The sequence below is a fragment of the Stigmatopora argus genome, chromosome 15, assembly GCF_051989625.1.
Source record: "Stigmatopora argus isolate UIUO_Sarg chromosome 15, RoL_Sarg_1.0, whole genome shotgun sequence".
Taxonomy (NCBI): Eukaryota; Metazoa; Chordata; class Actinopteri; order Syngnathiformes; family Syngnathidae; genus Stigmatopora; species Stigmatopora argus.
The window spans coordinates 4698298-5816306 of NC_135401.1; the positions used below are offsets into that span (position 1 = coordinate 4698298).

The 1118009-nt window shown below is 40.2% G+C and overlaps 54 protein-coding genes and 14 long non-coding RNA genes across 132 annotated transcripts; 37 read left to right on the top strand and 31 right to left on the bottom strand.

Annotated features, from left to right (window-relative positions):
• Nucleotides 1-742: 742 nt before the first annotated feature.
• LOC144090058 (pleckstrin homology domain-containing family G member 3-like) lies at nucleotides 743-25420 on the bottom strand. Of its 2 annotated transcripts, none has more exons than XM_077621361.1 (19): nucleotides 25227-25420; nucleotides 18824-18891; nucleotides 10919-11445; nucleotides 7843-7943; nucleotides 6731-6800; nucleotides 6604-6650; nucleotides 6380-6530; nucleotides 6170-6301; nucleotides 5900-6082; nucleotides 5720-5812; nucleotides 5152-5238; nucleotides 5048-5078; nucleotides 4868-4969; nucleotides 4738-4770; nucleotides 4481-4491; nucleotides 3819-4034; nucleotides 3243-3341; nucleotides 1905-3123; nucleotides 743-1773 (listed from the first exon to the last, which is right to left on the bottom strand). In XM_077621361.1, exons 2-19 carry the CDS (start codon nucleotides 18870-18872, stop codon nucleotides 1238-1240), a joined length of 3687 nt encoding a protein of 1228 aa, XP_077477487.1. In that variant the 5' UTR covers nucleotides 18873-18891; nucleotides 25227-25420; the 3' UTR covers nucleotides 743-1237. The 2 variants fall into 2 exon arrangements, with proteins under 2 accessions (XP_077477487.1, XP_077477486.1); XM_077621360.1 differs by having other exon boundaries at nucleotides 3732-4034.
• A 1117-nt stretch (nucleotides 25421-26537) lies between these two features.
• Nucleotides 26538-34610, bottom strand: spint1a (serine peptidase inhibitor, Kunitz type 1 a). The gene is made up of 12 exons (XM_077620421.1): nucleotides 34474-34610; nucleotides 32979-33039; nucleotides 32099-32883; nucleotides 31217-31374; nucleotides 31008-31149; nucleotides 29006-29173; nucleotides 28713-28757; nucleotides 28470-28598; nucleotides 28340-28390; nucleotides 28103-28273; nucleotides 27831-27890; nucleotides 26538-27268 (listed from the first exon to the last, which is right to left on the bottom strand). The coding sequence occupies exons 3-12, from the start codon at nucleotides 32487-32489 to the stop codon at nucleotides 27081-27083; spliced, it is 1503 nt and encodes a 500-aa protein (XP_077476547.1). The 5' UTR covers nucleotides 32490-32883; nucleotides 32979-33039; nucleotides 34474-34610; the 3' UTR covers nucleotides 26538-27080.
• On the top strand, nucleotides 34475-39033 carry ppp1r14d (protein phosphatase 1 regulatory inhibitor subunit 14D). Its single transcript, XM_077620429.1, has 4 exons — nucleotides 34475-34893; nucleotides 37862-37942; nucleotides 38555-38587; nucleotides 38655-39033. The coding sequence occupies exons 1-4, from the start codon at nucleotides 34714-34716 to the stop codon at nucleotides 38721-38723; spliced, it is 363 nt and encodes a 120-aa protein (XP_077476555.1). The 5' UTR covers nucleotides 34475-34713; the 3' UTR covers nucleotides 38724-39033.
• Nucleotides 37754-42777, bottom strand: zfyve19 (zinc finger, FYVE domain containing 19). 3 transcript variants are annotated; one of them, XM_077620424.1, is made up of 12 exons: nucleotides 42593-42777; nucleotides 42385-42506; nucleotides 42125-42178; nucleotides 41891-42051; nucleotides 41659-41801; nucleotides 41485-41593; nucleotides 41103-41321; nucleotides 40942-41018; nucleotides 40730-40831; nucleotides 40487-40650; nucleotides 39930-40030; nucleotides 37754-38411 (listed from the first exon to the last, which is right to left on the bottom strand). In XM_077620424.1, exons 1-11 carry the CDS (start codon nucleotides 42644-42646, stop codon nucleotides 39952-39954), a joined length of 1284 nt encoding a protein of 427 aa, XP_077476550.1. In that variant the 5' UTR covers nucleotides 42647-42777; the 3' UTR covers nucleotides 37754-38411; nucleotides 39930-39951. The 3 variants fall into 3 exon arrangements, with proteins under 3 accessions (XP_077476550.1, XP_077476551.1, XP_077476549.1); XM_077620425.1 differs by lacking the exon at nucleotides 37754-38411 and adding an exon at nucleotides 38419-39154; XM_077620423.1 differs by lacking the exon at nucleotides 37754-38411 and having other exon boundaries at nucleotides 39254-40030.
• bub1bb (BUB1 mitotic checkpoint serine/threonine kinase Bb) lies at nucleotides 42745-46638 on the top strand. Its single transcript, XM_077620422.1, has 9 exons — nucleotides 42745-42901; nucleotides 43530-43692; nucleotides 43776-43835; nucleotides 43917-44061; nucleotides 44130-44326; nucleotides 44689-44855; nucleotides 44959-45158; nucleotides 45247-45344; nucleotides 45643-46638. Exons 2-9 carry the CDS (start codon nucleotides 43550-43552, stop codon nucleotides 45926-45928), a joined length of 1296 nt encoding a protein of 431 aa, XP_077476548.1. The 5' UTR covers nucleotides 42745-42901; nucleotides 43530-43549; the 3' UTR covers nucleotides 45929-46638.
• plcb2 (phospholipase C, beta 2) lies at nucleotides 44772-90514 on the bottom strand. Its single transcript, XM_077620430.1, is given in 37 exon segments — nucleotides 44772-44843; nucleotides 44943-45105; nucleotides 45221-45361; nucleotides 52309-52452; nucleotides 62143-62241; nucleotides 70287-70353; nucleotides 75715-75929; nucleotides 76824-76907; nucleotides 78646-78703; nucleotides 78812-78862; nucleotides 79349-79413; nucleotides 80005-80149; nucleotides 80417-80600; nucleotides 80684-81058; nucleotides 81137-81215; nucleotides 81364-81434; nucleotides 81571-81675; nucleotides 81838-81937; nucleotides 82042-82206; nucleotides 82843-82994; nucleotides 83271-83395; nucleotides 83666-83750; nucleotides 83895-83991; nucleotides 84054-84401; nucleotides 85502-85586; nucleotides 85678-85760; nucleotides 86471-86628; nucleotides 86710-86856; nucleotides 87115-87275; nucleotides 87553-87653; nucleotides 87731-87806; nucleotides 87877-87930; nucleotides 88003-88082; nucleotides 88293-88433; nucleotides 88969-89037; nucleotides 89740-89817; nucleotides 90228-90514. Coding segments are annotated over 31 exon segments (3777 nt in total). The 5' UTR covers nucleotides 90312-90514; the 3' UTR covers nucleotides 44772-44843; nucleotides 44943-45105; nucleotides 45221-45361; nucleotides 52309-52452; nucleotides 62143-62241; nucleotides 70287-70353; nucleotides 75715-75758.
• On the top strand, nucleotides 49616-65463 carry pak6 (p21 (RAC1) activated kinase 6). Of its 2 annotated transcripts, none has more exons than XM_077620410.1 (9): nucleotides 49616-50015; nucleotides 58944-59218; nucleotides 60166-60795; nucleotides 61750-62280; nucleotides 62967-63100; nucleotides 64162-64288; nucleotides 64371-64496; nucleotides 64560-64694; nucleotides 64847-65463. In XM_077620410.1, the coding sequence occupies exons 2-9, from the start codon at nucleotides 59015-59017 to the stop codon at nucleotides 65012-65014; spliced, it is 2055 nt and encodes a 684-aa protein (XP_077476536.1). In that variant the 5' UTR covers nucleotides 49616-50015; nucleotides 58944-59014; the 3' UTR covers nucleotides 65015-65463. The 2 variants fall into 2 exon arrangements, with proteins under 2 accessions (XP_077476536.1, XP_077476537.1); XM_077620411.1 differs by having other exon boundaries at nucleotides 58971-59218.
• A 999-nt stretch (nucleotides 90515-91513) lies between the features above and the next one.
• On the top strand, nucleotides 91514-92949 carry LOC144090378 (uncharacterized). Its single transcript, XM_077621860.1, has one exon. The coding sequence runs from the start codon at nucleotides 91905-91907 to the stop codon at nucleotides 92448-92450; it is 546 nt and encodes a 181-aa protein (XP_077477986.1). The 5' UTR covers nucleotides 91514-91904; the 3' UTR covers nucleotides 92451-92949.
• A 4266-nt stretch (nucleotides 92950-97215) lies between these two features.
• On the bottom strand, nucleotides 97216-117802 carry ccdc9b (coiled-coil domain containing 9B). 6 transcript variants are annotated; one of them, XM_077620417.1, is made up of 19 exons: nucleotides 117645-117802; nucleotides 111949-112034; nucleotides 111746-111853; nucleotides 111292-111529; nucleotides 110973-111199; nucleotides 109379-109448; nucleotides 108409-108513; nucleotides 106970-107077; nucleotides 106725-106829; nucleotides 106477-106638; nucleotides 105597-105737; nucleotides 102180-102346; nucleotides 101526-101575; nucleotides 101377-101430; nucleotides 101072-101168; nucleotides 100453-100486; nucleotides 99848-100382; nucleotides 99006-99088; nucleotides 97216-98686 (listed from the first exon to the last, which is right to left on the bottom strand). In XM_077620417.1, exons 7-19 carry the CDS (start codon nucleotides 108427-108429, stop codon nucleotides 98660-98662), a joined length of 1584 nt encoding a protein of 527 aa, XP_077476543.1. In that variant the 5' UTR covers nucleotides 108430-108513; nucleotides 109379-109448; nucleotides 110973-111199; nucleotides 111292-111529; nucleotides 111746-111853; nucleotides 111949-112034; nucleotides 117645-117802; the 3' UTR covers nucleotides 97216-98659. The 6 variants fall into 6 exon arrangements, with proteins under 6 accessions (XP_077476543.1, XP_077476540.1, XP_077476544.1 ...); XM_077620414.1 differs by having other exon boundaries at nucleotides 101377-101433; XM_077620418.1 differs by lacking the exon at nucleotides 108409-108513 and having other exon boundaries at nucleotides 101377-101433.
• cln8 (CLN8 transmembrane ER and ERGIC protein) lies at nucleotides 110329-112715 on the top strand. The gene is made up of 3 exons (XM_077620426.1): nucleotides 110329-110420; nucleotides 110980-111577; nucleotides 111767-112715. Exons 2-3 carry the CDS (start codon nucleotides 111029-111031, stop codon nucleotides 112091-112093), a joined length of 876 nt encoding a protein of 291 aa, XP_077476552.1. The 5' UTR covers nucleotides 110329-110420; nucleotides 110980-111028; the 3' UTR covers nucleotides 112094-112715.
• Nucleotides 113272-139136, top strand: arhgef10 (Rho guanine nucleotide exchange factor (GEF) 10). Of its 3 annotated transcripts, none has more exons than XM_077620407.1 (29): nucleotides 113272-113448; nucleotides 116671-116777; nucleotides 118832-119173; nucleotides 120016-120333; nucleotides 121098-121134; nucleotides 121264-121352; nucleotides 121718-121774; nucleotides 122002-122180; nucleotides 122842-122958; nucleotides 123939-124050; nucleotides 124295-124407; nucleotides 124482-124559; nucleotides 124621-124800; nucleotides 125024-125140; nucleotides 125265-125357; nucleotides 125710-125880; nucleotides 126000-126145; nucleotides 126220-126398; nucleotides 126651-126766; nucleotides 127160-127287; nucleotides 127802-127902; nucleotides 128010-128131; nucleotides 128518-128604; nucleotides 129960-130177; nucleotides 130584-130741; nucleotides 133031-133173; nucleotides 134051-134225; nucleotides 137630-137752; nucleotides 137986-139136. In XM_077620407.1, exons 2-29 carry the CDS (start codon nucleotides 116741-116743, stop codon nucleotides 138471-138473), a joined length of 4224 nt encoding a protein of 1407 aa, XP_077476533.1. In that variant the 5' UTR covers nucleotides 113272-113448; nucleotides 116671-116740; the 3' UTR covers nucleotides 138474-139136. The 3 variants fall into 3 exon arrangements, with proteins under 3 accessions (XP_077476533.1, XP_077476535.1, XP_077476534.1); XM_077620408.1 differs by having other exon boundaries at nucleotides 113292-113401; XM_077620409.1 differs by lacking the exon at nucleotides 122842-122958.
• On the bottom strand, nucleotides 124308-205231 carry LOC144089512 (uncharacterized). The gene is made up of 10 exons (XR_013305089.1): nucleotides 204992-205231; nucleotides 199133-199283; nucleotides 183538-183745; nucleotides 183360-183461; nucleotides 148762-148829; nucleotides 145890-145973; nucleotides 136686-136802; nucleotides 134025-134179; nucleotides 127118-127213; nucleotides 124308-124392 (listed from the first exon to the last, which is right to left on the bottom strand). It is a non-coding gene; the product is annotated as an uncharacterized LOC144089512 (long non-coding RNA).
• On the top strand, nucleotides 141175-146091 carry kbtbd11 (kelch repeat and BTB (POZ) domain containing 11). Of its 2 annotated transcripts, none has more exons than XM_077620412.1 (2): nucleotides 141175-141593; nucleotides 142602-146091. In XM_077620412.1, exon 2 carries the CDS (start codon nucleotides 142690-142692, stop codon nucleotides 144532-144534), a length of 1845 nt encoding a protein of 614 aa, XP_077476538.1. In that variant the 5' UTR covers nucleotides 141175-141593; nucleotides 142602-142689; the 3' UTR covers nucleotides 144535-146091. The 2 variants fall into 2 exon arrangements, with proteins under 2 accessions (XP_077476538.1, XP_077476539.1); XM_077620413.1 differs by having other exon boundaries at nucleotides 141175-141502.
• Nucleotides 204981-207950, top strand: LOC144089509 (MARCKS-related protein 1-B-like). The gene is made up of 2 exons (XM_077620427.1): nucleotides 204981-205335; nucleotides 206644-207950. Exons 1-2 carry the CDS (start codon nucleotides 205243-205245, stop codon nucleotides 207166-207168), a joined length of 618 nt encoding a protein of 205 aa, XP_077476553.1. The 5' UTR covers nucleotides 204981-205242; the 3' UTR covers nucleotides 207169-207950.
• LOC144089514 (uncharacterized) lies at nucleotides 207480-209593 on the bottom strand. Its single transcript, XR_013305091.1, has 2 exons — nucleotides 209427-209593; nucleotides 207480-208237 (listed from the first exon to the last, which is right to left on the bottom strand). It is a non-coding gene; the product is annotated as an uncharacterized LOC144089514 (long non-coding RNA).
• A 146-nt stretch (nucleotides 209594-209739) lies between these two features.
• Nucleotides 209740-211628, top strand: adi1 (acireductone dioxygenase 1). The gene is made up of 4 exons (XM_077621326.1): nucleotides 209740-210067; nucleotides 210456-210575; nucleotides 210729-210908; nucleotides 211071-211628. The coding sequence occupies exons 1-4, from the start codon at nucleotides 209945-209947 to the stop codon at nucleotides 211185-211187; spliced, it is 540 nt and encodes a 179-aa protein (XP_077477452.1). The 5' UTR covers nucleotides 209740-209944; the 3' UTR covers nucleotides 211188-211628.
• Nucleotides 211583-224997, bottom strand: trappc12 (trafficking protein particle complex subunit 12). 2 transcript variants are annotated; one of them, XM_077621324.1, is made up of 12 exons: nucleotides 224961-224997; nucleotides 223269-224526; nucleotides 222871-222987; nucleotides 219274-219387; nucleotides 218917-219055; nucleotides 218082-218194; nucleotides 217772-217844; nucleotides 215302-215375; nucleotides 213645-213743; nucleotides 213385-213488; nucleotides 212962-213049; nucleotides 211583-212878 (listed from the first exon to the last, which is right to left on the bottom strand). In XM_077621324.1, the coding sequence occupies exons 2-12, from the start codon at nucleotides 224508-224510 to the stop codon at nucleotides 212636-212638; spliced, it is 2406 nt and encodes an 801-aa protein (XP_077477450.1). In that variant the 5' UTR covers nucleotides 224511-224526; nucleotides 224961-224997; the 3' UTR covers nucleotides 211583-212635. The 2 variants fall into 2 exon arrangements, with proteins under 2 accessions (XP_077477450.1, XP_077477451.1); XM_077621325.1 differs by lacking the exon at nucleotides 224961-224997 and adding an exon at nucleotides 224808-224900.
• Nucleotides 224998-225148: 151 nt separating this feature from the next.
• On the top strand, nucleotides 225149-244221 carry eipr1 (EARP complex and GARP complex interacting protein 1). Its single transcript, XM_077620489.1, has 9 exons — nucleotides 225149-225309; nucleotides 225426-225509; nucleotides 229219-229351; nucleotides 229761-229917; nucleotides 231246-231345; nucleotides 233933-234069; nucleotides 240338-240505; nucleotides 242933-243100; nucleotides 243371-244221. The coding sequence occupies exons 1-9, from the start codon at nucleotides 225268-225270 to the stop codon at nucleotides 243543-243545; spliced, it is 1164 nt and encodes a 387-aa protein (XP_077476615.1). The 5' UTR covers nucleotides 225149-225267; the 3' UTR covers nucleotides 243546-244221.
• An 862-nt stretch (nucleotides 244222-245083) lies between these two features.
• Nucleotides 245084-282098, bottom strand: LOC144089535 (uncharacterized). Of its 4 annotated transcripts, XR_013305095.1 has the most exons (3): nucleotides 282007-282098; nucleotides 251680-251847; nucleotides 245084-245276 (listed from the first exon to the last, which is right to left on the bottom strand). It is a non-coding gene; the product is annotated as an uncharacterized LOC144089535 (long non-coding RNA). The 4 variants fall into 4 exon arrangements; XR_013305097.1 differs by lacking the exon at nucleotides 245084-245276 and having other exon boundaries at nucleotides 251503-251847; nucleotides 281936-282097; XR_013305096.1 differs by lacking the exon at nucleotides 245084-245276 and having other exon boundaries at nucleotides 251503-251847; nucleotides 281795-282097.
• On the top strand, nucleotides 273911-371775 carry myt1lb (myelin transcription factor 1-like, b). 11 transcript variants are annotated; one of them, XM_077620488.1, is made up of 24 exons: nucleotides 273912-274049; nucleotides 275046-275210; nucleotides 281832-281948; nucleotides 282197-282438; nucleotides 310955-311064; nucleotides 314522-314567; nucleotides 315202-315235; nucleotides 337366-337784; nucleotides 340483-341652; nucleotides 346613-346747; nucleotides 349711-349801; nucleotides 351623-351730; nucleotides 352999-353225; nucleotides 354198-354469; nucleotides 358955-359176; nucleotides 361075-361190; nucleotides 362179-362247; nucleotides 363574-363636; nucleotides 363755-363838; nucleotides 364489-364710; nucleotides 365703-365797; nucleotides 366223-366326; nucleotides 366441-366584; nucleotides 369199-371775. In XM_077620488.1, the coding sequence occupies exons 6-24, from the start codon at nucleotides 314522-314524 to the stop codon at nucleotides 369334-369336; spliced, it is 3759 nt and encodes a 1252-aa protein (XP_077476614.1). In that variant the 5' UTR covers nucleotides 273912-274049; nucleotides 275046-275210; nucleotides 281832-281948; nucleotides 282197-282438; nucleotides 310955-311064; the 3' UTR covers nucleotides 369337-371775. The 11 variants fall into 11 exon arrangements, with proteins under 11 accessions (XP_077476612.1, XP_077476613.1, XP_077476614.1 ...); XM_077620478.1 differs by lacking the exon at nucleotides 369199-371775 and having other exon boundaries at nucleotides 282155-282438; nucleotides 361072-361190; nucleotides 366441-366632; XM_077620477.1 differs by lacking the exon at nucleotides 369199-371775 and having other exon boundaries at nucleotides 361072-361190; nucleotides 366441-366632.
• A 2552-nt stretch (nucleotides 371776-374327) lies between these two features.
• On the top strand, nucleotides 374328-376089 carry LOC144090095 (uncharacterized). Of its 2 annotated transcripts, XR_013305279.1 has the most exons (8): nucleotides 374328-374504; nucleotides 374622-374660; nucleotides 375175-375245; nucleotides 375324-375405; nucleotides 375492-375585; nucleotides 375671-375738; nucleotides 375820-375890; nucleotides 375965-376089. It is a non-coding gene; the product is annotated as an uncharacterized LOC144090095 (long non-coding RNA). The 2 variants fall into 2 exon arrangements; XR_013305278.1 differs by lacking the exon at nucleotides 374328-374504 and having other exon boundaries at nucleotides 374569-374660.
• Nucleotides 376090-376543: 454 nt separating this feature from the next.
• On the bottom strand, nucleotides 376544-386025 carry LOC144090057 (peptidyl-prolyl cis-trans isomerase FKBP3-like). 3 transcript variants are annotated; one of them, XR_013305273.1, is made up of 7 exons: nucleotides 385988-386025; nucleotides 379921-380020; nucleotides 377988-378089; nucleotides 377307-377393; nucleotides 377135-377219; nucleotides 376771-376815; nucleotides 376544-376659 (listed from the first exon to the last, which is right to left on the bottom strand). XR_013305273.1 is itself a non-coding variant. In XM_077621358.1 (5 exons), the coding sequence occupies exons 1-3, from the start codon at nucleotides 378123-378125 to the stop codon at nucleotides 377178-377180; spliced, it is 267 nt and encodes an 88-aa protein (XP_077477484.1). In that variant the 5' UTR covers nucleotides 378126-378131; the 3' UTR covers nucleotides 376544-376659; nucleotides 376771-376815; nucleotides 377135-377177. The 3 variants fall into 3 exon arrangements, 1 of the variants encoding a protein (XP_077477484.1); XR_013305272.1 differs by lacking the exons at nucleotides 379921-380020; nucleotides 385988-386025 and adding an exon at nucleotides 378279-378418; XM_077621358.1 differs by lacking the exons at nucleotides 379921-380020; nucleotides 385988-386025 and having other exon boundaries at nucleotides 377988-378131.
• Nucleotides 386026-389775: 3750 nt separating this feature from the next.
• On the top strand, nucleotides 389776-397601 carry grhl3 (grainyhead-like transcription factor 3). Its single transcript, XM_077621558.1, has 15 exons — nucleotides 389776-389879; nucleotides 390876-391053; nucleotides 391122-391186; nucleotides 391551-391812; nucleotides 391901-392140; nucleotides 392553-392664; nucleotides 392743-392837; nucleotides 393421-393579; nucleotides 393826-393901; nucleotides 394003-394124; nucleotides 394708-394733; nucleotides 395315-395400; nucleotides 395490-395575; nucleotides 395668-395732; nucleotides 396738-397601. Exons 1-15 carry the CDS (start codon nucleotides 389863-389865, stop codon nucleotides 396853-396855), a joined length of 1707 nt encoding a protein of 568 aa, XP_077477684.1. The 5' UTR covers nucleotides 389776-389862; the 3' UTR covers nucleotides 396856-397601.
• LOC144090209 (uncharacterized) lies at nucleotides 390912-404526 on the bottom strand. The gene is made up of 3 exons (XR_013305301.1): nucleotides 404290-404526; nucleotides 399288-399387; nucleotides 390912-391168 (listed from the first exon to the last, which is right to left on the bottom strand). It is a non-coding gene; the product is annotated as an uncharacterized LOC144090209 (long non-coding RNA).
• On the top strand, nucleotides 398313-402798 carry cldn23l (claudin 23-like). The gene is made up of 2 exons (XM_077621560.1): nucleotides 398313-398518; nucleotides 401406-402798. The coding sequence occupies exon 2, from the start codon at nucleotides 401498-401500 to the stop codon at nucleotides 402227-402229; it is 732 nt and encodes a 243-aa protein (XP_077477686.1). The 5' UTR covers nucleotides 398313-398518; nucleotides 401406-401497; the 3' UTR covers nucleotides 402230-402798.
• A 333-nt stretch (nucleotides 404527-404859) lies between the features above and the next one.
• On the bottom strand, nucleotides 404860-421823 carry cnksr1 (connector enhancer of kinase suppressor of Ras 1). Its single transcript, XM_077620515.1, has 21 exons — nucleotides 421550-421823; nucleotides 420488-420645; nucleotides 418569-418771; nucleotides 417672-417756; nucleotides 413837-413881; nucleotides 413644-413763; nucleotides 412799-412858; nucleotides 411490-411555; nucleotides 411230-411358; nucleotides 411007-411125; nucleotides 410104-410231; nucleotides 409811-409983; nucleotides 409697-409730; nucleotides 409447-409622; nucleotides 409236-409309; nucleotides 409069-409140; nucleotides 408762-408832; nucleotides 408055-408116; nucleotides 407902-407989; nucleotides 407661-407842; nucleotides 404860-407188 (listed from the first exon to the last, which is right to left on the bottom strand). The coding sequence occupies exons 1-21, from the start codon at nucleotides 421599-421601 to the stop codon at nucleotides 406736-406738; spliced, it is 2550 nt and encodes an 849-aa protein (XP_077476641.1). The 5' UTR covers nucleotides 421602-421823; the 3' UTR covers nucleotides 404860-406735.
• On the top strand, nucleotides 421458-457030 carry rps6ka1 (ribosomal protein S6 kinase a, polypeptide 1). Of its 3 annotated transcripts, none has more exons than XM_077620516.1 (22): nucleotides 421458-421791; nucleotides 433151-433195; nucleotides 448722-448838; nucleotides 448927-449008; nucleotides 449697-449777; nucleotides 449914-449993; nucleotides 450070-450176; nucleotides 450497-450534; nucleotides 450643-450785; nucleotides 450955-451025; nucleotides 451094-451182; nucleotides 451686-451750; nucleotides 452102-452204; nucleotides 452274-452404; nucleotides 452928-453053; nucleotides 453135-453224; nucleotides 453429-453587; nucleotides 454199-454360; nucleotides 454645-454721; nucleotides 454805-454922; nucleotides 455090-455227; nucleotides 455401-457030. In XM_077620516.1, exons 1-22 carry the CDS (start codon nucleotides 421600-421602, stop codon nucleotides 455521-455523), a joined length of 2337 nt encoding a protein of 778 aa, XP_077476642.1. In that variant the 5' UTR covers nucleotides 421458-421599; the 3' UTR covers nucleotides 455524-457030. The 3 variants fall into 3 exon arrangements, with proteins under 3 accessions (XP_077476642.1, XP_077476643.1, XP_077476645.1); XM_077620517.1 differs by lacking the exon at nucleotides 421458-421791 and adding an exon at nucleotides 425964-426505; XM_077620519.1 differs by lacking the exons at nucleotides 421458-421791; nucleotides 433151-433195 and adding exons at nucleotides 446082-446162; nucleotides 446994-447047.
• Nucleotides 457031-459066: 2036 nt separating this feature from the next.
• Nucleotides 459067-462781, top strand: LOC144089677 (uncharacterized). Of its 2 annotated transcripts, XR_013305136.1 has the most exons (5): nucleotides 459067-459276; nucleotides 460345-460413; nucleotides 460579-460680; nucleotides 460746-460837; nucleotides 462311-462781. It is a non-coding gene; the product is annotated as an uncharacterized LOC144089677 (long non-coding RNA). The 2 variants fall into 2 exon arrangements; XR_013305135.1 differs by having other exon boundaries at nucleotides 460746-462781.
• Nucleotides 460547-464830, bottom strand: LOC144089674 (uncharacterized). 4 transcript variants are annotated; one of them, XR_013305133.1, is made up of 7 exons: nucleotides 464685-464830; nucleotides 464139-464321; nucleotides 462474-462617; nucleotides 462330-462403; nucleotides 460968-462230; nucleotides 460752-460874; nucleotides 460547-460665 (listed from the first exon to the last, which is right to left on the bottom strand). XR_013305133.1 is itself a non-coding variant. In XM_077620753.1 (5 exons), exons 3-5 carry the CDS (start codon nucleotides 462515-462517, stop codon nucleotides 461968-461970), a joined length of 381 nt encoding a protein of 126 aa, XP_077476879.1. In that variant the 5' UTR covers nucleotides 462518-462617; nucleotides 464139-464321; nucleotides 464685-464830; the 3' UTR covers nucleotides 460547-461967. The 4 variants fall into 4 exon arrangements, 1 of the variants encoding a protein (XP_077476879.1); XR_013305132.1 differs by having other exon boundaries at nucleotides 460752-462230; XR_013305134.1 differs by having other exon boundaries at nucleotides 460752-462230; nucleotides 462309-462403.
• A 199-nt stretch (nucleotides 464831-465029) lies between these two features.
• pole2 (polymerase (DNA directed), epsilon 2) lies at nucleotides 465030-468639 on the top strand. The gene is made up of 18 exons (XM_077620755.1): nucleotides 465030-465249; nucleotides 465602-465702; nucleotides 465765-465840; nucleotides 465925-466002; nucleotides 466146-466239; nucleotides 466309-466383; nucleotides 466454-466537; nucleotides 466842-466898; nucleotides 466976-467024; nucleotides 467107-467179; nucleotides 467237-467409; nucleotides 467479-467568; nucleotides 467634-467688; nucleotides 467767-467826; nucleotides 467909-467986; nucleotides 468059-468167; nucleotides 468240-468416; nucleotides 468521-468639. The coding sequence occupies exons 1-18, from the start codon at nucleotides 465113-465115 to the stop codon at nucleotides 468590-468592; spliced, it is 1638 nt and encodes a 545-aa protein (XP_077476881.1). The 5' UTR covers nucleotides 465030-465112; the 3' UTR covers nucleotides 468593-468639.
• On the bottom strand, nucleotides 465583-467316 carry LOC144089678 (uncharacterized). Its single transcript, XR_013305137.1, has 3 exons — nucleotides 467214-467316; nucleotides 466426-466602; nucleotides 465583-465882 (listed from the first exon to the last, which is right to left on the bottom strand). It is a non-coding gene; the product is annotated as an uncharacterized LOC144089678 (long non-coding RNA).
• Nucleotides 468640-468682: 43 nt separating the features above from the next.
• On the bottom strand, nucleotides 468683-476609 carry nemf (nuclear export mediator factor). The gene is given in 32 exon segments (XM_077620754.1): nucleotides 468683-469069; nucleotides 469137-469216; nucleotides 469345-469388; nucleotides 469465-469571; nucleotides 469652-469687; nucleotides 470187-470381; nucleotides 470446-470523; nucleotides 470603-470728; nucleotides 470802-470864; nucleotides 470934-470979; nucleotides 471067-471259; nucleotides 471319-471439; nucleotides 471503-471561; nucleotides 471822-471879; nucleotides 471956-472068; nucleotides 472137-472199; nucleotides 472266-472369; nucleotides 472444-472532; nucleotides 472605-472668; nucleotides 472805-472984; nucleotides 473150-473358; nucleotides 473438-473578; nucleotides 473652-473727; nucleotides 473918-473988; nucleotides 474065-474138; nucleotides 474398-474487; nucleotides 474562-474629; nucleotides 474956-475104; nucleotides 475169-475294; nucleotides 475404-475506; nucleotides 476227-476295; nucleotides 476410-476609. Coding segments are annotated over 32 exon segments (3132 nt in total). The 5' UTR covers nucleotides 476469-476609; the 3' UTR covers nucleotides 468683-468991.
• Nucleotides 476610-476710: 101 nt separating this feature from the next.
• mok (MOK protein kinase) lies at nucleotides 476711-481590 on the top strand. The gene is made up of 12 exons (XM_077620752.1): nucleotides 476711-477108; nucleotides 478070-478184; nucleotides 478288-478377; nucleotides 478506-478576; nucleotides 478654-478732; nucleotides 479221-479269; nucleotides 479356-479534; nucleotides 479600-479701; nucleotides 479814-479987; nucleotides 480084-480243; nucleotides 480971-481156; nucleotides 481224-481590. The coding sequence occupies exons 1-12, from the start codon at nucleotides 476943-476945 to the stop codon at nucleotides 481290-481292; spliced, it is 1440 nt and encodes a 479-aa protein (XP_077476878.1). The 5' UTR covers nucleotides 476711-476942; the 3' UTR covers nucleotides 481293-481590.
• A 943-nt stretch (nucleotides 481591-482533) lies between these two features.
• wdr20a (WD repeat domain 20a) lies at nucleotides 482534-490053 on the bottom strand. Its single transcript, XM_077620813.1, has 3 exons — nucleotides 489744-490053; nucleotides 488390-488572; nucleotides 482534-487645 (listed from the first exon to the last, which is right to left on the bottom strand). Exons 1-3 carry the CDS (start codon nucleotides 490005-490007, stop codon nucleotides 486320-486322), a joined length of 1773 nt encoding a protein of 590 aa, XP_077476939.1. The 5' UTR covers nucleotides 490008-490053; the 3' UTR covers nucleotides 482534-486319.
• Nucleotides 490054-490475: 422 nt separating this feature from the next.
• LOC144089714 (uncharacterized) lies at nucleotides 490476-493053 on the top strand. Its single transcript, XM_077620815.1, has 6 exons — nucleotides 490476-490783; nucleotides 490878-490927; nucleotides 491017-491091; nucleotides 491344-491436; nucleotides 492167-492263; nucleotides 492333-493053. Exons 1-6 carry the CDS (start codon nucleotides 490747-490749, stop codon nucleotides 492617-492619), a joined length of 639 nt encoding a protein of 212 aa, XP_077476941.1. The 5' UTR covers nucleotides 490476-490746; the 3' UTR covers nucleotides 492620-493053.
• Nucleotides 493002-495654, bottom strand: tmem30b (transmembrane protein 30B). Its single transcript, XM_077620814.1, has 8 exons — nucleotides 495514-495654; nucleotides 495060-495258; nucleotides 494638-494745; nucleotides 494453-494560; nucleotides 494259-494349; nucleotides 494047-494184; nucleotides 493744-493950; nucleotides 493002-493530 (listed from the first exon to the last, which is right to left on the bottom strand). The coding sequence occupies exons 2-8, from the start codon at nucleotides 495246-495248 to the stop codon at nucleotides 493352-493354; spliced, it is 1020 nt and encodes a 339-aa protein (XP_077476940.1). The 5' UTR covers nucleotides 495249-495258; nucleotides 495514-495654; the 3' UTR covers nucleotides 493002-493351.
• Nucleotides 495655-495856: 202 nt separating this feature from the next.
• Nucleotides 495857-503284, top strand: kdm1a (lysine (K)-specific demethylase 1a). 6 transcript variants are annotated; one of them, XM_077620200.1, is made up of 22 exons: nucleotides 495857-495926; nucleotides 496445-496481; nucleotides 497388-497693; nucleotides 497802-498000; nucleotides 498081-498214; nucleotides 498308-498386; nucleotides 498467-498559; nucleotides 498795-498901; nucleotides 498988-499069; nucleotides 499162-499256; nucleotides 499430-499447; nucleotides 499825-499967; nucleotides 500121-500211; nucleotides 500297-500431; nucleotides 501198-501271; nucleotides 501354-501465; nucleotides 501534-501666; nucleotides 501763-501950; nucleotides 502146-502260; nucleotides 502375-502502; nucleotides 502568-502714; nucleotides 502785-503284. In XM_077620200.1, the coding sequence occupies exons 2-22, from the start codon at nucleotides 496452-496454 to the stop codon at nucleotides 502986-502988; spliced, it is 2613 nt and encodes an 870-aa protein (XP_077476326.1). In that variant the 5' UTR covers nucleotides 495857-495926; nucleotides 496445-496451; the 3' UTR covers nucleotides 502989-503284. The 6 variants fall into 6 exon arrangements, with proteins under 6 accessions (XP_077476326.1, XP_077476329.1, XP_077476324.1 ...); XM_077620203.1 differs by having other exon boundaries at nucleotides 497802-497967; XM_077620198.1 differs by having other exon boundaries at nucleotides 497388-497692; nucleotides 497798-498000.
• Nucleotides 503285-504382: 1098 nt separating this feature from the next.
• Nucleotides 504383-536625, bottom strand: luzp1 (leucine zipper protein 1). Its single transcript, XM_077620197.1, has 8 exons — nucleotides 536177-536625; nucleotides 523003-523060; nucleotides 515187-515530; nucleotides 512882-515093; nucleotides 512047-512630; nucleotides 511802-511963; nucleotides 507066-507287; nucleotides 504383-506946 (listed from the first exon to the last, which is right to left on the bottom strand). The coding sequence occupies exons 3-7, from the start codon at nucleotides 515307-515309 to the stop codon at nucleotides 507087-507089; spliced, it is 3282 nt and encodes a 1093-aa protein (XP_077476323.1). The 5' UTR covers nucleotides 515310-515530; nucleotides 523003-523060; nucleotides 536177-536625; the 3' UTR covers nucleotides 504383-506946; nucleotides 507066-507086.
• pacrg (PARK2 co-regulated) lies at nucleotides 535475-686595 on the top strand. Of its 9 annotated transcripts, none has more exons than XM_077620212.1 (9): nucleotides 535475-535599; nucleotides 537545-537643; nucleotides 566709-566788; nucleotides 582777-583033; nucleotides 583139-583223; nucleotides 601862-601996; nucleotides 640291-640462; nucleotides 646459-646608; nucleotides 685699-686595. In XM_077620212.1, the coding sequence occupies exons 6-9, from the start codon at nucleotides 601916-601918 to the stop codon at nucleotides 685857-685859; spliced, it is 564 nt and encodes a 187-aa protein (XP_077476338.1). In that variant the 5' UTR covers nucleotides 535475-535599; nucleotides 537545-537643; nucleotides 566709-566788; nucleotides 582777-583033; nucleotides 583139-583223; nucleotides 601862-601915; the 3' UTR covers nucleotides 685860-686595. The 9 variants fall into 9 exon arrangements, with proteins under 9 accessions (XP_077476338.1, XP_077476332.1, XP_077476333.1 ...); XM_077620213.1 differs by lacking the exon at nucleotides 535475-535599 and adding an exon at nucleotides 535625-535911; XM_077620206.1 differs by lacking the exons at nucleotides 566709-566788; nucleotides 582777-583033; nucleotides 583139-583223; ... (2 more) ...; nucleotides 646459-646608; nucleotides 685699-686595 and adding exons at nucleotides 540020-540190; nucleotides 540573-540617; nucleotides 541020-542555.
• Nucleotides 543147-546442, bottom strand: LOC144089405 (uncharacterized). The gene is made up of 6 exons (XM_077620214.1): nucleotides 546340-546442; nucleotides 546231-546266; nucleotides 545562-545840; nucleotides 544453-544578; nucleotides 544331-544358; nucleotides 543147-543981 (listed from the first exon to the last, which is right to left on the bottom strand). Exons 1-6 carry the CDS (start codon nucleotides 546383-546385, stop codon nucleotides 543855-543857), a joined length of 642 nt encoding a protein of 213 aa, XP_077476340.1. The 5' UTR covers nucleotides 546386-546442; the 3' UTR covers nucleotides 543147-543854.
• Nucleotides 686596-695465: 8870 nt separating the features above from the next.
• On the top strand, nucleotides 695466-749094 carry qkia (QKI, KH domain containing, RNA binding a). 6 transcript variants are annotated; one of them, XM_077620606.1, is made up of 8 exons: nucleotides 695470-695944; nucleotides 713759-713901; nucleotides 719671-719787; nucleotides 727781-727924; nucleotides 739606-739693; nucleotides 741351-741791; nucleotides 743694-743768; nucleotides 746051-749094. In XM_077620606.1, the coding sequence occupies exons 1-8, from the start codon at nucleotides 695800-695802 to the stop codon at nucleotides 746065-746067; spliced, it is 1170 nt and encodes a 389-aa protein (XP_077476732.1). In that variant the 5' UTR covers nucleotides 695470-695799; the 3' UTR covers nucleotides 746068-749094. The 6 variants fall into 6 exon arrangements, with proteins under 6 accessions (XP_077476728.1, XP_077476729.1, XP_077476730.1 ...); XM_077620607.1 differs by having other exon boundaries at nucleotides 695472-695944; nucleotides 741351-741650; XM_077620602.1 differs by lacking the exon at nucleotides 746051-749094 and having other exon boundaries at nucleotides 695466-695944; nucleotides 743694-744353.
• Nucleotides 749095-786801: 37707 nt separating this feature from the next.
• Nucleotides 786802-805272, top strand: LOC144090152 (uncharacterized). The gene is made up of 4 exons (XR_013305292.1): nucleotides 786802-786941; nucleotides 790106-790198; nucleotides 803865-804214; nucleotides 805103-805272. It is a non-coding gene; the product is annotated as an uncharacterized LOC144090152 (long non-coding RNA).
• ctsl.1 (cathepsin L.1) lies at nucleotides 792696-795847 on the bottom strand. Its single transcript, XM_077621341.1, has 8 exons — nucleotides 795752-795847; nucleotides 795137-795241; nucleotides 794775-794917; nucleotides 794496-794693; nucleotides 794236-794427; nucleotides 793554-793719; nucleotides 793363-793468; nucleotides 792696-793214 (listed from the first exon to the last, which is right to left on the bottom strand). Exons 2-8 carry the CDS (start codon nucleotides 795234-795236, stop codon nucleotides 793115-793117), a joined length of 1005 nt encoding a protein of 334 aa, XP_077477467.1. The 5' UTR covers nucleotides 795237-795241; nucleotides 795752-795847; the 3' UTR covers nucleotides 792696-793114.
• Nucleotides 798173-805429, bottom strand: vgll2b (vestigial-like family member 2b). The gene is made up of 4 exons (XM_077621477.1): nucleotides 805191-805429; nucleotides 803870-804242; nucleotides 799961-800401; nucleotides 798173-798850 (listed from the first exon to the last, which is right to left on the bottom strand). Exons 1-4 carry the CDS (start codon nucleotides 805275-805277, stop codon nucleotides 798807-798809), a joined length of 945 nt encoding a protein of 314 aa, XP_077477603.1. The 5' UTR covers nucleotides 805278-805429; the 3' UTR covers nucleotides 798173-798806.
• Nucleotides 805424-816036, top strand: LOC144090150 (uncharacterized). Its single transcript, XR_013305288.1, has 11 exons — nucleotides 805424-805556; nucleotides 811558-811662; nucleotides 811733-811859; nucleotides 813026-813083; nucleotides 813154-813194; nucleotides 814511-814708; nucleotides 815276-815362; nucleotides 815465-815543; nucleotides 815616-815683; nucleotides 815769-815788; nucleotides 815957-816036. It is a non-coding gene; the product is annotated as an uncharacterized LOC144090150 (long non-coding RNA).
• A 46-nt stretch (nucleotides 816037-816082) lies between these two features.
• On the bottom strand, nucleotides 816083-818433 carry LOC144090151 (uncharacterized). Of its 3 annotated transcripts, XR_013305290.1 has the most exons (8): nucleotides 818231-818433; nucleotides 817896-818035; nucleotides 817608-817704; nucleotides 816999-817051; nucleotides 816755-816913; nucleotides 816507-816672; nucleotides 816322-816435; nucleotides 816083-816204 (listed from the first exon to the last, which is right to left on the bottom strand). It is a non-coding gene; the product is annotated as an uncharacterized LOC144090151 (long non-coding RNA). The 3 variants fall into 3 exon arrangements; XR_013305291.1 differs by having other exon boundaries at nucleotides 816326-816435; nucleotides 817896-818433; XR_013305289.1 differs by having other exon boundaries at nucleotides 817896-818433.
• A 250-nt stretch (nucleotides 818434-818683) lies between these two features.
• ythdf2 (YTH N6-methyladenosine RNA binding protein F2) lies at nucleotides 818684-826941 on the bottom strand. The gene is made up of 6 exons (XM_077621092.1): nucleotides 826724-826941; nucleotides 826468-826492; nucleotides 825129-825208; nucleotides 822878-824590; nucleotides 821268-821333; nucleotides 818684-820307 (listed from the first exon to the last, which is right to left on the bottom strand). Exons 1-6 carry the CDS (start codon nucleotides 826748-826750, stop codon nucleotides 820284-820286), a joined length of 1935 nt encoding a protein of 644 aa, XP_077477218.1. The 5' UTR covers nucleotides 826751-826941; the 3' UTR covers nucleotides 818684-820283.
• Nucleotides 826942-827762: 821 nt separating this feature from the next.
• Nucleotides 827763-833002, bottom strand: LOC144090199 (uncharacterized). Its single transcript, XR_013305300.1, has 3 exons — nucleotides 832591-833002; nucleotides 830861-831402; nucleotides 827763-828642 (listed from the first exon to the last, which is right to left on the bottom strand). It is a non-coding gene; the product is annotated as an uncharacterized LOC144090199 (long non-coding RNA).
• Nucleotides 833003-843138: 10136 nt separating this feature from the next.
• Nucleotides 843139-867420, top strand: msrab (methionine sulfoxide reductase Ab). The gene is made up of 6 exons (XM_077621547.1): nucleotides 843139-844055; nucleotides 847312-847380; nucleotides 847460-847579; nucleotides 849255-849359; nucleotides 858960-859066; nucleotides 866525-867420. The coding sequence occupies exons 1-6, from the start codon at nucleotides 843917-843919 to the stop codon at nucleotides 866696-866698; spliced, it is 714 nt and encodes a 237-aa protein (XP_077477673.1). The 5' UTR covers nucleotides 843139-843916; the 3' UTR covers nucleotides 866699-867420.
• A 311-nt stretch (nucleotides 867421-867731) lies between these two features.
• On the top strand, nucleotides 867732-875560 carry LOC144090059 (uncharacterized). Of its 3 annotated transcripts, none has more exons than XM_077621364.1 (5): nucleotides 867732-867791; nucleotides 873879-873989; nucleotides 874077-874166; nucleotides 874302-874469; nucleotides 874918-875560. In XM_077621364.1, the coding sequence occupies exons 2-5, from the start codon at nucleotides 873945-873947 to the stop codon at nucleotides 875089-875091; spliced, it is 477 nt and encodes a 158-aa protein (XP_077477490.1). In that variant the 5' UTR covers nucleotides 867732-867791; nucleotides 873879-873944; the 3' UTR covers nucleotides 875092-875560. The 3 variants fall into 3 exon arrangements, with proteins under 3 accessions (XP_077477490.1, XP_077477488.1, XP_077477489.1); XM_077621362.1 differs by having other exon boundaries at nucleotides 867791-867939; XM_077621363.1 differs by lacking the exon at nucleotides 867732-867791 and adding an exon at nucleotides 867956-868083.
• Nucleotides 875561-886588: 11028 nt separating this feature from the next.
• id3 (inhibitor of DNA binding 3) lies at nucleotides 886589-888626 on the top strand. The gene is made up of 3 exons (XM_077621769.1): nucleotides 886589-886991; nucleotides 887096-887170; nucleotides 888147-888626. The coding sequence occupies exons 1-2, from the start codon at nucleotides 886683-886685 to the stop codon at nucleotides 887147-887149; spliced, it is 363 nt and encodes a 120-aa protein (XP_077477895.1). The 5' UTR covers nucleotides 886589-886682; the 3' UTR covers nucleotides 887150-887170; nucleotides 888147-888626.
• Nucleotides 888627-891280: 2654 nt separating this feature from the next.
• On the top strand, nucleotides 891281-898301 carry e2f2 (E2F transcription factor 2). The gene is made up of 7 exons (XM_077621177.1): nucleotides 891281-891776; nucleotides 896139-896226; nucleotides 896297-896516; nucleotides 896625-896786; nucleotides 896865-896979; nucleotides 897161-897326; nucleotides 897598-898301. The coding sequence occupies exons 1-7, from the start codon at nucleotides 891528-891530 to the stop codon at nucleotides 897846-897848; spliced, it is 1251 nt and encodes a 416-aa protein (XP_077477303.1). The 5' UTR covers nucleotides 891281-891527; the 3' UTR covers nucleotides 897849-898301.
• A 4643-nt stretch (nucleotides 898302-902944) lies between these two features.
• asap3 (ArfGAP with SH3 domain, ankyrin repeat and PH domain 3) lies at nucleotides 902945-919628 on the top strand. The gene is made up of 26 exons (XM_077620820.1): nucleotides 902945-903269; nucleotides 905964-906036; nucleotides 907059-907204; nucleotides 908227-908301; nucleotides 908983-909032; nucleotides 909239-909356; nucleotides 910037-910122; nucleotides 910397-910472; nucleotides 911857-911943; nucleotides 912068-912177; nucleotides 912555-912624; nucleotides 912741-912828; nucleotides 913379-913427; nucleotides 914057-914223; nucleotides 914416-914549; nucleotides 915166-915257; nucleotides 915327-915507; nucleotides 915727-915812; nucleotides 915967-916082; nucleotides 916161-916228; nucleotides 916332-916439; nucleotides 916567-916780; nucleotides 916877-917150; nucleotides 917436-917643; nucleotides 918099-918230; nucleotides 918370-919628. The coding sequence occupies exons 1-26, from the start codon at nucleotides 903144-903146 to the stop codon at nucleotides 918442-918444; spliced, it is 3009 nt and encodes a 1002-aa protein (XP_077476946.1). The 5' UTR covers nucleotides 902945-903143; the 3' UTR covers nucleotides 918445-919628.
• A 1134-nt stretch (nucleotides 919629-920762) lies between these two features.
• LOC144089717 (uncharacterized) lies at nucleotides 920763-924285 on the bottom strand. Its single transcript, XM_077620821.1, has one exon. It carries the CDS (start codon nucleotides 924232-924234, stop codon nucleotides 923602-923604), a length of 633 nt encoding a protein of 210 aa, XP_077476947.1. The 5' UTR covers nucleotides 924235-924285; the 3' UTR covers nucleotides 920763-923601.
• A 1260-nt stretch (nucleotides 924286-925545) lies between these two features.
• On the top strand, nucleotides 925546-931584 carry LOC144090124 (kelch domain-containing protein 1). The gene is made up of 13 exons (XM_077621443.1): nucleotides 925546-925646; nucleotides 925910-926030; nucleotides 927267-927337; nucleotides 927533-927650; nucleotides 927786-927898; nucleotides 928037-928124; nucleotides 928215-928373; nucleotides 928470-928528; nucleotides 928591-928700; nucleotides 928825-928897; nucleotides 928971-929055; nucleotides 929946-929998; nucleotides 930130-931584. The coding sequence occupies exons 2-13, from the start codon at nucleotides 925923-925925 to the stop codon at nucleotides 930278-930280; spliced, it is 1188 nt and encodes a 395-aa protein (XP_077477569.1). The 5' UTR covers nucleotides 925546-925646; nucleotides 925910-925922; the 3' UTR covers nucleotides 930281-931584.
• LOC144090125 (uncharacterized) lies at nucleotides 929663-933069 on the bottom strand. The gene is made up of 3 exons (XM_077621444.1): nucleotides 932467-933069; nucleotides 931956-932023; nucleotides 929663-931357 (listed from the first exon to the last, which is right to left on the bottom strand). Exons 1-3 carry the CDS (start codon nucleotides 932935-932937, stop codon nucleotides 931261-931263), a joined length of 636 nt encoding a protein of 211 aa, XP_077477570.1. The 5' UTR covers nucleotides 932938-933069; the 3' UTR covers nucleotides 929663-931260.
• On the top strand, nucleotides 932604-936723 carry LOC144090126 (uncharacterized). 2 transcript variants are annotated; one of them, XR_013305286.1, is made up of 4 exons: nucleotides 932604-932900; nucleotides 933970-934080; nucleotides 934880-935071; nucleotides 936000-936723. It is a non-coding gene; the product is annotated as an uncharacterized LOC144090126 (long non-coding RNA). The 2 variants fall into 2 exon arrangements; XR_013305285.1 differs by lacking the exon at nucleotides 932604-932900 and having other exon boundaries at nucleotides 933600-934080.
• A 4509-nt stretch (nucleotides 936724-941232) lies between these two features.
• On the top strand, nucleotides 941233-1001981 carry LOC144090365 (uncharacterized protein C14orf132). 4 transcript variants are annotated; one of them, XM_077621826.1, is made up of 5 exons: nucleotides 941233-941269; nucleotides 941408-941641; nucleotides 971331-971424; nucleotides 976438-976623; nucleotides 999701-1001981. In XM_077621826.1, the coding sequence occupies exons 3-5, from the start codon at nucleotides 971407-971409 to the stop codon at nucleotides 999935-999937; spliced, it is 441 nt and encodes a 146-aa protein (XP_077477952.1). In that variant the 5' UTR covers nucleotides 941233-941269; nucleotides 941408-941641; nucleotides 971331-971406; the 3' UTR covers nucleotides 999938-1001981. The 4 variants fall into 4 exon arrangements, with proteins under 4 accessions (XP_077477952.1, XP_077477953.1, XP_077477954.1 ...); XM_077621827.1 differs by lacking the exon at nucleotides 941233-941269 and adding an exon at nucleotides 972543-972664 and having other exon boundaries at nucleotides 941282-941641; nucleotides 976435-976623; XM_077621828.1 differs by lacking the exon at nucleotides 941233-941269 and adding an exon at nucleotides 972543-972664 and having other exon boundaries at nucleotides 941282-941641.
• On the bottom strand, nucleotides 944659-949499 carry tunar (TCL1 upstream neural differentiation-associated RNA). The gene is made up of 3 exons (XM_077621557.1): nucleotides 949475-949499; nucleotides 948946-949138; nucleotides 944659-945097 (listed from the first exon to the last, which is right to left on the bottom strand). The coding sequence occupies exons 2-3, from the start codon at nucleotides 948973-948975 to the stop codon at nucleotides 944912-944914; spliced, it is 216 nt and encodes a 71-aa protein (XP_077477683.1). The 5' UTR covers nucleotides 948976-949138; nucleotides 949475-949499; the 3' UTR covers nucleotides 944659-944911.
• LOC144090366 (uncharacterized) lies at nucleotides 994125-1003786 on the bottom strand. The gene is made up of 5 exons (XR_013305349.1): nucleotides 1003673-1003786; nucleotides 1001117-1001283; nucleotides 999301-999344; nucleotides 999155-999230; nucleotides 994125-994447 (listed from the first exon to the last, which is right to left on the bottom strand). It is a non-coding gene; the product is annotated as an uncharacterized LOC144090366 (long non-coding RNA).
• Nucleotides 1003787-1009484: 5698 nt separating this feature from the next.
• bdkrb2 (bradykinin receptor B2) lies at nucleotides 1009485-1013127 on the top strand. Its single transcript, XM_077621176.1, has 2 exons — nucleotides 1009485-1009568; nucleotides 1011459-1013127. The coding sequence occupies exons 1-2, from the start codon at nucleotides 1009549-1009551 to the stop codon at nucleotides 1012492-1012494; spliced, it is 1056 nt and encodes a 351-aa protein (XP_077477302.1). The 5' UTR covers nucleotides 1009485-1009548; the 3' UTR covers nucleotides 1012495-1013127.
• A 1622-nt stretch (nucleotides 1013128-1014749) lies between these two features.
• On the top strand, nucleotides 1014750-1015820 carry bdkrb1 (bradykinin receptor B1). Its single transcript, XM_077621414.1, has one exon. The coding sequence runs from the start codon at nucleotides 1014750-1014752 to the stop codon at nucleotides 1015818-1015820; it is 1071 nt and encodes a 356-aa protein (XP_077477540.1).
• Nucleotides 1015821-1018744: 2924 nt separating this feature from the next.
• kcnk10b (potassium channel, subfamily K, member 10b) lies at nucleotides 1018745-1031178 on the bottom strand. 2 transcript variants are annotated; one of them, XM_077621727.1, is made up of 7 exons: nucleotides 1031079-1031178; nucleotides 1027961-1028376; nucleotides 1023454-1023571; nucleotides 1022534-1022694; nucleotides 1022231-1022423; nucleotides 1022012-1022154; nucleotides 1018745-1021541 (listed from the first exon to the last, which is right to left on the bottom strand). In XM_077621727.1, coding segments are annotated over exons 1-7 (1680 nt in total). In that variant the 5' UTR covers nucleotides 1031080-1031178; the 3' UTR covers nucleotides 1018745-1020893. The 2 variants fall into 2 exon arrangements, with proteins under 2 accessions (XP_077477853.1, XP_077477852.1); XM_077621726.1 differs by lacking the exon at nucleotides 1031079-1031178 and adding an exon at nucleotides 1030505-1030987.
• A 723-nt stretch (nucleotides 1031179-1031901) lies between these two features.
• On the top strand, nucleotides 1031902-1036860 carry spata7 (spermatogenesis associated 7). Its single transcript, XM_077621027.1, has 12 exons — nucleotides 1031902-1032127; nucleotides 1032725-1032787; nucleotides 1032862-1032951; nucleotides 1033040-1033087; nucleotides 1033255-1033358; nucleotides 1033724-1034175; nucleotides 1034248-1034293; nucleotides 1034512-1034627; nucleotides 1034690-1034728; nucleotides 1034825-1034902; nucleotides 1035273-1035330; nucleotides 1035450-1036860. The coding sequence occupies exons 1-12, from the start codon at nucleotides 1032085-1032087 to the stop codon at nucleotides 1036038-1036040; spliced, it is 1728 nt and encodes a 575-aa protein (XP_077477153.1). The 5' UTR covers nucleotides 1031902-1032084; the 3' UTR covers nucleotides 1036041-1036860.
• Nucleotides 1036861-1037659: 799 nt separating this feature from the next.
• ptpn21 (protein tyrosine phosphatase non-receptor type 21) lies at nucleotides 1037660-1047432 on the top strand. Its single transcript, XM_077620877.1, has 19 exons — nucleotides 1037660-1038178; nucleotides 1038575-1038858; nucleotides 1039128-1039297; nucleotides 1039480-1039577; nucleotides 1039707-1039774; nucleotides 1039876-1039946; nucleotides 1040111-1040198; nucleotides 1040282-1040370; nucleotides 1040600-1040687; nucleotides 1040939-1041018; nucleotides 1041610-1041670; nucleotides 1042280-1042364; nucleotides 1042442-1043946; nucleotides 1044629-1044769; nucleotides 1045116-1045334; nucleotides 1045812-1045940; nucleotides 1046041-1046275; nucleotides 1046346-1046506; nucleotides 1046712-1047432. The coding sequence occupies exons 2-19, from the start codon at nucleotides 1038679-1038681 to the stop codon at nucleotides 1046838-1046840; spliced, it is 3597 nt and encodes a 1198-aa protein (XP_077477003.1). The 5' UTR covers nucleotides 1037660-1038178; nucleotides 1038575-1038678; the 3' UTR covers nucleotides 1046841-1047432.
• Nucleotides 1047411-1051389, bottom strand: fam98b (family with sequence similarity 98 member B). The gene is made up of 8 exons (XM_077620878.1): nucleotides 1051153-1051389; nucleotides 1050887-1051035; nucleotides 1050390-1050503; nucleotides 1049664-1049839; nucleotides 1049507-1049587; nucleotides 1049233-1049349; nucleotides 1048564-1048731; nucleotides 1047411-1048435 (listed from the first exon to the last, which is right to left on the bottom strand). Exons 1-8 carry the CDS (start codon nucleotides 1051191-1051193, stop codon nucleotides 1048184-1048186), a joined length of 1098 nt encoding a protein of 365 aa, XP_077477004.1. The 5' UTR covers nucleotides 1051194-1051389; the 3' UTR covers nucleotides 1047411-1048183.
• A 3393-nt stretch (nucleotides 1051390-1054782) lies between these two features.
• On the bottom strand, nucleotides 1054783-1082970 carry spred1 (sprouty related EVH1 domain containing 1). Its single transcript, XM_077621348.1, has 6 exons — nucleotides 1082103-1082970; nucleotides 1069293-1069563; nucleotides 1063468-1063636; nucleotides 1061694-1061740; nucleotides 1057435-1057590; nucleotides 1054783-1057194 (listed from the first exon to the last, which is right to left on the bottom strand). The coding sequence occupies exons 1-6, from the start codon at nucleotides 1082132-1082134 to the stop codon at nucleotides 1056496-1056498; spliced, it is 1374 nt and encodes a 457-aa protein (XP_077477474.1). The 5' UTR covers nucleotides 1082135-1082970; the 3' UTR covers nucleotides 1054783-1056495.
• Nucleotides 1082971-1093655: 10685 nt separating this feature from the next.
• Nucleotides 1093656-1112213, top strand: LOC144089415 (uncharacterized). 3 transcript variants are annotated; one of them, XR_013305068.1, is made up of 4 exons: nucleotides 1093656-1093684; nucleotides 1095455-1095568; nucleotides 1105146-1105212; nucleotides 1111880-1112213. It is a non-coding gene; the product is annotated as an uncharacterized LOC144089415 (long non-coding RNA). The 3 variants fall into 3 exon arrangements; XR_013305069.1 differs by lacking the exon at nucleotides 1093656-1093684 and adding an exon at nucleotides 1094175-1094324; XR_013305067.1 differs by lacking the exon at nucleotides 1093656-1093684 and adding an exon at nucleotides 1095192-1095336.
• The last annotated feature ends 5796 nt before the right edge of the window (nucleotides 1112214-1118009 follow it).

Sequence of the window (1118009 nt, forward strand, 5' to 3'; positions counted from 1 at the left end):
CGGTGTTTTCAATATATTTTCACCTCTTTTAGCACCACAAAAGATACAAGTGAACGAGTTAATATCATAATAGGTTTTTGGCAGTGAATTAGCAACATCAATCGCCTTTTGGAGGGATGCACCCCGACTATTTCTAATAAAAAAACAGTCGAACAAGCTCACCTGACAGACACCATGACGCCGACTTCAGCAATGTCGTCCCAGCTAACTTTGTCGTCCCAGCTAACTTTCGATCGTCTCAATCTGCTCCTCTTCGTCCAGATTTGCGTCTTCTCTTCTCGTCTAAGTCGGCATTTTTAGGATATGTGGTTTCTCCACATGCAAAGTATGAAAAAGAGTTAAAACGCTCGGCTTGTGCGTGAAAAGTCATGTCACTCGCGCTGATGAGTGCTCGTTTGTAGCTTCCGGGTTTTGACAAAAGTAACAGCATCCCGAAATAACCTGTCAAAATAAAACAAACCAAGAACAAAGCCTTTACGTTGGCGGTCAGGCTGATTTCCGGTTGAGGTTGAATTGACGTTCGCTAACTTGACGCGTGTGTCTTTCAAAACCAAGTTTTTTTGTTGCATTTGAATATTACATCTAAATGAGCGGATACGAATGTCAAAACAAAAGGCATTTTTTTGTATGTATTCGACATTATCCGATACAGTACAGACGAAGCTACCAATGCATTGGCGAGCAAAAAAAAGCATGTTAGATTTTTATACTTATTAAAAAAAATGATTCAGTGACCGCCAGCCACGTTACATTCCTATTTTTATTGCAAATATGGCAATCTTCAAGTAGTCTTTATAGAAAAGAAAGCTTTCGGGTGGACTTAGCTATTTACAGCCAACATTTGCCCTAAAATACAACTTCATAAATATGTATGAACCAAAAAAAAATACTATACATTTGTGAAAACAATAAAGCTCCAGTGATGCATGACAACAGCCGTAATGAGTCAAATGACTACTGTCGCGACATGATTTCTTTTTATATCGTATTTAAAGTCGACAAAGCTAACTCTTTGGTGTGCGGTCATTTTAGCTGAGGTAATCTTCCCACATCCGCTTGGACAGTGTTAACCGGAGACGAAGGAAACAGAAGCCCACCGTCGTCATAGCAGCGACGATACTAACGGGGAGGGGAGGATATTTAATATAGCGTCCCTTTGATAGATCATCACTGGGTGAGCCACCAAGACGACAACGTGCGTCCATTCTTCGTTCGGTATCAATAAATAGGAACGTGCTCACGAGCTGCCGCTTAAACTCTGGAACCTCTCCCGTAAACTCTTCACGAGATTGCTTTCCGACGTCTTGGCTAAACTCTGAGCGGACGAGCCGCCGCCTTCGGGGACGTCGTCTCCCTCCGCGGTCTGAGACTCGCTCGGACGGCGCGTCCGCACGGGTTCCTGCAAGTTCTGAACTTCGTGGAGCGGCAGCGGATCGGGCGCGTCGTCCCAAGAGTTCCGCCCGCAGAGGAGCTTGGACCGAGGACGGTCGTGACGGGGTTGGGGTTTTTCTGCGGGGTCTTCGAGGCCGGCCGAGGACGACGACGGCAGCGGCGACGGCGATCCGATGGAGGAGTCCGTGTCGGGTTTGTATATGGAGCGCAGTTCTTGTACGTCGGGCCAGTGGAAGTTCTCCCACTGAGGGCTTTGCGGGTCGCTGGCCGTGCTATGGGAGCTGGCCGGCGAACTGGGAGTCTGGACTGGACTTGGTGTAGTCTGCTCGCGGATGGCCGTTTCCTCGCAAGAGTTCGAGGGTAGTCTCAGGTTGGGTTTACCTGCAAACATTAGTCAAGATGTCATTTGCGTGGAGAAACCTTTCCGCTGTTCTGTTCAAGTTTGTATTTATAATGCCGAAATATCTGCAAAAAAAAGTGAATTGAGGAATGCTGATCCTCCATTTCTTTACCTTTTTTCCTGACCTTCTCCTCCAGGACAGCAGGCATGTTCCTCAAGCCCTCGCGGCTCTTCTGCCAAACCGCCGGTCTGTTATTTTTGATGCGCTGGCTGTACTGTCGCGCCAACTGGAAGACCTTGTTCTTCATCTTCCCCATGTCCTGCAAGATCTGGTCTTCGTCCACACCGTTTCTGAAGCTGATGATCCTGGCTCGTTGGCTTGAGTTCTTTCTGTGAAGCGAGGAGGATTTGAGGCGCTTGCAGCATTGCTCCGTAAAGACGTTGGAACCGTCGGACGAAGGACTCGATTCGCTCTCTTCGACAATTGGCGACACTGGCGTTGCGAGTTGACGATCGGACGAGGAGTCCGGGCCTTCGAAGCGTGCGAGCTTCTCCTTGTCCGTCTGCTGCTCTTCCATCCTTTCCCAGACATCGAGCATCTCCGACGAGGGTCGGAATTCTTCGTCCGCGGCAGCGTGGGAATGGGAATCCGTGACGCTTAAAGATCTAGCCACGACGTCGGATCTCTGCGGTTCGGCGCACGTTTTCGGACTCTTTTCTATTCCCGGAAGATCAAAGACGGACCATGACGTGGGCCTGCAACGGGAGAGGACTTTCCTGTGGACCGAGACTTCCCGCCGGTCCGGGATGTCGTCCAGCTGTCGGCTCAGCTGCCTTACCAGACCCGCCGGGATGTAAGAGAGGCTTTCCCTGCGCTTGATGCTGAAGTTGGCGTCTTGGTGCTCGGCGTGCTCGTAGTACCTCCTGATTTTGCTGATCAGGAGGATGTCCCGCTTGGAAAGGGTGGACCGACGCTCGACCTCGGCGAGGGCGGCTTCGCTTGCCCGCGGCTCGGCTTTGGAAGTCGTCTCGCTTGGCCAGGCTCGAGGTGCTTCGTCTCGCTGGTCCACGGGTGGGCTTGCGAACACTTCGGAGCTCAAAGTTGGGGAACGGGTCGGCGAGGCCTGATCCTCGAGGCCCGAGTCTGCGATCGAGTGTTCAGCAATTTGGTCCAATACGCGCACTTGGATCCCCGTCGCCCTCGCTTCGCCGTCGTCGTCATCCGCCACAGAGATTTCCTCCACTTGAAGGCCCGACGAGTCGCTTCCTCCCTCTTCTTCGCCGGTTTCTCCAGAGGTCTCCGCCGCGACGGCCTCTCGGGTCGGAGAGGGGCACCGCGGTGACTCATGAGGGACGGCGGTGTCCGAAGGGCGCGTCTCGTCCAAATCGACCTGAAAATGTGATGAATTTGCAATAAACCATGAAGTGCACACACAAGATTTACTTAGGTGGGCTGCACAAAATGAGCTTCCTTCAAAATTCAAAAAATGGTACGTGTTGCGAATCGTACCCATTTAGTCTCATTTGCATCGGACTGTTTTTCTTCGAGGCCAGGACTTTTTGGGCTTTGCTTTCCCAGCACGTCATTCAAATCACTGACTGCATCGTCCTGAAAGAGACAAAGCATTTTGTTCAAAAACGAAAAAGTGCAGAATTCTCTTCACCATCACCTCAAGTTGTGTCAAGCACCCTAAGAAATACTTAGAGTCTCACCATAGCCAAAATCCACAACAATAAAGATTGATTACAAACAGTGGGAAAGGAAAATGTTAATCAAAGAACACAACACCACCAATAATAGTTTCATAAGATGTCGACATTAACTTTTTGACACACTCGCTCGACGGTTGTCATGCAAATGAAGACACGGGTTTCATTTGAAAGGAATAGCAGAACGCGGCGTGCCGACATTGACGAGCCGGACGGAGGAGTTGGCGAAAAGAGGGGTGCGGAGGAGCGCGACGAAGCGGGAAAGCCGTGGGTGGCTGGAAACCCTCACCGTTGTGAAGTGAGAAGAAAGCAAAGCCCGGGCTCTATAGTGCCAGCAGGAGATGGCGGCCAGCACCGAGCCGGCAAAGTCGGCTACCTGGTCGTCCCCGATCAGGAAATCCTCCTTGAAACTTTCTCCCTCCTCCTCCTCCTTCTCCTCTTTTTCCCGCCCCGTTGGCGAGGAGCTGGCTTTTGTCGGAGTAGAACTTAGCTGCGGCGGAGATTCCTCCGCGGCGGGTCTCTCGTCAAGCGGCCAGCGGCGTGACCGGGCGCTCGGGACGTCCCCGAGAAGGTTGCCTTCGCTCTCTGAGTGCTGAGGGTGAAGTCGCAGGCTATTATTATTTAAATGTTTCAAAAACAAATAATATAACTGTATTGCATACTGTATTTTTTGCACTAGAAGTCCCAACTGAGTATAAGTCGCACTAGCAAAAGAATGCACAATGAAAGATGGGGGAAAAATGTATAAGCCACTCCGGAGTATAAATGGAATTTTTTGGAGCCATTTTTTTAATTAATCAGAAATCAAGAAGAAACATTATACATTAAAGTAATAGTAAAACCGTTTAAAAAAAAATAACTAACCTAAAAAAACACAACAGAAGCTGCATATACTCCAGAAAATAGGATATTTTAAACACTATTCATTATTTTCATCCCCATTTTTTTCTTTTTAAATTAAGTCCCAGCCAAGAATTTTCATTTGAAGCCAATCCGAATGATTATCTAGCAGAACATGAGTGGATTTGCAACACTTACCTTTAGAACATCTGCGAGAGCAAAAAAGAAAAGAGAGAGAAGCAGATATTAACAAACGATGACATCCTAACTTTCTCAAGTTCAATATTTCACGTGCAAATAAGCCAGACATCACATGCATCTTGTCCAATGATAGTCCGACCTGCGTTTGGTCTGGCCCAGACTCACAGGGCCGTCATTATTAGATCAACGTCAATTGGAAACATCCCTCTCTCAAACGAAACATGATATAATTACAATTACAATAAGATACTGACCTTTTGTGCTTTTTAGGATTTGCTTTGCAGGTTCTAAAAGAAATGAAAAAAAAAAGATCTCTAAGCATGACACATTTCCATTAATAAAACAATTGTTTAAATTATAAAACTACTAAAATAAAAGTCTGACCCGATCGCCTCCTCACGTTCCATCCGGCAAGGTGGATTTCATCCGATTGGTAGGAATCGGCTCTCTTTACCCTCTCTGGACTACAGTGGTACTTTCCAAGACCTGAGTAGAACGTGAGTGACTGTTCTTTAAATGACAATCGTAAATCTTGGCTAATTAAAATATTACAGCCATACTCACAATCGGAATTGTCAACGATGGCTTCTCTTGGCTGAAAAATGAAAGGGACCCCAGAGTTATGCAAAAAAATGGGAGTTATGGGGTGAATGGACATTTTTGTGTACCTTTGGCGGAACAATGGCGTTGTGGTTCTCCAGAATGAGCCTCTTGATGTGATAGGCCCAAAGACGCTTCTCTTCTACAGATTTGGCCTACAACAACAAGCAATGTTATTAATAATACAGATAACACATGCTGACTTTGCACCACAAAACACAATCCGACTTATGAGCCTCATTCTAAACTATTGTTTGTTGCTGTAAACACAAAAAAGATGTAAAAGTGAATTATGTTATAAAAAAAATATCGACTTGGTGATAAATAAAGTTACATAACAAGATATGAAACAGTACAGGTATTTGAAATGCAAGTCGTAGGTCAACAAGAAGATTTTGAGTAAATGTGTGGGAGCGAGTGCAAAAAAAATGGAATTATAGACAATGTAAGTGTGAGTTTTATTTACAGATGGCGGCTTGATTTTCATTGAGTCTTATTTTTTGGGGGTTGCAACTTGCAAAGTTGTTTGATGGCAAATATGATTCCATATTTTGCTCGCCATACATTCACTGTAGTATATTAGTATTACAGCTAATTGACAAGGGACAGTTAGGATGCAGAATCAAACTTAATTACCTGCACGGTGTGGGGCTGCTTTGGATGTTTAAAATGAATAACACTGAATAGCAGGGGGTCCTTTGCACTGTCGAGTAGCATCAAAGTGGAACACTAAAATGACAGTAAGAGAAAAGGTCCAGTTAAATTGAAATGCAATAATAACAACAACAACCACAATAATAATAATTCCACACATACTGATATGTGGGTCTTGTAGACGTAGTGTTCTCCTCGTCTTTTGGTGATGAGCAGCATCTTATCAAACAGGAAGAGTGTCCGACTGTTCTTGGCCCGCAGGACGTGAAAAGTGCCCTCCAACACAAGCTCGCCACAAGTGGTCAGATCGGGACCCTTCCAGTTGATCAGCAGGGACTGGATCTCCTTCAGATGGAGAAGGAAACATTTAAAACCTCACCAGGATTCTTCTGGCACATACTCCAAGTATTTTGCACATTCACTGACACCAACCTGCACTCTAACGGCGTGTTCGTGTTTCCTCTTCATGTCGTTGATGTACCAGGCCACCCCCGTCATGGTGTCTATAGCTTCCTGGACCACCTCGTAACCGTCCTCGTCAGGGCCAAAGTGCTTTGCGATTTCCTTTTAAATGACATCAAAGACGATTGCGATGTGGTATTCCAATTCCACGTGGAGCCAACCATCGAACGCCGTCTATACCTGAAGCAGCAGGTGATACTTAAGGATCCTCTGGACCGGCTTGAGAAGGAAAGAACCCAAAGGGAGGGAACGCTTGAGAATGGCTTGACGGTCCTTGAAGAACTTGGCCAAAGTTTTGCTCCTCATGCAGTCAGTTAGTGCCGCTACTGAACTGCAGGATCGGGAAAAGATGTTTATCAGTACACCATGTTTATTTCTACACGTGATATGTTTGCAGCTCTTACTTTGGATAGTTGGTGCAATATTGGGTGTAGATTTCAAAATATTCACTCTGGAGGAGCAAAGAGAACAATCGTTTTTTTGAGAGTGTTTTTTTTAAGAGCTCTTTGCGAAGAGGATAAGAACACTCACCTTATCTACAAAACATTGGGCGATGGCCACCGGGTCGTTATCGCACATGTCCAATGACTGTAACAACTCACTGAAAGACAAACAGCGTGAAGAGGAAGCTCATAAAATCCACTCTTAGAAAAAAAACGAGTTCATAGTTGGGTTCCTATTATGAATCGTGAGCAGAAATATCCTGTTTTTGCTGCCACTGGGTTATGCACACTGTAAAAAAAGGAACCGTAAGCACTTGTAGAGGAAATACAACGATTTATTAGATTACCCATAATGTCTGTTAAAACATTATCATTATATTGAACATTAAGCATTTCCGTGCCACTGACAGTAATGTGTTTTTTTCATCCTGCTGGGAATTTAAATGATTTTATTGAAATAAATGGCTTTATTGTCATTATATACAGTACAATGACATTTAAAGATTTAGAATGGATTTTGCACATTTGCTGCGGGCCAATAAAAACTGACAAATAGCAATGTGCATATAGTTTGACAATTTTAATTTGAAATAGATAATTTTGGTTATAAAGCCGCAATGTATATTTTTGAACAGGGGAAACAAATCCAGCAAAAAGCCAATAGCTAACAAAATAATTCCATGCCTTCTAAAATGGTTTTAGATTTTTCAAATCCCTAAAATTTCAAGACTTTGGAGGATTTAGCAGAGTAGCTCTACACTATGTTAGGAATGTTAATGTGTGTTTTGGCAAGCAATGGGGTCAGCGATGACCAGCAGATGACGTAAATTGTGTTGGCCGTCTTAAGTCCATGCATGGAGTCAGTGGGTGAAATATCAGCAAATTACGTAGTTAGATATATTCGTCACTACGGGTGAGAACCTCTGGGCACCTCGGCATGCGATACGAGGCTCACGATTATCGACACGTGGGTCGGAAAATCTACAATATTCTACACAGCATCAAGAACAAATCAAGCTCTTTCCATCATACTGCTATGAATTCAGGCTTATTTAGTATATTTACATATGCAAACAAATATAGTCCAAGTGGCGAATTATGATTTCATATTGTTCTTTTCTCTTAAATTTTCCTTGAACCTAAGTTCAGAGTAAAATGAAAATATAATGCTTCTAAGTGCAGTTAGAGCAGAGAACGTACCTGTTGAATTCATAGATGTCTTCAATATTTCCAAAAAGAGCGCACACATTCTCTGGACGTATGGAGAGATTGCTCGTATCGATAATGTGAGCCAAATAGTCCTGGGAAAGAGAGGTAGACATGGCAAAATTAATGCATAATCTGTTGATAGTATTTGTCTAATGTTCTGTACAGCCTAGTCCTGACACTAGCAGATATGATCCGCTAGAGGGAGCAAGGAAGCACTTGTTCATCTAGTAGTAGTTTCCTGTGAAGTTCCTATCACATCTGTTCTCACATGCCGTTTGATTTTCAGGAATATTATTCCAATTTGATGGATTTATTTAGTTTTACATTTCATGGAAAATTAGCTTTTAACGAGATGGGATCCTTGGAAAGAATTTGCTCTATTTATTTATAGTCTGACGTGACTGACTGAGACCACAAACATGCACTGCTTGTTTCCCTCCTGGGACTCAAGTCTGTGGACTTCCTTGCAGGCCAGACGAAACACTTAGAATTGCAAATTTGCCAAAAAAATGTCAACGTCAGGATGACGACATTGCATCGTGTTCTGTAGAATGGAGACGGGAGACAAAAGGCACACAGCAGACATAAGGAAAAAGACATACAGCTGGTGCGGTCCACATTTACGACTAAAATAACTGCACAACATTATGGATGCAGATTCTTTGCTTATTGCAGTATAAGGCCAATTTTTGGCAGGGCATTTAAAAAAAAAAATCAAAACCAAGAACATAGATACAATCAACTAATGATGGTATGAATGGAGAACAATGGGCTAATAAGGCATCTGTTAACAACAGTTTTTCAGATAACTATAACCTAAAAAACAGGCTGTCAGTGGTCATAAAGAAACAAAATGTATATAATTGTCCGACCCAAACTATGAAAAAAGTGCGACTTAGTCTTAAAAACACGGTACTTTTGATTTCAACAGTATGCATGCAACAATTTTAAAAGGGATGCTTCTGTACTTGTTGCTATAATGAAATGTATGGCATGACGACACGCAGGCGACTTCAAACCAGGTGTTGGGGATGTATTTTGCCATGTGAAAACATTTGAGTCAAACAGCTGTTCTGTCCACTCCCACCGATTGGACAGTTGAGAACGGGAGGCATGTGAGCGAGTGATAAAACAACGTTTCAAAAGAACGAATGGACGCATTTCCAACAGCTGTCATTGGGTTGTGTGTCATATTAAGAAGGTGCTCGGATGAGCTCACGGATTGAGTTTCTCATATCTTTGGTTAATTTGAGCTGCTGCAGTGTAAAGATAAAGCCAACTCGTGAGCTCGACATTATTAAAGATGCGTCGTAATGGCAAAAAAGATCGGGGCAGCCGGATACATCTGTGCAAGAATATGTTCTGGTGTAGCCTAAGGGGAAAAAAACAATTTGGTATCACGGGACTGGTGCTTATGTTGGCTACATCTACTTTCTATAACTGTGTCTAGGTCACAGGTGTCAAAGTGCTGGCCCGTGGGCCAAATCTGGCCCACAGCCTCATTTTGTGCGGTCCGAGAAAGTAAATAATGAGTGCCGACTTTCTGTTTTAGGATCAAATTCAAATAATGATAGATGTACATTACATTTCCTGATTTTCCCCTTTTTAAAAACAATCATTGCAATTTTTTTAATCCATTTTTTTTCTTTTGTGTTTTTAGTTCAAAAAGCATTTTGTAAAATCTAAAAATAAATATACAAATATTTACCGTTTTCCACTTTAATATTGAACATAATTTAAAAAATATTTTGTTTCCATTTGAAATGAAAAACATGATTAAAAGAAATTTTCCATTACTAAGAAAAAAAAAAGCTCAAATAAACATTGCTTTAGATCTGTAAAAACGGACTATTTAGGGCTTTTAATCCTATTTAAAAAATCTAAATGTTACATCTAAAATGGTCCAGCTCACATGAAATGGCGTTGACGTTAAAGCGGCCCGCGAACCAACCCGAGTTTGACACCCTTGTTCTAGATCAAGCATGACGGCTGTAACGCTAAGAGTTCATGATTTTGGCTCTGACGCCGAAGAGAAGGCAGACAAGGTGAAGAAAGGTGCTTGTTGGGTGACAGCCAGCCTGTTTGACAAATACCACGCATGTTAAACACATTAGCAATAGCGGCTGGGGATGGTCTGACAGCTAAGTGCACCCGTTTCTACGCTACAGGAATGAGTGAGGCCTAAAGAGGTTTCACACTTTGACGTGCTTTGTTTCCAGACGACTAAAGTGCTAAAAGATGAGTGAATTGTTGAGAGGGAAAAATAAAAATCATTTCTCAACACACCCTTATTCTGTGATGGGTTTCAAAGCAAAGCTCAGGCCATGAAAGACCTGCATTGTGTCCAGGCCACAACACCAAAAAAGGCGCACACTCACTGCAATGTCAATAAACAAGACGTGAAAAGGCCAGGAACGATTCCGCAGCCACGATTATTAAAGATTAAGAGATTTTCCAATTATTACATGCATTTGGCAACGTGACCGGACGTTTCGTCGAAAGACGTTTGGTCGACCGGACGTTTGGTCGCCGGGTTCGCTCGCTGTCAAATTACGACAGAGAGTTTACTGTTCATATTTTAATATTAGATATTTAGATATTAAACTCACTCTCTCATGATTTTCATTTTGAGAGCTGGTTTCAACAGGAACAACCCGGCAACCAAACGTCCGTTCGACCAAACGTCCGTTCGACCAAACGTCCGGTCGACCAAACGTCCGGTCGACCAAACGTCCGGTCGACCAAACGTCCGGTCGACCAAACGTCCGGTCGACCAAACGTCCGGTCGACCAAACGTCCGGTCGACCAAACGTCCGGTCGACCAAACGTCCGGTCGACCAAACGTCCGGTCGACCAAACGTCCGGTCGACCAAACGTCCGGTCGACCAAACGTCCGGTCGACCAAACGTCCGAGTACCATTTGGCAAACCTCAGATCTACTGAGTCGGTAGTATTTTGAGTACCCCCGGCTATGGGGGCTCCCTCTAGTGTTTCGCAAAACATTGACTGAATTCAATGTTTAAAGAACATTTTTGAATTTCCTAGTGTAATACCAAGGACAGCTCACCTCCACAATGCTGCGTAGATCTTTGACATACATGCGCTCCGTCTCAATGATCTCCATGACGACTCGGTCCACGTGGGTCAGTTTTGGGTTGGGGGCCATTGTTTCAGTGATAACAGGCAAAGTGGAATCGTGAAGGATCGGTGCTTGGGCCTGCCTATCAGAGCTGGCGTTGTTGTTATTCCATTGGTTGCTGAGCAGGGGAAGGTTTGCGGGTTCGCCAGATCCACCGGCGCCGGGACTCTGGGCCCTCGGCTGCTCTTGGGATTCAGTCGGACTCAGCTCCAAGTTGATGTCCTCCTCGCTCGGTATGGGTGGGGTGCAGGAGGAGGGAAGGGTGACGGTGCTTCCAAAAAGGCTGTGACTGTCACGGGACGATCCAGAAGACAAGGTGGACACTAGACTTACGGGACGTTCGCCCTCTCCATCTGATGGCTCTACGCATAGTTGGGTGTAACAGTCGGAATCTAAATTCCCATTTGCTTGTTCCTGTTCTCCAGAGGAGAGGGGCGAGGGTAACCGAAGATATTCTGTCAAAACGAAAGGAGCACAAGCAAGAGAACAGATGTCAACAGGGAAATCAGACAAACCATTGCCCTCCTTATTTTGGTCACACAGAACTTTCAATGTCAAACCATGATGTATTGTGCGATATTAGCAAAATTCCCCTGGATGGTTCTTTTTACCTTGTTAAAGAGTTGGCTGCAAACTATTCCCGCCTACAAATACCTTAGGCATATTTCCAGGCCAACTTTGATTGTGGATGCGTGCGTACGTGTTAATGTGAAATAGACTTGGTCTTAATCCAAATGCATTTTTGCTTAACAATAGCACAGTGTTTTTTTTTTGCTGTCGCTTTCAAAAACTTTTTGAACGATGGCCAAAAAGACCGCAATATATTTCCCATCATATCTCTGAGATATTTTCTTACGGTTTATTGCAGATGCAATCTGACCGCTTTATGGGTTTTGTTTTGAAACACTAGTGTGACGTAATAAATTCCATTATGTAATAAAGGGGGTAAAATATGTGAAAATCAAAAGGAATCAAGAGCTCGTCAACAACAATGTTTTACTCTTATGTGTGCATTTGAATCTGTATGCCATGGTTATCTGGGTGAAAAGATAATTTGTCCAGTTTAAGATAATAGAGAGTGACAGCTCTTGGCCTAAACAACAGACAGTCTTAAAGTCATTTATATGGGTGGAAATGATTGCCGAGTTGCAACACTTTCTATTTTGGACCTTTCCTCAAATTCCACCGAGATAAAATGATGATGCGAAAAGAGTGGAAAGGGAGCATTTGTTTATATAACCTTTGAGCCTGATTTAAATTCTGAAGATGTGAAACATATTCAGTTTCACATCCAGGAGAGAGTTTTTCCTCATTGGCATTCTAATAGCAGTGTTAAGACTGTGTGGTACTCTTATGCCACTGTGCGGAAAGCGTAATTTCCTGAAGTATTTGTAGCGAGACAAGAAGTCATCGCTGTTTTATGCCAAAGACGTTGTTGTCAGTGTAGTTTGCCTTCTAAAAAATAAACCCAAATGTACAATCCTGCAATTATGATGAGAAATGGTTCAGGTAAAGTGTATTTCCAAATGGGGATAAAGAAAATAATTCTTTGGTGACAGCTGAAGCTCAGCTTGTCAGCTTGAAAATCATTTGTTAACATCGGCGTTGACACATCTTGGCATAAATGTTTCTCGCTCGCTGCGCGACGTTGAAATTCAGCCAACATTAGAAAATGGGAACATTAAACCAGAGAGGAAATATGCAAGAGGTGAAGGGATTCACTCCAAACAAGCACTGGCAGTTGAATCGAGCAAAAAACAAAAGCGAGTATTGTTCTCTTCGGACTTAAGCGAGTGAAACGAGCCAGAAATGTCAGAGTAGAGCAGAGAAAATGTGTCAAGTTTGACAGATGAATGACGGCCTTCCAGGTTATTCACAAGCACACACATTTGGCACACTACTACTTTCCGTGACTCAATCCTGGAGCTGAGAGAGGCTTAACTCCGTCTACTTGCTCCACTATCCACACTGAGGGATCCGAGGCAATGCGGTAGGACATACAGAGGAGCGTCCTCGTGGGAGTTGAACACTGTTTATTCCCCTGGACAAACTATGGCAGGATTGATAGCGCAACAAAAAGGAGCTATGACGTACCAATTTGAGCTATGTACTGCCTCTGCCATTTCCGTCTGTCTCTGGAACTCTCCCGTGTCTGGCCAACGAAACTAACTTCCTCTTTCTTTCTCGCCTCCCACCCAAATATTCTTCCATAATAACTCTGTTGTGCTACGGTGTTCTACGGTAAAAGGGACGGGTGGAAATGTCCCAGTAAGCATTCAAAGCCAAAAAAATGAGTACTGTTCTTTCTCTCAGTCTCAAGTCAACAACATTTAAGACTAGACCGCTGAGAAGGATTTTCAAAAGGAGGTGCATGGGATTGCAGCTTCATTTATCTTAAGAGCTGAAGCAGCAGACATGCTCCGCTTTGATCAACCACTAAAGATAGGGAGACCTTAACTGTGAGTGAAAACACTCGCCACATGCTTTCCAACAACGGATCGCTTGGCCATTGCAGTCGAATGCTAAGTGGTTTGATTCCACACGTTAATGCGGATGAAAAATGACTTGTGATCTTCAGAGAGGTCTTCACCCCCTGTGACTAAGTGAGTGAGGGTGAGGAGGGTTTCAGTCGTGAGTCTCCAACATCTGCAAACAATTGCCGTGAATCTCAGTAGGATTTGCAGACCCAGTGACAAGGCCAGACCTATTACAGTGTCACTTCTGTTGGATATGTCAGCAAAATGTACTCAATTGCATTAAAAATAAAGTTGAAAGACACATCTGGGTTGTGGGCTTTGTTATATTTTGTTAGTCTGCATTATAGGTTTTGGTCTGTTTGTAAGAAGACAATATATTGTGAATAAAGACCACAAAGTTTTGGAAATGGCTCGTTTTGCAGGACAGGGGTTGGGTTCTAGTAATGCGATTGGTTTGGAAATGAGAGGTTTCTATTTGACGCCAGCTGTACAGAGCTAAGAGGGGAAAAAAGACAAATCCAAACAACAGTAAGGTGCAGATCCCTATTTGTTTTGGAACCACACCAGCATAGTGGTTAACCCTAACAACATAAACTAAACATTAATCGAGTCAAGGCTACTGAGACAGTATAGTATTTAGACCACATTGAAAACTGAACCAAGTCTCTGAATAACACTAAACTGCTCTTCTATCCAAGTTTCACATAAAAAGACAAAGCGAACATAATTCATGGCATCTTCCAAGACTGTCCCGTTTTTGTGGGCTGCTTCCCTTAACATCAATCTTCTCTACACTGGTACTTCTGAAAAAATCTGTTCAAAATTGTTTGAACTTGCAGTGAATGATGATTAAAAATGAATGTTCCACCCCAGTGAATATTTCTGTCTCAATCATAGACAGGAAATGCATTCACAAAGGAGCTCGATGACTAATCAGTCCAGATCTTGTAGTGTAAAGTCTAGGCAAGTTTCGCCTATCAGACCTAATGATGCAAACCGTTCATTGCCTCTGATGTCATAGCCTTGATTCCAGAGATTGACAGAATGCCGAAATAAACTTTCCACAACACCTAACAATTACCTTTTCTTCAAGGTGCAGTCATTGGAATGACAGCAATGACAGCAACATCACATTGTAGGCTCCGAGAACATTCCTTTATATAGAAAATCTGGTTTGTGGAAAAGAAATCTTAGAATACTTACTTTACTGTACATCAAGATAAGGGGGATTAAAAATTCCAACCAAAACATTCTTTGACATGATCTTCCATATATCAGAACAAATAGTGCCAAACTTGCTGATACGGACTAACTACTCCACTCCCTGAAGAAACAATAAGGCATGGGATCATATTTTGACAGTTCGCACAGATTGCAAAATATGAGGATATGACTCATTTTCAAAACAGACCCTCAAGTGTGCAAATGAGTGCGGCCCGCCATTCAAATTCTGACAACGTTATCTGCTTATTAGATTTCTCACAACAGAGTAAAATTCTAAAAATGTTGACCCATTAGAGGTAATAATATTACGCCCAAGTTCCAGAGATTGAAAGACTCAATTATTAAAGATAAATTTGCGGTTAGAATATGGGGGAGGGGAATAAACAGGTTCTTTCTTGCTCTGACAACCACTCCTGCTTGATTAATACTGAGTCACATCTTGCATCACTTTGAATTCCACATCAGTTTATAAAAATGCAAAGTAAAATCATGTACAAACTGAACACCTTTTTCAATTTTGGAAATCGATTTCTTGAGAATAGATATTTGAATACTAATGAAGCTTTGCTGTTTTAATGCAATTTATCACCTTTTCTAGCGACAATAACAAAAAAAATACTTGAATGGCAACCCCCATGAGGTCTTCAGAGAGGATTATTAATCAGCATGGGGCAAAATGCCGGCAATTACGGACACAAAACCCGGGTTAGTTTATTATACCTGAACGGCGGGAAGTATTTAAGTCAATTCTCAAGGGTTGTATTGTGACTACACAGCATCAAGGTTTAAAGTGTTGTTGTAATTCTACCGGCATTTTCCCCAAGCAGATTGTCGTGTTAATAAGTAGCCCAAATGTGAGTGAATAAATGGCAGTGGACAGCAGTGTACATGCCTGTACTGCATTCCAGAGTGACACTCAAGGTTGAAATGTTGGGAAGCTTTGGGGGAACTTTTGGTGTTTTGAAAAAAAATGCACCGAGTTCCGTAAGAATAAGATGACTCAATTTAACAATGTGTTTTGGTGGGAAAAAAATGGTTAGTTTGGTCAAAACGAGAACATGCTGTCATTAACCGAAACATGTTCAGGGTCTGCAGACTTTTGGCGACGTAAGGCCGGTGTGGAAAAATAAAATATTGCAATACTTTGTGCGTTTTTGATGAGAATTACTTTACATTGTAAATATAGATGACAGATTTTCAGATCGAGTGTGCCTTGAGATTTTTTGCCGCAGCTCAAAAATGGTTTGGAATCCCTGCATTAGTGGATGAAAATGGACAATTTTGAGGAAAGGCAGACATTTTTCATAAAAGTAGATTTGTCAGTCTTATGGACACAAATTGACAGGAAAAAGCTCAACTTTAATCCCGTGCACTCGGCCTCCACTTTGAAAGAATCCGGCCGTTCCAAGTGACCTCAGTGTACAGGCATGTGCTGATCCACTTCGGAAACCTCTCCATCGACATCTCGCCCCCACAACCCCCCGCCAACAAGAATGCTGCAGGCATTCGCACACACGAATCGCCCTCAAACTACTCAACACATTTCATTGAACATCTGGGCTACATGAGAGTGTGAGTCTACTGTAAACATTACCACCAGTTTGATGATCTACAACCAGGCTTGTGTCGTATTCCGCAGGGTCCGCGTGGCTAGCTAGCAGGACAGCTGTGCTAAGTGTGGAAGAAGAGATACATTTACTTCACACTAAGCTGTTAATCACGCGCAAGGTCGTAAAAAGGTGCGATACGGTTTATTCAGCGGTTTGGCCCTCCATAAAAGTGACGACACCTCACAGCGGACCAATGAGGATTTTAACATCAGTGACCCGTGTTTTTAAATTGACCTCTCATAAAGGCACAAGAACAATCCCAGTGAGTGGTTGATTCTTCCATCAAAACAAGAGTTAAAAAAACAACAACCTCAGAATGGAGCCAAATATACGTCACAAAGTCAAGCAATATTTAAACGAATAAACATAACAAAACACAATTGGAGAAATAAGATTAAAACTGAAAACAGTGGTGGATTTCAATGAATCAGACCATAGGAATGAATGAACTAAAAACAATGCTGTTCACGCACACATTCACAGGAACATTCAAGCATACAATTATTATTCCAAGATGGCGCCGTTCACGTTCTTTTTTGGAACCATTCAGCCATGCCTACGCCGTCACACACATGGGACTCTAGCTGTTACAATACGCAGCGGAAGGAGCAACACCTCGGTGCCGCCGGACAAAAGTGCTGGGAGAAGAGGCAACGCTTCTGACCAACCATTCCATTGTGGGATAGGATAGAAGAGTAGTCGGCGCTTACCAGCAACGGAGTCGAGGGGTTCTACTCTGCTACTGTTGTCTTCAGCTCCAGACTACTGAGGAACTGTGCGGATAAGCTTGGAAGAGTGACTTTGCATATTCTCTACCTCGGTCACAGTCTGCAGAAGTTCCCCATCTTGTGAAAGACTTGCTGTGTGTGGTTCCAGTTTTTGTTTCCATTTTCCATTTACTTTGATTTGCTTTGTACTTTTTGCTTTTGCTTTGTTGTTGTGCGGCCTTTGCGACTGTACTGTCTAACTTATAACTATGCCTTTTCTTGCACCTGTCACAATGAAATTTCCTGAATACGGGATGAATAAAGTTATCCAATCCAATCCAATTAGCCTAGCATGCATGTTTTTAGAATGTGGGAAGAAACCAGCAACTAATGAGGAAATACGTAAAAATACATTTCAAAAACCAGATTTTTTTTTTACCTGATTCCGATCCTCTAACAAATTTCAAGTTGGACCTAGCATATTAAGATTATTCTGAAAGCGACCCTTGGAGAAAAAACAAGTATGGACACCATTGAATTAGTACATTTACAAGAGTTCAATTCGAGTCCCAGTTTGTGACTGGCTATGTTATCAAGGTTATGTAGGACAACACTTGAGGCCATTAAAGAGTTCCTATCAAATAGCGTGATAAAAAAAAGGTTGCTGCCATCATCTATCTCCATCTACATCCCTACACTCACTGGGCTGGAAAAGCTGCAAAGAATGGAGATGATCCGCCCGTCCCCCAGAAGCCTTTTAAAGCTGTACATTCTGCACACACAGCTACATTCCTGCCAGAGGGTAAGTAGATCACTGGGAGTCCTTATCTTTAAGGGAGCTGCCGTAGGTCTGATGATGGCGGTCTGAGCGTCAACCATCAACAATGTTCATCAACCTGTTAACACGTTAGGATATCGCGCAATGGTGTGCAAAGTTGCACGGTGTTGGAATGTCTAACGTTCGTTATCTTCCCGTCATTGGGCTGTTGAGGAAAAATTATCCAAAGAGGCAAAAAAAGCTTAAAGCAGATAGGAGGGAACATCTGCCTCTTGAAGAAAAATAATGTCCTTTATCTATAAAAAATTAGCGTGTCAAGTCACCCTAACGTGTGAGGCAACTTCTGCAAGAAATTCATAAATAAACATGAACACGTTTTACTTGCACCAGCTGCAAAATGATCGCAAATGCACGTTGTGGACTTAAAACGAGTACGAATGTGGATGACACACATTTCCTCCAGCCAAAAGTCTCTTTGGGCCAAAGCTGAGCTAAGGATAAAAGAGAACCATTGACACATTTGTAATCTTGGGCCAAAAGAGGAAAGCCGGCACCAAATGTAGCGAGAAGGGGAGGCGTTGGGTGGGGGGGGCAGAGAACAGGCAAACAGATACAAAGACGTCTTGTGTCAAAGCAGCGGCTCTCTAAAGATAATGAATGCTAAAATAATATATCATTTGAGTTCCCCTCCACCCTTTCTTTCATCCCCGCGAAAGCTAAGTCAGCACCGCTGGCTAGACAAAATCTCTTTGCGGTCTGCGACATTGACATATTCGGGTTTGGTGGGTTCGAGGTCGCAGCTGTACGGTGGAGGTTGGCGGAGCTCCACCGTCACACAAAGACGCTCTGAGCCAAGGAGGACTGTGGGAGGAATGGCTGCTCGTTGCCCTAGCCCATGCTTTACTTTTTTGTCTAATTGTCACGCTGGCGGAATTTCGCCATTCGTTCCCTCGCCTACGCAGGGGTGACCGTAAGATTGTGTAAACAGAGATTAAGAGGGGCATGGCACGGAACACGTAATGCTGCATTGGGCTTACCTTCCCCCATTGGGCCCTGGTGGAGAACAGGATGTGACCCCTCTGGCATGGCACTCAGGCCTTTGGAGCTGAAAAACAAAACGAAAAAGGGTCAAAAAGAGCTAAGAACCTTCATGTCTACAACCCTACGGTCCGGTTCGGACCCCAAGCGGGCCTCTGCGGGTCCGCCAGCCGTACATTTGACACTCTTGCTCTACAGGATATTCATTTAGGTTTCAAGAAGGGGAAGTCTTGTTGGATTTATTCAGGAATCAGTAAGTAAGGACCAAAAAGTTCCTGGTCTTTACGGTAAGAAAAAGGAAATTCTTCACATTCCCTTCTCAATGCTCTGGCTGGGATCAGTCATGCCAACCGCTTGGTAATGTATAATGTAGCTTCGGTGGAGGTATGCAGGGTGGAGACTGTGAGCCCATGCTAACCAGGATATGTTATTTGTTAAATTCTGGGTCGCGTGCAAAAATTGCAATGTAAAAAAGAACCGCACCAAAAAAGTCCAAAAGTGGGTACTTTTCCCAGCAGCGATTTATCGCCGCTTGTAACGCGTGTATTCGACACACGTGCGTTTTTAAAACTCCCCTACTGATAGCGTCTGAGACTCCAGTTCCTTTCACAGATGGTTATTACTCATCAACACACCACAGAAGTAAAGTTGAAAGATACAAAATAACAAAATACACTGTAAACATTGTCCGGCGTTGGTACCGTTACATTGACGTTAATGGCCAATGACAATGTTTTGAGTTGAACTAACCACTTTAACCTGCTTTAAGGATGAGGTGCGTCTCTTTCAACGAATCCCCAGCCGAGCTCTCTCTGCTTTCTTGCGGTAAATTTACATGGATCACTGCGCATGAGAACTTGTCCATTTGTGATTTCAAGTGAGCCCGTGGCCTTCAAATCATGGCATTCCTAGCCCGACAAGATCAGAGGAGCAGAAATCATTCAGGGATTAGGATTGCATTGTTCCTTTTTGCTATTGCTGGCCACGTTGGCGATCTGACAGCCGGGCTGGCCCAGGGCTAAAGTGAGCCCATTGCCAGGAGGAGTGCCAATTAGGATGTGCAGGAATGCAAAGAGAAATCTTACAGAGCTGGACACTCACTACTTCAGAGAATTGCTTCTTTCTAGAGAGAAAAGAAAGCTGCCACCTGGACTGCAGTACATACATTTGACGTGATTTTATTTCATTTACATCGTGACGACTATACACACACCATTTAACTAGAAGACCAACAAAACAAGAAAACATCTATATATTAAACACTGTACAAGGCTAATGGTAAAATACAATAGCCACTTTAGTCTGCTATTAACCCACAGCTGCCTCAACCTAAAACGCAATCATTATTACATTTTTCATATTCTACACTAAGATGGCTTTCAAATCATTTAAGCATTGTGATTAAAAAATATTTCTATCAGTCAGTTTATGTGGGCTATTTATAAACATCACATTTAAATAGAGCCATTTTAGGATACACTACTTTAGTGATTAAATTGGCTAATTTCCTTCTGTTCGACAATAATATCGCATTTCGGCAATTATTCATCAGTAAAAATATGGCCTTCTAGAATTTGTTATTGCCACAGGGTTGATCGTAACTTGATTGTAACAGCATTGCTGACATGTCTCAATTCTACAAGCGTTTTTACAAGGGAGCGGCTGTGACCGAATTTATAAATCTTAAGAAAAACATCACATGCAGACCAAAATTGACGGTAAATTGACCACCTGTATTTGACATAGCCACCAATTTGCACAAATGGAGGGTGTTTGGTTCCCACAGCTGATGGATGCATTAACCGCAGCAAGGGAGTCAGCAATTTTCCCTCTAATAGGAGACAGATGCAAGCCAAGCCATTGCGATGGTTATTAAACAAAAGAGCGGCAATGGATCACTTCTTCCTTCTTCCTCTAATTGCCAGGTTTTAATATTAATCCAATGCATCGCTGCCTTTCTTGAAAGCAAAACAAACAAGTTCAAGTGGACAGATGAGAAGACCGCATGTAAAGATAACCAAGGGCTTGATGTCAAAAGACTGTGTGTGTCGGTGTGTGTGTGTGTCGGTGTGTTTGTGTGTGGTGGTGATGAGCATCTGGAGCATTTTCCCCCTTGGACCGACCATCTGGATAGTGGGTGGAGTGGAACCAGTTGCATGTCTAGAGAGGAAGCTGGAGCAAAATGATACTTTGGCTTCTCTTCTTTCCCGGTCTTTTTTTTCAATTGGGGGAGGAGGGGTTTTCAATCTGGTGTTGTTTTTACCAAAAAGACAAAATGCAAAAAAAAAAATTCTACATTACTGGACTACCGTATTTTCACGACTATATGGCGCATCGTATTTTTAGCCGCAGTGTCAGTAACGAGTGCTATTTCTGTATTTTAAACACACAAAGGACGCACCGTTTTTTAGACGGATATATATTATATACGAGTATCTAACCGCAATAGTGCTGGCTACCGGAAGCAGCCCCAGACTCTATTTCCGGTTTCCGGTGCGCAGTGACTGCTGGGATATATAGTTCTTGCACGCTACACCCACACGCTAAAAACACGTTTTTAAAAAGGCAACGGAAGCAAAACTGAGTTCGGTTGTACTTTATTTAGCCATTTTACAACTTACTTACGTCATCATCACCCATAAATCCATCAAAGTCCTCATTTTCTGTGTCCGAATTGAACAATTATCCAAATTAGTCATCGAAAACGCTGAGTTTTATACGTTTGTCCAGGCGGCCACAATCCATTCGCAAATAGTAGCTAGCTGGTAGCTAGCGTAACTTTTCCAACGGTGCTTTCCATGCTTCGTCAAGCTGTATTGATGTCGATGTATACAGGCCACAATCCATTGGGTGTATTGACAAAAGAACTACATATCCCAGCAGTCACTGCGCGGTACTTTGTCTATGGGGAAAAATAGTAGAGTCGGCGTACCCTATCGACTGATGTATTTTATTTTATCGTGATAACAATTTTAGTATTGGTCCATATATAAAGCACACAGGATTATAAGGCACCCTGTCTATTTTGGAGAAAATTTAAGACTTTTATGTGCGCCTTATAGTCGTGAAAATACGGTATATATATATTTAAACAAAGAGCATTAAAAAAATACAAAAATCACAATCAACAGAGTTCGATTTCTCACACTGGACTATTTTTTCATATATATCTTTTTGACAAAATATTTCAATTTCATTTGTTTACAATTTTGTTTTGTGCTGCACAAATGAAAAAAATGTTTACACTAAAAAAACCTCTCACATGGCTTTAACTTTGGGTCGGGAAGGGAAAGAAATTGGAATGGGCTATTTTATATTCGAGATATTTAATGGGTATTGGCAGATTGACAAAAATCATCCCTAGTAAAAGATATCTCTTCTGGCTTCATCTCTGAGGTTGCCAGTTCTGCTGCCAACTCATCTAATAACTATGCTTAATTACTCACTAAATGAGTGTTTTACGTGCCAATTAACCACCTTAATTGATTGTTGGTCATGCGGAATGCGGAAAAAGCTAAAAATACTTCACGCAACTTCTGTTCGCTCAGCGATGAATGAACCGTGTCAAGTTGCATTTGCCCAAAATGGCTTGTGCGACTCTTCAAGCATGACATAAGCACCCCGGGATATTTTTATTTTCAGTCGGACACACGAACATGGATGCCATTTGTTACGCCGTCTACTGTACGTGGTAAGCGATATGAATCGACACTTGCAGGACAAGCAGGAGACCTTAGAGACGTAAAATTAACTTGATTATTTTGGCGCTTAGCTTTTTTCCTCCAACGACAAACGCCGTTCTTTCTATACGAGTGCGTCTTTCCCACATTATTCCTGCCTTTTCTCCCCTGGTACGAAGGCCTCCAGAGACTAACGGCTTTCTATTCACGCGAGTAAACAATACACCCTGACGCTTCGTCTTCATCTCAATCAAAACAGTCTCTACAAAAGCGCTACCCACGGACATACAACAAATGAACCACTTATTTGAATCGGCTGCATTTTTGAGCAGACGCTTTGCTAAGTGATGAACATTCAAAGAGCAACACGAGGATGACCGACAAATGGTTTATAAACACACTGATCAAAACCGACCTTAATGAGAGTCTAATTGTTCCCCACTGTGAAAAAGAAAAAGGAAACAGCTGATTTCAACAACCCTTCAGTGAGTTATTTCAACATACAAAAACCGCTGGTATTTTTCACCCTTTTAAAACTATTCCCATTCACACAAAAGATACAAAAATGCTTGTAATGTAAAAGACACAGCAATTTGCATTCAGGCCTATGCGATGTTCAGTCTAATCTAAACGTGTATTCTCTTGGTTGTTTTTCTTTTTTATATTAAACAAGTTGTAACTCTCTCAAGTCATTGAAATGTCACTTATGTGAAGGTTGTTCAAATACTTTTTGTAGTAGAGGACAAGCAATTGGTGCACTTATAGTACATGAATTATCATTGAGTACTAGCATGGCAGAAGTATTACAAGTCTTCCGATTTTTTGCAAGTATGTACATTTGGGCAACATTTAGACTGGTATTCGGCATCGGCACATCCCTAAACGCAGGTGACAAAATATGTGATCAGAACCGTGACGTTTGGTCGCCGGACTTTTGGTCGCCGGACTTTTGGTCGCCAGACTTTTGGTCGCCCGGACCCAAACGTCCGGCGACCAAAAGTCTGGCGACCAAAAGTCCGGCGACAAAACAAGGTAAAACAACATGGTCTACGCATCAATAAAAGCCAACAATAGCCCTGAGCAGTTTCACTGAGCAGATGTGTGAGTGTATAAGAGTTTGTATGTACATGAGTTGTCCCTTTAAGAAGCTACGTCAGGGTCTTAACAAGTTCTCCAACAAAACACAATAAAAGTACTGGACATTTTGAGCTTTTCTTTAGCCTAATAATTAATAAGGCATCAAGTATGACTAAATAATAATTCGCAGTTTGTATTTAGGGGATTTGAGCAACAATTTTAAATGGTAATTATCAATAACCTTCCGGGCGACCAAACGTCCGAGTACCGATCAGAACAACTCTGGGGTTTGCAGGTAAAAGACAAGGATGCCAGACTGCCTTCAAATACACATTTGAGCATGTTGATGGAACTTCCAGTCGCTGTCTGCCTTCAATGAGGGCTTGGTAAAAAAAATAAAAAATAAAAACAGACTTGACCTCCATTGGCGGCAGGAATGCTAAATCACTTACAGCAGACAGACACACACACACGCATTCAAACTTTCATACAAACAACGCTGTCACGCATTTGGTTCTAATTTTCCCTTTGAGGCTTGACGCATAAACTTACCTCGAAATGGCAAAACCAGTAACTTTGCGGATTTTAGGAACCTTTAAAACAAGGCACGTTGCACCTTTAGGTCTGCAAATGTGGTCATTTCATAACAGATGCAAAATACATACAAAGACTCTGAAAGACTAAGTTGTGTGCCAGATCTAAGGTCCAATTCACACTTGGGCAGTTTCCTGTCTAGACCACCTGGATGGTGGCTGTTAATTGTATGCGGGCAACATTTGAGCCTGGAAATGATCTTGAGATATTGTCCACAAGGTCAAGTGGGGTCAAAGAGGGAGAAGATGGAACTTTTCTCTACAACTGATTGATTTTGTTCCTTTATTGTTCCGCAGCTGCTCTTTGACCTAGCTTGGCCTGCATTAGAAAAGGAGGAACTCGGAGGAATCACACTGTGGCGCTCATTAGAGGAGAACAATTGGATTGGGCCGGGTTTAAATGTGGGCACCATGGGGGGCGAGATGAGATGGGGGGGTAAGGGAACCAGAGGAAAAGGGAAATAATTCAATGGCATCAAACTCTTACCTATTCTCACTTAATTTTAAGTATACCAACTGCTAAAATGAGACTAGACAGATCGAAGCACTGAACAAAGTTCAGCCATTATAGTGAAAGTGTCCAGTTTGAACACAAACATGCTTATCTCACTGAAACTTACTCCTCCAATCAGAAAAAGCCAAATGATGGGATTGGGAAAATCACACGTAAACCTAAAAAAAAGGGCACGTATACTGTAATCCCCCTAAAAATTACAATACTGTACAAATAGTGATGAAATATATGATACTATAAAGAGATCGTAACATCAAAGCATATATACTCAGCATGTGTCGCAATGTTTACAGTAAAGAACATCTGCCCTTAAGTTTAGGACATTAGCTTCGTTGGAGTAGAGCATTTGAAATAGTTTTCTTGAAACTGGGGGAACAAACTAGTTCATCGCGGTTAAAATCACGCTTTACACCAAGTAACACTTTGTCCAGGACAATAATAAACATTAAAAATGGCAAAATTATGAAGTGCAGGCGCAACAATTAAGTAGAATGCTGAAATGTTTGCAATGGAAAGATTTGTTGTGTAGATCACGTACCGAATTGGACGATTCCTGATCTTTCGACGATCCTTTGCTTAAAGTAAAAGTTTGACTCGGTAGCTTCGTGATAAGAACGCCAATGTCACACTGTTAATTCCGAAATTTCCACATGTAAAAGCCCCGGAGACGCCTACATCGTGCATGTCGTTGTCTCGTGCAAATTCCAACTGACTGATTCGTCTCATCTTTTTCAAGAGCAGCAAAGTACAGACGCTGCGTTCAAATGTATCGGAAAAACAACTACCTGCCTTGAATTAGGACTTAAAAATGTCAGGTTCTGCATATTCAAATATATTTAAAACACGTACAGGTCTATTATACCGATTATTCACGTATAAATATATACTTGATCTAGCATTCATGCAAAAGATGATGGCAAATACTTCCCAATAGTTTTCAGTTGCAAGATTTACCATAGCTTTGAATGCATCAGAGACGACTGCCTTTGACATCTCTGTTATGTTCTTCTTCTACGTTCAAACATCTGGCTGGCATGTAGTAATGTAATTAACTATGCACGAAACAAATCGCTCATAAAAAATAAAATTACATAATCATCTGTGTTTTTCTTCTACACCTGAATGAAAGGGGTGAAACAATCTTGTTTTTAGAATGAAACTTAACCTCAAACCAGTATGTTCCAAAACTTTTTGAGGTTTAGTTTCTACTTAGTATTTTTCTTTCACGGTGCTATTTTAGAAAGGGCAGGCAAAGGCGAGATTTGTGAATAGACAAAACACAATGCAACGCTTACAATTACTTTTATGAGGGTCAGGTCAGCTTAAAGTTTGCTCCACAAAAGAATGAATTGAGTGAATCGTTTGGGCTTGATCGTAATTTATGTGAGGTTGATTAAAAAGAATCGGCTGTTTTCGCTCCCATACGGGAATGCTTCACTAAAAGGCGTTGGAGTTGAGACCATTTGAATTCGCCAAAGTCCTGTGTGTGCGTGCGTCTCTTTTGTTTATTTTTTAATAAAAGACAAACCTCACTCAACGGGAAGTAACCAGTCAACATACGAATACTGCCCTCTACTGGTCACATTAAGTAATGCCTGTTCGTCGAGGTTAAGGATGTCCCAATTATCACTGTATACACGCATGTATTTGAATATAACAATTTCCCTTCAAGACCATGGCCTTTAAAGTCTTAAAATGTCACAAGGCTTATGTAAAGAAACATAACTGATATGAATGAAATTAAATACAACATTCCATACTGCAAGCAAGAAGTATGCACAAGATTCAAACTCCATAAGTTAAAGTTCTATGGACAATGATGCTAAAAAGAGTACACTGCCCCAAAAAATTGAGTTTATTTATTTATTTAGCATACCATTAAGAAAACATGTCAATTGACAGCGCTAGTTAGCTTTGTTTAGGTATGAATTATACTGCGCTTAATCATCATGCTAATAAAAAAAAACATTGAAACACAAAATGGTGTTTCTTCTAAAAACTATTTAAACGAATATTTTGGATGATTTCTATTTCAATCAGATTATCCAAGGAAACAAAGTAAAAAAAAAGAAACATTATCTGGCAGGATATGTCACTTAGCCTTTTCCGAATGTAGACTTTGAAGTAACAGGAACATGGGGAAATTAAATCCAATATCTGGAGGTAATCGAAAAGGTGAAATGACTTAAATTCCCCGTCCAAATCTACAAAGGAAATGTGAGTTAACGAGACAAGGTTAAAACAAACTGAATGAAAATCATATACATGTGGCCTTTAAAACCGTCACACATCCAAACACACGCGCACAAACACACACACAAACACACAAACACACACACAAACAAACACACAGCTCATCAGAGTCCGTTCAGTAAAAGACACAGATTTGGGGTCAGATGGGCTTGGTGGTACTGTTATAGACAAGATGCTCCCTGTCTTCCATGGTGGTCAGCGGCGCGTTGTTGACAGGCACGCGTTGGTGCTGTGGCGACTTCTTCTTACCCTTCATAAAGCAATACAAGAGGATTCCCAAGAGGATGGCGATGGCGATAGCCAGGACGGCCGCTATTGCTATAACACCTGGACAAATCAAGGAGCCATTACTTTGGATACGCTTTAATGCGTGGGTGTCCAAACTACGGCCCATAAAAAATCTTATAGGCATTTTGTTGCATTTCTCAGCTTCAACACTAGATGGAAGGAGTGACTCAAACAGGGTCTCCATTATTTTCCAATTATTGTAGGAATTTCAGTATTTTCTTTTACATAAATCATTTTTTTAAAATTCTATCTAATATAGACTTATTTTATTTGTTTTTTTAACGTCAGAATGGACATTCTCTTTGTCCTGAAAACTTTGTTTCAATATAGACAACTGCTGCAAAGGTATAGATGTCCAATACAATTTGACTGGATCCATCAAAAGGGATTGGATGCCTAACGCCGTCAATGAATTAACACTCAAAAATACATTTTAAAAACCTGAACTTTTTAAACACCTTTTTAGCCAATGAAAGTGGAAGGATTTCAAGTCGGTCCTCGCATTTTTTGATTTTTCGGTAGCCAACCCTTGGAGAATAAAAGGCTTGGAAACCCCTGCCTTGTTGGAATATAAAAAAAAAACAAGTGTGCAGTTGCCTACCTGTCTGACTGCTAGCCACTTGGCTCTCAAACTCCTGTTTTCGGGCAAAGACATCTTTTTCTGGAGGGGAGGAGAGATCAACACATCAACACAATTTGACTCCAAAATTCGGCTAAGCTAAAAAGATGCCGCACCGGCGACAAAAGTTGTTCTGGCGTGTTTTGACGCAAATATCTAAACACTTCAATTGTTTTATTATTTTTTTCTTAGAACAACATTTGATGTTGCATTTTGTTAAATGAACTATGACAAACCGTAAAGGTCTCACCCACCTGTCACCCCTTTGCAGAACTTCGCACAGGTTTCCTTGGAGTCAAATCGGTTTTCGTTGCCCTGGCAACCACCGAAGTTAAAGCGAAAGCAGTCTTGGCGGAGCGGATTGTAGTACCACTTGGTCAGAGTGTCCCTGCAACTGCCGGTCTGCGGCGGCTCCGTGCAGCGCACTGTCAACGACGGAAATTTAATACCAAATTCTGACTTTCAATGACTTAAAACTTAAAACTCCTCACCTTTTTGCTCATCCACTGGAATCTGGAGCAAAATCTGAAAGGTGTTGTCCACTGACATGCAATAAAACATATGAATTCAAGTCTGTGCTTCAACAAAGTGAAGGGAAAAAAATATAAAAAAGTTTCTTACGGTCATTGCATTTTTGTTCATCAGAGCCGTCGCTACACTGAGCCGTTGAGTCACACTCCAAGCCTGGTTCCAAACAGCAGCCGTTTGCGCAGGTGAACTGCTCTGCGGTGCACGCCACGCCGCATTTTTCTGTCAAGGAACACCGAAAAAGCATTTCAGCAATGACGCTTAACAGATTACAGTATCAATTTCTGAAGAGAATTATTTTTAGAAAAAAAAATTAAAGTTGCAATTGCAGAATACCTTTTTGATCCGGAAGTGGTAAAGTTCTCCCAGTACCCCTTTTCTCTGAGGAAGTGTGGGAAAGAAGAAAAAAAAATGAAGCATCCTCCACACAACAAATACCGACAAAGAATCAAGAGCAGCTTTTATGAGACATATTTCGGCGAATATTGTAAGCATCTATCAATACACAAGGAAATTGTGAAACTCAATGCTGCCCCAAGCCGGATACGGAAGGCGTGCTGCACTAAATTTATAGCCAATGTGCATTTTGGGATTCTAAAAGAAGCCTCATCTAAGGGAAGCTGACATACCTGTGCCGTAGCATGCGTTTGTGCACTCGATCTTGGAAAGATAGTTATTCAGGTTTTCCCTGCAGCCCCCAAACACGAACTCCTCGCACTTTTCCGAAGCCCCGTTGTAGTGCCACCGAGGGAAAGCGCCACGGCACGGGCCGACCTTCTTGGGAGCCATGCAGTGATCTGCGGAAAGAACGGCAAATTGTTACATGAAGCAAGAGGGGTCCAAACTTTTTTTCTCCGAGGGACACTTTCAGGAAAATTAAAGGTCGCGGTAGACAAAGGCTAGATAGACTGAAGTGTTAGGATATTGTATCATTTCTAAACATTTTTTTCATTTAAAAGTTTACTAACGTGTATGCGATTAAGAATCTGAATACACATGCATTTATTTACACTAAATTTTAAAGATACATGCATTTATTTACACTAAATTTTAAAGATACCTTTTCTCAATGTGTAACTAACGTCAACATGAGATTCAATGTACATCAGTCTTGAAGTTATTATCTCACATCTTTAACCTGATCTTTGCTTTAGCCTTTTCCCCAAGTCCAAGAATAAAAAAGGACTACACAATGCAGCATTGTGCAGAGACATTTATAAAATAGCACGACTGTCCGACAGTGTCGGTGACACAGAGTGACGTCGTCTGTCTGTACACGGCTGAACATGAGACACTCTAATACCAGAACGTATGCTCATCCAACATGATGTCATACAAAAAGCTAACGTTTTGTTTTGAAATGAATGTATGTATTCAATGACAGATTACAAACTTCCTCATAATAAGATATAACAATGTTTTGTTGTACAAGATTGGCCAAATTGCTTGCTAGTGGGGGAAAAAAAATAAAAATAAAAAAAATATTGGATTAATTGATCTTTCAAAGATAGATGGAATTTGGTGAAAATTAGTAGAAACATTGGAACATTTCAATTTCTTTACAAATGTTTATCAACATCAGTGGATTAATGTGTTTTAAAAAATGTGAACTTTTCACTCAGATTTTAAAAGTTACCCTTTAAGTAGTAAATGAAATTAGGATGAGTTATTTTCCCCATTTCGCTCTACCTTCAAGTGTGAAGCCTATTTAGCACTCCAAACAAGATGTAAATGGATAATTTAGCTAAATTGCCCAAGCCCTGACAATATTCCACTTTGAATAAATCATTTAAAAATATAACCAACGGCTAAGTCCAAAAGCCATCTGATGACTTGCAATCAATTTGGAGGACAACTGGAGTGTTTCTTGTTGTCGAAAACTTTAACTGAAACAAGACCGACAGGTTTTGTTGAGTCGGGGGGTGGAGGGAGTGCGACAAGTACACTTTTCACTTCCGCTTCCAAAAGAAAACAAAAAAGGAACATTCTGGGGAATGTGTGGTTTTGTGATTAAATGACCTTTAGGTGGGTTTCGATACCAAGGGAAAGGACAATAAGGCGGGCCAATGGCAGGTTGCAGTTCTCTTATCTTTAGAGGGTTTCATCGTCATCACCGGGAGGAATTAGGTGGACGTGCCTTGACAAGTTTATCGCGTTAAAAGAACAACAATGGCAGAACAACAGGCGGTCAGTTCCTCAGAAACAGGGAAATGCTGAGCAAAACACAGGAATGGGAATGTGAAGGATAAAAATACAGGTATGTGAGGGGGAAGAAATGAGCGTGGGGGTATTGACATGTCAACAAGTATGGTGACGGTCAGTGGAAAAAGTGGTTTAAAAGTTGAAGACCCCGCTGTTATTTTGCAAAAACAGAAATTCACACAGCAAAAAACAAAAAGAACAAACAGGGCGCCTGCTTAATGGCTGTTGTAATTTTTCGCATATTTGCACAGTTATGTACTGTATGTCAATAGCACTGTAAAATACATTTGGTGAGCTCAGGAAAATCGCTTAGTCTAAAAGGTCAAATGAGAATTGAAAAGGGTCCATCAAGGAAATTTCCAAGGCCACTTATAGTAACATTGGCTTTTACGTAGGACGGAAAAGTTGCAAATCGGATCGGATACTTACGTTCCGATTGTTCCGGGGTAAGAACCAGAACGGTGACCTTGGTGGAATCCGATTGGCCTATAGTGTCCGTGACAGTCAGCTGGAATTTGTACATCCCCGACGTCAAATTGGACACGATAATCTGGTCGCGAAAGTTGGTTTTCTAAAAGGGAAACAAAGCCTTAGTTAGCAACGGGGCGCACTCCGTAAAACGATTCACGATGACGCACCTCAATGACAGCGTCGGGATAGTCTGTGAGCATGCTCCACACATAGGAGGCGATTTCTTGGTCATCTTTGCTTTCGACACCATTCAGCGTCACTCTGTCCTGAGGTTGCACCACACGGTCCTGACCACCGTTGGCCACGGGTGGGTGGTCAGTTTCCTCTGGAGTCAGACAAAAAGATAATGCTTTTTGATTTTGCAAACACGGAGCGTCAATTCCCCCAAAATCTAATCGGCAGTAACCTGGAAATGCCCCCAAATCAGCAGAAAGACACCAATGAACAGGCCACACGCTACACTAAGCACTCGGCATGTGCAAACATGTTAAAATGGCAGTTTCTATTCTAGTTATGTATGGAATCAAAGTGGTGTCAAAAACGTTTCCATAAAATTTGAAGCAAAATAACGAAATTCAAGCAGGCAAAGCCATCTGAAAAGTAAAATGAGAACACTTCCAATGTTTATGATTTCATATCGGGTGACTTTACCCGCTGTATAAATTTATGTATTCACACATTGATTCATTTTCTGTACCACCTATCCTCACAAGGGTCGCGGGGGTGCTGGAGCCTATCCCAGCCAACTATGGGCAGCAGGTGGGGAAGGTTTCATTATTAAAAATACACTTAAAAACTGTTTGCAACCTTATTTTCCTGTTACAAGAAGGATTTTTGAATATTTTTCTTTTTAAATTACACTGCTATTACTGGATTTTAATGTTGAATTAATTCTGTTCAAATTAGAGTAAAACCCATTGGGGTATACTATGTTTCCCCTGTATCAGATTGGGACTCAAATGCAAAAATATGAGATGCTAGAAAGTATAAGTCATGAAAAATGAAAAATAAATTGCCTTACATAAGTAAAAAAATGAAAGTGGTCTTACTTGGTGGGACATCTACCTCCAGGTAGCTTTCATAGACAGAGTCTAGAATGTAGTTGTAGTAGCCTTTCTTCCTGACAAAGCGACAAACGTACTTTTTCTTGTAGAGACAGTCAAGAAGGAAGCAGGATTTGATAGCGTTCTCCTCAAGACCCCCCTCCATGAGGGCCACATTGCACTTGGGCTCCTTGCAGCAGGCCTCCACGCAATCCCGGCGGAGGCTCAGCTCGGGGGACGAAAGGAAGGTGGCCCCGTCTTTCACCGACTCATCGGCGTCCAGTACGAAATCCTCGCGGCCCTTTTTAAATTGAGCCAAACAGTCCTCGCCGCCCACCTGTCCGGAGACGCGACCCCAACAAGCCAGAAACAGTAGCACCAAGCACGGGTATATCATGATGAAAAAAAAAGAATCAAATGAAGTCTTAATCCAGGTTAAAAGCGGCGTCCTAGCGCCACCTGCGACGAAACCGAGGGCAATAATTAACGAGCGAGGTCTTCCTGGCAGGATCGGGCCGCCAGGAGTCAACACGACAGGGGCAGGTAAACTGTTCGGATGTTGAAAGTAGTAACGAAACAAAATTGCGCGATTGTAAAAAGTACAGCCAAACCTCCACGTTCGTAACTTCGTAAGTAGAAGACTCCCAAATATCGATCTCTCCGAAGAATTATGGCGTGTGACGACACGGGCTAAATGACTCACCCTTCCCTCACCTGGAACAGTGAGACAGGAAGTGAAATTCCACCCGTGAACATGCCACGCCCTTATTTCTCTCCCTCTCTCGCTCGCTCTAAAAACAAAACATTCACAAAATAAGAGCAAATATTAAATATATATTCACAATAATCATAACAATTTCCAGTTCAGTATATTCATAATAATTACCAGTTCAGGATGTCCACAGCCTGCTGCCTGTATAGTTGGCTGAGATAGGCTCCAGCACCCCCTAAGATTAAATAAATAATGGCAGTGGCTCCTTAGCCGGTAACCAGTCAAATAGCCCTATATGGCCCCATATGGCTATTTAGCCGGTAAGAATTCTGTGTGGGGTAAATAGTAAGAAACTATGGCTATAAATAATAGTCATTAAATCCCCATTCACCTAATGTTAAAATCTATCAATTGGCAATAACACATCAAATTTCAATAAGATTGGTTGAATGGTTTAGAAAATTCCCTATTCACTCAATGTTAAATAATAGGTTACCGGCTAAATAGCCCCTGGGACTATTCGACCGGTTACCGGCTAAGGAGCCACAGCCATAAATAATAATATTCATTTTAGTCAGGTTTTCCCTTTGAATGTTCCATTTATTTATTTTGAGTATTAGAGTACACAATAGTTGTTATCAAACTTTGTTAGGTGCATTTTTCACCTGAGCTGGCCAAGGGAAGTATGTCTTTGTATGTCTTTGCGCGATTACTCGTTAAAATATTTCAAACGTCATTTCACATGTCAAAAATATTTGAGGCTGACTCATTGGTTGAGTCATGATTTACAGACCATTATGAAACTACAAAGGTGAAACCGGCAGATGCCAAGCGAAGTGTGATGTCACAAGTGCTAAAGGTTGTGTTAGAATTAACAAAATTTTCAAATGACACTGTCAACGCGTTTTGAGTGTCTATACAAGTGTAACTGCGTTAACCATTACCATCCAACTTGTAGCTTTTCATTTACATTTGGGTGAAACCAACAGAGCAAGCACTAGTATGCTACTACAGGCTGCTCTCTGCTGGCTAACTCATAACACACAGCAACAATAAGTCCAGGTTGAAACTGCAGGTTTTACTGCAAAATTCCGATTTTTTTGGGCGATAGCTTCACGTGACATCATTGGTTTGTGAAAACACTGATCCACCTCAATACATAATTTATTTTTTGAGGGACAATTTCAAAAATAATGGATTTCATTAGCACGTCAGCCTCACGATTCTAAGATCTGTTCCATCCTAGGTTTTGACCTTTTTCTGTGGCGTTTCCATGTTCTCCCCGGGCTTGCGTGGGTTCTCTCCGGGTACTCCGGTTTCCCTCCACATCCCCAAAACAGGTGTGCTAGCCTAATTGCAGGCAAAATTCTCCCTGGCTTTGAATGATTGCAAATGTGTCTCCTTTTACCCAGCAATTGGCTGGCCACCAATCCAGAGTGCATGTATAGTTGGCTGGGATAGCCTCCAGCACCCCCCACGAACCTCATGTGGATAAGCGGTACGGAACACTCTTTGATAAGATTCTATTATTTCACAGTGTGTCAAAATCGGTGATAATGGGACTTTAAAACATGCCGCCTGGGTCTTTATGGCTGTGACTGACCTATGCTCTTCCACCATCTGACACACACTAACAACAAACACACACCCTGTCGTATAAGTGGTTTACACGCAGGCACACAAGCGTATCTCGTTACCGTCGTCCTCTCGGCGCAGGCAGTGGGTGTTGCAAGAGGAGAGCGCCACCGAGAAAGAGAAAGAGAGAGAGAGGGACGAGCAGGGTGAGTCAGTGTTACAGTGGAGGCAGACGCGGAATACGAGGACGAAAGGAAATAATACGCAGCGATAGATGGGCCGGAGCCTTTGAGCGCCTGCGTTTTTGGGCCCTTCACCCCAGGCCGTGGCAGCCATGGCGTCAGAGGCCAACGCCCATTCCAGAGTGATGTTCCAGGCGGCGGGCAAAGTCGACCAAGCGGGTCACCGCAAGCTCGGCAAGCTGACCGTCAAGTACAACCGCAAGGATCTGCAGAGGCGGCTGGACATTGAAGAGTGGATAGATGAACAGCTGCACCTGCTCTTTGATTGTGAGGTAGGGGGATTGGGCTGGCAGGGGGTTTAGATATTAACAGCAGTAACAACACTATGTAACAGGGATATAAAACGTACGGCCCGTGGGCTGGAAGCGCCCCGCTAGCAGTTGGTACGGTACGTACATGCTTTTAATTTTTTGGTCTAAGGTGCCGTAAATCAAGAATTTTGTGAGTTGTCACCAATTCGGGGTGTCCTCTCAGCTGGGATTGGATCCAGCACCCCTCCGTGAGGATAAGTGGTTCAGAAAATGAATGAATGTTTTTAAAATGTGTAAACAAGAGTAACCTGGAAATGTATAAAAATCATAAGAAAGCCATCAATGAGTGAAATCAATAGAAAATGATCCAAAATGTACAGAAAGTAAACTGGTCCACCTGCTGTATACCAGGGATGTCCAAATTAAGGCCCCGCTGCCCCGTTTTTATTGGCCCATCATTGAATATGGCCCGCACAAGAAGCTGAAATTCAGCCTGCATTTTGTTGCACTTCTCAGCTTTAGTACTAGATGAAGCTTTTTTTTACTTGAACCATGTCTCTCTATTAGGTGGGGGGTCAAAACCTGAAAAATACAATATAAGTTATCATTAAGTGGTTTAAAAAGAGGATTTGAATTTTTTATCGACTATCATAAACCATGTACATATACTTTTTTCATGATCTCAAGGGACTGTTGGTCGAAAATTCCGCTTGTAGGCTTTTACCAACGGCCGCTTTGCATTGCTGTCTAAATTATTTAATCGCATCTCTAATTTATGCAAGCGTTGCCTTGGCCAGCTTCTTTGCAAACTTCACACCTTTAGAGAAATAGTAAACCTTGCAGAATATCACTTCAGTTATCGAAATAAATGTACACAACCCGCATTTAGGTCTGTATTTTAAAGCTGTCATCGGTGCTTCATCCTAGATTTTTAAAGTGCATAAATCAATAAGAGCAAGTTAACTTCCATGAATACGGACAGATAAAATTTCCAGTAATCATTAGCCTTTATTTCCTCACGTTGCTTTATTCCTATACGGTCGTTTGTCTTATATATTAATCACACTTGTCGTGTATAATCGTTTTAATGCATTCATGTTGGTTTAGTTTGATGATGTTTAAAGACGAGCTCTCTGACAGGGAAGGCAAAAAAAAGAGTGATAAGTTGAACGTGTGTTGTCATTATCATTGGTGGCATTTTGTTTCCTGTGCATGGTTTCCCGGGTAACAAGGAAGTTGAAAACAGTGGGTGGAGCTATACAATGGATTCATCTATACCAGGGTTTTCCTGTGGATTATCAGATAATTAGAAAAAACAACAACTTCTTCATACAATTAAAATCAGAGAACACATTCCTAGCATCGGGCAGCCTAAGGTTTAAATAGAAACATAAAAACACTGTCCTCATATTGCGGTTATTCACCTCTTAGTCTTGGAACCTATTAACTGTGAGGTATTACTGTACCTGGGGAAAAATGGGGAGACTGTGGCAAACTCCATACAGCAGCCTTCTCTGCTGGCCTATGAAATATCTGAATCATATATTATATTTTGGCCATCAATACTTATTAAATAATTCCAAATGGTCTGTTAGCTTCCTTTCATTGCTTTCCCCCCTGGTTGCACTGCTTCCAGATGTGTGTTTTCATATTGAAGCATTTAACCAATCACATTTCAGCCATTATTTGTTGCCAGGGTCAGAAATATGCCTCAAGGCCTTCACAATCAGTTCTGCAGGCTCTGGTGCATTAAACAAGCGTCGATAAGACTGTTGCTTTAACCAATCAGATTTCGAGTTGGCAACACCACAATGCATTGTCGCAGGCGTAGGGATACGTCATTGCCTTGTCGCAGGCGTAGGGATACGTCATCGCTTTCACCAACTATGATTGGCTAGTGATTAGCCATAGCTACCAAACTGTATTTGGAGCAAACTGCACACGCAAATATTTTGTTGTGTTGATTTAAAGCCATTTTCAAGACGGACTATGCCAGAAATACGACAGGACAGGCTCGACTTTCAGCATTAGCTTCGATGGCGATAGAAAAGAGGGAAGAAAGAAAGGAGGATGGATATTGTGTACAGTTAAAAAGGATTTTTGGTGAGTAAAATATGGCTATATTCCTAAATAATATTTCAATTGTGGGCCAAGTTCTGATATCTGAAAAGCTCCAGTGTTTGTATTTAATCACTGCTGCTAGGAAGTGGATTTTAGCCCATTTTAGTGATTTTTTTGCCGTTTCGCCATTGACGTCCATCGCTGTCTTTTCCCGGGGAAATCACCCCCCGGCCCGGTTGTAATGTCTGAAAAGCTCCAGTATTTGTATTTAATCATTAAATGCTGCTAGGAAGTGGATTTTACCCGTTGAAGGCGCTACGAGAAAATACACGGACCGCCACTGCAGGAATGTCAGAATCCACCTGGGATTGAACCCTCCATCTCAGAATTCACCATTAGGCAAAGTAGTGAAAGAAAAAAAGAAAAAAGGTGCAGAGGCAAGCAGAACAGAATAACATGGGCTCTGGTCCGTCCTGGTAAGATACATCAATTAGAAGGGACACTGGGGACATGGCGGGAGGGTCCATGCACTCCAGCACTCAGCACTTCACATTGATTAGCTCTCTCATCACCCAGGGAACTGTCCAAGCGCAATCTTCTCCGACAATAAAACCTTTTCAACCGGAAAACATTGCGCTGGAAAAGCAAACTACCCTGTCAAAAGTGAGCGTATCTGCTGAGTCTGGATCGAAAGCTTTGCCCCCCTGAGAACAGACTTCAAGTTGTGAAGATGACATAATAGCTGATCCATTTCTTTTATAGCTTCGGTTGATGATAATAATAATGAGAAGAAAAAGTCATAGTAAGAACTGCACTGGTGTTTTTGTTTCACAGGCACAGTGGAAATCTTGCCGCTCTATTTTACAATATTTTCCATCTGAGTGACTGCTCACTGGTTTGGAGACTCATTTTACTCTGGCTCTTGTAGGAAGAAGACATCCCAGAGCTGGAGATTGACATAGACGAGCTCCTGGAGTTATCAGATGAGGGGCAAAGAATTCGAGTACAGGTAAGCCATGGGTATACGGTCGATTGGTCGCCGGTCTTTTGGTCGCCCGGAAGGTTATTGATGATTACCATTTAAATCATTGCTCAAATTACCTAAATACAAACTGCAAATTACTATTTAGTCATACTTAATGCCCTAGTAATTATTAGGCTAAAGAAAAGCTCCAAATTTCCCGGACTTTTATTGTTTTTTGTTGGAGAACTTGTTAAGACCCTGACTGACGTAGCTTCTTAAAAGGGACAACGCATATACATACAAACTCTTATACACTCATACGTCGGCTCAGTGAAACTGCTCATGGCCATTGTTGGCTTTTATTGATGCGTGGACAATGTTGTTTTACCTTGTTTTGTCGCTGGTCTTTTGGTCGCCCGTTGTCGCGGTCCGGGCAAAAGACAGCGACCAATCGACCGCACACAAAGCCATGACATCAGGAGTGTCCAAAACGTTTTTTTCTGAGGGTCGCTTTCTAAAATAAAGCAAAGGATGTGAGGGCTTCCCAAAGTGAGGACCCACCTATGATCACAGTTTGAACACCAATACATGCCTGATTACTTCTGGATGAACAGTGGAGAAATATTTCATATTTTTTCTAAAAATGTCTGCTTTCAGGAGTTGATGCAGGAATGCAGGAAGCCAATTGAGGTGAGCCGTTTAAAATGTTCTCAAAAATATTATTTTAAATGCCTTTTTTAAAATTAATATTCCGTAGGATTTTGTCAACGAGCTGCTCTACAGGATAAAAGGACTACGCAAAATGTCAGGTTCTTTGAAGAAGTAGTTTTACGTCAAATGAAGAATGGAGTTGGTCCCAATTTCTTATGTTTACCGTTCGTATGCCTGTATGTGTGATGCATACCCTCAAGGTGTTTTTCCCCCCTGCCCTTTTCCCAGGTCATTAACAAATGGACAGCAAAGCAATTGAATGAATAATTTGTGGACTGTTAAGATATCATGTCTCCCTCAAACATATAATGCTCCCGTGACAATATATTCCTCAAGATATTTTTCTGTACATTTTCGTTTGCCTGTTTCTGTACATATATTTTAATTCACGAGTGGCATATGACAATAAAATGAGACATTTTCAATATTTGGTCAAGTTTGATACAACCAGAGATGATCGGCTATTATGCAAGGATGTCCCGATGGGGTATTTTTGTCGGTTCCAAACCTCGGAAAATGATGCAATCAGGCCCCGATTTTTCAGATCTGGGACAGTATAAGATAATATATAAGGATAGTATAATGTGTTCCATACACATTCAACGACTAAACCGATGCGGCTTTAACAAGACAGTAAGGTGGAAAGTCAGTTAGTGAGATTTATTTGACAGCGTGGCGCTAAATTCCAAAGGGGATGTTGACATGTCAGTTTAGGAGTAAACACAACAGAAATCATTATCATCATCAGGAAGGTCCATTAAGTATACACAACTATTATGCCCTTCCATTTCCTGTTTCTGGCCTGTGTACAACATCGCCAGAAATGGCTAACACATTGCTAATGAGCTCCAGAAAAAGCATAATGGAGACCCCAGAGGAGTGAAATGATGGTTTCTCCGCAGTTGGTTAGATTCTAGAAAAATCGTATTATTATCTTAATCAATATTGTAGTGTCACAAAATTAAATTTGTAATTTTGCCAAAGAAAAATCGCAATAATACTTGATTAATGAAAGTCGTTTTGTGGCTAATTTATACGTTACGTGACCCAGAAGTTGTTTGGTTTTAAGGCCTTACACTTTTGGAGACGTAAGACCGTGCATGCAAAACTTCCTTTGGTGTAATATTAGTTTATGATTATTATATTAATATATACTGCTTTATAATTCATTATTACGTCTGTTTGGAATGGGAGAGATTCCTCACTTGATAATCAAACTCAAAAAGGAAAAAAAAAGAACTACCTTTTTGACTTTGTTTTCTTTTTCTTTGCGCGTGTGATGTAAACATTCCTGAAACTGCAAGGCATATATATTTCGTACCGTTGAGTCATCTGCGTCAGCATCAGGACTTCCGTCTCTTTTTTGGTGCGGTGTAATTGCTCGTGCGATGCTCCTTCCTGTCATATTTATCGTGTCCTTCCCTAAGGATGAAAAAGGGTAGGAGAGATCATTCACAACACTAAATACTTAATAAGCACGCTGCGTGGCAATATGGCAACAGCTTGCTTCCAATTTTTCTAGGTCAGGGGTGTCAAACTTGTTTCTGTCGCAAGCCACGCTAAAGTTACGGTTTCTTTCGAGAGGGGGGCCCGTCGTGACAGCCCAAAAAAAATGGAAAACAGGAAATATTTATATTTCATTAGATTTTTAAAATGTATTTTTAGAAGAAAAAAAACAGAGAAAGCTAAATTACATTTTCTTTGTTTAAAAAAAAAGTTTGTGTCATCTTAAAAAAAAAAGAAGGCAAAAATAGTAAATATTCCCTGTACATCTCTAAACTTCATTTGAATTTTTAATACACCATTTATAAACAAAGCGCAGTAGTGCACAAAGTCAATCCCGCATCTTACAAAATCCTTGAATCCAAGTTGTGCTACCTGAAACAGCGGTTACAATACAGGTCTCCGTCACAGGTGTGACAGCGCAGAGTGGCGTCGTGGTTACAGATGCAGCACCACGGGAGTTCATCGTCATCACTGTCTGACGGCACCGAACTAATGGCCGCTGGTGGAGTCCTACCCTTGGCCGCTGGATCTAGACCCTGTCCAACAGATTTAAAAAAATAATCGTAATGATCACAGAGCTGAGAAACTTACTGTGTGTGGGGTATTGTTTCATACAGGCTTCTTGGAGGATTTTTTCTTCTGTGTGTTTTTTGGCGCTTTGTGTTCTCGAGGTATGTTGTAGCCGCTGGCTTCATCTAGCGCGGCTTCCTCCGAGAGCTGCAACAGCAGACACGTCAATTACACCAAGTAAGCTTGCTACTGTTGGTAAGTGGTCTCAAAATCAATGAGTGTTATATGAAAGTGGCATCCGAGTACCTGCTACTTACCTGCTTTAATACCCTCATTATGGCTTCATCTTCTGTTTCCTCATCACTATTAGGACGTTGGAAATCTTCCATCTTAACTAAAAGGGACATAGTTGTTTTTGTTGTTGTTTGCAGAAGCTTCAAAGATAAAGTCCTACTTAAATAATGTTTATAGTTCAAACCTTTGTCTGGGTCCTGGCCTTTCATCTGAGCCAGCCTCTTGGCCACCTTGAGGATTTCTTCTGTGGTACCACGATCCCTTTTCAACTCTGCTTGGGCCTCTTCCAGCAAATGTGCCGCCTCCTTCCCAAGCCGCTCCCTTGAGTCTTGGTTTTCATCCATATTGTCCTCTAGCGACCGGTCCTGCCCTTTGTTAAGATCATTCATTGATCCGTCGTTACCTGTCAGCAGACTATCATCAGATCAACTGTATCTCATTAAATCATATTTAATAGGGGAAGAGGTCTTTATTTTTGTATTTTAGTAAGAATTAAAAAAAAAAGTCCGAAATATGAGGAACCACGTTTTCTTAGTAAAATTTCTTTGTTAAATGTGTTTACTTACTGCATCCAGGATTTGCAAACTGTTCGTCAATGACAACTTCCTCTGTCATCTGAGTGAGAAGATCATTGGCTTGCTCGGTCTGGGTCCTGCTATCTGGAGGCTGGTGGAACTAAAGACAGTAACACAATAAATAAATACACCTGTGTGATTTATAACAAGACGGGTAGAGCTCACAGGTCGGGGAGCTTGAGAAGGAGGAATTAGGCCCTTTAAAGCTGCTAAGCGCTCTTCCATATCCTGCGAAGAAGGAACAGGCTTGCTGGGAGCTTGCAGGGCAGCGAGGCGAGTTTCAATCTCTTTTTCAGAAGGTATGGACTCTGTACAGGACATAAAAGACACATCATATAAACACAAAAAAAAATCACGTTATCTGACCTTGATTGGAAATAGGAGGAAATGATAATACTTGGTGGCATGTCTTCTTTCAGCTTTTGAAGCCTGTCAGCAATTGCCTGATCCACCTCACTTAGACCTTTCGGAGTGGGGAGACCTGCTTGAGACTGGACGCTCCCTGCGTGAGGTTGTGTCTTATGTCCCTGCTGTTTGGCTTCAAACGCAGCAACTCGTCTGTAGAGCGATTGCTTTAAGAAAATGCATTTCCAGGATAATCATTTGCTTTACAGACGAGGCGAGAACTCACTTTTTGTAGTTTTGAGGGGGAGACCATCTTCCTGAGTCGTCTTGAGTACTCCCACTGTGTATAGTGGTGCAAAATCAGAAGTTCAGACTAGATCCAATCATGTGATTGGAAATCAGCCATGATTATGTCATTTTCAGGGGATGGGAATTGGGTAAAAAAAGGTGCAGATCCACAAAATCGGGAGACGCAGACATGTCGATCGGGACATCCCTAGTTTAGACACTAAGCAGGTGCAATTGACATTCACTTGAATGAAATACCTAGTCAGATGATCATGGCATTGCTTGCAGATCTTCTGCTGGGCGTTGCCATAACGCGGCAGCACAGCATTAAAAGTCAAGCAGCTCGAGCAGAAAGAACGGCCACAGTTTTTACAACCGAGCTAGAAAAAGACGTGAATAAATATTGGACGCTATGACAAAAAGTGACTGTCAATAAAAAATCGCCAAACAGAAACACCTTACTTACCTCTTTTTTAAAGACACCAAACTTGGAGGTACAAGAATAACAACGATTATCCATGCCTCTCGGTTACTGGTTAACGAAAGTACCGCGGCGTCCACTAAATCGGTGAGGCGCTACGATTTACAAGGCAATAATGACCTAAATGTTGTCACAATCCGAACCAGGAAGAGTTCAGGATACTGTCATATGACATCATATCCTGTTTTTGATTCTTCCAATGGGCTTTCACTAAAGCAGTCAGCGGTTCTTGTTCAAAACAGTAACGGCGATTACTTAAAAGAGAAGCTTTTGATTCATCCCACGAGACATTTGGTGAGTGTTAACCCAATTTTTGCTTCACGGATCACATTTAATAATGATCACGTTTCGACAGAAACTGCAACATTTATAAAAGTATCAGCCCCCACGTTCTGTGCACGCAGTTTTTCTTAGTGATTCTTCCCCTGCAAGATGTTTGCACATTGCAAAACGCTCAATTTGTAGTTTGTTGCTCAAATCGCCTGTGGTTTTTATCTCACACTCATTATGAGGGATGTCCCCGATCAGAAATCGGATCGGAATTTATCGTAAAACGGGAATGGGTTAGAAAAAGATCATTTTTTTAACAAATGTTTTGATGTGGCAGTTAATGGGTTAAGTAACAAAACGATCCATAAGTATAATACAAGAATTTATAGTTATACAGGCTATTTTGGCACTATTCAAACAAACCTTGAAGTAAGAAAACGTTAATGTCCAACAAATCACAGCTAAAAAGCTTTAAAAAAAGCTATTCAACATTAAAGCCATGTGAGACGCCTATTGCCGTCAATGGCAGCCAAGGAGTTAATACTTTCAAATAAATAAATGCATTGTAAAAGTCCAGTCTTTCTTTACCTGATTCCGATCCTCTAAGAATGACGTGATGGGTCCCGATTTCTGCACATCTCTTTACGTCTAGGTGACCAGTCGTTTTCAAGAATGGCAGAATGTGAGGATGTGGAATGGGAGCTCTGCAAAGAGAACATTCAACCTCTGAGACGGGGGAGAAATATGTCATCCCTGCTACAGGCGATCAGTCACAGCAAAGATGGCCTCAACCCTGCAATCCTCCAAGAGAGACAGTATGAATGCCTTGGACGATCTTAGAAATATTTTTCGTAAAATTATCATAGAGATGCTGAATAGTACACTGCATCTTTCACAGGGCTTTCGAGTCTGAATTACGTCTTTACGACGGGGACGACCCGCTTGACGTTTGGGATCGGTATGTGCATTACGGACAGTGGAGATGGGACCGCAAACGCCTCATTTAACTCTCTTTTCCCCCCGATTCTGTGACAAATAGGTACATCAAATGGACAGAACAAATGTTTCCTCAGGGGGGAAAAGAAAGCAATCTCAGCACGTTGTTGGAGCAAGCCGTGACGCGTTACGTGGACCAAACAAAATATCACGACGATGCCCGCTACGTTGACCTCTGGATCAAATATGTATGTTTTTCGGATGTTTACTATCAAAGCTGTCTCATGCTGTCATATTGAAATGGTGTGTTTGTTAGGCGGGGCACTGCTTGGAGCGCTTGGACATTTATAGATACATGAAAGCCCAGGGAATAGGGACCACCAGAGCGGCCTTCTACATTGCCTGGGCCGAGGAGCTCGAGAACCGTGGCGAATTCCTCAAAGCCGACTTGACCTTCCAGGAAGGAATCAAGATGTTTGCCCAGCCTCTTGATAAGCTACACCAGTTTCACAAGTAAGTACTTGCTTTGAATGTGATGTAAATGACAATTTCTATGTCCCGATTCTGGTCGTTTGACTCCCGACCCGATATTTTTTGCCGATCTAGCAACCATATTTTTAAAACAGAAAAATAAATGACAAGTTATATTTTTTTTGTACCAACGGGAGCCTTCTGGTACTTAGGAAATGCTTTGTTTATCTACAAATATTACACGGTGCTCCGTTATTAAACCCAGACGCCATCTGGAATGCAGTTAAGAAAAAAGAATGATTGGGTTCTTTAAATACATTTTTTGATTTTTGAATATTAACATGTTTAACCCCTCAATTGTGTGCAAAAACTTGAACGTGATGACAAATATGCCATGTTATTAGGATGCTGCAGGCTCGCGTGTCGCGGCAAGCAATAAAAAAAGTGGACGAAAGCGATAGCGATAGTGATGAAGAGCCCAAACAACCTGAGAGAGTTTCTCTTGCTGAGCTCAAAGCGCGAGGGAAGAAGGGCATCGTTCCCATCGTCAGGACTGGACCTGCAATAAAAAGTAAGTACAATAGTAAAGAACCCATTGGAAGGCAACGTGTAGACAAGAAAGTTCTGCATCGGAAGAGAGTGTAAACCAAGTACTAACGTTGCAATGTGTGCAGGTGTCCCAAGAGGCCTGAGTTTACGTGCTGGTCCAATGGGCGAACGCAGTAGTCATGCCAGCAACCATAAATTGATGATCTACGACGAGAACGAGGCAGGTGCTGGTCCCTCGGAAGCCAAATTTGAGCCTTGGTCGGCTCCTCCTACTTCCAGAGCCAAGGAGAATGAGAAAAAGGTGGAAAAATGGTGCAATGTCAAGGTAGAGTCAAATGTTACTTCATTTTGATGAATTTTGAATTATCGCTTATGACATTTACTCACCTTTACGTTGTTTTTGGATATCCAAGATGCACCAGAAGTCAGCGTTTGGAAGCACAATGGCTCCGCCTCCTCTGAAACCCACTTTCCAACCATTTGTCGATGAGTCAGAAGAGACTCCCAAAATGTGAGTGATCAATAAGTCTGTTGGGGAGGAAAATGAGTCTATAATCCAAATTGCAAATTTTGTATGAGGAATATAACATTAAAAGTTACAAGCCAATACAATCGTTAGCAGAGTGGACAATGTAGTGTCATCTAGTGTTGAAATAGCAGATTGCAATCTCTTACCAATTGCAAGATGGCCAATAATGCATTGGCCTACTTAGGAATGGCTTGTTACTTAAACTATTGTAATGCACAATTGTAAATTGAAATGAACACTGACATATTTATATAAATATGAACTATACGTATATGCTCAGGACGCCACACAAGATCATCCCGACAGTGAACAACATTTTGTCGGCACGCAAGCCCCACAGAGACGAAACTCCTCTGAAAAGGTTGCTGGAGCACCACCAGCCGCCGACAGACGACCAATCGGCTAAAGAGCTCGAAAAGAGCATGTACTGTAAAGAGCTGCTCTTGGGCGGCACTACTGAATTCAGCTTGGAAGAACTGCGTGCCGAGCTTTACTTCAAGAAGAAGAACTCGCAGGTGGCCGCCAACCCTGCCAAGTCGGCGGAGACTGACCCCGAAAAGATATAAAACTTCAACTCAGCTACAAGAGCCAATGCTCCAAAATGACAAACTACCTTTAAAAAAATGTGACTCTTTATCCAGTTAAGGTAATTGGGCTTGCATTACTTGTGTAAACATACCACAATAAATAAATACACAAAACCAAAAAGGTATTAATAGTAAATGCAATTTTTTTTCAGTTTCAGTTCAGAGTTAAAATATATTTGTTCAAAATTTGCTACTGGGACGGACCACAATAGAACTTGTTACTGTAGTGTATAGTGTTGTTCTATTCTAGGGATACATCCATTCTCAAAGTCAGATTTTTTTTACTCTTTTGTCTCGGGGCTGTTTAATTACATACTGGAGTTGCGGACTTATTGTTGCCTATAGGTTCAGAGTTAGCCAGGAGAGGTATATGGGTGACCATCGTTCATTTGGAACTTGTTAACTCTTTATTTTAGGACATCCTCTATTGTCACTTGTGTTTGCTCATCTTTAGGTTCCAGTAAATTCAGATTGTAATGTCAAATGCAAAAAATCCCAAGAATGCAACTGTTTTAGCCTGAGGTAAACTGTACTGTTTACTGTCTCAGCTTCCAACATTATACATTTATTTGTACATGTGTGAACTGTTCCATTTACCTTCTCTTCTTTTTTTTATGTATATATGTTGTCTCAGTTTTACAAATATTGGGTCCTACCCCACCTTAAATAAAACTGACGATAGACAATTACTTTGTGCATCATTAATGCTAAACTTCAATTGAAAATTGGATATGATTATTGAACAAGCAAAATTGAATTCAATAAATCTATTAAAATAAAGTATGGGCCAGCTCCAGCCCGCAGCAAATAACAAATATAATTGAATAGGGGCCACACAATAAGCTTAAATCCAGCCTATGTTTTGTTTCACATCTCAGCTTTAACACTAGATATAGATACATTCTTTTTTTCTGCATTGGTTGTTTCAGTAATGTAAATATAAGTAGTATATATATTTTGGAATATCCTACCTTTGGATTATTTTGTTGCTTGTAGCCCTTAACTCATTCTTGGGGGGCCTGGAAGGGATTGTATGATATTAAGAAGTTCAATATGAGGATTGGGATACATTTTATTGTCTGTAAATGAGCCAGTGACGATCAGAGACGCTATCAATTCATTGTGGCAGCCTAGATGGCAGACATAAAGAATGAAAGCCTAAGTACGACGTGTCCTGCGACAAAAAAATGACTTTGACACCCCTGCTGTCTCGCACGTGCAACATTGGAGACTTTAATCACATAGTGGAAATATGACCGCAGCCAAGACCCTCTCAACTGGTGCGTTTCCAAACTGTCTACATTGAATTTTTGTCTGGGAAAGCTGAGAGCAGCTGAAATTCTCTGATAAATGATGTGAAACATGATGCAGTTCCACGGTACCAACACAGCGTAACCACGCTATAATCTACAGCTCGCTTTTTGACAGGACTTATTAAAAGCTCATCCCGTGATAGAAAGCCAGCAAGCAGGCGGTGAGTGCCATAAAATGGAAAATCTATAACGACTTCTTTTACTGCAAAGTAGGAAAATAGCGCAAACAGGCCCTCGGAGCACCTTTTTTTTCTTTTTTTTGTCCTCAGCTCTTACTTTGAAAGACAAGTGCATTCATGTTCTGCAGGCCATGTAGCTTTTAACCTAGTTTTTTTCACCACTCTCTCTGTTTCATTTTTAGAATTCACAAGTACATATTTTATCAGAGAAGAGAAAAGAACTGCACAGGGTTGATTTGCTTTGGGAGAAAAAACACATGAAAAATTTAGCAGCATATTAATAGTGTAATTTATAGGGATAGTTCCTATGTAAGAAATGAAAAGTAACAGGGAATAAGAAATTTAAAACGTGTTTTTTTTCCTTTTCTTTTTTTAGAAATAAATTTTTCATCAGGGCTTGGCACGGGGAACTAGTGGTTAGCATGTCTGCCTCACAGTTCCTAGATCGAGAGTTCAATCCCCGGTGAGTCCATTTGAATTTTTTAACACAAATGTAAAATAAAATCATTTTGGCACTGCCACCCTTCCCAAAACGCGACTCAAGATTGTTCCAGCTGACACGAAACTTCATAATTTAAGTCTGTTTGGGGACCTCCACAAACATTGCAAGTACGTATGCCCCAAATCCAGCTTCTCTGCTGGCACTTTCTACATGACTTGACCTTAATGCATTTTCCTGCTTTGCGCCTCATCTTAGTGACTCTATAAATTATTCAGGAAAAGATGGTGGTGAAAGGTGCAGCCATTGTTTCCTTTAAACAACCGGTGTCGAACATAGGGTTCACGGGCCGGAATCGGTTCAGCCTGACTTTGTAGCTAACACATATGCTTTACTTATTTTTCCGACATGGGCGCTGTAAAATTTGAATTTTGTGATGGAGTCCACGCACTATTGCACTTTGCTCCATTTCTTATCTGGAGCAATATTTGTTTCTTTGCCTCCTGCAGTCAAAAGTGTAGCATTGCCAATGAGTTAAAAATGAAGCTCACCCTGAAAAACTTTTCTTTTCAGGTCACCCTCCACCTTTTTTTTTTAATAGAATGGTTCCGCCATCTGCCAACCCTGACCCTGTTATTCCATGGATAATACATTTGAGTGAACAGCAGCGCAGTAGGTGAAGGCAGGTCCCTTAAGTTCTTATGTCACCTGGATTATGTGTAAAGGAGACAACACGGTGGGGGGTGTAAGGTATCCCGGGTGTCTCCTTACAGTCATGGGATGCCATAGGCAACTAGAAAAAAAGGTTCAACAAATAATTAATTTGAGTTTGTTGTTATTGTTGTTGATTTTGCTCCAAATTAAATTTAGTAAGCTGCTATTCAATTGATTATGCTGAGAAAAAAACATGTGTTTCTTTGTGTAGTTGCTATTTGGGTTTGGAGTTTTAATTGCATTAGTTTTGTTGGATTTTAACATTTTCTTTTGATCCTTTGCAGGGCAAGTGACTATTTTTGGTCAATTAAAATGAATTAAATAACCCTGCAAAGACCTTTTTGGGGGTCATGTAAGCCACAGCAAATGTTAATATTGTGGCTTTTTAAATGATTAATCATTATTTTTCTATTCTATTTGCATATTTGTTCATTCAATTTCCAAGCTATTCAGCCTCATGCGATTTGCAGGGATGCTGGAGCATATCCTAGCCAACTGCGGGCAGTAGGTTGGACACAACTTGAATTGTTAGCAAATCACAAGGCACAATGAGACAATCAACCAACACCATGGCATGGTGGGATGCGTATATAATGTATCTAGTGAACCCTCTAAATAATGCATTTTTTTACTGTAATACTATCTCATTTGCACTTCCCAGTCCAAACAGATTGGACTTCAATCGCAGTCAGTGGCAGCTGACGAGTTCAATGAGTACCCCATAAAAGGTTAAGCCTTTTTGAGCTTTCTCTATTGTCCGTAATGTCTCCTTAAAAAGGACGAGGAAGAAAAAAACGGGGGGAAAATTGGTCTTTTTCTGGAAAAAAAAATCGGAGATGACATTTTTCGTCCGTTTCTTCCAGCCCGACTCGCACGTTCCATGCGCAGCCTGTCATTAATTTTTTTACAAAGACAGCCCAATGAGGAAGTGGGAGGAGGCAGAGAATGAAGGGGGTGATAAAAGAGAGATAGAGAAAGAGAACGAGAGGGAGGGAGTGTGTGTGTGTGTGTGTGTGTGTACGTGGGATAAAGCAAGCTGGAGAAGGAGCGGCAGAGGGGGTGGGGATGGAAGGACCTGGATGGGGCTGAGGTATTCTCTCCCCGCGGATGCTCCCTTCATGACTTTTGCCGCGGGTTCTCCGCTCTCCACAAGCCCCCGAGCCCCGGCGCCAGTACCGGCGGCGGCGCCGCTCGGCCGGGGATGAGCCCGGGAGATGGCGGCGTGCGTTGGCACCCGGAGGGAGGAACACATCAGGCTTTCCCGGGCAAGCGGCAGCCTGCAGTGCTCGCTGGCTTGAGAGCCAGTCCTCTCATGTCCTCGTCTGGGCGCGCGCACGCGCGTTGCTGAGCGGTGGGCGCTGGTGTGTATGCGCTCACTTCTGCTTTCAAGCCTTGGTGGAGGAGCGTGGCTGGACGGCAAGGTAAGAGCCCCCCCGCCCAGCGTCTCCTCCTAACGACGACTTGATAGCGCCGTCAAGGAATGGCAATGAAAAGAAGCTTAATTGCAATTTTTGAAGGAAGGATAGCGAACACCTTTGGCGGGAGGACGAGCCGCGTTAGAATGCGGAGCAGCCGGGGCATGTTGATGGGGAAAAAGAGGGAGATGATTCCCATTGGTGATGGGCTGCATCAATTCAGAGATATGGCGTTAAGCCCCCTCTATTGTCTACGTGGGAAAATGCTTCCACGCCGTCCCGTCTTTAAGGTCATGCTTTGGAATACGGATGCTCTCGCGGAGAATACCGTGCCTACGGTAAAGATGTGTGGCGATGGCGTGCGCCTGATGTTTTTTTTTATCAGTACGTGAAATGTGCGGCAATACTATTTGGGTTGACGTGTTCCGTGTACGTCTACAGGACTAAAAAGGTAAGCCTTGCTTTACTTGATCTAGCTTCAGGAAGACTTGGGTCGACTCTCTGAAGGTGAGAAACGGACTTAAGTCTGTTCAATTAATCAGATTTTGGGGCATCGTAAAACTAAACCAAGTGCGCTAGGCATTGGAATACACAATCCTTCCATAAAAATTCCCTGTAATTTAAAAAGAAGATCACATAGTCCATAGTTTGCTTATTTTTTGGTTCTTTTTCATGTTGCAATTTTTGCAAGTAACCCCAGATTTGACAACTCAACAATGCATGTGCATACATTGTCCAATCATTGGACTAAACGAACTGGACGGTCAAATTTGGAAGTAAACAATCAAGGTGCTTCATCTTAACCGGAGTTCACTGGTTTGTATTTGTCCAGCCCAAAAGGTCCACACCACAAACTTTTCAGGTTTGGTCCGGATCAAACAGGGGTCAGTGTGAATATGCCTTAATTTGTCATTTCCACGTCTTGATAGATTTTTGTCTCTGAAACGTATAGTATTGTTGCCAGAGAATTTTGCAGAAAAACCTGCCACTTTGTTTGCATGTTGACTCCCATCCATCCATTTTCTGATTTGGGCCAGATGACTTTGGAAAACTGGACCAGTCAGCAGCCAATCACAAGGCGCAACCGTTTACGTTAACACCCATGGACAATATATTCACCTTCGATGAACCTAGCATACATGCATTGGAATGCGAGAGGAGGCTGGTACCCCACGAGAAAAGCCACCTCAGCACAGGGCGAACATGCAAGCGTTCGAAAGCCAAGATTCTCGTGTGCGGTCGATTGGTCGCCGGTCTTTCGGTCGCCATCTTTTGGTCGCGGTCTTTTGGTCGCCCGGACCGCGACAACGGGCGGCCACAAGACCGGCGACCAAAAGACTGGCGACCAAAAGGCCGGCGACAAAACAAGGTAAAACAACACTTCACTGAGCCGACGTGTGAGTGTATAAGAGTTTGTATGTATATGAGTTGTCCCTTTAAGAAGCTACATCAGTCAGGGTCTTAACAAGTTCTCCAACAAAAAACAATAAAAGTCCGGGAAATTTTGAGCTTTTCTTTAGCCTAATAATTAATAGGACATTAAGTATGACTAAATAGTAATTTGCAGTTTGTATTTAGGGAATTTGAGCAACGATAAATGGTAATGATCAATAACCTTCAGGGCGACCAAAAGACCGGTGACCAAAAGACCGGCGACCAATCGACCGTGTACCAAGATTCTGACCCTCAAAGGTCAGTTTCATTTTCATCGGAATTAACGTACCGGCTCCTCAATCATTTTCCGAAGGACACGGCGCAAACACAAAGCGCCATTTGCACCCTGAGGGGACCGATGGGAAATATTCGACGCCTCGCACCCGCGGGGATAACGGAACATACGGGCACTAAGTGCGACTGTCGCGCGCTTCCGTGAATTTCCGCTCGCTGTCACAAACGCCGGGGGTTTCGTTATATTATTTCTCGGCCCTGGGAGCGAGACGCGAGCATTAGTAGCTTAACCTAACCGGCAGCCATGAGACATCAAGCACTCAAGGATTAAAACAGGCAGTCCAAATTAGGACAGCGTGCTACGAGTCTCCTGACTGGGTCGAAAAAGCACCCGTGTTACTGCGGAAGGCGCCGATACGTACTGTACTTGTGTTTTCTCTCTTGGGCCCGGATTGAGAAATAGAAATCAAAGATTTCAAGAGCACATGCTGCGTGTTGCATCGATAAATTAGACTCAAGAGAAAAGATCGGAACTGGTATCGTTCGTGCTAGTCAAGAAGGGCGTTCGTTAGATGTCGTTTACATTTTCCCACACTGTGCTAACTGAATGAATAATGTGCTTATGTCTTACCTCTCATTTACTATGCCGTCCAGTATTTGTATCCAGAACTCCACGAACTTGATCTATCCAAAGTCCCATGGTCACCACAAGGGGGTGCTTTACTGAATTGGATGGATTGGAATTGAGCTGGAGTCCTCTTCTCTGTGAAATAAACTAAAAAAAAAGCACAAAACAAAGTTTGAATCACCATCAAAAAGTCCAAAAATTAGCCATAATGATTCATTTAGTGTTATTGCTATGGAGGACAGTGTTTTAGTTGTTGTTTCCCCCCCTAGAAATTCAATAGTTTTTATTGGAAAAATAGTGTTGTTGCTCCAACACAAACTCTATCGATTAAACTCAGAATGTTTTTTTCCTGTCTGACCAGCTTTGAGCGCATAGAAGGACGTAAATAGCCTATTCTGTTGTGCTGATTTGATGAAAATTTTGCTGAAGTGGGCTTTGACCAAGTGAAAAATGGTGTGTGGCCAAATAAGTATTGTTAAGAATGACATGGGAACCAAAACAGCAAAGCTTTAGTCGATGTTGTTGATTTCCGATTTGAACCTGTATAGTAAAACTTGCAGAATCATGTTCTTTAGGACTTACTTCCTCCTCTGACCCACTTCCAATTTCCTCTTCCAACTCATCGCACGATAAAGACAACGAGTCTCGACTACTGTTTTCCATTGAGTCATGTCGTTATGGATCTGCGTGAGCCTTGAGAATTGATTTTGAAATACTCTTACTAACACTCTATACTTAGTTACATCAGTGTGTAAAAAGTTACGACAGTAGGATTTTAAATATAAATGAACTTTAAAAGCCCTTTGCCCTGTTTTCAAACTGCACGTCGGTATTGACAGGAGTTAAAAAGATCGGGCGTAGCCAGCCGCGTTAAAAAGCGAAGAAAAAGACGAATCTGGACACTCAGATGTTGTGACAGCTGAAGGAGGAGAAGGATGAGCAAGCACAGAGGAGGAATGTAGCGAGCTGACATAAAGGAGGAGAATTAAACATGCTGAAAGAATGGAGCAGTCTGTGTCTTTACAAATCACCAACATGTCATGCTTTTCCGTCTCATTGAATCACACGATATAGCCTTTCCCCGCACATGCGCCGTAACTTCTCTTTTCTGGCAATTGGAGCACTTTCTACCCGCAAGTAAGCAAGCCTTGACTGAAAAGGGGATTTGAGGACAATTGCATCAAGTGTCTTCATGCATCATGCTGTCAATGGACAGATCACCCCGGTTAAGTTTGATGACAAAATGGACAAGTCCGTTGTGGCGTGGGGGACAAACGATGTTCGTGGACGCGCAACATTTAAGACTTTGAGTCAAGGGCTCCAACTTTACGAGGATAATTTGTGATCGTTCGACTGTTTTAGCATCTCGCAAGTCAGCAGTCGTTAAGTTATAACGAGAGTGATTAGTTGAGGGAAAAACTGAGAGGTTTGACCTTAAAACGATGAAATACATTTGGGATGAACCACAACAATATATGTCAGGGGTGTCAGACTCGGGTTGGTTCGCGGGGCGCTTTAACGTCAACTTGATTTCACGTGGGCCGGACCATTTTAGATATAATAATTAGATTATTTTTTTTATAAATGAATTAAAAGAACTGGATTAAAAGCCCTGAATATTCAGTTTTTTTATAGATGTAAAACAATGTTAATTTTAGCTTTTTTTCCGATATATTTAAATATATTTTTAGATTTTACAAAATGATTTTTGAACTAAAAACACAGAAAAAAAATGATAAAAAAATTACAATTATTGATTTAAAAGGGGGAAAATCAGGAAATTTAATATACACGTATACTCTTCATTTTAATTTGATCTTAAAACAGAAAGTCAGCACTCATGATTTACTTTCCCGGGCCACACAAAATGAAGCGGTGGGCCAGATTTGGCCCCCGGGCCACCACTTGATATATGTGAACAAAGCCTCAAAACCTACAAAAGACAGATGCCAGCATCCCCAAGAAAGAGCATAGATTCTCATATATTTTTTAGTTTCTGGTTTTTCATCTATAAAATATGTGTCCAGTTCCAGTGTGTCATCACTTTTGAGTCATGGTGCATTGCTGTAACTAATGTGACATTTAAAAAAAACACACACATACACACAACAACAAGCAACCAAATATATGTCAACATGAATAAGCTCAGGAAAATGTAGGCCATCTTGAGACTGATCTATTAAAAAAAGGAATGGGTAATATTACGTGATCATGTTTCACTGCCATTGACGACCATTAATGTCCAGTTAAATTGGACAAAATTTAAAGTATTCCTGGAACAGAAAAGACAAACTGTTTTTATCTTAGTAGTCTCCGTCTTGTGGCAAGCAGAACTGGCATGTGTATTTTGAATGAAATAATTTGCAATTTACGCCTTCGTCTTAACCTCCGCCATGCCCCCGTCTCGCAAGTTCCGCCCCCGTCTTCCATCTCGCAGGCTGCAGACAGATAGACTTGCTTTTTTTTTAATCTGGTCAAAGCGAGCGAGAAGAGAGATCTAGTAACGGGAAGTGAATGTCCAGGCATGTTTTTGGGATGTGGGAGGAAACCAGGGTACTTGGAGAAAACCCACCCAAGCCTGGGGAGAACATTGGATTGGATTGGATAACTTTATTCATCCCGTATTTGGGAAATTTCGTTATCACAGTAGCAAGAGGGTGAGGATGCAGAAATAGGAAAGTGTATATGTATGTGTGTGTATATATATATATATATATATATATATATATATATATATATATATATATATATATATCAGTGAGGACCCACCTGGGATCGAACCCTCGATGCAAGAACTAGTTCAAAGAAATGGATGGTATAACAAAGAATTTTAGCATATTAGCAATTTTTGCACACTATGTAGTCGTGGCAGTGTCATTTTCCACTGTCTTCTTCTATTGACAGTCCCTCCGTGTCCACAGAGGTGACTTCCAAGATAAAACAGTAGGCGTCAACTTTTATAATAAACGTCCGGTCACGTCCGGCGCTTGCGTTACTCGCAGATGCTATCAGCGTATGTTGGTTGGTGTGTGCCTTTCCCAACGCCATCTTTACCCTACTGATGACCAACAAAGTAAACAATGTGTGTCGACTTCATCTGTCATGATAAAATTCAAATCAGGACTCTAGATATACAGACAATGTTCATATTTTTGCGTTATTTTTTTTTAATTAAAAAAAATAACGTGGCACGCGACCAAAACAATTTTGACACCCAAAGCTCTCGCATCTGCACCGCAAAACCGCAAACGAGACGGTGACGCTATCCGCCCCACAACAAGGTTTTGTAATTTATTATAGCCGGATTATCTTTCGCCGGCACGTGCATTGACAAATACAAAAAAAAAGAGGATTACCTCATCTCTGCCAGTTCCCACCCTCACCTCGCGAGTTGACACGAATCGTGCACCAAATATAAACGCCGGCGCTGCAGGGGCTCCTAAATTAGATCGGCGACGAATTGCGGCGTGCTTGGGTATTAATTCCTCCGCGTCCTCACCTGCACGTGCACGCGAACACCTTCTTACGTGCACGTCCGCAAAAACAAAAGAGGCAGAAATCAGGGCAAATAGTACGAGTGGGAAAAATCGTTTATCGCGGCTCAGAGCAAATCCAATATCTCTTATCTCCCCATCCCCATTATGGCTCGGGGTGATTTGAACATGACAGTATGGAAAACAGGCCCTCGACTGCGTAGTGTCAGATGGCGGAAACATATAGATTGCCATTTTCTGTTTTATTGCATGTTGATTGAAGGTCAATGCTCATGGTGGGAACTTTTTTTCCCAACTTGATTTATTTGTGCAGCGTATCATCCAAATCAGGGGTGTCCAATCATTTTTTGTCACTGATTATGTAATAGTTACGAATTCATTCGAAGGGCCAACTCAGCTACCATAATTAATCGAATACTGAAATGAAAGCTTTTCTAATAGATCATTTATCGAAGGTTAAATTTGCCCAAATATTTAATTGATTTATTTACATAGTAAAATAAAAGGGGGAAAAGTTTCGCCAATGTCCATTTTATTCGCTTTTTGACATTTCAGAATTTTGGAAATAAATATTTTTGGAGCATAAATATTCAGTTTTTTAGATTCCAAAAAATTATATAAATATTTCTAGGTTTGTTCTTAGAAAGGGAAAAGATAAAATATTATTAAATTGTATTAAATACTTCTTTTAATCATTAGTTTTTTTTAATTTAAGAAACAAAAGACAGCAAATCTATTTGATATACAGAAATACATATATTTTTTGTTCACGTTAAAACATAAAAGTGGAAAACAGGAATTATTCTTTCTCGATTAGAATACAAATTGGTAAAAAATGTAAATAGCAGTTTGCCCCCCTCCCATTGAAAACGTTTAATTTGGAATCACATTGAATAATAAATAAAGGATAAAGGATATGTTCTATACACTTTTAAGTGAAGTGCTAAAGTACTCGACAATGCACTTGTCCTATTTACGTTGCTCTCATCCGGCTATTGCTGACATAGTGAGACTGTAACAGTTTGCGGTTTCTCCCATGAGCAAATATTGATCGATCTGTTTGTAAAAGGATACATGGGCATTATCTCCAAATGTTGGCTCAGCCAGTGTCAACATCTGCATGTTGCGCAGCAGATAGAGGCTTTACGTTCACAACTTTAAAGCATTTAAAGCAAATTTAACATTTCAAATTTAAACCAGGATTTCTTTTTGTATTTTTGTTTTGGTTCCAATGTCATTCTAACCATCTAAAACCGGTATAATTTACTGCAGTTTAGCCCCAAAATATACCAATCCATTGCCCACGGGTCAGCATTTGTGACTCTGAATTTATGGCCAACAGTCAAAGGGGATTAAACGGTTCTGTGCTTTTTTGGGGATTATTTTAAAAAGAAAAGGACTAAGCAAAATCCAGTCTATCGAATTCAATAAAGTATTGCTTGATTGCCATCTTGGCTAAAGTCCTTAACACTATCATATTCTTAACAGGCAGAATTTAAGACCTTCTCAGCACTACCATGTGTACATAGGGAGAGCAAACAGTCCTTTTCTTATGCATCACTTAGCATATGAGCCTCATGATTGAATTATCCTTGGAGGTGACATGTCCCCTCAAACTGAGAAGCCCCTCATCCTGCTATAATCCGCCCTTTTTTCCACAAGGAGGACTCCGTTGATTCGACCAGCGCAATCACGTTTTACCCCGCATGGCATCGTGCTGGTAAAAAGAGTTGAGGCACTTATTAAGATAATTTCTTCACGCCGTAGAGCAGTTCTTGATTTTGGCCTCGAAGAGGACGCTCTTCAAATATTTATATACGATTTGGTACACAGAATAGTAGATCTGAATGCCTTTTGAATGATATCATAACAAGAAAATGCTTTGCAAAAGAAAAACACATGCAAATTGGCCCCAAACACGAAGCCCTATTGCCCACAACACAAATGCAAATAGCCACAACACTAATGCGAATAACCACAACACGAACCCAGATTACCCATAAAACAAATGCAAACGGACTACCACAGAAGTAGACGTCAAAATACAAAACAACGACATTCTATGCCCTTTGTTTAGAAATGTCAGAAGTTTTATGGCAACAAAATGGTCAAAAACTTTGGAATTTAGTTGTAAGTTTTTACTGCTAGATCACGTGTCAAAGTGGCGGCCTGGGGGCCAAATTTGGCCCACCACATCATTTTGTGTGGCCCGGGAAAGTAAATCACTTTCTGTTTTAGGATCAAATTAAAATGAAGAGTATAGATGTATATTAAATTTCCTGATTTTCCACCTTTTAAATCAATAATTGTAATTTTTTAATCCATTTTTTCTGTGTTTTTAGTTCAAAAATCATTTTGTAAAATCTAAAAATATATAACAAAAGCTAAAATAAACATTGTTTTAGATCTATCAAAACTGAATATTCAGGGCTTTTAATCCAGTTCTTTTAACCCATTTATATAAAAAAAAAAAATCTAAATATTATATCTAAAAAGGTCCGACCCACGTGAAATCAAGTTGACGTTAAAGCGGCCCGCGAATGACTAGCTCCATCTAGTGTTAAAGCTAAGAAGCTCAATGCAGTCTGTACTTAAGCTTCTTGTGCGGCCCATATTCAATGATATTTTCATCATCTGCTGCGGGCCAATAAAACTGGGCTGTGGGTTGGAGTTTGGAGACCCCTGACCTAACACGTGGCCGTGTGTTGGGGGATTAAAGGCGACCCTCAATGCAATCGTGGGCGTATTAATCGGGCCAGGATATTAAAGGGTTATAATGGGGTTGTGAAGGATATCCCGCCATAGACGCCATGTTGGCGTGCGTGAGCTGGTGTCTGTGTGCCCATTTCATTTGAGCATTTGAGCGCTAATGCGGCACAAGCCTGTGGGCTCACGCCAGCCCAGCGACACGCTCATCAGCAAAAGGGCACAGAGAATGAATAAGCCTTAATTGACCGCACATCCTTCATTACACATCTGCTTACAAATGCTTCCATTCTCCTCCGTGACCTTCTTAAAACTTAGTAGTTGCCAAATTGGAAAATTCCCAGCCACATAACATGAAAGCAGTTTTTTTTTGTATTTGACTTTGCCTGCTTTTAAGCCCTTACTGTATATCACAACATTTGGTCACTGCTTTTACAGGCGACCAATGAAAACGTGTCTCTACAGGGATATTTGGACACAGTCAACCTGCCTTCCTCGCAGACGTGAGGATGTTTCGCAAGAAGAAAAAGAAGAGGCCGGAGATATCGGCGCCCAAAAACTTTGAGCATCGCGTCCACACGTCCTTCGACTCCAAGCGAGGCTGCTTCATTGGCCTGCCAACGCAATGGCACAGCCTAATAGAGAACTTGCGCAGACCCCGGCCCGTGGTGGACCCTTCCAGGATCACGGAAGTGGAGCTGAGGCCCAAGAAGGTACGCCGCACCCACCATCCTATCCTGTTCCTCACTTGAACCAATGAATCACTCAGCCAACGCCTTTGGATTGCAAGTGTCAGCTAATGCAAACATTTCCTCTCAACGGCTGCCACTTAAGACGCCAAGCGTCCGATCCATTTGAAGTGAGAGGGTCGCATGAATGAATAATGAATAATTTGAATTAACAGCACAATCGGGAAAAGAGCCACATGAATTCCTGCTATTTTTCAATGAGTTTAACATTGCTAGATGTCCGATTCATTTGAAGTGGGAGGGTTTGGCAGCAAATAAACTAACGCATGTTCATTCACCCCTCTGAGTCAAAATAAATTGGACGTCTAGCCCCTTCAATGGCAGCTAAGTTATTGTGCCAAACATAATATAGTGCTCCAGCCTACATGGGATCTAATTGAACGAATGAGATTGACATTCCTGTTCTATTGTACCCTTTTCTGTTCCATTCTTTTCTTCTTCCCGTCTGTTATACCTGAAAAGGTGATTCTTTTCAAGGTGAGACGTCATCCAATTTCACCCCGTGTGTCTCCACGGTCCAATCCCCAAAAGAGGCTTCTGCCTGTCGTGAACTGAGCTCCACTTCCCCCTCGCAGTGACTAATGAGACGCAAGACGCTCCGTATTAGTGTTGCAACGGCAAAACATTTCGCGCCGTCTCGTTTTCTTGCCCGAGCAGGCTCGTCTGCGTCGTCTCGACATGCCTTCTTTCCCGATCGTAGCGTCAAAAGTCCTCTGACTGCGTTTTATGTCTTCTTTCTAGTGTCTTGTCGGAAGCCTCCGGGGGGGATTAGGTTTGAGTCTTGACAATGTTGTCCTTTACAGTTTCCGAGGTCTAAATTTAGCTGGGCTTTCAACCACGATGATGTAAACCTCCTTCTTCTTTGGAGTGTCAAAGCATACTCTACTTTGGTTCCTCTCCTCTTTCTTCAGACCATCGTGCGTGGGAGCATGATCGGCCATGGCGACTACATCACGGCCGCCATCCACGACATGAGCCGCCTGTCGGTGACCAGCTCCAACTCTTTGCGGAAGAGCAGCCCCTCGGCCAGGAAGAGGGCCCAGTCTCTGGGAAGGCTGGGCGAGGTCAACGAGGGCGAGGCCTACCAGTACGAAGGCCTGGTTGGAGACGACGGAGACGACGAGGACGCGGCTGGCGTCGACTGGCGAGATCGAGCCAGGCACATCCACAGCGAGTCCAACACGCCCTACTTGGCCATGAAAAAGAGCATCACCTTGCAGCCCAATGGGATATTACCAAAAGCCGCTTCCACCTATGAGGTTGGCGGCGGCCCGCTGGAGGGACTATCGCAAATGGGCCAGAACCAGAACTTTATGGTGCCCGGTCACGGTCAGGAAAGAGTCATATGGAAGAGAGACTTCCAGCTTCCCAGAGGGATGCCGCCAAATCAAATCCCTGTGGCGTGTTTCTATAGCCCAGCTATGAATCTGCAGCAGCACCAAGATCAGGGGGTCTCCCCTGCAGAATTTCGCCCCGGTGTACCGATGTACACGCACCCCCAGAACAGCCCAGGGAGGCCTTTCTCCTCCTATGATTTAAAAGTAAGCCTGACACACTACACACGATTAACAGTGCCCACAACATGATTGCAACAAGACCTGCACAATTACTAACATACAAAATACTAGCAATATTCAGAGTTATTTAAGTCATCTGTTGAAAAATCTCCCATTTTTAATATCACACATATACATACATATTGCAACCCCCCCAAAAATCGCAATATTCTTCCAAAATCGTTCAGTTCTAATTGCAATGTAATTGCAACCTAAATGCAATCCCACCCACGGAAAAAAAGTTTTTACAGATAATCTCTGACCAGACTAGATATTATACCCCTAAATTCTATAGTTATACCCTGAAAACTGTGAGGCAGATGTACTAATGAATTATGAAAAATGGCACATCATCATTTCTATTATTATTGTTGTATCACTGGCCTACTAATCATTGGCGATGGCGCAACCACGACAAAGAAATACAGTGCCACATGTCGTGTTAGAAATATATAATTCAATATAAAAAAATGCAGAGAAAGATAAAAAGTGGAGTTAATCCTTGTTTAATCCTTTGCCGTTGTCACGAAATAAACCTAAAAAGCCTTTGGTGGTGCTTTCAGGTATGGTGTTGGTTTAGATAATGGCAGCTCATGTGTTTTTTTATTTTTTTTAATGTGATTTAATAGACAAATTTCACCAAGTAGACCTCAGGGGCCTGCAACTTTCGAGGTTCCAATTCACATGCATAATTTAAATTTCACCAGGGATCATGTTCGCTGGCTTGTTAGCCGGTGGAACGTCAACGTAAACAAGGCTGTACGTATATTGATTTGCTTTACATTAGTAAGTGTGTTTACAGTTTGCTATCAAAGATAATTGCAGTTATTTTTGAATCAGAATAACTCGGGTGGCACGGTTCATATGGGGTGGTCGCTAAGTGTAGAATGACGAAGAGGGGGCCATTTGTCGTGACTGACTTTGTCTAACCCTGTTCAGACGGATTCAGCAGCGAGGTACCACTCTGGCTTCCTGCCCACCGGCACCAGCAGCCCCCTGGTGAGCGGCATCAGACCTCAACGGACCGTCCGATCCTCAGCCAGCTACACTTTAGGACTGTCTCCCAACATGGGTCTAAGACTTAACGGACCAGAACCTTTCCTAAAGCACTCCGGTTGCCCCAATCCTCCGTACCCTCGACAGGACAGCCCTTCCCAACCTCGACCTTCTCCCACGGGCTCTCTCGCAACCAGCCCCCCCGGGACATGCTCGCCCGCCTTCAGGCCCCCTCACCCTTCGCCTCGACCGCCGCCCGACCCGCCCAAGGTCACCCACGAACAGTTCAAGGCCGCCCTGCAGATGGTGGTGGATAAAGGCGATCCGCGGTCTTACCTGGAAAACTTTGTGAAGATCGGGGAGGGTTCGACGGGGGTGGTGTGCATCGCCAATGAGAAGCACAGTGGTCGGCAGGTGGCGGTGAAGATGATGGATCTGCGGAGGCAGCAGAGGAGGGAGTTGCTCTTTAACGAGGTAACGTGTCATTCAAAAGGATTCAATTGGGTTCCAATATTTGATAACCAATTCAAAACAAGCCTTAGATTTCAACTACTCTACCCAGAGTACAATACTTTGCCCCTCATGAAATATATGACATTGCGCTAGAGCACATGTGTCAAAGTGGCGGCCCGGGGGCCAAATCTGGCCCGCCGCATCATTTTGTGTGGCCCGGGAAAGTAAATCATGAGTGCTGACTTTCTGTTTTAGGATCAAATTAAAATGAAGAGTATAGATGTATATTAAATTTCCTGATTTTCCCTCTTTTAAATCAATAATTGTAATTTTTTAATCATTTTTTTCTGTGTTTTTAGTTCAAAAATCATTTTGTAAAATCTAAAAATATATCTAAAAAAGCTAAAATATACATTGTTTTAGATCTATTAAAAAACTGAATATTCAGGGCTTTTAATCCATTTATAAAAAAAATCTAAATATTATATCTAAAATGGTCCGGCCCAAGTTGAGGTTAAAGCGGCCCGCGAACCAACCCGAGTCTGACACCCTTGCGCTAGAGCATTTTAAAGAACCCGTGGTTATGAGCCATTTAATAGTCCAAAGTTTGCACCCTTTTAAAGGTCCCCAAATTTTGTGCTATGCCCACGACTGTCACATATTTTTCCACTCTACAGGAAGTGACATTTAGTTCTCCTCATTCCCAGGTGGTGATTATGAGGGACTACCAACACAGAAACGTGGTGGAGATGTATAAATCTGCCCTTGTGGAGGAGGAATTGTGGGTAATCATGGAGTACCTGCAAGGTGGAGCTCTCACCAACATTGTGTCTGAAACCAGGTAGGATTTCATTGTGTTCTTAAGAGGTAGAGATCTTTTCTAGAAACCCCCTACCCCCTCAACTCAGAGTTCTACCACAAGGAGGCAGTGTGGCAATGATTAGAAGTTGTTCATTGCTTATGGTGGTTCAAAGACACACAAAGGTTGTCATTGAGGTCTCCTTGCACGTTTAAAGCTTGCATAGGAACGCACACAATCGGATTTTAAATGTGTACTCTGACACATGACATAAATTATACAAAAGCAAATAATCATTTTATATAAATTTGTTTCAATATGTTAAAATGGGGCAGTTTGCAGTATGCTGTTACAATATTTGGGAAGGTATAATACATGCGCAAATGAAACTTTTATTTTTTTCCAGACTTCATTATAAATCCTTTACATATCTTTCCACAGAAGAAATGAGTATACCTTAATGTAAATGTATTTACATATGTACCTATTCTTGTCTCTCATTTATACACAGGGTTTATACCTATGCTTTGACATATTTATAGGGAAATAAAGTTACAAGGCCTTTCTAATAAAATATAAAGTGAGCCAAAAATAGCCTTTTTAAAATGCATTAAGTATCTTGATATTAGGGAGTGTATTTCAAGCAATCACAATCATTAATCAATGTTCTTTTTTTATAGATGGATAGATAGGAATGTAATAAAATGCTCAAGCTCTTCAATATGTCAATTTGTATCACACACACTATTTTGTCATGTCTGAAAAGGATGGCATTTTAATCCCACTCTCTCTCCAATACACAAAGACAACCACTGATAATCATCCTGATGCATTTTGCCTTCTGGCAAATCTCGTCAAATACCAGACTAGCACGCGAGGGATGTATATACACGTAAAAAAAGTGCTGTCATATGCCAGTGTTGAATGAACCAACTGCTCCTCGTCATTTTCTTTTATACACGGGGAGTCATCATTTTTAAACTCTTGTGCGCCAAATTTGCTGATATAATTGCTATGCGGCTGCCAAACGACAAAATCTCTCTCGCTCTCTCTCTCTCTCTCTCTCTGTCTGTTCGTTCATTTTTCTGTCGTTGACATTCCAGGCTGAGTGAAGAACAGATTGCCACAGTATGCGAAGCCGTTTTGCAAGCCTTGGCTTACCTCCACTCGCAGGGAGTCATTCATAGAGACATCAAGAGTGACTCAATCCTACTCACATTGGACGGAAGAGTAAGCTATCTTTCATCTTTCTCCTCATTTCTTTCTATTGTGTCACTTCCCGTCTCTAAATGTACCCGCTGTCCTTCCCCAGGTCAAACTGTCCGACTTTGGCTTCTGTGCTCAGATCAGTAAGGATATCCCCAAGAGAAAGTCGCTGGTCGGAACTCCTTATTGGATGGCCCCGGAGGTCATTTCCAAATCGCCCTACGGCACCGAGGTGAGGAAACGCACGTCGAATGGCGTCTCTGTGGCACAGCCAACGTGTACAATCTGGCGCCAGGTGGACGTGTGGTCCATGGGGGTCATGGTCGTGGAGATGGTGGACGGAGAGCCGCCGTACTTCAGTGAAACGCCAGTGGCGGCTATGAAAAGACTGAGAGACGAGCCGGCTCCTACCGTGAGAAATGTCAGCCAGGTATCTACAGAAGCTGGTGTCAATTTGGAGGGCGGGGCCAAATATTTGGGGAATATTCATACCATCATTTTACTTTTCAATTTAAAAAATAGAAGAAAAAAAAATACATAAATGACTAACAAAGATCTGTTTCCCTTCCCTCTCCATTGTAGGTGTCCCCTGTTCTTAAGGACTTTCTGGACCGGATGCTGACCCGGGGCCCCCTGGAGCGAGCCAGTGCCACCGACCTGCTGGAGCACCCCTTCTTGCTACAGAGCGGTTCACCTCAGTGCCTGGTCCCTCTAGTGGAGCAGTACCGCAAGCGCATGTCCCGATGCTGACCCCAAGCTGAGGCCGAGTTCCAGAAAGCCACGTCAAGTCCGATCGTTTCTCTCGTGCGGACCGAGTGCGGCGCTTCCGTCCTCCTCCGTGCCCGCCCGACACGGACTACGCCGCGAGAGCGACAACGGCGAGGAGGGCAAATTGGGTGTGAGACGCGCCGTGAAGAAGCACTTTAGGAGTGAGCTCCAGGCGGCATGCGCTCACTCCTTTCTTAACTCAGTCACAACACTGATTGCTTTCCTGTGACATTCTCTGTGCGTCGACACACGCAAAATGGTGCATATCGACTCAATGTTCCACATGACTATGGAAAGGTTATGTGCTACTGCTAAGGAAAAGCTATGGTGGCTGAGAAGTGCCAGGTGAAGAGCATAGTACAAACGCTTTGCAAAAACAACAGCACAAATGCCAAGGGGCCAGAGCGCTAATGCAAATAACCACAACACAAACCCCAGTTACCAAAACATGAACCCAGATTTCCCACAATGCAAATGCAAAAAGGAACAACACAAATGCAAACGGATGAGCCGAAAGTGAAGGAAATTCCACGTAAGTAGACTTAAGGAAACACTTTTTTAAAATTCGAATAATGCACTACAATAATAAATAGGGTAAGTAGCACGGTGGTTGAATGTTTAGCATGTGCGCCTCACAGTCCTAAAAGCTAGGGTTCAATCCCTGGCCTTCTTGTGTGGTGTGCATGTTCTCCCTGTGCTTGCGTGGGTTTTCTCTGGGTGGTCCGGTTTCATCCCACATCCCAAAAACATGCATGCTAAGCTAATTAATCACTCCAAATTATCCTTAGGGCTGCGTGTCAACGTGATTGGTCGGTGTCCTGTCAATTGCCTGCCAACCAATTCAGGGTGCACTCCCCCACTATAGGCCTAAAGTCTACCTTGGTGGAATTTGGTCTACTTCCACGGGGTCAGTTTGTTTATTTTCACAAAGCATTCGCACCATGCACCTCGCCCGACGCTCATCAGCCACCGTAACATGCTCTTGATATTTTTAGAGCGGGCATTATTTGTGACAGAGTAAAGCCGTTCAGAGCCCCAATCGGACGGATGGTACAGCCTGGGCATTGTGGTCCGAGTCTGGGCAAACAATGACAAGAGACTCTTTCTTCGCTTGGCCAAACGGAGGCACACCTGGGCTGAAGCAAACGCGAAAAGAACATCCTGTCTTATTAGCATCACAAGTGGGGAGATGAAAGCCGAGCTGCCATTGTGGGCTCACTGGAAAATCTCCTCTTTTCCACATCTATTCTTTATTTCCAACAGGTGTTGGGGTGGGTTACTTGGATGATATGAATTTACAAATAGGTTTCCACTGCTAACTATGGACCTAAACATAAGCAGATAAACACACCATGTACATAAAATATCAAGTCGTCGGTCCCTGCGACCGCTCACCTACCACAGCAATCTATATTTGAGGATACTTTCTTTACAGAAGTGTGTGTAGAACTGAACTGTGTGTGCATGCGTGTCTGTGAGTACTTGGATGTACGGGTGAGGGCAACTCAGTGAACCAACCTCTTTATATTCTAACACTTTTTTTAGAGGAGGGGGGGGAAATTCAATGCAACTTGTGAGTGTGTGTGTGTCTTTTCTTTTTCTTCTCAAGATGTTTGCTTTTTCTAGTAGAAGCACACACGCTTGGCATGTGTGCTGCAAGACGTCCACCTGCTGAGAAACACTTTGCACATGAACCAGTCTTTGACTCGTGTATTTCTACGTGTGCGGATCATCGACGAAAAAGAGAATTTATGCTCGATTTTAATTTTGTACAAATCAAATAAATGATGCACACGGACCATCAGCGAGTTATTGTTCAAAAACACACACACGCAGTACGACGAGGGTGTTCGGAAGGGCTGGTGTTTATTCAGCGTGAATCGGACAACACAATGTCACTGAATACAACGAGGCCAAAGTCCAGGTTTTAAAAACGCAGAAGCAGTATCATACAGTTTTTCTTTAGAAATTACAATACAGTATAAATCATTAAGTGAAAATTCATCTCTTTTAAGTTTACAATCACTGTCCAAAACATGAAGTGTACAATTCACCGGATAACGGGACTTAGACGTCAAATAGTGAAGAATTGGCAGCTATTGAAAATGTCGTTTCACGGAAAATTCTCAAATGATGTCCCACTAATGTTTTTCCATGTGTTGGTACTGCCCAAAGGACAAAAACAGAGATTTAAAAAAAGATAACACTCTACTTCCAAGTCCACTTTACTTATAAATGATAAATGGACACAAGGGACTGCAATGCTTTTAACGTACCAAGGCGTTTTTGGTTTATTACTCTTATGTAACCAACATAGGTCAACACAAAAAATCCCTGATACGCTCGTTTTTTTTAGACCACTCATCCATAGCGCAATATTATCCAATTTTCGTTTTCCTAGCCCGGTTTAGCCGGTGATTGTACACATCAACCAAGACATCAACATGTGACTATTACATTTGTCGCATAGATAAATTATCAGCAACAACAAAAAAACACAGGCTGAATTGCAAGTGTAAATAGGTTAGGAATGGTCGCTTCTGCGTTTGGACTCCGTTCACCTCTTAGTCAAGGCTGGACTGAAACGAGGAGCTTTCAAACTCGCATTTGACTCCGCTGATGCTGTCCACGCTGGGCTGGCTGTTGACTTGCTGGTGCGTGTGGGACAGAGGGAAGGTCTCGGAGCGCGACATCCGTCCCCTCCCGTTGGAGGAGCAGTCTTTGACCATCTTCATGAACTCGGGCGCGGTGAAACGACGGAACAGTCTGGTTCCCAGGCCCGCCAAGGCCGGGCCGCGGCCGGAGACGGGCATCTTCCCCGCCTCCACCTCCCCTCGGCCGAAGAGTATTTTGTTGGCTCTGCCTCCGTGGGCAAAGCTTCCTCTCTTCTGCGTCTCGCCCGCCTCGGACCTCTCCTCGACGCAAACGGGAGCTTTGGACGCCGCGGGCGTTTTGTCCACGTCGTTCGACGGGAGACGGGGGTTCCCTTGGCACTCAGTCTTGTCCAGGAGACATCGGTCGTCCTGAAGAGAGGCTCGCTTGAACCTGCTGGCCGACAAGCCCGAGTCGAGCACTTCGCCCTGGTAAGATTGCTTTCTGACGCTCACGAGCTCCTGGTTGAAAGACTTTGCTTTACCGCAGGGAGGAAACCTCTGTCGGGCTCGCTCGCGGCGTCCGCTTTCGTCTTTGACGTCTTTTGGGTCTACCTGGCACGGCGAGGCGAGCTGGCAGTTTTGGAGTTGTTTGGCGGTGAAGAAAACGCTGGGGTCCCCCCAGCTTTGGCTTTTCTGACGGGGCAGAGACCACTTGTTGCGATGGTTCTGGTCTTGACCCTGGTTCCTGGGACACGCGAAGCGGTGCCAGAGCCCGTTGCCGTCCCCCGTCTTGGCTTGCTTCCGAAACAGCCCCGGAAATTGCTCTTCTTTGCCGCCGGAGAACTTTTCCAGGACGTGCCTGGGGAGTCTGTTGGGCAGATCCCCGTCTGCGACGTTTCCCGGGACGGCGGTCGGATCCTCGGCGCCGACGGCGCGCCTGCACGGAAAGTTCAGGATCTGAACGCACTGGTTGTGTCCAAAGAAGTCGGCCACCTCGGCGGCCGTGTGCCCGGCGTTGTTTATCCGGTCCACCCTCAACCCGAGTCTCTTGAAAGCCCTGACGAGAAATTCGAGCACTTGGCCGTGTCCGGAAAAGGCGGCGTACATCAGCGCGCTGTTCCCCCACGCGTCGGAGATGTCGGGATCGGCGTTGAACTGCACGAGAATCTTCACCGCGTCCAGGTGGCCCGACTCGCAGGCGTGACTCAAAGCGGTGCGCCCCTCTTCGTCCTGGCAGTTGACGTCGGCCCCTTTCTCCAACAGGAGCCGGGCGAACTTGGAGCGAGTTCCGGCTTCTTGGAGGCACACGGCGTAAATGAGCGGGGTGCGGCTGTTTTCCGTCTTGGAGTTGATAATTCGTCCGTCCAGGGCGTCCAGTATGAAGCGGGCCAGGTGAACTTTGCCGCCGTGCATGGCGTCCAGGAAGGTCTTGGTGCCCGAACCCTGGCGTAAATCTTTGGGCCGCATCATCGTGCAACGGCGGTTAGGGAAATATCGAGCGGCAGGACGCGCGACTTCTCCGAATCTCTCGAGCTTAAGACTCGGCGAAGGGCCGCCTGTCTTTTTTATACCTCCCTCTCCACACGTGCCCTCCCCACGTTGCCGGGGAAACCAACATCTGAGGACCATTATGTGGCGCGGCGGCCATTCAGCCCGAGCGCTCTCCGGCTGGAGAGAAATATGCGCGCTTTGAAAAGAATAAATACCTCGAGGAGAATAAAAGGATTGTGTTTTTTTGAAGTCAGGTTAAAAATAATGGATCGCTTGGACTTATTTGCAAGGCAAATTAAATTCATTACATATCATCTGCTGAATGATGCTTTCTGGGGACTTCCCAGATAAGTTAGAGGCAAGACGAAAATGAAATAGTCCAGAAACTCTTTCAGATGGAGGACGCATACTCACAGATTTGTGATCTTACTCGTAAATACAGAATAAAATTGCCAAGCTGATTAAAATACTGTATGCATGCCTCTCTTCAATCAGTGCTTAGTTTTATATCCATGTGATTTCATATATATAAATGGGTGTGCAGCATATTATGAAAATATGGATTATGACCTGCACAAGAAGCTTAAATCAAGCTACCATTGGCTGTACTTCTCATTTTCAACAAAAGGTAGTTAGTCACTTAACCGGTGAATCTAAATATGCAGTTTTATTTATTATCTTTTTTAAATAAATGAAAAAAATCTTTTTTTTAATTTTTTTTTTAATTAAAAAAAAAAAAAAATTAAATAAATAAAAAATATTGTTTTAAATAATTTAAAAAAGATTTTTTTAAATTAATAAAAAAACAAACAAATTTCATTTAAATGTTTTTGTTTAAAAACTGGAAATATTCAATTTTCTAAAAATGTTCATTCAATTTGTATTTTTTGTGTGTAAAAAAAGGTAAGTATTCTTTATATTTTTCATCCGATTCGGCACAGGCCGCAAACAGTGATATGGCAGGCCAGGTCTGGCCCCCGCCCTGCCACTTTGACACCTATGAAATATTATGTTGGCGACAGGTGGCCTCTGAGGTTTGTCCTTCCTCTAACGAGAGGAGCATTTCAATCTTCTAACCCATAATTCATGTCACTGACATTAACAGATGAACAAAGATTGCTAACAAATGAATAAACATCTGACAAAGACAGTTAAATGTGAGCATTTACCTCAGTAACCTCGACAATCTGTCACTGCCGTACAAGGGCGCCGCGACACCCTGGTGGAAAATTACCGCTGTGGAAAAAAAAAAATCCATTCACTAAAACGTCAAATGGGAAAGCACAAATGAATGAAATGCGGTTGATTTGATGCCGCGAGACTTGCTAATAGAACAGACGAATGCATTTAACCATAAATACCCGATCTCTCATTCATTGGCCATCTGAAACAGACGGGAAGAACTTGGAATGCTTGATTAGAAATTAAGTTTAGGTGCTATCTGCTTCCCGTAATGCCTTAATAAGTCACGAGGGACGAGGACGCGACATGTCTGGAGGTTCTTCGTGGATCGACAAGTGGATCGTGGAAATAAAAAACCAAAACAAATCCGAGTTACTGTCACTTGGGACTGAATTTGAGCAGAAACACAAGATTAGTGGCGAGCACAATTTCATTCCAGGAAAAAACGTCCTTGCCTTGACTCAACTTGTCCATGTCCTCCATGGACCTCTTGATAGTTTTCCTAAACAACACAGTCAAGACCGTCGCATTTTCCATCTACTAATCAATTGCACACAAGTCAGTCAAGGTTGCGCCATGAATTCCTGGAACTCATTTGCCAGCTAAATACACATATATGCATTATATATATACACATACATATATATACATATATACATATATATACATATATGTATACACATATATATATATATACATATATACATATATATACACACACACATATATATAGTATATATATACATACATATATATATATATACATATATATACAGATATGTGTATATCTATATGTGTGTGTATATATATATATATATATATATATATATATATATATATATATACACACATACATATATATAGATATACACATATAGATACATATACATGTATATATATCTGTATATATATGTATGTGTATGTATATGTGTGTATATATATATACACACATACATATAGATATACATACACATACATATATATACACATACATATCTATATGTATGTGTGTGTATAGATATATATACATACACATATAGACCATGTTATCCTATGACTTGGTCAGATACTGCAATATGACTATAAATGATGGCTCCAGATTGAGTAGCAAACAACAAAAGTTGTTTCGATGGTCATAACTTGTTTTTAGTTTAGCATTTAAGAAGAGGACATGAATCTTTTTTCCAATGGTGTTGTTGTCTATGTAGCACCTGTGTATCTCTGTAATCTGTCTGCTCTGATGGAAATTCTATTCCTGCCATAACATGGAGGAAATGGAAGCGTCGGAGAGCTTCCTCTCCATCTCCCAGGTGGCGGAGCCAATTGTTGCCCCGCTGGCCCGCTCACCTTTGATGGCCCAATAAATTGTCCACGGGGATAACAAATTTATTTGGTTTATGGCCGCACTGACAAGCAACACCTGATAGCTGAAAACAAAAGGCTCGCTGCACAGGCAGTGACTAGCGCCATCTAGTGATAAAGATGAGAAGTTGAACAGAATGTAGACTGCATACAAGCTTATTTTGCGGACGATGTTGAATTAGATTTCAAACTTTTCTGCGGGACATAAACTAGCACCCCTGTTGTCTTTCAAAAAAATCGATTCTGCGTATATCAAGTCGCACAATTCTTAAATTGATGCAAAATATGTCTGAAACGATCCGCATACGTGTTTTTGGCAGAAATAAACAATCGGTGGGATTTTGTTATTCTATCACCCCAACGGTTATTGAATACAATAAATAATGAACGAACAATAATTACATACTATTACATGTGGCGCACTACACGACAATCCTGAAACTCATGCAACGACAGATCCTATGGACAGAAAGCATTGACTAATGCATTTTCTTCCACATGTAAAAAAAAGTATATATAACATAAAGGCACAGCATATTTTTAAGTTTTCTTGGTATCTCTGGCACACTTAATTACGCAAAAGATACGAGGACGCCATTGTACGCTCCTCAGACATGGCGATAAACAGTTATTTTCAGCGTAATCTAAAGGATGTTTGGCAAAAACGTAAGATAAAATTAAAATGTGTTTTGATCTTAATTTACTACTCACCTGAAAAATACAGATTGCACGAAAAACAGAGTCGGTACGACGACATCTGTGGGCGTAATTCGCCAGTGTACCCAGGTATTAAAAGAAAGCAATGCGCATGCGCCTTAAAACTACAGCACGTGTTAATTAGTATTGCTGTGCCCTCTACTGGTGACGTCAAACACCTTCTTCTGACGTGACAACAAAACACAAAGTTCATTGCACAAAAAGACACTAACACATTTTTTTTAAATCATCAAATTATTGGCTTTTAAAAACTATTCAGATTTTCAGAGAACGAGGTCTTAGTGTTTTTAGTTTTTGGTGATAATTCTGAGAATAAAGTCAGAGTTTTGACTATAAAGTGAGAAGGAATAGTCAGAATTCGACTTCAAAGTCACAATTCTGACTAAAGAGTGAGAATTCCATCTCAAGGTCACCATTCTGACTTTGTAGTGACAATTCTGAGAATAAACTCAAGAGTTCTGACCTTAAGATGATTACATCAACGTCAGAATTCTGACTTTTAAATTCAAATTAGAATAATTCTCCCCTTTAATGTGCAAATAATGTCATTCGATTTGTTTCCTCATCAGTCCATGTTAGAATTCTCACAAAACAGAATAAACCACCTCCATCCAAGCGCACCGGAGGACACAAAAACCCACTACGCTTCCAGGAGGAAGTTCACATCTTTTTAAATAAACAAGCGACCCTGAGGCCCACGCTTATCTATTCTCTCCCACGCACAGGCCGCTTCCAACCTCTAATCGCGCGGCACAAAGCGCAGCAAAACAAGCTTTGTAAAAGCCTTATGTTTAAAATCCAAGCGCTTGGAATAGGTAGAAGTTGAGTCACCTACTAAGTGAATGGCATAAATTCACGGCATCGCTGTGGGTGCCGTCCCCCAATGAGCCATCGCACACCCACTTGTCAGCTGCCGTGTCATAGAGAAAATGCAAAACAAACAGCTCCACTTTTCAGCTAACTGTAGTAAAACTTGAAAAGAATGGTCACATCAAATGACCAAAAATGGATGGACAGATTCCTGAATTGCAATTTCATGAATTTATAATCAGGATGACTGATAAAGACCATCGTGGTAACCACAAACTCGTAACCCTGCAGTCTCTGACATGGAACGAGTTAACTGTGGATCGCATGCGATTAATCGCGATTCAAAATATTAATGCGGCTTGACAGCTGTAATATATATCTACATATTTAGATTACACCACTGGAGCAATTTTTGCAGGAGAAAGAGAAAACGATGTCTAACAACCGCACAAAAACTGAAAAAAAATGTTAACCAGGATCTCAATGTATCACATTGGATGTTAATTTTTTTTCAGAATACTTGATTTATGTAGAACCAAATACTGAAATTCCTAATTTTCTCTCAATAAAAGGCACCGTTAAAGCAAACTCTAACAGGTTAACAGACATCTAAACGGGAGGGCTGGCAGCAAATGAGCGACCGTTCACCCGGCAACCTGGAACTCCGGTTTACCAAAGCAGAATGAATCACTTTATCCAAGGCTAATGTGGGTGTATAATAATCACACGAGAGAAAAGATCAAATTTGCATCTTCGACAAAGCTTTTCAGTCAAGGAGGGTAAACTCCCTCATCATTAACTGTAAACTCTCACAGCAAATTCACTTGCAAGTGGAAGATTAAATATCATGTGGAACTTTTGCACCACAGTTTACATGCTGCTGTGTGTTCAATCTCTCTATACACAGCTCGAGAGTTGAACAGGCGGAGGATGTGTGGGAGGTGTGGGCGCTGCTTAGTATGCATCCAAAATGGCCTCCTCTTCATGGCAAGATGGACTCAAGAGCATGACTTGCCCACCTTTTCTGGCTCCTCATATTCCAGTATACGGGTGAATGAGCAAACGAAGGAGCAACTCTAGCGGGACAATTTCAAAATAAAATTGAGGATGGTAAGAAGAGGATGTTTGAATTCTTCAAATTTGGCATCTCGTAAACAAATTTTCTTCTTATGGCCTTTCGTAACCTGAATTTTTCATATGGACAGACATTTGGAAGTACAGGTACTACTATACGTACGTGTAGTGCAGTATGGAAGCTGATTGATTGCCATTGATGGGAATAGATGTCCAATTCAAAGGTATACACTACATACACTTCATTTTCTATATGACACACAAACTGCAAAGTGAGCATGAAAGCCAAGAAAACCACAATCAAGCAAGCTCCATTTATCAAATTGGACTATTTTTAAATAAAGATTCATTTAAATGAATCAAATATGTAAATGTAGTTTGTTTGCGACCTCTTTTTACAACTGATTTGCAAAATAAAATGTTGTTTACACCACTTATAAGGTTCTAACTTTGGATAGCTTTGTTCAAATTGTGGGGGCAGATTGCTAATTTTCCTTCCTTAATACATTTCCTCCATATCATCTGATCCACAAAATCAAATGACTCAGACTCGAATCACAAGCCAAAAAATGCTATCAGGACATCCCAAATTAGTAATATTAAAATATAAATGAATTACCTCTTTCCTATCTTGGGGCTTCTTCCAAAGCTTATTTTTTTACCCCATCTCTCGCATACAATGCAGCCAATTTGATCTTTACAGTCCGAGTCTCCTTTTTTTCAATATGAAATGTAAATTCATGTGAAAAAGCATGCTCCTTCTTTTTTTTAAATTTGGCTTCCTTCCATTGACGGAGCGTGGCCAAGTGTCATCTGGTTTGAACTTCTTTTTCGCAGCATTTGGCAGTGAAGAAACTGACAGTTCATGTGTTGCGAGAAAGGTGGCGGGACTCTCGGGCACAAGCTGCACCGCCCATCTTTCGTCCAATTTCAAATGTCATTCAAGTGGTTTGTTTGAGAAGAAGAGCCCAGCCGTCAAGGGAGGAAAAACAGGAAGTGCTGGAAATGGTCAAAATTCTGCGGACGGTGAGTCACAGAAAAATCTGTGTTCATTAATAAATGCATGCTGGTGCGCGTCAACACTTGTAGAAGTAAGTGGCTCTCACTGATGAGGACATTGCTTTGTGCCTGTTATTTGAATGTACCATGTATGAAGCTGAGTGGGAACAAATTGCACCTGTCTTGATTTACGGCTTGTTTTTACAGCAGCTCCCTGTAAAAAACAGCTTTTCTACAAATTAGTCTTTGCCTTGGTGGAGCTTCCGGAAACTGGACTGGTCACTAGACAAAAACTGGTTGGGCAAAATCTTGCTTGAAGGAACACCAAACACTCTTTTCAATTTTCTTATGATTCTTTCATCTAAAGATATTAATGTACAACAAGAAATAGCACTCCATCACAAAGTCAAATGATCTGACAGAGCCCCTTTAAAATAAAGTTATAGAAAGAACCTTGTGCTGAAGTGAAGGAGCAGGTCTAAGGAATCAAAAGCCATCTAGCCTAGAAAGACGTCTCCATAGATATTTGACCCTTCTGCTTTATTGATGGCCGCCCGGTCGATGAGTTCAGGGAAGTAGACACCCACGCAGGCGTTAACAGCCTCCATCACCGCAGCGGGGAGAGATCTCATTTTGTCTTCGTGCTCCTTCAGAGCCTCCTGATTAAGCTACAGACACACAGATGGAGGTTAAAAATGACACAAAAGGACACGGGCTGCTTTCCTATCTCCTTCAGTTGTTGATAACATCTTCCTTTTTATGTGCGCGTCAAGATTGAAAAGGCTGTCGTTGCCTTCTGAATCACTCGGGTGAATTCATTGTGACTAAAGAGGCATGTCCAAATTGTTGATTTCCCCAAATTTTATGAGTCGGCTCACAATCTGGCAAATTAGCAGGTTGACTTGGCGTGACAGCGACTCAAATGAAACCGTGTGGATTCAAAAAGCCTGTTTGCAGCCTCTACAATTCAATTGCGTGAAATGCAAATGTCCTAGTTAGTGACTTCAAGGTCTTCTCTGATGGCCTAATCACCATCTGACCCAATTTACATGAAATTAAATAAAAGATGCTATGAAATACGACGGACAGCAAGTGACTTTAAAATGATAGCGGGTCATACTTAGGACACAAATGAATTGAAATTACATTTGTGTTGATTAGCGTATTTTGCTGTTTAATAGTCCAAGTCCAGTCCAAATGAGACATGCTCTCTATCTATCATTCACACTCCTGTCATTGTCTAAAACTATTCAACAAAGAAAATGTGTCATAGAACAGCAAGATGATGACTGATCATGATAATTAAACATTGTTTGAAGTGCACGCCCTCACTCAATATCTTACAGTAGTAAACACGTACGTTTGTATTCAAAACGCACTGTTATGACATCATTCTCCCCCTCCCAAAAAGAGCCGAGGGGAGAATTACAGTCACTAGGATGAGAAAAAGCAGTGTGAATTTGAGACAGGAGGGTTTTAATAAAAATAAGAGGAGTGATCCCAACCTCCACATGAACTCGAGCTCGGTAAGTGTGAGGGGGAAAAAGCAGTTTAATTTGTACCTGATTAGTGAGAGCCTTGATCTCCTCCAGCGTCAGCGCCTGTTTTGCCATCAGAGTCTCTTGCTGCATGCCATACTCAAAAGACTGTCCAGAAAAAGGAAAAAAAGCATAAATGTAATTTCCCACAACACGAACGAAATTCCAAACGCTTTGCAAAAGAAAAGCACTCATGCAAATTGGCCAAAAGATGCATGCAAATAGCTACAACACAAATGCAAATAGCTACAACACCAATACAAATAGCATAACACAAACTTCAATTTCCTAAAACACGAATTGCCTGTTATTTGGTCTCAAATAAAAAATATAAAAAAGAAGTTGAAAACTTGAAAAAATCCACTTCTGTGTTGTCTGTTGGCATTCGTGCTGTGACTTTTTACATTTGCGTTACGGGCAATGAGAGTTTGTGTTGTGGCCATTTGCATTCATGGTTTTCTTTTAAAAAGCATTTTAATGCAAATGTTTCTTTTTTTTAGTTAGCGTGTGGGTAAGTCTATCTGAATTGAAGCGCAGTCCAAGGATAAAACCTGGGCATGAGAAATAATACGTTTAAGTCGTGGCAGGTCATGCTTCGGCAACTTATTGACAGAGGCCTAATTGTACACGGTCGATGGTGGGGCTCTGCTGATTAAACATCTTACGGTGTTAAGAATACCCGCTGAATTTAATGAGCCAACGTTGATTTAATGGGACGATATGAGGTTCTCTGAGTACAGATGAGGACGCTTAGAGTGGAGGGGTGAAGGAATGAGTTAAGTTCACCCCAAACACTACGTGTCTGAATCTTGATGAGCGAAACGAGGAGCGCTCGCTGAGTCAAAAGCAACACGTGGATGAGCCATCTTGCCGTAAACAGCCTCTGAGTAATGCACCAGCCAGGACCAGAGTCGGAGAAACTGCCTGCTTACAGTACGTACGTACTGTACATCTGTCAGTAAACAACTTGTTGCAGATGTGTGTCAGGATGACACGCAAAGGCTGATTTGATTTTTCAAATCACAAGACCATCCGCCTCTTTGTTACCATAGTTACAATTGTATGTGTCGGATGGAGATGAGTCAGACGTCACATTAACCTTTCGGTACACTCGCGTGTCTGTTGGGCGTCAAGCGTCATGCTTATTTCTATCAAAAAGCAAAATGTTAACTATGCAGAATTAACAGATTACATTAATTGGGGGTCAATAAGGTTAGAAATGAGGGTAGCACCTATCACATATTAGATAATACTGATTAAAAGATAGATTGTGGCAACAGCTTGACAACACTGACCTTTAATTTCATTTTTATTAAAGGCCATGGTAGGTTATTTTTATATTATTTGGTCAAAAGATATATTTTTTGCCAATCCTGTATAGACATTTTTATTTAATTCATGTTAAAGCGTACCTCCAGTGGTCAGTTGGAAAATATCTAGTTTATAAGGAAAAATTGCGACCCAATGTGTTTATGTTACTTTTGGGATTAAAGTTTTTTAAAATTAATTTTCTGCACGAGGCACCGTGACAGTATAGGCGGAGCGACATATTTACTCAATCAGTCGAGGACAGCAGGAGGCAAAATCATGATGCAGAATCACCCCTAGTTAGTTAGCTAGCTCGGTGCTAGAAAGCTAGATAAGATTATCAATTCTGGTTGTGATGTCACAACCAGAATTGCCGGGAAAAAAGTGGGCGTTCTCCAATGCATTGTTTTGGGTGGAATAACTATAAAATGGTTTTGAAAGAAAGCCAGATTTTAGTAGCAAATGAATTTTCAACATGCTCACCATTTCATAGCACCTTTAAATCCTGTGCTTCATGTGTTTTTTTTTTCATACTTACCACATATTTAGATTCATCAAGCGCATCCAACAATTCTTTCCTGGTTGACTTTTTCAACCTGAGAAGGCAAACATTGATTAAATAAACTTGCCCTTGTCCTGCATTTCAATTTCATACAACACTGATTCATTTGATTTTAGGGTTTTTAAAGTTATATACAACTTACTTGTCTTTCTGTCTGGAAGATTTAGCCTTTTTCTTGTTCTCTCTGATTTCTCTGCAAAAAAACCATTAAGAAAGGATCATTTTTCTGATTAAAAAAAACAAAATTACCCTAGAAACTACTTTTTTCCCCTTTAAACCACTGCTGCGGTGACGACGTGACCTTTTCTCCAGTCTGAAAGGAGCGCTTCAATGTGTCGTTATAGTGTCAACGTGAAGTGCGAGAATAGTGCAGCTGAACGCTGCTGTTTAAACACCCTCTTGATAATAGCTATCCTGAGATAACCACATGCCATCTGGGGACTTTGGACACAGAGGACACACACATTCATGGACGGGAATACACACACGGACAAACGCAATAAGAAGATTTAAGGAACCACGCGGTGATTCATTTATTATTAGAAGTTTTCTCATTCCAAAATGTCAGGTGTTTCACCTCAGCGCACCTCCATCTCGCACACTAACAACACAGGGAGTCTTTAATCCCAAACACAGATTAGGAGAACTCAGCGTGGCCCAGATGTACCACGGGACGCACCTTTCCAAGGTCTTCAGTTCGATGCTGTGTCTCTCATTGGCCATCTCCATCAGTTTAGCCAATCTCTGCCACATCATAAATAGAATCAGTCGAGATGCGAGAAACATACACTAGCATGTACAATATGATATATATTTATATAAACTGCAGCCAGCCCCCCCGTTTTTATTGGCCCGAAGCAAAATATTGTTAAATATGGCCCGCAAAATAATCTTCAGTTCAGTCTTCATTCCATTGCCTTTCTCAGATTTAACACTAGATGGAGTTAGTCAATTAAACAGTGCTTGTCCATTATTTCCAGCCATTGTATTGCTGTTTTTTTACAGCTGTTTATCCCTATAATAAAATTTTAAATACCTTTTCCATTCAAATATTTACAGCCATGAACTTACACTTTTTACCTGCTAATAAATTAGCTTTGTATTTTTATGACTGCAATGATTTGAATCTGGAAGAGATTATTGAAACCTTTATTTGTAATTATTTTTTAAAATCTGATTCCAAATTTATTATATTTGTCTTAAACAAATGATTTAAAAAAGAAGTCTAGGATTCTAGGTCTATACCATTTTAGTTCCCCTTTCCTAGAGCGTACATTTTGGTTAACATTACCAGAAAGCCAGAATAAGGTAGCCTAAGTGACTTTAACGACTAACCTCTATGGCAAACTGTTCTTTCTTCTTCTTCAGTTGATCCGACTGTTCCATATAAAGAGCGTGCAGCTCGGCCTGCATATTTTCCTTGTGCTTCTGGGCCGATTTCGGGCTAGAATCCAAAACGCTTCCTCCTTTTGGGGTCGTTCTGGACAATGGGAAAAGATTTGATCAGGTCTCCAACACACACTGGAAAAAAATATTTATATTCAAAGGTGTGCATATGAAAAATCCCTAGTTAGGACGCATTTTATGGCAATTTCAAAATCCACAGCATATGTGTAGTTAGGAGCCAAGTTTGTTTGACAACAACTTTTAAAGCTTTGCTGATGAATTGAAAAACAAGTTTGTGAGTGACTCAAATGTCCTTGAGAGAAACAAACAAAAAAAAGCCATGTCAAATAAATCCACGCACTCTTTTTTCTTCAACGAGACCTTCTTCTTGCAGGCCTTGAAAAGATCGGAATATTTCTGGCTCAGATCTTCCGTTTTGCGCTGATACTTCTTCTCCACTTCTTTCATCTCTTTCTCCTGATGCTTGATGGCCTTCAGGTAGCTTTTGTGTTCTGTTAGTGCTGATGTTGTCAGAGTGGATGTTTCTACAGTACAAGCAAACATTGCTGTACTCATCTCAAGAGGATGTTTTGACAATAAACATTTTATTTAGGAATAAAGCAAATACCTTCCGTAAAAACTGAAGACGATTCATCTGGTGCCACGTGACCTTCTGATGTGCTTAATAAACTGGGCTCTCCTTGAACCTCTTCTTCCTCCAGTTCATCACTTGACATCAACTCACAGGTACTCCACGCCCCCGTGTCGTTGGTGGTCGTCTCCTCATGGACGACGTCACCCTCGGCGACAATCTCCTCACCATGAGGCGTCTCAAATGCAGAACTTTCAGGTTCAGAGTCCAGACGAAGGGTTTCAGGTTGCGTCGTTTTGGGCGAGTTCTCTTCTGCGGCTTCTTCTTCTTCTCTTGTTTCAAGCGAAGCAACCTGTGATGGTGATTCAGCGCCCTCAATTATGGAGGGTCTTGGTTCCAAAAGCGCAATTTCTACCAGAAAGGACAAGAGTGATCAAGCCACTTTTCTAGAAAGAATTGTAAGACATTTACTTTCAGAAAGAGTTTTACCTGTTGCTTCCTTTGCTTTTGTCACTTCAGTTTGAGGCGCAAAGGGCAGCTCATAAGGAGAAATGTAGTCTGCGGATGACTGCGTTCAAAAATAGAAAGTTATGTCATAGAGTGATGATTGGTTTTAATAATTGGGATGGTAATTAAAAAAAAAATCTAACTATTTGGACACCCCTGTATTAGGATGAAATGTAAATGTAAATGTAGGCATGCACACTTTTTCTTACCTCTTTAGCAGTCCTTGACTGAGTTGCCTTTTCAGTCCCCTTGGTTGGGTTGAATAGAGCATCTGTGAACTCTGAGTCATAACATTGGTTATTTATCAGTAAAAAAATGATGCAAGTTCATAACCAAGCGAATAAGTTCCTCTTTTAAAACCCATCTGGCACTGCGTTTAATGAGCATGAAAGGCGAAATAAAATAAGAAAAGACACCTGCAAAAGCAGCAGGGATGTAGTCCTTCACCTCGATGTACACGAACAGAGCAGGCAGGGTGAGTGGAATGTTGCTTTCACTGCGTAGACAGATGTGATGGAAGCCTGCAGGAACAAATTTGGGTCACAAGATCGGATCTGATTCAGTAGCTGCGTAGGTTTTGGGTAAGATCGTAATTTTAGGCTGCTGTAAATTGAATTGGATGACATTGAAAATGTAAATTGCACATTTTAATTGCAAGTTGAAACTGTTTTCTTTGGACTGACCTGACTGAATGGCGTCGAGAGGAATGATTCTATGACCGAGGAATTTTCCATTTTCTTCATGGACTGCCATTCGGAGAGAAGCCATTTCCGGGAGGAGAATCTAACAACAATAATATTGGATAGTTGATCAATGTGTATTAATATAAAAGTAAGAATAAATCTACACACATGCTTTATGAACTTGTTAAGTGAACAGCCATGTACCTTATCAAAAAGAAATGGCTCCTCATTCCATACGGGGTTAATGGAGTTGGGTGTAGTGGACCACTTGGTGCGATATTTCTTCTTGGGGTCTCCTGGCAACCCAATGATCTCCACTTCAACTCCAGTTTTTACACTCTTGTCAGACAGAAACTGTCCTGAATAGATCTGGTGAGAAGATTTTTTTATTTATGTATACCAGACATGCATGGAATTTTTAAAAATCAAACTATGTATAAAGGGAAAGCATTTTTTTTCTCTCCCAGGAACAAGAAAATACCTTCTGTAAAACAGTTTTTGTCTTTCCTTAATGTCTTTTACGTGGTCTACTAAAAACATGTCTTTTTTTAACCATATATAAACATTTATTTCTCTAGAACTATCCGCCATTTTCTTGATATTATTTTTCCCCCCGTTAATTAAATGTTAATGAAGAAGAAGATAGTGCTGTTGTAGCCACAAAGGTGTGTATCACCATCGTTGAGAATTTGGGGGGCGAAATGACTTAGTGTCAATCTTTTTCCCATTTTTAAATTGATTTGCCCAATCCGAGATACGTTAGTTTATATTTTCTTTAATATCAAGTTAAATACTTTTTTCAAGCTGTGGCTGCAGAGCCACATGTGGCTCTTAATTTACATGCACATCTATTCATTGGAATGGACGTCTATCACTGTGAGAAATTCTTCAAAATAGCAGACGTTTTTGTGGCAAGTTTGCAAAATTAAATCAGCTTTTATTTGAATTATTATTAATGATTAGTTGATACTTACTATAGGTTTGCTTACAATGCTACAAACTTGCCTTGATGGTCAGAGTGATGGCCACAACCGTGTCAATCCTGTCACAGAATGGGTCAAACTTCTTGTCCCCGCGTCTCAGGACATCGTGTTTGAGTAGGTAGCCCGTCCTCCCGTTAAATTCAAACCAAGACATGTTCAGCTGCATGGGGAAGTCTGAAAAAGACAAATGGAGAGTTTGAAGGCCTTGCAGGTGGTTTGACAAACGCAGCACAGAAGAGTGTTGAAAAGGCGCAACACTGCCTTACAGTGGTGGAAGCCAGAAATGTTGACCAATTAAATATACGTACATCATGGCTATCAGAGGGGGTGTTCACACTTTTGTCTTCTGTGGCCGCAATGCATTTTGGATTATTTTGTGGGCAAAACTGATATTTTCTTGGTTTGGACTCCCCTGAACTGGAGTTTCAAGTGAATCTACATTGTTCTTACCCATTGTCTGATAGTTGAGAGCCACCATTTGGCAACCCACATTCCAAAAGTTCTGGGGGTTGAAATTGGACGAGTCCATTCTTGTTCCTTTAGGGTAGATCCTGCTCATCTGCCTTTTGTTATATCTGACAATTAGTAGTGTTAAGGAGTCAAAGAATTCATTTCATATTGCTTTTATATTTTAGAGCAGCAGTGTCCAAGCATTTTTCTCCGAGGATGACTTTCATAAAGATCCACATCCTTTTGCTGAACCTTGGATCAGAATTAGGTAAAAAAAATAGTGTTTTTAAAATGTATGTTTTTGTTACAGGACTCATTGGACTTCTATTCCCCTGTTTTAGGGCCTACCATATGTATTTTGTGCTTTTACACTCTTTGGCGATATAAAATGATACTCAACAAATTCAACAGCAGTCTTGGCAATCATAGCTTCCCCTTTGGTCTCCACAAAAGATGAGATGACATAACTCTTGTCTTTTTCTGGAAAACAGAAGGCATATTGTCATGTTATCACCGGTTTAGCAAAAGAGCAAGAATTCAAGCAAGACACTTTTATAGAGCACATTTTACACCGCAAAACGCGGCACATATTACAAAGAAACAACAAACGTAACAAGAAAATACTTCTGGCATTGTCGAAAGAGATGAATTTGTTAGGCTGGATGTAATTGACCAACGATGACATGGCCTCGTAGGCTGTGACTTCCTGTCCAGCTGTACCCTACGACAGATTGACGGGAAATTAAACGGATATTCTCTCACGGGGAAACGATGACAGATTACCTCGTCGCAGGTCTTCATCTTTTCTTCATCCTGTTCTTCTGTGTCCTCTTGTTCCTCGTTATCTCCAGCGGCCGTGTCCCCTTCTGTAAACAGCGGGTAATATCGATGGAAGTTCATTTGAGGTTGTGACATGATTCATTTTGGGATCAGTCTTATTCGAATACCTTGGTTCTCCAGGCTGGTCGCGTTGAAAGAATCCGGGTATTGCGCGAATGTTGTCTGCTCATTGGTTACTGCGTCGCTCGTTTTGGTAATGTGGTTCGAGTTCTCTTGACTTCCCTTTTTGTTCTTGATTAAGATCTTGCCCATGAGTTCAGATGGGCTAGGGATTTGTTGACCTGGGTTTAGCTGAATGTTAGAGAAAAAGAAACAAAAATTGAAAGTCAGCACTCATCCATCTATCCCAAGGGTGTCAGACTCGGGTTGGATTGGATAACTTTATAACTTTATTCATCCCGTATTCGGGGAATTTTGTTGTCACAGTAGCAAGAGGGTGAGGATGCAGAAATAGGACATTTTAGACATTTAGCATTTTAGACATAAATAGATAGGTAATAAGTAAGTTAATAAATAAAAACATGAATAAATATATAAATAAATAAGATAATAGGTTGGTTCGCGGGGTGTTTTAACGTCAACTTGATTTCACGTGGGCCGGACCATTTTATATATATTATTGATTTTTTTTATTATTATAAATGTATTAAAAGAACTGGATTAAAAGCCCTGAATATTCAGTTTTTTATAGATCTAAAACAATGTTTATTTTAGCTTTTTTATATATATTTTTAGATTTTACAAAATGATTTTTGAACTAAAAACATAGAAAAATTGATTAAAAAATTACAATTATTGATTTAAAAGGGGGAAAATAAGGAAATTTAATATACATATATACTCTTCATTTTAATTTGATCCTAAAACAGAAAGTCGGCACTCATGATTTACTTTCCCGGGCCACACAAAATGATGCGGCGGGCCAGATTTGGCCCCCGGGCCGCCACTTTGACACATGTAATCTATCTAACCTCTAGGTGGCGAGGCCAGAGTTCCCTCTCCCCCAGAGAATGCTAACCTGGAAGCGTCCAGGGCTCATCCTAATCTGATGCCCGAGCCACCTCATCCCTCAGTGCCTTACTCAGGGCCAAAAAGTAGACACTAAACTGACTCCCTGACAAATTACAAACATGGATCATTTGTTTATATATTGTCATTTTAGACAGATATTGATCCTGAACTGCTTTCGATGATGCTTGTGGCACAGCTGCGTACTGTTTTGCTTTGTTTTTGATGCGGTTTACAATTGTGCCACTGAAAGCCCAAGTAGCAAATAAACAGCCTGTGACCGGCTGCACTGGATACATAACCTGATATGGAGATAATATCCTGCAATAAAAATGGCTTAACTTTACCGTCAGCGTCCATGGTTGCAGCACAGGAGCACTTACTGGGTATTTCTCTAGAGGCTCTGTCAGAAGGGCACTACCAAATATGGTTTTGCAGTAGTTGGCCATCTTCTCCTGCTGTTTAACTCTAGAACAAAAAATAAAAACTTGTGCCACTGTTTGCCCCGCCAACGGACAATTTTGCATATAATCAAAATCTTCAGAATCTGTTTACTTACGAGTCCACGTGGTTCTCAAAGGAAAGAATAACAGGAAACGGGGAGGTCTTGAAGGCACTTTCGGCAATGGCCTCAATCACATCCTGTTGGTGATAATATTTTTTTTAACAATGAGTTGGAGCAATGACATTTTCATCCTTTTCTTCAGGCCAATAAAAAACAGGTAGGGGTCCGCAGGTGGCCCACGGGCCCAAGTTTGGATACCATGGATTGAAACATTTCAACAGCCACTAAACAAGCATTACAAAAAACGTTGAGGGATGTCTTCTGTGGCATTTAACCTCTTTAAATAGTATTCTGGAGAGCCAATACATGACACTTTTAGTCATAGATTTTATTGCATTAAAGCACATGTGTCAAAGTGGCGGCCCGGGGGCCAAATCTGGCCCGCCGCATCATTTTGTGTGGCCCGGGAAAGTAAATCATGAGTGCCGACTTTCTGTTTTAGGATCAAATTAAAATGATGATAGATGTACATTACATTTCCTGATTTTCCCCTTTTTAAAAACAATCATTGCAATTTTTTAATCCATTTTTTCTTTTGTGTTTTTAGTACAAAAATATTTTATAAAATCTAAAAATATATATAAAAAGCTAAAATAAACATTGTTTTAGATCTATAAAAAACTGAATATTCAGGGCTTTTAATCCAGTTCTTTTAATCCATTTATAAAAAAATCTAAATATTATATCTAAAATGGTCCGGCCCACATGAAATCGAGTTGATGTTAACGCGGCCCGCGAACCAACCCGAGTCGGACACCCCTACATTAAAGCATAATAATGCATGTACCTTGAAAAGGATCTCAGTGGTCATGGTGAAGCCATGTGTAATGATGGGCTCTTCTTCTGGAGGTTTCCCCTTCCAGCAATCCAATTCTAGACAACGGCAACCGGACAACAGACACTGGCGGTACATCTCTGGGGAGGACACGCCGGAAAACTGGCCAGCTGTGAAAAAGTATAGTTTGACTTGAGATGATGATGTGTCAAGCTACAAATGATGCGGTCAATAAATAACAACAACGTGACCTGTCAGGTATGTGTTGTGAGAGGAGTTAATGAAGTAATGAGTTAGGGGCCGCGTCATGTCGTGACATCTGGCCAGCTTATCTTGCATGACCACAGAATTCTCAGGACCCATCAGGAAAGACAAGAGGGCTTCTGGAGTAATCAGACCTGCAGATAAAAGGAAAAATAAGGTTAAAGGTACTGTGAAATACTCCTTTAAAAGTCTAGCTGACCATGTTTTGAACACAAAACCATGGCCAAAAAATGCCAGAAAACGTCTTTCTCAGATGCCATAGCCCCGCCCACTAAAAAAATCTCCATAACAGGATGTGAGGTCACACCCAGAATGAGCTTTGAGATTTGAGAATGAGATTTTTTTCACCGTAAGAAAATATGTTAGGAAAAAAACAACGTGGATTTAGTGACCTCTGTTACAATTATTGTTGCAAGTTTCATATTTGGTCATCAAAGCTTTTATCTGGTCCTGTCGTAGTCGTGGAAACAGTTCCTCGTTGAGCCGGGAGTCCCTCTGCTTCTCGTTGAGGAACTTGTTGAATTTCTCCTTAGTCATGGTTGGTTTGTTGGAGCTGCAGGGAACAACATTTCCAGAAAGTTTAACTAGATATGCTAAATTTGGCCCATATAAAAAAACTCATACACATTACATTCAGTTTGATCCTGCTTATCAACTTCTAACATTAATTTTGAAGTCTGCTCTCCAATTAACAGGACCTTTATTTTAATTTTCAGCAACATAACATTTTTCATACTGCCCTTTTACTTAGTTAGAAAATGCCTTCCTTTGATTATATCATGGTAGAATGTTAATAGCATTACAAATTGTATTATTTCAGACTAACTCACTAAGAAGTGAAGATCTCATAGATCTCAGGGCGAGGACAGAGATGACTCAAGAAGTTTTTGAACGCTGTTTCGGTGAAGACGTCAGCTTTCATATTGTCAAACTTTAACAAAGGAGGTTAACGTTAGCAATAGCTCTCGTTATCACTCGATGCCACATTTGGAAAATGTCATTTTTAACCTTTCCTTTGGGGAGGTGAGCCGACACCAGTGCGCTTTCCACTCTCTTCTTATCAGCGGGGAACATCTTGTAAATACTGACATATATAGTACATATTATTGACACACTGTAAACTCCCAAATACGGGTAATGGGTGCTTTGCCTACTTTTTTACGGGGATCTTGCCATCTTTGTTGGTCTGGAGACAAATCCGAACATAGCTGATGCGTTGGAAATGACACATTAGAATTAGAATATTCACTCATAGACTCATAGACAGAAATTCCACTCACATTTTATCCAAGAATATTTGTCTGCAGGCGTTATTTCTTGCCGTGTTGTAGGCAATGGCTAGAATATCATTCGCCCAGTTCTGGTGAACATTTAATCAGAACAATCACTTTTATCTGAGTTTAAAAATCACATAAAGTGATTTTAATTTACCACTAGAGGGCAATGAAATAGCTATACGTACAAGTACTACAAGAAATGTGATTAATGTTAGTGCGTAGACAAAATGGCAAAAGGGACTTCAGTATGTTGAAATTGGATTCATAAAGTTAAAAAGTCATTGCTTTATTACCTGCGTCATTTTGTCCTTCGAGGCAAAGAAGTTATGAAAGGTCAGGTTGACCATGTCGAGACCAGAAACAACAGTCAGCGTTTTAGCCATGTGGTTACTTTCTGGGAAATCGAGGTTAAACACGTTTCGGACCTTTGGGTGCTGGAAAAAGGAGAAAATTGCCAACGATGAGATCAGGTTTTGGTCGAATTTAAAAGTAACATAAAAAGTGCATGAAAAAAAATCTCTGTGGAAGAAAACTGCTATTTAAAGTTCTAAGTAGATTTTATGTGCCAACATTGGTGTCCGAACTTTGGACTACTATCTCCCTTTTAAGCCAAATTTCACCACTCACTGGCTCCTCAAGGGAAAAATGAAGTTGGCCTTTCACTGCTTCACTCAGAGGGGGCCAAATGATGAATAGAAAAGAACTGGAATCCAAAGCCATTTACTCTTGATCCACAATAAGATGCTGACCTACTCTCAAAAGGATGACTCAGCACGAGTTGTGTGTTTATGTTAGTGCGAGTGCACCTGTTTCACTGCAGAAGGGGGGGTTGAGTTCAGAAGCCCCACTGCCTTATTTGCAATGCAAATATGTTTTTCATACTAATGGGACCCGAGACATTCATTTGCATGCCTGCAGATATTCTCACGTGGTGAATTCTATTACAATGTGACAGTAAATAATACCTACTTTTGGGAGTTTAGCATATTTTCCCGTTCTGGTGTCTCTGATAGTTGCAACATCCAAGAACGTGGTCTCCTAGAAACAAGAAACAGACAATCATCTCCATTAGAGAATCGGGATGTAGGCGCAATTCCAAAAATGGAACAAACTGTGAGAAGAAAAATAAAAGATGAACTTTTGTTTGATTAGCTAAGGATTTTTCAGTCGTTTTTGTGCGCGATTTCCTGGCTTTCTCATTTGAAACAGGGTCACAACGGCTGAACTTGGAAAGATAAGCCTGGTGAATATGTGCTGTGTTTTTCAAGATTTATGATGTGACCTAAAACAAAAGTTGCCTCATTCTGTGAGGTGAGAGAGAACAGCGAAGACAAATAGTCCTTTCTGCCGAGTACATCGCAGCAGAGCGGCAAAGTGCAGCAGAATCAGCACCGATCGATAACCTCTACAAGCAGCTGGCACTGCAACAGCCGATGCGGCTTTCAGCTTTCTCCAGCAATATGTGAAAAATATTGTGTGGAATAAAACGTGAGTCCAAACTTCCCTTAAAACAAACAAAAAAGAAATACAAAATTTCAAATATGTCATAAATTTGCATCATGTTTCAATCACCATCATTGGAAGCCAATGAGTTAATACCCTTAAAAATACAGTGCAAAAATCTAATCTTATGTTCACCCGATCCTCTGTTTATAAATAAAAATGGAATATTTTCACTTTGGATCTTGCGTCATTGGATTTTTTTTTATCTTGCCTGTGCAATTATATTGACGATATTACCTTGCTTTGATTGGTCCAATACAGGTAAAAGCCTTTTGTGTCCATCTTCATGGTGATAGGGACAGTCTTGGTGGAGTCCTTGTTGGAAACATATTTTTTGATAGATTAACTTGTCGTGTTACCCTTTCGGGTACCAATTTTCTTTGTTATTTTGATACATGGGTCCTTCAACAATGGGATTTTTTAAAAGCCGACAGAAAAAGAAACTTCATGAAATATTCAAATATCTATTAACTGTAAAGAAATCTCATTGGAATTTAGTAGAAGAGTAACTTTTTAAAGCGCATCACTGAATATTTGACAGCAAAAAGAATTAAACATGTTAAACTCTGAGCCTTTAATGGCTTTCGGAACAAGAGTGTAGGGTTAAAAGAAAAAATCATCCAAAACTGAATACATTCCAACGATACAAAGGTTAGTATAAAGTGAAAACACTGCGTTTATAAAGTTTTACACATAGGCATGAATCACTTTAAATATTTACTCACCTCTGACCACTTAGTAAATCTTTCTCCCTTAACCATATAATCTTTGACGATAGGGGACTCCAAAAAGTACCTTTTCTTATCCATCGCCTTTTTGTCAGTGACTTTATATTCCTATATTGATAAGACTTTATAATATATACTGTTTAATCAGCATAAATACCTCTGTTGTATCCACTGAATGACTCACTTGGAGAGTAGTACTGAGCTGCAGGGACAGCCTTTGAAAACAGAGGACGCTTCCAAGGAAATATGAATTGCAAATGAAGTTCACATCACTCAAGAATAGATAGTGTCTGCACACCCTACGGACTTCAGTGCACATAGTGTACTTAGTATATAGTTCTGAATCCGGATTTAAAACATTCTAAATCAGAACCGAAGATAGTTTTTTATCAGATTGGATTATTTCTTTTAAATAAATGTTTTCTGTTCAAACAAAATCATATATCGATAGAAAATATTCAAGATACATATGAGTGACCACCTCCATCTAGTGTTAAAGCTGAGAAATGCAACAGCCTGTAGACTGAATTGAAGATTCTTTTGTGGGCCATACAATGACCGCACGAGAGTGTTCGTTCAATTGAGGAATCACAACCGCTGTCCATTGTCCTGAAACGAAATCAACTAGACAAGTGGTTAGGTCCGAACCAGGTCCTGCCAATGTTTCCTAATAAAGATGTCCTATCCGTTAGTTCATCTTCATTAGGAGACTTTGGCAGAGGTGGTCCTGGCTAATTTTGCCCCCTGGGCAGACACGCCCCACCCCCAATGTACAAATCCAAGACAATATTATAGCATGGTCTTTGTAATAAATACACACTTAAATACATCAACATGTCTTCTTTGCTATTAAAAAAACATGCAGTGACAGTTTTCTGACACTAGGGGAAGGCAATGCCCCCTTTGCAAACAATCGAGCAGACGGACTACGTGAACTAACTTGATGTGGAAACGAGGGAAAACAGTCTAGACAACTGGCAACATAACAGAATAAAAAAATTAAAGCCTCTCATGCGCCCCCAAATAGATTGCACCCAGGGCAATCTCCCACATTGCTCATAGTAAAAACTGGCCCTGCACATTGGAGTCCAAATCCCTATCACCTTTTGCTTACAATTTCAGGCACTTGGGAAAGGTTTGCTGAGGCAAATAATGAATGCATGGCTTAACCCAATTGAGTCCAACCTCTTTACAACTTCTAATATTTTGGAGCGAATTCCTCCCTGGCTGCTGCTTCTTCTTTAAGAGTCCCCTCCCCACCCCCTCGCTGTATTTTTAGCTGAGGCAGCCACTTCATTTGCTGGATAGGACAGTAGCCGATACCTTATCGTTTGGTACATGACACCCAGCCTGGCCCACGCAGGCAGCATCTCCGTGGACATGTCGTGGGCAGGTTAGGACTCGGGTCGGATGCCGCGTCCCCGTCCCGTCCCATCCCATCCCGTCCGCTCCATCCTGCGCACGGACGCTCGCCGCTCCGCTCCGTCACCACCAGACGCAATGCCGCACGCGCTCGGACGCCTTTCATTTTGACACCGAGTAAATCTTCGCCAGAGTGCGCGTGACAAGGGACCACGCAGCCGCTTTCTTTTCAGTTTTCTCGCGGCTCGTGGCTCGCAAGAAGGCTTCAAGACGGAGGGGGTGGTGGAGCATCGAGGGAAAAAGAGGGGCAATATGAGAGAGCGGGACTTCATGCCCAATATGGAGAGGGGCAAACCTGCTACTTACACGGGGGACAAAAAGGCTAAGATGGCCGCGAAGACCAACAAGAAGTGGGTGAGACTAGCCACGGTCTTTGCCTACGTATTGTCCGTCTCCTTAGCGGCCATCATCCTGGCTATTTACTACAGCCTCATCTGGAAGCCGACCAGCGCATCCTCGTCCGCATCTGCCGGGAAACCGGGGACGACGACAGAGGGGGTCACGGATTCCCCGGCCAACGTCACCGGGTGGAACTCCACGCAGTCGCCCGTCAACCACACGGCGAGGCTGGACTCGAGTCCGCACGCCCGGATGTTCCAATGGGATCACGCCGAGAAGAGCGACGATATGGCGGACGGACTTTACGCGTCGCCGAGAACCGGGAGCGTGGATGGGGAGACGCGACTGGAGGGGGAGATGGAGGAGGAGGAGAGGGAGCAAGAGGCGACCCAAGAACTGGGTGATGGAGTGGAACGGGAACCAGATCGGGGGGCTTCTGATACGACACCGAGAGGGTGACCTGGCGTCTCGCTCCCCGAAAACAAGTAGGCCTTGTGTTTACAGACAACCGCTGGTCGGACAGAACACGCCATTTCACCTAGAGATCGCAAGTTTCATCTTGTACAAGATACTTGCTGTGACAGAGAGAGCCCCACTCCATTGAAGAACACCCAACTATGCTGTTTTCAACTTTTTTTCCCTGTCTGTTTAGGCCATTTGTATGCCTTAAAACCATGTTGGACTGTTTAAAGTAGGGGTGTCCAAACAACAGCCCGTGGGACAACTCCGACCCCGGATCCAGTTTTCATTGGCCTGGGGAAAATGATAAAACTATCATTAAATATGGCCCACTCAATAAGTTTAAAACAAGCCTACATTCCGGTTGCACTTTTCAGCTAGTGACTTAAACAGTGCCTCTCCATTGGCTCAGGAGTCAAAACCTGACAATGTTGAAATCAATGTACCACATTGTAGAATTTGTGTTTTTTTTTTACATCAATAAACTCATACGTGCGTATATACGTAATTATATAGTGCAATATCCTTATACCTCTGGATTAACTTGTTGCTTCTATCCATTTCAACTGAGAAGGATGGCATCGAGTGATCATATTTCACGTCAATGACGTCAATGGCAGTCAAAGACTTAATACTAAAACCTAATCTTTTTTTTTAGACACCCCTGGTTTAAAGAGTCCCTATAAATGGATGGACAACTTCGGTAAAGATATTTTGCTTACGAGGAGACTCTTACGAGATGGATGTGATTTTCATAACTTATATTCATGAACACTGACTTGTTGCATTTTGACATGTAGGCTGCATTTACTTCCATGGATCAAGCCTGGATTTCAAGTAGGAGAACTTGCATTATTGAGTTATGCTCAGGTATGTGCATATAACTATGTAAATGTATTGTGCTATTAGTCATGTAAATAATCTAGAAGCAGGCATACATCTTTTTTGGCCTTGATAAACCTAGTGTAAGTATTAGATTTTTATTAAAGGGACTTGATACAATAGGTATAAGTAGTATATCCCAAATATACGAATAAAGAACCGTAGAAAATTATTCTGTTCAATGTCCTGATTATGTCAATTTATGGTCCTGCTTTTACACACTAACAAAAAAAGCAAGTTTAAAAGAATGAACCAAGCGTCATTTTAGGTTTAGGAGAAAATGCACTGCAAAAATCTTTGGAGAAATCTTATTCTCACGAGGGTCGCGGGGGTGCCGGAGCCAATCCCAGCTAACTACAGGCAGTAGGCGGGGTTCATCCTGAACTGGTTGCCAGCCAATCGCAGGGGACAATAAGACCAACTACCCTTCACACACACAGTCACACCTTTGGACACTTTTGAGTGATCAATTGGCTTTTTTGTGCAAATTTTGGGGATTTTGGAAAAAGACAATATTACTCTTACAAAAACCCATGCAGGCACGGGAACAACATGCAACCTCCAAACATAAAGGTCAATGCCCAGCTCGAACCCTTGATCTCAGAAATGTGAGGCGGACATGCTAAACACGATCACACCGTGGCGCCGATATGTGTTATACCACAAAAGAACTGAAGCAATTTTGCAAAATGACACTCCCAAAAATATATTTTCCCAAAAAATTGCTGATGAGCAACATTTTGCATTCTATTCAAGAGGAGATTTGGGGAAAATTGGACATTGACGTCCAATCCAATAGTGTCCAGAGATGCAACACAGCAACAGAGCAAGCTATTGTCAATGTGCTTGTTTTCATAACATACTGTAGATGTGTCCAAATACTCCTTTGTTAGGCTTTGAGAGGAAAGTGATTGGTCACACCCCCGCTCGAACCTGGCCGACAAGTGCTTCTCTCGATTTGCCACATTTTCTGTACACTGCACTCCTGCTTACGTGATCGCGGAAGCGCGTAATCGGGGAGAACGAAATCTCTCATTTCATGCACACCTGGCTGCTACCTCTGCAAGAAATGTGAGGATTACGTGCATAGTTTGCTGACTAATTCTGCGATAAATTGGTGGCATATTAGCCTTGTGATTAAGAAAACGGAAGATTTGTCCACACGAGTTGCAACACCCTTCACTGGAAGCACTTTAGGCAATCACGTTGTCTTACTATGAGTGGAAATAAGAGCCACCATTCATTCCCGTGCTATTTGTCAGTCGCATGTGAGGGAGGTGGATCGATCCGAGCGCTCTTCGTATGAAACCGAGAGAAACACATTACACAATGCTGCTCGGTGCTATTTTTTATCCATCTCTCTGAAAGGAACCATTGAAAAGAGGCATTTGCTTCTCATACTGTTACTGACACACCGGGCCGCTGAAAAATGGTGACAACAGTCCTCTTTATGTTCACGCTGGTTGATTTTCTTGCTTTTGCAAAGGGGCGTGACATATTTTTGAGAATAATAAAAGTCTAAGTGCAATGCAGGAGTAAATCTGCCAATATGAGAGCCCTGCACTGGCTTCTGTATTATTAACACTACCTTGACAGATATGTGAAAGTTCCCCAATGCTCCTTTTAATAAAGGTGAAAGCTCCAATGCCCAACCTATTGATTGGCTTCAACAGTGCTGACAGTTATTACTGAAAGCTACAAATTGGAGGAGGCTTGTTCTGCTGTGATTTCAATCACCATCCAGGATGGCCTTTACTGATATTAACATGCCATAATTATCCTTTTTTGATTTATAACTACATAGAATAAAACTCAGTAATTTAACTTGCCGCTGAGGCCCATGTCTAGCAAACAGTGCATTATTTAGAGTGTATTCCTAATGGAGTATAAATGAAACCAACAGACCAACATTGAAGCCATAAAACTGCATTGCAATTTAGTAATATACCAAGAGAGCATCATTTATTGGAGCACTTATGTCTAAATGGTTTTGTATAGGCTGGAGTTCCATTCTGATAACATCAAGGTCTAGTTGTAACATCCTGCCGGGGTCAGGAGATGACGCGCACACTCTGCGGGGACTGACAATTTGCCTTGAGATTCTGGCAGAGTCAATACACAACTCCAAAGCTCTTAAACCTAATGAAACACCTCGAGAGCTTCCAACTGTTTTTCCTCAGAGTGGAGAAAACAAGGCGCGAGGATGGGAAAAGAAAAACCATGTCACAATCAGACTTGATTCAATCGAGGCTCTCGTGCAACCCCTAATAGATTGCACCTAGGGCTTTTGCCCACGCCGCCCACAACAAAATGCGAGAATGTCGTCAAGAGGACCCAAGTGAGGTAGCTCGGATCAAACCTTAAGTTTCAAAACCGATTTTGCATTCAATACTTTTCTCCGCACAGCTTCACTTTTCATTAACTTTGAACTATTTTTTTCCCCTCGCGCAGCCTCGTATGTAATGACGAGTGCTGCTAACAATCCTACACTGCTCTCAAGTTCTCAAACAGCCTACAGGGCCTATTTCCATGATATTAACACCCCCACTGCAGAGCGTTACGTCATACTCAGCCACCCATTTGCTACTTTTGCACCAAAGTGCACGCACGCAAATATTACTCATTGTTCGAAGGGAACAATTGACCTTGACGAATCGTAAGAACTGTGCGCTCTACAGCCAGTACGGGGACAACGCATGTTGTCCCCAGGGACAGAAGACTGCTATAGTGACCGCCACAGGAGGAGATAATTAAAATAGTAGCAGAAAGGGAAGGACTCACCTGTAAGGCAAAGAGGCAACTGTTTCCAGTTCGGAGCCTCTGTGGAGAGCCCATCAGAAATTAATCAAATCTAATAAGAAAGTGGGCTCAGTGGGCCAAGCTTGAAAAGCATGCCGTTTTTGTTCCCTCGGCCAATGGTTAACGAGTGAAAGGGTTCTGGGAGGATTATCCAAAATGTACGCAATTGTATTTCAATGGGCTGTTGACTCATACTATTTTTTATGAATGATTACTCAACAGTTGTGTCATCATCGCAGTTATGACAATTAGTAAAAAAAATGCTTCTTTTCATTTGTTGCATACATTTGAATACCATGAAGTAAAAAGACCATAGCTGCAGAGTCGCAGCGATCTTTGTGTGCTCTTTTGCATCTGAATACAAAATGATGTGGGATATACTATTATTAATAAATGTTCTAAACTTCTAAGGGGAATGTAAAAAGGTTGAATACTACTCTCTCTCTTCTATAAAATTACAACAATTATTATTTCGGCAGAAGCTATAAATGCATTCTTCCTCAGTGCATGTCTGCTTCAAGCCCATTTTTTTATGTAACCACAGTTGAAGCGGTAAGCGTGTAACGTGTCAGTTAACTGGTGGTTACATAACATTTTTGCAACATTAAAACATTCAGGCCAAATCAAATATAGACACAAGATAAGACTTTCTATTAGAGATGTTCCGACCACATATATTTGCATAGGAGTCTGATTGTGAGAATCAAGTTTGTTTCACTAGTCTAAATATAAATGTATAGTATAAAACAAAAATGTTTTTTCCACAATATACTTATGCATTGGGCGTCTATCACCATCAATGGCAGCCAATGAATTAATACTTAAAATAGATGACGATTATTTTTTAACTAACAGAATTAGGAAATCTCTACCCCGAGAAGAAGATATTTCAAAACATAAATTGTAAGAAAGCTAAAATACAAGAGAAAGTCTAGGTCGTTGAGCACGGTCAGTTATATTTGTCAATGTCAAAATACAAGGCATAAGGACAAGACAACTTTCCCCCCCCCTCGAAAACAGGCTAAGAAAAGAGCATGTAAGAGCAGCTGGGGTTGAATCTGTGTTTTAACTTACTGACAAACCATCATGAACATACTTGATTTATTTTCCCACATACCAAGTGCTTCCCTCCCAGCTGTGTCTCAACGCCTCAGCGGACAAATCAAAAGTTGGATAAAAATCCTGTCCAAAACGTTTTGTTTAAATGCCATACAAACAAAGCAGAAGTGCAAAATTTTAGTTTTGAAGGCAGGATAGATATATATATATTTCATATTGCTGTTATCCAACCTACAAATGTGCAAATTTCCCCTTTTTTACCTAGAGCATGAACATATAATACCCAGCCAAAAAGTGACAGATTAATCATTTTGCTGGCCTCAATTTGTACATTTTCAAATTTCAAATATAACAACCTTTCAATGTGTCAAGCTGAGCTGACCTTTCGCAAAAGCTCCGGCCCCTTGGTTACTGTTGCTACTCTCAAGGCTGGTGACTCTGACGGTAAAGTCAATGGTATAAGGAAAATGAACAAGGCTAATGTGCTACTCACCGTGGTAAAATCTAGCCAGAGTTGGTCAATAACATGTTCTTATTTACAGTAGCAGATCAATATAATTGCGTAAGGATTACCGTTTTTGGGTGGTTTTCGACGAATTCTGAGATGCTCCTAGACATGTTGGGATGCTCCGGTGTAAGGTGTCCATTCACAAAATGCTAAATGAAAAATATATATGTTCAAGACACTATGTTTACATGAAAAGAAAGCATTGTTTAACTGTTAACCCACTCATAGAACGGAGCACGAAGATTGTCATTGTCATTTGATGACAGTAACTACAACTTCCCTTGTCTCTATGTGCAAGTTAGGAAAGACATCTCACCAGTTGGACTTAGCTTAATCTTACCTTAAAAGATGTATTTCTGAGACATTTAGAGTGACGTCCAGAATGTTTAATCCATTTGGAATCCAGTTGTTTTTTCGTCTTTGAGAAGGAAAAGAACGACACTCCCTAGATAACCCTGCTTGTTGTATTAGAATAGCAGTTGATATTCAGTTAACTCTTAGATTAACCACAGAAGTAAACATTGCGACAATGGAGTCATAGTAGAGCTTGGCTGTCCCTTAACAACGGTTAGGAGGACGTATGATTGGTCAATGGTGGTATTTGGGGCGGCGTTTGCGAAAGGTCAATTGCATGTGTTTGTAAATCTACTGTATAAAATCTGTACTTTTTAAAAAACAATACCAATCCCCCAATTATTATCGCCCAAGGGTCAAATCAGGCACTACACAAATACAATGTCATGTTTCTATACATACTATACATCACAGCCTGCATACAAAACATGTAAACATTCAGTGGTATTGCACTCAAGATGCAAATGGAAAATAATGTGTCAACATGGATCCTTCCTTCAAGTGCTCAGTTGTAACAATAGGACAAATGTTGGATCAAACAAGTTTCCTACTGCAAAAACATGACTAGGTATCCAAATTCGAGTCCTTCAGTATTTGCATCCTGAAATTAAACAATCTTCCCGTGTTCTCTTGCCTGCAAAACAGGAGAACAAATGTGATTAACTTCCCATTCAACACATACGACGTATACATTTCAATGTGCACGCTTTGATCAGGGGGCTAGCCCAGTAGGGGATGAGATGAAGACCTTTTCCCACAAGACGATTTCTGCCGCACTCCAACGAGCCCCAAGGGCGGCGAATGTACTTAAACTGAAATTGGATATCACGCCGCTGCCATTCACACATGGTCGTCTCTCTCTCTCTTCATCTATTTAACATCATCATCCATTTGCACCTTCCATCAGTCAATTTACACACACATCGATTCCCCTGCTTCAGCCTCACACCAACCTTGTCGCTGCAGCTAAAGTGTTCCGGGTGTAACTCCCCCGATTCCAGGCTCAAGACGCACACACAAGAGTCAATGGGTTCGTCTATGAATTAAAAAAGCAGAAAATTATAGAATACACTTTAAGGTAGCGTTGGTACCATTTTAAACCTTTTCTAGAGATGTAAAAAATATGACTTAAATTTGTGGAATCACACAAATAAAAAGAGAAATCTCACAATACATCTCGAAAAATTCAATTCATTGTGTAATTCCCAGGTGTCAAAGTGGCGGCCCGGGGGCCAAATCTGGCCCACCGCATCATTTTGTGTGGCCCTGGAAAGTAAATCATGAGTGCCGACTCTCTGTTTTAGGATCAAATTAAAATGATAGATACAGATGTATATTATATTTCCTGATTTTCCCCCTTTTAAATCAATAATTTATTTTTTTAAATCCATTTTTTCTGTGTTTTTAGGTCAAAAATCGATCTGGCAAAATCTAAAAATATATAAAAATATTTTCTGTTTTCCACTTTAATATGGAACATAATAAAAAATGGTTTCCTTTTGAAATGAAAACCAATTCTTAAATAAATGATTTTCTCTTACTAAAAAAAGCTCAAATAATCTATTAAAAAATTAATATTTAGGGCTTTTAATCCAGTTCCTTTATTCCATTTATTAAAAAAAAAATCTAAATATTATATCTAAAATGGTCCGGCCCACATGAAACCGAGTTGACGTTAACGCAGCCCGCGAACTAATCCGAATCTGACACCCTTGGACTGTAATTAGATATATTGCTGCTTATCAATAAATTCTTTGGGTTCACCTAAAAGTGGGAGAGTAGAATTAGAGAGTACCTGCGTTTGTGTCGGCAAGCTGGACAGATCTTTCCAGTAGAGAAGCGGAGGCCTTCTCAACAGGGGGGCCGCAAGGCGCCGTGGGGACACCGATTTTCTTTTTAGTACATTCACTTTCAGAAGCCTGCTGCCGACAATGACTCTTTTCATCCTCCTTGGCACCTTCCACACAGAGTCGAGGCACTTCAAGCTGATTTTTTTTCTGCAAGGAACCTTTTAAGAAGCTCGTCGGACTCGATTCGGCGCTGGCGGAATCCTGAGAGCCTGTGATTTGCTTGGCGTGAGCCCCCTGGATGAGCTCCTGGGAGAATCGCACTTTCTTCTCCGAAGCCCTACGGGGCGAGGCGTCGGCGTTGTCCTGGACTGAGGTGTCTGCTCCCAAGGCGGAAGAACTTTCGGATCCGCTCTCGACTTCTAATGAATTTGAAATATCTGGCAACAACGTTTTTGAGTCCTGAGCTGTCTGCTCTTCTGCTTCAGTGTCTGTAAGTGCATCAAATTTCTCCAGGAATTCTTCAAATGGTACATCTGAAGACTATAAATGAGACGTCTATTCAGTTGCATAAGCCATTTTTGTGACGAAATGGGAAAATGGTTGCGCTTACCTCTACATTTTCACTTTCGACTTGATCTTGCCATCTAAAGAAAAAGCACAACAATTTAGTTTTGAGAATTGATAAGAAGTAATCATAGCTAACAAGGTCTTAATTTGAGATCTTTGTTGAACGCTCAATTGAAAATTCACAACCAAAATACTTTTTGTCCGATTGGATTACTTTTTAAATACATCTATTCACGCAAGATAAAATACTGAAATTTGTCACCCGCCTGCTGCTCATAGTTTGCTTGGATAGGCTCCAATGAAGGAAGGAAAATACTGATATAAAGTGTTCTACATTGATTAGAAATACCAAAAAGGAACTGTTTAAGTGACTACTTCCATTGAGTGTTAAATCTAAGAAATGCAACAGAATGTCGGGTGTATTTAAGATTTAGGGGTGAAATGTGAATAAAACCTTCTCGGTCATTTAGTCAGCTGCCTTGACTTCCGATTCAGCTATCGTGACATCCTTGGGAACGTAGTACGTTTTAGCATCCATTGCGGAAGTCCTCCCATGTGGTATGAGACATTCTGTATCCCAATGGTTCCATTATCTCATTCATACGGGTGATTTTTGCGTGTGAGTTGGCTATAAAACAAAATGTCAGAGCTGTAATACTGACCTTCTGGCCCTCCCGGTCAGACGATCTTTTCCTTTTGCATTGCTACCCATTACTTGGAGGTTTTTACTCGACTTGTCTTTGCCGCGCTTCTCATGACCTAAGACACATTGAAAGTTACTGTGAGCAGGGTTCCATTCTAAATGCGCACTCTGATAGGAACAAGACATTTTGCCGACAGTTAACCGAATAGGATCAATTGGTGAAATGAATAACATGTTATTGCCAATATGAAAATAACACAGACAATTATGTTAAAAATGCTCATCATTATTTTTGAAAATTCACAGTGTCATTTAAAAGATTACCTTGTGTGTCAGTACCCGACCGATGCTGCCTTCTTCTGGGGCTTCGTCCTCCTGCTGCTGACAAAAAAATAAATAAAACAAGGGTGAGAATAAAACTTTATAAGCTATAATCACCATATCCATGACATTTGAGGGTTGGACAACCTCACCTCTACTTGGAGGCACGCAATCTTTCTCAGGCTGGGATTTGTCGGAAAACCTGCGAGCAAAGATTTATTTGAGTTCAGTTGTACTTTATCTGTTTAAAAAAATAATCAAGATATATTTTGCTCAGTGCAAAAACACTCCCTTTCTCCAAGCCACATAATAACACATTCATGCGGTTCAATTCATTAGATAATTGCTTTGCATTATTGTGTTAGAAGATTTTTTTTAAAAATGGAAGTACAACGCCAACATGTTATGCCATCTGAACAATTAGTGATTCAGAAACAAACGTCTTGTGGTCTTCCCGGTGGTCCTAGTGTTAGCGTCACCAAATAAGGCAAGGTATTCCATCCCTCATCCCTGGCTTAAAATAGCTGTTCCTCCCTTGTCTCCTTCTCCTTAAACAGCACATTAATTTAAGCTGCTATGAGTACCAAATGTCTTGCTTGAAATCAACAATTGTCTATCACATGCTAGCACGATAACATGTATCATTTATGTTCATTCGGGTTTTAAAAACACATTCCACTTGCCACTCGCGCTAAATTAAACCTAATACTGTGTTTAATAATGATCCAACAAATGTATTTACTGACCCTTTCTAAATTGTCAGCATTAAAAGCACAGATGTAAAAGAATCTCAAAATAAATCTTACATATTGTCTGTTTTGTCGACATCCCACGCCCTCCTCCACTGTCCCTTGGCGTTTTTGTGACGTGCTACTCTCTCCTTGTCAATCTTCTCGCGCTCCTTTTTCCACTGCAGGTACTCCTCCTGCTCCTCCTTGGATGTGGGGACGTTAAGGTCGGAGATTTCCAGATCCTGGACACAGAAACTGAGAGCTGACTTCTTTTGAAAAGGTGGACAAAGTATTCTGTAAATTCACACTTCGCGTCTAATTTGCTATCTTGCTTAGACCACAGGTGTCAAAATGGCGGCCCAGGGGCCAAATCTGTTTTTGCTTATATGAAATCACACTTTTATATGATTGTAATGATATTTATGTATACTTTCAATCAACACATTCTCAAAATCAGGACTCACACGAACAATTTTGTGATCTGAACATCCCTAACTCATAACTACTTAGTTTTTACTGCAATAGTACATTTGAATCGTCACTCACGCTATTACGCCGTGAGCGGATCAGTCGAGCAGAAGAAAAGACCCTCGTTAAACAAGGGCTGGCATAAACATGAAGACCATTAGGTTGCCAAAAAAGAAATCATTGTCAGCGTGACATCAATGGCATTGTGTTTTTTTGAGAACAATGGGAGTGTATGATGAATTCATTCTTATCTCAACATCTTTGTTTGTGCACTCTTGTCATTACCGTGAATGCGCGCAATGTAATACACTGAGATAATAGACTGGGAAAAGCAGAGTGTACAGTAAATGCAATTATGTCTCCTCCCTACGCTCTGCTCTTAACCTGTTTATTGATTATAATGATGGAAGCAGAAAGGATTGCGTGTGCTACTAAAAGAGGACGTGGTGGACGTTTTCAACACATCAAAGAGGACTGACGCTGGGCGCTGTTTTTCCAAAAGGCCTCGTGTAAATGAGTGCAATCATTTAAAAGCTACCGCAGAGAGAAAGTGATTGTTTGCGTTTATGTCGAGTAAGCAGAAGAGCCTATGGCCGCCTCAGAGAGAATTTATAAAACATTCGAATCTGGGGAGGAAGGGGAATCAATAAAGCTGTCAATATTAGAGCAGCAATAAAAAAAAGAAAAGAATAGAGCTGAGTGAGCCTGATGTTTTCCTCCTTTTGTTTGTACCAATCACAATCAAGTAAACATGTTGGCTTCCTGGAAAAGGAACGTGGCCCTTTGTTTTCCATCTCTTCCCTCTCCTGCTTTTTCTCCTCTCTACCCCAAAGGACGCTGGGTACCGCAAAGGGAGTTGTTTTCTCGCATGTTCCAACAGGCCCGCTGTTATCAACTCGAGACACCCAGCTAAATATTGCTAATGGACTGCATTCATAAAGAATAATGGCAGAGGCCAATTTTCTGTCTTTCTGACCTGATGTTTTTGTGTTTCTTTGATTCCTGTTAATAACACTTCATATTGTAATGATACATGACCTAGTTTGTGTGCTAGGTGGTGTGCTTGGAGATTTTTGCAAGTGTGCCACAGCTCAAAAATGGTTGGGAAAAGCTAGTTTAGAAGGACACAAGTGAGGAACAATTTAAAAGGACAATACTGTACCCAAGTGGATATACAGCGCCATAGCATGATTTTTTTTAGAGCTCGATGCAATGACGACATCGAGGTTTGGAAGGTGCGCACTTCATTAAAAAAAAAAAAAAAAGCCTTTCTACTGGAAAAATTAGGTCCTGTACGTCATAATGAGTGGTGGTGATATATGACCACACATATTTCTCACTCTGCTACCCTCTTCATCCACAAATCTACTTTGATAGGAAGACAAAAAGGCCCTTCTACGATTCCTTTCTTTGTCTTTCATCCTCTTCTCGCACTTCTTCCTCAATCACCCCTTGGTGGCATTTTGCCAGCCTCTTTTTTTTTGGGTTGCATAATAATGAGCCTTTTCAGGGATGGGAAGGGAGTCGAATGTTAATGAGATCAGACCGACCTTTTCAGGGTGCAAAGAAGGAAAGCAGATTACTAAAGGAAGAAGAAAATAAGTGGCTGGAAGCAGAGTTTGTCCCCTTTAACCTTCAGCTCTATTGTCACTCTAGTGCAGGGGTGTCCAAATTACGGGCCGCGGGGCATCTACGCCCCCCACCCGGAGTTTTCTGAGACAAAAAAAATGCCTGTTCTTGTTTGAGAAGAGACAGTAGGTTCCTGTTTTTTAGTTATCATTACAACCTACCAAATAGCCACACCCCCATCCAAGTCACCATTAAATAGCCACACCCCATCCAAGTCAACATTAACCCTTTGACTGCCCAAAGCACATTTTCGCAATAATTAAAACAGCTCATAACCTAGCAAAATTTTAACAATCTCATGACAGACCATAATAGCAAAAAAGCACAGGTTGCCAAAAAACGTTTTGAAGTTAGCACCATGTAGAAAGGAAAAATAACCGAAAAAGCCACCATCTTGAAGAAATGCAGCTTTTTTTGTACATGACGTACTATACTACACAGTGCACAGGCCTGGTTATGCAAACGGCAAAACAGATCACTGGAGAGCAGGCTATTATTCAAGTGCAGATCCAGTGCAGGGGATAAATAAAAGGGACAAATATAGAACAGCGTTTTCAGGCCGTTGATTTAGCACTGACTACTTCAAATTGCTCGACCCCTATTTTAGCGCAGCCCCCCCAGTCTACAGGCGTGGCTATATTGACGGGACCGACGTCACGTGAGACGGAGCAGCTGTCTCCAGACCTTTTGACACTCTTGAGGTCCGTTACCGTGTGGCATCTCATGCCTCAGCTAGGGGATACTTTTGTGTTCACGTGTCTCAAATTGTTAAAGTCAGCCACGTGCTATAGGGCAATTAGACGTGATCCCTAACATGTCAACACATGATTAACTCCAGGGCCTGGTGTCATTTTAGTGACATTTTTGCAGTGGCTGGACTGTTCTGTAAAGTTCCTCTTGGTAGCGTAAATCAAAATGCATATACTACTGCACTATCAACATTTTGAAATCGCAATTTCATGATCGTTCGCTGTTTTATGATAAGCAACGTAGGACATTTGGACCAGATCAAGCACATTTGGTTATTTGCATTCTGAAATCCAGATATCAATTGTGACCCATGAATAAAATCTAAATTACTCCATGATTTTCCCATTCCTAGTGCTATTGTTATTTGCGAGCACATGAATGAACTTTACAGCCCAACATTGCAGACAACAGCTACTGTATTAATAGCCTCCCCATTCTAATGTCATACAAGTAACAGCCTTGATAAACTGCCTGTCTGCCAGCCTTTGTGCACCATTGCAGCAGGGGTGTGGCCAGTCTGGCATCTATGTAAAACAGCTAGCTCTGTTGCGCATGGGAGAGGACACGGACGGACGGACGGACGGGGCATGAGAAGGGGTAGCTGCCTTTGAAATAAACAGTGAAGAGTTCACTTGTTCTACAAACCTGTGGTGGACTGTCCAACGTGGTCATGTGACATGCTTGCTTTGCATTCCCAGCTTGTTCCTCATCGGCCGGGCTCTTGACATCTGACAAACATGTTGAGTCTGGCATCTTCTCAGGCTTCTCACACACCACTCTCTTGCCCTAGAATGGGGTTGTTCATATTAATTAATGTTATAATTAATGTTATAATCACAGCTACAATACATTCACAATACTTCATTAGGTACTGCTGCAGCCACATTTGTCCTTTCATTAAAAGTAAAAAGATCCCTGGTCATGTCTGATTGACAATTTCTTAATTTCTTAGTAATAATCATGAAGATGAACACTTGACAAATAAAAAGGAAATATGTTTACCCCTTTAAAAAGAAAAAAAATCAATAAAGGAAATAATCTTTTTAATGAAAAAAAGGGGAGCAAACATTCCATTTTTTTAATTGATAAGGAAAACTGTAAATATTAATTTGTTTTCTCATTTTATATTGAAAATTAAAAGGGGAAAAGTATAAAAAAAGTGAAAACAAAACAATGTTTTTTACAATTTACAAAAAATAAATAAAAGTGAAAACAAAACAATGTTTTTTTTTACAATTTACAAAAATAAATAAAAGTTAAAAGAAAACATTTTTTACATCATTGTTTTGTTTTCACTTTTATTTATTTTTTATACTTTTCCCCTTTAAATTTTCAACATAAAATGAGAAAACAAATGAATAATTACAGTTTTCCTTATTAACTTTTAAAAAAATGGAATGTCTGCCCCCTTATTTTATGAAAACACAAAAAAATAACAACACTTGCTATTAAGATCTTCCAAATGAGGATTTGGACAAAATATCCCTGCTCTAGTTTCTATGTAAAAAAAGAATTCCTAACTCACCTTTTTACCAGCCATGGTAACAATAAGCTGCTTTTTATGATGCCCTCTGCCTACGCTTCCAGCAGCCCGCAGACTAATTTCCTTCCACAGGCCTTCTTCCACTTGTCCTTTCGTGACAGGTGAGGCAGTGTTAGAGAACTTGGTCACCACTACTCGGCTTTCCTGCTCCACACCGCACGGAAAACAAGCTATGAAATACATCCAAAACAAAATTACGGGACGGCTTTCAAAAAAATGGCAACACTCACACAGGTGGACTTGTTTACTGTGATCGTAAGATCGTCAGCTTTTCCCTTCCGGCTCAGCAATGCCATTCCATCTTCTTCTGCTCTTTTCTTGTCCTCTTCCACCTCCTAAAGGCAACTCGACCAAACAGATAACTAATCAGGATGCATATAAAAGAATGCTTTCATGAGAATTCATAGCCTTCCAGTTTAACGCTTCATTACAACCGGCAAAATGGTGGATGTTGCTGGCGGCCACTTGTCCTCACCTTGTATCGCTTCATCAGAGCCTCATTCTTCCTGCGGAGAGCCTCGATCTTCTTGTCCAGCTCCAAGTCTCTCTCATGGACCCTCCTAGGCGTCAGGTCGCAAGGGGTCTGGAAATAATATAACAAATACTTCAAAGCCCCCGTCAAAATGAATAAATAAAAAATAAACAGTCAACAAGTTTGATTCTTTAACGACTATTATGGGTTAACAGCAAAAAGTGACTGCAAAATATACAAATAGGAATGCTAATAATTGGTTTATTTCAATTAGGCCATTGGTGTCAAAGTAGCGGCACCTGGGCCAAAACCGGTCCACCACATCGGCCCGTGAAAGTAAATCACGTGTCAAAAATAGCTTTTTTAGAAATCTAAAAATACTTCAATAAAACAATAGTAACGGTTTCCCACTAATGTTTTTTGATGTGTATAAAAAATATCAAATATTTTTCCTTAAATATACTTACCGTCTTTCCTTGATTGAAAAATACATGTTTAAATGATAATTTTTGTGATTTTTTTTTCAATTTTTTGTGCAATATTTCTATAAAAATCAAAAAATTTGAAAAAAAAATAATAAAATGGGAAATAGTTACTTTTTCTTTTTAATATAAAAAAAGAAAAGATCAAAAGAAATATCCAATGCCCCCCGTTTATTATAAAATTTGCAAATAAATAAATAAATACAATTTTAAAGACGGGAATATTTGCTATTAAGAGGAACAAAAAGAGGATTTGGACACATTTGAATGTTTATAAGTGACCAATCCACCATCAGAAAAGCTGTCAAGGTGGGAGGCAACTACAGAGCCTACGACAAAAATGAGCATACACAAGTACACACACCAACACCTTGCAAAAGTTGTGATTCTTTGGAAGAGCAAATGTTTTATACTGTAAACCTTAGGAAACTGTCTGGATGCTACAATACTGTTGTGAGCATGAGAAAAGTTGCAGCTTGATTTAAAAGGCAGCAAACAGGAGAGGTTTTACCCCGCAGCCTGTAGTTGTCAGGGAATCCAAACACAACAGATCAAGAGGACATACCACCAAGAATAGTCACAACTGAGAGCTGCACGACCGACTCTTAAGTCTCAGCCCCCTCAACGTGAGCGTGAAAACAGGATCATCATCGTCCAAATGGAATGGACGTGTCTCACAATCAATGAGTTGACATTTTCCAAAAATGTCCACCAATCCATTTTAGAAACCCCATCTCTTTCCCCCTTTTGCGCTCCTCCGCCACCGAGGTGATCAGGAACGATTTCCCATCACGTGATAGTATCGGGAACATCCCTAGTCCTCATCCCTAGTCCTGCAGGAGCTCCGTGGAGCGATAGAATTAAAGACGAGTGAAAAGACCGCATGCGGCCAAAGCCAAATCTGCGACAGAGCTTAAACCAATGCTGGCCATAGAGCGGGGAAGGACATAAGGCACTCACAGCTCTCTCAGCTCTCTCCATGTCAGCGCTAATAGCGAGGCTGGGTCCAGACGCGAGGCAGCCGAGGCGGCGGCGGCGAGGGCTGCCCAGAGTCCGCGATCATGCCTTGATCACAATGAGCCAAGTTGGGCGAGCGGCCAAGGCGGCCAGCAACCACACAGAGCTCCCCTGTTAACAGATTTAACAGCGCCCACCCGCTTGTCCTGCCTCTCCCCCTTTCTCTTTCTTTAGCCCTCCCACCCTCCTTCACATGAGCCCTTAGACTCTTTAAATCACTTGTTTCTTGTTGTTCCTTCATTGATTATACACAATGCTGGATGAAAGCATTGTCACTTTTTAGGGGGAAAATGTAGTAGAACACTATAGTACAAAAAATATCACTTGTCTGTAAACTATATGAATTATTTTTTTTATAATGTTAGCCCATGTAAAGCGCAGGGGTCAAAGTGGCGGGCCAGGGGCCCGATCCGACCCGCCACGTCATTTTGTGGGGCCCGCAAAAGAAAATCGTGTGTCGACTTCAGGTTTGAATTAACTTTTTTTCCAAAACAAAACAAAAACAAAATATTTAGTGTTTTCTTTTCCATTTTTTTTCATCCCAAAAAAATTTGAATATTTATATATTAGCATAGTAAAAATCAGAACTTTGTGAAAACAACATATTTAGCATATTTAGAGGCCACACTGCACAGAATACTCTTGTTAATAGACTAAATCCTTATATATAAAGGTTATTTGCAGCTTTTGATTTCCTCTTGGGTTAAAATAAAATTAATTTGGCATGAAAAGACAATTTCCTTATTCTGTTTACCTTCCCATTTTTTTATATCATTCAAATTAAGCAGGCTTGTTAACACCTTTGATTTTTACTCCACAAGTACGATCGTTGTATCCAATTAATGGTAATAAAATATACAATACATCCAGGATTTCATGATTATAAGATTATTAATTATAAGAATGTACTCACCTCTTTGGGTTGGTTTGGTTGCCTCCAATGTTATATTTCGTGTCTTCTCTGTCAGAAAATGTCGTTTTCTCTGCAAAAACAATGGCGTTTTTAAGATAGCACGACTTACAGTATTTTCATATTGAAAAATATTTCGTCGATTCGGCTCACATGTGGCCTTTTAAATGTAACAAATGATAATAAAGCTAGGCGATGCACTTAATTTAGCATTCTGGGGAATAAAATACAATTGAGTTCAAAAAGTAATACGTAATAGAACTAGTCTTACTTATGACAAGCATAATCACTTACGAACTAATGTCGTATCTCCACGGTGTCAATTCAAAGCAACCAAAGACTCTAGAAACTGTCTTTGCAGAATGTTTTTGGTGCATTTGGGAACGCTGCACTTCTGAATCGTTAAATCAAACGCTTAACTTCACTTACATTATAATTTAACACGCGTGTGATGAAAAAAAGCTGAAGTGACCAGATAAATCCACTAGGTGGTAGCATAAAGGCTCTGCTTTTTACAGTGTCGATGAGCTGTGTCTTTTTTTGTTTCTTTCATTTAAGAAGGTCGAAATCGAGCTTTAAAAAAAGATCAGGTTTTTAAAATGTATGATGAACTCCACAGGAATTCTTGAAGTGGTTTCAAAGAGTTGAGTTCTAAGCAAACTAGATCAACGTGGCTATGATTCAGGCTGAATATTAAATATCAAAGTTTACAAAAGTTGTAATTATACTAAAGCATGGAACCAAAAATTACTGCATCACTTCTGTTTATGACAGAGTGTACCATCAGAAAATCGGTTTATAATTGAAGTACTATCTAGTTATTTTAAAGTGCATGCTCCATGACTCTGACCTAAGATGGCCGCTATGATGAAAACGTCAGTACCCGTTAGCTTTCAGTGAGGTCCGGCATGTACTTTTTTGGGCCAATGGGATGGGCGGAAAATTAAAGAAGGCTTGACTTCCTGTTAGGGAATCACGTGACCAAATTGAAGTCGTATGACATGTTTTTGTAGTGCAGAAATGTGAACATTTGTGTGTCTTTTCGGTAAGTATCTGAAATATTTTAACTTACTTCTTATGTTTCACTCTGCGTAACTTGTCATATTTGTGTTTTATAAACGTCCTTTTCTTCTACATAGTTTTGATCGCAGCTATTTTGGGCAATAGACTATTTTGGAGCCTTCGACGACCAAGGTTTCCTCATTGCATGTTTTAATGTCTCTTGTCAACCCCCATTATAAATCTCAGTCGTCATACTTAGGTTTTTAACTACAAATATTCAAGGTACGAACTGTATCAAAACAATGCAAACATATCTGCCCGATGCAAGAGGTTAGAGGTTCTACAGCATCAAAGTGTAAATTATTTTTCAAATACCCGAGGCTACTCTTCGTTATTATAGACTTGGCTTTACCTCCCCTTTAAGTAATTTAATTCATAAAATTGCCTTTGATTGCATCCTAGGGTTTTGTTTATCAATCCCAATCGAAACAGCCAATTCATTGCAAACACGCTTGAAAAAAACCCAATACTTGTACCTAAGTTGAAAACAATAGAAAAACCAATTGTAACAAAATACATCATGTTTTTCACATACCTTACAGGTGTCTGGTACATCATTTACTGTAGCTGCTGAGCTGAAATCTCTTGAGCATGGATCCTGGACTTCAGCTACCCCGTACTGATGCCACCTCCCGGGCCATGGCAGAAAACTATCCGTGGGATCTTCGATACCAACTTATTGGTCTTGGTTTTGTCTTCTATGCCTCTGTCTTCCTCCTGGCTCACTTCCTCTCAATATTACTCTTCAAAACGTACAACTCCCTGCAAGCCAAAGAGAAGGTTTTCTGGAACCTGGCAGCCACCCGTGCAGTGTTTGGAATCCAAAGTTCAGTAGCTGGTCTCAGAGCACTTACCCAAGACTCCCAGTTGAATAAAGACATCGGAACGGGGCAAGAAGACTGGTCGTGGTTCACTATCCTCACAGCCACAGGATTCTTCATCTTTGAAAATGTCGCATTCCACACCTACAGTTTGTTGTTTAGGTCACTTGACCTTACCCTGGCAACGCATCATTTCTTCGCCCTGGCAGGATACGGAATGGCCGTGATGTCAGATTCCAGCGGCCACTTTCTGCCAATAGTAGTCCTTCTACTGGAGATGAGCACACCATTTACATGTATATCGTGGATGTTATTGAAGGTAAAAATGATAAATCATTATTTCTATTCACAGCCCAAGCATTTGTCAAAATATAACCTGTCTGAGCTAAGCCAGATTGGCCACTTTAATACATTTGTTGTTATTGAAGCAAATTATGGCATCAATGATTGTAATATAGCAAATGAAATTACTGGTATAACCACTCACTCTCTCTCTCTTCCCATCTAGGCTGGATGGTCCTGTAGTCCTTTTTGGAAAGCCAACCAATGGGTGATGATCCACATGTTTCATTGTCGCATGTTCATCACCTACTACCTTTGGTGGGTGTGTTATAACAATTGGGGAGAAATCAGCAACCACTTCCCCCTGGTCTTGCGCCTTACCTTTTTCATCGGACTAGCTCTACTCACCGTTATCATTAATCCATTTTGGACCTACAAGAAGACCATGCAACTGTTCAACCCCGTGGATTGGAACTTTGGAAACAAGCCGGCACCTGGAACAAAACCCATGGAGGATCAGCATAATGTTGTTTTAAAGCCGCATCTAAATTGAGGGTAAATAGAAATGTACCTCATTTTATAACATATGGACTTGAAATTGAACTTATTTTCCCTGCAAGTGTTTCTTATTTTTTTGAATGCGCACAGAAAGTGCAACTCAAAATAGTGCTTTTATTGAACAAGGTATGGTGCATTCCTGTTTTTTAATTTAGCTTTTAGAAATAACACTTACTTTTATGATACAGATTTTTTGTGTGGATGACAAATGTTTTTTTTTTCTGGTCACAAAGTCAAGATAATGCAATTTGAGAAAACTAAACTAGAATTTATGTAAAATTACCACAAAGTGTTTTAAATTTCAGGCCAGGTTACATTGTGTGTTATAGTTTGTGTGCACTTATGAAAGAACAAGGTCTTGCTTGCTGTCTAAGTTGTCCAATGTATTTATTTTTGTTTCATGGGTGAATTAATTGTGAAAACTATGATGCCAACCTTGTTACAGTTTTTCCAGAACTTTTTATATACTTCAGAACTTGAAGTATTATACGGGGGGCAGAAACCTTAACAGTATTCAGAAATGGCGCAAGCGTTTGTAGGGGAGGTATTCCCTTTTAAGTTCTTTTGTACGATGCAAAGCATTGCTAAATAAAAATTCTGTCGCCACTTGGACAAGATTCTGCGTTCTGTGTTTCTACTTCTCTATATATTTACAGTATGTAAGATTTAGCCAATACGAAAATTAGAAACATATTTATTTTGTTTTTTAAAAAAATGAGGAAATATATGTACAAATTTGAATTTTGGCATGAAACATGATGTACTTGATGACGTGGGCTGGCATTTTGACTTTTGTGATTCAGGATAATTTCCTAAATTATATTAACAATAAATACAACATTTGAGGATGAAAATATGAACCAGGGAAGTAATATAGTATACACATCTGAAAGATTCTTATTTTTACAAAGTAATATTTAAACAAATCCAAAATCTAATGAGTTTGGGCAGTAATTAAAAATGTTAATTATGGACATAAATAAAGAAAAGAACTTCTTTTTTTTAAATGGTTTTACAATTCCAAAATCATCTCTGGACAGCTGTGCAACGGGGAGCCACCTCACAAGTCACGTGGATACATTCCAGTCCTCCCAGAGAGGAAAACGTCGCCTGTTGATTGATATTTTTACTCCGCCAATAAGCGCGTTCTCAACTAGCCTTTCGTCCAATCATATGCTCCCCCAAGATGATGAGGGTTTTCCCAGGATGGAGGCAGTTTGGATCGAAGGGACGCAACTTAAGAAGGACACTTGGAAAATCATATTGACGTCTCGTCGATAATGTCTAACGTTGATTTTAACAGGTACAGGACCACTCCATAGGCACCCGTTTGATTAAAGTCGTGGAATGGTGAGTTTAAGACGCTGTGTATAGTTTTTGACAAAGTTCTCTAGGTACAGTACGCGCAAATTGAAATAATTGAAAATGTGCTAAGTTGGAGTGAAGTTGAGAGGAATCGCGATGTGTCGCGTCCATTTACTAGTGATCTGTAGTTGGGAATCTAATGTTGGCGTGTTGGGACTCGGCGAGAACGTGGCGCCTCAGGTTGTCAAGATGCCAATGTTGTCCAATAACATTACTTCGTGTCAACGTGTCCGAATAGTATGCAGTTGTGCCCCCCGATCTCAAAGTTATTTGTTTATCATCACGATCCAAGTAAAATAACCGTGGAAACATAATATCTGTCATTTTGTCCAGTGCGCTTCTTTCCGGCTCAAATGTTGCATCTGGGGATGTCCCTGGAAAAAAAATCGGATCGGAATTTATCGGTAATCGGGCTCAATTGCGTCATTTTCAGAGGATTGAAATTGGATAAAAAGGGTATTTTAAAAAATGTATTGGTTTACATTTTTAGGTTTTGAGTCATTTGCTGCCATTGACGACAAGAGCTGTCTAAACCATTTTGACAGACAGACCCTAGTCAAATTGGATTGGATGCCTCTTATTCAAGAGGGCTGCGGGGGTGCAGGAGCCTATCTCAGCAAATTATGGACGAGTGGTGGGTAAACTTCTACTCCCAGTCAAAATGAATTGAATGTCCATCGCCATTTGGCAGCCAATGAATTCTTAATTGGATATACACAAGATATATACATTTTAAAACCTGATCTTTAAAAAAAAAATATATATATATTAATTTAGACCTGCCATCTAGATATAAGAGGGATCCTCGAAGATTTTAAGAAGCAAAACAAAAATTTGCATTGCATGTCCTCCAATGGCGGGCGGTGTTCAAACAATATATTGTGCAAACCTAATCCAGATCAGTGCATTGTTATAATCTCAATAGTTGCTATAACTTTGTCGATATACGTCGTTTTTATTTCATCCAAAAGAATTATCATCGGTATCTGCTACACCTTCATTTGCTCAGAAAGTGTGATCTTTGACGCCAAATTTTCCAGAGCTGACTCCACCATGCCAACAATACTATATTCAAGTACTAGTCATGCATAGCATTCCTGAGCGCAGGCAGCCTAGCGCCACTCATCTGGAATGTATGTCTTTTCATATATTTCCACACTATCACTATTTCAAGTCTTAATATCATCATTTCTAAAGGATAGTATTTTAGTTACATACTAGTGTGTTGTTCACTTCCTTTAGCCATTCATGTTTACACCTACCAGACTCCAACCCCACTTTTAATTTGTTTAGCAAATCACCATGGTGGCTAGTCTGACACTACAGTACAACTGTTTTTTCTAGCCCCCTCTGTAAACATTTTGAGTTAGCTCTTAGGGAATACACGTACATTTTAATCTCAGTCTTGTGCAGTTTCACATTTGAGTGCTCAGCTGTGCATAAAAAATCAGAGGAAAGCAATGGAAAAGTTTAGTGATGTATTTAAATATACATATATTCCCTCAAATTGCCTTGAACCTGATTGGCTGCGGTGTAGTGTACCCTGCAGGGTATTATGTTTTTGTCATGCATGAACAGGTAGGTATACAGGTGTGTGATGTGTGTAATTTTAGTACAATTAAAGGTTTCGGTGTGAATGCTTTTTATTCATTCATTTTCTGTATCCTCCCTCACAAGGGTTGTGAGTATTTTATTTTTTCTTCGAGTTTTGAATAGTTTTTTTCTCAAATGCCTAGATGAGAGATATGTCTGCTTTATGCCAACAACAGCCCAGATGTTTTCCAGTTTGAAGCAGTTCAGGGATCTTAACATGTAATCACATGCTCAGCTGAGTCTGTCATCAACATAAAGTTGTCTTTTTTAGTCACTTAAATGTATTTTTTGGGTTTCTAAACTGTATATATCTTGGGCCTTTGTTTTTCTTTTGTCATAGTTCTGATGTGGAGGTTGGGAAGCTGAATATTTGTTTTCTCAAACAAAGTAGTCAAGCGGCACAGATCACAGACAAATCTGCCTTGGTGGAATTGGAGAGAAAATATTTGGCTAGTAATGACACGGAACTCAAAATTCACGCTTTCTTTTCATGACTGTGTAACTTCTCTTCCTCCTTCCTAAATCCCACCCAAATACATCATCACTTCCCTTGACCACCCTTCCTTCCCTCTGCTAGAAAATGGAATTGATGACTTTCCCTGCCAGTAGTTTGTTTGGACTTGGCATTCAACATACTTCAACTCACTTGGCAAACATTAATTTAAATGTGTTCATCTTTGTTTCTGTGGTAACTCATTTTCTTTTTGACCCAGTGGCTTGCTTCTTCGAGGTCCTAATTTTTAAATAGGAGGGCAAAAAAGCCAACGATACTCTCGCGCCAGCGACTAAATGACAAGCAATGCAAGGGCGTCGTAAAACCCAAACATCATAAAACCTAAACGTCGTAGGTCGAAGGCATGGTAGTCCCAGGACTATCTTTATATCTAGCTGTCACCCTACTCTCTGCAGACACTGGCCCTCTGTTCCCATTCTCCCTTCTGGCCTTGTGCCCTATTAATTGGGCGGAGAACAGAAGTGGTAGATTTCGCATTGCTTGCAGACAAAACAAGCTTTCACACTCGCAATGAGTTATCGTGCTGGCCGTGTCCTCATCATGCAGCTTTGTATTCTGCTGAGACAGTTGGAGACTTTTGTCGTATATTGTGCTATAGTTATTTAGAGATTAAAACGTGCCATGTACCTTAACAATTACCACTTTATGCTTTAGCAAAATGATGTCACTGCCTTGTCATTCACTCTTGCGGACAGCAATCTTTTTTTTCCCCCGAGAAGTGTTACCTCTGGTTATGAATGAACAAAGTTTTTTCATGGTGAGGAATGCGCTTCAAGATCTCAATTGTCCCTTATAAATACACACTACAAAAATGTATCGCGACAGGCCTAGTCACACAGTAGGTTAATATACATAAAGAATTTTGGGTGTGCAGACATTTGCATGTCCCTGTGTATTTAAATGGGAGACCAATGAGAACGTCTGCCTTTGCAAAAACTTGGGAAACTTAGACAATACCACTTTCTCTTGGTGGTCATGTGACCAATACACAATCAGAAAAAAATGTATTGGAAAAATGTCACTAATGGCAAGATTTTTTTTGGTTTAAGAAAATATTTTTTGGTCCTTTGTGACATCTTTGCACCTCTTCCTTCCTTTAGGAATGCGAGAGTGTATAGTTGATCCTCCCCATGCTGTCTGAAGAGCTTGTACAGGAGAGGAGCTTTAAACATGGATCTAGAAGAATTTCCTCCCCCACCTCCCGCAAGTAAGGTCAACAGTGTTTTGTCACTAGCTGCTTCTCCAATGGTACTAATGAGGGTAACTTTTTGGGCCCCAATATCTTTCCAGAAATATATATTTCGTATACTTTGCTCCCAAACAATGTGTGTCATTCTTTGCTGGGATCATTCCTGCAAGGCTTGATGAGTTTTTAAGGAAATAACAGATAATGCTGTTCCTATACTGTGTTGCGTAGGCAGACGAGTGAGGGATTTTTGAGAATAAAATGTGCGGCGTGTAGACCAGACAATGTGCTTTAGTGTGTTGACTGAATGGTGCTGCATTGCAAGGACGTAAAACTACACAACAGATCATTCAGGAAAAGATATAGGCAGGAGAAATCAGCAACATTTGCTTAACTTGCTTTTCACGGCAGTAATTGGAGTTTTTCTAGTGTCTGTGAGGTTTTTTTTTATTCCACCAGACAAATTAATCAGGGGCCCACTAGATTTAGAAAATATAATTGAATATGGCCCGCAAAATAATCTTCAGTTCATTCCTTTTGCAGAGTTAACACAAGATGGATGGAGTGAGACACTCATTCACTGCTCTAGATATCGATTTCAATTAAGAGGGCTTGAGTAATCGTGTTTTACTGCCATTGATCGTTCGATTGGTCAATCTGGATTGGACATCTATCGCCAAAAATGGCAGCCAATTAATTATTACTTAATTGGAAAAAAATAAAAAAAGATTATTCCCCCCGCCTCTCTCCCACACTTTATGTCCTACTAGATGTAACTATGCTCCATTTCCACTATTCCTGGAATAAGCCACGGGGTCACTCCGTTGACCCGTGGCGCTAGTCACAGGCGTGGTTTGAACACTTTGACTAAAGGGAAGAACAACTTACCTCTCAAAGCATGAAGGAATTTACTGCAGGGATTTAAAGACACGTTCAGGACTTCAAAGCTTCTGGGCTCGTTGGTGGGTCTGAACTGCGAGTACAGATGCCACAAGCAGTGGACTGCTAAGGGCTGGACGCACAGCAACCGTCAACCCTCATTTTCTAGTAACGGCATGGAAAAAAGACATTTTCAGTCACCTAATAAAGAGGAAACGCCTACTAAAAGTGTAAAACAAAAATAGTTATGGTGAAGTAGGGGGGACAGAATGATGAAAGAATGGAATACATCCTTAAGGAAGTTGTAAAAGCTGGGCAACAATACAGAAGAGGAACCACGTGAATTTCTCTGTCGCTTTGACGTACTTCCAAAAATGGAAAAAAAGGTTAATAAGGTAATGAGAATTATATGCAAGTCACTCCGATGCACATTCCAGGTTGTTGTGAGGGAAACTGAATTGGAATTTTGTTATCTTTGGGAACACGTTCAGTCAAAACTCCAGATTGTAAGCTAACACACTCAAGCTGTGCGTGTAGAAAAATGAAAAATCTGAAGAATGTGTACTTTAAAACTTGGGAATCACTATTCTAATGTATTATAATGCCAGTTGCCCACAGTTGTTCCTCCTGCAGACTACTCCCTGTATTTTCAACTTTGTCTACTTTAAAAGTTACACATGCTACCCACACCCTTAAAACCAAGAATTATAGCAGAAAGTGGGCAGCACTCCTTTTAGTCTGGGCGAAACAGCTCGCTTAACTGGTCTAATTGCGATGTGGAAACTGGAAAGACTTTTGTTGTTGGCTTCCAGTTGGCTGCCAAGGGACCGCTCTTCTCTCCCTTTCAATCATTAACTTAGTCACCATTACACTTCCTTATCTTCTTTACTTAGAGTGGAAAAGTGAGTTGCTGAACATTTTTGGGAGGTGAGAACTGTTCTTGTCGACCGCACCCTTAATTATAAGTCTGCATGTAGCTATTTAATGGACAGAAATAGAACTACCACACAGTAAAGCTATTTTTAGAAACCTAAAGTATATTTTTTTAAACTGTGTCCTAAAAACATGAATCTTTTTGTCATTTGTTTTACATTTATAAAGGAAAGTCAGTAAATATGATAATGCGGCGATATAATATTTACTTTGGTGATCTGCTGTTCCCTCCCAAATTATACTAATTTTATTTGTATACGCAGTTCTGGATGAGGACGAAGATGAAGGGGAAGCCTTTGATTTTGATGACAGTGGTGACGACATCCCACAGGCTGAGCAACTGCATCCTAATCATAGTGGCAAGGATCAGACTCACGGTGCCCTTCCGCCTCATGCACCACAGGGCGATATCCCCAATCCGACCCCCGAAATATCTTCTATCATACCTGACATCACTCCCCCAGAAGAATTATCCACTTGCAGTGTCTTGAATGCTGTGGAATCTTCAGCAGCAGACATCGCGTTAGCTGCTAACAACATTGACGACAAGGAGATACATTCATGTCTTCCTCTTCCACCTAAAGAAGATAATGCAAGAAGTACAGGTTTGTATCTCACAAATTGTTGGCCTAAAACATAAACATAAGCACAGTACAGTATACAGTCTATTCTTTTCTCTCTTGCTTTTATTACTGTATTTTTTTGTACTCTTAAGTCACACCAGCACCCCCCCCCCCCCAAATGCACAATACTAGAGTAAAAAAATGTTGCATTTTTAGAAGGACAATTTTAATTTTTACAGAAACCAAGAATGAACCTGCGTCAAGGTAACAATAGTAAAACCGAGAACAACAGGTTAAATAGTATGCATATGTTAACATAATAGTTTTTAACTTTAGCCTAAAAAACAACATAACAGGCTGTCGGCGGTCAGAGAAAAAAGAAAAATAATAAATCGCGTTTGAGTATTAGCTGCAGGCCCAGCGAATCTATCAACAAAAGTGCGTCTTATAGTCCGGAAAACACGGTATGTTATCTTATCGTGCCTAAAGTCGGGTATTCTGTCCCTCACATAACACTTTGTATCACTGACTACCTGCTGCTGGCTTGGTCTGTTTTTTATCACTGACAGCTTACAGAAATTGCCAGTTACTTTGTAGCGTCCCTAATCAAGGTTGTGCTACTTGGCTTCCGACCATAAACACTTGTTTACAAGCTAACACGTTTTCCAACAATAATTTACTATGCAACCACTAAAGTTCCCATGTGATCAGACTTTATCAGGCATTCCTGTTGATAAAACTTCAATGCGAATGACAAGATGATAATTAATTGAACAGCAATGAACTACTATGTATGAAAATTGAATTGTATTTCTTCAATATATACTTTTGATTGATTTTGCTCCACATTTTTATTTGTTAACATTTTATTTTGCTTCCGCCAGACGATCAGGACGTGCCAAGCAATATCCAAACTGTCCCAAGGGGCCCCTCCAAAGTCGACCCCTATTCTGTGATTGACATCACTCCATTTGAGGAGGAGAACCTTGAGCAGCGTGACGGCTCCTCGGTTCCTTCTGAATCAGGAGATGCCAAGGAGGAATTGGCAGATGCCCTGAATTCCCCAAGTAGCCCTGGTGGCGTTCCCTCAGGCTATTCCGTACCTGTGCCTTGTGGCTATGCCACGCCATCCAGCGTACCGCTTATCATTCCTGCTTACACCACGCCTGTCATCATTCGAAACCTCTCCGTGGATGAAGATGGTATGTATTATTATGAATAATTCATTTTATTAAATGTCCTCAATTAAAATGATTCTTAAAGACCATTTCATGATGAATACCAACCAAAATCAGGGAGTCTCGCAAAACTTTTTCGAGTGTTTCAGTTAAAGATGCCTAGAAATTTCAACAATACTGGTACTTTTGAAGTTAGATTTTTTTCTTTACAAGCCTTCAAGGTCATGACAGACATGTGGAGCTCAGCTTCCCGTTAAGTCTACTTTTTCCATATCCACATGGAAAAATTCCAACCAATTTTAGACTTGTGACGTAATATGTTAGATATGAATTTCTTGCCCTTTCACTCAAATCTGGCATGCAATAAAGCAGCCCTTTTCAACTTGTGGTCCAAGTACACTACAAGTAGTTCACAGACACCCTCATGTGGTACTTGTATTTCTTTTTAATCAACTATAATAGCTGGAGGCTATCCCAGTCAACTACTGGCAGTGGGTCAGGGGCACCCTGAATCGATTGCCAGCTAATTACGGTCAAAGAATGTTATAAATACAATCAAAAATCTTGATTTAGCAAGGAGTTTTCCCTGATGAAACATGACTAATCACCTTAATACTAAAACAAAACCCTTATACATTTGGTTATAGACCCCCTGTCAAAGTTTTTACCTGATTTAATGATTGAATGAATAATGATGAATAAACTATAATCTAATGTAAACGGTATTGCAAGTACTAAGTCTTAAACACTGAGTTTTTATTTACCAACTTTTTCCACTTTATCTACAGTTACGGTGATTCGCGGTGGGAACATTTCAGCTGACAGGTGTGTGTGAAACAATGCCATCTAGGTTGCATACACGTAATGATAAAGTTCTTTTCACATTCTTTAATTAATTGCATCTTAAAAGTGCGCAGAAAATAGTCACTTATGGATTTTTTTTGTATTTCTAAGTGTTTTCAGTGAGCATTGTCCACCTATCAGAGAGGAGGACGCTCTGGCAAAGTGGGCATCGGATCCTGCCAATACTGCATGGATGGAAAGTAAGAACTGCAAAATACACCCTCAGACACAATTCATGTTTCTGTACTTTCTTTTGAATCGACTACTGAATTGACAGATTTTCTTATCTTTTTGTAATGTTTTTTTAATAAGAACAAATTGTAAATATTCCTTAAAAAATGAAAGGAATATATATTCCTTTTAGTATAATCTTCATTAGAATTTTAGTATGAAACGTGAAGTAAACATAATCTGGCCGCCGGACCATACTTTGACCACACCAGTGGTTTCAACTCTCGGATCTCCTTCCTACTTTTATTGAGGAAGCAAACTTCTGTTTACATCTGCTTTTGTCTGTGATTGACTAGTGTTACTTTGCAGTTCGGAACTTTCTCTATTGTTTTAGATCCCGATGAGGTGATTTACGATGATGTGCCCAGAGAAAACTCTGACTCCAATACAGGTATTTTTTTTTGTTTTAACATGTATGCCTAAAACGTAAAAGAACAATACTCTACTTTTCATTTATGTTTACTCTCCTTATAAGTACTGTGTTACTCAAAGTAACAACCCATGAGCATCCTAAACGTAAATAACTCTAAATAATCACATGGTGTGCAGACTGAGTTTCATTTTTAGGAAATGTTTTCTGAATATGTCACTTTTGTCTGGATTTCCCTGCTCACACAGAACCGGATGAAATGATTTATGACGACGTGGAGCTCGGTGAAGAAGGAGGTTACCTTGACAATGGCTGGAGCTCCAGCGAGTTTGAAAGCTACGATGAGACCAGCGATGGGGAAGGCCGAACTGAGAATGGCATGCCCAACGCCTTCATGAGGGCAAAGCCGGCCCAGACAAAAACCCATGTACGTTGGCACCACCATTACTGTACTCGTGTGACAGTTTCCTTTTCCATGAAGGTTTTCTGTAGGAGAAAAGGCAAAAAGGAATGCTTGAATTTCAAATGATCTACCGCATGTGGACAGTGTAATTAAAAAAAGGCAACCAAGATAGCTCAATTCGTACATAAATTTGAAAACATAAATAAATACTGAAATTCTACAGTTTTCTACAGCTAGTGTTAAATTTGGTGCCCCCAAAATAACAGTGTAACAGTCCACAGGTGGCTCGTGGTCTCTAGTTTGGAAACCCCTGATCGACAGTTCTTTCTTTTGATCGTTAAAAATCATTATAATTTATTATATGTAAACAATTTTTAAATTATAACAAAAGTTTGTATTTCTTTACCTGAAAACCTGTAACTAAATGCTCTTATATAGCTCATATAAAAGGCCATAACCATTTTTTTTAATCTCAGATATACATTTTCAAATAATAAATGGTATACACAGGTAACATTATGAAACTTAAACACATTTAGATATACCGTGCATACATGAATCAGTGCTATCACCTTAGCTAATAAAATGAGCAGAAAAATATTTCTGCAATGAAAACCAACCTTCGCCATCCCTCCACACGCCTTTGCCAAGCGTAACCAATAATGCATGCTTTGCTTTTGTTTAGCTCTCTCAAGATCTGAGCCGTTTGAAAGAGCACTATGAGAAAAAGATGAAAGATCTAATGGCAAATACGGTGGGAACGGTAGAGCTGCAGCAGCTCAAACAGAAACACGAGCAGAAGGTAAACTAGCTGTGGCTCGCCTCCCCTGCCCACGTTCCGATAGTTTCCACCTTTTTGTCTCACATTTTAGCGTAATGACACTTCGGGGCCCCCTGTCCTGCACTAATGTGAATCTTTGGTGGTGTTGGGGGGGGGGGGGGACTGGAAATGAGTTTGCATCTTTGTGTCTTTGCACTGGATTGTTTCATTGTTTTGAAGGGTCAGTGTTTCCCAATGATGTGTTGACAACTACGACATAAACAACTACAGTAATACTTCGCCACTTCGTGGATCGACTATCGCGGACTCACCACATTGCGGTTTAGATACGTCAAATATAGCAAGTTTGTAGTTTAGCAACAATAATACAAATGTGAACTAGGAAAAAGAAGGCAAGTCGCAAGTGGAGATGATTTCACTGGCCACTCGAGGGCAGTGCCTACCGGGAGTTAAATAATAATACAGAGAGGTTTTTTAAAAGTCCAAATTATATTAAATGGACACCATGAAAACGCTGTCCCTATATCACAGTTATTCACCTATTGCGGCAGGTCTTGTAATCGAATAACCTCAAAAAATGAGGTATTACTGTAAACATGTATTTTTTCCAGCACACTCAGGGACCAGTTAAATTGCTGTAATCTTACCAAACCTTAGATGAGGAAATACAGTAGTTTTTATCACACTTTGACCCCAACTATCTCATTGATAACATGCACAAATCAGAATTAGACAAACCAAAAAGGCAATATATAGCAGATGGCAGCTCTACAATCAAATGATGTCCCAGTTGCTACGTCATTCTATGCATTTTTCTTCCTGTCAATCTAATCTATACGTCTTGCTATTTAATGTCCATATTCTGTGCGCTACGTTCCACTCGGTAGCACTTTGGCTACATACTTTTGAAGGACATTCATCGGTTTGGAAAGAAAATAGTATACCACTGGGTGCTAATGGGGAAAAGGAGACTAGTAATGTGTTTCGATCTATTTTTTTAGATGCAAAAGTTAGTGAAGGCCGCTAAAGAAGGCACCAAAGATGGGCTTGAGAAAACCAAAGCTGCAGTTAAAAAGGGACGTTCTTTCATCAAGACTAAGTCTTTCTGTAATGGTATGTATGTTAGGGGAATATATTTTCATCTATAATCTTTTTATACAATATGAAATTATTATTATTTTTTTTTTTACAAAAAATCTGCATTGATATTCTGTTTATTTTTGTTATTCATTTTCTATCCCTCAGTTTGGTTGGCAAATATTTTCCAGAGAAAATGTAATTCAATTTTAAAATATATTTCATGGAATTTTTACTGTGATAATTCTGATTTCTGTTTCCCGGTATAACTCTAATTTAGAGCGAAAATCAACCTGTTTTGAAGAAGAAGAGTCTGAGGTTTTCATTGAGGTGGATTGTTTCAATGTTGAACCAATTTTGGGTCCAGCTCCTGAGGGGCTTTCACAACAACAAGTAAGCAATATATTATTTAGTCCAAGTTTTAAATTGGCCATTTTCTAAATGATGATTATCACTCTCCCCTTCAGCTGGTCAGGCGCTGCATATTAGGCTCTATACTGGAGAGTGAGAAGAACTATCTTGATGCATTGAAGAGAATATTAGAGGTATGTGATTAGTCGGCCTGATGGAATGCAGTTGCTTGAATTTCACATTTTTCTTCATCAGCAATATGAAAAGCCGCTGTCCCTGATCGAGCCAAAGTTACTGAGTGACAGGAAGTTAAAGATGACCTTCTATCGAGTGCGGGAGATCCTGCAGTGCCACTTCCTGTTCCAGATCGCTTTGGCGAGTCGAGTGGCAGAGTGGGACAGTGTGGCCATGATTGGGGATGTCTTTGTGGCATCGGTAAGCACTGCTTATACAATATATAGTTTTCTCTTTTGTTAGCCTGATTTCTTCCTATATTTAATTCTGGGATTGCTCTTTTTCCTGAGGAATATACAGCATTCCACGTCTTGTGTCGTGATAGTACAATACCTATCCAACTGGGAAGGGGGCGCTACTGTTTTAGGAAACAATGAAAGTAAAAATGAAAATGGCATGACTAATAAAAGGAATTGCTTTACAGTTCTCAAAGTCTATGGTTCTGGATGCATACAGTGAGTATGTGAACAACTTCAGTACAGCAATGTCGGTGGTGAGAAAGACTTGTGCGGCAAAACCTGCCTTTCTGGAATTTTTAAAGGTTAGAATGAATGAAAGTCCCTAATATTTGAGAGTAGCTAAATGTTGTTGCATGTGTTTGCATGTTTGACAGAGAACACCTCTGACTTTAGACATTTTGATGTGTTTTTTTAATGTATTCTCAGAATCGTCAAGAGATGAGTTGTGACAGGATGACTCTGTATGGCTTGATGATGAAACCAATCCAGAGATTTCCACAATTCATTCTCCTTCTCCAGGTTGGTCTTTAAATGGGACTTCCTACAGTGCATTTAAGAAGTTGTGTGCGCATTCACCACCAGATGAAGCCTTTTCCTCAAGAAGTAAAAGTGGAAAAGATTTGAGATAATCTTATTTATATATTCGGAAATTCTACACAATTTCCCACATTGGAAATAATGGAGGTGCAATGTAATTGACGACCTCAATCCCATGTTAAAGATGAAAAATGCAACAGAATGTAGGCTATATTTAAGATTTTCCATGGGCCATATTCAATGATATTTCCATCATTTGCTGCGGGTCAATAAACAATGGGGCTTCTGGACTCGTTAACAGGAATTGGTTGTTTTCGTCTTGGTTCTTTACTAGGACATGCTAAAAAACACACCAGTGGGCCACGCAGACCGCCTCCCCCTGCAGATGGCCTTAACAGAACTTGAGACCCTAGCTGAAAAACTCAATGAGAAGAAAAGGGAAGCTGACCAAAGATGCGAGATTCGCCACATTGCAAAGGCTATGAATGAACGCTACCTCAACAAGGTTTGTTTGTCTGCACATTTCTGCACATTATTCCAATTGTAGGTGGTTCAGATTCTACATATTAAACTTATTCATATTTTGCAATTGCTAAACCTTTCCTTAACTTTCAACCCTTTTAGCTTCTGAGTAACGGTAGTCGCTACCTGATCCGCTCAGATGACATGGTGGAGACGGTCTACAACGAGCGTGGAGAAGTCATCAAAACAAAGGAGCGACGTCTTTTCCTACTTAACGATGTTCTCATGTGTGCCACGCCCAATATTCGGTGAGTGGCTACAAACTACTGTAAACCATGTCAGCACTGAAATATCTTCTCCTGTCATTTACTTTTATGGTCAGGTTCCAGGACAGTAGTGGGAGTGGCGGTGCCCCACTTGACCAGCGGTTCCTTCTAAAATGGAGTGTTCCTTTAAGCCACGTGGAAGCACTGGAGTTCGGATCTAGCGAGGACATATCCGACACCAACCGCTATCCTGCTTCTCATTCCGGGGAGAAAGTGGTTATCAACGCCAAACCAAGTAGGCCTTCTTAGTCAGCAACATAACTGCCTGTAATGATGTTTTCCTACAGTGACTAAACTACTCTTTTGTTTCTATCCACTTAAGCTTGTGTTATATAAAAAAAAAATATTTCCCTCTGTTGTAATTTGCTGTCAATTCGCAGTGTTTTATAAAACATACCCACAGTCACATGCAAAAAAAAATGTAATCGCGACATCCCTACTGTTACCTGTTGACACCACCTCACAATAATTTTGTGTTTATGTGTAGACAAACTGTACATGGGCCCAGGTCAACTGTACCAGGATCTCCAGAACCTAATCCACGACCTCAGCCTGGTCAACCAGATCTCCGGCATGATATGCAGCCTCAAAGGCAACTACCAGGTAACTGTGTCTTGACAAAAGTGACTTTACTGTTGCAGGAACTAGAAAAAGCTTTCAAAACATTTCCTAAATTGCCATTTTAACCGGTGTTGCTGAAGAACTGATGAAAGCCGGTTTTTAAAAGCCCCCAACCACTAAAAAGGTCTGGTACAGAGACCCAGACATGGCATAACATTAGCTAGTACTTTGTATTTTAAGGACGTGTCCCAGGCGTGTTGGTAAGTAGGCCATACTGATTAAAATAGGTGATAAGGCTATGCTTTGCAACAAAATTTAATTTCCCAGATGACACACATTCTAACTATGTATAGTTTAGCAAATTCTTCCAAGGACCCTTTTTTGATCACTTACCTTTGCTTTTTCTCTTTTTCAAAATCCAACATATCTGTCTAGAATGTGAACCCCACAGTGGCCCAGGACTGGGTTTCCGGTCTCCAGAGGTTGATTCTGAAAAAGGAAGAGGAGATTAGGGCAGCTGACCGCTGTAGGATTCAACTTCAGCTGCCTGGAAAGCAAGACAAGTCTGTTGTTGTTTTTTTGTCATTCATATAATAACAACAAATACAATTTATTTACCCTTCACACAAATTAAGAGAAATGCATAAATATTTTGAGTTGCTATTCAACCTTTTTTTTTTTCCATATCCATTCTGAAGGCATGTTCATAGTTTTCCGAGGAAGTATTTTAGCACAATAACATAAATGTTCCTTTACCAGCCCTAATCTGGGTTATGAATCACTAAACAGCAAGTGTGCATGTTTTATTTTTATTTCTATTTTATTTTGTCTAACCATTCCTCTATTTGTTTCCCCACATTAAAATGCATGTCACATTTACACAGTCCTAATTTTTAAATGAGTAATAATTTTATTTAGCCTTTTTTGCATTCACACACCTGCTTTTATTTTGGCATTCATGCCCTTAGCTTGTGAAATTATGCCTGGAAAATTGTGCATGTTTTAACTATTTATTTGAAAGTACACATTGAACCTCAAAATCTAACTGTACTTTTTTTGTCCTATTTTTGTTGACAGGTCGGGCAAAGCTACATACTTTAGTGCAGTGTTCAATACCCTCAGCCCTGCTATTAAACAGTCCTGGATCAGTAACTTGCAAATGGCTAAGCTGGCTCTAGGTATATAGTCCACTACTAGGATGTAAAATAACTTGTATCTCCAATACAGTTATTATCATTTCAATTAGTATGCATATTTAGAGGAGTATGTGTGTTTTTTTTTCTAGATGAAGAGAATCTTCAGGGCTGGTTCTTTGCAGAAGATGATGGAAATCAACTCAAAAAGCAGAAACACCCTCTCTTGCTTAAACAAATGCCCGTGGTTATGTCTAAATTGCAAGAGTTTAAGGTGAGGCTTGTTTTTGCGACAGACAACACTGCAATACCTATCTAGCAACTTAGTCACTCTGACCATCAACAACTGTTTTATAAGCTAAAGTTACCCAACAAACAGTTCCTATGTTACATTAACAGGTGCTTATTTTGTCTATTGTTAACCCTCTTTCACTATTACTTTAACATATGCTTGTTCTAGGTTTCTGAGCAATTAAAGTGTCCCCTAAAAATGCAACTTTTACTCCAGTGCCACTTATACGTGTATCTTTTTTCCCTTTTCATTGTGCATTCTTTGGCTAGTGCGACTTATACTGGGGTACGATTAAGAGTCCGAAAAATACGCTATATGTATTTGTAGTTGATTTGCCTGTAACTTTTTTGTAAAATTGATTGTGCCAGGTGGAGTGTGCGGTCCACAACCCGGAGCCCTACATCAACACCGAGAGTACAGCAGACACTCCCGTCGTTGGCCACGGTTGTGTCTGGGTAAGAGGCCGTCACACCATCTATTAGATAAACGTTGCTGTGATCGTACCTACTTAAGCACTTTACGAGAACACGTAAATTATTAACTAAAGAGATGATGATTTAATGTATTGTATGTTTAATGCTTTTAACAGCCCTTGCTTGATAAAGTCGCTTAGCATCTGGAGTCTCGCTTTCCTTTTCATGCTGTGGCTGACTACAGTTCAATAAAATTCACATGCCAGGGAAACAGACACGGCAATCTTTCATAGTCGTGATGTTTTCCTTTCATTGGTATGTGTTATTCCAGATCGTAGCTATTTGTTAGGAGGGTATTCGGTACCTTTCAAATGGGAGATCGAAAAGCCACTTATTAGGGTTCAAATATAAAAACCAATGGAATTGCGTTCCATCCAGGCAGGAGGGATGAACAATTGACATAGTATTTTAATCCCTAACTGTTATAATAATCTTATTTTACATGTAGCTCAGGATTCTGCGTTATTCGTTTTCCCAATCCCAGGTCTGAGTAAAAAAAGTAAATTCCATCCTGCCTCCATTCAAAATTATAGTCCCACTCCCATTTTGCTTTTTACTTGCGCCTTTTTAATTTGATCATTAAGAAAGGTCTTTTATGCAGTTGAAATCAAATTGACACCATGAATAGTTACTTGTAAAATTATAACATGAGGAATATACCGTGTTGCCAAAATCCCATTTCATTATCAAAATAATGCATGATGTAGTGGAAACGCAGAAAAACACGTTTTAGCCTGTTTATCGTTTAAATTGTCTGTTGCTACACTGGCAAAGCACAGTGACGATACTACCATCATAATCGAATAGCTTTTTACTTTTCCAGAAAGGGACATGCAATATGTGAATTATTTGAAGGGAACGAGAGGCATCCCTTTGATTGGTACCGAATGGTCTCGTTGTAATCACGTCCACACTGCTTACGCCTATCAACGAAAATAGAGCCCATAGACTTGGATTTTCCTTCAAATAAACATGGGTTCCCATAACCATGTTCAGCACAGCAAATGTTACAGATCTACACATCAATTGATTATTTTTCTGAGAGGTAATAAGTACAACTGTTTAGATTGTGTTGATTTATGTCGACGTGAAGCAAGTGAATTTAACTTATTACAGCTGTGTTGTTTCAAATTACTCACTATTTTAGGAGTATCTGTTTTTACGATTGGTGCCCTGTTAATCATTTTATCATTTGATTATTTGCTTTAGGTTAACGGCGCATCATCGTTTATGTTCTTTGCTTACACGACTCATCAGTCTTGGCAAAATGTATAGTTTTAAGAACATGATTAAAGTCGACAAGAGTCTCCCATTTGAAAAAACGTTGTACTCTGCAGGTTGCAAGTTGCACCAACCAGATGGGTCAAATTGCCATCGTGGCACTGCAGAGCTGCAGCCCAAAGGTCACAGAGTGCTTTAATGTGGAGTCCCGTATCCTGTGCATGGCCTACGTACCCGCAGAGGAGAATGACGACAAAGTCCAAGAAAACAAGCAAGTTTTGCTGTCAAAAGCTAGCGTCACGCCCACTGTCTGCCTGGGCATGGAGGAGGGCAGGTAATATGATCACATGTAATTACAACCACGAACTAGTTGAACCTCATGTGTCACCATAAAACGTGTCATTTGTAGTCCTTGTAGTGAATACATTTTAAGAAATATATTGACTTTTTATTTGCTCAAAATAGGTGGCTACAGGAAATTTTCAGTTTTTATTTATTTTTAATTTTAAAATGATTAGGAATTAAATAACTACTAAAAACCTTGGTTTTTTTAATTGATTGTTTGCTATTTTCTAAAAATAGCTAAATGTTCGATCTTGATATACCTAAGATCTTTTGAATTTTATTTCGAAACATGACCTAATACTAAGTTGGCCAATGAATGAATGTATTTGACATGAGGAGAAATGACTATATGTAACAAATGTAAATTTGTTCCCTTGATATCTTTCTCTTTTTAGTATTATTGTCTATAAAAGCAGCCAGAGGTCCAAGAAAGTACGCCTGCAGCACTTTTTCACCCCAGACAAATCCACTGTCACTAGCCTGGCTTACATGAAATGCTGTTTGTATGCCGGCCTGGTGAGTGGCTCTGTGGCCATCTACTTCAGATCACAAGGTACGTTTCAGTGGGAGACTTATTTCTCGTCTTTTTAATGCCCCCAATGAGACCAATTACTAAATATACTATTTAGTCTGAGCCTGACCTGAATGGATTTGGGTCTGAACCACAAAATGTGAATCGGCGCAGTGTTGCTAAGTTGGTGGTGCCGCAACCGTGGCTTTTGGAGGAAGCATTGAAATGAGTAACACACTGTGCATCCATTTCGTCGTTGTTCCGTTTCCATTTACTCGGTTGTTAGGGAGAAGTCATTCTCAAAGAGGTGACCTGTATATTGTCCTCATTTTCAGGACATGCACAGAAAGAGGAATGTATCCAGGCTGGATTCCCTTCCCACAGCCTGTTCCATTTTATTCTACTTGGCTAGTTCACTTGCTTTCACTATACACACATTTATATTTAAGGATGATATGCATATATTTGCTCAGACAAATCGTGTTTGGGCCGCATGAACGACCTTTGCCAAATGCAACATTTATTTAAACTAACTATGGTCATTCTTTTCTTAATTTGAGACTAATCACAAGTGAAAAATAGTGGCCACACTGAACTGTTTTTGACTTCCTATAACTGCTGCTTCTAATTGCCACATCTTTTTGCTGCTTCATTCCCTGCCCACTAATTAGAAGAGAGGAGCACAATGAGTGTCTTTGTTGAGTTTTGGCATAGTTAAGTATTCTCTTTTTGGTCTTTTATCCCCGGAGCTAACGTCTGATTTCATCCCTGAGGTGATTCTGCCCTTTTTAATGTGTCGCTCCATGCTAAAACTGTGACACATTTTGTATTGCTGACTTGCATAACGGTTGCTTGCGTCACTTTTGCAACATTTTCACAGCAACTAACTTGTGCTGTATTTAATTTGAGTGTAGATTGTCTCGCTGCCTATTAAGAAAATATCAATGAATCTGGCCCCATAGTGATCTTAAATTCAGCCTACATTCTGCTCCCTTTCTCAGATTTTGAGGTTAGTCAGGTAAACAGTGCACGTTCATCAGCAACATTGGCCAAGACCGCCTCTGCTTGTCCAGCATATCCTCAATTATTTTCCATTTTGACTTTCTGAATGCATATCTATGGCAATAGTCCACTAAGCACATTTCTGGAATGATCATTCCACCTAGCCACCCACCATCGTGTGAGATGACTTTTGCATTCCCAGTCATTAATGGTCTGTTCTCCTGAGCGAAACTCTCCCAGTGTGGTAGCTCTCCTCCCCTCCTAGCCTTCTTCAATAGCTGCCTTTGTACCTCGGCTTGAACAAACACTGTTGGCGAGGCCTCGTTCACTTCCTGGTTGAGATTAGGCACGTGAATGGGGCGTCTGGAGGAAATGAACTTTAAATGTGCCACTAGGCACTTTTTACTGAGAAATGTGTTCTTTCTTCTAGAGACCAATTAACTCATGTATTGCCTCTTTAATTTGGCACATTGTACAATTTTGACAATTCTGTTCGCTGAAATGTTTTGCTATGTACGTAAGCCTTATACGCATTCAATCGTGAATAAAAATGAGGTCTGTCATTTCAAATCTTAACATAAAATACAGAAAATTTCCTCTTTTCCAATTATATTTTTCAACATAAATAAAAAATATATATAATAGATTTACTGACTTTACTTGATGAAAAAGTTCACGAGCCAGAACTGGCCCGGTAGGGGTACAATCACGTTTTACACCCCTGTTTAATAGGAGCATTTTTGTTTTCTTTTCAAAATTAAATGTGGACCCTCGATGCGTTCTGCATGCTGCGTTGCATCTGTGCTAATCTACCACTGTGGGTGCCGGCCACATGGAGAGCAAAGTGTGTAGGAGGTGCGAGCAGGATGGAGTTTGGCTATGACTAATGCTTAACAGCACATCTATATTCGTAGTGAAGGCTATGAAAAACATTAATGGCCTCTTCACTAGTATTACAAGTGATCTCGAGGCAAATGACCTTTTGTGGGCGACATTTATAAGGGCACCGTGTCACTGTAACTTTGATCAAGTTCAAGAAGAATGGTCATAATCGTGCAATGGCGGTGGAGCGTGCAGTGGTGCAAAGATTGGCTTGGAAAGATGAAAAATGGCCCTCCCCAAAAAATATTTTTTCCTTTTCATTCTGTAATCCTTGGCTAATGCGGTTTATAATCCGAAAAATATGGTTCTTGTTCAGGGTCTTGAGTGTTGGGACAATAAAGGCGTACGTGAGAAAACTCAAGAGACTTTGGCTCTGTAGACATCGAGCAGGCAAAACCGAAATCTATAAAGCCATGTGAACCGTTACACATTTCTTGTTTACTACAGATGGGTTGTGGATCAGTGACGAGCCAATGGTAGTGAAGCTCGGAGTGTTACCGATCAAGGCCATGCTGGCAATGGAAGAGCACCTTTGGGCCTCATCGGGCGGCCAGGTCTCCATCATTAGATCACAGACACACTGTGTAGAGGTAAGTACTGTATAGTCACTTAAAAAGGCCTTGGTTTTTTTTCTATCTTTGTGAGCCGCAAAAAATATAAATATATAAGAAATATTTATTTATAATAAAGGAAAAACATTTCCTATTTGATCTTTTAATAATTTGCTTTAAATACTTTTTTAAAATATATTTTTTATTAAAATTAATACATGAAATTATCTGAAATTCAATTTTTTTGTAAATGCTTTTTTAATTATTATTTTTTTTTTAATTTTTTTTCCCCCTTTAAAAAAATGGCCCAGAAAGATTAATAATGTCTATACACCTATGGTCTTTAGCACAAAATATGAAGTGTACATGATTTACTTTCGTGGACTGGATCTGGCCCCCAGCCCGCCATTTTGACACCCGTGCTGCACTTGGTTCCCTCTTGTTACAGAAATGGAAGCACCTGTCATGAGAGCCGAACTAGTTCCGTCCCCCTGACATGCGCTCACTCATAATCTGTTTAACCTCATTAAGCTCATTATGTTGGACTACCTTCCTTGCTCTTCTACCATTCGCCAATGACGAATTAGACTTAATCCAGTCAAACAGGGTCAGTCGTACACAAGTAAATGAGTCTTCAATTTTCTCTGTTTGTCAATGACACACACTGAACACATTCCACTCTTAATTTGAATCTGCTTTTTTTGTACCGTATTGCCCAACGTGTGAATGGCCTTCATTCCAACAAATTTAACTCCACCTACATGTAGGCTAATGGGTGGTGAGATGATGCAACTTTTGGCTCCAATAATGCCTAGTTTGTTGTTTTCCCCTCATAAATTCTATTTTACACATTTGAATTTTGACTGATTGAATGTAAAAGTGTAACTCACTATTGTCCTGTTTTTCCTCCACCCAGAGGCAAATGGAGGCCCATCAGGAAGAGGGTATGGTGGTCTCCCACATGGTAGTGGCCGGTGTTGGCATCTGGATTGCCTTCAGTACAAGTTCCACCTTGCGTCTATTCCACACTGAGACTCTGGAGCACCTGCAGGACATTAATGTTGCAACACCTGTCAACAACATATTACCCGGTAAGATAACATCCTTGACTCTACATGTTGACTATTACACAAAACTTCACGTTCTTTTTGATCTTCAGTGACTAAAACGAATTGGGCACTGAAAATATTTAAGGACCATCACAAGTCTTCTCTGGGAAAATAATTTTCCAATATTTAAATATTATGCCATGTGCAGAATTGTTTTTCCAAATCCAGCTGCATTCATGGACAGTGACCTCATGTATGTCAGTAATTGTACATTTTCTCTTGGCGTGCTTATTCAGAGCAAACTTGTCATTCCCTCGCCCTCTTTTTCTGGCCTTTTCAGTCTAAACACTGCACCAGTAATCCTATATTTGTCACAAAAACTTAAACAAGGGTGTCCAAACCTTTTTCTCCAAAATGTAATCAGGAGTCAAAGGATGCAAAGGCTAGCTTGAAATGCTTCCACTTTTATATGTTGAAATAGATGATTGGAATCAGGCAAAACCAAAAAAATGGGTTTTAAAATATATTCTAATTATGAACACATTGGCTGCCATTGACAGCTTTCCAAGGGATTTGATTGCTATAACTCAATGAGTTAGTTGACAAAAACAATCTGCCTTTAGTAAAGAGTAGAAAGAAATTATGAAATCCATTTTATGTGTTTGGAAAGTAAATACCGGATTAATAGTACATTTTCTGTTTGTTCTTAAAAGAACAATTTTCTTACATTTACGTCATTCGACCGCCACGGCCCTCTGTAAGCATGTTAAGCTGTAATTATTGACTTGTAGATTCAGCACAAAAAAGGTGAACAAGAGGCCACGATCTTACCATTGCTGTAAAAGATGATATGTGTTTATTGGGGGAAAAAATCTTTTCTCAGGTTATTTATTCTTGACCTCAGAATGAAAGTGGAAGACACTTTCCCCTCCATTTATATTAAAATATTGAAGTATTGCTGACGGCGCAAATCAAATGAAATGTCAGCAGGGCAAAGTCATCGGGGAGAACGGATTCTACTTTGCTGCTTTTAATCCACTGCGCTACATCTGCCTTGACCTAAAAAAGCAGAGCCTAAAAGAAGGAATGCTGTCGATTTGAGAGGGGAGATTACGTATGGGATGTTTCTGAGTGCTTTTGATGTGGATATCATTTTGCAAATTGCAATGAAATGGTGTCCCTTTTTAATCATGTTCATTGACATCAATGCAAGAACATTATTTGCGTGCCATTTATCGGTTTGACCGTCCGTCTCTGTGAGAATTGGCAACAATGCTGGGACCCGTGCAGAAAATGGGAAATTTGCTCTCCTTTTGCCACAAGATAGTGACATAAAAAAATGAAACTATTTGGCTAGAAAAGGTATGCACTTTCCTGGGGCTCACATTCCACATCTGGCATTTCTTTTATATTCAGCAGCATTAAGGACATTAAAGTCCAATCAGATGAAGTTCACAGAAATTGCAAAGAGTTCAAAAGCAATAGTTAGAAGCAGAAAAACAAAAAAACAACAACAAAAGAACGCTTGATTGACCCGTCAATGGCAGCTAATTAGTGAATATCTAATAATGTTAACAAAAAAATCCCGAGTTGATTCCGTAACCTCTGCTCATTTGACCGCTTTCCTCTAGCTCATCATCTTCCAAGTCCGAAAGTGAACAAGGATTTATATTTATTTACTTATTGCTCAATGATTTCATTGCATAGATTGTGGAAAAATGCTGAAGCCGGTGGCAATCGGGTGCGCCTTTGTCTGATGCTGTGTGACCTAAATAGGCAGTCATGCGGGCTTTAATGAGACAAACATACAAGGGGGGTGTGCGGGTAAATAATACCTCTCACTTGTCATTTACACTAGTATTGTATCGTATCTCCAACTAATCCTGATGCCATTTTCCCAGAATGTTTCTAATAAGTCCATTTTTCTCTGCCATGGTGATGGATAGACTAACAGTCAGAAAGCAATTTGAAAAATGATGTTTGCAGATGATATTGCGATCTGCAGTGGGAGGTGGTAAAAAACTTGAAAAGTGGAGGTCTCTACTCAAAAAGAAAAGAATGAAAGTGAGCAGAAGTAAAACAGAATACTCTGATTTTAAAATGTACATGCTAAGAGACATCAAGCATGTCATCGTCTTACAAATTTAAAGCTAAACCAGCCTTTCCCACCCATAAAGAGAGAAGCCCAATTTCACACATGGCACTGTTATTCTGAGACTGAATTGCTAGTGCTGTGTTATATTGTAATTTGTGAGATTTACTCCTCCCCCCTGCTGTTCCTTGTCAGGGCTAAGTGCGGATCAAAGTGCTGTTCAGCTGGAGGATCAGGAGTTTGTGGATGTTCACTCAGGATTTATTTTAGTTCACCCTATGGGTGGGGAACTCCAAATATTATTAAAGGGGGAAGTTGACCAAGCCCTGCCAACCCTTTGCATGCTTTCATTCGAAGCACATGTGCCCAAGAGGCTTTAAGTGGGAGTGTACCATTACCTGCTTGCTTACCTTAGATTCTAGCTCCTAGAATGAGCGAAACGCCCAAATTGCTGAGACTTTTCGATGGATGGGGGCGTCACCTCCAGTCTGGGGAAGTCAATCACGAGAACTGGGAACCATTTTGTCCTACAACCAAAGAGGATTACTTTAGAGAGGAAATTCAAGTCAAGCTATTAAAGCAGTAATGACTCATGACACACACCGGTAACATAAGGGTCCTAAAGACATGGTAAAAATTTAACAAAGCTCATATTAAGTAGTAAATCAAATAGGTGGCTTTGTCCTGTCATAGCTGCCACAAGCATTCCCGAATAAAAGCACAGTTTGTTTCTTAACTACAGTCTTATGCTTCAGTCAATCTCTTATGTAACTTAAAATTGTGTGTGTAACTGAAGCTTGAAAAGACCTCATATCATTCAGGATTGTTGCCTGGTGGATTAATGGACCTAATCACAGCAAGAACATGCAAACAAACATCATTTATGACCTGCCTAAGTGGCCTGTTATTCCCTGGGAGTTTCACAAAACACTATTTGAACAAAGGTATTGGAGCATTGGTGAGATAAAAACAAAGGTTGCGGGGTGAGAGAGCACAATTCACTGTGTGGAGTTTTCATTTTCTCCCACGTTTCTCAGGGTACTGCAGCTTGCTCCTATCTTCCAAAACCAAGCACAAAAGTTTCCCCAAAATAACTTATAAATAAAGACAGAAATTAACATGTTCTTGTGTAGAGCCAAATCCAATGTATATGCTAATGGTCTAATTAGTTGTCTTTGATATATGTGTCTTTGACGATGGTAGAGATGGGTTTGATTTTTCTTATAAAATGCAATGAATAACAAGTTTGAATGCCTTGGTCTATATATCTATGTATACATACATTCTACTCCCGCATATATGCATATATATTTATATATAAACAATGTAACACTTGTGTTAAACTATGCCACAGGGAACCAGAGAGTGTCAGTGAGCAGTTTGCTGGTTTGCCATGGTATGCTACTCGTCGGAACCAATCTGGGCGTGACTGTGGCCTTGTCTGTGCCAAGACTACAGGGTATCCCCAAGGTCACAGGTAACACACCTATAACATATTTACATTTTTCTTTATAGGTTTATTGTTTGAGGAAAAAAACATCACCCACATAGATAAAAGGAATCTGGTATATAACATTAAATAGACGCCATTGCGGTTATTCACCTAGTGCAGCAAGTCTGGAAACTTACTAACCGTGATAAACAAAGTATTATTGTATATTATGACTGGTAGTCCATGTCAAGTGTTCAAATGAGACTCTATGTTTTTAGGTCGGGGAATGGTGTCCTTGCACGCTCACAATGGACCAGTAAAGTTCTTAACTGCAGCCACGGCGGTGCGTAACAGACCCTCAAGCGTCCCGTACCCCAATTCACCCACGTCGGCCCAGCCAATGGAGGAGGGAGAAGACACGGTTCCCCCCTCAGACCCGTCTCAGGCCCAGGGAGTCTGGCTGGGAGAAGCCGGCTGCACCGCCATGGCTCTCCAGGACTCTCTTTCGTCCTCATCGTGCGGCTCTTTAGCTCAATCTCATGGCTCTTTTGAGCACGGACCTGAGGATGGGGCCCTGTACGATGTTCTCCATGATCTGGCCCACCAGCAGAGGGGACGCCGCACAGGCAAAGTGGACGTCAGCTCTCTCCTGGTGGTTTCTGGGGGTTTGGGCCACCGCCGAGTGAATAAAAAGACCAAACATTCACGCCACGAGGATAATGCCTCGACCATCCTCATCTGGCAGATCCCCTTACTCAACGTGTGACGTGGTATTGAACCCATAAAACAGAACTCCCTTTGCAGAAAGCAGTTTCAAAACCAGAAAAAGGCTAATCCCTGAGATAAAATGCTTTTTTTAACCGGATGACAAGACTATTTCAATCCTCATTTCAGTATTTCTTCACTGCAAGATGAAATTTAAGTTACTTGAGTGTTCTCATTGTGAAGCATGTGAAGTTACAATGTTGTTGTTGTATAAAGTTTTGTTTGTTTGTTTTTTTAAGCTTAGGTTCAGGTTTAGGGAAATCTGTCCGGACTTGTTTGTTGTAAATATAGCTCAGGATTTCTGTAAGTTTTGTTGGGAATCAGACAAAAGTTCTTTGTAAAATGTGAAAGGCAAATTCATAGGACTAGTCCACAGCTCCCAGTTATGCAGTGACAAAGAAAATGGATTGACAAAGGTGGAAAAATGTTGACCTATTCCCTTTGGAAAGACTGATAAAATCTCTGGCTGGCCAGTGTTCTCCATAAATGGAAGATTTCTGTTACCGATTGGGAAAGTTATTTTGTTAAGCCTAGAATCCTCTCTGTTGCTCAGTTAAGAATATTTAATATACTGTAAGAAAAAAAAGACTTCCGTTGTATACATTTGTTTGTACAGTATTGTACTCCCGTTTTGTTCTTAATATACTAAACATTGTTTTATTGAGCCTTGAGCCTATGTGTTTTTTTACTGCATATGCTGAATATAATTCGAATAGATTTACGACACGGGCGGTGCTGGATAAGTGGTTAGCGCATCGGCCTCACAGGAGACCTGAGTTCAAATCCAGGTCGGTCCACCTGTGTAGAGTTTGCATGTTCTCCCGGGGCCTGTGTGGGTTTTCTCTGGGTACTCCAGTTTCCTCCCACATTCCAAAACATGCATGGTAGGGTGATTGGATGCTCTAAATTGCTCCTAGAAATTAGTCTGAGCGTGAAAGGTTGTTTGTGCCATGCGATTGGCTGGCCACCAATTCAGGGTATCCCCTGCCTCTGGCCTGGAGTCGGCTGGGATAAGCTCCAGCACCCTCCGCAACCCTAGTGAGGATGAAGCAGTTCAGAAAATGAGATGAGATTTACAACACAAACAAACAGCAACAATTAAAGCATTTAATTCTACAGCTACAGTATGAATGATCTACAAATTGCCCATCAGGCAGAACCCTCAGGGCCACTTCTGGCCCAAGGGATTCATGTTTAACACCACTGCTCTAGCGAGTGTGCATTTTCTTCACGTTGGAACTGGCAATGTGCCTGAGGCAGGTAGGTGAGAAGCCTGATGCTGCTCTTCTGGACTTTGACTACTCATTTCTCCCACCCCCTCTGAACACCCACGTCTGCTGTTACGCAACCATTTCCACTCTTCATCCACCGCCAAGAGAAGAGTCCATCTCCACTGTTTCCAATAGCGCCTACTGTTTCACAGTATGTCGACGTACTCGCATGAATAATCCAGTTTAGTATCTCACGTTAGCAGTTTGTTGAGTCGCATTGCAAGCTCTCCCAAACAAATCTTTTGTCTTCCCACTGACCCCGAGGTTTCCATGGAGACGCTCATTTTGTACGCACATCCTCGGACTGTCTTTGTCCTTGCCATTTAAGCTCACCATCTGAATGCCTCCTCATCTGAGGCCTGGTGGTTGTGTGACACCCTCACAAACATATTTATCTATTTATCACTAGACCAGTTGGTAGGACACGTGATATCCAAATCTGTTTCGCTTTTTGAAAACGTTGCCAAGGATTCATTTGCTTGTGGTTGGTTAGTGAGGTTAAACTAAAAAAAATCTTTGGACAATGTGCAAGCCACAGAGAGACAAATGCAAGGATTTCTGAGTGGATGTGTGTACAAAATACTAATATTCTCTTAAATTCTGACTTTATTCTCACAATTCTGACATTTATTCATTAAACACAATTTCAAAGTCAGGTGAAAGAACCACTGCACCATTGGGTACTTTATTTTATTTTAAACGTCAGGATACTAACTTTAATCTCTGAAAAATATGAAGGCTCTCATAATTCTGGCCTTAACCCTAGAATGGTAACCCTCTATTTCAGGGGTTACCTTTCACACTTCTGAAATAGAGGGTTACCATGGTTACCGAGGAAAAAAATGGGTACCCTTCATTGCACCGTCTTGCTTCGGACTCATTTTTTTCCCCTGGTAACCATGGTAACCCTCTGTTTCAGAAGCGTGAAAGGTAACACCTGAAATAGAGGGTTACCATTCTAGGGTTAAAGTCAAAATTTCTAGTTGGGAGACATTATGGCCCTTCCAAATGAGCACAAATTCGGACTTTAATATCAGAATTTGGACTTTAATATCATAATTCTGCCTTTAAAGTCAGAATTCTGAGTTGGCAGACATAACGGCCCTCCGAATGAAACCATAAACGACGCACCCCCAAAAAATACTCCCAGACTTGGCCAATTTTAAGTAACTTTTTGTGACAATCAATACTTCCTCTTGATAGTGAAATCCTGATGGATTGCAACCATGTTGAGTTAGCATTATGAGCAATAAAACCACTGTACTCAGTTACAGTACTCAAGTAGTTTTACAGATTAAAGCGTGATGGAATGACATCTTGTTGGAGTCGAACAGTCGAGGGTTAAATCTGAAGGGGCGTGGCTAGTCAGCAAAAAAAGGGGGACCGTGGAAAAGAAAAAGGTGGGGAGGAAAAAAAAACTCAGAAGACGTCCCTGACCTGTCATGCTGTCAATGGTGCATACACATCCAGCGTGGGGACACGGTCACGCGAAGGCGCGTCACCCGGGGTGGGGGGGCTCCTGTTCCGTCAGCGCGTCACCCAGGCTGGGGGCGCTCCTATTCCGTCGGCGCAGCTGACTGCAGGCGGATTTGGAGCTCCGAGACGAGACGAAGACCATAGATAGGATCGTCTGGTTTACGAGGAGTATAGAAACGTGGATGAAATTAAATCATCCCGGGTGACTACTGTTGGGGGGTTTACGTAACGGAGATTTGTTAAAGGAGGGATCCCTGCCTTCCGAGCCTTTTAATAATCTCAGGTAGGTTTAGAATTCTTCCAAGGTTTCAGTCACGCGAGCGGATCTCGTTTTTTCTCATGGTTTCAATGTCCAGATGAAGAAGAGAATAATGGTAGGTTATTACTGTTGCACGCCCTTTTTCTTGGCATTTTAAGGAGCGATTTAGCTTTACGCATGCGCACCAAATGTTTCATCTTGGGCAGCCAGGGTGATTTTATTGCATGTGCATGGTATAAAATAGATATGTTTAATGCAATATTCAGAAAAATGCATACTGTTTGTATGTGTTTTGATTATAATTCCTCAATGGAAGCAAATCCAGTATATTTGTGCTGGTTTCTGCACCAGCAAGACCAGTTCCAAATGGCAAAATTCAGCAGAACTATGCTTCAGTTAGTGCTGGGCGATTTGGGGGAAAATCCTCAATCACGATATTATATACCACAATATAATATGTATTTTTTTAATTGTTTGATGTTAAAAAATACAATACACGTGACACATTATTCATCATTAAATGAATGCAACAAAAATATTCCTTCAAGTTTCTAATAGCTATGTAGTACTACTACCAGACATTAAATTGTTGCACAAAAGTGACACGGGTATAAAACTGATTAAAAACAATCCATTTTAAGTCTCTAACTCTAATTTTGCAGCATACCTAGTATAATAAATCAACACTACTATAGTGCAATACTATAAATAAATGTTTAATAATATTTAATAAATATTTTAAACTGTTAAGACATTATTTTAGCGTAAATAATTTGCCATCCTTTTTCATGACATCGACAAAACAAGTGCAGGCATGTAGACAAGAACTATTACTCATAGTGTAATGAGGAAGGGGAAGCTATAGTACCCAAAATGCACCTAGCTGGGTTTTTCTACAGATCTGCCATTTATAATTATGTTTTATTAATTTTCTGAGTCACTATCACTTTCTAGTGAGACCACTAAATGTATTCTAGGTATCACAGTCTTTAACACTTTCCCATATTTCTCTGCTAAACAAATATTTGATAGTCATGCCCAAGAGGTTTCATTTCCCTATAGGAGAAATAATGCCCAGTAGCAATTGCACTATAATGAATCATGTTCCTTTCCTTCCACGTAGGTGGCATAAAGACACACAAGGCGGAGAGGTTTGTCCACCCACAGCATGATCGCTAAGGACCATTACCATTACAAGTGAGTACGTCAGGATGACTGAGGGCCAAGGACCAGGTGGACTCGCCACAGTCGAGGCCAATGTCGTCCTCCGTGCTGCCAACTTCGTGGCGAGCACCGACAGGCCCGAGGATTTACATCCCGGTTCGGTCCGGGAGTTACTTGGGGAAGACCCAGTCTTAAAGATCCCGACAGTGTTTGAGAAAGAATATCTACTGGATGGAAGACTGATAACCGAAGATGGCCGTAACGATTGTCAAAAAGAGAACGGCTCGTGCGTGGCGAGCGCGAATAAGCTTCATCTCAACATTGATTCTTGTGTTCCGCGATCAAATTGCGCCAGTGGTCAAATCCCCAATGGCGCCAGGGCGAAAGAGTCGGGCTTTGCCCAATTGAAATCAGGAACGGCTCAATCGGACCCTGAGGGCGGCGCGGTCGATTCGTCGACTGATAGAGGTGAGCCGGATTTAGTCATTGAAGTGGGCGGTCGGACGATCGACGCTCACAAGTCGGTCCTGGCGGAAAGGAGCGACTACTTCAAAGCTCGACTCTCCCGAAACGTCCTGAAAGTGAAGGGTATCACCTACAAGACTCTCTCTACCCTAATCGACTATATTTACACGTCCCAGATGAGTGTTTCTAAAGACAATGTTGTGGATGTCATCACGGGGGCCAAAATCCTCCAGATCCCTTGCGCCGTCCAAGCGGCCATGGACCGCATGACCGAACAAATCACCGCGGCGAACTGCTACGAGGTTCTGACCATCGCCAAAAAGCAACGACTGAGCGAACTGAAAGAAACCGCCTACGGCTTCATGAGCGACAACTTCCTGCAGATCCTCAAGGACCCTAGCGTGTACGGGCGCCTGACCGGGTCCGAGCGCGACCTAGTCCTGAAGAAGAGAATGGACGGGAGGAAGACCCTCATGGCCGCCGAGGTCAGCGACGTGTTCGAGCGCGTCGGGAGCCGACCGCCGAGTCGTGCGGGGAGCCGTCCTCAGAGCCCCTCGTCCGTGGGGTCGCTGGAGGACAATCGCAACATCTATTCTTTCGGCCGAGCGGCCAACGACTGGACGGTTTTGACGGCCATGCCCGAGGACGTCAACACCAAAGGCTGCGGAATCTGCGCTATGTACAACTACCTGTTTGTGGCGGGCGGTATAAAAGGCTACGGGGATAAGGGAAGGGTGTCGGACAAGGTGTTCTGTTACAACCCCAAGACGAACCGTTGGGGAGAAGTCCGACCCATGACTCAGGCTCGCGCCCAGCTGAAGCTGGTCTCCATGGACGGCTACCTGTACGCCATCGGAGGGGAGTGTTTGTTCACCGTGGAGAGGTACGACCCTCGCGTGGACCGCTGGACGGCGGTGGCTCCTTTGCCCAAGGGCGCCTTCGCCGTGGCTCACGAGGCCACGACCTGCAACGGCGAGCTTTACGTGTCCGGCGGTTCGCTTTTCTACCGCCTGCTCAAGTACGACACCAAGAGGGACGAGTGGCAAGAGTGCCCGTACAACAACAGTAGGAAGAAGTCGACGGACATGGTGGCGCTGAAGAGCTTCATCTATCGCTTCGACGTGACCCGTGAACAGGGGATCGACGTGTTCAAGTACAACAGCATCGTGAAGATGTGGCACGATTGCGCCTCACAGAGGCTCGCCAGTTCCCTGCCGTTCCGGTGCGCCGTGGTGGGCGACCGCATCTACTGCGTCAACCGAAGCCAGACTCTTCAGTTCGTGGTGGAAGACGACAAGGCCTTCTTTACAGAGGAACCGCTGAAGGCGCCACTGGACGCCAAAGGCGTTCTCTTCCCTTTCGTGCTCACTTTGCCCGAAAAGCCAGAGAAAGTTCCGCCCGGGTGCGACGTGTCGTTACGGAGCTAGAAAACGCGGCGCCAATTTTCGCCCTCTCCACTGTGTCAACTGCCTGTGTCGCTGTGTCCTTACTTGTATTGCAACTGAATGTGTGTATTGCATGGCAATTTAATGTTCATAACAGAGACCAGCCTTAAAAAGGGAACTTTCAGTATTGAGTGAATGCTGTAAAATTTGGATGATGAAAGTGACAGTGGGTTAGTATACTTCTTTCTGCCTAGTGTTGTTTGCCACACTTTGGATCATTGATTATTTACACCATGTGGACTTATTGATCTTTTTTGTTTGCTAAATGAGCTGACGAATGCTTGATGTGGCGTCTATGCAAATGAAACAGCTGTAGGGCTTCACTATTGATGACTGGAATATCATTGAACTCAATACATAGCGGCATTTTACACAACGTGCGTAGTACAAGGTCACAATAGCCACCCGCTGTCTTCTCCTCTAAACACCGTCATCGGTCGCTAACAATTCGTAGTGTCACTTTAACAGTGGCAAAAGCTACTATAAAGCACATTCTGAGGAACGGCGAACCAACCAGAACTGATGTTAAAGTCAGACGGACCTCCTCACAACCAATAGATTACATTTGACAAACATACTGAGTTCCTACCAGATGGCCCCAAAGTCATTTTGAAATTGGTTTGGCCCGAGCACAGTAACAGCAAATCTCAAAGAAAATCTTGCAAGATTGCAAATCAGCAAGTGCCAAACCGCAAATATCTAAAGTTGACTGTAGTGTATAAATCAGAGGTGTGGAAATCATTGCAGTTCAAAGCATATATTCTTAATGGAGAGCAAGTGGACCTGAACAGTCATGAAAAATGATTTCTTTATGTTAGCATTTTGCATACTAAAGTATATTACAACACTTATTTTTACCACATTGCCAAAGATAACAAATGATCTGTTAAGTCAGACGAACAAGTGACAAATAATTTTGAGTGAGGCTCATTAAAAGTACATTTTCCGAGTACCATGATAGCTGCTAACAGTTTTTTCAGGAATGTATAGCTGGATAGTCTGGAAAAAAACAACAACTAGAGAGCCCCATTTATCTGCGTTTATCTCAAAGATCGACTCTGATGCCACGTTAATTGTCTCAGTCTGTCGACGGCCTTTGTTGTCATTAATTGTTAAGATACTGTCTGGCTCTCAATGATATACGTATTATCATCTACATGCATAACTTAAGTTATTTTGAGAAATGGCTTTTTAAGAAAAAAAGGTTTCCTACTGCAAAAGCACAATGTGAGCTTGATATGGAAGATTGTGTATTCCTGAACATTAAAAAATAATTGTAATGTGTTCAAAGCAGTAAGTGTAACTTGGACAAACTGGATGTGGATTTATTACTTTACCTGGTGGTCCTTTTTATTTTTGTGGTATTCTCCTGTCTCGGATGGGATGTGATGGATTTGCTTCTGCTGCTGTGATGATGAGTTCTGTAATGCCAGGTGAAAAAAGTAAAGGTTTTTTAGAAAGGATGAGCTTTTTAGACGTTGGATAATGTTTCAGGGTTAAAACAATATGCGTTGAATAAAATTGGTTTCTGGAAATGTTTGACTTTTGTCATTTGCTTCTTTCTTAACGAGCCAATGGAAAAAGTAGGTAAGTTCTACCACCTAGTGGTCATATTTTGGACCCACCAATAAACCATTTGTTATTATTATCATACTTCTAAGTCTTGTCAAAATGCTGTTTTTCTATTTTTAAAATTTGATTATTATTTCGTATGGTAGACCGTGTATAAAATGACTATTTATAAAAATGAAAGCAAATCATACATTATGATGATATAGATATATATATATATATATAGACCAGGTGACACCTATCCAGTCTGTTTTCCATGTCTCCCTCATCCAACACACCTTGCCCTTACTATGGTCTCAACACCTGTGTGGGAGGGGCCAACAGGTATAATAATGTATATTTTACACTTACAGTTTCACTTTCAGGTTTCATCCTTGAACTTTGTTTAATTCAAAAAGTACTTGTAAGATCCCAAACAAAACACGCGAGGTCAGTGTTGTTTAACTTGAGTAATTCCAGTCTTGGTCTGCCATGTCTTTTCTCCTCAAAGTGATTTTTTTGCAAGAAAAATTGCCTTAATATAAACATGGTGCTTTTGATATAAAAAATATATATCTTAAAAAAAATTGCCTTTCTGCAATGCTTATTTTATTATACATGGTCTACCTTTTTTTGAAAAAATGAAAAATCACCTTTAGAAACAGTTTTTTTTTTTTAAACAAAAAATACCCTTACTATTAGGCCTGGACATTTACTAGCAAGTAAATCATTTCAACTGACAAGGAATATACAGTTAGCAGCCAAGAAGAAGAAAATATTGATAATTTGGGATTATTTAAAGGCCCCTACAATCCCAAAAATGATTCTTCACGCTTGTGCAGTAATGCCTTGCGCATATGTTGCCCTAAGCGGACCCCAAATTACCCAGACATCTTTTCGCCACATTACATTCTTTCTCACTCAGTTCTCACTAGCACACCTTCGTCAGCAGAAAGACTATAAAGGAATTTCCTGTCGAAAGGCTAAAAGCCCACCATCGACCCACCCAAGATTGTCTTTTTTGTGTGTTTTACACTACGCCGCCGGCAATTGCCAATATCACGGACGGATCATTTGGCCAAACAAAGACGGCGAAGAGGGATATACAACCCTCCTGAGGATCTTTGCAGCATTCCTCATAATCCATTGTTGACAGAACACTTCCTGTATTCATCGCCCATCTCCTATGTCAGGGTTGTCAGGGGTGATTTTTAATGCCAAAGTCATGGGCAGGACCAGAGTAAATTTGACCCAAAAAAGATAAAAAGTTAATTTACTGGCCGCCATTGATGGTGTGAGACGATGGATCGCTTCCTGTAAATTTTGCTTGGGTGACGATTAATTTTGAGGGAATTTCTGGGTTTGTCGGTTGCTTTTGGTGGATTTGGGGGCATTTCCAAGTTACTTACTGTTGGTTTTGGGCCATTTTAAGGTTCCTTGTTAACTCTGTGGCTGCCATTTTGACTGCAGGGGGTGATAGAACAAATGTGACTGCTGATAAGAAAGCGAACAAAGTGCACGCACTCGATCAAACTCATTAAATTCTGGTTTTGATATTAGATATTTACATATTAAACTCACTCTCTCTCTCTCTCATGATTATAATTTTGAGAGCTGGTTTCAACAGTAACAACCCGGTGACCAAACGTCCGTTCTACCAAACGTCCGTTCTACCAAACGTCCGGGGACCAAACGTCCGGTCAACCAAACGTCCGATCGACCAAACGTCTGGGGACCAAACGTCCGGGGACCAAACGTACCACTGTAAAGTGTCTGTCAGGCCAGATCGCCCCTCCTAGAGGGCAACTTCCGGCCCGCGGACTGTACTTTTGACACCCATGTTCTAAACCCATCCACAAGTAGAATTTGCCAAGTTTACATCTCTGGCTCACAAAGACAAAGGCAAAGCAAAAAGTGTCAGGATGAGGTCATTGTCTTGGGAGCGGGAATTATTCTCGATACCCTTGAGGGAGAAACCCTGTAACCCCCCCTTGCCTTTCAAAAAGCACAAAAGCCTCACTCTGAGGGAGGAGGCAGACACCAATGGAATGTGTTGCCACGGTTTCCATAACCTCTGAATTCCCACTCGTTTCATCAAGTGTTCATATGTCCGATTTGATTTTTAAAAAATGTGTTTAATGTACTGTATGATCTGTGAATGACATACTGTAAATGGTGCCAAGAACTTGTAAGATATCTTTTTTTTTTCCACGACAAAGATTTGTCTTTCCCAATGTCTAGTGGTGGGAACTGGCTACTTTGTTTGGATGAAGCCGTGTCTGGGAGGAATGTGGGGTTTAGTTGAGGAGGGGATTCAGGGGGGAAAGTATGATAACTCCCACTCCATTCAGATTTATGGTCAGGACGAGGGGCTCCTCTGGGTGGACGTTAGGGGACGGACAGAATAGTCTGCCGCAGCCAAAGCAAATGTTTAGTCACTCAACCTTTTCCCATTCTTTACTTCTCTGTTTCCCCCATCATATGGGAAAGTGTGTTCAAGTTCATTCTATGCACTTCTCAATATGTTTCGGTCTTTGTGAAGAAAAGCTGTACAATGAAAAAACATTTTTTTCGCAAAGACTAGATGCTGAAACCTTTGACTTTGAAGTCCACAATATTTATATTTCTCCTTATTATTAGGGATGTAGCAATACTAACCTTTTGAATTCCGATCCAGTCTGATTTATTTCAAGATGTCTTGCTGATCCAATGCTCCCATTTTTCACCTGTAAAAATAATGCAAGATATAATTCATCTTTTGTCTACCTTTTCCAAATGCATACCATGAAAAAGCTAGACTGGAATTTTTCAACCTGCAAGTTGACATGCACAAAGCTTCTAAAGAATTTTTTAAAAGAAGCTTTATGAAGTTCAGTGTATGATTTCCAGTAAATTACTTGATGTCTATGACTATATATCTACAGAATATAGAATAGCTGATGAAAGATGAAAAATTTCAATCACATTTAACTCATTGAGTGCCACTCAGTAGATATCCCATCAATAGCAGGCGATGAATTAATAGAATAGGATTCTTGCGATGAACTGTGATCACTCACACACACGAACCAGTAACGTAAAATAAAGCCAGTGATGGTCTCTCTCACACACAGACATTTTGACAGAAAGCTGAATGCGGCATTTCCTTCCATTCCTTTTCAGTCTCTTTTCATGACTGTCCTGTGCATTCATTGAAATGATCCTTCCTCTCCTCCGGGAGACCAGCAAATCCATTCAACTGTCCCCCAGACCCTGCCTTTGGGCCAAAAAAGACCACCCGCATTTCCTCACAATATCTGGTAATTGAAGATAAAATTGAATAGGATTATTTGAGTTTGACTGCCAACTGCATCGCATATTTGACTGCCCCATATTGTGTTATTATCCTGTGAATTTGCATTTTGAAATTAGGCTGGTATAAAAAAACTCAATTTAATAGCATAAAGCTAAAAGCTTTGATAAAAACTCGTTCTGAACAAGTTCAGAACAGAAAAATAGACCATGAAGCATTTCTAGAAGAGGGAAGTAAGCTAGCAAATGTCTCGTCTGTTAGCAAAAGTCACTAAACTAAGTTTACATACTAATGTGGTGTAATGGCATTGAGTGTGAACTCCATAATTTTGTGTTTACAGGCTTTTTCCCAGAAGAAATTCCTTGAATCCGGGAGTTTGACATTTCTAAAGGACATCGCTGAGGAACTAAAAGTCAACATGCAAGGGCGACTGCTGATATAATAAAGAGATGTGAAAGTTTCTAGGTTTTATCAAGCGTTTAGAAAAGGGTTAAATGACAGCCGCGATTGCCGCGTCCAGCAGCCAAAGCCTCTGACCCGGCTGGGCCCGATGGCCCTGGAGAACTCGCCTTGTCCACCATCCCAATCCAGGGGATCCGATTGATTCTGTGGCAGGGCCATCTGCCCCTCCACAAGATTACATAGCGCACAGGGCCAAAATATCCCCTGCAAGAGCAGATTAAATATGAAATATAGGGCAGGAATAGTTGGCGCTGCCTGTCCAGTTTTCTCTCTCCCTTTACGCTCGTGCTCATTGTATAAGTGACTGAGTTCTAAACCTATTTCGTGTGTGTGTTTTATAGTTTGTCTATCCTTTATAACACATGTGTCAAAGTGGCGGCCCGGGGGCCAAATCTGGCCCGCCGCATCATTTTGTGTGGCCCGGGAAAGTAAATCATGAGTGCCGACTTTCTGTTTTAGGATCAAATTAAAATGGAGAGTATAGATGTATATTAAATTTCCTGATTTTCCCCCTTTTAAATCAATAATTGTAATTTTTTCATCATTTTTTTCTGTTTTTAGTTCAAAAATTATTTTAGAAAAATCTAAAAATATATCCAAAAAGCTAAAATAAACATTGTTTTAGATCTATAAAAAACTGAATATTCAGGGGATTTTAATCCAGTTCTTTTAATCAATTTAAATAAATCTAAATATAATATCTAAAATGGTCCGGCCCACATGAAATCGAGTTGACGTTAACGTGGCCCGCGAACTAACGAGTCTGACACCCCTGCTTTATAACAAGAAATCCTCATCTCTTGAACCATTACAAAATATTTCCACCTTTTTGCTACTTTTTTACACAAGTTGGGAAGGCTAATTCTCACCAAAAATTAGGAAAAAGAGAGAAGAACAAAGACGACCACTTAGTCTACAAAAGGTTGCTATGGAAACAGCGCCCTTCTTCCTTCCTTATTTCCCTTCTTAAGTCCTTCCTAAAAAATACTGGCAGCCTACATTAGTTATTTTTTTCCTAAGCGTTAAATTTTTTTAATAGAGGGGTTGAGTGGTTAGCTTGGCCGCCTCGCAGTTCTTAGATCGAGGGTTCAATCCCTGCTGTGCTCTGACTTTCCTGTGTGGGTTTTCTCCCGGTACTCCGGTTGGTGCTTGTCAGTGAGCATCTTTTCCACAAGATGGGCTCTTCAGAGCCCTCACTAAAAATGTTACACACATAAAAACAAGGCTGAAAATGTAGTGATTTACCCCAGGTAGTTTGTGTAAGTGCTTTTGCGGTTCCAACTTTCTGGCGGCTCTATTTTCGACTCATCTGTTCCTTCACTTGTCCCATTTTTTTCCCGTTCAGCTCACTGCGCATCACATTTCCATCAGTCTTTGTTTCGGTTCTTCGTCATGGCTCTGCCATTTCTGCCCCTTGTCCCACCTCTGGCTCATTAGGCCTGGATTCCTCGCTGTTTTCACTTGGTGCCCAATTGCGGATTCCTCACCAAGAAATCATGTGGCACAATTGAATTACCGGTGGTTACAGAGGCCTCACTTACTGCTGAGGCATCCAGAAAAGGGTCATTTTTTAAAATGCCATTCCCAGTCCAAATGTCCATCGTGCCATCATACAAAGACAGCCTTCTCTTGCCTATTTTTTTTGTTTTTTTTAGCCCCGACTACTGCTAATGCTGCCAAAGATATTGAAGACTTCTCCAGACAAAACATCTTAAGTTATGTCATAAAAACAACAACACAAAAATGCCATACGTTTGTTTAGGTGTCTGGTTCTTGTCTTGTTCTCAGATGCAGTTTACGAGAGCGTTTCTTTCTTTGCAGTACAGGATGTTAATAATTATGAGCTGGCCTCCAGTTAGCAGATGTCACGTCTAAAGGAATTTAACACAAGTTCATATCCAACTGCCTGAAAGCCATAACTTAGACACGTGGGAAACACTACTCCTACAGAGTATTTAGTGACTTGAAAAAATGAACTTGTAAAAAAAAAAATCACACTTTGGAAACCATTTCATTAAAAATGTTAACAGATTTAAGACTACAACACACGAGAGGGAAAACTATTGAGCTAAGACGTATTTTCTGGACTATAAATTGCAGTTTGGCTGTTTTTTAAGGTTATAGAGATCTGAAAAACTTATTTTAACAGATTCCTATATTGTTCCAAGTTTGACTATTCTTACTTAATGCATGCTTTTTCTTGATTTAAGATTTTTTTAAAAATGCCCTCCCACAAATGCGACATGTATATTTTTTCCCCTTTTCATAGTGTATTATTAGTCTGGTGTGACTTTAAAATTAAAAAGTACAGTAATGATTTCCTTCTATTAGTACTTTGTTACCTTTTTCCAGCTTTTGTTAGACTCTTAAGACATATTTTTCTGCGGTTGTTTTTTTCAAAGTATACATTTCTGGGCCATTCATATTTTTAGATAAATACACACTCTACAGTTTAATGACATGCAAAAGAGTCAGCATTAGAAAAACCCAGAGAGGAAAAAAAACCCATTAGAGAGATTCATCAACCATTTTATTGCCCAGATATTTCCTCTTTTCTCTCAAAACGATGAACCTCTATTAATAATGCTGCTACTAAAATAAATAGCAAGTTATTTAAAGGTGAATGAAATACGGGATTTATCCTCCTGCCATTGGCACACTGGCTGGCTGCCATGGCAACACACCAATTGGTGATTTACAGTACGCCGGAGATAATTAAGACCAGAAATGAGAGAGCTCGTAGGTCTCAATGGATTCAGCAACATGTGTGTTACTGCCTCCTCTTTTTTTTTGCAGCGAGAAAGGCGGGGCCAGTCAATTTATCTTCCTCTTCATCACTCGTCCTTTCACCTCGGGGTCTCAGTGAGAGTGTGAAACTAATCCAGGCCAAAGGCTACGTTAAACGGAGAGGTAACCGTACCTCTGTCATGGCAATTCTTGTTGAGCGTTTCACTCTTTTCTTCCTGCGGGCTTTGGAATGGTTTCAGGTTTCCCGCTGAGCATGGGTGTGGCTCCAGTTTGAGAAGTGCCTCTTTTTTCTCTTTTTTTTTTTACAATACCCCAGTGCTTTGACCTTCACCCAAATGAGCTTTTGCTGGAGATGCATCAACCTTCCACCTGACAGCCGGATCACGCCCCCTCACTTCTGCAGGGTCACTACATGGGCTGAAACACTTAACACACAATGACAAGTGACATCACCAGATGGACGACGGAGGCCACAACTAGGCTCCTGTTTCATCGGGTCATTTTCTGCCAAAACTCCTCACTGTCACACACTTTTTCATGGCTCACCTACCGACTAGTTAGGTGAGGTGGCTCAGGCATCGGATCAGGATGCCCCCTAGACGCCTCCCCGATAAAAACAAAAAAACTAAAAAAGTCCCAAAACATCTGGGAAAAACCAAGTCTATCTCCCCATTTTGATTTGAAATATTGCGCATGACATTCTACATCTGGAATGCACGCAAACATACAGCTGTTTCAGTGAGCTGAGCCTCACCTATGTTAACCGCTATGCCTCTATACTTTCAATCAGTCAGGTTTTATTTTTTTTCGAGACAAAGTCTTTAACTTGCTCTTTGGTACACAGGCTCCGTGAATTCAACAAGTCACTGGAATTAAATTGACCGTATTTTCACGACTATAAGGCGCACCGCATTATAAGGCGCACCCTCAATGAATGACACATTTTAATTTTTTTCCATATATAAAGCACACTGGATTATAAGGCACCCTGTCTATTTTGGAGAAAATTTAAGACTTTTAAGTGCGCCTTATAGTCGTAAAAATACGGTACATCAATGGAATTTGTTAAAATGGACGTAGAATAAACAACACAACACAAACAGGCGTCAAAAAGAAAATGTTGCCTGAAGGGTTGGAGGCCGTTGGCGTTTCGAAATCCTTATTGTCAATTGATTCCATTCATACACAACATAGTGCTTTCCCTCAAATTTATCTAGCACGTAAACCACGCCGAGAAGTGAACCAGCTGTACGACAACAATGAAACAAAGCACGAGGTCTTCTCATGATGTGGACAAGGACAGCGGTGAAATAAAGTTCAGCGAATCGAAAACTCATTTTCATTTCTCTTGCAGAAATATTGTTGACATTACTATGATTTATTGTTTGACAGTAGTCATCCTAGCATACTGTAATATCACATAAATGTCAATCACAACTGCGATTCTATTTGGAAACGAAGAATTTTACCTACATGTGAGATCATTCATTACGAAAAATGTGACTATTGAGGAATACAGAAAAAATAGTTATGGGGGTCCACAAATACAAAAAAAAACTTGAATAGATCAAATTCCTGCTGGCACAACTTTGAGGCAAACTATTCAAGTCCAAATATTCCAGAACATTCTATCCTGCAATGCTCATTCTATGTAGCCACACACACACAGAAGTACGATATCTGAGGTACATTCTTCAAGTGTTTACAACCCGCAATCCTGCATGGCATCTGCGTCCCAAACCACCTCCACCCACGAGTGAAAGAGTGAGGCATGGAACTCTTAAGCAAAGATTATCACAATAAAGTTCCCCACCCAAGACTTTGGTTTTGAGCCAAGCCTCACATATTTCACTTTTGTCGACAAGACACTTTTCCTTCCAGGATTCCCCCCCCTCATTGCGCCCCCCCGCTCCTTCTTTTCACGTCAAAACTATCCATCCCCGTGGGTAAGGCGCCGCATGCATAATGAAGAATCACAGATGTTTCGCCAGATATTCTTTCGAGAATTATTATTATTTATTAGTCCCACATATGGAAAAGTTTAGCTCAGGCACTGGAGGCCGCACGGCGGATCCGACGAGTGCCATTGTAAAAGCGGCGATGTTGCTACACTTAAGCCCCCCAAAATGACGGGCTCATAAAGACTCCGTCCCCCTCTGACCTTTTCCCTCGACTTGCATGTGTTTTGCATTACAGTTCATCTTAGTTTCTGTCTCCTTTGTTTTCATTTGCATTGCTCGCCACCTGGTATGCGCTCATCAAGCAACATTGTGATAACAGCTTGTCTGGATCAGTATTTGCGACCGTCCCCCCCACCCCTTATTTCTTTTGCCCCTTCCTAGCCCTCCTCATCATTTTTCTCTCAGCAAATCCCCAAGGAAAAAATGCTTAGGCAGGTTACTCAGTCAGGATTGCGGTCACATCGGCCCGTGGCGATGCAGTAATGCAAAGCAGCCGTCCACGCCGTTCTAGTTCAACTTGTTTGTACCCTGAGACGACGTCCCCTTAGACGCAGATTCTTATGCGATGAGCACTACGAATGCCTCAATGCTAGATTTGAGGAATTTCAGAGAATCACAAAGGTTACAAAAAGTCACAAGGTTTCCTCCAACCAGTTTTACATGACGTGTACTTGATTTCAAATAAAACTCTGGATCACGTGACAGTCGCGATTTTCTTAATTGATCAATGAATTTAAATCAGTGACTGCCCAACTACTGTACTTGGTACTCAATAGTCCACTTAAAAAAATGAATCTCCAAAACTATAACTTCTAAGTCACAGGTGTCAAAGTGGCGGCCCGGGGGCCAAATATGGCCCGCCGCCACATTTTGTGCGGCCCGAGAAAGTAAATCATGAGTCCCGACTTTCTGTTTTAGGATCAAATTCAAATGAAGATTATAGATGTACTATATTATATTTCCTGATTTTTCCTTTTTAAATCAATAATTGCAATTTTTCATCCATTTTTTTTCTTTTTGTGTTTTTAGTTCAAAAAGCATTTTGGAAAATCAAAAAATAAATATATAAAATATTTTCTGTTTTTCACTTTATTGAACATAATTTAAAAAAAATTAGTTTCCTTTTGAAATGAGAAACAAATGGTTAAAAGATGTTTTCCCTTACTAAGAAAAAAGCTCAAATCAACATTGTTTTGGATCTATACAAAAACCTGAATATTTAGGGCTTTTGATCCAGTTCTTTTAATCCGATTAAAAAAAATATCTAAATATTATATCTAAAATGGTCCGGCCCACATGAAATTGAGTTGACGTTAATGAGGCCCGTGAACCAACCTGAGTTTGACACCCTTGTTCCAAGTATTCTCGAGTACCGTATTTTCCGCACTATAAAGTGCAGCGTTAATGAATGATCTTAAAATCTTTCATATATAAGGCGCACCGGATTATACAATGCAATAGTAGGGGATTGTGTTATACATTCAATAGGTGGAGCTGTAGTAGTAGTTAGGAGTTAATATATACATCAACCAGATGGAGCTGTGCTAAAGGATATTTCATCCAATGATTAACATATTTTATATATAAGGGACACTGCTGGCTTGTGAGGAATTTGAAGTCTTTTAGTTGCACCTCACAGGGCAGAAAATATGGCAATTTGTTATGTTGAGTATACTCATCACAAAATAAAAAAATAAAATGATTTCCGCTTACTGCAATGACGAAGTTGGGGGACAAGATTTACATTCATGAGTCCAGCGTTAAGCAAGGCACCTACTTCTCCACTCTTTGAAATTAGATTAGATTTTGTAATCCAGTTGGAACAACATTGGGAAGAACACGCAAGCAAGCAAGCCCCCACCCCAATCCTTTGCTCAGGAACTCTCTAGATGAACATAGTTTTGATCATATCAGTTCATGAAAACTAATCTTTAATAATGATTTGCACTGCAGCTGTTTCCTGGCTCAGAAAGAAAAATAACGTGTCAGGCAAATTCTTGCCTAAAGACACACGTTTGCTGTATCGTCCTCCAGAGACACGCCACACCCTTAGCGTCGGTCAACATGTGGAATGGAGCCGAGTTTGGGTGTTACGGTCCACGGAGAGGGCAAAAGGGTGACTTAGATGATCTCTGGGTGTACAAATATCAAAACACAGCGGGAGGGTTGGGAGGGAATGAACGAATGTTCATTTGCTGTCACCCGACTAGACTACAGTTGGATTGCAGCTTGCCCATCAGGTTTCACATCAGGGCAGTTGTGTAAAAAAGGAAACTGGAAGATCTTGCATGGGAAATATCATGATGTCCATTTATAAAAAGCAAACATTAATTGCAGCTCAGGGAAATGGTAGTTGCTAACCATGCGCACAACCACATTGACCTCTACATCCTGACTGTTCATGTTGAAATGTCTCCCTGACCAACGCTTTTAAACATGACATTATCGTTAAGGTGACGTCGTTTCTGAGGTTAAATCCAGTCTTCTTCTCTGCTGGCCTAAGAAATATCTGAATCACAGACTGATGTTAATTATATTTTTGTCCATGAATACATAATTCCAAATTGTCTGTTAGCCCGTCATTGCCTTCTCGTAGGCGTAGGGATGTGTCATCGCTTTCACCAACTACGATTGGCTAGTGATTAGCCAGAGCTACCACACTGTATCTGGAGCGAGCTGCACAAGCAAATATATTGTTGTGTTGATTTAAAGCCATTTTTAAGACAGACTATGCCAGAAATACGACAGGACAGGCTCGACTTTCAGCATTAGCTTCGATGGCGATAGAAAAGAAGGAAGAAAGAAAGGAGGATGGATATTGTGTACAGTTAAAAAGGATTTTTGGTGAGTAAAATATGGCTATATGCTAAATAATATTTCAATTGTATGAGGTTATTATTGATTATTTTTTGTGTCGCACCTGTAGCTGCAGTAGAGGTTTTATAGCCATGAAATTGTTTTTGCTGAAGGCGTCACTAGGAAATGCACGGAGCGCCACTGGTTAAATCCACCAAAAATCTTGACTGGATTCTGAGGATTCTCAGGAGTCTGCCACCTTCTAATTGAGTAGGTCATTCTTGGCAAATCTCTTCAAAATAAAACTCCCCAAATACTTTTATTCACTGATGCTTTGAGTTGCGTGACAGATATCAGCTCACACTATGCTGAACTACGTCTAATAAAGGTGACCCACTGCCCGTAAATTTGGTGGAAAGTGTGGGAGGCCGAGCGGTTAGTCCGCTCGACTCCCGACCACTGTTGCGGTAACCACGCAGGCTCGCATTCCACCTATGACCGTAGGATCCGCCGCCACCAGTTGCGCTGGCGCACGTGTTTGCTGTTTGGGTGGCGTCCGCTCTCCCTTTCCTCGGTTTACTTGAGCTTTATTAGCCATCCCGTCGCTTTTTATGCCTGGGTTCCAACCGCTTACGCGATGCGTCTCATTCCTGGTTTTGTGGCTAGCTTCTGCACCGCTATGTTATAAACAGTAAACTCTTACTGATGATGAACCTCAAATGTTGTATTCCATGATAAAACCAATAAGAACTCGTCTAACTACACCCATTTTAATTGAGGCATACATATCCAGATTTTTAGGAAAGCTACTGGCAAAATATTTTTTGTAAATTTCAATAGTTACTGACGTGTTGTGAGTTGTGATTGTATATTTTTGAAGACTCTTTGACAGGAATCAGTGAAAGTGGAACTTTAAAGCTAGATTCAGGTTCCCTATCAAAATAAAGAAGTACGTCTATATTTTAAAAAAAAAATATCATTAACCAATCAACGTAGTACATTTATGTCAAACCATGCAATGAGGGGGTCTTATGGGTCACAGATTAAAAGGATCCATTGCACCCACCAAAGTGTGGAGGATTTCATTACGTTAGTATTGGCTCAGGTATACGAGTCATACCATATGTATGTGTTGAAAAGTCATTTGACACCTGAACTTCAGCTGTTAGATCACTTATGTGATTAGTCAATATATGGCACCGTGACAACGAATCAGCTCTTTTGGACCTTATCGACTTTCAATTCTTTTCGGTTATGTTGTTGATTTATTTCACAGCCCTCCCTTATCCAACTCTATCTGAAATATAATTATATTATGCGATGGGAGTCGGCAAGGCGAGAGGTGAAGTTCGCATTCAAGTGTTTGTAATAAAATCAGGGAGGGTTTCTGAGCAAGATAAGCAATGACAAGCTTAAAAAAACACTTTTTTCATTTAAAAAAATCTTTGGACCAATAGGGCATGTTCTTTGGTAGTTTTTTTTTAAAAACACTTACAATATTCTAATGTGAGAAGCAAAACAAGAGATTTGAGGCCATCAGCTTGGAAAGTAGATCTTTTTATGCCTAAGGCATGTTTTAAAATAATAACTAAGCCACTCTCTACAAACTTGATGCGTGACAAAGACCTGCCTCATCGCTATCATCATCAGGTTTTATAGTCACATACAGTATCATGTAAAGCAATATACCATTAAGAACACTAAACAAATCCGATAGCAAAGGACATTAAAATGGGTACCTATTAGTAGTTCTTGTTTAGGGTCAGAGACTGTTGTGGTGAAGTGTTCCTTCACAGCAAATATACGGAAGGTTAATGTGGTTGCAGGTTTCGCTAGAGACGAATGACAACATAATTAACCCTGAAATGGAATAGTTTGGTCTCCTGACAATGACAGATGAGACACTTGGCTCAGCGACAGTCCCTGGTCCACTGCTTGACTCTATACGTAGCTATTTTACATTTAACCGTTGGCATGCGTGAAGGCTGGATGCCTTGGAGCTCATCTTGTCGGAACTTTTTGACTGCTTTGGTAAGTTGAATTACCAAATTGATCCATGAAAAAAAATGGTTTCCCTGGGGTCTACGCCATTCAAGCCAGAACACAAGATGTTAATAGCCTTGCTCGACAGGTGGCGCCCCTTCTCCCTCACTCTCCCCTCTGGTTTCTGCTCCTGTCAATGAAAGGGCCCCCTTGAACACCCTGGTAACCCATTTGATTGGAAAGAAGCTAGCCCCTGGCAACCAATCCCCTTGCAGTATGTACACACAAACCCAGACATGGCTACCATGGCAACTGTGGTAGTCTAAATGATTTGGTCTATGGAGCGAGTCAGACTATGGTCATGAGGGGACAAGGTCTCCATCAGAGTGGAAGTGGATGGGTGGGGGCCGAAATACTGGTTTAAGAGGAAAAAAAGAAAGAAATGTAGGCAAAAGTACCGAGACATAAGAAATAGTGGAAATTGTGTCGTTAGAATACAAATATGTTGGACCGATAATAGTTTTCGAGCACTGTGAAAAGATTCTTTTTGTAAGTTATATGGTGAGTGAAAACTGCCATCGGAAGGAATGGAATGCATTTTTGATATAAAGTCGATTGTTGTTCAAATCAGTCCATTCTCTTCATTTCGTAGCATTTGATATGGCTGTTTGCTTCCAGTTTCTGTGGGTGCTAGATTGTTTTCTTCAGGGGAAAAAAATGCCTGCCTCGATATGATGCCAGGTCAATTCAATCTACTCATGTCCTACAGGGCTCCCTTGAATTACAACCAAATTGGTTTCGGGTCCACGTTATTAGCTCAGTCACGCTGAGGGCCAATTTGTATTTTAATATTCCGATCGGATTTTTAGACCACCTGAGGGTAGCCTCAAAAGGTCATTAAATGTCTTTTTGACTTTTTTTCCTCCTAGAGGACACTAACTAAAATTTATACTTTGCCATTATTCCTAGAGGCATCTGAATAGAATTTGGTAGGTATATTTGAGGGATGTATATGCATTGAATTTAAATGAATTGAGTTTAAATGAATTGAATGTGTGTCATATGCATTGTCATAATGATGCACAGAGTATTGAAATCCTGTTAATTGATAAATTAGGGACTGCATTAAAATTAAATGCCACATCTGTTACTCTGTATGTCATGTTGAATTTTGTATGCTGTTAGCTTTAACTAGCTGCTCTACTTGGAGCAGGCTATCAAAAAGCTTCCAAAAACTGGGCTTTTTGGAGATTACCGATGCTGAACCAATTCTCTCTGGTTACTGGAATGGGATTAACGGATGTGTGTGCCCCCATGTTAATGTTTACGCGTCATGCACATATGCCCAACGAGGAGAACGAGGCTAAGATGCGGTGAAAATCATGAGTGTGCTTTCCTAGCACGACTTGTCGATTGATGCGATAAGTGCACTGTTTTTAATCTCCACACCATTTTGTTATTTTATGTCTACACCTCCACTGTATCGCGCTTCTTGTGGCCGTGGCGGGCTTAACTTCCCCGAATGGTTACCATGGCAACACAGACAGAGGTTTATCTGTGACTATGGTGACGGATGATGCTCCAAGATGTGCCCAGCCAAGGTTGGGGATGTAGAGCATCTGCCAGAGCCAGAGTTAGCATGCCAGAGAAGCGAGGGCTACACGCTTAGAATGCTCAATGCGCGTACGAAGGAAGGCCAGTTTGTTCCTTTCTAAAAGCGACTCACCTGAGTCGTACTCTCAAATCAATTCTTTCCTGCCACGCTGAATAGCTTCGATCCCTGCAGATGAGTGGTGATTTAAAAAGTGTAAATACAGCTATTGTTGGAGGCATAATCAAACATTCATGAGAGTGGGATCTGGGGAGAAGAGAGGCAGAGAATCTAGGTCACGGAATCGCTGGCAAGACGGCTTCTTCGCTCAGTCGTTTTTTTTCTAAACCTCCTTTCCACTCTTCTTTGTCTCCTCAGCTATCTATATTTAAATCCTTTGCTCTCATCTTGTCTTCTTCCCCTCTTTTTTAAACCCACTGCTCATCTGGTTTGTGTTCCTCATTTCTTCCCTCTGCTTCAGTGACTTTAATTACTACTTGTGCACTTTGGTAAAGTATAATGTAATAATGCCGCCACTATATTAAATATCACCTTTAACATTTGAACATACGCAAGCACTCAAGCAGACTGTGACACCTGCGGACGACCCTTACGCTCGGATCAGCTATCATCAGTCAAGGAGAAGGTCATGTTGTTAGTCCATTATTAAAAGTGTTTAAAATTGAGCATGGTGCTTCAGAACAGAAGCCTAAAAAAATCAAATATAAATAAATTGGTATGATATTTATATGATGTATCTGTTTTTATCAGGGAAAAAAACATTACATTGCTCAATATGGGGTTAAAAATCCTCTCCCAGAAAACTGAAGCACTGAGTAATACATTTCAAGTATATGTATGAGTATATATGCATATACATATATGTATTTGTATATGTACATTCAAATATATGTACTATCAGGTGAACAGCAAGTAGAGAGTTAGCTCCTGGAAAAATGTTTACGTCAAGGGGAGTAAACTTGGAATTTCTAACATTTCAGCATCCTAATTCCTAATTCTGGATACAAAAATTGTCGCCACTGAATTTTTTGCGACCACATTTTTGCGATGGAATCTATTTGACCTCATTTTGATGCCGGAAAAAAAACTGTTAGAAATTGAGTTGAACTTTTGTACCTTGTGACCTAAATATCAACCGAAAAGAAGGGATAAGAGTAAACTGGAGGGTTTTTATTTGAAATCGGGCAAAAAAAAGAAGAAAACAAGAACAACAACTAAATATAGGTCAGATGGTGGGTTTATGAAAACCACACAAGTAGATTGTCCCCAGAGAAAATAATCATGGTCATGTTTAAAAGAGACAGGCAGACTGACGGACTGCTGCTTCTCTTGGCAATGGAGGATTAGCCAACTGGCAGACGGGATGACTCAGTTGTCACCATGTCCACCACGGCCATCTTGGCTCAACCAAACACAGATGAGAAAACAATTAGACGGATGACGAGTCCGTTCCTACTAACAAATCCTTCAAATTAATTCAAAGAAACAATTGATCCAACACAATGTCCAAAACATACATATGTGCTTGTTTAGATAGTAGTAGCAGCAGCAGCTGGATTTCCTTTCTTTGGATCATCTTCAGGAAACTACTTTCACATTGTGTAAACCTGTGTTGAACCCATCTTTTCACATAAAAAATCCTTCTTTTGCTATCCTCTTGGAATCTTCACCCACAAGCTGACAAAAAGTTGGCCTGACAGGCTCATCAATAAGGCAAAGAATCCTACAACAACCTGGACTTTTTCATATTTAGGATACAGATCGCCCCCACTTTTAGCATCTCCTTTTCCATACCATTTCAAAGTTGATTCCACAAAAGCTTTAGTCTTGTCATCTTTTTCTCCTCCGCAAGGATTTTTACTATCCGACACCAGTGCTTCGTCTCTTGCTTTTGTCCCATCTGAATCCTTTTTTAGCCGTTAGACACAAGAAGGATTGACTGGCTCATCATATTCCCTTTTCACTTCCTCTTCTCCTGCCCTCTAATCACCTTCGTTTCCATCAAGGAGCCTATACTTCAAAACATGGCCTCATCAAGTGGAGTAGCATCAGCGAAGCAGAAAGATGCAAGAGGAATGAAATGAAAGTGCTGAGACAGCAGATAGTCAGTCCCCCTTGTGTCCCCCAGAACATTTTTAGCAACATCAGATGGGTGAAAGACAGTTGGGATTCCTTTCGGACTTTGCCAATCTTTACTCACTGTCCACGGTTGGCTAGGACAGGCTCCAGCACCCCTACAACCTTTGTGAATGAATGGATAATGTAATGGGCATATGGAGATGGGTTCAACATATGTATTCAATTGAGATTATTAGTGAGCTACGTTCATGCAGTACGTTTGCGTAACATTCAATAGCAAAACCTTTGGACTTGTATAGTATCTTTAAATGCAGGCATGTTTAGTGTGGGCATGTTGTGACGTTTACTGACAGCTGACTCGGGGTTGCGGCCGACTTCCACTTCCTGTGTCCCATCCAGCCCTCCTCCAGAAAAGACAAGTTTACATCACGCTTCAGTGCAATGCTATTGAGTTCACTCCACTGAGCAGGGCAAAGGTTCTCATGTTTGCCGTTATTTTAAAGTGTTCCTTTAGAAGTAACTCATGCATCAGTAATAGGAGGTCCTCTGAGCACTCTATGGCAGCAGTTTGACCATCGTTGGCCCATATAAACGAGTTGCCTGCCGTCTGGGAGTCAAAGCGACTGATGACTTGCTCTTTGATTTCAATTCAAGAACATTGCTGTTATGTATGTTGATATACTAAAGAAATAACCAAGTCAAAAGGATCTATTCTACCCATTTATTCATTAAGAGATATATTGAGGATTCCTGCAACGACAATGTTGATGCTGCAAAACTATAATGTTCAACTAAATTTTATTTATATAGCATTGTGCTTGTATGTGCGTGTATTTGCGTTAGCACACTGGTGGAAGATACAGACAGTGTTCAAGGGGGAAAGCTGAGATGACTCAACACCAGCAAAGTGGTCAGACTGAAGCATAATTGCGGCAAGTTTGAAGTGTCCAAGATCAATGTATAACTTAAGGAGCAGCTGTCAGAGCTCGTTTACATTAGGCATGGCTGTGAGCTCCACACATAAGAAGAGTCTGAGAGCCTGATGATTGTTAAAAAGATAATGATAAATGCATATTTTCAAAAAGTTATAAAACAAATAAAACTAAAATATGGCATGTTCTATGATGCAAGTACTGCACAGGGCATTTTCCAATGTCGTGGTACAAATGAGACGTTGTTCAAAGAAAACCAACAGATTGTTTTAAATCTTACTGTGATCAACCAATACTACCTTGCCAATAGGTAGATCTCGATCCACATATTGAGCTCCCTCACTATAAATGGTCATTTTCTGTTGATTCGGTCGGAACGTCACCTTGTAAAAGGGCCCTGAGAGGGTTGTGTCAGCCAAATCAAATTTGACGTGCACTCTGAGGATCTGCTATGATAACAGGCAGTTCAAATAAAACTCAATCCCCACTTTGGCGTGACACATTTATTGCAACGGGTCACATATGCTCTGTCATTGCCTAGTGAAACTCACGTGAAATGTATACCGTTTATGCATGCGTGCAAAAGACAACCCCCGCCCTTTTGCAGAAAAAAGTAGGTAAGCAGGGTGCTTAACTGGACCAACAGCAGGGGTAGGGAAAACAAACAGAGGGGCCGCCAGTAAATCACCTCCATCCGCAGCAGCTCCCTGGGGATCCGATGGCACTGAGAGGCCTGCGAGAATGCTGCTCGGTGATGAAGAGGGGGTCATGACAAAAAGAAGGCCTGCTAACGAGCCTTTAAACCAGGGGCGTCAAACGTATGGCATCCATTGCCAGTTCAAGTGAACTGGACAGCTATCGTTTGCGACGGCAGGCAATGAGTTTATTTTGCATCACTTCCTCATCTTACTAGAGTACTTCCTGTAAATATTTCCCGGCACGCTTCTTGTTCATTGGTCACTTTCTGCTGATTTTTGGCCATTTCCGAGTGACTTACTGTGGGTTTTGGGGGAATTTTGCGGTTCCAAATTACGGCGCCCATGTGGGAATAAATAAATAAAAGCATGTTATTCTGTATGTATCAGCTATAAAGTGTCCGTCAGACCGAATTACCTGCGGGTCGGACTGTAACTCCCAAACACCCCTGATCTAGACCATCTAATTAAGCCAATCTTTCAGATTGGTTGTGCTGCTGGTCTCTTGCCTCTCTAATTCTGTTTACGCACTGTCTGCTGAGAGCATTCATCCCATCCCAGCGGCCCCCGGCCCATAGTGAAACAGTACTTCCTCTCTGACCTTTGCTGAATGGATGATCTTTGACCTAGTGATTCCATATACACATTGGCCGTTGTACATTAGCAGGCCTCTGCCTAAAGAATCTGTCACACAGTCCGGAAGCAGCTGCACTCACAAAAGAAAAGGGAATAATACTTAGATTGAAAGCAGATAGTGGGAGATTAAAGATTGTGCAATAGTCTTCTTGTCTAGTTTTATTGCTGATAGAGTATGTTGTTATCATTGTGCTAGTCTGCCCTTTTTATCTGTTTGCCCTCCTAATTTTGTCTTCCAATATCCCCTACAGCAGTTTCTTATTAAGACTAAGCCCACAGTGGGAGGGAGGGAGGACTGTGGAAAATTGTTGCAGGGATTGACAAATGATCCTTGACGACAAAGGACTTTACTGGTATTTCATCACAGTAATTTGACCAATCAAAAAATATTGTGCAATGAGTCTTTGATGTTCCTTAGTCCAAAAGTTGCTGGGACAAAAATACTTCCATATGAAGCTTGGCTTTCACTAATAAAAGCTTCACCAGGACAGCCACCAAAATTTGAGGATCATATTTGGAGTATTTGGGCAGTACAATTTCTCTATGTCAGTTTGACTGCGTATAGATTCCGTGAGATCCTGGAATTGCAAGTTGTGCAGTTCTGCCAAGGGGCCGCTGAATTTCTAGAGTTACGTCCGGGTTTAGCAGAAAATAGTTATAATGTCGCCAAATGTCACCTCTCACCAAAATATATCTTCTGCCGGATGCCTGAGTTTAAAGTAATGTGGGTTTGTGCTAATGCACGCACCATTGTGCGGAATCCTGCTAAAAAGAGCCTGCTAAATTTGTAGCGAATTTCAGCCGACTGTATGCATTAACTGATGGTCACTACAGCAAGAAGCACAGCTTTCCAGCGGTTATCCCAACGTTGCCATTGGCCCGCTGTTTTGCTCTCATAAAGCTTAGTTCACAAGAGCCACTGGCAATACGTATCATGTAACTGAGTCAAACGTCTACACGTGGAAAGAAGCGCTGGCCAATGTTACTTTATATTTGAGATATATGGTCATTTTTCAAAAACAAAACAACTTTCCGACTTTAATGATCCATAGCGTGGAAATGATACACATTGTTCTTTCTGTACGGTGCAGTAACAAATGGCTTACAGACACGCAGCGGGTTGTGGACCACTGCCCTCATGCATATGTACTGCCTATTAGAGCTCAGTAGCTGTCGCCAGCTAGAGTTTATGATGCTGCAGAGTACCATCTGAACCCAGTGACCCAAGCTGTTCACTGTGAGAGAACTGAGAGGATCAGAGAGGCAGTGAAGGGTGCGTACTACCCATTCACAGACAGAAAAGAGCATATTAGGGCTTAGCGACAACAGATAGCAATTTCATTTATCAGTTTTTCAACGGTTCCAGGACATCATTACATGTCTAAGAGAGGTCAGAGTGCAAAGATAATGAAACCAGAAAAGAAGGCTGATTGAAATTCTTGAACTGGGAGAAAGATAACGTGGTCCAATAAAAGAATGGCGACCATTTTGATATCAAAGACAAAATATGTTCTGAAAAGATGCACTCAGATACTGACTGTAAATATGTATTGCAGATGTATTGGGAAAGCCTTGTGTTTTGGGATGGACAGGTTGTTATGCACGGATGCTATTGATGATTTAAAATCAGACAGCAGACATGATGGCTGCCATTACATTTGAGATTAAGAACTAGCCGAGCAATGGCACATTTCCCAGGGACGACAATTTTCTGACATGCTGCCACCAGAAAGTTAAGGTAAATGCCAGATGCGACACAGATAAACAGATTCCAACAAATGTTTTACATGGACAAATCACTGAAACGCAGATTCACTGTACGTTTTGCTGCAAATCTAATCTTGCATTGGTAGAATGTTTTCTGCTCCTCTAGACCATTAAAATACAGAGTCTCTAACCACTGAGTGAACTTTTACTTTTCCAAGCAAATTCCACTGGTGTAGCCAGTCACGGAGGAAATGAGGGAACCATATTTCAATATGCTGAGTTTGCATCTTTTTTATGTTTCCAAAAAGTTAAAGCGGTGATTCGGGATCTGGGGGAAGTCATGACACAAATGTTGCTCCAGGATGAATGAAGATTCCATTGTGGAAGTTTCGATGAAAAGTGTTTCCATTTTGTGGTGTGTTTACCGATAAACGTATCTCTACGTATGCTATTCTTATACTACAACACTTTGCTTTCTACTTTGTGCTTTTGCTTTGTTGTTCTGTCTAATCACCCTCTTGCTACTGTCACAATGACATTTCCCGAATACGGGATGAATAAAGTTGTCCAATCCAATCCAATCCAAATACAGAAGCAAATGCATAGAATCACAATCATACACACTTCATATGAGTCAACTACTATTAAAGAAAATAACTTTTTCTTCTCCTTTCACGCCTTCAATGTGACCTGGATCTCACAACGGTAAATCAGACACACTCATCAACATGCAAATGGTTTCTTCTATTACTGCTTTGGCCGAAAGGAAAAGAGGGATAAAGGCAGGAGTTAAGGAAAGACGCAGTTTCTTGTTTCCTCTCCACCGGTACAGGAAATTCTCTTGGAGCAGGGGTGTGGGAAAGCCAAAACCAGCAGCTATAGGAGCTCAGCAAGGCGCAGAAGGCCTCCTTGGCAGGATGCAAGCCAAAGGGGATTGTGGGAAATTACATGGGATTAGAGCAGGCGTCTAATGCCCTCATCCAGCAGGACATTTTCATCAAGAAAGAGGGCTGTTGAACAACCACAAAGAGAGAGAGCAGGGGGTGGGGGGTTCACCGCCAGCAATTTTTCCCCTCAGCTCTTTGGGATTAGACCGCAGAATCTGTCTTTCTTCTCAACTAAAATGTAGATGCCACAATGAAAAGAAAAAAGGAGGGGAATCAGGATGTTGATGGCTTTAGCTGTGGTTTATTAGTCCTTCATTTGTCAATCTTGGCCATCACTGCACAGCCAAACGTTGACTGAAAACCACCACATTCATATAGCTAATTAAAATTGCATCCCACTTGAACTATTATTATTCAGAAGTACTTCGTAGAAATAACGGCAATTCCTTCCAAAACTATTACTTTAAAACCCCGGTCACGGATACAGCAGATTTTATTTTTAAATTGCTTCTTTTCTCCAACTGCTCACCAACGCAGACAGATTGGACTGACATTACAAGAAGTACACGTTGTTTGATGTAAGCTCCACGGCAGAATACTACTATATAACTTCCAACTACAAAGTCCCATTAAAAGTCCATACGAGTTTTGACAAATGCATCCCGTCTAATCATTTTTTTCCCTTCAAGCTGTTGCCTTTACAGTTCAATATTTCACTCTCCGAGCATGTCGAAATGACATTTATTTAACAGGAATACAGCAACTGTATTTGTCAGATGAATCATACATAAAGGACTCTAATGCCTCACTTTCTACCCGAAGGGCAAGCCAAAGTAAACATGCATTGACTTGATTGACTGTGGCTTAAAAATCCTTTAAAACACAGACAATTATTGCATTCAGTCGCAGTTTCAAAAATAGACTACATTCCATTATTGGAAAATGACCAAAGCCTAGTCTAAACTCCTCTTCGCCTGAAGCAGACTCAATTTAATCGCACTAAAAATAAATTGATAAAACATTTGATATAATCTCATAGCATCATTAAGTGTATTAAGCATCTTTTATTAAAGTTGTAGAAAATCATCCCACCCGAGAGGCATGACAGTTTTATTAACAGTAAATTGAAACCGCCTTTTCATCAAGCATGGCCAATGTAGTTTTACTGCCTTCATCGAGCCACACATGACTCACAGATGCCGAATGCTGACACACTTTAATTCACCATCTCTGTGTGTGCACCACATTTACTATCGCTATCTTGGCTTCATAAAACACTGCTTCCAAAAACCCAAAACTTCCACTGAATAATGATGTATGAACTTGAGTTTCTATTAACCACGTCACATAACATCAATCTAAAAGTATATATTGAAGCTGAAAATTATTCATCACACAGTCCAATATTAAGAATACAGTGAAAAAAAGTCTTTTGACATATCACAAGTGCCAACTATTGGTTGAATTAGTCTTGAATAAATGTGGTCTATGATGGAATAGCTGGATGTGTTTAGTGTGGAAAGACCATCTCACAAACCCTGGAATCCTCTTAAATGTAACTTTAATTTGGCTTTACTAGGATCTGCCTTCTTTTTTTACCAATTCTCCATTTTGTCCCCCTCCAAAGCAGTTTGTTTGGCCATTACAGCATAATCCACACAAAGGCTCAGGTGAAAGGAATGACACAATTAACAGCGTAATCTGAGGAGCAGTTCGCCCTGCCAAAGTTTACAATGTCATTAGAACGGTATCGCGGATTTCAATCTTGAACATGTGTTTAGCGTAAGGATTCTCTTTCTTTCTTTTGTTTGTTTATTTAATACATTATCCACCATCATTATAACCAACAACAAAACATAGTATCCTAGATAAGCAAAACTGTTTATCTGAAATTGGACAAATGTTGCATAACTAAAACATACGTGGGGGGACGCTTGATGATCATCGTTTTCCACTGTAGCCTCTCCATCCATCTGACCAATAATTAAACCAAACTCCTTCCGCCTGCATCACCCGAGGAGCGTCGGGAAGAGGCCACAACAAGTTATTTTATTCCTACATTTAGTAAGACTGCGATCAAATATTGTCTATTTAAAAAAAGTTGCTATTTTTGCGGTGCTTGAGGCCCTGGTAAATGTTGGCAAAGCCGCTTGACACATAGTCAGCAGAGTGTGCTGAATATACAGTGAAAAATCAACACGGTCACAGCTGGCAGGCTGTTTGTGCAGCCCCGACAACAGCCGAGCTCTACAAACAGCACGGTTGCTGCTGCCCCATCACTCTTTAACACACACACACACTAATACACACACACCCTATTCCATTCTGTACACCTGCACACGAACACGACATCGGCACTTGTTTGCATTCCTGCTACATGACATCAGTGGCCCAGGTCAAACCCAATAAGCTGACCGGTCGCCCACGGCACAATTGCTGATCAAGTAAAAGATCCCCAAGTTGTGCCCCGGGGGGACATCAGCATGTGGAGCTCATAGCCAGTGGCTGAGAAACCATTCCTATCGACGCAGGCCCACACACTTCCAGATTGACTTACAAAAATGTCCTCCGTTCAGCTGTTTGTGTGTGTCACCCTGAATGCAAACCATATGAAAGTGATTTTTAACTTAATAACAAAGGGCCTTAACTTGAGATTTAGATACTGGATCTGTTGCTTATTATTTCAGAAATCCATTTGATTTGACGGTATGGTAGCACAGAGGTACACCCAATCATATTTAATTGTGAGTGAAAGGCTAATCCTTCAGGGTGTTATTAACATTTAGACTTTGTCCGCACATAGCCTGATTTTTTAAAACCAACTACCCTGCCCCCTTCATGTCGAATAAAAAAAAAACATATTTTTAAAGAAAAATACTTAATAAACATTCACTACCTACACTGGTAAATGAACTCATTCCAGAAGTAAGTTAGATTTTTCGTAAGTAAAGACGCATATACATTGTATTAGTATAATTCCTAACACGATCTTTAATGCTACCTCCTAAACCCTTTAAAATTTATAAAAGTATACTAATTTGCTTTGGAAAATGAGTATGCAAACGTTTGTATGTATACAAAAAGGATAAGAAAATGATTTATTAATCCATTAAAATGAATAGGAAATGCAATGCCTTTTTCCAACTGGGTGGAATGGTGAGTGGCAGCTGAGTAAACATATGTACACGAACATAACACACAACTTAACAACTTTAAATGATGTTATGCACACTCAAGATACAACTCCATGACTAACAAAGGCACTTCATTACGTGCATGAAGCGAGACAGCTGATTGGAAGAGAGATAATATTTGTTCCCCAAGAGACATTTCCTACATTAAAAAGAAAACATTTGCTCCTCCTCTTTTTAAAAGCCTGTTGAGAAATCCATTTGCTTTTTCATCCATGGTAGAAGAAGCCAAACCCCCTCCATTGAATGGAGCAGTGATAAATCATTTGACATGAAGATGCAGTATCGCACACTGAGTGATCTTAGAGAGGTTTCCACAAAAACTTCTAGTGAACGCAACAGGAGACCACATTTCTGCCTTAGAGGCGCAGAAAAAAAATGTCCGAATGGCCGCTCCAGGACCCCACAAAGACATTTGGGGTTGAGCCTTCTCTAAACTTGACTCTCAGCGGAACAAAAGATGTGAATGCAGTTTTACTGACTGTTGGCAATGAACAACAAAGCTTCTTTAGACTCTGTAATCTACTGTCTACTATATTAAGATGCAGCATGGATACAAAGAGAGCCTCATCATTTTTTCCATACTCAAGAATGTTTCCGATTTTAAATCGGGACAACTGCGACCTTAAAGTGAAGGAATCCATAAGTTCTCCTAAACCAGGGCAGCACTTTGTGGTTGAACCACATATTTCAAAATATGGCTCTTGGGGATTTTCTTTCTTTTTATAAGATGCTGTGGGCTTTTTGACCTGCATCTGTCCTTCTCTTTGACACAACAAGGAAACATTACATTTTCATTTTGACTATTTCTGAGTGCGGGTAACATTATTTGAAGTTTTGAAGTTGTGTGTTGACGTGCGTATGTTTACTGTGCTACCACTCGCCATTCCACCACATTGGAAAATGTCTTTGCATTTCTTATTCATTGATTGATAAATATTTTTCATATCTTCTATCTTTTTTTCACACACACATTTGATAAAAAATTTAGTATATATGTACTTTTATCATTTTTGAAGTGTTTAGTTAGAATGAAAGATTGTGGAATTGAATTACGCTAATTCAATGCGAACTATGTCTCCATTTTTGAAAAATCCAAGTTTCAAAACCACTTATGGAATATATTAGTTTCGTAAATTGAGGCACCACTGTATCTATCATAGTGAAAGCTGGGAAAACAGGGGCTTTCTGTTGCACAAGGCTCCAACATAATCCATATGCCACGAGCAGGCTGTAAAAACAGAAGTTGCTCGTTTTGCTTTCGTTTTTTTTCCTCAACTATCGGAGCTAGCGAGGGCGTGAATTGTGACATAAAGGAAGCAAGACCGTAAACCGAAAGCATGTTTGCTCATTAGAGAGTGAGAGACATTTTGCCCCGCATTGCACATTAGCTGCCATTGTTGAGGGCAGGGGGAGCACAGTGTGTGGTAAGTCACGGATGGGTGAATGACAGGGTTTTAGAGTAGGCTTCTGTTAGTCATTTTACATTACCGTTAACACATCTGACTGCCTGGCTCCGATTCCACTGTACAAGCGGGAGCGTGAAATCCCATCAGACAGTTACAACCATGTCTCACATAGGCAGTAACAAAAGCCACAGTTGTGTCATCGTGACATACCAAGCCCTGCCCAACCCCCATTCGCGCACACTAGGACTGGCTGCCGATAAATGACTTGGTTGGCATTAGCACGGTGGGGGATGGTTCGATGTGGTCAACTGGCCCTGACTCAGCTTTCTGACACTCAACTTTTCAATGACCGTGATCGTTCCACGGTCTAGTTCACGTTCATGTACCCAGAAAAACTTGCAGTTTACGTAACGTCTTTTATATTACACTACATTTCAGGAATGAATTCAAATGAATTCATGTTTATGAGAGAATTTCATCACTAGCTTCTCGTAAGACCTTATGCGACCCAGTCAACTGTCAAGATCTTGTCACTTGTCCTCATACACACACAACATATCTTTGCTTTTTCACCAAATTTTAACACTTGTTCGCCATGTCAGGAGGCTATGAATAAACTCTACCGGGAATAGAGAGCAGCTGAGGGAAAGTGACAGCTTTTTGTTTTACTACACATTTCTGCCAAGCACTGGAATTCAATCTCAGCTACATTACACAGACTTGTGTTTTTCACTGGGCTTTGATATTGAGAAGGCAACGCAGTCCGTGTTTTGACAGCTTACGGACTGTGTGATGGAGGAGGAAAAAGTGGGGCGCAATGGGACCCGAGAGGGCTAACGTGGGGGCTGGGGATATGGGTGTGGCCGAACTGGAATTCAGAGCTGCTCAATGTCATGCGAGGGAGGACCGCTCAGAGAACAAAGGGGGGATGGGGATGTTAGAAGTGCAACGTTATCAAGGTTCGTGAAGATAAAGGAGAACTGTCGAAAGCACAACAGGATGGACAATTAATCCAAAGGGGGGAGTAATAGACAGACACGGGCTAACACACGTAACGTATCAAAGATCCTAAAAGGCGAAAAAGAGCAGAATGAATTGATATGAGGAGGCAAACCTTTGGCAGTTGAGTGAACACAGTGTGTTGGGAAATAGCCCATGGGAGAGCAACTCTATCGCGACAATCTCAAATGAAATACAGGATGCTACACGCATGTTTGAATCGTTCAGATTTCGCATTGTAACCAGGAATTTCTTATGTATTTTGAGACATTTTTTTCCCTTCGAAGCCTTTCATAACATGATTATTCCGTATGTAGAGACATTTGTAAGTAGAGACAATTGTAAGTAGAGCTACTCTGTACTTAGACGAGGTCACCGGGGCTTGGAATCGAACACGCAACCTCTGGTTTGGGTAACAACGAATTTGATGACCGCTCTTTAGAGTAAGAGCCTAATGCATCCTCCAGAAAATATGGTCACAAGTAACTGGGTGCAATGGAGGAGAAAAGAGAAAAAACTAGGGCACGTCTGCAGATTTAATGAGGCAAAAAGGGTTCTATGACAAGCTTATGTTTTTGTACTCCATGCAGCAGAGCATTGCGGCTAAAGACACGCTGCATTTTCTTTCTCTGCCAGTCAGAGTGTCGGATAAATACCATCAACTGCATGTCACAGCAATCACATTTGATCGTTTATAGAATGTAATCCCATTGAGTAGGCTTAGAGTGCATTCATTCTCATGCCCCTTTTTCATCTCTGATACTGTATGTTATTAGTTTGTTGGACATTGTGCTACATTGCGGGACATCAGATACTCAAATATGTATGGTTGAATAGAATATTCTCATTATTAAGGCCAAATTTAGTCAATGGCCTCCAAATAAGACAATGTAGGTTTTGCAATCTTATCCCACAAGTGTCTAAACACATTAAAAAAAAAACACCAGCCTTGTGACGGATCCAGAAACTGCCATATATGTAGCCAATTGAATTTTTTTTTAGAATCCTTGTTTGGAACATTGAGGAATTCTTCCACATGCTTTCCTCCCAACACATGTTCGTTCATTCAACAATGTCAGTGCGATCTGACCCAGCTTTTTTAACAAGAAGCAAGATGAGCCACTTGTTTGTTCAATAGGTGTCAGTGCGGCCGACTTACTTCAGCGTGCCTGTCATTTTGTTTTTCTACATTCTTGGCACGCCGCAATCACTGTGTGACATTGTGATTTGTCACCACGCTGGTTCCAAAAATCAAATTATTATATGATATAGGGCCGTGGATGGGCTCATATCTAAAGTATTACGATTCACAGGTCATGATTTGATCTTGATTAATCTCAATACTACACTTCAAGGTGAGGATTACGATTTTTCTATATCACTTTTGAAAAAACAAATTAAAAAAAGAAATGGAGTTCTAGAACCTCATTTGGCGCTAAAGTAAACATTTTTTATTATGTTTGGAAAACACTATTTTCTCTGTTTTTGAACAAATCAGTTTTTCGTAGAATCTATTCTTTTCTACACCATTAATATAATACCTCAGTATTATGACGCATAACGATCACATTTGTTTGTCGAGATGAGTAATATGCCTTGTGCACTGGAATGTTTTTTTCCGGTAAACTCTACCAGACGAAAACATGCTTCTTATCACGCCAACTTTTAAAAGTGCCTGTCATTTTCGCAACAGGAGATGCGGGAAAAAGAGGGTGAACGAAAAGTGCACGCTGTTGGGAGGAATTGCATTTGATTGCCGTCTGATTACTTGCCCTCAGATCGACTTCAGACGTTCTCTCCAACACACACTCCAGTTCACGATAGGTTGACTGAAATCAAAGCTCAATTCTGCACGCCTTTGGTACATGTGTTTCATAAGATATTTATTCCTTTTTAAATAAATCAGTACTCTAATTAAATTTAGAGATCATCAGCAATTCCAAAAGGATAACAAGAGTACTTTCGAAGGAGTTCAAACTATGGATCACCGCAGTGTCCTTACTTTCACATAACAGTACTTATTAAAGACTCTAGTATGTGACCAGAACATCTGCAGTATTGTCATCTTACTCAGCAAATTGCAACTTTAGTGACTCCCCCATTAAACTATTCGCAACATCCCCTTACCACCACGAATTATCTTTCCAACCTCATAGACAACACTGTTTGTTACACTAAATTAAAACAGTACAAACACACTCCGCTATTTTGGGAATAATTTGATGATAAAAGGTACGTTTTCAAGTTCAATTGACATTACTTTTACTTCGATTTATAAGGCTTTTTAAAGGTCAATGGTATCATACAGAATAGAGTCATCCACAGTATATTGCGCTGTAAGACCATCTGTGGCTTGATAATAGCGCCACACTTTTAGCAGTTTATGCAAAGCACTGAGGCTCATCAGCAGTGTAACATTAACATTAATGGCCTGAAACAGCTGCAGAAAATAAGCTACTGGTGCAAAGAGTTGTAATGGCTCTTCTCTGTTTTCGGGTCGCTGACTGATGCCAATATCCGAGCTTTATGCAATGCCAATATCCGAGCTTTATGCACGTTAAAACAAAGCTCATAATCAAAGAACTCGTATTTAAAAATTGTTGTCATGGATGAGTAGTCCAAGCATCATACGCAGTTAATTCGCCCATAGGAATGTCATAAGATGCACAAACCTAGTCCTACGAACACCTTTAACGACACAAATTGACAATTTGCACACAGCCACAATGGATATTCTTTAAACATGGGCATGATAAGATACAATAAATAGTAGATGAAGAGGATTATTCCAGTGATTTTAGCTGCAAAGTTGCAGTCGGAGAGCCAGCTGAGCCCCACGGCACAATCTTATGTGGCCTCCTACTTGATACCAAAGGTAAACAGACAACGTACCAATCAAATAAAAGACAAAAAGGGCAGGTAGGGAAATACTGTCACGCAACTAACTAAGTGCAGTAGTAGGTTGGTCGTACTTTACCACTAAAAGATGTTCAGGTTTACGTGAAAGGCAGCACTCTGGATGTGCTGGCCTGGAAGAATGAGAGCGTGAAAAAAGACAAGTGCTGGAAAGGGGGAAAGCCAGGGGGCTAATGGGCTCGTAGCTAATCAATCCTGAGTGATGGCCACTTTAGAGTAGGCAAGACTGACAGATGGAAAACATCCCTCCCTCAACTCCAGGCCTGCTAGCTCCCTCCTGCAGGCACCGGAACGAGGTCCCCCCATAAGACGGCAACTATAAAAATGACACCCAATCAAGACCCAGAGAAAGACTAACTCAGCACGAGCAGCATTTGACAGAGCGCTCAATTAATTTATCGTTCGCAAAGCGACGCTTTCTTGGGTCAATACTGATATTTTCAACATGGACGGGTTGGAATGAGTGCAGCATCAGCTGTGGATGGATTCTGCATGAGGATTGATTGGACTAAATGAGCACTGGGATCGATTTCTGGAGGCAGCGGGGGTGAATGGTGAGGCCGTTACTCCGCAGGCAACCACCCCCATGCTTCTCTTGGACACTCATCTTCGGAACGAAAATGTTCTATCCGTCCAAGATCATAAATCAGAGATTTGCCACAGTGGCAGAAAAAAAATGTTCCACACGGCTGTACAAACTGGGATCGAAGCCGAGTGCTGAAGAATAATTGAAAAAAAATATTGGCCATACAAGCATCTGAAGACACTGTCGTTTTACCAGTAAGGACTGTGAGCTATTTTTGACCATCTTATTTACAAGGTTAAGAGAAACTCTCTTAGAAACAAAGACATCTAAGGACAGATCCATTTGATTTCATTTACAACGTCACAAGAATCGTCTTGAGAGGTTTTTTTATGGTGCTGTTAACCAACTCGGAGTCTAAAACGGGGGCCAAGAAATACAGCTGTATCGTAAATTGCTGTCGAGTTCAGGGGTGTCAAATGTACGTCCCGCTAGTACGTCTAATGCCAGGTTGATTTGCCTGACAGGCACTTTGTAGCTCATTCATATTACACATACAGAGTCAAATGCTTTTATATTTTCGACACAGGCGCTGTAACAACAGAATTTTGTGAATTGTGTGATTGAGTGTGCGCATATTGCTCAACTTCCTATACACTCACATTTGTTTTTTTGCCCCCGGCAGTCAAAAAGGCAGCGTCCATGGCAGCCAATGAGTTGGCAAGATAACTTACAATACCAGCAAACTAATAGGAAGTAACGTAGAGATGCTCCAAAAATATCAGAGAGCGACCAGTGAACAGTAGGCGGTCGGAAATTCCCCAAAATCAATCGGAAACGATCCAAACTTGAGCAGAAAGTATCCTAAAAGGACAATGAAATGACGCAAAATGAACTGGTCTAATGGAAAAGATTCAGGGTTGACTACAGCTGTGGTAACTGCTTCAGTGGCAGGATGGAGGAGAAGAATGGCTATAAGACTGACGGTTTGTTCACTTTACAAGAAATTGGTTTCATGAGCACGCTTTGAATCATGATATAATAATAATAATAATAATAATAATCGGACATAGGCCATGTCGTCATTACCACAACACAAAAAAGCCTACTTGTCATCACACGCAGAAACTGCGTGTGACGAAATTGATGGTGCTTCTCCATAAGCTACGTTTAATCGGCACAAGACCTAAATAAGTGTAAGTTACGGACTTGTAATTTGTCATTCCGCTGTTGTGAATACAGGTCGCTCCTTATTTTTTTTTTCTCTTACCTCTCGATTACATACAGGTCGCTTACCTCTCGATTACCGCACACTGTCTGCCACTTACCTTCCTTCAAGTCAGCTAGGAGGCGGCAGATCACCAACCAAACATCTAATCATATGCCGCAGAAGGGAATGTGTGTATGTTAGCGCGAGTTTAGATGTCTGATGGATGTGGGGAAAAAACTGTCCTTAAGCCTATTTGTCCGAGCTTTGTGGGACCTATAGCGTCTGCCAGAGGGCAGCAGCTGGAACAGATTGTGACCAGGGTGGTAAGGGTCCCCTATGATGTGCTTGGCTCTGCTGAGGTAACGCGGGCTGGCAATGTCTTCAAGTGAGGGCAGAGAGCAGCCGACAATCCTCTGGGCAGTGTTAATCACTTTCTGCATGGCCTTTTTGTCTGCCGCCATGCTTCCAGCGTACCACACTGTGATGCCGTACGCCAGGATGCTCTCTACAGTGGTTCTATAGAAGGTTCTCAGAAGATTGGAGCCCAAGTTGATGCTGCCACTGCTTGAATTATGCAAGCCTGCACAACAGCTGCAGGACTCCTGTTGCTTCTGTGTTTGCTTCTGGAATATAGTATGTGCATGTGCGCACGCACACATGCAAGTGTCACTCCCACGGGGCCCTTTTACACATGAACTCAGCGCTTCATACAATCCTGCATTGTCTGTCCCAGAGCTGTGCCAGTCTTCCTTCCCCTGATGTTTTCCTGCCACAGCTGTCGTGTCAACAGTCAGTCGGTCGGTCAGTCAGTCAGTCAGACTGCAATACGATTCTTCTCCCAGACTTGGCTCTTGCTTAGATCCTGCACTTCCCGTGCTACAGAATAGGGTCAAAGCACAAGGCACAGATGGCAGAATGTTGACTGAGTTTTGAAGAAATCCAACTCTGCAGGGGGGAGGGTTCGGGGAGGGGGGAAAGAAACGCTGCAGCGCTGCTAGGTCGAAAAGGCAGAGAGGGGAAAAAGAAATAGATCTGGTTTGAAATGAGGGAAGAAAGAGAGCTGGAGACGGCTCGTTTGTTTCCACAACCCAGTGCGCGCACACTCTGGAAGGAATCCATTGAAATAGTGCCAGAATGCATATTGCCTTCAAATTTATGTGGTATGAGCAGTGGTAGCTCTACTTACGAATGCTTAGACGTAACAAATATTCATGTTACAAAGAGATGAGAAAGAGAAAAAAAAGTTACGAGACGTCAAATGAAATTAAATATCCCTGAAATGTAAATACACTTCCTGTGTGTGTGTTTTTTCCCTTCTTTTTTGTTATGGTAGAGTTGCTTTCCCATCATTTCCCAACACCTCGGTGGTCTCCTATTGGCTAGAAGTAAGCTCCAGGTTCCAAGCTCCATGATGCCAAAACCGAGGTGAGCTCAGTGGAAGTAAGAGCAACGTAGTGGCCCACCAAGTCCGACCATTGCTTGTCTTTGTTACTCCTGCTCACCTTCATTCCTCTCTAGAATAGAGCTTCACTTCTGTGAATTCTTTCCACTGTAGTTGTTACTACGGATTAATAATCAGAGAAGTGTTAAATCATTCGTTTAGACGCCCTACGCTACATTGAGCATTCGTGAAAGGGGATGCTAGGCAGCAGAAGGAAGTGTGATGAACAGGTGACAATCCGCTCCCCTTCCTTCCCTGAGATGGCTGGCTAGGCTCAGTTTACTGTAGAAAGTCACACAGCAGATGGTGCCCAAGGAAGTGAATTACCACCGAGAGGCCATACACGCCAGATGGGGGAGAAAAAAAGGAGACAAAGAAACTCAAGGGGTAATACAATGACACAAAGGTGGATAGAGCACATGTGTGTATGTGTGTGTGTGAGCCAAGGTCATTGGTCCTTATTTCAGTGCTTTATCAGGTCATATAGCAGAATGCAACTGGTAGCAACCAATAGAATTGGAGCACCTGTGCAACAGGTGAAGCCATTTGGTGTCTGTTTTATAAATGTTGGGGATATCATGTAAAAGTAAAAAAAGCTTGTTTCTGGAAAAACTGAAATTATATCTTCTATGTGTGTTTTGGAAACCCAGGATAACAACAACTATGTTTTCATCAGGGTCATTTTACAAAGTCAGGAATGGGCACTGGAATTTAAATTGGGGGGTTGGTGAAGAGGCGTCAAAATGACTTAAAATACCAAAAAAAGACAAGCCGGCGGTGATATGATGTAACATGGAAATTACTGGTTGCACTTGAAAAAGAGTATTGCTAAAGGAGGATGCAACAACAAATGTCTCAATAAAGTTGTCTTGTAACCTTACCCCGTCATGCAAAATGCCCCACACTTTATCTTGTTTTTCAATCTTCCCCTCTAGCCACACCCCCTTCACAGCCCATCTGGCTATGATTATTGGCCGTGGCCTAATCCAACCAACACTGTCCCTTCTGACACAATGGGGAGTCCCGGACCTCTGTTTCTTCTGGTCTTTGTTCTTTCTTTTGCTTTTTCTTCCTTGACCTCTTTCATTCTGTCTTTCTTTTAACCAGGGTTTCTCTACTCTATGTGTCTGACCATGGCAGCGTCAATCACTAAGCGATGAGCGTCTGTGTGGCGCTCTGCCAGTGCTGACAGCTGGCAGGGAGGATGAGAGAGGAAAATAAACAGCAGAGGCGACAGGGTAAAGTGAAAGAGATGTGGAAGGGAGGCTCCGTGATAAATATCAGGACACTTCAAAATTCCAATATCACCTTTTGGACTGCAAACAGTATTTCGGAAAGACGGAAAATCGATGATGGTGATGCAGACAGACACCAGAGTAATATAAAAAAGACAAGCCTAGGGAACCTTCTGTCCTTTAACTCCATCCATCCATTTGTATAAGTTTCACATGATGATCCAATAAATTGAGCATTTCGTTCCATTTAGACTGTTCAGAAAGTACAGGTCCATCATAAATCCAGAAATTAGAATATCTATCATTTTATAATTCATTCCATAACCTTAAATACTACCCCTAGGCCCTTTAAAGTTAATAGGAAAAATTCAAATTACGAAACCATTTCTGGAAGTAATTTTGCAAGCAGAGGTATATTTTGTCAGCGTACTGCTATGCGGCAACAATTAACAATATAATAACTTCTTACTCAGGACATCCTTAGTTTTGTGGAGGATCCCTAGTACTTTAGACATTTTCCTGTTGACATTTGCTATTTGTGACTTCAATCACACCATTCAAAAACGAACACAATGAGTGACAGCTTCTTTTGTATAAATATCTGGCGAGTGTTTATTTGGCAGCATAACAGTATTTTTCAACTCCTCTGCCTGGAGTATTTAAAAAAAAACATCAGCAAGGCTATAGTATTATACAGTACATGCTGATGTATGATCACAACAGTGGAAAAAATGTATTTTGCAGCTTGGAATCCCAAGCATCACAAGGGCCCTCACTTGTAATAAAGGGACAAATGAATAGCAGAAGGGTTGCAAGAGAGCGGGCTAAAAATGCGAAAAAAAACACACTTTGGAATTGTGGGACTAGATTTTTAAAAAAATGCTTCTGGTTAAAGGGTGAAATTGGTCACATTCCTTTAAAAAAAAGCTGCAGTACTAGGATGAGCGGGTTGAAAAAGGTCTGATTAAGAGGGGGAGGGGAGCTTGGAAAAACGAGACGGAGCAAAGAGAAGCAAATCTCCCCTTTTTTCATCCACAAAATGTATGTCAGTGGGTTGGCCCACATCGGAGTTCCTCAGCTTTCGTCAGCCATTCTGAGCCTTTAAGTACAGTAGACTGCTGCCAAAGCGGCCAATTCATATTCCGAGTGCGTACTCTCACGCGCCACACAATTCACTTTCCCATTGACTGAATAGCTAATAGACATTGCGAGGAGGTCTACGTGGCCGGCATATTCACTTCACTAAAGTTCCTTGTAACAAAATTTTAATTACATACTCACTAGGAACTGCAAACACTAATGGTTGAAACATCAGACCATACTTTCATTTTCGAAACTCCCTTCAGTTTTTTACTTTCACAAGTTCTAAAACATTCAGCGGTACTTAAAACCAATGTTTTCAGTTCAAATAATGATCGTCTGATCATTTAGGCAAATGGTCCTTAAACAGCCATCTTGTCTTTGGAATACAACCGAACAATTATAATTGTATTCTGTTTCTTCCTCATGCTTGGTGATGATATATGCCTTTGATTTGGCTCCTTATTGAGGATAACTGTGTTCAGGGTCAACGGTTTTAAGTATTTTGCTCTTTGGTAAAAGCATTAAAGTTAGGTATAGGCTATACACTATAGATTATGATTCTTGTGACACAGTGAAAAAGATTGTCGCAACTATGTCACCTTTTCTCCCTTTAAAATTTTGGAAATTTAGAGGGTGCTTAAAAGACATTTTCTGTTCTCCTTTTGTTTTTATTTTCCTTTTTGTTTCCCTTCCTTTCCATTCTCCTGCCTTCCTTGTCTTTGATGATCTATGTTCTTTCACAGTAAAATCACCCAACCATGAGTTGTACACCTTCAAATGAAAAAGCTGATAAGGGACTGCTCCCATAGTAATAATAAAAAATGTCTAGTACACTACACGGGCAATTTACTACAAACCTAACTTTTTATAGTTGTGCCCCAACACAACAATCAAAGAGTAGTTTTAAACCATACATCACAAAGCTCTATTGTCCACCTACACGTACTCACATGGAGTACAACATATATCTATATCATAAAAATATGATCACAGAATATTCCCAATGGCTGAGAAAGAGGAAGTTCAGTAGAAAGACCACATCAGAGAATATCCCAATGTGTGTCGGGCTGTTTTATGGACTCTGCAAGTGTTATTTTGAATACTTCAGGTGTTTGGACAGCTTCAAGAATTCAGACTAAGTGAAATGCAGACTTTGGGACATTGAATTAGGAATGTAAATGTAAAAAAACAAGAAGCGCTTAGTGAAGATATGCAACATTTTACATGGAAAGTTGAATAATGGTTGTTACTTTGACAAATGGTGGGTAAATTATTAATGGATTGGGTTTTAAAGTCCTGCAGTCCTGTTATACAATTAAACACTCACTTCTGTTAACAGCCTTGTACAGAGTATGAAATTGGTCTATATCGCTATATATAATTTTACGTATTTTAATAAAGTGTCAAGTGTGATATCATGCCCCCCCCAGGACCCATGTCAATCTTAAAGTGACCCTACCTTATTTTGTGAGAAGGCAGCATCCACTCCTAAGCAACGTGCAGGTCCCCCGATGACACAAATGTTTTCCTGTGACATTAAAATGGTCATTCTTCCCCATTTCTGAAAAACAAAAGAAATAATTATTATTGAGAAAGTAAACACCACAATGTACTCAAAACAAGGTGGAGGCAAGTACCGCATCTGTGGACCCCTCCCTATTTCAGGGTCACTGTCCCCTCTATCCACTTAGCCAAGGCCTTTGTGACCCCATCTGCCCGGGAGGCTCATCCTGTTTCCTCCAGTTTCCTCTTCCCCACGGGCAGGAAATTGCTGGAGGCCATGACTATACGTGCGCGTGCGCACACACACGGGGGAGCTGGCAGGAAGTGATCTCACTGCAACACCTGCAACCAGGAAATAGAGCAGACCCAGCGGAGAGGTGGATGAGCACAACATCCAATTTCTCACTCAATTTCATGCATGCACACACATACATATTGAATTGAATTGAACACTATTATTCTCATTATAAAAGTATAATGAGATTTAAAGCAACAGTGCAACTTTTCCCCCCTTTTCATGCTGTATTCTTTGGCTGGTGCGACTTATACTCCTAAAAATACCGTTATCACAAGATAAAACGACCACACTGGAGAACCAGTTCACAATTAAAGATACAGTATGAGACTAGTCATATATACTATATTTTATTGTATCCACCACTCCAATAAGCCGCCCATAAGTAAACCCAGCCTTTACGGGCCTCTGACCTATCCACATCCTGTCAGAGGTGTGTTCATCTCCACGTGTGACACCGCATGAACCTCGTCTGCTCGCCTTGCCAGTTACACTCAGCGGTTGTGTACGTATGTGTGCACAAGATTTATGAATGAACCGGCGAGCCAAGTTGGCTCGGCTTCCTGGCTGGGTCGATGTGTGTGTGTGTGTGTGTGTGTGTGTATATATAAGTTCGTGCGTGGACGGAACTTCCTGTCAAAAAATGTGCGATTTCCTGTGCTCTCACAGCTGCTTGTCGAAACACTCCAAGGAAACACCCTTTTGTTATTGGGATTATTTGGACAAAGCGATAGGAGGCGAGAATCCCCGCCATCAAGCGTCATCTGACTTTGATCAAGAGCAATATGTTGCAAAGGCACACATCAGCACTTGGAGAGGGAAATATTTGGAAGTTTTACTGGCCACTTGTGTAAGCAATGGCGCTCTTCACAAATGTAGCGACCCCCTCCTTTGTTTTTTCCACATACTGATTAAAGCAGCGAGTAAAATAGAAGCTCTTAAAACTCTGTCAGCGAGCATTCTTTCAAATTCACGTCAGCAAGACGTACGTCGAGCATGTCAAAAAATGTCATCAAAACTTGCAGGGGCCGTGAAGAAAAAAAAATCACATCAGCCCATGTTTCACAATTTTAAGGCATCATTTATCTTTGTCCAAGTACACAACTGAGATTTATAGATTCTTAAAAGGCAAACATTAGAAAACACATGACACAGTGTTGTTATTTTGTAAGACAACAATGCTATCATGTCCAAGTAAACACTGTGAGTAAAAAGCGTTGTGTTTAGTTTGGGTGTGACTTGAGCGCTTCAAAACCAGAGCAACAACAGAGTACCGTAGGGTTTTGGTAGGTTTTTTTGTGGTTCAACTGCATTGTTTTCAAGCAAAGTTGGCTTCGGTCAAGGGAAAACAATGAACTTGAACTTTTCTGCGGTATATTGTTTGTTCCCTTTTATATTGCTATGCAATTTAATGCATTTTAAACAAATTTACATGGTGTATCATCATAAAACCCTTTCACAATAGAAATATATACGCCTAGTGTATTTTCCGGACTATAAGTTGCACTTTTTTTATAGTTTATATGGTACAAGCAGCAGGTTCCAGTGCAAAACAATAAATCCTTCCACTGAAAATTACCTATGAGAATACGTGTAAAGTCTATGTTTAAAGTAGCTCCTGTGAGCATGTTTAACAACCCCAGGCTTTCAACACTACAATGATTGATTTCTGAAGACGCATACCTCACTGGAATATGTGGTATGTGTTATGGCTGATAGTTAAACAATAACCCAGAAGTTAGTCATAAATAATGAAAGGGCTTTACACACAAATCTCACAGAAAATGATATCCATCTTTGTTGAATGGGAATGCTATGATTGAGCAATATAATTTTGCTTAAGGAAGAATGTGTTAATGTTTGAATGATATGAAGTCATTGAAGGAATATCGAAATCCACATGATGAGTTGAGCGTAATTCCCAATTTTAACTGCAAACAGACGTTCCCTCAGCCACTTAAACACTCCTGTCCTGCTTATTTATGAGGTCCTAATTGGCAAACGGCTACCTTGAGAGGCAGCATCGTCAAGACGTGTTTTCCTCTGATCTCTCTTGGGTCAGCTTTGGGTAGTAAATAGATGGCGTGGTCAGCGGGTTAGCCATAAGGACTCAGCGTAAGCCTCAAAAAGCCATTAACATGTTTGCAAAATGTTCCTTTTCTATCAGGTCGGAAAACCGGTGGGAGAACTTCATAATTAGAAAAGACTTTTAAAGTAACCAAGACTGATCAAAAAGCCATTAACATGTTTGCAGAATGTTCCTTTTCTATTAGGTCGGAAAACCGGTGGGAGAACTACATAATTAGGAAAGACTTTTAAAGTAACCAAGACTGATGTTTACTTAAAAATCAGCTGAATATGACATTATCTTAGTGCATTGTATTCATTGTTCATCTTGTGAAGGTTCTTAGGCTGCTGTTTTTCATTTTTTGGGGAGGGGGAGGTTCCTAAGAGTTCAGCAAACCACATGTTTTTTTTTTGTTTTTTTTGCTTTTTACAAGCGGAATTATACTTAAAGTCACTGATGGTTGTAATGGTTCACTGACCTAACCTCCATGCTGACAACATGTGTCTAATTCCCACTTAAATGAGTTGTCAATACAAGTGTGTTTGTAGTATACTTGTCATGCCCAGTGATTGACTGATGTTTGTTGTTTTTATGAGAACATTCAGGAGTATGCTGGAATTTTTTTTAACATCCATAGATCCAAATGATTCAAGCGAAATTCCAACCCTGCAATGATTTCTACAGTCTTCTGCCCTGACTCGATCTGTCTAAGCTTATCAGTCACCTAGTCAATTGCCTTATTACTTCTTCACTCAACATCAGCGTAACCTCTGTTACCAGAGATCGCCTCCTCCGTTTGCAGATGTAATAAATTCTTTGAATGTTTATCTGCCTGACTCACAAATTCCTCCAATCTCTTCTTGGGATGATCCTTCCAATGTGTCATCCCTCCCTATCTCTTGGGCAAACATGTAGGGTCGCTTCCTGTTCCTCTGGGATGCATCCTGCATGTGCTCTGCTGCCCAAAGAGGGTGCAGCTACTTCCTGTCTGACCTCAGGGTCATTCGGGGGAAGTTGGAAAAGGAATGATGTGGAATGGAGGCAAAAACATGATATATGGCCAAACTGTTACTCTTCATCATGCGATCGATAACTTCTCCTTTTGTACATAGTACATTTATACATGTTTGTTTACTCAAGATCAGATGCCAAAACAAAGAAAGGATGAGTCTACACTGTTTTTATCTTCCTTGTTTGTTCAAAATCCCCACAAAGTGACTCAAGATTACAGTTTTCCATTCTGAGTGCCACAAAAATGACACTTGGCTTGACATGAACATGAAAAGAATGCGTTCAGGCACGCACACTGTGAAAATTGTAAGCCTTAAATTTGCGGGTGGTGTTTGTGCTGCATTGTTATCCGTCCTCACTTTGTTTACATAGACATTTAAATAGTAGTATCGAGCTCATGGTTGACTTTCATAGCTGGGATTCCTCTGGTTGTCTGTTTACAAACACCACATAGATTGGCTAGTTTGTATTTCTCTTCTCGTATTCTTCGCTCTCAGGGAACTTTGGCAGCTTTTACCAGCAGTAGATGCCAACAAGTCATTTAAATTGTGACTGCCAAAGCACATTTTTGTAGCTTTTTTTTTCTTGTTCTATACAGATACAGTACATCCTTTGCTGGGCACCACCCCCGCTCCCAAAAATCTTCTTTGTTTGTAGCTTTTTCAGCCCGGTTCTTCCACCATCCGCATGGGAGCTTAATAGTATTTGAACTGGAGCTCAGGGGATTGCGATAAAACACACAATCAGACAGACATTCCATTAAAAGTCATGCACATTTGTGTACACAATCTAGAGAAAACAAGTACATCAAATAAAAGAACCGCTTAATTTTGGCATCCAATTTTCCTAGCGGAGGCTAGCGCAAAGACAGTAGAACGAAAATTTAAAGAGAAAACCTATAAATTAGAGGTGTGGCAATATTTTGAAAGAGGGGTCTATTGGCTTCCCAAAAGGTTATCGAAATGATCTCACCAAGAATCAATATATTGTTTGAAAAAGGTGTCACAGTTTAGGTTAGGTTCAGGTTCAATACACACTTTGACTGGATTTGGCGTTTAGCGACTGCCATGGGACAGAAACAACAACATTCATAACCAGTCTTTGGTTTTGGAATAATTTCCACTCGTAATAGAAAGAGTAGCTAGCAGTGAGTGAAATTTGCAGGGCTATTTCAGTTGTCATCTGGCCTCAATGATATATTAGCACATCACTTATTCTTTCAAAAGTTTTGGAGAACATTCCATCCACAACAGGAAGCAGTTCCATGACACATGGACACAACGCATGGAGGAGGCTTAGGAATGTGCTGAGAGGGGAAAATGGTGGAAATATGATCACTCTTTCTGTTACACAGGCGTAAACCGTGGTCTAAATGCAATTTTCTGACATTTTAACCGTGTTTACCTGTTTCCACACACATTAAAGCCAACCAAAACTGCTAGTCATTATCCTCGTTAATTCTTTTGTAACTGAAACTGCGCACAATCTAACTTTGGCTTTCAATCAACCTTAGGCCATTACAATTTCCATTCAAAATCTAAAACGAAAACCCCACAAGTGTGTTTTACTTTTCATTTCGAGTTTTTGGTGATGCCCCGTATGGAAGCCATTGACAATCATGATTCATGCTTTCATTTTTAACACTGATTATGCTTGTCAGGGTCGCGGCGTGCCGCAGCCTATCCCAGCTGACTTAAGGGGATAGGTAAACTATAACCTAAAATGGTCACCAGTCGATGGTACGGAACACTTTAAGAGACAGACAGCCAATCTCACTCACAACCAAAGCACCACTGTTTGGGTCTACACCCATTACATTTGTATTTGGACAATAACCAATATTTTCAGAGATGTTTACAGCTGAGTCCTTTTCGACCAATGTCATAAGTGAATATGCCTTTTTTTTTGCATTCCTGAGGCTGGATTCCACCTCTATGTTGATCCCCTGGTAGTGTCTGTTTTTCAGCCTTTGGGGATTATGCAGTGTGGTGCTTACAGTGTGGTCTGGAGTCTCCGAGTTTTGCATTATGTCAGAACTAATTAAGAGGATCACGTTTCGTTCCCAAAACTCAGAAGGGAGTTGGGGATGATGACTTCCTGGGGCCAGGCCGCAAGCACCAAACCCTTTCAAAGATAAGCCCAAACAGATGGAGCAAACTGAGTAGGAGGAGAATGGCCTTTTTCACTTTTTATCTTATTTTCAGTTGCCTTTTACAGTTTATCACATTTCCCTATTCTTCTTCTTATTCTAATTCTTCCTCGGCTCACCAGCTGATTTGTTTCTGTGTGACACACTCCCACGTATACTATTTCTCTTTTCCTCCTCAGCTATATATTTCTTCTTGGATCTCGCACCTCATTTGCTTTGAACCTGCTCCAAAGTCTAAATCATACATGCTCGCTCGCGCTCTGTTGAGATACGGGCTCGACTCTGGGCTTGGACCAGAAGCAAAAGCCTCACATCTTTGCGCTCTCCAAGGTATGGGACAGAGGCGTCAGATCTCTCAGACTATGACCATCTGGAGAGAGTTAATGAAATCAAGGCAAATAGGACTTCAAGTAGAAACTGGCAGGAGCTCAGGGCTCGGGTGGCGAGATGGAATGGAGAAATGAAACACATAAAAGGGAAATGCTAGTGGAAAACTTTTGCTGATTTGTGTTGTTAATACCAAAAGAGAAAGAAATCCCTTTCCCTATCTTGTGACGTTTTTTCACCAACTGTAAAGCCTGGAAGATCAGAAATGAAACACTTTGATTTTAGGAAAATGGTCAGCATTATAAATGGCAGCTTGTGAAACCAAACAACATGAAATATGAAAGGCAAGGGGTTCAGGGTCATCGAGATGTATATTCAGTGGCACCTCTATTTAAGAAATGAATTTGTTCCAGAAGTGCTTTCGTAACATGGACTTTTTGTAAGTAGAGACATTTTACATTGAATTAGCAAAACTCGTTCCAAGGTCTTGATGACTACCACCTTCATGAGTAGAAGCCCACTGTAATATGAAATGTGAGTGGTTTAGGGTCATCGAGATGTGTGTACACCCCCATGATTAGTAAGAAGCAAAACGTGAGAGCGAGCCATTTATAATGGTAACATTTGACCTTGGAGGTCAAGAATGTTGTAACTACGTTTCCGCTCAGCGTCTGAGTGTACATGTGCTGTCACGAGGGAAATGGGATGTATTTTCTGATTCGGAGACCCCCTTAGACTCACTGGAGTGACTGACTTGGAAAATAGTGATTAATAGTGGAACAGTGAGGTTAACCAGCCTGCAAGTGAGGATGCACTTGCTTTTAGCTTTGGCTGACTATATGGAAAGACCTAAACCAGGGGTCTCGAACTCAATTTACCTGGGGGCCGCTAGAGGCCGAGTCTGGGTGAGACTGGGCCGCATCAGGATTTCCACAAGAAAAGCACTGATAAAACATTCAGTTCTATGCCGAGAGCAGCGGAGGAGTGTGCGCGCCGAGCGGAGTGATCGGCCTCACGGCTTCTCCTCCGCCCAGCTGATTGGAGGAATGAATGAGTGAGTGAGCGAGGCACTGGACAGCCCGGCCGATGTCCCGCCCTCCATAGCCGTATACCTCACCGTGATTGGTTCATTCAGCTCCGAACCAAAGTTCCCTCTAATTTTTTGTTGGTCTGAGCAGAAAGACAACCTCCCTGAGCGCACTGAGTACCAGTGTGAGCGACATCATCGGTACTCGGATGATTCGCCTAAAGACGTTTCGCCGACGGACGTTTGACAGACGGGCAGGTCGCCGAATGGACGTTCCACCGAACGTTCATTCGGCCGAACGGAGGTTTCGCCGAAACGGGATTCGAACGCTCGCCCCGCCGGATCGTGTGTGTACAAGTTTTTCAACCTCGGCCCGCGGGCCATATACGGCCCGTTAGGATTTTTAATCCGGCCCGCCGCCGGTGTTGTCCAAATTATAGTAAAAATCAATGTTCGTCTACCATCAATGGCAGTCCGGGAATAAGCACTCTTGGGCAGGCAGATGTAGCAGAACCGAGCCGTAAAATGACAGCAATCGGGTCAAATCCATCCTAAAACAGCATTTAATGATTAAATACAAATACTGGATGATATCGCGATGGAGGCAAAAAAAGTCTATAGACGTCCATTCGCCAAACGGCTCAAAATGCTCTCAAATTCGGTCAAATCCAGCTGAAAACAGCATTTAATGATTAAATACAAATACTAGTATTTGTATTTAATCATTAAACTAACAAATACTAGTACGACCTGTCCGTCTGTCAAACGTCCGTCGGCGAAACGTCTTTAGGCGAATCATCCGGTCACGACATCATCATTGCTCGCTATCGGCACACCAGTATCACACCTGCCACAAGCAGGTGCATGTCAATGTTCCCTCTAATTTTTCATGTAAAACATGCTGTAAAACAAGAAAAACATGAGTGGACAGAGCTACTGCGACTGGCTGCCACTTAAACGGCGCCATCATGGGGAAAGGGGTAAAAAAAAAAAAAAAAAAATTAAAAAAAATAAATAAATAAAAAAATAAATAAATAAATAAAAAAAAATCGATCTTTCATATTAAGACGGGGGCCGCAAATTATCGTCCCGAGGGCCGCAGTTGGCCCGCGGGCCGCAAGTTTGAGACCCCTGACCTAAACCGATCCTTGCCTTCTCCTCACGGCGGTGTTGGTATTATCATAATAGAAAAAATATATAGCTGAGGGAGCATCTATTATCTGAAGCAAAGCCAAACATCATCTCACAAATATTAGTGACACCATTTATCCATTCATGCAGCCTGGAGGAACTAGGAATGAACTAAAAGAAGGCAATAAAAAGCTCTGAATTCTCTGGACGAGTCCCTAAAGTGAGCAAACTCTACATCCTATAAATGGAGCATGTACTTGTACAATCATTCATAGGGTTTGGTGGGTAAAAAAGAAGCTCTGATTTTTCCTTCAAGAAAAAGCATTAACAGTATGGCAATTGTAATTAGTACTTTACCTTAAGAACCACATTCAACACAACCTGTGATTTGAAACCACATGTTTGGCTCGCTTGATAGTTCTGGTTTCAGACAAGTGCTTTGGCACTGAGAGTGGAAAATGGTTTTCCAACAAGAGTGGATGAAACACACCACACAGCACCTTAGAGCCATCTCCTAATTTGGTTATTGTTGGGCTACATGAAAAGTGTAAAACACCTTGGTCTGAGTAGTGGATTTTTTGTCCACAGAGTGAAGATGGTCAGACCCTGAACCTTTCTGCCCTTTAAGTCTCTACCAGCTGTCAACTCCATTCCAAACATATTCACGGGTGTAGAAGTATACTTCAGTGTTGCTACCCTACTTCTATCAGCAAAAAGTTGTGTGTTGAACCTCCCAAATTGAGAGCAGGATTAACATTGGCCTTAATAGTTGTGGAATTCAAATCACCAATTTTATCAGTGCAACACCTTAATATCAAGCCTATTTTTCCAGATTAAGGTTCGGTGTGCCTTGCCTGATGAGCAGAGGCCAACTTCATTGACCCAAACACTTAGCACGGGTCACGATAATCAGCTCAGAAGTCAACAGCGGCCTTTGAGATTTAGATGTCACGCCTCACGCTTAAAACCACCATGCATTATGAAATAAAGAGCTCAAGGCAGCACCCTAACGGCGTCATGTTATTGACTTATCCCATAACTGGCTCAACCAAATCCGGCAGCTGCACTTTGCTTAATGTATAACAGCTGCTGGCAGCTGGGCCCTGTGGCACCCGTGATTGATGTCATGTCACATGTCCTGTCCAACTTCACCTCTACAATGACTCATTTAATGCCACGTACCTATTACATTACTGATGTCATCGTTTATACCCGTCAAATGGATATTGGAACTGATTTTATTGGAACTGAAAAGATGCCTTTTGGTTTCCTACACGTTGTTTAGGTTCCCTTAAGCTCATTTTACTCATCCAATGCATGCTGTGATGAGGACCTATCATCAACAGCATGGGGTCTAGGGGGTCCGATCTCAGAACTCTGATGCAGATGTGCTAATCACTCTTGCACCAGGCTGCCACATTATTTTCTTGCAGTGTGAACAATTCCTATGGATATCGAACTCATTTTGCATCCAAATATGACAACATTGGGTATCAAACTCATTCAATGATTCTTGAAATCAATGCATTCATATTATCCTAATTCTAATAACTGTTTGTTTGTAAACCATCACACTGGGCAACACGCAGTTATATGAGCAGGGTGAGGCTAGTAAAATGCAGTCCACAGACAAAATTAAGTTGTCAGGGGTTATCAACTGCTTCAACTGGAATTAAGCAGGGAAACTTGCACCGGTTATGTTTAGTGACAATTCTCCAAATATTCGCGTTGTCACTAGGCCAGATCTGAATATGTCACATTAAAAAATAATGACACGACCAGCTTTGTTGTACCAGTCGGCACAATCTTGTTTTACCACTAATTTGAAGCAAAGCTAATGGTCCAGATCATCAGAGCTTGTAAGAACTGCTCAACATAAATAATACATCTATGTTTCATCCTACGTAAAACACAAGAGGTTTTTCAGGTCCAAACGCTTTCATTCACAAAACAGGAGACCGAATCATTAGTGTTGTCATAGCAGTGCTATGGCAACGACTGAAATCTGTCGGTGATGACGGCCGATGAGTCAACAGAGAAACTGTGAGAGTAGGCAAAAAGCAATAAAAGGTTATGAAGAAGACATGGAGAGGCCTGCTTTGTGAGTGAGAGAAAGAAGATATATAAATATTAATGTCATCTGACCACTTAAGTGTTGCAATCAATAGATGAAAATCATATTTTCCGACTATAAGTCACTATAAAGCACTTTTTTCATAGTTTGGCTTGGCCTGCGACTAATAAACAAGCGCCATTTATGTATCTATGTTTTTTTCTCTCTGACCATGACAGCATGTTATTATGTTTTTTTAGGCTATAGTTTACTGGAAAAACTGTTTAGAAATGGCCATTTAGTCTGATGTTCACCATTTTACAATTGTTACTACTTTCGATGGAGAGGTCTAAACAGGTTCTGATTTTTAAAACAGGCACACTTACGGCTACTATCCTCTTTCCTGCAGGGATACGAGCAAAGAGATGGGATGCGCAGCAGGTACATGCTTTATTAATGGCCGTGGCTCTATTCTGGGACTCCGCGTGAGGCACGTTTTCCTGAGAGTGGAGGGGGAAAAAAACTCGATATGTGAGCTTCATATGGCTGAAGGGATGCAATCATTTTATTTCATGGCTTTTCCATGAGATACAGAAGACAATAGAATTCATCTAAATGGTAATTTCATCTTAATTTATGAATAATTGTCTTTTTCTTTCCCCTCAACCATAATAAAGAAGACCTGCCTCTACAGTACAATATAATGGATGTAAAAACATTTAATTTGTATTAGTCTAACATACTGATATTATGGCGGATAATTGGTTTACAGGTAGAATTATCAACATACGGTATCTTGCATATTTGCATTGGGGGTTATTAGGTAGCAAAAATGTAATAATGTGTGTAGTTTATATTTCACTCCCTTGCATACACAGTAGTAGCTGGAAACATGCACATGCATATTTCACTTTGGCCTTGCGCTGGCATAAACAATCCACTCTCATTCCACACTGGGGGCTACATGATTATTCCATTTGCACAACCACAACCATGGGAGACCATCACACACCGAGAAAGAGAAGAAAATGGGTGATAAATTGAACCTTGATTTGCCTCATGCAGCATTTTCTGCAAAAAAAAAAGGAATTCAGACATTACCCTGTGGAGCCGTGTAGAAAGTGTAAGTAATGGTGTTTTCATCTACTTTTTCAGATGATATATGATTGAATTTGACAAGTGGCTGTCAGGAGAAGAAATTTGGATTATTTTCAGTTTTTTTCCACTAGCACTGCACCCTTAGAATAAAGCTGTACATGCCTTGTTATTTGGTACCTGAGAAATCTTAAACACGCCCACTTTAGAAAAATCGAAAGATAAATACGTATGAACACGAAGGAATGACATCTTATCTCATGACGGACATATTCAAGGGTCCAGAGTGAATTGCTTTTTATCCTTTGTATGCACAGCTGGTACCAGCACACCACAATATATTACTACAATGTGGACATTTTATACTCCTACCCGTCACATGCCTTAAATTACCTTCACTCATTTTGTGTGTACATTGCAACACATTTCTGCCGCTCTCGAGTGTAGATAACACCAAATACTGCAAGCTGATGAAACAACTGATATTGTCTTTGCAAGAGAAGCGACCATAATTTTCAGACGATAAGTTGCACCTAAGTATAAATCACACTAACCAAAGAATGCACATTGTAAAGCCAAAAATACTATAAAACGCATTTTTTGATCAGAAACCAGGAACAAACATTGTCTGTTATAATCATTGTAAAATAGAGAACAAAAGACAAAATGTGCACCTGTTAATGTAATATATAAACTATTTTTTGCTAACTGTAGCCTAAAATGCACCATAACAAGCTGTTGGCGGTCAGAGTGAAAAAAATAAAAGGCTTATTTATGTAAGTTCCAGCCAAACTACAATTTTTTTTTGACTTATAGCCTGGAAAATATGTTCATTTTATTGCATTCTGGAGACCAGTGAAAAAAATATAAAAGGCATATATTGTACTCGAATCACAGGGCCAGCCACGCTATGAAAAAATGTGTGACTTATAGTCCAAAAAAAATCAGTAAATGGTGCATTTTTTTGCCTTAGGGTTATTTGAGGGGCACCTGCACCATTTTTACAGGAGAGCCAAGTATATTAGCCAGTCGCGATTGCCTATTTCATTTTAAGAAATGACAAAGCAGGAACAAACAATGACTGCGGGCTGTGTAAGCAAATATCAAAAGCTGTCATGTCCAATTCCAAACCATAACATGATAAATGCTACAAGTTTTAAAACATCAAGCCTGTTTGAAATGCTTCTGCGCCTCAACTGGGTTTCATCACTGCCCTGTCACTAGTCAAATTCTTAGAAAGGGCTTTCGCCAAAACAATGTGATTTGTGCAGTGTACGAATTGCGGCGCATCCCTGCCGTACGTTAACCAACCATGAAATGTGCAGCCTGCGTTTGATTTTCTACACGGGCCGAAAGCCTGGTAAATCATCGCTACGTTGGGCATTTGCATTTCTCATTTGGCGGAATATGAAAATCAGCTGGCGGCTTCCTCTCTAACTAGTTAGAGGAGCGCGGCCATACGTCAAGCGCATAGTAGAAGCTTTGCTTTGTGCCAAAGTGCTGAAGGCGACAAACTCGTCAAGTCCTTATTAGGCGACTCTCTATGGCTGTTCAAGGATGCTTCTTAAAATCAGATGGGGAGCCCAGCTAATCTTGTCAAGCTTCAACAAATCTTATTAGACTTTAGCTCAGTGGGTTTTCCCTTTCATTGGGTTTTGGCCAGTTTTTCTGCCGCGACCACACAGGGCCATTTCTATCCCTTCGGGGGTCTTAAGCATAGTCACATGGGCACTGCCCCCAACCCCGATGCAACCTCACAAAGTCAGCCAAAAAGTGTGTTTATTCATATCAACTTGGATGCAGAATTTGCTTTAACCTATCAAATTGAGGAAAGCCATCTGACAATAATACAGATTTTACCCAATCATGACGGTATCTAATATGCTTATATAATAGTACACTTTCATTCACTTATTTTCCCCTCCCACTTATCCTCACACGAGTCACGGGGTGCAGTTGGGGATGCCCTGAATGGGTTGCCAGCCAATCACAAGGCACAATAAGATAAACGACCATTTCCTCAGAACTAGGGACCATTTAGAGCACATGTGTCAAAGTGGCGGCCCGGGGGTCAAATCTGGCCCGTCGTATCATTTTGTGTGGCCCGGGAAAGTAAATCATGAGTGCCGACTTTCTGTTTTAGGATCAAATTAAAATGAAGAGTATAGATGTATATTAAATTTCCTGATTTTCCCCCTTTTAAATCAATAATTGTAATTTTTTAATAATTTTTTCTGTGTTTTTAGTTCAAAAATCATTTTGTAAAATCTAAACATATATATAAAAAAGCTAAAATAAACATTGTTTTAGATCTATAAAAAAACTGAATATTCAGGGCTTCTAATCCAGTTCTTTTAATCCATTTATTAAAAAAATGTAAATATTATATCTAAAATAGTCCCGCCCACGTGAAATGAAGTTGACGTTAAAGCGGCCCGCAAACCAACCCGTGTCTGACACCCTTGATTTAGAGTGTCCAATCAGCCTACCATGTATGTGTTCCGGGCGTGGGAGGAAACCAAATGACCTGGAAAAAACCCACACAGGCCTGGGAAGAACATGCAAACTCCACACAGGAAGGTCGGAACCCACCGGAGATTGAACCCTCTATCTCAGAACTGTGAGGCACTAACCACTCTTTGACCGGGCAGCCTACTGGTATCCCGTACTACTTAAATTTTCATAGCGTTAGATTTTAAACGATGTTTTCACATCAGGATAAAAATGTCTCAGGCAATAACTATAGAGAAGAAGGGGACGGAAATCAGGCCACAATAGACAAAAATCACATGATTTTCATCATCGTGCACTGACACAGGTGACGTTTAAAGGTTACAGGCCTATAGGATTTAATCCTCCCCTAACATCCATAAAGAAGCAGCAATCTCTTTAAATGTTGTACCTTCTATATAATGATCATTTGTTCAAGCCGATTATCTTCCATACCGCCTGATCGGCTTATCTTGCATATTTCAAGTAGGTCTGTCGTTTACACCTGCTCATATGGTGAATTCATGCATATCCACAGCAATGGCACCCTTGGAAAATGCGTATGGAGAGTCGTGCCTTTCTGATTAAGAACCTCTAATTAGAAAGGCTCAATTAAAGAGGATCCAAAGCTCAAAATCCTCTGCGCTCACTTTTCTGCACATGAACCTAATGTTCTACATAAACTACCTAGAACATACCGATATTGTAAATGTTAAGAGAATAAACGAAGGGTTGCAATAAAATGGGGGGAGGAGATAGCGAGGGTTAGTGTGTGTGTGGTGGTTTGTCTAAAAATAGGTCACTAACAAACAAACAAAAAAACACAAGACATGGCATTGATGCTCCATGACAACACAGCTGCAATGGCAGATGGACAAAATGGAAAACTGGAGCAAAAAATGATGACCAAATAATGAATCGGGCAGGCTCCATCCCCTTTTTCCATTGGCTAAGTTGAGTATTTTGCTGCACATTGAGTGAGAAAGCCATCTGTTAGCTGCACAACCTTCTTTCACTAAATACCTCCTTCCCTGACTGTACCTTCATTTGAGTAGCGAACACATAGTACACAAAGTTGAAAACAAGAAAAGCATGATTATTACCACACAAATATTCCTGTTAAACTTTAACTAGCGGGAAAATATTTCTTGCAATGCAGTAAATTAACTGAGAGTTCAGTGGGTTATTTAAAGTTCAATAAAAAGTCCTGAGTCAATGAATTGGAGTATGACTCATTTTGATATAAAAGCCAACGATCCAAGACATTATTTCCTTTTGCCAGAATTAAATCTTTGCTTTCGACTTTGGAACAATATGCTGCACTGATTTGCATTTACATGAAGAATTATGATCACCTGAGATCAAATGTTCAAAGTGCAAGAATCTGAAGTATCTCATTAAAATGGGATATTTTTAATTGCTGTTTATCTCTGTTGGTCATGGAAAAATAACACGTGGTTAAAAAAAAACGCTTGCTATTTACGTTTTATCGTACAATTCAAAGTGCCTTTTCCACTTTCTGAAAATGAAGAAGTACACCAATGTTTGTCAATATATATATTATATGAAAAGATAAGTAAGTAATCATCGTGAATGAAGAAAAAGCTCAACCACTGCCACCTTTTTAGTTTTACAAATATTCAGACATTTCCTGGTTGATTAAGCAATCATGGCTGCGCATTGACTGTAATTATTAAACAGAGTAAGGGGTCACATTACAAATTAAATTCATTGGGGGGGGCCTGCCAATTCAGAGAGCGCTGTCACGAACAGGAAATGAGGCTTTACTATGCACAAGACATGATCTTTTGTCCCATAAATAGTTGTACTGTATGAGAAGCAATTCGTGCAATGAATCACGACGGCTGGGCAAACCTAGACAGTATATGCAATACATAAGTGAGAGACCGGACAAGCTGGTGTTGTCTGTCTCATTTCCAAACAATAGATACCATTGTTTCATGTTTCCCTCTGAAGCAGCAGTACATTTTGGGTCAGAACCAATGATTAAAAATCAAAGCCAAACCCAAGAACATGGCATACTTATCCAAAATCGATATACTTAGAGTACATACTATATTACCTGATTTGTGCGTAATGGGCTCTTTGCAGGGAGCGCTGTGACGTCGGATTCTCCGGAGGGTTTGCTGCTCGCACTTTTGCGGTTTCAGTGTCCTCGCTGATATCCTCGAGTTACCAAGAATGAGCTCTTCAACAGATCTATCTTTTCTGTTCTGAAAGAAACACAAACAATAGCCTGAACATTGTTGAAGAATTGAACAATATTATGTGAACTTTACTACAATACCACACACATTCTACTACTAGGCATAATTGTGTATCGGCATGACGACAATTGACACTCTAAACCTAGTGTTATAAGTCTAATATTTGTAAGAATATTCTCTATACTTTGATATCACGCAGTGTTTGCACATGTTCAAACAACAGCATTCAAGTAGTCTCAAAACGAAACAAAAAGAAAAATGTTGTTCAGCCGAGACCAGAAAAACCCCCAAAAGGGTTTAATTTAAAAAATCTTCAATGACTTAACTTCTAAATAATGTTATTTGAAAAAAAACTGTCATTTTTATGTGGTCAAGTGTCCCAAACAAGGCCATTTTTTATGCCAGTAAATAACATTTCTTTGTAAATACGGCCTAAACACATGAAAGCGCCTGTCAAAAGGCCAAGAGAGACTTGATCACAATAACAGCTGGGATGAACGCACTGGCGGTTTAAGCTATAGACAGACTTGCACATGTTTGCACGCACCCTGACACAATTATACAAACCCCAAACTTAGCATTACATGGACGGCACTGTAGTAGCAGCTAGACAGATGGTGATGGCTTTTTGTTCGTCGACGGATTAATACGGCTTGGTTTATGAATTATGATGATTGTTCATTCTCAATTTAATGAGGTTGTTATGTCTAGACTAGGGGTGTCAAACTCAGTTTGGTTCACCAGCCAAGTTCATGCCAAATAGATCTCATGTGCCCCATTTTATTTTTGACCAATTTACAGATAAGAAATCGGTCCCCTTCCCACCCACAGGCCGTACATTGGACATCATCTAGACCAAAGGTGTCAGACTCGGGTTGGTTCGCGGGCCGCTTTAACGTCAACTTGATTTCACGTGGGCTGGACCATTTTAGATATAATATTTACATTTTTTTTTAATAAATGGATTAAAAGAACTGGATTAAAAGCCCTGAATATTCAGTTTTTATAGATCTAAAACAATGTTTATTTTAGCTTTTTTTAAAATATATTTTTAGATTTTACAAAATGATTTTTGAACTAAAAACACAGAAAAATGTTTATTAAAAAATTACAATTATTGATTTAAAAGGGGGAAAATCAGGAAATTTAATATACATCTATACTCTTCATTTTAATTTGATCCTAAAACAGAAAGTCGGCACTCATGATTTACTTTCCCGGGCCACACAAAATGATGCGGCGGGCCAGATTTGGCCCCCGGGCCGCCACTTTGACACTTGTGATCTAGACAAACCACTGCGATATCACACTCATTGAGTACATTGTATTCCGCTCTTGCGTAATACAGGCATTATATTTCACCAGACGGAAGCTAGGAATAACGAAGTATTCATTGCCTGAGTCATGCATATGGGCTGAGTATGGATGGGATAACCCTAGAAGAGCCGATCAACCCCCGGCTAACGCCAGACCGCCCGCTGAAGTACTGCCAGGTCACACTTAACACCAAGCACAGCCTCTCCACCATCCTCCTTCTTCCCCATCCCCCAACAAAACCCTTCCCCCATCCGATCCTGAAATCTGCATTACAATGAAGATGGTTTGAGGGGGCTGCTTTTGAAAAGCTGGGAAAGAGAAAAAAACAAGGGGAGAAAGAGAAAGTGATGGGCTCAGGATTTCAGGGCAGCTGGACTAATCATCTTGAAACTGAAAGACTCCTAGACTGAATGTTGTTGTGTTTTTCATTTGTTTTTGGTCATATTTATTTTGTCATAAATTCCATCATTTTGCATGGAAGTACAAAAAATTTCACTTGTGGGGGTTAACGCAATTTATTCTCCAATTAATGGCTGGATGACCAACAATTTAATTTAAAATTAGGCTAGTGTTTGGGACTATCAGCTTTTCTTAGTAAACAAAAAGAGTAGCATGATCGTCTGTTTCCCTGGTGTCGGTATGTATTTGAATACATCCATTTTATGTTGATTGACATTAAATTATGGTTTGAATGTGAAATTGAAGGCTTGTGTGTCTATCTGCAATTGGCTGGCAACCAGCCAAGCGTATACTGTGGATGATTGTTCTAGAAGATGGATAGATGCTGGATGGATGCGTCTTTCCTTGCCTGATTAAGGGCTAAGGGCAAAAAAAAGGGGCTTAGGCTGTACAAATTTAAAATGGTGTTAGAAATGAAGCGCAGTCGATATTTGCGGTACAGGTTGAAAATTCAAGGTGTTTAAATTTGAACATCCATGAAAAAAGAATAATAAAGCATATTTTCTTGAAGCCATGGTGGTATGCATTTTGGAAGAAAAGAAGAGGAGGCAGCGATATTGATGAATGAGATTATGGCACACTGACCTAGAAATTCTGCAGCTCTATATTGCCAGTGGGAACGAGCTGCCCTACAACTGTACAACCCCCGTCTGGCACACACATACTGTATCATCTCCTTCTATTTCCTTCATTAATGCACTAAAGCTTTTACGCAATCCATTTTCACGTACTTCTGTTATCTCACCTGGTTTGACTGGCGTAAAAAAAGCATGCCAAGTTGTAAACAATAATTCATGATAATTACAAGCAAGTGATTTAAATAAATGAACCATAACGTAGCCAATATCATTTTGCCCTTGAGTGACCTCCCAGCAAATCATCCATGCCCTTAAAACCAGAGAGATAGAGAGAGGCAGTAGTTGCCATGGCGACTGGATCTGTAATGTTGGGAGGGGTATTTAGCATCAAGTGCGAGAGATTGGGCTCGGTGGGGGATGTGAATCAACACAACACACGCCTCAAAACAATTACTGTTCATTTTGCGGGTGACTTTAGCGTGTACGATTCCAAGCATCCATCTGAGCAATTAATTCATCAACGAGGGAAGCCAAACCCACAACATTGGCCGAGCATTTGACTTCCCGCTACGCTCTAATTATCCCTGTGCCAGAATGGTGCCGAAAAAGCTGTTGCCAAGATGGCTGCCGTGTGCAGTTTTGTGTTTTCCTCATGGTCAGGAACCCTTTGCGGTCAATAAACCAGTTTATCGAATTCATTAGCATGACAAAAGCTTTTCTCCACGGTGGACCCGCCTCTATTCGTGTCAGTGAAGGGAATTAAGGCCTCTTTACACACCCGCGTTGACGTGTGCGTAAAATCCTGCCTGCGTATTTGCCTTTACAGTCCCTTGTAGTGATTTCCCGTGTCAACACGTGGGTCTGTTAAAATGTGCTGCAGTCCCTCCCTTGCAAGTCAAAGGTGTCGCTACGGCTGGTGTTGGCTAGGGTACAGCGGGCTAGTGTCTCTGCTGCATTTAAAAAAAAAAACAATTTTAAATCGCAATGGCAAATGTGGTGAAACAGCCATTTTTTGGGTCGCCCTCTTGCCTATTATCCGTCTTCGTTGTCACTGCCCAGATGATCACATGATCCTCGTACAAATGATGTTTGACCCAAATGAATAATTTTCCGAATCCAAATAATTGGTTTAATTATTTTCAGTGTATTGATATTGCCAAAAGATCCATTTTAGCATTCATAAGTAAAACCCTGACCCTCCTCCCCCATCTTTCCCATTTATCATGCTCATCCATTGAGACGAATCACACAAAGGCGGCCTTTTATCTGATTTGAGCACTTATCCTGAGCCGTGCCGTGAAAAATGGCCAAGTACACAAACAAGACCCTGGTCTTGCTCCGGGTGAGAGAGAAAAATAGCCTAAGAAGCAGCAGTCTATGGAAGTTGACAAAAATAAGTCATCGGACTTAGGCCAGAGGAAGTTCGCCAGCCATAGTCGCATATTTTCTCAAGGATATCAGACCTTTTCATCTGTGTGGTGACTCAATGTGAGTTATTACTCTCAGCAAGTACTTTAGATAGTAGGTTTGTTACTGTCTAGTCCACAGGTGTCAAAGTGACGGCCCGGGGGCCAAATCTGGCCCGCAGCATCATTTTGTGCGGCCCGAGAAAGTAAATCATGAGTGCCGACTTTCTGTTTTGGGATCAAATTCAAATGACGAGTATAGATGTATATTATATTTCCTGGTTTTCCCCTTTTTAAATCAAGAATTGCAATTTTTTTTAATCCATTTTTTTTTCTTTTGTGTTTTTTAGTTCAAAAAGCATTTTTAAATTCCAAAAATAAATATAAAATATTACACAAAATACACATTCTTTTATATCTACATAAAAAACTGAATACTTGGGGCTTTTGATCCAGTTCTTTTAATCCGATATAAAAAAATCGAGTTGACGTTAATGCGGCCCGCGAACCAACTCGAGTTTGACACCCTTGGTCTAGTCTATCATTCTTGTTTGTGATCATTTAACATGACTCAATAATTTAATTTTCCCAAGATATTATTACCATTCAAACACGATATACTTGCGCAATCATTGTTCAGACATCCATATGAATTCAAAGGTGTTCCCAAATGTAACTTGAAAAAAAACTCAACTTTGATCCAGATTCTCAGTAAAATTAAATATATTTGTCCTTAGCCCAATCGCTCGATTAGATTTCAAGAAGGTTTTGCAAGTTCCTTCCATTGCTGTATTATCTATCCTACTACATTCCCAGGTTAAAAGGGATAAACTGTAAAAAATAGATAATTAAAAGTATAAATATAGAAACGATTTAGTCTCTTGTGTAAACTAATAAAAAGAGAAGAAGCATGACGGGAATTTATCAAAACAAACTGTCTTTATGAGTTTCTTGAAACCAATCGGTGCTCGAATAGGGAAACATTTCTGGTTTGTGATTATAAAACCAGAAAAATAACACATTTAAAGTACGTGAAGTTCCAATGACATGAGTAGACACAAACTGAATGGCGTAACGGGGCAAAAAAAGGCTTTGAAGCATCATTTTGAATTCCTTGACTCATTTTAGTAGAATGTGTAGTGGGATGGCGGACGATAAGAAAGAGTGGGCTTGGCTCACTTCAAAACATTCAGTGTGTATTGGATTCTCAGAAGTTGAAACCAGTGAAAGGATGGAGATCATTCTTTTGGTGGCAGATGCATACTTGGCATTCCATGGTTGTGACATGTTTGTGTGAGGGTGTGCATGAGTGAGTGGAGGAGGTTTCAATTCTTGGAATGTCAGACAAAGCAAAAGGAAATCGGGAATTTATCAGGTCAAGCAAAAACTAGTCCCTACTTTTGGGTTTGTACGTTTGCTTGATAAAGTGAGGGTGTCAAATGACTTTTTTCTTAGTTTTGCTATTAAAAAACACTCTCTGTGAGTGATTTGTGCAAAACAGAGTGTGATGTCACAGTTGGGCTAATTTACACAATACAAAGAAGTGGGGAAATCCTATATGACATCACCCACACGGGCACGAAAAGAAAATGCAACTCCAAAGTGGAAGCTTTGACGCCACCAGAGGTTAAAACCTCGATCTCAGAACTAAAATGAGCGTGCCGCCCACCATTAATTCCATCCGATTTATTGATGGCGTTAAGAGAGGTTGTTAAATTAGGAATATATAACTGGTGCACAGGGTTTAATCCAATGTAAATAATTAAATGAGCAAAACAAGACATGTCAACAAGTGAGCCAATCAAACTCATGTTCAATTGAGACACTTTGGACTGGAGCAATGCTGCAGGGGTGGATGAGGCCCATCCTCCGGCATCACATTGGATGCGCCCCTGCTGACACGCCCATGGGAGGAGACACCGATTGGCTTTTGAGGCGAGGTTGAAATACTCACAGTCGCGTCTCATCCATCCTTTCATTCGAGCTCATCCACCGTGGGTTCCGCAGTCATCGTGGGAGAGGGACGACCTTCTCGTTGTGTCTCTGTAATCAGGGCTAAGGAAGGATTCTTCACTTTTTTTGGGCCAAATCCCATTCATTCTTGAACCTGGACTTTTCCATTTCAAAGCCAAGCCCTTATCAACTTTTTCTTTACCGTTTCATTTTTGGGGTTTAGAAAGTACCGGTGATAAAAAAAAACAGAAAATGGGAGCCCACATGTCTAAGGGAGATGTAGCTGTCGAGGGGAACGCCAACGCCGTCGCCGCCGACCCGTCCGCCGCTAAAGCCAACGGCCAGGTGAGCAATATTGGACCGAACCCACCCACTAACCCACCGTGATCACCGGCTGGGGGAGTCACATGGCACCCAACGCCCACTACTTGCGTGCTACCAAGCTGTTGCTCGGCTACGCTCCCAATGGCGATCGAAATATCAAAAATTACGGGCTAAAAGGGGAGCTTTTTGTGGGTTAAGTCGAGCATCGAGTGTGCCTTTGTTCTTTACAATTGCTTCCCACGAGGAGGCAAAAAGCATCATCGCGTTTGGTTAAATTAAGCTTTTTTTGGAAGTATATTTCATCCCATGATTCGGTGTGAATTGTGTGAAATATTTGTTCTCTAGTCAAATTTACAGTGGGGAAAAATGATGGATGCAAATGACGCTCCAAACAAAAGCGCGGATGTACACGAGAGATTTGGCTTGAATAATAAGACGATGGGGCGTGGAATGCTGAATGGGAAAACGCTAAGATCGCTAAAATGTTGCGAAGATTTTCTATTGTGATGATTTATAAAGTGATTAAAGACGGCAGCAAGCTTTTAAGCGTAATCTGATGCAATGAAATAGCGTTAAAGTCAAGCATGATGGAGAGAACATTTAGGAGCAGGGGGATTCCTTTGTTCTTTGACGTTGAATTGCAGGCGCGATAATACTGCCTCCGTGTGGTCAATTCGAGTAGTGCAAACAGCTGTAAAGTGCCCCTCCCCTTTTGAAGGTGTCAGTCAGGACTAGGGCTGTGCACGTCTGGGGATTCGATGCTACACTCTAAGACGATGATTGCGATTTTTGTCTATCACTTTGGAGGAAAAACAAATCTAAATGGATTTAGAAGTACATTTTGTAGCAATTTATTTCTAAAACCTCATTCAGTATGAAGCATGTTTGTTTTATGTTTGAACAACATATGGCCTTCATTATAACATGTTCTCAGTTTTTAGTGCAAAGCTGCTTAAATGCAGTCTTATGGGACTTGAGCAGTTAAACAGCGCCCTTGTGTGTCCATGCACGATTACTACATCTATGTTGGGTCACCACAACTGCTAAGATTGGTCAGTGGCCCGAGAGAAAAACTCCTCAAAAAGATCTTGGAGCAAAAATAAGTTTGAGCACCCTTGCTATAAGTTGTAGTGGCTTGGCTTTAGATTTTTGTTGTTGGTGCTGTTATTTTGGCAGATTGGAAGTTCTGCTAACTAGTGGATGGGAGTAGAGGTGCAGCCAAAAACACATCCGTAGAAAATAGTTTTTTAGCTGGAGGTCTCGGTGTGAATTCGCATGTCATTTCGAAGAAATCTAATTCGCTTTACTAACAAGCTGTGTGTCGTTTAGGAAAACGGCCACGTCAAGACCAACGGCGACGTCTCCGCCAAGCCCGAGGGGGACGCGGTGGACGGCAACGGGGCAGCCGAGCCGGCTAAGGAGGGAGAGGCCGGCGCCGGGGACGCCATCGAAGCGGCTCCGGCGGCGGAGGGCGAGGCCGCTAAGACGGAGGCCGAGGCTCCCAAGGATGGGAAGAAGAAAAAGAAGTTCTCCCTGAAGAACTCCTTCAAGTTCAAAGGCATCTCGCTGAAGAAGAACAAGAAGAGCAGCGAGGAGGCCAAGGAGGAGGCGGCCTCCCCTGCCGCCGCCGCCGCCGAGGAGAAGCCCGAAGAGAACGGCCACGCGGCCAAGGAAGTCCAAGAGGAGACGCCGGCCGCCGAGCCCAAGGAAGACGAAGCTGCCCCGCCGGAGACGGACGCCAAGGACACCCAAGCCGAGCAGGCGGGCCAGGCCGAGGAGGCCCCCGCCGCTGCCGCCGCCCCCTCCCAGGAAACGACACCCGCCGCCCCTGAGGGCGACGCCAGTGCGGAGTGATCGCACCCCAGCAACGGAACTCATTTTCCAAGATTAAAATATATAAATATATATATGAGAGGCTCATGCCATATTCTTAAAAGTTATACAACAAAAGAAGACAAAGGATATATCACATTCGCTGATTCAACCACCAGGTCACTTGCCTTTTTTTTCTTAAAGTTTATCAGTACTTTGACAGACGGAATTTCACCGAGCCCTCAAATAGATGAAAGTGTCGCCCCCTTATGGTACATGCAGGGACTGGCATTTGGAGAAGGTCATGAACTGGACGCGGAGAAATCAGGAATACAGTACGAGACTTTCCCCGGCCCAATTCTCGGAGAAGCGCCCTTCGGCGTGGTGGCCCTATAGCGTATTTTTTGGGATCTAACCATTGCCGTGCCGTCGCGTCTCCTTGCCACCAAATGACTGTTAAACGGAAGCTTCAAATCCATGTATTCGTTTTTTTGTTTTTGTTTTTTTTCTCCCAATTCTACATTTCTGTTTTAACCACTTCATGTATAATAGAGCAAAACAGACAGGAAGAGGCGGTCAAAGATGGTCTCTAGCGTGTTCGGATTCTTTTTCAGGCTAAAATTCCCATTTTGAGCTTCGAGTATTTGCAGTGTTCACATTTCAGAGTTTATGATGGGTTGGGATCGTGTACAAAATGTGAGCTTTTTATCTGCAAACTTTCTCTGTAAATATGTTTTTGGTTCTTTTTATTTTGCTATCTTTGAAGATGTTAATGGTTTTATTGTAACTTTTAATAAGGGTAAAATAAATGTTTTGAACCCCTCCTTGCTGTGTTCTGCCTTGTTATTTACACTATGTTTCTAATAATGTTCAGTTCAACTTTTTCGACAGATTGCATTAGGTTAACTAGCTTGACATGATCACATGGAAATATTTAAGTTTCTGTAAGGAAAGACTTGTATCACAAAGGATATAATTTGGATCATGTCCATGATTGTAGAAATCCCTCTGGAGACTTGATGCAGTTTTTCCCAGGCTTGGATCACGCCTTCATGAAGTTCCAAGTAATCTTCCTGTAAGCTGCACTGTTGTCACAGCCATCTTGTTTTGCCTGGGGCATGGGAAAAGTTGGGATAAATATCTCAGGATGTATCTTGTAAATCCGGCGGTCCAACTCCCCCTTTTTTCCTTTTTTTTTTAATAAATCGGATGCAACTTTCAGCCCACCCCCTTTTAATAAAAAAAATGTTGCAGCATATTTATCCCCAACATTAAACCCAGACACCCCATAATTCCATTCATTCCTCTAGTTCAACTTTTCTCACATTCCAGCATTTGTCAATTTGTTTCATTGCAGATTTAATGTTAAACATGAATGGAAAAAGCTACATTACCCCATTAAGATCGATTAAAATTGCAACAAAATTATTCCCTGTAGGCATCTTTTACTGATGGACATCCACAAGATTGTACCAGAAAAATAATTCCATTGCTTTGAGGTAAGTGGCATTGACATGTTTAAGGGTCAATTTCATAATTAAAAGGTCTTCACTATTGTTTGTATGGGCTTTTACATAAGAGCTTTTCTAGTTATGGTGTTAATTATATTTATAAAATACACAAGTGCAAAGCTAGTTTTAAAGTTAATGTAAATGAGCAGATTTCTAACTTATTTTAATATGCATGATAGGAGTGTTGACCCTGTCAACATGGCTGGCAATTCAAATGCCAATTATTTTAATATATGCTAATCCGTATAAGGATGAATTGTATGACAACATTCTTGCAATCACAAAATCGCACTAAACTGTGAATTTATGCCTCCTTTTTACATCAAAAAGATCATTTCAATTGTCTGGCTATTATGTCTTTTGTCGAATTTGTGTGATTTGAATATAACTAGAATTTCTTGTATGAGGGAATCTTTAAATACTAATAAAACCTCGAAGAATGTGTTGGTATATGGCGCACTCTCGTGGATCTGTAATAGAAAACATTGGAAAACACTGGCCATTTCTATTTATACACATTTCCTTTTCCATTTTCTTGTATTTTCTGCCAAATGTTTTTCCATACAGAATTAATCACGTTTTGATTTTGAATGCTATAATTAAAAGGCAAGAACATCTTATTAGATCACTGGGTAAATTCCATCACAGTGGATCCATCACATAGCATATTAGCACTGGAGCATCGGGTTCAGACAAATTAATAATCTAGCAGTAACCATCATATTTGATAAATACTAAACAAAGATCTATACAAGATAGTTTATCCATCAGTACAAGAGAATGACTGACCCAAAATGCTGCGTTGGTCAGATCTGAAGTAGACTCCATGTAGTTTATCAATTTTATCTTGAGATCATTACTCTTTTCCTTCGATTGTTGCAGTTATTATCTAAATATTTTATCAATGTTTGGCTTTTAATCGACAGCAGCTGTCCTGGTGCAGCAAACCTGCTTTCACGCAGGGTAATTGATGCTTTTTGCGTCACTATACGTAGATATATTAAAAGAGGCATATTTAAGGCTGAAGCAAAGGGGTAAATTGGCGCCCATCTTGCGTCGGAAAACTTCTTTGGTGGCCTTTTAACACTCAGATTTTTGTCGGTTTGGTTTATGGGGTTATCATTTTATTTACATAAAAAGCTACTGGATTTCCAAGGTTTATTTTAAGAAACCAAGAAAGTACACGTTTCATTGAATTGCTCCCAATCAAAATGGCCGATAAACGACAAGCTCGTCCCTGTCAGCGGGCATAGCATATCAGACATCTAGCCTTATATTTATATATCTAAAATCAGACGGATGTAAACATGGCAATGGAAGCCTGGTACATGGACAACTCCGACGGAGACCAAAGAAAACCACACAAATTCGACCCCAATCAACCCGTTTCGTTGGAGAACTTAAAAAAACTTGGAGTATTTTATTGGAAGGTACCATTACTCAACACTCAAGACAATCATGCCATTGTGCTTGAAGATACACCAGGACATAGTACTTTGTGTTCGAGTTCTCCAAACTTTGAAATAATTGTACATTCTGACTCGTACTGTTTAGTGCAGTTTGACATGTAATCAGTATTTATGGGACAAAAACAAAATGTGTTGACAGTGGAATAAATAAAATTAAAATTAAAATTAGAAGCTTCTTGAGGAAGAGGATGACAATAGCGCCGTACTTGCTTGGAATATACTGATGATTCACAAAATGTTTCCATACTTCAATGCAATATATGTTGTAGTATGGATACACCTTGACCTGTTATGCAGGTAGCGGTAGTAGATCGTCGCATGTAGTATAATCACGATTGTGTTGTTGCAGCTCAATGCTGACATCTATGAAACAGATCCGGAACTGCAGTTGATCAGGAAAGAACAAGGCTACTCCTACATGGACATCATCACCATTGAGAAGAACACCCTACCAAATTATGAGGAGAAGGTAACCCAGTTACACATGCATAAACGCTTAAACGTGAATTCAACATATTCTCCGGACTATAATTTGCATTTTTTTCAGTTTGCCTAGGCCTGTGACTAAAACTCAACTGCTGTTCATTTGGATACTAAATTTGCAACATCTATATCTTATCAGTTAAAGATGTTCTTCGAGGAACACTTGCATTTGGACGATGAGATTCGCTACATCCTGGATGGCCAGGCCTACTTTGATGTCCGAGACAAAGAAGACCGCTGGATAAGAATGGCCATGAAGAAGGGGGACCTCATTACCCTGCCAGCGGGGATTTACCACCGGTTCACCTTAGATGAGACTGTAAGTGCCATAGCTGAAATTTATCAAAACTTTAAGAATATATGAGTACAATTTACTTTGTACTCACATAAAGTAAAGTCCAAGGCTAGGCAGATTGCAATTCTCATTACCACATGTAATAAATCCCAACCACTAACCGTATTTTCCTCTCTCTCTCCATAGAATTACACTAAGGCAATGAGGCTGTTTGTCGGGGAACCCGTGTGGAAAGCCTACAACAGACCAGCGGATGACTATGAAATACGACAAAAATATATGGCTTCCCTGCAGAAATGCTGAGGGGAAAAAAGTATAACAAAAAGACTACTATTTGGTTACCATTGAACCAAAAGATAGGCAAAATTCAGTATGTCTGAGTAAATGTCTGAGTACATCACACATTTCCAAGTAAACAAACTGCAACTATGGTGCACATCTTAAAATCATCATCATTATCATAAGAGTATTGTTTCTAGAAGTTTTCCATCACAACCCTGCAGTGTAGTGACATATTTGTTTGCCATGATATAATTTTCCACTCTCAAGGCATCCATCATGATATTACAATTTCAAACAGTGGTCTTAAATATGTATCATTGTTGTTTGTGTAAATCTCATTTACTTTTCTTTTAATAAAGGTTAAAACATTTCTTATGTAATTATAATCAATACGACATGAAAACAGTGACAATGAATTGTTTTTAAGAATGGGATAATTTAATAAAATTACAATTATTTTGATATATGTATCATATGTATATTTGAATTTAGAAATGAAGTTATTTTTTTCATACACAAAATCATTGGCAAATGGGATGCAGTGGAAAATCTGCCAATAGATAACACACTGAAAATGCATTGTGTGCGCACATATTTCATCCTTTAGAGGCCAACGGATCTTGAATAGTAACTGATAAAGCAACAACAACAACAAAAAAACTTGGGTTCTGGAAAAGAATATACAACTCATTAGTACACATCATAAAAATGTGGCCTTAAAAGAGGAGTGTATTGTGTTTTTTTTTTAGATAAGCTCCCAACCACAAACCCATACAGGATAGATTTTTAGCTATATTACAATTTAATTTCATATTATTCTACTATATGACTCAAACCCCATCCAGTTAAATCACCATTAGAGTGCCATCCAGTCCAAAATGATGGGTGTGTTCTTAGAGGAAGAAGTTTAAAAAGCAGTGCATGCTCACTAGACTTGAAGCCCCCTGTGAGTCTCAGTATAATGCCCTTATCTTCCAAAAATGGAACATCAGCTGACGGCAAGAAAAAGGGGCATCTGTTTGTTTGGATTCAACCTCAGCCTGTTTCTCAATGTGAACACGCATATTTGTTAGAACGCGGTATGGCTGGGGACATACATCCGGGAACTCCGTTCCCTGTAAATAGATCTGTTGAAAACAAACATTCTCGTGCGGATCAAATCTGGTCGACGTTGCATGCTTACGCTTCTTGATCCGCCTGCTGTGCATTGCTGGAATCCTAGCATAAAACCTTCCATGCACAATTTTCAACTCTATAACTTTATCTCACATTATAGTGAGGCAGGGCAGAGTTTAAGTGTTAATTCGATATCTGGTTGATTGATTTAGAATATACACTTCATTTTTTTGGCTCATTTTTCCAATCCAAGGTCAATTCAAGACATCACTGGAAATACTTAAACAGGTTAAGGGCCCATTTTTGAAGGGGTACAGTAGAACATGTGCTTATATGCAATTTCTAATCTTTTTTCAAACCAGTTTGAGGCATTGCGTGTTGAAGCTGTCACCTTCCCGGCAGGCCACAGCCTCCAAGAGCGCCTGCTTCTTTTGGGTGCTCCGTGAAGACTCCAGTTCATACATAGTGGTCAAATTGAAGAGAACGCTTTCGTGAAGGTAGAGGGCCGGGTCCTGCTGCACCAGGCCTTCCAGTTTGCCCAGAGATTCCTTGAGTCGGCCCAGGTACAGCAAGCACACTGCTGCGTTGTTGTTAGCCTCGGGATGAAATGAAACAAGAGAGAAAACTGCTCAGGGAAAGTCGAGGGGAACGTGAAATTAGCAACGTGACCAATACTTACAACAGGGTTTTTTGGATCCATTTTTAAAACTTCCATGAAGGCTTCATGTGCTTCAGCATAGTTGTTCTGACTGAGGTAGATAAATGCCCTGGAAATACCAAACATGGACTACTTGGTTTACCAAAGTAACCATAAATGTCCTATAAGAACTATAAGACCAATGATCACTAATGCAAATCACGTAACTAAAAATAATTACTGTTCGTAGATTTCCTCTGGAGCTTATTCTCTCAAAGTGGCTGCTTTTTTCTTTGCAAACTTGTAACTTAAGGTACCACTGCACATTTAGCGGACACATCTGGTCTAACAGATCAATAGTAACATCTTAGCCTGCCACTATCCCATATGAATCTGAAATCCCAAGAATCGTACGGTGTACAACCGCTTTGCAAAGAGTCCAAACCAAATCCCAATAAGACAAACCTGTTCATCAGCACGCATGTCGTCAAGCCGGGCTCGGCGTCTGTAACCTGGCATGTTTTCTCAACATCGCTAAAATAAGTTTCGGCTGTCTTAATGTCTCCAATCTGAATAAAGCAGTAAAAGACAAAGAAATGTCAAATGTGATTAGTCCAAAAAACATGTTATTTTTTTCTGACCTTAGATTTAATCATTCTTAAAAACAACATGTTCAAATGATATGCTTAATTCATAATACAATAAGTGCGAATGTGTATATTAACCTGCAAGAAGAGGCGACCTATGCCACTTAACAGCTGGGCTCTCTGCTGAGGTTCATACTGGATGATTGAGTGATAAACCTCCACAGCTAAAATATAGTCCTGCATCAAGAGAGGGACAATGTTTGACATGTAAGAGAAAGAAAATCCGAGAGTATGAGCCAAAGTTAAAAAGCAGGGAAATTAGGGACAATGAGGTTGAGGCCAGGGACGCGGCAGGGAGGCTGAGACAGGTAGAGGGCAAGCCGGGCGGAGGCGCTGGAAAGAGCGCATTAATCAAACATACGGCCAAATAGCGGGGCGAGGTGACCCAACTCCCACCTCTACATTGCTCACGCAGTGAGTCGACTACTGAGTGCAGCCGGGGAAGGAGGTCAGAAAGGTCCGTTGTGTGTGCGCGTGTGCCAATTCAAAGTCTGCATTGGTCTGAGCTGTAGCTGACACAATTCCTTCCGCCAGCATTAAAACGTATGTTGTTAATCCAAAACAAATCTAAATGTTTATATTTACTGGAGTATACATTTATAAAGGAGATATTTGATTTACTGTATTTTTTTCGAACTATAAATTGCACCGTGAAGAGGGAAAAAGGCCACTTTTTATTTAATCAGAAACCATAACCAACATACACGTTTAAAGTAACAATAGTAAAATGGAGAACAATATGCGAAGTAGGCATCAACTTTAAAGGAAAAATATCAATAACCAGTTGTCCAGCTGGGACAGGTCGTTTATATTAGCCAATGCTGTTGGCATCACATTCCTGATGAGACCTTAATGATTGTCATTTGAGTCAAATATGCATGTTATAAAAAGTATTGCAGTGGGCACATTGTGATGTCAAATTTTGAAAAATTAAAAAAATGCCAGGTTATCTTAAATGTTTAACCATATTGTTATTAAGGGGATTTAATAGTTAACCATATCCTGCCAACTGTAATGCAGCCCTGAGACAGTATTATTCATATTTTAAAGAGCAATGCTTTACAGCAATAATTTTTGGAGTGAACAACACCAACGACGGCAACTTTCCGCCATTGTACAAAAACTCCTACCCGAGGAGCTGTGATATGCAAATTAACAAACGAGAATAGATTATAATTAGCAATTATGTCGCTGTGGCTCATTTTATCCACTAAGCTTTGTTCTGTAAGATTCCCATTGCTTTGCTGATGATACATCCTTTGAGGGATCACTTTGTAAGCAGCTATTTAGATAATTTTTACAGTGTTTGAGGAGACACAATACCATGAAAACGAAGCTTTGTTCAATATTTTGCAATTCCTTGATAATACACTTGCATTAAAATGGGTCCTGAAGTGAGCTGCCTTGCCACTGGATGGCAGTGTGTGTCTCTTACAGTTGATAAACGCATCACCACACATCCCTTTCTTCTCTGTCTCTCCCTGACCAAGAATCCAATTAGTGGTCAGTCTGGAGGGATTTCACTGTGAATCCTCTACTACTCTCCTGGCATGAGAGATCTCCTGGCCTCTCTCTCTCTCTCTCACTCTTTTTCATACACACACACAGGGGGTTGCTGGTGTCCGTGCACAAGTGTGTGTGCACAAGTACACAGCAGAAACTCCCTCCCTCTCCATAAAGACAAGGCAAACTCCAGACACTTATATAAAGACATTAAATATGCATGCATACATACCTTCATCAACAGTAGACAGTTGGCCACGGAGTAGAGGACTCGACTGAGACGACATTTCCATAGCTTTAGAGATTCTAAAATCAGGAAGAAAGAATATAGGACAGGTAGTTTATTGTTTGAGGTTGAGTTGCAGTTTTTAACCACACCTTTTTTTGTTGAGTCTAGGCTCTTAGACCGCCGGTATTCTCGCAAATCCTACTTTTGTTTTTCATTGCCTTGCTCAACTCTTCCACACCAGGGGAGGCGATAGGGAAGACACTGCGGCACTTTGCCTCAGACAGTACCCCCTGCGGAAGAGCTTCTGTACAGGGCTATTATTATTCATTGCGGCACACCTGTGAGCGCGCCGGTGTGTGTTGGGGAGGGGAGCTAATCACTCAGTAGGGGTCTGATGTGCGAAGGCATGGCCCTGTGTTATTGACTTGACTGTCGGCTGTCTGTGTGGGCAGGAAGAGGAGATGCAGAGGGCACTGCTATTACACAAACTGTCAGCACTTGGGCACATGTACATATATTCACATATTCCTTTTTGAATAAGGGTCTTAGTAAATTTAACAGATTTTTTTCTCCTTTTTGAATAAGGCTCTTAGTAAATTTAAGACATTTTTTTCCTTTTTGAATAAGGGTCTTAGTAAATTTAACAACTGTCTTTTTGGATTTTCATGGCTTTAAATCACGGTATGTTTCGGATTATAAATCGCACCAGCCAAAGAATATGTTGATGAAAGAGTGAAGAAATGAAGAGGAAAAAATATATACTATATAAGTCACATCTTTGAGTGGGGATTTTTAATTTGATCGGAAACCAAGAAGAAACATACGTTATTATTAATTAATTAATTAATTAAGAATAACAGTTTAAGTCGCTCTTTAGCAGGGGTGTCAGACTCGGGTTGGTTCGCGGGCCGCTTTAACGTCAACTCGATTTTATGTGGGCCGGACCATTTTAGATATAATATTTAGATTCTTTTTTTAATAAATGAATTAAAAGAACTGGAGTAAAATCCCCTGAATATTCAGTTTTTTATAGATCTAAAACAATGTTTATTTTAGCTTTTTAAATATATTTTTAGATTTTACAAAATGATTTTTCAACTAAAAACACAGAAAAAATGGATTAAAAAATTACTATTGATTTAAAAGGGGGAAAATCTGGAAATTTAATATACATCTATACTCCTCATTTTAATTAGATCCTAAAACAGAAAGTCGACACTCATGATTTACTTTCCCGGGCCAAAATGATGCGGCGGGCCAGATTTGGCCCCCGGGCCACCACTTTGAAACGTGCTATAGAGGATTAGTTGCAGGCAAAGCCAAACTATGAAAAAAAAAATGCAATTTATAGATTGGAAGATATGGTAACATTACTTTTAAGCTTCAGGTAAAATGATAATAATAATAAAAGAGACTGACAGGAGCCTGCACAACAAAGATTTATTGGTATGTCGAGCAAATTTGAAGGATGGGTTTGGAGCTGCGTAGCGGTAATGTTGGTGAAATAAAGGGGTGTTTATAGAATTCTAGAATGGCTGTCTGATTCTTCACCACACGTGTAGGTGCTAGTAGCTTGGAAAAGACGGATGTGTATTGATCTGTTCTTTTGGCTGGGCTGGAGAAACGGTCTTGATATTCAGCACGAGTACAAACGCAGCGAGGTGCTAAACACTTTTAAAAGCCCACATCGATGTTTGTGTGGTGGACAATCTGTGTGTGTGTGCCGTGAAGCTATGCTGCAGGACTGCGCCGGTGTGCTTCAGTGCTCGTCTGTGCCGACTGTGTAGGGCTGAACAATATTGGAAAAAAAATTCGGTGTTTGGGATATAAATAGGCATGTTAAAAATGTAAGATTTTTCACCAGATGACTTGAATAGCTCTGTTGGGAAGATTTTGGTTGATAATTTCCCGTGGCACACCAGATAATTTCTCACAGAAACAGAAAAGGTCTTCCAAAGTCATACCTTTTGATATTCTAAGAAAAAAGTAATATTAAAAGATTGAGGTTGTAATATTATAAAAAAATATGTGATACTGTGTAATATTTCAAGATTTAAAGTGTAGTTTTCAAGAGAAAAAATATAGTATTATAAGATTGAAGTCATTTTGTTGCTTATTTTAAAATCGTTATATTATTTTTACGTTACCTGAACTATAAGATTTTTGAATTTTAACTTTTGGGAACGTGAGGTTGGTGTGAAAAATAAGAAGTTTAAGTCCTTGATACAGAGTTGGGAGGGAAACAGCTTGGTCCTTTCCCACCAAAGGCCGCTGAATTGAAGCATTTAATTGCAGCATACGTTTGAAGTGTCCAAAATCTATGTATCACTTAATGAGCATCTGTCACCACTCGTTTATGTGATGCAAGGCAGTGAGTGTGGGAGCCTAAAGCGCTTATTAAAAGACCATATAACTCTCACAAACAATGATTTTTAATAATAAAAGTATCGCACATCAGCTTGTGCCCACTTACCTTGCCTATTCTCCTCTGTCAAGCTGATCACGGCACCATCCTCAGCCAAGCCTTTTTCCAAGTTCTCCTGGATCTGTTCAAAATATGACGGTTTCACTACTAGCACTGTAGGATTTCTGTGTTTAGAGTAGAGTCAGCCATTCCAATGACTGAAATGTGACCATATTTCTTTCTTTACACAGGTTGAGTTTTTGTCTGGATAATGTGCTCATTGGGGGTGTGCCGTTTTTTTTTTTAAGTGCAAGCCCTACAAATTATATGGAGCTTTATGTCCGTCTGGAACGTCGTGTTTGTTTGCGCGTGTACTCACTGTGAGGCAGACAGTTTTGAGATTGTGCAAGCGGTCCAGAGCCTCCTGGGGCTTCGCCAGGTGCTGGGGAAGCTCTGCATGCAGTAACCGCATGGAGAACGGCACCATGGAGCCTGTCGGGGGAGGGAATGATGGAGAATGGGGTTTATATTCAAGGAGGGGAGGGAGGGCTCAGAAATGGGGTGTTGTGAGGACATTGCAGGAGAGAGGGAAAATGAAACAAAAGGTGCGTGATGAAAATACAAATCCCTCCACCCACACATGCTCCTCGCAGAGCCCTGGAGGCAAGAACCTACAGATGGTATTGAGCTATGTATGGCTGCTTATTAAACCCTCTCATCACTCTGTGAATGCTGCACAGCACCATCACTCATTCCCATGCTTCATCTTTCTGTCTGTCTCAACAGCTCTCACACACACTGCAGAAGAAGCCACTGTATATTCAGCCGAGTACCCAGGCTTTGATCCTGACTTCTTTGATACCATCGTCAAATCTGAAACTCCCCTAGCATGTCCATCTTTGCTTGCCACGTGCGAGCACTCCTTCAAATGATTGGAATAGCGAGGCTTATTATTTTTGGGACTTTTTGCTTTACACTGCAAATATTTGGGATTGTTATAAAACTGATACGAGCTTCAGAATCGATGTATGTAGTGTACATCTTGATATGTCCTCATCGGAGTTAGGGATTATTTAGCAGCCTTTCCTTAGAATTTGAATTAAATTTTGTTATGGAATGTCTTACATTTCACTGAGCAAAATTGTAAACAAAAACAAAGGGGGTCCAATGATGGTAAAGGTTGGTGTTATTCGGAAATGGGTGTGTGTTTATACCTCTTCTTCCAGGATATATTGTTGGGTAATACTCGTAAAAGAGGTCTGGTTGATCCAGATCACCAAAAGCCTCAAATTCCAACTCTGCATTTTGGAAGAAGTTCAGCTTGGTGAGAAGCGCCAAACGTACAAACCATAGCTGGAAGAGTTCCAAACAAAAATATCAATATTTGAGTAATATATAATCAAGACACACTGAAAGAGATGTGCATGTTTTCCCAAAACGTAACACCATAAACGTTTTGAATCACCCAAGACATTTTTTTTTTGTGGAAAGACAAAAAGTCCCCATACCTTACCATACTTTATAGAACATTATTGTTAAGACAGAAAAAGTAGGAGTTGTTTGCATCCTACCTGTAGTGAGTTAGTGGTATGGGAAGACAGTTGTCCTGCTTTTCCGTATCCCTGTCCATGAGCTGTCAAAAGACGGCCCGTCAAATCAACAGCTGCTCGCCAATTCTTACTGCTCTGTAAGGGAGACAGTAAGCATGAGTGACTGCAATTTATACCATATCAAGTTATATTACACACTATACTGTATATTACAGAGTAGATCCTGATTTACTTTCTACCTTGCGTCCACGTTCTGCAGCATTTGAGAGATTTTTTTGTTTCTTTTTATGATGGATTACTAAACAAAAAATGTTTTATGCTTACAAATTTGTGGAATAATTTTTTGAGAAGTCAGTTTCTTGTGTCCCCACCCACAATTCTCAGTATAGTGTGAATGACGAATAACTAGATTGATTCGTTAATGCAGACCACTTTCCATGTTAGTCTTCATCATATTGCTTTTGTCTCCTTCCTTATTCTTTCATTTTACTGCTGCATTACTGTGGCTTTTGCCTTTCCTCGCTCACTTTGTCTGCCCAGTATACTAGGCTGCCTCTGAATCTTCATTAGAGTGGGAAACGAAGCTGAAAACAAGAAAGCAGCCTGGTTGGTCAAGGCAGCTGAAGTCCCTCTAAAAAAACATAATGGACACCCTCCTGCATTCTGGAGTATGTCACTGCCCTGCAGTAAAAGGGACACAGGGGATTTCTAAAATGGGGAAAATTTAAAATGAACTTGGCACAAAAAAGTGTAACAAATGACAGTGGTGAAAATTTGAAATAAGGAAGTAAAAATATAGAAAAGTTGAGGAACAGAAGCATGAAGTGGTTGGTGGGTGTCAGGCAAAGGTCCGAGGGTAGTATCAGGTAAAGCTAAAAAAGCCAAAACATTCAGCGCAGGTACAATCTAGTCTAGAACGAACCAAATTGAATCAAATAATCAACAAAATAGGGCCAAAGTAAAAAAAAATAATAATTATCGGCAAAATAAAATAATGTCATCAATGAAAATCCACCTTCTCCAAATAAATGTTTGCTATTTTGTTACACAACCACAATACTGTAAATAAATTGTCCTGTCATAACATAACATGTCTTTGAACCACTGTATAATGCCTCTCCAAAACAAGCAATGCATATTCTTCTATGACAGTGCTGGTTAAACTGATCTTGACATGCACGATTGGCCATCCAGTATGTGCAATGCAAACAAACATGCATTCTTGCTGCAGGATAAAACGCAGATGAAGCTTCGTAATTGTGCTCAAAGTCAAATGTTTCATGCGTCCATACTTTGATGATTGGGAGGAGGGGGGGGGACCCTCCTTTCCATCGCTTGACGAACAAACGAACGCCCACATTATCTTCCCACCAGACCAGAAGCCTCCAGGCAAGCCAAATTTACAAAGACTTTCTCCACTCAGCCTGGGTTAAGACAGAGCTTCCGTGCAACTTCAATGAAGATCCAGCATTATAAAAAGAGGGTGCCGGGTATTCGTATAAGACACTGTCAGGCCAGTGATTGCAACTCAGGCTGTCTTTGCTTTGAAGCTTGCGTAGTTGGTGTTCAGACACTTGAACTAAGTGGACAGAATACTGCCCTCAAACTGGGGGATAGTCCCTATTTTACCAGGATGAACATCACACATGAGCCAACATTTTCCCCATCGGTAACGGTTGGACTTTAACAACTGTACCGCAGAGAGATACTGCGACACAAAAGAGGCATAATTTGAGATGAAAACTAGCTGGTGGCTTTTAAAAGGAACGCCACATAATACTCCCTAAGAAAGTTCAGCAAAGAGTCCAAGTTGTAAGTGGGACTCCTCTGGGTAATATGAACCGCCGATTGACTAGTGTGCCGTTAGATCGTTTTAATGGTGTGGTTGTCAACAATAACAGCCTGGCCAACTTCTTTTTTTTTTGGGCCTATGAAACTTTTAGTCAAAGGAAGGCTAAATAGGGCATTTAAGCCAATAGTCTACATCCATATTTTCTGGCTTCCCAAAAAACAGTTTGCCAATGATACAAAAAAAGACAAAATGTCTTTGTACTAAATGTTTGGCAAACTTTTTGCCAGGAGTAATGATTTTAGAAATGATTTAGGTTCTCAAATAGCATCAGAAAAGCTTGCAATCAGTCTTAGGTTATAGATTTTTCAAGAAGATGATGACCTAATTGATGTCAATGACAGATGTTGCTTCTGCTTTTTGGAAAATACTTGCATATTTAATCACAGCAGTAAACTTTTTGCGAGCTATTATATACAGCAGTGAAGTGGACGAATCATTTTAATAGTTCACTTAAAGTCATTCCAACAGCAAGAAACATTCCTATGAGAGAACCAGTGAACACTGCTGTTGCCATGGGTGGAGTTTCTTGCCCAAGAACATTTAGGAGGAAAGGGGCGGGGTATACATAACATTTAGAGTTCATCCTTAAATCATTCAGCCTTGATCTAGTAGACTAGAAAAAATTATATATGAAAAAAAACTCCAAAAGAAAAGCTAAAATTCACCAGATACACACCAGTTTGGTATCAACTCTATTTAAATAAACTTCTCAAGGTTGATAAACTTTAGTACCACCAAAATACCACTTGAATTCTGACTTGCTGTTACATTTTACAACATATACGGCCTGTCTCCAAACACACACCAACCAGCATGTGCACTGTTTGTGAAATTGCTTGTAATTTCTTGACATCTGTGCTGCAGGCCAATGCTACCTTTCCAGGCTTCCAGTAGAATTCCAGTACTTTGCCCTAGGGCCTAGGCTTCCAGGAGCCACCCACACCCGTTGGCAGACAGTGACCGCCGCACACACACTGACATTATGTACATCTTGAGTCATGTGTTGTTCTTTTTGTGTGAGCATGTGCTTGTCAGATAGCCCGGTCCAGAAGGCCCGTAAAATATGCACAGCAGTTCTATGCATAATACATGGCTACAGTGGGAGCAAAATAACTTAGCACGGTGGGTTTCCACCTCCACCCTTTGCTCCTTCCTTCAGCCGCTGCGCTTACTACTTTATTCATGTTGTTGTTAACGTGTTTGAAATAACTTCTGTCTCTACTCGAATAACTACAGAGAATATGTTTGATGGGTAGAGAATTAGGCATAAAAGCAAATAAAAACAAAGTTGGATATTTTTGGTGGAAGCATGAGGTACACATGAGAAACGGAAAAGCTATTATAGTGGTAGCAAGTCAGTTTTGCTAAAAATGTCCATAATACTCAGTATAAAGTAACAAAATAGCAATACATTATATATATATATACATATATATATATATACATATATATATATATATATATATCTGTATATATATATATATATATATATATATATATATAAATATATATATATAAGTACATATATATGTGATATATATGTATATATATATAAATGTATATATAAATATATATATATATATATATATATATATATATATATATATATATATATATATATATATATATATATATATATATATATATATATATATATATATATATATATATATATATATATATATATATATATATATATATATATATATATATATATATATATATATATATATAAAATGTATGGTCATAAACTGTAAGAAACTTACAATCAGCTGTTTGAGACCCAGGAAAGACTGTTCCACAGAGCTGGCGGTGAGAACTTGTCGTTTCATAGCTGCTTGCTCCCCCAAGAATCGAAGCATTAAATCTTTTACAGCATCACTCTATGAAAATGGAAAACATAAAAACTTTTTGTTTATTGCACATAATTGTTGGTGCAAATTACGACATTGGCAGGAGAACATTTCAAAGATGTAGAGATGATTATTTAGTTCATAATTATTGAGTCATCTTAAACAACTACACCCCCCAAAAAAGCATCACTCGTTAAGTTTACAGCATCTTTGCTGTGAGAAGCCTGTTGACCAATGCAAGTAGAGCATATATGTACAGAGGGACTTGTTTCTTCAACAAGAATGACTATTCTATGAATTGTTTGTCTTACCTGAAGGTTGTCAAACTTGAGACCTGGCATGGTAACTCTATTGCTCTCTGTGTACGAGGGGCTATGTTGGGGTGTGGCCATGGAGAGCAATAACTTCCTTGTTTCTTCAGAAGGCAGCCACGCATCATGGCGTCTGTCCACCTCGCTCAAATTCAGCGCTGTTGCGAATGCATCATCGCTTCCTGAGAACAGCTGAGTTAACGGCTGAGGCTGAGTGACAGGACCTGAAGAAGGTGGATCACCCGGAGATGCTAATGTTTTGGATGGAGGAAGTGGAGGCTTTCCTGCTGATTCTGGACCGGCAGAAATATGTTCTGAATTAGGGTTGGGATCGCTGGGGGAGGCAGAAGAAGAAAGCCTGCAGGGATCCGTGGCTCCAGATGATGTGGTTGGGCACGGAGGGACCACCGCATTTGGATTGGACACTGAGATGAAAGAGGAGGGGGCCATGAAGGAGTCAAAAAAGTCAGAGCCTGCATTGACCTGTCCATTGTCATTGAAGAATTTGCTTAGGCTTGGGCTGGGCTGGCATACCAGTGGAATAGTCATCTTGCTGGGGGTCACTGCTTCGTCACTACTAGCTCGGCTCCCCATATTAAAACTGGGACTCTTGATGAGGGTGGGCTGGAAACCATCAGGAATCAGTGAATTTGGCTGCTTACTCTGGCTAAATATTGTGCACACTGGCACTGGCTGATCTTTGAGATTAGAGCCCTTTTCAAGAACTGTTTCTTCATTATTTTGACTAGATGGACTCTGTACGTCAGCGGGAGATGAATGGATTTGCACCGTTGAGTTGATTTCCTCTGACTCTTCTTTCTGCTGGACATCTGAAACTTCAGTCTCGGTTGCAACCTGTGTTGAGTTACTTTGGTCATCAGTGTCGCACGGTATGCAGGTTTCGCTCCCTTCGTGATCTCCGCCATCGAGGATGGAGTCAATGCGAGCGGCATCATCCTCCTCGCTGTTGTTGGGTGAGTCGGAAATAATGACACTCTCCATCATTTGGTCAGTGACCTTGTCCATCGGGCTTTCTGATGGCGAAGCACTGCTGTGTTCTGGAGGTGTTGCAAAACCTCCTCCTAGGTCAATGCTCTCTCCCTGTGCCAGGATGACATCTCTGGCAGGTGTCCCACTACTCGCTGGTTCAGGAGGATCTGGAGATGGAGCCTCCTGGGGGACATCCTCCACCATGATGTCCAACGTGACGGGCCGATGAGCTGGCGCCTCCTCGCTATCCATCTACTGTTTTTCAAATCTTGAGTCAAATCGAAAAAAATAAGCAAGTAATTAAAATACACATTAATTACAAGTCAGATGAAAACAATTATTACAAATCCAGAGAGGACATTCAAATCCCACTAGTTTAGCAGGGCACATGAGTTATTACAGCAATCGGCTTACATAATTATCTTTGCAATGAAGATCACAAAGGATCAGAAATCTAAATAAAGTTGAGGTTTGCAGGTACTTCTACAAGAAAACCAACAAGTTAATAACATATTCATAGCATTTAGCAATGTTGCTAATTTCCTTTACCGATAGGAAACGGATCTATTCGTAAGCAGATCATTAAATGCAGCAGGGTGTTTCGCGATTAGAGGCATTAAATAACATACATTTCCACACCGGGAAATCTAATAAAATACGTCAAAAATGAAACCATAAATACAAGACAGGTACAGGTCTTACCTCACACAGGATCAACCCATAGGACTCCAATGCGCATGCGCTGTTTCAATGTTTTAAGTACGGAACGTCGAAGTTGCCAAATGTCATGGTTTTCCACGTAAACTGTATTCCCGGAACCATTTACGCACGTTTTAAGTCGTAATTTTTGTCCAGCGATTTGTCGAACACTATACTTACGCATTTTTAATTTGGATGTGGGGCTACAATATTTTACAATCGCGGAAGTGGTGTCAACATTCCGACTTGCCTGATGTGTTGCCATTCGGGAACTTTGAATTAAATAATCGTATTCAACAGTGCCATTAAAATGGAAGATGATGCACCAGTCATTTATGGTCTTGAATTCCAGGTATGCATGATTTTATTTTATTTCATTTCCGTGGTGCAATTATCTGCCAAACAAATGTTATTTGTGATCAGGTAGATCTTTTAAAGTCTGATCTTTTGCATCCGACTGGTTTGCAGGCACGATCACTTACTGCCCAGACAGCTGAGACTGATGCTATTCGCTTCCTTGTGGGCACACAGTCCCTGAAGTTTGACAACCAGGTGAGACAGACGTGGTTGCACTTGATTCCAGTGGGATGGCGAACACGTGGCTCTCGAGCCGCATGCGGCTCCCAGCCAAAATAAATGCGGCTCTTTGCCTCTAATCACATTTTGCATTTACTGTAGCTCTTTGCCTCGTTTCATGTTTCCCTTATGTTTATTCTCTCTTAACACTCAAATAATCAAGCCTCATTAAAAACAAATAATAATAAAAATATGTTTAAAAAATGTAGCAAAGTGTATCTTACACCTTGCCTAATCCTTCACAAAATTCTGCATGGAAAATTCATAAATTCATTTTCAACACCGTTTATCCTAGTCAGGGTGGCGGGGTGCTGGAGCATATCCTCAGCTAACTTTGGGGGAAATGTTCACATATATATATATATGTTCATTAACATGAATATGTAGTATATTAATATGTACTGTCCCTTTATTAAATAAATCAAACTCAATGAATTTACATCTCAAAAGAGTGTAGGGTTTATGCGTCTCACGGATAAACAGAAATAACCTGTTACTTAAAAATAAAGCAAATTATAATTATGTGGTTGAATTACACCATGGGTGAATTAGTGCTTATATATAAATTAGTTATATATAATGGTTACCATTATGTAGATCGCCAAGGTACTATTGGTAGATCGCGCGACAATAACATTTTCATCCCTCCCCTCTGTCGATTTCCTTAGCTAGGGTCTTATAAATTTGGCATGTCCGCAGTAATCTCGGAGCAAAAAAGTTTGAAGACCCCTGCCTGTCATGTGTGATACCTTTCCACAAATGTATTATGTTAGAAGTGCAACTCAAATCCGTGGATTATAGTCACGTGCTTCTCGTTTCAGCACCACTCCCTTTGCTTAAACTGTGTCTGTGGAACAAAATCCTGCCCCCGCAGCGGCCCTCCAGGACCGCTTAGCCCACCCCTGAATTCTAACCCTAACAACAAAGTATAGATCACGGGAGGTTGGCTCATTGAAAAGTAGATCTTGGAGGAAAATAGTGTGAGCATCCCTGCCTTAAAGGGTCAAGTTGTAGCCTGCCTATTCACATAAGGAATAATACAAAGTGTATAATTGTGTATGATTTCTGAACCAAGAGTATAATCATGCATGGGTGAAAAAATATAGCATCAATAACTAGAAAATCATTGTTAATTTTACATGTCATCTCTATTTTATTCATTCATTGAATTATTTCTTACTGCAATCAGAATTGCAGGGATGCAGCATCTTGCTACATTACATTGCATCACATGTTACTATATCCATACTATATGCAAATTTTGTATTTATTGTTTATTTTAGTGGATCAGAAGATGTTTAAATGTCATTTCTATTTCTGTCATAATATAACTGTATTAACCTTTTCAGCAATATTTAGAATAACTCTATGGCCACTCATTTAGTGTTTGAAAGTCATGACGAGTACTATTGTTGAAGATTTTTTTTAAAATGTTTTTATGTGTGAATGAGAAGAAATAAGAATGTGGATGCATGCCTGCATGCACATCTTGCATAGGTCATTACAGAGACAGATGAGAGAAACAGTTGGCGCTAAACGGGGGGAGAAATAATTAGCTTTCTGAGAAACAGAGAGGGATGACGGTGAGAGAGCGAGAAATGTCTGCTTTGAGAAAAATGAGTCTGTTCTCTGGCAGACTTGAACGTGAAAATGGTCTGGCACCAATCGCAAAGCTAGTTCATTCCAAGTCTTGTATGGAAACAGTCAAAATTCTGCTTGTTGGAAACGGAGACAATGACCAATTGATCCATGTAGTACTGTAATTTCATACCACACATTGTCAACAATTGAACGTTCTATTCCGAATGCGCCCCTTATTGAAAAATGTGCAAAATTATGTTCATATATAAAAATAAAAAGATAAGGTTTGGTGCAGAGGGCACGGATGATGGAGGTTCCCTTTATGAATATTTGTTGTAATCACGTGTTTTTGCTTTCAAATTTGAGGAATTCCATAATCGTAAAAAAACTAAAATTCAAATTGTTTGCCTTCCAACAGTCTAGAGAAAATATTGTACTTTAAATATCAGTTTTGCAAAGGAAAAGCTAGTCTTCTTTTTCTTTTTGCATACGATTTGGGGCTCAGTTTGTCTGAGTTTGAACTAACAGGAAGAAAAATGTTTTTCCGATTGGCATTTCATCCCAAAGAGCTCCTTCTGTATCCATAAGCCTTCTGGCCTCTCCACCTCCCATTAAGCATAATGCAGGGTGGAAATGTCTCTCTTAACTCGCCGAGCACCTCTCAAATCCCTCGGAGACCAATAGCTAGAATGACAGATCGGCGTGTGTGTCGGCATGGCATTTAAGGCTGCTAACGAGATAAAGTGCCCAAGCTTGGCACCTCTCACCCGCGTCCTACTCCTCCGTAGCGCTTACTGTCAGCTGTGCGGCTAAAGAGCTTTAGAACAGAGGCTCCTGAAGTGGGGTCCGCCAGGCAGCTTGGTTTTTTATCCCTCCCGTACCTCCTCCACCTCTCCCATCCTCCTTTCCAGCTCATAATTAAAAGCGCTGGGCTCAGTGCCCAAGTGGTTCAAAGTTATGAGTCACTCCCCAGGCCTGGATGAGAGAAGTATAAATCACCTAGAGGGGGAGGGATGGAAGGAGGAACTGTTGGAGGCTCTTTCTCCCCCTCACACCTGGGTTTATTCGGGAGGACCCCATTACTCGGCCCTCCAATTACCCCAACCTGTCCGCCTGAATTTATTTCCGCCACTCCCCCACCACCATTAAATTATAACTTTGTGTATTATACATCTATATTTTTTTGGTCTGATGCAGTCCAATCCAAGGTTAATAGCTGCCTTGCTGACTTTGAGGTGGCTATGATGCTCTTATAGTCCTTTTCTTTCTTCATGCCTCTTTGTTTTTAATCCTCTCATAGCTTGTAAATGGCAAACAGACAAGGTAAGTGGGTGTGTCAAAGTGGAGTTACTGTTTAGGGGTTCCCTTTTAATAGGCCTATCAGATACGCGTCTTTTCGATGGGGGGAGCTGCTTTTATTTGTCCAATAATGCCAAGAGAACCTCACGTTTTACTATGTTTTGGGCCCTGAACTGAAGTCAACTCAGAGCCTTGTGTTGAATAGCCGATAAAATTATATGTAATGAAAGCCCCTCGGAAAAATGAAAAACTTGTAAAATAAGTTTACCTTGTTGGACTGGACAGCTGTTTATTGTTTGTAACACACAGCCTGAGCCAAGGCCCGAGTAAATATTATGGGTCAATATTAATAATGTAGTTGAAGGGTTGCAGTGACTATAAATTTCACTGGTCCAATTTAATTGAACTCTAATCCACAAGTATAGAGGATGACCGAGAAACCTGACTGGCATGTTTATTGTGCCAACCTTGGGCAAATGGCACCTCTGTTGTAGTTGGTTACCTAATGCAAAGTGCAAAATCAAAACAAAAATTTAATACTTTTTGTGTTGAAATCAGGGATTATTGTGATAATAGTTTGTTAAAGGTGATTTTTCAAAACTAAAGACAAAGTGCCATTTAGCTGATGTTCTTATGCACCTTTATTATTATTATTTTTTTGCATTAAACATTTGATGAACTCATTAGATGAGGGAATTTGTCTCAATGTTACGCAAAATGTTATTTTAAAGTCTTTAGTGGAGTGAAACAAAATATTTTGTTGTCTCTTACAATACTTTTTTGTTTTCCTTCTCTTTCTTTCAAGATCCACATCATCGATTTTGATGATGAGAATAACATTATTAATAAAAACGTCCTCCTACACCAAGCTGGAGAAATATGGAACATTGGTGCCAGTCCTGCAGACAAAGAAGTGCTTACAACCTGCTACAACAAAAGTGAGTGCCACTCTTTCCTCCATTCACAGTCTTCCAAATTAAGACATTTTATTTAACTTTTCTCCATTAATTAACTTCATTCATTTTATCTGAGAGTTATAGTGTGAATTAAGCCTCATTATTACAGTATATGGTTGTGCATCGACCAGCTTGCAGGTTTCACAACACATTTAACACCACAAAAAAGTTTTTTTTAAATAAAGTTGTCAACCATGAATTGTCAACGCTTTTGACCCTCTACAAATTGTACAGTCAACTAATCTTGGCAACGCTAATGAATTGTAATTTTGGAGCTCACTGACTGGTGACCAGTCCAGAGTTTTACTGACTTTGTTTATTCATCCTTTTCATTGACAAAATAATAATAATCTCTTCTTCATCACATCCTAATGACGTCTTTCCCATCCAGCCTGCGACAGTCGGGTGATCACCTCCGCTGCAGTATGGCGGATGCCCTCAAATTGGGAGACCGGTACCCAAGAGTGTCCTGATGATTCAGGCCATAACCCTCAAACCCTAGAACTGCTTTGCGACCTAGAAGACGGTGGCAATAGCAATGCAGCCTGGTAAGTGTTTTGGGGGAATTTTATTATTTAATACTAACTATTAACTATACACAAGATACACAAAATATTTTTTTCCTCACCCTCAGATTTAAAATTAGATTGTAATAATAATAAATATAAATTATTCTTAAAAATACATACAATTTAAAAAAAACCTATGTGTATATATATATTTTTAGGTAAATTGTAGTATTTTGCCCTTGTTTCTAACCCGCAGACGTTTGAACATTGTTTTATTCTACAAAACTCAGAATATTGATTAAGATTTTTGTCACAGCCTGGGTCTTTTGTCTTTTAATTTGAGCTCCCGTGCACAATGCCTCCCCATAACTCACCACCCATGAGAAAGGAAATCGATGCTCATTTCTCATTTTAGTTTGCCGTTCATCACTATCCCTCGATTTCTATCATTTTTTTGAGATGCCAATCAGATAAAGCGATGCATACTGTACCCCCATGTGTCTGGGAGGGAGAGATAAAGACAGAGAAAAAGTACATGCGTGGAAAATAGCTGGTGCGTGTGTGTTGGTGTGTGCTCACGCAGTCTGGGTGTGTGTTGGGGGTTGTGTAAAGATTGATATATCTGTGCACCAGCATCTCAATACCTGTACATCAAGAGCTGTGACTTGCACAAGGACTTCAGGTGTGTGCATGCGTGCATATCTTTTTGCCTATAATACTAGTAAATTGATTTGGTCACTTTCTCACCCTCTCCTTGATTACCCGCATAATTATTGGACCCAATCTATGCATCTTTGTGATTATCAGTTCATATACAGCTGTGATATATAAATATTTTTGCGTATCTCTTTCGTTTTTGTGTATTCTGCAACTCACTTTTATCCTTTGTCAAAACGTTCTCATCTACTGAAAGAGTAGTTTTTGCCTGTATCCCATTCTAGAATCCTCAAAAATCCCCCTCATATTTGCTGTATGTATGTGCCTTTGTTTGTTTTGACAAATTTGTTTCCTTATCATTTCATACGTATGAGAACTATCAGTGTTGCCAATGTATTTTTGATGGATGTTCATTTATTTTTACTTCCCCACTAGGTGGTGTGAATACACTCTTATTTGTGCTTTCATCCACCTATGGAATGTGTGGAGGGGGTGGCGTGGGGGGCTATAGGATGCTTAGGAGTCTTGCTAACATGCATCATTTAGAGTTATTTTTGAGTGTTTTGTCATGCCATCCTACCTTGGATCTTCTTGGGTGGCATCCTTGATTACATTTGATGCCATTCCAAATGTTGCTAATGTGCTTGAGACTAACAATTTATACATGTTGTTTACTTGTGTGTATGTGTATGTCTTGAATCAATTCACAGCGTACTGTGGGAACCAATGGGGGATGGCAAGCGTGTGATTTCATTGGCTGATAACTATGTTTTTCTCTGGGACCTGCAGGAGAGCTCCACACAGGCCACAGTAAGACGCGCACACTTCACTTGAGACTGCATGAATTACACAAACATGCACTATATCTTACAATAGTCAATTAATTATTCGATAACCACCATATTGTCTCAACACTATCAGACACACACACAGTGGCCCAGTAGTCCCCACTAACCATTTACTCATGTTTGCATTCCACCATAGCACGCCCTCTCATGCACCCACCCACAGACACTTCTATATTATAGACAAATTTGTGTTCCACCTGTTTGTAAGATTTTCTCAAAGATCTTTATTTAGTCTGTCTCAAATTTTGTCCATCTGGAAAACCAGTTTTGAAGTCACCCAATCGATGTTCATAATTTGTCAAAGGGTCTAATTTTAAACATGTATTCCTCTAGCTAAATAGCCTTTAAAGGGGGTTTTCTTTGAAAAGAATGAATGTACTTGCTGTTTTTTGGGGTGTTTTTTTTTAGCCCATTTATAAAGCTGATACTCAGAAAAGCACTTTCAGATTACCACTGTGGTGTGTCTCTGGTAAGTACTGACCCCGATGTGAGGTCGAGTACAACCACAGGGGCATGTGAGGTCTTAATCCTATCTTCTGACACCAACACTGGACAGCAGAGGTATTAAATCCTATATCGAGGGAGAAGAGGAGAGGTGGAAAGTAATCGGGGGATGCCGTATAATGAGAAGAAAGAAGATGGAGGGTTCAATGGACAGCTAAGCTTGATTGGAAAGATGTAGGCTTGAAGGCAGAGCGCAATGTATAGATGTGGGAAGACAGTGTGCTTGATTAAGAGAAGGGAATGAAAAAGAAGAAGAAAATTGGCAGTCAAGACAAATTCCTCTCATACTGATGAGAATGCTAATATCTCTCCCTGCTCCCATCCCCGATCCTGGTTTCCCATTTCTTGTATTTGTCAGTGGGATGTGTTCATCTCAACCTGTCTATTTCTTTCACACAAGGCCTTGGCCGAGATGGTCATCCACATTCAATGTGGGTGTTTGGATGTGAATGTATGAATATGAAACACTGGATATTTCAAATCCACACCACCCTGTTCAAATGCCAAGTTTTTGCCATCTACAAATTGAGAGCAAGATAAATTCTTTCCAAACCTTTGTAACAATAATGTGACCTGGAAAAAAATATTTTAGAGGGCCAATAGAAAAACATAAGATAGGTGATACAAGTTTGCTCTCCCCTATTAAAATTGGGGGTTCACATTGAAAGTCATGTTAAATGAGAGTAAGTGCACACTCTTAACGAGCATTTTATCAATTTCAAATTTGATTATGCTGTTCCTGACATTGTACAAAACAAGTCATCTGCAGAAAACTTCCAAAAGAGCAGATGGTTTATTTTTTATTTTTTACAAAAGCTATTAGTCGAGTTAGATTACAAAATATTTCTGAAGTATTGTCTATGTCAACGAACACAGAGAAGATAGTCGTTCTGAAGTGAAGAAAAAAATGGCATAACAATGACATAATTAATCTCTTTCCAAAAATGCTGAAAAGAAATTCCAATAGCCACTATTACATTGCTGGCATTATCTATATGCTCTTAAAGTTGTATAGTCATAGTCCAACTGATGATCCCACATAAACAGTATGACTGCAAGGCAAATGAGAAAGATCAGGATACAGACAATTGGACAAAAGGTAAAACATAGCAATTATTATTTTGAGTATAGCATACATTTCATGAATGGAGATTTTTCAAAATCCACTCTGTGGAATCAATATCATTCTCTTTTTTTAGACCTTTGTGATAAAATACTGTGTGTGAAGTCCTTGAAGCGACTTCCATTAATTTCTTTTTCATTGTTACCCTGAGACACAGATAGCAGTTTTGATAAATATTCTTCGACAAATCTGTCTTTTGTGAAAAAAAAGCCTTTGTGTTCATCTCACATTCGGTTGTTCTTAAAATCGCTTGCTTGCTCTTACCATACTTTTGGGTTTTACTTAGCATGACATTTACATGTCCTTGGTCAATGGTCAATTTTTTTTTAAGGAAAACAGCCAAATAATGTACTGGAGTATAAATTAAAATTTTGAGGGGCAGTTTTTTAACTTTAACAGAAACCAATAACAAACATGTTAAAGTAATGGTAAAATAAGCAATAACAGACAAAATAGGCACATGTTAATGTGTTAATGTAGTATTTATATATACTATATATATCTATATCTATATATATACATATACATACATATGCATATATATATATATATATATATATATATATATATATATATATATATATATATATATGTATATATGTATATATATATATATATATATACACACATATATATATATTTTTTATTATTATTTTTGGGCTAGCTATAGCCTAAAAATGCAGCATAACAAGCTGTTGGTGGTCAGAGGGTGAAAAAAAATAAAAAACACAATAGGCCCCGCCAAACTATAAAAAATGTGACTTATACTCTGGAAAATATTGTAATTTTATGCATCCTGAAAACCACACGGGAAATGAAAAAAAAATTCACATTTATTGGAAAAGACATTGCACTATATTGAGTGAGGCACAGTATGTAAATTTGAATGGCATATCTTAATTAGGTGAATTTGAATCTTCAGGTCTCCGGCACAGCAATGCTTGAGGGAAAAGGGCAGCTTAAGTTCACTTCTGGCAAATGGAGCCCTCACCATAACTGCAGCCAACTTGCCACTGCAAGTGACACAGCCATCAGAGGCTGGGACCTTCGCACCATGAGGTGAGCTCACTTTTCGTTAAGGTTCTATCAAGTGTAATGTGACACTAATGTACTCTTCCAAAAACTCTTGAACCAAAACCAAATTTGTGCCTTTTTGAGCTGAATGACATGTTGGAAGATAAACTGCATACCTGTCAACCTCTGCCGATAACTGCCCTTATAAATGAGTATGATTCCCCTTACAAACCCCCAAAAAACCTTACAAACACCGTACGACTCGTACGGTGTTTGTAAGGTTTTTTGGGGGTTTGTAAGGGGAATCATAATCATTTATAAGGGCAGTTATCGGCAGAGGTTGACAGGTATGAAACTGAGATGTGGCTTCTTGGGACTACTGTTGTTATTATTCTGTGTCTTTACGTATGTATATCGTCCGCCAATATTAAAATACAAACTGCATTCCTCACAAACATCTGGGATTTGTCACGTACTATTCTCTCACCTCAAAAATGGTTTGATATCAGTCTGAAATATAAGCAGCAGCAGACGGTAGTACAATCTCTTCCGCACTATGTCTTCCAGACACTTAATACTTAAAATATAAGCCTATCACTACTGATTAAAAAAACATGAATTCTGTTCTCGTTTGTACAAATGTAATATGCAACTTTATGTAAATTATGGAACACTTCATTCGTATATTGGGGACAGAAAGCAGTGTTAATGGCAAGTTGTGACACATTTTCCAAGTTATTCCTTGACTTTCCTTTCCAATTACACAGTACATTATTTAGAACTTTTCAGCCTCTTAAGGGTGCAGTCATGTTTGTTCTTCAATGCTAATGTGAAATTGAATGTTCGGTTTCAATAATGTATTTTACGGACTTTAAATATCACCGAATTATTAGTCACATTAGATTAGATTTGAACTTTATTTCATCCCGTATTCGGGAAATTTCTTGACACAAGACACACAAGACATTGTAGACCTAGTTAAAAAACTGGAGCCACGCACAGGAAGTCCACAAGGTAGGACCCTTCTGCAGACATCGGTTTATTTACTTACTACTTAAGGACCACGAGGGTCCACATGTACTGCATTAGACCTTTTGACGTTGTAATACTTGTTTTATTCATCAATGCATTGTTTGTTTTATTTATGTACACTTTACTAGGGCCTTGGGTTTGGGATTAACCTTCAGAATTCATGCAGCCCTGAATTTTAAAGAACATTGATCGATTTTCATTGTCGTTTTGTTCATCAAAACCTGGAAATGGCCCAAAAAAGCAGAAATTGACCAATTAAGCAGCTTGAAAATTCCCTAAAATCGTAAATGATCCAAACCTTACCAGACGTGACCCGTAACTACACTAAAGTGACACAAAATGAACTCACTGACTGCTATTGACAACTCCCAATTTTGTATATGATATTCATATACAGCACTGTCATTGCAAAGACTATTTTGTGTCGGGACTATCACATTTACTATTCAAAAAAAGAAAGAATTATGCAAAAATCTCAATGCTTTTTGCATACACTTTTCCATATGTTCCACTTGACTTGAGCATGACCTTTTGAACTTTGCTGCAGTCACATCAATTCTATCTAACCTTTTCATATATTCCTAGCTCCCTTGACTCTATAAGACATATATTTAGAGAAATTTATGCATGACCTTAGGCAGACCGTAGAATAAAAATGAACAATTGAGTTTTGCATTGAAGACATTGGTAGTTTCCCTGATCGATTTCCACTTTGTGTCTTATTCACAATGGTCTTACTTTAAACCATAAAACTAAAAAAAGAAGAGAATATTTTTAATAGAAGCCAAACTCCATAAACAATTGTAGGTGTATAAACCATTTATTTGGGCTTCCCATTTATTTCTTTGCATTTTCTTTACTGTATTTTTCGCACAAACTGGTGCACTAGCGTTTCTGTCATTGGGGAATTTCTGAAGAATAGAAAAACTTTTAAAAAGACAAACTGTAACACTGCGAGAACATGATTGGTATCAAAATTAGAATGATTTATCAACTGTTTCCTCACGTGTGAGATTAATGATTCATTCCGATTTGATTGGTTTATTGATTATTTTACATAAACCGACGGATTATTCTCCATCTCTGTCTATTTGTACACCAGTTTTTCTTTCTTCCCAATTATTTCTCGCCTTCCCTGTCCAAACCCACCAGCATCTTATCCTTGTCCGTCAGCCCAATCTCAAAGCCAGCTTTTAATTTTGAACGGCAATGAAATGATTTCTCTCCTGGTTCGATATTTCTTTTCCTGCTCCCTATCCTTGCGCACGGCAGTTGTCATAGAAACAGCGACTACGTGTGTGTCTGTGTGACTATCCAGTCGATTCCCTTAGCTGAGAGTTTTATCGGCTCAACTGAGCCAGTCGAAGATTGTGTGTACCAGGTATTTTTCCCAAATGTTGTTTATTCAGTCACAATGTGGGAAGTGTCGTGTCTTTTTGACGGACAAGGGGAGACTGAAAAGTTGACTTGTGAAAGTTGCGTGTGTTTTGATAGGTGTATTGTTACAACACTTGACAATTACCTCAGTGAAAAGGCAAGCTAAGTGAGATAGTTGCTATACAAAGGTCAGTACAATTTAGATCAGACGTCGCTCTCGTCACAATGCGTTCTGATAGGTTAAAAGCTCTAAAATTTAGAAATATTTATACTAAATTATTGTCAATCAGTTGTGCTCGTGTTCAGCAGCAAACATGGTGGACAATCTTTTAACAGCAAGCAGAATTCAGATAATATTTTTGATTCACAAATGTAAGCGCTTGGTTTGTGTAACTTAATCAATAACAAGAATATCTTTTTTAATAGTGCTATTTTTTGACAGTATTCTGGTCTTCATTTGGTGTTACAAAAGACATTTTTTATTTTCCTTTTTTAAATGATTTATTCATAGAGATGGATGAATTAACTATCAATATTCATTCTGATTTTTAGTCATGTTACTGCTGACATTTTCATAATTTTCTGGCAGAAAAAGATCAAGTTTGGTTAGTATTAAATAAGATATGAAAAGAGCAATGTTTCAAAATGTCTTGGCCCTTTTTGTTTTGTCAAAGTCTTTTTCAGAAGAAAAAGAAAAATGCTGCCGACCCCTAATTTAGGTCCTCAAGGTTAACGTTTCGAAATAAATAATGACTGCCAGTTTAATGCTCTCTGATTTGATGGAAACAGTAATGTGTGTTTTTCTGCTCTATTTTTCTGCATTTACACACCACCGTATTTTGGAGTGTGTTTCCCCTGGTTTTATTTATTTATTTATTTTATCTGTTAGTGCCTAACAGTGTGTGTAATAGGTCCCCTGTTCCCCCATCAACCCCCATCACACATACTCAGCCTCGCTGGCTGAATGACAGTAGATTGAGTGTGTTTGGTGGCTTAGGCAGAACACAACTATAATCCCCCCGCACTCATACAAACACACACACTAACACATACAAAAAAAAAAGTCCCAGGTCTCTCCACTATTAGTTGGAGCTGGAGCCTAGGGAGTGGATGTGTGAGCGTGTTGCTTTGTGTTCATGTGTGTGTATTGGGGATTGCTTAGTGACACCGGAGAGGGAAAAGGCGAAACTAACCCAATTTCCTGCTCCATTTCCTTTTCACATGGCAGCCACGTCCCATTCCACGCTGGAACGGGTTAAACACTAGCCAGCCTCGAGCCTCGGGTCACAGCTTTTACACAGGAGAGAGAGAGAGCCCTTGAATAAATCATCTTCCCCAGCTTTAAAATTACACATAAAATGGTTACGTCAAGTCAAAACTGAAGTTTCAAGTCACTTCAAATGGAGAAGACTCATAGAATGAGCGTCAAATTGGGTGGCCGGGTTACAAACGCAGCTGTTAAATGATGTATTTGCTAGACAGTACATTTAGATACTTTACTAAGTGACCAATAGATGTGCCCCGACTTATATTTATAGTTTAATTACTTATGGATAGATTGAATGGATACAGTCAAAAAAAACCTTTGAAAGTAGACATTTCCTTAAACAAAATGCCTTTAATTGAAAAAAAATCCAAGTTTAACAATTAGACTAAATGACAATTGTTATTTGATTGCAAAACACAAGTAATGTGACATTTCCTTAAAAAATGCCTTTATTTAAAAAATAATCCAAGTTTAACAATTAGATTAAATGACAATTTTTATTTGATTGCAAAACACAATTAATGTGGCTATTTTAACTTTTCCTTCAAGATGATCTCGTAAGGAATTGTATGTATCAGGATAAGTATTAAAAATACCGCTCAGCAGATTTACCCTCACAACTGTAGACACCTGCGTTTAGGCATGACATTATAGCATTAAAAGCGCTCTGAACATTTATCCTCAGAAGAACATGACAGTGATTTGACTGAAAAACCTTTATTGAACACTTGAAACAGCAAGTAGTGACATTCCTTTTAAAACAATATCTGAAAAAAAGCTCTTTTTGAGTGAGTAGAATGTACACTGCAGCCAAAATTATTCTTTTACGTTACTATTTATTTACATATTGCTGCTATCTGTTCTTTATCTAGTTATCAAAACCCAATTATGTTCTAAGCGGCCGCCTCACAGTTCCATTGCCGATGATGGATTGAATATTCCACATATGATGCAGAAATTCTCACAATCAGAAATGTAAACATTGAGTTTTCCATTTCTTAACGCTAAATGACAAACCTGAGCGTTTGACAAGGAATCATCAGGCGCATTACACACTTATGCCGCATAATCCATAGTTTCCATAAGGTATATTGGCTTTACCCTCTACTTGTTATTTGACATTTTGTCGGGTTCCGCGCACTTTCACACAAAAGCTTCTAGCTGCCTTGACCTAATTGAAGCCCAGCAGTTTGCCCCAGGTCATTCTCTTATACCTCCCTTATTTTAATGAGATTTTTAATTAGCATGTTAATTGCCTAACGTGATCAGAGGGGTGACGAGTTAGCTTCCTATCGGCTGCTGGCATCCAGCTGGGCCATAACACTTGAGGCTTTCCACTCTGCTGAACATAACCCAGCCCAGCTTAGCTTTATTGGGCCAGGCTGGAGAGCAAATGATTTTCCGTATAGAAACTTCCTTCTTTTCAGAGCCGGGTTGTCTTCTTTTATTCATCCAGGCTGAATTTAAGGAAGACATATAGTAGCTGCGAAGAGCATAGACCGTTTAATTAAACTATTTGCTATTTCATATACTGCGGAGAAAGCGAACGAGAACGTTTTTTTTCGTGTGCGATCAATTGACTGAACATTTGAAACCACCGACAAATAACGTAAAAGCATCTATCGGCAAAATATAAAGCGATACCTACAGGAAGGAAAGAAAAAGGGAAAATTGACGATAATCTTTGGCCTGCACTGACTAAGTAAATGCAAAAAATATAATGCAAGTGCCTTTCACAATGTATTCAGTTTTAGTTTGATAGCATCTGCAATTTATTATTGAAATTGCCTAATGTCATGGTCTTTGAACGTCGAACTGTAAATACGAGAAATTGTTTCTGCAGGCAGAAGCCACAGTAAGGTTGTATACAAAGACCAGACTTTTTTGTCATTATTTACAATCTTTTTTTGTATTGTTATGGCACTCACATTAAGAATTAGAGATGTCGCAGATTGCATCATGTCATCAGAAACCGCTTGTTATTTTCAGATGATCAGAATAGGAAAAAACTGAGTCTTTCAAAAATATCTCTCCTTTTTAGTATTATCTTAATGGTTGCCTTTAACGGCAATATATCTCCAAAATTTTTGAACTGGGATCAAATGATCGTTGGCAGCCCTCCAGTCAACATGAATTGGACGTCTTTCGTTGTGAATGGCAGTGAAACATCATCACTTAACTTACTTATTCCTTTTAAGAACATAACACATTCAAATAGTAAATCGATTCGAAAATTGCTTGAAAAGCAAAAGATCCCCAGCCTGATTTGTATGTACAGTATAGATGTAGGATAAAATCAGTGTTTGGACAAACAAACAAAATACGGCACTTGTTATTAACCTCAGACGGAGCTGCAAGTCAAAGTTGCTTCGTTGCCTTTATAATAAAGCAGCACTCGGTGTCAGCTTCTTTATTGAGCTTGGCCTTGGCTGACAGACGCACACTTGGGAATGTCTACGAATCATTCTCTCTCTCTCTCTTATTCACTCTTGTTATTGTTCTTTCAAATCCACTCCATTTCCACTCCTTTCCCCACTCATTTTCTTCTTCACAAGTTAATAGGCGATTTAAATGTTTCACAACCATCGTCTAACCTAAACTCCAATTTTTAAAACTGTCTTTCTCTCTCCTCCCCAGCCAGATTTACTGTATCGAGAATGCTCACGGCCAGCTGGTGCGTGACCTTGACTTCAACCCAAATAAGCAGTATTATTTGGCCAGCTGTGGAGACGACTGCAAGGTGAAATTCTGGGATGTCCGCAACATCCAGGAGCCCGTCAAAACCCTGGAGGAGCATTCTCATTGGTGTGTAGTGTATGTGTTTGTGTGTGCGGGGGGCTGTCTGTCTGGGTTGGGGTGTCCCCGGGAATGTGTCCGAAAGGATTTGGTCCTTGAACTGTTTGACTGTCAGTGTTGCCCTGAGAGTCACAGTGACTCACCCCCTATCCCTCAACGTCCCGTTTGACATGCCTAACAATTTTGATGGACTTCCAAGTAAGATCCGGAAGCCAACATAGTCGGGCCTAGTCGCATTTGAATCACATTTGGAGAGGATTTTGCGCTTTAGTGATCAAGATAGACCTTTATCATTTATGTGGTTTTCAATTTATTATTTATTTATATACCCCCAAAAAACATTTCTAACATGAGGGTGTTTTTGCTAAATTCCGAAAAACTAGTTCCATAAGAAGTTGGTTTGTAGTCAAATGTCCACTGACTTTGGACATGTAAAATCCTGCTTAGCATGCAACTTAAGTTAACTTTAAAAAAAAAATACTTTATGTATTTAATTGTGAAGATCTCATAAATACACCCACCACTTTTGAGACTCTTTCTGCATTTAACTAAAAGTCTCAAAACATATGACTGCGGGTTAGCCAGAAATAAAGTTGTGCAAATCCAACTAGTTCTACACAATTGCATTAGAACTATACAGAATTTTACTATTTTTTCTAAATTCAAACAAAACAGAGAAGCTTTTAAATGGCTGCTGGCTTGCCTAAATTCATTCGAGCAATGCATTTATATTCTGTACCTCAGCAATGTTTACTTTCCTCTTCCTCTACTTTGCTTCCGTCATTTTCATCTTCATTTTAGTTTAAGGGAGCTCGCCCAATGAGCTTTGACATTGCAAATAGTAGGCAATAATTATTTTTGCAGAACATTGGGTTGACAGTATAAATAACCTATAATCTATTACAAATGTCAACAGAGCAAAAAAGAGCCGAATGCTGTGATTCATTGCACAAGTATTTTTCTTTCTTTTTTTTAGCAGAAACCTTGCTGAGGACAATGAAAACTCCTCTGCGCCTCTGTTGATTAGTGTTTGATTTTATTAATGGCTTTATCTCCTAAATAATTGAATGCCCTAAGTACTTCTGGTGCAATAAAATGTAGTTATACGCTAATTACATTTTAAATAGGCAGTTACTCCTTCTGACAGTAAGGGTTTAACCACTCTCGGCCCGATGCGCCTCACTTCTGCTTCAGCTCTATCAAGCTGCAGGCGTTGCCAAGAGCTCAACCTAGTGTACTGCAGCAATGTCTGTGTGAAAGAGAGAGATACAGAGAGAGAAAGAGAGAAAGAGAGAGAGAGAACCTCCCAGGAGGAAGATAAACTTGGTTAACATATCCCTCGCTAGATTACTGCAGATTTCATCTACTTCTGATGGGTGATAGGCTTGTGTTTGCTTTTGTGTGGGTGGCGGTGTGTGTATGTGCATGTCTGTTGTGCTCTACCACATCTTTTACCCTTTGTGCAAAGGTCTTGTCAATGTGTAAATATCTGTATAGTGGTACCTTTACTTACGAAATGAATTGGTTTGTAACTTGGATTTTTTTTGTAAGCAGAGACATATATTTTACATTGAATTTGCCTCTTAAAATACTACACCCTAAATGCTTTAAAAAATGATGAAATTAGATGAATTTTGTATGAAATATGTATGTAGATGTGCAAAAAAAAGATAAGAAAATGATTAATTTAGCCATTAAAATGAATAAGAATTGCAAAGACATTTTCCGTGACCGGACGTTTCGTCGAAAGACGTTTGGTCCCCGGACGTTTGGTCCCCGGACGTTTGGTCCCCGGATGTTTGGTAGAACAGACGTTTGGTAGAACGGACGTTTGGTCGCCGGGTTAGCTTGCTGTCAAATTATGACAGAGAGTTTACTGTTGATATTTTGATATTAGATATTTAGATATTAAACTCTCTCTCTCTCATGATTATAATTTTGAAAGCTGGTTTCAACAGTAACAACCTGGCGACCAAACGTCCGTTCTACCAAACGTCCGTTCTACCAAACGTCCGTTCTACCAAACGTCCGTTCTACCAAACGTCCGGTCTACCAAACGTCCGGTCGACCAAACGTCCGGTCGACCAAACGTCCGGTCGACCAAACGTCCGGTCGACCAAACGTCCGGTCGACCAAACGTCCGGGGACCAAACGTCTTTCGACAAAACGTCCGAGTACCTTTCCAATGGGATGAAATGGCGAGGCAGACATCCAAAATGTCTACTTAGCGGTCATTTGTGTGACGCCCATCATTTTTTGGCTGTCTTGTTCAAGACGTTCTTAAACATCAGTAACAAGAGATCTCAACACGATTTATTTGACAAGGTGAAATGGAACAATCAAAATAGTTTCCAGCTAAAAAGTAGAGATTAAAAACACAGCTACAGGAAAACGGCGGCGGCAAAATCTTTGTTGAACGCTGCTGTTTGGTTTTAGGGTGTGGAGCGTCCGTTATAACCATAGCCACGACCAGCTGGTGCTGACGGCGAGCAGTGACAGCCGCCTCATCCTGTCCAACATGGTGTCCATCTCCTCAGAGCCTTTTGGCCATTTGGTGGATGATGAGGATCTCAGTGAGGGGGAAGACAACTTTCAGGATGAAAAGTAAGAAAATAAATCAAAAGATCTTTCTTTAGAATTTTATGAGGAATTCAACAGTGATTTTACGTGATTAAACTGGGTAACAAAAGAGCAAAGTGCCAAAAATATAAAATAGAAACAACATTTTAAATTACTAAGTGCATTTCTTCCAAAACATTGTATTTATTTTATGCTATTAACTTGTGATATTCTGTTTTGAGAGATTTTGTCTCAAGTGTTCAGTTTAGGCTTTCTCATGTGTTTCTTACATTCTCATGTTTACCTGGGCTGCAGGGGCAAAGAGCCTCTGAAGGACAGTGTAGTGTCCACCTATGAAGAGCATGAAGACAGCGTATATGCAGCCGAGTGGTCATCGGCTGATCCGTGGCTTTTCGCCTCACTCAGCTATGATGGCCGTCTGGTCATCAACAGGGTTCCCCGCAATCTCAAATACCAGATCCTCTTGTGAGGGGGCGTACGGAGAGCTTCTGAGTACTGCTTTATAAGAAAAAAGACATCACCTTCTTGCTAAAACGGTAAATATAATAGTCGACGCCCTGTGTTGTAACACTGTAAATTAAATTTTCCTCCCGCAACAGTTTTTGATTGTGCAGTTTTCAATGTATCCTTTTCAACACATGACAGTTTTCTTCACATCAGCACGGCAATTTAAAATTATGAGAGATTTTATGCCGTCTGGTTAAATATTTTGTTATTCTGTAACCGTCATGTTAAAAAAGTAGGGTGAGGCAAGATTCTAATCTCAATGTGTTTGAGTATTAACGGTAGTTAGAGGGTCTTGGTGTACATGAAGTACTCTGCTAAAAATTGTATTAAATAATAAGTACATATAGTACAATTTTGACTTTTTTTTAAATGGTTGGAGACTTAGTAGTTCTTTAATATTGGAACAAAATTTAGGTATATACCGAGTTTCCTCTCATCTCCCTCGCATTTTGTATATTTTCACCATGTCTTGTTGAGTAATGAGATGTTGTAATTTTCAAGTATTTTAACCTTCATTATACAAACTGTGTAGCACACTGTTTTTGCTCTGAATTGATTTTACTGTGTGCTTGGTTCGGGGAAAGGAGGCAATAAATGTGATTGTTTGCTTTAAAAAAAATCCCTTCAAAGACTTCACATGTGCTGAACCTTACACTTCTCATTTTAATGTTGTTAGAGTGTGCGAGAGATTGGTGATACAGGGAAAGTCCCGACCTTCAGTCATCAATAGGGCAGCTTAATCTGATTCACAATCACACGTGTACTGAGAAGACAGCAGGTGGGTGTTGTTTATCATTCTTTTTGGGGGTCAATATGTGGCCTACGATTAACAGTTGATTAGTCTACACTACAATATTATGTACCCCCCTCAGCTAAGATATGCTTTAGCGCTCCCATGAGCCATAAATAATGATAAATATGGCAAATTTGCCAAGGTTAAAAGAATCAAGGCAACTGGACTTTCTTTTTCCCTTGTTATATATATATGTGTGTGTATATATATATATATATGTGTGTATATATATATATATGTATATATGTATGTATATATATATATGTATGTATGTATATATATATATGTATGTATATATATATATGTATATATGTATGTATATATATATATATGTATATATGTATGTATATATATGTATGTATATATATATATATGTATATATATGTATGTATGTACGTACCTACCTACATACGTACATACACATATATATATATAGATTCATATGTATATATATATATGTATATATGTATGTATATATATATAAGTATATATATGTATGTATATATATATATATATATAAGTATATATGTATGTATATATGATAGGCTCATCATATACTCATCATTTGATACATTCAATATATCTATATATGTATGTGTATATATGTATATATATGTGTATATATATATGTATATATATGTATGTATATGTATGTATCAAATGATGAGTATTTCTTAGTCATCTTATATAGTTTTATTTATTTGTTTTTTTGTCACAGATATTTCTCTAACGTGCAATTGTAATTGGCTTTAGCAACACTGGAAATAAAATTAAACTAATTGGAGCTTCATTTAATGATCTATTCATGATTGCGACACTCTGGCTGCGTGTGAGGATAAGTATGGGCTTTCAGGTGATAATTACCATGGTATCTCTTTGACTGATTTGCATGGAGATCTCCTGGAAATGAAGATCGCACTTTAACACGCTTGCGTGCACAGTGGGTGGACATTCTAAGAGAAGAGAATTGCTAACAGCCATAGACGGGGGAGTTAAGAGGTCTGCAGTGAGCACCCAAGGGAGGTGACAAGTGCACCGTTCTTAAGGTGGATGAAGCCGAAGAAGGTCTGCACACTCTTCTGGCTTGATTGTGGGCTTTGTGAATTCCACCTCAATTCAAACCAAAGCCTTAAATTCTGCTCCTTTTGTTTATTTATCAAACTAATATTTGAATCCTGAATGGTTTGGTCTCGCTTCGGTGAAGAATTGCCAATGTGAGTGAGCCTGGAGATTTTATTCCACCCACAGCATAGAGGAGGGGTGTCAAACATAAGGCTCATGGCCTGGAAGTGGCACGCCAGAAGTGGCCCACCAGAGGGTCCGATCTGTACAATGTTACAGTGTCAGAATTCAATGTGGAAAGAAATATTCCTGAGGAAAAGAGTAGCAATATGATAATAATAAAATATGAACTTACTTGCAGACGAGAGGCGTTGTGTTGTTTGCCAGAGCTTTTTTTTTCTCTTTCTTTCTGCAGTCGCCATATAAAACACAGCCTCTTTGCTTTTGATGTTAGCTGGAAGCATGCTTAACACTGACAAGCACCCCGTAGTCAAGGGAAAAGCTTCTGTGTGCCCCTAAGCTACTTATTTATGGCTTTATCGTTTTTGGTGGAAGATAAACAGCATGTGGAAGGGACAAATAGGGTCGGCTGAGCCATCTTTTACATTTTAGTATTGCAGTAAATGATTTTTTTCCAGGCATTGCTTTTTCATGCAGAAAAATGTTTCCTTGATTGAACAACAGAAAATTATATTCCTTTAACTCATTGATGGCGATAGACGTTCAAGGTTTGGCATCGATCGAATTAATTTCGTCAAAATTGGATTGGACATCTATTGCCGTCTATTGCAGTAATTGAGTTGATTGTATTTATCATTTATATAACTTTTGGTTTCTACTGTTGTGTTACATTGTGTGTTTTGTGACTGTTTTGTCACAAGGTTTGTTCATTTAAAAGATGGTGAACAATTTAATTCGAGCTGATTTTTACGTTAGAACATCCATACAATCTTAATTAATATACAACATTATGCCAAACTTCCAGACTTCTCCTTGAGCATAATTAGGCAATAAACAAATCAAGCTTAAATAAAATCAACGCCTTTCTGTCGATGCTTCTATTGCTTTCACATCTAGATGAATCTCGTTTGTGTTAATGAATCAATTAAGCATCACTGACTCCACACTTCCATCCGTCTTTATTAATGACTTTTTCCTTTCGCCAATGATGTATTTTTACAACCGTCACCACCTTCTTGTAAGCGGGCATGCGTGGGTCGTATATATGAGAGCCATCTCTAGGGGGTCAAAGAGAACAAAATGGAGGCATTATTACAAGGCGGCATAGATCTCGCTGCCTCCTTGAAATGAAGTCATTGTACCTTCATTAATGAGGAAGCACATTGTGTGGATCCGGCATTATTTATGGTCCTTGTCATGGATGCACACGTACGTACCGCTCAAAGGATGTAAAGGCGCTCATTTCTCACGTCTAGTTTGTTAATGTGTGAGAGTCTGCTATAAAGAAAGCAAAGATGGGTTTATGACACCAACGGAAGACCATTCATCCTACAATGTTAGATGGATAAGGGTGCTCTCTTTTTTTGAAAAATCCCCTTTGTAATCAAGTGAAAGAGTAATTACTAGAGTGTTCTTAACCCGTGATATTTGTATTTAATTCCAACTCTCGCGCGTGACCCATACCGAGTTATAATTAAAGTCCGTCAATGAATTCTCTGCAATACCGAGTGACGGTTTGTGGGCGTTTGATGGATGGCGCGCAGACCCACAAACATATTTGTCAATCAAACGGCAGATGAAGGACTCCCCATGAAATCCATTAAAAGCAATTTAGCCGCTATAGCCGAGCTCACAGGTCCATGACCACTCAAACTCCCCAACCCCCAAACCTGTGTCTATTTCTTTATTTAAACTTAATTACAGGATGGGATTTCAAGTGCTTCCAGTCACAAGTTCATCCTAACTTTTACCAAGAAATAAAATGGTGCTTTCATTCATACATACACAGTCTTACACCTACACGCACCATAATTGATGTCCATAAAAATGTGTTGGGGTAAAAAAAATGCATTTTTAAACCCCAAATATCCCTCCAGCACCCCTAACAGCGATCAAATTGAAAATTGTCTTTAACAAGATAAGTTCATAATTTTTCGAACCTAAGTGTGATTGCGAGCGTGAACGGTTGTCCATCTCCTTGTGCCCACCAATTTAGGGTGTCCCCCAACTGGTGTCCATAGTTGGTACACGGTTGATTGGTCGCCGGTCTTTTGGTCGCCGATCTTTTGGTCGCCGGTCTTTAGGTCGCCCGGAAGGTAAGTGATAATTACCATTTAAATCGTTGCTCAAATTCCCTAAATACAAACTGCGAATTACTATTTAGTCATACTTAATGCCCTAGTAATTATTAGGCTAAAGAAAAGCTCCATATTTCCCGGACTTTTATTGTTTTTTGTTGGAGAACTTGTTAAGACCCTGACTGACATAGCTTCTTAAAGGGACAATGCATGTACATACAAACTCTTATACACTCACACGTCGGCTCAGCGAAACTGCTCAGGGCCATTGTTGGCTTTAATTGATGCGTAGACCGTGTTGTTTTACCTTGTTTTGTCGCCGGTCTTTTGGTCGCCCGTTGTCGCGGTCGGGGCGACCAAAAGACCGCGACCAAAAGACCGGCAACCAAAAGACCGGCGACCAATCGACCGCACACGCCATAGTTAGCTCGGATAGGCTCCGGCACCCCCTTGTAAAGGATAAACGGTTCGGAAAATGAATGAATGACATTGTTAGTGGCTCTCCCGTTCATTAGCCCTGCTGATTTTTCCCCACTAATTTACTGTGCATTAACGCAATACTGGAGCGAGTGTGTGTGAGATCATGCGACGATATCGTCCTCCCGTGACCTCTTCCTGTTCCGCTGTCTGCCTGCATGCTCTCCCTCTCTCTCTCTCTCTTTCTCTTTCTCTCTCTCCCCCTCTGCTCCCTGCTCACTCGCTCACATCAGACATGTCATCCACCGTGTAGCGCTCTGACACTCTCATGGGAGCTGCCTGACCCAGATCTGTCTTCTCCATTGCTGCCTTGACCACACACACACACACACACACACACACACACACACACACACACATATACACACACACCTATTTGAACACAGATGCACTTGACATTTGGGTCACTGACAAGACATCAGGTGAGGAAAGAGGAACCCAGGTGACAAGGAGAACCACTGAACCTTTGCTTTGATTTTGGCCCCGTGAGCACAACATGCGTGCACACGGCTCACAGTTTTACCTGTCAAGGCGGGATATTCTCTCACTTGTGCGGCTTCTCCCCCAAAAAAATAAAAAAATAAAAAACCTGTGAAGGCCTCGCTATTCAGAACCGTTCCAAGCTCAAGGTGTGTTATTTTCTCGCTGGAAGGAGCCCTTGTTCTCTTGGCAAGATCACATGGAACTGGAGCAGCCAATAGGGTAGCTTGCTCAACAATAAAGGGTCTTTGACTGCTTTTGATCATGAAATACATTTTAGAATGACCTTGGAGAACTAATAGTGGAAAATCACACAGGCTTTTTTCCTTTTTGTGTTTGGAGAGTCATGATTTTTTTTTTTTAATGGCTAAGCCGCAGTGGTTTCAAGTAAAACATTGTCATGTAGACCACAATGGGCAAGCAAACAAACAGCTCTGTCCTTTCCTATCCAAATCAACCGATGCATTTATGCTATAATAAAATTTGTCCCCAGAAATTTAAGTATTCTGCGACTGAAAGGATAAGTAATATGAATTTGTAAAGTTAAGGCCATGGGATTTCATCCTTAGCTACTGTTGAAAGCGCTCCATAAATCGTAGAGCTCCTGCCGCATGGTTCGCCAGCACAATCTTGTGTAAGTAATAGAACCATTCAGGGTTTCCGAGCGACCCGTTTAATCCTTTTGTGGTCAAATCGGATTTTTCCCCCCCTTAAATCTTTATATTAAATTCATATGGGACAGGTCAGGATAGATCTCAAACTTGTGCCCCCACATTTGACATGCATTTGTAGTATTAGCCTTGCCCGCACATATAGTTTGCGATCGATTAAAATGAGTGGAATTTGGTAAATAATTTCTTGGTAATGCTACAGGGTTGTTTTATTTTATTACAATGACTGTAATGATAATTCTGACATGAATGTTAATGCCATCACATCATCAGTTCTTTCCTGTTCAAAGAAGGATCGAGTTTTGTAGTGCAGAAAGTGAGACATATTTGAGAGAAAATGTGCTAAATATTTACTCTGAAAATCACTAGTCACCTTTAGCCATTCATTCTAATGTGTATTTAACCGAAGCATTCCCCCTTCTTCTTGTCTCCCCATAATTGTGAATATTTAACCGTTTCACGTTATAAATATTGGATTGATTATATGAATCCTGACGGTTATCTATTATAATGTATTGCTCCGTTTCCATTGCTTACATGTCCACCTAAAATGTTCTCTTGTGCTATATATAGAGCCTGATCATTTCAATACGACTGCATAATTGATCACACTTGTTGTTTTCCTGACAATGTACACACAGTTTCAGCATTGAATTAATTGTGCTAGCAATGAGCTTCATTCATACTAATGACAGGTGGACACCTATAATGGGGGGAGGGTATGGGGGTCCTTATGTGTCTGGGGCTCTATATGTATGTGTGTGTGTGTATGCTATAATAAGCTCCCTGTCTCCCTCCCTCCAGCCTTCCAGTTCCACTTTCGGTGTGATGTGGGTGGAAAAGGAAGTGACCTATATAGGCTATGCAGCTCTTTTCTCTGCTACAGCTTCCTGCCTGTGTGATAAGTGTGCCTATGAATATGTGTGTATGTGGTGTATGAGAGAGAAGAGATATGAATAATTCAGAGGATGCCTCAACACAAGCGCCTTCAATAAAACCATCCGCCTTAATGAGTCTTAATGACAGCGACGGCGTGGAGACAATCGGAGTGTGTGTGTGTGCGTGTGTGGGTTGGCCTAGGGAAGCAATTGTATGAATGCTAATGTGTCTGCACGCAGAAAGCTTTGCGGTGCACGTCTATCCCAGGCACATGGGTGAGTGTTTTGCTCAGGTGCCGAACCGAGCCCAGCCCAGCCAAGCCGCTGCCTTTGCCCCAGGCTCTGTCAAGGTTGCCCGGGGTAATATTACCTGAGACTTTGAAAAGAACATGAAAGCTGACTTCTCAGCAGGGGAGGTGAGAGAGAGGAGAAGCCGGATGGGGTGGAGCGAAAGGCAGCCCCATAGCTGCATCCTTCCCTCCCATCCGCTTGTTTCTGGGCTTGAACTCCAAAATGACTTCCTTCCTACTTTTCTTCTCTCTTGACTGAATTTCAGCCCATTTTCTTCCATCCTCACTGACAGCTTTGTCACCCCAGTAATGCGTTCTTTCTTTGTGTATAAGTACTTTACTTACTACATTTATTGTGACACATTTCACAAGAAACATTTCATCTTTAATTGCTTTGAATGTGACTTTTAAGCCACTTTAAATGCTTTGCTTTCTCAGACTTTTTGAATTCCAGGGATGCTCTGTTTTTACCCTTGATTTTAAAAAGATGATGAAATTCAACTTGACAGTACGAAGGACACATATTCAATATTTGTGTTGTTAAAAAAAAAAGTACAATTAAGCCTGTCAATTGAAAATGTAATAATTTATCCCCTGAAATTAGAATTGGGATTTTCTATTGGTGCACGCAACGGTACTCGGACGTTTGGTCGCCGGACGTTTGGTCGCCCGGACATTTGGTCGCCCGGACGTTTGGTCGCCGGACGTTTGACAACATGACAGAGAGTTTACTGTTGAAACCAGCTCTCAAAATTATATTCATGAGAGAGAGAGAGTTTAATATCTAAATATCTACTGTTGAAACCAGCTCTCAATATTATATTCACCCGGGCGACCAAACGTCCGGGCGACCAAACGTCCGGGCGACCAAACGTCCGGTCACGCACGCAACACCTTGTTATTTTGGTTCCTATGCCATTGACTAGGGCTACTGACTATGTTACTGCAATTTAGCATTAAAAAAAAACAACCCAACAAGCATTTTTTTAGGTCTAGGGTTGTGGCTCAGCAAAGGCCAATCTATCCAATTTAGTAAAGTAACCATGTGATAGGGACAAGATCCTTCTTATAAATTCAACTTTGTGCCAAACTGGAAGAGGTACTGAATATTGCAGAAAAGTTGTTGAGCTGGCTGCTTTGGGGCAACTTGGCCAAAGTCATCCATCACGGAGAGCTAGTCTACCCACCTTTAGTGTCGCAGCTGTTTGGGCTGGGCCACCGGTGGCCCCTACATCTGCTGCTGGCTCAGTGTCGTTGGGGTCATCTGTGACTGCGTAAAACACACCCGCCAGTGTGGCCGTGTCGCTGTGTCGCCGGCAGATGGACCGAGATACGCAACGCTTCAGGTCAGAGGCCTGTAAGACACATTTGGAGTGGAAATGAGTTTGAGATTGAAAATGATTTCATATCTTTTTGCTGCTCAACCTACATGGAAGGAAAAGAAGCTGATGGTCGGCAGTAGGGAAAATGAAACTGTTCTTATTGGCTTGATTTTACTTCTCAAGATCTTCTAGAAATCAAAGAATGCAACTATAGAGCTCCCAAGGCTTTTTTTATAGACCTCGGATCAATTCTAGTAAAGAATATAGACAAGATATTTTCTGCCTCATGTAGTCAACGAAAAATTATTCATTAAAAATGCCCAATTAACCTCTTTTGCAAATCTAAATTCTACCTAAAGTACTCTTTTTAAGTTAAGTTTGGAATAAAATGTCACTTTCTGTCTTCTTCTGTGATATGATTCTTATTAATAGTTGAAATGGATTATCATCTTTAGTTTATTTACCCAAGTATTCTTGGGCAAATATGTTAAGTCAAATAAAATATGAATGCTCAGCTTGCTCTCGAAATTTATTATCAGCTCAAAAACATGATAAACACACCTAGAGCCTACAGGCAATTATACGCCTTACAGTGGATTAATTTAATTAATCAGCCCTGAGATTAAAAAAATAAATAATAATAATAATGAGGATTGATGCCTATTTTCTAGAATATACTCATATAATTTCCTTCTATTCTGTCAACAAATAGTGGAAGGGTAGCAATTTTAGCTAGTGTCCTCACTAAGATGAATTACCTCAAAGCGTGCGAGACTTTGAGCCCTCCCACCAAGTGCTCAGGAAAACATGATACATTACTTAGTATTTTAAAGAGGAAAAAAATGTTATGTCTGTTGTCAGTCTCAAATGTCCATTTTCCAGTGGAAAGAGGTTGTGAAGGGAGTTAGTTTTTCAAATTTCATTGTAAAATGTGTGAGCATCTGAATACTTAACCTTCTTAAAGTGATTTATTGCTGAACTTGTATACAGAAAAGATATTGATCTCCGTGGCGCTCTCAGTAGCCGTTTATGGGGACAATAAACACTTATAAATGTCATCAGACCGAACACACACAAGCTGGTTAGCGTCTAATGATTAGTGGATCTTCGAGTTATTTATGACTTTCTGTTTTGCTTATTAAAAGTCAACTTGGAGGCAATAGCAGTCGTAAATAAGATGTTCGTAAGGCTGACATCCTTACTTAAGTGCGTACAGCACAAATAACAGTTGAAATGACCTTTTTGCTTGATTACATTGATAATGATTCTATTGTAAAACTTTTATTTTATTAATATTGCTAAAATTAGACTTTGATCAGATGTGGTTGTTGACTTTATTTTTACATTTGACCCTAATAAGACTTCACCCTCTCAGGAACTCTAAACCAGAAAAGTGGAAAATAAAATCAATGGATGGATAGACACTAGTTGAATGGGTAAATGAAAAAAAAGTTGTTTTAGTTGCAGCAAATTAAAGGCAAGCATTGAGTCCATTTGCGACAGGCGTTTTTTGTTCGACCTGAGGTGAGCGTGGTGACAAATTGTGGCCCTCATTGCTTTTGTCAACTAAGAAGTCAGTGAGCACAAAGGAACATTTGAAGTGGTCAGTTTTTTTGTGGCATAATGTGCTGGCTAAAGGAGTTGTAGTTCATTGTATTGAGCATTAGAAGAAAGCCTCAAAGATGGCTCTGATTTTCTTTGTTCTGCTTTCAAACACATTATCTTACCGCCGCCCACGTCTTCCACGCCACATTATTGAGCCTGCTTACACCTTCAGTTTTTTAATGTCATGTCGCTTCCAGACAGCAGCAAATGGAGTGCACTGACCAGCACTGAGTAGTAGAAGATGATCAGAAGCCCTTTACAAATGTAGAGTGATCAGATTTCCCTTATTAGGAGAAAGACCTGTCCCTTTACTACTACTACTACTACTACAACTTAGCAATATCAAATAACATTATCAATCAATAACGCAGGGGCGCAGCAACAGATTCAGGGCCCTGTACATGCCACATTTCAGAGGGCCATGTGTATAAAACATGTGAGCCAAAATAAATAAATATATTTAAGGGGGCTATTAATATTTAAAGCCATTTTCAGTCAAAATGCTGCAGCTCTTGCTGCAGCCATTAACTAACTAACTGGTTCAATTTGTTAAAGATATAAGCGAAAGGCTTCACATGAGCATACAAACATCGATAGCAGCGTTATTTGTTGTATTAAGTTCATTTTTCTTTTTTCAGTATTTGACTGTTTTTGTTCCTTTTTCACAGACAATAATTGATCGGTCTTGCCTGTCAATTCTGACTGTTAAATCACGCCGCAATGGAACATCAGTTGATAAAGACGCATCATATCAACACCAATGGCACTCTAATAAAGGCCGAAGTCATACGCCGAAAAAGCTCAGGTAAGAAAATGACCTAAAAATCATCCTGAGTGAAAAAAGAGCAAAAACCAGATGACTTATTAGAAAAGTTAGTAAAAAGTGTTCTACTGGTCTGAAAAATATATTAACAAATTTAACAAATGAAAATATAATGTGCGGACTGGCCAAAGTGAGTGAGTCTATGTTTACCTTAGCTGGAATTGGTACCTGTCTGTTATTATGTAGTAACGGACAAAAATATGACAATCCACCACATTCCAAAATATAGCTCCCACTGCATAGGGTGGTCTCTTGGATACTATATTCCCTTGCTGTAGAATTCCATTAGCCGCTTGTCCGCCTGCTGCTAAAGGTGGCATCCATTTGCAGATTTTATCATAGACCAAGTGTTACCCTGCATTTGTCAAAGTATATCCACGCACAAGCGCACAAGCACACACGTTCGCTGCATCTAGACCAGCCCATAACGATGCGCCATGTTCGGATGGTGCAGAATTTGTCTCTTGGCGGGATGACCAGGTGGCAGAAGAACAGAAGGCTAATGGTCTAATCACACTAATGTCTTTTATACCGTGTACGTAGGAACCAGCCACAGTCCGTATAACAGTAACGACCTATAGTGACTGCTGCTCTCTGTGATTGCAGTCCAGAGAAGCAAACACAGACAGCCTCAAAATCAACTCTGATCCCTTATTCTACAAAGTAATTCAATTTTCTGTAGAAACAATTCAAAGTCTAGCTAATTATGCATCCATGTGGATGTCAAAGTAAATAAAATGGTTTAGATCTGGGTGTATTTCAATAGAATCCAAGTTCTCTGTAAAACTCCCTGTTTGAATCTCAAACAAACTTTGACTACAAATACAAAAACGTCTCAAGTCAATCTCCGGGGTGAAAATGTCTGAAGCAATCAGACAGGAAATCACAAGGGCTCTCAATTCAGGGCATGGTACAATAACGTGTGGGACTTCTGCAGAACCACGCAGGTGGTACGTACGTCCCACCGTGACGTTATCAGCCACTTGTGAATATACGTAAGTGCAACCTTTGTTTTTCATTGTTTTGTCTCGAAACAAATACAATTTAAAATATTGTATGAGTTTGAATTTTTTTCTGAATGAGGGCATGCATGACAAGCTCATTACAAAAGTATACACGTATATTTGTTCATGAAAATGTAAAGTATGGACAGACTGCGATCCTCGTTGACAACAGTGCTTCATTTGGAAAGGAAATGGGAAGTTTTATTTGCTATCAATGCTAAACCTCGGTCTGGAAAAAAAACAGACATCTGCATCAAGCCTACGATGACATTGACCAAATCGTAGATGTTTCTGCAGGCAGTGAAATTTGTCAGATGGATTATCAAGCTTGAGAATACACGTTGTGAACACAGTCTTACTTGTAGTAGCTGCAGGGGGGTGTAATCTAGCCTTTCGAATTACAAATCGTTGTTTCTGATCAACAATACAGACGAACCTTGTGCTGTGATTAGAATTGAGATGGATAAGGCACGGTTCCCCTTAGCGACAACTCTTGAACGACCAAACCAGTCCGTATTGGTGGGAAGCCCAGCTGTGTGTGTCAATAGCCATAATAATACGTGGATAATGGCAGGCCTGTAGGTTCTCGTTATCGCAACTGGTTGAAGAGACTTGTAAGGCTGAGACACACTTCAGCCAGCTCTATATGGGATTCGGTCGAGGCTTTATAAAAGAAGTTATGGTGCCCACTGTGGATTTGGCTGAGTATATGTTGTCATTTTGTGGAGCATTTCTGTATAAGACATGAAACTGGGCATACTTCCTCCTTCCAAATTTCATGGAATTGTCAGAACTGAGTGCAATTCTTTTCTTTCTCCAGTGTTTGACAGATCCCTCAAATGTTCATGTTTGGCCTGCGTGTTGGTTAGTGTTGAGAGAACGAAGCACACTGTCTCACTTTATTGTAGATTAATTCAACATGGTTTGGCTTATAGAGGTATAATTATCGGCCCCTACAAAGCAGGTCACCGTTAACACCCATTATCCCGCTATGTCCTTGTAAACAGCCAAACATTATTTGATAACATTATGTAGCATTCACTGCTGTTTCAACAATGGTCATCCTGGAGCTATTAAATCAGTGTCTAATGGTCCAGATGTCCCAACGACCTACATACAGCATTGTCCATAGTGTCAGGGTTTGAATTATTGCATGGAGACACAACAAGAGCTTCCTTCCCATTGACGCTGACGATAATTGTGTGCGGTAAACATCACATTGGAGACTTCAAATCAATTCATCTCTAGTCGACAGTAGCAGCGAATGAAAGTTCATTCGCAGTCGGCCTCCCCCTTCAAATGAATTGGACGTCTATCGCTGCCAATGAGTTAAACAGATGAACCTGTCTCTCTGGTAGTGCGCTTTATATGTATCAACCTCCTGTGTTTACTCTTTTTATGTTGTCCTCATCTAGCCCCTCCTTCCATTGTGGAAATGATCCCCCTCCAGGCTTACATCATTCCATATGTGAACAATAGGAAGGTATGGCAGTGTTGAATGCCAATTTTCGGCATCCCAGCTGTTGCGTGCCCAGGAAACCAACGAGTTAACACGAACAGGGGCATCGGACCCGTTCGGATACGACCGCCATCTGCGCAAGGGATCATAGAAAGACCTAAAGCGTTCACCTGAATACAAATTAGCGCAGGATTATTCGTAGAGAGCGTGGCGTCACGTCAATGAGTCACGATTTATAATGAGTCGGACGGCAAAGAAAGCTAACCACGGTGCACGCAAGCCGAGCTCGCCAGCGGGAGACGGCGTTCTACATATTCACAAGCACGCGTATGTGAATAAGCCGCAACACGTGTCTGTCGCAGTCACTGCGGGAAACTGCGGCAGAATCAAGTCAGGGTTGGGATTTAATTGTTTAATGCCAACGTGACAGACAGGGAAGCATTGAAAAGTGTGGCCTTGACACACACACACACAGACACACATACACACAACACAAACACAACAAACGCACACCTCCCTTGAGCCCTTCCGGCTATGACAGAGACTCTATGGGACTGAGAGAGTCTATTACCGGGACTGCAGACGGCCCTGAGGTACACATATGGGAGGAAGATAACGCACTGAGGTGGCAGAGGAGCGTGGCGCACACGTTACGGCGATGTGTATGTGCATTATAATTATAATCACTGTAACTCACAATGTGTGTGTATGCAAGTGTGCCAGTATGCAGTAAAAATGGGTAACAATGGAATTTCTTCTCATCTACCACAGCCAATAGCTGCCCATGCTAGTCGAGCGAAGAAAATAGAATTACTGTCAATTTGTATTATTGCTAAAAAGTATAGTAGGATTGGTGTCAAACATACGGCCATCTTTCAGTGCCATTGACGGCACTAGACGTCCAATCCTTTTTAGCCATGACGGGCAAATGGACTAATATTTGGTTACAGTCCATCATTCATTTATTTTCAACATCGTTTATGGGGGAATGGATCGCACGCTACACCACACCCAACCAAGTCAGGCGAAAGAACCACTGCACCAGTAGGTGGCCCACACAGTGCATGTTAAAAGGATTATTTTTCCCAATAGGTCGTAAAAACACATGCACTGTGATTGATTATCACATAAGAATAACCATTACATGCTTTAATCAACATTCTCTTTGCATCTTCTACCACTAATGTATCCAGCCGCACCCAGTGTGGCTTCCACTTGCGAAGCCATTACGCAAAATGACTTGCACGGCTCCCGCCGGCTTGAAACATGCGATGCATTCCACTTTCTGGCCTCCACGGCAGCCGCGGCAGATGAACTTAGCCAACAATTTCAGGATCAATCTCATCACTTAGCCAATTAGACAATAAGGAGACAGATGCCCATTAGGAACCAATCGATAGTCGGAGCCACGGCCTGATGCGGGCCGTCTGTTTCTGCCCACCGAGGCTGCCTCGTTGTTGGGCGTACGACGTCCTCGTGCTGGAAAGTGGGTGGCTTGTGTTGTGTTTTTTTTTAGATGGACAGGAGGATGATGACAGCTTGTGAAATGCTGTAAACATGATGAAAAGTGTATCATGTGGGCTGAGACAAACAGACGCTGGCATTAATGACAAAGATTAAAAGCAAGTGACCAGTTGCCTTAAGTCTGACAGGCCTTTTACACTTTGGACAGTTTAAGTGGGTGATTAAATTTGGATTGTCAATTTGAATTTGTTATTTTTGAAGCGCTGCAAAATTATGCCAGTACTGCGATCGAATGCCATTAGAATATTGTACCTAATGAAGGGATGGGTTGACTAAACAGGCATGTGTTTGGCAGCAACCAAAATAAATCACGGCCATATTTTTAAATTTAAGAAGCACTTGTGGTTGGCACATATTTTTGTGGATATGAATGCATACTGGTAAAATCAAGGCTATATTTCTGTATCCAAAAACACATCTAGATCGCGAACTTAGTGCGTTATGTTTGTCTCAAAAACAAATGAGTGCACAAGCACCATTGTTTACAAGAATAACTGGATATGTTACACAATAAATAAAAAACAACAATACGGTTGTGTTGTCAGATATTGTAAATTGATTTCTTGACTCATATATCAAGACTCTTGGTATCAGCATAACGTTAGATAATCGTTTTTTGATCTTATCAGAGCTTCCTACCCTAACAGTGACGATGAGAACGCTTGATGCTGCCTTTTCATTCACTTTCCCCTTGCACCCAGCCATTTCTCCCCTCCAAAATAATGTCACGCTCCTCCCCTTTTCATTTCAGCTGCAGAGGGTAGATGCGGCCAGACCGAGGGAACGGGGGAAACTGTCTATCAGAGGCGGGCCAAGTCGGGACACGGCCCATAAGGAGCCTCGCTAGTTATTACCCCCGCTACCCGGGCCCATTTTATCTTCATCAATTCTTAAACTCATAAGACTCCCCGCCTCTCTCCTTTTCCAAATTGTACCATCGATCAAGCAAGTCACCCCTACTCCTTCCTTTTCTCCCTCTCTCCCCAATTTCTCACTCCTTCTCTAGTTAGTCTTTGCTGACTACAAAACAAGCCGAGCAGAGAGGTTGGTCGATTCTCCAAATTCTCCCAAGGAACGTGATTGCAGTGCCCCTCTATAACACTCATTTTTTTTCTCCCTCATCTTTGCTTCTGTGCAACTCCCACCTCTACTAAAGGGTAGATTACACCGCTTGCAGGTACGCAACATTGGCTGCGTTCACGATGTCGTAGGTATTCTCAAGCATGCTAATTCATCTGACAAATTTCACCGCCTGCAGTCAGCGTAGGATTGATAGAAAAGTCCATCCAGAGAAACAGAGTCTGCCCATACTTTGCATTTTCATGAACAGATAAAATATTTGTTTAGTTTTTTATGATCTTGTCATACAAACTCACAGAATATCATTTACTTAGTGATAAAAAAGAGGCAAAAACATCTTTATGCTTAGCTCTATTCACGTGGCTGACAAAGTCGTCACCGCAGGACATACAATACATCCATGTTTCTTTTGCACAAATGCGCTTGGATTGGCGCGTCTTTATGATTTCTGACTTTTTGCCTGATTGCCGCAGACATTCGCAAACGGTAGAGATTGACCCGAGTCGTTTTCGTAGCTTCTCCCGGTATGAATTAGTTAGTCCCTCAATCGCCAAGACTCTGCCGGTCCTGTCTTTCTTTCCTGGTATCTCTGAGCTGTTCTTTTCTCTTTCTATTCCCTTCCTTTTCCCTCCATCTCAGTAATTATGTGTAGAGACAAAGGCCTCTCATTCTCCCTCCTCCCACTCAGAGCTGTCAGGACTGGTGTAGGAGAGAGTTAATTTCACACCCGCTGCATGCTTTAATTAAAAAAGGGTGAGGCAGGGGAGGGGGGCGCGGGAAAACAAGGAAGGGAACATGCACACATCATACAGAAAGCAGGACCTGGTGGCAAAGAGCAGCCGTTGCGAAGGTGCTGGCGCACAGCGCCTACAGGTATGCGCGTGTAGTTGTGTGCCAGGTGTGTGGTTGGCAATTTAAGACGTGCGGAGGCGTGCGCGGCAACACGTGCAGAGTTCGCATCTTCGTTCTTCAGGTGGATGACATGCAGGGAGCGTCCCTTAACGGCAACACGCAGCTGTATTTTTAGCCAGGGGCTTTAATGAGGAATCAATAGGATCATAATGGTTGTGAGGAGCAGTCTTTCTCGCACATACACGAGTAGAATGGATTTCATCCCCATTGGCAAATACACAATCCTACAACACTTATTTCACGCATATTCAGACAACGCCTAGAAAGTACGGGTGCAACCATGGTTGGCGAATTGCTAAGCAAATACTGGCTACAATGAGTCCTCGCTCACCGCATTCACTTTTAGAATTTCTTAAGTTTTTGAGAAACGATTGGATGGTTAATAGGAAAGACCATAAAATCGGATAATTTATCATTCGCAGTCAATGATCCACCGGGCGAGACGCGATCTCAATGAGACATGCACGTTAAATCTGCAAGGTCAACCTTTCAGACACTGTGACGGTTCCCTAACCATGCTGTTCCAGGCTAGATAGCCTAAGACTTTCAGTATGTTTTAGACAATTACAGTCAGATCCATACATATTGGGACACCGGAACAATTGACCTTCCATCCCCCAAACAACATATGACCAAAGCGGTATTTACTGTCATAGAATATTACATCTTACCAAGATAACATAGCTATAATGTCAAAGTGTAGCTGTTTCATTAGTTTGGTTTCAGCTTTCACAGCTTCTGTTGATTATTCATCTGCACTGTGTGTTCAATAGAGATAAGCTACAAAGGACCTTTTTTAACGTGAAGATGTGGACATACGGAACATGATGTAAACACATAACTTTGCCTACTCACTTTGCTCTGAGGACAGGGGTGATCATTTTATGATTGCAGCGCAGGGACACCGTGTTCTTTAAACCGCTATTTTACATACAAATAGTGCTGGCTGAGCAACATACATTTATGAAATGTCAGCTGCTCCCTTCAAACCATTGGCACTCATGGAAGATGGGGAATGTATAATGGGACCCTGACATGTAATAAAACCATGCCAGTGTGCTGTGATACAAATTAATGAGATTCACTGACGGCTAATTATCTTCTGTAAATATAGAATAAATATGCTGCAGTCATTGGTCATGTGTGAGCTTCTAAATAAACAAAACGGCAAAAAAGGGGTAAAAGTATATGGCAATTTTAAAGTTACTGCTTATCCTGAGCGTAGGGAATGGCCTAAAACAGGGGTGGGCAAACCGGTCCTCGAGGGCCGCTGTGGGGGCAGGTTTTTGTTCCAACCGATCAGGAACAGACATGTTGACCAATAAGATTTCTGTAGAAAATATGAAGCACCTGACTGCAATCCACTGATTGCAATTGTATGACATCAGATTGGTGAAAAGGTGTCTTCTTTCTGGGTTGGAATGAAAACCCGCACCCACTGCGGCCCTTTGTGGAATAGTTTGCCCACCCCTGGCCTAAAACCTAACCCCGCTGATGGGAAACATCTCCTGCGACAATTTAAGAAAAAAATACCTGATAAAACAAAGCGTATTCACGTTTGATTTTGTTTCGGAACTTCCCCAGCCAAGCTTTTCGTAGCCTGAATATTTCGTGTGCAGAGGAACCATTGTAAAACCTTAGTATACCATTTTGAAGGCCATCCTATCATTGTTGTGGAAAATCCCTCCCAAAATTGATAGGAATCAAATTGAGCTCTTCTCATCAGTTCGACTAGAAAGCCGACATCACACGCATCATTAATACACGTGGCGCTGTGGAAATCTGCGTCACGCGCCAAAAACAGCTGTAGCCTCCCACGCCTCACCTACAATCCCACAATGCAGGCAGCCAGAAGATGTTGAAATAAGCTAAAGCAGAGCCACGCTGCTTCCAATTAGCAGTCTGTTGTTTCACACTGTAGGCGACGGAGCTTGTTATGCGAAGCATGGAGAGAGTCTGAAGAGCTCGGCTTCGCCGCTCCCTACCGTGCAATCAAGCCTCTATGACTCTTTGGTAGTCGCCAAGCGCTGATTGCCGCATTCATCCACCGCTAGCGTCACTCCGTGTGGCGCGGCTGTATCACATTTGTATGGAGAAGCGAGAGAAACCTGTGGAGGCAGGTAGAAAATGGCCCGACGTGAGGGCTTCTGTCTCGCCATTCCTTGCATCCCTAAGTAGCTCTGATGAACCCAGCGGCGAGACGTCAGATCAAGGCAAATAATCATCATTTTCTTGTGCAATCATAATTTAGACTATGAGTGCTAATGCAGAGTTATAAGCGGCAATTATGCGCCTTGATTAAAACCTAGACAATTGCAATGAAGGATTCAATTACATGGCGGAGACACAGACGCTGTGTTTGCTACTCTTACTGCACTCTGGACCGAGCGTTTTACAGAAAGCTCGCTGATTGTCTGATAATTGGATTTGGGTGGGTCCGATTGTTCTACAGGCGCAATCTTATTTAGCTTTTGCAAAACCTGCCGTCAACTCAAACGCTGTTTAATCTTCTTTCCTCCCAATCTAAAAGGGATATTTCATTTGAATGAATTGGTCAATTGTATTGTGAGATAACTGCCATGCGATATGCGATGGATAATTCAAAGATTTATAGGGATATGATGCATTCATTAAGCATCTGCCTAAATGGAAGTGAACGGTACCCGAAACGTAGAAATGACTCTGTAAAATTGTACTTTGACAGGGATTTCTATTGAAACCGTGCATATTTGACTTTTAATAGTGAATAAATAAACCGTTTATTATTAATTATTGCAGTTATTGGAATGAATCACAATTTTAATCTTTTTTAAGACCTACAATTCTCATTTTGGTTCATAAAATGAATGAATGAAAATTCATCATACTGTATATTAGTTTAGTCATTTGCATTCATTGTACTTGATAAATAACAACACTGGAATCTATTCAACTCTAATAGTTCAAAATCACGTGTCATCAAAAATTAAAATGAATAATTTTAATATTTAGCGCATTTGCCAAAGAGTAAAACTACAGTTGAGGATTTCATCCCATATAAAACGCAGCTATGATTTCACCAACATCGTTACTAAATACATCACTGAAATATTATTACTGTTACGTTATCTTGTCAGCAAACCTTATTGCCAACACTTCCTCCATTTCAAGTGGCGAACCTATAAATTCAATTGTAATTGATGCAATGTAAGCCCTGTGTACCCATTATCATTCTCTGTTTTCATTTATTTCATGCGTTTGCATCTGCACAATTGATTTAAGACGGCTATTACAGACGTTTTTTTCAGCAAATAAATGGTTTGGATGGCTTTTAATTCGTCTGTTTTTGCTCTCCTCTTCTCACTTAACAGTCAGGCTTGTGAAAGGAGGAGAATAAATAAATGGCGAGAAAGCCGACGCCTCAAGGCAAAGGGGAAGAGGGAGCGGCGGGGATGTCCATGGGCTTAATGCACCCTGAATGCTCGGGGACATTACTGATGCGAGTGGGTTACTCCAAATCGCGGGATGGTGGGACCCCTGGAAGACCTAATGGCTCATTGAAAGGGGTCAAAGGCGATGCGCTTTGCTTCATTTAGCGGCCGACTCATGATGGATGAATGGAGGGAGGCTGGGAGGTGTTGGGGGGGTGTATGGGGGGGACTATGGCATCCTGCAGTGCCTGTAGGGAGCAGGGTTCCACCTGGGGACCTCCTCTCTGCAATATGAGCAGTTGTAATGGGCGCTAATGGGAACAGACACAAGCAGAGTCAAAGGTGAATAATGTGTTTTAAGTCAAAACTCCCTTGTGCTTTCTGGCTTGCAATGAATTTGCTTTCATGAGGCGTTATGTCAACAGGAATAAAAGAGGGAAATCGGATGAAATGCTTTGAAATGGTCGCGTATTTTGAAATTGAATATGATGATTTGCAAATATTAGTGGTTACGAATGTACAGTTGGTAGCAGTTTGTTTCTCTAAGCAGGTTTCCTTCAATTGTAAATGTAGTTCTTGTAGTTTTAATGGCAATCTGACGGGAAATTGTAAATACTTACTTTTGGGATGATTTAGGGATTTTAGTTTTTTCAATTCAATGGCAGATCTGCTCTCAATCCAATATGAGTTATGATAGGGAAGATTTGAATTTTACACTATACCACACATAAGAAAATCTATATTCAAAAGCTACAGTTATCAAAAGGGCATCAAAACTACCAAATTACTCCTGGGGAAAAAAACAACCCAAATATTTCAGATCTATTCGTTGAATTTGGTGATTTCTTTGCGACAAATAGAGCAGAGGTCGACAACCTGCGGCTCCAGAGTCGCACATGGCTCTTTTGCTTTTGGTCTTTGTAACTGAAAAAAAAAAACAGTAATTAATTTGAATGTAAATCAGCATGTTTATTTGTTCAAATGAAACTGTAAATATGAACAGGATAGTGTTGTTCTGATTTGAAAATATTAATTCAAAATACCCTCACTTGAGGTATTCATCTCCCAACAGGCAAACGATAATATAATTCAAAATTCATGTTCGCAGTTGCAATAGTGAATCTTTACCAGGTTCTACATTCTAAACCATACTTTAATTAGAATACTGAAAAACTACCGTATCTATCATGCATCAATTCTTGGACTTGAATCTGTAGCAAAAAAAACATGGTATAACTTGCACCATGTTGAATCAAAGCCACCAAAATATGCTTTGGTGAATGTTCAAACTGATAACCTGGCTAGTGAGTGTTTCTTTTCCCATTACAAGGATTTGAGACAGAATTGCTCACCCAAATAATGAAGACGTTCCACTGCCAAGAAAAGTCATTTGTGCATTTTCGGGTTTCTGGGCCGAAAAGACCAGGAGAGCGATTGCGCGCTTGGCTTAGTGAGGAGAGTTCTCGGCGATGCAGGGAGGGTTGGTTGTGTGGGAGGAGGCAGTGAGGCAAGCTCCTAGGAGATGCGGGCAGGGTCAAAGGTCATTATTGACTGAATGAATTTTTAAAGAGGGCCCTCGTCTGAGGGTGGAAGGGAGCAACTCTGCCTGTCACACCGTGTGTGCGTGCGTGCGCAAAGTCATACCAAATTCTCTCACATCTTTTTGGTCCTCATTTAGCTTCTTGCATGCATTGAGAAAATGTTTTAAACCTGCTTCACCATATTTTAGTGCACAAAAACAATATAAAATGACTACATAATTAGTTGCAGTAATGAAAACTATACGTGACACAAAATAACGTTGATAAGAATACTGTAATGCACAGGAGAATATACAAATTAAACTAACCTGTGTCACAGACAAGCAGAAAATGTCATTAATATATATATATATATATATATATATATTTATATATATATATATATATATATATATATATATATATATATATTTATATATATATATATATATATATATATATATATAAATTTATATATATATATATATATATATATATATATATATATATATATATATATATATATATATATTTATATATATATATATATATATTTATATATATATATATATATATATATATATATATATATATATATATATATATATATATATATAACTGACATTAGCCAAATTAAAATGTTTTGTTTGTTTTTAATTGTGTGACTTTTCACATTAATGGTCTTATGTGCTGGTTCAAACCAAACTATATATAATCTGATTTTGATTAATATATTTGCACTAATGGAATGGAATCAAAAAGGTTCAGGAAATTTCTGTAACCCATTACAAAAGTTGCAGTTTAAAACAGTTAAAAAATATTTAAAAGAATACTAGGGGTAAATGGTCACTGCTATGAATGTTTGACGTGCCAGGCTCATTAATTAAACACAATATGAATAATTTATTATACTATTTCTGAACAAAAAAAATAACCTTTTCGTTTGAAAACAAATTGAGCCTGCTTAATAATCATATTTTATCTTTCTCTCAAGTTCAGTCCTATTCGATTTAGAAATGCAATAATTATATAAATTTTAGTCTGAGTAGGGTTTAATGTCGTAATCATTAAATATTCATGAAGGTGCAATCCTTTTTTTAAACAGATTTAGCATTTCGTAACTTGAATTTCTTCCGTATCTTGGAACAAAACTTTCCCATTGAGGCTTTCTGTAACCTGAATATATTTTGTAAGTAGAGACATTTGTAATTATACAATTCCTCAGTAAACTGGTTTATGTTTATGTTGGGCACATTTATTTGTGCAATTCATGTCTGGATGCCAGTGCATCTTTTGTATTCTGTCGAGCCGCATGTGATGGAATCACACTAACCAGCACGGCAAGCATTAGCTTGAGGAATCGTGAATTGATTTGATTGTATATTATTAATGCGCTGTAACTCAAGCCCAATAACATGCTTATGCCTTCCAAGGCTCTGAAATTTCCTTCCGCATGAGGAAAACTTTATTGATTGGCCTCAGCAATCAATGCTGAACTTGATTTTACAACAGCCTCGGAGAGGCGAAGGGTTTTGGAGGGCGCGAGTCGAAGGAAAGCGGCTCAGTGAGGAAATAACTGGATTTTTCTCCTCTTCTTTGCAAAAAAGACTTACTGCGAGGCCACAACCCGCAGTTCCTTGGACGTCGAGATTGAGGCTAAAGCAGAGCGAGAAGCCAGTTTTTGTCATTTCTTATTATTTTTTGGTACGGAGAGAGACGGCGGACAACGGGCGGAGCGGAGGGATTGGCAATGTATGGTCAGGGGCTCTGGCAAACAGCAGATGAAAAGGGAGGAGGGTATTCAATCATACTAATGAGGGAGTAGAGGAAAGGGAAAACTAGACTGATAAAAGTGGATGCATCATGGCAGGTTTGGCAGTGGCGGGCAAAGCGCCAGCTTTTCTAGACACCTCCCCCCCCAAAGCCCCCTTTACAGCCCAGCACTCACACACATACACACACGCTCCCGAGAGCAGCCATACTCATTAGCGCCAAAGACCCGCTGTTGGACGGAGCTGAAACACCAGCTAAAAGCCACTCTTTGTTTCAGTCTTTGCTTCCCTCTCTCTCTCGCTCTCTCTTTCTCTCTCTCTTTCTCTCTCTCTTGCTCTTTCTCTTCAGCCAATTTAACCCTCCGTTCTTTGTCTTTTGCACCCACATTTGCTTATCTCCCATTTTTCTATACCTTGATAGCTTGAACCTCCCCTTTCTTTCCCAATTTCCATCTTTCTTGACAATGTCAATCTTTCCTTCTCTACTTTGCATCTTTTCTTGTTCCCTTGCATGCGTTCTCCACACACAATCCCCCCTTCAATCCCAGCTCCCGCGTCAGAAGGATGATTTGGGGGATTAGGCCGGTGGCTGGGTTGTTGCTGTGTCAGTCTAACAGGCAGGGATCTGGACCAGTGCTCTACGCAAATCCCATCTTCCATGCTTTTCTGCCTGGCCACTGCAAAGGAAGGTCCTCCTTTCCTCCATCTTTCATCTCGCTAAGCCCCCTTCACTGTCTTCTTACTCTCCTTTCCTCCTTGTGGTACTACCACATATTCCAACATAAAAAAAAATCACATCTACACTAACATTTTTACAAATATTTACTATTACAATGCAATAATTCATTTACTATTACAATGCAATAATTCATTTATTCAGAATACCTGCACGCTTAACATTGCATTATTCATGAACTTTACACCAGGTGGCGATAAGCCACCATTGTGTCTATAGCTGGGGCATACTAACAGAAGCGAGGCACTCCATTTGCACCTTGCAACCACTCTCTCCTGTTACTCTTACATAGGCAAGTTGGACGGCAACCACGAGCTAAAAACGTTGATAAAAAGACTGCCACGTGTGTGTGCTTGAATTGCATTCATTGATTTTTTTGCATATTTTTCAGGAAAGGCAAAACCTAATTTAAAAAAAACTGCAAAAATTATTGTATTGTAAAATTAGCCGTGATGAGCTCGCTAATTAATTTTTTACTGTAAAAAGAAAGGCATTACTTTAGTCAAGTTCTAAAAGTCTCTGCCACAAGAGTCGCAAGAGGTTGTCTTGGGATCATATTTATGTGATAGAAATAATTTTGCCGTGGGTGTTTAATGCGCAGATTAAAATTCTATAGCACCCAAGAGAGAAACCAACAAAAACAAAACAAGAGAGGACACAAAACTGCAGAGGAAAGAAGATGCACTTAAGAGCAGAATGCATTAAGAGAAAATAAGTCCAGAGGATCCAAGCGTATCATTTGGTGCTTCAAGTCAACGCTTGCCTGCTATCACTTTCATCCGAGATGTCATTTCGGGCTCAGCGTCAAAATCACAAAAGAGTGACACACAGAGAAACAAAAACCAAATTCAGTTTTCATGCTTCCTAGCAACAGAAAGTGCTCGCCACGCATAAATGCGCTAGGACGGAAACCCGAAAAACGGAACAGTTTGAAAACCCACAGGCGGCAAGAGTAAGAATGCTGACGGAAAGAGAAACAAAAAACACTGTGGAAGTTGCCGTGGGATCAAATGCAGTATATCCATGCGATCTGGAGGTTGCTTCAGGCAACTTGAGCATGATGTCACCTAAGCTGATAATTAGCTGTACTGTTCTGGTCGTCAGCCAGTTTGGGGTGCATACATACCCTAACAATCATTCCCACTCAGATTCATAACTAAGGAAAATTTTGAGCCAATAAAGCACGTAAAGCAATGTCCTTGGAATCTCGAGTCAAAAAACAACAACAACAAAATTACATTTTGGTATTTAGTTTTTTTGGTACACGGTCGATTGGTCGCCCTATTAATTATTAGGCTAAAGAAAAGCTCCAAATTTCCCGGACTGTTATTGTTTTTTGTTGGAGAACTTGTTAAGACCCTGACTGACGTCCCTTCTTAAAGGGACAACGCATGTACATACAAACTCTTATACACTCACACGTCGGCTAAGTGAAACTGCTCATGGCCATTGTTGGCTTTTATTGATGCATAGACTGTGTTGTTTTACCTTGTTTTGTCGGCGGTCTTTTGGTCGCCCGTTGTCGCAGTCGGGGCGACAAAAAAAACGCGACCAAAAGACCGGCGACCAATCAACCGCACACGAGTTTTTTAGCTAGGTCTACAATGTCTTGTGTGTCTTATGTCTGTCTTGCGACTGCAACCAAGAAATTTCATGAAAAAAGTTCTAACCTAACCTAAAAAACAGTACACACCACACCGAGTACAACTGGATCCCAACGTGCAACCTTAGAACTGCAGAGCTCCAGGTGATGCTGTACCCCAAAAACATGCACTATCTTAAAGTGGATCAACCCGCGCACTTTTTATATCATGTAAATGCAATGTATGTGCACTTATTTCTGCAAGGATGAACATAAGCCCAACAAATATACACAAGCTAAGAAGCCTGTTTACATGCCGATGCACTCGCACTTCATTATAAAGGAGGCTTTGGGCCATAACGGAGCTGTCGTTCCTGGCCATTGATCTTAAAAGGGCTCTGAATGCTCTTTGCATTCAAACACGCATTCGTAGTCAACGGTATTAAAGGAAAACACAGACCAATATCTATACAATTCCAACAGGCTTTTTTCACCATTGGGGGTTTATTCATGCATATTTAGTCATATTTGGGTTCTTACCTTCACATAAAGTCATTCCCCTTTGCCCCCACAAACTATATTTAGGGTGATCAATTAGCCTGGAATGCATATTTTGGGAAGTGGGAGGAAAACTGATTACCCAGGGAAAACCCACGCAGGCAAGGGGAGAACATGTAAACACCACACAGGGAGGTCGGAACCCACCGGGGAGGGTACCCTCCATCTAAAATCTAGAGGACGGGCTAACCACCAAGGATTTTATTAATAATCATTTTAACAAAAACAAGTGAAAAGGAAAAAAAAGGCTGATGGATTTTATATTGTCTAAAATGACTTGATCCAAAGGACTGGGATTTTGTATAACACAGTACTTTGTGTGCCTGGTTTGGGTTTGGGAGAAGGAAGGACCTGGATCATCTTTTGCATTCTGTTTGATGCTCTGTGTGCAGGATCCTGCAGGCTGTGTCAGATCACAAGGGAGGACCACACACACAGACACACACACACACACACACGCACACACACACACGCATGAGTAGCGAGCGCCACTCGTTCACACGTTTGGAGAGAACCACTCGTGTAGAACTTCCACATGTCAACCCATGACAATGCAGGAATGTTTGATGCGTGTTATTTAAGATCACCTTTTTGAAATCAATATTGCTGCCATTGCAGAAAATATCATCAAAGATAAATGTGTTTTTGATGGATTTTTCTAAAGAGATTATTTAAGGTGCTGAATGTTTTTGGTGTGCAATTCCATCTTGCTTTCACTTGTTACAGTCATTTAGCAGGCACTCAGCCAAAGTCATACAAATGATTATAACCCCTAGTAAGCCTAAATGTAAAAACCAATGTATGTTTTTAACTTATATAGTTGGTTTAAGTATACTTAAAGTTGACAAAAACTACAACCCTAATTTCCTGGACACCAGGTACCACATGAGCATTATAAGAAGAGGCAAAAAGTGAATTTTCTTTATTAAAAAATAATCATCATTTTCACTTTTATGCATAAAAAAAATTCCAGAATGTTTACATTTAATGCATTGGCTGCCATTCACACTGATAGACATCCCATTCATTAGTGTAGCCTTCACTGCCGGTCTCAATGGACGTCCATTGTCGTCAATCAGGAGACAAAACAATGTTAATGAAGAAAAATAGACATTTTCTGGATGAGGATCTGCCCGAAAAGTCCATTTTTTTAATTTTCCCCCCAAGCCTTCACCTGACATAGCATGGCACACTGCAAGGAGAAAAGCTTTTCCAAATGATGGGTCTACGGACGCAGCGTCTCTGACCTTGGCTGAACTTGCGAGTGCCTGACTCCAGCTGCGCAACCATTAAAGAGCTCCACAACAGACGCCGCCCACTGCGGAGAGCCATGGGTCACAATCTATACTTGCGCACATTCTCTTTCTCACACACACGCAAACATGCTCATTGCCACCCAAGACAAAGCAGCACGGACTAAGTCCGCACATAGTGGATTTCTATTTTTATATATATTTGTTCAAGCTCTGCATTTCTATACATGGGGCAGCCCAGTGGCCGAGTGGTTAGCGAAATGGCCTCACAGTTCTGATATCGAGCGTTCAGTCACAGGTTCAGACCTTCCTGTGTTGTCCCCGGGCTTGGTGGGTTTTCCTCCCACATCCCCAAAACATGCGTGGTAGGCTAAACACTCAAAATTGGTGTCCTCATGGATCGATATTTTGTCTCACCAAAGTTTTAAAAATCAAATGCTAAACATATTTGGTATACTCCTGGATTATTTTGTTGCCCGTAAACCTTCACTTACTTACTGCCATTGACAAAGATAGGAATCCATTCCGATTTGGGGGCCAGTAAATTATCTTTTTTGATCATCGGAGAAAAATATGTTATGCTTACTCGTTAGTGTTCTCATCCACATCCAAAAATTCAATAAGGATAAAAAGAAAGCAAAACTACTATAGTCATTTCCACATTCCCAAGTCAGGAATTGCATTTGTTATTAGGATTTAGTTTAATACCGTCATCCATGCCACCACATGCCGTACCGTACTGACTACAGTGCTTATTGTTACATAACCTGCGGTTTTAAATTTGCCAAAATATGTTAAACAGAATGTTAGAAATACCTCAACTCCACGAATAATCAGATAGTATTTGTAAATCTGCCTGATTCCAGACTCAAACAGAGCTAATTGGTAGATAAAATAGAGGATGAAAAAAAAATGGTAGTCTGAAAACAGCATTCCAGCATCACACAGAAGCATCCGTTATCAACATTACTGCAGAGAGCCGCTGTGGGCGGCTGGCTCGCTTCTGGTCCTGACAGGAAAAGAGGAAGGCTAATTTTGTCTGTCTGCAGCGGACCCACTGGGGCACAACACTAGCCTGCTGCAGACGCCATCTCACAGCAAGCCACCCCTCTTTGTGTAAGCTGCTCAAGTCCCACACCAAAACCATCATTAAAGTGTTCTGGCTGATCACACGCTTTAATTGGACCTTACCACTGACCCGGGCAAAAATGGCGCCTTGTTAGCTCAGCTGCAGAACTACAGTAAGTGAACACACAAACAAACAAGCAAACAATTGGGAATGAAAACAAACTACGCCAGCATTCCACTCAAGCACATACAAAAAATACAAAAAATAAAAAAGAAACGATGGTCAGCCTGCAAACAGATTGATAGCGTAACATTGTATTTGGTGGTAATAAATAGATTTTCACGATACAAAAATGATATTGCATATCATTGCAGCATAATGTTTATAAGTATATGTATTATGTACAATGACAATAAAGCTTAGAATTCAATACCGCAATACTGATACTAATGTCTAGAAAAAAAACGTCAATACTAAATAATTTACTCCTAATAATAATATTCATTATTTCATTCCTTTCTGTACTGCTCTTCGCAAAGGTTGTGGGGGTGCTGGAGCCTATCGCAGCCAACTATGGGCAGCAAGCTGGATACACCCAAAATTCATGGCCAGCCAATCACAAGGCACAAGACACTCTAAATTGTCCTTTTCTATTAAAACAGTCAAAAAAATATTTCAAAGAATACAAGGGCTAAATGGTCACTACTATGAATGTTTGACGTGCCGGGCTCCATAATTAAACACAATATGAATAATTTGTGGATGTGAAAGTGTACCGGAGTACCTGGAGAAAACCCACGCAGGTCCAGGAGAACATACAAAATCCACACAGGCAGAGGTGTTAATCTATGGGTCTTCACTGCTAATGATAATACAGTAAAAAAATGGGGGGATTTATTTTTTTCTAAACCCATTATAGGGTAAAAAAAACAGTTTTATCGCTTTCACAATTTTTGATAGCGAGAAGCCCGATAGCTAACCTGTACATCTACCTTGATAGTTGCACAGTGGGCCGTCTTGCCAAAATCCACACCTCATCTTCACATATCTACTTGGACCCCCTGCAACTGCAACATTGAAGGAGTGGAAGAGATGGCGGAACACTGCAGGAGATGAAAATAAGTGGGAGGAGCAAGCGGGAACACAAGTGAGGAGGAAAGAGGCTATGATTGCCAGCCAGCATGCAGCCGGTAATTAGCCTACTACGTTGTGTTCACTCTCACAGCCGTTTGCACCTTCCTCTCTCTTGCAGGCTGCTAAAAGTTAATACAAATTTGGAAGAAGAAAAAAAAGGCGCCGATACCACCACATAATGGTGAAAGAGAATTGTTTATGCTTATTATATATATATATATATATATATATATATATATATATATATATATATATATATATACATACACATACATGTATACATATTAGATTTTGATTTTTTTAGATTAGAACTTTATTTCAGCTTGTATTAGGGAAATAATATATATATATATATATATATATATATATATATATATATACTATATATATATATATATATAATATATATATATATATATAAACAAACTACATATTTTATATATACATATATATTAGATTTAGATTTTTTTAGATTAGAACTTATTTCATCCTGTATTTTTTATTTCTATTTTATATTAATTTTTATTTTATTTTTTAGTGCACAGTAGGTGTTCAAAACTATTTGATTGACATGGCCTGTCCTTTTTTTTTTTTTTTTACATTTTATTGTTATTACTATTTTTTTTTACAATCCCATTGCTGTAGATGCCAGCATGGCTGTGCAGAAAGTCCAGCCCAGCACAGACAGTTCAACCAATGAGGTTTCTGCTCAAACAACACCACCTGACTGCAATCAACAACATTGTGCAATTGTTTGGAGAAATCTCAAAAGAAATCCAACAGAAATAACAAAGGTGAGCTAAAGTCCCTGTTTACCTCACTTTGAAAGCATTATATTACCACATATTGTGTGTATTTATTTTATTTTTAATGGCCACAAGGCCTACAATTTAATAAAAATAAATGCAGTTTATATCTTGGCCAAAAGAGAGAATGTTTACCAATCACATGTGCTCTGTGTGTATTCATTTAGTTTTAAATGGCCACAATGCCTACAATTTGACTAAACTAAATCAGTTAATATCTGTAACTGTAGTAGAGAGAATGTTTACCAATTAGATGTGCTCTGTAACAAGGAAAGAGAGAGAAATAATGGAGAGGATTGTGATATCTGCCAATCTAGCATAAGCAAATATTGTAATATACATCATTTTTTGCCCTACATTAAAATGGACATCCTTCCTTGTCTGAAAGGGGGACTTAATCTCAAATTAGACCATAATTATGTGTATATCCAACTTTATCAGTGATAAAGCCCCTCCACTTTTCAGTTGAAATCCTCTCATCAGCTTGTACTTGTTGTTTTGCAGATTGACAATGTGTGTGTGACTGCAGTCTCTCCCATTACATCCATTATTCACATCTGGTTAGAAACAGCCATGCTTCAAAAATACTTGACTATCTTTCTGTGTCTCCTCTCCTTTGAAACATTGATTAAGAAAAAAGGCTCAATAACATGTCAAACAGGCCATTAATGAATTTGTGTTTCAATCATTGATACGGACAATGACTAAAATATTATTCTTGACCTTGCAAAATGAACAACATTGAAGGGTTAACTCCCAGCCACGCTCAATACCGCTGTCTCTCACTCTCTCATCATCTCACTGACTCACTCTTAAGGCTTCTCTACAGAGGAATGTGTCCTCTCCTGCTGCCTTCTCTCCTCCCACTTGTTCACCACCCAATTCTATCTCTCTCCGGCCCCTCACTCATTTTTATTACTGTCACAGGAGCCTTTCTCTCACTCTCTTGCTACCTCTTCCCTCCGTCTGTGTGTTTATGAGCAGGGCTATATTGAGAGCGTCTGGCTGGCTGGCAGACACGAAGAGAGGAAGAGAGGGGGGCCAGAGTGCACTGCATGCAGGAGGAAGAGTGATGGACAAGCAATGAGCTACGAGACTGACAAAGGGAGAAAAGGCCACATGATACCTCAGTTATTATGCAAAAATGCGGTATGTACTCGTTTGATCTCAAAGTTGCCGTTTCAAATTCAAATTGATGGTAGCCAGTCAACTGTGATAAGCAATGTGTCATTATATGAAAGACAAACACTCACAATCTCTCATGCACACTCCCCAACTAAATTGTTGGGACCCCCTGGTGGGAAAAATGCCTGCAGCAATTAGTTGGGGGAAAAAAATGTGGAAAAAGTAGCTTGAAAACATCTTGCCATCAAATGTATCATTTATTCTTTCCTAATTAATGGAATAATTCCTCATTCCGTGGGTGCCAACAAGAAGGAAATTGAATGAAAAACACTAAATTAAGAAACTGGATGAATCCTAAAACAAACTTAATTTACGACAAAGACAACTTTGCTGTTGTGATTGTCTTAAATTAAGAAAATTGTCCGTTGTCGCGGTCGGGGTGGCCAAAAGACTGGCGACCAAAAGACTGGCGACCAAAAGACGGCGACCAAAAGACTGGCGACCAAAAGACGGCGACCAAAAGACGGCGACCAATCGACCGGCGACCAATCAACCGGCGACCAATCGACCGCACACGGTACGTACAACGAAAGATATGTTTCAAAGAGACTGCGTTAGTATTTTTAGTGTTTGAAAAGGTCCTTAAAACTGTAATAAGTGTTTCCATCACGTTTCTCATGAAAAGGTGCACTTGTTGGGGAATCGTCAAAGAGTAAAATAGCATAATTCCTACAAAATAGGAATATACAATAACAGAGTTTAGTAAGTATTTTGGCACCCAGTAAGTTAGCACCTTTATTCACACGATGTATATCTATCTATATACTATACATATATCGATATATAGAGATACACACCGATTAACTTTTTATTTTCATGTCAGTAGTTGATGTTTTTACAGTTTTGTACAATGAATGAATCATTTGAACACACACAAGATAGCTTTTTATACTTCTTGTATTGACCAACTTTCACTCTTAGATTATTAGTTAATGACATGAAAATCCACCAATTCCAGTCACAAATGTACTCCTTTTCTGATTAATCCCGAGAGTCTAATTTGCAGCATGTATCTGCGTTACTTTTATAGACCAATCGATCCGTGTAAAAATGGAACCGGCTAAGAATTGAGCAAAATGGCCCAACCTTCCACCATGCTCGACAGACTCAACTAAACTTTGAGCGCGGCATCACCCCACTTGCCCCGTCCCATCACGGAACAGTTTGACTCGCAGGACTGACAACCTTATTATGCGGCACACTTATTATTGATATTACGCCGCAGAGGCACGGTTGCCATGGTCACAGAGCGAGAGACATTTAATTTTCTCTCCTCCATCATCATTATCTATGGGGCCATCTGTTGTGGAAAATGAATTCAGCCTCATTTGCATGACTGATAAGCACATTCTTTATCTGTCCCACAGAAGGTCATATGCCATGGATTTGGGGGGGCGGGGTAAAAAAAAAAGAGTGTGAAAGCATGCAAGGTTTTACATCTAAGAATAAGGTACCTAGGATCAGAGGGGGTGTGTGCGTGGGTATGCGCCTGTGTAGGTGTGTATCGACGCTTGAATATGTGCGTGTGCCTGCATAATCCATCAACATGTAATGTTTATGTATGCCCTCTTGTTTATACTCATGCCATGCCTTTGTTCTCATTTGGATGCTTTTGAATTTGCATAAGCACGTTTGCGTGTGGGTACTTTTCGGATGGCGCACAGTGGATGGATTGACTCCCTCAATTACTATGTGCACGCCTATTGGCTGGGATATCAAATATACCGTATTTTCACGACTATAAGGCGCACCGCATTATAAGGCGCACCCTCAATGAATGACACATTTTCATTTTTTTCCATATATAAAGCACCCTGGATTATAAGGCGCCCTGTCTATTTTGGAGAAAATTCAAGACTTTTAAGTGCGCCTTATAGTCGTGAAAATTGTGTACTTTGTTTAAAAAGATGTATAGGGCTAATGGCCAATTTAAAAGAAAAAATACAAGGAATTTCCCCATCGCATATTTTTGCATGTGTCTCACAGTCACCTGATTTTGAGAAAAGTGCTAAATTTACTTTGTTCATGCAGTTTGAATAGGGCTATTACAAAATTATGACCCTAAAAGGGGGGATTTCACTGAAGCAGAATATAAGAGACTTTGCAATTGATTTTGGAATCATTTTTGACAAGATTGAGTCGTTTTAAATAGTATGGAAAATTGGTGAGACATTAAGTAAGGTCACTTGATTCATCCCTGTCAAATGAAGTCAGCAAACTTTCGATTATTGGAGGTCTCGAAAGATCCTGCTGACCAATTATCCTACGGTGTCCTTGTATGTTAAACGTGATTGATATTTCAGATCAAAATTCGTCTTTTGTGCGTTCAAGAAATTGGATCCGTGGCTGTGACTTGGATCCAAATTATACCCGCTCAAAAAGCAAACTCCAACTGTTTCCTGACTTCAAAAGATTGTTTATTGGTGAACACTTACAGAAATATTCACATCTAATGGTAGTAGATATCTTCGTGTCATATACAGTACATACTTTGAGAATACTTATTGGGTTGCCAGGTTAAGACGGACGTCTCCGGCAGGTATCAAACATTGTAAACTTTTCTTCCAAGTCGTTCATCCTAACAGAAACGACTTGGAATTTTGGCGATAAATTGCCACCGTAGTGATAAGAGCTATTGTAGCTTCTTCAACTTTTTTTTTCTTCCTCCCCGTGGCACAATACTGCCTCCATGGGTCAGTCCATGTCTGATAGCAGACTTGTGGCTCTGGGTCGAGACTCTTGATTGTCGATAGAGATATAGTTAAGTGGGTGGTGTTCTGCACGATTTTCTTCTGAATTCTTGTTGCAGCCCACGCACTAAGCCTATTGTTCAAACCCATTTTAAGTTACTAGAGGCTAGTTGGTAACTTTGTTTGACATTTTGGAGTTGGTGGAAACAGCGCAGTGGGTCTGTAATTGCATGTTTCTACACTCTGTCAGGCTATTTTACGAATGGAGTTCATTATTCCCTGTAAACTTTCACCAACTATGTGAAAAAATACTCAAACGTGCGACCAAAACATGTTTAATCGTTTAAATTAGTAATACATTTATTGACCAATTCATGATGTAATGCAAAAGATTCCTTAAATTAACATCCTTAGTCATTAACCTATACCTTGGGAAACAAATTTGACTAATTTTACCACCAGTATATAATAGAAATAAAACTATAAGACATAAACTCCGACTTGTATTAAGTTTTCAAACTATAATTGGATTTTTAAAAAATGATTTGAATTGAAATCTGGCCCTTTAAGCCATCTAATTTTGAATTAGAACTCCTCATTCCTGGTAAAACCTCCCTAAAAAAATGAAAGAGCCACCATTTGAGAAAGCCATGATAATTAATGATACATGTTACATTTTTGGAGTAGACTATTTTTAGTTGCCTCTTTTTGACTCTGTTATGTCACAAGGTTAAAGAGTGAAAGTGGAGGCCATGAAGAGCTTCTTATTAGGGTTCGAATCACATGAAGAGAAGTGCCTTCCCACTCGGGCTGCTCTTCACAATGACAGCATTCCATTGTGATGGCAGTAATATATTAATCCAATCAATGCCTGAGTGTGTGTGCACGCTCTGTTATTTCCTATCACATTTGTCATTCCATTCCAAAGCCCCCACCCATACTCACACAAACACACACACACACACACATCCAAGACTCATGGAAGGGAAAGTTAACGTAAGGTGAAAAGCTCGTTTTCCCTCTTCTCTCTTAGTCCCACCCAACGCAGCTCCCTTAAGGTTTGACTCTTTCCGCTTTGCCTTTTCTCCCAGCAGCTCATCTCCCTCAGTCCCAGTGAACAACAAGTCTTCACCTTCTCCCACGCTATCATCTCCAGTCCCAGATAGCACTTTCTCCTCCTCCTCCTCTCCGGCAACTTGCTCTTTACTCTGAGAACATCCACATATCTAACCTCAATAACATCTCTTTCCCTCTGTCCCCCCCCTGCAGCTATCTCATCCTTCATTTTCTCTCCACTCTTGGAACAACAGTGTGCACTATGCATACATAAACTGTGAAATAGACTAAACTTGTCTCACTTAAATATGTTTTTTTTAAAGCCACGGAAAAAAAATCACATTTCAAACTAACATGTAGGGCTCCTTTTTTGTGCTCTAGCCTAAAGAGGAGCACGTCTTGATTTTCATACCGTTGTAATGTTGGCTGCACTTTTTGGAAATCTGCTTTTCTGATACTATAGATAAGTGATGTCCTTGAAGAAAGGAATTGATGGAGAAACACAAAAAAAGCAGATAATTTGAGCTGCTTGGTGGTTTAACGTGATTTGGGAGAATTTGATTGGTGCAGAGATATTTTGAGCTTTGTAGACGTACGTTAATGTCATTTGCAGGCATCATTTTTTAACCCAGTCGACATATTATTATGCTAGTTTTTAAACATTCCAATGGCTGGCACATGGCCATTGAGCGTACAAAGGATCAGCAATGCATGAAATATTTATTTTATTAGTAGTTTTATCAATGCATTTGATTTGGATTTGCCAAATCTCATGTAATCCTGCATTTTCAAGTGTGTGATCATAAGGATTTCCTTAGATTTTTGTACTGAGCCGGTGAATTGAACTGGTCTTAACTGCATATTTTTTATGGACATGCTTCAGCCTTTGTTTATTAGTTTAACAATGAATTAATTGTGCTGAATTGGCGTTAACATAGCTAAACAAGAAGTGGAATTTACTAATACACGATCGGATGCCTAGAGGCTGTCTGTGTCCCAACCCACCAGAGTAGTTATCATGTCTTCCTCAACCGCCTGGCAGAATTGTTGCAAATAGCTGTTTGTTTTTGTTCTGTTCAAAAAATACAGTGCATTCCATTTCATTGGATTTTTTTAAATTTTATCTTGAGGAAGATCAAAAGAAAGTCCATGTTGATTGGTATGATCGAAAGTCGAAAGAAATATATTTGAAAATGTTATTTTGGTCTTGACCACATTGAAATTTACCCAATAAAAAGCCACTACGATAGTGTGCCCCTCCAGACCAGGCCAATGGATAAATTAGCACCTCTTTTGCTCACTAAGAAATGTGACAAATGTATGCTCTATTTAGGCTGCTAAAGCAGGAATTTAATTATTTTATCACATTACATATGTAGACAAATAAGTTCCATCACATCAATGTACATTTTCTGTTGCAGTAATATAGTAACTACCAACTTTCTCGTTTGTGTACACCAAGAAAAAAACAACAAAAAGAGTTATAGTAGTAGTAATTAATACATTGTAGATAAATTAGAGGATTCTTTTGCTATTGGATTTGGAGGCAATCCCAGTGGAAAAAAATAATAATATATTTTTTAAATATTATGTCTCAAATTTAAACTGTTTTGTAAAAGAATCATTCACACCTACCCGCCGAAAACCCACGCACGCCAATGCAAAACACTCGGATCTCAAGCCAGGACTCTGTGACCGAGGTAGACGTGCCAACCGGTCATCTGTGCCCAAATAAATAAATAAATAAAATAAAATACAATATAAACAAAAGGTTACCCACGGCAGAGCCTCTGCTGTCTCCTAAAATAGAAAACAATATCAACTCCCAAAATGGGAGTACACTAAACTCCCACCTGGGACATTAAAACGAAAAAGAAAACGGGACTCCCATTTTCCGCGTCGAAGCAGCTGCACATGTTAAGAAAAGTAAATAGATAAGAACTCTCACAAATAAATCCACCAAGCACACAACGATCATCGCGGATGATTCCATTGCGAACTCTTAAGGTTTGCACAAACATTTTTTTCCAAATCCAGGAATTTCCAAAGCTTTCAATTGGTTAGAGCTTCTTCTGAACAGTTTTAATACGACACCCTAGCACAATACAACTGCAGCCTTTCCCAAAAACTCATTTATCATGTCCTCTTTATTCACCCTGCCGAAACTGGGTAAGAAAGCCTTAATGATTAGCAAGATGCTACTCAGTGTTCATCTCTATTAAGTGCAGCAAATGCTTGAAAAATAATCACAATGTGCGAGTGCCCCATTAAGGACACGGCAAAATGTATTAAATGCATTTCACATAAGAACCACCACCACCACCACCATCTTCTCTTGTCTGCTCCCTCCCTCCATCCCTCCATCCCTCCCCGACCGCCCTCCTCCCCCTTCTCAGGGCCCGTGGGAAGAGCAGACTCCGGTAGCAGACAGTCTGCAGCCCTAAATATATGTATAAGAGGGAGAAGGGAGGGCACATTAGCAGCCAGAGGAGCAAGGGAGAGCGAATGGAGGGATGGAAGAAAGAAAGGAGGGAGGGAGAAGATACCGTGTTGGAGGACATACATTGCACAGTGTACAGAGAGAGCCACATCCACAGAACAAGGAGGGAGAGGGAAGCGAAGCAGAGAGGGAGCATTTGGGGTTTCAACTCACATCCCTGCTCCTCCTCCCCCTCCTCCACCTCCTCCTCCTCAGAGAAAACACATGCTCGCACACGCACTCGCTTCCTGACGCACACGAGCAGAGCCGCACACACACACATACACACACATACACCCAGGCAGAATTGCTTTAGGGTATACCAGGCATCTTTGGCAATCCTTCCCTTTGTTGTTTCAGCTATTGGTTAGTCTGGGCAGCAGTGTGGCGTGCGCCTCTATCGCTGAGGAGGGGGTTTGTGTTTGTGGAGTCTACCAGGCAGTGGATGGAAGGATGCGGCTAACCGGAGTAAGTCGGGTAAGTCCCTTCCTTCTTCCTTCATTCCTTTCCTGCCTTTTCTTCAACGCTGGCTCACCTCCATGCACATTGGCTATGTGAAGCTCTCATCTTTCTCTTCGGCAGGCTGACTGACACCGTCTCCTCCCAAATGCGCTCTCTCCATCCCAGCTTCCCTTTCACTCTTCTCTCTCTCTCTTGCTCGCTCGCTCGCTCTCTCTCTCCAGGCTGTGCCTCATTGGCGTGTCCCGATTCCCTTTTTCCATTAGGCTCCAGGCCCATTGGTTGCCAGCCTTCCAAGCATTATCTCCACTCGTCCATCCCTCTGTCATCCTGTCTCCGTCTCCACTCTGCCTCCTCACATTCCAAGTCCTCAGTGAAGTCGTGAAAATGAGTTTGCATGCAATGCGGGAGCAGAAGTTTGCAGTGAGCACATGAATTGGGGGACAAGTCAAGGGAAGGCTCTCGGAATCCAGAGGAAGCACAAAAAGTTGACAGAAGACTGCACCCGGTAGGTCATGTGTACTTGTTTGGGATGTGGTTGCTTTCTTTAAAAAAAGCAGTACTTGGCTTATGTTGCAGAGGGATTCGCTATTTATATTTATGAGGGAAGGGCATACAGCTAAAGTAGTTGGTAGAATATTACTTGCAATGGAGTTCTTTTGGTAAATTCATGTTTGCTTACCCTGTTGTTGGAATGATCTGAATTGACCGTATGATTTGAGTCAGTACACATGTAAAGTTTGTTTTGGAAATTTTGTGTTGCTACGGTGGCTAACGGAATATTTCTAGGCTGATGCGAATGGGATGTTTTTGGATGGTATTTTTATGAATGACATTTTGTTTGGCTGTTGTCATCCGAGTTCTGTGAAAGTGCGAGAACATTGTTTGATAGGCTGGAAGCAGTTGTGAATTCGGCAAACTCAGAAATGTCAAGGAATATGGGTAACGTCAATGGATCTTATATTGCCAAAGAATACAGAATTTCAAGTGTGTATATGTGCTGTATGTTGGACTCTAACGGTGGAGTGCTGCACACGTTTTGTTCTGGAAAGAAAAACAATGTAAGCTAATTTGTGTTTTCTCGTTAAAGCTTGAAGATCTTATTACTGTGGTGGGAATTTGTAACTGCATTTAAATGTCTAGAATTTCCTTTGGCAATTACACTATTACTACAATATCAACTTTGATACATTCTTAAGTCAACTAACTGGGTACCAAAAGGCATTTGTGTGACGCTACTTTTGAAAACAAAGAAACAATATTGTTTAATTGAGCCTCTTTTTCTTCCGTTGTCAACATTATGGGGACCGCTGACTTGGCATAAAGTGATACTGTGTTCTTTGGTGTCTTCCTCCCCTGGTAATGTTTTGCTTGTTAGTGGTGGGTGCACAGAATGGGTTGTTGGGAAGCAGCACACAGCGCCTGATGTGCTTTTGCGGCGGACAGGAAGACAGGCCACAGTGATTAAATTAGAGAGGGAAATCACGCTACCCTGCCTGTGCTGAGAGCAACATTATGGGGGACCCCTAAGCACCCTCGCCTCCCGTGTGCGCGTCTCACTCCGGCCTGGCGCAATTGTCTGTCTGCTCAGAGCTGCAATAGGTTTAATAAATCCTTACTGCCCCTCTCGGAGCTTTATCATTTGTGTTAAACATTTGTATCCAAATAGAGTTCGATCAGACAGGGAATCGAGTTTAATGAGTGACGCTTTTCACTCGAGCCTGGCAGGTTAGGAACAAGTGAGTCCACTCCACTCCGTCCACGGCAGCCTAATGAATTGCAAAAAGCCTCCCGGGGATCCCCTGCATGCAGACTAGCAGCGGGTGGTTGTGCTTCTCGTCTTGTGTCGATGTCGCATACATTCATTAGCCTTAGATTTACATTATATGTAGTGTGCTCATTTTCACATGGAAAAACTGTTTTTATTTTATTTATTTTTATTTGGTTTCGCTTGAGTGTTTGGGTCATTCCCAAAGGACTTTTAGAAAACTCATCTTTCTTCAACATGTCAACGAAATGTAGGGGATAGCAAATTTAAGATTATGGCCAATTGTATTTGAACAACACCTCCCCCGTAAATTACCATTAATCATGTACTTCTTATGAAATGGACATTTTTTTTGTCATCTCTTCTGTCTACTACAATAGCGGAAATAGGAGTTTGACATTGAATATATATTAAGGAAAATACCAGACATACTATAGCATCACTCAATGTATTTTGTCCATATGCTTTGCTTTCAAATCCAGATATGGCATGGTAGGAGGTCCGCCTCACAGTTGGGAGATCAAGGGTTCAAACCCAGACTCCAGCGTCCCCGTGTGGGGTTTGCATGTTCGCTTTGTGCTAAAAAATGTGTAAGGTTCTGAATTTGAATGTGGATGCTTGCTTGCTTGTCTAAATGTGCCTTGAAATTGGTTACATAGTTCATGGGTTAGCCTGTGTATAGTCCGCTAGGAAAGGCTCCACCGCGACTGCGAAAGATGAGCCCGTGTCCAAAAAAACCTCAGTAATATGAAAAGATATTTTTCTTTAAAAAAATACCTAAATTGTGAACAATGTTTACCATACGTTATTTTTCTCGGAGGGATTGCATTTTTTTCTGGATTAGCTCATAGCTTTTTATTGAAGGATTTGTCATACTTTTAATATTAACTTCAAGAGTCAATATGACTGATTAAAAATGCTGACGTTTCATTCATAAATCATTTCTTATTCTTTTTCTACATTATTAACGCGTCCCACAGATCATGCAGTTCTTTTTAAATTTCCGCCCAGTATTTGATTTAATATTATGACATTATATAAGTCAACATTTAACATACACCTGCATCAGGTCGTGGTCATTGAATGACCATTGGTTGACCTCGGCACAAGGTCTGCTTTAGAAGACCCTTGTGAATATTTGAGAAGATACCTGGGGAATCAACTGGCTCTCCCAGTCTTCTCAATGACGTGGTCGGGCAAGGGCAGAGCGAGGATGGATCCATCTGAGCAGACACAATGTCAATACTGATGTCTGCTCAGCGTGAGATGTGCCCGCTCTAGTGTCCTTCACAGAAATCTTCTCGCAACGATTGATATATCGCAGCCATTAATTAAACCACCTTCATTAGTGAACTCTACAGTGTTTACTTCTATCCATACTAAGAAACAACCTTATACAGCAATTACAAATGATTACAATTTAAGCAACATTGCTTTTAAAAAAGCCTTGCTTTTGCGCTTAAGATCTCAGCCGGCTAAAATGTTCTCCTATTTGAGGGAAGGCCAAACCATTTAATACGGCTATTGTATATAAATGTGACTAAACTTTAAAAAGACAAAACAAAAACTTTTAGACATTACTACAGGATATTTTATTCTTTTTTCTCACTGTATTCATCATTAATAGCCAGCACCAAATGACGACGTTTGCAAAGAGTATTGGCTATTATTTTAGAGCGTATGTACCTTCTCAGACAATCTTAAGTCATAATCATGGAATTTCATCCAGTATGAGGCAATGACAAAATTTAAGTGGACAATCATCGCAGGTCATTGGTTGGCGATCCTTGCATCTAACCTGCCCTCCAATTGTATCATAAGATCAGTGGAATTCTGATGTGGGTATTCCTCCAGAGATGGCATGGGAGTACACCACCCTGCACACACACCTCCGTGACTCTCCACGGGGAAAACATGATCTATCTCCTGGCGGGCAGGCCAATTAAAAACCAATCAGGCTGCATGAAGTGCGTTGGTAATGGGAAAGCCACAGTGGTGGAAGTGGGGCTGATAAATGGACACTTTCACCTTGTGGCATAACAGCCTCCCACCAATATCCATCACCCTCAGGGACAAGGCTATCCTACACGCCACTCGCAGCCTCTCCACAATATACTGTACAGTCGCTGACCGAAATATTAGGGACACTGCAAGATCAGCCCAAAAGTGCCTTTAAAAGGCTGTTAATCCTCAGTCTTTAATGGCACCGTCAAATCTTTTTAATTAGGTGGGTTGCTTTTTACGATGGTTCTAGAACTGCATGGCTGAAAGGCAATTTCTATACTTAAATTGGTTTGACGATTTCCTCTAAAAAACAAGATCAACATTTAACAAGTCGGCCTGGTGGAAGAGTGGTTTGCGCGTTTGCCTCAGAGTTCTGAGATGGAGTGTGCAATAACCGGCGGGTTCCGACCTTCCTGTGTGGGGTTTGAATGTTCTCCCTGGGCCTGTGTGGGTTTTCTCTGGGTACTCTGGTTTCCTTCCATACCCCAAAAACATGCATGCTAGGCTTATTGTGGACTAAAATGTACCTTCGAGTTTGAGGGTGAGCATGAATGGTTGTCTGGCTCTTTGCATCCTTCAATTGTCTGATTTAGGGTAAGCCCAGCTTCCTGGGATAGGCTACAGCACCACCTGCGACCCTTGTGAGGATAAGCATCAGGGAAAATGAATGACTGAATGAATGAAAAACATTTTACAGTGCAGCAGAGTATTGCATCTATTGAAACCCAAACATCTTAAATATGAAATGGTCCAAAGTTGGGATTTTTTTGTTAGTTTTAAAAGAAAAACAATCTTTATTGATGTTTGTTAAATCAACCATATTGTGGCCAGCACTCAAAAGAGGCAGTTCAACTTAACAGATTGTCATTACAACCCCAAAGTCCATGTAAACAAATGTAGCAAGACCAATAATGGTCTGGAAAACGATAACTAAATATTTTGTGATTTCATTGTGACTTGTGTACCAAATTTGTAGAGCATTGTAAGTGAGTGTGTCTTTTGACAAGGTACTTGGTGAGTTTAAAATGTCTGTCGTTGGCATTGAAATCAGGGAACAAGCCCTACGTAATTGAATTGGCTAAGAGATAAGCTAAACTGCTACCTGATGAGGTACTACTTCTGCATGGATCCCATTCCCACTTGCGGTGAATGTGAGTTTGAAGGGTTGGCTATTATTACATGGCTGATGAGCTCTTTTTTACAAAGTCACCTGGATAAGATCCAGCATTCAGTCAACCTGAAGAGTATTGGCAATATTTTGAAGGATGAAATAAAGCCTTCTTTCAATTCTCATTTGTCCCAGTGGCAAAACAATGTCTGCCGCTGATATTTACATGCTTTTGATGGATGCGCCGAGATGTTTGTTGCAAACTTGACACGTACTATTTGGGGCTTTCTTGCTAAATAGGAGTGAAAAAATAGTTTTGGTATCTTTTGCCTCGGGTGCCGCTGAAAAGAAAACTATTAAAGAGTGTGTAAGGGGACTCATTCCATGTCAGAAGCTGCCGTGACCCACTTCACACAGCCAGGCAGCTGTAAATAAGGATTTTCATAACCCGGTTTAGCCTTTTCCCATTGGAAACCCAAGCGCATTTTGAAGATTGTTGTAAAGAGCACCTGAGTCGCCGTTTTGAGTGTCGCAATGATATCATCAAAGCGCCGACCTCGAGGCTGCTTGAGTTGTTGTCAAGCCATTATATTTACTTTTTATTTTAGAATGAACAGAAGCTCGCCGATTCAATCCATGTTAGAAAAAAAGGAAGGGGGCTTCACAGGCATGCAGTTCAATTCTATTTAGGAAATGTTGTGTTCTCTTGTTCCCATTTTCAATTTACGCTATTTGAGAGGGGAAAATACATTGATGAGATATCATATGGGAAACCCATTCAAGATGAATTAGGAATCATACGTACCGCATTGCCCATATTGGTCTCCATGTCTCTTGGGTTCTCAGCTTGGCCACTCAAGTGCAAATGCTGTGATATTAGCCAATGATTACTAAACAGACATCCATTATTCAACATGGCAATTGGAGAGGTCACAAGCTCCTTATTTACGCTTGCTCCATAAATCTGATTTGTCACTTTTGATCGCTCTCCCCGTCACGACGGCAACATTGGGTGAATATCACAATGTATGATGGGGGATTGATTACGGCATGCTGCAGCGGTCCAGACGAAGAGACGCTTGACGAGAATAGTCGGAAGGAGAGGTTTATAGTGTGGGAGAGGCAGTTTTTTTGGGGGGGTGAGGGGGCACAACTAGGTTGGAGAATAATACAAACAGCTGGATGATGGACAGGAAATCCTAGCTAATGAGGTTTTCAATTTGTGCCTTTGAAGTTGTTGTGAACCTTGGATTGTCTGTAATAGCATTAAAAATGTAAGCAGAAGAAGACTCTGCATCTTTGGATCTGTAAAGTGAAAGTGCTGTTAACCACACCCTCAGTAAAGATGCGCAATTGTGAATTAGTTTAAAAGGATCATGAGCTCAAATGGCAGCGTTTACTGCAAGCACATCTGACACAACAACCATTGCAATAATAGCTTCTGTGTGTGCATGTTAATAATGATCTAAAACTCATAATATGTCAATATTAAATGATCTTGCATAAATTAAACAGATTTCTTATTGTGACGGAAATCCACTCGAAGCTCGTGTTTGCATATGCATTCGGGGCAAATCAATGATTTTAGCAAAGAACGTGAATGAATAGAATCCAGACTGCGAACCGACTAAAGAGGGCATTAGAGTGTGCTGTATTTGTTTCAGTCACCATTCAGAGTGCTTCTTGTTATAGACAATGGAAGAAATGATTCCTATGATCACATTAATATTGTCACAGACAATGAAACAGACAATTTGAAATACAACTATAATGCCTGTGTTCTGCCGTCTAGTCTGCTGAGGCGTTTATTGTACAAACTTTTTGGGGGAATTAACAAGAAGAGAAATACTGTATTTTCTGGACTATAAGTCACCCTTTTTTGTAGTTTGGTTGGGCGTGGGCCTTATTTTTCTCACTCTGACCGCCACTCGCTTATCTTGCATTTTTTTAGGCTCTAGTTATAAAAAAAACCTCTGTTACATCAATAGATGCCTTTTTCATCTGTTGTTCCCTCTTCATTATTAATTATTACTTTACCATAAGTCTATCATGCCAATTTCAAAATAAATTTTAGTTTCGGAGGATGTTCGATTGGATTTTTTTGTTTTTGTTTGTATTTTGTAATGAAATTGAATTTCTTTCGTCTCCTGGAAGAAAAATTCCCATTGAGGCTTTTTGTAACCTTGACATTTTGTAGATTAACACATTTGTAAATAGAGGCACCACTGTATATATTTCCCTTTCATTGTGCGTTCTTTGGCTTGTGCGCTTTGCAGTCGGAAAAAGTTGTCTATAGGTGGTTTGGTCAAGCGTGAGTCTGTAAGGGCGTGTGTCTTCTTCATTTCTGTATGCGAGACCCCTGTGACAGCACTGGGAGGAGGCAGCCAGGCAGACATGATGTGCTCTGAGCCGACGCGTCTCTGTGAGGGTGGCCTGACCTCTGCCTTCAGCTCCGCTTCACAGAACAGCAGCAAATGAGAGGTGTCATTGCATGACAGCAGCACAGTCCCTCTTTAGGACTGACGGCTCATGCAACACACACACACATGCACGCATGGAATTCAATGTGCAAATGGGCCGGCACATGTGTACACAAGCGCGCATGTCTGCCCGCGCGCTTACAGCACTTGGCACCTAGTCATAGATACAATGGATTTATAAATATTAAAGGCACACTGCACTTTCGTCCGAACGCTTGTTTGATTTGTATTTCCCTGAAAAAAAGCATACCTAAGAATTTTGAACAGTTTAGTCTTTAAGTCAGGGGTGTCAAAAGTTTGGTTTGTGTCATGTGATGGAGATCTCATCTGGGCTGGACCAATTTATTTTTGGCCAAAAAAGGTAACTTGGAAACATTCTTTTATTCGCCCGTTGCAGTTAAAATGGATTGGACGTCTGGCACAGTCAATGGAAGTAAAGGATGATCATTCACAGCAGGTTTAAGGGAACTGGACATCTATTGTTGTCAATGCCAGGCAAGGAGTCGCATTTTGCGTAACTTTTGGTACATTTGACACCATTGCTTTCAGTCTTCCCTATCAGTCAAATTGCCCGACAACAAAGTAAGCCTTCTATTTTCTACCTATTCTTTTGTTTATGTGTCCAAGTCAATCGTGTGTCTGTGCAACTCCATGCTTGCTGAGCAGAGAAAACAATATTATTGCAACAATAGCCTGAATTTACTTCTTTTAGAGCAACATGAGGCAGATTACAAAGGCAACGTTTTCGAATAGAACATAATGCAGCCGTAGATACACCCATGACAAGACAGAAACGTTGATCACGGTGCAAGGTGTTCTGCCAAACTCCCAAATAATGACGTTGATGTAGAAATTCCCCCCAGGCGCATCTGCTCCGCATCCACAAATGCAGACCATAGGCTCTCCAAGATTCTGGCTTGTCCCCGGTGTCTAGGAGCACCTCAACACCAAGCTTCTGTATGCAGAGTGTTTGTCATTTCTTCTACTCTAAGCCTCGCTCATAAGACTGAGCTACTTGTTAAATCTCTTAGGAAGACCCAATGCACTCTGCGGATGAAATTCATTTTGGCTCCCCTGTGTCCGTAGGCTTGTTCTTCTGGTCACAACCCGTAGTTCGTGACCACATAAGAGGGTGGAAACATAGATTATCTGGTAAAGAGAGATTTAATGTCGGTCTTATTTTCTTCTTGACCACATAGAAGGGGTAGAGTGTTTGGAAAAGACTGCCAGAGGGCATCGGAAACGGAGACACTGTTGATATTTTTTAAGGGAGGTTTCAGACTTGGCTGTGGGCTTTTAATGTTTCTCTATTTTATTTTTCTAAGGAAAGGTTTAAGATAAATCTTTTAAGTCTGTCAATTTGTGGGGGGGGTTCGCCCCACCTCATTTTTAGAGTTTTTTTCACGTGGGTGTCTTGTTATGCGAGTCCACTTCTAAATATATGATGCAGGGTGATTTTACATTTCCCGTTTTGTGACTTGCATTTATTTTTCTTTCTTGGAACAAAGTGTTCTAAAGTACCATTTTCACAAGCTGAATATGTTGTATGTGGAAACGTTCGTAAGTAGAAGCACCACTGTATTCGAAAGCATCCTTTCATAATCACGTGGCCAGCCGATGCGCATCTTTCGTGAGTAAAGTGTGCAAGAGATGACTCAACCAGAGCACAGCCACCTGCCTGCCACCTGGAGACCTCCTCAGAAAGAAAAAAATAAAATGACAGGGCACCTTTGAGCCTTCACGCTAAGTCCCTCCAAGACACAAACACTTGCACACAGGCACGCACACGATTATCCTCATGTACCCTTGCATTGCTTGTCCTCCCTTTGCTCCCTTTGTCAAGCTCCTTTATCTCAACCAAACTGTCTTCCAGAATTCTGTGCATCTCTGCTTCCCAGAATCCCGTGCATCTCGCCTTACCCCCAGAGCCATTTTGCTCCATTGCTGCTTTCATGCATATTTATTGTTTTCTGGCTTCCTTAGCAGGAGTTCCCCTGTCCTGCTAGATCAGGGGTGTCAAACAGACAACCCAAAGGCCGCTAGGTGGTCCAATCTGGCCCTTGGGGTTGTTCTTACTGACAGGCACTTTGTAGCTCCTTAATACTCTACGACTACGTACACAATCAAATTATTTTCTTTTTTTACCGGAAAACCGAATTTGGTGCATTCTGTGATCGATCGCGTAAACTACTGGACTTTGCACCATTTCTTATCCGGAGTCACATTCATTCTTTTGCCCGCTAAGGTCAAAACAGTGTTGTCAATGTCAATGTGAGTTAACAAAGAACCTTAAAATGCCCTAAACCCGAGAAGAAGTCACCTGGAAATTCCCCCAAATTCAATAGGAAATTATCCAAATATTTATAAGTGACCTGTAAGTACCCTAAAATGTGAAGGAACTGACGCAAAATGAACTCATTGCCTCCCATTGACAACGATAAAAGCCTAATTGACTTAAAACTGGCTGTGGATGCTCATCTTTCATTGTCATTGGCAAAAGTAGACGTTCAAACCAACGTTCGTTCATTCGCAACTCCCACTCAAGATGAATCGGATGTCTAACGCCGTCATTGTCAGTAAGGCAGTAAGTTAACTTTTGGTTTGGCCCACATGGCATCTTGGCATGAATGTGCCTTGCCAACCAAATTGGATTTGCCATCCCTGGGCTCTGATTGATTCAAATGGACTATAAGTCGTGAGTGGCCGTGCAAATGTTCTCTACGTCTCTCATCTCAGTTCAGCAGTTAACGAGGGGGTCGGATTGCATATTGTATTTATTGGTAACAAGATGGGTGTCCTGGCTTCTCATAGCCCTCCCCAATCCTCAGCAATTGCACCCCTCTTCTCCCATGCATAATGAATCCGACCCACAGACAAGAAAGTCAAAGTGTGCGGTGTGATCTACTGCAAAGCACAGAAGAATGTGAAGCAGTGCAGTCAGAAGAGGATTCTCGCCCACTTTTCATTGCCGCAATGTATTCAGGTCACTGCCAGGGTCTCGTTTAGCGCGCTGCTTTTTTTTCTTCTGCTCGGTGTTCACGCTGTTAAAATCTGTGTACCCCAACCCTGAATTATGAGCGCTACACATCTTAGCTCTTTAGCCTCAGCCCTCGTCTCCCCTATCAAGGTAGTGCCCCGCTCGTCTAAGTGACCTAATTTTCCTGCTCGTCCCAGCATTTTCTGATATGAGCCGTTCCAAAATAGAACGGCTAGAGCAAAGCGTGGCTTTGCTCATTTCCATCTTGCATAACAGGAACAAAACACCCCCTCCCCTCATCCCTCTCTGCTCCGCACATACCCCAACCTCTTCCTTAGTTTAGGAGCAAGATGGCACATCATCTCACAGGCTTAATATCATCTCCCCTCTCACTGCGAGAGGAAGTTGGTGATATTATGAATTTAATGAATTCATTTTCCTTCCACATTATGTATCATCTCTGTATTAGCTCTCTTACTGTGTGGCCAGCACCCGTTTTATCATACTAAAGCCCCCTTCCCACCCAGCAATACATTTTATATCAATTCAATATGATTCTCAGATATTGTCAATCATTTCAAAGGATGGCAAAAATAATTAATCTGCTTGTTCCAATGCCTCCTATTTATACATATTGATCGATATGTGTCCCAATTGAGGTTCTGCAGCCATACGATGAAAATGCAATACCTCTTTGTTTTTTCCTTATAGATGTTGTAAGCCAATGAGAAAGAAAACCCAATGCTATTGCTTTTCTGTATCTATTTTGTACAATGACTTTAAATGTCTTCTACCAAGTCACAATGTTTACATAACTAAAATACAGTAGTCATTGCTATTCCGCCTACATGCTCGTACCACGTTCCATTATCCAAATCATGCTTAAACTACATCACAAAACCATATAGATGATATGCTACAATGGAAGGGCACAAGAAACACATTCTGATGAATATTTTTTTATAAACACTTGCATATAATAATATAAACATAGTTCATAGATGAAAAATGTACATCATAACTAGGTCTAATTAGGTGTGTAGTAAGATGCGGATACCATACCGATGAAACACTAAATTACTGCTTAATCACTTGAATGTAAAGTATTCCCTATCTTGGCTTGGCCAAATTCTGATGAACTCATAGTTTGCCATTGACAGCTTTGGACGTCCTAACCATTTAAAATGGGAGGGCGAGCAGCTACTTAATGATCGTTCATCTCATCCACTACCAGCCTTCCACAGCGACAAGCGCAGCTTTTTTTTCCGATGGTGTATGTAGCTGGCGGCCATCTTGGTTAGGGCAACCAGCGGTTGGAGACAACATCCACTACTGATGTCGTCATTTTAGTGCCCTATCAGTACCGATGCTTGTATAGTAATAACCTCAATTAAGATGCAAAAGTACAAAAAGGGCAACTGTGCCGTACCTACTGCATGTTTTTGCTTTGGCTGTAGATGGAGATAATGAGAAGTAGAGGCTCGAGAGCACAATCATTATTTTATCCATGGCAGCGGCACTTCTTAACGTGGTCTGTAGGGCGCCTCAACAAAGCTAATGTAGAGAAATGGAAACAGATGGAAAGGAATGATTATTTGATCTGCAGAGACCTCTTGGTGGGCTTTGTAGTAGCTGGACTAGACTGCTTAGAGGCAAGAGAGTGGGTTGCATTTGTCGGCGGGTATGCGTGTGTGCGTGTGTTAATGTGCTAGGGTGTGGGTGGCTGTTATGTGGATGCCTGTGTGCATGCAAGATCTTGCTTTCCCATCTGTTCGCGTGTTTAAATGCATCGCACGTGCCTGTGCGCTCATCTAATAACAATCAAATGATTTGTTGCACACTTTCAGCATATGCCATTCTAATTACGATGAAGCAGTGACAGTTTTGCAGGTAGAAAAAGGCAAAAACAACAACAATTGGTATTGCTGCTTTTTTTTCTTCCCAAAATGCATCCCATTCGGGTTGCTATTCCGCTCTCGGAATGTGCAAACGCTGTTATCCAGAAAATTGGGTGACTCCAATCACGCTTTGTGCGTCTGAGCTAAACGAAGACTAGTTTAACAGGTTAATCCTACGCACAATTATTCTCCATTGGTTATTCTCCGGCCTTGTTTACATGTATTGACGTTTTTTTGATTACCTCTGCTCACACTCATTATCCCGCCTGTAAGGATGCTTCCTTTACACTCTATAGTTCAGTGCAAATGCCACATGCATTAAAAAAGAAAAAATAGCTGTTATCGCCACTGTCTGCAGTACACAATAGCTGACAACAGACACGCATGTGTACTTTGACCAAATATGCAGCCTCTAATCTAATCCTCATTCACCAAACAAACATACAGTGCACCATCGTCCATTATCATGTGATCCCTCTGTTTGGCATTGGGTTGGAGGACATGGCTGGCTGGTGTTTGCGTGACTGGCGGGGCACACCTGTCAACAGTGCTTCTTGGGCCGCGTTCTGATTCTATCTGACAACCTGGCTGCTCTGAATGTGTGTGCCCGTGTGTGCGTTCTGTGACCATTTCAATGAGTCACTGCTAGGTTCCCTAGAGGATCCTGTCTGAGTGGTAGTTTGAGATCATGGATATTTTTCCAAGTGTCTTAGTACAAGTCTGTTCGGACAGTGCTACTATCTTACGCCATAATAATAATAATATTACAGTGGTACCTCTACTTATGAATGCTTCTGCATCTAGAAATTCAGGATTACGTAAAGGGGGAACCATTTTGTACCAAGATACGTAAAATATGTCACGGCCAGAGTTTGAGCGCAATCATCCGACCAAAAGTCCCGTTTATGTTTTTCATCTTTTATGAGACAATGGCGGATCAGCTTCGGGTGTCGGTGAGTTCCTGATTGGTGTGCCTTTTGTTCTTTGCGGAGTTGTTTCTTGAATTTTTTTTTCTGAGTGTGCCTTACATAATTTGAAGTTGTTGAGTTGTGTGCTTACATGCGTGTTTATGTATGTTTACTCAGCTGCCACTTGCCATTCCACTCCATTGAAAAATGCCTTTGCATTTTTATTCAATAAATAAATAATTTGCTTCTCCTCTTCAATAACATGCATACATATTCATACAAAATTTATAATTTTATCATTTTTAGAGGCTAGTATTAAAAATAATGGAAGATTTTTTCTCAATCCATGTAAAATATCCTTCTACTTCAAAGTTGGCCAGAATCTTCTGGAACCAAATAAATTTGTAAGTAGAGGTACCACTGTACTGTATTTTTGTTTTTCTTCTCCATTGTTGATGCCCTCAAACCATCACACTTTTTTGCATTGTGTACAGTTTTTTTTTTCCCACGCAGCAATCTTTAGAGATATGCCTGAGCCAAAATGACTCATTGTAGGTTTGAACTTTCTGCTTTAACCTCTTTTCACAAGACATAGCCAATAGACGGAGCTCCCCGGTTGCTCTCAGTCGTCATTCCTCAATTATGGCCGCCCCCATCCACATATTGTGAAGCGGTTGTACCCTCCAGTGATTTTGAGCAGCACATGCACTTGGCTGAAATATTCCGTCCGGGTTCCTACATTACCTTGCATGTATAATTACCGGATATGCTGTCTGCTGCTGATAACTCTCCCAAACAATGTTTGAAGAGAGGAGGGGGTGATGAATCCCCAATGAAGTGTGAAAAAGACTGATTAAAATTGCCATGGTCAGAAGCCAGCACACCAATGTGTTCAGCTCTTGCGGGCCAGGGGAGATGTGGAGACATGCTCTGCAGCACTTTCTACGCTTTAAAAAATGTTCTTTATTAATGTTTGGCGGTGGCTCACTATATTAGTCTATTCTTATTCCATCCAGAGTTTGGCCATCTGGGATATTTATGAATATATGTTTGGAAAAATTCCATTATTGGGTTTGGCAACACTGTTGATAATGTCACGCATACGCATGTACTCAAAATAAAAGGTTGAGCGCATTTGGATAATGTGTAGGATTGTTTTGACTATTCCACATACATCGAGTGACAGTGTTTCATGTTGGTCATTTTGAAAGGAACCCATTCCAAATTGCTTCCCTAGGATCAATTGATCCAACACTGTCAAAACCCAAGTCCTGTCAATGTATAACTGCACCATCAATGAGTCCCAAATCAAAAATATTACAAGTTATTTTTTATGCTTGCTGCTGAGATCTGGGAAGTCCTCACTAGAGGACTCGATCAAAAACAAGCTCTTTCTAAAAAGATACAAAGAACGCATGTCTTTGTAAAGCTGCAAAAGGGTGTGATGTGCTTGAGTCCAAAATCATTTTTTCAATTCTCTTCTACGTGTGTATTTTTGTCCTGCTGTACTTGATGAATAAGCAAAGGACATTCCGTTCCATTTTGGAGAAGATCTAAAATGCGTTAGGATTTGACTTTATTGGGTTGGGAATAATTAGGACTGTAGCGCTTCATGCCTCCACTACCGCTTAATTTTGTTGCTAAACTGATAAACCAATTTCATTTGACAAGAAAAGAAATTATTTTCGTACACAATCTGAATCTAGACCGGTGTGAGCTTGCATGAGGTGAGGAAGCGTTTTAGACCAGGCTTTTGGTCATATGTTCTTTGGAAAAACACCATTCATAGGCGCAAATACGTCGATCAAACTCCATCACGACACTTTTTCAGGCTTTTTCGTCCTCTAACTAAAGCAAGGAATGACTTTTTTAGTGGCCAATGAAATACTTTCCAATTGTTTCTGTCCTTTTTCCCCCATTTCATGTTTGTATTGTTTTTCCCTACATTATAAACTTTTCATATACATTTGATGGATCCAAGCCTTGATAGTCAATGCACAAAGTGGCAAGGTATTACTGTGCTTGTCTTCTTGAGTAACACAGCCACCAAATCCACTGCAAATGAACCATTTCTAAACAAACAAACTAAAAAGACGATAACAATTCGGTAATAAATGAATACATTTTCAGATTTCAACATTCTAATTGGTCTGCCATATGTTCGCCTGAGGTCTAACATGCAACAAGACTTAAACATCTATCCATTTTGTTGCTGATTTTAATTCAGATCCTTTGCCATTGCGTTGTCCTGAGTGCCATTCCAGGTCGTGCTGTTTTGAAGACAGATACCATTATTAATGTTCTCTGTGCTCGCTGATACAAATGCTTGCTTTTAATGCGTTTGTGTGTATGGAGTCCAGACACCCGGGAGCTTATTTGCAGGCAGGAGGGAGAGCCGGATGGCGTGTGGGCGTCAAGCTCAGGGCAACTAATTACAGCAACGTCTTCCGCAGCCTGCCTGTGTCTCCCCGAGTCCCCCGTGTTTGGGTGCATTTTTCCCTGGCACAGTCAGGCGAAATGCCCCCCTCATCCCTGAAGCTTCGCTCTCGGGAGGGACCCCACCTTAGCACAAAGCGACGGTACAACTGATTAGACAGCTTAAATGAGATCCCCAGCTAGCCGGTTAGAAAGTCTTTGTTGACGCTTGTCGTTTAGCCTCTTATGCCAATGCGTTGACTTGTATACGAGGTTTTCCAAAAAATCTTTAGGGAGCTCATTTGGGCTATGTGAAGTTCAGGCAGAATCTGATGAATCATAGTCCAGACAGCATCAATGGTGGGTGTTTTCATTCTTTGGTACACCGGTAAAGTATTGGGTAATTGGTGGTTATAAATGAGCTTACTGGGAATGGCTATTTGACTTTTTTGTTGTTGTCTTTTTGCAAGCGGACAACAACTGGCTTTCATCTCTTATCAGTGGATGAAAAGGAAGGAAACACTGTACTGTGGGAGGACGAAATGGGGATGGAAGCTTCTAACGGCAGTTGGTTATTCATTTAAGTGATTGTTTACTAATAGTTGGATTACAGTAGGGAATGTGATAACAATTGAGGACACTCTAAAACACTGCGTGGTGCTCTTGTACTGTCTGGCCAATTAGTGGCTGAGCGGGGAAAGTGACTAGTAAGAGACGAAGGATGTTGGGAAGTGAGAAAGGGAAAGAGAGAGAAACAAAGGCTGACATAGATAACATCCATCAGTGAAGCAGGAACATGTTCAGGTTTATCATTCCAAAAAGAGGGATACCCACACCCATCTCTTCTTTTGCTACTGCATTTGGCTTCCAGAAGCTGGGAAATTATAACTGGGCCAACCCACATCAGGGATTAGCTATCTGGCTGCACAGGACTTTGAATATGCGCACAGCAAGCAGCGTGCTTCATGTGGGAACGACTGAAAACACACATAGAGGTGTCGGAGAGAAGAAAGACACAAAGCGAGATGGATGGGTTTCCCTCTGCGCGTCCCACTGTATTCAAGGGAGATATTTTAGTGTGATATGTTGCAAAGGGAATGCACTATTGCTGCATTGCATGGACAAGAGGAATTCTAACATTTGCTGTGGTGATATGTTGGAGACATGTTTTCAATCTAAAATAATGACTAAATGAGACTCAGAAACATTAATATTAGCTATATGTAATGATTAGAAAGTTTTCATGTACAGTCTGTATCTACTTACGAAAAATCCAGGTTACGCAATCACTTCTGGAATTAATACATTTTGTGAGAAGAGGTATTACTGTATTTAGTCGGTTTGGACTGACTATTTCTTTTTTGTTACAAATAACTGGCCCGCTTTAGCTGGCGGAAATCGGGTTAGAATTGTATTACTTGAACCCTTTAAATACTTCTTTTAAGCCTATGTATGCTAAGTGAACATTGCTTTGTTGTTTATAAATCTAGGTTGATATGCACAACATAAATTGCTCTTATCCACCTGTGGAAATTGCAGGGTAAATGCCATTAACACTAACAAGAAAATGCCTCCATTTAAAAAAAAATCAAAAATGCATCTCTTTAAAGAGCCTTGCACAATGTATTTTTGTTCACCCTCCTTCCATCTCTCTTGGCTGCTCTACCTGTCTCCCCTTTTCTTTGTTCTTGGTCCATTAGAGTTGTCCTTGACTACCAAGCAAGTGAGCACATTGCAGCCTTCAGTTAAGAAGAGGCATTCAAACTCTCCTTTGCTCTCCGGTTGTGGCAAGAATAGGATAGTGGCAAAATAGAAGAGAAAGCCCATTGCATCGGAGGAAACATTTTCCACAAGCCACAGAGAGCTTTGAACATGACAGAATGTATTTTAGCAGGACATTTTTTATTTATTTGACCCATTTTGCATAAAAAAATGACACTAAATAGAAAATCCTTGAAAAATCCTTGAAAATCGTTTGAAAAAATCATTTTGGGAATGCAACCAATTTCAATGAAAGGTGGAATACACCCCAGACTGGATACTAGCCATACAACAATTCACACCCACACCGAGTGGGACCTTCACTGGTTGTGCCAAGACAAAATTCAGTTGTCTGTACCACACCACATTCTATGAAGAAAAATATTGGTAGCAATATTTGAGTAGGTGAAAAGGGGCATTTGTACCATATCTGATCCTTGTTGTTGCAACGGTTGTGGATGGAGTTCAATATTACAACAAAGTCCATAAGCGTAGTTGCTATTTTGACTTGATGCCCGTTTGTCTTTGAGGTTCCGGGCAATTTCCTTACCCGTTTAACCTCTTGGATGAAAGACAGCTTTCATTCTTAAAAAGCCTTGTGCACATAGCGACTCCCCTTTCTTGACAAGTCAGTAAATCTTTTCAAGTGAGTCCCGACCTCGATAAAATAGGGTGAGGAGTTCATGTTTGAAAATGTTATGAAGCACCTTGATCCCAAGCAGAAAACAGATGGCTGGAAACCAGGTAAAGAGGCAGATATTTAGCCGGGAAAGCAAACAGATGATGAATAGACGGACGGCTAGTCGGGCAGATTGGCCGAGCGGCGGACAGGCTGGCTGCTTTCCGCCAGCGAAACATTGGCCAGAAAAGTCGTTGGCAGGAGGACGTGCAGATGGAGAGAGAGGGAGACACAAAAGCAGAGAAATAATGGCGAGAAAGAGAGACAGGCTGGCTGGACCAAAGACAGGCAAGCAAAGCTGCAGATATGCACCATTGGTAGCAGGACAGGCAGTTGGCGTAAGGAGACGCGGGGACAGCGAAAGCCTTTGGCAGAGCGAGCTCGCCTGTAATAGAGCCGCGGGGAGGGAGAGAGAGGATGAGGTCAGTGTACGCTTGGCTGCCTGACTGTTGATCTGTGTGGCACTGGGCTGGCAGAAGATTCTCCTCAGGGACAGAGCAGCTCTACGCAGCCTCTCCTCTTCTCTTCTCTCCTCTTCTCTCCTCGCCTCTCCAGCCTTCGGCTAGGCCCGGGAGGAGAGGCAGTCGACTCTAGCTCCACGTCAATGTTTCCAGTGTGAAACCCTGGCTTCGTGTTGGCGATCCAGCGATGATTCAGTCTTCTCAAATAGGAGGGAAATCATCTTGATAATATTATCTACTTCAACCTTTTGATACATTCATTTTGAGGTTCTGTGTGGACTCATTGGCGCCGTTTTGAACCCAAGGACGAATGGCACTGCCGATAAGAAATTGTGCAAATTGCAGCGCCCAATCAGACAACTCACAAAATTTCGGTTTTCAGGTCTGGTGTAGAAAAAAAAATATATATATTTGATTTGGTACGTACAACATGAATTAGTTGTCTGTCAGGCAGAAGAAACTCGCATCGTACTCACTTTTTATGACTACTCTTACACAAGGTTCATGTTTGTGGAGGATGGCATGTGTGTGAGTGAAAGAGTGAGAGAGCGAGAGAGTTTTGTGTTTTGCTGCTGGCTGCAAAGCTGCTCCAAATGTCCATCTGCTGGGTTCACAATCCACCTGAGCCTGCTCACACATAGGCAGATGCACGCATACAAACCCAGACTCACAGATGCAGCTGCACCCATATATACTCTACATACACTCGCACAATTATTACATTATGTTTTATAGATGGCCATGCATTTTGTTTAAAAAGTAACACTACTTTTGCCTTTGTTTTATATAAATAAACCACCTCTAAAATCGGGCTCAAACATTGTACCAACATTTACGTAGATTATATCTGGTTATATTTATTATTCTTTCAAACCCTTACCTTTTTATCCGCATGAGAGACGCTGGCGTAGGTAGAACCTGAAATGATTGCCAACCTTTCACACTCCCATTCACACCAATGGGAAATATACAGCAGGGGTGTCCAAACTCCGGCCCGCTGCCCAGTTTTTATTGGCTTGTAGCAAGTGATGAAAATATAATTGAAAATGGTCCTCAAAAAAAAATCTTAAATTCAGCCTACATTGTACTTATTTCTCACTAAAAACTCTTCTCTCAATCAGTCTAAACTTGTCTATTTTAGTTTTAATGTTAGTATTCTATTTGTCATAAATTCTATTTGTCATAAATTCTCTTTGCGCTCAAGTATGTTTTTGTAGTGTGAATAAAAGTATTAAAACAATGGATGCTTATGGCCAGAGCCCGTGAGTCCTTCATCTCGCAATGGTGAAGCAGACGCCCGCTATGCCGCACTATTTACATAGAACCCACAGGACATATGGTGAAGAAGCTCCATTCAGCGCCTGATCTTGACTTTCACAGCCATTTGCATAAAACATCCCACCTTTGCAGGAGATGTCATCTCATTGTGCCAGCAATATGCGGGGTGATGGCAAGTTTCCTGACAACATTTTAAAAATATCCATGTACATATTTCACAACAGCTGTTTGCAAATTATCCAGTATTTGAGAACAGGAACTATAGAATATATGTTCATGTTTATAATTCCACAAATTCTAGTCCACATCTTTATCAGTATTGCTTTCAAATGAGCATTTGTGGGGGACTTGGCTATATTTTATGAAGTTGTATAAACATTTTTTAAATAAAAAATGTAAATGCGCTATTTCAAAGCATGGGTGTCCAAAGTAAAGCCCATGGGCCAACTCCGGACTAGAAATTTTGAAAATATTATTAAAATTGGCTTGCTTATTAACCTTAAATTGAGGCTACATTTCACTGTTAATATTAAAGATATGGATGGAGATAGTTAAATTCCATTAGCTGAGGTATCAAAACCGGACAAAAACAAATGTTTAAATGTGTGTAGAATGTTTTTTGTGCCGTGTAAATATAAGTATATATTTTGGAATATCCAATATTAGTGGAAGGGCATCTTTTGATTGGCCCTTGGAGAAAAAAGTTTGGAAACCCAGTTTTAAAGCAACAGTATGAATGATTATGGACAGGTAGACTTGTCTACTATTATACAAAATTTCATAATGATATATGTGACTAAATTGAAACGGTTTACATATACATTGTTTCCTGTTTTATCTGTATTTTCCATGATGTCCAGACTTGACGGAACGTGGGGCTAGCGCAGTGTACCTGAGACATTCAAAATATGTCAAAGAATGATTTTACTTCAATCTCTATTTTTTGACCAATAGACATTCATTCTGCTCCGTTTTCCCCGAATAACTTGATAAACAAAACAGGCAGTCTGTCTTTCTAAGTTGATTTAAAAATGCTCTCAAGGACCTTATTTTAATGACTGTGATTCACCCCAATTGAATCCCACTTTTAGTTTCACAATGCCCACTTCCTTGGACTCGGACTCTTGAAGTTCAGCAGAGAATGAATGGGCATTTTCTATATATTCTATTGCGCTATTATTTTTAGTGTTAAGGGATACCCGGTGACTGTGTGGAGCCTTGTCAGTGACTTATGTGTTTGTGTGATCAACAGAGGTGGGGTGCTTGCCCACAGGAAGACATTTGTGTGTGTATGAATGAGTATGTGTCTGTGGCTACACTGGAGATGGATGCCATTTGCAGGGTGCTCAATATTTTCCTACCTACAGTGTGTTAGTGTGTATGTGTGTGTGTGTGTGTGTGTGTGTGTCGGGCTCTCTCTCAGAGAAAAGAAAGATGGCATGTGTGTACAGTAACTGGGTGTTCTTTTTCTTTCTTTCGCTCATCCATTCTGGCTTGCTCCCCTGCAGTGATCAGTGAGTGTTTTTCCGTATGTGTGCGCGCCTGCGTTTGTGTGTGAAAGTGCGAATGCTAATGACGCTGTGGGTTTGCTTGCTTCTGTGTTTGCGCCTGCTTCATTGCCTATGCTGACATACAGCAATGCAAGTTGTGGGTACCTTGTGTGTCTGGCTGTGTGTGTGTGTGTATGTGCCTCTGTTGTCATCCTTGGGTAAAGCCTCAGGACAAATAGGGTCATGTGACAGGCAGCCCTCCCTATCTATCTGCAGCCCGCATCATTGGTATTCTGGGTCGACGCTGGCAGCCATGTGGGTGGGGTATAAGACGAGGGAAATAAATGGGCACCAAACTGGAAGGCCTATATTATATTTATTCAGACCAAGATGCGCTTTCCAAAAAAGGTTACCCGAATGCGCTTCTTTGAAAGTATTGCAAGCTTGCTATGCTGCTACACAACATACACCATTTGAATCGTTGCAAATATACAGCTCGTTTTGTCTTAGATTTACAGTATATCCCCATGTAAACAGTAGCAATGTAAACATTTCCATTATGGAAGGCGTTTTTCTTTGTGTATTCAGCTTCTTTGGGAGCACAACTTAATTACAACCATTATCTCAAGCGCCCACCATCACTTGTGAAATCAGTGAGAATGAGCAATTTCAAAAGGAGAAAAATAGTTTTGGGAAGGGAGAAGAGAACAATAGAGCGCAGTGCATTTTCACTTGGGGGCTGTACAGCAGCCAAAAACAAGTGCGTGTATTCTTAAAAACATGAATATATGCAATTGTGGATCACTACTTAGGATATTCATGGTCAGGCACGGTTAAATACGGTCTCAGTGATATCCATGCTACATTCTATTGCCTGATTTTTGGCTTTGTGATTAGTATCAAGATTCGATTAATCCCGATATTCCATTTTGAGATGATTATTGTGATTTTTTTGGGGGGATCATTTTGGAAAAGACGAATAAAAAATGGACATAAAGTCATGGACCCTTTTGAAATTTCTAATGGATTTAACCTTATGCAGTATACTATCGTGTGGTTTTCTCTACAAAGGCTTGTCCAAAAACAAAGCTCTGTAACCTTGCAATTGTGTGGCTGGCAGGGAAAAGTCACATTCTCCCCTTGATCTGTTTCATAAACGCACGCACAGGCACTCACACACACGCACACACATTCATGCTTCCTCTGTTGTTGTCCCTATTAGAGTTGTGAAGCGAATTGAGGCGTCCCAGTCTGATAATCAGCTCCACATACCCATGCTGATACACAATCTTATACACCTTTTGGCACATGCTGGATTGTGGGAAACAGACCTCAGTACAGTGTGTTATGAGTGAACGAGAGAGAGAGAGAGGGGTACTGTAGACTCATCAAGTAATTAAAGCCTTGGCTGTCCCTTGGAAATTAAAAGAATAGTCCTTGGCGCTCTTTCTTCTCTTGCCGGTCTGATTGCTGTCTGGCTTTTCCGCTCACCTGAGTATTCCATAATGTCTGCCCAGAAGCCGACTACCACTGCATCGTTCTGTCATTTAGCTCATTGTGGGTAATTGCGACCACGTTTCACTCTGTCATTTTTCCTCACTTTCTCCTCAAACCGGAAGGAATTTCATGGTTTTTTTTTATACAGCATGAGGCCATTTTTTTGTTTTTAAGCATGCAAGCGATGTGAAGCTTTGCCTGCTGCAGGACTCTTTGCATGACAGATGGGTTCTGGGTTTTGTGTGTCGAGTGGCAGACAAGCACGTTATGCTTTCGTGTCACCGCGGCGCAGTCCGGCAGGTCAAGCGTACCTGCGCTGGCTTCCCTTTTTAATAGAAAACGGACCAGAAAGTGGCTTTTACCTTAGGTCCTTCTTGCACTTCAGTGGTTTCTTTCAGCTTCGTGTAACCAAATATTCTTGGGCCCAATTGCATAGTCTGTGGTAACAAAAAAAAATCCTCTTTCAGTGACTTTTTGAGATTGGCTGATTGAAAAAGTGCTTTTAGATCTCTTTGCCAGTTTATCAGAGGCTGGCTTGAATTCAGATGGTGGAATCCAGAGCTTGGAGACAATAACAAATGTTCCACTATCCTCTCAATGAACCCGAACTGGACTAGCAATCCACAGCTCGAGCTCATTATTCTTAAATCGTGTGGCCCAGAAAAGGAAAATCAAAGGACTTGGAGGAGCGGTGACATGAAACATTATGATGACATTAAAAGAAACATGTTAAACTTACTCACTTTATCTGGGGAACGGTCTGCTATCGAGTCTGTTGAGGTTTAGTGTTGTACGGTGACGATACTCAAATAGTTTGCTCACTGTGATGAAAAGTAGATGCTCCATGGGGTTAATAAGTCCCAATTTCTGATGAGTTACAAGTTCAAGGTCGCAAATGCTGCTGTCTAATCCCAGATTGGTCAGGAATTTTGTGGTAGGAAAGCCTTAATAGCCTTTGACTCAGCAGGCAAGTACTGTATTTTCCGTACTATAAGTCGCAATTTCTCTGGGTCTGTGATTTATACTCCAGTGCGACTTATGTCTTATAATTTTTTTTCCAAGTCTTCGACCCCCAACATCTTATTATGCTGTTTTTAGGCTGTAGTTATCCAAAAAAATGGTTCACGTTACATTATCATGTGCTTATTTTGACAGTTGTTTCCTTTTTTTGCATTACTTTAACATATAATGTTCTATAACTCCTCCAGTGCAACTTAAATATATTTTTCTCTTTCATTATGCGTTATTTGGCTAGTGCAACTTATATTCAGGTGCAACTTATGTATATTTTTCCCTTTCATTATGCATTCTTTGTCTAGTGTGACTTATACGTAGGTGCAACTTACCGCATTTTCACGACTATAAGGCGCACCACATTATAAGGCGCACCCTCAATGAATGACACATTTAATTGTTTTTTTCCATATATAAAGCACACTGGATTATAAGGCGCCCTGTCTATTTTGGAGAAAATTTAAGACTTTTAAGTATGCCTTATAGTCATGAAAATACGGTATATATACATTTTCCCCTTTTATTGTGCTTTTTTTAGCTGGTGTGATTTATAGGCCAAAAAAATATGGTAGTAGTTCATAATACGGACTCTAACACACGTCTATAAGGTGAAGTTGAATTTGCATTCCAATCTAAGGAATTGTCTGTGAACCTTTTGAGAGAGAGAATTGCTTCAAGAAGTGTACATAAAAAAATCTGATGTTTTAGACCTAGAGACCAATGACTATCCTGTCATTTGAAAGAACGTCACACCTTAGGAGATCAAATCCTCCATTTTGCAAAAAGAACTCCTTGTCAAGATGTCATGTTTGGAGTAAACCACTCATCACCGGGCCATTAACATCACAAAAGTGGAGCAGTGTCACAATTTCTGTAAGTGGCGGAAAATGGCAGAGCAGTGAGTGATCCGGGAAAAGATGAATGTTCAGACCTATTCTAAATGAAAATGTGCTGCACGGCGCTCCTGGCCTCTGACCGGGAGATGGTTCATTTTTCAGCAGGACAAACGCCTTAAGCGCACGGCCAATACATCAAAGGATAACTGTGAATGTCCTTGAGTGGCCCGAAAATGGCCATCTACCAACCTGAAGTTTGAAACATGCTCTAAAGAGAAAAAAAATAGGTTGAATTTCCGGAGTGTCAAACTCAGTATAGTTGGCGGGCCACGTTATACCAACTAGATCTCAGGTGGGCTGTACTAGTTTATTTTTGGCCCAAAAAGTTCATTTACTGGCCGCCATTGACAGCCCCTTGCAGTCAAAATAGATCGGACATCTGGTCTTGTTAATGGAAAAGTGAGCATCCACAGTTAGTTTAAGTGAATTTGATATCTATTGTTTTCAACGGATGAGTTATTTTTGCGTCAGTTCCTTGCCATTAGGTTACGTCTTATAAATTTTGGGTCATTTCCTACTGGTTTGGGGGGCATTTTTCAGTCTGCTTCCTCATTGGAGTTTGCTTTCTACTAATTTTGGTGCATTTTTGGTCTGATTCCTGATTGTTGGTCGCGTTCTGCTAATTTTAGAGAATATCCAGGTGATGTCTTGTTGGTTTGGGGGCATTTTAAGATTCCTATTAACTCTTTCGCTGCCAATGGTAAAGCTGCTTTGCCCGTAGGGGGCGTAAAAAGTATTGTGATGGCAAAATTGGAAAAAGGAAAAATGCAACAGTGCACGCATTTGATCTCACCACTCACAAAATTCTGGTTTTCCGAAAAAACTAAAGCATTTTATTTTGTTGCTACACTATAAATGAGCTACTTGCTTAATACCTGCCGACATCCAATGCCAAAGGGAAAATGTGGACCCACTGTGAATACCATTATGTAAAAATAGTAGCCCAATCATTGATCTGAATAGGTTAAATATTCCTGCAAACAGACACTCCCCTTGATTCTGATTTGTTGTTGTTTTTTTCTTTTGGTTTCTGATGTATCCCTATTTGTAGAGTGTACTTTTCATTTTTGATATTCTCCCTGCGCTGGGAATTCTGAGTAAACACTCAAAGAGAAGAGATCTCCCCAACATGGGTAAAATATGAATTATAGTGATTGATCTTCACTCTGTCCAGCTCCAATTTTTCACCGCATTAGGAGGTTTGAGTGGTAATAAACTTTGCATGTGCTCTTGTATCTTACCCCGCTCGGCGCTTGTTTATTGATTGAATCAGTATAGTGTGCGGACCAAAATCTTAAAAGATTCACATAAAGCCAATCGAGTGAGCATTCCCAATTGAAATCATTGTACGATGGTACCTCTACTTAAGACATTAATGGGTACCAGAAGTGGTTTCATAACTTGGATTTTTTTTAATTATCTCATTTGTTCCACGGTCTTCAATGTACTACCAAGTGAACACTTTAAAAATGATCCAAGTGTACCAGTTTTGCTGTAAGAAACACACTAAAAAGAGAAAAAAAAGATAACAAGATGATTTATTAAGCCATTAAAATGAATAACAAACATTTTCTATTGTTGTTGAAGGAAATGGGTGAGAAAACATTCCATCACGTACGTAAACAAACGTAAAATTATGAATTCAAAAGAACGTCACTAAAGATTTAGCATTTGTATCTATTTGTATTCCTTGATCCTAGTCCCTGAATGGAAAAAATGAAAAATAAAAATAAAACGGGCTGGCAAATCAGTCGATCTTTGAAATTCAACACAAAGATACACCAATCTGACCCTCAGCTTGGCCGGAAATCCATCAAATACAAGGAAACGCTGTGAAAATTGCCAGTTTTATGTGGAACATGATGACATTCAGGCAAGGTGTATGTGTGGCGCACAAAGTGAGAGAACACAGGATATAGAACACAGGGAGAAAGATTTCATCTCCTCTCTGGCTGTATACATATCTGCTAGAATGTAGGTCAGTCTCCATCAGAGCCTGGGAGACGTGGTTTGCTCTGCGTGCCTGCGCACACACGTCGCATGAATAAAGCATTCCTGCGCGCCCCATTGTCCACCAGTGTCGTATGTTGCTTTTATTCTAATAATTCCTGTGATTTTTTTCAGTTTTTTTCTTTAAACGCCTGCCACGTACGATATATGTCCCCGTAAAAGTGACGGCAGACATCCCATCTCTGTACGCGGTACGTCAAACGCACAGTTACAAAGAAAAAAGGTTTTCAGAGCAGCCATTCTGCCAGTCGGCTATTTGTGGTGTGTTTCTTGGCGTTGATAGATATAGAAATCTCGTGAAGGGCAGACACGGTGCTCCTCATTCTTCCAGGAACATTCACGGAGATGCACACACACTCTTGTACAATCCTGCCTTTCATTGCAACAAAAGGAGAGGATGTGAATAGCTTTGTGCATGGTGTGTCTACAGCTGTCTGCGCAATTGTGTGCGTGAGCGTGTCTTCTCGATGGGTGTGCCCCATTGCAGTTGGAGGTCTATTATCCTCTCTTTTTGCGCCGCCCGTCGCTGTCCTTGGTACTGAAACTAGAACACGAAGGCGCCTCCACTCCAGGACCAAGAATACCCCTTGCGCAAATTGCGCACGAGCAGCAGCAGGTTGCATTGTATCCCTTCCCATTGTCTTTATTTCACCCACGCGTCTTTTGTCAAAAGCCCCCACGTTTTTTTCGTTTTTTTCTTTTTTATTATGGGTGCACGGAAAAACAAGGGAATGTGTCCTGATTAAGAGTCAGAGAGCTGTGATTTGTCATCAGCCCCCACATGAAGACCTTCATCAGAGGACGGAGGCAACACTTAGTCCCTGATTATAATGACCAAGAGGCCAGCATGAGAAAGGGAGAGAGCGAGAGAGCAATGAAAGGCGCAATGAGGGGGATGTATCTAGTTTGGATTAAAATATTGACCCACATATTTATACACCAACGGGATGTAAAGCAATTTGAAGATTCAGTGCCTTGCCCAAGGACCACCACGATATAGTAGTGGATGATTAGAGCCTGGATCGTAACTGCTGAGCGGCCATGAAGATTTTTGACCAGATTTGACATGGTGTTGTAGAATTGGGTTTCATTGAAGATAATTTAAAATGTTTTCAATAGCTCATTCCAAACTGCTTTCAGCATTCGGCCGTGAATGGGAATTAGACATGATGACGCGATACCATCTTTACAATGTTTTGGTTTATAACTATCAATGGAAGTGAATGAGTACGAGCAAGAAAATAATCCAAAGGTAGTAAAAGGATTTTTCAAAAATATGTTTTTAACTACTATTTACATTGGAAGCATAAAATTGTCCTCCATTTTGGATCCAATAATAACGTGTGCGGTCGATTGGTCGAGGTCTTTTGGTCGCCCGGACCACTAACGTGTGTGCACTTGAATTACCTGCCAACCAATTCAGGCTGTAATCCAACCGCTGCCCATAATTAGCTGGCATATGTTCCAGCACCCCCCGCGACCCTTGGATAATAAGATGCGTGAAAAATGAATATATGAACCAATGAATGTGACTTATAGTTGTTTTTTTAACATGTGATTATGTGAATAACCTTATAAAACTTTTGTTCTGTACCTACAGATTAACACAAAATAATGTGATTTATAATTTATTGCTGACCCCTCAACCGTCGTTCATAAAGTCCACCTTAGCATGTAGCCCCAAATGCTCTTTTTACATCCTAAACTGGCACGCTACACACACTTTTCCGTTTTCTTTGCCCTATGGGACCAACAATTGTTTTCTGCTTTGAAATGGGTTGCAAATGAGCGCGTGTGTGCGTGCAAGCGCATAAATGTCAGTCTGCAGCTTTCAAATGTGGCTATAATTTGTTTGTCTGCGCAACATCTGCTTTCCCTCAATACATTCTTTCAATTAGCATCACTGAAGGCAATGAAACAGACAGGCAGGCGGCGTCTCAGCCGCCACACCTCCATCGTTTTCCCAATGTCTGACTTCATCTGCTGCGATCCCGTTTGACCTTTTTTGACTTTAAAAAAAGCCCCTCTTTTCTCCGCCTCCCTTTACATTTCTTCCCCCTGCGTAAGTTTACGAAAGGCGAGCAGCGGAATGGCGAAGGCAGGCACGGATCATTAGCTATATTTGTCCCCTACTTCCTGCGGAAGATGATAGATCTAGCTAATTACCCCGTGTTGCCAAAGCCTATCGCGCACGACAAGCGGTCGTCTCCGTTGCAGAAATCTGCATTGGCTGGGGCGTGCGCCGCATAGCTGATGCTATATGATTATTCATGAGCCCATGTCAAAGGAGAGGAAGAAATATCTGATGCTTGTCTTGAATGGGATTGTTGTGAAAATGATTTTAATGATGTACGTTCTGCCTCTTCTTCCTCTGACGCAGAAAATGAGTCTGGAGGAGATGTGGTGAGCGTTTCTTCGCCAAGTGAACGCCAGTAGGTTACAGCGGAAGCAGAGGTCTGGGACAACTGTGTCAACGCCAAACCATTGCAGGTAGATGCAAAACCTCATATTTACTTGACCACATCAAAACATAGAGACAGGAAAGCTTGAAAATAACCATAAAAAAACATTCAAGCCATTTGGTTGCGCTCTATACACTCAATAAAATGCCTTTTAATTAATTCAGATGAATGTGGCATTGACAAGAACTGTAGATGTCTATGGAAAATGTAGAATTTTAGTCATTCATTCATTTTTCATAGCGCTTATTCTAGCAAGGGTTGCAGGGGGTGCTGGAGTCTATCCCAGCCAACTATGATAACACCCTGAATTGCTGGCCAGTCAATTGTATGGACAACCATTCACGCTCACATTCAAACTTATAGGGACAATTTAGCCTACAAATAGCCTGCCTGGAAACCAGAATACCCGGAGAAAATCCAGGCGGACCCGGGGAGAACTTGCCCATTTACTTTAAATAATATAAAATCGCTCTGCCTCTGGCCAACAGGCACCCTCCCACCAAGTTTGATGACAATGTGCGCCGTTATCTCTGAATGAAGTTGGACAAAAATATAATCACAAACACAGCTTCTTGCAAATGATTGTAAATTCTAATGTAACTTAAAAATGTCATTCCATTCTATTAAGACCATTTGACTTTCAGAATTTTCAAGTTCTGATTGGCCCTTAAACAGATTTCCTGTCATTTAAATCGCATAAGTGGCTACGATGGGGCTTTTGTGTGTCAACGGACAGGTTGCTACCCACCCCCGCCCCCGCACGACCTGACTAGTTCCAAACATCTCCTTCTCCATCATCCATGATCGTTCACTCACTCCATGTCATTCTCACTGACTGGGTCTCCACAGCCATTCACACTAATTCAGATGCACTTAGCATCGGCTTGGTTAGCACACGCTCGCTGTCACTAGATGATGCATGGCATTGCTATTTGCAGAGAAATTTGATAATGCCGGTGGAGGTTCGCCGCTTCTCTCGTGCTGCACTGAATGGAATACCAATTGTATGGGTGTGAATCATCGCGTACTTTTGTGTGGAATTTCTTGCCGTCTACAAAACAGATTCTCCCAAAACTTGGAGATGAGACAAAAAGAAACCGATTAATGGCAGATGTCTTTTCATCTGATTCCATCGCACATCGTTTCTTAACAGGTTTTCATTCGTGGTAATATTACTATTATTAAGCTCATTCTTAGTGCTCGGTTATTTATTTATTTTTTTCCTTTTAGGAAATTGGGCATTGATATTGCTCATAAAGGCTTTAAGGTTTGACCTTTTCTTTGAATTAGCTTAGCGTCATTCAATTCAACGCTACAGTTGATAGTGAATAAAAGTTATATATCATAAGATTGAGTATTCGAAAAATATAACGAAATGTTTCCTCGATTTAGTCTTTCTCTATGGGCTTTCAAGGCTATAACTTGGAGTGCATTTGTAAATGTTTTATCGCCTCCTTTTATTCTGAGTCTAATTGTCACTCGAAGATGGAGTGCGCTTCCTCTTCTTCCTGAATACACAAGAACATCCTTTCTTTCTTTTTTTTAAAGAATGCACAGAATGTGCAAAAAAATAAACAAATAATTGAGAAGTTTTCCAACATGAGGCCAAGACATCATTATTGTTTTAATAAAGATATGGTTACAAAATGCATTTCATTGCCTCAGTATTGAGGCTGAAATCATTTTTGATGCCAAACTTGTTTCTTACCGTGGCCTTACAGATTAGAAAAACTTCAGAAAATGTGCCAGGTTTATTCACACGCACATTTCCACTAAATACAGTGTGAACGTCAATGTTTAGAAAACATACACAATTTGGAACAGACGTGAAATGAGCAATAATGATTGTTACTCATTCACAGGCCAATAAAACTAATTGTTCTTCCGATTTAGTCTCATGCGAAGTTAGCCAAAGCACTCATCGGCTGCCACTGACGGCGTTAGACGTCCAATTCGTTTGACGTGGGAGAGTTGGCAGCCAACTCAACAAATGTTAATTTGCGGCCAGCCTCACACTTGAAATAGATTGCATGCCCACTAATGAAAACCTCATTTAAAGGTGTTGGCGTCACATGATGGACGTTTATAATTTATTTTACCAACATTCTAAGGCTAATATTTCGATATATTCAATACTTCGGATAGAAAAAACTGCTCTGAAGTCCTATCTGAGTCAACTATTTCTTTAGGGACTGGGACAAATGCAGTTATTAGCAAACAAATACATGTAATGAGTTCAAATATAGGGTTGATTCACCCAAACAGTTTACTTTTTATGAGGATAAGAGCTGTTGAAAAGGAATGAATGTTGGTTACCGGCTGCACCCACAACCTTGCTCGTAATCAATCCTTTGGTCTGAAGTGCCCTCAAAGTTGTGTTCTATCATATATAAACTTGCCCAAGGCCATAGAGTAGCAGCCCACCCGCAGAGAGCGGCAAGGTCGTCTATCGTAACTTTTTAACATGTAGGCTCAGTATGGAATTATTTGCCAGGCAGGCAGTTGCTCATCATCGTCTGTCATTTTGTCCACCGACATATTTATGCTCTCATCCTCCCTCACAAACACTTAAGGTCATTCCATCCCAGCTTACCTGCTAATATTTACAAGGTATCTTTGCCTTTTATCATTTTTTTTTTTCTTACTGTTGAAACTTTTATGGGCGTTCATAAAGAAACACACCATTAAAGACTGAAGGGATCGACCAGAGTAGTCTCCATAAATCATGTTTAATAAAAAGGGACAGGGTCACGGCTCTCAATCTTCTAAACCCAACCTGCATGAATATTTAGAGATATCTAAAAAATAATAAATCAATCAAATTTTGATCCGAGGTCTTCGGGCTCCTGAGCAAATCAGGTGTTCTATCGAAGGGAACATATCGTTCATAGATGTCATTTATAGTCGGTATTTACATGTATGGAATTGTGCTTGGGAGTGATAATATGCATTTATGTCGTGGATGAGGAATTGTTGATAAATGAATGGATTGGGAAGGTTGTAATGCTAGCTGGTCAAATTGAGGGATGAACCATTGTGATTTATGATTTTATTTTGAAACATGGATACATTGATGAATGTAACGTATGCTTAAATGGGAAAAATGATGTACAGTATGATAAATGCATTATGCATGGATGGATTGTAACAGATAGATGTAAGACTAATGTTTTGAAACTCCTCCTTTTAGAGATATCTGTTAATTGCAATACCCGCGTGTCAGCGTGGTGGTGCCATTTTACATAAATGATCAAAATGTGCGTTATAAGTGGTCTTTAATGGGTTACATAATATTTTTTTCTCAGCAAGTTGGTCAGTCAATCCCCCCCAAAAAACTCTGTTTCAACACAAGTCAGATGCGGGGCATGTTTGACAAGTAAAACGATAACGGTGGGAAGCCGAAAGAACGTGTATCTAAATTAAAGGTAATTTAAAGATGCTGTCTGCGGCCGGCACTCAACAGCTTGTTTGTGTCTTTTCTGCAGATGGAGGTGGATGCAGACGATAAGCGCCACCGCACACGCTCCAAAGGTATCCGCGCCGAAACACACAGCCATTCAGGGTGACCTTCACTCCCCCAACAGCCAAACACGCTCACACGTATATATTGCACACTCCACTGCACAAACTGTCACACTTCGGAATCCCGTGTCACTGCATGCACCACACTTTTATACCCATTTTTAAGCCGCATTTATTCCAACTTGATCTTGTGTGGGCTGGACCCACTTATTTTTGGCCAAAAAATGTTAACTTACTGGCCGCCATTGACTAGATGCTAGGCATCTAATCCATTTTGACTGGGAGGGGCGAATGAACCAGTGATTTAGACATCATTTTCCATCGCTTCCTTGTCATTTTAGGGTACTTATTGTACATTTTGGATAATTTCCTACTTGATTTCACCAGCTAACTTCACGATAAATTGGTGAAGTGCTCAGTACAGTAAATTTAGCTAGATATATGGTGAAATCAGAAAGAATACTTGCTTTGTGTGCATGTGATTAAGGATTTCAACAGTTAATACTACCCCTGTTTCATTATTAATTTCATTGTTATGTTACTCACTTGAAGTCCCACTGATATAATATTTAGCAGGTCTTGTTTCAAAAAAAAGCTGCATATCTTATTACTAAAGCATTTTTTTTCTCTTTTATCCTCACAGTGCCTGTGGATCCAGCATTAACACAGCTTTTCAGGTCAGTCCAATTGAAAAGTTTTGTCTATTCCAGACACAAACAGCTGTCAATATCTGTAAATAACTATCAAAACCACTGTAGCAACTACTCTCACATGAAGGTATCACACTCTAACACAAATGCATTCAAATACCTCTATTTTATTGTTTATTGCTGATTGCTTCATCGCTTGTTGTTTAATATATCTGCTTGGTTTAGGTTTTCAATCATATCAAGTGCTTCTTGAACTGGGCATATTTAATGTTACAAAAAAATAGACAATAGATCCACTAAACTACCACATTTTCTCATGTTCCACTATATGAAATATGTAGCAATTAGACAATAGAAATGATTGTTTTTGTCTCATGCACTTGGAAAGTTATGTTCATGGATCACTTCCTTATATATGGAGTCCAACTCTTTTGAAACCCACATGCTCAAATAACTTCTTGTACGTTGAATGGTTTCATCGACTTTTTTTGGCCTTCCAAGATTTTCTTTGTCCTTATAACTTACTTTATTACTTTCATAACTGACACAAAGATACCGTCTGTCGCTTGCATTCACCATGGCAACCGTGGATTTGCTACTTAAAGTCAACAATGATACCAGCTTTATATTTCACTGTCTTTACGTAAGCTATCGATTGGTTTCCTTACAAATGCAACTCTATGTTACAGTTCATTCTTATGGTGGAAAATATGAGGTAGAATGTGTTGTAATAGGGTTCTAAACTACTAAAGTAGAGAAAATGGTTGTATTAGGTTGTTGTGCAGCCAATTGGTAGTTTTTATTTTATTGGAGCAAGTTGCAAAGCAGTTTTAACTTGTTGGAATTAGATGATTTCTATTATGTTCTTGACTATAATACATTGTTGGCCAAAAAATAGGCCCTGAGTTCGGATTGGTCGGTTGTAGTGATAGTAGTGGTAGTATTAGAAGTAGTAGTAGTGGTAGTGGTCATTCTTGATTTTTTTTTTCATATTTGGTCACTCTGTATTGTAAAAAGAAAACCAGCGTGTTTATGTTTGAATTTGTCAAGTGAGTCTTGAGAATTTTAATCCTACACAATAGCACTTCCTCAATACTTTTTTTGCCTTGAATGTACCTGCCACTTAAAGAGCTTAAGTGAGCCCATGTCACAGTTTATTTGGTTGTGTTTTACAAAGTGCAGGACTTTCTCTTGGGAGAGCCAGGCATGCAGCCCAAAGGATCTGGAAAGTTCATTAATGCTCGTCACTCAGTCCGCAAATCCGCACTAGTCCCAGTTTTTAATGTCACGTTAGTCAACACATGGTTTAATTGCAATATTTTAACATATACGTATAATAAATTAGGGATGTGTATTGCCTCATATCTGCCGATACAATTCTTATCACGATTCACTGGTCACAATTTGATCCCCATACAATACTTTAAGATGTTAGTTGTAATTTTTGAATATCAATCTGGAAAAGAAATCATAAAAATTGAGTTAAAAGTACATTTATATGAATGTATTTCATGTATTTTGTTTCATATTTCAACAACAGATGGCCTGTAATATAACAGTTTCTTACTTTTTAGTGCAAACCAGCTTGCTGGTTAAAATGCAGGATTCTAAATATGAAAAAAAAAACATATTAAATGTATAGCACTCAAGAACAATTATTAAAAGAGCCAACTATATTCTATTTCCACCAAAAACACACAGGCAAATATTGTTTCAGATGGATTTTGAATTGTGAATTGTTCAAAGTAATCTGATTTTTTTTTTTAACACGCTACTACAATACACGGTATACACAGTATTGTAGTAGCGTGTTCACGGATAATTACATAGGAAAAATAACAACTTGCTTATAGAGTAACTCCAAACCTCCTATTTTGGTGTCCTTTACTCGTCTTTGGGAGTTGTTTCCACCCCAACAATGTGTGAATTTCATTTGTCCTTGGCTATGTGTTAGAGGCTGCAGCAAAGATAAGGGTTTCCGCCTATTTATATCAATAAATAATATTGCACCTGGAAGATTACTCCTGTGTTGCCTTTAGCTGATATCCATAGATAGTCTAGGTGTAACCTCCCCTTCTCTCTCAGCAATCCTTCATCCCCAGTGCTCTTCCTCCATTTTAAGCCACTTGCTCCTCCCTCCCTCGCTCATTCTCCTGCTGCCTGCAGATAGCAATTAATCACGGGATCGATGTGAAGCCCATCTCCACGCTGAGGCGTCTATAATGTCGATAATGTGACTCCATGGCCCCTCTCTCCAGTGAGCTCAGTGTTCACGGGATTAGAATACGTTTGACTTTCGATAGATCATCCTAAAGTTGCATCCCATAGACCGTTGTGCTAGAGGATGACCACAGTGGACGCCATCCATACAACTAACGTGATATCTAAAATGGCGAAAAAGAATTGCGTAGACTGGGAAACATTTTTGTTCACCTAGTGGAGATCCTAGACCAGCAGTAAAAGGGTGGGCGAGAGAAGACCTGATCAGGACTACAGTTTGATTGTATTTTCATAGGAAAGCTATTCCATCTGGTTATCAATATCTGGAATAATCCCCAAATTAAGCATAGTGTGTATACTGCATGTGTAACAATACATTAGACAAGTACATTGAGCCCCAAAAAAAACAGCTTGAAGCCGTTGTTGTCACTTGAGAGCTGCGTGCATTTGAACAAGAAATACACAAAATACACTAATTTTAAATAATGCTTATTTGATTTTAAAAAAATCAATATTAAGTAGTGGACCAGGCAGCTAAATTGTTCACAGTAGACTGCCTATCCCGTTCACACATTCCTGCTTTTCATTGCTGGGACAAAATCAATAAAGTCCCACGGGCCAATGAGAAACTTGCCTGTCTGCTCTTTAAATGAAAAAAATGCACTCAGAAAATAATTAATTACATCATGTTTTTTTTTTTCAATCTAAAAGTAAATGTGTAAATAAGTGCCATATTTTTCATTCAGTCATCTCTTTTGTTGATCTTGCTGAGTGACTCAGGTACTGACTCCGTTTATATTGGCGTTATTTCGTCATTATACTAAAATTTAGAACTACAGGGAGTTTGTTTATTACTTCATATCATACAATAAGATTTATATTATTTATATTTGATTGTCATGATTCAATTTGACCCCAGTTTATTCCGTTACCTCACGTTATAAAGTATTTATGAAACCCTTTTCAGCCCTTAAATATACGTTTTTGTTTCATATTTGAACAACATATGGCCTTGATTATAACGTTTTCTCAGTTTTTAGTACAAACCATCTTGCTGGTTGAATGCAGGATTCTAAATAGTATGGATTGGATTGGATTGGATAACTTTTTTCATCCCGTATTCGGGAAATTTCATTGTGGCAGTAGCAAGAGGGTGATTAGCCAGAACAACAAAGCAAAAGCACAAAGTACAAAACAAATCAAAGTAAATGGGATCATTAAGAATCACCAAATCAAATCATTAAGACAGAAAAGCAGCAATAACACAAAACGAGGAAGAGTGGAGGGTTAAAACGTTAGCTCGAGCATTTCAGATATACGTACTAGCAACCACAGGGCCAAAAGACAAAAACAACTTATTCAAGTGAGGTAAAACATTAGTTTTTGTTTCAAAATGACCGTCTTCTTTGTCGCGTTTATTCAAATTTGCTATGGGACTTGCAGAATTGATGTTTTTAAAACACCTTTACTACCAAGTGTTCATAGAAAATGGTTTAAATGCCATGTTTACCATACTCTGCAGGCGCCATGTCGATCGCAGAGCAGCAACTGAATGCAATGAAGTTTGTTTATAAAACTGTCCGTGCATGGTGGCAGTTGACAACAGGCAGCAGACAGGATGTGAAAGCATCTCTTCCATTCAGTATTCCAATTACATGCTTGAATCCCTTTTATGAAAGGAATAAAAAATAAAAAAAAAGATCTTTTCAACAGAGACCCCATATGAATAAACCCCATCATGACTTTCACACTCAGGGGGCTCCGGAGGGAGAGGGCGATACTGATATGGCATATTCCCCTCCACCCTTGCTAATTTGCATATTTACAGTCTGCCATGCTAATCAAGTTTATTGGGGGGTAAAAGACTGTGCATGAGCTCCTCTGAGAAGGACAGCAGAACAGAACCAATGCCGCCCCACACATGCTCGCCCCTTTTTGAAAGGAAATGGTTTCTTCTTTGCTAATCCAATTTGAAAAGACAAAAAAGAGCCATCTTATGTAACTAGGACAGATTCTTCTAATTATAGTGGTAAAGCACTGTGAAGAATTCTGCTGATTTGGAACACAGACGAAGATTTGGAGAGAGATTTTTTTTCTTTTCATTTTTGGGGGCTGTTTGAGCAAGTGCAACCTGGATATCGCAATATCAAACTAGAGGTTGGATGTACTGGCTTCTGCTTTGAAATACTCATTTGTCAGGCTTTATAGCAAAAAAGGGAAAAAAACGCAGTCAACAACAACAACGAAAGGTGGCGGGAACAAACAGCAGAAACATGAAGACCACTTGTGATGAATGAAATAGATTTGAGCGTTTTGTTCAAAATCCAGCCTTGAAAGACAACGTTTATCGCCAGGGAAGCTTTAACTGGTTTTCTGCCGGACGATTTCAAAATAGCCATTTACACTGCAAAGCATTTTGATAGATTTTTAGAGACCCAAAAAATGCTGTTCTCTAAGATGACATACAATATATCACCAAATCTATTATACCCAATTTCCCCTACCAAATAGCAAAAGTGCATTGCAGTTGATCACTGACTGCCACCCCTCCAAATTAAAAAGAATTTGGCGTATATTACGCTGTCACTACCATGTATTGTAGGCTATGCTTTGCCTTGGTTTTTATCCGTGACCGGACGTTTGGTCGCCGGACTTTTGGTCACCGGACTTTTGGTCGCCGGACGTTTGGTCGCGGACGTTTGGTCGCCCGGACCCAAACAACCGGCGACCAAACGTCCGGCGACCAAAAGTCCGGTGACCAAAAGTCCGGCGACCAAAAGTCCGGTGACCAAAAGTCCGGTGACCAAAAGTCCGGCGACCAAAAGTCCGGCGACCAAAAGACCGTCGACAAAACAGGGTAAAACAACACGGTCTACGCATCAATAAAAGCCAACAATGGCCCTGAGCAGTTTCACTGAGCGGACGTGTCAGTGTATAAGAGTTCGTATGTACATGAGTTGTCCCCTTAGGAAGGGACGTTAGTCGGGGTCTTAACAAGTTCTCCAACAAAACACAATAAAAGTACGGGAAATGTTGAGCTTTTCTTTAGCCTAATAATTAATAGGGAATTAAGTATGACTAAATAATAATTCACACTTTGTATTTAGGGAATTTGAGCAACAATTTTAAATGATAATTATCAATAACCTTCCACGCGACCAAACGTCCGGCGACCAAACGTCCGGCGACCAAACGGCCGAGTACCATTTTTATCTCGCAGGCCCTTTTGCCAGTCCTGTCAAATTTGCGCTTCCACTCAAAACGAGAGGAGTGGCGTAAACCTCAGCCGAGCTTTAATTGCCGGTGTCAGGGCTGAAACGCGGTCGAATGGGAAATAATCGCGTTAATGAAACATTTTAATTATTCAACACAATTGCGGAATGTGATGAACGTGTCAGCGAATCCCTAGTCTGGCTGTTAGCACAAGGTGTCCCCCCCTGCAAAACCTTCTTTGTTTCACCATTGAAAACCGCTGCTTTCCCTCATCTGTATTATGAACACAACATGAGAAAAATCAATCTGAAGCATAATTACTTGTACGAGTTGGCGCTCCATGCCACCCACCTCTGCCTTTATGCCCGCTGCCTCGAGCCCCTGCGGCCATTCCGCACCTCACCGTCGGGCTTGCTGGCGTATTGATCCGAGCTGGAGCAGCAGAATACAAGAATGCGAGTCTTTCTTTGCATTTTTTTCTCACTGGTGTTACGTGAAATATTGTTCCTTTTTCAGATTTTGCCACCAAAGCTTTTTCATCCATCGGCTTTTGATACTTTTCCAAATTTTTCTACCATGGGTGGAGCGCTCGAATCACAGAAAATAATAATAATAATAATAATAATCAGACATAGGCTTTGTCATCATCATTGACTCAAGCTTGTTGTAAAAGGGAGCAAATAATTATGGGTGTAACAAAAATGACGTAAGAACCGCAAATTACCAATTTCTGATGGGTAGGAAAATATGAGAACACCGACTGTCCAACTAATATGTAGCACGCGCATGGTGGCCCACATTGCACACCAGATATATCTATAAAATAAATCCAGTGATTGGCTCGTTACAACTCCTGAGACTCCCTGATTTGGTCTTCCATGTTTGCCATTCGTGTCTTACAGTCCTCATCTTTTGTTTTACTGCTGTTTTTCTTTCCTTATTCTTCCTTCCTTCCTTCGTTCCTTCCTTCCTTTTTTTCGCTAGCTCGTCACATCTCTGCCAGTTGTCTGTGCCCCCGTTAATTCCCAGCTCTCATTTGCATGGTTATCAATGTGTTTGGACCAGCCAACAGAAGCTGTAGGACGATGGGGGTCGTTAATATGTTAATTAGCCTCTTCCATTTTCTTCTGTTCAATTTTAGACATGGCTGCACCAACCCGTAGCTTCCACCACCTCGCTCAACGTCGGTCATGCGCAATTGACAATCTACAAAACACTTTTTTGTCTTTCCACGTCTATTGTTCAGGGATTTCTTCATCACAGGAAATAATATGGAACAAAGTGACTTGACAATAATGTTTATTTAATGTTATTCATGTTTTTACAACAAATAGAGCTAGTTGTGTGCATCTAGTGACAACATAGAAAGTAGGTAAGCATTCCAATATTAGGAGAGAGCTGATTTTTAGCTGGTGGGAGGGCTCAAGGTCTCACTCGCTTTTGTTTTACGACAAAAATTCTATTGAAACACTCACCCCCAAAAAAACAAGTCCACCTGTCCAAAAAATTTACTGCAACATCATGCAAGACAGTGAAAAAAATCTAATTTTCCAATTTTTACATATATTTGAGAAGGAAAGGGCACGGGAATTCAATGCAAAGATATTAAATGAGACCAAAGGTGAGACATGGTGAGCGATCACCTTGTTCTTTGCAACAATAAAAGCCTCCAGAATCTAAATGGCTTTGTCACTGGATTCCTATTCCAACAAAGAAGGCGTTAAGTTCAGCCCACCCACTAGTTTAATAATTACATTCACTTTGAATGAAATTTTCAGGTTGTGGAAAAATGATTGACAGATTGCATCCATGGTGTCAAGGGGACATCCCCCACCTTCTGACTAAAGCAAAAAAAATAAAAATTAGAGAACAGCAGGAGCTAAATGACACATTTGCCCAGACCTCTGCCAGGAGGACAGGAAGCATGATGAATGAGAAAATGATGAGAACAGAGAGGCAGAGGGTGAGTCACATCGGAGTGCAAAGCCCATTGGAGGAACACAAATGCACACAAACAAACACACATGCCCACGGACATCTATAGTGATAAATGCACAAAGAAAATGGATCTGCGGTACAATTGGTGTGCAAAGGGAAAAGCTTCTTGAATGCCGTTTCTACAGTTGGGATGCTATTTACTCCAACACCCTCACAAAGAAACACACACACAAGCATCTCATGCTCTGAAAGCACTCAGACGGATACGAGAGCAACAAGCAACCAGCAGAGTCGCTGAGGTTTCCTGATCTCGGGCTATGTGCTCCATAAGAGCTTAACAGCAGCAGGAGGTTGGCAGGATGAGTGACAGATGGCTGCTGAGCACAAAATAGCTAGCGGACATCATCCTATGTGGATGCACCTGAGGAAAAATACTTTTTTTTCGACAGTATTGATTGCTGAGGAGCCTCAGTATGGAAACATTGAGAGGAGAAATTGGTTTGGTATCACTACAAATGGCGATGGCTGCCCATTCAGATTACAATCGAACTTCTTCTTACGAATGTCCCTAGATATTAAATATTAATCTTACGAAAATCTTCATTACGAGCCCAAGAAAGTTATTCCCAGTGCGAGTGACAAGTGCTTTTATCAAAGTGATCACAAGTCTTGCTATCGCTCAGCTTTTAGGAAAATGATGAAAAGTCGCCCACATCAATTGTTGTTGGAACGATATTTCACCAAACATAACGTAATTTTGAGTTATTAGGTTGTATATTTGGTACTCGGACGTTTCGTCGAAAGATGTTTGGTCCCCGGATGTTTGGTCGACCGGACGTTTGGTCGACCGGACGTTTGGTAGAACGGACGTTTGGTCACTGGGTTGTTGCTGTTGAAACCAGCTCTCAAAATTATAATCATGCCAGAGAGAGAGTGAGTTTAATATCTAAATATCTATTATCAAAATATCAACAGTAAACTCTCTGTCATAATTTGACTGTGAGCGAACCCGGCGACCAAACGTCCGTTCTACCAAACGTCCGTTCTACCAAACGTCCGTTCTACCAAACGTCCGTTCTACCAAACGTCCGTTCTACCAAACGTCTGGTCGACCAAACGTCCGTTCTACCAAACGTCTGGTCGACCAAACGTCCGGTCGACCAAACGCCCGGGGACCAAACGTCTTTCGACGAAATATCCGGTCACAGTATGTTTACGTGCCTATGTCACAGGTTACAAAACGACTTCTGGAACTAATTAATTTTATAAGTAGAGGTGCCACTGTAGTATATAAGTAATATACATCGATGCACTGTAGATAGGGTCGACAGAATGTTTGCCGCAAGCACGGTCCACTGTAGATATAGCGTTATCTGGCTAAAGTACTACCATCCTGGCTTGAAGAGCCCTCAACTGGAGCAGAGCCTTCAGAAAAGGCTCTCCAGCAGGAGTCAGAGAGGGTTAGAGAGGGCAGCACACTGACTGAACACATCACACACACACACACACAAACACACATTAGCGCATACATTTACTCCTAGGCTCTTCCGGTGTGCGCAGACACAAATGTAGACATACCACACATACGCACAAGTGCATTTCCCAAGCTTTTACCCTCACACACGCACACAGACACACACACTCACACAGACTGCTTCACATGTAGAACAGCATTCCCAGTTGAGTGCTTCTCTCCAAGCTGGCAATTTCAGAAGAGAACGAATCAAGCTAAAGTATTCCGGGAATTAAGTTGTTTTCGCCATGGGTGTTGGGGGTGGGATGGCAAAATAGCCCAGCCATTTCATTCATGGGTTATATAAATCATATCTCACAAGATCATACACAAATAAGGTATAAGGTTTTACATGCAATGCGCAGTCTATGGTTGTAGAAAGAGCCAGATTTAGGTGTTCACATGGATTTTTGTTATTGGTTCAAATTTATCCAGTGTAATATTTCACTTTTTTGTGCATGTAAATGTAGTATTTTTGGGGTGAGACGAGTTGTACTGTAGGATTCCACAAGATGCTGATATAAATTAATCATGAGTAAATCTGTGAAGCGTGAATAATACATCGAAGAAGTAAAAACGGCAAAAAAAGAAAGGATTGCTGTTATTATTTGTTAATAAGACACTTGAGGATGACTAACTAGATCTCATTATCACAATACATGCTGGAATGCATTCTCAGGCTCACGCACAAACATAGGCAGGTGTTTTTCCTTATCCTTCTTGACTATTTTTTACCTGAGAAGCATGCCGTTGCCAGGCAATGTGTAATTACATCCCACACGCAAGCAGTGAATGATTAGAAGCAATGATGGATGGGTTATTGCGGTCACCAAAGGATGCCTCAGTGCAAAGCTAATTACAGGGGCATACATGTGTCATACATCTGATACATGTGATGGCCCTCACAGCGTTCTGGAGTAGACAAGAGAGATAAAGGTAGATGCTTTGTGTGCTGTTAATCAACAGATAAGAGATGATGAAGTAACTTCACTCTTGATTAATAGATCCAAATAGCTCAAAGGTGTCTTCGGTCTAGAGGAAGAGAATGGTCAAGTGACAATTTGCTCTCTGAAACACACTTAACTTTTTCTGTCTCTACAAAAAACATAGGATTGATGATAAATTACTAGCCATGATTGTGTCACAATATTATGAACATTGTAATATTACATGTTAAAAGTGCCTCAGTTTGGTCACAGTCTTATCCTTGTAAAATGTAATGAGCCACTGATGCTTAAAATTTAGTTTTGGATCGACTATTTGTGTGTTCACACGCTCAGCACGGCTGTTTTCACTTCAACAATAGTGTTTGGTGAAGTTTGTGACTGTAAACATTGGATGAATGGGAATCTGTTTATATATATATATATATGTATATATATATATATATATATATATATATATATATATATATATATATATATATATATATATATATATATATAGGTATATATACAACAAAAGAATTGAATTTAACTATTTTCAGGAGTTTCTTTGAAAATGGTGAGCTTTCCCATAATATTGCAATATTTGTCATACTGTGGGATTATATCATTTTGAACAGTGAGATTTTCATGTGGTTTTATGTCCTTGGAAAATATCCCTTTTACATTTCTACGCACAGGTTGCTTCAAATTTTTAATAAATTGCAATTTTCGCAGTCCTGTCAAACAACATTTTTCCTTTTCGCAATTGAAGTTATGCAAAATGCGGACCGCTCTAGATATAATTTAAAGAATTTTTTTTCAAAAGTCATACAGAAAAAATGCAATACTCATCTCAAAGTGTAGTGGGATTAATAGGGATCAAATTGTGACCTGTGACTTGTGATACGAATCGTATCGCCATATATGAGGCAATACACAATGTTAGGCTGTGTTCACTAGTGACTAGACACCAGTAAAGTAACGTTTAGCTCTATTTATGCTGTTTGAATGGATTTTGGCTCAAATACCTCTCAAGGCTGCAGTTGCTTGTGCAACCTTAACGTTAAAAAACACCATTTGGAACCAGGAACTTTATTGTATTTATGTTCACTTCTTCATGCAATGTACTTTCTGGGTGTGCGCGTATGTGTGCACATTTGTGTGTAAGCATATTCAGGTACTTCTTTATGGTCGCCGCATCGGCAGCTGTGGTTGTAGGCTGAGTAATTGCCTGTCTTGATAGGGACAGCGCAGACGCGAGGTAAAAGTCAAGTGTTCGCTTCCTGTCGTGGGCCTCATTTGGATTCCACATAGCTAGCTAGCCAGCTAGTGCCAGCCTTGGGCTTGTATTATTCATGCCTTGACAGATAGCTCTCACTAAAAGCATTGGAAGTGGGCCAGGTGGTGACGATGCGATGGGGGCGAGACACCGGTATGCCTCACTTTCTGGCACAGAGGAGGAGGATGCACGGTAGCACGGTAGAAAGAATGATTTGGAAATGGTGACATTTTAACAAAAAAAATATAATTAAAACCATTGTGCCATTGGCCCCCTCTTTGTGGTATGCATCAGGCAAATGTAAAGATCTATATTGAACTCATTGGGTGCCATTGAGAGCGATATACAGGATGAGTTGACAGCAAAGTACATTCGTTGTCACCCTGCCAGTTCAAATGGATTGGACATTTACTAGTGATAAACTCATTTAAATTCACATAGGACGGATGAAAAGAACCACATGATTGGCTGCCTATCACTGTCATTGGTAGCCAATGAGTTAATGGAAATCCTTTATATGTCCAAAATTAGGTTGGATGTGTTATTTATATCATTACTTTCCAACCCGGAGGAGATACTATTGTTACTGTGTGAACAAAATAATACCGCAAAGAATTGTTCTCTTTAATTAATATCAGGTAAACAGGGACTCTATTTTCAAATGTAGTTTTCACAATAATCGACCAACATTAACTTTCCCATGCTGTACTTTCAGAATAAGGCTCTCTTGCTTTAAACTCTTATTTGTCTCCTCCCTCTGCGTATTTTGACAAGCGTACCTTTCTGCTTCTAACCGGCGTCAGATAAACAGGTGGTGTTTATGCTTTTTTCCCCTTATCCCCTTCAATTTTTTAAGCACTTCCCCCAAGGAGAGACATCAGAGGGAATAACAGATCATGTGCTATGAGTATGGAGCGTGCCAAAGGGATGCAGTCACAAGGGGAGGGAGAGAGGGGCGGAGGGCGAATGGCGAGTGGGCGGTCGCTTGCTCAGGGTACACTTTACGGGTTCTGGGCAACGACCCCTGGACCTCATGAAACCCCAACCTTGCCTCCAACCTTTCCTCGTGCTGTTGCTAACTTAATTGTATCATTGTCAAAGACAAACAGCATAAGTAGAGGATCGCAGACCAACAATGAAATGTTGTAGTTTACGTTATGATTCATCCAAAGACTCAAAAAAGGACCTGGTCAAAACATTATATTTCCACTTAAAAATGTAGAAAGCCTTTAAAACCTGAATATTTACAAAACATTTGTTGTATCTTTTTTTTACCCAATGTAGCAGTAACTTTTGGATTCTGAGCAAAATAGCAAAAAGGAGGACATGACTGTCCATATCCGTAAACAAAAGAAGATATTTAACAACTCACGATTGAGCCCAGTCGCATGATTTAATTTTACATGATCTGAATTGATTTCTATATGCTGGTCAATATTATTTTATGGAGGTTACCGACTCCTGCGAAAGGATTGCGTGCACCTTGTTTAGACAAAGGGATGTGCTAAAGGAGGTCTTTTGGACTAGTAGCCACGCGTGTGCCTTCTTCTCGGTGACTTGCATGATTGATTGAAGTCATTACAGCGGTAGAGAGACTCCTTACCTGGCTAATCCAGGAGTGAAGCTGCAGGATGACAGATAGCCGAATTACACTCTACACCAGTCAGCTACCCAATACGCTTCACTCAAACTCGAGAACTCAGACCTCGCAACCAAATGATGCAAAAAGGACGCATGTATGTGTGTGTGGATGACACACATGTACCATGAAAACATGTCATTTCAATGCTGTAGGTACACCGTGGCTAATAATTCCAGTTTAAATCATCTCAATTAATCTACACATAATTGCCTAGTGAGGACTGAGGCATAGATTTATTTTTTGTGGATATTTCGACTACCCTCTGCATTATTCTTTTCATAAATTGTCTGGGAAATTCACTCAATTTCCATGCCGCTCATAAGGGCCTGGGGGTTGCCGGAGCCTATCCCAGCTATCTGCGGGCAGAGGAGGGGGGACACCAGCCAATCGCAAGACACAACGAGAGAAACAATGAATCGCGCATACCTAGGGAGAATTTAGCCTACAAATAGCCTAGCATGCATGGTTTTGTGGTGTGGGTACAAACCAGAGTACCCGGAGAAAACCCATGCAGGAAGGTTAAAACCCACCGGGGACTGAACCCTCAATCTCTGACCTGCAAAGCAGTTCTAACCACTCTTAACCATGCCGCTACCAACTATGACAATAAATACCAAAGTTAAGATTTGATAAAAATGTTCATCATTACAATTGTGATTTTTGAATTAATTTCTGCAGTGGTTCTGAGGATTCAATATTTATGGATAAAACATTAGAAATGTAGAGAGGGTGTTACTGGAAATATTTAGTAGTGAATGACGTCATTGATTGTAGGGGCATTAGTCTAATTTCTAACAGTATAATGGCAAATGGCAAAAAAAGGTCAACAATGCACATTTTTACTCATTCAGCCCCGTTTAATGGGGCTTGACATTTCAAATTGTTCTCGTCATTACAATTATATCTAATGAAATTTATAGTAGTTCTACTTACTGTAAGCACTAAGAATTCAAATATAGAACTTGAAGAGTTCCAGCAAGGAACAGAAACAGCCCACCAGGAAGAGTTTATTCGCCAAAATCTATATATCATAATATTAATCAATCATATCTTTAATTGCGGCCCGTTGGACGAGTGGTTAGCGCGTTGGCCTCACAGTTCTGGGGTCCAGGCTTCGATCCCATGCGGGTCCTCACTGTGTGGAGTTTGCATGTTCTCCCTGAGCTTGCGTGGAGTTGCCCCTTGGTATAAGTGCAAGCATGAATGGTTGTCCCTACAATTGGCTGGCCACCAATACACGATGCCCCCCGCCTGGTGCCCGAAGTCAGCAGGGATAGGCTCCAGTACCCCCATGACCCTTGTGAGGATAAGCGTTTCAAAAAACGACTGAATGAATAAATGTTTAATAAGGCGGCCCGGTTAAAGAGTGGTTAGCAAGTTCGCCTCACAGTTCTGAGATGGAAGGGTCAATGGACCCTTGTGGGGATAAACGGTACAAAAAAAATGAATGAATAATTAATAACCCTGAGCTCTCTGGGTGTTGCCTGGGTAGAAAATAAATGGCAGAAAGCCTCAATTGAACAAGTGTACTGTCACTTACGGTATGTCCTGACTCAGAAGCATAGACTGGACACCTGGCTTGGGGTTGAAGACAGATACCTGCAATAGAAAGGATAAGAAAGAAATATAGCCAGAAGCAACAGAAGTAGGAGAACGAGTGTTGTCCTAAAGCCTGGACAGGGCTCATTAGCTGGAGGCTCCAAATACTGGCGATGTGCTCTTGAATGAGAACAACTGGCTTATTGAACCACCGAGCTGAACAGCCTGCTGGTGGGATTCCGCCCGGCAGTGCACATCACACACACAACATTGTACATGTTTGCCGTCTTCCCAAACATGAGCAGACTATCATTAAACAACACTTGGAATGTAGAGAGCTTGCACCCACCCGCCTATTCAAATTGCATTGATGGGGAATTATTTGGACACTGCAGCTGCTAGCGCAATATTTTACTAGTTCTAGCCAGAAAATGACAGCCATGCTGAGCTACTGTGGATGAGATGCGAGCTGGAGCCTAAGCCGTCAGAAAACGCCCCAAATTACAGCCGTCTGCCATGCGCCTAGCCTCCTGCACCAAGTCTCTGTCTTTTGTTCTCCCCTGCTTGCGGGAGAAGCCTGACAGCTCTGAAATGATCCTCTCTTTCTCTCTCTCTCACTCTCTCTCTATTTTCCACTCTTTCACTCACTCTCAGACACACACAGTACAATTATATAGTCATCTTTCCAATGTTTTGTCCAATTTTCAATATTGTACAAATATTTTACCCAATAAAATACAAAGACAATGCTTAAAATAATTTTCCGGAAAAAAATCAAATCTGTTAAAAAAAGATTGGAAACGATTATATAAAAAAATAAAAGTAAAAAGACTATTTGGGTTGCTAGATAAGCGCTTTGCCATGAAGAATCATGTGACGTTATCATACCAATGCTGCATTGCAATAAAAAAAATACAGAGGCTGACAAGCTCCACGATAACCTGATCATGTGAACCGATAGATTATAGATAACACACGATGTTATTCTACATGGTAAACATTAACATTGGTATTGCATAAATTGAGAGGTGAAGAAAGCTGTCGTAATCATATTTTTGTTCAGCAAAATGCTCCATATCTGATTAGAAATGTATCCTTTTGCAAAATGCTAATCTGGCAGTTGTAGACGAACCACACTGTTATCATCAAATCACATCGAAAAACAATATGACAAAGATAATCATAAGTTCAATGTCATTAACAAAGACAGAAAAGATTCGATATATACAAAAATAAAATCAATTTTGAACAAAAAATGAACAAAAGCACAGCATGGAGGAACACCATTTACACACTATACTTTTCTGGATCAAAGACCAATCATGCTAGGACTAGGACTAGGACTAGGACTAGGACCAGAAGCTGTGTTCTTAGTAGAATGCTTTCCTGTATTGGTGAGCTTAGAAGTTTAGTTCAGAATTTTTTGTTTCCTCTTCATTGTGATTTTTTTGGCTAGTGTAACTTTTAGTGTGAACAATACAATACTGTATATTTGTCTATTGACCTTCCCAAATGAGGCACCCAAACACAGAGAGGAAAAAAAATCAAGAAAGCCATTGACTAGCTTCTCTGACTGTGACTCACATTTTTTAGAGATTGGCTGTCTTTACACTCAGCCAGCAAGGCTATCCAATCCCTCATGGATTTTTGGAGGCTATCACCATGGAGACGGTGCTCTGCCACACGTGTCTATAGATCCTGCTGCAGGATAGAGGGCACAAGAGGTACTATATATCCCGCGTTTCTCTACTGTGGAGAAACAACAGGCTTGTGGAAAAGATACGATTTGGCCCATATATTGTATTGGAGTGTTTACTCTCTTAAATATACTCTTAAGTATTGCCTCATATTTGGCGATACAAGTCGTAACACGATTTACAGGTCATAATTTGATTCAATCCTAATTCATTGAACTTGCGTATAAATGTGAAATTACTTAATAAAAATGCAAATTATGAATGTGAAATTACTTAGTAAAAATCCAAATTATATTAAGTAAAAAAATGTTAATAAATATAACCTTCCCAGCATACAATTAAAACTATTAAACATTTGCAATCAAGTAATACTAAGAGAGATATTCAATATTATTTTTTTCTTCTGAAAATGCAGAGCACAAAACAGCAATTAGAAAAACTAGACATGAAGTTTAACACATCACCCCAAAAATATAACAAAAATCTGATTCAAATTATCGTTATGCATTTCAATTGAAAATATACCAAATGTAATACCTTAACCTTGTATATACAATGTTTTTAATCACAGTTGCATGGTAGTAGCAAAATACGTACGTAAGCACAAAACTAAACGTTCAAAAATAAACTTTTTAAGAGATTGCGATTTTTGTAAATCACTTGCGGAAAAAAGTGAATCAAAAATTTCGATCAATTTATTACTGAAAACTCCTTTGGCACTAAAGTAAACGTGTTTGTTTTATGTTTGAATTACATAACACCTTCATTAGAACATTTTTCTCAATTTTTAGTATTTAGTTTAGTTTTGTAAACTCGCTTCAGTGCAAACCAGATTTAGTCCAATCCGGTTTAAACACTATTTGGTCATCATTCCCAGCTTCAGGCTCCATGTTGCTATCAAGTGGTTGGGAGTGGAAGTGTAGCCACTTATTGTTTATTTCCACCGAAAACACACATGTAGACAGATTTCAATCAATCAATACAAGGAGTGTGCAACCTGATATCGCGGAATTGATTTTGAAAACACCTTGAATATTTACATGTGTGGGAAAGGGGGGCAGGAGAGGTGAGGAAGTGGGATAGTGTGAGACGTTAGGAGGTTTGTAGCAAAAATGAGGGAGCGAAAATTGGCACCGAGGAAGATGCAGCCTCATCCTGGTGTCACAGAGACAAATAACATCCACTGCTAATGAGTGGCTAAAGCTTTGGCCTCTGCTGAGAAGAGCCACTAATATGACTGCTAATAAAGGTGCCGTGCAACCCCGGCGCATTCCAGCAGTCGCTCAACTGTCACACAAAATTAGCCAAACGGGAGCCCTTCATCTCCTGTCTCACATTAAGGCTCCACAAATGGGCTTCCCTCTCCACAAGTGTTATTTCTGCATGTAAGAGCCACTTTCCCACAGTGTAATAGAATTTGTTCCATCCCATAATGCTCAGGGTAGCCACTCCATAAAATATGAAGTGGTCTTTTTGCCATGCGAAGCCCTTTTCTTCTTTGATTGCTACCTCTCTAGAACACACCCCCTTGAGGATTACCCAGAAGAGAATATTTTAAGGGACACTTGGAATAAAGGAAGGAGGGATTTTTTTGCCTTGATTTGGAATTTGGATTCCTTTAATGCTCACGTTTGATCAGTACAACTTTCTTGACAATATTATTATTCAGTTTAAATCCAATTTTTGGAAGCAGATTTTCTATGAGAACTGCGTCCGCAAAGTGATGACAGGTGTGAACGGTAAACCGTGGGTATGCAGTGATTTACTGAACACCCCGGAATGGTACTTACATAGGGATGTCCTTCAACAGTAATACAAATAGCTTTTTGATCATTTTAATGGCTTGATTATCATTTTCTTATCCTTTTTCTTCTTTGTCTGTTTCTCAAATTTCACACATAATAGGTATAGTTTCATAATTTTAAAGGGTGTACTTGGTGGTAGACTGAGGACCATGCAATGAATTATTTCTTTTACATGTTAAAATGCGTCATTAATTACACCAAAAAAAATCCAAGTTACGAACCCCTTCTGGAAGCAATTAATTTTGTAAGTAGAGGTACCACTGTACTTTTTTTTTACACTTAGGATTTATTATGACTTCAAAGGAAAATAAATCATGTCGACGCCCAGTTATGCGAGTGGGCTGAGATGTGGCTGGCATGAAGAATGCTGTATCCAAGGTCACACATACCGAGACAGAACAGGGAATGTGGGATGGAGTGTGGAGGCTCCCTGTTGTTTAGTCATCAGAAGGGTTTGGGAGCATTCAGGCTAATATTTCTTTCCCAGTTTCATAACTAGCTGACAGCTCAGGGACATAAGGACACCTGAGACCCCAGATGCCCTGCCTGTAGCCAACGCAGCGGGATTCAAAAATCATTTACATAACTCTTACTTCTAATTGAGCTGGATCATTCCAAATGGAGGAAACAAATACATTTGATTAACATGGGAGGACTTGTTGTATGTGGAATGTTAAACAAGAGACAGGCATGTTCATTTCATGTTCTGTTGTTTAAAAAGCGTATTTGTACCCCATATCGTTAATTTACCGGTCTTCTTTCAAGGCACGAGTAGTAACTGAGCAATCATGACTTGAATTAACCTAGCCAATAATGAGATTTTTCTTCATTCTTTTATGGGACAGTTAAGGTGTTGAGAGATAGTTGCTCTGCCATTGGTTATCATTGCAATTTCAAAGTAAAATACAGGATACAGTAAGTGTATTTAGATTGATGGTTAATTTTTTCGAGATTTTGCATTTTGTAACTTGAACATAGTTTCATATCCTGAGAATGGATTAAAAGAACTGGATTAAAAGCCCTGAATATTCAGTTTTTATAGATCTATAACAATGTTTATTTTAGCTTTTTAATATATTTTTTTAGATTTTACAAAATGATTTTTGAACTAAAAACACAGAAAAAATTGATTAAAAATTACAATTATTGATTTAAAAGGGGGAAAATCAGGAAATGTAATATACATCTATACTCTTCATTTTAATTTGATCCTAAAACAGAAAGTCAGCACTCATCATTTACTTTCCCGGGCCACACAAAATGATGCGGCGGGCCAGATTTGGCCCCCGGGCCGCCACTTTGACACGTGCATTAGAGAGTCGAGTCATTTTTAAATAAAGTCGCCACTGCATACGCAACACCAAAACAGAGCTACATTCCTTATTCCTGCACCTGCTCTCCCCTCCTGTCTTGGCAGTATCTACCATACGGGGTCCTGCCCTTGCTTCATCTCGAGGGTCTCGGGAATGGGGGAGCCTCGATGAGTGGCCTTTTAATGTGATTTTGAGGTGTTTGGCCGCGAACACTATTGATCACATAGCCGCCACTTGCTTCCACACATGCGTAGCCGCACACATGCACGCTCGCTCGCTCGCCGTCCCAAAGACCCTCACGCAGCCCCAAGGCACGGGCCCGCCTGTCAGGCCGGGAATGAGTTTCCGTGTAGGTCGGGATTAATGAAATAGGACCCCCGGTTGCACAGCAGGCCATGGGATCAGACCATTAAGGAATCCCTGGGCAGGCTGAGATTGAGCCTGCCAGTAGAACGGACGCCAATTGACTGATGGACATCCTAGGAATGGGAGAGGGGAAGGGGAGAGAGGATGGAATGCTCCACCAATTCGGGATGCTTATCACCAATGGTAGAAAGGGACAAGTTCTCACTCACCCATGGGATTTCAATTGGACGTTTTCGAATCGGAGGCTTCAATTCACAGATTTGATTTAACAAGAGTAACAAGAGGATATGGGTGATTTCAGGATTCAATATTCAATTTCTTTTTTTTAAATAAGCATTTAGGTTTTGACAATGAATTGCTGATCGAATGTCAAAGTTGGGATTAGCTCTTACTGATTGATTTTTTTTTTCATGATTATTATTAAATATATAGCTTCAAGCATTTTCTACTTAGGTTTTAGTTATTCTTTGGTTCCAGAAAAAGTACATTTTTTGCCTTAGTATCTTCTGTGTGAATATTTGAAGCTAATCTGGAATGAGCCAAATCGCCAAGTCCACAAAAGTTTTAAACGGAAAAACTCTCCTCTGTCAAACGTATATGTAAAATGCTACAAGTGAAGAATCAACTCCATAAACTCATGCATTTGGCAATTGGGGAAATTTTCACCTTTTCATTGTCCCTACACTCAGCAACTCCTATTCTGTCGGGACAATTTTATAACACCTTCACAATAACAAAGTCTTTACAGTCTTTACAGGGATCTAGTTGCCTTTCAAAGACCTCATTGTTTGTCGACCCCAAAGCCCAATGTATTGCGGCAAAACAGATCTGAAACCAAGTACTGGACATTCCCAACAATTATTTCCATACAGTATTCCATCCAGTATACTCACATGCAGTTTTGTCATTTACTCAGTCAGGACATTTTTGTGCAAAAGTCTAGCCGGGCCAGGGGAAATATCCAGAGGTCGTGTGGGTGTTTGTAAAATAGCAGCCCGGGGATATTTCACAGCCGAGTGAACGTGCCCAAAACGGGTTTAGCTTCCAGCTTGGAAAAGGGGGCTTTATTGAATGGCCAAAACACTCATCATGATTCTGTTTGTGTGTTCCTTTTGTTCAAATGTGCTCCATGTGTGCGGGCGGCGCTGTTGGTCAGAATGCAAAAAAAAAAAGGAAAACGCCTTCCAAAATCACAGGTTAGCTAGGGCTGGTGAAATAGTTTAAGTCGCTGTGCTTAAGAAATACAGTGCACAGGCCATCTGATTGGGGTTTGTCAACCTGCCGTGAAGAGATTCAATTCATCTGACTTCATGTTGCCTTCCTCCCTTTTTGTCACAATTCCAAAGAGGCAGTTGTCTTTTGATGTGCTGGCTTCATGTCAGAACAAAGGCTGCTGTGGTGTCTTTGCAGAGCAGATGCAGTCATTTGCTTTTACCTGGAGAACAAATTGGTTTAACCCTGGAAAAAAAATGAACTCAACCTCCTGTTTAGTTTGAAATAGAATTCCATATATAATAGAGCTTCAATTTGAATTGTCATTGGTTGGCAAAGAGGCAATAAAAAATATTTACTTCCTAGTTTATCACTAGGAGACGTCCAATACACGTTTGTTTATTCGCTGCCGAACCTCTTGCTTCAAGTTGATTTGACGTCTAGAGCTGCCAATGGGTTTTAAAAAAAAGTAATGTTTTCTTCCTCTGGCCAATGTGCACCCTCACACCAACTTGTTTTTTGCTTGGAGATGTCAAATTCACTTGAATGTTTGTTAATTCACTGCAAGGCCTAACATTTCAAATGGATTGGACTTTTAGCACCGTCAATGGTGGCAAATGATGAAAAAAAACTAGAATGAAGGTTAATTCATTGGATACCAACACTTCCACATCAAACTGATTGGACACCTTATGCAAATCAATTGCAGACAATAAGTATAGTAGTTTGTGACCAGGGTGAGAAAGCAATGACTTTATATTCTAGTGCACAGGTGTCAAAGTGGCGGCCCGGGGGCCAAATCTGGCCTGCCGCATCATTTTGTGTGGCCCGAGAAAGTAAATCCTGAGTGCTGACTTTCTGTTTTAGGATCAAATTAAAATGATAGATATAGATGTATATTATATTTCCTGATTTTCCCCCTTTTAAATCAATAATTGCAATTTTAATCTATTTTTTCTGTTTTTAGTTCAAAAATATTTTTTTAATATCTAAGAATATATACAAAATATTTTCTGTTTTCCACTTTAATATGGAACATAATTAAAGAAAAATGTGGTTTCCTTTTGCAATGAAAAACAAATGATTAAACAAATGATTTTCCCTTATGAAGAAAAAAGCTCAAATAAACATTGTTTTAGATCTATAAAAAATGGAATATTCAGGGTTTTTGATCCAGTTCTTTTAATCCATTTATAAAAAAATATCTAAATATTATATCTAAAATGGTCCGGCCCACATGAAACCGAGTTGACGTTAATACCCCAGTCTGACACCCTTGTTCTAGTGAGTATGTTGTGATTGTTTTTTTTTTAATAACATGGTACAGCATACTAGAATAATAACACCCAGCCAGGTATCGAAAATTGGTTTGGCTGCAACACTGATATGTATAGCGTAGCGTCTGGAGAACAAAAAAACGTACAGATGACGTGAACATTTACATTTAAGCGCATCAAAGAGCTAATTGTGGCGCTCTCGCTCTTATCTTTGCAGTGTGTACGGATGCCCCGTGGCCAAGAAGAGAAAGAGTCTAGACAGACAAAGCTCGGAGAGCTCCCCCAAGAGAAGCACCTATCTAGATGCCATGGACAACTCTACAATGGAGGAATGCTACGAGACTGACGCCAGCCAAGAGATGGACGACAGGGAAGAAGAAGAGGAGGGAGCGCTGGAGGAGGACCAAGAGGTGGAAGAAATTGAAGGCTACATGGACTACAACGAAGAACAGATGGAGCATGAAGAAGGGGAGATTGGAAGAGGGGAGGCTGAGGAAGAGGTAGATGTGGAGGAAGAAGACATTGAAGAGGAAGGGAGGGTAGAGGAGGAAGAGGAAGAGGAGGAAGAGGAGGAGGAGGAAGAAACGGTGGCAGTGGAGGACTATGAAGAAGAGGAAGAAGGAGAGTCAAGGCAAGGTGAGAAAAATTACAATTCACATCAGAGCGCTATGCTGGAATTTAAATGATTCAAAAAAGGTTTGCTCTATGCAACATTTGCATATATTCATATTTGTATTTACATATTTGATGGGCCGCGTGAAGTATTTGTAACTAGTCAACATGATGTTCAAACATTGTGTTGCACATTCGTATGAGATCAGAACAGCGTAGCTCTGATATTATTTTCTTTGGGGACTTTTCTTTATATTGTTCTTTTTTTTACGCATTTGACGTACAGATAGAAATGTTAAATCTCGTATTGATATTTTTTTAATTGTTAACCGGTTTCCTTCCGAGGCAAATATTTCATTTTAATGCTTTCATGCACAAATTATGATGAGTATGAATAAATGACAAAGCATAATATATTAACAGTTTTTAGGATAACTAAAATTTAAAAAAACACAACAAAAAATTGAGTTGTTGGCGGTCAAAGTAGAAAAAAAAGGCATATACGAAAAAAAGTACAACCTATAGTCCAGAAAATACAGTAGCTATTTTTGCGAGTGAATTTGGGGAGACTCGAGGCCCATATGTTGCCCCCTGCCAAGGCTTCAACCCCCCGTCTCGGTTGACGTGCCGAACACCAGATTTGGCAGGTTTCTCTCCAGCAGACTCTGCTTTGCACCCCCGCATCGCGATTGGACCTGACAGTGCCTTCAAGTCCAATTAGGAGTGAGGATCCGAGGGGGGAGTGCGTTAACCCCGTTTGATGCTCAGCTCTACCCGCCCAAAGTGTTGATGCCGTGTTCTTATTATCTTGCAGACATGTGAAAACACCATTGCACACTGATGTATTTAGTTACAACCTCTACTTTGCCAGAAAATCATTAAATCGGCAGCTGCCATTGACAGCGATGGACATCCAGTCGAAGGAATGTCTCCGAATCGTGTCGTTTTCATAATCGTCAGTCGATAACATTCTTTGGCAGTTACTGAGTTAAACTGATAAGTAAAAATAATCAATAAATATAATAGCAAAAATTATGTATCTTAAAAAAAGAAGACATTTGGATAAGCTTTTTCTCCTCAAGAGATTTCGGATAGGGCAAAATATGCGATCGGGACATCTCTTGTCCAATTGATATTGACCAGGTTGATTGACAGCGATCTTTCGGGTCCCCGGTCAACTCGGACGGCCATGAATGAGTTATGACATAAGCCCAATACATTTCCCAAGTCTTATGACTCATTCTCATCACTCCGCTCTGTAAACATAATGTAATTTTCCTGATTATGATTTAACACCTTGCAGCCTTTTTAATTCGCTGTTTTCCCATAGAAGTGCAAAAGAAATCTGTCCAAATGCATGGTTATTATTCTCCACATTCACCCTACGACAGCGGTTCCGGATTGTAGATTCCAATCACATAAACGTAATAGAGGTGACATCCTGGAGCTTCTGCTGTGTTCCTCTGCGGCGTGCACATCTCTGAAGCTAATCCAAAGCCAATTCATAGCAGGATAGCGTCCCTGTTTCCTCCCTTAATCTGTTTCACTTCCACATTTCTTTTGTGTACTGTGATTGCTCCTCTAATTGCTTCCCCGTGCCGCGTGTCGTGCCGTTGAAAATTAAACCCCATGAGAGCATGAGGCACAGGACTGTACTGTCAAAATATGTGCTTGGTCATTTGTGAATGTTCCCTCCTTAGCCGCTGAGCACTAATACTGCTTATCTTACAGTGTAACGTGTGTGTGCGCGCATGTGCAATTGTTCTTGTTTTTGTGGTAACTCTACTTACAACATTTTTTGGTTGCAGAAGTGGGTTTGTCAATTTGGGTTTTTCTAGGGTAGAGACACATTTCACATGGAAAAGCTCTAATTCGTTCTATGGTCCACATTACTACCACTGAAACACTTTAAAATGATTAAAATATACACGTTTTTGTAAAAAAAAATTGAGAAACACAAGATAAGAAAATGATTTATGAAGCCAATAAAATTAAGATATGCAAAGACATGTATTGGGGTGGATGACCGAGTGCGTACATTTTTGCAGCTTAGTAAACATACGCACGTAAACACACAACTTCACAACTTTATGGTTGGTTAAATAGTTGCCCAGCATAAGTTACAAGAATTTCTAGGTGTTTTCTTTTGTTTGTTTTGTTTTTACGTCTATATTTTCCACATAAAGACTCTGCAGGGATATACAGTAAGTGTTGCCAGTGCCCAATTCATCTTGTTGGTTCACATCAGAAATGCGCAAGGAGAAATTGGAAGGGCTCCAGAAGTGAAAGCTGTAAATTACTGACAGAAAAGGTTGAGCAGCATATAGCAGCCTGTCAGAATCAATTATGCACTGAAAGGACGTCTTAAAATCATTCTGATGGGATTCCAAGACTCCTAGATTATTGACGTTAAAGAAATACATATGGTCAATTCTCCTTTCCATATTCTGACCAAGACTGAATGAAATTTCAGATTGCACGGCTTTTTTAAACGTGAAGGGACTTTAGAGTTCCTAATTGTGTTAAGGGCAGACGTCCGGTTTCATGACATTTCCGAGAACATCTGTTTTTGGAACAATCTCAAACTGCCATCTAATGCCCTGTGCTTATTCACAATTCTGTAAAGACTGGAAGCAAACAAATCTGATTTGGAGCAACCGAGACCATCTTTCTGGTTGACCTATGTAGAATTAAAAGATGTTTGTGGTTTTATTCTCGACAGACGAGGATCCGATGAGTGGCGGAGAGGGCAGCAGCGGCAAGTCGGGTCCTGGAGGGGAGAAGGATGACAACAACAACGATGAGTACGAGAACTACGACGAACTCGTGGCCAAGTCGCTGCTCAACCTGGGCAAGATCGCCGAAGATGCCGCCAATCGGGCCATGACGGAGTCAGAGATGAACAGCAACTCTTCTCACAGCGCCGAAGAGGAAGAAGAGGATGAGGAAGAGGAGGAGGAAGAAGAAGAAGAGGAAGAAGAGGAAGAACAGGAAGAGGAGGAGGAAGAAGAAGAAGAGGAGGAGGAAGAAGAAGAAGAGGATGAAGAGGAGGAAGAAGAGGAAGAGAGTGAGGAAACGCCAATGGCTCGTCCACGCGATCTGAGCTTGGACGTTCACAGCGATGTGGTTAGAGAGACTGTGGACTCCCTCAAACTTTTGGCGCAAGGACACGGTGCCGTTTTGTCGGACAACTTGGAGGGACGGGACTACGTGGAAGGCGTCCCCGGAAACGGAGACTGTTCCCACAACGGCGTGGGCGCGCACAACGGCGGCAACGGACTGACTAAGAACGGCGCTAACGGACAATTAGAAAACAGCGACGAGGAAGTGTGTCTAAGCAGTCTGGAGTGCCTACGGAATCAGTGCTTCGATCTGGCTCGGAAACTCAGCGAAACCAAGCCCAGCGACCGCAACGGCCCCTTCCAGCCCAACCATTACCTTTGCGGGGACATCAACCAGCAGCCCCAACACCACGGCTACGGGGACTTCCAGCACGGCCGAGACGACGGACGAGTGCTCGACAGGAACTATTCCGACATGGACAATCTCCTGAAGCTAGAGGAGCAGCTGAGTCCACGATCCAAGGCCTTCGCCAGTTGCGCTCAGGGCGACCGTTTTCATCCGCGGGACTTCGACGAAGACACGGCCTCCGTCACGTCGGACAGGTCCGAGGAAGTGTTTGACATGACCAAGGGCAACCTGTCCTTGTTAGAAAAAGCCATTGCGCTGGAGTCCCAACGCGCCAAGGCCCTGCGAGACAAGATGGAGGCCGAGGCGGCCAGGAGAGAGGGGGTGAGGTACGGCCACGACGACCACGGATCGCGTCACGCCTACGCCATCGAGCGGAAAGGACGACTGCCTGACGGAATGAAGAAGCTCTTTTATCACAAAGGTCAGTAGACTAAGCATGGACGTCCGGTAAACACTGTCATACAAAACATCGGTACTCGGTCGTTTGGTCGCCGGTCTTTTGGTTGCCGGTCTTTTGGTCGCCCGGAAGGTTATTGATAATTACCATTTAAACCGTTGCTCAAATTCCCTAAATACAAACTGCAAATTATTATTTAGTCATACTTAATGCCCTATTAATTATTAGGCTAAAGAAAAGCTCCAAATTTCCCGGACTTTGTGTTTTGTTGGAGAACTTGTTAAGACCCTGACTGACGACCCTTGCTAAGGGGACAACTCATGTGCATACAAACTCTTATACACTCACGTCCGCTCAGTGAAACAGCTCAGGGCCATTGTTGGCTTTTATTGATGCGTAGACCGTGTTGTTTTACCTTGTTTTGTCGCCGGTCTTTTGCTCGCTGGTCTTTTGGTCGCCGACCATACGACCGCACACGCAAAACATCCAATAAAAGAGCTAGAAATAGAAAATAATATATCACCAGGTCAGTACATCACCCCATGCATTTTCTAAATCCACTCACGAGGACTATTTGTTTCCTTTTGACTGTGCATTCCCCAGGAAATACCGTTTTTTTTGGTCACATAGCTTTTATGTGCAGCCCATTTGGTGAAACTAGAGCACAAATTCAAATGCAGCTCATATTTGATCTCATTAGATCATTCGGGTTTACATAATCTTAGGTGAAATTCGTTGCCTCAATTATATCATATAGGAATGCAGACTGTCCATCTTCTGCCGTAGACATCGGATAACCCGCACACATCCCTATTCTAACCCCGGGACAATCTCTTTTGCAGCTCATTTGAACATTTGATTCATGGTCGCAGCGGTAAAGGCAGCTTATGTTGTTAAAATAGGCCAGCATGGAAACATCAGAGGGTTGGCTTGTCAGGCATAAGTAATGGCAATCTGCATGGCCTGTTAGGGCTGTACATTTCCTCCCTGGGATGCAGCTTGGGGTAAAGCCCTCCTATTTTTAACCCTACTTTTCAGGACTTTGGGAAGATAATTCATTTATCCGTTCTTTACGTCGTGCTCTTAGGTTCCAATTTTCACCATGCCACATCAGGACAAATAGAGTGATACCGCTACTTAGGAAAGTAATTTCTTTCGGAAGCGGCATCGTAACTTGGAGTTTTCGTAAGTAGACCCGCCGACGTGTAAATTCTCTCATTAGTTCCACGGTCTTCAAAATACTACACACCCATAACTTTGAAAAATTATGAAAGTGTACCAATTTATTATGAAAGATGTGAGAAACATACAAAAAACAGATGAGAAATTTATTCATCGATACATTAACTTTGATAAAACAAGCACGTAAACACAATTTAACTTAAAATTATGAAAAACCTCCTAGCCAATGAGAGCCCAGCTGAGTGGAGGGTGATGGCCAATGGTAGAGCAACTCTACCATGCCAATTTCAGTATAAAATACAGAATACAGGCAGTATGTACTACATTTCGGGGGATATTTAATTTTTGTGAGATTCGGTGTTTTGTAACTTCAATTTCCAAATTTTCCCATTTGAGGTATTTCGTAATCAGAAAAAATCTTATGGAGAGACATTCATAAGTAGAGGTACCAGATATTAAATATAGTATTGTGCTAGGCATCTGCATCTCAGGCCGTAAAGAGCAAGCGCCGCACTCATTCAGGCTGATTGGACTCCACATTCCCCTTTTAGTCCAAACGATCCATTCATAATATCTTTTCCGAGCAGTCATATTCAGCCTTAATTAGGCTAAATGATTTCTCCCCACACGGGATATTCGAACAAGACACACAAATAAGAGCATGCTAATTCACAGCAGGGTGATATTACACCTCCAAATGCCACACAATTCTCAGCAGGTATAATATTTTGCAACGTAAATGCCACGGAAATTTTCGTTTGGCGAGCCTTCCGCACACTCGGAGCTTGAACGATGCTGCATTAAAGAGCGGAAGGTTGATCATCATCTAGATAGCAGATAGTAGCAGACACAAGCTCAGCGGGGCTCCTGTGCGCCATTTATAAAACGCAGCACGCTGAAGAGTGAGCGGGGACGGTGGGAGTTGGGGGTGAACGTACCTCGGCAAAAGACACTCGAGGTTAAAATGAGAATTGAGGAGTATCAGAATGACCGATAAGGAACGACGGGCCGACTGACGGCACATTAATTACCCCGGGATGATATGCTAATGGCGCCATTTGCTATGCAAAACGTAGCCCCGCCCTCCCGACCCTCGGTCAATTATCTCTCCCTTCTAAGGCAGGGGTGTCAAACTCAGTTTGGTTGGCGGGTTGAAAAAAAAAATGGTGACGGCGGATAGGAAATCGAAAAAATACCACGCATTCGATCACACGACTCACAAAATTGTGGTTTTACGGCACCCATGTGTGGAAAAAACTAAGTATTCCATTCTGTATGCACAGTATGATTTATCTACATTGTCAATGTGTCTTTTATTCAGCCAAAATATGTATAACCGTGCTCGCGGTGCTCGCACGATTCGCCGAAAGACGTTTGGCCGACAGACGTTTGGCCGACTGACAGTTAACGGAACGGACGTTTCGCCGAAGCGCTCGCCCCGCCCCTGGATTGTGTGTGTACATGTTTTCAACCTCGGCCCGCGGGCCATATACGGCCCGGTACAGATAACATTCATTTAGGAATAACAAGGGCATTTATTCACGGCCAAACACACGCAGAACAGTACGTGACAGAAGAAAAAAACTTGTTATAACAGTAAGTACTGTAATGAAATTGTAAATCCAGGAATCCTACTCCAGAAAATTTACACCAGCATAGAAAACATTGAGATTAATCTTTGAATTAAGGTTCTCAGCAAATCATTTTGAATATATATTTCCTAAAATAATGGGAAATTATTTAAAATTAAAATATTGTTCTTATTGGCACACATCACTAGAAAGAAGTAAGTGTGTTCCATGGCATTTTCAGGTATTGTTCTCTAAACCCTCTAATATGTGCGAGCGCTTCGGCGAAACGTCCGTTCCGTGAACTGTCCGTCGGCCAAACGTCCGTCGCCGAAACGTCTTTCGGCGAATCGTCCGGTCACGGTGCTCGCAATTACCAATATTTCAGTTGTACGTTTTCTCATGCGAATAGCTAGCACTTCAAAATCATTCTTAAGGAGGAGCGAAGTGAGTAAAATAATATTTTGTATGAAGGAAGGGGGAAACCTAAAACAACAAACAGGCAGCAAACTTTAAACACCAGTGATAGATTTGATTTGGGTGAATGAGTGGGTGTGCTCTGTCACCTCATCTTAACCTACTTGATTCTGTTCTTCTTTGTTCTTACTTCATCGCCTCTGGGGTTTTTTGGGGTTGTCACTCGGCGCTTTAGGAGCAGCGTCTCCATCCTTTAATCAGCCGCACATCAGTCTGCCTGCAGCACGCGATAACGCCGCCGCGCTCCCTCGTATGGCTCTAATTCCAGCGGCTAATCAACATTTTCACTCTCATATTGTCGCGTTTTGATTGTACAAGCTGCTGAATTGCCAACATCAAGAACATTTGCAGAAAAATACATACGTATATTTCAGTTCCGAGATGTGGGGTAGCTTTAGGATGATTCAAATCCAAAATCAATGAAGAATCCTTTGCATTGAAAAAGCTTAAAATAGAGAGGTTTGATTTATCTTTAATCATAATTTTATATATTCAAGTCAATGGCTGCCATTCACACTTGGGGTTTGGAGAAAAGAGAATAATGGAGGTCTTTGCATAATATAATCAAGAAAAAAATTGCTGCACGCACTGAAAAATACAGAATGTTGCAAGTTATGCTGCCATTTGGTGAAACAAAATGTCATGTTATGAGAGCACAGATATGGATTTAATTTTTTTTTTTAATTAATGAAAATGTTTTAATACATACATATACACACAAGCATATTTGCTCATTTTTTAATTGTTTTGAACACATACATTCGATTAAAATAACCCAAAAGACATACTGACCCGAATACATAAACTTGGCTTTATGATTAGGGTGCGTCATGTCATAAAATAATTTTATTCTATATTGTTCCACAGAAAGTGTTGGTTATGTCCACGGTGAAAAAACTTTACATAGCAATGAATCATTTAATATACTTGATCTATATCCTACAACTGTACTGTATGTGTATTATTTGTCTTTTTGTACAATGAAATAATAATTTTGTCGATATACTGCACCCACATTGAAAATGCCACCATTTATTAGAACCTTTAGCAAAAGGCCAATGTAGCTGTGTTGTTTAAAACAACGACGATTTCCCCCTGACCCAATCGGTCAAGAGAAGTTACAATGATAATTGAACATTAGTGTCAGGTTGAATCATTTGAAGTGAAGTAGCAAAATCATTGCAATAAATGATGTGCTCATTAAAGTCTCTTCTTCCATAATTGCTAAAGGTTAAAAACCTGAATTGTTCATTTCATTTCAATGAATGCTCAAGGTTTCAAGGCCTAGATATATTGGAGCAAAGAGATTTTTTTTATTTAAATGAGGCGACTATTTCACAATGAATATGTTATGGTGAATTTTGCACTTGTACAGTACAACCTCATGTTTATGAGTCATGTTTAATATTGTGAGAACTTTACTTGCTCCTGTGACGTTGTCATTTTTTAAGAAAGCTGAAGGCAACGTTACATAGATGATATTTTGGGGGTGCAATCTCAATATTTTAGTCTTAATTATTGACCGTATTTCCACGACTATAAGGTGCACTTAAAAGTCTTAAATTTTCTCCAAAATAGACAGGGCGCCTTATAATCCAGTGTGCCTTATATATGGAAAAAAATAAAATGTGTCATTCATTGAGGGTGCGCCTTATAATGCGGTGCGCCTTATAGTCATGAAAATACGGTACTTCTGAATACTATTTGATAGGATTCTATTATATCATCGGTGACTTTGAACGTAATCTTTCCCACAGATTCCTCCCGCGCAGACAAGAAGGAGAGTCGCTGTCCGACACCGGGTTGCGATGGCACGGGTCACGTGACTGGCTTGTACCCCCACCATCGAAGCCTGTCGGGCTGTCCGCACAAAGACAGAGTGCCACCAGAAAGTAAGCCATCTGCTCTCACACCGGCACCAAAAGTATCTACCCAATCCGAGGCGTTCACCTTTCGTGTATCTCTGCATGCCTCCCTGTGATCATTGCTCAGTGCGATTCGCTCTGTTTGTGGACGAGTGTGTGTGTATGTTAAAGTGTGTCTGTTTGCCGGACTGTTTGATAGCAAAGGCCTGCAGCGGCAGTTCTCACGTCACCTTTTGCATGCGGCCGCAGTTTTGTTCTTTGATTGCCCGCTTAGTGTGCCATAGTGACCAGGTGTGAAATGAGTACTTCATCTGTGAAATGTAGAAGTCGCTAAATGTTTTTTTTTTGCATGAGGCTTTCTCGCATATTTTCTAGAAGTGGGGTTATTGCGCCTGATGAGTACTTTGGAGCTTTGGAGAGGAAATTTAACTATAGATGCCGTAAAATTTGATTTTTGTGAGTTTGGTATGCAGTGTGCAACACTGTACACTGGACTGTAGTGGTGATGTTTCAATTATATTTTTTCAAATTGTCAGCAAAAAAGGTCACAACAGTATTCGTCATTAATTTTAGTGCAATGAATATTTGCATTAGTCTTTATCACAGTCTTACATGTACAAATTAGGATTGCACAATCAGTCTATGTGTAAGGAAGTCACATTTAGAACCACGCCTACAGAAAAAAAACAACCCCCGACCCACTATTATGTTTGTTTTATTATTCCTACACTACGAGCTTTTGGCGAATACTTGCCGCGATGTGGTAAATCCGCGATAGTTGATCCACAAGTGGCAAGGCATTACTGTAACTTATATTTATATACATAGATCTATGTGATTTTCACAATATGACGTTTGATTAAAACTAAAATCGTAATGATCTGCGTGCATTGCATCCTATAATCAATTATTTCTCTCACTCATTTCCATTTTAGCCACTCAAATGGCAGAAAGACTAAATTATTCTTTTAGGCTAATCTGAATGAAATGTCATTACATTGTACGAACAAACCTCTTATTGTGGTCAATGCGTGTACGTGCCCTCACCTTTGGTGCACAAAGATGCTTGAGTCTAACACATGGATGATTCAGAGCCGTGACATTTTAAAAGGTGACCCGCTCCATCGGCCAATCACTACCATCATGTCAATATGTGCTCAGTAGACTCACACAGTCTTTGCTTGGCTAGTTTAAAGGTAAATACAACACACGAGATACTACCTGCAGGGTAAACTCAGCGACAAGCCATTCTCTTTCACAGTTAATGCTTTTTACTGGACTGGAGAGATGATGGTTTATTAATACAGTGGTTTCAATTAATTGGGAAATCACGCAGAGCAGCCGGACAGCTTCGTGAGGAAAGTGAAAAATGACAATCAAATTATGCCTGGAATTTCTTAAGTAAAAAAAAACGGTTGCTCATTTATGTCCTTCTTTCAATAGAGGTTTGAATTGATTCTTGGATTTGCATTTGAGCCAAGATCTTTGTATTTGTTCACTTTTTTCCCCCATCGCGCATTCCATCCGTCCGAACAAAAGCAGACCAATCAGGAACTCACCGCCGACCAAAGCTGCATGGTCGTTCTAGCCCACAGGTGTCAAAGTGGCGGCCCGGGGGCCCAATCTGGCCCGCCGCATCATTTTGTGTGGCCCTGGAAAGTAAATGATGAGTGCTGACTTTCTGTTTTAGGATCAAATTAAAATGAAGAGTATAGATGTATATTAAATTTCCTGATTTTCCCCCTTTTAAATCAATAATAGTAAATTTTGAATATTTTTTTTCTGTTTTTAGTTCAAAAATCATTTTGTAAAATCTAAAAATATATATAAAAAGCTAAAACAAACATTGTTTTAGATCTATAAAAAAAACTGAATATTCAGGGATTTTAATCCAGTTCTTTTAATCCATTTATAAAATAAAATAAATCTAAATACTATATCTAAAATGGTCCGACCCACATGAAATCAAGTTGACGTTAAAGCGGCCCGCGAACCAACCCAAGTCTGACACCCTTGTTCTAGCCAATGGGAGGCCAGCGAGGTGTTGGGACATAGCCAACGGGAAAAAGTTTAGTATTTAAGTTTTGGTGAATGTTTGACGTTTTGTAACATTGATTTGTTATTTTTTTTTGTATCTTGGGACAAAACGTTTCCCTCCGAGGCTTTTTGTGAACTAAATATTTCGTACGTAGAAGCATTCGTAAGTAGAGGTACCGCTAGCGTACTTCCATTTTCTGTATCTATGCAGATGGCAGGACCAAAATGTAGGATATGCATAATGTATTGGCTTGTGGCAAGTTGAGATACAGGCTTTTTTCCAATTACCTGCACCGAACACCAATTAGTATGTAAAGGAAAGGGGATGAGGAGAGGTGAAAGTGTAAGGGGGTGATAATGATGGAGCGGACGCCGATGGGGTTGGGCCCCGCTCGCCACAGCGCGGAGACGACCCTTCACCGCTCGCAGTGCACCGACAGCTCCTCTCAGACAGCCATAGATCATTAATCTAATTGGCCGGTTGCCATGGGGCGTGAGACTGTTTGAACGGTAAATGGTATTGAGGAGCGGGCCTTCTCACGGCGTAGCAAAGTGCAAATCACAGAGGGAAAGCATCTTTGACGGATTTCAAAACATATGTTTTGCATGATTGTCTGCTGTTGGTTGAATCTGCATTCGGCATGGCCCCGATTTGGTCCTCCATTTCTGTCTCTTGCTGAACCTAAATGGCCCCTTTTTATTCACCACGGCGCCTTATCGCATGAATATTAATTTCAAAGTCTGGGATAAGTGGAAGCAATATGGCGGGGAACCTTGCCTGCCCTTTCAAACTGACGTTCATTAAAATGAAGAAGAGGTCATTTGGGTTCACGCAGGCTCATTCCCTAATGATGTTTATAATGCCAAGCTCACACACTAATAGAAGGCGCGCGTGGTCTGAAGGGGCTCCTAACCTCCCGTGTTTCTCACTCCTGTCTCCTGTCGCTATGAAGTCGTGGCTATGTATGAGAACGTTCTTAAGTGTCCGACGCCTGGCTGCACCGGACGTGGCCATGTCAATAGCAACAGAAACTCCCACAGAAGGTAAGTGACAGCCTGCCCATGAGAACCAGGCTCGATCCGTGTCTCCTTTTTTTCTGTGGGATCGTATTTCAGTTCATGTGGATCTCAGCTTCTATTTTTTATTTGTATTTTTTCAGTTTGTGTGTGGGTTCTAATTATAACGTTGCAATGCTTGATGGGGCTCATTACCTCCATCAGGGTTGTTACGTTTGTTATATTGTCCGCTGTTTTCCTTTTTTTTTCTTGTATGTGCCTGCCACATTTTGTCTGATTTCTTTTTTAATGCATCTTTTTGTCATTATGTTCCTATGAAGGACTCCACACTGATAAATACATATTTGATTGGGTGTACTTTTTCATTATACCACACTAGAGCGAAAGGGCATACACTTAACAGTCTAGTTTTCTTGTGAATACCGTATTTTCACGACTATAAGGCGCACCGCACTATAAGGCGCACTGCATTATAAGGCACACCCTCAATGAATGACACATTTCATTTTTTTCCATATATAAAGCACACTGGATTATAAGGCGCCCTGTCTATTTTGGAGAAAATGTATCTGAAAATTGATGGAAGAAATTCCAAAAACTGCTGGATTTGTCGACGTGACGAACACGCGTAGTCGTTCAAATGAGGCTAATTCCGATGCTTTGGTGCACGCACGCTAAAACACATAAATCATTTAACAGCCCCTTGGCAGAAAAACAACGGCATCTTTCAGGTGCCAGTGTGATGGGAGACCTGAAAATAGCTGTGCTGTCAGATGGGGTGAGGTTACAGTGAAAAAAGGAGTCACCCGCAGCAGATGCTCAGGGAGTTCAGGCAAAGCAGCAGCTATTAGCACCTTTCTGCCACTCAGACAGAGTGACGGCAAAGGTGCGGACCTGGGAGGACCACAGTAGCCCCACACTGTGCTCAGTGACACGGCTCGGGCGCCAAATAGGCACGTGAATCCAAACTTCCACTTTGGCTCGAAAAGAAATAAGCCACACTGTGGTAGTCACGTGACAGGTGCTCATGAGCTTGGCTCTACACCGGCTTCAGGCCACTGTCAAAGTGCATTTTGGGATGCCTGACACGTGACCTTGTCTGTCCAACAAGCACCAAAGGAAATAGAGGTCAAGGATTTCAGCATGAACATTTGTCAATAAGATGATGATGTTTTCACGCTACCTCAATATTTCCACATGTGCCTCAACTTAGTATTGTTCTACTTAGTCATAAGTTATTTGTTCATGTATTTGACAAGATCTTACGCTACAAGATTAACATCATTGGAGACGTTTAAAACAAACACAATTACTTCGCAATGTTTATGCAGATAAAGCCGACCTTCAATAACGTCACTGGCAAGTGAATTACATTTTTGAACCAGTTTTACCGAATTTTGAGGCAGTAAAGTGAACTAGTGGTTGGCACATCTGCCTCACAGGTGTGTAATAAGTCAAAAGTTTGCATGTTCTCGAGTATTTTTTGTGGTCTGTTAATTGATCAACTGTTCATAGGTGTAAATATGAGTGATTTGGCATTGACTTTCGAACCATATGGAGTGTGGGCTGGTTTTTAAAGCAGTACAGAGAACGGCTGGTCGGATGGATGATTTTTTTTTTCTGGGAAATTTGATATTTCAGACTGCATTTTGCATTTGGATTCATAATGTAAGCGTATAAACTTCTTAAGTCAATAAGGCTCCTGTGTTTTAAAGGGCCGTCTGAAATAAGTTGGTCAGACAAGCACTCACAATCACCAGCTCGTACAACGCTCAGAATGTCTAATTTAGAAAATTGGTTGTAATATTTTTGTGCTGCATCATTGGTGACACTGTTTTTGTTTTGCAGTCTATCCGGATGCCCCATCGCTGCGGCCGAGAAGCTGGCAAAGGCCCAAGAGAAACACCAGAGCTGTGACGGCTCTAAACCCAACCAGGCTTCTGACAGAGTCTTAAGGTAGGACCCACTGTCTTTTCGCTTCCTCCTTCATCAGGTGGTCTTCAATCTGTATTGGAGCTGGCAACTTCACAGTGGTAAAAAGATTAAACTGGCGCTTCTGCCGTTTGATGAATTCACATCGAGTGTTTGATACATGTTATTAAGGGAGCCCCGTGTTTGTGAAATAATGTTTGTCACGCTGAAATGTTTTGTTCCTTTTTGCATTTCTTAGTTATTCAGGTTTGAAGTGATTTTTGTTTCATGTTCTCTCCTTTTGCAAACACTGCGTCTTCATTTGTCTCCATACTGAAGACAATTCTCTTTATTCCCTCAATGAAAGCGGTCACATTTATCACAGTGTAGTGCAAGTTGTTTTTTCTTCTGGAGACTGTTTTGAAGAAATTCTCTGATGTCACAAATAGCGGCAATGTTCAGATTTAGATTAACATAAAAAAAAAGATGGCACTTCATAGTTTACGGCTACACGTATACACTACGTCACATGTGTCAAAGTGGCGGCCCGGGGGCCAAATCTGGCCCGCCACATCATTTTGTGTGGCCCGGGAAAGTAAATCATGAGTGCCAACTTTCTGTTTTAGGATCAAGTTAAAATGAAGAGTATAGATGAATATTAAATTTCCTGATTTCCCCCTTTTAAATCAATAATTGTAATTTTTTAATCATTTTTTTCTGTGTTTTTAGTTCAAAAATCATTTTGTAAAATCTAAAAATATATATAAAAAAGCTAAAATAAACATTGTTTTAGATCTATAAAAAAACTGAATATTCAGGGCTTTTAATCCAGTTCTTTTAATCCATTTATTAAAAAAAATCTAAATATTATATCTAAAATGGTTGATGTTAAAGCGGCCCGTGAACCAACCCAAGTCTGACACCCTTGCACTACGTGGTCACATTCATCAGAACAATAACAAGTGTAATTGTTTCTGCGATCGGGATCAGATTAACCCCTGAATCGTGATACAAATCGTCTTACCAGATATAAGGCAATACAACCCCCTAGTAAATACTAAAAGAAATCTCATTGTTTTTTTTCCTTGGCGGGGGAGTATAAGAAAGATACACACGCACCGGCAGGGACGATCCTGTCTCCCAAATGGCCCGCCATTCTGAGACGCCATCCTCCGTATTTCAATCCTGGAATATTGCCATCGGTCTGCGCTCTCGTTTGAGTCTGCCCACTTTCAGCCAAATTTTCTTCCTCTCCCCTGGGCAATTTTCCGTGGCTTAGTCCAACCTCCACCCCCTCGTCATTTATTTTCCAGGCCTATGTGCTTTGTCAAACAACTGGACTATCCTCAATATGGTGACCAGAACAATGTTTCCACCAGTACGCCTCGATCCAACCTGGCTAAGGAGCTGGAGAAGTACTCCAAGACCAGCTTTGACTACAGCGCCTTCGAGGGTACCAACAACCACCAAGTGTACGGGAAACGGGCCATCGCACCTAAGGTTCACGGGCACAGAGATACCTCCCCTAAAGGATTTGACGGTAATATTGACATTTTCTGATTACTAATAACTTGCCGTCTTATGGCCACATGCACTTGCCAATAATTGAAGCTAACCTATGTGAAATAGCCATATCAGTGCAGATTTTTAGTGTATATAGGCTCCTCGCGCACGTCTTTGCAATGTAAACTGGTACCCAGACAAATCTGAATTACCGTATTTTCTTGCATATACTCCCTATTAAAACTATAAATATGGAAGTGAAAATTGTGAATCAGGGGGCCTCTTATACAAGTGAAGTTGTAAAATTCTACGATTTTAAGGCAATTTTAAGGTTATGACTTATACGTGGAGGCGACTAATATGCGAGAAAATACGGTATTCCAAAAAATACTAATTAGGCATCACGAACATAGCCGTCGTTTCGGAACGTGAGTTGCCGTAGGTGACGTTGTGACCGTGACCAGACGTTTTGTCGGAAGACGTTTGGTCCCCGGACGTTTGGTCCCCGGACGTTTGGTCCCCGGACGTTTGGTCCCCGGACGTTTGGTCCCCGGACGTTTGGTCCCCGGACGTTTGGTCCCCGGACGTTTGGTCCCCGGACGTTTGGTCCCCGGGCGTTTGGTCAACCGGACGTTTGGTAGAACGGACGTTTGGTAGAACGGACGTTTGGTAGAACAGACGTTTGGTAGAACAGACGTTTGGTAGAACGGACGTTTGGTCGTCGGGTTCGCTCGCTGTCAAATTATGACAGAGTTTACTGTTGATATTTTAATATTAGATAATAGATATTAAACTCTCTCTCTCTCTCATAATTATAATATTGAGAGCTGGTTTCAACAGTAACAACCCGGCGACCAAATGTCCGTTCTACCAAAGGTCCGGTCGACCAAACATCCGGTCGACCACACGTCCGGGACCAAACGACCGGGGACCAAACGTCTTTCAACGAAACGTCCGAGTACCCGTTGTGATGCATGCGAAAAGGCCGACGTTATTTCTTACTTTGCAGCCAAACGATACTGCAAGAATTCCAGCTCCGCCAGCAGCACCACCAGCACCTACGCCCCCAGCAGTAGCGGCAGTAGCCTGAGCTGCGGAGGCGGGGGCATGGGAGGAGGCGGGGGCAGCAGCGCCAGCAGCACCTGCAGCAAGAGCAGCTTTGACTACAGCCACGACATGGAGGCCGCGCACATGGCCGCCACCGCCATCCTCAACCTGTCCACGCGCTGCCGGGAGATGCCCCACGGAATGGGGGGGAAACCGCAGGATCTGTGCTCACAGGTAGGCTACTGGAAAATTGCTTGTTAACTCAAGGGCCAAATCTCAAAATCACGATCTCGTGTCAATTTAGTCACAATTTGACTTTTCAAATTCTCTCTAATTCATTCAACCCATCCATTTTTTACGCTTGTCCTCCAAGCAGAATGGTCCCGGGTGGTCCTCAAGCTAGCAAACTAGGCCCTCCCCTGTCACTGTCAAAGACGTGTCCACCCATAGATTATCTCAACGCCTCTTTCATTAGACAAGGGCTGTCTGAAAATCCCAACTAACATATGGCAAATTTTACTTGCATACACAGGCAGACATGCTGGTAGCGCCACGGCCGTGTTTTACGCTCAGGAGACAGCTGGGCAGGTTTTTATTTTTCTCTGTCTGGGGTTCAGATAAGAGCAGGACCAAGCGTCGTTTGACACGGCACGAGCCCAGTGTGTCATTTCTGAGAAGATAAGGTGACGCTGTTTCTGTATTATCTGCGCTGAGATACTGAGCGGGAAAATGGTGGCGAGAGAAAGAGAGCCAATGTTGACAGTGCGGATGGTGAGCATACTGATCAGAACTGAGCAATATAGGGATTTTGGATGGCCTTTTCTGAATGTCAACGTAGAAGCGAAGGAGACACACTATAAGAGAGCAGTGCAGTAAAAGTGGAGTGAAGTAGAAGAGAAGAAATGCCCCAAGTGGTCCGAAATCATTTCATTGTCTGTCCTATGTTGCGGCGAGAAAAGCGGCAATTCTCCTGGGGCAAGTTAGGAAGACGAGGAACTTCCCAGGGCTATTTCCCCCCTCGCCTTCTTTCATCTTAGGTCGTGCCCAACGCTAGTTCTCTCAGTGTACTTCCATACACTCAAGTTATGTCGCCTCCGCCCGCAATCATTTTGATTACCGTCGTCATTATTGACGGCTTCACGTAGACTTGATTTATACCATCCTTTTCACGAGGGATTACAGACAAGAGTGACTGGAGTGCAAGGTGGTCTCTAATTGTCCATTTCATTGCACAGATCCCTTTCTGAATTCATTAATGGGCCCAGTACGTCTGCTCTGGCAGCTTGTGCCAACCAGGAAATGTTGCACTAAGTAAGCCAGGTTCTCCAGAAGATGATAAGACACACACAGGTGTCAAAGTGCCGGCCTGGGGGCCAAATCTGGCCCGCCGCATCATTTTGTGCGGCCCGAGAAAGTAGATCATGAGTGCCGACTTTCTGTTTTAGGATCAAATTCAAATGAAGAGTATAAATGTATACTAAATTTCCTTATTTTCCCCTTTTTAAAAACAATCATTGCAATTTTTTTAATCCATTTTTTTCTTTTGTGTTTTTAGTACAAAAAACATTTTGTAAAACGTAAAAATAAATATACAAAGATTTTCCGTTTTCCACTTAGATATTGAACATAATTTAAAAAAATATTTAATTTTCATTTGAAATGAAAAACTAAATTTTCCAATACTAAGAAAAAAATGCTTAAATAAGCATTGTTTTAGATCTATAAAATTTGACTATTTAGGGCTTTTAATCCAGTTATTTTAATCCAATTTTTAAAAAAATCTAAAAATTAGATCTGAAATGGCATTGACGTTATTGTGGCCGCGAACCAACCCGAGTTTGACACCCTTGCCCTAACGAATTCGTCACTCTTAAAGGGAAGAATGAGGCCTACCTATTGCTGTGAATGAGTTGGCATGGACAGTAGAGAAAGAGATTTGTCTTTTACTGGTTAGATTATTTATCGTATTATTTATACTGATCTAAAAGTATGGGCATCTGGTGAACAAAACAGGACTGTATCGGAAGGCGAAAAGTCAGTTTCAGGACATCCCTGGTTTTTACAGTACTTTTGTAATTGCTGAGTTACAGTTGTGACGCCCACAACTTTAGGGGTTTATTTCTTAAAATAAAAAACAAAAAAACGGATCCAGAATAGCTGAAATGTCCCTAGTGGTCAACACTTTGCAGTCAGAGACGAGCAGCCATGAAAATTTCACCACGCTGTCTTAGGTGACGTGGTACCGCAGAAGAGGCTCAATTAAGGAGAAGCCAATCCTTTCATGTTAGCATTATCATATATTTGAGTGTTGAGTCATGCCATTAGATCCCTCGTGCTGTATGTGATCCATTTACTGACAAGGAGGTAGAAAAAGCCACTCGATACTAATAAAGTGCATTGGTGATGTCAGGGGTTGCTAATGCTCTATGAGTGGCTGTGGTTCACAATCTCTAGTCCAGACATTGAAAAAGATGCTTGAAGGGGTCCAGATCAAGGCTCTTGAGTTGTTCTGCACCAAACCACATCACCATGCCCTATTGGACCCTGTTTCTTCACTGAAAACAGTCATGTTATGGATTCATTTGAAGGGGCCCTGGCTAAAATGCCCTCTCGAAATTGGAAGAATAAACTCTTTTAAAATGAAGAACTAAGAGTCACACAGGACAGAACTGTAACAAAAAATGTGATTTTTGTGTGTAGAATAGCTGCTTTGTCCATATGTTTCATAAAACGGATTCCGTCCCAAATTGGCATTATTTCATAGTCTATTAACACAACCTAAACTCACTCAAATAAGGGAAAGATATTAGTTATCATAATTAAGTTTCCTATTAATGAGGTTTTACTGCAATGTCAGCAATAATCAGCAATATTACTTGTGTAAGCGAACAAAGGGAAAAGGTTGAGGAGAAATATGGTCATGCTATTTAAGGTAGGGCATAGCAGCAACATTATTATATTATATACAATGTGTGGGTTTCAGCAGACAAGTACTATATTTTTGTGTTGTTTTGGAGTTTTTTCCAACCAAAACCATCGCAATTTTAATTGACCATGGCAGGAATCAGATTAAAAAAAATAGTCACAGTCGTAGTTGTTGTCGGTGCACTATATTTGTAAATCATATTTAGTTACACGACTGGGGCGAAATAGTAAAAGCAAGTAAATGTCATTCTGGCACAGTATAATTCTACACTGCAAACTACGGGTAAACACAAACAGCATCTGGTTTTGGATCCTTCTCAACTCCTCTAATGGTGTAAACGCCCTTCATATTATCATCTTTTAAGGAAGCTCAGTGAATAACATAACTGTCCTTAGTGCTGAAAGGAGATAATAAACATATTACCTCTAGAACCTAGCTAGAAAAAGAGGAACAACCCCTAAAGAAAACATGGAATCGAGTATTTTGAGCAGTTTCCCATCTTGGCCGTCGGTGTGTCTCTATTTTTGGGCGCACAGCGGTCTAGTTCCAGCCATTGCCACAGTCAAAGCCCACCACTATATTCCTCGGCCCCCTCCGCCACCCTCATACCATGACGTCCACTCACATCAGAGTCACACAGTCGCGCATGTATTCCCACTTGTGACAGTGCTGAACATGGGACACAGACTATAGCAGGCTGGAAGGAAAAAGAGAGACACAGAGAAAGGAGATGCTTGAAGAGGAATGCGCTTGTCCTGAAGCACTGTTGACCTTGTCAGCTTTTGGCCCATTGCAAGGACATACAATGTTGCTACTATATACGTACATTTTTGTTCAAGGCTGAATTTCTCTTTAGTAGTAATCACTCATTACTTTTCCACACTCCTCACAAGCATTGGGGGGGTGCTGGAGCCTATCCCAGCCAACAGTGGCAGGCCACATTCATGGCAACTGGATTTAATGTGGGCCGAACCAGTTTATTTTTGGCCAAAATTCTTCAATGATTGGCCTCCGTTGAACGAACGTCCATTCACCCCACCTGAATATGGATGGGACATGGAGCGCTGTCCATGGTTCCGAAAAATTGACATTGGGGCGCTGTTCGTGGTGCCGAAAGATGGACATTGGGGCGCTGTTCGTGGTGCCGAAAGATGGACATTGGGGCGCTGTTCGTGGTGCCGAAAGATGGACATAGTGTCGCTGTTCGTGGTGCTGAAAGATGGACGTTGGAGCGCTGCCCATGGTGCTGAAAGATGGGCATTCAGCGCCTGTTTCAGTGAATTGGGCATCAATGCTTGTCACTGCCAGGCAATTAGTTAATTTTGCACCACTTCCTTATCATTTTAGGGTACTTACAGGTCACATCCTGTAAATTTTGGATCATTTCCTATTGGATTTGGGGGATTTTCCAGCCTGCTTCCTCTTCCTTAACTCATTGGCTGCTATTGAAAGTACCGTTTTGACCATTTGACAACCCTGATTTAGAGTGTCCAACCAAACTAACATGCATGTTTTTGAGATGTGGGAGGAAAACGGAGTATCCAGAGAAAACCCACGCAGGCATGGGTAAAAAAAATGTAAAAAAAAATAATAATTAGCTATGAATGAGTATGGCTTTATTGAAAACATGTTTGACTGTTATTTAATTCCCAACTTTGTTGCTCTCTTTTCTCCCTCTCTCTTTTGCATCCCGTCATTTTCCCCCTTGACCATGTTCATGGGACTGAAACCCCCCAAACCCATACACACATGCATGACAAACGCTACCCTCTTCCGACCACCATCTCATTCAGAGTCCCGGCCTGGATGTTGACGAGAACGGTACATTGGACCTGAGCATGAGCAAGCGTCTGTGCGGAGGGGACTCAGTGCTCACCCCGCTAGAGCCCATGTCCCCCCAGAGGCAAGCTGCCCTTCTTGGCTCCCGCTGCTACGGCATGGGGGACGCTGCCGACTGTTGGGACCTGCCCGTAGACTACACCAAGATCAAACACATAGATGGGGACGAAAAAGAGGTAAAAACAAAAAAACAAAAAAATACAAGTACATTTGCATTTATATAACTTATAGAGCAAATTATTGGAAATTCTGCCACTTTGTGTTCATCAAATACAAAAGACAAAAACCTTGTTTCACCCAGAAATGTTGTTTCTTTATATATGTGGCACTGAACATTTCCACTGCTGACATATCCCGATCACTAGTATAAAACAAAATCCATCAAGGCTTGGTTGAATGAGAAATGTATGGAAAAAGGTGACTGATTAGCCCTACACACAATTAAAAGACTCACAAGTCTTGTAGTGTTGCCATTCAAATAGAAACTCCAGACATGTCAAAACATGTCAGTTTAATGTTTTTGTTTTCCATATGTTTTTGCCTCCTTGTGTTGATGTATTTCTTTGTAACAGATCACAATGAACACATCTGTGATGAAGAGTAATCACACATACAGTAATGATAGCATTCAAGTGAGAATTTGCTGTCATCTGGTGGTTTTGAGAAAGCACTTAAGTATGCATTCTTTTTTTTTTCTTTCTTAGACCTGTTTGCTTGAGATAGCTCGAGATACTTGAGACTCTTCAGAGTCATTGTTAAACATTTGCATGGTTGTTTGATCATTTCCCCCTTTTCTGACTCCTGTCAAAAACCAAATACAGTACGTATTTCATTTTTGGAGCGGTTTCCCTAACCAAATTAATTGACATCCTTGGCATTACGATGCTTCGGTCGCCTTTTGTTTGTGTCTTCCCCCACATGGTGCTAGGTTTTTTTTCCCATATTTTGCTCTTCTTGGAGATGAATTATGCAAAGTAGCACCTTGGGAGGGATGTGGAATAGCTCATCTCATCAAAGAACTGCTGGAAATCAATGCACCACTGCTGGGTGCATCTGTCGATGTGCACGGCACCCCAATGTGCACTGTCTGTTTCTCCAGCTCTCTCTCTCTCTCTTTCTCTCTCTCTCATATGCTTTGTCTCCATGTGTACTGTATTTCTGTGTGAGTGAGAGCCAAAGCTAGCCTGCTTTTTTTTTCCTAAGCGTGCTAGCATTCGTCCTATTAATTGCAAAAGCCCGCATGAAGCGACCTCGTAGGCTGGCAGATTCGATAGAGCGCAATTGTTTGAGGCATTTTTTTGGACTTTCCTGTTCAAAAGCCATACTGTAGTTACACTGCAGGCACGGAAAAAAAAACAGAAGAGGAATTGCGTCAACTGCTGTCATGCCCTGGTTGCACAGAGCACACTGCAGACAAAGCGCGCCTTTTTTGTGTTGAAACGACACAATATTTCTCTCTAGCGGCTGAGGTGAGCATTACAAGAGCAAGCCCAGCCTTCTGACTCAATATTTTCAATTCCATCTCACCATTTTACTGTACTATTGTGTTTATATGGCATACTTGTATACAGTAATACCTGGTTTATCAGGGTTGTAGGTTCAAAGACCTGCCACAATAGGTGAATAACCACAATGGATGGACAAGTGTTTTTATGGCACCTATTTAATAGTATTTGAAGTTTTTAAAACTGCTATAATTTAACCCCCCAAGGTAAGCACTCCACCAGTAAAATGTGTCCAATCGCAACTTGACTTTTTCGCCCATTTCATGTTATTATTTATTATATTTTTGTTCCTACTCAATAAACTTTTAGCATATATTTAGCGAACACAAATCGCGATGTGGTGAATCCGCGTAGTGGTGAGGTATTACAGTATTGTAAGAAGAATCCTAACCACAATAATTTATAGTATGGAGTTCTTTTCTTGTACTCTCTATAAATCTACACATATTTTACATCCAAAGAAAATCAAGGTTTGTGACCTAATAACCCATCTGACACTGTAGAATTTGAGTGAACCTGACTAAAATATGTCTTTTTTTCTAATATACTCTTTGACTTTTGTCCAGCAGGATGATCTGGACCCCTTCCAAGACCTGTTGGAGGACCGCTCCTACACAGACGTTAACATGCCTAGCCCCAAGCCCAAATACGCCCAGTGCAAGGAGAATAAAAAGGACCTGATAACGTAAGTGTTCTTCTCCCTTTAGCAGACCTCTGTACACAACAACACCCTCCATTATTCAATCATTATTTGCAGAGGCGCCTTTCCCATCCTGTTCTGTGTGTTGTTTTATTTCATTCAGAAGCTTCATATCCATGAGTCCACACTGAGTAAAACTAATCTTCTTTTTTTTTGTTAAGTAAAAAACTAATTAAATTTTGAGCCCCTTTCTTGGTGTCAGTCCAATACGCAGAAAAAAAACACTTACTCGGTAAACACGGTTTTTCCGTTTTACATGCAAAATCGGATTAATCTGAGGATCCAGTGACCAAACTGAAATAAATCAGACGGTCAAGCAAAAGGCAACAATAATCTCATCTAGCTTGGAGATCGTTTCTGTAGTTTTCACACATTCTTCTCCTTCGCTTTGGCCTTATAAATCTGTCTATTTTTTCGGTGACAGATGTCCCACACCGGGGTGTGATGGAAGTGGTCACTTGACGAACAATTTCTCCTCGCATAGAAGGTGTGACTTCCTTTTCTCCTGGTGGTTTCCTTCTACTTTTTCTTTTCGGCTTTCCTCGGACGATGCCATCAATAGTTCTTTGACCCGTGACGAATTAGCTAACTATGAGATAAACCTGTGAAATTTCTTTTTCTATTTTTTTTTCCGGAGAAAAATGGTTTAAGAAGAATACATGAGTGTTGCATGTGAAAAGGTTGCGCAAGTCTGGAAGTTTGACTTGACCTCATGTCACATTTTTCATCAATTCAATCATACCTTTTTAAATATGCACACAATATTTTAAAATGTAAATCGGGTGCGCGTTCAGGTGTTTTCCGAGAATTACGCCAACTGACAGTTCCCCCACATATCATGAATGTTTTGCATTCCCTAGTAATTGTTTGTGTGGCGTACGGTGGCATTTTTTTAATTTTTTTTTTACATTTTTAGTTGAATTTCCTCACTATTCTTTTTTTTTTATTGCTAATGTCAGGGTATATTTCTCAGTCTCTCAGGTTGTCCGCTAGCTGATAAAAGTATTCGGAGTATGCTGGCCAACAATGCACAAGAACTCAAGTAAGTCCTGCAATCATTGATGTTTGTGTTTTTTTTTCATTTCTGCCTTTATTTCAAATAAGAAAACCTCAACTATTTCATTTAATTTGCCCATAAGTGCTGTAATCACTGTGTTAACCATTTATTAAATGACATGACAGCGGCAATTTAAGGCCTTTTTAGAATTGGCTAAGTCTGAAGATTCAATTCAAATGCGTATAACGACCTTTTCAAAGCATTTAATTAAGTTTTTGCTTCCCCGTGCAAATAGTTGGATTCTCATAAATAGTTGGCTGGTTCAAATTCGAGTACCATATTTTCACGACTATATGGCGCATCGTATTTTAAGCCGCAGTATCAGTAACGAGTGCCATTTCTGTATTTGACACACACAAAGGACGCACTGTTTTTAAAGACGCAGCCAGGTATGGCAAAACATACACCAGCTTAAACATACGGATAGACGCTAAAAACACGTTTTTAAAAAGGCAACGGAAGCAAAACTGAGTTCGGTTGTACTTTATTTAGCCATTTTACAATGTACTCACGTCATCATCTCCCACAAATCCATCAAAGTCCTCATTTTCTGTGTCCAAATTGAACAATTGTCCATCTAAAACGCTGAGTTTTATACGTTCGTCCAGGCAGCCACAATCCATTCGCAAATAGTAGCTAGCGTAACTATTCCAACGCTGCCTTCCATGCTTCGTAAAGCTGTGTTGATGTCGATGTCCAGGCCACAATCCATAAAAGAACTATATATCCCTGCAGTCACTGCGCAGTACTTTTTCTATGGGGAAAATAGTAGAGTCGGGGGCTGCTTGCCATAGTTGTGAGAGATGGTGTACCCTATCAACTGATATATTTTATTTTATCGTGATAACAATTTTAGTATTGGTCCATATATAAAGCACACTGGATTATAAGGCGCGCTGTCTATTTTGGAGAAAATTTAATACTTTTATGTGCGCCTTATAGTCGTGAAAATACGGTATTTAAAGTTCAAACTCTTCAATCTGATTGGCTGTTGGCGAGTGAGTGTGTCAGGGGCAGCTGGGTGGAAGTGCAGCCCCCTAATTGTTTATTTTCCACTAAAAACAGCCGAGATCGTTTCAGACAGCATTTAAATCGATATCAGAATTGTGCAACGTATATTTCAGAATTGCTGTTTTTAAATATCTTTAGTAGGAAGCGCAAAATGGCGATGTTCTTGCATAAGAGATGCTGTCACTAATTTAAAGTCTGCTCATTTGCGGAACAGTATTTCTTATAAAAATGCAAAAAATGTTTGTTTTTTGCACCAATGCGATGCTAGGCCCTGAGCCCTTTTTGTGTTTTCTGCCCCAGGTGCCCGACACCAGGGTGCGATGGTTCGGGACATATCACTGGCAACTACGCCTCTCACAGAAGGTATTTTTCCCCACAAATACAAAAACCTCTTTGAACTGGATTTATTATTATTAAAATTGTTCAGTCGCATTGGCATACATTTCAATGACTTAAACTATTTGCCTCTATTTTTTCGCAGCCTTTCGGGTTGTCCACGGGCCAGGAAAAGTGGCATAAAGATCATCCACAGTAAAGAGAATAAAGAAGACCAAGAGCCTATCAGGTAACAAAAGGATGATTGGACCCCTAAAAAAACGTATATATCAGATAAATGAAACATGACCAGGAGATGGAGATGGAGATTGTGCAGTGTTTGGTGCGTTCTTGCAAGCAGAGAGGCGAGGAGAGATTGATTGGACCTTACCTAAATCCCTCAGTGGGCCTCTCTCCTGCAGCCAAATTGATTTCTCTCGTGGTGCAGAAAACACGCAACACACTGCTGCTATTTGGAAACTAAATGTTTGTTTGGTAGTCGCTGTACTACAAGTACAGTCTACTCCTGAAATCACTGCCTGGCTTTGGAATATGATATTCAATTGATTTTTTGAAAATATTAGGTTTAAAGGGGGCAGAACAGTGGACTAAAGGTTGGCACATTTAGCTTAAAGGTTTACACCTTATACTGTGTGCAGTTTAATAACATATTCCTTGTGCTGATTTGTTTATAGTCATTAAAAAATATGGCCAAAATGTTTGGGATGAATTATTTATTAGGGGTGTTAAACATTGGTTCGCGGGCCACACGTTTGACACCCCGTTTGACACTAGAGATTTGTACTATGTATAGAAAACAACTGATTTTAGAAATCTATATTGTGACAATAGAATATAACTTAATATGACTCAGTGCACGTTTGACTTTTAACCCGGCAGGTGCCCCGTTCCCGGTTGTGATGGTCAGGGTCATGTGACAGGAAAGTACGCATCCCACAGAAGCGCATCGGGATGTCCCATCGCGGCCAAGCGGCAAAAAGATGGCTACCTAAATGGAATCCAGTTCACGTGGAAGTCTGGCAAGACGGAGGGAATGTCCTGTCCCACACCGGGCTGCGATGGCTCGGGTCACGTCAGCGGCAGCTTCCTGACTCATCGGAGGTACTCGTCATATCTCCAATGGAATCATTTTCTAGCCTGCAACCATAGCAACAGATTGCCTTTCATTATTCTGCAATCTTGGCTTAAGCCAGAGCAGACGTTCTTATTTTCAACACATTTTTGCCTGAAGTTCGTGGTTAACTCTAGTGGTTGGAGGTGTCTATTGCCTCATATCTGGTGATACAATTCGTATCATGATTCACAGGTCACAATTGTATTTGATACTGATAATACACTTTAAGACGCTGAATGCGATTTTTGTAAAAAGAAAAAAATCAAATGCCGATATTACAGACGCTGAATGCAATTTTTGTAAAAAGAAAAAAATCAAATGCCAATATTACAGACGCTGAATGCAATTTTTGTAAAAAAAAATCAAATGCCGATATTGCAGACGCTGAATGCGATAAAAAAAAAAATCAAATGCCGATATTACAGACGCTGAATGCGATTTTAAAAAAAATCAAATGCCGATATTACAGACGCTGAATGCGATTTAAAAAGAAAAAAAATCAAATGCCGATATTACAGACACTGAATGCGATTTTTGTATTTAAAAAAATCCAATGCCGATATTACAGACACTGAATGCGATTTTTGTAAAAAACAAAAAATCAAATGCCTATATTACAGACGCTGAATGCGATTTTTGTATTTTAAAAAAATCAAATGCCGATATTACAGACGCTGAATGCGATTTTTGTAACAAAAAAAATCAAATGCCGACATTACAGACGCTGAATGCGATTTTGGTAAAAAAAAAAATCTAAATGGACATAATGGTACATTTGTATTCATTTATTTCTGACACATAATTCAGCCCAAAAGTTTAATGTCTGAACATAACATTTTCTCAGTTTTTAGTCCAGTGCAGGGGTCTTCAGCCTCCCTTAATTATAAAAAAATCCGACAGTTAAATATAGAGCAGTGTGTGTGTGTTTGTTTGATATTATTAGCCGTAAAAACACAATAGAAATTCTCTTCTTTCCCAGTCTGTCAGGCTGTCCGCGCGCCACCTCCGCCATGAGGAAAGCCCGGCTCTCTGGAGTGGACATGCTCTCAATAAAGCAGCAGCGCGGGATCAACGGTAGGTCCAACAAGAGCTTACCTTCAAAATATGGAACATCAAAACGCGCCGCCCGCCCTTATTTAGGAGCGAGTTATAGATAACGACAGGAGTGAGTGACACCGACCCAGAAGAAGCCTCACACATAAATCCAACATTAATTAACTGTGCTACTTATAGTGCGGACACTTCAATTTAGCCTTTGGTGAATTTTAGATGCTCATAAAAAGGTGAGAGGAGATCATAATCCAAAATTGTCTGAGCTTCTTTCTTCCTTTAATTGACTAAAATGATCCTTGTCCAATATTTCATCAGGGCGAATATTATGTTTCACAATGTGCTTCATCATTCATGGCTGCAGTTTTATTTTATGGTTTTAATGATCCCTTTCAAATACGAAGCCAGCTGTGATATTTGAGTCGGACCTGACGCAAACGTGTCCGCAGGGATGGACCACGACGACGAGCTCAAACATCTGGATGAAGAAATCAAAGACTTAGGTGACTCAAATTCCCAAGTGGAAGCAGACATGATCAAACTTCGAACGCAGGTAAGAACTTTTAAGCCTTCCCGCTTATCCCCCAGCGACCGATCGACCGACCGAGGTGTCCATGGTGCGTCCAGTCATTTCTTGAAATCTTGTGACCTCTTCTCCTCTTGTCAGATCACCACTATGGAGTCCAATTTGAAGTCCATGGAGGAGGAAAACAAGGTGATTGAACAGCAAAATGACTCTCTCCTGCATGAGCTGGCCAACCTCAGCCAGTCACTGGTTAACAGTTTAGCTAATGCCCAGCTCCCCCATATGGTAAGGGCCCCAAGGAGCGGCGAGCCACGATAGTCCTTGCAGAGAGGCTTGATTGCGCGAATGCTTACGTTGACGCTGTCGTGTTTGGATAGAAAATAGATCATTTTTTGTCCTTTTTATTTTTTTTGCATTTAATTCAACTTCAAATCTAATACCCCAACCATGTGGCTCGGTACTCGGACGTTTCGTCGAAAGACGTTTGGTCCCCGGACGTTTGGTCCCCGGACGTTTGGTCGTCCGGATGTTTGGTAGAACGGACGTTTGGTTGCCGGGTTGTTACTGTTGAAACCATCATGAGAGAGAGAGTGAGTTTAATATCTAAATATCTAATATCAAAATATCAACAGTAAACTCTGTCATAATTTGACAGCGAGCGAACCCGGCGACCAAACGTCCATTCTACCAAACGTCCGTTCTACCAAACGTCCGTTCTACCAAACGTCCATTCTACCAAATGTCCGTTCTACCAAATGTCCGTTCTACCAAACGTCCGGTCGACCAAACGTCCGGTCGACCAAACGTCCGGGGACCAAACGTCTTTCGACGAAACGTCCGGTCACGATGTGGCTCTTGTCTTAACGCTACAGCACAGCTTTGATAGCCGGTAATTTGCATTTAACCTAATGAGGCTACCAAAACAACATTATGGGCCTCAGCTAACCAAATTTTCCGGACTATATAATGCGCTCCGGAGGATGTTGCAATATTAAAGCTAACGTAAGCTTTCTTTAGTTCACTCAGCTACAACGTCAACTAAACAACAGACGCTTTTGCGTTTAGCTTTCGTAGTGGCACCCACACAGGCTTTTACGAACGATTTTGTCACGGTCATACTTTCCACTAGCAAAAGAATTGGCTTGATTTTTTTTTTAACCGTTACTAAGACTGGATAGGTTTTGTTTTCCAGCATGATAGTTCAGAATCCTGTACGATCCAGAAATGCTGTACAGTATTTCTATGCAAGGTCGATTCACCTATCAATGATGTTTCCTCACGATTCCACCGAATATGGCGCCGTGAATGAGCTCATGTGGCATTTCGGAAAAATTTCCAAGGATCACTTCTAAATTGATTTTAATCCCACTCGTGTAACATGAATGTGTTTGGATTCATTCTTTCTGGATGAAGCTTTTTTTTCCCGCTTTGCGTCATACACAATATTAACTTATGACAAACACTTGTAATGGGGACACCAGATTTTAGGAAGGCTAAATTTACAAGTAAAGTATGTACTAAATATACTACATAGATATGCCTTTTAGGCTCGCTCCTTGATTGTGCTTTTATCCTAAGCCAAGAGTGCCCTCCTATGGTTGCAAGAAAAGGCACAGGAAAACTATGATTTTTTTTTTTCCCCTCCAATTTATAGTCTGGAAAATACCTTCTTTGTTCACATGCAATTTCCAGATGCTAGGCAATAGAATTTTGCAGTTTATTTTCTTGCCGACAGTCAAACATTCAACATTACTTCTTTTGATTCTATTATAAATTGAAATGGAGATGGTATAATACTATGTACTTTAATTTACCAATGAACACACAGAGATAGCTATTAACAAAGTGGTTTAGAAACCGAAAAATTGCTCTCTTTTGCAAGAGAGTTGCAGACTAAAGTATATTTTCAAGATGTCACTTTGTTCCAAATAGTGGAGATGTTTACGGAAATGTATAATCATCATGATCATCACTTTTTTTTTGATTATTATAAAAGAATCTGTTTTATTCCCACAGAAACCGCTTTCACACAAAGAACCTCTTCTTCGGACTAACAGTTGTTTACAGCTGCACCAGCAAGTAAGTCTTAGTATTACACTTTTACCTCCCGAAATTATAAAACATCTATCTATTCCAAGGGTCGCGGGGGATGCTGGAGCCTATTCCAGACGGTACTCGGTCATTTGGTCGCCCGGAAGGTTATTGATAATTACCATTTAAATCGTTGCTCAAATTCCCTAAATACAAACTGCGAATTACTATTTCGTCATACTTAGTGCCCTATTAATTATCAGGCTAAAGAAAAGCTCCAAATTTCCCGTACTTTTATTGTTTTGGAGAACTTGTTAAGACCCTGACTGACTTAGCTTCTTAAAGGGACAACGCATGTACATACAAACTCTTATAAACTCACAAGTCCGCTCAGTGAAACTGCTCAGGGCCATTGTTGGCTTTTATTGATGCATAGGCCGTGTTGTTTTACCTTGTTTTGTCGCCGGTCTTTTGGTCGCCCGTTGTTTGGGTCCGGGCGACCAAAAGACCGGCGACCAAAATACGGCGAACAAAAGACCGGCGACCAAAAGACGGCGACCAAAAGACCGGCGACCAAACGACCGCACACAATCCCAGCCAACTATGGGCAGCAGGTGGGGGTGACACCCTGAATTGGTGGCCAGCCAATTGCAGAGCACAATAAGACAAACAACCAAGCACTCAAATATACAGATAATTTAACATATAATTAGCCCTCGCATGCATGTTGTTCGGGGATGTGAGAGGAAAGTGGAGTACCCAGAGAAAACCCACGCCAACCCGAGGAGATGTTCACAATACTTTTACGTGCCAAGATAAATCCGTTCTTCTAATAGCTTGATTTTGTCGTTTTTTGTTGGACTTCCAGGAGCCCATTGAACAAAACTTTGACGCTTACGTCACTTCCCTATCGGACATTTACACAAGCCAGGACCAGTACCACAGTCCGGAAAACAAAGCCCTGTTGGACAACATCAAACAGGCGGTCCAAGGTATCCCAGTCTAACCCAATTTGCGAAACACGTTCACCCGAGCAAGACGTCCGAGAATCCACCGGAGCGGCACAAGGTTCCACTTCCTTGTTCCACAATGGTTATGTACTTATAATGTACAGTGTTATATATTCTGAAAACTTTAAGGAGAAAAACAAAAAACAACAGTATTATGCTTAAACAAGAGACATTAAGAGTTTTTGTTCTTTTGGGGAGGGGGAGGGGCCTCACTCTGAGTACAAACACACAAGCATCAAAAATAGTTTTTGAAGACATTTTGTACGTTTTCATATGAGCTGACAGTGTCATATAATGTTTCTAGCTGCTCACATATGCACATTTTAGTGTATACAACAGTAAGCTAATGCTAACGGAACATGAGTTCTTTTTATTGCTTGACCACAGAGCATTTTAGATGAAAAAGCGGGCCGGTAATATAAAAAAAAAAAATGAAGCAAATCATTTTTCAATTCAACGGGTGGTTTTATACTTCCTTTGTGCTTTTCTTCTGTCTTGCTTGTGGCGTGTTGGCGGGCACGAGTTGGCTTGCAAACTGCTTTATTTTTCGACAATGCCTGAAAGACAAAAAAATCTTCGTTGTTTTTATTGTTACAAAAAAAACAAAGTGTAGCTGAAGTGGGGAAATTTGTAATCAGCGCTGTAAATGAAGACGAAACTGGCCGAGCGTATGTATGAATGTATGTATGAGCAGTTATATTGTAAACATCATTACACGGAAACCCGATGGTGGAAATCCCGTTATTTAGAAGAGCAAATTTATTCCCCTTTTGTGCACACTTGGTGTTAAAAAAAAAATCTCGATTCCAAATATACCAAGACAACGATTGAAAGATATCGCTCACATCCTCCTATTTGAATCCAAACGGTGTTGCAAGAATCAAAGAAATACTTCAGCAATATAAAAAAAAAAGCAAATCATTTGTTTATCCTAGTGACCAGACGCAATCCGCAAAAGGGGGACAAAACGTAGGGTAATATGCAATTTCTCGTTTATAAACCCGGCGGGGCAACACGAAGCTTTTTAATATAGCTATGTAAAATAGTGATTTTTTTATACAAATCTTTTAATACAAAAGTTTTTTAAAATAACCTAGGAGGAATTTGATTGTGGAAGTTGTCAAAGTGAAACATGGGTTCCACTTTTTTGTCTGTGATGTTTTGCACAGGGACACCTTCGTTTCCATGTTTTGATGTTCTTACAGAACTAAAAAGCAGTACCCGAGAGACGAAAAAAAAGGAGGCTTTTGTAAAGAGTATTTATAGACAGCGGGACTTACAGGGTCACTGTCCCCACGTATGTGCCAGTCGACTATTTGCACTTGTCCTTGAAGATATTATCCGTACAATATGGCGACGTGCAATTTTCCAGGTGACCTCTTTGGCACGCGATCGGAGCGACTAACAGCTTGGAAGCCACTGTGTGGATTAAGTAAGGAAAGGCAGAACAGGGAAGAGGATGACTATAACCATAGCGCTTAGGCTATTGTAAAAACATGATCAATGTTCATTTTTTTTTGCTATCTTTTAGGAAGAGGAAGTTATTCCCCAGCAGCACTTTATATCTAATCACTGTACAAAGGAATAAAGTACTCAATCAATTCAAGGTTTAAAAGAAGAAAAAGACAAAAAAAATGACGACAAAAAAAGCCGAAGACAACAAAGGCCTTGTGAGACCAGATTTTTTTTTAATGTTTTATTTATTTTTTATGTTTGAGCAGGTGAAATACAATCCAGCATCCACACCCAGCGTGATTGAACGCACTTCTTTCTCCATTCTGTTCTTCTAGTTGTTAGCGCTCATCAGAATTTGCCTTTTCCAGAGCTAATGCAGCTGAATCTGAAATGAATGAACTTTCGGGACTCTCTCGTGCACATCGTCTTTATTCCGCGCCATTGTGTCTGCAGCTTTTTTGCCAATATAGTGACGCTTTGGTAGAGTAATTGCTTAGTACGAGCTTTTTGGATTAACCCTCATTATCAGTAAAAAAATGGGAAAAGGGATTTATTAAAGCACAAACTGCTCATCTGATGTCGACACGTAATCAAGAAACCTGAAGAGTTATCGTTGACTATTTATAGATTGCCACATATTGAAAAGGAGGACTTTTCCTTCAAAAAAAGAACAGCGTGAAATCATCAGCGTTTATGACTTTATTTGCACCGTTTCATTTGGAGATGGGTTTCAGTGACCATGAACAAAGACTGGATTTTGTACAAACTATTGTGCTCTCTGTGGAACTGAAGTTTGATTTATTTTTGTACAACACGGCATGGATTTGTTGACATTTTAATTTTGCTATAAATGTGTGAGATCACAAGTTGCGGTGATATTTCATTTATAAATTGTGAACTTTGTACAATTTTTGTCATGCTGGATGTTGACACATCTTACTCGAATAAAGAAAAATGTGTTGCCAGAGGCCTGTAAAATACATCGGCTTCTTTTTGGATTTTATTCTCATCATTCTTGTGAACTGGATGTAACGGTTTTGTTTTTTTAATCCATGTAATCTGCTCCACAGTGATGAAGATGTCCGTCACTTTCTCCTCGATGGCGATGAGCAATTTTCACACGTAAAAATCACGTCATTATAATTATGTATTTTACTCATGGTAAATTCTTCTGTTATGTTTTGCTGTTATTTAACAAAAAAATATCAACAAACACTCAATAACACATATGGCCAGCCGATGGTGCCAGAGAGCTAAAATTGCCCAAAACTACTGTGTTTAATATTTCAATGTTAATAATAATTTTCATTCACTTGAACAGGTGGCCAATCCAGTCGCAAGGAGACACAGTGAAGACCGACCTGGGATCGAACCCCCGACACTAAAACGGTGGGTGCCAACGGGCTATCCACTCAACCACTGGGCGGCCCACAAAAATGTACTTTGGATTTAAGGTCTCCTTTTTTTATCCCTTTTTATTCCTATTATACCAAACAATAACCTGTTTGTCTCCTTGTGCCCTGAAATTGGCTGGCCACCAATTCAGGGTGTCTCCCGCCTCTGGCCTGAAGTCAGCTGGGATAGGCTCCAGCACCCCCCGCGACCCTAGTGAGAATAAAGCGGTTCAGAAAATGAGATGAGGTGCGATACAGCGAATTGCATTGACGCGTAAAATGTGCGGAGGAGGGACCCACATGTCAAAGAGATAGACAATAGGTGTCAACTTCCTTTTGAAAGGAATTTGTACTTCTGAAAGGAGATATTAATCATGATGCAACACATATACATTCAGTGCAATTTTGATTTTCCATTTTGTATGCGGTCATTTAGAGGAAATTTGACCAATTATTTGATTTTTGTGACAGTTTTGCACAGTAGCGTGCCATAAGAACATTTGTTGTTTTTACATCAAGGATAGAAAATGTGTGTATTCCTACATTGATTTATATTTAACCTCCCTATCTTTCATAAACAGACATAGTTTAATATTATTACTATTTACTAATCTGCCTTACTGAACTATTTTAACAAATATTCCATGCTAAGGTACTGGCCGTAACAGGTGAGCGAGCGCAGGTATGTAGCAAAACACACGCAAGCACCAGTCAGAATGTTACCTAATGAGCACCAATATGAGATTTCAATCTTTGTAGTAATCATATCATGTGTGATAATATGGCTCGCACTGTTTGAGCAATACAGATATTATTGTTGTGGTTGTATTTGCAAAGGTTTTCTGCATAATTTGCTTGCCTCAATTGGCAACCGAATTTTAAAAACAGTATCATTACGTTTTTAGGGTCCAAATATTCAACGAGATCCAAAAATAAAGATTCTGTGGCCTTTAGTTTAATGTAAATTGGTATGAATGGGAGATTGTGGGTTAAATTTTAATTTGAATGGGAGCAAATGGAAAGTTTTTTGTGGGACCAGTAACTTTGACTGAGGGTTTAAATGACTCCAAAGCATGCTTTTTGTTGGATTTTACTGCTAGACTTTTTTTTCCAGAAGGAGCAAGCACATTGGAATTTGAAATGGTTAAACAATTCACAAAATGTTTTTACTTTTGTGAGTCCTAGTTTAAATTCAGGAGAGGCCAATAGAGATTTTTGTTTTTTTTTTATTTCAAAATGGGATGGCCGCCAATCACCACAAGTTATGAAATCACTAGGAAAGTGCTTTTGTGTGCCAAAATGCCAACTCTTGTGCAGTTGTAGCACGGGGCGATGCCCTTTAAATGTCTAATCAAAACATTAACGACATTACCATGCGGCTGGCTTCATACATGCCTCCTTTTCTGTAAGACAAAGGTGTGTTCATCCTGTCCTCATTGCGTGAAGTCATCCCTACTAATAGTGGACGGACCTGTTTGACACCACTTGTGCGGAGAGTACTTTTTCCAATTTGCTTTTTACACATTCCACCCGGCCATGCTGGGTTTAGGAAGAAAAATGATGGAAATGTGTCATACTGTATTAACGGCAATTGTGGGTCAACAATATTTTTAAATACTATCATTTAAGGGCCATATTTTGATAGAGAATAACTATTAGATAGACTCCATATGTTGAGTCATTGGTTGCGTATATATTGTTATGTTTTCTATTTTAAATGGATGTTTGAGATAGCATATTTAAAATAACAGGCTTTTTTGTTAAACTTCTTTGCTTATTCTGGTCTATACTGTACATATAATGTTTAGAGGGAGTTGATCATTCAATGGAATGGTGAAGTGTTTCAAAACGTTTGGCTGTGTATGCACAAAGGTGGCAATAGGCACTCTAGAGTTGGATTATCATTATAAAGTGATTAAATTTTAATTATATTTGATATTTTTATTGTAATTCAGTTAGTTTTTAAATTGTTTTAGAGTGGACTTGCTAGTTTTTATTCATTTTCATAGTACTAGTACTTGAAATTGTTATCTGTCTCTGCGTGTGCGCGTACGTGTAGGTGCGTGTGCGCGTACGTGTAGGTGCGTGCGCGCATGCGTGTACGTGTAGGTGCGTGCGCGCATGCGTGTACGTGTAGGTGCGTGTGTCTATCTATATGTATATGTATATCACACCCGTCTTTGAGTTTAAAAATGCATTAGAATTTCATTGTGGTATACACACTGTTTTATAGCATCAAGACCACAAAAATCACCACTATTCTACGTCATCTTCAGAACAAGGACGTTGAGTTGGGCGGACAAACACACTGCGCGGTAAGTAAGCCGCCATCTTTTCCACATTCAATATGGCAGGACAATATGGGCGTGGTTACGACTATTGGCGACACAGCTGGTGTAAATTAAGCACATGCGCGGGGTCTCCTCCCTTAGAACGGCGTGTGTATGGCGACGGACGACGAGCATGATGAGGTAAGGCGTGGAGCAATTTCCTCGCTTAAGTGCATTTTTATCATACTACCGGTAGATTTTTTAGGAATCAATTGAGCCTAAAACGCCAACAAATCTGTTAGTTTAATGCCAGGTTGAACACACCGTCGACAATTGAAGTTTAAGGTCCTTTTCACAATCGGCTGTGTGCTGCATGTGACTAGTTAGCTTAGCATTAGCCTCACGACAACTTAAAAAGTTTGTTGTCCGTTTTCTCCATTATTGAGTCGTGTATTCATGTCTCTTTAATTTAATCAAACAAGGCCAAGACATCAAGGGACAGTTTGCTGGGTAAAGGCTCACTCAAAAATGATATCCAGACTGGTGTGTTGTATGTAATGATAGTTGTATGAAAATAGCACAGAGCACTCAAATTTATTTTCATTCTTTATCCTGATCGTTTATTAAATTTCTTGTAAGATTTCTTACCTGTAATAATTGTTTGGCAACTCCCAAATAGCTTGGTTAAATCAAGTTTTCCCTGTTTATCATCAAGATGCAGCTCTTCTGGCCTTCCCACAACACACAACCTTGAGGTTACAGGAGAGGAGACTGGGCCAGATCAAGGTAAATCTAGTTCCAACAAAAATCACCTAAGCCTATCTATTGAGTCTCTGTATATGATAGATTTTGCTTTTTTGCAAGGTTTCCCTGTTTATCATCAAGATGCAGCTCTTCCAGCCTGCCTACAACCTTGAGGTTACAGGAGAGACTGGGCCAGATCAAGGTAAATTTAGTTCCAACAAAAATCACCCAAGCCTTTCTATTGAATCTCCAGTGTCTGTATATGATAATTATTGCTTTTTTTGCTAGGTTTCCCCATTTATCATTAAGATGCAGCTCCTCCGGCCTGCCCAGAACACTCACAACCTTGAGGTTAGAGGAGATGAGGCCGGGCCAGATTAAGGTAAATCTAGTTTCAACAAAAATCACCTAAGCCTATCCTTTGAATCTCCGGTCTCTTTATATGATAAATTTTGCTTTTTTGTAAGGTTTCCCTGTTTATCAAGATGCAGCTCTTCCAGCCTGCCCACAGGAGATGAGACTGGGCCAGATTAAGGTAAGACTAGTTAAAAACACACCTAAGCCTATCTGTTGAATCTCCAGTGTCTGTATATGATATTGTTTTCTTTTTTTGCAGCTCTTCCTGCCTGCCTGCCCAGAACACTCACACCCTTGAGGTTACAGGAGAGGAGACTGGGCCACATCAAGGTAAGACCAGTTTAAAAAAAAGCACCTATCTGTTGAATCTCTAGTCTTAATATGTAACTCTTGCTTTTTTTTAGCACGCATCAGGCCTGTCTACTCTGAAGCATCTCCAACTGATATTCCTCGCAGATGTCTCTACATTTTGGAGAATGCTAACAAGTTAATGTATAATATTCATACAAATTAAAAAAGTTTCACTAAATACTAGTTGCAATTTACTTTTCCCATCCCTCTAGCTTTATGCTGGCACAATTCTAAGGATTTCTTTGGACATCATTCCTAGGATTTTCTTATTAAAACAGATAGTGCAATATTTGAAGCATCTTTATAGGATTTTCCTTAAAAATGCTTCAAATATTGCACTGAGTGTTTTTATAAGGTTATCCTTAGAACCTCATTCTAAAGATTTTCTTATAAAAACACTCAGTGCAATATTTGAAGCATCTAAAAAAATGCTTCAAATATTGCACTGAGTGTTTTTATAAGAAAATCTTTAGAATGAGGTTCTAAGGATAACCTTATAAAAACACTCAGTGCAATATTTGAAGCATCTTTATAGGATTTTCCTTAAAAATGCTTCAAATATTGCACTATCTGTTTTAATAAGAAAATCCTAGGAATGATGTCCAAGGATATAATGAAGAAAAAGACATGTATACATTTCAAGACCATTTATTTTTCCCCAAATACAAGTGGCTTTTGAGGTAGTCCTTCCAGCAATTAAAGGTGGAGCAGTGTCATCAGGAAATGGACTAAATATCTTCTTGGAATTCTGGAAGAAGAAAAAAGTGAATTACATACATCATGTCCAACATTAAAATAAAAACTGACCAAAAAATAATTACTAAGTTAGGTATTTTCTTTCAACAAAAAGGATACTTACCAGGAAGGGACTTCTTCCCATAATGTCACTCAGGCCTTCAGCCCACTGTAAAAGGCAGGCAACATTAAAGCCACAGGAGGGGGGGAAATGGAAATATTAGACATACCCCTCTGATGCCTTCAAAGCACAGAGGCAGAAAGACTCAAATATAAGAGTCTCTATAACAGAGATATTCATCTCCAGTCCTCAAGGGCCCCTATCCAGTCTATTTTCCATGTCTTCCAACACACCAAAATCAAATGATTTTGATCAAGCTCCTGGACAGCTTGCTGATGAGTTAATCAGATGTGGGAGATATGTAAAACATACTGGACAAGTGCCCGAGGACTAGAGTTGGAGACCCCTGCTCTATACCGACAAGTACCAGTGAGGAGATGTTGGTGTCAAAGATCATGCCGTTGACTGCGTCACCCTTTCTTTAGCGTTGATTTGGTAAACTTGAATGGACCCTTAAGAGAAACAAGATATAAAATGAGTAGGTTTAGTACACATGACATGAAAATAAGAAATAAAATAACCTGGAACACATGTCCTACCTCATCCAAGACTTCTGCCTTGACTTCTTTGGTCTTGTCGATTTGGACAGCTTTCACCTCCTCCACCGTCTCCGTGGCTTTAAACATCTACAAAACAACAGAGCATGATTATAAAATTGCTTATTTAACAATTTTGATGCACAAATGACCCACATTCATTTCCCATGTTATTTCATCCTGGACGAGTTTTTCAGTCAATCATTTCAAATCCATTCTTTTTTTTTTTTAAATAAATATCCCAAAAAGTCATTGCTTCCGTTTTTCTCTCCTTACACTCAGGAAAAATGGTTGTTTTACCATGTTTAAACTTGAGTCAAAAATGACACCTGCGCAATTTCTGAATGAATGTCTCACTTGGGTTTTGTCAAAACCACATTTAAAACTAAAAATGAAAAGGTCCAAGCCCAGGTTAAAGTTATATATATCAGTGATTCTTAACCTGGGTTCGATCGCTGATGATCACGTGACATTGCTTGGCCAATCAGTGCAACGAGGAATTTATCTTGAATTAATAAAATATATTTTAAAAAAAATCAACATCAGATCAGTTAGTGTGTTTTCATTCAAAATTTGAATGTATCATAACGAAAAACAAGCAAATTGAGCAAAGCATTGAACGCTGACATTTAATTACTACACGGGGAGGGGAAATAGAAACTAGTATTAAAAAAAACGACTCACTTTGCTGACAAACAGCTCGACATGGCGTCGACAAGTTGGTCCCTTTTCGGTCGTTTTAGCTACATTCTTGATGTTTCCCAGCAGTCTGTGCTCGTTGAGGATCTGAAAGACACAATTGAATGATATCTTTTTAAACATAAAGAGCTATAGGTGACGCAATGTAGCCAATTTGTTTGCACATTTTCTGTCTCCAACCATGTGGGGCTACATCACGCCAATGAAGCATATTCCCGTCAAAAAGCACTCGTAAAATAAGAACTGGGGCTTCGAAATCCCAGAATGACAACGTACCGAAAGCGCTGCATTGTCCTGTACGGAGTTTATCAGCTCTTTCTTCGGTAAATCGTCACTTCTGAGCTGCTCTGCAGTCTACTGCCTTACCGACCCCAGGCTCATCCGCCATTTTTAAAAATGGCGACGGCTCTTTGAACGCTGACCCCAGTGACGTCAATTAAAGCGAGACACACACAAAATAATACATTGTTTTCATGAAAACAATGTAGTATTTTTTGGGTCTATTTTTGTGCATTTTACATGCATCCCTTCAGTATTGCTACATCTGAATTAATCCAACCCTCAATAACTATTTTATGGCTATAAAACCTTTACTGCAGCTACAGCTGCGACACATAAAAAGCATCAATAATAACCTCATACAATTGAAATATTATTTAGGATACATGTGTATGAAAAGTAAAACTAATAATGTGTATATATATATATATATATATATATATATATATATATATATATATATATATATATATATATATATATTTATTAGTTTTACTTTTCATACACTGGGTTGTGAAAGAAATATAACTCAATGCAACTAAAGATAAAATGTATTTTTAAAAATCTGTCATTTCAAACAACAAAATTGATATGTTAGAATGCCAGGTTTTTGTTGGGTATTAAAAGACAACTGACAAAAGTAATTACACAAATGTGCAGACCAGTCCTAAAACAGCTAACATAGCTGAGTTCAATATTCAGCAATCCCATTCAAACTCATAAGAGTCAAAATTCACTATGTAATATATTGAATATTATCTATATAATATTTAATATTGAATTCAATAGTGCATTCTAACCGGGACGACTGATAGATTACTCAATCTTGAATAAGACTCCAGTTCAAAGTGAAATTTAAACCTCCTCAACATAGTGTTTTCCAAAATGTATTTGATTGATATTTTAAACAATATTTTTCCCACCCTACTCGCTTTTATGGAAACCCTGTATTGTCAAATTAGAGTGGTTCCTCTAATCGACAAAAAAATAAAAATAATAATAAGTGAATTTATGTGCCACTTAATCCTATCATTTACATTTCTCACCGTTACCGTCTTTTGTCCCCTGGCAAAATAAAACCTGTTAAATTAAGAGCGACGGCGGCGTTGTCCTCAGACGTGCGTGCGCTGCCATCGCACGAGGAATGCGTTAACGTTGGTGGCAAGCGTCGCTTAACTTAATAACCGCCAGGCCTGTTCTGTAATGCAAACGGACCAGCATCCATTATTTTGTAATGACTGAAGAATGCACGTACGTTAGATGGAGACACGGATTGAAGGGGATCAGCCGCGTGTGAATGTATGTGTGCGCTAATCAAACAGGAAGTCACCTCCCTGACCCCACCACCTTGTTTTACAGTGTCGGTGGAAAAGCAGGCTTTTCGGAAACCGGGAGCACGTAGGGACTTGTCAGAAAGACTTTTGGCACTGGCCGCTAATGTTAATGACAAAGCTGGAGCGCACATTTGGGTGTGATCATTCATTTCAATTTTGTCATTTTAAGCTTTGGTTTTAATGAAATGGCCTAACAGACGAACCATTTAAGCTTTACATTGGGATCCACATAGCTTGTTAATGCACTTTGAATTATATATAAAGATATTCCTCCAATATTTCTACCTGAAGAAACATTCACTCACTTGATATCAACATAATCACACGGTCCGTCAAGGCTGGGGGTCATCTTCATCTTCCATGTGTATGGTTAGACGGCGAACAGTTGTGTGCACTGGAGGTCGCCTGAAAAAAATGACAGGAAAAGAATTGTACTAAAGCAGAAAATGCATATGTATAGATGATGGATTTTATTTCTAAATGTACAGTTAATGCGTCACATTTTGAAACAAGGAAGTAGCAACCTACAGGCGGCTTTTCCCAGGGTTCAGCGGTGCTTATATTAAAGGGCGTGGAGGAAGAACGAAAGCACTTGCTTAAATTAGACACGTTGTGACATCCTAAAGGTGAAAAATTTCAAAAATGTCCATTTACAGACAATTTCACTTGTAAATATAATTGCAATCATTTTTTTGAAACACACTTCAAACAGGGCCCAGTAGCAGTTTGATGTATATATTACATGAAACCTTTAAAATATTGGAAATGGACATTCTATTCCTTTTAGGCCACACAATTAGTGGTTGGTACTGGGACATCGTGAATTAGGGGCCAGCCAATCGCAGTTCAGACATTTTGCAAGTTGTCATGTGTCAGCTGAAATAAAAGCGTGTGCGGTCGATTGGTCGCCGGTCTTTTGGTCGCCGGTCTTTTGGTCGCCGTCTTTTGGTCGCCCGGACCGCGACAACGGGCGACCAAAAGACCGGCGACCAAAAGACCGACGACAAAACAAGGTAAAACAACATGGACTACGCATCAATAAAAGCCAACAATGGCCATGAGCAGTTTCACTGAGCCGACGTGTGAGCGTATAAGAGTTTGTATGTACATGCGTTGTCTCTTTAAGAAGCTACGTCCGTCAGGGTCTTAACAAGTTCTCCAACAAAAAACAATAAAAGTCCTGGAAATTTGGAGCTTTTCTTTAGCCTAATAATTAATAGGGCATTAAGTATGACTAAATAGTAATTCACAGTTTGTATTTAGGGAATTTGAGCAACGATTTAAATGGTAATTATCAATAACCTTCCCGGGGACCAAAAGACCGGCGACCAATCGACCGTGTACCAAATAAAAGTTACCAAAAAATATTTAGAATTGTAACAAGTTGTTAAAAAGTTGGCAAAGTGCTTATAAACGGTTAGCTCGACTTCTAAAAAGGTCCCTAATGTTTGTTTGTGTAAAATCCATGGTGTAAAACTCTGTTCGTTTGTGGAATGTAAATGAAGGCTCATTTGTCAAACAACTGTGAGCGGAGTTCCCCAGATTTGAACACTTCTTCATTTGCATCCGAACAAAATACGACACCGACCACAACACGACTGAGAATCCTGCTACATTCCTCGGCATTTAACTCTTTTGGCCTCTCGGCAAAAATTCCATTTCTGGCATTTTAAATTATTTTAAAGACTCCAATGGCATGGCAACAACAACGATCAAAATATACAAACCAAACCAAAAACTAATGCTACCAGCATGAAGACAGTACACAATGAAGACAATAGAATTGTTGGGAATAAAAAAAAATACCATTTTGAGGTACATATGACTTAACAATCTTCGAAGTGACTCTGTAAGGATTTGACTGACAATGGAATTAAAAGCCATTTGCAACATTTGTGCAGGCGAACGTGGTTTGTCAGCGCTTGTGCGAGACAAAAAGAAAACACTAAGTGCTGAAACTTGAGCAAGAGAGTTAAGGAGATTGCAGTGGAACAAAAGACGGTGTTTAATTTTCTTTCTTTTTCCCCTTTCATATTTTCAGCACCCTGCAATCAGGGCATCTTGTTAGTTTTGGATTCAGGTTAGACTTGTTGCAGGAGACAACTCCCTCTCGTCCTCGTACTCCTCCTCCTCCTCCCTTCTCTGTGCTTCCTGTCAAATCTCCTTCACTAATCCGTTCAAACTTCTGGCACCAATTGACTTTTTCTTTTTAAACGGGCGATGCCGCATTTGTCTCCAAGGCGTGCATGTCTTGCTCCCGAGACTCCGCCGTCCTTCCTATCGTCCCTCCCTCCGTCCCACCCTTCCTTGTTTGCTTGCCACTGACAGGTGAATTGACTTTCAAGACAATAGCAGGTGCACAGGATTTTTAAACTAAATTCAAACCAAAAAAATGGAAGCATATTCATATACTTGGAGTGTAAATGACCAATTCATGAGACATGAGTATTCACAGCAAGTTGAATTGAATCTGACGGCATTGTCAATGGTGGGCAATAATATTAGGAAAGTGATTTTTAATCAACTTTAGATTGTGTTTGGTTTGGTGTTTATTGTTTTAGCAATAATTTATAAATTGCTAATTAATTATAATTTATATGATACATAATGAGTTTAGTCATAGTAAAATGGTATAAAAATGATTTTAAAATATTCTGAAAATATTGAGTCCCAGATACCAGTAAAGAAAAAAAGTTTAAGTAATACAATACAATGAATTAAGATCATATATATATATATATATATATATATATATATATATATATATATATATATATGATCTCAATTAATTAATTGTATTGTATTATTTAAACATCATAGTTTTTTTTCTTTACCAACCATTTACAAGGAAAATTACTATTTCAAAATTATATTACATATATACACATATATATACATATATATACATATATATATATATATACATATATATACATATATATACATATATATACATACATATACATATATAACATATATATATTACATATATATAGATAATTTTGAAATAGTAACCATTTACAAGGCAAATTACTATTTCAAAATTATATTGTATATGTATGTAATATTTTTTTATTATGGCTTGTAAATGGTTAATATTTATTCTAATTTCAAATGTGGGTCTATGAAGGTTTCACACTAAGTAGTATAGCTCCATATGAATTTATCATAGCACACCTTTGGCTGTAAATCACCAATTTGAAAGACGATAACGTTTTGATTCGGCTTCACATTTGCCAAATAGTCAAGGCATGGAGTTAAATGAGACCATGTGAATGTTGGAGCCCGTAAAGAAGAAGCGCCCGAGGTCGCAAGGGACAGTTCTACCAGATTTTAATCTTCCAGAGAAAACACACCCTGCTGCAGCCCTTGAGCAGGGCACGCCGCGATTGTTCGGCAGCCTTGCGAAGAAAGGGAGCGTGCGGTTCCTCTAATTCCCTGACGAGTCAGGACTTGTAGACTGAAACTGGGCACGAGACAGAGGAAGCAAAAGAGAGGGAGTGGAAGGTTCAAGTGGGCTATGGGTAAGTATCGCAGGTGCAATGTCAGGTCAAAATTGCATAAGCAAAAGTCATTTTTCAATCCTATACAGAATCAAGGTGGAGTCCTTTGATTACATACGGCCCAAATATGTAAATATAAAGCACTTCAGTGTTTTTTTTTTTTATGGAACAATTAAACAAGTGCCAAGAGCGGCGAGACAATTGCGGTGGTCTGAACATGTTCCCGGCTTTTGATTTGAAATGATGAAGCAACCGCCCTGGAAATCTCCCACGGGAATATCCAAAGAGAAAGTGGGATAGAGAAAGGATTTTTGGATGAGGAAAAGAAGGAGGGAATTCTCAGGGCTGTGCAGTGAGGAAGGTTATTAGGTTTGAAGAAGAAGAAGAAGAAGAAGAAGAAGAAGAAGAAGAGGGGGAGATGTTTATCGTGAAGCATCATTGACGTGTGATAACAGATTGAAGCTGCGCTCACGCCTGGTTGGGTGTCGTTTTCCCAGAAACAAATATTCCTAGCTACCCTCATAATTCCCGCATCAAACTTAAGAATGACCTGCACTCACACTCTCCATTAAGTTGCCGGGTAAGGGTTTTTAGGGGTCTTGCCTCCAGGATAAACTCTGTCAAAGTAGCAACTTTTGGAGACTCTCACATTCATAGTTTTATTAATTCGTGTAGTCTTTTCATGGTGCATTTTGAACAACGTGTTTTTTTAATAGTGGAATTTAAATTAATAAAATTAGAGATGCACACTAATTAAGGCCACAAATGACATTCAATAGGTGATTTTTAAATAGCTTTTAAGTCCCTTCATCCCATTGATGGCAATAAGAAATCCAATTCATTTAAGTCAGCAAGATTGACGGTAAATGCTCATTTTTCAGTGCCATTGCTTTCAAATGAATTGGATGACAAGCACAGTCATTTTTTGGTACTGTTTTACGTACCATAAAGGGAGCATTTAAAAAAAAATCTTTACATACATTTACAAAATGCTGCTGTTTTAAATAATTCAACTTTTAGTTCAACTTTTATACTAATGAAACACTTCTTTTTCCCCTTCTTGCAGTATTAAAAGAAAAACAACTTCAAAAGTTGAAATTTCAAGTCACTTGAATTTTTCACATTTTAAAGGAAACCCTCAAACAATAAGTTAACGCTTACATACATATTTTAAAGCAATTTGGCAGCGTCGCACGCAGACAACTGAGCTAAAATCCTACCTGACTGCTTAGTATTAATTCACGTAACATCTAAGTTCAATTTCTGTTTACGCTAGAATTTAAATACGGCCCACAAACCTGATAATGCAAGTTTCTAATTTAAGTTCACAACATTAACATTTCCAGAATAGGCTTGGAATACCCAAAGTCTAATTATATTCTTTAGTGTAAATAACACACAAGGAGTTGTATTTTTTTACAGTGTACTGTATTTTTCCCTACAGTGAGACTCAGAATATTACCAGGACTTTTAGTCACAGTTCAACCATTTTGAACCTTCAGGCCCAAATCAAACTAAAATAGCTACTGATCTTGTCCTGCTCTGTTGCCATAGCGCCGAAAGAAGAATTTGATCTGCAATGTATCCATCATGGACCCTCATAGCCTGCATTTAGTGCTACGACGCAAAAAAAATTGTTTCCCAAACATTATCCCGAAGTTTTGGCAGGCCACTGAGGGCTCGAGGAAAGTCGAACTTATTATCAAAGTCACTACTATTTCTCAATTGTATTCAATATCGTGGCATAGTTTTCAATCTGGCAAATTAAAATGACTTCAACGTCATATTTAATAAGAAAATTCTGCCTAAATGCAACAACCAATCATATTACAGAGGAGCACAACCTGCCTTGAACTCGGGCGGGATTTAAATTAGTGCTCTTATGCTATAATAATACAATAGATGACCTTGTGTGGTAACATAATGTGTCTCGTTATTTTGCTCAAATATTTTTGAATAGTCACAAGGGTGCTGATTGCTTACATTAGTATTAACTTTAAGTTAGCGGAATAAAAAACAAGTTATGTGTGTTGCTTTGAATGCACGATGAAGAAAAGTAAGTATGTTAAATTCAAATGAGAGTTGAAATAAAGAGCTTGTAATCTTGATTATTATTTTAAAGATTTACTTTTGCACCTTTGTCTAATACACTGCTGATATTAAAAATGTGTGCTCTTGAGAGGATAAAGAATATATGACTGAGTTTTGTTGCGTTATGAATTACTTCTATTAGGAGTTGAATTACATTATCTATTACTGGGAACTAAGTTTTAATTTTATTATTATAGTTATAGCAATATCAATTGCATTTTCAATTTCGCTAAGCAACAGGATTTGGGTGAGAAAAAGTTATGCGGTTTGGTAATACACAAAGCATGCAGTTCTCTTTGTTTCCTGTTTAGTTCTCCAGTAAACTCCACATGGGCGTGGCGGAAAAAAAATGTTTGATACTATCACATGGCCTCATTTTTGCAAAATTGGACTACGCTAAAATGCCTTTTATTGTGATGTCTGGAAAAAAAATCACAAGTGGGTTTTTTTCTTCGTCTAGCTAAAACTATATTCACGTACAGTACAGATACTAAAGGGATTTGCGCATGTTTGTTACTTCTTAAACCAATTATAGAGCAAAGTGGTGTATTATTATTCATATTAGGGTCATTAACTGCTGGATATTTGCATTTTTTTTTGCCCAAGACATTAATTATGGCCTGCAGGGCCAAGTGGAATGAAACCAGATATGCAGATGAGCTCAACCAGTGGTCACCTTCTAATTCTGAATTCGGGTGGAACCGCAGTCAGCTTCCTTGAAACACAATAAAAGAAGAAAAGCGTCTGCATATTTTATGACAATTTGACGAAGTCTTACCGTTTAGCACGAGTGTCTTTTCCGGTTAGAAAAACAAGAATTTTTCCCACTATAAATATAGGCTATGGGTGACTAAAGTAGGTGAGGTGAGATGTGGGCGGGACACGGCGCAATCGCTCATTTCTATCTCTTTGTATGAGAGTGTCCACTGCACGAAGTGTTGTTGTTGTGAGTGCCATTCTTCGTTCGCTGTAATCTTAGCGGCACCTTTTGATGAGCTCGAAGCACATTTAAGAAAATAGAGAAAAGTACACACGTGTGTGTTGGATTGACATTAAAATTGAAGGCAGTGAAGACAGTCTCAAGGTGAACATAGTGTTCTGGGAGAAATTTTGAGTCAATTCCCTTTGCACAATATGTCCTGCTGTTTCCTGAAAAGCACCCTTTTTTCCCTAAACTAAATAAACGTGAAGATATACTTTTTTTTAACAGTGTTTGCATGCTGAATTTAAACAATGAATGGAATTGAACTCAACATAGTAGAGCAAAAACAATAAAATCTATAATTAGATTGCCTTTTTGTTGTGGAATCCCCAAAAAAGTTTGCCCTATTTATTGTTTTGTTTTTTTATTGGTGAAAAAACTAAATAAGAATCATGATCTTTTAAAATATATGTACACGGTTATATATCAAATGCACTCTTTGGTTGTGCTTTTAATGTATCTGCCTTGAAAGGACATTTTGGGAGGAAGTCAGATGGCCGTAGTTCATTTTAAACTTGTTTACATAAAAAAATGGCTTTTTATTTGAAAACAAAGTTTGCTCTGATTATTTTGGTCAAATGACTTCATTTATTTAAATGAGGAAATTTAAACTGACTTGTTAAAAGGAGAATCATTTTTCAATAATTTCTTCTACGAGAAATTACTGTATATACGATCAAAAGTCTTTTTAAATAAAACTAGTAATACATTTTAGGCTAATATTAGATTTTAGTTGTCAATGATGACAATGACATATTTTGTCGAGAACCCTATCCTAACCTACTTCATTTTATTGCATTTTAACAACCTCAACTTTGAATGATAACTATAGTTTTGTACAATACATTCCCAATGTGAGTATTTTCCTCAACAGCATTTATGAAACAAGTTCCCTAACTGTGGCCGCAAGCACGCAGGTGCTTTGGCAACAATTACCCTCAGGCACAGTTTAAAGACGCACGTTAAGCGACGCTACCGCCATTTTCTCCACCGGAGATTTTCCCTGCCTGAGGCCAACCGGGACACTTGCACCGAACAATAGCTCAAATTAACCATTTCACTGCCATTGAAGATATTCGGGGGTTCATCTATGATCCTGTGCATTATTATTAGTTCGTCACTCGTCAGCGTCCAATCCATTTGAAATGGAAGGAATGAATGTTCATTCAATTTCAGCCCTTCCTGTTAAAATGGATTGGACGCCCATCGCCATCAATGGAAATCCATGAATCAATCAAGGATAGGGAACCTGTTTGTCTGATCTAAAACCTATTAAGATTTAGTAAAAAAAAGGCTGAAAAGGCGAAAAACGTCACTTTTTCTAAATTCAACCTTATGTTAAACTTTTTTTCAGTTCCTTTGAAGTTCTATATGAGCCAAAGTAACACTTTAAAATCCCACCCTCCCCCTGGCTCCCTTCCAACTACAATGATCTCCTACTTTGGGGCAATGGAGAGTTTCTGGGAGTGGTTCCTGCTGGCTGCTGGGAGGAATTTCAACACTCAACCCAGACCCTCGGAGCCTCTCCGGAGACAAAAAAAGTGACAACATAATCATTGTGGAGGTTAAACACCTCAAAGTGATTGAACCATTGCAAATGCATTGGTTATTCCAATATAAGAGGACATTTTGGCTTTAAAAAAAATTGTGAAAAAACATTCTTTGCGTCTCTAGGTTTCGGCCAAATATAAAACAATAGGTAACCAACTTACTAATGAATGGCGAAATTTTTACATTATTTTTTTTTTTTTACAATATTTGGCTTAAACATGGTAACGGGGTGACCATTAACAGGGTTGCAAATCCTTGCTAGGTTTAGCTTTTGCTCAGGAACAGAACGTAAATGTTTAGTTAACTGTTATTAATCAAGATCAAGAGGAAAAGCCTAGCTATGTACATTTGTAAAAAAAATGATATATGTACATTGTATAATGTATTATATCATATAATATACAGATGTATATTGCATTAGTCTGATCCTATCCATATACCCATATTTTATGACATATTGGATTGGATAACTTTATTCATCCCGTATTCGGGAAATTTCATTGTGACAGTAGCAAACTGTTGCCACTTTCATTTAAGAGTAAATTGTTTCCTTACGATCTTCAGCATTCCTTTAGAGTTAACAGTAGAGTTTAAAAGCATTACGTCTACCAACGCGCATATTTTTTTTTATTATTTTGATAGTCAACTAATAGGCTCATAAAAAAATCACGTTTACGAGATCTTAAAAAATAAGTTTAAAAAAATCCAGTTCTCAATTTTTCCTTTTTAAATTTTAAAATGAAAATAGAAAAAAAACATCCCTGAATATTTAATGTTAACACTGGCTACCGTTGAAAATAACAGACGTCTATCGTCATGTTAAGGAGAAAAAAGAGGATTGTTGAGCCATTGCTCAACTTGTCTCTTTGAAGAAGCGAAAGGAAGGGTAAAAACAGGAGGGAAGACGACGACAAAAAAGCATTCGAGGGGGCGGAGATGAGAGAAGTAGTGAGAGAAGCCCTTCACAGTGGCAGTGGCGCGTAAGGCTATCATGACAACTGTTTGTTGGCCACCATCCATGACCGCATCGACATAAACCCACACACACACGCATGTGTTTACAATATATATAAATATCCCATAGGGTATCATGGATACTGGTTTTGAGTTCTTCTTGATGAGGGTAAAAGTACAAAGATTAAAGTGAAACAGACCTGAAATGGTCAAATCTATGTTTTCCCAAAAGAAACAAGCAAGAAACTAGAAGTCTCTGCTGAAAATGTGTGTATAATAGAAGTGATAGTGAGGATCTTTTACGTGTGCTAATGAGGGGAATCGGGGGTCCAAAAAGATGAATAAGACAAGTGAGGGGAAAGTCGTCGACGCCTTGGATGTGCTGACCGAAGAGAAACCCAATGCAGCTGTTTCTGAATGTGTAAAATTGTGCAGCACAGAGATTTTTTGGGGGGAAAAAAGTTACTTTATAGCCTGATTTTGAGCCAATGTAAATGTGTGTATGGATGGATGTTTTTATGCGATGCCTGATTAACCTGATTGTGCATTTGATTTAATACAATGATCAGAATGGCCAATAATTTAATATATTTTCTGTGAAAAATATCCAAATCCATACCAAAAGTTTCACACAATAAACAAAATCAATTATAGTATGTGTTGTAGGAACTAAATATATATCAATTTAAAAGATTAGCTGCTGCATCTGTATGGAATGTGAATAACCTATCAAATATGATTTATTTTCCATAGCCATTAAAGGACCAAAACCTGGATATGAAACTAGGAATCAATTAGCATTTCAAAGCAAACACTGACGCCTGTGAGGTTCCTAATCTCGCTCTTTTATGTTGGACCATTAATGACATTCAGGACTCCCCTTTGCTTCAGATTGTCTTGCAAAGAGCTGCGCAGTATGCACATGCAAAGGTGGTTTCTCTATCTGGGCTGGAGGATGTTACTGATCCAGCACCTGCCCTATCAGACACCTGTTTAAGGCATGTCAGCCAATGGGAGAAGAGCAGGGGAAGGCTGTGGCTTGTATAAATATAATGTGGCCCGTGTGAGGAAGCAATCAAATCACACTCAAGTCACTCAGGGCTCCCGTCAACCACAAAGTGAATCAGACATAAAGGAACCTATTCCAGCTCACCCGGACTGGAGACATGACCAAAGAGACTGAGTAAGTTCCTCCGCTGTTTTAAGCTGCTTTTATCCATTTAAAGGTTAAAAGAAAGTGAGATGATATGTTTTGGATTGCATGTTGCCTCACCTCCTCCCCTTGTTGTTGGATCTGCAACGAGACCCCCATGTGAAAGATGCTTGATTTAAAAGAGGGGTGTTTTTGCTAGGAAAACTGATATGGATAGTATGGGACGCTTGGGTCCACGCTTGTCTCACTATGCTAGGGGCCACAAAACACAAAAGAGCGGGAAATAGGAATCTCCTCTCTAGGTGTTGCATGGAGACACTGGCCAATGACTGCATGTAATGCATTGAATTACATAATGGGGAAACCCTAGAAGCCCACCTCCGATGGCCCACTCCCACCCTTGCTGTTTTGTTTTGTTTTTTGGCGTTGTTTTCAGTGCTGGTTTTGAGGTTTACGAGCTAGGAGCAGGTGCACCCGAGTGCAAGTGACCCCGACACTAAGCTGAAAGAATCCATGCAAAAACACATGATAGCCATAGTCGTTCAAAGTGGTGAATGCCTGTGGTCTTTCCCTGCCGTCATCACACTTGATGAGCCGCTTATCCAGAGTAAACCTTCAAGGGGGCTTGGTTAAGTCAGGGGCGCTTGGATAGTTATCTGACGTCACGCTTGGTCTCTCTAAACAAATCCAATCCCCTAAATCCCGGGATTTTGTTTGGTTGCAGGCGAAAACCACAAGCATCTCTTGTAAGAGATCTACAAATAAAGGATGTTTGTGCAGGATTGAAGAATGTGCTTTGTTTTGCTTTCACTGGAAACCACAAAGTACGAGATGCGTGGATGTTTTGTCAATGGGGTGGGGAAAGATTCACAAGTGGGTGGTCTTGTGGCTTTTCAGATACCTGTTACGGGATGTTATTCACTACTGTGGATTTGCAATCGAAACATTTTAGGATTGCTTTGAGGCATAGCTATTGCTGTGTTTTTTTCTCCTTTTTTTTACAAAAGTATGTAATGATGTTCACAGGACTCTGGGAGTGGTCTTTCAGAGTGAGAACTTCAATTATAACCGATACAACACAAACTACTCCATGGACGCCTGGTCTTACCTGGATAGTGCCATGCCCGAAGAGAGCCTGAACAAACCCAGACTTCACCCGGGAGATGACCTGGCAGCCATAACCATGCTCTATGAACAGTGCAAGGTAGAAAATGTCACGAGTTAAATCCAACCAGTCTTCGGATTCAGCATTTCATCATTTTGTCCCTCCAGAGTCAGAAGGAGCAGAAGATTCCCATCTGCAGTCGAAGCAGTAGCATCTGCAAACCAACAGAGAGGTAAAAAAAGGTCATTAAAAATGGGAGGGATGAAGAAAAAGTGAATAAAGTAATATTTCTCAAGTCTAGCACAGTCTTAGATCAAATCCATCATCAGCTCTGCCGTGTTTAAGCAGTTGTGCAATAGCAGACAATAGCACTCCCTCCTTCTCTCCCCACTAAACTCTTACCCTAGTGTCTCCTGTGTTCCCCTTCAAGATGTTAAACACCTCACAGAGAAAGTCAAACAAGAGCTGGATTAAGTCACAAATAGTACCCACCCCGACTCACCCCATTTTGCAGTAGCTGTGTGTCCTCAGATATACTACATGTTGATAAAGTGTTCGATTACAAGCTCCCAACTGCTCTTTCTTTTCACCCCCAGGACTCCGAGCAATGACCTCATCTCATTGGACACATCCGCCAATGTCATGAAGATCCTCTCTGAGACCCCTTCGGCCAACTACTCACTGGATGTCATAGGGTCCAAGCAAAACCCTTCTCTACCCGTCTCTCTGCCTCCCAACTCCGACACCTACGCCACACTGACCAGCGTGGTGGCGGACACTGACAAGCAGGAACTCAACATTATTTTTGACTCTTTGCTCCAGAAGTGGCCAGAGACCAATGCGTTCCCTGGCGCAGAGGTATATACGGTGTGGGATCCAATAGTTTTTATTTCCTCACATAATTTCCAGTCCCTAACACATTTTCTTCGTTTTGTGCATTTCTTAGACTCTTAACTACAATGAGTCCTTCCCTGAAAACCACTCAAGTCCTGTCTACTCAGGCTCGTACACTGGCTCTCCGCCTGAGACGTACCGAAATGAGTTCCAATTTTCTCTGGGCGCCCCCTCGGCCTCCTCTTACAAATCCAGCGAGTTACCCATGGTCTACCTGAACAAGGGACAGTTCTACCCCATCACTCTGCAGGGAGTGGACAGCAGCTCCTGCGTGACTGGAACCAAAGTCAAAGTAAGAAGACAAAGGCTTCAGTTTACGTTGCACCCGTTGCGGTTTTCATAAGTGACGGGCAATTTTTCCAGAATGCCACCGTTCCAAAAGGAGCTAGCTCCTGGGTGACTCATTCACCCAGTGACAGTTATAGTCATTGACACACCATACATCTGAGGTGACGTGCGTATAAAAACAACCCAGAGAAAAAAGGCTGAGGAACGAGGGAAGGTGTGGCATTTATTTTAAAACTTAAGGTGACAATCTTTTCTTTGTCAAGCCTGTACAGGGAAAAGAATATCCACAATCTTACGGCGTAGTCATAGTAAATAAGCAATGACAACAGGAGCAGAAAAGAAGGATTTGGGGTGATGAATGAGTCCCCTTACACCAGACACTAATTTCTCCTCTCACGTGTTTGCTCCTACACCAGACGGTGGTGATGGCCGTGTTCGAGAACGACAAGTCGCCTGAAATGCAGCTTCGCTTTTGGAACCACTGGCACGCGCGGCAGCCGACCGTCAAGCAGAGGGTCATTGATATCGGTAGGTTGAGTCATGGCGACACATGGAAAGTCCAGCTGCTCTCGAGCCTCACCTGACTTATTCTATGCCATTTCACAGCGGACTATAAAGAAGTATTCACCGGTATTAGCAACATTGAAGAGGTCGCCTTCAATGCCCTTTCCTTCATTTGGAACCCCAATGAAGAAGCAAAGGTAAAAAATAAAAACACACAGAAAAAAATAGAAAAGACAGATACAGGTAGTGATAGAAAAAAGTAGTAGATCATGTGGACAGCTGTTGGATTTCAGGGGGGAACAAGAAAGGAGTGGCTGAGCAGGGAAGGTAAGAATCCAAGAAATGCGTTGTGCCCTCGAGGCTGAAGCCAACACTCATTTCTCTATAACTTAAAGGTGCTTCGGGTGAGGCTGCGCGTGACAAACCTGCTACAGTTAGAGCTAATAAGGAAGAAAAGAGAAGGATAAAAAGAAAAGGCTGAAGTGTAGTTTCCAAATTGAAAACGTTCGTAGGAATAAAAGAAGTGTGCAAACCACCCTGGTTGAAGACTCCCACCATGGGAACGCAAGTGAAAGCAAAATTCAAAGGAAAAATAAAACAATAGATCAACTGGCCGATCAAAACACATCTGCTCTTCCGTGGTCTATCGCATTGTTTTCAATGGCCCGCAGGTTTTAAATCTGTCATCACGTTTGTCAAGGCTCTGCCGAGAGCAAGATGGAATGAGATGAAAACACGTTAACACAAACGTTGTCTTTTTGTCTTCCTGTCTTCCTGCAGGTGTTTATCGGCATCAACTCTCTGAGCACTGATTTCTCGTCGCAGAAGGGCGTGAAAGGCCTGCCTCTCAACCTGCAGATTGACACGTATGACTTCAGCTCCGGGAACAATCAGCTTATACACAGAGCTGCCTGCCAAATCAAAATTTTCTGTGATAAGGTATGCATGGTTAATGAAAGTTCAGGTATAAATTGCCCCCAAATTAGAATTTATCAACCAAATTGGCCAAGAAAAAAAAACCTACAAGTCAAGATATCTTGTCTGCACTTTCATTTCGGTTTTCATAAGATTGTGAGGTTTTTTTTACGTCTTTCAAGGCTCCATAATAACCTCATAAATCAAGATACCACTGTTTGTACTTTAATTGACCTTTTCCTAAGTTTGTGTTCTGTGTTCCATTTTTAGGGAGCTGAGAGGAAGATGCGTGATGAGGAGAGGAAGAAAACAAAGAGGAGAGGGAAGACGAGCATTGACGCCAATGGTGAGTGTTTCAAAACGACTCCTTAATGCTTAAAATCCAGGTGCTTTTCTCTTCCTTGCCCTACGAACTATCTCCCGTAACATTTCTGTCTTATTCCCCAGCCAAATCTCTAGTGAGCAGCTCCATAGGTAGCGATTGCACCTTCTTCCACACTATGGATGACCACATCACCCAGCCAGTCCTTTTCATCCCAGAGACACATCTGTCCAGCTTACAGCGCATGGTAGGCCTCCCCTTCAGATCCATTTTTTTTTTCAATGAATGAATCAAGGCTCTTCCCCTTGAATGAGTCATGTTCCCGACCCGTCGCTCATCCCTGAAGGCAACAGCTCAGGCACGAGGGAAACTAGTGTGGGAAAGTATGCGGTGGGAAAACAAGGTGTGGGAAAGGGGAGGGGATAGTGAAAGTGAGGTGAGCTAATTGAAGTCGAAACCGGCCGCAAGCCGCAGCAGAGCAGATGAGGGCCCCCACACCTGGCACGTCAGCGCCTCGCAAGCCGTCCGCGCCACCCTCATCTTATTTCTCACACACATCAGTGCTGTTGAGACAAGCCGCCGTTCCCACACATTTTAGTTTATGCATTATATAAAGTAGCGTGTGTGTGAGAGTTTTAAAAAGTTTGGAAGCTTTCCATTCAACTCCGTGTGCCGTGTCTAGTCTTTCCCAACCCCCTCATTGCGCATAAAGGTTATGGGAAAAAAAGTCTTGCAATGATAACATTCCTTTATGAGCACATACAAATGAGGTGGATAAAGCAATGTTTTTATCAGCTGTCTGATCAGATCATTGTGTCCTACTTTTGCAGGCGACACCCATGGATGAAAACGAAAGGTAAGGCTTGGAAAAAGCTTTTTCCTCGAACATTGCAATTTATAGAAATGTATCAATCAAAAGCAAATTATCAATTTGCAAACTCCTCAAGCTTTGTGTTCACACACCCATTTAAAGCTTGTTACACATCATCAGAACTGCATTAGTCCAAAAAAAAACTGTACCCATACCTTTTAAATCACACACCCTGGATAACATCCACACAAAATTGCGACACACCCTGAAGCCTGTAGGAGACAATTTCAATCAAACATGTTTCTATGTAAATCGGTCAAACCTCAACTTGTTGCATAAAACAAAAAAATGTATCAGTCTAAAGCAGCCATTGCAAACTTGTTACACCAAAATAATGGATGTCCCTCTAAAGTCTGTTTGTAGAAATTTGCCATCTAAACTGTAGCAATTCTTAGAACCTTCAAGTATTCCTATTCAAGTTGACGCTGCTATTCAAATTAACATTAACAGCCAAACGGGACATTATGCTTATTCATGCTTAGACAACAGATATTGTTTAATTGCTCATGAAAACCCCAGCATGGTAATTCCATCTGTAATATATTTCCATATCCTTGTGTGTTTAGAACCTCCCGGAAAAGGTTGTACGCTGACAAAGAGAAGAATAGCTCTACGCCAAGCAAACTAGCCCGCAGGGACGATTCCAACAGAGGTAAAAACACAAACTAGACCGTTTTCGCTGTCATTGGGCCAATGATGAGATGCAACGCTGAAATGTTTTCTACGGTTTTTCCTCTAAAGTCTTGTTGTACGTGAGGAGAGCTGCCGAAGAGGTTTTCGACGCGCTCATGCTCGGCACGCCAACCGTGTCAGGCCTTCGAGAAGCTGTGAGTACCACCTAATTTAAAAAATATATAGAGAGATACAGCAATCTTTTGTAGAAGACATTCCGAATCATCATGGACTGTTGCATTGTCAGATTTCAGAAAAATATGGAATGCACGAAGACACCATTGGCAAGATCTACAAGAAGTGTAAGCGAGGGTGAGTAGCCATTTGATTTGTTTTCTTGTTTTGACTCATGGGACTCCATGATGAGTTCCAGTGAAGAATCTCATGTGGGCAGACCGGCTCTGTTGGTTGCTCGCTTTGGCTCAGCCTCAAGGAATGTGTTAATTGCAGCTCCCCCCTCGTGGAAAAAAATGACTAAGGAAAGATATAAATATTACAAAAGTCCTGAAGATGAGTCACGCTTATTGTTGTCTTTCCATTATCTCTTCAACCTGGTAGTTTTCCAAGGTTGACATTTCCCTTGCTTAATGCAACCGTCATGCACAAACACCACTAAAAAGAACATCTCTGCCATTAATGACTAAAAAAATAAAAAATAAAAAAGTCAGACTCCCTCTGTTTTCCCTGCCACTTGTCACCGCAGGGACCAAAAGCCAAACCAACAGGTTGTGTAACATTCTCTCGGCAACTCCCCTCCTTCCTCATCTTCAATCGGCCTCTAGCCTAAAGGTGCAGCGCAACAGCGCGCCGCTAATTCACTCATTATAGTCTTTGAAGGGCTTATAGGTAAGGGTTAACGCAGAGACAGGGGAGGAGAAAGACTCAGACAGCTTCGATTTATGAGACGTTGGCGATGCTGGAGATAGTAATTTTGCACGGACTATTTCCTGGTATTTACGACACCAGATATTGCGTTACTCATTTTTTAAAGACTAAAATATGGACTATGTTCAGTACACCTTTAGCCAGGCACAAACATTAAATAGAATAGAAGGAAAATCTGGAAATTAATCCACAAATGTCTTCTAGATTGGTGGAAACCAAGATGTTGAAGAAGAGAAAACTAAACTGTAGTATTGCCTGAATAGTGTTGATCATTAAGTTCAGTCAAAGTCAAGAGAAGTCCATTCGACTTCTTCCAGGTTGTTGAACACAAAGACTGGAATCTTTATAGACCTAAATGATATTTTTACACAAGCGCAATGACTTTCATTTGACAAACAAGTGCTGACTGAAATCTTTCTTCCCCATTTGCAGGATTTACGTCAACATGGACGACATCATCATCGAACACTACACCAACCAATCGGCTTTTCTCATCGAGATGTCGGAGGTGGTCAACGGTCAATTCCAAGTCACTCTCATCGAAGTATGATGACGCCATGAAGGCTACTGTACGTCTCTAAAGCACTACACCATCAGCATGCGAAGGAACAAAACAATGCGCCACCTGAGCTGACTTTTCAACTTCAGACGTAAATATCTCCATTTTTGTAAATAAGGCCGTTTCCAGCTCGTTGTTCTCTTTCGCCAATGCAATTATGATCTAACGTGTACATAGAAGTTTGTAAATAGAGTTTGATACGACAGTGTTTTTATGAACTATAATGTTTGCAATTCAATGTATTTGAGACAAACCTGGCGCTCTACATCATCCGGCATTAGCAGGTCGCTATTGTTGTCCCTTTTAAGTGTATGTTATTCTTTTAATACATCATGCTAAAACAAAAAGCCTGCTGATAATGTTTATTACTGCCGCCTTCTTGTTGATTTCCTGGTAGTTTCACCCCTAATTAATTCACAAGCAAACGTCACACATTTCCCTCCATCAAAACATATGCAGTTGTAGTATTTGCTCATCATTTAGCCCCAAAACTGTGGACATTTCCTCTTTGTTTGGTGGACACCATACGTCCACTTATGAACTTTTATAGTATGGATGTCATGAGTGCATCGTGTAAGGGCGTGTGAGTATTTTTTGCTTCCTCATATGTTACGCATCATTTCAAAGTGAACACATATCCCTGTCATATTTCATCATTTTAAGAAAAGGCAAATAGTTGCATTAGTCTTGCCATTTTTGTAAAAAAAATGAATAAATAAACATATGTATGAGATGCATGGATGTTTGTTATTTCTGCTAGGGAAGATTTGAGTTTTGCAACCGAGTTTGAGCCATCATAGCAGATATGGAAATGTATTATTAAAAAAAAATGATATCGGAATGTAAAATATTTCCATATTACAGATATTATCAATCCTGGATGATGCCATTTTACCATTATCTGCCTGAGACAGCTATCAGAATGGGTCTTCTAACACCAATGTTAACATCTGCCATCTGCTTCTGGTGGTTACAGCTATTTAGGGATGTAAAATAATATATAGACATATAATAGGATTGTGATGATCAGAAATCGGAACCAATAAGGTGATTTTCAGAGTTAGGAATCGGGTAAAACGATTGGGTTTGTGACCCTCAATGTCAACCTTCCCAGTTCGTCCCATGTCGCTACTGACACTGGTATCTCTGTTTCAAGCTTAATTCTTTACTCTTGCATTTGAAAAACATACTAAATACGCATGTTCTGCCTTAGCATCCAACATCCTTGTTTGGCTTGTTCTTACTGCTGCTTATCCACCTTTCTCCAAACCTGACTTGAGATTTGAATCAATTACGTGGCGTGGATTTTGACAAAAAAAGGAGAACATCTCAAGTCTTTGTTCTGTGTCAATGTTGTCGGCTTAGAAAGAGAAAGGCACTTTGCTGTTCTTGCCCTATTTGGTTACATTGGCAGGGGGAGGCAGACTGCTTGATACGACGCAGACACAGACACGCACAGTGAACAGAAGGTGAGACAGAGAAGCAGACGGGCGGGAGGCTAGCGGGAAAGGAAGGACGCAAGGACAGACGCAAACACGCGCTAGGAGACGGAAGGCGGAGATGAATAAGGACGAGATGCTGGCAACATCTGTGCCGTGTTTGCTCTTCTGAGAGCAGAGCGGGCAGTGATCTGCAGTCAAACACCTTCTAAATGGTAAGAGCCTCTTGTGATTGTGTTGCTAGTTACATTTCCTGTACATGTGAGAGAAAGCGTGCATGTGATTGGGTTAAAAATAGCCCAGAATGTGTTCATTTATGATCATCACAAGCATCTTTAACGTTGCATCATCTGGCATCCATCTACATCTGTTTTGTTTTTTTGGATTAGTTTTATGCTTTAAAAAAAGGTGTATATATTATCCCATCTCTGTACAGCAGATGTTTGAACGGCAGTCTTTGCATCCATTTTGTCTGTCAAATATGCTTTCGCATTATAAATGATTAATATGGAGAATTTATTCTGGACTTTTTACTATAATGTTAGAATATAAATGATAAATTATTACTCATTCTTGTAACAAATGTATAGCCAATTCTGCTTTCTCTATTTAGCAAATACTTTGACATTTTCAACATATTCTTATTATATATCATTGTTTTATTTTTAATTTAAAGTAAATTTCATTTGACATTTTCATTTAATTAATCTATCTATTTTTACATTCAAACAATTCTTTCTTTTCTTAGAATTTTAATATAACATAACTTTAAATATGTATTTATTCATTTTGTATTGACTTTTATTTGTATTTTAATGAACATAATTAGATGGGTATACTTTATATATATGATATTACTGTGGTTAAAAAAATACATGTTTAGATGTGCTGGAAAATATTGTCAAAACTTGACTGTTTGATTATGTTCAAGTCATGCATGCTCTCATAAAGAATATAATTTTTCACTTTATCATCCATACATACCTATTAAAGCTACGTAGTGTCATTGTCAATCACAGTCACAATGGCGAAGCTAGAATCTCTTGGGGCTCCAAGCAAGGGATCCCCGTGACCCTCATCCCACCTGCACATGTAAAAAAAAAAAAGGTTTTTGTACACATAATGTCCAGTTCATACATCCAAACATCCATTTTCTGTTTTGTTTATCCTCGCGGGGGTGCTGGAGCCAATCCCAGCCAACTGTGGGCAATAGGCAGGGCTTTATTGACCGGGGCCAAGACCAACTGCCAGTTTTGCCTGACCTCATACTACTAGTCCAGCCTCTGGTTTTGCAAGTGTGCTGGAGGCTATCCAACTTACAATGGACAGGTGGGGGCAACACCCCAACGGATGAGCAGCCAATTGCTGGGCACAAATACACAAACAACCCTTCATAGTTTGTGTCACACCCATGGATAATTTAGACTCTTAAATTAACCATGTTAATTGATCGTAGGAGAAAGGAAGAGTATACTGTTCTTGGAAAAAGCCCAGGTTTTGAACTCTACTGTATATATGCTATTTTCCATGTCAGGGCATTAAAAGCCAAATTACAAATGAGGGATATATAATAAATTCAGTTGGCATTGACAAAGATGGACGTCCAATTCATTTAAACTAGGAATATTGGCTGTGAATAATCAGGTTTCAATGCCAGACGTCCAATCAATTTTGACTGGGGAGCCTGTCAGCGATCATTCCGAGCAGCAGAAGGGTTAAAATAAAAAGATTTCCTCTATTCATTGTTTTGTTGCAATACACACAATGGCACTTCAGCATTCTTATCATTTCATTCATAACCGTTTGTCTTGCCAGTAAAGAACTAATAAAAGTAATGTTTTCCCCGTGTTGGTTGTTGTTACCTACGCTGTTTTAATTCCATTGTGTGCGAATGTAAAAAAAAAGGAATGGAACAAAGACAACGTGTCAGTAGCTAATGACGATGAGTCACATCATGACAACATTGTTCTATCTTGCGGTCAGACCCGCTCTGCATTCAAGAGCTCGCCTGACATTATTATAACTCAGGTGCACGAGAGCGTCACCAAGGCTACGACATCACATCAATTATCGGAAAAAGATGGCACAAAATATTGTTGTTCTTGGCTTGGCATAGCACTGATTGATTCCAAAAGTCTTGCCAAAATGTCTGGAAGGACGACAAATACAGTACCCGCACTGAACTCACTCTGAATTAGCATTATTTGCCCAACCTTCAATCAAGGCATTGCGTCGTGCCTGGGATAATCGTTTTTAAAAGAACAGCAGTGTCACTGTGACATTCCTAACCCAGAAACGTCTTTGTGCTAGGATGAATTGCAAAGAAAAATCCTAAAAGCTTATGTGATTAAAAAAAGAAGAGTGTGAAAAAAAGCAGCATGTTTGTAGGATAATTGTTTCCTAGCAACGGAAACAGACAGTGAACGCAAAACTGCCCATTTTGGCACCTTCCTCACAGTTTTTCATTATTCTCCTTTCTTCCTGAGGTATTGGATAGACCTTAGGTCATTAACTATTGGGAAATCCAGAGAGGCTTTAATTTGACTCGGGTCATTGAATCATTCCAGACAGCACTTCCCATTTGTTACTTTTCATGGAATCCTATTGGATTATTTGATTGTAAGGAGGGTTGTACATCAAGGCTCTTTCCTAGAGACAGTACATTCCGTTTTTTCAATCTGTTCTGTCAGATTCTTTTATACACCTAGATGAAATATATTTCTCAATCATACCAAGTCAAGTCAGACTCAAAATTGTATCCCATTATTGTTATTATTATAGTCATCAATCTAGATTTGTCCTCAGCTGTCCTTTTAGGGCACATGAGAATCACTTGACTGATTCTCGTCCAAATAAACAGAGCATATGGCGCATATTTCTGTTTCAGAGCATTTAATGTAATTATAGTCCATTTTTAAAACAATGACTTCAGCCTAAGAACAAAGCTTATTTTCAGCCATGTTCTCAGAGAAAGGTTGAAACTGGAAAAAGAGATTAATCATCTCAAGGGGCTATTTCATTAGTCGGTCGCAATCATTATCCATAGCCTATTAGTTCAAATTTTTGTGAGTAGGGTCACTGATGAAAGCCTTTTTTCTCCAGGAGCAGATGATTCTTCAGCATTTTGCCACCTCCAATCTCTCTGGGGGAGTGCTAAGCGTCTGAAAGCCGGACCTGTTCAAGGAATTGGGGTAATGCAGACTCCAGCGTCCATGGTGATGGGGATTGTCTTCGCCCCCTTGGGTTTGGTTCTGCTCTTCACGGCTGCCATCACCCCTCAATGGCGAGAGGGCCACACACGTCTGGACTTAGCCAAACCTGGATCTGTTCTCCTCCGCACGGTGGTCAAAAACCACAGTCCCGGGGTTGGTCTGCTACTGGTCCGCTCAGACGGCTTGTGGGAGAGTTGTCTGCAGTTGGAGCACTCCGAACTGAAGCAGTGCTGGCCAGCGGCGGGTCCTTATCAGCGAGACCGCCGAGTTCGCCTCGCCCAAGGCTTGGTCCTGACCTCTCTGTTCCTGTGCGGCACCGGCATCCTCCTCGCCTGCATCGGGGTACGTTGCTGGACGGACCTCCCGCTACGTGGGGTGGCGGCTACGGGCGGGCTCCTGGTGGTGGTGGCCGGGCTGCTTAGCATGACGGCGCTAGTGGTCTACACCCATAACCTGTACAAACTGGGTACGGAGGACACTCAGAAGGACCCGAATAAAACCAGGTTCCCTCGGCTGAGCTTGCGCCCGGCAGGCTCCTTGTACTTCGGATGGTTGGGTTCATGCTTGCAGGTACTTGGAGGGAGCGCCCTGGTGTTCAGTTTCAAGAGACCCCGATGCCGAACTTGCCCGGAGTTGGCGGCTTGCCCTGCTTGTGAGCCGTGCTCGGAGGTTCGCAACAAGCCCGACTCTGGCATGTATGAAGTCAGCTGTTAAAAATGGGACTGTGACTTTCTTTCTGTAATCCAGTGCAAGGGTTCTCAAACTTTCAGGATCCAGGGACCCTATATACAGGGGAGAAGTTTTCCAACGCCCGTACCGTAATTACAGAAGATATGTCAAGGTTGCCCATTTATAACAAATTCAGATTTTTATATAGAAAGAATTTGTATGGCTTTAAAGGAAATCATATTTTTTTTAATTAGGGTCCTGTCTTAAGAAACATTTTTTTAAAAGTGGAACTGTGAATGAGTAGAATTTATGTAAATCTTTACAAGTGCAAAGAGATGAGAATCCTGAATGATACGGGCTAATATGAGGGATTAAAGTCATGTTTAGATTTAAAAAAATCAAAAAACATGTATTTTGATATATTTCACCTTTTATCCCAGAAAAGGTGCTTTATGATTATTTATTATTTTATGATTGTTTGCTAAAGATGACTTTGCTAATGTAGGGGGACCAGATTGTGATATTGTGGGGGTAATTGGATTACTGTTTCAAGACTTTACAAGATTACCTTGCGTCTGGGCACGTGCTCTCGGTATGCTCTTTTTATTTATTTATTTTTAGACGTAACTTGTTGCAAATAATTTAGCTTGCTGTTCCCCCGTGGTCCCTAGACTCCAGTTTAAGAACCCTTGTATCACGGTCTGTGTTCGTGACCTTTTATTGATTTAGTTTTGTGTCATGTGATCGCTCGTTTCCTTATGTTGCTTGTTTATGCCTTAAGTCGTTAGGATGCCTCATCTCCAACTGTTCTAGTTAGCCTCCTGTTTTTTGTAGGATCATTTTGACTTTTGCTATCTCCTGTCAAGTTTTCTCTTGTGGTGAGATTATTCGCTAATGTTTGCTTGAACACAGATCATAACATCATGATCAACTGAGTCACTAAGACACACTTCGAATGACTTGGATAACAGTTTGCGACAATGACGACCTTGCCCAGATAGTCACCGCGGATATGACTGACGTGTCATGACAGCCATGCTTTGTACTGTTAAGCTACAAAAAAAACATCACACTGCATATTTCCATAACTACACAGGACCTTCGGTTTATGACGAGGCTCCATTCGTGTGTTAGTAATGAGACACTATTTTGAATGTGTCCATTACTATCCTACAATAAAGCAAACGTCAATCATATTATTTATACTGGGCTCACATGTTAAATAAGCCAGTGACAACCAGGTCAAACCTACCAATTGAGATGACAGGAAATCTATGAAACACCATTAAGACATTAAAACTTTCTTCTAACTTTTAGTGTTTAATATGGGACTGTAAAAATCTTTTGAGGTGACAACAGTATAAGTCATAAATGTAAAACTTGACATGAAAAACTTGTAACAGAGTGTGCCTTCTTATGTCTCCTGTTTTTTTGTTGTTGTTTTTGTTTTTTTTGTTTCAGGCTTGGATTAAAAAAAATAAAAAATACTATACTTGTTGGAAAGGTAAGGGACCGATTCCTAAATTACTAAAATGAGAAAAATTATGAGTAGTTACCCCAGGAAAAACAATCTTTATTTTTTTCCCCCAGCAATGAAACTAAAGTAAAGTAATCTTTTCACCACATATACTAAAAATTGGACCATGAGGAAATTGTGATGTACTGTATGGACGCCACTTCAATATCAGTTAATGAGATTTCAACATGGGCCAAAATATTTATGTTATTTATTTGAACTGCATTGGAGGGTACACAGAGTAACTTTAAAACGTTGCTAGTTTCAAAAATATTTTTGGAAAAGATTGACATTTTTCCATGAAGAGTGAAGTATTTTTGACACATCAAATGTAGTGTAAGCATATATTGAGTGTATGAAAAATAAAAAATAAATGCTGTTGTCACAGTTGTGTGCGATTCACTACTAAATAAAAAGCAGCTGAACTATCACTGCATGTATGTACTTGATGCATATCAAATTGTTAGTTACAATTTTAAACCTACTTCTTGGTTAAGACATGCAATGAAAATAGCAATGCAGAGATTTAATTGTTAGCAAAACAACAACTAATTTAGCGATTGCGAAAAAATGATAAAAACATTCTTACCTCTCTCGTCAGTGTAAATTAATATACTAAATTGATGCAGGTGGTCAAATTCCGTACTCCTTGCTGTGATTGGTCAAAGTTTCTGCCAGTCATGAAACTAGACCGTGATTGGTCAAGCGTTTTGGACCAAACTGAACTCAGTGGTTGCCTAATGTGATGGTAATGGAATTCATCTCATATATGTCATAGATGACAAAGAATAAGAGAAACGAAAGAGATGATAATTAAAATGCTAATTGTTTTACCATCCAAACATTTAAAAACATTTATTTGCTTGATTCCATATATATATATATATATATATATATATATATATATATATATATATATATATATATATATATATATATATATATATATATATATAACCATACTGGGGAAATACATAAGTACATGAACATAATAATGAAACTACAAATTACTTAAAAAAAAAAATACAAATAAAAATGGCAGTCCTAAATTTTCAAAAAAGTTAAGTGGGTTTAAAATAAATAAATAAAAACAATATAGCAGAATGACTGGACAGACATCAATGGCACTGAATGGGTTAAAATGTAAATTCAGGCAACAGGGGGCTCAACTGCTTTTAATGTAAGGCTACATCATAATCTATATATTCCAGATATGATATAGTCAAGATCATATAAATTTAGGTGATCATTATGGTTGTAAAAACAATTATTCAAGGACTCAGTACAAAAAAATGAGGCAGTTTGGGCACATAATGATTTTTTAAAAAACATTCTAGGAATCCATAATCATGTTGTATGGTTTGTACATGCACATAACTGAAATTGGTAAAAAGTAAAGAGCTCAATTAAAACAGTGAAACTAGAGTGTTAGAGCTATGTTAACCTCATATAACCGGGCGTTCTCAGAAACGACATTATGTAAGAAGATAAATCTTTGTTTTTACACTCATCAGGTCCCAATTAGCCTAAATATGAAATAAAAATAAAAATGCATACCTTGCAAAGGTTTGGGTCTTTTTTTTACTATAATCTGATTCCATAATGCACAAAAATAAAAACAGTACCTTGGTAGTTGCATATACAAATTTGTGCAAATCCCAATTAACAAACACATGCAACACAACAATATCTACACATGACATTTTCAAAAGCATGTCCTATGTTACATCGCTAGAAAATCAATGACATGAAATTAAATACATTTGTTATACTGCCGATTAGCAACTTTTTCAAAGGACACTTGTTCTTTAAGTCAAGCTCGTAAATCTGTAGAAAAGAGAAAATACGCATTTATTTATATATTTCACATGTGAAAAAAGCCTTTTTGTTCACATACATGTCTTGAAAATTTTGCCAGGCCACAGCAATATTTTCTCCGAAATTCCCAAGTTGTCTTAGTAGTTTATTTCATGCACATATCGTCAAATGTCACACTTAACACTAAAGTTATGTTGGTGCCTCGTCTTACGAGTTCAATTAGTTCACTCATGTCTCAATCTTTTCACATTCAAATAAATGAAAATGCCATTTATTCGTTCCAACACCCGAATAAAATAGGTCAATTATCGTAACTACTTTGCTGAAGAAAAAGTAGCGCACTAAGAGTATTGTAGGTATTTTTTGAAAAACATACACAAGGAAGAAGTTAAAAACTGCTCAGAAGTTGCAGTAATATTAGTCGTGTAATTGTCATTGTTGACGACTTTTCCAGTTTACCTGAACTGGGAGTGGCAATTTACAGCTTTAAGCAAGTCATTGGCCTCTTTTGGGATCATTTTCCGGAACTGTTGCTTGTTTGCTAATTTGGCTCCCATCATGCCCTACTTTTAATGTAAAAAAAAAAAGTTTGCTTTACGTGAATACTTCTCTCTTTTCACATTTACTTTTTACATTTGTAAACAGATCAGGACTTTCTTCCACCTTCTTATTTTGTCCAAATCTTTAGAGCTCAAAGCACCACATTGTGTAAGGCTTCAATGGAAATACACTTAATTTGCATATTTTTTGAAAATATTGCTAACCACCCGAAAAACTAAATGGTTGTTGTCAGGATTTAAAAAAATATATAAAACAAATTCTTATGTGAGAGAAATTCTATAGTCTGCAGATTTTTTTTTTAAAGTTCTATCAGTACTTCTACTTTTAGTAGTCCTCTCTCAATATAGTACTTATATATATTCTTTTACTTAACTGTGAGTACCTTTGCTAGCTTTGCTTCTGTGGCTATTGTTCTATAATAGAGAAACATATAGTCTAGCTAGGTCTATATTTGTTGCTCTCTGTCAGACAAAGTTCTTCCCAAATGAGTGCGGGGTGTTAAACTCCCCCCAACTCCCATCTTTCCTTTCAGGAAATCCGTGACACATTACCAAATGTGTCTCCAAGCCGCCATTTTTTCCAGCTGGAGCTCTGAAGTAAACATTTTTTAATAAAATTGACTTTCTCTGTCGTGACAAATAAGAAAGCAGATGTGTTTAAATAAAGAAATAAGAATCGGAACCCTCTCCACTTTCCCTCATCTCACTCAACTCCTTGTTAATGGATTCTTGGAGAGAGCCCAGTGAGATCTCCAATCCGAGACTGCTCCTCTCTTCCGTCGGAGAGACCCGAGGGAGCTCCGGGAGAACATCTGAGGGCTCGGAGTCCACCAGCTGCTCACCAACGGTGAGGTTTAGTCTGTACGCACCTTTTGTCTCTGCGGGGCTTGTTTCCAGGGAGACCGTTTCCAAGGCAACCCCGTCGCCAGGTGCATGTCGCGCCGTGAAGTCGGCGGCGGCATCCTCTACTTTGGAGGTACCGACGGAAACCAGTCTCTCGATTTCCTGAGATAGTTCTTCGTTCTGCTCCTTCCACTGCCGATACTTTGAGGCCGTCATGGCGTCGCCTTCCAGAAGTTTGTTGATCTGCTGTAGTTCAGCTTCTTTTGCCTAGAGAACACCATAGCGACTATTTATCAATCTACCAAAAATGCACAGCAAACGAGTTAAGCCTCAAATCCTTAGCTATGTATAAGAAAGTGTTGTCCTGACCTGATACGACTATTTAGAATAAATAATTCATTTTTTTTTTTAAAGTAGGTTTTTTTTTCAACAATGAAAAAAGCTGATTCGCTGTGGTGACCCCTCATTAATTATTTTTAGAAACCACTAGCCTTTGGACAATTACATATTTTAGTGACAATTTTCCATCTTTTATTAGATAGGTTTCTGCATACTTAATACTTCTATTCCTTTGCCATAATATCTTTCTTTTTTCTTTGCCACAATCGTATCGTTCTTTTTTTTAGGTCAACAACTAGTTTCAAACTGAAATACGTTCTTTTTTCAAGACTCAACAATGCCCTGTACTTAACGGTTAAATAAACTTAAAGGTTGAAAACCCATGTCTTCACCTACTCACCTTGAGGGTACTCTGCAGCGCACGTAGCATGTGCGCTTTCTCGTTGATGACAGGGTTTTTGTTGCGTCGAATGAACGACCTCCTGAAATGGTCGTGGGTGAACGGCTGCTCGTGGCCCATCAGGGAGACACCACCTTCCTTGATGTTATTTAACATCTTGCCCATCTCGTCTTCTGGAGCGGCTAGAAACCAACAATAATTAGTCGTTTTGCCGTTACGTCCGAATCAAAAGCACTCATACCTTTGCTGCTCCCTGTTGACGGACTTGACAACGGCATCTTAATGTTGCTCCTGCGTTTTGGGCGAGGCAGGGTGCTAGACTGCACTTTCTAACACAGATCAACACCTATTATGGCTAATTGTTGGCAAATAATGTCTTAACTTTGCCACTAACCTTATGTCTTCTGTTGGGGGAAGGAGATCCCTCGTTTTCTGATTCTGTTTCACTATAACACTCTGTAGGATAAAACACACAAATGTACTAAGGCTGTTGGTTTAATAGCAGTGGAAATTAAGCTAGCAAAAATATCAATTGGGTAATAGTAAGGAAGTAGTCATTAAATAACTGCCAATTTAAAAACAACAACTTTAGAGTGATATATTGAGGAAATGCCCAAGAAATGACTCTAAAGATAAACAGGAACAAAAAACAAAGTGAAAAAATATCCCTACAGATATTAGGTGTTTTGTAATTAATTTAGTTTATAACATTTTAATTGGGAATGAGTTATATACAAAAATAAACTTAAAAAGTCCAATATCCGTAATAAAAAAAAATTGACAAATTATATATTATTAATTTTATCTTAACTCATTGGCTGTCCCTGATGGAATTCAACCTGCTACCAACCCTCCAAATTCAAGTGGATTAGATTCATAATTTGAATTCACAAGTGAAGGATAAAAACAACACATTATTGGATGTTTATCGTCAATGGCCATTCACCAAAGTGTTTTTTATGACTAACAAAGTCCCTTGCCTTAAAATGGGCTTCACAAACATGAAAATATATCTGTCATAAAAAACTGTATTTTCAAACATAATCCAATATTTTTCCCATAAAATCCTCAACATAAAAAATGTATTAAGCAAAAATGTACCTTCTTCGTTGTCTGGGCCTGGGCTGAGTTTCTTGTGCTTTTGAATGGTGGTAATGAGGCAATTTATCCACCTTCAAAAATAAAAGATATTTAAAATCAGGGCCTATTATTTATAAATCTACTTCAAATTTTAAAGGTATCATGTTATATTATAATTGACAAAAAAAGGTCAAACGCATTGTGAATGGAGGCTGTTATATGTAAAACTACCTGCAGGTGGTAGTGTAGACTAATTATTGCCTAAGTAGAACTATTGCCAATTAATTTCTCAAAAGTAATTGAACAATAAAATGTGGGTCCAACTTACTTGCTCATTTCGCTAACATTGTTCGCTGCAAAGAAGAAGTTGTGAAATCGCTGGTGGCACATTTTAAACACACTTTGGTGCAGCGGAAAAAAAAATCACATGGAGAAAAATTTGTCAGAATAAATCACAATGTAAATAAAACAGGCAACAAACATGTTTGTCCTTACTATTTCCTTTTGTGCTCGCCAGCACTCTCTATGTTGTAACTGGAAATGTTGACAAAACCCTCTGCTTTTTCATCCTGGATTTGAAAAAAAAAAAACAGCACGAAGATGAGTAAAAATGGATGTCCCATCCCTAATTAATACATTTCCAATTTCCGTGGATCGGGATTCGGATTCAAAAATGTGCAAAAAATTCAAATTCCATTGCAAATACCTGTTGGCTGGTATACCAGTAGAGGGAAGGTCCTTTAAGGACAAACCAGAAGTGCTGCCACTTCTGGGTGATGAAGACGCTGCTCTCCTTCCTCTTTTTCCAAAGCCAGCCGTCGCAGTCTGGCAGGACCAGTTCTCGACAGGACACACGGCGTCGACTAAGGGCCGTTGACATTCCTGAGTTGAGGGGAAATCAAGACATCAATGTATTTAATGCAAGCTCTTATGGTCTGCTATCATCTCAAATGCACCTTTGGTAGAACTCTTCTTGGCTTCCTGGTGTCGCTGAATAAAGGACAGAAATGGAATTAAAATTCCAATAGATGTAAGATGGAGTCCAATATCTGGTGTTGTGATCTTCTTACCGTGTGTCCAACCATTTCAGGACAGGAGCTAACGCTCGATCTGTCCTGGTTTAGTGCCTGCAGTGAAGAACTTCGGTAGATTTCGAAGGGTGAAATGCTTCGGGGTGAAGGGGTGCGATTTCTACTTCTATTAAAACCCGGTGAAGGTCTCGAACCAGGACTGTCAAATTCTCCTAGATAAGGCAATTTTTTTTGTGGTGAACTTGAAAAGCATCAGAAATCATCAGAGGGGTGCAAAGGAGTGGAAAACTGGAGGATATCTTTGATATTGGAAGCATTTCTTAGTATTCTACCTGAAATTGACAGAGATGACAGTGTGCCTTGCAGCATAAGTCTTCTTTCTAGCTCCTTGTCAGCAGATAGCTCGGACTCCTCCTGTCCCATAGGATGCTCAGTCACCTCTGGCCCTTGAACGGCTCTCCTGCACACACACAAAAAATAAAAAATACACACAATTTGAGCAAACGGGCAGATAACACCTTTATCATGTGCATCCCATCAGAAATAATCTTGTATAATACATTGAAAGCCAATACTTCAGCCAATTGTCTGCCCTTAGTGCGAGCAGACACTTAAAATCTACTACTATTTTAACCCGTGTGCAGTCGATTGGTCGCCGGTCTTTTGGTCGCCCTGACCACGACAGCGGGCGACCAAAAGACCGGCGACAAAACAAGGTAAAACAACACGGTCTACGCTTCAATAAAAGCCAACAATGGCCATGAGCAGTTTCACTGAGCCGACGTGTGAGTGTATAAGAGTTTGTATGTACATGCGTTGTCCCTTTAAGAAGCTACGTCAGTCAGGGTCTTAACAAGTTCTCCAACAAAAAACAATAAAAGTCCGGGAAATTTGGAGCTTTTCTTTAGCCTAATAATTACTAGGGCATTAAGTATGACTAAATAGTAATTCGCAGTTTGTATTTAGGGAATTTGAGCAACGATTTAAATGGTAATTATCACTTACCTTCCGGGCAACCAAAAGACTGGCGACCAAAAGATTGGCGACCAAAAGATTGGCGACCAAAATACCGGCGACCAATCGACCGTGTACCATTTTACCCAATCAAATGTGAGTATCCCAGATTCCTCTATCTATTATCTATCAGTGTGTATATGCATAGGCTGTTCTTCCAAATGGATTTTTTTCAATCACCTGGATGCGTCATCGCTACAACTACGTTTAATATCGATTACCTGAAGGACAGGGACCGAACAGAAGCTGCTACCCTCTCAAAAATGGAGTGCCTCGGATTTTCTTCTCCACCCTCTTCTCCTTCCTCTTCCGAACTCTCCTCTCTGTAGAAGTCCTCGTCCTTTGGACAGGTTTATCAACAAGACATGTGAGACAGGACATTTCCATCGGGCTTATGTATTTTTACTGCAGAGCCCAAATGAATTAGGGGGATCCTTGAATTACCTGGAGTGAGAGGAATCTCTGTCCAGGACCTCTACGACAAAGCGTGCCTGAAGACCTTTTCAGGACCAGAGTGACGCCGTTGGGATTCTCCTGTAACTTCTTCACCAGGTTAGCCCTGCTCCAGCCCACCTGATGCCGTAAAAGACAGATATACGTACACAAGCTTGATTCGTCATTAGCTTTTCAACTGCTATTGACTTATTTATTATATATGAGATTAATTTTAAACACTTTTTGTGAGGCTTAATGGAAAAACTCACCACTATCTGGTTGTTGACTTTGATCACTTCATCGCCAGCCAAGATCTTTGCAACATTACTTGAAGGCTAAATAATAAGTCACAACAACACACTTAAACATAATACAAGCAAAAAAGCAGAGGAAAAGCATTTAATAAAAATCATCTTGTGACAGCATAAGATTAAAAATTGAATGTCACTTAATAGGTTAGTTTAGCTATCAATAAAGTAATTGAGAAACTATTGAAAAAATGAGAGCAGTCGGTTTCTTAAATCCACTTTAACTACAAGCACTTTAAAAAAAATAGTGAAGCTGTGATAATTATATGAAATATTTTTTCATAATAGTTGTTGGCCTTCACTCAAATGAGAGATCTAACTATCTTCGATCACTACCCCAAGCATCTGATCATTAGCCTGATTACATTACAGGCTCACTTGGTTTCGGTATGCAGTAAAACAAATATGACAATTCTGCTTGATTTTGATTACTTTCCACCAAAGACCAGTGGCTGAAAGACATTTATGAAATGACAAAATAAAGCTTTCCATTGTGATCCAGAGTGTTACAGTGAAAAGTAACGTACGTCACATGTATCACTTTTACGTCACTGAACTCTGTACGCAGGCACAAAAACTGGCATCAGTGCAAAGGCTTTATTGGAATCTGTGCTGACTATTGTGCCTTTAAGGACCTCTATTTGCCAAGTATTTGTGTTCTACTGAAAAAAAATGTTATTTGGATCCAGAACTTGACCTCGCAGAAATCATTATATAATATCTGGATTTTTTTTTCCTCGAAAAGAGTTACTTGAACAAAAACTAAGACTGATAAAGTTCCCCAAACAAAGCCCCAAAAGACCGAAAAGCTATGTTAAACTGACAAGCACCTTTGGTTATGGCAGTATTTCAATAAAATGTCTAATATACACAATTATTCTGACATGGGATCCCTCTTGCAGTATTGAAAGGATCAAATTACATCTGAAAATATGCAATAAAATGAATGTATTGTTTACCCAAGGTTCTAAAGCACGTGCATATGACATATTTTGACTCTGATGTCAAAATGACTTGAAATGAAAACTGTTCATTTACGAATTGAGATAAGACTTATTTTTAAGGCACTTTCTCATCCTATGTGAAGATAAGGTGTCTCAAAACCTTTGACCGTGGAAGAAATCCTGATCAAAAAAAATTTGGCACACGTCCTCCTCCAACAGGATGCATAAAACACCATAATATGTTAAAGATTAAATTGAAAAGAAAATTAAGGTCTATAAAGGTTGTCGGAATGGTTGTATTTAATTTGTAGTAAACACAGTCTGACCTCAGCTGCAGTTCCGGTCACATAATGGTTACTGGAGCCAATGGATGTTATCTCGATGCCCTGAGATGGACAAAGAGGGAGAAAATAAAACAATGATGGATTACTTATTGACTTCACACTCAGAGCAGCATTGATCTGTCATCACTGAGTGAAATATCGACATCTGTCTGCATATTTATCGACAGCTCGCTTGGTAATTAGCCAAGAGCATGCTTTTATTCATTATATCCAGTCAAAGGCACAAACTAATCTCACTCTAGCGACACAATCAATATATATTTCACACAGGTACACAAAGCTAATTAGCACTCATGGAAATTTCTGCTTTATCACTAAAAGCGCAAGTTAAAATGCTTATCCCAAAAGGCTTCTTTTTGTACATTCTGTGGAAATAATTAACAGTTGTGAGTTTTTTTTCACTCATTGAAATTCTGGCTTCCCATCAACTTCCATTTTAGTTATAAAAATGAAATCAAGGGCAACTATTGTGAATACAAATCTAATGGAAGGGTGAGATTGCAAAGAGCAATCAGGGCTGATATTAAGATCATGTAGCAGGTGAGCTTGTTGTCCATGAGAAGAAATAAATAGAATTCTTCATTTGAATGAAAATATGATACAAGAGGATAACTATAAAAGAGACAAAAACAGCTGAAAAATGCTTCAAGTGCATCCACTGTATTGTTCATCAGATTTCATAAGATATGAAAGCATTGATTTCAAGAAAGGATGACAAAAACTATTACTGGAAGCGCATAAAGTGCAGTAAAAAAATAATTCAATTAATTTGGTGTGTTTGAATGTTAGATTAAAGGAAAACTTCAAATAATAATCCTCAAATTTACCAACTGGTCTCCAGGTGATGCAGGCACCAGGTCAACACTCTCCAACTGCGTGGTGTTGGTGAGAAGCGCTTCTGGGCTGGAGTTCAGGATCTCGTCACACACCCCCACCAATTGACGGCACTTGACGCACAAAAATGGAAGTAAATAGATGGCAAAAAAGCGGGGGAATTATGACAAAATTAAAGCGACGTACCACAGAGATGATGTCCTTCTCCTTCTCGTAAACGCAAGTGTGTTTCTGTTGGATGAGTAAAATGGCACATGGTCAATATCTATCAAATGATATTGATTGATACTGTTTTGCGGATATGAGACAACCCCCAAAAACAGGTCATTTCCAGCCAATCAGTTCGCTGGCAATCTCATCGTGTCAAATCACGATTCAGCCACATTGACGCAGCTAGACGTCTTATTCAGTCGAACTGGAAAGGTTGGCAGCTAATGAATGCTCATTCAGGGCATTAAGCCAACCCTCCCAGTTCATGTGGATTGGACGTCTATCTCCATCAATGTCAGCCAATGGGTTAAAGTAAAAGAGACCATTCACTTATTAAATAGAAATCCCCAAAGAGCTTTATATATCTTGGAAAATGGGAGAAATGTCTCAAATATGTACATTTTAGTACGTTCATTTGAGTATGTTCAAGATTTTAAAACATGAGAGGCTAAACAACCATCCGTCTCTGAATAAAAGACCCACAATTGTCACAGAAATCACTTGAAACATTCATAAAAAATTCTTCCTTTTGAATTATTGCTCATTTTAGATTGGCAATGGACTGACATTCAGTAAATAGAGTAGGATAGATGTTTACACGAAACACTTAATGGTTAGGCGCACTAAAGTGCAACACACCATTACTAAGCTCTTTCGCGGGACCGTAATGAAGTGTTAATTACGTAAAGGCTTCCAGGGCACCTAATCTCTGTGAAATTGCAACAGAACATCCACAGTAGCAGACTCGTTTCAAACAAATTATACGCACTGCAGTGAGAGCTGTGATGCTTATATTGTTTTTTTTGTCCTACTCACTCTAAACACCAAATAACCATTTAAAGCCCCACTTTCACAGATTTTTACACACCGATTAAATGATAGAATTCTGTCAGAGTATTCAAAAATGAAACGGTCTAGACCAGGGGTGTCAGACTCGGGTTGGTTCGCGGGCCGCGTTAACGTCAACTCATGATTTACTTTCCCAGGCCACACAAAATGATGCGGCGGGCCAGATTTGGCCCCCGGGCCGCCACTTTGACACGTGGTCTAGACTCACACAGATCCAGAACAATTGAAATGGTACAAAAGTGAATTTAGAAACAGAAAGTTGCATTGTGAGAGGCTCACAATTATTTTCTGCATCTAGGTCTCCTCTGGTGGTGGTATTTAAGGAACTATTCCAATGAATTAAAAGAGAAGTTGTGTTGTTTTCTGGTGGGTTTTATGGCATGAAGTGTGTGTGTGTGTGTTTTTGTGCCTTTGGCTCAAAGCTGCGGTTGTCAAGGAAACAAAGATAAGCTATTATGCAGAAGTCACCTCTGGGAAAATAAAGCAACACATGGGCACAAAAAGCAAAAAGGCTCAATTTAAAGGATCAACAATGCAAAAACACTTAATATAAATACCTCTTTTCTTATCATCTAAAACAGCGTCATCATCCTCTGGGTGCAAGTTCACATTCATCCAATATTTTTTTTATTTGCCAGTAGGTCAACAGTCTGCTATAAAAAGAATTGCCTCCGCCAGCTTCTTGTTTTCCCTCATCACAGTTTTACTTAACCTCTCTAAAGGTTATTAATCCACTTTAAAACCTGAAATTAAATACATTTAACAGCATCCAATAGTTAACCTTGTTTAACTCACTGTATGCCATTGACCATGATAGATGTCCAATTCATTCAATGCATCAAAATTCAGCATTACTTAGTAAACAACCAATACTAACATTGAAACCAATGGGTAATTTCAAGTGCTCAATTATAACTCGTTTAGGTTTTTGGAATTTGAGAGCTAGGGCACCATGAGAACAACATACCTGAAACCAAAAGCCTTAAAAGATATATTTGCACCGACATCCAGGTTCAAATTTCAAGCAGTAGTCCCCCTTCAACTAGCTGATCAACTCAAAAGCAGTTTGAAGTCAGACTCGGCGAGACCTGCAACAAACACCAGCTGACTTCCTATCGTGGTAGCCCTCAGGCCTGTGGGAGGCAACACAACACAACACACACACACACTTGACCAAAGAGGAAATAAGAATCCTTTCTTTGGTGTTGAGCATGAGAAAGTTCTCCGGAGAGCCGTGACTGATAAAATGCTGTGCTACTGATGCGAAATATTTGTGACGCTTATAGCAACACACATGCGCCAGATGTAATGTGACTCACACGTGCGTGCGCGAAGACATCTACAAGAACTTGTGAGGTTTTATACAAACAGCGTAAACGTGTAGGCTGAACAGCTGTCAGCGTGCCATCATTATTGGAAAGCTAACTCATTCAGTGCTATTCACAGCGAAAGGCATCCAAGAGGGAGGAATGAAAGGGCATGTTCAGTGGGATATGAAAAAAATGTGAAATTTGCATCGCTTCAGTAGCAATGCTGTATACACTATTTTTTTTAAAAAAGCTTTCGTCTGTACATGTCTATGCAATATATCTAATGTTAAAATTCCGTTTCAATCTGGATACAAAAACACAAATGGCAACCACACCCCACACCTTAAAAAAATTAAATTCTTCCCAGATCGTGGCCAAAAGTTTCAAAAGCTGTCATTTGTAATCATAACAAACAAATATTCACAAAAAGTCACACAAAATCTATACCTTATTGCTGTTCCAGGCTCCAGTCCAGTATAGGATTAAGGAACTAAATTTAAACTCTTCTCAAATCTGATGCTGGTATTCCTCCTATATTCCCATCAATAGTCTTCTCGGCAAAAAAACTTTTCTTGTTGTTTTGTTAGGTCCAAACATCTGTCAACCCCCAAATCTCCTACTTGTTAGTCTCTCCTTCGTGCTGCTGTGTTCAGTATCACATACATCCTTGGGAGTCAAAAGTCAGTAAACAGTCACTATGTAATCCCTCCTTTAAGTCCTCCTCCTTTGACTATGTCAATAATAAGTCACTGGCTTGTTCCTTCTACAATGAGGATCAACCACACACATGAAAGCTCAACCCTTCTTCTGACTGTTTACCAGTTCTCCTCTAAGGACCTCGCGCTCTAATTTCACCCCCACACCCTGAAAAACAAGCCCCACTCTCAGTCACATGTCCAGCCCTCCTATTTCTTTGGTCTTCAAGGTACAAGCGTCTTGAAATATGCCAGGAATGCAGAGATAATACATATGAGGAAGGTTTTTTTTTTTAAAAAAAGCTTGTGCTCCTGTTTAGCTTCAACAAGCCGCAGTTTCTCGGTAAGCGTAAAAAGAGACTTCCTCTTTACAAGTATAAAAATCAATCATGTTTTTCAATCACGCATGGCAGAGATTGAAATATAATGATTAAACCGGGATGTCACTCAAAAGGACAAACAGTATAGTGGAAAGACCCCACCCCCAGCCCACTCGTACAGGGTTAAGACCAGCCCTATGGGGAAAAAGCGAAAAACGATGTGTAATAAAAACTCCCTTTAAAACAGGAATTTAAAACTTATCTTTATCAGGGGCCACATCCTGATTATGTCTTCAGAGGGCCATTGTGTCTGTCGACTAGAGTTGCCATGACAACTCCAGTACATTATACAATTTGACAACTATTTTGATCGTTGACGAATCATTTAGAAGGAAAAAAATGTCCAAATCCTCTTTTTTTAACCTTTAAAAGCAAACATTACTATAGATTTTTCATGCTTTTATGTATTTACATTTGTAAATATAAAAAGAAATTGATGGTGTAGTGGTTCACTCCCTTACTTAGTCAGTTGGGATAGGCGCCTTACAAGGATGGGCGGTACGGATGATGAATGAATGAATAAAAAGGACTAACAACCCCCTATGTAGAAAATGAATGAGTGTAGGAGTAAACCAACCTTTTGCACGATCCCCCCCAATTCTTTGCACTGGTTCAAGATTTTCTTGCCGGTTGTGTGCCTGTTCAGTTGGGAGAGCTGATACCTGAAAAGAGGTCATCAAGGTACTGTTTACTTACTACTCTTGATAGCACAATAGCATTGAATACAATGTGAATGGTAGGTTGACCACAAAAAAAGTTGGACTTGCAAGTTATTCATATTTTAATGCAATTCCTGCATAGGATTTAATACAAACTTTTTAGACTTTGATGTATAATTTTAACACTTCAACTGCTGTACCAAAGGGTAACCAGCAACTGCTCCATTTTTATAATAAATTCACATAGACATGTTCATGCTAGTCGTTGTCTTTACGGCCTCATGCAACATTTAGGTATTTAGAGTTAGAACTCATATTAGACTGAGCAGCCTGGAACTTTCCAATGTTGCAAGAAGTTCTATTTCTTGTCTGATCCAGCCCAGGTAGACTTTTGAAGTGGAATTCCACATGTGACTTAACCATTTTGAACGGTTTGACTCGTCATATCAGAAATTTTTGGGTAAACTCATTTGACATAATTTCTGAAGAATATCCATAAATCTGCACACATTTCCAAAAATACATATTTTAAATAAAAGAGTTTTGGCAACATTTAATAAAAGATTTATATTATGGGTATGATTTCAAACTTGTGAGGTTATTTTTCAATATTTGCAACAATTTCCAATTGGTGTCAATTTCCTGCATTCAAACTTTAGGTCTGTATAATTAAACATGTTTTTACACTATCAATGTTGAATAACACATGGTCTTTCGTATACAATGCCACCATTGTTATTAAACCCCGTCTTAGGTAAAAATACCACTTAGTCTACTGTGTGAGTAACAGTTAGATAACTTCCTTCTTCACTAACCTGTTCAAAACAGTGAACAACGCTTTCGCAGAGGATATAAGCTCCACCACAACTTGCAGCACACTAGTGGACAGCTTGGTGGCGCTCTGACCATCGTAGCTGTTGTGGCGCCAGTGGCTCTGGATCCCCATCTGCAAGTTGTGAGCCACATTTCGCAGTTTCTCCGTCAGTCCCTGGAGATTCTCCCCACTGTCACCGTATGACTAACAGAGACAATTCAAAATACAATTGAAACCTTAAAACAGACCACATTACTCAAAGCGTTAATGCATTTTAAATGGTAAACATGTTCCAGGTTATTACCCGCTCAATTGGTTGACTATTAACTGTGAGGACTTTATGGACCTTGCGACATTATACAGCAAGTATGGCAAAGAGTCATAGTAAAAAAAAAAATTATATTATGATTATGGTGCTGTTTAAGTTGTTTAAACCAAGAAAGTCATTTTAGGGCCATCATAGTTTTTTTGTCATGTTCACAGTTATGTTTTAATTAAAAACATCAGAAATGACACTTCATTTGCTTACATTTACCCGAGTTACTAATTGGAAGTTTATTTTTTGTGTTCCTCCAGTCATATTATACACACGCAACAGAACTCTCACTTACAATTTAAGGCTACTTTAAATAACTATGATGAAGAGCACATAATTACATAATAATTGAATCAAATGTAGCTGGAGTACCACAAGAGAAGGTTGCATTCAAATTTTTCTCATTGAGGTCAAGAGGTTTGTCCATTCGGCCTTTGTTGTTACATATAAACCAGTGGCACTGAACCCCCAAGTAGCCATTAATTTTTCATAACCTTTATCCAAGCTGCACTGACGTCACTGCGCATAGGAAAGCTTTCACCCGTTCCCATGTGATGCTTAGTTTCGCAAATGGTCACAAGCCAAACAGGCGGATGGAGAGAGCTCTATAATGTAAACTGTATAACTGGTTGTACATTATGAAAACCTTTTAACTCTTAAAGCGTGACATAATTCCAGTCATTCATTGAGTGTCAGTACATCAACGTCTGTCTGGTATCTAACAGGAGATATAATCAAACTGCTTGAGCCACCAAGTGTAGGGCTCAATTAGCCTACAAACAGATTGCCACTGCTTAAAGTGTTATAAATAAATCTACTTCACAAGTTGTTCAGTGATTGGTCATTTGAGGATTAAAGTTCTGGCCCGACAAATTTCCAGCAATTAAAATACAAGGGATAGCCGAGCTCGAGGACATCTTTCATCATCAAGCTTTTCTCAACAAGAACCTTTTTGTCATGTTTTGTTGGGTTTTGGTGGCTGGGTGTCCACGTTATTGTATATGAGTTTCAACTGATGTGTCCTTTCGGCTATCCTTCCCTTTGTGTGACCCAAGTGTTTATTATTGTCATCAACCTCTGTCTTAACAAAAATATGACTTAACTGGGAGGACAAAAAGGCAAACATGACAAGACACAGAAAACACGGGGTTCAAATACACAGACAGGGGTTGATGACAATAACAAACATCTGGGTCACACAAGGGAAGGAGAGCCAGAAAGGACACAGCAGCTAAAACTCATATAGAATCACGCGGGCAAGACACACAAGGAAAAATACCCAGTTACCAAACCCCCCAAAAACATGACAGCTTTGACTCATTCACTGTTTTTTCAGAGCTGCCGTTTGAGCTTGCAAACGATCACTTACACAACAACAAGACAGTGAAGTACACATGCTTCTTAAGGAAAGAACACAATGTTTTGAAACAAGCTGTCTCATAAATGCTGCATTCGATTGCACTGTAAATGATTGTTCAACAGCCAAGTATATTGGCAATCTAGGGCAAACACAAGACAGGATGCCCTCAGGGCAAACATCCATAGACTATCACCATAGCCACATACTGTACACAAAATACAAATGATTGAATTTCCCATCTCACCAAGGAGCACAGCTTCTCCACAGCGTCGAGGAGCAGCTCCTGGTGGCCGATCTTGGACACCCCTAGCTTTTCCAAATCCTCCGAAGTCAACTGCAGCAGATCCACACCAGTGAGATGCCACTCTGATAAGGCATACCGATGCAAGGGTGCGTCCAGACCTGGCAGTGGAAAAAAGGAAATGGGAAGAGTCAAGGTTCTTTCTCATAGCAAAAGCCCGGGAAATCTACGGGAAATAAAACATGCAATGACTTGCAACTGAAACATTGGACATTGTAAAAGAAACAATTTGGGGTAAAGGGATTGATAAATTGGGTTGACGCCTCCCAAATTAATCCATCTATCCATTCTGGACCCTGAACAAATAAATCATCTTTCAAAATCTCCCACTTAAAATTTGTTTGCTGTTAATGGCAGACAATGGCGTATATTTTTTTAACATGTTTGTATTGTGTATAGTCCTCAAAGTGAGCGTGTTGTGTACTTTGTGGTAAAATGAATTGACACGGAATTGTATAATTTATCAATTGTTTGATGTTGTCTGTTCCAAGAATAATAGTTTGTGGAATGTTTTGTGCCAACCCCAAAACCACCCTTCTGGAATTGCCTTTCTAATCTGTGGAATGTTGTATTTAAGACTATTTATTTGACACTTTGTAAAGTTATTAAACATGTTTGAATAGTTAGACCCCTGTTTGCGAGTCAAGTTTACAAAACAGGTATATTGTCTAACATGGAAAGTAAAAGGTTAGTTTGACTTGTGAATTTAGCCTTCTGTGCTTTGACTAATGATGTACTATTTACTTTTTTTACACAACAATCGTCCCTTTTGTTGTACTTTTCCCGCACAGTAACACTCAAGAAGTGCAGTTGTTGACACGAGTGTTATGGCTCCTCCGGGCCACTTCCTCATTCCACCTCCACCTTTCACTTCCCAAAGGATTTATTTATACGTGTTTTGTAATCTCCGTGCTTTCTATTTGCGACTCCAAAGTAGCTCGCGCCGACGAACAAGAACAAAAACAAAAACAGATCATGATAGGCAGTGGTGAGAATCGGGCTCACCTTGGAGCCACCGGCGCACCGTCTCCTCGCTCCAAGCCGTAATCGGCTCCATGCTCGGCGCGCTGTTCCAGTCACTCGGCCTCGGTCTCGGCCTCGGCCCCGGCCAACTCCCCGCTGCCTTCGCCGACACCGACGCCTATCTGGCCGCCGGGAGGCCGCCGCTTATGCTGCTGCTGGAGGAGGAAGAAGGGGAAGTGGTCCTCGAATCGGACGAGGACGACGAGTGCCACTCTTCCGTTCAGGTAAAGGTGGGTGGGAGTACCCAGCGAACCCCCCCTTTACCCACCCACCTTCCATGTCATTAGTGTCCCTCCCCTTACCCCGTCCTACTCTTACCTGGCAGCGGTATTGTGCAAACTACCAAAGAGATAGTACTTGAATGGAGCTAAAATGGTTTTAACTCATTCGCTGCCATTGACGGCGTTAGACGTCCATTCCATTGGAAGATGGAGGGATGCATGCGAATTCTCTGCCTTCCTCCAAAACAGATGGATTGAAAGTCTATGAGTTGATAAAATCATTGAAATTCAAGGTTGGACCACAAGTGTCTTGACTTCTTCGGCTGCCATTGACGACGTTAGACGTCCAATCCATTGGAAGATGGAGGGATGCATGCAAATTCTCTGCCTTCCTCCAAAACAAATGGGTTGAAAGTCTATGAGTTGATAAAATCATTAAAATATCAAACATGGTTGCTAAAAGTATTTAAGTATGGTAATGCTGAGTATGGTTATTTTTCATTTCATGATTAGTCACAAGAATCCTAATCCTCTTTTCTGGTCAGAACTACCCCTTCCAAAAATGTCTAAAGAATTAATTTTCTTGCTCAATTGTTCCTATAAGTAATATGATAACTTTTGTGTATTTATTTTTCATGAAGATTTTCCCATGTTAATTTAACTTTACTCTTTTTGGGTATCAATTATTACTGGGAAGGGAAGACTAATTAATTTATTTAAAAAAATGTTTTTTATGAATTTTATGACTAAAATAAGATCTGAAATCATTTCAAAGTCTCTTGCTGTAGTAATTCATAGCACCAAGTTGAGTTTTATTGTGTGTGCATTTTAGGGAGGATGGAGAGTTAAGCTTAAAGGGCAATAATGACCAAAGAAGCTTTAAACCAGTAAAGAGCTGGTCGCTGACATTTGGCACCCCCTGCCGTTTTATCCTTATCATCAATAGAAGAGAGTATACTTTGAGTTAAAAATTGAAAACAAATCCTAGTATAACTGTTTTGAAAGGGCTTCTAGACTATGATCTTATTGTATATACTGTGTTACAAATTTCCACTTGTCTGATGATGGACAGCTTTAACCAGTACCAATTAGTCTATTCTCTCTATATACTGGTCTCTATATAGTCTGGTTCTATTGTACATCCAACACATACAGCCTGACTCAACCCTCCCCAAACAGGTTTTTTGTATTCAGTTGAGATGCATCATTGAAAATGTTATGTTTTCGGAGTTAGACGCTAAACTCAACCCAACCCTAAATATCAAGAATCCAAAATCAAGTCCCAACATGATACAAAACACACCCATTACCAGATTCTCTACCTCTGAAAGACACAGGGAGCTTCTTTGCACAGAGAGCCAGAAGCTCTTTATTCCTCTCTTTTGATTTATGAAATTAATCTTTCTGGCACGATGCAACCTCACTCTTCTGCAGCCATTGCGGTGATAGACGACAAGCCATAACATGGAGTTTTGAAGAACAATAAGTCATCGGCGTGAGTTTTAATCATCAAATTGTCTTCTTACTAGTCAGCGGAGATTGCCTAATTACCCCCCTCTCGACTCTGGGGTGAGTAATTAATTAGAATCTTGGCTGCTGCGTGAAGGAAGACATGGCCTCATTGAGCACAGCTGCATGGAACATATACTGTACATCATACAGCCGGCCGGGGGTACTACTTGTGAAATGTGACCCTTGCTGTGAATTATATTTAGCACTTTGATGTATCCCACTGGGGGGGAAACGTCACTGGGCATTGTTACTGGAAACATGAATTCGGTTTTGAAGTACATTTATGCACTGTTCCAAATTATTTTGAAAGAATTTACCTCAATGTGATGGGGCATGATAAATTGCTGCTTATGGTGACACTGAACATTTGCACACTTATCAAAAAATCCACAATCTAAAATTTAAATGCATGGCATAATTATGTCATGCAATTATTTTTTTGCTCCATTCACCACATTTTTTTTAGCTGATGTCAGAAGTGGCTTCCAGTAGTGGTGATTTTTTAAAGCCCACATCATCCCCAGAAATCTTTATGTATAGAAACAGGCCCCAACCATTGAGCATGACACCTGAGAAGCAAACATTCCCTTTCTGAACTTCCCTCCACATGCAGCCGCATCTATTCAGGTCACGCTCCGTTTAACGCATGTAGAAATGAGTCAGATCTCCCGTGATGCTTCACTTCCAGCTAACAGTAAAGCGGGTTATCCCTTGGGTTTCCCTCTGAATCAACACTGCCAGTTGTGACGTCACTGCAACTCCATCAGTTACTTCTGTGTACTTTGTGTTCATTTTGTTGGATCTTTGAGTTTAACATTGACATTAGCACATTGGAAGGCTGCTTATCCCCAAAGGAGAGAATACAGACACAGTCAAGTTGTCAAATTACATCACTAAATGGGGCAAGAGCGTTCCCTCTGCATCAGATTTTCCATCACTGCGACCCATCAATAACTTGACATGATCTTTGGCATGACATAACTTTGAAGGAGCATGGTAGTAACTTTGATTCATTTTACTCAATGGTTGAAATTGATACAAGCTTTACAAATAAACTGCTTTTACATTTGCCACATATTACAATTTACAACACTGACACTAAGGAAACGAATTAAAAAAAATCTTTCTACTGTTGTAATGGGTTTAATTTAGTTCCTAAAATAACTTACTGCCACTGACTGTGATGGACACCCAGTTCATTTGGACTGCTAAGGTCTGGCAGGAGTCAAATGATCAATTTAAAAGTTGTAAAGGTTGATGATGAATCTTTCGAACGCTGCCAGACCCTCCCAGTATAAATAAACTGGATGTCTATCAGTGCCAATGCCATTGAAATGCCAGCCATCCCAGCTGTAATGGATTCAATGTCCATCACTGTCGCTACCAGTGATTGAGTTAAGAGTGACCCAAATGAAGATAAAACACCTTAAAAACAGAGTGATGGAGTATTTCCAATATATAGTGATGAATCTTGTACACAATAATGAGAGTTCATGTTTCAGCACATGCAGCCTGCTTTCCCCAACATATACATCACAAAAGAGAAAACGTCAAATTATCCACTCCATCCACTGTCCCACCTCAAACCCATTTGTTCGCTTCACCTTCATCCTAATTTGAATACCCCGAAAAAGAAGAATACGTCTGATCCATCTACAATTTGATGCTCTCCAGTTGCCAATAGTAACCAGAGCCGGCCGTGAGCAAAACGCTGCACTGTTGAATGGAGCGGGGAATTGTGGAGGACTGGAGGGGTGTGTTATATCAGAGAGGGCTCTTACAACAAGAGCTGTTGTAACTGGAAAGATCTGAATCCCAAACACATGCAAACAACACTGGATGGCCAGCCTCAAAATGTATGTATCTATGCATAGGTGCTTTAAAATAATATGTATCCACAAATCAGAATGCACTTTGCAAAAAATGTTATACTAGTATGGTTGTAGTATAGGCTGTCCATATTTGTGCAACAACTGTTCAGTTTATTTTTACCTTCATCTTGGAAAGATTTGGTTTGTTGTATTATTGTAGCAGTTGAATTAGGTATGAGGTTTATAAAGGAATATGATTCAAATCACTTAGTCCAATTGATCCTACTTAAGAAAGATATACGTTGCAAGTGCACAAGTAATCAGGATGTTGTGACATCATTTCTGTGACAAATGGGAGAGTCTATCTCTCTCAAAAAAGTCGCTTAGGTTACAGGCCTTACTAAATATCAGCTTTTGAATAATGTTTAACTCTAATGACACTTCTGCCACTGTTCATATTCATGCCTATCAGACCCCAAATTTGATGTCCACGCATTTGGATGTCAGGCATTTCTACATTTTGTTCATTTCTGGTACCAAAAATCACTAAAAAATGTTTATTTACCATTTATATAGTGGAGAACAATGTATACACACACCATCACAACCAAAATAATGAAACAATATACCTCTGAGGTGCAAAAAAGGTGGAAATACCTGGAAATAATGACATTGCTTTATGGGAATGTGGAATTCGGCAATGATTATCTTCATATTAATAAAATGTGTAGCATTTGACGCCTAAAAAAAATGTCATGACGTATTTGTAGTTGAGCTCTTTGCCTGATAGTGGCGACATCGGACCTGGGCGGTAGTTGAACAAGCGTTTTAAAAAAAAAGAAAGAAAAAAAAGGAAAAAAGGAGGGCAGGATGAATCTCGTCTCTGGGAGTCTGCCAATAACAACCTCGGCACCGAGGCTACGCGGAGATTTTTACTACCGACACAAGACGCAGAAGAGGAAGCCCGATGATCGGGACACAAACTCGGCGTTGATATTCAAGACAGTCTGGATTGGGGTTTATTCTTTCTGGATGCTGGGTTAGTTAGTTTTTTTGTTTATTTTTTTTGTAGACACGCGTCTTTTCGCCTGTCAAAATCCGATCGCCCCAAGGTGGATCGGGAGTAGTGACTGGATTTATTCGTCTCTCGAGACACTGGATTATCACACTGGGGCGGAGCTAATTAAATCAAAACGAGTGCACCTGTTTGCTAAAAGTGGGGTGCATCGAGGACTGGGGTTTGACAGCACCAAGTCATCGAGCGAACCGACACGGAGCGCCAAGCCGATCCGAGAAGTTGCGCATCTTGACGGGGAGGGAAATCTGCCAACATGCCGCTCGCACAGATCGCCGAACCGTGGCCCACTGTGGAATTAGTCCAGCTGGAAACTGAGGTAACTGCAAGTATTATTCTTTTATAGTACATTTTAATGTTTTGATCACTTTGGGGATTTGTGCGTACATCTGGATGTATTCATTTGAAGGACTTGGTAATGCAAGTATTTCGCAACGAGTAGTAGCTTGCCTTATTTGGGTGTTTTTTGGGGGGAATAGCAACAGAGAAAAGTTCATTCATTCATTTGTTTTCTGAATCGCTTATCATCGGAAGGGTCGCGGGGGGTGCTGGAGCCTATCTCAGCTGACACCCTGAATCGGTGGCCAGCCAATCACAGAGCACAAGGAAATGGACAACCAATCAAACCTAGTGACAATTTATTGTGTTCGATCAGCCCACCAAACATGATTTTGGGATCGGTAGGAAACCGGAGTACCCACAGAAAACCCACGCAAACTTCATGCAGGAAGGTCCGGACATGGGATCAAACACTCAGTCTCAGAACTGTGAGGCCGACCTGCAAACCACTCGTCCACTGACCCACCAAAATAAAGTTATTATTATTTTTTAAATTATTGATGGCGATAGACGTCCAATTAATTTGAAGTGGGAGGCCTGACAGCAAATGGAATTCTCATTTTCTACCACCCTCCCATAGTAAATGGATCAGACAATTGTTCGTGCCAAACTACTTAAATAAACAGGAAAGGGATGAATGGAGCTATGTGATTGGATGTATATTTCTGACAGTGGCAGCCAGTGAGTTAAATTTCATGGGATTTCGCTTCGGTCTATTGACAGTGATACATGCCTAATTAATTTAAACTGGGAGCACTGAGTGTGAATGCTCATCTCTCAATGCCATTGATGTCTAGCGCTGTCAATGTTAGCCGACAAGTTAAACGAATGCTCAATAAAGAATTAAACATCCATGTTTGTATCTTTCACTTTCCCATCCGCTGCCATCACTCACTGGGAAAAAAATTGCCATACCGCGATTCCCTACTAACATGCAAAATCATCAGGTGTGTCTGGAAAAATGACCAAATTGTCATATTTTTATGAATATTATCTGTGATCAATATATAGCTGGCAAAACATTTCAATCCTCTTGTGAATATTTAACCCTTTATAAGTGACGATTTTTCAGTCATTAAAAACTTGAGTTATTGTCTGCCAGCCTCTCGCACTCAAAATGGATATGATGTCTAACGACTTTTATGCAGCCAATAAGTTAAATGAGTCCTTCTGATGAGTGCCCGTCTTCCCAGTCAAAATAGTTGGACAGCTAATGCCGTCATAGGCCGATAATGATTTGAATGAGTGTTCCACAAAGGCTTATGTGACGTGAAATGGGATCATTTAATGTTGGATGGTTGCGCATAAGTGTATTAGAAGATCCTCCAACTGCCAAATCGGAGCAGGAAATTACTGATGATCGATACGTCAGCATATTTTTTTAGGCTATAATTTACATTTATCTAAAGTAATACTTTAAGTGAAAGTCTGCCTTGACATCTAAATGGTGACAAGCATGTATAACCTATTTTCACAGGGCCTTTGACTCCCAAGATGTACGATTGAACAGCAAAAAGAACCCGCTTCATTTAGTACTGAATGATATGCAATATTCATGTTTTCTCTCTAATCTACTCCTCTGTGTCAAGTATTACACAATGTTCTTAATCTTCTTTATGGCCAAAGATTGATCTGTAGCCAGACTGATAGAACCGGGACATCCTGGTCCCGGAAGTTGCCATCTTTTTTTTGGTTAGATCGCCTCTCTGATAACAGAGGGACATCGTGGTCTAAGAAGTTGATCAGGGTTTTACCTTGGATGTTCTCCTAATTGGAAAGGCCATGCAGGTTTCTAATTTCAACCATATCTTTCAATTTTCCATCTGTCTTCTTTCTTGAATTATATTTTATATTGTGGTATTTTTTTTAATGTGGTTTTGCCACTTGTTAGCGGCTCCTGTGAATAGATGGCAAGGCTAAACCCATGAGTATGAAGGGTAATTACCTGCTTATATATCTAAATGTTTGACGGGGGAAAATGTGCAGTTTAGTTTAAAAAAAATGGGGGGGAGGAGCCTGATTTTCATATCAAATGACACCTCTCCATTTTGGATTCTCCCAAAGCTGTGAGGAATTTGATAACACCAGACTGCCATGACAGAGTGAGATCGGTTCCATTTTTGACCCACAAGCTTTGCTGGCACCAATGCCAAGGAGACGGCTCGGGCTTGTGATTGATTGTGCAGAAAGAGTGAGCTAGCGGGTCTGTGCCAACGAGCATGTTGGACCTTGAGACAGATGGGGAGGATCTGTTGGCTGACTCGGAAATAACAGGGCGGGCCGACCTGCTGTGCTGTAACATGGCAGCTTTTTCAGGCGGCAACATTTTACTAGGTCTGATCCTGTTCAGTCTTGGCCATGGAGGTTAATTGTTTTCACAATTTGCTATCATTTACGGATGAGGTGTTTCCTTTAGGACAGGAAATGTAACTGGGTTTACAAAGATGGTACTTTTTCCTTATCAGGGTCTCCAATATGGCCAAAGTGGTTGGGGTCTAAAGACCTGGTTTTTAATTTATTTTATTTCATTTATTCTTTTTTTTTTGGTACCATATTTTACAGATGCCCCACTTGACGCCGACCCTCCTAATTTCTCTGCCTTTGGGCAGTTCTGACACACAGGTTTACTAGTCATTTGAAAACTTATTTGATTAGTATCGAGACCATGAGTGGGTGTGACGTTTCAATAAATGACTCTATTCTTTATTTATTTTTTAAAGCCAATTCCCCAATGTCAAACCTGAAATCCTATTGATTTTTTTTTTTACCCCACCAAACATGAAAAGGCCAAAGAGGGATCAAAATGTAATTTATGATTATACCTTATTCAAAGAGCACAGGTAGGAGGAGAGAGTCATAATAACCTATGATTGACGATACGTATGCCTTTGTTCCTGTGGGGCAATGACGTCTGATCGGGAGTGAATCACCACTGATAAAGAGGGACAAATCATCCCCCCTGCTCTGAATCCACTAGTGACTCAGTGCCACCTGCAATGGCTTCTGGCATTCGTCATGATCCTGCCAATGAACCCACTCGTACATCTGTCCATGGCACCTGGTTACTACCAGATTTTACTCGCATCAATACGCAAACCTTCACTTGTTCTCTAAAATTTTGACTGCAGTTGCACCCACGCTTTAAATTTGAAGTGTATATATCTATATGTATATTTTTTTTACATATACCAGGCAAGATAACAAGAGGGGGAATCAATTGAAGCTATTTTGGGTTATTATGCAATATACTGGGCCTCGTCAAGGAGAAAGGAGTGTCGTTAGTTCGAGTGCTTTCACCGTCGACCTGAGCATTTACAATGTTTGCGAGTTTATATCTTTATCTCCCGCGCAGGATTAAGTGTAGCTAATCTGGTTGTGACCTGTGCAACACCTTTGGGAGTGAAGGAGGGCATGTGATAACACAGTACTTTTGCTTAAAAAAATAAAAAAAGTTTATTTAGATGTTTCTTGGGAAGGGTGGGAAACTACCTCCATGTTCAAATATTGCTATCAACTTTCGAAAGACAAGTAGAGCACACACAATTTTAGCTTGTATAACTACTCTTTTGACATACACAGAAATAAAAAATAATAATAATTGGTTCAATGGAAAATATACCCTGGAAAGACGGTTGTATGCTTGTTTTACATTAGGATAATAGTAAAAGATAATATTACTAGAAAACACTAAAAGGGGTGACTATGTATAGACAATGCATTTTTAGATGACATCCGCAAGGTGTTCTATCAATACTTGCCAAGATACCAAAAAAAATCAGTTGGGTAGGATTACAAAGAGCTTCTAATAGGTGGTTATTGTATTTCTTGTTGCCTGGATACAGTGTCATGCCAGTTAAACACACTTATTAACTCACGCAGCACTATTGCGCTGGGCTTGTTGACTTTTTATGACCTGATACTCGTACCGAGTAGAATCCAAAGATGTACCTTCTCGCCTACTGTGGTACAAATGTTTGCACAGGACAATTCCCAAATGTTTCATCGAGAAGCTTCCTCGTTAATTTTCACCACAGGCCTTTTTTTAAAGACAACGATGTGTACTTTTTGACATTTTGAAACAATGCACTTGTTTTGCAAAGAAATCTCGTGTAAAAACCAACCAGTGTCTTAAAGTTGACACAATTTCAGATGTGGTAAAATAGCACATTCCTAAAAAAGGTGAATAATGTCACAATTATTCGAAGGAGCGTGTTTTAGAACCGACTGAAATTGTATTATGGAACTGGTCAATTCAACCAAAAAGTCCTTGAAATTTATGTGGATTAGTATTTGTGGTTTTTAAAGTATACTAAAATATTCCTGTATTTACTTTTTCTGCTGAATCAGCACCATTACAGTCCACATTTTATGCCCGGTACACATAATACCAGCACTTCTGGATCCAATTAATTTTAGCAGCCATATGCACACCTATATATTAAAATAAGCACTTTTAAAATAATGCATTTGCCTTAATTTTCTTTCATGTCAGGAAATACCTCGCTCGCTCTTTGTTTAGCTTGTCAAAGCCAGTACTTGTCATTGTGTCTACTGCCTACCTTATACTACAGTCTACACAGGAAACAGGAGAAGGAAGAGAACACAGAGAGAGCCCCTTGTAAAAAACAAAAACAAAAAAATCACTTGATATTTAGTGTTGCAACAGCAGAGAATATTTGACTGTGTGGTGTTTTATTTGTCACCAGACAGTGTCAGTTTCCCTTTGAGCCTCAGTCTTACATAATCCATCAATAAGTCACCACCACAGTGCTCATTTGAATGTTTTTATACTTGATTTACAAGTTCATTTAGTGGTTACAAAGAGGGTGAAATTTGCCCTGAGGGAAATGGCTTGAGTGACAGCTTTTAGTCCTTAGGCTTTAATTAAGTCTCGAGGTTGGAGCGTTTTCTGTTTTTCTTAAACTGAAAGCCCGCAGTATAAAGGGGAAGTGTGGAATTTGTGGAATTCATCAGGGGGGGAGGTATTCCCGGCCCAAAATGGGAGAAAATTTCCTGGATATGTTCTGGTATGCACAGGTTGAAATGCTCGAACCCACATTATAGTGTCAAAGTAAAAAAATATTGAATTAATTTCTTTATTCAGGAGAGTTTTGCCTTTTTTTGCCTATTTTTTCTATGTAACTTCTATACGACAACTGCTCATTACCAAAATATATGACTTTGGTTAAACATTTCTGCTCGGAGTGGTGTCAAAGTATCGTTACTCAAGTTGTGGCGCATGAGTCACCCTCTCAAGATAAGCCCTGCAAAGAGTAAACAACTTCTCTGTTGTCCTAAATGTAAAGAGGCAGCATAGCCGGAAAGTCACCACTGAAATGTTGTGAGTCAGCAGCCTGTGACGTACCGTTACCGTTGCTGCGTCTCTCTCGGGGTCGCCGCGACACGAGTGACTGCTACTGATCCAAACGTGACTGGACAACTCGTTGATTTTTGTTTAACCACTATCACTTCTTCGGGGATTAACTCATTGGCTCGTCAGTTTAAAATGGAATGGCTGCCAGTGAATAGTCACTACCGATCTGCTTTTATAGATAAAATGATGCTATGTTTATATCGAAAATATGACCGGGGACAATTCCAAAAAGTTAACCAAGAGCATATGCGGAAAACCATAAAAACGCAGTGAGTCTTCTCCCTATATTCTGTAAAAGTGAATGAAAGGCTCCATCAGCTGTCAGGCTTTTTAACAAAACAAATGGCTGAGTGTTAAGACCTACCGTATGCATGCATGTACATCTATGTCTATGTATGTATATATGTGCTTATATATATCTATGTGTATGTATGTATATATGTGTATGTACTCATGTGTATGTGTGTGTGTATGCGTGGGTGGGTGTATGTGTGTATATATGTGTATGTGTGTGTGTGTATATATATATATATATATAATATATAATATATATATATATAATATTATATATATATATATATATATATATATATATATATATAAATATAATATAATATATATATATATATATATATGTGTGTATGTATATATATGTGTATGTACTCATGTGTATGTGTAAATGTGTATTTGTGTGTGTATGCGTGTATGTGTGTGTGTGTGTGTGTGTGTATATATATATATATATATATATATATATATATATATATATATATATATTTCAGCAACACGCTTATTTATATATTTATTCATGTATTTATTAACTTACTTATTACCTATCTATTTATGTCTAAAGTGCCTTTCCTATTTCTGCATCCTCACGCTCTGACAACGAAATTTCCCGATTACGGGATGAATAAAGTTATCCAATATCCAATACTTACTATGTTTAAACTTTTTCACCCACTCACATCAATAATTGCTTTTTTCAGTCTTTTGTCTCCGGTACATAGCACAATAATTACACATTGTGCTCTTGATCACCTGCAAGGCAGGACACGAAAAAAACACATTTGTGCCTGCTGTAAATTATTAGAGGCCCCGTTAGCGGAGAAGAGTGTGTTACGGCGGACTCGTGCCGCCCACGTCGTCTTGCAAATGTTCTCCCTCATGTTCCTTCTTTGTCTGCACGCTCTGTGTGTTTTTAAATACACATACGCTGACAACATTTCTCCACCCTGCTCTCTTTGACAGAATGGCCAGAGCACTGCTGAAGACGGAGTCACACCTGCTGTCAAGGTAGGTACATGCCCACGCATGCACAAGTAATTAAATGCCCATCGTAACACCCACATAATTAGACTGCAGACAGTTGAACTGCCCTCTACTCTTGTACTGATGTTCCTAACTGGGTTCATCTTTGTGTACAGAACATAAAATAGTGTATTTTCCCCGCAAATAGAGACATCATTCTGTGAATAGCGTGAAAATGCGGGTTATTTATATCGTCCTTTGTATAGATATTTTATTGTACGAGTTCATACTGTGAGTCTAAAACACTTCAATAACTTTGCAAGACTTGCCTAAACCTAGTCATTTAATTTATTTGTTTAGATTCTATCACTTTAATCATTTTTTTTCCTTTTACAAACCTCTTTTTGTTCACGTCCGGAGATGGAAATTGCCTAAGTAACTTAATTTCAGGGGGAAAAATAATTTAACATTCCTGGTTCGGCTTAGAAAATGATCAGGGAATGATGTATTGAAAGGTTTCATCATTTAGCATGAAAATAACTATAGCAAAACATATGCATAGTTAGCTGCTAAAAAGTTCAATGTTAATTAATAGTAGTTTATTAGTTCAGTTGAACATTTTTGGTAGCCCAAAATTAAGCAGAAAGGTCTCCGTCTATTTAATACACAGGAAAAACTCAGATTGGGTTTTCTACTGATGTCTTAATAGTGTTGCAGTGATACATAAGAATGACTGCAGTGAGGTTGCACTGTGTCCTCAGCTGTCCTGTTCGTGTACGATGACATCACAAACACGAACAATCTTGTACTATCCTTGTAAAAAAAAAATGGGTGAGCCAGCCCCTACAGCCTCTATTATTGTCCAACCCTTTGGACCGCAATCCCATTTCCTCCTGTGTATTTTGCAAGGGCACTGTGTACATGTTCCCTTTTGTGTCCAGAACTTGTGAAGGGAATCGAGTGGGAGAGTCTGTGTGAAGCCCATCTAGCATCTTTCACTATAGATACTGACTTACTGTGATTGGGGTCAGTACGCGGTGACGGGGGATGTTCCAAATCATGACTACGAGACATTCGTTTATCACATCTGATACCTCTATTCCAACATGCATTCATGTATGGTACCTCCCTGTCAATAATAATTCATTACTGCTAGTTACTACAGTCTTTTGCGTTGTGGCAGTTGATTGGATGCCACTTGAGTAATTGAACCCACCTCTGTGTGCTTGTATGTTAGAATTCTACATTCATTACTATGAGAGGGAGATTGGCTTTCTTCAACAAAATGAGTTTGTTTCTAACTAAGGACATGATACGTGATACTGAAATTGATTTAACAGAAGTGGGCAATGAAATTGATTTTATCAATAGACATAAGCTCACCCAATAGTCACTTTCCCTATATAGTGGTTTACAGAAAAAGTTAAATGTTGAACAAAAGCAATGCAAATAAATTGCACGGTCTGTCTTAAATATATTTTTCTCTATTTGTGCTCCTCAGACTCCAATTATAAAATAACAACTATATGAAGAAAGAACTTCTCATTCATGGAATAACTGGCAACTAGATTTCCTTTTGGGCAAACTGAAAAATCAAAACAAAAATCCCCTCAAATCATTTTTTGGAAACCTAATTAAAACTCAAATTCATTCCTAAAATAATTCATTGCCAAGGTCAACGAATAATGTTGCTCTTTTATTAACTAAAAGTAAAAAACCATTAAAATAATCAATTCTCAAGTACAGATGGAGGACCTGTTCCGACAGTATACACCTCAGTCTCCATTTTGCTGCAGCGTTCCCTTCGTCTCTTTGTTGTCTTTGGTGGGCCACGTTTGTGCTGATGTGGCGTTTGCTTCTGTTTTTTGTGACGAACTGATGTTATCCGTGGCCTAAATGGAATGCACTTCAGCTAAGAGGTGCCGTGTTATATGCTCACCGGCTTCTGGCGAAACTGCCTGTTTTTTTCAGGTTATTCGCCTTTTTAGCGCCTAAGCCTAAGCAAGCTCGCTTGGGGGATTTAGCGCTTTTTCCCAAACACGCAGCAGGAAATTACACCAGTACAATTGTAACCAATTAGCTGACGCTGGAGCTTTTAGGAGTACGTTCTCTGGCATTTCAGATATTACGATATGAATTAAAAGCACTTTAATGATGATGTAAGCCCTTTTTGTTTAAATGTGGCGAGTGCCTTCTTTCCCAGCTCCTATAGATTAATCTCCAACAAACAGGCTGTGCCGAGGCGTTTTGATGCAAGGATCAGCTGGTCTCGGTTGCTAAGGGAATAGGTATTACCCGGTTTTCACTCGAGTCAGGTTGTAGTGATACTCCCCCTCTTAAATGTAGAAATCCTTTCATTGTCAGTGATAAATCTTTAAAAATAGCTCTGTGAAATAATATGCTGTGCAGGGATGTTGTCATTTGTTTGCATAAAGTAACTGTAGCTTGTTGTCAGTGGTAGTCAATGTGTAAATGGATAAAATGAAGAACACTTGGTCCAGGTCCTTTTTTTTCCACTTCAGAGCCAAGTGAACAATATCTTACCAACTTAGCAATGTTTAAACTCTGGCAAAGCTCTTTTCAGTGCTACTTAAATTAACTTGCGTTTATCCCAGCTTACAGAAGGATTGTTTTTCACTTCCACGTTAATTCCATAAAAGGCCAATGACTTTTTGATAATTAAAAATTAACATTTGGTATACAAGTGTGGCCTGCGTCCCCCCAAAAATCTTTAAAAAACCTCTATATAAATGCCAGAATTTTATAATTTATTATTAATCATTTCCTTTTTATTTTATATATTTTTAATGAATTAAAAATGTTTACAAAAACTTTTTTTTTAATTTACCCGATAGTATTTTACTCCTATTCTGTGGTTGACAGTGCAAGATTGCTCATTAATTTAATTTTAAATTAATTGTTTCAGTGCCATCGATGGCACTAGAGGTCCAATCTATTTGGACTTGGAGAATTGGCAGCAATTGTTGCCTCCCAGTCAGAGAGGTAAAAGACTGCCTTACAATGGGTTTACATTGGAAACATTTTTTTGGGATGTCCAAACAACTTGGGCTGGTCTGGACTGCACTTGATTTTATGTTTAATGCAGCTCTGCTCCTTTATGTCATCTTTATTACATAATTCTCACCCCACTGCAGCATGAGCTCCTACCTTGCGGGCCAGAGTGTAGAAATTAGAACCAAGTAATGCACCAAAGATTGTGGCTAATGGCTTCCTATTTTTCCACTGCAGTTGGTTGCTGAGTGAATAGACTCAGCTAAACAGCACAATTAAAAAGAAGGCACAGTGCAGCACTGTTAAAGACGATAAGTGATGGTGATTAGACAATGAAAAAGGTGAGTTCGCTTGGAGAGTAAACAGCACAAATTTAATCCCTTTTAGTGCCTAGTAAAACGGACGCAAATGCAAACCTCTTTCACTCAGAAGCCCTGCAAAATTGCCCAATATAAAAGTAACAGAACCACAGCATTTATTAGTGTTAATAAATGATAAAATTTAAGTTAGACTGTATGATGTCCTGTATTTCTTTTAAAGAATATGGACGGTAACATATACAGAATGCAAGTAACCCTAACTCAAATGTATTCAAATCAAACAATTTAGCAATGCAGACTAACAAATGTATTTCAATCAATATGTATCTTAGATTTTTTATTTTATTTAATATTTAAGTTGGTGGCACAGTATGAGAATGGTTAGCACATCTGCCTCACAGTACTGAGATTGAGGGTTCAATCCCTGGTGGGTTCTGTGAAGGTTGTATGTTCTCCCCGTGCCTGCATGGATTTTATTTGGGTACTTTGCTTTCCTTCCACTTCTCAAAAAACACTCACAGAAGGCTGGTTGAACATTAAAAATTGTCCGTAGGTATGAGTGTCCTTGGAAATGATTGTTAGTTTCACTGTGCCCTGCAATTGGCTGGAAATGAATTCAGGTTGCATACTGGCTAAATCTGGTTGGGATAGGCTCCGTCACCTGGCAACCCGTGTGAGAATGAGTGGGAAATGATTGAAAGAATAATCTGAAGAGTTCCCGAATTTGTGTATGTTCCATCTTTAGTTAGCTATTTTTTTAAAGAGGGCCACAGGCTACTATTTTTGTCCTGGGAGAACTACCCACGAGCACCATGTTGATGACCCCTCTTCTCTGCATTGTATTTCCCCTGTGTGGCCATGTAGGGCTCATAGCAGCCTCAGTGTCGAGTGTTTTTTTTTAGATCTGATTAAATATTTACTAGAGAAGAGTGTGTGCACGCGCGTGTGCGTGCCCATGTGTGTGAGTGGGTGCCATACTTGCCAAGGGTCGCAGCCCAGGGCGAGCACAGGAAACGGCAAAGTCAAGGCTACGCATTTCTTTGGGTAGCTAAGAGTCTTAAGCATGTGTTCATGCATGCAGTCGTCATGGAAACATGTCTCCAACAAATGTTACCTTGCTACTGCCTCAGAATTAAGACTCACATTTAAACACTTCGTCACAGCACCGTTTTAATTTTCAATGATGAGATTACATTTTGGAGATTCCTTCTGACGGATTATCTCGTCACGCATAAAATGCTGTCGATATGTTGCATATTGATGCACGGCCAATCAGTGTAGAGCAAGGGGAGCTTTTTCTCAAATAGTAATGTAAGATGCCCGTATAATTAGAGTTTCCTTGACAAATGTTCCATGAAAAAAAAATTGTAGGGAGTGCAAATTATGACTGGTTTATACGGGCAACTCAACACGATGTCAACATGTTTGTGGTTTCTGACTGTTTCTGTAAGAATCCAGACATTCTCCCTGGAGTTTTCTCCGTTTGTAGAGGTTAAATAAATACCATATCGCTTCCTGGAAAACATATCCATCCTGACAGATGGTGGTCATCTGGAGCCATAGTTTCCAACTTTGTTTCCCCACCAGGCTCACCAATGGGAACCTGTCAAACAAACCCATAGAGGGATGATCGTGAGTGCATGTTGATGTCAAACATATTCTCATCGAGCGAGGAGATTATTTGCAAAATGTCTGGACACTACTCGGAGTCACGTCGAACCGGGCTCTCGACATTCCACCGGAAGGTCAAGGAGGAGGCGGGCGTTGGGTTGACACTGAATTATTACATCCCCTTGGCCTCCATGTTGCTAAGTAACTTCTATATATTTCACCTTGGGAAGTGATTGTACCAATACACAACTGGAATTAAGTGTTATCTCAAATGACAAGAGGAAATTAAGGAATTTTCCATAAAATCACACTTTTTGTAGCCCAAAAGTCAGTTTCTACCCTTCAATTTTCATCTCAAATATTTCACCCGTTATAATTTCAAATGTACCAAACCAATCATTTTGACAATCCAAGTAACAGTCCTATAAAGTAGAATTTACTCAATGCAATAGTGAGCTAAAAACAGGTTCTCTCATCCAAAGAAAATATATAAATAAGCAAGAATTATCCATTTTAAAAATGCGCTCTTTGTCAATGAAGATAGTCAACTGCCAATCCCTAATCAAAACAATGGCCGAGGGTATTCTTGCATATGCAAGCATCTCTTGTCATTAGATGTTAGAATCCCGTCGTGATCGTGCCAATGTCAACACTTGACCTCAATATGTCCCTCCATCCGCTGCAACGCTGCCCACCCCCCTTTTTCTCTTCCCGCCCGTTCGGTGAATGTCGTCACAAGCGCTGCGGTGACGCGCACCCGAACAGACTACCATAATTTAATGCTTTTAATTTCTTTTCCGATGATAAGAATCACGGCTGGTTGTTTAAAGTGGGTGGAAAATAGCCTATGGGCAGAATCACAATGTTGTTGTATAGTGGGTGGACCAGGTCATTTGAAGGCTCACACACATTCACAGTTATAGATACTACCGTGCGCAAGGCTCCACAAAGATTATGGAATCGCTAAATGTGGTGGATGTTGACATATCTAAAAACTAAAGTCACTTTAAATGGCAATTTTCCGCCTTTAGGAAACAAAGCTGAGGAAAAAAATCTTAAATCACTCACTTCGGGAGGGATAAATATCATCAAATTGTGAGGACAGAAATATAGAATCACCTTGCAGGTAGTAGTCAAGAAAAAAACGAAGGAATATTAACAAGAAAAAATAAAAACATGTTGTAGTATGGTGCAAATAGTACAAATTTCAAGCCATTTCAAAATATGAAGTCGAATTTGAAGAAAATGGCCTATCACAAGACTCCGACATGTAACGCTGATATGGCAATTGTAATTGGAGTCACTTGTAACTATATTAGGGGGGGAAGAGTACTTTTTGTGACAAATTAGGTCAATTTCTCAGAGATTAAAAGCTAGAAGTGGTGCAACAGAGTACAACTTTTGTGGCCTCTGCTTGGTAGGAAGAAGTAAATGTTAACGACTAGCACAATTGTTTTTCTTGACGTCTCCTGGTGTGTCTTCTGCGCAAGGCCCCTTAACAGGAAGGAAGTTGGACTTTGTGAAGGCCATTTCAAATCTATGAAGTCGTTCCCGTCTGACCCCAATTCACAAGCTCGATCGTTTATATTTGACCCATATCCATGCAATTGCCCCGAGATAAAGACTTGAAAAGTGGTTTCATTGCATTAGACTTGTCCATTAGACTTTGCTCCAACACACAGAATGTAATATACAGGTTTCGTCCACACACCCACATGCACACATTCACACCTCATGGCCTCAAGTGTTGTATTTTCTTTTGGCAAGTCAGTTGAGTTTTTTTTTTACGGGCTCAAATAAAAACAGCTTCTCGTTCTTTACACACATCGTTCTGATTGCCTCTTAAAGCTTTGGAACTTGTGGTGTGAGCATTGAATTTTTTTATACCGTGTTTGACTTGAAGGATATAAATCTGTGTTTGTTTCTATGCGACTGAAGCGGACGCCCTCTTGTGTGCGTTTATTATCAACAAAATCTGCTGTTAATGGTTAAAGGTGGTTCTGCAGAGCTATTGGAGCAAAAAACCCTCGCACAGACCATGCCGTGGTTTATAACCCAATTACCCAGAATGCCCCTGTGTTTGCGGTAGATTCTAAAGTGTGCGTTATATTATATGTTGTATCATCAATCACTCTGACAGCTGCCCTAATGGAGGTCTTTGAAATATTTAATCGTACCTAATCATTTAGCAAAAGTGTCTGTGGCAAAGTTCATTAAAAATGCAGTTTAACTCCTCTTGTTTTGTGGAAAAACGAAAGTATACTGTTTTGAGATGAAGATGAATAGAAAGTGCTGATAGTGTGGGGGGGGTTTCAACTTTGGGTGATTTTGAAACAGTCAAGGGAATTGTTACATTTGTACAGATTTCATAGAAATATGCATCTGCTATTTTTTGAAGGGTCAGGGTACAATAAAATAAACCTGTATCTGTATAATTCAAGAAAAAAAACAATGAAGCTGCACCTGTCTGTCGCCCAGGTGTCCACATCTTATTATGAAGCATTAACAGACGTTCCATTGATTGAAAAAAATTAGCCAAATTAACAAATACTCCCAGTTGTCTTGCTAATTTATGTGTAGCAGCCTCTCAGGGGAGCCAGCTTGTAACACAAGTCCCATTCTTGGTCCCCGAGGCAGTCTAGAACTATAAAAACACAGTAATTAAAGTAAAAAAAAAGAACAGGCTGGTCAAGACTGAGGTATACCGTATTTTCCGCACTATAAGGCGCAACAGATTACACTAGATGGAGCTCTAGTAGTAATTATAGTAGTAGTGGTTAGGAGCTTTCAATGGCAGTGAATAAGATCCTCACTATAGTACTTTTTAAATATTCTCCTTTAGAAAAAACACACGTATAATGTGTATGCATTTCCAACATCCCAGGTTTTCTGCAATGCAGCATAACATGAATGCGAGTCCTTGAAAGCCCGCAAATGTTTTTCTTTCCAGGTCTGTCAGGATGTATAACAATTAAAAATGGTTTTCTTAGCATCGCTTGCCAGACTAAAAGCTCCAATAATTCAAATCATCCATTCCCTTCAGCAGCCCCTCCTCCATCCATCCTTGGCTGCCGTCGTCGTCATGGTTACCATGTCCTCAGCGTCGCCAAGCCCTGAACGAGTAGAGAGCAACCACACACTTATGCCTGGTAGTCAAAAACCCTGCAGCTCATTGATAACTCATTCATAACTCCGTTTTTCTTAAAAGTTTGCCTCATTCATCACATTTGTCAGACTGTGAGGTGGGTCGATGATTATTCACAAGTTGCAGACCCCAAAACCTTTAAAGGCCATGTTGGTATTTGAAGCGCGGAATAGAAACAGAGATGAACGTCCACTTGTTGGCCGGACGGTAGCTCTCTTCTGTTAAGAGGCACGTCCGGAAGCTGATAAATGTGGCCGTTGCCCGCACAAATGCGGTCTCGCCGTCCTCGTGCACACAAAAAACGAGGAACACAGTTGCCATAGTTTCACACTTCTCTCTCAGGGTTGGCCAAGGAGAACGTGGCAACCGGTTGCTCTTGTCTTTCGTTCTTGGAGATGCTCATCTTATGTAGATTAACTATTATAGTTTAAAAAAAAACAAAATTCTGCCTTGACTGGACATTTCGTCGACGCACGCTTAGTCGACCGGACAATTCGTCGATGGACATTTCGTCGACGGACAATTCGTCGCCGGACACTTCGTCACCAGACAGTTATAATAACAGACGAACTTAGGGTTTCGTTAAGAGGGGAGAGATTTGTTTTAGTCGAAGAGGAAGATATCCTTTTAATGTGTGTGCGGTCGATTGGTCGCCGGTCTTTTGGTCGACCGGACCGCGACAACGGGCGACCAAAAGACCGGCGACAAAACAAGGTAAAACAACACGGTCTACGCATCAATAAAAGCCAACAATGGCCATGAGCAGTTTCACTGAGCCGACGTGTGAGTGTATAAGAGTTTGTATGTACATGAGTTGTCCCCTTAGGAAGCGACGTCAGTCAGGGTCTTAACAAGTTCTCCAACAAAAAACAATAAAAGTCCGGAAAATTTGGAGCTTTTCTTTAGCCTAATAATTAATAGGGCATTAAGTATGACTAAATAGTAATTCCAGTTTGTATTTAGGGAATTTGAGCAACCATTTAAATGGTAATTATCAATAACCTTACGGGCGACCAAAAGACCGGCGACCAAAAGACCGCCGACCAATCGACCGTGTACCGTTTTAATGGCAACTGACACTAATCTCGATTTCTTGGCAAAAAGTATGCACTGGTATAGAGTTGATGGTTGTCAGGTGCACTATCGAACGTACCGTCGCAAAACCAGTGCATACTTTTTGCCAATAAATCGAGATTAGTGTCAGTTGCCATTAAAACGATATCTTCCTCTTCGACTAAAACCAATCTCTCCCCTCTTAAGAAAACCCTAAATTCGTCTGTTATTGTAACTGTCCGGCGACAAAGTGTCCGTCGACGAAATGTCCGGCTACCCATTCTGTTACCTGTAATTTTTAAAAATTGGAATTTCACTTTTTTCTGCTCATATTTTCATGTCATTGGTGGTTTTTCAAGTCACTGTTATTGCCATCTTTAGTAAATCTTTTCTCAGAATTGCTTAACGTAGATTTTGTAAGAAGGCGATTGCACTTTGAGTATGCATTTTTTTTGTATCCTAAGAATGCAAAACTGGGATGTGAAACCCCTATTTTAGGTCTGATTGTGAACAAAAAAACTCACATGAACCAGGCAAAATTCTTTTACGTCATTGGCCCCTTGCAAATCACTACAGTAGCCCACCTAAATCCATCTTAGTTATAAACTCTCACATCACCACCATGGTCTCCACTCAGCAGGCATCGTGTCATCTGGCTGATCATTTTACCTCAATCCTTGTTGTCACACTATTAATACTTCCTATTTCCTGAGCAGGATTTCCGGTAGCATCCGTGCTAATCCCTTGCACATTTCCTGTGACTCTTGCGTGGAAGTTTGTCAGCTAATAACATAGCCCATTCGACCGTTTGCAGCTGTCACTGAGCGATGCGCGTGTGGTGCTGATAAGACAGCAGATGGAAAATCCTGCTCAATGAAGGGTATTAACCCCATTTTGTCAACGACACCGACGGGGGGTGAAAAGGTGAACACGTGTTCCATATAGCATCCTGTCTGAAAAGTCCAACCAAGCCTGGAGATTAAGGAATCATGTGGCATTGTGAAAGGAAATTCTCTTCTTTGCCATTTGGGTGTCATCAACCTGTGGATTTTAGATTCTGGCCTCTAATGACCTTGTGTGTGTCAGTGCGTGTGTACGTCATCACAATACACTAGTATTTCATACCAAAAATGCACTTTCTGTCTTGTTTTTTGAAGAGTAAATCAGGCTAAGAGGAAATTGTATTAAATAGCGAGCAGTAAATACTTTTATTACTTTGCACAGTGTTGTTTGGAGCCTTGACTACTCTTTTCTTAACACTTTGTCTCCTTTTTATGACTTCTCCATGCAGTTTGAAGCTCATCCTGACCGCTTTAGGCTACGCTTTTATTAAAGTGCCTTGATTTTGGTGCTGGGGGACTCTGTTATCCACTCTGGTGGCTTACAGTGATATTAAATATACTTTTTAGGAAGAAAACTCAATTCTGTTCTCAAATGAAATCGGATTAGTTTGTCAGATTTTCATTCGTTGATCAGAATACTCCCATGTTGATGGTTTTTAAGCAGTTTATTGTACTCCAGATGAGATCAAATGTTAAGGTAAACACGCATAGCAAAAACACATTGTATTCTAAAATGCAGTTTTGTTCTTATGATAATATACATTAGCTTTTTATCGTCTACTATAAACAACTAGTTTTAACCAAGCATTGTTCTGTCTGCAATTTGCTAAAGGGGTGCAAAGTAAGAGCAAATTTATTTCCTTTAAATCAATTTTCTTTGTAAAAAGAATGGCTATTCCACAATATGCTGAGCTCATGATTTATTTATTTTTGACCAGATTGGTCAGCACTGTCAGACCCTTTTTTTAACGTTTGTGCTCTTATAATTGGTGGATTGGACTGTAAAAGGAACTAGTTGAATGAATAACACTGAAAGGTGGAGGTGGGAATGATTCAGTAGGGAGCTGCAGCGCATTGAGTTTCAGATTGATAAATACAGAGACACATTAGCGCCTCTAAGCTGACATATCCTGGTGCCAGCCAGCTAGCGTCTGCAACCAAACTGATCCTCTTTCTCGTAACTCGACAACTTCAGTCAAAGCCAACACATCTCCCATAAGATGCGTTTAATTAAAGGAACAGACAAAACCTTTATTGTGTGTGTCCCAGCAGAAATAATCTTTTTAATAAATTGAAGAAAGCAACATTTTGTTTTCGATGTGTGGTCGTGGAGAAAGAAAAAACTTTAATAAAATCCAGTAGTATATCAGAAAATGCTCTCTCTGCACGGGGGTGGAAATTTTATCAATGTTGCTACTATTTTAGCCAACAAAATGTGGGTAGGTATAACAGACATAACAAACTGGTTGTGTTTGCATAGCGGTGTTATTTCATGTGTTTTGTCTAATTTCCCCAATTATCACGTGTAGGAAATTTGAAATCTGCATGGTTAAATTCTTTGAGGAATCTTCTCATTAGTTAGTTATGTACTATACTAGGTGTTGGCTGTCCTTGAATGCACCGAACTGTTTTTTTTATTTTTTATTATGTGAGTGTGGGCATTTTAATTGCAGTCTTGTTGTTGTCTGTAGGTTGCGAGTTAGTTAATTCTATTATGTTGTCTCATATTTGGATTGGATTGGATAACTTTATTCATCCCGTATTCGGGAAATTTCGTTGTCACAGTAGCAAAAGGGTGAGGATGCAGAAATAGGAAAGGCATTTTAGACAAATAGATAGGGAATAAGTAAGTTAATAAATAAATACATGAATGTTGGGCTCTATCTATTTATTGTGGGTTTGTACTTGATTCAAGCAAAGAGTTCGGAGCTGTCAAACTCATGTTTTCACAGTATGGATTCTTTAAACTTTAAATATGTCAATATTGAACTCATTGACTGCATTAGACGTATAATCCATTTTGATTGGGATGGACTGGCTGCAAATCGGTTATCAAATCAATCTCAAAATATTCTATAGTTGATTAATCTTAAAGGACATTGTTGACCCCAAATTTCTCCAAAACCCTTTTTTTACCCTCGTAATATCAAATGTAGCATTTTTTTTTAATTTAGTTTTTTTCTTGTGATTAATCAACAAAATAAATCATTAAATCCATGATAGCTCTAAATGCGTTTGTGTCGAATTGTAATCTCAGTTTGTCTCTACTGATATTTCATTACAATGTATTTTATCTTCAAATTTGTGTGTATGATTCTTTTGAGAAAGTCCAGTCTGCACATTTTCGGCATTAAAAGTACAAATCAAGTGCCATCTTTAGGTCTCTGTTTAGATGATCCTGTCCTTTTGTGTGTACTTTAACGCCCTCTTGGCTGCTCTGTGTTCCAACTGTCAGAGTTGAAACCATGCAGAAAAAAGGGAAGCAACGTTGAGGCGCCCTCAGATAAATGTTTTAATTATATATTATTCATAGTACTCCTATGCTGCAAGTCAAGCATTTACTTGTTCTTCCCGCACATTGTCTCTTTTGCCCAAAGCTCGGTTTAATTAGCGTTTACACAGACCGACATTATGAGTGAACATTGGATACATGCCCTTACTTGGCCACCCTTTTTCTCCGTTGCAAGACCCCCCTTACAGGAACCCACTGACCCCCTTTTAAGTTTTTTTTTCCCTCTAGACTTGAGAATACTAAAAGCATCAAAGAAATTAAGAATTGTGACATTTGCCTGGAGAAGTTTCACTATCATGCTGCTTTTGTAATCATTTCTCAGAAATCCAGTCCCTGATTTTTTTTTTTCAGTGAAAAAAAATTCACTTCTCGTTTTGCTGTATGCAAACTTGCTTGTAACACAAAGCGTTGGCCAACTCAAAATCGTAAGCCGGTCGCTGCCTGTTGGCGCTATGTGACATGGAAATATCTAGAAATGTGGAGGTTCCTTTTCCGCACCAAAGCGCGAATGAGAGAGGCAAGTGGCTTTTTTTTAGCATTCGGAGCCCAAAATATTCAGTGTATGCAAGGATGTTGTCTTTGATCTGCTTATGTGCTGAATGTCTTTTCTGTGTGTGCATTTGAGGAAGATTTAGGCGCTGAATCTAATGAGGATGAAGCAGTTTAGAAAATGAGATGAGAGATAAATGATCTTATTGTCAAAAAGCGTCTTTAAACCCACTTGACTTTAACAGGTTAAACAAAAATGTTTAAAAATGTAGATATTAAGTCAGAACCACCCTACTTCCTGGTTCAGAGAAGATGATGTAAGCGCACACGACCTGGAGGGAACCGTTTGATTCTGGGCTGTTACCTTCTTATCAGTCACAAAAAAGTTGAACTAAATTGTTAAAAAATCGTGTAAGGCACAATTTAAAAAATATTTTAAAAATAATCAATCAATTGCTCAAATTCAAGCCATTTAATACATTTAATGTAGTTTTAGACCAATTATTTTTTTTTTATTTGCAGCCAGCCTCCCCTTTTCAAATGGATTGGTTATCTATTGCTATTAAAAATGTATTAGATTCACGGTTTATACCTTCCAATGTGATTTACTTAAGCAGCCTTTGCTTGCTGTTTGAACTTCTGTAGCCGGAAGGAAGTTAGGTCAGCTCAAGAAGAGAGAGGAAATGAAACGAAGGGAAGGGAAAGAGAGGGCGACTTCATGTGTTGTCCACCCATGTCCGGTCCTCTCCTGTCCTGTCCTCCCACCCTCTATCACTGCATGTGTGTTTTTCGCAATGGTTACAAAAAGAATAGCCCAAAAGTAATCATAATGTCACCTCTCCATTCCAACACCACTTAGAACGAGTGTCATATCACGTGGATAGAGAAGGACTTTGCCTTCATTAGTTCTCAGGTAAGTCACTTTGTAAATATGTAATTCTGCGCCCTTATGAAACTCTAACTAGCAATGTCACAAGTGTGGGGCATTTTTTTTCGTAGGAAAAATATGGATTTGGCAAGTAAGACACCTCCATAAGAAATAACTGGATGTGCACTATCATTTTTAACACTAAGTGGGAGAATATTTTTAATGGACAAATTTTGACTGTTTTTTATAGCTTCAGGTAATGTGTAACTTATTGGGTTGTGTAAAATGTATCAAAGGGTGAAAAATGAATTGGTTTGTAATGTCAGCAAATATTGCATCATCATGAAATTAGTGATTTACCATCCTTAATTTGGCATGTTTGGATTCCACATGATAATATTTATATTTTGTTGTGTTTCGCGGGTTTTGGCTTGACGGTCATCCGTTGAATGTAATTAATGTCTACTCTTAAAGCCATGTGGAGATTTTTTGTTGTTGTTTTTTGGTGGTGACTTATTCAGTAGCGCGAGCACTTAGGTGCCAAAGTGTGAGTTAAGACAACCTCTTCCTTCCTGTATGCTTATTTCTGGTTCCTTTCGGGCTGCTTTAGTCAAAGGACTATGACACTAAAGTCATAAAAGGCCTTAGAGTGTCACGACACAGGACATGGGCCCCGAGAGGAGATTTAAACTGAGTCATTTTCTCTCCTTCCACCTGTCCAAAAAGACCAAAGACTTGGCGGCGCCAGCAGTGAAAGACTGGACTTCAGTAACCATGGTAGTACCTCATTTAAAATGTCAATTAACTCCCTGGATGCCATTAATTGCTTTAGACATGTGATGACAGTTTCCATGCATTGGAGCTCTATAGCGCCATCAATGGGAGCCTATGAGTTAAATAGGTTGTCAGTCACTTTGGTCATAGCGTTTGTATTGTAAAATGCTTCTTGCTGCTGTTGTTTTTTTCCCGATGGGAAGGTTTTTCCTTCTGATTACAGTTTGATTGCATCATTTGACTATTTGTTTTGCTAATTTTATTCTACTGAGAATACATGAAACTTAAATTATTTTGTGTCTTTATAAATGGGACATTACTTGCAAAGTATTGGTGATTTATTAGCTCTTTGGCTGCCATTAAGGGTGATGGAGTTGATCTTAAAATGAGATGACTATACTCAGACCGCACAGTAACTTTGGCATGTAAACATATTAACCTTACTTTTCTAACAAACGTAATATTTCATTGATTAATTAATTGGCTGTCATTAACCAACAATCCAGTTAGCGACTCGCCTGATCCAATGGGACTGTCCATGGTGCTGAAAGATAATCATTCAATGCCAGCCAGGTAAAAATTTCACTGCCATTAACAATGTCAGGCAGCCAATCATGTGGCTCTATTCATCTTTTTGCTATTTCTGCCAGCTCTCCCATGATAAATGGATAGGATGTCTGTTTCAATACTCAAATATAGTTTCAAGGAAGGATAACTCATTCATTGTTAATTTTAATAAAAATTCAAATGAATATTTTTAATAAGGTGCAATAACACTACACAAGATAGGAATATTAATATTGCGTACAAGAATTTGTAAAATTGTATTTTTATATACCACTAAAGGTACTTGTACTGACTTTAAAGATCACTGAGATCATTTGAAGCTCTTGTGGCAATTAAGGCTCTTTTAATGAAATCTATATTTTGTGTTTTGTGTAAAAGGACGATGATGAAATCAAGGAAATCAACATCACCCATGTGGTCAAAGAGGGTTCGGAAAAAGCAGACGCGTCCCACTTTGAACTGCTCAAAGTGTTGGGCCAGGGCTCCTTCGGGAAGGTAAGAGCGAGCCGCCCGCCATTCCTTTAAACCTCACTGGTCTTCTTTGCCTTTCATTTTTGACATTGCCGATATTTCACTACTGCAGGTTTTCCTGGTGCGCAAGGTGACTCCTCCTGATGATAATCAGCTCTATGCTATGAAAGTCCTCAAGAAGGCTACACTTAAAGGTAAGGGATGGACAGGTCAGCTTTTGACCAACCTATTTACATTAAATGATCATTTTCAATACATTAATTAAAAAAAAAACTGTCAGTCCACCTTCTTGCTTTTGCATATTGTAGCTCATCTTAAAATTTCATTAAGATCCAAATATGCAAAATGCAAATTATAGCAATTTCTTAACTGCCATATACTAAACAGTGGTACCTCTACTTACAAAATTCGTTCCAGAACTGGTTTTGTAACTTCAACTTTTCATGAGAACGTTCAGAAAAGGAATTTCTGTTGGAGTTTCCCATTGACACACCAACAACGTCGAAATGGGATGGACACGTAGGACCGTCAGAGTCAAATGATTGCTCTCTGAAGGGTTAACTTTGTCCTACTTAGTATTCCAGGGGCCTATTTATAATGGTATCTAGGTTTAGGGGTTATACAGAGTGCAGTAAAAACTGTCCTATATTTTACGTTTTTTTTTCTCTCGCTTTCCTTCTATGGAATTCTCATCGTTTTCTTGCCAATAAGCCTTTGCGATAATGTGCACGCTGAATGAAAAATGTCGTCACTGCAACGCTTTTGCTTAGCCTTTGCGACCATTAATCAGCAGGGTGGTGACTCGTGGAAAATAAAATACGATTTACCTTCAACTAAATAAAGTGCTACATTGATGTCAACCCCTTTTTTTCCTGTCGCCAGTGAGAGATCGTGTGAGGACTAAAATGGAGAGAAACATCTTGGCTGATGTCAACCATCCGTTCATTGTCAAGCTGCACTACGGTAAATTAACCACAGCACCCCTGTTTTGCATCAAAGTGTTACTTTTGCAGTGTGTAGAAAATAGGCACAGTCATTTTTTTTAATGGATTTTTTTCACATATCTTGAAAAGGAATTAACACTAGATCTCATTTGCAGCGTTCCAGACTGAAGGCAAACTCTACTTGATCTTGGACTTTTTGCGAGGAGGCGATCTTTTCACCCGCTTGTCTAAAGAGGTGGGAATCCTGTGTTCTTTCTGGGTTCTGTTTATACGTAGCGATGTTTATTTTTATCTGTTTGTGTTTTTTGCAGGTGATGTTCACCGAGGAGGATGTCAAGTTTTACCTTGCAGAGCTGGCATTGGGCCTCGACCACCTCCACAGCTTGGGCATTATGTACAGAGACCTGAAGCCTGAAAAGTAAAAGGGGTTGAATTTTTCACTCTGAATAAGACATCAAATCCAAACAAATATACTTGTAATAAATAACTGACTAGTGTCAGGCGGCTGGGAACATATTCATGAATGGTAGAACTTGTGACAACCAACCCTGTTCTCCCCTATTTTGTTGACATATTCCATGTAGTTCCTGGAACTACTACTACTATTAGTGCACATTTATAAGTGGTTGTATGCTGTTTATATTTTCAGAATCAGAATAGCCTTTATTGTCATTGTAACGGAAGATACAATGTGTTGCGTTTGTCATGTTACTAATTTTTCCTACTATTTTTTTTTAGCATTCTCCTGGATGAAGAAGGTCACATCAAACTCACAGGTTAGAAAAGTGCCTTCAAACTGCTCCTCATATATGTGAAATGGTTATTTAGTCATAGTATGCTTCAACTCAGTGACGGAATGACAAAATGTCCTTATTGTCTACCAGATTTTGGTTTGTGCAAAGAGGGTATTGACCACCATGAAAAGGCCTATTCCTTCTGTGGAACTGTGGAGTACATGGCACCCGAGGTGGTCAGCAGGGCAGGGCACACCCACAGCGCTGACTGGTGGTCGTTTGGAGTACTGATGGTAAGGAAGCAAACATTGAATGGAAATGATTCTGTAAACTCGTCCTTGGGAGGTTTTTATTTAACGCAATATTTGTCATATGAACCAAAAAAGACAAGGTTGGCAGTTACTGCAAAGACTGTAAAGTTTGCATAGTACAATGAAAATGTGATGACATTTTCTCCTCCAGTTTGAAATGTTGACCGGGTCGCTGCCTTTCCACGGGAAAGACCGCAAAGAAACGATGAACATGATTCTCAAGTTAGTGCTCGCCCTCGCGTGCCTTCGTGATGAGGTTGAAGATAAGGACAGACTTGTGTCTCTCGCAGAGCGCGCCTGGGAATGCCTCAGTTCCTCAGCGCGGAAGCCCAGTCGCTGCTCCGAGCTCTGTTCAAGAGGAATCCCGGCAACCGACTAGGTCGGTTACCCCTTTTTTTTTGCACCCACTAAGGTTACGCAACAAGGAAGATGTTTAAACGCATACTAAATATTATAGTACTTTTAAGAGAATTGCATAAATCCTGGCGGCGGTTGTGTATTCACTTTCATTGTATTTTTGGGTTCAAGATAATTTAAGAATGAATAAAGGGATTATCACATTTTCTTCATATAACATGGAATAGATCATTAAACTTTGAATTAATGAGGTTAAAGGACACAGAGGTCCGAAAAGGAATTTTGCAATAACTTTGAGGTTTTGATTATTTAACTCAAATTTACAGAGTAGGTGATAAGATAGGAGACGGGGTCAAAGTTCAGAAATAAGACGGTGCTTTGAATTTGGTTTATGAGGTGGAAGTCTGCTCTCTGTGTGCTCCTAATCATTATTAATGCAAATATCATGTGATCTTGGAATTATTTCATCAGTGCATTATAGTAAATTTAAAGCTCCCATGAAATTAAATGTTGCTTTCTTTGTAGGATCTGGTCCAGACGGAGCGGAAGAAATCAAACGCCATGGATGGTTTTCCAACATTGATTGGAATGTAAGTGAAGGTTTTTTGTTTTTTAAAGCACCGTCAATTTTGTTGCGGAAAATATAGTATTTATATCACAAATAAATATGTAGTATATGGAACATCTTCATTTGTTTCTTCTAAATTGGATGAGTAGCAAAGATGCTAACATGAAGCTTACTGTTTTAATTCACTTTAATTCATTAACTGCCATTGTCATTTTGAGTAGGAAATTTGGCAGTGATTTGCTTCAGTCAATGGCAGCCAATGAGTGTCGCTGTCCCTTCTTTAGTACTGACTAAATGGAGTACTGTGATATTCTTGCTTGCAGTTGTTTTCTTTTATGTATATATAAATAAAACCTGCTTTCACGCCTACCAGAAACTGTTCCGCAGAGAAATAAAACCACCGTTCAAACCAGCAGTGGCGCGTCCCGATGACACGTTCTATTTTGACTCAGAGTTCACCTCCCGCACCCCTAAAGGTAACAGTCATAAAGTTTTTTTTTTTAATAAACAACGCCCAACTGTTTGTCTTCTCATCTTGCTTTTAGACTCCCCCGGTGTGCCACCGAGTGCGGGAGCTCATCAGCTTTTCCGTGGCTTTAGCTTTATTGCGTCCACCTTATTGGAGGAAGAATGTGCAGGCGAGCCCGTACAGCCCCCACCGCATCCAGTGGTCCAGGTTAGCAAAAAAATACAAAATAAAATCATGGTAGGCAAGTGGTCAAGTGGGTCGTCCTCGTATTGAAGGATCAGGGCTTTGAATCCAGCTCATATATATAAAAAGCAATACATTTTATTCTCTAATGGGTAATTAGTGGAGGAAAACAGTAACCAGTAAATGGTGGCACTTGCTTTTAACAAACAAGTTAATATATAAAGGTAGGCCGATTGATTGGTTGGCCGATCGTTCGGGACAATTTCATAAGTTTTGGATGATCGGTGGATCACAAAAAAATATAACTGATCTTTTCCGTCTAGAATTATTTAGCCACACTAGCCCACTAGCATTTCATCACAAATATCGGTGGTCACTCATGAGCATATAAGTGCACTTGATGGGCATTTTTACACCCCATCATAATTTTTACAATTGTAACATATCTTTGCTGCCAAAGAGTTATATGTCTTGAATGTCAAATCTATGTCATTATTTTAATATCTAGTGAAATAGTTTATCAAAATATTTTCCTATCCGCATGCAGCAACTCCACGGGAAGAACTTGTTGTTCAGCGACGGCTACGTTCTAAAAGAGGACATCGGCATGGGCTCTTTCTCCGTGTGTAAGCGATGTGTCCACAAGGCCACCAACACGGAATACGCAGTCAAGGTGCAAAAGCGCCTCAACAAATGACACTCACGTGACCTCATCCAATGCAAATCCTAAATCTTTGTTTTCTGTAATGGACAGATGATCGACAAGACCAGCACAGACCCCTCCGAGGAGATCGAGATCCTACTTCGATACGGACAGCACCCGAATATTATAACGCTGAAAGATGTGAGTAAATTACAAAATTCTACCCCTCCCCCCAAAAAATTCTAGCAATTTATACTCCACTGTGACAGTTTTTTTCTTCTTCGTCATGCATTCTTTGGTGTGACTTATACTTAAGTGTGACTAGTTAGCCTCAAATATAGTGTACATATCCAAGATGAAGTCCAATGTTTTTGTTGTTGTTTTTTTTAACCACATTTGCTTCAGGTGTACGACACTGGCAAGCAAGTGTTCCTGGTGACCGAGCTAATGCGCGGGGGAGAGTTGCTGGATCGGATTCTCAAACAGAAGTCCTTCTCGGAGAGGGAAGCCAGCGCCGTGTTGCACACCATCACCAAAACAGTGGAATACCTTCACTCGCAAGGGGTGAGAAAGCAGCATATTTATCAGTCCGACTACTTTTTTACATTTTCAAAGGCAAGTTGCTTCATGTTGAGTGTAAGATAGGTGTAGAATTCGATTAAAAATCATCAGTTAATTAATTTAAAATCAAAGAAATCAAATCAAAAGCCTTTATTGTCATCATACCCAGCTGCGTATAACAAAATTGGTGGTGCTACTCTACAAAATGCGTTTTCCCAGTTAAAAAAAAAAAACATAAATAGTAATCTAAAAGTATTGGAAGCTTTTTAATAAACTAATCTTGTAAATATATTTGAATCACATAACAATTTCCCCCTAAAAGCTACAACCTTTAAATGGAAATGATTTTTGAGAATTACTAAATGAAGCAATATGGTACAGATGAGAATATTGGTAATGTTAATGCGTTTAATTTCACGTCCGGGCACACATTTTATTCAACAATTTTCAAATATTCAACATGTTTTGGATCAATCTCAACTTTTTCTACTAAGAGCCTGAAATTAAAGTGCCACAATATATGTCATTTAGCAATTTCCTAAACATAGAGGACGGTTGAAAGTTCGAAATTCCTCACTAGGTTCTTTCTTTCCCTTTTTGATTTCTGGGTTTAGGTGGTGCACCGAGACCTGAAGCCCAGCAACATCCTGTACGTGGACGAGTCGGGGAACCCCGAGTCCATTCGGATCTGCGATTTTGGCTTTGCAAAACAGCTTCGCGCCAACAACGGCCTGCTTATGACCCCGTGTTACACGGCCAACTTTGTGGCCCCTGAAGTGAGTCCATCAGGGAGTGACATCAAACACCTGGAGTCCTTTTATTTATGTATTTATTCATTTTAGACTTTTTCGCAATTTAACCAAACTGTTAGTTGTGATCTAAGAATTTAATTCACTACCACCGTACGGTAGCGATCAATTTGGTAAGACTATTAGAGCACTAGCTAAAAGTGAATCAGATTTTTGTCATTGTTGAGCAAAGATGATATGTTTTTCATCTTAAAACACACTTATTGCCTATTTAACATTTTCAAATAGCCAAAAAAATGTGTCATTCGTAGGTTTTGAAGCGTCAGGGCTACGACGAGGGCTGTGACATTTGGAGTTTGGGAGTCTTGCTGTATACCATGCTGGCAGGGTAAATACAATCAGTCACGCTCTTAAGACAAAGCATCTTTTTCTATCTTTTTACCGTCTTATTCTTTTATTTCCTGCCACTAGTTTTACTCCTTTCGCCAATGGACCAGAAGACACTCCGAATGAGATCCTGAACAGGATAGGCAATGGTCACTTCAGTTTGTCTGGAGGCAACTGGGACACGGTGTCCGACAGTGCTAAGGTAGGACTTCATTTGTGAGCCTTTCCTTGTTCTTAACTAGCATTTAGGTTGGGAAGACATCAAGGCTTTGTATTTTATTTTAAAATGAGTCAGGCACTGTAAATAACATATGAATAAACGCTGAGCAGGAGTTATAGTCCTATGTAAAATACTGCACCTTCCTGCAGGACCTGGTGTCCAAGATGCTCCACGTGGACCCGCATCAGAGACTGATTGCCAAGCAGGTTCTCCGGCACCCTTGGATTGTTCAGCGAGACAAACTCCCAAATAGCCAGCTCCCACACCAAGACCCTAAACTCGTAAAGGTGATTGCATTTCACTGGTTCACTGAGGAATAAATTGTGTAACAAACTTGGAAGTGTCAGGCACTTTGCAAATTCCAAATATTTAGCCAAAAGCCTCAACAAATACACAAATCAATCGGAGGCCCTTGAATCAATTTGAATGACGGCAGATTATTATTTTTTTCATGTCGCAGGGTGCCATGGCAGCCACGTACTCCGCCCTGAAGAACTCGCAGCCCACCCCCGAGCTGAAGCCCATCGAGAGCTCCTTTCTAGCCCAGAGGCGCGTTAAGAAGCTTCCGTCCACCTCCCTGTAGACACTCTCCGTGCAACCCCTCTCGGGAGAACGAAACCCAACCAAGCAACCAACCAGCTCGCTCGGGAGGGCGCTACCAGCCAAGGAACACTGACTGTGACCCTGAAAAACCCGCTGAAACCCCCCCCCATCTTGACTTCTAGCTATGGCCAAAGGAGACGGATAGGGGCCGTTGTTTGTAATGTGCGTGCGCTCCTGCATGACCACCGTGCCACACAAAGCCGGCTCAGTCAACGTTTCTCGTCGTTCAGCTTTCTGCACGTTTATTTGTCTGCCTGTTTTCCGTCTGTCCGTCCGTGTACGCATGCGTGCGTAAAGATGATGAGCTTTACATTAGCGGCTCGGCGCTGCTAAATCCTTTCGTGCCGGCAGCACGGCGGCCGTAGTACTGTCCAAAATGCTGTTTTTTTTTTTCAGGGTGGGGATTGGTTCATGTGAAATATAGAATATATATTTTAAAAAATATATATTTCTGCCATAAATGCCTCTTTTGGCTTTGCTTGGTACCGCCACAACGTGGAGGATGGCGGGGAAATGTCCATGTCAATTTCGTGTTTCTTTTACAAGTGTCAGTTGCATGATTTGCCGTGCGTCGTTTCTTTCGACGTTTTATTTGACTACACATTTCGTACACTGGTGGCTTTCTGTGAAAGAGGCGTGGCATGTTTCAACATTGATATTGGCTTTGTGTTTCTTTATTTTTTCGGGTTTTTTGAATGCCGTTTCCTGTGCTGGCTGCTTTTGGTGTTGATTTTTTTGTTTGTTTTTGTTTTGTCAGAGGAAAGCTTTATTTTTGTGCAAGGCAAACGAAGCACATTAAAGAGTTTTGTGTCATTCAGAAAAAGAATAGAAATGTTAAGATTTTGTGTTTCAAAAACCAGGCTGAGCAGACTGTTTTTCTCGATGGAATTCGTTTTCCGCTTCATATTCTGTACGCTTTGTCACAAAAAAAAGGTAGGGCTATATATAACCTTTTCAGATGAACTCAATTGGCTGCCATTGGTGGCGATAGTCAATCTATTTTGACTGGGAAGGCTGGCAGGACGTCTATCGCCGTCAATCGTACCGAAACTTGGTCACTTCGCAACAGTTTGATCCAAATACGTCCACGTCTTTGAATTTTCAGTTCACGTGTAAAGGTTATAGTCCATTTGAGGTAGTGGAAGTTAATATCCCTCATAGTTTTTGGGGCCAAATTAAGTCAACTGCCCGTGAGATCAGACTTTTCTTGCTCTGTTTCCACTTGGCATGTTTTGATGACTTCCCACAGTAGGTCCTGCTATCAGCTCGGTGCCTAAGGACCACTCGTCAAGGAATCTGTCCAATGTCTCGTGTAAAAGAAGGGAAGAGCTGTGTGGCTCTGTAATTGTCCAACCAGTTATCTTACCTCAAAAGGGAGCATAAAGTCGTATCATTCATTTTTTCTTGTGTGGTGGCAAAAAGAAAAAACATTGTTCCTTTGACTAAACTTGGTATGTCTTATTGTATAATAAAGATTTTTATATCTTACAAAATGTTAAAGGTTGAGTGTATACATACACCCACACAATTTGTTATATGCTATATATTGTAATATATATATATATGTATATGTATGTGTATATATATATATATATATATATATATATATATATATATATATATATGCATATATATACATATGCATATATTATATATATGCATATATATATGTATATGCATATGTATATATATGTATGTATATATATATGCATGTGTGTGTGTATATATATATATATATATATATATATATATATATATATATATATATATATATATATATATATATATATGCATATATATACACATGCATATACATATGCATATATTATATATATATATGCATATATATATGTATATGCATATGTATATATATGTATGTATATATATATATATGCATATGTATATGCATGTGTGTATATATATGTATATATACACATATATATACACATATATGAACAGTTTCCCTTAATTATTTCTATATATGTATAGTCAACACTTTCCAATAATGACAAACTTAAGTGTGGCCACTTCATGGTGTAGAGGTTCACTCACCTGACTGCCATGTAGGCAGTTGGGGTTTGAATCCCAGTTGGAAATCATTTTTTCGCTTCAATAGAAACAACCATGTGTAGTCAAGACCTTCCAATAATGACAAAGTAGAGTGTGGCCACTTCATGGCGTAGAGGTTTGTTCACCTGACTGCCGTGTGGGCAGCTGGGGTTCGAATCCCGCTGTCATCTGACTGATCACTACACTATGTAGTTCAGTATATGGGTGAACCTTTTTTCATTAAAATAAAGACTTTGTCATTTTTTTCAGCAAAAAAAAATTCCTGTCAGCCTTCGGCCAGTCTTTCGTAAGTGAGCAGCCACCGGGATTCGAACCCCACCTGCCCACACAGCAGTCAGGTGAGCGAACCTCTACACCATGCAGTGGCCACATTTTACTTAGTGATTATTGGAAAGTCTTGACTACACACGGTTGTTTCTATTTAAGGGAAAAATTATTCCCAACTGGGATTTGAACCCCAACTGCCTACATGGCAGTCAGATGAGTGAACCTCTACACCATGAAGTAGGCACACTTAACTTTGTCATTATTGGAAAGTCTTGACTACACATGGTTGTTTCTATTTAAGGTAAAAAAATGATTCCTACCTGGGATTTGAACCACACCTGTCCGCATGACAGTCAGGTGAACAAACCTCTACACCACAAAGTGACCACACTTTAATCATCTGACTGCCATGTAGGCAGTTGGGGTTCAAATCCCAGTTGGGAATAATTTTTCCCTTAAATAGAAACAACCATGTGTAGTCAATACTTCCCAAATGAACCTCTGCACCACAAAGATTATTATTATATTAAATGGGGGGGGGGGGGGTTATATTAAATGGGGGCTATATTAAAAGGGGGGTATATCAAAAGGGGGGTATATTAATCTTTGTGGTGCAGAGGTTCATTTGCCTGACTGCCATGCGGGCAGGTGTGGTTCGAATCCCGGTTGGGAAACATTTTCCCTTGATCTTTCTATATATCTGTAGTCAAGACTTTCCAATAATGACAGAGTCAAGTGTGTCCACTTCATGGCCTAGAGGTTCACTCACTTGACTGCCATGTAGGCAGTTGGGGTTCAAATCCCAGTTGGGAATCATTTTTCCCTTAAATAGAAACAACCATGTGTAGTCAAGACCTTCCAATAATCACTAGGTAAAGTGTGGCTACTTCATGGTGTGGAGGTTTGTTCACCTGACTGCAATGTGGGCAGCTGGGGTTCAAATCCCAGTGTTTGACTGATCACTACACTATGTAGTTCAGTATATTTTTTCATTAAAATAAAGACTTAGTTCATTATACACAGCTGTGTATGATGACAGTAAAGGCTTTTGATTTGATGTAAAAGCGTAGCATCCCATAAGACTAGGCTTTCATTTCAAACTACTATTAAAAAAAAGAAAAAAAAGTCGAGGGCGTTCCCTGAATTGACGTCACATTGGTGACCCGGAAGTGAAACGGACCGGAAAAGACAACGAAAAAAAAGGGTTTTCATTGACCTGTATGCTTTGTTTTGTTTGTAAACGTCTTTTCAGGTTTTTAATCGCATGATCTAAACGGCCTAATTTGGGTCACCTCCAACCAAGACACGTTTGTTATAGGACATGACCAGAAGTCCACCAAGAAGTTGTTGTTTTTTACGATGGCTGATTTTTGTGTACTCGACGCATGCCGAAAAGGTAAGAAATGCTCCCGTTTTCTACATTGCAAGCTTCTATAAAGATATAGTTCCACTTGCAGTCATAATATCTCCAAATCGAATTGCGTTTAGTGGTTTTTAATCGTTTCAAAGATCGCACAAGGACAGAAAAGAAGACGGCTCAATGATGACTTTTCCAATTCGAAATTCCTTTATAGACCATTTGTCATAAAACGAAAATCCTAATTGTGGAAAGACACTCTCTCCAGTAATATTGGTGATATCTCACGACTTGATTTATTTATTTTTGCTAATGACCATGTATAGTAAGGCTTTTTTTCTTTAAAAAACGACATAGTACAGTAAGGCTTTTTTCTTTAAAAAACAACATAGTATAGTAAGGCTTTTTTAAATAAAAACGACCATGTATAGAAAGGTTTTTTTAAATAAAAACGACCATGTATAGAAAGGCTTTTTAAAAATAAAAAACGACCATGTACAGTAAGGCTTTTTCGTCAAAAACGACATAGTATATATAGTAAGTCTTTTTTTTCTTAAAAAATATGACCATTTGTATTGTAAGGCTTTTTTGTTAAAAAAATGACCATGTATAGTAAGGCTTTTTTCTTAAAAAAAACCGACCATGTATAGTAAGGCTTTTTTTTTTTCTCGTAAAAAACGACATAGCATAGTAAGGCTTTTTTTAAACGACATAGTATATATATATGTATATGTATATATATATATATATATATATATATATATATATATATATATATACACATATATATACATATATATATATATATATATATATATATATATATATATAAGGCTTTTTTTTCTTAAAAAACAACATAGTATAGTAAGGCTTTTTTTTTTAAAACGACATAGTATAGTAGGGCTTTTTTCTTTAAAAAAAAACGACATAGTATAGTAGGGCTTTTTTCTTTAAAAAACGACACAGTATAGTAAGGCTTTTTTCTTAAAAAAAGACATAGTATAGTAAGGCTTTTTTCTTAAAAAAAAAACGACGCAGATAGTAAGGCTTTTTTCTTTAAAAATGACCATGTATAATAAGGCTTTTTTCTTGTGGTCTCTCTGACAGGATGGAGTAGGTTTGGGAGCAGCTTGCGGATGAATCGCCTCCCCGACCGGTCGCCTTCGTATTGGCTCGGTATGTGATGTCTCGCCTTGTTGCAGCGATCATAGTGCGTGTTCATAGCCACATCCCCTTACAAAAAGTTTTTAGAATGAATATATTTCTTATAAATCAAAGTCAAGGTCACATAATAGAACAAGAGATATACTTGGATGTCAACTTTTATTTTTATTTTTTCAGATGAGTGACAAAGGCAAAAATGGATGACTTCTGGGATGGACAGTCTTCCAACGAAAAGGTTTCCCAAACTGTGGAGAGCGAGGATACCTGAAGACAAAAAAAGTAAGTTTAAAAGAGACATTCATGTTGCTGTGCAGAAAATATTTCTTTTCTTTTGTTTTTCTTAGACTCACCTGCGGATGGCGGTGATGTAGGATCTCGATTTCACCAGGTGGCTGACCTGGCCTCAATAGTAGAGCACCAATTTACCATACAAAAGGTAATTGGTTAGATTCCCCGCCTCCTCCAACTTCTCACTTTTCAGGTCAAATAAAAACCGAGTGGGCAGGACCATACTTCTTAGGGTGGTGGCTTATACACTTAGTCAATTGAGTCGAGCGCCCTCCTACCGAAAATACTTGGCCGGTCGAAGTTTAGTGGGTGTGTGGGTGGGCCCCTTGGCGCAACAGTGGAGTATGCGCCTACCACCGAGTGGAAGCTGGTTCGCGTCCCGCAGACGTACTCTTGGTGCCCCTCCCCGCCTTCGGCGGGGAGGGACACCTGCGACATAAGATTAATTACCTTTTACTAAAAAAAACTAAAAATTAAATTTTACATTTAATCAAATAAGCCACCCAAACACTTATTGGACACAACCATGCTGAGTAGGGAGGTGGCTTGCACACTTAGCCAAAATACTCAACGACCTCTTACCGAAAATACTTGGCCAGTCGAAGTTTAGTGGGTGTGTGGGTGGGCCCCTTGGCGCAACAGTGGAGTATGCGCCTACCACCGAGTGGAAGCTGGTTCGCGTCCCGCAGACGTACTCTTGGTGCCTCTCCCCGCCTTCGGCGGGGAGAGGCACCTGCGACAAAAGACTAATTACCTTTTACTAAAAAATACTTTAAAAATTAAATTTTACATTGAATCATTACATCAAAATGAGTTTAAAAAAAGTAGGGAAACGGCTTGCACACTTAGCCAAATTACTCGAGCGCCCTCTTACCGAAAATACTTAGCCGGTCGAAGTTTAGTGGGACGGTGGGAGGGCCCTTTACCACGCACAGTAGAGCATGCGCCTACCGCCGAGTGGAGGCTGGTTCGCGTCCCGCAGACGTACTCTTGGTGCCTCTCCCCGCCTTCGGCGGGGAGAGGCACCTGCGACATAAGACTAATTACCTTTTACTAAAAAAGACTTTAAACATTTTTAAATTTTACATTTAGAACCTTTTTACACAAAAAAATGTTAAAATAATTAGCCTACAAAATCAAAAGACACTGGCCATTTGCTAGTATTTCAAGCAAGCCACCCAAACCCTTTTATTGGTCCGAAATACGTTTGCGTCGCGCCGGCACCAAAATGCAATCGGCAGTCCCAATCATTTTCAACTGGTTGCTGGTGATAGACATCTAAACGATGAAGAGATGGGGGGGGGGGCGCGTTTGGCTTTCCCACCACAACCGCCGGCTGTCGAAGAACCGCATGGTGACGTTGTTCTGCCAGTCGCCCTTGTCCACATCTATGTCCGTCAAGCAGGGGTCTGCCGAATGACGAGGACACAGCTCAAACCCACGGCTGGCACGGGGGTGAGGCAAGCAGGCCTTGACTTTTCGGTCGGTCGGCTGCACTCCGTTCTTCTCCTCCTGCTCCTCTTCCACGTTGTCCAATGCATCTTTCATGACACAGACAATTATTTCTCAACACTGCCCAAGATGATAACATTTTTGTCCTACGACGCTAATATCTTTACAGTGGCGACACGGTTTTCAACCTGGCATGACGAAGGCGGTGGCGACGTGCATCTGTCCCAACTGCTCCTGCGGCCGGTCAGCAAGCTCTTCCCGACTGGACGCCATAAATGACATAAAGGTCACGTGACCAAAGTTATGATGTTGACGACGACAATCGGACTTACAGATCAGTGAGGATTTGCCATCTGGCAAAGTCACCCGCCTGCATCTGTGGGAGCCGTCCAAAAGCATGACCATGTCAGCCTCCGCTCACTGGGGCGCCGGAGACTCCTGGATGAAGGCGCAATCCGGGGTTCGCCGGTACGAGTCTGTCAACAAACAAGGCAAGGCGTAAACTTGTGGGGAACATTTCCTCCATGCTGTAACTTACATTCAACAAATATCTTGTACGTACACGAGCCTTGTGAGGATGAGCCAGGAGCCAAGATTCATTAAGTATACAATAAAGTCCAATATGACTATTATTGCTCAAATGCCACACAGTGTGTTTTTGTATTTTTAAAGAAAATAGCCTTACTATACATGGTCTTTTTTTATAAATAAAAGCCTTACTATACATGGTCATTTTTTTAAGAAAAACGCTTTACTATATATACATGGTCATTTTTTAAAGAAAAAAGCCTTATTATACATGGTCATTTTTTTTAAAGAAAAAAAAAAAGCCTTACTATACATGGTCATTTTTTAAAGAAAAAAAGCCTTACTATACATGGTCATTTTTTAAGAAAAAAAGCCCTACAATACATGGTATTTTTTTTTAAGAAAAACACTTTACTATACGTGGTCATTTTTTAAAGAAAAAAAGCCTTACTATACATGGTCATTTTTTTTAAGAAATAAGCCTTACTATACTATTTTGTTTTTTTCGAAAAAAGCCTTACTATACTATGTCGTTTTTAAGAAAAAAACCTTACTGTACTATGTCGTTTAAAAAAAAAGCCTTACTATACTATGTCGTTTTTTTTAAGAAAAAAGCCTTACTATACTATGTCGTTTTTTTTACAAAAAAAAAAGCCTTACTATATATACCATGTCGTTTTTGACGAAAAAAGCCTTGCTAAACATGGTGGTTTTTGAAAAAAAAGCCTTACTATACATGGTCGTTTTTTTGAAAGAAAAAAAAAAGCCTTACTATACATGGTCGTATTTTAAGAAAAAAGCCTTACTATACATGGTCGTATTTTTTTTTAAAGCCTTACTATATACTATGTCATTTTTAAAAAAAGCCTTACTATACATCATGGGTGTCAGACTCGGGTTGGTTCGCGGGCCGAGTTAACGTCAACTCGATTTCATGTGGGCCGGACCATTTTAGATAAACTTGCATAGACTTTATATAAATGGATTAAAAGAACTGGATTAAAAGCCCTGAATATTCAGTTTTTTATAGATCTAAAACAATGTTTATTTTAGCTTTTTTTAAATATATTTTTAGATTTTACAAAATGATTTTTGAACTAAAAACACAGAAAAAAATGATAAAAAAATTACAAATATTGATTTAAAAGAGGGAAACTCAGGAAATTTAATATACACCTATACTCTTCATTTTAATTTGATCCTAAAACAGAAAGTCGGCACTCATGATTTACTTTCCCGGGCCACACAAAATGATGCGGTGGGCCAGATTTGGCCCCCAGGCCGCCACTTTGACACATGCTATACATAGTCGTACTTTAAGAAAAAAATTCTGACTATACATGGTCATTAAAAAAAAAGCCTTACTATACTATGTCGTTTTTTTAAAGCCTTACTATACATGGTCCTTTTTTGGTCGTTTTTTTTTAAAGCCTTAATATACATGGAGGGTTCGAATCGGGTCAGCCCACCTGTGTGGAGTTCTTCCCAGGCCTGCATGGGTTTTCTCCAGGTACTCCTGTTTCCTCCCACATTTCAAAGGCTGTAGGCTGGTTGCACACTAGGTGTGAGCGTGAATGGTTGTCCGTCTCCTCCACCACCGGTTCAGGGTGTCCCGAAGTCAGCTGGGATAGGCTCAGGCACCCTCCGCGACCCTTGTGACGACAAAGCGGTTCAGAGAATGATTGAACAATCAAAGTTGGCCTCATTTCATCAGGCTATCAAGTTAGGTGACGCTTGTTCGGTTCTCACGGACCGCCATTCTGCTTTGTGAAATTCGCCTGCTGTTGAAATCGGCGTTTCAAAATGCAAGCAATAAGATTTCATGTCAAAATAGCTCAGTACGTATCACTCGTCCGTCGATCGTCTTTTTTTTAGTATGGACAACACCGTCAATAGACAAAATACGAATTCTAGCTCTGGTGCAAACCTTTAAAGGTTCATAATGGACGGGACAGAAGTCCCTTCGTGTGTTTCCTCGAGTGAGCGAATGTATTTGTCACAAAAAGTCCACTTACAAATAAGCCTTGTTAGAGTTCGGTCGCTTGTTTCCTTTTTCGGTTTCCTCTTCGATCGACTTTTGCATTCTTTTTTCTATGAATTATGCTTCATCTGTGACCTAAAGACGTGGATAAGCTCAACACACGGTCACCGTCGCACGTCGATGACGTCAGATATATATACACGTACACGTACATATACATACATACACACACACGCGCACGCGCGCACGTACGTACATATATATGTACGTGTATATATATATATATATATATATATATATATATATATATATATATATAAACACGATTTAATAGTATTTTAGTAGAGAAAATTCCCTAATTTAAGTCCGCTTCAGTAAATCCTGTACGAGCTTTCCGTCGCAAGATGGCAGCCTGTCACTTGCACTACCAACTCCTGTCTTAAGGCAACTAACCTATTGTATATGATATCTATGGGTCAAACATTTCGCGGCAAAGATCGAGTACACCGAGCAAGGAAGTCAACAAAGATGGATTCCTCCCGGACAATGAAGTCTAGAATTTGCACCGACTTCAAAATGCGGGGTCTTATTCTCCGACCGTACGTATAAGTCTTCGTAAATAACTAACAGCTAGCCAAACAGCTAACTTTTCCCCTGAGGGAAAGTTACTGTGACCAGGCTATAGCGTGTAATGTAAACACCAAACAAATCATGACAAACATTGCATGTACCATTGATCTGTAAGATTAGCTTTTCGTTCATTGCTTATGATTTATGAATTTGTAGCCGACAATCAGAAACGATAATGTTGTTGTTTGAGGATTTTTGAACCCAAATATCCTCCAATTCTGGATTGACCCACGTATTATGACATTGACCTTCGGTAATCGAAAATGTTTAGTTCAGGATGAATGTAACTAATTTAGCTGTCTTCTTTTAATGTCGTCCAAGTGATGCCACAAAGTACCTGGTAGAGGTCCTAGAGTCCGTGAGGCCATCGGAGTTGGATGACATTATTGAAAGAGTCCTGGATGCTGTGGAAAAGCAACCCTGTGAGTTATTTATTTCATTTGACACATTGTGTCTTCCTGTATGTGATGTGTTCATCCAATAGTGTCGTCGAGCACAATCGAGCTGTCAGTGGTGGAAAATGCCGTGCAAGACTGCTCGCAATCCTGTGATGATGCCACGTAAGACACGTTGAGATCAACCACAGTCTTTTTTCCCGTTTTCTGTAATTGAAGATGACCGTTGCCATTATTCACCCTTTCCAGAACTAACATTTTCAATGTCATCGGAGCCTTTGACGTGCCCAGATACATTTACAATACGGAGAGAAAGAAGTTTGTCCCGTAAGTAAAGGTCCTCGTTTCCCTCACTCCTGTTCGTGTTGAGCTAGAGAGTGAGACTACCAAAAACACAAGTACAAAGACCAGTATCTTCGCCATTATGCGTTTTTCAGAACTCTAAGGGTCGTTGTAAATTTTTTTTCTAGCATCAAAATGACCAACCATCCAACTCCGGGCTTGTGCGGCATCGCTAGAGACAAGGCGGAACTTTTTCGGGAACGCTACACAATCTTACAACAGGTCTGATTTTTATGCCTTGTTAAATTCCTCTTTCCCATTTGCTAATTTTTAACATCTACTCGTTTCCAGCGCACACGTCGGCACGAACTGTTCACCCCGCCTATCATTGGAGCTACTGTAGTGCCAAATCAAAACAAATTCCAGGTATGATATTTTGGTCACGTGTCCAATCCATTTTTCCCTTACCTTAGCTGACTGCTGTTTTCTTGTTCAGCTGAAGACGATTGAAGCTTTGCTCGGGAGCACCACCAAACTGGGCAGTGTTATTGTCCTTGGCATGATCACACAGCTAAAAGAGGTAAAGTGGCATGCCATATCGCATCCCCAACGTATTACGGTTGTCCCCGTGACATATTACTGCATCTAAAATTGGATATTGACGGCAAAAAAGCACATCCAAATGTAGATTAGAGTGCTACCTCTACTTATGAATGTCTCTACATATGAAATATGGCTTAATATGAACTATCCAAGTTACAAAACCACTTTTTTCGGAAGTACTACAGTATTTCCTAGTTACATGCACTAGTGTTGCAGAATTACAAAGATGTTTATATTGTGTGTCAGTGTCTAAAATGTTTGCTTTTTGTTGTCATTCAAAGGGGAAATTCTACCTGGAGGATCCAACTGGAACAATTGCGCTCAATATGTCCAAGGCAATATCCTTCTATAATATTTTGAATGTTTTAAATTAATCAAAGTACAGTTTTTCTATTTACCTTAATGGGATTTGCACCAGTTTCATAATGGTCTTTACACGGAATGCAGTTTTGTACTGGCTGAAGGTAAGAGAAATTAACACAAGATTTTGGATTTCACGGTCATGATCAAACTTCACGATTTTGAAAATCTAAAGTGATCTTTTAGGCTCTTACGAGGATTCGGAGTTCCACGTCAATGGTTTTGGCACCCCACCCATCGAGCCGTCAACAGCCACCAGGTAAACAGAAAAAATCAGCACGATTGATAATTACCATTAAAAACTTGTCTTCATCAGGGCGTACTTTGGCAACATCAACTTCTTCGGCGGTCCTTCCACAACGTCGGTTAAGGCGTCGGCTAAACTCAAGCAGCTGGAGGAGGAGAACGAGGAAGCCATGTTTGTCGTGCTTTCCGACGTGTGGCTGGACAGCGTGGAAGTCATGGAAAAGCTCAACCTCATGTTTGCAGGTATGCGTCAATAGAACGGGTATTTAAAAAAAAAAAAAGTGGCGTAACTTTGAACGTAATTGCCATCAGGATACGCCGCAATGCCTCCCACGTGTTTCATCTTTTGTGGGAACTTCTCCTCCGTCCCATACGGGAAAAGTCAAATCAAATCCCTCAAAGGTGAGCTTTTTACATTAAGTAACAAACAATGGACAGCTATTTAGTGACAACTATTCTTATTTTAGAGTCGCTGAAATTGTTGGCTGACAGCATATGTGCTCATCCTAATATACACAACAAGTAAGAGCAAGTGCACAATTATGAGGAATTTTTTGGGAAACATTTCTCACAATCATTGTCCTCTTTTTGAATCTGCAGTAGCCGTTTTGTGTTTGTTCCCGGCCCTGAAGATCCAGGCCCGGGTACTATCCTACCACGGTAAATCTCATATTTAGGAATTTAGGTCAGGTGATATAGTTCTTTTTACCATCCCCAAAAATTCATGACTGTCCAATTACAGACCACCACTGTCCGATCATATCACCGAGGAATTCCGGCAAAGGGTTCCTTTCTCCGTGTTCACCACCAACCCATGCAGGTAAACTAACCCTCAACGCAAACTATTTCCCTTGAGCCCAGTTAAGACCAAATCGAACATTTTTACCTGCAGAATCCAGTACTGCAGCCAAGAAATGGTGATCATCCGAGAGGACCTTGTCAACAAAATGTGCAGAAATTGCGTCGGCTTGCCCAACACCAACCTGGACATTCCCAACCACGTGAGAACCCTTCGCAATAATTGCCATGTGCCACTTTGTGTCGTTTGTCTTTGACGCCGGTTTGGCTGGCAGTTTGTTCGGACAGTCCTGTCCCAAGCTCATCTGGCGCCGCTGCCGCTCCACGTCACTCCCGTATTCTGGGCGTACGACTACGCCCTGCGTTTGTATCCCGTCCCCGACGTCATCGTCTTTGCGGACAAGTACGACCCCTTCAACGTCAAGCACTTTGACTGTCTTTGCGTCAATCCGGTATGTAAGAATCAGGTTGAAAAATGCATGTTATTTTTATCATGTTCCACTGCTATGGACGTCTATCGTTGTCAATAAACTATTTTTTTTAATGGTTAACACAGGGCTCGTTTCCAAGAAGCGGTTTTACGTTTAAGGTCTATTATCCATCCAACAGAACTATTGAGGACAGGTAGGCATGTTTCTGTACATTTGGTTTATTTAAAAGAAAAACAAAGTATTAACAATCTTAATGATTATTTTTCTCAACAGCAAACTTCAAGGACTTTAAGAAAAAGATGGATTTTCTTTTATTGTACATTAAATGTATACAATTTGTTTTTAAAAATATTTTTAGAGAAATAAATCATGTTTCTCACACTATGATTTGTTTTCCATTATCAATGGACATTTGTGATCAGTTGCGACAGGTTAGAAGTTGAGGGTTCAAATCCTACCTTTTGCAGAACTTGCATATTCTCCCCGTGCTTTTCCCAAAACATGATTGGAAGGCGAGTTGATGATTGTGTCCGTATCTTCCAGTTTAAATCATTTTGCGCATCAAATGAGGTCCATTTTGTAATAAAAAAACGTCCTTATTTCCTCTTGACAGCCAGCAGGTTAGGAGCAGACACTTTAACTTTGCCAGGCATGTTTCTGGACAGGTCAGCATCCTGCAGCACGAATAAACCAATCAATTCTAGTTCCGCTAACGACTAAAAGCAAAGTTGAATTCAGTACCTTGACGCTGCGTAGCAAATCCTTTTCTCTCACTGAAGCCTCTTTGGATTTCATGAAGCTCAAAACGGCCGTGCGGGCGGCTGTAAAACATAAAAAACAAAACCTTTAACAATCAAGATTATTTTAGAAAATTAAATTGGCAAGAAGCAAAATGGCACATTTTCATATTAGGTCCCCTCTGTCCTTTAAGTACGGATAATCAAATTACCTTTTCCTTTCTTCTGAGCGCCCGGCGTCAGTTTAACTTTGTGCCTGGAGGTGTAAAAACAAAAAACATGATTCTTCCCTTCCGTGCTGAGGTTTTGAGCAAAGCGGATGGGAGACGCACTTGCAGTTGGAAAGCGCGCTGTAGGGCGCACACACTGGCACCGCGAACATCAGCACGTCCTCCGAGTGAGGTTGGCCCGTCAGCGAGGTGAGAAGGTTCTCAGCTTCCTAACGCCGACAAGATGAAGAAAGATGGAAGAGTGCCATTCTCAAAATTGTCGAACATTGAGAAGCTGGATGACTGTCACCTCTGCGCCAGGGTTGTCTGGATCCACGTCATCCTCCTGAAAGAGGATGCTAAATTTAAATATAATTTCACATGAAATTTGCATTATTTCATCGTAAAGTTATTCCAAGCACCTAGGAGAATACGTGTGCGGTCGATTGGTCGCCCAGACCGCGACAACGGGCGAACAAAAGACCTACGACAAAACAAGGTAAAACAACACGGTCTACGCATCAATAAAAGCCAACAATGGCCATGAGCAGTTTCACTGAGCCAACGTGTGAGTGTATAAAAGTTTGTATGTACATGCGTTGTACCTTTTAAGAAGCTACGTCAGTCAGGGTCTTAACAAGTTCTCCAACAAAAAACAATAAAAGTCCGGGAAATTTGGAGCTTTTCTTTAGCCTAATAATTAATAGGGCATTAAGTATGACTAAATAGTAATTCACAGTTTGTATTTAGGGAATTTGAGCAACGATTTAATAATAGGTAATTATCAATAACCTCCCGGGCGACCAATCGACCGTGTACCGGAGAATATCCTGCGGATACCTTACCTTTTCATCTGGCTCCCCAAAAGCTGCCTCCTCCCCCTCGACGGCCGTCTGCTCCGATTTCCTGACGTTGGCCGCCGCTTGCCGAGGTTTGGGAGGGGGTTTCTGAATTGGCGTCTTTTTAGCGACCTCTTCGTTGGCCTTCCCTTTCTTGCCTTTCTTCCCTTTGTCCTTCTCCTCCTTGTTTGTGCCTGCCGACTGCAAAGACCGCAACGGTTCAGAAGGAACTGCGTTACGTGCAAGTGCGGTTTCGTGCGCGTACCCCGAGCAGCTGCATCATGAGCTCCCGGTCTTCTTCATCCTGGTCCTTGTATTTCTCCTTGATTTTCTTGAGCTTGTTCTGTTGAGAGCACATAATGGAGAATAGGTTTGGCTGTCACAATGTTTCATTTTTATCCACGAAAGAGGGAAAAACTGACCTTCTGCCCTCTCTTGGGTGGGGGCAGGGACGCTCCTGCGCTGCTTTTGGATCCTTTATCCACTTCTTGTTCGGCAGGCGCAACCACACTCTTATTTACTGGCTCGCTTACTTCCTGCACGTGCTTCTTCTTCCCCTCTCTACCATAACCATATCCCTTGATTACTGAAATCCACCTAGAAAACCTAGATTAAGCAAACTTTCCACTTTGCTCACCTTCGCTGTTTGGCCGTCATATGCTTGCGCCCTTGCGTGTCGACATTCTGGAGAGAGATTCATTGTTTAAAGTCGCTGTGTGGATGGAATTCTGGGAAAAGTGCTCCATGCCTGACAACCTGAGCCGCCACTTCTTTGCTGACTGTGACGTTCTGGGAGCTCCTAGTTTAAAAACAAATACAAACAAAAAAGGGTACCACTTTGTGATTTATCCCGCCTCAAGTTAAGATTATTTTGCAGAGTTTCTACCTGTTGGGCTGCAAGTGAGTGAGAGTAATGGTGGTGTCGGGATAGCTCAATTCCACGCCGCCAGCTTCCTCTCCGCTGACTTCCTCTTCACTCCCCGAGTCACTTGGCGCAGCCACCGTATCCTCCGCTTCTTTTTCATCGCCGTTTTGAGCCTCAACTTCTTCTTTCTTATCCTCCTCGCCGCTATCCTCGCCTACATATGCGTTCGTGGTGGGTTTGTAATCATGACAATCACAGCGAGTCAGTGCTTACCAATGAGCTCCTCCCCTTCCTCCAGCAAGTCGGCCGTGCGGGACGCCATTTCCGCCACGTCCTCCTCCACCGTCTTGACCTTGCGCTCGCCTTTGTGGCGGAACACGCTCTGCTCGTCCACCTGAGAGGAGAGAAAATGTCACCGGGAAATCCTCGGGAGAAACTTTGACGGTTAAGGATTTACCTTAAAGAGGAAGCCGAAGCCCATAATCAAGTAGGAAGGCGGCAGGTAGTTTTTCTTTCCTGAGGAAACAAATTGCTATCAGTTCTGGTATCCAGGGTCTGATTCCAGGTGGGTCCTCAATATTTGCTAATAAGAGGCTCCAAAATTTGATAATCGATTAATTGTGGTAGCCAAATATTTTTTGTTGTTGAACCAGTGACAACACCGCATTTTTGTTTACACATTTCTTGTATCTTTGTTACATGGCCCTTAGCCTTGTGCTTTTTCTTGCCAATAAATTGAATTGAATTGAATTGAATTGAATTAATGTGGTCCCAACCTCTGATCATGAAGCTGCCAGTAGTCAGGTACTCTCCCGTAGGTGCGGTCTTGGACACCTAAATCAAAGCAGCCGCATGTTTAAAGACTAATTAAATAAGTTCATTTTGACCATTTTCCAACTTCCCCACTCACCTGATGATGGTGGACCCACCAAGCGCTCGTGACGATCTTGGCGTCCCAAGCGGCACTGTAGCACACCGACATCGTACCCGCCTCGGTTAGCGTGCGAGGAGGAATGGGAAGACCTGGAACGGGATGGCGTTGACGTCGGGGGACGAAGACGAAAAAATCCAAACTCAACCAGCGAACTGACCTGAGGGGTTTTTGATGATGCAGCTGGTGGCGCCATGAAGGTCTGCGTGGATGTAGATGTCACCTGGCGAGCGGCAAAAGCAAACATTGTAGACCGACGCACAATATTAAGACAGACCGGCGTCTTTACCGGCCCGCAGGTAGCGCTTGACGATTATTTCGTTCTGCTGCTGGTCTCGCCCGGCGATGACAAGGTAGTTCTCAGACGTGATGAACCACAGGAACTTCTCAAACCTGACACAAATGACAAAAAATAGGGTTTTGAGGACCGTGAAAACCCTGTACACGTATTATGTTCTGCCACTCACCAGTAGACCTTCCTGGCTTTTTGAATGGTGGTCACCGTCTGGACCTCCTTCAGGGTTTGGTGGGTCTTTTTCTCAGCCGATTTCATGGCCTTCAATCAAGTCAGAAGAGCTTTTTTTCCAATGGTGTCACCAAACAAGGCAGTCTGAAGGGTGTTTCTTACCTTATCTGCTGCTTGGATGGTTTTCTGTTCCTTCTTCTCAGCAGTGCGTTTGCAGTCGTAGTACCTGAAGACAATAATGATGTTGTTCTTTGCTGATTTTTCATTCTTAGGAAAAAAAGTCCAATGTTGATGGTTTTTCAGGCCGTTATTAGCCCCAGTTAAAAAAATAAAAATAAAAAAAAGCCTGACTTTTAACCTACTTTTTGGCATTGGCGTAGGCTGACAGGCTGAGATCTATATCGACCAGCATGGGCTTGTTCTTCTGCAGTTTCTTGTTCTGACCTTTGTCTTTATTTTTGTTTTTCTTGCCCTTCAACTGAACGACCTCTTTCGAGGGTTCCTCCTCCTCTTCCTCTTCCTCTTCCGAGATGTAAGGATTCCTAGAAGAAGATCCATGGCTTATGTTCAAATGAAAAATGTTACTATTCTGACAAATACTATAACGTGGATGTGAGGTCTTTATGAGATTAAGCTATTTTCAAGCTGTCCAAAATGGTCAGATTTTTGAACCCAAATATCCTCTTTCGTGTAGGTATCGGTCTCACTTTAAAAGCATGGTGATGTGATTGGTCTGAAGCTTGAGGTCTTTGATGGCGCACGCCACTGGGTCGCCGGCACCCTGTGCCTCCTTGACCAGGGTGCCGATCTCCGTCCAGTCCACCTGGTTGGCCAGGGCGCTGCAAATCACCTGCAGCGCCCTCTCCACCACGCCCAGATTCATCTCCACCAGCTCGCCTTTCACCCGGTCCACTTCCTATCATGCGACCAGACGAGAACGCCACACTGCTCAAACCACTGAGAAGGGAGGGAATGATTTTTGGCAAGGTGTTCACCTGAACTTGATGCAAGGCCTCCAGACGCTGCACGTGGTCCCTCTTAACATTCTCTAACTTCTTTAAGGCCTGTTTTTCCTGATGCAAAGCCTTCATGTCGATCTTCTGGCTCTCCATCTTGGAGAAGAACTCATCCACCGCCTGATGAGAAAACAATGGCAGAACCAAAATAAAACAATGCAAAAATTACAGTATGATAAATAAATTCACTGACCTTGTTGAAGGAGTCAAATTCCAAATAGGGACTTTTTAAATGCTGAGCAAAGAGGAACGGGTGGAATTCATCATACCTGAAATTATATATTTTTTTCTACATTAATAATACCAAGACATCAATGAAAATTGTTGGTTTACCCGAATTATATTAAGACTTTAGCAACCACCACAGCAAAACATCCCCAAGCTATTTTTTTCTATTGTAATTTGTGATAAATTAGCCACAACAAAATATTTTAGCAAAAAATCTGGGACATGACTTACGTGAGAAGCTCTTCACTGGCTTTCACGGGAATTAAACTTGCTTTCTTTTCACTCTTTTGAATGATGTAGCCCTTCAATACAACACATGTAATGGTTTTCAACTGTCAACATATATAAAAAATATATATATATACACCATGAACATACTTTGCCACTAAAACACTCAGTTTTCTCCATGTACATCTCGGCCATTTGCAAGGCTTCCAAGAGTTTAGTTGCAACTAAAACATACACACAAATTTATATGATAACTTTCATGACTGGCCATGGGCATAAAACACGCGACTGCATACCTGTCAACCTCTGCCGATAACTGCCCTTATAAATGATTATTGATTCCCCTTACAAACCCCAAAAAAACCTTACAAACACCGTACGAGTCGTACGGTGTTTGTAAGTTTTTTTTGGGGTTTGTAAGGGGAATCAATAATCATTTATAAGGGCAGTTATCGACAGAGGTTGACAGGTATGCGACTGTACCTTGAGAAGCATCAACTCCACTGTCAATTTTCATTGAGCCTGAAAGTCCAGCTTGTATGAAACAGTGCTCGATGAGTGTGGCTCCATAAGCTGAGAAAGTTTAAAAAATAAATTGAAATAAATTGGCATATATTCAAAGGACATCATTTTGTATCGATACGTACTAAGGTGGGGGTTCAGCACTCTTTTCACTTGCTCTCCATTTGGTGCTTGGCTGATGATTTCAGTGAGTCTAGAAGGAGATAATTGTAAAAATTTATAGAGAAATAAGGAATATTAGCCAGAACACACAAATCACCTGGCTTTCGAATGCTAACAAAAGCTCTGAATAACTTTAATGTGATATTATTAAAAGGACATCCCAACCAAAATAACGTTGATTTTATATAGTGGCACTCAGAGAAGAGTAAGGGAAAATTTGCATTTTAATATTGTAAGCAAAAGAAATCTATGCTAAATCTATGCAATGGGTTGAAAAGCCAATTTGTATGCATTTTTTTGGCTGTTGCAAATTCTAGTCCAAAAGGTAGGCTACATGTCAAAATCTGAGAGTGTTACCGTTCCAACGTGATGAGGGGTTCTGGGGGTCTGGCGTTCTCCACGGGGTAGCGTTCCCTCACGGCGATCTTGACGTCTTCGGCCTCGGCGTTGCGGAAACGCAGCAGGTTGAGGATGGTATACTCGTGATCTGTGAGAACGATGTTACCCTGTAGATGGGATGGTGGATTAGCTGGGATTTACGATGATTTGAAGAGAGCGGCATTTCCTCACTCGGTCGTAGAGTTCCACAATGAGGTGGTACGCGGCCTCCTCGGAGCCAAACTGGAGGTCAACGATTCTGTCAATGCCAAGCTGCTTTATGTGGGCCAGCCGGCGTGTTTTCAGGTGCTTGCGGCACTACAATCACATATTCAATTCAAAATTACATTTGCACAAAAAAGTTTCCCGTTGAAAAAAATATTTTTGGGGAAAGTAGCAATGCTATTTAAAATAAGGAGTTCCTTACTTTCATAGCAAAACCTGATGGCATCATGTTTTTGGGCCATTCAAAGTCTGTGGAGTGGATCCGGATTCCAGATTCCAGCAGGATAATGGCTTTGCTGTCAGGCCTTTTCAAACAAAAGGATATTAAATTAATGATCTAATCTAATGATTTATTCAGAATCCTTGCTTTGACTCAATTGACTTAGTTATACTGTATATCAAGGGTATCAGACCATTTTAGATATAATATTTAGATTTTTTTAAATAAATGGATTAAAAGAACTGGATTAAAAGCCCTGAATATTCAGTTTTTTATAGATCTAAAACAATATTTATTTTAGCTTTTTTAAAAATATATTTTTAGATTTTACAAAATGATTTTTGAACTAAAAACACAGAAAAAAAATGATTTAAAAAAAATACAATTATTGATTTAAAAGGGGGAAAATCAGGAAATGTAATATACATCCATACTCTTCATTTTAATTTGATCCTAAAACAGAAAGTCAGCACTCATGATTTACTTTCCCGGGCCACACAAAATGATGCGGCGGGCCAGATTTGGCCCCCGGGCCGCCACTTTGACACACCTGCTCTATATTATCTCATTGGCTGCCATTGACGGCGATGGGCGTCCAATTCATTGTGAATGGGAAGATTATAGTGATCATTGCAACAAAACAATAGTGATACATTTGCACAGAATAAAAATGATGCAGACACTGACATCATCGCGTTTCATTCTTTGTTGACGTCAGGCGATTTCGCTGGAGATGCAAAGTACTTATGAAAACTTTGCAGCCACATGACTCGAGTGATGAGCGTAATTAGTCGGCTCTACTTACTTTTGTAGCCGGATGAGGTACGTCTTGTTGTCTATATCGTACACGTTGTTCACTCTCATGCCGATGAAGCTGTCACGAAGCAAATCGAAAAGCAGAAAACGTCCCCGATGCGTTAAGCGTGTAAACACGTTAGCATATTGGCTAACGTACCTCGAATGAGGAGTCATCGGAAATGCCACTTACTTTGTGTTTATCTCGGAGATAGCAGCCCGGATGTCTGCTGTGGTATACCTAGTTTTCATGATGATTTTAAGTTTCTAACATGAGGGAAAACAGCGTAAATGTTGGAAATGGCTTGCACAACAGTGGCAGCACGTCAGAGATTTAGTACACATGCGCATGAATGCCCGAGCACACATCAACCTTAAGACATCTAGCTTCGTGTATGCCATCTATCACAAGCTCGCCATAGATGTTACGCATGCGTACTTTGCACCGAGCTGTTTTTTTTTCATGTTCACTGACAATTAAAAAAAATAATAATAATTAGGTAATGGGCTTATGCAAGTTGCGAGTATGCATTGGGAGGATTTTTACATGGAAAAAAAAGATACGAAAAAAGTGACGTGAAGCATAAGTAGCCCCACCCGAGTGAGCGGAGTGATTTTAACGGCGACGTTTCACTCCCGATATCAATTGGGCTCATTAGGAACTATTTTGTGGCCTTGTTCAAGCATTAGGCTCATGCTAGGCCTATCGGAAGCCAGTGTGCACTCATGTTGCACTACTCCAACTGGCTCATCGGTGTTAAAAACAGGGCAAACCTTCGGAATGCGTGCAAGACGTCGTCGAACAGCGAGTGGAGGGACCGGAGCGACCGGAGCCTGCAACCTGGTGACAAGGCAGGGGAGCTTGCGGTCACCGCCCACCTCTGGAAAAAGGGTATGGAGTGTATTTTTACAGCCATTTCTCGACGAATAATGATCACAACAACCTTGCATTTGGTTAAACCCCAGATATTTGCATTCCGTTTGTAAGCGAGGGAATTAAAAGTATCCATTTAAGAAGCGGAAGACGTCTGAGCCTTTCGCCGGCTGGGTCAAGAGGGGAGGGCGAAAGCGTGCTCCGTTGCCAAGGCGACGGTCAAGCGAGCAGCCGGGTTAGCGGAGCTAAGCGCATTTCTATAAGCAAATTTCATAAAAGTGTGCATTTGAAAGGCCTTGTGTTTATTACAGTGGCCGCTACAAAAATTGACAAAGCAGAGAAATGCATCGCGAGTTGATATTTCATGGATGTCTTTATCTTGAAGTCATGTATTACAATGCAAAACGACTGAGAAATAATAATAATGCACAATAATATTGTATTTTCCCTTGATTTTCAGTGTGTACAATGTGTTTACAGTAAAGGTTTCTCACTGTTAATACAGTTAGAACTGTTGTTTAATAACAATTATTTCTGGGTTATTTATGATAAATAAATCCATATGGCATTGATATTGTAGGAAAACTATTATTTGTTTTGCTGTTACATATATTCAGCAATTGAGGTGACAATATGGAACACATTTTAAAAAAACATAATGCCCATTTTGGTCAATAGTCACGGATTGTAGTCTCATTTTAACAACCACTGTGTATTACTACCACCAATAACCTTGATTTAGTATTGATATTTTTGAATGTTGTGTAATTTTAATGATCGCTTCTTACTGCAGATAAGTAGAACAACAAAGGAAGTTGTTCTCCCTTCCCCCAAATCCCAATTCCCAACCCCGGTGTGCTTAATGGTCCACAAGGGTTTTATTGCTGTACTGTATTCAATGTCTATTGAGCTTCTCAGGCAGAAAAAAAAATCTGCTGTTGCCCCGCACAAACTATAAAAAGCACGTATATTCTCACAGGCTACAAAATAATCAAGAAGATCGGCGAAGGCTCGTTCTCCGTGGTGGTCAAAACTCAAAGTCTGAAGGATGGCAAGTTGTATGCGTGCAAGACCATGAAGCAAACCTTCAATAGGTGAGCAGGCAAATTCGGAATGTATGTAAAAGACTATGTTTTTTTTGCCTTATATATTCTGACTATATATTTGGTTGTAAATATTGTGTCCTATCTTGGGAAGTGTGGAACAGGCCAACAATCTGCGTGAGGTTCAGGCGATGAGGAGACTCAGCCCACATGCTAATATTATCCACCTACATGAACTCATTTTGTGAGTCTTTACATTCATTCTTATTGCTTTTCTGGACTCTGTGACAATGGCGTGGTTACGTAAAGATGCATAATTCACCTCACCACGTCCATCATCACATCCGATTTTCCCCCGATTCGTCGTTTCAGCGACAAGGAAACAGGCACGGTTTCTTTAATCTGCGAGCTGATGGAGATGAACATCTACGAGTTCATTCGAGGTAGGCCGAACTCTTCCCAACAATATCAAAATGTCATTTTCACCTTGTGGTCTGAACGATACGCCGTTGCCTTACAGCGAAACAGACTCCGCCCCCAGATCAGACGGTCAGACACTACATGTACCAGTTGTGCAAGTCCCTGGACCACATGCACAGGTAACTACAAAATCACATTGTGCACCAAATTGTTTCTAATTATCTGATTTTTTTTGGACAATAAATCACTTTTTTATTGTTTGGCTGGGCCTGCGACTTATATATGTATTCTTTCTCTCTGACCACTGACAGCCAGTTATGTTTTATTAGGCTACAGTTTTAAAAAAAAGTTAAAAATGGCTATTTAGCCGATTGTTCTCAATTTTACTATTGTTACTTTAATGCATGTTTGTTCTTTGTTTTGAATTGAATGCTTTTATTGTCATTATACAAGTATAATGAGATTTAAAGATTCCCCATTAAGTGCACAAATGATCAATAAATAATAAATAAATAAGTAGTCAACACACAATAAAACAAATCCCTCCCAAAAATGACATATATATTGTTTTTTTCCTATTTATTGCGTATTGATTGGCGGGTGAGATTTATAATCTGAAAAATACTTATATATAAATAGATATATATTACTATTTTATTTTTTACAGTTCTGGGATCTTCCATAGAGATGTGAAACCAGAAAACATTCTCATCAAAGTGAGATTTATTTTCTTTTTTTTTCTTCTATTGGTCAAATCATCAAAAGTGGGACTTATATTGATATATCCTATTTTTTTATTTAGCAAAACACTTTAAAGCTGGGCGACTTCGGCTCGTGCAGGAGCGTTTACTCCACGCCGCCGCACACCGAGTACATCTCCACACGCTGGTATCGTGCCCCCGAGTGCCTCATGACCGATGGCTACTACAGTCTCAAAATGGACATGTGGAGCGCCGGTTGTGTCTTCTTCGAGATTATGAGGTGACTCTCAAACTCATCTGCTGCCCTTGACGGCCACAGGCGTCTAATCCAATCCCCCGTTTCAGTTTGAACCCTCTTTTCCCCGGTGCCAACGAGTTGGACCAGATTGCCAAAATCCACGACGTCCTGGGCACTCCCGACCAAAGCGTTCTGCGCAAATTTAAGCAGTAGGTTGTCACGCCAAAACTTCATCAAATTTCTTCCGTTGACCAAAAACGTAACAACAAAACTAGAAGCAACCGGCCGCCATTTGCAACGATCCTTACGTATTGCGTGCAGGTCTCGAACGATGCATTTCAACTTCCCTGCCAAGAAGGGCAGCGGAATCTCACGTCTGCTGCCCAACTGCGCCGCCCCCGCCGTCTCGCTGCTCTATCAGATGCTTGCTTACGACGCCGACGAACGCATCACGGCGTCCACAGCCTTGAGGCACGCTTATTTTCGGGAGCTACGGTGAGTTTCTGGCCTTCTATAACTTTTTACAGCAAGAAGACTTTTTGCCATTGGTCCATTCTTTCGTCATAATAAAAAAATATGTCTTTTTGTCAGGTTGGCAGAAAAGAAAAGTGAAAGCAACTCTGGAGTCGGTGGGCTATTTGAGAGTGTACATAAAAACATACCTCAGGTCACTTCAGACCTCTTGTGGCGACCCACTCGACTTAGCAAGCAAATGAGGGGGCGACACACCCGGCCCACCCCTTTAATTACCGTAAGTTCTTCACAGAGACATCAACCCCTTTCAAACATGCACTAAAGTCCGATATAATGTGACCCTGTTTATGCGTAAAATGCTAAAAAAATTAAGAATTAAAAATTTTTTCTGCTAACAAAATAAATGCAATTTAGAAAAGTAAAAAGGGCAGAGTCTGGGTTTTCCTGTTTTTAACTAAATAAAGGAATATAGAATAAAAGTAGAAATGTAGTTTTTTATGCTTTTTCTTTAAATTAAAAAATATATTGATGAACATTCAAAATAAAGAAATTTATTAAAAAAAAATATGAGTTGTTTTCCAGTCAGTCTTTAAATTAAAAATATATTGATGAACATTCAAAATAAAGAAATTTATTTTAAAAAATGAGTTGTTTTCCAGTCAGTCTTTAAATTAAAAATATATTGATAAACATTCAAAATAAAGAAATTTATAAAAAAAAATATGCGTTGTTTTCCAGTCAGTCTTTAAATTAAAAATATATTGATGAACATTCAAAATAAATAAATTTATTTAAAAAATATGAGCTGTTTTCCAGTCAGTCTTTAAATTAAAAATATATTGATGAACATTCAAAATAAAGAAATTTATTAAAAAAATATGAGTTGTTTTCCAGTCAGAATGGATTAGACATCGAGCACAGGTATTGCCAGCAAAAGGTCAATTTCAAGGTCATCAGGATACCTACGTTTTCATATCCTAAAAACAACTATCCACTTTTTTCAGCACAACCCAAAACACACAGACGAGCCCCCCAGCCGACGCAATGGCGTCCACTACCAACTACCCAAAATCAAAATGACCTCCCCGGGACCGCAGCGCTCCGTCCCGGGCCCCACGGCGTTCGCCTTCAACTATCGGGGGGCGCTACCCGCAATCGCCACAAAGAAGTGCCATTCACACTTGGCCAAGGTAAATACTTAATAGTTAATTTTCCACCTCATTTTCCCAAAAATCCTTATTTGCTGCATCCACACAGACCAACAACCAACAGACGGCAGACCTGAAGACGGGTTTAATGCCACCTCTGGACAAGATGCACTACTGAAGATAACACACTCCCGCAAACTATTTTTTGCTGAGCAGAATAAAGATAGCATTAGCCCCTTTGTTACTCTGCTTTACAATGAAGGGCTATCCATAACATCCAATGATGTGACCAAGAACAATTTTGTTTCTACATAGAAAAATTGTACAATGAACCAATTATATTGTCATTTATTAATCTGATCTTTATTTACACACACTGTAGATGTTATTTAGCACTTTTATGCTTACTATGTAGCCTACCAGGCACCTTTATAGCCCTGATGAATCCATTAACTCATGAATCTGCATTTTACTGTTGTCTCTGATGTAAAAGCCAATTAAAACTTTAAAGTAGTATTGTTTTCTGACTGATGAATTTTTTTTTAATAAAAAAAAAAAATTAACCAATTTGCTTAAAAGGTTAAACATATTTAAGAGAAGTGTTAAAAACCACCTTAAAGAACTAAATATTTGTTTATGAAAGAAGGTACAAATACTGAAAATGAAAAAAAATATTTTATAAATTAAGGTATTGTTTTCTGACTGATGAATAAAAATTAAAAAGAAATTATTAACCAATTTTCTAAAGTGGTTAAACGTATTTAAGAGTGTTTAAAAACCACATTTAGGAACTAAATATTTGTTTATGAAAGCAGGTACAAATACTGAAAATGAAAAGTATTTTATAAATTAAGCTATTGTTTTCTGATTGATGAATAAAAAAAATACGTTATTAACCAATTTGAAAAAATGGTTAAACATATTGAAGAGGATCGTTAAAAAAAACACATTTAGGAACTAAATATTTGTTTATGAAAGCAGGTACAAACACTGAAAATGATTTTTTTTAAAATAAATTAAGCTATTGTTTTCTGACTGATGAATAAGAAAATAAAAAATAAATTTAAAAATACATTATTAACCAATTTGAAAAAATGGTTAAACATATTGAAGAGGATTGTTAAAAACCACATTTAGGAACTAAATATTTGTTTATGAAACCAGGTACAAATACTGAAAATGAAAAAAAAAAGTATTTGATAAAGTATTTTATAAATGAAGGTATTGTTTTCTGACTGATGAATAAAAAAACATTAAAAAAAATATTAACCAAATTGCTAAAGTGGTTAAACAGATTTAAGAAAAGTGTTAAAAACCACATTTAGGAACTAAATATTTGTTTATGGAACCAGGTACAAACACTGAAAATGAAAAAAAGTATTTTGATAGCCAAAACACACAGACATTGGAAAAGAGGGAAACGGTGTACTCAAGATTATTTTTTAATATTAATATGTATACTTTAGGCTTTAGAAATATAACTATCCATGGCAAAACTGGAGAAATGTTAAATTTGTCCTCCCAAACCGTCCCCATCATCAAATCAATGACAATAGACAGTATGACACATAGCACATTTCAATCTGAACAAAATATTAAAATAAATGTTCAATAGATAAAGAATTTTAATAGTTTTCTCTCTCTATCTAATGCATTAGCCATCTGTGAGTGGTGAGCACAGCACAAAAACATGTAAAGCCATTTTTTTAATCATCTAATAAACTTTAAGTGCAAACTTTTTTTCTTTTTGTTGAAAAAGACTAATTGCAGCATCCAGTTTTCAGCTATTTGGGGGGGTTGGGATTTTTTTTTGTTCCAATAGAGTAGTACTAGTAGTAGTAGTAGTAAGAATAAAAATAAAAAAAAATCAGTGCAAAAGTCATTGTGTAAGACAGACGCAATTGGTTGCAACATTCCCAAATGCTCGCTTGATCGTCCCAAAAAAAAAAGCTTCACTCAAATTTGAATAACCCTGAGCAGTCTAGGCTACACATATAGTTTCCAAAAAAATAATGTGTTATGCAACCATCCACTCAGGGTGAGTTTTGACACAGGAGAATGATGTTTTAACAAAGTAAAAATACAGTAATAAGAACAACAGTCCACATTGCACCTTTTTTTTCCCCTTGACGCTGTCTTCCTCTTTAAGGCATGGGCAACCTTTTTCCTATGCTTAAAAAAAAGGAGGTATGCCTATTAAGATACATGAGGATGATTCTTTTTAACAAAACGGCATAGCTAGAGGTGACGATGTGGTTGGATGTTTTGCGTTTTTGTTGATTTCGGTCGAAGGGACAGACAATGCCTTTAAACATTTTTATGACTGTCTTTGTCGAAGTATTACATTCAACATTTTCAATTAGGCGCATCCCTAAAATGTCTTGTTTTTGGAGGATAATCCAGTCATTCATGAACATAAAAAAATAGTCTTGTTTTTCCAAATCATAAGGAAAAATAATAATACAAAAAAAGGTACATGGACCCTAATGGATGTCAACAAGGCCATTATTTTGTATTTACATATTTTCCCCATCTCTGCCTTAAAAAAAGATTTTAAATATTGTCTGTCCCTTTAACTCATCCACCTATTGGAGAACATAAAAAATTTAGAGTCTTGTTTTCCCAAATCAGAAGGAAAAAATAATAATACAAAAAAAAGGTACATGGACCCTAATGGATGTCAACAAGGCCATTATTTTGTATTTAAATATTTTCCCCATCTCTGCCTTGAAAAATGATTTTAAATGTTGTCTGTCCCTTTAACTTATCAGCCAATTGGACGTGATCATGTTTGGTTGGCAGGGGAATTTTCTCATATGCAAAAAATCTCGAAAGAAATAAAAAATAAAAATTTGGAACACTCAAAACCAGCATGTGGCTTGCAGGTCTTTTTATCTTTAGCAGCAGAACATATATCGTGTTGTCGACTATACTATTGTCCCGTTAGAATAGCTGTCTTGCTTTGGGGAGGACAATAAAACTTGGGAGAAGGGAAAAAAAATCATTATTGAGTTAAAATCGGCTATTTTTGATGTCAAGTGAGGGCTGATGTTCCAAAAAAGTGCCAGTTTTAAATTTCTATGTCATATAGCGCATCTTTAAAATATAGTTCCTCTCAATGTTGGTGTATTTGAATGCATATGTCTACACTTTTTCTTTGATTTGTGCATTAGGAGACATTTTCAATGTGAAAAAACAAATGGATTCTTCCTAAGCTCGCCTCTAAACCCTGCAGTAAGTTTCATGGAAGTACGTTTTTTTTCTTTTGAATTAATTGTGAGCACGTGAGGAAGCGCATTCGAGATTGTTCGGAGCAAAGAAGCAGAGCGCGATGAATGATGGGTGCGCGAAAGCAGTGATTCCCAACCCCTGGGCCACGTTAGGTTAGCAAGTGGTCGCAAAATGATTGGTTACTTATGCTAAAAATTAAAAAAAGCTTTCACAGTGAGTGTTATCACAGTCATGTTGCATGTAGTACACAAAAACATGCTCATTTTTCATTCTTCATTGCGGCGATAGACGTCCAATCTATTTTGACAGTGACAAAATAGATTGTCTGTTTATCACCGTCAATGGCAGTGGCGTTAATTTGTCGCATCAAAATGTGAAATTCAGGATTTGCTCCAGGGATTTGTAAGCCTATTTGGTCACCAGGCTTTTCTCGTTCATCCACCAGGCTAAAACAGTGCTAAAAACTATATATTTGATGATGGATATGTGAACAAACCAGACCGAGCTCTTTGCCATTGCACTGAATTGCATTGATTTTGTTTGTTAAAGCTGTATTTGCAGAATGTCTCTATAAGACTACGTTTAATTGCTCATTTAAATCATTATTCCAGTCAACTTACATTTTTTATTTTCTGCTTATATGCTTCCTAAAACATGGCGGGTTGCCAGGCAGGTTGTCGACCAGCAGGCTTTGGCAATCTCTGGAGGAAACCCTCGTATTTTTCCATTCTAACTTGAATCCTGAATATTAATATATGTAATAATGGGGCACATGGGTAATCCACATCCTGTGCGAAATGGGCTTTTAACCAAATTTGTCACAGTTTACCTTGACACAAAGCTTATTTCTTTTTCTGGTGTGGCAACAGTAAGCTTTGGGAATATCTTAAGGCTTAAAATATATTTAAAAAAAGTTTTATTGGTGCTGAATAGAGATTTTTAAAAAATCAAAAATGGGTTTGGTTTGAGTTATCATTATAATTCTGCATCCTTCAGGAATTATCTTCCATATATTGAACTGAAATTCTTTCATACAAACACACGGTCTCCAAATGGTGACTTGTGACTTTTGCCTCATACTGAAATGCACGTTTAACACATTAAATATGAATTTCAGTCACATGGGACACTTTTCTATCGTGTAGGGGAGAACGGGGTCTGTTGTGACATGGGTTGAAATGATCAATTGTTTACAGTGGTACCATCACATCACTTTGTGGTAAGAGGTAATTACTTTTTAAAATGATTCAAATCCAAATTACAAGGTTTTCAATATGTTTCTACTTATCAAAGTGATGCAATTAGAAAGTGTGAGGACTAAAGTTCGTCTTTAAACAACTACTGTTTTGTTGGAGAATCATTGTAAGCCTGTTGTAATGTAATGGCAACAATGTATTCTTGTCATATTCCGCCATTTAGATTATTTTTTTAAAACCCAAAATTTCATTCAGAATATTCTTATCATTAAAAAAAAAAAATTTTAGGTGACAACCAATCCCACAGCATCTAACAAGCCACTCCAAAATTGGAATGATTGTCATATAGTGTCAAAAGATCTTTATGAGATGATGAATTACAGGAGGAAAATGTTATAAAATGCAACCCAAGATATTGAGCTTGCTTGTCATAAATCCATGCGGAATTTATGACAGGAAGACATTCACTACAGAGCAAAAATGTTGACAACCAACACCGCTCTCCCCTAATTCTGAATTGAATTCCTACGAGGAAACATAATTTTTGTGCCATTCTTGTTTGGTGGGCGCCATTTTTCCGCTACGAAAACGTGCCTCGGCTAAATAAAAAAAAAGGTTGGGAAACACTGCACTCGAGGATGCGCTAACACAAACGGACCATCTCTCGCGCGATTTTGGCATCAGAGCAGCGTGGGGAGGGGGAAGGCCATGTGATAGGCAACCCATTTCTAGAATTGCTACGGGATCGTCGGTCGCGAAATCTCGCCACCGGCCCGGGTTAAAAAGAACTCACCACTTTGCCCGGCCTGGCCCATGTGCAAATAAATCCCTCCTGACACGCAGTCACTAAGCAGTCCTCTAAAAATATGAGCACAGTCAGCCTTTCGTGCGCTATCTTTTTACAGATGAGCGGCTCGAGCAGCGGCACGTCCTCCATGCGCGGGCACAACGGCGTGCCCAGCGTCTTGGCGGCGTCCGCCTTGCTCTTGGTCACCACGTTGAGCTTGTCGTTGCTCTTGCTGCTGATGTGGCCCATGCTGTGGTTGCGCTTGTGGTCCTTCTCGTGGTGGCGCTCCTTGCGCTCGTGCAGCGACAGCGTGGCGAACTTACCCCCACCCGTGGCTACGGCGACGTCCGCCGCGCCGCCGGCTTTGTTCGCGTTATTTGTGGCGGCGGGGTGGGGTAGGCTGTTGGAACGCGGCAACGTCGCCGAGACGGAGTTCGCGCCGGGAGCGTTGGCCCCGCCGGTGCTTCCGTTGGCGGCAGTGGCGTTGGTGGTGGTGGTGCCGGAAGCCAAGACGCCGGGCGGGGAGGCGGCGTTCATGACGTTGGTGTGCGTCCGCGTCCGCGAGAGGGGCAGATGCGGGAAGAGGATGTCCTCGGTGAGGTCCCACAGGCACAGCTGAGTGTCCTGGCCCACCGAGCCGAAGCGGTACGTGACGCTGACGGGCCGGCTCTCGGTGGAGTTGCGCTTGGACAACCGCGAATGCGTGCTATTGGCCCGGTCCCGCCCCGAATTGGCCAACTGCTCCTGGAAGTCCTCGTCGCTGCCGCTAAAGTCCAACGGCTCGCTCTCCTCCACGCTGGTGGTGTAGTGGTCGAAGGCCACCACGCTCACCCACGACTTGTGCCCGTGACCGCGCGCGATCACCCGGCAGTCCAGGAAGGACCAGACGGTGACCAGGTCGTCCTCGCCGCCCGCCACGATGTACTTGCCGTCGGGGCTCCAGCACACGCAGAGCAGGCCGCCGAAGTAGCTCTTCATGGTGCCGTGCAGCTCCACCGCGTCAAAGTTGAACACGCGCAGGAAGCCGTCCTGGCTGACGCACGCCAGAAACTTGCCGTCCGGGGAGAAGGCGAACTCGTTGAGGGCGCCTTCGCCCACGGTCCATTTGAGAAGCGGGTTGCGCGTGGATTTGCTCTTGCAGGTGTGCACCGAGTAGCTGTCGCCCTGCTTGAGAAGCTGGTAGTGCGGCGCCGCCGTGCCAGACGCGTGCTCCATGTTGTACAGGTACATGTTGCCGCTAGCGTGCGACACGAGGAAGAGGCTCTCTGAACCGGGAACCCACTTCACGCACGTCACCCTGGACTTGTCTATTAGTCTCTGGTGGGAGGGAGGGGCGGGACAAGAAGACCGAAAATAGACACCGGCTGATAAGCAGTTTGAAAACGTGAACGTGTCAGATATGGCGGAAAAACGTAGATCAGTAATGAGCTATTTTGGGGAGTTTGCACTCTGCGGCATGTAACACTTGCCGGTGAGAACCACAAGAGGGCGTTTTAATATTTTGAGGTAAAATGACTGTTTTTGCTGACTTAAAAAAATAATAATAGGCCTCCATACGTGGGGACTATTTCTTTTATAGTTTAATATACCGGCATGTGATTTAAAAAACAGTAATAGTATAAGACAATATTGCAAAAAAAATCATATTAGAAATCCTGTTGCTATAATAAAAAGTTGTAAGACCAAACTTAAGAAAAAAGTGTTTCCAATTATTATTTTTTGTAATAAAAAAAATTAAACAAATGCACAAATTCCGTACTTTGGTTAAAATGATGAAAAAACTCCCTTCCCTAACAAACAGGTTGGACAATTTAGCCTTGAGCTTCTTGCTCTCTCAATTTTAAAACCGGTTTAAGATGGGATAAAAGTTACCATATTTTGCTTCCAAAGCCATCACTGTCGATGAACATCTAAATTAGGAGTGCTATTCGAGTAACTCTACAAAAAAAGGTTGAAAATACTTACAAAAGTCATGAAAACCGCCATAAAAACCCCACAATGGATTGACAAGAGTTCAACACGCTCCAAAAAGCATCTCAAAACCCAACAGGCTTTCCATACCTCTTCATTGAAGAGCTTGCTGGTCTCCTTCTTGATGGGGTCGATGAGCTGCAATTGTCCACCGGAAAAACCCACCAACAGCGAAACGCTCTCGGCCGTGGCGGTGAGGTGGTTGAAATCATGACAGGTGGGCTGCGTTCCCTTGTAGATGCGCTTTTCTATGGGTTTGCTGAGGTCGGCGGCCTGTGGGAGGGGGCAAAAGGGGCGTGTCTTAATGATGGCTGCCTTTCAATCAAATGGATTGGCACAGTCAGTATTTTTTAATTTTTTTTCTACTTTTTTTTTTTAAAGATGGCATCTCAATACAGTTCTCTTAATTTAAATGGACTGGAACTGTAGAAATGTTATAAATTATTTAGAGTTTTGTTTTTTTATTGTGGATAATAAAAATATATTTTTTGTTGGCTATTTTGCCGAAAATGTACACATGTAGACGCGATCTCAATCATAAGAATATTTTTTAGTCATTATTTTTAGTTATTTCCAATGCATAAATGAAATTATAAAGGATTAAAATATTAATTAAAAATATAAAATGAGTTAGTACCCTAGTTGTGGCCCCCCAAAACACTAAAATTGTTGTTTTTAATTTTAAAATCATAGTATTGCCAGTAACAATGATAAACATCCAGTATATTTAAACTGGGAGACCAGTTCAGTTCATCTGGCCAAATGAATTGGACGTCTAGCACCGTCAATGGCAGCAAAATACTCTGGAAACTTTTGCTTGCTTTTTATTCTATTTCCTCTGAGATCGAAGTAGAATGGGGCAAACAATAACAAATAAAGGTTTACGTGGGGGAAAAAAATCTTCTAAAACTGGACGTCTACCATCGTCCAAGTTTAATTTCAATACATTTAAATGGACATACGCTTTTAAATGGCTTGGACTCTAGAATGTTTCTGGAGGTTTGCAGCAAAGTTAGCAGATTTTACGATGAAATAATGACATTTAGTGTATTTCTATTAGTGAAAAACTGCGTGGAACATTCATCGATCTCACAAAAACACAGTTGACACCTGTCAGACTCCGGGATGTCGACAGGTGGTACGGGAACTGTCACTGTCAGAAACAAACTATTTGATCGTTACTTTAAACACCGTGACAACTAACAAGGAACACCAAATAAAGACGCGCAATATTGCAAACTCTGAAAAACATCGGCGTCAAAGTAGCAGAGAAGTCAGTCGCATTGCTAACTAGTTAGCTCAGAGCTAACTAGCCTGCTGGCTCCATTTGAAAGTCACTCGCCGGCTAGAGTTGAGCCAAGATGCCGGAGGGGAGGCTACGGGGTCGGGTCAACGAGAAACGGAACTACCGGGGAGTGCGTGTTTCTGTGTCATCGCCCGGTACCTTTCGGACGCCTTTGTAGATGTAGAAATAGAGTTCACGGCCCACATTGAAACAGATCCTGTCGCCATTGCCCGACTGATCATTGACGTTGACGAAGGAGACCTTGACCGGAATGGATCCCTGCGCGTTGAAAGGCACTCTGTTCGGACGGCTGTATTCGGAGTGAGTGAGGAGTTTGTAGACGCCTTCCCGGGTAGTGAACTGAGTTTTGATTTCGTTCATCTCCTTCCCTCCTCCCTCCGCCGCCATCTTTGAAATTAACATTCATTCCTTTCCTCCAAGCCGGATCTTACGCACCGGGGAGGGCGGGTTAGAGTCCACAAGGGGGCGTCGGTGCCATTTATAAAGCAATATAGATAACGCTAGATGCTTAATTTGTGCTATGAGCCAAGCGGGATGACCGTCACATGTCGGCCATTTTGTGTCAGTGCCGTTTGATAAACATTGTATGATAATAAATGGAGCGTGTAGTTTGACTTACACTTTTAAAACTTTTAATACTTAAAAAATATGTATATGATATTTCAAACAATAAAATTCGTCATGTTTTTTCCCGAGTTAGGAAGATTTTAGAGAAAATCATTGACTAAACTAACTTTGGCCTAAAATATTATTATTTAATTGTTGAAATATTACTGTTAGATGCTCTTTCATATCATATACATGGATTTAAGCGTGGATTAGACATCTTATTAAGTGAGATCTATAAATTTGGGTTGAGCGAAAAAGGAATTGATTTCAAGTACGATCAAGTTTTATGAACAGATTTTTAAAAATCATTTGGAAATTTAAAAAAAATGTTTGGGAATTTTAGTCTAACTCGCACATCGCTTCGATGAAAAGCATGAAATAAACGCGGTTGTAGTGAAAAAAGAAAAATAAACACCTGTTTGCCAGTGTCCAATTGATAACGCCCTCTTTTGCGATGACTCAAACCGAATTACGGCAACGTTCGGTGGCATCACTTAAATGAGTCGCCCTATTACCTGGATCAATCATCAACATGGTTTATAGGCGAAGACGGTCACGTTCAATTCCAGGTAATAACTTGACGTTGCTGAAAATATATTCTGATATTTTAAGGTAGCCAAATTTCACATCACTCAAAAACTTGTTTTTCATCCCTTCCATTAGGTCCCATTGACCAAACGAGCACCGTTGAGCAGCTCGCCTTCAAATACAAGGTCAAGTGGTCCACTTGTACCTTTTATATATGCTTTAAAATCATTTGGTTGACTTTTGAACGTTAGGGAAATGATGTTTGTGTTTTTAGGAGATGTGTAAAGTGGAATCCAGCACTGATTCTGACTCAGAAATTAGCCCAAGGGGGTCAGACAGCAACACAATGGTACTAGCAACACACCAATCCATTAAAAACACTTGTATTTTGATCTAAAACGTCGTTGACCTTAATTAAAACCCAGAAAAGTCCTCAAAAGATATTTTTCTTTGTAAATGAATGAACCAGAATTTCTGTAAAAGTTGCCCAAAATCTTTAGCAACTAAAAAAGCACTTTATTTTTTTAATAAAAAAGGTTTGACCTGCAGCCGGTCACTGTACGAACATACTGTATAAAAACTTTTCTTTAATGTGTGGCAGGAATGTGTGAGCAGCGTTCCTGAAAGTGACAGTGTAAGCCCGGCGTTGCCACTACGTCATGGAGCTGCTGGACGGCGGGGCTTTTACTCCATGGTAAGATGAATGAAGGCCAGAATGCAGAGGAATTTGTTGCAAATGTTGGCAAACCACCATCACTTGTGATTTTATTTTTAGTTTTCTGACGATGGATATGGATGATTGAATTACATTTAAATAACGCACGCTTTTGAAGGGTACACGGTCGATTGGTTGCCGGTCTTTTGGTCGCCCGGAAGGTTATTGATAATTACCATTTAAATCGTTGCTCAAATTCCCTAAATACAAACTGCAAATTACTATTTAGTCATACGTAATGCCCTATGAATTATTAGGCTAAAGAAAAGCTCCAAATTTCCCGGACTTTTATTGTTTTTTGTTGGAGAACTTGTTAAGACCCTGACTAACGTACCTTCCTAAGGGGACAACTCATGTAGTACATACAAACTCTTATATACTCACACGTCGGCTCAGTGAAACTGCTCATGGCCATTGTTGGCTTTTATTGATGCGTAGACCGTGTTGTTTTGCCTTGTTTTGTTGCCGGTCTTTTGGTCGCCCGTTGTCGCGGTCCGGGCGACCAAAAGACCGGCGACCAATCGACCGCACACGCTTTTGAAGGGTGTCTACTCAAAACATAACAGCATAACGTACCTCGGCATTGGCTAAACGATCAGATAGGTTTAAAAAAATCCGCACCGAGACATTGATACTAACAAAGTATATTGTCCATTGTAGTTTTCCGCACCGAGACATTGATACTAACAAAGTATATTGTCCATTGTAGTTTCTGGACCCGTATGACGGGAGCTCGGAGGACTCTGATGACATCGTCACGAATCCCGGCGCTGCGAGCAGGCGAACCAGGCAGCATGGAAAAGGAGGTCATGTCTCACACCACCGCACCGGGTGTTTTATCTTTCCTCCTCCTTTCAATGCTTTTAAATCTACAGATGCTGCAAGAGAGCAGGAGTGTCACCGTCTGGATGTGCACATGAAATGTGTAGACCCCTCTCCAGTTTGGACGTCTAAGCATAGCAAAGAGCTGACCGGCGCCCAAGCAGCAGACATCGAAGTGTGCCCCCGACTTCATGGTGACGCAATGCTCGAGAGTTTCTTAGAGAGGTCACCCGTGCCGTGTAACCTTCAAACGGCGTTCAAGAGGAAGATGAATGCACCTGTAGCGGATGGAACAAGCCAAAGAAAGAGGCCATGTGTGGCTCAGATGGAAGAAGAGTGAGAAGGACATTCTGCATCATTAAGATGTTAAATGGATCCTGGTCGAGTGAATTTGCAATCCACTTTATTGCACTCTTTATTCATTGTACTAACTGATTTGTTACATGAAAATATATTATTCATGAGGTTAGGAGCTAACCGTTTATAATTTAACTACTGGTAACGAGGATAAAGCATTTCTGTCTGCAAGTATAGATTTATTATGCCCATGTTTGTGTTCTGTTCTGTTGACAACAAAAAAAAAAAACACTAATGGAGGCTAATTTTTAGCCTGTGAGCTTAAGGGCTTTCCTGTTTAAAATATAGTATTCAGTATTCAGTGAAAATCTTCATTACAGCAGAAGTTGAGCAAACATGGATGTGTATGTAATAATAAGTTTACATTTCTGAGAAGTTTTGTATTATTTTATTCCAAGAATAAAATTTCCAACACTTTTTTAGGGTTATTGCTTTAATGTAACAACCTAAATAGGTATATGACTTTATTTTAAACGAGAATTCCTTTGGCTTAAAAATTACATTAAAACAAACAAAGCACCCTGAGCAAAAAAAACGGTTAGATAATGAATTTTCACACAGGTAATATAAAGTACTTAAATGTAACTTATCTATGCAAATCTATCTTCAAAGTAGAAGATTCATCATAGAGAACATTCAAAACTGTCCATAGAGACTTAACTTGTAATTTTGGCTTTTGCGAATGAGCCATTAAATTTTTAAATATGTTACTTGCTCATTCCTCCTCGGGGAACTTGAATTTGGCGTAGACAACTAGCATGACCACCGACATGACCAGGCACAGTGAGCCGATCACCAAGTAGGCGATACCCAGGAACTCGTTCTTGCCCCCCATCCAAGATACGTTGCTGAAGACCACTTTCTTTCTTCCATTGAAACTCCGCACGGGATAGTCTGGAAGGGGGATGAGGGTTAAGGAAATACAGGAAATACCGGATAATAAAAGCCTTCCTACTTAAATCAAGTAATCAACTATTTTGGCTGCCACTGACGGCAAAAGACATCCCATTTATTTGAACTGGGATGTCATGCAATAATCATTTTTTCTGCCAGCGCCTTCCATTTGACTACCAGAACTCCCAGTTTCTATTACACAGACAAGGATACTATAAGCGATTTCCAGTGAATAGTTTCCTGCCGGGAGACCATTGGCGTAATCCCCCTCTGTGATCCGCCGGTAGAGTTTGCGGAAATCCGGCAAGGCGGCCGTTCGCATCCACACCAGGAAATCTTGGTTGATGAAGCCGTTATTTGCGGGGTCTGCGGTGTCCAGCTCGTAAACCGGACTGGTCCACAATGGTGGCTTTACAGTACCTGCAATTCAAATTCAAATTAGAACCACTTGAAAACACAAAGTAGCACAGGGACAACCATTGACACGTAATACAGGTGCGAGAAAACCATACTAACCATTGAATGCGTTCCTCAAGGGTGTGACGCTGGGGTTTCTGAATTTAACATTGTAATCTGTCCACCAAGCAATCCCTTTCCCGTCTAAGGGCACGACCTTCTGTTGGCCGTTCACGATCTGAAACAGCCTGAACGTGTCTTCCGGGAAACAAAGGAAAATGTGATTCAATAACAAATCCTTTGACAAGCAGATCGGGATGAAAAGTTAGTACCGGAAAACATGCTGTTTGCTATCGAACCACACGGTACAATCGGTCTGTTGTTGCTGTCAAATCGATTGGGCGCACATTGATCGAAGGGTTCCTTGGGAAAGAAAAAAAGAAAAACAATCATTTGTTTTGTCATTTAATCAACTAACATGTACTGATTTCATATAAATGAACTAACATAGAATGATTTCACTCACCTTGAAGTATGTTAGGTCTCCGAAAAGCTGGCTATCGTCTCTGGAGACGCCGTACCTTCTGTAGTTCTGGTAGTAGTTAGACAAGCCATAATACATGAACACCGGCCCCTGTAAGAGAAAATTTCACCCAAAAAAGGCAGATGTTGTGTGCTATTCAAAGCCTTCTTTTTAATTAACTGCGCTACCTCAAAGAGTCTGTTGATGGAAAACGGTAGAGTGCAAACGCAGTTGTTCACGGCAGGGTCCAAGCAAGAAGAACATGGAGAGTTCGGCTCAACACCCGTGTAGTCAAGCTGTGAGAAATCGAGAAAACAACAAAAGGCTCATTGTTTATTCATGAACTAACCGTGTACCAAATTACTCACGTTGCACCTTTGAAAGGTCAAGAGTGTGTTGAGTTGAAACCCAGCCTTTTTATACTGCCCGTATATGTTTTGACTCTGAGTCAATGGCAGACTAAACTTTATATATGCTGTTAATTGGTGATCATTAAGACAAATCTATATTAGACCTTAAATACAAATACCTGACAAATTAAATGATCGTATATGCCTGGTTGGGCCTTGAGTTTGACGCTATGCTTCGGGGTTGAAATAAAACCTCTCACCTCCAATACTTGGATGCTGCGTGATGTGATTAAAAGGGCAACTCCGATGCCAATGAAGGCCAAACCGATGAGGACAAAGCCAGGAATGACAATGCCGGCAGAGAGCATAGGCTGCCAAGCTGGAAGCCTCTGCTGCGTGAAGGCCGTGTTGTCAGGCCGGTTGACCGACTCGTTCTCTTCGTTCACCATCTCCTAAGCCCTGTGTTGCAAAAATAATGATCAGCATTTTGTGTCTCCTATCGCAGCCAACAAGTATTTGTAAAATGTTGTTAATAGTAATCAAATCTAGATAGTATTTCTGTAAAAAAAGAAGTGATTTAACTAGACTGAGGAGCAGCAACATCAACTTTATGTAAACAATCACGCAGCCCGCAATAAAGAAGACAGATCATCCACCACTTAACAGAAATTGCTCTTAAATAAAGACATGTTTTAGTTTTTGTTGTTTACTTACACAAAGACGGCTGAAATGGCGACGAAAATGTCAATTTTTTTTAGTAGCAACACAGTGGTTCACCTTTACCTGCCGTCTTCTTCCTTGTCTTCAACCCCGCCTTTGTTTCCTTCTAATGACGTCAGACTCCTCAGGCGCCCGTCGTAGCAGACCTGGGATCAGCAAGACAACCCAGATTCTTCATATAGTTATGTGTTTGTATAGGCAGACGTCCAAATTGGCAGACCTGAGATCAGATATACCGCCATATATTTTTCTACGGCGGGTTTAACTGATCGAATTATTAGCCAATCAAATGAATATTACGTTATGGCCAACCCTCGGTTCAGCCAATCAGTATCGAGTTCATTGGCAGCAGCGTTGTCTCGAAGCACTGTGCGTTCTTTGTGTTGACATCTGCGGGGGATTGCGAGGTAATTTTCATATTAATCATCATTCATAAATATATTTAATCATCAAGTCGCTGTTGATGATGTACCTAACATATTACCGCCACATGATCGGAAGTGAGTTTTTTTGGGGGGGCGGGCGATCGCCCCTTTTTTTAGGTGACTGCTAGCCGGTCTCATTGTTAGCAGCTAGTGTAGCCTGGTCATGTTTTTAAGACGGGGATGTCTTATTAATACGATCTGCAGGATATATCACAAACAAGTTAATTTCCCTTAAACCTGGTATGATTATGAATGTAGCCTTAAGTTCATTTTGAAGATCGAGAGCAAAAATAGTCTATTAAATGCGATTATTGCAGTCATTGCTAGCCAACTCGAGTGTAGTGTCCATAAAAGAAGGTAATGATGAATCAAAAATGCCCATAAACTATAAAACAATGATTTCTACTTATTTTGCATCCAAGCCGAATTTTTGATTGTTTTTCTAAAGGCCACTTTTGTTGGTGACCCTGTTTATTCTGGTTCTGTCTTCATCTCTTCAGCGTTTGAATGGATATAACCAGGTGCACGGAGAAATGGGTAAAACAAGACCAAATTATTGTACCACAGAGCATCCATTTTGATCATAAACCATGACATCCACGCACGAATCACGCCACTTAATCCATCCAGACTTTTTTATGTGTTTGGTGGCACTGGTTGCTGGTAATACGCATGTTGTAACACACTAAACAGGAAATTAGCTTTCAATGACGCCGATAGATGTCCAATCCACACAATATGGGAAAGGTGGAAGTGAATGATCACAATTCTCTGCCATTGACGGCGATGGACGTTCAACCTATTTGGAACTGTTAAAAAAATAGGATGTTTATTGCTGTCAGTGGCAGCCAATGAATTGACTGCACTACTTGATTCATACAATCACAAACAAGACACTGTTTTTTTTTGGGTTGCAGTAGATCACAGTCACAAGTTATCATTTTTAGTTTATAGTAAAGTGAACCCTCACCAACAACCCCCAAATCTTCTTAGTGTATAAACAACTCTAAAATATTTTATAATAGACAGTTTAAACCTTAACCCCTTTGAATAAAAATGCACCATGATTGTAGTTTTATGTTTGTAATCATTTTTTAAAGAAAATATGTCCATTTCCCCCTGTTGTAATTGTAGAAAAATGTAATTTTTTTTAAAAAAAGAAGTAATTTTTGATGTACTAATAAGATAATACTAGTAATTCTTTGCTCGCCATTGACAGCGATCGATGTCATTTCATTTAAACTGGGAGAACTAGCTTTGAATGGTCACATTTCACTGCCTTTGACTCTTATTTATTCAATTTATTATTTGTTTTTGCATCAATTTGGACACACCTTGAACATTTTACCACCGGCAGGGGTTCACTGTGCTACCATTTTGATGCATTTCAACATGGCGAATGAAGCATTTCGTTCCTCGCCTGATCTTTTGCGCCCTCAACAGGAGAGGCCTCCAACATCTTCCATCATGTTGTCAAGTAAGAAGGCAGACGCTGGGTCCTCGTCTTCATCCTCCTCATCCTCGGCGGGCGCGGCGGGAGGCGGCGACAGGACGCAGAGCGCCGACGGCCCGACGGCCGTTTCGGTCTCAACCGCGGGACCGGCGGACGTCAAGAAGAAAGAGAGGTCGTCCCCGAGCGGTGAGTCGGCGGGAGCCCCTCTGCCTCACCAGGGAGGCGGAGGAGGCCCCGGCGTGCTGGACCCGGACTCGGCCGAAGTCCGCCGGACCAGCCGGCGCAAGCGGCAAAAGGTAAACATTATAGAATTTCGGCGCCGCCGACAGTCCGTTGAAAAATGTCCGTGTGGTCTTGGAGCAATTCAGGTTTTAATGTTGCTTTTATTGTGCCTACTGTTGCAGGTGGAGTACCGCGAGATGGACGAGAGCCTGGCCAATCTGTCTGAGGACGAATATTACTCCGAGGAGGAGAGGAACGCCAAGGCGGAGAAAGAGCGCAAGCAGGTCATCCCGCCGCCCGCCCCTCCGCCGGAAGAGGAGAACGATAGTGAACCCGAGGAACCGTCTGGTGAGTCTTGCCTTCGTCTGGAAGGACTGCCAGGTGATGGACAAAAAAACACTTGTTTTGTTGTAGTGCCCTTTGGTCAATCCAGACATTTGACAGACTATGTTCGTAATCAGGTGTGGAAGGCGCTGCTTTTCAGAGTCGTCTCCCTCACGACCGCATGACATCCCAAGAAGCCGCTTGCTTCCCTGACATCATTAGCGGCCCACAGCAGACCCAAAAGGTCTTCCTATATATCCGCAACCGCACAGTAAGCGCACCTAACTCCGCTTGGCCTACTCTTCAAAAAATAAAAACTTATCTTCAAATCTCATATGGTGGTTTTTGTTTAATTCCCTCTTAGCTCCAATTGTGGCTGGACAACCCCAAAATCCAGCTGACTTTTGAGATCACCGCACAGCAGCTCGAAGCGCCATACAACAGTAAGAAACTTCATCGTAATTAGAATAATAGAATACTTTTCTTTTTAAATTTCATTTCAACTTATTTTCTATACTTTCAGGTGATGCCGTGTTGGTCCATAGAATACACAGCTACCTGGAACGGCACGGGCTTATCAATTTTGGAATTTACAAAAGGGTCAAGACTTTACCTAGTGAGTTGACATAACAAACTAACAATGTGATGACATTCCATTTAAAGGGACATACAACACCTATTAAGAAGAATCTTTTTTCATGAAAGCGAAGGAAACGGTTCAATAATATTGAATAAATTAATGTATTTGATGTAGGAATAGAGACAATCTGAAAAAATCAAACAAAAAATCACATCATCCAGTCTAACGTTTCCATTTGCAATCTTTGAAAATACGTCTGATTGAATTTTAGCCAAGAAAACCGGAAAGGTGATCGTGATTGGCGGAGGGGTTTCCGGCTTGGCCGCAGCCCGCCAGCTACAAAGCTTCGGGATGGACGTCACCGTATTAGAATCCAGGGTGTGTAAGCTGTACAATTCTCATTTGGGTCTTAAATTTCCTTTTTTTTGTGTCTCACTGTTGGAATTTTCTCTCTTTTTTTTAAGGACCGCGTCGGCGGCAGGGTGGCCACATTTAGGAAGGGCAACTACGTCGCCGATCTCGGCGCCATGGTGGTGACGGGCCTGGGTATGATTGAGTCACCCATTTTTACTTAAAAATGTGATAGGGAGCGCTGCTGTTTATAAATATTGCATTCTTTTTGGTCTGTGTTTGAATAGGAGGGAATCCTATGGCAGTTGTCAGTAAGCAGGTTAACATGGAGTTGGCTAAGATTAAACAGAAGTGCCCTCTGTATGAAGCCAATGGCCAAGCTGTGAGTATGACCAGCTTGAATGTAAGAAGGAGCGCATGGAATTGCAAAACTGTTTAAATTCAATTCGTTTTTACTTAATTTCACGTATACATATATATATTTTTAAATTCCACCTAATATGTTCTCTCTTTCTCCTTCCCTCTCCTGTTTGGGCGCCTGCTGAACAACTTCAGGGTGAACGGTGCACTAGTGTATGTATTGGCTTACTTATATCATCTTTGTCTTCTGTTATACTGAATATGAAATATTAAGGAACACCATTTCCCTTCTCACTTTGCTGGGGTCTCCTTTTTTTGAGTAGCCTAAGCTTTTTATTAGTTTACATTTTGACAACGGATAAAAGGATGGATGCAGCAAATGAGAACTACAAAATTGAACATAGATTTAATTAAATAACACTAATTAATCACTCCAAAGTCAGGGTACCTTTAGTTGGAAGAAAAACCAAGCCCCTGCATTGTGTGAAAATATTAATAGTCAACTGACTGTTACATTTTATCGTAAATGCATACCTTATTTTAGATGCCTTGTTGGTCAATTTGATAGATTTTTCTTTTTGTGTGACCAGGTGCCCAAAGAGAAAGATGAGATGGTGGAGCAGGAGTTTAACAGATTGCTGGAGGCCACCTCCTTCCTCAGCCACCAGCTGGACTTTAACTTCCTCAATAATAAGCCCGTCTCCTTGGGACAGGCACTGGAGGTGGTCATACAGTGAGTTTGAGCACTTAGCATTTGGGACCCTGTGGCTGTTTTACCCCTATGCTGGATACCAATTTTAACTTCTCATCCTAATAAATAACATTCACAAGAATACATTCTATACTTCTGCACATCACCTAACAATCTACATTCTTGTACGCGCAGACTGCAGGAAAAGCATGTTAAGGATGAGCAGATAGAACACTGGAACAAGATTGTGAAGACACAAGAAGAGCTGCGAGATCTTCTTAATAAGGTGAGGAACTTCTCAAACTCAAAAAAAAGGATTCTCTGAAATTCAGTGAATGGAATGCTGACCTTTTTTTTTCCCTCCATCCCAGATGGTGTCCACCAAGGAGCGGGTAAAGGAGCTTCACCAGCAATTCAAAGAAGCCAGCGACGTCAAACCTCCTCGAGATATTACCGCTGAGTTCCTGGTGAAGAGTAAGCACAGAGACCTGACGTCACTCTGCAAAGTGAGCTCACGGATTGCAACACACACACACGCACAGCCACAATACACACTTGGGCATGCACCCGTGGGAATTTTTGTCCCGGCGACGCCGACGGATTCTCCAGCGACATTGAAACTCGAGACGTCTGCACCGAGGCTTCAATTATGACGTTCCCCACTTGCGTTACAGAAGGAAACTCTTTCCGAGCGGGCGTTGTGGCTTTACATGACACGCCGCCTGTCCACATTGGACATGTCCGCTGCTACTTTGAGACACAATTAGATTTCCTCAAGGTCATAATTGGTAGCAAGGAATCCTTTAATGCAATGCTATCTTAGTAAAGCAGACAGGCTATGTTTAAGTGGTTTAATGCCTGAGCAAGATGTATTATTAGCATGGGTGCTTACATTTTCTTTCTTTTGGGGGGGGGGTTGAAGGCTATTTCCATTTTTCCCCCTTCCCCTGCCAAATGGGAAGACAGTAAATGTTTATTTCCGTCCCCCTGATGGCAAAAGATGTCCTATCCCGTTTGGACTGGGAGGGTGGCAGCGAGTAAAAAACTGCTTTAAATTCACAGCAGCAATAAATCTGTATTTAATTCATTTGGTGTTTAAGTGAGGCCCTTAAATTTCAAGTAGAAGTAATGAAATAAATTAAGCAATACAGATCTAATGAAGAAATCTATTCAATTTCATAGTATTTAAACGAGCGTCCTTTTTTTCAAACACACTTTGCACGAGTGTGTGCGGCACAGCTGTCAATTGACACAATATTGCGCTTTGTGCAGGAATACGACGAGTTGCAGGAGCAACAGGGAAAACTGGAGGAGAAACTCCAGGAGCTTGAGGCCAACCCACCCAGGTGAGCGATCTAAATGACACTTCTTCAAAAGGGCATTGTTTTAGCCGTTTTTTAATTTGCATATTCCTTTTTGCGTCCACAGTGACGTCTACCTGTCCTCCAGAGACCGCCAGATACTTGACTGGCACTTTGCCAATTTAGAGTTTGCCAATGCCACGCCGCTCTCCACCCTCTCCCTCAAACACTGGGATCAGGTACGTCCCGGGCTTTTCAATGGGGAAACCGCGACGCCGCTCGGCTCACCTGTGACTTCCGTCCGCAGGATGACGACTTTGAGTTTACCGGCAGCCACTTGACCGTGAGAAATGGTTACTCGTGTGTGCCCGTGGCTCTGGCGGAGGGATTGGACATCAAACTCAACACAGCGGTGCGGCAGGTTCGCTACACGGCTTCTGGTGAGTGGGATTCATCCCGATTGCAATTCTAGACCTTGTGGTCTGTTGACCGAGTTTTTTTGTTGTTGTTCTTTTTCTCACCGCATCTCCTTCCAGGCTGCGAGGTCATCGCCGTCAACACCCGCTCGGCCACGCAGACGTTCATCTACAAGTGCGACGCCGTCCTGTGCACGCTGCCGCTCGGCGTGCTCAAGCAGCAGCCGCCCGCCGTGCAGTTTGTCCCGCCGCTGCCCGAGTGGAAGACCTCCGCCATACAGAGGATGGGCTTTGGGAACCTCAACAAGGTGAGTGGGAGGAGCTTGGATTGCCATCGTCTTCCGCAGTGACATTTGAAAGCCACGCTGGTGGCCTTGCCTCGAAATGTTTCTGTTTTGCCGCAATGTGCCGCAAAACCAGATATGGTCACCAGATGGAGCTCACACGGAAGTTCTCGTAGGAAATCCTTCCACATTTTCCTGAAAGTTCTTTCTCTTTGCAAGGTGGTGTTGTGTTTCGACCGCGTGTTCTGGGACCCCAGCGTCAATCTGTTTGGTCACGTGGGATCCACCACGGCCAGTCGGGGCGAGCTCTTCCTCTTCTGGAACCTGTACAAAGGTGATTAGTTTGTTGTCTATTGATGGCGTCAGACGTCCGACCGGTTTTGATCCCATTCAAAACGGATCAATGGACGTCAATGGCAACCAACAAGTGTGACTCACTCTCCTTCAGCTCCCATCCTGCTTGCTCTGATGGCGGGGGAGGCGGCCGGCATCATGGAGAACATCAGCGACGACGTCATCGTGGGACGCTGCCTGGCCATCCTCAAGGGGATCTTTGGGAGCAGCGCCGTTCCTCAGGTTCGCCAACTTAGGACCGCCAGATATCGGGAACGTATCAATAACCCCGTTCACCCCCGCCGCAGCCCAAGGAGACGGTAGTGACACGTTGGCGAGCCGACCCGTGGGCGCGGGGGTCCTATTCGTACGTGGCTGCCGGCTCTTCGGGAAACGACTACGATCTGATGGCTCAACCCATCACGCCGGGTCCCGCCATCCCGGGAGCCTCGCAGGTGAGGACACCCCAAAAAATAATAATAATTTGACGCTGCCTCCTCGCTCAACCTGAATCGTCTTTTCCAGCCCGTGCCGCGACTCTTCTTCGCCGGCGAGCACACCATACGAAACTACCCGGCCACCGTGCACGGCGCCCTCCTCAGCGGCCTCCGAGAAGCCGGACGCATCGCCGACCAGTTCCTGGGCGCCATGTACACGCTGCCCAGGCAGGCCGCGCCCACCGCCGCCAGCAATCCGCCTCAGGCTCAGCCGGCCGCCGCCACAGTCTGAAAGTGAAAACTTTTCCCGCCGCGACATTCCTAAGACTTTAAGGGGAATACGTGGTTTTATTTGTGAAGCGTGGACTTAGTTCATCTATTCATATGTCCGAGCCTGACAGAAGGAAGTCTTCACACTAAAAATGCCATTCAACTGTAGCCGGACATGTTCTCAGTGAAGTTGCAGAGTGTAGTATAGTTTGTATGAAAAAGATTTATTCAAATTGTTCTTGGCATTGATGTATTTCAACCCTGCCATTACTTTTTTTTTTTAATTATTGTTTTCTTATTAAAAAACTGAAACCTCAACTTGAAGTTGTCTTTGAATATGATGGCTATGAGAAAATGTCATTTTAATATATTGGCCATGAAAACCTATACAACTTATATATATTCACATAATTGTATTTAGAAGGGAATGAAAAATGAACCTACATTAGACTAGTCAGACGCAATCACGCTTTTTTGCATGAGTTATTATTTTGACATTTCTACAGTACAAGGGTCTCAAACATCAGCTAAGGCGCCAATATAGTATATTCAATTAAAGTGAGTGAGTTAAGTTTATATTATTATATTGTATTTTCAATATAAATTTACCTCAAACCACAACACACTTTCAACCTAAGACAGCAGTTAATAAATCAATCAAATTACAACATTAGAACAGATGTCCACTGTAGTGACCGAGTTAACCACATTAATCTATAATCCATTTAATTCATGATAATTTCGACAACCAATTGCACACATGCGAATAAGCTAAATATCTTCACATAAACCAACATTTTTTTGTAAATACAAGCAACATGCAGAAAAAATAAACTATTGACAACCCAAAACAAAGGTAACTATGTGCCTCAGAGTCAAAAAATAGCAATTCTTAATGCATGTGCATCACTTACTAGTAGCAAAATAAAGCGACAAATAGTTACACTGTATTGAGAGAACAACAGCCAGTACAAATACCGTAAAACTCACATTTGTTCGACTTCCAGGAGGAACTTTCAGTTCCCCACATTGCAATTTGATTAACAGACATTTGGCGAGCATGTACGATTTGCTGCCAACTAGTTAAGGTAATTGTGGGGAGAACAGGGTTGGTTGTCAAACTCAACAATCAGAAGTCCAATCAGATTCGCCGTCTACAACCGTCAATTGCAGCCATGCTTTTCCTCACCTTTTTATTAGCAACGAAATGCAACTCTGGCACAAGACGTCAAGTAACCGTGTGCAGTCTACCGTAATCATCACCATAAAACGGCTAAAACGAGCAACCGGTAGCGGAATAAAAAGAACACCTGCATTTGCAACAAGTAAAGCGCTGACTTTTTGCATTCCACCATGGAAAAGCTGCCAATGAAAGCGAAAAAAAACCCAACATTAAAAGCACACATTTGCACCCAGTCAGCGTGTTACAAACGTGTTGCTTTTTATTTTTTATTAGAATACATATGGTCTGCTGTACAGTTGGCAGCTTACCTACATGCCACATGAGAGTTAAAACATGCACAATGGATTAAATCTAAAAGGTGAACAAACAAACCAACAAACAAAAAAAAGTCACAAGCAGCCTCCTCCCCCCACACTTTGGCGGCTTATGCATAGACATAAAAGCCTTTTTTTTATTGCGATTACATGATTATGTCTGCACGCGACGTAATATTACACAAAAGCATCACAACCCCCTGTCGGTTTGATGGTACGGTCCAAAAAAATTCCCATTTGTGTGCAAGCTTCTTTCTTTGGCACAACAAACAGCAGAAGACGCACAAAGCCCGAATATGACGGATGTGGTGGAAATGTACTTTAACACGCAAACTCTCCAGGAGTGTATCATAACACAAAATATATATTTATATATATTGTTCTTAAAACCAAAATGGACAAATATATTCCAATAATATGGCCCACTTTACAAAATTACATTTTTTTCTTTACTTTAAATAAAATCTATCAGCTTCCAAAAATAAGACATCCTTTACTTTTTGCTTCTAACAAAGTCATAAAATGTTGATCCAGCTGGAAAGCAAACATTGCGGAATGATTTTGGCACAGGATAAAAATGGAACTCACTTTCCTAGTGCCAAAGCAAAAGACGGGATCACAAAGCAGCCCAAAAAAATACAAAAACAGACAAAAAACCGACAGGATAATCCATATCAGATCTTAAAGTTAAGTGCTGGTTAAATGCAGATTACAGTTTACCCAATAACACCGAGAACTGGCAGCTAGACGACAATAGGAAGGATGGAAAATAACTATTTATGTAAAGACTTATCTGAGTTCGGAGGGTTGGAAAAGTCACAAACGACATTTTGATGGACAACAGACTCATTTCATTGGAAGTCCAAGCATTCAAGTTAGCGTTCGCTACGTTCTGACAGTACATTAAAAGTTGGTCACAGCATGTTGGGATTGTTTTGGGAGTATGAAAATAAGACGTGGCGAATGAAAGTCTTTCTACTGAATTTTTTCGTGAGCTTTTTTTTTTTAAAATGAGTGTTACAATCTCAAATTTAGTTCCATTGAGTCAGTTGAGAGGAAGAGAATGAAGTAGAGTAAAACAGTACGTCACCAGGTTGCCATTTAAAGAAACGCTAGAGTGATGTCACAATCCACATCCCCTCAAAATTCGCTCAACATTCATGTCAGCAAATTAACCACAACGCTAATGAAAGCGGACACGCTGATCTATCGGAAGCCCAACGCGCTACCACATTTAGACGGACGGCTCACAGTCAGATGAGATCAAAAAGACAAGATTAGACATGGCCGACAACTTTAACCTTTCATAAGGCCGTTTGTCATTATCCCGTGACGGATTCTTGTTCCCTGGGAAACCCTTGGCATGTGCACCCACAATTCCTACCTAAAATTATTATATTTTTTTGCATCGGAAGCTGCATTCTGCTGCAAAAATCAGATATTCGGTCATTGTATTTCCCCTCAAAGATGAAAATGGAGGAAAAAGTCAATGGAGTGAAGTTTTCTAGCAGCATTTTTCTACGCCATTGCTGTATCCAGTAATTGTATTCCTAGCAGCAATGTTGCATAAATGCTCGAGTTAAAGCACATTTTGTGTTTTGTCAATAAATTCATGAAGCAAATTTGAGGAAATGCTAAAGGATGCCGCTTACATGCATGCGCACATGGGCTATAAATAAGTCAAGACATGGAACTTTGTTCTTAAAAAACAACAACATTATTTTCAACTGGTGTCATTCCAAACTAAAAATTTCACTTGAACTCAAAACCTAGCCAGCGTGCGAATCGAATTCCAGCTTTGCGCGTCCGATTGTAATCCCGGTCACCGATAACGGTTTTACAAGAAAATAAAGCACCATAGGAAATATAGTACTGAAGCTGATTAATAACAAAATATATTATTTCCCCCTACATGTGCATTGCATTGGATTGCGGAAGCAGAAACGATAACGCAACAGGAAGCCAATGACAGTTCACCAGCGAGCATGAAAAAAATAGTCCCCGTGGGAAAGAATCGGGGAACCATTTTAGGAGAAATGTTTGTGCAAATACGTGTGAAATGCTACCAAACATGCTAAGACGGTTTCATAGGGAAAATGGATGGCTCTCTCCCACCCCCACTTGTGCGGAACTGAGTAATTTGCTTCCTGTTTTTTTGGTCGCGCTGAAAGTGTCAGCATCCTTTCAAGGGAATCGACATGACGCAGCAGTTTCTGGTGAGATGAAGTGATACGCTCTTCTTTGTCACGTCTAGAAGCCAAGTATAGAATACATCCAAACAAGCAGAAGAGGAAGAGATGTTTACGTTTTGACGTGCATTCAAGGTCACAGTTAAGTTGTTTTTTTTAGGATGGGAGGCTTTGTCTTCTTTTTTTTCTTTTCTTTTTTTTAAACATAGCTGTGGTTGTTTTTTCCTGTCCTTGCTTGTTCAAAAAAAGCTGCAGTGAGCTGGAGATGATGACGCGTGATTCCTACTAAGGCATCTGTGGGAGAAAAAAAAAATTGCGAAATATTAATTAATGTCATTCTTTTTAAAAAAAAATGTATTTATAGAGGATTAAAGATTAGTGTCCTTGAGGATTTGTGGTTGTGCTCATCTTACCTGGCCTCCCACTTGGTTTGGCTAATGATGCCCAGTCTGCCGATGGCTCCCCACCCGACTAGCCATGCCGCTCTTTCCCGACGCCTGACCCCGACTAGACCACTGCTCCCCTTTGGACAATAACACCGTGGTTTTGGACGTACGGTCGTGTGTGCTTTCCAGGGGGACGGAATTTGCGGCGGATAAGTGTTGTTTCCATGATACATTTTCCGGATTTGCACCCTGTGGAGGAAAAAAAAGGGAGAAAGGTGACTAACAATGAACTAAGACCATGTTGAGCAGTTTTGGACCATTATTTTCTTAGTTTTTTTGTATCCTTTTGGGTACTAAAGCATGATTTTTCTTAGGTACTGAGTTTTTGAAAACAAAATACCTTGCAAAGTGAGATATTTAATGCCATTTACCAGCACAGAAGGGGAGAACGGGATTGGTAATCACAAAAGGTGGTTTTGCAACCAACAGAGGGCAGTAATAATTTCATTATAAAAGCTCTTTCTGACACTCTTTTGGGTATATTTGAGTCCAAAATATGTTTTGCTTTCATTTTAAATTCCCTTATTGTAGCCTTTAATAAAGTCAATTAAAAAATGTGAAGCTTTTCACTCCATTTTTAACTGAGTTTTAGTGTTACTATTAAAAAGTAGAAGAACAAACCAACAGTTTAGATATACATTAGTATAGTAGCTAGGCTGTTATTTGCTATTTTATAGCTAAAAAACACGACCCCACATTGAGGATGGTTGTGACAAAATCCTAATATCTTTGGTTTATAATAAAATACTAAGAGTTCACAAAGGAAAATCTATCACTAACAATTAATGGTCTCTGTAATTAATGAATGACTGTTCTAAGATGTGTTGACGGGAAGACATTCATGAAAGAGTAAAAAATTGTGGCCTCGAATTCCATTTGGTGCGCCAGGCTTGTTTGCTCGGGAACGGAGTTTTAATGGGCATTGGGGCTAATTAGCTTCGATTAGAGCTGGACCGACCGGACTGCTTTCGCTGCGTCTCGGAGGGAAACAGACAGGAAATAAGTCACCCGCCAGGCCTGCAGATGGGCGTGCCATTGCGGTCACTTCCTGCTCCAAGTCAACGAGGGAAGGAAACATTAGGGTGGCAATATTCTCCTTCTATGGTCAGCGGGCTGTGTTTCGCACTGTTCCCTGCTGCCTGCAACAAGACACTTTTGCGTTGTGTTCGGAGTAATAAGCAGTGTGTGTAAAGCTTTAATCCTTATAATAGCTGGCAAATGGAGTGGGAACATTGACACCCACATTTACACAAAGTAAGGGAAAAGGAACATCAGGCTGTTGAAAAGTTGCAGCCTCAGCATTTGTTATAAGTGCAAAAAATATTGAATGAACTATGGAGGATTTTGCTTCCGAAAAAAAATAAGGCCCTGTATTGTGATTTTTGTGATAACGTGGGTACAGAAATAGGATTTGAACAGGATGACTTTTGTGATCCCTGGTAGCAAACGCGTGAAGAGAAAAATGTCGCATCCAGAATAAACGTTCTCAGGCGAAAGTACAATATGCTGGCGAGTATGAGAACATGTCCACATGTGGCTTTGAGTCAATATTTGGTTAAGAGTAACATCAGCCCAATATAAATGCTGTTAATGTGTCCCGGCAGAGCAAAGTCACTAAAAGTTTTGGCGGCAGCCCACAGCGGCTCCTGTTCACGTTTATTCAAGAAAACGACGGCACCCAAATTCTTCATTCTTTACTACTGCAAAAGTAATATATACATTATAAATTGCATAAAATATAAGTATTTTTTATGGGGATTTATATTCACCAGACACCAAAAACAAAAATATATTAATAATAGTGAAAAAATTAAATGGTGAAAAACAGACTAAATGTTAACATATCATATTAGCAATTTTTCAGTAAATAAAAAAAATGTTAACATAGCATATTAGCAATTTTTCAGTAAATTAAAAAAAATGTTAACATAGCATATTAGCAATTTTTCAGTAAATTAAAAAAAATAGACAACCAAAAGTGTTTGATAGTCTGGAAACATCTGATTTTACTCTGGTAAACAATGATAAATAATAATTAGTAAATAATGGATAGACTTACCAAGGCATACATCTCAAATGTATAGCACATGCATGAATGGCCATTTCAAAAAGAAGCTTCTGCAATACCCATTATTTTGCCAAGAAAAACCTGTCTGCCCTTTGTTCCACATACAATTCATAAGAATGACTTTGCCTTGCCAAACCAAACTATTAAATGACCTCTTCCAATACACAATATTGTTGAATTTAGATCATATGTTTCCGAAAAATGGATGGTCACGCTTGCTTAGTCCGGATGAAAGTTTATACAGAACCCACCTCGAACCTACATTTGCGGTCCGGACCGACATGAGGATCCTGCTCAAAAGTTGTATTCCAGACATACAGTAGACTTTGCCTCTGGTTTTAGACTCAACACGGGATGTTTTTAGTGTATTTCTCATTAGCTGTAATTATATCTCATTTATATAAGCATGATGAGGTTTCCTGATGCCTAAATGGACTCAAGTGCCATAAGAAGTGGAGCAAATGCAGTTTTTACACTTTCATGTTAAGTGAGCTATTTTAGTTACTATGATGTGTGGGTTTAATTATGTATAATAGATAGTAATAATCTGTTTAAAGGAAAGACATGACTTCAGCAATGCAAAGAATGTTCTGCATCTGACTAGACCAGAGGTTAAAAAGGTTTCCCCAATAATCAATGATTGTTGCGGTCAGGCTGGCTCCTTCTTAATGACGATTGATTTGGGATATCTGCAACTTTCTCGTCCCCCTGGTTCTGTAAATGGACAGAATTTCCTAAAGTCTAGAACAATAGAATTGGCCTAGTTTGGACCAATTTACGTTAAACCACATTCATGGAGTCTACATATAAGCTCGTAATATACAAGCCTCCTCTGTCAACCTTTGACACTGCAATCACACACTAATCCCCCATCTCCCACTGTCCTGACTGCAGCTGTATTTATCCAAACCTCTCGGGAATGAACGCAGTAGAGACCATCGAAAATGCGCCAAGGCGAACATTATTGGCTGCACTGAAAGAACTACAGAGAAGACTAACGATGACCACTATTTGAACTGTGTTTTTCTTGCAGTCTGGTCAATTTGCGTCGCTAACCGCCGCAATCTAAATCAAGTGGCCACTTTGTTGCTCCCAAAAAAATCAGGATGAACATAGTTCCATCAGGGCTGCAATTCAAGCAATTAGGTTTAGGAAATTCCCCAAATGCACAATTGACTAAATACTGAATGAAAGAGGCAGGATGGGCAGTACATCAGGTCTGAGGTGAATGACATCATCTGAGCCACAAAACAGGAGGAGGGGGTTCATTTTGAAAACCTATCTAGTGGCTCCAATGTAACCAGAACCACTCCAGTAGGACTGATGTTAGACGGAGGTCAAAAAGAGGAGACTAACTGAAAGAGAAAACATTGGCTCCAGCTCATACAAATTCTGTCAGCGTGCAACTAATGAATGATTTGTGGTCAAGGCCATGTAGTGAAGATGAATTGGCAGGATTCCGCAGGATTGCTTTAAAGGTTTGAATAGCCAATTATACAACAATTGGCATTAGACTTCAAGATTTGATCACTCTATTCTTGAGCTTGGCTTAACTAAGCAATTGAGAGAGAAGTCTCTTGGACAGTTAGTCATCTGGCAGTAGATGGCAGATCTGACCTCAGTTGGACACGCTATCCTTGCGTTTTATGCAATCAATCCAGTCTAAAAATTCATCTTATTCTGAATACACAATCAGAGCTTTGGAGACCAGTGGATATTATATTAACCATGTCTTTATAAAGAGGAAGTGGCAAAAAAGGGGCAGTGTAGCAGTGATTTGTGAGGTTGTAAACCACTCAGGTCAGGAATTCATTCCGATTCTACCACTACCCCCACAGTTTCCGAGACTGTGTGCATACCTGCATCTATTTTAGAGCAAAAGTGCCTTTAGAGTTACATTTTTGCATCACACGTTTTGCGTATACCGACAAAAAACCTAATGTATTTTGTACCATTGTCCCCTCTAGTAGTGGACTATCCATTTAAATCCAACCTCACCATTTGGAGTTATGTAGTCTACAAATGTGTTTTGAAGATCTACTGCACAAAACCACAACTGGCCAGGTTTTTACAAAGTATGGAATCCAGAGGTTCTGGGTACTATAGGAGAACCTATGGCTAACCGCAAGTAATGCCTCATTTACACAAACTTTCAAGTTGAACGTTGTCTCAGTGGGATTCATTATATTTGATTGGCAGCACCGTAATTTCACCATAATGCGATTTTAAACCAAAACACCATAATTGTGCAGGCTTTTAACTCTTTAGGATTTGTAAAGTGTTCTGAATGACCCAAGGTTCAGAGAGAGGTATTTTTCTTTGACCACTGTGATTCCACAAGAGAGTGAGTAATTCTTCCCTGAATTCAGTTCAGATGCTTGCAATATCAAAAGGATTACTAGGAGAAATATTTTTTGTGCTGATACATTTGAATGTACCATTTCCTCCAATATCATCTGTGTATTCAACATTACAACATCCATAAAAGGATTAGCCTCATTAGCTGTTGTGAATGGAATATTTGGAGATTGTGATTTAATTACATATAATATTTTCTTAGTAATCATTTATGGAAAGGAAACTAGAACATATTATAATATTTTAACGGCATAATATCTTGAGTCCACAGCTGTACCTGTGATCGTTGCGAGTACGAGCGGTTCCAGGACTGAGAGGTGACAGGTGCGTGAGGCACTATCCTTCCCAAGGCTCCTGCTACCACTGACGGAGACTTGGCACTTCCACCACGATGGAGCACTGATTCCTCGTGTTCTTTGTCATTGGCCCGCATGTATATCTGCAAGCGCACAGAGGAATCATACATCATACAACACCAACATCCAGCTTGTTTCAATGCTGCCATTTTTAGCTCATATTTACATCTTCAGAGGTTGGTTTGACTCCCCTTGCAGCAGACACAATCCCATCAGTTCTCAGTCCATGGCTCCCGGACTCCTCAGAGACGACCGTTGTTGCCAGATACGCTTTCCATGTTTGTGCGGTTTCCAGCTCATCCTCAGAACCCCTATCTGTAATCCCCCTCCCACCCGCTCTTCGTCTATCCTTCTCATCAGATGCAATGCCTTTGTTCTTCCAGGTGCTTCTCAAAGTTACATTCTTCGTGTCTGGTAAATGCTCTTCCTGGGAGTGCTGCCTATGATTTTGGTTTTGCCAGCTGCTGAAGGTGGTGGGGCTATTTGATCTTTCAAAGGCAGAATCCATGTCGTTGAGGTCAACAGAGTTTGTGTCTGGTGATTGGGGGCTAAAGTTGCTGCGTTGGTAGGCAGTGGGCCTAATGGTTTTCTCCACCCGGGAGGTGCTGTGGAGCCTGGACTTGGATGAGGAATCATTGTGGTTATCCGCTCCATAGTCCTGGTCGTGGCTTGGCCGTTTCGTGATATCGCTCTTGGGGATGGAGATTTCGTAAGGGATTGAGACGCTGCCAAGGTGTTCACTACTAGGGCCTGTCCAATGAAAGTGTACAAAATAATGAAATATTTGTATGCATTCATTTATAAGTTCATATTGTTCCGTGATGTAGTTTATGACTAAAATAGGTGCAGATTAAATACATTTGTTCCCAATGTAAATTAAAATGTTTGATTCAACCTTTAGAGAAGCCTAATAAATAACCACAGGTTTGAAATGCTGGGACATGGTGATTCCTAAATTCATCACGGAAGAAATCAAATGAAGTAAATGACGGACAACTTACCGATGAGAAAGTTACTGGTGGATGTGTGGCGTTCCTTGGCGGACAAGGGCTCACTGGAAACACTGCTGCAGCGGCTGCTGGTTCTGGAAGAGCTAGCGTCGTTGGGATAGAACGTTATACTGCTGGTGATTTTATTGGGGTTGGGGTTGGTCAAAATGGGTTTGGTGGATATTTTGGGCTTTCCATTAGCTGGCAAGGGTTCTGAAATCATAATTTCTTTCCTGTCGATTTCAATAATAGCAGGTTTGATGATGGCCTTTGACGTCCGCGCTTCACGCGGGCTGCAAACTCGCTGCACTTCAAGCCCAGATGTGTTACCAGTACCTCTTTCAACTAAATTTGTTCTGCTGTGGAGCTCTTCATCACATGAGCTCCTGGTGGAAGAGCCCTCTGAATGAGAGTCCTTGATGTGGGAATATCTGGAATATCTAGAGGTTGCAGTCCAACTGCTTTGGGTTGTAGTAGTCATTTCATTTACAGTCTCCGCTTCTGAGGGCCTTGAACCGATTGACTCTGTTTCTGAAGCAGAGGAATGACCCTCAGATCCCTGGTCATTTGGCAGCAGTTGATTGACATTGGATCTGTAGGCTTTGTATGATCCATTGGCCTTAGACAGGCTGTAGGAGACTGAATCTTGAGCTGGGTCTATTGATTCCTGGTCTGAGGTCTCTAGTGCAGTGGTACTGCTCTCAGGCACAATGTCGGAGCTGTTCGATTCACTGTCACTGCCTCCGTACAATTTAGAAATCTTTTCTATTTTGCTCTTTTTGCCATCCCCATCACTCTGCCTGTGGACTGTCCTCAGGGGCTTCTGGTCATTGGCCGCTGGGGGATAGCGACTGAGAACGGACGCCTTTTTAAAGTCACTGGAGGGTGTATTTAAAGAACTATACATGGCTCCCTTGTATGCCCTTTCCTCGGTTCCTCTGCTTGTTTCTTTTGTTACATTATCTGATGAAACAAAAGTATTCTGGGTTTTGGGTATCCTCCTGCTTTTGTGTGCAGGACTGACGGTTCTCTTGGCAGACATTGCAGAAGTCTCCTCTGAGCCGGTGAATGCTTTCATCCTCAGTTTGTTTTCTCTCTTGTGCTGTGGAGAGAGATCTCTGATCCTGTGCTTGGGGGAACTCGGCTCTGTGACAGATGCAGCACCGCGATACTTGGGCTTCTCTTGCCTGAAATTTCCCTTTACAATCTCTTCATTCTCAGCTTTGCCATTCTCCAGATGCTTGGCAGGGCTGTTGGGGCAGATGTTAGCACTTCCGTTGCCTTGCTTATCCACACTGCTGATTCCGTTTCCTCCAGTCCCACCTTTACTGCACAGCTGCGTCTTGAGCTGTTCCACCTGCTCACTTAGTTGGCGAGTCCGATTGCGTTCCATCTGGAACTTTTCGTGAAGCTCACCATTTTTTGACTCGGAGCTTTTCAAGTCATCCTCTACAATCTCCAGCTGTTTGAGGCGGTTCTTAAGCCGTTCCACTTCCTGTGTCAACTCTCTCACTTTGTTGTCCTCCTCGGGTGACCCTGCGAGGCCAATGTTCTTCTGATTCTCCGATTTGTTCATCAGGCCAATGTTGTAGTCGAGGCCTTTCTTACGTCCAGCCAAATTAGCGGTGTGGATACCTGTGGAAGACAGCTCCTCTTCAATTCTTGTCCTCATGAAGTCTGCTCGACCAGGATCTACTGACATACCAAGGCGCTCAAGTTTCTCTGTGAGCTTTAGAATGATCTTCTCATCTTCTCTTTGTTTCTCTCGTATCCTTTTATGCTCATTCTCAAAGGTCTGGCGGAATCCTTTCAACTTGTCAAAGTCAGCTGCTAAAGCTTGCTCTGCTTTTTCCAGTTTCGCCTCAGAACCCTCCAATTCCTTTAAACGATCTTTGAGCGCCTCCAGCTCTGTAGAAAGCTTCCTGGTTAAGTTTTTCTCTTCATTGAGGCTGAGACAGAGCTGACTACAGTCTGATTTGCTTTTCCCAAAGGCTTCTTCCAGTTTCTCCAGTTCTGACATCCTCCGCTGTAGATGTTCAATCTCAGCCTTCAATTCAAATGTAAGGTTTTCTTCCTCCTCCAGTTTCTCTCGGACAATGCGGCAGAGGTCTTCCGCTTTGCGTACCTCCTCATCTTTACCTTGGATTTTCAAGAGTCGTTTCCTCAGGGCCTCTACATCAGCAAGCAAGGATGAATTACTTCCTTCAGCTTGGATGATCTTGTCCTGTGGAGCATAATTCACACATTGACTACATTATTTCTCGGCTAACTTTAATTCTCCAAACACCTCTTATTTTAAAAGTCAACCATTACTAACCTGAATGTCAAGCAACTCATCTTCAGACTTCTGGAGCTTGTTAGTGGCTTCCTCCAATTCATCAAGCCGTCTACTCAGACTTTGTAGCTTGTGCCGCTGGTGGCGATGTGTCATGTCAGACATGCTTACCACGTCTATTTTATTGTTTTTCTAGCGTCTCGTGTTATCTTCAGGTTATTTGTGCATTTGCAGAGGTCCACATTTGTTTTGTGATGACCAAGTCAAGGTCGAGGTTAGACAGTCACTGGTGTGAAATTGTCCGTAGTCTGTGATTAGTTGCACTGGTTCTTAGTGGTGCTTTAAGACGTTAACTTTGCATCAGCTTGACAGTTGGACAATTGCATCTAAAAAGGAAGGTGAGATGAAAAAGTGCTTTTAGTCACGGCACACCCTCATAATATAATTCAATTCCATTTGTTATCCTAAGAGTGAAGTAAGTTAAAACACAGTGTAATAATTTAGCGGTTATTTTCTCCTTTGTTATTGAACCATCAAGATATGTGTTCACCTTGCTTTGTCCTTTCAACGTACTGCAGTAGGGGGTGGGGATTCTTTAATGCGCTAGTGTGGATGGGGGTTTGGACATGCTTGTACAGGTTGCTCCTATGCACATTAGTGTTCCTGCTCCTAACATTGATTTCGGCTCGCCTCCACAATTCTGCTGACAGCGGCATTTCTCAATAACTCAGGCCTTTACAATCTAACAGCCCTATGCTCACACACACCCATCACCATAACGTCAACATTACCCCCTTCTAGCAATGAACATTGATGAATACATTGTGACAATGTGGTCCAGACTCATGTCTGTCTTTTTTTAAGTATTAGAAAGTACACTGCAAAGACCAAAATTGCATCAATTGTATGAAATAAGTGATGAATAATAATCAACAACGATTAATTAACTGTGCAATATATAGTACAGTAATCAAAATCCATGTCCAAGAGCAATAATGGCATGTACGTGATAAAAACATTGATGTCACTGTTATTTAGAGCCCCCCCAAAATGTTGCCTCCAGTTTAACGAATCTGTTTAGCCTTTTGAAAACTGCAGGTGACGCAAAGGATATATTAAGACCATCCCCATTCAGAAAATATTGAATACATATTTTATTTGCAAAGAATCAGATGCTCTGATATCCCCACTTCCCAGTTTGCAGACCCCAGCATGACACCGATTAGTAGCACAGAACAGGCCGTCTGTCAGCAGATCCTCCATAAATCAAACAGTCTGAGCTTTTGTCTCATGCAAGATTCAGGTGGTGGGCTATCCTGCTCCAATTACCCCCTGTATTCTCTCTTTCATTTTACTAAGCAGGCGCCGCTATTGACCATCAGCCCGAGGGTGGGATAAAACATCTGCACACATCATCACTTATCAACCACTCCCAAACTCCCCTTTGTGTCTTCCCTCAACTCGTGTTCAAAGGGTGAAAACCACTACAAATAAAGACTGCCAGTCTGATGTTGTTTTAAATATGGTTAACGCTTCAAAAAAGATCCAACACTGCAGTAAACAGTTTGTGGGGCACGTTGAGTTGCCAACATGGTTTACTCCTGAATTACTTTATGTACTTTCCGTTGTTTAATTTGGTGTGGGAAAAATCTACTCGCCGCACAATTTATTAAACATCTTGTTGAACACAAAATTAAACACTTTGAAAAGGCAATCTGGCACCGATTAGGTTCCGGGAAACAAAAAAGGCAAGCTCAAAGTGGCGTGCTGAAGAGAGCCTTTTATTCGAATGATTCCGCACTTTCATGAGGTCTGGCGGTTTAAACAAGCGGTAATCGGCGAAGCCCAAGAAAGGAAATAACAGTTGCACACTACCAAACAAACAATTTCTTTCTGGTCACTGTGGTTTTATTATTTTTACTCTCCATATTTGAATCACATAGAATAATCCACAGTGATGTTGAAGATTCAAATTGTAGAATACAAAGGAATCAAATTCAGTTTTATTGTGAGACACCTTATTATTTATTGTGTGACTCCGATTTGTAATTTATTCTAAGGTCTGATTATTGAACCAGAAATGCTTGGTCACAGTTGAGCAGAGTTTACCGGCATATCTTTTGGAAAATTGGGTGAAAGCCAATTGACGTCCAGGTATTCCACCTGTATTGTGAAATGTGAAAGTTGGTAGACTGTCCAACAATCAAAAGAAAATCCACAATGGAATGAATTGCACAAGTATGAAGATGTTCCGGATGAAACTAAGACGTTGAGAAACATCTCAACAAAAGATGATGTGAATTAAGACATCCACTGTCCAAGATCTGGTCTCATTGTGCCTTTTCTTTCACTGCAGGCTTCCTTTTCCCTTCTTCACTCCCTGATCTCTCCCCAGAATCTCTCACTTACACGCACACCAGCACGACCAAGGGGGCGCTTTTTATGGGCAGCGGCGCGTGCAAAACGACTTTGGCAAGGGCCCACCTCTGCCAAACCAATCAACATACCTGAAGCATGATTATCACGGGACTGGGCCCTCATTAGCAGCATTTATGACGGGAGAAAGATTAACTCATTGGCTGCCTCTGAAAGCATTAGAGGTCCATTGTCGTCAATGGCACTGAAAAATGAGCTTTCAAAGCCCACAGTCGAAATAAATTTGATATCTATACTTGCCATTTGGAGCCTGTAATTTCCACATTTTCACATTTTTTCTTGGCCGCAACAGATAATGCACACACTGGCCAAGTATAAAACATTTTCTTCCGATTTTTTTTCTTTTACAAATCCCTGAAGATTGATAAAATCAAATGAAAATAAAGGAAATATATTGAAATATAGTAATAGTAGCAGACAATAAGACAAGTTGAAAGAATAAAAAGTCAATTAAAAGTAAAGTAATATAATAAAGTATATCAAAACATATGAAGACACGGCCTTAAATTGTCTAAAAGGCTAAAAACCAAATAGCAACAACCAGATTTTTGTCTCTAACCTCATTTGTTAGCCCCCAAATACAAATACAAGCATTATAGCCCGCCCCCCACACACACATGAACAATGTCATTTCACCAGCGAGACGGTGACAGAAAAGTCAACATCCACAGGCTAAAACTGCTGCAGTTGCTTTCCTCAACTGTAAACGGAAAATGAGACCATGACTCCAAATTTAGTACGTTTCGCCACATTATACCGTCCTACACAAAACTAAACTCTGACGCAGACACATTAAAAAGGTACCACGGATCGGATATTGAGGTTCCCAAGAGAAGAGGGAATTTTAATAAAACTTATTGGAAAGACAAGCATTTCTTTCTCTCACACGCACAAAGTTTAAAATCGCACACCATATCATTAAAAGGCTTTAGCCACTCTCTTCCTGCTGCCTTTCTTGTACATTCTGTTCTTCCCACCAAAAGGCAGGAGGGGGGAAAAATAGCCCCTCTTGCACTTGACATGAGCAACTTGCGGCTTCCAAACTCCGTTGCCTAAAAGATGGCGGTTAATAAAGACTCCAAGCTAAATAACGTCCACCGCATCTTCATGTGCGGGATGTTTGCCAGTTTGGCCTTGCGAGTGTGTATTTGTGTGTGTGTGTGTGTGTGTGTGTGTGTGTGTGTGTGTTTGGGGAGAGATGCTGGCGCAGCAATGGAAGCCACAAGATGGTGGAGAGCTGGTGCTTGGCCTGCATTTTTCAAGTTTTTCCAAGAAAGCGAAAACAAAGCAGCCCATAATGTTCGGCTTGTCGTTTCCTGTGCTGTCAAGTACCGTAGGTCTCGCACACCGAAACTCGGGAAAGAAATTAAAGGCTGCTGTGCATTTGAGCAGAACAGTGGGTAGCCAAAGTCACGGAGCTCGCTTCTTGTCAGTGCGGCTATTTTACATTGCTCCTACATTATGTGGGAAAAATATGTTTTTAGGTTTGCAAAGTTTACTAAGATCACGATTGTCCCTGGCATTTAAACCATGGATCTGTGACATACTCCAAGGGTTCTTTGGCATATAAAGTAAAGAGCAAACTGTTTTATTTTTTTAAATTGAAATTGTATATGAACATTGAGAAATCAATAGGCATAATAAAATGAATTTAAAAAGTATATTCAGTTTTAGTAAAAAATATGCAATTAAAAAAACTTTTACGGCCTTCCTTCTTTTGTCAATTCGGAAAATATTTAGGTCAAAAATACCTCTAAACGCTTCATCCACTATCAATTTGCTAAGTGATTCGTTGCTGATTAGTCAAAACTACCATGTGGCTAGCAATAAAGATGAGTTTGGCATCCCTGCTATACAGTATAACATGGATATGTATAAATAATAACGTATGGTGCTAATCATGGACAATTAAACGATTCTGATCATTTTACAAGTGCGAACAGTTTAGCTTTGTTTGACGTGTCCGCACTATAAACTTTTATGTGAATGTCAGCATTTGGCAGACACTCTCTCGTCTCGGCTCAGTAAGATTGAGCGTTTTTTAGGCCCCCTTACACGCCCACCATGTCTTGTTGCTGCGCTTTAAAAGCAACCCTGAATCCCATATGTGAGGGACAACCAAGAGATGATGGAAATGAAGGAAGTTAATAAATGGCAGGAAAAGGATTTAAGTTAAAATCTATCATCTCCGTTTTGCCTTTTCTGGAAAACTGTGTGTTGAAATTACACGCACGGAAAAACACACACAAAAGTCGTGTTTTGGTCATGTATTTTGACAATAACTTTTTAAAAAATGTCTTGGAAAGTTGAGATTCTTCAATGAACCTAACAATTCCAAAAATACCCTGGTTAATATATTAAAAATACATTTTTTTACGATCTTACATGTCTTTTTGTACTGTTACACTCTATTATAAAATGACTCTTTGACAGAACCACTGGCTCGCTATTTAAAGCTCCTGTGCACTTACAGCTGTTTAAGCACTTTTGACGATTAGCAGACGTCGGCTAAACTTCTGCACCGATCCAACTATGACGCACAAAAATAAAATCTTGCTGCATCACAGTTTGACGCTGACATGATAATGTAGCAAAACGACGACACCCATTGAGCCGACACACTGTCTGGGTGATTTAAGTGAGGCAGGCAGTCATAAAGTATACAAAAATCGTATACATTCTAACAGAAGAATGGCGTGAGCACGCTTGCTTTTATTTTAAATTTGTAAAGCAGGCCTGCAGAGTGTCAGTGACAACTGCAAGGCGAGCCAGCCAGAATGGAGAAAAGTAACCAGTTGCCACCAAGCGTACAAATGCATTAGAAAGCTTATCGAAGTGGTAAAAGAGATTTATCGTGAAAACTGCTACCTCACATCCGTTTTTTGTTCCCCCTTCTTCGGCGCACACTCTTCCCAGATGTGCTGGAAGACAGAGTGTGAAGGAACTGACAGTAAATCAAGCGTCAAGTACGTCTGCGGTTGTAGTACGGCAGGATTGAAACAAAGTTCATTCGGATGCTTTATTCCCATTGGTCTGGAAAACTAGGAATTGGTGATTCAATTAATTAATTCTGAAGACGATATCCAATTGATTTTTGACGCAAGATGTTTCTGCAGTCCTCCCACTCCCAGCCAATAATTGGTGTCAATCTCAATCCATGAGATGATGGATTATCACCATGATACTTGAATTGACACCACTCACTGGCAACCCGTTTGGCTCTTAAAATGATGTCCTTCCACCTTTTGCTTGGCTCATTTTCTGTGCTCTCTCCCCACACTTTGGCATGAGATATTTATTGCAGCTCCAGAAGAAAAAGAAAACGCTGTTCAAGGAGGCCAAGGAGTCAGAGCAAGAGAGCGAGTGTGAAAGGGAGTCAAAGGGAAACGTCTAAAGCTAGCCCGCAGAATGCAGAGTAGGAAGCTGCCTGAGTGGATTACTGCAGCAGGAATGCAGCAAGCGGCTGCAGAGAGGGGACGGGCAGGAGGCCAAAATGATGACGTAAGATAGATAGGGACAGACGTATTAGGACATTGTGCCATTTTTAAAGGAAGTGTCAATATATAAAAAAAGAGTTGTTCTTCATTCTCTGGAAACATTTTCTTCTAGATTTAAGAATGTGTCAATGGGACTTTTTTTTGTCAGGAAAGCATTCTTCACACCAAATGGAATGAGCAATAAAAAGTGACCTGCTGCTTGAAATCATTTAGGGCTCATGAAGCAGAGAAGCCAACTGCATGCCAAAAAAAAGCAGAACATTGATGACACTGAGAAACACGCCGGAATCTAACTTGTAACCACCACAACAATATGTTGGGCGGTCAAGCTGTCTGCTGAATGGGTTCGCCTAAATAAATCAAAAGGTATACTGTGCTACAGACAAGGTATAACATGCAGTTATTCAGTGACTTTAACTGATCCAAATCTGAATTTTAAACCCCTTTTTATTCTCTGTAAACTTGGTAACACAATTCAAACATTGGGTGGACAAATTGCTTTCTAACGTTTTAACCTTAGCAGAGGGCTGCCCTCTGATGAGTGACTGATTCAAACCACCTAGGTGAAATGTAATCACAGTAATTATGAGGGCCCACAAGAAATAATTACGTTTACATGTTGACAGCTCAGATGGATGACACCGTTGATACATAGCATTTTGGGTTTAGAGCAAAACAACGCCTATAGCTTGTGTTCAGCTCACAATTTCATTTGACGTAATATTCTCTGGAAAAGGCCTGTAGTGTATTAGCCCTTTTGACACCCAAAAAACACATTAACACCTCGGTCCATGCAGTGTGGCTGTAAATACAGTAGAGTGTGCAACTCCTGTGCGCGACACTTGGCAATGGGGAAGGAAGTTTGGCGCCGGCATTTGTGCCCGACAGGAAACACACTTGCGCAGAGAGCCGATTGGAAGCACACAAGAGTTGAGGAAGAGGAGGTGGAAGAAGGGGGGAGGTGAGGTTATATAGGGAAAGGACGTCAAATAAAATAAGAAAACTAATCTTTGTGAAATAGACCAAGATTTACTTTATCTGGTATAACGTTTTAGTTCTCATGTCTGTTTCTAATTTAAGATTTGTTGTCATCTTCTGCTTCTTGCTGTAATTTGCAGCCAATAGGTTAGAAAGGGATAAATGGTAGACAGTGCAGGGGTGTCAGACTCGGGTTGGTTCGCGGGCCGCGTTAACGTCAACTCGATTTCATGTGGGCCGGACCATTTTATATAAACTTAGATAGACTTTTTATAAATGGATTAAAAGAACTGGATTAAAATCCCTGAATATTCAGTTTTTATAGATCTAAAACAATGTTTATTTTAGCTTTTCTTATATATTTTTAGATTTTACAAAATGATTTTTGAACTAAAAACACAGAAAAAATGGATTAAAAAATTACAATTATTGATTTAAAAGGGGGAAAATCAGGAAATTTAATATACATCTATAATCTTCATTTTAATTTGATCCTAAAACAGAAAGTCGGCACTCATGATTTACTTTCCCGGGCCACACAAAATGATGTGGCGGGCCAGATTTGGCCCCTGGGCCGCCACTTTGAGACGTGACATAGTGGAAGGTTACGTGTTTAATTTGAATGATACCTTATACAAAATCAAATACATGAATTATTCAGAGCTTTTTAATTTAAAAAAATCCCCTGTATTTTACTTCATGCCTAATGACAACAATAGATATCCAATTCATTGAAACTGGGAGGAATGGCTCTGATTCGTCATCTTTTAGTGTCATTGACCATGCTAGACATCTAATAGATTTTGACTGGGAGAGCTAGCAGCGATTATTCGCTGCAACTCTCCCTCAGTCAAAGTGGATTAGACGTCAAGTGCCATCAGTGACTTCAATGACCATCATATTAAGGGTTAATGAACTGCAGATGAGTGGAAGGCAATAAAACTCACATTTTACTCACATCCTTTATCTACGACATGTCAAGCTTCTCTTCCCAGCATCTCCATCCTGTCATTGGGAACAAACAAAAAAACAAACAAACAATGTGATTAGCAAAAGAGAAACGATCCATCTTTCAACGTAGTCCATTTTGCCTGTATTTGTTTTTGATCTTCAGCTGAGGGGCGACAATGAACTCAGTGTACAGTAGAAGGGTTGTGGGTTTGTGATGGTGAGGAGTCAAACTAACATCCAGGGAATGGGGAAGTTTATGGTGGGCTTTGCGCTAGATTCATGCATGAGCAGACAAGCCATGTTTGGCCGCAGCAACACAAGGCCCTATTCACTTCTCTGGGAAGGCACTGGCACGCACGCACATGCACAGACACTATTATCATAATCATAATCATCAACAATGACCCAAGAACCTTTTGAGTGCCTCAAAACACACAGACACACACACACATGGTGCAGAAGACAAGCATTCCACTACAGTAGCATTCCATATGTTTGGTTAAGCACAGAGAATCCAGATTTAGGACAGCAGTCTGGACTGAATTAAAAGGATATGTACAGTGGGAGAAAATAGACAGAGGAAGGAACATCAAATTATCCTCAACAGTTCGTCCTCAATGAAAATTAGTATCACTGTAGGGGGAAAAAAGACAGAGAAAGTGGGTGAAAATTGGGAATTTGTTACAAAATTCTGCCAGGATTTTAAGCACGTTCCAACAGACATGCCTTCCTGTGTGGAATTTGCATCTACTTCCTTTTGGACTGTGTGGATTTTCTCCAGGTTTTCTTTGGTTTGCTCCTACATCCCAAAAGCCTGCACGGTAGGCTATTTGAGCACTTCAAAGTGACTGTATGTGTGTGTGGTTGTTAGTCTATATGTGCACTGCCATTGTCTGGCAAGCAATTCAAGGTATATTCTGCCTGTTGCCTGTTGTTGACTGGGATTGGCTCCAGCACCCCTTTGACTCTTGTGAGGATAAGCGGCTTGGAAAATGAATGTATTACTACCTCATAGCCTGCTACTGACTGCACTAGACATCCAATCCATCTTGACTGGGACAAATGGCAGCGACCATTTGCCTCCTTGTTAAAATTTGGATTCCATCCATTCCTCCATTTTCTTTGTGCTGTATTTATTTATTTATTTTTTTGGGTTCACACTACAAGCATGCTAAAGAGCAAGGCAAAACGGCATACATGGTTCTGTTGGCCAAGTGGACCCTGTTTGTATGGGCACCCATTTCCGGAGCGATTAACAGGATGTGTTTGCGCACTGGGGGTTGCGGCTTGGAGAGGTCTTGGGTTGTTTTGTCTGCTCGTGGAGGAAAGGAATGCTCAAGTCAAACAAAGTGAACAGGATGCCTTGCAAGAGGCGAGGATGACTGTGAGAGAGAGCAAGCATAGGGGGGGAAAGGACGGCAAGAGACAGGAAGTTGTCCAGAACGTTGCAGACAAAAAGAAGAAAAGAGGAGGCCGGAGTAATAGAGAAAGTCAGGGAGCTTAATTTTTCATGTGTTGAACAGCATTCCTCCTTCTCCTGTTGCTATTTGCATTCCAGCATAGCAGAGAGGTGGAGCGACAATTTCGTTGACAAGCTGTCAGATAGAAAAAAAACCATTGAGTTCTTCTCACTTGCCTGTAAACTGGCAGAACCAGTTATATCTAACAGCTCTACATGTTCCACAAAAACAAACTCAGTGCCACACACAGTCACTGTGTTTTTAAATACATATCTTACTATATTTATTTATTTATTTATACAAGAATATTGCTACAGAGAAAAGTCCAAACATTCCAATTTGGCATCTGGGAAAAAGGCCAAGTGTTAATATCCACAAGAAAAAACTATTAACATATGTACTCCTCAATCCCACCAATAAAAAAGCCCTTATTCTTGTGTGAATATTGTCTGAAGAAGATCTGGTCCGGAAATGTCTTCAGATTACAATAAAACAGTCACATTGTTACTCTTTAAAACTTTTGTTTAGTCTACTACTTGGAGAAGTCCTCCCATTGTCTGACACATTTTGGGTAAAAATATCCACCAATAAGCTATCCTTTTAGGGATTCTTGAAGTTCTTACCACAGGGTGGCATTTTTCAGGTCATTGTAACCCTATCAGATATTGGTTATATCTATCAAAACATCTGCATCTATGGTGCCACCCAAACTGTCTGACTAGATTCCTTCGCATTACCATCAACCTTTGATATTTGAACATATTCCAGGACAGTAGTTATGGAAGGATATGGTCCTTTTTTGGTATTTTTTTTATAATTCTCAATAACCATTGAATGTGTATATTTTTGAGTTATAATTTCTTTAAAGGTTGTTCTATTCCTATGAAAGTAACAGCAAACAGTTCTATTGGTGCACTGTTATTCCCTTTTAGTTTCAAAGTTCAGCTGCCTCGCACTTCCTTGTGCTGTTGATGGGCGAGCCGGACACTACCCAGGCGGGAGTGAGCCATTCTTTGACTGGCAGAGCAGAATTGATAGGCTACTATTGTTTCCTTTTAAGGTCAATTGTGTCTGAAATGCTTGGCATGGCTGGGAGTGCAGATGCGGCTCACTTGCCGGAGAGATAAAGTGCTAATTCAACAGCATTCTTCAGCATCCTACGCACCTGGAGTGTGAGAGGGTAGGGTTGGCCAAAACACGATGAAAACACTGTTGACAGGTGTGGATGCCAGTTCAAATAAATTAGATGTCTTTTCCGACAACGACTTAAAATACAATAGGTCAGTTTCAGTTAAGTTGTATTAGTAGTTGTAAAACACATAAAATAAAACCGTGAATGTAAATAATTTGTAATTTAAATTCAATAAAAACTAAATATACTTGGTTAATGTATTGAAGTGGATTATGAAAGGTTGTGGAACTCATACCAGAAAAAGAAATACCCATCTTAACTGTCAGATAACATTGCATACAGTGCAAATCTAAAAATGTTAGTGTAGCATAATGGCCAACTACCTTGTTGAAGAACAAAAATCCTTACAAAAACAGTACAAGGTGGTCAACATGAATCAGAAGCCTTCCATACATATCCATACTTGACCAGGCAATGTAACACATTTTACCTACAGCTAAGTCTTTACCTTAACATAGTTGTGCATACATGCAGTGGAGAAACTGGATAAATGAACTGAACTATAACGGGGGAGAAGGGAGTGGAGGGCAAAACTGGCCTGGCTTCACAAATAAACTCAGATGCTGGGAGAAAGGGAGGAAACGGGCTGAGGTTGGATCATAAAATATGCCTGGCATTCCACAATGTGCCACAGTGCAGAAACGAAGCTACGAGGCAAGCTAAGAGTTGTATATAGGATTCCTGTGAGGCTCCAGGGACTGAATGTGTCCACATGAACGTTCCTTTCTTCGTTAGCTCAACAAGTGTTGTCGTGTTTTACTAAAAGCACCTTCCACTGCAAAAAATGTCTGCTAATAACAATGTGAAGTTAATAATTAACTTATTTTCCTACAAATGCATCACCTGGCTGAATTTAGGGTCAAATGTCAACAAGCCAGTGGATAGTACAACTACTATAATAGCAAATTCTACTATAACAGAAGATATAATCCTTAAATATGTCGGTTCGGAATACTAGCAAATCATACTAGTGGGCAGATGACACTCATATCATGTTAGAAATACAATTAATATACAATCTAACATTATTAAGCAAGCACAGCCAGGGATTGTTTGGCTTCAATAGATACATCGTGAGAATAAGCCGCAAAAGCATTGCTGGTATGTTACGGGTAAAACTCTCAGTTGCGTGCAACGAAAACAAAATAATAATTTAAAAATAGCAATGCAGAACAGAGGCGCTGGAAATTGCCAAGTGGTCATTGACAGCAAGCATCTGCACCACACTTATTAGAGTCACTAAAACAAGGCATGCCAATACTTTGTAGAAAGAAGAAAATAGATTTATTACTTCAATCACAGCACAAATAAGGGTACTGTTATTTAAAGTAAGAATAGCGAATAATTTTCACTATGAGTCACTGTGAAATGCTGGTTTTGACCACTGTTAACTGCTTGAGGCTGTTGTCTCGTGAGCCATTGATGAGCTGTTTGTGTTGCGGTTTTGGGTCTGCTAGACAGACTTTTGAGAGTTTCCAACAGCGTCCAAGATAAACTGCTGCTTCAGGAAACAGCCCTCAGACACTTGCCATCAAAATGACTTGCATAAAACAGGCTGTCTTTTTGTATTTTCTAAGCGATGCTCCTGATGGCTAAAATAGTGCAATGTACCTGTTGCATAAAAATTGAACAAAGCAGACTGAAAAAAAATCACATGGTAACAAAATTACCATTGAATTGGCAAAATCTGTTTAATGATCTTTAATACTAGATCTAGATTCAAGTGCATGTTGGCGTACTCTTCTCCAAAATGGCCTTAAACACTGATTCATGCCCTCCGGATGAACCTGACTTCTGCTGAGCCCTGCACTGTTTCTGACTTCCAAAACAAACTCCTGCCAACCACTGTCGCGTCAGTTAGTGCCCAACTGACTGCAAATAACAGACTAAAGCCTCATATATCCCTGAGGAGTGAAGCAGCAACTGTAGTCATGGGGGTGCTGAAACAGAGATACTATAATACCACCAGGTAAACCAACCAACCAAACAAAAAAACTATGAGAATGGTAAAGTCAGTATCCAAGACATGGAAAACCTGCAAATTGTGTATATTTTTCAGTCAACATTTTGCCTTTTATGGATGTTACTAAGGTTAGAAACATGATGGGCCAATCTCGGTGCCACTGGCAGTTCAAATGGATTGGACATCCAATGGCGACAATTGCAGTGAAACATCAATTACTTCTAGTCCTATCAAATCCATTTAGTGCAAGACTTTTCTTTCTTCATAAAGTCAAAATCATCATCAATGGGATCACAAGACCAGCTGTAGGAAAAATTTGACATTCACCTCCCTTCCTCGTCTGTTAGGTTGGTCAAATCCTGGAGGAATGCATCTTGAACCAGACTGGAATGGCTCCTGAAATATGCCAAATATGCTCCGAACCCTCCCCTCTACCTCTCTTTTAGAGAAGATATAGCTCTGTTCGGTTCTCAGCCCACCCTGTTTCCCCCCTTACAACCCACAACATTCCTGCGCTGTACACTGCACCAAAAGCACGCACATTTACAACACACGGATCACATAGACAATGTTAAGAACATTAGTAACGAAAGTTTCCACCCAGCTGACCCAGACATGCCTTTTTTGGGTAGGCAGTTCAGATTTCTTTTCATTAACGTCCAAAAATACTCCTGGGCCAAGTGGGAAAATAAAAGGAGGGTGGACAATAAAAGCAGGGGGTCCATTTTCGGAAGGCCTATCGTAAGAGACACAATTCTTTCAGATCTTAATAAAGCAACAGGGATAGAGTAAATTACAAGAAATATCTTAAATGTAGCACTCACAGTTAAAACATCCCTTGTTTCTCACATTCCAGTGCCTTCTTTCTAAATGCTTATAAAAATTGTTTCCCTTTACCATATATAAGAAAAAAACTGAGAACAAAATGTCGAACAAAAGTTTTTTCACTGTTACCACATTGAGTGTATAAAAAATAAAAACATTGAACCATTGGACACTAAAAGACACAGACTAGTAGAAGAATCTTATTTGTCAGCTCACAGATCAAACTCCAACCAAAAGGGCAGATTAAAGTGGGATCGGCCTGATTAAACATTACTTTTTATCACCTTCTGTTCAGGATATCCGTCAGCATAGCTTTAACATTAGTATATTGACCTCACGGTTGTGAGATTCACTTTCCTGGTTTGTTTGCGCATGACTATTTACTGATCCATGAAGTGGCAAGATTTTCATCCATGAATCATATGTAGGCTTTTTCATAACAAAACTAATTAAAACTCTTGAAGAAACATGAAATAGGACAACAGAAGCTACACCCCAGACTGGACTGTGAAACTACAGACACTTGAAGAATCAGTGCAACAGCCGGGAAAAATGTCAAACACATGCTAATAATCAGCCAACACAACCACAAATATTAAAGAACATTCTAGCGTGGCATCTTTGGACTTGACACTGACTATGTGTCAGTTTCCGTGCGACAGGGAAAATGATGGAAGGTAGGGAAGCTAAACACAGACCAGATGATGATGTTCTTGGGTTACACACTATAGTTCATGAACCTTCACATGGTCCACAGCAGGGCGGCAGTGCTCGGGTTTGTGGATCACAATGGGTGCAACTGGTGTTCATAAATTACCTGAAATATGGAATTAGGAAGCAGTTTAGAAGCTTGGCTCATGTCACCATTACCATTACATCCTTGTGAGGGATTCCCAAGAAATTGAGATATCAAAGCACAGAAGACATCTGTTTAGTCACGGTTCACGTAGAAACTGGTTGTAAAATATGGGGATGCTACTTTTGGCAAATAACTGTGGAACCATTTCCACATTAACAAGATCTTGACCAAAACTTAAAATCAAGTCATGGATCCTATTTGATTTTTAGCATAATAATACCTGTAATTGTTCCAGGGCAATAAGTGTATTAAATGAGCTAATTTGATTTTTGGGTTTGACATAAAAAAAATAATTATTCTCTTGTTCCAGTCTTATGTTTTATGTTGTTGGCGTACGCAGTTTGAGCTTCCATAGAATTCTCTTCCTCCTTTGTTCTGCCAACAAGTAGTGAGAACAAGACTTTGTTTGCAAATAGGAAGTGTATAGTCACTGATTTGGAAATGTTTCGGTTTGGGGTGAAATACGTGGATTAATGCTGTAAGGTTTTGGAAATATCACATGAACCGTACTTCAACTCCCACTTGAGTCCATTAGATGTGCATTTGAAAACACTCGACAGCTGTTAAACAATGTGGATGGAGGACTTTGTCAGTTGGCAACAAGTTTGTAGTTCCACACCTTAATGCCTTCTTCCTTATTTGATGTCACACCCATTCAAATGTTTATGAGAATATCAGGTGAGTTATTTTAAATGCTGGCGCGATACAATCACGCAAACAGATGTTGAAATAACTTCTTACCTCTTTTTGGCCGTGGGAATATTTTTTTCTAAATCAGATGAAGCACATAGTCTCCTTGAATTGAAAAAAAAAACATTTTTAAAATATTTGCCAAGTTGACAGGCTGGCGGCCTGTGTGTCAACGAGTGGAACACAATGATTTTCCTCTTATGCAGCATGAGGCGGAGTGTCAGTTGTTTCATATTTCAAAAGAGGCTTCAAATGATTTTCCCTAAACTTGATGACTCAGAATAGTCAGCATATTTGTGGCAGAGGCCTGAAGCATTCAGTGATAATTAGCTTGCAATCTGCACTGAATTAAGTTTGTAAGAGCTTTAGTAGGTTTATTTGGAAAAAAAACATCAAATTTAAAAATATTATTTTCTAATCTGTCTTCCCAAATAGTGAGATTATTGGTGGTTTTGTACAGATGGAGTAACCTAAAATCAGTTCTTCCTGGATTTTGTGCCGACTAGAAGGTTCAGCATTTCAGCCAATGGCAAGGACTTTGGAAGAATGACGAATCACCATCACTGGTCATAATGAGGAGTTTGTTTTGCACATTTTGGGAGACTAACGAGACAAGCTTCATTCACTTTCACACGCAAGAAATGTACTGTATTAACACAAGCCATTTGATTTTCAACAAGGCATTCTTATATAATACTGTATATGAGTACGTATAGACTTGTTTGGATAATGCCATTTTTTCCTTCCCAGATTGCAAAACCAGGTGACTTACCTAACACCCAATGGAAAGTGGATAATCAAGCAGCGCTGTGCAACTGGTTACCCACTTTTGGAAACATTGTAAACGATATTGTGCAGGTAAATTATATGTATAAGTCAGTTTTGTGTGTGTATGTTACTTTGAAGCTCAAATATACTCATGGGTGAAGACTTGCTGACTGCCTGAAATCTTAGCTTCTAGTGCCTGAAGATGGATGTACATGGGTGGGAAGAGCTTCTTTCCAAAGTACTTTGGCATAAACAGATATTATATAGAGTTGAGGTAGTTTGAACTCCAGCTGAAATCCCAAGAGTTTTACTGTCAAACTGCTGATAAAGAATCCTAGCACGTTAAAGTGATCATCATGTATGCAGTATTATAGAAACTGGACTATGTAGGTCATTTTTTATCATTACAAGATCAACTGGATCTCAAAACAAACAGTGCCCCATCTGCTTGAATGACACAAATGCATCACTGCTGCTATTACAAGCCCAAACATATCGGTCAGTGCTGCACCTTTTTAAATCATAACAATAAAAGCAATACATCATGTGTCATCAAATATGGGTAGGGCCTTCACTCCGGCAACCACCTTCTTGAAAGTAAGGATGAAGGATTTCAGAGGATACATGTTGTATCACGTAGAAACTATGAAACAAACAGTGCTATAAAAAGTCAACCAAACCATGGACATGATTACCCTGAGGGCGATGCATAAGCTTTTAATAGTCTCAATAAAGTTGGTACTTTGTACAGTACTTGTGAAGAGCCAAAAAGTAAACCTTCAAGAGTGTGATAGTGTCAGTTCAAGTAAAAGTCGTCCACTTTAAAACATAGTTAAGATTCATGGATGCTATTTCAAGGAGCTGTTTTGTAATGTGTAAAATACCTCTCACTGGATAGGGAGGCTCTATTCCTGAATGATCAGGTTAACCAGGTCCTTAACTAAAAATAATTCACATGAGACGATGCAAATTAAATGTGCACTATTCATTACATTCATTAATGAGGTTAGAGTACATATTACACTGATAATGCCGACCTTGGTACTCTAGTTCAATTAAAAAAAAAAAAAACTGATACTTCAGGCTTTTTTATTGGTTAACATGGGTTTCAATTAAAATAAACAAACAAACAAAAAAGAACCCTCATAATCTTTCTGTTTTAACACATTTAGGGAGGGGCTCTGTGAATAAACCTTGATGTATGGAATGGCAGACTCATGACAGCTGACAAGCTGCATTGGGCAGTCCCAGTGGTTCAATTCTGCTAGGCAGAAAGCCTCAATACTTTTTATTTAATCCAAAGGAACAGTCATTTAGCCACTTTATAATCCCTGAGGTCAACAGCCTCATCTGATAATTACCCTAACCGGACACCCGTAATGAGTCGTTTTTGGTTTCACTCATAGCAGTACATGCAAGTTTCATAGGATGGTTGTGGGCCGAGTGGAAAACAAATTACGCGTGGTATATCTTAGACCATGAAAGAGGAGAAAAGGGGTATGATTATTTCTTTTGCGGAAAATTACAACTGCTAAAAACATATATTAGCCAACCTTTTTGTATTCTAGTTGAAATATCAAGAGAACACAGCCATTTAAAAGCCATCTACATCTTCTGGAGACCAAAGGCTCAAAAACATACTATTCAGGGTTCCACCAAAAATAAATTGAAGATGGTGTCCCTGGCGTTTAGAAATTTTGCAGCCCATGGTTATCCATCACACCAGATGCTGACATTACCAAGATTCAATCTTGGGGCTCGTGGGATGCCGTGTTGCTGAGTTAAAAGTGCATAACATAATCAAAACATCCCACATTCATGGGTTCTGTGTAAAAGTAAATATATTTTGATACTATGCTGATTTGCCAGTGTTGAGAAATGGCTATTTATCTAAGTAGATTTTCACTCATTCATGTCAATGCAATCTGCAAAATTTAAATAGCGTCAACTGAATTTCTCCTTGGTGGATATCAAATTTTAAATTCAAACAAATTGGAGTCAACCATTTTTCTGAAACCTCAGAAAGTTGGAACAAGTGAGTGGATTCCAAAGACCATAGACACATGAATAATTTTGCTACTGCTTTCGATTTGGCTTAAACGTATCTTCTTGAATTTCAAAAGCTCCATGTGTAATAAGCCTTCCCAAGAAGCAATCGGAAACCTTTTCACCCTCACTCAAGTGTAAATATACATCCACGCTCATGTAGATTTTGACTGCTTGAAAAGAGGGCCTCAGCAGGTGTGACCTACAACTGTTTTTCGAGAAAGTCCTTAATGGTTTAATTCTTGCTCACATTCATGTTCGAAACAGGTCAAGGCAGGTTTCTACCACCTCAGTCGCTCCCTCCGCTGCCTTTTTATGAGCCACACATGTTTTCTTTTTTACATTCTTCTAGTTAGAACAACTACCTACAGTATTCTACGCCTGACACACTATTGGTACCACAAGGCACACAATGCACTGTTTTTCTTAAAGTCACCTTTGGTCAGAAGCATTCACTAGACACAACTCATGCAATTACCATAGAAGCGTGTGCGTTTGTGTGTGTGTGTGTGCACAGGCGCATAAAAACAGCAGACACATTTAAGTGGGTCCTGGAAGGGCTGCAAACTGATCACAACTGATTATGTGTTCTTTATAGCCACTTAAATACTTCTTTGTTGAAATTTTCCCAACATTGTATGTTGAACTTATTTAGTCATAACATTATTCATTCATTTTCCGTTCTGCTTATCCTCAGGAGGGCCACGGGGGTGCTAGAGCCTCTCAGCCAACTATGGGCAGTAGGCTGGGATCACCCTGAATGGTTGCCAGCCAATCGCAGACCACAATGAGACGAACAACCAATCACGCTCAGACCCAGGGACAATTTAGAGCATGGGGTGTCAGACTCGGGTTGGTTTGCTGGCCGCGTTAACGTTAACTCGATTTCATGTGGGCCAGACCATTTTAGATTTTGTTTTAATAAATGGATTAAAAGAACTGGATTAAAAGCCCTGAATATTCATTTTTTTATAGGTCTAAAACAATTTTTATTTTAGCTATTTTTTAATATATTTTTAGATTTTACAAAATAATTTTTGACCTAAAAACACAGAAAAATTTATTAAAAAATTACAATTATTGATTTAAAAGGGGGAAAATCAGGAAATTTAATATACATCTATACTCTTCATTTTAATTTGATCCTAAAACAGAAAGTCGGCACTTATCATTTACTTTCCCGGGCCACACAAAATGATGCGGCGGGCCAGATTTGGCCCCCGGGCCGCTACTTTGACATGTGACTTAGAGTGTTAAACAGCCTACCATGCATGTTTTTGTGACTTGGGAGGAAACTGGAGTACCTGGAGAAAACCCATGGAGGCAAAGGGATAACATGCAAATCGTACAGACAGGTCAAAACACACCAATGACCATACCCTCGATCTCTGAACATCGAGGAATACGTGCTTACCACTTGGTCCACTGGGTCGCCGCTAACATACTGGTGACATAATGCATAACATGTATCATTGTTCAAAGTATCAATATTGTATCATTAAATTGTCGATGTGTAATATTTGATGTTTAATAAATTGGTGTGTAATGAGTTAAAGTATCAATCTGTAGATTGCATTACATTCTGTAAAATTTTCTTAAAAAATATTAACTATTCTGAAGAAATTGTAGTCATTTTATACAGAGGTTGCATACATTATGCAAGTGATTACTCATATTGTCTGGCTGCGTGCAAATAAGGTTACTTCAAGAGTTATAACACAGTGACGCTGTACCTTTTCCTTCGCCATTGATGGTACTCATTATTGGCCTTACTTAATGAAATTCCCCAGGCAAAATTATGAGGTTGTTTTAAATACACAATATATTAACTAGCATTATTTTATTTTTAGTTTGGCAGTAAACCTAACTGGGGAGTGGCAATAAACACATTGAAGCCTCTGTTTTGAATAATAGTTAAATATTTTCCAAACAGTCGCGTGTATTGACATGAGTTGGGTCATGTTTGTGCAACAGTTTAACACTTGTATCTCATTTTTGTTTACAGATGAAAGCAAAATATAGAAACTCAGAAAATCTGTCAACAGATAGTTCATGTTTAAGAAAGTATTAAGTATCATGGTTAACCTTATCAATATATTTGTACAACAGTTAGGAAAAGCAGACACTTTACAGTTTAAAGCAGGGGTCGGGAACCTTTTTCACAGAGAGCCATAATCAACTTGTATTTTCAAATTTTATTCCTTGCGAGCCATACTCAGAAAGTAAAAATACATAAAAATGTGTGATTTTTTTATTAATTTTACCACTTTTAAAGTGCAAAAAGTCTGAATTCTTTTGACATCATTGTTACGCTATAGTTAATCAATGAGATCATACATGTAGATGAGTCTAATGAAAAAATATTATGATTAAAAAGGCAGTACATGTAGTGCTTACATTACTTCACAGGTTAGGGGAGAGCCATATGCAGCCATCAAAAGAGCCACATTAGGCTCCCAAGCCATAGGTTCCCTACCCCTGCTTTATAGGTTTAATTTGTAACTTATAATACTTGCATTATATCTAGTTTGATGTAGAATTCGCCTTGAAATAACCTTTAATATTATTCTTAAAAAAATAAAAGCATAGCTATCTGGGATGATAATGTCTCCAACAGATGTAGTTCATCAATCCAAATGACAACAAGACATTGTTAATTATTTTTTCGCTTTTCCGCTTGTCCAACATGATGCGGTCCAGCTGTGTGACAGCTTCCTGTTGTGTTGTGATTTGTAGGACAAAGCCAGCACTTTCTCACAAGTTTCTCTTCAAAATGATCGACATATTCAGGTAACTTAAAGAGATCAACGCTTTGTAAATATATATTTAACTATGTTTATGAGTCTTTTTCCCGGATGGACGAAAACAAACAAACATACAAATGAACCAAACAAATGAAACAAACAAATACTTGGACCGGGTACAAAGTCTCCCAAGCGCGATTTTACTGCTTTTCAACCAGGTTATTTTGAATTTTATACAGTTGAGAACGTTTGATGGTTATAGAAAAAGGTATGATGAGCCTTTTTGGAAGCCCCGACATCAGTTTAAGTATGTTTAAGGAGATTCTCAACTTCGATCCAAAGACCTGTCGTCGTAATGGTGAGTCCATTTTCTAAACGCTAAAGAATATGGCAAACACGCCGCTGAATGTGGAATTAAACTGCTTCTAAGTGACAGTAAACGACGCCTTAAAGATAAATTGAAACACCTGGACGCCCTAGATCGTGTTTAAAACCGATCGGAGAAGGGTTGGTGGGGTAAACTTGCCGCAGTTGAACACTTGTGCCGCCCCGGCACATGTTAGCTCATGTCCGGGCAAACAAACGTGAGGATAGCTCATTGGAAAAATCGGACTTGACCATACCTTGCAATGTTCTTTGTCGTCAAATCGGGAATGGTACGCGGTAAATCCACCCCAAAAAAAGAAAAAAATCTTCCACCGGCTGCTTCAGTCTTGCTCACTCGGCCCGAGATGCCCTCACTGCGGCAGCAGAGGGGAAGACAAGTTCATCCCGTTCTGTCTGATCCACTACCCCCTTCCTTTCCCCTGAAAATCGTCTCTTTTCACTCGGATTATCCCAATCCCGAGTTCGTTCAACATCAAACCATCGCATTCCACCGCGTTCCAAACAATGAAAAAAGGTGGGTTTTCCTTTTTTTCCTCTCTCCTCCTGTCGCCGGATCAGGACCCACCCCTCGGGATGGCTCTGACCGCAAAGAGAACGCCCTTCCCCGGCTGTGAGGTCCCGCCTCTCTCCCCTTCCTACTTGTTCCTCCGTGCAAACATACAGAAGCGAGTCAGGAGTGTTAGCACAGTCAACTGTGGCGCATTTCCTCTCATACAGACACTATGTTGCCCGGAGCAAGTTGTGGAACGATAAAACTGGCTTCAGTGTGGACTGCAAGCAAACCCACATCAACATCTGCAACTGTACTAAAACAGCGTTTTGTAATGCAGTTGTTGGGGGAGGATTAAGAACAATCTCATTTTCAGCTCAGCACTCCACTAGTCTTCTCTCACGAAGAAAAACAGGGCTGCCAAAAATAATAGACTATTCAGTATTCCGTGTAGTATATACTGTACTTTGTAGCAATGGCCAGAAAGCCTTCATTCCTACCCTGAAAACAATCAAGATTGCACTAAAATACCTCTACAACCAATATATATATATTATTATCTTTCATCTGAATTAAAAAAAATATCATTAATGTTCCATACCACTTTTTCACGCGGGGTGCTAGAGCCTATCCCAGGCAACTACGGGCACCAGGTGAGGGACACCCTGATTTGGCGACCAGCCAATCACGGGGACGGGCAACCATTCACATTCACACTCATACCTAGGCGTAATTTAGAGTGTCTAACCAGCCAACTATGCATGTTTTTGGGATGTGGGAGGAAACCGGAACACCCAGAGAAAAACCACACAAGCTCGGGGAGAACATGCAAACTCCACATACAAAGGGCGGAACCCACCTGGAATTGAACTCTCGTTCTAGGAACTGCAAGGCCGACTACCTAACCACTCTCCCACTGGGCCTGGTGGTTAGCAGAACAGAAACCCAGAATATTTCTAAGGTTTTGAACATGTTAATAAACTTTATGTGAGCTGAACTGATTCTGACCTACTACAACTGCATATGTTCATTTTGCTTTTGTATAAAAATATAAGCCTTTCCTTTAGTTTTTCTCCTATTTGTGTAAAAAAAATAACGTGAATTCTTTCTACAGCTGGGGAAGATAAACAAAAAAGCCAACACGAAAGTGCAACCTTTCATAAGATGGTGTGAACTGAGGATGGACACACCAGCATGGAAAACCTGGCGATATGTGAGTCTGTTTTTACATTTCTGACATAGAGAGAATATGAAGTAATTGAAAGCAAATTGTGTCTCATGGTAAGCCTGTTATCATTTTGAAATTGCACATTTACACATGAGCTCCATTTTATTTTAGAATGTTTTTTGTCTGTTTTAGATGAAAATGATAGTACTTGCTTGCCTTGTTAACAAAAACAACATTCAGAGATGTTTTCGGTCTCTAAAATCTTGTTGGTATGTAAATAATGGCCATATTCACTGTGTTTTGTGTTGAAAAGCCACAATGTAGGCAGCATACATGCTTGCTTCTTATTCACTTGACCTGGCTAGTAGGAATGTACCGAATTATATAAAGGAAGTAAGATAAAGTGAAACATTAAGTTCCATGTACATTCAGGGTTATCAGAAGTTATGAAATTTTTTCACAAAATGCTGTGTATTTTTTCAAAATCATATATGAAAATATCTGTAAACCATATGTATTTTTCACAAGACGGCTATGTTCCTATTTTTATTGTGCCCTGTTTGATTGTTTTATTCGTCTTATGACTGTATGGAAGAAAATTATAGGAACTCTGAAATCGTATGCTTCTTCAGCACCTTTTCCCGAGATATCAAAGACCAAATAATAAGTCTATGGGCTATTCTGCACTTGGGCTGCATTAAGCAAAGACAAACTTGGATATTTTCATGGGCCTATGAACATCTGTCATGTTCTATCTCTCCTGGGAACAATTCCACATGTTTCTGTCACATGGGCAAGTGGCTTCCATATATCAAATGACATTAACGTAAATGCACGATAGAGACTGTGACCACATGTTTTCCAGGGAATGTAGTCTGCCTTGCACTGTACATTGTATGGACCACCTGATTCAGGAAGTGCTCATATTCGAGCCAACATCCTTCCTAATTGCAAACATCCCTCACCAGCCAACACAATCAACTCCTTTCCAAAAAGAGTTAGGTGATAGCACGCACACGTCGTGTGCCTTTGCCTTCACTTTTTTTTCTTTCTTCTGTTTGACACAGGATGCATTTTTATGTTATCCAAATCCACACTAATCTCCATAATCCCGTGCACAGCCCTAAAGTTTACGCAGAGTCAATAGTACAAGGGTCCGGCAAGGGAGTCAATAGTTACCCGGAAATATTATGACCACATCAGGGTAAAGCAAGGGGAGCATTGAAATTAACAAAGGGACGACTTTACGCTACTACACGGCTTATCTAGCTTTACTACTTTGTGTTCTTTTACCAGCGTGGATGAGGATTAATGTGTTTAATACACTATCCTCCCAGAGCGGGTTATGGCTGCTATTTAACACATATAACCCAGATGAGCCCAAATGTAGGGCAGCATGTCATGACAGGAAACACGCACTTTTCCTTAGACATTCAACTCCTAGTGTATTTGCATTGATTTTGTACTTTTTGCAACATTTCTATGCAAAAGGTATTATTTCTATATATTTTTGGAATGCTTTTATTTATGCCAAGCAATATTTTAAATGATCTTTCCCTTGTATTGTCTGTGAAAGCAATAGAAATTGGTTCATACCTTGTAGATATATAGGACACGACCACAATAATTTTTCCTGCACTGAATGCCAAGGTTATCATGTCAATGAAGTTTTAATCTCTTCTGGTATAGAGGAAGGGGTGGTTCAGAAAAGAGAAGGCTCTGGGAGAGCTGTAAAATCTCATTTGGTAGATTTAGAGAGACCTCTTGTGGTTGGAAAGCAACATTTGCAACTTTCTACCACATTGGCTTTGCTATCTATCTTAAGGGGCGCCCCTACAGCCTCCTTTGACATTTGTACAGAACCATTTAAGATAACTTTGACTTGAAATGGAGCTTTTTAATAAATAATAAAATATAATCAATCTAAAATTGGTGTTGTATAAGGGTAAACAGTTCCTGTATCAATACAAGATTAACTTGATTTTCAATTAAAATGGTGTCAACATGTTTAACTTTGTGAAAAATGTCTATTTTAAGTATACAAAAACCTAATAAATCACCCAACTGGTTGTCCTTAGTCTCTTAAAGACAGAAACATTTTAATGCTGTTAAGCATCATACAAATGTAAAAATGAATTTAAAAATGTACTCATTGAAGTACACTTGAATCCTATATGTACCTTATTTTGTCAGTCAGACTCTTATCACACTTTCCCTCTTTTTCTGAGATATCACTTTGTGGTGGTTATTGTACAACACTTAGAGTTTCACTCTTTGAATGTGGGTTATTCATGACAGGAAACAATGGAAAAAATGTTATTCAGCTATGTGCGGTCCAATAAAATAGAAGTCCAGTAAAATCAAAGACAAGGGACTAAATAAAAAACAGATTTCAATGTGAACTAAGTTTAAAATTTCCAGATGACTCAAGAATGGGCATGTCCGCTCTAAATGACAGCATACATTTCAGCATGTGGGATTTCCCAAGAAGGGCTTTGCACCTCCTTCTTTATGATACTTGACGCTCGCCCTACATTTTACACGCACGGAGACTTCCAGTCACGCAGAAGACACAGAGAAGAAGAGTATACGGTAAGTCAGCTGTTGTGAATGATTTTTAATGTCATTTTTTTGCTTTGATTGTGATTAAAAATTCTTCTCCATGGCAACTCATAACTTGGATAGTTGCTCAGGATGTACTTTTAAATCAGATTTGCGCGATTTTGTGACATTTAACATCTAACGTCTGGCATTTTATCGTAGCCTTAGATGACCTGTAACGGAGATTTTTTTTTTCGAAAAGCCTCCTTAGATCTTTAACCAAGAGCAGACGTGCAGACAATATAACTCTTCATCAGTTGTTTTCTTTTTGACAGATTAATGTTACATGTTTGTCCCGTTATGTAATTATCTTGTATACAAGATGCCTTACAAAATTGACTTCCATTCAACTCCTTTTAACTTTCTTTCACAGTTGACATTGAAGTGAACTTGAGAAGGCCGCAAAGGAGAAACCATGGTAAACTTCCTATTGAAAGTGTTGCTTCACTTCTTGCCTTAAATTGTTCTTACATCCTCTATCTAAGTGTAAAAATAAAGAGCGAGAACTGTGTAATTCACTGTGAAAGTAACATCTGGTTTTTATTTTTGTTGGAGGATGAGACTGAAAATATTTTCTTAGGGCTGTTAATGTCATTTCATAAATGACCACAATCAAAAATAATTGGTGGTCTTATTTTCATTAGATTAGCATTTGTTGACTGCCTGCTCAAAGTAAATACTTGCTAGTTATCTTTTTAAACAGCATGGTCAAATATGTTTTCATAGTCAAGTCATCTTTTTTTTTTGGGCATTTTATTTTCAGAATTTTCTGAATTTGATGGAGCTGACATTCCATTTGTACTTTTCTCATTTCCCACAGGCTGAAACATGGCTCTCCACAACAGAAAGTGCTGCAGCAGTCACTCCTCTGCTGTCTACAGCCAATAATGACACAAAATTTGTGGACTCGCCTTTTCGTTATCTCCTTTTCCCCACTGCCTATGGCATCATCTTCATTGTGGGGCTCTTTGCCAACATCTACGTGTTGTTTGCGCTGCGTTGTCTACGGGAAGCCAGAGCCATGGGGGAAATTCGCATCTACATGACTAACTTGACTATCGCAGATCTCCTCTTTGTGTGTGCCCTCCCCTTCTGGATTGGCTATTACAGTCGGGAAGGCACATGGGTCTACAGAGATTTCATGTGCCGACTGACCGGCTCGTTTTTTTTCATCAACACATACTGCTCCATCCTCTTCCTCGCTGCCATCACCGTCAACCGATACTGGGCAGTCACCAGGCCTTTGGACGCAGCCTCCTCGGACCACCGTTGCCGGGGAATTGCCGTTTGTACTGTCATCTGGTTGACGGCCGTCTCCATGGCCTTTCCGTTTCTGGTCTCACCGGGAACCACCCAGGATGGGGAAATCACCCGCTGTTTTGAGGGCTATCAGAACTCCTCCGACGCATCCAAAAGAGTCGTGGCCTTTGCACATTTTGGAATTATAGGAACATTTTTTGTTGTGTTTGCGCTGGTGGTGGTGTGTAACCTCCTCATCGCACGTGCGTTGTTCTCGCAAAGCGTCCCCAATTCGGAATTGAAGTCCGGAACAGTATCTAGAAAGTCCAACGTGACAATCTCATCAAGGAAGTCCACGGCAATGAAACGCAGGGCTGTGCAGATGCTTATGGCGGTGGTCGGCGTCTTCGTCGTTTGCTTTCTGCCTCATCATTTGGTACAAGGCTTCTGGACATTGGCGGCACTGCAGATTCAAGAGGGGTGGGGCCATGTGGACTGGAGTGACGAGACTGTGCAGGCTCTCAACGACATGCACCAGGTCACCCTACTTCTCATGGGTCTAAACTGCATTCTGGATCCTGTGGTGTACTGTTTTGCCACCAAGAAATTTCGTCGGTTCATAATGGCTCATCTGAAAAGTCTGACGAAGGGCGATGCCTGCTCCTCCTACACCGTCAACTCACAGATCTCTTTAGACAGCCAGCACCAGAGCCAGAGACTTCATGTAGAGCTCCCTCAGCCCGGATTGCAGTGACTCCAATACAGCCACCGAATGGCATAGCCAAATAAACTGTAGATTTACACTGATGTACTGAGTCAGAGCCTAACAGCCTACCAGCTAGCTTTGGGTTAAAGGTGGACTACAACTTGCCATATCTTGTATACAGAGGAAGTCCTTTCTCAATATCATTCTCACTGTCACGTAAAGGAAAGGCTACATGTACCGAAAACCAGGTGCTTGTATATAGGACTTCACCAACAGTAAGTACCTCCAGGGGTACGCACTCCTTATGGTGATACACAAAAGACTGACTTTAAATCATTTATTTTTTTAAACCCACTACAGTCAATTCATCAAATGCTGTTGTGTTTAACATTAAACTACAAAACATTCACATTTAATGTTGTGAAGTGGTTTCTTTTCAAATATTTATAAAACAAATTCCTCTACGCGTAATACCAATGAGCGCTGCAATGTTCCCTCTAAGCTGCGCGCGTGCGCAATTGCGCACTACTCTCGTCTTCTCTGCGCACAGCAAATCATATGGAGCGCACAGAATAAAATCCCTTTTTTTATTTTATTTTATTTTTTAGCTGTGAGGCCGACGCGCGAACCACTCATCCGCCGGGCCGCCCATTCATAGATATTAATCATCACATTTTTTCATTACTAAATAATTTATGTGTAGTAGACATGCACCTGCTTATGGCAGGTGTGATACTGGTGTGTGCCCATAACGAGCAATGATGATGTTGCTCACACCAGTACTCAGTGTGCTCAGGGAGGTTGTCTTTCTGCTCAGACAAACAAAAAATTAGAGGGAACATTGGAGCACTGGCAAAATGGATTAAAATGTAAATGTCTCTCATTGTAAGTGGAAGGAAATGAGTTAATATGTCGCACTCACCTTGTGCTGTCATATCCTAATCTTTCTTATTCTCCGTTATGGGCGACTATTTCCGTAGGTGACTGCAAATGTGTTAATAATAATAATAATAATAATAATAATAATAATATACTATGATTTAAAAAATGGTTCTGTACAAATGTTTTCCTGACTATCTTTTAAGAAACACTATTATATCTAATATATAGTTTAGGTTACAGCACTGAATACAGAGGCCTGATTTGTGAGATTTAGTGACAGATTTCAGTAAATGTGGAAAAAAAATCCTGTAGGGAATGAATTTAAACAATCAAGTGAACACATGAAATGTCACGGTCTTGCTAATTCTGACTGCCACTGCTTTTAAAATGTGCAGACTGAATTGTGTAAATCTGGCTTCCTCTGTGACATAGTATCCATAGAAAAGAAGAAGTTTTGCAAGTTTTGGGTTCTCTACATGTCTGACACTCTCTCTCACACACTAACAGAATTTAATTTTACCCTTTTAAGACAGCATTCAAGGTATTCATGTTCTTTCAGGTGTTTCCATTTTTTTCTGAAATGTTTGCAATACAGCATTTCTTCAAGTTGAAGGGAAAGGGTGCAGAAGTATTGCCATCCTAAATTAGGCGTTCCCTTTCAGTCAAGCGGACAAGACATTGTGACACAAAACAATGACTTGTCCGCTTGTTTTTTTCCCCCAGCATACACTGAATATCTTGCTAATTTGAAGTACAACCTGCAGTTTATACTTAATCACATTGTGAGTTCATTCAAGTGATTGTAAATCTATATTCATCTTTCTCTGTTCATGACAGAACTGAGTATGTGCTATCCGAGTTCATTCTTGTGGGATCCAGATCCGTGTAGGTTAGGTTTGTGTTGGAGTAGTTCATATAAACCTGTCCAGCGTTCTCCAACTGGGGAAGCCCTCCCCTGTGATGAGGGAAAAAAAGTTAAAACAGTTTGGGGTGGATCGATATCCCCTCTAGAATTGTGCCACCTGTAGCAACAGCTGAATTCTGTTTCTATGGTCCGAGCCAAAATAAGTAGAGAAAGCTAACAAGTTAAAAAAAAGCATGATTTTATCCTAAAAGATGTTTAAATGCGGTCGTATTTTTAAAAAATCCTAATTTATTATCTTGACTTCCCCCCAGTAAACATAAGAATGTTTTGTCAAAATATGATGGACAAATCGAGAGTAGAAATAATCCTATATATGTAAAACATAATCTACTGTATAACAGTACATGATAATGAACAAAAAAAAGACAGTGCTTCTTACGTTGTGTCCTTTCCAGACCTCTGCAAACCTGTTAAAATATTTAAAATACAGCAACAGCTATAAGTACCGAGCACATCTGCTTTTTTCAAAATTTTCTTCTCATGTTGTGCCAGGCGTTGTACCTTTAGCTCCAGTGTTGGCAACACCCCCCTTGTCTCTAGCCCTTTGCCAGCACAGCCAAAACACGGTCGTCATATTCATGACCACGGCCAGAAGAGACAGAGCCAAAGCACCTATTCCGACATTATCTGTAAAATAAATGCATTAAATTAGCAAAGTCACAAAAGGTCATATTGTGTGCATCAGAGTGCACGTTGACTGATGAGTGACAAGAAGTTGCTGAGGTCATGATTTGGGGCATTCAGAAAGGTTTTCACCACAAGCACTGATAAGTATTTCGCAACTGTGAAATGAGGTTAAAAACATTGGTTGCAGTCTTTACCCACTGAAATACCGGTACTGATAAATGTAAAGGCAGATATTGGTCCTGAAACCCTCCTCAAAACATAGTAAAACTTCAAAATGTCCGGATATAGTTACATGAAGTTAAATGAATAATCTGAAATTCATATGGAAGTATTCTTAATATATATAATATAATATAATCGGACATAGGCCCTGTCGTCATTATCACAACACAAAAAGCCTACTTGTCATCACACGCAGAAACTGCGTGTGACGAAATTGATGGTGCTTCTCCATAAGCTACGTTTACTCGGCAAAAGACCTAAATAAGTGTAAGTTACGGACTTGTAATTTGGCATTCTGCTGTTGTGGATACAGGTCGCTTACCTCTCGCTTACCTCTCACTGTCTTCCACTTACCTTACTTCAGTCAGCTAGTAGGAGGCAGATCACCACCCAAACATCTATTCATATTACCGCAGAAGGGAATGTGTGTTATGTTACCGCAAGTTTAGATTTCTGATGGATGTGGGGAAAAAACTGTCCTTAAGCCTATTTGTCCGTGCTTTGTGGGACCTATAGCGTCTGCCTCTGGGCAGTGTTAATCACTTTCTGCATGGCCTTTAATACAACTTTATATTGAGTTGTAATCTTATAACACCCGATTTTATAAGGAAAAACTATTAACAATAAGTTACTTTACTTATAGTCCTGCAATAAAAAAGTCTTAATACATGAAAATGGTAAGTTTTACTTGTACATTTTGAGAAAAAAAACAGATTAGCTCTCTTTGCCAAACACCTTACTAGAAGTTATATCGTACAAACCTTGACTATTAACCAATGGATTAATGCAGACAATATAGACCGCATGGCTGCGACTGTACCACCTGTATTGATTCATTTGAGCAAGGCAGCGGTATATACCGCTCTGCTGAGGCTCACTCAGGGTGAGATTGGTTCCCTCAATCACTACGTTCCAAATCTCTTCTTCCTTTCGTTCCAAGTAACTGGTACAATTATCGAGCCAGCTTGGTAAGGTGCAGTTCAGGATGACATTCTGTCCCGTTGTCACTGGGTTGTCTGGTGTAACTTCCAGATGAGGCACTGGGTAGAAACAGAGGAAAATAAAATCAATTTAGAAAGTTGTTGTTGTTAGTGCTGTTGAACGCAAGCTCTTCACTATTTTTGGTAGTTTAAAAAAATCTTACTGTCATGAAGACCTTGATATATTACCTGAATTGATATTTGTTTATATATATTTTGTTAAAAAGTAATTGTTTTCAACAATTTACATTTTGAAAATTATAGATTTTGACTCCCAATACTTTAAAGTCCTTTTTTTTATTATCTAATGCTTTTATTAAATGGAAAGGTTCCTCCTATCCATTCCCGCATTGTTCACTTAACACTGCAAGCCAAAAACATAGTTTATTTTTATTTTTTATTCACTCTGTTCACTGCTAAATTAATAATTTTCATAAATATGAAAGTTACCAGATGAAATGTTGTAAATCAGTGTTTGGGCTTCCGCTGTAAAAGCAATGAGAAACATTTAGAAAATATAATATGCATTCTGTACTATGATTTTAAATGTCTAAATTACCTGTGCAGCAGATGTAGCATAAGAGGAGTGAGAGTGAAAGGGACATTCTCTTGAGATTATTTCAGTCCAATGTGAGTTAAAGCACAGGTGAGGAGGGTGAGACTGGGGGAAGTGAGAGTGCCAATGGCAAAAGAAGGGAAGTGTTCAGTTCCCTCATAAATGTTCCGTTATTAAACAAGTCAGGCGCAGTAACAACTAGTGTTGAAATGAATAATCTGATGGGAAAATATGATAAATGGAATTTCTAGCACCAGGGTGGGCAAACCTTTCCACAAAGGGCCGCAGTGCGTGTGGTTTTCATTCCAACCCATAAAGAGAGGACACCTTTTCATCAATCTGTTGTCCTACAAATGCCAAAATTCCATCAGTGGACTGGTTTGCCCACACCTGTTTTAGCGTCATCATGTTTGGATATTTTAATTGTTAATACCGTCTAAATCTATTCAATTCAAATGGCAAAAAAGCAATAAGTTTTGGTGATGCCACCCAATAAAACTCCAAATGAGATTTAATTTAATTTAACAATAATTGATAATTCCCTATATTTTACAACAATAGATTTCCAATTCCTTGAAACTGGAAGGCATCAATGCTCATGTTTCAGTGGCAATGACCCCACTAGACAGCCACTTAACTCTGATTGGCAATGGGTGACAAACTATAGAAAGTTTTAGTCCCCTAAATTTCTAGTTATGAGACCCAAAAGTCCTGAAAACCAAAAGATTCACACTTTACTTTGGAAGCTGGAGGCCAGTAAAAGTAGACTTGAAGCGACTTTTAATAGTAAATGCTTTGGGAAAAGTCTTATCAGCTGCACTCGACACATTCTCTCTCGAACTATTTCCCACTTGTGGTCACCTTCAGGCACTGGCAGTGTTAGAACGCTCCAATTTTTGACCAGCCGAAATCTTTCTCCCCTTAGGCAAGCCAAGCTGAGAGGTCAGGACAAGTGGCTTGTTTTTTTTTTTAACACCTGAAGGAAGAATAGTTTTCTCCAATGAACCTAGCGTTTCAGTGGAAATATGCTTTTAGTTCATATGTAAAGGTCTCGCAAAATGGGATAAAGTTAAGGCACTGAATTGTTGATCCTCCTAATCCCAGCATGTAATTTTTGTAAATATTTTGCTCTTGTAGGTGTTTAGTTCTTTATAAAGCCCAAAATAAGATGCAATTGCACTTGCTTGATTAGGAAACCTGTCCACCAAAAAAAATGCTCACAGACTGGCTGTGACTTCCTCTTAATAAATGTGTTTGGAACACAATGGACAGCTAAAACATATACATACTGTCATGAAGTAAAGATAAATCATACACTTATCATGTGTGTGACATCTATAGTCATTTCTCATCATTATCATTTCATGACTCATTACTCATTCGTTCATTATTCTGTCCTAGATGTGCCACAGTTATGTTTGTCGAGGCTTACTGCAAGAAAAACTGTGTGTGTATGTGTGTGTGCGCTTCCATTTGCTTGTATGTACTGTATTTTTTATGCCTTTCATGTGCTAATGATGCTTATTATTTTCGGTGTGTAGTGCCTGCCCTTTGGTTATAACATGCAGGGTGTCATTAGATAACAGTTTTACACAAAGAAAAAAAGTTTTAATCTTATTCAATATTAATTGTTTTAAAAATAAACATCAAAGTACAAGAGTAAAAATTTCCCTTTTCAGCTACTTGGGCAAATACACACTTAGCCACCAGAGAGCGCCCAGTACCTTTTTATTTCCCCCAGGTTCCTGTCGGACTAAAGTAGAGCTTGTTTTCAAGGGCCTGTTTTGTGGTTGTTGTACCAATCAGAAAATTTAGGACAAAAATACAAATATAAAACATAGTTAACCTCATGGTTACTTTGTACCTAAGGATTTTGATGTCATTTTCTGTGAGGTTAGAAAGTTGTCAAGTAGGTATTTTCAACACTTGCACTTTTGCAAACATGAATATAAGGACAAAATCAACTTTCAACCCTATTTATTTTAAATATCTGCTGTAAAACACATGCCAAAAGGTCCCAAGTCTCTGTGTTCACAACTTGTGGACTTTGGCAAATAATAATAGCGTAGAAACGAAAGGCAGTGTGACATGAGAGATTGTAACAGCGTAGAACAACACAGTCATCACTGGTGTCCAGATGGGCGCTTTGTTTGCCAGGCAGGAAATGGCACAATACTCTGTGTCGTATTTCATTGTGCCACAAAATTGACATGACCATGGACATGGTCCTGACTCGAAAGATTCAGATTCATTTGCAAACTTCTGCTTTGCTTGCTCCCCATTTGAGGTCAGAAAAGACCTACAATGTTACCAATAGCTGAAAAACTGACTTTTGACCAGTTGATAGTCCTGACTAAGCCCCTTAAAAAATACACCATCTACAGCTGTCCCTTTAAAAAAAAAAATGAATTTGTTCCATGGCATTAATTGCGTTCAAAACACTCCTACCTCAAATAATCTTACCTTATTGAAATGAATGATCAGTACACTATTTGGACTATTTCAGACGATATGACACAAACACATACATCAATTATAATAATAGAATGTAAATTAATTAAAGTTTTTTTGCCACATTTTTTGATCTATTCAGTGGACATTGTCCTGCTCATTCTGGATTGTGCGCCTTAGTCAAATAGTAAAATACAGACATATATTGAACACAAGACATGGTTTCAGCCACTATTTAATCAAGCCACTTTAATATTATGCGTTCTTGCCAAAAAGAAAAGAATGCATGTCCGTGAGTATTATATAATGTAACACGACCACAGTTTAACACATCTGCCGAAACATTGTAAACAGAAGTTATCTAATAAGAAATTGAACAAATTTGAGAGTGCATGTCCACCCTGATGTGAGGCAGATACAGTACTTGCATTCTACCACAACTGCAATGTGCAGATGCTGCCCTCAGCCTCGTGTTGAACAGATGTCACGGGGAAGTTGATACCGTCCCAGGGCTGAGTGGGGGACAAATTACAATGCACTGAATTTAACCTTCAGATTACAGATGGCCCCTATCAGAAGCTGCCGGCAGGATTTGCTAGAGGTAAATACTGTGGGGGTAATCCAGCATGGGAGCCATAGGGCCACGGAACAGGCACCAGATGGTACTCATGTGTATATCTGTGTGCACAATCTGACGTTGGGATTAAGTTTCATTTGTCAGAGATCAATCTGTAGACCATCAGCGGATCATAACCCTAAACTCCCCACTGTTTGTTTTTAGCCTCGGTCCACTTTATTAAACTAAAATCACAAAAAAAAATCATTCAGTTTGACAAAATGCAACAAGTTAAAAAAACAAAAACAAATATTATTTGTGTGTATACACAGTAGTAACAGTCATATCCAAATCTGTTCAGACTTCTCTTTTCCTGTTCTACATGGTGCCCCTTCAGTAAATACAGTCAAAATGATCTTTTTATGCTACTTATATCTGAGTAGCCTATATTGTAGTAGTAGTAGTAGTCGTAGTTGTCGTAGTAGTAGTAGTGGTGGTAGTAGTTGTAGTAGTAGTAGTGGTGGTGGTAGTAGTGGTGGTAGTATAGTAGTCGTAGTAGTAGTATAGTAGTCGTAGTAGTAGTATAGTAGTCGTAGTAGTAGTATAGTAGTCGTAGTAGTAGTATAGTAGTCGTAGTAGTAGTATAGTAGTCGTAGTAGTAGTGGTGTTGGTAGTAGTAGTAGTAGTGGTGTTGGTAGTAGTAGTAGTAGTGGTGTTGGTAGTAGTAGTAGTATTGGTGTTGGTAGTAGTAGTAGTAGTAGTAGTAGTAGTAGTAGTAGTAGTAGTAGTGGTGGTGGTAGTGGTAGTGGTAATAGTGGTGGTAGTAGTCGTAGTAGTGGTGGTGGTAGTGGTAATAGTGGTGGTAGTAGTCGTAGTAGTAGTAGTGGTGCTGGTAGTAGTAGTAGTGGTGGTAGTAGTAGTAGTAGTAGTGGTGGTGGTGTTGGTAGTGGTAGTAGTATTGGTGTTGGTAGTAGTAGTAGTAGTATTCGTGTTGGTAGTAGTAGTAGTATTCGTGTTGGTAGTAGTAGTAGTATTCGTGTTGGTAGTAGTATTCGTGTTGGTAGTAATAGTAGTAGTATTGGTGTTGGTAGTAATAGTAGTAGTGGTGTTGGTAGTAGTAGTAGTATTGGTGTTGGTGGTAGTAGTAGTAGTAGTAGTGGTGATGGTAGTAGTAGTAGTAGTAGTAGTACTGGTAGCAATAGTAGTGGTGGTAGTAGTTTTAGTAGTAGTAGTAGTATATACAAGTAGCATACTTTAAGTAAGCCTGCATTTTTGCTGCATTTTTTTCTATATTAATACTTGCTGTCATTTGTCCTAAAATATTTACCATGATGGTAATTGATTATCATTTCTTCATCCAAACAAAAGTTCCATGCGATTATATTGGGAAAAGAGTTGCATGCATTGAGTGACCTTTGGCGCCAGGTGAACAGAGAAAGCAAACGTGAGCGTGCACACTTTGACTTTCAACCTCAATTTTCCTCACGGCGAGAAATATCAGACGGACAAGGAGGCGAGAAGCAAACTGCTAAACAAAGGCAAAGAGACAAGGGTGCCTCCCTTAATTCTCCGACTGCGAGAGGTTGGCGGGCTCGTTGGAGCTGGCACGCTACGATTACCATCCTGTGTTACATTTCCTCCCACACATTACTCTTCCTCTCCCCCTGTTCTTGTCGCTCACACCCTCTTTGTCCTTGGCGTAATTTCCTCGTACGACATTAGCAAGCAGGCGACTAATGAATTTTCTTATCTATGTGAATTCGGTGGCTTTTGTGATCACAGGCATTGTTTTCACTTTTACTATTCCCCAAATTGGAGGCGTGCTTAAAAAGGAAGGATGGAACATAGGCGGAGTGGAATTTTCAATTTGCATTCTTCACAAGAGTAAAGTAAATATTTGGCTTTTGCTGGAAGGTGATATTTTATTATAGCATTGACATCATTTCCAGCCCATGAGTTAACTAAGTATTTTAATGCTAGACTGGTTTTGAGCAATGGATTGACCAATGTATCATAGTATTGGAAAAACTGAAATGCAATTGAAATAATTTACTTGGAGAAATGTTACACTGAATCTGAAATTTTACGGATGCAAGAAGAACATTTGAGTTAATATACAACATTTCTACTCATTCTCACTATACGATTATAGTACTAATAATAACTGGTTTGAAAATTAACAGCCTACACAGCTCTCTTTTTTCAAATGCAATTTTAATTTTGATTGAATACTTAGTTTTGAGAATAACAACCAGTAAAATAGTCCCGTTCAGCCACTATGCGATTTATTTTCAATGGGAGACGGGTACAAAAAATGTTTTTTTGCCTTTTTTTAAGTAACAACTATCGAAAACCATGACGAGATGATTTCCTTTTGTTGTCCACTCTTGATCCTTGTGGCAGTTCAGTTCCAGGATTTGATTTTGACACCTATGTCCTAACCCTTGAAGTCAATACACAGTAGTACATCTACCTTGTTGACAAATAGGTCTTAATGACAACATCAGCAAGCCCACAGCGACTTTCTCTTCAAAGTAGTTAGTGACTTTGTGACCCGTGACGCCTTGTTAAATCCCAGTAGTAGTGCGGACTATTCCAAGTGACATCTTGCTAAATGCAGGTTCAAACGCTCACACGCACACACTGTAAGTGCTAAACATATTCTTCTAACACCTTTTTAGATAACAGAATGCAAATGGGGTGTGATGATAGGATAAGGGTGACGAAAAGTGAAAAAAAGATTAAATGGTGAGAAGTGGGGCATCAAAACAAGCAAGCTCATTTATAAATTCACTTAAGGATTCACACAATTAGATGTCCTCAAACTTTTGGGTCCCGTTATGAGCAATGTGGGTTTGTATAGCAAGCCAACCCCCCTCTCCCCACCAACATTTTTTAAATATACAACATTAAAATTTACTGCAATTGCATTTACTACCAGCCACTCCCCAATTTATGAACACCCACCACAGCAACAATAGCGTATGTACGCATCAGCCACTTTTTTGTTGTGGCTCCCTTAAATGTGAATATCTGGCGCTGCGATCAGTTTGAATTAATTTTTTTAAGCCTAAGGCTTCATCCACTTCATTACTTTTATGTAAACAAAGATAAGACGGAACTCTCCGCGTGCTGCGTTTACTGGATGGATTAAATTAAATTGAGGTGAAGAAATCAGCAGCAAAGTGCCCATTGCATAGCTTCAATGTGCGCTTTTCTATTAGATGTAGTATGCAGTTGCGTGAGATTAGCCTATTTAATGTTGCCTCACTAATGAGAAAGCACTGCAGGCCTCGTGAAACGTCACTGGGAACATGATTATTGAGGAACCTGAATTGGACTCGTCTCATGTAGTTTATGAGCACACAATGCATGTAACACATAAAATTGGGGTTAGATGGAGGCCATGCAGATGGCCAAAAACTATTGATTGAGGTTTTACATAGTTATTTCATTCCAGGTATTCATGATACATATTTTGTTTTTTTTAAATGAATCTTTTTAAATTTGCAGTACTTTTGTGTTTATACCCTGTATTTACGCTGCTTCTTTTCTTATCTGAACATTTTAACCTGTTACATTTGTCAGGAACTTTAACATTTAGCATTCACTTCATACAAAACAATTTGTAAAAATGCACTGTTTTAAATGATAAGAATGCAATGTCTTGTATTAATCACTTCAATTTAGTTCAAGTTTCAATAATAATTAGTGGTGAAATACTAAAGAACTTTGACAATATTTACTGTCCAATTTTAGACATAAAACACCAATTGTATGATGTTTCAATAGTTTTTTTTTTTTACAGAGATAAGACTTGACCCATTGAACATTACATAATAATTTCTTATTATGATTTAAAGTAAGGATTATTCTACCTGTTGAGGTCAAGTGGCAGTGTTTGTTTTTCTTATTATTAAATGAAAAATAGCTCATCTGCTTCATCACACTGCAGCACTCTCTCTCAAAGTAATGCTCTCTGAAGACGTTGCAAACTTATGCAGGCACTAAATTACGGTTGCTGAGAAGTGTCAGGCTAATTGCATATTACAAAGGAAAAATTGTCACAATACAATTTGCTTCATTGATTGCGATCATTGCGAGCATTCAATTTCCATTGACAGTGGGTGGGACTCAATCCCATTCTATGAGTTAACATGTAGTGTTAGTATGTCTCCGTCGTGCACTGTATTGTGCTTTTCTATGCCATTAACTCAGACATCCGTTGTGTCCAAGAGCCCACGCAAGCCTCATTACACTGGCCTCGTCATCCAACTACAAACAGCCAGTACCCACCAGTATGTCCCTTCCCACTATGACATATGGCATTGTTTTTTTTTTCTTCCTTTGGAAGCAGCCAGTGGAAGAACAGACGAGCGCTAAATGACCAGAAAATGAAAACAGCCCAATGAAGGCGAAGCCAAAGCGAGACAGTGAAAACGAGAGAAGCGCAGAGTTGTAGAAAAGAAATGAGTAATGGAGGGAGGTGGGGAGAAAGGGCTTGAGAGGGTGTGAAATGAGAGAAGAGAGTTTAATTTGTTTTTTTCGCCAGTGTTGCGCCGTCACAGAAATGTGTTTACCAGCCCCTGCTTGGCCATTAGTGACACTCGGGTGCCCCTGCAGGAGAAACCAAATAGGTTCATAACTGCCTCATGTATCCTCCAAATGTTCCCATAGCTCTCCGTCTGTTGGACTGTGTCACTCCGTATGGCTCTACGCCGACCTTCATCAGATCATTTTCCACCTTTCCCAGTCTTCGTTTGACTTTTTGTATTGTTCTCACAAAAGTATATTGCCTACATCATGTCAAACAGTTTAGTTGTGAAGGTGGGCTTTATTCTTAGTCTTAAATTGAGTTAGCCTTGGGCTGGCTTTCTTACAATACAGGTCATCCATTCTGACTATGCACATTTCTTTCTTATTATACCTTAACCTTAACCTTGACCTTAACCTTGACCTTAACCTTAAACTTAAACTTAAACTTAAACTTAACCTTAACCTTAACCCTAACCCTAACCCTAACCTTAACCCTAACCTTAACCTTAACCTTAACCTTAACCCTAACCTTAACCCTAACCCTAACCCCTAAACCCCTAAACCCCCAAACCCTAAACCCCCAAACCCTTAACCCCCAAACCCTAAACCCCCAAACCCTAAACCCCCAAACCCTAAACCCCCAAACCCTAAACCCCCAAACCCTAAACCCCCAAACCCTAACCCCTAAACCCTAAACCCTAACCCTTGCTGTGTGAAAGACTCGTTCGTCAATCAGGTGACGCAAGGAGTCACCATGGTAGCAACTCAGGAATCATCACTGCTTTTTGTCTTTCAACCTGGCTGCGTTTTCTATCTTTTGCCCGCAAGACCTCTCACACTATTCTTTTTGCTGTTTTGGACCATAGCCTAAGGCAGGTTGCAAGAGCCTTCGCTATCAAGTCACTTATACCAACTCAAACAAGCTTTAACACACTGTTTTTTATTGTTGAGACATAAAACCAAATGTTTTTCTTTGTGATAGATATGAAAATCAATAATCAACTACTATTACAACAAGTCTTTCGGGCGTTTTCTACTTGAAGTCGCTCTTCATTGTTGACATTGCAGTTAGTCAGATTGAATATTTTGTGTTACATCATTCCAAACTCTGACCCTTGATCGTCAAATTCAGAATGTTAATATGCACGCTGTCAGCGAGTTGAGATCTGAAATGTCATATTTTTATCTTTTAGGAATTTATGCATTCCTTTGGAAGGAACCGAGGTCCGTTTTAATGTATTTAGGTGATGAATTTATTGCAATGGTTACTTGATTTGTTTAGTGGGTGACTGTCAGCAACTCGTTTATAGGATGGACATTTGAAGTATAGATTTAATGTATCGCAGCAGTATAACTCGTTAATTATCTAATTTAGAAAACAAATTGATTGTTCTTTACATTTATTGGCAAAGTTGTGACGAAAGAACTCGAAATACCGAGATACGAAATGTATGCGAAAGAAAACGCCTGCAGTAAAGCGGCAGGTTCTTTTTCTTGAGTTAACATTCCCTTTCACATTGTTGACCCGAAGCTGTTGACTTAGGGCAGGCCTGGAAGAAAACTAAAAGAGACAAATCAGAGTGAGATATATGGTGGAACCAAAAGAGAAAACAATTGTTTGTCTGTCTATCAACATCAGGAAAAGTTAGTGTGTGTTTCATTGTGTATGTGTGCGTCCTAAGAGGATTTAAGCAGGGAAAGCTGCTGGAAGTAATCTTGCGGCCCTCGCCTGATAACAGCTCTCCACCTGGAACCTCTTACGGTACACCATCAATCAAGAATGTGTACTTTGCTAGAGATGGGGGGCAAGGATGGTAGATTTTTTTAGATGAGTTATTAAATAATACACAGTAATGTACATCACTGTTCCAGATGTGTTGTTCTTTAGATGCTATATAAACAGCGTTGAGTAGAATTTTCTCCATTCTACTAGCCTACTTGTTAGGCTTGTTAAAAGGCTACATTTTTTGTCAATATTTGTTAATGATTCATTTATCAACAAAATACTACTTGAATATTGCCAGAGAATTCTAATTTTACAGAGCACATGATGGATTTCGAGACATTTTCTCTTGCAAATATTCATCAGGATGCACGTTATCAAATGGCATATCTTATGATGTTCCTGATTTAATGGGCCCTCAGCTCTAACGCGTCTGACAGATAATCAATGACCCACTCAGCTGGCCCGATACGATGACCTCTTTGCAGGAGAGAGCCTCAATCTCGTCATGCCAGTGTAAACACTATGGATTCCCATCTGGGCTTTTGACAAAATTGTCACACATCTTCTGTCACCACCTTTTGTGTGCTCTTATCTTGGGTTGTGTAGTCCTACTGGCACACAACTAATACCCAGATTAGTACACAGGCTACAAAAAATGGGAATGCCCATACTGCCTGGTTTTGCAGAGTTCATGGAATGAGGTTCACAACATTAATGGAGCAGGAATTAATACCTCTTTAGACGGGCACTAATTTAACTCATTGGCTGCCATTGAAGGTGCAAGTCATCCAATCCGGTGTTCTTTTTTTTTTTTACAAAATGTACAGTCATCTCTTGATAATTGCCAGGCATTCCCAGGCAAACTGTACTGTTAAAATGCAATGTATGTAATACTATGACAAAATACAAAAATATATATTTTTGTGGGCCTTAAGCAGCGCGACTTTCAGTTTTTAGTAATTTTGTTATTATTGACATCTCAATTTACGAATGCATTTATGTAAAAAAATATTTGTCATCTTGAAATATAGTAGAATACATTAAAACAAAAGACAGATTAATGGATTATGGAAGTTTAACAGCAAACACAATCAGACTTAAAAGGAAAAAAAAGATAAATCAAAAATACATCAGAAACTGCCAGGCACGAGGAGAGGTTTTTTGGAATCAGTCCATTTTCAAAACTGCTCATCAGTTCGGGGGGGGATTTCCCTATAAAATCCCCACAAAAGTAATCTCAGTTGAAGAAACAAATCGCTTGACCACAATCCATTCAAACCTCATCCTCCCACTGGGCCCACCCATTTTCTCCGTTGTCTTGACATGCTCAAATCAGGATGCTCGGTAAACATACCGATGAACCAGAATGGCCTCTCAGAGTGCCTGAAAGGGTCGAGCTGTGATACAAGTGACCACGAAAACCGCTAAATGAAATGTGACGCTACCTGGACGCATTTGCAGTCATCTCTTGGGACACTAATTCCAACTCTTATGTATATATATGGTATTTGTGTGTATGGGAGACATGTCCTGCCATTTACTGCTAATGCCGTTGTCCCAAAGACTTTTAATCCAGATTATCAACAGCATAAAGTCATTGACTCTGCCTTGGCACAATAACCTCGGCCCCAGAATGCTTTGCTTGGCATCATCACCTCAGTGTCAAAGCACTGCTCCATCAAGGTGAATGATGAGCATTCTATCCTCCCCCAAACAGACACAATATCCTCTAGGAGGCACTGTGTATCCAGCTAGGCGAGCAGGTTCTCCTCAGCGATGGGGTTTTAGGCATCACGTCCACAGCACTCCGCTTGACCCATTTGATTGCAGTCACAATGTTTTGTTGCATCTTTTGACTTCACTCTGTGAGGCAGCAATGCAGAACATCCATTTTTAATTAACGCCCAACTTCATTGATAGAAATGATATTCCCTGCACTTATTGCTGCAATACACTCAAATACTGGCAGTTGTCTATGCTATTTATTTATTTTAACAGAGTGGACACACTGAATACAGTCATCGGGCTCATAGATTTAACATGGAGTTCCAATGGGCTAAAGCCAAACTCCTATTGGTTCAATCGCTTAGTTTTTTTTCCATGTCATCCTAACTTTTTTTTTCTTTATTCTTTCTTGACTGAATTTTGAAGACCAACAGAACAATGTGTTCTATGATTATATGCACCAGGAAACTATGAAATTCCAGACCTACTCCTCCCCATTAAAATACATTGATCAGAAACTGGAGGACTGAGCCTACAAAAGCAGTCTTGGATGTTATTTCTGATTCTCTTCAAGCATTCTGACCACCTTAAACTGGTCATTTTCTACTCAAATAGTGAACATATCCTCTCGGGCAACCCGTGGCGAGCACCAAATAATGCTTCGCTGTCTGCTTCCCTCCTTCCATTTTCTTTTTATTCCGAATCATACTTTGCAAGGCCAACAATGGACAACAAGCCTCGGCTCATCATCTCCATGTGTCTATTTCCCAGCATGTTCACTGACGAAGATTACCCTCCTTCGATGAGCTTCCTCATTGGGGGCCCATTGTTCACCGTCACTCTACTTCTTTTCCTGTGCCATGAAAGCACTGTGGCGTGGCGATATTATTTACCGACGGGGTCTAATTGGAATCAGCTAGAATGCGCGGCAACCATCAGGTGGGAGGTGTTTTACCGCTCAGCGGGCATCAAACATGGAGGATGAGACTTATCAACAGACTGCAGTGAGCTAGTTTTGTTTGGGAGAGGATTGCTCGCTAAGTAACGTGATGTCATCGCGTTTGATCTGGCTGGGCTATACTGGTGGGAAGTACAAATACTTACTGTGCCTTGTTACTGCATTTGTTAGGCGTCTGTTGTAATTGAGCGTGCTTATTAAAAGTACAATTTAGACCCCCAAATTGACAGTTTTTTTTAACAGATTTCGCCATTTTAGGCAGTTTATCTGACTAAATGGTGGTTACCAAGGAGTTGTGGTTTCTTATTTGTTTTTCAATGTTGAAGAATTCCTTTTTCAAACATCTCCTGATAAAGGATCAACTTTGATGCAGTCACTGTTGTCATGCTGACTCAAAGTCAACCTTTTCAAACAATCTCTTTTCTTTTATCAATGTGCAAAATATTCCACTAAAAAGGCCAACTGGTGATTCATGGGCACACAAAGCTGTCATTTTCTTTTTCAAAAAACAATCATTCATGTACCAAAGCCAAAATCTCTATTTAAAGTAGACTCTAATGGAACATGAAATTATGACATAGTGAAGCAGACCCTTTAATGAGCTACTTTTGATATAGAATAGAATCACTTAAGTTTTGTTCCTGTCCTGGACTGGTCGCTTGTCAATCTCAGAACATATCAAACAACCAGTCAAACTCACATTCAAACCTATTCACAATAATATCAATGTACCTAGATAGATCACCACCTTTTCTGCAGCTCTTTAGGGAAATGCATTATCCTGTTTAGACATTTGCAGCTGATAAATGTGTGATGTTTTCTCTATTTTTTGTGCAAATTCCCTCGTTTATTAAACGCTGCAAATGTGCGGCGGAGCAAGCCGAGTATCAACAAGGCAGACACTCTTGCCACTTGCAGGTTATTACATGCTGTCATTGTTTAATTCCTGCTCATTAAATGCTCCAGACAATGAAAAAGCACCTCCGTCTTGTGGCAGCCTCTTTGTTAACCCTCTTATCTCATTCCGCCTCCAATTCTTGTTACCTCTCTCTGCCGCCGCCAGGCTTTTGTGCCTATTGTCTGACACTCAAGGACCATTTGACGGCATTTTCCGTGCCACCCGTTAAATATCCTCATTCATCTCTCGAGTGAAAACCGACGAGAGGGAAAACTGTGAGCGATGACGACCACAACGCGTGGAAGCCTTGGGACGTCACACGCTACTAACAGAGCAGCCTTAGTGACAGTGGTGATATAAAGTGTCATAACCTGCCGTCCTTGGATGCAGGCTTTTAAGAGACCCCGATAATTTCAACCTAGTGTAGGTGAAAGCCTTCCTCTCGCCACTCACAGGACACAAGATGGAATAAAATGCTACGATTTTTTTTGATTTGCTAAGAAGGTAACAAAATAAATAACTTTTTAGTAAAAAAAAACAATATGCATATGTATATTTTTGTACAGCACTTAAAAAAAAAGGAAATTTAACTCTTTTTTTTTTCTCTCGCAAGAACAACTCGCAAGTCAACTTTTGGATAGGTTTTCCCCTCACGAGCTTTTCAACCATGTTAAACTACCACTTTTTGGTAACTGAGCTTTAATCGTCATCTCATTTCATCTCATCTACTTTTCTGAACCGCTTTAGGGTCATGGGGGGTGCTGGAGCCAATCCCAGCTGTTTCTGGGCCATGCGCACTCGCACCCATACGTAGGGGCAATTAAGAGTGTCCAATCAACCTACCATGCATGTTTTTGGAATGTGGGAGGAAACCGGAGTACCCGGAGGAAACCCAAGCATGCCCAGGGGGAACATGCAAAACTCCACACAGGTGGACGTGACCTGAATTCGAACCCAGGATCCCAGAGCTGTGAGGCCGACGCGCTAGCCACTCGCTCCACCGGCTGCATTTTCATCGTCATAATGATACAAATTAATCATATTGGTGACATTTATTTCCCAACACTCAATTGTAGGGATACCAATACTACTACTACTGGACATGTCTGCTCCCATGGGCATCCAGGCATAGTGTTGCAAGCATGGGTTTGTTATGAAATGATGTTAGGATGATCTTTATTATTTGGGTTTAAGGGTTCTGTCATTGCCTGCTGTAGGGCCAGATCAGAATTGTTCCGCCAGCAACTCCTAATTCTACTTCAAATAGCATTCCAAGTTGGTATTTTACTTCTAATTTAATCTCTGTGGACATATTGTGAATCATTTGTTTCAAAGAGAGTTATTTTGTAATTAGAAGAGTTTGAGGAGGGCTGACAAAGATCAAGCGTATCACCTAGCTTGAGCTTGTTCACCTAAACACAACTCAGAAGCATTGGAGTGCAGAAAGGCTCAGATAAGAGGAGGCATACATACAAAAAGCTTTGCACCGCTGTAATTACTTTCATTTCATGGCCTTGCGCGCACATGCAGGTAGACTCATTATGGTTATTGCTCTTCGGCACCGCCTGTAGAGAGCACAGGTGCACACGGAGGCTAAATGAACTTTTCATCATGGACTAAATGCCTATTTCGTTCCAAGATGTAATAGGGTCCCAACCAAAAGCAAAACATAATGTGCCTTGAGATCCAAATCTATCCCTTCACAACAGTTGTAACTCAAAACACTCTTATCCCAAATCCTCTGCCCACAGAAATGGTAAATACCATTACTTATCCATTCATTAGAAAAATCTAATCCTTGGGACGGCGTGGCTCAGTGGTTCAGTAGTTGTTCCCAAAGTCAGAAGTTGCAATTTCAATTCCCTGGCCTGGTGACCTCGTTTAGCAAGATACTGAACCCTACATTGCTCCTGACGTCGAGTCATCAATAAATGGCGAGTACTTCTATAGCACATTTAGCTACACGTTTTTATCATGCCCAAAGTGCTTTCACCTACACATTCAGACACTAGGCACTGCGCACCCACTGGGATAAATTAGGGTTCAGCGGTATTGTGTCAAAGCACTTGGAGTGCCGTGAAGGTGCTATACAAGTATAAGTCTATTTACTGTAAACAAACTTCGTTACAAGTCTGCAGTATGACTCATTACTTATTTTGTTTATGTATGCAATTCTTTCAGTACTGATGGAGGGATCAACATGCTAATAAATCAAAGTGATGTGTATGGCTGTGAGTCCTGTCATGGCCTAGTGATCTACTGTTGCCGAGGAACAGGTTGCTAATGTAGATAAATCTCTACAGCCATTACTGCAGTGGGGAGTCACTTCATTAGCAGTCCCCTGCTAATGAATTTGTTTAGTCCTTTTTTTAATAGTCTTTCCCCAGTCTGTCCTTCCATCCCAAACTCTCGCCCCAGTTTTATAATTTGTGCCGGTGTAAAAGAACCTTGTAAAGCACTTCTATATTTTTTTCCAGCGAGAGTTGATGTCTAAGAGCTTCAACGTTATACGGTGGTGGATCTTATTTTCGTGTGTGTGTGAGTTTTGCGATCTTTGGCTCCTGACACAAACAAAATTCACCACGGTTGCAAGTGAGATGAAATTCAAGGCAGAGAGTAGAAGGAAAATAAACATGCAAGTAAATATTTGCGCGTGTCCTTGTGCCTGAAGTCAATGGTTCTTATGAGTCAAGATGTTCTTTTTTATAGTACACTTACACTATGCAAATATAGTAGTTGAAATATGATACAGCTTATGGTGAAAAGCCAAACATCCCTGAGGTAGACTATTACAGTTTTTTCTCGGTCGCATTTGTGCTTTTCACAGATGAGAAAGAAAATTCTCTTTTCTATGAGTTCAACCTCTCTCCAACATTTAGATTTTTTTTGCACATATCATAGAGGAATTTTCTCCTTCCTCTGAACAAATTACTAATGTGTTTGGACATATATCAGTTGCGTCATTTTCACTTTCATACTTGATAAATAACCTTATAAACGGTTATTTTCTTTGTCCATTTTTAAACAGAAGTGCAATGCAAGTTAACACATTCTTACAGTTCAGTAAATACTGTGACATATATTTTTGGTGTGGTGAGTTACGTTTTTTTCTGTTACTCGAACAGGTAAGGAAATTTACCGTAAGCCATGTTGATACTAGTAATGGGTTGGCCTTTTTGGGGAAGACTGCAATTGCTTGTTTTTGTTGTTGCTTTTCCGACCCCTTCCTGTTTTCTGTTTTATGTGGTTTGTTCTCGTCTGCTGAGTTGCTGGTGAGATTTTATTTGCTGCCATTTGTTTTGAGCTCCTGCTCCTGTCGCTGCTAGCATCAAGTGTGCACTTATTTGTTGTGGATTAGTAATAGCCTTCAGCCAGTCTCCTTTAGACAAGGAGGCAACACAGTGTTTTAAATGAGGAAGAGTTGCAGCAGAAGATGTAGACTTCCAGGTGTGACAAATGGTTTTAAAAATGGCTCATTGGCCAGCAAAAGGAGCCCATTAGCAGAATTAGAATAGGGCTGCAGGAAGGTCAAGCCTAGCCGTGTCGCGATGTTCTTGATGCACTGAAATGTACAAAGAGAGCGAGTGGATTGTGTAGATTTACAAACTCAAGGTCAGAAGTCAAAATCGTTTGAAAAATTTGGAGGTAGTACATCATCCACTTTCTGCAGTGCATCACATCATACGCCCACTCATGTTCTTGGCTGTGAAATCTTAGTTGCTTTCAAACCTCAATCTCAATAAATTGGTCCATCAGAAATGTAAAAGTACAGCCATTATTCCAAGTGTGGACAGTGGACAATTTGCAGTTATCTTAATAATAAAAAGAAACAAACACTATTTTTTTAACGAAACCCTTAGGCAGCAAAATTCCCCCTCGCCCCTGGATTTCAATCCCTGATTCCACATTTATGATCCATTGAAAGGTAATAAAGGTAATTAATGAAATGTAATGTCCATCGAATGAATCGGTCACATCCATATACTTAATGGAAATAAGCGCAACCAGTAATTTATGTTGGGACGTCAGGCCGACTGCTTTTATAATGCTAAGAAGAAGGTTTACTGTCATTCACAGTCACCTGCTTAGCATCTTAGCACCGCAACACTCACACACACACGCACACAAGGTGTTAAGAATTCTAATGATTAATGGGGCGGTAAATGAGATTGTTACTGATGTGTGCTGAAGAGGTGAGCCGAGGTGTGGGGAGCGGGTGGTGCTGATGTAGCGACGCAAACTGCGTGAAGATTCTGCCATGCATATTAGATTTAAATCAAATTTTGCTTATAGCTTTGGAAAATGATAGAACACCTATATCATATGTGATGTCTTCTTTAAGTATGACTATTAACATCAATTATGTTTTTTAACCTTAGACAATTTTAGAAAGAATTTTCACATTTGTTAAATCTCACAGGACGTTATATTGGGGATTTAAGAATATCAGGATGCATTATGAAACTTTGATAAGGTTCAGCTGAATGAGCGTTTAATGACTACATGCATTTATTGTACAAGTGATGACAAAAAGGAAAGAATAGGACAACTGAGCGCTAGTGTGATAAGAACAACTGGGCATGTAATTCAATCACTTAATTCACAAGACCCACTTTCTACTATTGTCTCAGATAATGATCTATTTGATGTCACACACATCCTCAGAGGATACATGCGCATGCATACGTTTGCACATTTATTTGATATAAATCAAACGAGCCTTATGTGTTCATGAACATGGGACTTTTTCCACAGCATTATTCAAGATAAGCATTTGCATAATCTGCCAAGCCCCAGTCGTTATTTTTTTTATGTGCCATACATGCGTTGCCAGTCTGACATTGTATGAATTATAATGTACTCTGGAAAACATTTAAACCCTCCTCCCGTAAAAAATGCTTTTATGAAAATTCAGATTTTTTTTGTCAACAATGCATAGACTACAACCATATACTGTACTTATACATTAAATATTTTGTTGCGTAGGAATGTGCTCAACAAATGCCTTCAAACTGATATTTAATGGCAACTCAAACAATAATGGATTATGGAGATTCTGTTGGGATCCAAAGAGACTCTGCCAATCTTCTTTGCCATTGGGAGAACAAAATGGAATGAATCACACAAACTATAAATCAGACAATGCAACAGTTGTAATTCACTTGGAAACATACCCATGGTAATTTCACTCAATGTGGTGTCCCCCGCCAACATTCATTATTCCTGCTCAAACAGCAGCGCCATGCTTGGCGCTGCGTCTACGATGGACTTCTAAAATATGGCCCATTTTGCACACCGACTTGTCAAATTCCCAATGAATAATAGCCATTCATGCATAACACATCAAATTGGAAATGAATGGGCAACCCATCATCTAGATGGCAGATTTCCATATGGAAACCTTTTGCACTCTGGTTCCCTTTGGCGTGCTGTAGCCTATCCCAGGTGACTTTGGGCAAAAGGTGTTCTACACCCTACTAGACCCATCACCAGTTAGGGGACACAACCATACATCAAAATGCATTAACAAAAATACATTCAACTCATTAAAAACCAAATTGATATTTTCCCTAGTACTAAAGTAGTTATGTTTTGAGATATACTAAGTTTATTTGACTCTGTTTATACCCAAAACACTCCTACGTTACATTGAATGGGTATAGAATTATTTTGTTAATTCCCTTAAAACAGACAATATAGATTTCATTTATTTTGAAATACTACCAATTAATATTGGAGTTTTAGTCTTTTTAAACCAGTCAAAATGGACCGGACGTCATGTGCCGCCAGTGGCAATTAGTGAGTTAAATGAGGGCCCTCTAACGGTTAATTGAAGGAAAATAGTTTATATCTTGAGTCAACGTGATTTCAGGTGAAAAAAAAGGCTTAATCCATAGTACGTTTCTTGACTTTCCTCCAAATATATGTATCTCTGTGTCCTCACTTCTGCCCTTCTCATGCATTTCACAATGCAATAAAAGGCCATTTTCAAGCAGGGGAAGGCAGCAAAATTGTTGCTTAGAAGAGGCAATATATGAGTGGAGAGATAAGAGCAAATGTACAGGCTGGCTCAGGATATTGGCTGCTTAAGGTTTGGATTTACACACGGGATAGAGAGACGGAAGGACCTGAGCTAACAGTCAGCACATATGTGGCTCCGTGCTCGGTAATTTAACATTTACATATAGCTACTTTGGCACGGCCTTGGACGTTAGATGAGGGCACTGACTTGAGTTGAAATATATTCACAAACGCCTTCCAAAACAAAAAGTAGATTCATCTTTCTAATGGAAAACTGTACAATTCTGGCTTTATTTACCAGCAGTAAACCAAGGGTTGGTTTTACCCCAATCACTACTATTTAAAACAATAAGGAACTGAAACTGTGCTTATTTTGACAGAACAGTAACTTTGACAATATACTATATATATTCACTCACTAAAATCCATCGCGAAAATTGACCAAGTTGAAAAATGTAATGATAGTATAGAGGGGTTGGATGCCAGCCACATAAATTTGATTAACCGCTGAGCCACCAGCTTTTCACTTTCCTCCTCCATCTTCCACAGTTACCTTCTGTTCATCTTACACCAGGACACACACGCCTAGACACAGACGAACACACACACACATCAATTTTCATTACTGGCACCCTCATTGTCCAGGAAGTGCAAGGTTTTTTTTCCTAGTCAGTTGTAAGTGCCTCGAGTTTAAGCTCATTTATTTCGAACACTGTTTACATGGGCTAAGTGACGTGCTGAGAAGAATGGCAGACATTGGCTAGCCTTTATTTAAACGCAAATAGATCCATTGCCCGTCGCGTTACTTTTGGGTTCTGACTTTCGACATCAAAAGCCCCCACCCACTTTGTGCTACCCGTTGGGTGTTTATCTTCCACGAGCAAGCGGCGGGATCTCACTGAGGAAAAATAGCTTTGCGGGGAGATTCAGACGGCTTTTCGCTATGAGTCTTAAACATCCATAAAGCTTAAGGCCTTATAAAACACACACTCTATGGCGCTGTGTCATAAAGCACAACACTAAACAGTCCCCTGTTGACTGGGCAAGGTTTTTCTCCCTTTAATTTCACTGAAGGTGCCGATGAGCTACAGCAAGGTCATTCGAACGATTTGAATGGAAAGTAGCTGTCAGAAATGTCATTTTTCAATATATATCCAGTTTTTTTTGCCCTCATGCATTGGTAAACGGTCCTGGTTGATTTTCAAGATTTACAATTTCTCAACAGGAACGTAAAATTTGATCTGAAAGCATGTAAGAAATTGTCCATGAATGTATGACCACCAATTTAGCTGGTGAGATAAGGGATTAAAATACAATCCAAAAATTATGCTGAATGAGCTCCACTTCCACTGTGGATTGCTAATCCTGCTATCAGGAAATTCCTTTACAGCACATCAAGCAAAAGTAGACTAAATAGCAGAAACATCCTATTACAGAGGAAGTGAAAGAGGGTTCATTAGCAACTTTCATTTATAATTTCCTCCTTTAATTAATTTTCCAGAGCGGAGATAAATGGAGCACCAGGGGCACGGATGACGCAGAAAGTTGAAGAAAATCCAGACTCACGCCTTCAAATTACTGGTCAGTGGGTCTAATTTTTTGATGAATATAACACATTTTATCTGCCAAGTTACTTCCTCATATGAAGTGAGCTGTGTCAGAAATCATATCTCAATTATTTAGTATTACTGTATGTTACTTCCAGATGCATCGTGAAAATGTCAAGGCCAAAAACAAGTTGCGTTCGCTGTCTAAAAATGATTTAAATGTCTAAATAACTGCTCTGCTATGAGAGAAAATATGCAGTCATTTAATAACAATCGGAGTGTGTATTATTGCAATTTAATTTTTCATGACCATAGCTCATAATCAATAGATTTATTGAACATTTTGTAAGACAATTCTACCACAATGACGCCATTCGGCCAGATGATTGCTTTCATAATTTTTTAACATCCTCCTAAAATTGATGTTATTGCTGATTGTTATGAGTGCGCTGATGACCAAGTGCAGCTGCATTATTGGTGGCTTTCTTGTGCCATTGCCGGCAATAGATTTTATAAAAAGACAGTTTTCATATTGGCCACATACATTTTGGGATATTCCCACTTGAAACACAGAAACTCAGGAAACAGATCCTACTGTTCTGACAGCACTAATGAATTCATTATTGGCTCCCATAAACAAAGATAGATGTCCAATCCATTTAGAGCGGGAGCATTCGACCACTGTAAAAGTTGTAAACACCATGATCCATGACCGATAAACCCTCAAGTCAATGACACTAAAATGTCATCATTCAATGCCAACTATCCCATTTCAATCACTGTCAAAGATAGCGAAAGAGTTAATTAGATTGGATGTAATATATAGTATTAGCACAGTATATAACTTTAACTGGTATGGTCACATTTCAGTACCTTGGACAGTGCTAGATGTTTAATCCAGATGTCATTTCATTCATTATCTCCTAGTCCAGATGCATTGACGTCCAGTCTTATCAATAGGGGTGAAAGAGTTCAAGATTCCGATATTTAACAAAAATATGACATTCAGACCTTTGCTTCCCCTACGAGTGTGTTTGCATCTTGACTGGATTTTCATAATTAGTCGTGGATGGGTGTACGCACTTAGCGTGCATCATCCTGTTAGACTCGTGTGCTTTTTTGATTTTTATTTTGACAACCTCTGCCATTATGCTAATTGCGCTTGCCGTATCGCGTTGGCAAATTCGTACATATTCAGATGTTTTCATCTTTGCTCTGACTTCGTAGCTTCTCGGGTGACGATTCAATTATCCTGGTGTGGATAAATAAATACAGAGTGGCAGCAGAATTGTTTTGAGTTGTGCTGAAGTTGCCTCGCCTCTTTTTTGCAAGTTTGAAACATTGCCAAGGAGGCGAGAGGAACGCTCGCAGGGACGCGTTTTCTTCTCGGGCCATTAGCGTTCGCTCCATTTGGTCTTCGTCTCCTGCTGTTGGTGGCACGGTCAATAGTTAATTAAATCCCTGATCCGGGACAAAAGAGGGAGAGAGAGCTGAGCTGTGGCTTCAGCCAATGTGCCGTTTTGACGTAAAATAGTGGGAAATCACAGGTGTTACTAATGAGGCCTATTAAACCACGCCATACTCGCCAACCATCACGCCCAGATTTTCCTGGATTCTCCCGATGACACATTTTACCCAGCAGCTGCCAACGACGACAATAGGCGCCCAATCGATGTTTACTGGGAAAGATGACAGTGAGGTCCAAACTATCGAATTCAGTAAAGTATCCCCCTGTAGTAGTAGTGTGGCCTAAGGTTGGTAAAATCAAATGAAGAAGTAGAAAAAAATCTGAGCTGATATTGCATTTTTTTTTACTCCTCTCCTCATAATTTATGTTGTAGGGCCAAAGCCTTGCATCTGCTTTGATGCAAATCACGTGGCAAAACATGGCAATAAGTATGTTCTCATCATAACAAATTGGCCGCCTTTTTGTAGAGAAGGAATAAGGACAGTGCTTTGAATAATTATGACCAAATTACATGAATCACTTGCCTTATTAGACTGCTTGTTCCATGTCAACCGCGAGAGCCAAATGAACTGCGTGGATTAAGCATCTTTATACTGTAAATATTCATAAAGGCATCAAATTTAAATATCACAGAATATTTTTGGACTGGGGTTTAATGAATTGGTTTACAATATTTTTAATATCGTGTTTTTTGTAGACTCGGAAATAATCCCGTATCTTAATAGCACAAATGTGACGACCAAATATATTTATATATACCGAGAGGAAAATGATTTCATTGTTTGGCCACAAATTATTGGTTCTCCTCCAAGAATGGTAAAATTAGCCAGCAGGAATATGCAGATATCCATGATGATGAGATGTTGTAAAGTTCCTGATTACCGATAGTACGTGCTGTGAGGTGTGCGCCTCAGAAATGACATCCACCCCGATCGTTGGTGGGCCTTTATATTCTGTGGATTTTAATGGAAGACTATCAGAGAGCATTTATAAATCCACATGGGTGTCGTTTTAAATGGTGATAAAATCTGCTTAATATGTCTCTTTGAGTCTGACCTCCACGATTCAACAGGGTTTCCTGCAGGTGCACTTTTTCCCTTTTCTCCCTAACGATTACAGCTCAGGTTCATTTAGCCGCACAAGACGGATGGCTCCCATGGGAAATAACAGCAATTAGATGGCTCTGTCAGATACTTTGATATCAGTTGGTGATGATGTAGGCTCCCTCCTGCATGTAGCTGGCTGCAAATGAAGCTGTTGTTTGTAACTAGTAACGGAAAAAAGTGTCTGCGACATTTTCACGCGTCTTCTTCCCTGGCAAGTCAGAGCGTGCGAGCTGCAAACGTCACCCACTTTCTTTTCTTTTAATTAGATTTCTGTTTAAATAGCTCCTGGCAATAATTATCTTGACGGAAGCGTGTTGTTGTTTTTACCCCACCGGGTTCAAATTCAGGATGCTCCGATGAATGGAGTCCATCCCTTCTTTTCATCTTGTCCTGAAGGAATACGTTCAGCAAACACGCTGGTCATATGGCGGAGATGTAAAAGCAACAAACAGATGGGGCGGTGTCATGGAAAAATGGAAAAATGTCATCTCCATCACCCGCCCCACCATCTTATTGTCTCTCCTAATGAGATTTTTATATTCTCGCGTATTGACGGCTGCTGAACGCCTCCTGACAGATCTCTTCTGTTCCCATCCGGTGCTCCAACGCCGCATGTAGATTTAATTATAAGCATCTGCTTTGTAAAAGGGGCTAATTAACTTATAGGGACTTGAACATCAGGTCAGACCAACCCCTCCATTCCCTAACCCCTTTCTCCAACTTGGCCCGTCGAGCCTTAGGCGGAGATCATGCTGCATTTCCAGAGCGGCATTCTCATTCTCAGATGCAAACCGTTCACGTTTTCTTCCCTTAAGTGGGTTCACTCTTGTACTCATTGATTGTTTGGTCAAGCTAAGCAACGTAACTTTCACAGCATTACGACACGGTCGCTGCATCATCTTCTATTGGATTGGACGTCGAGTCCTGCCAATGTCAGGCACTGAGTTTTATGATAAAAGAGTTGCTTATAATGGGTTTATAAAAGGGCAGTTTGTTGGAGTGTGCTTTGGACCAAGCGAGTGTCGAACCCACAGAGCTTTCCCTGGTTATGCATTACGGCGGGCACGAAATAGTGGACACGTTTGTGTGAAATTTCAGGATGAAGAGAAATGCTCAGTAGTGAACTCTGACTATCCTCGAGGGATGTGCAAAGCAATCTTGGCTACTAAAGGTCAAAGTCAGAAGCGCCAGCGTAACAACTGAAATGCGTCGTCGGCAATTACGTGCCATTTGAAACACTTGGTTCCTAAAATCGATAAAGTCGTTAATGTAGAGAACAATGTCATTTTGGCCGTATCATTAAATGTTTGGGAGTTGTGCTTTTTTAAAACTTTTTTTCCACAAGGCTAAAAATATAATAGAAGCCCCTTATTGCTTTGGATTAGTGGTTTTATAACAATACCTCGTAAAATCGGTTATTCCATCTAGAAGATGACAGTTTCATCAATAAGCCATGCACATGCACTCCGACATTCCGCAGGAGGAACGGAAAACACATTTGTGAATGACGGCTGACTCTCAAGCCAATAAGTGATTTGTCGAGTTTTAAAGCGTGACGCTAAAAGGAAATGTAACAATAAAGCCCATTGTGTTCGTGGCTGCATAAAAGCCGATGAAAAAATATCAGATTATTCTGTACTTTCTTTTAAAAGCTACTTAGATGTGCGTTCAGTGTGTGAGTCATGTCCCATGAATTTTAGCACTGATTGCTGGATTGACAGGCGCAAAAAGTACACGGTAATAAAAAAGGTACTTAGAATAGAGAATCGTGTGATACCACGTGTTGCATTACGAACAAAATTGTAGGTTATGTTAGGTGTTTTTACAGTAATTGTTTTCTTACTCTATTTTTCCTTTTACAATTGAATACATAAACAAATTCACCTAAATCTAAACTATATCTGGCAACCCTTAATGGCATTAGACATCCGATATATTTTGACTGAAAGAGGTTGGCAGCAAGCGATCCATAATTTGACTAACTCCGTGAACTTCTCTAATTTCAGAGTATAAAATATCAAAACAATGTTATGTACGTTGAGTTAAAATTTGCCGTTAAAGCGAGGGGCAAACATTTTGGACAACGATCTAAAAACAAGATGAGTGCGGGCGATTAAACTTTCCACCCACGAATTAAACTTGCAAATTCAGCCTCATTAGTCACTGTCTAGCTGTTAATTACAGTGCATGAATGTCTCCGTTGTTATATTCATGTTCATCTATATTCCATCACGCTGGATTCCAAACACAAACAGATCAGCAAGAAAAGATGTAAGGTGGAACCAATTGGCTTTCATTGGATTAAGATGAAAAATAAACATACACCTGCCGGATGCGTTTTGCTTGTAAAACATTCAAATTGAGATCGACAAGCGTCTATAACGCCGATATTTTTCACAGCGGGAAGCTGAACTGATTACAGCGATGCCATCTTATAAGGGCAGATGGAGGTATTTGGAATAAGGGATGCGGAAAAGAGGGGGCATAAGGACTGTCTTCTCCCCCGAGATGAGAAAAGTCATCTCTGCTAACATCACTTGAGCGTTCTTCCGCCTCTTTTTCCTAAAGCGGCAAGCTAGGCGAGCCGGCGGTGTTCTTGACATCTTGGCTGCGTTAATTGCAACGTTTGCTGCCTGTATTGGTATTCGTGGTGGGCGCGGTGGACAGATGGTGTTTAACATTAAATATTATTAACACCTTCTAGCATTGCGCCATCCCTGGTGGGGGTTTGCAGGTTTGAGCAGATGCGCAGGTAAAATTAACACATTTGCTATCACTGCGTCAAAGATTGAGAAAAAACGGTAATGGATGGAAGGAATTTGCAAGGTGCTTTTGATCTGTGTTTGTGTTGTTCTTACCCTTTCACACATTAATACATCTTTTATCTAATTATTAAAGCAAAGTGTACAGGGTGTATACAGTACAGAGAAACTCCTCACCCAAATTATATTCTTTTGTAGTTATATTTTTATAATGTATTCATTTTTTAAAATAAAAAAATGACACATTCAGTAAAGGTTGTGGCATGTGGGCCTTGTGCTGTAAATTAATGACGACTCCCAATAACATTCTGGTAATTTTTGACATATTCTATTTGACTGATATTTTAAGTTATTTTGGTATTCTATGTTTTGAATGCTGTCTTTCCAGCCTGTAAAAGTGCTGACATTTTTTTCTTTTTTTTCTTTCTCAAAGTAAAAGCTCGAGGGACAATGACACTTACTCAAAAACGGCAAAAATTCAGAGTGGAATACCACCTGGTGAACGCTCACTCATTCAGCCTCTCTTAAAAGTGCCTTGGGTTGCTTATGAAATATAAATGCATGTATATGTGACAGAGAGTTCTACAAATGCACTTTAGTGAGCTGTCTGAGAGGTGGGATGCCTACAGCTGCCCCTACCATTGCTCAATGTTAAATGATACAATTTTATGTCACTAAGACAGCAAGTAGATTGACTAGAAACTTGGTTCGAGAATTGAAAATTAGGATTCCAGCTGTCTTTACTCTTTAGAGGAGCTTTTCAAAACGGCATCGTTATTTGAAATCCGATTAGAATTCTGTTCTTCCTCTTCACACTTGAGGAATTCAAGATAATGAAAATCCTGATAGTCCTTAGTGACCATGTTGAAAATTTGCAAAAGGGCCATTACTTCATCGTATTTATAAACCGATTACCGGAGTTAAAACAAAAAGATTACAACTCAGAAGCACCAAACAATAAGGTAGGATTGCCATTTTACAAGATATATGTATAGTGACATTGTTTCTATTAAAAACCCTCATGGGATTGTGTATAAAAACAAAGCAAAAAGAAACAAAGCAGCCAGAACGACCATTACAGTCTCTGCTTTGTCTTTTATGTGCTTGGGTGAAGGGTAAAAGACATAAAAAAAGGTAACATTCAAGCCATACTGTCACCTCTGATTTGTCACTATTGAAGAAAAAAAACATGCCCATCGTCCCTGTTGCCGTGACCCTGCAGCTGGTCACCGCTGTGGTCACCATTTCAGGGACTGCGGGGGCTACCTTCTGTCTCCCGGTATCCCTTCCACGCCATAACACTGTCTGGTGTTATTGATGGATTACACCACCTTTGACAGTGCTAGACGTCCAATCTCTTTTTGACTAGGAGCGGAAAATGAGTTGAAATGAATTAGATGTCTACCGTTGTCTATAACAAGAAATTAGTTAAATACAAAAAATCATCCCTGGTAAAATTGTGGCAAAAAAAGCTAAAATTGTATAATATAGCGCTTCGGTAATACGAAATATTAGCTGGGATAGGCTCCATCACCCCCCCCCCCCCCCCCACGGCACTTGTGAGGTTAAGCACTACGGATAATGATTTGTTCTTTTTACAGGAGTTTGTTTTTAATTTGACAATGAACATTTTAGTCTCACATTTTTTTAACAGCATATGTAATCCTGGTTTAGAAGCTTGTTATTTTTTATCAATAGTTTTAATTTAATAGTATCACAAGCTGGATACATATTATATACATATATTTGTATTGTGGTGTTCGCAGTTGTGAATGGCAAACAGCAGTGATATTGCCATTAAAATTACTCCTAATTTGTGTCTTGATTGCTTTGCAAACACAATTGGTTTTAGTCCCATTAGAAGGAGCCTCTGGCTGAGATGGTGCAGGTATGAAAACCACGGGTGGTTGTTACAACAACAGTAATTGCAGGTGAACTATCAAGCCCGCGTAGCTGAACATAACAGGTGCCAGACTTACTGCTGCGGTTACCCTGGTGACAGATAGGGCAAAGGGCAGATGTCGTACTCTCACCGTGGGGAGTGGGGGATGGCAAATATCGCTCGATGTTTCAGCGTCACCTTTTGAGTGGAAGGAACAGAGTTATGCGTGATCAGAAGGCACATTTTGTATTTTGTAGGTCATTGTACAATGTGCTCTGTGTGTGAGCTTCAATGGAATGATTACTGCTATCTTGTTATCAAAGGGAAACGTTACAACACTGCAACACATCATTTTAGTCGATGGTGTTTTTGGTGTTGAAACACGAACACAGTGGAAGGTCAAACATATTTTCCCTTGTGAAAATAATGGAAAAGTTGCCATGTCAAACCCATGACCAGAACAGCAGCTGTGCAGTTGGAAGTTTGGATTTAAATTTGTTCTTTTAACTTAATTTACTTGTATAAAAAAAGTGGCCCGTTCAAATTCAACATAAATAATCTTGTAAATTGGGATTTTCATTCATTTCTTGACTGAGCTTGTTACTCACTTTACTCCATTTAGTAAAGTAACATCAATGTTCATTGGAATGTCATTATTTCAGATAGCATTAGTCAAAATACAGAATTGTGATTAATATTTCTGTTATGGAATTAGAGTATTAAGAATAATTTATTCTGATGAAGGCACCTTGTTTGGCAATATCTGATTGTATCCCATTTATTCCATATTTAGACCATCATAAATCATTTTTCACTGTACTTTACATTTTTCCCCTGATTGTCAGTAGTATAACAATGAAGTAATTATACAAGTAAGGAGGTCTCTGCTTTCTCTTTTGAGTAGTGGTAATGAACGTCTGGTGTTTTTTTTCCAATGCTCACCTCTGGGGCAGTAACCTCAGTTAAAGCGATTACACAAATAAGCATCTGTGTTTCATTCCCTAGTGTCAGACAATATTCTAATTGAGAGAAGCGGACATATTGGCGAATCATAGCTCTTAACAATGCTTCTTGCTTTGGGCCGTCCTTGCTGCATGTCTGCCCGCTGCTGTTGTTCATCTTTGTAATTGTGTCAAGTGCCCTTTTGTTGTCCTTTAAGGAATTCGCTCATTCACTGGAATAGACGTAGATGATGGAATGGTAATTACCCAGTTTCAAATAACACATACCAACACATTTGTTCAACCAAACCCTATAATTTCATTTCACGAACACAGACACTCAGTGTGCCGCGGTTCCTACCAAATTAGTATTAGTGTATTATAACACACTGTTACTTCACAATAGGATTTTAGAACAACTCACTCGCATGACGCATTTACAGAATTGTTCAATATTTTTCCCCTTTTTAACAAAGCCCATTGTTTTACGATAAGAAAATCTACCCCCCTTGCAGATCCAGTGAGCAGACCTAGTAAATACTATAAAAAGTGTTTATTTCTCTGCTGCTTGCTAGCAACAAACTCAAGAAAGAGGTAGAAGCGACTGACTGCCAACACAGTAGGCGTCGAGTGCCGTTTGTCAACACAAAGAAAACACAGTGTCATTTTTTCCCTCTCCCTTATGTGAGTGATGGCTGCCATTATGTCGCCCAGTGGGTGTAAGCGGGCGACATTAGAGAACGCCGCAGTAGGGAAACCCTGCGAGCAAAATGGAGTGTGAAAGTAGGAGCCATAAAGATTGCTAGTTGGTGGGCTGATATGAAAAAAAGGTCTGTCTCAGAAAGAAGGAAAAAACTGCTTCCACATTTTGTATGAAAAGGTTTGCCAGTGTTTTAAATGAAGTCTTTGGTGCTGAACAAGGACCACACGTTGTAGTTGTAGTCCAAGGCAGGTCGATTACTGTTCACCTTGGAATCTTTGTACAGGAAAATAGGTGTACTTTGGGTGTACTGTGTGTGTGCCTGTATCAGTAAGGACACGTTTCAATAAAATAATTTTAAATGATATCTGACTTTTTTTTTTAAATCAATGATGGAAGATTGGCTTACCGTCCTTTTTCCTTGCTAATGCATTTTGCCACTTATGTTGAAGCTGCTCAAATTGAACCCTTTTATGTTCTCTCAGTCCTTATGGTGGTTCTGCTAAGTCACTCAAACACAACTGTAGGATGTAAACCTTGAACGGAAAGTTACCGAGGTTAGAGTTTTATCATAAACCACTGAATGACTGAGGAAAAAAGGGCAATTTGCCACTAGACGTCGTCATCTCATTTTAGCGCTTCTGGTTTCCCTAGTTTGCTGGTTTAGTTTTGGATCATGGAACAAGTTAAACTCATCTCAATCTAGGTTGGGGGTAGGACCTTGAAATACAAATAGTTTTTCTTGGAAAAGACAAAAGTATGTCTGCAATGATGTGATGAAAAAAGATGGTTAAGTGCCTATCTTTATAAAATGGTGCATTTTATCTGCACTGCAATTCAGTCAGAAAAGATTGCTTTTTTCTATCGTAAGCTTCGCCTCCCACCACACAGCTGTACCCGCATCTAAACATCTCACCCCATTCGCCAGCTGCGTCTCACCGGCCCCCATCTTGCCGTTATGACTTCATATCGCCGTTTGACAATAGAAAGTCCGCGTGGCAATCAAAACAAAGACCTGGCTGTTTTTTTGATTGAAAGGCACTGTGAGGTGAGGAAAAGATTAGGGCAGGAGTCTAGACTTCTTGGGAATTAATTGAAAATTGGTGCAATATGGAAAGAATCTTTCCTGACTCAGATGAAACAGTCGCAAGTTGAAGGGAATATAAGCCCTGACGTGAATGCAACATAACAGCAACAATAAACAGACAAAAACTGAAAGAAACAGGGAACTAAAAAGTAGCAACCTGATCACGTTTCCTTTTGATGCAATATCTTACGTAATATGTTTTACACTGGCAATTTGCACGCTAAAAAGGAGGAGGGAAATAGGAAGGGCAAAATCACTTATTCAAGCCAGGTACTCGCTTTGAGACGTCGTCGAGGTTGATTTGTGTTTTATGTCTCTAGCATAACCCACTAAACCAATTCCCTGTGTTGTTTGTAAAGCGCTCTGACAATGGCTTCAAACAGATTATGCCTGGAAAGCCTGCCACGAAACTTCTGCCATAATTTTCATCCTTTTAAGCACCTTCCCTTGTCATTTTTCCTCGCATGTAATGAGAATGGATGTTACCGAATCCCACCGCTGAAGAATGAGGTCATAGCCGGGAAATCGTCGGCATTGGGCTGGCAAACAAGGGTATCGCGACAGAGTACAAACAGGTGAATCAATGCCTATCCCCCCCCAAAGGAAGACACAAAAACGAAGTTCAGTGAGGAAATGAGATGAGGTTGTGGTGGCGGCGACGTGATACAGGGGCGCGCGACACCGTCACGCACACCGGTTTGATGGTTTCTCGGCTGCACCCTAGGGAGATCATTAGCTGGTGATATGGAGTCTATCAATCCTCACAGAATACCACTCTCCCCGTCTGTCTGCCTCTTCTTTTGTTTGTCTGTATGCTCCTCATGTATGTTCAGGATCATGCAAATTTACTTTGGAGGAAATGGGTTGCGTGATGTAGACTCCTCAGGGGTTTGATAGAGACAACTGAAGGTCACACTCATTATTGATGGTGTGCAAAGTTAGAAGAGAAGCTTGAAGAGAATTCTGCAATGACTAAGCAGCTAATGGCATGTTAGGTTGCTTGATCCATGGCAGATTTGGTAGTGAGGAGAATCAAACTAACCAATTTAGTATATTTGTACTTTTGGTATATGTAATCGGAAGCATAACAGTTCCAGAAGTTGTACAGGTTTTTAGAAATCTCTCATGTGTTGCAGTTACAACAAGCTTGCACATAAAAATTCAATAAGCATAAATTCTCTTGACGTCCCATGGTTGTTAAAATAAAGCTAGTATAAATCCTATAAAATATGCGTAAGATAATATAAGACTTCAATAAATCTCACAAAAGGTACGCTTTTAGAAATAAAATGTGTACAACAAAAGAAACTATCACAAATGCAATGTTAAATCTAGGAAGGAAAAATCCCATAAAGGTTGCGTGTTAAAATAATGTAACTGTAAATCCTCCCAAATTGTCCAAGTAATTTTAGAATAACATAAATTTCAATCATTAACAAAGGTCTGGAGTCTTCTTCCTGAGGACATCCAATATCTATTGCAATGGCAAATTTACACAATATTGATACCGGCCGGATCTTAGTTACCTGACCTAACCTAATTATACCATAAATCACAGTATCGATTTATGGTCGCAAGGATAACTGAAAGGACTGACAAAAGTTTGAAAAATATGCAGGAAAAGAACTGTGTTGTCCGATTTAAAGTTAATGCAACACTGACCCTTTTGGTTAGGAGGTTACTGTATTCCTAATTAGAAAAAGGTTGTGTATTTCTGCCTCTCACACACACACATACACACACATATGCGCAAACAGTGGGAGGTCATTTTTCTTCCTGTTGCTGGTCTACTTGACCAGCCAAGCGGAGCTGCCACCTCGACGTGCCCTTCTGTACTAGCACGCTGTTTGGACCACTTTGGGATCATACCAACACACACACACACAGCTTTTGTGTGCAAACATGGCACTTTGTAGCAGTGTCATGGAACGTGCAATTTTTATTTTTAAGAAATCAGACAAAGCCTTAGGGACACTTGTCAAATCACACACAGTGTGACCCATCACTCTCGTGGCTCCGGTTCAAATTTGGTGGCAATCTGTCGCAGAGCAAAGGGGGCTCCATTTTATTTTAACCTTTTCTCTGGGTTCTTAAGAGCAAGTCACTTGAAGTGTGTTGCAAGTATCACTTTTAAGTGTCCAACCTTTCTTAAACTTTATAATACACGTTCAGTTGTATTTATTTATTTTTTCACACAATATATTTTCATTTTCTCTTTTATGACTGGTTATGTAGATAATACTTTTATATGAATGAAATGGAATACAAAGAAAGATTTTAGGCCTTTTTTTATCCAATGGTAATGTTGCCTCTGCCGTTTTTTTTAACTTCTGGTCGGAAGGTGTTGTTTGGGAAGCCAAGTATTTTTTGAAAGCAGCCACATGATTGGACGTCTATCACAATTCCAATGTATGTCATAAAACTCTTTTTTGATTTTACTATAGAAAACATAATGTATTTCTCAAATATGATCAAATCCATTCATTTCGTTTGCAATACGTGGAGCAGCAAAAAACGCTCTTCAAGGTCAAATAAAAGGTAATGAGTTTCGGTGATATGAAATGCATCAGTACATGTTTAACACATATCAACAGAGCCATAAATGCAATGTGAGGGACAATAGACTGTCAATCTAATAGCTTTTCCAATTCATTTTTCCCTCTACTGCACACCCCCCCACACACTTGCAAAATAATTTCTCCCGACTACAAGATGCAGTCAAAAACTCATTTTTTGAGTCATCAAGCACCTCTTCATTTTTTCCTCCACTTTGTTTCACCTAACAGCTTTTTAAAAATTCATTAGCGCTTTTGCACACAGCACGTCTGGGAGATTCTTATTGATTTTTTATTAATAGCTTGTTTGTTGTAATAAATTATTTTGTGCTCGGGCGATGAATATGTAAAGCTGTATGATTGCCCCTCGGCACTACTAGGAGAAGACGAATGAAAACAGAAGGAACTCTTCACTCATCAGAAGAAAACAAAGTAAACAAGGCCCGAAGTGATGTTTTTGATCGTCCTTTAATGTATAAGGCCGTTCGCCCTCAGACGATCAATGAAACACAGTGCATTCCCCTGTACAGCGGTGAATATAAATATGCTTAGGGAATCTGTCATTACATCAATATGACTCCCGGCAGCATGTGTGAATGTTAGCGACCAGAAAATAGTCAATAAGGATAACAACATCATTTCTCATGTCAATGAGTTACTGTGTAACTTGAAATATTGCCTAGACAACTGAGCAAAACAACATGGACTCTTTTCATGACATCAAGAGTGAGGCCAACCTTAAGATTACGCAGAAATGTCATGTTTCGCTTTGAATCTAATAATCAAATTAACTCAACTCAACTCACTGTCTATAATGTTGCAGGACAACACATAAAATAACAATTTACCGTGGGAAAACTTGAACTTGAAACTGTCTACCTTAAAACTGAATGAAGTTTTTGCAGCATGAATACATTTGTTTTAATACAAAAACAACTAGAAATGACTTTGCAACAATGTTATTTTAGTTATCACCAATGTTCCCGCGCAATTGCGCACTACTCTCGTCTTCTCTGCGCACCGCAAATCATATGGAGCGCACAAAAGAAGATCCCAATTTTTTTCATTTTTTTTTTCTGTGAGGCCGACGCGCGAACCACTCATCCGCCGGGCCGCCCATTCATAGATATTAATCATTACATTTTATTATTACTAAATCATTTATGTGTAGTAGACATACACCTGCTTATGGCAGGTGTGATACTGGTGTGTGCCCATAGCGAGCAATGATGATGTTGCTCACACCGGTACTCAGTGTGCTCAGGAAGGTTGTCTTTCTGCCCAGACAAACAAAAAATTTGAGGGAACATTGGTTATCACTATAAGCACAAAATGTCGACTGATGTATCAGCTTTACCATCTGTGGGATAACAACATTACATGTTCAAGTTTGCTAATATACCTCCAGGAAATGTAAGGAAACCATGAAAACAGGTCGAATAACAACATAGTGTTATTTGCCTATTACCTAAACTCCTTGGTCATTATTACTTATAATGGAGGCTGAAGAAAACTAGTAATGCAGATGGGACATGCTCGCCGTCTCCCTACAGCTCTCACTCAAGCATTACTAGATGCCGCTGTCCCACTCAGCTCTATTTATCGCTTTTTCAGGCTTGTTTACAGTGGCTAGTCTCAAGTGTCTGCAAAAAGGGACACAGTGCCTCTCTCTGGTGCGCATATAAAACTTTTAGTGGGCTAACAAAGTCTAAGACGCTGGGAGGGATGAGGGAAAGTGGGGATGAAATGGTATTAAGTAGGAAGTATTTACTACTCTTCGTGAATGTTTTGTGTCCATCAGAGCTTTTTTGCTTATCAGCAGTTTATTTTCTCTTTTCTACTGACTACTGAATGTCGAGGAAGAGCTCAAATCCCCCATAATCAAAAGTCGCTCATCCATTGAAGGACACAACCTAGTTATGGTTTTGTGAAAGTAAAGCTGACACATTTAACTGAATACTAGATTAGCAAATCAATTGACCACTATTTTGATGGTTGATAAACCATATAAAGTGACACTGTATACATAAATGTTGTATTTGACACATCTTAATAACATTTTACAAATCACATATTTTTTATTTTTTTAACAACATCAATTCATAAGCTATTTTTTAATATAATACAAGTATTGATTTATTATTTAATGTTATTTTAAAATAAGTTTAGTTAATAGGGAATGCCACAGCGAAACATTCAATAGATATATAGTTTTATCATTTGACTCTTTTTAACCGTCTGCTATGAATTTAAATTGCATGCTTACTAGTAGTTGTCCAATCCATTTGAACTGGGAGGGATGGCAGTGAAGGAAATGCTTAAACTGGGATTTAATGACCTCCAGTTTCAAATGGATTAGATGTCTACCAATGTCAATGACAGCCAATGAGTTAATAGGGCCAGTCCAGGTAATACATTCGATACACTGTTCTGGGCTCTGTTTTATTTATTTTATTTTATTTTTTAGGGGAGGGTGTGGTGACAAAATTCATCAGTAGAATAGATGCTATCTCTTGACAGGTGCGTTCAATCATCTGGCCCTTTTGTTTGTTAGCCATTCCGCTTTATTGTCCCACTAAAAGCTGTGCAGTCGTCAGCCCGACTCTGCCTTAACGACAGCTTAAATATTCAAAAGTGCGGCAGTAAAAGAGATCGAGTTAACATTTCAAGCTGTAGTATTTTGAGATTTTTATATGCTTTTCCAATTGTGGGCAAAGATGGACTACTGTTTAAAAGCAGTTTAATGCATCATGAATCACAATCGGAATCATCAAAACATTTCCATTGCCAAATATGCTATATCAATACACACTGAATTTGTGCCCAGCAGTTGGGAAATAGACCTTTAGGACATGCAAAGTGTCATCAAACAATTGCAACTGAGATAAAACACAGACTGGAATTGACACTAGAAGTGGACATAGTTGGAAATCTCTTTTTTTGTAGATGTGATACCCCCAAAAAAGCTTTAGTATCTTTGTTGTTTCCTACAAGTGCTCTACCTTGAAAAGCTAGTGCATATGTAGCCCAATCATATACTGTTTCTCATCTAAAATGTCCTCCTTAACATTCCACTAGCTTTAATTAGATCCTCACAGTAGCACATTGCAATTTACATGTTTATGCCTTTTCAAGTTAATTAGCTTGCTCGCTCAGCCAAAGCCGACGTGCACATTGCCGCACTCCACATCCTTCCCTTTCTTTTTGCTCTTTCTGTCAGCTGTTTTTGTTCTGTTTACTAAAGAAAAGCTTATTTGGCTGCACACAATTTCTTAGCAATAAACCAAAAATCAGCAGCTTCTTTTAATAGAAAAAGGAACTTGTCCGTAAGATTTATGGTAATGGACACTCAGTCAGTGGGAGGGCTGAATAGCACAAACCACACAAAAATAATTTGCATATTGGCCTCCTCTTCATCAAAGTGGAACCCTTGTACTTGTATAGTATATTCTTTTAATTTATACTTGTTTTCTCTAAGTCGACATGATCTTATCCTCATCCTTATCATATCTTATCCTCAGACAAAGGCAAATGGCAAATGGCATCAACACGGGAGAAGAAAATCATGCAAGATAGTCGTCACAGTCAGTCAAGAAGACAGTCGAGTCACCTCTGCCGTCACTCATACTTCCATGTGAGCACATTGGCAGTATAGAAGGAAACAAGCCAGGTCTTGGGGGTGTACTCCCACCATCGCTTTTCGTCTGGCATAGAAAAAATATATATCTTCACACGCACTTGTTCTGTGCTGCCCTATACTACAATCAGACTCACCAAGGTAAATATAGTCGCTTTCCTTTTTCTCATCCGTTCGCTTATCATTAAAAATGTCGTTGCTTTCAAGTTTGACATTTTACGATGCAGTCTGTTATTGTTTTTTTAGGCCAGGGTCCCGACTCCCGGCCCACCACCTGGCATGAATACTGAACTAAAGCTGCTTGGAGGAAGTTCTGTGCAAATACTAGAAGGTAAGCTAATCCTTACTCCTTGAGAATTTGAAAGCACCAGTTCAAACTAGAGCAAACCCTCAATAGTAAGCATGGTTAACTGCCACAGTAACGATGCAGATTCAAACCCTGATTAGAGCGCAGGGAAAATGATAACGGTTCATCAGACCGGTTACACGTATATACTTTTTAGTCGTTTGCTGTAAAACATCGGTGAAAATTGTAGTTTCGTTGTGAATTTGACAGCATGACTTTTTGGGTAAAACATTTTACCCAGTCATCGAATGTATCAGATTAGAAAAGGCTACAGGAAGATTGATAGTTGTTTTCGGTATCAGATGCGTAAGTCTTTGGGTGTGGGTGTGGCTCATTTTTGTTTATGGAAATAATACTGTTTTGTTAAATAGAAAATGGAGAATCTTACTAAGTGGTCTGAGCTATGCCTTTCATGTATGATAGCGCTGAGTGAGCAGAAAAGCTGCTTTCAAATCTGGTGGAATACCTCTTTACCCAGCAGGGTCCATCGTTACGGGTGTTGTTTTGTCGGAAAACATGCCTGGGGAGCGTCTTCTGGCTCTCTTTTCAATTTACTCGGAATCTTCTAAAGCAAAACTGTGCGGTGTTTAGAAGCCTCATCTCAACTGTTGCAATGTATACGCCCTCGCCTAATTACGACCAAAGTTTGTTTTTCTAGTTGCCTTTTAATCTGTTCAAGTGGGGAAAGATCCGTTGATTTTTATCACCCCGGTCCCTTGTATGTTTGTTTACTCTGGATGTTTATTTTTAACCAGTCCTACATAGGCCAATGATGCTCCAAAACAAACTAGACTTTTTGGGTGCTGTGTGGATGGCCACAATGTTCCAAAATGGTAGCGGCATCAGCAAGGATTTGACAGAGGTGTAACTGATAGTCCGAAAAATACAGTATTAACTTTGTAGGCATGAACATTACCTGACCTTGTAGCTATAGCAGAAAATGATTATCCAAAAGTCTCAAAATAAGTGTATGCACAGCAATATAACACCATGTTGACTCACGACCTTCCCTTTAGTTTTCACCTCACTTGCTTCATCACCACTGACCCCATGTTCACTGAGGTGACCGTCATCCTTGCCATGCCCTACTGGCTTAACTAGTATCACCGTTCACACGTTAGGGGTCATGTGACACTGACCCACAGGTGACGCCAAAACTCATTTCTCTGGAGGCTTGCAACAGCGAGTGCTCTAATGGTTTTGGCTGGATAAACCCGTAAAGACAATCTGTCATTTTACCAAACATACTGTGGCATGTTAGTACTGACATGCATGGAAATGACCAGTGAGAATCCCATCAACCAATTTCTTTTTCCCTCGTCATTACAATCAGATGTCCTTAGCAAATGATGATGTTTTACTCCATTTAAGTGTAATTATTCAGGTCCGATTAGCACATTGCGAACCAGCTACAAAAAATGCCAGTAAACCGAGAGCGGATATTAAAGTGCATTAGCAGTAACGAATATTATTGTGTAAACAATGAGTAACCTGAGTGCTGCACCGCCATTACGGATGTTATCATCCATATGTTCATCCCTGGGACTGATTATGTGCGGCAATGCTCCAACGGGCACGTTATGCGCAATTGCTGAGTGTAGCGAATATGCCTCCCCAATATCAGCTAGCCTCAGAGCTGCTTCTATAATGCATGAAGATCAATATGCTGTGGCTTTGAGAGCAAGGCTGGTATTGAGTCTTGATGCCAACTGCCCGGTATTTTGAAGCCATCCGTGCATTTGGAACTAGATGATTGTTTGAGGTAAAAATGGTGCGATTTGGATGATAAGTCAATAATCTCTTTTGAAAGTGCATATCGCACAAGTAGCTTTCCGTTTACACCGTTTTCTAAAATGCTCCAAACCCTAACCTAGACTAAAAACCAAAGTTTAAAATCGCCTTTGAAACTGTTCCTAGCCCAAAACTCTTATTTAAATCATTAGCCAATGTTTGAAGGTCTAATTTCAATCACTAATTTAAAGTAAAAAAAAGCATCAAATTCTGGGAAAAACAACAAAAACAACATACAGTCCGTGCATGATGTGGAAAGAAAACCTGTGTGAAATGGCAGAATGTTAATAAAAACAGACAAGCGTGGGCAAAAAGATATTAGTAGGCCTACAGATGGAGAACATCTGCACTGCATTAGGGTAAATGTAAATAACATTTTCCCACAACTGATGCATGGCCGTAATAAGTAGTCCCCCAGCTGCACCAGTACACTATTAGTGTGTGTTTACTTTGGCGTTCTGCTAAATATTTGATTGGCTCTTAACTCAGAAATTTACTATATTCCAAAGACTACCTTTTTCATTTGCAATGTTTTGGGAGGAGCATTTTTCGCAGCAATTTTGTCTGATGGATGACCGTCCGCTCTGGTTCTCGCAAATGTTCCTGATTGCATCGTAGGCATCCCAACAAGGGCGAGGAGAGGCGCCGGGCCCTGAAGACCAGGTGACGCCTCTTAGGCTCTTCGGAGTGACACCGATCTTACTCAGAGGAGCACTTAAAGGACAGAGCGAGGCTTAAATGAAAGGGAATGTGCAGGATGGGAAAAGAAGTGGCTTCTCAGAGGATTTTACCCTTGCATGACTTGTGAGGTCAGTTGAGTGTTGCTGCTTTTGTAGCTGAGACAGTGATGACACCTGAGAGGCTGCTGTATGTATGCCAAAATGCATCTGAGGGCAAAGTTGGTTTGGGCAATTGGGATTACTTTTCAACCATGTGGTGGCAAGCTTTCATTAGCTAAACTGCCGACAACCAAAGCTGAAAAGTGTCATGAACTTGACATGTGCTATCTTGTACTGTAAAAGATTGCAGGAAAAAAATGCACATGCCATAGTGAGACTAAACTTGTTTCTCTACTATGGACTGCAAAATATTGTTCAATGGGCTTCATTTGGGTCTTGGGCTGTAGGTTTGAGAATATTGCTCTCATTGCCCATAGGTATGTGCTGTGATTTACTGGCGACCAGTCTAGGTGGGATAGTTTCCATCTCGCTATAATGAGTACAAGCTCTATATAAAATGGATGTCTGGACAACATTGGGGAAGTGAGCTAGAGTTGTCAAACATCGTACTCCTGTATTGGCCTTTTTTCCCCAGTTTCTTGTCGTACAATGAAAAATAAACTCACTCGCAGACTAATTTTCAGAAAAAAAAGCATAGCAGAAAATAGTGTTGTCCTGTAGTTTAATATCACACTTAAAATGCAGAGGCACTGGCAAGATCTGTAAGTATAGAAGCAATTAAAAAGTAAATACTTGCAAAATTTGGGAATTCTATACAAAAGTTGCAACTCTAGTTGGCAGACGTTTCAGGAAAAAAAAATCTGTCTACAAGCCTTGCGATGGCACCGAAAAAATTGCAAGTTTTGCTGCAAAACACACCCACTTCACAAAGAAAACACAAATAACAGATTTTGCAATGAACACAACGTACAGGATATTGCCAGCAGGTTGGTGGGGATACAGCATATTGGTTTCATAAGGTCCGTTAATAAATAAAAACCACAAAAACACATGGAGAGACTCAACTCAACTCCTGAGCTGAACCATGCCAGAGTTTCATTTAATGGCAATAGCTTATAAAGCATCTTAGGAATTTCAATACTGAAAAGTAGCAGTTATATGAGGGGTAAAAAGAAACTTCAAGGTATTAGTAGGGTAGACCTTGCGAGGATAATTTAAAGATTACCTTTTTTGCAGTGGTTCAACTTTAGGAACTATATCTCAGCTGTCCTAACATCTCTGTAGATCACATTTGTGTCCTTCATACCGTTTCTCTCCCTGGGTAACCATCCCTCCAACCTAATGGGCCACTCTAATGGGTGTTTGGCTTGCTTCTTTGTAGTAATTGGGGGTGCTAGCGACTCTGCGCCAGTGTCCAATATTTTTTTTTCCTGCCAAGGTTCTTGTGCCGCTCCTTCTGGGTCACCTCTGATGTTGGTACAAGTTCCTGTGCTAATGATATAATAAATGCCGTTCCACCACACAGGGAACAAATATCAGGTAAGATTTAATAGGGTCCACCTGATGGGCTGTAGATGTCAAAACGTGGAGATGTTTTGCACACTGTGATGGTCATGTATTGTCAGAATATGTGCTGTTTCCAGTTGGTTTTATTTCTGTTTTTACCTTGTTTTATTTTTTCCAGAACAAAATGTCAAGCCAGGTTTAAAATGGCGAACAAAACTCTTTGAATATATTCGGAGAATTACGATCGTGTAAGATTATGACCGTGTCTACTCCGGTTAACATCACGTGAAAACATCTGAATCGTATTCAGAGCACACTTTAGGAAGCAATGTTATTTGTAGAGAAACAATCCATCTTTAATAAAAGGACTTGTGTTTGACTTGATCCTAAAACAAGGTATAAATCTCACTTTGGAAGTATAAATAAGCCTTATTGCTATTTGCGTGTCCTTGAAGCGATGTGAATTTTCGCGATATTAGCCTGACACAAGTATGCAAATACTCACACACACCAATTCCCACACGGACACATCATTTGAGAAACATGCAAAACTGCATCGACTGTGAATTTCATTCACAGTCTTTGCAAGGCCCCCCGCACGCCCGCACTGACGGGAGAGAGATAGCCGGCTACCGTTTGAACAATAATTTTCTCAGTCCGGCTGAAGTCAGGCTGCTGACGCTCTGGTTTGCTTCTCTGAAAACTCCCTTCTTCCTCTCAGTAATCCTTCGAGGGGAAAGCAAAGAGAGAGAGAGAGAGAGAGAGAGAGAGAAAGAGAGAGAGAGACTGGATTGCTGACAAGGACATCATTCCCTTCCTCACATGCCTTGTTTACAGTCTCTTTGCCCATTGCTGCTATACCCACCGCTCTCCAAGGAGCCATAAAAAAACAAATAGGGGCTTTTAGAGAAATTGCCTGTGCGCTGGCGATTAATAACACTTGCACCAGCTCACTCGAGAAGTTCTCTTGAGGCAAAAAAAATAAAATAAAAATATTTGGAGAATTAAGAGTACCACCTCCCTAAATTGGAATGATGCATTGCTCCAGCTGTTTTATAACTAGACAAATCAATTTTCGCTAAGCCGTATCTATTTAAGTAGCTTGTCACCTGCCGTATTCCCACTAATATACAAAGTGCTTCATTATCATATTTTTTTAATTTTAATTTTGCATAGTGCAGTCTGTTTGTAGCCTTTTATGTTTACTATATGTCGTGCCAGTACAAAACAAACAAAAAAAAATAAGAAGACAAAAAACATATACACTAGGCTGCATTGGATTGTACATCGCAGGGTATTATTGTGTTTTTCAAAATTAGATTAAAAATGAAATGCAAGTTAGGATAATTAATGAATAAGAACAACAAGTGTACAGTATGTTAAACAACTGTAACACACAAATGGTTATTTAGCTACATGATGCATAAAGGTTAATGTCATGTTCACTCTTCGGTCTTGTTAGCCCGTGTGAAATAATGTGGAGGAATTTGTGAGATTTTATTTTTTAATATGGATAAGTAGCATCTGAGTATAATAATTGAAAACAATATAAAAATACATTTTACCCCTCATCTTCCACATCCTTTAGCCCTCTTATTTTTTGAAAAAAAAAAAAAAAAAAAAAAAAAAAAACGAGGGGGAAAAATAGCATAATATATGTTATCCTATGTCGCAAAACCATACTTTGAATGTTTACAAATGATGATCATTTCCAAGATGGGTCACCTTCAATTCTGCTGTTGAAAAAAAAATTGCTGACTTTTAATATGAGCCATTATATTCATTTAGCATGTGGAGTGATCCCACAAATCATTTGACCCGCCTTTGTGTATTGCTTGCATGCAAACACACTACAAGTGTTTCACCACACTGACCTCGCCATGATTAAAATGATTAGGCCGAGATATAATTAATCATCTTAATGATCTAAACGGGGTCTGTATATTAATGAGTTGTGGGGAGAAACGCCACTGTTGAATAATTAAGTGCAAACTATTATACAAGTATTAAGGCGGAGGACTCCTGCTGATTAACAACAACACTTTTGACACTCAGTAATTTTTTTAAGCACTGCTGGCCGGTTGTCATGGTAACAAGACCGCCGGGGGAATGCGCATGCGTACACGTGCTCAGCAACCACCCGTGGCGTCAGGAGAAGGTTGCTTAGCAACCAAACAGAAGCGTTACTTGACGACGTTGAGGAGTTGTATAGCAGAAAATAGTCGTAAAACAGACGATCGTAGGCATGTTGAGGAATAAAACAACGCCATACGTTCAAGCGTTTACCGTCAAGGCCACCATGAAGAACTCTTTGGTGAGTGACATTGTTGATTGAGGCGGTTACTAAAATGACGTTAGCATTAGTTGGCATCAGTGTGAGCTCACCTGTTGGTCTTCAGGTGAAATTGGTCGACGAATTGACGCTTTTGCTATATTCATTCACGTGAAGAATAGTTCTGAATGATAATAAACTTGCTAGCTATTTGTCTATAATCAGCAATCTGTCATAGGGAAAAAATATATATTTTTGGTGGAAGATAAGAATGATGAAAATGAGGATAAGTAAAGTTGTGAACTTGTATTGAGTCTTTTAAGGTTTTGTGCACCTCTGCTTTTACAATTGTGTGAAATTGAGTACTTTCCTGGAAAAAGTCAGGGTTCTTTTCCACTTCAATTGCCTCTTAGACAAGTGTGTGTCAGCTTCCTTGACGTTTATTCATCAGCCATTTTTCTTGTTGTTGATCTCCTTTTTATATGATCGTGTTTAATTTCACATTGCTAAAATACGGATGGCGACTTAATTGAAGACGTCGCAATATTTTCTGCCTCTTGCCTGGGTTGGGCCCTTTTTTTCACAGTTATAACCAAATCTCATTTCAAAACTTTTCACCCCAAAGGTGCCCAAAAAACTCTTTTAATACTCATCTTCCTCCAAGATCTGCTGCATATGCAACTTGAGTGATGCTTCCATACCAAGGGCTAAATTCTGTGAAAAATAAGACTACAACAAAGAAACAGTTTTTAGGGGCTTGCTACACAATTCTGCCACCCCTGCGTTGTTTCTCCATTCCTGACATATCGCCTTGAAGAGGGCAGCTTTGCAGCAAGCTGTGATTTGTAGGTTACGACAGGGCCATTTCAAGCCTTGAAAGGCTACTGGGACTTGAAGCATAGGCTTATTATACTTTCAAGTATTTGTGCCCATAGAAATTGAATCACTAACACTGGCCACTGAAAGTCTTAGCCATGATTTTTTTCCCGGTGATTCATCCCCTATGTATTCACAGAAAAAAAATGAAGAAACCAATGCAGTTTATATTCCGGGGGGGGGGAGGTCGTCACCTTGTGTTGCAGACAGTGCTAGAAACAAAGCTGTTATTCACTGTGCCGGTTGCTTCCTATGATAGGTGGGAGAAATAACAGCGGGTTGGGGGTGTCAGGGCAAACACCTGCACAGTGTTAGGAGGATATAAAAGAAGGTCTACACCACTGAAATCCTCTCTTCAAATGATAGCTTTTGTGGGGTGAAAAGTTGAGAGCAAGAAAAGGCATTTGAAAACTTCATATTATGGTATATATGATTAAAAAATCATATGTATTTGTTTGGTCCAGTGTGTTTCCTAATAGATGTACTCTGGAAAATAATAAGCAAGTGGCAATTTGGAATTCATCCTTAATTAGTCTAAATGAATTTTGAATCTAAGCGCGAGCTGATTAAGTGTAATTACATTTTGGATTGGAATATAAACTCATTTAAAAGTCTTAAATCAGTCGTTTAGTTTTCTAAATTAGCCTAATGGACGAGGACTAGATTTGATTGAGACACGGTATCCAACAATAAGATGATTAGATCCATGGTGATGGTCGAAAATAATAGTTGGACAGCTTTTATATTTTAATATAAATTCATGTGGTACAAATTCTGAATGAAGAATATTGCTGCATCAATTTATTTGCATCATTCTTTCTTCATGTTCTTTATAGAGTCCAAAAAAGAAACCTGAACAATGTGGAAAAAGTATTCCTGGAGCTTTTGAAGGCATATAATTCGTTTATTTTTTTCTGGTGCCCTCAAAAAAACAATAAAACCTTTCTGTACTTCAACATTGCACACCAGGACGTCAACACATAGATTAAGGATTAATTGCTAGCGTGCACTTCAAGTGAACCATTGTCTCAATGCGTTTTTGACCTTTGTGATACACCATCAGAAAAAAATAGCGAGGAGAAATGTGCCATACTGCGAACTCTTCCGGAGCGCTTGGCTGCATGTGTCTTATTATATTTGCTTTTCACAGAGCGCTCTGGACAATTACACCGGCCTTTGTCTTTGTTCCGTTCTCCTTGAAGGCCTTGTAGCCTGCATTCTAATTAAATGTCTTTTAATGGAGAATGTTTATTGCCCCTCGCAGAGCCCTTATTTTCAGCTCTGCAGTTAATTAGCCTGGTGTCATGTGCTAACCAACGCAGAGGACATGTTGACCTGTGCGTCACCAAGGAGCTTGTCAGTCTTGAATAGGAACACATGGGAGCCATCAATGTATTTGCGCTACTTTAGTCTCTGTAAGGTATTTTGATGAAGACAATGACCTTGAAATCAATTTGCTTGATGTGGTGTCAGCTAATGGGGTCTTATTGCGCTTAAGGGGGATTGGTGTTAGAAGCCAAGTAATTATGCTGAGCAGTCCATTTTATATTCTTTTTTTTTTTTGGACATAAGTTTCATGCACCAAAGGCTGCCTTTACACCGCAGCACTAACTACCCAATTCCAATTCACTGCCCGTATTGTCCATTAACCTTTTAAATGCTTGTAAACAACGACAAGAACTCCTCAGTTTACAATGACATCAACACTTGACGTTACGCAGTTTGTGCAGCGCTGTAAGAAGACAATGTCACAAGAGGGCATTCTAGTAACCACTGTAATTTTGTTGTTGTTCTTACCTTAAAACACCCTAAAATCCCTTCATGCCAACATATGATTAATCAGTTGCCGCTGATCCATAAGAATCACATGTTGATGTGTTTATTTAATGAGGAAAAATAGATCTCTCAACATGGTACTTTATAAAAACATACAAAAATGACCTAGTTGCACAGCTTTGTTCCATGTACAGTACTGTGCACTGGTCTCAGCACAACAGTATGGTACTAATGTTTGTTGTCCTTTGTAGAGATTAACTGATATGACTGAAAACCTAGTTCACAAAAGACCATAATAGGCACACATGGGCACTTAACTTGTGCACTGTGTTGCGTCTTTGTCAAGACAATTTGCTGGTATTTTGTCTTGAGGTTGAAATTCGTTCTACTTGATGTAGTAAACAATTTAGTCAACATTAATAACCCACTTGACAATGTTTGTATTGTGATGAATTAAGTCAGCTTTCATCAAATCTAATTTTGCTTTGTTCAATGCTATTATTATGTAGCACATACTTCTTTCCTTTTCTATATGCAAATGCCAAAACGCGTCAGCGGCACTCTGCAAAACTTGGCAGCCATCTTGATCATACCTTCAGGCAGATTTTTTATGCATTGGGGTGAGCACCCAAGAGATCAATCAAAAATTCTGACAACACTAGAAACTTTTCTTCAACGTCATTCTTTTATATTTTGCCGAAGGCTCATCAAATGATATTGCAGGAATATGGATACCACTATTTTCTTAGGATCAACTTAGTTCACAATAAGCCTGCTACAGAATGGTGTGGTGGTCTTTTTCACCCCTCAAGCCAGCAAAGATACGTTACCAAAGGCACCATGAGTGAACGAGTCAAAAGTTATAGAACATTGATAGATGCATTACAACCGACCATCGAAATATCATTAGCCACCATCAAGATTATCTGACAGTCGTTTCTGGAGAAGATGAGTCCTGACAAACTTTTTCCTCCAATCACAGCATGCAAAAATGTCTGGCTATTTATTTTTGTTCAAATGACTTTCAATGCAATCATACGAGGTTGACGCGGATGACAGAAAGTTCCATTCACACTAGTATGAAATGAAACCATTCTGCTTGCACAGAAGTCCGATGAGTCAACCAATGTACCATCACTGCCAGGAATGGTTATTGATATTGTTTTTAAAAATGTTACTGCGCATGCCACATTCCTTGACTGATACTTCAGAAACTAATAAGTGACAGGATCCACAACAGAAGGCAAACAGGAAGCAGCCTCACCCCGAGACAGTAGCAAAGGGGAAGGACTGCAAGGCACAAGTAGACTGAAGGCTTTCAGAAATGATCTATATCATAGCCTGGCATCTTTTTAGTCTCAAATACCTTTGCTCATTATTTCTGCTGTCCGGAAATATTGACAAAAAAAATCCCGACAATTGTTTGATCAACAATGCCCGTCGTGGCAGGAGGAGACGGGCAACCTGCTAATGACCCCACCTCATCTATTCACATTCTCTCTGCTGCCGCTTGTTTCTTCATCCCAATTTGGCAATGTCTCATTTTGCTTCCTTTCAGAAGAGAGGAACAGAGGGAGAGGAGCATTCACATCCTGGAACCATTCTTGTGGCTCAATCCTAGTCTTAGATATGTATTTGCGTGCCTTTCGAAGGCCCTTGTCCCTCCCTTTTGATTCTAGCCAAGTGTTCCAGCATTATGGCAGATGCTCAACGCTCTATCTGCCACTCTTGACATGCGTTTTTTTTTGGTCTTGTCAAACCCAACTGACGTTCTTTGGCCTGTCTGTCTAGCTGCTTCTGCAAGGTTGTGACACAGATGCTGACGTGGGTGCTAATGCACGAAAATGTGTCAGACCTAGAAAAATAGGTCTTAAAAGATATAAAATATAAGAGAATATGAAATCACTTTTAAAGGTTGGCTTGGCTGGATTTCCCCATGTACCTTTTAGCAAATGTGCTGACAATAGGAGATTTATTGAGGAGGATTAGTAGGTGTCACTGTCAGTTCTGCCAAGATGGAAGATTAAAAAGAAAATCCATCTAGGGAATATTTGAGTGCATTATTTATTTATTTTGATGAATAAGTTCATTTTTTTCAAATGAGCAAGTTAGGGTAAATTTGAAGACAGATATTGCAAAGTAAACACGTGAAACAACACATGTTAATTTAAGTAATGTGACGGAAGTTGAATTTCACACAAGACGGCATCCCACAACCAGATAATTTGATGATTCTAATACCAGCGCCTCAAGTACTTACTACATGAATGGATAGGTAGAGATGAACCTACCGATCTATCCTCACATTGTACGCTTGAGACTGGTCGTGTTTTAAGGCATTTTGATCTTTGTCTGGTCTCTGATTCGACTCCCTGAACACTCAGTTTATGTGTTGCTATTGCTTGTGTTTCAGTCACGACCTTCAAAAATCTTGATCTTCACATGTCTTGGTCATTTCGTTCTTGAGTATATCAACATCACACTATCTGAGGAGTAGGAACATTTCGGAAGGAACGGTTGTCATTTTAAACTAGTTGAATTGAAGAAGAGTCCATTAGGAAAGGTTGAGATACACCCTTGTTGCCCTTCTCTACTCACCTTGTCAACTGGCATGGAAATAGGTTAAGAACCATGGGTGATTAATTGATTCATCGATTGCTCATTTTTCTTTAGAGGTTGTAATAAGGAAATGTTGTCAAATAACTATTAGTGCAGCAGACTGTCAGTTGTGTTCATTGTCAAAAGTAAAAAGGGGCTATCTGTTTTTCAGCTGATCGATTTATGCTCAATCAAATAGTCTTGATTTATTCTTGTCATTACAAGTGTGGGATAGAAGGGGAGGCAAACAAAGGCTCATAGAAATAGTCTAGACACCTTTTCTGAACATGGGCAATCCGCAACAGAGAGGAAAGAGGTGCACACGGGGGAGGCTTGATTGAATAGATGGATGGCTCGATGGATGAATTGGAGGAGCAGGGATTGATGACATCCAAGTAAACCTGCAGTGACCTTGACATGCATGCCTTTCTGGGAATTAATCAACTCAAAAGCTACCAGTGCTGGCTCAAATTGCATTGGCCATATTTTTGCATAAGCTTGTCTTAGTTTGTTAGTGAATTTCAAAGTGACCCATGTCTCTGCTACCAAAAGCAAAAACTGCAGCAACAAACAAAGTTTGAGATCCCAGCCACTGGAAGTTGTGCCATGTTTTTGATCCAGAAATGTATATTTGATGTCACGTTGAAATGAGCAAAAGCAGATTTGTATGTTTTTATTATGTTTTTGACTCATCCTTACCAATGCTGTGCTTAAGTAATCAATGTGATCAATTGGTTGTATGAGCATTAGGATCGTCCAACTGTCATATTTGGTTGAAATGCACTTAAATGCCCATTCATCCTTCAAAACATAATTTGTGTTAATTCTTGGACAAACAATTTTTGGACTGTAAAAAAAACCCAAAACAGAAAACACCTTTGAACATTTTAACATTCAAGGCACAAACTGCAGTTTTTGCTCACTACATGTTGCAGTTGAGAAATAAAGTATGCCTAGAGGTTGTATTCCCCACCATTCCTCCTTTTGTGTTTGTGATATGTCGTCACTTTAGGTATACTGACACCTGTGGTGTTACCACAGTAACCGCTGCAAGTAGGTCGCTTGTGACCGGTCAATGCACACCTGACTATTTGAGACTGACAGCGTAGACCTTTTGGATTTGATGTCAGCAATAAAGCTGATTTGCATTCAGCATAGCTCTTGGAGTACAACTGTCACTTGCAAAAAAAAACAAAAATCAGCCCATGCTGCTTCATACACACCCATTTTTTAAAGAAATCATAATGCATGCTGTGTAATCCCAGATTCTGTTACTTCTGGGTGTATGAGCAGAGGAGGGATGTAACCTTCAGTCCCGGTCTGGCCAAGTTTGATTTAAGTGAAAGGTCACATTTAAGATGTTCTCCCTTTGCGCTCTCTGAAGGTAAACCTTCAGCATAATTTCGAACAGACAAGCCTTCAAGGCACAAGGCTGAGCTCTGGGAATAGAAAAATACTGTACACGAAGTGGACAGCGTCCTGGAGTTTATTTTTCAGTCTCCACAAACTGGCCCTTATTCTGTCTGAGATTTGTGACTTGTTCATAACTGTTAATAATGCTTTGTAACTGTCCAAAGCATCAATTATATCCGATGGGACTAACAGTACAAATATATTTACACCAAAGGTCAGCAGGTTCCTTATCAACATCAACTACGACTTCTCATGCAAATGTTTTTGTCACGGACTGTGGAACATTAACATTCTAATGGCCAGTGCGGTCATAACTTGAACGTCGCTATAATGATGTTTATTGATGAGACGCTACTTATTTAGAGAATGAAATCTGTTAGAGCGTGTAAATTATTATTATTTTTCTACCCTTCGCTGCAGTAGAAGTGTCAAGTGCAGCAGGTCAGAGATTTAGATTTTCTTGTGTGTCTCATTAATTTCATGGCCTGGCATAGTGTTTTAATACCCCGCTGTGTTGTTACTGATTAGGACTGGAAAGACAATGCAGTGCATCACTGATTGCTCTAACAGCCACGACGAGAGATTTTGCTGCGTTATTTCTTTCTCTATCACACATGCATCATGTCATTACAATGTGCGTAACACGGAATTTCGCCAGACCTTGGAAAAGTTAAACACATGACCCTTGTGAATGAATAGTATCTTCATCTATGTACACTTGATTCCTAAATATTTAAGTTGGTCATATTGCTAGTAGGCATATTTAACTCGACGTTAGTAGAAAGCATCTATTCTTGGGTTATCTCTCTCTGCCTTACGTTTCTGCATAAATTTTTCCTATGAGCTCAATTTGTGTTGTTGTCTTTTGCTGTCCAAGTAGGAGGAACTAATATAGTATTCCCCCTTTCTCTGACATGTGAGCTGATTCACCGCATGCATCATCCCAACAGTGGTTTGGCGATATGAATCAGCCAATGGGGCTCTGTAAGCACACGACTGCCCTGCTGCCTCGTAGATAAGTGGGCCACACGGAGAACCCAGAAAATAACCTCAGCCTTTTTTGCTCCATCTCGTTCATTCAAATTACATTGCAAATTACAGTTGTCTTTTTTGAAACTACGTAACCACCTCTTTAAAAGGGATAGTGTTAAACTGTAGAGTAAACGGGGATACAGAGAGGACATTCTACACCTTGAAGAGCTTTTTTAAATGTCTTTTAAGCCATTCTTTCAAGCCCTCCAAGAGCAGGTAGCCGTCAGATGTTTCATTCTCATGCCTTTGTAGTGACACCGGGCGCATAATGGTGTCGCTGCATTGCATTGTCGTCAATTTTCACAGCCAACAGCACTGCTGCCCTTGTGCCTATGTGCGCGATATTGTTGATCCACAAGCCACTGACACAGTGACGACTGTTAACGTGCTCCCTCTGTTGTGTCCGGCCTTGTGAGCGCTGCATAAAATGAGCCACCGAGTGCTCTTTTCTCATTTGTTCTCGTCCGACCTTGTCCCTCACCACGCGGCTAATTTTTGCACATAATAAAGCTCAGTGGCAGACTTCTGCGCTTCATGCTGTTTAGTCATGAGAGATTAATGGGGTGGTGCAGATTTATTCTGCTGAAAGAGATCAGCTTCCAGCCAGCCTTGTCTTTTGCCCTGCAGAGGTAATGAGTGAGGAAACTATGCTGTTGGGTGATTGTTAGGACATGATCGCGTAAGAGAGCTTCCTTCCTTTTGACCTACCTGAAATGGGCCATTAGGAGATGGGCCATGTGGTAATTGGCTATGAAATAGTCAGAACTTGGTTATCCTGTGGCTTCATTCAGGTTTGCATCTGTTCAAGTCTGCAACACCAAAAAAACAGTTTTTTCGACAAATACTAGTACTTTTTTTGTTTCAAAATTGAAGAAAATTGGAAAATAATGTTTAAAACTGGTCTCTTCTGTTACCTTTTCAAGAACCCAAGTCGTAAAGATACGCTAATTTGAAAATCTGGCTCAGGTCTCTAGAGAATTTAGTAGAATTGTAAACAATCAATCATTTTTGATGTCTAATAAACACAAGTGGCGATGGCCTGGAACAATGCCAAATGTTGCACTGATTTAGTTGAATATTCCTTTTTGTCCACACGAGAACAGGAACAGGATTGCCACTTCTTTGGCACCCATTCCGCTGCAAATAAATCGAGCTAATTTGTTGCCTGTGCAAGATGCTGTGCAAGCTGACCTTATCAGAAATGCCTGGTCCTGTCTATTCCATCTTCCATGACTGGCCTAGCCCATTCCCTCCCCGAGGAAAGGCAGATTTCAATAACCTCTCAACCGAGAACGCCAGCAAAATGTAGCGAGCTTGAGCGGGTATATGCTTCGACCCTTTCCTGTCAGCAAAACAGGTGACGCACTGCGCCCCATGTGAAGTGGCAGCTTGGTCGCCATGCAAAGGCTTTGCATCAAAAGAGCAAGACGCATCGGATAAAACAGATGGAATTGAGTAAAAGGACGGAGGTGGTCTCCTTTCAGAGGCAGACCCTCACCACACATCCATCGGAGGACGTTTTAGGTTGAGGTGTTTGTTGAAGAGCCAAGCCGTTTAGAATGCGCCCGTGTGAAGCCCTGGCGCAGTGATGGATTGCCTACATTGGCGTGGCAGCCCCCGCCACACCGAACTCACCCCCGAGAATTGATGAGCCGCAACCTCTTGTCTCCCCCGTCTCTCGCTTCCTTCACTATCAACTCTTCAACGTCGTCCTTACTTCATCTCCATTTTTCATTTGCCTGGCTTCTTGGCGTCTTTGTTCTCTATCTGACAGTTCTTACCAATTTCTTCTCTGTTCTATCGAGGGCCCATCTTTTTTCCGCCTTTCCTCTTTCGCCTTCCACCGCCACCCTCGGTCTATGTGTCAACCCCTAGCAGGTGAGCCATGGAGGTGCCATACTAATGTGGTTTAGTGGGAGCATCTCTTCGTTATTTCTTTTTTTTCCTCCGGGTGACACCTTTATAAATGACAGCAGTGCCGGGCCCCCGTCGGTGTTCAATCACCTCTGCGGGGGCTCGCCCACCGGGGGTTCAGCGTGTGTGTGGCACGCTGGCTTGTGCAGTTATTGCCTCTGTGGGGCCTCCAAGCAGACGGTACTTTTTTTTTTATGGTGGAGCTCAGCTGCATCGGACAATAGCGTTAGGAAGGAAACATATCTGGAGGAAGAGTGAAGGCGAGGGAGAGAAATGACAGCCTCGAGCTCATCTGACCACTGCTGTCTTGTTATGAGTCTCTGATGTGTGCACCTAGAGCGCACTGGGGAGTCTTTTCCTCTCTTTATCGCCTTATGCAACCTCCATCTTTGGACTGTCGCCTCACGGGCTTGTTTACGGCTACCATCACGGAGAAGGAGCACATTGCCGGAAGTGTTCTGTTTCTTGTTTGTCCTGTTCTTCTCATAGTATTTCCCCCTTTTTGACAGGGTCATGTAGCAATGCATCAATTCGGATTGATACATTAAATGGTTAAGCAACGATCTTGTTAAATGGATCGCAATGCAAAACATCTGTTCGACCGGCCGTTCCTTTTAAAAGAGCTGTTTTCACTCTATTGTCTGAAATGTTTCATCAACAACGTTTTCCAGGACGTTAAAAACGCTTTGTTTTTTTTATTGCTCCCAGAGAAATGAAACTCGTGTTAAATAAATCAAATAGAGCAAATGCCCCGCAATGAATGGAAGTGTTGAGGACAAATTTGCAAATATTCTGTTATTGTCCAAAGGATTAATATCGTATTGTCTTGAATTGTGTGAAATACCCCTCTGGTGTCCTCATGTAGTATTTAATTGGGTCATAAGTTAGTCATAGCATTGCGATAAATTAAAAAAACAAAACTGACAAAATTCAGTAAAGCATGCAAAGGTTCAAGCAGTCGGCTGTGAGTGGGACAGTTAGTGCCATTTTTTCACATTACTACCACCCACAGTATGGAAGGTGAACTGTATTACAGGACCAGCTATGCAGCTGGCTTGGACACCTTTTGCATTTTTTTCAGCATTTCATAGGTCTGTTTCACGGGTGTCATGGAAATAGTGATTTAGTTACTACAGATTGACACCATATTAAGCCTAATTTACCTTTCAACATGATAAATTTCAATGCTTGCAAACAGTTCTGTTTAAGCTAATAATGATGGTAGGCTGAATCCTTAGCGGGGTGATCAGTTTCTCTTGGGAAAATATCGTTCTGTCCAGTTTGCTGACCACTGGTGTGTGTTTTCCATCAGCGGGAATAATCAGAGAGAAAGTAGTAAAATAGCTGTGGAACTTGTAATTCATCAGCCATGAATAGAGGCCATGGAATTGACTGCAGCGTCATCATTCCTGACCATAAAAGCCACTCAGCCAGTCAGTGCAGTCTGGGTTCATTCTCTTTCTCTCTCATTGCCTCAATGGGCGCTATTTTTAGCTACCCTTTGCAGCATACCTCAATTGCCATTCTAGCTGCTTGGACTTGAGGTTTTCATCACTGCTCCGGATGTTAAACATGCAGAATAATAATAACATTGACGTTTGACTTTTTTTGCTCGTTTTCTCCAAAATAATTCAGGCACCGAATTGGTTTTGCTGCTTGATGATCTGTAAAAACAACATCATTTATGACATTTAAAAAGCTCTACTATATCTACTCATTTGGGGCTAAACAAAACACTTTGTTATTCCTTCCCCAGTTCTGTAGACGTTGCCAGGTTGCATGATCATGTGACAAGAATCAACTGAATTAAGTGCTGAGAAAAAAATGCTCCCAAAAAAACAACAATCCCTTCTGAATAGAACAAATGTTTCTTTTTATTTGCACGCACTTCTGCGTAGATTACATTAAATGATTGAAAAGAAAGGGCTAATTAATTGTTTGCTTGCAACATATTATTTTGTCTCCCCTGCGGTGCCTTTTTTACCTCAGCGTTTTATTCAGTATTGCCTGGTCAACTCTCCAAATGGCTGTGAAAATTACTGAAGTGCAATCCCCCGGTGTTGTAAAACCTTTTTAAACCCCCCTCCCCTTTGAACCGCTGCTACTGTAGGATCTGACTCCCGCTTTGCAGCATGGAGCTCCATCTACACTAGCTTCATCATCCCGAAGGTTTCACTTGGCTATGTTTAAAGAAAATACATATATAGATTACATGAGGGGTTATGCAACACGCAGTCAACACTAGAAAATGATGTAAGGTTGATATGAACTTTGGCAACTGTAGTCTGATTATTTCCGTTTTTTAGCGGTCAACATTAGGTGTGTGGTAAAATTGAAGGGGCCTACCTAGTCTATTTATTTGACAGTTTTTTTTGTATGTGTGTTTGGTTCTGACAAAAAATTGAGAAATCTTAACAAAAGCATACATTGGATAACAATAGGATAGGCAATAGAAGTTCCATTGTGTTTGAGTGGTTCAGTCAAAGCACATATCCAGCCACAGAGGCAGGGAAAAGGTGATGCTAACAATGCCTCTGGCAATGCCTCTGGCTAGAGGGTGAACACACACATGCACACCCAAACATGCACTGAGTGTTTTGCACAGCAGCCTGCACACGCGCCCCTGAATTACACAAAAGAAAGAGGCGCTGGAGTGACTCTATTTTAGCGTGAAAGTCTGTTCTAATTTCATGAAACAACATTTCTAACAGGCTCAGTCTGCTTGCTGTACGTTTTATTCATGTCCTCTTCGTATGTCTGGTCAGGTGGCAGGGCCCCCGCCGGCAGGTGCTTTTCAGGAGCGACCCACTAAACCAACCATGTTTCGGAAGTTCTATGAGCGTGGAGAGTTCCCAATGGCACTGGAACATGATACCAAAGGCAACCGTATCGCTTGGAAGGTAGGCTCACAACTTTAATCTCAGATCATGGTTTACCATTGAAATGAGTGGAAATGTTATTCATTTGGGTTGGGATTCAATGTCATACAAGTCAACAGCTACGTTTTGGTAGCAAGAAAATGCGGGCCAATCTCGGAATCATGCTGACCAACTTACAAAAAAACCCCAAAAACATAAGGTCATAACCTCAAAGTGATACTTAGTACTGCTTCTATTGGTTTCCAGTCCAATCTTTTGCTGTTTGTGATGGTCAATGAAAAAAAAGAAGTTATTTTAACATTGTACATTATGAAAAAGTTCTGTCAGCATTTGGCAATCTTTGGCATGAGACCTATTCGATACATATTTCATACATGGGTTTTTATACCATCACCAATCATAAAGAACTGAATTATATACACACATTACAGTTAACAGACAACTCTTAAGATCCATATATATGCTATTTCTGACTTTCAAGAAGCCTCAATTGGATTGCTCAGTGACAACTTTACTTAAAATGGACACATTGCCTCAGGCCCCAAATGAAGCTTTTTTTGATTTGCTTCTCTTTCAATTTTTGAGTTTGAGTATGATAGCTATCAAGTTCTAATTACGATGCTGCCACTAAAAAAAAGCAAATGGGCAGCACCCCATTGTTACTTTTATCCAGACACAGCAGAGTTGACATCTTGGTCGACACATGTTGCCGGCCGGTGTCAACTTTTCTTGAACACTTTGGCACATAGTCAGAGCTACTCTGTTGTCCTGTAGGAGGCAGTGTGGATTAGGCCACCTCCATCCCTGTTGCGTGTCACAGCAAACTCACATAATCCATCAATCATGAAATCTGCAGGGACTCAACCACAAAACAAAACACACAAATGAAAGAAACCACAGTATGTAATTGTAGATTCATTTCCAAGCTCTATGTATGTACGATGTAGCGTATGTGCATCAAAGCACAAGCCTCCACAGAGCCATTAGGCTGCTGAATGGCTGGCTGTGTGTGGGATGGATGCCTTCCCCTAATCACCATCTTGCTTTAGCTCAACTCCTGCTACACTGCCAGTCGTTCCACAACTATGCCATCATAATGACGTTCAGTCATTGTATGCAACAATGCATGAATCATACAAATGTTGCCCTTTTCCACCCCTTTCCAAAGCCTCAAAGGGAGACGGCAAGCAAACAGGTCTCAGCCGGCATGAATTATTGATGTAAAATGTTCAGATGATCAGTCCGTTTGTCAAAAGTAATGTATTTGTCTTGTGCTTTATTTGTTGACGCCGCTAAACAAATGCAATGCGGGTAAGACGAAACTGCTGTCATATCTCATTAGGTTCTTTATTGATCCCAGTCCTCCTTTCGATACCTGAATAATGTTTTTTTCTAATTTCGTTGGCCGTCCAGGTGTGTGTGAAAACCTTTTAGGTACAGTTGGTCCCCGTTTGCTCTTTCGTGTGCTTAGCAAAGTGGTTGCATTGTAAAGGAAGAGGGGCTTGCTTGTGTTTGCAGTGAGACACCCTTGAGGCTATGGTTCAAGAGAGCAGCTTTGGATCAATCCCAGTTTGAGAGAACAGTCACCCTGCAAATAAAGTCTTGAGAAAAGTCATACTGGCAGTAGGGAGTAGTTTTTTTCAGAAGAGGAAAATAGTGGAGATTTTTTTTTCCATTGTCCTCAACTAAATTATAATCGACAACCACAAACGGAGCTTCTGCATCTCACTCACAGGAAGTAGACACTAGCATACTAGGTCTCGCATTGTTATTAGTAGAGTTAAAGATGGGTGTTTCCTTCTCATTGGTAGATCAATTTACTCATTTGGAAAGTATTAGGATTGCAGGAATAACTTTTGCAGTATGACTTTTTGATTCATCACATATTGACTGAGGGTTTCATTATTTTATTTTGATTATACAGTTTAATTTAGGGCTGGGCAATTATGTGATCGTGATTGCTGATAGCGATTTCAAGGATAAGTCGTCAGTGTGTTTCCGCCAGAAAATGTGCTGGAAATTGTCGTGACAAAAATAAGTCAGTGCGACTCATTTTGCTGTCCTGACTGACATTTCAATTTGTATTGAATATATGAATTTTATATAGTTAACAAATATAAAAGATTCTGTCCAGAATATTGTTGCATTCAACTTCCATTGGAACTCTTCACAGCACACCGACAAATGCTGCTGACTACTTAACACCTTGAAAATTTCCTTCCTCTCTTGGAATAGACCCCACTGCACTGTTATCACCCTCTCTTATCTTTCTAGCATTGTTTTTTAATCAGATGCTTGTTGTGATTAAATTCCCGCGATGCTACTGCTTCTGTTAAGCTGCCGTGTCTGATAAACTAAAAAATAATATGAGCGTTAAATGACAATGAATTTTGCTTCACAGTGCACTTTGTGTGGGTTCCTTAGCATGTGCGTGCGAGTCTGCAAATATGCGGTGAATGCAAGCAAACTAAATGTCAAGGGCAAGTCGAAAATGGAAAGGTTGTGTTTGAAAGGCAATTTGGCTCTCGAGAGGTAAAAGCCTCCTCTGTAATGGCGCGCTCAGGTAAAAGCTTACACGTATAGAAAACATGTGCGGCAGATAGATAAGAAAGATGGGTGACGATGTATGTGTGTGTGTGCACTTGTATATAGGCGTGCATGCGTTTGGCTACTATGTTAAGGCAGGGCTCGGTAATCGACTCCGAAATCGCAGTGCCAAATAGAAAAAGAGGGCGTCATTAAAGGGACAGGGAGAGAGCGACAACCCCACGGGCACGACGTAGACATGGCAGCCACTTGGCTAGCAGTTTTAATGGATGAGCTGAAGTCTGCCTGCGAGGCTCTCATCCACTTTCTGCACCACCTTACGCTCTGGTTGTACACAAGAACTGGATTTAGACTTGAGACTAGACTTGAATGGGATACACTTGAGGACTTAAGTCAGAAAGGCCATTGCTAATGACTAGTCCGCCTTATTGAGCTTTATATTCCAATTAATAATAGAAATAACCATTCAAGGCCAAATGAACCAAATATAGTAATTGTATCCTTGTAAAAAACATGTAAACAAGCATTTTTATGGTGTCGATACCCTGATAACTGTCTACTGTAATAGGAAAGAAGTCCATATGCAGGATCAGTTTGCAATTTTTTCTTGGTTTTGATGTTGTTCAAGAGACTTTACTCTGTGTGTGGTAGCACACGAGAGCATTTTCGCATCCCCCTTTGTGTTATAAGTGATTGTTGCTGTCCCCAACATTGGAGGTAATTCTCAGTCATCCTAGTAATCGGTAAAACCCCAAGTGCTTCTGATGGATTAAAATCAACAGCTCCATTCACTCATCCAGATGGGCACAGACAGATAGACAAAAAAGTTACAAATAATGATGCAGCACCTGAGGCTGTGGAACAAAGCACCCAGGTTGGGAAACACCAACTCAAGTGAGCCGTCTGCACCGGGACAAGGCCATAGGCTTAAAATTATTCAAAACATAGACATATATAAAGTGTCCCCAAACATTATTTGCCACGTGTGGTTGGTAAAACAGATTTGAATTATATTGTGGGTCCTGATGGTTGGAGACACCCTGCCTCTAAAATAGCCTTATTGATTGGATCCCATTGATCGCTTCATCTGCTTCATCTAGTTCCTCGATCTTCATGTCGCCGCTACACACCTGCTTGTTGTTTTGTCTACTTTATAAATCTTGATTGCCCTGCAAGGAGCCGCCCTCCCACTCATAACCCGTCCTCCTTCCCTTTTGCGCTTACACGTATTTTAATACATTGACCTTTTCTCTTTTTACGGGGTGTGTTTGGGGCAAAAAAAACAGCATTTCATTTGAAAAATAAATAAATATATATATATCAATCCAAATTTGATTTCCAGCATGCCACCACAGGCGACTTGGTAAAGGGGATGTGGAGATTGAGTGGCGCTGGTTTTGTGTGTGTGGGGGGTTGGGGGGGAGGGGGTCTCAATCAATTAATCTGATCAAGCGCTTTAGGAAATGGAGAGCATAAGCGCTCCTGGGGGATGGATATCCATCTCTTCGTGATGATTGAATTACACAGAGTGAGAGTTGGAGAGAAGGAGGGGTGGAGGTGGTGGTGTTGGTGGGAGGCACGCTGAGAAATGAGGTGGTTAGAGTGACAAAGGATGAGGGAGAACACCCTTGATACATGTCTGAATGATGGAAGCAGACAAAAAAAAGGGAAACCGAAGAGAGGTGAGGTCAACGGCGAAAAGGCTTTGGACGAAGTCACCGATTTCGTTCCCTCCGAGTCCCGCCACATTTGCATTTTTATATGGCGCACCTTGCTGTTGATAACCTGTTCTCTTGACAGCTATAGTGTGCACCACAGCTCCCTTTAAATCAGTCTACACTGGTGTCAATTCGCAGCTGCAGCACTTCTGTGGATAAATTTGTCATTTACGCATCAGTAAATCAACTATGCTATGCGTATGTACAATCGCAATAGCCAACTTTTACTTTAACGTGTCTCTGAATTATGAATACAACGCACTCTGTCACTAATGTTACGGCAACAATATATTCTCACTGATGTTGTAGCTTCTATAAATCTGTAATGTGACACCCAGCATAGTGGAAATAATGCAAAAGCGACACCAGACCAAATTTCTGGAACAGAGTTGTAGATAAGTTCCCATATTGCGTGTGGTCGTATGACTACAATGACGTACTTGTGGCACGCAAATGGTCCCAGAGAGGATGCTCTCGTCGTGTTGGTTCTCTATGGTGGAAGACCCTTAGGCCCAGAGACCGGGAAAACATACTACTCCTTGATTAGAAGTAAATGCTACCTGAATTTTTTTATCTAAGCTCTTATATCTAACTACCTAATATTGTAGTGCATATCTTTCATTGTACCTTTTAAGTCTCATACTCTCTTTTTTTTTGCATTAAATGACCCACTCCGCTCATGTGGAATGCACACATACCTCCTCTCTTACTCCATTTGAATGATTTCTTATCTGCCGCAGAGCCTGAGCTTTGCCGGGGGAACCTTTGAATAGACAGAATAAAATGGGGTTAACCATGCGTTTTCACTAGCTCCCTGGCTGAATGCTGGATGGATACTCTAGAGAGCAAGGGAAGAGTAGTTCTGTGTCATCAGGAAGGAAAAAAAAGACAAAAAACACAATAAGAGGAGAGAATATGAACAAGCCCCTTGGGCTTTCGGTGAGAGGGGCGCAAAAGAGGGAGCGTAGATCCGAGTAGCGGAAAGCACCAGGCGTACTATCTTGAAAGGAGAGAGAGAGGTGGCAGGGAGCGGGCCCTCCAACAACACGAGCTGGGATTCGAGGTCTGCTCGGGTCGTGCGGCCCCCCAGAGTGCGAGGGAATTGTCAAACGGCCACGGGGAAGACCGATGAGCTTCTCCGCACTCCGTGCTGATGATGTCACCGCGGGAATGGTTGCAATGGAGGTTTCCAGCAGAGAGGACTTGTCTGGTGATCTTGAGTGGACCCCCCACCGATATCATTCATAGCAGACGAACACCACGTGAAGCTGATGATGCTTGTTTAGCCTCTGGGCTCTGCTCTCTTGCTGTGGCATAAAACGATAGCAAGAAGAATTGATTTTTTTCTTCTCAAAGGGGAGAAAATGGAGGCTGGCGGAATATACTTTTATTTCTAGGGATTGATTACAATGCGGATCAATAAATAGTTGGACATTTACTAGTTCCTGAGTTAGAAAAGCAGACGCACAGAATACTTTTTTGCCCCTTCCTCTTCTAAATGTTCTATGTAGATCTATTTATTTTTTTGCTGAGGACTGCAACCAAGGGCATTGCCTTCAACCAGCATGCCAAATATTATCATAACAGTTTGATGTGAATAGAAACATGGAAGACCATATCCCATTCTTCATCTTGATGCATTTTTAATGCCGCCTTCTATCACAGGACTTTTTCCCCTTTCTGAATAGCGATCCTATCAGGCCTTTGAGCTTAGATCTTCCCCTCTGGACTCTCCGTAAGTGTCAGCTGCCTCCCAACATGGTTACGGCCCCCGCACAGCGGACACCGCTGCGCAGATGGCGACACACTGGGGAAACGCGGGAGTTGTAACTATTTGTAGGCAGATGGGAAAGACAGTGGTTCGCTGGAGGTAAGACAGGAGAGCAAAGTGATAGATGGCCAACGCAGAAAAGCGAAGGAGACTGTGGAAGGGGGGGTTTGAAAATTAGACAGAGACAGAGGACAGACAGAGAGGGACATCGCTTGTCTGCCAAGGCTACAAATCAGCCGGCCCCCTGCCTCCTTTCTTTGCCCTCCCACAAAATAAGCCCGAGATCTATTGATTGGCACTCGTATTTGCTTGCAGGCTCCAGCTCAAAATGGAGCCTTTAATTAACTTAATGGACCGGCTGCAGCTGTGCGTGAGCCAGTGAGGGAGGAATAGAAAACGATAGATGGAGGGGAGCGCGGGTGCGGCAGCCAGCATCGCCAATAAGTGGGGTTAACTGCGGACCACTTCGACGATCAGTCAGAACCGTCGCGACAGACAAAAGGAGGGAGGTGAGGAAGAGGAAGAGGATCTCCTTTGAGCTCCTTGATAGTTTCTGTCACTTCCATTGCCATTGCACCTTTCTAGTTACTTTCAAAGGTATCTGCATCTTTTGAAATTTGGTCGTATTTTCCAACTCCTCAGGAACATTTATTTTTTCTTTATTATCTATTTTAACTTCCCAACAGCCACCTTGAAGGAGAGATATTCACGCCAATATTTTTTTCCGGTCCATATGATTAGAATAGTTTGCAAACCTGACGGGCTGCTACCCTAGAATATCGGCTGCCTCTCATCCAAAATCGGGGGGATTGGCTTCAGATTTCCCCTAATTCTATTAATGACTGAAAATGAATAGTTTTTTAATACAAACTGTATGCGAAACAGTTTTCACAAATTAACTGTTTCTACATTTCCACCAATATTTACATAATTGTGGCCGGTACTCGGTCGTTTGGTCACCGGTCTTTTAGTCGCCCGGAAGGTTATTGATAATTACCATTTAAATCGTTGCTCAAATTCCCTAAATACAAACTGCGAATTATTATTTAGTCATACTTTTATGCCCTATTAATTATTAGGCTAAAGAAAAGCTCCAAATTCCCCGTACTTTTATTGTTTTTTGTTGGAGAACTTGTTAAGACCCTTACTGACGTCCCTTCCTAAGGGGACAACTCATGTACATACAAACTCTTATACACTCACACGTCCGCTCAGTGAAACTGCTCATGGCCATTGTTGGCTTTTATTGATGCGTAGACCGTGTTGTTTTACCTTGTTTTGTTGCCGGTCTTTTGGTCGCCGGTGTTTTGGTCGCCCGTTGTTTGGGTCCGGGCGACCAAAAGACCGCGACCAAAAGTCCGGCGACCAAAAGGCGGCGACCAAAAGACTGGCGTTCCAATCGACCGCACACGCTGAATGGCCAGTCTAAAACAAACCAAAAATCCAGAATTTGATAAAAGTGTTGAGCTTTTGCAAATAGTAGTAGTAAACTCTTACTTGACTCTTGCGACCTTATATTTTTTCTAATTCCAGCTATAATACATATCACTTTTGGATTGAATGTCAGTTGACCCTCAACGGTCCGTAAAGGTCCAATCTCCTTTTACCCGGCCTGCCTGCCCCCACGCCGGTCCCTCCTTGAAGTCGGCATTCAAATTCCTGGCCACTCATCCATCCTGTCAAAGGTTAATTGGATTGGAAATGATTCGATTCATTCTGGATGTTAATGCTGTTATCATGCTTTTGTTTGAGAAAAGACTACGGGGAAAAAAAAACGTCGCCCCCCACCCCCTCGTGCACTTACGCGTAATTCGGAATAAAGAAAAAGAAAAATCCAATTTAATCTTTCTTTTTTCTTCCTAGCTCAAGCGCAGACTTGTCCCTGCAAGTCTTTTCCTTTAAATTATAGTCGAATTTCATTACCTTGAAAGCTTTTCCGCCCCCTCCCTCTGCCGCCCTCCCTGTCTCCAATACTTTGAATGGATCGGGACTAATGTCTTTCTTGTAACCTCAAGGTCAGAATATTTGGAGCCCAAAGAGCGCTCAAGGGTCCCTGTGATTAATGCACTGTACAAAGTACCGGGGAATTATGTGGTTCCTGATGGCCGCACAGAGTGATCAGATATGTGTATGCGCGCACACGTACAAATGCATCACGCATATTCGAATAGGGTTACTCAGAGGCCGTCTGATTACTAATGTGAGTTTCAGTGTCCGTCACCCGCTTTTTACCATTTTGTAGCAATGTTTCCGATTGGAAATCAAATCCGAATCTATCCGGATGGTGTCATTTTCGGAGGATCAGAATTAGGGGGAAAAAGATCAGGCTTTTTAAAATGTTGTTTACATTTTTCGAGTCTTAGCTCAAGTCAATTTGGATTCCACGCCTCTCGCCGTTATTGGCAGGAAAATATGATCACTTTCAATGGCAGTTAATGAGATAAGATAACAAGTAGGAAACTAATCCATGAATATAATGTAAAAAATGATATGCACAGTGTGTTTCATGTTACGTCTATATTTATATTGACAGTATTGAAATAAAAAGAGAAAATCAAATCACAAACATAATACTCATATTGTGTAACCCACTATATTCCTAGTATAATTTGTTTATGCTTATCCTTATCTTAGTTGCTTAGTTAAAAGTCACCCTTTTAAGTGAGTATAATGTTAGGATAGCTCTATTCAAATTGGGCGGAAAGATATTTGCATATACTTTTTTCCTTTCAATACATTTTCTCGGTATTGCCAGTTTCTCAAAATCATGCAACTTGGACTCTAAGTCACACGCAAATATATATTTCATCTGGACATCCCTACTATTTTGTGTAACACGTTGCTTGCTACCTTTCCTGCGGTTTTTAATACCATCCATGCGGTATTGATCTGCTTGTTTTCACATTCTATATCTCTGCATTTGTTAATCGTTTACATTCATTTCCACCATTCTGATCAATAGATAATTGAGCGGGCAGCACAGTCTCCTGAATGCTCCATCTGATTCACTTAGGTACATTAATATTTTGTTGGCTTTAATTGGGTTACAGACAAAACTTGTGTGATTAGCTCCACGCTGTAGTCGAGTTGTCTCACAGCAGTAGCCGCTCGAAAAGGCAACATTTAAATAGAGTAGCGGACTCGCAGCCATTGTCTTGATTGAAGTGCCTTTTAAAAAGGCGAGTGGCTGAATTGAAAACACCGTGTGTTTGTTTTAGCCGCAGTGTTTGGAAAGAGAAAAACAAGCCTCTGCGGGAACACTATCGTTATTTATCAATGCATGCAAAACAACATTGAACGGATGGGCCATATACACATTTTTATGTTTCTGGCTTGCATCTGTAAGCAATGAGCTGCGATAAATCTTGTGTACCGCTCACATCTGTTCAACATTAGGCGAACCATTTGCATCACTCAAATAAATATGTCTGTTAAATTAGACCAAGTAACGTTAAATCTGGGATGCAAAGGAGTCGAATCCAAATGGGAAAAAAGATTAAACAATGACAACATAAGGCAGGTAAACAAACTAATGTCTCAATTATTACAATGTCACAATAAACGATGGGCCTAATAGGAAATTAATGTCAAACACTGTGATTGGCTGGTCACCACTTCACAGTGCACCCCCCCGCCTAGTACCTATATTTAGCTGGGATAAGCTCCAGCACCCCCTGCCCCCCTTGTGAGAATAAGCAGTTCAGAAAATGAATAAATTAACACTTAACAATGAGAGTCTACATATATAATAAAGATAAAGACCACACTATTTCCAATATATTTTGTCATACATTTGGAAAAAAAAGAAAAACTATAAATATAGTTTAATTTAAATAAAAAATATATGTATAATTTTTTCAGAGACATTTTACCACCCGAATGACCCCATATTGTTCTTTGTGAAAAGCAAGAGTCTCAAGTGATAGCATAGAAGTGCCACAGAGACATGCGATAAATACTGACAAAATACTTATCGCGACACAAATACCCAACGGGTGGTCTGAGTGTGCAACTCCTCAGCCTTTACGTACCCTCTGAGGTCTCTGCAAATAGTGTCAGACAGGAACAGAATCCGTAGCCCAGACCAGAGGACCCGGCGGAGCCACAAATCACATTAATATTCCATATCAACTGTCACCCGTTCACCCATGAGGGGGATTGAGATACCGTGTGAAGTGGAATATAGATCGGAGCGTGTGGTGATTAATAAACACACTTGTCAGCCCGTAAAAGCATCCAATCCTGCGGCAACTATCTTGCCTAAGACAAATCATACCATTTGTCTGGATGGACCACAGTGACAACACACAGGATCACAAGTCATCAGATGGGGCTTGCATTTTTTTGCGTACTAAGACTAAAACATATCTCACCTTGCCAATGCAGAACGGATAGAAAACAAGCATGTTAAATAGGAGTGCATGGGGGTTATTTCACAGCAGCTCAATGCCATACATATTTGATTTAATGATGGTAAACACAATTTAATGTGGAGCGCGGCATGCCGCTGCTGCGCTTCTCTAATGGTAGCTTGCAGATTTATCAGTTTATTCGCCATCCTGCCTTAATGGAGAAAGATATCCACCGCACCGAAGACCCATTAGCATATACTGTAGCACGTATACACAGTTTCCTGTCAAGTTAGGTTGGATCAAAAAGTCTGTTGATAAAAGAGTAATGATGCTCAGTTTGGATTAGCTATAGTATACAGAGTATATAGTATATAGGTGTGTGTGTATATCAACCCTAAATGGCCAAACATATAATATTTTATACATGGATTTTCAGCAGTGATTTTTTTCATCTTATGCATTATACAAATATGATGCAGATTTATGGCAAATGATATTTGAAATGTTGCAGTCATTTAGTTTTGAGGGACCAAAAAAGGAGTTTTTTTTTTCCTTTTTTTAATTTGCTATGAATTATTTAGTGTTTTTTTGCTGGGTGCTGTAGCTCAATCATTTTACCACAATATTAAAAAAAACTATATTATGACTATATTTTAGTTGATATATTATGCTAAAAAAGTAATTTGTCTTTCTCCTTAAAAATATTTTCATAGCACTCAATTTTAAAGTACACAATTATGCTTCAATGTAAATTGCGCATATGAAGTACAATGCACAGATTGAATGATCTTAAAACAGAAACAAAAACATTTAACCTCAGAAGTCAAATTTATTTTAACATATATAACTAACAGTTTAAAACTTGAACTTTAGTTTGTACATTTAAGCCTCTAACAGCAAAGAACAATGAGATGTCAAACATATTTTTAAAATTTGCATACACTTATCTTACTTTAAATCTCTTCTACATTTGCATGCCTTGTATCTGAGTGCGTGTGATTGTCTTGGCATGAGTTGTGGCCAAAAGCAACTCCGGCGTTTCTGTTTACGTTTCACTGCTCTCTTGGTGTTCAATAAACAGCTAAAATGTGCATCAGCAAATGTGACTCTCTATTCCCCCCAATGAAAAAGCATGATTGTAAGTATACTTTAAAAACTCATAAAAAGTGTCACTATAAACTACAGAATTAAACAATATAGGGATGTTAATTATTCCAAAAAGTAAAAAGTCAAATCAGCATGATAATGGCGGTTTGCAGACAAAATGCGTACAATACATTGTTTATCTTGTACTCATGTTGAGTCATTTGCTCAAAGGGACCATTTTAAAAGGCTATGCTCTCAATTTAAGTGGCTTTTTAAAATAGCAAATTTGATTACAGGAAAACAGCACTTCTCCTGTTTGCTTTCCCGTCTTAACTCCATTAGAGAGAAAACACGTTTTTATCACAGTGAATGGCACAATTTTAGCTGAATTTTAATTCCAAAATCATACGCCCCACAGGAAATAATGCAAAGTGAATTAGAGCTTAATCTGCCCTTGTCATAAAAGTTTTAATAACAGTAGCCACTGCTTTATGTGTTTATTAAACATTTCCAACCCTCACACAAGTGTAAAGGGCCTTTAATGTATGTTTTACAACTAAAACAAACAGATTACTACTTAAAATCTGAAAACCATAGAGAAAGAATTTGTAAGCTTCTTTGTGAGCTATTAGTCACTTGACTTACATTTTTTATTGGTCAGATTAATTTGTATGCATTTAATTTCACACGCTTTATTCCGACTGGTAGCCAAAATCTTTTTTTTTTTTTTTTTAATTAATCCTTAAAACAAGTTTGATTTATAAATAGAAATGTATTCTTGTTCTGATTACCCAGAGACACAAAACTATTCCGAAAAACACCCATTCCAGGTTTTTTTGGTTTTTTTAAAGGAGACATCCTTTTTCAATCAGGATTTTGGACGTTGAACGATGTGTGAGTTACAAACCATTTCATTGTCATTGTAGTTTGAGCTGTTTATTGAACATTGTTGAGTGTCAATAACTAATCTGTATGATTGTTCGACCAGCACACCTCATATTAGATTTTGGCTTTTCCCCTTATTACAATGGGGTTGGTTACCATTGATAAGGCAGAATGAATTGAGGGATGTCTTTTATGTCAGCGGTGAGACAAGAAAAAGGAGAGAAAATGTGAGAAAAGAATCAGAAATTAGACTGTAGAAGTAGGAAGCTGAGGTTCCCCCACCGTAGCTCATCTTTGCAGCCATGTGAGAAAATATATAATAAATCACAGAGTTCATCCATTCTGCAGCATTTGCTGGGCTTGCACACACAGATGCAAGCACCACTTGTCTCTTCTTCACCACCATATGAGGAATGCTTTGTAATTTTGTGCTCGGAAGGATGACCGAAAGAAAAAGCAAGCAAGTGGCGACTCCCACTCCAATCGGAGTCCAACCTGACCCAGCAATATTGCTAAATCGGCCTCATTACATGACGGCTCGCGGAGATGACCTCCGACTGCAATCTGGGCATCCGTATCAGACCAAAGCAGCTGGAATAGCTGATGTCATGGTTTTACCTTTTCCACCCATGTTCAATCTCCAAGCCATACCACCTTGCCTTCCGTATGACATCCACGTATCAGCAATGTTTTTCACTCCCTCCTGTTTACGCACTTGCACTGCAATCCTTTACAATCTGTGGACCAAAAAGTCCTCCAGGACCGCACAGAATTAAAAGGGTAATGGCAGTTTGCTATGATAATTACACATTTATTCTTATTCTTATACTTGCTTCCATAACTTCTCCCTCATTGTTTGCATTATCTCGCCTCAAGAGTGAAAGTCTTGAAGTCGAAAATCAGTGAAAATAATGACAGGTTTTATGAGTACACCTGTTTTGCTAAAAAATCCAAAGTATAAAAGCCTCGTCTCTCGTCGGGGGTAGAGTGTGAGCACAGACTTTGATGAACACATGAGAGCGGTGAAATGCTTTTCTGTTACAGCTCGTCTTCTGCCATGTAAAATCAGCACAGCAAAACATTTAACAGCTTTTCTTCTGTTCTATTTTATGACAGGAGAGGACTTAATTTTGAGGGTGTGGTAAAACTACAGCGCTTTTGCTCTGTGAGTGCTCAGGTCGTCGTCAATGGGATGTCCAAATTTAGGAAAATAAACAACAGAAAAAAAACCTTCACCTCCAATTTGAATGTTGCTTATCTACAAGTGTACACAAATAGGTTCAAGATTGGGAAACACTATAGAGTATGTTTTTATGTGTGCTCAGCACCATTTTGGGAATTACCAATATATCTCTACTACTACTAACTACCGTCCAATCCCAATGGTTGTTGCACTTCTGTTCTGAAGAAGGCCATTTTAGTTAGAGCACGGAACTAGAGTTATTCCCTTCTCTACATTAAACAAGAAGAATAATCCATAGATCACTTCCTTATTTGCAATTAGCAACGGCGTGAAGAATGCTCTGTGTATCCTAGTAAGTGAGCTGCCATTTGGAAGAAAAAAAACCAACAGGAAAGAAAGACAAAGGGAATGTGGAGTAATGCAGTAGATGAAAACACAAACGGCTTTATTAAGTAGTCCTTTACATGCATTGGTGAGTAGCGATTCAGCTTCTCAAGTCTTGGGTGAAGCTGTCTTAATTAGGCCCATAATGCCATGTGACTCTTGTGTGGAAGAGAATTCTGTAAGGCTGTTTGTGTTGGTGGATGTGTGTGTGGGTGCCCTCTGAGGTTAAATAGAGCGTGCCGGGTTCCCAGTAAGCCAGTGTTAGTTGGCGCTCTGACACATTGTGATCTACAGTGCGGCGCATCACTTTCTCATCTGGGCCGTCAGGGAAATGGCCTCAACCCCAGCCCCCTCCTTGAACCTTGGCCTCGGCCAAAGCAATGTGCATATAGCGTGGAAAATGTACGTGTCAGAGTCCGAAAGCAGAGACCCTTTCTTGGCCAATGTATTGTATCAGACTACTCAGGTTAAATGACCAGAATAGACCTCATCTGATATTGTACAATTGCCTTGATGCGTTCAGAATTTTAAAAAATGGTGAATGTATATTGCGTTGTCCCTCGACAAAAATCACAATTCCAAGAGCTATACACTCTGTATCATTACCATTGCCCCTGTGTACCCACCAGTAATTCTAATATGACGTTCCATTAGCAATACACAGCTAGAGTAGTGCTCCCTCAGGAATATTTGTGAGTGTTAATAGAAGTGGGCTTTACATTGGGATATTCATACACATTCTGAATTCCCACCCTAATCTACTATTCTGATTGTTTGTCAGATGAATCCTTCATTATTTTCCCTCTAGTATTTCATTATCCTGTTTTTGTGTGTGTGTGTTAACCCCTTAGATGCTGCGCTTCACTGTTATTTACAGTAATCCCTCGAATATCGTGAATAATGTAGACCAGACATGGGTGCGATAATACCTTTTATTTCTATACTGGTACATTCTATGGGGGCTGAAGTCTAGCAATGTAATGGAAGCGTAAGGCAGACAAACAGAGGAGAATAAGCACCCATTCATTCAGGGAATTTCAAAGACTGACTTGAACTATTCTTCCTTATTGCTCACCATACAATACTTAATTTGCTTAAAGATTTTGCAATCTGCCAATGGTGTTCCTGTGAAAACTGATTTGTATTAGCTGTTTTTTTTTCTTTTTTTATCAAGGTCACCTTGCACTTATCTTTTACTGTGACTGAGAAAGTGACGAATGTACATTAGCTGCTTTTATGATTGTTTTGCCGTCCTTGCGTTTCTTACAGCGGTGTTATTGCAATGCGAACACACCTCCCGAATCAGAGCTGTCACCTTTTCTATTCAATTGTGGCAAAAGAAGTGAAACCATTTATTAGTCTTCATGGGTCACTGAGTGAAATATGACATGCAGGTCTCATTCTGTTGAAAGTGAAAAAGTACATATGGCTATACCTTCATCTCACATCTCCTTCCTCTGCCTCCATCATTTGAAAGAAATAGCTATCATTTAGACAGTCTTTTATAATGGCTCTATGTGATAGAGTTTATTTATGACACAATTCATTTTAATCCATCAGTCGACTCGGAAATGGCCCTGTCAAATAGCGGCACATTGTTGTTGATCTTGATACTCTGTGGATTATGATGATAGTATAAAGTTTCCAAGCAAAGGTCAGGAATGAATGTTGGATTTAATTGAATTCGGCCAGTAAACTTTGAGCTAAGATGGGAAAATGTTGCATCTCCCCTATCAAGACTTGAGGCGAGAACGTAGAGCTGTCATTTATCTTCCATGGTGAGTTTTCTAATACCCGTAATAGCTGTGGTAAGAATTTAAAACGGAAATGACATAAGGTGGTCCTTGACACCACACCCCTTTAAAAAAAAACATTATAATGCAACCCATCTTGTCTATAAAACCTTGGTTCTGTAGCACTAGAATATTAAGTCTTTCGAAGCCGGACTTTTTGCCTTTAATGCGGTGTCATTTACCACTTAGCCACTTGAATTATGCAGCAATGTCCTCACCGCGTTGGGTCCCCCCATCATCTGATGGCTCCCCACTTTAACAAGATAACCAATTAAGGCTGAAAGCTGATTGGAATGAGGCACCATCTTACCCTTGACCTGATCATGCGCCCTCATACGCGAATGTGTTTCCGTTCCTATCGAGATGGTGCCAGTCCCCCCTTTTGCGAAATGAGCGTCCACGGTAATTGGAGCGACGGGAGGTGATTTGTTTCTGTCCTTTCGCTCAGTGGAAGCAGATTTGCTGTTGGGCAGCCCGTGGAGCGATGCCATCCTGTCATTTGTCAGACAGGGTGCAATTTCCCGGTCATCTGTTTCCATCCATTTCTCAAGGTGACGAAAAGATGTTGAATGATGGACACTTTAATGTGGCTTCTCATACTGTTCAAGCTTACTCTTCTTTTTGTCGTGATAAGCTGTGCAGTTACACTCCTCCAAAATCTTCTCCCAAGGTTAGTTTATAGGTTTAGCAACAGGTAAGATAAAGTTTGGTTGCATTGGTGGCTTTAAGAAATCATCACCATGACATAGAAGCACTGAAACCTTGCAAAAGTCTTTTTTTTCACAAGTGAGTAACATGTCTCCATGAAGAAAACTTGCTGAGACTATCCTAGTTAAAGATACTATAAATTGCAATTCTCGGGGTAGCAAAAGTCTTTTGAGTGACATGACCAAACATGGTAATATGTCACATTTTCAAAAACTGGCAGTCGTCTCGTCACATTACAGTCATTCAAGATACCTTGGATGGAGATCCGGCAGAATAATATTTTTGTGATTATCATTGATAACGAAACCAATAATCTTTCGTGAACTAGAGTCCTTGACTTTTACAAAAGTCCTTCAGGTAAAAGTGCAGTCTTTTCCCTCTGTTAGCAACACTTTGAACTTGGTGTCAGGATAAACTTGTTGGTGTTAAAACCCTCTCTGGTGCAAGCGGTTGGTGTTGCCAACAAATTTGGGGTCTGTGAACACCACAGCTATGTTCCTGTAATATGCCATGACGTGTTTCGTGATCTCTAGCGAATATGTCAAAGTGCTAATTCACTACCATCCAGTTGAGTCCGCTTATCCTGTTTGAAGTCAGGAGGGAGCAGGAGCGCTGCCCTTCCGATTATGTGTGAAAGGTGTTCACACCCCGGGTTGTTTGCCATTTAATTGCAGAGCATATTTTGGCTCAACAAGACCCCTATCAACTTATGGTAGAATATAGATTTCGGCGAGGTTTTGTTGCTTTTGCCCGTAAAACCCTTTCCCCCAAATTAGTTGCTGAATCAGGGAAGAGAGTAAGCAAGCAATCTCAAACTGTCAACCCTGTGGAAAATACCACAGCTGAGTGCCCCTCACCTTCAAGTGCTATTTACCAGTGACATATTTCTAAGACTTGAGGGGCCCTGTCGATTTTTCTTTCCTGTTGTTGTTGTGCCAAGCAGACCACTGAAGTAGAGATGGATGGAGAAAACTGTGCCTCTGGGAAGGTGTGTCAGATTGAAATGAAAGCGGCTTTGCATGAAAGATTTGCCCCTTAGCACTAGGCTTGAGATTCCACTCATTTTTGTCTCATGCCTTCACCTTTTGTCACCGTGACTTCCCTCGGTAACACTTGGGTCTTAGATATTTTTTCACATTTCCTTGCCAAAGCAGGGCGCAGAAAGAAGTTGTTCAATAGTATTAAATTGAGGCGAATGGCTTCTGTTGTGTGATTCACAGCGTCCTACAACAATGTAATCTGCCTTAATTATAATTAAAGATTCCCTGAAGTGTGCAGCTGCGCAACATGATAAGCATTCAGACTTGGTTTCCTGAACTTGGCCGATCACACATCCATTTACTCAATCCAATTATTCTCTTAATCCAAAGGTGCACCTGGTTCCTCCCACGTTGGGCACATGCAGCAGGGACAGAGGGCACAAGTGTTATTTTATCGTCATAAATTGGCTGGATTTTTACTGATACGTGGGTGTGTCCTGATTAGGCAGCTTTAAGTGGATTCCTTTCACTGCAGCCAAACATTTCAACTTAAATGAATAAAATGACCGCATTTGTGGGGGGAAAAAGTGAAGGATTTGTAATATAAAGATAAGAGTGATCTTCAAAACACTGCAAGCTTAAGGTTGTCAGGCCATCACCGAGGATTAGAATGAATAAATCATATCCATTGACCTTCTTTGTCATCATACCTTAATACACAGAATTTGGACTCCCAACCCATGTGAGCTCATACATTTAGTAGAAACCTCTACAAACGGTTAAGCACTTGTAAGTACTTTACTGGTGTGGTTAATTTACTCTCTAAGGCTTTGCTGGTCTAAAGAAAGGAATGGGAAGTTGATCTTTGGCCTAGTCCTACTGATTACAATAGGCTCTACCTCCACCATTGTTAAAAATACAACAACAACAAAGCAGTTCCGAAGTTGATTGAAGCTAATTTGGCTCCCCGCTGTGTCCCTGCACTTTGTGTGTCAGCGGCCTACCTCATTGAGGCCTGTAGTTGGAGCCAGCTTCTCAATGGAAAGTCGCTCGCTGGCGGAGCTATAATGATGCACTGTTTCCGACCCCCCAAGACGAGACTGATCAATAATCCAGCGCAATGGAGTGACACATCGATTACGCCAATGACAGGGCATTTACAAGTTTAATCTGTATAATGAGTCTAACCTTTTTCTTTGAGCCACCTGCTTTCTGCCTTCCTTTGGGGCGTCCCAAAGGTAGCAGGAGGGATGGGTGAGGGTAGGTTAGGGGTTCAAATGAATGTGCAGTTGTAAAAACAGGAAGTGGAGAACGTGTGTGTGTGTTGGGAACCTGGGAGTCTGTTTTTGTATGCAGCTCAGAAAGGCTACAGGTCTTGAATGTGTCTCAGATGCAAGCAAGGCGAGGCTTTGCATTCTAGTATAGATAAATACTGTCTTGTGAATTGTTTGTTGTTGTATTTTAAGTGGTAATGTCTTTATTTATCACCTGTTTGCTTAAATCTTTTTGTTAACCACCAATCATTCAATCGGGCTTTTGTAGTTGCCTCCCAAATGCCATTTTTTAGTGTATCATGTTGTGCCTATTACACATTATAATAGGGAAAACACTTCTTTTTTCTTTTTCTTTTTTTTAAACAGCGTGTTGGGGGCCTCACACAAAAAAATAGCAGAAAAACAATCTCTACTACTGCTATTCATTTGTTTGCACTGGGCTCATGTCGCTGTAGATAAAAATTAATTACATTATTATCAATAGCTGAAGTGAATTAACAAATTGACTTTAAATGAAATGGAATGCAGTTATTTCCCCAGATACTTATTCTTGTTATCTCTTGTCGTTGTCTTTTAATTTATATATTTTTCCCCCTGCTGTGCGACATGACTCAACTGCCAATTAACACCACTGACATGAATGCCAATTAACCAGGCTGTTGGCATTAATATGCGTCTTAAGTAAATCATGTTTCCCTCTGAAAATGGAAAATCTTCATTACTTAAAGACGGAAAGCATTTAGCACAAATATGTCTCAAAATAAAAATATTAATTGATTGATCCATTCAAATGAACAGTTGACTATGTAATCCTCTATCTAGTAGCATCTAACAATGTATCTATCATTCATTGAAAATGAACAGATGGCTTATACTTGAAGTCCTTGAAAACATCTATTTATTCTATGTATCTATTTAATATTTACTCAGTATTCAAGGTCTTCTGATATCTGCTGTCCCATTTACACTAAACAAGGGCAGCTTTATCATTGCGAACATCCAATTGGTAAACGTTTGTCATTGAAGCATAATGCTGCATTACGGAGACATGAACTCGCTGATCACAAAATTGCTATTGAAACCATGCGTCAATTTCAAAATGATACATTTGATTCCATTTGCAATTATTTCCATCTATTGTCATTTCACTTATCCATATTATTCCAATTCATTATCCTCCATTCTATCTGTCGGAACTATGCGCTGTATGAAAACATCACTGCGTGTCCAATCTTAGGTTATTAGCATTAACTGACCTTGCCCGTGCCACTCTTCCATCTTTCTTCTGTGTATAATTAACACAGTTTAAGGCACGGTAGGAGATCAAATCAACCTAAACAAATGTCACGTCAGGTTGCGGAGAAAAAAAACGATACGTTATGCGATAAAGTCTCCCTCTCTTGTGCAAATGCGGCGAAGGGTGTCCCCCGGGGACACAAAGTGTTCTGCGAACGTGTTGTCAAGTGAATATTACTGCGGCGTTATGATAGGTGTCTTTGCTGTCAGCTGCACCCCCAAGGGTAGCAGCCTCCACAGCAGCAGCACTGTACTACGCCATACAATACTCCCTAGGATGCTCTGTACTTTGCCGCAACACAGCAAAAAAAAAAAAGACATGAAAAATGGACATCTGTAGTAGTTCTGCTAGCAAGGCTTTTAAGTGCCTGGGGCCGGTCAAACCATTTGGACTCTACTGTGACCTCAAATCATAACCATTCACTTCTCCAGTATTGTAGCATATTTACATTGGATTTACCAGAGCTGTAGCAGTATTATATTACTGTTTTAAATTGTAATAATGCCTTTCAGGGTTTTTATGGTGCTGAAGCTTGTCCCCCACTAAATTATTTTCAGAAACGTTAATACTTGAGTTGCCATTGATGGCGATAGAAAGACCAGAGCTCTGCAGAAAATTCTTTTATCAATTTCCTAAAACTCTGGGCCACCACTTTGACACCTGTGCCTTAGAGGAACAAACAGCTGAATGAACCGTGAAAAAATAGCACGATGGTCGAGCATGTAGTAGATAAATTAACCTCAGTAGTTACTTTGACCTGCCCACATTCACTGACCACAGTACACGCTACATTTAGTGTCAGACTAGTAAACAACAACAACAACAAAAAATGGTGCGGTCCAACAATTTCAAGCATGCCAAACTTGACTATCATCAAGGCATTCAAGCCAAAGCTACCAAAAGGTCTCCAGTGTTGAAAAAAAATCCAACATTCCCTATCAAAATGCTCTTTTGTCGGCTTTTTCTTGTTCCTTACCGAGCTATGCCGCACACATACTGTAGAGCTGCAAAAAGTTGACACTTGGAGACTGAGTTAAATGCTACTTTGCTTGTCCTCCCCCCTCCTCCTCCTCTTCATCTCTTTGCCTCCCAAGGACAGGGAGAGCCACTGTACAATGGGACACCATTTATCACAGCAAGAACAATTACTGCCAGACGTTCCTTTCTTCCTCCCATCTTACCTCTCTTTATCTCCTTCCTGCTGCCCATCCTCTCTCCCTCCTAAACCTCCCACCCCCCGCCTTTTACATGGTGCCCCATGAGAGCTCCATTGCAGTTTGTCGTGCCATTAGCCCCGCTGCATACCACACGGAGGCAAGGTGCAGCTCAGTATGATATCTGGCAGACTTTTTTGCCCCCCGTTTCTAACAATACCTCGTCCCTCTGCTAAAGGGAAAAAAACACACATAAATGCTTTGCATACTGTAGCCCAAGCTTTATAGAAGCTTTTCAGCATGGTGCAGGCAAAATTGGGAAAGGAAGAGTCGCTTGTTCCTTCTCTTGTTTGATCGCATGTGCCAGCTGAGCGTCAGTAAAACATAGCAGAGCAAGGTAGGTAGGGACAAATGCCGATTTAAATGAGATATGCTGCGTTTGTGCATTGAACCTCCAGCTTTGGCCTTGAAAAAAAAAATCTTGATGAAATTTACCTGGTGTAAGATAGCCAAAGTCACCTTTTTCCTCATTTTCAGGTCTAATTGGTGATGGAAACAATGAAAATGATATTCAGTGTGCTAAATTTTTTCATCCACCTCCCAGGTTTAACATACAATTGAGAGTTAGAGGAGAGTTCCATTTCCACTTACCTAAAATCCTGCGCATGTTTTGGATTTAAAAAAAAAATGACTAAAGTTACCTCTCATTAAATTAGGAAAGAGAAGATCATTTTAGGCTTAGCTCCCTTAAAAGCTGTTGCCTAATAAAAAATATATAGTTATATTGAAATACTAATAAAAATGTCTCCATCCCAAGATATAGAAAACTAACGAACCACCACCATCTATACAAACATGCATAAAAACAAATAGAATATGTATAACCTCAAATCAATTCCATTAACATAGAGTTTTACCTGCAGTAGAGTTAGAGTTTTAGTTTAGGAGAGAAAAACAAAGGTAGCACAATGTGGATGACAATTTATCGTGTCCTGAATTTGAAAATTGTTAGCCATTTTAGACTGTACATCGGAAGAAAAGTCGGTACTGTAGTAACTATCGTGTTAGCAAACTAGTTCACCGCATTCCGTGACCTTGAATCGTCAATTGAGGACTGAGAAACCGAGGAATCTCTGCACGATACGCCAGAAAGAAGTTACTTTAACGAGACAGTTTAACCTCTAGGTATGTTTTTTATGCACCAAACATTTACCTTACTTTCCATTTCAGAGAGCGAATCCACAAATAGACAGCGAGCCCAAACGGACACACTAAGAAAATCCATAATGCCCTTCAATATCACTCTGAGTGCTACCGCAATGATTTAAAGCCACTAAATACATACTCGGCATAATCAAGTTTGCATATTCCTAATGTGCTCTCTCCGGAGTGGGCCGGCTTTCAAGTGTAAATTTAGCCCGCAAACTTAAATCATTCGGTTTGACTTGAAGCGTATCATGGACAACAATAAATCAGGAGGTTGCAGCATCCATTAGCAAATTGGCTCTGCGGTATGGATGGAAGAATAAAAGAAGGAGAAGTGCGGCACTACTCTTTTATAATCAAGGGTAGCAGTTTCACGGCAACAGTGGGGAGACATTGCGCCCCTCCTAAAATCTCGTAAAGCTCTGGACACACACACACAATGAAGCCGAGTGCTGGGAATTGGCGGCGCTCAACTCTAAGTGATGTGTTCCACAATCAGTTTTTACAGTGGCGGGGGTGGGGGCCACGCCATAGCCCCCTCTCCGTCACACATCATGCAGTAGGCGTCCTTCACAGATTGCACAATGACTGTGCTCTTCAGCTCATCCTCATTCTGTCATACGCACACAAGCATAGAGTCGAGACGTGCCTTTTGATTTCCTTCCGAGAACAGTCTTTGTATTTGCTTGAAGTGTTGGCTGCTGTGTGACCAGCCCTTTTCAGACGGGATCAGCAGACCCCTTTTTTTAGGAGCACAAAAGGAACACCTTTAGGATAAGCTGAAAGGGGGGGCCAATTAGTTGCCTTCAAGTAGCACTGCCTTCTCATTCCCCCGGCCCGGGCCAAAGACTCAAAGTGGAAGTGCGTGTATGTGTGTGTGAGATTAGCAAATTCACCATTTCTATTTTGGTATCTTACAATAGCTGAAATTTGAATAATGAGCCCAGAGGCCTTGCCTCAGAGCTCTTTACCCGCCGTTCTCCTCTATGATGCAATCAGATGCTAAATGTCGACACTTTGTTGACACAGTTTTTTGGGGAAAAAGTGAACTTTTTGAATCGAGCTCAGCTTTTCCTGCCTGAGAACTTTAAGTCACTTTTCAAAAAGTGGACGCTGCACACCTCTTTGTGAGAGAGTGAAAGCATGTTTCCCAAAGGAAAGATATAGCACTAGAGTCCTGGTCCACAATAGCACTTGTTTGCTGTTTTGGTTCCAAATGCAATTGATTTGCAACCTCAAACAAAATAAACGAGCGTACGACTTAAGGAGGCCTTGCTTTAAATCTTTCGTTCAAAGCCATCATGGCTGCGTGTTTTGACAAACTAAGTGTGAGTGGGAAAAACATGCAATATTGGAAATTATACTCTGTTTTCTGTACTGGGTCACGCTTGCATTGCAAATAGATTGGAGGCGTCTACGCTGCGCATGATCAAAGTTAGCAGATCAAAAGACTCGACTGGCAGACGAGGAGCGAGTAGCCTGTCCTCGGGCGCCGGGAAAATGCAGTTCCAGCCTGGCAATCGCTTCATCGCCATGTCGGGAAAAATTCCCTACAGTTCACTGGGAGGGTTGACTAACAATATTTGTTGCGAGCGCGCAGGGGGGCGCTCTTTAATTTTCTTGTTTGCGAACAAAGTAGAATTACAAAAGATTTCACATAGAGCCAATTGGCTATAGAGCACATGGAAATTTGAACCTAAATAGATAAGGGGTCTTCCAGTAACATTCTATATAGCTTGTGTACTTGAGGAGTAAAACAATCAGTTTAATCAGTGATGGAAAATAATTGCAGCCATAATTTTGACATGAAGTTCTTAAACCTGAGCACCAAAGTAGTTTTCCATCAAATACTGAATGAATTCATCATTGCTAAGGAAAAACTGAGCTTTTGTCCTGATGCTGGTACTAAGAGAGCTGCAGTAAGTCAAAACTTACTCTACTGTGATAACAAGCCATTTTCATTTCAAGTGCACCTTCTTCTATCTCTGTCCGTCTTCAAAGTCAAGGACGAAACAGTCTTGGCACCCATCCTTGTATCCTGACCCTATATCCATTTGCAGGTAGCTTCATCCAAAGCGCCGGCACATTAGTGTACCGTCCGCCAGCCAATTACGAAGCACTTGAAGCGACAGACCCTTCAAGTTTGCTGTCATTTTGACCTTTTTAATTGTCCTCCTCCAGCCACGGCAAGGGCAATGTGGAGTGCTTTTGAATGGATCAGTCAAGTGTGAGGAGAGGAAGTAGTCACCATCAAAAAAAGGAAGGGAAAAAGTGGGGTCGCTATTCATGTCTTCAGAGTTTAAAGAGAATTTGACCGCCCTGCAATTACGTAGTGAATTGCTGGACACCAGCTAATTACATGCAATGCCATAAATCCTCACAGATGTTCCCGCCCCTGCTCCCCCATATGTCTTTGTTAAATAACACTGCTTTCAGTGCACACGTGCAACCTTGTACTTCGTGACTGTAGTGCAACTGCTGTTTTCGCTCAAAGGCCTTTTTTTCTTTCTTTCTTTCTTTTTTTACACCTTTGCACAGATTGTAATTGCACCTCGCACAGTTGAGCTATAATTGCATTCAATCCAATTCCATTTTGAGTAAAAATCCTCTTGCATCATTTTAAGTATTATTCTAATATTCTAAGTCGATATATCAGGACATCGCTGACAAAAACAAAACGTAGATTCGGGAAGAAAATGATAAACTGTCGGCAACAATATTTCTGATAAGATAGATGTCATGACCAAATGCTCAGATCCAGTCCAAATGTCGTCTGTTTTGTTTTATTTTGCATTTGTAAGATTAAGGTGTAAAAATAGACTGATCCAAAATGAGCAATCTTAGTTTTTTAGTCTGTTAGACATTTAGTTTCCAATTGAAGAGTTTAAATGAAATCTGTAGTCCATTTTGACGAAATTAAATATGCTGCACTATTTTTACAAATAGTCCATGTTGATGTATTGATTTCAATAGGAAAGATCTTTTAAGTAACATGCATGGTCACGTGACATATAAAGTACAGTAGAATAAACAGATATTATGTGTTTGGTAGGTGTTTTTGTTCCCAGCATCAGTTGAGTTTAAAATACTAGTATTGAGTCAAAATAAATTGGAATTTTAACAAAGGAGGAAACTGTTGATTGACAGACAGGTAAAAAAAAATGCATTGTGCATCAGCATGCATGTACCGTCACTCAGAGAGATAATCAGAAGCACAATCAAATTGCACCTTTTGTTATTGCGGTCTTGGTTTTTTTTGCGTTTGTATTTTTACACACAGAGAGAAAAGAGAATGATTTAATTAAAACTAGGCTGCAGGCAGATGACAAATACAGAAATAAATCACAAACACAGAGAATAGGAGATAATACTTAACAATGCAGTGAGTGAGTTCATGTGGTACCTTTTTGCCGTTTGAGAGGAGCGATGGGGACTAGTCAGATAAAACCAGTCGCCAGGCCAATCTGATGGTCTCTTCTAGTTTGCTATTGCCAGCCCCTCCATCTAATGATCAGGGCCTCCCTGCAATCCCCCTCGGCGTCGCCACACTCTGGCAAGAGAGCTAATTAAAACCAAGCGAAATTAGCAAAAGATTCTCAACTGAGGCTGCCTATTTGACTCCTTTGCCCATGGCTTTTTTATGCCACTCACACGTGGGGGGAACATGTGTTTACCTTAAGGGGCTTTATGGCAATTACTCCGGTGTGCTGTCTGCATGTTTTGTTTTGCATTTATTTCTTTTTTAATTGGTCTTTAGTGCACGATAATTCTATTAGTTCTAGAAAAGGTCAGGGTCAGTGGATTGGGGCAGACCAGCAAGTCAGTGTTCCACCTGCTCGGTGCAAACGGAGATATAATTTAAAAGGGGCAGTTCCCATTTAGGTTCAGGACCTTTGTGAAAGACAGTTTAAGGGGGAGAGACATCTACTAAGGAGATATATTAATCCATTTTTCAAAATGGAATCTTACTTTTTCTGACCTGCGCTGCACGGAGGGAATGTTCGCTATTTAGAACACACCAACCACAGAAAAGGTCAAACATTTGATCTCAATTGGAATTTGCGTAGAAGGTTGTGGGGTAGTTTAGGTTCTGTTTTGGTTGGGATTAAGCATTGAAAATGTGCACATACTGACTTTGTGAAATTTAAAAACTGTTGGTCATTGGTCTCGTCACAGCCTTGTCCTGAGATCTAAAATATTACGGATGGATGCTCAGATTTGTTGGTTGTTGTCGGTAGTTAGGGATTGTGTTTTTAGGTTAGGTTTGGAGTTTGGTTGCGTTTAAGCATTATTTTCTTTCTGTATTATCAGTGTTTCAAGACTTTTTTCATTAGAATTTTTATCTTTAGAAGACATAGGCACATTTTAAGGAAAACTTTCTTAACTACTTAAGAAGAGCGATTCATGATCAGGTTTTTGTCAAAAATTAACCTCTCTTTTTAGGGCTTTCAGTACATTTTGGGACATGTCATATGTTAAGCATACTTATGTTTAACATATGCACCTGATAATGTTAGGTTTTTTATCCTTTCCTTTTTTTAAACAATATACTGTATGCATTTTAATTTAGGTTCACCAAACTGTACTGACTGCCAGACACATTCCAATGAAATCTTTTTCAGTGACCTATTTAACATCCTCTCACCATGATTTGAAATCTGCCTGAGATTCAGTGGACCGAGGCACCTTTCCACCTTTCAGTTCACCAGGCAAATTAGCTTGGAATTTTCAAGTATTGTAGTGAGTAAATTTTTAAACTGCTGTAAAGTGGCCTACATGGCCCTTGCTGCATTCGACAGTTAATAATAGATGAAGGCGAATGGATCAGGCCTGTGTAATAGGAACCTGGCTGGAGATGTGGCGCCCATGGGTGCTGTATTTGAGGCATCGTTGTTATATAAGATGATTGTTTTCCATTTGTCATTGATCTTAATCACCTGATGCCTGTCACATTTCTGCGATAAAAACATGTTTTACTGTGTATCATAAAGTTACAAACTCTTCGGCTTATTAGACATCTTTAGCACCAGAGTTGAACTGTAAATACCCGTGTTGAAACAATTCTCGCTCAAGCATAGCCTTATAAAAACCTGTTTTTGTTGTTTTTTTTACCAATACGCTTTCAACACTCTCATTATGTTTAAAACAAAATCATCCCAAAGTGAATGTTTTCAGACCAAGATTCAAATTTCTTGGTAGATTTACATTATTTTTCACCGGTTGTCGAATAATAGAGTGGGAAATAGTCCATGTCCAATTATTTTTTCGTTTGCAAGCTGAGACTTTATAGTCTGGGAAAAGTGCTGAATTTGAAAAGACGAACTAGTGAGTTTCTCTACCTCTGGTGTCCTCTCTCTGTTCTGAGGATGGTGCTGATAATGTTTAATCATGTTGATGAATGGAGGTGTTCTGCACACTTCATCAGCATTTCATAATCTGTGCTTTTCCAAAGCTCCATCAAAATGACGATGGCCTTTAAAGCTTTGTCTAAAGTGCAGCGGACAATTTAACTTTTAACTACATATTTTCCATCAGAATAGAAAATTGTATTTTGCTGTAGCACAACAGTGTCCATATGAACCCATTTGTTTTGGAGAAGCCATTCATGTTCCATAATTGAATTAGTGTATGAATATTTATCATACTTTTAACTATCACCATGCAACTTATTTGACATTATCTAATATGTTCAGATTTCAGGCAGTTAGCGCAATGTTCAAAACTCTTCTCGCCATAATTCTGTCAGATGTAGGAGACTAGTTAAATAGTGGAAAACTGACATGTTTGGTGTTACTTAACAAAGCGATTAAGGAACCCAAACTTGAGTTGGCTTTCTACAAGACATGGTTCGAACTAGAGTTATTGTACAACTGGCCCCCCTCTGACATTGCTCTTTCGAGTGCACTCTAATATTCGAGGAAAAAAATGGTGCCTTATTCCCAGCCCTGCCTCCCTGATTTAATTGGCTCAGATGAATATCTAAAGAGCCAAAGCTGAATTTCAGCCACACCGTTAGCACAAGCCCCTTACTGAATTTACATGAATGCCACAGGTACAGATTTGGGGTGACCAGGATCATGTTGTAAATATTTATTTGGAAAAGGAAGTTCAGAAATAAAATAAATAAATAAATGGACAAGAAAATTGCCCAATACTCCATACGCTTTGCAATTACCACGTGTAATAGCCTGTAAAATCCTAATATCCATTCAGCCACTCGGAAAGGCGAAAGAAATGGCCATGACCACTTAGCCCACTTTCTGTGGCCCCTTCTTGGCCATGATAGACGGCTCTGTCTAGAAACCGGGAAGAAATAATACGAACCATAATTCATTCAAAGGCCGCCGTCCGCCGTGTATCCTCCTTCCTCTCTCGTCAGCGGCTTCTACTGCTCGCCTTATCCTCATTACTCCCTCAGCTATATTTTTGTTTACCCCAGCATAGAGGCACAATGGTCTGTCTGGCTTTTGGATGTTCATTTTTTTCTTCTAATTCCCGGAAAAAAAATTGGGAAACCAGCCTACTTCTGTCTATTGTTTTGCTTTGCATAGGTCACCAAAAAACAGGTAATCAATCGTCTTCTGTTTCCTGATTCATATAGGGTAATTGAAAAACTGAAAATGAGAGCTTTATCCGTTGTTCTATTATAAATGTATTTGACCACAAGTCAGGAAATAAAATACGACCATTTTTTTTTGTTTTTACCAAGTTCACTTTGCCTTGACCCACAATATAGACTTCTTATTCTGCGACTGCAGCGGGATATTGCTGACCCCTGGGGCTAATTTTAGCCGGTGCTAGAATTTCAAAACCTCCTGTTAACACATCGGAAAAATTCTGCAGATATTCTCCACTGTCATGACATCTTCTTGCAATGTTAAGTGTTTCCCACCAAGAAACAAGGTATAAGAGTATGACTCCAAACTCCATCCTGCTCGTCGGTTAATGGAATAGTTCACTGCAATGCACAGTGTGCCATTTTTCCGGGTTTGGGGGTCATCGAAATCCTCGTAGTCACTAGCTCATATTCCATTTGCACCATGGGCTTTAAAGCCAACTGCAGTCACAGAATAAGAAGCAGCAGGCCTTCCAGTTTACAGCAACGCAAACGTGGGGGAAACATAATGGTGGTATTTTATTGCCTTGTGTTAACGACTTGATACAAACTTTTAATGAAACAACAGTTTCAATTACCATTTAGAACTCAGGAAAAGGAAGCCGAATCTCCTCTCATTTTTTCTCCACACACATGAAAACAAAAAACTTAAATTTGCTCAATTTCCATTTTTCTTTTACCAAAATCAGAAGAAAATATATAAATCCCCGATGTTACACGGACCAGAATGCACTTACAAGAAATCTGTATCTGCCCTTTTCAGTTAATAAGATTCACCTCTACCGCATTAATACAATTATTAAAAAATACACTGAGTAGAAACTATGCCCTTACCAAAAAATGCGAACATATCTGAATTATAGTTTGTGCTTTTTCAAAGCAAAACGTGGCAGTGTTCAGGCTCCATAGTCTTCAAGGTCTTATGATACGCTTCTGTCACGCATTTCCAAAACATTACAGGAGTCACCTTGTGACCACAAACGTGAGGAAATCAAAAACAACCGTGGTCCCAAGACAAATGCTGCTTCCCCAAGCCCAAAGACATTATTATCTAATCACACATGTGGAGTCAGTTGTGTTAAAATTCCATTCCGGAGCATTCTAGCAATAGCAGCTGTACGTTTGAAAGAAGCTGCTGCCTGGCTGTTTTCTCTCTGGTGTCACACATCGATGTCCAATCTCCCAAGCAGAGATTTCTCACTGTGGCACCAATTTCCAAATTTGCTGCCCACTCCACTTGGAGCCTAAGCACCAGCTCCCGCGCAATCATCCTCCCAGTGTCGCATCTGAAAGAAGCAAGGGAAAGCGTTGGCCATTCCTGTGGCGGCGTGATAAGCTCTGACTTACTTCTTACATGTGGGTCAGCGAGACTGGGAGACACACAGCGTGTATTGCCTTTTGTAATTACATCTGTTCAGCTGCTCACTTTCTGGCTCTTCCCTCGCTCACATTCCTTTTTTTTCATACTGGAAGTGGACGTGGGGATATGATTGTTCTGGCACATGAACAGAAAACAAAACGAATACCCGGCGTGCATCCACGGGTTGTTGCTTTTTTTGCTAGCATGCATCCAATAAGAGTAAGTTGACAGAAAAGTTCCATCCTTCAAAGTACATATGTGTCAATCCCATTGTTTGCAATGAAGTTTACTATCAGTTGCTCTATTTATAGCTTAAAAAACACCAATTATTGAGATTTTTCCTTTATTTTTGTATTTAATCGCTACAACCTTCCACCTATCTTTTTATGGGGTGCTTCTAGTCAAAATGTGGCATTCTTATTGATATCATACTCTCGGAATTTTCATTCATCTCAAGGGGATGTCATTTTGTCCACCACAATCCTCGGCTATTCACCAAACTTAACGTCATAATGGCTTTGACAGAAAAGGGATTTACACGATCTGCAATGAATTGCATACTTTTTTTTAGTCATTTTTTATTCTTTCAATCCTCAAGTCTCAAATTGTGCAATATTAGTTAGACATTGCTTTACTTTGGTCTGGATTATTAATATTGATCCCAACAGATGACATTTTGTCATCATTCTTTCAATTGCAATGCATCTGGAGGCTTTAATACCTGTGACATTTCCAAAGCTACCTTTCATTGCATCAAAAAAGGGCTTCCCTTACATAAGTCAGCTCTGTGAAACAATGACTTTTTCTGCTTTGAGATCTTTTTATCAAAGGCTAAGGGGAGAAGGATAAATGGTAGGATAAGGACACTATCATAAGGTTTTATTCTTGTCACTGGGTGATTTGGGTGTTCATTTCAGATGCAGCTTTCTTGTATGGAAATCTTTTCATCTAGCCTTCCCACTGGCAATATCTCAATACTTATCAACATTTCCTCTAAGCGAGACTATTTTTTGACTATTGAATGATAACGCAAATGTGAAGCAAAACTCAGATCCTGAAAATAGATTAATAAATGAATGGATGGTTTTGGCATTTTTAATGATTTATTGTACTCTTCCAAAACAGTATCTTTTATTGCTGAATAATTATGGTCAACTACATCTGGATCCCCATACACAGTTTCTCTCCAAAATAGCAGCAGCTTCAATAATCGATTCCCCATCCTTCTGTGTTTCACCCTCAGCCAAGCCCATCTTAAGGACCATCTTTTCCCCTCACGCTGTGCCTTTTACATCCATGAATTGTGTCTCTCTTTTGCGAGTGCGCTCCTTCTTTGATCTGGGGTCCAGAACACAGGATGAGGCTCATCCACTAGCAGGAACAAGAACATCCCATTACAGGCTGGACACAGGCGCTTCTGCCCTTGAAAGTGTGTTGGCTTTATGCAGTGTGTTCAAAAAGCCTCTCTGATTGATTGAATGCTTCTTTGCATTTCACCGTATTATAAAAAAAGACTTATTTACAGTGATATATCATGAAGGAAAATGATCGGTTTCATCTGAATTCATCAAGCCCAACACTCGCCCCATGTTGTAATTTCCGCTCTGCACGCTCAGCCAGGGAAAATCCGCCACGTTATCGTAAACAGGGCTTGCATTTGTCTTGGTCGCTATTGTTTAGACCGCATGCACAAAATCAGCGGGGCTCATTCATCACGCGTGACGTTGAAAATGAGCACATTTGTTTGAGCGTTTTATGATGATTCTTCTGTATGGTTTGAGCCGGGCAAGTGAGATTTATCAAAGACGCATCGGCAGTCAACCCGACCCGTTTGCTGAAAAGGCATTATTCAGTTTGCAACTGCTCCATGTAATCAGTTCTCTCTCGTGCTTCGTATTGGTAGTTGAATTAATCCGTTTCATAAGAGGCATCTCAATTTCTTTCACTGTGCAGGAATTGTTTGACATGGACATTTTACATAGTGCAAAGCATACAGATATATTTTGTTCTTCCACTATAAATCCACAATTTTTCTTATACGCATCTAACAGTCCTGAACAGCTTTACTGGCTGAGTTAAGAACTTGGATAGTTTGTCGTTGATGAACTATAGTTTTACACAAATGCACATGTACGCATTGTACTTGTGGGAAGAAGTGCCAATACCAGTGCAAAAAGGCTGAATCCCCCTTGCTAGCTGCAGTAAGCATGCGTCATTAATTACAGCATCCAAAACAAATACTTGTCGTCACAATCAACCAGTGATGAATCATCCTTTTCGATCACTAACCGGGAAAAATATCATGCATCCACAGAGACCCTTGCCTGCGGAAGTAGTTTGTAGCGGCCGCATTTAATTCTTCGGTATGACAAATGAGAGGTGGCCCACACTCGTTGCCTGCGAGGTGCAAGTCGTCAGGCTCGACGAGGGAAGCGCCTTGAACAAATGTAGAAGACTCAGATAAGCTGAGCGCGTTTCTGCGTGTTGTCGTGCTCCCCTTACACCCCCACGGCCAGATAACAAAAGCCCTCATATCAATCAGGACTGTCAATGGTAGGCCACGGATTAGAGGCGGTGATTTGGGGGTTTGATTGGAGGGGAAAAATGCTGATTGCACTTCACTTTCACTGACTTGATTACGCCTCTGCCTGTGCATTGTCAAGGCTCGGCTGTAATCAGTGCAACCTGAGATCAGGGGGCGTGGCTCCTTTAATCATCCTGGAAGCCTAAAACCCTCCCTGGTGGCTTTTTATTTTCGCCACTTAGGTCGGTGCTGTTCTGACTCAGTACTTCGACTGATATGCTTATCTCTAGTAACTAGAGGTTTAAATTCCCTATTATATGACAATACAATTGTTAGAATTCTTTGAAAAATGATATAAAACATCTAAATTTACCTTGTCTTTCTTTCATCTCAGTGGTAGTATGACCTCATAGTAGATATACAGTGACTATAGCTTTAACAGTGGATCAGTATTTGGTGTCTTTTCCTCACTATCCATCCATTTCAACCCTCCAAGCATTACATGCCATTGTTTTCACGCTTCTGAAAGCATTTGTTTTTTATGCTCCTTTCAATCACTGTCACCATCAGGACCTCGCTCGAGACTCCAATTGTCCCGTGTCACCGAGGTTTGCACAGATTATGTGCCGCACGTAGAAAACTCAGCGATTTAGTGCCTCACAGACACAATACGAAATGTGTGTACAGCACTTGTCTTGTAGTTTATGTCATGGAACAAAACTAAATTCCTTGTTTTTTCCTAAAACACAGAAGCTGCAACCCCCCCCCTAGTTAATTGCACTTTTATGACAGTTTGCATAAATGCAGCTCTTGTCTGCATAGATTAAGCCTGCAGCAAAGTCATATCCCCTTAAAATGGTTGCTCATTACTCAGTTGACATTGAAAAAACTTTTTGTTTTGTAGTTTATGGGTTGAGGACCAGGAAAATAGGAGTTTTCACGGTTCAGTTCTTACGAACATATTTTTCAGAGACTTCACCAAATATTTAAGGCAGAATTGCAGAATCTCTAAAAAGCAAGGACACTTAAAAAATGAGAGAGCCAATATTCATTCATCTATTGATTTTAAAAGCATAGGGATGTTCCTACTGATCTCCTCACGATAAGACAACCCGCTAACTACTAAACCAGATGCTTATTAAGTACTCAGATCTAACCTTTTTATTTTTGGGAACAGAAATTGCACCCAATTATACACACACAGCTCCCCATTATGATTAAAAACACATTTCCACTAATTGACTTGCTACTGAATGAGCAGTCCCGTTGCACGTATTTATTTATTTTTTTAGTTAAAGTTCATTCCGGGTTCTGGGGCTATGATATGATTTGCTATTTATCAGATGCTAATCTGTGCATCCAACCAAAGACTAAATGATTAACAAAAACTTTATTAAAAAATGTTTATGAAAAATTTACATCGTTTCTACACCGTTAATGCAAATGTACTCACTATATAAAGTGTCAAAGAGTACAATGATTTTATGCTTAACTCTTTATCGGACAAATGACAGATTTTGGACATTTAAAAAAGGACAAAAGCTACAAAAGGACACATCTAAAGATCCAAATGTTGAATGATTTACAAGTAATTAAAAGTGCGTTATCTAAAATATGCCACTTTTTTTATTAAACTAAATAAAAGTTAGCGCACAGTGAATTTAATTGACGAATGTTAAAAACTCACTGATATGTGAATCGTAGTTTCAAGTTGTCACAATTCCCCACTTGTCAGGAAAACTTGAATTTGACTCTATTTCTAAGAAAAAAGTGTCAATGCTTCTCACCAGCATTTTCTTAAGAACCCAACGTGGATGACTGATGGCAATCTTGCTCTTTTCTTTTAGTGCCTATCTTTTGTTATTTAACTTTTCAGGTATGTTCCTCATGGCATACATAGTGTACGAGTGCAGTGAGATTGTTGGAATTTCATTTTTCTTTTTTAATATGAAGTAATGGAAAGTGAAAGAAAGAGTTCCTTAGTCAAATAGTCACAAATAACTCCACAATCATGATTCAAGGACTTAAGAACTCCAGCAAAAGGCACTTGTTTTAAGCCATGGAATGTATCACCCTGACAATATTAATACTGGGTTTAAAATATTATTCCCCTTCACTGGACAGGCGTATATTGTAATCCGAAGCAACACGATACGAATAATGCATAATGCTGGTTGCAATAGATTGTGTAAATATGTTTTGGAAAGATTCTTCATAATTTTCTATTTATTTTTGCCTTAAATTTTCCTCACAGATGCCTTCTAATTATAATGCGCAATCACATGATTCTCGTGGATATCTGGACAACGGATAGTACCGCCTCAGTGAATTGGAAATTCCAGATGCAACAACAATATCAATATCTCGTGATTTCTTTTTAACTGATTTAAATGTCAAATATACATAAGCAGCTGGTAAATTGTCTGAGCAGTAGGTTGGTGCCACCAATTTTCTGTAAAGAATTAACTTTTTCTAAATTGGACGGAGAATAATAGTGGATTACGTTGCCCATATTTACAAGATTTTAAATATCTTTAGTTATATCTAGCCGTTTTTGAACGCTCGTCAAAGCACAATAAGGGCAGCGAAAAAGTTTTTTTTTTTCATTTTGGTCACAAATACCTGGTTTCCGTGGGATTATTTACCATTTCAACTTCTTTGGGGATCCCAGTTTGTGGTATAATACAGTTTAAAGACCAGCGTTATGGAAGGGAGTGGGCTGGTTCCACTGTTTACATTGGTTTGCTCTTAGACTAGAAATACTGCCACTACTACCCAAATGTATTTTTTTAAAAATGTTTTCTTCGCATTTTCAATACTGCGCTGTCCTGCTTTGCTAACAGACGTGACCTATGCACACCGCATCGCATGGTCACGCACATACGCAGACGGACTTGTATGCATCGAAGCGACTTATTTTCACCCGCCACAGGTGCAGTCACACATGCCTCCGTACAACCACAATCATGTGCAGCCTATCTCCATTTATGGTGGCATCCTGCTGCTCTCAGGTGACAGCGAAAGGCCTCCGCCTCTGAAGCAGCTGGCTTTGCGTCTTTTCCCACTGATCACTGCGTACTTGCAGTTTAGTGTTTTAGAGTCCAAGGGCTAATTGGTGCTACCTGCCTTTACAGCTCCACCATTGACTCTCCTAGACTCCGAGGGGGGATTCACACTGGCGTCTGAAGACAAACAAACCCAGGGAGCGTGATCGATAGCGGATACAACACGCGGCCGTCAAGCACCGCTGATTAAGAGTGTGAACGTGTTTGCCGAGTGTCGGCGCACCAGTTTCAATGTGCGCACACTCCCTAAGTGGATTGTTTATGTGATTCTGATGAAGAGCGTTGCTTGCTCCTGAGGCATCTTCTGAAGGCGCCCAAGCAATTATTCCCACCGAGTGGCAACATGCTAGCCGGGACTTAAAAGTGCGAGGCCCTCTAATGTGCCATGAGTGCTAAATGAACACCTTGCTGCTATACCACAGAAGCCGGCTTCAAATGCTTGATGAGTAACAAGACCATACCTCCAACACATCCTCACCTTCAAGCTTGTTAAATAGAAAGAAAACACCTCATTCATAAATGACTTTCATACAATGCTCCCACTCTCGTCTTCTCTGCGCACATCAAATCATATGGAGCGCACAAAATAAAATCCCAATTTTTATTTATTTTTTTATTCATTTTTTATTTTATTTTTAACTGTGAGGCCTACGCGCGAACCACTCATCCGCCGGGCCGCCCATTCATAGATATTAATCATTACATTTTATTATTACTAAATAATTTATGTGTTATGTGCTTATGGCAGTTGTGATACTGGTGTGTGCCCATAGTGAGCAATGATGATGTTGCTCACACCGGTACTCAGTGTGCTCAAGGAGGTTGTCTTTCTGCCCAGACAAACAAAAAATTAGAGGGAACATTACTTTCATATCAAAGTCAGTTGCTCAAAATATTTATGTATTCTAATTGTGCCGTTCTTCGACCTCCGTTAATGGAAAGAAGAAGTCATGTTTCAAATCTAAAAATGACTCCAGTGCAGACGCGTGTCAATGCAAAGTCAACAGCGCTATGGACGGCCACACCAAACATGACTTAGGTCCTAAATATGCTCAATCGCCTAACATAAAATGCCTTTGTCAAGTCTTCTTTACCGTCTGCGTGGACTCATGTTCGCTTTAGTTTTTTGTCCTGACACACAATGACAATGTTGGCCAAGCACTGGGGAAAGCTCAAGATTGGCAAGCAAATTGCCTTAAAGCAATCGGTCGGTGTCGCCATCTTGCCATCTCTCTATTCTTCCTTCTCCTGTCATCTCTTGTGTTTACCCTCATGGTGGATAGAGACAGGGCGGCATTGAGTCTTGCTTTTGAAGTCCCGGTGACTTGAAAGCGTCATTGCTGGGGTGACATTTCAGCACAGAGCAGAGTGACCCTGCAGGCTACATGTGTGTGCGTGTGTGTATTTCTTCGTGGCTGGTTCAGCTGTCCTCTGGGTCTTCAACCGGGGCTATTTGCTCTTGCAGCAGAGGGATTGCCTTTCATCACATGAAAAACTGCATCCGCCCTTGCACCTCTAACCCCCGCGCCCGACAATTGTGCCACTGGAACGCTGCGCCACAGCTGACGCCATGTTAAAAATACACATTCGGTAATCCGAGTCAGTGTACGGGCAACTGACACATTTACCATTTCTGGTTATTTCCTCATGCTGCATTAAAGGACTTTGGTGCAGCTGTCACCGCTCGTCTTCATCAACGACTTTTACTGTCTGACTTTTCAGGATTGCCACTCTATGGAAGATGAGTGTGTGAGAAAGGCTGTCCTTTCTGACCGACAGCAAAATGGGTTTTATACTAATTTGTTGATTTTCTTTTCACTTTTTTGGCTCATATTGCAAAGAAAAAGACTATTGATTGTGTCACAGTGAACTGCAAGCGATCAAACTCAGTAAAATGCACCCTGAGAAGACTTTTTTTACATTCTGCTCAGTGTAATATTGTAAAAACAATGTATGCATATACAATATTGTTACAATTTAAACTACAGACATTCTCTGCATTATTTGCTGCTGTTCTGTCCTGCCTTTTGGTCCAACTTGTAAAATATTGTAAACAGGTGTTAGTCTCTCGACTGACACAAGGACACATGGCTCTGTATGGTGATCCTGAACAGCTGCCTTCAACCGGATTGCGTGCATATGGCGCGCACATGTCTGCGTGAGCATCTTCAATGAAGCTTGGCCTACAACAAGCAGTGGATCATATCAAATTGTTGACACTTAAAGTGTAATCTTTCCTTTAATAAAGAAAATTCATCATCACTTTTCAGGAAACCATCTGAAAACTACAAACAGAGCTTTTTCACAACTTTCTATTGGCCATTCATCGATAAAAATAACGTATTGGGGGTTTCGTAAGGGTGTTTTTTAAGATGAGTTATGTATTTATTTACCTGTAATCCTCTACCACAGGTGGAAATCGAGAAGCTGGACTATCACCACTACTTGCCTCTGCTCTTTGACGGTTTATGCGAGACGGCCCACCCATACGAGTTCTTTGCCCGCCAAGGCATCCATGATTTGCTGGAGCACGGTGGACCTAAGATTCAGCCCGTCATCCCACAGCTCATCATTCCCATCAAAAGTGAGTCTTGGGAGGGTGGATGTAACAAATTTTATTATTTTAGTGTTTAGGGGTTAACCTCCTCTGGTTCAAATGGATTTCGTAATTTCTAAGTTGTTGTCATTTTTCTACAAGCCACTTATTCACCCTATCTAAGAACAAATCAAAAACAAAGTACGTTGCCCTAATTCCTGGCAATGTGAATCATGCAACAAATTGCCTTAGCGCACCAAATAAATACCATGATTTCTTCATGATTGACTGACAGTTTTCCAATCCTCTTAAAGTTTTACCCCATTTTTAATGTATGATTACACGATTCAATTATTCACTGTTTTGATATGTTGCATTACCCTTTAATCATTCTCCTGTCGTTTAAGGCGTATCGGAAATAGTTTGAAAGAGTACCAATCTCTGCACTAGTGGCATTTCTTGTTTAGTGTTTTTGCAGAATTTTTGCTTTTGTTCACGTCCTTTTTTTAAAAAAAAAACAGTAATTCAGTTTCTTGTAGCATATTGAGGCCTAATCAGCATTGGGTGCTAAAATGCTGTGCTTCCAAGAGCTAGGTGAATTTCCTAGGGAACATAGAGATTAGGCTCTGGAGCAATAGAAGAAGGTCATGTTTTCAAACATGAAGTGCCCAGACATTAACCCCATTGAGAACGTTTGGGATAACAGAAATAAATATGATAGGGTATGACCTTTTTTTGGACAGGCAATGTATTTCAAATAACGTGTCAGACGTCACCATTGTGACACCTTCTAACATTACGACCCCAGGAACACGCGACGTCTAAAAGCATGCGCGATAATTTCCTGCCAATTCCGATGCCTGCTACTTTTAGCCACATCGTGGCCGCGCATGCCAGGTTTACTTTTCCAAGCGTACGCTCTCTTGTTGTCTAGTAGAGGGCAAGGTCACGTCTCAAGGTGGAGGTCCTCAAACGAAGGTGGCAGGGGGAGTGCGAGGAAAATGGACAAAGAGGTTGTCGGGATCCGTTTTTTGGCATTTTTTGTTTTCGCACTCACCTTTTGTAGAGCACTGCTGCCAAACGGAGTGTCACTTTCAAAGTGGCAGCCTGTAAAGCAGCACCCCGTGAGCTCGGACAGTGTTCATGTCATGGACAGTTGGCTCGTGATGTGTCCGTGAAGTGAGGTGCTGGCGAGATGGTTTGCACTGAGCCGCCAAACGCTTTTCTTATACCGGAGTCAATTGGTTACGGTTGGCCGACTGAGTCACGGAATGGATTTAATTCATAAACTGAGGCCCTGTCTGCTTTATAATTGTATTATTTGGCATGAATATAATACCTGTTCAAGATTCCCCAGCTAAACATTGCATGGAAATTTACCATACACACCTCTGCAATTCTTTTGTTCCATATTTTCCCCCCATAAGCATTTCCATATTTGTGCTTTAGACCAACTATAATGACAGGCCTGGCATGAAATTCGGTTACAACAACAGCATTGCTATTACGAAACACTGAATTGTGACATTCACTGTTATCCCAGCACTCTCTAACGTGGCATAAAGTGGCTAATGTGCCATCTTTTCACACATTCAGATCGCTGGATGCGCCCACTTTGCACACACATTAGTCTATGGATTGAAAGCCCTCAGTAGCTTTGCTCGTTTACATTTTGGGCGCCTGAGCAAAGGTGAATGCTGCTGGTGAGAAGCCATACTTTGTGCTTATAATGGAATTTTAAATGAGCCTCTCCTTAATAACTTTTCGAGGTATTAATAAAAAGAAAATTTCTTTCCTTGTTTCGGCATCTGCAAGACAGCAGTCCCTGTCTCTTTTGCAGAGTAATTACAAGGGAGGAAAAGGAAGATAGAGGGTGGAAAATAAGCTGTCGCTCATCCCAAATGGCAACATATATATTTTCCTCCTCCTCTGACGTTAATACACCTTCAATGCCGCTGCCAGCCTGTTATCTGCACAGCCACCGAGTCGCGTCAGGCTCTGGTGAATTTTGATGATGAATGCAGGTCACCCGGTGAGAATACACAATGAAGTAGTCTCTGCCTGACGTTACAGTATCATGATTTCTCCAATACTACCAGCCTCCCCTGCAGCGCTTATTCATTTAGCCTTAAATCTGCGATTGTGTAGTCATTTCCCCTTGAATTCTGAAACATAAAACGGTCGATAATCGCAATGTATCGCGCCAGGCATCATCTCATTCGTACCAGATCACCCAACGTGATTACAGGAAGGAACAATAATTATTTCAGTGTGTTGAGTGCAATTAAATATGGTGGCTAACCAAAACCCCAGAACTAAAGCAGCTATTAAAATGTATTTCTTCATGTCAATTATACGTAACGTAGGAGTTCACAGTATGTATATAATAAGTTATATTTGCATAGGCTGTCATTACAAATTCAAAGTATACCATGTGCCGTGCACAAATCTAGCCTTTTTGGACACATCATTTCTTTTCTTAACCACTTATCCTCACAAGGGGTGCTGGAGCCTATCCCAGCTAACTGCGGGCACCGGGGGGGCACCCTCAAACGGTGGCCAGCCAATCGCAGGGCACAAGGAAACACACTCATACCCAGGAGTGTGCAAAACATTTTTCATGAAACTTTTGGGAATCTACAGAAGGTAATGATTTGTTTATTTATGGAATTGTAAATAAAGTTGTGTGTGAATAGGGTGTCATTTTTAAGACAATGTCAGCATCTGCCCAGTCGCAGGTGCTGGTGCGAAATTGCAATTTGGCTCTCATCCAAATTAAGAGTGTCACTGATTTATTTAAGCAAAATGACAGCTGATTTGCGATTTTTAACTGGTAATTGTCTACAAGGTCACCGCTATTTCCTTTTCACTCTAAATATGAAACGAGCTCTGGTGTGAATTCAGTATTTTGTTATACCGATTTGTACAGACAGTTTTTATAGCAGCAATAACACATCTGTACCCTCCAAGTCAACCTTCCGCTTTCTACACTTTTTTTTTACCTCTCTTCCAGCAAGGCAAGAATGCTGATGAATAATTGAACGGTTTTCCGGTCCAAATGTCACAGCAGGGAAAATTGTTTGCGCTGGCTGGTAATTAGAATTTTATTGTTTGTTATGTAGGTTTCAAACTCCTGTCATCGCACATTCCACCTTATCACGGTGATGGCGGATATCGGTACGTGTGTCCGTGTGGTGGCGTGGGGGGTCACTGAGTAGTAGGTGATGGGATGGGATGCTCCTCAATGCAATCAGTCGCTCAGCATTGTCCATTGTTGCACTGCATAGCATAGGTCTAGTTAAAAAAAACGGAATTGAGAGTAAAAGTTTGCGTTAAAAAGAAAGCCTATTTTTGGGGGCAAATGGTGCCTGTTGAGCTATCACTTTCTAAGGGTGCATTTGTTGAAGAATTGAATATAGATTGAAGAACTGGATCTGGAAATGAAAATTTGTCATAATGTCGTAATAGGCAGGGTCGTGGAGTGAAATTTAAATGTTTTTTTATTAGAAAAGACGAAAAAAAATCCTGACATAAACATTTTAGACTTTTGCCTATACCTCGTGATGCCTTGCATCAACAAACTTTTGCATGGCAGAGATTTGCAACTCTATTACAACCACACTTCCCATTTGCAAGTCTTAATTAATGATGTTTGTCTTCAGTCATTGAGGATTACAGTCGGCATGCTGAGACATAACTGAGAATAGTCGGCAAATAGCGCTAGTAAACTACACAAACACAAAAATATTTCCAGCTGTTCCATCTAACAGTTCAAACTTAAATGTTTTGCAAACTTGTTATTAAATTGGTTCAAACCACAGCACTAACAATTGGGTGTTTTCTTTTATTTTGTCTCATTAAAAGATAGCTAAGGTATTAGATCGGAACTCGGAATCTTCAAAATAAAGTAGTAGACATCCCTAAAATTATGGTTCTCATTCCATCCTGCTTCATTGTTGGTGTTCTTTTAGTCCATAATATGTTTATCTTACTCTTGTTTGGGATATTTAATTTAGAAATATTTCAAAATAAAGCGACAAGTGAAAGAAAGCGACAACAGTCACAGTTTGCCTTTTCATGATGTTCAAAGATTCTCAGAATTTGCTATAGTTAGAAATATATTTTTTTATTTCATTTCCAGTACCTTGCCATCTATTGTGATATATTACGCTTCATGCTGCCTTGGAGAAATATGTATGCATGTCTGTGTGTGTGTGTTTAGACTTGTTTATGCTTAAATATTTCCATGTATTGTTGGGAAATAGCAGCCTTTTAAGGTATTTTATTCTAGTGTACATGGCAGTAACAACAACAATGAAAATAGACATATGGAGTCTCAAATATTTATCATCCACTTGAAGCACATTGACGTTTGGCTGAAGATTGCATTTTTACCTTGACTGTGGTCTGTCATGTGACTACATGTTGAGACCTATATCTTAGGATAGCTCCTTAAGCAAATACCATGTTCTTTACATACATTTGATTAGCTGGAGTATTGTTTCTAGTTATCTGATTTTGACTTGGCTGTTTGTTTTCTATTTTTTTAAATTCATTTTTTATCGGAATACATTCTCAGCAAGTGCACATGACGCATGAATAAGTAGTTTGATGCACTAGCAGACTCTGTGCAGAGGTGTGAATAAAATGACAATGCAATGTTTACACAAAAAGACATTTGGTTTAAAGGCAGACTTCCTGTGTCTTTTCTGCAAAACTTCTTGGAAGTTTTATGTTTCTACTACTTATACCAGCAATAAATCATCAACAAAACCAAACTGATTATAATTTTAAAATACTTTATATCATATATAATGTGTATACATCTGCATATAAATGGTATTTTACTATAAATAAATTCATGAAATTGTAAAAGAATCCAAATTTAATAACTTCAACATGAAAAAAGAGAAATATGCTCTTATTGTGGCTCCCAGTCAAAATGGATTGGAAGTTAGGCACCATCAGTTGCAGCCAAAGAGTTAAAAGAGTGTGTTATGAACGTTTTTTTTCTTTTTTGCTTTACAGCAAAAGCTTCTGTTGTAAACCCTGGCAGATATTTGGCAGCGCTCATAATTCATAATCCATTTCCACTGAAGAAAAGAAGCCAGAAACATGGCGCCGCCATCCCAATGATTCAGTGTCATTGAGCTTGGGTTTTGAAATTATTATAATATATGACATTCAACACATAACAACAAAAGCATTTAAGTCTATTGCTTAACGGTTGTTATTCAACCTGTCGCCTCTTTTGTCTTTTCATATGCTTCCCCTTGACATTTGTTTTTGTTCCTCGCTTTCGTTCACCGAGTTTGTCGCTCGTGATCTCTGCTGCCCTTCGACTCTCCCGCCACCTTTTGTTCTCCAGGGTGGCTGGAGATGGACTTAAGTGTGGCTCAAGCCCAAATAGCTCAATGATTGGCTCTCATTAGCTCTGGCCTCCCCAGTGAGTTTGGTATCAGTGATTCCAGACAAGCCATTTTTTTCTAAAAAGAGAAGAAATGAGAAGGAATTGCTTTCGACCTGAACTATTTGTTGTGAACTCAGACATGTAAACATCTTGTTGAATGGGGCTGAAACGGAACAAACAGACTATCTTTAATGGCTCGCATCCAATTCGATTGCATTAATTTATGTCGTAATGGCACCTTCCAAAACTTAACCCGATTTTCACACTAATTGTTGCAAATAAAATTGCTAGGAAATATAGGACAATACTACGCCTTAACAATAAGAGCATATATAGTAGTATGAGTTTATTGTTTAGTTTTAAGACTTGATTACAATTATATGAGAGGGAAAGGGTGAGGGTTATTTAAAAAAACAGCAAGCATTACAAAATAATTAAAAGGTTGTGATGCTACCAGACTATTTCACTGAGAGTTTTATCTATTTTGATCTGAATATTATTAATTTTACTAATATATGTAGTGTTAGGGTCAATTTTAATAATTTATTGACCTAAATTGCAATTTCTTTATACTGTCTTTCCAAATTGTAATGTTATTGTCTATTGACTCTGATCTTTTACTTTTTTCTTCCAGATGCCCTAAACACGAGGAAACGCCAGGTGATCTGCACGACCCTCAAAGTTCTTCAGCATCTGGTGATGTCAGGGGATACGGTGGGAGAATCCCTGGTTCCCTACTACCGACAGATCCTGCCCATCCTCAACATCTTCAAGAACATGAACAGTGAGTACCCACCTTTAAGAATAGAAAATCAGCATTTCAGATGCTAGTCTGAGCGGTAGCTACCATTTTGCCAGAATTGTAGAAAATGCGGCAAGGTCAAATTGGCTGGGTTTTTTCCATAACTGCTCGTTTTGAGGTTTTCACTGTAAAAATCTCAAGTGTTTCCTTTCAGTTGAATATTAGTACACTGGAGAGAAACAGTTTTTTTCCGCCTCCCACCCACTCAATGATAAGAATCACAGTTTTGTCTTCTCTGTAAAGTGTCTGGCTACATTATGTGTCCAACGATTTGTCCTCCCTGAATGCATCCACCTGTCTGGCATGAGGGCCCAATCCCAATGTCATCAGAACGACAGGTCTCTTTGTTTGGCGTTCATGATGCGAGTGTATAGCCGTAGAAAAAGCTCAGAGGCAGCGTCGACCCCAAACACAGCTCGACGCAGTCAGTGCGATGTAAAGTGTGACATTGTGAATCAATCATTTAAACTAAGCCGTTAACAGGAGAAGACACAAGGCTTTAGTCCCTTAATCGATATCCAATTTAAATCTCTTGTCTTCCTAATTTGCGTACATAATCTGTTACCATGTGTTGAAAGAAAAGGAAGAAGCCTTGGAAAGACAAAGGGGGGATGGGTAAGCCAGCCTTATTAGCAATAGGCCTTATGCAAATCCTCCTGGTAAATTAGCTGTCAAATCAATCCCCTAAACCATTTTGAAGCGGGAGGTATTCCGTTGCCGCGCAGGCTCAGCAGTTGGCAGAGTGAACCCCACTAGGAATAGGTTAGTCCAGCACCGGTAGTTACAGCTTCCCCTGCTCGTCTATGCATCAATTAAACCTGAGCCAAGCTCACACCTGGCAGGCGTCCCTGATATTGACCGCTCCCAGCCCGGGCTAGGGAAACGGGCCGTGTAGCTGCCAGAGCATGGAACCAAATCTGTTCAACAAGGTCAAAGTGTTTGGTCGAGTTGGTGGTGCGTAAAGGTTTTCTCAAGTTAGCTAAAACAACGGATGAAGTCGAAATGTATGACCTCTGATAGGTTGGTCACTTTAAAGAGTTTAACACTCTTTGTGGAAGGATGGTTTGACCCGTTAAATAGACTAGATGAAGTACATATTGTATTTTATTTTCCATGTCCTACCATCTATTCTCAACAACACTTTTTTGTATTATTGGATAGATGAATGGATGCTGATGTATAAATGGATGATGATTGGCAGGTTGATTATTCAGGTAATTTTAGGGTTGAATATCATTTGCTTCAATTTGAGCTTTAAATGTCCAGTTGATTGTGGGAATGAAAGTTGGTCAGTTCAATTGGTGGACAATGATTTAATTATAATACGACTGAATGAATAGAAGGTTGTTTTTCTTAAATTGTCTGCTTCCTATTGTCTGCTTTATTTGCATGCAAATAAAAGATTCTATTAATGACGGAATGTCGTACTTACAACCCCACGCCCCTCCTACCCTCGACGGGCTGGTTCAGGACAAGCGAGTGTGCCGTCACTCGCAAAAACAGTCACAGGCTTTGTTAACGCTCACAGACTAACTAATCCCCTTTGGTTCTCCCACACCCTGACTCCCAGAACTTGCATGGCATTCCTCTAATCTTCAGAGCCACAAAGATCCACTGTCCAGTATGTGCAGAAGTGTTTGTGCATCTGTCATGAATGCAGCTGTTATGTACCCCTACCACCCCCTCGCCTCCCCCATTGCAGCTGTTGGCTTCAGTGTAAAGCGAAGCTTAGGAGTTGTGTACAATGCCTACCATGCACAGGCTGGATTCTTTCATACATACACAGAAAAAGATGTACAATCGCACTCTGTCCCCATTTACGGCTCCGTGTCCTGACCCTTTCCCTTTTTCCTGCTCTGTGGTTCAGGCTATGAATCAATATGCTGACACCCACTGCTGTGGGGCGAGAGCTAAAGTCAGATATCACCGGCATCTCCTCGCAGGACAGATCCCCCTAGGCCACGTTCACACAGTCCGACAGTGTCGCTCCCGCTCAGAGACAAGGTCGCGACCTATAAAAATGGCGCGCATAGAGGCCTTATCGCTTCAATTTTTCCACTGTCAGAAGTGGACCCTAAGCCGTTGCCAAAAACAGACTCTCAAGTGTCCTTTCAGTCAGAGAACCAGTTTGCCGATAACAGAACAGAGTCATGACCTCTCGGTTCCAGGAACTACTTCATTGTTCTTTGAATGGAGAAAAAAAAATAAAAAAACAACAGCAACCTCTGACTGTTTATCCGCAGGCAAGTCACTGACATGCTCATGCATCATTTTGAAGAGCACCATAATAAGCAATCACATTGCACCCGCATTCTTGATGTACCCGGTTGTCTCCCGCATCAGTTCTCGCTGCTTTTTGTTTGCTTTACGCCTTTCCATGCATTAGTCGTTCCAAAATACACGTTGAGGACGGCGTCGGAATTCCTCCGGTGTGATTTGCACGCTCCTCTTGTTTGCTTGCGGTGATGAATCTTGCCCCTAATGAAATGCAACAACATTTCCTATGAAGGAGAGACGTGCTCACTCATCCGGCAAATTCTTCCTCGGAGCTCAGACGAGGAAGGTACTCATCTGCTGCGCGTCATTCCGGGAAGGGAAAAGGGGAGCTTTTAGGGTGAAAGTAGAGATACATAAAATAAAAGATAAGGAGAAACTCGAATATAACTGCTTTTGAAAAGCTACTTCAGCCTAAAATACATCCAGAATTCTATTTTGGCAGTTTTATTGTTATACTGATACTTATAAGAGAAATGAAGAATAACCCATACAGCCACTCAAAATGAAACGTGGGAGGGCTGACAGCAATCATTTGATCAGTCTAGAATCGCTATTGGCAATGAAAAAAATAAGAGCATTCTGCTAATTCTTCTAGTTTAAAGGGATGTTCACTGTGCATCACAGTGGACAGAATATGTTTAATTAAGTGAAGACACAGAATATCCTTTTTCCCAATGTGGAATAGTGAATAGAAATAACCAATATTTCCCAGAAGCCACATTTCAATATAGTGGCACACGTGTTCCAAATGTGGTGCTCACGAATGTGGATGCTGGGTCATTACGAAGTTTTTTTTTTTTTTTTTTTAAATGAACAAAAAGTCACTAATGGTAGTACAAAAACAAAAGACAAAATGTGCCTCAGAACACTTTGTCTTCTCATTTGACACCCTAAGTGTCGTCAGTAGTCATACCAGTCAGTCGATTATCAAGCTTTCCAGTTTTTCATCAGGATATTCTTTTAACAAAGGGTGGCTAGTTTTTTTCTGAAATGTTAGGGAATACCAAGTGGCAATGTAACCAAACTGCTTGTGCAAAGTGAAGAAGAAACTTTAAATCCGTTTAGGTGACTTGATGATTGCTGTGTCTTTCAGATCAGATCAATAAGTAGAAGATCACTGTAAGTCAGTAAGACGAGCATTGGTGTCTCTTGTTGACGCTACTGTGGAGCAAAGTGAAAACAACCTTTCCATCAAGAAAAGCCTTTAGTGGCGTTTGTGTCAAGTATTTTAAGACCGGCTAATCTCTACCAGGGCCTCCACTGTTTACGTGTTTCACAGTTTTCACAGTTTCTCTTCATTCCTCTGAATTCCTCCTCCATTAAATTGAGATTCGGAAAATACCAAAACAAACAGAAATGAACAGCAGTGCACCATTCAGATATCGAAAACATTCGGGCCTGGTCTTTTCAATGTCTGTTTTTTCTCATGTCCTTGAAGTAGTCATTTGATCATCGACGGTCTCAAGTTCCTTCTTTGCTGTTTCGTTTTTAAAGGCTTTGTCTATCAATATCATCAGTGAACCGGAGCCGTGTGACAGTTTAATGCATGTCCTGAGCATTAGTGATGTTATCCGTTACATCTTGAGCTACATATTTGTGTTGGCATCATTTGCGCAAAATATCATCTTCGACTTTTTTATTGAACTCTTTCAACAAGGTTATTTTTTGCCTAGGGGGCTTTTAGGACATGCACTTTATTTCAGCTGGTCCTGTGGCATTGTTGTGTTGTCCCGGTGGCATTTTTCTATGCTTATCGGGGGGACGTAGGTCCTTAAACCCTACTTCATCACTGACATAGTCTCGCAGTAACACGCACGCGCACTTGCACAGAGAAACATGAGGTGATCTGTTTTATTTGGCCTCTTTTATCATCCTGCCGTAGGAATGTGGCCAGCTATGATAAGGTCTCAACCACTTGTATTCCGTGCTCACACACAACTAGTGATAGTAGCTCTTTGTGCATGTCCGACTTGTGAGGTTTTTCCGATGGTGACGGATGCGAAGCCAGGGTCGGCCACTCTGTCTTTGCCCACGTGTTTGTCTTTATCTGAGGATCTCACACTCCCAAGCCATACTGGATATCTTCATGAATAAAACAGGCAAACAGTCGTGTTGCTTTCTTCGCCCAAAAAATCTTAGGTATTGAAATTGTCACATTGTTGACTGCTGTTTGCTAGAGTGAATCTTGTTATGATCTTATGTTCGAGCTATACAGTGTATAGTTCGCGATCACAAACATTTGCTTTATTTAATGACCTTTTTGAGCTGCCATGGTGAAAAATTAATTCGCTTGCATGTTCCTTTTTGTGTGCACAGCGGACGTGAGGGAAAGCTGACTAACGTAGGCGCACAAAACTCCCACGTATATACAGCCATGCAAAACACACACATATACCCGTGCCCCCTATGTAATCCATCATCCTCCACAGACGAACGCAGTCCCCCTGTCCCCGCGGATGATAAAACACACCTCATCCTCAACCGCTGCCGCCTATTCCACATCGCCCCTCTCCAGTAGGAGATATCTATCTATCAGGCAATCACGGCCCGCTGACATCCTCCTCCGCCTTTAAAATACAGCAAGAGGCCAAGAGACATAAGGACGAGGATGGCTGGAGAGATGGAATCCAGGTAATACATCGTTCGTCACCTGCGTTAGCATGCATGGTGGCACATAATTACTTTCTCCACCTCTCCTCAAGCAGAGAATATAGTTTTGGTGTCAAGTTGGTTGTTTTTTAACCTGTTTAGTTTGAATCTTGGGTCATGTCGAGAATAGTCCAGTGTTTTTATTTTCATCTTTGAGGCTACGTTTACATCACTTTGCATGATTGTCAATTTGGATGTTGGATCGCCATTCGTCTTGCAAAAACATCTGCTGTTTTTCTGAATGGTGGTGATGTATGGGTCACATTCATAAGGACCTGTGTTCATGCTGCAGAGCTGTAAAATAGAGATCCCATTTTTATTTAGATATGAATGAGTCTAATCAGAAAATTGGATTGTTCAAAAGGTAAAAAAATACAGTATTGGTGTCAGACTGTTTGATTTGGAACCTTGGTCATGTTAGGAATAATCCACAAAAACATATTTGTTGTTTTATCGAACCGTGGTGATGTATTTCACTTGTTGATGACATATAACTCACATTTAAATGGATCAGAGGTGTAAGACAGGGATCCCATTTTTATATACATACAAATAACAAACACCCAAAGACAATACCTGTACCTATTGCGATGGTAAAACAATGACAAAATATACACCAACACATAATTTCAAGTAGAAGAACAGCACCTGTTGCAAACTAGTTGGGGAAGCAGGGAATTGAAAAACAGAAATAAGAGCAAAAAAATATTTAAGATAAAAAAGGACAACAACAACGACAGCCCCTGTTGGAACCTGGGAACAAACAAAGCAGCAACAAAAGACAGCAGGGACATGGGTAAGGGATGTGGCACTAACTCACGTCTCTGTGAGCCCTGGAGAGACAGAAATAAGTTGTGCTCTCTTATCAATTCTGCCTCAACTATATTCCTTCCTTCCCGAGGCCTTGCGGCTCCATGCACTTACCAACTTCGTTAATTTCTCCGGTCAGCGGCACCACGGCGCGCAATCAGGTACTGGCGGCATCCCTCGGGCCTTGGCGGCTTCAATTTAAAGGTCAGCCGATAAGCGGGCAGATTCATGCATAATCTGTGCGCAGACACTTTAGCTCTGTTGACCCTCTTAAAAGCTTCTCTCTGGACAGGCTACAACGAACCAGCCTCATTTTGTCGCCTAATTCTAAACACAACTCATCTTTATTTAGCGTTTGCCTTGGTACGTAATTACTTCGGCATATTCTTTAGGAGGAGCCCTACTGCTTTTTTTAACGCCACGCTCATTAATTTGTACATCCGCACTCGTGGAGAGAGCGCATGGCAACAGAAGGGAGAGCAGAGCCCCAAGGCTGGCAGCGAGCAGACTTGAAATGAAATAGAATGTGGTGTCTGGGTGCAGGCGCTTTGAAAGCCCGACAAAGCACTACTTTGATTGCTTGCTGCAGCGCGTGGAGGCAGGCCAGAAGCACAATTAAATAGCCCCTCACTCAACGGACAAATGGTAAACAACATTGGGGCTGTTGGATTTATGCTTTTTCCTGGCAATTTACTTTTGGCTCTTTATAATCTCTTCATTTGTTTAATAGAATGCATTTGAGGAGATTTGCAAAGTTGAATAGAGAGACACTGCTTGGAAACATACACATGAGTGCATTATGTTTTTTTGTAAATGTAAAAATTGTATCGCGTAAGTGTCAATGATTCTCAAATACTAGATCGTTCTGAAGTGGTCTTTTACTGACCTGGAGGAGTTGGTGCTTTCCCTCTCTTCAATGGCTTTCATCTCCATTAGACTAAGGCAGTTTGTCACTAATCCACGGAGGCGATTCTTGACACTTTGAGCAGAAATCCATTCGTCCATTGAGATTTGGCCTCCAACGTCAGCATGTGTGTATGTTTATTTATGAAAGTGTGTGTTCCCCGGCATCATCAAGTTTGACATCTCTGCAGGCAGCTAGCATTAGTGCTGTGGCGTGTGTTTGTGTTCTGACATGGTGTGTCCTTCTTGCTTTAGATCAGCGTTCACAAGTTGCGCCAGGTTGCCTTGTCAGCTTCCATAAAGAGACAAACCTCCATGCACTGGCCTGCTCGTGAGCGACTCATCATCGTCCCATGCGGGTTCATGAATAGACGCTTTGATGCTGATTGTCGGTGTCACGCAGTCCCATACCAAATTTAGTTGATTTAGACCGGATATATTATAGAAAATTTACTTTTAGTGCCTTCTATAAAAATTCTTGGCTATGTAGATTCGATATAAATCTGTATCTTTCTACTTCTTTCTGTGAATGAAATAGTCTGCGTTCTTGCCTCACTTTGATGCAACAGTGTTAACATGTTAATTGACTTTAAATTCAAAATTAGTGAGCTGACATTTGTGTGGAGGGGAGGATTTTATAGCGCAGGGCCACAAAAACAACAAAGACCTCCAACCTTAGCACATTGATTGAACTGTAGGTTGGCTAACCCCTGACTCCGATTAGCTCTTGGAGAGGTCATTGGCCACACGCACTTTCCTTCTTCATTGTAAATGTTCTCATGGTTTAAAATGAAAAATAATAGACTTGTTTGTGTGGTATTATTATCAGCAAAGTGGATTCCTCACAGTAACTTGAAATGGCATAGTTTTTGAATATTTCAATAACAAATTCAGGTCATATCAAAGGTAAGACATAGTTTTTCTTCTGTATCAGATAGAGGTAATTGAATCCCATTCCTTTCTCAAGACCCCTTGCCTCGCTTCCTGTGAAAAGCCCCTTAATGTACATACGGTAATCCTCATGAGTCTTGTTCAATGTCCATCTTGGATTCCTGTAGTCGTCACCAAATCTATCTACTTTAAACGGCATTTCCTCACAGACAAATCCTAACTATTGTGCAGTATTTCATTACATAGATCAAGTTGAGTTTGCATTTTTCATTTAAAGGCAAGATAATATATTTTCTTTTAAAAGTCTTGTGTTACAATGTCACTTAGGTCGGCAAAAGGTCACTGCTACAATTGTATTTAGAGGCCGTACATCACAATACACGCAAAGAACAATTGGCAAGCACCAGGTCAAAGGCAGTCTGCTGGACAATGTCAGGGGGTAGACGTCAAGGGTCAAAGGCATATAAGGTAAACAGACGGCAAGTTAACATGTGTGGGGATCTTCATTTTCTTTCCTTTCTTGCAATATTTCCTCTAATGCTGGTGGAAAAACAGCCATTGGAATAGTAACTATGATTGTGAAACATCTGGCATGATGACGTGTCGTCCCAAGCACAATGGATGTGTCACTTTATTATATGTTGGTCACCAATGCTTTGGTTCTTGAATCAATAATACAGCAGTAATTCAATAAATATCTACTGGGTGCTTTTATGTGGACTTATTGTCCCAATTTGTCATTGGCTATTCTGGGACCTTTGCAGAGTAGCAGCGTAGAGCGTTTACCAGGCATTCATCTTCTACTATAGTCTTCAATGAGCTATTGTATGTTCAATAGGCATTCACTGGAACTCTGCACCTTAGGCGGATGACTACATCTATTGATGAGCTACAATCGGAGTGACAGCAAAGGCAAGAAGCGTTAAGAAAACAAAAGCAAAATCACAGGTCCCATTTAGAAAATGTTCAATGAGAGCTGACTCCTCTGTAATAAGTATTACATGGAAAACACATGGAAAGTCAAACAAATTGCACATTTAAAAATGAACTGTGTCACTGTGATTTTTAATTCCATCATTTATCGTAATAATCTATTCCAACATCATCAATATTTTAAGAGATTTTCGAGTGCTGTTCATTTTGATTGCACTTAGATTGTTATTATTCCAACCCAATTGCTTTTCTGAGCTGTGACTAAGCAACGAGTTTGAGTAAAGGACTACACTCTGGACTAGTTGCTCGTCAATCACAGGCTACATGTTGTGTACTGACAGGCAAGCGTTCACACAACATCACTTAGTGCAAACTCAGGCGAGTAAACCATGTCAGGATCAATGACACTTCTCTTACAGACATTTTGTTTGTTTGACATTCAAGACCCTCCATGAACTAGGCCTGTACTGTAATGTACCATCTGTCGTCTCTTGGTCTTTGTCTTGGACTTGACTTGATCTCAGTAATTTCAGACAAGTCTTGGTCTAGTCTTTTAAAACAATCTGTTTTGTTATGTCTGCCCGTTCTGTGATCTGTTATCTTTTGTCAACCTCTGCTTGCAGATGTACGGCTATTATATACATTTTCAGCAGTCCTTATCTTGAGCTTTCCTTTACACTGGACTGGTCAGAGAGCTAGCCAACCTTTTACACCGACACAATCACAATCATCAAAGTCCAGAAATTGAACCACAACATCGTCACTGACTACAAATCAATGTTGAAATGTTAATTGTTACGACGCCGATGCACTTCAGAGGGGTTTTATGAAAAGTGCAGAGTAATCAACCTGAAAATTAACTGAGCAATAGATGTATTATTTCTCTCTGGCCTCAATAGTGTGCTCTTCTGCAGAAATCCTTTTGGCTAAAAAAACTTCTTACATCATCTTTTCTATTTTGTCTCCATTTCAACCTGTCCTTCCTCCTCCCTGTCTTCTGTTCCCTCCTACATAAGCGCAGCCTACCTTCTTTCCACTTTTTGCCTTCACTAGTTGCTCGAGAAGCCCCCAGCTTCTTTGTTCTCCTATGCAGACCACCCATAAAGTCGTTCTCTTGTTGACCTCGGCAGCATGAATAATTCACCTGGCACATTGTGCCACCTCTTGTAACATCCCGACCTTGAGCCCTGCCACGGATGCCTGGATGGACACTTTACGAACTCCTCAAGCAGCTTCAACCGCCATTCAGGCCATCTCACCTCCTATCAAATATTTAGCCAGTGAGGATGAGGAGGGGGTTTGCACATTGCCAGCCTTTCTATCATATGCTACTCTGTGCTCCTTTATAACTGTACAGTATCTTCAAGGAGAGGAGTGCTTAAAACATTTAGGCAGGCTGCACCATTCCCCCGCCCCAAGTGGGCAGGCAAACGTGCTGCTCCAGACTGCTGCTACAACAGCAATGTTATCTTGTTTAAATCTGTCTTAGACAGAACACAATGCTTAGAAACCAGACCCGACATTTCCTTTCATAGTTTCTAATCGGAGCAAAACAGCTCAGTGACCTGCAGGCGAGAAGACTGAGAGAATACATGCCAACACACATTTGTCTGGAAATAGGAGACAAACTCTCTCTCTCTTGCTGAGTGTTTCAAGTGTCTCTGAGTTCTGATGGCGGTCACTATGGCTGTCAGTTGCAATGATGTCGTAAGCCTTTGTGAGCACAGCTCCTTTACCACACCTTTGTCCAGGCTCTTTCTCAACATTCCCTAAGATGCAATTTAACACTTAACTCTTAGTTCATTCATAATTGTCAGTCATAGTTGTCTAGCAGGTGTTTTGTAAATCATGGGAGACTTTGCTGTTGACCTGTTTTTAGGTCACCTTTCCTATAAATGGGGCTCGAACCATATTTTTAGTCAGATCCAACATTTTCCATGTGTGAAAGGAACTGACATTGAATTGTGTGTTGAAGTCCAAGTGGAAGCTTTAGCATATTTATATACCGGCTCGTGAAGATCAGAAATGACTGTGAATAGGAAATAAAACACTGAAGTGAAAGTTATATGAGCTCATTAGATGATTTTAAAACTCCAACAAAGACATATTGGACTTGGGAGTTGCTGTTAAGTGCAAGCTGAATTGGGCATCGATCGAAGCGTTTAAGCGCGTGTCACCTTTACTCTAACTAAACCCTTCTCACATTTTCAACTCAACATTACATAAAAAACAACAACAACAACCCCCCAAAAAATACGGATACGCATATTGATTGCACCCCCTCCCAAAATGTTCCCCATCGCATCCTAGTGCTTATGCTTGAATGAATTATGTTATTGCATCAGATAAAAATGACATGTATCGAGCGACACTCTTGTGAGCGATGACGCAGACCCTACCAATTTGTGTGTGTCAACAGAGATTCGGTCTCCAATATGGCCACGTGTGCACATGGGTTTGTGTTGATTCTCTCCAAAGCAGCAGTCACCGCAGGGTGGGCTTTTATTAAAGAGTTGTAATGAGTGAGAGCCATCAGGAGCCAGCTTGCCTATTGATTACCTATAAAGAGCACTCAGTGGAGACGCGCCGTGATCCATAGATAATGCTTTGCACGCCAAGGCTCGGTTAAGCCTTGCCGAAGCCACGTCTCAGGTTTTGTCGAGCCTCGCGGCATAGATCTTGTGTCACTCTTTGAAATGGCTCTTTCCCAGCTTGGTGAGCATTTGTAGGATGGGAGTGATCAGGGAACGTTGACTTCGACCAGCTCTGTTACATTATATTACATTATATTTGGTTTTGGGAAAATAGGCATTCTGTCGTTCAAGTTCCTGAAATGATAGATAAAAACTGACATTTGTTTGGATTATCCACCCATAAACTATTTAATAACATGCAATATATCTAAAATTGTTGCAAGAAAATACTATAATAAAAATGAAATGTTGCAGTTTCATGAGCAACTTCTTACACGTAAGATAACTTGAAATCATACAAAATAAGAGTATAGTAATACCAAAAAAACATCAAGTTAGTTAACGAAAAATCTTTATATTATACTAGCACCCTTTTTTAAAACTTGAAACGATGCAAATAAGTGTTGTAGAATTCCCCTACTGTGGCATCTGTACCCTTGGGGTCTATCCAAAGTTTCGACATCAGTACATTTTTCAGTTGTCCTTATAAAAAGGGGTTCTCCTCACTTCATTGACTTTATTGCAGCAATTAAATATGTCCGTTATCACCTTCTAATTACCCCTCTACTCTGAAGTGCGAGAAATAGGATCCAACAAGTCATAGCTGTGGACGTGAAATTGACCTAAATACGTCGAGATCCATTTTAACTTTTTTTTTTTTGCTCCTTAATAACACTCAAATCATCTCTCAGCAGAGACATCTCACTGAAACACATCATCTTGTCCTCCATTGGGCTGGCATGCATAATTACCGTTTGTTTCTGAGGACATCCGGATTTCTTAATAGGCGATTTTACTTGTGTATTGTTTACATTTAATTGAATTTTGTGTGACAAAGTAGTCCATTTTTACATGACAATGAGTTGATGAGTTGCCATTTTATCAAAAATTATAAAAGTAGCATAGCCATTTCCTTTTCTGAAGATTGAATACAAACTATAGCATGAGATCAGAGCCTATTATACAATGTAGCACAAGCCTTAAATTAGATTAAGTTGTCTTCTTGCTTATTGATTTATTTCTACGTCAGTCTGTCAAAATACGTTTTTTTCTTGAATCTGTTCCATGTTGGAAAAAAAGCGGATGCAAGCACTAATGGACGTTAAAATCACTGCGGTAGGTTAAAGTATACAGTTGAAGCGGCAGCATACAAAATAATTTAGTAGGCTTTTGATTTCAATCCTGTAGTACTATAAATAATATTTGGAAACTCCATAGCATGGCTAACTAAAAATAGTCAAAACCAAAATTGATCCTTAAACTTAGGATAATATAAAAAGAAGTTGTCATAGGAACACAGGCTGCTTACAGGGGTTATCCGAGGTCAAAGCTGATGAAGTGCACTCCTTGAGAGACAAACAGGCGATGGGCCAGAAGGATTGACACGGTGTGACACCTCTTTGCATCAGTGTGATTAGTCAGGTTCTTGATGCGTACGCCGGCCTGCGACGGCATGACGCCTGCTGCTTAAACGTTGGCCGATTGAGACAATCTTAAACTCCTCGTGCGCAAAGCAGAATGCATGCATGCTTACACTTTGCAGCCTCTTGTGTTTATTTTATAAGGAGAGAGAGGGCTACAAGGAGAGAGAGGTTGACATGCGCTCCTTAATGTGGAGATGATCACATGAATCTGTCTTTAAATGGTCAAATAGATCAGATTTCAGATGTATTCATTTTTATTTTTAAGTATTACCTCATTGGTTGCTATTGAAGTCAATAGACATCAAATACATTGTCATTGTCGGAGCTGTCCAATTGGATTGGACATCTATCTGATCAAAATGATTGAATTTTGGGGGGACAAAAAATACCAAAAAACAAAAACTTGCTGTAACAGCAATGAAACCCAACGGATGCGAAAAAGCCTGCCTTTGCCTACATAAATTTGGTTTATTTTTGGTATAGTTTACAAACCAAAGGACCACAGGTTTTGGCTCATTGAAGTCCAAACTAGTAAATCCAGCAAAATGTCCTCACAGTAAGACTTTAAAGCTTTTATACAATGACAAACAGTTAAATTTTTTAAAAATCTAGTTTGAAAATCATGAAAATTATAGCAATCGGATGACATTTGGTTAAAAAAGTGATTATTTTGTTGGTCAGAACACCGCATTACCAGTATGCTGTGATTTATGTCAAAAGGTAATCATGTCGAAAGCATGGAGATCAAAACCTTGAATACGTCACTCCAAATGTAACATTTTTTTTTGCTTGACCTTCTGTCAAAAATGTTGATTATCAAAAGCCCGCTTTCAAACCCAACCGCCAGGTTTAATCCGTTTTCATGTTCCCTGACGCCCATCTGACTGTCAGATCGTTTGTGACACGTTCTAAACGGGGAGTAAGCTCGATTTCGCAAAATCACAGCTCCTGTCTGGACGTCTGCCTGTCGAGAAGATTTCAATCTTTAATGCGACTAATGTCAGACGTGCAAAGCCAAAGAAAGAGAGCCGCCGCGGAATGAGAAAGAGACCGTTGGACATGATGAGGAAAAAAAAAATCAGCAGTGACTAGATTTCATGCGGCAAGCATGAGAGGCAAGGCGGGAGAGGAGGGAAATGTCACGGCCAATCTTTAATGAAGGGCCTGGCGGGAACTATAGTTAGATAAATTATTTAAAGACTTTCATTTAAGAGCCCCCCCTTCCCCGCCACCCCCTGAAAAAAAAAAATAGCGTGTGCTGCTGCGATGGTGTTCACACAGACTGGAGAAAGGTCAACCGTGTGTTGGGAGCGCTTCATTAACCTCCCAGCACCTTCCCGCCTCAATTATTTCTGTCAAAGAGAACCTAACGGAAGGCTGATAGTGGGCGCAACGGTGGTTTGAGCTGATACTGCTGAGAGGGAGTCTTCGCTTTCGCTTACCTTATCTGGGAGCCTGACGGCGCTCCGGAGCAGGTGCCGTCTTTGGGTGACTCCAGTCAAGTTGAATGCCCTGGAGTTGTGGGGGGTCCATGACTGAGGCGGGCATGGGGAAAGATGCTGGATTGCAAGTGCCAAGGCCTGAGGAGGTCTGAACACTTTGATCCGCTGAAATGTTTTCTGCTCCCATCAAAGCAAAGACATGCCAGTAAAGAGGTTGGCCTCATCCAGGGTCCATGCAAGCCACCCCACTAAATCATATTTTCTTCATATTTCCCTCCCTATGGCCGTTTATTTATTTATTCCTAAATGGAAACTTAATAACTATGGTAGGTCTATCCATACATGGCAATTTTATTATAAATAAATAAATGAATAAGACTGATATAAATATATATATATATATATATATATATATATATATATATATATATATATATATATATATATATATATATATATATTTTTATATATATATATATATAATGAGTCTTATTCGTTTATTTATTTATAATAAAATTATATATATAACATTGTATTATAAATAAATAAATGAATATATATTTATATCTCAGTCGTATTCATTTATTTATTTATAATAAAATTGTCATGTATGGATAGACCTACCATAGTTATTCTAAAAATAGTTTTTTTACATTGACCACATAGAAGCTTTGGCATATTACCACTTTTAGAAAAAAAACAACCAAGGGCCAAATTGAAAACATTCCTACCAAAGCTGAACTGCACACTACTTTGCTTCAATTGTGACAAGATATTCGCTAAATGACTGTTGATTTTGCATTTTTGGACAGAAATCTTAAAAGTCTAGAAAACATTTGCTATACAAAGGAATAAAATACAATTTCAAGTCATCTACCTCAAACCTCATTTGCATAAAAATCTTGTTAATGGGTGTTTGGGAGTTTAGGAATAGAAGAAGGCTTCTTTTAATAAAGCGGCTTCACACAATACACCGTTCGTTCTATTCTTTCACAAGAAGCTTGTTGCTAATCCCACATGGATTTCATCAAAAGCTTTTCTTTTCTTTTTAAGTCTTTTCTAGATTGCGAATGTTCAGATGTGAGAAATGTTGCAATGCTTCGTCAAGATCGTGTATTAGAATGCTATTGTTAATGTTAATCACATATTTTTGCATGCTAGTCCGAATATATTAAAGAATGAGAAAACTGGAAATATTGATGTTAATACCCATACAAAGTCACTTGGCGTGAACTGTATTGGGTAAAATGATATGTGAGGCCACTGAGATGTTTGGAATTCGGAATCGGTAACTTGAAAGGCTGCAGTAGAGCTGCAGGCTGCGTATGCTTGTACATTATGGATGTATGGATGTTTGCATAAAACCTAATGGAAACAAAGCTCCCCTTAGGGCTTCTAAACAGCTGAGTAAAATAGTCTCTTCAAAAGTTCTGCTTTTGAAAAAAACGATTCAAAACCGTGAGTTATTTTGTTGCAGGTAAAAAGCCAATTCCAGAAACAAATTGCTTAATTGCTTTTCTCACTGCAGGGAGCTTATAAATAACAGAAATTTCAACTATTGTTTTTCAATAAAAAATGCAATGGTTTACTGCTATAATGCATGCTCACAATCAGTTTTATGATTTTATTTTAACCTTAAAGTTCCACTGGAGTTGAATAAAATTTTATAGGCATTAACGTGATTGATGAACCAGATTTGCTCTAAAATGGAATTGATTTTACATTGAACATCAATTGAAACTAAGGATTTAGACCAACATTCTTCCTACTGTTTTAACATTTTTCTTAAATGACATTAATCTCCAATTCAGTCAAAATGGATTGGACTTAAGTACAGGTTTTTTTTCGTCACTTTGTCAAGAAAACAGGTCATTTAATTAAAAAAACTATGGCTGTCAATAGCAGTGAATGAGTTCAAACCTATTAAGATGACGTATTTATTCGGTAACAGCTTCTCGTTCTGTGTTCATGTCAATCAAAGGTTCTTTATTTCCTCGGAACGAGGGATTTTAGTGCCTTTTACAATGAGCTTAGTAAAGGATGAAACAGGTAGAGGAGACAATTGAAGATCATAATAGCCGAAAAAAGACGACTTCATTACCTTAGTGTCCACTGCAAGTCTCTGTGCTGTAACGAAGAAGCAGAGGGGAACGCTCCAGAGTGGATATGTAAATATCGCTTACATAAGGATACATGACCTAATTATCTTTCCACTGTGAGTGTTGCTACACAAAGAATAAGCCGCTGACTGGAACGCAGGTTTTCAGTCTTAAAAAAATGAAGGTGACAGCAGGGTGTCACATGATGAAATTAGCTTTAGTGATATGTGTGGGTTTGAGGAGATAACGTGATTTATTTCGCAAGCCCCCCGACAAGCTTTTCAATTGAAGTCCTCTAGAGAGTTGTCTGTGCGTATGTTCTAGCAGTCGTCTTACCGACTTCTTTTTTCTTTTTTTGCTTAACACTTCAATGTTTTTATCTCTCGGTATTTGTATCCGGATTATTGCATCACCAATCTTGCTTAAATGCTTTGATTGGCTTCAGTATAATATATAGCTACAAGTTTGAAAAATATTCTCTTGTTCAAATTGCTATACCTAACTTGGTATTTTCAGTGAATTCATGTCGTTCAATGAATCTGTAAATCGTACAAAATGTTTGTGTGAGAAACGTGAGGAGCATGCGATTGGCTGGGAACCAGTTGACGCGGTACACGGTCGATTGGTCGCCGATCTTTTGGTCGCCGATCTTTTGGTCGCCGGTCTTTTGGTCGCCCGGAAGGTTATTGATGATTAACATTTAAATTGTTGCTCAAATTCCCTAAATACAAACTGCGAATTACTATTTAGTCATACTTAATGCCCTATTAATTATTAGGCTAAAGAAAAGCTCAAAATTTCCCGGACTTTTATTGTTTTTTGTTGGAGAACTTGTTAAGACCCTGACTGACGTAGCTTCTTAAAGGGACAACACATGTACATACAAACTCTTGTACACTCACACGTCGGCTCAGTGAAACTGCTCTTGGAAATTGTTGGCTTTTATTGATGCTTAGACCGTGTTGTTTTACCTTGTTTTGTCGCCGGTCTTTTGGTCGTCGGTCTTTTGGTCGCTGGTCTTTTGGTCGCCCGTTGTCGCGGTCGGGGCGACCAAAAGACCGGCGACCAAAAGTTTAAGTCAATTCACTATAGTGCAGGTACAGTTTAGTTCAGTGTTATTTGTTATCAGTGTGTTATTACTGTTATATTTAATAGGATACTGTTGTGAACCAACCCGAACTATCTTAAAAAGCTTGTTTCTCCCCCCAGCCGCCAGCAACATCCTCCTTACATCCTTACACATCACTTCACTTTCTTTCTTTTTGTTGTCATTCACATTAATAATTTTCTTTCCCCCTCCTAACTGTCTGATACAAAGTGGGTTAATCCTATTTGTACGTGTTTGTTGTTGAACGCGGCTGGGTAAAGTGCGCCTCGTGTCGGGAATGCGTCGTCGTCGGCGTCTGTGTTACGTCTCCAAGCGAGTGCGGCTAATTTCCTGCCCGCGAAGGGTCCTGAAGGACTAAGCTGCTTTTGACCTGATAAGCTCATTTAGAATTCCGCACTAATTATGACAGGACGCCTTTCGGGCCGTGGCAGCAGAAAAGGAACAGGTCCCGAGTGCACGAGCCCACCCGCGAGATCAAAGGCAGGGTTCAGGGTGAAAGATAAAGCAGACAAAATGGAGGCAAGTTCAGATAAACAAGTGTATAGTATAAGGCGAGATGGGAAATTACACTGATTTTTAAGGATATTTTTCTCCAAAGCTTTAAGAAAATCCCAATTGATGAGTGGAAGTCAATAATGTAACTTTGGTTTAGTGTTCATATCTTATTAGACATGGTGAATCAAATTATCATTGTTTGCTTGAGGTGATTGGACATTTTTCCTGTTTTGTAAGGTTAAAGTGAGGTCAGAAGGGGAAGGTCTAGATGTGTCACAATCACCCTGGCAACCAATCCCTCAGCCACAAGCCCCCACCTGCATTTGTTTGCATCCCGCATGGCTCAGATTAAATCAGAGCACAACCCAGCCAATTTCTAGAGCGCTTTTTTTTATTTCTCGTATTTGGCGCAGTGCACGCTTAGGTCCTGGTGTTTTGCTCTATGTGTGCAATGTGAACTTGCGTCGAGCTAAAAAAGCTCTCAGTGGTAACCCTTCGCCTGCACCTCTGTTATTCCCCTCCATTTGCTGTTTTCTCCCCACCCGGCGTTGAAAGGCAGGCAGAGGGAGCAATGTGAGTTTGGCACTTTGCTTTGAGTCAACATGAAGCATCCACTCTAATCCCAGTGAATACTCTCACTCTCTCCTCTACTCTACTCCACTCTGCTTAAGTCCAAAGGCCACCCTTGTCAAACCTCAGAAAGACAAACAGCCAGGTGCTTTTGAGCAAAGCACTAAGATGCCGTCAGCTCTTAGAATGAAAATTAATGATCTGATTTGGGATTTAATTCATACCAGCAATGCGAGGGTTCAATCCCAAGGTTCAGACCTACCAGGGTGGAGTGTGAATGGTCTTACACAGCAGAAATACATTTGAATGAACTATGAAAATCAACAGTTGGCTCCTCCCATTTAGCAAGTCTTATGTCTCCCGTTTTTTTTTTTGATAATCTAATTTGGTTGGTAAAAAAAACATCTTATCGCGACGTTACAGAAACTTTGTGCATTCATTAAAAGGGAAAAGTGTGTAAAAATAGATTAAAATACAGCCAAGATAAGACAAATTCTTAAGAAATCTTTAATTTGGGTATAAAATAAGCATGACATGTCAAAGCTTGCATCTCTTCAACAAAGAGTTACTTTGATGTGTGAGATAGTTGACAAAGACTTTTTAAGGCGGTGGGTGTGCTTTTATTCTGAAGCAAGCGAGAAGCGATTAGTTTGATTGCAGCAACACGTACTCACAGTCGACGAGCATAGCAGGCTGTCACTTGGGGGAAAAGAGATTGTTCCGGAAAGCCAAGAGTTTTCAACCTCAATTACATGAAGAAATTGAATATTTCTATATTTTTATCGAGGAGTCAGGATGCTAATGAAAATGGACGTGCTTTGGACGATCTTTTTCAATGATGTGATGGTCCTCCATTCTCTTTTACAACCAAGACTTGTCATGTGTGTTTTTTTTAGGTTTTGTTCATAGATTTGCGTTCCTACGTTCTGTCAGTCAGAAAAGCCTGGTGATGTGACCTTAATTAACAACTAGAATAAAAATAACACATTTGCTCAGACATCAGATCTTAATATGAATTTAATTATAGTTAGTTATTCATCTTTAAATCCTTTAGTACAGTCATATCAGCTTTTTTCCATGGGCTAAATTAGAGTCTATAGTACCCTACTTCAAGTTTAGAATCGAACTTTAGCCTCACAAACATTTCCGAACTTGAACATGTGAGTCTGAAACCGAGGCAAAATTCAAACTGGCTTTATTTTGAAGTGGACATTTGTATCATGCCTGTGAATGCGAGATTGCCACTGCAGGATTTTAAAACCCTAATTTTACCAGAGGTCGCCTCTTTGTCAAATTGAATTGGATGTCTGTCGCCGTCAGCGCTAGCCTTTGCGTAAAAACTATTTTTTCTAGCTTTTCATTTTGTCCATTTGTACCTCTTTGCACAGGCACATAACAATATTCATCAATACAAATCAGTCATTTGTGGAGAGAAAATGTGGTCAAAGTGAACAGGGAGAAAGATGGAGATTTGATGTCAGCATAGAAGGGTATGCTCGTGTGTTTGTACGCTTGTGCAAGGCAGCCGAGTGGAACCAAAGAGCTGCATGGTACACACCTGACAAGGTGTTGACGTCCTCGTTGTCATCCAGAAACAGCAGAGACTCACACTGTCAGGCGTGGAGAAAAAATGAAAGAAGCTCACACATACCTACTTATTTTAATTGCGTGCGCTTCAGTCACTCAAGAAATCATTCTTGAAGGAGACTTAGAGTTTATACTCTGGATATGCAGATGCTGCATTTATTATAGGGATATGTACCCATCAAAATTCTGTCAAAGAACAATCCACAAAAGACTGACAATCCTGAGTGTAAATGCGATAAACATACAGAAGAGTTTGTTTGTAAATGACAATTCCGTTTGGATCATTCAGGATAAGATCACGTTTACAGTATACATTTTTACCAGTATACATTTATTCTAGGAAGCCCCATGGGTACTCGGATGTTTGGTCGCCAGACGTTTGGTCGCCGGACGTTTGACAACATGACAGAGTTTACTGTTGAAACCAGCTCTCAAAATTATATTCATTAGAGAGAGAGAGTTTAATATCTAAATATCTACTGTAGAAACCAGCTCTCAAAATTATATTCACCCGGGCGACCAAACGTCCGGCGACCAAACGTCCGGCGACCAAACGTCCGGGTGACCAAACGTCCGGCGACCAAACGTCCGGCGACCAAACGTCCGGTCACGAGCCCCATGTAAGATTGGTTAGCATGTCCACCTCACAGTTCTGCGATCGAGGGTTCAATGCCCGCTGGGTTCTGACAAGTAGTGCAAAAAATGTGGCGTATGTACTGTATTTTAGAATAAAGCTCTTCACATGTAGATTTGAAGAACACACTACAACCTCTAGGGAAAAGAGGATGTTTGCTCTCTTATTTATTGTGTGGAGAGAAAGCCACTCAGACATGACACAAAACTTTAGTCATTTCAAATGGAAAATATTTGCCTCCAAGATACAAAAGAAAGTCAAGAGAAAATATTATAGTAGTCATGTTGAATTTTTCCCACAAAGCCGAAAGAAAAAAAAATGGAATCATTCAATTGTGGAGTGGGTCGTGGTGAGGGGGCTATGGAATGATTAAGCAAACACATGACTGTTCCACCACCTCTGGCGCACACACTGTAAGGCAAGGCATGGATTTATGGAGTAGGAGTAACAAACAGTTCTCTTCATCAATCTGCCTCTAACTTTCTCTGATTGTTGTTAGCAGATTAGCTTTTCATGTTGAAGCCTTGTCATGAGCAATTTTTTTTGGTCAAATTCCACCGCAGATTTTCACATTCCCTGCTCGGTTTGAAAAGCTAACCATTAGTATTTTTATTTTTATTTTTTTTACCTGAATGTTGTCATTTTAAAAGATCATATCAATTGGACGAAAAAACTGGATTTTTCATGCAGTCATTTCTTGATGAGTAATTTTCTGTGTATCGATCTTCTGCCACCAAATGAATGCATTGATTTGCTTTATCTGAGTTATAATGAAATACATGTAAAATTGGCCTAATCAGTCGATCAGCAGTGCATTAACATTAATGGCCATTTGATTTTGTATTGTTTGCACCCACAAACGCATTCTAATTCTGGAAATTATATTCTTCGTAATGTGCAATCACTGTTGTGTACACTACAGCCATCTCGCAATCGAATCCAATCAGTACGTCTGTTTCACTCGTGGTCAAGAGCGTGCCTAATCATTTGTCATAAACGTCGCCCCCGGCCTGAGAGAAAAAAAATCACTCTTTGCGTAGCACTGCTTTGCAACCATTTCACACCAAGTACACCATAGTAACTGCTATTAAAATACATTCGCAAGGCAACTAAAAAGTTGGCGACAACTTGTTGGGAGAAAAATAAGCCCTTTTTTTGTATAACCAAGAGTAAATAAAGATGAAGTGAAGTGAGTTTCAGTTGAACTGTGAGGAAACGCAGCGATTTGATGATGCCCGCCGTAAGGCAAAGTGCAACAAGAGGGTCAACGGGGTTGATCCAATTTCTGGCTGCGATGGTAGCACACTGTTTGAGAAGTGATGAAGATGTCATGGCAACTGTCTACTGTGTGCGTGTGGTTGCGCAAGTCGAAGCAGAACTCGCCACCAAAAACATAACATCCTTTTGCCTTTTTAAGAACATGCTATAGTATATGTCTTGTCTGCATGAGCTACTTACCGGGTTAAAAAAAGACGGCTAACAGGACACGATAAAAAATTCATGCGTCGATTTGCGGATATCAGGTCTTGCAGCCAATCACTGGCCACGTACAGAATAGACAATGAAATAACATCCTTATTTATTTAGTATATGATGTAGCTGCATTTCTTAACATTTCACCAGAACAAGCCAATTATCACGGTGGTGTCATTTTCATTGGTATATTCCCCAGTTTATCATGGTTTATCATAAAATGCATTATAGGGTAAGTGAGATCCGTTCCCCACTGAAGCCGAGATAAAGAATAGCACCAATCAGAGTAAAGCTGATTTGCATACTCAAATTTGAAGAAGCAGCGATTCAATCAAAGTAGCTTAGTTGCATATGGAAAATTAATGTGAAATCCAGAATGAGTAAATATGTGAGCTATTTCACTGAAATCAGACGCTTCTTACAAAACGACAAAATGAGATGTGAATCAAAATGAGTCTGTTATGCCCCCAAATTTGTTGTCTTTTCTAAATGGTTCACGTATAAATGCAGTGAAATATTCACCGAAACATTTTTATCCCAAAGTTGTTTGAGTATGCCACTATTTTGTCAGAAGCATGACACCAAAGAACTGCTGGAAAGTGTAATAGCAATGCATCGTAATAGTATATCTCGATTAGGCAGAGCAGCGGGAGGGAGGAAAAAAATCTGACTGAACTTCTGCTAGAGGCCCAATAAATGTCCGTCTCGCAATCCCGTCCTGTAGCTTCCACAAACATTGTGTGGCTGCCTCAAACATTACTGCGCTTTCCTTCACGCTGTAAAGCAAATGTCGTCAGCATAATGCGCAACTGCGGTGTGAACTTTTCAAAAGGAGCCTGCGCTGAGAGTGATTGTCCACTCTGTAAATGTCACGCGGATGCAACCGTCTCACGCCTTCGCCTGCCACTCACGCTCATAGCCTCTTTATCCATCTTTTCTGCTGTCTGGATGATGTTGACTTTTCCCTCCCATGCGATTTTCTTGTTGACTTTGCCGGCAGTTAAAAAAAACAAACCAAAAAAATGGTTCTATTAGCTCACTCTTTGCTCACGGTGCTACTCTGCTAATTCCGTTTATTTTTTTAATTATTATATTTGATTGCATTTTTGTTTGTTGCATTATTTTATTTATTTTTTTAATTTCCTAGTGAGTTCTCTTGGGAGCAATCTTTCATTTCATTTGTATGGAAATTCATTTGTCAGAGTGAGGAAGGGGATACTTATTAATCTGTTTAGCCAGCGTTCAGCTACCACTTCTCAATTTCAACCTTCCCTCATAACCACATGAAAAGACTACAAATCCTCAGGCCTTGTTTGTTTGTTTTTTTCCTTTTCAGCTTGTTGTTGCTTCTTTTAATTAATAAGTATTGTTTTTTTTTACCTAGTAATAAAAAGGTCAGTTCCATTTAAATGAGAAATTAGAAATTCAGGGGAACACAAACAAAATCACCATCTAAAATGGCTTGAAAAATGCCATTCCTGGGCACTTAAAATGCAAATTGTCAGGCAATCCTGGTAAAATGGTGTCTAAAGTTATTAAAAATAATGTAAAGTATAACGAGTGCCACTTTAACACTAGGAAGAATGAGGCGCTTTGAAATGCAACTACTGAAACTGCAAACGAAAAAAAAAATACAAATAATAACAATATAGTAGGTCTTAATGCTGAGGTGAAAAAAATGACATGCTAGTCTGCCGTGACCGGACGTTTGGTCGCCGGACGTTTGGTCGCCGGACGTTTGGTCGCCGGACGTTTGGTCGCCCGGACGTTTGGTCGCCCGGACGTTTGGTCGCCGGACGTTTGGTCGCCCGGACGTTTGGTCGCCCGGACGTTTGGTCGCCGGACGTTTGGTCGCCCGGGTGAATATAATTTTGAGAGCTGGTTTCAACAGTAGATATTTAGATATTAAACTCTCTCTCTCATGAATATAATTTTGAGAGCTGGTTTCAACAGTAAACTCTCTGTCATGTTGTCAAACGTCCGGCGACCAAACGTCCGGGCGACCAAACGTCCGGCGACCAAACGTCCGGCTACCAAACGTCCGGCGACCAAACGTCTGCAATATGGGAATCAGTATGCCAATTGTAATTACTGTAAAAATCTAACACAACAATTTTTTTAAACTGTTCTCCAAATTTATTTAAAAAATTGAAAACTTGACATTGGGAATTAAGAAATCAGACCGAAACAAATATATTTATGAAATTACAGTTGCTAGGGAGGATCTGTCTATTACTATGTACTCCAATCATGATGCATACATCACTGAGACTTTGCAGGGACTCCCACATATGAATTTGCATCCTGGTTTGGAATGCGAAACAAACTGAACAAAGTAGGCAAATATTGAGAGAAAAAGTCCAAAGTAATTTGAAAAACTATCTGGCAAAGGCAGGAAGGCATGTGTCCCAGCCCTGGCGGACATCTCTAAGCAGGCTCTCAGCTTGTTGCTGTGTGTTTGGCGGAGATATGGACGCTTGCTCTGACAGTGCCCGCCCCGCACGTTCCTCCTCTGTAGTCCACCCACTCCTCTTGGATGGTGAACAAATTGATTTTAGCCGTTGATTGTTCCTCGGGCGTGTTTCTTGACTTGCAATGAACTGACTTCTATTATTACTTGACGTAAGATTGTCCCAACCTGTGTTTTTTAATTATTTTTTCATGTCATGGTTTGTTTTAATTTTTTCTTCATGTGGGCCAAAATCTAAATTATGGGCAAACTTTAGATATGCTTCAGGTGTTGCATGCATAGGTCTTCTACTAGTACTGAATTCTGTAAATGGCGGGATGTTTTTTCAACCGTGCTCATTGCAATCAGTAAAAATATGCATTTGGTTGCCACGCTTCAATAGAAGATTAAGTGCAAGAAAGCTGCATTATTCGTCTCCTTTGGATGGCTGGCTTGTCTGCTGAGAGGCATGAGTCCGAATTTATATCAGCTCTCTAATTTCTTAAGTGTAGTCTGAAAACGTTGTTCTTTTCACCTTTTGTCTCTGGCGGTTAAGCCATTAATAGACCTACATTGCAGTTCGGCCTTTTTATCCTTTGGAATATCAGTTTGACGCTCAGGAAGAAACTGTTACGTGACAGAGTTTTGCTTCTGATCAGAAATTGGTGTCGAAAAATTTGATATTTAATAATTTAATTATTAGTTTTTCACCCCATCACTGCCAATTCACATATTGTATCCAATATCACAGGAGCCCAATGGTATGGTGTGTCACATTATGCCTTAGTAGCATAACTAGCAGGTAACCAGTTATGCTCGACTGCCCTTTCTGTGAGAACATCTGGTGCATAACTTTACATATGAATGACACTTTCTCTCTGCCAGTGTAATTATACCACTTCTCTTAAATCAAAATGATTTCCACCCGGCCCTGAAAGCCACGACTGTATAAAACCCACATGTACAGTACGCGCATAATGAATATTCAGGCAGGATTGGACAGCAACCAATGAGGCATTCATCATCAGCTGAGGTGCAACTGGAGTACTTCTTTTAAAAATCATATTGATATAAATGATCTTCTCATCAAAAGACTAATCAACCTTTCCACTTCTCATTTTAAGATAATTATCCATTTACTTAAAAAGGTGGGCTGGCTAATTATGTGGTGACGCAGTGGACCCTCAAGTCAGATTTACTACTATTGTAGTACAAATTATTCACTACTATATTGTGATGTCGTGTACTCGTTCAAAAAAATTTGAGAAAAGCCAGATGACGTTGTCGGGTCACAGGAAGGTTTTAATAGTCTTACTGGCAACATTTGAGTTGAATAGAGACACATCTGTGGATGTATTTGAAAGCAATCCTAAAGCACACTGTTTCTTTGTTTAATACTATTAGGAAGTCAAAAAAGTACTGGCCAAGATATCAGGAAGAGAACTGTGCACAAGCGGGTTCATCCTTAAGTGCAATTTCCAGATGCCTGAATTTGCAGACTTCTTCTATTCCGTTAAATACATCTACAAAATATTGTGAAGCCACCAAATGAATATGCTTGGGGCAAAATATGTGTATATTTTGACTCATGATCAAGAGTTGGTGGATATGCTTGCTGGTGCTGGCAAAAGTCTTCCAAGGAAAAAGTAGCTCGACAGTCTTTTAACTTGGAAAGGGGAACATATTTTGGGGTTGTTTTGCTTCAGTAGGGACTGGTGCGCTTACAAAAAAGGATTGAAACAAAACATTGAAAAAGTGAAGCAACAGCTAGATAGGTGAACCCGGAAGTTAAATTTACAACTTCAAATTCTTCTCCTATTAGTGTTACATCCTTTGTTGGGGAAATAAAAACGCCACTCTGCGGCTTTGACAAATTTCTTTTTCTTCTCCTAGACACTTATTCCCCAGCTGAACCACTTTGTTCAAGTTTAAACTGCATGGTTTAATGAAGTGAAGTTTTTTCATGTAACCGGGGGTAGGATTAAGTTGACGATCATTTGTGTTGAGGTCACAAAAATGTCATCACACACTGGGGCACAAAGAATCAGTAGCGGTGAGGGAAGAGCGACGGTCTACATGAGCGTGGGGAAGAATATACAATACGACACCAATGATTAAGTCACCGTTCTGTCGTCTTCAGGCCAGGATGATGCTTTATCTTTCTTGTATAGAAGCAAAGCCTCGTGCAACCCAGCAAAGACATGAAACATAGATTAAGAGAAAAGTTTCCATGCGGAGAGAGAAAGAAAGCATGTGCTTTCTCTCTCACAAGTCTAGGGGTGATTGCACTCAAAGTGGAGGAAAGTAAGGAGGAGGAGGAATACCTTTAGAGAGCTCAATAATACATCTGATGCTTTTCTTCTTAGGTTCAATATATCTCATCTAAAAATATTCGTACATAGGCCAGTGTCTAAAAGTTTCTAGAAAACAGGACATTTTTTGTAGTTATTTTTAGTTGCAACCAGGTAAACCCTTGGCATGGTAACATACCCAATACAATGATTCGCCTCTTGGATTCATTTTTTTTAGTACGGGGTACTACTGCATCGGGGGACGAGTAATTCAGGTATGGCTATCTATGATTGATGGCACGATGGTTTGGGCAAAACAAGCCCATTCGAGGTTTGGGTGCTTCTAAAACGATTTCAAATTTTCAACAATGGTGCTTTTTTATTTGTTTCTAATCAGTTTTCTCCAGGTACCTTGTTCTCTCTGGGTTCTGGAATTTTCTCTATCTACCACATTATTGTCTGTCTGCTCCAATGTTCTCTGGGTATATAGCTTTTACCCACATACTACTACAGTTTACTTTGTTAATTTTTTTGCATTTTCTAGTGATTCTGTGCTTCAATCAACAATCAAATAATGCAATTAATTGGCATCATTACCCCCGCAGTAGCAACAAAAACTAATATAATATACTATTAATAATAATACAAGCATTCATAAATAGAATTCCAATGTTATTAATGTCTCACGTTCTCCTTTTCTGTTAGTAATACTAGTAAATTAATCCAAGAAATTGGTGAAAATCAAACAGATGCTCAAGCAGAGGCGTGAACACACAAGAGGAATATTGATTTCCTGTTGAGACTTTGCCTCAAACTACTGATGTGCACCCACTCTCAGCATGTGGTACGCTAGGATCGGAAATGAAAGCCCCACCGCTCCACCCTGGCCCCCAAACAGTAAGAGTGTTTTGCCAAGGTGTCTGCTAGGTGGGGAAATGATTTAGTGTGTGATTCTGTGAAGAGATTCCTTGGTGGATCCCGCTAGGACGAAGCACAAGCGACTGGGAGGAGAGATGAGTGGAAATGACGAGCAAAGTCATTTGATGGAGTGCTGGTATGGGGCATGGCTCTGGGTAATAAGAGTTTGCTTGATTCCACATGCACATACATACATAGACACACATCTGAAACTCTTCTACGTGGATTCATCCAGCAGATGAAATGTGATGCGGGTTGGGTATAGAATCTGTGTGTCAGCCTCAGGGCAGCAGAGTCAACAAGTGATCTCATTTGGTCGCAGATAAGACTCCTAATATACTTGGTGGAGTGGAGTAAAACATATTCTCCTATTAAAACCTGATTTTCCCCTGTTGCTGCTCAGTGTGGAAGATAACACCATGGATCAGGGGGTCAGTGTTCACCCGCAGATTTGGCAGTTTCAGCGGTATTTTCGCAGGCGGAACCTTCTGTACCTACGTTCTAAGTATGAGTGGACCAACAAACCACAGGACGTTGCCCATGTGAAATTTGATACATCTTTTTTTTAATACCTTTCATTCGAAATATTTTGAAGAAACATGCAGGAGAAAAAAACGGCAGAGTCATAAAGTGAAAAGGAATGGTCAAATTAGGGCATAGCGAAATCATTTTTCTACTGTATATGATTGCCAGTAGTCACTGGCTATGTGAAAGCTTCCACAGACCTTGTCCTGATTAAATAGCCTCTGTGCAAAAGGCACACTGTTGCTGTTTTGATATTGCAATATTTCGGAAACCAAGTGTGAAGAGACTCTTTTGTCTTCCTCTCTCGCTTCACTCTATATTCATTATACTCACCAAGCCTCAAATCCCCCCCTTTGCTCCCTGGCACACTCCATTTTCCCTGCTTGCAACCATCTCTTTCATCCCTTCACTCCATTCAGTGTCTGACCACACACCATTACCCAGCCTCTTTAGCCTCTGATCAATCAAAGTCAACAGGTGTTTTAAATTGTGTCCTCTGGCGAGCCGCGACTGTGTTGCCTCCCATCTGCGTTCACCATCCCCAAACCCCCATTTTTATTTCTTATTTTTTCATCCCCGCCACCAAACTCGCTCCCATGCTGCCTCTCTGGTTCGCCCCAGTTTGTCAGCCAAGCAAAACTGTCCGTGTCTGCGGGACCATCCTTCATCTACCCTCCACTTGTGTCATATGGCTACTTGAAAACAAATAGTATTGCGGGAGATACCAGAGCCAAAATCAAAAACTGTGCTTTGACGGTTAATAGTTTTTCAGAGGAAATCGGGATACCACAATATCAGACGTGAACCACCCTAATTTTTAGTACTACTACTTTTAAAGTAGTTAAACCTCTGTGTTGTGGTACATTGGTGTGTCACTTGTGGCATGGGAAATGATCTAATTCACCAATTGGTCTGAACATGTTTTTGATTAATTACAAAGTATAAATGTTTGTTTACTTATTTATATATTCCAAATAAGCTTTTTTTCCTGAAAATGCCTTTAATTTTCCCTAGGCTTCCCCTAGAAAGCAAGAAGTATTATAATTTGTATTTTATTTTTTCACCAGTATCCTATTTCCTACCAGAAAGAGTCTCCATCCTTGAGCACTTGCTTTCAAGTTATTGATAAAATAAGCATATAATTTACGTACACAATTGAATGTTTATAAGCGTCTCTTTGGCAAGTGGTGGAATTTTGATACTTGCCTCTCGCCCTTGGCGGTGAAGTTTGTTGGCTTATGTTCTAAATTTGTCTATGCTCCGCTCACCAGGTGGTAATTTCAAACCAGCCTAGATTGCATGCACTTTCTTGTCACAGGAAGTGGCAGAAATAGGACACGGTTTGCGTCATGCACAAAAACGAAGCACTTGTTAGTTATTTGTGTCACATTGTATTAATTGTAGACTGTACTTCCCAGGTGCAACAACCGGTAGAATTGGATAGCTTGAAATGATTTTTTTATTGAAGTATTGGATTGGATGAGTGATACAGTTTCTTGCCCATACACTGGATTTAACTGCTGAATCAGAGATTATGCAATTGTAAGGCTTTTGCTTTTCGTGAGTTTTGGTCTGAAAGACTAGTGAATATGTGAAGAAAAAAAACAAAGGAAAGACTTTGGCAGCATGTGAGGTTTTTTTTTTCAGTGTTAGTGTGTCTGTATTTCTTGAGATGCACTCAGATTGGCTGACGACTTGTCCAAGGTATCTCCCAGCCCAAATTCATATGGGAAAATCTCAAATTAGCCCCTGTGTTAATGAGGATCAACACTGCAAAAAAATAGATAGATGGTTCATACAGGCAGAGTGACTCATCAATCCATAAATCACACATTTAATGCATTTTTTTTTATCTCTACGCTATTGCATTTTTATGTAAATATGTTATACTACTATATATTCATAGTATATACAATTGAAATGACATTCATTATTTAGTACAGTTGGCAATTTTTGCCAATATCCATAATAAACGGATCACATAGAGAGAAAAAAATATTTTAATCGACAAAACAATGCCGCGAAAATGCCTTTGACGTGGTTCTTTTCTCCTTGATGATGGCCACTCTTGTCATCCTCTCTCCTACGGCATATAATGAGTCAGTATGTCTGATGCTGGATGGCTGCTGACAGCGCGTGTGCCTGTCTGTGTCTGCACACGTGTGTATGTATCTGTGTGTATGTGTGTGTAAATCACAACAAATGTGCTACTGCTGTACCAGCACATTGCCAGGTCTGCCTCCCACACGGTCTTGCCGTCCCTTCAATTTACGCTGTTGCCCACTGTTAATATAGTTAGTTCTAAAATGAAATGAAAGATGTTGTTCACAAAATGGTGGTAAATGCCAACACTACTATATTAGGTTTTATAACCATTTAGTGTTGGACACATGTCGTATTAGCTGTATCACTGCATGATATGCATTTCACATATTACAAATCCATGTGATAATATATTCAGTTAAGTGCTGAAACTATACGTCAATCAGGAGCAGAAGGAAAAATCATTATATATTTTTTAAACATTCAGCCCCAGAAATAGTACAAAAAATATTTGTTGTTTGGTTTTCATGTAAACAAAAGTACATATTTTTGGACAGCAGAATTAAGCTACCTCTTGAATTTATACTTTGAGTATCCACTAAACACAAAATTGTGACCCTAGAGCACGTATGTTCTAAAAATATTTTATTTTTGGAAATATCTGACCAAGCCTATGACAAAAAAGATCTTTTTAATTTTGCAAAATCATGATTGAGTGAAATGATATACGGATGAATATTGAGACACACACTTGGACCTATTTTCTTTTTCTTTTGTGAGTCAACAATATTAACACAAGTTACAGTCACATGCAATAATTTGTCCTTCATCCTTAGCAATGACAACTCCTAGTCCTCCGGCTTCCTGTTTTGTTGCGCTGCCATTTGAGCTCCAGACACACATACGTTGGATTTTTTTTATGTAAATGGCACACTTAAACACCCCTCTTTTAAAAGCTCCGTATTCTCATAAACCTTGACTGGCCCTCGGGCCGAGCCGCCGCCTGTAAAACACATGGACTATTTATGGAAGCTTGTCCTTGAAGCCATAAACACTCTTGTGTTCCACTGCAGGGTGGACTGACATCGACATGGCCCAAAAGAAGACTGACCGCTGAACAGTGTCAGGTCAAGCTTTACATCAACATAATTATTAATTAGAATAATCTGGATGAAACTAAGGTTTTTTTCGTCTTTTAACGTAGTCAAAGCACTGTAAAGCATATATAGTAAATGTCATGCCATGTCAATTCAACAGATCACAGCTGAAAGTGTTTTTGAGCCTCGTTCACAGTCATTGACAGCGGTTCAGGTAAAAAAAATCTACCTTCTACTGCGGGAATGTCTGCTCAATGCATGAAACTATGCCCTTTTCAACTATTAACTGTCAACCGCCTATAATACCAATACCACTGCACTAGTTAATGGCGTATGAAACCGCGACCAAACGTCCGGGCGACCAAACGTCCGGGCGACCAAACGTCCGGGCGACCAAACGTCCGGCGACCAAACGTCCGGGCGACCAAACGTCCGCCGACCAAACGTCCGCCGACCAAACGTCCGCCGACCAAACGTCCGCCGACCAAACGTCCGCCGACCAAACGTCCGGCGACCAAATGTCCGAGTACCACACTAAACGGCACTCATCTTCTTGGTTTCTTACTGTTACAAAAAACCTAAACACGTATTTCCGTGTATTTATTAGCCCATTATATAGTACCCTAATAGTTTATGGTGTAATAAACCCAGTTCATGTACATTACTTTGTGCTGATTGGATTATACCAACGGTCCACTTTGGTGGATTTTGACGTTGACAAAAAAATAGTTACTTGCCTTGTCAAGAATGATAATGGCCCTTCCCGGCATGGGCAAAAAAGCAGCCTAAATGATGTCATTTCCATTTGAAAATGGTCTCCCTTTACAATCGTAATTATTCCAATGGTAAAATATGGAAAAAGCTTCCACTCCAATTGATTTTCATGTGCACATTTCTAATGTGAAAGCTTCCTTGCTCTAAATGCAGACAGAGTCTCTGTGTGCCTTTGTCATTGTTGAACACAACTTGTTGTAATCACACTGAGACCCATTTCTCTGAAGCCCACCACCTTTCCCCCTTCTGCCTTCTATGATTTACTAGCCCTGCATATCCATAGGCATCTACTCCAGCCAATTGCATTACAGGGATAAATAACCAGACCAATAAAAGTCTTTTTGAAGGGTGCGGAGGAAGAGGGGCGGGGGTCTGGAATAGTCATTGCCTATTTGGTGCAGAGAATCATGGATGGAGAGGGACTGAGTATCTGCAGCTTTTAGAGAAATACTTTTTTTTTTGAAATAGTGATTGGTGGCTGTGATGTCATGTCATCCATCTTAGGTCCACTTCATTAGGTTAATGGAAGGGATGGGCTGTGTGTGTGTGTGTGTGTGTATGTGTGCGATAGGCTAAAGTAGTTATGAAGACTTAAGTGATTTTATTAGTCGGGCAAAAGGCCCATCTCTGTCAATGAATGTGTAACAGTGTGAGAGAGTAAAACTCTGTGTGTGTGTGTGTGTGTGTGTATGGGAAGCAAAGAAATTGTTGTTGTTTTTTCAGTACTGTCCCTTTTTTTGATCTTCCAGTAGCCCCATTGCCCCAATGACTTTGAAAAAAAAGGGTGTGAGGACGTTCATCTAACCTCAGGTTAATGTCACCCACCGTCCCACTTTGATTCAAACTCTCACATCACTTCTAAGGTAAAAGTGGCAGATTAAACTACAGAAGGGGGGAAAATGCCAAATTATGGGACCGAGTTTTAATGTTCTATCTATTTACTTGAATGAGTTTATAAAGAAGTGCAAGTACACCGACCGACCTTGCTCAAGGCCGACATCAGTGCTTCACTTTGATTTGAAATCCGTTTGTCACTCCCAATTGGCGGGTTGCCGTCACTCCTCCGGCTCCTCTTTGTCTACTTTGGTCATTTTTTCCAACAAGGGTTACATAATTGTGTGCTGAGACGTAAGGTGCTATGACCATGATGTGCGCCTTGGATTCCGTTCTGTGCCTTTTGCTGTCGGGGTCACTCCGCCTTTAGCCATCTGTTTTCTACATTTCGTTACAGGTGTCATCTGAGCCCTACTTTAAAAGAACTTCCTCCCCCCTTTTTCTTTTTCTTTTACACTGTCTGTTTGAGCATCAAAAGTGCTTAATAGGGTTGATGACTTTTCCTTAAGTCAGGGGTGTCGGTCTAATTGTAGTCATGGTTTTCTTCAGAGCGCATTATATGAGATAAACCATATAAATATATTTAGATCATTCCCTATCGATGGCAGTAAATTTGGGGATGCCATAGTTAATTAACTCATCGACCGCTAATCGATTATTAAACAAAACGCCAACTCTTCTAATCGCCGATCACTTAGGCATATTGTCGATGTTGTTAAAGGAAAAATAAAATAGAAAATATTCTCCGATTATAGTACGACAATTTTAGGTATAGTTTATTTTAGCGAGAAATGCAAAATCAATGGACATTATATGCATCTATGGAATCATATTTGTGTGAAATAAAAATTGAAACAAAATTCCTATGCGTCCAACAAAACTTTATAAGGCGTTACGCTAAATAATGGCAGTATTGATCAATTTAAAAGTAGAAAAAAATTCTCCATTAGATGCAAACATTGCAAATATTAAAAATGCAAAGCTTACTATCCTATATTGGGAAGAGCATGGTCAATTTGACCTTTTTCAAGTTTTGCCATAAAATGCTGGGTGATAGCCTGCAATTCTGAAATACTATCTTAAAGTTTTTTTTAAAATGAAATAAAACTATATAATAATTATTGGGACCTGGCGTCGTCCATAAGAGCATAACTAATTGATATCAGTCTTATCTTGCTGTTGGTCTATTAAAGCCGAGTGCGCTCAATGAAAAACAATTGGAGCTCATAGATGCTTCATTCCTTCCGACATTCTCGCGGCTCGGGAATTCTCAGCGATCCTCAGCCAGAGACGTGTATTCGGAAATGTGAAATTGGAATTCAATTCCCCAGTAGCCGTGCAGCCGACTTGACGAGTGAGCCCGCGGAAGGCAGATCGATGGGAGCGCTGCGGTCTGATCTTAGTCTTCGGTACACACGCTCTGGTCTCATGATGTCGACACGTTCAAATGTTTTAGAGTCAACTTTCAATTCAGTCGTGCGGGGGGGAACGTGAAAAATGAGATCGGCGACCTGCGTCAAAGGTCACGCTTGCGTACGCGTGAGCGGTTACAAGATGGCCGCCACTTAGAGTAGGTTTATAGGATTAATAGACTGACCGCGTAAGCCTTTTGTTTTATTCACTGCACCCAGTCCAACGTGTACCGGTGCCGTACTACAAATAACAGGTGGTGAAAGGCTTGGAAATACAATGTATTTTAACTATTTCCGTGCCATAGATGACCAATGACCTGTCTTTTTTTAATAAGCGACAATCATTTGCTCCAACTTCAAATGGATGGAAATTTCTGTGTTGTGTTTAGGACCTTTTTTTAACAAGGAAGACTTTGTTTTTAGATTCTACTAAGGATTTTCCACATATTGTTTGAGAGACAGAGAGCCACATCTGTGCTGTCAGTCAACTGTTGCCTTACATGTAGGAGGTCATGTTGGGGATAGGAAAGACCTCTTTGAGAAAAAAGGGCATCTGTTGGCCAAGTCCAAGAGTGCAAGTGTGTGTTAGAAATCTGAGTTTTACAATGCTCTGCACGACAGGTGCACTTTTATCACCACAAGTGGGTTTTTTTCTATTCGCAGTTAGACACATTTATTCTTAGTTTTAGAGAAGAATGTAATGTGTGTATATGATATACAACATTTCACAGAGATTCTGGTTGTAGATAACAACGATAAGAACTGTTTTACATTTGGAAATTGTATTGGCTATAAAAATATACATAATCGAGATAACCCGGCATAAGGCTACACATTAGACACACATTTTCATGTGTTTGTGTGGAGGAGGTCTGCCTTCTTCCCAACTGTGAGGTCATTTTAATTAGATACCTGCTGTTGAACACATGTGCCCTCTATTGCTACTATCACTCCCTTACTATTTGCACACTGGCATCATAACCTTCTTTTGAGTTGTAGCTGAATTTGGGTTTTCTTGATTTTTGTTGGGAACCAAAATTTCACACTCAGATGCACTGCAGGTTAAGTGAAATTTAAAAGCAAAGAATCAACAAAAAAGGTTTTACAGCATTTAAGAATATAAAGCAAGAAATCATGACACATACTAAGCTTGATTACTGTACACATTTCTTTTTAAACTCAACTAATTTACACCATTTGTTATCATTTCAATGGCAAAAATCTATTTAGTAATTGAACGACAAGCTCAGTCAAAACACCACTGTGTGCGTGTTGATTCCATCAGTATTATACGAGGTTTATTCAGGACTGTTTTGTCCATCCAGCTTTCTAGCTACTTCCTGGAGTTTAAAGCGTTGCCTCCCACCCTCAAAATGCAAACCACCCCTACTCACTCACATCTGTTTCAATTTATTTATTGTACATTTTGTAATTCAAACCTCTACCTGGCATGAATCTCGCAGTGGATCGCTTGAAAACACTAAGTTCTTCATAATCACCAAAAGATTAAAATTGCTTTTCCCCCAAAAGTATTCACTGTATTCATAGCAAGCATTTTTGACATAAACCCATTAAAATACCATCAGGAAATTAAAGGTCAAAAAAAGATTTCCTTTATTCATATGCTGCCATTGATGTCGATAGACATCCAACCCATTTGAATCGTTCACTAGCTGCCGAAGCCTCCCAGTTTAAATTAGACATCTACTAGCAACAAAACTACGCTCAAATAAATTCCCAACAGAAAAATGACACACACTAAAGGAGTTTCTGTCTGTTATCATCAATGACAGAAAGAATTGATCAAGAAATAATCCAAATAACAGTTTTATTCTTTCTTTTTACAGGACATATAGGAATCAGCAAATATAATTATAAAAGTGTGCATGAATGAAAAGTATTGACCCAAAAAGTGTGAATTAAAAGGAAAACAATACAAATGTCTCAAGGCTGCATGTCGGATGAAGCAGTGTGGTTGATAAACAGTATTAACGGCATGACTTAAGAAGGGTGCAGACATGCTGACTTATCACTGTGTTTTCTGGTGATAAGAACCAGCTGTTCCTCAGCTAAACCCACCTCCTCCTCTAAGTATTTCTGGAACTCCGACTCGTCTGTCCGCTCACAATCTGCATTCCTCTATTTCAAGACCGAACCCCGGGCAAAAATGCACGAGGCTGTCGGCAGTCAGCAACTCTCTGCGGTATCAAAGACTCTATTGTGTAAGGAGCCCTCCACCCTAAGCTGCTTTCAGCCACAACTTCCACAGCCGAGGCTAAGTTGATTAGAAACAATGGCCCGCTTGGCTGACATTGTATTGAATCAGCTCGGGAATTTGGAGCTGGACTCGCTAAATCTTGTGTGCTGTGTGTGTCACCTGAGAGCCATTGAGGAAAACTGCACGTGTCTAACAAATTTTATCACAGCAGGTAGAAGACCTGGGGATGAGCAGTAAAACTTTGAAACCCTAAACTCTGCTATTAGACCCAACTGTGAAGCCCCAACCCACCTGAAAATGCCCCAAAACCAACAGGAAATAACCTGGAAATGGCCAAAAATCCTTAGAAAGTGACCAACCCACGGGAAGTAGCCTGGAAATTTCCCCCAAAATGAATTGGAAATTACCAAAAACTTGCGGTGCCCCGTAGTGGTACTCGGACGTTTCGTCGAAAGACGTTTGGTCCCCGGACGTTTGGTGGAACGGACGTTTGGTGGAACGGACGTTTGCTGGAACGGACGTTTGCTGGAACGGACGTTTGCTGGAACGGACGTTTGCTGGAACGGACGTTTGGGCGCCGGGTTGTTACTGTTGAAACCAGCTCTCAAAATTATAATTATGAGAGAGAGTGAGTTTAATATCTAAATATGTAATATCAAAATATCAACAGTAAACTCTCTGTCAGAATTTGACAGCGAGCGAACCTGGCGACCAAACATCCGTTCTACCAAACGTCTGTTCTACCAAATGTCCGGTCGACCAAACGTCCGGTCGACCAAACGTCCGGTCGACCAAACGTCCGGTCGACCAAACGTCCGGGGACCAAACGTCTTTCGACCAAACGTCCAGTCACGCCCCGTAGTGACACAAAATGGACTGACTGCCTGCCATTGACAATGATAGAGGCCCAATTCACTTAAACTGGCTGTGCATGTTCATCTTTCATGCCATTGACAGTGCATCAGTGGCAACCATTAAGTTACCTTTTTATAGCCAAAAAATAAACTGGTTCGGCTCACGTGAGATCTAGTTGGCGTGAATGTGGCCCGTGAACCAAATTGGGTTTAACAGCCCTGCTCAGAGCGTTTGTGGGCTGGGCCTGAACCTGATATATTGCTTCCAGCCAATGCCAACACGCCAAGAAAGCAGCCCTCCCTTGGGATAAACACATGCGCACATGCAGACAGTAGTTAAACATACAACAGAGTTCTAGTGCGCTGGGGGAACTTGTTATCGGAAAAACATTCCAGAGGTATCTAGCCTAGTATACTCGCCACTCTTTGCTCATTTTCAGCAACACACACATCCACACAGTGGCCTTATCAGCATTGTAAAATGTCAATCTCATGCCACTGTTGCTGGGCCTCAAAACAAAAGAAACACTGACGTCTCCATGGAGACGAATGCCTGTACACACCAGTCATTCATCCAATTCGAAAGGCACCTTTTTAACGCTAATCTCCTTTTTATTTGTAATAAAAGTGATCTCGCTCCGAAGCGAGAGGAGGAACAGGCCGAGATGAAAAACACCCGTTATGTGGAAAAAGGGAGCGACTAATTAGACTTAGATGAAAAAGGAACCTGAAACCACAATGCTTTTTTTTTCTTACTTCGTATGGCCACGTGAATCCCCATTGGCACGTTAGACCCAGACCCCCCCCCCATTGGCAGCCAATCACTCTTTTTCTTCTTGAAGTAAAACGCGGTCATGCGATCTGAAGGAGAGGCCGCCGTTAAACGTAGCAATTCAAACGTTTCGTTGTGTGTTTTTGAACTGCAGGAGCCATGCTAGTTAGCACAATCTGAAATAGTATCAAAACAATCCAGGCAGGCCAAAGCATTAAATGAGCAATGAGGCTGGCGGCATAGTTGAGGGGAGTGAAAGTACAGAAGGTTTACGACTAAAATCTCGTCCGCGCAGCCGTGGCAGAAAGCCTGACACAACAAATGTAAACTAAAGTAAGATTTATGCGACAAATGCCCCAAAGGAAAAGCATTAGTAGCAGAAGAATACCGTTTCTGCAGAATGTGAATGTTGAACTGAAATGTTGTGCAATTCATTGAGTTGTTTCAAGAAATTTGAGTCATTTCCAAAGAAATGTGGAAGAAGGAGGTCCATATGTAAAATATCAGTATTTTGGAGAAGAGATTTCATCTTAGAGAATGTAAAAAATAGTCACCAAGATGTATGATGGGTGAAAAAGCTAGAAACAAACCTTTTTTTTCTTAGACATAACAAAGTCCACTCTTTCTTTTGGTTGTTTTAATACATGTGTTGTACCAAAACACAATATCCTGTGGATCATGAAGGATCAGTCAAACTGCTTGACAAGATGATGAACTCTGCTCAGAATACAGCTGGCTGTGAATCTGCTTCCTATGTGAATGATACAACCTACATCGGAAGTGCCAATGTGTTTCCAGTTTTAAACAGAATGGAAATGAATAAGTCTAAAACAATTCCCTATTTCTATGATTTTGAAAGTTTCAATATCACGTTTAACTTTATCTCTTGTCGTGCAGTCAACTCCGGAGATGGCATCGACTACAGCCAGCAAAAACGAGAGAATGTTGGTGACCTCATTCAGGAGACTCTAGAGGTGTTGGAGCGTTATGGTGGAGAAGATGCCTTCATCAACATCAAGTATATGGTGCCCACTTATGAGTCCTGCATGATTAACTGAGTGTATCCAGGAGGCTTAAGTTGTTCCACTGCACAGTACCAGATTGGTTCACTGCACAGAAATCGGTTTTCCACGTTACGATAGTATCTGCGAATATTTTGTCCAAGATTTTAATGTTTACTTTTTTGTTTAGCTTGAAATAACACTTCCATTTTGTGTCAACTGGGAGTGAGGTCTGAGACAAAACATGATTTTGTAGCAGAGAGGAGATTGTGGAGGAGAATACAGCTACATTCAGACTTAAAACATAAGGTGAGGGAGCATCAATGTATATTTTAAATGTCTAGCTTTGTGTACACAAAAGTTACAATGATGGACAGTTTTATTCCAGGCAAGACAAAGAGCAATAAAACTGACTACGAAGTGCATGAGCAGGTAGGCACAGTGCAATGGAAATAAGTTTCTTATATTTTTATTACAGGTAATATTTTTACTTGTATATGGAATTTGCTATAAAACTGTGGACAAGGATCACATTGTTTTTAGGTTTACTTGAAACTTCTTACTATTTGGTTTAAATAACAATATTGTGCACTAATACACTTGGGAATTACTATCTGACTACATTTGCATACCAAAACACTACAAAATTCCAATTCACATTTATTCTGATTGGTTACGAATGTAGCCATTTTGTTTTCACTTCTGTAATTCTGTTGTTGTGCAATAACCACATGAAGCCCTCATTTCTGTAGCGCCACCAATGCAAATGAGTCATTAAAAAGCCAATTAACACTCTGTCATTTAGACAATGACATTTTGATTTCCCTTCATTCACATACTGTTGTTGCCATACACCTGATACACTATCATTTTACCTTGCACAGTCCAACTTGGCTGATTGTGTCACGCAGCCAGCTGGAGACGGAGCCTGTCACAACAGGAACCTTCGGAATGACGGCCCTCGGCATTCCGAGGAAAACTGCCGCTCATAAAAGTCACGTAAGCTTGTGACTTCTGCTAAACTCCGCACTCCACATTTTGTTCCTCTTAACTCATTCACTGACCTTGACGTGTATAGGCACACAATCAATTTGCAATGGAAAGACAAATCACAATTAACTGAGTGAAAATATCAATTTGGCTAAAGCCTGTCAATTCATTTAGACAGTGAATGAAGGAAAAATTCCCTAAAGTTCTAAGTAATGGCAAAAAAAAAAAAAAATTATATGGCATTTTTATTGTCATTACAACAAGTTTCACTATATATTGGATAGTGTGAAATTAAAACAATGGGGAAGGTGTGTGTATGTGTGTGTGTGTGTTAACCTGGCCTTTTACTTTTACTTTTACTTTAGAGGAAAAGGAGTGACAGGTTCAGAAAATAAGGCCCAGCCGTACATCCTCATGATGATCCCTATTTTACTTTTGGAACAGATACGATTTTTAAAAGATCCTTATCTCAGATCCAACAGATGTCCAATGGGCCAAATAGGGAAAAAAGCTCCCTTTGACTAATGGAATATTTACATTGTACTGAAGCTCATAGCAAACCACTGGTGTCATAAGTAAAACATGTTAAAAAAATAGACCAAGGATAACAACAGATGTTAAGGAAAGAAAGCCCGTTAAACAACTGCTATTATATACCAGTCGTCCTTAAGGCCATTACAAAAGTCAAGAATGAAATTTGATACTACTTTGCAATTCAACTTTTGCCTTAAAGACAACATCGCTCCTCCTTAAAATGTGTAGGCAGTCTGGAAAAACAAGATTGTCATTCAATTTTGCTGAAGCCAATGGAAATAACTGGAATACATTAAAGCAGAAAGAACCAACTAGTGCCTTAAATCATTCACTGCCAGTCCTCCCAGTTTAAATGGATGGGATATATGTCAGTATTAATGGCAGCCAACAAGTTAAAGCATTTTGGATGCATTTTCATCATAGCGTGTGAAGGGAATACAGCGGTGAAATCAGCTCTGGCAGCAAGCATTAATTCACTTGGCAGTGCCTCCTGAAATTGTTTGGAAAGTTCATCCTTGAAGCCAGTTTCACTTTGTAACATGAAATTTGACCAGCAAGTTTGTTATGAGTAGGAGATTTGTCGGTAGGTACAAAAAAAATGATATTGAAAAACATTTAGAGCCACTACAAAAACATATTGGAATACCAGGCTCAAATTTGCCCACTAGAAATGATAAAAACTGAATTGAACAAATGGACTTTGAAATGGGAATAACTATACATTTACACTTTCAAATGCTTAGTAGGCTTGCAGTGCCTTTCTTGATTGGTGGGTCGAACTTTGTCTCGCCCGCGGTTGAGTGGAACTGTATCAGTAATGTCCCTCTTCACCCATCCAATTTAAGTGAGCCACAGGCTTGTTTGGTCAGTAAATGGTCAGGGTAGCATGTTGTAGACCTTCCAAAAAAAAGCAGTTTTAGATGCTGTCACTCCGCCCAGACAGAATTTTTATTTTTTTTGCTTGCATTCAATGTCAGGAAAGCCATAATGTTTTGATGCCGCCTCTAATATTATTCACTTTAAGGCCCAGTCAGTCTGGTGGCTCAATTAGGTTACATCATAGGCACTAATGGGCATTAATTTCTAAATTATGTCCATTTCAACCTCACTAGGAAAGCCAGTGTAGCTCGTCAGGAAAAGGTGGTCGCCTGGAAAAGGAACAACGGCGAATAAGCTACATGCCCATCATGAGTAGGCACACGTGTTTACATACATGGCTGCACAGTCACGTAGACATGCATTGATGTCAAACAGCACCTAACAACATCAGCAAGCTGTAGTTGCTCATGCAAGTAAACCAGAATCAAATGAGCAGCCAATGAGGTTACTCTGTCCACCGCAGGCATCGGTGCATGATTGGTTCAAACCTGCAGACTTGGAAAGAGCAGTGATGCAAATGCATTCAATCATTCGTCGACGTGTAGTGTGTTAAGATAACAAAGTAAGCATTCGGATCAAGATACTTTGATTTTTTTCTGAATGGTGGATGGCCCTATAAGTTTTTCCTACTCATTGTGCATAGTGTGCAATAGTTTAATGTCATACAAAAAAAAAAAACCTAGATCGAGATCGAGTCCTTTACTCAATTCGTCCTTGGGCCAAACAGAAACTGCACAGTGACTGTTGTTCCAAATCCTTTCACATCCAAACATACACACATTGCAGTTAAAAATAGCTGAACTATTGCGCGTGAGTGCCAGTGACCACACGCTGGATTTCGGGGGTAATTCACATGACTGCGTTTTCCAGGAGCTTGGTGTCCAGTCACCTCGAAGAGTCGCGTTCAAGCAGCGAGTCCACCTATCCGTCGTCCTTTCAAGGGTAAAATAGCTTCCCCTAATCCACGCTGTGGCCTAATCGTCACTCCTCATTGTAACCGGACTCCGGAGATGGAGCCCAAACGACGCAGGGGCCCCCTCACTTAGCTGGCGGGGTTATTATTAGCGTAGCTAGTTCACGACAGCTGCTGCCGCTGCCCCCCGAGTCCCCTTGACGGGAGTCATTCGGGATTGGAAACGCGGCAAACTTCCTGAAAGCTCAAATTCGTCCTCTTCAGTCGTCACAGGCCGGCGGAGATGCCAAAGCTGTCCAAACATCTTGATAGCGTTGTGTTGACGCAGGGGAAAATGAGATTGAAGAAAAAGTAGAGAAAAGACAAAGAGGAGAGAGGATATAATCAAACGAGAGGAAAGGGAGGGCCAATGTAATATTTGTCTGGTGTGTGTGTTCAGCAGAGAACAAACTCGACTGGAACGCCTCTTGCTACTCTGCAGACCTCTGTCAAGGACAAACATTTTGGTTGGAATTTTAGATTTAAATTTCCTACAGTGCTCTCAGGAATATGTTTTGACTGAAAATGTTGAAGGAAAAAAATTCCCTGCCAATTATGAATGGGTTTTTCCTTGGATCTTTTCCTTTAAAAAAAACCTAGACATCACATTTTGGCTCATGTAGACCGTAATATCAATATTGGGTATAGTGCGGACTACATGAATAAAAAAATTCAAAATTCTGGTATTTTAACTATGTATTACATTCATTTTTAATGACTATTATCCCCTACTACAAGAATATAAGAACACAAATTAAAAATAATTGAAATACACTGGTTATGTCCCCCAATAATTCTCTAAAAATGATTATCTTTTCATAATTTTTAATCCATTGCTTGCCATTGACAACAATTGATGCCCAATTCATTTAAACTGAGAGGACATGCTGTGAATGTGTGCGCTATAAAGGGTTAAGTGACACAATAATGCAGCAACGTATTTGTCATTGCTGTAGCCAAAACTAACAGGCGTTGGTGGCGAAAAAAGGCCAGTCAGCAATAAAGTATTCCTTTTTATCGCTTCCTTCTCTTTTCCTTCTCCTTCTGCAGCTTCGCTCCAATTGCAAGATTGTTGAACTCTGAACACCATTGAGGACTTTGTCTGTATATTTCAACCAACGCATACATTTTCTCTCTTATCTGTTGGTCTTTTCATCTGTTGGTGTGCAAGCGTGTGTGCATGTTTCGATTTCAGAACCGCGCTGCTGGGTCAATCTTTGCCTGGACATGCGTGATCAATGAGGAAGCTTCTTCTTCCTGGTCTTATCACACACAAACACTCTGTTGTGTCATTGCTTTGGGGAGGCCAGAGCGGGTGCACAAATAAACCAAAAAGATATGCTTTTCACTTCCTTCAAGTTGCTTCACATTGTCTCTCCGTAATTTTAAGTTGGGGAGCCAGACCAAATGGGCACCCAGGCTTCTGATACTACCTCCTAAACCAGGAAATTTGCCATTATAGTAATCTGCCAGATTCCTTGGAAGCTGCAGAGTGAGCATTCCTACCTGGCCAAGATAAATCATTCCACTGGCCCATAAATGAAACTGGCTTAACTTGAAAACATATTTGGCCTTCCTCAACCCTGTAATCCAGTCGGCGGGTAGGTGTCAAATGTAACATGATGGATAGAAGTCTCCCAGCCCACCGTCTCCCTCTCCACCAGACGACACTAGGCACCACCTTCTTCTTACTGATAATGGAAGTCTGGCTGTTTTTGTTATTTTTGTATTTGCAGCACAAAACCTAAGGTCATTTTTTTTAATAGAGAAACCCCCTTAAACAGAGAATTTTAAAATTAAGTAAATGACTGGCCCATAATTGGCTTCTGTGACAAAAAAAACATTGAAATGTCCTTTATTAATGAGTGTACATAAAAATGTTGTTGTGAAAAACACAAATTCAACAGTGATTGTTTAGGATTGCATACCATACACAAACTGCCTTTTGCTTAACCAACAGACTAACTAACCCACATGTGTCAAAGTGGCGGCCCGGGGGCCAAATCTGGCCCGCCGCATCATTTTGTGTGGACCGGAAAAGTAAATCATGAGTGCCGACTTTCTGTTTTAGGATCATATTAAAATGAAGAGTATAGATGTATATTACATTTCCTGATTTTCCCCCTTTTAAATCAATAATTGTAATTTTTTAATCCATTTTTACGTGTTTTTAGTTCAAAAATCATTTTGTAAAATCTAAAAATATATATAAAAAAGCTAAAATAAACACTGTTTTAGATCTATAAAAAACTGAATAGTCAGGGCTTTTAATCCAGTTCTTTTAATCCATTTATTTAAAAAAATCTAAATATTATATCTTAAATGGTCCAGCCCACATGAAATCGAGTTGACGTTAAGTCTGACACCCCTGAACTAACCCTAACGTTTTGTAAATATCACCATATTTTTTTGTTTTATGAATTGCACTTTTTCCTTAGCTTGGCCAGACCTGCGATTTATAATTTATAAATCACCACATAACACAAACTTATGGTGCATAAATAGGACAAATGGTTAAGCAAGTGGCACCCGAGCAATAAAATGTTGCCATTTTCTAATGAAAAACGAGTAATCCTGCTTGAAAAATAACAAAGTAAAGGATATCCAATTTCCAAAACAAACACTCATTGCTTGCAGTCCATTCTATTGAGTTTAGTGTTCTGCTCTGCCTCAATCTGTAGTAAAGCGAGTTACTTCAAAACAACAAAAGCTGTTGTTTTGTTTACTAAATGTGCCTGTCAGGCTTTTCTCGCACATCAGCAGAGGCGTCGTCACAAAGTCGGGTCCCGGGGCAATGGCTGGTACCGCCTGGCACGCCTTTGCCAGCCAACCAGCACCACTGGCACGCTCCTAGTGGAAAACTCAGGGCATTTTAGTGGGCTCATTATGAGGTTGCGAACAGCCTCAACGCATGTTCCTTAATTATCTGGATCTTAATTGGATTAATCGTTGAATAGAAAGCGTGTTATTAAAAATGACGAAGCCACAAAGGGAGCGGGAATTAATAACACTTGTGTTTACACACACACACACACACAGACTGTGCCTGTGTATTCACTCACTGAAAAATTATGAGTCTCAACACAGGCAGGCACGCGTCAAGGTTCAAATGACCACACACGCCATCAAAGATAAGAACGAAAGGCATTTTCAAAGCTTGAAATAAATGTCAGCTTCTGTTTGATGCAATGCTTCCGTGACTTTTTCCCGGCGCTTTTAAAAGTGTGGAAAAATAAGTATTGGGGCGGGGAAAAGTCAAATAGAAAATCTAACATTTGTGTGTTTGGAAAGGTTTTATCTGTCATTCTTCACTGACTTACTGAAAGTGTTCCATTATTGGTATGGGATGTGTCACCACTTCATATTGACTCATATTGTGGAATATTTATTTTTTAACTTAGATGAAAGAGTTTGTTCTCTGGTGTGCCTGTGCTCCCATTGAGTGTGAAATTAGAAACATGTTTGTGCAGTCATCACCTTTATTCTCAGTTTGCTTAGAAAGTCATTGGCGGGCCTAGTAGAGTGTTAGAAGTCATTTTCATTTTGGAATTAATGTCTTGCTGCCCAGTTCTTGAAAGAAGGGGACAATAATCCATAATAAATAACATTTTAAGGTCGGAACAGAGTTGACGAACCGGACCAGGTGGGTTTTGGGGGTCTTTGTGTCAATTAAATGTCCACCTTGGTCACTTGACAGTAGTCATTAAGGTGTATTTGTTGTTTATCATTCTTCAGAGGATAAATAATGTATGAAAGTAGATATAATTTGATGGTTCATTTGTATTCATTCCATAACATAGACTGTGGCTTTTGTGAAATGAGTTTAAGGTTTCCGTACTCACAGTTTGTCAGGTTTTTCTAGCGTGTAATGAAACTTTTTTTTTTCCTTTTCTGGGCCGGCTTGTTCCTACTGGCTTAAATTAAGCTCAGTGGTAATTAGAGCAAAAACTTACCTCATCTTTGTGTATACACTGCTTAAAGGGGAGCGTAGAGGACAACATAGCAACTGTTTACTTTCATTGAGATCAAACCTTTCGGAATTCATTTTTTTTTGGCTGACATTATCACCGCTCTGCTCTTCCAAAGGCTCAAACTTAGCCTCAGTCAACACAATGGCGACAAGCCGAAGCCCGAGAGGTCAGAGTGCAGCTGTTGGAGCACTCACGGAGGCGGCGAGGAGGTTCACTCGCACAAAGACGTGAGTAGGCGAGCAGCAAGCAGACAAATTGAATGAGGCCCAAGAGCAGGGAAGGAGGGCTCGTATTTAACCAGACCCTTGCCACCTTTTCTTTGTGCAGCCAAAATGCTGCTTGAATCAAAACCATCGGTATGATTTATTTCCACAGGGAAAGTGTGGAACTATGGTACTTGCTGTTTTTTTCCCCTCTCATGCATGTTAATCTCCTCCCAAGGTATATGTAATACATTGGTACATTGACTTACAAGTTTAATTCAATCTATTGGCAAGCTCGTAACTCCCCCCCAAAAATTTGCAACACGTTTTTGGACCGAAAATATCTGACTTCCGATGCAGCATATGAACTTTAACAAGGAAACTAGGGGTTGCTGGCATTTTTTTAGTTGTTGTGCGTGTCTCCCATTGATCAGGCATGTTAATCTTCCGAGTCTATGTAGAAAGGTCCTCTCAAGGACAGGAAGATGAAAAGGTTTCATCGATTACCGTGGCCTTGATCGATGGCTCCCAAGATGGATAACAAGATGTACAAGTCTTGGGTAACAATAGGCGTCGTGTGAGGACGTGGACCACATATGCTGATGTCATATTTGGGCTCACTATTTGACCTAATGGAACCGTAAAATGGAATGTTGTTGTCCAAATCAATAGAAACAGATTTATTGGTAAAACAAATGGTATGACCGAGTGCCAAATGGGAACGCAGCTCTGCCAAGTCGTAAGTGTTGTTACTCGGATCGAGCACTTATTGTTGACTTTTTGTGACAGAAAGGATCTGCTATAGGTAATAAATTACGGGGAGACGTGGCGCTATGTAATTACATTAAACTTAAAATGTAACGCAAAAAGCTACGTCTCAAACGTTGAACAAATACTGGTAATTTACCTATTTATCACTGCGTCTTATTGGTAGATGCAGGTTGCTCAGATGGTGAGGATGCCATTGTAAGAATGCAAAAGGAACCAACATTTATTTATAATGACTTTCTAAAGTATTTCTCTGCAAGTCAATAAAGTGTAGAGAATGTGGAATCATAATCATTCAAAGCAACTTCATTTTCTGAAGGCAACCCTCAGCAGGGGCTGTGCCCCCCACGTCGATTTTGAAGTGGGGGAAAAAAGATTTGAAACCGTAAAAAGATTTGGAAGCAAAAAAATGAAGCCGTAAAAAGATATGGAAGCATTTTATTTTATTTTTTGCTTTCCATACATTGAATTCTCCCTAACAAGTGGTCACGCACACCATGGATCATGGACATTTTGCTGCCTGTTTAATTTAATCTCCGGTGTTTTCTAATGACTATCCTAGACTACATTTTACAAGCACGGTTTATTACCTTGTCTGGAAGACAAATTGGAGGTTAAAAAGAAAGCACAGATAAGATAAGAGTTAGATTGCTGTGGTTGGCCTTATTGTTGTAGTCAACATCAGTGAAAAGATTTCGTGAGAATTACGAGAATTATGTTTCATGTTTTTTTTAGAATATGGAACATATGTGAAATGTCTACATATGTAGACGCCAAATCTTTATGAGTTTTTGAAATTACCCCAAATAGCAGTAAATTGTCCTAGTGAGCGTAAACCCCATTTTAAACCTGTTGTTTTAAAACATGTTTTGAAAGCCTAATATTGTCTTACTTTGAAACTCCAACTTCACATAAAACCAAACCACCCACACAAACCCAATTTTGGAACTCTTTCGCTGCACTGTTAAATGAAAATAGTTTATTTGGGAAGAATATTTTGGAAGTGAAACAGCTGGGGAAAAAGTATGGCACTTTAATCAGCATGTTCTTGAAAGTTTTGAGGAAGATTTCAATGTTGAAGGAGATAAAGTTGCATTTAAGCAATGTACATTAGTCTAAATTGAAAACCTTTTTTTTAGATAGACAGTACCTAGTTTTGGCTCACCCTGAATATTTTGTGTTGACACTTCAGGGCATGTTGTGCATTCCTGGCGTGATTGGCCCGTGTTCCTATCAATCATTTCTACCGACAAGCTGGGCCCGCCCCTTAGGGCCTCTGCTCCGGACGCTCATTGGTTATTCCATTAGCCCAATGAAAGTACACTGTCCAATCGGTGGCGAGGAAGGACGGAGCCGCTCCGTCGGAACAGTCCCTCGCGCCTACAGTGGAGGAATCGAACGTCCCCGAGCGCACACGGTCTCCACGAGCGGAGGGAAATAAGGCTTTCTTTTTTTTCCTCCTCCGCCGCTCAAACCACGCGAACACAACCGAGACTGCAACAATTCGGGAAAACGGGGGGCATTCCAGAGTATTGTTCTCACGAAGAGAGGAGGAGCGAGCGATCCGGAGCCGCAAGTTTTTTTCTTTCTTTTTTCCCTTTCTCTCCTTTCTTCCTTTTTTCCCCTACCCACTACCCACCCCCGAAAATAAGGATTCTGTGTTCAGCGGTGCTTCGTGTTCCGCTCTCCCCGCCGCAAAGATGATGGTCGGAGAGGTCGAAGTGAAGGAGCGACCGAGGCCGAGTCCCGACTATTTGATGCAATTGTTGAACGAGAAGAAGCTCATGACTAGTTTGCCCAATCTCTGCGGCATCTTCACGCACCTCGAGCGGCTTCTCGATGAAGGTAAGCGGCATGCTGGTGGTGGTGGTGTTACCGGGGATCGAGCGAGGCAGGGAGGCTGACCGGGAGGCGATGTCCGGCGTCCGCAACGTTTGTCCGATCGGTTCCCTTTTCCCCCCTCCACAGATCGCCCTCATATTGACTGGCCATATCATCCCCGATTTGTATTTATTTATTTTTCCCATCCCACGTTCGCAAGACGTTGTAACAAAATGTCGCGTGTGTGCTGATTAGTACTGTTGACTTTGTGACTGGACAAAAACTTTCTGTTACTGCGGTTATAACACCATCAGTTACTCTAGCCTCGAGTGTTCCGAGTTAATAAGCCTTGTTTACGTTTATTGTGAACTTTGCGCCACTTAAGAGGCTCGTGGTTGTATTGTAGCCGGGGCCACGGTTCCACATGTTCCAGTAGTTTTAGCTTTGGGGCTAGCCACATTGTCACGCTAGCCACTCCACTCGAGCCAAACTTCGCTACGTTTCTTTACGGAATGCGTTGCAAACTGAAAATTAGGGCGCTTGATCACCAAACTGACGCCCAAGTTTTTTATTTATTTATTATTATTACGTATGCTTTTCGGAGTTGTTTGGAACGTTGCGGAGTTGTTGCCCAGGGGGCGAGATCAAGCCGCGGAGGAATGTTGTGCGCGTCTTGCCCAAACAATGGACAGTCGACGCCCGGAAAGCCTCCCTAACTTATCCGTCGATCTACCCCCCTTCGCCCCCTTTAAGAATAAAATCAGGCACGGCTTTACTTCTGCTTTTATTTCCTCCATTTAGCTGTGCGGGACGTCGAAATTAAAAAAAAAAATAGCCCAACGTTGTCATTTTTTGTCTCGCACTATAACACGCGCACCTGCTATATTGTCTCAGTGATGATATATATATATTATTTTTCATAAAGCTGAGAGTAACTGCCCCCCCTCAATGTCGGTAGTATCAACAATCTAAGCCGGTATGAGCAAGGAAGCCAAGCGGGTTTTATGTAACCGAGATGGGGACACTAGAGAGCGCCACAGCCCCCCGTAGTTGAAGCACAACGCCGGGTGGTGACACATGGAATTAAAACGGCTTTGCATTCTCACAGGATATAAATACACCAAAAAATACGTCTTGTTGTTTTCTTCCTTTATTTTGGATACAACTGTTGACGGAAATACCAAGCCATCTCATCGTATTTTTTGCCATTGCCTGGCGTGCATAGGCGCCCGAGTATGTTGCTGCTAAACCGGTCTGCACAGATTTCTCGACTCCCTTAAAGATGGTTGATAAGGAAAAACTCCGAAAAGAAGCGAGCCTGGCTTAAATAAATAATTTGTTACACAAGGTTTCGATGCATTTTATTCAGTCTTATTTAGATCTCTTCTGACAGAATGACAGGCTTTTTATTCACTTGAATGTTTTAGAAAGAACCCCCTAAATTATGAGTTGTTCCATCTCTAGTCATTCATACAAAAATGCATGGTTTTCACTCTCCTAAATGTTCAGGAAGGAGAGAATGAGCTCATATTTTAAGATTTTGATATTGATTGGTGTATTGATGGACTTTTCCCGACCAACTTGCAGCCGGTCTGAATGGTTGTTGGTCTTTTACATGCCTTGTGATTGACTGGCAGGTTTCAACCGGTAAAGTCCTGAAGTTGGCTTGGATAGGCTCAAGCATCCAAGAGACTCTGAATTTTTACATATTATTTATACCAGGTGCTTTTTCTTTTGTTATCAATTTAACTTCTAACCTGACTGAGACTGTCTGAACCAGCAAATTGATTTGTGATGAGCAGAAACTTGTACATATGATAACTTTCGTGCAGCTTTAATTGCATTTGACATCTATGTTTGGTATGAACCTAAGGAATGACTCAAGTATTTTTTCATATTATCTTAATTTTAGGCCAAATAAATTACTAATCTTTGAGCTAGAGACAATCATTGTGCATTTCCGTACATGGTGCTGTGAATTTATGGTGTTTGACATACTTTCCCCACTTGTTACCACTTTGGAACAAAACAGAATATCCTTGTAAATGGTCATAATAAAGTACCGCAATTCAGACTGCTCTTTTAGAACTCAGAGTGCTGCGGTCCTCCCCCGTCCTCTTTCTTGAGAAACAGATGACACTGTCCACATGTGCCTGATAATTTTCCAGACTTTTGCCCATTACCCATGATCAAAAGCCTTCTAAATATTAACTCCAGTTGTTTAAAAAAACTGGAATGAGTAATAATAATTGAATTTAAAAAAATACCTCTCCTGCTAAGGAACTTTTAAGTATTGTTGTCTCAAAAAAAATAGCATCATATTTTAAACATGCATTCCCGAGCTTCTTTCCTAAAAAAACAAGGCAATTTTACAAACGTATAGAGCCCCACATAGTATCAACCAAAAGTTTTCCTCAACCTTCTTCAAGAAATAAATAATACTACATTTGCACTAAGTTTCCCTTAGACCCCCTCGAGCATTCTAGAGGTTTACGAGGGGTTTCCACAGCACCCAGCCAAATATTACCCCTTTGCCAGAAATTGCGTATGTGCGCGATGAGAGTCACCTCGATGCCGAGAAGTCTGAAACGTCTGGATTCAGTTAGGGATTGTTTGCTTTCCTTACCCTCACCGCCCTGGTGTGACATTCAGGGCTTTCCAAGCCAGGCTTGTGATGTAAGGACAACCCCACCCATTAGAAATGATTTGTTTTTATATTCGAGTATCTAACCAGTTAAGCACTTCCAGTTAAATCCAACACATACTCCCTCTGAATGTGTCGGTCTGAAAGTATGCTAGGCTGACAGCTGCATGAATTCCCCTGCTTCACCCGCCCAAATTTTGAATGCATGCCTCTACACAGCTGCTAGTATGATAAAGCGAAAAGCAGGCCCCACCCTAGTGTCTCTCCCACCCTGCTCTAGTGGATACCCGTCCATGCGCACTCATTTTGTTGCTGACATGTATGTGGTGCCTCAAGGTCATTGTGGCAGATTGACAGGCCCGTGCCCCCTTTTGGACCACCCCATCCCTTTGCATTTCAGTTGTTCATCTGCCCGAGGTGACACCTGCAATGGAGGGCGCTTTATTTTATTATTTATCTTTCCAGCCTGCCAGCCAACAAGCAGCTTCAAATTGCTATATTTTCACTTGGCAGGGAAAGGCGGGCCATATAGCAAGGCAATACTGGGAAGACGCTGTAACTTAGCAAAGTGGAAGGTGGAAATGATTTTGTGTTTGTGGCATTTTTCCATCCTGATCCAAAGAATTGTGTTGTTTTTTAATAGTTTAAACAAAACAAAACACTCCTCTGGGGCTTGTTTTCAGATTTGTTTGTTTAATAGATTTTGCATGGCGTAGTGAACTCAAGTGAAGGCATGTTTGGTGCCACTTGTTTTGCATGCCCACTTAGGTGTCTGTCTTGTTTCATTTTTCTTTTTTTTTTTCTTCTGACTTTCCCCGGGGGAGCTGTCAGCAATTGGAGGACAACCGGTCCCTTGTCCACCACAGAGCCTTTTGCTAGAGACTTCCTTTGGGAATGCTTGTTTAGAGAATTCGACTATTGCGACAACGTGATGTGTCTTCCACTTCTTTTATTTTATAAACTTGTTCTTTATTCCTGGAACTAGTCTCCAAACGCATTATTGTTTTCTACATCTTGATCATTTGAGCATATTTTCGAGGTTAATGGTGTGTTTTCGGCAGAGGACGTAACCCGCTCTAACCCCTGACACACAATCAATGCGGTATCTATTAGAATAGAGCACCACTCTGCTTAGTGCACCAATAGAGGTTGACAGAATGAGCCAATTGGGGGTGTTTTGCGGGGCCATCGTCACAAGTTGAAACCTGTTTTATCCACTGTCAAGCCCCCATTGCCTTCCCCCACATCCTTTCCCCAAGCACCACTTTATAAACTGGGATTTAATTAACGAGCACCATTCTCTGTGCCGGTTTACTGAGCCGGAGCTACCATTTAAGAAGTCGAATATGGAAGCTTTGTCCTGGTCTCATTCTAGCTGCTTGTGTTGCCTTGATAACTGCATTCCTCAAGTGGAGTCCACAAGTGGTCTGCGGGTTCCTCGTGACCCAATAGAAATCCCAATTAGTTCATAAATAGTATTTTGAAAGCCGAAGACATCAAAACAATTCAAAGGCAATGAATTGTAACTAAACTATTCCACAAAGAACTAAGTGGGTGCAGGATTTGAATCACCCAAACAAGATGATATTTTTTTCATTTTCGTGGGTGTTTCAGGTCATATTCCAGTAATAGTTAGAACTTTCCAGTTGACTTGTGTCATAGTTATGTTGTTAACTGTAATAACAGTAATGTTGTGTAATTGTAGCCCATTCTGAAACAGAGAAAAAGCTATCCTCGATCGTTGCTACATTTTACTTAAATTAAAATTATAGTTGGGAGTAGTGAAGGCATGATTCTATTTTGTCCTCGCTTTGGGTCGCTTAGCTACTTCACAGTGCCTTATTGAGCTTTGGCCTGTTATCCCTGACCTTAAAACCTGGACCCCATTACACCTTCAGCCCCAGCATCAGCTAGGGCACGTCCCAGCGGGTGCTGTGTGATAAAGTCATCCAACATCAGCTCTGGGCTCTTATCTCAGCCTTCAATCCCACGAGTGCTGGGGCCTCCTTATCACCGCTGCCTCTGCTCGGCCGTCTCCTGTCTTGGAGCGTCATGCCGTACTATCTTTGTCACTGTCGTCTAAAGTCTGTTCTGCTTTAAGAACAGCCAGGCTAATTGTCTGTGTGGTTCCTTGAAGGAATTTTAAGTACATGTTGTGATCTTCTGTCTGTCTAATATTACTACAAGAGCACAAGTTGTATTTTCAACTTCACCACATAAATAAATAAAATCAGACTTAGGCTTGTCATCATCATTGACTAGACAAAAGCCTAATTGTCATCATACCCAGCTGCATATGACATACCACAGATCCTTCCTCTTCCTTGACAAATGTTATGTCAGCATGGTAAAAAAAGAGTTCAGTTTTTATTTTCATCACTTTGCAAAAACACAGAGAGGAAATTATGCAATTTGAGATTTCAAAATGTGTGCTTTGTTTTCCTTCTTTGAGATTGGAGACCTACAGCTGTGTGACAAGAGACATCCAATAGGCACTCACTCTCCCCTACGGAGGTGTCTATATTGTTGACAAATTTTCATTTGACTATGATTGATAGTGATAGACGCTATCTATTGCTCAATTTTTGTATGATCTATCTGGACCAACCTCTTTTCATCGTTGTCAACTAACATAGTTTCCTTAATTGGCAAAGATACTCTTACATGTAACCATTTGGTAAAGCGTATATCACATTATTCGGCAGCATTTCTTGTCTCCTGCCTTTATATACCAAGCAAGGGAGCAAAATGAACTGAATGGTCACATTGTCTCTTTGTAACCTGCAGGCCGCAGCTGCATTTATTTTGTATATTTTCAGTGGAGGACTAGGAAACGAGTATTTGCAACCACAAAGGAATTTCCGATCAACCTCCTGGATATTTGTTTGTTTTTCAATTTTCACAGCTACACTCTCTTTGGTGTTAGATTTTACTTTAGGGTTTGTAATGTCTACCTGAAATATAGGTGCAAGGTTTCACTGTGTGTAACTGCTAGCTACTTAAAAGTCCACTAATGGTCTTCTAAATTTTTAATTTGGCAGATATTTTTGATGTTAATCTCCATCTTATTCCAGATCCTTTAGTACTTTCGTCTCCCTGTGGTTCGGAAGCCTTCACCGTGGCATCTCACTCGCTTTCAGCTGGCCGATAAATCAAAGATAAATAATTTACCTGTTCTCCGCTGCTTGGTTGTTTCTGTGAGGCATAGAGAGAGAATGCAGGGTTACAGTCACCCTTTTCCCCGGGTGCCACAAACAGTGCGTCATTTTGATTCCTCTGAAGTTTGCTGTCATCAGAATATGAAGCTCCGCACACTCTAACCTTGCTGTCAGCTGTTCGTGTCAAATCTGTGACCGCGTCACAGCTCATGTTTTTCTCCTCTGGGCTAGCTAGTGCTTTAGTTTCAATGCAATTGCTACTTTTATCCGTTAAATTTGCCCATCAATCAAGATCATAAAATGTCAACGATGTATGTTTATTTAATCAAAGTCTTCCCCCATTTTAGCATACATGGGCAAACCCCAAAGTCTGATTTTTTTTTCCATCTTCAAACAACAGTCCTACAGCTCCAGTCTCAACTTTTGTTTTGTTACTGTAACACAATTAACAAGCTTCTTATCGGCATTGTCCATTTAGATTTCCCCAGTGCTGCTTTGAATGAAATTGACATAGTATGTGAAAGTCTTTCTAGCGTGACTGCCACCTTTTGAAATGGCTCTTCAGCATCGATGATGACTGACTGACTCCCCGCGGTTTTAACAAACCCGGGAATTCACGGTATTGTTTGGTTGCGCTCAGATGAAAGAGCGGTGTGATTGTGCAGAGGGGTAATACTTTGGTCCTAGTTGTGTTTTTGAATGCAATTTTTTTTTTGTTTAAAATGTATCGGAAAGACTGAAAATCTAATGGACATTCTTGAGAAGCTTGCACAATCTAGGTGCATGTATTAGTCAGAATTGAAAAGTTTGAGCCACGTTCAAAAAGGCTTCCATTATTACGCTTGCAGATCAAGGGCAAGTGAAGCATTTAATTTGTGGCAGTGTTACCTCCTACACTTTAAAACACCATATATGGAGTATCCGGGGGGAAGCTCTGGTCAAAAATCCACTTGCTTAGTTCTTAGTCAGCAATGTTTCACTGGCAGCAACAGGGTCATCCCTGCCTCAATGAAGCCATCACACTGAGCTGGGTCAAAGACGTGTGTGTTTGACACCACATCTTCTGTAATGCGGTCTGTCCGTTTCACATTTGGTATACATCAAGATTTATGATTAGTTTAAATGGCACCGGTAAACTCCAGAAGTTTACATTTACCACTCATCCATATTCATAACAGATGCCATACCACGTTTTCTGACAGTTGTATTACCATCATAAATGTTCAAAGAAAATGGAACTGAAAATTATTATCATGGACAAAACATTTGTTGCATATAAACCTATTGATTTCAGTTAAGTAAATTTTTCAGGTTCTGTAAAGCAGCTGGCATTTTTCTAATATAGGATAGCAGTTTTATCTTTGCCTCACTCTATTGTCATCATGAGTTGGGCCTTGCCTTAGAATTGGAGTAGTTGGGGATGATAGTGACAGAAAAAAACAGGTAAGTTTTGCACTGTGAGGTTAACAGAAAAACAAAGAGCCTATTTAGTGATGTTTGTGAAAATGAAAGAAAAGCTAAATTCTCTTTACTGTCTCATTATTAAAGGGCTACTTAGCTCAAACTATACTCGATGAATTGTTATCACTGAAAGAAGGCGTGTCAAGCACAGGAAGAGAGCAAGTACGATTGTAAAAAGAAAAAAAGTGGGGCGTTTGTATCTGGAGGAAAGAATTCCTACAATGTGATGTGAATGGGGTCATCCTGTTAGCTGTGAGGAAAGGTTATTGACCCCTTTCCTTCCCTCTCCCAGTGTCAGAAACACAATGGGCCTTTTTGTTTATTATACTAGATATACGCTGGTGCAGGTTTGTGAACTAAAACATAGCCCCAAATTATACAATGCACAACTCACATGAACAACCACAAATTTATATATCTTAAACTGTGGTCCATATATGTAGATCCAAACTGATTTATAAAACCTTAGTCAAAGATCTCGGAAAAAAGACTCAAAAGCTTAGGCAAGTTTAGAATGGACAATCCTTGACTATCTGATCCAGATCATCATGTCTAAATATTTCCTTGGAAGTTCATGTTAGGACAAGCTTCAGTTAAAGAGAGTCTAGTCGGTCAGATAAAATTGCTGTATTGTATTTTTTCATGACACTGAGAGTTTCTGTCAAGTTGTCTAAAAGTATTCAAGCACCTCGGTCAAATAGCTGATAACCTTTACCATCAAACATTTACAGCTCTTCTCTGTGGTCGAAGATGTGTTGTTTGCTTGATAGAAACAATGTTTTTCCAATTGTAAATGTGTAGTAATAGTTTATCACGACTGCAGACTGGGTAGCAAGTATCAAGAATTAACATACGCTTAATCAAATTATTACAAGTGTTTTTTGTTTAAACTTGTATGTGCTCTGGAAATTGTGGTCTTATACATATTTTATACATCTGCATGATTGCTGCAGACTGTCTGGTCTACATATTTACTCAGAGGTACTGTACATCTTAAGAGAAGCTATACAGTGTTTAGTTTATGTTGTTATCATTATTATATTATGCCTATTCAACATATTTGATGGGAACACTGAAACAAATTATTAATTCATGGTCTCTTGTCTAGTTTTCACAAGAAAAAAATGTTTTAAAATAATCTACATTGAAAGACTTAACACTGGTTAGTCCTTTTCTGTAGGTCATGTGATTAGGTCATCCATTTTAGTTACGTGCAATGCATCCTTTTGGTGCAAATTTCCATGGGAGTGAAGATTCCCATTTTAGATCGGCGATTTGGCGCCATGGAAAATGTTCATGCAGCTGGCCAGTAATGGCAACTTGCTAGATCCAGCACAGGTATACACTGTTCCATGCAGTCAAGGTGCCAGATGCTGTCAACACCTAAAGGTGCTAAAGCCTTTCCGGAGATGGACTTGTCTCTTTGCCTCACTGTCACCTCTTATTGGTCTTTCTCCCCCATCACCTGCTCCAAGATTGTATTTACTCTGTCATGGTCACAGGCCTCTCATGTCTTTATTTTTAAGAAGCAGAACAAGCTTTGCAGCAGCTGGTAGGCTTTGTACAACTCCCCACATGGTATGTTCCATCCTTGTCACCATGCTCTCCCATGTAGACATTCAGTGTCCCAAGAGAGTGACTCATTTTTCTGGCTTTCTTCCTTGTAACATTAATGTTGACTGGAATAACTCTCATCCCTTTTTTTCTTCATGTCTCATCATCTCGTCCTCTGCATTTCATTTTGTCCTCTTCCTTCCATATGTTTTCTTTTTGTAGCCCCCTTTCTCCACTTGTGTGCGAGATATTCCCCCCTGAGGGCCCTTCGCCTCGTCCATGTGAGGACCAGTGGTGACGTTAAAGGCCCGCAACGCGGCCTGTCGCTTTGCATCAGCCCAAGCGATCGTCTGACTGTGCTCCGGGATGCTAGCGACGAGCGTGGCTCTTGCCACAATCACTCGCAGGCTTAAATGTTGCTCGAGAACAACACGCTCTCTGCAGTCTGGTGTGTATTCTCCCTCTCGCATTTGGAAAACCTTTGTGTACAAATGCTCCATGAAACCTTCAGTAAACGTGACTTTCGACCCCCACTGCGAGATATAACTGATCCACCAGATTTTAAACAATAAATAAATACATTGGCATTCCAGTGAAAGAGGCGACATAGTTGTCCTTCCCCATCAAATTTCGCTGTCAGGAGTTAAACCCCTGACTGATTTTAGTCAAAGGGTTCTAAATTTGATCTGTTCCAGTTGACAAATCAAGTTCCGACTGTTGTTGTAATTTATAGTATTTGCTTCAGAAATAGCTTTAGTGTTGGTTTGTGGTTGTAATAGTTGCTCTCATGTAATGTTTAAGGACATAAAAAAGGATGCAATGCGCCCAGGATCAAGAAGCTTTTAGACTGGAACTTAAAGACAGCAGATGCAGGTTTCAACAGGCCGTGTCGCTCAGGATGGAAGGTGGAGGCGAAATTCAGCACCAGCATACACTTGAACCTAACCTGTTTTGTGTTCAAACTGATTGTGGACAAGATCCTCACACTTGGCGATCTGCGGCGGTTTATGTGGTACATTGCAATTCTGGAACAAATGTCTACGATTGCACTTTTTGTCTTGCTGTTTTGTATCCATCAAAAAACACAAGGACAAGTCTTAAAACAAATCGAATATAAAAAGTGCAGACAGCCATTGCTGGGTTTTGTCTCCTCTTGGCATCAAAGCATTTGTGTAGTAATCGAGTGACCTCATTCCCTCCTAATGAGAGGAGATGAAGGGAATGCGCTCATTCCTCATTCCGTTAAGTTTGCTTACAATAACAGTGCTGCACTTTTTGTTAGGATGACATTTTTCGGAGCGTTACCATAAAATATTAGTACCAACTTCTTGACGATTGACACGACTTTTGTTCTGCAAGCATACACATTATATAGTGCCAATCAAGGTTGCCATTGGGGAAATTAGCTGTTAAATTGCCGCTGCAATAAGCGTATTGTAAAATATCACAAGTGTAAAACATGTTTAAAGTGTACACTTGCGATATGCTTTTCACTCCAGCAAGATGTGATAGTAGTATCAAGTTTTGGCAGATATAACTCTAAGTGCTTAAATTGAAGCACTTGTGCATCGTTTGGAAAAAAGTGTATGTATATGTATAATGTCTAGCTTGCACTTTCATTGAAGGACGCTAGTTTCAGGAGTTGTTTGGGTGTGTAGAGGAAGCACATTTGTTATCTTCAGCACCTGCATCCACACGCTGAGCTTTTCCTTCCTCTCCTGTTTCCTCTTTTGACCGCCAGACCCTTCCGCACATTGTTGTTTGACTAAAGAACCTCAACCATGTGCAGAAGTTATTACAACTGGGGTGTATTTCGTAGATCTCCCTAAGAATTTTCTCTGGGTCAGGAAAATGCTCTGGAAAGCTTTTTATAACTCACAAGCTGGAGATTTCTCACCCCTGACCAAGTGAGAGGAAATCTCCATCTTCAGCTAAAGGTCAGAAAAGCACTGTTTGGTGTTTTAATTCAACCTTCAAAAAACAAGACTGCGATTTGTTCTTCCATCTGTGTGCATCTTGCGTCCTCATCCTGTTATTCTTCCTTCTTATCACGCATTGTCACATCAAATGGCGGTGGGGGGTGTTACAGCGTGCATCCTGTGCTTTGTTTATCTTAGCCATTGTTGAGTCTTTGGGGTGGTCTTCTTAGAAGTAGAAATGGAAGAGAATGCCCGGGGCTGCAGGTTTGTTCCTTGCATGCTTATGCTTTGTGTGCACATAAACAAGAGCATTGACAGTAGTGTTGGGTTCAAATAAGAAAGGAGCGGTGCTTCTAATTCTAGCCCTATTTGTCTTCCACATTTAACTGGCAAGTTAGTAAATATAATTTTGCAGTACCGCACCTTCAAAGACATTATTTTACATGAGTGTCTGGGGTTAAATGGCAATTGCTCTGGTTACTACCAAGACGGCATAATACAACCCCCCTGGAGGTGGCTTACACAACTACAAAGTATGCATTTCATTTCCTCTCAGAAAGAGGCCTGAGATTGCAATTCTTGTCAATTACCACTTGAGCTGAGCTGTATGCTCTGGCAACCGATTAAGGTGCACAAAGAAGATATATGTATGTATGCTGTATTTGCCGAGCACATCATGTTGAACTGAGTTACATTTGTTCTAATTTACAATGTATTAAAACAAGTATTAAATAAGAAACACCAGGTATTTGTGAAGTGTTGTGACACATCAAGGCCTGGAACGAGGCAATCTCTTATAATTTGGCTTGGGTTTTTGTAGATCAGCCAGTAGAAAAATCCTCCTTGTTACTTCCTACTCTGCTGCTAGCCAAGTGCTTCCAAATATGAGGAAAACGTCAGAAGCGAATACCAAGAAAAACAGAGTGTAATGTGAAAAAGCCTTAATGACTGTTGTCTTTTTCGGGAGCTATCAAGACATCACAGTTCCGTCTCGAGATGGCTTTCACGGGCAGTTTTACCTCAAGCTATGGTAGACCCCACTGAGTGCACAAATCTGGCACTCCCATGGCTCATTGAGCTCCCTGGATTGCCAGAATTCATCCCCCACAGAGAGGTTGCACACCATCAAATATGATGAAAGCTAATTTTAGCATAGTGTCTTAGTGGCAAAGTGCTTACTGCAGAGAACATTTTTGCAAGTGGGGAAGAAAGTCTTGTTTTCTCTTACTTTTGTAGGACTTGGTAAATATTCAATAAATGTGACACATTTCCTTCAATGGAGGCTAATGTGTGCATCTTCTTAAGTGGGCTACACAGCCTTCTGAATTTTCCACTGCACTTAAATGTCCTTCTGTTCCACAATAACCTCACTGCATTTCACAATCTCTTGTTTGTCTTTCATCATCTTTGCCTTTACTTTAGTGCTTCCTTTTCTGTGTTTGCTGTGTTTAATCAGTACCTCACCAATGCCACCGTTTCCCTATTTAGCTCAGTCTCCATCGGTAGAAACATTCCAGGTGCCTTTTCACCTTCTCATCCCGCATGCATTTGCACCGACAGCCACAGAAATTGTGCATTTACCACAGGCTATGATTAATGACTTTGCAGATTGCTCTTCTGGGCCAGACCATCACACCCACACATTTATACTGCTTTTTGAAACATGCTCTCAGAGCCAGCCACAGGACTGCCTGACGTCTTGATGTTTACAATTCAATCAAAATCATTCTATTTCACTAGAGTTTGATGGATGACAATTCCAGCTTAGGTTAATATGATTTATTTTCTTCCCATGCATTATACAGGAAATCCAAGTTAACATTAGTGTCACAACAGACTGTTAGGTTTTTGCCATCTTGTTTTCCACAAGTGTGTCAACACGAAGATTTGGTATATTGTTACAATTGATTCAGTGGGGCTGCAACTAGTGCTGTGCGATATTGTGTATGACTATCAGTGAATGGGTGAATATGAGCTAATGTATAGTGATTTGGTCACGGTAATGTAGATGTAGATGAATGCACTATTTAACTACTCTCTATTTAGCATTTTAAATGACATTCTCGTAAAATTACTGCCTAAATGCTTTGTAGTTATAGTTCACACAGACATGAATTATTAATGAATAATTTAAATTAATGTCTCCCCCGTATGGCCCCTTTAATGACTTGAAACTCACTCTTATTGCCTCCCATGTTGGAACAAATTGTTGCTCTCCAGTAATGTCTTTTTATGTCATTGTGGTAAGCTTCGTGACTGGGTTCTGTGCGTCAATTCTGCAGGATCTTTCCGAAGAAAAGGCTATAATAGAAATCAGCTGGATGTCCTCGTCTTAATCTGTTTTCCTTCAGTTTCTGTGTCGCCAGACTCTGAATGAGGGCCGGGTTAGTGAGGCAAGTAAGAAATGAGGTGTGACTCTTTATTTCCTGCGTGTTTCCTGCAATATTTGTTTAACAGATATTTCTCCCAGGCCCTTTTTTCGCTGGCTTGGGTCCCGAGGGATTCCTGCCTTCAAACACAACAGCTCATTAGTTGGGATATGTGGGTGTTTTAATGTTAAGCTGGGTGTTTGCTTTTATATATATTGCATTTACTTAAGATGGTACTGGGGCAGTACACATTCCAGTGCATTGGCTGAACCAAAGTGGTATCTTGTGTGTGTTGGTGCGTGCTCGGCCTGCTTCAGTCTCATTATTGACAATCACAGAGCGTAACGTGCTGGTTTTCTGGGGCTAGTTGCCTGCAATATGCATGCAAACACGCACCTTGTAAACACTGAATGCAAATTCTGCATTATAGACTTGAACAAACATTAAGCTACATCTGATTGCTATTGGCATTATTCTTCCAAAGCATCCATTTGTTACCACAGAAGGCCAGATGAGAGCACTTCTTTGTCTTATTTGTTGTCTACCCACTCGCATTATTACTTCCTTCACCTTGCTCCCCAAGGAAACCTTGTTACTCCATTCTTTTAGTGGCCTATGTACTTAAAGACTTGACGCTGGAGCTTCCCACCCAGTATGCTTTTCGAGAATCCCTGGCACTCACGCAGCATAAATCTATCCCGGTGTCTGCCAACAAATTCCACTGTCATTTCTGTTGATATACGTCAGACCTTTCCATCTGGGGAGTAGACAGCACTTCTATCCAAATCACGTTTGGTTGGATTCATGAACTCTGAGGGTGTGTCAGTTTAGCAAAGCTAAGTTTGTCACAGCGGAACCTCATGAGTCTTCCGTATTTATTTGTTTGTTTTTTTAAATTTTGCATGGCAGCTTTGAGTTAATGCAATAAGAGAGTAGTACTCCTGCATGTTCCCTAACTTGATCTCTTTATAGTTGTCTCCTTTGTCTGTGTTACCTAAAATTTTACCGAACTTATTTAAATTGCTAATACTCCATAAATGACACGCTTTCAGCATAGCATTTTGGCATCAAAGCTTCCCTATGCAAACTTTTCTGAAGGCGGAGTCGAGGGACGTGAACTTTCCAACCTAATGTGAGATTTTCTATGTAAGAGCTGTAATACATATGCTCTTCTTAACGATGCTGATAGTACATCACACTCATTAAGGGGCCTGGAATAGTTTGTGCATGTACATCAAAGACTTGCATCTGCTAGACTGTTAAAGTAAAAAGTAAGACACAGGCATGAGGATGGGAAAAATTATTGCAAAGAGAGGCTGGATAAGGAGAAAAAGAGGCAGCTGTGAAAGGATGATAAGCACCTGAAATGCATACGTTTTCATGGCTCACTCACCTCCACCCATGCACACACTTCCACTTCTGCTCCTTGCATTAAAGAAAGAAACATTCCGTCTTTCACACGCCCGGCCCGTCAAACTCTTAAACTGTTCAACTGGAGTGTTGTCTGGGATAAAGTCCTGCGTGCTACGAATAACGGTGTGCCAATGCATTAAACATCCCAATCTTCTCGTAGCCAGACTTTGTGGCCGTGAAAAGTGTGCAACTTCTAAGTGAAAAGGCTTGTTCCTTCTCCGTGTGTGTGATTGAGTTGATTATCTTTTTTTAAACATAGACTTGTTTTAAACCTTTACTCTGGCCAATTTTAAAGTTTGAATATAAGCATAGCAGCTGCATGGTCTCTGTTGCAAATGGCGTATTGGAATTTCCACTTTTAACTTGAAAATAGTTTTGATTTAATGACAGAATAATGTATGCATCGCATCGTACTACTCCAATATGGACAAGTTTGCACTACTTGAGTTTAATGTAGTTCTGATGAATGCCACAGTCTGAATTAGAAGTATCATTTATTCAAGTGTAGCTAATTTATTTTTGTTACTTTTGTCAGACTGCCTCCCAACACACATTACTGTCTCCATCTTTGATCTAGTTTAACTTTTAGTTGATCAGAGGGGCAGTCCATTAAAATAATTATGCCTAACCCGTTTTGACCTACACTTCACCTCGCTTTCCCACCCAAATTTCACAACTTTCAAAGCCACGTGGTCATATTTATGATTACGTGTCTGGGAGCGTAAACACAAAATCTTCAAACTCACTGAGATTGACTACCAAAAATCACCTTGCAGACAGGCATACAAGTGGATTTAATTATGTTTTTTGAGATCATTCCAAGAGAACTGATTTTTAACTCCATTTGAAGATTGAATCCAGGCTGGCTAGTCCTTTTTCTCCCTGCAGATTAGAGACGATAGGGCAGTAATTGAGAGAAACAAAAAGATAAGAATGAAATGAGCAGTTTTACCAGCTGTTGAGGATGTCAAGGGAACAAAGTGTGAATACAGGTGCAATCTGCTTGCTCAGCAATTCTTTTTTTCCCTTTACCCTTCAGCCACTCTCAAGGGCAGTTTTCATTTCCCCTTTCCTTCTCCCTTTGTTTCTGGAATATTGGGCAATTAGAATGATCTTTGTGTGGTTTTCCTCTCTCCTTTTAGTGGAAGAGACAACTCTTGACAGGAAATCAGCATATATACGGATTTATTTGTCGAGTCAGCATGCAAATGACACAGTGGCATATTTAAGAGTGGAATTACAGGTCAGCAACGTTATGGTGCAGTCGGACTTCCAAAGTAGAAACGGTCTGTTCTGCTTACAATCTGTTCACATGGGAAAATTTTAATGTTACTGAACAGAAGGCACACTTTTGGTGTACTTGTTACAATGACAAATAAAGTTATCCATTTGGCCTTTCCCGGTCTAGTGCCATCAATGCAAACGATGAGTTAAATGATAGCCCTTATACAGTTTTAATGCCTTAACATGTAGTAGAATTGAGGCATCACCAACAGTTGCTTTCTGCTGCCAAAAATTTTAGGAACCCTGGATAGCCTGCCCTTGCCTGTTAATATTCTTTCTGTCTATCGTTTGTCTCCTCTTCTCCCAAGATAGCGACTTTCGGCCCTTCCCACCCTTATCTCTCTCACACAATCAGCCTTTTCTGCCATGCCAGACAGCTAGACAAATGATTTTGTCACTCTGGCGAGGTGTGGGGTAATTTTTTGGCGAATATGGCGTTTCAGAAAGGACTCCCTGCATTGAAATTAGAGGTTGTCAAATACAACACGTCTCCACTGATAGCCTAGCACGGCCCCTTATGTTAATGTGGCATTTCGGGAGAAGGAAATAGAAATAGGGGGTGGTGGGAGGTCGGGAGAGGGGTGCTAGTGGTTGTTGTCACAATTTTTTTTTGTATATCCCCACAAAATCATGTTGCAATGTTTCAATTTGGGATCAGTTTTACAGAACACTTTTTCTTTATTCATGTTTGCTTCCTCTTTGGCAATATTTTAGAATTGTTTGTATGAGCTGCTTTTTGCAAATACGCAGTGTTGAGTGAACATCTGTCCTACTGCGTGCACAGAAACGATCAATCATAACAGCCGGCGAAAATGGCTTTGTCATTTTGTCAGTCTGCAGTCAGCTGTTTTATGGAAAGGCTTGTCTTAAATCTGTTCAACAACAGCGTTGCAAAGCCTGGACTGGCACCAAATTGTACACCATGGAATTTTGTCTTAAGGATGAACATATGTCCAGCGATCTTCGGAGTGCAACTGCAACACAACCTAATTTTGGGAAAAACAATCCAATACGCCACTTTGTGTTGGTGATTAAAGTATTGATGGTCAAATGTACAGTAGATTATTCTTTTCAATATACATATTCTTTAATTTCTTTAGCTGTTTTTTTTTAACTAAAAAATGGGAAGTTCCGACTCACAACCGAATGTTTCCCAAAGGTGATGTCTGGTAAAACTGGAATAGTAATAATTTGGCCAATTCTTCCATTTTTTAGAGATTTTTTTTCCAATATAAACTAATTGCATTCATACAAAATCTGTACTATTTTTAACATTTTAACATTCAATGTTACTCCACTGGGGGAATAATTACATACATCTGACCCACCTTCTAAATTAGTTCCAGGGCAAGGTTAAGACTGGGAGGCCATTAGGAGGTACTTTTAAAATGTTATCTATAGCCAAGTGTCAAGTTCCCCTGCTGGTGTTTTAATATAGAGCTCTCCCAACTGCCCTGATGTGATTCCGTGTAATAAGCTAAGTTACGTGGAATGCTCCATAGATGATGCATGGTTCAGCTGAAAGGGTTTGAAATGATGGGACAACAAGTTACCACATGATGAAAGTGTGTTACTTAGTAATGTGTGTTGCAACTGCAGACATTGATTATGCCCCTGCTGTGACCGGCTCACATAAACTGTTCCCATATCCCTGTAGTTTACTATTGGACAGACAGCGTGCCCTTTTACCGTGTCATTATGCCGCATGCCATGTCTCCATTGTGTACAGCTGCTGCTCTGAATAATTGCTAGTTGTCAACAGCAGTTCAGCATTGGTTACTGTCATTTAAAAACTTGCTTTTGTTTTAACGAGCTTTACTTCTGTCAACAGCAGTTCAGCATTGGTTACTGTCATTTAAAAACTTGCTTTTGTTTTAACGAGCGTTACTTAAATGCTTTGCATCAAAGCACCTCCAATAAAATCAATACGAGTGACACATCAAATACCAATTTGAAAAATGAATGCTTGTGTATGTTTTTTCCTGCATTAACTCACCAAATTTCGTTCTCTTTTTGTCTGTCGTTTCTTTTTGCAGAGATCAACAGAGTGCGCAAACACATGTACAGCGACACAGTCAATGGCCTTGTGGAAAGACACCCACTGGAACTGCCTGAGCCTATGGGACCTATGGTCTACCTGCAGGAAAAACTGTTTGTGCCTGTAAAAGAGTACCCAGATGTAAGTAACATCATATTTTCTATTGAAGTTGATGAGGAATGTAGATTGAACATTTAGGAATGTCAATGTGTGTATAAATCACATTTGGGGCATCTGCATCAAGAGCTGGTCCAAGGTTTTTCTTTGTAATACGAGCCGCATGTGCCAGGAAATGAGCAAACGCACAGGAGGTGACAAAGGATAAGAAAGATTGAAGAGAGAGGTGCGTGGTCTCAGCCAGGCATGTCCAGAATTTTCCTCCTGAGAGACTTGAGAAAAGTATACCTAAAGATTGGCCCAAATCAGCCTTTAGCTGAGCCTTTGAGGTTGCCTTTTGCTTGGTTAACATTTTTGTGGTTCTTTGGTTGAATTTAAGTGCACGATGAGTTAACTTACACTTAGAGGCGACTGTTAAATTCTTTATGTCCTCAGCTGACCATCATGCACATTCTTTTTGCTTTCTGTTTACAAGTTGCCAGAAAGGCTACTAAATTAATTAGGCACCGCGACCCTCGTGAGATGATTTGGTGATGAGCTTAGCAAACACTATTCAAAAAGCCACACAGCAGCAGATTTGGGGCATATATCTTTCTGTTACTTTGTCTTGCTTTAATTCATGTGTGGGCTCGTTTTTCCCCCTTTTTAATCTTGGTTCATATTGAAAAGCCTGAATTTTTTTAATGAAAGCAGAAAATTTATCTCTATCTGTCTTGCAGTTAGGGAAGTGGTAATGATGGTTCATGTCTCTTGTCCCTGCTTCCAGTTTTGATTTGGAGAGTAGCCATTTTGACAATGAGCACTGGGAGTGATTTATCCTGTTTCAGTGCCATTACATTTTGTCCAATCCATTTGAACTTTTTTGTCATGGGCTTAAATATGTTTCCACTGTTTAGTATATAAAACCTGGCAACTCAGAGTTATTTCTACCTGCACATCATCATATAATCAAGTCGTCCTGGTCTGCCTGTTTTTGCCAAGTCATGTGACTCATCTGCAGTTCTTAGCAGCCATTATCCAATTGCGTCAGATGTGCACAGAGCATCACCGTGGCGACTGCATCTTGACTGACAGCTCAGTCACAGGCTATCTGATAGCGTCCACCTTCAATTAAATGCTATCTGGCACTGGGGCGCCGCTTCTCTTCCAAGCACTCGCTCGCAATGCAGGCTCGCCGAATGACAGATTGGCATGTCATTTGTGTTGACCTTCAGGCATCGGATAGGGTGGGCGTCTTTTAATATGGCACCCATTTATTCTCTTTGTGCAAGTATTAGCCGATCATTGACTGTCTAGTTGGGTTGAACGCAGGGAACCTTGAGTTCAAACACTCATAGTATATGCTACCACCATAGCTTTTACTGCTCTTAGAAGGTTTATTTAAAAAAAAGAATTTCATAAGTTATTCATTTTAATTTCACTAATTTTTAATTACATTTTTTCACACGTGTGTGTATATATACAGACAAATATTCTTGTAGAGCATTGTTGTCGGCGTGCAAAATTGCAATGGGTCACTTTATGTTTATTTGATTGGAGTGTCACCATCTAAAAGGTCATGCAAGAATTTTAAAACAAACACCACAGACACTTAAAGGTTTAACATAGAAAAGCAAGGGCCCAAATACAGACCCAGACGTCAATTTGTAATAATCAGTGGTTCCGTGTTTGTAGTTCTTTGACTTTCAGCTCCAGACCATTTGGAGTTTGAATTTCAAAGCAATTAAAATAGTATCAAAAGGGATTGCATGTGCATGAAAATTTCTACATGAGTTCTTTTATCTCATGCAACACACAGGCAGGCACACACTTTAGTGACAAAGTTTGGCAAGTGGTGAACTCAGCCGGCTTCTTTGCTCCAAACTCTGAGCTGATGTCAATCTTGAACACTTTCCATATTTCCTGCCTATTTCCACTCTGCCTGCAACCCCACAATAAATCCAAACAGAATTATCAAAAGAGGCCACGGATTAGGTACTAAATGCTGGATGTGCTAAAAAGAGAGCTTTGAAGTCTACCGGGCTTTCAAGCGAAAATGTCACCGTTGGAATCAAACCAAAATTTACCTTTCTCTGTCATGTGGGCCCCTGTGCCTTCAGACCTTTATTGTAGGTCACACTGTTTCAGATTTTGTTCATTCTTTAGCTCAATTTTCTCTCTGTTCTGTGATAATATGCCAGTTGCTGTGCATTGTGGGTTTTCGGGCCTCAAAAGATGAATTTGTGACTGGTGGCAGGCAGCCAGCAGGTGGTGTGTGAGCTTCTTTGTTGTGAGTGACCCGATGATTACAGGTATTGCTACTCAGTTCCTGCAAGCTGAGTGTAGTGCAGGAAGAAAAACACATACTGATAATGTGCCACGCGCATTATAATCTGCTCCAAACCCTTAAATGGTAATGGAAAATAAAATTTACACATGAATTCATGCTGTTTAATATTCCCACATGATGTTACACAGAGCTGAAAGAAGTAATTCATTCATGTTCTGAACCGCTTATCCTCACAATGGTCACGGGGGGTGCTGGAGCCTTTTCCAGCTGACATTGGGCACGAGGCGGGGGACACCCAAATTGGTGGATGGCCAAGAAGACAGGGGCACGAGAAGACGGACAACTATTCACGCTCACATTCATACCTAGGGCTAAGTTAGTCTTCAACCAGCCTACCATGGATGTTTTGGGAATATGGGAGTACCCGGAGAAAGCCCATGCAAGCCTGGGGAGACCATGCAGACTCCACACAGGTGGACCGACCTGGCCTGGAATCCAGGACCCTCCATTGAGGCCAATGTGTCAATGGGATGATCAAACAACTATGTTCCATAGTTGCAGCCCTAATTTAGACATCAGAAAGCAAGAATGTGAGGTGGCATTTTCTGGAAAAAAGTGTTGTTTCTACCTTGCTCTAATACACTGATGAAGCAGTCCTCATTTCCATAAGCCCATGAGGCCAGCTAATATGTTGTTGGTATTCACTGCATTGCCCCTAAGCCCTCCACGCACACGCGCACACACATACAGCTCCTGCCACCTGATCTTATTTCCTCTCTCTGCACTGGCACAAACAAATGCAACAATTGTCCTGTGTCTCCGGACGTTGTTGGTGCAAATTCTATTGTTCCACCCGCGCATGACAATTGGCTCTGGGAGTCTGCAAGAGTTCACGGCACATTGTGGTTTCTCATACAAACACACAGACGCGCTCAAGTATAGATATGTACACAACATAACCCGCCTGTGGTGTAGCGATAACTGGGGCTCCCAAAAAAGTCCCTTTAATGTCATTGTAAGCCCTTGTCCTGAAGGGGGCTTTGTGTGTGTGTTTTTTCTGACTGTCTCAAATACACACATATACACACACACACTCCATCCCCTGCCCCCTCCGTTTGTAGCTGCACAGTATTTGTTGGTTTGAGGAAAAACTTTGAAGTCATGAAAAGGCACATGGAGGGAAATATTAGCGATGCCGAACGTGTATAAAAGAGCTGAAACTGGTGATGTGTTGAAAAAATACACTTTTGGGCTTCGGCATGCCACAAATGTGTGTATTTCTTAAAACCCTTTTTTTTATTTGTTTGGCAGGAAAATGCATTTTAGGCCATTCATTCATTTATCCTCACAAGGGGGGGTGCCGGAGCCTTTTATTTTCTAAAAGCACATTCTTACTTGATACAACATCCGAATGTGAACTGTACATCACCTTTTTCACATGCAACAAATGTAGCAAGGGAAGTTGACATATATAATAAAGAACCAGATGCATCCACAACATTTCTACTTGCTACAAAATGCAGAATTCCTGCCAGGCTCAATGTCTTTGTAATAACTCTCCAGTGTCTCCGCTTCCATTTTTTAATATAATTGAGAGAACATTTTATGGCAAATATCAATGCTTTCAATCTAACAGACCCATCATTGACAGACGGGTAAAACATTGTTTTATTCCTTCGGAGTGATTGATTCTGAGAATTCAAAAATGTGATGTCAGATGTCTCAAGAGAAATCTATTATTTGAAACCCAACCATTTGTCTGGGCCAGTTCTTGTCTGAAAGAAATAGTAAAAAAAATAGTGACGTACTGGCTGAGACCTGCCTAGCCAAACAAAAATAATGCAAAAGGAGTTTTGAAACATTAAAAAAAACACAACAACAACAACTCTCCACTGCCTCTGTCCAAACAATGATATCAGTGTCTTCGAACTTAGCAATTGCATTCCATCCACTCCTTAACCTTTTCACTCTTTATTTGTCTCCGCTCCTTTTCATCATGAATATGTTAATGAGCGAGACAGGTACTCTGTCAGATACAATTGTCATCAGCACATAGCATATAAGTGTCCTGATAAAGCGGTACATTTCACTGGGAGGCAGAGGAGCTGCCCTGATAAAATATTTAATTGCCTTTTTGTTTTTATTTTAAGGTTTAGCACAGTAATCTTCCTAACCATTTCCAGTTTATAGCCTAGTAAACATGTTCTTTATATTGTAGTCTCTGATTTGGTTACATTCTTAATTCATTCATACACTGTTCGATATGGTTCTCGACATTCTGCAAGGGATTTTTTTGATTGCAAAGGAATAAAGAACGTCTTGAAATTATCGCCTTTGGAGATGGCTAACTTGTATTTGCTGTGGTGACATGGATTGGAAAATGAAAGATTGTATTGACGGCTGGCACTACACATACGTCACTTATGCCTTTTATGATATTTTTTAGCCACCGTTGGCTGTGGCCCCATTCATTTTACAGCAGGCGGTTCAACTCATAAATTGTTCTCTGAAAACGTCACCCTGAAGATTGAGGGATATGTTGCATGCATTCGTGGCACATGTATTTCCAGTAAGACATGTTCAAAATAGCGGCTGGAGTTCCTGACTGCCCCATGTCCTCGTATTTGTTTACATGGTGCTTTAAATGTGTAATCCCCGTGTAATTAAACATGACTCTGTTGATGGCCTTCTCGTACTCTGCAGAGGCGCCGGTGCAGTGGAGTGAATAAGTGTATTTGACTTGTGTTTTATGAATTTAATGTGTCTGTGTCAATGCTCATCGTCGTAGCTCAAGAGACGAACAGTGGCATGTTTGTCGTGGAAAACTCTTCGCTCTGCCAATGTACACTAAAAGCAAATTCATGATATTTGAACACGTGCAACTCACATCTTGTAGTTTTAATCTTATCTTTATGCATGACAGCACACCTCTCGCCACGTCCTTCTTTGTGTTTTAATTTTGGAAGAGAATCCTGTTGGATTAGTTCAACACATTTCCCTTTATCCCATTGGGAGGCAGTTCCAAGTGGAAGGGATTACCTCAGTTTATCCCATTTCCTTTCAGTACAAAGTCACAAAGCAATTCAGAAAACAAAAAGAGCCCTTGATAAGACATTTTATTTCCTCGCAACCTCACCTAACCTCCGAACTTCTCTGTAGCTAAAATCACGCCATAGTTTTCCAACATAAGCAGACATGGAAAATGTTGGATACTGCCTGAATATAAACAAATTGGACATTGAGCTTTTACATAGGGCGAGGGTTGCTGGAGCCTATCCCAGTTGATTTGGGGTGAAAGGCAGACTACACTCACTGCACCCTAGACTGGTCGCTAGTCAGTAGGGAACAGAGAGAGACAGACAGACGACCATTCATAATCACAATTGTTGATGGAGAAAACTTGAGTGGCCCCTTAAAATTGGTAGTTGATGCTTTGTTAGCATTTATCAAGATTTGGTCATTTGAAAACTCAATATTCATGGAATACATTTTGCTTATTTTGATCTCTTCTTTTTTGTTCACAGTACAACTTTGTGGGTAGAATCCTTGGCCCTCGTGGACTCACAGCCAAGCAGCTGGAAGCGGAAACTGGATGTAAAATTATGGTGCGAGGCAAGAGTTCCATGAGAGACAAAAAGAAGGTAAGCAAAAATAAGTGGTGTATTTTAACCCTCATTATTTTTTCATGGCATACTCCCTTGATGTATCTAGAGTGACCTGAAAAATTCTATAATTATTTCTCTCTATGGCCGTTTGAGGTCATCATTCTTTGGTATGATGCAATAATTTCCAATTTTTCCCAGTCTGCTCCCATACGAAAGTAACCTCTTCGCAGTGTGTAAACCTCGACACAGCAGCTTTTGGATGCCTGATGGCTGGATGCTGACATGTGATCTGTTTGCAAAAGGCTGTGCAGTGGAAAGTAAAAGAGGCAGTAGTAGTATGTAGTAAGGCAAGCAGGCAGACGGCCAAGGCCAGGGGCAGCCTCTATTTCTGGAGCCACTGAGCTGAGGTTGATGTTGGAGGCATAAAAGTCTCCCTGCCATGTGTGTTTGTGTACTGAGATTCCAATCCTAGACTTAAAAAAAAAAATAAGATTGTTCCTTAAAAACAAGTTCACTTTTACTATCCTGACTTGGTGCCATGCGCTCCTTTACTATTTCAAAACAAAGTAGTTAAGCAACAGTTTAAGGGCATATCTAAAGCACCTATTCAAATGAAAACAGAGTAGTACCAGTCCCCAGTCTTTCCTCTTTAAAGTACTAGCACCACCAGTAGTGTCTTCTTTGGTTTTGGAAAGATCACCTGAACCATATTTTAAACATAGTCATGGCTGTCGGAACACAAAAAGTTATGTAACATCTCCATGGTTAGATTCCTATGGTTCAAATGCTCTGTTTTAATGGCACATTGAAAAGCTTACTTAATTTCATGACATCAATGTGCGGAGGCAAGTGACCTTACTATACTGCCGTGGCATCAGCATCATATCCATTTATGAGAAGGAGCTGCCTTAGTATTTGTAGTGAAAAATCTTTCCTCTGGGATCAGTAAATACCCCGGTATGATCTGATGTGCCCGTTCTAGAATTCTTCATCTTATCTGCCCTCTTTTTTTAGTCTGCAACTGTCTGCCAGGGATATTTTATTGTATTACATTTACATACGGAAATGTATTTCATCCATTTTCATTGAGGGAATACAACTTATCTGCACACACAAAGTCCACAGTGCATCATTACACAAACAATTTATGCTCGCAGACAGGCACATTTTAGGCTGAGTCATAATCTTACAAGCTCCCGGCAAACATTTTTTTTCCCTTTGTTCTTTTATTTTTTATGAAAACCGCCCGTTCTTGTTTTAATTTCGCTCTCTGTGCTCATTTCCCTTGGAGTGTGTTCATTAGAAGAAGAGACAATAAGGGCACTCTGCTCTCTCGTCACAATTAGATCCACAAGTGGTGTACGAGAAGTGAACGTGTTCTGGTGCTTACAGAATTCCCAGTACACTCTTTACTCTTGGATCCCTGTCTCATCAAATTACACAACTTCTCATTGCTCTTCGACATCTTGCTATTTTAGTTAATGACATGTGTATAGATTTCACAAGTCACATGAAGCGTGTTATTCCTTATATAGAATTTGAGAAGAAGTATAGCCATAGAGAACATTTAAGAGCCTCTTAATACGCATGATAGTCTATAATACTGTATATTGTAAAATTTATTATTCAATAAATGTACTTGAAGTAGTAGAAGGCTGAGATTTTCAGGAATTTGTCACCCCCTGGCACTGAACTCGGTCTTAAACTGTGTAGTTACATACTGCAGTTTTCTATTTAAATATTAATATAATATGTATATTCTGGAAGGTTGAGATAAAACCTCTGTAAAAGCTGCAGCAATGTTCCTTTGCCCACTATGGAGTTGGAACATTTAAAGAAACATACCTGCATACCATTAAAATTCACTGACCATTTTGAAACATACATCTTCGTTAGTTGATCTTGCAGATCATTTTCATGCTGCTAGGCAATATTTCACCCCATTTTTGTTCTATAGATTTGGACTGCACACTTTTTAACAATCACCTTTAGAATGAAACATCTTTCACTATGAGACCCCACAAAGCCTCATTTTTACAACAATTTTGATGAGAAGAAACAGAAAAAGGGAAAAGTGGCATATTATCCAACATCCAATGTCGATGTGTTACTGAACTTCCATTATGCACTGGTGTTGCGACAGTAAAATTATTGACACTCACTGTTCCCCGGATTTAGAGTTATTAGCAATTCGATGTAGGCCCTATTATCTTCCAAGAGAGCTTACCGTTGTCATAGCAACGGCTATCTATATACCTCCGAATGCTAACGTTAACACGGCGCTTAACCTCCTGCTAGCGGCTGTTAACAAACAACAGCTTGCTCACCCCGATGGAGTTTTTATTGTCGCTGGTGATTTCAACAAGGCGTGTTTAAAGACTGTTTTACCTAAGTTTATTCAATACGTAAATTGTAATACTAGAGGAGACAAAACTCTTGACCATGTCTATTCTAACATCAAACATGCTTACAAAGCCACTTCCCTACCCCACCTAGCTGGATCAGATCACCTCTGCCTATCTCTCACCCCCGCTTACACTCCACTCCGGAGGCAAACAACGCCACAAATAAAGACAATAAAAACTTGGCCCGACAACGCACTCTCTCAGCTGCAGGACTGCTTTTCCCGCACCAACTGGGAACTTTTTGTACAAGACAACCTCCAGGACTACACGGACTCTGTTCTTTCTTACATAAAAAACTGCATCGACAACGTCACTATAGATAAACGAATACGGGTTTTTCCTAACCAAAAACCCTGGATGACCAATGAGACACAGGCACTCATCAAATGCCGTAATTCCGCCTTTAGATCAGGGGACAAGATAAAATATAGCGCTGCCAGAGCTGAGCTGAAAAGAGGCATTAAAAAGGCCAAGGCAGCATATACCAAAAAAATTGAGGAGCACTTCACAGAAAATAACCCAAAGAAGATGTGGCAAGGAATACGACATATAACCAACTACAACAACAATACTATGTCTGTTAATGCAGATGCCTCACTAGCGGAGAATTTGAACCGTTTCTTTGCCCGCTTTGAGACTGACAAATCAGGCCCAGTCTCAACACCCCCACCACCACCCTGCAGCAATACACTGACGTTCCGGGAACAGGAAGTGAGACTGGTAATGCGGTCTGTGAACACCAGGAAGGCTGCGGGCCCTGACGGAGTACCTGGGAAGGTGCTCAAAGCCTGTGCTGACCAGCTGGCTGGAGTCTTCACAAATATTTTCAATTGTTCCCTGCAACTATCCATCATTCCATCTTGTCTGAAATCTGCCACCATCATCCCGGTCCCCAAAAAGCCAACCATTGGCAGCATGAATGATTATAGGCCTGTTGCCCTCACGCCTGTGATCATGAAGTGCTTTGAAAAGTTGGTAGCCCGCCATATCAGGAATACAATCTCTCCCTCAATTGACCCTCACCAGTTTGCTTACAGGGCAAACAGGTCCACTGATGATGCTATTGCCATTGCTCTTCATACAGCACTGAGCCATCTGGAACACCCTGGGAACTACGTGAGGATGCTCTTCATTGACTACAGCTCAGCCTTCAATACCATAAAACCGGACATTCTGACTGACAAACTCTCCCACCTTGGACTATCCTCTTCAATCTGCTGCTGGATAAAGGACTTCTTGACCAACCGCCCACAGACTGTTAGACTTGGTCCCCACCTCTCTTCCTCCATTACACTAAGCACTGGCTCCCCTCAAGGCTGTGTACTGAGTCCTCTTCTGTACTCCCTGTACACCTACGACTGTGCACCCACCCACCAGTCTAACGCCATCATCAAATTCGCTGACGACACCACTGTGGTCGGACTCATCTCAGGAGGGGATGAGTCGGCTTACAGAGATGAGGTCAACAATTTGTCTTCGTGGTGCTCGGTGAACAATCTCACACTGAACACCACGAAAACTAAAGAAATAATCTTGGACTTTCGCAAACACGGCACAGATCTGGCCCCACTCCTCATAAATGGAGTATGTGTAGACAGGGTCCAGTCCTTTAAATTCCTGGGGGTCCACGTCACGGACAAGCTCTCATGGTCTACAAACACCACGGCAGTGGTGAAGAAGGCTCAGACACGACTCCATTTCCTCAGGGTGCACAGGAAGAACAACTTGGGCTCCAATCTTCTGAGAACCTTCTATAGAACCACTGTAGAGAGCATCCTGGCGTACGGCATCACAGTGTGGTACGCTGGAAGCACGGCGGCAGACAAAAAGGCCATGCAGAAAGTGATTAACACTGCCCAGAGGATTGTCGGCTGCTCTCTGCCCTCACTTGAAGACATTGCCAGCCCGCGTTACCTCAGCAGAGCCAAGCACATCATGGGGGACCCTTACCACCCTGGTCACAATCTGTTCCAGCTGCTGCCCTCTGGCAGACGCTATAGGTCCCACAAAGCTCGGACAAATAGGCTTAAGGACAGTTTTTCCCCACATCCATCAGACATCTAAACTCGCGCTAACATACACACATTCCCTTCTGCGGCATATGAATAGATGTTTGGTTGGTGATCTGCCGCCTCCTAGCTGACTTGAAGGAAGGTAAGTGGCAGACAGTGTGCGGTAATCGAGAGGTAAGCGACCTGTATGTAATCGAGAGGTAAGCGACCTGTATTCACAACAGCGGAATGACAAATTACAAGTCCGTAACTTACACTTATTTAGGTCTTTTGCCGATTAAACGTAGCTTATGGAGAAGCACCATCAATTTCGTCACACGCAGTTTCTGCGTGTGATGACAAGTAGGCTTTTTTGTGTTGTGGTAATGACGACATGGCCTATGTCCGATTATTATTATTATTATTATTATTATTATTGAATCCTTGTTGGACATTAGGGGAAAGGGAAGGGAAAGTTTAAACTTGGAGACCTGCGGGTGAAATTTGATTTATAGGAATGGCTGCTACTCCCAAAAATGTGGCTTCTACTTGGTTAAATTTGAATGTGGATAATGCATGGTTAGTGTGACTGCTACAGAAAATGCCCACGTACTTACCAGTCTAAGTATTCTGAAACTTGTAGTGTTAGCTGTGCATGCGCTATATAGTACTGTTGGACCAGCTATAATGATATGATATTGAGCCCAAATACTGTATTGTGGTCCAGATCTGGCACATGGTCCTGAGTTTTACATTTGCAGTTTAAATCAAATTGGACTGGGAAGAACAATTTCGTCTTTTCATTGGTGTCCCAAGAATGGCCTAAAAATGTACATATCGCTCAGATCTCTGTTTCACAATTGTATTATTTTATTTATTTATTTAATTGTGACATTTTACTACTAAAACCACCAAAGCCTTTGAAGGTGTTGCATAATCATGGCTCAGTCTCCGGCGAAACAACTCCTGCCAGTTTCTTCCTCATCCACATCCTCAACCCTCCTGTATTCTTCGCGTTATGCCCCGTGGCAGCCCAGGAACCCACGGCAGCAGCTTTAGCCAGCGTGTTTATTCAGGATCCATTAGCGGCAGCATTTTTATGCTCTCAATAATTCAGCTGGTTGCTCCTGGGCCGCGCTGGCTGACGGCAGGCGGGTTCAGTGAAGCCAGTATTGCTGTGTGTGTTTGAGAGAGAGAGCGAGACGGGGAAGCAAAGTGAATCACGGGCGAATGGAGAACAATGAAAGACAGTAAAGCAGCTCAACTAGAAAATGGGAGGAAGGATGTAGGTGAAGGGCGAAATGTGGTTATGCATACCCGTACGGATTTATTTTATTTCATTTTTGGGTTTCGGATGAAAGTCACTTGATGGGATTGGACCAGTTTCAGTTTATTTCCCTGACATACAAGTGTTAAAATATTTCCTCTTTAAGTTTACCTCCTAGCTCATTTGTCTTAAGATAGAATTTTGGCTCCCTTCCTCACCCATGCCATCTGCCATGCCTGCCAAATACGGGACAAGGCAAATTAAATGTTTTGGTCTCCAGCTATGTATATTAGAGCCTAATTATGCAATCAGTAGGTGTGCTTACATTACATATTAGGTTTGGCCTTGGTGGAAAACATGGCGAAACCCATCTGTGTGTATGTGCAAGACAGGTCCACGTTAAATAAGAGGAGACAGACAATATTAAAGGATAATAACCCATCCCCAGATTCCCTTTAACTCCGATTAAAATGCCTCTCGCAACCTTTTTCCTTATTACACATTTTTTCAGATAGAATATGTTGCATATCAAGTCATCAGGGAGCACTCGTTTTACGGTCAACATTACTCTGTTGTTTGTGATGCTTACTCTTCTGAATCTGTTGTTCCTGGTGATTCTCTGCATCTTCTTAAAAGGTGTCCAATGGGAGGAAGCTAGAGTACCGTTTTGGGTGATTTTTGTGCAAAGAGCAGCATGGTAAAAGTTCTGTCATGCAGGTTTCATTTAATGTGTTTGCATTGGAAAAACAGTTCCAGCAGTATTCTTTTATTTGGCCAACCACTTTTCCTGTTTTTGCGATTCCCAAATGAAACTGAAAATGGTTTCCATTATTTATGTACAACAAAAAATGCTTGCAACCAAACAAAAACATAGTATGCCAGATTTTTTTTTTTTAAGTGTAATACTTTTTGCTTCCTGTTAGTCATGGTCTTGTGATTGCTTACACAGGCTCTTGAATTGTAGTATCCCTGTGTTAATAAAAGAAAAACTGCAAGTTTACACAGAAACATTTTATTTTTTTGTGGGTTAAAGAATTGGCCTTGAATTTGGGGTGGTTGTGTTGATGTAAGTCCACTACCGTGCAATATAGCAATGCAAGGTTAAATACAATGATGAACTAGACATTTTTTCCTAAAAAAATGTTTACTATAGATACAAGGCTTACTCATAGATATTATTAATCAACAGACTGTTTCCCACAATTAAGGCTTTTTATTAAATTTCATTTTACTCTAAAGATTTATTTAGTGAGCTATGAGATACATTTTGTCCCCAAAAAATCTACATATTTTTTTCCTCTGAAGGTTCAGTCTTTGTCAAATGTATTTTCTTTTCTGAACAGCACTGCCTTGCTTGCTGTTGTCCTTTACTGTGCCCTTCAGCTGTGTACTGCACCTGTTTAGACTGTTGACATTTAGCCTCAATTTTGATTAGCTGGTTGGCTCGAAGGGGAAAGTACTGTTCCAAGTTGAAACATTGCATTCATTCAGAGCCACATGACGACTACTGCCACACTACAAAATCCGTTATAGTACTAACCTTCACTGTTAATCACAAGGACTGAATTTCATGCTCAAGTGTGCTCTGGAGCACTACCAAACAAACTCAAGTGAGGTGTCAATGCAGTGTGTATAGTCTTTCCGCATGGAATGAAAACTTCTCCTTAAACCAAAAGACTTCATGTTAGTCAGGTTCGGTCAGATGGCACACACCTTGCCTTGGTTGACATATACAGAAAGTTTGGCTTTCTTGGGCAAGGACTTGTTGGAAGAAAAGTGGTTGCAGGGCTTTTATATGTATATTTAAACCACCACTTCCATTTCCACCCTTCTAGTATATGCTGAGTCCTCTTTCAGTCCTTGTATCCCCTAATAGTCCATAAGCAAACAGCTATGGTGGAATAATGGCCTAAGTGCTAAAACTAACCCCCCGTGTAGAAAAGGGGAAAACGAGAATGGAATATTGAACTTTTCTGTGAAGAGCAGTGCCATGGAAACAACTCTCTGTGGAGTAAAAAGCTGTGATGGGTGGCACTTGGCTTCGACCGTCATTCCTCTGCGGTACTTTATCTCCGCAGGGTACCACCAATACAATGCAATGTTACTGTTAAAAAAAACTCGACCGGTCCATTAATTGTGGATACAAATGGGTGTGGGGCATAGATTTTTGGGGGGTGTTCATTAAGAAACTGTTCTCCTAAAGAAGGGTGTTGCTTCAGCGCAAACACTTAACAGTAGACTATAGGCACCCTCCTGTCATCCCGTCTCTCTTTACAAGACCACATTGTTCTCAGAAGCGTTTGTCGCCACTGGTACTCCAGCACACCCACATTGTCATATTCACTCAAGCGTCTATGTCTTTCCAGGAGGAGCAGAACAGAGGAAAACCAAACTGGGAACACCTCAACGAAGACCTTCATGTCCTTATCACAGTTGAAGACACACAGACCAGAGCCGAGATTAAGATGAGGAGAGCTGTGGAGGAGGTGAAGAAACTCCTCGTACCCGCTGTAAGTACACATTTATTTTACCCTCTAGTTCATTAAAAAGTAAGAGTTGGAGCCAAGGTATCGCAATGCCAAGTTGACCTCTTGCTTATTCTTAGCTTTTTCCATCTAAACAACAGAAGTACATATGGTACACCGCTCACTGTTAGCATCCTGTTTACGAGCGTACATAGTCCACGGGAACAGCTTGGCCGAGCGGGGGGAAGAAAGAGCTGGCGGCACTCCCACTGTGACTGCCACATTCCATCTCCGCTACTCCCTCAATAGCTGCCGCCATTTTTCTGGCAAGTGGCAAGCTTTTTCCATGTTTACTGTGGTGACCAGGTGGACAGGGCAGCTGAAGGCCCAGATTTATCATCAGGTAGCAGTACATTAGAGTTGGTGGTCTCGAGAAGCGGGAGGTTAGTTAGTGCCAGGACAGTGTTGTGGTGGAGAAATAATGTGGCTTTTCAAAACGTATTTGAACGTGTATGGAGTATCTTTTTTTGTGTTGCCTATACCATAGGTAGGTTAAATACATTTAAAACAAACCCTACATTTTTATAATTGTAGTATTGCTGTGTCTTATTTGGTATTTAATGATATTCTAAAAACATTTTCAAATAACATATCTGTAAGCTAAACAGTCTTGGAATAACCAAAGGTTTTTTGTGTTTATTGATAAGCATACATTTTCCACATAGAGCTGTTATCCAGATATGATAGCCATAAAGCTGTCTGATAAATCCAGATAGAAGATTTATGATGGGCCCCTAATGCTTCATGCTGTATTGTACACTCGGTCAAATATAAATGTCAATCGCTTTTTTATTAAGTCAAAATAAATGACTGTAAGTTCCCTTGAACCCCTCGGGATACCACATATTTGTCGTGTCATTTCACAGACATGAGTGGGTGGGTGGGCTGGCCTACAGGCTGGCAATAATGCCCCTTTTCACGCTGAACCGAATTGGATTTAAGTGCAGCTTCGGTATGTAGGCATTGTACTAATGAAGGGCATCTTCCTCATATCAGGCGATGTATAAAAAAATCCCCTTTAGGAAAATCCGACACAAAACAAAATGAGGTCGTGCTTTTATTCCCATTCAGTGAACAAGCTTTAAGGAACAACAAAAATTACCTCTTTTAAACCCTTGTAGCTTTGTGTTTGCCACTTGAGCCTTAAATTAATATATAGAATTAGACAACAAATGTCAATCCTTGTGTACCCTTTCATGAGGAATTAGCACTTTTCACTTTGGGATGTAAGAAGGTAGATTTGTTAGTAGTGTTTTATGCTGTTCATAGTGTTTGAATTTAATATGTTGTGCAAATACTTTTATCCGTTAAACATTGAATTCATTGGCTTCCATTGGCATTTATGGTCTGTCATGCATGGCTGGCGGTGACTGCTTTACGTTTTCGTAACGTGTGTGGGTGTGTGCAATATGACGATATTAGTTCGTTAAAATCGTCAACATGTTTGCAATCTCATGAAACTGAACAATCGTTAAATCGTCTTAATGTGTGTCGGGGAAAGCCTTTTACGTATCTGTGTATGCATGTATGGTTCTTTTGACGAGCACATCAACATGATATCATGACATAATATGGCTGCCTCGCTGGATATAAATGTGATGTGGCAGCTGCTTGTTAAGTGATACGTGCGATTGCCTAATGATGAAACGTGTGATGCAATTATATGCTTCAATTTGGCGCCCCTTGGTCGCGATCGATTGATAGCTCATATCTGTTGTTCACTCAGTCCGCGAAGGGTGCCACTGCACACTGGACCGTGTTTCATGCCACATTGGTTGGGAAACACAAAAGGAATTGTGATAAAATTGAGTTGGTAATTTTATTTTTAAACTGTGATATGATCTCTTTGCCATATCGCCTACCCCTAAATTGATGTGTGCTTTGAGAGCAGCTTCACCTTTACCAGTGTATGTTCTAGTTGTTTTTAAGGCAAACAATGTAGTGATAAGTAAAAAAATGTTGTATAAGGAACCAAAAAAATCGATAATTATGATAATGACCATTATCGTGATGACCATTACGTAATCAATGAGCTGCTGCCCTTTTGTAGTCAAACAGTGTGATGGCTGCGGTTGCCTAGTGGAGGATGGCAACTGCAATTGCCTGTTCCTAGAACCTCTGCTTTGCTTTCAGCTGTGGTCTTTTGCTCCCGTGAACTTTTGAACCTCACCACATTAACCTGGAGTCAGGATAATGTCTGCAAGATGAGAGACATGCAGTGAGAGATGGGTAGAGAGACATGCAGTGAGAGATGGGTAGAAGGGCATGATAGACCTTCTCTTTCAAGTGTGGATTTCCTCCGCTGATCCTACCCTTGCACACACACGAGGTGTGCGCTCTCATCCTGCATCCACATGTACATGCACACGGGCACGCACTCTACACGTTAAACCAAATTGCGCTCCTCATCACTTGACTCTCTGGTAAGATCCTCATACAGAGCAGAGAGAAGCTATCTACACTTTGTCTGACCTGCAGTCACAGTCGCTTATATAAAACAACAGGACAAACTCGCAGCCTTAAGTGAGGCACTTTGTGTATTATCTACATATAATGTAGGCTTCACCACAGTTGGACTCATAGTAACTCCGATTTTGCGGTAAAATAGATGCTTCAAAAGCAGTGATACACACACTAGTTATTATAATATTACATTTTATTAAAATTGAAATAATCAATGTATGCCATTGGCCCTTTGATTAAAAAAAGGTAGTGTAAATCCCCAGATGTAAATATAAACCTGTTGCCTTGGAGATAATTTCACAGTGCACCATATTTTGCTCTGACAGATTTAATTGTTACGCTGCGGAGATAAATCGGCATCGTTTGGAATTTTAAGTGTTTCTGTAAATCCATTTGCACTAGTATACTGGTGTTGTTCATATACAGCATTATTAGCATCGCATATATGGTATGCGGATGTGACAAATGCAGAAAGGCTAGCAACCTATTTAAATAAGAAGTCCGCACCGAATATTTTTTTCCAATAATCACGTGTTTTGTCTTTATTCTGTTTCAACTCTGATTCTTTTCTCCTCCTCTGTCAGCGGTGTATGACAAATGAGTACATAACACCATCTGGCCGCATCCATCCATGTGTTTCCCCATTTAATGAGGTTTATTTTCTTAGGTCCGAGCCATCACTGTCACTTCCCTATATTTATTTTTAATGTACCGCATGCGCAATACTTACTTTGTCCATACATACGGAAGGGAACAGGCATCATGTTCGATTGAAGACACTATCTTGTATACCACTGTGCAATTGATCTTACGTAAACATTTATGCTTGTTTGATGATAAATGATAATGGGATCCCTTAGATAACCTGCAGCCTAATGGGATGTAATTTAATGAAAGCTAGCCAACATATTGTACATTTGTTAGCATCTTTCCACAAATGCAATGAATCACAGCAAAAAGCAGAAAAGCATTGTTAACCTTATAAACCCATCTTCAATCAAATCAAATAACAAAGAAATGTGTGTATTCTACCACCTTAAAATGAACTCTGTACATTACAGCCTTTGCTGCCATTGACGGCCTGTCTATTTAGTCTGGGAAGACTAACAGAATGATCATGTTTAAGCCGATCAGTTAGCTAACAAATGGATTATCGAAACTTAATCGGTTTATATGGACGTTTTGATTAATCACAAAGCAACAAACAAACCAACTCATACAGTAGGGACAGCCCCCAGATTCACAACACCAACATTAGAACCAACCACCAGGCAGCCATGCGAACCATTCTTCAATTGTATGCTGACATTTTATAAGGATCCTATGGGTTATTGTGAGTGTCACAGCAGCTGCCATGTTAAGTCAGATGACCTTGTGTCTTGTATTCTGCTGGCAGCTCTATGCAACCTCACAAGAATAAACCAAAAGGACAGCTCAAATTGTTTTCTATTATTTTGTCCAATAATAGTACATATTGCTTTCAATTTACATAAGTATAAAGGACTCAAGTAGATTATTGCGTTCTTCCAACATGACAGAAGCCTTTACTTTAGACTATTATTACACAGATCAGACTAATAAAAGAGTTGTGCGTTGTGCTGGATCATATTAACCTATGGGGATGTGAACTTCCCAGGGTAGCAACAGGCCTTTCCGGGTAAGGTGCATCACATTACATTACAGCACAGCCAACTGTACGTGTCGAGATGCAGTGCTCCTCCTTTCATGTTTAATAAGGTGTGATCCCAATGACTTCCCCAAGACAAAAAAAAATCCAGCTGTGAGGTTCGATGCGTTTTCATTGCTAGAATATAACTACCATATTTCATACGGACCTTTTCTCCCCCCCAAAAAAACAAAACAGAGGAGTTTCAATTTTAGTGTGCTTACCAAGAAAAACAAGAACAATAAGAACAAAGTCAGCAAGACCGTGAGACCTCCCTGCGGTTGATTTAAAAATAATAAAATAGACAAGAGGATCAAGAAGAGCAATATCTTTTCCCTTTGGTGGCTTTTAACTGTGGAGGCTCAACTTCAGTAGCATTTGTGTTATTTGAAATATTCCTGTTGGAATTTGATGCGTAATGTTTAAAAAGTAAGCAAGTGACTAGTGTGTTGCGACCATTTATGTTTTTCTCTCCTGGTACCGGAAAATAAGAAATAATACCCAAGAGTACATTTTTTGATCATTTCAGCCAAAAGTACTTGGCCAGCAATACAGGTATATACCCGGGCCGCCTGCCCATCCATTTATTTACAGTAAGGAGGGGAAACGCAATACCAACTTAACTACAAACATGTTTTTCTGAGATTATTAGTTGCATTTATGCCAACACCTTGTAGCCAGAACACATTCTGCTGGAAGGACTTGAGCTTGTCTTGGCAAAAGGAATCCTTCCTGCTATTTCTCCAACCACTTTCTCCATCTGCCCATCCCTACTCGTATCACGCTTTAATGGCCTCCTACGGGCCAGACAGGTGGCTCTCACCTATAAGAAACAGTGCCCCTGTAGAGATAACTCTGACCACATTTCCAATCAAAATCTACTTACATTTTGTTTTAAAAATCTACATTTACTCCACCTTCAAGCTGGCCGTAGCCACCTGCCTTGGGTGACACTTGTGTTTTGATGGAGTTTGTGCATTTTCACCTATTGTAGTCTTCTCATGGACCTCTATACATCTGTTAGATTTGTATTTTTTTTAAATTATTGGTAATGAACCCATTTAAAACAAAACAAAAACAACAAAAAGACCGCTACAAATAAATACATCCACAAATATCTATTATAAATTCATGTGGCCTTTATGTCACCTCAACATAATAATTTATTGAAAGATGAAGCAAAGTAAAAACCCATGCAGTTAGTATTCTTCTCGCTCCTTGTTTTTGCCGAACTGTCATTTTGTAGAAAATTTAGCACTCCCATGAGGTCTGCACTAAAATTCCAGATTCTTCTTTTTGCTATTTCTTTGAGTTATATTTTTCAAGTTGGCTGCGATTCCCTTGTGACAATGGGCACTATGTACACAAGCCCTCAAAACCAGTGGCCAAATTGCCTTAGCCTGCCACACTGTACTTAATTTCTCTTCATACACTTCTCTGAGCCTCGATCCACAAAGGTGCTTTCAATCATTTTAAAATGAAAAAACGAGTTCCTAATCCACCTGGCTTGGTTGTCCTTCAGAGGCATCCTCAAGTGGAACAATACAATAGTAAATTAGAGGAAACGGGTAACAAGACTTGGCTGTTTTAATCTGCCATTGTTCTCCAGTGGTTTTGAGAGGGGACCCGGCTAGTGCCCTGGCCAATCTCTTTGCCTCACTATGAAAGTTCTACTAATCCCTTTTACAGAGAGTCAACAAAACACTGAACTCAGTATATGCGAATATATACTGTACATATTTATTTGGCTTCTCTGTAAAGGAGTCATAATTAGAACCATGCATCACAAATGGACACCAATATAAATTCAGATATCATTCCAGCATAGGTTGTTTTAGCAAGACCCAATTTTTATTTTCTGCAATATGTAAACGCACATGTTGGCACACTTTGATCCGTTTAATAGAGTTCACGCAAGGAAATAGGATTATAGCAAACTCACCTTTGGGTGATTGGGTAATTTAGCTCCTCCCGCACATCCATGTTACCCACGTGAGTTTTGACAGGATTAAGCCAGAGTAGAGGCTTTACCTGCAAACCAACACCCAAAATGTCGTGGTTGGTTTGAATGCAGATCTTTTAAGGCAACACCATGCCATTTGGCTGGAGTAAAGGATTTTAATGATCAGCAGCAATTGGGGGGGGGGGGGGGGGGGTACTGCTTCAGTTGTTTTGCAGATGGAATTGGTATTCCTGATGTCATGAAAGACTTGGTTTCTAGAATTGACTCTGCAGGACCAGGCAGGTTCTATGTTGGAGTCTGTCCAATTCCACTTTTCATTTTTTTGTCCTTCACTAAAGCTGCGGTGATCATCTCTGAGTCAGGATCTCAAAATCTGATGCAAATCCTCCGCCAGTATTTAAAGCTCCCCCCAAATCATCCCTAGCCAAATCCCTCCAAGATATTCCCTGCTCGATTGGAGGGCATTAAAGGATCGCGAGTGACAGAACAATACACCGTCTGGCAGGCTGTTCGAATAAGGGATAAATACAAAGGGTTGAGGAGAGTAGAATTTGGGACCGTATGAAGGATACAGATTTGACGTAAGGACTGACAGGGGTTAACAAGGAACAAGAGACGAGTGACAGCTGCTTGTTGGGTTGTACAACACCCTGTTGTACAACTGTATCATCCTGCCTTCTCTCAGTCCGCTACATCATTCGTCATATCTGATGCAGCTGCAATGATTGTGCTGTTATCTCTGTATATACTATATTATTCATGTCAACTTTAATCCACTCTTAATGCTGTTATGTTACATGAAATGCAAGCCTGCTTTGAGAATGAACAACATCACTCAGAATTTCCAAGCAAAATCCAGTAAACTCAATGAGATGAATATTTTACATCAAACTGATTTATTTTTTTAAGCCATGGACTTGGTCAGTTTTGTAATGAGCAGGAAGTACAGTATTAGGACAAGAGCTACCGTCTGAACTTCAATACCACTTCACTAAGCCGTTTGATTGACTGTAATGGGGAGGAGCAGCCGCAAAGTGTTTGTAATAATCTGACTGAAGTCAGGTTCACGTCTATGCTAATGAGCGAGGGTGTTGGCGGTTTAGCATGACTAATGGAGCTCGTCGCTAACAGAGCTGTCTCGGACTGAGGGGGCTAGCAAAAGGTGCGAAGTGGAAATAAAGATGCTTTGCTTGAAAAGTTGGGATGATTTCAAGTAGTAAAAGCTGAGTGTCTTCAGATGATTTGGATATTTTGAAAAACAATCCAATTAAATCAATTTTCTCAATTTTAAAGGCACATCCTTACTCATACTGACATTCAAAGGTTATATTTAGCAGGCATTGTCAGTGTCATGAGATAAAGAATGTTGTCTGTTAAATGTGGCAAATTATCCGTGAAAACCATTTTTGTCCCCAAGATGCCTGTAGCTTTTCCTGTAAAATATAACAAAGCATTTTGATTACATGATTACAATTATTGTGGAGTGGAATTTGTTGTTGGAGAAAGGAAGTTACCAACCACTCACCCATCGAGCTGCCTAGACGAGGTTAGCTGATATTATTATGTTCTTTAGAAACGGTTCTTGGGTTTATCCCGGGTTTACCTTCCATGCGCCTTTGAGGCATATTTTTTAGCAATAACGTGTATTTTTCTTCAATTTGACAAGCAGGATTATGTAAGAGCCGCATGTGGATAAGGCATCTGGGTTGCCCAACACTAAACTAACCTTAAAACGAGGGTCAGGTTTGTTAACCAGTTCAATATTTTTATCCCTCTTTGAGACACACTATAAATTTGCTTCAGTCGCCTCAAATTGATGAGCTTCGTCATTTTGTTTATTTTTCTGTTGAAATGTTTTGAGGCCCATTACCACTGCACATTTCTTCCTTCTCCTTTAGCACGCCACTTTTCATGTAGAGTGTGGAATTGTTGATTAGTCATCTTGGCAGCGTGGTGGGAGTAATCATTTTCCAACAGATGTTAGTTTGGGAAGAGAGCAAACAAAAATAGGAAATGGGTGTATAAAAAAGCTGCTGTCGCTACTGGTTCCACCCTTCAGCAGCATATAAAGTCATCCTCTCCTCCCCCTTATTGGGCTGTACCTCCCCGCTTACTCCCTTATTTCACCCCATGCTGTATCCCAGGAGGCGATCAGGGTAGGTTATGTTTACCTCGGAGGTAATTGTGCTGGTTTGGAAGGGTTGACCCTGTCCCTGCTAAGGCCCAACAGATTACGTGTGTGCGGTCAAGTGCGTGTAGATTTGCAGTGACTGGCAGTGAGGCCAATGATGGAAAGCAAGCCACCGCTTGTGTCAACCCACGAGGGAGCAAGCAAATTGGTTTTCACTGGGCTGTCTCGTACTCTCTCCAGGTATCCCATTCCTCATCCATCCTCTCGTCCATCATTTACACTTTGTCACTGTTCTCCTACTCCTGCCGGAGGATCTCCCTGCGCACCTGTTATTTAATTGCTCTAAACTGGGCTGCTATATAGAGCGACTCTTTTCGTTGTGATAGAACCCCCCAATTACACCTTTGGTCTCTTGTAAAGAAACAGACCAAGATTCTGTGAAACAAAGAAATAATGTGCCCATCTTTTGCATCTTGTTACAGAGATGACAACCATATTTTGTGGCAAGGAATTGTCATTTGGTGCACTATTAGCGGATAATTTAGAATGTTATAGGGATGATCTAATTTGACGTAGAGATCGATACTATAACGACAGTCGATATTGCTTTTTGATGAGTTTCCGGTTATCTTTCGCCAATGCTCAGTAAAAATAAACTTGATTTTGGGGATTAATTCAAGCCCAGGTATGAACTAATATGGTGTCATTTACAGCAACAGACTTACAATCCATTTATACATTTATCAGCGCCAATGGCAGTGAATGAATGAATTTAAAGCGAAAGTCACAATTGACAATCTAGCATGCATGGTGTGACCCCATTGCAACGGTGTCAGGAAGGCAGTGGGACATGACTAACCTACTTTATCTCATCACACTGCTGTCTACCTTCAGTTTCCCTTACCTCGCTAACACAACCCCCCGCTACTCCACCACCACTCCTCCCTGATAGCTTTTACCGCTCTGCTGATCGCACAAATAGGCCTCATTGATTGAATCTGATTCTCGTAGATAGAGCCGCTTTATTGAGTGGCATTTTGATCCACTGATGGACAGGTGAGGGAAGGAAGAAGCTTGCTCGTACATGCGTACATGTGTGCATGTTATGAATACGAAAGGAAAACTTCCTCTTTTATCTGTCTCGCAAGCAGCTTTCCCTCACTAGTCTCTCGGGCTTAGCCGTTTGCAGATCATTACAGACATGCACTCTTTTTTGCGTTAATGTTTTATAGCTGGTGAATCTGTAGAAAAGAGTCTCTTAATTGCGGCAAGATTAAAGAGTTAAACTGTGGTCCCTCATGGGGATCATCAAACATTGATCCAAGCAGCGTCTGCGGTTGGGAAGCATTCGCAACACGACATGTTCTAAAATAATACGACTCCACTCCCGACGGTCCCGCTCGGTATGATCTGGGTACTTCTCCCCCACATCTCACAGCTGATGTGTGCAGACATTGCCGAGCTGTCATCTCTTCTGTCTCGAGCAAACTGGAACACTTAAACTGCCAAGTGTACTCGCCGAGGTTTCACAGAATACCGTTGTAAAGACAATGTGGGGGGAAAAAGTAGGTGAATGTCAGAGTGGTGAATCTATCAGATTAGCTTCTGTTGAAAAAATATATAAACAAAAAAAAACAAAATTGACATATGGTTGGGGATTTAGCCTACAAACTGCATTTTGTGAAGATGGAATTCACTTGACAACTTGGCTGCAGTCCGACTGATGTAGATGTAGCAGCATACCAGCCTCACACTAGCTCTTTGTCAACAGTCACCTATGCCAACTAGAGCAAGCATCTTGAAAGAGACATAAACGCAGCAGCTTTCATTTGTGCTTTAGTTTTTTTTAAGTTGTGAAAATTTAATGAATTGTGATTAAACGCGTCTACTCTGCCTTTTCTTTTTTGGTTCTCCTTGCTGCTGCTGTTTGAACTTTTTAATTAATCGCTCACATCGAGTGTTGCAATAGGGAATTAGTAATGATTTTTTTGGTGCTTCTAATGGGTGATTTACTTTGTTAGCCAATGACCTGATGCTTCTTCATTTACTCTGCTATCGTTATTTCTGTCAACAATTAATGTAAAACACCACCCTTGTACCAATCATAGGGGGATGAAACTAGAAAGCCTAGTTAGGGTCTTCAGATTTGACAAAACTGTACAAAAACACATTCTTTTAGTACCGTACTTGTAAAAATACAATATTCATGGCCTTGGAAGTCTTTTACAATCACAATTACAATTATTTCATGTAATCATAAGTTAACTGGTGCTTTTGCTTGTTAACAACAGACCATTGTTTCTATACTCAGATTCTGGAGCATGAACTTCCATTTATTTCTTAATTCATATATTGCTATTGCTTTTTTTGCCATTGACCTTAAAACTGACACCTGTGCCGGAGCTTCGTTTTGCGTTCAATCATAATTTAATTCAAGAACTGTAAAGTGTGCGGTGGTGCTACTAATTGCATTCCTGTTTCTATCCTGTCTTCTGCTTCATCTTTAAAGGGGAACGTTAATCGTGGTCACGACTGCTAACTTTCTTGTCTTATTAATTGGAAATGCCGGTCCACTAAACACACAGAACCACACACACACTGTGACTTCTGACTCCCTTGTATTTAGTCAAGAGAGAGCAACCTGTCAATTTTCCCTTAACCTTGCACATAGTCACTCCCTCACACTCAATGTAGCAAGAAGAGTCTCAGGGAAAGATTAACTCTTCACCTCTCTCTTTTTCTTCCCCTTCTTTCCTTATCAGCACCTCAATAAAAGCGCAGACTGTTGCCCAAAGTGTCTGAGAATCAAGCCCATTCGCTGGTCTCCACTTCTCCTTTTCACATGGAGAATGTTTCTATGACACTGCATGATGTGTTTACATGCAAATGAATAAGCACAGTGATGAATGCACTCTCACAGCATTAGGATTGTATTTAGATGTGGGATTAAACGGTATTTACTCTTGAGTGTTCACATTCTTGTATACTTCTTACTTCCGGACTGAGCCTTTTGTGTTTACATGGTTGCATGTTCAGCAGTTTGAGAGGAATTGGAATTTGCGTAAGAGAACAGGCAGGGATTGTGAGTGGGTGTATATTAATTGCTTTCCGTGAATAATGTGGGCCCTCTAATTTTACCGTAATGAAAGTGGCTGCCACGTTTGTATTTATCTATCCAAGCATTAAATGATGGGAGTGACATACGCCAGGCTGGTTATTGTGGATTTGATTGCACACAAGGGAGTCTAGAAAATTACTACAATCATCTTTTTGATTTGGTTTATGAATATACGTTTATATAATTTCATATCTCGTTTGGCATTTGTCCTCCAAATACCAGCCCTTTCAGTCACAATGGCAGCAAATGAGTTAATACTAATTGTCAAGGAATCCTTGATGCATTTCAGACCATTTGTATTGATTGGCGGCTACTTTTTCTACAGGCGGAGGGAGAAGACAATTTGAAGAAGATCCAGCTGATGGAGTTGGCCATTCTCAATGGGACATACCGAGACAACAACATCAAAGCACGTAAGTGAACTACGATTAACACCACTAATCTATATGAATTTCATTAGAGAACACCAATTTTTTATCTGCATGCTACACATTCAATTTAGGCAATTTACCAAATCGACATTACAACATACTTAAGTCTTTATGACAATGGAATCAATGTTTTGTATGTGGTTGTGTACATATATGCATCCACAAAATAACCAAATCATTTGTGATAACCTGCTCCATCACAAGTTGTAGGAGACCTTCCATTTTGTCCTCCATGTACATTTCCCCTCCATCCATCCTTTGTACATCCATCTTTTTTCTCCAGCCATGGTTGCTCAGTATCCACTTGCTCTTAGCTTTGCAACGCACCGCTGGAGCTCCTTTTGTTCAACCTCTGCATGTCGCCATATAGTTCACAAATCTGCTTAGGAAAGGAGCGACAATAGATCAAATAACCACACTAATAACCGAAATGCACACTTGCAGTCCTCAATGTCACTGTGATCACAATCGCTGCTCAATGAAGCTGCAATTATTTCATTCTTACATGTGTCTAAATGTTTGAATGAATAAAAATGTTTACTGTGATTAAGGCTTTTGATGGAATTTCACCTGAGGCTACATTGTTTGTTTACAGCAGCATTGTCTTCACTCTAATTCTAAAGTATTGAGACTATTGAATTGACATTTTAGTGCTTCGTCAAATTCAACATGAAAATTCCCAAGATGACATAACATCAAAATGCATTAGATACACTGTATTTCTTTTTTTATGATTAGATTATTTTGGTGTATTTGAAATCAATCAATTTACCCATGAGGCTGAATTCAGAGGAGCTGGCCAACATTTGGTAATCATCCAGTCTACGGAATGAATTGATTATCAAAATAGTTGTCAATTTACCAACTAGTTCCTCACAATTGACAGAACTATCAATTCATTTATTAGTGTGCCAATCCCTAATGGTAAAACAGATGTTATTTGGATAATTTTGTATCCTTTTTTTTATTTTAAATTTTCCTTTGGGACGCTTGCACAATGTGGCATGTACAAACTCTTGAAATTGTAAGTTACCAATGTATTACAGATGCACTAATTAACTCCAGACAATTGGACACAAAATTTGGACCTTGTATGGGGCTTTTTGTATGTGCACAAAAAAGTGTTTTAGTGGTTGCGTATGGATTGGATGGATCTCAAATCAATGAGGTAAACTTAAAATGAACTGTGCGGTGTATTTCTAGCACTCGTCAAGAGTTTGTACGTAATAATCATTCACTGTGCTAATCATATCGGCCTTTTGATGTTTCACCTCTGCCAAGTTGCCAAAAACAATTTGGATCCGTGTGTGTGTTGTTCACGCCAGTCCTCACGCTATTTCAATGTAAGAGCTGCTGCCAAGGTGATTTGTATGCTTTTCATTGGGAAGACAGCAAGCTTGTTTTGGTGTGAGGGGTATTTTGTTTTGCTTTGTGGTTCACCACCATGATCATTGCATGGACTAATTTTACCTTTTGCCCCTCCCCTCCCCTCCTCTCTCCCTGCCAACTCTCTTTTCCTCCTTTTGTATTTTCACCTTTCACTATTCATCTGTGATAACCAACAACGCCACTTGGCTTTTTCCTCTTGTCTATCTGTCTTCTTTCCACCTCTGTCTTTCGCTCTCTTCGCTTATGGCAGCCACCCTTGCGTTCTCTCTTGCAGCGGCGGCGGCGGCCGCTCAGGGACCCCGCCTTATAGCGGCACCCACAGGTCAGGTGTTGCCGCCCCCGGGACTCCGGCCCCAGACTCCCGGCGGGGCCCCCATCATGAACCTCATCCGGCCAACTCAGATGGCCGCCATGCTGCCCAGCGGCACACCGACTCTGGTGCCGCCCACGCCTGACACTGGGCTCATCTACACCACCCCCTATGATTACCCTTACGCCCTGGCACCCACCTCCTTGCTGGAGTACCCCATCGAGCACAGTGGGGTTTTAGGTAAGCGGGCCTGGGGAAGCATGAGCACGGCGGGCACGGCGGCCCACTTTGGCCAGCCTGGGCAGGAGGGCAGCTTGTTTTACCCCGGACTCGGGTTGCTGGACACGGCTACCATGAGCCACAGTCAAGACTTTCTGAAAGGTAAATACGTGGTGTCCACCTGAGGAACTAAAGAGAGGTCAGAGTGGACAAAAGGCGGTGAAACTCTGTAGCTAATGTGGACATTTTGACCAAACATCAAAACTGGAAGGGGGGAAATGACTAGCCTTTTGCCTAGAAGGTCACTATATAGTTCGATTTCGCTCCTCGCTTCCAGCTAGACACCGTCTCGACTCTGCAAGGTTTACACCGGCGGACTTAGCAGAGTCTGAAATGAGGCAGCCCGACAGAAACAAGTTAGCGTACACGCAGCCCGCTCCCTAACCCTTTCATGCACTGGCCTGGAGGCATATTCAGTCTGGCAGTAGATCCCTTCGGATTTCTACAGCTTCTGAAATGATTTTTCTCTGCTGCAGGCAGGCCTTGATGCCCACAGATAGTCCCTCTGTCACTCCCGCTGGGGATGTTCATTAAATTCCTCCAGTCGTATTATTTTCCTCTTCTCCCTTGCCTTCCTTTGTTGTCTCAGCTTCACCCCCGGTGAACCTGTTTTTTGCGTAAATAGCCAAGCTTCCCCTCCATTCGAAGCCAGTCGTCCAGTTCACTACGAGGGCCTATCTATTACACCCGTTCTCTGTGGTACTTTTAGCAGACCAAAGAGACAAGTCGGCATCGGTTGAATAATAGTGACGCCAAACGCCAGCAAAAATTGACAAATCCAGATGTTCCTCTCGCTTTAATTTGACACATTATGAAGCATATGTGAAGCTTGAGGTTAGCTAACCTTTGGATGGTGCCCCCACCTCTGGGAGTAACGTGCACCTTCTCTGTTTAACTCGCAGGGTTAGTGTATTTTATTTACTCACTTTATCGATCGGTGCCTTCAGCTACGCAGGGGCCCCCTTTTGGAAGGCGCTTCACCGCCTTTCTCACACATTTCCATGGGCCCACCTGCCGCCACTACTTTATCTCGCCGCGATTGGCTTCGTTGACAGCAGGGACATGTTAGGCCATCTGGCGCGTCAGAGACATGTAGGTGGCTACAAATATATTTGCCAAGGCTCGCCACACTGAATTTCTTTACACATAGCCTGCCGTTTGGGTGTCTTTCAATCCCTGTAGCATTAAATTTTGGAACCTCTGAAGTGGGACTCAACCCGGTTCGCGATGACAACTAGTATATTATTGGCCACTAGATATCCCTTTACCAGCAAAAGTAATAAATCACTAGAAAACACTAGCATATGGCTCATTAAAATAACAAACAATGAACTCTGATGATCATTCACCGTCTTTGCTGTGTACTGTTTTTACCTCGACCACATGGAAAATTTGACATTAATACAACACTCAACATCTGGAAACAGATGAGCAAGAATCCTTCGTTTGTAAATGATTTAATTCTATTTCAGAAGTTAAATCTTTGGCCCCCGTCGACAACGATAGACGTCAGAGGTTCCATCATATTTGTGGATAACGTCAAATAAACCTTAGGTGTGGAAATGAGCCATAGAAAGAAAGGGTGCAGATTAGCTTTCGTTAAACCGAACAAGTGACGCCTGCCGCTATATCACCACTAGATTGCCATTGGATTTCACCACCTATTGGGGAAAAAAGTATAAATAAATCACTTTCTCTATATGCCCCCTTCGAAACCAATGGGAAGGAACTTTCAGCCATTAGCTACCCCGTTTATGTTTTTCTTTCTCCAAGAGAACTCTGAGCACTGTGGAATTTAATGACTTAACTTATGCATATTGATTACTATTCCAAAATAATTGTATTGTGTGCTACTGTATTTTTTCTATACAAACTATGTGATGTGCATATGTGCTATTATCCAGCGTATTATTGTATTACCCCATTGTTATCCTAATGGTTAAACGAATAATGTGAATGTTGAACGTGAATGGTTTCTAACCTTGTGGACCTGTTACAATCTAGGTGCAATGGCTACTAAAGTGAGACGGCATGACACGCGGGTCCATCCTTACCAAAGGATTGTGACCGCTGACAGAGGTCAGTTTAGTCTCTTAGCTACACTCTGCTATCAATTGATGCATTTCAATGATGACGATGCCTTAATTGGAAATCTCTATTGTGTTGTCTGTATTACTGTATGTTTGTTTTTCTCCCCTTTCCCCCCCATGTCCACACACCAGCTTAATGGTGCGTTGTGGTGTGTGCAGTTTGTTTACATTAGGTCTTTAACTCGCAAAGAGCTCATTTGCAAAAACAAGACATTTTTAAGATGGCTGAATTTGCTAGGTATAACATTTTCCTCATATCATAGTGGCGCTCTCCTAAATATCCACTTCAGATAGACTTTTAGTGCCCTTGCGACTTATCTTAATCCTTTGTGTTGGATAATCAACCATTTACACATTGATATGTACTTGATAAAAACAAATTATTAATCAAAATCCACAACCAGCTATCAATTTAACATATGTGCCCATGAATGCAAGGAAAGGAGTGAATATAATAGATCATCTTAAATAAATGCACCAAGGTTTGTGGCCATACTCATGCCCAATGCAACACTTCAAAATATCACAATAATGACTCAATGCCTACATTTTATGGGATGGATTTCTTTAAAACAAAAAAAGCAATGTAAAATAAAAATAAAAATCTTAGTGTGGATCCCATCAAATTGGGGTGAAAAAAATATTGCACCAATTCAAAGAAAACAACCGCTTAATAATGGTGATTTTTGTCTTGGATGTACTACATACCAGATTATACTCATCCCTGGTCTTTATTTACTGTATTGTAATATGGATTTTTTAAAGTCCCTCTTTAATTATGCTTCTAAAAATGTATTTGTTTACACAAAGGCCTATCTCATAATGAGTGCCTTAGCACCTATTGATATCTATATTGCTTTCCTTCTCATCTCAGGATGTCCACTGCCTTCATACTCCGCACTGTTTTCTCGCCAATAAACACAAATATCTAACTATAGTGAATCATGGACATAGTCACATGCCTTACACATTGGTCAGCCTTATTAAAAATGCCTTCATCTCCCAAATGAGCTCTTGACTCAAGGATATATATTTACACTGTGTATATTTCAATGCTCAGGCAAAAAGTAATCTTAGTAGATTTTGGTTTATGCAGCTGTGAAGCCAGTACCGACCGGTCGTACCTTGCAGGAAATTATGAGACATTCCTTTGATTGGGAGATTGGCGCTTAAAATGCATCTCCTGGCCTCGCTGCGTCCCAGAGACCAGCCATATTCCCCTTAAATATTTAAATATTTTTTAGGGGGTGGAATTTATTTTTCTACAAACGTTTGAGTCAAACAAACGCCGAGAGCTTTAGGTCGCTTGCATTCCCTTCAGTGTATCGTGAGCTATATAATGTTAATATTTTACCTGTACATGAGGTACTGTCATTTTATATTGGAGCATTTTTATATCAAAATGTATTTATGGTTCTTGTGTATATTTATATTATATAAAAGTATACTGCTAAATAAAGAGTAAAAGAAAGAATCGTAAAAAAGGTCGATTGACTTTTATTGCACTTTTAACATTAGTCTGATAGCAATAGTTGTTACTCCACTAATCACATTAAAAAAGGAGGCATTGAAGCCATGTCCACATGTAAACATATGTTGATGATAATAAATGTACATAAAAATTGAACTGGCTAGGTTGGTAAAAAAACACACCTGTGCTATACCATTTTAATGCCACGTCTCTTAGTCCATTGTCTCGGCAACAGAACACACGACACAGATTTTGTAATCGAGAAAAAAGGCTTTTTGTGTATGTACGTTAGATTTTTTTGAAAAATTCCTTTTATCTTATTTTATGCTAGTTGCCATATTTGTTAAGTGCTTCATTGGCATGCCACAAAGTCCCCCACTCCACGCTTTGGCCATTTTATTCTTCCATTATGAACAGCTGGCCAAGCAATGCGGTGTTGCTTCATTCATTGTGATGCTATTAATCCAGATTAACACACTCAAACGGTGGACATTTGAAATGACACATACCATTTTTTTCTGTTCGCATGTGGACATGGCCTCATATACTAGGTGTTTATTTTTTTGTTTGTCTGTCCATCTCTTTTGCTTCTATTTTGGTTTTGCGGAGCATCGGGCGCTAAATACAACCAACTGCTGCTTATGGGGGTCACGCTAAAGCGGGGGGGTCCACACATCAGAGATTGCATTCATTTTTGTTGTTCAAAATGATGTCATTCCAGTCTCTTCCTGCTGACACTAATACCCTTCTATCTTTGTTTTTTCTGTTTGTTTTTGTTTTTTGTTCCTAACCACCTATAGCCGCCACCGGCAACTAACATGAACCTTCTGACCTCTGAACTCTTCACCCAATGACGAGCCGCCCCCAGCCTGCCTGCTGATCAGTTAACTGGTAATTTGCCTTTTGCTAGCCTCTCTCTCCCAGTGACTAAAGAGAGAGAGAAAGAAAGAGAAGGGAGGCGCCAACCCTAACACACCAGAACAAAAAAAAAACCTACAAAAAAAACAACAAAACTTCACACCAACATGAAGTTGTGTACTACTCATTTATCTTCTGTTCATTGAGTTTTGTTCCCATTCTTTCTCTTTCTTTTTCTTCACCAATCACATTACCGCGGGTGGGATGTTTGTGGTGTTAATCATAAATGTGCACTGATGTTAAATAGCAATAAGATGCCAACCAGAGAACCCACCCGTGCCGGACCCTATACCGACTATTTTATGTCATACTTGGACGCTAACCATTTAGTTGAAGAATGACAAAGCCCGTCAAAACAAAAACAAAAAAAATAGAGAGGGAGAGAGATGGTGGCGGGGCGGTGTAACCCCCAGTTCCCCATTCACCCCAAAGAAAAAGAAACAGAAGGAAAGAGAATTACAACACTGACTTTAACTTTGTTTCAATTCTCATTACAATTGTTGTAACTATGACACATTCTGGGTGTGCCGCCCTTTTTGACTATCGCCCACCCAACAAACAGCTTTTTGTCTTGATTTGTTTTAAAACTGCATGGCTGTAACGATTGCAAACAATGCGCTTTGGGTTTTTTTCTTTTCTTTTGGTTCCAATTCGTATGTTTGGTTTGTTTGTTTTTTCTGTTCACACTTTTTGTTATACTAAATTGACGCAGAAGGAAGCAGGCTGCCAGAATTAATGCGGGGATGGAAGTAACTTGGGATGAAGGGTTTATGTATGTGTGCGCTTTTTGAAAATGCTTTTATTTCTTGAATTATTACATCGAAAGTAGGGTTTTTAGGAGACTTTGCCATCTACTCTACTTCCACGATACAGTGCCTGATGCATTCAGAACAAACTAGAGTTTGCTGAGCTGTGATCAAAAAGAAAAGAAACAAAAAAAAAAAGTATTATGTGTGCATATTTAGCCAAAGGTTTTTACCCATGATTTATTACTACTATTATGTTGATAGGTCTATCATTATGCATCCACCTCACACAGAGGGTTGTTTTTAAAAAGTTTGAATTAGTGGTGCCTGCCTTCAGAGGAAAGTTAGCATTTTGACTTGTTTTTATTTTTCATCCCAGAGGAGGGAAAACACTAATATGACTATCATGGAAATGAGCACCCCCTCTTTTTTTGTCGTTTTTACATTTTTATTTCATTAGTTGGCCATTTTGTGCCACGCCAACGTGAAAGCACATCCATAATGTGTCACATCACTTGTACCTTCTGAGCTCTTTTGTTGAACTCGCTCAAGAACAAAAAAAATAGGATGTGAAAGCCATGCCTGCCTGTTCAAATTGCTTTATACATACGTCTCATATATATATATATATATATATATATATATATATATATATATATATATATATATATATATATATATATATATATATATATATATATATATATATATATAAACATGTACATAATGCCATTGCATATAGAAATACAAACAGGAGTGAACAAAAATAATTAATACTTTTACAGTACAGGGTGCTGGAGTATAGGGATAAAAGAATTCTATTTTTGCCAATTTTAGATTTTGATACTTTGCAGATACAAAATCGGATTTAAAACATAAAAAAGACAAAAAAACGAGGGGTGACGATGTGCTGTCGGACTGGATTTAACTGGAAAGGAGCATTTAAAAAAATAACGGGAAGGACTCAAAATACAAACAAAAGTGCCTTATGGGGAGTGGTTTCAGTTGTTTTCCAAGAAATGTTCTGTTAGAAAAATAAAAATAAATGAAAAGACGAAAAACCCAGCACCCACCCGAGATAGCGCAGAGCGGAGCGCGGTGTCGGCGGCCCGCCTTTTACTCTATGCAACCCTAGCTGACTCAGCTAAATATGTGCCATGTTTTGGTTTGGTTTTTTTGGTGTCTTCCTGAGATTTTATTTTTCACTCGACAGCCCTTTACTCTACTGTGCGAGCAGGCTTTGATCTCCTTAATTTTGGAAAATCTGATATATTTTTTCTTTTTCTTTTTATTATTATTTGTGCGTGCGTGTGTGACGTAACTTCCTATAGGACAAAACGGCGCTGCCGATAGTAGCAATGCAGTAGGATGCATCATGAGCTGAGAAAAATACATTTAAGATTTTAAAATATCCAGCAGAATTTATTATACCAATAATCATGATTAAAATGAAATAATAACTCAAATAACCATGTTTTGGTGCCACTGACTGTCCGAAATGCCAATCCATTTAAACGCCAAACGAATTGGACGTCAACCACGGTCAGTGGCAGCCATTTATTTGCCTTGACAACTCTGTTCATGGCTTTCTCATCGAGCCGAAAAGGTCAATGAAACTCTTGTTTTCAGTGTTACTCTTTTTTCTTACTATTATTTTGGAGAAAAAAATGAAATGCAATATAAGTGAAGATGGCTGTACAGCAATTGACAGTATTACGAGAAGTCCCTCTGCTATGTTACGGGCTACGTTGTGTGGCTGGTTAACATCCATCAGGTGGTAAAAAGGTTGGGAAAAAGCAAAACAGAAAAGAAACATATTCTCTGCCCTGCCTACTATACTTGTATGATAATGTAATTAACAGCCATTGTTACAGGTTTATAATGTATTTTTCTAATCTCATTTTATATGTATATTAATCATGTTTCTGAGTGCTTTTTTATGATCCTGCCCCACCCTAGCCCCCCTCCCTTCCACACCCCCTTCACTTTTACACAACCAAGTGTTATATTTTGTTTTCATACTCGGCTTGTTTAACTCATGAGCTACTTTTATTAGTTTCTCTTGTCATAAGTATTTTACATGCTTGCCATTTAGTTTTACATGGTGTATGCTGTTTTTTTTTTCTCCTTATTAACCTCTTGGCATTTATTTTAATAAAACATTCTTAGTAAGAATTTTACTAACGCGCTGATATTTTTGTCTCGTGTTGTTAACCAGTCTCATGAATGTATTGACGCAGTCTGGTTCACGGACTAACAGAATTAATTACAACTGGTGCTGGTGACTCGTGACCATGGGGGGCACACGGGGGCACACAAACACGTGTTCTCATGTTTTTTTTGTAGGAAATGGTACAAAATGATGTCATGTTGCCACCCCTCTCCTGCTTTTAGCCCCAAAAGTGCCATCATTTTAATTCTGTATTCTGAATATAATGGCTCAAGTTTTGTTCCGTAGATCTTTCATAACTTAAATGTGTTTTAGGTGATAATTCAGACAAAAACACAATTTTAATTCACAATAATGTCAATGGAATGATCTATATATTTGTAATTATTTAATTTAAAAGGTTTTTTTTAAGTTATTCATAATTGTGCATTTTTGGTAGTGCTTATGTGTTCTAACCTCAATTTTTTCCCACTACCAGTTGAAATTGGACGTCTATCAACATCAGTGGCAGCCAATGATTTAAATCTTGGTAATATTTATGCACCTTAATCATTTTGTCAGTCAATGAGTTAAATTAGTTAATCCAAACAATTCAAATGCTAGACTTATTGTCCAAAATCCTACTAAATTACCATGAGAACATGTTACACTCACAAAGACAACACCACCATCTAACTGGAAAGTGCACGAGTTGATACGCGTCGCTCACTCCTGCTCACGCATTTCTCACCTTTTGTGCTGAAACGTGAAATCTGCTGACACTCTTCATACCTTTTTGCCCTCGCCAACAACACCGCCACCGTTGTAGTCTCCAATGGAGAGTACTCTTCTTGTTTTTCCATGTCCTTCTGTCTCTTACAACCCTGGGAATTGGCAGGTCGGTGATTAGCTCGCTAGGCCAAAAATTGAAACGGTCACCTGCAAAGAATTCATCTGGCATAGTAGAACAACTTGCCATCTGTGGCCAAAGAAAAAATGTTCCATCTGGTAAACACTTTGCATCATTTGCAATCTTGATGGAAACGCAGCTTCGTTAGGAACAATATTTAAAAAAAACATGTCAATCATAGCTCAAGTCGCATTTATCCATTTACTTAAAAGAAAAAGAAGTCACTGGTATCTCCTCGATAGCCAAAGCACGAATAGGAGGATCTTTTTTGCCATCAGTGTTTTTTTTTGCGTGGGAAACAATTGTTTTGAAGTTTTAGCGAGGCCGATGGTTCATGCTTTCTGTCTAGTCGATTGTCGGGGGCCTGATAAAATTTTATTCTGTATGCTTTCAGACTGAGTAAAGGGTCCAGGGTTTTCTTTTAGATAGAAATTCACCGGCAAATTTGAGAGTCGGACCAACATTTTTCATCTCATATCAGTCTGGACTTTGATTTTGTTGCCAATATATGTTTTAAGATTCTCTTACATCGGTTTTCAAAAGCTAATGTTATCGTCAACGCTATCTTTCTTAAATATGTTGTCAACAAAGATCCTCCTATAGTTCAGAGCATGGCCAAACAATGCTGATGCGCTGATTATCTTCAAACTACCAGCATGAATGGCTCACAGCCTGTACGTTCCCCTCAGTTTATTAACCAAATAGCATTATGGCCAGTAGAGGTAATTTGGGGTCAAAATGACCATGTTTTTCTCCCCCACTATTAAATCCCAATATGGCTCGTATTTATTGTTGAGTGGAAGTTTTTTTCTTCTTTGTTTTTGCGTCATCCCTGGCTTTTAAATTCGTCCTCCTCCGCAACTCGGCGTATTGTCAGCGACATAGCGAAAAAGATTAACTTCATTATTAATCCTTATTATCATTGCCAGAGACACCTACACATCTTGTTACCTCATTTTTTAAAATCTTTTTGGGTTAAATCCACACGCCCCAAAAAAATGATTGCTCCATTTGTCCTCTTTAAGCACACAACAGGGATTAAATGTGTCTAACATCCACGTTTGCATCTTGTTCATAGGAAATTAAGTGAATTATTAAGCACTCCTGTCAAGACTGGATTAGTGGCTGGCCGTAAGCACAAAACTCCGTGTTTTTTTAGGTTCCCTATGTTCTCCAATGGTGGCATCATCTCAAATAGAAGTCCATCTGTTGTCGTTTTTTTTTATCCTAATGAGGGTTTGAGTGAACCGATCAGGTGGCAAGTGCCGATTCCATGCACTATTAAAGGGGAAGGAAAATATAGAATATATTTTTAGAAGCTTCAATAAGTCCGTCCAGTTCTTTTTGGCCTCCAAAGCACAACATTTCCGAAAAACTGCCTTTTGAAATTATTACAAGTGCCCTTTCTGTCAGTTCACTTGTTCACTTTATCTTATCGAATTTTTTTAGAGTAGGAAAAAAAACGACGCACAAGTTAATGGTTTTCAATTTTGTGCCTCTCGGATTGGACCACAGCATGTCATTATCGACCAATGGTGGACTGCCGCCGTCCGTTGCGAAAAAGACATGTCTCAGGGCATTGAGTGTCTTTTTTTTTTACCTACTAACGTTTCCCACCTGTCCATCTTGCCTTGCCTCTGGCTAACAAACATTCCTTCAATTAGTTTAATGGCAGGTTGATGCACTTGATTAAAAAAACAACTACCAAATTGTTAAAAAAAAATTGCCCCACTGGACTTTTTCCCTTTATTTTTAGTTGTGTAGAATTGACCATTATACTAGTATATATACTTTTACTGTAAGTTCTTCGTATCGTTCTGCACTAAAGTCTGTGTGATTTTGAGTGATGTGTATTATTGTTTTTACAATTAAAAAAAAAAGCTAGACTGAGAATGTTGAGGGAGTAATCCATGTAATGATACTTTTTGTTGCTCACGCAAAAAAAAATAGGAGGGTGGGAGGGATATGTTTGCAATAAAGAATCATGTGTGACCTTGGTCTGACTCTTCAACTGGACTGCTTGCTATTTTTTTTTTCTTCTTTTGTGGTCATTTTCCAAAACGTGGTGACATTTTAGCCTTCAAAGGTAGGTCATTTGATTTCCTGCAACAGGCAGGAAATCAAATAGGAAAGTTCATTGCTGCCAAAATAAAGGGGCAAGAGGTTGTCTTCTGACTACTAGCTTGAAAGTATTGTGTTTCGAATGTGTCTAAAATATAGGAAAACTATGTAACAAAAACACATTTTTTTACAAATTCAAAACAGTCATTGGAAAATGGATTTGAATTCATTTTTGTTGATTTTCATGCAAAAACAAAATACATTACTACTTGGAGATGCATGCTTTAAAATTTTAAAATAAAGTATACATTGGAATGACATTGCAGATAATACTACAGTACATCACATACAGTCACTCGTACATTAAATGCAAATCAAAATGTTTTGAGTCTTAACAAAAATCAAAATTCAATGGAATGTATGTTTCCAATCCACAAAACTGCCAAAAAATCTATGCAAGGAAGATGATCTTTAAAACCTCCAAACTACTGAGGGACTGCAGAAGGTCCCCAACTTGTGGACTTCCCATTTGTGGCTCCAGATTTTTACCTAGGTCTACAATGTCTTCTGTGTCTTGTGTCTGTCTTGCTTCTGCAACCAAGAAATTTCCCGAATACGGGATGAAATAAAGTTCTAATCTAACCTAAATTTACAACGGCCAAAAGTTTTAGGACCCCTAGCTTGCCCACCTATTCAACAGTTCTTCTGGGAGAATTTGCAAGTTGGAACTCATCAAGAAGTTTTCTGGTAAGTCATCTACAGAACATTGTTAAGCCTTAAATTTGGTAGCAGAATGTTGACTTTAGTTTTATAGTGTACATTTTTATACTTTTAATTACATTTTTAAGTGTGTTCTTCCTGGATCTTGTTCCCTAGTTGTCAAACTGAATTGCTGGTTGTTGGGTTAATGCCATGCAGGAACTGGAATTGGATGGAGGGCTAATACTGAGGGAGAGATTTCGACAAAGGGAGAAAAAAAAAGCAGTAAGTGGTCAGGAAGTGATGTTAATGGCGGCTTTGGCCTCCAGGAAGAAACGTCAAAGGAGCATTTGTCGCCAAGCTCAGCTGTGTTTGTGTGGATGTGTTTGAAAGACTGGAGTGGAAGGGTTGCATCAGTAGTGACAGATGAACCAGCTTCCTGTGGAATGAATATAGGGCATTCATTCCTAGTGCAGCTGTTTCATTCTGGCTTTTTCCTGGCACCACCCACAATGCTGGGATTTATTTTCATTTGCAAGATCAATCAATCAAACCTTTATTTTATATAGGAGCAAACAGATTTAAGTGTTAAAAACAGACAAGATGAACAAATTGAAATGCATTTTTTTCAGACAGAAGAAAACAATGCAGGATAATAGGAAAGTATCAAAGAAATACATTTAATAGAAAAACTTTGAATGAGTGTGTTTGTATAAGTGTCTCAAAAGCTGCTAGAAACGACCATAGTCATAATACAAAAAAATAATTAAAAATGATTACAAAGCAATCACTCTGGAAATATTGATAGGGCGATTTCTACAGCTTTAGTTCTCCAGACACAAGGAAAAAAACAAAAACAAGAAAATGACGTCTAATAATCCAGGAAAACAATTTAATTATAATAATGATGGTTAGTGCTCATGACTCACTACAAAACAAAAACAGAAATTCCACTAATAAAGTAAAGGGTCGGAATATTGATCAACTAAAAAGATGCTGGAAATGTTATGACCTAATAAGGTAATATCCCAATTTTTGCCAGGTGCGCCTCGAAAATTCCTTCCTGATTCCGTATTATTGAGCGACAACATATACGGACATCAAGGTTGATCTCATGTGAGTTAATCCTTCAAACTACCGATCTATGATTGCAAAAGAGTACACAATTCATGAAGTGAATTTATATACGTATTGTGTTTATTTGTGCGTTTATCTGTTTGTGTAACGTAATTTGCAACGAATGTCGATTAGATTGATATTGCGCGTTCCCTCATTCCGTGCGTTGGATTTAGTCATTCGGTTGATGATTTACGTTATTATATTACCGATCAAGAATCGCTTTTAAGAATAGTTTGTTTGGTTATAATTAGCGATCAATTGTTTGGTATGTCTAATTTGTTTGAAACGTGACCTCGTGTGTTTGTTGCGAGACGCTCACAGCTGTCAATCAACGCATTTGAAGTAGTTTCAAGTAAACGCTCCCACGATCTATTATTGATATTATGCTTGAGCCATTGTGTAAACTGTGTATTGGTTTTCTGTCATGTATATACAGATCAGTAAATACACATTAACTGTGCATGGCTGTTATTTGACGGCGATAGACGTCCAATTCATTTGAAGCCCTGCTAGTGCTGCTTTGTGACTGTTAATAAAAGTTGGAGAGTTGCTGGATTTTACTCTTCTTTCTTTTGAAAATGTCTATACTGTTTTTCTTTTTTCTCTCTCTCCAAATTATGGTCATTTTAGCGTTCTTTTCATTTCCGAGATCGCTTGAGATTGAATTGCATTGAATGCTTTTATTGTCCTTAAACATGTTTAATGAGATTTAAATGGGCCTGCTAGATTTATTCATTCACTTTTACCATCCCACATTGCAGTACTCCTATACTCACGTGAAGGACATGAACGGTAACACATTTTCCAAGCCTCTTTGTCTCCTTTACAAGAGTCTTCATCTGGCATTGCTCTCTTTTTGTCAAGAGTCAGTAAAAAGTCCTCAAGAACACTTCCTGCTTGCCTTTGATAGCTGCAAATAATCACGAGTGCCGCTCCCAATTGCCAATAAATATTACTTGGAAATTATTTCCGGGTGGCCCGGTGGGGCTAGTGTTTAGCGCGTTGGCCTCACAGCTCTGGGATCCTGGGTTCAAATCCAGGTCATGTCCATCTGTATGGAGTTTCGTCCGGGTACTCCGGTTTCCTCCCAAAAAAACATGCATGGTAGGCTGATCGGACACTCTAAATTATGGGTGTGTCCATCTCCTCGTGCCCTGCAATCGGCGGGCCACCGATTCAGGGTGTCCCCCGCCTCTGGCCCGGAGACAGCTGGGATTGGCTCCAGCACCCCCGCGATCTAATGAGCATAAAGCGGTTCAGAAAATAAGATGAGATGAGAAATGATTTCCTTCTCTGGCTGCGAACTTAACAAACATGCCGTCCCTTCTGTTCTTGATGACCTATGGCGGCCCCCTGCCCTTGCCGATGTAGGGCATTAGCCGCCTAAATGAAGCTGGCAGTCGCGTCGATCAGAGCTCATCGATGGCATCGGCAGAGTTTAGGGGGGATTGTGTCGTAAGTAACCCTCATCCAAGTCATTGGTTGCCATTGACAGTGGCAGATGTCCAATCCATTTTGATTGACAAATCATTTGCTGTCACACTTAATAGGCAAATTGGAAAAATTAGCATCTATTGTTGCCAAAGGCAGGCAAAGATTGATTTAAAAAAAAATCAATAAATATAGAATTATTGGGACTGCAGCCAATGTATGTGTATTATTTTTTTTCAAAGTTGTCTATTTAAATTGTTATCTACCAATGGATAAATGGCATAAAAATGAATCAATAATGTATTAATGTTTGGTACTAGTAGAAAAAATACATATTTCCTGTAAATTCTGAAAATTACTGGAATTATAATTGAGTCCCAGCGTTCAGAAGTCTCAGCTCGCGACCATAAAATAAATAAATGAATAACTAAAATGTATTTGAGAGTACTGATAATTGCTGACAACTCGTGTATGTCCACCAGAGAGAAGGAGGCCACCGAGGACTTGTTCATGCCAGCTCAAATAACACTCCACATCTCCTTCAAATCTCCCATCAACTGTTTCCAGCTCCAGTGGTTCCCAGTCATTCTCTTGTGAGTAATTGCTATTACTTAATTGCTTCCAAAATCATGAGTGAGTCAACTTAATAGTATTTGTATTTTGCCAGCGCGGGTATGAACTCATTAACACATTATCAATACAAAGTGAGTTGTAAAATTGAAACAATCCATTTGGGGGTTCTGGAGGAGCCAAAATGGACAAATTTGGTCATTGCTTTGACTTGATTTGTTTGGTATTAAAGTGTAAGCTTTTCTCGACTTGCATGCATGTGAAATGCCCTTTAAGGGAAGTAGGAGAACCGAGCTGAGTCCAGCGTGAACTGGACACTAAAGTGGCCTTTACAGTGCATGTAGAGCACTTGTTCACTGACCTTCAGCTGAATTAAGAAATGTATTCTTCTCGTATTCTGTGCTGAACTGATGTTCTAAGTTCATGACAATAAGTGGCCTACATAAATGTGAGGAATTTCGTGTTACAATTAGCCGAATTTTAGTTCTAACTTTTAAAAAATGTGCTTAAATAACCACTTTTTAGCAATTGGATATGACTGAAAAATATTTCATTTTTGAGTGCTCTTCAAAACACATTGAATGTTTTTCACTAATACAAATGTAAAAAAAAAATATCAAAGCTCAAGTGATAATAATTAGAAAAAGAAAATAAAAGGTGTAATAAATGGCACTCATAAAACTTTCATAGAAATGATTTTTTAAAAATGTGAAATCCAATATTTAGAAAATTATTTGGCAAAACATGGAGTGTCTCTGCATATTTTTCAACGAGTTAATAACCTGTTGCAAAGGCATATGACAAAGGAAGTGTTGGTTTTCTTTGTGTGTTTCTCTCTCTCTGCCTGTGGCGACTTTGGTCTGCGTCGTGGCATTACTTCAAAGCCATTAAAAGAGGGCCACGCTAATCTAAATCCAATCATTTGTGCATTTTCCCCTCCCGACGCTGGCACGGCTCTCCCGTGTGTGCATGCGCGAGGCGGAGATTGACGATGTGTTGTTTGGACAGGGATTATGCTGATCGCGCCGGCTTAGAGCCCACGATATAAAGACTCTTAATCAAATTTTAATTAAAAAAAACATCTTCACGCACCCCATCTTTGATTGTAAAACGGCACGTATCTTCTCCTGCGCTTTTATCGGCACTTTCCCCACTCTCATCCTCTATTCTCGTCGTCTTAATGGATTGTTATCCGCTCTAAAGCAGCGTGGAAAAAAAACATATTGAGTAAGTCTGGTGTCTGCGGGTTAGCAACGTACGGGATTGCCATCATTGTGTTATTGTTGCGTACTTTCCATCATATACAAACATACGGTATATGAATAACAGAGTTAGAAGGGCTAGAAATGAGAAGTTCACGTTCTCTGAAAGTATCTGCTCGTAAGGGACTTTCTCAGTGAAAGAACGCCTTATGCGTGAGAGACGCTACCTGCTCTCCCAGAACAATTAAGACGAGCCTCCTTATAGTATCTGCACTCCAATTAATTTTGCTTCTTGAAGGGGCGAGTGGAGACTCGTGTGCGGGCGCTAACGGAAGATTAGAGTAAACTCAATTAAATATTGAGGCCCGTAAATAAACGCTGGTTTGGCGTGGCGTTACCACGCGCTCGCCATCGTGGCTGCTTATCAACTCGGTAAATGTTGGAACTCGAGCGGCAGTGGAGAGGGGAGGAAGGACAACATTTGCAATGTATACACCACTCGAGGTCATTGGAATAATTGGAGCACATGGTACGCATGTGACTTTTTCCATTTGCTGTTCGTGATGCGGCACAAGCGAAATGATTCGCGATGACCTGTAAATCAAAACTGAGATTTTGTTCAAATGAGAGAGGATAATTTTAGTGTCCCAATGACATATCAAACAATATGCTATGCACATTTGGAAACGTTAGGTGTGAATAGGCCTACTAGGTCTACTCTGTCTCTTAAAGAAAAGAGAAATTGCTCAATAACTCCATTCATTTGGATAATGCTGCAAATGTGTGGCGGTGGACTTAACCGATGTCTACGTCTTTGATGATAATACAGATGAAGGCAGCAGCTGGGGAAATCAGAATATGACGAGCGCTCCAGTGAACTTGAATATGACACAGGTGATGGTAAAAAAAAATGGGAATGACAATAATCAGGCAAGACAAGCAATGAATCATACCCCATAGTTGTTGAGGTTTAATGACGCTGTTTCAGGAGTGAATCGTGATTTCATGGCTGAAAAGTATTATACTAAACTGTTCCTCTGTATTTTTGGACTATGTTCTGTGCCAAATTTGGTGGTTGTCTAGATGTCAGCATGCTAGATGCCAAGGACAGGGGATATTCATATATAATATTTCTTGAAGATCATAGCTGTAGAAAAACACTCTGGAGGAGTATGTTGTTTGGGTTTTTTTTTGGGGGGGGGACCTTACCACCATTCCCTGTGGTTAGGAATTTTGGGTTTCTAGACTGGCAAATCTCATTTATACAAGTTAGCTGAATAAGGAAAAGATCATTTGCATAGATTAAATTGTGGGGTCGAAATGGTTGGCCCAATCTTCAGACTACTTCAGTCAGCCAAAATGGCTGCTCATTGCTAAACAGAATGTAACTCATCATTATACTAGACATGACATCCCATGATTAAGATAATTCGTTAAACTCTAACGCCAACAGTCATTAAAGTCATTTATTCCACTTTGAATTGATAAAAGCAGCGATCCCAGAATCTGTTTCTGTGACTTCTGGCACATTTTGTTTGCATGACTGTATGGTGGCCTTGCTGCTTGATTTATTTTCACACAATAAATATCATCTCAATTAGGTTTAGGTCAGTTTGCAAGAACAGAAAAATGTGCAAGGCTACATTTCGTTCTCCAATCGAAATCCACAAACGTTTTGTAAAAGTTGTACTTGGCAAAAAACAGTCTTAAACATTCCATTGTTTTTTGTCTGCCCTTGGCATTCAAACCAAATGCTCACCTAATCCAGTAACTTTGAATTCCAAAGTGAAAGTTTAGTGTGCCTATATTTCTATTATTCCTCCAGTCCATTTTCACATTCTGAAGGAAAAGATGGGCCACGTTTTTGCGTGCATGCCTGTGGGGTGTATTGTATGCAAAAAGCCGAAAGCGAAAAACATTCATTCAAAGAGCCATAATAGTCTATTCATGAATGCCCTCGTGCCTTTATTATTTAAAGCATTCTGCCAGCAGTAAGAGCTTCATCGTGTCTCATTGTGCCGCCATCGTCTGATGATCCAAGCCCAAATCGTCCTTTTTGTGCAAGACTGATTAGACCCCCTATGGAATTCAATGAAAGCGAATACAAGCATCTTTATCCCGCCGTGGTGGATTTAAGTTACAGTATGTCACAGAAACCAAACACTAGGATATTTTTGCTAGAAAAAAATAGAGTTCCCATACCTGTTGAAACCGTCTCATCAAAATATAAGACAACAGAGGAACGTATATGTTGTTTTTTTTAATACACAACTTAGAATATGGATTGCTTGTAATAGAAATCCAACAGTGTATCCAGAATGCTTTACCCTAAAGTGAGGAAAATTTAACATTTTTAAAAATCAAACTCTTTTGGTTAAACTTAAGTCGCATCTCCTCAAATGGATGATGAATAATAGTCTATAACATGATGTGGTGTGTCTGTTTCTACTGCCACAAACCAAAATCGATGCTGTATGTGCAAAAAGTGAACATACTCCATAGCAATTGCCGTTATAGTTTGGTTTATTTGCTCATTTCTTCTTACCACAACCTAAATGAAGCACTTTGACTTTACGTTGAATCGACAAGATACAATCGCCTTGCAGGAACAAGAGATGAACCATGCAAAAGGATTAACAGCTACCTGTCACCCGAGCGGCGTGAGCTAAATAGCAGCAATCAGCGCAGATGCGTGGCCTCCTCCCCTTCCTCCTCCTCTTCTTGGGCTTGCCAAGCGGCAACGTTGCAATTATGCAGGCGTCAGCCTTCCGCGACAGCCACCTCGTAATTTGGGTGGGGAGGCTTTGAAAGGGCCTGTAATTTGGATAGCTTCGGCTTTTATGCTCGTGTCTCAGCATTGACGCTTTGCACCTTTATACTTGCATGAAAACCAACATGCGTTGAAAAGATGCGCCGCTGTGTTGATTTCAAGGAGAGAGGAAAGTTATTTTGGGACACACGGGTGACACCATATCTTTTTAATTCAACATTTGTGTGTGGGGGGAAAAAGGTTGTGCATTATTCAAAGGAAAGCCTGCTTCTTGGATGACCATTTTTCTGTATACAGTAGTGTTAATTTTCTATTCAATTTGAGTCTTGGGATTTGAGTTTAATTTGTTCTATAATGGAATTGAATGGAGTTTCAACAATTCAGACAGTTTCCTTTAAAGAATTGAGAGTAGTACTGACTACTACAATTTGTAATATTTGTAGCAACATGTTTCTCCGTTTCATTGAACCAATTACAGCAGGTTAAGTTTACAGCAGTGTCAGTGGCCTGATGCTCCAAAGACTAATTGGATATGACTGTTTTTTTCTCTCGCTTTCTCTCTTTCTTCATGTAGCATGAAAGACAGACAGAAGACAATAAGGATATGCTAGAAACTGGAGCAACACATGTATTTATGTTGAATTTAGTCTTGCTACTGGCTAGGCTGTCAGAGTCCCCCCCCCTTCAAGCTTCAGCCACCTACCTTCTTTTTAACTCTTAATCCCCACTTTCCGACAGCCAGCACAGTTTAATTAATCACCGCCTGCTTTTAATGGATTGACCAGGCAAGGTGTTATTGATCCCTAAGGGTAGTCTAATACCCTCTCATTGTGCTCACAGATCAAACGCAGTTGAGAAGGAATATCAAGTATTCCATCCTAAAAAAGTAAAGGACCAGCATCAAAGACACTTGACAAAAAGTAGGAAAGTAGACTGGAAGCTTGTGTTACGCATAGAAAATCACATTCCACTCAAGCGTAAGGTTTCAGTTTCTGGATGGAGGGAAAGTGGGACTCCCACACAATCTAACAACAAACGTTTTTTTTTTTAAATAATAATATATAAATAACTGCAGTATCCTAGCACCATCATATTTACTTCCACATAAGCTGTTTCCCAGCTATGTTGTGTATCGTAAAACATAGGTATGTGGGCTTTTTGTTGTTGTTGCCTGTATTTTTGGATTATCTTGTTGCGTTGTAGCCCTTCAAAACTTTTAAACAAAAATTTGTAAATCTCTTTATTGAATTCCAATCCTCTGGAAAATGACATGAGCGGCCCAATTTCCGATTACGAGATCTGATCGGGGACATCGCAAACTATCTACCACACCACATACTCTGCCAAATCCCTCCATGCAAATAATCTGTATCAGTTGAAAAATTACAGACAGTAAATATATTGATACTGTCAACCACGTCGTTCCATCAAATCTAAAGACAAATACATATCACGACTGGACGCCGAGTGCAACTTGCCCATTGTCACTCCTGGCATAGTCACACACTGACTTCATGTGTATATTTGGATTTAAGTGCCGTGTTCCCTCTGCTTTCTGTCGCTGATCTGCACGACACAGAGGTGTTTAACAATGGTCTTGCTCATGAATTCTATCTGCCACGAACCAAATCCCTCTCAAAAACCACGCACTCACTCTCTTGGACATACACACGTGGGGCCAGATCAAATGCTTTTTAACTTCTCTGAAAGCCAAGCGTGACAACCTCCCTTCTATATCCCCACATCCACTTTCGACCCTTCTCTCGTGTGGACATATGAGGGTGGGGTAGGGTTGGGGGGATTATATGTGCAAGGCCGCATGCCATGTTGCATCCTTCCCCATAACCGCCCTTCTATTTCCCTCGTCTGCGTGGCCGACTGCATTAAATTTAAGCGGCTTTTCTTGATAGGGCTCCATCCAGCTTTAATTACCGCAAAGTCTGAGGACAGTGCTCTGTGCAACAAACCAGGCAAATAACCACTTGCCTGTGAGAAGTATGGGGGTTGCATGGTGTGGCAACCAACATGGGCTGTTATCTTTTGTTTGTTTGTTTCATGGCCCATAGTTTAAAAAAATACCAAAAAAAAACTTACATCTACACTATGACTTTTCACCTTGAGGTCCCGCTTTAACAATCTGCCATTAAATGGATTCACCAACAACAGTTGATTTGTATGTATGTACAAAACAATATTATCCACCGCCTCTGGCCCGAAGTCAGCTGGGATAGGCTCCAGCACCCCCCACGACCCTAGTGAGGCTAAATCGGTTCAGAAAATGAGATGAGATGAGAAAAATACATGGAAAATGTTTCACGAGAATAAATTGGTGTTGTTTGAAGACGTAATTATTAGGAAAATATTTATTTCAGTTACAGACAAAACTTACTGGAATGAAGGATGATGTTTTTAAAGAGACATTCCCAACTGTTTCTTTATTTAAATGTGTCAACCTCCACGCATGAGTACTTTTGGCTTTGTGGTTTTCCACAGAGACCAAAATTTGCCTCAGAGTGGCTCCCAAAAACCCAAATGAATTAAGTTAAGATGAGCGACTTGACCACATTGTAATTGCTGAAAAGGATGTCACAGTGCTGCGCCATAAATTAATTAGCCTAAAGCGCTTAGAGAAAGACGCTGTAATGGCTTCCAACGGAATAAAAAAATGCAGTGGGTGGAGGTGCGCTTGTACTCTTGAGTCTTAAAACTTGGACAGAAAGTCACTTTAGTTGTACTGAGTGTCATCAGGAAGACGAAATATGTCAACAATGCTTGGCCACGTTTTCAAGATCCGAGTAGTAAAATTACTTTGTCCATCTTTTTATTTGGACACGTGTGTCATAGATTCCAGACCACTTACATTTTGGCAGCCCCTTCTAGTTTGGCTTTGAACGACTGTAAAGCTTTCCTCACATTTGTCTTGGAACCTTTCTGACGCCCCTTGTATAAATTCAGCAAACGGAAATGAGCCGTATCCAAAGTGTCACCCAGAAGAAATGTCAGCGAGCTTCCAAATGAAGAATCTAAATGGAAAGCAGTGAGCAAGATTCCCACTAACGCTGAGGGTCATCAATAACTTGGACATGATGGGAAATGACTCCCGCTGACTCCTTTTCCTCTCCACCTGTTTCTGACTAAACTTTCACATGTGAGCCAGTGAGGAAATGCTCTATAAATGTCGTGTACCTTAACTCCTCTTGTCCAAATATGATTTCTATCAGCGCAGGCACATGCCTGCAATTAAACTGTGGAGATCGCTGGAGCTAAGTGAGCAATATGCTCCTGACAGTCAAGCAGTGTTTCTCAAAATCTAGAGCCGTGACATCAAAGTTGTTCCATGACATCATTGCTGTTCTTTCCATGAGCTCATCGGCAAAAAAAATAACCAGGATTTCAGATGGATAAAAAAGGTGTTTTGGCAAAACAAGCACACCTGTCTTGAACTGACGGAACATTTTCTCCATTTATGGACTTAAAATTCATCAAGTACTGGGTGGCCCTTTTTTTCTTCCTTGTGATTGGCCGTTAGATCCGGTACACGGTCGATTGGTCGCCGATCTTTTGGTCGCCCGGAAGGTTATTGATAATTACCTATTATTAAATCGTTGCTCAAATTCCCTAAATACAAACTGTGAATTACTATTTAGTCATACTTAATGCCCTATTAATTATTAGGCTAAAGAAAAGCTCCAAATTTCCCGGACTTTTATTGTTTTTTGTTGGAGAACTTGTTAAGACCCTGACTGACGTAGCTTCTTAAAGGGACAACGTCTGTCTATTCTGATTAAAATGCAAGAGTATTGCGATAACATAACACTGAGGGGTGGTTTTCCCCTGGAAGTACTCCAAAACTTTGCACTTTGACATCTGTTGTTTTTACCTTGGGGACTTTTGTCATCTATTTTTTCTGGTTTCTAACATTTTTCAAAGTTCAGAAAAATCTAACCTTGCATCATTGTTAGGTTATTTTTTTTCAGAGACGTATTTATTGATTCCCACTCAATATTGTGCCCATCACAGCAGACCTCAGTTCTGCTTTCAAGGATGCACAATCACGCAACGGCTTCTCTCGGGTATTCACTTCAGTGTATCTTCGCTTTTCGTGTTCTCGACCCCGATTTCCCCGATCGACAGCCCCGAGTTTCCCTCCTCTGCCATTACTGCGTTTCGCTTGAAAATGTCTCTATTTTCTCCCCGTGTTCATCCACACGCCGCCTCGGTCACCAAAGTCAATCCGAGGAAGAGACACGTCGATACTTTTCCACCCATGTCTTTTTTTTCCCCCACTACAGCGCCAATATCATTTTTTTTTGGTTTCCGAGCTTTTGCCTTTTACTCTGCTCTCGTCACCTTCGGAGAATAGCGAAATCCAATACGGATGACTGTGATTATTGCCAAGAAGGACAGAAAGAGAAGGTGAGCCAGGGCAAAACACAGAAAAGCGAGGTGAAAAGGATAAAACAAAATCTATATTCATGCCCTCTAATGCCCCACAGATAACGGCGACGCATCCTTTTCAGAGTCGTCTCCACGCCACCGCCAATCTGTCAATAACACATAAAAAGCGGCCTTAAATAAGCAGACAGGAGACCCGAGGGTAGGCGCTCTCGCCTCACATTCTGCATCACTCACTCATTACTTGACTTCAATGACGTTTAGGGTAGTTTAGTTCGGGAAAGCGTGTGGGAAAGACTATAAAAACCAATCATTTGTTAATGGGTGGAGAAATAGCACACTCAGTGTAGCGTCTGGTTTTGATTCCATTTTTTTTCCTTTTCTCTAGCTGAGTTTCAGCCATAGACGAACAGAGTGGAGCATTGAAGTCAAATGAGGCCATGACATTACATTTCAGAGACTTTCTAGCTGCCTTGGAGTTAGCATGCTTCAAAAGTTGGGCAATTTGGAGACGGATGAAAAATCTTCCGGAATAATATGCTCCAAAGTGTAGTCACGCGTGACCTCCTGAGACTTCAATTTAGCGCATCAAGGAATTAACTCAGCAGGTTACAATGATGTTGGTCTGGAAAGTCGAGAGACTTTGCTTTAGAGCCCGTTTGAACTCCTTTGGCTGCCATTGAGAGCGATAGACGTCCAATTCATGTGAGTTGAGAAGAGCTGGCCATCAATAAGCTAATGTTCTCCCAGAGGAAGATAATTAGACATCAAGCAGATCTGTATTTTCTGTGTAATTTAAACGTCTATTTTCTTATGTGCTTGTTCTCATTAGAAGTGCAGTTGAGCTTTGCGATTGGGTTTTCACAAACGTGACTATAAAATGCAGTAATTATTCAGCAACAAAAGGGACAAACGACCTTTAGTAGACGTAGACCTACATTTGAAAAACAGTTGCTGTTAAGTATTAGCACTTAAATATTTAAATTGCTAATTGCTTTGACCTCAAGTAAAGTAGAAAATAATGTATAAACACAAAATTATACGGCTTAAGAGTGCAGCCATTTTTACCCACACACATTAACACTAATCGACCAATGCATGGGAAGATGATTATTACCGACGTAACGCCAAAAAAAAGTTTTAATTCCATTTAGCTGTTTTGAAACACTGGTTCCAGTATGAACAAATCGAAGATAAATCCTCAATGTCAAGGCCCCCTCACCTCTTTTATTAGCAAGGAGCCTTGCAGATCAATATGGAAGTGAAAGTGCAGCAAAGTGTTGCCGTCTTAATCAAGCGCCACAGGCCACGCATAGTCACACATGCAGGTCGTTATGTAGCTTTAAAAACCTAATAATAACTAACAAAAATGTAAGTTTGAACAGGGCAGCTGTGGTGCGGGTCAGCGTGCTATTTGAGAACAGATGGGCCTGCTGCTGCGCTGCTGGGAATTCCCCTAGTGGCGTGGCAAAAACTAAAAGAAAAACAGAGGAGTCTGATGCCTCCATTTCACATCCCAGAGTGTTTATTGAAATAACATCTCTGCTCCCATTTTCTATAGCCCATCTTGATGGGTCACTAGATAAATATCAAGCTTTTAGCAAAAAAATCCATATTTAAATACAATTCAGTGGAACAACATGTTGAAAAGATGGCAATACTGTTGGGAGAAATCAACCCAAACTTTTTTTTTGTCCAACTGTCTCATGATAGCTGCTGTGCTCACAGGTCTGTGGCCACATCTGCTTAGAATGTACCTTTAAGTCCATGGAGATGTTTTTCTCTTGGGCGGGGAGATTCACTGAACAGATGTGCCAAAAAGAGGTCAAACGGATGAGAGTTTGAAGCTCATAAATGGCTAAATGTTTATTATTTATATAGTGCATTGAGGTTGTAAAGTTTTTTTAGAGCTTTATATATATATTTGTGTGTGTGTTAATTTGCTTATCCTCACAAGGGTCGTGGGGGTGCGTAAGTTTACTTCAGGCACCAGACAGAGGCCACCCTGAATCGGTGGCCAGCCAATTCCAGGGCCCAAAAACAACGGACAACCAATCATACCTAAGTGCAATTTAGAGTGTTTTACCAGTCCATGTACTCCAGTCGAACCCGTGACCGGTCGTTTGGTCGCCGGTCTTTTGGTCGCCGTCTTTTGGTCGCCGACTTTTGGTTGCGGTCTTTTGGTCGCCGGACCCAAACAACGGGCGACCAAAAGACCGGCGACAAAACAGGGTAAAACAACACGGTCTACGCATCAATAAAAGCCAACAATGGCCCTGAGCAGTTTCACTGAGCAGACTTGTGAGTTTATAAGAGTTTGTATGTAAATGCGTTGTCCCTTTAAGAAGCTACGTCAGTCAGGGTCTTAACAAGTTCTCCAACAAAACACAATAACAGTACGGGAAATTAGGAGCTTTTCTTTAGCCTAATAATTAATAGGGCATTAAGTATGACTAAATAATAATTCACAGTTTGTATTTAGGGAATTTGAGCAACGATTTAAATGGTAATCATCAATAACCTTCCGGGCGACCAAAAGATTGATGATTGGTTGTCCAAAAGACTGGCGACCAAAAACATTCATGTAGGCTGGTTCTCTTGCACAGTCCATGGTAGGAGAAAAAAAAAGAAAATAACTCAAAACCTAATACTGGCCCTAGAGCAGAATGGTCAAAATGTGTGAAAGTGGAAACATGCGTTCTGTATACATGACATCTTGCCCCAGACGGAGAAAACAAGTCATGAGATTAGTCATTTGTCAGTGGAGAGGATTGGATGGGGTGGGGCAAGAAGGGGAGCGGGGGGAAGCAAGATACATGTTGCAATCGATGAAAATGTCAACGGGGACAAACTATTTTCCTCAGTGGAGTTGTAGATAAATATTGTCCAATCCGCCGCTGTCAATCTACTTTGGCGTCCAAATGGAGAGCCGCACACACAAACGTGCACGCTAACCTGTCGCACATTTCATCAGGAATGAAGCTCACGCACACACATGCAGGGGTCGACACGGCTGCTTGTGGTGATGTTTTTATTTATTTTTTTGTCAGATATGGATTTGTCAAGTTCTGATGAATGATGTTTTCTCAAACGATAACCCCTATCAATCTTCACGCGTCTTCTTTTTGGACCTGACAAATGCTGGAAAAACACTAGATTGATCTGACAAACACACACAGCAGACCTTTAGCAGAGGTTGACACAAAAGGATATAAAGAGATATGCTTCATATTTGCAGCCGCCCCCCCAATAAACGTCATCGTCAGCTGCCGGCTGCGACGTGTCCAAAAAAGAGCGTGCAGAAAATTAAGCAAATGCTTTGCTCGGCTTTGAAAGCGTACAAACAACTTGACATTTTAAATGGCGTGGAAATTGAGAAATGCGCCGTCTCGGAAAAATTGATTTGCATATTCAAAGGCAATATATTACACAGTTTCTCCCCACATTTTCAAAATCTCTGTGACATGCTTTCGTCAAAATACCCCGAGGCCAAAGGATCATCGGCCATTGTATTGCTGAGATCCTTTATATTACAGTTTATACGCCGCAGTAACTCTTTTAAAGAACTAATTTAGATTGATTTGTTCATTTTCGTGGAGGTTCTGTTACCCTTGTACAGTACAGATAATAGCGTGTGCGGTCGTTTGGTCGCCGGTCTTTTGGTCGCCGTCTTTTGGTCGCCATCTTTTGGTCGCCGGACCCAAACAACCGGCGACCAAAAGACCGGCGACCAAAAGACCGGCGACCAAAAGACCGGCGACCAAAAGACCGGCGACCAAAAGACCGGCGACCAAAAGACCGGCGACCAAAAGACCGGCGACAAAACAAGCTAAAACAACACGCATCAATAAAAGCCAACAATGGCCATGAGCAGTTTCACTGAGCCGACGTGTGTGTATAAGAGTTTGTATGTACATGCGTTGTCCCTTTTAAGAAGCTACGTCAGTCAGGGTCTTAACAAGTTCTCCAACAAAACACAATAAAAGTACGGGAAATTTGGAGCTTTTCTTTAGCCTAATAACTAATAGGGCATTAAGTATGACTAAATAATAATTCGCAGTTTGTATTTAGGGAATTTGAGCAACGATTTAAATGGCAATTATCAATAACCTTCCGGGCGACCAAAAGACCGGCGACCAAACGACCGAGTACCAGATTATAGAGAGCAAATATGTTAAGATGTACAGTCTCTGAAATGTCAGTTAAAAGTAGCCATATCTGTTTCTCACCGTGTGATAACGTAGAACAGAATTATCAAGGCGATCGTGGTATGATATTTAAAGCTGGCTGTCTTCATTTCTTGAGCTCTGCACATAGACAAAAAATGTAAGACCTCAGGCGATTGTTTGTGACAGGCAGGTGGCCACTGCTGGCACATCTGAGCATCTCTGTATAGAGAGCGCCGTTGTGTTTGGGGGCGCCCACGTCTTTTTTGTGGCCATCTGAGAGACCGTACATATTCCTGAGGGCGCCTATTTCCAGTGTGTGTATGTCAGCGTGCAAGTTGGCATCACATTCACTCGCGTCGCACAGTGCCCCGTTTCCTCTTTCACAACCAGCCCAAGTCATCGGGAGCCAAGAGAAAGAATAGAAGATGGTCAGAAGGATGCGCAGATGCAGGAAGTTGTATTGGGGTAATGAATGCGCGGCGGAACAAAATCATCAGGGGGGCTGCGACAGGAAGACGACACAAACAAAAGCTTCCATAACACTGACTGCCATTGATGGGCAAATGCGCTGAGGATGTTCCTAAAAAAAAGTTCTTTTTCACTGATTGGCTTGCCAACAAATCAACTTTTTTTGTAATATCCCGTCTTATTGTATGACTGTTTAAACTTCTACTGGCCTGAAATGTGTCATATTTGCAAGAGCGCATTAATAAGACAATGAACTTAGCATAGAGACCCATTAGAATACCGTATTTTATTTCTAAAAGTTTCACTTATTTCAAAGCCTGATATTTATTTAGGTATTTTAATTTTTGTTATTTTTAGGCTCTGGTTATCGAATGCACTAAGATATTACATTAACAGGTGCCTATTTTGTCTGTTGTTTTCTATTTGACTATTATTACTTTTTATTTGTATTATTATTATTACTGTATAATGTTTTTGCTTGGTTTCTGATAAATCAAAACAAATGCAAGCCCAAAATGTAACTTAGAATCCGGTGCGGCTTATACTTAGGTGCGACTTGTAGTCCAAATAACACGGTTTATGAATTGGGTGTCAATTATGAAGCAGCATGTCCATTTTCTCTGTAGATAAACAATGCTGTAAAAACCACAGTACACTGATGCATTAATAAGCAAAAAAACGGGCGTGATAGTCAGCGTATAAGAGGTACCAGTTTTGTTTGTTATGTCTGCCATCCTTGTCAGCAATTTTACCGCGCACGTTTTTATTTAGGCAGTTAGCAGCATCATTAGCAAGCGTCTTGGACAGCATGTGCCCTTTTCACCCCTTCTCGTTCTCTGCCAGCTACCAAGTTTGGTCACACCCCCGGCAGTAATGCTTTAAGTTCATTAGTGGAAGGTGATGTGACAGCATATTAAATGCCAGGACGGCACTCGGGAAATGCATTCAGCCCAATTCATTTGTATTTCGTCAGCTCAGCAAGTTGTTTGTATTATAATTAGAATCTGCTATATTGTTTATAGGTACAATATAAAATCTATTGAGACCCTTGACATTTTCTCTTATTGTTACCATGGTAACAATGCTTCTCTGCTTGTCATTTTTGCTAAGCCTGTAGGTATCTAAATATGCTTTGGGGAATTATTTATCCACTTTTATCATTGAACATGATACATAATCGGTATACAAATCTTAACTTGGGTGTAAATATTCATAGGATGCTACAGGTCCCATAAAAAAGGTAACGCTGTGTAAAAAGAAGTACCGTATTTTCACGACTATAAGGCGCACATAAAAGTGTTAAATTTTCTCCAAAATAGACAGGGCAAATGTACGAATGTATAAAACTCAGCGTTTTCGATGACTAATTTGGATAATTGTTCAATTCGGACACAGAAAATGAGGACTTTAATGGATTTGTGGGTGATGATGACGTGAGTAAGTTGTAAAATGGCTAAATAAAGTACAACCGAACTCAGTTTTGCTTCCGTTGCCTTTTTAAAAACGTGTTTTTAGCGTGTGGGTGTAGCGTGCAAGAACTATATATCCCAGCTGTCATTGCGCACCGGAAACCGGAAATAGAGTCTGGGGTTGCTTCCGGTAGCCAGCGCTATTGCGGTTCGATATTCATCGATAAATAATATAAATGCGTCTAAAAAACGGTGCGTCCTTTGTGTGTTTAAAATACAGAAATAGCACTCGTTACTGACACTGCGGCTAAAAATATGATGCGCCATATAGTCGTGAAAATACAGTATATATGCTTAAAGAAAGCAGCTATAACCTGTAAACATAGTGCTACAAATAGGGATTCCTGGAATTGGTCAATAGTTTTATGATGAGTCATCCATATTGCCTGCAAAATACTGACAACATTTCCGATGCAGAATGGTTCAGGTTTGATAGCAATTGAAAAAAACTCAAGGACAAATTCCTTCTTGGAAGACCCCTAGAAAAGCCTAATCAACCATAAAATGGCCGCCTCAAACCAAAACGGTAGAATTTATGTGTCCGTTCGGAAATGGCTCCTCGTGGGTCTCCTCAGGATAGGTATGCCCACTAAATCAAGTTGATAAGTAAAACTGCCTTCTTGTGCTGCGTTTACTTTGACCTTGCAGAGCTGTGGCTTGTTTTATGGTGAGTCATCAAATCTTCCTGATGGAAACTCAAATGCTTCCTAATCAAACATGGCGGGACTGAATAGTACAAGTGGGTCACATTTGGTAGCAATCACAGAATTCGTTACTATTGGAAGGATCCTTGGGAATGGCCAAATCCACCATAGCATTGGCGTATTAAATCTAGAATGGCAAGAAATGTGTGTATTTTTATGCCATCGGTTCTTGAGACTTTTTGAGGAGGTTGGCCACCCCTGAGCTAAATGTTAGCGCCGCTTTCCCTGTTGCTGAACTCATCGATACCGACCAAAAGAGTCAAATCAATGGATACATTGTCAGCATTTAACACTCGGCACGATCCAAACATGATTCCATTGATCTGCGAGTGTGTCCAACTTTGTGTGGTGGAATTGTGCCCATTGGTCTGTTGGGTCGTTCAAACAAATGCCAATAAGCCATCTAATTGAGATTTTAATTTGTTTGTGTCCTGAATAGATTGCATAAGTCGTAGGCCTAGCTGAACTTTGAAAGAAATATAACTACAGTTTGTTTCCTATATTTGCTGGCTGTTGGTATCATACTTTTAAATGTATACAACATAAAATTACCAAAATGTTTCCAGGCATAGACTGTTCTGCAAAAAGTCTTCGAAAAAGATTGAGCATAGTGTTAAATTGTGCCACCAAATGGAGATATAGCGTGCAGTGGACACTGAAGCCAGTCCAGGCATAACTACAGGTGCTTTAATTAGAAACTAAATAATGAAACAGAATGGATTGCGCCCCGAGCATAAAGAATAGAAGCGGCAAGCAGACGCTGGCTAGAGAAAATGGTTCTTAATCTTCACTTTACGCCTCCAAGCATGGTAACTTTTTTAATGAAGAAATGGAAAGCAATCACCAACGGTGGGCGTTCATTGGGCGGCAAGCCGGGTGACCTTTCGCATTTGAACAAAATTTAAAAATTGCTTTGCTTGAGCCTATTTTTTTTTCTACCGGCGAATTTCCTCCACAGCTGACGTCCCCCACAATGCTTCACCAAATGCCTTTCTCTCCTTCTCTGCTGGTGGCTCAATGTGATTTTTATCCCCCCCCCCCTCTCAAGTCCCCACTATGCCATTTCCAATTTTAATAGAAGTGCCTTTCTGTTCACCTGTGTTATGAATTAAAATGGACATGTTGATGGGTTGGAGGGCGCCTATGTTCATGGTTGAGTAGATTTTCATTTCAAAGGCTCTCCAGCTTGAAGGTGAAGAGTGCAGTGGCAATGTGAACTCCTCCAAAATAACTTAGCAAGAGATTTGTGCATTTTGCCTTGTTTAAGATATGTCTCAATTACACCCAAGTCAGTTTATTGTGTGATGCAGTTAGCAAAATTCATATTACACATCATGTCAGTCTACGGCCTGCAGTGGTTAAAAACAAGAAGGCGTAGTAAAAATCGAACAAGGCCTGGGGGTTAATATATTTAAAATGTTGATGATGAGTAGCCAGTCGGAATTATTTGATGCAGGCAGTACATTTTGAGTACAATGTAAATCCAGCCTTGGAGAACTTATGTCCTGTCCATTTTCACAAATCATTAATCCAAAGGTTGCATGCAGTTTTTCAAGCATTGCAAAATACTGATTTATTCCCTCCCACCCCCCTTCATTTTTTTTTCATAGTTGAGGTTCCGTGGTTCTGGTTTTCACATTCTGATGCATGCCAGACTCTAATGAGGAGGCGTGCAATCATCTGTCCACTCCTTACAAATATTCAGAGGAAGGATGAGCATTTTGTCCCTGCATAAGTTTGGCTTTAACCAAATTTTTTAACCCTTATGTACTCTTCAGTTCAAACTGCTTGTTTTTATTTGGCACAATTATATATACCGTAATTGTCAGTCATACCATTGCTTTGTGGCGCAAAAATGAATCTAAAACATTTGAAATTATCCAATTATCCCAGTCCATCTCCCAATTGCTAACAACTGTATATTTTTGGGGGCGGGTGGGTTGCATGGTTGTATGCGTGCGGACATCATGTTCCTAAATTAGCATCTGCCAGTCCTCAAGGCCTCGCACTGATGGCTCGTCATTCACGGTCGGTTAAACCGGACTGGTTGGTCAGTCCGTCAGGCGACTCGCGGCCTCCAGTTGCATTCGACCTCGCTTCGAGACACATTTAACCAGAGGCTAAATAGTTGCCACTCCCTGCTGTTAATGGGCACTGACATGACTCCTTTATATTTAGATGAAACATTGGGGATTTAATTGCGAGTGCTGGTAGAGATGAGCGAGCTGACTGAAGCAGCTGTGTCTCATCCTCAAACAGAATGGTGCAGGCTGTTTTTTTTGTTTTTTTCTTTCAAAGTCAAAACGGCACTTCCCATGCCGCGAACATATTTCTGAAGTTACCACCTTACAGTGTAATTGCGCTCCAACTATGTGACTGTTCGGTTCCCCTGTAACTGTAATTTCCAATTCCGGTGTAATGTTTTGCAAACGTTTTTTCCCATTTTGAGTTTTCATAGTAAAAGCTGTTGACGAGTTCAGGAAATTTAACCATAAGAAAAGCACATGGTTCGTGTCAATGCTTGATAATCGGCGGTGGTGGATTCTGAGTACTAACACATTCGTGTCTGTCTTTGTCTTTCTGCAACATTCATAGTCAGGGAATTTCTCATAATAATTCTATATAAATATCCCTTTATTCCAATTTCTGCTTCCTTAGCACATCTGCCGTGGAAGTTGTTGTGAGCCGAAGAGCAAATCTACTGTAAAATATCATTTTGTTTGGCTACATTTGTTCTGCGAGCTCACCACATTTCTCAGGCAACCAAGTTTGATCGATTTGCCACAGGCTATATTAGCCTGTCATCACCTCCCAACGTATTTTGTCAAAAGATTAGCAACACTTTGTTTTATGGCCATTTTTCTTTTGTTTCATTTCTTCCTCCGCACTTTTCCTTTCTCTTTGATGATCCATCTTTGCGGCGCAGATTGCGATTTAAAGGCCGCGGTCTGAAGGAAGCCGGTGGCTAGACAAGCATATTAACGAGACTAAAATAACAAAGCAGCATGAAGGCAGGTGTAGTGCATGAAGAGGTAGGTTGAGAAGGTGCACGTGGAGTAAAGATAAAGCAGAAAATATCAAGATGCCATATCGGAAGCGGTGGGAGCTTAGTGTTGACACAGCAGGGCGGCAGCGGAGAGGAAATCGTGTTAGGGAGTAGCACACTGTCACAAATCACATCGCCAACTCCTGCCTGCGACGGCTCCGCCAACCTTCTGCTACCCCCCCTACCTGCATTTGTTTTCTCTGGTCTTTTGAGTCTTGTGGTGTATCGGAGCTCCTCGGTGGATTACTTTTAGCTTTTTTAAAGAATGTTCCAAACCGTTAAATTCCGTGACCGGACGTTTCGTCGAAAGACGTTTGGTCCCCGGACGTTTGGTCCCCGGACGTTTGGTCGACCGGACGTTTGGTCGAACGGACGGTCGCCGGTTTCGCTCGCTGTCAAATTATGACAGAGTTTACTGTTGATATTTAGATATTAAACTCTCTCTCTCATGATTATTATTTTGAGAGCTCAGAACAACCCGGCGACCAAACGTCCGTTCTACCAAACGTCCGTTCTACCAAACGTCCGGTACGACCAAACGTCCGGTCAGACCAAACGTCCGGTCAGACCAAATGTCCGGTCAGACCAAACGTCCGGTCAGACCAAACATCTTTCGACGAAACGTCCGAGTACCGTTAAATTGCTGAAACCTAATGTTGTAGCTGTCTCTCTGCAGATTCCAAATGCAAATAGGAAGCTTGACATGAACTCTAAATCATTTATCTCATCCTCCTTTTAAATCAGCTACCAATTGTCTTACTTTATGTCCCTCAAACATTGGAAGATACAAACTGTTGTTTGCATATTTCCCTTATATAAAGACAAAACAGGATGAAAGATTACAAAACGAGAAGGGAATGAAGACGATCTGTCACCATTGCCATTATTATGAACAAAACTGACAGGTATTGCTTAATGGGATAGTGGCAATGGGGACCAAAGTCTTCTGTACCATTTGGATGAAATAAGATCCCTCAAAGTTCAAGACAGTTCTGTGCTGCATGTTTCATGTCATATATAATAGAGCCAAGTCAACGTTTGATTTTTTTTTTCATGCCTCCTTTTCATCTGATTGTGTCCCACTGTGCCATCACATCTTTTTCAGCTGTTTCATCATCATCATCTTCTTCTTCTGTTGTCATTGATGATGCACCCACATGCATCAACTTCCTGTAACGGGTGCAAAAGTCTGCACTTATGAAAGAGAAGCAAACTTTAGATCTTTTCCCCGCATTTGAGCACTCCATGTAAAGCTTCATGTGGAAACATCACAGTGGAATCTCTCAATTTCAGCACCATCAATTGCATGATGTCTGTTGACTTCCGATTTATTTTATATACCCTGATTCCAATTTAGCTTGGACGTTGTATTATTCGTGAATTAAACCAGAATAAATTGGGCAACTCGGCGAGACCAAGCTCAGGTTAGAAGTTTAAATGTATTTTCAAATCCCTTATTAAATGTGCTTCCTGGAAAAGACTATTTGGGGGCTTTCCAAGAAGTGTTTTTCCTCCAAACCTTCAATCATCCCAGTTCTGTCCTGCTTTATGTGCCGTCCATAGCCGAATCAGCAAGAGAAAACTAAAAAAAATGTTTAGTTTATCCTCTCCCTACCCCAGACAATGTTGCATTTTGCTTCTCTTTTCTAGCCCTTTTTCCCCTACTACTGAAATGTATCTGACAGCTGTTGTGGGGTTGCTGTCAAAGAAAAAAGTACACTTCTTTTCCCCATCCAACAGTCATAGGAACAAGGCAGAGGTAAACAGAAGCTAGAGTGGAAATGCGATTTGCTCTAGCGAATCAGGCAGGCATTTGGAAAGGTTAAAGATTCGAACTGGATCTCACCCAGCACGCCTACCGTTCTTCCTAACAATAACCGACGGGGAAATGATGTTCACCTGAAAAGGTATGACGTCTTATTCCATCAAAGCCAATGAAAATTGATTGGCCGTGACCATGATTGGCAGGAGTTTTGCCTTTCATGTCAGAGACGCAGAAAAAAGCAAATGACCACCACAAGATTGGCGATTTGTGGGCAGCGGTCATCTGCTTTAATTGGTCTTTCATTAAAAGAGAACCCCTCACCCCATTGGTTACTGTTGCTATGCCACATGAGTTTTTCCTGGACAAAGCTAATTATTTTCGTTTTATCTCAAGTTCTAGAGTAAACTTCACATTCAAATATTAGAATAGGTAGCTTGAATCAGGCTTTGGTTTTTATTTTATTTTTCTCTTGTAGTTTCTCCTTCGTGCTCGTTATTATTTTCTCACCAATCAGCGGGTGCTTTGTCAACCGTTCTTATTTTTTGTGGTGATTTGCACAATGAGAAAGCTATACTTCGGCAGATAGTCTTGCAGCTCTCATACAGGATCTTAGGGACAAAAAAAATCCTATTCCCTGCCATATTTCTTATGTTGAAAGCACTCAGTGCTTGACAGCCTCCTGCTAAGGTGCCACAATCACCCAAATCAGAAAGGTTTTTCTGGAGTGGCTTCAAATCAACACAATGAGACAGAATCGGCACAAAGAGTTGCCGGAGAGTCATTCTAATGGCATTTGTTGCCAATGTTCTCATATGAATCGTATCGCAATGTTTTAAGGCATAACTTTGTTTCAAAGGTTTTCATCGACTGTTTCTCCCCGAGGTTAGGTGTATATTATACTTTGTTACATGCCACAAATAGTACCATTGAAATGAATTGATATCAAAGTGCTGGATCTCATTTAGTTATTACATAAGAGCTTGTGTGACTGTGACCGAAGCATGTTTTCATGACATACGGCATGGGATTAACAGACCAGCATGAAATACATGGAATTTGTAATTGTCATTTTTTTAGCTTTCTCATTGATTCTAATCATTTGAGTTGAAGGAAACACCATTAAAGTAGTAATTTGGGTTGCTGTTGACGGTGATAGACATTCAAACCATTTTGACATTGGTCGAAAGCATTAAATATGATCTTTCACTGGTGATGTGATAAATGCACATAACCTTCTTGTTGTCTGCTTCACAAGGCTCCCCGAGCCAAATGCTAATTAAAACATTCCCTGTACTCTTGATCAAGGCTTTATAATGGCACCGCTTTTGACACCGGAACAAAGTATTCAAGATATAATTGATCTCACTGGGAAAGTTTGTTTTGAAAGAAAGAAAGTCCGCCGTGACAAAACCTCGAAGGTTTTCTTTTGCTCTTCTCTTCCTTGGTAGGTCAGCTCATTCATCTTTGAGGCCTTCTGAGGCGTCACAGCAGCGCATGGTTCAATCGATCAACGAGTCCAACTGCCCTTTCTGTGCATGTGTTTCCATGCACGTATACACATATACAAGACATCTGACTCAGGGATTTTTTCCCCCCCGAGAACACACATCACATCACTTCTCTTCCAGTGTCTTCCACTCATTGTTTTGAACTTTTTTCCCCCCCGATCATCCAGGTGACCTTTATTGTTGTACAGAGGACCCTCATGATACCCCGAAATAATATTTCAAGGCATCGTTTTTAAGGGTAAATCATTTTTGAAAAGACGCTTATTTCTATACAAGCACTAACCATAAAGGCTGAAGTCATTAACATGGTTAGTGTTCATTCGTTAGCAATATGTTGGAAGATGGAAAAGCTAATTTAGCATAATAATGAAAAAAAGAAAACTGATTCAGGGAGTGTATTTACATTTTGTAGGATTTCCGACGTTTCGGAACTTGGATTGTTTTTCATATCTTGGAACAAAAGATTTCCAACCGAGGTAGAAACATTCGTAAGTAGAGGTACCACTGTATGCGTGTGTGGTGGGTTTACAAGACCCTGCTGGTAGAGCCCGAGCCTTGTCTTACAGCCACATGCTGTCCCTTCCACTGTAAAATTATTATTCATTTTAAAATTGCTAGCCTGACACTCTTATTGCTGTACAGAGCAGAAAAAAAACAAAAAACAAATTATCACCTCTCTGCTGACATTCCGTTATTGGCCGCTTGTCACTGCACGCGCGCATACTCACGGGAATGACTGTCGTGCACTGAAAAGGGCAGATCGACCACTAATTGGAACCGTGCCCGTTCTGAGTTTGGGGCTAATTAGCAGTGTATCAGCAGGATGTGAGCCACATACTAATGCAGCAATAAAACCATACTTTCTTCACGGTGTTTCATGCTCCAGCCGGCACCAAGCCCACAATGCTGATCACAAAGTATTATAATCGCTCCCAGGATTAGTCGGAGATGGTTTTAATTTTGTACCCAATTAGCGACAAGAGCAATCAATCAACTTAATTGTTTTGTATTTTTTGTCAGATCCACAAATTCCTTTGTACACGCTTTTCATTCATGTAGTATGGCTTGAAATAGCCTTTTTCTCACAAAGTGATGTTTTTTTAATTATTTTTTAACACTGAAATGTGATTAAGATGGGTCATTCTACCACATAGTGTCGTCCACTGCTCACACCAAGAAACTCACGCAAAGACTTTCTAGCATAAATATACATATATATGTAGATATATGTGTGTGTATGTAGATGTGTGTATATATGTAGATATATATGTGTATGTGTATGTGTATGTAGATGTGTGTGTATATATATGTGTATATATGTATATATATGTATATGTGTGTATATGTATATATGTGTATATATGTGTATATATATATATATGTAGATATATGTGTATGTGTATGTATATATATATGTGTATATATGTATATATATATATATATATATATATACATATATATGTGTGTGTATATATGTATATATTTATGTGTGTACATATGTATATATATGTATGTATGTATATATATATATATATACGTGTATATATGTGTATATATGTATATATGTGTATATATGTATATATATATGTATATAAATGTATATATGTATGTATATAAATATATATATGTATGTGTATATATATGTATATATACATATATGTATATATGTATATATACATGTGTGTGTATATATATATATACATGTGTATGTGTATATATATATATACTCATCCATATTAAGTGTCATTACACCTCTACTAATTATAGTAACGTAATAGAATAGCAATACATAATTTAAAATCGTATTTGACAAAGTTGAGGTAAACATGTTGCCGTTCTAGTTTCTCAAGTAACCCCTTTGTCAATTAAAAACCCACCCTAGTTTTCAGGAAGAAAAAAAAACAAAGTGCCAGCCTTTGGCCTGCTTTTGCAGAAATGGAGTCTCATTTGTGCCTGTTGAGTTTGTGGAGAGCTTTAATGGACTTTCAAGTATTTCTCTTGCTTTGTTAAGAACATGCTCTTCAATGTACAGAATGCCCAAATAACTCAAGTGTTTTTGCTAAGGTCCTTGATGAGTGTGTCATGGTGGAAAGGAAAGGACAATGTCTCTTGCTTGCAACAACAACAATAGGTGCATCAACTCATCCACTGGCATAAATTTTCAATTTACTGTTAGTTATATACAAAAAGATTCAAAACATTGCAAATAAATTAACAAAAATAAATGAATGTGTGCACTCTTATAGTAATTTGGTTCCTTTAAGGAGCTACAATGTTATAGTGAGAGAATAATGTATACATTTGAGAGAGTTAATATTTATAAGATTTAATTTTTGACAACGCTCTTGAATCTCTTTCACACATGACTGTTGATCAAGGCTTAGTGTTGGGCAATTATTTTCTGGGTGTAAAAGTTTTGAAAATCATCTGTTGGTTAGGGCCCTCCTTTTCTTAATTTAACACAGTCTGGCAAACTTTTACGAACCACCACGCCCAGTATATATATCAGTCACCGTCAGGGAGGATGACGCGAGTGCCGCTTTCGCACAATATCGATATCACAGTGTTGCGCTCCACTGGGATGATTGCTTTTACCCACACAGACTCCAAACTGAGTTCCATTTTAATCTCCCTTCGCAATCCAACGGCGCTGACTTAGTGCATCTAAATGAAATGAAGTCTTGTGCTCCCACTACTGTGACACAAGCACATCTGACATTGGAGTAATTGAATGCTGTGCGGCGCTGTTTATTCTCTATGAAACAAATGCAATTACTCATGAGAAAAAAATAACAATAGATTCACCTGAGGGACTTGGATTTAACAACAGCAGCTTTTCATGAGTTGTTAAATCGTAGATAAGCTGTCATTTTAATTGAGTGTGATCCCATTGATGTGAATTAAATCTACGGTACTTGATAATCTCCTCTCCAAATTGGGTTTTCATCGGCGATGGTGGAACAGAAGTAAAAATATCAGTTGTCAAATGTAGGGAGGAAGAGTAAAATATTGTCCGAAAAACAGAATGCCCAGTAAAATACAGCCACCAAGAAAATTGGCTTTGGCACACGTGTGCACTTGAGCAGGACTTTGGTTTTTCAGCGGTCACGAGGGCTGATTTGACGGATGTGCTGCACTTCTTCCTCCAGACAGCCCCGTCTGTGGACTGGACACAAAGACAGCAAAGGTCGCAGGTCCCCACACATTTTAGCCTCTATTTTAGCGAGGGTATGTCTGCAAACGCTCTTCCTGGCCCATGTCCCACCTCATACCAGGACTGAACTGAGATACAGGGTCTCGTCCTCCCTGCCCATCTGCCCCGGCACCGCCGTTACGTCCCCCCCAGATTGCGGCGCTGACAGCCCAGGTTGCCACAGTGATAGATGACTCTGCGCTCAGTTCTGGTTTCCGAATCCTAGAACTCTGCCGCCCGCAGCGTTGGTCCCTGTCAAAGATTTTTTTGGGTCTGCCGCACTTCTCTCTCAAATTTTGTCCTCATTTGTTTATATGGACTGTTCCTCTTTATCTTGTTTTTCATTTATCAATTTTGCTTCTGGCTGGACCGAGTGCTTAGCTCATCGGTCTCACAGTTGTGGGATTGAGGCTTCGATCCCAGGTGTCGGACCTTACTGTGTGGAATTTGCATGTTTGCCCCAAGCTTGCGTGGGTTTTCTTTGAGTGCTCTGGTTTCCTCACACATGCATGGTTGGCTGGTTGAACGCTCGGAATTGTCCAGCGTTATGAGTGTGAGCGCGAATGGTTCTTTGAATGGTCCATATCCTTGTGTCCTACGATTGGCTGGCAACCAATCTAGGGTGTCCCCCGTCAGGTCCTCATAGTTAACTGGGATAGGCTCCCACACCCCCGCCACACTTGTAAGGATAAGCGGTACAGAAAGTGATTGAATATTTTTGCATCTATGATGGAAAAAGTTGGGATGAAGTCACGCAGAACCGATCCGGTTTTCGAAAAATTGCCGATTTATAGATCGCTCAGACTGAAGGCTCAAAAAGGCACTTGCTTTGTTGTTCTTCTTCTTCTTCTTGTTGAGGTCATTAACTACAATGGCGACTTTCCCATTATTTGTGGACGGCGGAAGAGAAGATAATCTGGTAACTACATTCTAGAGATGTTCAAAATATATGCCTCGATTCGCTTCCGTCATCCGTTGCATCTTGTTTGCATTTTTTCATTGGAATTTGTTAAAATTGTACATATCGGAGAAGCGTGGTGGGCATAAAAATTATCTGGTGCTGAACTGTAGTTGATGAAAGAAAAATGTTTAGCTGGGTGGCAAATTTTCAACACTGCTCCAATCTTAATTGGGTAGCCGTAGGCAATATGCAAAAGCCTAAGTGCTGATTCCACACTTCAAATGATGCAAAGTAGAACTGGGTAGTACTGAAATGTTTTACATAAAATACACTTTTTTTAACCATAAAGATATACAGCATGCTTCCAGACTCAATTCTCTAGTTGCTTCGATTTCTTCATACTGGAATCTGGCCACTCGCGAATGTGAATATTATCCAGAGGCCAGCAAATACGAATGCCGCAAAAAAACCATGGGTTCGGTTACTGCAAGAACACATCACACACGTGGGTGGAACTAGTGACGTGGGCAGAAGGGGAAAGATACAATTTTAATACTTGAGACCATTGTGGAAAGAGGCTGTGTTGTTGAGTATTCCTACAGAGAAAATAAAAAAATGTAATGTTCATAGTGTCAAGACGGCATGCTCCTTCCCTACAGCGACCACAACACAGATACAGTATACCTTTAGTTTTGAATCTTTGGTTTGGGCAAATAAATAACAAGGGTCATTAAATCCTATAAAAAGATATTCGAAACAATAACTTCACACCTCCTACCTTAAAGACAATGCCTTTAACATTTGCCCGATCGTAAAAAATACATGGAAAGATCAATTAAAATATGGAATTTCAATTTTCACGTGTAATAGTGGAAGAATTTTTTAACAAAAGCTAATATTTGACTGAAATGTTGTCAATGGCAGTCTTATTTTTGTAAACCAAATGGAAGAATGCCAGATCGCTTGTCCTTCCTCGTGACATTGTTAATATTAATTCTTTTATAAGTCCGTCAGTGTGTATGTACATGGCTCAGGTCACAAAATGGCTGAGCTTGCAAATGTTTTCTGTCCTTTTTAAATGTCGTATTTTATATCCAATGACAATGAAGGCATCCAATTGCTATTGATCTTTTGTCTCAGCACTCCCTGCTGCTATTATTTGTTGACATCAAATTGCCACACTTGAATTCACAAATGAATGTTCCGGGCCTCCAATAGCCTGACCCCAGTTGGATGACGCGTTTTTAAACGGCGGCCTTCTTAAGCGAGGTCAACGCCCCGGCCTCCCGTGAGCTTTGCCTGCGAATGTAATCCGCCAATTAGTCAGTTCTTTATTAGAGAGCAACATCTTTCGTTACCAGGGACTCGTTAGCGCTCTTCTAACGAGCCTTTAGCTTGGCACCAGAAGTCTCGTCAAGCATTATTAATTAAGAGGCTGTTATTTGTGCGGGCCTTCCCATCCGAACACATTGAAATGTATCAACAAGATGTAGGAAGTGCACCACTGTTAATTCAGCCTCCCATTTAATATGGCCGTGGCACATTTGTTGTTGTTTTCCTCTAGATCTCTTTGCAATACATAATAGTAATAAGCCGCGTTGGTGCACTATGCTGTAAATATCCTCAGGCAATTTTTAAAATTGCATCTTCCTAACCAAATTTATCACACCATTAAAGTGTCATTGGGAACAAGGCATGTTGAACCGCTTATTCTTTACGAGCAAAGCTGAGGGAGCGTATTTAGCAGCCGGTGTGCTAAAGAAATACATGTTTCACCATTGGCTAATAACAGATGAAATGTAATTGATGGAGTTCCCTCAAAAATCGGGGTAATGGTGGCAGGGAGAAAGACACGGGCTGCCAAATATTTCACAAATTAAAACCACAAATAGGGCACAAGTCATACAGACTATATGAGCCCACTAGACCAACACCAAGCTAAATATTTGCCTGAGGCATCAAATGCAAGCGAGCGTTTCATAATAATAATTTAAACTTTGAGGATTTGATCAAGGAGCATACATATACTTGCTTTATTATTTTACTGCACAGTATTTTATGGATTATTAATGGTTTGGCTGGGGTTGCAATTTATTCTCAGGTGCAGCCTTATGTCTTTTTTCACTCTGGAAAGCATATTATTCTGTTGTTTAGGCTATAGTCCTTAAAAATAACTGAAAATATTTGTTTATCTCCATTTTACCATCACTTTGGAAAAATGACTCGTATGGATGATGCTTTCCTGAAGTTGGCAAAAATGCTCAATGGATTTGTATTATGAGGTAGTTGATAAAACTTGTAGCGCAACCTCCTGCCGTCCTTCCCAGCAGAGCGCCATCAAATATTCCGGCTGTATGGAAATTTCACCTAACAGCAGTTAAGACCTCGGCTCATCTCTGATGCACTTTGTAAGCCATCATGGGAGCCTTTTTCCAAGGCCCCGCATCCCTCCTTTCTACCTCGTGCTCACAGTTTCCCCCTTTACAACGCAAGCGCTTGCTGATACTGTCGCATCTTTGGCGCAATGCGAATGCCGTCGACACTTCAGCGATAGCAAGTGAAGACAAACTGCAAGCGACAATGGCAGATGACAAACACTGACAGTGTACGGTGGCACCGGCATTGTTTCCAATGATGGTGGCAAATGCTGGAGGCAGATTCACAGTAGGCTGTCTGACTGCTTGAAGTCGGTGGAAAAATGGCGACTGAAACATTTTAATAAGGCTGGACTTCAGTTTAACTTATATGTATATATAAATATATATATTTTTTTTAGTCCATTGGGGGATCGCTGCTGAGAACATACCAACAACTCATAGCTGGGCTGAAAGCCAAGATGGCAGCATCGTCTTTTGAAGGCATAGGAAGTGAGGTTAGAAGTGTCTCACATATTTTATTATGCAAGTTAACTCAACTCAGTAAATCAAGTTCACAATATTAATTAAATCAAATGAGTTATGAATATATGAAAACAAATTGCTTAAGAGATATTATGTATTTGAGTAATGACTACTTAACATTTTAATCTACCATGACTAATGGGATGGTTTTTACAGCTTAGTTTCAAATATCTTTGGTGAAAACAGTCCTTTGTAATGATTGACTTCTTGCAGTTTTACATAAAAGTCCTAGATTTTGACCTTAAACTGGGAAATCTACTGTTTAAAAGATTCAATCAGAATTGGGTTTTTTGTTTTAATTTTGAATTAAATCACCTTGGCTTCATTTCCAAATGAGGAAAATTTCCAAACTGACAGGTGAGCAGTCTGGAAGACGGTGATGAACTTTAGCACAAAAGACATCAAAACACAAACAAAAGTGTCACAATGCGAACGTACAAACCGCAGTCGATAAATAGAAAGACTGACACGCCTCGTGTGCCAGGCCGATATTATTTTCATTGTGCGCTGGTGTACGATGATGACAGTCTCCATTTGAGTCCGACAAGCTCTCGCACCCCGAGCCACGTGCGCACAATAGCCAACTGATGACTGAGTGATTGGAGGAGGAATAGAGTGAATTTGAAAGAATCACAAAAAGGCTGCTGATGGAGGGAAAAAGACTGATGAGGAGGCGTGAAGAACAGAGCTGTGATATGGGTGCAATTAAGGCAGTCATTTTGTTCCTGTGAATATGCTAATTTCCCCCCTTTTTTGAGCGAGGGCTTGATTGGCCTTTGCGGTGCACTCCATGCCGGCCTAAAATTTTGTCATCACAGTGACATTTTCAAAAAAATACATATTTTTTGCAATGACTCCAGTCATCCAGCACCAAAGATTCCAGTAAAGCTCATTTATTAATGCAGTATAGTTTACACATTACTAATGTGATTGGAATCCATCAATGAATATGTCCGGAATAGATATTTTAAAAAGTGATAGTGTAGACACTTCCGCTAACAAGATGAGAGGCAACTTGACAGGCCCTCAGTCCGTAAAAAAGATTCATCGGACATGTTTTGTTATATAATTCCGAACCATTGAACTGTGTTGTTGTAGGAATCAGGCACTTTGGTGGACATCCAAGTGTCCGACCGAATATGACTTCAAGGGAGTTTTGATGTGCATTACTTCTACTCTACTGTATAAAATTGTGATCTGCTGTGCAGTAGTATTTCGTATCCTACTATATTTCAGTTTTTCTAAATGTATTTTACTCTGGTCAACTAGCAACACCTTGGACCTATTAGCACTTATAATTAATATTCAGATGTGACCTTTACATCTATTCATATGAGCACAAACAATAAAATGGATGTTGTTGCTTATGTTAATTAAAAAAAACATGCATTTAAAACCTTGAGGCCGGTTCAATTAAAAACTGTAAGTGCTTTCTGTTTTTTTAAGCTTATTGGATTGGATTGGATAAGGTCTAATAGTTTTTTTTGCTCCGTTTACTTCGTTAAATGAACCTAACATCAATTGTTGTCATCCAGTCATTTCATTTTTTAACCTATAAATTCCACTTTTATGAACATACATAACTTTTTTCACATTGCTAACTTCTTTGTTTGTTCACCCATCTTGTACCTCTAGGATTACAATCATTTTGTGTTAAGTGTATCATTATTGAACTAATTCAGCCACAAATGTAAATGAATTGACTCCATGAAAAACAAACATATCCACGTACTTGATCATCTAGGAGCAAATGTGTTTAAAATCAATATGTTTCATGCACAACAACATAAGAAAAAAGTGATCTTGTCAACAGTACTAAGCACATTGCTGCTAAACAGCCACATACTGCATGTCACTTGATTGAGAACTAAAACAGAGAATGAAAGCTAAAAGAGACCCCGGGGAGGACACACTATTGGACTTTGTGGAGGCACTTAATCCACGCTTAAGCGATTAGTCAGCATTTTTCCATTTCCTGTTGAGGTCGCACAAAAAGTCAGCAATTATGAAGTAATGAGGAACAAGCTAAGACCTACTCAGCAGGATCGCCGCAGACACATAAATGCCAGGTGATGTAGGAATGATTGTTAAATAACGAGGCAATTTCCAGTGATGACTTATCACTGGGGGTGTAAGAAAAGACTCAAATTCTTGTTTATATACAAGCATGAAAGATTGATTAGTAAGTGTTTCATGGTTGTTTTTATGGTTAATGGGAATATCCCAGAAAGTCGATTGCCAGATTTATGAGCGTGTCATTTCTTAAAGCTTTGCTTGATGATAACAATTTACACAACGTGTGCTACTGCTCAAGCAGCCTTTTAGGACTTTGCATATTTTAAGCAGACAAATTTCCGTTTCAACACCTCAATGGGATATCGTAAAACTCCCCTGCAGTGCTTGTTTGCAGTGGCAAGCAACATACTTAAACAGAAAATGTTCTTTTCAGGGACCTCGCTGAGCTGAAGTCAGTCAATCCCAATTGATGTGGGCCGAAAGGAAGACACTTCAGACCTGACGCCGGGCAATCAGAGGGCAATAATAGAAACAAACTCACTGTCACTGAGTGCTAACTGGAGAAGCTAACCTATGTGTCAGGTAAGTGCGACACTGCACTATCAGTGAAAACACAAGCATCATATCTATTAAAGTCGAAGTATTTAAGTGAGCCCTTGTACTACACCAGTTACCACCAGGGCTCACTTTAATGCAAAATACTTTATTTTACGTCATGCTCTGTTACCGTCATTAGTTTCTAAAGAGAGATTGTCCCACTCAGCAGACATATTTTCCTAGGGATTTGATTTATTGCAGTCGAAAAGCTCAATGGTACTGAAAGCGCCTGCTACAACTGGATTGGATCCGATCTTGACAAAAAAAAATCGGCTACTCCAAAAATAGCCCTACCGGGCACCGATACTGAATATCGAATCAGGGCAAAACCACTTGTGAGTTTAGAGGTGTTCTTTCTTGAGCACTGTCTGCTAGCCGGAAGCTGAAATCATTTATAACCATTACAGGTCAGCATTATTCTAGCTCTAACCTGGAAAGAAAGCTGTTTAGACATTCTGAGAGATTCTCCCATGTAAGAACAAATGATTTGATGATTTTTTTAAATGAATTGTCGATCAAGGTGAATGACCAATGAAAGTAGGGCAGTTTGTTTCTCAGGGTTTGGAGGCTTGCACAAAGTCTATCTGGTAACCAGAAAAAAAGGACTCAAAGTGATGGCATCACGACGCGCACCCACGCAACACCACGCGCTCAGTCACGAACAGACTCTCACACATGCTTGAAATGCACTGTAAATGCTACGCTGATAAAACAAAGCTTTGGGCTTTTATTTGCTTTTTAGGTCCATCCTTGCCTTTCGTAATAGTCTTATCCAGTGCTTTCTCTTGTCTGGCTGCTTCATTTTCCTCAAATTTCTAGTTCTCTTTCAGATTCAAATTTATTTATGGCCATATTGTTTGTAAAATTCATGGTTGTTTAATTTCCAAACTTCACATTGGGCCCTATGTATGACCTTATAAAGATTCTCTTGCCCGCAACGAGATAATAAAGCTAGAATAATAATGTCCACAAACGAATCGCTTCCAGATAATCGTTCCACGCGTAACGGACATACAAGGAAAGACATAAATGAATAGTTGTTAATTCTCACATCCGTTTAATTGAAAAGCAAAGTGAGGGCATCGGGACTACAAATAGCGAAGCGTCTACATTCAACGACTGCTGTTTCACCCTCCGGCTCACTAAATTAACTCTCAATCCATTTACCAGCATTGTAGCTTAAGTCCTCCAGTTTGGCCGTGGTCTTCCTTCTAATTGAGTTTCTAGTAATTACCTCAGGGCTAATGTATTGTAAGGGCCTTCTAATTCAGGGGTAAAGATTTTTGTTTCGGTGTACCAACTTATCCTTGTGATCGTTCCCTACAAGATGAAAATAAGATAAATAAATCCATAGACAAATCTTCCTCCCGAGTAAATGATCAGTATTGCACCAGCTGTTTGTCTTCCTTTTTAATCCGTAACTTTGATTCAGTACGCCGAGTAGCGGTAACCTGTCTGACATCTTGTTCTGAGCTCTTTCATTCTGAACAGAGTGTAGGCTGAGTGGTTAAACACAAACAGTCACCTTGAGGTGAAAGGCAATGAAGGATGAACTTCCAAGCCTTTCAATATATATATTTATATATGCATGTGTATTTTTTTTCCTAACATTAGTCAAGGTAGCCCTTGCACGCTAAACAAATATACAGAATCATCTGAAGACTCCTTTAATTGCGCTTTAATTGCCTTATTTGTTCTTGCTATTGATGGCAGGCGGGGGTGTGGAAAATGGGTCAAGCAATGCAGAAAAGTCAGGAGGTAACAAGGCAGAAATGCATGACTGTTCTAGGGTTCTCGCCCAGACAAGAAAAGGTCATGTCTTATGAGAAAAAGTTGTCGAGTGATTAGAAAAACACACTGGTTCAGTGCAGCAGTTAATGATGATGCCTTTAGTCACACAAGCTAGGTTGGAACTAGCGGAGCAATCAACAGGGACATCAGCCATAAAGCCAAATCGATCCCACATCTGCTCACAAAAGGCGCAATGTGGGTTAAATTGTATATGTCAATGTGTAAATGGAAAAATAAAATGTCCTCTGTCATGTTTCCTCTGAGATGGAAAATTGTAAAAATAAATTTTAAAGTCGCTTTTTTATCATGAAACTAAACGTTCAGGTTAACCAGTACTATTTGGACAGAGTTGCTAAAAAAATAAGTTTCACACTGATCACAGACTTGGCATATTCATATTTAGAATGCTCAAACTCTGGAAACTGTTCTGACTTGTAACAAAAGCAAGTCATGAACAGAGTATTTCCATGAAAATACACGCAATATCTGCAATTGATAAAAACCCTGCAGACCTTCCAGAAGGGATGTAAAAAAAAAATTGGCACGTCCAGGAAAAACAAAAAGTTGGAAAAATGGAAAAAAAGAGTGTGCTGCGAGCTATGCTTCTGCATCATATGCTGTTCTAGTTTGTAGCGTACATGGCGGTGATCTCGCCAAGAGTGTCACACACAGAGAATTTGGCCCTTTTCATGATTAGTCTGTGGCTTTCACAGAGTCAAAATACAATAAAATGGAGGGGAAACAACTTTGAAGATGTGAATCTCTGTCTCGTCAAAGCACATTGTGCACACATCACAGGACGAAAACTAACATCTGTTGTAAAGGCCCTTCATTAACATAACACGCCTTTGTCCCAGCGGAAGGTTTTTTTGCTAATCCATCTGTTTTTATACACAACTCCATCCAGTGAAGTGACATTATAAAAAGGGCCAAGTAGAAGTGTGGCTTTCTCTTACTAAGGGAAAACGCACCGCCGTTTCTACTGCTTTATCCACTCTACATTTTCCACCCACTGCTATAGCACAAGGTTTATATTTAGTGTGAAAATCAGTATGCCAGGTTTTCTCCAATTCCATCCATGCTAATGTGATTGCATACCTTTGCACTGTTAAAAGCTCACTAGAGAGTGCGTTTGTGCTTAGATGTGTGCGCACACATGTTTATTTAGCACGATTCGATCCATCAGGGGGATTCGACTGGCGTCTCCCTTCTGCCCGCATGTTGCTCGCCAGCGCTCGTTAGAAGCCGTTCAGTCAATCAAGCATGAATCCCCATCACAATGACATGCAAAGTGCTTTGTCGGGCTGTAATTGGCCTTGCTGGAGCTGATTTTTCTCTTTTTGTTGTTGTTTACTCAGGCTGCTCCTGCTTCACTTACCTCTGGCAGGCAGGTGTACTGTCCAAGAAATGCAGCTGGCTGGGGAAAGAGGATGGAGAGCTCACATAAAGAGGTATGCAATTGATAGTTTAGACTATTGATTCCACAGTGGGATTTTACTTGTTTGCACTGAAAATGGGAAAACTGCAGGGGAAAAGAGAGGTTGAATACCAATGCAGTTCCACTATGGATGTAAAAGTCTGCGGAAAACAAACAATAGGACAGATTTTATATTTTAATATAGTTGTACCTCTACTTAGGAACAAAATAATCAAATTCTGAAATGCATCAATGAGAACATTTTGTCTGAGGATAGGAAAAATATTTAAGTTACGAAACACAAAATTAAAAAAAAAAATCAAACATCTCCCCAAAGCGTATATACATTTATACCATACTGTATGTTTTATTTAATTTTTTATGTCATGATAGTGTAACTCTACCAACAGCATTGTCAACTTTTGTAAAGGTCTTACAATCATGGCAGGTACTTTTTTTCCCCATAAATTATGAAAATGACACCAATTTGCATTTCCAACAAACTCATGCTATACCTTTATAACAAGGGGGCTCATTATCTTTATTTCTCCTTTTTCATGTTTATGTTCCCATAGGTTTAAAGCAATTTGCTGGTAATAGCATAGAGAATAAGTTTAGTGGGGGAAGTGACCGAGTGGTCACTTGTTACGAGGGAAGCATAAAATGAGTGAAAATGCTGTTTATATATATTTTGCAGGTTCATTTCGCATAGAGACAATTAACGTTTGTTAGTGTTCACATTTTATTTGGTTAGTGCATTAGGCCTCTGTGTGCATGCGTGTGTAGGTGTGTGTGTTCAGCTCTGTTCATTCTCCCAATCCAGCCACATGCAAATATGCAATCATTTATCCACAGAGACTTGAGCTTGCTTACATGATAACCATACGCTGGGTTAGTTTATTATATGGAAGATCTACATTTGTATTTAAGTGTATATTTGAAAAGCATAAATATAATATGATATGTTTGTACATTGGGCGTGTTAGTGGGGTGCAGGGAGTTGAGAGGGAAGACAGCCTTTTTCCATACTAATAAAAAAAATATATATATATATTTTTTAGAAGTTGCTCAGGGAAGGGGTGAATAATCTTAACAAAATGTGTAACTTTGCCTCTCAGTGATGGATAGTGTGGTTCATGGTTCAAAACTGAAGCTGCTATAAGCAGTCAAGTGCCTCCACCTAGTGAGAGTCATGCTTTACCGCACTTGGTAATGACCGCAAAATAATGCTATACAAATTCATTATTAATCATTAATAATGCATTTGAATATAATATAATGTGACATTAATAATTGTACATTTTTAACATTTTAATGTTCTCACACGATTTTCTGTTACATCTCTACATTATGTACTAAAAATGTAGATTTTTTATTTTTATTTTTTAAAACCTACTTCACCGTTTAACATTTAAACTGTCATATGATTTGTATCTCTGGTAATGTGTTACAGATGTAAAATTCTATATAGCCTTCTTTGCTTCTTTTATATATTACCTACAAAGATGGAATATATTTATCATTTTTACCCTCTCTTCCAAATTAGATGTCAATACAATTTATGCAGAATGGTAGCTGGTTATTGTAAATATCTGTCAGTCAACCTTGCTATCATCAATAGCTTTGTTTACAAAGGCATCCATTCCTTCTGGTGTCTCTCTGCCGGGGGTCAATTGGATGATCTACCGTGTTTCCGCATGGTTCTGCATCTCATGGTCTAATTGGTTTCTTTTGTAAAAGGCTTTATTGATTCAAATTGAGGTGTTTTATCAGACCAACCTACTCTTTGTAGTTCCAAACGGATTTCCAAAGACCCATTCATTTGCCTTACCTGGTGGGCTCTCTCCTTTTTATGTATTTGCTTTCCTTTGTCTCCTTTGAATTTGCTCAAAAGAAAAAAGAAAAACCGTTTCCAACTAAATGACCTCAATTGGCTGAGTTTTGTTTGGGTCATGCAGGTTGAAGGCAAAGTGTTAACTTAATACTTTTTGTAGGAATTAAGCTGCTTAGATTCATTTTAACAGGTCATGTGTCACTTTTGTAGCTTTCACTTTTATTACAATTATATCAAAAGCAGACTTAATGCGTCATTTTGAAGTGGGTTCGGTCATTGAAATTACTTTGCGTGTAATTAGGTAAAAAAAAAAGGTCAGAATTTGAATTAAAGCTTAGCAGAACGTGCTAAGGCCAAACAATCTTAAAATAAATCATTAAACGTCAGAGACTAGCACTTTTTGTGTTGGCAGTTTTACAAATTTCAAACTGCTGAATTCTGATAGCCATCAGTTGAGGAAATATGCTTTCATAATGAGATATGTCGGAGAGGTTTGTTTTTGTGATTGTAATTTGTGTCTTTGTTACATTCATTGGAGGATTCATAGGTGGTAATGCTGTTTTTTAATGTAGCCGTTTAAAGGGGCAATAGTGTGTGTTTCTATGTTCCCAACATAAGCTGATACGTCCCTGAGTTTGATAGCGTGCCATAATGTCAGAGGAACTTAAACTCGATTGGCCATGACAAATAAGTTGAATTCTTTCAGGCTTTGCAGTTTTATTTCAGGAAAAATGATAAACGCACACGTGAATACGCACACGACATTCAGTGAGAATAAAGATTACTGGTGACATTTAGTTTAATTACCTTTTAACTAACTATTGTATAAGTCATAAATTCTTACAGTCCTTTGGAATTGATGATGAATAATTTCATAACATCAGCTTCTTTAATACTTTTTGGAAACAGTTCAGCATGAACAAATACGTGATACTCTACTTGAAATAATAATTATGCATTAATCAATTGCAAATGCAGTAGAAGCAAAACCAAAACTAGTTAAAGTGTGTATCTTTCTTTTGTAATATTTCAGATTCAGTCTTTGAACAATGTTCATTATTAAAAAATGCCAGAAATACATAAGCACAAGTATATTAGTAGAATATGGTCATCTGCTCACACTAATGGATAGCTGGCCGAAGTAGCAATCCCACACTGGTTGCGCTTGTTCCTGCTCATCCTGATGTAGCCTTTGTCTCCCCACTTTGGACCCCAGCTAGAAAACATTTTTCACACTCATTTGTAATGATATGCAGTTTGTAAGAGATTCAAAATCCATCTGCCATCATTCAAATTTGCATGCTGGATCATTTTGCTAGCCGTTAATATTTGTAGTGAATACAATGACAACAAATGGATTTTACCTGTTCTTCACCAGCCAGTAGTCCCGTCCATTATCAGTGCCGTAACCTACAGCCAGAACACCGTGGTCCAACTCAGAACTACTGCACTCGGGCTCGTCGTACACGCCTGTCAACAAACACCTAGATGAACTCAGATCAAAGTGTTTTTTTTAATTTTTATTCATCACTTTCATCCCACTTGTGTCTTTCACCTGATTCATAAAGCTGAAAGGATTCTTGCGACGCATCAATGGCGACTGACACGGGTCCAACCGTAGCCACAGCCTCTTTCAGGCCGCGTTCGTCTCCTTTTTTTACGTCAACGTAACCGGTGCAAGTGGCACCGATGTTGGCTGCGTTGAAACGACACTGTCCATCCTTTTTAAGAAAAAAGGGCATGGGATTGCGTTCAATTAGTGGCTACAAAATATACTTATTCAATCAACAATATACTAACAATTTCTACACCAACCCCACCAGGGTGACAATTTGGGAGAACATTCCGACACAAGTGCATAAAGTGGTTTTGAAGGTTTTTAGCAAATGGTGACCATGTCAAAAAAATTAAAAATGAGAATACTGTAATTTTATAGATAGAAAAAAAAATTGGGTGGGGCCAAGCCATTTAATTACTGAGACTTTTGTGTCATTTTTGGGGTTGGATTTGTGGTTGGCTGTCATTTTTAAGTCACTTGCTGTTATTTTTCATAGCACCATTAAGGCCAAAACAATGTTTGCAGTCAAAACAGAGAAAAGCCAAAAATTTTGTCTCGAGGAAAAGAACAGTCACAAGTGTTACAAGACTAAGTGTGGATTTTTGAACAGTGCAAATGACTAATTTTGTACATTTCTTAATATGGCTGCTTTGCACTGTGAGAGATTCTATCCGTTTACCTCAGCCTCGTAAGGATAGGAGTCCTCCGTGTCAATTCCCCCGTTTTTCTGGATGTATTGGAAGGCGTTATCCATGAGGCCGCCCATGCAGCCCTCATTGCCAAATTTGCCAGAGCAGTCAACCAACTGCTGCTCGCTCAAAGACACCAGCTTGCCCGTCTTCCTGAAGGTCTGACCCTCCAAAGACCCCGTCTGAACAAGGCAACAAACATGCAAATTCATATTTCAATATAGCAGGTGGAGGCAAAATGAGAGCATACTGTGCTAAAGGCCCAACAAGAGCCGCACTGCTTCTGATCTTTGACTCCGGTGACGTAGCCCTTCTTCCTCCAGTCCACGTTTTGTGGTAGGTCAGCTTCCAACGGTAGTGGCAGGAACGCCGAACCACCGCTAGGGATGGAAGCGTTGAAGTTACGCAGACATCCGTGCGAAACCATCTGCTTGTACTCCTTGTTTTCCTGATAAGAAAATTTGCTGCATTTAGTCCAAAGAATCCAAATGAGGGAATTCAAGTTTAAAATTTAAGCTAGTTTTCTTACCAGATCAGCGAAGAAGGTCATTCCTAGACGGTAGGACTTCATGCCCTGGTCTGCCAGGATGTTGTGCACGAGGACCAGGCGACGATTTCTCAGCCAGATGGTCTTGCGTTCGGACTCTTCCAATGGCGAGCTGTAGGATTTCCCTGGTGGTCAGGATGATTAAGAGTTAAAAATGGCTACTTTTAAACTCATTGACAGGCGTTTATGATGATCAGCAACACATCTATTTGATCCAGTTGGCTTTAGGAGCATCATACGTGTCCCAGTTCTGTTTTGTTGTAGCACTAGTTCCTCCTTCGCATTTGTAAAATGAATAAATACATTTTTTTTTTAAACAAATGCGCTGAAAACGTTTGCCTTACCAAATTTTAGCTTCCATGCGTGAAACTCGAGATCCTCCAGAGAAATGCTGGCACAAGTGGCCACAGCCAGTAAAGAAGCCGCCAGGAGCACCAGCTTCATCTTGTCTGTCAAAAAAAGTCAAATCACTTCCCTGATAAAGCTTTATTCTCAACCTGCAGCAACTTCCCTCATTTTTTGGAGACCTATTAATAGACTGGCTACATTTCAAAAGCTTTCTAATATGTTTTGACGTTAGAACCGTTTTTTTTTTAACTTAAATACATGTACAATATATAATCTACACTATAATATGTACGTACATAACATACATATACACAAGACCGAAGACTGAAAATCGGATATTGTCCTTTTTGTTTGCTCTGCGGTCATGTTTTTGACAAAAGATATAATAAACACTTGCATAGCCAATAAATAACTGATTGATAAATGGTAACAGATAAAAAAATTGGCTAACTAACTGAATTGGTCCTCATTAACAGGAAGGAATATAAGTATAATTCTATGTAAATGAGAAAATTCCTTTGTTTCAGAAGTGTGTATCAACATTTCTAACCTGTGTGAGTCACAGAAACAATAGTGTGTTGGCATATTTGTGTGTTTTGGTCGCTGCTTACCTGCCTCAGTGTCAGCGCGATTGTGCCCAAGATTGCAGTGTAAACTATTATCTTTTTCTTATATAGCTGATTCCATATACGACCTGCAACACGTCCAGTCAGGTGTCTTTCAGAGGCTTGTAAAATGTTGCAGTCAATTATTGAAATGAGGAAATGATGCATCATGAATGTTTTTTTCTCACAATGTAACTCTTTTGGATGGCCAAATCTTTGAAGGTCAGAATTTTTGCATGAATTTTCACTTCTTGTTTTCACATTCCCAGAAACGCTTTTGGTTTTTTTTTACATAGAATTCAGAACAAATCTGTATTTGATCATTGACGGAAAATACCTTTATAGCACGTTTTTGAATTATTTCTATTGGATTAAGTATAGAGTTGTGTTTTGGTACACTTAAATGTTATAACCCCCCCCCCCCCTTTTTATTTGTATTTCTAAGTTTAACAACATTTAGCTCGAATTTTGGTTACAAAATTTCAGAGCTCTTTCCAAAAAAAACCATCCACGTTTGGTTGATATTCTAACATATTAGTTAGTTTGAATGAGTATAAATTTTGCATTTCATTTGTGCTTTTTTTTCGACGAGTCTGCAACATTGCGTAGACGTTGTGTGTGCACATGACAGTCATGAGAGCAAAATTGTTATTTAGAATGTGAAACATTAACTTTTTTGCAAGGGCGCAAGAGTTGCGCAATCTTTTCTTTCTTAGTAGCCTTTCATAAGCAGGCCATTGAAAATAAGGAAAAATTTCAAATCAAATCATAAATGACTAGTAGCACTGTGACTGAAAAAAATAACTGCAAATCCAAATAATGCTTAATAATAAGTCTATATCCCTGGACATACATTCTGTATGAATTGAATTGAATGCTTTTATTGTCATTATACAAGTAAAAATAGGTTTGAATTTTCTCAATTACATAGAATTATACTTTGTATTGTTTCTCAAACATTTCATACATTTGATGAAACATAACAAACATGAACTGCGCAATTGCAATATGACAAACTGACCAACAGAGGGCATTCTTTTACACGTTTAGTCTTACAGAAATTTTCAGCCATAACTAAACAATTCCCCCATTAACTATTTATTTTCAATCAGTGTGACAAATCATAATGTGTGCTTACAGGACAATCTCAATGGAAACATGTTGTACCTTTTAGTATCCAATGAGCCGCTTGACAAACATAACCGTAATGAATACCATGTTGTTTATTGCTATAATGTGATAATAGCAGTGGCTGCATAGCAACATCAAAGTACATCCTGGGGGAGGCAGTGCGAAAAGTACAAATCTCATGGCCCGTGTTAAGTGCGAAAAGGCACTATGGATGCTTGGCCTGCTAGTAAACTCTTTTAATTTCATTACTTTACTTATTCTCCCAGCTTAGGGCCAATCAAATAGTTGGCAGAGTCCAAATGCATGCTGGTGAGCGGGGTAGGATTCACACATAGCAGCCGCTAAATTGTGATAGTGGCCAAGGCGGGCATACTTCAACGCATAATCTGATTATCGGATCAATAACACAACAACATTGGGCGCATAGTCTGCATGCTCGCCGTCTTCTCCGGTTGCACATAGCTGACATTCGGCGCTCGTTGCCACTTTATAGGTGACAAAGTGTGAATGCAAGCCGGAATTCAAAATGGAAGGCCTTTTTAAACGAGCACGGTCACATGGCAACCATAAACAGTCGTGACTCAAATAGCGGCTTTGTTGCAGAATTGGAGGGCAATTTTTTTTCATCATTGAAATGGATGAACGTATTGTACTGTGAGATTTTTTTTTAAAAAATAATTCCTGACAGAGATATGTGTTTTCATTTCCCATGTGGATCTGGCTTTGAAACAAACACAGATTTTTAATACGAGAAAGAAAATTGTAGCGTTGTTCTATTTAACTAACTGGAAAGATTCATTATTAGATCGTCAACATTCCTGATGCAAATTAATTAGATGGTTAGCCAGGCTAATTTGGGTGACAGTTAGTTTTAGCAAGCCAGGGCATGTCGAATTATGGAATTTTTAAGAAATATTTATTTCATCACACAATTAGACCTGTCATGATACAATTTTTTAGGACCATATATTTTCCCAAAATGATTTTTTCCTCTGTTGTCTTAATATTATAACTTATTGTAATTTAAAGCAAAAGTAATTGAATTATTTAAGCTATCAGTACAATAATATTATTAGTAGTTAATTTTACATCCTCTCACTATTTAAACCATCTTTCAAAATCAAATCATTGCTTATCATCCTTCCCTATTCAAAATGCTTGAGAAATGTACTGCTTTACCATAAAAATATTTATTGACATCACAATCTTTTTGGACAAAAGAAATCAAAAGAACAAACTCACACAAAAGAGAGAGTACAGATTGAAAATATGGAGAATTAAAAGCAAAAAAAACAAAACAAAAAAATCCAAATAACACAATTTCCCCAGACCTAGAGGAAAAACATTCCGGCTTAAGTCGAGCACAATGTCCGCAAAATACATCTGATGTGGTCACTTGGAAAAAAAACAAAAGCAACCCAGCCACAATCATTGCAGAAGCACTGGCCAAACAGGCAAACAATTCAATAAAATAAACACCAATAAATAGAAACACCGTGTCAGTCAAAAAGTAAAAATCTAATTTTTTCTCATCTGATTTACTGATGGATGCAGCAACAACAAAAAAACAATGAAATGGAGATTACCAGGCACATTGAAACACCCCCCCAGGTCCATCCCTCCTTCGGCTAAAATCTATTTTGCTGGATCCAACATGGCGTCCGCCCATGCCAGCTTCTGCCCTGGGAGAGGGACATGGCGACGGCGGTCCAGATTATACGTTATCTCCATGGTGCACTCGCATCCACCTAGAGCTAGGCTGCATCCTGTAAGTGGAGGCCAGGTGGTGTGTGTACATGTGTGTGTGTACGTGTGTGTATGTGTGTGTGTGTATGAATGAATGCATCCAATATGTGGGATAAAAGGGAGTTGCTTGTTCAATAGTGAAGACGGTCCAGGGACTAATTGGCTACGGTCAATGTGAGCCTCGTTAAAACCAGTAGAGCTCCTTGGCTTTCTTGTGCTGCTGCAAGCCTGAGAAAGAAACGGTGATTAGGAGCTTGACGGCATACGGCAGAGCACACGTTGTCATGGAGGCTATTTTCCACAAGTATTCTCTTGATTGAGCTGACTGCATTCAAGGTGCCTTTGTGTTTGGGGGGGCTTCGCTAACAACTGTACTTGGAAAAGTCGCCTTTGCATGTGCACGTGTTCATTTATGACATGCGTGCGTGGTAGCTGCGTAATTGTTGGAAAGGAAAAATGTTAATATGGCGACTGTGAACAGGTCATGTTGTGACACAGTATATTTTTATTTAAGAGGGACATAATCAGGAATACAAAATATGCGCCTTTAATAGCGTGCTGGCTGTTTTTTTACTTTTTTTTTTTTTAAGTTGGCTCAAAAACTCAAAGATGTCATCGTTACGTAATGACTGAGGCTTGTCAGGTGGTTTGGGGATTTCAATAGCGCCATACGAATGGAACATGTTTTATCTTCGAGTGCTTTGAAAATGGCTGACTAGTAAAATGTATATCTCGGATTGGTGTTTTTAGTTATGATTTGCTTGGGGAGTTTGAATTTTGAGTGGTGAATCAGTAGTTATAACATTGATAAGCCATTAGTTTTATACCACATGTTGGTTATCACTGATTTCTATATCGTAATACAATCGCCATTGTAAATAATATATCAAGATTTTGTAGGATGTTGCACTCCAATAGGCATGGACCAATATCATTTTTTCATGAAATAATAACCTTGAACCAAAATATCTCCACACAATAATTTCACAACTTAAGCTATATGTATTTTTTTTTAATTTGGAGTGGAAAACTAATTTCCAATTAAAAACATCAATTATATTTTTTAAAAAATCCAATTACTACCAGTTTTTCTTCCAGACTGAGCCTTAAATTTCTTTACGAAATGAAAAAATATTATGTTATTATGTAATAACAGCAATAACAGCATAAGGCAGCACACGTAACAACAGCATGCTATTGTATTTGATTGGTTTAAATATATTCCTTACAGGTGTTTTTTTGTTGTTGTTTTTTTCAAATTTGAAGACATTCCATGACATTAATGAAGACTTTGCCTCTGTCAGAACGAAACTCCCTTGTAAACCAAGAATTGTTTACCCGCATCCATGTTGAGGGCTAGCGTCTGGCCGACATCCCCCGGGGGGAGCAGGCCCGGCCAGGAGGCCGTGGGCTCCAACTTGCTTACTTCGTAGTGGCTCGGCAAGGTGGGCAGGTGGGCCGGCCGAACGCCGGGCATGAGCAGAGGCCCGTAGTGGGGCTCCAAAGCAGAGGGCGAGTACAGTTCATGGAGAGGCCTTGGGGGTCCGTAGGCCTGAGCCTGGGTGTATCCCCAGCTCTCTGCCGGGTGAGGGTGGGCGTGAGGGTGGGCGTGCGAGTGAGGGTGCGCGTGCGGCAGGCCGGGGTGTAGCCCTGATGCGTAGGGGTCCATGGAATAGGAAGGAGCCGCTGTCTCACAGTGGACGCGACTTTGAGGCGACGAGTAGTTACTGTCCCAGAAGGATGGAGGGAAGCTTCGGCGGCTGCTCGGCGAAGGAGTGTCTGATGGAGAGAGCACAGTGGAATACGAATGAATAACATGGACGATCGACTCGCTTAGATTACGGAGTTTTGCATAGCTTGATACAGTGGAGAGATGTGGCTAAATCACAAGATAGTGTGCAATACTTTGGTCTTTTTTTACATATGTGTATGTCCGTTAATCTCTTGTCTGCATGCAGGGTTAGGTGTTTTTTTTAAACTGATTTTCTACTCATATAGTGTCAATCAACCACTTGTCACATTCCCAAACAGCTACAACAAGTATTTTATCTTAAAACACAGGAAGAAATAATCACAATCAATGTTCCCTCTAAGCTGCGCGCGTGCGCAATTGCGCACTACTCGTCTTCTCTGCACACAGCAAATCATATGGAGCGCACAAAATAAACCGATACGTCCCTGCACCAGATTTTACACTCTAAAAGTGGGGTACTTCATATTTAGATTATCTTTCCATCATTTATTGACAGGAGAAATGTGGAAAATAGGTCTATAACAAACTGGGCTTCTCCACCCTGTGGAAAGAGGGCTTGAAAAGAGGAGCGAGTTACAGTCATGGGCTTGCAATCACATGACAGCTTAACTCTCTTGCCCAGATATCTTCCCCATTGGATCATACTGTCACACTGTGCTAACTCCAACAAGACACAGAAATAAACACAACCACATGTAGCGTAGAGAAAGAGAGAGAGCGCGATAGAGACCCTATATCCCAGAATGCCATCTATATAAGGCAGACGCTGTGACCTAGAAGCAGGCCAAAGAGCCTTAAATCATTGTCTGCGGTGACATCTCTCACTTTCATGTCGACTCGGCCCTCGAGAAAGCCCTAAAACACACTCGTGCACGTACGACAGTGACCCTGTGTGAGCGCCGGCTGCTCCTCTTTTCAGTCCCGGCACCCCCACCTGTTGTTTTTATCTGCCCCCAACCCCACCGACGCCCCTCCCATCATCCTTCTCCTCGCCCTTGACAGAATGTCAGCGGGCCATTATACGTTTTCAGCAGTAGACTTTTATATTTAGATATTCCTGTGGAAAAGAGACACCGCGTGGCCCTGCTCGGGGTAGTGTCCGATCGCAGGGCATATAAATCTGACAGCGGCCATTGTGGGGCGGGGGGGGCGACGTCTTTGAAGGAGGATACGCCCGCCGCGAGGCTGTGGGCTGAGTAGCATGTACAAACATAGCGTCTGTTGTGAGGCAGGACGTTTGTCGTACTGAGGCGACACGTAACTAAAGTGTGGTCAAAAAGATTGCGTGCAGGTGAAGTGACTGACTTTTTAAAATAACACCAGGGATGACTCCATTTTTAAACATTAGTCAGATGTTTTTAGGAGAGGGATGGTTTAAGACACAAGAAAACCTATGTGTGAGTTTGTGGAGATATGAAGTGTCGATTTAGCACGTTCTCTAGTTTGTGGGAATTGTTTTTGACGCCTTCCTAAAATAATACACAAGTCCTGTTCTTAAGTTTCTCCGGGAAACACAAATAATGAAGCGATTAAAAAAAAAATTTAAACAGATTTAAGAACAATATTTTTTGTGTTCGTGTGTGTAAAAAGTTACTCTTCAGATGGTAACAATATGGGGTTGCTGACAAATTATAAAAGCACTAAAAGGGTACAAAGTGGTTACCCAACCAAAGTCAGACTTATATCTTGTGTGGATATTGTTCGTTGAAAATTATTTAAACAAAATTAGAGCCAAACATCCATCGTAATATAAAACACTTTGTGTTATGGATCTTGTTACCACCAGAATTTATTGCAAATTGAGATTATTATTATGCGTTTATTATCTTGTGTGATGAAACTTGGCATCATTTGGCATAATTTCAGTTTGCACAAAAAAAGTCGAGTAGAGGTAGGTTTTTTTTTTCCATAATTTCAGTTTGCACAATAACAGTCGAGTAGAGGTAGGTTTTTTTTCCAAGTACTATTCAAACTCCAAATGAGAAAGATAGATTTGGATGTCTAGCTGTGATCCAATTAGTCTGCTTCCAACTAGCTTGACCCTCATTATCTTTAACCCCATACATTTTTTTCATCATCATATTACATTACAAATGTGCGGTCGCAAGGTTTTAATTCTGACTGAGAATCATTTTAACTTAATTCCAAGGAAATGTATACCTCTTTTACATTTTTTCACAAGAAGGAAGTAGGATAGTCTTAGGTTGTACTCCCATCCCTCCATAAACAGCCTTCAAACCTTGTCTTAAGCGGTGGTTGAAAGTAAACCAGTCCTGTAACCATTAACTCTTAACTTCTTAGTAATGTATTGTAATGTTTTGCGTCTATATTGTCACCTCAATGTTCTTATGTTTTGTTGTGACTTTCTGTTACCTGCCTCGGGACAGCAGATATAAATGAGTATTATTGATATAATCTGGTATATATGCAACTATTACATGAATCTGAATAGAGTTTCATTAATGTTCTCTTTCATGAACATTTATTTACCAATCCATCCATACTTCATTTGACCTTTTATATGTCAACTTTTAAATGTTTCAGTATTTTTTGTACTACGTGCTCTTTTCAAAAAGTATATTGAACGAAATACTTGGTGTTATTCACATAAATGCTTTCAAAGTAGTACAAACACTCCTACACATGATATTTCAGACATAGATTTAAATCATTCTATTTGAACCAGGAAACGACCTTATTTTGCAGACTTTAAGTCACACTTTTTTCAGAGTTTGGCTGGGCCTGCGACTCATATCTGTCGTATTCTTTTTCACTCTGACCGCAAACAGCTTGTTATATAATGGTTTTTAGGCTTTTGATATCCCCCAAAAAATGTTAATATTTTACATATTTGTTATTATTTGCTATTTCACTATTACTTTAACCTATAATATTTGTTCCTGGTTTCCGACAAATTAAAAAACTGCCCCACATAAATGCAGTTTTCACTAGTGCGACTTATATATTTGTTTTCATTTCATTTTGCATCCTTTGCCTAGTGCGACTTTATACTCCAGTGCAACTTATATATATATATTATATATATATTAATGTGGTGCATCACTGAGGAGTGGTGTCTGAATAACAATTCTACTATAGTACCTGAGACTTTAATGTAATTTGTTCCATAAAAAGAAAATGTTCAACAATTTTACCTATTTGAAAATACTGTAGGAATGTCATTTTACATTTTTTTTTTTACGATAAATCAAAATATTTCTATTAAAATGGTTTCAACATTTTACTGATCTGTGTCACCTTTAAATGGAACGGAAATATCTTTGAAGATATTAGCAATTAGATTATTAATTAAATCTACTATATCATGCCAAAAATTCCCATCATTACTGTCATATTCATCCTAACATGTATTGTATAAATAACACAATGAAGCAGGCAGGTTTTGCTTATATATTACCAAAACAATCATCTCAACTCTGTGTTTTCTCATTCACCCACAGTTAACACCACATCATTCTTTCTTTCCAGCATACCTGGGGTACCAGCGACCTGTTGCTCCGATGCCCGCCTCTTCCCCTCGCCGTCCATGTACGAGCTCAGCGCCCGCGAGAAGTGCTCGTCCACCACGCTGCTGATGTCCCCCTGGTAGTAGGTGAAGAGCACGCAGCGTGAGCTGAGATATTCGGCCTCGGGGCCCTCCTGCTTGTCCTTGGGGCCCTCGTCCGCCCGCGGGGCAGCCGGCGTGAAGGAGGAAGAGGAGGAGGAAGAAGAAGATGACGCCGACGAAGAGGACGAGGTCGCCGATCCGCCCACGGTGCCTTGAACGGCGGACATTCCCTCAGCACCCCTGGGAGTGTCCATAAAATCCCGGCACGGAGGTGAGGCGCTGATCACACCAGAAGGAGTCTGGCATCAGAGTAGAGCAGTGAGAGAGGTGTCATAAGTGTATATTAATAGGGGTTTTGTCTATGTAAACTGTGTGCATGTGTTGAGAGTGAGATAGAGAGTGGGTTTGGTTGCTAGGCTAAGTATTGAAATGTTATTATAGTTCGGAAGATGCACAGTTTGTATTGGATAGAAAGCTTGCGGTACATATTGCTTAGAAGAGGTTCTTCATTTATAAATATCTTAATGGATGTCGATAAATGGAAATTTGGGTGGAGATATACCTTAGATTAGCTGGTGGTTGGTGTTTATATATTGATTAATGCTGAACTAATAGTTGTGCGTAAAGTTAAGATGTGTGTACAAAGGTAGTTTGTGGATGAATAGCTGTAATGGATATTATGGTCCTTTTTATTTGTTGTACTGCATAATATATTTGTTGCTTAATCAATATGCAGATATTTGTCTATAAATCGTAAAGCACTAGCTACTATATATGTCGCTATATTCTTAGTTACTGTATATTTTTTGCCTGCTAAGCATCATAAGCATCAATATGTATGCAGTAATACATAATGATGTATAATAGATAAATACATTTTACAGATGTGGCTCAGTTGATGAGGATATATAGTTGGAGCTTGTTTGAAAGTTTTTTTTAATGTATCTAGAGTAAAGAATAGGCAATGTATGCGTGAATTTGTAATGTGAAGATGTATAGATTTGTTTAAATATCCATTTATTTATGTAAGCATGTTTATACATATGCAGACACAATAATATATTTTTATCATATTTGTATTGACTCCAAAGTATATATTACTCAAAATCCATTTTTTTCATAACCTGTGTAAAGTTTACACTATTTTTTTTTCTTTCAGTGCAATCCAGGCGGAGAGAGTACAATACAGATCAATAACAAACTCCATCACATTAAAAAGAAGAAAGCGTGATGCCAATTCTGCCTACCTGTCGTGTGTTGATGAAAGCAGGAGTGTTGGCTGCGTATGAGGCGTAATGTCCATAGGCTGGGTACATTACATCCAAACAGCTCATGGTAAATGAGCGCAGTCTTCTTCACTCTTCTGCTGAATGCCACTTTTCCCAGTAAGACAGCGACAACATTCCACTTTGCGTGTGTCGTGTGTTTCTGTGCGTGCGTGCGTGCGTTTGCAGAGCAGAGAGGCAAACCCAAGTAGACACACCGATGGAGCGGCAGCCCGAATGGACATGCAGTCACTGCACAAGGAGTACACTTAAGTGCGTGCAAATGTGTGTGCGCGCGTACGCGGGTGCCACAACAGCTGCGGCAGCAAAATGTGTTGGGCGCTCAGGGTAAGTGGGACTGTCCTGTACATCTTTGTGTCAACTCCTCCCCACTTTTGGGACCACCAACCCAACCGCCAACACTGAGCAGTTTTGGATATGAATTAGCTACCGGTCCTTTTTTTGCAATTGATCATGATAAAATTACGGAAAGGAAAAGGTCGAACGTTTAAAATGCAAAGCTGTTGTTCACGGCGACCAGTCTAAATGTTGTAGACGTCGTACCTTTTGATAGTGCAGGTCCAGACAGATACAGAGATGCCAACCTTCGTCGACCCCATTTCAGGGGTATTCGGTCGTTTGGTCGCTGGTCTTTTGGTCGCCCGGAAGGTTATTGATAATTACCATTTAAATCGTTGCTCAAATTCCCTAAATACAAACTGTGAATTATTATTTAGTCATACTTAATGCCCTATTAATTATTAGGCTAAAGAAAAGCTCCAAATTTCCCGTACTTTTATTGTGTTTTGTTGGAGAACTTGTTAAGACCCTGACTGACGTCCCTTCCTAAGGGGACAACTCATGTACATACAAACTCTTATGCACTCACACATCCGCTCAGTGAAACTGCTTATGGCCATTGTTGGCTTTTATGTTGTTTTACCTTGTTTGGTCGCCCGTTGTTTGGGTCCGGGCGACCAAAAGACCGGCGACCAAAGACCGGCAACCAAAAGACGGCGACCAAACGACCGCACACGATTTCAGGAGTATTTTTGTTCCATTTCCAGAGTTTATTGCAATTCACGCAAAATCAATATGCGCTGAAGTCGCACAAGACGAATCATTCGTCAGAACTTGTAACTCGGATGATTCACGATGCACTCTTGTTACCGAATTCTTCCAATTTACAGTGCCGCTGAATCAAGATGGCGGAAACCGTAGCAATGGTGTGAATTTTGAAGCAGTTAAATGGGGAATTTAGTACTTTTCCGAAATAGTTGCATCAAAAACAATTTAAATGACAATTTTTTTGGCTTTCTGGAGGTTAGGAAGGTTGTCCCAGAGTTTGTCTTCCGGTTAAACTCTTGAAATTTCGGAGTAATTGGCAGCTCTGCAGATAAGTGAGCTTTTTAGGTTTTGATTTATTATCCATCAGAATGGTTGTCATGAAAAAGATGAGGATCGCACAGATCAAGCGCTTTTTTTTTTTCCTCTTAGTGTGCTGTGGCCACTTCTTTGTGCATGGTCCAAGCTGAAAGTGTATCCACGCTCTTTAGACGGCCATTGGTTGCCAAGTAAACCTTTGAGCCATGTCAAATATTTAGTGTGTTCTCAGAACGGCACATGGGTGTCAACTATAGGTTGCATACACTGCTCATACTGTACCAACACAGAAGAGGAAGACACCCTGCACAAATCTGTGGCAAATTATCGCCTATTAGCAGTGCAAACAGATTGCGTTTGACTTCCCACGTGAACGCAAAGCCTACTGTCAATTTCAGATTGAAATGTATTGCACAAATATTAACATCCTCTTACAAATCAGACTTGATATTTTAAAAAAGGGATCTTTAATAGATAGTAATCTACCTCCCTTGTTTTAACCGTGCTGTTTGGTCACGCCAGTCTACTTGACAGGCACTCCAGAAGGCCTCGGTGAACGGTGCGGAAAATGTGCAGAATTCCATGGACGAGTGTCAAATGAGGTGGAATGTCTCTGATGTATGCCAGTGGACAAGCTTCCTTGGGAAGTTACATCGTCCCCCTGCTTGCGTTCCCCGCATTAGAAAACATGAGCAACATCTCGCTATGTCTGCGACATGCATTGTATGAATAGCGAGTGGCGGGTTGTCATCAGAAGAATGTCCTCCCCGAGACTTATCGTGCACCCAAAGTTAATATCCCCCCCCCCTTAGCATGACGTCCAAAGGGGGCTCCATATAAGTGCAGACCAAGTGAGGGTGTAGCAGCGAATTTGGGGCGAGTGATGCAATCCTCTAGCACCAGCGTGATCAACAGCTGCCGCTGACGGAAGGCAAGAGATGCCACTAATAGTATTAATGGCAATGAGTGTATTACTCACTGTGTCTCTCACTGGCCCTTCCTGGCTTGTTAGCAACAGCCTTCGTGTCTGGCTACTCACCTTTTTCCTCTACCGGCACACCATTAGCTCATTTGTTAGCTTCTCTACTATGTTTGCATACCTGTCAACCTCTGCCGATAACTGCCCTTATAAATGATTATGATTCCCCTTACAAACCCCCAAAAAACCTTACAAACACCGTACGAGTCGTACGGTGTTTGTAAGGTTTTTTGGGGGTTTGTAAGGGGAATCATAATCATTTATAAGGGCAGTTATCGGCAGAGGTTGACAGGTATGTGTTTGTCCGGCAAAACATCGCAAACTATTGCAGATTTGGAATTGACAGAGTGCATTTTGGGCCATGAAGGATTGGCTCCCCAGAATTATTGACCTGACCTACAATTTGATCTGGATATGCACAAATGTATTACCCTTCCTTGGCACATAGGTACAAATAATTCTTTAGAAATCGGCATTATCCTGCTATAAATATGAAAGGAATAACATCCGAAAGAATTTTGCTGCAGTTTTGTTTTCGGTGAAGGTAATATTAAAATGTGTTTTTGCAAGAGAAGAACACTATGTTCAATAGTCTGGCCAAGTGTGTGCTTGCTTGTGCTTGTGCGTGTGTCTACATTTACACGTATATGCTGAAAATAAACAGAGGTTACATCACTCCCCGTGACCCTGTTGCACATCTCGGCTCCACCCCTCATAAAAGTCGTCTAAACGAGCAAATGCTTCCATTGGCCGACAGGTCGGAGGCCAGCTGACACACTAATGGCAACCCGGTTTTATTTAGACCGCCATTCTCATTGTGACACCACCAATAATAGTTTATATGAGAAATAGCGGACTGTGTAAAATATACATACGTATTCAGTTCTAAGGACTTTACAAGCTTCAGAAGAAGACTGTAAATCCAAAGTTAAAATAATCGTAATGGCCAGAGGCGTGTAGAAATGCGTTTGGAGGGACATGAACTCGAAACCGACCGGCTAGCTCCTGAAACAACAAGGCCTTTATTAAGGTCTCAGTCCGGCTTAGTCTCAAGGGGGTCGGACCTTGGGATTCCACTGCCGTTTTTGTGTGTGCGAGTGTGTATATATGTCCAAGACCGAGATGTACAGCTGCCCGCTCCACACAAACTCAATTCAGCTGTTCAAAATCATCTCCGTAGTGTCATCGGAAGCACACACACACACACACACACACACACACACACATGCAAGGCAACCACATATGGACAGGTCTGGCCTCTCTCATGCTTATACACAAATGTTGGTGATAAATCCTCGCTGATGTGCAAGTGTGCGGGTATTTTCTTCCCAAGACAACTCCCCCATTGTCCGCACAGACTGACAGGCAGGACATTAGGAAGTCAGGGGCTTCAGTAAAAAGCTATCAAAACCCTGCAACTGTAATTGTATCGCATGTTTTCAATTTCAGCTTCCGTTTTAGACCACTATTTTTCACAAGGACAAACTTAATTTTGTTCAATATGGGCTAGGTCGTCCCTGGGGGTGTGGGTGTGCCCCAAAAGTTTCTGCTCTTCTTAAGCATCTTAAATAGTTGTACTACCATGGACCTGATCTGGCTACTGTTAATGCGTAAAACCAGAAGCTCAGATTAATTTCCCAATAATTGAGCATCTCATCCTATGATTAGGATCATGTGGGTGTAATGGAGTTTTCCTGAAGTAGATGTACTTACAGAAATGAACTATTCAGACTTGTATTAAAACCAATTGGCCAACATCCAGATTTGAACCCTCCACATTCGAACTGTTAGGCGCTAGAAACACCCACATCAGTTCAATGTGGTTGAATAAGAAAAAGTGTTAGTTTTCTTTTCTGTTTCTTGTTTTAGTTTAGGTTTATTGTTTCCCAATGCCTTTACTTGATAAGACCTGTTTTTGGTACTCAAGTCACATATTCTTAACATGACTTAATGATTGTTTGTCTCATACTAAAAGATCCCAAACTTTTTGTGAGTAGTGGACAATCATGCTGTGTTTTTTTAAATGATAATTTACTGAAAATGTCCTTAAGACTTCATTTGTGACTCTTGTTGAAGGTTATAACCTTTTTTTTAATTGTTATCATTGTGAATTGCAATCATTTGGTGAGCAATGCAAATTTATCTTGGAATCATTGAACAATTCAATCCGATTAGGATTTAGTGTCTTGCACAAGAAAACTTTAACAGCTGATAACCAGATATTTTAACTGCAGATTTTTTTAATATCACTGGATTAACTGAAGATAATCAAACAGTAATGTAAATCATTGTCTTTTTCTTTTCTGCCCTTTGTGTAGAAAATGGACCCAGAATGGCTAAACCCACAGACAACAGCCCCAGTCCTGGTTAAATCTCATTAATAGTTGCAATTTATTATAGGCTAACCCTTTCAAATGGACACAATGTAAATTAACATCATCCTCGGGGAGGCTGACAAGTGCCAGATTCCTGACATCCTCTTACTGAAAGTGTCCCACCGCCAAAGCGGAGCTGGGTCACTCCAGTTATGCACGCACAAAATCGCAAATTGACACAAACACGCACTAGGATATCATGGCTACACGACTAGGGGTAACATATTCAAGTGCATGGAGGACGTGCACCGAAAGAGCGATCCAGACATGGAATTGCCACCCTCCTGCCTGACATTTGTGCTCTGTATGGGGGAAGGGGTTCGACGGGGGTGAAATCACAAATTCGGCATGTCACATGGTCAAAGAGGGAAGATTTACGACAGATCGGGTTCCACATGGGCAGCATGGTGTTGTGGCCTCAGAATGCTAGCTATGGCAGTGAGATCAGACTCCGGCTTTAGTTTGCACACGCTCTCTGGCAACTGGCTAAGGGTGCGAGTGACCAAAGTGGTCCGTCCGGCCTTTTCGGTGCAGTTGCCACCATACGAGTTCCACAATTTGACCGTAATTGATCATTTTTTTGGTGCTTCTAGTCATGTGGTTGATCGTTTTTGATGGTTGTTTGTCGCTCAGGATTTAGAGTGGCACACGGTGATTTTAAATAACTATAACATAAAAGCATTTATCTGCTCATCTTGAAATGTATACGAGGTCACGAGTGATCACTTACTTACGGGTTTGAATAAAAAAGTGAAAGCGTGCAAACCTGCCAAAAGTTAGATTTGTAATTGAACTTGCGTATAAATGTGAAATTACTTAATAAAAATCCAAATTATGAATGTGAAATTACTTAGTAAAAATCCAAATTATATTAAGTAAAAATTTTTTTAATAAATATAACCTTCCCAGCATACAATTAAAACTATTAAACATTTGCAATCAAGTAATACTAAGAGACATATTCAATATTTTTTTTTCTTCTGAAAATCCAGAGCACAAAACAGCAATTAGAAAAACTAGACATCAAGTTTAACACATCACCCCAAAAATATAACAAAAATCTGATTCAAATTATAGTTATACATTTCAATTGAAAATATAACAAATGTAATACCTTAACCTTGTATATACAATGTTTTTAATCACAGTTGCATGGTAGTAGCAAAATAAGTACGTAAGCACAAAACTAAACGTTCAAAAATAAACTTGTATAAATTAGCTTTTTTTAAATATATATTTCTCATCAGTATGAGGGAACAAATAAAATAAAAAGGTGGGGTGGCTAAGACAAAAACGGCACTGTTGCAAAAAAGCAGCTTTAATTTTGGGTTAAAAACAACACAGATATCCGTATCAACCTCAAAACTCACCCATCCATACGTTTTTGAGTTGATTGGCTATTGATGCATTAAAAATGATTATGGGTGCAACGTGAATGGAATTGCTGTTCATTCTACTCTGTATAGCACAGCCCACCATTTAGATTTTTTTAACACAACACTAATAATCATTACATATGTTTCTCCACAAAATGTGAGATCATACTTTATTAGAGAAGTTGTTTACAATTCATGCCTCTAACCTTTTTATACTTGTTTACATATCTCGGCAGGCAACGGCACGTTGGTGAGGGGCAGAATTTAGATTTGGTGACTTCAATGAACCTGATGACAATCCCACAACGAATTGGAACAGTCTTTTAGAAGCAACCCACTAAGTAAGAACGTGAAATCATATATTTGTATGATTTATTGAGTTGACTGTAGGTAGCTATGGTTTGCTTTCAGGTGAAATCATGGAGCCGCGCAGTTATTTTTATTGGCCGGTGGCGAGCCAGCTCTTCTGCAAGCCACGCCACCTGTCCCGCTCTGCAGCAAGCAAGTCGGACAGCTGCCCTCCAGAGAGGAAGGACAAGTAAGGCACTCAAAAGTGATTGAGAGTTGAAAAGCTGAATATGATACACACATGCCATGCTTGTACTTCTAAGCATGTTCACAAGTCCAAATACTTTCGTACTGCTACTGGGCAACAGCACAAGTTCACTGTGTATCTTGTACGTTGTTGCACATTTTTTTAACTTTCACCCCCAAAAAAACCCAATATCCTCACCTAGTGTACAAAGTAATTTTTACACGTGCACGCTTATTCACCCCGGCTGGGGAGTGTTTAAGTGTGTTTCTGTGACTCTAAGGGTGGGGTTATTCCTGTCCCATGTCATGTGTTCTTAGGTGCAATTTAGTCGCATGCCATCAGAGCAACCTTTGGCCTTGCGTGATGCTTAATACAGAAGCAACTAGGCTACTAAAGAAATGTTAGAGCAACAACATTTGTCCCAAGTTTATGGCTTTGATGATGGTGTATGCAGTGGTACCTTGACTTTTATGTTTTTTTCATAACATAAGATTGATTTTTCGATTAGATTAACCTCTATTCTTTTTTTAAAAACCTTTTTTTCCTTTATTCATTGGAATTATACTTAGTTTACTTCAGGGCAATTTAAGTTAACAAAAAATGTAACAGTGAAAAACTAAATGTTCTTGCCCTCTGTCTTTAACTTTAAAAAAAATATGTTGTCCGTTTTCTCTCCATTATTGAGTCGTGTAGAAAGACTTTAGATTTAATCAAACAAAGCCGGACAGTTTGCTGGGTAAAGGCTCACTGAAAAATGACATCCTGGTGTGTTGAATGTAATGATAGTTTTCATTGCGAGTTCTAAACACCCGTTTCCAATTTGTAATTGTTCTGTTTCCACACTAAAATCACTTATACAATAATTGTTAAGCCAACTTTCTTCTAGCTGTTAACGTCAGTCTGTATATTTAATCACCTTGTCTGTAAAAGGCAAAATAGCTCGGAAGACTCACTAACTTATTTTCATTCTTTATCTTGATCGTTTATTAAATTTCTTTCCTGTAATAATTGTTTGGCAACTCCCAAATAGCTTAGTTAAATCAAGTTTCACCTGTTTAACGCCAACACACACCCTTGAAGTTACAGTGCCAGATCAAGGTAAAACTAGTTTAAAAAAAAACTAAGCCTATCTATATATATGATAACTTTTGCTTTTTGTTCCTGTTTAGCATCAAGATGCAGCTCATCCTGCCTGCAAGCTACAGGAGAGGAGACAGTCAGATCAAAGTAAAATTACCTCCCCACCAAAAAAAAACACTTAACTCTATATATGATAACTTTTTTATTGCACGCATAGGTCCACGTTGCCCACTAGATGTCTCTGGAGAATGATGACAGGTGAATATCCCCCCCAAAAAACCTTATAATCTTATCACCGTGGTCAAGTTTTACTGAACATAATTTACTTTTCCCTCTTGTATAGGTGATGTCCACAGCTCTCTGGCTGGCAGAGTGAGAGGCCAGATACTTCATTTAATGTTACAACAATTCTAAAAGACTTGGGATTGTGCTGAATGTCCTTAATCCACTTAACATGTTGCACTAAGTGATTTCATAAGAATATCAGTCTAAGGAGTTCCTTATAAAAAAAACTCAGTGCAATATTTGAAGCATTTAAAAAATGCTTCAAATATTGCACTGAGTGTTTTTATAAGGTTATCCTTAGAACCTCATTCTAAAGATGTTCTTATAAAAACACAGTGCAATATTTGAAGCATTTTTTAAATGCTTCAAATATTGCACTGTCTCATTTAATCTTAAAGTGCATTACTATATTTTTCAGTACCAATTAAAGTTTTGTGCCTTTGTACAATCAGTGGGATCAGTTGCAATGCATATTTGTGAATGTTAAAAGTCAATTGCACATTTGTCTAAGGAAATATGAGGTGTTTCATGAAATGTTTTGTTAAAGGATAGTTCATTCAATTTTAATATTTTCCTAATGTTCTTGTGCTTCTTTACTCCAAAACAAAGGAAAGACATGATATTTTGGTTATTTATAGCAGAGCATGGTATAATTTTAATGGTCCGGCCCACTTGACATCTCCCTAGGCCGTATGTGGCCCACGATGCCAAATGAGTTTGACACCCCTGGTATATAGTAAGGCTTTTTTTCCTAAAAAACGACATAGTATAGTAAGGCTTTTTTCCTAAAAAACGACATAGTATAGTAAGGTTTTTTTCCTAAAAAAACGACATAGTGTATATAGTAAGGCTTTTTTTCTTAAAAAACGACATAGTATAGTAAGGCTTTTTTTCCTAAAAAAACGACATAGTATAGTAAGGTTTTTTTCCTAAAAAACGACATAGTGTATATAGTAAGGCTTTTTTTCTTAAAAAAACGACATAGTATAGTAAGGCTTTTTTTCCTAAAAAAACGACATAGTATAGTAAGGCTTTTTTCCTAAAAAACGACATAGTATAGTAAGGTTTTTTCCTAAAAAACGACATAGTGTATATAGTAAGGCTTTTTTTCTTTAAAAAAAACGACATAGTATAGTAAGGCTTTTTTTCTTAAAATACGACATAGTATATAGTAAGGCTTTTTAATTTGTAAAAAATGACCATGTATAGTAAGGCTTTTTATTTTTTAAAAATGACCATGCAAAGTAAGGCTTTTTATATTAAAAAAAAAAACGAACACTCTTTTACAGCATCAAGACTACAAAAATGGCGACTATAGTACGTCATCTTCCAAACATGGTCATTGAGTCGGGAGGACAAATCACCGCCTACGGGCGTGGTTACGCCCATTGGTGACGCAGGTGCGTAAATTATGCACATGCGCAGCATCGCGCCCCTTGGATCAGCCATTTCCATGCCGTCGGTCGAACGACTAGCACCCAAACGAGGTAAGCCCTAGACTAGAGCAATTTACTGGCCTATGTGCATTTTTAACACCCTACCGGGAGATTTTTTTAGGAATCAATTGAGCCAAAACGCCAACAAATCTGTTAGTTTATTGCCAGGTCGAACACACCGTCGACATTTGAAGTATGGGCTCCTGGCATGTCACTAGCTAGCTTAGCATTAGCCTCACGACATTTGACTTCAAAAGTATTTTGTCCGTATTCTCTCCATTATTGAGTCGTGGGGGAAGACTTCATTTTATCAAACAAAGCCGAGATATCAACGGTCAGTTTGCCAGGTGAAGGTGTGTTGAATGTAATGATAGTTTTCACTGGGATTGCTAAACGCCCTTTTCCAATTTGTAATTCTGTTTTAAACAAAAATCATTGATACCAAAATGGTTAAGCCGACTTTCTCCTAGTTTTTAAAATCAGTCTGTATATTGAATCGCTTTGTCTGGAAAGGGGAAATTAGCACCGAGCACTCACTAACTTATTTTCATTCTTTATCTTGATCATTTACTTTAAGATTTCTCTTTCCTGTAATAATTGTTTGCACTTCCCAAATAGCTTGGTTAAATCAAGATGAAGCTGTTCCCGTGTGTCCAGAACCATGCACACCCTTGAGGGGAGAGGAGACTGGGCCAAGGTATCAAGGTAATACTAATTACTCCCCAAAAAAAACCCACCTAAACCTATCTGTTGAATCTCCAGTCTCTGTATATAACTTTTGCTCTATTTTTTTTTTGCATGCACCAGGTCCATGGTGATGTCCAGACCCTGGAGGACCAGGTTGCCCACTTGAAGATGATGCATCGTCTCTGAACTCTGCTCTGAGGTTAATACCGTATTTTCGCGCATCGTTTCTTACGCCGCAGTGTCAGTAACGAGTGCTATTTCTGTATTTTAGACACAAAGCACGCACTATTTCGTCAGACGCATATGGATTAAGATCGAAATGCGATGGCAGCTTATATTGTAATGTATCCAAGTCAAAACATTCCAATCTCACATTATTTTATTGACTAAAGTTGCAATTTACTAACACCCTCTTATTTTATAGGTGATGGCCCGATCCCTAAGGTGAGGAGGATTTCTTTTTTTTTTTCAATCAGAAATTTCAATAAAAGAGATTTGAGTGTCATTTGTCTTTGTTAAAACACTTGGAGAAAAAAGACCCAAGACCCTCAATGGTCTTTTTTTTTCTTATTTTTTTGGTGTTTATATTCTAAGTGTTGCTTTTGTCTACAGGTGGAGAACACCAGCTATGCCAATCAATGTGATCCTAAGTGTGCTAATGTATTTCTTTGAATAAAAATTCTAAAATGTCATGTTGCTTGCATTCCTTTGCTAGTTCTATGAAGAAAAATACAGAAGTATAGTTCAGGGGTTTTATTTTCCCACAAAACAGGGTAATTGAGAAGTTCACAGGTCTTCCAGCATTTAAAGATGAGGTGATGTTTCCATTGATGAATCTCTTCTTGGCACTGGATGGAATTCTGGGGAGAAAAAGAGGGTCAAAGCACAATAGACTAAGTCCAACATTAAAAAAAATAGACTGGGGGCCAGTTAGGTCAAAAGATTTGACCAAAAAACAACACTAAGTTAGGTTTTACCAACATCAGAAGGACCCATTTCAGATGTGGTGGGAGATATACTGGATAGGGGCCCTCAAGATGTTGGTGTCAAAGGCTGTGCCACGCTCCAAAGTCGCGTTGATTTGGGTGGACCTTGAAGAGAAGCAAAATAGAGTATTTTTAGTACACGACATGAAAATAATAAATCGAAAAACAGGTCTTACGTCATACACGACTTCTTTGGTCTTGTAGATTTGGACAGCTTCCACCATCTCCATGGCTTTAAACTTCTTCCAATGTTCCCGCATACCAGCACCTCACTGTCGGCCATTTTGGGGAAGTTTTTCTTGTCGCCCTTCTCTAGCATTGATTTGGTAAACTTGGGTGGACCTTGAAGAGAAGCAAAATTGAGTATTATTAGTACACATGACATGAAAATAATAAATCAAATAACCTGAAAAACAGATCTTACGTCATACACGACTTCTTTGGTCTTGTAGATTTGGACAGCTTCCACCATCTCCGTGGCTTTAAACCTCTTCCAATGTTCCCGCATACCAGCAGCTCACTGTGTCGGGAAGTTTTTCTTGTCGCCCTTCTCTAGCATTGATTTGGTAAACTTGGGTGGACCCTGAAGAGAAGTAAAATACAAAATGAGTTGGATTAGTACACATTACATGAAAATAATAAAATAACCTGAAACACTTGGACCCTACCTCATCCACAACTTCAGCTTTCACGTGCTTCCACCATCTCCATGTCTTTAAACCTGTACAAAACACCCAAGTGTGATTATGTAACCATTTTGATGCACAGATGACATTCATTTCCCATGTTTCAAATCTATTCATTTTTTTAAAATAAATATCCCAAAGTCATCTTTGCTTCCGTTTTTCTCTTCATACACTGACTAAAAATGGTTATTTACCATAAGTTTAAACTTGAGTTCAAAATTACCCCTGTGCTAATTTGAGTGAATGTCTCACTTAGGTTTTGTCAAAACCACATTAAAAAATGTAAAGGCCCAGCGCCTGAGGTCTTCCTTTAAGAAAGTTAAGGGGAAACAAGCCCAGCATAAAGGTATATATTCGTTAAGTGTACTGTTTATTCCTTACACATCCACTGATGGCACTGTGTGGGTACGAGTTATCCACAGGATGTCGCTATTTAAAAAAAAAAATCAACACCAGACGAGTTTTTTCATTCGAAATTTGTATGTATCATAATTGGAAAAACAAGCCAATTGAGCAAAGCCTTGAATACCAAACGCTGACATTTAGTTATTAGACGGATATATAGAAACTACTATTTTTTAAATGACTCACGTTGGTGACAAACCACTCATGGCGTCGGCAAGCTGCTCTCTTTGGCCGCTTTGGCGATATTCTTGATGTTTCCCAGCAGTCTGTTCTCGTTGAAGATCTGAAACACACAATTGAATGATTTCTTTTTAAACATAAAGAGCTATAGGTAACGCAATGAAGCCAATTTGTTCGCAAACATTTTTCAGTCTCCAACCACGAGGAGCTAAATCACGCCAATGAAGCATGTTCCCGTCAAAAAGCACTCTTAATTGAGAACTGGGGCTTCGAAATCACGGAACGACAACGTACCGAATGTGCTGCATTGTCCTGTAAGACGTTTATCAGGTCTTTCTTCGGTAAATTGTCACTTCTGAGCTGCTCTGCAGCCGACTGCCGTACTGCCTCCTGGCTCATCCACCATTTTGAAAATGGCGGCGGTCATTTGAACTCTGATTGATGACGCATTTAAAAATGGACACAAAAACAGGAAGTACATTGTTTTCATGGTAACGTGTATTAGACTAATACTATGAAAACAATGTATTTTTATCTATTTATTTGTGCATTTCACATCTACGCCTTCAGTATTGCTACATCTTAATCAATCCAACCCTCAAGTTATTGAGTTAATTTAGTTGTCCGACCTTTCTTAATGATGTCCAGCTGTTCTTGAAAAGTCGGTCTTGAACATGGCTTTGACAGTAATTCCGCAACCATATCAATTTCTTCTCCTCCTTCAGCCATTGTAGGTTGACAAAACCGCTATTAAATCAACAGAACAGTATATTTGCTTGTGCAGCTCTCTACGGATAGCTTGTTAGCTCTGGCTAGTCCACTCAATGACTAGCCAAACATAGTTTGTGAAAGCGATGACGTATGCCTATGCCTGCGCAAACGGATTGGTGTCGCCAACTCGAAATCTGATTGGTTAGAGCAACAGTTTTATGGACGCTTATTTTATACTGCAGGGCCTCCAGGTAGATTTCTGACCCTGGTAACAAATAATGGCCAACATGTGATTGGTTACATGCTCAAATATCAAAACACAGATCTGGAAGCAGCGCAACCAGGGGAAACGCAATGAAAGGAAGCTGACAGACAATTTGGAATTATTTAATAAGTATTCATGGACAAAATATAATTAACACCAGTCTGTGATTCAGATATTTTTTAGGCCAGCAGAGATGGTCTTGCAGACCCTGACAGTCCACCACTGATCGGTAGTATTTAACTAGCTTCCAATTCATCAGTTAGAATCATCTGATACCGTGACTCCCTCTTGTGGCCACATTGTGAACTACAACTCAAATGACAAGCAAATAGCAAAGAGGAACAAAGTAATCCAAATATATAAACATTCTACACCAAGTAAGACAGTTAGCGTGACTGCAGATAAATCAAATGGACAAACATGAATTCCTGGAGCATCTTTATTCTGCCACAAATAAAAGCCAGTAGTTCTGAAACAGGACTTTGAATATATTTTTTGTGTCGAAACTTGTCAAAAATCTAAGAGTGTCATTTTGCAGAAACAACAAAACAATAGAAGCTAATTTGATTATGTTAGGTTTAAGCAGACAGAAATGGAAAGTGGGTAAAGACGTAGCATCGACAGGCTTGGTTAGTAGAGAAGAACGTGAGGGTGAAAAGCCATGGGTTGGTTGAGTGGACGGGTTTAAAATATGAAAGACATTCTTCAGCATATAAGTGAAACAATGGAAATACACACCGGTTCTGCTTAATATACCACATTTATTACTTTGGAATTGATTAATAGAAAGAGCGGGGCAAGGCCACTCGCATCGCTGTCATTAGAAAAGGGAGAAAGAACAACAAATAAAGAAAGAAAATACCCCAAAAGAATGCAGCCCATTGCAACAATGACTCATGCTGTCCAAGGAAAATAAAAAGGTATAGAAAGTAAGTCCAACGAAGGCTCTTAGTTAGCTGGGTCTCTTTGAAATGAACACAATTTAGCACTTTCTTCTTTAATCATCTCCCTTTAGACATCCACGGCGCGATCCGTCCCGACACATGCAAAAACAAAATGGAAGGCTATTCTGAATGTCAACTCCAAGAGAAAAGGGGGAAAATGACAAGTTAGAAGGACAGAAAAAAAGGCAGACGAGCATAAAGAACGTGATTGACTGTGGCAATCTGCTGAGGGGGAAAAAGAAAAATAATAATCCGTGTCCACGTGACTTCAGACAACAAGATGCAGAAATGATACGCGTTTGTCCCACTTGTGATCTGGGGACACAATTTTGAGCTAACGTGGAGGTGACCATTATACAAACCTGCTTTTGGATCGTAATAAAAGTCAAGGTGATCCTTTTATTAAAAAAAAAACAAAAGAGGGCGTAAGAAGCATATGCAGTGGAATGGCAAAACAAGAGTTCACCTAAAGATGCTATGCATTAAGTTGTAGTCCTAGGAATAATAGTTTGTCTCACTTTTTGTTTTTTTTTCTTTACTACGAGTTCCAAGTAAGTCTTCAAAGTCTAAAGAAATCAAGAAAGTCTTCATTGTGTTTTTATTTTAATCCTCGGTTAATTCTTTAGCCCGTTTTAGGATTTCTTAATAAAGAGATGTGTGGCGGTGATGACGCAATGGCTGGCTGGGGAGAGGGGCCCAGGTAGATGGGTTGGGGGGAATTTTGGGGGGGCTTTGCAGTCTTTTTGACAAAAGCACCGACTGTTACTTGATCCGTCCCTGGCGATCCTGAAAGGGAAAACAAAACTTCAAATGATGAAGAGTAGTCTGCAAAAATATGACATATCAGATTTGAAACGTCTTAAGAAAAATAGTGACCTTTGCAGTTTTTATGTTCAGCATAACTTGTCTCATTTCCTTTGGCACTGTTTTTAAAATGCAGAGTAGTTGGCTTTAGCAGTCACTTATTGTTAAAACTAAAGAATGGTTAAGAATTCTAATTTGCATAAAGCTTTCCAGTCAAAGTATTTCATTTCCATTATTGCCTCTAGGCGGAAAAACAGTTGCGCAGCGATTGCACTTTTGTTCAACCTAAATGGTAGGACGGGGTTAGAGCTGGGCGATAAAACCTTAACTGTAATTATCGTGAAATCATTTTTGTCAACAATATTAAAAACTTAAAAATGAATGCACCACCTAACCAGCCTGTAATATTTTTCTTACTTGATATCAATATATGGGGAAAACTCCATTTAATGACAATTTTAAGAAAACATTGCAAAAATCTAAAACTTGTTAACTTGGGTATAAATCAATTTTTTTTGTAATGGCCATATGTGAAGTAAATTTAGTTTCTTTTTGTGAGGCTGAAAATAGTCTATTGCATTTATTTCACATTGCACAGCAACTTTTGGTTTCATGGTAAATTTATAAAAATGAAGATAACTGTCAAAATTTCTACTGGTTTTATTCCTGTCTCATCTTTATTGCACAACAGAACAAAAATACTTTTTAAAATAATATTTCTCTTTTCTTATCAATTGAGGTAACAGTTACTTTCATAGTTGAATAAGGAGGAAAGTCATTTAGTTACTGATTCACAGAAGTTTTGAAGTTTCTAATTTGAAACATAAAAAGCTGTGATGTTACCGTGATAATTATTGGACTGATAAATATCTATTTTTTTTTAAAATCGTGATATTTTTTTGTCATATCGCCCGGCTCTAGACAAGGTCAAGGTGAATTTACCTGCAGTCTGTAGTGACTCCTGTTGTTTGGGTTGCTGGGATATGGCTCACTGCCTTGGACCTCCACCTGTCACAAAAACAACCCCGGGTGAAAAATATGGTAATTTTAGACACTAAATTCTTTGCAAAGTGGCAGGAACTAAATTTTAAAATGACAAAACTTGTTAACATTAAAAATTTCATTTTACGATTGTAACAAGACAATAATTTTTAACATCTACTAGATTTACCCTAATGGCTTTTAAATAAGAATCGGAAGAGGAAAAAAAAAATTCTACCAAATTCAGCCAGCTAGCATTTCAACAGTTATGACAACAAATTCATTGTTTTTTAAAAAAAAAAAATCACCAGCTAAATATACTACTGTACAGATAATTATTTTTACAAAGAAAAGCCAATACAACATTAGAGTGCTCAGAGTTTAAAGTGGTATTAAATAGCAATAAATGACTGTTAAAAACCTGCTACCCACCAAATAAGAGAACCAAAATGTCTTAGTTCAATGCAACAATAGATCATTTGCATTGGATGTCATCCTCCTGTAGTATGTGGAATTGGAGTGCATACAAGTAAAATGTTATTGCATTTGTTTTAAGGGAGCCATGTTTACCCAAAAATACAGTCGTATATTTTTAAATTATAAAAACTCTTTTTTTAATGTCCTGGCTTGTAAGCACAAGAGAACCATTTGAAGACACACTTCAACTAGCAACCAAAACCCAAACAATAACTTCCAAAAATGTTTGCTTCCTTTTAATTTAGAGCCTTAAATTGAGAAAAAGATAGCTAACATACACAATTGTAGTGAAAATATTCAGTCTCCTGATATACTTAAGGCATTAGATTCAAAGCTTAGAAAGTAAGTGTTCTTCTGGGGGTCTTTTGGGTCTTGAATCCCAAGTGGATAATGACACTACCTTTGAGCCTTTTTATTAACTTTAATTCCATTGTCATACAATTGATCTACATTTGGGAAAGGGCTAACTTAGTGACTGTGTAACAAAGCAGACTGCAAGCCTGCAAACAGGTTGCAAAATGCCCAGAACTGCCTATAATAGTAGTTATAAATGTAAACATTTCATTCTATACGAGACCAAGAGACAATTTGTTTTCCAAAACGTGTGTGGAGATGCTGTGAGCACTCAACTCCCCCAAAACAACCGCAGCTAAACCTGGCTCTCCTTGCTGTCATACAAGACTGGGAGGGATATTGGTTAACGCATCACTCCAACATACTTCAGAAGGAACAAATCTACCACCGTCAGTGTCACAGATTCATATTATGGCAGTCAAGAGTGTAACAGAAGGGAACAGAACATGAAGAACTGAGCTTTTAGCAGAAATGCTCATTAGAAGGTCCCAGAGAAGTAAATAGATTAATTGGACAGCTAACAGGCATGTGTAGATTCTTGAATTCATTTGCCAGAACACGAATGGGAGTCATTTTTTAATGAAGGAACATCTATTCTAATAGCAGCAACTGAGTTAATGTTGAGTATTGTTTAACCGTTGCCACGCAAAATCCCGTCCAACAACCTGAGTAAACCTGCTACTAATATCCAAATTTCAACCAAAGGTCGAGTTTCATGGCCTCCCGAGATTCAACGTTACCTTTTTCACACATTCTTCTTCTTCCTGACGCTTCTCGTAGTGCGTAAAGTCATCAAAGATGGAGGTGGTGTGTTTGTAGCCGGCGATGATCTTGAGGACCTGCCGGGCCTTGTCCAGCGGCACCTCCTGCGTGTCCCGAGAGTTGGTCACCGGCTTGTTCTCGTTGTTCTCCAGCCGGATGTGTCTGAGCTGGCTGTTGGGAACGTCTTTGACGAAGATCCAGCGCACGTCAAAACGCCCCTTCCACTTGTCCTGAGACCACACGCCGGCGGACGTGTTGTAGTCCACGGCCGAGCGCATCTCGGCCACGCCGCAGAAGTGCCCGCTCCCGTTGACGCTGAACAGGAGGTAGAGCGGCCCCTTGGCGCCCAGCGAGCGGTAGGCGGCGTCCAGCCTCTTGTTGCCGTGCTCCGTGCTGCACCAGATGTTGTACTTGATGGAGCGGTGGATGTCGTCCTCCGAGTAGCTTTTGATGATAAACACGCGGCCCTGCTTAGGGTTCCAGTCAAAGTCCTTGGGGTTGTAGTTGTTGACCATACGCAATTTCTCTAAGACTGGGTGGGGCTCAGAGGGCACCCCGGGAACCATGCCCACTCCAGCCGAGGTGGGAGGCGACTGGCCTGCACCGGGCCCGCCGCCGTCCCCAAACCCGTTGGCCCGGTTCCGCGGGGGTACCCAGCGGGTGGGCTGGCCCGCCTGCTGCTGTTGTTGTTGTTGACTCGGCGGTGGGGGGCCCTGGGACAGAGGCGGCTGGGGCATCGGAGCCATTCCGGGCTGCCCGCTGGATTGGAGCTGATGCTGCCCCAGCTGGGAAACAGCAGGAACCAACTGTCCGTTGCTGAGGGGCATCTGAGGGTTCCCCACCGCCGTGCTTCCAGGCTGGGGAGACGCCTGGTTGGGCGGTTGCCCGTTGCTGGGAATCGGGGGGCCCTGCTGCTGCGGCGTGACCGCTTTAGGCACATTGCCGCCCTTGTTGTCCCACGTGCCGATGTCCATGTTGTGTTTGATGGGCGGAGGTGGCAAATTGGTCCCGGCCATGCCACCCTTGGTTTTAAGCTTGGGTTGAGGCTTGGCCGGCTTGCTGGCGATGTCCGCCCACGAGGCAGGCTTGGCGGGGGCAATGGAGACGGGAGGCATGCCGGGTGCTCCGACAGAAGACACTGGCCCGAGAGGACCCCCTCCCGGTAAGCCAGCGCCGACCACTTTCGGAGCCACATCCCCGTTGCCCCCCGGAGACGCGCCTCCGATCTTTAAGCCCGCCATGCCCTGGTCTAGGCTGTTCATACCGGGCGCCTTATTGAGGGGTTCGTTGGCAGCGGGCGCAAAGGGGGACTGTCCGTCGATCATGGCCCCTCCGAGGGAACTGGGAGCGTAGGCGTAGCTGCTGCTGTAGCCGGAGCTCTGCGGCGTGCCCGACTGTCCCTGAGAGCTGCTGTTCCCCCACGCCGAGAAGTCGATGCCGCTGGGGAAGAAGTTGAAGCCGCCGTGCTGGCCCAAGAAGGGGTTGCTTCCCAGGGGACCCGGCTGCCCGAACATGGCATCCGGGAGGTAGTGGGGCTCCCCGTTGCTCAACTGTCCATAGGAGGCCAGGTAAGGCATGGGAGGGTCCCCGCCGGTAGACCATGCCGCCTCGTTGAGGGAGTAGGAAAATCCTATGGAGGGACTGTAATAGCTGGGCATGTAGGAGTCAGACATGGCCGTATAGGCATTGCTCTAAAAGGGAGAGAGAGAGACGAGGCATTTTAGTCACAATTGGTCAGTACAAAGTAAGGAAATGTGGACCAACAATTAGAAGATGACGAGGAAACATGTTTTAGCATGTTAGCAATAGAGGCTAACACGGAGCATGAACGCAAAAAGACAATAACACAGCCAAAATGAGCGATTATGAGATGCGGGACAACGCCGAGCTGACCCACTTAAAGATCCAAGCAAATTCTACCTGGCGCTACACCTGTCCTTAACCCACTGTCCTAAATTGAGGACAACCTGTAATATTTTTCTTACTTGATATCAATGTTTTCCCATTTTATGCAAATGTTCTGAAAATGTTCTTTTTATTTTATTTTTTTGTAAATGGCTATATGTGAGGCAAATTTACTGTTTCTTTTTTAGGCTGAAAATAGTCTGCTTACCAATGGTGATGTCTTCAGTTGATTATTTTATTTATTTCATATTGCATAGCAACTTTTGGTTGAAATGTATAAAAAAAAAGGCACCTGTAAAAATAAAAAGGAGCTACAGTGCTTACCTGTCTGGCCTGAGGGTTCAGATAAGGCTCAAACTCATCATCATTCAAGGAATCCTTTTGGGTCACTGCTCCGTTTTGCACTACAAAAACACAAAACAGGTCAAAAATTAATAAGTGACATTACAGGATAGTATGAAAAAATGCAGTTAACATTAAAGGCTGGATGTTCATAGATAGCAATGATAAGGCTAATGAAAATGACAAAATTACAGAAAATCAGACCAGTAAAAAGGACTGTACGATCAGAACATTTGCTATATTTAATTAAATATTTCGGTGCCATTGACGATGATAGGCATGCCTACATTGCATTAAGTTGCCAAATTTCATTAACCCTTTCAGTGCCACTGAAGATGGACGTCCAATCATGCTCATCTTGTCACCATTCCGCTTTGTTGAACCGCCGCCAGGTAAAATGGTTTATACTGTCAGACTTTGACTGAGACACATTTTTCAAAATGTATTAATAATTGTGTCAAGCTTATATTTGTGTGAGTATGAATGTTAGGCCAAAACCTAGAATGTCCGAAGTTAACCACTGAGTTCCAACAACAATATTCTCGTCTACTGCCTAGTTCAAACTCACTCTCTGCCATTGACAGTGAGGGTCGTCGAATGGTGTCGCGCCTCAAAGATAAAATGAATTTGACGTCTATCATTATCAATGGAAATGAAGCTTATTTGCTAGGTTGGGTCCTCTTGTTTTGTTTTACCTGTAATAAACGCTCTCCAATGTTACTTCCTCTTATTTGATTGGCTTTGTGTTTTCTATAGTGTTAATACAAAAGACGTAAACATGAAGACTCCTGCGGATAATTAAACCTACTTACGAACCTATCTAGCTACTTCTTGTGTGCATGTCTGTCTTTGTAAAGTGTATTCGTGAAGCAAATGCGTGGAAGACGTGTCATTTGGGGTTAACCTAGCAACCAGCTAGCGGCTAACATGCTAAGCAAACATGGGTCGCGAATGAACGCTAGGAGTGCTTTTCACATTCACTTTACAAACTCGGCGTGTTCATTTTGAGTCATTCGGAGGTTTTAATACAACATTAACGTTCAAAATGTGAGCTAGCGATCGGGATAGCGTGGGAGGCAATTCCCTCGCACACGTGTCATCGCGATACAAAGCAAGTTAGCGAGGAAAGGGGGGATTTCGGCTGGGCATCATGTAGCCAACTTTCGCCTCGAAACGTGGGAATATAGGCCTCGTGTATTCCCCCAGACGTACATAACATGCGTGTTGTCAAGAGACGGGCAACGCGGCGTTTCAAAGCGGCGATCACACGTTAAATCCGAGCTTTCAAGTCTAAATAAGTGATCGCCAAAAAGGGGCTTACCTTTATTTGCTTGGCCTTTCGGTCTCTGGATTGGGTCCAGGTGATTCATGAAGGTTTGATTTATGAGAAGAGAGGAAGGGGAAAAATTGATGAAGAGATAATAGCTTGAGCAGTCAGTTCCGTTTAGCAGGTGGTCAAGGCCTACTGCTGCACTACTTAGCCACAGCCGCTTTTTGCCTCTCGAGCTAAGCTATTCCTCGCTAGCCGCAGCCGCCGCGCGATGCTTCAAATTGCTTCAGAAAATGCCTCTCTTTACCTGTTCGAGGAGGCTGCTGGCTGACATGTCTTTTTATTCCCCCGGCAGACTCCCTAAGTACACTACGAGCGGCAGGCTGGAGAATTTCGCGTAGTTACGGGTGAAATTGTTGAGCCGAGCGCCCCTATCTCCCAACAGAGCCTGCTTGGTGTCTACACAATGGCGGGCTGCACTTTGCTTGACAGACTTCTCAACATGGCTGGGCGGCTTCGTCAGCTCCGGGATGACGTTTTGTTATAGTAGACGAGCGCCCTCTATGGTCGCGGAGGGACTACTGCAGTAGGGGCCTTGGCACCAAGATGGCCCCATGCCCCCCAAAAATATAAAATTATTGTAATTTTTTCTTAAATAAATAAACAAGAAACATAACGGAGTCATGTAAAAATGTATATTTATATATTATTCAGGCGAACCAATGAGCATGAATTTAAACCATTTTTACATTATTCCGTTATGTTTCTGTCAATAGTGAAAATATTTTGTTTTCTAACATAAGTTTTAATTAGTGCAGATGGGAACATAAATATATAGGGCTGTCAAAATATTTAGGCAGATAATCCAAGGCACGGAAAAAGAAAAACAATAATGATAATAAATGTAATGGCATGACCTTGCCACATGGTGGAACACTCCAGTCATTACAACGGTAGTACTGCATGTCATGAATAATTATTAGACATTAATAGAAAAGTTCTATTCTTGAGAAAGATTGACAAGATTACATCCAGGTAGGTAAGCAGGTAGTCAAAACAGAGATATCTACACTGATATGGTGTTTCCTGCAAATAATTGTTATGATAAATCATACAAAAGCAGTTAACACACTCCAATTGTTTTCCTCATCTCATGTATAAAATCACAATGAAAAATCTGTAGAAATCATTATGTTGTCAGAAGCAGCTTTATTGGCCAAGTAGTTAAGAAAACCACACACAACCCTATATGAATCCTCGGACCATGTACAAAATTATGTTTTTATGATCATTGTCAAAACAGATTGTGAAATTTTGTTCCTGCAATATTTCTTAATTTTTGTTGTTGCTGTTGTTGCTATTGTTGTTGTTGTCAATGTCTAATGTAAACCTTCTACAATTAAAAAATTCAGAGTAAGCTGAAAATGAAGTTTAATGTTTTAAATTTTTTAACTAACAGTAATATTTCAGATTGTTTTGCCAGATTTAAATATATTTTAATTCATATTTTATTTCAGCAAATCTATTCCACACTGTAAATTCTACCTCCACTTATATAAATAGCTGATCCAATATTTGTTTGATCACTTGCTCAAAACATTACAATTCAAAATATAATAAAATAAAATATTAGACGACCCCCTCTTTTTCAAGACTCAAGTGTCCATTAACCATGAAAATGTTCAGCATTCGCTTCAAAGATATCTGGTGCCATCTAGCGTTGTGAATGTGTCTAACGTCTACACCCCGAATTTAAGACGACAACACTTTTCAGTCTTATTTCAATGCAAAAAACAGTGTCTTATATTCAGGCCAATACGGTAGTTTGCCAAGCTAACGATGCTTAACGAACCTCATTTAGTGAACGAACAAATATCATAACATGTTTAAACATCGCTATTGACTTTTCTTTCGCCAAAAGTTAGTTTTATAGTTAGTTATAGTTTTTATTATATTAGCATGACAGGTGCTGTTTAACTGTTTTGACGCCTTTTCTATCCACTCACTTTGTTGTGGCCTTTTGGCAATTGTATGAAAGTGCGTGGTTTTGCGAGTGTGTAAGGTTAAGGGGGTGGGGACAGCGGCACGTGTCGCGTGTGCGTGGAAAGCACGCTCCCATGAGGGGACCCCCATGACTTATACGAGGGTCTCCGGGGACTCCATTTTGGCCCAGTTGCTTCTGGGGGGATGGTGGAAATTTTAAATTAATAACATTAGTCAGGCAGCCTGAAAAACAGAAGGTAAGTGCAAATTAGCTCTCAAAGTGATATATCATATTTTTGCATTCAAATAAGTATTTGTTCATTCAATTAAATACTTTTTCTCAATCTATACATTCACTCAATCTGCATCTTTTTTAGTGTTTCTAACTTTTTAAGTGTTTTCTTATGTCACGATGTTATTTTTACTGACCATAAAAACATTCAAAATATTACTAAGACACCCATTATTAATAGACTAACAAACTTATTTAGTAATTTTTCATTTTGTCATTTTCTTTTGTCCATGTGTGATATATTTTTCTATTTTTTACATTATTGGTGTTTTTTCACTGACCATATATTTGTATATTCACAAAAACATTTTGATTTTGTTTAATTTCAAGTTGTTTTTGTATTATTATTCCTTTTATATTTTTAAGGTATTCTTTGGTTGCACTATCAAAGACATGCTTTTAAATACATGTATCATAATTCAGTCATTTTTTTAATAAAATGTTACCCATATGAAATTACTTTGATTTAATTTTCTATAGTTTAAATAGATGTTCTGTCGCTGTAACATATATTCTCCCCATTTTATCAATTCACCTACTGATGTGTCAAATCCAATGCAATGCCCCCTTTTGATTGGCCCCTTTGGTCATGTGTTAATACATTGAAGCAGAAATGTCCCTAATATTTTGCTGAGCCTATTCATGAGGAGCATCATTTGACATTTTGCCAGGCAATTCTTCCAACTAGTGTGCATGTGAGACAAGATGGGGGTTTCTATACTTGTTGTGGCACATCCTTTAGCGTCGTACATTTTTACCGGGGATATTTTAACTTGGCAAGCAAGAAAAATGCTAGGTTGAGCCCCGTTTCGCCCTGTTATTGTAAGACGTCTGTATGTGTGTGTCTGTGTGTGTTATATTCCATACTTGGTGCTGCAAGGTCATGCTAGTGCTTCATTGTGCCTTCATTATCATAAGGCATCCATCTCTTTCTTCCATTAGTGACGCTTCGCCATGTCGCCTCCGCCGACCTCTATTTACATGACTAAATTAGATTGATTTGTCTCTAATATATGTGTGTAAATGTGTGTGTGCACGTAAGCGAGGGGGTTTCCAATGAAATGACCAAAAAAAGAAAGATTGATAATGCAGCCATGGTTCAGAAAATTCTTGCTTTATTGTATTTATTCGACAAGAGAATTGTGTTTGCACGACTTAAGTTATTTTAAAGGGTAGGGGGCATTAAAATGTATTTAAGATGCAATCCGCTTTTCTAACTTCTTAAATCTTTTTATTTTAGGAAAGCAATTAAAGCATGAATAGTTTTCCTCACTAATTAATAAATGAAGCTGTTTGAACTGTTATAATTCTGATGATGATGTACAAATCAGTAGCTCCCTGAAATGAACTAAAGTTCCCTTAATCTGTCCCAAGGGCCTAAAACTTAACCACTTCTGTTTTGTTTTTAATAAAGTAAACTAGCAGTTAAAATGCATAGCAAAAAATAATTTCAATTTATATCCTGATTATCCCTAGGAATGAGTGTGACCAGAAATGGTTGTTCATCTCATTGTGTCCTGCGATTGGCTGGCAAACAATGCAGCATGTATTGCCCACCATTGGCTGGGATAGGCTCCAGCACCCCTGCGACCCGAGTGAGGATAAGCGAATGAATGTCTGCTGATTGTATATGTAGTTTAATTACAATGGAACGTCACAATAGCCAATGTTTTGGCCGAATTATAACAAACCGTCATTTTTGGAACACGCCATTTGTGTTTTTTTTAAACACTATGAGATGGCCTGCTTATTCTATAAAGAGATGTGTTCCATTCATGTTGTATTTTTTCACTTTTTGCAAACTCAAACCCAACTTTTTTGGGATCCAGTTGACCTATATTTGTTTACTTTGCAATTTTGATGTGTTTTTTGTCAATATATATTCTTTTTTATTATTTAAAAAACAAGAATAATCCTATTATTTATCTTTTTGAGGGAACCAACCCATAAAAAAGCTTAGTGGCTTCCACTTAACCTGCACTTATTCAATATATGCACTAGTAGAGCTATGATATATCTTTCATGGTTTTCTAAGAACGTATAATGGTGCAGCTGCTTTATAGTGATATTATATTATTGTTTGTTACCATAGTAGACAATTTAGCCTGAGCACAATAAAGGCCTCTAAATTTTTCCCATTGAAACAATCAGAATGCAAAACAGTGGTACCTTTAACAATGGCGCTCAAAATATGTCATGATGATATATGGTGGTCGTTGAGGGTGTATATATTAATATATATGGGGTCACCTGCTGTCTAATACACCCCGCCTTTCTTCATTTCTACAAAAGAGAGGAAGGGGGAATGAGGGAGGGGGAGAGGTTGTCCCAATTCTATATAGACGAATGCATAATGCGCAGACAGCGAGCAAGATGGCGGCCTGAAAAAAAGCAGTTGATGACCTCGCCACACTTGCCCTTCCACACGTGCTCATTGTTCAATCTGGACATCACAACATTAAAGCGTGCCGTGATTGCAACGGCAGGGCTGGAGTCCGTTTAATACTCTTGCTATAGGATTCGCTGCTTGCTAAGGGGGAATAGCTTGCGCCCACAAAGAAATAACATGGAAAATAGAACTTGTTTTCGTATGATTAAAACATTGTTTCGGGACTTTTTCAAATACTTACTCTGGATTTGTATTTGTTTCGGACCGCGGAAAATGATGTTGTGGGCCGAATATGGACCGCTCGTTGAGCGCAATTGTTGATCTGAGCAAAATAAAACATTGCATTTTTTTTACATTGAAAACCAACATGAACATTTGCTGCAGGAATTAAAATCTTTATTGAGATTTGTTTTTTTACAACAGAAAAAAATACATGTGGAAAATAAAATACGTCAAATAAAAAGTATTGGATTTAAATAATATTTATCTATATATTTTTTAAAATAATCCTTTAAGATACCAAATATGTATATAAATAAACATGCTGTGTATAATTTTCTTCTATTACGATTTATGTTCTAAAAAAAATCTTAGCTTGATTTTGTTCTCCTGATTTTTTAAAACCATTTTTTACCTTGAAAAATCATTTCTCTAAAATCGCAGCATCCTTCATTTTTACGTATGTTAGATATGAACCAGCATCCATTTATTCTTCCTCATTTGTCTTTTTCCTAACCTTGCTCTGCCATTGCAGGTCAGGCGTAAACTGGCAGACCTTGAAAGTGGCCCGCTGTCACCACATGGCACCCCCCCATCAACCCTCCGTGCGACCCCTCTGTCCACTTGGCCCTCACTGCTTAAGTAGTTCTAGCGACAACACGATCATTTCCATGACTTTGACGCCACCAACGCGGATTCCCCGTCTAAAGCCGCTTAACCTTCACTGCGCCTTTTGTGCGACGACGACGACGACGCGTCCTGCGGGCGGCCCGCACGTACGTGACTTCCCGGCGTCAGGTAAGTGAAGACTGTGGCTTCTCTCTTGGCATTCACCGCGTGCCTTAATTGTATTGAAATTAAATCAAGGTCCACTGTGAACACAAAGAGCTCAAACCAAACATCGGAACCTCTTGACGTTACCCGACGTGGTCGCGTATGAGGACAATGTATACGAGCAATGGCACTGCACACCTCCCCCGAAAGAAAGAAAAAAATCAAAATAAAAAGCACGCATCGATGCGAGATATTAGCGAGTTATGTTCGAGTGGCTGCGCCCATTCCTGCACACGACGCCATCATCCCTCCTCCAGCGCCGCCGTTTAACAGCTTTAAGCGTCGCATCGTTACAGTCGGTAAAGCCGCGTCGTTATCTCCCTTTCTTCCTCCCTCCCGTCCTCCCACTCTCCCGTCACTTCTCGACCGCTAACGGGCTGGAAATAAGCGAGTTTTAAGCACAAATCTTAGTCCAAGGAACTTTATAACTTTTCTTTTTCACAATGAAACGGTTTACCTAGAAAAATAACAAATGCGCTTGTTGTCATATCCCAGATGAGAACAGGAGAGGAGGCTGCAGTATTTCCTCTTGTTTTGGCGCATCCGTGGTCCCGATTCCGCATCCTTGAGGTCCTTTTTGGTTGGCTGGCGAGATAAAGGCGGGATGCTGGGATGCTTGGATGGCAGACAACAAGGGATAGGAGGCATGCAGTCAGGAGAAAAAAAAAGAAACAGGTAGAGGGGGTTTAAAAAAAATACGAAAAACAAATAGCTATACCGTTGCGGAGGAGAAATCCATTCGGGGAAGGTACAAAAAAAAGCCCAAAATGTTACATATATAAGCCAAGAAGGTATATATGTATGAGCATCCAAGGGAAGAGGAGATAAAGGGATGGAGGAAGAGGAGGAGGAAGGGGCGACTGGCTCGCGCACAGACACACTGCGCCGAGGCGAAGGCATGAGCGGCAATTTATGCTTTCTGGTCGACGCCACCCCCCACCTCATCAACGCACACACACACTCACGCGTAGACAGGAGCGTCCCGCCCCTATCTGCCCCTGTCCCGTACTGGATGCGTGGCCTATCTGATCAGTGCAGAGGGATTAACCAACGAGGCCAGCTGGCAGGGATTACACAGGAAAAACTGGGCTGGGGGTGGGGTGCCGTGCGGTGGATGCGAAGGTTTTGGCAAAATGGGGGCTAGGGGGGGAATGCTGGCTTGTCTATGTACATGCACATATATGTAGTGCGGAGATTTGGTGTACGCAGTGGACGTCGTTGGGGGAAGTTCATGTTCGATAGGTCGTCGTTTGGGAGAGCGATGGGGATGTCACGCTACGTTGTGGTAAATTGAAGAAAGGATGTTTGAGTTTCGATGCAGAAGAGCAGACATGGTCTATGGTTTAAGGTTTTATGTAGTGCGCGTTGGGCGCTGGCAGATTCTACGGATTGAGAATTGCGGAGTTTCGGAGAACAGACTAAAATCACGTGCACAAGAGGAGAATGTAGTCGACTAACAGTCAGGCCACATACTTTATGAGGTTCAAAGGCAAAAAAAAATCTTCTGGTTTTATTATTCTGCATGCGGATATTTGTAAGCCGTTCAACCCGGCTCTGGAGGGAATATCCTTATTTGATCATGGAGATGTAATTAGAATGATCAAACTCAAACCTCAGAAACATTTACGGTAACGTCAACATGAGTCCCATCGTTGTTGAAAGACCCAAATTTGTCCATTCAGTTCTTTTGGTTAAAGCATGGTTGCTGATCACTGCATCGTGGTTCTACGGCCATTTTGTCATAATTTATTGACTTAAATTTGCTCAGAAACGTGATTACATGCAACTTCTAACTAGATTTCAAGAATATTTGCAGTTTTAGAAAGCTCAAAGATCAGAAGTACAACTAGGACATCCGAAAATGTCCTTCAATTTTCAAGCCAAGTATCAGGTTTTATTGAGATGGCTTGCACACCAAGGTTCGCTGCATTAGAACAGTTCAGACTCTCTTTATGACCATGTGAGTGCACTCCATAGGTTTCTCTATGACACATTGCTGATCAGTTTTATTAGAATGTATAGGGTTCCTGGTGAGAGAATGTAAAAATTCATTGCAGCAAACCCATGAGATTTATTGCATTAGCATGAATTCAAGATTAATTCTTTGATTTCAAAGCATCAAATGTAAATGTTCATCTATCTATAATAATATCTATATTTATTGTTGCTTGAACCAGTGTTTCTCTCACCTTTTTTGAGCTCAGGCACATTTTTTTTGATTGAAAGAATCCAAAGAAAATCTTAAAATTTTAAATTTGGTCGCCAAATTAACAATATGAAATCATTCTCACCAAAGTAATGCAATTTTTCTATTGTAGTATTCCAATTACAATTTTGTAATATTACAATATGATTTAGCTCCTGTCATGTTACGATTTTAATCTTGTAATATTGCCACAGAATATTACAACGTATGACTTCTTGGCACCATGCTGGCCAAACACTGCCTTAAACGGAACATATTACTCGATTCATCACATGAGAAAGTACGTAAGAGGTCCTCTCTATGACAATTTATGAGTACGAATGAGATTCACGGCATGAATACATCTAAGGTTCATTTGCCCAGCACATGATATTCACGATGACAATAACTGAGGTTCACTAAAGTCACTGCATAGCAATATATTTTCACTATATGAATCTGTAATGTCTCACTGGAGAAAGGGGCGGGGCAGTCATGGGCCTCTAATCTCGAAAATGTACAATATTGCAAAATTTTTCATAAATCTCATTACCCTATCACAGTCAACACTAAAGAAACACCATTTTTTAATGCGTTAACTCATTAGCTGCCATTGACTTTGATAGACATCCAAGCCATTTGAATTGGGAGCAGATTTTTTATTGGCTATCAGACCTCCCAGTTGAAACAGATTGGGCGTCTACTCGTGACAAACTAATTTAAATCCGCAGCAAAAGGCTAAAAAGAGCCAAGTCATTACACGTCTATCATCGTCAATGGCACTGAAATATTTCTTTGCAGAAGGTGCTGGCTAAAATGGTGTAAATGCTGCAGGAGGGTGCACAGCAAAAGGGGTAGGGTGCATCCAAGGGAGGGGAACCCCCACGGGAGATGGGTTGGGGGTGCGAGAGTGGCGGGCGGCTGAGCTGACAATGCAAGGTTTTGCCCCCTGACCCTTTCCGCGCTTCATCATCCATCAGCTGATCGCAGGAAACGGGACAGCCGCAGGAACAAAAAGCCCCCGCCACAAGCACCCCTTTCCTCTGCTAACGTTGAATCGAACGTACCTCCATCTCATGCTTCACTTCCCAAACCTTTACAACCGTAATGCATCCATCTGGTATGGTAGCGCAGGATGCTTTGTTTCTATTTCACTCTTTTTTTTTTGTGAAATGCTTTGAGGGCCACAATGAATCTTTTTTTAAAGGGAAAAACACAATCATTTAATTCTATTATATTTTAGTTTATTCTACATGTCCAAGCTGCAAGGTACTTTTCTTTCATGCTGCAAGAATCCTTCATTTACATTTTTTTTTATTAACTGCTGCATTTACATGCACATTTTCATCGCTGTTTTCATCGGTTGGTTTTGCTGTTTTGGCAAAACAAAATGTCCCCATTTATAGATTTATTTTATATACCGTCAATAAAATGCAGGTCCAATTTTTTGTCCACGCTACGTCGAGCATTACTATGTCGCAGTTTGAGCTACAGTGCATAGGACAGATACACACATTGACGCGTGCACACACACACACACGCACAAGACTACGCATACAATCTCCGCTGGAAAATCAAGGCGACATTTTTAGGCCCTCAAAGACTGCACAAAATGGCGTTTTTCAAAAGCGGATATAAAGAATAAGATGTTATGGTCGTGTGACCAATAAAATAAGACTACTTCTATCAATGTCTCATGTCAAATAACCGAAAATGACGCTGGCATTTGCTTGGATTCAAGCAGTTTTTTCTCTCTTTTTAAAAAAAAATTCAATAAAGACTATGAAAAAATGTTGATTATCTTCAGTTGCTTTTCACAAATTAAGCTTTCTTCTTTTAGCTTTATCAGGGGCTCATTAAAATGATTTTTTTTAAAATCCATAATACTACTAAACCCAGATTATAATTGTAGTGCATTAAAAGACTTGTTTTCCCTAACCTTGCCCGTTTTTAAAACCACTATCATTTCATCTGCAAACATGCGTATATCATATAATTATGATATTTAATTGTAACTTGTACATTATAATCATTGCTTTTCTATGCTAATAAACTGGGAGGAATCACAGGGAGCCACGTTGTGCACTTTGCAGTTTAATTCCAGCAAATGTGCTTCAGTTTCCTATATAAGGTTTTATTTAGGAATAAACTAGGATATGAAACTAATGCCATGAGAACAAATCTGACGCCTACATAGTCAAATGAAGTATTTTTGGCTGTTTATATGAATGTACATTCCAAAACCTTCCAAGATTTTTGTAATCAATTAAAGAATTGGCAATTCCCCCTCCATATTTTGTAAAATCCAAGATTCTAAAATATGAGAACATGACCAAAGAAACCTTTGAGTAGTCCCTATTAATCATAATTTATCTTGATAATTAATGGAAAATTGGCACTACCAACCTGCTGACAAGGTATTGCGTTTAAGTATCTAAAAGCATATTTTCTTAATAAATATGATGGGTCTAGTTACAAAAGCACACTCAAACACAATTGGAGGGGCAAATCGTAAAGTGAAAGTTTCTGAGGTGAGATTTTATTCTCAATTTTTTCTGAAAATATTCCAAAAAATAGCTACTATATGCCACCCAAAATACATCCCTTGCCATATAACTAAAAGTTGAAAAGACTTGTAAGGGGTTCACTTTATTAGCACATATTAGTTCCACCGCAACATGTTTAAATGGGAGGTTCAGTACATGTGAAAATAGCTTGATATTGATATATTGAGTTTGTTGGCTCAGTTAATAAGAACACATTAGGTTCATGTATAAGGACACGAGGTTCCCCGTATGAGAACATTGTAGATTCACCATATGTGGGAGACTAGAAGTCGACCAATGTATGAACACATGCAAATTGCTCTCTATTAAGTTCACCGTACGGTAACAGGCAAAATTCGTTGCATGAGATTGACTCTATAGGAGGTTTCCCATGCCAGAGGAGGCGGCGGCGGCTCGGTGTTGAGCCCAGTCGAGACAAGTAGAGCGCAGGGTTCGTCCCCACTTGGGTAATCCGATGGAGAGATTAGCAAACAGGCAGTATTTGGGCGGGATTACGGAGTCATTAGAGAAGACTGGTGCTCTAGAGCCTCGCTCATGTGTTAATATGGCTTTTGCACAGCCTCCGTCTGCACAGATTGTATCCCATCGACCACTAAATACTCTCACGATATTAAAACAAGCGCCTCTTCTGTACTCATGTATCATATTTCTAACTTTATTCAGAATCATAGTAATTAGTGACTGTTAAAATAGGCAATCATTTCCTACCGTAGATGAAATCACTCTAATAGACACAAATATTTAATTTAATGTTCTCCAGTTAATTAACAATTTTCTTGATTTAAAGTACGTTTTTCAAATACTTCAGTAGAACATGGTAGATTAATTTCAGATTATTTCAATAAACAGAAATATACTTTTTCTCTGCAATGTTTGATTTCAATCCATATTTTTGATTCCATGAATTCATCCACATGTTATATTGTATTTTCCAGCCCATTAAGAACAATCACTGCCCCAGTTGACCTGTTAATATGCATACAAATAAATATGTTCCATTTTAAAGGAATATGACATACAGAATAAAAAAAACATTTTAAAACTATGGACGTTTTTTTAATCATTCAAGTGTACATTTTGTTAGTTATTTAAACTTTTAAAAAGCTGTGGAGCATCATTTCTAGGTGATGACCTATGCGATGATGACATGCAGGCTTAATTGAGATCAGGAAATGTGTGTGTAGTTGAAAATGACTGCATTTTGTTACATGAATGTCTTCTATTTGCTCTTTGAATATTAGTGCAAGTATGTGTGTGTTTGGTGGGACGCTCAGTTTATTGACAGCTGATCGATGCAGTTGACTGAGTGAGTGTCATCATGCTCCAGGGACCACCGTATCACTCTCACCTTAAATAAAATCATCACATTTTGAGAGTCCTTCTGTAACTTTCCTTTGACCGAGCAAGCAATCATACACAAAACCATAAAAGCCAGTCTGCTTTCTCCCCCAAAATAACAAAAAATGCTGCCGCCGCCGCCTCTGCATACACCGTGCCCCACTTCCCAACCCACTCACCCCCTCATCCTCCCTCTTTTTTTTGTGAAATAAATTGCTATGTGACCTACTTACTGTTTTTGCACCATTCCTCTCATGTTCGCATGTTATTGTTTGACACACGACTGATTTGCTTTGGGGCGTACAGTAGAGAGGAATCAAACACGGAAATAATGATATCAGCTCCAATAAAAAAAAAGAAGAAAATATACATCATTACGTAGAACTCTAGTTGACCTTTTTCACAAAAATACCCCCCAAAATAGGACAGGAATTTTGACAATTCAATTAAGAATACATACTAAGTGGAAATGTTGCCTATATAATCTGCTTTGTTGTAAAAATGTATGTTGCATCTCATTATTGGTGGCCGGGAAGCTTTTTCATTGACGTCTTCTTAAAATGATAAATAGTCTAGTTTTTATTTTTTAATTGTACTTATAATGAAAGTACATGGCTGACGTATTCTGTGATGAACAATAACGCTCGCAGAATGTCATGCAGGCAAATCAATTTTGCAGCCTAGTTAAGCAGAAAGCACTCGGCGCTTTTTTTGTTGCTAATAAGCATGCCTAATTTATAGAATCATGATGTGTTTTTAGAACTCAGTTAAGTTAGCAGCAGTTTGCAGTGATAATAAGCAGAGCACATGAAATCATAATTGCTGCATTTATTTAGATATAAATGGCTATATTTTCTACTTCTTATATTCTTACACTGCTCTCATTCTTTTGCAACATATTACGTTTACTGAATAGTATTTCTATGCTGTTATTGGGTAATACTTGTTGGGATTCAGAGCATGGTAGGTTTATTGTATGGGAATTTAACCCTTTGCACTATTGCTAGTAGTCTTAGTGAATGGCAGTGAAAAGCAAGCATTAATCGTCACTTTAAAGGATTTGGATGGCAATAGAACATACAGTAATTTGTTATATGTATTTGATATAATTCAGAGTAAATATTCTCTTGTTTATTTATTTTGTAATAGTTTTAAGTTTAGTCATTTTTTACATTTGTAATTAAATAGCCAAAAAGAGAAACAGAAAATGACTCTTTTTAATTTCTTTTTAAAAAATAATTAAATAAAATAACAGTGTTTTTTGTTTCTTAAATGATCGATTCCATTTTTCCAGCAATTACAACTGGTGAGGCATAAAGTTCCCAATAAAGCTGCATGTCCGACTGTTTAAAGCATTGCCACATCACGGCGGTCCACTTCCTGTCGTCGCTCTAAGAGCGGTCGGTTAAGCCACTCTTGGCCTACATACGAGCCTAAAACAGCAGATTATGGAACTGTCCTTCTAATCTCATGCACCAGGGCATGTGCCACTGTCGCCATGCAGTCGGCAGCCAATGGGCTCACGGCTCCTGTCGCTCTAGCCACGCCCACGCCAATCCTTAACATCTCTTCTTTTTTTTCATTGGTATATCTCTATCAAAATAAAAGCACACTGAGATTAAACCCCCCAGCCCCACCAGTTGGAACCACCTGGCTTCCCCTCTCCACTCCCTCACCTAAAGCACCAGGCCTGAGATTAGGGTTAATCTGGACCTTGTGTCATCCCGCATCCATCCATCCATCCATCCCGCAGCAACCCCCACGCGGCTCCCTCTTTACCAAAGAGGCTTTGCCTTTCAAATCCTTTATGCCTCCAACCTCCCCTCGCGGTGTCTTTTCCGCCAACTTTTCCTCCCGCCGCAGCCAATCGGCAAGCGGAGAACGTGTCCCCGAGCTACGCTGCTAAAGACGTGCGAGCAAACGGATTCATTGTTTCCCTTCCTTTCAATGCATTGGCATTGGGCACCGCTGCAGTAAAAAGTGGGTTGCGCGCAGTGCTAGATGGTGACTCGCTGTACAATGGAGGGGCTTTTAAGTGATTTAGATGGAAGTCTAAAGGAGTCATCCTAAAAAAATCGCCCATTAAAGCAGGCCAGTCCTCACTCAATCACAGCCCTAGGGGTCAAAATGAAGGTTCTACAATGGTGGCATCAGCAAACATTTTGTTCCCCAGTGTCCTTTTCATCCGTTTGGCTTTGTCTCGGTACATAAATGGCATCTTCTCCCTCAAGCAAAGTCTCTTCAGGAATAATGATAATTAAAAAAGAGATGGTGGGGCGAAGATTTAGCAATAGATGTAGGCCAGAAATAGTTTGAAAATGGAGGGAGGGAGGGTGTAGAGTAGGAAGACCCTCAAGCATTGGTAAACATGCTCAAATGAGGAAAAGACCGTAGACCATCATCAGAATGTTAAGAGTCAGCCTGAAGTTGTGTTGGAAATAAAGAGAGTAAAAAGGGATTGCGCTGGTAAATTTTGCACCTGTAATCCAAGCCATGTTTTCCTATTAAGGCACATGTGTCAAAGTGGCGGCCCGGGGGCCAAATCTGGCCCGCCGCATCATTTTGTGTGGCCCGGGAAAGTAAATCATGAGTGCCGACTTCCTGTTTTAGGATCAAATTAAAATGAAGAGTATAGATGTATATGAAATGTCCTGATTTTCCCCCTTTTAAATCAATAATTGTCATTTTGTAATCATTTTTTCTGTGTTTTAGTTCAAAAATCATTTTGTAAAATCTAAAAATATTTTTTTTTTAAAGCTAAAATAAACATTGTTTTAGATCTAGAAAAAAACGGAATATTCAGGGCTTTTAATCCAGTTCTTTTAATCCATTTATTTAAAAAAATCTAATTATTATATCTAAAATGGTCCGGCCCACATAAAATCGAGTTGACGATAACGCGGCCCGCGAACCAACCCGATTCTGACACCCTTGTATTAAAGAATAGAAATACCATTATTCTATTCCAGTCCTCCAATATAATAGATTTTGACTAGATGTATTTCAAGCTAAGGTACTTTTTCAGCGCATTTATCAATAAAGTTGTGTATGTATGTACATTTATGATGGCGGTCCAACTTAAATCATTTGAAGACACTCACCTAGGTATGACTCAAAATGTGTCACGCTGTAGCTTTATGAATATGAATCCCCCATGGAGCGTCACGCTGCTTTTAACCAAGCGTGGCAGAGCAATCAAACCCTTTTGTTTTGCACACCATCCCACCTGCTCGCCGCCACGTCGGAGGGCCCTTTTGAAGCGGCGCGAGGCTGCGTGATTTATAATTCTAATTAGTGCAAAGTGAAACTCGAGCAAAGGCGCAATTACACGCCAAAAACACGCCCTAAAACACATCAGACTTGTGAGTCACACTGTTGCTTCCAAACAAACAAACCCCTACGATCCGGCTTCTCTGACGACAACATGGCGTCCGGCATGTCGTGTTCACAACGCATCGCATTGTGTGTGTTTATTCATTTCCAGGTCACTTGATAATCTCTTTGATACTTAAAGCACATCTGCACACCGCTCTACTCTCGTTGGCTCACAATGAAACAGCTGCAAGCTGGCGTACGCATTAAATCCTGCGGCGAACACACACTTGCACAGACCAACACACACGTACACACACACACACACACACACAAGTGCCCATTAGAGGGCATAAGCGAAATGGTCCACACATGCTCGTATATACACTGTATGTATTTAAACACACGAGATATGAAGACAGGAGCAGCCAGGCGCGATATGCATGTAACTGCACACTTACACACACGATTGTGATTAACCTTTTATAAGAAAAGGACGCAGAGTTGGTCGTGTTTCTAATCAGTCCTGAATGACTCCCAACGAGCATAAGAATTGGAGGAAAAATATACCAAACAGGATAATTAAAAATAATGATGAAAATGAAAGGTGATCATTTAAATCTAACCAATGTACCGTATTTTCACGACTATAAGGCGCACCGCATTATAAGGCGCACCCTCAATGAATGACACATTTTAATTTTTTTTCCATATATAAAGCACACTGGATTATAAGGCGCCCTGTCTATTTTGGAGGAAATTTAAGACTTTTAAGTGCGCCTTATAGCCGTGAAAATACGGTAATTAACTTTTTAAAAAATTCAATAGTATAAAAATACAGATGTGCAAATACCTGCTCATTTCTTTTATTCTATTTATAACTTTCCTAACATTGTGGAGCGTTAGTGTTCAACCAGCTTACTATGCAACTTTTAGGGATGTAAGAGGGGTAATGGGAGTACCCAGAGAAAACCCATTGAACCTCCACCCATGAAGGTCTGTGAGGCTGATGCACTTTGTGAAAGGACCACCTATTTGTCTACTGTACTAGACACTAATGGTCGTCTTCTGATTATGAAAGGTCATTTTTCAAACTTCTTTAACTCATTTGCAACATGGGGGACAATCTGTGCACAGACAGACTGCATAGGGGCCACTGTAACTGGTTGCACACCGTCATGCTGCAGACAGCCAGATATTGTCAAGGTAATGTTTGCATCCCCTCCACGGCCTCCCACCCATTTTCTCATTCTCCCGACACCCCCAATCATCCTGCATCAACAGGCAGGTGAACCTGCCGTTTGGTTCATCTCTTTCTCCATTTCCTGCTCTCTTTCTTTCTGCCCGACACCCCCCCTGCTCTATTTCCATTCGTGCGCTTGCGCTCCCCACGTGTCGGGGTAATTACCTGGCATTTGCATTGCAAAGTCGCCCGTGCCGCCCTCAGCTCCTCCGCAGGTGATTGAGCTTCATTTCCCAACCAGATAAGAGAGTCAGGAAGAGGAAGAGAGGGAGTTTTAAAAAGAAGAGACAGATAAAGAATTGCAGCACGGTGTGATGTTATTCTTACGCGCACTACACGCGCGGGAACGGGAACAACATCTTGATTTCTTCGTTACTTGTAGAGCATATAAGAAAAGACATTAGGTTCCCACCCAGAAATAATCACTCTTATTACCATCAGATTGATTTACAATGTTGTGCAACAGCTATTGTACCGCAAACTGATTTTTGTCTGTTACTTCACGTATCCCAAAATCGGGATGACGAAAGAAAGCAAAAAAACGTCACCCAATGGAATGAGAGCTAAATTGGTGGATTCAAATGTGTTAAAATGAATTTATCATTGAATAAAGTGAGAACATTGTCATTATCTCTGATGGAATGGTTAGAGGTTTTAATATGACTATCGATGCGCATCTGATAGCAATGTTACAGCAAATTAAACTTAACCAGCTAAATAGCTTGTTTACACACGATTTGCCATATTTGCATTACTCAGGATCCCTCTGCCATTTATTCTGCATGTGTTTTAATAAGCCATTATTCCCCTTTCCGGATTAACGCCTCCGAAACGGCAAAAAAAGCCACTACGGCAGGCCGCGCTCCAACCTGAGAGGCCTCTGAGCACTGTGGAGTGGCGCGAGCTCATTTGCATGCACGCCACTGCTGATATTTATTTAAATTTAATTTCATTCCCGCACGTGGTGTGGCTAGGCTTTTGTGCCAGAGTCATATTAACCCCTTGACTAGTTATTATGCGGTGCACGGCGTAGCCCACGCGCCATGAATATTCATGTGTGTGGCGTTTTCCAAAGCACCCACCCCACCTATTCCCCAACCCCTTCCTTCGCACCTTCTTGCTGTGGTGACTCGCAAGTATGCCACACTCAGCCATTTGGCTCTCCCTTCCTCCTTTCCCGTGGTGTCCGCTGAGCCTGGAGATCATGTCATATAAGACGCAGATGCCTAGCAAGGAGGGCGCCCTCGTCGGACGAAAGGAGAAAATGACTGTCGCAGGTAATTGATGTCATGTCAAGGTGAGATATAATTGCTGGCCTTGTCTTGCACCTCAACTCTGGCAGCCTGACACTTTGCATCAGCCTATTACTACTAGAAATTCAAACACAGGAGTGGGTGATAAAATGCAACACTTCAGCCAATGTTCCCTCTAATTTTTTGTTTGTCTGGGCAGAAAGTACCGGTGTGAGCAACATCTTCATTGCTCGCTATGGGCACACACCAATATCACACCTGCCATAAGCAGGTGCATATCTACTACACATAAATGATTTAGTAATAATAAAATGTAATGATTAATATCTATGAATGGGCGGCCTGGCGGATGAGTGGTTCGCGCGTCGTCCTCACAGCTAAAAAAATGGGATTTTATTTTGTGCGCTCCATATGATTTGCTGTGCGCAGAGAAGACGAGAGTAGTGTGCAATTGCGCACGCGCGCAGCTTAGAGGGAACATTGACTTCAGCCAAAACCGAGCTTCAATGGAGCAAATTTCATTTGTCTGAGGCTATGGTACCGTTGATGAAGCGAGTTATTTTTCTCCTGAGAATTCAAGTCAACTCATGTACTGTACGATATAGATATTAATTTAGAGTTCAAGTAGTGTAGATGATATCGGGTGATCTTTCTTCTTTGGGAAATTTGTTTCACGTCAGTACAGAATAACATCGAACATTTTGTTTTGTTTGACTGTGCTATTGGTCACCTGCCCCACTTCTTGCCAAAGTGCATCATGGGACGATGGGTCCAGAGCGCCCATCTGGGCATTACGCGCATGAAAGCTCCGCCCCGTCGTAAGTTCCTGCTCCGTCTGTCCAAGCAGCTCGGAGACACCGCATGGCACAAATCTGTTCCACCCCCTTTTCACGGCAGGAGAGATTGAGGGGGATCTTCATTTGTTTGAGTGCGGCCCTTGTTGGAAATTGTGGATTGCACGTTTGGTCCATTATAGCTTCCTGTACATGTGTGACCCTTCCTCTTTAAAATGAAAAGGCTGTTTCGTTAAAAATGCTCCTTATTCCCTCTCTTCATCCCACCCTGTGTTTCTTCCCAACTGTCTTTCCAATGTACTCACTGACCTTGGCGCGAACGATCCAGTGGCAGATTGCAACATGGTAGGGGCACACCTGCTATTATTTTCAGCCAGTGCGGTATAGACTGCCAATATTTCTTCCTAACAGGAAAGCAGGAACGGTGGGTGTCAGCTGACTAGTATCAATCTCGCTGTGATGTGTTTCACCACAACTCCTAATAGCTTCTTCATGGTGGAAATGGATTAGAAAATCAGACGTCCTATGTATAAACAATAGGTGGATGAAAAAGACACTAAAAAAGGAACAGAAATTCTTAGTAATTCTACAATTTATTTTGGGAGCGTGAACAATTTTAATTCAAAAGGAACCAAAGGCTTTATCGTCAATCATCTTTCGGATAGCGGAGTTGAAAAGACATGCCGTTATCGCATAATACCGTCACCAGCAGTGAAGTGGTGGTCTCCAAGAGCCAATGGGCTTGGAGTGTCCTTCGAACTTTCTCCAAATATCATTGGCTCCCTAACTCTTGATTAGATAAGTTGATATGCCACCAAATTAGGTATTGTTCCCTGTCCTTGATTGACATATAGTCACTTTACACCTCTGAAATGTTAACAGAAATTTCAGGTCTTCTTCGTCAAAGTTAAGAAAACTTTATAAATTGTAACGCTTGACAAATGAGCCTTAACAGTGAGCCACAGCTACAATGTTTTGTTCATTTGCCTGTTCCCATTCTTGGACCACCGCCCCACCAGTCTTGCCTCCCCTCCCCTGTTTACCCTTTCTTCTGCTCACCCGCTTCCCATTCTCCCATAAAACCAGGGTAGTTGGCACCAGTATAAAGCTTTAGCCTCCTCCGACGACTCGTGCCTAGCTTGCTGCCAACCTGAGTGAAGCAGGGAAGAAGAGTGGCGAGTGGGAGGGAATAGCGAGAGCAAAAAAAGGAGGAATGGATTTTTTGGGGGGTGGGGAGACTGGGGGACAAAACTTTCTGCATTCTGGAAATCGGCCTTGACCTCACAGATTACAGCATTCAGAGATAATGCCCTTTTCATGTTTCACCACTTGGACTGTGCATTTTAAGAACGACATGGATCACAGTTAAAACCAGGGGCTAATAATAGCCAAATGACCTATGAGATTTGGTCATCTGGACTGGTAGTGTGCTGGCCTTTTTCGCCGCCTATGTGGTCTTTAGTAGTTTTTATTGCAATGCAATCCAGTTTGCCGAGTGTCATTGTGAGACAAGACAAACAAGTGTCTTCATTTTTTAAAGATTAAAAACAACAAGGAAATGAACAATTGGATTGGTCTGATTTGACTTTGTTTGCATTCAGGTCATTGTCACACATCAAGTCGCTTTAAGCAGCTCGAGAGCTATCTGGAGTTGACCTCAGAGCAACCATCCATTATTGGTGTGTGCCTAAGACCTTAGTGTACCCATTGGCCTGTTTATCTGCAGACTAATATTAGTGGTTGCTGTACCAACCAGCCTTGCTTAGCAGAGATTTACACGATAAGTCACCTCAGTCTTCTTAGCCAAGTCTAATCCTTTTTGCACATCTGTGGGCTACTCCTACGTCACATGCACTTCTACTTTGGTGGCACACACTGACTTCATTTCTAGCAAGCTAAATCCATGTAGCAATGCTATATTTATTGTGACAGCTTACTCTTGAATTGACATGTTTGCAATCGTATTGATGATAGGATCACTTGATTTGCAGAAATGTGAAACATACATTTTTGTTGCAAAACTTGCATGACAGATATAGAATGAAACATACATTTTTGTTGCAAAACTTGCATGACAGATATAGAATTTTATTTTCCCAGCGTGTTCTCCTTGATCAACTATTACATTTTCCTTAATTGCTGGATTGGTCACCAGGTTTGCATGGATGTCATGAAAAAGGTTCCTATCAAAAGACAGTGAATTCAAAATTGCCCTCAAAATCCACATTTATCATGCTGATTCAAGTGGCGTCTTTCATGACTCTCCAACCAAGATCTAAAATTGCTGAATTAAGTGAAGTGATTCATGTGAATGGAATCTCGCACCTCTGTTGCATACCCTTCATAATATGCACTATTAAGGAGTCATTCCATACCAAGGCGATGACCAGGATAGCTATGACAACACAAATGTAATAGGCCTTTTGCGTGCATACTGTTGTATACGCTGTATATCCATTTTAATTGTTCAATTTTATTTTTCACAGACAAGCATGCGGTCAACGGTAATACAACTGTGGAACCCTTTCCAGAAGGGATGGAGACAATCATGTTTGGTAAGTGGTTCAATCAGTTTTTTTTCTTTTTTACAGTCAGTAATGGATTGACTGGTGTCACACTGATATTCTTGTGCAGGTATGGGTTGTTTCTGGGGTGCTGAGAAGCTTTTCTGGAGAGTTGCTGGGGTCTTCTCCACCCAGGTGGGCTACGCCGGTGGCTTTACACCCAACCCCTTCTATGAAGAGATCTGTTCAGGTACAACTTAACCCCTTGATGTCTTGTTACTGATGAATTTCAAGCTGAATTCCTTCTGAAGAGTTCAATGGCGAGACACCTCGCCGCTTTTTGATCCATCGTTGGGTACGATGCACCAAAAAAGTACACCAGTCGGACTCATTATAGCTCTGGCGTCGTCTCTCCGCCTTCCCTTCATCTGCAGGCAAACTCAGAACGCACTGCTCCAGATGGGCTGCATATACCAATCCCCCCACACTTACCCACCCACCTCCTCCTTCTTCTACCATCCCCACCCACCCATGACCTACTTGTACGGATTGGGCTTCGTTCTTAGCTCTACTGCGGCGTTTTTCAGCAGAGGTTAGCGCGTATGAAGCGACATCAGTGGGCTCAGTTCCTTGAGATTGTGATTTGGCATAGGGTTAAATTTAAGAAACTTTAAACATTCCGGTTCGCTGTGTGTGTGTGTGTGTGTCTGTTTATCTGTGTTTTTTTTTTCTTTTTCCCCATCAAGATTCTAACAGATCTATGTAGGGCATTGATGTATAATTCAATTGAATATGTGTGGCTCTATCTGGTGGGTTTTAATTATAAACTCCTATGCTTTTTGAACAAAATGGAAAGCAAAGACTTGATGGTGGGCAAAGCAGAATCGGACACGGAAAGGACGAGGATGACGCTTTGGGCTTTAGCTGGCACAAATTCTGAGCAAAAGCCCTTCAAGGGATTGTGAATCAGCTATAGGATGGAGCTGTGTGACAGATAGAGCTTGAGGGGGAGGGCGAGAATAAACTTTCCGACGGGAAAGAACATCCGAAGGAAAGAACGGCTGGAAGAAAAAGGTGCGGGCGTCGCTCCATTGGCCGTGACGGAGCGGAACGTCGGCCACGGCATCGCGGTGAAGAGCTGTCAGCGCTACGGTGTCCGACGGTCAAAGAGACAGGCAAGGCTGATGGAAGCGCAAGTGAAACTACGTACATAAGGATTAAAGGGCAGACTGAAGAGTGGTAATGTGACAAAAGACGTTAAGTCGCAGTCATGGAATGCATTTCTGATTAGGCGCCCTAGCAGCAGGCAGTGCAGAGGCCCTCTCGAAATTATTTGAGTCTTTCTACATGAGCAAAAAACTCCTCCGATCTGCAATTTTGCAGTAACTATTCCGAAGACATTATTCCGTTTGGTCCATATTATATCACATTTTAGATGTAACTTTACAAAGGTGGTCAGAGAAGAGAGAATGTGACACGTTAAGAATATGAAGGCATATGAATTAAGATTGAGAACACGTTTGCGCTCAGCTCCAACAGCGTTGCAACAAAAAGAAGTGAGTGGTAAAGACTCTGTTCGATAGTTTGAAAGGGGAGAAAAAAGTTTTGACTGCAGGGGGCTGAGAAGACAGGATACTTTGTCAAAGTCATAGCGGCTTCCAACCCGACGCCTGCCTCCCTCAAGGCGTTATTTCGCACCTGCCTTGTACAGTTGGCTCGGATTGAACGCTTCATTTAGCCCTTCGGTGCAGTATGTTTGGACAGGTGTGAATGCGGCGATCACACACGGCTGATCAAAACACCCGGGCCTACACTTTATTGAGTAGAGACGCTCTTGATACGGCGACAAAAAAAACTTGTTACCTGACGTGCAACGTACTGTCCATTTTATGAGGTTTACTAACAATCGAGATACTGTCCTGCAGGTCTGACTGGGCACACTGAGGTTGTTAGAGTGGTTTTCTCTCCCAAAGACATTGATCTGGAGGTGCTGTTGCAACGCTTCTGGGAGAACCACGATCCGACGCAAGGTAGGAGCGCTCGCACGTACTCGCACAACCCGCTCAAAAGGGTTGACTATCGAGCTTGAGGTATAACCCAAAGGGGACAGGGTAAGGATGTATTGGAGCAGAAGGATGCAGCCCGGACGTGTACGTTTTGTTAGTGGTGGGGGGAGGAAGGGTGGAGGGTCTCATGGGTCTAAGTCAATGGCAGACAGAGTTAATGTGTCTGACATCCAGCCATCCATGGAAAGTCATGCCAGTGTGGTGCGTTATTGACGCACGGCCCTCCTAATACAGTCGCACATTAAGATGCTTGTTTCAAGTTGTGTAACATATCACCTAAAGTCAATATCAAATATACATATGTAGATCTATAGCTTAATTGGAGCTTGTATTTTACTCATATTGTACATCAAATTATCCCCACTGATGTGAAGTGATCAAATCCTTTAAAACTTATATTCATATGTTAGTTGTTTGAAAAATAAAAACATTTATTTAGAAATATATTTACAAATTCAGAATAAAATGGGTTATTTACAAAATGTGTTAGGTACTTTTACAGGTTGCAAAAAGGAGATACACAAACTAGTTTCAAGTGTATTTCTTTAATTCTAAACAGGAAAATTGTACTTAGCAGTTCACTAATTTTGCACAAAAGAAATTGAAATTTCAGCATTAAAACTCTTATTATGGGGAATTGGCCAATTGAGTTAGTCAGTTATTTATTTTTATTATTGTTTCATTTTGTTTATTGTCAATTTCCATTTCATATATTAGCAGCACATTTCTCCCCTGATTAGGATGTTAGAACCAAACTCCAAAATTGCAGAATTAGAGGTAAAAATGGTGATGTAAGAACATGACTACATCATGATGGCGCTTGGATGAGCAAGAAAAGGAAGTGAGAGGACAGGCAAAGAGCTGCGAACTCTGCTCACTCACATGGAATGGAAGGCAAAATGAAGGTTGAGGGTGTATGACAAGTTAGGAGGAGGCCAATCAAAGATTTATAGGCAGGCTTGCCACCACTGTGCACGCGTATATGGACGCACACACACGCCGCATGGACTCAGTGACATTACTTTAGTCAATGACGTCATTTTTTGCACCAGTCATTTTTGAACTTGCATCTTCAGCGTGACCTAAATAAAGCGGCACTTTAACTTTTGTCCTGTATTCAAACACAGGCGCGAGTAAGTATACAATGCTTTTTGGAGGGCCATCCCACTCCCCAGGCTCGAATATAGTTGGAAATTTGTGTGAGGATCCAGAGGGGCCTATCCGTACCACTTTATGTACTTTTTCTAAAAAGTAGAGTTGTGCCTCCAGCATGAAAAAATAATGCTTTCTTACAATGGTCTGTCTGTTTTGTAGCGACTAATGCATCGAGTCTTGGCATTCATAATGCGTTGCATTTACCTGAGGCTGAAAAGTGGGGAAACGAAGGGGTCGTCAAGGTCATCCCAAAAGCAATGGAGCTACAGTGGCGCTGTAGGTCGAGTTATGTGTCAGTACCGTGGGCAAAAACGTACCAAGGGGGCCGTGGCGAGTAGTCAAGCGTTTCCCCTGACTCACAGCCCTGTCTTCCTCTCATGTTTTATTTACAGCCTGCGCCGGTTGTTGTCTATGCACTCCATGCCACGGTTAAGAACACATCCATAATAAGTGCACATTTTTAGATTTTCCCTAACATCCTTTGCGCATCTCTGCCGTTATTACCACCCGACTCGTTCGCCACACTACCACTGATTCGGAGTTCACATGCAGCTAAAAAAAAAAAAAAAAGGAAAAACCTTTGATTTGACAAATGTGGCGTGATGTGGCCCGCTGGCTGTACCTTCACGCGTGCTTAAACTCCAATTTATTCCGTCCACCTTACGGTGATGCACAAGAGAATGGCGGCGTGGAGGAAGTTCATCACTTTTATGGAGAGGGACAGGAGTTTTGGGGGTGCAGGCGGGGGGCGGTCGTGGTAGTCCACCCTTGCATACTTTGTTGGCATCGGCTGTCACGTATGGATGCATGTAACGCTCGTTTCGAGATGTGCGCCGCTCCGGTTCTCTTCAGTTCAAAGGGGTTTAGTCCCGACAACGTGATGTCGGGGCTCGCGGCGGATCCGCCAATCCCGGGCCGGATAGCAACATTAGCAGCCAATCAGAAACTCCCAGCAGCCTTTGCCGTGTGCCCTCTTTCCATATTCAGCAACACTAGTCTCAATCTGCTGGCTTTTCTGGGATGTTGCATAAAGACGAGTCACCCCACCCCCCCATAAAAAGAAAAAATTCAAAGCGCACTTATGTCTTGCGTTATGACAACTCTTCAATAATGCAACCTCACACATGAGCGCACGATGACAAACTCCTAAAAGTGACATCGGCGTGTCAGAGTGCAAAGATGGCGGGGGCAAGAAACACCGTTTGATATTTGTTGATACGCTTTTTATGCATACGGCTGCCAACTTATTCCATTTTTAATTGCTGATGCACTCACATCGGTTTATGGGAGGCCCTGGTCTACCCCCTCCCCCCCCAAAGGAACTTCTTTTCTTGTTGCTCCAACATATCGCATCCTCCCATTTGCGTAAGCCACCACATTTAGCTTACTATTCCCTTAACCCAAGCAAACATGTTCCAGTTCTTTTTTTCCCAACGTATGCCTGTGCTCGCAGCGCAAGCTATCCACGTTCTCACCTGCCCCCTTTCCTTCTTTGCGGCGGGCCCGCGAGGCAAGCGACCGAGTGAACGTGCGGCCCGTCAGCACATCCGCAGAGCAGCGCAGTGAGTCGACTCGACGGTTCCCCGAGGCCATCCGCTCACCACATAAACACTCTCGCATCCCCTCGCTCTTCTTTTATCTCTTAGTCACTCTCTCCTCCCAGCTCCTCATCCAAGCCCCCCACAACATTATCCCCGCTCTTTCTCGGCTCCCCTCCTCCACCCCGCCGCTGTTCATCCTAACAAGCAAGGCCTTTTACCCCCCCATCTTCATTTTTGTCTCCTTTCTTCTGTTTTTTGAGGGCACGTACTATTTATGATATGACTTACTGATTCTGCCTCAGTGATACTTAGTTGCTGTCTTTTTAAATCTTAGGCACTGTGCGCCACAGTTACATAAAATTAACCAAACAATAAATATACATTTATGAGAAGGCGTCATTGCACTTTGGAAATGTTGCTAGGGTAATTTCACATGTATAGTACGCCTCCCCCAAAATCCTACTTCAGAAGCATTTTTTTTGTGCTCATGTACTCGAAAGTGAGATGTTCTAAAACATCCATAGAATCCAAAATGAGTTCATATTATCAGTCTGATATTTTCAGAGTTTTAAATAGGCATGATTAGATGTAACCAGTAGAGTTTTGGTGACAATCAATGTCTCATTTTTTTAATTTTTATTTAATGTGTATGTAAGAGCAGAACGTGCAAACTCCACTGAGGAAGGTTGGAATTTATTCGGGATTGAACCCTCGATCTCTGAATTTGGAGGCAGACGTGCTAACCACCAGTTCACCTAGTCAACCTTTTTTCATAGAAGTAAAAAAAAATCATATTGACAATTGGGACCAAATGTGCATTCAAGCTTGTTTTCTACATTGGTTCCAGGTTGAATGATGCATGCAGGATTTTTCCTGGTAGATGTTCTTCATTGCAAAGTCAATTGTGCCAATGTTTGCTGAGGTTCCCTGAATACTGCATGAAATCCAAAGACAAATTTAGACCTATCCCTCTGGGTACAGATCATCAAAATGTACGCCGATCCTTGAAAAGGTGGAAAAGAAGAAATTTCAAAATTAGGACGTTAATTGCCTATGCAGATAACAAACAAGGATGTTAATTATAATGTAGGATTATGAGAACATGGTGTCAATGGAGCTGCAAAAAATGACAATGTAAACACTGAACATAACATTAATCAGACAACATGCTAAGGGGTAAATGTGGGTCTGGAGAATCATCACTTAGACCACCAACAAAGTGTTTTATCTATATTTATCGAGGACACGTGTCATTGTTTTGATGGCTGACAACATACTCTAAAAGTGATGACAATTACCCCTTTCGTTTTGGATTTCTTAAGTTGTATATTTTTTAAGTTGCACCTGCAAAATGAAAAAAAAAACATTAAGTTTCGGCTATTGTTATTGTATGAATAGGGTCCAATCCCAAAATAGAGCCCAATCCGCCCATCTGCTAAATCATACTGGTGGTCCTTACGCTCCCGACAAATGAGCATGAATATTCCCCAATAATCATATCTTCACCCCAGCTGGCTGCGACACACGCCAATTCCCTTTTGGGGGTTCCTCCCGTGTCGCCTTGTGTCGAGTCACCATATCACCTCATTTTAGGGGAGTCTTCCCCCACCTTCTTAAAAAAAAGAAAAGAAAAAGAACCCCCACAGGAGATCACCTTGAACTCTGACCTTGACCCTTGGCACCCCCATACTATTCCCCCACATGGTGTGCTCATTACCAGGTGTCACTTATTACACCCTGCCGCACGTATGACGGCCATAATTTATGGAGATTGCCCGGCTCGTGTGCATATGGGTGTGTGTGCTTCTTTTGCGTGTCCTTATGATTAAAGCATCTATTTGGAAGTTGACAAACAACGTCAAAAAATGACTCATTAGTGCACTATTAATGTACTTTGCTGCAATATATAGGATACATATGCACGGAGATAAATAGGTATAATAAAATAGCAGGTACAGTATGAACATTTTGATGAGAAAAAGGTCAAATTACTTTAACAGTAACAGTTTTGGCAGTTGGCTCCATATAAGTGTGCTTTTTATGCCCATAAAGAAAACAGAAACCTCCTAAGCGTGGTAGCTTAACAACTACTGATAATTAACACGTTTGTTGTTTTGCACATTAAGATTTACGAGGCATCAACGTGTTATATAAACAATCAAAATGATTTTAAACACAGGAATTGGATTTCTGGAAAGCTTTTCAGTGTCACGTGACCATTGAAAAATGAGATTCGCCTTTTGATATATTCGAGTAAGTCTTTTGTATGCGCGCCGTACCAAATATTCCGAATCTAAAAAGGAATGAATATTAAAACTTACATATGCAGCAATGCACTACAGCAGGGGTCGGCAAAATATTCTACAAAGGGCCGCAGTGGGTGCGGGTTTTCATTCGAACTCATAGAGAGGGTACATTTTCACCAAACTGGGGTCCTACAAGTGCAATCAGTAGATTGCAGTCAGGCGTGTGCGGTCGATTGATCGCCGGTCTTTTGGTCGCCGTCTTTTGGTCGCTGGTCTTTTGGTCGCGGTCTTTTGGTCGCCCCGACCGCGACAACGGGCGACCAAAAGACCGGCGACCAAAAGACCGGCGACCAATCGACCGCACACGCCTGAGGTACACGATCAATTGGTGGCTGGTATTTAGGGTATTTGAGCAACGATTTAAATGGTAATTACACTGACCTTCCGGGCGACCAAAAGACCGGCGACCAAAAGATCGGCGACCAAAAGACCGGCGACCAATCGACCGTGTACCGCAGTCAGGTGCTTCTTGTTTTCTGCAGAAATCTCATTGGTTAAACTGTCTGTACTGGATCGGTTGGAACAAAAACCGACCCTCGAGGACCCCTGCACTATAGATTCTATGTGTTCAAAATATCAATGAGTGCTTAATCATTATTGTAATATATTTCCAAATCTCCCACAGCCATGTAACAGTAAATTGTATTTTTTATTTTTTTGGATGCTGTGTGTGACTTTTTGGACTCTTTTGAGTAGCACAAAAATAATGTTGTAGATTGGCTAGAGCTAAAAATAAAAGTGAAAGGGTCACTGACAGCATGCCTAGAACCATGAAGTCACGTTTGAGAGCCCCCGTTGTGGAAAAGGCACGCGAGCACCAACAGTGATCATGATGTGGACTTACATTTCATTCCTTCTACCACACTCACACACACACCAAACAATATTCAGTCAACCAGGCAACACTGTACACGTTATATGTTATCATACATTGGATCCCTTTAAGGATAGGCTGTACATGCAAAGGCACATTTGTGTGTACGCACGTGCATCCACCAGGGATGCTCTTACCATCCCGAACTCTGCCTCTGTCTCCAGCGCATCAGCGGCGGCTTACATAAGATGAGGGCAAAAATAGCAGCTGAGAGCGAAGCGCCAGTGAGAGAGGGATAGAGAGGACTGCGCTGGCACGCACACACAGTCGTAGCGGGACCGCAGGGCACGCCACAACCTACTAGCACGAACGCACCACTACCAAAGAAAAATAAAAATAAAGGGATGGTTGATTGCATTTGTCCCGAACATTTGATGGCGGAATAGAATTGGCCTTTATAAGTCACTCAAATGTTGATATTATACCAGCACACACAAACTATATTGAAGACTCAAACATGTATTTAGAAGCTAGTTTTCAGTAAGTACAATTTATTTTGTGTTCAAATTGCAGGACTTTTAGACATTGCAGTTTTATGCAAGTGCACTATGACACTGCTCTCTATTGGCATGATTTTCTTGAATAGACTCAGACAGAATACAAAAAAAAATGTTTGTCAAACAAAGTTTAGAGCGGAGAAGAAACTTGGCACAATTATCGGAATAGGAATATATTTTAAAAGTTTTCAGTTTTGAATAGGCATGATTAGATGTAACTAACAGAGTTTCGGTGAAAATCGATGGCTCATTTTTTAAGCCATATTCATTTTTATTCAATGTCTATGTATAAGCAGAACGTGCAAACTCCACTGAAGAAGGTTGGAATTCATTGGGGATTGAACCCTCGCTCTTTGAACTTGGAGGCAGACGTGCTAACCACTAGTTCACCTAGTCAACCTTTTTCAAAAAATCATATTGACAATTGGGACCAAATGTGCATTCAAGCTTGTTTTCTTACAAGTGCACTATGACACTGCTTTTTAGGGGCATGATTTTCTTGAATAGACTCAGACAGAATACAAAAAAATGTTTGTCAAACAAAGTTTAGAGCATAGAACAAAACTTTTCACAATTATCAGAATAGGAATATATTTAAAAAGTTCATTTTTCAAGTACAAGATAATGTATAAACAACATATAGTGGATGTGAACACAGGCGACAAAGTTGTCCGGGTGGGATTTGGTCCGACTCCAAAACCAATTGATCTCTTGCCTGGTTGTGATCCCTGTTGCAACACTAGATGTGACATCAAGCTGAAGTTCTTCCACTAGGGTCCAATTTTCTCAAGTCTTTTGTAAACAGTGGCATACTGCGTGATTTACACAGGCTGAACAACCAAAGTCACGATGTTAAACAAATATATTTTCCTAAAGTGTCTCTGTTAATGGCACTTTTCTGTGGTGTGTAAAATTCGTGACACTTTTTCACCGCCTCCAGGCTTTAAAACTGATTCATCCCGTCGAGTTCAAATCTGGAGGTATAGGTGGCGAGTCCTCTAGGTGACCTAAGGTGCAACCACACTAAAACTGAACGGTCCTGGCTTTAACTTGGCTTGACAGCCGTTACGTAAGACGCTCCTTTTTTGCGTTTTTAATTTGCCTCATTGCCAGTCTTCTCTCGTTCTGCATCCGTGTGAGCGCTACCCGGCCCTCTCGGTAATCCAGAGGCAGGAGGAAGGCCGCGGGGACGATACGTGGCGAGATGAGGCTTAGCCCCACTCCGACACTTGTTAGTGCATGAAGGCTCGTTACGTAAAAATACATTGGGGAGGGTTGCGGGTTGGAATAAAAGAGGGTCAACGCAGCATCAGAGACAATAAAAAGAAAGGCGCACCACGCCAGCGCAACAGCGAACGCATCAACAAGGCGGCCTCGTACTTGATCCCCCCCCTCGTCTCCTCTTTTCTGGTTCAAACGTGCACACGCTTTAAAGCGTCGGCAGGAAGTGAGCGAGAGACGGGGCTTTGGGATACGAAAGATTAAAACGCCTGTGAAGGCAAAAGGGAAGGATGGAGATAAACAATGAGAAGCATCTCGAGCCACCGATCCCGGCAGGTTCAAACCGGGAACGCTTGCTCTTCAAGACATCTGTCTGATTTCTGATTCCATTTGTCTGTAAACGCTTTCAAATGGGGCCACTTTGAAAGGCTTTTGTTTTCGAGCACCGCTGCCGTCCCCGTTGGCGGGGGTTAATTCATATTTTCACGGAGTGTAGGTCAGTGACCCCCGCGAGGCGGCGCCATTTGTGCGAGTGGGCACGTGTGACCCCTGGAGCCCCTCCCCTTTTCGGTTCAACCCCCCCATTACCCGTGCTTTCAAAAAGCAAGGCTCTCTCATGCATAATGCAGAGGGAACAGGGAGGCTCTCATTAATAATTACTGCTGCCTTTGACGGCTGGAGAAAATAACGAAGAGGGCTGTTAAAAATGGAGAAAGCGCATGAGAGATGGCTGAGTTGTTTTGGGGGGTGCTTGTGTTTGTTGCCGTTGTGTTTCTTTGAGGATTCAATTCTTTTGGGATTGGTTGTGCAGTTGGAATAATCAAAAGCAAGGCAGGCGCGGTGGGTGGAGCTAAATACTTGCTGCTTTGATTGGCTTGTAACTCCGCTGATGATTGAATAAAGTAGAATCAGGTTTTTTTTTTGGAAATTCTGGGTTCGACAGTAGTAGCACATAATATAAATGTCAAAAGAATTCAACTCCAAAAGCACAGTATAGTAAATTTTACAGCATATTGCTGTTCTGTACACTTTAAACACATTGGAACTTGTTAGACCTCACTGTTCAAATATATTATTCATATTCGACCATACATTTGTTAGAATAAAATAGTAAAGGTTGAAGCAATGTTGTATATTTAACCAAAATGCAAAACCTCAAGTGAGTGCATTAGTTTTAATACATACTATCTCACAATGTAAAGCAGTTATAGATAAAACATTATCAACATGACATAAAGTTTCTGAGGTGAGAGTTTACTCACAAATAACGTATCCCGCTAAATTATCTGATATCACAGACTCGTCTTTGGCCATGTTAAGTATCATCGTGGAAATCTCATTTCTGGGTTTTGACCCCAGTTCCTGGTTTCCGTGGAATAGCTTACATATAACAGAGCTGTCATTTTATTTGGTTTCATTGTATGGCTCTATTATTAGAGCAGGCCAGGCTATATATAATTGTTATCGTAGATACGATACTATAGCTATAGTGGGAAAAGAATTGTGATGTAGATAATGATGTGAACCTTCTGAACTAGAGTGATATTTAATATTGAGAATACTGTCTTGTAATACCAAACAACTATGAAGATAGGCTGGAAGGGCGCATGAATAAAATCACAATATGGAGGAAAATAAAAAGTCTTTCACGGACACCAAAGCGGTTCAGAAACGTCACCTCTGAAGAGCGCGCAATCTTGGCAGCTCTTTGGCCTCCTTTTCCACGCGTACTTTGCCGTGGTCCTCCAAAAATACTATGATGTAAAGCTGATGAAAATGTTGACATTCATGGACAACAAAGAAAATGAACACACAGCCACCTAGATGAGGACGGCGCATAGGTTGAAAGTGATTGCCTAAATACATTTGGCTTTAAGATGTGGGATGATGACATATTTGTGAAAACCTTTTAGATCCAAAGTACGCAGTGATTGTGCCACTTATGCTCGTGTGTGTGTGTGTGTACGCAGGTATGAAGCAGCACGCCGATGTTGGGACTCAGTACCGTTCGGCCATTTACACATCCACCGCCATTCAACAGGAACTTGCTCTGAATAGCAAAGTGGTCTACCAGAAGGTAGGCAGTTTTTTCGTGTGTGGTCGATTGGTCGCCGGTCTTTTGGTTGCCGTCTTTTGGTCGCGGTCTTTTGGTCGCCCCGACCGCGACAAAAAGACGGCGACCAAAAGACTGCCGACCAAAAGACCGACGATCAAAAGACCGGCGACAAAACAAGGTAAAACAACACAGTCTACGCATCAATAAAAGCCAACAATGGCCATGAGCAGTTTCACTGAGCCGACGTGTGAGTGTATAAGAGTTTGTATGTACATGCGGTGTCCCTTTAAGAAGCTACATCAGTCAGGGTCTTAACAAGTTCTCCAACAAAAAACAATAAACGTCCGGGAAATTTGGAGCTTTTCTTTAGCCTAATAATTACTAGGGCATTAAGTATGACTAAATAATAATTCGCAGTTTGCATTTAGGGAATTTGAGCAACGATTTAAATGGTAATTATCACTTACCTTCCGGGCGACCAAAAGACCGTGTACCCAGTTTTTTATTGTGTCAAAATTATCAAAATTATTTCATCAAACCTTTCGGGTAAATCTCACTAGAATGTTTTCAATAGTTTTCCATTGAAGAGTCGAAGGCTGATTGGTGGTGTACTACTAGTAGCTCATTTCCAATCATAAAAATGAGGCATAATGATCTTTTCAATTAAAAGTGTTGAAACAGCAACTTCATTATGCCATAAACATCATCCCTGCTTAAATCAAGTCCCACTTAAATTTTAATATGTAGTTGTTCTGATCCCACTGAGCAAATTTTCCAGGTTTCAAGTGTGCTTGCGGAGCCGTTAAACCTAATGTGTGAAGTTGGCCCATTTATTTGAATAACAATAGAGTGGCTGCCTTTGGAATGGCCACCTCTCTGAGTCGGACGCCATTTAGTTAAGCAAAGCCACCTGTGTTTAGTTGATCGCATCTACGTGCTCATTCTTTACAGGCCTTGAGCTGAAAGAGCGCAAAAGGGCGCTTTAGGTCGTTGAGGTGGCACACGCCGGCACCCCTCCTTTTGTCTGCTCCATCTGTCCGTGGGTCCATCTTGCCGTTGAACCTCCCATCGGCTTGTTCTAAAAGCCATTCAGTTAACAGTCAGGGGGTTGCCAATTACAAACGTGCTTTTTAACTCGGTAGGGTCAGCCGTCACGGGCCAGGGTCAGGGGAAGTGTTTCCATGGCGACAACCTCCCAACCTTGGCCTTGGGCTGGGGTCAGAGGTGAAAGAGGGGTGGCAGGTGAGACAAGGGCGGAGGGAGGTGATTGACGGAAAATTAATAGAGGAAGGTAATGAGATCAGACAGAGGAGAGTGACAACCTATCAGCTGAAAGTGACCCCACTCCCCGCCCCATGCTGGAACAAAAAGTATGTGAACCCAGGTTCGAAAATGTAATCTGATGTCTATCAATTTCCTTAAACTAATAGCATTGCCGTGACATTTTTTTTTTTTTGTTGAAATTCATGACACGGTGTAAAAAGTGCATTCCATTTGATAACCGTTCACACTCTTCAGGCTGCCATCAATAACCTCAATCAAATGCTTTCTGTAGCCGAAGGTCACGTGTACAACAATCAGGATGAATTTGGCCCATTCTTTTTTACAAAAACGCTGCAGTTTAGCAAGTTCCCTGGAATTTATGCTAGAAATAGCTTCCTTATGGTCATGCCACAACCTCTCAATCAGGTTGCAGTCAGGTTTTTATGTTTTTGACCGAAAAATGTATTTAAATACAAAGTGTGCGCTAAGGTTAAAACGGTACACGGTCGATTGGTCGCCGGTCTTTTGGTCGCCGATCTTTTGGTAGCCGGTCTTTTGGTCGCCCGGAAGGTTATTGATAATTACCATTTAAATCGTTGCTCAAATTCCCTAAATACAAACTGCGAATTACTATTTAGTCATACTTAATGCCCTATTAATTATTAGGCTAAAGAAAAGCTCCAATTTTCCCGGACTTTTATTGTTTTTTGTTGGAGAACTTGTTAAGACCCTGACTGACGTAGCTTCTTAAAGTGACAACGCATGTACATACAAACTCTTATGCACTCACACGTCGGCTCAGTGAAACTGCTCATGGTCATTGTTGTTTTACATTGTTTTGTCGCCGGTCTTTTGGTCGTCGGTCTTTTGGTCGTCGGTCTTTTGGTCACCTTTTGGTTGCCCGGACCGCGACAACGGGCGACCAAAAGACCGCGACCAAAAGACCGGCGACCAAAAGACGGCGACCAATCGACCGCACACGGGTTAAAACGTATGGTCCCTTCAGATGATGGATTTTTTGCCTTTAGAAGGTCAGTCCGCAACATATCCCTCATACTGAACGAGGAATCATTGCACATGAGCTGTTGCGCCCTTCATGCTGCTCTATAGCGAGAAATCTAAAGTCCCGTTAATGGAGCGTAGATGCAACAAAAGGCCCTTCATTTGGAGCTTATCGTCTCGTCAGCTCCCTAGTTGACGTCTGAGAGGCTCTAACCTAGTTCCCGCTCACAAAACACACATTTACAAACATCTGACAGCTTCCCCTCTCTCTATGCCACCGACGACGCCACCACTGCTGACACCGCCGATCTGTCAACGACTTCAGTGGCGCCGCAGTTTTCGACTGGGGCTCCGCCGGGAATGTGGATCTGACATGCTCGGAACCAAAATGGTCGCCTTGCCGCATTGACGCCCCCTCGTCTTTCAAAATGGCACTGAGCAACTACAGCGCGTGCCTCCAAAAAGGCCAACCACCCTCTCATCGAAAAAAAAAAAAAAACGCGCCTTCGATGGAGTGGCAAAAACGAGTGGGCGAGGCCAGAGATAAGGAGAAAAAAAAATCCAGACGCACGCTTTCAGACATACATTTTGGCTCAAACCCTTCCAACCCGATGAATAATTAACCCAAATGAAAAGTCTCTTCTGCACGGCTTTCAGTTTCTTAACTTCAGCATTGGGGTTGGTTAGGGAGAGATGGGGGGGGGCTTATTTAAGCATAAGAGTAGGGGAGGGGAGAAGGGGGTTCATCTTATAATGAAATTTGAAATTTGCAGAACATCAAAGGCTTTTTGGAGCAATGCGCCAAGGAGGGAGTGAACCCCCCACACACTCATGTCTCACCCCCTTTTCCAGCTTCCTTCCCTTATACTCATCCTCACCCCACGTCTTCACCCTCCAGGCCCTGGGAGAGGAGCGATGGGAAGGGTTGATTCGAAGGAGGGTAGGGTGGTGCCACCAAAACTGCCTTCTGTATATGTGCAAATGCAAACAATAGCTTTCATCCAGCCAACCTGCATATTGTTTGCGTGTGTATGTGTGTGTGTGTGTGTGTGTGTGTGTGTGTGTGTGTGTGTGTGTGTGTTTGCAAGGCCTCGGAGGGGTGAGTGTACCCTCTGATAAGGCAACTTAATAAGCTTGAAAGATAGAAAGGAGGTTGTGGGGGTTGGAAATGTTTTTTTTTTTTTCCAGGGGGGGTAGAATTGGTGCATTATGTCTGCATTAGTGTTTCAGCCGCACAAGGTCACATGAAGACATTTTTTTAAGTTTCACATGTTGTTTAAGCACGGGCTTTAAAGGGACGACAGAATCTTAAGCGTCGATATCTTTTCCGTCTCCGAATGTGAAAGGCGGCTTCGCGTATCGCAAAATGTACAAGCGCTCGCTGAAGAGTAAAGGAAATGGATGCCTGAATAATGCCGAAAAAAACGGGAGGGGGTAAAGAGACGCGCATACCATCGTGAAATTTCATGTTCTATTTTTTTGACAGCTGAATTTTGCACATCAGCGGCGCAAAGTTTGACTAATCGTAAGCTCGTCTCCTTATTTAACCTGTGTGCATTCGACGTTTGACTATGGCGGCTGATTAGAAGAAAAAAAATGTGTGCTGCTAAAGTCTATAGATAAAATGTCATGCAATTATTTTCTATTTTGCCATTTTCTTTCTGCAATCCAATCCTTTACCACATGAAAAAGCATTATTTAAAGAAGCTCTTTTGTAAAATATTGGAAATAATTCCAGTCGTCACTTAAATAAAAAGACAGCTGAACTCAATCCCTATCAAGATGAACCCAAAAATCTGTGATGTCGCATTTAACGTCTACGTCGGGATTAGACGAAGGCACGATTACATAAATCGGCAAATTGAGGTCAGCCTCATCTTCAAATGTCTTCGCCATGAGTCATCGGGTGTCACAAAGTCTATGTCAAAGCGTGGCCGGCGGCCTTCCGAAGGCAGGCGGGGGAGTCGTGGATATGGAAGATGGCGTCCACACAGTGGGGTATAGGACCCGCGTACATTTCCACTCTAGCCTCCACAACCTCCGCCCTCTCTCGGGGTGTCACATCCTATTTGTGTGGCAGGGGCCCCGTGTCTCTCTGCAAGTGGTGAAAGGGGGGCTCGCTCTGTCTCACCCTCTCTCATTTTTTTTCTCTTTTTCTCGGCTGGAGAACAGGAAGGACTCGACGGCACGAAGTAGCGGTCTGAGCGAGGAGAAACGCGGTTAGAAATACACCCGTTCGACCATGTCGTTGACGGGTGAGCGTTTCCGACAGGCATGGCGGAGGCAACACGCGTACACTCAACTTTGTGCTAAACAATGGAACACGTCAAATTTGTCTTTCTACGTTCTTCCGTAAAAAAGATAAGCGATTCATAGGTATCAAATTAAAAAATACTTGCTATTATATTTTAATTAAAACTACCTTCTAAAAATGACCAGATTTATGGTTAGATTTCCCACATGAAAATGCAGTCTATGACTTAGTCAGTCACAAGGTCACTTTTCCACAATTACATTATTTGCATGTAAAGGTCATACAAGGTCAGCTGCACTTACACACATTCATGACGTTCAAATATGACTATATTTTATTAGGACTCTTTCAGAAATCTTGAACTTGGCGTGTCAAAAAAATTGCTTCTTTTCAGAATTCGGGAGAAGTCGCATTGTTTATCCATGGTTGTCTCATTTCATTATGTCACAAACCTGGCATTTGAGCAAGGGGTGTGTAGACTTTCTACATCCACATGTTAGGAATTTAGGCTGTATTTTAAGCAGTACTTCTGTACTATATTGTCCCTTAGAGAATATATATACATATTTTTTTGCCAATTAAGAAAAAGCAAGAAACAAAACGTAACACCGATGGCCTTTTGAAGTCTCATTATGATGATGTCTCATTATTTGGCATTTTAACCCTACCCCAGGAAGCTCTCCAATTTTTTTTTATTCATTTATGCTGTTTTCAACTACCTGTTCACATCATTTCGATGAATCATCATCCATTGACTCGAGTTCCCAGTGGTGATCATTTTTTGTAGTAAATTATTCTTTGAACTTTTATCAGTATCACAGTTTCACCCACAAGTCTCTCTTGATTTTGTAGCTTTTCTCTTCCAGTTCATGCGCGTGCATAATATTTTTTCTAATAACATCCCAGCGTCGACATCTTGCACGTCAGAATTCGCTTTTGCTGGACAACCTAATTTAAACTCTAACCAATCAAATGCTTATTTGTTCAAAAATGGCCAAATTCATAGCCCATTCTAATTGGTTGGTCAGAGCAAACACCTTTAGTCTAAACTTTATCATTTAATACATTTAATCAGACCCTGTGAGCATGGTGCATATTTCCTTCTAATGAAACATTTTGTACTTTTTTTGCTGTTTTAATGCATTTTATAATATTTAAATTGTTGTGTGCTGATGATTATATTATATGCAAAGTAAGTCAGGTATATCCTGACTGAAGACCCAGCAGTAGTGTTCTTGTAAATTGATTCTGGGTAAATTGAGCCCTGACATTTTCCTTCCATGTCTGCGCACATTCATTCCGTCCTCTCGAGGTTACAACTTGACTTTAACGTGACGTTAATGTACACGCGATTATGCTTCTGTCACGGAAAGCTCTCGACGTCTCCTTCGCGCGGAACGTTTCGCCCTCCGCCGGCTCACCAAATCCACGTCAGGTTAGCTACTACAGTACGCCGCCTTGCATTCTGATTTATAGATATAAAATGGCGGCCGTCTTTTGACTACCGTGGGATGGATGGAGCGTTTGGGAGGCTAGGTGAAGGTGGGGGGTTGGCGTAGCTTGGATGTTGTGCCCCCCCATCCTCCTCATCCTCATGCCTCGAAGGGTTTGCTACCACTGTGGTTCCGTGGTGATGAGTGGTTAATTAGGCCACGGCCAGCCGAGTAGCGCTTGTGCGAGGGTGCCGTTTAATCTAGCACACGCTGCTGTGTCACGCCGCGAAAAAGCCTAAACGTAAAGATCTTTCGATATTTCAGGGTGCTGGGATTTGGTGATTCTGGCGGATTAGAGCCTTCACATTCTAGCAGGCAGATGCTGAGGACTTAGAGGTCAGCTGCTGCCTTGGTCTCTCTGCAGGGTGCACCCCTATTTTGATTTAGTCGACCCTTTGCGGCAATGCCCCCCATATCAGGTACTGTTCTGCCCTCATGTGGTCGACGCTTGATGGCAGTTACAGATCTGGGGTTCATTTTCTGTGCTCCATGGCAAAAATGTCAATGCTCACTAAAGGAACTGACTGTTTTATCTTTTCTTTAAATAAAACAATGCAGGTTTGCACCCTAGAAATTGGGAATTGATCCCAGGATGGAAAATTGTTATGGTCTACTGAATATTCAAATTGAAGTTAGGTTGCTCATTTTGATTTGCCAGTTGCAAAGAGACAATTTTGTCATGTTTCGTCCCCCTCAAAATTCCTCAACATGGACCAAGGCTCAGGATGTATATTGATTGGTTGGAAATTAAATTAAAGTATTACAATCGTTATTTGAGGTATACTTTGTCCAATCTGGACATACAGTACATGTACCCAAATGTTCCATGTTTTTACAGCTACTTATATCTGGAGTGTTGGACATTGGTTCAAGCTACTTGTTGCCAACTTGTGTTTTCGTTTTGCTCGGTAGATGCCCGTTTATTTGACAAAGAAAATCACAAGGCCCACTTCAGTGGGACTTAAAGTGTTTGAAGCTGTTCAAGGTGCTTAGGAAAGTGTAAGCGTCAACATGCTTTTTAAGGAGTCCTCAACAAAGAGAGCGGATGATGCGTAGTCCCACAGCGGGTAAAACACTGCACTACAAAGCGCGCTATGTGCCTTTCAACTGTCACTCAGCAATACCTCTTGCGTGCCCTCGCCTGACATGGAAAGTTCAACATTCTACAATTGTGTGACAGTTAAGAAGTTGTTTTTTGTGTGATAAATACATTCCTTACAACCCAAAGTATGTTGAACCCAGTTCTGTTTACTGGGAAAACTCGCTTAGTGTTTGGTTTAGTGCTTTTTCTGATCTAAAATAGAGTTAAAATGAAATATTTTACACCTCACGCTGTATTCCGCAGACTATTTTGATTGCTGTGGATGGTGTTGAAATCTACGGTGAATTCCACGATTGCGGAATCAACAAGACTAAAGATTTAATGGCGTCACACTTAGTTATATCTGTGTTTTTATGTGTCTACAGGAGTTGGAGGCAAAAGGCCTGGGGCACATCACCACAGAGATTGTTGAGTTGCAGGAGTTTTACTATGCTGAGGACTATCACCAACAGTACCTGAAAAAGCAACCCAGAGGTCAGTGCCGCCCGAAAGGCACCGGCATTTGCTGCCCCATTGGCGGAGTGAAAGAGGAGTCGTAAAGAAAAACCTGTGGAGGAATCCTTAAAGGTTATTTATCTCCTAGTTTTTAGAGAAATAGTCCATTCTACACTATCTTCCTCCCCTAAAACTGTGTTATGGCAATGTGTGAAAAGCATTTTGTAATCATTATTCAAAACATGTGGTGTTAGACTTATGAGAAAAGAAATATATCCTGTAACCCTTAATGTTGACACCCATAGTGCAAAGTAGGAAAAATAAAATGTAATGCTGTTGGAAAGTTACTTAGATTGCAGTAACGTTTTTATCCACGCGATGACGCTGTATAACTGTAAAGAATATTGGCATGAGCTACAGTATGTTGCCTTCATCCAAATGTTTAGTGTATGCATAGTTGCATTTCTAATTATTATATGATACTGTTTAATCATTTATGATGTAGAAATAACTGATTTAGTTTTACCAAGAAGTCTAAATAGGACTTGAAATAGTTTCTTCTAATAATTTAAGACATTTTCACCCTTATCATTTGCCTAAATCCATATATTGCCATTATCCAAATGTTTAGTGTATGCATAGTTGCATTTCTAATTATTATATGATACTGTTTTATCATTTATGATGTAATAACTGATTTTGTTTTACCAAGAAGTATAAATAGGACATGAAATAGTTTCTTCTCATAATTTAAGACATTTTCACCCTTATCATTTGCCTAAATCCAACTTTTGTAAAAAAAAAAAAATGCCACATTGGTTTCTGTGTTGATGAGGTGAATTCCATCCAGCTGTGGATTGCTCGTCACTTGGGTGCTTCATTTAGTGCAAATGAGTCACAGCTTTCCTAATAAGCCTCAGCATATACACAGCTGTATGGACAACATAACAATACAACAATAAAATACTTTCTGAAATGTGTTATCAACTGTGAATGCTTACATTGTCGTTGTACATTCAAACAAATCAAAACCACATCCTATTAAAAAAAAAAAATCAAACAGATTGTATCTCCAAATAAGCCTTTTGGTCAACCACAGTTTTTTTTCACCCTGCTCTCGTATTTCCCCCTCCCTCATCCTATTGTATGTGTATGTGCGTGTCACATCCTGACACCTGTGTGTAGGTGTAGACCGAGGTACAGGTGCAGGTGCAACCTCTCCAGGCCTATTTTCGTATTGGGACAGATATTTTTGCATGTGTCTGCATGCAGCAGTGTGTGTACGTGTGTGTGTGTGTGTGTGTGGTTTTACTGTGCGGCTTGCTTGATGGAACCGCACTGAGAGGTATGCGGTTGGGACAGCTAGCTGCTTCCCAGCACCTGGCTTTAATTTAATTTGGCACTCTGGCGTGTTTTTATTTTTCTGACCTCCTTAAGTAGAACGATTGTAGACCTCTGCCAAGGATGAACAATACATAGTGCCAAACAGGTTTTTTTTATTATTATTATTATTTCCTTGCATAGCTCGAAGTGACACTCAGTTTGTAAGCGGAAACAATGAAAAAATAAGTGCTATTTTGTGGTGGTACTGCTGTTGAACTCCGAGTTCTGCCTGTGGTTGCCGGTAGAGCGTAATTAAAAGTCAAATGTAGAGTAAAGAGTTTCTCATTGCTTTTGAATAGAGTGGAGATTTACAGAAAGTGCTTCTCGTTCAAGTTGTTCTATGGACTTCAACTTGCAAAACATGGATGGCATTATGAACAGCAGTGAGCTTTTGCATAAAAGCTTCACGACACTGTGGCTCTTTGTGGAATAGTTTGGACACCCCTGCTTTATGTGTCTGCTAGAAAGCACCAAAAATACATACTGGAATGTAATCAGGAATATTCAGAGACAATTAAAATAATGGCAAAGGTGTGCCGACTTCTATTCCACAAGACTTTGCATATGAGTGATTAGGAATACTTTACAAGTGACCATTTTTAAGTTCTATATATATATATATTTTTTTTTCTTATCACAAATCCTTGCCAAGGGTGGCCCGGCGGATGAGTGGTTAGCGCGTAGGCCTCACAGTGGGGGACTTGGGTTCAAATCCAGGTCAGTCCACCTGTTTGGAGTTTGCATGTTCTCCCCGGGCCTGCGTGGGTTTTCTCCAGGTACTCCGGTTTCCTCCCACATTTCCAAAGACATGCATGGTAGGCTGATTGGACACTCTAAATTGTGTGAGCGTGAATGGTTGTTTGTCTCCTTGTGCCCTGCGATTGGCTAGCCACCAATTCAGGGTGTCTCCATCCTCTGGCCCGAAATCAGCTGGGGTAGGCTCCAGCACCCCCAGCGAACCTGGTTCAGAAAATGAGATGAGATATAAGTGAATCCTCACTGTTATTGTGCCATTTCTCTCTGTCTGTTGTTTGCAATAATGTAAGTGAACAATCCACAAAGCAGGAACCAGGCATTATATGTACTTTATGCATGTATGTTATGTGGGTGTGGGTGTTTTAAGACTGAGGCTATTGTGTGCAGATGGGCCTTTAATGGGCCAACAGCTGGCCGCGAACGGCGCCGTGCTCCAGCCGGCTGCTTGTACCTCTCTCACTGACCTACTCTGTATAATCTAAAGAGCTGCAGGCCACCCTGAACACTGCACTCGCTTTAACTCTTAACTTTTTCCTCCACTCGGCCACTCAGTTCAGTTCTACAGAAAAAAAAACGAGTCATTGTGAGAGATCGCGTAGGAAGCGCGAGTGTCAGGTATGTCTCACACACCCCCTAACAAGCTTTATTTGCTAAAACGCACACAAACACGCTCGTAGCACAGATTCTCGCCCACCACCACCGCCTTGAATGCCGCGCCCTGAGTTCCGCCGAATGCTTAGCGAGGCTTCACCCACGCAAAGAAGTCAGACACCTTGCAGAGATGCACACCCACACAGACATGTCATGCACCAGCATCCTTTCTGTAGATCAGTGAGGCTCCAAGTATGACACATAAAGGAACTGCCTTGCTAAATTTTAGTTGTATTTTATTTTTACTGTGAGTTGACTATATTTTATGAATAGTGCATCCTCGTTAAGTCATATAGGTTTGATTCAAAAAGTGTAAAACGTGTTTTTCAATAGGATTAGCATTTTGAGAACCTTGGCATATAGCATGGATCGCCTGATTTAGTTGAGTGACTTATCGACAGTAACGATGTTTCCACTGTTAAGTGTTCATTAGCTTGTGTGCTTATTTTGTATTAACATAGTCATCTAATAACACAGTTTTACATTGCGTAAGATATCAAGCATTTATATAATGTTATCTATAGGCAGCCACATAACTTAAGCAACAGTAAGAACAGTGTACATTCATGTCTGACTACATCTTAAGCCATTTAACATCCCTTTTATTTAAATCAAATTATAAAATCAGTCTGGATTTACCATCCCATCCATGGAGCTTTGTGGCTTATCAAAATACACTTTGCAAATTTTAGTCTTAGAGGCCAGTCTGTACTCTGATTCAGTGGTCACAGAAATGAACACTGTCGCTTCTGTGAAAAATGTAAGTGGCTCTAGCGTGTAACTGATATAGTATAAAAAAAAATACCTGCAGGTATTTTCGTGAACATTTTTCTAGCCACATCTGAATTTCAAATAAAAATTGGATCTACGAAAAATGCCGGATGGAGGTCGGCATTTTCCGCAGTGCCCGTCTCCTCGTACCATGTAGGGTTTTTCACAGCTGCCAGATGTGTTTTGCATCCTCTCCCTCCGCCCCCCCTCTGGTTCCTGCATGGACGCAGGGCCTCTCTATCGGAGCGCCGGGGCTCCAGGAACCGGAGCACAGCAACGCCTCTGTGTTGCCCAGAGAAGCGCCGCCTTGTCTGGGCTGCTGCATCTGCGGCCGTAGGGGGCAAGCTGGGGGAAGAGAGTGGACCCCAGGGTGCGTGTCCTGTACGTTGGCCTTGCATGACCTGCATCTCCACCTCATCCTGGACTGACCTTTCACGGTCATTGACCCTTACAGAGGAATTGCACACATTGTGTATATTTCTGCAATAGAGGCAGATTTACTGCCTATACTGGTACAACATTAATTAGTTGTCGGAGCGTAAATCACCAATGTCATGAAGAAATGATACAGTATTGTTTTTTTTTTAATTACATGGCAGTCTGTCATAATTTGATTTAATTAAAGAGCCTTCGATTAATTCATACCATATTTAATGTAGTATCGTGCATTTGACCTAAAATAATGCAAAAATGTCACATTGCCTGGCATTTTTAAAATTGTGTTGCTGATACTTGTTACGATCGCGCCAGGACGTCGTGGCGCGATCGGAGGGATTTGGACCCAGTAGCGGGGAAGCAGGAGGAGGTGAGACGAACTGAGCTCATGACAGTAACTTTAATGACTCAAAAGCTTTACAAAATAACAAGGACTTGTACATCCCAAAACGAAACAAAACCGGAGCAGGGAGAACTGTACCTTTACAGCGATGTATGCAGTGTCATGCAGGACGATCCGACAATGACTAACCACTTCCGTGGTGCTTAGATACACACATCAGGAAGTAATCAAGGATCACTTGCAGCTGCTCTAACCTAACGGCAAGCCAGGAAGGACAAACGAACCGCTCCTGACAATACTCTTCTTTCCCGCTTTACATACAATTGAAGAAGACATTTGCGATACAGCGACGCTGCGATGGGTTCGATTTCAACCCACTTTATTGTGTTTAGCTTTTTTTTAACTCAAATTGTAATGTCGTAATCGCCTGTTTGCACTCACTAAAGGGTTAAGGATGGTGGTGGAGGAGGGCAGCACGTGTCCATGGGGCCCAGTTGGCTCGCTCGCCGGGCCGCCTGCTTACTGGCTCACTTCCCGCACTGTGCACCTGGTAGCCAGTGTGCGTCCACCCATGCTCGCAGACACACGCGTGCGCATAAAATGCAGAAATAAGTGGAGTGTGTCTTTGTCAAAATTGCCACTTTACAACAGTGGGGCTCAGGACATGGAGGATAATGGCTTTAGTGGTGATTTCAAAAGCAGGTCTTTTTTGATCCGGCAGGTAACATTAGGGATGAATAGGAAAATTTCAATTTGCTCAGTCATTGACGATGATAATGTCCAATCATGTGGATCTTTTTATGCTTTTGCTGTGAATTTAAACACGTTTTCCAGCAGTAGGATCTGTTCTAAACCATAATGAAAAACGTACAGGAGTGTACTTATGTTGAATGACTTAAAATGTTTTTTGAAATATGTTTTCTGTTACTATAAATACATTAGATGTGAGAAAATTACTTATTAGTATGAACATGCACATTATATTGGAACATTTTAGTCAGGTAATATAGTACAAGGTGACTTCTTTTCTGCAACATTTACTCAAGTATTACTTTCAGGTCCTTGGTAGACGATTGTATCAGTTAAGCATATTCTTTCTTTTTTTTATTACCAGTTACACGGACCTCTGAATGCATGATACATATTTTTTTAGTCATTTCTTCTTTATCCATCTCATATTCATTTGCATCTGCTCGCATGCCAGCCACGCCTCGCTACGGTTGCCAGCCTTCCGTTGCAACAGAGCAAGTTTTGTTGCGTAACCTTTAAATTTCCCAGGTGCCACTTTCATGACACATATGTACAGAGAGAAGACGCACATACTGTAGATTTCATGTTTTCACAAGCTTGTACTGAGGCCTCCAATTCCAAGAAATGGAAAGATGGTGATGTTGAAACTATGCAGACTCAAAATATATTATAAATTCAAACTGGATAGTGGTGACAGGAATCTCATTTGATTTGCATAAATTCATTACCTGCAATGTAATTAATTGTAAGTGTTCAAAAAAAAATACAGTAAAAAATGCCACCACTCACATTGTATGTTGATTACTACACATCAAAGAATGTATTTTTAGATTTGCAAGGAATGATTTCACAAGTCTAAGTTCTACCATTCGTCCGCATAATGATGAATAGAACAAAGCTCCTCCTTTCTGGCTTGAGGGCTTTAATCTGTCTTTTTTTTTTTTAAATTTAAAGTTATTTTTTAGAAACAAAAGTCACCCCAAAAAACATCCGGTGGAAACTCTGACCTGATTAAAGCCCCAGTCAGTTGGTGGAAAAGTTTGAGGTGAGAATGTGGCCCCGTCTTTGGGGTCTCAGTAGAATGCAAGATTCTATTTGTGTAAAAGTGTACTAGCACATTCGCAGTATTCACATTCTGTGCATCCGGTTGAATCTATTTAGAATGAAATAGCAGCTTCAACAATGATACCATATAACCCATAGGGACATTTGGTGAATAATGTATTATTTCACCTTTTTAGGTGTTTTTTTAAATTATTTCTACTGACATTGTTCCCTTAAGATGTAACTTTAATTCATACTGTGACCACCTCAAAAGTGACATTTGGAAAACTACAGGGATTCCCCTCATTTGGGACTATTCAGCTAGTATGACTGTAAATATGTAATTACTTGTGTTGTAACACTGACAGTAACATTCATATTTTTGATGTAATAAGCCCTTGATTGGCCATTTCATTCAGGGTAGTACGGATGGTTTTGCAACTTCACAGAGAAATGTCAGCATGTTTGTAACTGTCACTGCACGACTGCAATGTTACTGCTAAGTTTAAGTTTTCCAATGGTTACCCTGTAGTTTATGTAGTTATTTTCACAAGTCTTTATTTAGTTATCTTGTTTTACGCTGCTACCTGAAGTCGTGTCAGGAATGCCAAAAATAATCAGTTCTCAATCGCCTTGTGTGGAAAAAGAAGTCAAATCAAAAATCCATTCTACATTCCATCCATCCGTGAAGTTCTTCTCAATGAATTAAATCCGCAACCACCATTAAATCACACGTATTCCAGGCAAAACGTAAGACAACAAAACGAAAACTGGCCGGTCCAGTCTCAAGCCGCATGTGTATTATGCAGTGATATTATTAGAGCACTCAAAACATATTACAACAATGTTTAGTTGTTTTGGGGGAGGTTTTTACCAGGAAGTTATTAATCAATTAGGACAAATGAGGCCACACCTCTTCCAAATCCCTTTAGTGACTTTGACTTTGATGTGACCAGCGATCTCATCTTTTTCATTTGTGTCATTTCAAAGCAGAATTTAACAGAGCGGGCGTTATTTTTGTCGTTGACGGTGTATAAATTGTGGTAATGATGACATATCATGATCATCATGGAGGGCTTTTCTCCTGGGCAATGATCTGTGACTTGGCCTCTTATCTCCTACACCTGCTGCTTTTGTGTATCCTGACGCAGCCATCGCAGTGTGCCCCTGCCCATGATGGAGTCTTCTGCAATGCGCTCAAATCAGCTGTCAATCAAATGGACGCCATGAGGAAGACTTCGGATCAACTACGACACCCTATGGTGAGGATACTACCTCTACTCTTCCTATTTCTTCCTCTCACTGTCCCATTGAAAAGTTTCCCATTCAAATTTCACCGCTCATTTCAGCAAAATGAACTTGTGGAGGTCTTGCTGGAGGCCCGACTGCAAAGTATTCCTGTCATTTCAACAACTGCTGCTCACTTTGACTCATTAAAGGTACTTTTCAATCAGTATTTACCAAACATACCCATGTAGAGTACATATGATGTTTTTGTCAAAGAAACAAATAGACTGTTAGGGCTAAATGTATGCACTTTCACACACATACGCCGCATTTGTTTGTCTTTATAGGCCAACGAGTGTCTGTCTGAACTGTACTTGCACACTTTAGCCTTAAAAGTGCATGTGGACTGGATCGAAGAAGCCACAGAAAATGTCAGTTTACCCTCTGAAGCTGCGAGAGACACCAGCGTTCACCTGCTATGGCTGGCCAACCTTGTCAGCACTTCACTGGCCCAGGTGAGGCTTCTGACTGGTCGCACGACAATGTTGTTAAGCAGAATGCATATACAATTGACTGGTCACCTACAGGAAAATTATTATTAATTATTATTGTCTCTTGGCACATATGGATGGATAGACAAGAAACTGAATGCTAGGGGTGTGGTTGAATGGTCATTAGGAAATGTCAGACAACAATTGACAATGGATTGGTCACTATTCATGAATCATCTAAAAACTGGTTCCTCACAATCACACTTTAAAATAAAACATGTTTTTGAGCAGAAATTGTTCCTTCAGATGGCCGAAGCCAACGTTGGTATCAAAAACATCAGAACGAAGGGGCTTACTTGACTTAACTCACTCTGTCACTGTGCTATCAAAGCAGACAATTTATTATTCAAAAGCCTAAAAAGTCCATTTTACCTGCCGTTTTTTAATGGACATCCCGTTTTGCGGCTTTCAGATTAATGCTGCCGTCCCTCCTTCGCCACCACCACCGTTACTTCCCGTGCTCTCCTCGCCATTTGATGTTATCCGATACTCTGTGGAGATATCTCGCTATATGGAGGTGTTCTGTCCCTGGGCCAAACGGCTATTACATCATCTACGCAGAACGGCATCTTGTCCGCAAAGATGATGAACTTTTCGGGAAGGTGATTTTTCTATCATCTTACTTGAGAACTATTTTGCTGTCATTCGCGTCCAATCAATTTGAACTCAGCCGGGTGACCGTGAATGGTGTTGAGGCAAGTCACATGTCAAGTCAACAGAAGATTGGATAATTGAAGAAGTAACTTTAAATGCAAGAAAGTTCTTCATTTCTAAATTGTAAAGTTTCCCTATACTATATGTCTTGGTGGGGGATTGCTAAATTTGCAGATGTTGCCAAAATGTTGGCGAGCAGTCACAATGTAGCAAATCAAGGAAGTACCCCCAACAATCACTATTTTTTTATTTTTGACAAGATGTACATATTCTATATGCATACATATTCATGAGATTCATGTGCATTTTCAATAGTTTTATTTTATTGCCTGTCATGAGATATTATGTCAAATGTAGCATGTTTTTGGTACAATAAAGATTAAGGTTTAGTTTACCTTAAATATGTACACTTTCCTAACTGAGGAGGGAGCCCTTGAGCTAACAACCCCTCCCCAAGACAATTCCTTAGTGCAGTTTTAAACTATAGAATATTGCACATGTACTTTGTCACTATGAGTTGGGCCCTTGGTGAACCACAGATGACACCCCACCCCCCAAACCCCTTCCCTTACGCCCCCACTCTACCTGATAGGAACACATGAGCTTACGTCCACCCACACATCAAGTCACACTTGTGCACATTAGAATTTCACATCTGACAGTCAATGTTGGAGAAGTGGCTCATACTTAGATATTGAAGTTTGCAATGTTAAAAAAACAACACTTTTGTCTTTATTTGATCAAATCTGCACAATTCCTGACAGTAGCACACGCACAAAATGGGTATACGTACTGATAGTGCTTTGAGCTGAACAAATATGAAATTTAGGGGGTACTAGCCCAACAATTTGAGGTATTAGACTAACAGAGTAGAATCACTGGTGATTTTTTTTTGTTTGTTAAATATTTAACCATTTATAGTGCAAGTGAATAGTAATAGTACATTTTAAAAACCATGGTACATTATGCAAACGTCACATTTTGATAGACATTCTATCCATTTTGGCTTGGAGAGCAGTCAAAAATAGGTTGGACATTTATTGCCGTCAACAGAGTTGCCTACTTTTCTTTGAAAAAATTGAATTGTCCTCTATTCAGAAACAAAAGTACGCCTACATACCACTTACACTTCATGTACAGTGCTGTTAATTTTAAAAGATGACTGACAATTACCTTTGATTAACTTGATTCAATGACATTTTCTTGTATTTCTATTGCTGTCAACAATAAAAATTGAGGAAAAAATGTTTGCCAAGTTATATTTCAGCCTAAAGAGTCATTTTTGAGTGTGCAGATTTAGCATAAACACATTGATCTGTTTTCTTTTTTCGTTTTTCTCAGAGTTCTGTCAGTTTCACTCGGTGCCTCAATGTCGTCTTTTCTTGCTGACAAGCTGGCATAGTGGCATCATTCTAAAACTGGTATTAGGCATTTCCTGCTGCGTCCGTTGCTGTGCGTGTGTGTGTGCGGGGTGGAACGCACCTGGTCGACGCAGCTGTGGGGTTCCTAGCAGGGGGGAGAGCGAGCTAGAGGAAGGAGAAGAGAGAGAGCGAGGGATGGGAGGGAACCTAAAGGAGGCCCTGTGTGCTAGAAGGCTAGGCGACCCGGTGGGTTCAAACGTACCCGCATATGGGGGACGAAATTCAACTCGGGCACAGATTTGTTGCATTCTTATTGTCTGGACTGTTTTCCATGCGGATGAGAGTTTTCTGGCTTTGCTCTAAAAACGCTAAATATAAATAGAATGTTTTTAATGACATGGGTTTAGAAATAAAAGCCAATTATGTTGAAATTATTTGGAGTAGGGTGTTTATTTGAGTGCAGAAACTTGATTTTAAATGAGAATAATGAAATAATGAAAACTAAGAGAGCATGGTCATGAAACAGGTATCACTTGTTACCTAAGACATTACGTATTGTATGTAATGTTGTCTTTTGTTATTTAATTTTTTGGTGGCCCAATTTTGCCTGTTTTGAAAGTTAAAATCAACTTTTGAAATGGATTGCGATGGACTTTAGAGTTCATTTTAAACTGACCATGTACTCAGTGATTATTATTATTATTATTATTAGAGCAAAGATAAGAGGCAAGAGGCAGTCCTTTGCCAGTCAAAGTGCACTCAAATACTCCATATTCCATATGAACGCACATACACCTTTAGCCTGGTCCACAGCTGGATGAGCAAGGAGAAGTTAGAGCTGGAAAGGTCAGGTGACCAGGTCAGAGGTGATGCTATAGAGAAGTGTGATAGAGAAAAGAGGAACTCAAAGGCGTGCACACACACATACTTACATTGAGTCAAGACAGTTAATGAGTGATCTAAAATGACTACCCTGACTCTTCATCAACATGTCGTCCAGGTCAAAAGTCATTAGATTAGGGACAGAATTCCATTTACTTTCATTTACTTACTCAGGTCAGGCCAGTTGTGTTTTAATATTTTTTATTTTTTTTAATCGTCAAGTAGAGGCAAAAAGGGTAAAAATTGTTTAAAGTTAATCTCATTTTGTCCAAAACCAATATTTTCCCCATTTCCTCATCTTTATTGAGTCAAGGGATGTATTGAATGTAGTATTGAGAGAAATCACTTGGCAAAAATTGCACCATTTACAGTGTATTTACAGTGAACATCTGCTCAAGCTGGCACCTTAAATTATTTTGGGTGATTAGTGCTAGCAGGGGCTGTAGATTTTGTGGTAGTCCTTTGTTTTATCTTGCATTTCGAGATACGACTGCATCACATCTTGGAGTTGTTATATGGCACCAGACTTTCCCGTAGCAAGTACACCCACTAAAACTCTGATAAGCTATCTGGCCTCCTCCTGGAACGTAATTGTCTTTGTGGTGTTATCAGCGCATAAAGATAGCGACGCGCACGATCAAGCGATGCGGACTCGTGACCCCGAGTTCAATTAGCCCTGACATTTGACGCCTTGACCCCCCTCTCCATGCCGGGAACTTGTACCCCACGGCCATGTTCTGTCTACTGCTCATCAATGTGGCCTCGGAGAAAAACACGATGGTCCCTGAGATCCACAAAAGATAGCAAAGAATTCATTACTACAGCAGATTTGTAAGACGAGTTGTTTAAAACAGAAAGAACGTAGAGAGAGACGTCATGTGCACTACGTGATAAGTTATAGGTCAGCTGATATCCCACGCATTTATGCTTTTCTCCCATTTTGTATTCCTGGAAACATTCAAGACAGTGAAACCTGCCATATCGGGATAATGGTGATGTTTTTTTGTGCGATTTCACAGAATTTGGGGGTCTTTCTAAATATACAAGCAATTTTTCCACCAACTCTTCCCTTTATGACTGTGAATTTGATATCCAAGAGCTGTATGCTGTATTGAAACAAATGAGAGGACGAAATCTGTTGGCTGAATTTCACATGTGATCTAATAGTTTACGGTAGCTGAAGTCCCAGTTTATTTTTTCTCAATTATGTCATAGCAGGCTAATGAACCACCCTGTAATTCTTCTTCACAGTTTGTGTGAGCGGTGCCGAACTGAGGCGGGAATTTGGGGGATGAGGGGGGTTCACAGGGATGTTCTTGACTGTGTCATCTCCAGCAGCTGTTTCCCTAAAACCCTGCTTCGACCCCCCCTTCCTTAACCCCACCCCGCCGCCTCACAATGAAAGCAATACAAAGCAACAGGAAGTGCCTCCCGTTAACTGGGGGCCCAATCAAAGCCATCATTATTCCCTTGTCAGACTTTTGACAGGAAATAGCTTCTCTGGAAAAAAAATGGCAGCTGTGCAGGGAGTGTTCTCTTATTGTCTTCTAGGTCTTTTTTTGTCTCTTTTTAACTTGTCAGTCATTTCTGTCTCATAGCAATCAGTTTGTGGTTTTCTTAAAAAGCCACATTCGTCGATTTGCTTTTCAACAGGTGAGTGAACATTATGAGAACTGGAAAAAAAATTAATAACCAACATGGGAGCTGCTGTGAGCCACTGCTTACGTAAAGATACTCACATGCCGACTAGCCAATATTTAAACACCCGAGCAGGCCCCGCCTCTTAAAGGCACAATACTATGTAATTGAGATAAAACACTACTACTATGTCAGTAGTGGGAGGAGTTGCCATAGTAGTAGTAAAGAATCCTCTAGGCTTTTTCCACCTTTTTTTTGTTTTTGTTTTCAAATACGCCAGCAGAAAAACCTACCCTAAACCCTGCGCCATTTTAATTTACCCCGCTGCCCAAAACTGATACACCCCCTGCATTTGCTGGAGTTTTGACATCCTGGCTGACTCGCTATAAATTATGTCAGGCAGCCTGAGAGGATTTGACATCAAATTTGTCCCAAAATTAGTGTTAATTGCTGTGTTCTAAAATCCTTCACTCTGTTATTACATTTCTAAAAATGTCCTGATTTGCATATTTAGATTCTTTGAGCAACCATCTTTCATATCAAGGTATTTATACTAAACCATACCATACCACCATACCATTTGTTTTGCTTCCCATCCTAAATGCACTGTGTGTCTCTAAAAAAAGCTCTCAAAAATATTATCCACACCATTTCAAACACACACAGACAGACACACACGAATGAACGCTCGCCCTAGCAGTCACATTCAACCAACTCAGATTTCAGCACAAAGAGTTTAGGTGAGGCCTAACGCTTGCCAGATGCTCTGGCTAAGTCAGCGGGAGGTTAGCCTAACATTGCCGTGTTGTTGTGCGAAAAAGAGAGGTTAACATCTGGAAATCCAAAAGCTCCTTTTATGGTCATTATCTAATACTGTGGGTTTGATTTAGTGCCACTACACTGGGGGAAAGAGTATGTGAATGCTTTCGAATTTGTGACATTTCTGCATCAATTGGTCATCAGATCTTTATCAAAATGATAAACAAAATGAGTCTGCTTCAACTAAAACCAAACACAAAATGTCTTTTCATATGTTTATTGAATATACCATGTAAACATTCACAGGACAAGGATGTAAAAGTAAGTGAATCACTGGGTTTAATGACCGCTTGATCTTTCCTTTGCAGTAACAATTATTAGGATGAGTCTTTGACCCTTTTTCATGATAAAAGTGTTGCATTTCAGCAATATTCCTGGGATGTCTGAGTCTTCCCACAGTTTCTCAGAAAGCTTGAACCCAAGCACAATACCCAACCGTTTCCATTTGTGTACGTTTTTCTAATTGGGAACTCATGAACATCATCCCTAGGGGTTTTTGCCAAATTAGATATAAAATTCTTATCCCCACCTGAGATGTAGTGGCATGACCTCAAAAGATGTATTCCCCCAGACAATTGATAAATATGTCTGAACTGGGTCCAAAATACCCCTGGTTGCGCATGTGTGATCTCTTAACTGTTGTGATCATTGCAGTCCAAATACGATCAGATCTGTTATTAAATCCAATATTTTATTTGCCTTGCAATTCTAGTTGCTTTGAAAATGTCATGAAGTGCATTTCACACGCTTAAAATGAAATGAGCTGTCCGTGAATAAGCAGGAGGTGTAAAAGACAGCTGGGTCGGCAGATAATAAATAGCGGTACTTGAAAGGCCACTGATAAGCTTCACAGTGAAGGACGCACCTCATGCTACTGAGAGATAACGTTCTGACAAAAGGTGATGGACAACCGTGTTAATGCAATCACATTGTATGGGCGGAACCATCGTCAGACTTATCCAATCAGCAATTTCAGCCCTAAATTAGGTGACGGACAGTATCAAAATGCTTAGTTTCATCTACAGTGTGTGTGTGTGTGTTTCATCTAATGACTGCTTAACTATGATTGCCCCGCTCACCTGTGTCAACGTGTAGCGGTTCTTAACTGAGTCAATCATTGTACTCCAGACGTCTGAGGCGAGGTTGAAGTGTGTATGTGTGGGGGCTCACAAGCTATAGATAAGATAAGCAACCTCTTAAATTTCTTCTGTTTGAGTCGAGCAAATAAAGCAAAATGATCTCTCAAAGTATTTTTTTGCCAAGTGAATGAAAATGCTGTTCATCTTTTAGACCTCTATGAACTATATCTTTGAACAGAGTTCATCCCAATCAAAGCAGGATTGGAATTTTTGTAAATGCCTATTTAGAAGCCACAAAGCCTCTGAGAGAATGTCCTTTGGACAGACAAAACAGAACAGAAGATTTTTGGTGCATACCAAGAAACAAACACTTGGTTGCGGTTTGATTTTCAGGTTTTTTTGTTTTTTTAATTAAGTGGCATGTCCAGTAGGAGGGCAACCTCTGACACTTTAATCCAAATGATGATCATTGTAGCCTTGGCGGAGAACTACGCTCACAGCCTTTCCGTTCATGAGACATAGGTTCCCCGGGCCTCTTTGAGTTACTTTGGAGGAAGCTGTATTTTTAGTGCTCTTGAGTAATAAGGAGTGTATTTCCAGTAAGTGACAGTGCAGCTGGAAAATGTCAGCAGGAAATGTCCATAATATAAGACAATACACACCCACACAAAGACACACGCTTTGTAGAAAGGACTTTATCCATTTGGGGACGGTGCGGTGACATTACTAGACAACTACAGAGTCCAGTAGCTAGCAAGGTCAGCGGGTGTGTTGTGTTTGATTAGCCATGCAGCTTAGCGGTCTGTGTGTGTGTGTGCGTGTGTGTGAAATTTTTAATCAGGTCACTTGGATCCCAGACCTTTCTTCTCCCACTCTGCACCCTCCCGTCTGGACCACTCCGACAAGGGTGACCAAGAGGGGCACAAATGACCCAGATTGGGAAAGTGTGTGTGTGTGTGTGTATGTATGTTTAAAGGATCAGCTGCGTGTGATGTCTTCAGTCCCCATTGATTCAAGCCATTATCAACACAAGGAAGTGTATGTTCAGCCATACATGCATGTGTATGATTTAAGATTTTCATTGACCCACTTGACCTAGAAACACACACACACACAGGTGCACACATACCCACCAGGGATGCAGTGTGCCTCTGTGAAGTGTACCCAGCTGAACCCCTGCAGCATCACAACAGCCGTCATTTGTGTAAAGCATTTGTGAGTTTCTCAGCACCACTCAAAGATAGATTTAATCTCTTCAGTGAACAAAGCCTATGTTGTAGTAATCATCTTTTATCTCTCATTTCATCTCAATTCGAGTATTTTCCTGTTTTTTCGGTCGGGGAGAGGTTTTCATAAAAGTGGATTTCATAATTCCCAACTGTTGGCTTGTGAAGCCCTTTGAGTCATTTGCTATAATTTAAGATCTGTAAAAAAATATGACTTGACTGGTAGCATATGCATCATTCCTAGTGAGAGAATCTGAATTGGAACCAGCGGCAGCTCTGCCGTCTTGCCCACAAGACACATGGAAAACAGCAAGGAGCACTTACTCGCAATGAACGGAATGGATGACCATTCATGGAAGCGCGGCAGGGCCCTAATCTCGCCATTGTGCCATTTTGGGAAGGGCAAATAAACAGCGCAGGGAGCGCATGTACAGACTTGACATAGGCAAGCTGAGCTTCTCATCCAATCTGATCCCCATCCAGTGTCTATGTGTAGTATATCTTTGTGTGTTTACATTGTGCAATGGAATCCACACACACACACACACACACACATGTATGTTGTGATCCAATTAGTTTTGTGTCTTCTACTAATCACGTGGAACTGTTATACGCCGGAACAGCACATGTTTGCTTGAACCCGGTAATGATCTAAATGTCATGTGGTGGACCCACTCACTGCAGCTTGGATTCTAATGAAGAAGGAAATGCACAGGAGATTAGGTTTCAGCAACAAGAAAAGGCCTTAAATTACATTCGACAGCATTCTTAACCAGCGCCCAGGTGTGAACAGAAGCTAAAAGTTAAACATAAAACCAACAAGACTGTGCAATTTAGTAGCAATATGTTAGCGTTTAGTGGGAAGATCCATAAAGTTTACATTGCAACACCCATTCAAAATCTATTCAAATCTTGATCATAGCGACCTTGCTGATGTTTAATGTGATGAAAGTATTTAACAAGACTATTTTGAACTAAGAACATATGTTGTACATTTGCACATCTGATAGACAGACACCCTGTTCAGAAAAAACTCATTTTACGTGATAGGAGGCCTTTAAATAATGATTGCACACGTTCCTTAATGCCTATAAACCCTTTTCTCCTCTCAAATATTAGTTTGTTTTTCGGCTATTTTATATATTTTACTGAGTTTGCTCAACCATACAACAATTTATTCCCAAAGGAAAATGATCAGAGCCAACAAAATGTTTTCATATCACTGTATATTTTGACCATTTTGTCATTTTTCCTAATTTCCCAATGTGTTTGAGTAGGAATGCAAGAAATTCCAACTCAAGTCAGCTTTTTAGACTCAAACTTGACAAGTCATCCTAACAACTTATGTACCGTTCTATTCAGGGTCGGGCCAAGCACCAAAGCTAATGTGTGACTAGCAGCTGGTAGCCTCCGTCGCTGAATCACGTCGTGAATTGCTTGTTTTGGCCGCTGCACGGTCGAGGCTTTTCGACTCCCCTTCTGCCTGCCGTACATGTTGCTTTGCCTCCATTTATTCGCGTGTGTCAAATATTTCCATCCAAGGACAGGAGCAGGGTCACCTGACTGCATCAACAGCCACATTCCCACGCAGCCAAGCCACACCGGTGTGGAAGTGAAGCTCTATTTGACAGGCATGTGCTTTGTTGGGCATGCATGCCTAATGCGAGGTTTACCTTGAAAACAACCCCAGACATTTAGCTTTGCAGGATTATTATCTGATGCAGCCTTTCCCATTGCGTCACATGTTTCAGAGTTCGGAGGAAATCAAAACAACTTATTATAAAACTTCTTATGAATAGCGTAAATTGTACTATTTGCTGAGACAGCATTGCAAAATCAACATCAAGTCATGATGTCTAATGTTACAGTCACTGACCATTTTGGCTTTATAATCATATTTAATTTCCAAAATGTTCAGTAGATACCATGCAAATGTACAGTGATATCATAAAACACTATATGGAAATTTTAGAATAAATACTATACTTTAAACAGCTATATTTTCAGTTTTATTCCAACATGTTCACAATCAGGAGTTCATTCAAATCCTTCCACTGTAGTCAATTCAAAGCTTATTTTGGTACATTTTTGGTCATGATTCGCTAGTAAAACTAGGATGGTAATTTGATTAAGTAAAGAAGAGGAGGGGAGAAGAAGGGTGTCGATCATTATGCGTGGCGATTGTTGATGACTTGATTGTCTGCGTCCAGCTGCATGGAGGAGGGAGGGAGGGAGGGAATGGGAGGAAAGAGGAGGAGGAGAAGGAGGAGGAGGAGGAGTGGGGGAGCAGACTCACTGACGCCAGGCTCGGAATTCTCCCATCCATTGAAAGAGAGAGGCGATTGTGTCCATGCTCTCTGCATGGCGAGCACCTGATCCCGCGCGTGCATCAAATTCAGTGCAACAGGGTCTTGTAGCAAAATGCCTGAAAGAGACTTGAAAACAAAAGAAAAACTAGTTCAGTAGAATTAAAGGTTAAAGTTACCTTGTGGAATATAGCTAAAGTTATACTATTATTAAAGTAAAGTAGCGGACAGTTGCAATTTTTGCCTAGAGTCCAAATATTGTCAATCACAAAAACAATGCTATTTTCGGGGGTCCCAAATGGCACATTTTAAGATATTTGTTTTATCTTTAATGAATTTTAGTGTTAGCAAAGTTCAAGCAGGAGCTCTGGACATTAAAGTTAGCTTTTTTATAACCTGAATAATTCATTGTATGGTATATTATGATATAGTGCTGTCCAATATATTATATATTATACGTGTATATAGATAGTGCTGTTAATTGTTGAACATTTTTACCAGGCCAAATATCTTTTAACTCAGTATTAACTTGTTTGCTGCCATTGACATGGATAATTTACACCCCATTTCAACTGGAAGACCTGATATTGATCACTGCCAGCCCCTCCCAGATAAAATTGAATGGACAATCACTCTATTACTGTGAATGGCACTCAAACATGTTCACTCACAGTTCACACACATGTTACTTAAAATGACTTCTTAATATACAACATTGGTCTAAAGGGAGTTGTGTCAAGTAAGTAAAAGTATTGAAGTTTTCTCATCTTCCCACCATCCCTTCTTGGGAAAGTCGAAAAGGGGAATATTTATTCCTTCCTTTTTCTCAAATAAGCCACCTTGGGGTCAAACCCAGTGATTTACGTGTATATAAAATACTATTTGGTACTCTCAGATTGTTCCACTTTGTTTGTTTATACGTTTTAAACTTAGATTTTGTGGGTATTCTTACTTTCTGTGTGTTATTCTACACGGATTTAAAGTGGTGTTGGTGATTGACAGTTGAAACGAGCCAATCAGAGGTTTGAGCGTCTCGGAGAGAAGGAAAGGGGAGGGAGAATAGGCGAGGGAGGGGAGGGAGGACGCGTCGGGGTGAATGGATGACGTCGGGATGCTGGCGCCAGCATGTCTGGGACTGGCGCGTTAGATCAACACAGCTGGGCCGGGATAGGACACACAGCTGGCTGGCCGCTGCATTCCTCTACAAAACAGGATTGTGTGTGCATGTGTGTGTGAGCGAGGGAGAGAGAGAGAGAGAGGGGAAAATAAGGCATATAAATATAAGGAGCAGAACGGGACGTGCTTCCATGGCAGCCAACTTGTGCCTCTGCAATTGTTTCAGTGTTGTTGTTGGTTCTTTTTCCTTTTTTTCCCTGTCTTTTTTTTTGCACCGAGAAACAGATGTGCACCGTTTGCTCCCTGTGTCATCATCAAAAGTACCCACGAGAATAAGAGACACCGTTTGACCTTTTACCTTCATCGTAAAGTCCATTCTCATGGGCCATTTAGAAGTTAACCTAAAAGGTAACGCAAAGTTGATTGAAAATAAAGTATGGTAACTATTATTGTGTTATTTTATATAATTTCAGCATTATAAAAACCCAATAGAATCATTGAATGTTTAATAAAACCGTAAATATCTGAAATGCGGGCTATAAATTGTATAGTACTAAAATTTTTAGAATGTCAATATTTTGTGGAGAAAATCTTCCCCCCAAAAATAAACATTTGTACTATCAATACACTCTTACTATCTATCATTACACTATTACATACTTGATATATTATATGCTATACTATACTAGAAAACAATAGAAACAGAAAATATCATTTCATAGAGACTACATTCACTTTTCGACAAACATATACATGACAACACTTAAAGTTATGCAAAAACTAATTCAAACATAATATTCCAACATTTGGGGGGGTCTCAGATACCTGGGAAATACAATACAATACCCCTTGAAGGCAACCCCAATTCATATTTCCTCATTCCACCCACCTCGGCAGCCAGGTAGCATTGACCAATAAGAATGCGGCTCTTTTCGCCTCGACCAATCAAGAAGCGGCAATATGGAATGGGCGTATCCCTCTCGTGCTCTATATAACATAGTGAGCGTCTCAGTTTGACAGCAAGGCGAGTTCTTTTCAAGAAGGCGGAAATCATAAAGCCAAGTAACTTTTGTTTCCTCACTTATCAAACTCCGCCATGAAAGCGATTAGTCCCGTTCGGTCAGGAAGGAGCTGCTACAAAGCCGTGTGCTGTATTTCGGAGCGTAGCGTGGCTATCGGCCGGACGACGAAGCAGCAGCAACAGCAGCAACAACAACACGCGTGCGTGGAGGTGCCGGCGGGTGACATGAACGACTGTTACTCGCGCTTGGCGGCGCTCGTACCCAGCATCCCCCGCAACAAGACGGTGAGCCAGGTGGAGATCCTTCAGCATGTCATCGACTACATTTTCGATCTACAGATCGCCCTTGAGGCCGAGGAGACTCCCAGGCTTTTGTCGATAAAGGTGAGCAAATCTGGACATATCCCATTCGCAATTATGCATTTCTGTCATAAATGCCACTGAATTATGACTATACCATGTTGATTAAAGTTCAGATTTTCTTCCAGGCTTCTGACCTGACCAGAACTTTCTCCAAAGATGAAGGGCGTTTGTGCCATTAGGATATATCATGTTTGATCATGGTAGGTACTGCCACTATTTGTTTCCATTGTTGATATAATAATAATAGTCATAATAATATCCTAGTCCGTCATGAGATGAAAAACATGTTTGTGGGCCAATGTGGTTTTGTGTAAGAGCATTTTCCCCCCGGATGTGTCAGACAGTACTAAGTAACTTTTATATTATTTTTCTCCTTTTGAAAAAACATGGAAATGTTTATTAAAATGACTTCCAAATTCAAGGTGAAAATTGAAATACCCAAATACGCAGAAAAAAAGCTTTGAAACTTTTTATTTTGTTGAAATTAGCAACCATGTTAGTGTGATTTTGTTTTTGATTGCAAGTAGAATTCGCTTTATATTATAGACCAAATCACAAGTGCTTCTTTGACATGAGTGAGTTTCTTGATGACTCATGATGCAAATGGAGAAATCAGTACGGCTCTCCCTCAGACATGATGCAATAGACCTTTCAATTCAGGAATAAGATACTAAAAAAATATGCTTTGCTGTTTTTGTTTTCTTTTGCCATATACATTTTTGAAAAAAAAAACTTCAATTCATATTACATTACCATTAATACTAACTGATTCTAGTTTTTTTTGTTCCACGTAGTCCACTTTAAATGCTCTGACAGGCACCATCTGTGGCCCGCCAGCCATATGTCCCCAACCCTAAAGCCATCAAAATGTGTCAAACATTTTGAAGAAAGCAACATTTTACTCCTTAAAATGCTGTTTTAAAGTTATGAAACGGCTTTTTATCTTTTTTTGTCAACGTGAAATCTCGTAGACGTTTTTAAAAGCCCTATTGATATCCGTGGACAATCCGGAGCGGCAACTAATTAGGCGAGGCCCTGTTTTTATTTGTAAGAGCATTCATTGCTATCTGCCTGGGGTTAATGAAAGCTTCATGCTCGGCGCCAGTCTGTCTGTAGCGGAGAGGGAGGAGGAGGAGGAATCTTGACTTGACTTTTTCTTTGCCTCTCTCCATGCAGGTGCAGGGAAACACATGTCTCCACTTCACTGCCGGCCAGAAGAGCACAAGAAGGGAGGGGGGCTATGAGAGGGTAGGATAGGTATGCAGAGAGAGACGAGATGGAAAGTGCTGAGTGTTTTTCTGCTCGGTCCGTCCTGAATGGACACACCAACACACCAAAGCTGCATCAGGCTTCCATTTTGGACCCGTTCCTGCACTGCACCTTCATATATTTACATTCCAGCTACACCCCTCCTTCACCCATGTTTGTTTTCTAACCTCCATACAACACGTGTACATATCTATTAGGTGTGTATGTGAGTTTTATTTTTTCTGATAACAATCCAGAAACTCTATAATAGAGTTACTTGTAAGCTGTCTGTGGGGATTGTTGTTATTTCCACAGATGATATTCCACTGAGTTTCATAAACTCGTTATTGTAAAGTTTATTGAGTGTAATATGCGGTTTTATGCCATGAATAAACACAATTCAAAACAGAGGTGTTTGTGTGTGATGTATAGTGGTGTTGCTACTGCAGGAAAATTGTGAAAAATCATTTTAAAGAGGGGGTGCAGGTTTATGTTTCCTGCGTTTAAGATATTCTGAATTCATTGAAATTGGCATAAAGGGGCTGTTTAACGGTTTAATGGGCTGTCAACCAATTCAGTATTCTCCCCTGCCTAATGCCCACATTTGGCCTGAATATGCTCCAGCACCCCTGTAATCCTTGTGAGGGTAAGTGGTATGGAAAATTGATGATGTTGGAACACATTTATGTTTAGAGCTGGACAAATTAAAATGTCTTTAACTTTATGTAGCACCGTATTTTTTACTAAGCCATTACTTTTTCCCCTCCACTTGAAATCATGTTTTTATATTATAGTGATGAAGTGCATGTCTTTTGGCATAAATACCCGATTATACAGTGTGGAGACTTGTGTCTTATAATGTATGGTTTATAGATGAGCAAATGAAGTTTTTTTTGGCAAATTTGGTGGGTGTGTCTAATACTGTATTAAATAATATACAATGGTGCAGAGATCCCAATGAATCACTTTTATTTAAAAAAAAATAGAGCTGAAGATGTGATTATGTCCCATGAATCAATACAACTGCTGATTGTAATGTCCTGAAATATATGATAAAACAAATTCTTTTTTTATAAGGTATTGTAGTAGTTTTCGACAATAAGGTAAATGTTTTCTATCTTGTGGCATAAAATTGAATTACTGGCTAATTGGTTTGTAGTGGACTTAAAATGTTAAAAAGACGAGTTTGCCTATGACCCGAAATTTAAGGCTACAGCCCCTTCTAGTGGTGCAATTATTTACTTACTCCCCCTCTTTTATACTACAGCACACTGCCACTTGGTGACAGTAGTTAGCTCCACTTGACATTTTCAGTGTGTTATTTGTTACATGGTACAGTATATATTAATAATTAAATGCAGTGGACGTCAAATCGATGTTGACAAAGTGGCATGTAACAAGTTAACTCCTTTAATAATTGAATTAAAACGACTAAACCTCTATTGATTGGACCTTACTTGACTAAATTCAAACCAAATGATATATTTTCGTGTATTCTGTCATGATCCACAAGTTTTAGAAGTGTTTTGTTGTTGTTTAATATCCATAAATTGCATACAGCTTCTTCAAAATACACAGGTGCAATGATTGGGGAATTTTGTGGAATGGTGTCATTTTCCAAAAATGCTAAACAGTGATTAATTAATTTGAAAAATGGAGGAAACAAGGCCAGGGCTTTTAAAAAATTTTTTTTAAGGTGAATGCAATAAGCTTCCGTAAATGTGTCCCCCAAAATATGATAAAAGCAATTCTGATGGGAAATATTGATGTCACTTCGTATCATGACAACAGATTCTTAAGAGGAGTTGCCAATGCATTGCGGTGGGGGTCATGTCATATGGCCAAGTGCATGTTTTGGGGGAAGGGGGCTGTTTTCTTTCAATATCTCCTCTGAGCCAATAAGCACGAGTGCTGCTATATGAGATGAATCCAATTATCACACCCAAACTATCCTCCTGTCGATGGTCACAATAGCCTTTGTGTGTGTGTTCACGTTGACCCTATTTCTCAAGCCATACATTCTCCTATTACATCGAATATAGTCCATGAGACAATGAATGGTGTTTCCCCCATTTTGGATCTGGTTATCTTTGTGTCTTTTTGGGGGTTATTTTTGGTTTTGTATAGTGTTATACACAATCCTGAGGGAGAACATTTAATAAAAGGTGTTGCATATTAGAAGGACAAAGAAGTTGTTTTGTATAAAGTTGGACAACATTGATTATTTCAAAGTTACATGGTTGTTATGTTATCATCGTTGTGCTCCTTCAATTTTTTCTTCATAAACATTTGACATATGATAGTATTCTTTACATTCGATATATATATTCAACACAATAATATCAACACTCATAACTAGGGGCAATTTTGAGGGTTCAACTAGCTTACCCTGCGTGTTTTTGGGATGTGGGAGGAAACTGGAGTACCTGGAGAAAACCCACACAAGGCATGAAGCAAACTCCACAGGATGAGGACCGACCTGGGATCGAACCCTCAACCTCAGAACTGTAAGGCCGATATGCTAACCACTTGCCCCCCAGGCTCCCCTCAATTTCATTTCATCAGTTGTATTTGATTTGGTAATTGAGGTTTATTTATTTATTTAAGTATTTTTTAAACAACTTTAAGCATTTTCTCTCATTTATTTGTTTTTAATTCAGTCTTATGATAAGTCAATTTTCTCAAAAACAGCTTGTTTTTCTTTTTACATGTCAATCATTTTAAATTCGATTGGTAAAACGTAAAATGTCTTTTAATTCTGCAGTGACCTAGTGGTCAAAATATCACTTTTGTTCCTTTTCAGCACCACAAGAACAACGTGTCCTTATAGGAAACAAAAAGAGTGCAGTGTTTCTTTAAGAAGAGCCAGACCCCCGTCCCGTCCTCTATGTCTACCTAACCGCTTTATGCAAATGAGGGCAAACCGAGCGTGCCGCTGACCAATCAGCGACCAGTTCCAACCGCGGGAGATCTAAATTTCGCGCGACGAACTTTGGCGCTCCGGGGCGGACTGGCTCACGTATTCATACACAAGGGGGGAGAAAAAAAAACCGGAAGCACAACTCTGCGAACCTTCCGTGGTCTTTTGTGCCAGCCTGTGGGCTTTTAAACATACTTTGTTGAACTTGTTTGTACATTTTAAGCCATGTTTTGTGGCTAGGAAATCGAATTTGTGTGCACTTTTAAGTCTTCCTTCGCGTTTTACCGACGTCATCAATCGGAACCAACGCGCTGTTGTTCGGGAGACTTATCCATCGATTTTAATTTATTATTATTATTGTTTTTAGACCAAATCCTCTTTTCTTTATCATGATGCGCCTGCCAAAAGGCGTCTCTCCGGCATCGGGACTTCCGTGCAACCAGCACAAGATTAAGCTTCTGGCCGGTGAGTTCTTCAGTACTGGCCTGTCCAGTCCGCCGCTTAGCACGGTACCGGCGGGCTACTTCAGCCAGATCTGCCCCAACACCGCCGGCGTGGAACAAAGAGCCCACAGCCTCTACTCGACCCCCCACGGACCCGACCAGAAGCCCATCAGATCAACTACCGGACGGCTGCCGGTAAGGAATCGAACAACGAACCTTGTGTGTAAGGGACTGTGGGTGGAATAATGTTGCACTGGTATGCATTTTAATAATTTGTGATGACGTGGGAACCGAAGACACAATAGATTCAATCGTGTTTGGAAGGGGTTGCTTGCCAAAAAAAAGTACTGCAATATGACAATATATCTGTATTTTTACATGTATATATCTGCATGTGTATATACTATACTAGCTTTACAGGCCAAAAAGATCAACATTGCGTATGGAGATTGTAGGTGTTGGGGGATTTAAATTGAACTATACTATATACACCACAAAACCAGAACAACAGACATAAGATGATATACCTTAGTCATATAATTTATTACATAATTAATAATTCATAGTTATCATTATTTCGGTGTGTTGGTTCGATGCAACTGATATACATTGGAGAAATAATTGTTTTGGGTGCTTTGTGGATTGATACATTTATACATACAATGACAGCAACATGCTACATGATAAAATATCAATATAGTATAAATATGCATATAATACCTATATTATGATCATTCTGTAGCCCTGTATGCCTGGATACTCCCCAAAAATGTCTGACACTGTACACACCTCACTCCAGATGTCAAATCCATTTAGATTGCGAGGACTGTCAATGATCATTCACTCCAGTCAGTCTGCAAAATATTGAATTATATGTAACTGTAAATTATGTACTGTGAAATGGATGAACTCATTAGCGCCAGAGTTGGCCGTTTCTCAAATTGATTATTTTTAGACTACACTATTCAACGAACAAAGTAAAATAAAAAATAAAAATATTTTTAAAATTTACCTTGTTGGCTGCTGACCCCGTGAAGAAAAACCAATGGAAGATGAATTAATTCCAGTGTTTGAAATGCAAAACCAGACTATTTGTATGACTTTGTTGCTCATGTGCTTCAGTTTTTTTTTGCCATTTTAATGATGACACCCGCAGAAGCTTCTCCACCTGTCTGCTCGTGTAACTTCATCATGTCAGCAAAGAAGCACCGGGTTAGAAGGTCATAATGGACAACTGCCGTGCTCGTCCAACGCAACTCTTGTCACAAATACAGTGAGCTTCATGACCCTGCCCCAATCTGACCTAACAGCTGTTGTTTGTCATATTTGGCCAAAGCTGAAAAGGTTAAGGGGGTGACAACGTGGTTACATCCAAATCTCATGCTGACCCACTCCTTGTAGTCCCTATTAGCTAACGCAAGAGGATTATGTAGTGTGGCCCAAGTAGAGCGAGGGGGTCACCTGCCCCTCAGAGACCACCCGTTTAGGTGTTCCAGTTATTTGATCCAGGGACTGCAATTTCTCCATACTTGTATTAGCAGCTGACCGTATTTATTGTGGCGCATCGTCATCAGAAGTGGGCGACTCGTTGATAAGGACGCAATAGACTTGGAGTGTTTTTGCAGTGATAGTGGTCTTTAACTCCCTCCCATACGCACACACTATGTGTATAGTACATACAGTACTTGGAGAAAAAAAAGATGAATCAGTATGAAAATGTGAGCATGATTATTGTGCATTATTGGGGCGAGTTTGGCTTTAGTTAACTGCAATGTCACTTTTTTTTTGGTTGCGTCATCAGTTAAAGTTGGTGAAAAGGAAGCGGATGTATGCATGTCCACAAGTGTTTTGAAATAAGATCAGTGAATCATTGGGCTCATTTGCACTGTTTTTGTGTGTGAATTACAATAGGAATAATATGAAAAAGTCTTATTTTGTTGGTTTTCAGACAAAATGATCAAGGGAGTCTTTACTTTGGAACGGCACAGTCATCCATGGTTTTGAGGTTAGAACATGTAAAATGAAAGACTTCTTGCTGTTGTATGATTGTTGCAACATAGAGTCGTCTGTTGTTTAATTCCTCTTTGGCTTGATATTCTCACAACACACTAACTTTATCGCAGGGCCTTAAAGAATGCAGGAGCAACATTTAACTTCAGTCAAAAATGGAAAGTAATTGAATTTAGTAGAGTTAGTTTAGTGTGTCAACAAGTTTGTAAATGAAAGTTAATGTGTGACTAAAGTTCCTTTTATTGTTACACTCCCTTTTGTAAAAGATAAAAACATTCAGTTTCCTTTTGATAATGATGCCACTGTCATCTTTTACAATTTCATATTTGACACGTTATGGTTACAATATCAAATCCGTACACTGTGACTACAAAGGTAGTGTATTAGGTGGAGGTTGGTGTACTAATAACTGCCTCTTAGCATTTTCTAACTTGCCTATGGCTTTTTTTTATGAAATCTGAAGTCATTTACTTTTCAAGCCTAACAGGAAAGGTTTGCTGCAGGTGCTAGCCGTGAAACCATGGATTCCTCAACTGGCACCTCAATCAGGCGGACGAATGACTTTAGGTTGTGACGTGACGGCGCTTGGGTGTAACAGTGAACGTAGAGGGGGTGAGGTCGCGGCAAAACGTGAGCGACGTGATACTGCGGGCGGCACTTGCAGATAAAGGACAAGGAGTAGAGTTTGCTCTCTTCCTCACTGGAACTGACTAGCCACACAAACATAGTCACAGAAATACTATCTGCTGCCATTAATGGTGACCAATGTCCAATTTATTTGAACTGGGAAGGCTAGCAGTGAATGATCCTAGACTTATTGTTGCTGTGGGCTTTAATTTAAAGCACAGTTCTGGTTCGTGGGCCACCTTTCTCAGTGTTCATGGGAAAATGATGCATTTGTCGTACTCTTCCTTGACTATGATGCTGCTAACAAATTATTGCTTCTTCTACATTAATATAATGTGATTGTGAAATAAGCACAGGTCCTTGCAGAGGATCCCCTTCTATGGACTGTAAGGAATCCATGTGCTGGAATGCTGTTTGCACAAAACAGTTGACTCACCAGAAAAAAATCCTTATACACACACACGATTGTCCCCACCCAGTTGCTGGCTAAAACGACAATTCTCCATCTGTACGATAACCCCCAAATGCTTCATGAGCAAGAACGTTGTTTTGAATCCTGTCAGGGAATGATCACGGATTGTTCTAGCTACCTCAGTTTCAATGAATCGCACATCTGTCATGGTTAATGACACCAAAACATTCAGCAACTTGAACATCCACTGCTAGCCATCCCAGTTCAAATGGATTGGACGTTCATTTTGTCCTTTACGTCTCATTTGTTACTTCATGAGCCCACGTGCTGACTATACATTTCCCGGATAGCTCCAGATGTCGTCGGCTAACAGGTGGAAATGGCACACATTGGCACGCTTGCACAATGGTGGCTTTCAAAAACCAACACAGCCTCGAGTGTTTCGCCTCACGAAGATGGCCAGCTGTTAGCAACAAGTAGCTTCTCACCCAAAGCGGAGAACTGTCCAGTGGCCAGGTTTTTGTAAAGAATGGAAGGTTGAAAACAAGGTGAGATGTTAAAGATTGGTAGAGGTGTTGAAAACCCTAACTTGACAGTTGGGTGGAATTGTTTGTTGCCCCGGAGTGTAGTTTTGGCTTTGTGTTTTTTCCAACTAACCCTAAAGACTTGCACCAACTTGCAATGTTTAATGCCAATGTTGTACCTGTCATGCAGGTTTGTTAGCTGAGTGTTTTCCCAAGCTCTTTTGAGGCAATCCATTCATTGGAAAATGAATGAATGATTGAATTATGACACTTGTCACATTTTGAAATGTTTTGAACCTGAAGACTACCATTATTATTTTTTCCTTGGTAAAAAAAAATCTTTCTTAATTTCTGCAGAGCTTATCCTTTTCATTTTGACACTGAACCATTATTCTCAACACATATCTGATCATTTTACACTTTTGCCACCCCAATTTTGATTTTTTTTTAAAGACTTCATGACTTTTGTGATTAAGAAAAGCAAATTATTGTTTCTTCATATGGAAGTTTTGATCAGCTTTATTATATACTGCATTGCAGAAGTTTGTTACACTGGACAGATGGACAGAAATACACCAATGGAGATTTAAGAAGGCTTTTGGGGGGGGTGGTTAATTCTTCTGAGGATTTCAGGCATTCTGCGGGCAATGGTTTGAGAGATGATTAAACCCCCACTCTCCCTTTCCAACCCCCAGTCCTCGCAGCCACCCTTGAATTGGTTGAGAAAAGTGTGAGGGTATGCTTTGTTCCTGCATTTGAGGGGAGTTGGCAAGTTTATGACGGGGCACTATTACCCACATTGTGGCACACTTGGTATGTAGTATATGATTTTAACTCTGAAGTCATGCGCATTTATTCACAGTCAACAGGGCTTATTATTCAAGAAGACTGTTACTACATAGAACTGCATAGATTTGAAGGGAATAAGCCAACTTTTGTCATATATGAGTAACTTCAAATGTATTGTATTTTCTTTTTTTTTAGGCTAAAAGGAAATTGGATCTGGAAGACCCTGTGTTCCTCAACGAATTCCGCACCCCAAAAGGCAAAGGTGGTTTAGCAAGTCCAAGAAGTAAGAACACAAATTGATGTAGAAAAGGTACTTTTTTATGTGCGGGCACTAGAGGTTCTTTGCCTTTTAGCACCCAAGTCGCCGGGGGAGCGAACAAGGTACGACACTTCGCTGGGCCTGCTGACCAAGAAATTTGTGGGCCTCATTGCCGAGTCCCCTGATGGCGTCCTGGACCTGAACTGGGCCACGGAGGTGCTGGAGGTCCAAAAGAGGAGGATATATGACATCACTAATGTCCTAGAGGGTGTCCAGCTCATCAGGAAAAAGTCAAAGAACAACATCCAGTGGCTGTAAGTAAAAGAAAGGAAACCCCTGTCGCAATTATATTCTAATTCATTTCATTGCATGTCTTTTGTTTTCAAGTGCGACTTGATGACTATTTGCTGTTGATTTGTCAGGGTTGGAGATGTGTTTGAAGGCGGTGCCAGCGGAGGAGAGAAGGCCCGGGGGTTACGGAAAGAGCTCGGAGACCTAGAACGAGCCGAGCGATCGTTAGACGAACTCATCCACTCCAGCAGCACGCAACTGAAACAGCTCACCGAGAACAAAGAAAGTGAAAGATATCCTTCATAACATCATTTGTAATAAATCTGTGGGTGCTCTTCCGTTTGTTTTTGGCCTTAACCGCACGCGTTCACGTTGGGCTATGTGACGTACCAAGACATCCGCTCCATCAGTACCCTCCGAGAGGAGACAGTCATCGCTGTAAAGGCCCCCTCCGAGACCAAGTTGGAAGTGCCAGATACGGCGGCGGTGAGGAGAGAGATTTTTTTGTGAAATTTGGGCTGTGCAGTTTATAATCAGATGTGTTTTATAGTCTGAAAATTACAGTACTTTCCTATGAGCCAGTGCTTTGTTCCCCCCCATATTGGGGCATCCTAAGCACTCAATAAAATGTCAAAACACTCATTTAGAATTCTTTTCATGTTGACAGGGCTCGTTACAGATCTATCTGAAGAGTAAGAATGGCCCCATTGAAGTGTATCTTTGTCCAGAGGAGGGTCTCGAAGACCAAAGTCCGGTTAAAAGTTCAATCACCCCGGAAAAGCCCACCACAACACCACCGAGCCCAATCAATGTCAAAGAAGAGCCCATTGAAGGTATGTTTGCAGTCTTTCTTTAGCTCAAGGTACTAAATTTAGGTTGGACCCCAAGATTAGGTTTCAACGTCTTGATTTGGGTTTCAATTGGGTGTTTAGAATGAGTAGAAAAAAAGTAGAAGACAATGTTTCTCTAGTGAAAGAAGCTCGTGAATTCTTTCATTTGGTACATTTTGGTGGTATTAGATAATATTCAGCTTTCATTTCTCCCCAAAATTTTGGTGGTATTAGATAATATTCAGCTTTCATTTCTCCCCAAAATCAAACACAGAGGACGTGTCAACCGTGCCCACTTCTACCTCGTCTCTGCTGGACGTGGAGCGTCTTCTTGGTTTGCCACCCAGTTTGCTGCAGATGACCGAGGACCAGCTACCCGGCGCTTCCTTCCCTGCTGACCCTAGTGGCACCCCCTTTGTCAGTTTCTCCCCACCTCTAGACCACAGCGATTACCTGTGGAGCCTGGAGGACGGCGAGGGTGTATCCGACTTCTTTGACACGTATGACCTTAATGATCTCTTGTAGAGATGACCGAACGTTTGGAAAAGATTAACTTGAACTAACTCAATTGATTGTCTCTTTTCCACTGAGCCACCCCTCCAAAATAGGATGTGAAGATTACATTATTATACTATATAGTATATAAATATTCATTCATTCATCTTCCATACCGATTATCTTCACAAGGGTCGCGACGGGTACTGAAGCCTATCCCAGCCAACCATGGGCAGCAGGCAGGGGAAACCCTGAATTGGTTGCCAGCCAATCGCAGGGCTCAGGGAGATAAAAAATCAATCATGCTCCAAATCATACCTGGAGACAATTTAGACAAAGTGGAATTTATTGCTTTATTATTGGGGTAAGGACCATAATTTGCAAGCGGTTTGAGGTCATTGAATGAAGTGTGTTCAAACCTATATGTAAGAAAAAATACTTGCAGTGGTTTTAATAATTGTGTAGGAACATATTGCCCAGAAGTTTGAAGGTTTAGAATCCTTAAATATAGAGTGATTTTTTTTCTAGCAAAAGACATGCTAAAAGGATGAAATTGATTCATCCAAATATTTAGATCAATAAATTCAAAATAATTTAATCTTTTAGAAAAGGTAACTGAATCAACTATGTCAAATCATTGAAAATATTTAGATTGAATGGTACAATAAAATAGTAAAATATAGGTCACCTCTTCATAAATAAATACAGTACCGTATTAGAAAGTGCACCTTCAATGAATGGCCTATTTTAAAATGTGTTTCACATATAAAGCGGACCGGATTATACTACGCAGTCGTAGTAGTAGTGGTGGTAGTCGTAGTAGTAATTGTAGGGGATTGTGTGTGTCAAGCGGATTTCATACAATGATTAAACAATATTGATCCATGTATTAGATGGATTATAAGGCGCACTGCTGGCTTTTGAGAAAATTTAAGTCTTTTAGTTGCGCCTTTGTAGTGCAGAAAATATGGCAATTGTAGTAAAGGAACCTCTAAATAATTTCATGTAAGACAGTAATCATATCAAATAATTAATAGAATATGTTTTTCATTATAACTATATAACTACATGGAAAGTGAATATAGTTAATTCTCATTGTAGTTGAAAATAATTGAATCAAATGGTGCCAAAAATAAAATAAAACATTTAGAGCCACTTAATCAGAAAATGTTGCAGAATGTGTAAAAAGCATTTAATTTATCCATGATACTATCAAAATCCTTTTTTAGGAATTCCAATCAACCACTACACTTCTACCAAACTGAAAGCAGAGCGTGCTTATGTTGGAAGTTTTTTTTTCTTTTTAACTCAGGAATTATGTCTTTCTTCTGGTATGCATCAGAAGTCTTGGTAGTCTTTGGCCCATGGGGGGCAGCATTGTTTTATGTTAGCTTTAATTTCAATTGCAAAGCTTTGCAGTTTTGAATCACTGGAAAGGAAGTAAATTTCAGCCAAAATACAGCACTGAACAATAAATAGCAACTAGAAGAGAATCTGCCGTCGTTTTGTTAGGAATTTTGAAGAATTTTCAATTTGGAAGGTGCTAATTCATGCCAATAAAAACTAAGACGAGCCACTCTGGTTTATTTGGAATGTTTCATTCCAATTTTTATTGTATTTCTGAGGATGTTATTTTGTGCTCCTTTGCGCTTGTGTTTTTTTTTCTCAACCATTTGTAAATGTGATGTTTAATATGATTATTGTTGGGCTTTTAGAAATAAGCTAACTGTCCTGTCCTAAAAAAAAACTTGAAAATGTGTGTTTGGGTGTGATATTGTTTTTAAATTTGCCGTGGACATAGGTCTTATACAGTGTGTATGAGTGATTACTTCTATTTTACCATGTAGATTCTGAGAATTTTTTAGTAATTTCAATCAGCGTTATTGTTTTCATCTTGGTATTTGTACATAGTTGATTTTGTATTTATACCTACACTTTTGCTGATTTATTTTCATACAGGCATTTTTGTATGACATGCAGCACTTAATATTTTTATAATATTGTGTTTGTTTGAAGGAAAAAAGGTGGAAATAAATAAATGAATTTACTATGCCTTCTCGTTAAAGTGAGATTATTTTTTTATTTATTTTAGCCCATGAGAGGCTACACTTAATAAACCGTGAAGACTACTAAGAAGTGACATCATAAAAAAAGATAGCATGACAACAACTAAAACGATGAATGTTTGTGTATTATTGTTTTAAAGTTCTCAATCTGGATCTAAACAGCAAGGTATAGTTTCCCCTAAAAGTATAGTGACTAACATGTCATGGAATCTGAGAGTGTAATGGAAAGTGGTAAATGCAAGGGTCAAAGGTCATCTTCCCTTGTAAACATAATGATAACATGGCTAAGTCTGACTGTTTAACACTATACATGTTGTCAGTGAACACGTCACAATGCATTTGTGATTCCCAAACTTGTTGGACAACCCGAGACAGTTTGTTGGGTTGACTTTTTGTCCCCTTGCAGCACCCAGCTCAAATGTCAGCTGAGTCAGGGAAATGAAAAAGTCGATTTTAGACATACTGTTTTCCACACGGCTCATGTTTTGGTTGTGGAAGTGCTAAACAACAATGATTCAAAGCTGCTCTCATTTCCTCCCATTCTCAGGCATCCATGTGGACCAGAAGAGAGGCCTTGTTACCGTAAGGCCGGGTCTCCTCTTTCTGCAACGGCAATTGTAAATTGATAGCAGGACCTGGCTGGGCTGAGTCAACAGGAGGGAATGAAGAGTGGAGGGGGTCATGGTCGTCCTAGGGTCTGATGGGAAATCCACTAATCTTGATTTCTGTTTCTCTGGAGCAGTAGTTCTCTAATTTACTGCCGCAATGATAGAGAAAAGCTTTTTTCCTGATAAAACAAGAGTCTGATCTTTGATTCAGCATTTATAATATGCAAAAGCACAATATTTAATCGATCAGAATGCATAATTGCTAATACTTGCATTGTTGTCTTTTGGCCAGCACTGAAAGATGAGTCATTAAACGTACCGTAACACTGGCTTGCAACATTTTGGGGCCTTTGGCACGGTTTTGGCTTTAGGGTAGCAGGTACTCAAAACAGTCAAACTGATTTCAGATAAATGGTGATTTTTTTACTTTTTCTTGCACTCCCTCAGTTTGTTGGTTCTGATTCTCTTGAATCCGGTCCTTTTTCCTTTGCATTTTCCCTCTTGGGATCTGTATTCTAGTGCTTGGCCAGAGCAGACCGGTTTGTTGGGTTTAACAAAAGCTGGAAGGCTTGTGAAGGCTGGAAGGGTGCACAAAAGCAGGGCCTCTTTACAAGGGGCCGCAAAGAAACTAAAGGACGGCATTGTCGGGAAATTGCAAGACTGCATGACATCAGCCTTGGACAGGCGTGATGTGATGTATGCAGTCCGCATAATACACCTAAATTATACAGAGCAAAGTATGCTGACAACCGTCATCCACTGAGCTGAAGCCAATCGGAATTTTTAATCTTACCAAGGCTTTTTGGACAAACAAATGTAGCTGATTCTGTGGGAACGGTTTAAGGCTGCAGGGTTCATGAAGTATCTTGGAAGAGAACATGAACCTCTTCAAGCACTTTTGAATCGGTGACCTTTAAACTTAACTATTATTAACAATGAATAGCCAATGTGGCTGAATGTGAACTCTATTGCAGTGGTAGCCAATTAAATCGATATCTAAAATTGCAAAGCATCATGTTAAAGGAGACAATTACATTTGAAATGGCTTCCATGCAAATCCGACATCATTATTTTTTTTATCATTATTTATCACTTGTACTGTCTGTCATGACAGATGAGATACTCAATGGGAAATGGTAAAACTAGGCACTTTTTTATTGTGTGTATTACTTAACTGGCCATCAAAGGACTATTGGCTAATCACTTGCACTGCTTGTAATGAACAATTCCTTTACAGAACAGCAGAGTATAGAGAAAGTTCTGTTAAATGTGTTTCTGGTTTGGACTTGTAAGTGCGCCCTAATGATAAATAGAGTGTGAGTGTATCGCGCGTCATAATAAAGCACATGGCCGACCGACATCAGGCATGTTTGTGTTGGCCCACACATTAGGCAGTGTGTAAACATACACAATGGCGCACATGCAGAGGCCTTCATTGCCAACCAAGGGACAAGCGGCACAAGAAGGTGTTTGTCCATTTATATGTAAACAGAGCAGCAGTGTCAGTTTTTTGCCTTCTTTTTGGGTCGGGTCAGGAATGAGTGAAAGTTAGTTGAAATGTTTCCATGACTTAAATGTGTTTCTGTAGCAACTTCAAAATGTTTTTGGGGGGGATTGTATTGTTGGTTACATAATTGGAAGAATGACTCCCATGGAAAATACAATTTTGTATGAAAAGTTTCTGGCCACACAAGTTTATTGAGGTGAGACATTAAGAAGAGACACCAGGACAAAAAAGATGTTTCACCTCCGAGCGACTGATGACAGAGGTGGGCCTCATTCGTCTTTTCCAGTGCCACGCCTCCTCGCAGGAGGTAAGATTATACACCACTATGAGTAAAAAAAAAATTGCCTTTAGGGGTAATAAATAGGCAAAAGCTATATTTGCTATTGCACTAAAAATATATATTTTTTTATCATTATAAGGTTATGTTTTTTTAAGAAAAAAAGGTATAGCTCTCTAATGCATGGATAGTTGACAAAAAAATCTAAATTGTATCTAATATATGTATTTAATACGTATCTAATATATGAATTCCTAGAAAGTCTAGTATAATTTACATCAAAATAAACTCAGAAGTGGATGGCCTGATGGATGAGTGATTAGAGCGTGGGCCTAGCAGTTCTGGGGTTGTGGGTTCGATCCAGGTCGGTCTTCAGTGTGTGGAATTTGCATGTTTTCCCCGGTGGGTTTTCTCCGGGTACTCCGGTGTCCCCGGCCTGGGGCCTGTCGTTGTCTAGGATAGGCTCCAGCACCCCTGATGGACACCCCAATAAAAAAAACACAGATTCAATGGCTTTTATACTGAGGTGAGAGGTGAGAATGGACTTGGGAAGTTGGAGTGTCACAAAAACATTGCCACGTGACGATTCCATTCGCTTCTTTACTTCCTCCCCCCTTTCTCCTCTCCCTCTTCCTCCTCCTCCTCCCCCTCCTCCTCCTCACCCCACTGACTGTGGCGCACAATAGCGTCAGCGTTAAGGACTATCCAGCACACACGCTTTTCTCCCCCAGCTTCAGGACACTTTTTGGGGATACTTTCTGGCTTCCAATGGAAACTAATTGCCTGCGCTTGACTTTGAGGTTGTTTCCCTAAACGCGGAGATTTGAATTGTGTTCGTTTTTGTTCGGGCCAACTTTCGAGGAAAACATGCCGGAGAGAATCAGCATATCGGACTTTGTGGTCCTGACCAACGAGGATCTTTCGTCACCGGCCACGTCCACCTTTCAAGCCAAAATGAGCGACTGTCGTAGCACCGTGTCCTCCGTGGAAGAGGTGAGTGGTCGACCGAGGCAAGCGGGGAGGGATAGCCGGGGAAAGGGCTTTACCTGCGGCGTGATTGGTGTTGGACTTCCGTGCAACGCTCACCTTTAGACTGCTGCCCTACTTACTGTATTGCCATGTTTATTTCTCTTACAACCCAATCTAATGTGTGTTTGTTATACTAAACGTACATTTAAGCAGACCTAAAGGCAGTTTGATTTGTGTTTTGCTAAAAAAAACATAATGTTTATTGTTATGGTGACAAACAATTTACCTATGATGTTTACAAAGCTTGCATGTTTGGTGCATTTAAGTAATTGAAAAAAAATCTCATTGTTTTACAAGATAGGCCATCGAGGACTTACGTGTATCTTAAAAAAACAAGAAACTGAACAGAATTGGATGTTCAAAAAGTGCATGTGGAGATTAAATTGTTCACAAAAAGATATGGCAATGATAATTCTGTGTTCAGTCTATTTCAAAGTGGCTTTGTTTACTATGGAGGTCATCTTTTTTAAGCAAAACATTGGATTAGGTTTATTTTTGGTTAGATCATTTGCACAATGTGCATTATATTTTGATACATTGAGTGTACTTGATATATTGATTAGTATTTTTTAATATATTTAGGATTGTGGTTTAAGTTCACTTCATTGGAGACGTGGAATTGTTTTGGATGTTTACAAAACATGCCGGTTTTCATCGTGCTCTTATTGTATTTTTTAGGGTGTTTTAGATTCCCCACACATTTCAAATGAAGCTTTTCAGGCAGAGGAAGAGACTCGGGGAGGCTGCCGTGAACTTTGCCATAAAACAAATAATCCACACCAGTTAGTCCTTCCTGCTCTATTTTATGCAAAACAAGAAGTCAACTCTAAAAGATTTTGGACATCACTGTTGTGCTGGTGTGTGGTTAAGAACATCACCGCAAATGTTATGGTGTTCAATCTTGTTCACTTTATCAGTACACTACACTTTTAATGGCCATAAAAATAGCAGCTCAAGGGTACATATTGTATGTTGAAGCTGTGATCTTCTATATAGTGGGTGTATTTAGTTTAGGAAATGATTAATGGGAAAAGGGGTAACATGTGGACGTAATTGTGGTTTGCTGGGTTAGGCAATTCCTTTCCCCTTCTTCTTACCCCACATGCATTAGCCTGCTTACTGCATGAGATAGCTTATTCATTCATATAACTGTGTTGAAATCCTGCATATAGTGCAAAACGTAGTTTTTGCAAGTGCGTCATCAAGCTTTCAACATACAGATCGCCTATTAGGGGATGAAATATTACACTTGCTTGTGAACCCACTCTGACTATGCATAGTGCATGTGCAAGAGTACAAAATACCTTTTTTCTATTTAGAAAAAAACTTGTGTTAACCCATTTCTCATTTTATGCAAATATTATGAAAATGTTGTAGACATTGAAAACTTGTTAACTTGGGTTATGTTCATCCAACATATTTTTGTAAATGGCCACGTGAGCTTAATTTACATCAAAAGTAGTCTGCTTGCCAATGGTGATGATGTCTTCAGATGATTATTATATTTATTTCATATTGCACGGCAACGTAATGGGAATTATTGAGTGTTTACCCACGTGTATTTCAACCAAACTATTAACACTATATGGTTTCTTGTCACTGTTATTAGGCTCTACCACCAACAGACGTGTCTCCATGCTCATCTTTAATCACTTTCCCAACTTTCCCATTCAATGAGTCAGTTTTCACAACATGCAGTCATCCTTTTAATTAGCGGACCTCGCTTGAGGGTTTCTGGCTTGTTGAGAGGTGGGAGTGAATGTATAACCAAAAATAGGCAAAGGCGTGTTAACGATACCACCTAACAACACAGTCAGTGCGGTCTGAATTTCTGCTTCATTAAAGCTTTTTCTGGTAATGTGTAGAAGTTGAGTAGTACCTCGTGTCTGGATGGGTGGTAAAGTCTGTATTTGATCCAGTAAACAAACTCGTGGAGGCTTTGTTTAGAAGAAAACACTTGCACACTGGCCATCTAAACTGTGTGAGCTACCAATGTGTGATGGCTGACAAGGCTGGAAGCAAACCTTTCATTTGGCCTTATGATGTATACTCCAAAGTGTTAGAATACCAAGGACTCTTTGTATACATATCTGAAACTATTGAAATTCCTTTAGAAATTGCAAGTAAAAAAACACCTCAAAGAGTCATCTAAGGTTACACAGTATCAACTTGCGCCAAGTCATGTTCTGAGAGGCACTCTATGGAAACCTGACAGTCTAAATGTAAACACAACATTCATCCGGACTCTAATTTTCGTGCTGTAGCCTCAGGGTCCTCTAGCTTCTCCTAGGGTAGACTCCCCGGGGTCCAGGATGTAAGTAAGCCCTTTTCACACTGTCTGTGCAAACCTCAATTCATCTTGCTTTTCCCCACACGCCATAAAGGTGGACAGAATCCATTTTTCAGCCTATGGGATTGTTTTTAAGCCAGGAAGCCCCTTGTTTGTTTGGGAAAATCGCGGTGCTGGAAGGACACAAGTGTGAAGATTAATAACTGACACATTCTTCTCCTCCCGTTCCTTCCCTTAACTCAATAGGGAAATGTTGTTTCAGCTGAACATACTAGTTTGGTCATGGTGCTTAACATATTTGTAAGTTCGATCTGTACTTCCAAAAGGGTCACTTGAAGAACAATAATTTAACATTATTGTTTCCACAGTGTCTGGAAATGGATCACCTGAGTCTACAAAAGATGAAGAAGATCATCAGAGACATCCACAACTCCGGAATCAGTAAGTGTCTGTGTATTAGTTGTATAGTTTTAATAAAAGATGTTTTGTGTGTATGTAGTACATATACTATATGCTTCTTGGGACAGTTAAATTGGGTCAAGTTTAATTTGTATGATTATCGAGTCGACATAGTCATTGTAAAAATTATGCATGATTGTGCCTACGTGTATCCTGGGGCCTTTGTGTAAATGATGTGTGATTCCTCCCCTCAGCAGTCTGTCATGGTTCTGCATGTGCGTGTGTGTCATTGAGAAACTTGTACCAGCTCCAAAGAAGTGTATGCTTGACGTTCTTCCTATTGTGACCCAGAAATGAGTGAGTCAGAAATCTGCTGCCCATAATTCTGGCTAGCATACAGTGTAGGCGGAGAGACGGTTGCTCGTAAGCACCCGCCTTCTACCATTCGGTCTTTAATCATTCCCGATGGGAATCGTACATCAACACTCTGAGTCACCAACCCCTTCATTTCCCCCCTCAATGCACTGCACGCTGGCTCACATTTGTTAAAAACATGCACTTATTGTACGGTTCTACAGTTCATGAGCATGATAACTGCACTCAGAAAATGTAGACGGGGATACATGGTTGTTTTTCGCAAATATGCTGCGGGCTGATCACATAACAGCTGTAATCAAATACAGGATTTTGAATTTTGGGGAGATTTGAATTTTGCTTTAATGAGACGTTCACATCTGTGTTACATTTATGTTGCCATCATTGTGTGCTGTTTTGTGTGTCTGAGTTTATGGGCAAGCGGGCACGGCAATGCACATGGTCAGCAATAATTTGCTTAGAATTTAGTGAGCCCTTGGCAGTATTAGAGCCGACTTTACACACGCACTGCTGGTTGGCGCCAAAGTATTAAACTCTTGCCCGCGGGGAACCTAATAGGCTCCAGCAGGCGAAAGAAATCTCATCAGAAGAATCTATCACTTTTTAAATGGGCTATCCCTCATTAGCCCTTTCAAGCAGCCTTCTTTTCTACAGTTGGTAATGGAATGATACCATATTCCTTCTCGCAGCTCACATGGAAGCCAAGGAGAAGTACACAGAGGTCTTGGAGAAGCTGGGCAACAGCCACCTGAGCCAAGACAACAATGAAGTCTCCACCGGCTTTCTCAACCTGGCCGTGTTCACCCGAGAAGTCACGTCCCTGCTCAAGAATCTGGTGAGGAAATAGTCAAAGGAGGGGTAATAGCTACTTGGCATGATTCCAATAAAGAGAAATGGGTTATGTTTAGAGAAGAAATGAATCACTTCGATAACATGTTGGCGGGCGAGCTATAGGTTACTATACATTCTAACTACGCGGATGTTAGCATTGCCATTAGTTCATTGCTCAAACAGAAGTGTGTGTGCAAAAGTAAGTGTGTGTGTGCGCACATGCAAAAGTGAGATTGCCCCACAGGGAAGCCTCCCACTGATAGTTTCTATGGTGATTTTAATTGAGTGCAGACCTCCATGAGTGATGCAACAAAAACTCACACGAGAGCACTCAATCACGCACACTTCCTTGCTCATGTGTGTCAGTGCAGCCTCGATGAGAAGATCATGGAAAGATTTTTTTTGTTTCCATTCATTTTCTACTTTTCAAATAAGGCTGAATGATTTTTTTGAAAACAAATGTTTTCTTTTAGCCATTATTACAATTTCATGATTTTTTTCAAATGAAACTGCAGTATTAGATTCAAAGTCATATTTGTAAAGAGGGGTTAGCAACTTCGCCTCACAGTTCTGAGATCGAGAGTTCAATCCCTGGTGGGTTCCGACATTCCTGTGTGGAGTGTGCATGTTCTCACTGTGTTAGCGGGGGGTTTCCTTTTAGCTCTATCATCAAATAAAAAAGTCTACTTAAACGCTCCTCCAAAAAAAATAGCACGCTGGGTGAAATAACAACTTTCTTAGTCAAACAATTGGCAACTAATGCCTCACTTACACCTATACGTGCTTTAAAAAAAATGTCCACCCAAATAGATGTGCAATGAAGTTGTAAGTAGAAAAAAACTTTCTACTGACTCAATTTTTAAGGTTAAAATGCTAACTTTCTAGCAGTCTAGAGCCCTGCTGTGTCTTTTATTGTTGCGTATGACCTCGAATGACCCTCTTCGTAACCCTGTCACACATGCACACACAGAGTGAGAGTTGAAAACCTGATATATTGTGCTTGTCTTGCGCACTGACACGTTCCAGGTGCAGAACCTCAACAACATCATGGCATTCCCTCTGGAAAATGTGCTGAAAGCAGAGCTGCGTGACAGCAGACTGGTAAGTGAAAAGTTATCTGGACAAGCCTACAAACAAATGTTAAACCCTCTTATATTTAAATGACCTCTATTGGAAGAAGAACACATGCGGAGATCTCAACATATCTGTGGGAAATCGAAGTGTAATCCTTCTAACGAAAAGAAAGACAATCAATGCATGATACAAATTGATTGGACAGAGTTAGTGGCATTTTCCGAGTTGACATCATTTGGATTTAAAAAATGTAATATTTTAAGACCGATTTTTTTAATTTTATGATCTCCTCCTGATGAAAATACTCATTCAGACAGCAAGAGTAAATCCCAACCATCACAATTTAACTGGGCCTTCATCAAATGTTTTTGACTGCATTTCCTTATTCTGACCCATTAATACAGCACAGATATAAAAATGTTTATACAGACAAATGGAAAAAAGTAGTATCCCATCTTCCAACCAAATATACCCTGCTCTTTGTTTGACTATTTGAGTCGTTATGACGACAGACAAGTTAAAGGTAGTCTCATGTTTCTATAAGCTACTGTCTCGGTTTATTATTAACACAACAGATGAAAAGGTAGCTGTCAGAAGCCGGTTCAGCCAGATTGCAAGCGAGTCATGTATTAGCCGAACCACAAATACACCCTGCACCGTACCATTTATTTACGTCACACTTGTGTATTCCATTGTGTTTTGCATCAGGAGCTGAAGAAACAGATGGAGAGGAGCTGGAAGGAGTACGACTTAAAAATGTAATTACTATGCATATCTTCTCCATATAATGAGCTATTTAATAAAATGTATTTTGTATTATCACGAAATGGAACAGAAAACTGGTATAAAATACCAAAAGTGCCTCCAAGTCTTACTGAGTTTAACCTTAGTTCCCTTGGTTTAAAACTCACATTATTGATAATTAACTAATTTTGCTATAACTGTCCTTCTAAATCTAAATTAGAGCAAAACTAGAGAAGGAGCGCAAGGAGAGAAGCAGGCAAGTCATCCGGACGGAGGGATCGGACGCAGGGGAGGATATGGAGAGGGAAAGGAGGACCTTCCAGTTACAGATGTGTGAGGTGAGTTGCCAGCAAAAACAACACCTTGCACATACCTGAAGTGGTCTTAAGCCACATCCAAATGGGTGGTCTTCTTTTCCTTTCAAAGGCTTCCAAATGAGGCTTTCCAACTTGTTTTATGGGAAAAATATGCGGAGGAGGCAGGTTAGGTTCCAGTTGGCTGCATTGTTGTCATTCAAAGGGGACTTTTGCTGTTTTATGTTTTTGAAGGCTGAGGGATTTTTGCGCAATGCACAGCTGGACTTGAGCATGCAAAAAGTAGGTTTCCTAAATGAGCAACAGTAGAGGCTGAAATAAACAAATTCTGTAATCAAATCAGGATTTCTTGGCACAACTTTAATCTGAGCGTTGTCATTTTGCAGATAGCCTGGGTGTTTACTATAGAGAGACAAATGTGTGCTGTTGATTTTTGACTGATTTAACCAACTTTGTGAATGGACGCATGGATTTATGAAGTTTCAAGATAACATAGTTTCACAGCACTGTGTCATAATTGAAAACAATCGTATCTCAAATAATCTTTCAACAGAAAAGGCTGTTTTTGATCAGACAAATAGTACTACTCTTATGTTTTCATTAATGATGACGCATATATTTTACATTGTAAAACCTGAAAATAACTGCAATTGAATATAACAGCAAATAAAACCAACACACATGCATGTTTTTTCTGATTATAGTACCTTTTGAAGATCCAGGAACTAAAAGTGCGCCAAGGTCCAGATCTCCTCCAGAGCCTCATAAAGTTCTTCCAGGCCCAGCTCAAGTCAGCCATTTTCTTTGTCTTGTGTACTTCCCATTTGTCTGCCGAGTATCATATTTGGTGATGGGCGCTTTGGGAACAACTCATCTTGTGTTCTTCCTTGTGTAAAAAAAAAAAAAAAAACTAGATTTGCCCATTGTTTTTCTGCTGTTGGTTAGCCATTTTGCCAATTAGAACTATTTCAATGGTCTGAAGCGTGAACGTGTGATGTCCTATGGACTAAAGTGACACTATGACTCAGCCTTTCTTCTTCCTTATGTCCCCCCTCTTCTCTCAGTTTTTTTCAGGATGGGCTTAAAGCTGCAGAAAATCTTGCTCCCTTTGTAGAGAAACTGGCTTCCTCAGTTCACACGGTAATAAACAGTCTCTTTGTGTGGCTTTTGTAAAGATGGTGAGCACAACACATCATTTCTTGTGGTCAGCATTGGGATTTTCTAGTGCTATGATCTTTCATCATAACAAAAATGACACAAGGGGGCCTTTTTGGTATTATATTGCGGTGGTCCCTATGATACGAGTAGCACCAATTATGACTTTTTTTTAACCAATGATCTTAGGACTCGGAAACTGGGTTGATCTCATTGAAAATGGTGCTTCGCTTGCAGTTGTGTTGCAGTAAAGGTGTTAAAAATTTAAATTACATTAAAGAACCTCACTTTTGCCCAGTCAATGGATAAAAATGGGGATAATAAAGCCTTGTCTCAGCAGTCACACAATTTGAATGTCAGAATGTTTTTTTCTGTTGCCGCAAAATACTTTTAGAACCTCAAACTGAGCTGTTTCCACTGTTTCTTTTTCACATCAAGTCAAACGTTTCCTCTGCAAGCACAAGCAGAAACTGTTATTCGAAGACATATTTCCCCTGTTAGCACGTGGTGAAAACCAAAGCTTCCGTCAAACTTTCCTTCCGAACACTCCCGACTTGTTTTGCTCTGCTTGAACCTGCCTTAGTCCTGAGCAAAAACGTTAGGTTACACGTTTTTCTGGTTTGGAATCACTGGTTGATCAGGCTTTAGCTCATACACGTAGTTATGTCAGTTGACGGCATCGTTCTTGGGAAAAGTGCTGATGTGTTTCAGTTGAATGAAATCACATTGCTCTCTAGTCGACTCCCTTTATTGTTGCCTGTGTTATTTTTTATTTTTTTTATTTTGGGAGTAGGGCCTCTGAGGGTAGACACACCCTAGTTCTGTGTGTGAGCTGCGCGTTACTGGGACTGGAACACACCTCTAAACTGCTGAGCTATGTATCTGAACATCCCTCTCTTGTGGTCTGTGATAAAGGTTGACATTGTGTCAGGTCAAGATTTAAACTCAGCCTTATTAAATGTTGGATAAACGTTGCTATTTTGATAGGTATTGGTTAAGACGCTAGGTTGATTAAGCTTTGATATTTTCTCAGTTCATGGTTGTGACACAAAGTTGATGAAATTTTGATATGTCAATTCATGGTTGGAAAAACTTTAATTAAATGCTGACATTGTGACTTTGGAGTTGAAGCACGATGTTAATTAAATGTTGAATAGACATTGATATTGGGGCAGTTTGTGGTTGAAATATATTGTTAATTAAATGTTGATAATGTGGCAGTTCATGTTTTAAAGGACATTAATTAAACGTTGGATTCTAGTTCTGCATGAAAACCACATGCCAGGAAATGCTAGAACATTTCTCAGGATCTCTAACAAGCTTTTTTTTGATTTGCTGATGATTTCTGAAACTTTTGATTTTACGGTAGGTACGACTAGACCAGGACGAAGAAGTCAGAAAGCTGACTCAGCTGAGAGATTCTCTTCGCTTGCTGCTTCAAGTGGATGGCAAAGAGGTACATTTTCAATCATCCCTATACATTCTTCAGACTAAATATGGCTTGATTTTTTTCCAAACTTGAAATAACTCTCTTCTTCATGATGAAAACGTTGGCATTTATGTATTTTTGTGTGGGCCAGGAATACCTAAACAGGAAGAACTCTGGCAATGGCTACAGCATCCACCAGCCGCAGGGCAACAAGCAGTACGGGACGGAGAAGTCTGGTTTCTTGCTGAAAAAGAGTGATGGGTGAGTGAAAGATAACCTCGTGTGAACTTTATCTTCCGTTGAATAAATGCTGGAGGACAGACACGAATATATGTAAGAAGACAAAGGCTGTGGATGATGGGGGGATGGTAAAGGGGAGTGTCGTACTTGGTCTTCCCCCCCCGCAGATGGTTTCCATTATCCTGACATGAAGATTCAAACTGGGGCCCCTCTAACTTTTTGGGCTAAGTGGTTTTGTTGAGTGGACCCAGCTTTTTGGCACACAAACTTGTGCATGCGTGCGCATGTAATACAAAGAACATGTCCACCAGGGCTTTTCATGTTTGTAATATTTATTTTTTTAGGTTTGAATAGTGCGAGTTGAAAATAAGGCTGGCTTTCATTTGTTTTCCTTACAGGATCAGAAAAGTGTGGCAGAAGAGGAAATGTGGAGTCAAATTTGGATGTTTAACCATCTCTCATAGTACGGTGAGGACCAATTAGAGAACAAAATACAACAGAAAAGGCCTTTATTGTTCCTGTACCGGTGACATTCAGTGCACATAATAGTGATGGAGATGTAAAGAAAAATTGTGTTTGTCCAGATCAATCGACCACCTGCCAAGCTAAACCTCTTGACCTGTCAGGTGCGACCGAACCCAGAGGACCGCAGAGCATTTGACTTGGTTACTCGTGAGTTTTATCTTTGACCCTTTACCCTGACTTTCTTCACATTCTTGACATTCTGATGATTTTCATGCTTTTCCAACAAAACAATAGTAAAGTAACAAAAGAAGTCTGAATTCTTTGGAGAAAAAAAAAGCCTGTGACATTTTCTACTATTAATTCCTTAATACTAATATGATTTATTTGTTTATGTAGTTGTAGTAAATATATGTTGTTATCATTAACTGTTTATTTTCATTTGGTTCATTCATTTTTTTGATTTACTTTTTAACTTTTTAAAATAATTCTAGCAAACGCTCAGGGTAAGGAGTAAGTGTCTGGGTAAGATATTCATATGTAATTTTTTTACGTATGAATGTGTGGATATAAAGTTTAGAATAAGAGTAATTTTATCTATTATTCATACATATTGTGAGCCAACTTCTTTACTTTCATCAAGTGCTACTTTCACTTTCATTTCTCATCAAGCGTTACCTCCCTTTTTTCCCAGTTAAACTGTTTTACCCCCATTTTCAGGAAAAAAAGCTTATTCATCAATGTTTCTCATTTTTAACAGACAACCGAACATACCATTTCCAGACAGAAGACGAGCAGGAACGTGTGATGTAAGAATTAGATTGTGCCTTCAAATTTGTCTCCCTATTGCTCCCTCACTGCGCTGCAGGTCACTGCATGTCATGCCCTATTAAATTTCATTTTAGCTGTGTGACGAAATTCGAGGATATGAACAATAAAAACGGAGAACTGAAACCAACATTTACAGCCTGCCTTTACAATGTCATAAAGGCGATGTTTATTGCACTACATCTCATGAGAGATGACTGCGGTTTAACTTGATCTGTACAACAATGACAGGAAGATTGAAAAGGAAGGGAAAGCATTATTAAAAAGACCACTTTTGTCCAGATGGTGTTGGGTGGAATTCCCTCTGTGCTGACTATGCAAGGAATCATTGTATGTTTTGATTTCAGAGTGGGAATAAATCATGTTAGGGTGAAATATATTTCAAGTTTCATGAAGAGTAATCAAAATTCATGCCTGAAACCACCCACCCATCTGCCATAAACATCACCTGTATCTAAATGGCCACTTGCAACCAGAAATGTTAGACTTTCCATTTGTTTTGTTTTTTTGGGCAAGACCTAGGCCTAAAAATGATATATTTTACTACCAAAATTCATGGTGCTAAGTGAATATACATGACATTTTTCTCGTATGTGTGTGTGTTGGTCAGCTGGGTGTCAGTACTCCAAAACAGCAAGGAAGAGGCTCTGAACACAGCACTAGGAGGAGACCAGCTTCATCTCCAGGACAGTGGTCTACAGGACCTATCAAGAGCCATCATTGGCGAACTGCGGCAAATGCCTGGCAACGAGGCTTGCGCTGACTGCGGTGCCCCAGGTCAGGACACCTACATTCCAATGATTCATTTAGTTTTTTTTATTTGTAAGATTCAGGATATAAAAAAAATCAGGTAGGCGGTACTGTTCATTAAGATGTTTCACCTGTTAAGACAACAAAAATATTTCCTTCTTTATGGATGAAAGTTTGTCTTGTTTCAACTTGAGTGTTGACTCTTCATTTTTGTCATAGATCCAACATGGCTGTCTACTAATCTCGGAATCCTGACGTGCATTGAGTGCTCTGGAATCCACAGAGAACTGGGGGTCCACTACTCCAGGATCCAGTCACTGACCCTGGACCTGCTGAGCACATCTGAGTTACTGGTAACCATGCGAATTTGCCGCGATGACACTACGTATATACTTGCCACGTTCAATGCAAATTAAAATTAAACAACATAACTCGGAATAATCCAGGGCCAAAAATATTACATGACACATTTGGTGACACACGGGTAAATGTGTGTCTACTATGATTGTGCCATCACTCACGGCAATTCTAACATCAGGAGACATCAGTCACGAAAACAAACAAATTGATTGGCATTGTTGTGTTTCACAGTGAAATAAGGTCTCATTTTGCCATTGTAGGGACTAAAACAGGCACCAAAAACATCCTCAGGCTTGCACAATTTTACGTATTTTCCTTTCACTAATGAATAGCAACTTGAAAAGAGCTCCTACAGTACTAATATCCGTCCTTTTAAAGCAAGTGCAGCTGTACGCAAATAAAAGCCAATCATAAGACCATCGGAATGTAATTATTTGAGAGAGAAAAAAACAAGCATTCTAAGTGATACTGAATTCATGCAAACATTCATAAAGATTCATTTTCAAACATTTCCCTCTGCTTCTGACCAAAATTACCATCAATAAATAGAAGGAAATAAACCTCAATCACACAATGTGAGCATTATTTTTGTGTGCATTTATTTGACAGTTACCTGTCAGCATTGGCAACACAAGATTCAACGACATCATGGAGGCGGGTCTTCCAAGTGATGCTATCAAACCTTTGCCACAGAGTGACATGTGAGTCCTGTTATTAATGATTATCATTAATGGGACATCTTCACCCTTGAATTAAACATCCTCTTTCAGGAATGCCAGAAAGGAATACATTGTCGCTAAATACGCTGAGCGGCGCTACGTCCTGCGAAGGGAGACGACGGAACCCGGCCAGCTGTGCGATGCCGTCAAGAGTCGAGACCTGACGTCTTTGCTGCAGCTCTTCGCCGAAGGGGCGGACCTCACCAAACCGCTGTCCATGCCTGACGGACAGGTGAGGATATTTTAAACCAGCGTTAAGATTTCAAATTGCCACTTCAAGTACTGTAAATCTTACCTCAGATCATTCAAATTATTAAGAGCTCATACTTTGATATACTCCTAATGCAGGCAGGCAGATTGAAGTAATAAACTGAATCTAGATCAGCATATAAAGTGTTTAATAGGACTCACATGTCACTCTTGTATGTTTCCTGTTTTTATTCTTGTGAAGGGTCTGAAAGAAACCTCACTGCATTTGGCCGTGCGCCTCGAAGAAAGAAGCTCTCTGGCCATTGTGGACTTCCTGTGTCAAAACAGGTTTGAAATAAACACAAGCAGTGCATAATGTCATGATTCATATCCGAGTCGACCTTTTTACCATGATGTCACACATCCTGTTGTCTGTAGTTTAAAAAAAAAAAGAAGAAAAGCTCGATTGAATGAACCCTCATTGTTTTTCTTCACTTGACAGCAATTGCCTGGAGAAAAGGACATCAGAAGGCAACACGGCTCTGCACTACAGCGTCCTCCATCACAAGCCCGAGTCGCTTAAGTTACTTCTTAAAGCCAAGGCCACTCTTCACATTGGTAGCAATTCCTGCTTGTTGTCAGTCAAAGACTTGATAACTAAAATGTTTATTTTTTTTCATCATGTGTTATGTTTAGTGAATGCTGCAGGAGAAACCGCCCTTGATATTGCCAGAAGGTTGCAGCACACACAATGTGTTGAGCTGGTGAGACATGACATCATGAGATTTTTAGATGAATGAATTTCACATGGCCAATGATGACAAACCAGAATTTTGACATTGTTTGTTTGTGTGATTAATAACATAGTTGGAGCTGGCACACAATGGGAAGTTTAATTCTCAGATTCACGTCGAGTTCATGTGGGACACTCAGGCTCAGGAGATCTATGACAGCGAGGACGACCTGGACGACAGGGTAAAAACACCGTCATGTTCTCTCTCTGTTAGCCAATGTGCATAGTTGAATAAATTCTCCTAAAGCGTAGAGAATGGGTGTCCAAACTAGGGTGTAAATCAAGAGGGTTTTTTTCCCCTCCTCTCAGGTGAGCCCACTACCAAAGAACCGTTCTCCTGTGTCCTCCAATGGAGGAGTGGGAGCCCGCTGGAGTGTTGTGAGCAGCGCCGGTGGTAGTCCAGCCAGCAGACCTTGTCAGACCTACGAGAACCTCGAGTTCCTCTACCGAAATCCCCCGGCCAACGGCGCTCCCTCTGGCGCAGGTGTGCCACCACCACTTCCTGCTAAATCTATCCCAAAAGGTAAAAGGCAACATGAATGAAAAGTGGTCATGAAACTAAAGAAGCTATAAGCAAGAGTTGAAACGCTGAGCATCCCTTCTCCATTCGTCCACTCAGGCCGCTCCGACCCTCAGCTCTCGGTCTCAATGCCCGACGTGAACGCTCCCCCTCCCCGACGCGCTTCAAACCCATCCGCCAACACGCCTGCTTCCCAGGCGCAAGCCAAACAGAGCCCTCCATCACCCAGCATGGAGAATCAGGCCCCGGGTGGAAAAGCACACAAGGCAAGCGTGCTGAGGACTCAGAGAAATTCAGCTGAAGTGCAAACCGGCATTGGGTCCCCCACGCAAAGCGCTGCCCCGTCCTCCAACAACCACATTGGGCCTGTCAGGTATATTCAGGCTTAATACATTTTATTTGAGTTGGGGAGTACTTTTTTGTTCCTTTTTGGAAGACAGATTTTTAAGATAATACTTTACTTTTACCCATTTTTTAAAAGTCAAATCCATACTCTACTACAAAAATTGGCCCGTTGCCACTAACCCTTTGTCTAAATTTTTAAGGCATGACATTTCCTCAATGCTTTTTCAAAAGGTCACAATTAGTTGTGACTACCTAAATACAGTATATAATCCGAGTTCGTTTTCAACTTTAATATACCGAATTTTCTTTCCAGTTCTGAAAAGACTACATCTTATCGTCGCCCCAACAGTGGAGGATGCAACCAGGGCAAGTGTGCTGTGTTGTCTCCCACCAGCAACCATGAAGAGCAATATTGTACTTTAGGTGGAAATTGTGCTGGCCTTGGTCCTCTACCCGTTTCTGCCACTCCTACCGCTTCACCAGGCGTTACCCATGTCCTGCGACCACGCCGAAATGCTATGGTAATGGTGAATTTTTTGTATGTGGTTCCCATTACCAAACCTTTTAATAATGATAAAAACCTCCTTTGAAATATATGAGGAAGACAAAAAGGAGAAGAAAATTATTTATTAAGCCATTAAGAAGAATAAGACATGCAAATACATTTACCATTCAGGTGGAAGCGCGAGTGCGTAGTGAAGAAATGTTGGAAGTGGGTCAGGGAGAGAGGTGGAAGCAAACTTTGGCAGCTGAGAAAACATACATACACATGCACACCAACACACAACTTAACTATATAAATTATGTTACATTTGGTGAAAGATCGGTCCAACACCTCTGAGCAACAGAAATGAGGCATTTTCTAACCTGAATAGTTCGTATGTAAAGACTTTGGTTAGTAGAGTTACCACTAATTTTTTTTTGTACGTTTACCCTTTAAAAAAAAAATGCTTATTTGATTATTTTCAACCGTCAGGTTTCAGGCAACCGGCACCATCAGAAACGCGTAAAGGCATTAGTGGATGGCAGATCTGACAATTCGGAGCAGCTGAGCTTTTTCAAAGATGAGACCATCGTGGTCACGGCGTCTACTGACCCCCATTGGTGGGTAAGTACAACTACAATGTCTTTCATACCCAGCCATGTTGAAAGTTCATTTTCTTTACCTAATAAATCAAGGTTGAGTTCATAATTCACTGTTTTAAATTAAATATTAAATCATGATCTCCACCCTCCGATTTTTACAGGTCGGTTACATAGAAGGAGAGCCCTCCAGGAGCGGGACCTTCCCTGTAAACTACGTCCAAAAATTGGCGGATTAAACACATTTGTGAATGGCCAATTGAACCAGCATTCGATGCTTGTTTGGAATTCTTTCATGACACCGGCCAAGTGGACTATTGGCTATTTTGCTTGCCCGAACTCAAACTGGAACACAGTAAGCCAAATCAGAACATTCACGAATAAGGACTGGACAAAGTAATACAACACCAGGAATAGAAAATTTCCACCTTTTATTAATTTCCTCCAAGCTGAACTTTTTTCCTTTTAATTTTTAATAACAGGTACGTGTCTCGTCACACAAGCATTTCTGTTGTTTTTGAGCGAATCCATTTTTAATGCACTTTAAAGGCAATAATTCCTTGCAAATGTATGCTTTTATCTCAACAGGTCAGCTGCTGTTAGGAATTTAAAAAGGGAAAAACAATTAGTAAGGGATTATGGAAGGATTTAAACTTGCGCTCCAAGTACTTAATTCCAATTTAAACCCTATTTCTGATTTTAATTTTTTTGTCGTTAAGTTTTACAGTGGCGGCCCGGTGGATTGAGTGGTTAGCGCGTCGGCCTCACAGCTCTGGGGTCCTGGGTTCAAATCAAGGTCACGTCCACCTGTGTAGTTATTGTATTGAGACAGTATCTATATGCTCGTGATTTGATATTTCACTCATAGACAAATTATTAGCAAATTATCCATAGAATTTCCCTATTGCACCACTTGAGCCCATAAACATATTGTAATTGTGTCATTGGAACTGTGCGTTGTAAATACAGACTCAGGCACATTTTGAGCTGTGTGATTAGTAAACATCATTACTGGAAGTGTGTGCACATTAAAGACGCACAGTTGCACTTACTGTATATATCGTAAATAGTCATGGCAATTTATAACTTTTTTATACTGACATATAACTAAAAAAACTTACTGTATGAATTTACAGTACATGCTAGATAATGTAAATACTTGTCTTAAATGCCCGTCGACGTACTGTATGTGTATAGTTACCCCTTTCTATGCCACAAAATTAGATTCACTTGCAAAGTATTGTTCAATTTGAAACGGCATTAATGTAGTAATTTTTCACTTTACTAGAGATACACGCACACTGAAGGAGGAGTTAATATTCTCTGTTGTATGTATGGCCTCTAATCAAATATTTAGGAACATTTTGATGTACAATACAGTGCAGGTCTGCTGCATCGGTCAATAAATACCAATTATAGTGTTTCTTTGTATTAGTGTTATTTATAACCATATTGTTGCTGAAGGAGTGCAAGTTGACTTTCATCGTTCTGTACCAGACAAAAGTAGAGCAGAAGCTCAGAGAACAAAGTTGCTAAGTGCTTCTGTTCTTTCGATACAAGTGAGAATCGGTTCAATTATTTAGCATAGCTGACGGCTGCGTGCATTGAAAACATGCAGTGCTTCTCCTTTTCTTGTGATCGATGTGTAACGCACGGCATGTTGAAGTCAAATGAACTTGCTTGAATGCTTTTAAACTAGGAAAGGCATTGGTGATCTCGAAATTACATTCCAATAAAAGGTTGTACTATATCTTACATATAGCATTTTTTTTTCTGACGTCTGGATGCAGGAACAACAGGAAAACTTACCCGTATTCACAACAATAGGGAAGTATAAGGAACTTTAAAGAGATTTTAAATTGATACTGTATATCTTAATATACTGTTAACACTTGCAGCTTTAACTGTGGAAATTAATGTAATCAATCAAGTGCCATGTAATTTTGATCCATTATTTCAAAAGTACCAGACATGCCATCAAATCCAATGTATTTAGTCAATCTGAGAGTTGCATTTGCCTCTTTAATATTCCCATCATGCCTAACCCTCCTCACCAAGCATTTCTGTTGCTTGGCAGCTGCAGAGCCGGGGTCCATCGCAATAACAGTCTGACCTGTCACTTATGTAATACGCCCAAATATGCAAAACAGTGTGGCCGCACCGTAAGTGATGCGCACACTCCTTGTGGATTTGTTGTGTTAAAATATGTGCAACACACAGTGGGATGCTGTGCTAATCCGTCAAAAGCTAGAATGGAAAAATCTCTGGATTTATTGAAGAGTGGCTTGAATGCATTATTAGGTTTATGCTTTAAAGCCATCTGTGTCAGGTGGAATTGGAAAGAGAATGACCTCTTAATAGTATTATTGCTTCCATCAAGTGAGCGAAAACTGCCTAGCAACATTTTGAATAATGAGAATGGACTATATTTCAAAGTAGAAGTCTCTAGACAAAAAGAAAAACATCCAAGTGACACCTGAGGTCTGCTAATTGAATGCAAAGTGATGCTTTTTGAAAATATATTCAGTCTCAAATAGGGAGTTCACAGAAAAACAGCTTGGAATCTTATGTAACGTTTTTATTCATTAAGCCAGTTTAATCCTAACGATGTATCCTTTTAGTACATTGGAGTACTCAGATTAAATAGTCAAGAGTGTTGGATTTTTAATGTGAAACGAGTCAGTAAAAGCAGAAATGATAACAACATTCATTCTTGCATTGCGCAGTAGAAAGCTTCTTTTTAAAAGTGATAAAGGTTGATTCCATTAGTAAAGCGTGGCATTAAGGCTGTGAATTTAGAAATGAATTTAAATAAATATACAATCACGTCAATGGACGGATGACAGAGCAAAACATTCAATCATAAACAGAAAATGTGCAAGAAAAGGAAACCACTGCTTACTATACAACAACTTAACATGAACCAAACACATAGGAATAATACAAAATATTGAATACATTAAAAATATAAACATTTGGACCCTTGCTTGTCATTTTCATTCAACGTGCTTTTCAAAAATATTTTTTTGTTTTCAAAATGTTTTTCCTGATTTTGTTATTAACTTATCAACTCTGTAACATTTTCTGAAACACTGAAATACTATTTATTTATTAATCTCATCACCAAAAACAAATATTAAATTAGATTATAATACATTATACATAATATAATAATCTAATATAATCCAATATGATTCATTTATTATTTCTAAATCAGTAAATCATACCCAAATATGATTACATTTCACCAAACAGAGGTCCAACTCCAATAAATATCTTACAATAATTTTTCAAATATTTAGTAAGAGCGTATACATTCATTCTCGAGATCTTTGGAAAACGTAGTCTTAAAACTAATGGAAACAAACAGCATTGTTGTCTTGTGTCCTATTCGGACGCTTTCCCTTCTCTATTTTGTCAACAGTGTTTTCGTTGCCAATGCACAGACATTGCATAAGGCATATAGAGTAAGAGGTGATATACTGTAGGTCAGTTGTATAACATGGTTTCATCTAACTACATACAGGACGATGAGAACACGCAAGGCCCAAGCTGTGTTAGCTCTTTGCTTGTGATAATAAAAAGCAATTCATTTTTTGCAGATGGCAAGCAGAGTGGAATGCGAATACAGACGTAGTAGTCAATTATAAGGTTGTCGTGGCTATCATTCATTTCAAAGATAAAACCTGTCTTGCCTCTGACTTCTCCTATTTTGATCCTTTGAGCCCTTTGAGAGTTGTGACGGACAAATTAAATGGTTTTTTTTCCATTTGCGGCTGAGACTGGCATTTTTAAGGGGTTTTCAGTGTAAAGGACAACCAACTAAAAAGCCATTCTATTTGCATACGCAATGTGAGAAGCTCATTTTCTTTCCGGTTCATTTCAGGTGTTATGGCACCATGAAGTGAAATGGACATGAAAATGTTGACTGGGTTCATGTATGTTGGGAATAGTCCATTTGGATTGTTCACATAGGCGCAAAAATTGTTTTAAATGATTACATGTATATATTTATTGGAAGAGAAAACTGTTCTATTCCACTTCTGGTCTAATGGGGCAATACAAATGTAGCCCATTTTGTTTTGCCATCCCTACTATTCTACTTAAATGGGCCAACTCTAACACATATATCATAGCAGGATAGCAATGAACCGCTCTACTGAAAAATTGATCCTGGAGTGATAATGTCCAGTTTCCCGCTAGTGCACTCACGCAGTCCGCATAGATTTCTCGGGAAAGCTGAGCCGTGAGCCTGACCTTCGAATACCAAGAATAGACGTCTCTTGTGTAACCTCTGTGCTTCCTGCACAAACTCGTTAGCCACAACAATAGGTAAAAGGTAAAGCTATGCCATTTAGAGCCAGATCCAAATGGAATATTCATCCAACAGCAGAGTCTTCATCCAGTTCCAGCCTGGATTTGTACCCATCTATGTCTGTTCATGATGGCTTTTGCCTATATATCTGAGTAAAGAATTGTTAGTATGTTGTCAATCACTTCTAGTCTAATTTCAACCAAAATGACCTGCTTGAAGTTTGAGCATTGAGATGTTTTGTCGTCAGCAGACATAAATATTTTGTTTCTATATATATGTTCTATATATTGTCAAGTTTAAAACAGAAATGTGATATACATGGCAATTCTTATGCCCTTGGTAGTGTTGCTTTGGCCATGCAAAGCATTTTTTTTTTGTCTTCAAAGGAAGCGTCTCATCGCCTGCCGACTGGTTGGATACATTCTGCGTAGTTGTGTGGAGATGAGCGAGAGCAAACAGTGGTTGCCATAGAGACGAGGCCACAAGTGGCGTTGCCACCCGCTCGTGTTGTTTTTTTGCTCCTCCAAAATGATGAATCACAGAGATGTATGTCTAGGCACGTCTTCTATTTATGGGTTGCTTACTCCTATTCTAGATAAATCAAGCTTGCTTCTCTACGGTGAACCTCTTCACATTGCATTTTCATCTTTTTAGATACCTACATTATAGCGGGTTTTGGGGGTTATTGGGTTGTCAAGAGTTGAAGCTTTAAAAGCCAACTGTCAGACTGAGGAGATTATAGTTATACACTTCAATTGTGCAGATTGAAATGTGAAGCGTAAACTGACCGCATTAGTTTTGTCCAAATCTCTAGGCTTTCAATGTAGTATAACGTAGGGGTTCACCGTGCGCTTAGCCATTGTGAATCCCTTCATACGTGACTCATCCATGCACTATGCAGTCCCTACCCAAAGCAGCAAGGTTTCCATGACAATGAGGAAGGGCATCACTTGGATTGATTGGCTCCTGAGCTCCTCTTTTGTGCAGGCACTCTAAAGACCCGAAGGACCGGCCTCAGGTTACAAGAACAGAAAAAAACATCCGCACGTTTGAGGGGTGAGGAGGTTCATGACCTGGGATCCTATTTGAGCTTCACGGGCCAGGGCAAGCAGGTTCGAAGTCCCAGCATGGAGGAGAACACGATGGTGGGCCGGTGTTTCTTGAACTTCAGTCCCTTCTTCAGGCGCTGGCTGCTTTCGGCCACGTAGATCTCGCTTTGCTGGGCGGCGCTCGATATCCTCGAGAGCCGCTCCCCGTGCAGCACCACATCCTGCTCGGAGCGCACGAACACCTCTCGGAGCTCCTCCAGTTTCCTCTCCATCTCTCGTACCACTCTCTGGCGCTCCTCCACCTCCAGGAGGCGCCGACGAGCCGCTTCGAACTCCATGCTGGAGCTCGGCGTCACCAACCTGGAGGAGGGCGCCGTGGCCGAAGCGGAACCCGGCTCGGAGGCGGCCAGCATGGCACCCGTCACCCTGCGGAAGTCGCCCATGGAGATGGAGCGACGGGTGGCGGGGGAAGCCAGAGCCAGGAGAGCGGACGCGGAGGTCGGCATGGCCGATAGAGGAGAGTGGGCTGATGATGAAGAGGACGGAGACGAGTGCGGATGAAGCTCTAAGACTTGGGGGTCTTGGTCCTGCGGGGTCTTCTGTCGTCCCTCCATGGCCGCTTGAGGGTCGCCTCCGAGAGCGATGCGTTCAGGATACGGCTCCATACCTCGGTGATGAAGGATGTGAGCCTCTCTGGTCTGGACGAGGGTGGGTGGGGGCAGAGCATCCTCGCACACAATTGGCTGATGCGCACACTGACCTTGCGGGCTCCTGATTGGCTGGCTGTCCTCTGCGCTGCTGATGTTGCCCTTGCTGCATCATAGAAACCGTAACCAACCAAAATGAAAATATCATCACCAAAAACAAGTATTAGATTAGATTATAATATAATGTATGTAATATAATAATATAATCCAATATGATTGATTTATTATTTCTAAATCAGTAAAAGGATAAATAAGTGTCCCCAAATTAATTCATTGTCCTCTATTTAATGATTCATCCCTCCCAGTAGAAATGGATTGGAGGTTTAGTACAGTTTATGGAATTTAAGAACGAGGTAAGAAGGAAGTATAACCCAGAAATGCCCCCAAATTTATAATAGAGCCAAGCATCCATTGCGTTTTGTAGTTTGCGATACTAAACCTTCAGGGATGAAATCACACAGCTGGAGAGTGTTTATTTGGTACAAAGCCTTTTTAGGGGGAGATTTATTGGGTTGTGCAAGATAACAAATTGCTCCAAGCTTATCCTACATGGTGTATAATCAAAACTGGCAATCAGACTAGCACCGGATTGCCTGTGGATGTATACAAACATGTACTGTTTATATGTAGTACTCACAAAAACATCCCTATACCTACTCAGTGGACGTTATACGCTTTCTACATATTTATCTCCTAAGTATTCCTTTAAAAAGCCTATGAGTGGTTAAAGATGTACAAGACTCCCAAAATAAACCCTCTCAGTGTTTTGGATTACATTAATCTGTGCTAGTATTTGTTTTATGTGCACAGATGCCAACGCCGAAGCTTGACAGGCCTACATATTTGTCTGCGGTGTACTTCTTCATTGTTAAATGGGTAAAGTCAATGACAAAGTGATTTATTTGATGCAGTCAATATAAAGAGATTAACTGAAAGGTGACAGTAAAGTGGACATAAAAAACATTTACACCTTAAATAGCATCATTATATGTTGTTCAGTTTTGCAGAGGACAAAATAAAATTAAAAAATTTTTTTAATTACTTATTTATTGATTATTTATTTGTGCACTTCATGGTGAAGCTTTAAATCTCATTATACTTGTATAATGGCAATAAAAGCATTTAATTCAATTATTGATACGGTCCTGTTTATTTTATTATTTTCAGATTGATTTTATTTACGATTGAAAACATTTTTGAGCCCAACTTCAACTCATTTTACTGTTTTACTTTTTACCGGAGTTCAACTCTTATTTTGGAAGTTAACAGGATATGACGAAGTATTTTGAAGCTGTTTTCACGCGACTGTAACAGACGATGTCATGTTACGTCCTCAAGATACTCCTGCTTCAATAAAATGAGAATAAGCGGTCAGATTGCACGTTTATTTACTCGCTTTGCTTTTCTCCTGACATAACAATAAACCTGCCTAAAGTATCTGCTGTTATTTCGCTGTAAACAGCTCTTTTCCCATGTTGTTACCGTTTAAGCTTTATGCGTCTGCATAGTACGTGACAGAATAACAACACAAGATGGATGTCTATTTGTTAATTATGGTGTAATTCACCTGTGCATTCTTTTTGAATTGCATGTTTTTGGCTAACTGACACTTCTAGATTGTGTTTATATTTAGCCACCTGGCTGTCATGGAAGCGTCGTCGTTCGATACCAGCTCGGAAATGGTGGCCCGAGAACGCAGTGGACACACGGCGGTGGTGGAGGGCGACCACCTCTACGTGTGGGGTGGCTACATGGTATAATTAATTACACATGCTACAATTACCATACGCTTACTCTTACTATATTGTACAAGTAGTTATTTTATTTTATTTTCAAGTATTATCCCATTCACTCCCATTGACTGATAATGACGTCCAACCCATTTTGACAGTCAAAATGTCTTTTCTTGGCTTTTTTAGAATTAGTATATTAAGCTCATTTAGGGCCGTTGACAGCGATGGGCATTAAATTCATTTCAAGTGCGTTAAATTCATTTCAAGTGCATTAAATTCAATTCAAGTGCATTAAATTCATTTCAAGTGCATTACATTCAATTCAAGTGCATTAAATTAATTTCAAGTGCATTAAATTCATTTCAAGTGCATTAAATTCATTTCAAGTGCATTAAATTCATTTCAAGTGCATTAAATTCATTTCAAGTACATTTTACATTTATTTCAAGTGCATTAAATTAATTTCAAGTGCATTAAATTCATTTCAAGTGGGATGCCTGGGATTGAATAATCATGTTTCACTGCTCCCAGCCAAAATAGATTGGATGTCTATTGTCTTCAATCGCAGCCTGGGAGTTAAATAAATGCTCTATATACATGTGCTATACAGCCGGTGACGGATGGGACTTGTGACTAGTTTGCGAGCTTGCTTTTGCACGTAGAGCTGCATAAATACTGCTGTATTACTTGACTTTGTGTCTGAAAAGGGCTGGAGTCCAATTGGAAGAGTCACAGAAAGGCAGGAAAGTGGATTTCTTTGGAAATCTGTTGGGCAATTCATAGAGCAAACTCATTCATAAATCAATGAGTTGTTAACGTTATTAGAGAATAGCAAGTTGTGCAAAAAATGCTAAATAGATAACAGTTGGACATGTCTTCATAAGTTCAGATAAGATTTGAACGTGTGTATCCATCACTTCAGAGAAGACTGATCTTGTTTTAATGCATTTTATTTATCCTGAAATTTCACTTGAAAGTATTCTGAACTGTGACTGATTTGTGTACATTATTTTTCGAGACCCTATTCAGATTTATAGGAGATAAATACTAAAACACCTCTCTATGCAGTCGTTTGGTCATAAAATAAATCTGAAATTTGAACCCACCTTTAATCTGAGGTGTGCCACTTTAAATTGTTAAAATACAAATTTCTGCTTTCAATGGAAGCCAGTGCAAAACTATAGATTTTTTGTGTGTTTTCTGTACTTTTATCTTACTCGAACCATGTCACTAAATCATGCTGTCTATCCTCTCTAGTCTGTAGCTGATGATGAAGTGTTCCTACCCAACGATGAATTCTGGGTGTATGACCTCGAACAAGGCATCTGGTAAGAATATGAAACAATGTTGTCATTTCAAACTAAATTGCCAGTCAAACATCCACCATCAGAGAGCCTTTTTGCAGAGCAATATACTGTACTGTATATACGTTTATTTTTTTGCGCCTTCGTCCCCTGATCTGTGTTTTTGTTACTTTTTTGAAAACATAAGGGAGTTCCTTTTACATTTTTCTTTTCTTTAAGGCAGATGTTTCACATGACAGGGGACATCCCACCGTCAATGTCAGGCACCTGTGGCTGTTACCTAAACAACCACATGTACATATTTGGTGGATGTGTTGATAATGGTCAGACCAATCAGGTAAGATTTATAATTTACAAATAATAGCATTAATGATTTCAGAACTGCATCATATGACATTTGAAAAGCTGTGTATCCATCATTAAACTTTATAAATAATTGTGAAATTAATGTCATTGTGTGACTTAAAAATAGATCTATCGCGTGAAGCTGACAGACAGTCAATACGCATGGACCAAAATCGTGCACTGCTACGGTTCCGTGCCATCGCCTCGAGACAAATTGTCCTGCTGGGTTTACAAAGGAAGGTAAGAATTATAAACACATGACTTTTTCACGGTTCATATTTAAATGCATGCTTTCACTCTGTATTAAAAAAATATATCAAGCACCAATCTGCTAGGTAAAGAATTATAGTGTACAACAACAACAACAATGTTTTTTAGGATCATCTACTTCGGTGGTTATGGCCACAAACTGCTAGCCGAGGTCGACAGAAGAAACAGGAGCTTCATTGAAGATGATTCATCGGAGGTGACATTTAGAAATATATAAAAATGATCAGATAGCCAGGCTGTGGTCTGTAAGTATTATGTTTATGGAGTTTTTGGTGTCCTCCTGCAGGGCTTCATGTGGGGATGGAACAACGAGGTTCACATATTTGACCCCACGCAATCCAGCTGGGCTCGACCCGAAACACGCGGCTGCACGCCGGCCCCCCGAGCAGCCCAGGCCTGTGCCACACTCGGAAATCGGGGCTACATTTGTGGCGGGAGAGTTAAGGTCAGAGACGTTTTTATAAGTGCTACTGTCACCTTAGAAATAAAACATTATGTTCAACATCATTTTGTAACTTTGTTTTTTTTATCATTGGTGAAGGAAACAAGAACAAATGACATTCACTGCTTGGACCTTGACACTTGGACGTGGTCAGAAATGTGAGTAATGGTCTTGAATGTCATTCTTTTAAAGTCACAGTGCTCTAATGGATTGTGCCCAGAGTCCCTGTGTCCAGCGTTCCATTGGGGAGGTCATGGCATTCACTCACAGCGACGTCTGACAGCACTTTCTTTCTCTTTGGAGGTCTCAGCATGGACTGCAAACCTATGAGTACGAGCTTTTAGTCACCGTTCACTTCATTAGTGAGGAACCGCTGCCTCACATTCGCAATGTCTTAACCATTATGGTACATGGGCTCTCGTGCCAAATGATTCATCTTCGTGATAATCGTCAGGTGATGGCTGGCTGTTCGATGTGGACACAAAAACGTGGAAAGAAGTGGCACATCGCTTTAAGAACAAGCCAAGGTACAGAATGTCTGTACATTAACAACTGTTAGGATTGGAAAGACTCATTTGTAGTCATCTTGCGTGCTTTAAGGTTATGGCACACGGCTTGCCAAGGCAAGGACTCTGATGTCGTCGTGTTTGGAGGCAGCTGTGATTACATCCTTCTTGTTGACACTGTAAGTACCTGCAATAAGACAAGTCCATAAGGACTCATCCAATTTTTTTATGTGCATCAGTTGGTAGTCTAAAAAAAAAATTTTCTTTTTTACCTATGCTATGGAATGGCAGAGTCAAAGTGGTCACTTGCTTTACACTTGGACTTAGGTATTTACTTAATTTGGGGTGTGTATTATATGTTAAAAAATATAGCTATGATTACCTGTGTAATATATGTACCAAAAATACTGGCTTTGGTTTTGAACAACATCCACACAGATAATTGAATATACTGCACTTCTGACACAACCACAAACAGGTCATCACACGTTTAAGGTCAGAGTTTATTGTTTATAATCTGATGGCTTCCCCGTGCCTTGCAACATATTGACAGTGAAAAGTGTTATGTTATCTGACCTTCCCACCAGAAATCCTTTATGGTTCTGTGAAATGGAAGTCGACGTCAATAAATTATTTGACTGGGTCAAAGATAAGTGTTGCTAACATGCCTGCCAAACGTGAATTTATAAACTCATTGCGTAGTATACAACAAGGATTCAAAATTAGGAACATATGATGGTCTCTCTGATCTCAGAAGCTGTAGGCGTGTCCTCTAACTGCGCTTAAACCACGCCCTCATCATGTACCAAATGTCAATCAACAAATCCAACTCGTTATGACTTGGAAAATGGATGCAACCTTGTTGAGCTTGTTTCCATAACTTGTCCATCATGCTAGCGTAGGTTCGAATGTGTTTGTGGGAGAAAAATTTCTTGCCCACACCTTCTGCTTGTCATGCAATTTTATTGAAAATTGGCATGCTAACCTTTTAAAAGAACCTTATTTGTTTTGCCCCTGATACAAGTTGGGAATCAAACAAAAAGGTAACAGTCATTGTTACTATTGACAGGGCCACTGCAATGATGCTCTCGTCTTCCAGACGGCGCCATACCCACTTTTCAGGTAACTTCATGTGTTACCTTGCACGAGCCCTAACTTGATATGAAACTTAATTTAAATTTGGTTCACAAGAAGCATTTGTTGTTGTGGTCCTTACATGGACATGAAAAATGACATTTTTATGCTTCATGCAGAATTTGCGAAGACTACATCGCAAAGAACGCAAGCGATTGTGACGTTCTCCGAAAGCAGATTCCTTTACTTCCTCCCAAGCTGTGCACAGCAGTGAGGAGAAGAATGTCTTTCTACAGACCTTCAAAGAAAAAAAACTCACCCGTTCTGTGAATGCCAACAAAAATGCATATTATTTTTATTACTTTTATTTAGTTTGACTACCTTACTGTGCTTTATTTTTAGCATTTAACCTTAAATGTGAGGAATGGGTCGGGGGAAATTTATTTTATGTTTTAAATATATAGAAGAATTTATACATCTTATCTTTATAAATGCGAGAATATGTTGTGCTGTCTGCCTGCTGTCATTATGATGATTAAATGGCATATGACAAAATGTTTTACATACTATCATCTTAAAAAAACTTTTCATCTTAGAAGTTTTTCTACACTTTAAATTCATTGTCAAAAAAGTCTTGGACTAAAAATGTTCCTGTAATTCTTATAAAATTGCAAAATATACATAAAATTGGAATCGCTAGACTCAGAGTCACGATCTCGTCAAGTGCTGTGAGGTCATCGTATATCGTGAGATGTGTTCAAGATGAGTTAAAACCAAATATTCATGTCGGTTGGTAAGTCGCAACAAGTTTAGTGTTACCCAAATATGGGGAGAATTGTTTGTTGTTGTTACAGTCCTAACTTACATCCAGAAATGTCATTAGTTAAAGCAGTTACTTCCAATGTAGGAATCCCCACTAGGTGCCAGCAGAGTTTAATACCTAAAACCTAAACAGAAGCAATTGAGTCCAAAGATGAGACCCACTTTGGTACTACACATTCCTCTTTTCATATGACGGAGAAGTTCTGCTTTAACTGTAGCCAGGAAGGAAACTTTAAATAAACATAGACAGCCGCAGACGCCTTGCTTTTTGTTGCTTAGCCTCACCAATTCGCCTGCACTTAGTTGTAAGACTTTTATATTCAGAAGAACACATTATAAAAAAATGTGTTTTATGATTTGCAGAAAAGAAACTTATTCGTGAATTGTCTCCAGATCCCAAAGGCAAAGAATTGTACCCTTTCAACAGTGCTGCTAAGTTAAAAAAAATGGCTCAACACAGTGAGCGTAATGTTAAGTACAGGAGAGGGTCAACTAAATTCCCTCTCAATGGTGTCCATAAGTTCCTCTTCTGAGCCGTCATACAGAAGGACTGGCGTGGTCAGGGGTGTATTGTGATCAGAAGTGCTGATGAGAGAAGGAAAGAAAAGTCAATTAGTGTTATGCATTGAGAGTGATGGCAATGTTCAGTCAACTCATAGGTGTATATAATCATCAATACTGTTCCAAAACTTTTGGAGTACAAAATTGTAGATGAGTCGGATGCCGTAAACCCTCAAATGACTAGAAATTGTCCCATGCTCATGTTTAGTTATGAATTTATACATGTGATAAAAGCAATACCTCAATCACAATGACTAAGCCACACTTTTGTTGTTGTTGTTTTAATTAAAATGCCTAGTAATCGTGATTGTATCGGTCCACTGAATTGACTATGATTGAAAAAAAATGTGTGAATCTAAAACATGACAAAACAATGTTAATACAGTGGAACTTATCTCAGTTTGAAAAGCAACTGTCTTCTGTAAAAAGTATTAGAAAAAATAATTTTAAATATTGAATGCTAATGATTGAACTTTAAAGTGAAATACAACTGAATTGCATTTATAGCAATAATTCTTTCTCATACCAGAGGTCCCTGTGCACTACAAGTGGTAATCACGATACTGCAAGTACTTCACTCAGCTGGAAAAAGATCAATTTTTGATCAAGGCGATCTACTTACGGGTGAGTTTGTGGAAAGGCGACATCTGTCTCTGTTGGTCCTGTTGTCAAGATGGTTTCAGTAAAACACTGACCAAGAAACAAAGACAATTATAGTAAGTGCTTTTCATTTCTCACATTGGAAATGTCATCATCATTATCACAGCATCATTGCAGTTGCTTTTAATAAGTGTCAAAAATATCTGATGTTTTGGCTGATTCAGAAAGTTGCGTGGCGAAACTTCCATTAGTTACAGATAAAGAATAAAAACAATATTAACATGGATAAAAATGCTAATTTAGTAGTTTATACGTTTTCTATTATCAGAATACGGTTCAGAGTAAAAACAAACAAAATGGAAAAATATTGTAATCTTAACTAACTATTGAATACATCTATGACTCATGCATACTGTTTATATAAAATGAACCCAAGATTATTATTACTCCATTTATTATTGATATTTTATTTCAAAAATGTGTAAAAAAAAAAAAAAAAAAACACAAAATTAATATTTAAAAATAGCCCTTACATTAAGGGGAGGCTCGGGGGCATCATGGTCGGTCTTGTTGCTGCCTGCTCCCCGGGAGCCTTGTGGCCCCTCTGCCCCACCATTGCCGGATGAGGAGCAGGAGGAGGAGCGCGACGCCCCCCGCGGCTGCTCATCTTCCTCCCCGCGACTGAAGTGACACAGCCCGTATGTCCTTGACCTCGTAAACACCTTCTTGGACGGCGCCGGGTTCTTCTTGCACCTCCGCCGAACCGCGGCTCTCCCTTCCTCATCGTCGGCGATCTCGGTGTCCGCGTCCTCATCCTCGTCCCCGGATAGATCCGAGTCATTCCCGGCGCTGTGACAGTCCACCGGGGCCCGGCGGCTGGCCAGGCTCCTCAAGGCGTCGAAAGCGTCTCTTTTGGCCGAAGAAGAGGCTTTCTTAGCCGGCTTCGCTTCGGCGCCGAGCCCCGCAGGTGCCACCCTAGTCCCGCGACTCGTTCCGCTGCCCATCTCGAAGTTGAATTAATTCATGTTAAACTCATGAAAAGTCACAATTTTTTAGTGGATTATCAGAGAAAAGTTGGATTTTTTTCAAGATCCAAAGAGAGTTGCTCTCCTCCTAAGGATGTGTGTGAAGCAGCAGCTTACATAACACACACCACTTGGACACAGCAGCACATGGAGAAAACACTCCGCCTTCTCGTAAAAGGACAAACATGCATAATTCTTCATCGTTCCAACTTTTTTTCCCCCTTCTTTTTCGGTGGCAAAATGAAGCCATTGTATATGTTTAATTTCTATTTGGGCTGTAGTGTACTTTTCAAGGAAATTGAATTTTAGAAGAATGGATAAAAAGTTCACTAGAGTGGTCAGAATTTGATTCTATAAATATAATATAGTAATAGAACTGGAATTTTATTATAAAAAAAATAGCCAGAAAAGCACCATGATGGTGGTTAAGGACATTCAAAATATATTTTCTGATATAAAATAGTTTTCTTTTTTTCCCATCCTGAGGAATATGACTCAATTAATTCATAATGATAACGAAATCATATGCGAAAACTTCATCTGACCAACCTTAGAAAACACCTTTCTCTATAAAACATACCCCATTTCACTAAATGTTGATAATGTGATTTTTTTTTCTTTAGAAATATGCAATTTATTCATGCCTAGTTTCTCCAGATATATCTTGATTTATACAGACACAAATCCAAACTATTTAGTAGATCTTTACAAGCTGAGAGAGTCATACATTCATTTATTTTGGAAAAGACGCACATTGTTCTAAGAAAAAAAAGTAATGTTTGGTTGGGTTTCATTGAAAAAGCTTTCTGCTGGCTGAGGGCTCTCAACTGTAGCAAAGAAAGACTATTACATCATCCTGCAGCGCTTTAACAGTTGGTGTGATTTAGAAAGCGTCACATCATCTGCAAAGAGAAGCCCTTCGCCAGCCCGTGCTCAGCTAATAAGACTTTAGTGAGGTCAACTGTGAACTGCTTCTAACCCTGTCCACTGTCTGTGTTTTTTTTAATTCAGAGAAAGAAGTGACATTCCCCAGTGACAGCAGATTCATCGTGACGCTTTTTTTCCTGTGCTTTGGATCCACTTGCACATATAAAAGAGACACTGGGCTATAAGCTGAGCCAAGTAAGTACACCCCCGCCCCCCAATCGCCTTCAAGTCCAATATGTTTGCTGTGTTTCATTAGCGGGTCCCTGTGTTGTCTTTGTGCAAGTACACATGTGTAAGTGCTCTGGATCGTGTCCAAGTTAAAGACACCTGCATGACCTTTCAAATGTTCCCAAATTGTGATGCGGGAAACATTCGAGGAAAACCTTTCAGGCTAAAATGTCACTCAAGGAAAAGGTCTTGCACTTTTGTTTTTGTTTGAGGATACCAACATGTTGTGTGGTGCACAAGAAGACTAAACAACTAATGATGTGTGTCACGAATCACTTCTAAAACTAGAAGAGATTTTAAATTGGTCGTGTCTAGTGATGTTGTATCGACACCCGATATAGCTATTTTTTGGAGTATTGTAGAGTATCGAATGTGGTCCAAACATCCTATCCGATCCAGTAGCCATGTGGTTTTAGTATCATATCATCACTGGCTCTATAATCGTTTTGTATTATTTCTGGCCTAAAAATCTGGGCTTCGGGCTAGTATATAAAACATTTTGAAAAAATCGGATTGAAAGTGAAAAAAAATCAGCATTTTGACATCCCTATTCATGTCAATACCATATGCTAGCAGCCTACATGTGTACTAAGTACTACTTGTAAAAATATGCATAAAAATTTGATACTGTTTGTTTCTTTTATTGGATCTCATTTGCTTATGCAGTGTTTAGTAAATATACCAGAACAGTAAAAAAAAAAAAATCATCTCACCAAACAAACGCTTTCTTCATAAATTTGAGCTTTTTTCCACTCCCTTGTTCTAGTGTGGATCATTAAAGGAGATGAGGCACACATCTGGACAAAAAGTCAACAGTTTCCAGACGAGTTGGGAGGAGCCTTTGGAACAAGATGAACACCACAGCCCAGCATGCTGCATAACTGTGGCTTTTTTTTCCGGGGGGGTCAGCTCAGTCTGCTTCCTGCACAGAAGACTAATATGTTCACTATAACCACAAGTAAGAACTTCATTTACTACCTGCATGGATTAATGCATAAAAATACTACTGTTGTCAGACAGTTAAATCGAAGCAGTATTCTTATCAGAACTGTAGTAATAGTGTTTGTACATTTAGGCCATTTTATAAGACATCACATTACAGTTTAAAAAAATTGTGTGTGTCAATTACCTGTGGATTTTCGTGTTTCATTGTACTTATTTGAGAATTTTTTAACAAAGGTCTTTAGTTACGTAATGGGTTATTAAACTAAAACATGCCTATGTGTACTGCTTTGCATTTAAAGTCAAATTCCTGAGAATTTGGCCCCACAAAAGCCGACACTTGAAAAGTATTCAAGGAACCTGCCCAGAAAAGAAATGTTAAGTAGTTGCCACGGCAACAATGGGTCCATGGAAGGAAAAATAATAGGCATCAGATTTAGTTTTCTTCCAAGCCCTATTTTGTAATCGTCCACTAAAATAGCATACGTATACATAATCCATTAACATACTTATTAAGTATAAGTGACCTTTTCTGGTAAGCTCTTTTTATGGGTGGAAAAAGGGGGCTTCTTATTAGACTGGCTGTTAACTCACCCAGTTTCTGATGTGTTGACATTAAGTTCCAGGAGGTGACGCTATTGCTCAATGTAATTTAACTTTGTTTCAACACCATGGTGTTATTGTATTAACAAGCTATTACTATTTTATTCCATTTTATTACACATAATGGTGCAAAAAATATATATCTCATTGATCACTGTCAGTTGGCTATATTGGTGATTATTTTATCACCTTTACATTTTTTCAACTAGAGTTGAAAGAAATGAAAATAACCGAAAATAACCTCTGTTTGCTCTCACATGAAAGACAACAAGAAATAAACAGAAATAGTATTTTGAAAAAGACGTGAGCTCGTTCACTCATATCTACAACTATATTTTCAGCTTCCTCTGTGTAAACCCTACGCGGTTGGGCCTGGTCAAGAGTCATCCTTTTCCGTCAAAAAGGCCGAGCAATCAACAGAAAACAATTTGTGCCTCTCTCAGCCTTGGCGAGCTGCTCGATAGCAGCATGTGCTCACTTCCTAATTACTTACACGGTGAGAGCCTTCAATGTGAGAGTGTTGTTGGGCGATAATCAATCGGTGTATTATACCTGAGCCTGTTTGTCAGCATCTAAATGTGTCGGGCTGCTCTATTTAATTAGCTTCTCCTACATGCCTATCAATGTCCGCCAATTGAGCTCCTGTAATTACCACATTGTTGTTTTTTCACTCTTGATAGGACTGATTTGAGCAAGCAGTGCTCACAATACACAGAATTGGTTTGATTTTGCCAAATGAATGAATGAATTCTCATGGTTTGAGGCTTTTGGGGAAAGTGGGATGGCAAAAATGAATTTCTCTGTTGATAACTAGGAGCTATCACATCGCTATTAATCTCATTTGTAGTTTTGCCTCATTTACACTCTTAACATTTATGAATAATTCACTGTGACCCAAAGGAAAATGTCAGAATTTGACCTATCCTAAACTTAGATTAGCCATCAAGATGAGTCACATCAACATGTAATGGCCTCAACAAATTTCTTCTGAAAAGCTTTATTAATTCTGCTAAAGAAGTTAGTCAATGTGTGTTTACAATATTGACAATATTGTGGAATGTCCAATTGTCCATTACATTACTAACTCACTTCGCATAATACATTGAACTTAATAAGCAGTGTTTTAACTTACTTTTTTATAATTCAAATTCCTTCCACTTGCTGTGTCAATTTTCAGTCAACAGAAGGTGAAAGGATTTACTATTGTTTTATTATACAACATCCACTTCATTTTGCACTCGTGTGGCCGTGAGCAGTGTTGAAATACTACTTTAAAATCGATTTTACCGTTAACAAAGGTTGCAGCCGTTTGACCTCGGAAAGGATTACAATTATTTCAGAATGGGAAAGAGAGACACGGAGACAGACACCTGCTGATTGCTGGCATCGCTTCCAAACAGCAGAAGGCGCTTATATTAGTGAGGAAGATGAGATCCCATAATGCCCTCATGTCAGCCAAAACACAACTTGAACAAGTACACAATTTATGCGTGAGTATAGATGCGTCTCGCTGGGAAAAAGGCGGCGTGGGCAGTAGTTGAGGTGTGGAAGTGGCTCACCGCTATTATCTTCAATATATTGAACGCCTCTGCACCGTATACATGAAAAGAAGCATGGAAGCAATTTTGTGTATCTGTAAAATTTCGTAAAGGTAGCATAAAAACGTAACATTTTGTAAAAAAACAAACTATTTACAAAATGATATAACATGGCAAATCTGGTCTCTGGTTCTCGAGTTCGACACCCATGCTTTAAGGCATCTGAGAGAGAACACTAAATTAATAACGGTTAATTTCCCAGTTGTGTTAACTGATTAAATCTACCTAAGGCAGCATCTTGTTGTTCTAGTTAGCAGTATTGTCTTACAGTTCTGAACCTCTGTTTGGCCTCCTTATGTAGTAAATGAAACTACTCAACTCACATGGAATTGTGTTCCTGGAAGCCTCATGTCACCAGATGGCCTATCTACAATACAATGAGTTTTTCACTGAATTTAAACGGACAGTTTCCCTAAAGGAATCTTTGACTAGGCACATTTGCTAATGCTAAATTTCTCATTTATGGCGCTTCATGGCAAATTTGTGGTTCGTCTAGCGAAAGGCTGTTTGTGCAAATAATGCTTGGGGGTTGAATAGAAGTCATGTGAAGTTTCATAATAACTTCACATTTATTTGCATTACGTATGGAAGCAGGCTGGTAATGTCGCTGTGATTAGAACAGCCTCTTTTTATGATCTATAAGGTCTTCAGGTGATTCCAATCTTGAAGCTACTCTTCACACCCCATATTTACTCTAGTCGTATTTGTTCCATTTGGAAGACAAACAAGGTGTCGGTAGGCGAGCTTATTTGAGTCTCTCCCCACCTTTGTTTGGTTGCTCATCTCATTGGACTTCAGCAGACTGGTTTGAATAATTTATTGCTCACACAGTGGCCCCAAACCGACTAACTTTACATCTATGCTTACATGGAGCCACTGTTTATTTTGTACAGAAATAAGGTAACTTAGAAATCCCACTGGACTTGGTAGTTTAGCCTTCTATCTGAAGCTGTGATTGGCCTTTCAAGCGCTCTATAAATAAAACCCTTGTTTCCACCAAGTAATAATGTCACCTCCCGACAATTTCAATGATCCGAGTGCATTTTAAGAGTCTAAGGCAAAGATATTACCTGTTCCGAGGCTTCCTCCATGTAGTCGTACTCCATGAGTGCCCTAGATGACATCACGGCTAATCCTTGTGACACAAATCGGTGTGAGAAGTGGAATTCGTGCAGGATTTGCGAAAACCTAAGCACGTTCTGGAATTGAGATGCCAAATTACGCACTTAATTATCGTGACCGCGCACTCTATTACAAGAAAATTTTATTACACATAGATTTGCATTGATTGACATCATCCAGTGCTGTGTTAAAGGTAGGTGGGCAAAAATATGTTTTTTTGTGGGAATAATGTGTGGGACTAAAACTGTAGAGTAGCATTTTGAAAATGCAATGTTTTAGCCATTGGAAAAAGACAGCCTGCATCTTATTGATTCCTGGAAAATTTCCAAATGTAAACTTTGTGTAAGTTTATATTTGGGGTGTTTTTGTCATCTCATTACGATGAATGAGCTCGAATTTGAGCCTTTCACCATCGCAAAATCGTGAATACAAAAGCTGGCTAATTACAGCATTGCGTTACCATTTACTTTGCCCTGCAGCCTCCCTCCTCATCATAATTCTCCCTCTCCACTAACGCCATTCCCTGAAGGTCACGGCGGCCTTTTAATCGTCGCGCGCTGCTGAGGACTCTTCGTGGTTGACCTTTTGTCGTCTGTCACTTCGCAGACCAATCCTGATCCAAATGTAACAATCTGATCCCACGAAAGGCAGTCTTGATGGCCCTCCTGTCCATTTTCTCAAGCTGGACCATCAGATTTTGTGCAAAAGGCAACTTGGGCTGCTTTGATTGGGTACATCGTTTCCCAGAAAGGCACTTATCTTACATTTGAAAAAAAAACCGGCCTTTTTCACCAAGCTTATCGTGCTTTCAGGGGCATCCCCATCTTTTCATGGACTACAATCCACAGTATAGAAATGACTGTATTTTTATAGTTATATTTTTCTAATTCATAGTTGTGCATTAATTGGAATTATTACAATACGAATCATTTGCTACACAGTTTGCGAGCATTTTTTCATGATCTTAAACTTTAATTCATTGCACATCACCTGCCTCTTCTCATTAGCACTTAAAATGTGCTTCAAGCTGAAAAGCAAACGCAAAAAAAATTGACCAAAAAATTGCAAGTTGTGTCATCATACCTCAATGTACACCCATTTTATCATTCATTTTAACATTAATTAGTGGTCACATTTGAAGTCCATCTTCACTTTTATGTAGTGCAGCAAAGACGGAAATGATGACAGGTTGTGAGACGCACGGGTGTTTTGATGCCAAGGTTGGGGGTACGGGCGGGATGTCACGTTACAAGTGTTGACGGAGCTTTTATGTGAGTGATTTGTTCTTGACGCCGTCCACTCATTAATCTTTTACATCTTCGCCTGTGGTTGTTATTCCTTGGAAGGCTGTCATCCTCTCCTCACTTCTTTTGACAGCAGTACTTACTTTCATCTCTGATTGAAAAACTAAGCATGCCTAGGGGAGGGTGGGCATTCGTTATTTTTGTGGTGCCCACCACCAACTTCTGAGATCAGTGTTTTGTAAGTAACTCACACCAAGGACGCAGATAATCCATTATTTGAATGGGTTGATTTTCAGGAAATTGGGTTTCGGGACAGATCTCCACATGACAAAAGAAGTTCTAATAATTTAGTGCAGTGATTGTCAACTGGTGGGTCAGGATCTATTAGTGAAATATTTAGGGTGGGTCATGGACAGATGGTGAAAAGATTACTGGGCATCTTTAGTTTACTTTGGGATCAACAAATGACGTTTCAAGGTTAGAGATGCCATAAAAATATTTTTTCACGTGCTACCAGATGGTACACTTACTAGGCACCAGATATACTTTTGACCTTGAAAGTATTTATTGTCATTTTAATAATAATTTTAACATGAGCAACAATTTTAATTGTAATTTACTTCCACTTTGGTTATCAGTTAATATTATACAGTTGAAACAATGATGTGCATAGCACCTTTTTTGTTGTTCCATCTCTACAATAATTGTTTTGTTGTTTCTTTAATATTGGAGCTGCTTTGTGATCCTCAGTATCTTAGTTAACAAGAACGATGGTGCAATCCATCTGAAAAGTGCATGTGGACATTAGATGGCACACCACAGATAGCGACTCGTCGCCCATCTGCTCTTCAGCCAATTGTTGAAACCCACGGCGATGAAATTGCATCACATTTTTCGATGCATGTTTTATGTCTGCTTGCTACCTTAAGGTCATGTTGAAAAAAAGAAATGCTTTTAAGGGAATCTACTTTTCAAAGACATCGCTCGGATTGAATTACAGCAGCAGGAGAGACAGATCATATGTTTGACCCTTTTTCACAGTCAGGTCCAATTATTTTCATCCACATTCTGTCAATAATGAAAGGACTGTGTTTAATACTGAAATGGTAATGGGATTGTCATAGGCAAATGAATGTCTCTTTAACTTTTTAACCCATCCAAATGAGTAATTTCCACTCAAGGGTCTTTTTTTTCTCCTCATTTCAAATTTTAATTGCAATAAACAAACAGTCATAAACACAACTGACAGTTACTGAGATACATATTTATATATCTCATTTATTTATGTATAATCATTATTGGTTGCAGCGCTAAGACATATAAATAATAGACAGTAATCAAAAATACAATATACACAGTATGGCATTTTTTTTAAACCAGTGACTGCAGAAAAAAATCCTATTTATTTTCAATTTTGTGTGTTTTATTTGTTTTGATTGTTAGTTTTATTGATTTCGGTGTATAAATAATCATCATACACTTCTGATTGGAAAAAAATCAAATATTTGAAGTATTTTAGATAACTTTTGTTTGTGAATAAAAATCTTAGCATGAAGAATTGTAAAAGTAAATAATTAGTCCAAATTATTATCACCGGGGAAGAATTTTCCCTCGAGAGTCCAGATGATGGAAGAACCCGGAATTGACGTCAGTAGGACTAATAGTTTTAATTCAAATACTATAAGCGTTTTACTGAATTCTTACTTTATTTTTTTGCGTAGTATTAATTCTATATGGAGCAGGCTTTTGTTTGTACATCAGGTAAAGTGCTTTGAGCCTCGTTAGATTGCCAAATGTTGATGTTCTGCGCGACAAATCCGACTGACCACGTTTCACGGACTGACACGCGTGTCGCGTCCGGGCCGCCTGACGCATCGTCCGGGGCGACTTTCGACCCTCTTCGCCTGCGAAAAGTTGAGAAACAACTCTTATCGTCGGTGGACACAGCTTCCGAGGAAAACAAACATTCTTAAAGGAAGTCGGCAGCCATGGATCAACGGGCGTGGAAAGAAAATCTGAGTGAGTTTTGTCTTTTTTATGATCTGTCATACTGGGATCATGATGCGCGTTATTTATATTCCATGATTTTGCATGCAGGTTTTAGTTTCGCATATTTTTGTGTAAGTAGTTTTTTCCCAATATGATGCCCATAAATGTGTATGAAATGGCGTTTTATAGGCATAGGATCATCGATTCAAACCCTTTGAATTTTTGCAAGTTTTTTTGAACTATTTCATAGTTGAGTTTATCTGTGATGGAAGATTATGCAAAGTTGCAGCAAAATTGGGAATCTACATATAGTATTTATCAACTATACCAGCCCAACTGATCAACAGGACACTTTTTTAAACCAATCTGGTGTGCTGCAAGTGCAATTATTTAGTGGATTGCAGTCAGGTGCTTTTTGTTTCTGCACAAACATTTAAGATGTCAGCATGGAAATAAAACCTGCACATAAACAGCCCTTCCTCTGCCCACCCCTGTTTTAGAATATTTAGGATATTTTGCTTTAGGCTACCTGATGGTGTTGTATAATTAGACACGCAGAGCAAACATTTTAAACTGATAGTCCAAGAGCCCCACCTACCAGTGACATGCCAAAACAGACACACACGCACACACAAACAAATACAATCAAAACCATATTATTCACCATAACACTTTCTTCCCCATACAAAACAATGTTTTAATTTCGAGGTAAGTGTCCAACCCCTCCTTCACAATAAAACACATGCAAAGTGTTTTGCTAACAGCAATTAAATCATCACTCCAATAGAAAAACAATAATCACTACAATAATCACCTTTATGTCATATTGACATTTTCAGACCAGATGGCCCACCGAATATTTTGAAGCATAATATTAAAACAACAAAATCAACTGACATGATCACACTATGGTGAATCCAAGTCACTGACTATTTTCATTTTTAAACTTACTGATGACAAACTAAAACTAAAGATCACATATACTTTAATGAGATTGAAATATATTTACACATCTTCAACTTCTTTCAATAAGTATTGTATAATCACCAAAATAAAGTGCTAAAACATCTGAAAGCATAACAAATGACTCTTCAACTAGCAATGCCAACTGGAAATTAATAATAAATGACCCCATACATATTCATTCGTTTGTACTTTTTATGATTATTTTGTCAACTTTTTGCTGATTAGTATTTTTTAATGAATTAATTTCTTGCTCTTCGCATCGCCTTTGCTCATTAATAAAAAATATACTTTTGCGAGTGCCCTGTGATTGGCTGGCCACCAATTCAGGGTGCTGGGATAGGCTGCAGCATCCCCCGCGATCCTTGTGAGGAAAAGCGAGATGTAAAATGAATGAATGTCATTCAGATTTGGCATGTGTCATATACACTTTAAACAAAACAGTAAGTATGCAAAACAGAAACAACATGGAATTATTTTTGGCATCTCCAATGCTTTCTAAACGTTTTCTCACTCACATTAGCATTCTGCTTGTTCTAGCTCATAGTGATTGTCAAGTGTGCGCCTGCTGGGTCCAGGTGAAACAGAGTTTAAAGGCAGCTGAAGGGCATGTGTGAATTTTAGCAGCTGGGGTGCCTTAAACATCTTCTTGTTCATGTTAATTTGCACTCTTAGAAAAAGACTTTCTCCCACTAAAAGGGATTAATTTACGTGTTTCCAGACAGAATAAACGATAAATGCTTCTGATTTGTAAACGTGAGTTTAAAAGAAGGTACACAAAAACAGGAAAACATTGAATTGAATTTGCTAAGAGGGATTTGGAGTGTACTGCATTGCTCTATTGCGCTCAATCCTGCAAACGGATTTGCAGCTCTTCCATCTTTTGTTTCACAGATCGCAAAGTTATATGGATATATGCATATAGAGTTGTCAAAGTTAAGCTTAAACGTGATCTCTGGAGTTATGTATCGTAAAACTCATGACAAATAGTGGCTTTGTTGATTCTAGCATGAGAGGCTATTGGAATCAGAAGAAATAATCAGCCAGTAAATCCTCATACACCAAGATTACTTTATTCCTCGGATGTTATTCTTTACAAAAAGATTTAATTATGAAAAAAAACTTAGCTGCTTACAAGTCAAGAAGAGCTATATGATACCATACACTTAAAGAGTACAAGCAGAATAGTGTGAATTGATTTGGGGAAAGATAGCTCAACCAATCAATTGCAATACATTCAGAATACTGTGTGCTCAGTAAGCTTGTCTTTTTTAGTAGGAATAATTTAACGATCCACGTTAGTGGAGGGGTCGAATCCAGCGCTATTCTCAATTTTAGCAGTAAAGTTTGGGCGAGTGAGACACAAAGATCTCAGGCACTTTGAAATCATGATTTTTTTGATGAAGTTCTCCTGATGACCCTCAATAGCTTTTCTGCATGCTCTACACCAATAATTAAAATAGAGTTCTAATTAAAAGAACAAGTTGAACTACACATTTTGTTAAAAGAAAAAATTCAAAACATCTTTATGAATGACAAATCCAAGCTTTTAGGTCATTTTGGCCACAGTAACATAATGCACGGCTTGAACTTCAACACTGCTTAAATATTAAAAATGGGTTAACAGTAATAAAACAAAAGTTCAAATGTATTCCACATCAAATGTAAATAACAGTTCTGTAAGATTTATCTTTAGAGTGAAATAAAACACGCTCACATAATCTAGGGTTTTGATTTGTGAATAATAATGTCAGAAAACTAAAAATTGATCCGCTCTCTTCAAGTCCAAGTTTGTTTAAAATGACATAATTTTGGTTTTATTAGGAAACTTGCGGTCCGCTGATAGTGGTTAGTGCGTCGGCCTCAAAGTTCTGGGGTCGAAGGTTCGATCCCAGGTTTGTCCTCACTGTGGAGTTTGCATGTTCTCGCCAGGCTTGCATGGTTTTTTTTTTCCGGGTACTCCGGTTTCCTCCCACATTCCAAAAACATGCGTGCAAGGTTGGTTGAACACTCTAAATTGCCCCTAGATGTGAGTGAGTGTAAGAGTGAATGGTTGTTCGTATGGTGCCCATAATTGGTTGGGATAGACTCCAGCACCCCGCATGACCCTTGTGAGGATAAGCAGTTTGGAAAATGAACGAATGAATAAGAAACTCTTATAGAAAAAGTCTCTCTGTAAATTTCGCAGATGCAGATCTGAAACACATCTTTAAGAATATTCAGTTATAGAAAAAAAACGTTTTCCCAAAGTATTTGCAGTCCTTTTTGATCCAATTCTTTTTTTTTTCTTTGCCACCATCTCTCGGTCGTCATCGTTTTTCTCGGCGAGGAGCTGCTCTACAACGTCGTGTAGATGTAAACAAAAATGATGACCAGCAAGTTAAGAACAGTGCCGATAATGCCCAACATGGCCAGAATGGTTTCTTCCTTGCTTTCCTTGTCTTGGCTTCCTCTTTCTTCGTCACTGTAGACAGCGTTGACCATTTTCCCTGGAAGCATCTGGAGTTTGAATTTCACACCAGTCTGAAATACAGGAGGAATACTTTTGGGAATATTGCAGAAACAAATACAACATTTTTGAAGAAAACCATTTTCAAATTTCAAGTTTTTGCCCTCACAGAACACTTTGCAGTTGGAACAAAAAACATTGAAGTCATCATGCTCTTTTGTTGTTGTTATTGTCGAACAGATCTTGGACACACCCACCCACCCACACACAGCCATTGACCCCAATCTATAAATAGTAAATAAATAATTTGGCTGTCATCTTGCCTCTCGAATGTTACACAGTGTGTCATGGTTGCCTCTGCGCTGCCATGTTTTATTCACGACTGCGCAAAATATTTTCCCATCAAAAATAAATTACGTGGAGGCGTTTTTCTTTAATAGAATATCAGACATCTGCCCCCATCTAAGCGTGCACAAAAAGCACACCAAAGAAACATTTATTCAACATAGCTTAGACTTGAACGTACCCTGAGGAATCCCATCTAAAAAGGACGTTCTATACATGTTCATTGCAGCTATTAAAAATAACGGCACACCGCTATGTTTCAATTAGTTGAGTCTTTTATGCAGCCGATGGTGGAGTAGGTTGAAAAAGTAACGGTGTTTTGTATCCCAGAGGGGCAGCATCTTGTGGAAGTTAGCATTCAAAACCTCTCAAGAAAAACATATTTTCTTTTTGCTGGTCAGTGGGTTGTACAGGACGACTAGTGACAGCAAAAGCTTCTAAGTTTTTAGAGGATTAAAAATAGCACAGAAAGTGGACAACTTGCTGATTTTTTTGGTGCTAATTTGTTGTCTTTTCCTTTCTCTCTCTTTTATTATCTGTGAAGTTTCCCTAAAAATATGAAATAATTTACTGATTTAAAAAAAAGAAAGAAATAATCAGAATATCACAGAAAATATTTAAAACCAACTTAAAATTCTCTCAATAATCAGTTTTTATCTGTAAAATTTGATGACTTTACATCAAATCTGAAAAAGAAAAAAAAAAAACGGATGTTTTTCTTACAAAATCCCCCAAAATAGTGCAAATAGAGCTAAAAAATGAAATCTGTGTTAAATACAACTTTAGGGTGCACACCTTGACCTGAGTGTTTTTTTTAGGGCTAGAATTGAAATATATAATAGTTTAAAAGATCTGCCTAATATTTAATAAAACATACAGGCCACATTTTCACATTTTGGCACTATGTAAGAAGCATCTGGTCTTAGTGGAACCAATCAAATTCAGAATGTGTGCTGTCTCAATAAAGGCTACGTTATTAAACAAAGAAATGATGTGGGACAGCCAATAATAGTTCCACACATTTGCTTGATTGCTTCATATTTCACAACTACATTTGGGGCCCCTAATGGAGAAAAAAAAGTTGCCTCCTTATGACCATAGGGAGCAGGAAGATCATTTTCCGCCTCCGGCAACGGCTTCAATTGATTAGTTATTTGACTTTGCCCCATCCACAAGAAGTAAGAAGGATTCGGTTATCTCTCGCTATTGATTGCCGCTGTCGCTCAACAGCTCATTTGAACGCTTTTATGCCTGATTAATCCGGGCTGTCGCTATCAAGGCCGCTCAGCATTGCAGCCTTTTTCATTTTCCCTGAGTTATTATTGTGAGACTGGGATTGCACCTGCACCTGTGCAACAACCAGCCCGCGGGCGTTTTCAAGCCAAACATAACAAGATAAAAAAAATTAAAAGAGCAGACATAGGAAGTGATGCCAGACCTCAAACGATAAATCCCAACTCTCGCACTCACTTAATACAAGCCAACCACCACAGATCAGTGGAGAGTGAAACCGTTTGCCACGTGAATAATCGCCAGCATGTCAAACAAGGGGGCCAGATGCTAACGCGCCTTGACAAGGCACGCTCACTTTTGGCGTCGCGGAATGCGCATGCAGGTGCACCCCCCCCCCACCACTACATACTTTAACATTAGAAAGCGCCTCGTATCGTCAAGTGGAATTATGAATGGCGTTCTTTTCGATTGCCTGTACTCATTGTTTAGACTTTAAAATAGTTTAACATTATTTTGAAAAACCTTAGAATGACAAATGATTTGATTCAGGTAGAAATCTGATCTCAAGATATGGCAATGACTTCCATTTACAATTCATGTTAAGCTCTTTTCCCACATACAATGCTGATTCCTCAGCCTTGAGATACAACAAGTGGTCAATTTTGTGTACACTATTTTAAAGCATTTTAAGAATGGCACAAAACACTGAGAAATTGTGTTTTTCTTTAACCAAAGTGTCAAAAAGTGATTAATTTTTTCGCTCTTCCAAGATATTTTTAATTCTCAAGTCTTGAGGGAATCCATGAATATTAAATAATAAATATATTTTAGTTATGTTGACGAGTGGTTAGTGCGTCAGCTTCACATTTCTCAGATTGAGGGTTTCAATTCCAGGTAGATTTTGACTTTCCTGTGTGGAGTTTGGGCTTCCCTGGGCTTGTGTGGGTTTTCTCCAGGTACTCTGGTTTCCTCCCACATCCCAAAAACATGCAGGGTTGGCTGGTTGAACACTCTACATTGCCCTTAGTTATGAGTGCAAGCATGAATGGCTGCCTGTCTCCTTGAGCCTTGTGATTTGCTGGCCCCCAATTCATAGTGTCTCCCACCTGGTGTCCATAGTTGGCTGGGATAGGCTCCAGCACCCCCCTACAACCCTTGTGGGGATAAGCGTTATGGAAAATGAATGAATAAACTGAAGAATAATAGATACAACATCTGAGAAAACTTTAATAAATGAAGCAACATATTGGCCTTTTTTTAAACCATTAAAAAAAGCCCTAAAAATGCTGATGAAAAATACACACATTGCCAGTGGATTGCATCATACCTCATTTGGACAATAGATGAGAAACGTCTGGTTTCAGTGGAATGGCTCACAAATGGGAACAAATCCCACTGAAAAACCACACCAATAATTGTAATCACTGAGCCATGAATATAAAAAAAGGATTACGATACACAGGACACTTAATTGGATGCTTAAAAATAGCTTTTAATTGACCTAAACCAATCCCAGATAACACATTTCCATCACTCACCCATTCTTATTCTGATCCTATTCTACATACAACTACATTTTAATCCTTATTGATGCCTTTTATTTATTTTTCAAAAACTATCAAACAATATTGTATTACTGGAAGACAGTTTAGCTTAGTGTTGAGGTTGAGGCCTTGGCCCTGGCATTCCTATGTGCACAAAATATTCGGACTCCTCCCACATTACAAAAGCATCCATGTTCATCAAAATGATCTTTTAGGTGTGAACGTCAGCATGAAGGGAATTTTTTAAGTGAAACCGAAGATAAATGTTGCAAACTCATTTGATAACAAGTAACAACCACACAAAACCAAAGACCATCTTCACCCTTTTCAGACATTATCATTATCTTAACTTATTTACTATCCTCACAGGTCACCGTTTATGTTGTTTCATTCATGTTTGGAAGGAATTCTTGCCATTCCTAAGGATTTGACCCGTGAGGCCATATTGGAGCGCCAGTCCTCCAAGGTCAAAACCTGCTTTAAAAACATACAGCAGAAGAAAAGGGTGCAAAAGAAGCGCCGAGAGTCAGACCTCAATTAAAGTCGTTGTCGCCATTACGTAAGAGGCACTTTAACCTGTTAAGAGTACGCATAACATGACGGGCATAACCCCGGGGAAACAATTGAGCGCAGCAGCATCTAGCGGTTTTTTTGGGACCACCTCTATGAATGATTCACATTAAAACAACTGAGCCTGGAAAGCCCCCCTCTTGCCGTCTTTTATAAAGTATACATACCCCCCCACATCATGAATAAATCCAAGTCATGTGGATGGAGGAGTGTTGAAGATGCAGACCTACCTTGCAAAGTATCAGGAATAATATGGACATGCTGGTGGTGGACACTTCCCAGGAGCGCACAGACAACTAAAGTGAGAGCGGACCCCACTCATGCTTCAGTGGGGTGCTCGCCTGTCGCCCGAGTGAACCGCTCGACTCTTCATCTCTCAACTTGCTGAAGCTTGAAAGCGCAAACGCTTCTCCGTCTTCTTGTCTGAGTGGAAAAAATGATGTCAAGTTGAAGAATGGATGACTCTTTGATGTGGGTGGGAGAAAGAGAGCGGCGATATCTCATGTGAACACCTTCGTCCGTCCGTCCGTCCGTCTCTTTCGTCTCACTTCTGCAAACAATCAAACAAACAAAAACAAATCCAACTAATATTTCAGTTTGTATCCTCTTCTCAGTCAAACAAATCCAACTTTTAACCTTCCCCTTTTTAGCAGCTTTTGTCAAGAGTGCTGCGAAGGGTACCCATCACCTCGCGCCGTTTGCCGACAAGAGGCATCCCCCTACTCTTCCTCTCCCTCACTTTCCCTCTCCCTCACTCACCCCGCATATTAATGCAGCCGCGGTTGCCCGGCAACATACATGTGAGAGTCTCTCTCTCTCGTGCTCTCTCTCTCTGGGGTCTCCTCTAGTATGTTTGGAGGACTTTTGCCTTTGTGTGTGTGTACTCTAAATTTCATTTACCGTAACGCTTATCCTCACAAGTGTCGTTGGGATGCTGTAGCCCAACCCAGCCAATTATGGAGTGTAGGGTGGGGACGCCCAGAATTGGGCGGCAGCCAATCGCAGAGCACAAGAAGAAGAACAACCATTCATATTCATACTGTCAGTCATACCTAGGGAGAATTTAGAGTGTTCAACCAGCATAAAGCGCGTGTTTTTGGGATGTAGTAAGAAAGTGGAGTACCCGGAGAAAATTCATGGCTACAAAAGAGACAACACACAGGAAAGTTGAAACCCGGGGTTTGAACCCTCAATCTCAGAATAGTGAGGTGGAACCACTCGCCAAATTAAAATGTCAATGCAGGAATTATGATTTTATATTCTTACTCATTTTAATTTCATCAATTTTGAATTTACTGACATTTAATTAATAATACATTTACCATAATACCAATTATTAGTGTTTAAAATATAAATATTATTTTTAATGTTTTGTATTTATTTTTTATGACCAACAATATGAACTTGACCTATTAGGACTTACAGGTCTTAAATGTAAAAACTAAATCATGTGTAGTTCAACAATTTTAAATGGCAGAGAAAATAATCAGTTTTTTAAATGTCAATCTTCACATACATTTTGTATACATGATATTGTCTCACTTGAATTAAACCATGCCATTAGCAATCATTGAAATTATGAGAGACGGGACACATCCCGGTTATTTTCCAAGACAATGAAAGACAAGGACGAATATGCCGTCCTCTTCTCGTTTGCCTCATCTCACCTCTACGAGATATTCAATGTTTGTCTCCCAAGAAAAAGAAAAGACATGACTCACACGGAGGACAGACGGAACATTTCTCATTTTAAGACACTTTCACGCCTTGAATATTTATTGTTCTTCATCAGTTCACACTAAAGGTAATAGCAGCCTCTTTGGGACAGGCCGTTTTGTTCCTGCAAAATCAAATAACATCCAAATGCCGCAGTCTTCTCCAATTACGGCTTCATAAACGTATTTTTGTATGTTTTATAACTGTGCGGATGGATCATAATTTAAACATGTTGCTAGTTGCAACATTTGGTCATCTAATAATTGTAAACAGAACCAAAATCATTATTCTATAATTTACAAAAGAATGTTGAAAACTAAGAATGGGTCCTTTTATGTGAGCCTAAGTCAATTTTTTTTATCTGTTCATTGATTTTAAGAGTTTTATTAGTCTTAAAAGGCCAAAGTGTAGATGAAGACAGTTTATTTTTAAATGGAATTAAACCAGCAAACGTATTGATCCATTCATCGACAACCTGACGTATATTATGGAAAATTGGGAAAAAAAGTACTAAAACAATTAGGAAAAAGGTCATTTTAAAAAATCATCTTGAATTTTAACATAAAATCCCAACAGATTTAACTTTTCTATGTATTTTTGCAATAATAACATTGCCCGAATTAGTTTGAACAAACCTTGCTTCTTCACCCAAAAAATCAATATACTACTTAACACAATTTCTTCTGGGACTGACCAGAATATTAAATTGACACATGCGCGAATAAGCAAGCATGTAAATTAGGACCACAAATTCAACATAAAAACAATCCTTTGCATGTTTGAGCTAAAGAATTCCCCTGGCAAAAAGCCAGTGGATGTTTGAAACGTCAAACCGTTGACAACAAACTAGTCTGCATGGTCACTTTGCGTAACAAATGACCTGCAATCTACAACAATAAAAATGGAAATGTAAAAGGATGATTTCCCCCCTGCGAAGTGATGCCGTTGGTGTGCATAATTTGATGCCTCACAGTGTTGCTGTCTGCAAGAACACTTGTAACAATTAATTTTGGTTTCCATCAAATTTTGTATGCGGATCTGCAAAGTGTTCTGAAAACATGCTGAAAACTCTGTGTCACGCTGCCTTTGCTTCTAACAAGCTAATATTAGTGTGGAAACACGCACTGCCACTTGTAACTTCATCTACTTAATCACTCTTTTCATTCGGTCCACAACTGGGAATTGGGAGTTGTTTGGCTCATTTTTAATAAATGCCTTGTCTTTGACTTGGTTAAACCTAATTTGGTGACAACTTTAGTCACCTGATTTAACGATTTCTGCCTTTTAAGATGAAAAAATATTTAAAAATGAAAATTATGGAAAACCGGCACCATGGTGCTCGTGGTACTGGATTTAGCAATACCACAATCTGGAAATTTAATTTTTATTTATTTATTTTTATTCATTTTGAGATTCCCAAGTCCACTATAACAATTGGTAAAATTGTGCACCATAATTCATAACAGACGAAAACATGACCGGTTTCGCAGAGGAGGCAGAGATGAATGGAAAAACAAATTCAACAATTTTACATTTTCTTTGTGTTCTGCTTAGAGACAGATGAGTGTCAAGTGTAGACTGGACAGCATAAAAGCATTCCAAAGGAGGCACGCGGAAGGAGAAATGGGACGCAGGGAAAGCTATTAAAGATTGACTTTTGATGGAGGTGTCCTCAAATCTGATACAATTGAATAAAATAAAAATAGAACTGCGGCACACACTGAAAAGACAAAATCACTCAGAATGACTTGAAGTAATGCTTTTAGGCTTGATTGGCTAATGCAGGCAGCGGCCAACGCAGGACTGGACATTTTTTTTTATTCAATTACAATTATTAAATGTACAGCTTGGTAATCAAATAAGACACCACATGTGCACTGGAAGTCAGATTTGACCTCGGTTCAGGATTTTACCAGTCGGCCATGTATGCCTTGTCGAGCATGAATTTTTTTTACCGTTAATGTAATAATTTTATAAGCGACCTTATTTTATTAGTAAGTGAACTTCATATATTCCATCAATGTTGTAAGAAATACGTTCATGCCGGGATTTGCTAGAGCAACCCACAAGATATATTGATAATAATAGTAACAACAATAAGATATGCCTTTGAAACCTATTTGAAAAACCTTTTGTTTAGAGGCCGACAGCAGTACTACATCACGGACTGTCTTAAAAGCTGCATATCATAACATTTTCAGTTTTTGAAAACGACTGGCATTGATACGTTTACCAGGCCATAATTATTTCAGCTTTAAAAAGTGTCATGGTATTTACGGTTACGTTCTAAACGCCATTGGGTTTATGATGCAGTCACCCCTTGAATCTGAATTTCATTTGAATTGTTTGAGAACACCTGGCTTAAAAGATAGTTGGAGATTATAGCTGCATTCAAACCAGAGTAACGTCTGTCTGTCTGTCAAAGTAGCAGAAAGAATAGGACACCCCCAAAATGTTCAATCAGCTTCACTGCCATCCGTTTGCGACATGTCGGTAACAGGAAGTAATGAGGCTCCACCAGACCTCTGCACATTCCCCACTTCTCTAGAGATCTTTTGTCTGTTGTGCCACACATCCCGCTGGAAAATGATCTTTGCGGCAGTGGAAACTAATGAGGGCTTTAAGAAGTTAATATGAAAGTGTACGAGAAAATCTGTATCGCTTGTACGGCTTTTGATTTAAGCAATCAATCTAGATTCAAATGTATTCCATTTAGGGAGAGGTGCAAACAGACAGCAAAATAGAAAGTTTTGATGCTTGGGTTGTTCAGAAGAAGGTTCTTGGAGATCAGCTTTTGTTCAGTTAGATGAATGTGATACATAAACAACATCTTGAGTAGTTATTCTTGAGAAATTCTTCCCGGAAACTTGACATTTTAACTATATACAATGTCCGTTCTCCGATCCCAGCTGGGAAGTAACCTGAATCAGTTAACACAATCATTAGAGTACTATTTTGCTACCCAAAATAACATCACCTTGTGTTTTGGTGGGGTCAGCAGCTGCAACTGAGTAGATAGGGTCCCAATTTGTTGTATTTTTAAGGAAATCTCTTTATCTCGATAATTTGCCGTAAACATTTAATACTTTTGTGTTTGTATAATTAATAAAATGGGCCCATTCATCACTGCTGGCAGCTTTAATTATTTCTTGATTAAGATGAAGTTATGGTTGTGTCGAAGGGCTGTGTTTTCAAGAACAGCATAAAGTTTTAATTCATTGTCAAATTCCGCATTAGAACGAGCACGCATTGCAACACTTCATTATGCGCGATTGTTTCTCTATGAAAGGCAGTGTTAATAATTTGTCAAGAAAAAGAATTTCTTGCAAGATGCTCACTCACGTTATGAAACATACATTTGTGCAGAGTCTTTTATTCTTTAGCAGAATTGATGGAAACAAATGACAACGTGTTGGAAATATCCACGCTGGTGAATCACTGTTGATTAATCGAAATGAGCCGTCCTCACTTTGTTTCCTGACAGCATTCTTTCTCTCGATTTCTCTCTAGCGCTCTGTCACTTTCTCTCACTCTTATGAGGTCTGGATGGAACAGAAGGTACTAGCAATAAATCATGTGCAGAATACAAAAACAACAGTCTCACAGCTCAAGGCTATTCAAAATGGAGATGTCAGGAACTTTACATGCTGTCCTTTCTCAAATGTTTAGAAAAATATTGATTCGGTAATGGGCCTGATCGCCCCAGCGAACTCCGCCCCCTCACCTCCTTTCTATGCAAGTTTACAAAGATTTTCTCATGTTGATGCAATAAAAAGTCTCCTTCCCTAACCCGACTTCTAGCGAGTAAATAATAAGTCTAATAATCAAGGACACAACTGCATTAGTCCTAGATCAAACGATGATTACACTGCCAACACAACTATGTTAAAGCAAGATAAGTAGGCCAAGTAGGACACCGCGCCAGTGAGAACCAGATCATTATCTTGCAACAAAAAGAACACTGAGGGATTATTCCGACATTCAAAAGGGTCCCCTTCTTGAGGAAATATGCCACTTCTCTTTTATCCCTCACATACGTACATTTTATTGTTCTTTAAGAGGCTGCGTCCTTCCTATCGCCAACCAAGTCTGTCTATTGAATGACCCATTCATAAGCGGGGGAGTCGGTATTATCATGTGAAACAGGATGGTAGCGATATTGAACGGAGGGATTGAGGAATTGAAATGATATAAGGAATCTCCACGGTTTTGCTTTGGCATCAACTCCTTTTGCACTCCCAGAAACAAAATGTCAGACATTAGCAATCTGGGCTCATCAACTTTGAAGACGGTTGGAGCCTGTTCGTGGGATCCCATTTTGTTTTCCATCAATACCCCTTTTAAGCTCATTCCTCTGTGGGTAAAAGTGCAATTGTGGAAGGGCTGTACTTGCAGTTATTAGAATCATTTAATATATTAAACATGCCTTCTCTTTTGTATGAGTGGGAGTAAATATTGATCTGTACTAATGGTTATTCATTACCATTTGGTTATCCAAATAACTCAAAAGATGTGTTGAATGCAGATTTGAATTATTCTGACGCGAAATAGGATTGCAAGGATTCCAAGTGTAAATTCTAAAACTAGGCCGCCATTACATTTTTAACACTATGTATGTGTTCCCACTCAATTTTGGGAGTTCTTGTTCAAGCATCCTTTTAATCTTACTCTCTTGTGATTTCGAGTGTGTACTAGGTAGCTCTTGTGTAATAATTTTCTGAAAGTCCAATAAGACCACTAGCTCTGTTCTTTGGGGGGGTGCAAGATCAAAGCATATGGCATCCTCGCTTCCTTTGACCAGAAGCACTGAGTTTCATCTGCCCCCCAAATAATATGACCACAGCAGCCAATTAAAGCATCAAAGCAATGCTACTGGATTCCAGCCAACCTTCGCGCAAATATTATTTGCCTATATTTACAGGCAAAGGGGAAAAAAAGACTAATTGGCCAAGTATAGGTACACAAGAAGAGGCGATGCTGTCATTTTAATAAGTCTACTTTTAGCCAGCCACCAATTAAAACTCCCCAAAGAATCCGTGTCTCTGAAGACAGTTCCCCTAAGGAACTGTTTCAGTCCCATGACTACTGATAAGCTTTGAGTGTGTTTGTGAGTGGTGAAAACGCACACTTTCCATTTGTTAGTGTCTCACTGACTGATAAGAAGTCCATAATTTTAATGGACAATATTTCAATAAAATATATAATAAAATTCTACAGTATCAAGAAATATGCATGAGAGGAATACCCTGACTGTAACAAGGATCTGTTCTGACAGCTGCTATCACAATCCCATGTAAACAGTATGAGTAAGACTATCTTAATCTGTCAATTGTTGGACTGATATCGACTCATCAGTTCTCAAATATTAGCAGCTATTTTTAGACCTCATTTCATATATGCATATTTGACATTTTGTTGAAAACAGATAACACTGTTCCTCTGTCTTTTTTTGTGGCAAATGTTGTCAACCCTAACCCCTAACCAGCATCCCCAAAACCCTTAGTTACAAACCTTTCCTACACTAAATATCATACATACTTAGAATAGTGAAAATTTACCAACATATTTTCCTTAACTGAACTGGTTTTTGCCTGTACAGCGTTCAATGTTCACCTCACCCACCAAAGCCCCCTGTTGAATGGAGCTTTATTGTATATTAAAATTCCAGAGGGAAGGAAAATCTACCCACCATTAACATTAGTGAGATGATGGCCCCGCATTAACACGCCTCTTTGGATTGATATTGTCACCCTTGGTTATATGAACAGCTGAAGATCAGCAAGTGACCTGTGGCCTTGAAACCAGTTCGAACAGCTGAGGGAAGTGCATGTCAATAAGAGTCAGCTAATTAAAATCACTCTTCATTTATGTCTTGATCTCTATTGATTTGCTTTCAGTCTTCATCTGTCGCACCAGTAGACTCTATAGAAGGCTCCTAGAGACGCGCTGATGTCTGAGTAGCGCTCTTGGCGCGGTCTTTCAGCAGAATCAGGTGGGCGGTTACACTCTATATTTTATAGAGTGGGAGAGAAGTAGGCTTAATTTGCATAAAGATTACAAATACGACCATGAACACGTATAATAATGATTTTGCAGCTGCTGTTTACAAGGCAGGCTAACTAATCCAAAGTTAATATTTACGATATCAAAATGAGCTCAAATATCTGCAGACATTCATCTTTATAAAATCAATTCAGGCACATACAAAGGTGTCCAACTTGGTCCTGATCTAAATTATCCTTCTTTGGCCTTGGCAGTTCTTTTTAGACATTTCTAAGAGATTCTTTGTAGTGTTACAGTTGAAACGAGTCCGTCACTATCAAAGAGCTCTCGATCAGTGATCAGCACCGTGTGAAAGTCAAACAGGAGAAATGCTTTGGCTCATACAGTATTTGCCTTTTTTCTCCTTCGTCTTCTCCTCAGAATCTTGCCCACCTCCTGGTCCAAAAGGCAGAGTAGGGGGTTGGTGGTTGTGACTTGACATGAATAGTAAATGAGCAGGATAAAAAAAATAAATTAAAAAGGAAAGGCATGGATGTAAGCGGCCATCTAGCCAACACTGCTGAAAGGCTTGCATTTTTCTCCGCCTCCTCTGTTTTTGCTTACTTTAATTTATTATTGTCTGGTAAGCATGTCTAAATATGAATAATTCCAGCGCTAGCAGATGCATTTCTCCACTCTTGCAGACTCAAAGGCCTTGAACTGACACCGTCTTCCCCAGCGAGCGCATACAGTTGGTACGCTGCTTCAACTTTCTGCTTCAGCGACTTCAATAATAATCTGACCTTGCATGTACGCTTGACTTGGAAGTTTCGTTGTGGCAAAGGCAGTAATCCCGCTTTTTAATTTTAATATGTCAAAAGTTATTTGGTGACAACAAACCTCCCCTGATATAGTCTGTGACAGCTTCATCCTGGAGTGAAGCCATGTTTTTGGCCCTCCCCTTGCACAATTTCCCTCAGTTCAAATTAAAAGCTGGCTTGGCATGCCACTTCTGCTCTCATCATTAACCGGAGATAAAGAGCACTGTGTTAAAGGTCACCATGACAAGGTGAAAAGTGGCAAACAACAAACAGACAAAAAGTATCTATTTTACTCAAACGTTGTCTTTGTCATATTCACTTTTCATACCAAGAAACTCTCTCCCCTTGTTTACTTTTTATCTCAAGAATGTCCGATTTACACAACATATCAATGCAACGGTGACATGTAATTAGGGACCAAAAGACCGGCGACTAATCGACCGTGTACCGTTTCGTGCTAGGGCTCGAACGATGAAGTGCAATACAGTGGTGGAACACTAGACAGCGACATAAAGTATGTGATATGTTGCTTCACCATGGCAACAGTTTACCCATCACCCGGTGGCATGCGGCAAGTGCCGATGTTCCAAGCGCCACCTTGTTTGGTCAATGATTAATTACAGGGCTGATGAGATGCGAAGGCGGTGAAAATGTCACGAGGGGCCCGCATCACGTTGAGACGCACGCCCGGGTACGAAGGAGCAGCTGCTCGTTGCCTTTTTATGGTGCCAATCTGCCTCCGTGACGTGATTCTGCATATTGTAGTTACCCTCTTTGCTTAGCCATGAGTTGCAACTAGGCTTCAAGTGATGAGAATAACCTAAATATTTTGATTGGACAGCAGAAAACTGCATTGTTTTACATTGTTTAGTATGGAATAGAATTTGTGGTCATAAAGAATTACGTGAACGACTACTTCTCTGTATCTATTATCAATACGGGACATTGGCTTAACCACTGAAAACTGTTAGAACTATTTAAAAAAAACATGTCTCTTTAATGTCTATTAAAATATTAAGGCAATTTAATGAAGTGCGCTTAAGTGAATTGAAGTGAAAATCTTACATAAGACCCCTTTAATAAATCCATCTTAAAATGTGCCTTTGAAGACCTCTAAGCTGTGCTGTAATTGGCCATTTGAGGTGCAGTTAGTGAAATAAATCAGTCAAGCCCACAAAATGAAAAAAAAAACATGTTTCCAGCTAACTCAAAAATCAATACAAAGTAGTACAGACCCATTCTATCTATTATCAGCAAACCTAAATAACACTGGAAAGGTATCATTGGAAAAAAACCTAATGTAAACCGAATTTCCCCCATGAATCACTCTATTTAGTGAAATAAATGGAATTGATGCAAGGGATATCCAGGAGAGCGGAAAATAGTTAAACAAAGGATGGAACAGCTGTCTATTAGTATTAAACATAAAACAAGTAAAATGTGCTGACAGCCTTTGTTTATTCTGCTTTTAATAGACTCAGTGATATTTTACATTTTTATTTTTATGATTAACGCTGGACAAAAACAAAGGACATATGCGATGATTCTATTTTTTGGTAATTGTTGTTTTGTATTGTTTGGTGACCAAACAACCTACGATACAGCATAAACGTGCAATATGTTGGCTTATCATGTGACATATGGCAACCAACCCTATTGATTGTGTGAGCAGATGTCGGCTTATTGTAGCGTTCCAATATTAATGGGTACCCATCAAAGCGTTTGTTGTCAAATTATAGGCATCTTTTTGTGCCCAACAGTGTTGCTGGCTTCCAAAAATATCAACAATTTGCACATTTAAGTCATAAATATTTCTAAATAAAAAAACAAACTCACCAAATACAATGACAAACACAAAATCATCTGGCACTAATTATTGCCAAGAAGGCAATAATTTATCTGTTGGCATGAAACTAAATAAATAGCTGCACACTCCGTTATATTGTATAATGTAAGTTAAGGGGAAAACAACATTTATTGGTTTGCTTTTCACTCTTGAAGAATACCTACTGAACAAACCATCCTTTTATGAATGAACACGGCATGCACTAGGGTCAAAGGTTACTGGTAATTATTCTTAGCCAAATGCTAATGCTCCATTTGAATCCCAAGCCAGCGATGACCCCATCCAATGTCATTTTTTGATAGCGCTTGTGCCATTCGGGAGTCCACGTAGGCAGAAGCGGTAACAGCGACTGTGAGGGTGATTATACAGTATGTCCCTTTTCAAGTGCTAATAAGGGATTCTGCAGAAGTCAGCCCAAGTTTTCAAAACAGTGTTCTCCCTCCGTACTCCTACTGTGCTTCATTGATTGTGCCAATATGAAGTTGTGCACAGTTAGTGTAGACGAGCTTCACATTAAATAGAACAAGTAGTTGTGATGGATAAGGTCAACAACTAATCTTTAAGAAATTGGACAGTTTTTCCAAAGAAGAGTATGCCTACAAGTATTATTTTTTTGCTGTGCTTATACAGTATGTATTGCTACTAGTGATGGATCTACCCAATACTCAGTGTTGGTATCGGGATCTGTTACCGGTATTTTTAAAGTATGGGGCAGGATGGTGTTTTGTCAGATGATCAGAGACCATCCAGTAGTCGTGTGTTTTCAGTACCGTAGGGCTTTTCCACTACATATTTCTTCACGAGGTACCAGTAGGGCTCACTTTTTTAAAATACATGATTTGTCATAGTTACATTATTTTTTGCAATTGTTTTTCTATTGGTTTAAAAATATGGGTATCGGCAAAACATATCTGGGAAAAAAAATCTGACCTTAACTCAAAAACTCAGCATTGAGACGTCCCTAGTTGCTACTTTGCGTATATTATTAAAGCATTTTCCTCATATAGCGCTTCCTTTAGACTTTCCATAGCATTTTGTACTGTGTATTTTCATTAGGCTAGCAGACTTTAGTCAGAGAAGATTAGTATTTAATTTTGTTGGAACACTTGAACTTGTTGTTGCAGAATTCTTCATTATGCCCCAAACAAATCCTTACTATCTCCAGAAACTCCCTGATAAAATGAATCTGAGACCCCTGATGTCAAACGTCACCCCTGCAATAAACAGTGCTTTTACCACACTGCAACTTTTGATGCTGAATACCATTCTTGAATACACATAAATACATTTTTGGGGGAATTATATGCATGCATCAGCCACACACTTGGCCGGTTGACCTTCTTTGTGGAAAATTGATACACACCCACAGAGATACACACAAAATGTAAAGAAGCACAAGGATTTGGCTGCAGGGAAGCAAAAGAAAGTTCTTTGAGCTTGTTTGGGGATCAATGGTCATTAATCTTTGCCTAGAGGCCCAGGCTGCACTTTTTAGCAATGAGAAGAAGTGCTGATCCAAATATATAAGCTGTCTTTCCGCTAGTAACAAGCTACTTCGCGCAACTTCTCTTCCCATTGGTCAGCTTAAAGCAAGAGATGAGTCGAGAACTAGGGTCAGAGTAATTTAATTGAAGGTGGTTCGTCGAGACCTAATAAATATGGGTTTATTCTAGGTTTAAGATCATCAATAATGGAAGTTTTAGGAGTAATTTAAACTGCATAGATTTGTTTCTATTTAATTTTCCAATCTTATCCACAAAATACATAAATATATCTGGAAATATTTGAATGTAGATTGTCTTCATTCTTTGAAATTCTTTTTTGTATTTCAGGTTTATAAACTTTTTTAATGCCCTTTTTAATTCTTGAATGGTAGACTAGTTTTGGGCCTCAGTATAGGTAATAAAAACACTTAACAAAAAGTGTATGCTTATATGATGCAGAACAATTCCAACATGTCGTGTAGGACAATTAACATATTTTTCACCAAATATCATAAAATTGATTTTTCTCGCTGTAGACAGTTACGACAAAACCAACTGAGGAGCAAAAAAATAATTCCCTGCCGCTGTGAAAACGATTTGAGCTATGAACATAATGACTTCAATGTGTGCTTGAGTAGTTTAATGAATTTCCACATGTAATACTGATAATAATAATAATCCTTGTATGTGACGCCTACACAAGAATCTAATAAGAGTTGAGCACATTATTTCAAATGACATGCCAATTTCACACCAATAAATCATGACTCGATGCCAATTGGCAAGTGCTCACATCACTGTTGTATAACATTCCAGGCAAATTTTCTGCTCTAATATCGCACATTTCTTTGTTTCTTCTTCAGGATTTTACTCTTTTTCAGCTACACTGTAATGCCATCCATATCATATTCCAATTATGGAAGTCTAATAACAGAAGATGCAACAAAAATATCCGAGTGACCAAGCGGGAAATGAAAAATTTATGATTACAAACCATTCTCACCTTTATCGCATTGGTCAATATTACAATGAAAAAATATTTTATGCAGTGGACTCATTTGTCACCAAGTGTAATTAATGCCACACTGAAAATAAGGAAAGTTATTTTTCTGCCTGCAGACATCATTTTTTTAGGTTTAAGAATATGAGAATCCTATGCAAAACATTCCGTATTCTTAGATAAATAAAAGAAAAATATTGTGTGGACAGCAGATGGACTGATGGATGAAGTACTTGATACGGTAATTAATTACGTATTGTCCATGAAAGGGAGGATGCAGCATTTTTTTTGTCTTCAGAAAAAACAAATACAATACATGCTTACGCACGCGGACGAAGCAATTAATCACTTCACATTTGTTGTCGTCGTTTTCACGCATACAGCAACAACGCTTCTTGTGCAGCGTGGTGTAAACCTAATTAACCTTAACCACGTTGTGTTGTTCTATCATTCAAGGAAAAAGATAAAACAATATCACAAACAACCACAATAAAATCTCTACTTAAGCTCATTTGAATAGCTTTAACACCGAGCTTAATAATGAAGTGCGTAAATATATTGAGTCCTCAGTCTTAAGAGAATTTATTTCAAATTAATGATTTTTTTTTAATAAGTGTCTGACACTTTTTTTTCCAAGCACAAATAATTATAAAGTACAATTAAGCCAGATGGGGAATTTTGTTCATTAGTGGCATATGACTCAGTGTGTTTAATTTGATAATTTGAAGCTAGAATGAAATACAAGCGTCAGCTTACAAAAAGTGCATTAACATTGTCGAATGTTTTTAAATGTTAAGGCAATTTAAGGTGACCTAGTTTATTGCATTTATCTCATCTGTGGACACATGAAAAACCTCAGCTGGGTGTGATGAGGGTGCAACATGCCAAATAGTCTCATTACTTCCATAAATAGTCACTCAAAGCCTTACAAATGTTCTTGGTATTACTCCACAAATTGCGCACATTGTTGTCTTTCTGCAAGGAAGTGCCACAATAATGAATTTTGATAAATACAGAACTTGAACTTCACATGATTCAACCCCACATTTGTAATGTTGTGTATTCATGAGCGGGAATTAACATTTGAGTCTTATATAGTATACAATAGATGTGATTTATGATCAGCATTTTGTTGCTTGCATATCATTTGCCCCGTCAATTCCATCTCTCACCAAGCTGGGAAATGCCATTAAATAACTTTTGACATCCTTGTTGTGCTAATGTTGATGCAATAATGCGAGACGTCCTCTAAAACTTCTGACACACAGTATTTGGGCTCTGGCTGTATTTGTTTTGTTTTGGTTTATTTATTTTTTTAGATTATAACTTTATTTCATCCCATATTCGGTAAATTTCTTGGTTGCAGTAGCAAGACAGACACAAGACACACAAGACATTGTAGAACTAGGTAAAAAAAACTGGAGCCACACAAAGTCTGTTTCTGTCTTTTTTTTTGCTATTGTGTGTCAAGGTCAATTGTTTTTGACACGCTCCATTTTCATAAAATAACTTAAATACATGCTTTGTGAGGTAGTTTTAGCACATTTACAAGTAAGATCGTTAAATAACCTTGCTATGGCGGCAGATCTAGTTACCTTATTTGACATTATTTGTTTGAATATGTAGATTAAGCTCCTCCCCTTACATAAAAACATACTTCTCTGGAAGCAACAGGCAGCAAAGGAGTATATTTCAAATTGAGTCATGTGAAGTAAGAGGCCAAAAATGAATAATTTTCATTGAGAAATTCAAAGTAATTTATTCCAGACTACACTGTGCATTCAATTTCAATTTCATCAGAATCATTAACCCTTTTGAAAAAGTTCCAGGCTGAACCATGAGATTGAGGCCATGAAGACTTCATTACAACAATTACCAGGCAAACAAATCAAGATGAGGCACACACATTAGCTCATATTTGCCGGCAAACTTCAAGCTCTATTATTGTTATGGTGACATTTGACTCCTCACGCTGAATATTCATAAGTGATTTGTTTTTTTGAAAATGATTGCTCACATCCACAATCCTCGAATTGGATAGGAGCGAGGAGGTCAAGTTTTAACCAAGAGGGTTTCCCTCGAGACAAACTGTCTGGGAAAACACTGACTATACGTGACATAGGAAATTGAATCAAACAATGAATGTCCTTGAAAGAGATCCTACGCGGTGAGCTCAACAATATTATATGATATTATCAAATTCCCTTTGTTGTTGAATTGAATATTTTCCAAAGGTCCTCAATGCGGTATGCAAGAGAGGAACTTCGAGATAGCAACAATACTCAAATTAAAGTAGCATGTATACTATAATCAATCCTGTTTTGTCACATTATTCCCTTTGTACGTTAAAAAAAAAAAAAAAAAACAGACCAAACTTCAATGTGACAAATTACTAAAATACTTTAGAAATGGCCAAATTTACCATTCTGGTAACTCTGCAGCTGCACAGGACAAAAACACTACATCACCACAGCACAAACGAGAGATTTATTTCTTCTTTAACCTCAAGAATAATGAATTGGTTAGATGAATATTTATTCTAGAGCCGCTCTCACAAAGGCTTGTGTCAACTTTTACTTTTCTTTAATCCGAACTGATCTCCCTCAATATTGTGCAGGCTGACTGCAAAGTCTTAGTTAGGGAGATTTCGGTCTCAGCCCGGCTTACTATACAGTAGTGCGCTAGAGCTCGATTTAATGTATGCAAATACCAGTAGTGTTTCGTGACGACTGGTGGAGGTGGGTATACGCCCACATTTTGTCCTAAGATGGATGTTAAAAAAAGGACATTATTTCAGTTCTTGCTCACTACAACGAATGTACGTTGCATGTGCATGTTGGTTCATTGTTGTGTTGTATGCATGACACCCATTTGTAATTTGTTTTCATTTTTCCGAGCCGCTTTTGGCCACTGAGCACCGGTGAATCGTAATATAACATAAACAAATTTAAATGAACTTGGATTACGATGCACACACTCAAAATAAGTTTAATCTAACCTTACACTAAATTTAGTTCTAATTTTGTTTTACATTTTTATACCTTTTGTTCTTCCGGCCGGGTTGGCTGTTTGCCCTGCCTTGTATTCCATTCAAAATATTCCGAAAATGATGCACACAAATGTCCTCACAATAGGATAACGCACGACCACTTGCCAATGAGAAGTAATATATAGTACTAGCGATCGCTACGCCATTCGCGCTGAGTGACGGAAAAAAAACATGCAACGCTCCGCCCAGTGGTCGTAGATATCTGTTATACACGAAAGAGATGCGGCAAAAAAGACAGCGTGCTACAATGATAAACAGCCTCTCATGTCTTGGCCATCTGGCTTTCTCGTATCTCGAAATATTTCTCGTAGCTAGAGATAATTATTTGCTCGAAATTTTTTCTCGAAATGCTCGTATGTCGGGGTGCTCATATGCCGAGTTACCACTGTAAATAGGTCAGAAGTTTGTCTAAATTGTTAGGGTTCAAGTTTAAGGCGTAGGGAATACTTTAGACATCCTGATTGTTACGATCGCGCCGAGACATCGTGGCGCGATCGGGGGGATTTGGACCCAGTAGCGGGGAAGCAGGAAGAGACGAGACGAGCTGTTCCTGACAGTAACTTTAATGACTCAAAAGCTTTACAAAATAACAAAGGCTTGTACATCCCAAAATGTAACAAAACCGGAGTATGGGGAATAGTACCTTGTAGCGATGTATGCTGTAATACGTAGGGTGTCACGCAGGACGAGCCGACAATGACTAACTACTTCCGTGGTGCTTAAATACCCCCATCAGGAAGTAATCAATGATCATTTGCAGCGGCTCTAACCTGACGGCAAGCCAGGAGGTACAAACGAGCCGCTCCTGACACTGATAAGACCTTGGGAACACTTTTAAGGAGGTTGAACGTAATCAGCATATTCACGGCAATGCCACTGTACTTTGACCAAAGCGAAGTTTTAGCAATACCATAGAACAAATAGTTTTGGCGGTGAAGGTATCGCGGTTCTAACGTTCATGAAGTGCAAGAGAAAGCTGTGATCAGGTGAAAAAATCGATACTTGGCTAACTACCAGCACGGTTTACAGGTAAGCTCAGCAAAATGGGTTTTGCCCTTCCACAGCTTTTTTTTGGTCTTCTGAATTTGATTTGTACCCAGAGGAAAGGAATGGCTTGGTGCTCCCTGGCCAGATGATTAAGGCAAGGTAGAGTCAAGGGTTTAAGCTAAAAAAAGCCAGCTGACCAGCAGCAAGTCATATTCAAGGGCTGAAACACCTCAGTGCACTTCAATCAGTTCGGCCGCATAGGTTCATGCAAGCTGAATGTGCATTTGCTCATTCTTGCTGTTTGAATCATCTCTGCCACCAGCATGCAATCTTTGCTTTTTCTGTTGAGCTTTACACAAACACAATTCTCTGCACTTAGGATGAATTTGTATGACACTTGACTACACTTTAACGGTGACTGGTCCTCTTCTTGGAAAGGCATTTCTAGATGGCAAAGAAAATTCCATGAACTCTTACATTGACATTCACAAATACATCTTTGGCGGAGTTGTTTTGATTCTTCTGCTGACCTCCTTTCCTATTCATTTTGTTCTGCTCAAACCACAGCAACAACAACATTGAGTTAACTATTTTCTTGGTGTCAAGGAAACAATATGAAGTTAGTTGAAGAGCATAAACAAACTAGTCCTTTGGCATCTTATATTATATTGCAAACACTTTTACGTAGTGTTTATGATTTACGGATAACTTTCTTCTCGTAGTACATTCAAGATCATCACTGTATTTTTTGGTCTATAAGTCACACTGGAGTATAAGTCACTTTTTTATTTCAGCAGGAACGAAGAACAAACATGTTAAAGTGACAATAGTAAAATGGAAAACAACAGGCTAAATAGGCACGGAGTAACAACACTTTTTCCAATAACTATAGCCCAAAAACAATAAATAATATGAAAAAAAGGCAATGTATAGTCCGGAAAATACGGTATTTTAAGTCAATATAATCAGAGAGTAGACATGCAAAGCTTTTAATTGTACAGTATTACAATATATTTCCAAATTAAAACCTTGTTGGAAGCATCACATACTGTAGTAACGGATGGCTTTATTAATGGTCTGATCGATACCTTGTTTAGAGAGCTTGGCTCTATTTCCTGGTAGCGAATATTTGTTGTTGATTAATGGGCAAGGAATGAATTATGAATTCATCACAATCAACCCGCCAATAGCAATTATCCATAGCTAATACACTCTGTACAAGATGTATTACGGCCAATTTCAACCAACAGATAATGTTGAGGCTGGTCATCTAATAGATCCATCAACCTCAACTAAACTTTCAGCAAAAATGCTAAAACCCACAAAGTAATATTGTAAATAAGGATTATTATTATTTAGATGTATTATTAATTCTAAGATTCAAAACGGTGTCCTTTTTAAGGGTTCTGTCATGCGTTTCAAGGTGTCTGTATAGGTTGTTTTTTTGTAGTAAAATTTGTTTTATTATTTGGAAATGGACTAGGGCGTTTGTTAAAAGGGGATGTAAGACCTTTAACAGAGAAGCCCAAGTCATACTCAAACAACTTGAAAACACGCCTGTCTGCTTTAGTGCTTCTAGCTTATCCTGGGCTCGAGCACCTTCAGCTGGAAGGAACAAAGAGCTGCAGTGTGTTTGAGTGAGGAATTGGGAGGAGGGAGGCAGATGTAGGGATGTTTTCACAGGCTTCAATTCAGGAAAGGAAAGTGTGATGGAGGGCGGGGGACTACACTGCCCCCCATTGGAATTTATTCAGAGGGTGAATACTTACCTTCCAGCACAGTTGTCACAAAACAACTAATATTTACTTGACTATGTTCAAATAGTAAAAGCATTATGCAGTAAAATATGCATATTTTAGCCCAACACCAAGTATAAAGTTAATCCTGCTGCTTAATTTGAGATAACCTTCATATTTCCTCCATGTTGCAAATTCACATATTGATTTATTTTAGTTTTATTATTTTGGTTAACATTAAAAAACATCACATTAAAATTAACTTTGTTTAGACATTTAAATTATACTTCAATAATTGAATGTAATAGTCTGGAGAAGTACATTTTAATGCTGAATTATAATTCTCAACCGTCCTTGCATTGCTAATTTATACTGTTTTACAGAATATAATCAGTGGAACGCACTATTACTGTATTTCTTACAAATTCTAGTTATTTACTTTAAGTCCGAAACTGATAAAAAATGTGAGTCCAAAATGCTGGCAATTAGAAAGTCTCTTCCAAACAGTAAATGTTTGTTTGTTGTATATTAGGCCTTTACTATTTACAAAATATGTATACAGTACTGATATAGTTTCTGTCTCTTCTCAATCAGCTGCTGACATCTAGCTGACGCTGTAGCAATTGCACACCGCTCACTACCTTTCCTAGGTACTAACAGATGGAAATAATGATACCGAAAGGGCAAATGAATAAATTCCTTTAATTGTGTGAACAGACTGGGATTTACGTTCAGGTTCCAAAGTGCCTAGCTGCTGAAAGGGGATCTTACAAGAAATGACTTTTAGCTTTTGCCCCGTCAGTGAGCCACGTTCACGTGGGTTGAACAGGAAGATAACATCAATTGGTTGTTAGACAATCATAATAAGGTGGATCTCGCAAGTATTTGAACATCACAAGGGAACAAGTCACTTTTACGCTGTTTCTAAAGAATCACCCCCAAGTCTTTTTATTGTCTACATTATTAGTTTGAAATTTGTCATAGGAGCACTACGGCTGACTGGTTTTCGCAGATGGAAGTCAACTGGGACTGGCTCTGGCATCCACACCCATATGAGTATTTATCACTGTCATGTATAAGCCAAAGGAAGTTTTTTTTTCGTCTTTTTTATTTTTTAGAATAAATATTTTATGTTTTACCCCTCTATTACGGTAAATCTGAGTTTATGCATAAAAAAGAAAGAACTTGGAATTTTTAGATGTTTGCGAAGTTTACACAATGTCTGCTACAGTCCAATGAGTCCATGGTTGAACTTCAGACCATAATTTCAAAAGGTTATGTTTAGCACCCCCAAATTTCATTATTGCTACCGTTACCTAACCCCCCACAAATAGTGAGGGTTCACTTAACCGCCACGCAACTAACTTCAGTTGAACAATGCTGGCAATTAACGATGATAAATTATTCACGTAAATAAAGGGAAGCACTACATTAACAATTCAGCTCAATGCGATGACACGTTCCCGGCTTGACTTAATGGAATAATCGTCCGCTCTCATCTCATCATCAGCGACAAATGAGCAACCGTGTGAAAGTCACCCGCACAAAAGGGTTGCTTCATTTTGTGCTCTCCCTCGGGTGATTACGGGGCCATCCTCATCACCTAAGGCTCATTAAAGAATTGCTCCCTTGCTAGTGACACCTTGATTGTTGGCACTAATGGCGTTAATCTCAATAATACCTGGCCCTCGCTCGCTTATGCTTGAGAGTTCTCATTAAACCTCGTTGTTAATTTAGGAACCAACCTTTTAATGAAGTTTTGACATCTGCAAGTTGGCCCTAAGTCTGTTTGACAGTTTAACGTACTTTCTGTGCTTGCCAGGAGCAACCAAATCCTACCGCATTAGAGCCATAATGTAATATACAACATTGTACCAACTTTGCCTCATACCTGAGGACAATTTAGCGTGTTTAATCTACTGTGCAAGCAGGAATGCACTAACCAATCTTTTTCATCACCTTGAAAAATTCCAACATCTTTCAGACGTGACGTGATTTTACACAGTGAGGAGAGGTTGTTTTTCCTTTTGTTTCATGGCTGCAAATTTTTCTGAAGCAGTATTTTAGCTCAATTGAAAAGATTACATATATGACAACCTGACAATATGGTAAATAGCCAAAAAGGCCAAAATTGCTTTTACTTCTATCTTTGCTGGGGCTGGATGACAACTAATGTGGTATCCTAAACCGGTACTCGGACGTTTCATCGAAAGACGTTTGGTCCCTGGACGTTTGGTCCCCGGACGTTTGGTCGACTGGACGTTTGGTCGACTGGACGTTTGGTCGACTGGACGTTTGGTCGACTGGACGTTTGGTCGACTGGACGTTTGGTCGACTGGACGTTTGGTCGACTGGACGTTTGGTCGACTGGACGTTTGGTAGAACGGACGTTTGGTCGACTGGACGTTTGGTAGAACGGACGTTTGGTAGAACGGACGTTTGGTAGAACGGACGTTTGGTAGAACGGACGTTTGGTAGAACGGACGTTTGGTAGAACGGACGTTTGGTAGAACGGACGTTTGGTAGAACGGACGTTTGGTAGAACGGACGTTTGGTAGAACGGACGTTTGGTAGAACGGACGTTTGGTAGAACGGACGTTTGGTAGAACGGACGTTTGGTAGAACGGACGTTTGGTAGAACGGACGTTTGGTAGAACGGACGTTTGGTAGAACGGACGTTTGGTAGAACGGACGTTTGGTAGAACGGACGTTTGGTAGAACGGACGTTTGGTAGAACGGACGTTTGGTAGAACGGACGTTTGGTAGAACGGACGTTTGGTCGCGGGGTTGTTACTGTTGAAACCAGCTCTCAAAATTATACTCATGAGAGAGAGAGAGAGTTTAATATCAAAATATCTAAAATCAAAATATCAACAGTAAACTCTGTCATAATTTCACAGCGAGCGAACCTGGTGACCAAACGTCCGTTCTACCAAACGTCCGGTCGACCAAACGTCCGTTCTACCAAACGTCCGGTCGACCAAATGTCCTGTCACGTCCTAAACCTAGCCCCTGTCCTCTGGAAAAAAATGGCTATTACCACGAGACTTTAAGAGCATCCAAAGCAAAGTCATTTGCTCACAAAATGCTGGCAATTATCAGCAAAATCTAATTTGGTGGCAATGGAAGAGAAAGGTGGTGCTATTAACAGATTTGACAGAACAAAGCCACACAACCAGCCCATGGTTGAGGAGACAAGTCCGAGACAGTGTGTTAAGGCGCAGGTTTCATGCACGGCTGCAGCCGACATGAGAAATGCATAGCGGATCGTGGGCCCGTCGCGATAAAAGCAAGAATGGCAACACAGGAACACGCAAGCGGCAGCCTCTTGGGCCGAGCCGCCTTCGTCTTTGTCATATTAAAAATGAAGTCGTTACACTTGTCACAAGCTGCACTGCCTCTCTACTTACAGTTTTTATTTAGAGTGTGTTCTGCTCGTGCGAGGGAGTCAGAGAAAAAACAACAAACTAATTTTGGGGAAATGACACACTTTCATGCCCTCACGCAGAAAGTTGACAGCGACACAATTGCTAAATTGATGAAGTTTTATCTGGTTTAATGAATTACAGGACCAACTTGTAGCACACAGGATACATTTACATCTAGATGAAAATATGGGTCTGGCACAAACATTTATTATTGGTTACCTCTGCCTCTTCATCTACTTTGCACAGAGGTGAAATATATCAGAAATGTTCCAACACAAAACAATCATCAGGGGTACAAGTCATTTTATGTCATCTACGAAGTTACAATGGGTTTAAAATGTGGTTCCTGAAATTGGATAATTCAGGATTAGTATTTAATTAAATGTGGCCTGACGGATGGTCAAGGGTTCGATGAACCATTTACTGGTTATTTTGCTATTGTTTCAAAAAAGCAAACAAAACTTTTTGAAATATGTGGTAGATAGATAGTCAGGATGGCAGAATAAGACAAAAAAACATCTGAAAAGGGCAACTGATTTTGACACCTGTCGTCTCTTACCTTCCAGATGTTCCCCAAACGCCTCTTGACACTCATCCATCACTTGGCCAAAAGTCACAACCTTCTTCTTGGCGCCTTCCCGCATGATGCCTTTGGAGAGGGTAAGCAAAAGTGAACATGGCGGAATCATGAGGCAAAAGGTCAAAGTCTAACAGCGCGGGATGGGATTGTGGCTGTCAGGTAGACGCTTTGAAAAGGCAGGAAAAAAAGGCTCGTGTTTACAGTTTACAGCAGGGAATAACGACAAAGCAGCTCTGTCAAGGACCCCCGTGAGAGGCTGGCTGATGGTCAGGACATGCTATATGCCATAAATCACAGTGACGTTTGTCCGCCTCGTAAATGGCTTGTCACTATGGCACAAAAACATGATTATGCTCTGCTTTATTGTTCTGTTGTAGCATTTTTTAAGCATAAAGCTATTTAATGTGATAGAAAGCGGTATTGGACTAACATAGTAGGTTATTGTAGCTGTGCTTGAACTTAAATCACGGAAATCTTTATCATGTCAGTGTTTCACCCTTTAAGAAATTTGTTGTTGAATGCATTCAGTTGAAATGTTTTTCAAATTTATGAATCAACAACAGATGTAGATCTGTGCTGAGTACAAAAAATATATAGTAACTTGACTTTCTATATTCGAATTTAGTAGGACAATAAAATAGATTCGTTTGTATTTAAAATGCCTTCCACCCTCTCAGATGTTTTGCCTCTACCCCCTAATAAATAAAAACTAAACTTTTTGCTTGCGAATGCCTTTTTAGGTTCTCGATAGGGTTGAGGTCAGGTGAATAATGTTTTTGTCCACTCTTTTGCCTAAACTTCCCTTGTTCACTGCACATTTATTTTTAATGAAATCCTAAAAACAAGCATGGATTCACCAGTTTGCCTGTAGAGTTTCGATCTGGAATGACCTGTTGTACATTGTGGTAGTTGAGCAGTGAGCATGTCTCCCTTATAGTTCTGAGATATTGGGTTTAAACCTCAGCTCCAGCCTTCTTGTGTGGAGTTTGAATGTTTTCCCTATATCTGCGTTCACAAAACGCTCTAGAATTGACTGTAATGTGTGCATGGATACCTGTCTAAGCTTCTGAATGTAATCTGACTCTTACCAAATGCCCTTGAAAAAGAGAAACCACCCGGCCCCACCCCAAGCTGCATAGACGGTAATAAAATCAAGAAAGATGGACTTCTACTAAAAAAAAGCATATATCTCTTCTAGCATGTTTTGAGAGGCTCAGATGAATCACCTGTCGTCCTTGAGGGCAATTTGCGGTCCAGCGCCACCTCCGACCTGGGAAGGCAGGCCTTGTGCATTTCTATTCATCATAAGGCACTATGCTCGTAAGCATGTTTCAACAAACACACACACACACACATGTTTGAGAGTCAAGATGCAAAGCAACAAAGTCAGCAGTGTATAAAATGAAAATTACAAACCGGCGCTGCGGCCAGCCACTCAGTCAGTCGGGGTTTATTTGGGACTGCATTGGCAAGCAAAAACAAGGTGTTGGAGACCAATCTCTGTCAGATTCCTGACATTTTTTATTCACTTTGGGAGTAAAGTAACAGCTGCCCATTGTGAATGTTTTCTTTCACTGCCTTTTATTTATGAACAATCAATAGGCAAGTGCCCATGCAATGTTCCGGATCAGTAATAGTGCTTTATTGTTGTTCAAGTGCTACGTTCATCTGTCTACCGTGTTTTCTTGCTGAAATCACCTTTCCTTTTTCTTGAACTCAATATTGACGGAGCTTTTACATTCTTCGCAAGAATTATTGTGCCAAAATATCAAGTAGAAATCAGACAGTTCATTTTGAATTTTGGTATTGGTCAATCAAACTGAATTTTCATTCATCTGAACAAAGATTTTACAGATGTTTAAATTGTGAATGTGCTAATATATCTTTGTTAAATAAGGACTAAGAAATACTGAAAACAACTTCGATCACTAATCTTCTATCAATAAATTACTATTTGGGGGGGAAAAACAAAACCGATGTTAGTTATTAGCATTTTTGCCTCAAATGATTCTTCGAATTCATTTAATGCCACACTGGTGGCATCTTTACTCTGGGGAAATCATGTGACAGAGCAAAAGTCATTTACCTCTTTTTGGGTTTGGCTCCCATCCTGCATCCACAGTACCCTCCATCCCATCTAAATTTAGGGCCACTCATTCTTCCAAAATCTACTTGTACAGGATCAGCTTTGCTTGGTTTTGGCTGGTTTGTGTCTGCCTAGAAAATTGATTAATGTTGCCCAGAGCTCCTCATGTCTCACCTTACAAATGTGACTGACTTTCCAATGTCCTTCCAGGGACACGATGCTACTCGCCAATGTATTTGTCACTAATGTATTCCAATTGAATTGCGCCTAAACAAACTTATAATTGCTCCAGTTGCATACAAACACACAGAGCATTCTGCCAGTGTGTGCCAAAGTAACAGTATGTTTGTCTCTGGGCAGCAAATTGAGGGCAGGCTGTCCTCGTTTTTGTTATGCAGGAAGAGAATTTCAGTTGAAATGTCAGGAGGGACCTGAAATTCAGGCTAACTTTTACAGGTAGACTTATTGCACCACTGTTCAATGTTGTTGTACTCTTAAGAAAAGTGTTGTCACATGGAATAGAAGGTTTTGGTTAGCAAAGCGTGAATGGATATTTGAATAAACCCCGCAATCTTAAATTAACACCATTTTTTTGTCCAAGTAGAAAGAAGGAAGATTGTTTTCACCTAAGTGAATAGTGCACAGAGAAACTAATTTAGGAGCAGGGTTTTGGAACAAACCTGGGATGTTCTGCTGTATTTGTTAATGGCTCCATCCATCTGTGATCTCAGCAACCGTTCTGCTCATCGCCAGTTCCGCCTTCGCCAATTTGGCTTGGATTACAAGGAAATGCTGAAGGCAAACTATTTCCCAAACTCCACTGACTTGCATTTTTCATTTTCTTGCAGAAAGAGGGTAGGCAGTGTAACAGTAGTACCTTACGCCTTGTGATATCTCAATCAAATGAATACTAAAACAAACGTGGCCTTGGCGAAAGTCTGCGCTATTAGTTTGCATGAGAGTTCCAGTCTGATAACAGACACGTATAAAGCTCACTGTGCAGCCGTGTGCCCAAAGCAGAGCAGATTGCTCATCCTTTGCTAGTTTGCTTTATCACATATGAGTGGTCAATAACAGTCTTTGCATAGAAACGGGAACAATACCTGCAAAACGGGCTATGCTGCAAGTTCTTATAAGTGGCATGACTAGAAAAGGAGGAAAGAAAGGAGGATGGATATTGTGTACAAGTAAAAAGGATTTTTGGTGAGTAAAATATGGCTATATTCCTAAATAATATTTCAATTGTATGAGGTTATCATTGATGATTATTTTGTGTCGCAAGCTGTACCTGCAGTAGAGGTTTTATATTCATAAAATAGTTTTTGAGGGTTGGATTGATTCGCTGAAGGCGTCGCTAGGAAATTCACGGACCGCCGCTGCTGTCTACATATGCCTTTCAACATAGGCTCCAAGTTAAATAACCGCATACACGTGGGTGGATTTTATTTGCCGTGTGGTTTTGTCTCAAATATCTGTCGTTACATCATGAGCCTCTTTGATGAGTTAAACATAGAATTGGGAGTTTTGGCATCTGACATCAAGCTTTCACGTGGAGCAACAGTCGTGAAACGCTTCGACACGCAGCGTGAATGATCTTTTTAGTGTGACAAATTCCCAAAGACTTGAACAATACATGCAAACGATGTATAAATATATATTTAGATGCATCAAAGCACACAATACCCGACACGTGGCCTCGTAGGTCTAGACGACAGAGCACATCAGTCACACTGCTACAGTCTACGACGTCGAGTTCGAGCAAGCCAAAGAGGTGCTATGACATTATTCCGACTCATTAGCGTCAACCTCGAAAATCATGACAAGCGCTTTAATTATTAAACTATTTTTACCAATTATACCCCTCTAAAAAAGATGAAAAAATGTCTGTAGGAGACGAAAAAGAATAAAAGTAATAGAGTGCGTAACAATGTGCTTGTCACGCCTGAAGATTAAAGTAATTAAAGAGGACATTTAATGCGTTTCCATATGTTAATGATATAGAAGGAATGAAAGATTGGTCAAATGATGACATTTCTATGGTGAAAAATTGAATTGCCCACTAAGCATAAAAAATATGAAGTAAAAAAAGTTGAAATGGGCTAGTAAAGAAGCATTCTGAAACTTCGGGTTTTACTGCCCAAAATGTGTATACGCTGCCTGTTTTGAGTGTGTAGATGTCTTAGCAATCACTAAGCATCACAACATCTCTTTTCTAAATCACCTATCCCCCTTTTTAGACTTCTCCTCAATCATTTGCAAAGTCAATTATCTTGACCTATTATATTATGCCCAATGTGTATCACGTGTAGATTAATAGGATTAATAAGGCATGTCACATGCTAAACAAACACCCATTATAAAGAGTGTGGTGGTTGAATCTTATGACATATGGAAGACAATGAACTATATTGAGAAAATCTGAAGAGCTTTGTCACTGATATGGGCCAAAAATAGCTTTACAGCCATCTAGCGGCATATCATATGTAGGAGGAATCAATTACGTTCTCTATTGATTGAATGGCTTAGTCCCTCTCCCCAACGAATGTGTTAGAATCAATTCGTTTAGACGCTGCAATTATTTGACTCGCAGACCCCCTGGGAAGTTGCAATCCAAAGTACTGTATGGCACTATATAATCTAAATGTAGAATTGGTAGGCAGTAAGAGGAGCAACTGTAGTCCTATATATCAAAACACTTGATACAATCAGTGCATTGGATTTTCTTTCGAAAGGAAAGATTGTGATCTCTTCCCGTCTTTTACTATCTAGAGATGCTCAAATTCGCCTGACCTAGACACAGAGGAGAGATAGACTATAATGTGTCAGAGCGTCTGCCTCAACTCTCCTCCACATCCCCTCACGCTGCCTCTTGCATCCACATCTCCTCCTCTCATCGCTGCCTCTCTTCCCCCCCTCTTATTTTTGCACCCCCCACTCCTCCTCCATCCTCTTTTCCATGTGAATCCAACGTGAATTGCCTGCCTATGTGTGTGCTCCCAAACAGAAGAAGAGATTAAAAACAAAAGCGGGGGCACATCCTCAATGTGGAGGTGACGGAGAAGAAGAAGAAGAAGAGGACGAGGAGGACGAAAAGGAGGAGGAGGAGCGTCAAACACGCGCGCAGGCTTTTTTCATTGAGTGCCTTCGCCCTGAGCCGAGCAACAGCATGGATCTCTCCTTTATGGCCGCGCAGGTGAGTGTTGATGTTGAAAGTTTTCATTTACAGGCTGTTTTTGTGCAGGAGCACAGCAGTACATGAGCTTTTTTATATATAGCATTGATTATTATGAATTGTATTGGCAGCTTCAACCTACTTTAACAGTGACATACTTCTTCTTTTGGGGTATTTTTGGTGGTAGTGAAACTGAGATTAAGGTTTGAAGGAAGGAGGAGTCAGTCAAGTTAGGGACTCAAACAAGGGAGCCAAATTATACACTCATTATCCCTCACTGTTTGGGACTACAGTAGTATATTTAACATTTGCAAAACGTGAGACTGAATAATATAAGCAAAGTAGAGATTGTATGGATAACATAATTTCTTCTTACAAACAAAAATAGTTGTCTGAAAAACTGTTATGTTATCGGATGCCTTCTTAACCTGTTTAGATACAAAATTGCCCTCACAAAAGAAACTTTGTACTCCAGTTCCCTCTTCATTGTGTATTTTTGGGCTAGTGCTTAGATTCCGAAAAACTGTAACTAAGTGTGAATTTGAGAAAAACTTAGAAGGTAGTTCCTTAAAATCCATTCTGAGCATTATTATCAATGAAGTGGATGATTTCCATATTTTTTTACTGTAATTGATAGGGAAATTAATCAATATTTAATATACGTTTACCATTTATTAATACTTTCAACTTTGCAATGAAACTTTTGTCACATTTGACTTCTCCTGATCCTCGTTCACTTTTTCTTAAAACGACATAATAATAATAATAATAATAATGAACATGAATCATGCAGTCATTCGTTCATCTTCCATGCCGCCCATCTTCAAAAGGTTTGCGGGGGTTGCTGGAGCTTAACCCAGCTGTCTTCGGGTGAAAGGCAGACTAATTTGAATCATTAAAATGTTAATAATACAGCAAGTATTGTGATATCACCTTAGAAAAAGGATGACCCCAAAAAGTTTTGTTCTGTCATGGACGCAACGTATTTGTCCAAACAAAATATTGAGCCAAGAAAGTATTTGAACAAATCCAAGTCCTCCCTCTAAAAAAGGCTTTTTTATCTTCACCGAGGAGTACTTTAGAAGAGAGCAACATCCCCAGACACTCTTAAGAACTACACTAGCAATTAAGAGCAAAACAAGTGACTCATTTTTTCTAATTAAATGTTATTTGCCATGGTGAAGTCTAACTGTGGTTATGTTGTAATTGGATGCGCGTAATTGATTTTAGCTCACAATATCATAGCTCTCGTGTGGGACAAATGTTTACAATTAGTTTCAAACAAGCTGCAAAACAAGGGTGTATTACCTCATCCATTTCTCCCGTATAGACGCTTTGGACCAGGCCGCTTTTGTCTCCTTTATTGTCGGCATGAAAATGACGTGAGTGGGCGCCTCCCATTCGCTAATTGTGCAAACTTTCCGTGAGTAAAATATCAAAAGAGATAAATTATTCACCTTATGAAGGCACGCACGCACACACATAGAAAATGTCTTGGAGCTACTCGGCTTTTGGAAAGCAAGAATAGCGAAAAGAACGGCTGGCAGCGGTCTTAGATGCAGAATTACCAAGGGGAATTTCTTCTAATCATATTCATAAACCGGTGGATGGTTGAGCATCATTGTGTGCAGTCACTCATTGGAGAGCCGCAGGTCGCTGCCGTCTTCATTACGCGCACACGCTTTGTGACCTTGGGAAGCAATTACGCTCTGTGGAAATGCGTGTGCGGTCGTTTGGTCGCCGGACTTTTGGTCGCCCGGACCCAAACAACGGGCGACCAAAAGACCCGCGACAAAACAAGGTAAAACAACACGGTCTACGCATCAATAAAAGCCAACAATGGCCCTGAGCAGTTTCACTGAGCGGACGTGTGAGTGTATAAGAGTTTGTATGTACATGCGTTGTCCCTTTAAGAAGCTACGTCAGTCAGGGTCTTAACAAGTTCTCCAACAAAAAACAATAAAAGTCCGGGAAATTTTGAGCTTTTCTTTAGCCTAATAATTAATAGGACATTAAGTCTGACTAAATAATAGTTCACAGTTTGTATTTAGGGAATTTGAGCAACGATTTAAATGGTAATTATCAATAACCTCCCGGGCGACCAAAAGACCGGCGACCAAACGACCGAGTACCGTGGAAATGACCACTGATTAAAATAGGTCAAGGGCAAAAAAGTTTAGTTTTAGTGCACAAAACAAACTCGGCAAAGAATACAGACAAAAGCAAATCAATTATAGACACTCTAAACACTAACAGGGGTAACTGAGATTTGTCCTTGATAACATGATGGATGAGCAGTCTTCCATTTGGTGGTGGAGTGCCACGGCGTGATTAGATCAGTTTACAATCCTGGTGAGCCAGAGTGGTCGCCACTGTTAAAGATCTGGAGTTTTCATCTATCAAAGACATGTAGGCTCAGTGTCGTTAGCTTGTGTTAGTGTCCCAGTTGAGTTAGTCTATCCTCGCTGACTGTATGGAAATAGGCAGAGTGCATTTTTAACTGGTCCCTAACGAAGTTAAGATCACCGGCGACAGGCAAGCGAGCTCTTGGGGAGAAAAACTGCCACTGTGACTCACTTGTGAATCTTTGGCGAACAAGACTGCAGGCACGCGGGTAGAAGAGGGACTGTTGACGGCTAAGTGAACATGACTGTGAACAAATGACACGTATCACTCAGTGCACAGGAAAAATGCCTAAAGTGATACTAAGCGTTCCTTCCTCACGGGAATTCCTGTTCATAGATATTTATTTCGGCACGCTGCTGGCTAATGTTGAGTCAAGTCGTATCTAAATACGCTTGCCTGTGTATTATAGTCTTTGAATGTAGCATCCTACTGTAAGAGAACGACTTGTAGACGGATTGTCTTCCTCAAATGTAATCTTGAACTGAATGACGAGCGATTTTGTAATTCAGTACACAGTATAACGAATTATTACGAGTTACATTAAAATGTAAAAATCATGAAAAAGATAAGGAACACAAAATTAATCTGGTTAGTTCTGGTTTATTCTTAGTTTATGGTTGTAAATTAGATTTTCAGACTACAGCTGCGGTTCTAGTTTAATATATTTCGAGAGCCTCAGGTCACCCCTAACGAGGCGACTGTGAACCGCAAGACCTTTTCCCATCATTTTATCTCCTAAGGATGGCAGAATTTGTCATAAGTGTCTTCTAACTTGGGAAGATTCAGCTATTGAAGAGCATCATTTGAGAAGCAGCTAGGAGGGAGTGACCATTAGGACTGCAGACTGTGACAGCGCATGATGTTCATTAGTGCCATAAATCCACTACAGAGCTAGAAAGTCATCCTTCAACGATGAAATCTTGCCAGTATTGCATACCGGTTCAAGATGGGAGCATAATTAGACCTTGCATCTCTCTAACCTTATTTTCGTTGAAATTGTCTGATGCAGTCAGAAAAACATATTGACAAATAAACTTCTGTTTGCAGAGAGAATAGTTAATCTTGATGGAGGCATGTTTGACACTTGTTGCAGAATTTATAGGGGAATGATCATAAGTGAATATAACAGAGAAATCTTCATACAATAAGTTGGCCAAGTGAAGGCATATTCAGATAAACAAATTGCAATACTATCTATATATTTTTCGGACTATAAGGCACACCAAAAAAAATATAAATAAATACTGTTCACCTCATAATCCAGTGCTCTTTATGTATGACTTCATTTGTGCTTAATGACTTGTAAACAATTTTGTTGCTGCATAACTGTATTATATTACTCTAGTAAATTGCTCAACACACAAAATTATCATTCAGAAACCCATCAACAAAATTAATATATAAAACAATAATTACAATGTTAAAAGATGCAGAACAAATGCAGTAATTGATGAACTCATGCACTATATAATCTGGTGTGATTTATATATGAAAACAAATTTTGCTGTGCCTTATTAAGCAGTGCACCTTATAGTTTATTTTTTTTTTACATTACATGAACAGTTTGTACTCTATTATTGCTATTTTTTCTATTATAACTCCATTCAGTGTATAATACATGCTGCATTTAATTTACAGAGCCTGCATCTCATTAGATTTTAGTTTTACAGATTACTCAATGCTTTGCATTAAATTTAAATACTTAAAGAACAAAAAAAAACAACTCCTTCCACCCTTGCTCAAAATGTTGTTACTACTGTGAACAAAGCGTCAAAATTGCGCGGTAATTTCTGTATTAATTAGAAAAAGATGTCTGGCACAAGCCCAAAAATAGAGCTTTCCGTGATACTTATCCGTTTAAATCTTAATCCATGCTGTATTTTAAACATTAAATAGATTGAGTGAAAAAAAATGCCAGCCGTTTGTGCACTCGCCCTTCCAATGCAGATTTTCCAAGTGAGTGTGTATTATTTGGAAACTCACTAAGTGCAATCTAGATAATATAACATGGGAAGCCCACAGTGAGCTATACAAGTGGCTTCTTACTTTATGAACCTGCAACATTGGTTTAAAGTTTTAGAAAGGCACCACTTGGCTGCCTTTCAAATGCACACCCTGTCTTGGGCCGAAGGAACAAACAGTTTTTGGCTCTCGAGGTCAAGTGCACGGTGATGCAATGTTGTCGACACGCTTTTTTAATTTTTTTATTTCCTCCTGTTGCATGGGTAGTGTTTCAAACTTCTCCATGGAGCCAGCGCATTGTTCGCTTGTTCAATTGGCAATGTTCTGCATCATGGCCTCAGGTGTTATGTGTCTAACTGGTGACAGCCCATCAGCATATCTCATTATATCGCCTTATTTGGAAAAGAAGTCCCAGTCGAGGCATCCCATCTGACAGGGTTGTCCATCTCAGCCCAACAGACTGATGAGTGAAGAGTAGACAGCCGCCTCACAATAACTTTTAATAATGCAAAGGCCACATTCAGATAGCTGACAAATACCGACTCAGATAATTGCATATTCAGATGAGTTTGGGTATTTAAATCAAATGCACTTAGTACACAATGGCAGCCTCCGTTCATTATAAACTGTGGTCATCGTTGTTCTTGAGTGGCATAACTATTTAATTACAGGGTCATGTTATCGCGGTGTGGTTAACTGTCGGTCTGACCACCAGATTTGCAGTCTAAAACAGAAATGTAAGTGCAAATTTAGCATGTTTGTTGATAATTGAATTACCGTGGCAGCATTGTTGGCTTGAGGCGAGTGTTTTTGACTAATTTCCCAAAGTGAATCAATTCTTTTGCAGTGTGTAAATTTCAGTTTAATGAAAAAACATTTCATTAGATCTCTTGCATTGTTCTACAAATAAGTCTAAAAACAAAACACACAGTTACCTGCTGTTTACCAGCGGTAGTGTTATGTATGCTTCCTAAGCAACTGTTTGGCTCTGAAAAGCAGATCCATACTTTTCCGTCATTATTTTACATTTCACCTCCTACGTTACATCTCAATTATTTCAGCCTGACAGCTCATTTGTGTCGGCTGCATGAAATAATTTCAGTTACAAATTTCCGTCTTTCTCCGCAAAATGTCAATTATATCCTCTGCGTTACTTTGGCATCAGGGAGATTTATAGAAGTTATTTTCCATCATGCGCGTCAAGCCGCCGGGCTCTTGGCTGGCGGTTTATATAAAGCACACAAGACTAGGGAGCGTCTCATTTTGGATGCATGCAACTTTAATGGCGAGCCGATGAATCAAGCACTTACAGTACAGTGAGTTGTATTACATACACCTATGTTTCCCGGATGCATGCATGAGTGCTAGTGAAGTAAGCTAACTTTGATTTTTCCTGAAATTGTTTAATTTTTCATGTAGGCATTCCCCCAACTGCACCACCTCCCCCACCAGTATCCTGGTCGAGGTTCTTTTTCTCAGCTAAAAGTCAGGAACGTACACTTGAAATATGAAGATCTGTGCAGAATGATACAGTATCATTGATTCATTTTAAATTTCATGTACCTAATGACCATAACTCTTAGTCTAAAATACGTTTCAAGAATGAAAATATACGCAATTGTTGTGAATTCTGGGAAAATCGAAAGGATCAGGAAGGTTTCATGTGTAAATTTCTGGTAGTTGAAATTTTTTGCAGAATTACTTTTCTGGATTTCAGAAAAGATATGGGGTGGCTACATTTGTTTGTGAAAATCGCAGGCAATGAATAACTAAATTAGATAAATAAAACAACAATAATAATGAAATGGCGTGTGGGGGATTACTGCAAAGTTTTGAATAATGGATGGCGCAAGGTTTTAGATTTGTCTTTATTGACTGTCCACCAAAGGTTATGGATTCTTCATGACTCGTATTTGCACTTCCCTCTCTGAAACATGAATAAATTCATTCAAGATTGAGGGCATGCCGCTAAAGTGTTGCACTGTATCTAGGCCAACATGGTGTATATGTGACAAACCCCAAACACATAGCCCCCCCAACCACCAACACCACTCTTGCGGCTCATCTTCCCGCAGGGAAATATGTAGAGCAATCATCCACAAACACTAAACCCACCTGCCGCAATACACACTGCACAAGAGCAGCTACGCCCACGCGCTAATTTCCCTTTTCAGCTCTAGGGTTGTCAGGCTGATGGCGATTTGCTATTGTAGAAAGGCAAACTGTCATAGTAGTATTTTTTTTCTAACCTAAATAGCCGAACCGGAGCACCAAAAAGATGCTGTGTGGAGTTTGCAGAATATCAACAAGTTCACCGCACTGAAGGATAAATGATCACATTATCGTTACATCATTGATTTATTGGATGCCATTGACGGTGTTAGACGTTATGGCTTCCCAATATATTCTCCAAACAGGCCTTTCCCACATCTTTAGCTGACCTTGTTTATACGCTATGCGTTTTTATGTATAAATACTAACTAATGAATATTTTTTTCTGCCACGGGCCAATATTAATGATACAATTTTGACAGTGCAACCTGATGACAAGAGTACAATGGCAAAGTGCTAACAGAACTTTGGCAGCATCATCCATAAACACACATTTGCATTTGCGCAAGTAGCACATTTAAGTTGTGCAATACCTAATTTTTCATTTTATAATGAGACCAACTGCAGACCGATCACAGAGGGACAGGTTTGCAATATTTAATATTTATCGTGTCAGCTAATGCAGTGTATGGCTCATATGTGGATAAGATTAATAAGGTTTAGAAGTTTTTTTTAAAGAAGTTTTAAGGACCGTGCTGTGTAATTTATTTAAATGTAATTCCAACAGAAGGCCCCTTGTTTGCGATGGGTCTTTTGTCAATGTGTCCACATCTACGTGTTTAATGGCATTATCAAATAATGAGATGTATAGTCGGGCATGTTAAACGTGCACTCGTATTTACTCATTTTGTCAATATTTGTTCACCTGAGCCCACTTTCCTTGTCTTTTAAACCTATTGGACATGGGTTAGAACATGTTAGTTTATTGTTGCGGTTCAATTGAGCTCATTCATAACAGAAGCGCTGAAGTCAAACATAGATTAAAATGGGTAATTGAATTGAATTTGAGGAAAAATATGCCACTAAAGTGCCATAAAAACGGCATAGTCTGCAGTACTGGTATGTAAACATCTCAGTTCAGCAAAGGTCTCTTGTTAAGGGTAGGACTTATTTTCTATTTTATAGATGCATTTAAAAATATAGATTTTCCTGAAACATCTATTATGCGATTAAAATGCCCTTCAAGATTAATTCATTCCAATGTGGCTAATTGATTAGTTTCATACACGTTAGTAAAGAATGTTGTCTTCCATTATTAAAGTTTTGGCATTGTGCTTTGTTGATAGTTGCATTTAAATATTAACTGTGGCAAAGTTGATGGGGAAGAATGGTTAAATTGTATGTGGATATTTATCTGTATTTTTTTTGTTTTGTGTTAGCTTTTGGCTTAATATAGTAACTATTGACTATTATCTTTGGTGTCCTGACTGCGTGAGCCAAATAATTAAACATCGAGGTTTGATAATACATAGTCAAACTTTGCACAATTACGAGCAAGAACATGTTTCTAAAATGTTTTTCCCTCATTTTGTACCATTTTTTTTCGCCAATAGATTAAATCATTAGATTTTTTTTAGTCATGTCTGACATGTTGCTCTCCTATCTACAATATTTGTTTTTCTAAAAGTTATTTCATCAAAAACGGTCATTTTGATCATTTATATTTTATTAAAAAAGCATTTTAAGCCTCCCACATGAATAATGACTTGAGAGTGGAGTTAAAGGAGAATAAGCCGGGCAGCCTAATGATGCTTAACATGCGATGTTTGCGCTCCCACTGAGTGCGATTTATGCGCCGTTCGCAACTTGACAATTCACTGTGTCGACAGAAAGTGCAAGGGCACTTTGCAAATGTCTAGCCAGGCCAAATTTAACGTTTATTTGTGATGATTCCAAGTTTTGCGACCTTTATCTATATTGTTTTGCCACTCAAAAACAGGACCTCCAGGGTTGGCCAAATTTGCCTTTGCCGAGGATAAGAGGTGCAATGGTTCTTGAGGAGGTGTGTGATGAGCAGTGAGCCCTCGGGTTCAGGCTAGTGGAAAAAAAGATGGCAAAGCAATGATGACAAGGTCGCGGCGACCAGCGGGAGCTGCGAGTGGCGTCCGTCATCTGACCTAACCCGGAATTTTTAAGCGCATTGTTGAGGCGAGAAATGGTGGAAGTCAGGGCAACCGCAAAGTCATTTCAATAAACAGAAGGCAATCGTTCTTGGGGGTTGCGTTGCACAGACCATCAGGACGTCATTTGATTTTTCTTTTCACACTTGGAGATCTCAAAGTCGTTGCTGTCAAAAAGTGTAATTCAAAATCTAGATCTGGAATAATGTGATTAATGGATTTGATTATGAACATTGCATTTCCAAGCCTTGGCAGAGGTCTTCGTTAATCTTTTAAGCATAAGAGTATTTCTCTTCTGAAGTTGGTTGTATTGCTTCTTTAATTCAATTAGAAGGATTGTGTCTGGTGGCTTTGAAATGTTTTCCTCTTTACGTGATTATTCTATTTGTGACAAAAAGTAACATCTTTGTTGGATGTGTTTGTTTTTATTTGAGTAAGTGTTGATTTAAGGGGGAAACGGCGATCTAGTTGCTGCCTGGAAATGTTCATTTCATTTACAAATGGTCATGTTGTAAAAGATGGAGATGGAATATTTTGTCATCTTGTCGTTTCACTCCGCTTTGCAATTTCAACTGGATTAGAGTTGCTCTGCCATGTTATTTTAGTCGTAGGCAGCCAAAACCCCCCCACCTCATTGCCATCAAGTCACTCTAGACCAAGTCTTACATGAGTGGAGATTCAATTAAAAGTCTCCATTTTCATCCCTGGAAAGTGTCTGCAGTAAAGAGGGGCACATTTTTTTAACCAATGTTAGGACTTGAGGCTTATTATTTTAGAAAAATAATTGATCACATTTTTAATCACTCATTCATTCATTTTAGGGGCCTGTTATTGAATTATTTTATAATTGTGTAACCCATTGTAGCTGTTTTGAGTAACAATCCGTTCTATATTTTTAACTTTTTTCACAATATTCAATTTTTTGGAGCCCCCAATGCTAATTAATATTCTGAAGAAATGTAATTTTGATTTGATACGACTCACTAATTATACTTTCAAAAATGATTATTAAAAAAAATATTGGCATGATCATGAGATACAACTTTATGCTCTTATTAAATAGTTCATTTGTTAACTGCTATTTATTCCCTCAAAAACAAAAAATACGTCAAACTCTCTTAACAGATTTTAAGGATGTGCGTGAATGCTAATTGTTGAAGCAGCTGGACCCCGCAAAAGAAAAAAAAATGAACACATTCAACCTAAGCGCTCAGCGGGAAGGCGCGACACAGCGGGAGCAAGCAACACAATCAAGTGACAAGTATTTGAAAAGAGTGAACAGAAAATAGTCTCAGACGTTACACAGCTGGCTAGAATGGAAGAACAGGAAGGGCAACAGCCTGACAGCTAAACAAAATTGTGTGCATCTCATAACATTGTGATATTGAGCTTAATGATGAACAACAACAACAACTGGCTGAATCTCAATTCTTGACGCGACAGTATTCTTGTATAGTAGTGGTGTCAAACTCAGTTTGGATCCCGACACACATTAATGCCAACTAGATCTCGTGGGGTAGAACAGTTTATTTTTGGCCCACAAGTTCAATTACTTAATGTTCGTTTAGTTGCCCCTCCTAGTCAAAATGAATTGGACATCTAGCGCCGTCAATGGCAGTAAAAGATGAGCATCCATGGACATTTTCACTGAATTTGATATCTATTATTGTCAATAGCAGGCAATTAGTTAACTTTGCGTGAGTTTTTTTCACTTCCATTTTAGGGTCCTGACAATTTTGGATCATTTTGTATTGATTTTGGGGGGATTTTAAAGTTTTATTATGAACTCATTGGCTGTCATTTGAAAGCACCATTTTGACAGCAGGGGGCAAATGAACAAATGTAATTGCAGATAGGAAATTGAGCAAAGTGCAAGTCGTGCACACACAAATGAGCATCTGGTTTTGCGGCGCCTTTGTCGAAGAAATTAAAGCATTTAATTCGGTACGTACAGTATGAATGAGCTACAAAGTGGCAGTCAGGCAGGCCGGATTGGACCACTTTCAGCCCGTGGGCCACATATTTAATACTCCTGCGTATAGCATATGTTCACTATTTTAAACAATACACAAATTATTGAGTGTCGGTGATAGTGTATCGATGCTCTAAGGCAGTAATGGGCCATTTTTGAAGTGTAAACAAAGGGTACTCTACTTTGAAGCAGCACTTGTTGGCCTGAGTCTCCTGGGGGACACAATTTGTCTCGTTATGACGATGAGTAAATAGAAAAGACCGCTCTTTTTCTTCCATTGTTGTTCATTGTCAGTGTTCTCCGCTGGCTCCGATTGATGAGGAAGTAATCTAAGGTTTACAGGAAGCATGTATGAGTTATATCATCCTTAATGAGGATTATTAATCTCTTTGTTTGCATACTTTCTGGCATCTTCCCTGCTTTAGTTTTGTTGTTGTTGTTTTTTGCCACCGCATGCAAAAAAAAGAGCCTGTTGTCCTAGCATAATGCGAAAGCGTCAGTAATTAGTGCTGTGCTGGTTTACATGTAAAGGAGTGTGCAAAATAAACTAGAGAAGTGTTATGGACAAAATGCCACAGGGTTATTTAAAAGCAGTGCTGCTTTATCATCTTTTTTTTTTTTTAATTATCTGACCGTGAATGTCGCCATGCATTTGTCTACATAAAAAAATAGCCATCGTGTGCATTAATTCACGTTGACTGATTCAGAAAATGAGATGAGATCTTATTTATTACTTTAAATATTAATATTAGTCTAATAATTAAGTCATGTTCAGTTTTATTCTGCAGACAATTAAAAATGCATTGATAACAAACAACAATTGTAACATCAAAAACAATAATATTTATGTAAAAATTAATTCACTATTTTGTTAGCCCAGGTACACAAGTACATTAACTAAGTGAAAAATACACAATTTTTCGTAAAACAATTACAAGGATATTTTATCTGAGATAAATACTCACTAGAAAAAATGGTATTAAAACACCTTAAGAAAAACAAACAACAACAAAATAATTCAGTTTGATTTATAATAAGTGTGACTTAAATAACGGATTACTCTTTTTCTCTATATACAAAAATTGGGTAACTTTAAAATTTAATTTAGACCAAATAAAAAAATACACAAGAATCAATGTTTTATTTATTTCTGTATTATTATAATTATTTTTTTCATGTTTAATTCAAAGATATAGCTCCATTCAAATTAATTAAATGTTAGTTGTAACTTTAAAATCTACAAAAAGTTTAAAAAGAAATATAAGAATCCAATTAACTATTACTTCTTGTTCTGGTTTCCTCCGTCATTTCAAGGAACCGAACATTTGTCTAAATTTAAAAAAGGAAAATAGAAATAAATCTATGTCCTTGTGATATTATTTTATGTAGCCGTAACCACCCCCGCCTGGGGCACCATCCTCCATCTTATACGTAGCCGCAACCAGGCAGGGAGAGGTGACATGTGACTCTGCTGGCTCTATTTTAATCGAAACGGCATCACAATATAAGATGCATGAGATTGTGCATATAGATTTTGAAGCCTAGTCCACAAGAAATATGTTCTGCACTATGATATGGTTCTTTGGTGTAAAATGTAAGATAAAACACATGCTGCTCATAGCCATCTTTATGCATATTTAAAATACGTGACTCGATGAATGATTCATGGCCTTTGGCTTTGAGCAAGAAAAAGCCATATTTTGTTCACTTTGGGGGGAGGGAAGAATGTGAGTGATGGATACAGCCCAACAATACATAGTGAGCTAAGTTGCTTTGAACTCACTCTGTCAATGGCAGCAATTGAGTCATTTTCCAACAATAAGCACTGCAATTTGACCGAGTAACCCTAGAAAATGATTTTATTGCTATATCGGCATCTAATAAAAGAATAGGGCTTGTATACAGTTGCCCATGTTTGGTTTCCATACAGTGCCATTTGGCAAAAAATATTGACTACCTCCTGTTTTATTTGAGCTTAGCTATTACACAAATTCCATTGTTAGGAGTGGCAATACTTGTAATACTGTTATTAAATGTTTAAAAAAAATAGGCCAAATTTAAACAGTCCTCAAGCAAAAAAGGCTCTTAGCATTAATACACTTAAATATTAATTTGATTTCGAGTTTTTTTGGATGTTAGCATCATGTATTGTAACCGAGTTCCAAATGCATGTCTCTCTTGCCAAAAAGGGTCTGTTACATGTTTAATATTAGTATTAAAAAAGCAGCTTTAAAACATAAAGAATTCTGGCATGGTTAATAAAAACGTAGTGTGATTAAAAACAAAATAAAATAGTTCATCCAAAAATACAGAGAAGTGAAGTATCCAAAAATGCAAGTCCACAAGTGAAATATTTTTTATTGAATCAACCTGCGATGATGGTTATCATATTATTATTAATATACTGCTTTAGAATTACGTACAGCTTTGTATTTCCTTTAATTATAGGAAAATTAACAATGAATTACTTTTTAATTTTATGTTTAAATATACATAATCACATTTTTTAATTTTTTTTATTTAAGATCCCTGAGAAAAATATCTTCAAAGTGTTCATTCCATTGTGTAGAAAATAAATGTGAGAAATGTCCTTTGGAATAATTGAGGCTTTAAGGGTTAGGAGTGATACAATTTAATAAATCTCATTGATGACAGTGTTTTCGTGGCCACACAACCTCCATGAAGGTGAATGCAATAAAGTCTTATTCAATAAGTAGTGTTCATACAAGAACAAGGAAAAGAAATAGATTCTGTAAAACTCATTTTCCTGACAGAAAACTGCTCAAATTGAATTTGTAGTGTTTGTACCGTGTTTTTTTCCAACTACATGTAAGCTCACATTACACCTTTGATCCCATATGATCGGCTAGTTTTATTGTTGTGATACGTATTACAGTTCAGTTAACACAGTTTAGAGATGTGCCAGGCAATTACTGATTTACCGCCTATAATCGTTCGTCACAGTCAGAGTTAGGACAAGCAGTACAAATAACAAAAATAGAAGAAAATAAAAATCAACAGAATAACGTCCACTAAGGGACATGGATGTAGGAGTGATAATAACCACCTTTCTCGTTGTCAACATACATTTTTCTGTGAGAAATTTTCATTTGTTGTTATTTACATTTACTTAAAGTCCGTGTGACAACATCACGTCAAATTTCTAACTTATGAAAACGAGTTACCGAAGCAGACAGACTTCACAAAGGAAAGCTTAAATGACCAAACACATGGTAGATAACACGTTGTCATTATTGTCACAAACACAAAATTTTAGCTTGGACTAAATGGAAATTGGATGCCGTGTTCCACACATGGACAGATGGCGTCTATGACTCTGAATTCAATTTAGTTCCCCTGGGCTTCCCCCAAGTGATACAATATACATGCTTTCACACACTACGCCGTAATTCCTATCTGGCAGGAACAAGAAATCAGTTTTTGTATGCTGGGTGTGGGGGGATTCTCCAGTTTCATAATTGATGCACCCAGGCAAATCTCCTACTTGCATTCGTCGTGCGACTGCCAATAAGTGCCGTATATTAGCGGGCGACGAGCCCAGATGGGAACACGCACTCTTGTCCTCCTCTCACGTCTGGCAAGGCATTACCACCTCGCACACCACCTTTGTTTCGTTGGTACCGTGTCTCTGTTGTGTCTTGTATCACAGATCATTTGAGCATGATTCCTTCAGCAAAACTAAAATGTACTTCTCTGTGTTTACCAATGAAGAAAATATCGATTGAGGAAAAAATGAATAGCAAACTCAAGTTCACGTTAAATTTTTTAGTCTATGAAAATGATTTGTCTACAAGTCAAGATATAAATTCCTGCTTTACATTCATGACCCTTTAAAATAACACTTTAATTTTTTAAATGAACATACACTAGTTCGTTCAATAGTATAATAGAATAAGATACAGCACATCAACAACAAGAAGATCAGAGTAAGACATAAATGACAAATGTTCCTACTTGAGAGTTAAGAGACAATAAGAGTTGAAAAACAGTCCCGGGAGCGAAGCACATATCACGTCACCCTTGTTCTACTGAATTATAAGATATATTAAAAGCAAAAAGGCCGATTGGCCAGACGTAGCAGCAAGCACTAGGAGTAGAGAAGAGAAAAATCAATGAGAAGCAATGCTCTAAATCTGAGTAACAGAAACCAGGGTTGAAAGTGGAGGTCTTGACAAGCCTGAGAGGATGAACAAGCTACCTTAAAGTCGACGGAGCCGATTTATATCCAGACGAGCAGATGATATACTACAGGATAACGTTGCAAACAACGTACAAGTTCGTTTGTTTTTGTGGCAGAATTCTACGGTCCGACACAGATACTCTATCGACTTTCAAAGGTTCCCCTGTAAGAGTTAATGTTGTAGCGACTTTGCAGTGCACAGTTTGTGTTAGTAACTTCAAACAAGTGCTTCTTGCTGAAGATCCGTTGTGAGAGCAAAACTTGTTTTGCGGCTAAAATAAATAGGTACGCCGTTGTCCTACATCTGCCGAATGCTGTTATCAACTACAGTACAAGTCTATTCTTACCCCTACAGGGGTCAACTCCACAGATGGTGTTCTTCCCACCCTTGTTCAGTTTGTTTCCCCTTTTTCGAAATCGCCCCCATGTAGAGAAACTCATTTATTTAAGTCTTTGGGTTTTTTATTATTATTTTTAGATTCCTTATATTGCATTACTTTTTTTGTACATTATTCATGAGCCATGTTTTGAAATCAGTTGCGTTAGGACATAACAGGCTCATTTTATACTACAACTACCCCAATCATGCAAATATCCGATACTGGGCGGGTGCTTTAGCGGTGGTATCTGCGTCATAACAGGCAGTAGAGAAATAGAATCGAATCATATGGCTGCAGATTCTTTTGTGTGTGAAGAAGCTTGTTAAGAATTACACGAAAGACATTATGCAACGAGTGTGTTTTCGTAGAGGAAATAGGATTTTGATGTCCAGGTTAGCTCTGCTTCAATTCAGAAAAACTTGGTTTGTTTGTTTGATGGGAAGGCTTTGACATTGTGAGGTACTGTGGATTTTCTCAAAAAAGCTTGTGTGTACTAGTTAGATTTCTCGATCCCGTTGTGTTTTTATAGATCATTTTATGCAAACAATTTAGTATTGTTGAGCTTTTTCTTGAAAAGCTTTATTCTGTTTTGAAGTATTCGAAAACAATCACTGTGACAAGTAGAGAAAGTTACTTTTTAAATGCCTGGATAAGTTGAGGATTAAAGGGATTGTCATGTAAAAGTGACTTTTGTGTGAATATAATTAGCTATATACCTGTGAGATGCCATTTTCTTTTAAGTTTGTTAATTTTCAGAATTTATGTTGTGCTATTTCATGCATAAACAGAGAAATCAACAACACTCTGACTTCTACTTCCAGTTAGTAGAAATCATTTGCCCTGTTGCTACCCGCTACTTCTCACTCCAGGTGTCAAAATAATGACAGTCATAATTGACATTAGCCCAGCGGCCATGAAGCCAGGGTGAGCAGCGGGTCATTTTCAGCAGACGGGATAAGATTTTTAAAAAAAGGACTCAAATCCTTGCCATATCTTGACCGAAGCTTGTTTCACAGATAAAGTTCTTTATTGCAAGCGTCACAGGGCATCACCCCTATAGATCATAGCTCCCCAACCCTTGGGCCGCGGAACGAGAAAAAAAAAAACTTAGATTACTTTTGTTATTTAATTTTGGGAGAATCTGAAAAATTGTTAAATTTAAAAATTGCTGTAGTCAAGACGCTCTGATACCACGATTTTGCCGATACATTTTCAATTTGGCCCTCCGATTTAAAATGAAAGAAAGTCGTGATAATAATTAACAAACCCTTGTGCTTGATACTTGTTTCTCTTGCCGTTATGTTGCGTTCCCCCTATAGATGCTACAGATGACCCGATATTTTCTTTCCCTGTAAACAACAAAAACTATGTTCACAGGGATGTGGCTTTTTTTCGAGAATTTGACAGATGGGTTAGTTTCATGTTGTAAATGGAGAGAACATAATGTGACAGTAGCAGCTGCCATGATATGTTCCCTTGCCGCGGATCACAAATAGTAAACCATCTGGCTGGAGATCACAAGGACTTGTGTTTGGAAAGGAGACGTATCCAATGTATGCATATTGTGATCAAGTGGACAAACTACTGTGATCCAATATTTTAGGTGGCAAGTCCGTCAGTAGGAATTTTAATAAGTGTGTCACTCCGTCTGGGTTTCAGACACAGCGGTAACAGCATCTGACAGTAGCATTTCTAGCTGTCAGCATAAGTTTCTTCTGCTAGGACAGAGAAATTGGGCAATATCCGGTTCGAGATCACGGGACGTTTCAGTTTAAGGAAAACATGAGTGCAGAGCGTTTTTGCCGGAGGTTTTAGGCTCTTATCTTGAACAAGACATGACAGTGTATTCCCAGAATGCATGCCCCTGTTTGACTAGCAATTTAAGGGTGATGTCTGTTAATGGTTTCAGGGGATACAGGTAGTATATATTGAAAACTTAGCTGCAGACCTAAATGACTGTAGATACCATCCCAATGCCCCATTTTTTAAAAATATTTAATACACAGGTTGAGGATTTTTTTAAAACATTTTTTTCTAAGTTCAAAGCCCGTTATGTAAATCATGGCTGACAAATGCGGTAAGCAAGTTTTTGGTTCGTTTTCTTAGCTGAATCTCATTTGTTTTGTTTACTTTTCACGCACCAGTTCACCGTAATGATTCGAAAATGTAGGTCAGATCAGGCTAGTACTTAGATTTGACTAGTTTCCATGAACCAGAAGTCAAGTCTTATTCCATCGCGTTTTCTCATCACAATTTTAGCAAGCAAATTTGTATGCCAACCAACCACTGAAGAGATAGGGCATGGTTGTTAATAGCAAAACTTTACCAAGTAAATCTTTTCTTGCCATAATATGAATAAATACATTGCGTGACCAAAAGCTGCAACTGGCCACTAATATGGACTTAATGGTTGACGGATATAGGCAAATATCAATATTGTGAGTTAAAAATTTTGAATTATGAGCTTGTGCCTCTCTGTCAGGTTAAGCATTACCATATTGAGCATGTCTTCTTTGCCAGTAATGCATAGGGGATGACCTACCGCGCACTTAAGAGCTAAGAAACGTTGGGGTCCTCCTTTCCTGAGGTCTCTGCTATAGGTTTCCGTCATCCATTAATGATCTGCTTCTTGTTGCATTTTATTTGAGGCTCATGGGATTTGAGACTGTGGAAAACAGACTACACAGCAACCCTAAAGAGGATAAAGTTATGTTAGTTTATTGCGGTACTGTATATATTTAGTCACTGCATCCAGTAAGAAAAAAATGTAAACACTGTAGCAATTTAAATATTTAGATGCGCGCAACGTCGACTGGAATATCTTTGCGCACTTCATTTTATCCGGTGCACTTCCCCAATTTATGTAAACTGCTCGCTTCTGAGGACAATGAGTTCCTGAATAAAACATCGATATGAAGAATGTAGACAGAGATGAGAGCTTCCATTTGCTTTAGAAGAAATGTTGGAGAACGTTGGCATAACAGAGGCTCATTTTAAACGATAAAATAATCAGTATTCTGCTTGATCTCAGTTTGAATTTCTGTTATATTCTAAATAACCTTCTTCCCAGTCAACAAGATATTACAGTTCCACAAATACTCAATCAATATAAAGTTTTTGAAAAAGAACATACAAACCAGATAATCAGTTTTACAATTTTCTACCCATATGAAGATCAGTGGCTTGGAAGATGAATGAAAGGAATACTGAGAGTCAATTGAGCATCCTGAAAATAAGACTAGAAGCACTTGCCGGAATACCAGAAAGTGGATGGAAAATGCATTTTAATGGATGAGACGTACAGTACACACAGCGACTATACACAGAAAGGGGAGGGGGCTTCAGATTTGCTAGACTTCTGTACGCCTGTCTGCCTCCATTATGCTCACGTTAGACGCAGGCGCTCCACAGGATGTGTCATGTCATTATTCACCACCAGGAGCCAATGAAGGAAGCGGAGGGGAGAGCTTTCTAAACAGTGTTCCGCAGCCCCGTTTGCCAAGGAAAATGTGAAGCGTGTATGTATTTGTTTGTGTGTGTGTATGTGAGAGAGAGAGTTAGAGAGAACACAGAGAATGAAGGTGAGCAAATGAGGAAGCATTCATTACTTTGTAAGCGAGAGTGCAACATGCCTACAAGGTATTTTTATCATTGTTTTTCAGCACGGTGTTTTCCCTTTGAAGCCAACTACATTCATTCCATCTCCGAACTGATTATCCTGGTTGAGGGGTGCTGGATCCTATGCCAGCCAACTATGGGCACCAGGCGGAAGACACCCTGAATTGGTGGCCATCCAATGGCAGGGCACAAGGAGGCAGATAACCATTCACGCTCACACTCGTACCTAGGGGCAATTTAAAGTGTTCAACCAGCCAACCTTGCATAATTTTGGGATTTGGGAGGAAAATGGAGTACCTGGAGTAAACCCACGGAAGCCCAGGGAGAGCATGTACACTCCACATAGGTATGACCCACCAGGGATCAAACCCAAGACTTAGTCTGGAGCTTGTTTTTCTTAGATGTTTAAATACAGGTGTATATGTGTATTTTTGTGATTTAGTAAGGATTACTAAATCACAAACATAAAAGCATATACACTTCATCATATACACATAAAAGAAAAACAAGCTCAATCTGTTCTAATGAGCAACCATCATGAGGGTCAAATTGTATCTATGCATCATTTTTCATTTTCATGTGTGAAATGCCCATGTATAGGAAGGCCTTTAAAAAAAGACCATGTATAGTAAGGCTTTTTAAAAAAAAAAAGACCATGTATATATAGTAAGGCTTTTTTTTTTAAAAGACCATGAATGGTAAGGCTTTTTAAAATAAATAAAAAAGACCATGTATAGTAAGGCTTTAAAAAAAAAAAAAAAGACCATGTATAGTAAGGCTCTTTTTAAAAAAAAAAAGACCATGTATAGTGAGGCTTTTTTTTTTTTTAAAAAAGACCATGTATAGTAAGGCTTTAAAAAAAAGACCATGTATACCAGTGGCGGGCGGTGCATTTTCTGGTAGCGCCTTCAACGTATCAATCCAACCCTCAAAAACTATTTTATGGCTATAAAACCTCTACTGCAGCTACAGCTGTAACACATAAAAAATAATCAATAAATTAATGCACAAAAATTGGGTAAAATCCACTTCCTAGCAGCATTTCATGATTAAATACAAATACTGGAGCTTTTCAGACATTAAAACCAGGCCAGGGGGTGATTTTCCCGGGAAAAGACAGCGATGAACGTCAATGGCGTACGGGCAAACATTGCCCGAAAATGGGGTAAAATCCAGCCGAAAACAGCATTTATTGATTAAATACAAATACTGGAGCTTTTTAGACATCAGAACTGGGCCCGGAGTATCATTTCCCCGGTAAAAAGACAGCGATGAACGTCGATACGTCCATACGTGAAATGACTAAAGAGCCCGCAAGAACTGATTGTGCAGGGTTTGAGGCAGATCTGATCTGGCAACAAATAATGGCTGAAATGTGATTGGTTAAATGCTTCAATATGAAAACACTTCTGGTAGCAGTGCAACCAGGGGGGAAAGCAATGAAAGGAAGCTAACAGACCATTTGGAATAATAAGTACGTATTGATGGACAAAATATAATATGATTCAGATATTTCTTAGGCCAGCAGAGAAGGCCTTGAAGGCCCTGACGGCCCGCCACTGATGTATACTAAGGCTTTTTTTAAATCACCATATATAGTAAGGTTTTTTTTTTTTTTTAAATGGCCATGTTTAGTAAGGCTTTAAAAAAATGACCATGTATAGTAAGGCTTTTAAAAAAAAAGACCATGTTTAGTAAGGCTTTTTTTTTAAATGACCATGTATAGTAAGGCTTTTTGAAGAAAAAAAATACCATGTATAGTAAGGCTTTTTTTTAATTACCATGTATAGTAAGGCCTTTTTAAAAAAAGGGGGAATTATTTTTCCCTTAAATAGAAACAACCTTGTGTAGTCAAGACTTTCCAATAATGATAAAGTGAGGTGTGGCCACTTTATGGTGTAGAGGTTCGTTCACCTGACTGCCGTGTGGGCAGACAGGGTTTGGATCTCACTGTGGTCCAGTGGCAAAGACATTGGGGCAGAACTTAAGGTGGACACAAGTTCAAATCAGGAGTGAGTTCAATTCCACTCTTTGCAATTCTCAAATTGTTTATTGAGGTAATGAAGAGGATGAGTATGACTTCCAATCACATCATTTCAGAAGTCACTGTGGTCCAGTGGCAAAGACAATGGGTTGAAATTTAAGGTGGACACAAGTTCAAATCTGGAGTGAGTTCAAGTCAACTCTTTGCAATTCTCAAATTGTTTATTGAGGTAATGAAAAGGATAGATATAACTTCCAATCCTGAAGTCACTGTGGTCCAGTGGCAAAGACATTGGGGCAGAACTTAAGGTGGACACAAGTTCCAATCAGGAGTGAGTTCAATTCCACTCTTTGCAATTCTCAAATTGTTTATTGAGGTAATGAAAAGGATGAATATAACTTCCAATCACATCATTTCAGAAGTCACTGTGGTCCAGTGGCAAAGACAATGGGTCAAAATTTAAGCTGGACACAAGTTCCAATCAGGAGTGAGTTCAATTCCACTCTTTGCAATTCTCAAATTGTTTATTGAGGTAATGAAAAGGATGAATATAAGTTCCAATCACATCATTTCAGAAGCCACTGTGGTCCAGTGGCAAAGACAATGGGTCAAAATTTAAGCTGGACACAAGTTCCAATCAGGAGTGAGTTCAATTCCACTCTTTGCAATTCTCAAATTGTTTATTGAGGTAATGAAAAGGATGAATATAAGTTCCAATCACATCATTTCAGAAGTCACTGTGGTCCAGTGGCAAAGACAATGGGTCAAAATTTAAGGTGGACACAAGTTCAAATCAGGAGTGAGTTCAAGTCCACTCTTTGCAATTCTCAAATTGTTTATTTGGTAATGAAAATGATGAATATAACTTCCAATCATGTATAGGCGGGCCGCCTCGTGGTGCAGTGGGTAAGTCACCTGCCTGCGACGTGGGTGTCGAGGGTTCACGTCCCGGTGTCGACGACTGTATGGCGTCGGCAGTCGGCCGAAGGCCGACTGTCGAACGCCACCAGGAACCCCCCCCCCAACTGTCTTCCGGTCAGCCGAAGGCTGACCGGAACATAATTGTTTTGCTGAAAAAAATGACTAAGTCTTTATTTTAATGAAAAAAGGATTACCCATTTACTGAACTACTAGTGTAGTGATCAGTCAAACGAGAGCGGGATTCGAACCCCAGTCTCCCACATAACAGTCAAATCCACCAACTTGAGGTCTGTCTGACCATTGACTTTGCCACTGGACCACAGTGACTTCTGAAATGATATGAATGGAAGTTATATTTATCCTTTTCATTACCTCAATAAACAGTTTGAGAATTGCAAAGAGTGGAATTGAACTCACCTCAAGTTCTGACCCAATGTTTTTGCCACTGGACCACAGCAACAACTAGAAGGAGAAGAATCAGAAGTCAGATTTATTCTCCGACTCTCTTAGCCTTACTATATTATGTTGTTTTTTAAAGAAAAAAAGCCTTACTATACTATGTCGTTTTTTAAGAAAAAAGCCTTACTATACCATGTTGTTTTTTTAAGAAAAAAGCCTTACTATACTGTCGTTTTTAAGAAAAAAGCCTTACGATACTATGTCGTTTTTAAGAAAAAAAGCCTTACTATACTATGTCGTTTTTTCAAGAAAAAACCATGCTATACTATGTTGTTTTTTAGGAAAAAAAGCCATACTATGTTCTTGAAAAAAGAACATAGTATAGTGAGGCTTTTTTCTTGAAAAAACAACATAGTATAGTGGTGCTCTAATACTTGAGCTGTTTCACCCACCCACTTCCCATTTTGCCCAATTTACCCTCAACAGTGAGATGTTGGTTGCAGGACGCGATCCCACGACTCTTGAATGGTAAGCTGGCGCTGTGGCACTTGAGCTATGGAAGCCAAACACCTGATCAGCAACCTGTTCAGGTTTGTTGGTGGAGGGAGATAAGGAAAACAGACCGGATAACAGCTCTCGAGGACTGGAGTTGACCACCCTTGCATTTCTAAATCACAAACATAAAAGCATATACACCTCTATTTACACACCTAAGAAAACCAAGCTCCATTTAATCTAATTAGCAACCATCATGAAGCTCAAATTGTATCAATGCATCATTTTTCCTTTTCATGTGTGAAATATCAATTCCATGTTAATTAAGCACTGCTCCGCATTTGGCTGCTCAAAAGTGTGTGGTCGACTAGGGAAACATTTACCAGTGAAGTCATGTGTTGTATCACCGCACTTGTTGGACTGTTTTGTAGTAATAACTTTTGGTAAAGGCCAACGAATCAAATTCAAAAATCTCGTCCTGTTTTTTTGTGTTATCAGTGGTTTTATGGTTTCTTTTCCTTCTGCCAGATCCCAGTTATGACGGGAGCCTTCATGGACTCTTCGCCAAACGATGACTACAGCGGTGAGCACTCGCTCTTCAACTCATCCGCCAGCGTCCACGCGGCTGCATCGGCCGCCTCCGTGCACGGTCAGCCGGACGAGTCGCAGTCCATGTCCAGCGACGCTATCTGGCTTTGGATCGCAATTGTGGCCACGATCGGAAACATCGTAGTGGTAGGCATAGTGTACGCCTGCACCTTCTGAGAACGACGACACTCCCGCAAAGATGTTTTTTCCCCCCCATTCTTTCTAAATGTTGAATCTATCGGGTCTCCTGAGATTCCACAATGGACATAGTTTACGTCACGAGCGCAAAAGACTCCTCCCCTTTTTTCTACGATTTGAGGATAGTATGTCGTGGATAAAACAGGAAACCTGTCCTCTTTGCCACGTATCAGAGGAGTCTTGATACGGCCTAAGTTTCTTTCCATGTCTTCCCCGAAGAACACACTCACTTGCCGCATGGAGATGCAAACAGAGGTTAAATGGGGCTTGAGATCTGGGTTGATCCGGGGACGTCGCCAGCCTCCTTTGCCACAAAGCAATTTAGGAGAGCGCTCTTTAATTATGCCCTAGAACGCGGATGGCGAATGTTAAAACATTTAGAGGGCGCTGGGATTATTTTCGTCCGAGGCTCATTGCCATTAGGGCACATGTAAAGAGACTCTGCGGATCATACATGGCACGGACACTGTAATGACTTAGTCATCATTGAACTTCACTTATGCTCACTAAAATCTACATGAATCGGATCGTAAAGCCTTTTTTTTGACAAGGCGATAATTCAATTCGAATCCAAACCTTTGGCTTCAACACCTTCATCTTATCCCTGCTGCTTATCTTAGCAATTTATAATATCGGACAGTATACTGGATATTTGCTGACAATCTTCTTTTAGTCACCTTGAGGATCTAAAGGCAAGTATTTGCATTAAAAAGAGGTGAATAAATAGATGCTATGTGGAATATATAGTAGGCGGGTAAAAGTATAATTGGACAATTTAATGAGATCCAAATACAACATATTCATAAGTAAGGGGCAAAAAGATTAGAAAACAATGTGATGGGAAGCAGCACAACACTACGCAATTGTGAACTACAATAATGATGTAAAAAGTGTGCATTATTATCATTTGTGTTGGATCACGTTAGAATGTGGCCAGTGAAAATTCCAAATGGCTGTTAAACAAAGATTTCATCTCTAAATTAGCTCAGCCTAGCAGTTTGAACATTTTTGAATTTTTAAAAATAAAGATTCTGTGGTGTTTATTCTGTGAGGTCGTTAAAGACACCTTCTTTGAGGGTAGTATCAGAAGCAGGATGAAGCACACATGGTCAGGATATTTCACATTACCAGGAGAGGGATGTAAATTTTAATACCCACTTGTCTGATGTTGCTGCAGTTGGGTTCGCGTTGAAAGCAATGGACACACTGGAATGCCACTGCTGATGTCATCTGATTTTCCGATTGTAACAGGAAGCGTCGCCGTCTAAACATAACACTGCTGCAGTTTTGCTGCTCTTCTTTTACAGCTCCGATACAGCAATCGCCTGGGTGAAAAATAAAAATGGTTTTCATTGCCACTGACTCAAAGTAATCAAGTATTAATGGTATAGCCAAAGATGCCGTCCGTTTATTCTAAAATATACGTCATTATCACAAATATACAAGCTTCTTGCCTTTGTTTAAGTCCACTTAGTGAAGTACGTGCTTTTATGGGTTGTCATTTCTGCAATGTGAACTTGAAGTGACGATGTCTTTTGAGATACGTATGTAGGTAACCTATTTGGTTTTCCTCACCTCAAGATAGGATGATATGATTATACAATAGTTTACACTGTTACAATGGTGACTGAACCAGCAACCTAGTCACAAGTGTACTGGCTAAATACTCTACTACTTTACTTTTCAGCCAAATGGTTATGTATAGTATTATTTAAATTGTGTTGTAAACCACTGGCACGATACTTCGTTTGTAAAAACATGTGCATTCCGAATCAATGCAGTATTACTTTTTTCTCCATCAACACAAACATACCATCTATAACCAAAAAGGATATAATTTTTTAGAAGACCCACTGTAAAACTTGGATGGCAGACATTTTGACACGGGTTGTTTGGACCTCCTGCACCCCATAAAATCTGTAGTACTATTTTTATGTTGGTTTTTTTAGAATGGAAGAGTTACAGAATATTTTCAACAGTTAGCAATGTAACATTATCTTGTGTACTATTAAAAAAAGTAAGTGATTTCTCAGCTGTGTGACTCGCTTTTTTATTTTTTATACATGACCACAGAGGTTCCTTGTTGCTGGTTTTAAATGGAAAGTTGCTAGTTGCTCCGTTTTTCTTTCTAAAACAAGGTTATCTGTAAAACCTTGTTCCCGAAGAAACAATCCGGGCAGAGATAACTGTTCGTTACACACCGACTGCACCCGGCGTTGTTAAATTCTCACCACAAAGACAATGAGTCACCCACTGAAATCCCGAATCCCTGTTCCCCCTTGAGGAAGAGGAACAAAGTCTCAAAGATTTACAGATCGCATTTGTAAACGCACTTGTCCACAGACGTGCCGCCTTGCAGACTGAATGAGCCTTGTTTGCTATACTTCCCTTTTACTAACCTGCCCCCCACACTAGTACGTCGGTTCTATTCGATCAGCACCCCCCTCACTATCGCCACAGGGCCTTTCCTTTCCCCTCTCGATGGAAGCGATGAAGGTTGTTTACTGCTGGAAAAGATGCGAGTTCTGGAGGCACAGCTAGATTAAACGGATAATCGCAGGGTCTCTCTCGTGAGTGTTAATATATGCTAATGCATGACAGGTTATTAGAGTCTCAGGTGGCAAATCCATAGCGGGTAACAAGACTAAGACCACTCAACGCAACGGTGATAAATCCAAAGTTGTCTGGCTTTTGCTGCAAGGATATGATAAGCCGCTTGAAGCGAAAGAAGAAAAATTGTGAGAAATTGTAACTGTAACCACACCAGTGCTTTCCGAAGAAAATTCGGAAATTTTCACTATTCCATTAAATAACTTAATTTTAAACATCATTATAATAGTTAAAAGTTTAGAGTTTTGCCTGTTAATTTATCATTTTAATAAAATAATTTTTTTATCCGAGTTTTATTTATTTATTTGAAATATTGCCTAAAAGTGTCACTTTTTTATTTATTTAAATATGTTGTAATATTCAATATTATTTTAAAATTAAAAACATAAAGTATTTTTTTCTCCTGCCTATTTGTACCAGAAATGAAATGAACCAAATTACCATTTTAGTGTACAGTTACACACCTACTGGAATTTAGTTACTATTTTTGATTTGATTTTTTTTATTAAAGTTATTTGGTATTTTATTTTTATACACATTTGAATCTAAGGCAGTGCTTCTCATTTATTTCCGTTGCAAAAGGGAAAAATTAAACATTTCGCGCCCCTCCGACTTTCTGCCGCCTCTGGTAATAATATAATTTTTGTTTAAAATTCCAAGTATACTTCTGCATAAGATCGTATCCTTGTTAAAATTAACAACACTGACAGTGAGCACACCACTGCCATCCATTGAGTGAATGTACAATTACACTTTATTCTACTTTTAAAAAAGTATTGCTTGGCACCCCCTGTCACATACATAATACACCCTATGTTTTAAAGATATTTCTGCATGAAAAATTAAGCGGTTTGTATCTCGATCTGGTAAAACATGACAGGCTGGGTTCGGGGTTTGTTGCTCTGCTAATGTCTGCCAAGCTGCTTAGATTCACGGCCTGTCAAACTGTCAATTTGAAGACAACTGGAACATCCTATTTTAATCGCTTTCTCTCCTTTTTGTGCATGTACAAAAAGAAAGCAGTAAAAGACATTTCTTCCAAGGGAGACCATGTTATCAGGAATGATGTTTTAAATACATTGGCTTGTTTGTATGTGCGCTTACCTAAGCTCCGGACAGTCAAGGAAACATCGGAACTTGTTCTGCGGCCCAATTTCCACCTTCTTGGCCTCTCTAATGATGTGGTCTCTGATCCATTTCACCATCGAAAGAACACATCTGCTTCAAAGAACAGAACAGGAAATTCAGTCAGTCCCTCAATGATTCTGTTAATTATGTCCAAATGTCCACCACTTACATTTTTTAATTGACATATCCATTAAATTTTGAAATACAGCCCCTTTTCCGTCTCCCCTGGAAACCATTTACCTCATCTAAACCTTTTTCCAAATGGCACTTTCCACACTCCAACTACAACAGGCAAGAAGAAGGCTAAAGCCATCTTCAGATGTCACGGTGAAAAGGTCTACAACGCTTAAGTCTATTTTTTTTTTTTCTTGGCGTCAGATTGGTGACAGTGCCACAGTGCCCCCAAAGGGATGCCGGTTCAATAACCTCATCTTGTATTGATTAAACGTTTTTTTTACTATTGAGGAAAAAGATCTCACGTACGAGCGCTCGTATATCCGGCTACCATTTAACAACGTGAGCTCCCCAAAGGAGCGCCGCGTCATTTTACATCGTAATTACAGGCAGCTCCTTGATGGCCGGGACCACTGGGGCACACAAACATGGCAGTGCTGTAAACTGATGTAATCATTGAACCAATGGCAAGCTCCCCTCGCCTCAAATGGAACAGTGGGATTTGTTTTTGATAACATTTGTGGGAAGAAGAGCCTGGCGAGAAAAGGATTTGAGGTCATCTGCTACCATGGCAACAGCCACGGGAATGGATTTGGGTAGCTTGTTCTTGGCTCATGGCTGACATTTGGGTAATTCATTTGTGTTTGTTTCGGCTTTTTTGTTTGGACACGCAAACAGTGCTTCGCTCTTATGGAGGCTTATTACCGATCCATTTCAATACAGCTAATTATCTTCTGAGGGGGGAAGGGGCACCAACCTATTTTAGATTGATTAGAGCAAGAGGGAGTTTGATGGAAGATTAGACATGAAAACATGGGTGTATAGTTGTTTTTTTGTAAACAAGTACTGTATAGTTAAAAAAAAACATACTAAAAATCCTATCTAACCATTTAAAACTACATTTCCAAGGCTGTCAAAGCAATATAGATGACACCTTCAACCCAAATTCACTGATTAAACACTAACACAATCAGTTCATTATGTGAAAAGTTTCCATTTCAAAGAATTTTTGAAGTGTGGTAAAAATGTAAAAACTGACCTTAAATAGAATATTCATGTCGACATTCCTGACCTTTTACTGCTTTTGCATAAAGCCGCCTACAGACATAAAAAAATGGTAATGAAATCTAACTATGACTCTTCTGGCACACGTACATATGTGAAAAGTTTTGAACTCAAATTATCTCCAAGATTGCGCCATCAAATGTAGTAAAAAAAAAAGACTACATCAGAAATGAACTGCAAACGCATCTGCTCTTGTGTCATTACGACGAGGTCATTCATCTCCAAAACCAGGAACCACGCCATGCAGCAGCAATGTGTGCAACCCAGTTAATGGTGATGACTCTGAGCTCAATAAGACGTAATGAGGTATCATTCAGCATGCGCAACATGTAGCCTGTCACCACCGAGACTGACTGGAGTCACTCATCAGTCGCTGGCAGACGTGAGCCAAACCTCACACAAGAAACAAAATGAAAAGGCGCTCAAGAAGGTCAAAGGAAGCAAAAAGAAAATATACAACAGAATGAAGGAAAAACCTTCCTTTTGGAGGTCAGTTGATGATAACCATAGAATAGGGGTGTCAGACTCGGGTTGGTTCACGGACCGCGTTAACGTCAACTCGATTTCACATGGGCTGGACCATTTTAGATATATTATTTAGATTTTTTTTTATATAAATGGATTAAAAGAATTGGATTAAAAGTCTTGAATATTCAGTTTTTTATAGATCTAAAACAATGTTTATTTTAGCTTTTTTATATATTTTTAGATTTTACAACATTATTTTTGAACTAAAAACACAGAAAAAAAGGATTAAAAAATTACAATTATTGATTTAAAAGGGGGAAAATCAGGAAATTTAATATACATCTATACTCTACATTTTAATTTGATCCTAAAACAGAAAGTTGGCACTCATGATTTACTTTCCCGGACCACACAAAATGATGCGGTGGGCCAGATTTGGCCCCCGGGTCGGCACTTTGACACATGCCATAGAACTAGAAATAGAATTTACTGCTACATAGGAAAAGGTTAAGCTCCTCATTGAAGACGAGCAATCAGATTCAATTTAACAATCAATACGTATCACAATGACTGAATTTTTTTTTTTTAAAGATGAAAATCATGTCTTCACACCTTTAAAAAAATACAACACAACACCATTTTTAAAGGTTTTGAATTGCCCTGTATCATACACAACGACTTAACTTCCAGGAGCAGTAAAATGTCACTGCATCCAGTATTTTTTTTTCAGTGCACTTGTCTTTATGAATCAAAGGGATGCTCCAATGACCACAGTGACGGCAGCGGGGAGTCCCATCAAGAGATACTCAGTGGCGCGCTCACTGCAAGTACGGCCATGTTGTCAAAAGTCATCCAATCAGTCGGTGGGCAGTCAGACGTCTGACACGGACGATGTCGGCTGTCACTCCGCATTACCCACAACAGGACAAAAGACGTAGAAAACTGATGTTTAAATCTCTTTCTGCGGTTTGACCGGGGCATGCACAACCAGCTACATAGGCACACTACCTCTTGAAAAAAGGACTATTTACTAAAACTCCCTTATTGGAAGAGTGTGTGCATGAATGGTTGTTTGTCTCATTGTGCCCTGCAATTGGCAAAGAAACTAATTCAGTGTACCCTGCCTACTGCCTGTGGTTATCTAGGATAGGCTCCAGCACCCCCGCTACCCTCGTGAGGATCATTGGCATGGAAAATGAATGAATGGAAATGAATATTTTTCTGTGATTGGCTGGCAATGTATTCATGGCGGTCCCTGTCTACTACCCTTTGTTGGCTGGGATAATTCCAGTACCCCCCGCGATCCTTGTGAAGATAAGCGGCTCCGATAATGATTGAAGGATATCACATTTTATCATATTCCAGAAAAAAACTAATTGCCTGCCAATGACAATGATGTCCAATCACTTTAACATGAATGCTGATCTTTCAAAGACAGCCAAAGATGTAATGACATATGGAAAGATTTATTAAAAGATGAACACAGATTGAAAAGTAATGAGAAGCAGTCCTTTTATCCCACACTGCTCCCTACTGGATATGAGTGGACACAAATACCATGAAATCTGATTTCATTAGAATTTGTATTTGCAGAGTTTAAGCAAAATGAAACTGAGAGCACACTTAACAATCGACCCGGGAAACCACGACTATTTTTTTAATAAACAAAAATTAGCCTTACTATAATGATCTTTTTTCCCAAAAAATAAACCTTACAATACGTGGTCATTGTTAAAAGATCCTTACTATCATTCATGTTTTTTAAAAAAGAAAAATAGCCTTACTTACTACACATGGTCTTTTTTTTCAGAAATTAAAGCCTTCCTATTCATGTTTTTTTAAGAAAAATAGTCTTCCCATACATAGACTTTATCTCAAACAAATAAAACCCTTACTAAACGGTCTTTTATTTTTCAAACAAATAAAACCCTTATTATACATGGTCTCATTTTTTTAACGCCCTGCTACACATTGTCATTTTCTGAACAAATACAAGTCTGACTGAACATGGCCTATTTTTTAAATGAAAAATAGCCTTAATATACATAGTCTTTTTTATTATTATTACTAGAAAAATACTTACGATATGGTCTCTTTCTTTTTGAAGAAAAAGGCTTTATTATACATGGTCTTTTTTAAAAAGAAAAAACCCTTAATATATATGGTCTTTTCTTCACAAAAAAAGCCTTACTTTACCTGATCTTTTAAAAGAAATGCATTTAACCTCCCCTAAAATACGCCTTGTGACGTCACTGTGTCACATTTAAAAAAGAAAAAAAGAAACATGAAGGCTCTCGGCCAGATATATCTGCACATGCACACATTTATTTATCATCCAAGTCCAAGTTTTATGTTTCATTATGTGCTGTAACAATCCCACAGACATTGAAACCCAACTAGAGGAAAGTACCCAAATGGCGACAACTAGCCTATCCAATTGGTTGTATGGAAACCCCTCGTTCCGTATTTTATTTCATTTTTATTTTTGCCAAGTGCTTGAAATATAACATGAGCGGGTGGTCCTTGTAATTCTGCCATTTCCCACAGCATGTAAAGCATCTGAGTGAGCCTCACTCAAAAACACATGCGTCTCCATGACTGCAATTAGCGACATCTCACACTGCCACATCGACGCTGTATGTTTTGGAGTCAAAGCCAGAGGTTGGCATGAGCTGTGTCTACTTGACGAAAGACAGCGCCAAAAACAGTCGGGGCGCGTCCCCTCCGTCTCGAAAGCGAGAGTTATGAAACAAGCCGCAAGGAAGGGAGCGGCTCCGAGTAATCCAGGCCGGGGCCTGCGAAGCACGTTAACAGAGTTCAGGGGGAAAAGGGGAAGCGTATGTTTTGGAAGAGAAGTGCGAGCCTTGGCACCCTTTTAGCCACGTGTGGTCGTGCGACATTGCACACCAACGAGACATAACACTGCCACCACTTACGTAATTAGTCAGGGGATTTTCACGTTGTCACAATAAACGGGTACAATATGTACGTATTTTGCCTTTCGGTGGCTTGAAGTTGAGTAGAACACTGACAGGCCAACTTTTAAAAGCACAAAAATGCAATCAAGCATGTCGCGATTAGTAAATTTTAGTAAATGCTGAGACACCAAAATGTTTATGATTTTAAGATCGCTTTGATCTGTTGTTTCTAAAAAGTCTTAAAGTTGCTCTTGTTTGGTTCTAAATTTAGCAAAAGCTATTTACATGGTTAGATTATTTGCAGTTGGATCAAAATGAAATAGAGTAGGTAAATTCTCAACATATATACACATCGGTCCTCTAAGTTTTTTTTCCCTCAACTCTGACGCCAACTTTCTGGAGCTTCTCTGACCACATTTGTTTTGAGGTGATGGGTTTTCGTATATTATTGAGTACTTGAAAAACCTCATCAATGTTATATTCACAGCTCCCCTTTGGGAGCATGTATGTATGCATGTTGTACATTAGCCCTAATGAGCTACAGTACGACCGCTCGGCATTTCACAAATTGCTGTCATTTGAAATTCATGCTAAACTCAAAAGCGCTAAAAGCACGGAAGTAACGACTTCACTCATGCACAATGATGATGGCAAGAAACCACAAGATGGATGAAAAACATTTCTAAAAGACTTTGCAGGATGCGTCCTATACATGACATTATTATCCATTTACAAATATAAGGGTCTTCATAAAGTAGTTTTCGTGGTAGTTTCTGATTTCATCGTTGTATTGAGCATAAAATCGTAGATTTACAAGAATAAAATTTTCATTTTTCAATCAATTTCAATTGATTGTTCTCCCAAAAAACAACTTAATTTTAAAAGAAAAAAATACTCATAGGCTGAGGTTACAAATAGCAAAGAAACTGTTTATGAGAGCAAACGATTACTTTTATGTGATCAAAAACTCAAAGTTGTTGACATGTGCATAGTAAGATATCAAAAATGCAGACATGACATGTTATAGTGAGGGGGTGAAACAGGAAAAACAGAGTTGAAGTAATAGGTTTTTGGCTGACATCACGTTAGCCCCAGTTTCCTTGAAAAGAGCAAATCAGAGACAGACAGGGCGGAGAAAGAAAGGGAGAAGGAAGCTCCTCTGAGAGTGCAGGAAGGAGGGCAAGCATCTGCACGCTTTACATCTGGACTGACTTTACGCAAGAGAAAATGGATATTCTGACTACAAGGTAAATGCTCTCAGATTGCAATCCTCCGCATTTATCGCGGGACTCTGGAATATGCGTTTTCCAAAAGTCAAAACTAGAATACTTTGCTTAATTGCAAGCAGTAGCAAAAATGAATTCAGCAGTTAAGTGAGTGAACTTGTTACCTCACATTATTCTCTGAACAAAATAGTATATATATTTTTTAGTAATGTATTTAAATAATCATCTCAGCATTTGTGAACCATAAGAATGACAAATAAGTCAGATGGTAAGAGTCCACTATTAATGAATGACTGGTGCATAATATATATATATAAACATACTTGATCTAGAAGGAAATGACAATTCTTTGCAGAAAATGATGATTAAGTTGTTGTTTTCAATTTAGTAGATTGCTTTATATACAAATTAATATACACTTAAAAGTGCCGATTTCAAATGCAGAGCATATCATGCATGTATAACATGCTCTATACGCAAGACTGATTCACAGACATTTAATCAATTACGTGTGTTTCATGTTAGATGTGCTTACAAATCCCAAAATGTGTGTTTTTGTGTCAGATGAATTTGTTAATCAAAAAAATGCAAGCAAGCCTCTCTCCGTGAGTGTGTGCATTGAAAATGTGTGTGTTTTATTTCACCTGTGTGTGTGTGTGTGTGTGTGTGTGTGTTGAAAGTGTGTGTACATGATGAGACTATTCTTTGCCCTATCAAAGTCAGCTTAATGGCCATGAGTCAAACACATTGCCGGATGAGCTGCATGATATCTCATAATGTGATATAAACAGTTTAAACCCCAGCCAGGGAATAACTATCGGCAGACCAGAGCTCTTATTGTCACTAATTGTACATGGAGGAAGAGTGTGTATAGTTTATCCATTGGTCAAATGCACGATAATGATGTTCATATAAAACATGAACGTCATTGTAATACTGTAATTGATGTCCTGCAGCCTATGTCATGCATAAGAAATCCTGCACCTGGGACAAAATGTGGACTATTTTTTTTAAGTTAACAGAGAAAGAAATATGGATATGACACGTATTTGACATTAAGTGATCATGTTTCACTGCCATAGATGTATCGTCCACTATGACTATGGGCCATCTTTCCCAGTAAAGTAGATTAAGCGTCTATCGCTTTCAATGGCAGCCAATGAAATAATGTAAAAATTATGATAAGAATTAAGGCATATGATTATGGTTTGTTCAATAGACTCTAGGTTAGGAGTGAAAATTCATATAGATTGTGTTCTAGTATATCCTTTCTCGCCATGATAAGGTTTCAAAACCATCTTGATAGGTAACACAAACCCAAAGAGGGTCATTGATTGATTGTAGAACAGATGAAAAGTGTTAGGAGTGGTTTGGTGGAATGTTGGGGAGTCAATAGAGTCACGGTTGTGTAAGTTACAGAAGTTTATCGTTTTTGAGCCATTCCACTGAAACCCAAAATTTATTGGGCCTCCTCCTACTGTTAGAGCATTTTCTAAAATTGTAAAAACATTTCAAATTTGAGTAGAATTCCCCAAAGTAATGTATTTGTTCTGTCCTACAAATTTGAGTGAAATCTAAGATATTAAATTCAAGAAAAACGCCATTGAAATGTTTGCCTTTCAAAAGTAAGTAACCATGAATTATTTTTTGTATTCAAATAAACATACTTCTGATACTCATCTGGATCATTCATGGAAAGGGGGCACATCCATTTTGCAGCCCAAACAGTTCAAATTGGCATTTTTTTAGTATTATATGGTTAAAAGAAGCAAAATTTTGGGGGTGGGGTGGGGGGTGAGGTTTCTGGGGTAAAGTTTATTTCTAAATTGCATACATCATGACAAGTGGTTTATAAAGGGACTTTACTATGGTCATTGTTTTTTTTCTGTTGCATTTTTTGCTTCCCTGCAGAACGCCAGCACTGAACGACACAGTTGCAACTGGGAACCATAGCGACACGCCTGAAAAGAGCTGCCTGGATCCAGACGTTTGGAACGCGCTCACCAGTAGCCAACCCATCTACATGGCGGTCATCACCGTGCTGGGGGTGGTGTTGAACGCCTTCGTTCTGCTGGTGTTTTGCCTTCACAAGAAAGCGTGCACGGTGGCGGAGATTTACCTGAGCAACTTGGCGGTCGCCGACCTGGTCCTGGTGTCCTGTCTTCCCTTCTGGGCCATCAACATTGCCAACGATTTTAAATGGCCTTTCGGTGTGGCCATGTGCAAAGTGGTCAACGCGGGCATCAAGATGAACGCTTACTGCAGCATCTACTTCTTGGTTTTAGTGAGCATTGATCGCTACGTGGCGCTTGTTCACCCCATGTCGCACGGTCGAATGCGTCGACCAAAATACGCCAAAGTGGGCTGTCTTCTGGTGTGGGGGTTCGGTTTGCTCCTCAGTGCCCCTACGCTGGTCTTCAGGGCAGTCATGTATTTCCCGGAATATGACATACACGCGTGCGCCCTTGACTTTCCAAGTCGCACAGTAATGTTGCTCTTCGATGTCATGTTAATTTTTTTTTCTTTCATCATCCCGATGATCATCATCTCGTTCTGCACTCTCAAAATTATCCAGTCTTTGAGGAAACGGTCTGTAGAAAGATTTAACGCTGAGAAGAGTGAACAGAAGGCCACTACGCTGGTCTTGGTGGTTTTGGGTACCTTTCTTTTCTGTTGGATACCGTTCCACATCACCACAATGCTAGATATGCTGTTAAAGGCCGGTGTGATTGAAGGATGTCACCTGGGAGCGTTCGTAGACATTTGTGACCAACTCTTTTCCTACTTGGCTTTCCTTAACAGTGTCATCAACCCCATCTTGTATGTCATAGTTGGTAAAAACTTCCGGAAAAAAGCTCAGGAAGTTTGCAAGCAGTGGCCTTTGATTACGCCAACAACAGTCTCCACACGTTCTAACACTTCTGCGACACTGAGGACGTTAACATGAAATAATTGGGGGGAAAAAATGCGGGAAACAAATTCAGCTCGTCCAGGTGATATCTTCTAAATACATTGTCATCTCAGCCCAGATGGATTTTCATGAAAATACCCTTGCTGGGCCCCAAGCACTGTACTTAGAGGCCAAAAATACCATTATATAACTATCTTTTCTCTGCTAACTCCAAATTGCAATCCAAGAGAAACCCGTTAACGTATTTTCTTTTTTTTTTCCATTTCAAAAAGTGAAAGTTTAAAAAGTCAAGATTTTTCGATAGCATGGACTCTAAGTATAACTGCCTGAATAACATTGCTAATGACTACCTATTGTTATTTAAAGTCAGGTATTGGAATAGAATTTGGAATGTCGGCAATCATTTCAACTTGAAATGTCAGTGATGCCTTTGTAAGAATGCATTTAAACATTTGGGCAGACGAGAATATATGACTCACTGTCCACTGACCATGTTTCCAGTGGTGATGCAGCATCATGCTGCTTTTTTCTTGCCTCACGATACCGCACTCAGCGCAGCCCACTCAGTGACTCAGAGGTCCGTAGGAGGGTGTGGAGACGCTCCCAAAAATAAAATGCATGGGATACCAAAAAGGCAGTCAGCCTTGAACCACAAAGCTGTGGACTACCTCTGGAGTATTAAATAAAATGACCTCAAAGTGGAATATATGGCAAACATTTGGGTTTGCCACATGTATATTTGTTTTTGTCTTTCACAATGGCACATTGGTTCTTTAGCGTAATACTGTACAATTACAATTGTTGTTTGTGTGAAATAATATATTTTGTTCTTGGTCATGTGTTCATATCAGAATCCTATTAAAAACTATCTGGTTATATTAATCATTAGGATGATTTCTCATTTATTAATATGAAGATCCTATTTAAGTAAACGGTCTTGTTAAATTTATTATTTGGATTTTTATTTTTACTTGGATATTTACATTGAATTGCTTTGGGATGTGGGATGAAACTGGGGTACCCAAAGAAATCCCACACAGGCACAGGGGAAACATGCAAACACCACACAGGAAGGTAGGAAAATAGGAACGTAACCCTCGACCTCAGAACTGTGAACTACTTATCCTTGTTCTGTACTGCTTTAATTTTCTAAAGAAAAATGTATTTATCCCAAAAATCAAATGATGCATATTTTTAGTTGTAACACACTGTGGACAATTTTACTAGATTGAGGAGGGGTTTAGCCCCATTCAAAGACTCGGGGAGAAAGAGAAATGTTTTGGGGAATTTGATAAAAGTTGTTTTAAAGCCTTACAAGTGAGCCCTGAACTTTATGTAAATTTCTTATTTGTAAGAACAGTCAAATTCAAGAAAATAATTTAGGAAAAAAAATACATAACTATAAAAGTATAATGTTAATTCTAATGATGCACTGTAATCTTTTCGGTTTTGTTGTGTACACTGCTGTGTTTTGACCAACAACAAAAAAACAAAAACAACAACCACGTCTCCCATTTATAGACGCCTAAAGCAGATTAAGGCATTTATCACTTGTCAACAACAAGTTTAAGGGGATTTTTTAAAACATGAGAAGGTGCTAGCTGCATCCTTACCACAAGATGTCACTCATACTTTACTTACTTTTACAATGATACCCTTGGACAGCTTAATGCACATTTTGCATCAACTTTGCAGCCCGGGGATCCACCAACTCAGGATTTGCAGTCAGGCATTGAGATGATTGCAGTTATAACTCTGGCATCTGTAAAATCCATATAAAAAAATTACTTCCTTTTTTTTGTCAAATAACTCCCTAAACAGTGATAAATAGAGTAAATTTACTGTACTAGGAACATTTCTCCATTTAGGGCTGTGCAGTTATTCAAGCAACAACTTGGGGACTGTTCATAAACAAGCTGATCTATCGGAGGGGGTGCAAGAATGCTGCTGTATATACAAAAATCATTGCCTCATTTCAACACTTCTTCCAGTCGCAGTGTGAACTCATTTGAGCTGCTTGATCACAATGGTAAGAACTTTACACAATTATTTTTATAGACTAGGAGACTATTTATAGAAATCATGTGATCGAGAAGAGGAAACATCTGCTGACCGAGTCAGCATCTTTATATAAATCAAAAATTGAGAAAGGTAAACAAGTGATGCTGAAAAAGCTAATGCTGAAAATTCCTCCTACAAAAAAAATGTAGTCTTCTCTGTTTCTTGCACTTCATCTTTACAGATATTAGAGAAATATTCTACAATTTCACGTGTTTTGTTTCGTTAAGACGATGAAGCCAGTGATTCTTCAGGCTGTGACAGCTGTTTGGTCTGACAACAGCAGCCTATCAGAGGATCTCACGTCCGAGGAGTTGGTGGCCGTCCGCACCATTGTCCCGCCATACATTATAACAGTTTCTGTACTGGGTCTGGTCTTGAACGCCTTCGTGCTGTGTGTATTTATGGCTCACAAGGACCGCATGACGGTGGCCGAGATCTACCTGAGCAACCTGGCTCTAGCCGACTTCGCCCTCCTGTGCGGCGTCCCCTTCTGGGCCGCCAACATCCTTAACGGCTTCAATTGGCTGTACGGTGACGCCTTGTGCAAGATGGTCAACGGCATTATGACGGTGAACCTCTACACCAGCGTCTACACCCTGGTCATGATCAGCGTGGATCGCTATCTGGCCATCGTGATGACCATGAAGGCGAGATGGTTGCGACGAACACGGTACGCAAAGGCCACCTGCGTATTCCTGTGGATTTTTGGGATTTCGCTCAGCATGCCGACCGTGCTGCACAGAACGGTGAAGTACTTTGACGAAGTACAGTTGACTGCTTGCATGTTGGACTACAGCCACGGCAGTTCGTGGAAGTTAGCCAACCAAATTTTACTGAATGTCGTGGGCTTTGTCGTTCCTGCTTTGGCGATCCTTTTCGGCAGCGGTTCTATCATCAAGGTTTTGAGACGGAGGAAGGAGACCGTAGGTCTTCAGGACATTCACGACACTAAGACATCCGTTCTTTTGTCTGCTGTCACTTTGCTGTTCATCCTGTGCTGGGGACCATTCCAGGTCTTCACTTTGCTTGACACCCTCTGCGACATCCATGTGCTGGACACCAAAGGGTGGTCCCGCACGCTGGATATCGGGGCACAGGTCTCGGCCTATCTCGGTATCCTCAACAGCGCCCTCAACCCTGTGCTCTACGTCCTTTCCGGGCAATACTTCAGGAAAAAAGTTAGTGGCATTCGATGGAGGGTTATGGGTAATCGCAGAGGATCAGACATGACAACTTATCAGCGCTCCGTCGTTTCTACTTACATTCATAGACCTGAGCAGATAAAGCCTGTTGTCATTTAGGATTACGGAAATGTTATATTTCTATTTTTGGATTCATGGTTTATCACTTTTCATAGCGTGTTTTAGACAGTACGGCGTCAGTACCAGCTGAATGTCTGCAAAATAAACAGAGACATACTACGTGCTGTTTTAAGGTAAGATTAAGCAACACTAAAGGATAACTAGCAAGTTGCATTGCCTAATTTGCATGTAGGGGTATTGATTTTCATAAAACCGGATAAAGTTGTAGGTACTGTCATCGAGTATTATATCTAAATTGACATGGCTATAACGTTAACTTTATGTCCTTGATCGCAGTCAATTCTATGCTATTGCTTTTATGTGATGGCTTTTGGGATCTTTTATTGCACAATTGAAATATCCGTGATGTTATTTGATTGAATTAATGTGAAATGCAATCAATCAGTCCCCACGTTGGAAACACCTGACAATTCACTACAAACATTTCCCATCTGAGTTTGATAAGTACTAAAAAAACACTGATCATTATCCCGATTGCATCGATTAACGAGCACGACGTTAGAAATGAACAATATAAATTAAAAAACAATTTAGAATGATCAAGAATACTAATAATACAAAGAAAACCCGTTCTGCCAAACGATCATAATTCTAGCTGCAGATAAAGTTTTCTGTGCGTACAAACAAGACTTACCTCAGCTTCTGTTTATATTTTTGCAACGTAACGTCACAAGTTGGCAAAGATCAGCGTTTTGCGCTCCCTTTTTAGATTTCTTTTTCATTCCGCCCAACAACTTCAACGACACCTTGTTTGTATGTGCGGCCGTCAGTAGGCAGGTTGATAAACGTGGCAAGTAGTGCCCTCTAGCGGACATCTACAAGAAGGGCTTTTTTGGCCTTTCACAAAATTATAGTAGATTGAAATATATTGTATATTAGTATAAGTATTATTGTGTTTCTGAATGTTGTAGTTTTTGTTTGTTTGAGTTGTAAGTCAAGATTAAAACTTTCCAAAATAGCAGCAAAATATGGTTGCAAAGTAACATGTTATGTCTTGTTGGCATGATATTCTTTTGGGTAATATAATGATATATCATAAAATATCAATGAAATTATTAGGATTTTGTTAATGACAATTGCAAGGACAACTAAAGTGTGCAGGAAAAAAGTGATAAAACACAAATTGTCAGCCAATGTTATCCCTTTGCAACCTATTACATTTTAGTATTCATTTTGCAGGTTGACAACCGACTGTACATATTTTAAAAATATATACGTATATATCATTTGTACCTTATTGGTATTTTCAATGTGACTTTTTTCTTGTTCCTTAAAAATATGTTCAAATTCTCTAATAAATTTTCTCTTAAATGATCTTTTTGGCAACAATCTCTTTCTGAAATAAAATTTGCCCCACTTCAGTAGAACAAACACTTTGCAAACTAGGAATTGCAAAAGAAAGCATGTAGGCCCTTGGCCCGTTTGTTTTTAATACCGAAATGGAATGAAACATGATCTATTCCCTTGTCATTCCACGAGTGACACTTTATAGTGGAGAAAAAAAGGCCCGGTGAGGAACATGTGCTGGGCCATGTGAGCTCTTGCCTCTCACCTCCCTCCTCTATCCTCCGCCTTTTTTACCCATCCATCCATCCATCCATTTAACTTAATGTGCTTCACCTCAGTAAGAGTAAAAGCCCCTGCATCAGCATAAGCCAGTAGCCCCGCCAGTCTAAGTGTTACATTCTTCGCCTCTTTCCTCCGTCCTTGACTGATATCATGATGATAGAAATAAGGCAGGATTACGATAAATTACGTGTTATCTGCACAGGTAATCATGATCCCTTTATGGAAATTCAGCTCTTTTAAGGTGACGCAGATGGGCAAAAACAAGGGCTCAAAAGTAAACAGATGGGCAAATATAGCAGCAGTCGTGCCAGGAATAAAATTACATAATTCAAACTAATAATAGTATCATTATTTTTGGAAAACATCTGATGAAAGGCACTATTGTGTCAAAGTATAAAAAAACAACAACAAAATGACTCAATCAATGTGGACAGCAAGAGTTGATCTACTTTCTAATGAATAATATTTTGGGGGCTACTCTGTCTTTTGCAATAAGAGTGGCAAAATTGAAAGTTGTACACTATCTTTAACTTGAGGCAATTGTGGTAATGACGATGGGTAGGATGTATCAACGGGAAGGAGGGGTCACCTCCACCTTGGAGGAACACACAAACACACACATGTACAATTTATAGTCGTCTCACTTGCCTTGATTCATTTGTTTTGTTGTGCTGCCAGCTGGCTGCACACATTTGAATGCACGTGACAGTGGGCAAGAGTGCATCACGCTAATTACATAAGGATGAATGGAAAAAAAGGTGCATCTACAGTAATTAAAAAATATATCTATACATATTTATATATAAGATTCTCAATAGAATATGATAATTCAATTCTGCAGGGGTGGGTCATTGTTGACGGAAATGAATGATTGATCCTGTGTTACCATGTCTTTATTCCCTCATGGTAAAGGGCGGTCAAAATTTTGCTAGGCATTTACCGGAAGGAATAAAATGTCCTACTAAAAGGATGAGTTTTTCAAGGTAAAACATGTCATTTGATTTGGTTCTGTGAATCAAAAAATGACACAATTTGGAGTTGCACGTGGCAATTACTTTTCTGATATAATGAAATCCCTTATTGTTTCTGTTTTAAAAAAGCAATCGTAATTCTATTTTCATATATGTTTGACTAAAATTATTCCACATTGGTAAAATACTTCTTTCCCTGATAAAATTATATATTTTTCCCTGCGGTTTTGGCCTTCATACAATACTTTTAAAGTTTTTATGTCTACCATAAAAAGTACTTTATTATTATTATTGATGATCAACAACAGAATAATATGTACTATATGACAAATGCAAAATAACAACACTGTGTTCACATTTACATTCCATTTGCCATATTTATTACCCCCTCAAAAAAGGCACTGAATACATTTACTGATGAATCTTCATAAAATGTTCATAACAAAACTTGCATCACAGGCCAGGGTCATGATAAGGTTTTAAATCAGACCATTTATCTGTAAAAGCTCCCCCTAGAATTATTTTTTTCTTCAGTGTTATTACCTTTAAAATGGACAAATATTGAAAACTGGCTTGTTAAAAGTTTTCCTCAACTCATTTAATCCAAACCTTGTTAGGCTAATATTAATTTTTGGTAGACTGCACTCTAGCAAAGAAAGTTAGCAATCCAGTGAAGACATATGACTCCACTATCTTGTCTTCGTAACGTTTGGTTGTGAACTTTTTTGCTGTGTAAATGCGAGCTGTAAATGTGCTCTTTTTAAAGGGGATGTCTCGCACCGCTGTGATTGTCAGTGAATGTTTCACGCCTACAGCACTGCAAGACACCCAGTCTAAAATACTTCCTGGTATGGCGCAACAGTGCCCAAGACGAGGTCTGAACGTGAAGCGCTAAATCTCAACTATCAGGCTAATTGATTATTAGATCCATCCCAGAATTACAGACGACAGTGAATTACAGTGTTTAGTCAGACAAACATTTTACAACAATAGTGCTTCACTGATGTCGAAAATAAATAATTTTAAATAAGCAAAAACATGCTTGGTGAATACAAAAATGTGGTTTTACAAAAACTAACCATCAATCCTGATTATTTGTTCCCCTTCCGTTCCAAAATAAGTGCATTTCATTTGGAAAAAGAAAAACATAAATCCATGCACACTCTTTAACGATGTGTTTTAGAATCACTTAGTGTGTGTTTATTGATCCTAGCCCTCTCTTTTACCATCCACCGTGTCTTTAACAGGAGTCCAAAAATAGACAAGGCGTTACAAGACGACAAAACGGCAATAGAAGATATTTCCGAAGATGGGTGATGATTTAGAGTGTAGACTGATTTATGGAATGTGAGCTAGTTTGCCAGCTATCACCATAATAAAAGCGAGTTTAAAAAATGGGATGAGGTATTGAGACTACCAATTCCAAGTCTCTTCAGGGTTTTTTTTGGCAACAAATCCTGTGATTTTATGGCACGACAGAGATTCCCGGGAGCAGCTTACAGCTAACTGAGGAAACGGAAAAGGCACATTTCTTCAACATATGCCCGTGGACTTGCAGAAAAAGTAGGGGTTATCAAGGCTTGCCATTGAGGTGATACACTCAAAAGTACTTTAGTACCTATGAATCTTGCCAGACTCTCCAGGTTTTAGCCTAAAAACAGCTACACAGAGTCCTGACAATACATTATTTAGCTATTTAGATTTACTTTTAGAGGCTGAAGTGCACTCCTTTTGAAAGTCTATTACTTTTCTGATAAATGTTTTGACCAAGTATTTAGCTGTTAGTTTTGGTATGGCTCTCCAGTTATTTTCCCAATGATATTTTAAATCTCATTATACTTGTATAATGTCAATAAAAGCATTCAATTTGATTCAATATACAATTCTCTTAAGAATTTAGTTCGAAGGAGACTATATGACGCCTACTTACCGTCCACAATGTTCCCCTCCCTCAATTTGATGAGTTTTCCCAGCATAAATCTCATCATTCTACTTTTTTTGACAGCCCTGTACTCCATGTATCTGCCTTCATTCTACTTGAAATGCTTCTTGAGAATCCAGAAACTATTCAAGCAAGGGATGCTTCTATTGGACCTTTTCTCCTCCCAAGAGGCTAAAGTGAAGTTCTGCTAGTCTTAATCCCTCTGTTGGATCAGATTCTCCTGGGAACAGCCATCCGTTGTGATTTGGACCGTTTCAGTATTCACACCTGCTTCATTTTGATTTTAAAACATAATCATTTTGGTTTTGGACAGTTTTCGTATGCCACTGTTGAGCTAGGAATGTTCCTAGAAGTGCAGAAATGTCCCATGCAGTGTACTGTTCTTTGAAATTGAACCCCAGAGGGAAAGAGTAAAATTCTGCTAGTCCCTCTAGATTTAGACAGTTTTGCATGACTTCCTTAGAGTCCATAAATGATACCGATGGGCATGATTATTTTAGGCAGGATGTTGGAAAACACTCCAGCTGACAGTCTACATTTCTCAATCTGAGGAGATTCTCCAGAGAACCCCTAGTCGTTCTGGTCTTTAGAAAGTTCCGGAATAGGCCCGTTCAACTTGGAGCGTTCCATAGAATACTGAGACAGATTTGTCAAACTAGTGTTCCTCTCTTTCTTCTCCTGATTTTCCTCGTCAAGCTCGCCATCTTCTTCCCCTGCCTCGCCCCGCTCTTCGTCAACCATGACGTTCCCGTTGCTCACGCTGACGCTGGCCCGCCGAGAGTCCCCGGGGATGTTCCGCCGGATCTCGCGGTTCTTGCTCCGTCTGCCCAACTTAGTGAGCGAGCCGAATCGCAGGTTAAAGAGGTTCTCCTCCGACGAGGACGCTGTCTGGGGCGTCTGCTCGCCACTGCGGTGCTCGTAGGGCTCGCAGGCGCCTTTCAGACGCAGGTTGTTCAGCTTGGTGTCGATGCTCTCCTGGGACGAGGTCTTGAAGCGGCCAGCATCCAGGCTGGCAAAAACGGCCCTCTTCTCTGGGGAGAGCATGTCCAAAGAGTGAGCCCGCTGCTCCAGGCCGAGCTGGCGGCGCTCCATGCTTCGGATGGTGGCGGCCCGCTGCAGTTTATCATGGATCTCGACGCTCAGGCGCCGACGCGTCTCGCGGAATTCGGCTCGTACGTTCGCCTTCCACTCAGCTGCGTGAGCTTTAAATTCTCCGACCTGAGAAACATTTTAGAAAAACGCTGTTAAAAACGTTGAATTCCTTAGCGACAGAGAACAGACCAGTGCTTAAAGGACAAAAAGCCAAAAAGTACAGTGCAACGTTCCCTCTAATTTTTTGTTTGTCTGGGCAGAAAGACAACCTCCCTGAGCACACTGAGTACTGTGTGAGCAACATCATCATTGCTCGCTATGGGCACACACCAGTATCACACCTGCCATAAGCAGGTGCATATCTACTACACATAAATGATTTAGGAATAATAAAATGTAATGATTAATATCTATGAATGCGCGGCCCGGCGGATGAGTGGTTCGCGCGTCGGCTTCACAGCTAAATAAAATATAAAAAATAAAAAAATTGGGATTTTATTTTGTGCGCTCCATATGATTTGCTGTCCGCAGAGAAGACGAGAGTAGTGCGCAATTGCGCACGCGCGCAGCTTAGAGGGAACATTGACAGTAAGTACCTCTTCTTTGGTCTTCTTGGACAACACTCGAAGCCAGTCTCCAATCATGCTGAGGACAGCTGCAAAGTAGGCCAAACCCACCAGGATCCAGAACCACACCAGTGGCTTGTACCACTTCATGTAGTCAATCCTACGGTTTCCACCTGGAAGACAAACCCTTGAAACAATCAGTCACCATAGCCTGGATGACCGACGGCGCGCTCCAAATTGAATACGAACCCGCCACATAGTCGCCGATCCCCACTGTAGTGAGAGTGATGACAACAAAGTAAATGGCCTCCAGCGTGGTCCAGCCTTCGATGTGTTTAAAAACGATAGCTGGGAAACTGACAAAGACGATGCAACCGGCAAAGATAAAGAGTATGGTGGATGTCACTCGGATCTTCGTCTGGGTGATCTGCTTGTGTTTTTGCTGTTTGGGAGTAGAGTAATGGCAATGGGAGACAAAACCGTATAGTTAACGGAGGAGAGGCCTCAACGGAAACCACTATGTGCAGTGATTTGTCAATACTTGGAACTCACCCTAAAGATCTTCTCCACTCTCAAAATGCTCTTCACAAAAATGGTGCCCAGCTGATCTCCAATCCCGGCCAACAGGAATCCAAAGAGAGGAATGCCGAATATGGCATAAAGGATGCAAAAGATTTTTCCACCTTCCGTACTAGGAGCGATGTTTCCATAACCTGATATTCAAAGAGATGAAGAAAAGGATATTCCCTTCATATCGTCTTACATTGAGTTGACCTTGTTGGCAAGCTTATAAAACGCAATAAAACCCTAATGAGGCTGTTTAACAGGGCTCCATTGGAGGGAAATGAAGACGGCGGGTGGGAGGGACATTAAGACAAGATGGCATCGTTATGTAAGATCATCAATACATGGGCTTATGTAATGTTCCTGGAGGGAAGGGTCAGTCCTAAATAAGAACACAGAAAGTCGTCCTTTAGGGAAAAGACATATTTTGTGTCAAAGAAACCTTAGCATGCTCGATATCAACCAATTCAGTCATCTAGGTTTTACAAATTGCCCATTTTTCGTTGAATTTAACGATATTTTCACAAAATAGCAAAGTTTAAGTCTCGCTCCAGTACAGTGTGGGGGTGGATTAGACACGTACAGGAAATATTTGAGTCTAAAACGTCTCCAAGTGCTTACTTAAAAGCACCGATCTACTTGGCAAACCAAACATAATCTGGCCATGGACATCTACTTAAATTTTCTTATACTAAAACTTTTTTTTAAAATATATAGCTTAACATTGTGGTTTAACCAAATATTGCCTGTTTGTGGAGTGACATTGACTTAGTGGTGGATCTTGACATTTTCAAAGAAAATCATTCATTTTTATCTTCCCCCAAAAAAACTACTACTTTGTAGCAAAATATTGCCAAATATAAAACATGGTTAGATACTTTATCTATAATCGCATGATGTTAAGTTACCGATGGTCGTGATGACAGTTCCAGCGAAGAAGAAAGCACTCCCCAGGTCCCAGTAACTGGAGTTGTAGGAGGTGTCTCCTAAAGGACTCACCCCTGCACTCACAGCATCGATGGAATGCTAAAACAGACACACAACAGAATTTATTTTGACTTACACCACAGTGAACGCCAACTCGTGTGCCTGCTCACATATGAACATTATTAACTTATGCATGAGTATCATTGCTCTGTAATGCATATCAAAGAAACTCATGACACTCAATGTGATATTATTCGCAATTGTGTTCTACTAAGGTGCCATCAAGTCTCCATCTACCCTCCGTTCTCACTAGTGTGCAGTGTGAATTCTTTATTTTCCTGTCTCCATGACGACATTGACTGAGGCAAAGCTGTGCGTGAGCCAACACTTCTGATAATAATTGGTGAACCCATTTCAAAATAATTTTGTGTAATTTCATGCAACTAATGTCACTAATAGTATTTGCAGCTATGTTAGCAAAATACTAATAGGACATTTTGGGTTAATTGGAAAGACAATTTTAAAATGATTAGCTATGTTGTAAGTTTTAAATGATAGTGCTTTGTGGACAAAATGCTTAAAAGTAGAGATATGGTTATGTTTAAAATTTATTCCCCTGATTCCTCTGGCATTTCTGCAAGAGCAAACAGACTTTTTATACCCACCGTGTAGTATTTTACTGGCAAAATGTTGCTAAAAATTCTGTTAAGTTGAAATTGTAAGCACTTTATTCAATTCTCATGGCAAAACATGGCATCTTTTATCAATTCTTGATCTAATGCGCTTGAATGTATTTTTCCTTCATTCAAAGCTGCCCCCACAAATTATGTTCAAGCCTTTTGAGAGCTACAGCATTATGAAATATGCATACTATGTACTCTCGTGACATACATTTCCAATATGCACACACATACGACTTATTCTGGGAAAGGTAGGCACGTGTTCATATCCATATTCATTTCTTTAAATTGAATCAATTTCAAATCAATAATTAATTGTCACAAATATCCAACAAGGCTCTGAATTGATTATTTCTAGTGTGGTGGGAAGGCTAAAAATAGATGTGCAATATGTCTGAATATTTTATGAGCTGTTCTATTTATAGCCCTCGCCTGTTTGCCAGCCAACATGGTGCCGCATTGAAGATGTGGAAAATCCTTTTTTTGTGCACATGGACTTTGCAGGGATGAGGACTCCTGTAGGACCCTTTGTTTTGTTTTGCCCGCTCTATGTACCACATTTGTTTGGCGCACAGCTACAAGCAACATTGGCACCTTATCGTTTGTGCATTGTTTTTAATGACTACATATTAAATGTACGGGGAAAAATGGAAACATTTTGTCAAAATATTGCACTGAAATGCATTGTGCCCCAAAAAATAGTCGGCTAAAATATTGCGCTTTCTAAAATGCTACATAATTTGTGACAACCATTTAAATGTTCACCGTGAAAGAGATAATCTAAAAAGAAAAATGCAGAAGTGTGATTTTTTGTACGATTTATTTATGTGATAAAGCTGCAAATACTATTTGTGGCCAGTCGTTCAGGTTTTGAGTTTATGACATGTTTCCAATTTTCTTTTTAATTCTTTATTAATGAAAATTTGTTTTATTTTTTTTCGTTACAAAAAAGCCTCATAAATTATGTTATTTTCTTTGCTATTTAACAAAAACTGCCTTATGATATGCAGGATCATAGAATAGATAGTGTCTTTCTGGCACAGAACAGTGAGAGACGTCCATGTGTTACCCATTAATGTTCTTTTTTAATTATTATTAATAAAACCATGACACAGCGCCAAACACTGCAGTGCTTTGGCTAATGTCTTTATCATCATGCTGGCCAAGTTGAGCTGCGCTGGTAGCTGCCAAATAGATTGTCTCCTTGACTGTTAAGGCTGGTGTGAGAATGTCATGGCGCAAAAGATCTCGTGCTCAAAACCTGTTATCTCTATTTTGGTGCTTTTTTAATGTGGGTGCGTGTGGGAGGGATACTTTTGGCCAACTGCGATCTATCTTTTCTATCATTCTCTGGCTACTAATCTATAAAAGGTGTGTGTATAACATCAGGAATTGGTTGCTCGCGTTTTGTGATATACGGATACTTTAGGTGCGCTGAATCGTGACTCATCCCTAAATGCTGCCCGTAAATAATGGTTCGGCACCGCATTATGTCACAGCATGCGTCAGCCTCGAGGGTTTGGCGGAGGCAATTAAAAGGGTGGACGACATAGAGGACGATTACCCCGGGTAGGTGGTACGCTGAAAGAACTAACGTGGACACAGTCATTGAACGACTGTCTGTCAGTGGTGGCTTTTTTTAACGGCCAATCTGCATGAGGCTTTTGTATTTAAAACTCCCCCGCAAAATAACAGACTGGCAAGAACGAGCCGCCAACGCACTGTGCCGCTGAAAGAACACGATCAGATTTAGAACACAGCCTTCAATGGAGCGGCAGTGTAGTAATCGTTTGGTGAATTTGCCATGAAAAAGGGGCTGTGGCTTTAATTGTAGTTATGACGGAGGTATAATCATTGTGTCAACACTTGAAAGCTGTTAGTTAGCAGATAGCCCATTAGGTTGCACTTCCTGCTGCTGTAATTTTCTCGCAGCGGTCTCCAATGGGCTCATTTGGACATCTGCTGGTGCTTCTAACCAAGCGGGAGGTCTCCTCCTCCTGCCTAAAACAATGAATAATTGATCCCCACTGGGATCCCCCACTGCCTAATACAACAATCTAAAGGTTTTCATTTCCTTCCGCTGCTTACATGAGATGCCGACAATGATTTCTACAAAAAACTCTGGATAGCATCCATTTGTTTGGCCCTGAGCGAAGTAAGCAAGTGCAATGGACGCTTGTGTGGGTGGCTAATGTGGAAAGTAGAAGATGGAAAGACAGATAAGAATCCACCAGTGCTGAAGATGTTAACATCTAACAGGCGCGTTCTAGCGGAAAGTGGGCCATTTCAAATTGTATGTGCCTGGTTCCCTCATCGTCGGGGTTATTCCAAGGTAAAGGACCATGTCAGGGGGCTTAATTATTTTATTATTAGTCTACCAAGTGAGAGCATGTTACAGTTTCAGAAATTTCTGGAAGAATACGCCTCAAAGAATTATGGCAAACTATGGGTTTGTGAGTCTTAGATTTAGCGTTCAAATCTCGAGCTGAACATCACCTGACTGGAATTTTACATATTCTAGCCAATGGTGCTTTTTTGTCGTCTGTCTAGGTCTATCATTTATATTTCTACATTTTCTAATTTTATTTTTTTCCTTCACTGAAGAAAGTAATTTTACATAAATGTTTACATTGGACAATAGTTTCCCGCTGTTGTATGTCATTAAAAATCACATTTTCCACATAGCCAGCTCATCATCTCCATTAGACCCTGTTTAATTAGCAAACGGCATGGTGGGCGTGCGTAAAGCATGCAGTTAAATTGAAATGGGAAAATGTGCCTTTTCTGCTTGATCGCCACAAATGTGACACATAGAGAGAAACTTATATAGAAAACTTAATATTGCACATTTGAATGAACCTTCCTGTCACGTTTTTAATTAATCTTGTTATTTCATTTTATAAATTTCATGCAGTGGAAAAAAAGTGGTGACGGGCAACTGTCCAAAAAATATGTGAGAGTATTTAATGAATTTTTAAATGAATTAAAATAATCTCACTTTTTGCATGTCAACTCAGTCCTATTTGAATCAATTCGGATAGATAAATGCAAATATGGCATTTAATACATTAACCCCAGGAGTGCAATAAAATCAGCAGAGCATTCTAAATGCCCTCATATCACGCAATGTTTAATTAAAGGAAAGACTATTATCTAACCTTTTCTCCCCCAGACAACTTTTATGTTTTGTTATATAACAATGTTTACATGCAAATTGTCAACACATGAAGTGTCACAGAGCATTATAGGTTTGTATCTCTTCTTTGCCTTAAGGTAGTATATTTGAGGCGTCATTGTGACAAATTTTCCAGCAAGCAGCACAGGATGTATGGTATATGTTTTTACCTTTAGAGTCGACTAATCAATCACTACTGCAGGGGAAAGAAACCCCCCCCCAAAACTTTTTTTACAAATGTCATGGAAAGATGTTAACTAAATGCTATGGAAATGAAATCTACTGAATTTCTATAGAACACCTTAGTTAATAAGTGAGCAAGTGCTTCAGAACATATGTAAAGGCTGTTAGCTGTTTTGTGAAGTCATACTTTAGAATAAAGCCACTAACAAAATTACCACTAACATCAGTGATGCTCATGATGAATGCAAATTTTACCATGTAATCATTCCCTAAACCGCAAATAGAATCGTTAACATAATGCTTTACTTGAGGTCAAAGGCTTCCCTTTCACTAAGGACATTATGCAGCCACCTTAATTCTCCAGGGTACGTGACCAGTCATTGGAACCAAAACGAATCACCCAATTACCCTGTCAATGACCATTTATCAAGATAGCTGTCATCAACTCACCTTGATGAGAGCTTCCAGCTCATCCGGGGTAACGCATGGGTGCCTTGATAGGAAAGAAGCCTTTTCCAGGGTGATGCTGTTCTTTTGGTCGCTTTCAAACGGCTGCTCCAGCGCCCTGAATGCCAGACCCCCGCACACCAAGTACAGGACCACCACGATGAACACGGCCAGCACAGTCTTCCACTTCATGACCGAGTGCAGCGCCGCAAGAGAGCCGTCGCAGCTGGCGTCCATGCTGGCCACCACACTGGCCGAGCGCGATGAGATGGACAGGCGAGGCAGGGCGCAGTGGCCATTGGCTTTAGTCTCGCAACCCATTGGGTTCTGCATGGTTGCCACACTGGCCTGGACCAGGCTGGACTTCACCATGCCCGGTTGGGCCTTCTTGGGAGGGACCAAGTTGCTCTGGACCGCCACTGGAAAGCATTAAAAATATCAAGTTGACTTTCGATTCGGTATGAATGATATGTTGTCGATATGATCCAAAATATAATTTGGAATAATATATATTGCAAACCCTAATAACGGATCTGAGATCACTTGAAGTGGTCTTTGGGAAGTCAACTTGATGGAACTAGATAGGTTGGAAAAATGATTTGTGTGGACCCTAGTGCTGATTGGTGCCCTTCAACTTTGTGTTCAAACATAAAAAGAAAATATCCTCTTCTGGATCAAAATACATAAGTAAAAATACTGATTTTTAAAATACGTGAACTCATTGGCTGCCATTGTTTTCCACTCATTGGCAATAGATGTCCAATGCTAGAGATGCTGTCACTTTGGACAATTTGTGGTTGAGACATGTAGCATTGTATTTTCCCCTGTCTGTATCCAGCCAGCATCTTGCAATTGCAAAAGACAACCTTTATATTGTCTTGCCGTCTGATGGAGGAGTTTAGACGGTGTACATTAAAGCCATTAGTCATTAAAAGGAGGGCTTGTCAGATTGTTGGGCATCACCTGTATCACTAATGTGGAAGAAAGAGGTAGCCATTAATAGGATTCCATTAGACGCATTATCTAAATAAATGGGTGAATACAACATGAAATGTATAGTAAATATTTTTGGGGGATGGGACAGGAAACCGGAGGAACCAGAGAAAATCCATGCAGGAATGGAGTTAACATCCCAATTCAACAGAATGGACGGGTGTAGCCTGGGATTGAACCCATGATCTCAGAGCAGTCAGGCACCTTCAGTTTTCTTATTGCATTGACTTCTATCTGATGAAACTAATAAGAGAAAGGTGCCTGAAAGTGGATGGAACCTGATATGCACCGTGGGCATAGTGATGCTGTGTTCAAGACTGCGAGCAGGTTTGTTCCAGGGAGGAGCTCTTATACTTTGATGGCATCGGCTCACTGATGTGTGATGGGAAAACCCACACACATGCAGACACATGCGCAGTAACGGGATAAGACAAGGGCATCAAGGGAGCATCCCGTGCACTCCCAAACACCTCTGAATCTAGTGAGTTCATCCTTTTTCTATGACTGGCTCAAAAATGGTTAATTGTTGCCCTCTCCTCATAACATGAAATAAATGACAACTTAAAAGATAAGACCAGACAGAAGCCAAGCTCAAATCAGTATTCAGGGTTGCAGAGGATGAAATCATGATGACGGGAAGGTAATTTTAAAACGACTTTTTCCTGATTTAAATAAATTGGTAGCACTAGCTGCAGGTTGGCCGACTTGTGTGTTCTTAGCAGTAAAATGGCAATTGGTAAATTTTGTGACTTGCACAAGCCACAGAATGACAAATCAAACTCAGATTTCCAATGTGAAAAAGTTTAAAAGTCGCTCAGTATCCCTTAATGGATTGCATTTGCTCTTAGAGCCTCAATTGTATACTATTATAATAAAAATTGCATTAACGTTGCTTGTGACGTACGCATCCATCTGAAATCCAGGGCAATAGCTCTGCCTCCTATTGATTGTTACTAATTGAATAAGGCTTGAGAGGAAAGCTGACACTCCCTCATCAGGAGGTGCAAACTGAGCACAATATCAACATAAAACTTCTATAAGTGATGTTTCCTTTATTGCAAAATTGTATACCTTGACATTAAAATAAACACGTCAGGGTTAAAGACTCTCAAGAGTCTCAACTGACATTAAAAGCTATTACCTCTGGTTACAAAATAAAACAAAATGACGTGTAATCGTTTCAAAGTCACTTAGTAGAAAACAGAAGAAAAATCATATTTAAATATCTACGTATACACAAGAAATGTATGTCTAATGAATGTGAATTTACTCTAAAACGTTTTTGTTTTAGCGTTGTTCTTGGTTGTTTGTGCCAGATTGCTTTGCATCGTTGGGTTTTTGAGAAGACAAATATAAAATGAAAAACATTATAATACTAATAGAGTGTATCCGGAGATGCATTTTTAAAAGATAAACAATAATTCACAAAATGTTTAAAAAATAAAAAAGGAACATCCACATTACGTTGGATGTCAAACCTCCATTTTTCATCAAATTTGAAGTATTCCAATATTGATCATTATTAAACTAAATAACACATTGGAATGTACTGACCTTGTTCAGGGTCCCAGTTAACTTGTTTCCTCGGGGTTTCAATAGGGAATTTCATCTTTACATAAAAAATCCAGTAAATAATTAATTAAAAATTGTGTACAAAAACAATACTAGCGCTTGTAGGAGCAAAAAAACCCACAAAATACTTAGGTAGATAATACAAAATAACAATTCTTCACATCTCCAGATTTCTGCAAGTCTATATTAAAAACCATGTGCCGCTATTGACAAGCGAGCAAATAACCGCATTGTGGGCTATTCGAGTGTCCCCTCCTTTTTTTCTGCATCTCGTCTGGACCAAGTGAGAGATACTTTTGATTCCACCGAGGGGCAAGCCACAAACCAGCCTTTACACACATAAACAGATGGACACTAGAGAATGGCACGCCCTGTGGATGCCCACCCAACTTTAAGCACTCGCCCCCAGGAGAACAAGGAGTGCGTTAAAGAAGGAGGAAAAAAAGGGATGCGCCTCTTCTATTATCGCTCTCGCAATGATCCTTTACAACCGAGCGATCGCCGATCGTAGCCCTTAAATGTAAAGCTGCTTTATATATCGATTTCCAATACTCACTGTTGAGGTTGTTTTTCCTGGCGGGCACAAAAAGGTGGATTTTGGTTTATTATTCCCTCATCGTTGCGGGCAGTCGGTGCGTGTGTATGATGAGCACATGGTGCAAAACGACGAGTCACGCCCTACCATTGGTGGACTTCAATGGTGACATCATTCATATGTATATAAGGAGTATTTTGAATTATTGATGAGCTAGTGGATACCAGAACATAGGCTAAATATGTGTATGTGGACACAGCTACATTTAATTCTTATGCCTTATGTATTCATAAATATATCAAAGTATATGAGAACACATTGTCTGAAAGTGGCACTAAAGGTGCATAACAAGGCATTCTGTCAAATTTTAAAGCCTACCGTTTGCAGAAACAATTGATTCCTAAAAGCAATAAAAAACTAGATAGATAATAAACCACAGCCATATTATATTATCCATGTTAGAGTCACAAATAGAGAAAATAACCTTAGTGCCTCTTTTTGATAGTTTCAGACTGGCCAGTTAACTACAGACATATATTGATAACCTGAAATGAATATCATAATCACCATTTATTATTATTTTTTGTTTTAGTGTGCCACCCCAAGAATTTAAGTGTCTCTATCTGGTTATCCCTGTGAACAATTTTCTGCATACATATCTATATTTATTGAAGCTAAGAAAATAACGTGTCAGTTTTCAACGTTTTGTCAATATAGCTTTCAAACTATTTATAATGATTGAAAACGTAGAAACGTGAGAGAATTTGCAACATTCTGTTTTTTTGTCGCCTACACATTCCGGGGTGTTGTTCATCAGCGCATGCGCCTGAAACATAGTGACGTATCCACTCCTAGCAACCGGCATGGCGACGGTGAAGCTTTCCAAGGCTAAGGGACTGCTTTCAAGCTAGCATTACTTGCTATCATTAATCGCCTCGCCACTTAAAAATGTTAACAGTAAATCGCGATCGTTTCTCTGGATGTGTTGAAGTATTGCTTGTGCGGTTTGGGGAGAAATCTGGAAAAAATGGGATACGCTGAAAGCAGCGTTGACATGGAGTCGAGAAGAAGTATGTAACGTTGCTTAGCGTTAGCATTAGCGTTGTGTGCCCTGCAAACAATGTACCAACATGATTTCCTAAGTTAACTCATTGCTTGACATTGACAACGTTAGATGTCATATTAAAACTTGCAGAACTGGCTGCAAATGCTCATCTTCGAATGCAATTGTCAGTGCAAGACTTCAGTCCATTTGGACTGGCAGGCTGGGCAGCGATCTTGCACAACTGGCATCTCCCAGTCTAACCCCGTCGATGGCAATCAATTAGTTAACAAATAGACATCGTATAATGATTGTTGACAAAATGCAAATTTAGACTTAAAATGTATCACTAAATGATTTGGCGAAGTGCTCATTAATAATCTACAACTCTTGTAAACACTACTTTTACAATCATGTGATTGAAGAGACAAGAAAACATGGAATGCCTAACTATTTGGGGATGATCACTTGATGCAAGAAGTTATGATTATTTAATTATTTAAAACAACACTGGAAATATAGAAATCAGTTCCAATCTACCACCTATAGTCCCCCTTAACTTGATAGTCAGTGATTAAGCGTCAGCCAAAGTATGACTATATAATGACAAGTCTTCTCTTTGTAGGGAGTGTAATTTCTGTCCCTGGCTCCAGCTTCAACATCAGAGCGCAGGCGTCTAAAAGTAGCCGTAAGTTATGTATATTGATATTGAATGACTTTATGGATTCATTTGGATCGATACTTAACACTGTAATTTTTCAGCATTTTTCCCCAACTCCTCCACGAGGTGGGCCGAAGGTATGGTTAAAGATCACATGATGTCTCACTACAAACGGATTTATTCAGCTAAAGGTGAAAATTAGAAATAGTCGCAGCACATAATATTGAAAATAGGTCTATCAACATAAAGCTGTTTTTATTTTCTCCTCATTTATTGCAGCTGTTGTCGACACCTCTGTGCCCAAAAGCCTTTCACAGAATGTGAAGTGTAAGTCACGCGTCCCAGTTTAACTCTTAACACCTAATTTCAGTGTACAATAACATCCTACACTCACAGGAGACTTGAAAATTCAACGGCGCCGCCGTAGATACCATGCTGTGTGCAAGAACATTCTTGGTGAGAAAATGTTCTAAAATTATTCCTTGTGCAAACAGACACTGACAGGCTGAAGCAGGAGCGTAAAAAGCAAGGCGGTCGTCCCCAATCTGCACAATCACTTTCCCACAGAAACAGCAGAGCCTCATGTTACTCGGCACAAGTAAGTCACTAGAAGTTTTATAATAATCCAGTGTGTGGTTTTTTTTACCTGTATGATGTGGCAAAATCCAAATAAGGTGATGAAGTTGAATCAGTCATTTTCTCCCTGCCCAATGAAAAAACAAAATTAAACAACATGATGTGAACCTCAACCCACACACAATTTGCTGAATTAAAACAGCAAACCCGTTTCTTATTGCATCAACAAAACATAAGACTGACATTTTATACCCTATTTACTTCCAAAATGTAATCTGTTTTGGCAAACCCAAACTTTCTTGGGTGATCAGTTGAGAGTCGGGGTTACAATTCCTCAAGGTATTTTGCTTGCGATATACATTTTCTTCTTTTCTTTTCTTTTCTTAGAGTCGATGTTCATTGCAGTCTGAATGCCGGCCCTACCTCTGCTCAAGAAACACCATGCTCTCCACCCCAGGATTCCGTAGTTCCTTTCACACAAAGGAAATGCCTTTCCCTAAAGAAGCCTCTCAGAATCATCGTTATGATCATCGCCCGCACTCCGCCACAGAACAAAAGTTCCGAAGCCAGGAGTCACTATCCCACGAGCAGCCGTCGCCATCTTATCTATACTCCTCGGGCGGCCCAAGCCTTCCCAGGGGTTTCCGGGATCCCGTGCAAAAGACTTACAGTGGCGACTTGCTCCAGAAACATTCACAGCGTTTCACCCAAGACAACAAGCCTTTCACGCCTAGGATGCTGAGGTCGGAAAAGAGCTCATACCTGTCTAGTTATCGCTACTACCAGGCACCGAGGGTCACCAAGGCTAAAGGAAGTGATGACTTAAGAACGGAGAAAGGGTACTCTTCTCTATGCCCGTGCTGAATTATCTTTTCCAAATTGTTCCATCTTGTTTTGCCTTCTTTATGCAGAGCAACAACTATACAGCAGACACAGGAGTTGGATGAGCAACCTCAGGTAATTTTACAGATTGAAAGCTCAGAAGAATAAGTAAAAAAAAAAAGATGTTTTTCACATCCTGCTATTGTTGGGAGGTCTATCAGAAGATTAATTTTATTTGGGCTGAATCAAAGGCACTTGTTTGAATGCCAGATGTGTAGTCTAATTTTTGACTACTTATACTTAATTTACTATTGGGAACCTAACGTCATACCAAATGTCTCTTTTTGTTCCAGGACCTTAATAGAGAGCCATATTTGGATGAGAACAAGCATAATAACACATACCTAATAACACCAAAACAACAAATAAACAAGAGCCGTAACTACGATCACTTTGACTTATCCACCAGGTAAAATGATCTACAATGACACAATACTCAGTATGCTTTAGTAAAGGAATACTTTCTTCCAGTTTCACACACGAGGGTGGAAACATGTCTTCAAGTGCAGAGTGAGTTTTTCAATTCCCCAAAATCATTACGATCGAATCAATATTCTACAAAGTATTTTGAATACTTTGCAACACCTCTACCCTGTTCTTCGATAGGGATGAAGAATTGATGTACCTCGAATTTATTAATGATGTAACGGAAGACATCTTGTCCAGAGGATCTGTCTCTAACAGGTAGGGTGTGATGTCAGTAAAATGTGTCAGGCTTGTTAGTTTATCAGCATATTGCTGAGAAGAATATTGACTGGTGAACTTGAAATGTTTGAGGCAAGTGCCTTATTTTGTAGCAGTCTGCAAAACAAAACATACTGTTGACTACTCATTTGAGGTTTTTATTAAGAACTTTAGGAACAGGATAAAATACTCCTGTAAAAAGGCTCAGATATGGATGGACAATGTGTCCCGATGGGTAAAACTAGGCTTTGACGTCATGAGTTTTGTTACTGAAGCTCTTTTATATTATTGGGTTGATAACCAATTTAGGCAGCCTACGTACGTGTTGCTACTAGGCTCCAGGGTATTAAATGTTCATGTCTCCTTCAAGGGTCCTCAACCGGGTGATAGAGCGGCATATTGATATGAATCTGCATCGTCTGGATGAAGTAAGTATACGTAGTTTAGTTTTAAGAGTGGAACCTGGTTGTGATTTAGTTATAAACCTATGTTGAAACATTAAAAAATATACGTACATTCATATTAATGGCTATTGTAATTGTTTTAGGCTAAAATGCGCCACCTTCTGGATATTCTGCGCAACAACCTGGACGAGCCTTCCACTGCGTCTTCTTACAGCGAGGAGCTTGTGAAAAAAGACCTGCTTGATTCCCTCCTAGTGACACCCGAACCAACATTTGAACAGGTGAAAAACGAAGAGGGCGACCACTTGTCTTTTTCTAAAAGCAAACGCGAACATTCTCCAGAGCATTATCGGGAGTCCGTTGTGAACACATCGCTGTGGTCTACTGAAAAACGTTCCTCGCTAACACTGAATGAAAAGGCGGACGAGAAGGTCAATCAAGAAGTAACCATGGGTGAATATACTAGCAATAATGCAGCAAAAGATGAAGAGAAAGAGGATTACCGGTCGGTCATGATGGAGCAGGAGGAGGCAGACAGAGAAAGCAGACATGATGACTTCTTTCAGGACCAGGCTGAGGTCGATTTTGAAGACCATTTCAAAGATCTTGAAGACCTGGAAAGAAGGTTTTCAGAGTCGCTGCATGTCGATCAAGACACTAAAGACGACACATTGGACTCCAGTAGTGAGCTACAATCAAATACACTGACTTCTATCAGCGATAACGACTTTTGAACGTTGCCACTGGACGTCGAATCCTCTAACAAAATGACACTGCAACTTAACTGCATTACAGATTTACATTACAATGGGATGTCATAGCAAGTGTTATTTTTCACCCCGATCCTGGCATCAAACAAGCGCATTAAAAGATTGTCAACACTGTTGGCTCTACTTGTCTGACAGACAAGAAATTTATGCATCACAATATATGCAAGTATTGTCGGATCTCTGATTATCGAGTTGAAAGATGCTGCATTACTAAATAAAAAAATCGGTACTGCCATAATCCACTTTGCTGAATTAGATATGTGAGCTGTTCCACTGAAACCAGATAGTTCTTACACGATGCCCTCTCAATGCAATTCCCAATTTCATTTATTCATATTTTCTAAATCTTTTATAGATCTTTACGTTTTTTTGAGTATGCAAGGCTACTAGGGATTTCTGGCAGGCAAATATATCTCGTGTTGTTGGCCGATTTCTCAAATTCAAGTCAAATTTCTGATGTCTATTCTAAAGCACAATTAGAATGTAGACCTATGTTGCTGTGAATCTTCTGCAATATTTTTTCATTTGTGCTAAAGTGTTCAAAACGGGGAAAATAGGGTTGTTTGATATTTACCAATCAGTTGTTTCCTATCATTGTTAATAGGTTTGATGGTGAAGGCTTAGCTAAGTATTGTTGCAGACAGGTGGATATTTTGTACTGTAGCTTGCGGGTGTTGTTTCAAATTTGTTTTGTTATCAAAATGTGTGCCTGAGCTTCTTGGTTGAGTGATTTTAAAAGCCACAGAGCATCTTTTGAATATGCAATAAAATTCTCTACACACCATCTCATCTCCGATCTCATCTCATTTTCTGAACCGCTTTTTCCTCACTAGATTCGTGGGGGGTGCTGGAGCCTGTCCCAGCTGACTTCAGGCCAGAGGCTTGGGACACCCTGAATTGGTGACCAGCCAATCGCAGGGCACAAGGAGACAAACACCCACTCACACTCACAATCATACCTAGGGGCAATTTAGGGTGTCCAATCCATCTACCATGCATGTCTTTGGAATGTGGGAGGAAACTGGAGTACACAGAGAAAACCCACACAGGCCCAGGGAGAACATGCAAACTCCACATAGGTGGACCAACCTGGATTTGAACCCAGGTCCACCACTCACCCGCCGAACCCCCCGCTCTACACACCAGTGTATTTTTAATTTTGCACTATGATTGGCATGGAGGAAAGAATGTGAGGCTATTCGCAAACAAGCACCGGTAGTCTTGCACAATGCAATGTTTAGCGTATGCGATAAGAACTGTCAGCCGAGATGGAAGGTAAACATGCGGGTGGGTCAGCGGCAGCTGTCCCTTTTGGAGAATTCTCACCACCCGGCATTCCAGCTGTCAGGGGTCAATGTACCCCTCAAATCTCAGTGTATCCCTCCGCGACGGTGCCCCTAAATACATTTTTTCTCACTTTGGTTAGGATTTTAGTTGGCTGTAAATTCAAACTATTTTTAAACGATCTGTTTTCTTCTTCTTAAGATCCATCGGACCAATAACACACAAATGAAACTATTCTAGTCCCGCGGATGAAAACACTTGTTGCGCTTCTAGTCGCAGGAAGCAAAACACGCTTGGAACCTGAGTGATGCGGGACGCGGAGCCAGGCATGCCTTGACCTAGGAACTCATACGTTTGGCATTTAATGTTGTTATTCCAAATTATTTGTGGCGAAAACGAGACGTTATACGTGGAGCTATCACTGGGAGTCAAACGCTCATCGGATCTTTAAAATCCTTCCTGGAGGCTGAGGGTTAACGTCAAGCGGCTCCGATCGACCTATTTACCGGCGACGTCAGCCAACCCGCGGGTGCTGTCTATTTGCTGGGCGTGTTAGCAAGCTTGAGCTAAAATTGCTGTTTTTAAGCGTAGATCGTCATGTAGGTAACAATCGGGGTGGTATTAAGTGCCTTTCTGGCTACGAGCTGGTGGATCGGTTACTTTTAAAGCAGTAGTCGCCATTTAATAGAGTTTGATCGGACTTTGGTGTGAGTTCATTTGAACCTCGGTTAAGTAGAAGGGGGCAGGGATTTAGTGCTGGAGGCTTCCACAGCCAGCACTGTTTGGATCCGAATAATCAAGGAGGGTGAATCAATAAGGTAAATTCAAAACTGCCATTTGCAAACACACACACGCACACACAATTATTTAGATTTTTTTTTTAAATCGGTATACTATTTCACTTCTAATACCTGGCTCAGATCCATGACATGACATCTGCGCAATCGCCAATGTTATGGCAATTCTAACTTTACAAAGTCAAACCTAATCTGTCTTTAAATGTTTCTGTATTTTACAACTACTTAACATCACACTGATGTCTTTCTAATATTTTAATTATTGTATAACTCAGTAAGTACATTGTAATATCAGAAACAGTTATCAGTATGGCACGTGTATATGTTTTATGAAGATAGCCTTCTCTGAAGCAAAAAAAATGTATATGTGGTAGAATAATAGCATCATTTGATATTCAATTTTGGTTTACTTTTCAGCTATGCCTGACACTGAACCCCATGACCTCTACGTGTTTTAAAAACATAAAGGGGGCGTGTCATTTGCAAGGACTACATGCGAACGATCCACACCAGAGTGAATCATGCCCTTGCCCTTCGGCTTGAAGCTCAAGCGGACGAGAAGGTACACGGTTTCCAGCAAGAGTTGCCTGGTCACCCGCATCCAGCAGCTCAATGGTGAATTTGTGGAGTTCACACTGTCAGTGGAGAGCACGGGCCAGGAATGTTTAGAGGCAGTGGCCCAGAGACTTGAGTTAAGGGAGGTACGTCAGCAAATTACAGTTTTGCTTGATGATCATACAGATCAATGCCATATCCCTCCCCTGTACAAATTGGTTGGATGTCTATTAGTGTGAATGGTAGTAACCCATGAGTTAACTTACCTATTATGTTAAAGGTTTTGTGACGTCTAAAGTTTGACCTTGTTAGTTTCAAATCTGAGTTTGAGATCACATTCTTCAATACTTGGTTTCAATTGACAGCAGTTCCATTTACATCAATCATCTGACACTGCCTCTTCTCCAAACTCTAGATAACATTCTTCAGTCTGTGGTACCAGAACAAGCAGAACCAGCAGCGGTGGATCGACCTAGAAAAGCCGCTAAAGAAGCAACTAGATAAGTATGGCGTGGAGCCCACTGTCTACTTCGGAGTGGTCTTCTACATCCCCTGTGTCACGCAGCTGCAGCAGGAGATCACAAGGTAACAAGTTTCTGTTTTGTTTAGTCCTAAAGCGGCACCCCAGATCAATGTCCATGATTTTTCAAGTCACATTTAAATGAGTTTGTTTTTGTTTGCTTATATTTTCATCTTAATTGGAGACAATAATTGTTTGCTATTTTTTCTTCTGTTTACTATGCTAAAATGACTGTCACTTCTCATAGATATCAGTATTATTTACAATTGAAGAAGGATGTCCTGGAGGGCCGCATCTCATGCACTTTGGAACAAGCCATCCATTTAGCCAGCCTAGCTGTGCAAGGTATAGTGAGTGTTTTGTACAGTTTTGTGGAAATGCGTTTATCACTTTAGCAGTTAGACAGTTATGTTCACAATTGACATTCGAATACAATAGAATTCCTGTGCACAAAATCTTTTCCTCTTCTCACAGCTGACTTCGGAGACTATAGTCGCTACGATTCCCAGGAGTTTCGCCAGAAGTTTGTGCCGTTTCCTATTGTGAGTGTATATTTTTCTGCATCCAAGCAAAGAAATGACGCCTTTCCCTACGCTAGCTTTTTGTGTAGTCACTTTGAATCGTTGGGGTTTTGACGTTGCAGGACTGGATCCAGGATGAACGGGTGCTGGAGGAGGCCACTCAGAAAGTGGCACTTCTCTATCAGTCATACAGGTGAGTAGCATCAGTGTACTGCCAATAGTTTTGGTTCTCATTATTTGAATGAACCTAGCAAAGCAAAATGCCTATTTACAAACGTCCCAGTTGTGGTTGCGTGGTTACATCGGAAAACTAATATTCAGATGTTGTTAAAGTTTACTGACTTGTGTTGTTCTTAGGGGTTTGTCATCTCCGGAGGCCGAAATGTTGTACATGCAAGAGGTGGAGAAAATGGAGGGCTATGGCCAGGAGAGCTTCCAGGCAAAGGTGGGTTCAAGCTGGCCTTCAATGTCTTTCACAAATGTCAGGTGTTTATAAAATGAAGGCTTTTTTTCTGCTTGTGCAAACAGGACAACACAGGCACGGATGTGATGCTGGGCTCCTGCCTTGATGGGATCTTTGTCAAACACAAAAATGGCAGATCTCTTCATTTATTCAGGTAATTCAGATGGTTCCCAAAAGTTCTTTTCCAACCTACCAAATGTGGCCTTTAAACCCAGTTTGTAAGACTGACAGCTCCATAAACATGTTCTCACTGTTGTTATTGTTGTATAGTGACATACTTTCTAGCTTTATGCTCCCATTTGTGTCCAAGTACTTAAATTTTTGCTGCAACTGCAATGACATCACGTGTTCTCCTTTTCTTTTTGCTTGAATTGGCCACGCAGGTGGAATGAAATTAACAACATGAGTCACAACAGGTCTTTCTTTGCCTTGGAGTTGCTCAACAGAGAGGAGAGTGTCCAGTTCCAAACCGTAAGCCTTCCACACTCTCTCTCTCTCTCTCTCTCTCTCTCTTTCTGTCCAGTCTGGCGACATTGCTTTCTCTTATTGGATTTAAGTTCAGCCAGTCAGAACCGCTGTTGCTGTTGTTATTGTTGTTGTTGTTTTTGGGGCGTTGGCCAGTAAAGTTGCATAGCATCAGCTGAAAATCTGTGCACAGGAATGTGTCATCAGCCGCAATCCGATCTTTGTCACTCTTTTTCACTACCCTTTTTGTACTGCAGGACGACATGGAAACTTCCAAATACGTATGTCGCATGTGTCTGGCCAGACTCAAGTTTTATAAGATCAACAAGAGCAGCCTGTAAGTTTCACACGTCTAGCCAACTTCCTGCCTCTTTTGTCTCTTGTTGTCTGGTGAATGCCAACCCTGACTCCTGGAAGACTCGAGTGTAACCACTTCCTCCTCAGGGAGGAGTGTGACCCCCTGCCTCCTGAGGACTCCCAGAAGTCCCTTCTCACTCTAAGCTTTCCTCGTTTTCCAATGCTCCCCCGTCCCTCTTTGCCGTCCAATAAGGGGTGAGCAGCGCAGTGGGCCAAGTAGCATGATTCAAAAACAATTGCAACAGCCAAACACAGAAGCTAGTTACAAATGCTGTATGCTTTTATATTTATTTATTTTAAACACAGATACTCTTCTGATTCCCGGTCAGACTGGCATTCATTTAACAATGGGTCTATAGTCTTCTCTTCATCCATTTACGTCGTGGGATTTCCAAAATGAAATATGCGTGTTTCAAAATGTTCAAAATCAATAGTCTTTTTGAGAGGGGTGCAGAGGTTTTTCTGGTCCTGCTCGTTATATAAAATATGTGCCAATGTTTGTTGCACTACAGAGGTCCTTTTAAGTAGGTAATGTGATTTTGTGTGTTTGACTGACTTGTTTTCCTAACAGGCAAACACAGCCTGCAGTCATCAACCCAGTCAGACGTAGATCGTCAACAAGATTGTCCCTTGTGAGTTCAATGTGCTTGCTTATGTGGATTGATTCAGAAACTAGTTCCCACCAAGCAGTTTGATTGGACAATAGTAATTCAACATGCTGTTAGATGGCGCATCAACATTGACATTTAACTTCATATATCATTGTCCCTCAAGCTATTTATTTGTTGCCCTAAAAAAAACCCACAATGCATTTTATCTTGTTTCAACATAGCTGGCATTTTAAAGGTCAGTTTACAACCCAAAGATTAAACATGTGAGCATAGACGTTAGAGTTAAACACTCAAAGTATCAAAGAAACACATGGGAGTTGAGTGTTTAATTTTGTGATCTGTAAACATGTACACATGTAGAAATTTAAAGCCCTGGTGGTAATGTTGGCTGAATGGCAGTGGTCAAAAATGGATCTCATGGGACACCAAAGTGGTTACCACACTACTGTTTATATACACGTTTATATATGCAATTGTGGAACCGTTTTTATTGGTGGAGATGAAAAGCTGATGAGATAAACAAAACAAAACCCTCGTTAGTCATTTATGGCCGATAATACTGGTGCTTGGAGAACTTTTGCACGAAAACAATCTCACTGTCATTAAATCAGTCCTCATTTTTCTGAACAGCAGCCAAAACCACAGGGTTACATGATGCCCCCACCACAAATGCACTACAATGGTCACTTCACAGAGCCTTACACCTCATCACAAGGTAACTCCAAACTGTGGATACAACTATTCCATATCGAATAAATCAACTATTTTGATAATCAATTTACTTGTTCACAGACAACCTGTATATGAACAGCCAGAATGGTTACTACTATCACTCCCAGACCAGCCTAGACTGCCCTCCCTTAGAGTACAGCGGTGGGCGTTTGCGTAATGGCAGCGTGTACAGTGCCCACAGCACCAGCTCCCTGAACAACCCCCAGCACTACCTCCAGCCTTCACCCATGTCTTCCAACCCCTCCATCACTAGTGACATTACCCGACCGGACTACGTGCCCTCGCACCGCCATAGCGCACTCATCCCGCCTTCGTACCGGGCCACTCCCGACTACGAGACAGTGATGCGACATAAGAACCGGGGCGGCGGGGGGATGCTTTTGTCCCAGGAGCACCGGCAGAGCCACTCCATGAGAAACCTTAATATCGGAAACTCGTACGCTTATAGCAGGCCGGACCCTCTTGTCTACAGTCAACCCGAGATCAGAGGAGAGCATGGCGGCGCTGCCCTACATCACCAGCATTATCCCTTCCACATGGGATCCAGCTTCCACAGCCCTTCGCCATACCACCGATACCCCATTGAGAGGAGACCCGTGGTGGGAGCGGTCAGCGTACCAGAGCTCACCAACGTACAGCTCCAGCAAGACCAGGAGTATCCAGCCCCAAACATCATGAGGACGCAGGTGTACAGACCACCGCCGCCATACCCATACGCTCACCCACGGCCCGCCAACAGTACGCCAGATCTCTCACGCCACTTGTATGTCAGCAGCAGCAACCCAGACCTGATCATCACGCGTCGGGTTCACCACTCGGTCCAGACTTTCCAGGAGGACAGCTTGCCCGTGGCTCACTCTCTTCAAGAGGTGTCTGAACCTCTTTTGAGTGGACCTACGCAGAGACCTCCTTACCACGGCCAGAAACGCAACTCCATCGAGATCGCTGGACTTGTACATAACCTTGAGGGGATGCGGCTAAAAGAGCGGCACGTGTCCTCTTCAGGGGCCGAGGTCGCCATGCCCCTTCAGGCCCCTCGCGGAGGTCGCTCGCAGGCTTCCCAGCTCAATGTGTTTTTAGAGCGTGCCAAGACCGAAGATAGGGGGGACACTAAAGACGACCTGCAGTATGGACACAAGAAATCCCTTTCCGACGCCACCATGCTGGTGCACAGCAGTGGCGAGGAGGAGGACTTTGAGGATGACATAGGGCGCCACACGCCGCGATCTCATGATGCGATAGATGCCACCATCCCGGAGGAGCAGCCGCAACACGCCTACACGGGCCCTCAGCATCAGACTCCCCGTGAACCCCCCCCTGCTTATCCCATCGGCTCGACTCTGGACCCATCGCTAACTGCCGCCCTCACCTACAAGGTTCATTCTCTCCTCCATGATTCTGAGCCCGTGTACTTCCGGGAGGTGCGGCAGGCCAGACTTATGCCCTCGGTGTCGGAGGGAGACCTGAGCGGTGAGGCCAAGCACAAATCCAAGAAGGATTTCAAGAAGAGGCCAGTTTCTGATGTGCCTCAGGCCAAGAAGACTATCGAAGGTTTACCGCCAGCGGTGAGTCTTTTTTTAACGATTCAGTTGTATAGTCCATCAAAATAATCATTTTTCAAGTTGCTCTCGTGTGGAAAATGTTCAGCGTAAGTGACATGGTTTTGCAGTCCAAGTTTTAATTTGCTGCTTTCTCTCAGATAGTTTCAGTTTTATTTTATACATCACAATGCATAGCAAAAATCTTATCTGACTGTGGTATGTGTGAACTAACTCATTGCGGTTTCCCAACTGAGGAAATTCTGTCCTAGAGGCACCTTGCCGTTTCTGTCTAGAATCACTTCCGACTCCAGCTATTCTTTTTCGACTGTGCAACATTCAATGAACAACTTGCATGTTTACCCATTATACAACAATTTGATATGCATACAACCATTCAGGGCCTTGTTTGCACCTTGTCCAATTGGCACCTGGTTGCTTAGTTTTGTATGTCACAAGCTGCAAGAAACAAAAGCAGAAACACTTTGTTTTGTTCTGTCATTAGCCTCTTATGCAGGCGCACTCAGGTGACATTTGCGTCTACGATGCGACACGTAGATATATTAGAAAAAAGTAGGTGAACAGGTCGGGTGACATTTTAGACGCTTCAATTGTGGCGCTGTTTTCTCTGCCTCCCTCGAAGCGAGTTACCTTCACTGGCGTCAGTCATATAGACAGTCGCCCTCACATGTGCTCCTCCACACGCCAGGGCATGAAGAAGAGCGTGCGGTCGGACGGGAAGAAAATTGGGTCCTTGAAGGGGGCTCATCTCAACGGCCTCTCAATCTCCAGACACCCCGTGCAGACCGAAGTCAAGGATGAGCCTGAACAAGACTCCAATGACGAGAGGGTAGGAGTGAATCGTAACGCTTAGTGAAATTTAGCAGCCATTTTCCTCTCTTCAAGCTGAACTGGTTAGCCCTGATAGCCTTGCTGAGTATTTAACTCTAGAAGTAGAGGGTGAATTTCTATCCATTTAAGAATGAAGCTTTAATTATATACATTATTGGGATTTTATCACACTATCAAACATGCCTTGTATCTATCCATCAGAACTTCCATTTCAATCTGGACTTTTTTTCTCCACTTCTAATTTAAGTTTCAACTGTTGTCCAGTTTGGGAAGAATTTTAATGCAATCACCCTTTTATCAAAACATACTGGAAATAGTATTTTAAACAAATCTATTTTTTCCAGTGCAAGTTATTGGAGAACCACATGGAGACGGACGAGCTGCTGAAGGAATATGAGAGCATCCCCAAGTGTTATCCAGGGGCAGAGTGCACAGTCGCCCAGATGGCAGAGAGCGCAGATAAAAACCGCTTCCAGGATGTCCTGCCCTACGATGACACTCGTGTGGAGCTGGTGCCCACCAAAGAAAACAACACGGGCTACATCAATGCGTCACACATTAAAGTAAGGCCTTGCACATCAAGCGGTCCAAAGAATGCTTCCATTGTTTATCATTTATTCATCTCAAAAGCTCCTAGCAACATGAAATGACAGGAATTTTGCCATTTTGGTTACGTGGCTGCTGTGGAGTCAATTTGGTTTTCCACATGAGGTTTTTGGAAATTCAGCCTAAGAAGCCAGTTACAATTTGAAATTTGGTCGGGATGTCTATCATGACAAAGACCACAACAATTTCCCAAAAAGCCAGGCTACAAAAGAATGTCTTTTAGAGGTAGGGAGGAGCCCATCAAAAAAAACTTGAAATGCCATGCCATGCCTTGCATCTTATATGGGTGGGGGCCGATGAACACTATGAGAGCAAATAGCAAAAGCCCCCAGAAAAATTTGTGGCAGGGTGTGACGCAAGAGCGTGTCTGAAAGCTTGTGGAGGGACAGGTTTTGTGTTTGTTTGGTCATTGTGAAAGTTTCATGTATCGGCAGATCGACGTTGGAGGACAAGAGTGGAATTACATTGCCAGTCAAGGGCCTCTTTCCAACACGTGCCAGGATTTCTGGCAGATGGTTTGGGAGCAGGGGGTGGCCATTATTGCCATGGTTACTGCAGAGGAGGTGCGTTGACTGTTCTAGTATCTGGAAATATGAGGCCGGTTGTGATGAGACCTATTCTGCCATTGTGTTAAAAAATATATTGTTTGGCCCTCGTGTGTAGGAGAGCGGGCGAGAGAAGAGCTTCCGCTACTGGCCTCGTCTGGGCTCGCGGCACAACACTGTAACGTACGGCCGCTTCAAGATCACCACACGCTTCCGCACCGAGTCAGGCTGCTATGCCACGACAGGCCTGAAGATCAAACACATGGTTACAGGCCAGGAGAGGACCGTGTGGCACTTGCAATATACCGACTGGCCAGACCACGGCTGCCCTGAAGATTTTAAAGGCTTTCTAAGTGAGTTGAGGGAGAATATTTTTGTTATTTGGTAAATTTGGGGGGCTTATACCTGTCACCATGTCTCCAGCCTATTTGGAGGAGATACAGTCAGTACGGAGGCACACAAACAGTATCAGTGACCCAAAGAACAGCAATCTGCCCGTACTGGTCCACTGCAGTGCCGGAGTGGGACGCAGCGGTGTAGTGATCCTGTCTGAGATCATGATCGCTTGCCTGGAGCACAATGAGGTAAAAACGCTAGTGTTTCCTCACATTTTGATGCATTTTTAGTTCTGTTTTCTGATGTTTCTTCAATATCTTTCTGCGCAATATTGGGGGAATTGAGTTTTTATTCTATATTTGTATGGCATCCCAAACTTTTGGCATTTGGTTTATATATATATACTCATTCTAAATCATTTCAAGTTCTTATTTGATGGTTATCCTCACACAGATGTTGGACATCAAGGCCTTCCTTATGAAGCTACGCCAGCAGAGGATGATGATGGTCCAGACCTTGTCCCAGTACACCTTCATCTACAAGGTGCTAGTCCAGTACCTCCGCAACTCCCGCCTCATCTGAGCACCTCAAAATTTGATGTGTGCTAAAACAAGGCTGATCCACAACTCTCCTAATCAGTATTATAGTATTTTATATAAATTATGGATGGATAGAGCACTTTCAACAGAGCTGTGCAGTACCACATGAACGGTCAAAACGATTACAACCAAGGTGACTTATTGATAAATGAAGGATATAACAGCAGCAAGAAATGTTCCTTGTTTTAAGCTAAATGTTGTTTTTTATTATTGAATATTTGATTAAGTGCCTGCAGACTGTATTTTTAAGTTTGATTGCAGTGAAACAGCTTGTCTGTGTGTGCTGAATTGCCTCATGGTTAGTCACCAGCATTCATACATGCACAATTTGCTTCAGGTGTTATATTTCTTTCCTAAACACTGATGGTCTTAGTGCAAAAAACTTGTTTTTTTTGGTCTATTTTGCCAATGTTCAGGTGTTAATGTAATGTATACATTTACTGTGTGTCATTTGTACAAACTGTATAAAGTCATTATGGTGGAACAAAACCTAAATGGTGTATTTGCATTATAGTTGAACAACTTGACAGTGAATACCAAAAATATCTGGAAATGTCCATAAATTATGGCCACGAGTCAGGCCTTTTATTTCTACAACTACGCCAAGTGGGAAAAACAAACAAACAAAAAACAATAAGGCAATCGTACAATATTGTGTTGTAAAAACATCATAGTCTACTAATACACTGAACTGTCATAAAGGAAACTATCATGTGAGTGGCTTTCCAATCATTATATCAAGATTCAAAATTTTCAAGCTTATTGTGACGCTTAAGATACATCGTCAAAAAATATTTTGTCAAAAATCTAGCATAGGAAAGCTACTTGGTAGACAGATAAATCTTATTTTGAATGGACTTAACTTAGTCATTAGTGTCCTTCAATGAAATGATGGTGGAATAACTATATTACAGCAATGCCTTGAGATGAATGTAATTTGGTGTTGGACATACTCATAACACAAACCTAAATCATATTTCTTTGTGTGTGGGTTTCTTTTCTAAATAACGTAGTTTTCTTTTTACAAGCATAGGTTATTACCAAACAAAAAGTAAAACTTTTTCTGCAATCCAAATCATTTAGGATGCTTCTGTTTTTAGTCGTGTTTGTACTTGGAAGGAAAAAAAATCCTCTAAAAATGCCTCCTATCTCAAAGCATCATTATTTTCAATATATATTTAGAAAAGGAATAAGAAACAAAATTCATTAGGGTCAATGAGGTTGGTGGTTGCGAATATAAAACTTTTCAATTTCATAACACGGTATAGCCAGAGGTTTTCTGGTAAATTTATATCAAAGTTTGAGTAATTCAAAAGAATAAGAAAATTAATACTGGTATCGTCCTCGCTTTCCACCGTGTTTGTGCCTCCCGCCATGCCAATCTCCTCTACCTCCTCCCCCTCCTCCCCCTCCCACCCATCTGTCACCCCCACGCCCTTTCCATCCACCTGTACCTTGGCCACGACCTCTCCAGTTCCCACCTCCATCTTGCCTTTTCTGCCAAGGGGGCATCTCAGGGAGCGGTGCTTCTATCTCTGAGGGGCGCCCACCTCGGTCGGGAACTCTTCCCATTTGGATCTGATGAAAATGAGCGAGTAACAAATGTGTTTCAAGGATGTAAACAGTATAAGCAGTTTCAAATGATATACATTTATTTTTTTCACAAAAAAAACCCAGACAATTTTAATAGCTCCTAGTGTTCCTACCTTGTTAACGGCGCATGTGGTGTTCACCCTGCTGGCGCCGCTGCTGGTCTTGACCACATTATAGATATCCTCTCTGGCGGCAAGTAGAGCAGCGACGTCAACTGTGGCCTCGGCCCTCAATACATGTCGCTTTGGCTGGTAGGCCTGAGCCATGCTATCTACCTTAGCCTGAATTTTAAAACAAGAAACTAATTGAAATACAGTAAGGAATTCAAAAAATAAAGACAAAAGGAAACATATTATTGGAAAACAAATATTTTAAAGAAAATAGTTGATTTTAAGTGACCTCATGTTTAAATAGGATGGTAAATACACAGGATCATCCAAAAGGATTGCCACAAATACACTTCTAATAATAAACATAAATGGCTGTCAACAAAACATTGACTTCTCCAGAAGAGTTCCAACACGACTATAATGCCATTTCAGTGCATTTATTTTTATCTGTTGTTATTTTCTAGTTATCTCACAGTTTTTGGGGGTGAAGTTGGCGGGCCTTTTCTATTAACTGTGGGGTACCAATGATTTGGAGGCTCACCGAAATAATATCTGGCATCGTGGTGCTCTTTATTTGATATTTTCTCTGATTATGTTGATCGAACTATAAATAGTGCCACGTTCAGGATATTCAGCTATGGGAGTTGCACTGTAGCTAATGGATGAACGTGCCTTGGCTCTGTCGGACCATCCGAAAGACTGAATGGTGACATCCAAACGCTTGATGAGCATTCTGCGCCGACACTCATACTCTGAAGACATGGTGGCGTTCATGCTGTGTAACATCTCCTGTGGGCAAGTGGAAACCGTCATTCGTACAGTAAGGTACAGCACAGTACACCTCACATATCACGGTGTCCCAACCACTGTGTCACGGCAACTCAGTGTTCTATTCAAGCTATTAAAATGTATCAAGTGATCCCGCTTCATCGCCGTCATCACACACCCACTGTTCACTGCTGAGAGCTTTCTTGATTGCAGGTTCTCCCACAGTCACATCGGGGCACTTTTCAACAAGTGTATAAACCTGTATGACATGTTACACATCAGTGTAATGACTCTGTCCCTATTTCAGACACAGCATAGAGAACAGAGAGCCTCACCTTGTTTTGAATGAGCGCAAACACATCCTCTGCATTCTGTCCCTTGCACGGCGACACGTTCAAGGTCTGGCAGATTTCCCGCAGATCCCGAGATGCCGAACATCCCTTCTGTCCCCCAATGTCGTGTTGTCTACTAAAGGTAATCTGTGCCGCCTGAAGCTCGGAGCTTAAAAACACTACACAAAACACATTTAACACATGGTTGGTAACCAACGTGGTTGAGAATTGTATTCAAAAAATAAATAAAAACTGTTTGGTGGAAATGAAAATAATTTGAATCAGAATCAAGTTGTTTTAAATACCAAGGGTCCAAATATGTTTTTTTTTTTTTTTTTAAACAAACTCACCATATGTATTGTTTTCTCAGGAGAATGAACCTGACATCCATTTTCGTTGTCATACATATAACAGTTTTGGAACAATCTATTCAAAATGGACACGCCTCTACTGCGCTTGCGGTACGATTTGACGTCAGTACTCTCTAGAGACGACTAATAAATATCCCACATTTGGGTTAGCTATATTGTTTTGCCAAAACAAAATCCTTCCCAGTCTATGAGTAACACATTTGCACTTTGGCATCAGTAGAAAAAAAGCCAAACGGATGACACCCTTGTAGACGTAATCCCTCTCACAACCAATTCAGAGACATCAAACATTGGAAGATAAAATATGTAATAGAAGTTCCTGCTCTGTCGCCGAAGTCGGTAATGAATGGTGACTTACGGATAAAGTTGAGGTGGTCTTTTGCGTTTCCCTTCCGTATCGCCGACACTTTATAAGGACAGCAAAGCTCCTTCAGCAAGCCCCTAATGTCCACCTCCAAGCTTTCCAAGTCCTCTGTGGAGAAGCATGATTTTTATACATTCTGACTTACCAGCAAGTTCTTTTTGATTCATCTAAATGACCACTAAGACTTCCTCAATTAATATCACAGGAGGTTAGCACGACTTACTTTTGCCACATCGGCTACCTTAAGTCACCATTAGTTATTAGTAAACATCAGATCAGAAAAAAATGTTCTTTTCTCCATCAAGCAATGAATGAAGCATTTGTTTTGACGATTGAACCCTAATAATACATTTTAAAAATCATATTTCTTTGTGTTTAAATTTCATGAAAGTATAGCTCTCTATTTCTGATTCAACCCTTGTTTTTATTGTATTTTAAGACTCTTAACAATTAAATAAGATTCATTTGAGTCTGTTTTTGGAGGAGCTCACCAGAACCGGTAGTGATATTCTCCTCCAGATCACACAGCGGCTTTAAACGGGACACCAACCACCGGCACAAGCCCACATATTCCACCGACGACAGGCCACCCCGCGCGGCTTCGAGTAACGCCGCCTCCTCCGCCAGGGGACCGTCATAGCTGAGCGAGAAAAATATATTTTATTAAAAAAAATCTGAAGAGTTCATTTTCGAAGGGAACATGACGGACGACAATGTAAAAGCGATGCATTAGCATTGTAGCGGGTTATAAACTCACCCAAGTTGCTCCAAACAGTCCAAAATATCACACTCCATCATTTATTCTATGATGTAAGCATCTCCACGCGACAGGGTTTACGAGAGTGTTTAAAGGGGAAAAATTGACATATTTTATCTTTTACAATTCAACAATTTGCAGGCCGATCACAAGTGCTGCAATGGCAATATTAATGCATGGTCCGATCGCATTTACGGACCCATCGGAAACCAGACGTCCAAAAAACTTGTTCCGGTGGCATTTAAGGCCCGTCAGAAACCAGACGTCCAATAATGGTTCCGCCCTCTAATGTATATACACAGCACTGTAGAGTCTACAGTCACACATTGATATTTCTTTGTCAACCATTCATTCTTTTTTTTTTGCTTCATATGGGCTGGTGGTGGCGTGACTCAATGAAACAAATAGCATTCTAGTAAAATGCAAATTTACAGACTATTTAAGAGAAAACAACACAATGATTGTACTGTCTGCAAAATGCATTATGAATTTGAAATAATTTGATCAATTGCATTAACAAGTACGTGGAGAATGTTTAATTCTCTACTACATACAATTCATTCATTCATTTTCTGAACCGCTTATCCTCACAAGGGTTGGCTGGCAACCAATCCTGCCAAAAAGTTGGCTGGCATAGGCTCCAGCACCCCCAAGACCTTTGTAAAGATAAGCGGTAAATGCAACATCTTCGTGTCAGTAGTAGTTACTATATCAATTAACAAACTGGCCGTGTATACATATTTAATGATACGGCTTTTGTCAACTTATTTGTGCTGAGTGCAATATAAAAACACACACAGGCAAGAGGTAAAACTCACAATTTTATTATGATAATGTTATTTGATATGTCAAATTACAAGTGTATGATGTAACAAAAACAGTTACAAACATGTATGCATATTTACATTATACATTTATGAAAAGTAACAAGCTACATCTGTATAAAGAAAATTCAACTATGCCATAGGAGTTATCGGGACTATCAATTTTACATCATATAGTACTTGGTATTCTCAAACGAACAAAATAATAGCAACGATAGAACCGGAACTGAGAGATGTTAAACTGATGGAGAGAGACTAAGATGGACATGAGGCACTTCTTTTGTTGTCATTGTTGTTTTTGAGGTGGTCAGGATGGCACGAAGAAACTTAAATTAACAAAAAAAAGAATATGCACAAGAAGGGGAATAGGGGGAAAAATAAACAGGCAGTGTTTACAGAATAGTTAAAAGTACCATTTATACTGCAAGTTTTTTTCCCCAAAAGATACAAAAATGTTGTCCACTATTTCAGAACCAATCACATAAATGTTACATCAAGCGCTGTAAGATGTCAAAAAAGCATACATCGAGTAGTATCAGTGCACCAAAGCCTTGCTGGAGAACCTGAACAAAAGTACTCTCAAAAACTGACGTGAAAAGGTCAAAGTCAACTGTTAAACTGTTACGCCTTTAAAAAAAATGCACTGAAAGGAAAACTGTGTATAGTGTATGTATACATACATACACATACAAGTACACATAAATATATGTGATGTGTGAATATATACATGTGTATGAATATATACATGTATGTATGTATAAAGAGAGAGAAAGAGATGTATCTATAACAATAGATATGAGATATAATTCTACACAACGTCAACAATGTACATTTGTATGAATTACCTGTTATGCAATTTTATTCCAGGATCAAAAGAAGGACTAGCAGCAAAAGTGGTTAAAACTAAAAGGTGGATATGCGCTTGTGTGTGTGTATATAAATATATAAATATATAAATATATATATATATATATATATATATATATATATATATATATATATATATATATATATATATATATATATATATATATATATATATATATATATACACATATACATATATACATTCACACACGCACACATATGTTGCATAATATAATAATGTTCATGAAAATAGGTTCCACTTAACTGGTTAATGAAAATGTTAGTTTCTTTTTAATTTCTTTCTTTTGAATATTAGAGGTGGAACGTGATGATTAAAAATATTTTCCTTCAAAATCTCCAAATCCTCAGATACTCAACATTTCTACAAGAAATATTACAAGATATCTGCAGTTTTCTATTTAAAACGAAATGATTATCTTTTTTTTTCCAATCAAAATGAGAAAATTACAAACATGTTTTTACTAATATATCATCAATGAATTTCATGAAACCTTTTTTGTCTAAACAGTAACTCAATCAGAATCAGTTTGAGGAAAAAAATGGACAGATGAATCAATTGAAATAATTGTTAGTTGCAAGCCATGTGTGTATATTTATATGTATATGCATATATATAAATATATATCCACACATATCCACATATATTCATATATATTCACAGAAAGATAAATGCACATCCTACATTTTGTCAGCCAGCAAGTTTTTAAATCAGCTTTATCCAATTTTGGTTTACCTCCGCAACAGGAAAGACATGCACACACACATACTGTCATTCTCACACACACAGGCACACACACAAAAAAAGCTTAATGCTGTTGGAGAATTAGGGTTAACAGTCGTTCATAGCTAATTTTCTCTGACAGCATAATAAAATTAGTGATTGTGTCTAGCAGCCTCAAATTCATGTATTTATAGATATATATTTATATTCATATATAAAATTTCCAAAGTAAATGGAGTGCCACTCCTGTACCATGTTAGAGCTATTCTTCCGTCTATTGTACAAAACTAGCAATATTTTTTAGAAGCCGTCATCTTGTTTCGTTTCCCCCGACCCACTGCAAATGCCCTCTACTTTTCAATGTGAAATAATACTACAAAAGGTGGACCTATATACAAAAGTATGCTGTCAATAGAAGCTACTGTAGATAATGTTGACAAGCCACGATAAATACAGCTCTATCTTTAAGTAGGCACCCTTTAAAGACACATCAAGCCAAGTTAATATTATTATTATTATGATCAGTACTTAAATACAGTTACATATTTACATGTTTGGTATCAAAGGGGAAGGGAGTTCATCTACTATTACTCCTAACTATGAGGGTCTTAAAGAAACAAGTGTCTTGTCAGTCTAAACAGTGTGTCCCATGTCAGAAGTTTGCATAGAATAATTGGAAGAAGAAAAAAAAATAGTCCAGGGGACAAAAAGACTCCCAATTTGTAACGGTTTGTTCCGAGTGGCACATTGTTAAGTTGATGGATAGTAGAGATTTCGCTTGAGGAATTGATCATGTAGTATTTATCATCAAACGGAGTGCACTACTTGGCTGCAAACAGCAGTGTGGTATCTAAAGACCACAACCGTATGGAAGTTGTCCAAGTCTATGGAAAGATACAGTACTTTGTGATCGGGAAATCTGGGAACTTTTTATACCAGGCAATCTGAAGCGTCTTTCACACGGATATCTTTAGCTTATTATGGTGGTAACTAGTCAGTCACGTTTGCTTTTAATCCGTTTGCAACACATTACGGTGGGATACGTCAAAATTCCCAGAGTCTCAAATGGAGTACATGACTGGATTTCTTGGGGTCCTCAGTTTAAGGTCCTAACATACAGGGTTATGTATTACAAACTTCATGAATTAGCTTGCTGAGCAGTGTAAGAATTGAACGAGTTACAAGAGGACCAAAACGTCCATGTTTTTTTATTTTTTATTTGATTGTTTCATATTTATATATCCATGGCCTAGAGTTTCTCTTAGAAAACTCTATGAAAAGAAAATAGCAGTAGACTACACGTGTGAAAATGTGAGAACAAAACCCCTGTAATATAATTTTGCTTACGGTCTTTCTAAATGTGTTTGATCCTTGCATCTCTGCAAACAAAATGATTGATCAAAAAAGCAGAAAAAAACGTCCTATTTCCAGGAATTTTCTGCTGATATTTTAATCTAACATAAAGAAACCAAGAGAAGGACATTTTCTTTTCTTTCAACCATATCATACTTTTTGTTCAGATTAATGTCAGTGCTAATAAACAAGTTTTAGACGTGGAGTGAAAATCTTAGAATCTCCCAAAGAAAATATTTTTTTTGTCGAAAGAGTCGTTAGTCAGATCATTTCCAGTGCATATGAAGGACTTAGTGCACATGCATGTGTTCGCACGCAGACACATCAACTGTATGTTCTTATTAGCTGAGATACTCAACATTCTTGAAACAATGTGCTCATTCATTCAGGGCTTATTGAAATAAAGACACAAAGGAGTGGAATGCTGACATGAGAATGGACAAAAATGGAGGACAAAATTCAAAGGAAAAGATATACACCAGTAATTTGGGGAGAAACACGGGACTTTTGGGAGGTGGAGGGGTGCTGCAACCAAAATCTTTTGAGTGCAATGCTTTTATTCAGACTAATTCCATCATCGGAGAAGGACGTCTCAATCGAAGAAAAAGCCTCTTTTTAAGTGCCTGGTTGTTTTGTAAAAAGAAATAAAATAGGAGCACCATCATCCCTCACGCACCGAAACAAAACTTGCTGGTTGAGCAAAATTTCAGCTTTAAATAAGAAAGCAGTAAATAAGTGGGATTCGTATTGGTAAAGATGCCATCTTATATGACATTTGTGGGGAGTTTTGTGGGAAAGTCAGTAGGTATAAAGTTACCATTTTCCCTTCAAAAATAATGGAATGAGTCCCTTTGTTTCGGAATGCAAACAAAATGTTCAACGTTGGACTGTAGCCTGAGAAGTGGCCGTGTATACACCAAATTGACGTTTAAATGACGCTAAATGGGAAAAAGGGAGTGACGTCATGTCTAGTGCATGTTTTTTTCTGACTAATAATTACACTGTCAAGAGGGGAAGGAAAGGCCACTGTTACTCAACTGCAATGTCACACAAAATAAGCACAAGCACGTACAGTATGAATCCCTTTTAGCATACTCAAACAGCAACTTATTTTTCTGAATAGTTGTTTTGTTCTTGCCTCTGTACAAAAAGACAAGTTTCCTTCATAAAGTTACACGTTTTTTGTAGGAGAGTTCGGCGACTTTTCTGCCAGTGAGTGTGGCGTGTAAGTTTGTGTGTGTCTGTGTGTGAGAATGTGTGTGTATGTGTGGTGCGTTTTAGTAACATCTCCAAGTCTATTAATCTCAAAGTCCTCATCTTCTCATCTGGACTTGGCTCGCCACAAAGCTCAAGTTCGTCCTCCGCTTCAGCTGGTCGGCACCAAACGCAAACTGAAATCTCCACAATAGCCCCCAGAGCTGGCGACCAACAACACTGCCCCATCCCAGCGAGTGGGCGGGTAATGGGAAAAAAAGGATTCCTGCATGAAATTGATCCGCTTTGATCCGCTTCTTGTGTTAGCTAGCTTTGAGGGTGTCCCACCTGGGTGGCGCGGGGTCACCCGGCCGCCTTGTGCTTGCCCCCGCAGCAGCGGCAGGCCTCGCCACAGTGGTGGCAGGCACGCAGGGGCAGGTAGCAGCACATGCAGGGCGCGATGAAGGACAGCGCCACCAGGGCGAGCCAGCGTAGGCAGAACTGCTCGTCGGACGTGTCGCAAGAGCACGGGTCCGAGAAGTCGCCTTCGGAGTCGGACATGCAGTGGTAGAGCATGCTCTCGGCACACAACATGCAGCTGACTTTGTAGATGCACTGCTTGATAGGGTCGGGGGCATCCTGGCACTGCCCCCGCCAGTTGTCCTCGTGGTTGAACATCTCCCGACAATAGATGCAGCGCGACCGCTCTCCGTCCTCTCGCCGCCGCCTCCCCTTCTTGGATTTGAGCAGTGGCGAGGGCTGAGTCTTGATGGCCGTGTCCTTGCCAAGGCCAAGGCCCATGCCCGTGCCCATCCCCATACCGGGGCCTGAGTGCAGGTCCATGCCGGGGCCGTCGGGAAAGAGGTACTCGCACTTCTTACTGTCCGACTTGTGGAAGGTTGGCGTGAAATCCAGGTCTTCTCGCTCTGCGTCCTGTTTCCACATAACCGGGTGGCGGTAGTCCTCATAGCCACGAATGAGCACGTCCTTGCGCGGGTTGATGCGGACAATCTCCTCCTCATCCATGTGAAAGCTGACGTGGCGTGTCGACTTGAATGACACCTTCGAGACCAGGAGGACAGACAACAGTTACGATGATTGCATACAAATTAATCATACACATCAATAGAAAATATCTTATTAACTCAAACAGTTATAGTCATCCTGGCAGCGTGGTATCGGATCAGTACAATTGGAAGCTGTGTGACCAGGGACTATGAATAGTGAACTAGAAGAACTAAATTGTGATGAGTTTAACTCAAGACTCTGTGTAAGTCGTTGGCTGTGGCATGAGGATCAGACCTGTGGCGGCAGGTAACGTCGGTTGCTGGCGGAGAACTCGTCAAAGGGCTGAGCACGTACATAGCAGCCTCTGAAGGGCTCCGAGGACACCACGTTGTTCAGATGAGAGAAGGGCTCCTTCATGGGAGTACACAGAGATGGAGGCTCCTCACATGCCTGTAGACAGAAATAAACACGTGGAGATCTTAGGCCAGAATTTTGGCAGGCTAAAAACAACCAGACAAAAATCTTCCCAATGCGTTCTAATTTTATCCACCAGAGGGTAGACTGCACCTAATCTTGTTTTAGGGTGCTGCAGCAATGACTAAAGGCCCTTCTTTGGGAGAACACAACAGCCATTTTCCATCATTTTAAGAAAATCTGACGAAAAAGCTTCACATTGTAACACGAGGCCCAACCAAAAATAAAAAGTGGCTAAAGAGAATTCTTGCAGCCTCGTTTTATAATGTCTCAAAATGAAATGGCACTCACTATTGACAACAATCAGACTCAACTTTCTATAAATAGCATTTTGTGAATGCCGCAGATTGTGTTGTGTGGGAATGTATAGACTGTATGGGGAATGAACATTTCAGATCTGGTAGATTTATAAATAGGTTTCAATAAGCAATAGTGCCAAGGGCTTCAGTACACATGGCAACAAATGTGACAATGATGTCGTGATTCATGAATGCAGAGGTGCAGGAGAAACACGGAGAGCGAGAAATGGGGGAGGATATTACATCAGGAGCCAGCGTTATGTCAGCACAAGAATCTGCGCGCCTCCCAGCTTGTCCACGCACCAAAATCACATCGCGGAGGCAAAGAAGTCGGTTCAGAAACATGAAACGGACAATATTTGATTCATAGAATTCTCGCTTTATCTCTTGAAATTACATCACAGTAAGAAAAGGTACACGGCGTCTTCATTTCCCTTTCAAATAAATGTATGATTTAAAGGTGGCTTGACATTGTAAGGTACTTCTTCTGTCTGTCACACCATTTTGATAGAAAATAAATGTACGCACACAGCGACAAACAAAGTTACGAACCCATACTGCACCAACTGATATGGAGCTGGCAACATCTAATTACGAAATAATGTGACTGCAGCATTCGCCTTGTCTGGTTTTGGCAAAAAACAAACACACAGTTTAACCCCGATCTAAGCGCAATCCCTTGCCATCCCAACCCCACCACGCAACCTCGTCAAGGCTGGGTTAGCCCTCCTCTCTCTTCCTCTCAGTGTTGTGTTGGGGAGGCTGCTGGCTCCGGTTAGTCAATGCCGTGTTTAAAGGAGCCCACGCCAGTACTTTAACGCACAGCGGAAATCTGGTTTGCTCCCAGCTGCTGCAACAGTAATTACTGTCCTGTGGTTGCTAAGAGATGCTTCCTTTGACCCCCCCAACTTTTACCCCTTTCAGCCCCTCCTTTGAGCTGTATGCAGTGAATGTACAAAGAATGTGCGTGTGCGCACAGAATACCCCCAAAACAGACCAAGTGTCTACCTAAGCAAGACGAGACGACGAAAGGAGCGATGACGACGAACAGGGGAGGGTAAAATGATCTTGAATTGGATTCAAGCTTGGATTCGTGTGTACGTGTGTATGCATGAGGGACAACAGAATCAAGAATGAGAGAATGCAAGAGAGACAGAGAGCGAGGGGGGGAGCGAGAGACGGAGAGACAGAGAGAGGCAAGCCAAAGAGTGTAAAAAGAAAGTCATAAACCAGATTCAGCTGGAGAAATGCAGCAGGGAACTTAAAAAGCCAGATGACAGCTGTATGTGTATGTGAGAGGAACACAGAAAGGAGCAAAGGGTGGAGGAGGAGGGGGGGATCAAAATGAGAAACAGACTCTGGCTTCCTTTTTGAAGCACTCGCCTAAGCCCTACCATTCAAAGGCATGCGTGGGGGCCAATCTGGAGCTCATCTGACCCCAGAGATGTGGCCGGGGGTGAGGGAGGAAAGGAAGTGAGGAATGGAAGAGAGATGGAGGACAAACGGGAGGGGGTTTTAAGTCAAGAAACCTTGCCTAATAGTGGTGTCAGGGAACATCCAGGGTACTTCCATCCTCCCATGGCGTAGGAAAACGGGGGTTCTAATGTTGGTCTGAATCATGTCCTCGGTACACGATGACTTAAACTTACCTTTTATTTTAAATTAATGATGAAGGTCCACTAAGACATAATGCTATTTTCCTATTTTATTGTGCACATACTGTTAACTCATTCATTACTACTGACGTTTGATCTATTTGTACTGGAAGGGTTGGTGGTGCCATTGACGGAGTTTATGCATCTAGTGAATGATCACTGAGTGGCCCATTAATGGCATTTACATTTATTTCCAAGGTTAAAGATCATTTGAGATATATGGACTTTGATTTACAAGTGTGGTAAAGGAATGAATCACCTTAACGTCATGGTATGCTATGCCAATCAATCATCTCAGGTGCTATGAGTAAGTCTTTATCTCTGAATGCTGTTGGCTTCAAATCAAATGGGCGCAAACTTTGCTCCATTGTAAATGAGCTCTTAAAAGGAAATACATTCAGTGAACTTAAGCGTTAAATTAAAACAAGTTCTTTGTGTGGGTGTATTAAGGGACAGAAAGTAGATTGAGAATTTCTTGAGAAATAACAGCAGATTCTTTTCAAGCTAAATCATTAGGGTGTATACTTAAGAAAGCTCAAAGCACCCACTCAATTGTACTGAGGTTGAAATCAAGGTTCCTCTCTATTCCAGAAATTGTTCATTCCTGCTGTTAAAAGACTACTATACAACTCAGTGTGAATATGGGTGTCTTCAATTTACCATTTATTATTACATCTATTGTATTAATACTGTTAGCAGCTTTTTCTTGACCTGAACTGAATATATATTAGTGTGATTTCATGGTTGACAGACTGTTGAGTTTCTCTTCTGGGGAATTAATAAAATAGTTATTATCTTTATCTTTGTACGGAAGTAAGAAAATCAGTCGATTGTATGGATTTGGACCCGTGCCTAGAGTCAGAATGGTGTATTTTCATTCCAATGTAATGGCTTAATCTTAAAAAAATGGCACATAATAACATTTTTGCTCACTGTGAATCATAACACTGTGTGTACCGCTTGTTGTTCAAATAAGTGTTCAATGACCCAACCTTTAATGTTTTTGCATATGACCAGGGCCCAAGAAAGAACACCCAGGCACGGTTACACTTTAAGGACAAGCAAACGCCCCACACCAAGCCCAAGTTTGAAACCTTGACTCAGAACTATGACCATGTTGTGTCACAAAGTCCCCCAGCATGCCACGAGTCGATCTAAAATCCTAACTACAATCTTCCAAGGATCTCGGGAAACATTAGCAAAAAAATATAGTCATTAATATTTGAATAATATCCTTTTTGAGCACGGATAATAACCAAGCTGAACTCATTTTAGAGAATGGGTGCTGTACACAAGTCAGAAACTTGTTCATGATACTTGTATGATCCTGCTCTTGCAGTCCAAGTCAGTCCAAACCATCCGATGATTTGATGAGTCCTGATGATGTGCTATCTGCAAGTTATCCAATTACAGAACTTGCGGATGGCTCACTTTTCTATCTCTGCAGCGCAGATCTACGACCGCAACATTTAGATGCCAAATCACTATGGTGACACCCTCAGTGGCTCACGCGCAGAACCTTGTGAACACCCAACCCTTTCCCGTAGCAACCCCCCCTTGCTGCCTAGCAACAACAGTGCCATTGGATTTCCTGTGTTGTTCAGCCTGATCCTTTAAAGAGGAACTTTGCCACAGGAACAAGAACGCAGCTACCTCCCTCATCCATCTTTTTAAGATACTGAGCGCTGGGTGTAAAAGGTTCGGGGGAGTCAAAAGTATTGAACCAGGATGATGAGTATAGAGGATGTCAGAAATATATTTTACTTTATTCAAACAAACCTTGAAGTTGTAATGTCAGCAAAAGACGCAAGACCTTGGACTAACTACACCTACACTTGGCTTTTTTTTTCTCTAACTTGTTACATGAGTGAAATCCAACAATGGATATTATGTTTGTTTTTTCCGTCTGAATGAGTTTTGAGTTTTTCCTTCTCTAATTAGGGGATTAGATCAGGGGATCTAATTGTTCCTTTTCACATGGGGGCCCATGAAGCACGATGAGATGTCCTTGTGAGGAGAGACTAATAATAAAATTGATTTGACCTTCTTTGTCACAGCTTTTTATGCACATTAGTAGTATCGTATTATGTTTTGTGTTGTTATACAAAATTGTCCCAATACTCACTGGTAGTCCGTCCTCTGGAGCATCTCCTTCGCCAAATGGTTTACAACCTGAAAAAAACAAAAACACATACAACATAAGACTTTAAATTATACATATAAATTTTTATTTAAAAAACAGATTTAAAAAAATCTGATTACATTATTGGACACTATTGGAATTGTCATTCATCAACCAAAGAGTTTGACTGTCAAACGAGTGAGTTACTTTGCAAGCTTAAAACAGAATGTGACCAAAATTGTGCTTCCATTCAACTACGACCTAAATGGGGAAATGAAAGCTGCTTTGTGTCAGCGGGGCGCACGGAAGCTCATGAAATATGCATGCCACAAATAATGTAACCTGACCTCTGCTAATACACCATGTGCCATTTCCACATCCCCCCAAAAAACACCTTGTCTGCAAATGCAGGATACTGCATGGTCGTGTTTCAAGTTTGAGGATGACCCCCACCCCCCTTTTTTTTCCTGTGATGGTGTAGGCTTATAAAGAAGTTATCAAACTTTTAACACAAAATTATAGATATATATATGTATTCAGAGTGCCAAAAAACTTGCCTTAGGCCACTTTTTTCTTCTGGTAAAAATGAATTTATTTTCACATTGCGGCGTGACCTACATTCAAATTGTTGTCATGTGAATTTTTGCAGGGAAAAAAAGTTTGAATGAGGAGTTAACTGGATCTGCAAACCTCCAAAGCAAAAGAGCAGTAGTACCACAACACACACATGATGCCGTCTTTGTTAAGATTCAATCAAAACAACTTAGTACTTTGTAAACCTTATTCCTCGTTGGTGCTGTACAGTGCAGGCGAAAAAGAAAGAAAGAAGAAAACGCCCGTTGATACACGTTTTATAAGTGGCCATGTGGTCTCGCTAGCGTCATCTAGTCAACAAATAGCTTTACTGTCTCTAGTCTTATTTTGACACGAGAAACTTCCAGTAAACGTTGGAAAACGACTGCAAATCAGCGTCATTCACAAAACAACCATTTACAACAATTCCACTGGGTAAACGGGGGGCTTATTATGAGTATTATTTCTGTGAGGTAGGGGGCACCAAAAGATTTTCACATCTTTAATGCTAGGGAGCGAGGAAGAAAGCGAGAGACAGCAACAGCAGCACGACTCCTCTTTCAAAGCAGCCTGAGCCTTGTGCCCAGTGTTACCATGGCAACAGAGGGCTGCAAGACCGATACACACACATGTGCACACAGGAGCGCAACATATTCTCTTGCCTACCAACACAACACAGGCCACCCACACCTCAACCCTCGTCCACCACCCACTCCCGCACACATTCACCAAGCAAAGGGACTGGCAGTGGAGCGATGCAAAAGGAATACAGAGGAACCTGTCTGTGTGTGTGCGTGCAGAGGAGAGAGGCCTTACACAACAGTGACAGAATGCAGAGGATGCCAGAGCACCGAGAGCATTGGAAGGAGGAAAATTGAGACAATGAGGGAGACTCGCCCTTCTCTGGCAGAGGTTACAATCGCAAGGTTTAGGCATATCAGAGCAGTTGTGCTGTATAATCGCAATGTTCAAACCAGACTGATATTTTGACACTTATTCTCGTTTGTCCAATTGGCGTCCGAATGAAAACTGACCAGAGGTCTAAGTCAAAGTATATAAGGAGTGTATACGGAAAGCTGGTGCTAACAAGATAACGCAGGAGGGGGTCTTGCTCAGCATATGACGTGTCCTTAATCACTAATCAGATCATTGTCGCTCACGGTGACTGCAAGCTACCATGCACGCGTCCAGAACAGGTGCCCACCTTTGCCGATGTCCTCGATAGCCCTGCGTATGCCTCGATCGAAGGCGCGAGCGTCGGCAGGGCTCTGGAAGGTCAGCCCAAACTTTTTGTCATTAATCCTCCAGTGGTGGAAGATTGGGTTGACCTTGTTGTAAACGAGGCCCTCCTGCAGGACACATTCCAGTACAACCTGGGGGGGAAAAAGACACATGAAGAGTGAGATACTGTATAGGAAGAACAATGTGTGTGTGTTTTTTTAAAATAAGACCTTTGTAAATGCAACAGACTGGGAAAATGAAACCACTTGATATTTTAAGTATATATATTTTAAGCGCATTTAAAGGAAAGAAAAAACACAAGTTTAGTGTTTTGGAGATAGGACCAAAAAAAATAGAATCTATTTTTTAGTCTACATTTTAAAAGGTAGATTTTTTTTTATACATACGAGTTGGAAAGCAGCAGTAACAGCTTTGACTAGGAAGTTGGAGGCAAACAGTCGAAGGTGTGAAGTGGAAAGACGCTGTATTTTCAAAGCCTATTATTAATAAGCCCCCCTGCCCTTCTTCTAGGGAAGATTAATTCGAATGAGAGATGGCCAATACAGTCTTTGAGGTTTTGACAAATGTGCAGAAAAATTGCTTGTCTATGCCAATAGATTTGGAATCTCTTTAATGTTGAACAGTGTCTCTCAATGTCTATGTTTATTGAACACTACTAAAGATCTGAATGACTTCAAGCTTAATGCCAGATGAGTTGCTGATTAAGACATTTTTGTCAATAATATATGTTCTAGGGATATATGTGAAAGGAAAGTAGCCCAACCAAAAAAAAAAAACTAGCCCAACAAGCATGCAAGAAAATGTTTTTATCTGCCATTCAAAGAAAATATAGGCCAAGGGTTAAGCTGGAGGGATGAAAGGAAGAAGAGAGATGTACACTAAGGAGGATGGGGTGGGATCAGGTGATAAAAGGGAGGCGGTTTGGTGTGTCTGTGCCTCTGGGGCTGATTGTGGAGAGCGAGACTGAATGGAGCCATAGCAGGTAAGATGAGCGTCACATGGTGATGCACGTATAGACACAGAAGGAAGTATCGTGTGTTGCGAAGGAAAAGTACTTTGCATTCCGCAAACCAAGCTCGGAGGTGACAGAAATGACAGGAACCAGGCGATGTTGCATGTGGGGGACAGAGATAGTGGGAGGTGAGGTGTGCCGGAAAGCAGACGTGGAGGAAGATAGAAAAAAATCTTTGAAGTCTGGCTTTGTAAAGAGCTTACAAATAAAACTGCCATGGCAAAGAAAATGTGAATGGGATTTTGAGGTTAGCTTTAATGACTAATGCAGTCAGTGGCATCCAATGAGTTAAAGAGAAAGTAACCCCCTCCTAAATAATTTAAAAGCAGAATACCCCTACAAATGCCTGCACTAATCAAAATACAATACTCTTAATGTTGTCCTTGGTGGAATAAGAGTTACGAAGATAGGTAATCAACATAAAAGGGAGCTGGGTTTGACAAAGACATTATCAGCTGCAGAACTGTCACACGGAGTAGAGTGTTGCGTACCGCTGCGGCACCACTAATTGTGTCCGCTGACAAATTTAAAGAACGATGGATTCTGCAAGTCAAATACAAAGTCGTATTTACAGTCCCCATGGCGTTAGTTATTTAAGTGCCATTAGTACATGTACTGTCAAATGGTGAGTTAAGAACAAATCCGTTAAAGCACCAATGTATGCAAATGATAAAACTTGTTTTGCACATTTTCTTTTCGAACACAGATGCCAGATATTTAAAAGAACATGAAAGCACACTTCAAATAAACTTGAAATATTTTGGCTTTCGTTCACTTGGATTCTGTGACCATTTAAAACTACATTTGAGTATTTTTTGACAAATAGACTGTCACCATCTACTGTGTTTACGGAGTCCCAAACTCGTCACATTTGCAACATTATTGGTGCTTAGAATTTAGAAGCCGATAGTAAAACACATTTGTCAAACTCTGAATAAACAAGCAACATACACATATCCAGAATGAGCGCGTGCGCAGGAGAGCTTATTGCACAAAAAAGCTACGTTTGATGAGCTAGGGAGGCGCCACCATCACAGCTGTGAGCAATCCTGGGGAGGTTGAAACGAGCGAGGCGGCAAGCTCAGTTTAGGATCTGACACAAATCTGTGAGCCAAAGTCGTAAGCCAACTCGTCAACAAATTAGGTCGTTTTTTGAGAGTAGGATGATGGAGGGGGGATTGGTGACTATATAAAAGGCAGCTGACTCATCACCAGTACACTCTGTGCCGCATCACTGCGCATCACAGTCACCCACCGCCACCTCTCTTTTTCTATCTGGCTCCGCCTGTTTACTGTGTTTGGACCGAATAGCATCACCGCTATCACGCCATATTCACCCACCAGTGTTCTTCTAAATCTTTTAAAGTTCAGGTGCTGGTTTTACGGTTCTGTACATAGAGTATGGTCTGTGCATAACATTGCCAATAATAGAGTGCCACAAAAACCCTTCTAAAAACTGAAAAAAAGAAGTTCCACATCAGGAAACAAACAGAAAACCCCAAATTGATGAAAACACAACTTAAATAATCATACGATGACAACTTCTCTACGCAACTCACTGTAGGTTTCATACAATATTGCGGTAAGAGGAACAGATAATGCTATGCCTTGCTAGTCTTATATGACTAACATTAGTCGTCTGTGGGTTCGTCTGCGGTGGTTGTTTTTCTTGGACTAGCCGCTGTCGTTGCGCTGATGCCCTCAGACAGTCTGCAGGGCTGCCACACATGTCAAGCACCCCGGCCGGCACTGGATGGCATCCTGACAGACCTACATATGGATACGTGTTTGTTGTGGTGACTGGGGGGTAGAAGCTGGCAGCGAGCGGGGTGTTTAACCACTTCCCAGAACAGTCGCCGGGGTCTCTGAGCCATGTGTATGCCCCGGCGTGCACGACAGCATTCCCGTCACACCCTTTCCTGTGCCACACACACATGCATACTAATACACTCATAGGGTTTTAACACAAAATACATAAAATGTTCTCAGTCAAAGGCAATTTAAACACCAGGCAGCCTACGAGCCGCCAATGTCGAAGACTTAAGAGGCCACCAGAGCCTCTACGTCACTATGTTGGCCACAACCTTCTGACATCACTTTCACGCTTTAGTTGCCAGAGTCTGGATTATCCCACAACATCTACTGCATCACTTTTTCATCCACAACACAACTCTTGGAACAAGAAGATCACAATCTTAAAATCAAACACTTTGAGGATTAAGAAGGATATGCTAAAGACAAGGACAATGCGAGATTACGTGAGTTAAAATATCAGTTTTGTGTGGGTTGATCAAGATCAACAAAGTGACCAGAAGTCCACGAAGAAATTTTCAGATAAAACCCAGATGTTATGTGAAAGAATAAGGGGATACGTGGCTACATTATGTATTATTAGTGTTGACAAGGTCTGTAAAAGTCAGCTTTTTCATTCCTATTTTTGTATATTCCTGTCCGCTTGTTATTCATGAAAAGGCACCAAGCCTTTCATGAATAGCAAGCGGACAGGAATACATTGAGGTGTTGAAGTTGTGAAAATTTTCTTGTCTTAAGAAATAGGATGACACCTGAGTAGAATGGTATTCTGCAATACGCAGTTAAAACACTTGACACTTTTCCTGCATTGGAACTAAGGATTCCATGGGGATCTTCTACCTAGAATAAATGTGTTGTTTCAATGGACTGATTAAATTATCCGTTGAGTTGAATTATAAATTGGACATATCAAATTGCTGACATGAATGATTTTGGATCAATGCAGTGGCAGAACACAATCAACTATGACATGATTACAGTGCTGTTTGATTTTTTGCCTGCAGCATGAAAATTTAGTTTTTTTTCTCCTTACATGGACTATTAATTAATCTCATCCAGGGCGGTATAGCTCCACTCTTATCTAAAGGATTTAAGGTGAAGGATAATCCAACACTTTTTCTTCATCAAAGATATGTATAAGAAGAACGGACTTGAAAAGGCACCATGCGTAAAGACAGACAAGCTAGCAAATGGGGCGGCAATAAAGCTTTCCAAACTGCGTCGGCACCCTAAATAATAATTATATCATTTAGTATACTATTTTCTATGTTGTATCACTGAAATAAGTTTTTTTACTATGACATACTATGATTTCAACATGTTATTATGACAGTTGTAAATGTTCACATCTTTATTGATGCTCCAAACGTGTAGGATTTCTGCATATTTGTCAGAGAAGGGCGTCACTTGACCAGAATGGATGACGTCAAAGAGTGGGAGAAGGCGACTCATAGTCAAAAATAACCCTTTTTTAAACTCAAAAGATATTACGAGTAATGACTGCGTTTAATGAGTTGTATCATATGAAGCATACAGTATATACTGTACTCCATCTTTCTAAATAAAGAGTTGAGACTCATTTTGGAAGCCGATAATGTCTCAAGTCAGGTCTGTCTCGGACCGACACGACAAAACGTACATTCCCATATGCTCCAAAGCACAATAATTAGTGACTGTCTCGAGTTTTTTGGACTAAATTTGTTGTTGCGTGTTTATACATACCACAAATGACCAAGTCCTGATGAAATTTCTCAGACACACATTTGGTTGGTACTAATTACAAGAGTGAGCATATGTTTCCATTATATATTTCATTTATTTTTAACTGCATTGGTTTCCCACATCCTTTATCCATCATACTCTGCTACTGAGTAACCGGCCCTTCCTTCAGATGATGTAATCATGCATCACACAGTTCACTCCTATTGCGCCACAGAGGCAAGTTGAACAATCCTTCCGGGGTGAGTGCCTTTGAAAGTGACAGAGGCCAAGGGGCTGCTGAAGAATGCATCCCAACCTTTTAAATATTTCCATTCACAAGGAGAGGATGAATGACGAGTAAATACGGAAGGAAGAAAATACACACATTGGAGGAGGATGAATGCAAATCTTTCACGATACAGGCAGACTTTTTAAGTGAATTAATTGATCACACAACCTTAACAAGCTATCTTTATGCTGCAAATTTTATTGTATTTAAAGCCGTAAAAAGTAACCAGGCCATGGAATGTGGAGATGCCAGTCATTAAACAGCCCAATCCTAAAAGGGATAATGACAAATTCTGTCAAGTGCATGGGAAGCATTGGAAAGGGGCCCGGCCACCCAATACGTTGGTCACGTAATGCAATAAGGCAGCAGTTGCGCACACAGATGTATTGAGTGTCCTTTACATTACACGGAGCTTAGTAAAAACAAGAATTTTGAGGAAGCTTCCCTAGTAATCTTTCTAAAAAGTTGAGTTTGAACCTTTGTAAATAGTAGGATGTTTGGAGTGGGGGCACTTCGGAACTTCTACTGTCTAAACAGCAGCGGTCTATCACATGTATTCTAGTACATCATTGGTGCAAGTACAGTAGTATATATTTAGTCAAATCAGACATAGTCAATGATTAGGTCAAAAATAAGCACTCTAGCGTGAATAAAATGTCACTGAAGTAATGTAAGTAATGAGGTTTTCATAAAGGGATGCTGCTTCAGTGGTACCCTGAGTACCAAGAACCAAACACAAGGCCAAAGAAAAACCAGGACCATTTGTTGTGGAAGTGGAAGGATCAAAAATTAAACCATAACTGTGAAAACACAAATATGCTCCATCCCACTGGGTTCGTCTAAAACCATTAATCCACAGCAGTTGTGTGATCAAAATGCACTCAAATCTCAAAGGGACAAATCAAAGTTTCCAACATCCTATGGACTCTGCAAAGGGCGATCTACAACTACTTCTAGCTCAAGTGTTCCTTACCAGTTTGTCTCTGAGCCGCTCCCCCTTTATGTAAAACTCCACCGCCGTGGGACTGGGGCTGGGGCTAAGGCTGGGCGTCGGACTGGGGCTACAAGGGCTGAGGTTGCCAGTGCTTCCCTGTGTTCCGCCACTGTGGGCGCTGCCGCTGTCCTCCGCCTGGCTGACCTTGTAGACGGTAACACAGCTGAGGCCGCCACCGCCTAAAGGCAGCCACCCTCCGCTGGAATCATCTCGCGTCATGACCACTGCTCTCACACGCGCATAACTGTCACTGCAAAAAGAAAGAGGAAGCAAACATTAGAATCTTTGAGACTGTGAATGTCAAAACGGCAAATATGAACAAATTGAAAATATATGAAATGCATGTGCTTTAAACACAGTTGGGAACAACCCCTGCGTGACTATTTTATGATTTTGTTTTTATGCACAGTTGAAGAGACAATTAAAATTATATGGTCAACATCAAGAACAGTAGAGCATTCTTCAGTCAAACAGATCAACCCATGTTTATCCAAACTTTTAAAAAAAAGCTGTGAGTGACCTTTATGGCAATTTGGACGCATATACACATTTTCACAAAGAATCCTAATAATGATTGCCACAAAGTTCATGGTTAGGCACTAGAGCAGCAAAAATAGAATATAAAAAGGGACACAGATTCACTGGATTTATTTTTACAGTCTGTGATACAAGGTCTAAAGCAACTATTTTTGACACATAGCTGTACACTGCCTCACAAATTACATTCACATTATGTATAAACCGAGGGAAAATGAGTGAGGGTCAATGTTACTTTCTAACTGACATAATTTCCAACAAAAATATGAAGAGTTAATTCTAAGCTTGTAAAATTGTGCAGGTGCTGGGACTTCAGTTGACAGTAAAGAAGAAGAATTCTATTTTCTTCTGGCTCATCAACCCGGTTGCCTCACTGCATCTTCACATGCAGTCAGATATTCCGCTGATTAGATAACAAAAACTTCATCAGGCCACCAGAAATGACAAAGGTCATGGTGTGCTAAAGGGCAGGGCTTTGCATGGACTCCTGGTAACATATTAAGTAGAAGACAAGTAAAGAATGTGATTGTTGGATGTTTCTACTTATGACAAAATGCTGAAACTCTGATGTCATGAATGTTCTGTATATGTGAAGACAGCATATATAAAAAGGGCTGGTTTGAGGCTAGAAAAAAGTCAGTGACAACAGGTTATGTACCATGGTGCACTCCTATTTTAACTCTCCCTCAACTAAACATGGGGACCTTTGTTCTCCAGCTCTCCACACCCTTGGCAAAGATCAGTCCTGGGAGTATCAGTGAACAATTCAACCATTGCATCAGAAAGGTTAGTTCCGCAAATCATAAATGATATTAATAAACGCCAGTGTCAGACAGTGAAATATTATTGCAATGCCACTGTTAAAACAATTTATTTGAATGCAAAACAGGACTCCCAACAACAAACAGGAGATCATCAGATCATCACAGGATACTGTTTACAAACTCCAAATCTCAAACAAAACTGACCTTTCCTATGCAAAGGCTTATACAGAATTAAAACTCCTCATTGAATATGATATGCTATGCACATTGCAATCTAATCAATTATCAATTACAATAGTAAAAATTGTGATCAAAGTAAAAATCCTGAACAAATCTGCATTACAGATGGATTACGATGGCTAATTCTGTAACAAACAAACTATCATCCTTTTTGGATTTTCTACCAAATAAGTTTTGGAAAAAATAAAAAAAAATAAAAAAGCTGCAAGCTAAATAACTACAGTTATATCATATCACCAAGAAACAATATGAAACCCGACAATAAATGAATTGAATGAAAATAAAGAGTACAACAAAGTCAAAACCACCGTAGTAATTGTCACTTTTAAATCTTCTAGTTACAAGTCCAAATTGTTTTTGATAAATGAAGCATCTTCTAGTCTTGCCATTACACTACCATTGTCAAACCAAGCCACTGCATTGAGTATATATTGCCTATTAGTTCTATTTGCCACTTTTGATTATTAGAACAGTGCTTGCTTTCCAAATATGTGCCCTGTCTCTATTCATATTTAAACATGCCCGCTCCCAAATGCTGCCCCAAACTTGGAAAGGAATTGGCCTGAGCCAGGAGTAGGAGAACAACAACTTCCTTTGGACTACCCTCTCTGGCCACACCTTTTTACAAAGACAGAGGCCATGCTCCATTTTCCAATACGACGCCTGGCCTTATGACAATAGAAATGCATTTTGGACCGATTTACTTCAGGATGACCTAGAAATAAAGCGACTATTAGAGTCCTCCCACTTCAATAAAGAATATGGAGGGTGATGGGCGCAGGCGGGGCTGTCAGTCAAGTAGGGGTCCCTGGGGTGAACAGAAGGCAGGCGGCAGTGTCGCTCATCCATGACCAGGGCACAATGACCAGGACCTGACCCTTCAAAAGTACCATCTCACACATGCCAGCACAGACACTAACAAGGAGGGGGGATAAGGGTCTGGAACCCCAAAATGGGAAAGTTAATATGCTGCATCCATTCTAGTACAAGGCCCTTAAGAGGAATAGACTTAAAGAAGGGTAAAACAAGGGGCTTACGTGGTCAAATCTATTCATGTCTTTGACTTCTTCCCCCATGTGTGATCCACAAGGCATCAATAGACAGGAAAAGTTGGACCAGGATGGTACAAACAAAGGCTGTCCTGCACACCCCTCACTGGGAGCACACAGTCCACTGGACACACAATTGAAAGCGGAAGCACATCAGCTGGCTTGGGTCTGTGAGTGCACTGAATGGGGGGTGGGTTAGTTCCAAATTATTCCAAGTTATTCTGCTGGATGACTGACTTCATTTCCGACCAAAAGCAGGAGAGAAAAACAGAGGACCGGAGGGGAGGGAGGGTGAGAAAGTACTAATGGAGGACTGTGGGGGAGGACGTGGCAGCGGATGGGAACAGGGTGGAGACCAAGGTGACAGTCAACAGTTCCCAACTACATGTGAATAGAGCCTTTTCTTTGCACAAAAAAAGGATGTACGCAGGCTTTCATTGCCTTTCTGAAATGAGGCGTTTGCATTAAGGGAATTGGAGATATTTGACTATCGTGTTTCCTCTAAGAAATGCCGTGCCCCAATTAGTCACCGGGTGCATCGCCCACTTTATAAACGCAGCTTAGTTTAGATACACTTTTGTTGATATCAGTATTAACAGTTAACTTCTAAAGCCAATTTATCTCTATTGCTAATCAAATCAGCAGTACAATTTTGTAAACATTATTTGTTTAATAAAAAAAAGCTCTTGGAATGGTTGGGGGAAAAGTCACAACAGGAACAGTTTCATTCATTTGGCCCAATAAAGAGAAGTTGCTTTACTTGTTCACTTGTACTACCAATTCACATGCCCATTAAAATAATGAGTGCATATTTTCAGTTTTCATTTTGATTTCCTAAAGGCAGCCAGGGCATGTCACCGAGTATAGATGGGCCGGATCTCGCTAGTGGGACGTGCCTTCCTCAGTTGTGTTTTCAATTCATTTTTGAGGATGTTGAAACAGGGGGAAATAAGCGTGCCAAACAACCTCTGGTACTCATTTGAGAACCACACCAAAATTGTTACACCCTTGATTATGCTCCTATAATTAAAATAAATGTCCTTATTTATGGCAAAACTTTTAAGCCCTTTGATTAATGGATTTAAAGATAAGTTTCCTTTTGATGTTGAGGCCTTTGTTCAAAATGATCTTAAACATTGTACAACATGATCCCAAAATTGTAGAAAAAGAAGAGTTGTGCCCAAATAAGCCCTCCCTCTATATCTATACGCTAATGAACAAATACAACATTTACTCTCACAAAAACGTGAGTGCAAAGAGCACAAGCACGGACGGTATTTAAAAGAGAAGAGATTTTCGAGGGGAAAGAGGAAGACAAAGCAGGACGTTGTGGTGAAGTGAGGGCGTGATGATATAGCACGTGCAGACCAAGCAGGCCAGTGCCTCGAGACCGGCTGCTCTAGTGTGTGTCGGAGAAGGGAGATCCTGGGACTAGCATTTCCTAAGTGGACAAAGTGGCCGTTTGTCTACTCGCCCTGGCCCATGGCTCACTAGGCCCCAGTATGCCATCATGCTTTTGCTTGTGTCTTGGTCTTTGGCTTCCCATCCCTATGGTGAGAGGTGGGTGGATGGAAAGAGGGGGGCACTGAAAGAAAGACATGAAGAGGAGAAGGAAGAGGAGGAGTGACGAATGAGAGGAGAGAGAAAGGATGTGGCCTGAGCCCTGGGAGCTGGCCAAGTCGCCCTCCCTTTGCTCCGTTCTGTCTCCCCCTTTTACCAAAACCCCTCCCTGCCTGCCTGTTGCCACACAATGGTTGCTTCTCTGCTGAAATTTCACGTTATTGGATCCCGGGCCTAGAGTTTTGTACTCCCACAATGTCCAGGCACTGGAGCATGCTGCAGGGGAGACACACTCTGCAAGCTAAAAGCTGGAAAACCATTCCTCCTTTCATTAACATCAGAAAAAGGGAGAAAAGTCCCCCACCTAAACTTTTTTTTTTTCCATCTCCCCATCGCTCCTCTGTATGTTGTCCAGCATCACGAGACAGATTTGGCTTGTGGGACTTAAGCTTTTGAGCGCAAAGAAATTCATTAAAATATCATTGGCAAAATAAACAAGGTGCTTATCACAATCCGATTTCTGTAGCTTATCCTTTATTGAGATCTTGATAAGTAAAGTTGTTTAAAAGCTAAGATAGGTTGAAAAAAAACCCACAACTAACAGGCAAAAAAGGCGAGAAGAAAACTAAGACTACAGTTTATTATTGAAGATAAACAACATGCAAACTGGGCCGCGACTGTCGATTCCAGCAGAGCGGTCGCCAGCTACCTAATTAGCCACGGTTCAAACCCCTTAAATAACCAGCCAACTTGAAGGGCAGCGCTAAACAAATGGCACGACCCAACATGGATGCAGAGCAAATTATGACAAGAGCCACAACAAGAAGGCTCATAGGGGTGCTTTATGTTACCCATTAATAAAAGCTGAATTCGTAATTGGACAACGCCCACAAAATAGGCCGTGTGAGCAAACCTGCTTTATTAGCTGTGCTGAAAGCTTAATTGACTTTGACTGTAGAAGGAGAAGTGAAAGAGAAATGCTGCTGTATCTCCTTGCAACACCTCGAGGCTGCTGGTGAGTCATCTCCCTCACAAGAACATTCAACCAAAGCTACCAACTGACTCAGGAAAAAAAAACACTGCACTAAACAAAGAAACTACATTTACCCTTCAACACAATAGAAAGAAATATGATAACGCCGACAAATTAGGTCATTGTTATCACATGTAAGTAAGCCTCATTCACCAGGACCAATGTATTGTAATGTGCCATGATATAGACATTCACTGCAGATTTTTCTGAATCAGTCCAAGGTTTAGAGTAGACTCGTCCTGGCATAGTTTCTCTTCACATTGATTGGAAAGAAAATCATATAACTTGGATAGTCTAGTCCATACCTGGCCAAACAGAAAGGGAAAATGAATTTCAATTTTATTAAAATGGACTTAAGAGTGCTTATGTAAAAAGAAGACCAAGAATTATTGGAATGGCATCATTGGGTTTTCCCAAAAATATCAGCCGTTCAACTAAACACCAGGCCTGGGAAACAAAAGCCACAGAATAAGTAGATCTTATTTTAAGACGCACGCATTCCGGTAAATTAATATCTTATGACTAACATTACCGAAAGAAAAAACCCAACAGTAGAGGAAGCACAAGTTTTCACTATTGCAAATTGTCTATGCTCTACTTTGATGTTAGCGTAGTCTCGAGAGACCATCTATTCTAATTGTAGTTTCTCTATAAGTATAGCAAAGGGTAAGGAGGAATAATGAGAAGATACAAGAATGGAGTATTAAGCATTATCAAACAACAACCTCCTATTGCAGATATCATTGTAAAAATTCGTACTGCGTGAGGCGAGAGATATGTTGCAATTGGACTGTTTACCGGCAATGCCATCATTAGGGATTGCCATAATCGTTGACTGTCAATAATTCACTCAGCAGAAGGGATTGTTTATTATGTCTTGAAGCAAATAAGGGACAATATTATGCATTACTTGGCTTCAAACAGCAAACTTGCAGTTTGATCGAGCTTATCGAGTTTCCTGTCGAAACATGCAAGCTTAGCTAGTCAACTTCTCAAGGCAATTGTTCATACACGTTCAGCATACATGATCAGGGGAAGTGTGTAAAATGCAAAACATCAATCCCAAAATAGAAACTGTTACTTGAACATAAACCACAAACAAGATGGAGGTGATAATATCTTTGCACGATTACGCCATGCTGTCGAGTTTCCAAATTGTTTGGTATGTTAAAGCAGGTTCGCTGCAGGTTTCAACAAGCCAAATTTAAGGATTTTATAAAGACATTAGTGAATACAACTTAAGACCAAATTGACATCGATACCAGCAAAAATGTACAAACGATTTGGAAGATTATGGGAGGCCTGGAATTACTTGCAAAGTATGTATATGAATTTATTCACAGCTCTTTGAAGCAGACCGGTTTGCTCCGGCTCCTAATGTGGAGCAATAGTGGCTGACGACGGCGTTAGCCGCTTACATTTTATGACTGTATTTTGCTTTTCCGATTTGCAATGGCATTCCAATGCCTTGATACCCAATGTTCCAAGATTTAAAGTTTTCTTAGGTTCCATATGTTTTCCACTACCAGCTTCAACCATGCACTTACCTGTTCATCCTGAAGCCATAAATCATTAAAACTTGCACATATCCATTGGTACAAGAACTGTAATTCGGTTCTGCTTAAGGTTTTCTCTGCTGCTATGTGAATAAATTCTGACCGGGCGAGCAGCACAGGTAGTTCCGCATTGTTGTTGGATTATAACTTTTTTTCTGCCATTTTAAGGCCTTAAATTCAAATTATTTAACTTAAGACGTTTCTAAGACTTTTTAAGACCCCGCGGATACCCTGTAAGCCCATTAGTAACTTTCTGAAGTAAACCACAATTGCCATTGTTCAAAATATTGCAATGTTAATTTTTATACGAAATGTAGTACACTACTGAATACATAATGCTCTGGTAAATTCAGTTAAAATTATAAGTATAGAAAGTTGATGAAAGAAGCAAATAAAATACTGGAAGTATAAAAATCTTGCCCTAGAAAATGATTGAATGATTAAATGGAATTCATAATGGCGATGATGATTTAAGATCATGGCCCATCTCTTGAGAAACACATCCCAGCAACATAAACATTTGGCACGCATGGAAACCCTTTCCTGTTTTCAAAGAGTTCGGGGAACTCAATCAAAGAAACAAGGTTTAGGATTTACATCTGTGCCTTTTTATGTCTGTGGCCTCGCAGGAAAGAACCACCTCAGACCAGCTGTGAGCAAAGAGCTCGCAACAAGGCGCAGCCTTCATGTTCCCCACATGCAGCACAACTGCAAACAATATCCACGATTGAGGAGCTTATTGCTCAAAGCGGCTTCTCACAGGCCCTGAGTACATCAGAGGCCTTTCTATGACCAAGACAAAAACTGTGCATTCGGATGTTCTTCTATCGTGGTACCGATGTCCCGCAAAAAGCATAGAGGTGTCTAGAAAGGTGTCAAAAAAGTACCCTCAACAGTGCTGACATTAAAAGCGCTTAAAATACTGAAAGAGGAAATGAAAAATGCAAAGAGGAAGTGGCTCGGGTTTTAAAACGCACAAAATCCAGGCCCAATTCCAACCATGGGAATGGAATATGCTCTCCGTCACAGACAGTCCAGGCAGTCTGGTTACTCAGAACACCGCTGCCGTTAATCACCCAAACAATCACGTGGCAGCCTCGAGAACAAGCAGACACTGGATAATAAATATTGTGTCTGCAAAATAACTTTAGGAAGCCCCTCCATCTGAGAGCAAATTATTCCCGAAACACATGAGCTGTATGGCTGAAGCAAAAAAGTGAAGTCAATTAATAATCACAAATGTCTTCAGATATCCACTGACGTTCATTCGAATAAAGATTTCTGATCGAACCTGTTATGTTGTTCTGCAAAGTTTTTAGGTCAAATGACACCAGATTAAGACAATATTACATAAAGACAGTTTAGGAGTCCTCAACCTCAGAAGTCTGAAATTGTAATTGAGATGAGGTATAAAATACACGAATGGGAAAGAAAATAATGCATGTCACAATCTTTCCATAAAGTTCGCTAAATGTTTTATTGCAACAGTGGGCTCCGTGGAGTGGCTTTCAAAATATTTGCTAGTTTCGCTATGGGGAAATACTCACATGGTGTATGTCAACTATGTTATGGGCTTGAGACTGGATGGACACCATGGGAGGATATGGCGATTATTCAGCAATGATCCATTTGTGTAGTATAGTAGCAACACTAATGTCGAAAGCCCTTTAGTCATAAAATTTCATATTGAAACCCCAAAATGACATGCTGTAGTATGTATCCGTGACTATGAACATTTATATCTTTTAAACGAAGAAACTGGCCTGGGGAAAGTAGCCCGGCTGTGTTAAATCGTCATGAGTTGTGGTTTGTTTGTGTATGAATGTGGCTATTATTATGTGTTTTTTTAGAGTACATTTACTTAAGTGTTTGAAAGTGTGCCGGCGGCAATGTAAGTATTTGTACACTTGTGATTACTTTGCAGTTTATTTTAACATGCAAATGGTAGGCACAATTATTGTAATTGGCGGACTATAAGTCGCACACTTTCATAGTTTAGCGGGGTCTGCGCCTTATACACAAGTGATTTACGACTTTTTTTTCGTTCAGACTTCAGAGCTTGTATTGTTGATTTTTTTGGGCAAAAAACAATCCAGATTTTTGCCTCATCTCTTAGGCTAGTGCGATTTATAGTCCGAAAAATTGCATATTATTAATTAGATAACATAACGATTTGGTGTGGCACATTATATGTATTTATGTTCAATTGTGAAATGAAGCCAAACATTAAATACTCACTTGACACTATTCTTTTGGCAAGCAAACCATTACACCACCATATCTACATAGATATGGAGTCTTTATGGTCAAATGATCGTTTTGCTTTAAATAAATTATTCATATTATTTGATCAATCATTGCAGGTGTGATTTATATTGACAGTGTTCCATTTAGTTTTGCTGATGCAGATCTTTTCAGCTCAGCAGACTTTGTGAAAAGATGTTTCCAGATTGGATTAGCTAACAAAAATCCACGTGTTCAAGATCACATCTAGCCACTAACAACAACCCCAAAGATGTACTTTGTAAAAATACAGGAAATTATCACAAGACGAGCACAGGATATTAGTAATTACCCAGGTCGGTAAAAAACTTTGTGCCTGAAGTAGCTTTCTTTCCATGTTGTTTCATGACTTGATGAGGGCTGTTTGGGAGGAATGTTTTTAGAAAACGATGCCACAGGAATGGGAGAGCAAAACAGCCACAGGTGATTAAGTCATAATAACCGCATGACAGATAAAATGCTGAGCTGTCAAATCAATCACGCAGATAGGAAGAGGAATTGAAAGGGACCGCCAGAGTCTACCTGACTGGCAACAAAACAAAATCATGGCAAAGCAGGAGTCTTGACACAATGGCCTCGCCTATTAAACAGAAAAAATGGAGCGAGACTTCAGACTTGATTAGCCACCAATGACAAGAATCCAACATCTTAATTTGTAAAAATGTGACAGATAGACCTTCAAAAAGACAAATGAAAAGTACAAATTTGTTCCATAATGTATGAAACTGATTTTTAGCCAGATCAGTTTGAAGGTAACACGGGCAGTGGGGGGATTGATACATTAACGTCATTCAAGCAGTAAGAACGTGGTTTCATAAAAATCCAAATGAAGTCAGAATATTAATAGGAAGTGAAGGATGTTGCTTTTATCATACATAGCCTTCCTAATGCCACCTCTCTGCTATATAGTTATAGCTACAAAGAATGGCGCCATGGCAACCTGAGAAACCCATGCCACATCGAAGGCAGCCATAAACCTGTTGGAAATTCCTAAATAAAGAGGTCCAGCAACACGCTACTTACGGATCTTACAGGGTTTTTTGCCACTATTAATGAATTGAACAATACGGTGATGGATTTGCTCCACCAATGGGTACTTTCGTAAAAATCCAATCTTTGATTCAAACGTACATCTTGGCCCAAAATATGAACTGATCAAATCAAAATCAGTACAGCAGGAACTGAGCCGTGTGTTTTTAGTGTTTGTGTCCATTTGTAGCCACAAAATCTTGGATGTCCGTACCGTCTCAAATTAAGACACCCCAAACTGCTGTTGGGAAAGGCGCTTAAGTGGTTTCTCTTTTTTACCACCATTCAACAATTACTGGATATGAACAGTACAGTGCCATCAAATACGTTCTATATGTAGTAGAAATCAATGGAATAAAAACAATCAGTGACTACCAGTGCGAGTTCACATGGAGTATATACATAAGTTTGTAGAACCTTTAATCTTTCCTTGGAATTAAACATTTTAGTTTACAAAATGAAATCAACACAAGGCGAAAGAGGCAGAGGGAGAAAATAATGGAGACCAATGCTGCAACATTGAGTATTCCGCACCCTCTGCAATTCTATGAATCATACACTCAGGAAAGACAGGTGGTGGAATCCTAGCAACAATGTTTGGATCACTTCGCCATCTTAACTGCGGCTACCATGCATACAGGAACAAACCACCGCACATCATCTAGCAAACGTAGGCAAAATTCAGCCAGGGGGTCACACCCAACCCATCCAGTCTCTGACCGGATCTCACAATGTGTATTAAGTCTTAGTAAAGTGTCAAAAATGTGGTGCTTGAAAATGTATATTATCACATAAACCAAGCAACACAAAGAGGACGATAACAGTTGATTCTTTGACATGGGTGTGATTGCCATTAGGTTGAGTTTTTAAAACCATTTCCTAGTTACATCGATCGAATTTAGAACAGTTCATTCCAGAGTCCAAACTGTTGCCGTCATAAAACCTTTATCAACTGAACAGTCAGTGTTTAAGTAACATTTTAACATTAACAGCAGCAGTATAAGGAAAAAAAAACTGTAAAGGACTACCATACGTATGTGTGAAGAAACACTGCTGGTGATTATATATCTAACTATCATGACATCAAAACACCCACTGGACTAAGAACTATTCTTGGCAACTCCCAAAGCTTTAAATCTTTGAGTAAACATGTCACAAAAACCTAAAGCATGAATAAATGAGGTGTACTGTAGGTGAGGGTGTTTCGGTATGAAAAAAAGGAAATAAAAAAGAACCACATATTAAAAAAGGGAAGATTTTCATTGAAAGGAATCCCTGCAGTGTCGTGTACTATGCCATGCAATCATGTATGCATTGAAAATTTTCCTGCAGCTTTGCCATGTTACTCCATCTAGACATCTTCAACGTCTTCAAAATGGCTCCCCGTGATAATTCCCGCAAGCTCGGTAGGTGTTCACACAGATAGAGCTAGGTTGAGAGCTTACGGCAACACGTCGACGTTCTTAGCCAAGAAACGTCAAATTTTCAGGCCATTGTGAGCAGGAAAGAGGTATCCTGTCATAACATTTCCCTATTGTCTTCCATTGAACTGTCTGCAGATTTGCGAGCTGAATGAATGACCCACACTGACGGACAAACTGTAGTTTGTTAGAAAATATTTTATACCATCGCCCCTGAACCTTTCTCCCACACATCCAACCTTGGATTCCAGTACAGGAAGCCAAAAAGGACAAACCCACAAATTCAGGTTTGTTACATAAACGTGTAGTTCAAGGACAAAATCCTCTGCATCGCATCGCCACCCCACCTTCCGCGACACCCGTAATAGAGAGCTTGGGAACATGGCTGTTTTTGACACATTAAAAGCGTGACAGTGTAAATGGCTATGGGCAGAAGAAGGGGGAAAAGGCAGCAACACATGACTTCCTCTGTGACAAATACATTATCAAAAGACAGAAGAGTGTTGATGCGTTGCGCGTGCACACACACACGCACGCGCGCACGCACGCACACAATGAAAGAGAGATTGCGTGAAAAGGAAATGTGATCATTGTGTGACCGAGGCTGCAATGCGAAACAGCGTACAGTTGAATGTGAATGGGGCCTGGCAGGTACTTTATGAATGGAGGAGATCATGTGACCGCAGCACCTCCCGAAGCAGATATTTCTCACTGACTGTCAACAAGGGCACACAAGAGATCAGCCGTGTAAAACCATACCCACCCATGAATCCCTTCCAAATAACAACACTAACCGGTTCGAGACAAGTCAATTATCCCTTTATATCCGCCGTGTTTAGATAAGTTTACGCGGAGCTTTTGTTGCATTCAGGGGCGCATTTAAAGATTTTTTTTTATGAATGGAAGTATGTAAATGAGTCTGATTGAAGAAAAACAGACCATCTTCCGCCTTTGGGGAATGAAGCATTCATTTGAAGACGTTTAATGTCTTTTTTTTTAAACAATGGTGACGATGCCCGCATTATTATGCATATGCGGTTACTCACGTATGAATGCTGAAAAATGGCGTTTTCGCCCTTGTACTGTCTATTATGTGCTAATAACAGACGTCCATTTGTGGGTTTAAAAACGAATTTCATGCCAAAATGAGGTTGAGTTGATGATTTTACTCATGACGACACGCCATTCAAAAAAATACATTCATATATTACCCGTGTCGTGTTCGTGAACGCCACACGTCATGAATGCATACAAGCAACATGCTATGGGTAATAAAAAAATATGGTTACGGGCTTGATCGTTAGAATTTGTACTCACTCGTTGTTTGGATTTGTTGACTCTTCACTCATTTTCTTCCTCACGGAGATCCGAGTCCTAGCACTAGCATCGACGGCGCTGTGACGGCGGGATAAAATAGCACAAAATTCACCATTTTCTTCCACATACGGACAACCCAGCCGTCTTTGACTTTGCTGTTTATTCAGGGTGGGGTGCTCGGTAAAAAGCGTCTGAACGATCCCCCCACGATGAGGAAAAAAAGCGAACAAAAAAGGAAAGAAATGGAGCTAACGTTAGCCGTTAATTCGCGAGGAGAAAGAATAACAATTTCGCCTTCTTCTTGGAAGTAAGATCCAACCACGGGGCAAAATTGCCCATCTCCTTTCCAAACAAACTCCGGGTTAGGGTGCGAAGATTTAATATATTTATTAATTTTAAAAAAAAAGGCTTGATCGTGTATAAATATATCCTCAAAAAACGCAGAAAGTGTTGAAGCCCGTCACGTTCGGCGGCGTATTAGTCGTAGCTGACTGTCGAGCATCCATTCGCCAAGTTGAGAGCGCTCCGGGACGACACTTGAAACAGCGCCTTGTTGGAAAAAGCCTCGCTCCGCCAACGTGTCCGAGTAATGTCCGCTTCAAGGCAACCTCGAAGCCTGGAGAGGAACGCAAGAGAGGGATGGAGAGAAGAGAATAGTCGTGTCCCAAAAAGTGAGGTTCCTGCACCAATGGTCGTAAGAAGGGGAAGGAAAAAAAATAGTTTTGAATTTTTTTTCCCCTCAGAAGTTGGTGGACATCTGCTTTAGTCGAACTCCATTTTCAACATGGGGAGGACTGCGGTCAAGTGAGCCGTCGTTTCTTCTTTGCGAAGTCAAGCCAGCCGCACTTCATTTTCGGTTGCTCTCTTTCTTCAGGTTTTACGGCAAAGGGGCAGGAAATGACGGGCGCGCGCATGAACTGGGAAAAAAGAACGCGTCAACGTCACCGTCGAATCCCAGTCGAGTCAATGGACTTCATCTCGCTCTCATTCGCATCCTGTTGTGCAATATAATACACGTTAAAGATGCCATATTGACCAATAAATGCCACTCTTTCAGTCAAGAAAATAAAACGACACCATTGATTTTTTTTCTGTACATTTATTAATGAAATGCCAACGCTGACGTCACCATTCATCCCAGTACAGCGTCATTAATAAATGGAGTTTGTCAATGAAAAGCGAAAAAGTGGAAGATAAACATGAAATAATTACCCATCACTTGTGTTGATTTGGTGTCAATACGTCCAATGGCCACGGAGTTATTGGTAGTATACTGTCATTCATGCCTTTTCTGAATCGCTTATCCTCACAAGGTTCGCGGGGGGTGCTGGAGCCTATTCCAGCCAATTATAGGCCACTAGGAGATGGACAACGATTCACATTCACTCATACCTAGGGGTAACTTAGAGTGTAGTAATAAATGAATAATTTATAAGAGCAGTTTAACATTGAAAAACCAAAAGGTGTACAATAAACAGGGAGTAATCACACATTAGTTGTCTTGATTTGGGGTCAATAGGTCAAATGGCCTGGCAGATATAAAAGAAATTAGGTGCCGATAACAGTAATAAATTGATATGTAATTAATAATTGCCTGATTCTTTCTACAAAGTGTGACCATCCAAAAAGGATGACATTTACTCATTTGTGTAATACATTCAACACCTTTGTTTGTCATGCAGTATTGTCTTCGTTTTGTAGGTGCGTGGGTAAAGTTTGTCTAGTGATTGTGATCAAGGATGTTGGTTCAGATGGAAGGCCAAGACAGTTGAAATGCCCTTGAGGAAAACACATATTTGGGATGTTCTAAGTTTTGTAAATAGCCAGAAAGGTAACTATGTGAGCATTTGAAAACCAAAGTGGTGCATAAGTAGGGTTGAACTGGACCCAAATGTAAATTTGTTGAATTTAATCATGGTGCATTTTACTTTCCCTTGAAATAATATAATAAACTAAAACTAAATTGAAATACTCATCCTTTGTGAATATGCACAGTGACATCTGTGAGTAACATCAATTTATTGATATGCCTTTAAGGGAAATCGAGGCCTAATGTGTAATGTTAGAAACTGACCTTTCTCCATAGTTAGTTGGCCATTTAGCAAATTCTCATGATCATTGTTAGTGCTTCATTTAGTAAAATAATCATCAGAAAGTGAATTGCTGATTTTTTGGGGGACTTTTTAAAAACTTTTTATTCACTGCACTTGAATGATGATATATCTGAAACTGGCTCAGGAGTTAAATATGAATAATCATACTTTGTAATCGAGGTGAGGGAAATGTGGCATCTTTCGACGATTGCATGACATTTTTCTGAGAGGATAGATGACCCCCCACTCCCTTATACTTCCTATTGTTTGTATGCTGTGCGTGGGTTTGATTGAAACCTGATCCTACCGAGGGGAAACTAGTATTTAGGGTGAGGTGGACGGGCCCTGGCACTGCCTGGGGGAGGGGGTGTTTATTTGGGAGGCTTCACTGGGCTGCCCTGTAATCATGGTGCAACCCACAGGATTGAGGGGATAAATGAATATGTTGGAGGGGAAGTCGCAGATTACTGTTTACAATTCGCATGGGGACGAGAGGGAGCAGCATGAGTGTGTGTGTGTGTGTGTGTGTGTATGTGTGTGTAAAGTGGGGCATGTTGAAGCATTTGCAGATGTTTATGCAATGACAAATGGAAGAAGGGCACGCATGCTGACCACCGCAATCCGCTAATGAGCCGGACTGCTGCAATTGAAGCATTTGACCAAGTGAACATCTTGCTTTGGGTTCAGTTTTAACAAAAAAGCCGGACTTGAAAAATGACGGCTCCACTCAAACTGGGTTATTATGTAAGGTCTTCAAATGTCAGTTAAAATATCGTGATAGCATATCATCTTGAAATTCAGGATAACTGTGGGAAAACAACACAACCAGGAAATCCCCTTGAGGCAAAACTGTTTCAAGTTTATTTACTCAATGCAGTTGGTAGGTTGAGGGGTGTGGTGAGGCTATTGTTTGAAGTACTAGGTGTACAAAGAAAAAAAAACAGTTGATGAGCGATAGTAAACCATTTTTTTAAGGTAAAGTAATGCTTTAAACAAAATAAATGTCATCCCCACACCATAAACACAAACATGAACCTACCAAAATGGAGCATTGTCAATATACTGCATGGAGAGATAGCGTTCCATTGGATTCCATTTATGTTGCTGGTGCTACTTTTCATTTACCATCAGACTTCAAAGCACTTGTCAGTCAAGGCTGTGAACAAAACTGTCTGCACTGAAAAAAAAATCACATTTACCAGCTGTTTCTTCATAATGGAGCCTAATTGATGGAGATATTTGATATCCAAAAACACCCAAATGTCACGCAGTGTCTTTTTGGAGTGAAAATAGAAATAGATAAAAGACTGAATACACTTTAATGAACAATAAATTAACTCCCCTCTTCAGTTGCTTTTCATACTTTTTGCTTCACGACAAAGGTTAACGCTTTCTTACAGTTACGATCTGGTTCTTTCTACAACGAGTTCTGGTCGAGGGGGGATTAATTTGTTTACGTACACAATGTGGGGCATAATGTCAACCATTGGTACACACACTTTTCAGAATAATACTTTACCGGCCAGACCGCCACTCAGCTGCTCTCCCCCCATGGGGCTCCTCCACTTAATCCTCTCCCACTCATCTGGAGACTACAAGCAGCACTCCTCCATGAAGAGATGCATTGTGCCCAGATTATTTGATTGTTTTCAGATGTCTGAGTTTTTCCGACTCAGATGCATGAGAGCGAGGGGTCGGGGGCGAGACCTTTGGGCCAACAGACACTCTGAGAAGGCTAGGGTCCGACGTTGAGACACATAAGTTGCAGGAAGTGACCCCTGCTAAGGTCGATGATAAACAATGGGTTCACACAAACTGCTGCAGTCCTCCTCTATGGAACGTACCACTCAGGCCCGATCTGGCGGGGTCACATTTGAAGGCAGAAGAAAGAAAAGACAGCAATAGACCTATTTTTCTCCTCAATTTGACAACCAGGAAGCCACTTCACTGATGGAAAAATTGGAACACTCTTATGTTTTTCGTGTTTTACAGCCCTTTTTTAATTACAATTTAATATTTCTTAATACATTCCTTTTTACTTTAATTTGTACTTTATACTTTTTACTTTAATGTTTTCACAACTTTCCTTGTTCTGTTAGCCTGGCTTCTTTCGGCTACTTCTTTTTTGGAACCATTCAGCCATGCCTACGCTGTCACACACATGGGACTGACTGTTACAATACGCAGCAGAAGGAGCAACACCTCGGTGCCGCCGGAGTTTCGGAGCTGGACAAAAGTGCCGGGAGAAGAGGCAACGCTTCTGACCAATCATTCCATCGTGGTATAAGATGGAAGAGCTGTCAGCGCTTACCAGCAACGGAGTCGAGGTGCCCTACTCTGCTATTGTTGTCCTCAGCTCCAGACTACTGAGGAACTGTGCGGATAAGCTTGGAAGAGTGACTCTGCATATTCTCTACCTCGGTCACACTCTGCAGAAGTTCCCCATCTCGTGGAAGACTTCCTGTGTGTGGTTCCAGTTTTCGTCCAACTTTACAACGTCTTTTTGAGTCTACCGAAACCAAGATGGCGCCGTTCAAGTGGGAGCCGGTGGCGGTAGCTCCGTCCTCTCTTGCCCGTTTTGTGTTTTTGCTGCTTTTCTGTCTTAATGATTTTATTTGGTGATTCTTAATGATCCCATTGACTTTGATTTGCTTTGTACTTTGTGCTTTTGCTTTGTTGTTCTGCGGCCTTTGCGACTGTACTGTCTAACTTATATCTATGCCTTTTCTTGCTACTGTCACGATGAAATTTCACAAATACGGGATGAATAAAGTTATCCAATCCAATGTTTGGATGTGGAAGAATGGAGAGAAATGGGTGCACAACGACAGGAATAGAAGAAGGAGACCATGACGGTGGAGGAGGAATCATCTCGTCAAGTCTAGGGTCCCGTGCCTGTCCAATTGGAACAGGCAACTTGTGTGCAGGGGGAAGCAGCACATTAAAAACTGAATAGCGCTTTTGTTCTCAATGCCATGCAAGTCTACCGATGACTTTGAATCAAGGAGAGCGTCAACAGAAATTCCCACTCCCATTACCTCCCCAACTCTTCACATTTGGTTCCCTTCATTGAAAACCTAGAGGGAATTTGAATGGCCAGATAAATGAATAAAAACCTCAAATGTCTGGATTAGAAATGTGCATAACGCCGCCCCCGTGCGCTGCGTCATGTGTGACTCACCGTGGCACATTGCAACTGGGCTATAAACTTCATAGCAAATGTAGCTGTACATTCACACCACGCGCTTTAAATAGCTTGGCCTCCTCACCCAAGCACTAATGAAATTCACGCATTGAGCAAATGACTCAATCATACACAAATGAAAGAGAAACAGATCATCTTTGACATTACATCTGTTCATACTCTTGGTAAATTTTCAGTGTGCCTCACAGTTGAAAGGAACTTTGCTAGTTAATCTGCTTTGCCCACATGATAAATTAATTGAAAACTGTTTTTTTGGCGTCAATTTGCGAATAATTAATGGCCACTCTTTGTCGTGACAATTGTGTAGGTCCACTCGGTGTAATCTAATCCCTTTTTTTGCATTCAAAATTAAAGCTATATAAGATTTAAACTCTCAGAAAATGGAGAATGAAGATGAGACTCATTTGCTTTATCAAAGCCTTTAGAAACCACATTATTCAAATAATTGGAATTTAGGACCCTTTGGACTTATTTTGATTTCTGTAAAAATGGTGAAAGCTGCTCAAAAACAGTCATAATATATAAGTAATGCATTTCTGTATGTATTTAATGTATAAATGAATGAAAAAGCTAAAATAAGAATCGTTACTGCAAATGCCTATTGGTCTTGGTGATGATTTAAACAAGGTTGACTAAAGAAGACCTTTTTTTCACTGATAAAATAGTCATACTGCATGTCTACCAACTTTGGGAGTTCTGCTTGTACATCTAAAAACGGAGAAGGTAAGGTTGAATAGAACATGTGTGCGGGTGTGTGTCTTTGTGTTCACTGTGGAATGCACCTGGCCTGATATGCAGGCGCAGGAATGCTGAATACCTTCTTCTCTCGCCCAAGGAGGCAGGGCTGGAATGTGGCCGAGGCCTCATTCTTCTTCTACTTCTTCTCTCTAGTGTGCACAGTACACACACATCCCACCATGCACACGTATCCCCCCCACAAGACACACATGCCACTGGGTATGTGTGTGTTGGGTGATTTTATGTTCAGGTTCAGGGGACAGGTTGTGGTGGCAACATGACCAACAGTTTATAGCCAGTGAATAACCAAACTTGACTTATACAGTATACAATCATAAATTGTAGTCAAACAATGGCAAAATGTTAGATTTATAAGGGCTACCAGTGAATGATGAATGCAATTGAAGTGCATATAATGCTGTTTTTGGACATGCAATTTCAATCTTTGCTTAATTCAAGTAACAACTCTTACAGATTTGTTGACATTCAATCAATTTAAACTCCAAGTTGATTGATATCTGTCACCGTCAATGGCAGTAAATAACTGATCATGCACTGAAAGATTTAATCTGACAAACACTTCCACCACTAAACCTGTTGACTTTATACTAGTTTACATCGGGCATATTGGCTCCAAACATTGCTGAACTGAGGAAGTTTTAAGAATTAATTGAATTAGTTCACTCGACAGGATTTCCTTTCCATTTGTTTTGGAATTAGAACAAAATATTCGCCGACCAACGTCACATGTTCGAATTTTGCGGTGCCATGGCTCGGGTAATGTTGACATGCGGTGAAGGCGGGCGCAATTTTGATGCCACTTGCCAACTAGTATTTACACAACAGCTACCTAGAAACAATACAAACAAGCACATAAATTTTGGCAGAACCGTAAATAGGAGTGTGCCGATGTCCTTCTTTTCTACTGTGGTTTGTAAGACACTGTAGCCATGCTCGGTTGGGCCGCAGACTGGAGTAAATTACAGAGAGCATGGTTGTTTGGAGGGTTGGGGGGCATCATTGTGCATGTGTGTGTATGAGGGGGTAGCCTGGGGGATTCAGGCCTCTGTGGTTTCTGCGTCTCTCACCAACCAGTACACATAAATGCGTTTTTGCAAACTTTCCACTCTTAATTGATTGAAGCAGCCTGCTTCCTTTACTGGGAAAAGCTCTTCCAGTAAGAGTTTTTTAACGGAAGTTTGAACTTTTGGTTTATTTATGGTGTTATTTGAGCATGTTATTCCACATTTTGAATATCTAAGTCATGGTGTATGTAATAAACTTCTTGTGGTGGAAATGCACAATTGAAGAACAATTCACTTTTTTTTTTGCTTAAGTAGAAGTTGTTGTCAAATCACCAAATTGCTATTAACTCTGTCATTAGGTCGTTTGGTAAAACAAAGGAAATAACCACGACATCAAACAGGCTCTTACCCAAGTTTAATGACTAAAAACATGTACTTGTCCCACTAGAATTACTACTTTCAGCAATGTCATAGAGTAGTGAAAGGTAAGTTTATGAAGTTGTGATTGTGGACTGGAGGACTAACAAAAGTGTAAATAGAAAATTTAAAAAAAATATTGTGCCCTTTACACTGTACTCTTATGTGAAGACAATGAACACGGGAGTACTACATGTATAATAGATGGAAATTAAAGATATATAGAATAAAGAAAGGCCCAAATAAGTTTTCAACTTCTCAACGGTAGTAATGTGTTTTCAGACCTCTTTATTTTCACCCATGTCGGAGGAGGAGATAGCGTGCTCACAGGACCGTCATTCAGAGCCAATTTCCTGCATGGCGGTCTTGAGACCCGCACTGCCAATTGATTTGGGCCTCGGCCTTTTGATCTCTCGCACAGCACCAGCAAGACAGGCCTGGATTCAGAAAAATAGAAGATCTAAATTCTAAACATAAAGTAGTTTGTGACAAATTCAGTAAAAGTGAGCAAGCCCTCTTTTGCTACAATAAGTGAACTTTAGTGCATAAAAGCACTTGTGCCTCAAGACTTTAGAGAGCCTATGGTGGAGAGTCACGAGTAAGCACAGAATTGTGTGAATGAACATGCACAAATGATGATGAATAACACTGGTATTTCCTACTTTTGGTCTGTACTGACACTGCGTGGCTAAACCTTGAAATACAGTTGGTGAAAAACGTTTTGGTCACCACCATGTGGCAATAAAAAATGCTACACTTCATTCATTCATTGGTTCATTCATTAATTCATTCATTCTGCTTATCCTCACTATACTATTGTATATGCATGTCAAAATGACAGTATTTTATAATATGAATACTTCTCCTAATACTACTATTCCCATGACCGATTCCACAATACAACTACAAATATTTTTGTTAATGCTTAAACATCAAAATGTGTGCATATATGCAAATGGAATGAGTTTATCATTGGTAAACAGATGTTTAAAGATGCTGAGGAAAGTTCTCTGTAGCCCACCCAAAATATGGCACACTCCTCCAGGCCTTCCCATTCACTGTCACTTTGATCAGCGTTCATCCCATAACCGTGGAGGGATCAATGTCATTTATCATTTAACACACCATGTTGGAAAAAATAAACACTGGGTCTTTAGCATATATTATGTGTAAATGTATCATTTTTGACTCCAAGGTGATCATAGAAAACATCGGAGGTTTGCAGCTTCTTTGCCAAACTTCATCATCTGGCATCCTGTTGACTGCAAACAAATGTCATTTTGTTTTTAAACATATCATTTGATAGGTTGATGGTTAAATCACAGCACTGCTGGAAAGTTTGACAAGAAAATACTCAAGTTCTCAAATCAAACAGGGCTAACCTTAAATTATAATCCAGGACAAATTCATTTGAAATACTAATAAACATATCCAAATATTTTATTTGCTGTTTAAATGTCATATTTCCTTTCTCTTTGTTGCTTTTTCACTAACACTTCTGTACTGGCACCACAAAAATAAAGCTGGATTTAGAACCAAGACAAAGCAAAGCAAAGGGAAAAAAATCAACTGTTGCAACAATAAGTCACCTTAAAGTCTACGTGAACACAAATAGAAATGCTATTTTTACTTTCGAGACTTGTAAGGTAAAGTGCACTCTTTTCTTTCCTGGATAAATGTATCATGTGGTTGTATCTGTTCCCTGTTGGTTCATGTTTTGCTTTTATCACATGATTTAAGCGTAAAATGTCTCCATGGGGGAGATCATTATTTACATTGGCAACGGTGCTTTGTATATCGGAGCTATTTTCAATGCACTTAAAAGGAGACCTACTCTAACTTTACATACATTATTTAACACAAGGCCATGGTGAGATAGAAGACATACCTCTGTGTGTCTATTATACCACATTTTATTTTATGTGTACCAAAATTAAATATTAACTTGTGTATCTTTTTGTGCTTGCCAGAGACGGTGCTTGTTAGAGTGGTAATTATTTGGAAAAACATGTTTGGGTGAAAAAAAGCAATTGTCTAGACAGGGGAAGATGGGAAATCAATCCATTACGTATAACCAAATAAAACTTGGAATGACAAGGGGAAAAAAACCACATATTGATGTCCAAGAACAATTTTAAAGAAAACAACAACGGTTGATGACATTGTAAACACCTTGCGGGGAAAAGACACTGAAAAAAAGGATGGTAAAGCTGTCAAAACTGGTAAAGTTTTAGGAACATTAATGCAACGCACTTTATCCCAGTGAGTGATAAAATGTGAAGGTGAAAAAAATGCAATATGTATCTGTACCAGTAGTTTGATAAGGTCAACATAAATTAACATTAATTACCAAAACATATTCTAACTGTTTAGTTTATATACAGATATAGGCAATATTTTTATGTAACTGTAAAGCAAAGTACTCACTACGGAGTGACATTGATACCTGTTTTGTATTGTACTAAATAAACTTTTGCGCAAACTGTCTTTTTATATAATTTGCAAAGCTTTCCATAATCATGCTGGACAAATGAAACATGCTATTACACAGTGTCTAAACGCTTTTTTCTTCTTCTTTTTTTAACTCACAAGAAATAATTCATTGTTGCAGTGAAAAAAAATGGGTAATTTCAATACGTCACTGAAGGTTAAAATGAAAGAGTTGTCTTATTAAATTCATCAAGCCCAGTACATATTTAGAATTCATTACATAAAGCAAATCCCCAGTATACATGGCAGTGTAGGTCATGATTAAACTCATTTGCATTTCTACTTCTTTAAGCAAGGCCCATTGAATGAATTGGGACAGAGGAAAAAAATCCCCCCCAATTCCCAAGAGCAACCCAGCGACATTTTAACGCTCTGTGAACCTTCAGCTACACAAGGGCGGGAAAAAAGAGGGGATGAGGGTAGGAAAAACGCCGTCACATGAAACAAGGAAGATCATCCTGTGATAAACACATAGCTACACGTCCCACCGGACCCCGTTGTCTGCGCACTAAATAGCAATTGTGTCTGTGCCACTACAAGGCGCCGAATCCGTGTTTTGTCCCTAGGTTGTTCGTTTGAGAGCGTCACTTTGCTTTCTCCAGACGTGCTCGGCAGTCTTTCGCGTCGCCCCTCGTGCGAGACGTGCATAATCACGGCAAGCGTGGAGGGCGCTGGAACAAAGACTGGGGATATGTAAAGCATCATATGCATGGGGCCCTTTTTGTTGTAACACTTTCAGGTAGTCTTATGGGTGTTTGGGGTTTTAGGCTTGATGTGACACATACACAAGAAAGTAGCTCATTTCAAGACTTCAAAAAGGGCAAATCCCACCTTGATAGACAAAGAGCTGATGTGACTTCTCGTTTAAAAAAGAACAGGGTTTTATTATACATTTAGAAAAAGGATAAAATATTCTTTGTTGAATAAAAATGACTGGCTGTTTTCTTGGAATGATGAAGAAGACTGTTCTTTTGTTAAAGTTGTCAAGACAAACATACGGTCCAGGGCCTGGTCATGGTCTGCTGGGATCACTTGCCTCATTGAATGTATTAAACAATTTATTAACGATACAATGATCTGATTTATATATAAATAAAAGAGGTTGAAACACAAAACATGGAGCTACATTGTCATATTTTACAAATGCTGTTTGGTTAAAGTGCAAGACATTGATTGTATTGAAGTAAATCTCACTTGAAAGAATCAAAAGACAGATTTTTTAAAATATGTAATAGTAAGAGAGAAAAACTTCAATCACCAGATTTCCTGAAAGTAGGCGAATAGAAATAACAATTTTACATTGGGGTCATTTGTAAAAGCTAAATATGCACAACTCAAAAGAACATTGCTTTCTCAAAAGGCTGGAAATGGGCATCTGTTTCTTTAAGGACCTCCTTCCTTCCATGTCATCAACACGGGCACACCTGGTGTACCTGTGTTTTGGGACTGATTTGTTTGGGGGGTAAATTAGAGAAAGCTATATAGTTTACTATTGTGTTTTATTTTTATTTGTTTTGGTCAAAATAAGTCAATGTCCAGGGCTATGCTTGAAAACCCATGCCAGACATGAACAGTAACTTTTCTGCAGAGACTGGTGGCGAATGCATCTTATTGGTAAACATCCTCTCCCTCTACTCACTCTGTGCTATCAAATATTTTGTTTTGAAATCCTTTCTCTGCAAAATGCCTAATGCAAAAACTCAGCACATCTTTTTGGAGAGAATGGTTGTTTCCAAAAAAATTCCAACCATTTCTGGCAAAATGTGTTGTCCTTTGGATATGTGAAAATAGTTGCATCCTCTTCTTTGCATCCAAATATACTTCCTTGTCGACATGTTGACAGTTACTTGTTAAAAAAAACTGCTGTGCAAGTTGCATTCTGATTTAGTAGTCTGCACAGGTGTTATGTGTTCTCTGAGGTAGATAGCAGGGGGAGAAGCTGTATAGTACATACGTCAGGGTAGGGGGGAGTTGCTATCCATTAGGCAGGACCTTTGCAATACCAAGCACTTACTTGCTTGAGTTTACATAGTACCACCCACCCCCTTTAAATGCAGTATAATTTTAGGATACTCATGACATATTGGCTACCTAGTGTAGTATGTGTGTCTCTTTGAGAAATGATCCCAAGGAATAAAGTAGGCTTGGTGGAAGATGAAAGAGTGGTTACCACATCCGCCTTACAGTTCTGTGATCAGGGGTTCAATCACGGGTTTACTTTGCGGAGTTTGCATGTTCTTCAAGTGACAAGTTGGTGAGTTTTCTGCAGGTACTCCAGTTTTATCCCACATGAGCAAACCGGTCCTCGAGGGCCGCTTTGGTTGCAGGTTTTTGTTCCAACCGATCCACCACAGACACTTTAACTAATGAGATTTCTGCAGAAAACAAGAAGCATTTGACTGCAATCCACTGATTGGCCTTGAAGGACAGCATATTGGTGAAAAGATGTCCTCTTTATGGGTTGGAATGAAAATCCACTGCCACTGTGGGCCCTTTCTGGAATAGTTTGCCCACCCCTGCACTAATGCTTTTCTTTTTCTTAGAAAAAAAACAACAACTTTCACTTAAATAGAAAAAAATATGTATAAATATATCATTTTACGGTTCTCCCAGCAATCAGTGAATAGAATATGCATTTGTAACTGTGTAAATGTCATCATTTAGCCATATAAAGGGGGTGAACAATGAAATCTGATGTACATTAGCAGTGAATTCTGTACATCTTTCCCCCCTCATTATATTACCTCTTGTAATGTGTGAAAGTAAATCAGAAAGTAGTATTACTAGTCGTAGATGAATAATCACTGCATTAAATACTCAAAATCATGCCAGATGTTACAGTAGGGTAACATTTGTTTCCCAAACATTACAGTTCAGTCATATTTAACCTTATCAGCTATGTCATAGCTTTTAGTGGGTGCAAAAAATTCTTAATACATTAATAATGAAGACCTATGGCTTGGCAAATAGGGTGTCGGTTTTAAAAAACACTGTCTAAATAGATGCTGCCCTATGAATATATATAGAATTACAGTGACAAAAGTTGACTGTCATGCATTAACTATGAAAGCCTCTGGATGGCAATATAGATCCAGGAAGTCATGTTTTCCTTCTCCCATCAGTGAGGCCTAGCGGAGGCCAGGAACAACATGCTTCATAAATGTATAAACTATAATACAAAAGGGCCATCGGGCCAGTGTAACAAACAGAGACGTCGTCAAAGTCCATGCTGTCTGTCAAATCAACACCTTGCTCTGAAACTAATTGTAAGTTTGTTTTCTTGGGTTTAAAGACCAGAGAATAAAATCCCAGTGTGAGATCGCTAGGAAATGTCTTGATTGATTTGAGCATATCCTATATTGACAGGCTTTGTATTCTTTCTAGTGGTTGACCTGCGTTGATGCTTTGAGTGGCCCGACAGTTTGACGTGTAGCAGTAAAGGCGTAGATGAACCACCCGCTGATTTTCTTCATTAAGAGTGTCAATTGTGTTTAAAAGGTAAGGTGATATGAATGTGGATGTTTTTCTTCTTCTTCAGTATAATACAGGACAGAACAACCCAAAATATTCATGTAAAATTTCCGTTTTACATTCTTTAAGAAATGAGTTAAACTTAAGTTTACTATTAACCTTTTGATGGTGCTTTTAACCCCTGCTGACACAAATTGACATCATGCATGTTTTGTACAAAAAAAATGAATGATCTACAATGTCACAAATAAGCACAATACCTTATCTAGCCAAATGTACGTACATACAGGGGCGCTACTAGGGATAATTATCGTGATATTTACCCAAGAACATATCCACTACTATTCCAGGCATGGTCTCAGTTTGCAGGACGCATAAAACGTCTCTCAATTGCTTGACAATTTAGCCAGACTGGAACTTCTGATGACCCTACTACCCTCAAGGTGGCTTTTATTCTGGGTTTATTCCCCTCGTAGGCTGCCTTCTTCATTGGAATACAATGCCTACACGTGCCACAAAGCGCGTGCATAATTTTTCAAAGATCTGATAGTATGATTTTGAAATGTTGAATCAATCCAAAGTATCCAGATGAGAACATTGCAGGAAGGCTCAAGACGAGATTCAAACTGAGGCAGTGTAAGTCTTACTAATCATCACTACATCACTGTGCTTCACATTTGCATGATAATATTATGTATAAAATTGCCTGAGCAGAAGATGAAGATAAAGATGTTTTAATTTGAATAACTTCTCATATTGTCTCCAAAGTACTTTTACTTTACTCTCCCATCAATACATCTGCCTCCATTTCTTTACTTTCTCCATCCCCCCTCTCATTATCAAGAATACGCTCCCCCCCACCACTATTATTCACTTCCAGTCGGTCCACAGGCGCAGGTGGATAGGAGATAACTCGTCTCGGCGCTTTTGTTTTCTCCCCAAGACCCTCATTAATCATAGGCAAAGAAAGGCTGTACTTGAACATGTAATAATATGGACTGGCTACCCGCGCCTTTCTTTGCCGCCATGCCAAATTGGAGGTGAGCGGACATAGGCAGACACTACTCCCCCGTCCCCAGACTGTCTCATCATTTAGCTATTTATCCATCTTGGGGCTTGTCTGCCGAGCGTCTCCGAGCCTCTCCCGGGAGGCCTGAGAATGTTAGGGGAGGGAGGATCAGATTTGTTGCCTTGGCTTCCCCCCCTCTTTGATTCTGTGCCTATAAGTTAGGGATTAGAAGCAAATTTCCCACAGGGCAGTGGTGGATTTGCTGGTGTTTAAGTGTTTAACCTGCCTTAGTCCTGAGAGGCAATGGTAGGCGTGGGTGGGGACTGGGAGGGAAGAGGAAGTTGTGTTTAGGGAGAGGACATGGTCAACGTCCTGAGAGACCCGGGTTGATGAAGGTAAAGCCAGGCCTGCCTTTGACAAAGGAAAGCTTATCCGTCACAAGAATTACATAGTACTTCAGTCGTTTTGAGCGGTGCAGAAAATATTGATTTTATTGTTTACTGTTGTGGATTTGTCGGCATCAAATACAGATATTGGTGCCATTTGATGATAACACTTCTCACTTCTTTATGCTCTTAAAGGAACAGATCACAAAAATGCTTTCATTAATGTTACGAGCTGCAAACATAATAAAATACATAGATTTTGTAATTCATTGCTAAAAAAGTCAATTAGGCAGTAAGTATAAATTTACATAATGTTTACTATTTAAATGCTTCCTTCGCTTCCGTTGACACATAAAAAAATGGAAATGCTGAAAACATTTACCATTTTAAAATGCCCATAATCTGAAAGATGTAAGCAGGCTGTTTCTTGTTTTAGGGTCATGTCAGACAAGAGACCTTTTGTTGGCTATACTCTGTCAACTCAAAACGGGCCCAGACCAGCAGGAGGATCCATGTCCTGTCAAATGTAATCTAGATGGATTAGAGTGATCTGAGGGCAACTTTAGGGCCTTGGGCGTGAAGGTGTGCGCTTAAGGCCCTTCTATCTAATACAAACAGGGAAATCCTAAGCCGTGCTTGCGTTGGATGTTACCAGAGAACACTTTTGCCACCACTTTTTGGTCAGTGCACAGGTGTCCTCGGCAGGCCAATGTCAACAAAGACTTAAAGATTGGCTGTCTCTGCTTCCATTAGCGGTGCTCTTAACCCTTAGGCCTTGTTCTATTTTATGACCCTTCCATTTTTCTTGAGCCTCAGTCTGATCCAATTCATTGAGTGATTACCACAAAAAGGTTTTTGTGAGTTTCAAATGACTAAAAATGGCCCAAAAATATTTAAATCAGTCGCAATATATGATTTGTTTCCAGAAAATATGATGTTAATTTTGCACTTTGTGTGTTGTCAAGTCTTGATAAGACTTTCATCACTGTGACACTCAGACAGTAAAGTGTCCCGTGCCTACTTGGAAGCCATTGAAATATACAGTAAAACCGTATTGATCTTTAATTAAAGAAGCTCTTAACCCTGGCTCGCCGGCGGGCCCTCAGGCAAGCGGGTTAATTAATGCACTAATAGTCATAATATTTGTGCTGTGCACGGAAGGTACATAAAAGATTATCTATTGTATGAGCAGTTTATCAGTCCAATGATGCCAGAGCCCCGTGCTGTACATATATCACTGTTATGGGCCGAAAAATCTGCCATACGGTCAGAAGGGAAAGCAGGTGGAATACTTCCCCCTTGGGTTCACGAGCAGTTTAGCCAGACCCCGCATTTTACCTCCTGGGAATTTCCCCCCTCGCATCGTAACCAAGTCCGCATTGATGGGACTTTTAAAGGCACTAACGCTTTGCTACCTTGACAACGCGGCACTTGCTGTAAGCCCTCGAAAAGATCCGCTTCTTCTCCAGAGGAATCGACGGGGCGGGGGTGATCGTCTCATCCTCCGTTCAGAACCCCATACCGCTGACCTTTATGTTGTGTATCCCTATAACCAAGAAGGGAAGAGAAGACGTGTTTGCGTGACAGGACCAACACTCTGTGATATCACCCTTTATAGCTTTATTGATTTCCTCTCAGGATGCAACTATTAACGTCTAGCTTGCCTGCCCCAGTGTTCTCCACAGGTACGCACACTGTCTCGCACTCCCCCTCGGGTCTTGTGGATTCTAGATGAGCTGGGCGACGGGGGGGTTGGGCGCATGCTTTTTATAATTAAGGTCAGCTGGGATGCATTACGACATTTGGAGGTGTTAAAACAGGCCCTCCTCAGAGAGTGTGTTGGCATTGCCCGCGCTCGTAAATTAGCCACACTCCCTGCTGAGGTAAAAAAAAGAAGAAAAAAAACAGGAGATGCTGAAAGAGTGGAAGAAGGATAAGGTGGGATTTGAGGTGGAGCATTAGCCAGATTTCATCAAATGAGAAATGTATTGGTTTACTCCAAATTATACGGAATGAAAGGTCCAGGCAGGAATAATGGGCAGGTGCAACCACATAGCCAAAAGAAACCCGTTTCCTGCACATGTCAAATCAGGAATTAAGCAGAACTCTATTGTTTCCACTATAAACAGCACTGGATTATAAATCACACCATCAATGAGTGAGTTTATTTTCATACATAATGTATGCACACATACTTTAAATAGGTAGGTCAACTGCCAAGGTGTGTTTTCTGTAGATTTAGAGTGGCTCCGACAAGGCGTGCCAAACAAAACCCGAGTCCTTATTGTGCACAATGAGAACACTGTGGCATGTGGACACGAGGTGTGGAGAGAACAGGGAGCAAACAAAACACAAGAGTGTCACAAACAACATGAAGTCACAAGGCATTCAATGGGACTAGTTGGACTGGGATTGCCAGCTCATACTTGTTGGGTTCAAACGGGGGCCATTGAGCTTTTATTCATGGTTAAGCCATTGATATTGGTGTAATACAGAATATACCTGTACTTAAGTGGGATATACGAACAAACTTTTAACCTTACAGTTCAAACTGACATAAAACAAGAAACAACCAACCAAAACATAACATATTTAAAAAAAAAACCTAAATCATATGATCAGAATTCCAAAATGGGTGTATCATATTTTGTTCAATACAAATATATTTTAATCAATTAAAACTACAGATTAATGCAAGAAAAATTAAGATGTTTTTTGTCACTTGTGGCACACTGGATTCACTTTTTGAAAGCACCAATTTTGTAAGAATGAGATGTTCCCCTGACCCCCCCAAAATATCAAACCGAATCTGAATTCACTGCTGAGGATAGTAGTAGTTTTTTACTCCGGTATTTATTTGACCATTATTTTCAATTGTCGCCATAAAAGACACACTTGGCAAAGGCGTCCTCAGAATGTCGGCGCGAGCCACTTAAGTGTACCACTGGGGGATAGTGTGTTCCCCTCCAACTCGATAAATAAAGCCATTTTAGTGAAGATTTAGTTTTTTTTCCAGAGCTGACACTCATAGGGGTAAAGTTCTCGGCTTATGGGGATACTTTAAAGTTTAACCACTTTGCTTATAAGAGTAAACTTAGATGAGACCGCATGTATAATCTTCCACAAGGTTTAGAAGTGTAGTTTATGAATACTTTCCTTTTAGATTCCAAAATACAGGCTTCAATTAGGCTTTGAAATGAGGCATAATACAGCAAATACATCATGGCTTTATTAATTCACGCCTAAAAAATAATAATCACAACTTCGGTTCAGAACCTCTGTATACTGTGATGCTAATGTTTACATGGGGAGTGTGTTTGACTTCACAGAACACTGAACAAGAACAAGAAGCGGAACGACTCGCTAATTACATTCACCCAGGTTTTAAATGGGAATGGGCGGACACAAAGAGATAGTTGGTCCTTCATTAAACCCGTCGGACGCAGCCTCAGTTTCCCCCCCACCCCTCTTGCAGCAATTTACACTTAGGCCATTGTAGTGCGACGATGGTGTTGGGCCCTCCTTGTCGACCTCTGTCCTTTTTGGAGAAGCAGTTGAAAGTACGGTTTCCCTGATTAACGACTCCAACTTCAGCACCCTGTCTCTCCAACATGGAGGTGACAGTCTCCTGGGCTCTTTATGGAAATTAACGGGACACCACGCGCCAATTAGAGCTGCATTATTTAGAATAAAAGCATAACCTGGGAAAGCCACTTCAGCAAATTAATGTAAAGGGGAAAAAATTGCCATTACCCACAACTTATTTAATAGAATCTATTCTTTAACCAAACTGAACTGGCTAAATAAGGACAATCAATCACTGTGATATCTCTGAATTGATAAACAAACACTTATTATTATTATTTATTTCGAAATCAAACCTCATAACCTCCTAAAATCTTTAAATGCACAGGAAATGTTCTGGTAAGTGTTGAAACAGTGTCAGTGAACTTACATGCAAGATTGGAAACTGCAGTGAATAATGCACGATAGGATCGTTTTTTTTACTTTTTAAAGAAATCTAGCTGAGCTAAAATTCACTTTTCATTGGCAAATAGTTGAACTTTTAAATAATATAGTTTGTGCTGTCCTTATTTAAGTTTATTGTTTATAGGTTTGTTAGTGAGGACTAAATTCTCCACCTTTTTTTAATTAGGAATGTGAAAACTATGTATAAGCATCAACATAAGGTCTTTTGAGATCGGCCTGACACGCTGTCTTAATTTCTCCCTTTCTCTAGCCACTGCAGTGAGTATTAAAAGCAGCAAGGGGAGGGTCCTTACTTCTATGCGTCGGAATACATTGTGGAAGTTGCAAAAGGGCAGTGTCTCTAGGAAATCTACTCTTTCTTTTGGGGAAAATGTCACGGCAGAGATAGGAGATTGGCACCACAAAGAGCCTAAAATAGCACCGGCTGCTACGCGTTGTCACAGGAAATTTGGGCCAAGACATTGACTTTTGTTCTGCAAAGAACTGGCCCCTGAAAGGGAGACGGGAGGTGTAAAAATTGTGATTTCGCCCCTTCGTCCCCCAGTGCTAATGCAATACACTTGCCTGGAGTTTTTCCTCAAACATTTAGAGCTCCACACCCAAAAACAAGGTTCCTCACAAGGATCCAAAGTACACAAACCTGCCACAACACGATGACAAACTGTTGATGTTCATTCTCAGCTTTGCTTCTCCTAATGGGCTTGGACTGCAAAAGTAAAGCATCTGTGCCTAAAATGGTCTCTAAGCAATGAAGATGTAAAAACTCCTTATTTCAAATGAAGTAGTGATTTGTAGTAAAGCAAGATTTTCCAAATGATCACACAATGTGTTCTTGGTGAAGCGATTCATCATCAAAGATTCCTCCACGTAATTCTCAGAATGAACAGGTGTGTCCAAAACAACTGAGTATCATAAAAGACCACTTTTGTCATCAAATTAGGTTTCTTCCCTTTTAGCACCAAGAGCCCGGTATTCAGCAACATGATTTGCATAGTGTCCATTTCTTTGACTTTGTTTGACTTTGTTACACCTCACTATTCTGTCTTTTCCCCAATAACTCCAGTGAGCCCAAAGGCTTCACTTCGCACATTTGATACTGGGGTTGCCCCCTCGACAACTTAATAGGATTATGAATCATTTCTGCCAATAAAAAAAACAATCACATGGGCTGATTTAAGCATTTGCTAATTATGCCTCCATAGTTGATAGATCAAAGCAAGGTGCAGCCCCTGCAGAGAAAGGCCAGTAGGTTTACCCCGGTCAGGATTTTTTTTAATGAAAGGGTTAATCTCTTGCGGGTTGACCATTCAGGATCAAGCAGTGTGACCAGATGCAGATAAGTACAAGAATGATCTTTGCCAAGGTGCAGTTTGAATACAAGAAGAAAGGGTGACTCCATTCCGGGTCCTGAACCAGGAAAGGAAGATGTTTATGGAAGCCTGGATTATTTCTCAAAGTAAATTCTGGTCATTCTAATGAACTTTGCAAGATCCAAATCCCCAAAGAAAGAAAAGAAAGAATATAGTAGCACCTCTTAAATTAAACAAAAGTTTTGTTTCTCTGTTTTGTTATTCTAAACATCACTGTCTTGTTTTCTTCTTCTTTTGTGTGTCCTTTTTCTTCCTTCTTTTTTTGTTCTTATTGTTTTGCTTTCCTCCTAACATTTTTACTACCACCTTCTTAAATCCTCTTTCATAGTTTGGCTTGTGTCTTCTTAAACTTCTCTTATCTCCTCCCTCCCCTGAACATTTACTCCTTAAATTCACTTCATTTAACATCATTCTTCTTGTCCTTACTTCCTCTTTCTGACCTTCATCTTCATCGTTTTACCCTCTATCTCCATTTTTTTACTTTCTTCTTTTCAAGTTGTTTAGAGGTGTCTAGGCTACAAAAGGAATAATATTTAATGCAATGATCTTGTCTAAAACTGCCCAGGCTGACAATCTCAAATGTTCCTTGCAAATCTGTGTTGGGTTGAGCCACTGACTGTTTGTGATGTAAAATTAAAAAAAAAAATGCCAGTTACCTGAATAGTTTCTATCCCTTACACGGGGGTCCAATTCACTCGTATATTAAATCAATTTTGAAATAAAAATGAAATGCAATTAATCCAAGGTGACCCAAAAAAAACAAATTTTTCTTGTGTTAATTTTTGTAAAAATATAGACTTTTTCAGGCAGCCCCAAACACCCATTCTTTCCAATTAGGAGAAGTAGCTTAATGTTATTTAGCCTTGGCTTTTTAGGCTAAACTGAGTTGTGAAGCACCTCTTATGCTCACTGTAAGCACAAATGCCCTCTTGTGAGTCATTAAACACGAATGCCTTGAATCGAGGCAGAGAAAGAGAGCGGTAGAGACACAAAAAAAGGAGAGCCACTTTTATAAATACATATAAGCTGTGGTTGGCGAAAAGCGTTTGGGAATCTCATCAAGTCAGCGGTAAAATGGGCCCCTTTTGTAATGAAGAACAAATGAAAATTGCTTATCGCTTACCGAGTTACTGTGCCCGCTGTTTGGCCGCCTTCGGAGGGATTAATCAGCGGGCTATTGACATTACATTGTTCCACAATTATCATTCATATGCTCTATGCTAATTGGGCATATTTCATTATGGAATTATGGCGCCCACATACTCTGTGGCGAAACTGAGATAGACAAAAACAAACATTAATCATACGCTGAAAGTAACAGAAAAATATTTCAACTGCTGATGCATTAGAAATGCTCACGAGTCCAGATGTGGAAGATACTTAAAAATGGGTTACATTAGGTATGATTCACCACAGTGATGGTTTGGGATGGTTATAACAATGGAACCAGAACTGGAATTTACTGGCACAGAAAAGGCTGTACAATATCAGCAATATAACAAACTAAATATAGCTTGTAAATTGCCAACATCAATACATGGATTATCCATTAACTGCTTTGACTTCAACAAACTCTACAATAGCACTATGTCACAGTATTTTGCTACATAGGAGTTTTATTGTGTTTATTCACAATGTGTATAATTTTATTCAATTAGAGTGGTGTGGTTTTCTTTTTACTTGTACGACAACTTTACTGAGAACTGTAATCAAATGATATTGTATTTATTTTAGGTCCAAGTTGGAATAATTGACTGTACCACAAGATAATGAATGAATGAATGTTGGTATCAGTTAAAATTGGTTAACATGAAAATGATAAAACTTTAGAAGTCGACCACCACGATGAAACATTTGTGTTGGATCTTTAAGGTTTTTTTTCCCATTTTTTTATTTGTATTTTATTTTATTCATTAAACTTAAATTCTAAATGGTCCACCAAAAATCACAGGTTGACAGCAAACAAATAAAACCAATGAAACTCATTTTGTGCTGTTTACAGTGTAAACATAGATTACAACTCCCTCTCCCTTCGCTTGTGTTCTGTTTCCGATAACTAAGACACACATGAAAACCAACGCCATTGTTCCGACGGCCCGGGGCTCTTGATAAAGAAAGAGTTTGCCTAATGCTTCCATAAACAAGTTAGGCAAAGTCCAGCAGGTTGTAATTGTGTCTAATATATTTACAGAGGATCGATTTCCCTCCGTGCTATCCAACCACCACTGTGACAAGCCGCACTCATTTAGCTTGGGTCACTGCGGATGAGTGTCCTCCACCGGGCCGAGACAATGGAAAGTATTGAAGTGAGGCTTAATGAGGTCATTATTCAAAAGCCATGACGAATCCTTGGAGGCTAATACCTGTCACCTCTCGATCCTAGATTCCGGACACATGTCTCTAGAGGACACGAAGGAAAAAAATAGGCTCAAAAAACTAATTTGTAAGCCTGACATTATCGTTTTTGTGTCATTTTTAAAATTTACTGACCTGGTCGTGCCACCAATTGACATTTCCTGGAATTGGGGAATGTGGTCCAACTCTTCCCGTATTTTGCTCTGGACTAAACTTTATTTTTAGGGTTTTTAGAGTCAATCTGCTTGGATGATTCAAGTCATCATAAATTCAATTTTTGGGGGTCTTGAGAGGTGTATTTCCTGAAAATGTGTGTGTGAATGGTTGTCTGTCTCCTTGTGTCCTGCGATATGCTGGCATTCAATCCAGGGTCGGTGTCCTCTATTGGCAGTCATTGGTTAGGCTCCAGTATCTCTGCGACCCTTGTGATGATAAGCGGCACAAAATATGAATGAATAATTCTCTGACTTGGTGCCATTTTTGTGTCATTTCAGAAATGGTCAAAGGATTTGCCATCATCTTACTGGTCACTACTGGTACATCATCAGCTGGTATTTACTGGTAATTATATTATTTTACTTAATCTTGGATTTTTGCAACTAAAATAATGGGGAAATACTCTAGTCACAAAAATGCACACATTATATATCCTGTATTATCATCATTAAAATGTTCTAAGCTAATTAGCTGATACTGTTAGTCAGTGATGTCCAATCCATTTGAATTGGAGGAACTAGCAGTCATAATTCGAATCCATTGGACCTCTATCACCATCAATGGCAGTGAAAAATGATCATTTGCCACCTGCACTTAACTCTGACTGTCTACATTTTAAAAATGAATCTCATACAAGAATCAAATGTAATCAGCTGTTAAGGTACTAATGCAAATCATGACACATACACGAAATATTTCAATTGATGGTGGCATTATGAACTATTCACCTGTTTGGAGAAATAAGTTAGTAAGAATTGTCAGAACAAGATTGAGGAAGCAGTAGCAGACACACCAGCACCCCCCCACCGCCATCTCTTTCTTTTCCTTTTATCAGGTTACATGACTGGAGGCTTCATTAATCACCACCTTGACAGCCTCCGAAGGGGTGGGGGGCGTGGGGGCTTGAGGTTGGGTTGGGGAGGTGGGGAATGGGGGGGGTAACTGCATTTGGTCCAATTAGACGGCACAGAGACAATAGGAACAGTGAGTTGCGTCCCGTGTCACAAGCCAAGCTTTGCCTCCCTGTCATTACCTTAGAGAAAAGGAAAAAATTAACCCCTACCAGCATTTTCCTGCTTTCCCTCCATTGATTCGACGCTTTTGTGTTGTCCCTGGAGCGTGGCGCACAATTACAGATATTATTACATCTGCATTGATTGCTCTAAGAGAGCAGAGTGTCTCCAAGCAATTAAAAAAAATTACACTTACCAAGTGGGCCAATTAAAAAGGCCCTGGCCTTTGAGGGGGGCTGACTGCATTGGTGTTGATGGACAAGGAGGAGTTGAGTATCAAAATGTGGCACTTTATATTTGATCTTCATGCATACTGTAATATATATTCAGATTTTTATGCAAACTGCTGATGCCAATGAGTGTCTCTGGTCACCATGCAAATTTCTTATTACATTAAATATTAAAAAGGAGTATTGTATATTTACTTTCTGAGTACATCACTAATTCCCGAAACACTCACTTAATGTTCAAAGCTTTGTCCAGTATGCAAATGAAATCTAGCATATTTGCTGTTCAAGGTGTTGGGTGTTAAGAAGAGTTTTTGTTTGGATTAAAAAACCAAAAGTATGTCTTTATATACATCCTGTGTATATAGTATAGTAAAATGGGCTCACAAAGAATAAGGATAAATGAAATTTCGTTCGGAGCTGAATGTATTATCATCTGAAATGTGTTTGAAATGGATAATCACTGTTTCCTCTAATCCATGAAATATTCAAATACATTTACTTCTTTGGGATTAAGAAGAGTAACAATAGCAGGCAGTTCAAAAGCAAACAAACTGGGACAAGGTTTAGGTGTCTGGTTTACAGCGGGGTAAGCCCTCCACATACTGTACGCCCTGGTCGGTATCATTAGTGGAAATGTTTTATTATTGTTTAGCTATTCAGGTCCTGATTAGAAAAAAAAAACTGTGCTTCCTTTATAGGATTACAGAGTTTTGTGGAAAGGTTTTGGGCTCAATTTCCACTAAAAATAAAACCTTCAGAAGTTGCAAAAAGGAACTGATGCTGTAGCACTTTCTATTAGAAAATAGAATTTAGTGTTTTTAAATGTCAATGTGCGTACATTAATTGTAAATGTAATTAATCATAAAATCTGCGAGCCAAAGTGCAAAAATTTTAGGTGATATCTGCTAAATCGCTCAAAAAATGCCTTATTTGTACCAGTTATGTAGGCATTTTTTTCATATGACAAAATAAACCAATTGGAAGGCCTAACTAAAACCATCCGGAGTATTCCCTTTGGCTTTCATCCATAAGCCGTCGCCCTCGCACATTTCCACGTTGAGCCCCCAAAATCATTCCAGACCAGCACCTTTTGAGAAAGCCCCCCTGCTGAACTGAAACCCGAACATTCAAATGAAATCACCCAGACATGCCTCTCCTGACAGTCAACTGCGATGACACGCTTTAGGATCCCATTTTGGAGAGTGGAGGGCGGGGGCTTTAAATGCGCTGACATGTAAATGACTGGCCGCAATAGAAGCCCGAATGGGACGCGTGATTCTACATGATTTCAAGATGGGAAGACTATAGATAGTGAGATAGGCTAGAGGGGAGATTCATAGGCCGAGCATTGTAGGGTTGGACACACCCTGCCACTTTCATTATGTGGACTGTTGCATCAAAAGGTGATGTAAAGGGCCTGCTTTTACTTCTTCTGGCAACGCACCCCAGGAACTGAGGTTTACCCTAAAAGAGGAACCGGCTTTATTTAAGCGTGAACTGCTAACTTTAGTCATGGAATCAAGTATCAAGTATTAGTTTATGGTAAAGCATAACAATTTACAGTTGAACCTTCTAAGTCAAACCTCGTAACAATATTCAAAAATATGGATACATTTAGTGGGCATGAAGGGTTTTCAAGTAGTTGTACTTGATAGTTTTTTCTTTCCTATTTTGTTTCCTATTTTAATGGGCATGTGAGGATTTTCTGCCAGAAGTGGGATTGATCAACTTTTTTTGAACAAAAGACCTTGGCATTGTGAATTCAAGCCCATCTGTTTGTCATGCTTGGAGTGCTGAGTGAAGATGTAAACGGCTAGGTTAGGTTCTCAGAGGACTTTGATTTGACTGATGCTGTGAATTTGGCCCATATGCTTGCCATGTTTGGAGAACCCAGTTGTTAGTTGGCTATGCTTGTCATTCATGACAATTCTAATTACAATGTCTGCATTGTCCTTACGTGTTCCAAATCACCTATTTGTGGATTTATTTTTAAGACCTCTACTCAGTCCATGACAAAACTACTGTTTTGCTGTGTTGAAATCATGGTCAAATTCCAATGGATAGAAATGTCGCCTAATATAAATAAAATCATCGAGCCATCAAATAAAAATTCAGCCTGCCTCTCCATTGCAACAGTGTGTACTCGTTAAAGTAGAAACTCCAGTTGTCAGTCACTCACATGCCTTGCCTTCCCTGGCTCCTTGTGGACAATGCTCAGCTCAGCAGCTGAGAGAGGCAGTTTATTTGCCACCCTTGAGTTACCCTGAACCCTGTCTAAAGCAGATTCCATTGAGAATAGCAATCCCTCGCCGGACTGCTGCATGGTACGCAAATGCCATCCGAAACTTCCAGGGAAGTGCTCAGTAGTTGCGTTAAGAATTGGTTTTATCAATTACTTAATCTAATATATATAATTACAAGTAACTAATCTGCAAGCGTTTATTTATCAAGTATCTATTTGGCATCTGAAACCCATGTTTGTCATGCTCCGTCACAATTTTACTGCCTGTCAGTGTCATTAAATCTCCATGAAGCTCACTCGTGAAGTCTGACGTGCCTTATCATGCTGCTCAAATGTGCTCCCTGCACACAATCTCTTAAAACGCACTCATCCCTTTTTGTCAAAAAAATGAAATCCTTCAATAGTTAACTCATAAACAGTGAATTTGTCTTAAAGCTTTATATTCAGTAAATTGCATTATAAGGTCCCGCGACCCTCGTGAGGATAAATGGCATGGGAAATGAATCCATCCAAACCACACACATTCAGGCACAAAAAACACACACTGTATTTGTGGAAATCAGTGAGCCTTGACATATTTCTTTCGTCCCCATTTGAACTATGCAGGTAGTGCGGCGAAAAACTTTCCTCTGGCAGCCAGTAAGTGCAAGGCTGTGTCAAAAATGACATGCTTCTCCCGATTCCATGTCATGCCAGGCGTATGATGTGATGGGCGAATGACGCTGCTTCCTGCAGAGACTAGCGGGAGGTCATTATTAAGCCTCTTAAATTAGCGCCAGTCTACAAGTAAACCCCCCTCCCTCTGCCTCACTCTGCCTTTGCAATTGCATGACCCAAAACGACATGCAAACCCCCACACAGCAAAATTGACAAAGAAAACCATTTTCCAAGTTTACTTGCAGCAAACTCATTTCATGTGTGATTGAATTGTACCTGTGCAGCACGACCCATTTAAACGAGGAGTGACACATGGACACATGGACGCTTGGGGAAGCAACCCATGCTGTTGGCTTTCCATGCACTCTACCAATTGGATGTCCTGTGCAATGCAATTTACATGTCTCTCTGTCACGTGTGCATTTTATATGGTTCAGCTCACAAGGGCTACCACTTAGATGGAGGGGAGGGATGCTACATGTACTGGTGTAATAGCATTTGTTCAGTAAGCTGAATGCTTTACTTGTATGCGCCTGAATTCAATCATACCTATTTTTTTTAAAACCTTTTTCCTACTTACAATGAAGTCCGGTAATGTGCCGGTGTTCACCTGGCATGCGCTATTGGGAAACAGAACGTGCCGACTCAGCTGACATTGACATTAGCGAGAACTTTGGCAGGTAATGGACTGCTTCAGAGCACAGAGAACTTGGGGAAATATCAAAAGAACTAAGAAATCTGACAACTGTTCATTTTGGAACTGTGTAAGAGACTTCACTTTTGAATGAGACTGTGTAGGACAGTACGATTGTTTATAGGGTATTTTCATCATACTATTATTATTATTATTATTGTTATTATTATTTTGAATTGCAGTTGTGATTAAGGATGTGTTATTTTTCAGTCTAGTTTCTTACAAATGAATTACATTGGTAAAGCAACTATCTTATTTATTTGTACTGCAAGAATCTGCTGAGTAAGTACTGATGCTTTCAGGCAAGAATTTTCATTTTGGTCTTCCCTAAATAAATACTTAATACTAAATTAATAAATAAAAACTAAATAAAGGTTAAAAAAAAGAAGCTGCAGGAGTAGCATTAAACAAGTGTGTTTTAGATTGAAAACCCCTAACATCAATAGTTGAAAGATACCCCAATTGCCAAGGTCACCCTTTCAACTCTGATGCTTCTATTTCTAGTTCATTTTGTAGACCGCAGACAATCCCCGCCGTTCCTGCTACCGCTGCCGCGTTGTGCGTATGTACGTATATTTACAGGAGTGCACATAACTGGGGTCTAGGGAAAAAGCGTTGGTGGAGAAGGGAAACCATTAGGGGAATAAAGAGAGGTGCTGCCTCACAGCCGAGCTTCACAGGCCACTGGAGCAAATCAAATTGGTTCTTGTTCTGCGCTGTACACACACACATCCACACGCACGTACACACACGTACAGGAATTATACTCAGCTAGAGTGGAAGAAGAGCACATCTGACAGGATGGCCTTTGGGATGTAGCATGTTTAGGCTAGCCCACTAGAGGATGCAGTCGTGACCTCCTACCCCACTGAGCCACAGGTGAGCTCATACAGGAAGCTTCACTAGCAAGTTTACTGCCACTCATGGCCCCCCCAGGAGACCTCAGCATTCTCGTGGCTTGGTCTACTTGGAGCAACATTGATAATCATTCCTTGTGTCTTATATTTTTGAGGTACAATGTTTCACTCAGGGAATGTATTTATTTTCGTTTGCGTGAATAGATTATTGTAATCAAGTAAGCCTAATTATTACAGTAGTATCAAGAAATCTGCAGACATAAAAATGTGGAACATTATGGTGGTAAATCAGGAATGACATTGCATTTGTAGTTTTAAAGGTCTAATGGCAACATTCATCTACCTTGCCTGCTGGTAATGCCTCATTTAGGGTCAAATCCTGTTCAAATTCAGCATCCTAATGTTCGAAATGAGATTTAAGTTATTAGTAAGATCATTGCAAAGCTGACAAATTGGCAGATAATGGCTGATAATGAGCACTAAAGCTTATGAAATGTAAGGGAGAGCCCTTTTAATTCTTTGGTTTTATTAGAAATACATGGTTAAAAGAGCAAAACCTTAGTCGACATAATGTTCATGGTCATATATAACACGCCAATGCCTCTAGGGCAGTATTCTTCAAAAGAAAGAATGAATGGAGGTAAAAAGATGAAATGCATGCAATGCTTACCACTCATTCCTCTTTGAAGGATTAGCACCACAAATCACTTTTGCACAATTCATTACATGGCCTGCAGAGAACATGCAGATGTGTGATGGATGCTTTTCTGCAAATGGACTGGTGCCTAATAGAAAAATGCACAAACTTTAATTAAAGAGGACCAGACAAGCACACCACCATTGGAATTGTTGGTTGTCTATCTACATTTGTAAAGACAAGATCATACATTACAATGGTCACAAAACTTGCTGTATAAAGCTTTTAAATAAATGAGCACCATACTTAACAATTCAGAATGATAACTATAATGTCAGCAAATGAAAATGCAGTACTGTATAAACTATTTCAATTATTTTATTTTAGAATTTAATATAATTTCCAATCCAAATTAATTAAAGAAATTCGTAGCTTGCCAATGGTTGGCTGGGATAGGCTGCAGCACCCCCGCAAACCTTGTGAGGATAAGCAGTATGGAAGTTGAATTAATGGAATATTAAAATTTCTAAAGTTTTATGTTCTGACTACATTGTAAATGGAATTCCTGGATTTTTTTTGTGCTGCATGAACGCAGTTTGTCGTTAAAACGATCATAAACCGTGAGAGAAAATGTAAATCATTGACATTGCATCTCACAATCCATCTCTGTGTTCCCTTGCAGGTCATGAGTCAAAAACTAAACCACAAAACTCAACAGCCTCTGCTGCCTGTACTTTTGTCTGAGGATGGGGCATTAATGAAGAGCTCTCCAGCTAAATACATCTTTATTCTGCAATTAAAGACACTACTCCAAGTGAGCCCTGCCGTGAGCAATGGCTGAGGCCCCTTCAGTCAAGTCCAAGCCTTAACAGCCACTCCGCCATCAATCAGACCTTGTGTCCAGTAAGTGCCGCCAACATTTATGAAATATTCATCAGATCCTCACTTTTGCTTTTCCACTCAGCCCTAATCGCTACGTTCAGGCGGCAGGCATTGTGTCACCACTTGTCTTTAAAGAAAAACACCAAAAAAAACCAATACAATGACTCTCGTGAGGGGAAGCAAATTTCAAAATTCCTGCTATTATGCCAGCCAGGCACTTTGGTATTATCGTGTCACTCACAGGTCTCTCCCACCCCTTTTGGATTTTTCATTATGTATACTAAGGTCACTGCGCAATCTGACTGGATGTGTAGAGTTGTGGGTTCCAAGTGAGGATTGAAAATTAAAAAAAAAATATTTTTTAAAGTTCAATCTAACATAAGCATGACATTACGTAGTGCCCTTAAAATTGACTTTATGGCAGCAGAGGGGGCAATAAATTTGGCCGACTCTTTTCCAATAGAATATATTTGCAGTTTGGCATCAGGTAGCATATTTGGCGCCAAGAAAACAATTTGAAATGATCTGTGGCACTTCATTAATGGAAGAGGAGTAGTCCTGAATAAACTTCAGGGCTCAATTATTGTAGGATTTTTGATTTTTGTGGCAAGGCTTGCTTGGTCTTGGTCTGAACTGTCTTATCACTAATGTAGCCTAATTAGGTAGTTCAGACAAAATTACAGCTACACAAAAACGTTCTCACTTCAGTTTTAGGCTGCGTCTTGACCTAAATTAGATACTCAATGCCAGAGTGGGCATGGCATTTTGTAAATTACCTAAAATTGTGATTTCATGTTTTCAAATTGCTCGCTTGGACTACACGTTTATTTAGGAAAGGTTTACCCTGTGCCCCACTATTATGGGGAATAAGATCTGCGCCCTCTTGCAAATAGTTGGTCAGCCCAATCCTATCAAACATCCCTTTTGGACCAAGTACAAAAACAGCGAGTAGGTGAGCTTTCCTAAAATAACAGAGGGTTTGGTTTTCCATATCCTATTTTTAAATTAAATACTTTGCAAAAGCCATTCTGTGAAAATGTGGGTTTTCACTGTACATGAACTTCAAAAGTGAATTCTTTATAAAGCACCCCTTCTAAAAGACCACCTTGACGGTTCCTAAAGGTTTTAAGACGGTGACACTTTCACTGTATGCCACACAAACATCATGTAATGCCCCCGGTTCCATTTCTTCCCCTGACTGCTATTAATGTCATTATAGAACAATGATTATGATGTACTCGTCACTCATGTCAAGCAATCACTAAAGGTTGGGACGTTCATCATCACTGTTCCTTGACTTGGAAGTCAAACACACAACGTCCCAGTTAACAAAAGCCACGGAGGATTCCACCTTTTTCCCTCCCCCTCCTCCCCTATTTGCAATTCTTATTGCAGCTAGGAAGTTAATCTATCCGTGGCGATAACTCATTGGATGATACAGCTTAAGAGAACACGTCCTCAGTCGGCCGCCTTGCATTTTAAGCAGGGGCCGGGGTACAAATTTTCCAAACACAACTGAGCTAACACTGATTTACTGCTCCAGTTTATATAAGTCATATTAGGAATTCATGGACCTGGCGAAAAGGGATTAGAGCATTTATTTCAGGCAGGGAAGATGATCCTGTCATTAATGGTCGATACTTTCATCATCATTTAAAAACTGGAGGAATTTGCCTGCCGACGAATCACAGGCAGATGCGGCTATCTGGCTGGCGCAGCCGGCTCTGCGTTATCTCGCCGCCGACCCGCTCGGCTCGAGCGAACGCAGGGCCCGGCGCCCATCAAATTCTCTGGATTAGGCTGTCAATCAGTGGCGCGTTGCAATTTCTCCCAAATGTCACCGAGATCAGAGTCATTTCTTGGCTAATTGCTTCTCGTCTCCGCTTTTAATGCCGCCGTCGTTGAATGCTTTTGGTGACAAGATGGCGCCCGGAAAGAAAAAGAAGAGCCGTGCTTTTTGTTTAGCGACGGAAATGAGCCAGTAAGTGACTGCTCAAAGTTCAGAGGGTGTATTGCTGAAATGGCAGCAAACAAAAGGGGAGGAAACGGAGAAATGATCCCGATCTTGAGCACTGCGACATCAATTACAGCAAATTCTCGTTAGAAAGGGGCTGGCGTGCGTGTCGCGTGCACTGTTTTTATTCCAAAGATTGTTTCAGAGCCAAGCAATTTGGAGGATTTTCTCGCCCTGGTGACACCTTAGTGTTCATTTTACACGCCGTTGCTGTACTGTAACGTGACAAATGCAATGTCAGGCACTCTGTCCTCAGCAGTAGCCACAATGCACCCATTAATTTTCTCCGCTCTTTAACATGCTTAAGGCAAGTATTATTAGCCACGTTAAATAAGCCAGGGAAACGCTAATTCCGCTGCATGTCAGAGGCGGGGATTACATTTTTCATGACATGTAAAGTTATCTTGAAAGGGAGAACATGCAAATAGTGGCTAAAAGCCAAAATCCAAACAGGCCATTTGACAAAGTCCCAGCCCCAAAAAGAGACTGGCCAATCATCAGGCAGCATACAACACAGGTCCAACAGTCAAGTTTTCAATATTTTTCTCCAATGACTAAATATGATAAAACAATGTGACATGAATTACCCAGAGAGCTTAACGTGCTCTCCATCTGTAATTAACAGCTGTGGATAAAGAATATGCTTATTTAATTACACACTTTTTGTCAATGCTATTCAAACCACTAAAACAGCAGTGTTGTTATCCAATCATGAAAACAGTCATTGTATTGCAGCAGCTAAATGCCAAATATATATATGTACCTGCAATAAAAAGCGTTTTACGTAACGCTTATTGAATTGAGATATAAATGTAACGCCATAAATATTACACTTTAGCATCATTTTTGTTGGGAGGATGCATAAAAGAGCAGCCATTATTATTATTTTTTCCACCATTGCTGAATCCAAACTCTGAATATAGAAGAGAAAAGAAATAATGGGGGGCACAATAACAAACACTTAGCTGCCTTCCATTAGTGCACTTAACCTCCTCTTCATGGTGAGCAATTCCACTTTACATTTCCTTTTGGCTAAATGCACGTCTCTAATTCACAAATGAAGGGGATGTTTGGAGTGGTCCTCTGTCTCCAATGTTGCAATTAACTTTGCCTCCTCGTTTCTCCCAGCTTAAGGTGTTTGAAAGTCATTAGCTACAACGCAAAAGCGTCTTCTGGCAAAATTTAAGCAGCCGCCTTGTCTGTGTCGTTTATAATGAGTTGGAAGAGAAAAGAACCTTCAAGGGTTGTTATTCAAAGCTGAGTTAATGGACGAATGCAGCTGTTATCATTTGTTTTCACTCAGAAGTATGCAGTATTGCTTCTCTGTCAGACAAGATTCCATGATGGATAATCTATGTTTGCAAGAAGAAAAATTTGAAAAAACCCCAGAAGAATTGCAAAGACAGTTTGAAAATTTATTGAAAAATTCAAATGCGAAGCAAGTACGTTCTGGCGAGATAATTAAGAGAAATTCGCTACAAATGGTTCCTTTTGGCACAAACATAGTATTAAAGGTTTTTTCCCCCTCAGTATCCACACAAATATTACTAATAGAACAAAATCACAAATACAGTATGTATTTAAAATGAGTTAGTTTCATGGTATATCATCATTTTGGCATACCTTGAACAACTGCGGTTAAGGCAGTGTATTTACAATACTCTCTGTATTATGTATTGGAATAAATAACATGTCAAAAGTGAAGACCTTGAAAAGGCTAAAAAAAAGTCAGTAAAAAAAGCACAACTCTAATAAGCAACACCATTTGTTGTTTGTATTCTAGCTGACATAGTAGCAGTGGTAAATAATCAGCATATGTCAGGGATAAACTTGAATTAGGCACGTAATGATGTCACTGGCATCCCACACGCATCTTGTGCTACCTTGCACTCGGCCACCTGTGTGACATCGCAACAGCGGTCGGCTGCATCCATAAGCAAAAAGGCTGCATAATTGGTGACACATGTGACACTGCGCTATCTGTTGGCACTTTTTCCCTCCCGTCTGCGTGTTGCCCAAACTCCCTAATTACTGGCTTTTCAGCTGGGAGGCGACGGCGAGGAGGAAGGCGTCAGATTCTGTCAACTGACGCCTTGTTTCAGCCCGGAATCCCTGGAGTGAGTTTGGGGAGAGACTCACAAAGAGTGGTCATATCAACAATTCATAATCAAAAGTGCCAAATTGTCAGCTGTCACACTTTTTATGATCCTTGATACCTCAGGCTTCAGCTGACCCCAAACCCTGAGTAATACTGAACAAATACACGAAAACCTACTCCAATATTAAAGAATGCACATGTTACTTTTCGGCTTAGCTGTGCATTTTTCTTGCCACAAATACACATTTTTGTCTCTGACGTTCAACACCCCAATGATTGTAAACATTACCTCAAGAATTTTTTTTTGCCATATGGCAACTGTAATGCACACAAGTGTTTTTTTTTCCATTTTATTTTACCCCTTTATATGTTTTTCTTGATGGCAATATGACTAACATGTAAACACGCATAGAAAAGTAAATGATTTTGTCATTTCTTCATATAAAGATTATAACCATCCATAGTCATTGTCTCCCTAGCATAACCTGGGTCGACCCCAGGTTCAAGTTTTTGTAAATTTTTATGTTTGCATGTGCTGCTGGTAATGGTTTATGTTCAAATCTTTTGCTCAAGGGATTGTTATTGCAATATGCATGATCATAACCCATCTTGTTGATTGGTACTGTATCTAGTTTTTTTTATTACACTGTAGGCCATTTTTAAACAGCTAAATGACAGAATTTACCGTCTTTGTCTACCGCACTACTAAAATTTCCACAACCACATTTCACAATTCTTCTATTTCAACTGTGCTCTCCAGTGCTGCACCTACATTGTGCTTTTTCGAGTCATTTCGGTGGCAAACAATGCCATTTCAGCCCCCACCGACTCCCAACCTCCCTCCTTTCTTTCGGATGATCCCAAACTTGTGCTTCAGTTCAGGGGAGGACGTAAAGGCCGCAGTGGCTTTGATCGGCCGACTGTTACTAAGAAGCTTTCGGAGGGCTTTGAGGGGACCTAAAATGTTTTTAAAAAAATGGACAGATCAAGACCGGCCAGAAATTTGACGGTTCAGAGGCAGGTTAAAAAGAGTCGATGTGTTCCCATCATATATAGCCAGCTGGTGCGCATAGGGCCATGCAAGATGACATAAATGAAATGTAAGAGCCGATTAGTGGCAAAGCTTCACGTGAGTTGGAGTAAAAACAACTCAAAACTACTTTGCTCCTTCACAGCATAAAAGCATATTTATAATGTGTAAAATACACGCAGCAAAAAGATTTCCGTACGGAGTCACCCATTTTTATGTAGACACTTTATTTCCATAGTCACCCAAATTATGGCTAACCTTATAATTTATTTTCAAAGAATAAGGCAACATATTGATTCATCTTTCATCCCATTTAACCCAACCAGAAATGTCTTTGCTGTTAATTTCCTCTCCAAACACTGGATGCAGAAAAAAAAATTAACACAATGACCGTAACGTTATTAGCGTTGTTCAAAAATACTATCATCACATAATTGCTATTTTATTTGCGATAAATTTCCATAAAACATTTCTCTTTTGGTTAATAAGGAAACACGACCTCGTTAATGAAACAGGCTGGTTCCGCTAGTGATAACTGTTATTTATTTGAATGCTACGCTAGGTTTATCTATGTGGCGGCACCTTCACCACCACGAACCCTGTCTGCTTTGCCAATTAAGCGTGTTGATACCATGGGATGCTCACCTGCAATTATGACATTTTAATGAGCCGCTGCGGATAGAACAAGGGCACAGCGAGGTCAGCCAGAGGCGACAAAGCATTGGAGTTTTAATAGACACTTAAATGCTGTTAATTTTGCTCCCACTAATGGGGGGAAGGCAAGCATG

Excerpts from the sequence above, each read along its gene's own strand:
- LOC144090365 (XM_077621826.1), top strand. Across the intron at positions 976,624-999,700 it reads TCTCCTTTATGGCCGCGCAG|ATCCCAGTTATGACGGGAGC; the intron begins GTGAGTGTTGAT and ends TCCTTCTGCCAG.
- ccdc9b (XM_077620414.1), bottom strand. The coding sequence starts at position 108,429 with ATGGAGAGAGCTGAGAGAGCT. Across the intron at positions 105,738-106,476 it reads TTACCATGGCTGGTAAAAAG|GGCAAGAGAGTGGTGTGTGA; the intron begins GTGAGTTAGGAA and ends ACCCCATTCTAG. Across the intron at positions 101,576-102,179 it reads GTCGACAAAACAGACAATAT|GTTTTCCGACAAATCCCAGC; the intron begins GTAAGATTTATT and ends CTTTGCTCGCAG.
- luzp1 (XM_077620197.1), bottom strand. The coding sequence starts at position 515,309 with ATGTCTGACATGACACATCGCCACCAGCGGCACAAGCTACAAAGTCTG. Across the intron at positions 515,094-515,186 it reads ATGAGTTGCTTGACATTCAG|GACAAGATCATCCAAGCTGA; the intron begins GTTAGTAATGGT and ends TATGCTCCACAG. Across the intron at positions 507,288-511,801 it reads CGTACTCGCAACGATCACAG|GGTGCAAATCCGGAAAATGT; the intron begins GTACAGCTGTGG and ends TTTCCTCCACAG.
- adi1 (XM_077621326.1), top strand. The coding sequence starts at position 209,945 with ATGGCAATGGAAGCCTGGTACATGGACAACTCCGACGGAGACCAAAGA. Across the intron at positions 210,068-210,455 it reads TTGGAGTATTTTATTGGAAG|CTCAATGCTGACATCTATGA; the intron begins GTACCATTACTC and ends GTGTTGTTGCAG. Across the intron at positions 210,576-210,728 it reads TACCAAATTATGAGGAGAAG|TTAAAGATGTTCTTCGAGGA; the intron begins GTAACCCAGTTA and ends ATATCTTATCAG.
- ythdf2 (XM_077621092.1), bottom strand. The coding sequence starts at position 826,750 with ATGTCAGCCAGCAGCCTCCTCGAACAG. Across the intron at positions 821,334-822,877 it reads AAGAAGAATGTGTGAAAAAG|GTGGAGGTCCAAGGCAGTGA; the intron begins GTAACGTTGAAT and ends TTTTTGTGACAG. Across the intron at positions 820,308-821,267 it reads GGAGTCACTACAGACTGCAG|GATCGCCAGGGACGGATCAA; the intron begins GTAAATTCACCT and ends TTTCCCTTTCAG.
- eipr1 (XM_077620489.1), top strand. The coding sequence starts at position 225,268 with ATGGAAGATGATGCACCAGTCATTTATGGTCTTGAATTCCAG. Across the intron at positions 234,070-240,337 it reads TGGGACCTTCGCACCATGAG|CCAGATTTACTGTATCGAGA; the intron begins GTGAGCTCACTT and ends TCTCCTCCCCAG. Across the intron at positions 243,101-243,370 it reads GACAACTTTCAGGATGAAAA|GGGCAAAGAGCCTCTGAAGG; the intron begins GTAAGAAAATAA and ends CCTGGGCTGCAG.
- zfyve19 (XM_077620424.1), bottom strand. The coding sequence starts at position 42,646 with ATGGATAATCGTTGTTATTCTTGTACCTCCAAGTTTGGTGTCTTTAAA. Across the intron at positions 41,802-41,890 it reads GAAAGAAGACATGCCACCAA|AGTCCATACCTTCTGAAAAA; the intron begins GTATTATCATTT and ends TGTCCTGTACAG. Across the intron at positions 41,322-41,484 it reads GTTTGCAAATCCTGGATGCA|GTAACGACGGATCAATGAAT; the intron begins GTAAGTAAACAC and ends GTCTGCTGACAG.
- LOC144089405 (XM_077620214.1), bottom strand. The coding sequence starts at position 546,385 with ATGTCCCTTTCACTCTCACTCCTCTTATGCTACATCTGCTGCACAG. Across the intron at positions 546,267-546,339 it reads ATGCTACATCTGCTGCACAG|CGGAAGCCCAAACACTGATT; the intron begins GTAATTTAGACA and ends TTGCTTTTACAG. Across the intron at positions 544,359-544,452 it reads TGCCAACACTGGAGCTAAAG|GTTTGCAGAGGTCTGGAAAG; the intron begins GTACAACGCCTG and ends ATATTTTAACAG.
- LOC144090125 (XM_077621444.1), bottom strand. The coding sequence starts at position 932,937 with ATGGGCAGCGGAACGAGTCGCGGGACTAGGGTGGCACCTGCGGGGCTC. Across the intron at positions 932,024-932,466 it reads CCCCCGAGCCTCCCCTTAAT|TGTTTTACTGAAACCATCTT; the intron begins GTAAGGGCTATT and ends TTTCTTGGTCAG. Across the intron at positions 931,358-931,955 it reads GCCTTTCCACAAACTCACCC|CACTTCTGATCACAATACAC; the intron begins GTAAGTAGATCG and ends TTCTCTCATCAG.
- LOC144089509 (XM_077620427.1), top strand. The coding sequence starts at position 205,243 with ATGGGAGCCCACATGTCTAAGGGAGATGTAGCTGTCGAGGGGAACGCC. Across the intron at positions 205,336-206,643 it reads CCGCTAAAGCCAACGGCCAG|GAAAACGGCCACGTCAAGAC; the intron begins GTGAGCAATATT and ends TGTGTCGTTTAG.
- cln8 (XM_077620426.1), top strand. The coding sequence starts at position 111,029 with ATGGATCCTGGACTTCAGCTACCCCGTACTGATGCCACCTCCCGGGCC. Across the intron at positions 111,578-111,766 it reads TATCGTGGATGTTATTGAAG|GCTGGATGGTCCTGTAGTCC; the intron begins GTAAAAATGATA and ends CTTCCCATCTAG.
- fam98b (XM_077620878.1), bottom strand. The coding sequence starts at position 1,051,193 with ATGATGGAGTGTGATATTTTGGACTGTTTGGAGCAACTTGG. Across the intron at positions 1,051,036-1,051,152 it reads GACTGTTTGGAGCAACTTGG|CTATGACGGTCCCCTGGCGG; the intron begins GTGAGTTTATAA and ends TTTCTCGCTCAG. Across the intron at positions 1,049,588-1,049,663 it reads TTGCGCTCATTCAAAACAAG|GTTTATACACTTGTTGAAAA; the intron begins GTGAGGCTCTCT and ends CATGTCATACAG.
- kcnk10b (XM_077621726.1), bottom strand. The coding sequence starts at position 1,030,559 with ATGAAATTCCCTATTGAAACCCCGAGGAAACAAGTTAACTGGGACCCT. Across the intron at positions 1,028,377-1,030,504 it reads TAACTGGGACCCTGAACAAG|TGGCGGTCCAGAGCAACTTG; the intron begins GTCAGTACATTC and ends AATGCTTTCCAG. Across the intron at positions 1,022,424-1,022,533 it reads GAGTGGAGAAGATCTTTAGG|CAAAAACACAAGCAGATCAC; the intron begins GTGAGTTCCAAG and ends ACTCCCAAACAG.
- LOC144089717 (XM_077620821.1), bottom strand. The coding sequence starts at position 924,234 with ATGGAGCCGTATCCTGAACGCATCGCTCTCGGAGGCGACCCTCAAGCG.
- kdm1a (XM_077620198.1), top strand. The coding sequence starts at position 496,452 with ATGGATATAACCAGGTGCACGGAGAAATGG. Across the intron at positions 498,001-498,080 it reads TCGTCTGGAAGGACTGCCAG|GTGTGGAAGGCGCTGCTTTT; the intron begins GTGATGGACAAA and ends GTTCGTAATCAG. Across the intron at positions 500,212-500,296 it reads TGCGAGATCTTCTTAATAAG|ATGGTGTCCACCAAGGAGCG; the intron begins GTGAGGAACTTC and ends CCTCCATCCCAG.
- LOC144089674 (XM_077620753.1), bottom strand. The coding sequence starts at position 462,517 with ATGCAGGCGGGTGACTTTGCCAGATGGCAAATCCTCACTGATCT. Across the intron at positions 462,404-462,473 it reads TGGCAAATCCTCACTGATCT|TCGGGAAGAGCTTGCTGACC; the intron begins GTAAGTCCGATT and ends TATGGCGTCCAG. Across the intron at positions 462,231-462,329 it reads CACCGCCTTCGTCATGCCAG|ATGCATTGGACAACGTGGAA; the intron begins GTTGAAAACCGT and ends GTGTCATGAAAG.
- tunar (XM_077621557.1), bottom strand. The coding sequence starts at position 948,975 with ATGTCCATATTATTCCTGATACTTTGCAAG. Across the intron at positions 945,098-948,945 it reads TATTCCTGATACTTTGCAAG|ACTGGTGTGAAATTCAAACT; the intron begins GTAGGTCTGCAT and ends CCTGTATTTCAG.
- LOC144090059 (XM_077621364.1), top strand. The coding sequence starts at position 873,945 with ATGGACGCCATGAGGAAGACTTCGGATCAACTACGACACCCTATG. Across the intron at positions 873,990-874,076 it reads ATCAACTACGACACCCTATG|CAAAATGAACTTGTGGAGGT; the intron begins GTGAGGATACTA and ends CGCTCATTTCAG. Across the intron at positions 874,470-874,917 it reads TCAGCACTTCACTGGCCCAG|ATTAATGCTGCCGTCCCTCC; the intron begins GTGAGGCTTCTG and ends TGCGGCTTTCAG.
- LOC144090058 (XM_077621360.1), bottom strand. The coding sequence starts at position 18,872 with ATGCCAGAGGGGTCACATCCTGTTCTCCACCAGGGCCCAATGGGGGAA. Across the intron at positions 6,531-6,603 it reads TATTGCACCAACTATCCAAA|TTCAGTAGCGGCACTAACTG; the intron begins GTAAGAGCTGCA and ends CCGATCCTGCAG. Across the intron at positions 6,083-6,169 it reads AACACGCCGTTAGAGTGCAG|GAGATCCAGTCCCTGCTGAT; the intron begins GTTGGTGTCAGT and ends CTCCATCTGAAG.
- LOC144090057 (XM_077621358.1), bottom strand. The coding sequence starts at position 378,125 with ATGTTTAAAAAGATATCATTCAATTGTGTCTTTCAGATCCTCAACGAG. Across the intron at positions 377,394-377,987 it reads TCGAGCTGTTTGTCAGCAAA|ATGTTTAAAGCCACGGAGAC; the intron begins GTGAGTCGTTTT and ends GTTGTTTTGTAG. Across the intron at positions 377,220-377,306 it reads AGGCAGAAGTCTTGGATGAG|GGTCCATTCAAGTTTACCAA; the intron begins GTAGGACATGTG and ends GTTTCTCTTAAG.
- myt1lb (XM_077620488.1), top strand. The coding sequence starts at position 314,522 with ATGGAGGTGGATGCAGACGATAAGCGCCACCGCACACGCTCCAAAG. Across the intron at positions 337,785-340,482 it reads AGAAGGAGAGTCAAGGCAAG|ACGAGGATCCGATGAGTGGC; the intron begins GTGAGAAAAATT and ends TATTCTCGACAG. Across the intron at positions 354,470-358,954 it reads CGCAGGATCTGTGCTCACAG|AGTCCCGGCCTGGATGTTGA; the intron begins GTAGGCTACTGG and ends CATCTCATTCAG.
- bdkrb1 (XM_077621414.1), top strand. The coding sequence starts at position 1,014,750 with ATGAAGCCAGTGATTCTTCAGGCTGTGACAGCTGTTTGGTCTGACAAC.
- LOC144090124 (XM_077621443.1), top strand. The coding sequence starts at position 925,923 with ATGGAAGCGTCGTCGTTCGATACCAGCTCGGAAATGGTGGCCCGAGAA. Across the intron at positions 927,338-927,532 it reads GACCTCGAACAAGGCATCTG|GCAGATGTTTCACATGACAG; the intron begins GTAAGAATATGA and ends CTTTTCTTTAAG. Across the intron at positions 927,651-927,785 it reads ATAATGGTCAGACCAATCAG|ATCTATCGCGTGAAGCTGAC; the intron begins GTAAGATTTATA and ends ACTTAAAAATAG.
- cnksr1 (XM_077620515.1), bottom strand. The coding sequence starts at position 421,601 with ATGGAGCCGATTACGGCTTGGAGCGAGGAGACGGTGCGCCGGTGGCTC. Across the intron at positions 417,757-418,568 it reads TTGTTCACTGTTTTGAACAG|GTATCAGCTCTCCCAACTGA; the intron begins GTTAGTGAAGAA and ends ACCTCTTTTCAG. Across the intron at positions 409,310-409,446 it reads ACTGGTATACCAGCCAACAG|GATGAAAAAGCAGAGGGTTT; the intron begins GTATTTGCAATG and ends TTTCAAATCCAG.
- mok (XM_077620752.1), top strand. The coding sequence starts at position 476,943 with ATGTTGCACTACTCCAACTGGCTCATCGGTGTTAAAAACAGGGCAAAC. Across the intron at positions 478,378-478,505 it reads CACCTACATGAACTCATTTT|CGACAAGGAAACAGGCACGG; the intron begins GTGAGTCTTTAC and ends TCGTCGTTTCAG. Across the intron at positions 481,157-481,223 it reads GCCATTCACACTTGGCCAAG|ACCAACAACCAACAGACGGC; the intron begins GTAAATACTTAA and ends GCATCCACACAG.
- e2f2 (XM_077621177.1), top strand. The coding sequence starts at position 891,528 with ATGATGCGCCTGCCAAAAGGCGTCTCTCCGGCATCGGGACTTCCGTGC. Across the intron at positions 891,777-896,138 it reads CAACTACCGGACGGCTGCCG|GCTAAAAGGAAATTGGATCT; the intron begins GTAAGGAATCGA and ends CTTTTTTTTTAG. Across the intron at positions 896,787-896,864 it reads GAGAACAAAGAAAGTGAAAG|GTTGGGCTATGTGACGTACC; the intron begins ATATCCTTCATA and ends GCACGCGTTCAC.
- LOC144089714 (XM_077620815.1), top strand. The coding sequence starts at position 490,747 with ATGGTTTATAGGCGAAGACGGTCACGTTCAATTCCAG. Across the intron at positions 490,928-491,016 it reads AGCTCGCCTTCAAATACAAG|GAGATGTGTAAAGTGGAATC; the intron begins GTCAAGTGGTCC and ends TTGTGTTTTTAG. Across the intron at positions 492,264-492,332 it reads CAGGCAGCATGGAAAAGGAG|ATGCTGCAAGAGAGCAGGAG; the intron begins GTCATGTCTCAC and ends TTAAATCTACAG.
- cldn23l (XM_077621560.1), top strand. The coding sequence starts at position 401,498 with ATGCAGACTCCAGCGTCCATGGTGATGGGGATTGTCTTCGCCCCCTTG.
- rps6ka1 (XM_077620516.1), top strand. The coding sequence starts at position 421,600 with ATGCTCGGCGCGCTGTTCCAGTCACTCGGCCTCGGTCTCGGCCTCGGC. Across the intron at positions 449,009-449,696 it reads CAAGAAGGCTACACTTAAAG|TGAGAGATCGTGTGAGGACT; the intron begins GTAAGGGATGGA and ends TCCTGTCGCCAG. Across the intron at positions 450,786-450,954 it reads GGTCGTTTGGAGTACTGATG|TTTGAAATGTTGACCGGGTC; the intron begins GTAAGGAAGCAA and ends TTTCTCCTCCAG.
- id3 (XM_077621769.1), top strand. The coding sequence starts at position 886,683 with ATGAAAGCGATTAGTCCCGTTCGGTCAGGAAGGAGCTGCTACAAAGCC. Across the intron at positions 886,992-887,095 it reads CCAGGCTTTTGTCGATAAAG|GCTTCTGACCTGACCAGAAC; the intron begins GTGAGCAAATCT and ends ATTTTCTTCCAG.
- asap3 (XM_077620820.1), top strand. The coding sequence starts at position 903,144 with ATGCCGGAGAGAATCAGCATATCGGACTTTGTGGTCCTGACCAACGAG. Across the intron at positions 909,033-909,238 it reads AAGGAGTACGACTTAAAAAT|AGCAAAACTAGAGAAGGAGC; the intron begins GTAATTACTATG and ends AATCTAAATTAG. Across the intron at positions 912,178-912,554 it reads TTGCTGAAAAAGAGTGATGG|GATCAGAAAAGTGTGGCAGA; the intron begins GTGAGTGAAAGA and ends TTTTCCTTACAG.
- trappc12 (XM_077621324.1), bottom strand. The coding sequence starts at position 224,510 with ATGGATAGCGAGGAGGCGCCAGCTCATCGGCCCGTCACGTTGGACATC. Across the intron at positions 219,388-222,870 it reads TGGGTCTCAAACAGCTGATT|AGCAGTAAGAATTGGCGAGC; the intron begins GTAAGTTTCTTA and ends TCTCCCTTACAG. Across the intron at positions 213,744-215,301 it reads ACTGTCTACTGTTGATGAAG|GACTATATTTTAGCTGTGGA; the intron begins GTATGTATGCAT and ends CTCTTGATGCAG.
- ptpn21 (XM_077620877.1), top strand. The coding sequence starts at position 1,038,679 with ATGCCCTTGCCCTTCGGCTTGAAGCTCAAGCGGACGAGAAGGTACACG. Across the intron at positions 1,040,199-1,040,281 it reads AGGAGAGCTTCCAGGCAAAG|GACAACACAGGCACGGATGT; the intron begins GTGGGTTCAAGC and ends TTGTGCAAACAG. Across the intron at positions 1,040,688-1,040,938 it reads AGAGTGTCCAGTTCCAAACC|GACGACATGGAAACTTCCAA; the intron begins GTAAGCCTTCCA and ends TTTGTACTGCAG.
- LOC144090378 (XM_077621860.1), top strand. The coding sequence starts at position 91,905 with ATGAGAGAGCGGGACTTCATGCCCAATATGGAGAGGGGCAAACCTGCT.
- bdkrb2 (XM_077621176.1), top strand. The coding sequence starts at position 1,009,549 with ATGGATATTCTGACTACAAG. Across the intron at positions 1,009,569-1,011,458 it reads ATGGATATTCTGACTACAAG|AACGCCAGCACTGAACGACA; the intron begins GTAAATGCTCTC and ends GCTTCCCTGCAG.
- msrab (XM_077621547.1), top strand. The coding sequence starts at position 843,917 with ATGCCACACTCAGCCATTTGGCTCTCCCTTCCTCCTTTCCCGTGGTGT. Across the intron at positions 844,056-847,311 it reads GGAGAAAATGACTGTCGCAG|ACAAGCATGCGGTCAACGGT; the intron begins GTAATTGATGTC and ends TATTTTTCACAG. Across the intron at positions 859,067-866,524 it reads GCAAAGTGGTCTACCAGAAG|GAGTTGGAGGCAAAAGGCCT; the intron begins GTAGGCAGTTTT and ends ATGTGTCTACAG.
- bub1bb (XM_077620422.1), top strand. The coding sequence starts at position 43,550 with ATGGCAGAATGTGAGGATGTGGAATGGGAGCTCTGCAAAGAGAACATT. Across the intron at positions 44,062-44,129 it reads TTGACCTCTGGATCAAATAT|GCGGGGCACTGCTTGGAGCG; the intron begins GTATGTTTTTCG and ends TGTGTTTGTTAG. Across the intron at positions 44,856-44,958 it reads GACTGGACCTGCAATAAAAA|GTGTCCCAAGAGGCCTGAGT; the intron begins GTAAGTACAATA and ends CAATGTGTGCAG.
- spred1 (XM_077621348.1), bottom strand. The coding sequence starts at position 1,082,134 with ATGAGTGAAGAGTCAACAAATCCAAACAACGA. Across the intron at positions 1,069,564-1,082,102 it reads TCAACAAATCCAAACAACGA|TGACAGTTATGCGCGTGTGA; the intron begins GTGAGTACAAAT and ends TTCTTTTTGCAG. Across the intron at positions 1,057,195-1,057,434 it reads GACGTTACCTGCCGCCACAG|GTGTCATTCAAGTCGACACG; the intron begins GTCTGATCCTCA and ends CTGGTCTCGAAG.
- ctsl.1 (XM_077621341.1), bottom strand. The coding sequence starts at position 795,236 with ATGAAGCTGGTGCTCCTGGCGGCTTCTTTACTGGCTGTGGCCACTTGT. Across the intron at positions 794,918-795,136 it reads CGCATGGAAGCTAAAATTTG|GGAAATCCTACAGCTCGCCA; the intron begins GTAAGGCAAACG and ends CCTGACCACCAG. Across the intron at positions 793,720-794,235 it reads CCTATCCTTACGAGGCTGAG|GATGGACAGTGTCGTTTCAA; the intron begins GTAAACGGATAG and ends TTTCTTAAAAAG.
- spata7 (XM_077621027.1), top strand. The coding sequence starts at position 1,032,085 with ATGGGATACGCTGAAAGCAGCGTTGACATGGAGTCGAGAAGAA. Across the intron at positions 1,033,088-1,033,254 it reads CCTTTCACAGAATGTGAAGT|ACACTGACAGGCTGAAGCAG; the intron begins GTAAGTCACGCG and ends TTGTGCAAACAG. Across the intron at positions 1,034,903-1,035,272 it reads AGAGGATCTGTCTCTAACAG|GGTCCTCAACCGGGTGATAG; the intron begins GTAGGGTGTGAT and ends GTCTCCTTCAAG.
- grhl3 (XM_077621558.1), top strand. Across the intron at positions 391,054-391,121 it reads TGCTCTATGAACAGTGCAAG|AGTCAGAAGGAGCAGAAGAT; the intron begins GTAGAAAATGTC and ends TTGTCCCTCCAG. Across the intron at positions 392,665-392,742 it reads GCAGAGGGTCATTGATATCG|CGGACTATAAAGAAGTATTC; the intron begins GTAGGTTGAGTC and ends GCCATTTCACAG.
- spint1a (XM_077620421.1), bottom strand. The coding sequence starts at position 32,489 with ATGATATACCCGTGCTTGGTGCTACTGTTTCTGGCTTGTTGGGGTCGC. Across the intron at positions 28,758-29,005 it reads AAACGCATGCTACGGCACAG|AGAAAAGGGGTACTGGGAGA; the intron begins GTATGTCAGCTT and ends ACACTTCCTCAG. Across the intron at positions 27,269-27,830 it reads AGTGGCTAGCAGTCAGACAG|GTGTTATAGCAATAGCGGCC; the intron begins GTAGGCAACTGC and ends TGATTTGTCCAG.
- pak6 (XM_077620410.1), top strand. The coding sequence starts at position 59,015 with ATGTTTCGCAAGAAGAAAAAGAAGAGGCCGGAGATATCGGCGCCCAAA. Across the intron at positions 62,281-62,966 it reads GGGAGTTGCTCTTTAACGAG|GTGGTGATTATGAGGGACTA; the intron begins GTAACGTGTCAT and ends CCTCATTCCCAG. Across the intron at positions 64,695-64,846 it reads CCGTGAGAAATGTCAGCCAG|GTGTCCCCTGTTCTTAAGGA; the intron begins GTATCTACAGAA and ends TCTCCATTGTAG.
- ppp1r14d (XM_077620429.1), top strand. The coding sequence starts at position 34,714 with ATGGCGTCAGAGGCCAACGCCCATTCCAGAGTGATGTTCCAGGCGGCG. Across the intron at positions 34,894-37,861 it reads ACCTGCTCTTTGATTGTGAG|GAAGAAGACATCCCAGAGCT; the intron begins GTAGGGGGATTG and ends TGGCTCTTGTAG. Across the intron at positions 38,588-38,654 it reads AATGCAGGAAGCCAATTGAG|GATTTTGTCAACGAGCTGCT; the intron begins GTGAGCCGTTTA and ends AATATTCCGTAG.
- pole2 (XM_077620755.1), top strand. The coding sequence starts at position 465,113 with ATGATATCTATGGGTCAAACATTTCGCGGCAAAGATCGAGTACACCGA. Across the intron at positions 466,384-466,453 it reads CAAATCAAAACAAATTCCAG|CTGAAGACGATTGAAGCTTT; the intron begins GTATGATATTTT and ends TTTCTTGTTCAG. Across the intron at positions 468,168-468,239 it reads ACCTGGACATTCCCAACCAC|TTTGTTCGGACAGTCCTGTC; the intron begins GTGAGAACCCTT and ends TTTGGCTGGCAG.
- vgll2b (XM_077621477.1), bottom strand. The coding sequence starts at position 805,277 with ATGAGCTGTTTGGATGTAATGTACCCAGCCTATGGACATTACGCCTCA. Across the intron at positions 800,402-803,869 it reads ACAGGTCGCTGGTACCCCAG|ACACTCCTTCGCCGAGCAGC; the intron begins GTATGCTGGAAA and ends TCTCTCCATCAG. Across the intron at positions 798,851-799,960 it reads AGCCCTCAACATGGATGCGG|GCTTGCAGCAGCACAAGAAA; the intron begins GTAAACAATTCT and ends TTTCTTTCTCAG.
- arhgef10 (XM_077620407.1), top strand. The coding sequence starts at position 116,741 with ATGGATCTAGAAGAATTTCCTCCCCCACCTCCCGCAA. Across the intron at positions 121,775-122,001 it reads AAACTCTGACTCCAATACAG|AACCGGATGAAATGATTTAT; the intron begins GTATTTTTTTTT and ends CTGCTCACACAG. Across the intron at positions 122,181-122,841 it reads CGGCCCAGACAAAAACCCAT|CTCTCTCAAGATCTGAGCCG; the intron begins GTACGTTGGCAC and ends GCTTTTGTTTAG.
- wdr20a (XM_077620813.1), bottom strand. The coding sequence starts at position 490,007 with ATGTTAATTTCAAAGATGGCGGCGGAGGGAGGAGGGAAGGAGATGAAC. Across the intron at positions 488,573-489,743 it reads TCTACAAAGGCGTCCGAAAG|GCCGCCGACCTCAGCAAACC; the intron begins GTACCGGGCGAT and ends CCCCTCCCACAG. Across the intron at positions 487,646-488,389 it reads GCAAGCTCTTCAATGAAGAG|AGACTAATAGACAAGTCCAG; the intron begins GTATGGAAAGCC and ends CCCTCCCACCAG.
- kbtbd11 (XM_077620412.1), top strand. The coding sequence starts at position 142,690 with ATGACTGAGGGCCAAGGACCAGGTGGACTCGCCACAGTCGAGGCCAAT.
- qkia (XM_077620602.1), top strand. The coding sequence starts at position 695,800 with ATGATGGTCGGAGAGGTCGAAGTGAAGGAGCGACCGAGGCCGAGTCCC. Across the intron at positions 695,945-713,758 it reads CGAGCGGCTTCTCGATGAAG|AGATCAACAGAGTGCGCAAA; the intron begins GTAAGCGGCATG and ends TTCTTTTTGCAG. Across the intron at positions 739,694-741,350 it reads AGACAACAACATCAAAGCAC|CCACCCTTGCGTTCTCTCTT; the intron begins GTAAGTGAACTA and ends CGCTTATGGCAG.
- tmem30b (XM_077620814.1), bottom strand. The coding sequence starts at position 495,248 with ATGGTGAACGAAGAGAACGAGTCGGTCAACCGGCCTGACAACACGGCC. Across the intron at positions 494,746-495,059 it reads GCAGCATCCAAGTATTGGAG|CTTGACTACACGGGTGTTGA; the intron begins GTGAGAGGTTTT and ends GATTTCTCACAG. Across the intron at positions 494,561-494,637 it reads CCATCAACAGACTCTTTGAG|GGGCCGGTGTTCATGTATTA; the intron begins GTAGCGCAGTTA and ends TTTCTCTTACAG.